Consider the following 883,754-nt stretch of genomic DNA (forward strand, 5'->3'; position numbering starts at 1 on the left):
TCCTGTAACTGTCTGTTAATAATACAACAGACTTCTCTTTCACACACCAGCTTAAAAGCCTTGAGTGCAGAGTGCTAGCAATTTACCTAAATGTCATAATGACTGTCAGTTGTAATGGTGGAAAATGCATTCTGTTTCTAAAGTGTTATTACAATCATTTTCTTATTGTCTCCATGCAGGTCCTGAAATGTTCTGCTCGAAAAGCCTGGCCTTGAAAGCCCAGAAAAAAGTGCTAAGCAAAATGGCGACGAAAGCGATGGCAAGCATGCTCATTGATGACAAAAGCAGCGAAATCCTGGACGAGCTGTACAAAGCCACGAAAGAATACACGAGGAACAAGAAGGAAGCCCACAAGATCATGCAGGACTTGATCAAAATTGCAATCAAAGTGGGAATCCTGTACAGAAACAATCAGTTCAGTCAGGAAGAGTTGGAGATTGTTGACAAATTCAAAAAGAAGCTGAACCAGACGTCCATGACAGCTGTGAGTTTCCATGAAGTCGAATACACCTTTGACAAAAACATCCTTTCAGGACTGTTGAACGAATGCAAGGATTTGATGCATGAACTGGTGAAGAGACACCTGACGCCAAAATCTCATGGGCGCATCAACCACGTTTTCAACCACTTTGCGGACATGGATTTCTTGACCGCCCTCTATAGCCGCGACGGGAAATGTAGACCATACCTCAAAAGGATCTGTGATGGCGTCAACAAACTCCTGGATGAGAGGATCATTTAAAACGCTGCCTTTCACATGGAACAAAACTTTGGTTGAAACTGTTCCATTGACATGGTACTGAGGTGCTCTCCTTGCAGGAGTCGGAGCTCTTCATTTGCCCCAGACATTAACTAGCCTTTTTTGCCTGGCATACTCTGACTTCTGTTGGTACACTGAATGAGGCCTTTAAACAGACCTTTGACTATCTTACTCATGCTGGGAAACTGCTAATGATTGATGCGTTGAAAAAATGCCACATTTTTTACTGTTAATCAGGACGCAAGTGAAAATACAATCCTACATTCTTTAAAAAACAAAAATTGCAAAGCGATTTAATGTTTGCTAGCACAGTATGCAATGGCTCTAATCTTTACAGTGCAGTTGGTAAATAGTGTTTCTATTGTTTATTATGTTTGAAAGTCTTTTAAGAATTGCCTTCTTTTGTTTTCTTTAAATGCACAATTCTGTAATTTTCAAATTGTCAGGTGTTGCATTCCTCTCCAAATAGCTGTAATTTACATAGTCGTGCCCTTTGAAATAATGTGCTTTCTGTTGAAAGGTGCCACCCTCCCAACCCCCCCCCCACCCCCCCCCACCCCGGTCGTTTCATGCATACAGAAATAATAACAGCACCATCTGTATCTCAGTAAGTCTACCTTTCAGTAGGACCACATTTATTAAAATAAAAAAGCAGAGTCCAGCATAACGCGCGGGCCTAGTCAGAGTAGGTGGTTTTAGGAGGCGGCACCAGCACTAATATTTGGGGGCGGGAGCTTATATATCATCACACAGAGCAAAAGAGAGAAAAGGAGAAAGAAGTAGGAAGATACAAATAGTAAAACAGTAACAATGGGAGAAAAAAAGAGAGAAATAAAACCAATCAGAATGGGAAAAAAGACACAGGAAGTGGAATAAAGGGGCATGATGTGGAATCAAACCTAGGCAGCCTTCATATTCACCAACCCCAACAATCAGCAGCACAAGTTGGCTAGTCTCCCAAGAAACATCTGGAGCCCCTTTCTCGATTTGTTTCCCCATACATGAATTAAGCACATTGTGCGAGTAAGATATGCTAAGACATTCCGAAATGAATCATAGTTCTGTAGATTAATCATTCACTAGCACTCTGTTTTAAAAAATGTTTACTTGTAGTGTTTTAGCGAGAGTACGCACATAAGAGGCAAAGCTCACCCGGCAGGCTGTATTGTTAGCACATGTTTTCAATAAGAGGTTTACTACACCATTTTTTCACAGTTGTCTCTTTTCCTATAAACTGAAGCTTTAATACATTTTGTTTACGGTAACAAATGCATGAAAAAAAACGCTTCCCACTAATATGTAATCATTGGCCAGTTTTGTCAATTAAAAACTCGTGCATTTATCTTATTGGTTTACATTTTAGAAACCTGGCCTTTCCTCGCCCTAAACGCACAGCATTGCCTTTCACTCACTTAAGAAGCAAACCAGCATTTCCCCTAGGTGGCGCTGCCCGTGCAGGCGGAATCCTCCCCGTTCCCACACTGAGCTCGGTCTCTTTCAAGCTTCCTTTCTTTCTCGGGCAGGATGAGCCATGCTAGTTCGGGAGTGTACACTTTCTCTCTTCTGAGGAGCTTTCGAAGGCCTCGTAGACTTTATCTCTACATTGGGACATCAGGTGCTCTGCGAACACTAGAACCGGGGTGAAATATCTAAACACGTTGCCTACTGGAACAACAGGACTTTGTGCTGCTGGACTGTTGTTGGCTGTGTCTCTGTCTGAGAAATATCCCTACTGGTTGCTTTGCATCTTGCTGATTATTTGGCACTCAGACTTGGTATTGTTATCTTAGTTATTCTATTCTTGGAGATATCTTGCCTAGTTTATAAGGAGTGAACAATCCTCGGTAGCCAGTTACCAGGTGCTGACTTTCGCAGACTCTGCCCGGCTGCCCAGGACGCACGCACATGCTGTCAGCTTCCACGCGCTCTGTGACCCAAGCTCTTGATTAGCGCCTTGATGCTGCCTGACGCACACTTAAAGACGCACACTTAAATAAGAGGGAGGAGGGCCTTCTCTATCCCACAGAAATGTAATTATGTATTCTTTGTGTTCTTTCTTACCATTAATTTAAAAAAAAAAACCTACACGTGAAAAATACTTTCTTTTAAAGGCAGCTACATGCACGTAAGAACTACTAAGACACGCGTGTGCACGTAACCATACACAAAACCAATAGCTTATCACTAGGCTTTCCTCTCCATCTAAGCTTAGTGGCCGCAAGATTGTGCTAAAAAAATACTACACTAATACTCTGGTCTTCAGGGTCCAAATAACTTGCCTCCAGCTACTTAACAGTGTTTATGAAATGGAACCAAAGACAGGGGGAGCGTCGTGGTAAGACCTCCACAGGAGGGTGAAGGCAGCCGGACGCAGCAGGAGTCAGCAATTCCAGAGTCGCATTCTTCCACCAATTGTAGAAACCTATATGGAATATACACACACTCTGGCAGCACCTATGTTGAAAGAGAGAATTTATGAGGTGCGGCACGGGGGTGAATGTCCAAGGGGGAAGTCTCACACATTCTTTCATTCTTGCAAACCACAAAGAATGGGCATTTTGATTTATGCAACACATGTCCCGTAAAAGTACAAGATTAAGACAGTTTCTCTGAAATAATGGACAGGGGCGTCTCCTGCCCATCATCAGACTTGTAAGGTTACACAATTATAAAAGTCCAGACCAATCAAAAGAAGCCAACACTGCGTGATACCTGCATGGTCTGAAGTGGTGGGGCTGTTGCTACCCATGTGCTCTTTGTTTGTGACAGCTGGGACCTCCCAAGCTAATGCAATGTACTGGTAATGGTAAATGTTATCTAAAGGATTTGTAATATTTGTCTAGTCAGGGACACATAAGCGTTGCCACTTCTAAATATGGTGTGGCCAAATGTCTTTTGCTAAGCTAGCATCATGTGCTGTGTGGATGATGTCCTTGAACAAGCCTTGCATTGTGATGGCAAGCTTACTTTCAGTAAAACTAGATCAGTTCATTCTCTGTGCACGCTCTACAGACCTTTGGTAGTTATTAAGTATCATAAGGCTGGGCAGCTCATCCTTCTTAGACAATAATTGTAAAATGGCTTCCACGCTATCCTTTATTCTTTGCATAACACAAGTTAATTCAAGGAAGACTCATTTATTCTGTTTCGCATAGCTTTAAAAAAGCGCTTTGCGCTCTCAGTAGTGCGAACCTAGTGTCGGTCCTAACAATGATCGTAAAAGAATTTAGATTCAAGTGACATTCTTCTGAAGAGAATGAAAGCCAAATAGAATGATTAATAAAACAGAAGACAACTGCATCTGGATCTAAAATAAAAATTAAATGTATTTATACTGAGCAGTTGCAATCAAATGTGGGTTGGTTTTGAAAGATATCACATTTTTAACCAGTTAATATTCCCCACATCTTTGAAGAGAAATTACAAAATAACTTGACTCTCAACTCCATAGGTGAAAGCGACCTGATTAGAGGGCAGCAATATGTCAAAACTGCCTGGGATAGAGGGGACTGCTCAAACTTAGGCCTTCTTCACCATTCTGGTGATCCTTTGTAGCCTACACTTTAAAGAGTGGTCATTCAAGGATTAATCCAGAGCTATTATCATTCAGTACCTGGGCACCATGCCAATTGCAATAGTTTACTGCAGCACCTTTTGTCATTATGTTTTAAAATACGTCGGTGCAGATTTAGAAGCCCCTTTAACATGGGAAAAATGACGCAAAAGTGGCGCAAGGGGCTTGTAAATCTGCCCCGTCATATTTTCCAACCACACAAGTTTCTCATGCCACTTACTCATCTAGTGCTCCACATTTCCGAAAATGTGTTCTGGCTCCCTGCTAGATGTATGATGGAAGGCGTCTGCACTACCTCTGGCTTCTGCTCCCTTAACCCGTTGTGTGCTTATGACAAGCTCAGCTCGTCATGAGGCACGGTTGAGCTGCACTCATGACGAGCTGAGCTCGTCACGGCCGTTGTAACGTTCGCACGCGGGGATAATTTCCCCGCTGTGCTGAACATTTCAAAACGGGTGTGGTCGTGACAAGCTCAGCTCGTCACGAGTGCAGCTCCACTGTGCGTCATGACAAGCTGAGCTCGTCATAAGAACAGCGGCGCCTGGCGTGGCCCCCCTCACCCCACCCAGCGGGGGGTAACACCCCGCAGCGAAGGGGTTAAACATAGATGGCCTCAGCATCTGAGAACAGTCTATGGAGTACAGATCCATTGTTTATACAATAATGTTCTATACCTTAATCACGGAAAAGCTGAAAGCGGAAAGTAGAGAAGTTGGAAGCTGAGATGGACATGACTACATGCTGCAGCAACCTCCAGAGTGAAATTCAACAGCCACTTGCAGGTACTCTTTAAACAACGATCTTTACCCTGTCTGGCCCTTTACGGTTTAAAAGCTTTGTAGATTATTTAAAAAGACAGGACACACATATCCAGGATTCAGAGGTTTTCTTGAGTGCTTCTCATTAATTTCGAAAGCATTTGAGTCCTTTTTTTTTTTAAACAAACTTTATTTGGGTTTACAAAAGGTTCAAGAAATCAACAATGTATCATAGTTACCATTGTTCAGGAGAGTAATTAGCTGGACCATAATACACACATCTCAATAGCAATAAAAATATAAAAGGACACTGGTCCTCCCTCCTCCTCCAGCAAACCAAAGAACAGGAGTTATTTGTGACATTTCTTGGACTGCTACAGATATCTTTCATCTCTGAATCAAACTCCGTTCCCTCAGTTAACTCCCCTCTTGCCCTCCCCCAGGCGTGTCACTTATGTGTAAGCTACTCTTTTGTGTTATTCTTTCGTTTCCAACATTGTTTCACCATTGTCTAATAGAGCACTTTAGGAGCCTCAGTCAATGAGAGTGGCGATGTGTTGGGGTTGCTATCAAACTCCCTAGGGCTATGAGTTAGGAGGGGGTATATAGTGCTTAGCCCATCTCTACCGGGGGTTCTTCCCTCATTTCCTCATCTTCAGCATCATCTGGTGTTCGGAGTAGCACTACTAAGGTTTCCCATGCTCTCACTGCTTCCAGCACCTTGTCGCTTTCTGTTCATTTAGCTATTTGCATCCTGATTATGCTCACTTTCTGCCCACTTAATGAGTTCTTTCTTCCACCTGGCTATATTTGGGCCGTGTTTTGCTTTCCAGTGCATTGTTATTTCTCTCTATGCTAGTAATAAGCCCATGTCTATAAATTTACTTGTGATTTTATTTTTAGATGTATGTGGAAACCAATGTAATAGGCAGTACACCTGAGACGCCTCCACTTCCCTGCTAGTAATATCTGCTAACAGTGGTGTTACCTCTTCCCAGAAACTACCCAGGTGCGGGTAGGCCCAGAACATATGTTTGAAATCCACTCCTTCCCTATTGCTTCAAAGGCAAGCTGCTGTTTGGCACTCAAAATATTTATTAATCTTCTCTGGGGTAAGGTATGCCCTTTGCAGGATATAGAAATGCACAAATTGGAATCTGGCATTCCGGGTGCTCTTCAAAGCCCTCTCCACTAGCTCACCCCAGGTTTTCTCTGGAATAACCTCGTCGAGGTACGCCTCCCACTTCAATCTCAACTCCGTGAAAGGCTGCAATGTTTCTTGCGTTGTTCGCCTGTATAAACACGTGACCGCCTTAATAGTACCTGCCGCAATTACCATATATTGGCATCTAGTGTTGTCCGTGGCTTAGTGAGACTCTCTCTCCAATACTTTCTTATGGCCACGGTGAGGGCGGAATACAACAGGAAGTCCCCATTGGGCAAATCATATTGGTCATGTAAATCGTTAAATGGGATCATAACGCCTTCTTCGTATAGGTCTCCTATAGTACCCAGGCTTGCTCAACCCAAGTCGTCAGTTTATGCCAACTGCCCCCATGCAGCAGGGCCTTATACATGAGTAACAGAATTTCGGAACCATAAGGGCATCTAATTTGGGCTCGCCTCCAGCACCTATTTCAGCATAGCTGGGCTGTGTGTAGTTCCAAGGGGAGGGCCAAGGATCTAACAGGAAATTTCAATAAAATTTGGGATCTCACTCAGCTCTTCCATCCCTCTGATGCTGCTCGCCACCCTCTATGTGAGCCATTGTAGCTGTGCTGAGATGTAGAAGGCCTTGAAGTCAGACACAGCCAACCCTCCCTCTGCTCTCCGGCGCATGTGAACACCAAGTGCCACTCTCTGCCTGCCATTTCCCCATAGAAACCCACCACCATCGAATTTAGATGGGTAAAGTACCTTGTTGGTATCCAGATCTGCAGGGTCCCAAAGTAATACAGCAATCTCTACAGAGTCAACATCCTAAGCAGGGCCACACAGCCAGCCAACGACAATGGTAAAGAGGCCCAAAATTACCTTTTGTACCTCTAATGGCTCTCCCAATGTTACCCTCCAGGATGTCTCCCTGGGTGTAGTATATTTGGATACCTAGGGACGTTAAGCTCTTATCCTCCCATCTGACTCCCTCCGTCTTTTGTGGGCCTATCCTACCCTCCATCGCGGGGAATAGACATTACTTTGCCCAGTTCACCTTCAGCCCAGCTGCTACTTTTAGTGCCTGTAATAATTATTTCACACCCCCCAGCGCCTCTCCCAAGTCTGCTAAGAACATCAGTAGATCGTCAGCGTAGATTGCAATGTGGTGTATTTGCCCAGAAACATTAAGGTCTTGATAGTATTGTCCCTTTCTGGCCCTAGCTGCAAATGGCTCCATTGCCAGGGGGAATAAAAGAGGGGAGAGCGGGCACCCCTGTCCTACATTACACATTTCTGATATGAACCCAACTGTTGTAACTCTAGCAGTAGAGTTGGACTATAAGAGAGCTGTCCAGCCCACAAAGCTATCCCCCAATCCAACTTTCCTCATCACATGGAATAATTAAGGCCATTCCAGGCTATCAAACGCCTTTTCTATATCCACTGAAAAGACCATCACCACCTCCTTCCAATACGAGTCTGCTTCTAGTACCTGTAAGAGGCATCTGACGTTAAGAGATGTGTTTCTGGTGGGTATAAACCCAGATTGGTAGCTATGTATAAGGGTTGTCATGTGGGGAAGCAAACGCGTTGCCAGCACTCGACTCAGGATTTTGTAGTCTAGGTTAAGCATAGAGAGCGGGTGGTATGCTACCCTATCCCAGGGTGGTTTCCCTGGCTTAAGTAGCGGTACTATGATTGCCTCTCTGGTCGAGATAGGGAGGTGCCCCTACTGTTTCGCATCGTTGTACAGCTTTACCAGTCTGGGGGCTAGTAAGTCAATTAATGTTAGGTAGAATTCTACGGGTAGGCCATCAGTCCCGGCGTTTTGTTCTGTGCCATATTTTTATAGCTCCTTTTACTTCTCCAATCTGTATGTCCTGCCACAAGTTCTCTGCCAGATCCTCGTCTAGGACTGGTAATTCCATGCCTGCTATGAACTCATCTCTGCCCTCACCCACTTGGGATGTTCTACTTTTGTATAGATCAGTATAATAATCTAGAAACAGGTTATTGATACCTTGCTGGTCATACCATGCTACTCCATTTGGTTCTCTAATCTTCAATATGACCGAGTCCCTCCTGGCTGGGTTGGCCAACTAAACTAATAACACTCTGGACTTATCCCTCTCCATATGGGCTTGGGTTATATATTTTTTGTAGTCGAAACAGCGAAGGTGTTCTACCTGCACTACCACATTTTCTCTAGCCTCTAAAATTTCCCCCTCCTTATCAGTGTTCTCTTGTCTTTCCTGATTGAGTTCCCTGAGGAGCTGGTACGCCCTCTGTATGTCCTCTAGTAAGGTCTTCCACGTTCCCACCATGCCTGATATACATCGCCCCCTGATGACTGTCTTAAATGCATTCCACTCTATCAAAGAACTCGATGCTAATTTAGCATTTTCCTGTAAATAGTGTTTAATGGCTGTGCCTATTTCCCCTTGGAACACCTGATCCTCTAAGGCCCCGGGTAGCAAACGCCATGTGGGTATTTTGGGCCTCACTCGAGATCACTGCAAACTTATCAGCCCTGGGTTGTGGTCAGAGATCGTCCGTTTTGTGAGGTATTCACTACTACGCTGTCCTTCATGTACGTCAGAGGAGCACAATATGGCATCCATCGGACATGAAGGTCATGCAGTGCAGAGAAGAAGGAGTAATCCCGGGCTCCCGGGTGTTGGGCTCTCCAGGAATCCACCAAACCAACTGCTGCCAGTTCTGCTGTGTTTCTGCTATTTTTTTGTGTGGGGGCATCAGGAAGTGGCGGGTGGGAACGATCCAGAGCAACATCAGAGAGGCAATTAAAATCCCCTCCTAATAGTACCAAACCTGTACGAATAGAGGCCAATTATCCCGAAGAGGTGTGAAAAGAAAGTTGGTTGCTCCAAGTTAGGTGCATATATACTCCCCAGACTTATATCTCTACCATCCATCCTCCCAGAACCCACTACATCTCTGCCCTTAGGGTCTATAATTTGTTTAGTGCATTGAAAGGGTACACCCGTCCTCACCCAGATCTGGATCCCTCATGCAAACGCCGAGTAATTGGTATAGAATGCTTGCCCTATCCAACGACGCTGCAATGCTGCTCCTTCATTTGTCATAATGATGGTCTCCTGGAGCAGTCCAAGCTGAACCTCCCTATGGATCAAATATGCCTGAATTTAATAAATCTAGTGAGGGTCCCATTGGGTGAGGTAAATCTTGCGTCTGCTATATTCTGCCATTGTGACACACCTGACCCCAAGTAACATTTCAATAACCAAACAAAACCCCCAACTCCCCCTCCCCAGGACAGTCACCAACTCGGAAGCATTTGAGTCATATGTGTAAAACCTTCACCAGGATGTAGAGGTAGGAGAACAGCTAAACTATGCAAACCAGAAGTAGGCTAATACTATGGGGCAGATTTCCGAGAAAGTGATTTAGTGCGTTCCGCAAGCCATTTGGCTGCGCCGCCCTGAGTCAGTTTCAAAGCACAGGGATGCAACATATTTACAACAATATGTCACATCTCTGTGCTTCCCCATGTGCTGACGCACAAACTGCTGCCATGTGCGGGCATCCTTGCACCATGGTGCAAGGATGCCTGTGTTGTGGGGAGATTGTTTTTGTTCCAGAAGGATTCCCTTCCTGCACAAAAACAATCTGGAAATGCAGTTTTTCACCTTCTATGTGTGCTGCATTAGCATACATAGAAGTTGAAAAACATCATTGTTTCAATGATTGTTTATGTGCAAGAAGGGAACCCTTCCTGAACAAAAGCAATCATTAGAGGTGATTTCTTCTAATTCAATCAATCAATCAATCAATCAATCAATCAATCAATTATTTGTAAAGAGCACTACATACTCGCGAGGGTATGTAGTGTGCCTCCCTTCGCCTCCACTGTGGAGGCGCAGCATTCACCCGCATTTCCAGATTTACAATTCCTCGTAAATCTGGAAATTTGTCAGATTCCATGGGTGTTGCGTGGGAACACCCACAGCAACACCCATGGAACGCCACTTTCACGCAAAGTGTTCAGTGCAAAGGGGCCATATTTACAAGGACAGGAAAAGTCACACAGGGTGGCTTTTACAGTCCTTGTAAATATGGAGCAGTTAAATGCGCTTCTGGTACGACACAAAAAGTGACGCAGCAGGGGTGCAAGGGGCTTGTAAATCTGCCCCAATTTTTCTACGCAAGAGTTTGCACTACTCAGATGATAAACATAATACAAATTTTAGAATTTTTTTATATAAACTAACTTGTGCTGTAAGAGTTACTTATCAACAATTGGGACTTAAACAATCAATCCACGCAGGAGAGGGTCTGGCTATTTAAATTAACTAAATCTAATGCATATCCTTAATAATATTAGGAAATCATTCTAGTCTTGCTTAGCATGCCCCGTTTAAGGGCACTGCTTCGTGTGATTCTGAAGTTTGTAACTTGAAAATTGCCTTTGTGATAGCTATTACATCTATCTGAATGCTAGAGACCTACCTGTCTTTTCGCTACTGCAGAATACAAGTGAGTCTAATATACTGCCATCCTTCGATTTGTAAAGTAATTTCAAAATGTCATTTTAATTGCTGCTTCATTTATTCACAATGTGGACCTAAAGCAAGTACACAAAACAACTTTAAAAGATACTTATTAAGCATTACGACTAGCGGTTGATGCCGAAAAGGCTTTCGACCGTGTACATTGGCCATATTTATTTGCTACCCTCGAGCGATTTGGTCTGGGGCCCCGATTTAGTCAGTGGATTGCGAGCATTTATAGTGCTCCAACGGCAGCAGTGAGGGTCAATGGCTTGCTTTCAAATAGCTTTGCGGTAGAGATGGGGACGCGGCAGGGCTACCCCATCTCACCTTTACTCTTCGACCTCTATATGGAGCCCTTTGCCCAGCGACTTCGAGACTACCCCATGGAGCAGGGTATCCCATTCGGCTTCAACTGTCACTTTATCAGCCTCTACGATGATGACGTCATCTTTTTGGTGGCACATCCCATGACCTCACTGCCAACCATTGTGGAGGACCTGCAGACTTTCAGCCAGGTTTATGGCTTTAAAATCAATATGCAGAAATCTCAAGTACTCAATCTCAGCGCCACCCAATCAACAGTTGATGCCCTACGGGCCAACTTCGCCTTTGACTGGGTGTCAGATGGTATCACATATCTTAGACTGGTCCTCCACAAGAGTCTCGCAAAAACAGCGAACGACAACTATACTGCCCTTCTATCTCGCATTCGAACAGACCTGGCCTGCTGGCGACACCTGCCTTTGACATGGTTTGGTAGGCTGTCTGTCGTTAAAATGAATGTACTACCATGGGCCCTGTATTTGTTTCAAACTCTCCCTTTGGAGCCCCCACCACATTCACTATGCCATATTCAGACTGCGATCGAGCGCTTTGTATGGGGTCCGATCTCCCCTGCCTGCAGAAAGAGGGAAGCCTCGCCTTCCCTAATGACTGAGAAATACTGGGTTTTCATGGACCAGACGGTAGCGGGCCACCACATCTGGCGTGACGCCTTGCTACTGCGTTCCGCTCATGCCTGGGGGCTTTATTCCTCGCCGGTCACCCGCCCCACCATGTTGGTCTAGGATAGGGTCTCTCTGCGGGCTAACCTCACTACATTTCCCCTCATCAATGACGCCTTTTTTCTCTAATCCTGCCTTCCTACCTGGGATGTACAAAAACATAGCGGCGCGCTGGTTAGAGGGAGGTTGCAAGCACTTAGGGCATCTATTTGATATCCAGGGTCTCATCCCCTTTAAGGACCTGCAGGAGGACTATGGCCTTCAAAGCTCAGATCTCTTCCTCCACTCCTAGATGACACATTGGATCTCGGGGGCCATGGCACGCCCCTTGGCCCCAATGCAACCGCTTGAGAAATGGCTCACTCGTAAAAAAGATGATCATGGGCTTATTTCTGAAATATACTCCTTTCTCGCTTTAGGCATCCAGAAAGTTCGTAGAGCGGGGCAGAGACTATGGGAGGCGGAACTGGGATGCACACTATCCGATAAGGAATGGGAAGATATTTTTTATAGGTGACACCACACAGCACACTCCATGGGCCATGCGGAAACTGCTTTTAAAATTACATCCTATTGGTAATATACCCCTGCCCAACCCGCTAAGTGGCACCTGGGGTTGCTACAGCCTCTGCTGGAGGGCGAGTGGTAGCCCTGGTACCCACCTCCACCTGTTATGGCACTGCTCAAAGCTCACACGTTACTGGGAGAGAATATTGGACGACATTGACAAGGTCTTCCACACCACCATTCCCAGGCTTCCGGCTTACACTCTTCTAGGACTGCCCAATGCGCTGACCTTCCCCTTGTGCTCTATTAGAGGGAGACAGATGGCGCTCTCACTAAATGCCATGCACAGAGTGATTCTGGCGGGGTCGAAATCTGATACGATCCCAGACCATGCACAATGGTTGCATCAACTCTGGTATCTTTTAGGTATGGAGAGACTCTCGATGGCTGCCTTAGGGAACTACGCAGACTAGGCCAAGATTTGGGCCCCATTCATAGCCATTCTCTCCACTGAATTTCAGGAACTGACCTGTCCTAGCTATCTCCGACTACTTAAACTGATCCCTGAGGACGATCCCCCCGCCTAATATGGAGGCTCCCCGTTAGACTCATAAACCCGTTGGAGTTCTGGGGGTTCTGCACCCTACACTACATGCAGACCGGACTTTTCTTTTTTCTTAGCTTTTGCTCAATGGCGAGAGGGTGGGAAGGGGAGTTAACTTTATCTTTTTATTGATGTTGCCTCTTAAGAGAAGCAGCACCACAATGAATATGCGACCTGTAGCAGGCTGTCGCCTACCATTGCCCGCTTGCCTGGTAGCACACTGGACCATATGGCTACCCATGGGGAAGTGGTAGCCGCCTCCCTTCTCCTTTTTTACCTCGCAGCCGGCCCTCTCTGGGTTGTAGCCGACATGCTGTGTTAAAATTCAGTTGGTATGCTCTCATTCTTTGTCCAGTTGCCTTGTTCTGATCAGATGTTAGCTGGCCTGCAGGGTTGTAGGTGCCAGTAACCTTTCTGTCTTGCTTTGTGCTTTGCCAATAAAAATTGATTTAATACTAAAAGATACCTATTAACTACATTGGGAAAGTGCAAAGCAAGTATATTCCTCTAGACTCATACATTCACCGCGTTGTGTCTATATATTATGTATGATGGTCCAAGCTTTCTAAAAGAGTCACTTGGAATCCATGATATGAAATCTGTAAGCAGTACTTTCTGGATTCCTTTTGTCAGATCAAAGTTTAGTTAGCCAACCTGCTCTATGCAGCCTCTTCATTTAAATCCTGGCCTTTCTTACCGACATCTTGAAGGTATTCTTTTTCCTGGTGCTGTACTCCCACGTGTTGAGGACACGAAAAGCAGACTGTCTGAGCAAAGAAAAATCGATTGCTATAGTCACTGAATCAACGTTAGTCTTTAAACTCATGAAAATTCCATCATGTACAACATAACAGATTTGGGGAATGAGGGTGAGCAAATAAATGGTGACCTTTATAGTTATAGCGGAGTTGTAGGTGCAGATGGCATGTATAAAAAGGGGATCGTAAAGAATAATATTTGTAGACTCGATTACGTTTTTTTTAAATATTCGTCTGTTATGTATAGTCCTCGTTCTTGGAAACTCTAATGCATTGGTAACGTGAAGCAACTCAAAAACAGTACAGGGATTATATGGAGAATAGTTTTTATTTAACATTACCAAAAAGTGGGGAGGAGAAGTTGGTGCATAGCAATGTAGCCTTATAATATCCAGTAAATACAACTTCAATCACAAAAAGAGGTGATAAGTAGTACCAAAGGGATTTATGCTAGATTAGACAAGGTAGACGTTTACTATTGTCACAGGCTTGAGGTGGAGATTTCAGGACAGAGGCATTCCTCTTTGACTACCATTTTCACTCAAGTAATTCCACAAGAGTAAAACAAAGTGAGCGTGTTCTAAAAATAAGATAATGTTGGTGGCTCATTTTTATAATAGCTGAATGTAATTGGAGGCTCTGGATTGTAGTAGGTCTGTTCTTTAATATGTGATGGCAGAAATATTGGCGTTGCCATTACTTGCTTGCTTCACCCTACTTCATAGCAAACAACACTTAAAGATAGCCATATGTAATACCAGCCACTGCAATGTTTTTTGTCATTAAGTATATATACCATACCATTCCAAGATGGCTGCCTGTGCATCAGCTCATATGTGCAAGCACCAGAGTCTATCTTGGAAAGATTTTTGCTCTCCTTTGAAAAAATGCATTCCAAGATGGCTGGCAATGCATGCACACAATAAGTGGCTACTTTGGAACTGTTTTCGTCAAAGTATAAAATAAATAATTCCCAAAAAGCTGATGGTTTGTGCTCATGGGCATGCACGCACAGTGACCATTTTGCCCTTTTTGTCTTATACTTTATTATTAATTTACTGTTCCAAGGTGTCAGGAAGACATTTTGAAACAGTAAATAAAAAAAAGGATTTCCATCAGTGCCAGGCAGAAGTATGCACAGAGCGTGCATAGACAGTGGCGTTCGGAATATGAAAGGGAGGATTGGAGAGCACTGGAAGAGCAAGAGTGGGGTTGGAAAGGGAGGTAAAGGAGAACAAGGTGGATAGCAGTAGGCAAACATGGACTCGGAGCTCCCAAAGCAGCTCTCGGCTTTGCTATGGCAACTTTGCTCCTAATAAGTGACATAAAACAATGACCACCGAAAAATCAGGATGAAAAAACGTCTCTGACATTATAGGTAGAACAATACACATTTAAATCAATGACCATTGGTAAGAAAGCAATAGTCTATTGGAAGGGTCCCACAGAACCTTACAGCAAAGGCCTCGAATGAAAAAAGGCACTAAATCAGGAAACTCAAAACCAGTAAGGATGGGCCCAAAGTTCAGTCTATGTATATTGTTTGCAACAGGTCACTGACAAACAACTAATGCTGTCTGTAGGTAAGACCTAAAAATTGATGTCATGCATAAATGAGTTTGTTTTTAAGATGCAACTCAATGTTTTATAAGAGCAATCAGGTTGTACCTGGAGGAAGTGAAACCATCTTGAATTGTCGCACGGGTGACCTTGGCAGTAGCCTCTTACAATCGTTTCTTATATGTTGTGTACAACTCAAGTTTATTTAATACCACAACACACTTGAAAGCATTTGTAAATAATGCGAGTCAATACTGGAATTACTTTCCAATGCAGCCACGTGAATTGTGCAGGTTCTGCCCTCGAATTATCAATCTATATTAATGTGTGCAAAAATACATATTAAGTATGCCTGAGTGTATCTTCGTTGGTTACTTGTATCCACAACTAGCTGTTTATAGAAATTACCCAAACTGTCAATCTTACCGAGTCATGAAGTGAACGCATTCTTACATTAAAAGTTTTCTGTTTTCTTGTGTGAAATGAAGCCTGTAAGCCAGGCTTTCAATTGAAGTAATCAATAAAGGGTTATTTGGAATTTGCTCCGAGATGGTTGATTCTTTTTACATTCCCAACGTTGTAATGTTGTAAGACTATAGATTTTATCTGGTTAGCCTACACACCCAGCTGATGAGGGCTAGCCTTGACAATGTGTCATTAATGTAGAGATTCCATCTACTTATTACGTGACAATGACTACAACAGTAAAGCGACCACGACACTGCAGATGAAGTGGGAGCAACTTTGTTTCATTTCATTGAAAGGCTGTTTAAACTGTGAACTGAGGGGAGATAACCCCCTGCTGTTTTGAAGACACAACAGCAGTTGTGATGATGAGTGTGATGATGCACGCTGGTTTGCCTGCAGTCTAAGTGACACCTGGGCTGCTCCATACTCAATGGTTTGTTGCAGAGTGTCATACATGTTGTCTGAAAGTTTTAAAATATGGGTGTTAGATTTGGGGGTCTCTAGTTGGCACAGGTAGGTACTTGTGACAAATAGGGACCCTTGCCTCTAGTCCGGTGTTGGGAGCTTTCATGTTTATTGTCATTAGGGCATTCTCGTGACATTCTATCTGGGGGTTCCTTCTTGGAATGGAGAAAGTAGAGAATGTATTGGGACGGCAGTTGCTGCCGGGATGACTGCTCTGCTGGACACGAATAAAGGAAGCTCAAGAAATACCTGGTGTCGTCTTCCTTTCACTGGCGACGGGCTGGTCCAGCATTCAGTCTCCCCATTCGTTGGTTGCTGGACGTAGTGGCAAACTTTCCACCTATAGGCAACTAGAGAAGTCTCAGCGCTTCGTTATCGGGCCCGGAAGCTCCAAGGTCGACTTGGGATCAGGTCACAGAGTGTCTGTCTTGATGCGCGTTTTCTGAAGGTCTTCATCTGGTGAGGTTATTTCAATTTACTGCCCCAGCTCGCTTTCGCCATTTGATGCGCGAGTTTACTGCTGCAGTTTCCGGCGTGTGCATCGACGCGCGGTGTCATGGCTACCGCGTAAGCATCGGCCTGCGCTGAATTGCGCTTCATGAAACCGCTCATAATGCCCACATAATTCAACGGAAGAGCTTTACCTTAATCAAACAAATCTTCTGTTAACCAACAGTGAAAGCGTTACATTGTCAAAGTAAAAGCCATGCTTTTATATGAACTGTCAACTGTCAAGAGATAATCGTGCTTTGTTTACCAAGTGTGTATAACGATGAGCTTCACTGTGTAGTAATTAATACCAGCTGTGCCAACTAAGAGAAAGAGATATCAAGCACGCATAAGTGAAGTGCTGCACTCTAAAGCAATTCAAACCTGAGGTGCCGGGGGGCGGAGCCAGGCCGGCGGCCAAGATGGTCGCCCGGGCTCCCGGCTCCGTCGACCCTCTCCCCTTGCTGTTGTATCTGGCTGTCGGGGCAGTGCTGCTGCCACTTTTCTGGATGCTCGAAAAGGACCTGTCCCGCTGAGCGTTACTCCGGAGGCTCTACGAGCTTCGGGGACGGAGATATGCTTCCCGGTCGGTGTGGCCTACGCGGGTCCTGGAGCTGGGACCTCACGTGATACTGTAGCCTGCCATGAGTGGAACAACAACGGCCGTGAAGACCCGGAAATGACCAGCTACCCACCGAAGCGCTCGAACCCGCCCTGGACTGCAACCTAGCATCCGTCGCTGAATGCCGACCCCTCATATCGTACGGCGGGCCCCCCCCCCCACCCGGATGCCGCCTTCCTAAATGTGGGCGTGTGACGCAGCACTTTATCTCTCTGCTGGGGATTGATACGTCCCGTTTGCTACTGTCGGTGTCCCGCGCATCGGTTGACCGGGCCGATTGCTGCATGGCGATTTGGAGCCACTCGGATACATTGGGTGGCACAGATGAGACTTTCGGTGTGGCGGCTGAGAGGGCTGTTGCGCCGTGAGCAGCTGGGGGGTCGCTCGGTTGGTGCGAATAATGGCGGCTCTGATGTGAACTCCGGTGGCATTTATGCTGTGCGCCCCGTTTGGTGGTGATAATCTCTTGGACCCCTACCCATCAGAGGCGATGGCGATGCGCATTTCCACAGGGTCACGGAGTTTCGGCGACATGGCGTGTGGGTCGGGTTCGTGTGGTGTACAGACCCTGCCGTGCGTGGAGGTGCGAGAGAGCCTGACGTCGATGTTTTCATTGTGTGCCTTTGTCCGGTGCCTCCCTCTACAATCTGTGGTAAGGCCCAGATGGGTGTCGCTATGGGACCCTACACGTTGCTGATGAGTGGACGTTGTGGTGTGGGGTATCCTCGATCCTTACAAGGGGCATCGTTGGCATGGGACTTGGTTCATGGACTCATGGAGTGTTCGGGGATTCCATCGGATATGCGACGTGTGGTGACTTCTTTGTTGCCCGTTCCCTTGTGGCCGACATCGTCGTGTAACCCAGATAAATTGAACTGCCTACTCATCCTGAACCGGACTTTGTCTTGCTGCATGGGATACGGTCGTGGGCTGTGAACGGCTGTGCAATGTGTCGTGTCCCGGTGTATGGCAAGATTTCCTGCCTTTCTTCGGATATCCTTCTTTATTGTACTTTTGATGTTTTGTTGACTACACGTTGTGGGACCTGGGACACGTCTCTGATTGGGGCCGGATGGGGCTGGGTTACGAAGTGGTGATCAATCCTTTAGATGTGGACTGGGGGGCCCTTATTGAGATTTTGTGACTGGGCGAACTGGCGGGGCGATTATTGTTCTGACTCGATGGGTGCCTTGAAATTTTGCGCAGCGCTGATGTACATGTAGGCTATGCGGGGGGAGGGGGGGCTGGGGGCCTGTACTGGGGAACCCCCAATACCCCTTTTTTTTCCCTTCTATTTCCTTTTTTATATTTCTTCTTTCTTCTATATTTCGGGTTCCGTACACCGGGCGACAGGCACGCTGTTAAGGGGGGGGGGGCCGTAGCTATTAGCAGTGGTGCAGGGTGGGGGGTTAGGGGAGGGGTACTATTGTTAATTCCTTTTTATGTTTCTAGGGCCTCTTTCTTCTCCTTTGTCTCTCTTGGCTTTCCTTTCACTTTTCCTCCTTTTTCTTTCTTTTGGGAACGGTGTGATGGGCTGTTTTCCGTGCGTCCTAGTGGTACAGATTACAGGGGTGGATGTTTTTATAACGTTTCTATGTTGCAGCGGGCTTATACTGTATTGGTGGGTGAAATGTATTACTTATTGTTTATCCTGTTTAAGGTGCGTCGACGCCAACGTCCTGCCTGCAGTAGTCCTGACTGTAAATATCCTGAGTTGTGATGCCCCATGCTTTTGTATTATTGGATTGTGCGGCATCTGATCCTGTTCCTTTCTAAAACTTTAAAAATGAAACCTCTTTTATCCTGGTGCTAAGATGGCACATAGACTATCCTGAGTTACAACGGGACGTTCGGGATGCGGGTTGATACACTTTTATGGCTTGATTGATTTGCTCTGCCCGACTCTGTATTATTGGCTTTTGGCCTGATTTGTAACTGCTTTCTCTATCAATAAAGGTTTTGGAAAAAAAAAAAAAAACCTGAGGTGCCACCAACTGTGAAAAGATAATTAACCCTTCATGCGATAAATTGTGAAGAAATAATCACTGCTGCCTAGAAACTGTTAAGTGTGCACAGATAGAGTTTGATGCCTCTTATTGGCGTGTGGCATTCTCTTACAACACTGCATTATTTTGTTGTGATTCAGTGATATGCACCTCACGCTTGTCAGTGGTAGCTAAGAAATTAATAAGAAGAAATGAGCATTTTTGACTTGTATCCATTTATTTTGATTGTTTTGTGGCAGCAACTCACCCACGCAAAGTCACCAAATGGATGGAGCAGTAGCACCACCTCCCTTTTTACAGTCACCTGGTACTCCTCCCATGCTGTGGAAACAGTGGGAGGATACGTTTGAGGCTTATCTTGAGGCAATTGATGGTGATACCTTCACTTCTAAAAAGAAAAAAGCCTTACTTGTTTACAATTTAGGCGCTGAAGGGAGATCCATTTTACCAACATTACCTTTTGAAGACGTAAGAGCATGTGTCAGTGGAGGTGATGATGGAGATTCGCAGGTCATTGATGATTATGCATCACTTATAAAAACCTTGGATAATAGATTCAATCGTAAGCAGAATATTGTTTTAGAACGGCATACATTTTTACAACGTGCACAAATGCCTGGTGAATCTATTGACGATTTTGTTGCTGTATTGAGAATTTTAGCTGCCAATTGCAATTACAGAGACGAAATTATTCGCGATCAGTTAATTGAACGCACATGTGATAAGAAAGTTCAGGAAAAACTCTTATCTTCTGATGATCCAGATTTAGAGACTGCCCTCATTCTAGCCAAGAGCATTGAACATTCTCAATTCTGCATGAAAGAGTTAAGTGTATCTGCGTCATCTACATCTTCTTGTGAAGTTAAATAGGTAAGCACTAAACCTTCTGTTAAATCAAACAAGGGTGCCAACATGAATGTTTCTTGTGCCCCACCTGCACCCAATTTCTCTAGAACAAAAATATGAAGGACAAGGTTTAACATGCTATCGTTGTGGCAGTAGACCTCATTTGGGCAATTTCAAGTTTTGTTTCGCCATAAATCCGACCACCTTCAAGTGTGGAAAAAAAGGGCATCTGGCACCGATGTGCAATGCGAATGTTGTTCACAAGGGACAGTCACGCCCTGTGAAAGCCATCGAGGAAGACAGTGTGGAGTATGATGAAGATAATACTAGTTATGAATTGTTAATGTTATTTGCTTTCTCTATGGAATCCGAGGGTGCGGTAGGAATTGTTTCCATTGAAGAATCTCAAAGAAGGAAATCTCCTGTGTGCACCATAAGTTTGAATGACATCAACACTAAGTTTCTTGCTGATTCAGGTTCCCATTTTACCCTAATTAATGTCAAAGATTTTGAGAGCCTTGGTGATATTTCGATTGCCCACTCATCTATAAACATTTTTGCTTATGGTGGTAAGAAATTAGAAGTTTTAGGCAAATTCAGAGGAAAGTTAGAATTCAAAGGTGATTGTACACAATGCACTGTATATACTGTGAAGGAAGGTGCCAACCTATTAGGATGGCATGAACAAGGTGAACTTGGAATCATCTTTGATCCCAATCATACTGACATGGTTTTATCTAGACGGGAAGCTAAACAATATTATGCCAGTCTTCCTAATGTTTCTCCTGTACATTCTGTCACTACTAATTCATCTGTTGAGTGTGATTGGATTCAAAATTATCCCGAGGTCTTTAATGGTAAACTTGGCAGGCTCAAAGGATTCCAACATCGTATTCTTCTTAAAGAAGGTGCTAAAGCAATAGCACACAAGGTACGTAGAGTACCACTAAGCATGCATGGTGAACTGAAACTAGAATTGGGGTGATTGTGCACTATGGGAGTAATTGAACCAATTGAGGGGTCTTAATGGTTGTCTCCAATTATTTTAGCGCGTTATGCAGATAAATCGCTTAGAATGTATGTGGACTTGCGCGACCTTAATTCTTGTATATGGGTAGACCGTCAACCTCTGCCTAACATCAATGAGATGTGGTCAACTTTGGAGGGTGCCAAGTATTTTTCTTCTCGTGACATATCTTCTGCTTACCATCAGTTTGAATTGTGCAAAGATTCTAGACACTTCACATCATTTGTGACTCCTGATGGTGCATTCCGTTATTTATGTAAGCCGTTTGGGTTTGCGTCGGCTTCCGCAGTCTTCCAATGCTTTATGGGAAACTTGTTTAAGAGCACTGCGGGTGTCGTATTCTTTCAGGACAACATTCTTATCCACGGAAAGACTGTACAGGAGCACAATGCCAGAGTCAAGCAGGTGTTAGAAATTGTTAAATCCAGTGGGTTAACATTAAGAAAGGATAAGTGCAAATTTCCTAAAGATGGACTAGATTATTTGGGCCATCACATTTCTGCCAATGGAGTTGAACCTAAAATGAAGCTTCTTGATGCTATTCAAATTGCACCCGAACCCCAGAATAGAGACCAATTACGTTCTTTTCTGGGGTTAGTTGAGTACTATGCAAAATTTGTATCAACATTTTTTGACAGAACTGTGTGCCTGCGTAGTCTCCTTAAGAAAAACATGAAATATGTATGGTCTGACCAGTGTGCTAATGATTTCAAATTGTTGAAAGAGATGATTGTGCAAGCACGTCCACTCAAATTGTTTAATAATAACGATGAATGCATTGTCACCACTGATGCCAGCAATGTGGGTCTTGGCGCTGTTCTTATGCAGAAAAGATCTGATAATAGGGAGGAGATCATTGCTTTTGCTTCTAGAACACTCCGGGGTGCCGAAGGGACCTATTCCACAATTGAAAAGGAAGCATTAGCTCTATGGTAGGGTGTGCAATACTTCCGAAATGTTTTGTGGGGCAATGACTTTATTCTTAGGACCGACCACAAACCTCTGGTGGATCTTTTTACCACCAAGGGTGGTGGTAGGGCCACAACTCGCATTGCTAAATGGCAGTACAGGCTAAATAAATGTAACTACCGTCTGGAGTATGTGGCCGGTGTAAAAAATCACATGGCTGATAGTTTATCTAGATTGCCTCTCTTTCAGAATGTGTTGGAACCGGAAAGTGACCATTTAGAGATGGTGTGCTGTTAGCACTGTAGCCAATACTGGAGATGCTTTATCTGAAGTTGATTGGAAGCTTGCCATCTCTGAGGATGTTGAGATTAGTAAGTTGATAGATTTTGTAGCACAGGGCTGGCCCAATGATACTGTTCTTCCTTCCGAGTTAGTCCCTTTTAGGAGGATCAGTGATGAATTGTCTCTAGTGGATGGAATTTTGCACAGGGGTGGGTTACTGGTTGTTCCGTATTCCCTACGTAAAGAAGTTTTAGACCTATCCCATGAAGGTCACCTAGGCATTCGCGCCATGAAGCGGAGGTTAAGAGAAGATTTCTGGTGGCCGGGTGTAGATAGGACCATTGAACACTGTATTCGTGATTGTGGGGCATGTGTTTTAAGTGACAAAACCCAAGTAACTAGTCCATCTTCTATTACTCCCATTTCAGTCAAAGAATTACCTTGGTGTAAACTAGCGTTTGATGTGGCTGGTCCATTTAACGATCTGGGAAGTTCTCACAAATATGCTTTGGTTTTAATTGACTATATATCAAAATGGCCAGAAGTTAGATTTGTGGAAGGAATCAATTATGCAACTGTTATACATTTTTTCAAAGACGTTTTTCTTCGGGAAGGATTCCTGGAGGAATTGGTAACAGATAACGGTACCCAGTTGGTGTCTGTTGAGATGCAGGATTTCCTTAAAGTGCATGGCATCAAACATATTCTCACTTCTCTTTACCATCCTTGCAGTAAAGGTTTAGTTGAACCCCTCAACTGAGTAATAAAGGATCAGTTACAGTTGGCCTCCAGAAATGGTTTTCACTGGAAGAAAGTAATATCTCTGACATGCTATGGGTGATGAAGGTTACTCCCCACTCTAGTACATGTATGTCTCCTTTCACTTTGCTTAGAGGTAGAGGAGCGGGTTCCAAGCTTAATAAGGACTGGCTGTCGAGGAAAGAAGTAAATGTACAAAATATAAGCAAGGTGGCTGATGTCAGAGCTGCAGCTCAGGCCAAGTATGCATCTGACAGCGTCAGAACATCTCCTGTGTGTCAAGGGGACTGGGTAAAGATCAAGAAACCTATACTTGTACGCAAGGGTTATTCTCAGTTTTCTGCTCCTGCCAGAGTCAAGGAAGTAAGAGGTCATGTTGTTGTACTGGAGAATGGGAAAGTTTGGAACAAATCTGTTATCTCAGTAGTGCCTGAGTCTAAGGTTGAGTTTGTGAATAATACATTTGGTGTAAGTACTTCTGGTTTGATTACACCTACCGGAATTGCCAGTCCTTATATATCTGTACCGAATAACAGTGTTGTTTCTCGACTGAGTCTTTTAAGAACTAGGGGCCAGATGTAGGTAAATATCATTTACCGATTCTAAAATACCAAATTTTACCGATTCGGTATTTTAGAATCGGTAAATGATATGTAGCTAATGATTCGGTAAATGTTACCAAATCGGTAAAATTCGGTAAATACTGATTCGGAATTTACCGAATCGGTATTCCCCATTCATTCCTATGGGCCTAGAGGCCCATAGGAATGAATGAGAATTACCGATTCAGTAAATACCGAATCGGTAATAGGGGGTAGACCTACAAGGGTGGCAGGGTGTCACATTGACACCCTGTTGCACCCCTGTATAGTGCATGGGTGCACATGTGGCAGAAGGGCATGTATGTCTGCCACATGGCACTGAATAAAAAGCATAAAATTGTTTTTTAAAAGGTATTCGGAATTTACCACCAACTAATAGTTGGTGGTAAATAACGAACCCTTAAATGTAAAAAGAACTCACTTGAGTGCTCTCTACATTAAGGATTTGGTAATTTACCGAATCGGTATGTTAAGAATTCGGTAATTTACCGATTCCTTAAGATACCGATTCGGTAAATTACCGAATCCTACAATTTGGCTACCTACATCTGAAAAGCCTAATTCCGGTTGGTAACAGCTGAAATTCGGTAATTTCGTCCGTTACCGACCGGAATTAGGCTTCCTACATTTTTATTTTTTTTAATTTATTTTATGGAGTTTATAGAGCGCGCAGCTACCCCCTAGGGGGTGTCCCGGCGCTAAAATCCAGGGGTACCCAAGTGAAAAAGGGGAAGTGAAAAAGAAGGAGATGAAGGGGAAACTAGAGTCCGGAGAAAAGCCAGGTTTTAAGTTTGGCTCGGAAGATGGTTTCAGAGGGACAAAACCTCAGCTCAAGCGGAAGGGAATTCCAGAGTCTGGCAGCAATGACACCGAGACCTCTGCCACCAGTTCTGGACAGTCTGAACCGGGGCGAGATCAGGAGGCGGAGGTCATTGGATCTCAGGGATCTGGTGGAGCGAGATATCGAGACCCGATTTTGCAGGTAAGTAGGACCGAGGTTGTTGACGGCTCGATAGGTAAGAGTGAGGACCTTAAACTGGATGCGGCTAGCCACAGGGAGCCAGTGGAGTTTCCTCCGGTATGCAGAGACAGATTGACGGTACGGGATATTACCGATCAGTCTGGCTGCAGCATTCTGGACGATCTGCAGCCGACCAATCAGGTACTGGGGGGCCCCTGCATAGAGGCTATTGGCATAGTCCAGGTGGGACGTGATAAGGGCCTGGGTAACTGTGCGGCGGGAATCCATGGGGAGGTACGGAAGGATCTTTCTTATCATGCGTAGTTTCATGAAGCAGGCGGAAGTAACTTTGTTGATCTGAGTTTTACATGACAAGGAGTCATCAAATTGGAAGCCAAGGTTCCGTGCCGAGTGAACCGGGGATGGGGCAGGATCAAGAGCCGTAGGCCACCACCAAGAAGAGGGGATAGAGGTTTTCTGATTAAAAAACAGAACCTCTGTTTTGTCTGCGTTCAATCTAAGGTGGTTCGTAGTCATCCAGCCACTGATGTTAAGGAGGCATTGGCGGAAGTTGAGAAATGCGGAGTCCGAGTAGTCCCGAAAGGAAAACACCAGCTGTGTGTCGTCAGCGTAAGAGACCACCCTGACTCCGTAAGATACCACCACGTCCGCCAAGGGGGCCAGATAGACATTGAAGAACAGGGGGCTAAGGGCGGAGCCCTGCGGCACCCCGCAAGACAGAGGTTTTTTCTCTGACTTAAAAGGGCGTAGCAGTACCCTTTGACTTCTGGATGAGAGGAAGGACTCGATCCAGCCGAGAGCAGTGCCACCAATGCCTATCTGCTCGAGACGATCCAGGAGGATGGAGTGCGAAACCGTGTCGAATGCCGCGGACAGGTCGAGGAGAACCAACATGGCCTCCTCGCCCCTGTCCACGCACTCCCGGATGGTCTCAGACACCTCCAGCAGGGCCGTCTCGGTACTGAATCCTGCTCTGAAACCGGATTGGGATCCATGAAGCAGAGAGTGGTCTTCTAGATAGTCCGTAAGTTGGAGCTGTACGGCTTTCTCCAGGACCTTGGCGGGTTTAGGAAGAAGGGAAATGGGACGGTAGTTGGAAAAGACAGCGGGGTCTGCGTCTGCCTTTTTCAGAATGGGAATCACCAATGCCTCCTTCCAGGTGGTTGGGAAGAAGCCATGGTGAAGGGAAGCATTCCAGACGGAGAGGAAAGGGCAGGCCAGTGAGGGCGCCAATTCTCCCATGATTTTAGCGGGGATCGGATCGGAGGGGGCACCAGATTTACAGCCAATGAGTAGTCTGATAGCCTCATCCTGGTTGAGTTTATTGAATGCAAGGAAGGAAGGAGACTCAGGGGGACTGATGGAGGAAGATGGAGTGACAGACTCTGTGGGAAAGGAAACACAGAGTTTGTTAATTTTATCCAGAAAGAAATCTGAGAGTCCCTCGCAAAGAACCTGACAGGCGGTGTTCTGGGGGGCCCTAGCCGGAGGGTTAATAAAGTCTTTGACGATGTTAAAGAGCGTTTTAGATGAATTTTTGGCTTTATTAATTTGAGCGGCAAAGTGGTCTTTCATTGCGCATTTTTTAAGTTTAAGAAATTGTTTTAGGGCCGTTCTGTAGAGATGTTTGGCTTCAGGGTCGTAATTAAGTCTCCACTTGCGTTCTAGAGCCTTACATCTGCTTTTCTCCTCCCGAAGGGGGGTGGAGAACCAGGGAGCCGAGGGTCGCGACCTGGTGGAGGAAATGGTTATCTGGGGGGCAATAGAATCAATTGCTTTGATGAGAGTAGAGTTCAATCTGGAGACATTTTCATCAATGTCCGGGGAGAGGTGCTCCGACTGATAGTGGAATAGTGGATCCAGGATAGCGCAAGTGACCTTATGCCACTTTCTTCCCAGTTCCTTCCTATGGGCCATTGGGGCAGATTTGCGTCCTAAAGTGAAAGAAAATGGGACAAAGTAGTGATCGGTCCAGGTCAGGGGGAGAGGCTGAAGGACAGTGATGAACGGGAAGTTGGCGAATATGAGGTCCAGGGTGTGGCCAGCCACATGAGTCCCTATGTCGCCTCCTATCAAACTTCAAGATTATGTTAGATATTTAGTTTATTTCTTTTTGTCTTTCTTTTCTTCTTTTTACAGTTTTGTTATTCTCATCATAGAAATGTATTGGTATTTTTATGTGATGGGTGGGGGTGGTGATTTGTGTAAAGTTTTTAGCCTTTGTTAATGTGATGGGTGGGAGTTGTGTTTTCAGTGAAGGGAGGGGATGTGTTGGGAGCTTTCTTGTTTATTGTCACAAGGGCATTCTCGTGACATTCTGTCTGGGGGTTCCTTCTTGGAATGGAGAATGTAGAGAATGTATTGGGACAGCAGTTGCTGCCGGGATGACTGCTCTGCTGGACACGAATAAAGGAAGCTCAAGAAATACCTTGTGTCGTCTACCTTTCACCAGGGTAAGGGGGTACACTCCTAAAATAACCTCTGCTCACCCCCATGGTATCTTGGCACGAGCAGACAGGGTTATCTCAGAGGCAGTGTGTAAAGCATTTGTGAACACATAAAGTAATCCAGTGACAACACTACAGATGGACACCACACAGTTGTATAGTAAAAATAAGTATTCTTTATATAGATTTAACACAAGACCACAAACAACAGAAATCCAAAATACTGTACTTAAAATGGTAGGTTTAGCTTAGTTCTCTTTAGATCTTAAAATGCAACACTTTGAGTCATTGTCCTTCTAGATGCGACACGCAGGGCAACGAAAGTGTTGCAAAGATGGTGATGCGTATACATTTTGGTGCAAAGAAATAAAGACGTCGTCTTCTTGATGCGAAGCGCTTCTCCGATATTGCGAGTTGTCTAGACTCGATGCGTCAGCTGCAGCAGCGACACCCTTGTTCAGAGATGCAATGAAAGCGGCTTTGGCGGTGACACTCTTCTCCCTCGATGCAAGACGCTTCCGCTCGATGCGACAGCTGCAGCAGTGACACCCTTGTTCAAAGATGCGACTACAGCGGCTTCGACGGCGGCACGCTTCTCTGTGGATGGAAGGCGCTTCTGCGGTGCAATTCATCAGTTACAGCGGTGACATACTTGTTCAGAAATGCAACGGCAGCAGCTGCGACACGCTTCTTCGATGTTGCGAGACGTTTCTTGTGATGCAGTGCAATGCGTCAGCTACAGCGGCGACACCTTGTTCAGAGATGCGACGGCAGCGGATGCGACACTCTTCTTCTTCGTGAGTCTTGCTTCCAGCTCCTTGCGACACACAGTTGCCCAAAACAGCAGCAGGCACTTCCAAAGAACTCTTGGGGAGCTGGTGGTTGAAGTCTGTCATCCTTGAGATTTCAGCAGGAGGCAAGCTCTTCTCTCAAGCCCTTGGAGATCCTTACAAGTTGATGAAAGTACACAAACTGGCAGTCAGGCAACCATTGCAGGCCAATCCCCCAAGCAGTACTTCAGCTTTGGGATAGTCTCTCCTCAGTTTCTTCTGGTTCCTCTATTCAGCAAAGGTTTCTTCTTCTTGTCCAAAAGTGATCTAAATTCTTGGTATCAGGGTCCCACTATTTATACCCCAAAATCCTTTGTCCTCTGAGGGTAGAGGGGTCTTTGCCTAATCCAAACCAGTTCTGGTCAGTCATAGAGCACTCTGTTTACATGGCTCCTTCTTTCCTTTCAAAGTGCAGGGCAGAAACATCAGATGCCCCACAGGAGGTGGAGCCAGCATTGTGGAGGGAAGGCACAGCCCTGGAGCACTCTGTTGACATGACTCCTTTTCTCCTTTCACAGTGCAGGGCAGAGACATCAGACGCACCACAGGGGGTGGAGCCAGCATTGTGGAGGCAAGGCACAGCCCTATGCAGGTCCCAGGTGCAACTCCTCCCTCCCATCTAGATGAAGATCTTTCCATTCACCACTGGGCTGACTCATCCTGTCTCCTGGAATCCCCCAGCCCCTGTCACTCAAACTCCAGACAAGGAATACATAACCTAGCAGAGGCAGGCTTGGATAGTTAGACAAGAAAATACCCACTTTTCAAAAGTGGTGTTTTCAAACACAGAATGTTAAAACCAACTTCACTAAAAGATGTATTTTATCATTCTCAGTTCAGGCATACTAAACTCGAATTTCTACCATGCTCCCTGAGTAATAATCTAACTGCCCATTCTGGCCTATAGAGAACAGGTAGCCTTGCCATAATGAAAAATGAAAATGGCTGTAATTCACTATTAGGACATGCCACACACACCAGGGCATGTCCTACCTTATACTTACAATGCACCCTGCCCTTGGTAAATAGGAGTGTCTGATATGAAGAAAAGGCAAGGTTTAGGGACTGGCAAGTGGGTGCACTTTCCCAGTCAGCATGGTAGTACCAAACTGCACACAGGCTCTGCAATAGCGGGCCTTAGACACACTTTTACAGGCTGCTTCTGTGGGTGGCACAACCAGTGCTGCAAGCCCACAAGAAGCATTTGGATTACCAGCCCTGGTTACTCCTGGTGCACGGTACTAGGGTCTGACAGGTAAACCAAACCAGACAATTATGGAATTACTAATTCATACATTAATTTATAATAGGGAGGGCATATGCACTTTAGCACTGATCAGCAGTGGTAAAGTGCCCAGAGTCATGAAACCAACAAAAACAGGTCAGACAAAATACAGGAGGAAGGCAAAAAGTTCAGGGATTACCCTGCAAAAAGGGCCAAGTACAACAATGGGCTTGTTAAGTGTAAAGATGCACACTCACAAGCAGAGAGTGAGAACTGCAAGGTTTACCCCTGATGGAGGCAGTCCGGGTACAGCCTAGAGGAGCTACCCCTGCCTGACAGCTGTCCGAAGGGCTCCTTGCAATGTGCTGTAGGTGAGATGCAGGTCACCACACACATGTTGTGTGCTCAACTCTATCCCACAAGGCAAGGCAAGGCATGAGCAGATCACTGCTGGGGTCTCCTTTATGGGAAAGGACACAAAGACTGGAAGTAACTGGCAGAACGGAGAGGCAACTGTTTCATTTACATGAAAGGAAACTTCCTCTGCCTGCCCAGAATGAAAATAATACAGTGATACAGGGTGCTTCCACCAAAGGCTCTTCCCTTTCATTGGCACTTATGAGCTGAGCAACCTCTGGCAGGTTACAGAAAGAAGGGTATTTGAGAGTTATAGTTGACATAGACCTCGTGTTTAGTTGTTTGTCACTACCTTGCTGGTAAGAACCTCAGGAGTACCATTACTTCATAGGTAAATAAGTATATTTTATGTAGCGCATCTACAACAGCTACAATATGCTAAATCTGCCAAACTTTGTGTCTGTCTTTCTTTCTTTTCGAGCAGCAGCTTTCCGGCACTCATTTTTAGGACCAGCACTTATTTTTCCACATCATTCTTTTACCGATTGCAAGAGAGGGAAAAACACACAAAGGAGGAAGAGAGCGATGGAAAAACCTTAAAGGGAGAAAGCAGGAACCGGCAATAGTGAGATATAGCGGCACTGATAGTGGATTAAAGAGACTACGCAGCCTTGGAATCCAGCACCACAAACATTTAGTAGTACTGGCTGCAAGATTCTGAGCAGAGCTTTGTGCACTGGAACAGATTCTTTTACAGCATAAGCACTGAGCACAGTGCTTTCCACGCTGAGCTAGAAAAACAAAGGCTCTTGATATTTTTGCTGCAAAGTTTTTTTAGCATAGAATAGCTAGTACTGACCATACTGAGACAAAAATGTGCAAAGGAATTTTACCATTTAAGGCATAGTATTACAGCTTTTAGATTGGTATAAAATCATCCAAGCCAACCTAGAAAAAGTAAAAACTGTTCCTGACACATGTTTGCTTTCATAGAGCGCATCTGAGGAGCGTAGCTTTGTCCAAACACAAACAGCACCCACCATAGGTCAAAACTAAGCACTTGCGGGGCGTGGCCTAGCCACTCAAGATGGTGACTGACATTTACTAAAGCTCCGTTGCAACCCAACCAATCTGACCAGAATCTGGAGCCACCATGCACGAGTGGCTCAGCCACGCCCTGGGACATATTTGTGGACAGGTGCATCAAGCAGTGAGCCAGTTTTTTAAGCCAGGATAGCCAGAATACCCCCAGAAGCAGAGTGTGGCAGCTTCAGGGGACAGTCACACAAAGGGAGCTAGGGTGCGATATTTGCATCCTGAAGGCCTATCACCAGGCTGATGGGTCTTCCTGAGTTAGAATTGGAGGGAGGAGCTGACACTTGCACCTGAATATGTCTGTGTCTGTCCCCACACAAAGAGCTGCAAAAACCCTGTTACAAAGTCATCCTGTGTGCCATCTGCACCCCCATTTGTTGCTGACTGGTACTGGTGGCAACTGACTAACTGTCCCTGGGCTCTGTCTAACCAGACTCAGGCCCAGTGCTATGTTGAAAACACAGTGAAAACACCCACATGCTGTAGGGTGCACTATGTATTAGGGTACACTTACAATAAGTATGACCTACTCTATTAGTTCCTAAAAGATAATAGGGCAGGGGCATTAAAACTACCTAGAAGTCCCTAGTATATATTAGGGCTTGGCACTTTACAGGCCAACAGTCCTTTCTGTGCTTGTATGTGTGCACTACTGAGCGCCTGATGTCATTTTAAAAGCAACCCTGCCTTGCAGCACTGTTTGAAAAAGTAAATTAACTGCAAACTCAACTCTGGTGGTAGGGGCACTTAAAAAGTGATAATCTACATTATTTATACATATTAGGTAGCCCCAGAGTCTCCCCGGGGTATCCTATGGTTGGGGGTGGGAGGGTCATGTAATTAAAAGCAGGGCCCTTATCAAAGATGTTTTATATGCCCTGGGGATCGAGAAATTGCACATTTCACTCCCCCCTATTGCAGTAAAGTGCCTCCCAAAATCAACTCTGGTGCTATGAGCTTTGTGGAGTGAGGATATACACTAATGGAGCATATTTAGTACCCCCAAGGTCTCCCCTATGTGTCCCAGGCGTGGGTGGGCATGTAACTATAGGAGGGGCCCTTATAAAATATGTTTTACGTGCCCTGGTGATGGAGAAATTGTACATTTCATTTTCCCCATTGTAGATGTCTAACCCCATAGGATTACATTGCAATAGTTTATGAAAGTATAAATATTGCTAGGAATTGAATATGTGGGCTGGGTGGCAGTGCTGATGCATCCATGCGCTGTGGCAATCAAGGCGAGTCTAAAACTCATCCATTTAAAAATCCTTCACAGGGTGTACTACAGCAGAAACCGGCTCCATAGGATGGGTATTTATTTTATTTATTTATTTTATATGCTTATAAAGCGCCAGACTAGACTCCCGAAGGGGTATCTCCGCGCTAAAACTGCAGATGTGAGTGAGAATAAGAAGTGTAGCCCGATGTAATATGACCATTAGTTGGTAGGAAACAGGTAAGTTTTTAAATTTCTTCTAAAGTTCATATGGTTGGTAATGGACCTTAGTTCCGGCGGCAGTGTGTTCCAGAGTGTGGGTCCGGTATGAGCCAATGCACGGCCACCCTGCCTGGCTTTCTTAACTCTGGGTACCATCAGCAATTGCTGATTGCTGGAACGCAGAGAGCGTCCTGGGATATAGGGCTGAAAGATGTCAGTGAAATATTTGGGGCCCATCCCTATTAAGCTCTTATGTATAGTACATAAGGTCTTGAACTGAACTCGCTTCTTCACAGGAAGCCAGTGTAGATGAGTCAGTAGGGGGCAGGAAGGTGTCCTTGGTGGAGCATTCATGACAATCCTTGCTGCAGTATTTTGAATAACCTGCAGTTTCTTGATTTGCTCCTCGTTGGCTCCAAGGAGCAAACCATTGCAGTAGTCTACCCTACTGATAACAAGAGCCTGCTGCCTGGGCTCCTTACCCCAATTGCCTGAGGAGTAGGTACCCCTTACGTCTCCTTTATAGCATAGTCTGGTCATGTCAATACATAGGGAGCTACTGGAGAAATATACTTGGTCTTCTGACAACCTGTAAGTAGCTGTCCTGGCGACCCCACAATTTGTCCTGTTAGGCATCCCGGGATACATAGATGTCCACAGAAAACAGCTACTGCTCTGTCTTGGGTTTGCCCTGGCTAAAAGAGATATATTGAGGCATTGGGGAACTTGCTTGTCCTCACAATGGAAATGTGGGAGACAGGGATGACCCACTATAGGGCAGCAAATGGAGTGGTCTATACAGCGAGGGGATGCTCTCAAACGTTCAATCACATTTGGGTAAGCTGGAGACAACATTACGGTCAGATTTGGGACATAGAGGGACTGCAGAATACCTGCCAACGACAGCAATACCGCGGTCCAGGCCCTTTGAGATGAGTGTGATCTTCCCCCTCTTAGTGATATTGGGGGTGCAAGGTTAAGGATAGACAACTATGATTTGGGGAGGGGGCTGGTACGCCGAAGGGCCCTACTGGGTTTGGTTTCATGGTAAAAAATGTATGACGAGCTGACAGCATTAACCTGGTGACATTCTATGTTTGGTTTAACTATTACATTGAAAATAAAGCTCATTAAAAAAACTAAGCACTTGCAAGCTTACAATGCCTCATAAGTTATGTAAATTAAAAGCTAGGAACTAAGGCTAGTTCCCAGGTTTATGTGGAAATCTGCTTCTGTTTATGGCGTGCATCTAGAAACTCAGCAGTACTTTGATTATGACCACTTCAAATGACTGTTTTTCTAGCACAAAAGTGAACATGCCTTTTGACATTTGTCAGCAAACAAATAAGCTCCTGTGAGGTAAAAGTTGGGCTGCAACACGACAGGAGATAACCAGTAAAAAACTAGAAACTATTATTAGCATTGTAATGGCAGCGGCCATTAAACAGGTTCAATTACGGAAACCATAAACTTTTCTAAAGCAATCAGAATTGATTAATTTCAGCCTGTGGTGGGAGAGGATAACATACCTTTCCCACAAATAAAACTAATTCAAAGTGCAAAACTCATCTGTTAGAACAGTCAGCCTTAGGGCGGCTCTTCCCCAAACATTTGGCCTTCCTCCTCCATTCTTGCTGATTTTGTTTTTGCTAGCCTAGCACTACATGCATTTTACCACTGCTAACCAGTGCTAAAGTGCATGTGCTCACTCCATAAAATGGTAACATTGGTGTATCCCCAATAGGCATGTATACTTTACCTGTAAGTCCATAGTAGAGCGGTACTACATGTACCCAGGAAGGTTAAGTCTTGGAAAAGGTTTATTTTGCAAAGTCGAACTGGCAGTTTATAAGGGCTACTTAAGGTGATGGCGCAATACATGCTGCAGGGCCACTAGTAACTGTTAAATTACAGAACTCTGAGTACAAGTAGTGCCATTTTACTAGGGACTTATAAGTAAATTAAATGTACGAATTGAGTGTAAGACAAACTTACCATGTTTAGTGAGAGAGCACAAGCACTTTAGCACTAGTTAGCAGTAGTAAAGTGAACAGAGTCATAAAAGCCACCCCAAACAGGTTCATTAAACAGGATGGGTGAAGGCAAAAAGTTTGGGGATGACCCTGTAGAGAAGGGCAAGTCTAAAATTAGGGTATCCAAAAGACTTAGAAAATGTGCGAAACCAAGTCAAAGAGAAGTGAACCAAAAATTAAATGAACTTATTAAAAGATGCACGAAGAAATACTTGGAACTCATCATCAAACACTTACAAAATATTTAGAGAAGAAAGAGAAATTTGGAAACTAGAGAAAGAATGTGTAACAAGCAGGGCCAAGAAGCAACTAAACTTTTGAAAAAAGAAATAGAAAAAAGACAACATAGACTACAAAAGCTTGACGAAGAAGTAAATAATTGCAGTCTACATGAGAATAAAATATTATTAGGCTTGCAAAGTGTACACTTTTTGGAAAATAGGTCAGAGATGGGCTTCAGTGAAGAACAAGGAACAATAAGACGGAATACAGTACCAAAGATTTCTTATTTAAGACAAAATTAGATTATTGCAAATTGATGCCAAAACGTAAAGAGGAAGATGCAAAATACGAGGAGGGAGACAAGCACAGTAAGAGGAAGAGGAGAAGAAGAAAATCCAAGAACCATAAAATTAACAAAAAAAGAATTATAAGGGGGAGTAGAAAAACTGAAAGTAATAGTCTTCTCAAAAATTAACTATGGTCAAAATCACAGTATTGAAAAAGGGATTGAGTTTCTGTCGAACAAGCTGAAACCAGAATGGATATTTATAAATTTGTTCATAAAATAAAACTAGTGGTGTTCCAGGATTAATTGAAAATAAATGTTAGATACTTGCTCGAGAACTAAGATAAACCTGAATGTGGAAGATTTTTCTACAGAAAAAAGCCACACAACTTGGAAACAGACAAATATAGAATGAAATTGAATTTAAGGTGACAGAGACATCAAGTGGATTTAAAACTAAACCAAGACTTTTTCTAACCCTACCTGCAGGCAACAGAATCGATAAAGTTAATGAAATGGTAATCAAAGACGTCAAAAGTCATATATTTCATGAAAAGGTAATCAAAGAAATCAATAAATGAAAAATAAAATACATATGAGAAAGATAGATAACATGTCAAAAGCAGATAAAAATGATATATATTCACTAAAAAATGACAGAATTGAAATCAATCCTGCAGACAAAGGTGGAAATATTGTAATACTGGACAAGAAATCACATACAAAAGAAGACTTGACAGACCTGCCTGTTTTTCTTTCACGTTGTACTGCTTCCTTTTTACCCGCCTCCCATTTTAGCAGACTACATCACAGCAAACACATCATGGACAATCAGATGCGGTACATCTGGAGATTGAAGCACAGCCCACAGCAGCAGAAGGTTAGCATACGACATAAACAAGCCTTGTGTATACACGAACAGCGAACACTACCATCATTTCAGGTATGTCCAGGTTACCATAAGCTAATGTACACTATATCATGAAAGCCCAGTAAAGGACGACTGTAATGAAATGTAATCTGCAATGTGTGAGTCTGTTTTATTTATGATAAATACAATAAAAACAGATTCAAACAGAAAACAAAGAAAGCATTGACACAACTATGAGGTGCTAACTGCTATGATAAAATGAACAGGAATCCCTGTAACATAGTACCATGAAAGGTTATGCTGTTGAAGAGGTCAGAATCAACTGAAGAGGAACTCAGAAACCTAACAGCACAGTATCCTGTGTTACTAATAAGTTATTTTTCCCAAAGTACACAAGGATATCAAAATTCCATCATGAAGACTATGTGTTCCTTATGTGTTTCTTTATTTAAGAAAACTTCAATTGTTGTAGATTATTTTATGGCTCCAATTATATTGTCACTAATCTCATACCTGAGGGATACTGGAGATTTATTGTCACATATGCAAAATATACTCTAGTCAGAAAATTACCGTTTAGTCACAACAGATGTTAGGGCCTTATATATTCCCTGGGCTAATGGGAAAGGGAGTCTGCATAGCATTTAGAAAAGTGAAAGGTTATTGGAGAAAAACGGGATGAGGCTTTAGTATATAGAAAGTTTATTTTCTGGGATAAAAAAAGCACCACATTTGCTGAATATTTTGACAAACTCAATAACAACTCATAAAATGAAAAGAAAACGTCTTCATCTGTGACAGTGAGTGCATAGTTTATGCATGTGTACTCACTGTTTATGGAATGTATTTTCAGACATATGAGGGCAATCAAAACGACGCATTTTAACGATGCAAAGGCCAAATACTATGGCCAACAGCACATACATTACAGTACATTATATGCAAGTGATGGGGATGAACATATGAAAGAGCATTTCTAACAGGAGTGAAACATTTTTTTAAATTTGTGTTATTTTTATTTAGGAGAGCAAGTTTAGAAATAATGCATGTATATTTTATCTTCAATATTATGACCTGTTTAAATTTAACATCGAAGAGTGTAAAAATATTAAGTGACCAGTCAATAAGAATCATAAATATTTCAAACGATAACTGTACAAGTTCTTCACAGACATTTCAGTCAAATATTGCACATTTTCTCGAGCAGTCTTTCAATTTCAGGACCCATCATTTGATGTTGTAAAAGCTGTAGGTTAACAAACATATAGCCAGAGACCAGCAAGTATTGCACATTTTCCCAAATAATACAAAAGATATCTATCAAAGATCCAGTCAAAAACAGAAACAAAATATTGCACATTTCCCCGAATAGTGTTTGAGTTTGGAAACCATTATTTAATGTAGGAAAAACAGATATTCGCTCAGTTTCCCAAATAATTCACAAGATACCTGCAAAAGATCTTATCCATGTAAGGTCTACCAATTAAGAAACGTTTAAGCAGTGATCAGCAGGTATTACATATTTCCCCAAATGAGCCTATATAACAAACGATACTCATTTGGCACTTTAACTCCCCTTATTTCCCGACATATTTCATGTGAATTTCCAGAACCCTTTAAACTTGGTGTATGATCCTAACCTTAGAGCATATCTTCTTTCAAGTTCTCGGACTCTGCGAAGTTTAATATGCCAATGTAGAAATGTAGGAGGATTCTTACTACGTCAGTTCTGGAGTATTAAAGATCTGGCCACTAAAGCGGATATAAATAAGCCTTCCGCCTGTGAAGTGTCAGTTGTTACATTCGGGGAATATCACCAGGTTGCAACATAGTTATCAATAGCTGATGGAGCAAGGATTCACATATTACGCGACTTGCTTGAATTCATGAACCTCGAATAACATGTAACAGCGTAATTCAACCTGTTTGTCTTACTAATTTCCCTTTATTTGACATTTGGGGTGTCCTAGAGACGCTTGCCTATGTGTTTATTAACTCAATAAAGTTTGTGACTAAAAATGGCCGCTGCTTGGCGGGTTTCTTTCTGCGCATGCGTTAGTCACACTCACGTGACGTGACGTACTTGCAGTTCTGGTGGGAATCTTTTGCGCTTGCGCAGTGGTTTTAAGATGGCTGCTTGTGTCCTCACATGGTGAAGCTTGCGCTGATGCTCTCGTGTTAATTGTCTGTTTGCACTAAAATCCTAAGGCTATAGATATTATAAAGTAAGGGGTATAGAGTAGCTATTCATGGTATACAGTGTATTCATTTATTTCTGTGTTTTAATTTGTTTTCGCTTACTTTTCATGTACCGCGATTCTGAGGGTCTGAGAGACACTCGTAACGCCATGTTGAGCATCCTTACTGCGCATGACAGTCTTCTGCCTGTGGCATTGAATCCATGCCAACCAGAGGTCCCTGCCAGGAGGCTCCTGAGAAAGTGACCTGCGACCTAGCAGGAGAAGCTGAAATGTCCTGCATTAGCAACAAATGTATTAATTTCCATTGTATTCTGTAGAGCATGTCATGGGAACCCCAAAATCAATAGGCGGTCCCAGAAATGTTAATACCGGCTTGTAGAAATCAAATGTGATTGGTGTGTTGACCTATCCTACTTGGGGACCAATCGAAATTGGGGATTCTGACTAAGTATGAGCGCAAAATCCGTTACGCTCGCGGATTTTGCGAATTTTTGGTAAATTCGCGATCCGCGAACTCCCGCGAATTTACCGCAAATTCGCAAATCCGCGAGCGGCGGATTCTGGGGGCAAAAGTTCACGCCTTGCAGGCCTGTTGTAACTATTTTACGATGGCGCCGGCAAGCTGCCAGCGCCATCCTAAAATAGTTACTAAATTAGCTTCAACAGGAAGCTCTAATAGATAAAATAAAGCAGGTGCTCGAGCGCCTGCTTTATTTTATCTATTAGAGCTTCCTGTTGAAGCTAATTTAGTAACTATTTTAGGATGGCGCTGGCAGCTTGCCGGCGCCATCGTAAAATAGTTACAACAGGCACAAAACGGTGGCGTCTTCTTGAATAAATATGAAGGGCAGGGTTCATTCTGGCACGACGGTCCTGGCACAAAAATTAAACATCAACCGGAAGCACTTACCGATATCAAGTAAGCATGTGCCCTAGTTGTAGCTTAAATTCAGTGACTCATTCATCAGCCCAAAAATCAATCGTGAGCGTTGTCAAGGCTGGGCAGCTGTGCCCTCTTCCCAAATATACCATCGAAAATCAGCTGTGATGCTGGACAGAGGCCTTTGCATCCAATGACTTTCACGAGCGCAATCCTCGTGCTGTTCCTGTGGCCAGGAGCTTCTGTATCTTCATCTGCTGCTCTGATCGGTCTCTGACCTTTAATGCACACAAGAGGCATGTGCACTCGCATGGAAGCCCCGTCCGTTTGGCCCCGCCCACACACTCGTGGTGTGCACCGTCTTCCCGCCATTTACCCACTATGATAGCTCACTCACGGGACCCCTGCGCCCTTCGGCGCGATTGCATAGTAACACACACCTGGTCGCTGTAGACAACTCTCTGGCACTTTAGGCAGCTGTAGTCTAGTAAAAGCACTATACATTTACCCAACGAGGTAGCAGCACTGACTAATTATCCAGTAGAAAGTACTCCAGTTGAGTAGAGGTATGGCACAAAACGGTGGCGTCTTCTTGAATAAATATGAAGGGCAGGGTTCATTCTGGCACGATGGTCCTGGCATGGAAGCCCCGCCCCAAATCCGTCGACCCACAAATTCGCCGATCCGCGGATTTTGCGGATCCACGATCCGTGAATACGCAAATCCGTGAATCGTGGATCCGCAAAATCCGCCCATGCTTAATTCTGACACTTGCAACATTTGGGGGGCGGTACACTGACCCGAAAACAGTATAACTAGCCTAGGTTTAGCTAGAGAATTTGTCCGACTTGTCCGAATAGCTGACCTGTCACTGACCCAACGCACTCAATAGGTGACTGATACAGAGCGCTGCGGAGCACTCTGTCCGAAATTACCATAGACTCGAGGGGTTTTGTCTGAGAAACCTAAAGTGCTGGCGGAGCACTTTGCTGGGAAAATCAATAACCCAATCGGGGTTCTGGCTGATAGCTGCAGAGAGGGTGGAGCGCAGGCGTTGCTTCCGAACTGCGGGTGCTGGTCGTGCCTTGGTGGTCCTGTCCTAATCCTAATCTGGGTTTCCTGTCCTGTCCTGGGGTGTCCATACAGCACCTGCTGTCCTGTCGATGACTGTCCTTCCTTGGGGTCCCTCCCGTTCTTAACTGACCTGTGGCCAGGGTTGGTCTTCACACCATTCTAGGTAATTATAGTGCTGAAACTCTATACTGCACCTTTCTATTTTCTGTCTTTTGCTTTAATAAAGACATACCTTTGCATATTGATTTTCCATGCTTTTCGCAATCTACTAAATAAAAGTCATACATTTATTTTTTCCTTAGTATGTTCCTATGTTTCCCTTTCCTTTAAGCACAAATTCTCCAATATCGTTAATGAAAGTAGATGTGTGTTATATTTTCTCTATTAAAGCTGACTGAAGTGATGTTTCTAGAATTATAGCGTGTTCCATTTTTACCTCCCTATAGATGTATAGGATTTCCAATTTTCACCCAACTTTGAAGTATTTCCCAGTAGTGAAATTTTAGTATGTGCCTACATTTGCCCCATCTATAGTTATTCATTCCTAAGTTACATTCCTGAAAATCTGATTAGCATGTTCCCTGTTCTTATCTTTTATTGATACTCATAAATGATTAGCCTGATCTATTTTCTTTATGGATATGTGCTCTTTGTAATTCTGGTTATAGATTGTCTAATAGTTGTGAACCTCATGTTTTCCGAATCTGAAATCTAGATAAAATCTTTAAAACTTCCCAGTAGTCTGTGGTTTTTATGAAAATACAGAAGAATATAAAGTTGGTATTTGTGTCGCTGCCTTTCTTTTACAGCTAGCTCCCTGATCCATTGTGATCATAGGTACCCGTAACGGTGGATTGGTAAGTCGGGTACAGTAGAAATAAATAGGAAGGAACCAGGGTTACTGGTAGTAGAGTGTAAAGTCACCCTATTAATGTATATGATAAATTGAAGTTTATGGGCCTGATACGTGTAAGGTAAATTTGTTGGTTGGGTGACCTGCGCGCTCTATCAGTAATTTTCTGGTAGCAGAGCTATGGTTAGGGACTAGTTAAAGTTAGGTAGGACTAGTTAAGATAGGTAGGTCGGATGCTGCTAAAAAGTTATTGCTGCTAATCGTGAAAATATTGCTGCTAACTGTGAACATTTTTTGAATTGATCAATTACGTGAAATGTTTTGCTTTGAAAATTATGAAATGTTTTAAATTGTTTTTTCTGCTGATATACTGATAAAATGTACTAACCCACTCGTTGATAATTGTTACGTGTTGTCTGGAATCCCCGGGGAATTGAAATAGCGGGTGGTGAAGAGAATCCACGCCGTAGTGAGGTCACTTACTCTAGGAAAATTGGTGCAGGTTTGGCAGAACTGGAAGCACTAATTAGGGTTTTCTGAATATATGCTTGAATAAATGATAGCAACGAGTTCGCTGGCAAAACCTCTACTGTGGCATAACCTAGTAAGGGTCACACGGGAGGAGTAGCAGGTTCGTCGGAGCTTGGGTGATAGCAAAGGGGTTCGCTGGTGAAACTTTGGACTTAGTATATATCCCGAAAAGAAGTGGATGATTCGAAGAAGTAGCAGGTTCCCTAATGCTTGAGTGAAGGGTAGGCAGAAGAGATCTATCCATGGCGCATGAAAAGTAAACAGAAGAGGTTTACTTGCAGTAAAACGTAATCTTTCCTTTCTAGACACTTGAGTACAGTGGCGAATGTGATTACGTTGTTAAATAACTAAAGCACTTGCACTTTAAAAGAGAAATCAAGTTTCCGTTACCTTGTAAAGGAGGGAGTCAGTTGCGGAGCTGCTCTGACGTCACTCTGTGCCGCGCTGGTATTGGTCGAAACGGCGGGTGTGTAGCGGAGCTGGAATTGTAAAGGAGGGGTGAGTGCCAAAGCGTGAGAACTTGTCTCGCGAAAAGGCCGCGCACCCATTCGTCGAGATTATTTGAAACCGTGCACTTGATTGGTTGCACGAAAATAAAAGAGGCATTTGGATTGGGAGTGATTTTGTAAACAAAGTTGCTTGCCAGAAAAAGTATATGTGGCATACGTATACTCCGGAGACTAGACCTGATCCAAGATACCTAGGGTTTGGAAAAGATAAGTGGAAGACTAATAGATACGACATTATGTACGGAAATAAGAGAAAATTGACCCTTGTAAATAAAGTGAAGAATTATTTCAAGAAAGACAAACCTATCAAAACTAGAGAAGGAGTTGTCATTCCACCACCTAATACTCCCGCCTCTTTCATGATGCTCGATAAACGGTACCACTCATGTGTATGGCTGGAAAATTGGGCGGAATACACAAAGGATGACGGAATTTTGGCTTTTCCGTTAGAAGGTACATTTAATGGCAGGATTTTATTTAATTTGAGAACCCGGATGAATGATTTACATCCCAGACCTAGATTGACGCTGTACGAAGCGTTAGAGGAATGGGAGATAGAGGCTTTTGAGAGAGATAAGCCCCGCATGGATAAAGGTTTGACCAAATGGTATCCAAAATTGAAGCAAGAAACCCGAGATAAAAAAATGAAACAATGGAGACAGAATATGATAGTAGAAGGACTGTATCCAATGATGGCGATGGGTGATCCTGTGGGAGAGAAAAGGGCAGAAAAGACCAAATATTGGGTAACTAGTGGGGAATCGGATGACGATTATCTGGAAGACTTGTTCATGAAGAATCCACCTCCTTATAACGAAAGACCCAGATCCTCTAGCGTAGGGGATGCGTCCAGAAGACCCCTTTGTCAGGAAGGGACTAGATCTGTAAATGTAGGAGACGGCTGTCAAATACCTCCCTATAGCGAGGGCCTAGGACCCATGGGTGCTAGAGACACCTGTCCAAGACCACCGTTTAGTGAGGAGTCAAGATACTCAGGTGAGAGAGACTTCTGTCCCAGACCTCCTTACGAGGGTGAGGCAAGACTCTCAAGCACAGGAAATCCGTTCTCAAGACCTCCGTATGAGGAAGGACCGAGATCCTTAAACCCAGGAAGTTTGTTCCCTAAACCTAATTATGGTGTAGGACCGAGTATGACTCATCCTTCTGCCCCGAGTTATGCTCCAACTTTGACTCCACAAGTATTGCATGAAAAATCCCTAGAGCGGTTATTGGAGGAAAAAGAGCGAGAGGCTCTAGCCAAACAAAGAGCCGAGATAATTCAGAAAATCTCCCAGTTAAATACAAGCCCTGAGGCTTTGACAATCCCAGTGACTATTGGATCAGTTGTTCCTTTGCATGGGGATAGACAGGGGAGTCCAAAGGCTCCGATTATTTCCCCAGCTATAGTACAGCCGAGAAAAGAGCCCTTAATTGTAGATGATCTGACAAGTGAATGTGAATCTGAGGTTTCACTAATGGATTTGCCAATCAGAGAACTCAGAAGGAGTTCACAGAAAAGGCATAATCCATTCAATACAGGAGAGATTCAAATGGAATCAACTTCGGGTACTAAAAGTGTCACAGTAGTGAGTCCTGAAGAAATTGAGAGATGGAGTCGAGAATTAGAGAGACAAACTCCTCAGTCAAAACCCTTAGATATTTACAAATTGAGAATAGAAATAGAAGAGCTGATGGCAGGAAACGTGGGGTTATGCAGATTAAATACCTATTCCGAAGAAGAGCTTCTATTTAACTGTAAAAGTCTTACCCGTAACACCAGAGTGTTCCATGAGAAATTGACAGACACTGCCGCCAGTATGGGAATAGATATTGGAAAATCAAAGCCATTACAGAAACCCTACAGAGCAGAATTCTCAGACAAAGATCTAGAGAATATGAATGTGTCAGGAAAGAAGGTACAGATCAAGGAATTGTTGAACGTGTTGCAAAAATGGGGAGACCTGGAAAAGTGGAAAGCCAGGTGGGCAAAGAAAAAGGAAGAGGTTAGATCCAAACAGGCGACTTCTGAGTTTGTTTTAAAAGAAGCTGACAAGCCAGAACAATTATATCCTAAGCGAGAAGTGCCTGGTGGAAAATATGACTTTCCAAAATTACGAGAAAAGCCTGTGGAGTGGTACAGGCAAGTGGAAAGGTTTGTCAAGGTGCAAAAATGCCTATGGAAAGACCTGGATGGGTTTTTCGACATAGTGGTTCCTGTGGATTTATGGACTGAATGTAAAGTTGCCATTGGTTGGCCTAGTGAGGAATACCCGAGGGACTCTAGAACAGGAGCTCCTTCCAATGAGGTAATGAAAAAATACGAACAGGTAATGTTACACCTGAAGGGAAAGGTGCCTGCAAAAGAAACTGATTGGACCAGAATAGATAGAACTACACAGGAAAGAGATGAGACTGTACATTCCTTTTATGAAAGACTGTTACAGGTGTTTAAAACATACAGTGGTATAGATAACATTGAGATGAAGGATATGACCCACTTCATTTACAGGTTTGTAAACGGTTTGAGACCTGAAATTTGCAAGTGGATCAAAGACAATAAAATCTGTTGGCAGTCAAAGAAGATTGATGAGGTCTTATGGTACGCAAAGTACTGTGAAGGCGAGATGGCTGATAAGCGAAAGGCTCTGAAGGAAAAGGTTATGTGGGCACAGGTAAAATTAGCGGAACAGCAGGAAAAGCAATTGGGTAAAATGAATAAGAATTTTCAAAATCAAGGTTCGGGGGGGGGGCGGGGGGGGGGAGCCCAGAGTGAAAATGAGTCGAGAAGAAGCCAAAAAGAAATTCCCCTGTCACCAGTGCGGAGAAATAGGGCACTGGAGAGACGAGTGTCCATACGCACAACATAATAACCTTCAAAACCCTGATTTAAATCCACAGACGCAGAATGAAAAGCCAAGAAAGACCCAGCAGCAGGTAAAGGCGAGTCAGTTGCCCCGTGCACCTAAACCGAATTATAAGGAAAAACACCGCAGGGTGAACACATAGAACTCTGGGGAGGAAACGAGGATAGAAATGCAGCAACTTCGCAATTTTTGTTGAGTGATACATTCCTTTGTGAGTGCGTACTTGGTGCCTCCTTGCCGGTAGACCAGTCAGGACCATACATTGAAGGAAAGGTTGAAGGCAATGATGTCATCTTTCTATTGGACACTGGTGCTACCCGTTCTACCGTGAGAACAGCAGACGTTTCAAACCTACCCCTCTCGGGAGAAGCAATCCAAAGTAGTGGGTGTATCTAATCAATTGATTAGTACCCCAGTTACTGAGCCCATGGAGATCACAATAGGGAACTTCAAAGAAATGCATAGATTTGTGGTTTGTGATACCAGTCCAGTAAACTTACTGGGACGTGATTTGTTGTGCAAAATGAACTGTACCATATTTTGCACACCAAAGGGCGTCGAAATTCAGACCCCAGACGAAGATGGCATATACAAATTAATGTTAATCAGACCAGACTCAGAAATTAAACAACTGACTATACAAGACTTACCCGAAGAACTCCAACAGACAGTGAAACCAGAAGTATGGGATTTTACTGGAAAGGATGTAGGACTGATGGCAAATGTTGACCCAATCAAAATAGCCATGAAAGAAAATGCAGTTTACCCTAATACCAATCCATACAGAATGAGTGCAGAAGTGAGAGCAGGAGTTGCCATAGAAATAAAAAGATTGCTAGAAGCCAACATCATACAAGAAGTGTTGAGTAGTCCATGTAACTCACCCATAATTGGAATCAAGAAACCTAGTGGCAAGTACAGGGTAGTGCAGGACCTGAGAAAGGTAAACAAAATTGTCCCCTGCTGTCCTATTGTTCCGAACCCAGCAGTAATCCTGTATCAGATTCCCTGGGATGCTGAGTGGTTCACCGTGATTGACCTATGTCACACATTCTTTTCGATCCCATTGCATCCAGATAGCACATTTCTTTTCTCATTTGCATTCGACAGTCACGTGTTCGTTTGGAATCGCGTCCCTCAAGGGTATACAGAAAGCCCCTCGATCTTAAATCAGATTCTGAAAAAGTGCCTTGAATCTTTAGTCTTACCTGGGAACTCAGTTTTGGTGCAGTATAGAGACGACCTCTTGGTGGCGTCTAAGAGTCAGAAAGACTGTGTTGTTGACACCATTGCCCTACTGAACCATCTAGGTGAAGGAGGACATAAAGTATCACCTGACAAACTACAGTTCTGTACCAAATCGGTAAAATATTTGGGGCACCAAATAGAGAAGGGTATCAGGAAAGTTACCTCAGAAAGAATCAGAATAATTCGAAACATGCAGTTGCCCAATACTCAGAAAGAAGTCAGAATGTTCCTTGGAGTCGTAGGTTACTGCAGGCAATGGATTGTGGGATTTGCAGTCCTAGCAAAGCCTTTGATAAAAATGACCAAGAAAGGAGCAAAGGACCCAGTGGAATGGGATGAGGAAAGCTTGACAGCATTCACGAAATTACGAGAATGCCTGTGTACAGCCCCTGCTTTGGGAATGCCTGATTATTCTAAAGAATTTTCATTGTTTTGTGATACACGAGACAATTGTGCACTGTCAGTCCTAACCCAAGCCCATGGTTTGACTAGACGTCCAGTGGCATATTTCTCTGCTACTCTGGATCCAGTGGCTGCTGGATTACCCGGATGTCTGAAAGCAGTAGCGGCAACTTGCACAAGTCTAGAACAGAGTGAATCCATCGTTATGGGACATCCTGTAACTGTGTATGTTCCACATGCAGTTGTAATCCTACTGACCAGAACTAAGACCCAGTATCTCACACCTAGTCGGCTGAGAGGATTCTCGTAGGTGCTGCAAATGTAGTCATTACTCGGTGTAACATACTGAACCCAGCTACCCTACTACCAGACTCAATAATTGCAGAAGCAAAGGGAGAGGTTGAGCATGACTGCATTGACCTAACAGAATTCAGTACTAAACCACGCCCAGATATCAAGGAAATGCCCCTGCCTGTAGAAGATAGCGAGCTGTTTGTGGATGGCTCATGTCTGAGACACGAACTTGTAGGCCTAAGTGCTGCTTATGCTGTAGTCATGGTAAAACGCACTATAGAAGCATCCTGTCTATTTGGAGTGAAGTCTGCACAAGTAGCCGAATTGATTGCATTGACAAGAGCCTGTAAAATTGGAAAAAATAAAAGAATAACAGTATATACTGACAGTCAATACTGTTTTGGGGTTGTGCATGACTTCGGCCAATTGTGGCTACAAAGAGAGTTTCTGACTTCTTCAGGTACTCCTATCAGAAATGGAAAAGTTGTTCAAGAATTGCTAGACGCAATCCAGTTACCAAAAGAATTGGCAGTGGTCAAATGTGCTGCTCACAAATCGGGCACTGATCATGTGACCGTAGGAAATCGATATGCTGACGAAGTGGCCCAACATTGTGCCAGACATCGAATGTCTGTAAATATCAAATTGGGGGGATATGGAAACAGCTGCCAACTTATGGTGTTTGAGGATGTGCCTACATGGGAAGAATTGAGAGATTGGCAGCATGCTGTGACACCCAAGGAAAAAGAAAAATGGAGGAAACTTGGTTGTCGACAGAGAAGTGAGGATGGTATCATTGTGGGCCCTGATGGTATGCCTGTGTTGCCTAGGCGCCTGCTTGCTTCTATGGCCAGACTTATACATGGAAATACACACGTTGGTAGGGATGCCATGATCCGTGTTTTTCAACAAATATGGTACAATCCGAAGTTCAGGATGGTAGCAGAGTCACTCTGCCAGAGGTGCTTGACATGTCAGCAGTTCAACGCTGGAAAGAGAACCGTAGTTGAAATGGGAAAAATTGGGAAATCAGGAGGTCCCTTTGTACGATTACAGATAGACTTCATTCAGTTGCCCCTTTGTAAAGGAATGAGATACGTCCTTGTCATTGTCTGCCTGTTTTCAAAATGGGTGGAAGCTTACCCAGCCAAAAAGAATGACGCCATGACTGTAGCCAAGTTGTTACTGCGAGAACTAATACCTAGGTACGGGGTTCCAGTCACAATTGAATCAGATAGAGGTGGGCATTTCCAGAATGAGGTAATCAATCAGCTCTGTAAAGCATTCAACATCACACAAAAGTTGCACTGTGCATATCGTCCAGAGGCTTCTGGAGTAGTGGAACAAGTAAATGGCACTATCAAGTCGAGATTAGGGGAGATGTGTGAATCTACTGGCATGAACTGGATAGAGGCTTTACCTCTTGTTCTGATGGGAATCCGAAGTATTCCAGACCGAAAAACAGGCCCGAGTCCCCATGAAATCCTGATGGGAAGAGTGATGAGACAAGCATGGGTACCAGGACACAAACTAATAAGCATTTCTGATGATTTGGTACTTGAGTACTGCAAGCAACTGGGTGACCAAGTGCGTTCTATCTCTTGCCAGATTGGGGAAGACGCCGTCGCCAGTCCAGCAACTCCAGTCCATAAATTGGTTCCAGGTGATTGGGTGGTCCTAAAGAAACACACTCGTTCGAATTGCATTGCACCGAAGTGGGGAAAACCGAGACAGGTGATTCTGGTAACCACAACAGCGGTGAAGTGTGCTGGTGTACCAAAGTGGATCCATGCCAGCCATACCAAGAAGGTGACCGAAGAGGTAGCAACTGAGGCTGAAGGTTGTCCAGCTGAGGGTTCTGCAGACGTTGGTCCCGAAGTAGTTGATGAAGAACAACCAAGCTCCAGTCAAGACGAGTGGATACCCATAATCGACCTGACAGAAGATCCCATCAGAACCAGAAGCCAAACCTACGCAGATAGAGAATGGAATAGTGAGGAAGAGACAGGAACAGAAGGAGCTACTCAGATTATTGAGATTCACGTCAAATCTGAGGAGGAAGAAGATCAGATAGGGAGAGAACAGGTGATTGACACACCCCCAAGAACTCCTGAGATTGAAAAGGGACAGACAGAAATTAGGGCGAAGGTTCAAGCGGAAGAAAATCAAAGGTTCGAAGTGCTTGAACAGGATCAGATAGAAATAGACGAAGGTGTTCAGGAAACTGAAATTGAAACGTCCAAAAGTCAAATCCAGTACACACCTGAACAAGGCCAGCTTAGTAACCAGGCAGAAGAAACAGATATAAGACCTGGAACTAGTCAGATAGGAAGGGAAGAAGCAGAAATAGAAGTGCCACAAACAAACGAGAATAAAAGAGTGTTAGAAGAAAGCCAAACAACAGTGCCAGCTAAAAGACTCAAGAAAAAGAAGAATAACGAACCAAGATTTATTAAAAGACTGAGGCTAAGACTGAAAACAGTAGAAGAAAAACTTGAGCAAAGAAGGAAAAGTTCCCGTATAGCAGAGCAAACTGGAGAGAGCCCCAAAAGAAGAAGTGATCGAATAAAAAGACTGAACGGAAAATATCAAGATCCTGAATGGACTTATTTGGTATTGGAGGAATTTCAGGATCTTGATATAACTGACGAAAGTGACGAAGAACAGACAGCTGATCAGTCATCCGAAGAAGACGAACCAACCTGAAGTTGCTCAGTGTAAGCTACCTGTGCAAAGTTACAAAGAGGGGTTGAAAACTTCTTTTGAGCGGAAATGTCTGATTCAAATGTGAATGGAAGGCCTAGACGCAATTGTTGTAAAACATGCTGTAAAATATGTGTATGTAGTGTAGCTATAGTAATAATAATATGGATAGGACTAACAGTTTTTATTCCTTATATGATGAGCAAAAGTACTAATGCTGACACTACAGAGACTGTGACGAAAAATGCTGAAGAACTGACAACACAAAGTGTAGAAAGACGTGAGAAAGCACTTAGCATCAGACAAACAAAATCAGACTTAGAAGCACCAGATGAGGAAGGACTACATCATCACGGAGTCCAGAACCAGACTCATTTGAATGTATTCGCAAGCCTTTTAGTGCATTATGTAGAAACTATGGAAATAGAAGATTGTTACGTGCTACGTGTGCATGAAGCTACCTACTTCTGTAGCCGAGGGAGTGACCTACCATCACCTGCCACTAACATATGGAATTTCCTGTAGCATTTTAGCTAGTTTATTTTATAAAAGAGGACCATTACAGTACTATTACTCTAACTCAGACGTGATATTTTCTGAACTTCCTATACGTGGAAACCTGAACCCTGTACATACCAAAAGCAATGTTACACGTTATATGGGAGAATACTTTCTGACTATAGGTACCATAGATTTAGGTGAGGCACACAGAGATAACTTGACCTGTTCATTACATGAACAAGAAAAAAATGTTTCTAAACATGGCAGAGAAAAGAAGGGAAAGTTTCCAAAGAAAGGCAAATGATAAAAGACAGAAAACTCCTAAGTGGGCTGAAAACATGGAAAGCACCTCAAATGGTGGGGCTGGTCCTGCTTTGTTGCTGGATTTCGAGAGGAAGGGAAAACTTTGTCTTCACCGCGAAAAGACTAGTTATTATAATAACATTTTCATTGGTTCCAGTCAATGTGAACACAATTACAAGGTAATTGGAGTAGGGGTTTCAAAAATGGGTCAGAACCTGTGTTTCCCGGAATTTATTATATATGTGGAAACAAGGCTTATTACAAATTGCCGGATCACTGGTATGGAAGCTGCTACTTTGGAATTGTCTTCCCGAAAATATACCATGTGAATGAAATTGCTGGAAGCAATGAAAACACTAATGGCTTAGTGAGTAGTAAAAGAGAAAGTGTAGGTGAAATAATGGGTAGTATTTTTAGTGCATTGATTCCTTCAGTGGGAGTGGTTCTGAACACACACAGAATTTGAAAATTGTCAACAATTGTGGATCTGTTGTCTACTGACACAGCTCATGGATTTCTGTTGGTCAATACCGAAATGGTTGCGATCAGATCTATGGTTTTGCAGAACAGACTTGCTCTTGACACCTTATTAGCAAAAGAGGGCGGAGTCTGCCGAATGTTGAAAGCGCAACATTGTTGCACTTACATACCAGATAAAAGTGTACAACTCAAAAGGTATTCAGAGCTCCGCAGTTCCAGAGAAACCAACAGGAAACAGCACTCGCAACAGGCTAAACTTGTTTATAAGTTTATTGCGCACAAATATGTTCCAACAGACGCGTTTCAGCACTTGCCTTCGTCAGTGTCAACTCAAAAGGTATGTAAGGAACATTACAAATTTGGAAAAGGAACTCAAACCACTGGAGGTTGATAGTGCCTGGAAGAGACTTACTGATGGTCTCTCCGCTGTAGGTCATTGGTTTTCTAACTTAGGTAAAGGATTTCTATTGAAGGTACTGATGCCAATTGCCATAATAGGTTTTATCATATTCCTTATATTTGTCTGTTGCAAATGTCGCAAACACCAAAAGAAATATACTGTGAATAAGAGAGGTGTGAAAAGGAGTGTGGATGAACATGAATTGGAGGAACTGAATAATCAGATTTACAAAAGGGTGAAAAATTCTCACCCTAACAAAGATGTTAAGGAAAAACTGAATCGAATGTTGGAAGAGATTGAAATGAACAAAGTGTGAAAAGTTGGCATCTGATTCCATTAGTTTGTGATGATAGTAAATATCATCAAAGAGGGGATTGATGGAGCAAGGATTCGCATATTACGCGACTTGCTTGAATTCATGAACCTCGAATAACATGTAACAGCGTAATTCAACCTGTTTGTCTTACTAATTTCCCTTTATTTGACATTTGGGGTGTCCTAGAGACGCTTGCCTATGTGTTTATTAACTCAATAACGTTTGTGACTAAAAATGGCCGCTGCTTGGCGGGTTTCTTTCTGCGCATGCGTTAGTCACACTCACGTGACGTGACGTACTTGCAGTTCTGGTGGGAATCTTTTGCGCTTGCGCAGTGGTTTTAAGATGGCTGCTTGTGTCCTCACATGGTGAAGCTTGCGCTGATGCTCTCGTGTTAATTGTCTGTTTGCACTAAAATCCTAAGGCTATAGATATTATAAAGTAAGGGGTATAGAGTAGCTATTCATGGTATACAGTGTATTCATTTATTTCTGTGTTTTAATTTGTTTTCGCTTACTTTTCATGTACCGCAATTCTGAGGGTCTGAGAGACACTCGTAACGCCATGTTGAGCATCCTTACTGCGCATGACAGTCTTCTGCCGGTGGCATTGAATCCATGCCATCCAGAGGTCCCTGCCAGGAGGCTCCTGAGAAAGTGACCTGCGACCTAGCAGGAGAAGCTGAAATGTCCTGCATTAGCAACAAATGTATTAATTTCCATTGTATTCTGTAGAGCATGTCATGGGAACCCCAAAATCAATAGGCGGTCCCAGAAATGTTAATACCGGCTTGTAGAAATCAAATGTGATTGGTGTGTTGACCTATCCTACTTGGGGCCCAATCGAAATTGGGGATTCTGACACTTGCAACATTTGGGGGGTGGTACACTGACCCGAAAACAGTATAACTAGCCTAGGTTTAGCTAGAGAATTTGTCTGACTTGTCCGAATAGCTGACCTGTCACTGACCCAACGCACTCAATAGGTGACTGATACAGAGCGCTGCGGAGCACTCTGTCCGAAATTACCATAGACTCGAGGGGTTTTGTCTGAGAAACCTAAAGTGCTGGCGGAGCACTTTGCTGGGAAAATCGATAACCCAATCGGGGTTCTGGCTGATAGCTGCAGAGAGGGTGGAGAACAGGCGTTGCTTCCTAACTGCGGGTGCTGGTCGTGCCTTGGTGGTCCTGTCCTGATCCTAATCTGGGTTTCCTGTCCTGTCCTGGGGTGTCCATACTGCACCTGCTGTCCTGTCGATGACTGTCCTTCCTTGGGGTCCCTCCCGTTCTTATCTGACCTGTGGCCAGGGTTGGTCTTCACACCATTCTAGGTAATTATAGTGCTGAAACTCTATACTGCACCTTTCTATTTTCTGTCTTTTGCTTTAATAAAGACATACCTTTGCATATTGATTTTCCATGCTTTTCGCAATCTACTAAATAAAAGTCACACATTTATTTTTTCCTTAGTATGTTCCTATGTTTCCCTTTCCTTTAAGCACAAATTCTCCAATATCGTTAATGAAAGTAGATGTCTGTTATATTTTCTCTATTAAAGCTGACTGAAGTGATGTTTCTAGAATTATAGCATGTTCCATTTTTACCTCCCTATAGATGTATAGGATTTCCAATTTTCACCCAACTTTGAAGTATTTCCCAGTAGTGAAATTTTAGTATGTGCCTACATTTGCCCCATCTATAGTTATTCATTCCTAAGTTACATTCCTGAAAATCTGATTAGCATGTTCCCTGTTCTTATCTTTTATTGATACTCATAAATGATTAGCCTGATCTATTTTCTTTATGGATATGTGCTCTTTGTAATTCTGGTTATAGATTGTCTAATAGTTGTGAACCTCATGTTTTCCGAATCTGAAATCTAGATAAAATCTTTAAAACTTCCCAGTAGTCTCTGGTTTTTATGAAAATACAGAAGAATATAAAGTTGGTATTTGTGTCGCTGCCTTTCTTTTACAGCTAGCTCCCTGATCCATTGTGATCATAGGTACCCGTAACGGTGGATTGGTAAGTCGGGTACAGTAGAAATAAATAGGAAGGAACCAGGGTTACTGGTAGTAGAGTGTAAAGTCACCCGATTAATGTATATGATAAATTGAAGTTTATGGGCCCGATACGTGTAAGGTAAATTTGTTGGTGAGGTGACCTACGCGCTCTATCATAGCTGCCCCTGGATTATGTTTACAATATTTCTCAATGTCGTTCCAGAATTCTTTAATTCTTGGACATTACCATACAATATGGGTCCAACTACTCCCACCTTCCACTAAGCATCTAAAGCAGTATGTTGGGTAAATATCATACAAAAAGCCTGGAGTGGGGTCCCATATAGTAACCAATTTGTATACAACTCCACTGCAGAAGTGACACTTGCCAGTTTTTTTAACTCAGTGTGAGTAGCATAATCCTATATTTAAAACATTTCCCAAAAATATCCTAAGGCTTTGTAATTTTATTTCTAGCTCAGCATCGCAGGCCCTTGGGTAATCCAGTTCGAAACATTTTTTTTGCTAGAAAAACTGACATTTGCGATGGGGAGATTCAAGAAGTTTCTGTTGCGGAAAATTGATAAAGGAAAGAGCCGGACCAGATAAAATATGCAGAGGAAAAGGGGAGCGAATGTTGTTTACCTTATCCAGATAGAAATTAGCATAGGATTCGTAGAGCGTTTTGGAGGGAGGATGGAACAGGCAGTACTTGCGAAGGTTGGACAGTTCCCTGACAATTTGGAGGAGCTCACGAGTGGGGCTGCTTGAATAATAAATGCGAGTAGCATAGAGTTTGGCCATACCTTTTCTTATTAAGGATTTTTAATTTGTTACGGTACAAGCATATTCCGATGTTTCCCTTACTTTTTCAGAAGCTTAAAAATGCTCAAAGGAATACACTAGATCCACTGGACTGGACAGCAAAGGCAATCTCATCCATCATGAATGCAAGTAATATTCAAGACATGGCCCCCACAGGATCCCCAGATTCTATCTCCCCCCTTCTTACAAATCCTTAAATGTCTAGGCCAAATCAGGGGCAGGGTAAGGGATTGGAAAGTAATGCTGTGAAAAGTTACTCTTTAATAATGTAATTCCACATTCTATATGGAGAAACAGTTAGTGCAGTGCTGAAAAATTGTACACATCAATTTTACTCTGCCGTTCACAGTATCAAACATGACTCTGGCCAGGCCCACATTTATTTTTCGTGTGGATTTCTCCTCAGAAAAGGACACAGGTTGAAAGTACTCCGGTATCAGGTCCTGGCTCAGGAAAATAAGACTCTCAACACTGCTCACTGACAAACAGGTCCTTTTATCAGTGATTAAGTCCCACTTAGCTAGTTCTCTTACTGAAAAGCGCCCACAGAGAGTCTACACCAGTAAACACTCTACTAATGGCCACAAGTCTATAGTCTTCCAAAGAGCAGTGGATTCCCGAGGCACATCTTTCCTACCTGTCATATATATATATATATATTCACTGAAAAAACCATAGGTTATACACCATATATAGTTAGGAATTAGCATTTAAAAAACCTTATTTTACTCACACAAAACCATTGAAATTCCATATATAGTTAGTTGTACTAACTATATATCGCGCACCCGCAATCCACTGCTGATCATGTCACATATTACATCATTCATGACATGGTCAGTGACATCACTGATGACATCACTGATGACATCTCAAATGACATCACTGATGACATCACTGATGACATCTCAAATGACATCACTGATGACATCACTGATGACATCTCATTTGACATTACTGATCACATCACTGATGACATCATTCATGTGATAATACGATGAAGCTCTTCAGACTCTAATATAACCTTAGATACAGTAAGTGTAAACAGACACTCACAGACTGTCACTCATCCATAGAGTTACACACACACCTAGTCAGTCATGCAAAGAATCAATCACACCTCCATTTCCTCAACTATATAGTTATACACACCTTACTTATTGAAACATATACTAACACATATTTACTCTCTTATACAATCCCTGATACAAGTTCACAATGATCCATACAGCCACTCACACATTCACTGGCTCTTATGCACAGTTATTTATATATGTCAACTCTCACATGTACTGTGTTTTACATATGTACTTACTTTGACATGTAGCACTGAGATATCCATTCACTCAGCAATACACTCATGCACACAGTCAACCGCCCATACAGCTGTTTCCACATGCACTTTTGAACCCATACATCTAGTGAATCAACTGCTCACACATCTATGCACAGAATCATACACCTCCCAGCCACCCACACACACACTCAGTCTCCCATACAAATACTTGGGCAACCAATCAATAACCCATATAGTTAATCATATAGCTACTGATTAACACATGCTGCAGTTTACAGAACAACAGACATAATGATGCACAAATTAAGACAGTTTAGTCACTAACCCATGCACTCAGTGAGACACATTTAATCACTCACTCATACAGTCAGTCATGCACCTACTAAATCCTTCATCCAGACATTTATACATCCACTCATTCTTAAATATGTAAGACATATTTTAACTTTACAGAAAAATACAGTCACTGGATGTTGTCATCAGTGATGTCATTTGAGATGTCATCAGTGATGTCATCAGTGATGTCATTTGAGATGTCATCAGTGATGTCATCAGTGATGTCATTTGAGATGTCATCAGTGATGTCATCAGTGATGTCACTGACCATGTCATGAATGATGTAATATGTGACATGATCAGCAGTGGATTGCGGGTGCGCGATATATAGTTAGTACAACTAACTATATATGGAATTTCAATGGTTTTGTGTGAGTAAAATAAGGTTTTTTAAATGCTAATTCCTAACTATATATGGTGTATAACCTATGGTTTTTTCAGTGAATTTTCAAGGTTTTGTAAATGCTAATTCCTAACTATATATGGTCTATAACCTATGGTTTTTTCAATGAATTTCATTGGTTTTTTAAAAGCTAATATCTATAGCTGTAAAATTTATTCTTCTTTAAATCCAAAAATATATTTTATATGTTTATTAATAATTTTTTTTAAATATTTTTTTTGTTTCGCTCCCGGTCCGCGAACCGGGAAGCTTCCCGTTAGCTCAATTTGATTCCGCGATCCGGTCCGCGAACCGGTAAGAAATCAACATAGTGACGGTATCGCGTTGCCGCGTAATGCGTCTTATGACGTACTGCGTTAGCGCACCCGGAAGTGCCCCGGGGCGCGGACCGAGGCGCGAAACGCAACTCCCCGGAAGCGATCCGCGGCGCGAAAGCGCGACGTATCGCGTTGCCGCGAAATGCGTCTTGTGACGTATCGCGTTAGCGCACCCGGAAGTGTCCCGGGGCGCGGACCGAGGCGCGAAGCGCAGCGAACCGGAAGCTAACCGGGGAGCGTTCCGCAGCGCGTAACATGAGCGTTAGAGGTCATGTGACTTGTTAATAAAACTTTTCATTGGTTCATTTCACTTTTAGTTTCATAATTATGGAAGGCTAGGTCAGGTGACCTAAAAATAACACTTTTCATTGGTTGAGAAGTATTGTTTTTTCCAAATGATGAAAACCACTCCTTCTTTCCTCACTCTGACTTTCATTATTGTGAGAGGAAGACCTATTTTGCTTCTTGGAAGACCTATTTTGCTTGTGTGAAAATGGCTTCATTGATTGCTGCAGCTGGTGCACCCCCACCACCACCTCCACCTCCTCATGGGAAGAGAGGACCACCTCCCCAGGTGGTTACCAACACTGAGGAGGAAGATGAAGAAATGGATGAGGAGGGAGAACAACCACAATTCCTGGAAGAGTTGCCCCGGGTTTCAAGAAAGAAAGCCAGTTTCATCTGGCAGTTTTTTTCCATCCCTCCTGGCCAAAAAAAGGTCAATGCCAGGTACGCAACATGCCTCATATGCAAGGAACAATTGTCCAGAGGGACGGACAAAAAATACAGTTATGGTAATCACACCATGCATAGGCACATGACGAGGAAACATCCCCTAAATTACAGCCGGGCGGAATTAAGGGATATGATGGACAATCCTAGACCAACTCCTGTGGCGAGACCAACAACATCGGTTTCTTTAACACCAGAGGAGGCACGGGAAACTGTGCCAAATATCCAACCAAATTTTGGGCATATGATACATTTATGTATGCGCTGTCGTGCATTATTAGCTTGTGGCAACATGAGCATCAATGCACTCAACCTTGCATATGAACACCATGATTGCCCTAACCGCCCCCAGTATTTTTTTTTTGCTCCTGTTGAGCCCTTTTCAACGCCTGTTTTTTGTTGTTCCCCCCCCAAAAAAACCAAAAAAAATATAAAATCGTTCAAAAAATACAAAAAAAACAAAAAATGTTCAAAAAATACAAAAAAAATATAAAACAAAAATATAAAAAAAAAAGTTCTTTTCAGAACTACCTTCCCTTTCAAAAAAAATTGATACAATGTTTAGCACTCTGGCAAGCTCTATTTCTTTTGGTTCGCTCCCGGGTTAGCTTCCCGGTACGCGGACCGGGAGCTAACCAAAAATTTTTTTTTTTTTTTTTAAAAGTGTAAGTATAAGGAAAGTAAACAGAGAGTGATGTTAAAAGAAAGACAGCTATAGGGAGTAAAGAAGAGATACTGTTTAATAGATCTATTTACCGAAGAAAAGACAGAAGAGGGTATAATTGTGAAAAACAAAATAGATAATTTAATAGTACTACTTCACGCCTGAAACCATACAGTGCCCATAGATTACTTCTCTGTTATAAACTCACAAGTACCTGTCTGAACTTAAACCCAACAGTGCCCTATCTCTACTGATATATTTATTTTTTATGCAAATTACAGCAAGAAAATGGAAGGTGAGCAGAATGTTTCCTTTGAAATTGTTCTGGAGAACAACACAGAAAAAGATATTGAGGACAATGATGACTCTGATTTCATGGATGAATCACGGGACCATGAATTAGTTCAATGTGTAGAATCTGTGGATCATTTACTTCATTATGATGACGGTCAAATGTGGGAACTTATGTTCACTCAACAAGAGGACATATCGGACAGTCAAATGCTAGACGTACTAATAAATTTTGAAAAACAATCCGAAAAATAAAATTGTATGTAATATTAAAAAATTGTTTGAGTCTTTAATCATTTTTATATGTAATTAATAAACTAGTTAAATGTTAGAAATGCTATTAAATTTTCAACCACAATCACAATAATAAATAATTGCTTAAAAAAGTAAAAAAAATAAAAAATAATCAACAAAACCAACAATCAATTAACATACTGCATTTGAAAAGTCTCTCATTCATTTTTCATTGCAGTACGCTGCCCAGAACGCTTCCCGGTTCGCGGACCGGGCGCTACCCACGAAAAAAAACAAAAAAAAAATTATTATTTTTTTGCCCCGCGGGGCCCTTTTAAAGCCTCCACATTAAACCTAGGGGGTCACGGAGGATCTACTATGCCCCCTTATGGTTATTTCCCCCTTTGTTTTGGTCTCCTCTTGTCTCTCAATCCTACCGAGAGACAAGATGGCGGCCGCTCCGGACTGTTTAGAATGTTGACAGACACCGGAAAGCCAATCAGCTTCGCTACGCGAAGTTCTGGTACGCTCCCCGGTCCGCGAACCGGGGAGCTGCCCGGTCCGCTGTTACAGATATATATCTTTTTTTAAACGGTAATTTCTCAAAATCCACTGGAGCACATATATTGAGACCTACAAAAGGCACATCGGGCTACCAGTCCCTACAATTTTGCCAAGTTTCGTGCAAATCCATTCAGCCGTTCGGGCTAAAAATGAGGCTAACCGCCCTATGGAAAAATCAATGTTAAAAACACGTTTTGGGACCCCCCTTTTTTCTCGGCCCCCCCTGGACGAACCCCCCCCAAATTTTCAGGGGCTGCTCAGAAACAAAATGTTCCATTTTCCAGAAAATTTCAGCCAATTCCGTCCACAAACGCCAAAGTTATTAGACATAGAATTTTCAAAAATCCCATAGGGAAAAAATCCTAACTATATATACCTACTGGCGACCGCCAGTAGGTAATATATATATCTGTTCTGCCTTTCCAGCCGAGCCCGAGGAGATGGCGAGGATACTATAGGCCACAGCGTCTGTTGTGGGCTTTTTGGAATGACCATCAGGTTCCAGGTGTGGAACATTTGGTCATGAGGGTTCTGGCCGTGAAAGAAAACACTGGGGGGAGAAAGGAATGGGCAAGCATAAGAGGCAGACTTTACCCAGTGGCGTAGCAAGGGGGCAGGGGCTCAAACCCCCACTCATATAATTCTTCACCAACACCACCCCCACCCGCTTTGTCTTGGGCAGCAATGGCAGGAACCGCCACAGGCGGCAGAGTGCCCAGCTACGCTACTAATGTTGCCTGTGAATGCTGCTGTATTGTTTCCAATTTGAGGAAGGTGTTAGGAGTAAAATTCTTTCAGGACAACATTTTAGTCTTTGGTCGTATCAAGAAAGAACATGATAACAGGTTAGTGAAGGTTTTAAACATTCTGGAGTCCAAAGGTTAAACCATGGAATTTCCCAAATGCGAATTTGCAGAAACCAATGTTTCTTATCTTAGGCACATGATTAGTGTAGAAGGTGTTCGGTCAAAACCTTACCCTGTTAGTGCCATAGTTGATGCGCCTGCACCAGCTAGTAAGGAGGATGTGAGGTCCTTCCTTGTTATGACGGAATACTGTTCAAAGTACATTTCGAAATTTGCAGAGGAAACTTATCACATAAGACAATTACTCAAAGTTAAAAGAAAATCTGATTGGTCTTTACAATGTGAGGAACATTTTCAATTGATAAAAATGAATATTGCAAATGCATATCCACAAAAAAGATTTGATCTCAATGCAGATTGCATTAACTCAATGAATGCAAGTAGTAAAGATTTGGGTGGAGTTTGAATCCAATTGGATAAATTCAACAAGGAGTGTGTGATTGTATATGCCTCAATGTCTCGGTCACCTACTAAGGAAAAATATCCTATTATAGAACATGAAACCTCAGTATGTGCATGGGCTTCAAACCATGTCAAAGCTACTGTGTGGTAGAAACAAGCCTTATTGTGAAAATTCTGAACACTGAAGGGACAATAAACACATCTGCTAGGTTAGCCCGCTTGTCCATGTGCACGCAAGACGTTCAGTACAAATTGGTGTACGTTCCTGGCAAAGATAATGTATTTGCCGATTTTTTGTCTAGGATGTCAAATGACATAGAAAAATTAGAGGATGAGAAGTGTAAGGACTTTCAAGTGTTGTGGGTGCACAATGGTAGTAAACCTGCTATAAAAGGTGAGGAGTGAGTTATAGGGTATGAGAAGGATGAAGCGTTAGTCGGTTAAGACTTATTTGTGGGAGATTTGGCCAAGGAAGGATGAATTGAGTCAATGCATTACGCCTTTATGGGAGGTTAGACCTTTTCTGGCTGCAGAAAACGGCACACTCTTGAGAGGACAGAGGGTGATTCCACTGGAGACTTTACATGAAGTAGTTATCTGTTTGGGACATGAGGGGCATTCTGGCATCACTAAGACCAAGTCTGTTGTAAAAAAAAGTTTTCATGGCCAGGTATGGACGTAGCGGTGGAAAGATACGTAACAGACAGAATATCCAAATTGTGTTTTAGCTGGCAAACCTTTGCAGATTTTAAGACCTCCTTTGAGTGAATATTTTATTCCAGAGCATCCTTGAAAGTCTGTGGCAATCCACTTTGCGGGGCCTTTTGGTAGTTCTCAGAAGAATGTGTTTTTTTTTATTTTTTATTGAGAATTTGTATGAAACATTATCAGATTAACAGAGCAGTAAGGCCAATAATCACTCTACAAAGTAGCATTCTTCGCCGTTACCTACTTCCTTATACAATACGGCATTAAGTCTACACAGTTGCAATCATCCTACAGTTCATGATTTATTCACTGTTGTCCTTTGACAGATCATCTGTCGGCGATGCACATATATTACCTCTGAAGGTATTCCACTTTCCCTACACCCGTTCCCACTTCTTAAGGCACCACCTGTGTATGTATACTGCTCTTTCAGCCACCATCGCCATATCTATCTCCTTACTCTAATCTCTCACAGTGGGAGTAGTTTGCGCTCCCAACTGTTTTGCAATATTCCTTTTAGCGATGGTTACACCTAGTGTCACCCAAATTTGTGCTGTACTGTTAAGATCTATGGCTTCTCAGATATTCAAAAGACATCTCCTAGGCTCCGGAGGTCCCGGGCCACACTAACATTTGTTATTGTAGACATCACTGCCTCCCTGTAGATTACAAATTTCGGACACTCCCGCACTGCCGTAGGCAGAGCTGATTATCCGACCTTCCCATTTTATATAGCGTCACCCTAGTGTAGTAGATCCAGTGTAACACTTTGAGTTGAACTAAACGTAGTTTTGACAAGATTGCCACCTTCTTAGGGGACGCCAGCGCCTCCTGCCAGCCCATCTCATCCATGTCTCCCACCTGTCTGTTGGACACTTTTGAAACCTTGGTCAAAAAAGATTTAGAAAGGATGTGGTATGTTTCGGCCCAACACCCCAATCTATCGATGAAAGAACTGCGCGTCCTCAATGCACTACGACAGGATAAATCCGTCACATTCCTACCAGCAGACAAGGGTGGAACCCTGGTGATTCTTGACACTTAATTTTACAACCACAGTGTTAACGAACATGTAAACAATGAACATACTTACATTCTCATGGAGCGTGATCCAACCAAAGAATTTCAGGTCACACTGGGCAAGATATTGCAGAAAGGAATTGAAGGTGTCATTGATGAGAATACTATGAAATTCCTGATGAATCTTACAGCTAGAGTTCCTGAAATATATATGTTACCAAAAGTACACAAAAAAAAAGCTGCAAACCCCATTTCGTCCTATTGTGGCAGGATACGGATCAATGCACGAATCAATTGGTTATTTTTTGGATTTTTACCTTCAACCATTGGTACAGTCATGGGTGACCTATGTTAAAGACTCCACAGACTGTTTACTCAAGCTGGAATCAGTAAAACATCTTTTTCAAGAAGACATTTTTTTATGTACCATTGATGTGGTAGTGTTATACACTTCAATAGCCCATAACGAAGGTCTGGAGGCAGTAGAATGGAGACCTTTACAATCCAACATAGCCTAAGAAAAGAGCATTCTTCTCTTAGAGTTGCAGCATTTTGCGCTGTATCACAGCTACTTTACCTGGCAAGAAAGATTTTATGTACAGAGAACTGGGACTTCTATGGGTTTTCCTGGAGCCCCTTCATATGCCAACACATTCATAGCACATTTCGAAGATCAATTTATATTGAACAACCAACATTCTCGAGAGCATACAGCAATGTTCTTACGATACATAGATTACATACTTGTCATCTGGAAGGGACCAAGGATGCTGCCAGAAGAATCCATTTCAGAGTTGAACAACTGTAATCCTAGGTTACAATTCACTCATGAAATAGAAACAGAGCAAATTCACTTTATGGATATTGAAATTAAAAAAAACAGCTTGGGTTTAGAAACAGCGGTGTACAAAAAACCTACTGATGTTAATAATGCACTGCACTTTTCCAGTGCACACCCACATTCCCTCAAAAAACATCTACCTATTTCTCAAATCATGAGAATCAAAAGAATCACTTCGGATGAATCCACATGTCAGGATTTGATCAAGGATCAAATAACTAGATATAGGGAGAGAGGGTTACCCTGACGCCACGCTGGAAGAAGCAGAACATATTGTTTCACTTAAAAAACGAGAAGACCCCCTAAGACAAAAAAACAAAACACCGATGAAGCAGGAAGTTTTTATGTTGAAACATTCAATACAAGCACCAAAGATCAAGGCAATCATACGGCAACGTTGGGAATTAATTGAGAATGAACCTGATTTTAAAGAAATTTTTCATGGCTCACCACTTTTTGCTCACACTAGGTAACGTAACTTACGGGAACTTCTAAAACCCTCAAAGGCAGACTGAAAGGTGATCCATAAAGACATGAGGAAATGCCACAATTGCAGTCAGTGTGGGAATGTGATCATAGGAAATAAGTTCACACATCCAAATATAGGTCAATCTGTCACTCTTAACCACACGTCAGACTGCACGACAGAAGGAGTAATTTATGCAATTAAATGCCCATGCGGGCTTGTATATGTCAGAAGAACAAGTCAAAAAATAAAAACACGCATTGTTTAACACAAGAGCAGAATCCGTAACAAAAACACAAGTTCATCTTTGGCAGCACACTGGGTAACAGCATCACATACCATTCCACAATTACGTTTTTTTTTAACACACTTTATTCATAGTTGTGCAAGTCATATTAAAATAGTTACATATGCATATACATGTTCAACAGCCAGTTTTTCCGTTTTCTCCCCAACCTTGCCTCCCCTCAATCATATAGTGACATGTGCGTCTCCAACATTGGAGTGAATAACATAATGTCTCTGAATGTCTCCGATATATTCCACATTTGCAACTGCAATGCGGAACACCCGCGTGCCTGCAGCATTGTCCTGTATTACGAGGGGAGAGAAAACAAAATAAAATAACAGCCCAATATCCCTCCTCCACCTCTAATAACCCTCCCTCACTTTAACCCCCCCTCCTCCATGTGGCAGCGGAATCCTCCCTGAGCTAATTCCAACCTACTATGTCTAGTGTGTACACTGTCAAGTCGCGAGTTCAAATACTCTGTGCGCCTTTTTGGGTACTAACAGGCCTGACCGGAGTCTCCTTCATATTGTGTGCAGTTCCTACTCTCCATCACCCTGAGCCGGGACTAAGTCCATTTCCTCCAACGCCAACAGCATAACCTCCCAATCTTGTGATATATGATATTTTCTCTGTCCTCGTACCTCCTCCCTTCAGAGTGCCGTTCCCTCTGCTCGTCCCCACTTCACTACTTCTATCTGCCACTGTGGTGTCCCCGGTGGTCTGCGGGACTTCCACCGCATCGTCAATGCTCGAACTGCCAATAGGAGTGCCAGATCAAGGAATTTCAGCTGAGCCTTCAGTGTCTTAGATCTCCTCTGAGATCCCACCAAGCAGGGCAATGTTTCTTCGGGGACCGGTAAATGAGTGACCATCCTTAGTGCCCGACACACCTCTGACCTATACGTGTACAGGACCATACCATGTGGAGGAACCCGGCTTCATCCTCCCCACAGCGTGGGCAACAGTGGGGGGTGTTCGGGAACATTTTGCGTAGCCTGCTGGGGGTCAAATAGGCTCTGTGTAAAACCATCACCTGTATGAATCTAAACTTAACGTTCCGTGAAACCCGCCTAGGGTTTTCCAGGATCATCTGCCATTCTTTGTCCGTTAGCATCGAACCTGTGTCATGAGCTCAGGTGTCCCGAAGTGTCGTGAGTGAGATTGCTGCGTGTGTTCTAACCCCTGTATACAGCCAGCGGACTAGTTGTCCCCCTGCTCCCATGTAGTATAGTAAATTAACCAGTTTGTTCTGCTCAGGTTGGATACGTTGTAGCGCCCAAGTGGTTCTAATGTAATGGGTGACTGTGGCGTGTAACAGATAAAGTCTGGGGGAGGCTTCTGTTGTCTCTAAGAAGGTGTCATGGTCCAATAGGTTGCCGTCTCCAAAGAAATCTCCCGCTCCCATGATTCCGGCCATAGTCCAGGAGCACAACACCCGTTCTGTAAGCCTGCCCTGAGGTGTGGGGATGCCCAGTAGGGGGATATTTGCAGCGTAAGGTACAGACGGTGAGGCGTATGTCAGGGCTCTCCTCCAGCACAACAGGGCCATGCACAGAAGCGAATGACAGTCTGGAGGAATTCGACTCCACGGGAGCAGCAGGGCGTGAAGCTCTCCCCGCCCAAGCCTCTCCGGTGTGAAGTCAATCTCGTGGAGATTCCTGCCTGACGTCCAGTAGGAAAGCCATTGGAGTTGACTGGCATAGTAATATCCCCGAAAGTCTGGGGCTCCTAGGCCCCCTGATCTAGTCCCTAGCTGTAGCTTACGCAGGCTAATCCATCTCCTACCGACACCCCAAATGAGACTGATTAAGGGCATTGAGCGTATTAAACACTTGTTGAGGTAGTATTACAGGTAGATTGACGAAGAAGTACAACATACGGGGGAGCATGACCATCTTAGAGACTGTGATTCTGCCCATAACAGACAGGGGCAAAGAAGTCCAGAAGCCCACAGCGTTACGAAGACGCGTGATAGGTCTTTTTGGTTGATTTGGTCTTCTGGCGACCTGTACACATGGATACCCAGGTATTTAAACGTGGACTGGGCCACTGGGATCAGGTAGGCCCCGAACGGGATAAAGGCAGGGCCCGGTGTTTCCCTGAAGTAAAAGCTGTGCGATTTTTCTGGGTTAATGGCCAAACCTGAGATCTCTTCAAATTGAGTAAAGGTATCATAGAGGGCAGTGTGGTCCGCCTCCAGATCGTTAAAATACAATAAGATATAATCTGCGTAGATAGATAACAAGTTATGTGTGCCTCGAATCGTGATGCCCATCCGCTCTCCCCGGGCTCGCAGGGCTATGGCTAGGGGCTCGAGGGCCAGAACAAATAAGATCGGGGACAGAGGGCAGCCCTGTCGAGTGCCTTGGTGTACCGAGTAACTTTCGGAGACATATCCTCCCGTGCGCGCCCTTGCCGAAGGATCAGTGTAAAGTAATCTAATCCACGCCAAAAAGGAATCCGGAAACCCAAATCTCTTCAGGGTTGCAAACATAAATGACCAGGACAAAGAGTCGAATGCCTGTCTAAGATCCAGTGCTATACAGCCAGCCCTAGGATATTCCCGCGGTGTGGTCGTCATGAGTGCGTGTAATCTCCATGTGTTGAAGGAGGTACTCCGTCCAGGGAGGAACCCACACTGGTCCCGATGGATAAGCGTGGGAAGATAGGGTTGTAATCGCAATGCTATGGCCTTGCTGAGGATTTTATACTCTGTGGAGAGCATTGACAGGGGTCTATAATTTGACATGTCTAAGGTATCCCTGCCAGGTTTAGGTATAGAGACAAACAATGCCTGCATCGTCGACTCAGGTAAGTGACCCTCTTCAAGCGCCGTCTGGTATATCTTTTCCAGAACAGGCACTAGGGTGTCAGAATAGGTCACGTAGAATTCTACAGGGAGCCCGTCTATTCCCGGCGTCTTGTTGCGATTAAGGGATTTTATGGCTGTCCTTATTTCATGTTGTGTGATAGGTCCCTCTAAGTCTCGCCGGACGTCAGCCGGCAGAACCGGGAAGGGAAGATCGCGCAGAAACTCGGACACTCGGTCCAGATCCTCTCGGCCAGAGGGGGCATACAACGTTTTCCGATGGCCTTGTTGATCTCGAATTGCATGTAAACCAGGCCGCCCGACTGGTCACGTATTTGTGTCACCACCGGGGGGTCAGGCCGGTCTCGTACAAGGCGGGCAAACAAAGCTCCGGATCTCTCTGCCACTGTATGCTGTTGGCGTACATATTCTTTGTGGTCTATGACCCTCAACGTTTCTAATATATCGGCGTGGTCTATATTCCCTTTTTGCAGCTCTCCTCTCTTCTCAGGATCCGCACTTGCCTCTCTCTCAAGGGTCTTTAACCGATCCTCTATCTCGCAAAGTTTTCGGTGGACCTCTTGCCTGTCTCCCACCAGCTGACCTATGGCCGCTCCCCGTACTACGACTTTCATGGCATCCCATACCACCAAATTAGAGGAGGCGGAGTCCCAGTTGTCAGTAAAATATTTACTCAGAATATCAGACAGGGTCGCCCGGAATGGGCCATCCTCTAGGAGTAGCGGATTTAACCGCCAGGTAGGAACCGGGGTCGGGACTCGGCCCCAGAGGAGGCTGAACGACAGAGGTCTGTGATCTGAAAAGGTTTTGGCCAGATACTCTGGATTCCCTACCCTCGAGACCAACGACCCAGAACACAGGAATCTGTCAATCCTAGTATGCAGCAAGTGTAAGTGGGAATAATAGGAATATTCCCTAAGCTCCGGGTGCAGGGAACGTTATACATCTATCAGGGCCCAACCCTCTGCCCATGCCAGGAACACCTCAGTCAGTCGGGAGACTCCAGCCATCTGCAGGGGGGGTGTGATCTGTCTCGGCCTAAGTCCAAAACCATGTTCCAGTCGCCGCCTAAGACCCAGGGGATACCCGCCCAACCTGCAAGCGCCAGACCTACTGATGTTAAAAATTATCCTGATCAAAATTCGGGACATAAATACAGCCAATCACTATCAGTGCGCCATCTAGGGTGCCTTTCACTAGTATAAATCGGCCCTGCTCATCCACTTTCCTTTCTATCTCCTCAAATGGTGTCCCATGTCTGACCCAAGTAGTCGCCCCTCTAGAAAAGGCAGAGTATGTCGTAGAGTAAATAGTGCCCCACCATTTTTTCCACAATTTTTGAACTTCCGATGTTGTTAGATGGGACTCCTGGAGGAAAGCGACCTGTGTGTGATGTCTAAGCAGGAAGGAGTGAATTTGATGCCGCTTCTGTATCGCCCCCCGTCCACGCAATTCCAGGTGGTAAATCTATAAGATCCCAAAGTATCAGCCATACTCATTTGCAGACAAACACAGGAGTGGTCGGAGGCCCTTGACATGATCCCTACAACCTAGCCACCAGGAGACTACCCACCCTAACTCCCATTCTAAGAAATTAACAAATACGGCGCAGCAGGTAAACAATGCTGGGCCCAACATGGTAACAAGAAACAAAATATTCCAAACACTAGTGCATTCGCCTTTGGGGGGGTGGCCTAGCACTACTCTGGTCATCTTATCTATCCTAACGGGTGCTGTTGGCTCGACGGCTGTCCGTCCCGGGAGCAAACTACAAAATTAGATTCACTTTCGCTGTCTTTAAACACCTTACTCGGACACACTTATCGTCCCAGTACAGTTATGTCCCCTCAAGGGAGGGGAGGGAAAGGGGGGAACCCCTCTCGAATAGGGCGTTGCCTGAACCAAGTGAAAGGCCCTAAGCAATACCTTGTAAAGCAGCAGTAAATACATAGTACAATTTACACATACCCCATTTAGTGTGCTAAAGCATTAAACCATAGATAATTGTCAGAATGTAAAGGATACGATACAGTTGAACTGCAAGTAGTCCGGTTCCATGAAAGCCATCCGTCCTCTCAATTGTCCAGCAAATCATCTGCCGCTCTAGGTGTAACGGTGGGGAATAGGATCATGCTATGATCCGAGTCTGAGTGGGCAGTGCTGTCCTCCGAGTCCGTCACAATTTTTCCTGAGTCTTCCCGGAACGTGCCCACCACCGCCAAGGCCTCCATTTGATCTTTTTGTTGTTCCCGCGATGGGCCGTGTCTTCGCTCCTCTCATCTCGACTTCGGGGATCCCGCAGATTCCCGCGCCGAGTGAACTCCTGGGTCGCTGATATCGGTTTCCTGGGTGGCTGCCTGACTCCCATATATACCCATCACCTCCAACCATGCATCGACATCCGAGGGGCTCTCAAAGAAGTGCGTCTTCCTGCCATGGATAATCTTCAGACGGGCCGGGAAGAGAAGCGCGTATTGTAGCTTAGCATTTTGTAACAACTTCTTCACCTCCATGTACGAAGAACGCCGTTTCTGGACCATATTTGTATAATCCGGATAAAGGGAGATCTTTTGGTTGTCATATTATATAAGGGATTTTTCTCGCGCCTTCTGCAACAGGACGTCTCTGTCGCGATAGTTGAGTATCCGCACAATGAGAGGGCGTGGTGGGCGGCCCGGCCGGGGCCGACCTTTCGGGATCCGGTGTGCCCTCTGAACGCAGAAGTGTGGTGAGAGGCCTTCCGTTGTGATGTAATCCCGGAACCACTGTTCCATGAAGTCTGCTGCGCGGGCTCCCTCACTCCGTTCCGGAAGGCCTATGACGCGTATATTGTTGCGTCGGTTGCGGCCTTCCGCATCCTCCACTCGGTCCATAAGGGAAGTGACCTGCTTTTGTAGTTGCTGGATAGAGGTAGAGTGATCCGCCACCATCGGCGTCAGGGATGCTATAGCCAGGCCTTGATCCTTCACTTTGTCCGTGAGTTTATTGTGGTCCGCTTTTAACAAGGACAAGTTTGTGGTAAGGGCGCCCATCTGCTGCTCCAGCGCTGCCCTGGAATCCCGAATTTCTTGAAGGATTATGTCCAACTTATCCATTTGTGGCTCCCCCCCCATGCTGTTGTACAAAGACTCCGGAGAGAGCCCCTCCATCTCCAGCTGGCGGTGCAGTGCGTACGGTCTCGGGACCTCCCAGACCCTCCGCCGTCTTTGCACCCTTAAGGACCATGATGATTGGCAGTTGTAGCCCTGAGGTGCTCTGCGGTGTATCAAACCCCAGGGGGGGCTTCTCGTCCCAAAAAGTGGCTCAGCGCGATAAGATCGCCCCAGTAGCACCCCACTGCGCACTCCAGCCAATCAGGGTGAGCGAGTCCAGGCAAAAGACGCAGCCCCTCCACAAATTAAGGCAGGGACCGGCCGGTCCTCTCTTTCTCCACCACAGTTAGGATTCAGCCTCAACGTCCAGCCCCACGATCCATGTAAGGGCCCTCCTCAGGATCTCCTTCCAACAAGGCATAAGGGCCATGTGTCCCACAGGGGCAGTCTCATCGGGAAAAAAGGGGGGGTGTTGAAAATTAGTACGTTTTGGTGAACATTATCTGCGCCATCTTGCCTCTTCCCCTGATGCCACACTTTTGTCGTGCGCGCCCGCCATTTTTTTAAGATGCCCCGAGCAGAACGAACCCATTTGCATGCCGCTGGCCCCTGACATAGCCCTTCGCCTTCACTAAGACCACCCCCTGCTTGCACCTGCCTTGAGTCATAAACCCCTCTTCGGCGCTGCTCTGCCCCAGGCCCTCATCCTGTTCCCAGCGCGACACCTCCCTGCTTCCCTTTCATGATCTCCGGCCCTTAGATGCAAACCCCCCTTTTTTCCCCGTGTGCCCGTTTTGTCTTCCCCGTTCCCAGGCCGACACCCAGCTCTGCCGATACCATTCCTTGCCCCTCCCCGTACAATAAAAAGCTTCCCCCATCAAAGGATCCCCGGGTTGATCAAAGCCCCCACTCCATGAGATCCGATCAAACCCCCCACATTCCGTGAATCGGCGGAATATCCAGCTGCGTGATACTCATCACCTGTTGTGACTAGGGTGGGGACTTCAACTGTAAATGTGTGTGGGAACGGGCTCAAAGGGGAGTTCCGGGAATGTCTTTTCCATACATCAAAGCTTTAACATGAATGTGTAATCTACAATAAAGTCATAAAACAGTGTATAAGAGGCCAGGCCTCAGAAATGTATCTAGAGCACCTCAGAACGATACCTTCTGTCCGTTTCGTTGTGTTCTCCTCCGGAGAAAATAAAAACCTTGTTTCCTGCTTTCCAGTCTCCAGCGCCTGCCTCTTCATTGATTAAATAACTAGAGGGTCACAGAGGCAATACCGCCGGGCAAATATCGATTGTCCACGACCCGACTCAGGTTTTAACAATTGGCGCCCAACGTGGGGCCCATCAGCGACTCGTGGATCCAGTGGGAGAGGTCCCGACGACAGAGTGAACGACTGCAACGATCGGGAGAGCTCTTGCCCAATAGACCCTCGTCTGGCAGCCGATCATCCGAACTTCACTAGTTCCGAACAGACCTCTCTCGAGTGATCTACGGTCCTGACTGGGGACCATCAGGAGTGCCGTGAGAAATACGAGAAAAAGAGGACGATCGGGCGCTGGATTCGGAAGACAAGAAACTGTCCACATGGTCCGGGTAAGGTCGTGTAATCACGACAAGTTGCGAAATGAGTGCTTGATTGTTTGATTGTTTAAAAATACTAGTATTGCTCTTTATTTATTTGGAGATTCACTGTCTACAAACGGAGAAACAACGGGCTCTCTCTTTGCAAGCAGTGGAGGATAGGTAGGGCAGCAGCCGTGCTTATTTTTTTCTCCCCCACTCAATAATTACTTGAAACTGAACTGTTGTTCGCAAAACTATTGTTTCCTGGAGATTCCCTGTCTGCAAACAGGGAAGAGACCACCCTTTTTGCAGATAGTGAAAAGGGTAGGTAACGCAGATCTTTGCGGACCTACTCATTCTCCCCATTGTTATTTATTGGTCTTTTTGTTATTTTTTGATCCATGAGGTATTCACTGCCTGCAAACAACGTTGAATAGAAATATTCTGTCCAGTCTTTGCACCTAGTGATAAGATAGGCAGTGCTGACTTTTTAGTCCCTCGTTACGAGCCGTCATGTCTGTCTTCTCCCCACTGATTAATAGCCTGTTTAGCCCGGACCGTTTATTAGAGGTGGACCATATAGCTCCACTAGAAGGCACCCCTAATAAGGACATGTTCATAAACTATGGATTAGTCACCATAGCCTATAATAAATTGTGGCACAGGTATACCGAAGAGAGTCAAGACAAACAGTGGCCACTGGCAGGATCCTTTGACCTTGATAAAATAGAAACGTTAGAAATAGCCCTTCGAAATAATAAGACAACGCCAATTATGCTCGACAGTCTCGGTATGTGGCGCAGAGAGGCTATGCAACGACAGAGAAAAGACGAGGACAAACCAAGTAGAGAAATATACCGACAGGACAACCCCAGGACATCGCTACCCACAACTTATCCCCCGACACTATGCAAAAGACGACCAGACTTAGGGCCAGACCAATGCGCTTTTTGTAGGTATGTCGGACACTGGAAAGCCCAATGCCCGACTCTACTGAGCGTGAGTAAAGGCAAAGGGCCGACAGGAACGACAGACCGGCAGTACGAGAAAAAGCGCGAGACAAAGAAGAACCCGACTTACATAGACAGACCAGACAGAACCACCACGTTTGATTATGCCCGATGGCACAGATTTCGCCAGGACAATTTCAGCGGCATGCTCAAGTTCTCCTAGGTCGGGCAACGTCAAGACGGGAACCCAGCCTCGTTTCAAATTCACAGACGGAAAGAGATAATTATGACCAATAACTGTTTTATATTCGTCTTGGGTCTTTGTATGTCGTACTTGTACTGTCCCCCGTCTGAGTTTGTGTGTATGTAATGTACAAATCTGCGTCATCCCTCTACACGTGTTTCCGTGTTACTCAACCTCTGTTAGCAGAAACTTAGCATAAAAGCAACCTGGAAAGAAAGAAATGGTAAAACAAAATCCGTAGACCATTAATGAACTTGAACTTTTAATTTAGCACAACAAACAAGGAATGATAACGGTAAACTGTAGAAAATGAAAGTCAAACAGAACATTCGCCCCCCCCCCCATTCTGGAACCTTCCAAAGTAGGGCAGGGTTATGGCTACGCCCAACCAACGGCAACCCATATAAGGCGGGCCCGGCCGCCAACTCTTGGTCAGGAAATCTTAACGTATGGGGGAGCCGGAGGAGAGGCAGGAGCCAGCAGCCGGGGCAGTTGTAGGTAGTCCCGCCACATGTCTCCTCAGCCAGCCGCAACGGGCCTGGATAGACTTAAGTAGTCCCGCCACATGTCCAGAGAAGAACGAGGCACCTCTTCCTTTTCTCTTCCGTAACAGCCGCAGCAGCTCTGGACGGCGGGATGTCCTGCACGTGCCTCCACAACAATTTGTCCAAGTTGGGCTGGGAGGGAGAGGCGACGCGGACGAGCCTCTCCCACCTCCACCGATAGGAGGTCTCCCAGCCCCCGGCCCGACGCCGAACACCCCCAGTCAGGCGATGGTGCCAATACTTCCACAGCACCGAACACACCATGGTGGCACCCCAGTACTTGCGCAGCACCGAACGTGCAATGGTGGCCATATTTTCGGAACACCGAACCTGCAATGACTGCACTGATACTCGTGCCGCGCCGAATGCGCGCCACAGGTGACCATACTCCCACAGCACTGAGCACAGGACTTGGGAAACACCGGATGTGGAGAGACCTTCATGCGGGGCGATGAAAAGGAGCGGCATGGAGTGCACCGGGAGAAGGAGACGATGCGAACGAGTCTCCCTCGCACCCCCCCCCAGGTGGGGGCATCACAGCTGCACCCCAGCTGAACGTCCCGCTTTCACACAACAGGGACCTCTTCCTTTCACTCCGAAGGATCTCTCCCACTCTTGCAAACTCGACGAGAGTGGCCCCTGTAGGGCCTCAAAATGGCGTCTGGGTCCGCTGGAAGGCGGGCCCCGGCCACTAGAGTAACTTTGACCGGCAATATAACTCGAACATTTGCCCCCTGGAGCACGAGCCCCCATCTCCGACAGCATCTCCGCAGCCTTGAAGATCCTACAAAGGTCCCCGGCGGAACCTTCGGCCTTTGCAGGCTTCCGATAAGGGACGGCTGCCTTGGTCGCCAACGAAGCAAACATGACATTGCCACTCCTTCTGTTAGCATGAATTCTAGAACTGCCGAAAAGGACTCTGGTCCAAACTGCCAGTAATGGGAAACATTTCCCCCTGATGCTGCTTCCGGACTGAGCCGGCCCCGCCCAAAATGGCGCTGGTATCAATCGGAACTTACGAACACCTCGTGGTGTTCCTTCGCACTAATATAAACTTGATGTTCTGAGATTTTATATGATCCTTTGTACACTTGGCTAGAAAAGACAAGGAGAACTCACTCGACGAACAGTATGAAAGGATCCCCGTTACAAATGTTGATTACAAATGTACGATGTATTATATTTTTATAACTGATGTAAACCTCATTTACGACGCACACGTACGGTATGCATATAGGAAATCTGATTACCACTATTATGATTATGCTTCTAAATTATGAAAATAAATGCCCCCGAACCCCCAGCCAATTAATAGACGTTTTAGTCTCTTACAAATGAATGAGTAAAACTTTCCGATGTTTTTATTGCTGCAAACGACACCCCCCCACTGTACGCACTTTAGCCATTGCCACGACCGGCCAAATACGACCGCACCCTCATAATCCTCATGCTGAAATGATTTTGCAAAATAAAGTTTTTGAAACTATGGACGGGTATTGCATGCTTTATTTTTAAAAAAAAAATGTGGGATCGGTGGGAAAGTTCTTTTCTGTGCACCCTACTCTGCTCTCTCTTTAAGGTTAAAAGAAGATGGTTGCCCAGCCCTGGAGGACGGATCGGATCGACAACACGACACTCCGCCTTCAAAGTACGCGACTGACTCATGAACTCTCGCGTAGAGGAAGACCTTGACTTCCAAGGATGGGTAAAACGAACGGTGTAAATGAGGGAATGTAAAAGGAGGGTGAAATGAAATAATGTAAATGTGATAAAGTACAACGTTCCAAAGTATTAGGGAACGGAGCTGACCCAAGAACCGAAGAACCTTAGAACGCCACAGCGTTGAAAGAGGTTTAAGGATCCCGATAGTGAGATACATCCTTTGACTAGATACCTCGCACTAAGCACCTCTGGTTTCCTTTTTACGTTTCCCCGCACACGACCTATATGGACACACTACCCCCCTCGACTCCAGAAACCATATCCCCGGGGACCCTGCCCCGAGGAGGAAAGACGAGTAAGAGGTAAGTAAAGGACTTATGAACCCATGTGTTTGAATATGCGCGAATGCTGTCTCCCCCACCCCCCTTTTCCCTCCCTCTGCAGGTTACATCAGAGATTACAGCCGAGGTGTGGCGAAGATCTGAAGCCTTGCCATGTCTAATACACGAAGCGGACTAGCGCCGCAAGGTGGTGTCTACGCACGCCTGCAAACTACTCACGTATCGAACAAACCCGGAAAATTAGCACAACCTGATAAAAAGTGATCACCCTTAAACCAGACCGGACGAATGAACCCATGTCACGTATGATGCGAAACTATGAGGGAATGTGTGTGTGTGACTGAGGCGTCGACCCAACTGGTCGAAGGACCGAGAATGCGAGAAGTGCGACAAAATGGTACCTCCTTTCTTCTTTCCTTTTTCTCAAGGCACGTCCCCTCTACCCTGTCTAATGCTCAAACTGCATGATTACAAGATTCTAACGCAGACCCGTGAATGCCCTTTACTGTGTAATGCACTAAATAGCCTTTCTTGAATACACTGCCACCCTCTCTGTTGCACGTGTACTATTTAGCCTGCCGTTGCACTCTCTCTCTCTCTCTCTCTCTCTCTCTCTCTCTCTCTCTCTCTCTCTCTCTCTCTCTCTCTCTCTCTCTCTCTCTCTCTCTCTCTCTCCTCTATTTTTGCACTCCCACTCTTCCGAGTGATTAGCCCCGAAATTGGCAGACTGCCACCCCTAGCACACCACCTAATTGGCTTCAAATACCGTCAGTATTTGCACAAAAACGTGTCTTTAATACAATCACCCTGAGGCCGCGTCATTACCTCTCCTTTTCCGCTAGAAGTCAATGAACCGAGGTTGGGCCGTAAGGGAAAGGACAGGTAAGACGACAGAGGTTCCCTAATCTGACCCGAAATAAGGGAACCACATGTCAGCGGCTCCTATGGTATAAAACAAGGACCTCAGAATACGCGACCCTCCCCTCCCCGAATTGTCGCAATACCCAAACCGGAAAAATGATCACCCCTGTTACCTCCCCTGTATCAGCCGCCCAAAAACTGGAATTATGAAACTACCCCTCATTTCCGGTTGTGAGAGATGGGTCGATTTATGCCCTTCCCACAAGTTTCCTATGTCCCTGGTTGTTTCCCATAAAACCCCTGTCCTTCCTAATTAAGTAATCGGGCTGTAAAGGGTCACGTAGGATCCAGAATGATGTTTTACAAGGTTAACAGACTAGTCCAAGGTAAAGAAATCATCGAAATGAACCCCGTAGTAGTTGAAAACCAGGTAGCCATGTTCGTCTCTCAGCAAAATACCTGTGTAGTGCCATGTTGACGACTCACAGTACCCTTTGTAAATGAAAAACTCTAGAGAACGGCATATCTTTGCCAGGTTCGTCTCACAAAGGTGGGTCACCATCAGATGAACTGTCGTGACTGTAATAAATAATTGTAAAGGAAAATCATAGTAAATCCAACAGGCCCGTCACCGGTCATTCATATGCCAGTTGTGAACACTAATATAACGGGCATTTTCATTCTTTGCCTGGAGCTGGGAGAGAAATAGACTTTTTGATTATCTTCATCTGCAAATTCTCTAAAGACTGTCTTTTCAAACTTGTTTAAGGGTACTGCTGTTGGAGGAGAGAAGGACCGGATGTGGGAGCACGAGGCCTGACTGCAGACTAAGGAATACCTGCGACATTAGCCAAGGCGAGACCACGACAGAAAAGAGCTGCAGGACGAGGCACTGTTTTCGACAACATGAGAAGAAAGGGTCGACCTGATGCCCCTGCTCGATGTCCAGTGTTGGTCGACAAGTCCCCGCTCTCTGAATTCGGTCACACGCCCGCCTATTTGAAGTCTCTCGTTTCCCTAGTTTGTTCCTAATTTGGCCTTGCTCCATCCCCCTTTTCCTCTGACCTACCCTATGGACTGTTTTGTACGCTCTTCTTCCATCTGAACTTTCTGACAATCACCTCAAAGGACACAGGGTGATAAGGACCTTTCCGACCAAAAACGCGAGGAAAGGGTCGTGCCCTGCAACGCAGAACTTAGAACAGAGCTGGACTTGTAGCTCCACCGCCGGTGCTCAACAGCGCCAACGAAAGGCAACAAAGAATGATGAGGACTCGTTAAACTTCGAACATTTGACATCCCCAATCGCCGTTTCTGCTAGACCTCATTTCTCTCCCAGCCGCCATTGTATTGATCATGCTCCAATCCGAACCTGATATATATGTAATAACCTGCCAGTATGAAATATGCTTGCTGCTCTCGCTACAGAATCGTTTTTGTATTGCATTCCTATGACTTTCCTGCTAAACAAATTGATCAAAGTTTATCAAATAGGCCCACCTCCTAAAAACTAGAAATGTTAAAATGTATTGTTTACAACTCTTTTCCTCTAGGGTTCCTACCGTTTTCTTTCTCATGCCCACCACAATAGAACCGAGTAGAAAATGAACCAGCAAGATGTCTTGAATATGTTAAAGGGAGGACTGTTGAAAATTAGTACGTTTTGGTGAACATTATCTGCGCCATCTTGCCTCTTCCCCTGATGCCACACTTTTGTCGTGCGCGCCCGCCATTTTTTTAAGATGCCCCGAGCAGAACGAACCCATTTGCATGCCGCTGGCCCCTGACATAGCCCTTCGCCTTCACTAAGACCACCCCCTGCTTGCACCTGCCTTGAGTCATGAACCCCTCTTCGGCGCTGCTCTGCCCCAGGCCCTCATCCTGTTCCCAGCGCGACACCTCCCTGCTTCCCTTTCATGATCTCCGGCCCTTAGATGCAAACCCCCCTTTTTTCCCCGTGTGCCCGTTTTGTCTTCCCCGTTCCCAGGCCGACACCCAGCTCTGCCGATACCATTCCTTGCCCCTCCCCGTACAATAAAAAGCTTCCCCCATCAAAGGATCCCCGGGTTGATCAAAGCCCCCACTCCATGAGATCCGATCAAACCCCCCACATTCCGTGAATCGGCGGAATATCCAGCTGCGTGATACTCATCACCTGTTGTGACTAGGGTGGGGACTTCAACTGTAAATGTGTGTGGGAACGGGCTCAAAGGGGAGTTCCGGGAATGTCTTTTCCATACATCAAAGCTTTAACATGAATGTGTAATCTACAATAAAGTCATAAAACAGTGTATAAGAGGCCAGGCCTCAGAAATGTATCTAGAGCACCTCAGAACGATACCTTCTGTCCGTTTCGTTGTGTTCTCCTCCGGAGAAAATAAAAACCTTGTTTCCTGCTTTCCAGTCTCCAGCGCCTGCCTCTTCATTGATTAAATAACTAGAGGGTCACAGAGGCAATACCGCCGGGCAAATATCGATTGTCCACGACCCGACTCAGGTTTTAACAGGGGTCCCAAGCCCAATATAATCTAAGTTACCGTCCAAGACCGGGCCACGGGCACAGCCGCTTTGTTCATTCGTGTGGGGCACTCCACTGCGCCCCCCCCAGACCGGCACTCCAGTTGACTCTGCCGTCCTCCCAAGCAGTCAGGGGCTATGACGGGGGATAGGCAGTGCCCCGCGACCCCTTCCCAGGCCCAGAAGCAGTCCTCCGCCCAATGGGGTTAGCCCATGCCACATCCACGCAGGAAATCGGGGGGTGGAGGGGGGGGAAGGTGAGAAAGGGCATCATCATGGTCGTCGCACCCAGCCGAGGGCCCCCACAGCTCCTGGCAGGAGTAAAGGCCCCCGGGGGTGGCAGCTTTTCTGTTCCGTGCCGTCTTCCCGCCTGGTATGAAAGTCCACCAGCTCCTACCTCTCAGTAGCAGTATCGTTGTACCCCGGTTCAGCGGTAGGGCCTCTTCCTCACGAGGTGTCCGGAGCGCTTTCACTCCACCTCCGCCATATTTTCAGGGTGTATCCTCGCCCTCACCGCCGATCAATGCCTCAGCGGTCGTCTCTACGTTTGGCTCCCAGTTCGATGCGGCTGTGTCGGCCTTCCTAGGATCTCCGACCAGGGCACTCCCGGTCGTGCAAGGCTCGGGCCCGGTGGCTCCTCTGTTCACGCGAGCTCCCGGCTCTGGCCTACCCGATCCTCAGCAGGCCTGCCCCAGCAGTGTTCCTCGTCGCGGGACCTTCGTTACTCATCCGCCGGTCTCAGGGATACACCGGGGCTCCGCTAGCATTCCCCCCTCCGTTACAGCCAGGAGTCAGCGTTCGGGTGCCGCTAATCAGGAGAAAGCCCCCAGGTGGTTCCGGAGCACTAGCAGCGCCCGACCGCCATCATGGCCCGCTAGCCATGCCCCCATTCCACAATGACGCTTCACCACTCTTGAACACATTAACACGACTACAGGGATTGAGATTAACACAGCCCTTCCACACAGGGAGACATACTGGATAAAATATCTTGGTACTGTAATCCCAGGTGGTCCTAATGACCATTATGAACTTCTATGCTTTTTGTAAATATGTATTACATTCACAATGTTATTTTTAGATTGTAAGGGATTTGTATTTGTTTCCTTTTTATCCTTCCTTTTCACTCTTACACTGTTCCTTTGCGCCGTTTATCACTTAGCATTTGTGCACTTCTATTTTTGTACCACTAAAGTTTTCCGATTAGTCGCTTCTATTAAGTCTTTACCATTTTTGACCAAGTGGACGGGCTGGAAATTGTCACATTCTCTGACACGGTGGACTAGCTGTACCGGTAGGAGAGGTTGGGGAATCAGAGTCTGCGGTGCATTCTCCTTTTCTTGTTTTTCTGATGATGTTTTTTTGATAAAGTTATCTCATGCTATCTGGATTGACATAATCCGTCTATTACCTCTATTCACTCACCTAGCGTGTTCTCGGGATAGTCCGTTATCTATTCTCACAACCCCGCAGCATTGAAATGGGTTCACATTGGTGCCCTTAGTTACACGTGACTTATTGGCTACACCGCCTCATACCCTAACTTAGGGGCTGATTAGGATGGCGGATTTCCCGCATCCTCCGGGCCGGCGGAAGCCACCGCCAGCCCGGAGGATGCGGGAAATCCGCCGCGGGTGCCTAAAAGACCCACCGCCAAATTAGGATGGCGGTGAGTCTCAAAATCCGTCCGCTGCTTTTCCGCCGCAGTCGCCTTCCGACCGCGGCGGAAAAGCCCTAACATGGCTGGCGGTGTCTGTCAGACACCGCCAGGCATATTAGGATAGCGGAAAAGCATACGGAGATTGCCTTCGGAGGCCCGTTGCGGGCCCCCTTGGTGACTGGGGGGTGCACATGGGGGGTACCTATGGTACCCCCCTGCATTTGCGTGGACAAAGCGGCAGGCACCGCGCGGTGACTGCTGCTTTGTGCACACAAATGCCGTACATGCTTTTTTTAACATTGCGGCGGGTGCAGCTTGAAGCTGCACCCGCCGCAATGTTAAAAATTGAGGATGTGACCGCCACCCTGGCGGTCACATCCTAATCTGCACGGAGGGACCTCCGCAGCCCCTGCGAACGGTCCCTCCTACTCTATGGTGGCGGACAGACTCAGGTCCGTCCGCCATCATAATCGGCCCCTTACTACGGAGACTGATCGAACGGTGAGTTGGGATTTCCAGCGACTTCCGACCCGTTACTCCCTTGGGTGTTTGCATACGGGCTGGTACTAAGTTCCTCTCTGCTTATTTCGCAGAGTTTTTCCTCATCGAGTCTTGAACACGACTACACGCACCCCGTGCTTCCTTTTCTACATTATCTGGTAAGATTACCGTCCTGTATAACGCATACAGCGTGTAATATTTAAATTTGGTCTCTGGGTGTTTTACATCTAGACATTGTTATTACAGGGTGGTGTTGTTCGTTTTTCCTCAGACTCCTGATTCGAAGTAGCAGTTACTTCTTGCTTCCTTCGGTAAGAGCACTGTCATTACTACGCAGAAAGCGTGTGTATACACAACAAGACTTTCGGATGTTTTACATTGAATTCGTGTTCATTTCAGAGTGGCGAGAATGCGCTTGCAGTAATACTGCTGACCCTTCACAGGGGTAAGCAATTACAGTGTATACGGTGGCACGTTTTGAGGTTATTTTTTGATTTTTGATTATTGACACATTTTGGATAGCATGAGGTAGTGCACGGGATGAAACTTTTAGGCAGATAGGTACACTAACCTTTTAATGAGCACGTCCTTGTCATCAGCACAGGGCTGAAGAGTCTTTCTGGTGGCGTTTATCTTTCACTTTTGCAGTGCAAATCGTGAGTATTTTCAGTTGATAATTAGCATGGTGATGTTTATAAAATCATGTTCTTATATGGTTCTATTGTCTGATATTTACATTGTTCTGTGTTGTAGATCTGGACTGAAAACTAAGAAGAATTTGTTTCCTGCTCATATTATTATGATTTACTGTTAAAATACATCCCCGAAGAAGGGTTCAAGATGAACCCGAAATGCATTGGGAATTGTTGATTTTTGATGATATATATTACCGTTTTTGCAAGATGTGTATTTGAAGAGATTATGAAGAAATATATATTTGATTCATTATGAACAACTTCTTGAGTCGCACAGTTAGAGTTTGTTTAAACTTGTGCTTTACTTTTGAGTTCTTTGGAATGAAGTTTTGAAACACACTTGCTAAATCATTTTTTTCGATTTGTAAACACTTTTGAGAACATGAGTTAAATTTGTAAAGGCTCTTCCAGCCTAACAGCTGTGCTACATGCAGTCTTAGGTTGTCCTTAGACTCATTCTTTAATGTTCTTACCCCCGAGGGACGTGGGCACTACCCCTCGTTACATGTAGGCATGCACAAATTCAGTCACAACTTCAACCTTTTTTACATTAAACCTTACTAAAGTGGCATACACTCAAGGTGTGCAGATCCACCCTTCAATAATTCCCACCTCTTCTTGCCATCTCTCCTGTAGGGAAAGTGTGGGGTCGGGGTGATTATTAGTAAACTTCCGATATATTAAAGATGTAGCTTTTTTGTGCATGTGTTCAGTCAATATCCTGTTTTCCAAGGGGGAAGCCTCTGGAAGGACAGTGTCAGGCAGAATAGCTGCCTCCAGTGTGTGTTGAATCTGGTGATAGCGAAACAGTTCTGTAGGTGCCATCTCATATTGGGCTTAAAGTTGGGCAAATGGAATTACTTCTCCCTTGGCCCAGAGGTCGCCTACATGTGATATACCTATGCCATCCCATCGTTTGAATCCTTTAATATTTTGCAATGTACCCACATGGCAGTGTCCCAAAGGGGAGTCGCTTGTGGGATCTTTTTATTCCATCCAAGCTTTCTGTGTACAGTGTGCCAAAGTTGGACCATATGTTTAGTCGGCCCTACCAAGGCCCTCTGGCGGTTAGTGTTATACAGTGCTTGATTAAGTCCTTCTAACCCTAGTGTAAGTCTGTCCAGATGGTAGGCCGGATCAGTGTAAGGGACATGTATCCATTGGTTTATTAGGGTCTGCTGGGATGCTCAATGGCACATTTGTATTTTGGTAATGCTATACCCCATCATACCATGAGCGAAATAGTTTGTTCATTGCTATCCGGGCCGAATTCCCATTCCATAAAAGTTTGTTCACCTCCGACTCAATGGCCCGGAAATAGACTGTAGGGACCAGGAATGGGGTGTTCTATAGGGCATATAAAAAGCGGGGAAGTGCCATCATTTTGAAAAGTGCCGGTTTCCCATTCCATAAACGTTTGGTCACCTGCGACTCAATGGCCCGGGAATAGGGTGTAGGGACCAGGAATGGGGTGTTCCGTAGGGCATATAAAGCGGGGAAGTGCCATCATTTTGAAAAGTGCTGCCCTTCCTAGAAGTGTCAACAGCAGAAGAATGTGTTTGTTTTAATTGATGTATTTTTCCGATGGTCCACAGTGAAAATAGTAGACAAGCCGATACAGATGCAGTTTTGGAATTCCTAGATCAAGTTTTCACTTCCGATGGTATTCCAGCCAATATTGAGTGACAATGGGGTACAATTGGTCTCCTATAAGGCTAATTTGCATTTCCAACGCCTTGGAGGTAAGCATAAGAACATCTCAATTTACAATCCCTTTTGTTTACAATTTGTATTGTCAACAAGAGAGCATTGATTACAAATTGTGTTTTAGAGGTATCTTAAATCATTAAAAAAAAGCATTCTTAACACAATATTGCATTTGACAAGGAAGAAAGAAAAAGCATTGCTTATTAACTTAAAGCTAACAAGCATACGCTGTTGACAGAAGGGGTCATGCCTGCTATTAATATTGGTCTTCAGTCTGACGTATCTAATGCCAAATGCACCCATAGTGCCTTTAGTTTCAACAAGGGACAAATTCCCCTTGCCTTAGTCAGAGCTTTTTCCATTTCAAACGTTTCCCTGACCATGACCCACCAATCACATATAGTGGGAGGTTTCTGAGAGACCCATATCCGAGCAATTGTAAGCCGGGCAGTAACCACTAAAATGGAAGAGAGTCACGCGAGTCCCTGGCTTACCTTCTTATGACCCATCATAATCTCCGTAGCTGTAGGAGGTGAGCCTATCCCCAATTTCTGACAAAACACTTTGCAGTTCTTTTGCCAAAAAGTTCCCAATTCCAAATAAGTTACAAACATATGCAGTAGGCTAGCAGCATACATACCACATTTAGGACATTACGACCGATCCCCTCCCGAGCTCCCCTGAGCCCACCTTGCAGTTTCTTCTGGCGTATAATACAGCATACATATAGTGCGAAATTGCTGTAGTCTCAGGCTAACAGAAAGAACTGAATCATCTATGGTCCCAAGTGCTTGTTGGATAGCGGTAGGCGTGACCACAGTCCCCAGAGCATTACTCCAGTGCGCAGCAATCCCATGTTAATACGGCAGTGGGGGCCTTCGATATGGCTGGGTAGTTGCCAATAAATCTTGGCATGATTCTTTTATATGCCGAAAATGCTTTCGGTGGGGTGGGATTTTGTTTGGGCTACACTGGCAATATTTGGATTCATAGGGCAATTTAGACAATGGGTACAAGCTCTGTATAGTAAACCTCAAGCTAAATTACTATATTTAGGTTTACATTCACCAACATTCCCAATTTTATGCAGTACTAGGCAGGGATTCCCTCTTTCCCCTTTGCTGTTCGCTCTCTACATCGAGCCATTCATTTGTGCACTGCAATCTAACTTACAAATTACTCCCTTATGTTAGGTGCAACTCAGCTTAAAGTCACTGCTTACGCAGATGATATTGCGTTTGTTACAACTGACCCAGCTAGGGCGATAAATCTTATCGAGGACTAAGCAACTAAGTTTGGCTCTCTGACCGAATATAAATTAAATGTAAAAAAACACAAGTACTCCTCAACTTTAAGCCCTAAAGACCAGTAGCGGGTATTTTCTCCGTAGCTACGTGCTTAAGGATCAGGGTTTCGGCGCAGATTGATGGGATACTTGCTTTGAACTATGAATCATTACTGAAAGACGCAGTTAAGCAATTAAAGAACTGGCACAAACTCCCAATAGGACTCGTAGGGAGATGTAATATAATTAAAGTGAAAAAACGACCTAAATGTTTATATTTATTCCGATCCATTGTGCTGCAGATTCCCAATTCTTTTTTCAAGAAAGTTGAGGGCGTGTTAAGTAGCTTCAACTGGGGGTATACAAAAGTCCGACAGGCAATAGATCTGCTTAAGCTCCCATATAACCAAGGAGGACTCGATTTCCCTGACTTCACTTTACAATCCCAGTGGGAAATAAATGGTGGAAAGGTTCAACCATGTAATCAGAGGTGTGATATAATTGGCAATAGCAAGTAATGAGGACTGGATAACTCATGTAAGTAAAATGGGTTGGGCTCACAGAGTCACCAATAATGAGTCTACAAGAGTATCATCATTTGTCATAATTCGAGGTAGGAATCATAGAACTAAGTTTATACCTGGATGCTTATGTCGTATAGGTGTGGAACAATAGTAAATTGTAAAGGTATGATAGAAGATGAAGCAGAGTAATGAAAAGAGCAAGAAGTACAAAGACATAAAAACATAAAGAGAGGATCCAAACCAGTGAAAATAAAAGTTGGTGATATTGGGTTCAGATTAAGAAGCACAGCTTTGCATCTAAAGTGCAATCTTGTTTCTATAAACGAGAGCAAGTTGTTGAAGTTGTGTGCAAATGAGTTAAGTTGAGTAATGGAAAAGTGTGAAATTTAAATTGAGTGTCGGTGGGTTTGAGTGAAATATGGAAGCAAACTCATGGTGACTCAGACAGGTTGGTTTCAGATTTGTAGGAGGATGATAGGGGGATAAGAGCCAACAGGACAAGTTCCAATAGAAATGAAAACGGGGATCATACACGCTTGGGTACTCAGGAGGAGAATGTGGAGCCAAGTGCTGAGTTCATTGAAGAAAGGTAAATGGGGTTGGTAGAGGATAATGAGGAGAATGGTGAGAAGATTGGAAGTGAGGGGGAACATAAAGTCAATGCTCGATCTGATAATGAAAGGTCGCTGGTGCAAGAGGGTGAATTTGATGTGAGGGAAAGAGCCAGGGAACCACCTAGATGTGGACAGTAATATGCACAGTAATATGTAGAGTATGCATATTCATTTGAAGGTATATTTTTCTTTTGTTGTTATCTGTTAGGATGATATATATATGTGGTATTTAAATCCCTTCACTGTCCTTGTCCTGCTTTCCTGAAATCCCGGATCTCCCTGTATCAACCTGCCCGCTCCCTTCGTTCAGCTTCCCATCACTTGGTTGTCATTCCCAAATTCAAACTTCATAAATTTGGAGGCCGTCGTTTTGCTCTCCTTGCCCCCAAGTTTTGGAACTCCCTTCCTCTGACTATTAAATCCAGTAACTCCCTTTTTCAGTTCAGGAAACTCCTTAAGACTTTTCTGTTCACCCTTCCTGAATAAATTCCTCTCTGTTCATTCACATGTCCCTCCAGTCAGCGCCAAGAAACCTTCGGGTGTTAGTGCGCTCAATAAGCCCCATTTAACATAACATAACATAACATGTGTCGTCGAACCTGTGATCATGAGTGTTCTGATTGTGAAAGAGAACTCTGTGGGATAAAGTAATAGGCAAGCAGTGGGAGCAGATGTTACCTGTGAAGGCTGCTGTATTTTCCCTCAGGCAAGCTATAGAAATAAAGTATATATTTATATAACAAGAAGTATGTTCCCTTAGAAACTGCATGCAACAGAAAACAGCCCTAGAAACCGGTTGTCCAGGGATAAACAAAGCAGAGGAATTGTCCATGATGTATGGGTCCACACATGTGGCCAGAAAGCAGGCCTCACTTCCTCTTATGTGATGACGGCCGTGCACTAATACAGTAGGAGGCAGATGCACCATCATCATAGAGAAGCCCCTGTGACTATTGTTTAGCCCGTGCTTACTACATTACGCCATATTTCCATGACCAAGAGCATCAAATCTTGATCCAAACTGCACAGTGCTGAATGTAGTTCACTCAATATCAGCTAGTAAAGTCCTGGCACTGAATCCCTGGAGAAGTAGTTGTGACTTTCTGTCTTCTACCATGGTGTCTAGAAAGCAAGTAACTGCTTGATACCCCCTTTCTCCACAAATGGCATCCAGATGGTCAGGGCATTACGCTGATAAACCAGTTGGTGTCTCCTGTAATATGGCATCTCTAAGGTTGCCTGGCTCAAGGTGCCACTGCTTGGCATTGGAGGTGGTGAGGGTGATGTAGAAGAAGAAAAATGCTCGGACGCTGTTGCTGATCCCTTAACTAATACTGTGCCCATTGCACCAAATGAATTACATAGGTTTGCTTCCTTCTAGACAGTCTTAAAATGTTTTTTTAGGTAGGACATTTGCTACTTTAGCAAATTGCTCACCAATAGGAAAAACCTGGCAGTGAAGTACTGAAAAAATTAAATAAGGGATCCTCCCCCCAATGCCGAGGGAAAAAAATACCTGGTTGTGGGAATCATTAATTAGTTATTTTTCAAAAACAAACTTCCACTTTGGTACATGTTTTTGAAAAACAAAACGTTTGGTGGACAGCCTTCAAAACTGACTGCAGCCGTCGACCAAACCTATGGTAACTTTTAGTCAGCGGTTCCTCGGAAGCTACAGCGACCACTGCTAGGTCACAACAATTGCTAATGAAATAATAATTCAGTTTGCTCTAGACAATTTTATATTTATGTCAAAAGTCAATTCTATTCCCGCTGTATAATATTATAAGCTCAAATTCAATACTTGAGCCCATGCCAACAGAACACATTTTGTGTACGAGATAGGGCCAATGATGAACCATGCCACAAACTATGGGTGAATGCTATTTGTTCTCATAAGAGGGATTCTTATTTAGACATGTGGTGGACGTTACATAACTGGTTGCTTATAACTCACTATACCTTTTGTGGTATGTGATTTATTAAGGGAGGTAGAATTAGTGAGTATTTTCTCCTCTGACTCCTCTTTTTGTGCTATGCTTAATAAGACCTTCAAGTTGCTTCTAGTGCCAATGTTTTTGCAGTGTTAAAGTAAGGAGAATCTACCAATGCATTGTCATTTCTAACAAGACAATTGTCTCTCTTAGCCCTAAAGATGGGAGAAATCTCCTAGAGGCTGGTAGTTATTGTCCTATTTCTTTGATCAACCAAGGTTAAAATACTAGCTGCCAGCCTCTAGAAAGTAATTAGAATTCTTATGAAGGACTCTTAGTTGGCTTTGTATTGCAGGTTATGATCCTAAAAGTAATTGAGAATGCTTGTGCATCTTCACTGACAAAATCAGTATCTCCCTAGGAAAGCGCTTGCTGTCTCACTCATTGCTGAGAAACCTTTTGATTAGGTCAGGTGGGGGATACCTCGTTTGTACGCTCGAAAGAGTGGTAATGGGATGAGGCTTGCACTTCAAGGTCAAAAGGCTTTACATTGCCCTAACTGCTTGAAGTTACTTGCAGACCGATTACAGTGAAAGTTCTTTTTGCAGGCTTGCAATAGACAACACTGCAACCAATACTTTAGGATATACTTGGAGTAGACTTTAGGTTTGTCCCTCATGCATGATTAGATGGCTTTCCTGTTTATTTCAATTTTTGTCCTGATTCAATGGCTTCCTTCTTTATTCTTGTGGCTGACCGCTCCTGCAGCATATAGATTTCACCCTGCTTTTTGATTAGTTCAGTGTAATCTTTCACTACTGATTTCGGAGAACTGTTTTTCTTTCTGTTCTTTTCTATGGAATTTCTATGGAATTCTTTGGAATCGGAAATCTGTCTTGCTTTCTGTCTTGCATGCTCACAATCTTTCCCTGTCTTCACACACCAAATTATTCCCAGGCTGCCCACTCCCTCTTTATTACCCCCTACCTTTCCTTTTCTAGTGTTAAGAGGCACCACCATCATGATCCCAAAGGACCTACAGCAGAGAATAGTTTCTCGCACACATGTAGGCCACCAAGGAATAGCCAAAACGAAGGCCCACCTCTGCAGCAAGGTATGGTTCCCAGGAATCGACTCCATGGTTGACGACACAATCAGTGCATGCCACTTATGTACCATTACCAGCAGTGATCCAGCGCCTCACCCTATACTCACGCAAGAGCCATGCCTGGGCCCATGGTCACAGGTCAGCATTGACTTTGGGTCATTCCATGATGGACACAGCACCTCTGTCCTAATAGACTCTCACTCGAAATTCCTTATGGTGGAAGTTGTATCATCCACAGCGTTCCCACAAATCAAGGCCACCCTCGATTGGACCTTTGCGATGATGGGTCTCCCGGTGGAATTAAGGTTAGACAATGAGCCGTCCTTCCAAGTAAAGGACTTTCAAGAATATCCGTCGTCCCATGCTGTCAGGCATCGCAAGACCACGCCACATTGGCCACAGGCCATCGAGGAGATGGATCGCTTTATGAGGATCCTGAAAAGAGCAATGCGGATAGGCGTGGAAAGAGGTGAAGATGCAAAAGAGGGCCTCCAGCGGTTCCTGAATGCATGTTGCCAGACCCCGCACTGCATGACCCGGTGCGCACCATCCCACTTGCTGTTCCGGCGAGCTCCTCAAGACAGCATACCTGCAGACACTACGTGGCATTCAGGTGAGCTCAACTGCAAAGCCATGCAGAGCAAGAAAGTAAATGCGGATGTGAAAGCTAGCAGAGTGTGAAAAGAGCAGGTGACCAGCATCTGTGTGGGCGATCATGTAAACCCCAAGTATCGGCACCCCGGCTGGAAATTACATACACCCTACGAACCTGACGTATGGGAAGTCACCGAGGTGCGAGGGACTATGATATCCGCAAGAAGTGGCTTGCGCCTGCTTGCAGGGAACGTCTTCTGGTTCAAGAAGGTCAACAGGCCGCCTGAACAGGAGGAGAGAACGACCAGAATGTGTTGGAAGAAGTAGCTATGTCACCACCGCACGTCCGTGGATGGCCCATGATTCCCTCCAAGCAGAAAGGGCAGGAAAAGTGATCCCGCAGGAAGACCCATTTTGTGTAAACCAGAGACATTCATCTTTTTCTGATAGCCCCACCAGGGCAGGGCCAAGTTCCAGCTCCCGGAGCCAGACGTATGGTCCCCGGCCAAACCCTGCACCAAGCCAAAGAATCAGAGACTTTGTGTGCTGTATGCTGTGATAAATATCACTGAGCACAGGAGCTGTTCATAGATAAAGAAAGTATGAACAAGAGAACCTCAGTAAAAGGGGCAGAGAGGGGATTCACAGTCTTTGCTGTGCACCATGCCACAAACGTATTCCATCTACAGGCGTATACCGTTTCTGGGGAGGGACGTCTGGCTACCAAGATGGTGTTACGGACTTCGGGCTGTAGGTCAAAAGCTGTCAACTGTTGCCGCTCTATCTCCATGCAAGGAGGTGGATGCTGGACAGATTTGGGTGGAGGAACGCCCCCAGTTTCTGCGACAGAAGATCCTCCCAAAAGAGGCAGTCTGATTGAAGGACCGATGGCCATGCTCAGGAGCTCGGGGTACCAGACTCTTCGTGCCCAGTCCGGAGCCACAATAATGACTTGGGCCCGGTCGCACGTGATCTTCGTCACTCAGGGCAGAAGTGGTACAGGCGGCAAGGCGTACAGGAGGCCCCAGTTTCACTTGCAACGAAAAGCGTCGCCAAGCAACAGCTACCTTGGACACTCCAATGCGCAAAACTGCTGACATTGCGTGTTCTCTTCGGTGGTGAACAGATCTAACCAAGGCTCTCCCCACCGCTGAAAGAGACCTTGCACCACCTCTGAGTGAAGACGCCATTTGTGATCTACCAGGCCCGATGGCTGAGTTCGCCCGCTCTGGCGTTCAGAGAACCTGCCAGGTGTTGAACGACAAAGGGTCATATCCTGTTGTTCCAGCCATGTTCGAAGTCGAAGACCCTTTTGAGATAGGGTCCACGAACCCACTCCGCCTTGTTTGTTGCAGTACCACATGGCGGTGGTGTTGTCTGTGAGCACCTGCACTACTTTCCCCTTTAGGGAGAGAAGGAAGGCTTTTAGTGCCACATGGATCGCCCGGAGCTCCAACAGATTGATATGGAGCACGGACACCGCCAGAGACCAGACTCGTCTGATCTCTGCCTCTCCCAGACGGCCGCCCCAAACCAGGAGCGATGCATCGGTCACCACTGTTAGTTCTGTTTGGGGAAGGGAGAGGGATCGGCCTCTAACCCAATCTTAGTTCTTTAACCACTGTTGCAGTTGTTGTGCAGTTCCCTCAGAGATCTGGATGTAGTCATAAAGACTCCCCCGATGCTCTGCCCACTGGAACTTCAGGTCCCACTGCAGAGCCCTCATATGCCACCTGGCATGATCCAACAGCAGCCTAGGGTCATTCTCATCAAAATCCGGGATAGAGGCTGAAAACATCGGTATCATAGCCCAAATATCCCGGACTCGCTGCTCGTGAGGATAGGCTGGAAACTGCATTGTGTCCAGAACCGCTCCGATGAGAGGGAGTCAGGAGTGACTTCGGCATGTTGATAGTGAACCCCAGGGAATGCATGAGGTCTGCCGTAGTCTGGAGTTGGGAGATGAAAACCTGGGGCGAGCCTGACTTCAACAGTCAGTCGTCAATATAGGGGAAGACTAGAAACCCTGATCTGCGCAGAGGAGCTGCGACCACCGCCATCACTAACGTGAACACGCTAGGGGCACTGGTAAGGCTGAGGGGAGCACGGTGTACTGAAAATGCTAGTGTCCTACCGTGAACCATAGATAGTGTCCTACTTGTAGGACACCCCCGCGCCGCACGGCCACCAGCTGCTGCGTGTGCCCCCTAGCCTCGCTGCCTGCCTCGCTGCCGCTGACCACGCCCCCTCCTTCGAGCGGCGTGGTCCGTGAGAGCCTGCCGGTTTCTCCCGACTGTTTTTCATTTGTTTTGTCTTTTCCTTCCTTTGTGCCTGTTTTTATTTGAATCTGTGCCCGTAATTGTGGTTTTCCTTCCTGTTTGGCCGCTGTCTCGCCGTCCCCGCTCTCCCTCCCCGCTTCCCGCCACCACCGCTAACCCCGCCCCTTTTTCCCTTCTGTACCCTCCCTGCTCCCGCCTCCCAGCTGCTCCACCCACCCGCGCACTTGGCCTTATATGGCGACCGTGCGACGCAGGTGAGTGTGACCTACTTGTAGGACACCCCCGCGCCGCACGGCCACCAGCTGCTGCGTGTGCCCCCTAGCCTCGCTGCCTGCCTCGCTGCCGCTGACCACGCCCCCTCCTTCGAGCGGCGTAGTCCGTGAGAGCCTGCCGGTTTCTCCCGACTGTTTTTCATTTGTTTTGTCTTTTCCTTCCTTTGTGCCTGTTTTTATTTGAATCTGTGCCCGTAATTGTGGTTTTCCTTCCTGTTTGGCCGCTGTCTCGCCGTCCCCGCTCTCCCTCCCCGCTTCCCGCCACCACCGCTAACCCCGCCCCTTTTTCCCTTCTGTACCCTCCCCGCTCCCGCCTCCCAGCTGCTCCGCCCACCCGCGCACTTCGCCTTATATGGCGACCGTGCGAACGCGCAGCGGGCGCGCCGATTGTGCGCCGAAGGCGCGCCAAAGGTAAGCCCGTCTGCGCCCGTCCGCGACCGGACCGCGCCCAGCGCCAGGAACCCTGGCCCACGAAGACCCCGAACGACCCGCCTGACGTACTCCGCCGCCACCCTCATCGCTCTCAACACCGGCCGACTCCCAGGATGCTACCGAGCCACTCCGAAGCACACCCACGGACCCTTCCGCTGCCACGCCTGCAAGTTCTCCTGCATCCGGACCTGCCTCGCACCAGCACCAGCCAAGCCGAACACCAGCAGTAACCACCTCAAGTGCATCCTGCTCAACACCCGCTCCGTCCACAGACACGCCATCGAACTCTGGAACCTCCTCGACACCACAGCTCCTGACGTTGCCTTCCTCACGGAGACCTGGATGAACGCCTCTTCAGCTCCCGACATCGCCATCGCCATCCCAGAGGGCTACAAGATCACCCGGAGGGATCGCACCGCCAACCAGATGGGAGGAGGCATCGCCATCATCCACAGGAACACCATCCGTCTCACGACCAGCACCGACAACACCCTGACCACCGCCGAACACCTGCATTTCCAGATCCACACCGACCCGAAGACCACCCTCAGAGGCACCCTGATCTACCGACCTCCGGGACCACGCACCCAATTCAGCGAGGACATCGCCGACTTCGTCAGCCCGCATGCCCTCCCCTCCGCTGACTACATCCTCCTGGGGGACCTCAACTTCCACCTGGAGAACAACAACGACCGCAACACCAGCACCCTGCTCGACAACCTCGCCAATCTTGGACTCAAGCAACTGGTGTCCACCCCCACCCACCTCGCCGGACACACACTCGACGCAGTCTTCTCATCCAGCACAGACATCGCCTTCAGCCACGCCACAGAGCTTCAATGGACGGACCACAGCTGCGTCCACTTCACCTTCAAAAGAACGACGACCCACCACTACCAGCAACAGGCTGCCCGCAGAAGCTGGAACAAGATCACAGCCGACCAGCTCGCCACCTCACTGAGCCAGCACCCGCCTGCCAGCTCAGCGAACCCCAGCCAGGCCGCCGTCAACCTCACAAAGTGGATCAGCAACTGCGCAGACGAACTCGCCCCGCTGAGGAGCCCGCCCAACAGACCCGGCAGCAAGAAAGCCCCATGGTTCACCGACGAACTCAAGAGCTCCAAGAAGAACTGCCGAGCCCTCGAGAAAGTCTGGAGAAGGGAACCAACTCCGGACAACATGACCACCTTCAAGCTTGCCACCCGTAAGCACCACCAGCTGATCCGCGCCGCCAAGAAAACTGCATTCAAGGACCGGCTGGACAACAACGCACACAACTGCAAGGAACTCTTCAACATCGTGAAAGAGCTTTCCAACCCCAGCGCAGGAAACAACGACATCACCCCATCGCAAGACCTCTGCAACTCCCTCGCCTCATACTTCCACAACAAGATCGCGGACATACACAACAGCTTCAACAACCAACCAACGCACACCAAGACCGAACAACCACCCCCCACCACCACCCTCCACGCCTGGACTCCAATCAGCACCGAAGACACCATCCGCACGATGAACTCCATCCACTCCGGATCGCCGACCGACCCCTGCCCTCACCACGTCTTCAACAAGGCCGACGCTGTCATCGCACCCCACCTGCGAGACATCATCAACACATCCTTCGACACCGCCACCTTCCCTGAGAGCTGGAAGCACGCCGAACTCAGCGCTCTACTCAAGAAACCCACAGCGGACCCCACCGAACTCAAGAATTACCGCCCCATCTCGCTCCTCCCGTTTCCAGCCAAAGTCATCGAGAAGACCGTCAACAAGCAGCTGGCCGCCTTCCTTGAGACGAATGGATCCCTCGACCCCTCACAGTCTGGCTTCCGAGCCAACCACAGCACCGAGACCGCCCTCATCGCCGCCACCGATGACATCCGAGCCCTAATGGACAAGGGAGAAACAGCGGCCCTCATCCTCCTAGACCTCTCCGCGGCATTCAACACTGTCTGCCACCGCACCCTAGTACAGCGCCTCAGCAACGTCGGAATCCAGGAGAAGGCTCTGGAATGGATCATCTCCTTCCTCGACGGAAGAACACAGAGAGTCCGCCTACCACCGTACAAGTCAGAGGCCACCGAAGTCATCTGCGGCGTCCCTCAAGGATCCTCGCTGAGCCCCACCCTCTTCAACGTCTACATGAGCCCCCTCGCGGCCATCGCACGACAACACAACCTCAGCATAATCTCCTACGCCGACGACACCCAGCTGATCCTCTCCCTGACCAACGACCCCGCCGCCGCCAGAGCCAACCTGCACGAAGGGATGAAAGAGGTAGCCGAGTGGATGACGACCAGCCGCCTGAAAGTGAACTCGGACAAGACGGAGGTCCTCATCCTAGGCTCCTCACCCTCCGCCTGGGACGACTCCTGGTGGCCTCCCGCCCTGGGCACCGCACCCAAACCGACAGACCACGCACGAAACCTGGGCTTCATCCTGGACTCCTCCCTCTCCATGACCAGACAAGTCAACAACGTCTCCTCGGCGTGCTTCAACATCCTACGCATGCTACGGAAGATCTTCTGGTGGATCCCCACCGAGACCAGGAAGACTGTCACCCAGGCCCTCGTGACTAGCCGACTGGACTACGGCAACGCCCTCTACGCCGGTACCACCGCCAAGCTCCAGAAGAGACTCCAGCGGATCCAGAACGCCTCAGCCAGACTCATCCTCGACATCCCACGAACCAGCCACATCTCCGGACATCTGAGAGACCTACATTGGCTCCCCGTCAACAAAAGAATCACCTTCCGCCTCCTCACCCACGCACACAAAGCCCTACACGACCAAGGCCCGAGCTACCTCAACAACCGAATCAACTTCTACGCTCCCAAACGCCACCTCCGATCAGCCAACCACGCCCTCGCCGCCATCCCCCGCATCCGAAGAGCGACTACAGGAGGAAGGTCCTTCTCCTACCTGGCCGCCAAGACCTGGAACTCCCTCCCGACCGACCTGCGCCTGACCCAAGACCACCTCTCCTTCAGGAAGAAGCTGAAGACATGGCTGTTCGAGCAGTAGCGGCACCCCCCTCCCCCCAGCGCCTTGAGACCCTACGGGTAAGTAGTGCGCTCTATAAATGTCTTTGATTGATTGATTGAGTGTCAGTGGGCTTCCAGGACGGAAATATGGAAATAGGCGTCCTGCAAGGCCAACGCAATCATCCAGTCTCCAGGGTCAAGAGCTGACAGACCCAAGCCAAAGTAAGCATTTTGAACTTCTCCTTCTGGAGAAATCAGTTGAGGGCCCTGAGGTCTAGAATAGGATGCAGTGCTTTGTCCTTATTGGGTACCAGAAAGTAGCGGGAATAGCAACCACAACCTACTTTTGGTGGAGGGACCCTTTCGATAGTTCCCTTGGCCAAGAGAGCGGAAATTACCTGGTGGGGAAGCTCTAAATGATCCTCTGACATGCGATCGAAAGACGGTGGCATGGAGGGAGGGGCTACTCCCTCTCGAAGGGGAAGGAGTGGCTTCCACAGACTATTTGCAAAACCCACCTGTCCGAAGAAGTATGGATTGCCAGTGGGGGAGGAGATGGTGAATCCTGTCACCCACTGGCCGCTAATGGTCCCGAAGGGTTAGCCTGGAGGGTTTGGAGGCTGCTGCAGGGGGTTGAAAGGGTGGACTGGCCCACCCACTGGCTCTCAGACCCGCGAGGTCACTGGGTCCTGCGGCCACGCAGAGGCTGGCCAGCTTGCATGGACCAGTGGCTAGACTGGGTCAGATTTGGCAGGGTTCCCCTTCCGTAGAAATAAAAGGGGCAAAAAGCAGACTGGGGTGTATGGGAAGCCGGAGGCTGCTGTTTGGGGGGGGGGGGGGCAAGAGGGTGGGCTGGCTCCCAGATCCGCAAGGTCACTGGGTCCCAGGTCCGCGGCCAAGCAGAGGCTGGGCAGCTTGCGTGGACGGGTGGCTAGACTGAGTCGGACGTGGCATGGTGCCCCTTCCATAGCCACGAAAGGGGCGAAAAGCAGACTGGGGTGGACGGGAAGATGCAGCGAGACCCAAGGATCTGGCCGTAGCAGGAGAATCCTTAAAGCGCTGGCCATCGAAGGGCATGGCTGGACATCACCCGAAAAGCCATACATCCTCTATCAGGCGTAGTGCCTAAGGACTACAGACGTGGCAATCGTTCTGCCCAGTGAATCGGTGGTATCCAGTCCACATTGAATCTTGAATTTAGCTGCATCTCTTCCATCTGCCACTGCTTGGGAGAGAACAGCCCTGGCCTCCTGTGGGCACTGAGGCAGCACTTATGTGACCATATCCCAGATAGTAAAGAAGTATCGCCCCAAGAGGCACCCGGTATTCACGGAACACAGTGCCAAGCTGGAGGAAGAGAACATTCACTTCCCAAGATGATTCAGCTTCTCCGACTCCCTGTCTGGGGGAGTACGAGGGAATGTGCCTTTGGAAGAAGAAGCTTGGACCACCAAGCTCTCGGGGGAAGGGTGTTGGGTGAGGAAAACTGGGTAGCCCGGGGCTGGGCGGTGGTAGCGGGCAATCGTCCTCTCCACAGGAGCCCCTGTGCTGGGCTTGGACCAGGTGCTCAGAAGGACATCAGTGAGGGCTTTGTTGAAGGTCAGAAGGGTTCAGAGGAGGTTGCCACCGGCTGAAGCACCTCTGTCAGGAGATTAGTCCTGACTGCACCTGAAGGGAGCTCCAGACCCAAGGCCTCGGCTGCCCTTCGCACACCGTAGCCACAATAGGGGGAAAAAGTATGCCAAGATCAGGAGAAGTGTCCAGATCACTGCCATCACCCAGGACCTCCCTCCAGTTTGGCTCTTCAAGCTGGTCTGCTAAAGGGTCCGACGACCCCTCCCAATCCTCATCACCACCTTCTGGGTGATAGGGTACACCAGGGATGAACAGGGTAACAAAAGTACCCTCTGGCGTTGGATTCAACGTTGACCGACATCGGTCCGGTTCGCAGTCCATCTCGGGGATGAGGATGGGGATGGGGCACGTTGGACGCCTAGGGAGTCGCCGTCTGGATTGGTGCCAGGGAAGGTCAGGTAAGATCGACCTGTGTTGATCCTGATCAAGGCCTGGATCCGCGGGGGCCCTCTGGCGCTGGTGCCGCTGGTATAGAAGGCCCAGGACCCCACACCGGCTCAGCGGGGCCCGAAGGCACGCCGGTGAAGTTGGCCTGTCCAAAGAGGAGGGCTTCGTAAAATATACGAAACTGGGCAGGGGATGCCCCGGCTCCCACACACGGGGGAGGCACAGAGTTGTCCCTGAAGAAGGCACCGGAGAGCTTAGAGCGACGACACTCCGTGACCCGCATCATGTCAGCCGACCGACGGGGAGTAGGCGATGAGCATTGGTGCTCCTTTGCCTTCTTCTTGTGCTTCAACTTCCCTGAGGACTTCAATGACTTGGAATGGTACGTAGTGTGGGGGCTACCTGAACGGCCTCGAAACCTTCCTCTCAAACAAGACCAGGACCGGGAGGCGCAGGGATGACCACTGGGCCTCCAAGAGGTTTTGGGACCACTCCTGCAAAGATTTCCGCGGAAAAAGAAAGAACTGACGTTAGTGCGCAGGGGCAGCATCTTAGTAGGCACTGCAATGTCATCTTGGCAACCATGGCACCAATGACGGATGTGGAGTTGACCGATGCCACCCATCGATGCGCCGGGGTAGTGCTAGGAAAAAATTCTCTGGATCGAGTCTGACGCCTGAGGGTAATTCTAAGGTAAGGAATCTATAACTAACTTTCTCTTTTAGATGACAAGTTTAAAAGGGACATAGGATAAGGAATTAAAAGGTGACATACCTCCACAGGGGACCATGGAGACCCCTCTGGAACACATGATAGAAACCTTTCCTTCAGATCCAAAGAAAATACAGAAATATTGTAAACAATGGCATAAAGGTACTAAGGGCTAGGCTAAACAATGGCCATTTGATGAAGACATAATTAAACATACATGGACTTATATTCGCTCTAAATATAGTAGGAAGAAAAGACAGAAAAGGGAAACCACCCTGTCATTATGGAGGGTGTTCCATGAAGCAAAAAAAGATGCACAACTGACAGCACCAGAAGAGGGACAGTCCCCCGAGCAGCCCCCAGCTTATGGTCTCAACCCTGTCTTGCCAGCTGCTGGGTACTAAGGCTCTGTTGGGGCTGAGCCTTAGGAGAAGGAACAAACTTCAGAGGAAGGAGAAACAAAACCTGACCGCTCGCCTACAACTCCTCGGGCCGACCAAAACCCGGAACGAAGAGGCAGATTTATAAAGTAACAACAGTACACTCTTAGACAGACAGAGCGTTCTTGCTTCCCTTAAAGGGTAGTGGACCACGGGACATGTTATTTTCAGGCAGGGAGACACATCTGCTGAAACTTTGAGAGAGGCAGCTGAAGAGTGGATAAGAGATGAAGAAAAAGGATGGAAGAGTGACACAGAGACCCACAATTATATGAACCCCTAGATGAGTTACAAGATGTAGGATGGGCAGAGGAAGATAGAGAGGGGGATGACAGACCCAACAAAGGCACAGTTCAACAGGACATTAACAGGGGGCCATACAATTTTCGTCCCTGCCCTGTGCAAGGGAAACGTATGACAGTAAGAGACACTTCACAAGGACCAAAGAAGTTGATTTTGAAAAAGAGCAGGTCAGACCGGGCACCTTTGGAAGTCATAGAATACGAAGAGGGTAGTTATTTTTGTCAGCCCTTCTCTGATGAATTAGCAAAGTGGACTAAAAGAGATGGCAGAAAGCAATGGCCCCACCAAGGGTCTTTTGACTCTATTCATTTAGCAACTGCCAAAGATTGTATATGGCAGGGACTAAGGCAACCCAAAGGTGGTTTACCCCTATATGCAAGAATGGCTTGCTGTATGGGAAAGCTATGTTAAAGACCCGCCAATTGAAGTGATCAGGAGTAACAGGCAAGATCCAAGACTAGGGCTTAGGCCAACAGGTCACCGACCAATAACTCAGTTGCCCCTCATTTTCAAGGGTGGGCCAGTGCCCACATATGTACCATGGCCTCAAATGGATAAAGACATTTTGATGAGGGTGTTGCCTCCACTATCTGATGGAGCAGGAAAGTGGATAGGATGTTTTGAGCAACAGGAGCGAACCTTGCTTTGGTTGGTGTTAAAATATTGTGAAGTTTCTTGGTGGGAAATTAGGTAAAAACTATTTTTATAAGAGCAGGATTTCCTGAAATAACCTTGATGCACACACAAATATGATGGGTCATCTTTTAACAATATCAGACAATATGTGTGCAGTGTGCTAAGACAAACATATCCAGATAGACCATATGGCAGAAAGAATAAAACCAGCTGAAGATATTGCAGAATTCAGTACTAGAATGAAAGAACGATGGGTGCATGAAGTAGGTCGCAATTGGGAAAATACTGGCGGAAAACTCATGTTATTTTATAATGTGTTAAAGTGAAGCCTGCCCACAGTGGTACAAGCAAGCCTAGATGGAGTAGTGAGGCTAAACTATGGCCAGAAGTATAAGCTCACATAATACATTATTTCAAGCGAAAGAAAGAAAAGGATAAGGAAAGGACAGGACAAGCAGAAAGGGCTACAGCTAAACTGGTGCAACAAAAGCTTAAAAAGTCCAGTACAGAAGGGGCACTGGTAGCAGCACCACAGATGGCTGTCACTGCGCCAATGCAGACACGGGCACAGGCACCAGGAGGGCAACCAGTAAGCAATATAGGAAAGACACAAGGAAGTTTTAACAGGAGGTCAGGGGTCAGCAAGAGGGAGAAAACAAGGAGGACTCAGAGCAGGAGTACAATGTTATTATCGCTATAATGTAGGACACATTTCAAGAGAGTATAGAGCGAGAAAAAAGGACGAGCAAGCACAAGGATGGGTCATTCCTCAAAGATAGATTGGGGCACTGCAGTGGCAGTGGAGCCCCCAGCAGCAAGTGATACAGGGACCCCACCAGCAAGCCCCTCAGGTGCACTGGATAGCACAGCAAGTGCAGGTGTTGCAGAATGGTGAGTTGCGCTACCATATACCAGTCTCTTTATCAAATCCCAGATGATGAAGTTCTGCCATTTGGTGGGCTGATGGGATTCCTTCTCAGTATGATGCAGGTTTAGCTGATGCAGACTCTGTTTTTTGCCGTATGTCACTGCATTGATGTAACTTCGTCACTCTGTGGGTATCGTTTCTTTGCCTGTACCCATAAACTTTTATAACCATTACTTGCCATAGTGTCATAGTGTTTTACATAAAATAAACATCTCTTTTTCTATCTGACAACACATGCCTCGATTCTCTCTCAATTGAGATGTGATTTGTCAGACTTTTAAACAATAACGGGTCACTACAATTGGCACCTCCATTATTTCTTTCCTTGCAGAGCGTTGCCTCACGCCTGAGCAGTTGCCAGGAGCGGATATCATCTTCCCGATTTTCAACGGGTAAGGTCTACTCTCTCCAAAACAAATTAAAATCAAGCCTAGTACTTAACCTTTATTTGTGTACACATATCAAGAGGAATGTGTTCTGTGTGTGTTTTCACTGTTGAAACAAAGTGTTTGTTTTTCACCATTTACATGTTATTCCCATTTTGTATTTTTTACAGGAGTTTATACCTAAATTCAAGCTGACAAATTATAGCTGTACAAAGGTTCAAGGTTGGATTTATTTTAATCTACTTTTCACTATATGTGCAGTAGTCTTTAATATCTGGTCCTGAAGAAAGCCTGATTTCGGCTGAAACATGTCGACCGCAATAGTGCGCCCACATATCTATTAAGGGCGTCCATGCACTTTTTTTTATTTTTTGAGACCAAAGGATACCCAATAAACATAATTTTCCTTTTGGTCATCAAATTTTATAAACTCTTATCACCGCACTGCACTATCACATGCACTATATCATGTTTTATTCACGGACTGTATCACAAGATCTGTGAGTACCTTCTTATTTACAACTAGAAGGCACGGATGAGGTTCCCAAAGGATGACAAATATCACTTCGGTGACTGATGGGAATCTACTTTTCTCTGAGATATTCTCATTATTCTTGTGTTGACTCCTGTTTGGTGTAATCCACTCCTTGTTTTCAACTTTGACAAACACACACTCTTAGTTTTCTAGACCCACGGATTTTGGTTGTTATACTGCATTGATAGACCAGTAGTATGCATTTTGTTTTAGCATACTGTGGACGGGGATAGAATACTACTTATTCTATAAGTATAATTCCCCTTGGACCCCCCTATAAATTGTGTATTTTGTGTTGTAGAATGCACCTCAAGCTATTGGGAATGCAGTAGGAGGCTCCACACAGATGCAGGTAGAAGGGAGAGGAGTGACGGTACAAAAAGGTAATCCCTTCCCTATCCAACTGTCCAGAGGAATGCCAACCTATAGTTATACACAATGAGAGAGCCCACAGACAATCATTGTGTGTCTGATACTATAGGTGATATTTATAACAAGAGGGGAGAGAGAGACTATAGTGGATTCATTCTCCCTAGGCAATCTAAATAAACAAAGTGGAATCCACTGGGGATTAGAAAAGTGGTCCCTACTGTGGTGGGGAGCACTTTGTGTTGTTTAAATACCCCTCACACACCAAAAGGGCCCTTGGTGTCATTCTACCATCATTGGGGTCTTCGCACCCCTCTACGGGATGCGGCGTGCTGCGACCAAACGATTGCGCGGGAGCACTTAATCGTGTTGACTATGTGTGGTGGTGTGTGGGGTACTAAATGTGAGTAGTGAGGTGAGGGTGATATTAAAAAATACCTGGCCAAGGGTTGAAAAAAATGTAATTAAGCCCTGGCTGATATTATTAAAAACGTGCTAGGCGAGGTAGTGGCTGTATAATTATGTACAGTTACCTCTTAAGTGCGTCGACATGGACATGTTTCGGAGTATCCAACTCCTTCTTCAGGACGGGAAAGCACTCAAATTCCCTCCTTACTCACATGAAATGTTTATTTAAAAGTGTATTATGCAAAAAATATATAATGAATAAATGAATTTTGTAAACTGCATTAGCAATCGCTAAAATAATGTTTTCTCTGGTACAGTGATAATAAAAACACTGGCCACCATCATTTGTGTTTTGTTTAAATAATTAAAAATTTCTTATTACTATATGTCTGGTCAGGGACCCCTTTACATATCATAACGTGTTACCCAGGTCCCTCTGATCACATGGGTCGAACCCCTCTATTCATAATATCACAGACAACCAGGCATGGGGGAAATATTGAGCAGCGGATTAGGAAGCCCAGACGTACCCACGGATCCAGCTGAGGCCAAATAATGGACCGAGACTGCCCAGGAGAGAGTTTCACGACATGGCTGCTGTTCCCTTCGGGAGACCCTTAGCACTGAGTGAATGAAGCCTGGAGGTCAGGCAGAGGCGCCTACCTTAATAAGAGCCCTGTGTATGTCTTCTTGAGCGCTCCAGCTCCTTGCGGCGAAACAGACGAGCAGTGTGCAGCCAGCAGGAGGTCTCCGCGTCCCCTCCAGACTCTGTGCTGCGAAGAAAATGTCGGGCTGGCGGACTGGTCGGACTGGGCCCCCGCAGAGCTGAAGGGAGAGCGTGAGGGGCCTCAGCTGCCGGTCTTGGAGCCACTGCCGAAGTGAAATCGATCTGGTGGGGATAGTGGAGACCCTAAGAGAGACGCCCCCGGGGCCCCCCGAGGCCGCTGAGTGAGCGGGATATCTGGAGATCCCACAGCAGACAGGAGGGCTGAGGCGGGAAATGGGCAGCTGCATCGAGATCACAGAGTGAGGCAGGAATCTCCGCAACAACACCCACCTTATTTCACTTGAGGGAGAGCGCATCAGCAGGAGGGCCTCCCGAGCAGACTAGAGTCGCAAGTACAGTGGGGCCCCCGAAGTGCTTCAAACAGGGCCCACCTGCCACCCTAGACCACAAGGTGCCTTACTTGGCTATGGCCGCCAAAATTGAGGCTTGAGTTGTGCTGCTCCTGGGAGCTGAGGAGAAACTGGCCTATCCCTTCAAATGATTCATTGTGAGTACCTGGCATAAGGAAAGTACAGAGAGGGGTTCCTGGGACCAAATCCAATGCGAGACTATGATCATTGGCTGCCTGACCCTAACATGACCGCCATCGATTTAGGCCTCTAAACAAAGCGCTCAGAATGCACTATCAACACGACGCTGCAGGCCCTCTCCCCACTACTTGTCAGTTGGAGAGTCAGCTTAAAGTGGGAACCAACAGAGGAGGGAGCCTTCTCACAATGCTCCACCATTAAAGCAGGAGCTGACCTCACCGGGGTGGCCCACCCTCCGTGGCCCGGATAACCGGCCCCAATAATATACCTGCAAGGTCTAGCAGCAGGAAACGAAGGCCTTGGGGCAACTGAAGAGAGAACGACCAGGTTCTGAGTGCCAACCGGAGGTGGCCAGGGGCTGGCCCAGTGCAGATTCCACCTATGCCACCGAAGAAGACCCCCAACAACAAGGTCTGCAACTACTTTGCTGCAACCGTCCCAGTGACGAAACGCCACAACCCGCAGGAGCAATGGCGCTCACCAGGGAGGACCTGCTGGCCTCCCTCCGAAAATTTAAAAAGGAGGTTCGAGCAGACATAAAATGTGACATGGACGCCTCCTTTGATGCATTTTGGGCGGAAATAAGAGAGAAGATGACATACTTGCAGGCAGATGTAAACTCGGTCGGCACCAGACCAGAATGATGGATATTGAGGCAAAGGTGCAGGTATTGACAGATCGCATGGAGCCACTGGAAGCGGATTCCGTGGACATGAGGGGGCAGCTGCGCGCCACGTTGCTCAAATGCGAGGACCTAGTGAACAGGTCCCGTCGAGACAACATCCAAGTCCGTGGCCTGGAGGAAGACAGCGAGGGACCGGATCTGGAGGCTTTAATGGATGGTCTCCTTTCCTCTGCGGTGGTAGAGGGATGCCCCAATATTCAGCTGGAAAGAGTGAACCACGTGGGGCCACAACTGTCTGGGTAGAGCTGGAGGTCAGGAGATAACCTGGAAAAGTTCAGCTCCTTTAAAACCAAAGAACTGGTCCTACAAAATGCTTGAAATATGGATACAGTCTCTTTTCAGAACACCACGTGTGTGCTCTACCAAGGCATAGGCCACGCTTACCCACCGTCAGCAATTCCGCCCAATCACCGAATGCCTGAAAGAGAAGAAGGTCAAGTACAGATGGATCTACCGGTTTGGGATCGCTTTCCAATGGGAAAATAGGCAGGTGCACTGCACCGTTTGACTGAAGCGGCAGACATCCTGGGGATCACGGCTTCGGTTTCTGCGGGCGCATCAACCTCTGGAGCCACAGACGGGGGAAAGCAATGAGAACGAACGGGGGGTAGACAGTGGAGAAGAGTGCGCCGCAAAACCAACAAATCTCCAGCCTGAGCGTGGCGACCAGGGGACCCTGAGACTAAGCTTTCTCCAACAGTCAAATCACTCCGCCCCCCCTTCCTACCCCATGATGGCGAATAGATATTAATATGGAGAGATGGACGGAGCGAAGGACTTGCAACTCACGAATCTGTGGGACAAACAGAGTATTGAACTGTGTGGGTGGCACTGGGTGTGAGGCTTGACACCCTGAGCTTGCCCGGGCAAGCCTTGCTTGTTGTGAGTGAACTGCAGAGTGACTCGTATCTGAGGGGGTAAGGAGATCCCAGTGGGAGGGTGGCTGGAGTGGAAGACTTGCAGCCTCCTGGACACTGGCGATGCAGGTAGGTCTCACAATCTTGAATAACTCATGCTGGGGTGTTAAGGCAAATGTTACTCATCAGAGGGTTGTTTAATTTCGCAAATCAAATGCCTCAATTGATATTGTTTTGGGGGCTGGGGGAACGGGAATGGTTACGTTCTATGAGTTTGACCTGGTAAGGAGGTTCCCCTCTAGGAGGGGGATTCTCCACACTCGATCTTCTTGTTTGTTAATTTAGTTCGATGTCATGGTGCCTTTTCTACATTGTTTTTGGGTGGTAGGGAGAACGGGAGGCGGTGCCAGCTGACTAGTTTGTGCAGAGACCCCCGTGAGGGGGGGAAAGGTCCCTTTCAAATATTGATGGCTGTCAGGTCTTTAACCTGGAATACCCGGGGCTTAAATTTCCCTAATAAGTAACAACGCCCTTGGAAATATTTGCTACATCATAATGTCCAAGTGACGGCCCTCCAGGAGACGCGCCTCAAGAAATCAGAGGAACATCACTTGCACCACAAAAATCATCCTCTTATATTTAGATCCTCTCACGCATCCAAACAAAATGGGGTGGCGCTACTATTCCAAGCAGGGGTCCCGTTTCAGGCACAAGACACTAAAGCTGACAAAGCAGGGAGGTATGTGATGGTTCAGGGAACTAAGGGTCCGACTATGCACGTTTGCAGTTCTTTATGCACCAAACACAGGCCAAGAGGACTTTATTCTCTCCTTCCTTATGGCTTTGGAGAACTTTGCGCAGGGAGACATATTGCTCTTGGGAGACTTCAACCTCGTCCGGGACCAGGGGTTGGACACAACTCACTCACAGAGGGCATCGGGAGGGGTCTTTAGCAAAGCACTCAAGTCACAACTCCAGCTTATGGGATTGATGGACGCTTGGAGAGACAGGAATCTCACTGTTCGTAATTACTCTTTCTTCTCCCACTCCCACAGAACATACTCCTGTATCAATCACATCTTTTTGAGTCAGTCTCTGCTCCCCTCGATGCTGCAAACACATTTCCACCCGATATGTTTCTCTGACGATGCTCCCCTAGAGTTGACACTCAACTGGCCAAACCCACGTCCAAAGCATGCGTGCTGGTATTTCCCCAACTTCATCTGTAGGGATAGACTTTTACGTGACGACCTCAGGAAATCTATTAAGGATTTCTTCTAGCAGAATGACCCGGATACTACTTCCCATGCCAATACCTGGGTCGCCCTCAAAACGGTTGTGAGAAGTTAGCCTGGCATATGATGTCCACTTGTTCTAGTGGGCACCTTGCACCAGTCTAATCGACCCTTATTGATGGTGGTTGTAAAGTCAACCTTATAGAAAGCTATCCTAGTGGTAGCTTGAACCAGCAGTCTTCAGGCTAAGACTATATTAGGTGAGTTAAGCAAGTTTTTTTACCAATTATAATCCCTTGAGTACCAAATGAAAGGACACCACACAAGGTATATATCAAATATATATGTATTTAATCTAAACACAACCCCTCTGCACTCTTTATGAGGTCAGAGGGCAAAATACAGTACAAGTCACACAGTTAATATACAATAAGTTGCACAGTATGCGTTATGCCCTAGGGGCCTCACAAACTATATACTAAGAAAGTGGTACAAGTACCAGGGGAGAATTCGAAAGCAGGCCTAGGGCCTGGGGAATCACTGGGGCTACTCTAATCGACCAAAGGTTAGGAAGTAGGAGGCCCACGAGAGCCGCGTGCAGTGTCTAAACACAGGCGCGGGCTACCATTGACTTTCTATGGAGTTCGTAAAAGTTACAAATATACAATTTAAGGACACTTCCGGATGGACTAGGATGGAACCCTTTTAAACTAGGACACTTAGAGAGTCAAGACCCACAGGAGGACTGAAGTACTCGTGTTACCTCACCCAGGGAAGCCAGGTGCATAGGTGTCTTTTCGTTTCGGGTTTCGTTGTCGTTTTCTATGGAGAGCTGCAAAGAAGTGCTGCAGGCAACCAGAGGAAAAGTGTCCGGGTGGATCCAAGGGTGGATAAAAGATCTAAAGAACCTGAAAGTAGAAGGGACAGAGTCTGGGTCACTAGCCAGTGACCAGGAAGGAACCAGGACGGAACCAGGCAATGTCGGGTGATGTCAGGTGAAGTAGTTGAGCTTGTCTCTTCAGCCACGAGGTCCAGGAGGCATCGACAATGACCAGGTGTTGGGTTCGAGCTGTCCCACAATGGATCTAGATGACTGGGTGTCAGTATCTGGATTGGACCCAACAAGCCTTGGCAACCGCAACCCACGCAGGATGTCGAGATTGGCTCTGTTTGTGAAAAAAAAACAAGGACCCCCTGTAGTGGATAAATATCCTGGGACAGGGCAAACAATATATGTGAGATAACAATCCCAGGCATACAGTATCAAAGAGTGGCACAATAGACAAATGGCAAACACACAACCAATTCAATATGAAAAAATATACATGTTTAATATGGTACGGACATATAATAAAAATCAATACATTGATCCTAATTGATACCAATTAGGATCAATGTATTGATTTTTATTATATGTCCGTACCATATTAAACATGTATATTTTTTCATATTGAATTGGTTGTGTGTTTGCCATTTGTCTATTGAGATTGGCTCTGTTGCAGACCAGCGAGGTCTGTGGTGCTTCTCCTTTTCAGGGAAGCTGGAGCAAGACTGGAGCAACCAGGAAAGCAAGGTAAATTCAAAGAAAGGTCTTCAGGGGGCTCACTAGCCAACAGACTAGGAACCGGGTGGACGCGTCGAGCTCAAATGCAAAAGCGGGGCCCACGGAACACTCGCGGAGTGTGAGGGCCTGGGCTTCAGTGCAAATGGTGCTCGGGGTGGGGCTTCAAGCACCCCAAGGCACAAATTCGAAATACCTTGTTGAAGCAGTGCAACTTGCAAAATGCAGGATGTCCAGGAGTTCCGGTCCCACGTCTCTTGTGTCTGCCACGGGTCTCAGCTTTGCTGTGGATGTGGGTCGGGGTTAGAGGAGTCTGGAAGTCCAGTTCTTGTGTTGCAGATTCTTCGAGATCCGGCGGGAGCCTCGAAAATGCAGACTGGCAAAGTTGCTGTTGGTGCCTGTTTGAACGGGGCGGTCACTCTTTGACCACAAGGGAGATATCTTCAGTCTTCCAGTCAGAATGGATCATCGAAGGTCCAGGATATGTCTTTCAAAGATTCGTCCAGGGTACTCTAAAGTCCTAGGCACACAGCTCCTATACTTATACTAAGGATGGGGGCTGGACTACCTGGCTAGGTCCCTCCTATGGGTGGACCTGAGAAGGGGGTGGTTACACCCTTTTCCCTTTGTCCAGTTTCACGCCAGAGATGGGGCTGTGTGCCCCAGCAACCAGTTTGAACTGGGCTATGCATGGAGCACTTTGTGTGCCCCAGGCAGTGTCTAGAAACATTCACTGAATGCAGCCCTCCCTGCCCCAATACACAACACCTGTCTGTGGAGGTGCCAGCACCTCCCTGAACAGGAAACCTATTGTCCAGGCCTCCCCTGCCAGGGTTTCGTCCAGCAGCAGGAGGTCAGGCTTGTGTCTGTGGCAGCAGCATCCATTTTGTGATGCTGAGGCTCTGTTTAACTTTAACCGGGTAAATCAGTAACTACATGTCTCCTCCCTCTGGAAGGGTGGAATACTACCCCCGCCGCCAGGACTGGCAGGGGGGGGGGGTGGGGGGAATATTTCAAAGTGTTTGACACCTTACATGACATGTTTTGATAAAGCCAAACCAAAATTAGCATTAACCGCGAGGATTATAATGCACATAAGAGTATATGGTATGGCTATATCATAGAACAGCTATAAGGAGATGGTTCCGAAAGCTGCAGAGGGGCTCAGCTCATGCTAAGGCACCCTCTCACATAAAACCAAGCACTCTGCCTCCAGGATTGTCGAGGCCTACCATAGGAGTGGCTTATAGGTGTATATGTGTCTATATATATATATATATATATATATATATATATATATATATGTCGATAGGGATACTATATCTAAGTAAGGGGTGATTACCTTACCCAGGCTGTGTGAACAGGCCTGTGGTGTCAGTTTGGAAGGCAAACCAGGGGTAGCACAATACATGCTGCAGCCTCTGGTAATCCTAAGGTGCACCTTAGCCCTGGGTATCTATGGTACACTATACAGGGGCTCACAAGGGTGACCCAGTAACCAATCTGGTACGTACCTAAAGTACATGGTATCAATTTAGAGAGAGAACAGCTGGGCTGTGGGTCTGATTAGCAGGCCCACAGCCACACTAAAGTCGAAAAACCAGAGAATAGCAGCAAAAAGTGGGGGTGACCATAGGAAGCAGACCCTACTCTCCAACACAATCCCCCCCACCACCCAAACGCAGGGACATTAAACTAACCTTGACCGGTTGAGTCTTCATGTTCTAAGTGGAAATATCTGGAGAGTCCATCTGTATTGGCATGGTCAGTCCCAGGTCTATGTTCCACTGTAAAGTCCATCCCCTATAGGGAAATGGACCACCTGAGCAGTTTGGGATTTTCACCCTTCATCTGGTTTAGCCACAAGAGGGGCTTATGGTCTGTCTGAATCTTGAAGTGAGTTCCAAACAAGTATGGCCTCAGCCTCTTCAGGGCCCAAACCACAGGAAAGGCCTCCCTCTCAATAGCTGACCAATGTTTCTCCCTAGGGGTCAGCCTTCTGCTAATAAAAGCTACTGGCTGGTCTTGACCATCTTTATTCAGTTGTGAAAGCACAGCACCTAACCCCAACTCTGAAGCATATGTTTGAACAATTAATTCTTTGAAGTAATCTGGACTTTGCAGAATTGGTGCAGTGCACATGGCCTGCTTCAGGTCATCAAATGCCTTTTGACAGCTGACTGTCCACTGAACTTTCTTTGGCATTTTCTTGGAAGTTAAGTCATTAAGGGGTGTCACTATGGAACCATACACCTTGACAAAATTCCTGTAGTACCCAGTCAGGCCCAAGAAAGCTCTGACCCGAGTCTGGGTGGTTGGAGCAGTCCAGTCCATTATGGTCTGGATCTTGCTCTGCAATGGTTGAACCTAGCCTCCACCTACAAGGTGGCCAAGGTATACAACCTGACTCTGCCCTATCTGGCACTTGGTAGCCTTGATAGTTAGACCTGCCTTTTGCAGGGCCTCCAAAACATTCTTCAGGTGGATCAGGTGATCTTCCCAAGTGGAGCTAAAGACAGCAATATCATCTAGATAAGCTGCACAGTAGTCATCCAGACCTGAGATGACTTGGTTCACCAACCTTTGGAATGTGGCAGGTGCATTTTTCAGACCAAAGGGCATCACCACAAACTGATAATGCCCACCAGGGGTTGAAAATGCTGTCTTTGGCTTTGCACCATCAGCTAGTCTGATCTGCCAGTAGCCAGCTGTCAGGTCAAATGTACTCAAAAACTTGGCAGATGCCAATCTGTCAATGAGCTCATCTGCCCTGGGTATTGGGTGGGAATCTGTCCTAGTGAAAGCATTGAGACCTCTGTAATCCACGCAAAACCTCATCTCTCTCTTACCATCTTGGGTGTGAGGTTTAGGCACCAGGACTACTGGACTGGCCCAAGGGCTCTCTGAGGGCTCAATGACTCCCAAATCCAACATCTTTTGGACCTCTGTCCTGATACAGTCCCTGACATGATCTGGTTGCCTGTAAATCTTACTTTTAACAGGCAGACTGTCCCCAGTGTCCACTTCATGAGTGCACCAGGTACTCTGACTTGGAGCCAGTGAAAACATATGTCTGTAGGACTGTAGAACTTGTCTGCAGTCCTGCTGCTGGTGGTCAGTGAGGCTGCCTGCCAAGGCTACATCATCAACTGAACCATCATCAAGGTTCTGAGAGAGCAGGTCTGGGAGAGGGTCACTCTCTTCCTCCTGTCCCTCATCAGTAGTGATGAGCAAGCCCATGTCTGCCCTGTCAACATATGGTTTCAATCTGTTGACATGAAACACCCTGTGGGGGCTCCTGGGAGTTCCAAGGTCAACCAAATAGGTGACTTCTCCCTTTTGTTCAACAATAGTGTGGGGTCCACTCTACTTGTCTTGGAGATCTGCTGGGGCCACAGGCTCCAACACCCACACTTTCTGTCCTGGCTGGTAAACAGTCAGTACAGCCTTTTGGTCATGCCAGGCCTTTTGCAATTCCTGACTAGCCTTTTGGATGCCTTTTTTCATGTACTCGGTCATCCTGGAGCGGAGACCAAGTACATAGTCCACAATGTCTTGTTTGGGAGGTTTGAGAGGTAACTCCCATCCCTCCTTCACCAGACAAAGGGGTCCTCTTACAGGATTCCCAAACAGAAGTTCAAAAGGGCTGTAGCCAACCCCCTTCTGTGGGACCTCTCTGCAAGCAAACAACAGGCAGGGCAGCAGGATGTCCCATCTCCGCCTTAGCTTTTCAGGGAGACCCTTAATCATGAATCTCTCAACTAGACCATTGCACTGTGGATGATAGGGCGTGGTGAACTTGTAGTTCACTCCACACTCCTTCCACATTGCAGTCAGATATCCAGACAAAGTTTGCACCTCTGTCTGAGACAGCCTCCTTCGGGAAGCCCACTCTTGAGAAAAGTCCCAGGAGGGCTCTTTCCACAACAGGTGCTGTGTGGTCCTCAGGGGAATGGCTTCTGGGTATATGGTGGCATGATCCACTATCACCAGAATAAATCTGTACCCAGAGGCCGTTTGTGGATCCATTGGTCCAACAATGTCAATCCTTACACGTACAAAGGGAACCCCCACCACAGGTAGTGGTATAGGGGGGGCCTTTCTGGTGCCACCTGATTTGCCACTGGCTTGGCAGGTGACACAGGAGCGTCAAAAGTCCTTGGTATCCTCTGACATATGAGGCCAGTGAAAGTGAGGGACAAGCCTGTCCCAAGTCTTGATCTGGCCAAGATGTCCTGCAAGGGGAATATCATGGGCTAGTGTGAGAAGGAAGCCCCTGAATGCCAAAGGTATGACCAACCTCCTGGTAGCACCAGGCTTGGGGTCTCTAGCCTCTGAATACAGGAGCCCTTCATCCCAATAAGTCGTATGGGTCCCACCAGCATTCCGTGCAGCCTCAGCAGCAGCTTGTTGTCTGAGGGGTTCAAGAGGAGGGCAGTCCAACTGCACCTGCCTCAGATCTGCCCTGGAGTGTCCCCCTGTCCCAAGAAACTCAACCTGATCAAGCTTAAGCTTTTCTAGGTCAGTTTCCTCCTGGGTCTCACAATCAGCTTCCTCAGAAGGCTGATCCTCTTCCTGAAGCAAGGGGGAAGGCACTGCCTTAACCCTACTGCGTCTCCTCCTGGTAGGCAACTGGTCCATTGTTCCACAATCCAGTGCCTGTTCAGTGTTGCAATTTCTGACCTGTGACATAGTCACAGCAAGGACATGTGCTGATATCCCTAACATTTCTGCATGGGTCCGATACTCCACTTCAGCCCAAGCTGAAGTCTGCAGGTCATTTCCAAGCAAACATTCTACAGGGAGGTCTGAGCTAACCACAACCTTTTTGAGGCCAGTTACCCCTCCCCAGGAGAAATTAACAATTGCCATACTGTGAGTGGTAGTGACATTACTAGCATTGGTCACTAGGTAATTTTCACCTAGTATGATCTGTCCAGGGTCCACAAAGCCAGTTGTCACCATTGTGACACTAGCACATGTGTCCCTGTAGGCCTGAGCCACTTTGTCATTAATTAAATGAGTTTGTCTGTACTTGCCCGAGTTATTGGGACTCACAGTGGAGGACAGAATTGAGTCCCCATCACAGATCAAAACAGCTTGAGTTGGTATTCTGACTAGGCCAGAATCCATCTCAGTTCCCAGGGTTAACCCTACTACACCCTTCTGTTGAGAACCACCACTTGGAGATGAACTAGGGGGAAGAGTTGCCTTAGGGGCAATGGTGGCTGGAGCTGCCTCCTTCTTGGTGCAATCACTGGTCCAGTGAGTATTTACTTTACAAAATTTGCACCAAGGTTTCTTTGGGCCTCTTTCTTTTTAGATTGTTGGGAACCCCCACCATTAGAAGCTTACTGGGGACCTTGAGAAGACTTCTAGTATTTTTCTTTCTCCCCACCCTTTTGGTCTTGCTTCTTCTGATCACCACCTTAGTTCTGTACCTTCTGATTCACCCTGGTTCTGACCCATTTGTCTGCCTTCTTCCCCAATTCTTGGGGAGAGGTCAGATCAGAGTCAACCAAGTGCTGATGCAATAACTGGTTTTGACAGTTGTTCTCTCATAATAAGGTTATACAATCCTGTATAGTCACTTACTTTACTGCTCAGCAACCAGCCTACCAGAGCCTTAGTAGCACAATCTACAAAATCAGTGCAGTCCTGAGTCTGTCTTTTGGGTATCTCTGAACAGCAACCTGTACTGCTCAGTGGTTAGGCCAACCCCATCTATCAGACCACTCTTCATGGCATAGTAGTTGTCAGCATCCTCTTCTCTTACAGTGATGAGCTTGTCTCTGCCTTTGTCTGCAAAGGAGAGCCACAAGATTGCTGCCCACTGACTTTGGGGTACCTGCTGCACTTTGCAAGCCCTCTCCAAAGCAGTTATCCATTTGTAGATGTCATCCCCAATCTGATAAGGAGGGACAATCTTGTTCAGGTTTCTATGGTCATGAGACCTTTCCCTATCTCTAGGAATTATGCTGCTACCAGTGGGCTCTAGCCCACACAATTTCTTCTCTCTTTCAAGAGCTAGGGTCTCTTTTGCAAGGGCAACTTCTTGCCTCTTGATCCTCAGCTTGACCTCTTTCATTATAGCTTTGTGCTCTCTCCTCTGAGGGGAGGTCATCCTCCTCAGAGCAGAGGCATTGGACCCTACTGAGGAATCAGAATGCTCAGAACCACTGGACAGTGATCTGCACCTTCTGTTTCCAAGGTTAGGCCTACTGTGGTGAGTGGAGGGGGGCCTCTCTTGGCCCTCTCCACCTCCAGATAGTCATAGGTTGCCCAGGTCAGTTTCATCCACTGCATCCTGGTCATCATCCTCATCAGAGACAAATGGATCATCCCCAGTTGTATTTCCCTCTGTTGAGAGATGTCCCCCCTCTCTACCCCCTTGGCTACCTGGGTCTGATGTATTCTCTATATCATGAGCCACTAAGATATCTACCAGGTGGTTAAATGTTGGACTCTGTCCTTGTCTCAGTCTTCTGACCACACACACGCTTCTCAGTTCCTGAAAAGAGAATGTGTCATACTTAGAAGGCAACCCTTGGTTGTCTTCTGGCAGAGGCCCACTAGGCCCTGCTTCCAAGGACATTGCTAGTGAGGTGTGGTGTGTGCACCTACCTACACTACTTGTTTTCGTTTTCCTACTAGAACCTCTCTAGGAGTTGTAGTCAGGGTGTGCTAAGCCCTTACCACCTACAACTACTAAGTTCAGTAGAACTTATGTATATATAAGACTTGATTTATAGGGACCTACAAGTACCTTGATATGATCTTTCAGATGATATCTCGAGATTATTTGGTAAAACAATTGCATGCTCTTATCCCAACCGCTGCACACCAATGTGAGAAGTTGCCTGGCATATGATGTCCACTAGTTCTAGTGGGCACCTTGCACCAGTCTAATCGACCCTTATTGATGGTGGTTGTAAAGTCAACCTTATAGAAAGCTATCCTAGTGGTAGTCTTAGCCTGAAGACTATAGTCTTAGCCTGAAGACCAGCAGTCTTCAGGCTAAGAATTCAGTAGGCGAGTTAAGCAAGTTGTTTTACCAATTATAATCCCTTGAGTACCAAATGAAAGGACACCAGACAAGGTATATATCAAATATATATGTATTTAATCTAAACACAACCCCTCTGCACTCTTTATGAGGTCAGAGGTCAAAATACAATACAAGTAACACAGTTAATATACAATAAGTTGCACAGTATACGTTATGCCCTAGGGGCCTCACAAATCATATAGTAAGAAAGTGGTATAAGTACCACGAGAGAATTAGAAAGCAGACCTAGGGCCTGTGGAATCGCTAGGGTTACTCTAATCGACCAAAGGTTAGGAAGTAGGAGGCCCACGGGAGCCGCGTGCAGTGTCTAAACACAGGCGCGGGTTACCATTGACTTTCTATGGAGTTCGTAAAAGTTACAAATATACAATTTGAGGACACTTCTGGATGGACTAGGATGGAACCCTTTTAAAATAGGACACTTCGAGAGTCAAGACCCACGGGAGCACTGAAGTACTTGTGTTACCTCACCAAGGGAAGCCGGGTGCATAGGTGTCTTTTCATGTCGGGTTTCGTCGTCGTTTTCTATGGAGAGCTGCAAAGCAGTGCTGCAGGCGACCAGAGGAAAAGTGTCCGGGTGGATCCAAGGGTGGATCGAAGATCTGAAGAACCTGAAAGCAGAAGGGACAGAGTCTGGGTCACTAGCCAGTGACCAGGAAGGAACCAGACGATGTCGGGTGATTTCAGGTAAAGTAGTTAAACTTGTCTCTTTAGCCACGAGGTCCAGGAGGCATCGATGATGACCAGGCGCTGGGTTCAAGCTGACCCACAATGGATATAGATGACTGCAGTGTCGGTTTCCGGATTGGACCCCACAAGCCTTGGCAACCGTAACGCACGCAGGATGTCGTGATTGGCTCTGTTGCAGACCAGCAAGGTCTGTGGTGCTTCTACTTTTCAGGGAAGCTGGAGCAAGCCTGGAGCAACCAGGAAAGCAAGTTAAATTCAAGGAAAGGTCTTCAGGGCGCTCAATAGCTAACGGACTAGGAACCGGATTTGACGCATCAAGCTCAAATGCAAAAGCGGGGCCCGCAGAACACTCGTGGAGTGTGGGGGCCTGGGCTTCAGTGCAAATGGTGGTTGGGGCTAGGGCTTCAAGCACCCCAAAGCACAACTTTGAGATACCTCGTTGAAGGAGTGCAGCTTGCAAAATGCAGGATGTCCAGGAGTTCCAGTCCCACATCTCTCGTGTTCCGCCACGGGTCTCAGCTTTGCTGTGGATGTGGGTCGGGGTCAGAGAAGTCTGGAAGTTCAGTTCCTGTGTTTAAGATTCTTTGGGATCCGGCGGGAGCCTCGAAAATGCCGACTGGCAAAGTTGCTGTTGGTGCCTGTTTGAACAGCGTGGTCACTCCTTGACCGTAAGGGAGATATCTTCCGTCTTCCAGGCAGAATGGAACGTCCAAGGTCCAGGATATGTCTTTCAAAGATTCGTCCAGGGTAATCTAAAGTCCTAGGGACCCAGCTCCCATACGTATACTAAGGATGGGGGCTGGACTACCTGGCTAGGTCCCTACTATGGGTGGACCTGAGAAGGGGGTGGTTACACCCCTTTCCCTTTGTCCAGTTTCGTGCCAGAGCTGGGGCTGTGTGCCCCAGCAACCAGTTTGAACTGGGCTATGCATAGAGCACCTTGTGTGCCCCAGGCAGTGTCTAAAAGCATTCACTGAATGCAGCCCTCCCTGCCCCAATACACAAAACCCCTGTCTGGGGAGGTGCCAGCACCTCCCTGAACAGGAAACCTATTGTCCAGGCCTCCCCTGCCGCAGTTTCGTCCAGCAGCAGGAGGTCAGACTCGTGTCTGTGGCAGCAGCATCCATTTTGTGAAGCTTAGGCGCTGTTTAACTTTAACCGGGTAAAGCAATAACTAAATTTCTTCTCCCTCTAGAAGGATGGAATGCTACCCCCACTGCCAGGACTAGTGGGGGGATAGTATTCCAAAGTGTTTAACACCTTACACGACATGTTTTGCCAAACCAAAGTTAGCATTAACCGCGAGGATTATAATGCACTTAAGAGTATATGGTGTGGCTATATCATAGAACAGCTATAAGGAGATGGTTCCGAAAGCTGTAGAGGGGCTCAGCTCATGCTAAGGCACCCTCTCACATAAAAACCAAGCACTCTGACTCCAGGATTGTCGAGGCCTACCATAGGAGTGGCTTATGGATGTATGTGTTTTTTAAATAGTTCGCTTTGTTGCTGCTCTTGGGGAAACGCTGTTCGGGGCAAGGGTGGGAGTGTGTCCGCCATCTTGAGGAGGAACGACGAGGTTAGCAGACTAGTGTTTGTTGCCTCGCCTGCCTGGCCACCTCCTTGTTTGCTATAAATGATGACACTTAGGCGCCCGCGCAGCGGACGCGCTTTGGCGTACCAAAGGCAAGCCCGTGTGCGCCCGTCTGTGCCGGGCCGTCGCCAGTCGCCAGGACCCCTGCATCTTTTACAGGTGATGTTTCCAGATATACCCGTGAAGAACTTCTGGGCCTGGCCTCCGAGTGCTCATCAGCACCATGGGCCTTCCAACAGCCGACTTTTGCGTGCAAACTCTGCGCCTTTAAGGTTGACTCTGAGGAGCAGTCTCTCTGTCCACCCAGTTGTACTGAATTCAAGTTCCTAAGCCTAAACTGTCGCTCTTTGGTGAGTCGCTATGCAGAAGTATTTGACCTTTTAATGGATGAGGGCCCAGATGCCCTTTTTCTTACAGAAACCTGGCTTACCCAGGAAACAGTGACGGAGCCAGGGCTAGCCCTCCCTGATGGTTAAATCTTATATAACATTATTAGAGAGGGGGGAAGAGGGGGTGGCATTGCGGTGATAGCTAAAGTAGCCTTCGCCGTCAGCCTGTCTAAGGAAGGAATAGCCGGTTGTGAGAGTGCTCTGTTTAAAATAAAGCTTAGCTGCAACCTGACTGTGTCCGGCCTTTTAATTTATAGACCCCCTGGGCCTTCCGGAAATTTTCGTGAGGACCTAGTGAATAAATTCGGACAGGTGGCTAGTAAAGCGCCTAATTTCACCATCCTGGGGGATCTTAATTTGCACCTCGAGCTGGAAGGAAAGACTGGGATCACCCACTTCTTAGCGGATCTGGAAGCTTTTCAGCTGCGCAATTGGTCCTGGAGGGCACACATGTGGCTGGACATCTGCTTGATCCCATTTTTTCCAATCTTGGCTGCTTAAAAATCTTTTCCCCGATCCCGCTGACATGGACAGACCATTCAGTAATTCCATTCTCTCTACTGTGGCAGGGTAGAGTTGATGTGGCTCGTCCAGTCTTTTGTGGCAAAACGGCCCAGGCATAAGCTAGACCAGGAGATGCTCGCTACTCGGTTAGCGGAGCACAGACCCCAGCTTCCTTCAGATATCGAGGGGGCACATGTGTGCTTTCAAGATTGGCTGGTAGCTGGTCTGGATAGTTGCATTCCAGCAAAGTGGGGAGGTAAGGGACATGGGCCATATAATCCATGGTCCACTGATCTTCTAACTCAGGCAAAGAAGGGGTGCAAGCAGCTAAAACGTGCCTGGCGCCGCTCTTATGAGCCTTCTACCAAAGCAGTATATCGAGAGGCAGTCAAGGACTATCACAAGCTCATCCGCAAAACACGGGCAGAGTTTGTAGCCAATAAAATCTTGGCCAGCTCTAATCCCACCAAGACCATCTTCACTTTGCTTAAAAACATAAAGAGTGCAGGCATGACCAGTATCTCCCCCGTAGTGTTGAACCATCATTGCGAGGCTTTAGCACTCCACTTTGTGAAGAAAGTGGAGTTGATATATCAGGGCCTCTCCACAGGGACTACCCCTATTGAGAATGCTGTGCCGGCAGGGACGGACATTAGGGTGGACAACTGTTTGTCAGCTTTTCCTTTGCTGTCACCCCAGGAGTTCGAGGCCTTAAGTGCAAAAATCAAGTCGGGCTCGCCAGCTGACCCGGTGTCGTCGACCCACTTTCGCCAGCTCCAACCACTTATTTCCCCTGTGGCCCTAGAATTGGTCAACCTGTCACTGAAACTAGACTCCGTCCCTAGGGCGTGGAAACATGCAAAAATCATCCCACTGTTAAAAAAAGCCATCACTTGATCCGGATGACCCTGGTAACTACCGTCCCATATCCCAGCTACCTTTTATGGCGAAAGTGGTGGAGGCACACGTCAATTCCATCTTGTCTAAATACATCGACGTGCATAACATCTTTGACCCTTCCCAACATGGGTTTCGCCCCCGCTATAGTACTGAATTAGCTCTCCTTGCTGTCATGGATTCTATCCGTAGCCGGCTGGATGTAGGTGACTCTGCCGCCTTGGTCCTATTGGATGTACGTGCCGCTTTTGATACGGTGTCCCATGGGATCTTCCTTGAACGCCTTTGGATGGTTGGAATCAGGGATGATGCCCTGGAGTGGATTCGCTCCGTCCTGGCTGGGCGGTCGTTCCAAGTGTCAGTGCCTCCTTTTCATTCTCAGGAACATGCCCTGTGCAGTGGGGTACCTCAAGGCTCCATCTTGAGCCTGCTTTTATTCAATCTGTATGTGGGACCTTTGGCGGAGGTGGCCAGAGGCAGGGGGCTGTCTTTGGTGTCGTACGCAGACGACACTCCGCTAGTGATTGCTTTTTCCCAAAATTGCCGCGCCAACCTGGAGAACTTCAAGGAGGAAATGTCGATTATCTCGGACTGGATGAAGGCTAACTGCCTTCAATTAAACACCAGTAAATCCGAGATTCTACTGTATGGGAAGGACCAGGAGCTTTGGTCAGAGCAGTGGTGGCCTCATCATCTGAAACCCGCCCCGTCACCGAAGGAGACGGTAAAGAACTTGGGTGTCTGGTTCGACACTGGACTGAGGCCCTTGCTTGGTTTTTTTCCTCCCAGACTGCGCCAAACCATCTTGCAGGCCTCCATTCTTGCGAGGCTTGATTACGGCAACGCCTTATATCTGGGTGCCAATAAAGCGGGAATTAAACGCCTGCAGAGGGTCCAGAACGCGGCAGCACGTATGCTAGTGGCGCTTCCAAGATCTCAGTCGGTGGCTCGTGTGCTCTCTAAGTTGCACTGGCTGCCCATTGAAGCACGCATTCAGTTCAAGGTGCTGGCATTGCGCACAAAATTCTGAGGCATCAAGCCCCTATCGGGCTATCGGGTTTATTGAATCCCTATATGCCCAGGCGTGCTCTGCGATCCGCCAATCGTGGTCTGGTCTGTGTCCCTCGAGTAAGGAAAGCGAGGGCGGGGGTCGCTTGTTTGGCCTTTTGGCGGCCAAACTCTGGAATTCCCTCCCAGCGAGCATCTGAGTCATCCCTAATCTCTTGACGTTTCGGAAGTCCCTAAAAACATGGCTGTTTCCCACTATCTGATGTTGGACGCTTGTGAGTTTCCCTGTTCCTCTTTGGTTTCTGGTTGCGCTGGGACGCCTCGTCGCTGAGGCAGCCATGCGCATTATGAATCCTGTGTAAATAAATAAATAAATAAATGTGTGTCTATATATATATATATGTAGATATAGGGATACTATATCTAAGTAAGGGGTGATTACACCACCTTACCCAGGCTGTGTGAACAGGCCTGTTGTGTCAGTTTGGAAGGCAAACCAGGGGTGGCACAATACATGCTGCAGCCTCTGGTAGGCCTAAGGTGCACCTATGCCCTGGGTACCTATGGTACACTATACAGGGGCTCATAAGGGTGACCCAGTAACCAATCTGGTACGTACCTAAAGTACAAGGTATCAATTTAGAGAGAGAACAGCTGGGCTGTGGGTCTGATTAGCAGGCCCACAGCCACATTAAAGTCGAAAAAACAGAAAATCACAGCAAAAAGTGTGGGTGACCATAGGAAGTAGACCGTACTCTCCTACAGCGGTAGTCCAGGGTAAATGCATCGAGCTGGCCACTACCCTGAGAACACAGTAGCGGGAGGAATGCCTCATGCTAGAACGATACTTACAGTCTGCAGAGCAGGCACATAAGGCTAGCTCCTCGGTCCAGGCAATGAGAAAATTCACAGCTCTCAAAGGGAAGCTATAGGCCATAAATACTAATAGGGCGGAAAAAAACATCTTATGCCTACAGTCCACAGGGTACTAGGTGGGAACAAAGTGGGATCTCTGCTCGCACGTCAACTCAGGGCTAAACAGGAAAGGGAGTACATAAAACTTATAGTAGATGGCGCGGGCATCTCACACAAGACAGAAGAGGGGAAGCCACAGGCCTCTGAGAAATTTTACTGTACTCTTTATGCTTCTGAACTCCCAGGGGCGCACTCTCAGAGAGAGGACTTGGATCCCTTGGACCTCCCACAAGTCTCATCTAATACAGATGAAGAGCTGGCAAAACCCATAACCTCGGAAGAAGTGCAGAAAGCAATTGACACGCTTAAACTTCGTAAAGCAACAGGGCCAGATGGTTTCTATGCACACTTCTATCGTACCTTCGCTCCGGAGCTGGTCCCCTTTTTAATTACTATTTTTAATACCATTGCCTCAACACAGCAGGTGACTCCCTCCATGGGTGAAGCGATTGTGGCAGTGACCCCCAAGCCTGGTAAGGACCCCACATCCTGTTCCTCCTATCGCCCCATTGCCCTTCTGAGTTTAGATGCCAAGATTTACTCCAAGATCCTGGCCACTCGCCTCGAATCTGTGCTCCCTGGCCTTATTGACCCAGACCAATCAGGCTTTATTAAGGGGTTCCAGACTCATGATAATTTGTGGCGCATCATTCATATAATAGAGAAGGCCCGGAAGAAAAACAACCCAGCGGCTCTTCTCTCGTTAGACTTGGAAAAAGCATTTGACCGCGCAGAGTGGACCTTTTTATTTCAAGTGCTCCAGTGCTTTGGTTTTGATGAAACCTTTATAGGGATGATTTGCGCCAAGTATCACTCTCCTACCTCCCGTGTCCTGGTCAATGGCTCTGCTCCCCCCACCCCTTTAGCTTGGCACGCAGGATACGACAGGAATGTCCATTGTCCCCCTTCTTTTCGCCCTAAGCATTAAACCCCTGGCACATAGAGTTAGGGGAAACCCAGACATTCGGGGGATACGGTTTGGCACAGACGACCCTAAGATAACACTCTTTGCCGACGATGTGCTTCTCCCAGTTACAGAACCACTGACCTCTCTCCCGGCTATCCAAGTGGAGCTTATACTGTTTGAGCGGGTGGCGGGGTTTAAGATTAATCTGGCCACGTCCTCTTTACTCAATTTGTCCCTATCCAAAGAGAAGTGGCGGCGAGTGGAGGTATTGTCCATCCCCCTACAGGTATGGGATGTCCTTATTAGGAGGCTGAAGCTCACCACCTTTCCCTCCCCTTACACGCCTATACATTTTAATGCTGCTTTACCCTGCACTATAGGGGTACATTCGAAGCTTGGAGGGAGGGAGGCTGTTGTGTGATTTCCCAATTTGATAAAGGCGAGTGCCTCACCTTTCAAGAATGTAGGAAACAATTTGCGCTGAATGCCAAAGAAGAGTACCATTACCTACAGCTTAAACATTGGGTGCAGCAACCCCTGGTGCGGCTGGCGGCCACCTGGGACTTGCTTCCCATAGAGAAATGTGCCTAATCGGTGTCCACCTCCAGTGGATGCATCTCCTTTCTATATGCTCTCATAAAAGCCCTGAGCCCCAGGTCGACGCCGCCCTTTAAACGCTTTTGGGATGCACTTCTGGATACCCCTTTGGCGGAAAAGCAGTGGGAGCATTTAAGTAAAGATGTAGTGAAATGTAATTGCTTGATGTACCTAAGGGAGGCACACTATAAGTAAATATGTAATTGGTATCTGTATCCTCTGAAACTACATAGGATCTTTCCCACTACCTCGGATAGGTGCTGGAGGGGATGCGAACTACTTGGCGACTTTCGCCATATCTGGTGGGACAGTCCCTCCTTTCAGGCGTTTTGGAAGGAAATTGTATCCCAAATTAAACTTACTCTTGGGTACCCAATTCCTATGTCCCTGGAACATACTTTGCTGGGAGTGAGAGACCCAACCCTGAAACGCCAAACACAAAGCGATAGGTCAGTCATGTGGCTTTGTCTTGGGGCAGCAAAAATGGCAGTGGCTGCAGCGTTTAAAAAACAAGAGGCACCATCTTGCACGCGAGGCTGTGGAGGGCATTGGCATTGGAGCGCATGGCCGACATAGTGGACGATGCCAGAAAAGGCTTTGAATATATATGGTCCCCACTGGTGAGCTACCACGCCTTAGGGCCCTTAATCTGTTCCATATCTAAAACCCACAGCAGTACAGTAGGAATCCCCGTTATTATTTGTACCATGACATCACAGTTCTTGATAGGTTTTTCCTTTCCTATTTAGGTTTGCTAAGTTTCCCTTTCAAGTTACTCTCTCTGGAGGGGGGATTGAACGACTGGTGCGGGATACTTCATGCAACAAGCTAAGAATGTGATGATTATAAGTTTTGAGCCATGGACCTTGTGACTCAGCTGTAACCTACATGTGAGTTCTGTAACTCTGGCCTTATTCTGACAATTATTGCGTGTGTATTGCATCTCTGTATCAATCTCAGTGGAAAATCTGAATAAACAGAATTTGATATAAAGGAACCATTATTATCTGCCCCTGAGGCTCCTGTCAAAATTCTTCGAAGAGACCTGATGAGTAAGTTGAATATGACAATCTCTTTTTTGGAAGATGTGTAAATGGTATGTTACTCGCCAGGTATCACACCAGTTAGGATGTTGTCACTCCTAGCTCATGAGGATTTGGGACAGTAAGTCAGAGCAATTCCAGTAGACACAGAGCCTTTTTGTGTGGTATATATACTCTGATAGCCCCCACACCAGCCCTATTGGGAAAAACAGTGCAGATACATAAAGAATTATTGTTCAGACCTGAGAAGCCAATAGATCCTATAGAAGAACCTAGCATGGTGTTTGAAATAATGGCAATACACATCTTTGAAAAAAGAGGGGGTCCTAGGGAAAAGTATTTAACGACCAGGAAGACCCCTATTCCCAATTACAACTGAAACAACAAACAGGGGGACTACCGGTCTACAGACAAAGAGGATAAGTAAGAGCTCTGTGATACTCCGAACGATACAGACAAAACCACACTGTGTTGAAGTAAAACCCATCAGCCCACCTTAATGGCGGAGCATCGTCATCTGGGAATGACCATTTGGAGTATGAGCCAATGCAGTTCACACCTATCCAGGCGGAAAACACTGCACTTGATTCATACCCAGTGACTGATCCAACCAAATTAGAGATCCGAGTCGGAAAAAAGAAAATAAGAATTAAAATTGACTACTGAGATACAGAAGAAATTTTAATAAATGCTACCTCAGTGTCAATATTAAAAACAAGCTTATAGTTTGAAAGAATAACTATCTAAAGCAATAGGATAGGGTCGACATGTTTCAGCCAAGAACGGTTTGGTAACCTGGTTTTCTTCAGGACCACTGATAATGACGCTACTGCAAAAAATGTTTGACCAAGAATAATGCCAAAATTGTGCAAACAACAAATCATCAGAACTAAGGATACAATATGCCCTACCAGATCCTGTAGTGCAAGAATGCATTAGATTTCCATTTTCACAGGAGGGGCAATATCTATCCCAGCTTTATGTGGGAGTACTCCTCACCTCACCAGGCAACTGCTCGGTAGATGAGGTCCCGCTCTGTCCATCGTTACCTCAGGTTGAAGCCGAGCTGGAGGGGTTTTACTTCAACACATTGTGGTTTTGTCTGTATCATTCGATGTATCACAGAGCTCTTACTTATCCTCTTTGTCTCTTTGTTTGTAGACCGTTTGAAATAATGGCCCTTGAAATAAAACCACAAAATGCATTATTAATTGAGCTCTCAGTTTTATGGTATTTATTTTTTTGACATTTCCGTCAGTATTTATTCATTTTTATTCTGTGTTTTTGCATGAATTAATCTGCAAAGGCTATTTTTATACATTTAACTGATAAATTAATAATAGTATTTTAATGTCCAAAAGGTTTCAGCAGTATACAGTGCCTTAGCGTTATTTGAAAACACTTGCATTGTAAAATAGCATTAATAACTGTAGAGCTCCCCTTAATTAGGCTTAATTAGGAAATCTATTGTCTTTTTTCATCTTTCCTACCTCTCAATCTGTACATTTACTGATCTGGCACTCATCACTGACAGTAGAAAAAAATCATCCAAAAGAAGGCATATTTTCCGTTTTTTTCTATATTTCAAAATAAATACAGACAGGAAAATAAACAGTTTTCTGTTTGTATTAATCTGCAAAAATCAGTTAAAGTGCAAACTGGGAGCCCTAATTATTAATAGCATTTGACAGGAGACAGGTAATGTGGGCATCAGTGGTGTTTACCGGTGCAGGGGTCAAGTTAAGATTTATATCTGATGAATAGATATTTGATGACAGTCCATCACTTGAGACAGTGGTATTTCAAATGGACATTCCCCTTAGAGTGCAATTACAATACAGAACTGTGCCAAAACAAGCACAAGACAGTACGCTAAGAGACAGGGACTTGGCAATGGTACCAGAAGGTCTTTGGACAAAGGGACCATATTATGTAGGGCTGATAAAAGGAGCTGAGCCTGTAAAGATATACATTGGAATCAGGCACAATACTGCCTGCGGTGCGAAAGTATCCCTTATCCTTTATCCCTTATCCAAAGATGCAGAAGAGGGCATCGTTCCCACCATACAGGCATTATTTGAGCAAAATTATATGTGAGAGAACCACCCCTTGTAACACTTCTATTTACCTGCTCAAGAAATCGAAGGGGGGGGGGGGGGGGGATTTTGAGGCTGATTCAGGATTTTCGCCCCTTGAACGATGTCGTCATACCAGAATTTTTGGTGGTACCAGACCCATTGGTTATTTTGACAAACATACCCAAAGATGCTACTTACTTCTCAGTAACTTGAAAAATGCATTTTTAGCATTCACTTACATCTAGATAGCCAATATATGACCAGATTTATGTACAAACTCAATATTGTCACTGAAGGCTCCCACAAGGGTATTGTGAGTCCTCAAGTATCTTTAACGGGATAGTGAAAACAGACTTAGCCAACATAAAATGCAAAAGTACACTTTTACAATACATAGACGACATTTTGGTGTGCAGTCCTACATAGGAATTTGCAGGGAAGACACCATTAGCCTCCTTTGCAGGCAAGGGATACAAAGTAGACAAAGATAAGTTACAATATATGCAGAAGGAAGTTCACTATTTGGGACATATACAATCCATAGATGGAAGGAGGGTGACACATGACAGAATAGAGTGTATCAGAAACATGTCAAGCCCACCACCACTAAGCAAATGCAGTGTTCTCTAGGACTCTGTATTTATGTGAGACAGTGGGTTTTTGACTATGCTACCATGACTGTGCCCCTTTTGGCAGCACTAAAAGAGTCCCATACTAATGGAAAAAAAATAAACTGGACTGAAAAGAGAGAGAGGGCATTTCTGGTTGCTAAAGGAAACAATTACAAGTGCTCCAGTGTTAAGCACAACGGACTACAGCAAACCATTCTACCTCTTCTGTCATTGTAGTGGAACGACAAAGACAGCTGTACTGACTCAAAAGACATCCTTGGGTCACAAACCAATTGCCTACTACAGTGGGCTGCTAGATCCTGTCATGAAAGGTAACTATCCATGTGAGCAAGCAATGGCTGCAGCAGCATTTACAGTTCAGATGAACACCACCATTGTGATGGGATCACCTTTAACTCTGTATGTAGAGCATGCAGTATTTGCTATTTTACAACACAGCAAGAGCACCCTCACAACTCGGAGAGTATCAGGATATAAAGTAATATTTTTAGTACCATATTTACAAGTAGTTCGCTGTCACACAGTTATCCAGCAACATTCTTTGCACTGACGATAAGAAAGTACACAATTGTGTTAATGAAGTCTACTCTGGCCTCTTCCAAACAACAGTTACCCCAAGTAATGTATTTTAGTCACAACTAACAAAAGAATGTATCAAAATATTGTTTTTATTTTGATTTTTTTCAAAAGGAAAAAAAGGTACGTTCATACAATGGTTTACATAGTACATTTAAAATCCTAACGTCATAAACATGATCACTTAGAGTTATAAAAATCCTTTTGAGCACAAAAACATATTATACACATACATTCATAAGCATTGTAGAAACCATCATTTTTTAAAGTACACAAAAACATTTAATTTAAAAACAGTTTGTCGACGCGTTTCGGTGATTTGTCCTTTGGAACACCTTCTTCAGGACTATTTAAAAAGATCTTCTTTATCTAAAAATAGATACATAACAAATGTTAGTTGTTTAGACTATTAGGGGAGTTATATCTAGTAACTGTTGACAAAGGCCTGCGTTTTCTTACATTAAAATGTGGTCATTTTATACATTGCCACATCAAAATCCGTGAGTTGTAATAGGTTTTGGTTTCTCCGTATCCCTCTCATTAAATCAGGGAATCTGTACATAAGGGAGACATGTTTTTAGATTTTACACATGAATTCGAGAACTAACCACATTATCACTAGAGTTGTTGTGAGGTTCTGAACTGACCACCTACTTTTATTTCATAAGGAAGCCGATTGGTGCATTAGTCTTGCACGATTCACGTTTCGGTCGGGATTATTTTCCTTTTCGTCCGTTCCCGTGTTGCATGTGTCTCGGGGCTACATACGTCAATCTGTATGCCAGCTCCACCTTTTATTAAAATTTCGGTGCGATTACCTCCACCTAGGTAGATAACATATACATTACTTAGTGCCTACCGTTTTTCTTTTACGTACACTTATCAAGCAGGCTGTGCTGGGAATTAACAGGAATTTAGTCTGTTCTAAAAATATAGGTATATCAATATGTTTTATGGATCAGAGTAGACTTCAATGTCAATTTAGAATTCTAATACTCAGAAAGGAAATTTCTGTTTTTGTTGCTTCATTTCCCGGTCCTTTCTGGGTTAAATAGGGAAAACTCTCCCCTTTTTTTCATTATATCTCGGCTCCTGCAGCCAGAGAGTGGTCAATAAACACTATGGACACACTACGAACGTTTGGGTTCTCTGAAGACCAATGTGTAAAATTACTAGGTGGATCTTCAAGAAGTATCAATGCAGTGACCCTATCTAAAGGTGAAGATGATAGGTGGAATAAACTATGGAACCTCAAGAAAAAGTTAATCCGTACCGAGCTCCATGCAGAATTTATCATCCAATACTGCAGAAAGGGAGTAATTCCTAAAGGTTTACAAATAACAAATGAACCTGGATTATTTGTGAAAGATGAGAAGTTTAAAGATAATTGGACACTAATCGCAAATAGATGCAGCCGCGATTGGATGCTTCTCATCATCGATACAGCACAGGGACTATTAATAATAGAACGTGAGGAAATAGAAAAGTTAGAAAAAGATCTAAATGAATCCACAGCTTTGGAGGACGCTATAAAAAAAACTAGCAGAAATAAAAGAGGATATTACGGGCTATCAAGAATATATGATAAATAAAAAAAGTAACAAGCTAAGAAAAGATATAGCCAACTTCCAGCTGGAAGTAGTATATCCATACCTCCAAAAAGATTATTATGATCAACCAGCTCCCACTGAATATAATAATCGTCCATACAAGTATAACAGGAATAAATTTTATAAGAAAAATGTAACCTTTTCTGATACATCATACAATACAAGTGATTCTGAAACAGAGAAAGTCCCCGATAATTCCAAGCGTCCTGAAACAAGAGAGGAAAGCATGGAAAATCACTATGAATACCAGGCTTTTTTAGGCCAACAACAGAGGAGACAGACGCGTGGCTTCAGAGCGCGGGGGAGGGGCCGTCAGGGCTTCAGACAGAAGGAGGGGATCATGAGGAGACCCTATATGAGGACACGCAGTCAGAAGGACTGGGACTGAGTAGTCACATACATAAAGCCTCCATAATAAACCTCTCAGATAAAGCCCTAACGAGGATTGAAATAGGTGTTTTAGAAAGAGGTTTAGGCTTTGCACCCAGCACTTCTGGTTGTAGGTTCTCATTAGAAAAGGATGTACAAGATCTTTTTCGTAAAATTAGAATAAAAAGATTTTTTGAAAATAAAGAACCTGCTCCCAGGAATAACAAATCAGGTTTAAAACTACCCTCCACTTGGACCCCAAATGTCACGATGGTTAGCCATGAGGTGGACACATTTGAGAAAGTGGTGTCCATAGGTTTGGAAAAGTTACTATCGGAGAAAACATGGACAGACAGCAACCTCTCAAAAAAAGAGAGAGAAGCATTAAAAAATCTTTCAGAATGTGAGGAGATAACGATAAAACCTGGGGACAAGGGAGGTAGTATAGTTATCCTTAATACTAAAGACTATAATTCAAAAATGTACTCCCTTCTTAACAATGAATCACACTATAGGAGCTCTAGTATGACTGAGTGGAATAATGTTAAAAAGAAAATAAGAGATTTAGTGACTCTAGCGAGGGAGGACTCAATTATCTGCGAAGAGTTTACATTTCTTGTAAATGATCATCCAAAAATACCAGCACTATATGGACTTCCGAAAGTCCACAAGGACATGAAGGATCCACCCATGCGTCCTATAGTGTCGGGTATTGACTCCAGCACTGAGCCACTCAGTAAATATGTGGACCATTTCATCCGTCCACTAGTGGAAACATTACCGTCGTATATAAAAGATACGACTGATATGATTTCAAAAATTGAAGGCATTGACTTCAATGAGGAAACTCAGTGGTTAGTATGCTTGGACATAGAGTCCTTGTATACTAACATACCCCAAAAAGACACGATTACCATGATGAGGAATATCCTATGTAGGGAAAATGAAGATCTCGATGAATTAAACACATTCATTGTTGACTGTATTGAAATTGTTTTAATGAACAACATTTTTCTTTTTAATAAAGATCTTTTTTGTCAAATAAAAGGCACAAGCATGGGAGCCATATGTGCCCCGAGTCTTGCATGTCTATACGTTGGAAAATTTGAAGAGATGCATATATATAATGAGGTTAGTCCGTTCTTTGAAAACATAACACACTGGTCTAGATTTATAGACAACGTGTTTTTTATCTGGGACGGTAGTGAAACTGACCTCAATGCTTTTTTGGACTGGCTAAATTGTGGAGATGTAAACCTCAGATTTACTGCTAACAAGAGTCAAGTGGCAGTTGACTTCTTGGATATTAAAATCAAAGCAAGGGAAGGCAAACTTGGGGTGGAATTATATGTCAAGCCTTCTGACAGGAACACATTGCTCCACCATACAAGTTACCATCCTAAATGCCAGAAGGATGGTATACCATATAGTCAGTTCATTAGAATCCGACGAAATTGTACAGATAGGTCCACATTTGAGAAACATGCTGAAGTCTTAAAAAACAAATTGCTACAGAGGGGTTACCCAAAAAGATTAATCAGGGAAAGCTACAAAAGGGCAAAGTATCGCAACAGAGACACTTTGTTTGAACCTAAGGAATCATCAAGACAGTTAAATGATGGTATAGTTATGGTCTCAGATTATAATGGCATGAGTATAAGATTGAGAAATCTTATTAACAAGAATTGGCCGATCTTGAATAGAAAAGGACAGACAACTTTACCCAAACCCACCTTTGCATACAGGAGGAATAGAACAATCCGCAACTGTCTGGTACAAACGTATAAAGAGCCAAAAAAGAGCTATCAGCTAAGTATTGACCAGGGTACACCAATTCGTGGCAATTTGCCGTGTGGAACATGTTCCCACTGCAAATCCATAATAAAATTCGATAAATTTGAGTTGAACGGTATAGTTCATTGGATGAATGACCACGTTAATTGTAGGTCATCCAATGTTATATATCTTCTTATGTGCCCGTGCCAGAAATGTTACATTGGTGAGACCGGCAGAGAAATGCGTTTGCGTCTATCTGAACACAGATCAGCTTTGAAAAACAGAAAGAAAAATGCCCCTCTAGTTGAACACTGGACATCAATGAATCATAGAGAAGATGACTTAAAGTGGTTCATATTAGAAAAAATTAAAACATCAATGAGGGGAGGCAACACTGAAAAAAGACGGAAACAACGGGAACAATTCTTCATGTCTAAATTCAGATCATATACTGAAGGGCTCAATAGTAGAGAAGAATGGGAGAGAATAGTGAGGTAACACACATATGTCATCATGTAGTGTGAATAGATGGTAATTATCTGCTTAAGGAATCACATGTACTAATTATGTGTAATAATGACATACAGGAATGGAAAGATGACTAAATCCACAAATAGAAACTAGAGTAGGTTTTCCAAAGACAAATGTAGCCTTGTACTGTTGTATAGGAACTATGGGTTGGTGATTAATATGAACATTTTATTTCATTATTGTTAACTTTCTTAAAAGTGCATGGGATATAATGAAAGAATGTTATAGCAATAATAGTGGATTCTGTATAGAATGTATATGGTTGCGCTGTAAAGGGGACGTATGTCTTCACCCAGCCAGGGATTCTACTCCAAATGTAGATAAAAACATGGGGTTTTCCTAAATTTGGCACATCAATATAAACCTTAAAGGCAACCAGGGTATATCTGACTTTTTCGTATTAATTGGAAATATCCCGATGTGCTGAGTGAACACGTGCTGCTCCTAGTATAGGATGTGTAAACCGTTAGAATTAATAGTTAATACTACGTGAATATAACTAATTTTCATCTACACACAGTCAAAACGTACATGTGGTAATATGATTAGCTGTACAGATAAAATATTCATTTGTGTAACAAGAATACTGTTACCTCATTGTGAGCGAATAAAATGTACTTGTTGTTATGAATTTGAGTTAAACATTGTTGAATAACGGCCACTCTAAAAGGAAAAAAACTACAAAAATGGCGGACAACATTCCTTTAAACAACAGAATTGTGACTTCATGAAATTTGCTTTCTATCCAAAAAAAGTACACGAGGAATAGTGGTTCCTTGGTAACACCGTGAGTCTCTCTCCTTTTTTTCAAAAACTGAGATGAACTGTCGAAAATATTAAGGTAAAATAGAAAACGTGCGACTGAACGAGTAGTCCGTCTTTTAATGTGGACGCTTTCCATGTTCTGGTAAAACTACCGTCATGGCTGCCAAACTGGAAAGCCCTCTGACCGTGACTACCCAGGTGTTCGAAATAATCACGGAAGTGAGGGGTTGGCGTGCGTATATATAGTTCGAAAACAAACACACGTCCTTAAATCTAAACGGGATAGCCAGTGAGACCGGACGACCGCACCATAAAATCAAGGTAAGGGGGATGGATGCCTGCGGGATAGAGATCGTCTCTCTGATCTTTTTTTGTATGACCGTAGGTCTGAGTAGTGTGTGCTTAGCGGGAGGGAATTAGTTTGAAGCAATGCGCTAACCTCAAAATAAACGGGCATTCCCGATATCGAAAGATTCCGCATTTACCGAAAGGCACCGGTATTTAAAATTAATGCGTGAAATCTAAACGCTGTTTTGAAATTGTTTAAACAGATAAACAATCTGCATAGTAGGGGTCTCAGAAGTTAAGATGACCAACAACCGGCACCATGTATAAAATAACGAGTATGGTGCATCTATACACATACCTCTATGACTAAGTATCAGAGGAATAAGTTGTAAATCCTTAGCGTAGCCCGCTTAATGAGTGTAGATTTAAGATAAACACGTGGCACTGAATACCAGAAATGTTTTCTATTGATGCTGAGGTGATCCATAAAACATATTGATATACCTATATTTTTAGAACAGACAAAATTCCTGTTAATTCCCAGCACAGCCTGCTTGATAAGTGTACGTAAAAGAAAAACGGTAGGCACTAAGTAATGTATATGTTATCTACCTAGGTGGAGGTAATCGCACCGAAATTTTAATAAAAGGTGGAGCTGGCATACAGATTGACGTATGTAGCCCCGAGACACATGCAACACGGGAACGGACGAAAAGGAAAATAATCCCGACCGAAACGTGAATCGTGCAAGACTAATGCACCAATCGGCTTCCTTATGAAATAAAAGTAGGTGGTCAGTTCAGAACCTCACAACAACTCTAGTGATAATGTGGTTAGTTCTCGAATTCATGTGTAAAATCTAAAAACATGTCTCCCTTATGTACAGATTCCCTGATTTAATGAGAGGGATACGGAGAAACCAAAACCTATTACAACTCACGGATTTTGATGTGGCAATGTATAAAAGGACCACATTTTAATGTAAGAAAACGCAGGCCTTTGTCAACAGTTACTAGATATAACTCCCCTAATAGTCTAAACAACTAACATTTGTTATGTATCTATTTTTAGATAAAGAAGATCTTTTTAAATAGTCCTGAAGAAGGTGTTCCAAAGGACAAATCACCGAAACGCGTCGACAAACTGTTTTTAAATTAAATGTTTTTGTGTACTTTAAAAAATGATGGTTTCTACAATGCTTATGAATGTATGTGTATAATATGTTTTTGTGCTCAAAAGGATTTTTATAACTCTAAGTGATCATGTTTATGACGTTAGGATTTTAAATGTACTATGTAAACCATTGTATGAACGTACCTTTTTTTCCTTTTGAAAAAAATCAAAATAAAAACAATATTTTGATACATTCTTTTGTTAGTTGTGACTAAAATACATTACTTGGGGTAACTGTTGTTTGGAAGAGGCCAGAGTAGACTTCAATGTCAATTTAGAATTCTAATACTCAGAAAGGAAATTTCTGTTTTTGTTGCTTCATTTCCCGGTCCTTTCTGGGTTAAATAGGGAAAACTCTCCCCTTTTTTTCACGATTGTGTTAATTACATGCCAGATGAAGAAAATGAAGTGAGTGAAGACCCCATCCCAGGAAGCAATTTACTCTTTGTCGATGGGTCTTCTTTCATAGATCAAGGAGGGGGATTAGACATTTAAGAGCAGCTGTTGTAAGAGCAGACCAAATAGGATCATCTGATACATTACAAATAATTAGTCCGATGCCATTACCACCTCACTTTTCAGCACAAGCTGCTGAATTAGTGGCCATCATTGAAGCATTGCAGTTAGCTGAGGGATCAGAGGTTACCATCTTTTCAGATTCGGCCTATGTCACAACCACTGTACATTCTAGTATTCACAGATGGGAGAGGAGGGGGTTTCTTAAATCGGATGGTTCCCCCGAAATGTATAAATATCTATTGGCACAATTAATTACAGCTTTAACGCTGTCAGCAAAGGTAGCAGTAGTCAAATGCGCGGCCCACACCAATCAGAATCTTATCTCCATAGGTAATGCTCTGGCAGACTGGGCAGCAAAAGAAGCAGCTGAGGCATCCCAAATTATGATCAATATGAAGAAAATACATTAGGTAAGATGACAAGCAGGCAACCAGATGCAACAGAATTACCGCTTCCATATACTCAAACAGCAAGATTGCAATTGCGTGAATTGCAGGAACAAGCATTTCCACATGAAAGGAAGCTTTGGCAACAGAGGGTGTGTGTTCAGTCACTGACAGATTTTGTTAATAGGCAAGTGAGAATAGGCAAGCCAGTTATGCCACGAGCTTTGTTGTACACAGCTCTAGAGCAACTACATTTCCCAGCACACACTTCAAAAGAATATCTTCTTGCTACACTACAGGCAGATTGGTTTATTCCTTACCTATCTGAAATGATCTCTATGTACCTTGCAGAGTGTGCCATATGTCAGCAGTATAGCCCTAAGCCAACTTTAAAGGTGATAACTTACACAATACCACATCCAACAGGTCCATTTAAACATTTGCATTTCGATTTTGGCCACATAATAGAAAGATGTAATAACTATGGATATCTCATATTGATTGTTTGTCCATTTTCAAATTGGATGGAGACAGGACCTTGTGTACATAATGTTGCTAAAGTAGCAGAGAGGTGATACCGAGATGGGCCTTGGCCGAAAGTATCTGCTCCGATAACGAGCCCCATTTCGTCAACGCAATCTTTCAACGCATTTTATGGCCCTGGAAATCAAACATAGGTTGACATCTGCCTATCACTCACAAAGTAATGGTGTTGTGGAGCGTGTGAATGGCCTCCTCAAGAACAAAATCAGTAAATTGTGTGCCACTCTGAAGAAGAAATGGCTGTACTGCTTACCACTGGGTTTATATGCCCTTAGAAATCAGCCAGGAAGTGGTCATCATCGAATGCCTCACCAATTAGTGACAGGACGCCCAATACCTACCCCTTTGTCAATAAGAAAGCACAAGACAGGAGAAGAAATGAACGGTTATTTGTCTGAGTTACTGAAATCTGCTAAGTTCTTCTCCAAACAGGTATTGAGAACAGAAAAGTCCACCCCAGCCTAGCAGACTAGCCCGTTCTCCCTATTGGCCAAGAGGTATACATCCGTACCTTCACCCGGAAATTGAAGGATCCTTGCTACGACGAGCACACCCCCTGCCCTGAAAGTAGCTGGTCCGAAATCATGGATTAATCGAAGCATGAACCCCCCATCACCACAGACATCCCTGCAAACCCAAAGGGGACCAAGAGGCACAGAAATAAGTGCAAGAATGACCAAATACCCTTTGTAAATGTAAATGTAAATGTAAATTGCATTTTATATAGCGCATAAATCACCCTACGGGTCTCAGAGCGCTGGCAGGTCCCAGAGCAGAGAAAAAAGGCAGGTAGTTAGTAGAGCTAAGTTTTCAGTTTTTTACGAAATATCATATGATTGGGTTCTGTCCTTAGACAGAGAGGGAGGGCATTCCAAGCCTCAGGAGCTGTTTTACTAAAGGCCCTGTCTCCATTTCTGATGGTTCGAACCTTGGGGATCGTTAGGAGTAGCTGGTTGGAGGATCTGAGAGTTCGGACCCAACTGCGGAATTTAAGTTTGTTTCCCAGATATAATGGTCCTTGACCGTGGATGGTTTTATGGACTAGGCAGTATAATTTGAATTTAATGCGTTTTTTGACCGGAAGCCAATGTAGAGTTTTAAGACATGGCAGGGAAGGCGATTGGGAAGGAAGGTTGAGCACCAATCTGGCCGCGGTATTTTGTAACACCTGGAGTTTTGCCAAAAGATTTTCGTTAATAGAGGCCAACAGGGCATTCCCGTAATCGATCTGGCTTATGATGAGACCTTGAACTAGAGGCATACAGGAAGAGAGGGGGATCCATTTAAAGATCTTTTTTAGGCTTCGCATGATTCCAAAGCAGGTGCCAGCTACTTTATTAACATGTTCTGCCATGGTTAACCAGTTGTCAAATATGACCCCTAAGTTCCTGACTGACGTCTTAGGCGAGGGGCAGATACCAAGGGTAGTTGGCCACCAATCATCTGACCAAATCCTGTCTGCCTTTCCAAAGAGTACAATCTCAGTTTTACTAGCATTTGGCATCAGAAAATTGCTAGACATCCAATCGTGTATTGCAATCATGCATCTTTGGAATCTTAGTTTGGTTTCAGCAGGGTCTGGACCGATTGTAACCAATAGCTGGGTGTCGTCAGCATATGATACGGTTCCGAAGCCGTAGGCTCGGATTGCTTTGGCCAGAGGGGACACATATAGTTTAAAAAGCATAGGGCTCAATATTGATCCCTGAGATACGCCTTTGTCACTTTCTTGATAGTCCGAGGATTATTTTCCCACCCGGGCCTTAGAGCGCCTGTTGGACAGAAAGCTTTTAAGCCAACACAGTGAGGGGCCCACAACACCAATCTCTGCGAGACGTTCTATCAAGATGTGATGCGAGATGGTGTCGAAGGCCGCCGACAAATCAAGCAGGGCCAGTATGGCGGACTGCCCTGCATCCAAAGTCATCCTGGTTTTGTCTACTATTTCGAGCAAAGCAGTCTCAGTGCTGTGAGATGCCCTAAAACCTGATTGGGTGGAATCCAGGATCTTGTTCGTCTCCAAATATGAGCCTAGTTGCTTATTTATCAAGGATTCTATTATCTTTCCGAAGAGTGGCAGAAGAGAGATGGGCCGATAATTTGAAAGTTGTTTTGCATCAGCTGAGGGCTTTTTCAAGATCGGTCGGATTATAGCCTCCTTCCAGTGTAAAGGTACCGAGGCGTGGGACAGAGAGAGGTTCAAACACAGAAATTAGAGCAGGAGCAACTTTTAGTAAGATCAGAGAGGATGCTGGGTCATTTGGGGAGCCTGACTTTATCTTGTGTAGAGCAAGGTCCACTTTAGTTTCCGAAAAAGGTTGGAATTCACTAAGAACACTGTCTGGGAGATCAGATTCTTTGTTCATTTTACCTAATGAGGAAGTTGTCTGGACGGGAGGGGTTGTTTGGGGAAAGGATTTGTGGATATCATTAATTTTGTCGTGAAAATAGGAGGATACAGAGTTAACCCATTCCTGGGAGACCATGGGGGTGGGCTGACAGGCCGGTGGATGAGTAAATTCTTTGATTATTTTAAATAATTCCTTCTGTGGATTTGTTGCTTGGTGGATCCTCTGGCCCCAATAATCCTTTTTGGCTTTTGCTATTTCTGTCATATAAAGTCTGTGTATGTGTTTGTATTGTTGTTTGTCTAGACAGTTTTTGGTTTTACGCCATTTCATTTCTGCTGACCTAACGGAGAGTTTTATTTCTTCCAGGTTCGGAGTGAACCATGGGGAAACTTTGGAAAGAGGTTTAGATTCTTTCAAAGGTGCAATTACATCTAAGGCCAAGGAGACCGCGGATACCAGGTCTATAGCTGCATTGTTTGGATCAGCGTTCATAGTGATAGGAGGGGGGATAAAATGGGCCGTGGAGGAGTCCAGATTAATCTTATTCCATGGTCCGCTCAGACGTACTTCTTTACTACTTTCAACCTTTGTTGGGGTCCCTGTGATATGGAATTTAATGACATAATGGTCCGACCAGAGAACTGGAAAGACTTGGCTAATTCCTATCCTAGGCAAGTTTGTACATCCTAGGACTAGTGAGTGGCCGGCACTATGAGTGGGCCCTGTTTCTAATAAATGTAGGCCCAAGGAGTTAATACTAGAGGTAAGGTCCCTAGTGTGTGGGTCAAGAGTTCGTTCCATATGATAATTAAAGTCTCCTAGTAAAAGAAACTTGTCTGAGGCAAGAACATGGGGTGCTATGGCTTCTGTAAGTTTATCAGCGAAGTGGGTTTTTACACCTGGGGGTCTGTAGACAAGAGCAACCTTAAATGCATCTTTGTTTCCAGTTATTATAGTTGTGACCGACATTTCGCCCATTTTTCAAGATGGGAATCGAGTGCCTGGATGTTGATATGAGATTTAAAAATGATTGCAGTGCCCACCCCCCCTTGCCAATGCGGTCGAGTCTGTACATTTTATAATTCTCCGGTAATGCTCTCAAGATATCCGGGGTCGAGGATTCTTGTAGCCAGGTTTCGGTGACGAAGAATAAATCTGGTTTCTCATTATCGGGTAATGACCATACTACTAGGGCATGTTTGGGTAAAGACCGGGCATTGCAATACAAACACGTAAGTGTAGTCATGATTGGGGTAATAGGCTCATTTTTGTTAGACTGTAATGCAGGATGATAGGTTGACGTAGGACAGGGATCTGTATTTAAAGAGTAAAGCTCTTGACTAGGATATTGGATTTGGGGCATTAGCTGTCAAAAGAAAAAGGCCTGAGGGGGCTTTACACAGCGGAAACTTATAAAAGAATACAGTCAGAGCATAAAACAAGCAGAGTACCTGGCAGCTAGCGGCGACCAGGCGCTGACAGGCGCAGACGTGCTTGCCTTTGGCGCGCAGGCGCTCTTCCGCTCGGCGCACTGGCTAATATACAGCAAGTGGGTGAGACCGCGACAAGGGTGCAGAGAGTATGGAGCGCTAACCCTGAGCTCCAGGAAGTGAGGAAATCTGAGTGAAACGGTGTTTTAGCCCCTCCGCTCAAGCGGCACAACCCGTAGCGGAACAGGGGGACACGGGAAATGCAGAGCAAATACAGGTACGATTTTTAAAAACAAATACTTGTGCAAAGAAGCAAATATATTAAAAGGAAAGCTCTGGCAGTAGACTGCCCGACCTGAATATCACTGTCTGGTGAAAAGTTGTTAGTTCAGCTGCGCGCGTCCGCTTAGCGCACTGGCTAATATACAGAAAGTGGGTGGGACCGCGACAAGGGTACAGAGAGTATGGAGCGCTAACCCTGAGCTCCAGGAAGTGAGGAAATCTGAGTGAAACGGTGTTTTAGCCCCTGCGCTCAAGTGGCACACGCCGTGGCGGACCAGGGGGACACCGGAAATGCAGAGCAAATACAGGTACGATTTTTTAAAACAAATACTTGTGCAAAGAAGCAAATATATTAAAAAGGAAAGCTCTGGCAGTAGACTGCCCGACCTGAATATCACTGTCTGGTGAAAAGTTGTTAGTTCAGCTGCGCGCGTCCGCTCGGCGCACTGGCTAATATACAGCAAGTGGGTGGGACCGCGACAAGGGAGCAGAGAGTATGGAGCGCTAACCCTGAGCTCCAGGAAGTGTGGAAATCTGAGTGAAACGGTGTTTTAGCCCTTCCGCTCAAGCGGCACACGCCGTGGCGGAGCAGGGGGACACCGGAAATGCAGAGCAAATACAGGTACGATTTTTTTAAAACAAATACTTGTGCAAAGAAGCAAATATATTGAAAGGAAAGCTCTGGCAGTAGACTGCCCGACCTGAATATCACTGTCTGGTGGAAAGTTGTTAGTTCAGCTCAAGCACTACTGGAGTACTGTGTCGACTCCACTCATGACCCGTTGTATATTTTTATTTTGTTCTTCTTTGTATGCCTTATTATGTTTGCAGCAGCACTACAATTTGTTATAGCCCATGAATGGGGGTATGTAAAAGTATTAGATGCTTGCAATGAGAAAAACATGAGTAACACAATGTATCCCATAGTATTCATGTAGGCTTGTTAGACAGAAATAGGTACGCAAACTTCAGATGTTTCTTGTTTTGTCTGTTCTTTGATTCCACATGTTACTGATTCAGAGAGGTTACACACAGTTAGAGAGGTACACACAAATGTTACTAAGTGTTTGTTACACCTTTTTCTTTGTAGAATGCAAGCACAGATGCAACCACTGAATTACACAGGCAGCATATTTAGTAACCTTACACATTATGAAGAAGAGGTAGCAGATGTAATGGATGTGATAACAGATCATAACAAGCATTTACAATGCAATGGTTTCGCCTTTTGAAAAGTTTGAGCTATTGGCATTGTAAATGACAACATTTTTATTTATGTGTTGGTTTTGAAAATAAATAATAAATGGTATTGTCATTTACAATGCCAATAGCTTAATCTGAACTTGAACTGAAAGGGTAAAAATAAACACCATTTTAAATAGTTACTTCAGAGACGAGCACTTACACACGTTGACCTTCCAGGCACCCGGATCTCATATTTTACCACTGGCCACCACAGTGTACTTAATATATTTGATCCCATAGTTGGAAAAACATGTGGTTGTGATAACTTTTGCAGTAAAACCCCACTGAGCTACATTACCAACTTAGAGAGCTAGGAGGCAAAGTTCTACTTGAGAGGCTCCGAGGCTGCGTGAACTCTGCTTGCACAACGACCCTTCCTATTAATTCGGCTCACGGAAAGGCAAGCCCTGAAATAATTATTAGGAGTTATTGTTTTTTTACCCCCATTTCAGCGCTACGAAGCTATCGAAAGTTGACAGCGCTTTACAAAACACCTAACACATTCATTAAAATAAGATTACATCCACAAAACCCCGCATTTCTTCAAGAAACACACGCACATATTGATAGAAATTCCAGTGAAACTACAAGCTTCAGGAGGGGAAAAAACAGCACCCAAAGGTCCACAAGAGAATAAAAAGCCCACTTGAAATGTTGAATAAACTAACTTTTGCAGTAAAACCCCACTGAGCTATATTACCAACTTAGAGAGCTAGGAAGCAAAGTTCTACTTGAGAGGCTCCGAGGCTGCGTGAACTCTGCTTGCACAACGACCCTTCCTATTAATTCGGCTCACGGAAAGGCAAGCCCTGAATTAATTATTAGGAGTTATTGTTTTTTTACCCCCATTTCAGCGCTTCGAAGCTATCGAAAGTTGACAGCGCTTTACAAAACACCTAACACATTAATTAAAATAAGATTACATCCACAAAACCCCGCATTTCTTCAAGAAACACAAGCACATATTGATAGAAATTCCAGTGAAACTACAAGCTTCAGGAGGGGAAAAAACAGCACCCATAGGTCCACAAGAAAATAAAAAGCCCACTTGAAATGTTGAATAAACAAACTTTTGCAGTAAAACCCCACTGAGCTATATTACCAACTTAGAGAGCTAGGAGGCAAAGTTCTACTTGAGAGGCTCCGAGGCTGCGTGAACTCTGCTTGCACAACGACCCTTCCTATTAATTCGGCTCACGGAAAGGCAAGCCCTGAAATAATTATTAGGAGTTATTGTCTTTTTACCCCCATTTCAGCGCTACGAAGCTATCGAAAGTTGACAGCGCTTTACAAAACACCTAACACATTCATTAAAATAGGATTACATCCACAAAACCCCGCATTTCTTCAAGAAACACACGCACATATTGATAGAAATTCCAGTGAAACTACAAGCTTCAGGAGGGGAAAAACAGCACCCAAAGGTCCACAAGAAAATAAAAAGCCCACTTGAAATGTTGAATAAACTGTCAGTATGGCTCGAATTTTTTTTTAAGTCTCAGTGCACGGGAACCTGCAAAAAGGTCCAGGGTACTAAAGCAAGCATCACAATAACGCCGGCAGCGAAATTAACATGATGTAAAACTGCACTTTAAAAGCCTATGTGAGATTATGAACGGCCAGCACTTGCCACGAGCTGCAGGAAGACGTCACGACTTTCTCTGAGGTCTGCATTCACTTGTGCATGAAATGTTTAAGACTGTTTTCAAAGATTAAACGCGTGTGTCTCGGGCTCCCGGGGTGTGCCCCCCACGCACCTCAACCCCCGCGCCCACCTCCCACCTATTAATTGTGAGTTCAACCCCCGTGCACTCCGGGCTCCAGCAGCTGGTCTCACAACCCAAACGTGTCAGCATTCCTCGCTCGCACAGCACACACAGCCGGGGCAGCACGCACCACGCTGGACGAGCACAGGAGGAACCGCACGTGCAACAAACAACCAGCAGGTAGAAAAGTAAACAGCTGACAAACAACCCAAGCAGCTGCGCGGGACGGGCAAAGCGAGGCAGCCGCGAGGAAAACAAACTTCACTTTTAAAAACAATGCTCTGCAATTCAGAAAAGTATTAACTCGAACTAGTTAAACTCGCCACTACGTCATCTTGCATGAAAATCACGCCGATTCACACGCACCACAAGTTAATTACAGCACACGATAAGTCGCAAGTGTTTTCTAAAGGCGGAGTGTGTCCGGCCATGTCGGCTGGACTGAGAACAAAAGATGCCGCTTCCTAAAACTGCAGTGAGTATGAAGTCCTCTGACTCCTTCAGGCTCTCTCCCTTTCAAGGCTCTCTCTCTCTGGGTGCCTGTTTTTTCCCCTCTCTCGCCTTTTAGATTAACCCCAGTCGTGCACTCGGAAGACAGCCCTCCAAAAAGAAGTTGTCCCTCCCCCCGGAGCAGAGAGTTTAACAACCTACCTTTTGTTCTGTGGCTGCAGACACTAAAGTGCCAAGCCTCGGGACCATGAAGACTTTGGAGCAGCCAAGAGAGAGGGGGCTCAGGCAAACCACAAGCAGAGGGAGCAAAACCGTGCTGACAACTGCTAGGCGCGAGCATGCCTCCCAGCAGCACTGTTTACACTAGAGTGAATGAGTGCACCTCCAGCCGAAATAACAGCCACAACTGCAGCACTTGGGGCACTGATGTGCCGGGGAGCGGACAGGCGCCGGCACATGCCTCGGAAGCAGAAGGTGCCCACAAATCACCCAGGCTGCACTGCCTCAAACTGCCCACCTCCCCTGCACCAGTTGCGACTCGAGTGACAAAACATTGCTTATGAGTGTGTACATGAGACAAAAACATAAGTAGGAATGGCCAAGTGTAAATGCGGCCGTAGATGGCCGCTCTGGCATGCCGCGGTGGGGAATGTCAATCATGTGGGAAGCACTTGTGACAATGCATCGGAGTTTTAAGCTGCTAAGGACCTATCCAGTCATGACCAGGCAGAGCACTGAAGTGCATTAGGATGCCCGTATGATGAATCTGAGAGTGACATGTCCCGCAATGCCCCAGCTCACCCTTTCACCCAGGGAAGAGGCCTAGGGAGCACCTCAGAGTCCAGGAATCTGTGGATACGGAGACCCCCCCATGTCCTACTCCCAGCAGTGTAGTAGACCAAGAGAAGTCTGTCTCGCAACTGGGAATCACGGAACCCTAGAAAGATCCCAAGGACAATGACACGGAAACGCGTGATCCTCTGCGCAGGAGCCCCATAGCGCACACTATGTGAAGGTGTGCGAGTGCAGGACTTGGACCAGGCCACCCTAGACTCCAAATGTTTACAGGCCTGCAGCGGCCCCGGCGCGAGCACTCCTAATGTTTACTTTACATTTGGCAGGTCCTTGCAATTTTTTAATCATAGTATAAATCACAGAGCAGTGGCGCACTCGCTGGCCAGTGTGCCGAGAGTGCCGAAGCTCCTGGTACAAGTGAGGCACTGGCTGGGATCCACACATGCAGACCACCTCACCACACCACAGATGACGTACGCTGCCAACCACCTCTGAACGCAGGGCTTCGCAGCCGCCTCCCTGAAGCTGATCACACGCACTACCTACTCTCACTTCTCAGCAGCCTTTCTAAAACAAACACCAAGTCTGCCAAGAAGTGAAAACCTGGCGCTGGACTGCATGCGTGCCGCATACTCAGCAGGGTGCAAAGTGCACCACCTCCTCTGTGGCTACCATTGCAGCGGGTGCAGTGGCAGCGGGGCCAATTGAATTCTGATCATTTCTGCATTTATACTACCCCAACTGCTGTCAAAGGAGCCATGATTGTCTCTCAAGATGCGAGTCCCACGACGGAATCTCCTGCCCTGTCGGAAGCTCAGAATATTAGAAGCGCTTCAGCAAGTGCAACCTTACCTTAGCGTTTGCAGCCAGGGGCTGCAAGAGCATAACTCGTGAAAGACGAATGCAAAGACTATATGCCGCGAAGGAAAGACTCCACAGCTCTCAAATGAATAGCAAAGAAAAAAAAAAGTCAGGTCCCGGGCCGCGCTGTGATTGGCTGACGTCACGGGGGTGTCCCGGGCCGGCAGCCAATCACAGCGCGGCCCGGGAATGACGTCACGGGGGTGTCCCGGGCCGGCAGCCAATCGCAGCGCGGCCCGGGACAAAGGGGCGGGGCTTAAAAAAGCACCAGAAACGCCCCCGAATCGCGTTTTCAAGAGAAAGCGCGATTGACAGCCTCTGTCTCCCAATGGCTAGCCTCCATTTATGGAGCTAGCCAATGATAGACAGAGGCGGGTCATCACCCGACATAGAACTCAAGAGGTTTTGCTAGCGCATGCGTACTTCATACGCATTGCTAGGCAAAACCTAAAAATATATTAGTGAAGCTAAATGAGATGAGAAAGACAGGAATTATGAAGCACAAGGATCAAAATTGGAAAGCTAAAATATTAAAACAGGGATTTTTATGAGTATCTAGGCCTATGCTTTTTATGCAAAAATTATTCTTCTACACCCCAATCCCATGACTGTCAAAAAAACAACTTTCAGGGAAATGGATCAGTATATGTTTATGAACAATGGCACCACAGTGCTATATTTGGATGTAGGGCGCTCTCTCTATGGAAGGGAAATCAAATTGATAATAGTACAGGACAAAAGTGTCAGGGAGTGTGGGATGAGAATATCTCTAGACTTAACTTGGTATTTATTTATTTATTTATTTATTTATGGAATTTTTAATGCGCACTACTACCCTGAGGTAGTAGAAACTCCTAGGAACCTTCGAGCAGATAGAAAAAACATAATTTTTTCTTTATGTTTCAGAGGATATGGAACAGCCCCAGTGGGCCGGAATGTCAACTGCAATGTCACCACCTTTAATTCGGACTTACAGTGGGGCACCTCCAGCCTAATGGACTACTACTTGATCTGTGGTGAGACGCTGTATGCATGTCTCCGTTCAGGATGGCAATGTATTTGCTCCCTGGCAACTGTGAACACACTTTCCTTGGTGATTCCAGGGGTAGACATTTTGCAATTGCATGCCCATTCTGTTGGCCATCCAATGACTTTGCTACATCATCTTCGGAGGAAGAAAACTGCTAAGTAGTATGGCACAACAGCCTGGGAAGAGGTGCCACAAGAATACAGGCTATTTAACGATGCGCAGATATTGTTTGGGAGCATCCTTTCATTCATACAAGCAAAAGCAACTACATATTGGATGCAAAATCTTTAAAATAATGTGCGCTATCAATGCCACGGAGGATGGCTTTAGTGCTATCAAGGAAGAGTTGCGGGCGGCGAGAGTGATGCTTATGCAGCACCGCTGTGTTCTCGACTTGATGACGGCTTTGGAAGTAGGAGTCTGTGCCAAAATCCATACTGCCCGCTGCACATATATACCTTCTCATAATGAGGAGAATAGAACTCTGACAGAGGCCATGCAAACTCTGCATACCTTACAAAAGAAGTTAGTGGATGAAGGGGGTGCCCCCAGTGAATGGTACACTGAGTGGCTTACTTGGGTACCTTCCTGGATGTCAGGACTATTTCAGGCTTTATTGCCCATTGTGGTGATCTTGCTGTTGATCTCCTGTTTCCTCCAGGTAATGCTAGGATGTTGCAAGAAGGTTAGTCAGAAGATAGGATGGATGCTCACTAATAGAGTGGTCAATAAAATGCAGTATGTTGAGGAGAATGTATACACTTTAATGATGAACAAACAATGTGGACGTACCCACTAAGTAGGAAAAAAGGTTATGGACTCACTGTACTGCTAAACAGTGCCAAAAAACCATTAGGTTTTCTCAAAAGACCCCTCACACAGAGTGCCGCTCGGTTGTGCTACGATGCCGGATTACAGAGGAGCTGGTGTGGTGTATTAGTGTGATGTGAAAAAGTGCAGATTAAAATATCTCGGGGAAATCCTTGCCAAATGTGTTTATTCGTGACGGCCCAGGATAGGGTTAAAATCCAATAGCGCAACTGATAGAGTGGTTTTACTCGTAGTTGTCTGCAGTGGCTCCACAGGTTTCATCCCCGAAAAATGGAATTTGGAATGGGCTTTCGTCAGGACCTTGTGAAAAAAAGGGTGAGTGAGTGGTAAAATCTGGCCACATGAATGGTAAATTCTTAACACACGTGTTAAGGTGTGTTAGAAAAGGTGCATGGTGTCGATACTTACGACCCCACTTGAGCGAACCTGTAAAGGAAAAAACAAGACAAGACACAAAGAAACACACAAGCAACATAAAATGCAATCTTTTGCGTGAAAAAGTGCTTGTAAATGCATGTCAGGTAGGCGCAGCAGTGAGTCCTTGAGATCTGGTAGCCGGGTGGAAAAAGTGCTTATGACAAATTTATGGCATATGGCAGTTATTCGGCTATAGCATGTAAAAGTAGCATGTGTATCTACAGTTGCATGAAAAATGTCTATAATAAGCACTGTAGAGAACATGCAGCATGCTGAAATGCTCATAGTGTGGGGCAATGGTTGTTATGTATTATTGGCCTGGATGCAGAGATACTATGCATATCAAATACACGGCTTTGTGGTAGCCATAGTGACCGGTGTGTCGCAATTGATTTCAACAATAAAGTACATTTAAAATGGGAGAACATAATTACATCATAACAGAGTGTATGGCAGATTATCAGGGCCCGGGAGGGGTGCCGTCTGTAGTCACACTCTGTGGCAGGGGAGGAATTAAGAAAAGCCATGGGTGAAAATGAGGCATAGAGAGTAGCAGTATACAAGGAGAGTATACACGAATATGCATAAATGAGATGCTCAGTAAAGCGTCACAGAACTTAAGCGCCTAACACAACAATTGCATCTTAATCAAGACGGCGAGCCCGCATCCAACTTACTTCGGTCTCCTGTCATCCCGCTGCTGGCCTGCTGGCACTTGTCTGTATGCCGGGGACTAAGTATTGGGAGCGTCGACGTACGGGAGCACGTCAGAGGTGATTGTGACAAACAACTAGAGAGGCTGTCTCTGAGTGTTCAGCACATGCGCAGGAACCATATTACATTGGGAAAAGCCCCCAAAAAAGTGAAAAGGAGTGCCCAATTTGGCAAGGGACAATGTATGTAACGTGAAAATATAATAATTGGTGTCATTATAAATGACTGATGATGAAATTATGTACATAAAAGATGTTAGGACATTGGCATGTTAATGATGTTCATAAGCAGTGTAGCATAGCAATGAGCTGCTTGAGGTGGAAAGTGTGACAGAGCATTAAGCTGCTCATGGTGGATCAGATGTAAGATCACCACTGATCTAAGGACAATGTAGTAAAGCATTACGCTGCTCATGGTGGATCTGGTTTGAGATCAACTCCAATATGGTCTAAATGGCTGAGCCCTGTTCATACAATGATAACAAGGTTATCTGCTTAAGGAATTCCACGGAATGTTATTGTTGAGTCTAGTCAGATGGCCGGACAGGCGGTAAATCGATTGCTGTTCCTTTTCCAAGGGGCGAGACTGAATGTTGGTGGTGGTCGTGTCCAGTGTTTCAATCACGATCCACCGCATATCATTTGTGGTGTGACCTGCCTCTAGGAAATGGTTGGTCATCCTGGTGGTGTTTTTCTTGCAGCGGATGGTGCTGTGATGTTTGCAGATGCGGGTTTTCACTTTGACATTCGTCATGCCTATATATGTAAGACCGCAGGGGCAGATAATACAGTATATGGCACGTGCATTGTTGCAGTTAGTGTGCTTTCTGATGTGCCTGGTTTTCCCTGGTTCCTGCTATAGGCTTTTGGTGCTTTCAGTAATGTGACAGACTCTGCAGTTGCCACATGGAAAAGGGCCTACTATGTTGGGGAGGCCCCATACGTTCAAAACTGTGTTGTTGGGTTGCGACAATTGTGTAGGGCGTGTGGATACAAGGGTATCTTTGAGAGATCTTGACCTTTTGTATGAAAGTAAGGGGTTATCCCACTTCAGTTTCCCTGTGTGCAGTATGTTCCAGTTTTTTTTGATGATTTTGTACACCTTGTTAGAGACAGTTATGCGTGACCACACATGTGAGGGGGATGGAAACGTCAGTGCGTTCAGTTGTTTCAAGTAGCCCCTCTCGGTTCGGATTGCGTGCACGCTTTTGTGCTTTAGCTTGTATCTTTTTAACCGCGGTTCAACAGCTTGGTGCTAAGGGCATTTGCCTGATCCATAAAGTCTTGCGCAGCACTGCAATTCCTACATAAGCGTAGAAATTGTCCGTAAGGGAGGTTTTCACGTAATGTTCTTGGGTGAAAACTGGTTTAGTGTAATAATGAATTGCGGGCTGCGAGCTTAAAGTGTGTTTTACTTTTAAGTGTTCCATTGTAAGCCTGGATTTCTAGATACAGAAAAACCATGTTATGCCAATGGATAATATGAATGAACTTGAGGTTTGGGTCACAGGTGTTGATCCATTGGCAGAAGGATTTGAGAGAATCTTTGTCGTCTTCCCAAATTAGAAGGATATTGTCGATGTAGCGTTTATAGAATGTGATCTGGGGAATTTGAGATCTGTTGTGGAAGAACAAGTAGGTAATTTTAAAATTATGGACATAGAGTCCCGCCACACTGGGAGCAAAAACGCTTCCCATTGAGGTTCCATATTTTTGCAGATATATTTTGCCTTCAAATTCGACGTAGTTATCTTTGAGAGCTAATGATGCACACTCTAATATGAATTGTTTAGGAGTGTGGTAGTTCCAAATCATGTTGTCCAAGGCCAGTTTGAGTACAGTTACTGTGTCGTCTTGAGGGAAGCTAGTGTAAAGATTCTCCACGTCCAGCCTGACTAGAAAGGAGGTCTCAGGATTGTATGCCAAGTTGTCAATCAGTCTTAGGAGGTCTTTAGTGTCCTTCAAGTAGGTATTCATAGGCTGCACTAAGGGCTGTAGGAAGAAATCACAGTAGCGAGAGAGGGGTTCCAGCAGTGACCCTATGCTCGAGACGATGGGGCATCCGGGAGGTGGTATCTTGTTCTTGTGTATTTTGGGGACTGTGTAAAAATACAGAATTTTCCCTTGGGTTGTGGTGAGAAATTGAGCTCCTTGTCTAGTGATTTGTCCAGTGTTTTCGGCTTCTGTCACCAAATCATGGATTTTGAGTCTGAGATGAGCACTGGGATCCCCAGTGAGTCTTTGGTAGTTCTTGGTATCATTGAGGAGACGTTTACACTTATTCGGGCAGTCTTCTTTATTCAGGATGATGCTACCTCCGCCTTTATCAGCAGGTTTGATGATTATTTTTCCATTGGCCTTGAGAGATTTAACGGCCTGTCGCTCTTTGTTACCCGTGTTTTGGAAAGTGTGATCTTCCTTTAAGGATTCTATCTCTTTAAAGACTGCTTGCTCGTAAACTAAGAATTCCGGCGGTATGGCACTGGGTGGTGGAATAAATGTGGACTTGATTTTAAATTGGGTGTCACCATGAGGTCGGGGATCTGGTTGCTTAGGGAGATTTTCAAAGAAAGCTTTGAGTTTGAGCTTGCGAAAGAATTTGGCAAGCTGGCAGTGCAATTGGAATTTGGCCAATTTGGTTGTCGGCCGCCGCCCCAATACTAAGTCCCTGGATTACAGACAAGCGCTAGCAGCCGGGCCTATGGGAGACTGAAGTAGGTTGGATGCGGGTTCACCGTCTTGATGAAGTAAGGTGCAATTGTTGCGTTAGGCGCTTATGTACTGTGACGCTTTACTGAGCATCACATTTATGCATATTCCTGTATACTCTCCTCGTATACAGCTACTCTCTATGCCTCGTTTTCACCCATGTTCTTTCTTAATTCATCCCCTGCCACAGAGTGTGACTACAGATGGCACCCCTCCAGGGCCCTGATACGCTGCCATACACTCCATTATAAATGTACCATTTTAAAAGTACTTTATTGTTGCAATCTGCTGCACTAATTTTAAACATACTGGTCACACGTGTCAATTGCGACACACCGGTCACTCTGGTTACTTCGAAGCCGTCTATTTCATAAGCATAGTTTCTCTGCATCCAGGGCAATAATACGTAACAACCATTGCCCCACACTATGAGCATTTCAGCATGCTGCATGTTCTCTACATTGCTCATTATAGACATTTTTTACGCAACTGTAGATGCACATGCTACTTTTACATGCTATAGCCGAATACCTGCTATATGCCATAAATTTGTTATAAGCACTTTTTCCACCCGGCTACCAGATCTCAAGGTCTCACTGCTGCGCCTACCTGAAAAGCATTTATAAGCCTTTTTTTCCACGCAAAAGATTGCATTTTATGTTGCTTGTGTGTTTCTTTATGTGCCTTGTCTTGTTTTTTCCTTTACAGGTTTGCTCAAGTGGGGTCGTATTGATACCACGCACCTTTTATAACACACCTTAGCGCATGTGTTAAGAATTTACCATTCACTGGGCCAGATTTTGCCACTCACTCACCATTTTCTTCACACAGTCCTGACGAAAGCCCATTCCAAATTCACACAGTCCTGACGAAAGCCCATTCCAAATTCAATTTTTCTGGGCTGAAACATTTAGACCCACTGCCGACAACTACGAGTAAAACCACTCTATCAGTTGCACTCTTGGATTTTAACCATATCCTGGGTCGCCATGAATAAACACATTTGGCAAGGATTCCAAGAGATATTTTTAATCTGCACATTTTCACATCACACTAATACACCACACCAGCTCCGCTGTAATCAGGCGTCGTAGCACAACCGGGCGGCACTTGGCCACCCGGTTGGGACCCCAATGATGAAGCATGACACCAACCAGGTTGGTGTGTGAGGGATCTTTTAAGAAAACCTAATGGTTCTTCAGCACTGTCTAGCAATACAGTGAGTCCATAACCTTTTTTCCACATTGTTTGTTCATTAGATTTGGGGATAGGGTCATCCCCTACATTTCCTCGCTCTCCCCCCCTCTTTGATTGACACTACACTTTATTGATGCCAAAGGAAGGTGAGGAAGTAGTTTAAAATGCAAAGACTTGTCTGCGAACAACAGTGGACCCAGAGGGGCTTTCAAAACTGATTTGTGTGGAAAGGGTGCACAGATTTCCTACCAGGATGAGAGCACCGGGGGGCGCCTCCACGCCCTATAGTGGCTAGAATACTACACGGATCATGACACGGATCATGACATGATTCTCCGAGTTGCACAGGAAAAGTCGATCAGACACAACAACACACATGTTTCATTGTTCCCGGACTACACCCTACATGTCCAGATGAAACGTGCCTCGTATCAAGGGATCACACGAAACCTTTAATTGTGGAGGCATGGGAGAAGGTGGAGCACTCCTTTCCTGACAAACCAAGGCCAGACGCACAAAGCTGCAGCGATGCGAGGAGGAACTATTACCAACTCCTGAACAGATGCTGGAGGGTCAACGAGCAGCCATACTATCTGTAGCCACATTTTGGGGAAAACAACCACCCACAGATGAAGACTCCTCATCGGGCGACACAATTCATTCTGAATCGGACAACAGTCACTCATCCCATCCATGACACCACAGACCGCAAATTACTTATTTGAATGAAGAGTAATAAGGTCACTACTTTGTAGGAGTACTGGATAATACTGCATTTTGCCTTCTCTTCTGTGCCAAAACGTAGGTAAGACAGCTGAATTAATAATCGGGAGGATCATAAGTTGAATGTTATGGAGGGGTGTTAGATGACATGGAATGTTACTTACTCTTCTATACTACACAGTGAGCGGTTGACCAAGGGAAGTAAGGAAACACGATTACCCGCTCAGGGTAAAACTCCCTAAAACTTGTATAGCACACTTACGTAAAGACTTTATTGGGGTGGTCCTGAATCGGGTGTTGGATCATTTCATTACGGGGGCTGAGTTTGGTTGGGCCCTGGGACGGGTAAAGCAATCTCCACTCTGGAAAACACGCTAGGACTTCCTGGGTGAGCTTGCTAACTGTTACGCATGCATGGCCCAAATGACAGCTGCACATTCTGCAACTAAATTGTTATGTTATGTTGCAAAGTATGTTTGGTCGAACAAAGTTCCACAGTTGGACCTAGTATTGGGAAGTTTGTGGGGGTTAATGACTGTTTTTACTCCGACACATTAGGCCTGTCCAAGGCGAATGTACAGATATAATAATACAAATAGAAAATACATATGACGACAACACACCAATATAATTACACCACTTGGAATGTTCGTGGGATGGGATCATATAATCCATGCACAATTGGCTAGGCGTAAAGCACATATAGTATTTTTACAGGAGACCCACTTTTAACCATATCCTGGGTCGCCATGAATAAACACATTTGGCAAGGATTGCAAGAGATATTTTTAATCTGCACATTTTCACATCACACTAATACACCACACCAGCTCCGCTGTAATCAGGCGTCGTAGCACAACCGGGCGGCACTTGGCCATCCGGTTGGGACCCCAATGATGAAGCATGACACCAACCAGGTTGGTGTGTGAGGGATCTTTTAAGAAAACCTAATGGTTCTTCAGCACTGTCTAGCAATACAGTGAGTCCATAACCTTTTTTCCTACTTAGTAGGTACATCCACATTGTTTGTTCATTAGATTTGGGGATAGGGACATCCCCTACCTTTCCTCGCTCTCCCCCCCTCTTTGATTGACACTACACTTTCATGATGCCAAAGGAAGATGAGGAAGTAGTTTAAAATGCTACAGGACAGGATGGAGGATGCTGAAGGATGTTCAAGCCGGAAACAATATTCACATAATTGGGCTAACTAAAAATAGCAGGGGTCAAAACATAACCAAATATACAGAGACTTGTCTGCAAACAACAGTGGACCCAGAGGGGCCTCAGAACTGATTTGTGTGGAAAGGGTGCACAGATTTCCTACCAGGATGAGAGCACCGGGGGGCACCTCCACGCCGTATAGTGGCTAGAATACTACACGGATCATGACATGATTCTCCGAGTTGCACAGGAAAAGTCGATCAGACACAACAACATACGCTTCATTGTTCCCGGACTACACCCTACATGTCCAGAGGAAACGTGCCTCGTATCAAGGGATCATACGAAACCTTTAATCGTGGAGGCATGGGAGTAGGTGGAGCACTCCTTCCCTGACAAACCAAGGATACAGAGGCCACAACACTTCAAAAGAAATGGAGGGGGCAGTTATTTGGTACAAAGTACTCAGCGTTTGTGCGGGGAGCTGCACTCTAGATTAGGGCGGGGTACCTTTCATGCACAAGAGATGCATATAGACCCAAATGGTGGGTATGCTCTGGTCCATGGCACTTTGGATTGCATGCCAAGAGTGCTTGGGAGTCTATATGCCAGAACACATTTCATACAGAGTTGGGAGCAATACTAGCAGACTGGACCCTCTACCCTTGGATATTGGGCGGGGACTTTAATGTAGTTTCGGATATTACCTTGGACTGAACCCACCCAGATTCCCTGGTGCAACCTCAATCCGATAGGCTGCAGCAGGACTCTCCAACCTCTTCTGTACTGAGAGCTACTCATGTTCAATGAAATGCATTGAGAGCTACTAATAATATTAGTGTTGTAGAATTTCAATTGTTTCATTTGTATAATAATTCAACCAAGCAAAAACTATCTAATTTAATAAGCTGGGCTGCACACAGGTGCACTACTCAGAGGTAGCTCAAGAGTTACAGTAGCTCACGAGCTAAAGGTTGGAGACTCCCGGGCTAGAGCCCCTACAGACCTGGTCTCAAGGATGGTCACTGAGAGGCATGGCATAGCCGAAACGTAGGTATCCGCGAATACTTCTATTACTCACCAACGCACGAGTTGCATACATGGATAGATTGCATACTCTGCAGTCCGTCACTGCTTATGCATATTACCAACACAACTTATATTCGTAAAACACTCTCAGATCATAACTCATTGGAAGTAAATTTCTCCTGGGAACGTGTCCCCATCCCAGTTCCCACTTGGAGACTTGATCCTCGCCACCTAGAAGACAGCGTTTTCGTGCCACCATGTCATCGACCATTGACACTTATTTCACAGAATATGTAGGCACAGCCTCCTCCTTAATGACTAAATGGGAAGCATTCAAAGTAGTCATACATGGAACAACGATTGGTGCAGTTGTGGGCACACGCAAAACAGTCAGTGGGGACCTGAGATGCGCGGAGGGGACCCTGAGTGCACTCGAATGTGAGGTGGCTCAGAGCGCAGATAGGGGGCTATAACTTCAAGATGCCCCAATAAAATATGTGGAGCTACTTGAAAAACAGAGTGTCACAGATTTTCGTGCATTGCACAGTAACTTCACACTGAGGCAGACCGACTGGGCACACTGTTAGCACATTTGATTAAAGATGCTCCCCCCATCTGGACCGATACAGGAGATCGTTACCCTGAAAACCTGAGAAGCTACTCGGAACGAAATTAAAAAGGACGTCCACGATTATTATAAAGCTCTTTACACTGCCCCACACCGAGCAGACCCACAGGGATTCTAAAACTTCCTAGACACGGTCACCTTACCTCAAGTGGAGGCCGATGCAAAGCAGTTGCTTGATGTGCCGATAACAGTTGCTGAAATACGAACAGCAATTACAGAACTTCCAAATAATATGACCCCAGACCTAGACGGCCTACTGCAGGAATTGTATGCTGCTTTCACTCCGAAGTTGCCTCCCTGGATAGAGAGGCTATATCGAGAATCTATACTAGCAGGATCACTGCAGACCACCACGGCGCAGGCCCTCGTAACATCCCTGCCAAAACCCAGTAGGGATCGTACCGACCTCTCTGCATAGAGACCACTCATTACTTAACACGGAATACAAAATACTTAGTAAACTACTAGCCAATAGCCTTCTTTCTCTTTTACCAAAATGTATACACCCTGATCAATGTGGTCTTGCTCCTGCGCAGAGCACATAATCAAATGTACGCAGACTCTGTCACGTCATATTTGCCTGCCCGGAGACTCTTCCTGGTGCAGTGTGTTTATCACTAGATCTTCGCCAGACCTTTGATACACTAGGTTGTGAGTATATGTTAGCCACCTTACAGAGATTTGGGATCCCCACTAAGTTTATTCGGTGGATCTAACTATTATACAATTCCCCAACAGCCCGGATGCATACTGGGGCCCACATATTACAGGCCTATCATGTGCAAAGAGGCATGAGGCAAGGATGTCCCCTCTCACCTGTTATGTGTACTCGGAATTGAGCCCCTCACATATCATCTGCGCGTTGACTCAATAGACTTTGGGCATCTCATGCAATATCACTATTCGTGGACAACATAATAATCTACTCTAAAGACCTGCGGGAGAACTAGCATACGATAGCCCATATCTTTGCTCAGTTTGAATCCCTCCTGGGACTTTCCATAAATTTTGGGAAATCGCATGCTTTCCCCATTAGGGGCGATATCCATCTCTAAGCTATCTCCTTTGCAGAACATGAGATAGCCACGGCCCCTACCACTTTCTGATAGCTGGGGATACAAATATACATAAACCTACATGACTTACTCAATGGGAATATACAGAATACAATAAGCTTGCTGCGTTCTCAGGTTAACAAGAGAATCACCTTCCATCTCCTCACCCACGCACACAAAGCCCTACACAACCAAGGCCCAGGGTACCTCAACAGTCGCCTCAACTTCTACGCTCCCAAACGCCAGCTCCGATCGACCGGCCATGCCCTCGCTGCCGTCCCCCGCATCCGAAGAGCCACCACAGGGGGACGGTCCTTCTCCTACCTCGCCGCCAAGACATGGAACTCCCTCCCGACCCACCTGGCTGTTCGAGCAGTAGCGGACCCCCCTCCCCTAGCGCCTTGAGACCCTCTGGGTGAGTAGTGCGCTATATAAATGCTTTGATTGATTGATTGATTGAGGTTGTTTCTTGGACATGCCTTCCTCTCACGGTCGCAGGCCGCTAGCAATCTCTGAAATGGTAATGCTTCCTTGAATCCTTTACTTTTTCACAAACCTGCTAGTAGTGGTCCCAAGCTCAACTTTTCGTGCATTTAACAAAGTTGTGGTCGATTTAATATGGGGTGCAGGTCGCCGTCGCCTCAGCTTAGCGAAGCTACAGCTCCTATCGGACGCTGGAGGGATGGGGGAACCTTACTTCTGTGCATACTGCCTGGCAGGCCAATTACAATAGCGCTCATATAGGTTTGTGGGACGAAACCTGCAAGAAATAGCCTACAGGCCCGCATGATTGACCAAGGTAAACTTCATAAATTATTATGCCCAGGGCTAATAATCCTGCCACAAGCCCAGATGTAACTCAAGACTGCATTTACTTACTGGAAACATGCACTGAAATACTCCGCTCACACCACCGCTTATGCCCCCAAAGGTCTTCCCACCCCACGGGCACACTAACACGATGCGGGCAAACAACATGGACACAGACAGGTGTGTTGGAGGTAGGAGCATTGTTCAGGGATGGAACACTACTAACACACACAGACTTCACGCATGAGTAGGATCTCACTGAGTGCTTTTTTTTAGCACATGCTAATCTAGAATGCTACATCAAGCGACATTGGGCACCAAGAGCGATCGAACCTGACACCAATGAACTAATACACTCACTACACTTGATGGGGACTGGCAGACACATGATCTGTTGGTTTTACCGAAGCATTCGTACTCACCAACCATCACCTCTCTTACCGTTGCGCTGCAACTGGGAAAGAGATATAAAGAGAACACTCTCAGACAAAGAGTGGAAGTCTATATTAGAATACCCCAAGTGAGTATCCCACAACACATGACTTAAATGTATACAATATATGATAACGCACAGTGCATACCTTACACCACACAGGTTACACTCCATCTTCCCCAACACTACAGCGGCGTGCCCCATATGTCCTGATCAGGATGAAGATCTGCTCCATATGATTTGGACTTGCCCTACCTTACTCAAATATTAGAACCAAGACACAACAACCCTATGGAAAGTGGTGCGGAACATGTCTTGGCATTCAGCTGACACTTGCCTCCTGGACCTTTACCCACGTAGCAAGGTTCAAGAAGTTCAGGCCAAATTTGCTGACTTGGCTCTTATCTTGGCTAAGCGTAGCATCAATAGGAGGTAAAAATCTGCTGCTCCTCCTAGGATACTGGCATGGAAAGAGGAGGAGGAACTTTGGGGGCTGGCAGAAAGTGGTGCTCTTCACAGGGAAGAACACAGGTGTCTGCGGAAGAAACCTATAGCAATGAGCTGGGACTTATTACTAGAGTTCTTCAAAACCTCAGACACATTCAACATCTAAAGACCGATCATATTGCTATCTCATGGCCCTTGACACGTTAAATATGACCGGACCCTTTATTGCTGTACTATCCACCTTGCCACTCTCAACCTCCTTACTATCGAGTATGAAAGCACAAACTAGAAGGGTTAAACTACACTCTCCCGAAGCCCACCATCCCATAAACCCGAATAGATGGGAACCCATGCCACTCCATACCATTGGGAAAGATTCCCCTAAGCAGCTCTCTCCTTTGACTAAATGTTTATCCTTTGCCCCGATCAACAGGGGGAGTGAGGCATTTACTCAATAATAGTTTTAGTTAATAGTTCTCTTATTAAAATCGGTTGAAACAATGTCTGCCACCATAGCCGAACAGACATGCTCCCAATAATGTACTAACCACAAATGTTATCAATTTCACAACTTGTTATTAATAAATGTGGCTAATGGTGCTCATTACTACTATATACGTATGTTAACGTATGGAACGATGTAATTTGAAAAACCTAATAAAATATGCTTAAAATAAAAATGGGAGAGGTAGGCTTCACAGTCCTGAAAAAGTGAATTTAGAAGTGTTTAACTACCATGACTTGTAAAACATTAAGGTACATGTCCAACTTTTTTAGCACAATGCTGTAGGGGCTGATTAGGGCCTATCTTAGTGATGACTTGTAAATATTAAAAAGATTTTAGGCCAGGCAAAATGTTTCATTTGCCAGGTCAAACTGGGAATTTAAAACTGCAAAGAGGCCTGAAACAGGTTTTAAAAGTCTACTTAGGTGGGTGGGAGACGGGGGGCACAATAAGTGCTGTAGGCCCACTAGTAGCATTTAAATTGCATACCCTGGCTACATGTCACAACACTTTACTGAGAAGTTATAACTATATTAAATGTTGCAATCAGGTGTAGGCCAGTTTTAGCATGTTTAAAGTAGTGAGCATAAGCACATTCGCACTGGTTAGCAGTGATAAAGTGCACAGAGCCCTAAAGCAAACAAAAACGAATTTCAGGAAGTGGGGGTAGGCAAAAAGTTTGGGGAAAACCACCCTAAAGCTGACTGGTCTACCAGCAACAAACTTAGTCCTTGGGCTTTTTAAAATATGTATTACAAGCCTAATTCACTGATGAAGTCGAATTTTTATAAATATTTTTGCAAATGTACGTTAAAAGAAATAACTTTTTCCGTGCCTAAAACATCTTGATGTCCATTTGCATGAGGTCCAGCTGTCACCTGGCAGCTAAATAGCCCCATTTATGAGGTGTGAAAACTGCCTCCAGGCAGAGCAAAGGCCTTGGGTATGGGGAGGTGTTCTGTTCTTCTGGCAGGATGACCATGTAGGCTGTGACCAGGAACTCAATTAACTTCAAAGAGTCATCCCCTGTCACAGCCAAATGTTAGCTAACACTTGGGCAGGGCCCAGTAGAAGATGCTAAGTGGAAGTGAAGCTCCACACAGAACTGGTTTTTCAGTGACCACAGAGGAGTGGTTACCCATTTCTCTGGCCATACCCCTGGGGTGAGCACACATGATCTACACAAGAGTAGAAATGGGATTCACCATCTTGGATTTGGACAGAGTAGCACTGTGGGATTGTCTCCAGTAAGGCACACAGGAACTGCTGCCAAAGTGGGTAGAGTTATCCCTCGGAACGGTTTCCCCATTGATTAGGGCGGGGCTAGAAGTCACACCCACCCACAAGCTAGTCCCAGGCCATATACAATATCTTTACTGCTGCCTCCATTTCCTTGTCTACTGCTTTCCGGAGTACATCTTCTTCTGAAATGATTAGTCCATGTGAAGGATGACCCACCTTGAGGGAATCTACTTTAACTGTAAGTGGATTTTCATTTGCTAAACTTTGCAAAGGGTATCTGTGAATAAAAATCCTGGGAATGACTGACACTCTAAGTCTCTCTATTCCGTGGACAGTACTTTTCTAATTGCTGCATACACAAGTAGTCACTCTGGCTTCCTTCAGTGGTGATAGCTAAAGAAATTCTCTCCATCACCTATGTTTGGGGCTTCAGAAAAGGCTAAATTTTCTCTCAGATGTTTATTAAAGGACTTTCAGTTACTATGAGAACAAAAGCAGAATGGCATTGACTTGTTATCTACTTTGGGCATTATGGAAAAAAATTGTCTGCTCTGATGTTTCCTTCGAATTAATGGGGGCAGCCGCAGCATCTTCAGTGACAGCAGTGGTACACAGGATGCATTTATGGATTCATTCATGGAAGGATGAATCCTCCAAGAAGTCATCATAAATCCATCATCCCATTATGGGTTCAAGAGTGCTTGGTCCTCAGTTACAGGAGCTTGCAAAAGAAAATAGAAAATCAGCAGAGGATTGAAAGCTGTTGGCACCATTGTGATCAAGCATCAGATGGAGAGGAACTCCATACATTAGTCTCTTTGGAGCGCATTCAAAATCAAGAAGGGCAATTCAGCCCTTATATGGTGGGGGTAGTGACGGGAGAGCTCTGTTTTGGATAAATCCTGGTCACAGATAAGTCAACCCTCTAATACTCCTGCCCCTCAACAAGAATGACTATGTCGAGAAGAGAGTTATGAGTCTATTTAGGAGTCACCTGAAGTTTTTTCTACAAAATTGGGAGATACACATTTTGGATCAATGGATTACGGAGATCGTCTGCTCAAGAGATCAATTAAAATGTTCACAGGTACAACAAGAAAACATAATTCAGGCCTCCCTGAATCGAGATGCTTTGCTTAGCAACAGGTTGATTGAAGTGCTCCAAGATCTCTTTAAAAAAAAGCACCAACTGTACTGGTTCTAGAAAAGAAAAGGGTAACAGGTTTCAAGTACAGAAGTCATCATGAGTGTTGAGACCTGTACTAGACCTAAAGAATGTGAACTCTTTTGTAAGATATTAGGGATTCAAAATGACAAAAATGTGGTGAGCTTCATTCTGTTGCGAAAAGAGGGGGGCTATATGTCGTCAATCGATCTTTTGGATGCCTATTTAAGTCCGAATGTGCAAACAATCATAAGGGTTCTTGAAACTTTGTAACCAAAATGATCACTTTCACTTTCAGGTCCTTCCCTTTGGTCTGGCAATGGAACCAAGGGTTTTACCAAAACTCTTACCCCCACTGGTACGTAGAAAACATACTTTATGAATATCTGTATCTTCCTTCTTTAAGGGATCGAGAAGGGGTTGACATGATCAGCATTCTGGAAGAACTAAGATTTCTGGTAAGCCTGTCCAAGGTGCATCTAATTGTATGTCAGTCAATCCAGTTCATTGGAGTCCTATTCAACTCATACGTAGGGAAGGTGTTTTGGTAGAATAATGTTTCACATTCGGGGTCTCCAATTCAAGTCAAAGCCATAGCCCAGGAGTCGTTAAGAAGCCAAGATAACAGACCAGGGGGCTATGGTATCCACAGTGTCCTTGTTTCCTTTGGCTCAATTGCACATGTATTATTTGTTAGTGAGATATCTATCAGAGTTCCGGAGCACAGAATCACAGAACTTCAAACATCCAATTCCCTTGACACCTCAGTTTACATACGGCATTCAATGGCGGCTCATAACAGACAATCTGACCAAGGGCTTTTCTTTCATCTTCTGTCTGCTAAGGCAGTAACCACTAATGCAAGTGGCCCACGTTGTGGTACAACCCTGTGGGGGTCTCTGTAGCTGAGCAGATCGTCCACTTGAAGGAGCTAAAGGCAGTGCTGTTGGTTCTGATGCATTTCACTCTGCATCTGGGGGATATGTTGTCCGGGCTCGAACAGACAACATGGTGGCCAGATTTCTTCTGATTAGCCAGGGGCAACAGGATCCAAGTGATGGGAATGTGGGCAGGAAACAATCTTAGCCTTCTCAGTGCAGTTTACCTCCTAGAAAAGGAGAACTCTTAAGTGGATAATTTGAGTGGTTAATTTCTAATTTAGACTGGTGTCTTCATCCGAGAGTATTCAGGATGACAGAAATTCAGAGTTTCCTGGATGGAATTCTTTGCATCAGAAAATAATTCTCTTCTTCCCATTTTGTTCATTAGAATATTCTCAGGTGGCCTGGGGAAAGGAGGCCCCTTCTATGGTGTGGCCTTAAGAACGTCTGTATGCATCCCCACCAATTGCTCTTATCCCAAGGGTAATTCAGAAAAATTCAGGAGGCGTTTATGTTATGAATATATCTTTTGAATGTCTATTTACAAGTACAGATGCAATGTTATTCGTAGTATCTTCTTGACCTCACTGCAACTGGTTTCCATCTCTGCACAGACTATCAGTCTCCAATCCTTGTATCTTTCCAACTCGCCTCTCTCCGTTGGCAGTTGCACTTCTGGACCAAGGAATGCTGTTGTGTCTTAATATAGGAGGTTTGAACTTTAGAGGGCTGTTCTGCAGATGTGGTGGGTGATACCCAGAGGTCTAAGCGTTCAACAACTGTGAAGATTTACGAAAGAACTGGAGTAACATTAGTATGGAGTAGTGGTGCTTTATTACCGATTCTTCCAATAACTACTTGAGGATCCATTCCACTAATAACTGGGATGAGGCAGACTCGTGAGAAGGTAATGACCTGGTTACTTACCAGTAATCTTCATTATTCCAAGTTCAGGTCTTCCTCATCTTAGTTCTACATTTTTCGGGGAGGAATTGTGTTCTAACACCGAATAATCATATTTCTGCTAGTGCTTGGATATTTACAGGAAGTGAATGAGGACTGACTATCTATTGTAGTTTAAAGCAGGAAATAGCAGGTACGTATGTTCATAATTTTTCATTAAGCTTGTAATGTTCGAGCTTCCGAAGCAGAATTCCACCAGTAAGGGCTGTGACCAGGAAGACCTAGACTCAAAGTAATGAAGATAACTGGAATGTAAATGGGTGATTACAGCTTTTGAATAATTCCTTTTTATGAGTAACTTTATGGCTTGCAGTTTCAATGTCATGAACCTACGCACTGGGGTGGTTATCGTTACATCTTTTGGAAAGTTATCCTCAACAATACTCCAAAATTGTACCTTATGCCTTAAGATAAGATACAGCCTCAAACGCAGAAAATCTTGTGTTATACCTCCATATATCTGAAGCACCTGTTGCCTCCCACTTTTGCTTGTGTTGTATAGTCATTACAATGATCAACTGGATTTCACCTTTAGTGTGTTGGTCCTGATTAGGATGAAAGATTAACCCTAAAGCCTGAATTAACATGATCAATGAACAACCCCCTTTGTAAGAATCAATCTCTATAAAGTTGCACAACGAAAATTCAAGCAAAAATATAACTAAAATAAGGTGAGTAGAACACAACTCACCTATCATTTTTGGGGGCAAGCTCTATGGGTGACCCGAGTTCTAGGCCACCCTGGAGGTGGCGTTAAACCTCAGTGTAGTCTTAGGGACACAATCTACTTATTGAACTTAGGAAAAACCCATATAGGATTGATGGACAGCATATTGTTAAACAATCAAATAACAAAGTTCACATAGGCATAGCTCACATGGATCAATCTCAATCAATTTTACCAAAGGCGAGGCTAAGGTTTGTGCACCTTTACGATGCCTCAGTTTGGTATTCTAAAATTGTCTGCAAAAGCTTTATGGGCCTTATGATGTCCAGGTGGATGTTTAAATGGGCTCTGGGTCAAACATCTACCTCTCCTTTCTCACCTGAATTATGTATCTAGAGAGTGTCTTCTCTTTTTCGAATTGGTTCACGATTTAGTAGCTTGACTGCTTATATTCTGGTGGACACTTATTGCGTCTAGCTGGACAAGCAGGTGGAAATATACCCAAATCTAACTGGGATTTGTTTAATCTACAAATGATCAATTGCAATTTTAAGGGATTTCATTTTTAGAAAGGTAGTTCTAGACACCTCTTCTCTTGAAACAAGGAAATCAAAGCGTTCTTTTAGGTTTTTGGTTCTGCTGTCTCTGCTGCCCGCAGGATCTCTTCTTAAACTTGCAAAAACGCAATCTGGGCTATACATTTGGGTTTAGGTATTTTCTTACGTGATTAAGCAGGTTAGACTTTGAAAGTGAAGTTCAAATTGAGAGTCGTGTCTTTCAGTCATTGTAAAGCGTGAGGAACAGGCAATGAATGATTCCTCTAACTCAGAATGTAGGATTGCTTTGGCGATGCATCTGATGTGTAAACTATTTTCTCTGAGACTGATTTAGCCATCATATATCTTGTCAAACAAGGTGTTGATGTCACTGTTAGGCTATTTTTTCCCTGGCTTCTAGTTCACACATGCATCATCAACCATTGCAGTTTCCAACCGATCAACTTTGTTTCTACCTTCTGAATCATGTGGCTCAGCTGAACAAGTAGAGACCATCTAACTGTAGCTTCCTCAACTTGCGAATTCCCGCTGGTGTCAGACTGGATTGAGAATCCTTCCCAGCATTATCCTCACATGCTAATAGGTGGCGTAAGATCCATCTAGTCCCGGATGTGCCAATGGACCCTTATTTGTATACGCTACCTCTTTGCTGATGTCAGGTAATTTCTGATCTGCGTTCTCGACGCTGGACACAGAGCCATAGAAATTAGAATATGGCAGTGTGCAGACTTTATAGATTGGGCTTAGTAATGGACTATCTGAGTGCATTCCACAGAACGAGGAAGAAGGTGGGTTGGTGAGAAATCTGCAGTTAGATTTATTTATTCATTTTTATTTATTTGTGTTTAATAGAACCCGAACTTGACCGAACTTGACCGGTAACTTGACCGGTAACGGTATCAGAGCGCTTTACAGGATTCGTAAGATGAATACAAGAGACTTCGAAGGGGCTGGGGGATACAATTGGGGTAAGCACAAGTGAACTTGGCCCGAAGGGAATCAGAGCGCTTTACAGAATTTGCACATTGTAAAAAAGGGGATTACTGGGGGGGGCAACACTTGGGATAAACACAGGAAAAAACATTGTATGAGAAACAGAGTCCCAGATCCCAGGGTGGGGTGCCCAGAGGTACCGGGTGGATGGCGACAGGATAGGCCAGATGAGAGGTAGTAGTCGAAAGTAAAAGGAAGCGGGACAAAGTCGCTGAAGTGATTTCAAGTCAGTATTTAGAAGAGGGATTTGCCCATTAGGAAGGTTTTGGCATCCTTTTTAAAGCGAGCCAGAGATGGAGTTCTTCTAATGGCGGGCGGGAGTGAGTTCCATATTCTTGGTGCAGCCCCAGAGAAGGCTCAATTTAAGTTTTTTTTCTCGCAAGCATGCTGGTTGGAGCAAAAGGTCTCTGGCGGAACAGGAGTTTCTGGTTCCTCCGGATATCATGAGTTTCTGGTTAAGAAATGCCGAGGAGGTTGAGTAAAGTGCCTTGTGCGTGATACATGTCAATTTAAGTTGGATTCTGGCCTCAAGAGGAAGCCAGTTCAGAGCTTTCAGATGTGGAGAAACGTGGTTGGATTTCCTTGAGTCTGTTAGTAGTCTGGTGGCTGCATCGAGGCAGGCTTTCAGAGGGGCCAGAGAGGTCTTGGTAAACCTGAGAGGGTAGAGCAGCCATATTCCAGTCTAGAAATGACAAGAGCCTGGACTGCCATTTTTAGGCCGAGGAAAGGTTTCAGTTTCCTTAGGTAGCTCAGATGAAATCTGGCTGATTTGGCCATCGAGTTGATGTGGTCACGCATGTTCAAACTGCAGTCAATGGTTATTTCAAGGGATTTGGCAGAGTCCACTAAGGTTTGTGGGCAGTTTAAAGCTGTGATTGTCTTGGTTCATTCCTGAATTTCAGTGTTTGTATTAGGTGGGGAGGTTAGGAGGAATTCTGTTTTTTTTGCATTGAGTTTGAGCTGGTTAGAGGTGAGCCATTGGACAGTCAATTTCAAGGCCTCATTCAGGAAGAGAATCTCCTTGGGAGAAGAGATTTTTATATAGATCTGGGTGTTGTCGGCATACATGTGGTAGGAAATGTTTGCGGTGTGTAGTACTTTGCCTAGCGGTTCAAGGTAAAGGTTGAAGAGGTTGGGGGACAGGGTTGATCCTTGTGGGACTCCAACCGTGATCGGAGAGGGAGCATACAGGTTACCGTTGATTAGGAATCCCTGTGACCGGTTTTGGAGGAAGGACCTAAACCATTCAAGAACAGGGCCATCCAGTCCCATCTGGAGTTTGAGGCGTTCAAGTAGTTTTTCGTGGTTGACCGTATCGCAAGCCGAGGATAGATCTAGGAGGACTAGGAGATAGGTTTTGCCTTGGTCAAGGGCTTGGAGGGCATCATCCATGATGTGGAGAATGGTGGTTTCAGTGCTGTGCCCAGGCCTGAATCCTGATTGGAAGTCATCTAGTAGGTGGAAGTTGGTGATGTGTTGACTAAGCTGCTGTTGCACACATTTTTCCAGAACTTTAGCTGGAAGTGGAATATTAGATATAGGTCTGAAATTGTCCTGGGAAGCAGGATCCAGCGACGGTTGTTTTAGGATGGAGAGGATTTGGTCGGCTTTCAGAGAGTCGGGTATTGACCTCTGTAGAAGGGAGGTATTAATTATTGCAGTCCAACTAGGAATGATGGATTGAGCGGTGGCAGCTAGGCAGCTGGAGGGGAGTGGGTATTTAAAGTGTTTTTTTCGGGTTTGGGGAAGACCGTATTTTCAAGGCGGAGTGTTTGTCATACACTTTGAAGTTGGTCCAGTGCGCTTGGTTTTTGGGTGATGCCTGCAGGTGCAGCGCGGCGGGAGGGGGCAGATTGGGAAGGGGTTGGGAGTGGGTGGTGGATCTAAGTTCATTTTCTGGGGTGAACATTTTGTCGGAGACATAGGTGGAGAATTCGTCCGATGAAATTAGTGATTTGGGGATTTCTTTAGAGGTTTTGGGCAGTTGGTTTGATTGGTGTTTGACAGCAAAACACACAAGGTGATGGACGTAATGTTGCACATTGGCAAAACATTCACCCCAGTTACAGATCTGGGTTTAATCCATTGTTATTTTGCTCACCACGCCACTCCAGTTCAGACATTGCCATATGCAAATCAGTCTTGACCCTGTGCCTCATGGCAACAGTCCAGCCCGTACTGCCAAGCCATGTCTTTCCTGGACCAGAATCAAGCATCCTAGGACCAGTTTCTGGCTATCAGCCAGGATAGCTTGACTCCAATGGCATAGTGAGCACGGGACCCACGTCTGGGCATACCCTTCCCACATAGGGCAAACAGCAAAACACACAAGGTGATGGACGGAATGTTGCACATTGGCAAAACATTCACCCCCAGTCACAGATCTGGGTTTAATCCATCGTTATTTTTCTCACGACGCCACCCCAGTTCAGTTGATTGGTGTTTGACTATTTCGAACAGCTTGCGAGGTCTGTTCTTGGCGCTCCGCAGCTCCGATCAGAAGGATTCTATTTTTGAGCTAAGGATGTTCCTATTATAGGCATTTCTGGCCTGGCAGAGAAATTTTACGTGTACGGCTCAGGGGTGCTGCCTCCAGTTTCTTTCTGTCTGCCGGAGGGATCTCCTCTCACTGTTGAGGGACCCGTTGAACCAGGGGTTTCTGTCTTTGATTTGGGTTCTTTTTAGTTTGAGCAGGGCAAGAGCATCAAGAATGTTAGTTATGGCCGCGGAGTAGTGATCATTGAGGTCATTGACCGTTGTGATATGCGGGGGAGGTCAGACTTGCAGCGAGCCACCAATTCTCTGTGATCAAGGTTCTTGGTGTCTCTAACCCAACGTTTAGTTATAACCGGTTGCAGTGCCTTTATCCTGTGGGTGCCAGGTAATAGGAAAGTGATAGCGCGGTGGTCAGACCAGTCACATGGGTCTATAGCGATAAGCTTGACTGCAGATTCCTTAGCTATGATCCAGTCTAGAATGGCACCTTTCGAGTGTGAAGGGAGTGATCGGACATGGGTAAGGGCTTGGTCGGCCAGGAGGTCTTTGACCTAGGGATCCTTGCGGTTGTTCCAGTGCAGATTGAAATCACAGAGGAAAATGTCTTTAGAGAAGGAGGAGTCCTTGGCTGTGATGACTTCCATGAGGTGGTCAGTGAAGGTGTCATTCAGGCCTGGGGGTGGTAAAAGATGTGCAAGCTGCACAGTCGGGTGGTGTTGCTGCATAAGGAAAGTGCAAGGAATTCGCAGGAGTCTGTAGACTCTGCCAGGAGTTCAGTGACAAGGAGGTTAGAGCGGTAGATGCAGGCTATGCCTCCCCCTATTTTTTTTGATTGTCTGTCCAGCTTTGTGATGTTGTAGTTGGGGGGACTAAGAGGTCAAGGCAAGGAGATGAGGATTCATTGAGCCACGATTCGGTCAGGACTGCTAAATCGAAATTTTGGCTCAAGATGAGATTAGCGATGTCGGCAGCATGCTTAACTGCTGAGTGGTAGTTGATTAAGAGCCCAGATAAAGGGGGGTCAGAGAGATCAGATTTGGGTCGGACAGGGTAATGGCGCTAGCTTGCTATCAACCACACTTCTGTTGCGGAGGGTAGCTGATCTGTTGGGGTTGATTGCGACCGTGCGGCTGGCCTGTCCAACGTTCATGTCCTGTGGACTGGGGGTTACTGGTGCAGAATTGTAGGTGAGGAGGATGGCTAAAGTTTCCTCTTCTGTGAGGTCTAGTGGACTTGGGGTTACGGGGCGGAATTGCAGGAGAGGAGGGATATAGTTTCCTTCTCTGAGAGGTGGCAGGGCTGCTTGCGAGGGCGAAGGTGTCTCAAGTATAGCAGTAATGGGTGATGGGGGGCTTGGAGGGAGAGGATGGGTTGGAGTTCCACAGGAGCTTGAAATTTGAGAAGGAGAGTTCAGTGAGGTGAAGGAGGTTCTTCAGTTCCAGAACGGAATTATGGATGTTCTGAATTAGTTTGGCTGCTCTGCAGAGTTTCAATATCCCAATAAGAGGAAAACGCTTGTGGACAAGAGGTTGGTAGGTCGGGTGCAATTCTAATGGGTGTGCAGGTGGTAGGTGGGCGGGGCTAGGTCGACTTGTGTTGTAGGCATTTGGGAAAGTTCAGTCTCCATATCAGGGGGATGAGCTTGCGGGCAGGAGACCACTGGCTTGGGATTGTTTCTGTTGGCAGGCAGTGGTAGCAAGGTGGCGGGCTATGTTGACCTGTATTGTGAACCCTTGGTATGGGGGTGGGTGGCTAGGCATGTTTGGCGCGTTGGTCAGGGGATCGCTGGGGCGGGTCTTTGTTACCTTGCAGGTGCCCGGCATATGGGACACTGTGAAGGTGGGGCGTGAGCACTGGATGGAGGGACGGGGCGGCGGCAGGATCACCTTGAGGGGTGGCAGGGGGAGAGTAGGAATGGGAGGCGGAACCCTAGAGGGAGGCATAATCTTATGAGCCGTTTTGGTTGCGCAACGGCCCGGGTCTGGTTTTTCTGGTCCTCGCCCTTGTTGGGGGTGGGGGTGGGCGGAGGGTAGCTGTAGAGTCGATAGAGTGACTGAACGGGAGGCTATTATCCTTTCCTGTAGGGCTGCATAGTGCAGAATGATGGAGGGGTTTGTGTGGTGCCAGAGGGTGTTGAGGGAGCAAGGTAGGCGGCGGGCCGTGCACATGTTTTTTGAGGAGGGTGAAAACGTCCGTAAATTTGTTGAGGTTTTTGGTTGAGGCTTGTATCAAGCCAATGCCGTTTTTGAAAGGGTGATGGTAAGGTCAGCTCACAGGAGTGGGGAGGGCGCGATCATGAGCTCAGTGCCGTACAGGATGTTCCTGGTTACGTGTACATTAAGAAGATGCAAGGTGATTTAGCGCCAGAGGCATGTTCTTCTGGAGTAGAAAATGAGGTCATTAAGGACTGTACCATTGGCTGTGCTATATCGTAGGTCAGAGATCAGGGTCTCCAGGTGCCTTTTCAGGATGTAGTGTTTGAAGGATTTCGTGGCGGATTTGGAGAGGTTGGGACGATAAACAAGAGTATAAGAGTTTTCCCCAGTAGAGGTCAGGCCAGGTCTTGCCATTCTGGCTAGGGTGGGGAAATTTAGAGTCGCAAAGGGTCACTAAACCCCAGGATGGGCAAGTCTCTGCGTTATCCTGAGGAAGCAATATACTAACGAAGCTGGAGACACAGGAAATATCTGGTGATATCTTCTGTCAGCTGTGAGGGATAAGGCGGCCAAAGCTTTACGTGGAAGCTAATAAGCCTGGGGAGACCATTTGGGATGTTGGATAGGGACTCAAGGATGTTGCTGGAAATCTCGGGTAACCATCCTGTTCAGAAAGTCAGTCCAAGATGGACGCCGTGTTTACTATCAGGTTCTGTTCCTGTGAGGAAGTCCCTTTTCTCTTGCAGTTGTTTGGTCCTCTTTGGGGGTAGTCCTATTTCTGTTTTTGCTTGTAATGTTGTGCGTGGTCCTTTCTTCATTTTCTATGACCTGCTATCGTGGGGAGTCCTCTGTCTCTTTGTAGCTAAAACCATGTTTTGCTTAGTCCTTTCTCCTTGGCTATGTTAACTGTTGTCATTTTGTAACATGAGTAGAGGCAGAAGGTGCTCCTCGCCACCTTACAAACATGAAGATTAAGTTTCAAAGATCCCACTTATCCTGCCCTATTAAAGGTCAGCCAAAACTGTCACACACAATGAGGGTCACATGTTTAAGAGTAAATATCCCGAAACTGGCAATTTTCTGCAGAGAATTGTTGTGTGAAGTGGAACTTGCCTGCACTCACGTCGGATGCGATGACTCGTGGGATAGAGATCCTGCAGCATCGTCAGGGGGGGCTGGAGGCTGCTCTCACTATATCGAGCATGATCGGGCATTTAGAGAAACAATCCGTTGGTGATAGAAGGGTGGGGGAGGTGCTAAGCCTGCCCCATTTGGTATAAGTTCGCGGCACCTCAGCGGTCTCAGATCTGTCCGCTTTCTGGGGGAGTCTCTGTTCTTGGCTTCTTACGGTTCCAGGAAGGGCGCCGCACACGCCACTTGAGCCTTCTCTGTACTGGGTTCCGCTGCGGCTGGGGAGAAAAGGACCGGGAGGCAGGCAGTTTTCACCACCGGACAGGGTATGGTGTTGTGTGCCCATGCATAACCGGCTAAGGCATCACTGACATCAGACGCTTTACGTGTCCTGCTGGTGAACTCATGTTTGGCCGGTCAAGGCAGCCGAGGCTCCACGTCGGCCAGTGGGAGCTCCAGGCATCAGGTGACCCATGCAGCCAGGTTTTCTCATCGGCTGAGAGGGAAGATCTGGCGTTGCTGTCGGGCAACACCCTGAGATATCACAGCTCAGTCCCCTGACAAGATCAGCTATACCCGCTAGGATGGGTATCGTCATCTAGGTGAGTCGTCTTGTGACTGCCATTGTTGGTACCTCCTGATACATGGGTCTGCGTTGCCGCAGTTAGCGATATAGTCTGGTAGATACAGTCTCTACCAGAAAATGGGCTATCGAAAGTAAGTAACTTGTTATTCTGATAAAGAGTTATAACTGTAGATTTCTCACCTTAAGAATAGATACCAAAGCAGTATTTCCTCATGTGGTGTGTTTGTAGAATGGCTCAAACAAGGAAATCCTGAAGGACAGATCAGGCGAAGTGCCCCTCCTGCTGGATCTTACTGTCTATGCAATAATATTTGATGAACGTGCATGGGGACGCCCAAATAGCAGCCTGCCAAATGACCATGATTAGCACACTGCATCACAGTGCAGTGGTAGCAGTCTGCTCTAGTAGAGTATGTGTGCAAGCCTTCGGGAGGCTCCTTGGCTAACCCACAGCAGATTTTAATGCATAATACAATCCATCAGGAGATAGTTCTCTTTTGAACCCTTTGTCTTTTTTTGTTCCAGAGAAAGTATAAACAGCTGGCCATCCTTTAAGTAATCAGTGGTCTGATCGATGTAAAAGCTAAGTGCACTCTTGGGGGTCAGGTCGGTGAAGCTGCTCCTCCTCAGAAGGGTAAGGTGAAGCATAGAAAGCAGGCAAGATGAGGGATTGCCCTATATGGAAGGGCATGAATACCGTCAGCAGGAATTATGCTTTTGTATGGAGGATCAGCTTATGTGAAAAAAATTAAGTGCATGATTGTAGAGCACTTAAAGATTGCAATTCACTTATTTGCCTAGCGGAGGTTATTGCGAAAAGGAACACTGTCTTTTTAGTCAAAAAACGTAAAGGGCTACTATACATTGATTTGAATGGACTGAGCATTAGATAGGTGAGAAGCGAATTAAGGTCCCGCAGCTGCATCACAAAACATGTTTCTAGGAATATGTGGGTCAGCCCCTGCAGAAAATGTAGCACAACTTGACTTCAAGAGGGATGCTTGATCCAGTAAATGTTGGAAGGCTGAAATATAACATTTAACTGTTGCCACCACAAGCTTGTTTGGCTACAGACAAACAAAACAAGAGAACATCTTAAAACTGAGCATACAGAGGTTCGATATGTCAGGAAGAGCACAAGCAACAAATTTCTCTCAGCGTCATGAGTAAACAGATTTGATAGACAGGACACCTGGCTGCCAGGATGGCACTAATCACTTTGGAAGGAAGGTCAAAAGCTGTCAACTGTTGAAACACAGTCTCCATTCATGGAGATAGAAGTTGTGCAGGCTCAGGTGCAAGACTCAGCTGTGGTGCTGCAACACGAGGTCCTGCCAAAGAGGCAGCTGATTTGGAGTGCATGTGCTCATTGCCAAAAGTTCTGGATACAATTCTCCGCACCCAGTCCGGAGCCACTAGGAGGAGTTGGGATCGATCTTTCCTGATGTTTTTCAGCACTCTCTGCAGGTGAGGGAGGGGAACAAAGGGATTCAGGAGTCCCAATCTCTAATCCAGGCTGAAGGTATCTCTGAGGGAGGAATGCCTTGGGATCTACAGGGTTCAAATCTTCTCTGCAGTGACAAACAGATTGAGTCAGGGTTCCTCCCATTGCTGGAAGATGCCTTGTGCCACACCTCTGAGTTTAACTTCCCTTCGTGATCTGCTAGGCATCACTGTCCACTCGGGGTAGGACCCAAGTGCGAGGAGCTTTGTCATCAGTTGCGCAGGGGGGGACAAATTCTGTGGCCTAGAGTGGTGGGAGTGGCGGGATGAAGGAAACCCATGCTTTGATTTTTCCAGCGGTACTTCCTTGACTTACTTGAACCTCGTGAACTCGAACATGACTGGTCAAGGCAGCCGGTGAAGGAGCGGCAATGGGCCCACACCCTCGACTTTAACAGGGAGGGTCACGCTAGTGAGCACTTTTTTGACCTCTGGAGTTTGGGACAGCTAGTATTGCCTCATGGTCGCAGATGGCCTCTTTGTTTATTTTTGCGCAGCACGGACATGGTGCAGGCATGTTTGGAGCAGAGGCACTATAAACAAAAGTTGTAGGTGTCTGCCACTGATATCTGCTGGTGACAGTCAAAACACAATTTAAACACTGTTGTTTTAGGGGGGCGTGGGTGATATTTTCTGCACACTGAAGAATTTGAGGGGAAAAAACATCTATCAGGACTGCTAGGATTCGAATAGCTCTGCATCCGTGTTGGCAATCACAGACAGAAAGAAACTGACATCAGCACGGAGGTAGGACATACATGTGAGGTCCTGACGTCACATCTGGGCAGGTACAGATCTGACGTGGAGCCGCACACAACCATTTATCAGCGAGGAAGGGAACGGCTACAAACCTTTCCAGATCTAGTCTGATGCTGGGGGAAATCACAAGGAGAGGACTCTGCAGTTAGAAGTCTCTATCAGAACTGACAATGATTTTGCAAATTTCAAACTCCGACCCTATACCTTTCTTAATTTTCATCATCAGGAGAGAAGTGTCAACTTTAGTATAAGAGTCCACGTCTTCGCAACTTATGGTTTCGGATACTGATTTCTCGATCTGCATTGGTGGGAATCTAGCTGTCTTAGGCATTGTTGTAAGTGTAGTCAGGAATTCTTTGATATTTTGACCTTCAGTGAACTCATACTTTGCTAATGCCATGCCTGGGGTACCAACCACATTAAAACCTGTCTTGTAAAGCTCAGTGGAATTACTCTTTTGAAGGTTAGAATGTACAGAGTAAACTCAACCTCCAATTACCGAATTCTCGGATCAAAGAAGGCAGTCCCAGATGAGTTTCTGAATCTGCAACTATCAGATCAAAGTGTCTTAGTAGGTTAGGTAGCATTCAATTAAACGCACTGGGTTTAATTCCTCCTAAATAATGAGTCTTTTTCCAGTTTTTGAAGCGTACTGGAGGAGGCCAACCATGCAGGAAACTATTAAGGGAGAAGAGGCGTTTCACCTGCTTACTGACTGCTGCTGCCCCAATTCGAAAATCTCTGTGCTTCACGCCTCCGGGCTACAGCGAGGTGGACGCCGCCACCCTTGTCAGCTGCTTCGCTCCCTCGTTTCATGCTTACCATTTTTGAGCAATCCATTTGCACTTTTCCCCCTCACTTACAGTCTACTGTGGGGGCTCCAGAACCTTACTTGCCATGTTATAACCTGGGTGTGAGAAGTTGGCCTGGTATATGTTGTCCACTAATTAAAGTGGGCACCTTGTATCAGTCCAAACAACCCTTATTGATGATTAGGTTAAAGAAAACCTTCATAGAAATTTATCCTAGTGGTAGCTGTGGAGAGCAGCCTTCAGGCTAAGTCTCAAAGGAATGTAAAGCAGCTTGTTTTACCAGATCAGAACCTCCTGAATAACCAAATGAAAGGAAAACCACACAACAGATATATAAAATGTATGTATTTATCACTAAACACTCTCTACTAACCTCTATACGACATTAGAGCACAAGGCACACAATACTTAATCAATAGAACAGTAAATAGCACAATACACAGCGGGCACTAGGGGGAGACTGAACCATATACTAAGATAACAACAACGACTTGACTAGACACAGTGCCTGTGTCTGGACCCCAAGGAACCACCCAAAGGACTGACACAGGGAGGGAGCCCACGGAGGACGGGTGCAGTGTGTGAACACAGATGCGAGTTCCGTTCAACTCTATCGAAAAGTCGCGGTTGGAAAATTACAGTTTAAGGACACTTCGGAGAGGACTTCAAGCACACCTTTGGAACATAGAAGATTCTAAGGCCAGCACCCTTGTGAGTACCGAAGTACCCGTGTTACCTATCCCAGGGGAGCCGGTTGCATAGGGGTCAAGTGGTGTCGGAAACCATCACGTTTTCAATGGCATGACTCAAAGAAGTGCTGCTGCCAGGTAAATGAAAAGTGTCTGATGGAATCCAAGCCTGGATCCGAGGTGAGAAGCGCCTGAAAGCAGAGGGGACCGAGTCTGGGTCACTACAGGGTGACCAGGGGCTCGGTAGACGAATGCCCACCGATGTCTGGTGCTTCAGGTGAGAAGATTGGATGCTCGACTCTGCAGCCACAGGGCCCAGGAGACGTTGACAACGACCAAAGTCCAAAGGTGAGCTGTCCCACAAAGGATGTTGAGTGCTGAGGGGTCAGTGTCCAGAGTGAACACCAACAAGTCATGGCAAATGCAACCCACACGGGTAGAGGCGATCAGGCACAGTGAGGACCAGCAAGGTCCTGGGGACTCTCCAAGCTATGGGGAGTCAGGGCACGTCTAGAGCAACCAGGGAAGCCCAAGAGAATCAAAGTTACCTTCGCAGGGACCCACAGGCCAATGGACCAGGGATCGTAAAGGGACCTCGTGCTGAATCACGAAGTACAGGCCCACGGAACACTCGTGGAGTGGAGGCTGAAAAGCTTCAGTGGAAATACTGTTCGGGGTCAGGACTACAAATAGCCCAAAGCACAGCCTCAGGGATTGCCAAAAAGCATATGCTGCTGCAAAAGTACACAGTGCACCGGGGCTCGGGTTGCACCGTCCCACGAGAGATACTGGTCTCAGAATTGCTGAAGGAGTAGATCGACCTCAGACGCTCAGGAACCCACCTCCTGTGTTGCAGAAATCTTCGGAGTCATCAGAAGCTCGGGGGATGCAAATCGGTCAGATGTGTTAAGGTGCCTGCTTTAGCAGGGGAGTAACTCCTTTACTCCAAGGGAGATTCTTCAGTCATCCAGCGTAGCGTAGATCGTCGAAGTTTCTGCTTGAAGAGTTTAGTCCAGGTAAAATCTAAAATCCTGTAGTCAGAATTCCTACTTTCTCCCCAAGGAAGGGGTTGGACAAACTTTGGGGACCCACCTATGGGAGGGTCAGGACAGAGGGGTGGTTACACCCATGTCCTTTGTCCAGTTTCGCGCCAGTGCAGGAGAAAATGGCTCCTGCAGCCGGTTTGAACTGGACTATGCACAGGGACACCAAATGTGCCCCCAGTGCAGACTTTCAGGCACTCTCAGAGTGCACCCATCCAGCCCCAATACACTAAACCTGTCTGGGAGGTGGTCACATCTCCCTGTGACAGGAAACCTATTGTCAAGCCTTCCCCTGCTCGAGCTCAGCTCAGCAGCAGGAGGGCAGACGCGTGTCTGTGGCTGGCAGCATCCATTTTGTGATGCCCAGGTCGAGAAAGCTGGTACCGGGTAGACCGGTGCCCCACAGTAGTGGTTCTACAAGGGAGGAATCGTACCTCCCATACCAGTTACTGTTGTGGAGGTATGATTCCAAGGTGTTTGACACCAAACACAACATGTTTCTAAGCAGCCGTTTTAAAGTTATCATTTACCGCGAGGTTATAATGCACTTTAGTATATATGGTTTGGCTGCATCACAGGCAACCCCGGGGAATAGATTCCGAAGGCTGCAGAGGGGCTCTGCTCATGCAGGGGCACCCTCTCACACAAAACCCAGCACCCTGCTTTCAGGATTTATAAGGCCTGCCATAGCGGTGACTGATCGGTTTATATGTGCAGTGATTTAGAATATATGTAGGTAACCTATATCTAAATATATGCACACCACCTTACACAGGCTGCAGTAGCAGAACTGTGGTGTCAGTTTGAATGGTCTCTCATAAGTGGCATAATACATGCTGCAGCCCCTGGGAGGCCTCTGGGGTACCTATGCCCTGGGTACATGGTGTCCCCCAATATCCAATCTGTTGTGGACCTAAAGTACATACAATCAATTTAGAGGAGAAAGCAGCTTGACTGGGGTCCTGGATTGCAGGATCCAAGTCAGTCTAAGTTGAAAACAGTGATACATCAGCAAAAAGTGGGGGTAACTATAAGAAGCATATATATACTCTCCTACATAAGCCTTCCCCCCCAAACGTAGGGTTCCACTGTATAGTCCATCCACTGTAGGGAAATGGACAACCTCAAAAGTTTGGGGTTTTCATCCATCATCTGTTTTAACCATAAGAGGGGCTTATGGTCTGTTTGAACAATGAAGTGAGTGCCAAACAAGTATGGCCTCTTCTTCAGGGCCCAAACCACAGGCAAAGGCTTCCCTCTCAATAGCTGACCAACTTTTCTCTCTGGGGGTCAGCGTTCTGCTAATAAAGCCTACTGGCTGATCCTGACCCTCTTCATTCAGTTGTGATAACACAGCCCCCACCCCCAAATCAGTTTGAACAACGAATTGTTTGGAACAGTCAGGACTTTGCAGAATGGGAGCAGTGCACATGGACTGCTTGAGGTCAACAAATGCCTTTTAACAGCTAGCTGTCCACTGAACTTTCGTAGGCATTCTTTTGGAAGTTAAATCATTCAAATTGGTCACTATAGATCCATATCCTTTGACAACCTTCCTGTAGTACCTAGTTCGGCCCAAGAAAGCTCTGACCTGAGTCTGAGTGGGTGGAGCAAACCAGTCCATGATGGTCTGTATTTTGCTCTGCAATGGGTGAACCTGACTGACCTCCACCCACAAGGTGGCCAAGGTATACAACCTGACTGCCCTATCTGGCTCTTGGTGGCCTTGATAGTGAGGCCTGCTTTCTGCAGGGCCTACAAAACATTTCTCAGGTGGACCAGGTGATCCTCCCAGGTGGAGCTAAGACAACAATATCATCTAGATAAACTGCACTCTAGGCTTCCAGACCTGTAAGGACTTTGTTCACTAACCTTTGAAAAGTGGCAGGTGCATTCTTCAAGCCAAAGGGAATCACCACAGATTGGTAGTGCCCACTAGGAGTTGAATGCTGTTTTTTGCATTGCATCCTCAGATAATCTGATTTGCCAGTAGCCAGCTGTCAGGTCAAATGCGCTCAGAAACTTGGCTGAGGCCAAATAATCTATGGGTTCATCTGCCCTGGGTATTGGATAGGCATCAGTCCTAGTGACTGCATTGAGACCCCTGTAGTCAACACAGAACCTCATCTCTCTCTTGCCATTCATGGTGTGAGGTTTGGTACCAAGACTACTGGGCTAGGCTAGGCCAAGGGCTATCTGAGGGCTCAATTACTCCCAAATCCAACATCTTCTGGACTTCAGTCCTGATGCAGTCCCTGACATGGTCAGGTTGCCTGTAAATCCTATTTTTAACAGGCAGACTGTCACCTGTGTCCACTTCATGAGTGCACCAGGTAGTCTGACTTGGAGTCAGTGAAAACATATGTCTGAACTGATTCAAGACTTGCCGACAATCAGTTTGTTGCTGGCTAGTGAGGCTGCCTGCCAAGGCTAAACCATCAACTGAACCATCATCTGGGTTCTGTGAGAGCAGGTCACGGAGTGGAGCACCCTCTTCCTCCTGTCCCTCATCAGTAGCCATGAGCAAGCCCATGTCTGCCCTGTCAACATATGGTTTGAGTCGGTTCACATGGAGCACCCTATGGGGGCTTCTGGGAGTTTCAAGGTCCACCAGGTAGGTAACCTCTTCCTTCTGCTCAATGATTTTATGAGGGCCACTCGACTTGTCTTGAAGGGCTGCTGGGGCCACAGGCTCCAACACCCATACTTTCTGTCCTGGCTGATAAACAGTCAACACAGCCTTTTAGTCATTCAAGGCCTTTTGCAATTCCTGGCTAGCCTCAAGGTTTTCGGATGCCTTCATGTACTCAGCGATCCTTGAGCAGAGACCAAGTACATAGTCCACAATATCATGTTTAGGTGGTTTGAGAGTTAACTCCTATCCCTTCTTCACTAGACATAAAGGACCCCTCACTAGATGTCCAAACAGAAGTTCAAAAGGGCTGTAACCACCCCCCTTCTGAGGAACCTCTCTGTAGGCAAAAAGAAAGCAGGGCAAAAGGTATGTCCCATCTACCCCTGAGCTTTTCAGGGAGAGCTTTAATCATGCCCTTGAGGGTTTTGTTAAATCTCTCAACCAATCCATTGCATTGTGGGTGATAAGGGGTGGTAAATTTGTAATATACTTCACACTCCTTCCACATAGCAGTTAAGTAATCAGACATAAAGTTTGCATCTCAGTCTTATACTGTTGTGTGTCGATTTAGATACCGTATATAGGTTTCCTGATTTACGCCCTTATATAGGCACAATTCGCATTGCCCTTATTTAGGCCTAGAAACCCTACCTTTATTTAGGCATTATCCATGCTAACCAAATACAGGCATGGGACTTTAATAACATGATGTCTGATCTAGAAATGTCTGCCGTATTCACAAATCATGAATATTTAGAGGGTTCATCAGACTATGAACAAATGTATTGTTATAACCATTATGGTCATCATTTCTTGCATAAAACTGCAACATTTAGAAATATATTTATGTATAACCAGTGTGAACATTGTCCTACACCTCCAAAAGGTAGCTCAAAAACTTTTGAATAGAAATTTCCAGAGGTTCAGGGTTTAACTTGTCAAATTCAGAAACGTTTTTCTTTAAAAATGTGAACAAGACAACAACAAAAAATATGTTAACCAATACAAAACAGATTTATTCTGCAGCCTTTATTGCCCAACTGTCTGGACAGGGTTTCGACTTTTGGAAAGACAAAATTGAAACAAAAACTGTCTGGGGTTCAAAAGATTGGCAAGTGCAGAGGGTAGAAGCTTTGTTTAGAGCCTGTATCATCCCTGAGCAAATTATGTTTTTGAATGACACTGTGCAACAAACGTCTTGCCTTGGGATAGCCAAGATCAAAGACATGAACACTCTGTCCATACCTGCACCTGCAAGTAATAGCACTACACAGGGGGAGGTCGACGTACATGCTATTTTGCATCACAACAGATAGGATCCAGATTGGAATAAATGGTTGCTTTGGCCCACAGACACAAACAACTGTCAAGATCGATTCATGAACAAACACAGGGTTTCACTATCAATAGGCCATAACCACGCTATGTTCAAAGACAGCATCCAGGGGTAATAACACCATACAGTGTAGGGAAACTTTGCCTTGATTGGCTACAGAAAGCTATACTAGAGGATGTGAAACAACACTTAACTTTACTTCAAAAAGGCGCAGACCGTAGGGAATTATTGCTAGGTCCAAGAAGACCGCATCAAAAACGTTTCATATATGCCGGTATCTACGCTGTTTATAATGAAATATGGAAGGTTACCCAAGCAGAAACTGCAGAAAGAATATGAGAAATTGATTGTATTAATTTAGCGAAATCTCTCGATGTAGTAGACAATGTTTTAACAACTCTGTCGTCCAGGATATATTCATTGGACAGCATTGTATCCTCTGCCATAGACATTATGGAACAAGACTTGGTCATGTTGCAACATGGTCGGTCTCAGCTACGTTCTATCATGCTATTAGGCTGGACGCTACAAAACCGACATGCAGGCTATGTGCCTTGGCGTTTAATCAACACTACGTCATTGTTTTCAGAATTTAATCTCACTGCTAAACAGATCAAACTGGCACAAAGGGGAGTAGACTATACGGTGCTGAGCATTGCAAAACTGGAAAAATTACCATTCACGGTGGCAGAAAAAACAGCTACTGAATGGATCATACATGGTAAAATTACTCTGCCTGTTACAACTTCCCATTTTCAGTATTGCCTAAAACATATACCAGCAGGCAAATATGAAAGGTTGGATAAAGGATACATCAAGACATCCTGGGATTTACCTTACACACATAGATGTTGGAGTGGGGGCATGAAGTGTTTCTTAGCGGTACAAACTGTGAAAACGCACTAAGCACTTCTCTCCTATGCCAGAGTATTAATTTACACGGGGCCTGTGATGGTTCCACTACAAACTTATCCTACCACCTGCAAGGTTTACCAGCTGCAGTGATTAATCCACTTCTTGGCCAACTTTGGAATGGAAGTTCCATTATGTTGAATGATCACAGCTGGTGTGTGTGAGACTTGGCCCTTTCCCCAAAATGTTTCGCCTTTTTATTTCCCTTTTAAATCAGAATGTCCTCATGGTAACAACAATGTATAGGCCTTGTGTAGTGAGGAAAGCCCTGTGTACTGTGAAACTGATGTTAAGATGCAGGTGTCTTATACCCCTAACATGGCTGCCACTGACCACTGCTGCTGCAGCGGGGTTTAGTGGGCGCATTCTAGTGGCTAGGGCCTGGCTGGAACCCTCCAAACAATGTATCAACTTAGCCTGCCAGCCTGCCCACAGGTAGAATGGTGGAACCTCCTAGAACCCCCTGGAACCTTCTGGAACAGGTGAGGTGACACCAACTGCCACTGCCAACTGTCAACTGGCACTGTATAAGGAAAGGAAGGTAAACTTTCCTGTCAGAGTGACTGAAGGGGAGACCTGGGGAAGTACCTACGCAGGAGGATAGGCAGTGGGGGTCAGGGCAGGGTCTTATGATGCTGGAATGACAGGGCCTAGTGTGCTGCTTTACAAGTATTGAGGCATCCTGTACCCCCCCCCACTGACCTAACCCCGCGGCAGGGAACCCCCAGGGACCACTTGAAGGGATTGGCTGAGAAGAACTTGGAACACCAGCCACCAAACTATTCCCCCCTTCAAGGAACAAGAAACCAAGCAACAAAACTATGGGCGTAAGGAACATCACGCCAACAAGAAACTAAGCTTCTATTTACAAGGGCGCAAGAAACCTAAAGCGCTAAGAAGAAATTAAATCATCACAGGACTTTTGAAGAAGCAAACAGGTATTGGCGCGGTACTGACCCTGCGTTTCCTGATGTCACCTGGGGTCTCCCTTGCTAACCTGCTACTGGGGTGTCACCTGTCCTGTATATCTAGCGCTGCCCTTGCTGACCCTGTGAAGAGCGCTGAAGTAATGGAGGGGGTTGCTGCCTTCTGAAGCGCTATATTTGCCTGAACTGCAGCACCCTGAACTGAATGTTATTAGACCTGCTGGTCTTGCCTCCACCTCGTGTGGGCCAAAGCGCTATAGCCCTGCACCCTGCTGTCTGTGAAGCGCTAGAATCCTGGGCGTGATTCCTGCCTGAAGCGCTATATTCTGTGGTGCCCTTCAGCAGCGCTACCTGGAATGAACTGTCTGCCGAGCGCTACCTCTGCTGTGAATTGCCTGCTATATCGTAGCGCTGTGAATCCTGAAAAGCGCTATCCCCCTGAAGCGCTGTGTCACCAAGAACTTCTGTGGCTCTAGAAGTTGCTGCCTTCTGAAGCGCTGACTCCCTGCTCCCCCAACGCTCCTTTGCAGTCCCTGTGAAGAGTGCTGAGGTACTGAAGGGGGTTGCTGCCTTGTGAAGTGCTGTACCTGCAGGGTGCTATTATCTAAACCTGATTGCCTGCTGAAGCGCTGTCCCCAGCATTGCCTGTGGCCAAGCGCTGTCATGTGAGGAACTGAGGTAGTGCCCAGGGAAGCGCTGTAATTTCACTCCAAGCGCTTTCTTGAATGTCCCATAGAAGCGCTGTAATTGTGCCTCCAAGCGCTCTCTTGTAGGCCCCAGAGAAACGCTGTATTTTTGACCTTAAGTGCCCACCTGTTGGCCCCTATGTGCCTCTAGTGACCTGGAGGCCATTAAGTTACTGTTTATGCCTGAGGACAGGCTTGCCATTCATGAACAGTTTGGGCCCTGGTTCCGGCGTAGGCCTAAAGACATACTGAGTTCATCTGCGATGGCTTAGCCCTGCATAGGGGAGTCCAAGGCATAGTAAAATGCTCATTGAGAATGCTTTACTGAATTGCTTATTGAAATGTTCACCTTAATTAACAGAAATGTTTTACTAGTCTAAAGCAAGGCCTGTGCTTGCTTAATGAGATGTTGCTCTCTAGCAATGAGTAATGTTCTATTTATAAGTTACTTAATGAAATGCCTATGCCTGATTCCTTCCCTGTAATGTTTACTCCTGATTAGGGGGATGTTAACTATGATTGGGGAAGAGTTTTGAAGTGGTTATTCCTGCTTGGAACCAGGATTATTCTGAACTATAGAAGTTTTATTACACCCCTGCCCCAGTGTTATAACCTCTACTTATTTACAGGATTACTCTTGGGTGCTGAAAGGTTTATGCCTGCTTAATGTAGGAATTAGAATGTTGATCCTGGCCTGGGGTGGAAACGCCAACAGCTGCATTATGAACTGTGTCTGCTGACTAATGAAACATTTAATTATGTTGGTTGAAAGGTGGAGCACATGCCCACAGTTATGGAGTGAGGTGCTCCTTGCTTTAAAGAAATGTTTACATTTACTAAAAGGCTTTACATGCATAAACCAAGTCTTCTAAGCTCAGGCTTGCCTGTTAAAAATGGTTATCTCTGCCTTGAAGAGTTGTTAACTGTTGATTGCTGAGTAGGGGAACGTTAATGCTATAAGGATATAGTTACACTGCCTAATGAGATGTTTTATCCGCAGTGGCGTGTTTTTATTCCTGCCATAGGAGTTTCATTCCTGCCTAAGGAAATGGTTAATGAAATGTTTTACCCTCAGTGAAGTGTTTTACTTCTGCTAAACTGATTATCTCTATTGCAGGAAATGTTTTACCTGTAAGCTCCTGATTAATAGGGGGAAGGCCCTGCCTGTTCAGGCATCAGGTAATAGGATGGTGTGTGATGCCTAAAGGAATACTTTATGGCTAATGAAAGGTGTTGACCTCATTTGAGGCAATGTTTACTCCTGCCCAGGGAAGGGTCTCATACCCCTGCTATAACAGAGATCTGCTTACACCTGCTCAATGTAGGGATTTCTACTTCCCTGATGGAATGTTGGTGTAGCCCTGATACAGTTAAACCTGCACAAGGGGATGGTTACCTAGATTGCAATGTTTTCTCCTAGTTAGTGCTGGCTAATGCAATGGTTAGCTGGGCCCAATGAGAAGTTCTCCCAAAGGGATGCCCAACCTTGTTATATGGAATAATTATTCTTAATGAAATGTTTAATTCCTATTACAGGAGGAGAGTTACGTCCACATACTTTTGTGGCAAATGAAATGTTTCATATTTAAGGAAATGTTTGAACTACACTTAACGAATTGTTTATTCCTACAGCGGGGAGATGTTTCTGTTATGGAACTGTCCCTTTGTTTACCTGAGGAAATGGATATTGATGCTTAATGCAGTGTTGTTCTTATGACTTTGAGATGTATTCCTTTCAGGTACTGACCAAGAAGCAAGGCGTAGGTCGGGCCTGTGTCCCACTAAAAATGTATTTAACTATTTATTGATCCAATATTTAATATTTATTGCAGAACGGATATTTATTCATCTAATATTGATCGCAAGTTTTGAGACACATGTATTTTAAATGAATTTATGATTTCCCTGATCCTGCTCTATCTATCTGATTATTTATCTTAATACAGATTACTTGTTTTTATACAAGCTCTGGAGTGGAGTCATTTATTGCGTGCCCAGGTTTCTGACTCAGTGTGAGTGTGTGCTGCATGATCGCTTAACACATGTGCTTTCGGATGCCTACCCGCTCGTGCCATGCTACCCTAGGGGACTGGTGACCCCAGTTCCAACATATTGGTGTCGAGCGGTGGGATCCAGGACCTGTGACCATGCAGCACCCTCCATTGGGACAGGGTGCACAGCAATTGGGCTGCACAATTATTGTGTGTGCAAGCCTTAGTAATTGACCCCTCCACTGTCTAGCCTGTGAGTGTATCAGGGCCTGTTTGACCTATACTGTCACCCACATCCTAGAACCTTTTCCTGAATTATCTGGGTCCTCACCTGGCACTGGAGTGTTGTGTCAGGGGATGGGGGTGCCTGTTGGGCGGAGGGAAGAAGGAACTCCGTACCACTTTGGGGGCACGGGTAGGAGCCCACCCAGAGGGGAGAGGGGATGGGGACAGGAGGGGCAGGTCACACCCAGGGAGGCGGGCACACCAGAGAACCTTGGAAGGGGGTGTGTGTCGTCAAAGAGGTTAGAGCAGAAAAGGGAGAGTGTGAGCCTTGCAATGAAGGAAGGGAAGCTGGTGCACAGGCTTCAGCTAACAGAGACAGAGCTGAAGACCTTGAAATCATGTGTGCCAGGTACTTCCATGGTGGCAGCGTACCCGAGGTTCGGGGTTTGGACCAGTCACGGGGTGTAGAACCTGGACTGGGGTTTCAGGTGCAGGGATTGCCTGACCTGGAAGGTGGGGTACCAGTAACTATGGACCCTACCAATGTGACTTCCAGGGGTACCTATCCGGGGAGGAGGGTGCGGAACCCTGGAAGGGGGTGCAGAGGGAAGAAGGACTCTCCTCTGGCACCGGTCCAGCCACGGGGTTCAGATCCTGGGTTGGGTGGCCAGGTTCAGGGGTTGCCTGACCTGGCGGGAGGAATCTCTGTATTCAGAGTTCCCCCGGGTGTGACTCTCAGGGGTACTACTCCAGGTGGGAGGGTGCGGAACCCTGGGAGGGGGTGCAGGGAGAGGTAGGTCTCGCCCCTGTCACCAATTCAACTTAAGGGTTTAGACCCTAGGTTGAGGAGGAGAGTGGAAAGGGTACCACGGGCCTGGGACGACTGCCCCCCACTCTGAGAGAGAGCAAGGGCCAGAGACATCTGGATTGGAGGTCTGTCCTGGCCGCATCCCACTAGGAACACCAGTGGGGTGGTTGGATTAGCGAGAATGTCATGGTGGTATTGGGCCTGCGTCCACCTTTTTCCGCCCCAAGCAGGGAAGCCCATCAAGGGAATGATCGGTCTACCCTGGCTTTTGGCTGGGGGGAGATGTGTGAGACTTGGCCCTTTCCCCAAAATTTTTCGCCTTTTTATTTCCCTTTTAAATCAGAATGTCCTCATGGTAACAACAATGTATAGGCCTTGTGTAGTGAGGAAAGCCCTGTGTACTGTGAAACTGATGTTAAGATGCAGGTGTCTTATACCCCTAACATGGCTGCCACTGACCACTGCTGCTGCAGCGGGGTTTAGTGGGCGCATTCTAGTGGCTAGGGCCTGGCTGGAACCCTCCAAACAATGTATCAACTTAGCCTGCCAGCCTGCCCACAGGTAGAATGGTGGAACCTCCTAGAACCCCCTGGAACCTTCTGGAACAGGTGAGGTGACACCAACTGCCACTGCCAACTGTCAACTGGCACTGTATAAGGAAAGGAAGGTAAACTTTCCTGTCAGAGTGACTGAAGGGGAGACCTGGGGAAGTACCTACGCAGGAGGATAGGCAGTGGGGGTCAGGGCAGGGTCTTATGATGCTGGAATGACAGGGCCTAGTGTGCTGCTTTACAAGTATTGAGGCATCCTGTACCCCCCCCACTGACCTAACCCCGCGGCAGGGAACCCCCAGGGACCACTTGAAGGGATTGGCTGAGAAGAACTTGGAACACCAGCCACCAAACTATTCCCCCCTTCAAGGAACAAGAAACCAAGCAACAAAACTATGGGCGTAAGGAACATCACGCCAACAAGAAACTAAGCTTCTATTTACAAGGGCGCAAGAAACCTAAAGCGCTAAGAAGAAATTAAATCATCACAGGACTTTTGAAGAAGCAAACAGGTATTGGCGCGGTACTGACCCTGCGTTTCCTGATGTCACCTGGGGTCTCCCTTGCTAACCTGCTACTGGGGTGTCACCTGTCCTGTATATCTAGCGCTGCCCTTGCTGACCCTGTGAAGAGCGCTGAAGTAATGGAGGGGGTTGCTGCCTTCTGAAGCGCTATATTTGCCTGAACTGCAGCACCCTGAACTGAATGTTATTAGACCTGCTGGTCTTGCCCCCACCTCGTGTGGGCCAAAGCGCTATAGCCCTGCACCCTGCTGTCTGTGAAGCGCTAGAATCCTGGGCGAGATTCCTGCCTGAAGCGCTATATTCTGTGGTGCCCTTCAGCAGCGCTACCTGGAATGAACTGTCTGCCGAGCGCTACCTCTGCTGTGAATTGCCTGCTATATCGTAGCACTGTGAATCCTGAAAAGCGCTATCCCCCTGAAGCGCTGTGTCACCAAGAACTTCTGTGGCTCTAGAAGTTGCTGCCTTCTGAAGCGCTGACTCCCTGCTCCCCCAACGCTCCTTTGCTGTCCCTGTGAAGAGTGCTGAGGTACTGAAGGGGGTTGCTGCCTTGTGAAGTGCTGTGCCTGCAGGGTGCTATTATCTAAACCTGATTGCCTGCTGAAGCGCTGTCCCCAGCATTGCCTGTGGCCAAGCGCTGTCATGTGAGGAACTGAGGTAGTGCCCAGGGAAGCGCTGTAATTTCACTCCAAGCGCTTTCTTGAATGTCCCATAGAAGCGCTGTAATTGTGCCTCCAAGCGCTCTCTTGTAGGCCCCAGAGAAACGCTGTATTTTTGACCTTAAGTGCCCACCTGTTGGCCCCTATGTGCCTCTAGTGACCTGGAGGCCATTAAGTTACTGTTTATGCCTGAGGACAGGCTTGCCATTCATGAACAGTTTGGGCCCTGGTTCCGGCGTAGGCCTAAAAACATACTGAGTTCATCTGCGATGGCTTAGCCCTGCATAGGGGAGTCCAAGGCATAGTAAAATGCTCATTGAGAATGCTTTACTGAATTGCTTATTGAAATGTTCACCTTACTTAACAGAAATGTTTTACTAGTCTAAAGCAAGGCCTGTGCTTGCTTAATGAGATGTTGCTCTCTAGCAATGAGTAATGTTCTATTTATAAGTTACTTAATGAAATGCCTATGCCTGATTCCTTCCCTGTAATGTTTACTCCTGATTAGGGGGATGTTACCTATGATTGGGGAAGAGTTTTGAAGTGGTTATTCCTGCTTGGAACCAGGATTATTCTGAACTATAGAAGTTTTATTACACCCCTGCCCCAGTGTTATAACCTCTACTTATTTACAGGATTACTCTTGGGTGCTGAAAGGTTTATGCCTGCTTAATGTAGGAATTAGAATGTTGATCCTGGCCTGGGGTGGAAACGCCAACAGCTGCATAATGAACTGTGTCTGCTGACTAATGAAACATTTAATTATGTTGGTTGAAAGGTGGAGCACATGCCCACAGTTATGGAGTGAGGTGCTCCTTGCTTTAAAGAAATGTTTACATTTACTAAAAGGCTTTACATGCATAAACCAAGTCTTCTAAGCTCAGGCTTGCCTGTTAAAAATGGTTATCTCTGCCTTGAAGAGTTGTTAACTGTTGATTGCTGAGTAGGGGAACGTTAATGCTATAAGGATATAGTTACACTGCCTAATGAGATGTTTTATCTGCAGTGGCGTGTTTTTATTCCTGCCATAGGAGTTTCATTCCTGCCTAAGGAAACACAAGTTTTGAGACACATGTATTTTAAATGAATTTATGATTTCCCTGATCCTGCTCTATCTATCTGATTATTTATCTTAATACAGATTACTTGTTTTTATACAAGCTCTGGAGTGGAGTCATTTATTGCGTGCCCAGGTTTCTGTCTCAGTGTGAGTGTGTGCTGCATGATCGCTTAACACATGTGCTTTCGGATGCCTACCCGCTCGTGCCATGCTACCCTAGGGGACTGGTGACCCCAGTGTTTCTTAGCGGTACAAACTGTGAAAACGCACTAAGCACTTCTCTCCTATGCCAGAGTATTAATTTACACGGGGCCTGTGATGGTTCCACTACAAACTTATCCTACCACCTGCAAGGTTTACCAGCTGCAGTGATTAATCCACTTCTTGGCCAACTTTGGAATGGAAGTTCCATTATGTTGAATGATCACAGCTGGTGTGTGTATCTCCAGTCTAGTTATGGTTACATCCTGGGTCACTTGCTGTATGCAAGTTTTGTTCCCTCAGATCGAGACAGCCAGGCGGTCGCCTTTATGGCCTTCATTGAACATCTCATCTATACGAATTGATACTTTAAGCAGAATGAAAGCCATTCTTTAACAACAAACGGTGCCTCTGACCTCGGCCAAAGAAACCTATGATCTACAAGTCGCAAGTACTTCAGCCAAGATACACGCCCTTTTGAATACAAACTGCCTTATACATTTCCCAGAAATGTTGGAACGTGTCTTAAACATATCAGATACGAGCGGTATTGTACATGTATTTAAAAACGTGTGTTCAGAACTGTTAGCACTTTTTCAAGCAGTCCTCGGGATAATTCCCAACTTCGTGCATTCTGTGTTTAGGGGACTGTCACTATTTTTAGCACTCGTTGCAGGGATCCTGTTTTTGCTCCTACTTCTACAATATGGCAAGCCAAATCGCCAGCGTCACTCCAAGCACCATAGAGAGAGCTCTACTGGAGATGAAGTGTAGTGAGCGCATCGTCAAATTTTAGGTTTACCTCGTCTATGAGAATTAAATACCACATGGTTTCTGTCATTCAGACCAATCTGACAAGATTGCATCTTACCTGTTCTATGCGGTGAAAAATGCGTGCTAGACATCTGTCTAACACTTCCATCAGTCATGTCTATAGATATCGATACTCTGCTGGACCCGGTAATGGCCCATGCTCTGTGTTGTCCCCAGCGGCTACCAATTCAGATGACGGCATTCATTGAGATCTTACAGACGCAAACTGCTGCGGTACGAGAGGAAATAACAGGCACTCAGGTAACATCCGATACGAACATTGCTGATGGGACCAATGCTGAAGGCGATGCTTCTCATGTATGTGCGGTTAGTCTTCTAAACGAGGTAATCCAACTTTTACCTGCAACGGTAGACGACTTTTTGTCTACAGGATTAGAAGGTTTCATGTTTTCTCCAACCCCATACACTGACTTTTTCAGCACACAGTGTACAGGGAAGACTCTGAATTTGGCTTCATTTTTCAAAACAAAGACTAAAATTTGGAACTTTTTCCTATGATTCATTTTTTTCTTCCAAATTTGTATTTTTCTTTTTGGGTAAAGTAATCTGCTTATAGTAGAACTATTCATAGAGAACAGAATTCTTTGTAACACTTTCAGAGACAATATGTCACCTTGTCAATAACAATTGTTTTATGTAACTTGACATGAAATGGTTTCGGCCTTTTTCTTCTGTATTTACGAGCCATTTCATCATGTGTATAAATATATATATATATATATAAATATAAATATATATATATATACATATATATATATATACACACACACATATATATTATATATATATATATATATATATATATATATATATATATATATATATATATATATATATATATATATATATATATATATATTCATTCATTTAGCATTCCCTGTAAATATATGCTTGGAATGAAACATTGCTTTAATATGTACAGAACCATTTCATTTTTTAAGTATAGCAACATTTTTTACAATGTGTTTTTAGACATGTTTTTAGCAATTCATGTATAGTTAGTTATATTTTAGATATGTTTAGCATGTTTAGAATTTAGTAATGTCGTTCATACGAAACTGGGGTGGGTGTTGTGTGTCGATTTAGATACCGTATACAGGGTTGCCGATTTACGCCCTTATATAGGCACAATTTATTTAGGCATATAAATCCTACCCTTATTTAGGCATTATCCATGCTAACCAAATACAGGCATGGCCAGCTACATCCGTCCATCAACTTCACAACGAGTTCTTGGAAAACCAGACTCTTAAGCCTTTAGGACTTCCCCTTGCTTGGATTATTGATTTCTCCAAGAACTCATTTATTATGCATGAACATCTATTCCTTAGGGGTTCATTCAGGACGTTCCTCTGCCCGACTTTTACGTCAATACTGGCATTCCTAAACACCTTCAAGGTATAAATATACCCTCACTTGCCATGGCAAGTCACGGCTGCATACTTGCACGGCTCGCCACAGCAAGTTCGGAAGGAAGTCGAGTCCCCGCCTGGCGCACTGACCAGACGCTGTCATCCTCCTCACAGAGAATCCAGCTCCAGTGTTTCTGACTCCCCTTGCGGGGTGTTAAAGATCGAGACCCGGAAAGAGATTCAAACCTCTCTCACTCTAAGGTATGGAGCAGACTAGAACCTAGAGGGACTTTTAGCAAATCTTGGCAACACCAATCTTAACTATAGCTAAACTAGACTATAGGAAAACTGCACCTACTTCTTACCTAACTTAGGTTAGGTACACTGGGGTAGAACTAGTTAGAAGCACCAGATGAGTATTCACATTTTAGCCTGTGTTATTTATGTATGTATTTTTATGAATATATGTCATAGCTACAAACCATGCTATTGCAGTATTATTTTATCTTACTGCTAATGCTGTACGTATTATACTTCCCATTCTGTCTTACGATTGCAGCAGTTCATATCTCTTGCACGAGAAATAAGACAGTTAAATAAACCCTTTTTATTGAAACGTCCGTCTACCTATTTCTGTGTAAGCTCTGTAGAAACGAAGCATGCACGATTGCCTGAGTGAAACTGTTATCTATTGTTTCCACAATTCTGGGACTGTTCTGATTCTAAGGGAAACAAAGTTGTCATGTTTATGCGGTTGTCAGAAACCCTTCTTGTTTATTCGAGAAGTTTCTAGTGACCTCTCAGTTAGCTGGCACACACAAGTAATTAAGTTAATGTACTCGATAGAGGCATACTGGCCTCAGTCCAATGCCACAATGTGCAGAGCCTATCAGGGATATAGGAAAATATTCCCAGAAGGGCTCTCGCCACAACAGGAGCTAAGAGGGATTGCCTCTGGATACCAAGTGGCATGGTCCACCACCACTAGTATGAATCTTTTCCCAGATGCAGTTTGAGGATCCATGGGACCAACAATGTCAATCCCAACCCTCTCAAAGGGAACCCCCACCACAGATAGTGGTATCAGGGGGGCCTTTGTAGTACCACCTGCCTTACCACTGGCTTAAAATGTGATACAGTAGTGACAAAACTCCTTTGGGTCCTCTGACATATGTGGACAACGAAAGTGAGGAACAAGTCTGTCCAAAGTCTTGTTTTGGCCCAAGTGTCCTGCTAATAGGATATAATGTGCCAGTGTTAATAGGAAGCCCCTAAATTTCAGGGTCCACAAGATAGCTGCCCACTGCTCTTGAGGTACCCTCTGTACCTTACAGGCCTACTCTAGTGTTATGTTAATTAAAATTTATAAAGCACGCATACGCCCATGGGCTTCTTGGCGCTGAGGAGAGATAAAAAACATAACAAGAGAGATGCCAGCAGGAGTCACTATTTCAAGTAGGCCTGTGTAAATAGGAAGGTCTTAAATGCCTTTCTAAAGGCAAGAAGGTCCTTACTCTGTCTAAGGGTCAGAGGCAGAGAGTTCCACAGGGAGGCTGCTAGAAAGTGGAAACAACTGCCTCCCTGTCGCTTTCTCTTGAACCGGGGTACCTCAAGTAGATCTTTGTGGGCTGATCGCAGACTGCGCGAGGGGGTGCATCTCCCTATCAGTTGCCTTATAAACAGGGGACCCTTGCCTTGAAGAGCCTTGAAGATGATACATCCGGCTTTGAATGCGGCTCTCTGGGCCACAGGTAGCCAATGCAGTTTCTCTAGCCCTAATTTAATCGATTCCCATTTAGGTACCTTACAGATCAGCCTGGCAGCTTGATTCTGGAGGTGTTGCAGTCTTCTGAGTTGGCCTACAGGCAAACCTAGGTAGAGACTGTTCGAAAAATCGATGTGGGAAAGGACTAGGGCAGTAACTACTTGAATCAGGGCTGAGTGGGTAAGAAGGTGTGCAATTTTTTTTATTTTTCATTGTTGTAAAAACCCTGAGGAGACTACTGTTCCGATCTGGGAATTTAAGGCAAGGTCCTCATTAATGGTCACTCCCAGACTCTTTACTGATTGGGACTTTTTGGGAGGGAGGCCCATATCTGAAGGCCAGAAGTGTGGGCCCCAACTAATCTCACTCTTCCCGGGCAAAATCAATTCTGTTTTCCCCGGGTTCAGTTTGAGATGGTTTAGGGACATCCATCTCTGAATCTGGATCATAGTTGCCTGAAAGTCTTCAACAGCATTAGGTGAGTTTAATGTAAAAACTAGCTGCAAGTCATCTGCATAGTTGTATGCAGTGACTTTGTGCTCTCTCAAGGAAAACAAGAGGGGCCGCATGTATAAATTAAATAATAGTGGAGACAAGGAGGAGCCTTGGGGGACCCCACAGAAAGAGTTAATTTTGGAAGCTGTGAAAGACCCTAGCCGAACAGACTGGGTGCGTTCAGATATGAAAGATTGCAGCCAGGCCAAGGCAGAGTCTCTGAGGCCGGCCTGTTCGACACGGTTGACCAGGATGGAATAGTCAACCGTGTTGAATGCTGCAGACAAGTCAAGAAGCACCAATGCCTGATGTAGATTTTTGTCGGCATTAGACCTCAAGGTGTTCTGGACAGCCAATATCACTGCCTCTGTGGAATGACCAGGCCGAAAGCCTGCCTGGTTAGGTTGCAAATAACCAGAATCTTCCACAAAGTTTGAAAGGCAATTGGTGACATGAGCCTCCAAAATCTTTGATAGATAGGGCAGAAGGGATATAGGCCGATAATTAGTGAGGTCGAGAGGGTCTATACCAGGTTTTTTAGTAAGGGGAATCAATAAGGCCTGCTTGAAACTGCGGGGGACCGTCCCGGACATGAGTGAATTGTTGAGCAATGGTATCATGCCGTGGGGGATGGCACGACCAATTTCCCTCATGATGTGAGGGGGGCAGACATCCTCAGGAGATCCTGATTTGACTCTAGTCAATAGATCTAAAAAAACTTTTGAGTCGATAAGAGGAAAAGAATGTAGTGTTGATGGGTTGAAAGAGCTGTCATCCAAAGGGGCGCAAACTGGGAGTTTGGATATAATCTGTTTGATTGCGAGTATCTTTTCGCTAAAAAAGTTATTTAGGGAATTGCAGAGTGTTTGTGTAGGGACTACCGGAGGGGAGGTTCTATCGTCATTACATAGTTCATTCACAATTCTGAAGATTTCTTTCGACTTATTGGTGGAGCTTAAGATTTTCGTTGAGAAGTAAACAGTCTTGTGATTATGTAAGATTTTTTGATATGCTTTCCTAGCTAGACAATAGGCTTCCCTAGCTTGTGGGCAATAGTTAGATCGCCATACTCTCTCCTGTTGTCTAACTTTCAGTTTTAATTTTTTTAGCTCAGGTGTAAACCATTTATGAGCATCCATGCTTCTAGAGCTACCAAAGCAAATAGGGGGAGCATGGACATTGATGGCTGTGTTTAGCCATTCTTTAAGCCTAAGGTCTGCTACCTCCACATCAGTACTCTGTGGGGGAAGGGAAGTGTTTAAAGAGTTTAAAAAAACTGGCATATCCACAGAATTCCATTTCCGAGTGGTCCTGCTAATTTGCAGCTTGAATTGAGTGGCTTTGTCTATATGGAATGAGAAGCCTATACTAAAATGGTCAGACCAGCTGCAAGGTTTTATGTTAATGGAGTATACTGATAGGTTCGAAGACCAGATTTGGTCGAGACTATGGCCCTTCTGATGGGTCGAAGTATTGATATGTTGTGTTAAATGAATATCATTAAGAAGGTCCTTCATCTCTGCTGCTTGAGGATCTAGTAGCGTGTTATCAAACCAAAAATTTAAATCTCCAGCCAGGAGTAATTTAGAATGGTCTATAGCTAACAGAGCCAGTTGCTCTGCTAAAATAGAGGGGAATGTGGCCATTGTATGAGGTGGACGATACAGTAGCACCAATACAAGTGTTCCATTGGCAGTGTCTAGTTTGGCAACTATATTTTCTGTATTGGGCAAAAGTAAAGATGGTAGTTGCCTGAGTTGATGTTTTTTACTGATAATAATGGCCACTCCTCCCCCAATTTTCCCTGCTGGACGTATTGCTGATAAGATGTAATAATCAGCTGGTAAAGCAGCTAGAATGTCCGGTAGAGAGTCTGGGGTGAGCCATGTTTCAGTCAGCAGCAGCATATCTGGTTTAGTCAGTCGCGCTGCGTGCGTTTACATCAAGCGTGAAGATCGCTATATGTCTGCCTCGAAAGCAGGACTCAGGATAATGCGCTGATATGCAAACACTCCAGAAATGCTGCGTTAGGAGAGTCCAATTAAAAAAATTACCGCTTTCAACTCAGTAATTTCAGTAGCGCCGTAAAATAATACACACAAGTACATAGAAATTTAAAAGCAATTCTCAGAGGTCTGCCCTTGTGTAATGTCTCTCTCCAAATGGCGCCGGGAAGCTGCCACCAACCCGGAATCCACGAGGGGAAAAGCGTCTCCCTGTCGTTTTATGGGAGTGAGCCTCGAGCAACTGGACCGCTGCCTCAGGTCCCAGTGCTCTCTGGCTCCTCCCAATATGGCGCCCGTTCTCGCCACCAGACCGGCACAGGAAGCCGCGGTAAGTGAGCCGCCCTCCACTCTAACGGCAGAGGAGCCGCGGTGGACCGGGGCAGAGGGGCCGCTATCTGCAGGTAAAAAAGAAATGGCGCTATTAGTCAGTTGCGCTGCGTGCGTTTACATCAAGCGTGAAGATCGCTATATGTCTGCCTCGAAAGCAGGACTCAGGATAATGCGCTGATATGCAAACACTCCAGAAATGCTGCGTTAGGAGAGTCCAATTAAAAAAATTACCGCTTTCAACTCAGTAATTTCAGTAGCGCCGTAAAATAATACACACAAGTACATAGAAATTAAAAAGCAATTCTCAGAGGTCTGCCCTTGTGTAATGTCTCTCTCCAAATGGCGCCGGGAAGTGCAGTTGTCCATTTGTGTATGTCAACCCCATTCTGATAGGGAGGGACTATCTTGTTCAGGTTCCTATGATCTAGGTCTAGGGCCACTGTTGCTTCCACCATGGGACTCTAGTGCCAACCCTCTGGAAACTCTGAAGTTTTAGGGATTCCCTGTCTAATGCCAATTGTTCCTTCTTGAGCCTGACCGTAGCTCTTTCATACTCAAGAAATTGGCACTTCTTATCATAAGAGGATTCTCTTTTATGAGAAGCAGAGGTCCCTACAGAAGTACCTGAATGATTTGATTCCCTTTAGGGAGATCTTGATCTTCTAGATAAACTTTGTACCCTTCCTGAGGGAGAAAGAGTCTGCCACTGGGGCCTTCTCCTCCATCTAAAGGCAACGTTGGATTGTCCAGGTTCGAATCATCTTGATCCTCCTGGCCAGTGTTTGACTCCAGATCAAAGAAGTGTTCACTTCCTGCTCTGTCCTCATCCACTGCCCTAGCCCCTCCACCAACCTCATCAGACCCCGGAGTCTTTCTGAGGTTATCTAGAACTAATATGTCTATTAGGCGCTGAGTGCTGGGCCCTCTCCCTGTCCTCAGCTTCCTGGATGCACACATGTTTCTCAATTCTTGAAATGAGATCTGGTCATATCTAGCTGGCAGAGAGCCACTGGCTTCTTTTTTAGAGGACATACTAATGTTACGTGGTGTAGGCACTTACCTAACGTAGTGGGAACTAAACTCTCTTGAGTTAGAGAAAGGGTGTGCTAGATCTTTGATTTACCCAACTTCAAGTTCAGTAGAACTTACTTATTCTAGTCTTGATGTATTATTTGTACCTAAATACCTGTAGTGGTTTTCAGTTAATTACTCAATGAGATTATCTGGTAAAACAATAGCAAGTTTGAATCCCAACTGCTGCACACCAATGTGAGACGTTTGTCTGGTATATGCTGTCCACTAACTAAAGTGGGTACCTTGTATCAGTCCAAACAACCCTTATTGATGAATAGGTTAAAGACAACCTTTCTAGAAAGCTATCTTAGTGGTAGCTGTGGAGAGCAGCCTTCAGGCTAAGTCTCGAAAGGAATGTAAAGCAGCTTGTTTTACCAGATCAGAACCTCCTGAACAACCAAATGAAAGGAGAACCACACAATAGATATATAAAATGTATGTATTTATTACTAAACACTCTCGTGTCGTATTCCGCATCCGCAGCTCAGGTAAGATTAGAGCTAGGGATTCTAAATTATGAGGCCTCTAACATCGGTACATATTTAAACCTCTGCCATAAACTGAGGCAAGCGGATCTAGGCACACTAGAATCTTTAGTTAGGTTAGAAATCACCCAGAAAAACCCTGGAGGTACGTTTGGCTGCCTCTTTAAGGACTACATCCATCAAATGTCGGCGAGTGATCTATGGGCCCTTAATCCCAGTCGGTCAGCTTTTAAAACAGGCATTAAAAAATGCGTGAGAATGAGTTCCCTTATACTCGACAAGGCACATTTTACCACACGTAGCCATGCTTGGGCCATTGTAAACTCATATAGATGGATAGCCCCTGCCACTTACCTGTCTTGCACATATTCATTGTACTTCAAACGTAGTTTCATGGCAATCAGAATGGGTGATTGGCGCTTTCTGCATGATTTACCCCCCTGGCGACGTACGGTGGAAAGCTAACTTTGTAGAGGGTGTGGCAAGACAGCTGAAACTCTGTTGCACGTGGTTTGTCTTTGTCCAGCTCTTAATTCCCAACGCAGGGGTAAACTTAAAGCAGAGTGGAATAGGCTGGGGGTTCGGACATGTAGGCAAGCCATTATTACTGCTCTGAATCCCGAAAATATAGACCTAAACCTAGGCCTAATAACTTTTATTCAGCAAGCATATCGCAACTTTATGCAAAAGAGACCCTGCTAAAAAAAATTCAGGGAAGATGAAATTAAATGATCATTATATTGAACAGTTTTGCACATTACTTTTTAAAATTCTGCTTTGCATCTTTTAAAAATGTCCTCGAATCAGGAGGTTCAGGATGTGGGAGATCCTGATGGTTATCGAAGTGTTGTAACTTTTTATTGAATTTTAAATAGCCTGTATACAATGTGAATTTTGTAATTTTCTTTTAAAGATATCTGTGTCATATCTAAATAAAGATTGTTGGGGGCGTGGCCAAGATGGCGGAGTGAGCGGACGTATCTCGCCTCAGCTTCTGCCAACGGCCGAATTTAGCACCGGTTCCGGCGCCTTTCCTGACTGAAATCGGTGTCCAGGGCTGCCGGAACCGTCCTTGCACCAGAGTGGACCCTACTGGGGGTGTCGGCGGCGCCGCGAACGGAGACGGCAGATAGAAGCCACCGGGGGGCGCCCATCCCCCCCTCTGGCCTGGAAGCGAGGCCGGCTGAAGCTGCGGTCCGCGGCTGAGCGGAGCGGCCCTGGCGCGGCGCCTCTACAGGGCCTGAGACCCGCGACCCCAGCGGGGGGCGCCGTGGGCCCTGTGGAGGACGGGAACTGGTCGGCCGGCTGGCGAGCACCACATGAGGACCCCGCGGGGCGCTGAAGACAGCGGAGGACGTCGGCGGCGGACCGGGAGGTGAGAGCGGGCCCTGGGCGAGGCGGGCGGCGCTTGGCTGATTTTGGGCGGCAGTGAGGAACTTCTGTGGGCGAGCCTCTCGGCGGGCGCACCGGCCTGCGGCCTACAGTGCCCTGCGTGCCCGCCTCCCTTTCATTGCCGCGCCCGCGCTGGGGGCTCGGCGGGGGGGTGTCCCCTACCTCCCTCGGCGGGGACCGTAGCCGTTGGACGTGACCGGGCCCTCCTCCCTCCCAGAGTGATTGGCGGCAATTGCGGAGAGACAGCATCAAGGGGCCTGCTGAAGCGCTCCACGTATCCACGTCGGGGGCTGTGGTTCCCCGCCCTGCCCCCGAGGGGCTTCCTGTGGCCAGCGAGGTGTTACAGAGTCTGACCGCGCGGTCTCCCGCTCAAGTGGCCTGCGGTCCTACCCGGCGGCGCACCCACCCAGGAATCAGCGGCCCACAGGACTCCGGCGTGCGGAGGCGGTGGTCCTCACCCCTAGCGGGCTTTCATCACATCCAGAAGCCTCTGACTCCCAAAGCTTGGACACCGCGGCAGGTGCACTACTGCTAATTGGACAAGGGGTGAAGGGGCGTGCCGCCATATTTGCCCAGACTCAGCGGAGGACCACTAGTGGGAGGGAGGCCTAGTGGGGCCCCTCACACTTTGGCGAGCGCACAGCGACGTGAGACCGGTGGTCTGCACGGTGGTCGCGGGGGCGCTCGGACCGCCGGGACAGAGGGATGTCCGTGGGCAGGCCGCCCCGAGGCAAGACAGTGAAAGAAATGTTTGCCAGGACGCAATCCCCTCTACAGAAGGACGCCATGGCCCCTGCACCGAAAAAGGCGGACCGGGTCTCGGACGAGGGCACGGAACCCATAACGAAGGCCTTTTTGGAGTCCCTCTTTGCCTCCCTGCGTGATGACATCCAGACCTTCAAGACTGAGTTCACAAGTTAGATCCGCGAGGTGCGGCGCGAAATGGACGGCATAGGCGAGCGGGTTGCGGACCTGGAGGCCAAGGGCGATGAACGCGAGACGGAACTCTCAGCCCAACAACAAGAGATCATTCGCCTGCACGATCAGCAGGTGGACTTGCAGCTCCACCTGGAGGATTTGGAGAATCGCTCCAGGCGACACAACATCCGCATTCGCAATGTTGCCACGTCTGATGCCACTCAGGATGTGTTTCGATATGCCACGGAGCTCTTCAACCACGTGCTGGGAAGACCGCTGGATTCGCCCCTGCAGCTTGACAGGGCCCACAGGATGGGTCCGCCCCGCGGGGCTACGGCCCCACCGCCCGACATCCTGGTGTGCGTTCAAGACTACCGGACCAAGGAGGAAATACTACAGAGGGCGCGCCAGAACCACCCGATAATGTTTCAGGGCACCTCGCCGCAGCTGTTTCAAGACCTGGCGGCACTCACGCTACACAAGCGCCGGCTCTTCAAGCCGGTCACCTCCTTCCTGCAGCAGAAGGGCATCCCGTACAGCTGGGGCCACCCCTTCCGCCTCGTCTTCAGACTGGAGAATAAGCAGTACCAGCTCCGTTCGGTCACTGAAGGCTGCTCTTTGCTTGGTATAGAGGCGCCGAAGGAGGAGGCGGAGGCCCAGGGGTCGACGCCCGAGACCGAGGGAAGGAGGCCACAATGGAGCCAACAGCGGCGGCGGAAGCGAGTCAAGAAGCCACAGGCGACGGAGATTGCAGCAGGGCAGCGCGCAGCGGTGGATGCGGTGGCCGCAGACGGCGGCGCCGGCCCCACAGGGTGACCGTTTCACGACACTGCTTGATTTGACTGTCCACTCTGGCCATTGGGCCGTTGGCGGGAGGAAGACTCCCGTACTGATCAGTAAGACTACCTTACTTTATCTCCTATTCTCCTTTTCGTCCTTGGATGAGAGACAATGACACTTTCTGGGGCATACATTGACAGTTTACAGTTGGGGGGAGGGGAGTTGGGTAGGGGGTGAGTTCATGGGCGTTGAGTGGTGGGTAGGGGTTCATGGTCCATGGTCGGTGTGCTGGGTCGGCTTCCCTGTGGGAGGAAGGGCGGCGATGTCGGGGGTGGGTGGGTCTGCCAGTCGAGGCGCTGGGCACTGTCCTAATGGCTTTCTGCCAGTCTTTCCCTTCCTGGATGGCGATGGATGACATTGTTGTTCTCACTCTGAATGTGAGAGGCTTGAACAACCCGGTGAAACGCAAAGCAGTACTTTTGTTCCTAAAACACTCCCGGGCAGACATCTGCCTATTGCAAGAGACACACCTCCTAGCTAGAGATTGCCACCGCCTTCACTCTCCTAAGTTCCCGCAGCAATTCTTCTTCTCCTGTACAGAGAAAAAAGCCGGGGTGGCTATCCTGGTTGCACGCCCATTCAAGGGCAAGGTACTGGGTAAGATGGCGGAAGTTAAGGGGCGGTTACTGGTTTACAGGTTCACACTGGGAGACCTACACTACACGATTGGCTCGATATACGGGCCGAACGAGGGCCAGGAGAAGTTCCTACACTCCGCACTTACGGAAGCGACTGCAACACTAGATCGTCACATTCTGCTTGGGGGGGACCTGAATTTGGTTCTAGATAATCTACTCGACCGCTCCTGCCAGCGCGTTAGTCAGGTGGGTGCTCTGTCAGCGTCAGGATTGGCTCGCTTGAAAGACCTAGGGCTGGTGGATGTTTGGCGCGAGCTTCACCCGGGTGAAACAGAATACACACACTTCTCAGCAGCGCGTAAAACATATGCACGCTTAGATTACCTGCTTGTCTCCACAGCGGCGTGCCCTCTTGTCACCAATGCAGAAATTGGCACGGCGTCCCTATCTGACCACGCCCCAGTCACGGTCACCCTGGCAGGTCCGCGGGAACAGCGCTTAGGTAGAGTATGGCGGCTCCGAGACTCATTGCTCTACAAGAAGGACACGGTTGCCAGAATTCAGGGAGCCATAAAAGATTACCTGTCCCATAACAGCAACGGGGACACCACACTGGCTACTCAGTGGGCTGCGCTCAAGGCCGTACTGAGGGGTGAATTTATATCGATTTCCGCCGCGGAAAACACGGAACGCCAAGCCAAGAGGGACGAACTCGCCCAAAAGACCAGGGAACTAGAGCACATTCACAGAAGGACGGGCGCCCCGAGGATTTGGCGTCAGCTAAGAGCTGCTCGTCAACAACTGGCAGTACTGGACATTGACAGGGCGGAGTATGCAGCTTTACGGCTGAAACACGCCTACTACACTGGGGGGGGGGACAGATGCGGGCGTCTCTTGGCGCATAATCTGCGAACAGTTGCTCAGAAACGGGAGGATAAAGAACTGAAACGGAGCAACGGTACTAGTGTCACCGGTGACCGAGCAATAGCGGGGGCCTTTAGCGCCTTCTATGCTACTCTCTACGGGGCAGACCCGCCTGATCCAGAGGCGGAATCGGCCTTTCTCGACGGAATCCCATTACCAGCCCTAACCCAAGAGCAAATGGATAATCTGGAGAGAGACATCCGCCCAGAGGAAGTCATCTCGGCGATTTCTCGGCTCAAACTCGGGAAGGCGCCGGGGCCGGACGGCTTCCCGGCGTGCTTCTACAAAACCTTCTGCGTTCAGCTTGCGCCACTCCTGGCCAGCCTCTTTACATCGTTTGCGGACGACGGGGCGATATCCCGGGAACTGCTTGAGGCCTCCATTGCGGTTATACCCAAGCCAGGCAAAGACCATTCCGACTGTGGGGCATACAGGCCTATCTCCCTTTTAAATGTGGACCTTAAGCTCTATACGGGGATCCTTGCCTCCAGACTGGGCCCCTACATGGGAGGTTTTCAACCAGATCAGTCGGGCTTCATCCCGGAGCGCCAGACCTCTGACAACACCAAACGGGCCATCCACCTCATTGAGAAGGCAGCCCGCACACAGGGCGAATACATGATGCTGGCCATCGATGCAGAGAAGGCCTTTGATAGGGTTCACTGGCCCTATCTTGAGAAGGTTCTCCTGAAGGCAGGTATGGGACCCAAATTCCGGACTAGGGTACTGAACTGCTATAAATTTCCCTCGGCCAGGGTTAATGGCTTGTCCTCCCCACGTTTCCAGATTGAGAGGGGCACTAGGCAGGGGTGCCCGCTATCCCCTCTCCTGTTTGCCCTCTACATGGAACCGCTGGCACTGCTCATCCGAAATGACTCGGAAGTCAAAGGAATCAAATTTGGAGTGGACGTCCATGTCATCAGTCTCTACGCGGACGATGTCTTACTGTCGCTCGCAGACCCCCAGAGCTCTCTTCCCGCTTGCATGGCTGACCTTGACAGGTTTGGCACTGTATCGGGCTTTACGGTCAACTTGACGAAATCAGTGGCCCTCGATCTATCCCTGGCTGTGGACACGCGCGCCACGTTGCAGACCCAATTTCCCCTGCAGTGGGCTACGGAAGCTGTTCCCTACCTGGGTATCAAACTGGCGGCCTCCCTTCAGACCACGGTGGATGTTAACTATGCCCACCTCCGGCAGAAAGTTCGACAGGAGTTGGGGCAATGGAAACACTATCCGCTGTCCTGGTTAGGCAGGGTGGCGGCAATCAAGATGACGATTCTCCCCCAGATTCTCTACATTTTTCGCACTATACCCCTTGCCCCTCCTAAAGGATGGATTAAAGTGATGCAGTCAGAACTCTCTCGATTTGTCTGAAAGCCCAGATTGCGATGCTCACGCCGGAACAGGGGGGGTCGGGATTCCGAACCTACTTCCAAGCGGTGCAACTACGCTTCATGGCGGAATGGGTCCAATGGGAGTCCGGGAAACATTGGTTATTCCAGGACCAAGCGGTGGCAGGGCGCACTCTGCAAGAGATCCCGTTTATACGCAGGCCCCGTAACCTGTATGCGTCCCACGTTACCCGAGTCCCGCTTGAGATCTGGGATCGGGTTGGACTTGAGCTCGGTCTTACCACCACCATTTCCCCTCTCACCCCCATCCTTGATAACCCCGACTTCCAACCAGGGCTGGATGGGAAGGCCTTCGAACGGTGGAAGTCTGCCGGTTGTCGCTCCCTTTGCCACGTGTATGGTTCTGAAGGAATAATCCCCTTTACACAACTATGCCAGGACTTCGGCCTTCCGGAGACCGAGAGACTCCACTATTTCCAAATCAGGCACTGGGCCCTTAACAAAACAGTGCGAGCGGACGCGGATAGGCGACTAACGGATTTTGAGTATTGGTTGATCACCCGCAAATCGGACAAGCAGCTAATCTCGGACCTATACAAAATGCTCACACACAAACACGAGTACACCTATAGCGCGAGTAGGGCTCGTTGGGAGAGGGAGTTGGGGAGGTCCTTTACACAAAGAGTGGGAAGGTATGTATTACAGAGCACGACATTCGGCGTATCATATGAGGCTCACCGACACTCTCACGAAGGTGGTGACCTACTGGTACTACACACCTGAACGACTATACGAAATGGACGGTAGCAAGGACCCCCTGTGCTGGCGGGGCTGCGGACAACTAGGCACTCTCACACACACACTATGGGAATGTAGCCTTTTGCAGGATTACTGGGGTCACGTTCTGGACGACGTAGATAAACACTTTGACACCGAAATCCCACGCTTCCCTTCCTACGTCCTCCTGGGGCTCCCGAATGCACTGACCTACCCATTACGAGCGCGGAGGGGTCGCTTGATAGCCATAGCTTTAGGTTTGGCGCTACAAAACATCATGGCACACTGGCGCACGACCCCCATACCCACGTATGAGGGATGGCTCCATCGCCTATGGATGGTCCTGGGTATGGAAAGGCTTTCTCTGTATAAGGCGGGGGAAGGGGCAAAGTATGCTGAGCTTTGGCAACCGTTTCTAGCCCTCCTGTCCTCGGAGTTCATAGAAGTCACCTGTCCGAGGTATCTCCGTTTGTTGAGGTTGACAGAGCTTGCCCCGGAGGACGGCAACCACGCACCCGCCCCCAAAGCGGGGAAGTGAAGATGTACGACTAGCTAACTTGAGACTGTGGACCATTGGGGGGGGAGGGTATGGGGGGGTAGGGGGTTGGGTTTGTTGGGGTCGGGGTGCTGGGATGGGGGGTGTTGGGCTTGGGGGGGGGTGGATTCAGGCGAGGGTGGGTGGGGAGGGGAGTTCCAGAGGGTGCTGGCGGCCTGCGCAACCGAGCAATGGGGGCGAGCCATATTCTACATCAGCGAGGGTAGGGACGGATTGGCAGGAGGAATCGGAGCTGCCCTGAATAACATCGCTATGTTTGAAACGCGGCCGGCCCGTGGTGGGTTGTAGGCGGCTTGCTGTATATAAGCATGATTTTCTATATACTGTATACTCCTGACCCCTCTGCTGTAATCGAGCCCCAGCTTCGGTTGACACGTATGACAAGTGCTCTTGTTTGTTGCTGCCTGTATTGTGTTACCTTACTCAATAAAAATCCTTAATACTAAATAAAGATTGTTATTATTTATTATTTACTAAACACTCTCTACTAACCACTATACGACATTAGAGCACAAGGCACACAATACTTAATCAATACTTAATCAATAGAACAACAGTAAATAGCACATTACACAGCGGGCTCCAGGGGGAGACTGAACCATATACTATGAAAGAGGTATAACAACATCGACTTGACTAGATACAGTGCCTAGAGCACGTAGACTTGCTGGGACCCCAAGGAACCACCCAAAGGAGTGACACAGGGAGCCCACTGAGGACAGGTGCAGTCTTTGAACACAGACGCGAGTTCCGTACAACTCTATGGCAAAAACGCGGTTGGAAAATTACAGTTTAAGGACACTTTGGAGAGGACACCAAACACGACATGTTTCTAAGCAGCAGTTTTAAAGTTAGCATTTACTGCGAGGTTATAATGCACTTTAGTACATATGGTTTGGCTGCATCACAGACAACCCCGGGGAATAGATTCCTAAAGCTGCAGAGGGGCTCTGCTCATGTAAGGGCACCCTCTCACACAAAACCCAGCACCCTGCCTTCAGGATTGATAAGGCCTGTCATAGGGGTGACTGATATGTTTGTATGTACTGGTATTTAGAATAGACAATAGGTAACCTATATCTAAGTAAGGGGTGCATGCACCACCTTACACAGGCTGCAGTAGCTGACCTGTGGTGTCAGTTTGAATGGTCTCTCATGGGTGGCATAATACATGCTGGAGCCCCTGGGGTACCTAAGCCCTTGGCAAGTGGTGTACCATATACTAGGGACTGATAAGGGTACCCCAGTATCCAATCTGGAGTGTACCTAAAGTACATGCAATCAATTTAGAGGAGAAAGCACCTTGGCTGGGGTCCTGGATAGCAGGATCCCAGTCAGTCTAAGTCGAAAACAGTGATACATCAGCCAGAAGGGGGGGTAACTATAGGAAGCAGATTCTACTCTCCTACACTAGGAACCAGTAACAAAAGGTTATGCTGTCTCATCATGCTTTGGATCATGGTGCCAGGCATTCAAATGCTCTACCACAACTCAAGGTGGTAGAGGCAATTTGATTTGAGCACTTAGGACAAATTTAGGGACATCTAAAGCCACATTTCTGATGTTCATAGGACAGAGCTGCACTTCCACTGTATCGCAGTCAACTCTGTACCTTAGAGTTACATTTTTACACCACAGTGTGTCCGGGAAAGCCACTTGGGCTTGGAGCTCAGACTACCCACATCCATAGACTTTTCATGATAATTATCTAACTCAATTTCAAGTCAGATTGCTTTGAGCGTCTTTGGCTCAATTTTGAATAGATAAAGCTTGTCATCTGCAGAGAAATGAAGTGGAAAAAGGGAGTTTTAAGATCTTGTATCAGACTTTAGGCCTCTTGGATGAAGATACCACATTCAACAAGGTGAGACTTTATAAGCATAGGCAGGTACAACTAGTTCTGGTCAATCTGCACCAGCACTAACAAGGTTGAAACCAGGCGTGTCCCTCTCACATCTTTTGACATTTAGCTTTTGACATTTTTGGTCTTTGGAAAGTCCCGTTGACTTAGACATGGACTCTCAAAGGGACCGTCCATATTGGTACAGAAGGGCTGAACTGTTGGCCACTTTCATTGATGTTTGTGATATATTGGCTAGTTTAGCTTGGCAACATTGTCTCCTCACTGCTCTAACAGTTCTGGTTCAATATGCAACAACACTAGGTATTGACCTGGTGCTGTCTACTTTTTCAGCATGTGTGATAGCGTCTTTCTTGAAGAAGTTTGATAGACTACCAATGGTGACTCAATTTACTCTAGGTACTAGAGGAAGACGTGTCTTTGACTATATTTGATCCTCAAGTGTCTCGAGTGTCTTGACTGAATAGTAGCTAGTTGGATGCTTAGATTGATTCATAGTGTTTACTGCTTTGGAACTAAAAAACGGATTTTTCTTATTACTCAACTATTGGTTAGCCAATTATTTCTTTTGAGACATGAAAGCCTAAGTGAACTTGCAGGGATGTGAATCTGTGATTATTGAGTCAAACAGATCCCTGCAAAGGAAGCATTAGCTCACTGAGCCATCAGGACTGGAAATACATAATTAGCTCTTTTTTTAATATCAATACAGTGTTAGACCTGATACCCTTGGGTGGTAGTCCCGCAAATGTTTTGCCTTGACCACTTCAATTTTACTGAATTTGTTTTTACTGGCTTTAGGACTCTGGGCACTTTACCCCTGCTAACCAGTGCTAAAGTGCTTGAGCTCTCTTTCCTAAAACATTGTATAATTGGCCTACACATAATTGGCACAAATAAATTACTTATAAGTCATTAGAAAATGGAACTGCACGTACACACGACTTGTAAATTAAATGCTACAAGTGGGCCTGCAGCACTGCTTGGGCCACCCACTAAAGCAGCTTTTAAACCCCAAACACTTCTTTAGCCTGCCACTGCAGCCTGTAGCGCAGTTAGAAACTGCTCTCTTGACCTGGCAAATTAACGCTTTTGCCAGGCCGAAACCTTCCTTTTGAATACATATATGTCACCACTAAGGTACGCACTAAAGGCTCATTGGGCAAGATGCACTGTATTTAAAAAATAGGACATGTGGGTTTACCTTTTACATGTCTTGGTAGTGAAAAACCCCTAAAGCCGTTTTTCACTACTGCACACTGTCTCGCCCATTTTTATTCCCCTCATTCTGCAATAGAGTGTATTTGGAGTTTTCGGGGACCCACATCTCTACTTTCCAGTCCATCACAACATCTAGAGTCGGGGAAACTCGCTATGTTTCTTTACAAAGACGGGTCCCCTTACGTCCTTGACACTTTCAATACTTTTTCTGCGAAATAGGGGAGCTGGCCACCCTGACTACTCACACAAGCATCATGCCTGTAGAAGAATTGCCATTGCATAATCATTGGAAATGAATAGGGCTTAGCATGTCAGTGTTGTAAGTCTCCCAATTAGTTAACAAATTGCGAATCTTCCCAAATCTCCCAATAGTTGTATTTCCTGTTAGGTTACCCTTTCCTATCCCACTTATTTACTCTGTTCACGGAGGCCACCCATTCTAAATGTGTGGGGGGGGGGACTGTTCTTATCCACTTAATACAAATTTCTCTTCATGCCAGCAGGATCAACATAAACAGCAAATTCTCTTCTCTTCTTTTCTGGTTAAGGCTGTTACCCCATCTTGATGACTGACCGCAAAAATAACAAGATCCATACTTACTATGAGTGGTCTTCTCAGTACTGCTTCTAAGATTTTACTCACTTCCTCCCAGAAGCCGTCAAGCTGGGGACACTGCCAGAACATGTGCACATCGTCAGCCCTTGGTAAACCACATTTGGGACAGGATTTCGTATTAGTGCCACTGAATTTGGAAAGACGCTTCGGCGTCCAGTAGGTTCTGTGTGAGGTAAAGAGGTGATTTCTCCTTAGGGTAGCAGATTTCACAATGGACCAACATTTGCTTATGGATACTTGACACAGGTTTTGGAGGTCCAGCGATGGAAGATCCTTCCCCCAGGTATTTTCCAGGATCAGCAGGTCCTTCTCCCTAGCTTCGATCATTGCTCAGTACCATACTGTAATTTCTTTTCTCTTTAGGGAAGTTGTTATCATCAATGCCTCTAGGGTGTTATTTCCGCTGCACTTCTCATTCAGCGTTCTTGCCCAACCAGAGTTGATAGTACTTGAATTTCGAAAGGGATGCATTTGTACTTGCACAAAGAGTCTCCCAGACTGTTAGAGTATTCTTAGTTACTAATTGGCCCCAGACCTGAAAACCTGATGTTTTAAGCGGTTTTGCCAAACTATCTTTAAGACACTCCGGAGTTCCTGGGGAGTCCCATATAGGCGCGAAGTGACCAATATTAACCCCTTCCATGCTCATGCCGAGCTCAGCTCGTCATGCAGTACAGTGCTCCTGTGCTCATGACGAGGTGAGCTAGTCATGACCACACCCATTTTTATTGTTGTCCAGCACAGCACAGGAATATGTGCAGCAGCCATGTGGCTAATGGTCATTGCTTTGAGGTGTTCCGGATACAGATCTTGATTGCCTAGTAGAACCCTGATATACTTAAATTGGAAGGCTCTGTAATATTCTACTAGGTCAGGGCTAGCAATTCCTCCTTCTGATTTTTTTCTCCGAAGTTTTCCACATGCAATACGAGAACTTTTAGAAGCCCAGATGAAGCTTGTTAGTTCACCTTGTATTTTCTTCAGAGTGTCTCTCTTAAATTCTAGAGGGATTGCACTAAATAAAAATGTACATTTCGGGAGAATAGCCATTTTAATCAAATTAGATCTGCCCAAAAAGGTTAGAGGGAGGCCTCCCCACGCCTTCAACAACTTTCTTACTTCCGCTAGTATCCTGTTCAGATTTATCTTGGTTATTTTATCTAGGCTTTTAGTCAACTCTATCCCTAGATATCTTATTTTCTCCCTGGTATAAGTGCAATTTACTTGGGAGTTCCAGCTCATAATCTCTGTTTTTGATTGATTGGTTTGATAGCCGGATATCCTACCAAAGTCATTTAGAGTGTCCTCAATAGCTTTAATGGATCCTACGTAATTATCCGTGAAAATCATCAGGTCGTCTGCATACAAAGCTATTTTCTTTTCCCATCCATTATATTTGAACGGGTTATTTCCGGAGTAGCTTTAAGCCTATGCGCCAACGGCTCAATGTATAGATTAAACAGTAGTGGCGAGAGGGGCATCCCTGTCTAGTCCCTCTATTTATATCTATACTCTCTGTTAAACTCCCATTTATTAGGATCTTAGATTTTGGAGATTGATACAATTCTTTAACAGCTTCCTGAACATTTTCACCTAGTTTATACTTTTCTAGCGTTGCGTTTAGAAACACCCAGTTCACTCTATCAAACGCTTTAGCCGCGTCCAGCGTTATTATTGTTAAGGGGATTTTCTCGCTTATCGCTATATCTATTGAGCCAATGAGTTCATGAGTAAGATCCTGCAGATGCCTGCCTCCTACAAACCCTTTCTGATCTTCTTTAATCAGTTTACCTGCAATTTTACCGAGCCTTTTTGCTAAAATTAGTGTAAAGATCTTATAATCACAATTAAGTAAGCTTATAGAACGATAAGATTTGCATTTTGCGGGATTTTTACCGGGCTTGAGCAAGATACTTATCGTGGCGTCATTCCACGAGTCAGGAAGTCTCTCCTTCTCTAGATAGATTTTGTTTAGCAAATTTGTGAGTGGGGAGGATAAAACCTCGCTGAGTTTAATGTAGAGTTCATTTGGGAGAGCATCCGTCCCTGCTGCTTTGCTCCTCTTCAGGCCTCTCAGTACCTCTTCTACCTCCTCCTTCGTAATTGGGGCATTCAATTCTTCTTGTTCCAGATCTGATAACACTGGTAATTCCAGGTTTTCAAGGTACTTATCTAACTCCTCACCTAGTGGGGCAATATCCTCAGTATATAGCAGGAAAAAAATCTACAAATTCTCTCCTTATTACTACATCTTCTGAGCTAATATCTGAACCATCCTGTGGTAAGATATTGTGTATCTTGTTTCTATTCGCATCCGTCTTTATTTTCCACGCAAGCAGCTTGCTGCACCCCTCCCCATACTCATAGTGCGCCAACTTGCTTGCCTCCCATCTCTCTCTGAGTCTACTCTCTAATTCTCCTGTTAACTGTTCTTCGTGCCTCCCCTTATCCTCTTCCAACTTCCTTTTTGTTTCGAGATCTGCCTCTTCCTCTATTAATAGCTCTAGGTTTTTGATGCTAGTTTCCAACCTTCCTATCTTTTGTTTTGATTTTTTTGTTTTGTTTGCAGACAAACTGAGTATCCTCCCTCTTTTAACCGCCTTATATGCATCCCATGTGAGGCGCGGGGATACATCATCCTTATTATTCTCAAAGTACTCTGTTGATTCTAGTTTAAGTTTCTCAATGTTTTGGGGGTCACTAAAGATGGTGCGGTCCACTGTCCATCTTACTTCCGGCTGCTGACTACCCATTTGGGTCTTTAGTAGCACGGCTGAGTGGTCTGACAGTATAGCAGGCAAGTGTTCAACTTTGAATATTTTATCTGCCAGTGCTTTATCCGTTAACAAAAAATCGATTCGAGATTTTATTCCCAATCTTTTATTTTTGAAGGTAAAAGGGTGTTTTTATCCCCCTTCTCCTTCCAAATGTCCGCCAAACCCAGATCTCTTTTATAAATCCCCAACCACTCCTGCATTTTAGGAAGATTGACCTGTTTCATGTGAGGTTGACGATCTACCTTAGGGTCTGGAATCAGATTAAAGTCCCCTCCCAAGATCACCGGAGATGCACACGATAAAAGGTGGGTAGGGGAGAGGGGTCATCAGAATTAGGTCCATATAACCCGCTATTGTATAAGGTGTGTTATAAATTCTTACCCTGGTGATTGCCCATCTACCCTTTTTATCAAGTTCAGTCTTTTCAATTTTTACTTTTATGGATTTCTTGAAGATTATCGTTATTGCCTTTACCACACATTCCTGATCTGTACCTACATAACAATCAACCCAATTCAATTTTTTTATGATATCCTCTCATTCCATCTTCAACAAGTGCGTTTCTTGTAGAATTATGATCTCGCAGTTTGCCACCCTCAGATATTCAAGAATTCTTCGCCTTCTACTTGGGAGCCTTAGCCCATTCACATTCCAAGATAGTATGTTAACATTTTTCCCCAACATATCTTTTTTTTCTCACATGCTGATTTTCCATGTCCTCCCTAGACCTATACTTCGCAAGCCCTGATAACTCCTTTTCTGCCTTCTGAGGGGTTTTTTCTATTTTTTTCCCTAATTTGCTCCCCATCCTTGTGCATATTTTTATATTTTTGAAATTTTTGTGATATAAAAGCAACCTCCCTGGGGAAGCCTCCCTTCTTTTCCTCCTGGGCTGCATTATTAGCCCCTTTTGAGCTCCGTGACTGCCCACTTTTTACACAAAGTGCTCCCTTTTTCATTTCTATTAAGAACAAAGTTGAATATAATCTCCCATTGAGCTAGTTACTATTTTCTTGACCTCCTTATTTTCCTATAGTACTAATGATTCTCCTCTCTCCTGCAGGGATTAGAAATCAGCTACCAGTCCTAGAGCTAGACCCAAACTCAGGCCCAGACTGCATTCTCACTTGATCCTTCATCTGTTCCAGGAAATGGGCCACTTCAGCAGGCTCCCTTATATTATGCATTTTATTTCGCCACATAATTCGAAGTGCGGCAGGGAACTTCATTTGTACCGTGGCCCCTAGACTTTTCAACTCCTGCATGTATTGACCTAATTCGCATTGCCTATCTTGAGTGGCTTTGGAGATATCAGACCGGATCCTAAATGTCCAATCATCTTTGCTATGAGGGCCGCTTTTTAACGCCTCACTCAGGATTCTCTCTTTAATGGTATAAGTTTTGAAGTTTATCAAGATTTTCCTTGGGTTCTTTTTTTCTTTATTTCCACCGAAGGGGTCTCGATGTACTCTTTGAATGTCTTCATCTAATTCTATCTCCCTTGTCCATGGAAAGTGTTCCTCGAGTAGCTGTACTATAAACTTTTTTACGTCAGTCCCCTCTTTCCCTCTGGGATATTCAGTATTCTCAAATTGTTTTTTCTATCCTGGTTTTCTAAAGATTCCAGTTTTTCATTGGTACTTCTACCACTTTCTTTGAGAACCCTTATATCTTTTTCATTTCTTTCCACTTTTTTTGAGAGACCATCCAGTACTGACTCTACAACTGTGACCCGATCACTTAGAGCAATCATCTTATTGTCTAGTGCTTCACATTCTTGCCGGATTTTGCTCTGATTTGTTTCCGACATGGCAAATTTTGCCCTCATTTCCTCTAACATTTTTTCCAGAATCAATTCTGTTGAGGTTAGTTCCGGGACTTGGGTTTGAGATTGCTCTCTTCCTGACCGGTCTTCTTTATGCAGTCGACTCGATTGATCTACTGGTGGGTAAGGGTGTATGGTGTCTGGGCCTTCCAACCCGTCAGTTGTTAGGTCTGCCTGTACTTGTATTGTGGTAGTCGTCAACTTTTCTTGCGTAGGATCCCCACTTCTCTCTTCTATTATAGAAGGGGAGGGTATATGGTCTTGTAGAGCCGACATACTTGGTACTGGGTTCGTATTTGAGGACCCAGCCATAAGTGAGCAGGATATAGGGAGCGAGGTAGGAGCGATTCTTTCTGATAGATTAACCTCTTGGACCCCTTTGATGGAATGTGCTTGGCTCTGGTCCTGGACCTGGACTCTGAAGAAGGATCTAAGAGAAGGAGTGACTCGAAGAGGCGGGTCTAGAGAACTTCCAATCTTCCCTGTCTCTTTAGGGGTTTTCCTCTTAGTGTAGAAGTTATTGGGGTCTGACTTAGGAATTTTCTTAGACTTTCTTTTGGTGCTAAGGGGGCCAACAGCTTGTTTAGATACAGTTGGAGTCGTATATTTGAGGAATTGCCTGTTTCTCAAGCAGTAACTTGATATGCCTTTCTCCTTGATTGCACTAACTTTTGACACCTCTGAGTACCTCCTCCACAGGCACCGGTACTGCCGCCCCTCTACCCTCCTCTGTTATACCACTGCTAGCCTCCGTGTTCACTTCTGTACAGTCCACCTCAACCTCCACTCTTAGTTTGTGTATTTGCTCTAGATCTGAGTTGTCTGAGTTATCTGTGTTTCCCCCCCCATTCAGAGCCTTACCACCCCCAAGTCTCCTTGCACTTCTAGAGTTGTCAAGATTGTTCATCCAATGCTGTTTCTGTGACTGTTGCGCACTGGGGGTTTCCTCCGCCTGCCTTACGTCCTGAGTAGGTGAATTTTGAGTATTTGTGCCTCTCCCACCCTTTCTCCCACCCTGTACAAGCACTGAGTTAGATGTTTTCCTCCCTTGGTCCCCTAAGGATTCCTTATTTCTAACTTTCAACACAGCGTTTTCAATGGCAACCTCTTCTAAGCTGCTTGCCACCCCCTTGATTTCAAACCATTGTATAGGGTCACTCGCCTGTAGTCCGGATCTCTCCCTTTGGCTGCAGTTTTATCTGTCCTCTTGTAGTGTCCTCGGCGTCAAACAGGCGCCTGACGCCTCCCCCGCCGACCTCGCTCCCTTTAAATAGAAAGGAGACTCTGCCTGCAGCCCTGCGTACGGCAGCGTCACCAGTCCCCACCTCCCCCGGCGATCTGCGCACCGATCCAATAGTGCTGCAGGGGGCAAGCTCGCCTGTGTGGGTGCTGGCATGCGAACAACTCCTCCTCCTCCTCTCTCCAGGCTAATCTTTGACAAGCAGCGTGGCGTGGTGCAACTCTGGAGGAAGAAAACTCTTGAGGGTTAGTACTTTTTTTTTTTTTTTTACTTCTGTCGAGACAGAATTGCCAAGAGCTTTACCGAGTGTTCCTCATTTTGCCTGGGCTGTGGACTCTTATCGACGTTTTTAGGAGATTACGGTTAACTGAAGCCTTACTGGTAAATATTCAGCAGGGAGAGAGTAATTTGGCAGCACTTCTCCGCGTTTTTTCCGTTTTACTGGGTAGTCATTCCGGAGCTCCCGACCTAGCGTTCTAGCCGGCCGCCATCTTCCCCCTACTCCACTGTCTCTCCCATAGGATAACTTTGGGTTACCTTATTACACTTAAAAAGTTATACCTCAAGTTTGGGAGCAGATAGGAAAATGATTTTTACACTTGAATGGATTGTATTTAACGTCATCTTTAATAGTAAAGACTGATTATAAGTCACAATTCAGAAAATGCCACTTTTAGAAAGCTGCATCTTTCTTGTCTATCAGTATTCTAGATCACATGACTGATGAATAGCATAGCTATTGGTCTTTGTGTATTTCTCCCAGAAACTGAGACAAAGGGGGACTAAATGGATGGGCCATTCTGCAAGGCTAGGTGGCGAGGAGCTGTTCCCTGCCTCACTTACATTTCAAAGTGCTGCCTCCATCGCACACACCAAGGAACCTAACACTATTCTCTTGATACCAGTAGACCTCTTGGAGCCCTGATAGGGACAAGGAGGAACGTTCCAGAACCAGATGTGGGGGTAGGATAGAGAGCCCCCCCCATCAATTCAAAGGCTGACGCCAAGTAGAACTATTGGACCTCATGTGGCCACTTCTGAACCTGTGGAAGACTCATAAGGAAGACTGCTCAGTTGCACTGCTGCTGGAAGGACTACCCTCCTGCCCTGCTGCTACAAGAATTGTCCTTTTGACCTTCTGCCACAGGAAGAAAGGAAGGCTGAGGCTGTTCCTTGAACTCAGATCCCCCAGGGTTGCTCCTAGGATTAACTGGTTGGTCTTATGTGTGAGCTACAAGGACATACTCTCCAGAGACCTGTCCTACACCTGCCCAGATACAAATGAACATGCCTGTGCCCTGCAGCCCTCTGATGGGGGGAGCCCTGATCCCCAATAGGTGCCCCCTTCCCAAGGTCCTAGACCTTTGGTTGACATCAGAGTGTACTCCTTCTTGTCCAGCTGAACGTTCCCTCAGAACTGACACAGTGTGATGAAACTCAATGCAGTATCACGCATCGCAGCACTTCAAAGATCCTGATTGGTAGTCTCATCAGAACGGATGCAACGTGACACTATTCAAAGGAGGACCTTGTATCGCAGCAACCTGCAGCTCCTGATCAGCGGCTTCATTGGAACAGATAAAGTGCAAAGCAGGATCGCTCATCTCAGCTCAAGTTCGACTTTGTACACTATCCGGGGGGCGCAAACCTGGTCATATTACCAGCCCGTACTCCATCAGGGCTTGCCTGCACTTTTGACTTTGTCCTGGTCCGGTGCGACAAGATAATCCCAGTTGGTACAGTGCTTTTTGGCGCTATTTTGAGTTAAGGCTTTGAAATTGAATATATCCTGTTCTACTAATTGGATTTTTGTTGTTTTGGTATCAATTTATTTATTAGAATTGACTACTATTTTTCCAGATTAGTGTGGGATTTTTCTAGTGTTGTGTTTTGACTTATTACTGTTTGTGTGCTGCATAAATACTTTACACTTTGCCTCTAAGTTAAGCCTTACTGATTTGCGCCAAGCTACCAGAGGACCAAGCATAGGTTAATTTGGTGACTTTTGGTTCAGCCTGACAAGGATTGTGGTTGTTGCGTGAGTGGAGTTTTCACTCCCCTCAATCAATAACCCTATTTCTTACGTACAGTATAAGTCAAATGCAGCCTCCTGCATTTCTTGTTCGAGCAATGGCAAAAACAAATAGCTAAATAAAATAGCTTCTTTGCAGAATATTAACTTTTCATGTGAAAAAGACACTCAACTAGCAAAGTCAAGAACTTTCTTCTTAAAATATGTATTTATTATACATTTGTACATACCTTTTAAGTGCTTTTATAAAATTACAGGAAGAAAATAGAAAAATATTGTTATATAATTTTACAATAAACTTATAAACGTACTCTTGATTGCAGCAGCCCATTCTTATATAGTAATACTTCCATTGGTCATGTTCTGGGATTTCATCATGCTGCTCAATTAAGCGGACGTCTCTTAAAACACAGTGTATACAACTAATATGTTCTCAGGCATTTGAAAGGCATCCTTTCATTTGAAAGGGAATTGTCCCTGAGCAACATTTTATTCCTCTCCATACTCACCTACATACTCACTAATCTGGATGAGCCTATTGCGGTCTTTCATCAAAACATTTATCGTTGCCTCAAAGTCCAATAATAAAAAAGTGGCATTCAGTGCAATGAGCCCCATGATTTCTAGACATCCCAGGCAGCTTGTAATTCACCATGTTATATTTGGACACAACAGAAAGCCAAGTCCATTATTATATTGTCACCTAGTTTGCATAGTGATTCATCTGGAGGTCTTTGTGACAACCAAAAACCAAATATATGTTGCAGAGTACATGCATATTGAATAACATCCTATATTTGTTCTGATGGTAGCACTTTCACTCATTATTGATCTTCATACAACTTTAGAAGAGGTTTGCACTCTGCAAGGTCTACTTCATGCTACGAGTACCTCCCTCATAAAATATAAGACATGAAAACGAACAAACTGCAAACAAATAAAGGTAAAAGACATTCTATGGTGAATACTCCACGGGTGAGGGCTGTTTGAGTATGTAAACTTTGTCTTGCAATTGTTTGTAAAAGAGGTACTATTATCATTAGTAGTTTTCCAGCTCCTTTTGACAATAGTAAAGTAAACAGTCTGGAAGCATAGAAGACGGTGATCTAAACCACAGCACCAACATTCCCGCTTGGATCCTGCAGTGAAGCAAGCAGGGGGTTGATGGAAGTAGCTGGCATGCAACCAACCCTTCATCACCTGCATAAAAAATAGAGAACAGTTGATGAAATAACTTCCCAGTATAAGTTAAACAGAATTTGAAAATTATCATTTTAAATCACGAGAAGCTCTAAGACATTTAATTAAAGTTGGGTAGACTGTGTACAAAGCATGATGCTAACTGTGTGACTTACCTATTACCTCAACAATATGAAACCTCAGTTTTTCATGAAAGGTGTTGAGAGCAACAACCAAGGATTCCTGAGTGCCTGGCAGCTTTATGTTCTGCTTCACATCATTGGAAAATGAAAGCCAGAGCGTACCAAATTCTTCAGTAGTTAGTTTCAAAGGCCTGAAATTGCATAACCAAAAACAAAAAAAACACTTAATCAGACTTGTACTCTTGCATCATTCTCCAATTATCTATCACATTTCTTCCCATTGACTGACCCAGCAATAACTCAAATTCCTTACACCCACGCTGAACATTCCCTCCTAAAAATTACCTTTCTACCAACTAACTACATTTTCACTTATTCAGCGGACTATTAAAACTACTTCTTTGATTTGCCTGCCATGAATGTCAAGAGATATCATAAAATATGCACCTACGTCTACATTTGTAGTCTATCATAACAGAGCTTGATGTTTCACCATGCATATCATCAGCAGTTTAAAAACATATAAAGAAAATCAATCAATCAATCAATCACGACATTTGTATAGCGCGCTACTCACCCGGGCGGGTCTCAAGGCGCTGGGGGAGGGGTGGGTCACTGCTCGAACAGCCAGGTCTTGATCTGCTTCCTGAAGGAGAGATGGTCTTGGGTTCGCCGAAGGTGGGTGGGGAGGGAGTTCCAAGTCTTGGCTGCCAGGTAGGAGAAGGATCTTCCTCCGGCAGTGGCTTTGCGGATGCGTGGTACGGTGGCGAGTGCGTGGCTGGTCGATCGTAGCTGGCGGGTGGGCGTGTAGAAGGTCATGCGGTCGTTGAGGTACTTGGGGCCCAGGTTGTGGAGAGCCTTGTGTGCGTGGGTGAGGAGTCTGAACGTGATTCTCTTGCTTACGGGGAGCCAGTGCAGGTCTCTCAGGTGTCCGGTGATGTGGCTGTGTCGGGGGATGTCGAGGATGAGTCGTGCAGAGGCGTTCTGGATGCGTTGGAGTCTTTTTCGGAGTTTGGCGGTGGCTCCGGCGTAGAGGGTGTTCCCGTAGTCTAGTCGGCTGGTGACGAGTGCTTGGGGGACGGTCTTCCTGGTTTCCGTGGGGATCCATCTGAAGATATTGCGAAGCATGCGCAGGGTGTTGAAGCACGAGGATGAGACGGCGTTGACTTGTCTGGTCATTGACAGGGAGGAGTCCAGGATGAAGCCCAGGTTTCGTGCGTGGTCCGTTGGTTTGGGAGCGGTGCGCAGGGCCGGGGGCCACCAGGTGTCGTCCCAGGCGGAGGGTGATGATCCCAGGATGAGGACTTCCGTCTTGTCTGAGTTCAGTTTACGGCGGCTGCTTCTCATCCAGTCGGGGACGTCTTTCATCCCTTCGTGTAGGTTGGCTCTGGTGGTGGTGGGGTCGTTGGTGAGGGAGAGGATGAGCTGGGTGTCGTCGGCGTAGGAGATAATGTTGAGGTTGTGCTGGCGTGTGATGGCAGCGAGGGGGCTCATGTAGACGTTGAAGAGGGTTGGGCTGAGTGAGGACCCTTGTGGTACGCCGCAGATGACTTCGGTGGCCTCGGAACTGAACGGGGGGAGGCGGACTCTCTGGGTTCTTCCGGTGAGGAACGAGATGATCCACTCCAGCGCTTTCTCTCGGATTCCGACGTTGATGAGGCGCTTCACTAGTGTGCGGTGGCAGACGGTGTCGAATGCCGCGGAGAGGTCCAGGAGGATGAGGGCCGCTGTTTCCCTGTTGTCGATCAGGGTTCTGATGTCGTCGGTGGCGGCGATGAGGGCGGTCTCGGTGCTGTGGTTGGCCCGAAACCCGGACTGCGAGGGGTCGAGGGATCCGTTCATCTCGAGGAAGGCGGCAAGCTGTTTGTTGACGGTCTTCTCAATGACTTTGGCCGGAAAAGGAAGGAGTGAGATGGGACGGTAGTTCTTGAGGTCAGTGGGGTCCGCCGTTGGTTTCTTCAGGAGGGCGGTCAGCTCGGCGTGCTTCCCGCTCTCCGGGAAGGTGGCGGTGTGGAAGGAGGAGTTGATGGTGTCTCTGAGATGGGGTGCGATGGTGGCGTCGGCTTTGTTGAAGACGTGGTGTGGGCACGGGTCGGTTGGTGATCCGGAGTGGATGGTGTTCATCGTGCGGGTGGTGTCTTCGGTGCTGATCGGGGTCCAGTTGCAGAGGGTGGTGGTGGCGGGCTCTGGTTCGGTGGTAGAGTGCGTGGTCTGTGCGTCGAAGCTGTTGTGTATGTCGGCGATCTTGCGGTGGAAGAATGAGGCGAGTGAGTTGCAGAGGTCTTGCGAGGGAGTGATGTCGTTGTTTCCGGCGCCGGGGTTGGAGAACTCTTTGACGATGTTGAAGAGTTTCTTGCTGTCGTGGGTGTTGTTGTCCAGTCGTTGTTTGAGTGCCTTCTTCTTGGTGGCGCGGATCAGCTGATGGTGTTTGCGGATGGCGTGCTTGAGGACGGTCCTGTTGTCTGTGGTGTGGTTGAGCCGCCAGGTTTTCTCGAGGGTGCGGCAGTTCTTCTTAGATTCTTTGAGTTCGTCGGTGAACCAGGGGGTTTTCTTGCTGCCGGGTCTGCTGGGAGGGTTCTTTAGTGGTGCGAGGTCATCGGCGCAGGCGGTCAGCCACTTGGTGAAGTTGTTGGCTGCTTCCTTGGGGTCCGTTGTGCTGGTTGGAGTGTTCTGGCTGAGGGAGGCGGTGAGCTGCTCGGAGGTGATCTTGCTCCAGCTTCGGCGGGGGACCTGTTGCGGGTGGTGGTGGGTCGTAGTTCTTCTGAAGCTGAAGTGGACGCAGCTGTGGTCTGTCCAGTGGAGTCCGGTGGCGTGGCTGAAGGAGATCTGCTTGCTGTATGAGAAGACGGGGTCAAGCGTGTGGCCGGCTTGGTGGGTGGGGGTGTTCACCAGTTGCTTGAGGCTGAGTTTGGCGAGGTTGTCCAGCAGGGCGGTGGTGTTTCTGTCGTTGTTGTTCTCCAGGTGAAAGTTGAGGTACCCTAGGAGGATGTAGTCGGCGGAGGGAAGGGCGTGCGGGCTGATGAAGTCTGCGATGTCTTCGCTGAATTGTGTGTGTGGTCCCGGTGGTCTGTAGATGAGGGTGCCTCTGAGGGTGGTCTAGGGGTCGGCGTGTATCTGGAAGTGCAGGTGTTCGGCGGCGGTGAAGGTTTCGTCGGAGTTAGTCGAGATGCGGATGGTGTTCTTGTGTACGATGGCGACGCCTCCTCCCGTCTGGTTGACGCGGTCCCTTCGGGTGATCTTGTAGCCGTCAGGGATGGCTATGGCGATGTCGGGCGCTGAGGAGGCGTTCATCCAGGTCCAGAAACTACCCTAAAGAGATGTATCACCTTATTTGTATTAGCTGTAGGATAATGAATACACATCAGTTGTGATTGGCCCAATGCCAGCATCATGAAAGGAGGCCATTGTTGTACCCGGGTTTAAAAAGGGGAACAGAGATGACCCCGCTTGTTACAGGCCAATTTCCCTCATCGATGTCACTGTTAAGGTGTTGGGGAGGGTAGTTCTTGCTTGACTTGAGGCCTGGGTGAGTGTCAAAGGTATTATCTCAAAAACCCAATATGGCTTCCACAAGGGGTTGGGCACCACCGAGCAGTGCCATAAATTTGTCCCGGATTATGGGCAAGTACATGAAGGCAAGGAGGGGTTCCATCCACCTTGCCTTCATGGACCTGTCCAGTTCTTTTGATACTGTTAACAGGAAGAAATTGTGGGCGCTAATGGGAGAAACAGGCATAGAGGAAGCATTCACTTTGCTTCTGATAAGACTCCATGCAAATACCATACAACCTCCCCCCCACCCTATACGTCTGTTCTGGATGCATCTGTTGCTCAGACAATAAAACTCAACACAAACTAAAACTATAAAGCTTGATGCAGGAGCAGAGTGGTGGACCTGTCCACGTAACAGGATGTTCATCCCTCTGGAGCAGACTCAGTTACAATGCTGGATTCCTGTTCAGATCTTTGGGCTTCGTGGAAGGTCGGTATCGACTTACCCCGCTGCTGGAGATGTAAGGAGGTTTCCAGTAGCTAATTCACTGCCATTATTCATACTCCACTGGAGATTTGACTTTCCTCTGGGTTACGGTGATCAGTTTGTTCTTTTGGACGTGCCGGCAGGCAAGGTGGAGACTACCATACGGGCACTGAGTCCCCTACAGGAACGGGTGCGTCGTCTGCAGGACCCAGTGTCTTTAGTCATTGTCAGTATCATCAGGGGGGGAGGTGGGGAAGAGGCTGCCCTTGGGTGGAGTGGATGTTCCTCGGTCACCCAGGTCCATGCTGCCTCCGGGGTTTCGAAGAAGTGGGTCTTGTTTTGGAAAACCACTCTGATTGGGGCCGGAAATAGAAGTTGATATTGGAGTTTGAGGGCCTGCTTGACTGCAGAATATGATCTCCTTTATGCCTGTAACTCTTTGATGTAGTCCGGGAGGTTCATCACCTTGTTTCTTTGCTAGGACAGGGTGGAATGGATGCTGGCTTCTTGCAGGATGGCATCCCTGTCTTTGAAGTTGAAGATTTTGGTAATGATTGGTTGGTGTGGGGCTCCAGGTGGTGGCCTGGGCGTAAGGGCACGGTGAACATGTTCCACAACAAAGCACGATGGAAGAGCGGCCAATGGCACCCATGATTTAGTCCAATCCTCTACGAAGGTGGCTACCTGTGTTGATTGTGCCCCTATGGGGATGCTCAACAAGCAGAGGTTCTTGCAGCGTGAGCGGTTTTCAGTGTCCTCTGCACGCTTGTGGAGGTCGCTCTTGTGTGGTAAGCAGCTGCGTGACCGGCTTCTTCGGGCATGTTACGTCGTCTTCCACTGTGCATATCCATGATTCAGCTTCAGTTATGCGGGCAGTGGCATTGCTGAGGTCTTGCCATATGAGGGCCAGGTCTACGCGTACCTCCCCTATTTTTGTTTTACTGAGTCTTGTGAGGACTTTATTGCCTGTAGAATCATGACAAGGTCTCCGTCTGAGAGAGGGGCTTCAGCCAGAGCGATGTCCTTGACTCTCATCCCATTTGTAGTGTACTGATCCCTGCGGGTTTGTGACGGGGGTATCTTCATTCTTTTGTCTTTTCCTATCTTGGGATTGCCTCGGAAGGAGCAGTACAGGATTAGTGTATGCAGTTGTTTGCTGTTTCTCCTTTCTTAACTCTTTAATCCACCTCTATATTTATGAATTGCCCTAAGGAAGCACAAAAGCTCATTACAAGGCTTATCATATCATGGCTACTTCAACTGCATCTCAGAATCTGCGACAGAAATGACCAGCTCCAATGCAGCCAGCGTTTTATACTGCCAATTGTCAACTTTTATTTTTTGTAGGAAACAAATACCATTTGAATCAATCATCACCCTCTATGATTGACACTTCCATTATTTCTCATCCTGTATTACCAAACTGAGCAATCCTAGTGCCTTTAGATTGGCAGTTGCAATGAAAAAACAAACATATAAGAAAATGACATAGTAACACAAAATCCAACCAAGAAGAGATGAATTAATTTAAACTTAACATTAGTTTTCTCAACAAGATAGCTGCAACACTGCAATCAAGTGGTTCTTTCATTTGGCTCTTAATTTTTGTTTGACATAAAACAACAAGTTAATTTACCCAATGGAAGCATTTGTGTCTCCTCATCTTTTTCAACTATCTCAACATTCAACTAACTCTTTCATCATCCCCATTGATTCTGTCCGAGCTATGTATAGCTCTTTAGACACTTTTTCCAACTAGCAACCTACCATCTATTCTAAAAACGACCTGTTTCAAACACTATTCTCTACCATACATTGATGACACTCGTCCCAATAATTACTTAAATTGGTGTAAAAAAAATGCAGGGGAAGAGTCACCATCATTTGGCATGATTTCACAGCATTCAAGGTTCATTTTAATACCTCCTACTTATGTAAATTTCCTTCACCAGCACCTTACGTTATGATCCCATGACGGTAACCACCACTCCATCCACACGAACTACTTGACCTCATCTGCACATATTGCTGATATCCATATCCTCAAAGAAAGTATTTGTTCCTTGCAATCTATATGCTTAAACAACTATTCAGAGTACGGATAACCTTGAATTCAGTCAGGTCTCAAAACAACTTACACAATGACACATCTTGTTTACATTTTTCTAACAGATCCCAGACCTTATGAATTTTCACTATGAACAGTAATCCTCGACTCACCGTTACAGCATCCATTTCTCCATCGTCACTTACCTCAGTTAGAAATAAATGTGTCACTCCGATGGCTTGATGCCTATAGCAACCAGAACTAGTACTGTTGGAACTGTGTGATGATTGTGCATGCCATTCAAAGCCAAATCTTTCTTCTCTCAACATAAATTTCAACCATTCTTTATCATCAGTATTATCAATGTGCTTTACCAATCCTCTCCCCCGCCCCTAAAAAGTCAAACTCAAGCAAAAGATAAAAATAGTTTAACAAGATGACTGCGCACTAACATGCAGGGGTGCAGCTGCCAAGAGACGACAGGGAAAATCCCAACTTCAGTTGACTACCTACTCTGCAAGGTACATGCCAGATGCTAGAAAGACACTTGTACCAAGGCCAAGAAACCTTTATCCAAGCATATATCAAAGAAGTAGAGAACTGCTTCAAAAATAGTTTCAATCCTATAAAAAAAACTGGCAACACCTAAGCCTCGTTTCTCAGCCTCCTTAACCCACCAAAGATCTCTTCTTTTATTTCATGAAATTTTCACCAACAAATTCTTCACGCTTAGTAATTACATTAATCCATCTTCCACCACCTGCTCACAACTCTGAAACCACCAACCCCTAAATCCCCACCACCACTGGAATAATTACCAATTGTGCGAACGGTTTGGTTTGCACAGGAGTCATCACTCAATAACACAAACATGCTTAGATCCTCCCGTTCTTCAAAATTCGAATTCTCAGAAGGCATTTTAAAACAAACTGTAATTTAAAATATTTCAATAACGTACCTTATAAAATCCAAGAGAAGCAAAGTCAAGGAAAACTCAAACTGAGTATGGATCTCTGGCTCCATATGGCATTCAATGTGACCAATGATCACTCCTTGTGTAGAAGGCTGTGTCATCTCAATACAACCTTGGTACATATCAACCGCTTGTGATTTGATCATCGGGAAATGACAGCTGAGATTGTCCACAACCTAATAATTACATTAAAAACAGATTAAAGATTTGGAATAACTGTGTGCTGTTTACTACATGTCCCTGCATAGTCGTTTATCATTCAGAAAAAAAGATTAGTTGCCAATACTAATGATAATCTGGATACATCTGATTGCATATTAATTGCTTTTCAAATAAGTTCAACTGCCATGCCAAGAGAGAAAATGTTGTCATGCAGTTGTAATGCCAGGGTAGGGTGAGTCTAAGGTGTTGCACAGACATCCCATAGCTCGATTTTGAAGTGAACGACCCCTGAACTATGTAAATGTAAATTGATACTTGTATAGCGCACGACTCACCCCAAAGGGTCTCAAGGCGCTTGTACGATTACCGCTGTGGAACCCATCCTGGCTTTCCCTGTGAGGTGTCCACTCCTGGGCACCCCTAAGGTGGAGGCCAGGCATCCTTAGCGTTGTGGGGGCCGTTGTGGAGATTAAGCAAGCTATTGCCCAGAGTTGCAGAGTGGGACTCCATGATTGGAATAGGCACCGAGGCAAGAATTATCAGGTCCGTGGAATTTTTTAGCTCAAGACCCGCCGAGGCGGGGAATTGAACCCATGTCCCGGTCTAGACCTCTGCATCAGGGTCTGCCGCTCTAACCATTAAGCCACACTTCTCCACCAACTATGCACAGCACTACAAACATTCTGAGGTACCTGAAGGGAGGTGTATGGGTGAAACAGACTCAGCAGATGAAACCAAATGCCTGTCAAAATTAATATTACCGATATCTGACTTTTTTCAACAGAAATTAGTTCCTCTGCAGATTCTTAACTTGTGGAAGATGTAGCAAGCAATACTATGTACATTTGCAATAAAAATACATTTAGAAGGCATAACTCGGATAATGTACATAAAAGGAAGGCCCTTCACTTAAATAGGATAAACATTAAACATTGATTCCGCTCAAGAATCATGTTAAATCAATATTTTTCAGAAAGTATGCAGAGAAGACCATGTGGCCACACCTGAAAGAGGTCTAGAATCGGAATGTCTGTCAAGAATGTGATCAAAGTGAGCATTCCTTCGTTGAAATAAGCAATAATCAATTAGCAGAGCACTGTTTCCTACCTGAAAGCAGGCAGTCATAAATGCTACTGTTCATCATGTTAGTGTCTGCTTAAACACCATCACTGCATTGAAGAATCTGCCATCTTTACTACATTCACTAGTCCTACATTTACCCTGCCCATTGGAAGATAAGATTCATGGCCTTTAGATTTGGGTAGTGGCCTTTCCTGAAACATCTAGCCAGCTGGCGCCGTCCAAGGGAGAACACAACCTGCAGGGGCTGAGTCAGCTGTGAAGAATAATTTGAACACGTTGTATGCGCCTTTTCCCAGTTCTACTGAAGAACGCAGGGCTAGACTACGAAGAAAGTGGAACAAACTGGGAGCACGGACCTGTCGGCAGGCAATAATTGCCGCCTTAACCCCCGACAACAAAGCTCTGAACATCTTGTTGACTAGGTTTATCACCACTGTATCCAACATGTTTAGTCGGTTGGGGGTCCATAGTGTTGGTCCTTGTATATCCACTGATCTAATGGTTACAGTGATCAGCCGCATCTAACTACAATTAAACCAAACCAGTTCCTTGAACGCTGCAAACACGAGGGTGCCAGCCCTGAGGCCCACCTTGCTGCAATTAAAGGCTATTTTACTTTGCACCCGCATTTTAAAAGACCTCAGCTCAGCTGGTAATAAGGAACAAAAACACTACCGCTCTGGCACAAGCGAACCAGATGGGACATATCCAAGGTATTGGAACTGTACTTAATTCTTGTGTTGTTTCCAACAAAGTTCATTTAGCAGATGTTTTCAGCTAGCTAATTTATTTGTTGATCCTGACCCGCCACATTATTTTCTGCAAAAATAGCTGACTCAATGCACCTGCACTTTATTGAATCCTTGTGCTGGTTTAATTGAGGAATAACCTGCTGCTTTTCCTGATTAACTCACCAGTGTGGTAACCTCGGCCTGCTGTCTCAATGCATTTGCACTTTTTCTAACTTTTGTGCTGCTTTAGATGTGGAATAACTATCTGATATCCCTGTGTAGCTGACCAATATGGTAACCTTAGCAAGCTTCCTTATTACAGCCGAATATACTGTTTTACTATCCTTGGACTCGACTTCTGCTTAAATCGTATGAATCCAACTTTGTGCTGCTTTAAATGAGGAATAACTAGCAGATACCCTCATGTAGCCGATCAATGTGGTAAACGAAATATGTCTTTTATTAGCCGATTATGTTGTTTTAATATGTATGAACTTGACTCCTGCTTAACTCGCATGAATTCAACCCTGTTTTACTAATTGTACTTGCTGTTTTACATTGTAAAGGTTTTAAATAACCGTAAACAATAAAGTATTATTATTATTACCAAGTTTAGGGACACTTCTGCAGTACTTTCTCCTTATTAGTTTAGTTTGATGCAGGAGGCGGAAATCTAAGCAAACGGTCATGCCCCTCACAATATACTTGTATGCAGAGCTGACGCTTTGTTCAACCAATGCACTGATTACTGAATCTGCGATCAACTGTCCCTGATACTCGGATAACAAAACAGAGTGAACAATTCTCTCCTCATAAGATGCTTTCATTGGTCCACATCCTTAGGTCCTAAATCAGTTTATGCCAAATAGTCAACAATTCTATATCTTACCTTAATGCAGGATTCTTAGTGATCTCAGCACCCACAGTAATTCTATTATTCTTAGCACTTCCTACAGCACCAGGATTTCATCACTCCCAACAATTTCTGTACAGCTACCAATTGCAAATGCACTCTAAGATAAAAAAAAATGCTTTACCTAGAACTACAGTTCTACGGCTCAAAAGAGAGTTTAGAATATGTGTTCAGACTGCATGAAAACACACATTTGATGGTACCAATCATTAAAAACAGGGGCAGTCTGCCCAGAGTATTCTAAGAAGAGCCACAAAAAGTTCAGAAGTTGAAGGTGATTGTTAGACCTGACATCATTGGCGTGAGTCTCCCTTCCATTTTTGACAGATTGCCTCCTCTGTTTCGATATGTTTTTACTGGATTTATGCTTTGGGCACTGTGCCACTGCTAATCAGTGCCACAGTGCAAGTGTTCCCTATGTTAAATTGATGTACTGATTGGTTATTCCACAATTGGGTTATTTGATTTACTGTCAGACCCTAGTACAGTGCACCATGTGGGCCCAAGGCTTGTAGATCACATACTGCTGGTGGGTATGCAGCACTGGTTGTGGCACCCACAGAAGCAGCTTGTAAAGTATGTCTCAGGCCTGCCATTGCAAGGCCTGTGTGCATTCTAGCACTGCCATGTCGACTTGGCCAAGTGCACCCTCTTGACAGTCCCTAAACCTTCCTTTTGCTTCATATTAGACACCCCTATGGTAGGCCCAAGGGCAGGGTGCAATGTAAGTATAAGGTAGGACATGCTCTGATGTATGTAGCATGTTCTAATAGTGCATTACAGCCATTTTCGTTTTTCACTATTGAAGGCTACCTGTTCTCATAGGCCAGAATGGGCAGTTAAGATTGTTACATTCTTAGAATCCTAATTGACTCGGGGAACATGGTAGAAATACGAATTTAGTATGCCTGAACTCAGAATAATAAAATACATCTTTTAAAAAAGTTTATTTTAATATCCTGTGTTTGCAAATACCACTTTTAGAAAGCAGTATTATTATCAAATGCTTGACTAACCATTTGAGCCCGCCTCTGCTGAGTTGTGTATTCCTTGTTTGGGTTTGTGTGTGACAGGGCTGGGGAAATTCCAGGAGACAGTCTGGGACAGCCCAGTGGTGAATAGGGAGATTTACATCCAGATGGGAGGGAGGAGTGCACCTGGGACCTGAATAGGGCTGGGCCTTCCCTCTACAATGCTGGCTCCACCCCCTGTGGCTTGTCTGATGTCTCTGCCCTCCACAGTGAAAGGAGAAGAGGAATCCTGTCAACAGAGTGCTCCAGAGCTGTATCTTCCCTCCCCTGTGCTGGCTCCACCTCCTGTGGGGCGGCTGATGTCTCTGCCCTGCACAGTGAAAGGAAGAAGAGAGTCATGTCAACAAAGTGCTCAGGAACTGGTTTGAACTAGGCAGAGGCCTCTCTGCCTTCAGGGAATAAAGGATTTTGGGGTATAAATATTGGGACCCAGTCCCACTGACTTAAGATCCCTTCTGGAACAAGAAACCTTTCTGCCAAGGAGAAGAACCAAGGAAGCTGCAGGAGTTTGGACTGCCAGTGTGCTGTTTGCTGGGTTGGCCTGTAGTGGTTGCTTCATTGCCAAGGGAAAGGAGACGGAACTTTGTAAGTACTTTCATCTACAGAATATTCTCCAAGGGCTTGAACTGTGCTTGCCTCCTGCTGAAGTCTCAGGGACAAAAGACTTCACCTCCAGCTCCCTCCTGAATTTCCTTGCTTGGAATTCTGCCTCCAGTCACTTGCGTGCCGCTGGAAGCACGACGCATCGAGAAGCGTGTCGCCGCCACAGCTGGAATCATCGCAGCGCCGGAAAAGTGAGCCTTCGTCGCATCTCCCTGGAAGCGTGTGTTCATTGAAGCTGTCTGCTGTCACATCACCGGAGAAGCGGGACGCCATTGTGAGAGTCGCCATCGCATCACCGGAGAAGCGTGTCGCAGGGCCTGTCGCGGCTCCAAAGTACAGAGTCGTCGCAAGGCTGCCAGGGCGTCATTGCATCGTCATCGCATCGCTGCATCAAGGGCGCCATCTTCTCGCATCGCAACTGGATCTTCGCATCGCATCAAGGTGCCACCTTGCGTACCGCAACGGGCCGGCAAGCCGAGAATCTACGCATCACCTCCGCCGGTAAGGTTCACGACAAGTCCCCTACTCTGCGCAAGCATTGAGGCAGGACCAACCGTTCCCCCGGATCACGGAACCGACGCATCTCCCTTTTTGCAAGCCTTTTATTCACTTTGCGTTACGCATCCAGGTACTTTGTTGAGAACTTTGTCGCATTTAACAGCAACTTGATTTAGGAGACTTTAATCATCTTTTAAGTAATCTTATGTGTAGTGTTGTGGATTTTTGTCGTTTGTGGTCTTATGTTTAAGTCTGTATAAAGAATACTTATTTTTATAAAACCTGTGTTGTGTCCATCTGTAGTTTTATCACTGTATTACTGTATATATTCACAAATGCTTAACACACTGCCTCTGAGATAAGCCTGTCTGCTCGTGCCAAGCTACCAAGGGGGTGAGCAGGGGTTATTAAGGAGTGTAATCCCCTTATCCTGACTTAGAAGTAAGGGTCCCTATTTGGACAAAGGTGAATACCATTGCCAACTAGAGACCCCCAGATCTAACAGTGATCAAAAGGTTTGTATGCTGCTCTCTCACTTCTGAATCAGGCAATACACATGCAACCCGCCAGAGTTCAAATGTCCTCTAGGAATACAGGGGTGGGTACCTTCAATTTCACCCCAATATCATTTTCCCAAGGTGTGTCAGTGAGACAGTACTGTGTGCAAGCAGGCACTGCCGAAAGCGTAGTTTGGCCTTGGCTCAAGGCGAGACAACTGTAGGAGAGTAGGATCTGCTTACTATGGTTACCCGCACTTTTTGCTGGTGTTTCACTGTTTTTTTTACTTTAGTCTGGCTGAGGCACTGCTGACCAGGACCCCAGCCTAGCTGCTTCCTCTCTAAAATGATTGGTTACTGGGTTACCCTTGTGAGTCCCTAGTATATGGTACCCTAGGTACTAAGGGCATAGGTACCCCAGAGGCCTACCAGGGGCTGAAGCATGTATTATGCCACCCCTGGGAAGCCTTCCAAAATGGCACCACAGGTCTGCTACTGCAGGCTGGGTAAAGTGGTGCATGCACCCCTTACTAAGATATAGGTTACCTATATCTACCTTTACTCACTGAAGGCGGAGTGCTTGGTTTTGTGTGAGAGGGTGCCCATGCATGAGCAGGACCCCTCTGCAACTTTCGGATTGTATTCTCTGTAGCTGTTCTGTGATGCAGCCAGACCATCTACTCTTAAGTGCATTATAACCTCGCAGTAAATGCTAACTTTGGAATGGCTGCATGGAAACATGTCGTGTGTTGGTGTCAAACACTTTGGAATCCTACCCTCCCTCCCCCCCCTCTTCCCCACCAGTCCTGGCGGCGGGGGTAGAATTCTGCCCATCTATAGGGAGAGACATGTACACACTGACCTAACCGGTAATAGTTTAAAAGAGCCCCAGCATCACAAAATGGATGCTGCAGCCACAGACATGAGTCGGACCTCCTGCTGCTGGACGAAACTCCGGCAGGGGAGGCCTGGGCAATTGGTTTCCTGTCACAGGGAGGTGTAACCACCTCCCAGACAGGCTTTAGAGTATTGGGGCTGGGTGGGTGTATTCATAGAATGCTTTTCAGACAGTGCTGGGGGCACATTTGGTGTCCCTGTGCATACCCCAGTTCAAACCGGTTGCAGGGGTACTCAGTCCCTGCTCTGGCACGAAACTGGACAAAGGGAATGGGTGTAACCACCCCTCTTCCCAGACTCTCCCATAGGTGGGTCCACAGAGTATGTCCAACCCCATTTCTTAGTATAAATATGGGACCTCAGTTCTTAGGACTTCAGATACACCTGGACGACACTGTGCAACAGATATCCTGGAACTTCGTCATTCTATATCGACTAGAAGAATCTCCCTTGGGTCAAGGAGTCCCCTGTTCAAACAGGCACCAATGAAGCATCTTGCCGGTCTGCATTTCCAAGGCTCCCGCCGGACCCTGAAGTATTTGCGACTCAGGACACGGACTTCCAGACTTCTCAGAGGCCGACATGAGATCCCAGCAAAGCTGAGACCCGCGGCCCTCACGAGTGACGTGGGACCGGAACTCCTGGAAACGTGCACATTTGCTAGTGCATCCACTTCCCGAGCTTTCCCAAAGTTGTGTATTGGGCTACTTGTAGTCCAAGCCCGAGCACCATCTGCACCGAAGATTGTGGGCCTACACTCCACGAGTGTCTCGTGAGCCCACTTCTAGCATTTCTGCTCGAGGACCCTTAGCGATCCCTGGTCCGTCGACTGGTGGGTACCCACGAAGGTAACTCTTCTTTTCCTTGGGCTTCCCTGGTTGCTCCAGATGTGCCCTGACTCCCCTCCAAATGGTGAGTCCCTCAGACCTTGCTGGTCTGCACCGTAGCTAATCTCTGCTTTTTGCGTGGGTTGGTGTTGCCAAGGCTCGAGGGTCCAATCCGGAAACCGACACTACAGCACTCAACATTATTCGTGGGGCAGTTTGAATCCAGCTCCTGGTCGTCCTCGACGCCTCCTGGTCCTCGTGGCTGAAGAGTCAAGATTCACCTTCTTCACCTGAAATCACCCGACCTCGTTGCCATCTTCTCATTGCCTTCCTGGTCACTGACAAGTGACCCAGATTCTGTCACCTCTGCTTTTAGGTTCTTCACATCTCCGATCCACCCTTGGATCCACCCGGACACTTCGCACTTGGTCACCTGCAGCATTTTTCAGCAGCTCGCCAGTGAAATCGGCGACGAAACCGGGCACGAAAAGACACCTATGGACCCGGCTTTCTTGGGTGAGGTAACTTGAGTACTCCAGTGCTCCCGTGGGTGTTGACTCTAGAACCTCCTAGTTCTAAAGGGGTTTGCTCCAAAACCTCTTCTAAGTGTCCTTAAGCTGTAATTTTCCAACCGCTACTTTCCCCATAGACGTTAATGGTGATTCGCGGCTGTGTTTAGACACTGCACGCGTCCCCTGTGGGTCCCCTGTGTCACTACCTTGGGTGGTTCCGGGTGGCCCCAGCGCTTCCAAAGGCTCTAGGCCTTGTATCTATGTCAGTCGTGGTTCTTGTACCACTTTCTTAATTTATGGCTTGGTACGCCCCAAGGGCTCAAAGTATATTGTGCTAATTTACTGTGTGCTAAATAAGTTTACTGAATGTACTTCTGCCTCTAGTCTCATAAAGAGACTAGAGGGATGTGTTTAGAATAAATACATATATTTTATATATATACCTGGTGTGGTTCTCCTTTCATTTGGTCATTTATGATATTATAGACTGGTAAAACAAGCTGCTTTACATTCCTTCAAGACTTAGCCTGAAGGCTGCTCTCCACAGCTATACTAGGATAGCTTTCTATATAGGTTGTCTTTAAACCTACCATCAATAAGGGTCGTTTGGACTGGTGTAAGGTGCCCACTAGAATAGTGGACAGCATATGCCAGGCCAACTTCTCACAACAACATCTTCAGCTCATAGGAGCCCATCTCTCCTCCTTCTAAGCCAATATATTGGAGGGCCAAGAAATGATGTGAAGAGGTGGGATCTGGGAAGGTCATAACACGAAGCAGCCACTGCACTCTGCATAGGCAGTGCTCTCAATGCCGCCTGCTTTATGACTCCAGCAGACTCTGGCCTCTCCTCCACTGTCCATTATTAGGCATTGTCGGGGCTCAGGAGGCAGAGAAGAATGCAGCCATCAGCCCTCCGGCAAAAGATTGTAAAACAAGGGGGGAAAGATACACAGAGCACGCTACCACCATCTGAGAGGTAGATGAAGAAGGGGAGTTGTGGGTGTTTCCATGTGTGTGCGTATAAAGAATGTGGAGGTTGGATGATGGGCAGTTCACTGGTGATACTGGTATGTTATGGCTCTGGTATATTATGGTAATGTAGCTATCAATGGCATAATCATGACCTCTACCTGATATATGGGAAGCATTACGGTGGACATTTAAATACAAGGGATTTTTAAACTTTTGGTCTGCCCCTGCCATAATAGTTGCCATACTTGCGCACAAGCTGCTCCAAAGGCAAGCAAGTATGCACCCAAACGCCACCCACTGCGGGCCAGGCTTAATTAATTATAATTGTATTTATATAGCACTTACTAACCCTGACGAGGCATCAAATCGTTTTTTGAGGAGTAGCACGCTACTTCGGAACCCAAAAAGGATTAGGGGTGAATTAGTATAGGGAAGTATGAGTTTGTTTGAGGGATGGACATATGAGTCTGTGAGTTGGATTGAAAAGGATGATAGAGGGATGGATAGCTGTGCTAACAAGTTTTAACCTGCGGCATGGATCTTTGACTTACAACTCGGCAAACCCACTTTAACATATCTATATAGAACAAACCATAGGGACTGTCATAATCTCAAATTTAGGATAAAGAGCCTCTCGCATTCAATACCTCTTCATAGATAGAATCTAACAAAACACCAATGAAATCGAAATAAATTGGCATTAAGGCCATGTTGTGCAATGTCAGTTCATTAAAAACAGAGCAGTTACCTACACTGACGCAGCATTCAGTGGCGGCTGGCATCTACCAAGATGGGGTTGGAGGGGGAGGGGATGGGTGGATGAGTGCAAACAAAAATTAAACACATACCTCACATGTCCTCTGCTTCGGTCTTCTTCTGACTGCAGTGGGGCACCAGCAAAATCCCTTGCCCAAGTCTGGCTCTGCTCACATGCAGCATGTGAGCAGCGCCCTGGTTGGTGGGAGCGCCTTCTCTCGACGCTCCGCAGCGCACTGGAGGCCTGCACTTGCTCTCTACCCATCTGTTTTTAGACAGCTGGGCTGACAGGTTTAAACGGCACATGTCTGGATGGCCGTCGCAAGACAGTCAGCCAAAAAGACATGTGCACTTTAAACAGTGCACAGGTAGCCCTCTACCTAACACTCCTCTCTGATGTCACTCAGCAGGCCCCACCCTGTTCTGACACTCGGTTTAGGTTAGTATGATGAGAAATAAAATGTTAATAAATTACTATTTTATTTTTCATTTCTGTGGTTAGGGGGCATATAAGTGGGGTGACGCTCGCCCCTGGCAACATTATCTTGATCTTCTTTGTCTGCGGAGTCCTGGTTGACAGAACATTCGCTCAGATTATTTCCCAACTGATTCCTGAAATGTTACGATCTGACACATGTACATATTGAATCGTAGTGGGATGAGTTGCAGTTATTATTAGTGAAAAACTAAATCTGGTGTAAAATCCCTTCCACTAAACTCTGCTGATGAGGCCAAGGACCGCACACGTTAGTTGCTTCTATTGAAGGACACACCCGACTCGTGCATTAGTAAAAGTGATATTATTGATGCCATGCTTTTCTTTGCCTTACAATACACCTAACTTGCCATTCTAGGATGTGAATTCATGGCTTGAAGTTTTTAAAGAAAGACGGTTGATTTTCTAGTTAACCTTTTGATTTTCAAACTTGTTCATCTAAAGCAAAGCCCACACATACTGGAACTAAGTGTACGTAGAGCAAACAATAAATCATCATTCTCTAAAACTGTCACAATTGGACCAACTGAAAGTCTTAAATTACAACATCACACACCCTATGAAATCTTCCATCTTAAACAAGTAAAGATCCCTACTTCTCATCCATCATCCCAACTTTTCAACCATCATCCCCACTTTTCATCCATCATCCCCGCTTCTCACCCCTCATCCCTGCTTCTCATCCCTACTTCTCATCCATCATCCCTACCTCTCATCCATCATCCCTACCTCTCATCCATCATCCCTACCTCTCATCCATAATTTTTATTTCTAATCCCTATTTCTCACCCATCGCTCTCATCACTACTTCTTATCCATCCTTCCTGCTCCTTAGTCATGAGAATTTAGAATGATGGAAGAGACGTAGGGAGGATGGATGAGAAGTAGGCAGGATGGATGAGATGTGGGGACCATGAATGAGATGTAGGGATGAGGAGTGCGTAATGAGAATGCCCTAAAATGGATGCAGTACCTCAGATATTAGGTGGATGGTGGTGGATGTAGGGCTTTAGCCTTATCGGACCTGCCAGCAGAGTCATAACCATCAACCACTTCAGAATAAAGATGTGGCTTCATGACTCTGGATTTGAGGGGCAGGTGGATAAATGGCAGCAATCGTCTTTGACCAACCATTTCCAGTGTGTCATTCGTTCCATCTTTGAATCCCACCTTAAAGAACACAACTGGGATATCTCACAGCGTTCAATCATATCCCCTTTGTTATTTAGCATCTATCTGCATTTTTCTAACTATTTAGATAAGGCAAGGGTGCTAGTTTGCGCATATGACAGACAGATTTATTTTAGGTTCCCTAAAGACTCCCCGCTCAGAAAAACCATGTGCTGCTATACATGCTAGCAATCATTGGATGGTGGATAGTAAATAACGTGTTGCAAGTAAACCCTGCAAAATGGACCGTAATCCAAAACTTCAGTATCATGTCATAACTTATCTACCAGTTATGGTCCAAGGCTTCATTCATGCTAAATCTTTGTGCAAGATGGAGCTCTACGTTGACCAAAACCTTCTGTTAGCTGTCCAAGCATCCAGAGGAAAGGGTACATGCATCTTCCAGTTAAAACGTCTGACAAAAATTCTACAGTGGCTCTTTACCCACATACTCATTACCAGTTGTTATTGCTCTTATTTAATCATGCCTGGACTAATAAAAGTCAGTTTACCTGGTAACATTGAGAAAAGCAATACACCGTTTGAAATAAATGTAAAGGTTGCAGCACTTTGAACATCTAGTCTTTCATTAAGGAAGTATTTCAATTCCATTCTACAGCCACTTCACTAGCTTCCTGTACACAAGAGGGTGTTTTTTCACAGCACTGACCATAGCACCAGAGTCTCCAGACTTCATATCAGCTCAATTTAGCTGGAATCAACATTTCAAACTCAGTGCTCTGGCAATCTTGCCCTCCTTTTGCGGCCGAGAGGGAAACTCAGAACTGGTGAAAAGACCTTTATGGTGACTGCAGTTAAAACCTGGAACTACCTCCTAGTACATATTCAGGCTAAAATAAGAATGTCAGATTTAGGAATTTTCCAAAGACCTGGTTGTTTACTCTTAACTTAAATATTTGATTTCCTTCTTTTAAATCAGAAGTTATGTTACCTATCTCTACAGTGCCAAATATTCTTAGCAGCATTCTAGCATAATTACCAGTTATTCTAGGTTTTCTGGATGATACTACTCCCCTAAATTGTTCACGCTGAACGGTACCAGATTGATTTCGTGTTTGTACCTTTGGCAAAAGAATATAGGCACTATTAGCTGCCTACCATTCTGACTATGTTTAAACACTGAAACATGTAATTTGCAACACATTAGAACAGTGGGAAGGATCCACCTATAATGCACGTCAGGAATTTTAAAAGGTTTATAAAGTAGCATTGACTACAGTTTTAATTCACGTACCATGAAGGCCACCATTCTGCCAAACTCAAGAAAAAACATGCTTTGGTTTTGATTAAAAAGGAAAATTTCTAGACCAAACGGGGGCAATAAAATGTTAAAGGCCACAAAGGACTAATATGTCTGCAAATAAATGTTTTAAAGCATAGATTGCCCAACAAGCAATACTATAATAAAGTAACCAAACCAAAAGTGACCTAATGTAGCAAAACATTATACTGGCAGTGAAACAAAATTACTTTGGAAATGCTGTTTCCAGTGAATACTCTATCTAGCTACATGTTCTTCAACTTTTCAATATCCAGGTGCTATATTGGATCTTGAACCTTCTGCAGTATCTCCTGCACACCGAAAGGTGGTCTCATAAGCCACATACCAATTCCATACCACCTTTGGATGTTACAACACAAAGCTGCATATAGGCTCAACCTAGTGCACTGTCGTCAGTTTCCTCTTTCAGACATTCTGCCCCCTCAGACATGGAGAAACTGACAATTTAGGAATTCAACTTTAACGAGTCCTGATGAAGCACCAAAAGGCAGTGAGGAATCTGCAGTTAGAGAGAGTATCCACTACAAAGAATGTTGTTCTTGAGAATGATACTTCATACCACAGACTTCTCACTTTTTGATTTGTTAGCAAAACAATACTATTACAAAGATGGTGGGAGATTGTGGAGTGAACTATATACCGGGAAATCTTGCATGACCGACTGGGCAAAATGAACATGTTACTTACCTTCGGTAACGATATATCTGTAAGAAACAGTAGTTCGTATTAGATTCCTTACCTTAGAATATCCCCAGGCGTCAGTCTGGATCCGGAAACTTTTGCGTAGCAGTACCCCTGCGCGTCGGTAGGCGTCGTCTGCAGGCGTCCCCTGCGGCTCCGCGTCGTCGGCGTCGTGCGCCGTGATGACGTCGCTGGAGTATATAGACGCCGCCTCCGCGCGCTGACGTCAGTTCTTTGCACACAGCTTTTCCGCGCCAGAACACGCAGAGCCATGTGAGAACAAACACTGGTGCCATTTGAAACTAGGGCCCTGAAAGGGATGTCCTTAACCCTAGGTATCAGTTCGCAGAACGGGGAGGATGGGTGGGGCGGTAAGGAATCTAATACTAACTACTGTTTCTTAGAGATATATCGTTACCGAAGGTAAGTAACTTGTTCATCTGAAAGAAACAGGTTAGTATTAGATTCCTTACCTTAGAATAGATACCCCAGCAATACCAACCCCGGTGGTGGGCCTGCGAACCAATACAAACCTACACCAGAAAGTCCTGGAGGACCGAACGGCCAAAGAAGCCATCCCTCCGGACTTGACTGTCCAGGCAGTAGTGCCTCGCAAAGGTGTGCAGCGAGGCCCACGTAGCCGCCTGGCAAATGTCCTGCAAAAGGACTCCCCGGCCCAGGGCAGTAGTAGCCGCCGTGGCCCGAGTGGAATGGGCCCTCAGCCCAACAGGAGGCTCCTTCCGAGCCAAAGAGTAGCATGCTTTGATGCACAGGACGACCCACCGAGAGATGGTTCGTTTCTGTACCGCCCTTCCCTTCTTCTCACCCACGTAGCCAACAAACAGTTGGTCATCCACCCGGAACTGGCGTGTGCCATCCATATAAAATGAAAGCGCACGTTTTGGGTCCAGACGATGGAGCCGCTCTTCATCTTTTGAAGGATGCGGAGGCGGGAAGAAGGAGGGTAAGGTGATGGACTGCCCGATGTGAAAAGCAGAAACTACTTTGGGCAGGAAAGAAGGCCTAGTCCTAAGAACCACCTTGTCAGGATGGACGGACATGAAAGGAGGTTTGACAGAAAGAGCCTGGAGCTCACTCACTCTCCTGGCAGAGGTGATGGCAACCAGGAAGGCCGTCTTTAAAGTGAGAAGACGGAGAGGACAGGAATGAAGCGGCTCAAAGGGAGCACACATCAAGAATGTCAGAACCAGGTTCAAGTCCCACTGAGGCATCACGAACGGAACAGGTGGATACATGTGCGTGATGCCTTTCAAGAATCTCAGTACAATAGGGGACTTGAAGAAAGATGGCTGATCAGGTAGCCTTAAGAAGGCGGAAAGGGCAGAAAGGTAGCCCTTGATAGTGCCCAGAGCAGAGCCCTGCTGGGCAAGAGAAAGAAGGAAGAGGAGAACCTCGGAAAGAGGGGCAGAAAGGGGATCCACAGCCTTTGCTGTGCACCATGCCACAAATCTGTTCCACCGGCAGGCGTATATCGACTTTGTGGAGGGACGCCTGGCTGCCAGAATCACATCACAGACTTCAGGAGGCAAGTCGAATGGCCTCAACTGTCGCCGCTCAATCTCCACGCATGGAGGTGGAGGCTGGACAGGTTCGGGTGGAGGACCGTCCCCTGCTGCTGCGACAGAAGGTCCTCCTGAAGAGGCAGGCGGATCGAGGGACCGACTGACATGCTGAGTAGCTCGGGATACCAGTATCTTCGAGCCCAGTCCGGAGCCACAAGGATAACTTGGGCCCGGTCGCGCCTGATCTTCTTCAGCACTCTGGGCAGAAGTGGTATAGGCGGAAAGGCGTACAACAGACCGCAACTCCACTCGCGCCGAAAGGCGTCGCCGAGCGAGTGCCGTCTTGGAAACTCCAACGCGCAAAACTGATGACATTGCGCGTTCTCTTCTGTGGCGAATAGATCTAACCAAGGCTCTCCCCATTGCTGAAAGAGGCCGTTCGCCACGTCCGAGTTCAGACACCATTCGTGATCCACCGAGCACCGACGGCTGAGTTCGTCCGCCCTGGCGTTCAGAGAACCTGCCAGGTGTTGAACCGTCAGAGTCACGCCCTGACGTTCCAGCCATTGCCAGAGGCGCAGAGCCTCCTGGCAAAGGGTCCACGACCCCACACCGCCCTGTTTGTTGCAGTACCACATGGTGGTGGTGTTGTCCGTGAACACCTGCACTACACTCCCGTTGACAAAGGGGAGGAATGCCTTCAGTGCTAGGCGAATCGCCCGCAGCTCCAACATGTTGATATGGAGCCGGGACTCCGCCGGAGACCAGATGCCTCTGATCTCCGCCTCTCCCAAGTGGCCACCCCAGCCCTGGAGGGACGCGTCCGTCACAACTACGTGCTCCGGTTGGGGAAGGGAGAGGGATCTGCCTCTGACCCAATCGCGGTCCGTAAGCCACCACTGCAACTGTCTCGCAGCGCCCTCCGAGATCAGGACATGGTCGGATAGGTTGCCCTGATGCTGGGCCCACTGAAACTTCAGGTCCCACTGCAGAGCCCGCATCCGCCACCTGGCGTGATGCACCAGTAGGATGCAGGAGGCCATCAGCCCCAGAAGCCGCAGCGTCAACCTGACCGAAACCCGGGATAACGGCTGAAAGATGGGAATCAGAGCCTGAATATCCCGGACCCGCCGTTCCGGAGGATACACCCGAAACTGCGCCGAGTCGAGAACCGCTCCGATGAAAAGGAGCTTTTGAGAGGGACACAGGTGTGATTTCGGCACATTGATGGAAAACCCCAGCTCGTGCAGGAGGTCTGCCGTCATCTGGAGGTGGTGGACGACTGTTTGGGGCGAGCCCGCCTTCAACAACCAGTCGTCGAGGTAGGGGAAGACTGAAACCCCTAACCGGCGCAGATGAGCTGCGACCACCGCCATCACTTTCGTGAACACCCGTGGGGCGCTGGTAAGGCCGAATGGGAGCACGATAAACTGAAAGTGCTCGTGGCCTACCGTGAACCGCAGGTAACGCCGGTGGGCCGGCAGGACGGGGATTTGAAAATACGCATCCTGCAAGTCCAACGCTACCATCCAGTCTTGTGGGTCTAGAGCAGCCAAGACCTGAGCCAAAGTCAACATCTTGAACTTCTCCTTCCGGAGGAAGCCGTTGACGTTCCGTAGGTCCAAGATAGGACGCAGGCCTCCTTTGTCCTTCTTGGGCACCAGAAAGTAGTGGGAGTAGCAACCACACCCTACTTCCGGCCCAGGAACGCGCTCGATGGCCCCCTTGGCCAAGAGGGCCGTAACTTCCTCCTGCAGAAGTGTCAAGTGGTCCCCCGACACACGGTGGTTCTGCGGTGGCAGGGCTGGAGGAGTGGACTCGAAGGGGAGGGAGTAGCCCCTTCGGACGAGCTGCAGCACCCACCTGTCCGATGTAATCGCGCGCCAGCGGGAGTGGTGATGGCGAACCCTGCCACCCACTGGCGTCACATGGGCCCGAAAGCTCGGACTAGGAAGATTTGGAGGCTGCTGCGGGGGGAGGTGTGGACTGACCTCGCCGCTGCCCTCTACCGCCACCACGGCGGAATCCACGGCCACCACCGCGCTGGGGAGCGTTCTGCGGCGCGTGGCTGGCAGCACGTGTGGGACCCCCCCTTCCTTGGCCACGAAAGGGGCGAAACGAACCCGTTTGCTGGCGCTGGGTCGAAAGACCCAAGGACTTGGCCGTGACCCTGGAGTCCTTGAAGCGCTCAAGCGCGTTGTCCGCCTTGTCACCGAACAGGCGACTGCCATCGAAAGGCATGTCCATGAGGGCATTCTGGACATCCGGCGAGAAGTTGGCGGATCTCAGCCAGGCATGGCGACGAATCGCCACCGTCGTGGACATAGCCCGTCCCAGCGAGTCGGTCGTGTCAAGACCACACCTTATCGAATACCTCGCCGCGTCCCGGCCTTCAACCAAGGCCTGGTTGAGCTTGTCCCGCACCTCCTGCGGGCATTGCGGCAGACACTCCGCGACCGTATCCCACAGAGAGTGGGTGTAGCGGCCCAAGAGGCATGCGGTATTGCAAGACCGCAGTCCAGCACTCAAAGACGAAAAGACCTTCTTGCCAAATTGGTCATATCGTTTCGATTCCCGATCGGGCGGGGCCGACGGGAATGCGGACTGGGAAGTGGAGGCCTGGATCACCAGACTCTCCGGGGAGGGATGGGTGGAGAGGAAGGCAGGGTCGTCCGAACATGGACGGTGACGCCTGGCAACGTTCCGGTCAACCGGTGCACCGGAAGCGGGCCTGGACCAGGTGCCCAAAAGGACATCCGTCAGGGCCTCATTAAACGGCAGCAGAGGCTCCTGTGGGCATGACTGCGGTTTAAATACTTCGGTGAGGATGTTAGGTTTCACCTTAGCGACGGGGAGCTCAAGGCGCAAGGCCTTGGCAGCCCTCATCAGGACCACCGAATAGGCAGCCCCCGCCTCCGACGCCACAGGGGAAGGCGAGACAAACCCAGGGTTGGGCGACTCGTCCAGACCACTGGCATCACCTAAGTCACCTACCCAGTCCACGTCATACTGGCAGGCTCGTGACAAAGGGTCCTCAGACCCCTCCCAACCCTCTCCATAATCGTCCTCATCGCCATAGTTCGAGTCGACGATATAGACCGGCTCCTCGGAGCCAATGGGCCCCAACGGCGCCGGACTCGGCGCCGGACGATGCCGGTCCGACTCCGCGTCAGGAGTCAGAGAGGGAACGGGGGTGGCGCCGCGCGGCGCCGGCGCCGGGGACCCGACGCCGGCCGGAACCGACGGCGGAGTCACGGCGCCGCGCGGAGGCGGCACCACGGGTTGCCCCAATGGAATCGGCGCCGGAGAGGCCGGTGGACCAGCCGGCGACGACCCTGAAGGGCCCAGCGGCGCCGGGGCCAGAGCCGCCGGCGGCGCCGGGGCCGGAGCACCCGGCGGCGTCGGAGCAGGTGCACCCGAACCGCTCGGGCCCCCAGACGGGACCGACGGCCCCGCAGGCGCCGTAGGCCCCGCCGGAGGAGACATCGCCCTCATAGCCATGAGGAACTCCTCAATCTCCTCGCGCGACACGCCTTCCCCCAGGGACCGACGGGTATGGGGCAGACGGCGTCGGCGACCCACACGGGGCCGCGGGGGTGGGGCCACCCGAACCCCCGGCCGCATCACGCGGGCGTCGGGGGGAGTCGGGGGTACGATGACGACGCCCCGACTTCTTGTGTCGCTTACCTGATGAACCGGAGGAATGGTGGCGACTCCCGGAGCGCTCATGGCGGCTCCGCGATCGTTCCCTCGACCGCTCCCTCGACCTCCGACCGGACCGGGACTGCTCTCGACGCGGGGCCGACACTCGGAGCTCGAGCAGCTTGCGGGACCGCTCCCGTCTAGCTTTACTAGTCAAGGCCCGGCAGTCGACGCAGGACTCCACGTCGTGGTCCGCGCCCAGACACCGGAGGCAGAGTCGATGGTGGTCGGTGACCGACATCATGCGGTCGCACCCGTCGCAACTCTTAAACCCGGGCATCCTACCGGCACCTGAAGAAAGAGTTAGAGTTAACAAAAACTTGGTCAAAAGACCGGAGTACTGCACTTCGGATCTGCGCTAACTGGCGCGGAAAAAAGAAGAACTGACGTCAGCGCGCGGAGGCGGCGTCTATATACTCCAGCGACGTCATCACGGCGCACGACGCCGACGACGCGGAGCCGCAGGGGACGCCTGCAGACGACGCCTACCGACGCGCAGGGGTACTGCTACGCAAAAGTTTCCGGATCCAGACTGACGCCTGGGGATATTCTAAGGTAAGGAATCTAATACTAACCTGTTTCTTTCAGATAGCCATCCCTGCAGACCTGAGAACTGATGCACTAGAACCTGATGAGGGTGTGGAGGGGTGTCCATGTAGCTGCCTGGCATATATTCAACATAGGAATAACCATAACTCAGGCCTTAGTGGTGGCTTGTGCTTTAGAGGAATGAGCTGGAATTCCCTCAGGCCCTCCATCTTTGCCAAGGAGCAGGAAAATTTGACACAAGGAACAATTAACCTCAATAAGGTCCTATTTTGCGTGGCCTTTTCTTTCTTAGACAAAGAGTTGGTGGTCGATTTGATGCTCCTCAGTACTGTCAAACTAGAAGCTAAGAGCTCCTTCAGGACCCAACCAGTGTTGCCTCTGCTCCTCCTTATGGGTATGAACCGGACAAAAAAAAGGCAGGAATTAGAATGGAGTGGCCCACATAAAAGGATGACACTACCTTAGGAAGAAAGGACGATTAGGCCTAAGCACCAAGGTGGTATTGCAGTAACACAAAGATGTGACATGCAGAAATAATTGAAAGGAAGACTATTTTAATGGCCAATAACATAACCAAGCAACTATGGAGGTGCACAAAAGTAGTGCCCATCAAAAACGTAAGGAACACATTAAGGTTCCCCATAGCATAGGAGAATGGTAAGGAGGAAACATAGAGAAAACATTTTTAAAAATGCATCATTATGGCTACCTTGATCTGCCAAACAAAGAAAGGCTGAAAGGGCTGACAACCAACCTTCTACAGCACCCACTACAAGGCCATGCTGGGCCAAGCTAGGTAACTGACTGTAAGACAAATCCTGTAAAGAACCAGCCAAAACTGCAGTGTCTCCAGACAAAGAGAATGACAATCCACACCATCCTGCATGTGGCAGTACCACATGGCAGTCATGTTGTCAGTCTCGACTTGGCCAGATCGGCTTTCAATAGATGACAGAAAGGTCTTTAAGGCCAACCAGATGGCACAAAGTCCCAGGAGACTGATATGATGAGGTGACTTCATTGTAGACTAGAATTCTCTGATCACAGCATTCAGACAGCTCACTAGCCAAGATGGATTCATCTGTCACAAATGTGAGGTATGGGTAAGGCAATAACAGTCTGTCAGATTGGCATCTGTCATCCACGGAAGATCCAAGGCCACTTTTTCCGAGACACATATGTAGTCTGACAGTCAATCACAATTCTGGGCCTCTGAAACTGAACGTTTCACAGCAGAACCCATGTGTGCTAGCAGGTATGAAGTAGCAGCAGGACGCACAGGGCCACAATACCAAGAGGCTTCAGAAACATCAGGGCCGGAATCCAAATATCAACAACATAGCCTAAATATCCCAGACACCCTGAGACGGAGGAACGGCCTTCGAAGTCGCTGTATCCAGGAGGCTCCAACTGAAGTAATCTGGTGGAGGGACCAAAGCTTGGATTTTGGTTTGTTGATGGAGAACCCCAGAGTAGACAGCAACAAAATAGTCGCCTACAGGTGTCTGAGTGCAACAGAGATGATCTTGTCCTCAGGAGCTGGTTGACGAGGTATGGAAATACATGTATTGTGCCCAGGATGGCCCCGATGAAGGGACTGTAGACCTGGTCTCTTTAAAACACTCTTGAGTAAAGCTCACTTTCTCACCAAAGAGCATGGTTGCCCAAAATTGAAAAGCCATTTCAGAAGCTTGCGCATCACTGAAAAGCCGATGGTGTGCAACATGGCACATGAATGATTAACCACACTGGTGCCCATGGAACAAGCGACATGTTAAGAGAGATTTTCCCTGCCATCAGAGTGGGCAGGCAAAATCTCACTTACTATGTTAAAAAAGCACATGTCTAATGGTCTAGGAGGAACACTGTATTGAAAGACTTGTGGGCCAAACTATCAGATGAAAACACATATTCAAAGCATCCCTGCCAGTGGAGCAAGGGGAAAAGGTGTTTTGTTTAATCCTTATAGTAAAAGTGTGCACCACTGATTAGGGGTAAGATCATGCTGCAGTAAGGCAGTCAATCAGGGACTCATTAAAAGGCAACCAGGGTCAATGGTTGATGACCCGGGTTGAATCACTTCTGTCAATAAATTAGCCTTCATGTCCATCGTAGGCAGCTACAAACTCAAAGTATCTGTGACCCTGCATACTACTAACATAAAGGAGACACTCTGCTTAGTGGAAGGACATAAAGGAGCGTTAAGGCCAGATCCTGGATAAGCATTGAGACAAGTAATATTCCGCAAGATCTTCTGATGGATCCCGACCGAAACCAGGAAGACGGTCACCCAGGCACTCGTCACCAGCCGACTGGACTACGGAAACACCCTCTACGCCGGAACCACAGCCAAGCTACGGAGGAGACTCCAACGCATCCAGAACGCCTCCGCCCGACTCATCCTGGACATCCCCCGACGCAGCCACATCTCCGGCCACCTGAGGGACCTGCACTGGCTCCCCGTCAACAAGAGGATCACGTTCAGGCTCCTCACCCACGCACACAAGTCTCTCCACGACCTGGGCCCCAAGTACCTCAACGACCGACTGACCTTCTACACGCCCACCCGCCAGCTACGATCCACTAGCCTCGCCCTCGCCGCCGTACCACGCATCCGAAGAGCCACCGCCGGAGGCAGATCCTTCTCCTACCTGGCGGCCAAGACATGGAACTCCCTCCCCATCCACCTTCGACTGACCCAGGACCATCTCACCTTCAGGAGACAACTCAAGACCTGGCTGTTCGAGCAGTAGCGGACCCCTTCCCCCAAGCGCCTTGAGACCCGCCCGGGTGAGTAGCGCGCTATACAAGTGTTATGATTGATTGATTGATTGATTAAATCCAACTAAAGACCTTCAACCATATACACCGGTGGAGAAGCTAGTCTGTCAGGTCGTCATCATCATAGTCATGGGGACTGGGTCAAGCCACAGTGAGGCGTCAGAGTCAAACCCAATCAAGGTCACATGCTTCTGATAAAATTAGTATTGAGGCAGGGGAGCAACAAAGGAACCAAACAAAGCGACAGGACACACTTGTGATGTTTCACAGTCGTTCAAGAGACAATACTGAGAAGATCCCATACCACAACCACTACGGAAACTGGTGTACCAAGCCAAAGGCAACTGGTGGGGCCTGCAGCAGAGGCATCAAGGCACAGCCTGGAACTGGCAGCGGCCTAGATTAAGGTCAAATAGGGTCAGACACCACCAGGAAGGCCCCGATGATGGACTTCTAACTGGAGCCCCCAATGGATCCTGGGGTGCCCAAAGGCCCATAAGAGGGAATCAGAACACCTTGAAAAAAAACCTTTGAAGGAATCAATTTGTTGCAGAGCCAATGATGGCTTGGGAAACTAGGGTGCATTGGCTCCAGATCCGGAATCGAGATCGAGACAGAGGAGGGAGCCAGAGGGCATGATTTCTCCCTGCAATGGGATGACTAGGGAGGGATTGACCTTGCTTGGATTTATTTTGCTTCCTCCTCAAGACTTGTCCTTCGACCTCATCTTAGACTCACCAGACAGCGGCAAACTGGAATGGGACCATGAGCGACTCTGGGCCTTTGTGTGGTAATAGCCCCCTATTCTTATGTTTGGCGATGCAAACTTTGGCTTCACACTCCCCGATAGCTTTCAGGTGCATCAATGAGCACTTGTCAATGGATTCTGAGACATTCTTCGTGTTGAGGGACCACAGGCAAACGTTGTGGGATCCGCTACAGATATCTGCTTCTGGCAGTTGCAGCATGGTTTAAAGCCTTTAGTCTTCTAGTGATACATCCCTAGCTAGCTTTGTTAAAAATAAATTACAGAGAAAAATAATCAAAGTGGTGCTCCTAATCCATGTCCAAGTGCACAGAAAAGACACATCCAGACAGCGTAGAGGCAACACAGAGGCTCACTGCACCACTTGTCAGCACACGTGAGCAACTGCAGAAGTTTCAAAATCCAGTCTGGGGCTTGGAAAATTCCAAAGGTGAGGACTCTGCGGCTGGAAGTATCCATGAGAATATATCTTACTATGCTGTTTTGATGATTATGATTCTTTAATTTAAGAGAAAATATGAATGTGCTCATGGAGGATATCGGGAGAGAACCACAGATTCCACATCAAAGCCTGAGCCAATGACGAACATTATTTTCTGAGCTAGATTTCCTTGGAAGGGGACTAAATGAAAGTACAAGCAGATTTGGTTTGTAATAGAAATTAACAACTAGGAACTAGGAACAACAGTGTTTGCAGTGCTAGGCAATTCAATGTTCCTCATCTCTCCTGTTTTCCTATCCATGTAGTACAACGTTAGGAGGACATTCTCCTTCAGGAAAAGAACCAGATCTCCTTAAAATGAGTAAGGGTAAAAAGTAATTGTAATGTGATATGGTGGTAGGCTGTATTTCAGCAGCGGCAGCACATCGATACTAGTTACTCTTCTCAGGGCGTTGCTAAGAGAGGGAGAATGAGCATCAAAGAAGAGAAGTGCACAATGATGCTTTGGCTAGGTTCTCTCTGTAGGTTTCATGTGTTTTCTTAGAGTACTGTACAGAACCCAACATGATCATTGAAGATTACAAACTAGACTTGTGTTTGAAAGGGCTCAACCATTTACTAACTATGGGGAAATGCAGTGATACATAAGTGTAGGAAGCTGGCTCTTTATATGGTATACCGAAATGAGGTATACTGTGCAAACAGTCCAGGTATTCCCGTATCAGTGGACAGGGGCTTGCTCTAGCAATCCCAAGGTGGTCTTTTAGGGGGTAGTGTGGTCAAACGGCCTTATGCTTATCAGAGAGGAGTGTTAGACATCTGCAAATACACACAATAGTCAATAAATGATGCACTTGACTCAATAAGGAGATCCACACCAGTTTTCAAAATAAGATGCATCTTTATATATGTTTAGGCACCAGAATCAATACGATCAGGTAACTGCATTTTTCAAGAGGAATACTTTTACATTTAAACCCTTCCATGCGTGTGACGGCGGGAGCCATCCCACGCCACAGTGGGCAATGTGTGTTGGATGGCTACCAGCTGTCCTAGCAGCCACCCACGGGGAGCGCTGGCGCTACCCTATGGGCTGCCCTTTGAGTTGCCCCCACCAGGAAAGGCAGCGATAGCCCTTCCCCTGCCCCCAGCGCCCCCCGTTCCACGTCACCCAATAACGTCAGCGCGCGGTCATTAGATGAAGTTGGATGTGCTGGAAGTCATTTGCTTCCAGCGCTTCCAGGAGACAGAGGTGAGTTTCTCAGCGGAGAGGGTTTTAAAAAAAAAAACAAAGAGGCATTGTGGGAAAAGAAAGGTTCTTCCTTTCCTCCGATGTCTCTTTGGAGCATTCCTACTTCAAGATCGCGCATGGGACACGATTGTGCATTAGGAATGCCCACTAGGCATCAGGTATTTTTTTAAATCAATTTCGTGATTGTGGGGAGCAGTCTTTTGGGAAGATCGGCAGATGTTTTTTTACAATTTTGTGTGCCCCACTAGGCCCCCAGGGATTTCTATTTTTTTTTATGTTGTGCAAGGCTCAATCCCCTTTATGAGGGGTCATTATTGTGGTCTTATGGTTTTAGGCCCATCTGCCCCCAAGGGGGGGTAGAAGACATTAGACACCAGGGATTTCTTTGGCAATGCCGGGGAGCTGCCCCTTGGGCAAGGGTTGCTCCCTTTATTGGGGTGATTTTTTGAGCCATTTCTGTTCCCCTTAGGGGAAGATCGGCTTTATGTTTGTAGGCCCTTCTGCCCCCTGTAGGGGTCAGAAGGCAATGGACACCAGGTATTTCTTTATGGATCAATTTAGGTGATGTTGGGGGGGGGGGGCGGCTCCTTGGGCAAGGGTCGCTCCCCACTAATGGTTTCATTGTTTTGACAGTTTCTGCCACCATTGGAAGCAGATCGGCCTTATATTTTTAGTCCATTTGCCTCCAAGGGAGGCAGAAGCCACTAGACACCAGGGATGGCTGAATGTTTTTCGGGAGCGGCTCCTTGGGCAAGTGTTGCTCCTCTTTCGGGGGTGATTATTTTGGCTGTTTCTGCCCCCCCTTAGGGGCAGATCGGCCTTATGCTTTTAGGCACACCTGCCCCCATGGGGGGGCAGAAGCCACTAGACACCGGGGACGTTGGTTTCACGAAGTTGTTTTTGGGGAAGAGTCCAATTTTGGGAGTGCATGTTTTGGCTTTATCTTTATTCTTAGGCCCATCTGACCCCCAGCTTGGCTGGTAGATTGTGTGTGGACTGGTGCATTTTAATTTCTCTTTTTAATTCTAGTGCAAAGCTTTTGATTCCTGTTTGAGGTTTCAGCAGTTGCTGAACTGCAGTTTGCGTAGTTGCAGGTGTTTGGTAAGAACAACATTTTTGTTGTGTTTACAGGATTACTGTTCAGTAAGTGGTTGGTATGCTTTTTGAATCTTCCTCTGACCATGATTATGAGAGTGACACTGCATTTGAGGAAGAGGATGAAGAGCAATATTCTGGCAGTGAGTTTTCTGTCCACAAGGAATCATTGGCTGATGAAGCTACTCTCAGTTTGGCTGAAGTGCCTGTTTTAGAGGAGGACACGGATGTGTCGATGGTGCAGCAAGAGGCATCTGGATTGCAGCCTGATGCTGAAAGGCTTCCCATTGGAAGTGCTGGGCTCCGGGTTGATCCAAACATGGTGCAGCGAGTGTTGCTTGCCTTTAGTGGTAATGCGGAGTGTATAGTGATTTGTGATTTCCTTTTCCTATACAGTTTTTCCAGTTGTTTATGGATGATTAATTTTCGGCTGAGATTGTGAAGCAGACTAATTTGTATACTGAACAGTTTTTGAGGGACTACCGTGCCAGACTTAGGCCTGCTCTAAAGTTACCCGTTGGACTCCCACAAATCTGGAAGAGATGAAGAAGTTTTTGGGTGTAACTTTTTTGATGGGATTGATAAGGAAGCCGTCCCTGTTCTCATATTGGTCCACTAGTCCCTTGATGACAACGGCCATATTTCCTGCAATTATGAGTCGTGATCGGTATTTACTTTTTCTTCAGATGCTTCATTTTGTTGATAATGCTTCGGCGTTGACACGAGATCACCCTGACTGTGACTGTCTTTTTAAGATTCGGCCTGTCCTTGATCACTATGTAGATTGATTTTCAGAGATGTATACTCCGGGGAAAGAAATGGCTGTTGATGAGTCTTTGGTCTTGTTCGAGGGCTGTTTGGTTTTTAGGCAGTACATTCCTAGCAACAGGAGTCGTTATGGAATTAAGACATATATGTTGTCTGAGAGTAGGACAGGATATTATAATTTTCAGGTGTACACTGGTAGGGATTGCACTATTGACTTCCCTGGTAGTCCGTCCACTTTAGGAGTTTCAGAGAAAATTGTGTGGGATTTTGGTAGAGGTCTTTTTAACAACATTTGTACCTAGATAACTTCTACACTACTGTGCAACTGTAAAGGAATTGTTGAAAGTGGACACTCCTGCTTGAGGCACAATCGACTAACCGTAAAGGTTACCTAAAAGAGCTTGTTTGCAAAAAGCTTGAGAGGGGACAGTGCAATGCTACGCGTAGTGATGAACTGCTGTGACATTTGTGGACAGGAGGGATGTCTGCAAGTTGACTACCATCCATAATTAAAGTACCTCACCTGTGACTAATTGGGGTCAGGCTGCTGAAGTGTGCAAACCTGTGTGCATTGTAGACTACATTAAGCACATGGGTGATGTAGATAGAGTAGATCAGACGCTGGAATCTTACACCTCTGTTCGTAAGCCTTACATCTGGTATAAGAAGTTGGCCATCTATCTCTTCAATTTAGCTACTTTAATGCTTTTGTTGTGTTCAAGGAGTGTTCTCCAGCACCATGGATGACTTTTGTTCAGTTTCAGGAGTCTGTGATTGGCAGCCTTGTTGTAGTGGACCAGGCAAGTGTTCCTAGCGTTGGTGTGGTGGGGGATGTGGCTAGATTGAAAGATCACAACAGATGGATAACCTGCACACCTAATTCAGTGCTCAAATTTATTTTTCTGCTTATTATCAACTTACACGATTTATAAAATGGTGCAGCCCCAGACAAACCTGACTGAACCCCCGTCAGGTGAAAATATGTCAAAAAAAAGTCAAACAGAGCCTGCTTGAGTACTAGGGTGCACTGTTCAAATTCCCAATATGGTGCTGAACGCATTCCATTTTTCAAATAAACATTTCACTTAATTCAAAAAATCACTTCATCAACAGTGAGTGAATGTACCGTAATTCCTTGGTTGTACATCAACCATAGTTAAAGGTTAAACATATTTTAAGATAAACAAATAAAACACACACTGTGTTGAACTGCGATTATTTTGTCTAGAGAAATTTTTGCTAAACACATGTTTTTGTTTATCTTAACTTTTTTGATAGATTGAAAGATCACCACTTTCCCAATTTAATTCCTCCCACGCCTAAAAAAAACAATCCCTGTAAGAGATGTATAGTCTGTTTGCTAAGAGGTATGCGGAAGGAAAGCCGTATGCGCTTTGCCGATTGTCCTACTAATCCTGGCTGTGTGTGCCCACATTTCAGATTGTATCACACTCAACAGATTTTTGGGGAGCAACCGTAAGTCTAATAGTGAACTGCCTGGTTTGTATTATTTTATACTTGTAGCTCTGTTTCACAGTTGGCATTAGAATGATATATTTAGTTATCACTTTGGTGTTTGTAGTTCTAGTTTGTATCTAGTTCCAATTGGTTTGCGTTTTCTTTTTTGTTGAAAACAAATTTGATGACGTGTGCGTGGACTGGCGTTTGAAGTGGCAGTGTGCATGGACTGGTGTTTTACTGGCAGTGTCGTGGACTGGCGTTTATCTTGCGGTGTGCTAAGACTAGCGCTTTTCTGGCGGTGTGCGTGGCCTGGTGCTGGGCTGCTGGTGTGCGTGTACTGGTGCTTGGCTCCCAGTGTGCGTGGACTGGCATTTGGCTAGCAGCGTGCATTGACTGATGTTTGACTGGCGGTGTTCGTGAACTGGAGCTTGACTGGCAGTGTGGGTGGCTTGGCACTTGACTGGCAGTGTGCGTGGGCTGGTGCTTGGCTGTGGTGTGGATGGACTGGCGCTTGGATGGCAGTATGTGTGGACTGGTGCTTGACTAGCGGTGTGCGGGACTGGCGCTTGACTGGCGGTGTGCGTAGGCTGGTACTTGGATGGCGTGTGCATGGACAGGCGCTTGGCTGGCAGTGTGCATGGACTGGGGTTTGGCTTGTGCTGTGTGAGCTGTGACTTGCTGTTGGTCATTACACACACTGCAAGCAAAACGCCACTGCACACACTACGTCAACTACCAGCCGGTGTGATTGCTGTGTCAGTCATGGGGGCGTATGAAAGTGATGGGCCCTTGAATGGCGCTGTCTGGTGATGGGAATGTTGTAAGGTGATGGGCCTGCGGCTGATGATGTGAATTGTCTTGTGTGTGTCACATATGAAAGGTGTGTGAATGGCCTGTAAAGATGTTGGAGCCTTGCAGTGGCTTTACAGCTCATAAGCTGTCATTGGTTCAGGTTTTTTCCTTTGAAATATTAACAGTGCACTCGCTTTTTGTGAAATCTCTTGTTAATAAAATATTTCGCTCTGAACCTTCACTCATCCGCGTGCGAAATCCAACCAATATGTGTGTGTACTTACGGAATAGTTAGTTCTGAATTAACATTTGTCTTTACTGTCTTTCTCTGCCAGGGTGTACATTGTCTCTAAATTGTCTGTTGATGTGAGGGTTGTAATGTGCTGGGCCCGCAGCTGGTGGTGTGAACGTGTGTGACAAGTATGAAAGGCATGTGAATGGCCTGTAAAGAGGTTGCCCCCAGATTCATCAAAGTCATGTTTTGCAAGTCCTTAATAGCGATTTTTAAGGAATCACTATTAAAGACTCGCAAAACGGGGTGCATGTAGAAATCGCAATATTTTTTGTGATTTCTACTGCTTCCTTATTTGCGATTCGCTAATTGCGAATCACAAATAAGGAATGGCTTTCCCATTCATTCCTATGGGCCTAAAGGCCCATAGGAATGAATGGGAAAGCCATTCCTTATTTGCGATTCGCAATTAGCGAATCGCAAATAAGGAAGCGATTTCAAGGGTGCCAAGGTGTCCAAAGGACACCCCGTAGCACCCCTGAAATGGTAATGTACACTGGTGTTGCGCACACACATGTCCAAAGGACATGTGTGTGTGTGTAACATACAACTTAGAAAAATGCACTGAAGTGCATTTTTCTAAGTTTTCGCTATTTACCACGTAGTTAGACTTCACGGTAAATAGCGGCCCCAGATTGCGAATTCGCAATTTTAAAATGGTTCATGAATTGCATTTAAGGAATCTCAAATTGAGATTCCTTAAATGCAATTCTTCGCAATTTAGCGATTTCTAGAATTGCGATTTTTGCATTTGGGATGATGAATCCCAAATGCAAAGACAGCGCTCGCAAAGGGCCAGATTCTCAGAATCTGGCCGTTTGCGAGCCGATTTTGGCTTGATGAATCTGGCTGTTGGTCCCTTGACGTGGCTTTACTGCTCACAAGCTGATTCATCGGTTCAGGTTTTTAACCTTTTAATTATTAACAGTGCATTTCCTTTTTAGAAATCTCTTCTTAATAAAATATACATTTTGAACCTTTCACTCACCCTCGTGACAAATCCAACCAGTAAGTGTGTGTATAAGGTTTACAGGGACTTCTGGGTAGGAAAACATTGGGGGATTCACACAAGCCATACCTCCCTAGACTCTCCTGGGTGTCTATTTTTCAAAAACATCTGGGTTTGGTAGGTTTCCTGAGATGGCCGCCACGCCCGGGGCCAAACATCCAGGTGACCCCCCCTTGCAAAACCAAGTTGTTTTGTGATAGGTAATTTTGATGTCTCCACAATACGTTCTGGACTCGTGCCTGTCCCGGCCACCTAGCCCACCTACACAAGTAAGGTACCATTTGTATCTGGAGACCTGGGGAAACGCTGGGTGGTGTGAAATTTGTGTCACCCTGGTGATCCCACAACTTTCCCACACAGAAACAGGGAAAGAATTTGATTTTTTCAGCTAAATTTTAGGTTTGTAGGGGATTCTGGGTAGGAAAACGTTAGGGGATCGACAACAGCCATACCTTCCTGAACTCCCCTGGGTGTCTATTTTCTAAAACCGTATGGGTTTGGTCGTTTTTTCTGGATGGCAAACAGGCCCGTGGGAAAAACCCCAGGTGAACCCCCCTTGCAAACCCAGGTTGTTTTGTGATAGGTCATTTTGATGTCTCCACAATATGTTTGAATTCTTCCCTGCCGCAGACACTTGGCCCACCCACACAAGTGAGGTACCATTTGTATCGGGGGAATACTGGGTGGGCGGAATTTTGTGGGCCAACGTAGATTTGCAAACTTTCCATCATTGAAATGTGAGGAAAATGTGTTTTTTTTTTTTTTTTACAAAGTTTGAGATTTGCAAGGGATTCTGGGTAACAGAACCTGGTGAGAGCTACACAAGTCACCCTGTTCTGGTTTCCCCTGAGTGTCTAGTTTTCAAAAATGTATAAATTTGCAAGCTTTCCCTAGGTGATGGCTGAGCTAGGGTTCCAAATCCCCAACTAGCCACTTTGTAAAAAAAAAAAGGGTCTTTTTTCACTGTAAAAACGTGGTGTGTCCACGTTGCATTCTGGGCCATTTCCTGTCACGGGCACTAAGGCTACCCACACAAGTGAGGTACCATTTTAATTGGGAGACTTTGGGGAATGTGGTGCGGGTGGAAGTGTGTAGATCCACGCAGATTCCAGAACTTTCCATCAAAGAAATGTGAGGAAAATGTATTATTATTATTTTTTTTACAAAGTTTGAGGTTTGTAAAGGGTTCTGCGTAACAAAACCTGGTGAGAGCCACACAAGTCAGCCCATCCTAGAAACTCTTACACTTGTTTCTGGTGGCAGGCTGACGAAAGCCAGTCAGTCAGCACCAGTTGCTGGTAGGTTTTCGGGGGCACCTCGAAGGTTTGCTCTGAGGTCATATATTACTAAATCCGACACTGGCATCTGTGTGGGTTTATGAATAGAAGATGTTTGACACCAAACATCTCTCTTTTCATGTAGCTGGGGAACTCGTTTTCACCAGTGTCCAGCCCATGTTTTAAAATGGCTTCCCTGTTCACTTGTACTGGCAGTAATGGTACTGACCAGCACTGGGGAATATCTACTTATGCAGATATGCCCTTGCATGTAATATAAGGCACCCTGCCTTAGGGCTGTAGTGGTAACTTGCATATAATCCATGCAGTGTTAGGGGGACATGGCACACAGGGATGTTTACATTTCATGTTTTCACTTTTGTCTGCACCAAGACATTCAGGCTACAGTGGCAGTTTGTATGAGTTTGGAGAGGGGTTCTTAACGGTGGCACAATTCGTGCTGACCCTCTTCAGTGCCACAGGCCCTAGGTACCAGGGGTACCATTTACAAGGGAGTTACAGAGGGTACTAAAGGTATTGCCAATTGGGGAAAACAATTGAACAGTTTTGGGAGAAAGATCGGTCTCTGGTCACCTGGTTAGGAGGAACCCAGTGCACTTCCAGTTGAAATCATATCAAATACCAGGCAAAAAGTGGGGGTGACCATGTAAAAAAAGGCACTTTCCTACAATAAAGTTCCAAATTAAGTATGCAATACTAACTCCTCTCATGAATATCCTGATCTACTAAATTTGGAGCAGATTAGTTTAACTCCTCTCATGAATATCCTGATCTACTAAATTTGGAGCAGATTAGTTTACGAGGAAATGCAATTGGTTTAAAACGACATACTTTATAAGTCATGGAATACAAATCACTTGTAAATTTTAAAAATGACCGAATTCGGAGCATCTACAAATAACATAGCTTAGATTTATTTGTATTCACTCAACGGCATGAAAGTCGCTTTGCATTGAATTTCCATGGAAATGAAACAATGTTGCTGAATAAAGAAACAATGATTTGTCAGATCAATACTGAGATTATCCCCTACATAAAACTTTTCAGAGGTCTCGCGGTTTAATCTTTTTCCTGCGACGTGCATCTAAAAAGTGTACCTTTAGCAGTACTTGTGATTTTGAACATAACACTGCAAGCCTCCGTATGAGGCTTTTTAGGAAAGAGATTAATACAGTACATCCGAAGTAGTGAAACCGTATGTTGATTATGACAGGATATGATGCATGCTATTCACAATTGCTGTATTAATTGAGATTTTCTGGCAAACAGCACACTTACTGGAAGTCAATCTTTAATTCAGGCCCAATATACAGTCCGCCTATTCATTAACATGGGTAAATTCAAATACTAAATCTACCCACCAAATAACAGATAACCTACCACTGCAACTGGTTACAACACTCTTGTTTCCCATAACTCTATGAATAGTTTCCAAGGCATACAATTAAAGAACAGCCCACAGAGGGGGGGCACAGAGGTCAAGTGATATGTCCCTTTCAGAGTTGAGGTATCACCATCAAAGTTTAATAGGTTAAAAAGCTTTGCTTTAGAAAACAAAATAAATATTATTTTGCGCTACATCCGGCCTACTAAGAAAGGGGTAACATATAGAATAGACATTAACGTTTTCAGTCATAGGTTTACTAACTTACCTTGAAGGTTTCTGTGTTTGCGAATGTTAGGCTCACAGAAGTAAGTGTAGAGGTACTCCTGTTGGCAATAAATAAAACAAGCAGCAAGCAATCTTCTTTCCACACTTTGTAGGAATATATACCCAAGGACTCCGTGCGAACAATTTCCTTAGTCTCTGAATGGGAGTGTTCAGCTAGGTGATCAGGTAATGGCGGTGACGGCTCAACCAGTGAGCTTAAAACAGTTTGTGGATGCCGAAATACTTCAAGGCTAGTGTTTGCAAACAGGTAAGAAAGCCCCTCATTGAAACCAGTTCCATTTAGAGATTTAGACTTGCCCTGATTCCTACTGATGTCCAGCAAATCAGAAGCAACAACTGAGCTATTTCTGAAACTTAAAGGTTCAGTGTGTTGAAAAGGCTGAGCAGTATTTTCCTCGGTATTTGGTAAAGGACTGAAAGAAGTAGTAGTACTATTTTGCAAACTGGTCATCTTGTCAATTGGTGTGGTATCTTTGGTTTTCTTTTTTCGCCGGAATTTTTGAATGCTCGTGTCAGCTTTTCCCATCTGCAAAGCAAAAAAAGAAGAAAATCTATTTCAAACGTCAGCCTTAAAATTAACTAGTAGGTGCAGCAAGTGGTATTAAAGGAAAACAGTAAAAAAAAATTGTGAATACAAACTGTATAACATAGCCTAATAAAATTACAGACTTACGTAAATATCTCCCTGAAAACATTTTGATTTACATTTAATCTTACTATCAACAACTTGCTAAAAAATGTCCAGTATTGTAGTGGGAGTAGTCGGTTATTGCAAAACCAAAATATGGGGGAAGTGAGTATGGCTGGATTTAAGAATTGAACGCTGGTCAACATTTTTGTGGGTAGATATTAATGTCAGGTCGAGATTTTGGATACAGTGGATGTGTCGAAATTCCAGGCAATGCTGCCTTGACTACTTCACTTTGGCGAATGGAGCAAGCAAGAGGCTTAATAAAAAGAGCACTAAGTGTTGTAAATAGGGGAAAACACTGCCTAGAGCCTCAATAAATCTGAAAGGGTTCCAAAACCTTGCCATTAAGGGATATTGCTACAGAGGCTGCCTGATACAATGACGCTTTTGACCATGTGAACTGGGGTTGGAAAACCCTAAGCCTCCATTACCAAAATCAAATAATCCCATTTCACAAGAGTAAAAGCCTTCTCTGCATCAATGAACAAGTTACTTACCTTTGCTAATGATAAAGCTGTAAGAGACATATTAGTTATAGATTCCTTACCTTAGAATTACCCCAGACGTCAGACTGGATCCGGAGAATTATTTCCTCAGCAGTACCCCTGCGCGTCGGCAGGTGGCGTCAGCCGACTCCACGTCCATCGTCGGCATCATGGTTGCCGAGATAATGTCACAGTGTCTACTTAGATGCCGCCCCTATGGGCTGACGTCAATTCTGACACGACTTTCCACGCCAGAAGCCCAGAGCCATGAAAGACACTGACCACTGGTACACCACACAAGGGTCCTTGCAAAGGAGTACCTGTCCCTAGAAATCAGTTTGCAGAACGGGGAGGATGGGTGGGGCAGTAAGGAATCTATAACTAATATATGCCTCTTACAGACAAAGCGTTATCGAAGGTAAGTAACTTGTTCATCTGAAAGAGACTACTAGTTATAGACTCCTTACCTTAGAATAGATACCCCAGCAATACCAACCCCGGAGGAAGGACTACGAACCAAGTTCACACCAGAAAGTCCTGGAGGACAGAACGGGCAAAGTAACCTTCCCTTCGGACTTGACTATCCAGGCAGTAATGTCTAGAAAATGTGTGCATAGAAGCCTGGTAGAAGTCAATGAGTGCGACTCCACATAACAAAGCAGTAGTTGCTGCAGTAGTTCTAGTGGAATGAGCTTGCAGTCCCACTGGAGGTTCCTTTTTAGCTACAGCGTAACAAATCTTTATACAAAGGATGGCCCATCTAGAGATGGTACACTTTTGCTCAGCCCAACCTTTCTTGGCAACTACATAGCCAACAAAGAGTTGATCATCCACCAGGAAATCCCTTGTGCGGTCAGAGTAGAATAGCAGCGCACGTTTGGGGTCAAGACGGTGGAGTCTCTCCTCCTCCTTGGAAGGATGCGGGAAAAAGGTGGGCACAGTGATAATATGTCTGATGTGAAAAGTAGTGACAATTTTAGGTAGGAAAGAGGGTCTCGTTCGAAGCACCACTTTGTCCAGATGCACCGAGAAGAAAGGGGGTTTAGAAGAAAGGGCTTGAAGCTCAATCACACTGCAAGCAGAGGTGATGGCAACAAGAAAAGCAGTCTTCAGCGTGAGAAGCCTAAGTGGGCAGTTGTGAAGAGGCACATAGGGAGCGCACATAAGGTAAGTTCAAGTCCCACTGAGGCATTATGCAAGGGGATGGTGGAAAAAAGATGAATAATGCTTTTAAAGAACCTACTTACAATAGGGAACTTGAACAAACAGGGCTGATCTGGTAGTCGAAGAAAAGCAGAAATCGCTGCCAGAAATGTTATGTTATTTAGGCTTCTAAGGCACGCTTATACCCAAGGGTGTCCTGGCGCTGAGCACTGTCTAACTGGCATCCCTCTGCATCTGAACTAATCTGTGAACAACCATGTTTTCAACCACTTCCTAAAAGAGAGGAGATCCGTGGAGTTCCTAAGATGCATTTGAAGCATGTTCCAGGCATTGGTGGCACCTAGGAAAAAACTCCTTCCACCCCAATTGGCCTTTTTTGCTCTTGGAACAATCACTCGCTATGCTTCCATGGAGCGCAGCACTCTCCCAGGAACATACCATTGAAGGCGCTTTCTTAGGTATTCCGGGCCATTGCCCATCAGGTACTTAAATATAGATACCCTTTAAGAGAGATAATAAACAAAAACCTCAGAAAAAGGGGCAGAAAGGGGATCCACAGCCTTTGCTTTGCGCCATGACACAAACGTGTTCCATCGACAGGCGCATACTGACTTGGTGGAGGGACACCTGGCTGCCAAGATGACAATACAAACTTTGGAGGGTAGGTCAAAAGCTGTCAACTGTCACCGCTCAATGTCCATGCAGGGAGGTGGAGGCTGGACAGGTTCGGGTGGCGAACAGTCCCCTGCTGCTGCGACAGAAGATCCTCCCGAAGGTGGAGTCTAATCAGTAGATCGATGGCCATGCGAAGGAGCTTGGGGTACCTCCTAGCCAGATTCCTACTCTCTCCCTCTGCAGCTCCGCTGCTGTGCCGCTGCCCTGTGCAGTGATTGGTGCAGGTAGGGTTTCACTCTGTTGTGCCCCGATTGTGTTTTGCCAGTTTTTTGCTTGCTTCAATGCCCACTTGTTCCTTGATTGTGTTTTGCCTGTTTTTCTTTTTCACTGCGCCCTGTACCTAGTCTCTTCTCTTCTTCTCTCTCTGTTTCCTACTCCCTTTCCCGCTGCCGCCCCCGAAGTAACCCCCCCCTGCCGATTCCTGCCTCCCAGCTGCGCCTCCCTCCCTTTCCTTACTTAATGGCGGCCGTTGCGCGACCATGCTGAAGGCGCGCCAAAGGCAAGCCCATCTGCGCCCGCCCGCGACCTGCGCCAGGAACCCTGAATCTCCGACCACCCATCGCTACAACTAAGCTGCCCTCCTCGCACTCAACCCAGGAGGAACAACAATTGCCAGTTGTCCACGCCGAGCACTACCCATAGATGGACCTCCTGCTGCCACTTCCACCAGACCTTCACCACCGTCCGCACCCCAATGACCTCAGCCCACACACCAAACACCAACACCTCTGGAGCCCTGAGATGTAATGTAATGTAATGTAACCGGATTTATAAAGCGCATGGTTACTCGGGAGCGTCCCAGCGCTAAGAGAGAGCCAAAAAGTCCTGCGGGGAGTGAAGCTCAGGGGCCCTGAGGGAAAAGGAAAGTTTTAAGGAGTTTCCGGAACCGCAGGTGGCATGGTTCCGCTCGCAGCTTCAGCGGGAGGGAGTTCCATAGAAACGCAGCGTTCACGGAAAATCGACGGCCTCCGGTGCGCGCCTTCTTAACTCTGGGAATTATAGCCAGATATTCATGATCAGAGCGGAGAGATCGGTAAGCTTTATAGGGCGCGACTAGTTTCTTCAAGATTGGAGGTCCCTTGCCTTTCAGAGATTTGTGAGCGATACACATATATTTGAACGTTATTCTCTCATGAATAGGCAGCCAGTGAAGCTGTCTGAGGGCTGGTTTCGCTGAGGCCCTCACAGAGGTGCCTGTGAGCAGCCTGGCTGCGGAGTTCTGAATCTGCTGCAATTTAGAGATTGTTCCTTCCGGGGCGCCTAAAAACAGGGCGTTACTATAATCTAATCTAGAAAGGATCAGACCTTGAATTAGCAGCTTCCTAGAGAGAGGGGGAAGAAGAGGAAGGACTTTCCGAGCTGAGCGGAGTAAGCCGAAACAGATGCCAGCCGTTTTTTTAGCATGGGTTTTGAACGAAAGATCTTGTTCCAGCCAGACCCCTAAACTTTTGATTTCTTGTTTTGGGGGGGGAGACCTCCCATACAAGTAGGCCAGATAGCATCAGACAGTGAGGTCCCGTTGTGCCCCAACAGCATGAGCTCCGTTTTGGAACCATTAAGTTTGAGAGAGGACTGGCTCATCCAGGCGTGGATTTTGGACAAACAGGCGTGAAGGTTTTCAGAACACTGGTCTGATTGAGTCAGCGAGACGACGAGTTGGGTGTCGTCAGCGTAACTTACTATTTTAATCCCAAAAGGGGCAACCACATCCTCCAGAGGGGACATGTACACGTTGAACAATGTCGGGCTCAATGAAGAGCCCTGTGGTACACCACACTGGAGGGGGATTGAGTTGGACCGCGCAGTGCCTTCCCAGACTTGAAAGGTCCGATTATCTAAGAAGGAAGTTAGCCAGTCGAGGGCCTTACCAGACACTCCCAGATTGTATAGGCGCTGAATCAAGACACGGGGGTTAACCGTGTCGAAGGCTGCACTTAGATCCAGGAGGATCACTACCACTGATCCTCCTGAATCCAAAATGCACCTTGCCTCTTCGATGACCGATATAAGGGCCGTGTCAGTACCCTGGCCCGGGCGGAAGCCTGTTGGAGAGCCGCCTAGTAGTTCATTAGATTCCAGAAAAGTGGACAGTTGTTGATTGGCCATTTTCTCTGCAATCTTGCTGAGTCCAGGTAGCAATGAAATAGGCCTAAAATTAGCCAGCTCCGTAGGATCTAGCTGTGGCTTTTTCAATAGGGCCTTTACAACAGCCCCCTTCCAATTTGAAGGGACAATGCCTTGACAGAAGGAGGCGTTAATTAGGTCAGTAGCCGGGGGCGAAATGGTGGAAGCAACCTGTGTGAGAATAGATATTGGAACGGAGTCACTGGGAGAGGCACTTTTCATGGCAGTAAGGACCTTTTGGAATTCTTCCACAGAAACTCGATCGAAGGAGTCTAACTACGGACCGGGCATCATATGCCTACTATAGGTATCTACTGTATAGTCGGATTGTGGCAAAGTCGTAAGAATATTATGAATGTTAGCGTCAAAGTAATAAGCGAGCTCATTACATTTGCCTGCGTAAGTATCCGGGACTATGGGGGGGTCAGGGACCTTCAGTAGTTCTTTTACATTCTGAAAGGTTTCTCTCGAGGAGTTGGAGGAGGATCTAATTCTTTCTTCAAAGAATGCAGCCTTGGCGTTTTTAAGAGAGGCTTTGTAGGCCCTAATTGCTGAGCGATAGGTTTCCTTGTTATGACTGGCCCAGTGCCTTCTCCATACACGCTGGAGCATCTTGCATCCGTTCCGTAAGGCTCTGAGCTCAGGGGTATACCAGGGAGATTTACAAGCTCTGCCCTTTTTTTCAATTAATTTCTTCGACAGAACTAAATCCAAAGAACTGTCAAGCCAGTTCTTAAAGTTATTATCAGCTACCACGGGGTCGGGGTCGGGTAGGGGAATAGATTGTTCAAGCTTAAGGGTCCAGCTTTCAACAGGAAGCTTAGACCAGACCCTTTCCAAAGTGCGCAAGCCCGTGATACGCGGTAAGTCAGTCTCGGCTTGCCAGGAAAAGGAGACCAGGAAATGATACAACCAGGGAAGGGGTACGGGAGGGCTGGACTGGAGTGACACAATGTTGGAAAAGATAGGGTCCAACAGATGGCCTTTTATGTGAGTAGCATCCATATTAATAAGACCCAAGCCATATGATTTAAGATCCAGCTGAAGGTCAGCCGCTACTTTATCATGGGGGTCATCCTCCTCAACGTGCGCTCCCTGCACAGACAAGCCGTAGAAATCTGGGACCTCCTTGACACCCTCGCACCAGACATCGCCTTCTTCACAGAAACCTGGACCAACTGCACCTCTGGCCCGACATCGCCACCACCATCCCCGACGGATACAAGATCCAGAGAAAGGACCACCCCAAACGCCCAGGAGGAGACTTGCCATCGCACACAAGAGCTCCCTCTGACTCACGACCACCAGCTTGAGCGACAGCCCCGCCCACCACCTCTACTTCCAGATCCAGACCAGCCCTAGAATGAGCCTGAGAGGCACCCTCACCTACAGACCACCCGGACCTCGAACTGCGTTCACCACCTCCATTGCCAACCTCCTCGCACCCCATGCCATCGCCTCATGGACTACTTACTCATTGGAAACCTCAACTTCCACCTCCTGAGTGACCCCAACTCCGCTACCCTCCTGGACAACCTCACTAACCTCGGACTGAAACAATTCGTCACCACTCCCACCCACAAGGCAGGACACACACTTGACCCCATCTTCGCAGGAGGTAACAACATCCACTTCAGCCACACCACGCAACCCCCATGGATGGACCACCACTGCGTACACTTGCATGTCGACAAACCAACAGCACCCAAACCTACCCCCACCCTCCGCAGAAACTGGAGCAAGATCACTGAGGACTAGCTCAACTCTGCCCTCAACCGCAATGCCCCCACCACCTCGACCAAAGCCAACCTTGCAGCCAAAGAACTCCACAGATGGATCTCCAACTGTGCCAACGAACTTGCACCCCTACGTAACCCCAATAGACTGCACCCCAGGAATGCCACCTGGTTCACCGCCGACCTCCAAGATTCCAGGCACACCCGCAGACACCTCAAGAAGAACTCGAGAAACAGCAAATTCTCACAAGACCGCACCACCTACAAGAACGCCATGACAGAATACCACCAATACATCAAATCCACCAAAAGGACCTTCATCCAGAACAAGGTCCTCACCAACTCCAGAAACTCCAAGGAACTATTCAGCTTTATCCAGGAATTCACCAAACCCCCCTGCAAAACCACGGACATCACCCCCTCTAAGGACCTCTGCAACAAACTCGGCTCCTATTTCCATCTTAAGATCAATGGCCTCTACGACAACTTCTACGACCAGACATCTGACTCCGAAACCACTCCACCCTCCAGCAATGCCAGCCAACCCACCATCGCATCCTGGACCCCAGTCACCACCAAATACACCGCATCAACCATGAAAGGCATACATTCAGGAGACCCCATGGACTTCTGTCCCCGGCACATCTTCCACAAAGGCTCTGCGGCCATCGCTCCAGAACTACGACGCACCATCAACGCCACCTTCGAAACAGGCATCTTTCCCAACGTCAGGAAACGCGCAAAAGTCAGACCCCTACTCAAGAAACCTTCAGCAGACCCACGGACCTAAAAAACTACAGTCTTATTTCCCTCCTCTCGTTCGCGGCCAAAGTCACAGAGTAGACGGTCAACATCCAGCTAACGAAATTCATCAAAGACAACTTCATCCTCGACCCCTCCCAATCCGGATTCTGCAGCAACCACAGCACCGCTTCATGGTAATGCAGCAACGCTATGTACTGGACTTAATGCCCTCTATGCCAAGATTGGAGCAGCCTGCTGCAGATTCATCCCAGGCAATGACATGGAGAATGCAACACTGACTATTACCATTCAAGCACTGCACAATCTACAAAGAAAAAAGTGTGAAGAGTGTGGTGCCACCGAGCAGGAGTGGTTTTTGAATTGGTTCTCCTGGCTCCGACGATGGATATCTGGTTTATCTAATCATTGTTGCCAGTTATTAATATGTTGCTATTGGTATGCAGGGTTGCACAATTGGGGATCGCCTGCTGTAAAACAGTAGACCTCAGACTGGGAAGAATGCAGGTGATTAGAAAGGTAGCTGTTGTCAAAAGCGAGCATAAGGAACAATAGGCCCCAAATAAAGTAATTATCCAAATGTATGCGTTAGGTAGTGAAGCTGAAGAAATCGATGCATTCATCGATAAAAATAAAATCTTGTTCTTATTACCAGAATCTCTCGTTATGAACTCCACATCAACCTCGACAAATATGCAGTCAAGCAGGCCCTGAGACCCAGGCCTGGGATTGCTGATTGATAGGTCACAGGTGGAATGATGCATAGCTGGAAGGCAAACACTTCGGCAGGAAACTCTTGCTCAATCCCACAGAAAGGCAGAAACCAAGACCCCTTAACATATATTGTACACTGGAAACTTTTATAACCGGTCACGCTTTGTAAAAAAAGGAGATATACCGATTGTAAATGGAGGCAATCCTTAAACCTTGTGCCTGTAACTGTTCTCCCAGGAATAATGTTTAATTAAACAAACTCACATAACATTTGGCTGAATGAGGCTGGTTGCAAAAAGCCAGTGGTTGAAAGAAAAACATCCAAAGCCCACTCTATGTAGATTATTAGCTGCGCTGTCAAACATTGGACCTAAAAAGATATCATAGCATGCTAAATGGTATCAAAAATGTTTGGGGACAATTGAACTTCCACATCAGAAAATGTAGAAAACATCAGTTCTTCTAGCAGCCGGAACACAAAAAACAATCTGGATCTCCAACTGCCACTACTAAACATTATGGGACTGAAAAGTTGCAGCCCCTGTTAAAGTGACAATTACTTCATTTTAGATTTTTAAAGACAGATACATACATACCTGGTCTTACATTAAGACCGGTCATTTTTGTTTGTTTTATTACAAAAAAGACTTATCATTTTCAATAAAGGTGCAAAAACAAAATAACTGAAACCGACTCTGCCTAGGTATGTATGGATGATTTGTATAACTGAAGCTTTCTACTGTAAAAGTGCTAGGGAAATTAAACAAGCATTTGCAATGCAATAGGTCTCGCATTAGGAAAGTTTGAGCTATTGGTATTGTAAATGGCAAAGTTTTTATTATGTTTCTTTTTTTTAAATAGCTAAATTAATAGCTTCGTCATTTACAATGCCAATAGTTATAACTTTCGCAAATGTGATACCTATAGCATTTGTAATGCAATATGTTTTGTATTTACAAACCGCAAGAGGACAAAAAAAAGCTCCGGACCACTGCCTCCTCCCAGGCCTTCAAAAGGGACCTCAAAGTTCTCCTCCTCCAGAGACACCTCCAAAAGTAATTCACGTCCTCTTGCTATTTGTGAGTAAGACTTCCCACTACTGATAATTTCTACTTTCTATGACCATGGAAGTGCCTTCCCAGTGTATGCCTGTGATTGGAGGGTCTGCCTTTTTGCAGTATTTTTCATGTACTGGTGTTCGGTGCCCTTTTGTAACATGCACACACCACTCTGCCCTTGCAACACACGGCTGCTACCTCTCACATGTCTTTACCTTTAATACTTGCACGAGTGCCACCTTGCCCATGTAACGCTTGTTCCTGAGCCTGAGTGTCTAGCACTTATTGCAGGACTATACCTCTAATTATACTCTGTTTTCTCTTATAACTGCACACTTGTCACTTTCATTTCCTCTTGTGCACTTTTGACTACCTCATGTATTTTGGTTGCTCACAATTTTTACTCAAGTATTTTGTTTGCTCACGATTGTCACTATTACCTTTACTACCTCATGTATTGTGGTTGCTCACAATTTTTCCTCTTGTGCACTTTTGACTACCTCATGTATTTTGGTTGCTCACAATTTTTACTCAAGTATTTTATTTGCTCACCATTGTCACTATTACCTTTACTACCTCATGTATTTTTGGTTGCTCATAGTTTTTACTACCTCATGTATTTTGTTTGCTCACAATTGTCACTATTACCTTATGTAAGTAACGTATGTTTTTGCAACCTGTTCTTTTGTAATGTTTCTCATTATGTTTCATTTCTGTTCCTAATGTGAAGCGCTCTGACGCCTTCGGGTAAAGTCCGCACCTATATAAAAATGCATAAATACATAAATAAATAAATACCGCCTTCGGGTAAAGTCCGCGCTATATAAAAATGCATAAATACATAAATAAATAAATACCGCCTTCGGGTAAAGTCCGTGCTATATAAAAATGCTTAAATAACTAAATAAATAAATACCGCAAATCACCGCCGTCACTCTGCCGGCCTGCGACCAGGAAGTCAGGCAGGCCGGCGCGACAACCGGAAACAGGAAGTAGGAGGGCGGGAGCCTACCCCGCCTCCCACGGAAGAGCCGCGATTGGAGCCGTGTTTGGAGCACCGGAGCAGGCAGGAGCCTACCCTGCGCCCCGGTGCCGGGAAGAAGAGTCCTGCTGCCGGGCCCTGCAGCTGAGGAGAGCCGCCGCACGAAGGAAGCCGGTGAGTGGGTTGCTGAGCGGGGCGGGGCGGGGGGAGAGCATGTGTGCGCGCGCGCGAGTGCGGGGGGGGTGGAGGCGGGGGGGGCGGGCTGTGTATGTGTGTGTGCGTGTATGTGTCTTGGAGTGCGTGTGTGTGACTGTGGGGGAGGGGGGTGTGTGTGAGCGAGTGTCTGTGTGCCGTGTGCCTGTATGTGTGCCGTGTGCCTGTATGTGTGTGCATGCGCTCGCCTGTGTGTGCGTGTGTGCATGCAGAGGGGTGGGGGCTGCCTGCGTCTGTGTGAGCAAGGGCTGTGAGTTACTCTGCGCATGCGCGGGTCAGACGCGCGCTCCCGCGGTGAAAACTGCTAGGGAAACGCTCGTGTCAGATTGGTGTCCCACATTCCTAAAAACGGGCAACATTAGGTCTGAAGCAGACATCTCAATGCTCACGCATTGAGAGTACGTCTGCTCGACCTAAAAAACCCCAAAGAAATATATTCAGTGTTTATGAATGATGGAGAACCCAGTTCATACTGAAACCATATGCAACTTGGCTTCAAATCTAGAGTCTATATGCAAGCATTTTCCTAAGATATGCCAACACTTATTCTATGTTGCACATTTTTTTTATGAAAGAAAAACGTAAACTAATGTTGTAGGAGCAGTTTTTTCTTGGTATGGAGTATTTTGAGGGCTATAACCTTTGACGCACATAGGTGACTGAGTGGTTCAATAAACAACCTATAAATAGACCATAGCAAAGTGAAGGCCCACTAGTAGATGGGCTTTTAGAACTACCATAAAAGGCCACTAATAGACTAATATGACCTGACTGAGGACTGGGCTCGTGGTTCTAGTTATTATTAATTAGCATTTATTGAGCGCATGGCTACCCTAAGGCATCCCAGCGCTAGTGTGCCGCTGTGCTTGACCCATTTGAAAGACAGCCAGTGGAAAAGCTTGAAGCCCAAGGATTCAAACTCCAGGGCACTCATGATCTAGGCCCACTTATACAAGTGTGATCAGCTTTGACAAATGACGCACCAACTGTAGAGTAAGAAAGCCATCACCAACTATGTCACTAACCTCACATCAATGAATAAAATCCAGTCAGACATGGTTTCTCAAACTTTTTATTATTCACTAAGAGCCAGATGGAAAATAAATCAAGGAACCAGATAAAGTGAGGCAGGCTAGTGACCACTAGAGTGTGGAATTTCCATTGGCCACCCAGTTATCAAGATATGGGTCCATTCCATATCTCACACACAGCTGACTTAAGCACAGAAAGAATGTCTCCTAGAGCACTATTTTGAAAGACTTGCAGGATTAATATAAAGAGGTGGTAGTCTAGGACAGTTTGCAGACCTCTATTCCTTTTGTCCACAGCAGAAACCTGGGAAAAAGTCTCAGATGCTACTCCTCAGTAATGGCAATCTTGATTGACTACTTTGACTCCCAGGTCCTCCAAGAGCTATTCAAACACTGGCTAGGAGCTAGGGAGAGCATAGGGTGGCACCCTGGAGATTAAAATGCCAAAACTGAGACCCACAAACAATAAGGTCCAATAATTTAGGCATGCCCGCTTCACCACCAACCCTCCACATGTAGCCAGATTTAGCATGTTCAGATGATGATTGAGGGGGCTTTATAAGGAACCTTCATCTCAGGGGACTGGATGCTGGGGAAACAGAATTAGTGGAAGGAGTGATTACGGAGGAGGAGCTTACGGAGAACTTTTAACAGCTGAAGGATGGGGAAACCCCAAGGCCTAATGAATTCACAGTGGAATTCTTTAAATTATCAATGTCTAAATTTGCTGGGCCAAAAGCGAAGCTTATCATGAAGGCTCAAGGAAGAAAGGATACTGCCCCCAGATGTTCGTATAGCTAAGATTGTGGTAATACATACACCAGGATGCCCCCATGAGTATTGTTCATCCTAATACATAAACCAAATGCCCACCTGGGTATTGTTCATCCTACCACCCTATTTCCCTACTGAATGTTGAAACTAAAATAACTGCCAAATTCCTCGCAAATCAGATGTCCAAGGTCATTGGCTTGTTAATGCAAAAAGACCAATCGGACTTATTGCCTGGACGAGAGACGAGAAACAATATATTAGGAGGGTCTTCAATGCGTTAGCTCTCATAGACAGGCTCATGGCCAGCTGCCACTTTTCCATCAGTTTAGAAAAACAGAGGACTCCACTGGCCTGGAACCCCAGTTTCCCTCCGGCCTTGCAACCCAACTCCTTTACAGCTAGGGCGGCAGGGGTGTGACGCACGATTAGCGACCTATTTGAGGGGGACACCTTGAAATCATTTGACCAATGCAGGCAGGACTTCCAACTCCTGACCACTGCACGATTGCAGTACTATCAACTTCAACATTGGCTACATACACCCAATGGAATACAGGGAGCCACACGCCAACTTAACTCCTTTGAGACATTGGTATGTGCCTTCGATGGCTCGCTGGGGCTGATTTCAAATACAAACCGAGTCTTGCAACACTCCAATTCGCTACCCCTTCACCCTTGCCAGCGGCAATGGCTCTCTGACACCTCTGATGATATCCCCCCTGAGCACTAGGAGCAGCTGTGGAAGGATATACCCAGGACCTACAGAAGCATTCTCAGCAGGAAACAGCTTATAAGGTGATGACCCGCTGGTATTACACACCAGCACAAATCTACAAGATGTTCCCTCCCTCTTCATCCATGTGCTGGCGCTGTGGCTCTGACATAGGTTCCTACATTCATATATGGTGGTCTTGCTTCATGGTAACTTTTCTGGAAGGAGGTGCTGAGCCACATCAAATATACTGTTGGTTTCCCCATCCCAAACACACCACAAGCCATCATCTTAGGGATTTGACCCCAAACTCTCAAAGGCGTGACACACTCTGATTGGCTTTTCTATAGATGTTACCGAACTGAACTGAGCCTGCTCACAGCACGTTATTGAACAACGCGAACACAAGTTTTGACATCAAATGCGCCTGTTGTTTCTTCATGTAAGTGGTCTTCTGCAGCGTTTTATTATTATTACACTTAACTTTCGGTTCTCTCATACAATGACCTGTTACTGTTGTATTTTTAACAGGTCGTTTACTTTGAACACATTCCTTGTAAGTTTTTGTTTTTATTTTTCATGCAATGTTAGACTGACGATTTTGGTCATTACAATTTTCACACGGGTTACTTTTCGGGAGCGTTTTTCGATTTCTAATGTGGTTTGCATGAAGTTTCACACCAGTTTCCACACGCAGTGAGCACGACAACTTTCGATGTTTCAAAAAAACTTTTTCCACAATCCACTTTTGATTTTATGGCGGTTATTACCACTACTATTGTTTGCCACCGTGAATCAATCGAGTATTGTAATGCATGAACATGAAATACGGGCATTATCATGAATATGATGTTTATGGACCTCATTTATTGTAAATATGCAACTTATTTCAGATTGTGAATAGCACATTTGCTTGGTTTTATCCACAGATGAGTCCCCTGAAGAAGGAAGGGCATTTAATTGCACGAAATGCATCGGGGACGTTTTTTGATATTGGAATAACAAAAGAATTTTGGGAAAATAATTACGATCTGAGATTTCTATCAGATTCGAGAACTACGCATCATTAAAACCTGAGTTAACCACATTTCTACTGTGGATGTTTTCATTATTACGTGGATTTAAAAATTGAAAGCACAACCGAGCTTAAACCCTGTGCACTAAGGGACATCCCCTACTCAGAGGATGCTGTATGCAATGTAATTGAGACAACACTCCACAGGTCTGGAGAGTGACACCTTAGGAGCACGCAACAACTTGTTCACCCAAGAACAATTATTTGGCTGTGCGTGTCAAATTAACTATTTGTTAACACTCTGATTGGCGCCTAATTTTACACATGCTATGGGCAGCAAAGCAGGTTAATGCTTTGCTTCGGAAAAAGCACTCGACCCACCTGGCGCCGGTGGGACTCGCTCGCCTGTGGCTCAACATGGCGATGGAACTCCTAACTAGTAGTATCACACATACTGATGCTCACTTCACATGAGTAGGGCAACCTCTAATACAACATCTGTCTAAAATAGAGCACTCCCGCTCCCTCCCACTGTGCTTGCGTGCCCTGCAGCTCTTTGGTGACGCCCTGCTTCCGCGAGGAGATGCACCCCCAGAGTGTCCATATGGTTGATATTAGCACCGTATGTATTGTTTGTTGGTGCACAGTTTTTCTAAAACAGATTTAAACAAAGAAAAACAGAGGAATATTTACCAAACAAAAACATACAGAGATCATTAAAATTCATTAAGGGAAACTGACGATGTGATTTTTTACGGTTTTAAGATAAAAATCACCTAGAAAAACTAAAGCAAATTACAGCTTACTGGGACCTAAGCATGATATCAAGCGAACAGTGATGGAGCAGGGATCGGACACACCAAATCGGTCATTCCGGTCAAAGTTTTTACATTTGGACTTAGTTTCTGGAACGGAGTCCATGGCTATGGTCAGCAATAGTACCTCAAAGATAGACAAGTGATCATCAAGCTCCCACTTAAGCATTAGGTTTTGGTACCAAAAGTTGTGAGCGGGACAAAGCCGGATTTTGTGGACGGCAAAGTTTGCTTCGTTATCCAGTAGTTTTGCCACCTATATTTGTGCCAAGGTTTTACTTTCAGACTTTTCAGTATGGTAAAAAGCTGTGAGTGGGAAAAATCTGTCTTTCTTGCCTGCTTCGGATGTGACCTTCCGGAAATCTCCTGGTCCTGGCCCTGCGGAGAGTTGGAAAAAAACTGCTAAGACTCACTTTTCTACAACTATTTTCTTGCAGACCCCCACCTCCACTTCCTTTTGAAGCATGTCCCCTTTGCCTTACTAAAAAATTACCCAGGAGCACGGTTTCAACATGGCAGATTCTTTTTGCCACCAGGCAGGCCTTTCTTCAGCACTTCAGGCACTCTCCTATTTAGATGAGCTCTCCTAAAGCTTGACTGAGCCCAAAAACTGTGACTGGAACCTGGCTGTCTAGAAGCGTGCTGTGAATGAATTGGAGAAGCCATTCCTTGCATCTCCAAGTTAAAAGAGATAGTGCTATGGCTGTCCTATGTTCTGCCAAGTTTTCCCATCCCCTCCCAGACAGCTCGTCACTAGTAAGTGGTCAGCATTAACAACCACAATGTCCTTCATAGGCTAGAGGTAGGCCATTGTCTTTTGGGTCAGGGAATTTTCAGTCAGCCAAGTCTATGTATTCTAGCTCTGGGGGTGTAATGAGTTGCCAAAATGGTGTTAAGTCATTCTGGCTCGAACAGCGCAAAAACTATTTTATTAAGTTATATTTCCACTTACGTTGTCACAAATCTGACTACACCATTCTAGGAAATGTGGGCAAAGGAAATAACCCACATAAATGGGTTCAAACATTTTATACTTCAGCTGTTGGAGGGTCAATTGGAAGGGCAAAGGGAGGGCTTTGCACTTTTATATCTAATAGTCTGAAATTAATAAAGACACAGCTTTTCGCAGAGGAAACATACTATCAGCTGATCAAAAATCCACGTTGCTAGAAAACATTGTACTGCAGTGACACATTTTTCTAATAATATTACCCCGGTTAAAGCTAGGGATGTAATACAGAAACTGGGTAATGATTTAAAATCTTTATGTAGTAACAACCCTAAAGATACAATGTTAATTCTGGTAGGGGATTTTAATTGTGTCTTGTGCTCGTCTGTTGATGACAAATTATGCGGTTTATCAGATGAAGAAAGGATTAGCAATACCCTCTTTCAGCACTCATTACTGGGGGAGCTCTATAATGAAATGATTTTTTGTCTTGATCTGGGTTTTGCAAATGACCTAGTGCTTTGCCTGTTCCCATGTGCCACACCTTTAATGGTAGGGGTCTATCTAGTACTATAGATTATATACTGTTGTCCAATAGCCTCACGTGCAAACTTCACTCTTTTTCTGTAGACGATAACTCATTGAGTGATCATTTTCCATTGTGTCTTTCCGTATCATTGCCAACAAGCAAGACTGACAGTCATGATAAGGTGTCCAGGTCTTAGCAAATATTACAATTGATAAAACACACAGCTCTTTGGTCCTTTTTCCTCCTACCTCGAATCTGAGGAGGCAAGGTTCAGGGTCAACCCTAAATACTAAATTTAGGGTTGTTACAGGGGTGTGCGGGTTTAGACCAATAGGTCTCTTCCTTGGGGTGAGTACATCACTATTATGCCACCCTCCAGTGGCAGAGGGGGCATGAGCCTCTCTCTAATTGGCTATGTCCCTCATCTTCACTCCAGACCAGAAATTGCTTTTCTGCTCAGTTGTTTGGTTAAGATTACTTCCTGGAATCTTTATACAAAAACACTCAAAATGTTACCATTAAAGTCGCCATCTGTTTCAATGAGTGTTTGGGGGTACAAAAAGTATTTAGGGATCCAATCCATAGGCATTCAATTGTATCAATATTTACAAAGATTCAATGATGGAGAAATGCACGAGGTCTTAAGTGTCATATGTGTTTGGGTGAACGATGAACGATAAGTATCAATTAGTAAGGAGTTTTTCATCACAAATCAATGATAATGAGCTTGTAAAGTAAGTAGGAGAAAGGACCTAAAGTCCTACTGCCGATTCAAGTGGCTCTACAGTACCAGCAAATAAAGACATTGCAATTTATAATTCTGAAGAAGCATAAAAAAAGAGGAGGAGCCAGCTCCCATCATGGCCGCTCGGAGCTGATGCTCTATTGCGAACCCTTCTTCCAGCCTCCTGAACGGCATTCCTCTGCATGGTTTTCCCACCCTCAACAAAGGTTCCGCAACCAGAAAGAAGACGGCTCACCTGGAGACCAATTTCGCCTGTCTCCGATCGAGCATCGCTGAAATATTTGGTGTGACGTCTCTCCAAGTGAAAATGCCAAGATGATCCCCGGGGTGCTATGAACACTCGCCTGGTGCCAAATGAAATGCACCGTGATGCCACCGACCTCCGTTCTATCCAGCAATCAACGCCCCCAACCCTCGGCCCTCATTTTGAAGTCCCTGCTGAAGCTACTGGGATGATTTTGCCGGATGTATGACGTTACACGCATGCTTTTACCACGCAAGCTGTTACAACGCAAGTATTACACCGCAAACCTTTACAACGCAAAGCGCTTTGGGGTGCTGGATAGTGAATAGTTTAATTTACTATTCCAACTCCAGTCCCCGTGGACACTAGGGAAGGTGTTGGATAGTAAATTAAATCTATTCCCTATCCTAGAGGGCCCCCCAGCGCAATGCGTTGTAATGGTTTTCGTTGTAAAACCTGCATTGTAAAAGCACTGCGTTGTAAAAGTTTTGTTGTAAAGGATGTTTCCCGATTTTGCCACATTGTACAACTTTGTCTACCTGCTCAGCACGGCTACGACTGGAGGGGAAGGGGCACTCGAGCCCGACCTACAGTGTCCCCTGAGATCCACAGAGGACAAGCTTCAGAGGCGGTGGGTGGGGAAGCGGAAAATAGCCTCCAGCGATTCCAATGGGAATTTTGAGGACCTGATGGCGCCTAAATGAATCCCTTAAAAAAATGTGGCTAGTACTTGTAAACGGGAAAGACGACAATCTATACAAGGCTCCTGCCTGGAGTCCGCTCAGTATGCGCCAGATAGTTGACAGTCCAATGCGACATACCGAAGCGCTCAAGCAAAATGGTGACCAATAAATAACTCTGGAGCGTCGCTGAAGAGCCCGTACAACTACATGCCCAGCTGACCAACATACCCTATACACACTATGCACGTTATGGACCAGTTACCCCCACAGATCATCCTGCCTTACGTGTTATAGCCAACTCACGGGCTGCAATCACAGTTGGTGAAAGAAATGGTCTGCACACATCTGTCGGATTGGTTCACATGCATTAAAAAGGTCCAATGAGAGTGCCCACTAATGCTCATCAGACAAAAACAATCACTTCGATTCCCTTTTAATTTCCTGAGGGCGCTAGAGCACTGTTCTTGTACAATAGCCCCTTGCAGCTTGAATGATCGCCTCACAGCCTGGCTGACAACCTGCCTGTTCTTAAGATGGCGACTAACAGCAGCTCTGAATCATGCCAGACGATCCTCGGCGTCCCAACTTTTATGACCTCAATATCCTACATCCAAAGAACTCCAGTCTCATTAGCGGTAGAGACGGGCGGCGTTTTCCCTTGAACACCGGGACTGGCGCGGCTGATGGAACTATGATGATGCGCTCTGGCGGAAACCTTATATATTTATACTGACCGCGGACACAAGCAACATAGCCGATGCCCAGTGGAACTGTTTTAGGCAGAGGAGATTGACTTTGGTTTCACCCCCTTAGCCATCACCCACCCAGCTGGACATTGGACATTATTTTTCCTCGTCCCTCCGCTGTGTACCCTTCCCTCCCGCACCTCTTCACTCTGTGATCCTGTGGCTGACTCCCATTTCTAGCCTTATCAGAACTTGTTTTTTTCCTACACCCCTGTCTCAATCCCTCTCCCCCCACCCTCCCTCATGCTCCAGGTAACTCGTGTATGCTTGTTATTTTAGGCTATGGAAACTGATGTAACTGTGTGCAACTTGTTCTTATGTAAAGAGCTCGGATACCTCCGGGTCTAGCAAGCGCTATATAACACTCTTCAAATAAATGAATAAACAAATTGAGAATAAGGGTCAGAGTTACTATGATATGTGTTAGATTTGGGGGTCTCTGGTTGGCAGAGGTAGGTACCTTTAACCAAATAGGAACCCTTGCGTCTGGTCAGAGCAATGGGGTACACTCCTAAAATAACCCCTGCTCAGCCCCTTGGTAGCTTGGCACAAGCAGACAGGCATATCTCAGAGGCAGTGTGTAAAGCATTTGTGAACACATACAGTAACCCAGTGACAACACTACAAATGGACACCACACAATTTGTAATATAAAAATGAGTATTTTTATATAGACTTAACACAAGACCACAAACGACAAAAATCTACAATACTGTACTTGAAAAATGGTAGAAATAGCTTAGTTCTCTTTAGATGGTAAATGTGTCACTTTAAGTTCAATGTAGGTTCCTTACACGCAAGAACAGTGATGCGTTGGGTCCCTACTGCTGCGCAGGGAATGCGTCAGTTCTTCTCCGCGGGGCAGGTGATGCGTCGGTTTCTTATTGCGCTACAATGGCGATGCGGCCCACAACGCCGTGATGCGCTGAAGATCCGGTGCAATGAAACAAAAATGGTGCCTTCTTCTTGATGCGACACGATGCGTGCACGACCGACGGCCATGCAGCGACTCAACAATTCCTCTGAGCCGGACAGGCCCTGCGACATGCTCCTCCGGTGATGCGATGGCAACACTCTTCTCCGGTGATGTGAGATGGTTCGGTGATGCAATAGCGGCGACACCCTTCTTCAGTGATGCGACAACAGCGGCAACACGATTCTCCGATGATGTGACGGCGTCTGATGCAACGGTGACACTCCTCTCCAGCGTTTCGAGGCGCTTCTGCGAGGCGAAAGCGGCAGCGATGACACCCTTCTTCAGTGATGCGACGACAGTGGCTGCGACACTCTTCTTTGTGAGTCGCTCTTCCAGCTCCTAGCAACACGCAATCCCTCAGAAGGCCCAACACAACAGCAGGCACTACTAAAGAACTCTTGGGGAGCTGGAGGGTGAAGTCTGTTGTCCCTGAGACTACACAGCATGAGGCAAGCTCTATCTCAAGCCCTTGGAGATCCTTCGCAAGTTGAATTTAAAGTAGCACAAAGTCTTTTCTCCTTTCTTTGGCAGTCAGGCAACCACCGCAGGCGAATCCCCCAAACGGCACTCAGATTAGGGATAGTCTCCTCCTCTGTCACTCAAACTCCAGACAAGGAATACACAATGCAGCAGAGGCAGGCTTTGATAGTTAGGCGAGAAAATACTTACTTTCTAAAAGTGGTATTTTCAAACACAGAACACTTAAAGATGTATTTTATCATTCTGAGCTCAGGCATACTAAACTCGAATAGCTACCTAGTTCCCTGAGTCAGTTAGGATTATAAGATGTAATAATCAAACTGCCCATTCTGGCCTATGGGGAACAGGTAGCCTTGCAATAGTGAAAAACGACAATGGCTGTAATTCACTATTAGGACATGCTGCACACATCAGGGCATGTCCTACCTTTTACCTACAATGCACCCTGCCCTTGGGCCTACCATAGGGGTGACTAATATGCAGAAAAGGGAGGGTTTAGGGACTGGCAAGTGGGTGCACTTGACCAGTCATCATGGCAGTACCAGACAGCACATAGGCTATGCATTGGCAGATTTTTTACAGCTGCTTCTGTGGGTGGCACAACCAGTGCTGCACGTCATCTAGCAGCATTTGGTTTACAAGCCTTGGGCACACTCAGTGCACTGTACTAGGGTCTGACAAGAAACAGAGACCAAACAATCATGGAATCACTAATCCATACATCAATTTACCATAGGGAGCACTTGCACTGAGGCACTGAATAGCAGTGGCACAGCGCCCAAAGCATCTATAACCAGCAAAACACATGCGGCAACAGCAAAAAATGGAAGGGAGACCCACACGAACAGTGGCAGGTCTAACACTATGTTAACTAATTTTCACACCATCGTAACAAATGCACACACAGAAGACTACTTCAAATTGTGGGGTTAAAAATATGAGATAGAATTTTCCAGAGTCAGCACCCAAAAAACTTTGGGTGGGAACAGACAAACTGTCTTTGTTGACCTACATCCCTCCAGCCTGGTTAATTATAATATTCTGTGAACTTTAATTTGTATTTGTATTTTTTTTTTTAATTCCACATCAATGATTTACCATGAATTTCACTTGGTTGGAAATTCAAAACGTGGCACCCACGCCAAGAGTATAGCCCTGCTTGAATTTTTTGAACTGTGGCAAATAAATAGTGAGAATAGCTGAGGATAGTTGGGAAAGTCCTACTCAGGAAGCTAGTTATAGATCATGCAGAAGCTACTCTAATTGCTACATCTGATAGGTACCATCAGTCTACCACCTGAAGTACAGATTATACCTCCAATAAGACATTGGGGGTAAATGTTTATTAAAATACGCAGATGAATCAACTGACATACTTAGCAGATGAAGTCAATACACAAAAAGTGACAGCAAGAGTGGACAACAATTTCTTTCTCCGACAGAAATAAACACAATAATTTGGCTTGCTAGGGCATCCCTGCCATTGCATGTAGATGGCCAAGTTACAGTGGATGTTAAACTGTGTTTAATGAAAAGAAAAACCAACAGGACACTGCTGGTCTTCTCTTGTCACTCAGCCATTAAGTCCTTTCCTTCATATCTAACAGGACTCACTCTGACACATGACTGGAACAAAACAGGGACTGATGGTTATCCAGCAGTAAAACGTCAATATCTGCCACTGGAACTAAGCACAAACTATGGCTTCTATCACTATGCTAGTAACAGGCAGATTGGGAGCAAGATGATTAGTCTACGGCTTCAACAGAGGTGGCAAAGCATTCTAAGAGGATAGCCACCAATGTCATCTCAAGTACAGGAGGCACCTCGCTCACATCAAACAAAATATTACTAATCATGGTTACTGCTGGAGCTGGTGCGTCACTCTACACTAGAAGAGGCGACATGATACAAGAGAAAAGATAAATGTGCAAAGTAGACTAAAAATCTGGTAATTTTATCCTCTGTGATCTTGTACCTGACCCCAATTTGTCAATCTGACTCGGTCAGGATCTCGATTTAGAGGTACTTTTCAGCTTTACTGACCAGAATTGTTCTCTCAATAGCACAAATTTCCTCATAGAAAAGCATTTCTGCTGGAGGAGAGGGCAGGAGGATCTCTTTACAACATATCATGGTAGTACGTTCTTAAAGCGGGCTAATGAATTACTATTTATACAAAATAAGGAAGAGGTAACTTGAAAAGTCAATTCATGAAATTAAGCTCCTGGAGTCAAATGCTGCAATCTTCAGTAAAATAGTCTTTCAACAGTGCAATGTTTGTGAGAGGAAAGTCAAAATTCATCTTTCATAATTCAGAATCTTCTTCAATAATGGATATTCAGCACATACATCACAGCCAACACGTTTTATTTCTATATATATGTGTGCGTGTGTGTGTGTGTGTATATATGTATATATATAAAACTTTATCAGAGCTGTAAAGCAGTCTTTTATTTCCTATAGCACATAATATGTTTTAAATGACAAATTATGAGTTCGCTTAAGTACTGAACATCATCGATATCAGCACTTGTCACCTTCTGCTTTTCTGTTTGGGTACTGATTACTCTATCTGAAGGGTGCATATGAATACCAGCAGTATTGTGTGGTTATTTAACTTGATGCATTCTGTTTTCCTTTTCAAATGTATAATCATATATCAGGGTAATTAATTCATTTTTTATTGGCATTTTATATTCATACAAATTAAACGAATCCAAACAAAATGGTTACTTCCACCCTTTTCTTAATGCACAATGTCATCATTAGTACATGCATCAGGCACTATATGACTTGACCATATATGATATTGTCGCAGGGATTCAGTTCTCACACAGAACTGTGCATAGAGACTTAGAACCTCAGTGAATTAGGGTGTGCCAAAACTCACCTTAGTACCCAAAATCCCCTACCAGAATAGCAACAGTGTCTCATTGGTTCTTACACACTCCCAATGTTTAGACAAACCAGAACATGGACTTAGAACACCTCAGGTAACGTGGAACACATGAACACTCTTTCGTTATACAATCATATCAATCCAGAACAAGGAGTAAATGAGGACACGTGCACATTTGAAATGTTTATTTTCTAATGCTGTGTTCTCAAGCGCAGTATCTTGGCTAATACAAGCAAACATATTATAAGCAACAAAGTAATCATCATAGTTACTAGTCCATAGAATACAAAGGGAGAAAGCATGTTAAAATGCTAGAGGGAAGAAGGCTAAATTGCACCTAATTCTCACTCTCTCTTGCTAGTATATTATATTATATCTAAGAAGGTCTCTTTGGGTTTTAGCAGGGCGGCCCAATACCTCTGATCCTAGTGGTAAGGGATCACATCATCTTCCACCAGCGCTCTGCATGCGAAGCATCATCAAGTGTGTGTATTCTCTGTGTGTTGCAATATTAAACGTGCCTAAAGCCAGAGTTTGGCCGCAGCTGCATGTATGTTATGTCTAGAACGTGCGAAGATCAGACCTCACAACAACCACTGGGTTGAGATATCCTTGAAGGCCTCGGCACTCACTGTACAGACACAGCTCACCAAGCAAAGATGATACCAAAGCAACAACATATTATTGTCATGTGAAGCAAAACATTCTACTAGGCTCAAAAGCTATAATAACAATATGTGCCGTGTGCAGAAGCAGCAGAAAGGTAAAATGGCGTTTAAACTCCTAATACGCTCATGCTAACTTAACAGAGTGTGTAGGCAAAGCAGATCTATATGACACCCTCCCTTGATCCGAGCACGGATAGGATAGGATAAGATAAGATAAGATAAGAGGCACATTTTTGAAATGCAGAGTTCAAGAACGACAGTCAGTTAAATTTGTGTAAGTGAAAAAATAAACATTATTCACCCAACAAAATAAAATCTCATAACCAAGAAAGTCTAGTCTTCGCCTTAAGCAAAGTCAATAGGCCTGGGGTGTAAAAAAAATTTGCATATGCCCCAAAAAAATAATAAAAAGTGTTCAATGTCAATAAAGGTGACGACAGATTTCATCCTAACATTGAATATGCAAAATAAGCAGCAACAGCTTCCAATAGGAAGTCACTGTTCCCATCCGAAAATAGTTCAGCCATCCAATTTAATAGCGGGAAAGAACATACATGTTCTTCAATTCCCGGAGCCTCTAGCACCATCAGAGGGCAACTCGGTGGGTTCTCGATTAAGCTGTGTGCCAAGAAATCTTGCGCCGCTGCGAACACATTCCAACGACCCAGTATTCCATGCATCGCTGCAAAGGCCATAATCCCTCCGTCAGAACAAAACAATTCATGAGCTACTAAGGGGCTCATGAGCTGGTTATAATCCACATCAGGAGACACCGTATTGCAGAGACACAAATCCAGGGCCCAGTCGAAATCGCAAACTCAGGCAATGAAAGACAGGCTGGACACATGAAAAATAGGAAAATCGAAACGATAATTCATAAGCTGCACTTAAGGTGGCGAGTGGCAGCGCTCCATAGTATTCAAGCATTCTGTTGCGAAACAGTGCTAGTCGCGTGCGACTGTTCGCCTTGGAACACAGGATGTGCATCCATTTTGAATGAAACAAACCAGCAAAAGAACGCCGGCTGCCAGCGCCAGTAAAATGGGAAATCCACCAATTAGGCTGAAAAAGATCGAATGAAAGAAAGCAGGAATGACCCCAAATATATTTTGAAACAAAGTCACAAGGCCGCTGCTAATCACTTTAAAAAAGTGCGCCAGCCCAGTTGTCGAGGACGCATTAAAGATTGTGTGAATTAACTCACCGAAATGCAATGGCAGGTCTGTATTTAATAAAGCATGCACCTCAGTGCGGGTGTTAGCTACGTGAAGGACAAACGTTTCACGAGCAGATGTGAGGGCAACTTCTTTTTGGGACAATAGAGCTCTTATGTGACTGATCTTATTGAACTCTGCTTTCAAGGTCGGAATCCTCAGCCAGATGGAAACATCCAGCTTCCCATGCGTGGGTGGATACATCACATTTTTACAGCAAACCACACGCTCACTGACGGTAATGACATAAGCAATGCCTTTTATCAACCCACAGCAATCCTCATTGTTTAATAGCAAGTAACTCCCATTTGCCAGTAATGTGAATGTGGGAACGATAGCGGGCACGGGGGTACCTTTCAAAACACAGGCTAAATTAGGCTCGTCTTGATTACAGGAGCCGTGTAATTGGATATGTCTACACATTAATGAATGATCCGGTGTTTCAGTGCATTCTTCACCATTCAGATATACTTCCCTGCCCTCCCTAAGGCATCTATATGTAAAGGGAAGCGACCAGGCTTCATGGAGATAGGAACTACCAAGAGGCTCTTACCTACCAATGGCAAAATACTTCATACAATTTTTAAACTCGAAGAGAGCAAACGGTAGAGTTATTAATTCGTGGATAAGCCATGTTGCAGTAGTGGCCTCTGCCACAGAAAATGGTATGGACCCCAAACGTTCAATGTGTAACATGGAAAAAGAAGCATCCTTCCTTGAAAGTAAACGTTGCTTATCAGTCAAATTAAACGGGGAAAATGGAGAAGAGGTATTCATGTAATGCCATGGCACTTTTCCGGCCTTAAGCGCCTGCAGGGTCCATGCAAACTGCATAATAGAACGCAATTGATTCTGACCATGGTACAATACAGACATTTCATCTTGCACAATATCAACAACAGATGACACTCTATTGTCCAATGTGTGAATGCGGGAGGAAAGCGTGTTAATGCTATTATCCACAACTGCAAGCACTTTTTCCAAATTAGCTTGATCAATAGCCCTAAGGTGGGTAGCCGCCTCATTTGGGAAGTTTTCCCGAATTCGTTATAAACAGCATATATCCATCTTTTAGATCTACCTTTAGCCGGGCCTCCTATGAAATCATTCAGATCAACATCGTCAGTCAGTTTAGATAAATGCAGTTTAACCAACGTCAAGGTAGGTTGTTTGAGCCAATTCTGACATAATTTGCCTACAGAATAGGTAGTTACAGAATGGTCACTTTCAAAGCGGGGATCTACCCTGACCTGTGTAAAGCCTTGAGCCAAACCCAGAAAACGATGCTGGCACGAGTCAGCACTTCTGTGCCAGAGCAACCAGCCATGGGGATCCAAACTGGATATGTTAAAAGAAGAATTTAGCAAGAGAGTTTGCAACTCTCTAATCGAAAATGTTGTAATATTACCCCAACCTGAATATTCTTCTAAATCAGGCAAAGAAGGAGCATTTAATTTTTTAGAGGTAGCCAATCCAAAACATGCTGTCTGTGAAATGATAGAATTTAAAAACAACATATGGTTCGGGATGAGACATGCACGGTGCAAAGCCTCAGTGCCTTGCACCTGTCAACTTTTAGAACCCGATACAGATTTACGGTCAACTGTTTCCTTCCACAACTCATAGCCTTCAACAGCCAATTGGTCAAGAAAGGACCTCGAGTACAATAATTTGGTATCGGTAAGTCTAACTTTGGACGTGGACTTTTCGGTCATTTTAAAATAAAATGCATTGGGATTTGACTGATTAAAATCGGTGAAATAAGTGTACCTTTTCAAAAAGGAAGCAGAACTGCCCTATACAGGAGCCGGACAATGTCCCCATTGTGTATGATTTACAGTGCTCCTTCTGAAATTAGTTTTATGCAGGTAGTGATTGCCAAAATGTTGATAACAATATAAATCACAGTAATTAGCAGACTCTAAATACAAATCCTCAGCATCAAAAGCAGCATAATATTTCAAATCAGAAAACAATGCTTCTACGGCCTGAACATCCCAATCATCAGAACGTATGTTTTGTTTAACTACATCCCCCATGTTAACTCTAAGCACATTAGGGACATTTATAACCTCAGTGGGGCCATGGATTTGAAATTTAACAGCATCCCATACTATCCCATCCAGGACAGGCCAAGCAGTGATGTTAACAAAAGCCAAGTCTCTCTTCAATCTGTGTGCAGTGTGCGAGGCGGAATGGGGTGCCAATGTTCCATTGAGATGTCGAATGCATGTCCTCTCTTCGACATAGTGTCCATTGACGATACGGAAAAAATAAAACACAAAACCAATTGACATAAAAAGGTAAATCGCAAAAAGCACCAGCCAAATATAGGTCCAAGGGGGAATCAGCCTTGCATAAACTGTAATCCTTGAAGGCTTTTTTCGATTTGTGTGAAACAGTGTCAAAAGAGAATCTGGATTGTGTGGCCAAGCGATTTTGTAAATCAGGCATCGATAAGTCAGTTGGGTAAGTGTAGTCAGTTTCATCAAGGTGAGTACCAGGCACTGTACTGAATAAAGGACTAGAAATTGCAGGCATCTCGAGGGCAACCTCAGGCTCAGGATTCGAAGCCGTTGCCAACACAGAATTTCTCACAATCGAAGGACATGAGACTGCCGGTGTCATACTAAGAAGAATCGGCCACTCTGTGTATCTTGACATTGTCAATGGAGATATACCTGTTTTCCTTACGACCTGGAAGTGGTGGTAAAATGACTGTTCTTGTGCCCTTCACCCCAAGCACTGGAACTGGAGCTCGATAGGAGGGACCAAATTCTTTCTTGTTTTCGATCTTCTCCCGAACCAATTCTCCAACTTGGGGTAGCCAGCCAACTACCGGGATCTGCAACGCATTATCCGAGGTGGAGGGCAAATGTTCCTTTGCAAGACTGTCTCTCGTCTCTTGTAGAGTCTGATAAAACATTGCAATGTTCATCTATGTCAAAGGAGGCAGCAACAGCCGCCGAGTCTAGACCGTCAAGGTCCGGTACATACATCTTGATACCAAAGAGCATTTCGTATGGGGTCCGCCCACCCAGAGACCTTCAAGGGAGACTATTAAGTGCACGCTGCACGCCATTGAGGTGGGCCAGCCAATTCCTGCCAGTACCTATAACTCGAGCTGTCAAAGATTGCTTTAAGTCACGGTTCATCCGTTCCACAACACTATTACCCTCAGGCCTGTATGGAGACGAAAACTTGACGTGGACCCCCAATGAAGCCATGGCATCTTTATACGCCTTAGAGGCGAAAGCAGGACCCTGATCCGAATGGAAGGTACCACAGGCAAAAATCCCTACTAAGACACGCAAATCTCTTATGACAGTCCGTGAATCAGCGCTGCGGTGAGGCCATACCCACACAAAGCGTGTGCATGAATCAACTGCGACTAAGATAAAGTTATATGCAGTATCAGAAGAAAAAGGACCGCAGTGATCCAAATAAACACTGGCAAATATCACATTGAAGGACATAATCACGAGTCTGTTTGTACAGACCCCCCCACCAGAAACGCTGTAGTAACTGAGCCACAGTGGCTGAAACGCCCGCATGCGCAGACGCAACTCCTTCATGGGCCGCTGTGAGCAATGGGTGCCTGCGATCCGCGTTGGGAATCAATCTCTCCCCAACATCAGGTATTTTCACATAAGGAACTTTATCGGGACTTAAGTGGTATGAATACTTCGAAGGGAACCCCTTAGGATATTTACCTCCCTTCTCAGTTGCAGCAACAGCTGCCAAGATATCATCATAAATCTTACTTCTGGACCGTGTAACTGCTGCAACTAAATATGTCGATACTGCTGATTTTGCTGCCTCATCGGCAAGCGAATTGCCAACGGCGTGGACTCCCACGCGCTGATGACCAAGAGTATGAATTACAAACACGAGTGGCAACTGTTCTTTACGCTCAGCCACTCGGACCCAGATAATTTTATGTTTTATTGTGCTACCCTTGGAATCACGAAAATCATTCTGAATCCAAAACAACAAGTTTTCATTGTAAGACTGGACACAGTAGTAAGAATCACTCACAATAAGAGTCGTCACACTAGGATCAGCGTACTCCAATGCAAGCATCAGAGCATGAAGCTCCGCCAATTGTGCGGTGCAGTCCCCTAGAGTCTGCGTGTGCACGACTCTGGACTTGAACTCATCGTTCACCATGGCACCTACCACAATGGCGCAAGCGGAAACGTATGCGTGCTTAGACCCATGCGCAACTTGCACAGAACCATCAGTGTATATGATGCAATGGAAATCCTCCAAAGGCCGCATAGCCAAAGGCGCAGGATGAACGAATTCATATTACAAAAACTCCTGCGACTGTAACGAGGCATCAAAAATAAAGTGACATCCGGAGATGTCAATGATGCTGCCCATTGTATCCACCGAAGGTGCAAAGCTTTAGACTTTGGTACACTGGCTTTCGTAACTGCTTCTAATGCAGGAAATGGGGTAACAACCAACATGCGTTTTCCCTGTGACAGAGCACGTTCCTTAAGAATCGCCATTTGCACTGCTGTTAAAACTTTCCCCACAGTGGAAAATCGCATTTCAGCCGACGTGTACAAGTGTGACTTGTAAGCAACAGGCACTGTGTCTCCTTCGTTAAAAGTAAGCTAAGTGAAACCCACCGCCCCAGGGATGATTCTTATCACCAAGTTGGTGTGGTTATCATGAGTCAGCAAAAAGTTAGATTCTAGCAGATCAGCCTACAAAGATTGCAGAATAGCTGAGTGTTCCGGCATTCAGCACGATTTGGTAAAAGTAGGTTGTATCAAAGCATACAAAGGCTTGATACGCTGGGCATATTCAGGAATGTAAGTACGCCCAAAATTCAAAAATCCCAGCAAAGACTGTAATTTTTTCAGAGTTGTTGGAGTGCGCAGTTGTGCGCATTTCTCCAAGAAGTGATGAGCCAATCCTCGTCCTTCATTGTTGAGCTCGTAGCCCAGGAACAACACGGTGTACTCTGCAATGTGAGACTTTGCAAAGTTGAATTTGTAGCCGAAGTCCGCAAAGCTACAAATTATGCGGTCAACGCGACACAGATGCGCCCAAAGTTCGTCGTCCGTGAGATAAATGTCATCCACATACGAACACGCATCTGGGTCTACTCTCTCCAAGAGAGAGACTATGCGGGCAGCAAATACGCCCAGACTATTCTTATAGCCCATTGGTAAACGTTTGAACTGCTTTTGTTCGCCGCCGCATGCAAAACTGGTCCATTGGGAACTTAGACCATCCAAATGGTGGGCGTAAAAATCGTTGGATATGTCAAGCGTGGTTTTAAACCGCTTACGCACAAGACTATCCACTAAGGCAGAGCCGTGAGTATTCTGTACTGCACAGGTACGGTAATGCGAGTTTAAATGCGGTAATCCAATACCAAACTATATGATCCGTCAGGCTTGGTCACAGTAAAAAGAGGGTTATTCATCGGTGACACACATGTTTCAATCACTCCTTGATATTCCAATTGTTCAAGGATTTCCGCAACGGAATCCTTAGCTTCGCGTCTAATGGGATATTGAGGTTGAGGCTGTGGCATAGACCGTAAAGGAATCTCGTGATGTGGGGAAAATTTGTCCCAAACACAGTGTGTACGGTACAGAGCCGGCGCAAGGGCTTTAGCCCACTCTTCTGCAAAATTCAGCGCATGCTCCTTCGAGACAGTGTGCCCTAAACTAGGGAGGATTACCTCCTCCCCTCTCGGAGCTGCAAGCACAAAAGGCGGGGGCCACTCAGCCTCCACTAACAAAATGTCATAGGTAGTCGTAAGATTTTCCCAAAATATCCCTTTTATGGTACGTTGTATGGCACCTTCAACTAAAAGGACTATTTCATAAAGCCTATCAGGGGGAGCTACTCTAGTGTCAGCTGTCTCTACAACAACATAACCGTCAGTCGCTGTCACCTTCAGTAGCGGACGCAGGGCCTCTCGCACTATGGTAATCTCCGCCGCGCTATCCAGAAAGGTCAGAGCCCATGTCTGATTCCGAAGCTTCGTTTTCACTATCTGTGGCATATCTCACTGTTAAAGCAGCGACTTTCTTTTTCTGAAACTGGGGTCTCTTCGTCCTGCTTGCCTTTACCGTCCTTCGGGCGGGGCTGGTCGCGTCCCTGCTGGCCACCCCGACCTCTACCGCCTCCTCCACCACCGGTCGATGAGGCCGATGATTCCTGAAAAGAGCGAGGAGAGCGTTGATCAGAAACCTGAAAACGATCAGGTGATTTTATCGTCGCGCAAGTCATAAATACTTTCTGTGGAGATGCAGGACGACACTCCGTTTCTGCTGTTGTTGTTTACCCTGTTTTTGATTTTCGGCCAATTTTGTTTCTTGGTCTTGGGCTGTTTGTCAGTTTCAGACTTCTGCCCTTGGGGTTGCTTTTTCTCTTTAGTGGAAAATGGCTTGAGACCCACGCTATTGCGGGCCACGGTCTTATAAGCCGCCACAATAGTCCTCGGTAACTGTCGGGGTTTGTCGGCATCGGGTACCGCCAGCAAAGCATTGGACACCTGAAAGTTCACCGCATCTCCCTTGACATTCGCAAGTATGAGATCGGAAACTACATCAAAGGAGCCACATAGGCGTATACCCAATTCAACCGCCGCCGCAGGTCCATGTTCATCCTGAACACGTTTAATGATCGTCGGAAGGACAGTCATAGATGGAGTGCCGTAGCACCTCGCATAGACTGCCGCAAAGGTCTTTCCCCACGACTCACAGTCACCAATTCCTGGGGTCACGTCTTTTGGCATGCTAATTGTCAGACTCCTTTGTTTCTCACCAGGAGTCGTGTTAGAAAATACTGCTTCCAGCTGCTCAAACTTTCCGGCAAGCCAGAAAGGAAAATCATCCTTATCCTGGGGGCGCTTGCCCATCACAGCGTTGACCATTACAGGACTAAGCTTCAATCCGCCCTGTCCGGCAGGAAGCGCTGCACCACCTGGGGCCCCGCCCGGGAGATTACGGCTAATGTATTGCACTAACAACCTAATCACGCTAATTGCGACTATATGAAGTCGTCTTAACTCAGCAACGGAACACACCCCGTGCTGAGGATGAGGTGTAAATCCAGCCAAAACAGGCCAAGTGGCGCCTGGAATGGACAAAGGACCTAGTCTCGGAGCTGTCAAAGAGTGGGGTAGGGAGCCATTAAACCAACCTCGGTGCTGCCAAGCATCTATCGGAATTTCCTGTGCTCTGTATGGAGCATACTCCTGCGTCACAGCGGTGGGAGTGTTTGTGTCGAACACAGTGGTATTTGCGTTCACAGCTGGGAAGGTCACCCACGAGTAAAATATTTCATACGGGTAAGCCACCTCTGCACTCACCACCATTATAACGGCCATGCCATCCACGGGGACATTATAAGTCTGCAAATGATTGCGCACCGCAATGCGACTATGTTGCGGAATGTCCACCGTGGCCATAGCGACACAGAAAGAAAGAGGTACAAAGTAAACCCTGTAGCACAACTGGGTAGCAATTCAAGGAAACAATTTTGAAAGAATCAAGCTTGAAAAGACCTATTTAAATATAGGTAGGTTTGTCCGACACTACCGTTAACCGGAAACAATAGTGAAGGCATTAAGGACTGGATATTGCACTACTCAAGTGCCATGTAATAACGATTGGGCGCCATGTCGCATGGATTCCGTTCTCACACAGAACTGTGCATAGAGACTTGGAACCTCAGTAAATTAGGGTGTGCCAAAACTCACCTTAGTACCCAAAATCCCCTACCAGAGTAGCAACAGTGTCTCATTGGTACTTACACACTCCAAATGTTTAGACAAACCAGAACATGGACTTAGAACACCTCAGGTAACGTGGAACACATGAACACTCTTTCGTTATACAATCATATCAATCCAGAACAAGGAGTAAATGAGGACACGTGCACATTTGCAATGTTTATTTTCTAATGCAGTGTTCTCAAGCGCAGTATCTTGACTAATACAAGCAAACATATTATAAGCAACAAAGTAATCAGCATAGTTACCAGTCCATAGAATACAAATGGAGAAAGCATGTTAAAATGCTAGAGGGAAGAAGGCTAAATTGCACTTAATTCTCACCCTCCCTTGCTAGTATAATATATTATATCTAAGAAGGTCTCTTTGGGTTTTAGCAGGGCGGCCCCATACCTTTGATCCTAGTGGTAAGGGATCACATCATCTTCCAACAGCGCTCTGCATGCGAAGCATCATCAACTGTGTGTATTCTCTGTGCGTTGCAATATTAAACGCGTCTAAAGCCAGAGTTTGGCCCCAGCTGCATGTATGTTATGTCTAGAACGTGCGAAGATCAGACCTCACAACAACCACTGTGTTGAGATATCCTTGAAGGCGTCGGCACTCACTGTACAGACACAGCTCACCAAGCAAAGCTGATACCAGAGCAACAACATAATATTCTTGTGTGAATCAAAACATTCTACCAGGCTCAAAAGCTATAATAACAATATGTGCCGTGTGCAGAAGCAGCAGAAAGGTAAAATGGCGTTTAAACTCCTAATAAGCTCATGCTAACTTAACACAGTGTGTAGGCAAAGCATATCTATATGACAATATCTGCCCAAATTATCTACTTTGTTTTTGCATTTAAAGCAGGATCTGTACCTGCAGCTTGCACCGAGTGTTTGGTGGATATTGCCTGGTATTGCAGAAACTGGAGACAATCATATATAGAAATCTATATCTATATATAGAATCGGAAAGCATTCTTTGTTTTTGCAGCAAAAACCACACTCAAGGCATTAAGTAGCATGTGGTAGATTTCAGGAATTCATAGAATAAGCTTATTTGTGTTAACCAATGATCTGCTTATTTGCGGTTCTTATTCCGCTATGAGTCATTTTTTATTAAATATTTCAGTGTTTACAAACAGTAAACATAAGTAAACATAATCGAGAATCAGATAGCAAATTAGATTACTGTACCGATTTTATGGGGTCACATATGATTCTCTAGGAATGACATCAAGTGCACATGTTGAAAGCCATGCTTATAGCATAGAGGTGCATTCAGTATATTTGTGGTGAATGCTATGTATACCTACTCTGTACCCAATGTGTAAGCAGGTATTTTAAATAAATTAAGGTAATAGTGCTGCTATTTACATAACACCACCATTCCTTTGGACAATCCTTTCCCACGTGAATAGCTTGTAGAACACTCAATCAATTATAAATGTCTGACAATATAAATGGCTTGAACCAGGTCGCTCAAAAAACTAGGTGAAAACATATTTCAAACAACTTCATAAATTCCTGTGTACAAATGGTCTGTTATTTTTTCATCAGAATACAAGGTTTGTGTCTGAAAATACCGGGAATTGAAAATTGATGGAGACTTGGTGTAGGAACACTGCTCGAATGCTGTGGATGTTATTGGGAAAGTTGTCAGAACTGAATTGCTACCCAAATAATATTAATTGGCAGGCACCTTCCACATATATCAATAAGAATATTTCCTTACTTCAATAAAGTATGTTAATTAAATTCATTGTTCAGGGTACCTCTAGTGTAGTGTACTCTACTTTCGACATCTATTATTATTATCAAATGGTATAGATGAAAGGAACAACAAGATGATACAGACAGTGAACAATCGTTAAGCGTAAAGAAAAAAATAGATACAGCAAGTACAGTAATGTTCAACTAAGTGAAAAATAAAATTAGTAATGTACTAAATTACTGATGCAGGCCTTACTGTTTTACAAGGTTCTGTGCAAGTTCCTTGAATGGTGGTAAACTTCTATGGAGGACTATACGGATTATGTGTTTAATAAGAAATGTTCATGCTCTTTGGGCGTGTCTACTTCAGTTGAGGAACATTTAGTAACAGTTTTAAGTTTTAACTTGTAAATATGTAAATGATTTTAATAACTTTTGTCTTTAATAGTATGTACACACACATATATATATATATATATACACACACACATAAATAAAAAAACTTGTATCATTTGTGTATTGTTGTTTTAAGAGCCCTTAGGAAGTTTCATGTATAAAAGAGCAAAATTTGTTGATTGTGATGTATGTTCTGAAGATCTATTATTGAGGAAATAAGGAAGACTTTGCATAATCAAAGATAAACTTTGACTTTCCTTTCACAAACATAGGCCTGTTTAAATAATATTAGGTTATTGAAGACTGAAAAATGTGGCCCTAGACTTAATTTAATGTATTGACTTTTCAAATTACCTCTCCATTATGTTTTATTGGTATATTCTGCGTGAGCCATGGACAGTGAACTCGGGAGGTATGCAAAGCTTTGCATTTTTGACTAAACAAGATTATATTCTGGAGGGGCTGATCACCAATATAGCTATTCATCTGTATGGTTCAGCTACTTTAACCTCCTCCTTCAGCCTAGACCAAACTTTTTCTTGGACACAGACATCATTTTAAGGCCATTTGGGCTCTTCTGCATGCACTCTGATGTACGGCTAACCTTCGTTTTCACAACTTCCTCCCCAAAGAACTACACTCAATAAATCTCCCCTGGAGCTCTTCTGTAACAAATTGTTTTTCTCCTCTAGCAGGATTTTATGTCTGATGATTGACGTGCACAAGAATATCAAAGGGACAATCCATCAAACTGAGTAGCGAAATATAGTTTGCAAAAAATAACAATTTTACTTGCATTTTTAGTTCATCGATTTACCCATCTCAGAAAAGAAATTGCTCTTTGTTTCAGACTTGACACAGTGCTTCTTCTTATATCCTCTACAAGGTTTTGTAATGGAAAAAAGCAGAGAATAACTGATAAAATGATGGTGACCCGAAGGACACCAGAAGCCAACTCTCATGACCCTGTTGAATTGACTGGTCCAAACAAATTGATCAACTGGAAGGTATGAGCTCAGTTAGGGCATGCTGAATGTCAGGTACAGGCCAAACTAATCCATTGCAACATTACGCTTGTAAGTCTTGTTTGTACAAACAGACCTATTCCACTACATTGTAGGTTGTATCTGCAAGAACAGTTTCTACATCTGCAGATCCGAAGATTAGATAGTCTGCACCATGCAATAAGGTGGTGCCACTGCATCCTGAAGGGGAATACACTAACTGATCAAATCATCTGATGACAGTAGGCTGGCACACATCAAGTGACTACACAGACTTAAGTCAAACTTACACCCTGGGGTAAGCCCGCAAATGACAATTCTAGAACACCACTCCGAACTGTATTTTAAGTGGCATCCCTAATGGAGCATTGTCTAGTGTATAATGCCTGCTGAATATATGCGCCCTTACTGTCACACAATGGTTAGGTCAGGAAACACTGATGGTTGAGACTAGTGTCCATGTGAGAAGTCCTAAAACTGCTAAAGACAGTGAATACAAAGGTTTTTCGTCCACCAATACATTAAATTCTTCAAAGGCTTGCATGCAAAGTAATCGCAAAATGGCTGTACGGCATGGCCTTAGGAAGCCACAAGCATTTTAAACACTTACTAAAACCTACAAATGCTGTGTAAAACTAGCACACTGACAGTGCAGTAAAAGAACAACCAAGCACTACTGAAAAGAATGAAACAGCCTGCAAGGATCGGCATCCCAGGACTGGGCGCAGAAGCATTGCATCAATCCAGATATCTATGGCACACATTCAAAACCCCAGGAATCGAACAGCAGAAGAAAAATGCAGTGGTTGCAAACAAAACACCAAAATACACTAAGGCCATGCTGAACCCAATGGCAGCCTATGCTATTCGTCAAGGCCTGGGGCACATACAGACACAGTTTTGTGTGTATTCCAATGAACTACCATACAGACGACTTCTGAAGAAAGAGGGCTAAGATGTAAGATTTCACAATGTACAAAATATAACATCTACTCTTGCAAATTATTCTTCCATTGAAGCAAGATCTTGTAAAGAAAACAAACTTACCAGATTCACCGAAGTGTTGAATCCAAGTCCAACAAACAATGATGATGCTAGCTGTTGCTTTTCCTTTTCTTCTGGCGAGACCAGATTAACCAACTGATCAGTGCAGGACAAAGAACGAGAAATGTCCTCTCCCAATGAAGTACAGTTCAATGTGGATGTTTTTACTTCAGTTGGAGCCTCTATTCTGCTTTCCTTTTTAAGAAGATATCCCTCTTTTCCCCAGACCTTTTTCACATCAGGTTTCCGATGATTTGGTCTAAAAAAAAAAATGAGTAAACTTGACAAGTCCTTGTTTTCATAAACATCATGATTCCACCCAAATCTTCCTAACCAGGGTCAAAAATGTTCCCCTCTCACAGACTTCATTGAGCTTTCAATGTGCTAACACTTGGAAAGTGACCGCACACACAACTGTACTCATGTATAACCCTCACCACTTCATACCTCATGGCTGCCCGTTTTTCTGCGTTACACTATCAGCAGGAGGAATCACTAGATGCATAGTAGCTGCCAACAATGCAGTGTTTAGACCAGGGGTCTCCAACCTTTTCTGTAGTGAGAGCTACCTCTGATCAGTGAAAATCGTAATGAGCTACTGAAGGCCAAGCCACTCGCACAACTTTTATTGAAGAGTTAAATACCTCAGTTTTTCGCCCTCTTGTCACCAACGACACCATGAGTATGGATTCTACTATAACGGGGAAAGCCTGGGAGTCTCACTTTCTGAGTATAATTAACCCAAGCGGTGTCTCTTCAAAAGAGCAAAGGGATGAAATAGCCATTAATTTACAAACTGAATGTCAACTAAGTTCATCCCTGTCCCTAAAAGAGGTTGAAGACGCCCTAGCAAAGGGCATCTTCGTGAAAGCCCCAGGACCAGATGGGGTGCCCTTGGACTTATTCAAAAGCAATCCTCAACTATGGGGCCCCCTGACGCTAAATGTTTTCAAAGCGTTTATAGTAGGCCGTATTCCATTATCATGGAGAAGTGCAATGGTAGTCCCGATTTTTAAAAAAGGTAACAGGAATAACCCCACATGCTATAGGCCAATCTCTTTAATTGACGCCACGTGCAAGGTAATGGGGAGGGTAATCCTTACACGTTTGGAGTCATGGGCCAATGCCTCTGGACTTATATTGAATACCCAATATGGCGTCAAACAGGGGATGGGAACAAATGAACAGTGCCTCAACTTGTCCATGATCATGGGCAAGTACATGAAGGCAGGAGCGGGGGTTGATCCACCTGGCCTTCATGGACTTGTCCAGTGCTTTTGACACAGTGAGCCGTGGCAAGTTGTAGACACTGATGGAAAATAAGGGCTTTGAAGAACCCCTCATTGCCCTGTTGCGTCGGCTACATGCATCTACTACTGTAGCCATTCGCTTTGGCCCTGGAGGAGAGAAGACTAGGCCAATTGCTTCTACCGAGGGGGTACCCCAGGGATGCATTCTGGCCCCTTTTTTTATTCCTAATATATACCAATGGATTGGAATCATTCCGGTTAGAACAGCAATTGGATTTCCCAAGAATAAAAGGTAAACGGGTCCCATTGCTGTCTTATGCAGACGATACAGTATTGATGTCCTTAACGGCCAATAGCCTCCAAAAGTGTCTGACGCATTTACTGAATTCATGATAGAATTGGATTTAAAGGTACATTTTAGTAAATCATTCATTATGTATGCGGTCCCAATTCGACAAAAACAAGGACATTTACTGTAAAGGAAATAACTATTGATAAGGTGCCAAATTTTACCTACTTGGGGAATGTTTTTAATAATAAATTAAATTGGGATAATCTAATTGTGGCTAGGAGTTAATATACAAGCAGAATAATAGAGGGTTTTTTTTCGCTTTGCTGGTAAACTCGGACATAAGCCTGTACCAGAAATGTTAACATTATATAAATCGAAATGTCTGTCAGTAGCCACCTTTGGCGCAGGAGTATGGGACTACCATAAAAGTTCCCTGATCCAGATTCTAGAGAACACATTTTTAAAAAGGTTACTGATTACTCCTAGCAGTTCTTCAACATGTTTTTGTCACTCTGAAGTGGGTCTGGATTATGTAAAAGATAGGATAAACACTGCCCCATTGATTCTATGCGGGAAAATCTGAACCTTAGAGGACTTATTGTTTTCAAGAAGTATTCTAAGAGATTGTATGAATCTTGATAATGCAATGTCAATCTCTTGGCTACGTTATATCAAAGATACCTTTTATAAAATTGGCTTGGAAAATTACTATGATAACCCCAAGGGAATACAACAAAACATGAACAGGTTATAAAAAAAGCTTTATGGACTGCAATATGTATGTCGAACCCGAATCATGGATTACTAGATTGTATGTTTCCAAGCCAACCACAATTTTACTTGTCTTTTACCATGCAGGTTCAATCACGTTTCCTAATGACAAGATTCCGTCTCTGCATATTGCACTTTCTTGTGACTTTCCCCAATCGGGCCAGTTGGTGTGAGAGACTAACCCCCTGTCCTTGTAATAATATAGCCCAGCAGAGCACAGTGCACTTATTGTTGTTTTGCACACTTTATAAAGACCCAGGCGGCTGCTGAACTTTGAAAGAGGTGGGGCGTAATTTTCTTCCTCAAATTAGACCGAGCAAAAGTGCAAGTCACCTTACTTTCAGAGGATCCAGGAGTGTTTTCGCTTTTGAGGAAACGCTAACTTCAAAATAAGTGCCAGTTGGTGCATTTTACAACACATTTGAGTTACCCAGGCCTCCATTAGCAGTTATCACATTTAGGGCCTGCCTCATGCATAACATGAGTAAACATCACCCAATTCTCTACTTGCTGGCTTTGTTTCCACTGATACCATGGTCCCTTCACTTGTCACAAAGCACCTGTAAACACCCTCGAACCTAATTAGACAACTTGCACATATGTGTATTCTCCCACAGATAGCTTTAAGAAGGTTTCACTGTCTTGCTGATAATCTCCCACCAGTTCCACATACCCTCCGAGTCATAAAACAATCATGCACATGCCTACACACAACCAATTAATAAAAGTCACATGCACAGACCCGACCAAGCTAACTCGTCACACCTATTCATCAACACTCACTCATACATAACTCACACCTATTCATAAACACACATTCACATACCTCTCAGTCCGTACCCTCCAGCCTTAATCGTCCGCCTACAGCTGAGCAACACATACAGTAAGGACAGTCACTGACTGACCCCATGCACACTAACAAAAGGGGCCACTGTGACAGCCCTAGGCGCACTGAGGAGACAAAGCCCTCACACACTCGGGAGATGGCAAAAGTGCAATATATAAAACAAATTTTACCAAGCGATGAGCATGTTGCTTATTTCCTTTTCCCAGAGTGCCTTTCCATAGCACTGTTTTTCACGCAACAGTCGGTCTGACTTAATTGCGCAGAAGTGGCCTCTAGGTGTCTGCTTGACAACAGGTTGTGGATGGGTGTTCAAAGCAGGGCACGACTGGCAGCTCTGCATTTTATTGTGAAGGGAGTGGAGTTTCTCACGTGCAGAACGTGCTCAAACCATAGACTATCGTCAATGCACAACTTCAAATTGTCACTTATGAGACAATTAGTTAAGTATATTAATTAGGTACTCAGCTGCTTAACTATAAGAAAGGCGAAGTAAAAGAAAATGCAGCGCCATTGGATTCCTCTACCATATATCTGGTTCAATTTAAAGACCCTTAATTGTATCTCTCCTAAAGACCCTCAGACTTCTGTAGCCCGTTCCAGTGGGATGCTCAGTTGTAGCAATAAACCACTTTATTATCCTGACCGCACCACTTGCGAATTCCGACCTCTGACAGTGGCTCCCAGCGCTGCTGTGCTCTCTGCATATCCCAGCGCTATCACCTCTTCCCATCTTTACATTCTAGACTGCAGCGGCCTATCCCTTGTCACCGGTAGCTGGACTGAGTTTACCCTCCTCCACGCCTCATGATGCCGCTGCGCCAAGAGGAGCCGAGGATCATAGGTGGCGAGTGATAACCAGCCGGAGACTCCCGAGAGCATCAAGAATAAAACTGCGAAACACTCTTGAGACCACCACACCCCTCTGCTTACAGGCCAGCATCTCTACGAACCATGCCAGTGATACGAAGCATGAGATCCCCCCCCCCCCCAATACACACTGTACCGCCGGGGAATTATAATAAAGAAGGAAGAGAAGAATTTAAGAAAACTTACCTGACCGCCGGTCAGCGCCGCATCTTCCGGAACCTGTCTTTGGCGCCTTCACTGGAGCGGAAACCCCGCCCTCCGTCCTCAGCCATGATACAGGGCATGGTTGCTTTCTGCCCGCCTGCCCATTAGGAGAGCGAGGTTTCGCTCTTCTAATGGGCATGCGCAGGCACAAGTGCGCATGCGTGGGCAAGGCTGAAAAATGTGCCTCCGTCCCCACTCATGAGCACCTGTGTGCTGCTGCCTGCCCCAGACAATGCCTTATGCCTGTCAGTCAACATGACACAGGACCGCCCACCCCCTTCAGACTCTGAAGGGGGTGGGCGGTCCTGCATCATGCTGACTGACAGGCATTGTCCCTCGGCGTCTTTGAACTTAAGTTTACTTCAGTTCAAAGACGCCGAGGGAGACAGGGACGGGGGTGCGGGCGGGGGGGCAACGCCCCCAATGGACGGTCCGCCACTGGACCCAGGTCACGTTTTATCAAACCCATTTTAAAGGAAATCCGCCCCTGCTCCCATCAGGAGGGTTTTAATTATTTGCTATCATTATCTACTGCAGTCATCTGCAGTGCTGTGCTCAACTTCATTAGAACTGCACTCTTAATCAGGAAACGTTATAAATCGTAAAATAAACTAACGTTTTTAGTGATTTTAGGGGTTTTTAATATCTTATAAAAATATGTTGTAGAACGGTAGGAGGCTTCCTTAAAACTCTTAGAATTGGGATAAGATGATCTAGGAAAAGAAAATAGGTGCACCTCATATTTAAACTTTGCACACAAATTTTTCCCAATGCATATTAAGTCATGTTTTTTTTAATGTTTTTAATGTATGAATATAAATGTCAGAGATTTTAGGGTTTTTTATTATCTTGCATAAATATGTCATAGAACGTTAGTAGGTTTTTCTTGAAATAACTAGATTCAATGCTGTGATAATATTACCTAGGAAATAGATGTAGTGTATATTTAATTTTTGCACAAAATTTCCCTATGTATATTCTGTCTTGTTTTTTTTAATGTATGGATGCAAACTTTTATGATTCAATTGAATCGGATAAAGAAACTGAACCTCAGTTTTTCACCTCTGTACCCCAACTGCAGCAGGGGTCGTAAATGTAACTGAGCACTGATCATTATCAGGCCCTGCTATTTGCAACCTGATGCTAACAATGCACAATTAATATAGCCTTCCCGTAACTTTAAAAGGAAAATGTGACCCTACTCTAAGCTACTCTAAAGGTGTCTGGGAGCTAATGGTAGCTCGCAATCCACTGGTTGGAGACACCTAGTTTAGAAAGTGAGGCGGAGTGAGATGTAAGAGGGCTGGGGTTGTGAAGATTTCCTGCATTTGGCTGGCTGGTATTGCAGTAGATACCAAAAATATGGACTCTCATGGACCAAGCAGGATAGCGAGAACTATTTTGGAAATTCAGAGTTATTTTAGCTTGAGAATATTTTGAGTGGAGGCTATCTCAAACACCAACCACTTTCCCCCATCATTTACGTCAGCATTGGTCACCATTTCTATTTCAGAAAACAAAATGCAATATAACATAGTAAGTCAGCAAATGAGTTGGATAATTGAAATTATGTTTTTTTACACTCCAGCTCCATTTTGACATCTCAGTTTTGTAGTAATAAACTAGCATTTTACTAACAAACTGTTATCATAGAGTTGCATAGCTGTTGCCTCACATTTTAGAAACTGTTCAATTTTGAGATAATATATACATTACAAGAATGATATATAATGCTCTATAATTGTTCATCGATGGAAATACCAACTGAACAGGAAGGAATTGTTCCTCGCATGCCTACTGGCTATTAGTAATCTGGTGTGAACTTACAACGCTATTTGAATATATCTGATTCTTTCCTACACCTCAACCAAGAAGGAAGCATGCCTTGTTTGATAATATCTGGCCTCAGTTTTAACTTTGAGTGCCAGTAAAATGTACAATTGCCTCTTGCAGAAGGGCACAACAACTTTACTTGCTGCAGTTAAGTGTGTTAAATTGTCATATGTTCTAAATAGTTGCAAAGATGCGGATGCAGAAGTGTGGAGAAAGGTGCTGGTCACCAACAGAGGCATATACACTTTGGGTGTTTGTTGTCGCAGGTCTTGTCTTATGCTGCTGATATCAGAATGATGCCGAGGTGAAATATAACTCCTAGCTTTATGACTCGGTCACTGTCATAGTGGTGCCATCTCAAGTGGCAAGAATAAGTGCTTGAAGGAGGAAATATTTACTTCTGCTGCTGGAAGTGTCTGCTGATCTGGGTTCTGTGCCTGATATCGGGTCCTTCTTGCATGTGCATGGATAGCTAAAGTCAATGTGTACATAGAAATAAAATGAAGCATGTTCCTCTCGAACTTAATATAATATTTCTTGACTGACAGAAAAAGAGGAGCACCGAACAAAGACATTCTAAAGTATACACACCGAGATCTTATTGCTGTAGGGAGCACACAGTTTAGAACTAACTGGCTGCGGTGCTACTTCACTGAATGCGAAGCATGAATTGGCTCAAGAATCCCTCACTCGTAGTGAGAAGACCTGAAAATCCTGATACTTAAGGAAAGCATATCAAAGGTTGGCCACACATGGATGCATGTAGGATCAATGAAAATGGAAGGATGCTCAGGAACTTTTGGCCTAAATACAATGTGTTTTTCGTGCATTTCCTGTGACCACCCACACAGGAGTATCATTCCAAGACATTGAAAAGGTACAAGTCAGCATTAAGAGAATACATTGCTGGCAAAGTAGATAAAAACTGATCAAGTATGATTAGTAGAATCATATTCTAGTCTTCTAACAAATGCTGGACATAACACCCTAGATTTCATGACAGATGTGAATTAAATATGTAAGATTACAAGAAAATGATATTGTTACTTATGATCTTGCAATTTTTTTACTGATCTATGAAGGTTTGTGAAATTCTCTTAAGTTGAAGTTCAGCTGTTGTTCAACAATAAACTTTAATGAGCAGAGCTTAGAAGCATGGAATGCTTACCTTCTCTGAGGAAACAGATTGAGTATGGGCATCTTGACCCAGCATACAATAGAGACTTTAACATCTTGGTTGCATCTGAAAGCTGTTCACTCATTTTCTGTGAGTAATTTACAGACCATGTGAAGGCAATATATGCCCAGAGAATAGTTATAATGTACTTCAAACAACAAACTTAGAATAAACTTACTCCTTTAGTCCCACTTCAGCGCTATTGCCTGAGAGCTCCGAAGCCAAAGATATGCCCGTGGGAGACTGCCTACCACTCACACCAGACAAAGGCACACTCGAAGGGAAGGACAGCTCGTAAGGTTCAAAGTTCAGGGCTGCAATGAAGAAGAGGATTATCATTCAAAAGGACGTACAAGGCTTTCCATACTGTAATTTGTCTCTCTAAATTTCAGCACCACATTGTTAAGAGAGCCCAAATAATATCTCCTCCCAGTGATGAGTTTCCAGAGGATATGGGGTAGTTGATCTTTCAGTGACAAAACCCGGATTTTTAGGGAAAATCCACTAGGCAACGTGTGCTGTCTGTAATGAGACATGCTGTGGGCTTAACAAGAACAAACAGGGGCTTGAAGTTTGTCCATACTGTCACTCTAATTTTCCTGCTACTTATTAGATGGTTTCCGCCAATCTTGTGTTAGTCCCTTCAGTGGCGCACTGTCACTTTACAATGTGTTTGACCGCCTGGTTGTCATGTTCGCTTTCAGGCAACTCCTTTCTTTTTGAGAAAGCACTCCCTAAGAGTGCATGTGTTTTCCACCCCTCTAGCTCATGTGATTCCCTAAGTTTCACTTGTCTGTTGCTACTTCTCCCCACCTCGCACTCTGTGTTGCTGCTCTCCACACACGCCATCCTCTCTCACTTGTTGCTTATTTTCGCCACTCCCATACTCTCACCCATTGGCTGCTCCCCCATGTGCTTCTTCATTGACAGCTCTACACTGCTCTCCCTCTGAGTCTACACAGGTCTCCCCTTGCTTCTGCTTCCCACCACACCCTCTCTGTCAAATCCTGCTTCCTGCACCTTCTTTCTTTTGACTGATGCTTCTCCTCCCCACTTCCCCCATTATGTTGCTTCTCACCACCTCCCCCACACCCCAGTCCTCTGTGTTGCTCGCCCCCACCGCGCAACAATAAAAAAAGAAATGCTTGCTTCATTTTGTAGTCGTGTGCCTGTGTGTTTCAAGTGCCTGCAAAATGACATGACAGCTGTCTTATAGCAGCTTTGTTTTCTTTTCGTGGAAGCTGCACAGCATGGATAACAACCATTCTTAATGATCAAACCTATTGGCTTTATCAGTGATTGGTCACAGATGTAGTAGACACCCTGAACATGCTTAGAAACCGTCCCCGCTTTGCATCCTGGAATGTGCAGATTCCGCAGGACATATTACTCACACTTTGAATGTTTTTTTATTATGCTAGTACAGGTGCAGCCAGGGCATATCGTGGTGTATGTCAATCATCAGTCAATCAATCAAAATAAGCTTAATTCGGTTTTAAAAGAAGAAAACCCATTAAAGCACATACAATACGCAACACAACGGTTAAATACAATATCAATAAAAACAAATAAACAAGACATAAAATATAATAAAAGCCAAATATCATTACTATATATAAAAACACAGCTAATACAGTCCATATTGCCAGGTAGTACTGATGTAGGTCAGAAGTCATTACTAGATGTGCAAACGCAACTAATACAGTAAATATTACGAGGGAAGATTCACAAAAGACCTCAAGTAATTCTTAATCACAACTGTTCCAGTCTTATAGCAAAGTTAAAAAATTAGGTATGCTAAAAAAAAAACCCTGAAAGCATTTGTAAGAATATGAGGGCTGGTGTAACCTGGGAGAAATATACCTTTTTCAAGATAATAATAATGAACGCTTTCCTAGGCATTTCATAAAAACTGCAAAACATGGTAAAATTGAGAGTATCTTGTGGGACCTATTCTCACATTCACGTGGTGACTGCCCCGAGGATGAGCTAGCAGGAATTGCAATAAGTCAAAACGAGTTAACAAGAAGCAGTTATGCCTACTTTTAACAAGAAGAAGATATGTCTCGGTATTGTATAAATAAATAAATACAAAGGCGGTTCACCACCACCACCCCTCCGGGTTACGGACAGGGACGTGAGCAACATCACAGGTATCATCAATCATTTAAAATTACAGCCGCTTTGAAACAGGACCCGATTCTAAACCAATAAACAAAAAACCAAATACCACTTTAGCTGAACACTGAGACGCCGTGGGAGTCTATCTGCTACCTTGTCCCCTTTTGCCTTTTGCCTTCAGCTGCTCGCCGCTCCCGCTTCGCGGGAGCCGCTTCGTGGGAGGACCCACCAACGCTGTTTGCTCCTGCCTGGTTGCCGTGATTGCCGAGAGTGCGGAACACCTGTGGAGGCTGCAAGGGTAGCGCGGCAGGGACTCACTATTCCAGGAGTCCCTGCTTGACCACGTAACATCCGGTCAGCGCCCCCCTGCGTGCCCCGCCCATCACCGGCAAACCGGTAAAAGGAAGTTGAAGCGCTTGCCCTGTGTGACCCTTTAGCTGAACACTGAGACGCCGTGGGAGTCTATCTGCTACCTTGTCCCCTTTTGCCTTCAGCTGCTCGCCGCTCCCGCTTCGCAGGAGCCGCTTCGTGGGAGGACCCACCAACGCTGTTTGCTCCTGCCTGGTTGCCGTGATTGCCGAGAGTGCGGAACACCTGTGGAGGCTGCAATGGTAGCGCGGCAGGGACTCACTATTCCAGGAGTCCCTGCTTGACCACGTAACATCCGGTCAGCGCCCCCCTGCGTGCCCCACCCATCACCGACAAACCGGTAAAAGGAAGTTGAAGCGCTTGCCCTGTGTGACCCTTTAGCTGAACACTGAGACGCCGTGGGAGTCTATCTGCTACCTTGTCCCCTTTTGCCTTCAGCTGCTCGCCGCTCCCGCTTCGCGGGAGCCGCTTCGTGGGAGGACCCACCAACGCTGTTTGCTCCTGCCTGGTTGCCGTGATTGCCGAGAGTGCGGAACACCTGTGGAGGCTGCAAGGGTAGCGCGGCAGGGACTCACTATTCCAGGAGTCCCTGCTTGACCACGTAACATCCGGTCAGCGCCCCCCTGCGTGCCCCGCCCATCACCGCCCATCCTATAACACCAGGAGAGAGCCCGCTTTGCGGGACGCCGGGCGAAGCCCGGGCAAAGGGCGGGCCGTCTGTGGCCGTCCGGGGCCAGCAGGGGCCGGGACGGGCCACCCCTCTAACAATCCAGGTAAAACAGTGACTTGCTGTTGTGGGTCATACAACATTGATTATCTCGTATTACATTTTATATGTCTACATACTCCCCAATGTCTACTCGTTCAGGCAGAAGCTCTAGACGAGGGGGGAACTCTACGATAGGCACCATGGATAATTTTATAACCCGTGCAGTTTCTGTTGTGGAAAAAGAAATCATCTTAGCAGAACGCAGATTATCACATGAATATCTGGAACATAAACGTTCTTCGTTGGGAACATTGGCACAGGCTAAATCCCCAAAGAACATTATCCCAGTAGAACCCTTAATTTCTGTAACTTCTAGTCACTTGCAACCTTGTGCTGTCGATTTAAGGCAAGATAATGGCCTTTTTGAAATCGTCTCTGATCATGCATCTACAAACAGAATTTTGGGTAATACTGACACAAGAAATTGCTCGGACAATACAGTAGTTGACCTACCGGCTCTGCCTGCAATATTGGTACATGAAATGCCTGCAGAGCAAGTTTTAACATCTCCCCTGCATAAAGCAAGTCGAGTTGCAGTAAAGAGGAAGAGACTGGTCACTCCGCGAAAAGCCTACGGATTAAAAACCCTCAAGAGAATACGCAGGAACTATATGAACGGGGGTGTGTATTGTAAATCTTTAGAGCCAGAAACGATGAATATTGGGTCAGAAGTAAGTGAACAACAACGCCTAGCGTCGGATAACGAATTAATAAATTGCCCAAAAGATCCACCAGTAGCGAATTCTTTACTTGACCAGATCCAATTGCTCATGACAACTTTGCTGTTACCAGTAACTGAAAGATTGAAAGGGCTATCGGAACGTCTGGATAAATTCGGGCAAACTTCACTGGATAATTTCTTTGCCCTAAAAACCTTGGTAAAATTACATTCCAAGATTGGAGCAGATACTACAAGGGTGGAATCTAGTCCTATAGTTCCAAATTCAACGCAACAAATTGGACCACCTAGGAGAGATAAAGTGTCAGATCAGAATAGTATTAACACTGTATTGAGGGGATGTCAAGTAGAGATTCCCAAATCACAGCCAAACAATGGAGGAATTCAACTGGTTGCTCCCCCAAAACCTGCGCCACGCAAAGTAAAACAGGTGACTAGTACTACCATTTCCCAAGTCCCTGCACCGTCAAAGCCTGCTGATGTGATAGAAACTACAACTTGCACTATCAATGGTGGTTTGGACAATAACGCTCAAGTAACTGACCATAACAGAGTCAGACCAGTGCCGAAAAAGATCCCAAACGCACACCTTCCACCGGGGTGTCAACCATACGTGGCAGTGCTTACTGGTGTCCCTCCCTTGAAAACCAATAAAAGGGAGTCCTATGATGAATTGAAAAATAAGACCCTAAATTGGTTGAGAGAAAATAGACCTTTGCCATACTCTGTTAATTGCCAGGTCATTCAAGTCCGAAGAGTCAGTTGGTTGGGCACTAGACCGAAAGACATAGCAGGGGATTGTATTTTGGTCAACTTTAAAGACTCCTCTGTCGCACACCTTGTGTATGGCCAAAATCAACGGAGAGGCCACCTGGGAATTGGTACTTGTGACCTTAGCTATTTTTATCCTATGCAGCGGCCACAAGACATTAGAGATTCATTCCGGCCAGGCTTGATGAATAACAGATATTCGTTTTTTGATCCTCAGACTCCTGTTGATAGAATGTATCCAGAAAATATGGATGTGGATAAAAACTGGTCATGGTGGGGTAATTGACAAACAGGAACAGGAAAGTGTGGATTCTATGGAACTCTTTCCCCCATGTTTAGTAATCATTTAGAGAATCAATGTGTAAAATTAAGCCTAAATTCCTGTGTAATGCCCCCTGTATCTGATAAACCCAAAACTATACGGGTTGGATCTTTGTCTATTAGCCCTCTCGAAGACCATCAAGGGAGGGATATAGCGAATGTTTGTATTGCACAAGACCAAAATAGGACATCAACGGTACATATTGAGCGGCAAGATTTGGTATCTAATAGCAAGTTTTCTGACGACCCTAATGAGAGGGAAATACCAAGTATATTGGGTACACGTAGTGTCTGCCCTAGTAACTCAGTACAGTACAACCTAAAATGTGATTTAAAAATCTAGTCATGGAATATTGCAGGGTTGTCAAGAAACCTGTGTGATAGAAACTGGAGCTCTTTCATGGAAGAGCATGACATCATGCTCCTTCAAGAAACATGGGCAATTAATATGGTGCACAGACTTGGATACAAAGTATTTCATTGTGGGGCTATTGCATCTGTAAGAGGTAGACCTTCAGGGGGCTTGTTAATTTGGATAAAAATATGTTTGAATGTTGATGTATCACCTCTGAACATTGTTTCCAAAGACTTGCTTGGGGTAAAGATTACCACGAAGGATATGGGGGATATTTACTTGATAAATATCTACAATAGACCTAATCCCCAAAAAAAGGAGTCAATGGTTGTGGAACAACTAAGTTCGCACTTGAGTAAGTTAGAGCCAAACTCCAAAATAATTATAGGTGGGGATTTCAACTGCCAATTCGAGCCTGTGTTGGGGCTCGAAAATCTACTAGAAAATGAAGATAGGGCCCTTGATATATCCTCCCTAGATAGCGTAAAATCAGTAAAAAGCTCAGTGGCAGTTATGCAGATTTATGAATTGACGGTATCTTATGATCTAAGGGCATGTAATGGTAGATTAGATCCAGATAAGCCAGCAAATTATACATATAGTAAGGGGGCATCCAAATCATTGATTGATTTTGTATTGATCACTACTAATTTGTGGCATCTGTTGTTGGCCTTCACTATCATGAATAGACCAGAAAGTGACCACTTCCCTCTACAATTAGGGCTACTCCCCCAACCGTTCTTAAAATCTGATGGTGGAACGGAATCAAACATGGAGGTGGGAGAGGTTGAGGTCTCCAACAACAGGAGAGCTATAAAATGGACACATATCCTAGCAAAACAAGATATACTTGTGGGCATTTATGATACCTTCTCAGATATTATCCCTCTATACGATAATTTGACCTTGGGATCCCATGAAGTCCTCAAAATGCATTATCATCTAATAGAGTCACTAATTCCCCTCCTGAGCAAAACTTGTAGTAATAGCAAAGGCAATACAAGAAGGCAATTGGAATTGGAGACACCGTGGTACAACAAACAGTGTCGTCTAGCCAAAGGTAATCTAAACAATGCCGTACAATCTAAAGATCAGATGAGGGTAAGAGAGTGTAGAAATGAATATAAAAATCTCCTCTCTAGGGCAAAAAAAGAATGGGATGATTTGATCTGGGAAGATCTTTTAAATGCCGCTAGGAAGCATGACCAATGCACTTTTTGGAGCCTGATAACAAAAAACAATAAATCGGGTAGCTCCAACAGAGATTTTTTCCTTGATGAAAAAATCTGGTATGATCATTTTCTAAAATTATATGATCTGACAGGGGTGTCCCCAGATGAAAACTACATTCGATCTGTTCCTCCATGCATTAATTTAGTAAAATTTAGCATTGAAGAGACACTGTGTGCAATAAAGGCAGTCAAGACCGGTAAGGCACCAGGCCCGGACAAATTACCAGGGGATTTGTTTACTCACAACATTGAAGTATGGTGCCCCTATATAAATTTTTTATGTAATTCTATTCTGTTAGGAACTCCGATTCCCGAATCATGGAAGGGGGCGGAAATAGTTACCATCTATAAAAAAGGGGATCGTTATAACCCAGGTAATTACAGACCGATAAGTTTAATTGACATTTTACAAAAAAAATTTGCCAGACATATTTTAAATCGACTTTTAGATTGGGTAGAGGAATCTAAAATCCTGTCAAAATTCCAAGCAGGATTTAGAATTAGGACAAGCACTGTGGATCAGGTACATAGGTTTATGTGTATTTGTTGGAAATACGTCCAAATAAAGAAGTGTAGCTTATATGTAGCATTTATGGACCTACGCTCAGCGTTTGATCTTGTCCCTCGTTCCCTTTTATGGGATACTCTAAGGAATATGGGTGTCCCGGAAGAACTGCTGTCTAACCTTATAAAGCTTCATACTGATAATTTTGCAAAAGTAAGATGGGGGAGAAATGGTGAACTTACTCAAGCCATACCAGTTAAGAGGGGGGTACGACAAGGCTGCGTGCTGGCCCCGACCCTTTTTTCCTTATTTGTAAATGATATCCCCCCCTATCTGGCACAATGCAATCACGATTCCCCGAAATTATGTAATGAGGCAATTACAGCGCTGCTATTTGCAGATGATACCATTTTAATATCACAAACACCTAAAGGCCTACAAAATTTAATAAACCAATTTAATAGTTACTGCGAAATAAAGGGGTTAGACATTAACTCATCTAAAACTAAGTATATGGCCATTAATCCCCCGAAAACTTTTAAGAAAAATCTGGCCCTAAACAACACTAAACTAGAGTACGTGAATTTTTCGATTACCTGGGTATCAGGTTTGACAGTAAACTGTCTTGGTCAAAACAACTAGAAAAAAGTAGGTTGACACTTAAGCACAACTCTCTCCCTATTTTAAAAATCCATGGAGGGAGCACTTCAAAAGCCATAACTCCGGCGATTGAAGTGTTTAGAGCTAAAGCACAAACTGCTGCTCTATATGGCGCCGAGATTTGGGGGCCTTATTCAAACAGAACATTTGATACTGATGAGAATACGTTCTGTAGGCGCCTATTGAGATTACCAGCAAGAACACCCTTAATCCCCGTTTTTCTAGATATTAACCTAAAACGTACAGACCACTTGTGCTGGTTGAGGCCATTGCTCTACTGGCAGTGCTTTAAATGGGAAAAAATAAGTGCAGGTACTCATTAAAATAAGTTATTGGTGTGGCAAATGGGCGGGGCTGGGGGCGGGGCTAAGGGCAAGATATGATGATACATAATGACTTCTGTACCAGTTGCAGCACATATCAAAACACATGAGAAATGCGTTTATGTAAACAAATCAGGTTAACTCATTACACAAAATGAAAGCCAAACAGGATGATATGTTAACATTTCCTTGTTTTGTCATATTTTCTGCTTCTTAATGCCATATGTTATTTGTTGTTGTTTGGCACCATACTATATATTCTCAAGCGGGCACACACACTGAGTGCGCAGGCCCGGACTGGCCGTTGCGGGCACCGGGCAATCCCCCGGTGCGCCGCAAGGGTGGGGGCCGATTTTGGGTCCAGGGGGCCGTTTTTGTGACAGGGCCGTTTTTGCAGCATAACTGCAAAAGCCGCCCTGTAACAAAATCGGCCGAAATCCGGCCCGACAAAGAGCTCGGTCGCACCCCCAGGGGGCCGGCCGAGCACTTTGCCAGGGCCGGTTTTGATTCTCAGTCCGGCCCTGTGAGTGCGAAACAAGCTGAGATGAACACAAAAGCATTCCACCCATTCCCTTTAAAATATCTCCTACGAGTGTCCTGATTCTCTCCCTCTCACACAAAAATAGGCAAGCACACAGACATATATATATATGTATGTATAAACGATTATTAAAGTTAACAAGAAATGCACAGGATTTTTGACTGTACACAATTGTGTGTTAAAATACAATTTCAAAGCACATTCATGATTTCAGAACTCAACAAATATCTGGTATTTTTATGTGCAAAAAGTGGCAATCCTAGCTTCACCTGTCACCTCACTTCTATACAGTCATCCCTCCCCCAATCCTGGAGCTCATTTCTGGAGTGCTGCAGCGTCCCCTGCTGTTCATTTCTCTATGGGAAGGGCTTACTTTACACCCATGGAGCCAGTATTCAGGTCCGTCATGTTATCATACAAAGGCAGCAATTAGTGATGCAAAAAAAAAAAAAACGGCTTTGGGGAAGGTAGAGGATTGTGTGACGCTGCCGCACACTCTAGTACGGTCAGTGCATTTCCCTACATGGAACAGGATTACTGACTGGCAGCCCCAGCCAATTTCACATGCCTCATATTACTTGTTTGGACACAATCAGTAGCAGGGGGGGGGAAAGGTTTCGGGGCACTGTTCCCTATAAAGGTTACATGATGATATGACGCCCCTAGGGGTGTCTCTGGATCACCCACTGCCCCCTCCCTGTGTATGCCATGGGACAATTCCTGATTCTCAGGTTGTAGACCTGTTGGTGTCCCCCCCTAGGGGAAACGTCCTTTACAACGAAACTTTTACAACGCAGTGCTTTTACAACGCAGGTTTTACAACGAAAACCATTACAACGCATTGCGCTGGGGAGCGCTCTAGGATAGGGAATAGATTTAATTTACTATCCAACACCTTCCCTAGTGTCCACGGGGACTGGAGTTGGAATAGTAAATTAAACTATTCACTATCCAGCACCCCAAAGCGCTATGCGTTGTAAAGGTTTGCGTTGTAATACTTGCGTTGTAACAGCATGCGTGGTAAAAGCATGCGTTGTAACGTCATACATCCGCCCCTAGTGATGGTTAAGAGATAGCTGACACGGAGTATCCTTTTCAGACGCCAACACTGGGGTGGGACCCTCCTGCTGGGGCTGCCATCTGATCCAGTACAGACAGAACATTTCTCACCACTGCAGTGTGTCATCATTAAGTCAGTCAACATGGTCCAATGATCCAAACCTGTTGTTTACTGGCACGTTAAACGGGAGACCACCCAATGAACGCTGAAGGTGCAAAGTGCAGCGGGGAGTGAATAATTGTTATTCAGGATTGAAACTTTGCTCTCTCTAAGGCCGATATGGGGCTATAAAAATACCCCAGCTAATGGATTACTAATTCAGTGCCCCCTTGCCTGATGAAAATGAAAACCGAATAACAATTGGTGGGCCACAGAAGGGCTCCTAAAGTTGATGATTACGCAGCCACCTGGGCGGTCTTTCATTCCCCTACCAATCCTCCTTACTCGATGGGTAAGAAGAACGTCGTGGGCTTTTGATATTTGAGAGTCCCTGAACTTTCCCACCCATATTTAGACACTCGTTCTTCAGAGCCCCATGATACCCGATCTGTCCATCTCTCAATGGTGGAACTCCTGTCATCACCACCACATATGGGCAGGCTGGTGGTGGTGAATGAATTATCAGAAGGTTTTTAGTTTCTTTTTTGTGGTGCCTCCCTCCCCGTTTTCTTTGACTCCTATGGTGGCTGAGATTCCCTGTGATGAGATTAGATTAGTACTGGGCAGAACTTTAGTCTCCCGACCAATCATTTTAATTGGATATTGTAATATGGCCCGATGTTTTTATTGGTGCCACTGTTCCCCTGCTCCTTCTGCCCATCTTGCATGGACGCCCAGTCAGCCCTGGGCCCCTGGGAAGTATTTGTGTGCATGCATGCGTGTATCTCTTAGCATGTGAGTGTGTGCATATGGGAGTAATTGACAGAGTGACTAAGTGAGATTAAGTGTCAATGAGTGCATGTCAGTGAGCAAACGTGAGTGTGTAAGAGAGAGCGAGTATTTGAGTGTGTGAAAGTGAGTGAGTACATCAGAAGACGTGAGAATAAGTGACAGTGAGTGTGACAGTGAATTAGAACAAGTGAGACTGAGAGCGAGACTGCGAAAGTCAGTGACCAAGGAGTGAGTGAGCATGACAAAGTGAGTGAAAATGAGTGTGAGGCAGTGTGAAAGAGAGTGAGCTCGTATGGGTGAGAATACGGTGGAGTGAATGTAAGAGAGCATGTTTGAGTCCGTTACGCTCGTTAGTCTGCCACTGGCCTAGAGGTAATTATTGGCTTATAGGGGCACCCATTGCAAATGCTGGCATATTGGTGGTAGTTTTTGTCACAAGGAAGACCCACGGCAAAACACTGACAGATGTAATTCTTGGTACATGAAACACCCATAGCAAAATGCTAGTGTTGGCATATTGGATATCATTTGTGACGTAAGGATTACAGACAGGCAGCCTCAGCCAATTTCACACGCCTGATGGAGGAAGGGGGGCTTAACACTTCAAGCCTAATAGCCATTGCGCACCTGATCGACAGTGCAGGGCCTGTCTGGACCCTGTCCTGCTGATCACAGCATGACGCAAGGCAGCCCTCTCAGACCCTGCAGTCAGGGGCATTCAAGTGAGAGCTGCTGTAATCTCCCGCAGCGAATGTGCAAAAGGCCACTGAAGGGCTCAGTGTTTTGCAAGCTCCTCGGAAGCAGGGCGGCATTTGCCCTGAGCTGGAGGAGAGCAGTAACCTGAGCCTTCTGGGCTCTCAATCAGGGTACCGGTACTCTTTCCTGACCTAAGAAAAGTGCCGGTACTGAGGTCCAAAAAATTCGGAAGTGCCGGTACTCAGTACCGGTGAGTACCGGCCCATTTAAAGCACTGTCTATTGGGTAAGATTATGGTCCACCCCGGAACTGGCAGACTATAGAGCTGGATTAATGGAAATTATGGAATTGGACACTTTTAACTCGATCAAGTGGCTGAGACACATATCCATATGGCTTACAAAAATAGGTCTATCACACTTCTGGAAAAATCCAACCACCTTGCAAACCAACTGTAAAGATCAGGTAAAAACTGCTTATTGGTATTATATGAATAACAATTTATATGAACGTGCCACTGGTTCATTAACACTCAAATTTTTGCAATTTAAGGACATCCCTATATTTGAACAATTTATGGACGAAGTTGAACCACCTTTGGCTAAAACCATATATCTTCAATATAGATATGGGGATTTACAAATAAATGCAAATACTTGCCGGTGGGGAAACTCCAATTCCGATGGGAAAGACCCATATTGCAAATTGTGTGAATTGAAACAAAACGAAGACGAGGTACACATTCTATTCTTTTGCCCATTATATAAATCACAACGTATGAAATGGATTAAACCTCTTTGTAAAAATTTGGGCATATGTTCATACAAAGAGGCTGAAAGATTACTCAGATCTTCGACTGTTCGGTTGATAACCTTTGGAGTCAGTCGGTACCTCCTTAGTGTCTGCTTGATTAGGAAAAAATATGGACTAAAAACATAGATTATAGCACTTTTAATCACTGGCATTTTCATTATTTAAATGATGTAAATAGTTGTTTTTATTATTAGGTCTTGTAAATCAAATACAAACTGGAAGAAACCCTGTTTATCATGGATGGTGAAAAAAGTAATGTATCCCCACGCAAACTGTAAATAACTTGTGATTTTGTCCGGGGAATTGATACATGTACATACTGAATCTTTTAAAGATGATATTTGTTTTTAAAAAATTATGTTTATAAATGTATTTTTTATGTGTTGGCTTTATGGCAAAAATGTCGAATAAAAGCTTACAACAACAAATACCACTTTTCCACTGCCTCGATTTTCAGGTGAATTCCTGGTTAAATGCGTGCGCATGAATGGTTAATCTATGTATCGATTTACCTGCACTTCATATCGGCGTTTACTCTATTTCCGGCCTGGTCATGCAAGCAAGCGAGTTTGCGAGAGGTATGAAAACAGTTATTCGTGAAAGGTACAATGAATCACGTAATGTGTCGGTGTTGCTTCGGGGGCTCAGCAGCAGCGGCCGAAACCTGAGCTCTGGGGGCCACAAAAGAGCTCAAGATGCGCTGCTACGTGTATGCAAACTGCGCCCCCAAGAAACGTTTAAATCAGTAGCTCCAAGTTGCTTAATTGCAGAATACAAGGAGGAAAACAGATTTCTCCATACACGAGCAATAGCTTTGCGTAAATTCGCTCAGTGCAATTTGTATTCTTTGTGTCCGCAGATTGCACGGATGTGTCTACAACACATAATTAGCACTGTGGGGTAATGCAATCGTAGCATGTCTGTAATTATCTTCACATTTGCTTTTTTTAAGACTGAAATCATACGTTGGGTCCTAGTTACAAAGGGCGACAATGCACAGTGTGGTTTCGTTGCACATTTTTTTCTCTTTGCATTCCCGAACTGAACAGCAAAGCAAGCTAATTCCATTGACTGTCTCTGCCAATCAAATCTCGTCCCAATGAAGCTTGATTGTCTTGGCTCGCACAGACGGGCTGGTTTGAGTGCACCCAAAGTGTGGCCCAACAAAACCAGCATTGTCCGCAATCTTCTTAGCACAAAAAGCCATCGTTAGTAACAGCTGTAGTCCTCAAAATACTAGCTTGCAATAAGCATTGGCAAAACCAATGTTGCTGCTTTAATTTGATAATACGTGAACGCGAATAGCATATTGCCTGCCTGCGTTTGCACCTGTTAGCAGATTAAAGCAAAACCTATTGGCTTTCTCAAAGATTGAATATCACAAGACTAAAGTAAAGTAAAGTCCACATTTGTAAAGCGCACAATCACCCATAAGGGTCTCTAGGCGCTGGGGGCCGTCGGGAAGATTAAGCGAGCTATTGCCCAGAGTCACATGGTGCTGGGCTAACCTGCCGCCGGAGCCGGGGATCGAACCGTGGTCCCCAGATTCCAGCGTCAGTCGCCCTGGCCGCGGCGCCGTTCTTCGAAGGAGGCCAGCACATATCTGCAGCACCACAGGCTGCTACTAGAGATACTCAGCAGCACAAGCCGGCAGTGCCACATTCTGTTACTGGGTGTGCATAGAGTGACCGGCACAAGCCGGCAGTGCCACGTTCTGTTACTTTGTGTGCTGAGAGTGATCGCTTCAAGCCGGCAGTGCCACGTTCTCCTACTGGGTGTGCTGAGAGTGATCAGTACAAGCTGGCAGTGCCACATTCTGTTACTGGGTGTGCTGAGAGTGATTGATACAAGCCAGCAGTGCCACGTTCTGTTACTGGGTGTGCTGAGAGTGATCGCTTCAAGCCAGCAGTGCCACGTTCAGTTACTTTGTGTGCTGAGTGATCGGTACAAGCTGGCAGTGCCACGTTCTGTTACTGGGTGTGCTGAGAGTGATCGGTACAAGCCGGCAGTGCCACGTTCGGTTACTGGGTGTGCTGAGAGTGATCGCTTCAAGCCAGCAGTGCCACGTTCTCCTACTGGGTGTGCTGAGAGTGATCAGCACAAGCTGGCAGTGCCACGTTCTGTTACTGGGTGTGCTGAGAGTGATCAGGATAAGCCGGCAGTGCCACGTTCTGTTACTGGGTGTGCTGAGAGTGATCAGCACAAGCCGGCAGTGCCACGTTCTCCTACTGGGTGTGCTGAGAGTGATCAGCACAAGCTGGCAGTGCCACGTTCTGTTACTGGGTGTGCTGAGAGTGATCAGGATAAGCCGGCAGTGCCACGTTCTGTTACTGGGTGTGCTGAGAGTGATCAGCACAAGCCGGCAGTGCCACGTTCTGTTACTGGGTGTGCTGAGAGTGACCAGTACAGGCCGGCAGTGCCACGTTCTGTTACTTGTGTGCTGAGAGTGATCAGTACAAGCCAGCAGTGCCACGTTTTGTTACTGGGTGTGCTGAGAGTGATCAGCACAAGCCAGCAGTGCCACGTTCTGTTACTGGGTGTGCTGAGAGCGATCGCTTCAAGCCGGCAGTGCCACGTTCTCCTACTGGGTGTGCTGAGAGTGATCAGTACTAGCCGGCAGTGCCACGTTCTGCTACTGGGTGTGCTGAGAGTGACCAGTACAAGCCGGCAGTGCCACATTCTGTTACTATGTGTGCTGAGAGTGATCAGTACAAGCCAGCAGTGCCACGTTCTGTTACTGGGTGTGCTGAGAGTGATCAGCACAAGCTGGCAGTGCCACGTTCTGTTACTGGGTGTGCTGAGAGTGACCAGTACAAGCCGGCAGTGCCACGTTGTTACAATTGCGGGAGGAATGGGCAGGAGACGAGTTCTCGTTAAAGAGGGTTTTATTGCAGCAAACAAGTAATCTGAGCAGGTCTTCCTGGGAGGTACAGTACGTCGAGGGGACCGGCTTCTATCCGTCCTTCGGCGTGCCGACTTGACTGTCTCTGTTCGTCGATACCCTTCGGGGCTTCTCCGTGGTGTAACCTTGTCGACTTCCGTCTTGCCTCTCGGTGTAAATAAAATGAGACAAGCTGTCAGGAGAGTTCCCTGTCTATGTACAAGTGTCTAAGGGAAGGGAGTGAGGAAGCAAACCCGTGTCACACTCGCTATACTCTCGGTTTGTGAAGGGATTCAGTGCCAGAGGAAAGGGTTACCAGGAGAGGGAGTACCAGGGATTACACGGTCGTCCCGCCCTTTCTTACGACCCAGCCCCTTAGTTTGCACTGTACCTGGGCTAGCCACACACCTTCCCCGGGTGAGTGGCAGGGCGGCTCGTGGGGACGTTGGCCTCCAGGCTTCTCCACCGTCTCAGACGCCGCTTCTGTTCTCGTCACAGGTTCCTCCGTTCGTATTCCCGATGTCTCCGACCTACTCTCACCGTTCTGCTCCGTTTCCGTCTCTCTCCACACGCCACTCCGGGTGAACAAGCACCCCTGATCCGGTTCTCCTCCCACATTTGACGGCGATGCGGCCTCAGGCAGTCCCGCCCTCTCCTCGTTCAGCTGTGAGTTAAAGGGTCAGTGCAGGCCATCCTCGTCCGACGTTCTGACTCCGTAGTCTGCCTCAGGCCAGTCGTTCTGCGGAGGGTAGAGAAGAGGGGGGGGGGGGGAGTTGAGAAAACCCCTCGGGGGACCCAAAGTCCTGTGACAGGGGGGGCGCTGTACCGCTCCGTTACAAACCTCCCCCTTGGATGCTCTTGATCGGGGAGCGGATGGCGAGAGAGGTAGTCAGCCCCCATGTTTTCGGAACCTTTACGGTGGTGAACAGAAAAAGCGTAAGGCTGTAAGGACAGGAACCATCGCATCACCCGGGCATTATTAGATTTATTACGGGCCATCCACAGCAAGGGGGCGTGGTCTGTTTATAGGGCAAACGGGTGTCCCTCAAGGTAGTATGTGAGTTTTTCCACCGCCCACTTTATGGCCAGGCATTCCTTTTCTATGGTAGCATACTTCAGCTCCCTGGGAAACAGTTTTCGGCTTATGTACAATATGGGGTGGTCAAGGCCATCAGGCTCTACTTGTGAGAGAACCGCCCCAATGCCATACTCAGAGGCGTCCGTATGCAAGGTGAAGGGTTGTGAAAAGTCGGGAGAAGAAAGAACCGGAGTAGACGTAATAATGTGTTTCAGTTTATGGAAAGCGTTTTGCATAGCGTCTGTGGGGTGAATGGGTGTGGTGGATTTACCCGCCTGTCTCAGTGAGTCGGTATGGGTGGCTGCCAGATGGGCGAACTGGGGAATGAACCTCCTGTAATACCCCACTAAACCGAGAAAGGCTCTCATCTCTCTTCTGTTCGTCGGGAATTGGGTGTCTGCTATAGCCCTTATCTTTTCGATCTGGGGCTCGATAAGGCCATGTCCCAATACGTATCCCAGATACTTAACCTTCTGGAAGGCTACCCGTGATTTCTTGGAATTGATCTTCAGACCAGCTTTCTCAAGAGCGTCAAATACGGCGTGTAGGTGGGTGAGATGAGTGGACCAGTCGGGGCTGTAGACGACTATGTCGTCTAAATAGGCGGAGGCGAACCCGGTAAGATCTTTCAATATAGTATGCATTAACCGCTGAAAGGTGGCGGGTGCCCCGTGCAGGCCAAAAGGGAGGACGGTAAACTCGAAGTGACCATCATCGGTGGAAAATGCGGTCTTTCTCCTGTCTTCCTCCCTTAGGGGCACCTGCCAGTAACCTTTGGTGAGGTCCAAGGTGGTGATATATTGGGCGTCGCCCAGTTTCTCTATAAGTTCATCCACCCGAGGGATGGGATATGCATCAAAGTGAGATATCTCATTCAGGGCGCGAAAATCCATGCAGAATCTGCGTGTCCCGTCGGGTTTTGGGATAATCACTATTGGGCTTGACCAATTGCTCTTGGAGGGGCGGATGACCCCGAGGTCCAGCATGTCCTGCACTTCCTTTCGGATGGCTGTTCTTCGTGCCTCTGGTACCAGATAGGGCCGGATTCTGACTATTTTGCCTGGCGGGGTATCGATGCAATGCTCGGCAAGCGAGGTCCTTCCTGGAACATTGGAAAAGATGAAGTTGTGTTTCTCAAGGGTAGCTTGTAACTCTTTCTGTTGTTGGGTGTCAAGTTCATCATTGAGTACTAGCTGTTCTCGGGTAGAAGCAGAAGCTGTCCCTGGTGAGCCTTAAGTCACATTCACCTCCGAAGGCAGGGGCCTAAACCATTTCTTAAGCAGGTTGATGTGGTATACCTGGCGTTTGGAGGGGCTTATCTGCAGTTTGTAGCTCGTTCTACCTATGGCCGCCAGTACCTTATATGGCCAAACCCATTCCACTTTGAACTTCTGGGTGGAGGACGGTAACAGCACTAGTGCCCAGTCGTTCACTTTTAGCTGATTCCACTTCTTTCCCTTATCGTAGGCGATTTTCTGTCATCTTTGGCTCTGTTCCAGATGGGTGTAGGCGAGATCACGTCATTTCCCGAGTTTAGCTTTGAGATTTTGGGCATAATCCAGCGTCGAGGCTGTCTCTTCCTGAGTCTCGTTTTCCCACGCCTCCTTGGTCATTTCCTGTAAGGACCGTGGCTGTCTGCCATACAGTAGCTCGAAGGAGGAGATACCCATGCTGCTCTGTCTCTGACCTTGGATGACATATAGCGCAAGGGGCATTATCTGGTCCCACTCCGTGCCACTGACTTCCAGCATCTTCCTGAATGTCGTTTTCAGCGTCTGATTGTAGCGCTCCACCAGGCCATCGGTTTGCGGGTGGTAGACTGAGGTGCGAATCTGTTGAATATTTAGGTTTTTGCAGACGTCCTTCATGAGTTTAGAGACGAATGGTGTGCCCTGATCCGTCAGGATCTCTTTGGGAAATCCGACTCTGCTGAATAGTCCAATCATCTTCTCAGCAACCTGCTTGGAGGTGGTCGCTGTTAAAGGGGATGCCTCAGGAAAACGGGTGGCATAATCTACGACGACCAGCACATGTTGGTAACCCTTCCGTGTCTTCGGCAGGGGCCCAATCAGATCCATCCCGACCCGCTCGAAGGGTTTCCCTATGATGGGTAGGGGCTGCAAAGGGACCGATGGGGGTCGGGTCATGTTTTTTCTTTGGCATATTCCGCACTCCCTACAATATACCATCGTATCCTTGTAAATACCGGGCCAATAGAAATGCCGAAGAACAGACTGGGTGGTTTTCTCGGCTCCGGTATGTCCGGCCACTAGATGGCTGTGTGCAAAGAATAATACCTGATTCCGGAATGACACTGGGACCAGGAGCTGCATCGTTTCATCTTTTCTTCCTGGTCTGTATAACAGGTCTCCTTTAATCAGGAACCGGGGATATCTGTTAGGGTTATCACCTTGCTCTTGGTGGGCTTGTTCCCACGCATTGAAGAGGGTGTGTTCGTTCGCTTGGGCGAACCGGAAACTCCTGTCCAATACCCATGGTTCTGGCGAGAGTAAGGCCGGGAGAGGCTCTATGGGACTGGCAGACCGTAAAGGAGGAGCAGGTTCCTGTTCAAGGCTCTTCCTGAACATGTGTAAGAAACCGGGATTATCGGTGCCTATAATCAGGTCTCTGGGAGTGAAGACAGGACCCCTACTCTGATTATGTGGGGATCCCCATGTAATGGCTGAATAGGGACGTGAGCTACCGGGTAAGGTTTAATATCGCCGTGTACACACCTAATATTCTGTAATCAAAGGAGAAAGGATCACTTGTCCTGATCAACCTTAGGTCTGCAGGATGGTGGGGGGGTTTCTGTCCCAATATTAAGACCCTCAGGCACGTGATGGGTATGGTGGTGTCTTTTAAGCGGTATATCTTGGTTCTCCGCTTATGATTCACGTGTGTGCATAATCATTAGGTCTATTAGGTTATGCAGCCTCCACCAGGAGGTTATTACCCAAGGTTGGTGCAGTAGTGAGCCAGAGATAAAAAGACCGAAAATCCAGGAAAACAAAAATTTTATTAGGTCTGGTTTTGGGTCTGGTAAACTCAATTGTAGTGCATCCGGTTAACTGGTTAATGAGTTATAGTTGCACTTTGAGTATCAAAAAGGTTAAAAAATTGGTCGACATGTTTCTACCTCAATTGCCTTTGTTCTAGGACTTACGGGCATTCATCAGGACCGTGAAATAACGTGCAATGAATTATAAAATATGGTGGTAAAAAGTGAAAAGGAAAAAGGTTATTGACCTGTTCCTATGTCTTGGAGGTCTTATGGTACCTGTAATGAGTAAACACATGATTTCAACACACACACACGGGGTGGGGGTGGGGGGGGGAAAGAGACACACACCCACAGCAGAATTCCGCTGTAAATAACAACTAATAAACAACTAAAAAATGGCAATACTTTTGTAGACCGTTTTCATTCATTTAAGTGTCAACTCTCTCTTATCCTTTCCATACTCAAGCACCGACCTATAGCATGCTTGCAAAGGGACAGAGTGTGTTTTTATATAGTATCGTGCATTCGTATTCAATTCAGACTAAGGTGATGCTAAGGTAGTGATTGTGTCTGCTGATCATTTACCAAGGCAAATACGATATTGATTCGACCTCTCGTCGTGGCATGCAAGGCATACTGAGCGCTTTGGTGAGCTGAACCGCCGTTGTCTATAGCGGCGTCATGACTCATACATAGGTAGTGATTGTGTCTGCTAATCATTTACCAAGGCAAATACGATATTGACTCGACCTATCGTCGTGGCATGCAAGGCATACTGAGTGCTTTGGTGAGCTGGACCGCCGTTGTCTATAGCGGCGTCATGACTCATACATTGGTCGGTTAGTTATTGATATTGCTAGCGTTTACCTCGCGCATTATTGTGCACACTTCCTTCAGCCGGTAGAGGTTTTGGAGCGGGCTAAAGGGGGGTAAATTGAAGGATTATTAGAGCGGCTGTCTTATACTTGCGGTTTTGTGGACGTGATCAATTCGTCTCCTCGCTACCTATTGCGCCTCGTCCTCAGCTTGCTGTTATGCGTGCTGCTCTGCTCGTACCGAACCGGAAGTGGTTCGTGTTATTTCCGGGTTACTTTTCAAGATCTGTCTAGGGGGCGGTGCTTACGCCTTCTCACTCTCCTATTGGACTAGTAGCATTGTAAACAGACATGGCTATGCGTTATCACATTTTGAGATTCTCATTGTATGACACTCGTTTTTATGCAAAACGGACTGATGATGTTAAAGTCTTCCTATTCAAGATAAGTCTTGTCATCTCTAGACATTTGTGGAGGTCTCAATGAAAACATGCGATTCGGCACTTTGTTTTGTGCAGATTATCACTGGTAGAGTCATATTAGTATATTTAGTTTTCATATGGAAACTAATAACTGGGGTTGTCTATAAATAAATACTCAATGCCCCCGAGAATAACAATGCCCCCATAATATACTCAGAAAAAGCTAGATGATACTGGTATAACCCCCCCCACAAAGAAAAATACAGTCAAGTTTTGAGCTCTCATCTCCAAAAGATGCATTGGACGCAATACACAGTAGAACTATTCACAACAGTGAAAGAGAAATCCACCTTATAGAGATATGAAAACTAAATATACTAATATGACTCTACCAGTGATAATCTGCACAAAACAAAGTGCCGAATCGCATGTTTTGCATAAAAACGAGTGTCATACAATGAGAATCTCAAAATGTGATAACGCATAGCCATGTCTGTTTACAATGCTACTAGTCCAATAGGAGAGTGAGAAGGCGTAAGCACCGCCCCCTAGACAGATCTTGAAAAGTAACCCGGAAATAACACGAACCACTTCCGGTTCGGTACGAGCATAACAGCAAGCTGAGGACGAGGCGCAATAGGTAGCGAGGAGACGAATTGATCACGTCCACAAAACCGCAAGTATAAGACAGCCGCTCTAATAATCCTTCAATTTACCCCCCTTTAGCCCGCTCCAAAACCTCTACCGGCTGAAGGAAGTGTGCACAATAATGCGCGAGGTAAACGCTAGCAATATCAATAACTAACCGACCAATGTATGAGTCATGACTCCGCTATAGACAACGGCGGTCCAGCTCACCAAAGCACTCAGTATGCCTTGCATGCCACGACGAGAGGTCGAGTCAATATCGTATTTGCCTTGGTAAATGATTAGCAGACACAATCACTACCTATGTATGAGTCATGACGCCGCTATAGACAACGGCGGTTCAGCTCACCAAAGCGCTCAGTATGCCTTGCATGCCACGACGAGAGGTCGAATCAATATCGTATTTGCCTTGGTAAATGATCAGCAGACACAATCACTACCTTAGCATCACCTTAGTCTGAATTGAATACGAATGCACGATACTATATAAAAACACACTCTGTCCCTTTGCAAGCATGCTATAGGTCGGTGCTTGAGTATGGAAAGGATAAGAGAGAGTTGACACTTAAATGAATGAAAACGGTCTACAAAAGTATTGCCATTTTTTAGTTGTTTATTAGTTGTTATTTACAGCGGAATTCTGCTGTGGGTGTGTGTCTCTTTCCCCCCCCCCCCCACCCCGTGTGTGTGTGTTGAAATCATGTGTTTACTCATTACAGGTACCATAAGACCTCCAAGACATAGGAACAGGTCAATAACCTTTTTCCTTTTCACTTTTTACCACCATATTTTATAATTCATTGCACGTTATTTCACGGTCCTGATGAATGCCCGTAAGTCCTAGAACAAAGGCAATTGAGGCAGAAACATGTCGACCAATTTTTTAACCTTTTTGATACTCAAAGTGCAACTATAACTCATTAACCAGTTAACCGGATGCACTACAATTGAGTTTACCAGACCCAAAACCAGACCTAATAAAATTTTTGTTTTCCTGGATTTTCGGTCTTTTTATCTCTGGCTCACTACTGCACCAACCTTGGGTAATAACCTCCTGGTGGAGGCTGCATAACCTAATAGACCTAATGATTATGCACACACGTGAATCATAAGCGGAGAACCAAGATATACCGCTTAAAAGACACCACCATACCCATCACGTGCCTGAGGGTCTTAATATTGGGACAGAAACCCCCCCACCATCCTGCAGACCTAAGGTTGATCAGGACAAGTGATCCTTTCTCCTTTGATTACACGATATCCTTTGGAAAATGAATGGATCAATATTCCATCTCCCCCACTTCTGATTAGAAGACACACCTAATATTCACCATCTCCCGGGGCAAGTATTGTGAGGGGGACACATGTGGGGTCTGGATCACGGTCTGACGACAGACCGAGTCTAAGAGTCCCTGTATGGAGGACCCGTTTACCCTTACAATTACTCTGTAGGAGCTCCCCATTTCTGCTGAGTAGAGGACGGCTTTTGGGAGATATCCCACTTTCATGGGTTCCTCTTGTTGCCGTCTTCTAGGACAGAGGCGTGCGATATGTCCCCAATTGCCGCAGTCGAAGCATTGGGGTCCTATTGGTCCGGAGTTTTCGGGCTTCCAAGGACGAGGTCTTGGAGGGTCCATGGATCGAACAGGACGCTTCTCCGGTTTGGGGATAGGTTTCGTGGTTTTCTCATTGTCCCAACTGGTGTTCTTTGGCTGTGCACGAGCAAAAGTTGCGGCCATATCTATGGCCTGGGTAGTCGTCAAGTTATGGTGCTGACGAAACCACCGTTGCGTGGCGTAGGGCAGAGCCTCTAGGTATTGCTCCAAATAAATGCGGTCCATTATCTCCTCCTTGGAGCTAGTGTTGGGGGTCAACCACTTGTCCGCAGCCATTTTCAATCTCACGAAAAGGGTTTTGGGTTTTTTGCCTGTGGTACCCCTTTCTTTCCAAAACCTCAGTCGATAGGCTTCGGCATCTAAGCCTAGATTGTCCAAGATGATCCTTTTTACCTCGGTATACGGGGTGTCCCCAGTGGGGTTGGCCACTTGATATGCGGCCTGGGCTTCCCCCACTAGGAGCGGTGCCAGGAAGAAGGGCCACTTGCCTACAGGCCAACCACATGCTCTAGCCGCTCTTTCGAAGTTCAGTAAGAAAGAGTCGGGGTCTTCTCCAGGTTGGTATTTCTGGAGGGATACTGCTGCCGAGCCATGCGGAATAAGTCTTTCTTCGCTGTTTCCTCTGGGCTGGGGATCTACCCAGGGCTGGGTGGTAACCGAATGGGCGGACAAGGCTTCCTTTAGGATGTCTCGGTCGGCTTGGGCGGAGTTTAGTTGTTGCTTCACGACCCACTCTAAACGCTCCTGGCCCTTTACTAATTGTTGTACCACGGTCTCCATCTCTTCTATACAGATGGACTCCTTGCCCGCATTCTCCACCACTGTTACAATTGCGGGAGGAATGGGCAGGAGACGAGTTCTCGTTAAAGAGGGTTTTATTGCAGCAAACAAGTAATCTGAGCAGGTCTTCCTGGGAGGTACAGTACGTCGAGGGGACCAGCTTTTATCCGTCCTTCGGCGTGTCGACTTGACTGTCTCTGTTCGTCGATACCCTTCGGGGCTTCTCCGTGGTGTAACCTCATCGACTTCCGTCTTGCCTCTCGGTGTAAACAAAATGAGAAAAGCTGTCAGGAGAGTGCTCTGTCTATGTACAAGTGTCAAAGAGAAGGGAGTGAGGAAGTAAACCTGTGTCACACTCGCTATACTCTCGGTTTGTGAAGGGATTCCGTGCCAGAGGAAAGGGTTACCAGGAGAGGGAGTACCAGGGATTACACAGTCATCCCGCCCTTTCTTACGGCCCAGCCCCTGAGTTTGCTCCGTACCTGGGCTAGCCACACACCTCCCCCGGGTGAGGGGCAGGGCGGCTCGTGGGGACGTTGGCCTCCAGGCTTCTCCACCGTCTCAGGCGCCGCTTCTGTTCTCGTCACAGGTTCCTCCGTTCGTATTCCCGATGTCTCCGACCTCCTCTCCCCGTTCTGCTCCGTTTCCGTCTCTCTCCACACGCCACTCCGGGTGAACAAGCACCCCTGATCCGGTTCTCCTCCCACATTTGACGGCGATGCGGCCTCAGGCGGTCCCGCCCACTCCTCGTTCAGCTGTGAGTTAAAGGGCCAGTGCAGGCCATCCTCGTCCGACGCTCTGACTCCATAGTCTGCCTCAGGCCAGTCGTTCTGCGGAGGGTAGAGAAGAGGGGGGGGGGAGTTGAGAAAACCCCTCGGGGGACCCAAAGTCCTGTGACAGGGGGGGGCGGCGTACCGCCCCGTTACACACGTTCTGTTACTTTGTGTGCTGAGAGTGATCAGTACAAGCCAGCAGTGCCACGTTCTGTTACTGGGTGTGCTGAGAGTGATCAGCACATGCCGGCAGTGCCACGTTCTGTTACTGGGTGTGCTGAGAGTGATCGGTACAAGCCAGCAGTGCCACGTTCTGTTACTGGGTGTGCTGAGAGTGATCAGCACAAGCCGGCAGTGCCACGTTCTGCTACTGGGTGTAGAGTGATCGGTACAAGCCAGCAGTGCAACGTTCTGTTACTTTGTGTGCTGAGAGTGATCAGTACAAGCCGGTAGTGCCACGTTCTGTTACTGGGTGTGCTGAGAGTGATCAGTACAAGCCGGCAGTGCCACGTACTGTTACTTTGTGTGCTGAGAGTGATCAGTACAAGCCAGCACTGCCACTTTTTGTTACTGGGTGTGCTGAGAGTGATCGGTACAAGCCAGCAGTGCCACGTTCTGTTACTGGGTGTGCCGAGAGTGACCAGCACAAGCTGGCAGTGCCACGTTCTGTTACTGGGTGTGCTGAGAGTGATCTGTACAAGCCGGCAATGCCACGTTCTGTTACTGGGTGTGCTGAGAGTGATCGGTACAAGCCAGCAGTGCCACGTTCTGTTACTTTGTGTGCTGAGAGTGATCAGCACAAGCCGGCAGTGCCACGTTCTGTTACTGGGTGTGCTGAGAGTGATCTGTACAAGCCGGCAGTGCCACGTTCTGTTACAGGGTGTGCTGAGAGTGATCGGTACAAGCCAGCAATGCCACGTTCTGTTACTGTGTGTGCTGAGAGTGATCGGTACAAGCCAGCAGTGCCACGTTCTGTTACTTTGTGTGCTGAGAGTGATCAGTACAAGCGGGCAGTGACATGTTCTGTTACTGGGTGCGCTGAGAGTGATCGACACAAGCCAGCCGTGCCATGTTCTGTTACTGGGTGTGCCGAGAGTGATCGGTACAAGCCGCAGAGCCATGTTCTATTACTGGGTGCGCTGAGAGTGATCGGTACAAGCCGGCAGTGCCACGTTCTCTTACAGGGTGTGCTGAGAGTGATCGGTACAAGCCAGCAGTGCCATGTTCTGTTACTGGGTGCGTTGAGAGTGATCGGTACAAGCCGGCAGTGCCACGTTCTCCTACTGGGTGCGCTGAGAGTTATTGGTACAAGTTGGCAGTGCCATGTTCTGTTACTGGGTGTGCTGAGAGTGATCGGTACAAACCAGCAGTACCACGTTCTGTTACTGGGTGTGCTGAGAGTGATCGGTATCAGCCGGCAGTGCCACGTTCTGTTACTGGGTGTGCTGAGAGTGATCGGTACAAGCCAGCAGTGCCATGTTCTGTTACTGGGTACGTTGAGAGTGATCGGAACAAGCCGGCAGTGCCACGGTCTCCTACTGGGTGCACTGAGAGTTATTGGTACAAGTTGGCAGTGCCATGTTCTGTTACTGGGTGTGCTGAGAGTGATCGGTACCAGCCGGCAGTGCCACGTTCTGTTACTGGGTGTGCTGAGAGTGATCGGTACAAGCCAGCAGTGCCATGTTCTGTTACTGGGTACGTTGAGAGTGATCGGAACAAGCCGGCAGTGCCACGGTCTCCTACTGGGTGCACTGAGAGTTATTGGTACAAGCTGGCAGTGCCATGTTCTGTGACTGGGTGTGCTGAGAGTGATCGGTACAAGCCGGCAGTGCCACGCTGTTACTGGGTGCGCTGAGAGTGATCAGTACAAACCGTCCGTGCCACGTTCTGTTACTGGGTGCGCTGAGAGTGATCGGTACAAACTGGCAGTGCCACGTTCTGGTACTGGGTGTGCTGAGAGTGATCGGTACAAACCAGCAGTACCACGTTCTGTTACTGGGTGTGCTGAGAGTGATCGGTACCAGCCGGCAGTGCCACGTTCTGTTACTGGGTGTGCTGAGAGTGATCAGTACAAGCCAGTAGGTCACATTCTGTTACTGGGTGTGCAGAGAGCGATCAGTACAACCAGCAGTCCTACATTCTGTTAATAGGTGTGCTGACAGTGATCAGTACCACATTCTGTTAAGGAGGACCGAAGAGCCGCGAAAAGTAGGAACAGAAGAAGAAGCAACGGACCTGGCGCCAACCCTGCCGGCCTGTTCATCTATTCTCGAAAATGGAACCAAAGTCATCCTGCTCTGCAAGCTGCTGATCCTCCAAAGCCTGGGAGGACTTCCAGCACTTCTCTAAAGACTCAGGAACCCATGTGGAGCAACATAGCTGTTCCCTGAATCCTGCAGGTACCAAAGATCAAGCTGTGAACGCTCAAGACCACAAAGACAAGACACTGGAAAGCACCACTGCACTCGAGACGTCTAGTCCAAGGTGTAGTGGGCCAACAGTGCCAGCGTGTTCCTCTGGCCCTTTAGAGACAAACCCACCTTGGACTTTCCCACTGTAATCACCAACGCCGCCTGCAGCCTCTGTTTGCAGGCTCCATTGACCGAAAATTTTCCCAGTGACAGAAACCAGACGCCTAAGGACACCTCTGCACTCGTGGATAAGAGGACCAAAGGTGTCCCCACGTTCCAGAGAATCGAGAGGCCTGATCCACCCTGTTGGTACAGCCCGACTAGACTCCCAGTCCAAACCTACAGCCTCTTTTCACGAAGACCGATCCCCACAGACTAACATTGGGCACCTGACATTGAACTGCACCTCTGCACCCGGCCTCCCCAGTGCCACCAGGTGTGGACCTTGCTCCATACTCACCCTAAATCCAGGAGATTGTTTTCTATTTCGAAACGTACTTTCTGGTGCCAAAATATATATAACGATAAGTTTTATTTTTATAAATTGGTGTGCATCTCCTAATCAAGTCGTGTGCATCATTTATTGACTGTGTATGTATTGTGCAGATGTTTAACACTCCTGTCTCATAAGCCTAAGGCTGCTCAACCACACTACCCCCTAGAAATGCACCTTGGGATTGCTAGAGCAAGCCCCTGTCCACTAGTAAGGGAATATCTGGACTAGTTGCACGATATACCTAACTTTGGTATATTATATAAAGAGCCAGCTTCCTACAACAAACGCGTTGTGACTCTTTGAAATCACCCGCACCGCTCTGTCAGGCTGAATAGAAGATTTTACCGGTGTGGTAAAATGAAACTAAGCACCACACATCTCAGCCAATTTAAACACTGCTCTCAAGCTGTTTACAATAGTAAAGAGCATAAGAGCAGCGCAAGGATTGGTTGGGACAGGCGACCATAGCATTCCATTCGAGACCAATAAGGTTGAGTCTCTGCTTCACTAGCTTCCTGACACAGATGACCAGATGACTGGGAAAGCCTGAACTGCGCATGTCGGGATGGCCATAAGCAAAACCTGACAAACAGTTCAGTTAAACAGCCCTAGCTGGTCTCCAATAACCCATGCCTAATAGTAAAAATAGTTCGCCTACTGTCTGCCGGGAGAAACAGCTACATGGTGGTAGAAATAATGAATTTGTGGGATATAATGGCTCGAATGAAGCTATTGAGAAACTGGCCCTGCTGGATATTATAGTCTCCAGGCCATTAGGATGACTTGGGCCCGGTCGTCCTCATTCCTGATCTTCTTCAAAAGAGGCAGTGGCGGGATATACAAGGAGTTCCATGTTGCACTTTAGATGGAAGGGCTCTCTGAGTGAGAGCTGCCTTGGAAACTCCAACACAAAAAGATGATGGACCGAATTTTGAACATTGTCAAACATTCACCCCCAGTCACAGATCTGGGTTTAATCCATCATTATTTTACTCACCCCAGTTCAGACATAGCCATATGCAAATCAGTCTTGACCCTGTGCCTCATAGGAACAGTCCAGACCGAACTGCCAGGCCATGTCTTCCCTGGACCGAATCAAGCATCCTAGGACCGGTTTTGGGCTTTCAGCCCACACCAGCCAGGATAGCTTGACTCCAGTGGCGTAGTGAACATGGAACTCACGTCTGGGCATACCCTTCCCACTTAGGGTGAAAATGCAATGCTTCGAGAGACGCTGAGAGGCTCTGTGGGGGCTCTTTGATTGAAGGACTACCAAGCCCAGGAGACAGCGTGCGTTCCCAAGTGTGCCCCAGCCCCGCCCAGCACCAGCAGCCCTTTATCTACGCCTCCCGCCTCCCGCAACACGGGACGCGCGCGGGCGGGCCAAGGGCGTGCCCGTTTGAGGCCGGTCGAGGACAGGACAGGACCACCCCCCTTCCATCTTTAAAATTAAGGTTGGTGCATGAATATCTATCTTTATTGGCTCCTTGTTAGTCTGACAATTGTATATGCTATAAATTTCATAATCGAGTATCGAAGAAACTGTCATCCTTTCCCCTGCTGTCATGACTACCACATAAGTTAATACACAAGTCAACGGTGTGTTGCTTGTGTCTTTCTCTTTGGGTACCAACAGAGTCTCTCTCGGCGTGTGCCATGCTCTTTTCAGTGCCACCTTAATTAATCTTTTAGGGTACCCTCGCGAAGTCAGTTTTTCTTTAAGGAGATTGGCATGTAAAAAGTATTGTTCCTTATTACTACAGTTCCTCCGGATACGGAGGAACTGGCCATAAGGTAAATTTTCTTTCAACGACCTGGGATGGCCACTATTAAAGTGTAGAAGAGTGTTTCAGTCTGTGGGCTTAGTATATAAGCTAACAGCCAGTTTACCATCCTCGTGTTCAACGTACACATCTAAAAAGTTGATTTTAAGGTGGTCACTTGATACCGTGAAGTTAAACTCTTGGGTTCTGTGGTTAAGCCAAGTATGGAATTCGGTCAGTTGTTCAGAATCCCCATTCCATATCATGAAGATATCATCTATATAGCGACACCAAAGACCCACCAGATGTAAAAATGGGTTGGTGTCGCTATATATCCATCTTTGTTCAAATTGCCCCATAACCAAATTGGCAATTTCGGGTGAAAAACTTTGCCAGTATTTTCCTTGTATATAAACTATTGGGCTTCTTACACAACCCTTGGATTAAGGGTCCACAGCAATAAGATATTTTACCTCGTGGATCTTGAATAAGATATTTTGCCTTTTGGATTTTGAAAAGTACTTTCACACAAGATTAAATATTGCGTGATTTGCTGATTTGTACTTATGATGTATAAAATGAAAAAGGATCTCTAAAAGAAAATTACAAATCAGATTTTTTGTTGTGTTTTTTCCTTTCTTTTAAGTTGTTGGTAATAGCCATTAGATGAACGTTATATTTGATGATAGATAGATACTATACAATTTATGATGTGACGAGACAGATAATTAGTAGTATTTGTCTTGATAAATAACCTTCCTTAAGAAAATACCGTTGGCATCCTTTTTTCTTTAATTAGCTGTATTCACCCAGATGCCTCTTGGTTTACCGGGTACCCCCTGTTGTTAATAATGACTACCACTAAGGCAGCAAAGGGGAGGAAGTCTATTACTGGTGGGACATTAGAGGGCACCCTGGACCAATTCCTCGTGAGGGCGTCATCCGTGCTGGCCCGCGAAATAGAAATGACTGAAAGAAGGCTTTCGGTGGAGCCTGCTTTTGATAAACGTCTTCTCTGGGTACATTGGTTCACGCAGTGTCGCCTAATCACCAACATGGGATTGAGACTGCTCCGAGAAGAGTTAGCAGTGAGGGGAGTAACTTATTACAAATCGCTGAAGATTCACATATATCCCCTGATATTACGGATGTTGCCCCTGTCTACCAAAGCACATCAGATTTCAACCACGAACACTCAGGGTCGCCGATCCCAAGGCCAAAAACACGCTCTAAGCAGTGTTCTAAATTGGAGGCCACAAATCCTGTAGTAGATTCGGCTGTTAAAAGGAAGCGCGGGGTGCCCCTCTGAAAAATAGGAAGGCGAAAATTCAAAAACTGAATAATGAGGGGGAAGGACATTGTACAAGAACCCCAAACAGCCTAGTCGTAAGCCCGCCATCGCTACAAGCGGCTATACCTACAACGAGCTTTAGTGACGTGGGTCCTACTGAGCTGGAAGCTGTTTTTTGGGCAAAATTGGAATTTATCTTTACAAAGACTTGTCTCCCTATGTACGAAAGACTTACTATGATTGAAAATAGACTCTCGCACCTAGAATCATTGCACGAATCTGCCCAGGTACGGGACGATTTGGTAGACACTGGAGTGAATGGAAATCCCGATGGAGCACAACTTTCCCGGAGATGGTACCCAAGACGTCCTGCCTACTAGTAATAACACATTTGACCCAGCTTTCTTGGTGGCAGTACCTAATGAACCTCCAATTCGATCAAGGGATAATAATACACTTGATCCAGCTCTTCCGGTGGTAGTACCTAATGAGCCCCCGCTCCGACCAAGGGCGATCGCTGTAACCAACAATAATGTTTTGACTGGGGGGTGAGTGGGAATGGGATTCTACAACACCGAGTAAGTAGGAATACGCCCCAAGAAGGACTGATAAAAGCTCTACTTCTATAGATCTTCCCCCAGAGTCATTATCTTATGTAGTGGTGCTTGCAGGGGTCCCAGCCTTGGGCCTGGGAAAAAAAAAGACTATAATGAGCTTAAAAATAAATGTATGCAGTGGCTTAACATTAATAGGTCACTTCCTTTACAGGTTTCTGGCAACATTATGTTTGCAAGAAGAGTAGAGTGGGTCGGGCCCAGGCAAAAAACTACTGAGGGAGATTGCGTAATAATTTACTTAAGAACAGCCGTGCTGTGGAATATATTTGCAACTGGGCTCCTGCACGGTCTGATTCGCAAATCCAATCCCTACATTTATCCTATTTTTATCCCGCGCCACAACCTGATTGCAGACAAACTAGAGGTGGTCAGTATTGGGGGGGTCCAGGACATGTTCCACTATAGAAACCAAGTGGGGGCAGCAAACTGGCAGGGTGCAAATACATTTTCCCCTAGACTTGAAACGTTCCCCAAACTAATAGATTTAGTATTCTAGACCAAGTGGATTGACGGCTTGGGAGCAGATCACCTACACTCCCAACGACTGATGGTCAGGGTTTAAGAGTAGTTGGAGCGGGATCTAATGTTGTGGTAAATGTTTCCCACATCCCAATAAATATCCAACAAGAGGGTGCAGGTGGTAGGGCGGCAACAAGGGCTAATGTGGGGAAGGCCACGGGGAGTGGCCATCTGGCCGCACATTGCGTAGCTCTATCCCCTGTGACACAGGTGGAAGTTGTCGGTGTCTCATCTAAGTTGTTAACGGGAGGGGTTCAGGAAAGAACACAAGGGGTTAAGCGGTCATTGTCCACTAGTAGGGAAGAACCTGGTGAAGCCTCTAATGCTGGGGAATTCAGCTGTATGAGGGTACCAGGTGTAACAAGGGCTAGGGTAATGGGTGATAACATCCAAATCCTCTCCTGGAATCTGGCAGGGATTACAAATAAATTATCTTCTCCCGAGTGGGGACTGTTTATAGAAAAGTGTGACATTTGTTTAATGCGGGAGACGTGGGCACTGGAAGAGACCTCGAGGGCCGGTTTTGCCACTTTTAATATACTGGCCACAACAGGGGTTAGGGGTAGACCATCTGGGGGTCTAAGTACTTGGGTGGGTACACACTTGGGCGCCAAGGCAGCCCATATACCAACTAACTCATCTGATGTTTAATGTGTACTCTTAACTTTTCCAGATTCCACACAAATTGCCTTACTTAATATTTATTCGAGGCCTGTACAGAGTGGGTATGAATCTGGAACCATTGACGCACTAAGGCAGTCCATAACGACCCTTGACTCAACAGTTACCTTAATAGTAGGTGGAGATTTTAATTGCCAATTTGAGCCTCTTCGCAGTACAGATTTAGATGGATTAGCTGATGAGGACCGGTATTGGCGCATCCCAGAACCACAGATAGCACCAGTTAGAGCATGGACGCCGTTAGTCCTGCAGATAAACTCTCTTTCCCTCTCATTGTCTTTGAGGGCTTGTAATGGGAGGACAAAATCAGATAGACCGGGCCTTTATACCTTTAATAGAGAAGGACAAAATTCCCTCATTGACTACGTATTGGTGGAACTTGGGCACTGGGATAAGGTCCTGGATTTCAGGGTATACCCGAGGAAAGACAGTGACCACAATGCCCTGGTGTTGACACTGAAACCAGGGAGTTTTGGGATGTCAAACCCTGTTCCTGAGCCCAATGTTGTACAACTGCCACTCCTGCTAACTAACAACAGGCGGAGAGTTAAATGGTCTTACTTACAGGGCTCCCCGACTAAACTTGCAGGCATATATCAACAGGCTCCGCCACAGTTGATAAAAATGGGAGAGATCGGAGATAAGGACACCTACCAAGAATCTTTGATTAGGCCATTGGAAATCCATAAACAGATGGTTGCTAAACGGTCAGAAACGTTCTACCCCGAAGGAAGTAAGAAGGCAAGTCCAGTTGCAACCCACCCCTGGTATAACGCTACTTGGGGAAAGCAAAAAAAATCTGCTAACCGCAATATAAGCAAAGGATAAGGCAAGCATTAAACAATGCCCGCTCAAATATAAACAGGTTACCAAAAGGGAAAAGGAAGATTGGGAAGCAAATAGATGGGAAGACTTAAGAATAGCACTCTCATGTAGGGACTCTAAATTATTTTGGGCTATTGTAAGCTCTGGGGCAAGAGAGGGTAGAACTGCCTCTGAACCATACATAGCAGCAGCTGTTTGGGAACCCCACTTTGGAGCTCTCTATGCTAGTTCTGCTGAAGAGGGTCCCTCGTTTCTTATCCCAAGACCCCTCCATGAGTATCGATTGGAGGAGTCCTGGGATATTACGATAAGTGAGTTTGAAACTGCAATAGTAAAACTTCTACCTAATAAGGCGCCCGGCCTGGATAAGCTCCCCTGGGATTTATTCTGGTCTCAACCGAAAATTTGGGCACCATACTTGGGCACCATACTTTTTAATGCAATATTAAAGGGCATGGATTCGCCAGATACCTGGTGTGGAGCGGAGATTGTTCCCATCCATAAAAAAGGCTGTCCACTAACACCGTCTAACTACAGGCCTATCAGTTTGATAGACACCACACAAAAACTGATGGGTAGGATCATTCTTGATAAGAGTCCAGGAGTGGATAGAAGAAAACGAGATTTTGAGTACTCTGCAGGCTGGATTTAGGCTGGGTACTTCTACCCTTGATCAGATATTTAGACTGGAAAACAGTGAGTGTGGAGGGTGGCAGCCTCTACCTCATCTTTGTTGACCTGCGGGCCGCATTTGATCTAGTGCCGAGGGATAAGCTGTGGGGAGTATTATTTGATCTGGGTCTACCTACTTATTTATTGGATGTACTAATCAGACTCCATACTGATAACTATGCACAAGTCAGGTGTGGGAAGTTCGGAGAATTGTCGGCCCGCTTCCCAGTAAAATGGGGGTGCGCCAGGGGTGTGTCCTGGCCCCCACCTTATTCTGCCTCTATATAAATGGGCTAATAGACCATCTGCATGGAGTGAAGGCTAACGATGCCCCTAGGCTAGCCTCAGGTCGTGTGCCCGCGTTGATGTTTACGGACGACAATCTGTTGTTGTCCAAAACATCAACGGGTATTCAACTAACCTTGGACGGCTTTGCTGCATTCTGTGCCTAGCGAGGTTTAGAAATAAACTTAGACAAGACTTAGTTTATGATCTTTAATCCCCAAAGACAGACCCGTCCAAATCCACTCTTGAATGGAATTTCCTTGGAGCGAGTTAAGGCCTTTGAGTACCTAGGCATTACTTTGACAGAACATCTTGACTGGGACACCCAATCAGCAAAGGCGGCTCTTAAGTTATCTCAAGTGGCGGGGGGAATTGGAAAAGTGCACAGAATATCTGAATTTAAGCCAGCGGCACCGGTCATAGAAATTTATAAACTTCAGGCCAGAACGGCTTCTATGTATGGGGCGGAATTATGGGGACATCAAAGTACAACCGGCCTCATGAAGGTTGAACATACTTTCATGAGGAACTTATTGGGACTACCAGCCAGTACACCACTTGTCCCTTTACGCATGGACCTGGGGCTCGATCCTATAGAGGAGGAGGTAGCATTACGGCTATTGATGTATTGGAAAAGACTATGGTCAGTGCCTGAATTAGTCACCTATAAAAAAGAATTTCTGGAGATGAGGGCTACGTTAAGGATTAAAAATATTCCATGGCTCTCACACATTAAGGCAGTTAGTACCAGGATTGGTCTACCTGAGTTATGGGATAATTCTGAAGAAATTTGTCCTGGGGTATCCAAGACAGTGTTGGTCCACCACTTTAGGTACCACAATCTATTAGCTCTCCATAGTCGTACTACAGTGGGAAGACTAACAGCAGAGTTTCTCCAAGTAAAAATAAAACCTAAAAAGGAGGATTTTCTGGATCTAATCTATCCCCCACTGGCGAGAAAACTATTTCCAATTCAGGATTGGAAGCCTCCCGCTCAGGGCATTCACTAGTAAATGGGCCAATATCGAGAATCATGTTTGCCCGGCATGTAAATATATCCTAGAAGATTAACCCCATGTCCTGTTTTTTTGCCCTGCCTATCAGGTTACATGAAAATGTTGGCTGATACCACTTTGCAGAAACTTAGGGTTCAGTCAATGTGCTCAAACACTTATGGTTTTAAAATACGACACCCATACCCCAATTGTCTATGCTGTTTCGCGGTTCCTAATTGGCATGTGGCACAGATGAAGAAATATTTTATAAAGATTATTTCTAATTATATTACTGTATTCAATGCTCATCTTGATAACTACTAAATGTTTAATTCGATTTTAGATGCGTACATTTTTATTGGATATGTATTTATTGTTTTATTCATTCTATTTGCAATGTTTGTATTTTATTTGCACTTTTATGGTCTGTGGTGACCGAAATAAAGTTATTGATGATGATGAAAATGCAACACAAAAAGATGATGGACGACGAAATGTTGAACATAGTCAAACATTCACCCCCAGTCACAGATCTGGATTTAATCCATCTCTATTTTGCTCACCACGCCACCCCAGTTCAGACATAGCCATGTGCAAATCAGTCTTGACCCTGTGCCTCATGGGAACAGTCCAGACCGAACTGCCAGGCCAGGTCTTCCCTGGACCGAATCAAGCATCCGAGGACCGGATTTGGGCTTTCAGCTCTCATCAGCCAGGATAGCTTGACTTCAGTGGCGTAGTGAGCACAGGACCCACGTCGGGGCATACCCTTCCCACTTAGGGTGAAAGTGCTGAAATTGCATTTCCTCTGAAGTCGTGAAAAAAATCGAGCCAGGGTACTCCCCATTGCTAGAAGACACTCTGCATCACCTGCAGGTACAACCACCAGCCGTGATCCGCGAGGCATCTCAAACTGAGGTCATCCACCCTGGTGTTTGAAGATCCCACCTGGTGGTGTACCATCTAACAAATTCCTTGGTGGCCCAGCCACTTCCAGAGGCACAGAGCCTCAATGAACAGGACCCTAAATCTCACCCACCTTGCTTGTTACAGTACCACATGCCAGTGATGTTGTATGTGAACACCTCCATCAGCCTTCCTATGATAGTGGGCATGGAAGGGCTTGAAAGCCAAGCAAATCAGCCTTAACTGCAACATATTGAAGTGGAGTAAAGTGGCCGCTGGAGATTAGGGGCTTCTGCTCTACACCCTTCACAGATGGCCTGCCCAACCCAGTAGTGAAGCATGTGTAACCACCGTCAGCTCTGGGTGAGGTAAAGAAAGGGGCCTGCCACTGATCCAATCGAGGTCCAGTAGCTGCCACTACAGATCTTTTTCAGCCTCCTCTAAAATCTGTATACAATCAGCCTGCCTGATCTTGTGCCCATTAGGATTTAAGGTCCCACTGCAGATCCCTCATGTGCCATTTGGAATATGTGGCCAGCAGGATTCAGGAAACAAACCCAAAGACCCTCAGTGTTATTTGCACTGAGATCTAGGACAAAGGCTGAAACACAGGTATCGTGGCCCGAATGTCCTGGACTTTCCATTCATGGGAAAAGCACGAAACTGTACTGAATCCAGAATAGCTCAGATGAAAGGGACAGTTTATGAAGGAATCAAGTGTAACTTCAGCATGTTGACTGTGAGCTCCAACAGTAGTACGAGGTTTGACTGCCTGGGGAGACCCTGCCTTCAACTGCCAGTCACTGAGGTAGGGGAAGACTGGTTAACCTGAATTTCGAAGGTGTGCTGCGATCACTGCCTTAACTGTTGTGAACACTAACGAGCACTGGTGAGCCCAAAAGGGAGTCCTGGAAACTGAAAAGGCTTCTGGCCCCAGTGAGCGTAAAGGACAGGAATCTGAAATAAGCATCCTGCAGGTCCAACCCCACCAGCCAGTCTCAGGGGTTTAAGGTATGCAGGACCTAGGCAAGTGTAAGCATCTTGAATTTTTCCTTCCGCAGGAAGGTGTTTAGAGGGTGAAAATCTGAAAAAAGAATACAGTCTTATGCCCTACATCGGCACAGGAAATACCAGGAGTAACACTACGTTCCTTCTTGCGAGGTTGGTACCCCTACTACGGCCACTTCAGCCAAAAGGCCCTGTACTTCCGCTGCAAGATGGATAGATTGTCCTCTGTCACCCGAAGAGGAAAGAAATGGAGAGTGTAGCCTCGATGGCCAATTTGCAGAACACACATCTGAAATAATGGCTTGCCACAGCTGGAGGAAATATCAGTTCCTGCCTTTGACAGGGTGGCTTTGCGCCAGCAGGAACACAGTAATGCTGTTTTCCAGATGCAGCTGCTAGAGGGAAGGGGGACAGATAGTGACAGTTCGACTTCTGATGCATGAGGGCACATTCCTCACATGATATAGACTCATGCTCTCAGCCCAAACAGCGGAGGTACACCATGTGATAGTTCACCAAAATCTGTTTAAGACTGTCATGGCATGGTTTGAATCCTGTAATTTTAGGTGGGGACATGGCTGCTCGTGTACAATGGAATTAAGTTTGACAAACATGTGAAACCGACGAGAAAAGGAGCTGTGCTCTGCATCAAAGGCATGGAAAGGAAGGAACTAATGTTTATGTGAGTGGCTCAAATGCAGCTCAGCTTCATCACCTCCAGAGAGGAATGAAGCCCATGCGAAGCCGCACTCAGCAGCGCACTGGAGAGAAAATTCCAAATTCTAGTCTGGCACCTGGGGATATTCTAAAGGCGATGAATCTGCAGTTAGAAATATCCATTAGATGTAGTAGCCTGATCTGAGGGAAATGTGCTCCTGCTCAGATGGTCTGTGTGTCACACTTTTCTGGCTCAATCCGGGGCCACCAGGATGACTAGAGCCCACTCGTTCTTGCTCTTCTGCAGAACTCGAGGCAGGAGAGATGGGAAGCATACTGGAGTCCTTCGTTGCAGTGCAGCTGTATTATGTGCAGCAGAAACTCCAGTGTGCAAATCGTTGACACTGCAGATTTTCAGGAGTCGCGAAAAGATCTAGCCAGGGTTCCCCCACTGGTGAAGATGCCACAATGATGTCTGCACATTTCTTCCACTCTGGCATTCAAGAAGCCTTCTAAGTCATCAGCAACCAGAAAAAGGACTTGGTGCTCTAGCCATCTCTATAAACGCAAAACCTCCTAGCACAGGACCTAGAATCTTACTCCACACCGCTTGTTGCAGTACAACATGGCGGTGGTGGTGTCAGTGAGAACCTGCACCATACTCTTCTTGATGGACGGCAGGAAGGTCTTCAGTGCTAAGGCAGCGACAACTTCTTGTTTTATCGACAAAAAACTTTGCCTCTCAGGCTCGAATCACCTATTATTCTACTACTTACTGGTAATCACATTACTCCTAGTCCTACTCTCGCTTCTCTCCATTACGCAATGAGGCCCCTGCGCCTCGTAGACACACCCCCTACCAAAATAAAAAGGCACCGCCCACCCCACAATACATGTACGTACCAAGCCACCATAGACACAGTTGGCCGGGCCACCGGGAAGGAAGGGGGGCCGTAATGGAGAGAAGCGCGTGTTGGACTAGGAGTTATATGATTACCGGTAAGTAATAGAAACATTACCTCCACGTCCCTCTCGCTTCTCTCCATTATGAAATAGAGACATACCAAGCCAAGAAAAACTAGGCCAACTTTCCTAGCCCAGAACAGGGGAACAAAATGCACCAAAGAAGGGCAAATAAACAGGAAAGGCAAGCCAAACGCAACACAGCAGAACAAAACCCAGAGGAAAGCCCAGCTCCCAAACACGGGCAAGAAAGAAGACCCAGAAAACAAGAAGCCGAGGACCCTCCAAGCTAGTAAGCTTACACAACAGGACGAAAAACAGCAGAACCAGAAGGCGCCACCCCCCACAGACAAAAGACAAAAGGGGAACACCAGAGAGCCCGCCAAACAGGAGGGGAAGCCCCAAGAGGGACACATCGACCGAGGGAAGGACCACCCCACAAAGAAACAGGAGACAAAACCGACTAACAGACCCCAGCAACTGGACCGCCAAGCCCAGAAAGGCTAGCACGGGGCACCAGAAGCAGAGAAACAGAAAAGCGAACCATGTGTGCACGGACACACCAAGCTCCCAGCCAAGACCCAATGCAGAGCAAATGGAGACCCGGCAGAACTCCAAAAAGACACTTGCACAGAATAGGCAACCAAAGCCGAGAGACCAAGGCAGTGACAGCCTCCCAGCCCCAACCGCAAGATGCCGACCTTGGAAATGCCCGAGAAGGCACCGGGAGAAAACGCAACCACAGGGCCACAGAACTGGAGAATCCAGACCACCACTAGCTCAGAGGAACCAAAGGAAGGGGACAGGCAGGAGGCCCTAGAAACCAGACCCCCAACCCACCGAACCAGGACCGCGGAACAAGGACAACAGAGGAAAACCAGCAAGAGGCCCACAGGCCAAGGAAGCCGCAGGGGAACCAACCCGCAAACAACACCCCCAATAACCCCCAAAACGAACCGGGGAGCAGCGGAAGGAGGACCCCGATCAGATATCAGAGCAACCCACACCCAGGCCCACAGCAAACCTAGAGCCCAAACAGCAGGAAATGGAAGGGCCCAGACATAACAGCGAACACCCCCCCAACATACGCAGAAGACACGGACAAACGGGGACGCACAGGAACGTAACCTGCAAAATGAAAGCAGGCAAGAACGCCCCAGAATCAAAAGGCAAATACCCCACCAAAAAGAACCACAGCAACCAACCAGCTACAGGACAGGTGCGCACAGGACAACCCAAGCCAGGAGCACATTCTGATGGACCCGCGGCACAGCGGAAAACAAACGCCAACCCCATCCAGGCTGAAATGGCCCACAGAAGGAAGAGGAAAGGGGAAGAGCACACCAGAAATAACATGGACCCAGGCAGGAACAAGGGGGAGCCACAACAGCCCACCAGCAGCCAAAAGAACCCAGCAGTCCAGGACAGCAGAGGACGCCGCCGCTGGAGCCCCAAGGAGCGAAAAAAGTAGAGGCCACAAGATGAGCCAGAAAGGAACCATGCAGAACGCAGAGGGCTACTGCGCCACCCCCTACCACCGGAAACGGGATAAGCAGTAGCCAGAGGACACCGCCCAACAACGGAACTAAAGAGGGCAAAGCCCAAACCGGACCACAGAAATCCATAAAACAGAGAGCAAAGGCCCGGAGTGCCGAGCCAACAGCCCCAGGCGCACCCAGGCAGGCACCCAGCCAGACAGGAACCAGTCCCGACCCTGCCTAACCCCCGGGAGCAGACGAGAACCTGCAACTCACGGCGACAGGGCCAGAGGAAGAGGAGGCAGCGAAGCCCACAGCACCCATCAAGTCCAGACAGCCACACAACCAGGAACAAACCAGGACAGACAATGCTGAACACCGGAGAACAGACGGGGGCAGGAACCACCATGGCTGAAATGCCGCAGGACACAGACGCCCCAAGCAGAACCGCAGATGCAACACCCTGGAAGACCACATGATGGAACAACAGCACCCGGGAAACCGGTACACAAGCCCCACCGGCACAAAAAGGCAAGCAATGCCAAAACCTGAGGCCAGCCAACAGACCAAAAAGCCACCAAAAGCCGGCAAACCATCGGAACAGCAGGCAAAGAGTCCCAGTACAAGAAACAGCCAACAGGCGGTATTAAGACGGAACAACCAGCAGGAAGAAGCAACCACAGTACCCCGCCAACCAGCACACAGGGGAAGCCGAAGATAAAAGACCACTGCCATACTCAAGGGGGAGAAACCGCACACAGAGAAACCCCAAGAGTGACGAGCAACAGCCCAAACAGACACCGGAGCCAAAAACAGGGACCCCGGCAGGAGCATAACCCACCCCAAAGGCACCCATCGCCCCAGCCCATAAGAAGCTGAAAGCAGATGAAGCACAAACGCAGGGGAAGCCTAACCTTAGGGCCCGTCCAGCATCCAAAACAGACGACCAGCAGACAGGGGTAAGCACCCAGCAAAAACAGTGCCAGGCCTGTAAGCACCGTAACGCAGACACAGAGGCAGAACACAGGAAAACCCACAAGCAAAGGGAAAAGGATAGACCACCTGTCAGGAAACAACCCAACAATAACAGACAGGGCAACGCAATGCAGAAAACAAAAAAAGGACGTCCTACCCAAACGGACGGATGGGCAAAAGAGCACTGCACCCCCCACCAACACACCCCCCACCAGAGAGGCCAAGAGGCCCAGCACCCGAAACAGAAGGGCCAAATAAGTGGGCAGCACCCGTACCAAGGTGCCCAACAAGCCACCGCGGCAGCCAAAGCATCGCTCCGAAGCGCAGCGACAAGCCCAGAGACAGCCACTGGTGAAGGAGGCCCCTAAACCCTGGGAGCCACGGCAGAGCCGAACCAGCATCTGGAACAGAGCAACGGCAGACACGGGTAGACAGGACCACCAGGACGAAGGGAAGTCCCTGCAGCCACCACAAGAGGACAAGCCTCCACAAGGAAGGAAAGAGCCGAAACCCCGAAGAAAAGGCCAGGTGCACAGGGAAAGCCACAAAGACGACCCAGCAAGACACAGGGCCCAAAGCAGCAAAGAAAACCCACCCGAGAACAAAGGAGAGCCAGGGAGGACCAGCCGCAGGCCCAGGCACCCACACCCAGAGGCCACAGCCAAAGACCAGAGGCCGGCCGATCAACCCGCGCAGGAGCAGGCCCGCACACCAATCCCAGAAGGAGGACCGGGACCCCGAATGCCAAGGCCAAGCAAGAGAGACAGGCCCAAGGAGCAGGCACGAGGCCGTAGCACAGCCAATGGCAGCTACAACCATCCCCTAACACCACTGAGAGAGAAACCGACACAACGCACCACCGGAGAAAGGCACAGCAAACCACCGGGCAGGAGAACCAAACCAGGAAAAACAAACCGCTGCACCGCAAGCAGGCACAGTCCCCCACGTGGGCCACAGGAGAAACACGACAGCACCCCAGGCCATACAACGATACAGGAGAGGCAAACACCCCATGCGCCCCCAATGGAACCCAACAGGCCAGAGGATGCTCAAACTCAGCATCCGCACCCCCCCCCCCTCCCCCACTGCTGCAACGCCCGCATAAACAAAGAGGTGAGAAACAGGGCAACAAGGGCATACACTGAGTACGATAAATGCGCACCAGGACCGAACACACAGCAATGTGGAGCCACGTGTGGGTGCCAGGGAAGCCTACAGCACCAGGCTTACCCAGGCAGCAACCCCAAAAAGGAACCAGCCGGATCGACCCCGCACAAACGAACAAACGAGAGTCGAAGCAGACAAGGGGAAACGGCGGGAGGTTCAACAAACACCCCCGTCAGCCACCACAACACAAAACACTCACCTGGCCGGAGAAACCCCCAGGCAATAGGCCACGCCCACTCCAACCAAAAGAAGGCACCGCCGACCCCCGGTCAGGGAGAAAAACAGGCACTGCACCCCAGGGACAGCCAGGAAGAGAGGACGACACAGTGGGGACCACAGTACCCGCATACGCCCACAAACCGGCCGGAGACAAGCACCACAGACCTTCAGTCCGGCAAGGAAAGGAAATGAAGGAGGCGTCCCATGCCAACAGGCAGACCCACTCCCCCATGCACCAAAAAGAGAAAGTCCCTCGCAGCCTACTGTGACGCCAGCCCACAGGCAGACACATACCCCAGCCGGAGGAAGGAACAGCAAACCTCCGGCCGGGGGAAGCAACCAAGACCACAGGCCACGCCCACCATGACCGGAGGAAGGCACTGCCGACCTCCAAGCAAGGCGAAAAGCAGGCAGGGAACCAAAAAAGTACCAAAACACTGGAACGCCTCCCTGCAGCGAAGGAGGCAGACCCCCCCCCTCCTCCCCCCACAGGCGAAAACAGGCAGGCATACACATCCACAAGCTGGCCAGAGGCAAACATCGCAGACCTCCTGCCAGACAGAACAAGCATTTGCAACGCAATCGGATTCGCATTTACAAGCATTTGTACTATTGGCATTGTAAATGACAATGCCTTTTATTTATTAGTATTTCTTAAAAAAAAGATAAATAAAAGGCATTGTTATTTACAATGCCATTAACTTAAACTCTCGTAAATGCGAGACCTATTGTATTGCAAATGCATTTAGCACCCGTGGTATAAAGATGTTTAAAAAAAAGCATTAGGAGAGAGCATGCCCTGCCTGCAACAGCAGGCAGGAGAAAGGTATTTGAGAAAATAGTGCATTTAGTGAAAATTGCCTTTGGTGTGCAGTAGAGATGGGCAGGCCACCTTAATGCTTTTTTCCAAAGTATCTTTATCCATCTGACCCTGTGAAATATGGCTGTCTCCATTAGGATGGTGCTGCAGGTGTACCAGCCAGACTCTCTACTATCTGTATGCAGGGCTGGAAGTGGAAGTATGCATAAGGCTGCCTGTATTAGGCTGGTTGAAATGTATGCGATGCGCTTATGGTATGTACTGGCACTGGTTCTAAAACCAGTCTGCTCAATTAGCAGTGAAAGATTTAGGTAGTAGTGTTCCCAAAGGAAACGTCCGCACAATTCTCTAAGGTACAATATTATTGTATATGCACATAGTAGACAATATAAATAAGAACAGTCAACACAATACAATATTGCTTGGGTGCTAAAGAAATTCAAGGCACCTACTACCCCAAGGTGCTATAGGCAAGCACAAGATGTGCAAGCTACATAAACAGTTGAGAGTTGAAATTCTAATTACAGCACTCCTAATAAATATATATATATATATATATATATCAAATTAGGCTACCATGTATAGCCCTCGGCACAAGAAAGAATTCACGCGGTTATGTGAAATAGACTGACAAAATAGAACATAAGTCCCAATAGATAAAGGGGGTCCAGATATTCCCTGATGAATTCAAATAGAGTCCAAGTTAAATATCTTCAATATTTTCTTTATTCAAGTTTCATAAAATAGATTCTCCCAGCACGTAAATCGCCAACACGTGTTTCGTCCCACACAGAGACTTCATCAAGGCATAAATATGGTAGAGAGATGTCTTATTATTACGCCAAATTTAGGGAAACAAACTGCAGTCTATATGTGGTGAGGCACCATTAAGGTTGAGAAATGAGCTTAGATCTGCAGTATACGGCATAAACGCTGTTCGAATATATCAAAGACCGCACCATCAATCCATATACGACGATGTGACTATACTTAGTAGGTGAAGAGCGGGCTCGAGGGTGTATATCCCATGTTCCAACGAGGTCCGGCTTGTCAATAATCAGCCCACCGGTACTTATATAATATGTTTTTTTCGCAACCGTGATACGTTGCTGTCCGCAAGAAGACGGTAATGTGTCCAACACGAAACGAAAAGTCACCCGCACCAACAAACCTCTTCTTCCGCTCTTCACCTACTAAGTACTTGGGTAGTGGAGTGCGATATATACCTAGAAGGTTACAAAAGCTTCTTTGTGCCGGCGGAACCGTCACGTAGTGGTAGAGCCAAAGGGGGCTTGGTCTTGTATATTGACTTAGCCCTGCTCTGTGTAGTCAAAACAATAACCACACATAACATCGACATCCAAGCAGTGACCATAAAAAGAGGGAATGAAATGGTGTCCTTGATTAACTTTTATAACGCTGTAAATGTTAGAGGGGAATGCAGGATTGCTGAATTGGGCGATTTCATTAGGCACCATTGTGAAAGTTTCTCCCATCAGATCCTTATCTTGGGGGACCTTAACGTGCACCCATGTGGGGACCCCATGAATACCGCAATGGGAATATTGGGTTGTCACAGAATGGGAGGCCTTCACTTTGAACATTCTGGCCGGGGAGATATGCTGAATCAGCTATTAAATGAATTCGACCTAATTTCTGCTATGTCCTTGGTTGATGCTTGTAGTTGCCAACCCGTTTCTAATTTAAAGGGTATTCGGGGGGGTTCTTAATTGACCACATTCTGCTCTCCCACGGCCTACAATCAACTAGATCTGGCTTTAAAATCCAGGAAACCATATATAGCAACCATAATCCTGTCTGTATCTCCCTGGTTGGCAATCTTTTAAATCTACGTGAAAAGATCCCAAACTGCGGTGTCCTGAAATGATCAGACGGTAGACGGCGTTTAAAATGGTCTAAGGTGAACTCGGACACAATTTATGATAAGATCTCTAAAACATGTGCCTCAGAGTTATCATTATGTGTATCCCCTGCGTCCCTCCCGCCAGATATTCTTTCTGCATTTGACGGGATTGTCTCAAAAGTAGGCGACATGTTAACTGTACAGTCTTCGGGCCCTTGTTGTAGGGACCCCAAATGGTTTGACCATTCCTGTTCAAAGGTAGGCCGTGAGCTAAAGGCGGCTCTGAAAACTAATCCTAGAGACCCCATACTACTCAGGTCACTACGGCTATCCTATAAAAAGGACTTGGTTAAGCACAAGGCAGAAATAAAGGATAACATTTGGCAAGATTTGTTAGACCCTTATACCCTCGGTAACAGTGAACGATTCTGGGGTATTATTAACAAACCACTGTTTGATGTGGTGGGGGCCAATTCAATCGTCACCAACATCCCCGAAGATGAGTGGGTATCCCATTTTAGTCTCATTTTTAACAGCAATACTCCGCAGCCAGAAGTGGCTAGAGGGGAACGAAGTGTAACTCTCCCACTGTTTACTATTAGTGAGGTTAAGAAAGGCATCTTGGGGTTATTTAGTAATAAAGCTCCAGGTCCAGACGGTATGCCCCCGGATTTATTCAAATCAAACAAATCTCTCTGGGTGCCGGTTCTTACCGCTGTGCTTAACGCAGCCGCTGAGCATGGTTGCCCTAGGTCCTGTGGTACATCCCTGATAGTGCCAGTATTTAAGAAAGGAGACCGTAATAGCACTACCTGTTACAGGCCAATCTCACTTATTGACTCTGTGGTCAAAGTAGTGTGGGAGGGGTAATCCTGAACGGACTGACAACCTGGGCAAATGAACACGGGGTCATCTCTCAAATCCAATATGGGTTCCAACCTGGCCACTCCACAGTAGCGCAGTGCCTCAACCTGTACATGATCCTGGGGAAGTATACTTTGGCTAGGCAGGGTGCCATCCAAATGGCGTTCATGGACCTCTCCTCCGCGTTTGACTGTGTCAACCGGGGGAAACTTTGGGAGGCCATGGGCGCCATGGGGGTGGAGCCTAATCTGGTCAATCTCCTGAGGGACATGCATCAGGATACCAAGGCCAACGTGAGGTACTCACAAGATCTAAGGGTGTCCAGGGACTTTAGTGTCCACAGGGGCATTAGGCAGGGCTGTATCTTAGCCCCCTTTCTTTTTAATCTATATATTAATAATCTTATTAAATACTGGTGCTGATTATCCCTATGTTGGTCGTAAGGGTTTGCCTGTTTTATTGTATGCGGACGACGCCGTCCTCCTGGCTAGGACCGCAAGAGGCCTTCAAACCTTATTAAACGCTTTTTATAATTTTATGGATGCCCGCGACTTATCTATTAACAACACCAAATCTTACATAATGCAGGTGGGGCAGCGCAATAATAAGCCATATCCATTCAGGGTTAACATGGAGCGGGTCCCCATAACCAGAACGTTCTCTTACTTGGGAGTCCTGTTCGATGACCAGTTAAAATGAGGACCATTAATTCAAAGGAAAAGGGGCGAGATAACCCGGGCAAACGCTGCTATATTTAACTTTGCCAGGAAATTGGGAAAACGACCTATTGCCGCACCTTTAAAGATTTACCAGGCAAAGACCGTGGCTATAGGGAGTTACGGTAGTGAACTCTGGGGGTACTTTGCAGCTAACGATATTGTGGTGGCAGAGAACATCTTTTTGAAGCAACTTTTGGGGGTTCCAAAGGGGACTTCCAACCTAATAGTGCTTGATGACACAGGCACACCATTCATTAGTGATACTTTAGCACTACGGCCACTAAACTTTTGGCTAAAATGTTAGCTAAACAAAGACTTGATCTTAAACCATCTACTCCTAAGGGAAGCACTATCTCTAGACAACATGCTCAAAATTCCGTGGCTAAAATATTTAAAAGATTGTTTTTCTTCCATAGGGCGCCCAGAACTCTTCTCAAATCCTGATTCAATTAGACTCGCCGATGTAGAGTCTGTGGGGAAAACTTTCTCTCTGTTACTACAAATGAATCGGGAAGAGGGGGAATTAAATTAACCCAGTGTCCGAAACCATGCCATGTTGAAAACTACACCCTCAATGGAGCCTTATCTATCCTGGCCCATGTCGGGCTTTGAGCGGCACTTGTTAATTAGGTTTCGTCTAAATTATTATCACCTTCTGCTAACTGATCCAAGGGGTTCTCACCGAGGCCAAGTGCTACCATCCTGCGGCTGCGACAATGAGTCTCCGCAGGATTTGGTGCACTTCTTATTTATCTGTCCATTTTATGATTTACCACAGAGGTTCTATTTAAAGCCCCTCTTAAAAAAACGGAACTTTACCCAGGTCAGACCAGCCCTTTACTACTTGCAATTGTTAAACCCTGAAAGCACTTTATTCCTGACTGTTTTTTTTAAATCTGCCCTTAGACTTAGAAACAGTAGGGAAAGTTAACTGCATAAGTACTGCTGCTATTTCCATTTTCATACCTGCTTATTTGTGATTGTTGTTATCAATATATATTATATTATCTGGGTATTTTATGCTTGTATGCCATGTTTTTACTATGTAATATTTACTATTGGACAATGTGCTTTTATGGTTTTTTTTCTGCTTGAAAAACCGAATAAAGATTTTGAAATGAAATGAAACATAGTACACTGGTTCTATTTTGAGCTTAATAGTGTCGCTGCTGTTGAGTAATCACATCGAAATGTAGCGCCACGGAAAATCAAGCAGAAATAAAAGTAGCACTGATGTTTAATGGCCACGTGTGACATTTTCACAACTGTGCACAAGAAGCACGAACATTTCCGAGGCGATTCTTACCTGACTAGCTTTGTTTAATACTCCATCTTGTGTAGCTCTCTACCTCAGGGGTGCCTTCATGCACCATTGAGGTCCAGCCGAGAGGGGCTGCTTGCTGAAACCCTATGACTCCGTGTGGTGGCTGTCAAAGGGCTCAGCTGTCGGAAAGATTCAGATAACTTTAAACACTTAAAAAACAAACTCGAGCTCTTGTGCACTCCCTCCACTCAGTGGTTGATCAGTTCTTTCTCTCCGCAGCTTGTTTTAAGTTGTTGTCCGCTGGCGGGGAGGTGGAAAAAATAGTGCTTCATGCGCAGGAGCGTCTGTTTAGCAGCTGCTGGACGACGCATGCGTAATATAGCCTGCTGGACAGGTCAGGCAAAATAAAGTGTGCAACTCAGCCAGCCTATCCGATGAGAAAATAAGCATTTCTAAATGCAATAGGACTCGTATTACGCAAGCCCTATTGGATTATAAACAAAAGTGCGTGCCTCCAAGAACGCATGATCGGGGGGGGGGTGGGAGGAGGGATGGTGGACAGAAGAGTTGAGGGAAGGGGGGGCAGAGGAGCAAAAGAGTTTGTAAAGTAAAGGGGCCGATAGCCATGGAAGGATCAACATGACGACATGGCCATGAGGAGGAGGGAGAAACAAGCCAAAAGCAAATCAGAATGCAGCATTTCTGATTAAAGCCAATGAAAAACATGGACAGAAAGTTGGTGGAGCTTCCCCCACTATACTGTATACTGCATGTTTCGCAAAGCGAACAGTGCGTTGTACTGCAACGCTATGCAAAACCTGAAAAAGGAAAAGGGAGGCGCCCCACGTTCACTCCCCCACCCTACCTGAAAGCCCCAAACGACATGCCAGAGGAAACCAGAAAACTCCAAGCCGACCGGAGAAAGAAGAACGTGAAAGCCGGCCCACACCAACCTCACAGCAGGAAGCACCACGCCGGCAGAACCTAACACAAACAAAGAAACTATCCCGGGAGTGAGCTCACCGCACCCACCAGTACCATGTCTACAGACACAAAAGAACAGGTATTGTGGAGGGGCGGTGCCTTATTATTTTGGTTACAGGTGTGTCTACGAGGCACAGGGGCCTCATTGCATAATGGAGAGAAGCGAGAGGGAAGTGGAGGTAATAGATCACACATCTTTGGGTTGTGTTCAGAGCCCAGGGAACCAAGACACACCTCATGGAGGACTTTGACCAACTTTGGATTCCTGTAGTTGATACAGTGCTTGAGTCCTGTCAATTTCAGTAGGGACATGTTCCTGAGCACACTGAATACTTGTCATGATCGTTAGACATTCATCTCAAGCTCATCTTAAAGCTCAACTCTATATGTAAAATCTATTTGTAACCTATACCTTTTGTTACCCTTTGATGTTAAGCGCTCTGATACCCATGGGTCATGTCCGCGCTATAGAAAACTGTTAATAAATTAATTAATAAATAAATACTGTGGAAAAACGTTTGAAGTCATCAAAAAAACAAAAAAGGCAGGAGCACTTCTGTGTCAGAAGGTGCAGAAAGAAAGCAATTGACGTCACTTATATGTGAGACACTCCATCGCGGTGTGTAGCACCACAACGACAACCGCACAGGAGCACTACTACAATATTCTCCTTTTCCAGGTCGGCACCAGTGGGATGTTCAAAGGTGAGGAATCTGCGATTAGAAGTTTCCATTAGAAATAATATTTTGTAACATTAATTCGGGAAATCTAACCCCCTGATCTGTGATGTAGGGTGCAAATAGAAACGTGCGAATTTCCTTGCACATTTATCTAAAACTCCTGTATTTTACCTAAATATAAAAATGATGACTAGAACATGTAGACTTTTGATACACTATGAAACTATAAGAAAAACACGGGTATATTAGCCTCAAGAATCGTCAATGAACTTAACTTTGGCAATAAAGTAATAGATGTTAATTGAACCACTACGTTTTTATGAATAAACCTGAAAGTCTGCAGTGCCAACCTCTGTACGGATTTGTTTGTTTTTTACGGAAATATATTAATCTTCTGCTAACTGGAGCAATCAGAAGCATTTATAAAGAGCCCGAGGTTTACACATTCTCATAAAAACATGCAATATTATTTTCTACCACTAGAGGGTAGCTCCGAACCACATGAGAATCTGATTAACTAGAAATTCTGAACTACATTTCAAAGTGTTACAAAGAGGGCAAATTAACAGTGCACCCAGCGCAGAAACTAAATGTGTTTAAGATTTCATAATTATTACGATCTCAGCGCTGAAAAAAACCATCTAAGCAGTAATTATCCCCGCTGATAATCGAACCAGTGATTCATCAAGTAATGCATACTTGCCTACAATCTGTTAAAGAATAAAAGAGGTAGGCATAAAGATGACATCACTGGAAAGGACATTACGTGAAGCCCAATCACTGCAAAATCAAGCGTTCCGACGTGCAAATGAATGCTGGCTGTGCGCCAAACTGTGACACTCAATACGTGAGACTAGTGACCCAGAGGAGGCTCCTCCTCTAAGGCAGAGGAGCGTCGCCCCACTGCCTTAAGCAGTGAAAAAGAAAATAACTTGCATTATTATCATTTTATTTGTTCCTACTACTTTCAGCAGGGTGGGGCGGGCTGATCTGCTACGGCATCCGAGCACGGGGGAGGAGTGGTGGGCCGGCCAAAAGTTCATGCGCACTTTGTATGTTCTCCATGCAGGCTGCATCGTACCCTGCATTGAGAATATGCCCAGGCTCCCATTCCCTGGCTGAGCACCGACCCACGGCGTTCAGACCAATCACAACGCTCCATTGCAGCCAAAGAAGCCAAGAGGAGGACTGAGGAGAAGTGGTAGCCGGCCAGCAAGCCAGACGGCAGGTAAGAGATTTTTTATTTTATTTTTTTAACCCTCCTCACCCCTTTCCCTCTACCTGCCACACTTCCTGGGAGCAGTCACCCCTGGAGACTACGCTCCAAGGTGTGAAGCTCACACTCCAGAAGTGGAATGGTGCTCCGAACTGGGAGACACATACGACTGACAAGTTTTCATATTGCTTACGTGTGACATTTTCAAGGTTTAAGAGGACTTACGAGTGACATTCAACCACTAAATGTGTGACACTCAGAGTGACACTTTCTCGGGAGCAAAATCAAGCAATGAAGTCCATAGTGAGGTTCTGTGAATTCTGAACCCGTGGGTTCCATTTTGTGTATGGCAGCCATTTTGTGGTTGCCCTCACATAGGCCGACGACTGTGGCTGAACTAGTCTTTTAAGGACATGTACACCTTAGCTCGAGTTCGTGCTGACTCCTGTTTGACCTGAGTGAACTGACCCTGTTGCCTGAAGCTGACCTTGTTAAACCAGTTCCTGCCGTTTAGCTGATCAAGATTAAGGATCAGAGCACAGGACATCATAAAGTTTTACTGCACACAAACATGCCTTATCCTACTTCTATCTGTTTCTGTTTCTTTTTTTATGGTCTATTTACGATATGGGTTGTGGTCCTTTTCATTATGGGTTTGTCCGGCTTGTCTAAAGAAGAATGTTGGGTTTGTTCAATGATTGATTATGGGCCGGACAACTGTAAAATGGGTTTGTCGTCATGCAATACTTTTGTTGTAGAAACATGTGATTGGTTAAACTGTAAACAAGGAATGTTTGCCTGAAGCATAATGTTTGGCCTAAAAAGGGATGACTTGCTTTGTAAAATTGAGCAGTCTCCTGAGAACTCATACCGTGATGATTTCTAGGACTTCTGTTACTAGCTGCAGCCAATAAATTTGATCTTTGACGCCACCACGAAGAGTCCCGTGTCTCTGTATTCTAAGACAGGTGAACCCGAAGACTTTGGGCGTGCCCCTGGCGCCGCCAGGTCCTAAATAACCCGGTTCTTCAATAGAAGCAGATAAACAGAAGAAATTACACCCATCTGAGAATGGACAAGCTATAAAGAGATCTTGAAACTACTGCAAAGCACCTGAAATGGAAAGGCACTAATCTATTGACCCTTTTGTGGTAAAATGATGTAAGGACAGCGTTAGAATAGGAACTAAGAACAGGAACGTTACAGTAGCAACGTAGAACAGGAATGTTATAGTACCAAGGTAGAACAGGAATGCTCCTATGGTTCTGGCAGTGACCAGTACGTCACTTGCAGCCAGGATCTTTGAGGAGTAGGATGTACCTTGCTGTGTTATGTCCTGGGCGCTCCGTCCCGCAGTAACTCTTACTTGAAACAACTTCTGAGTGTGACCACTCACTTTACCTTTGTAAGCTGATCCGACTGTAAAACAATTGTATAACCACAATTTCCCTAAATACACACGTCACGGACACTCAAGTGCTTGTCCCGCCTGTCACTGGCCACTTACCTGCCTTATGCCCTCGTAGTTTCTAAGCTGCAGTGGGGGCCTCACACTGCTGACAGACAGCTGCTCTGCTCAGACAGTGCTATGCTCGAGTCAGTGGGACAGCCCGTAGTTCTCAGCGCTCTAGCCAAGATCAGATCAGGCAAATGCTCTCAGCAGTAGGAGTTGCAGTGAGGGAGCTAGTTCGTGAAATGGTTTCTCAGACTAAGCTGTGTCTTTTGAAAGACAGCGCTCACTGTAATCGAAACAAGGCGAGTTGTTGATCTGATTCTGGGCCCTGCCTGGGTCGCAGCGATGTCTTCCTGTGGGCCCAGCAGGATTTGTAAAAAAAAAACAACAAAAAAACACATTTTAACACTAGACTAGCACTGCCAGTGAGGCCGCATCATGCCAGGGGCGCCACTCGCAACAAGGGGAAAAAAGCTGCTGACTACCCTTCAGTTACTACGGATAGGATGTTGTGTTGGTTATATGATTATACAACGCTAATCAGTACCACGCATGGCATTACCACGCGAATTTTACTTCGCAAGTGGCTTTAGCACGCAGCATTTTTGAACGCAGGATTATTCTACGGAAAAAAACATCTACGAAACATCTTACGTCCCTTAGGCACATATGTCATTCATTGTACATAATGATAGCGATAGGCTAAAAAATATGTGTATATTATTATTAGCGTTAGTAGGCTATATCCAGTGAAATGAGGCATGGAGAGGGGTCAGTCTACAGAAGGAAAGGAGAGAAACACTTCATACTTTTAAGTCAGGGTAATTTTTAAGAACAAAGATTTATTTTCTTACCCGACACCTGCACGCCTTTCATCAGCAGCCCTTACTTCCACCAACCACAGAAACAAGCATCAAAACACGTCTAAGAAAATTAAAAAAGGACTTCTATAATGACGGACACGCTGCGCTACGACGTTTTGGAGGCTCTTTCATTGAGGACAGAGGCACTGAAGAGCGTTTTTATGTAAGTTTTCTTCTTTTTTTAATTCCGCTCGTTTTTTTGTTTTTTTTGGGGGGGAGACCCCCCCCAGTCACTCCCAAGCCCCCTCTTTTTTATTGGACCTTTAACTCACATTCCTTTACTACGTATTTCGTAGTAAAGGAATGCGTGGTAAAGGTTATAGTGGTAAACACGCATGTGTGGTTACTGCATTCGTGGAAACGGCCGCGTTGTAGTGGCTGTTTCCCGTTGTGTTTGTTCATGTGGTGATACACCGCCGATACCCGAGGACTCCAGGCTGAGTGGTGGCTTGATTCAAGGCAGCCCTCAGACTGTAGCAGTGCCATAAGTGAGTTAGAGGACGTTTTCAGGCCGTAGCACGCCCTTTACTCAAGAAGCCAAATCTAGACGCTAGTGACTTGAAGAACTATCACGCTATTTCTCTGCTCCCAGCTCCAGCAAAGATCCTGGAGAAACCTCTTAATAAATCCCTGATTAGATTCATGGAGGAGCAGGGTCTGTTGGAAGTGTTGCAACATCGCTTCTGTAGGAACCATGGAACTGAAACTGCTCTGATAGTTGCTACTGCCAGCATCAAACATCCGGCTGACACAGAGCAGGCCACGGTACTGATCCTTTTGGATCCATCCGCGGCCTTCGATACCATCCCTCTTACTCAGCTGATGAAGCGTCTGCAGGAACTAGGAATTAAAAACACAATTTTTAACTTGCTGTCCTGCTCCTCCTACTGAGAAATCTCAACGAGTAGCAATGAACTAGTTCCACTCAGAGTCATTCTCACTACCACGTGGGGTCACTCATGGCTCGTCTCAGAGCCCCACGTATTTCATTCTGCACATGTCCCCACTGGCTAAGTTTGATCGCTCCTTCGGGCTAAAGCAGTGCCATATTGTATTGCATTGTCATTGTATTTATATAGCACTTACTACCTCCGGCGTTTAAGCGCTTATCGGTGAGTAGCATACTACTCCGGAACCCAAAAAAGATTAGTGGTGGATTAGAATAGTGAAATTTTAGTTCATTTGAACAATGAACATATGAATCTGTTAGTTGGATTGAAAATGATAATGGGAGGAATAGAATAGGGAAGAGTCTACAAAGTGTTAATTGGGAGATCATAGTAGTAAGATGAGGTTTGGGGTGAGTATCGGGAGAGATGCTGGTGACACTCAGCTCATTGTGTCAATTTCAAAAGATACTAAGGATACTGCAGCCAATTTTAATTTCTGCATGAAGCCTGTTGCATCTTTAATAGCGAAGAACTATCTGAAACTGAATGGAGGGAAGACAAGGGTATCTCTCTTTGGAGGTCTTACATCGATTTGGAACAGCAACTGGTGGCCGGAAATGCTTGGTACACTACCGGTTCCAGAGGACACAGTTAAAAATCTAGGTGTCCTTCTGGATAGCTAGCTGTCTTTGGACTGTTAGGTTAATCGCAAAGTCTCAACTTGTTTCTGGAGGGTTAGAAGGTTTAGAAGGTTGAGGAAGATATTCCTGTTTATGCCCTCCTAGCCAGTAAACATGTTGCTCCGATTTCTTCAAGGACAGATTATTGTAACACGATCTACTTTGAGGCCAACAAGTCAACCCTGGCAAGGCTGCAACTTATGCAGAAAGCATTGGCAAGGACATCCCAAAGCGGCATTCGGTGTCTAAAGAACTGTGAAAACTTCATTGGCTTCCAGTAGAGGAACGTGTTTTGTTTATGGCCTTATGCGTAGTGCATGAAGCACTCTAAGGGGAAAATGCAGTGGATATTAAAACCCTGTTCAAATATGATGTCTCTGCCAGAAATCTCCATTCAGCACATCAAAATTAGATTACAGTCTCTAGAGTTCAGAAGAAGAAATGAGGAGGCAGTGCCTTCTCAGTGGTAGCAGCAAGGCTCAAGAATACTCTTCGTCACCATCTTACATCCCCGAAAATGCATCTTTCCTTTAGAAAAACCTTAAAAACCTGGCTGTTTACTCTCTAAGATAGACACTGTAGGATCTGTAGTACTTATTAGTTTACGATGTGGCTATGCAATACTACAGCACCAGACGCCCATGAGCCTTTGTGTGCTTTACAAATCCTGTTAATTTCATTTCATAGCAGCCATGTCCATCGAATTTGCAAATAAACTGAGGCTAGTGTATGCAGGATCAGTCTCAGGCAGCTGCAGCAGTGTGCACTCTGACAGCAGCTTACTTATGCTGTAAATGCAGCTCTTTTCATCAGTAAGGCTTGGCCCTCACAGCACCGGTGGTGCCAGGAAAGCGCTTTTGTATAGTATTGTAATTGCATTTATATAGCGCTTACTACCTATGATGAGGCGTCAAATCGCTTTTTCGGCGAATAGCATGCTACTCCGGAACCCATAAAGGATTAGTGTTGAATTACTATAGTGAAATATGAAAGTGATTTAAGTGGTGGATAGGTTAGTCAATTATTTGGATTGAGAAGGATAGAGGAAGGATAGAAGAGGAAAAATAGGTTTGTATTTATATTGCGCTTAGTACCCCTAATGGTGTGTTAAGCGCTTTTTTTTTGGCAAATAGCTTGGTACTCCAGAAACTCATAAAGGATTAGTGGTTAATCAGTATAGTGAAATATGAGAGTAATTTGAGTGGTGGATATTAGTCAGTTATTTGGAGTGAGAAGGATAGCGGAAAGACAGAAGAGGGAAAGAAGGTTTGTATTTATATAGCGCTTGTTACCTCTGATGGGGTGTTAAAGCATTTTTTTTGGGCGAGTAGCACGCTACTCCGGAAACCCATACAGGATTAGTGGTGAATTAGTATAGTGAAATATGAAAGTAATTTGATTGGTGGATATTAGTCAGTTATTTGGAGTGAAAAGGATAGCGGAAAGATAGAAGAGGAAAAAAAAGTTTGTATTTATATAGCGCTTGTTACCTCTGATGGGGTGTTGAAGCGCTTTTATTTGGCGAGTAGCACGCTACTCCGGAAACCCATAAAGGATTAGTGGTGAATTAGTATAGTGAAATATGAAAGTAATTTGAGTATTGGATATTAGTCCGTTATTAGGAGTGAGAAGGATAGTGGAGGGAGAGAAGAGGGAAAAAAAGGTTTGCATTTATATAGCGCTTGAAACCCCTGATGGGGTCTTGAAGCTCTTTTTTTGGCAACAAGCAAGCTACTCCGGAACCCATAAAGGATTAGTGTTGAAAATTAGTATAGTTAAATATAAAAATAATTTGAGTTGTGGATATGTTATTTAGTTATTTGGATAGAGAAGGGTAGCGGCAGGATAGAAGAGGGAAAAGAGCTTTGCATTTATATAGCGCTTGTTACCCCTGATGGGGTGTTGAAGCGCTTTATTGACAAATAGCACGCTACTCACGAACCCATAAAGGATTAGTGTTGAAAATTAGTATAGTGAAATATGAAAGAAATTGGAGTGGTGGATATGTTTTTCAGTTATTTGGATAGAGAAGGGTAGCAGAGGGATGGAAGAGGGAAAAAGGTTGGCATTTATATAGTGCTTGATGAGGTGTTGTAGCGCTTTTTGGCGAGTAGCACGCCACTCTGGAACCCATAAAGGATTAATAGTGAATTAGTATAGTGAAATATGAAATTTGAGAAGTGAACATGTTAGTCTGTTATTTTGAATGAAAAGGATAGTGGAGGGGTAGAAGAGTGAAGGATTTAGACTTTTTTTTGGACGTCATAGCAGTAGAAAGAGGCTTTGGGATGAGTAAAAAGGGATGTGGAAGGGAAGATTCAGAGGGAAGTGTTTAGAAAGGCTTGTTTTGGGGGATCAATATAGTAAAAGAGGTGTCAGATGAAGCAAGGAGGGGTAAAGTATGGGAGAGTCTAGAAAGGGTTATTTTGGAGATTATAGTAACGGTATGAGGTTTGAGATAAAAGAGAGTGGATGCAGAGGATATATTGATAGAGGTATAGGGTGAGAAACAGAGTAGTGCATTGGAAAGAGTAGTAGAAATAAGTTTGGGTAGAAGATATATTGAGAGAAGTATAGGGTGAGAAATAGGATAGTGCATTGGATATGCTGAAATGGGAGAAAGTGATAAATATATAGATTCATAAGTACATGGAAAGTCAATAGATGCATAAAGGAGGTAGGTATGTGTAGATTAAAGATATTGATAGAGGTATAGGATGAGAAATTGAGTAGTGCATTGGATATGGTTTTTTAGGAGAAAAGTAATAAATATATAGATCCAAGTACATGGAAGGTGTACAGATGCATTAAGGTAGTAAAAAGATGCATTAGATAAACTCTGGTTTTCAAGTGTTATTGTACTTGAAACATGTATTTGTATTTATTTTTTAACACCATAATTATTCTATATGTTTATACAAAGCAATACACATAGATAGGTACATATCTATAGTAAAATAAATGCTTATATACAGAAGGATTTACTGTAAATTCTGTTTGCGTATGGTGCTAATGTGGGGAAAAGCCAATTCTTGAGTAGTTTTCTGAAGAGAAGGTGGTTGTCCGTGGATCTTATGTTGGGGGATAACGAGTTCCATAATTGCCTGCTTGAACAGAGAAGGATATGATGAAGAGCAGTCCCATTCCATGTATTGCATTGTGGGTGATACAAATCAGCTTGAACGTGGATCTTCTGGCAATGGGTAACCAATGCAGGGCTTTTGTGGTAGGTGAGATGTGGTCTCGCTCTTTGATATGCCAGAGTAGTCTGGCAGCCGAGTTCTGAATCTGTTGTAGTCTTTTCATGGTTGTTAAAGGTGATCCGTGGTAGAGGCTATTGGCGTAATCGAGTTTGAACAGAACAAGGGAGATGGTAGCTTGATCCTTGTGTTGAAAACCCCAATGGGTGAAAGTTCGTAGCAGCGTTTTTATAGTGACAAAGCTTGATCTTGTTAGTTTGTCCACTTGATCATTCATCGATAGCTTGGAGTCTGTGGTCATTCCAAGGTTTCTTTTTTTCACAACAAGTTTTTATTGAGTGATTAAGCAGTATTAAGGCATGGTTCTCCACAATCAGGAGATCACCACCAAGCATCATGTCACGTTTTATCATTAGCACAAAATCTAATCAATAGACAAGAAAAAATACTTAAAACTCCCCCTCCCTTCCTCCGCCCACCAACCCCAACCACCCAACTACCCTGCTACCCTCCCCTTATCCCTCCCTAACCCTCTGCACGTGAGTATAAAACAACCATACAGTACATTGTCGTATTGTGCTAGGCATGACGCACCGCCTAGGCCCGCCCAACATCTTCTACCAGTATTTCCTCTTCTAGTTCTGCGGGAGGGTCCAGTAGCAATCCTCTATATTCCGCCCATCGCTTCCATATCTTAAAATGCTTTCGGGGACATCCTCTGGCCTCAAATACAGGGCGCTCCAGTCCCATACAGTAGTCCAGCCCAGCCCAGCCCAGCCTTCCATGCACACAGGGGGGGGGGGGCTCGCTCTCCCTTCCACGCTCTGGCCCGGTCCCTCTTGGCAACAACAAGCCCCAGCAACAACAAATGACGTTTATATATATTGCCACCTATACCCTCCAGCACATGGAGCAAACCTAATCGAGGGGTTCGGGGCAGATCCCATCCCAACACCTCAGACAAGCAATCCCAAACCCCCCTCCAGAATCTGACCAGCCCAATACATGACCACACCGTATGCAACAGCGTGCCCGTTGCAGCCCCACAGCGCAGACACTCCGGAGATCCAATCAAGCCCGCCTTCCATAAGCGCTCTCTGGTGTAGTAGGCCCTGTGTAAGTACTTAAATTGGATCAGCCTAAGTCGTATGGCAATGGCAGCCCCCCGTGGGGATTCCAGGGCCTCCCTCCAATCATCCTCATCTAGGGGACCTACATCCTCCTCCCAGGCTGCCCTGAGGGAAAGCAGGGTGGCGGAGCAGTGAGTGACCAGCATTTGATAAATTCGGGACACCTTCTTATCTCCAAGGTCTCCCATGAAGACCTTCGCTTCAACTGGGCTAAATTCCGGGAGTGCCTCCATGTCAGCTATGCTAGGTGCTAGGGCATGGCGGAACTGTAGGTACCGAAAAAATTGGGTCTTGGGCATGTGAAATTCAGCGCTGAGTTCCTGGAACGATTTGAGGGTGACCCCAGTCAGCACATGACCCAATGACGAAATCCCAATGGCGTCCCAGCCGTCAAACCCCGCCAGCGAGGCCAGCGCGGGAAGCCGCCTGTTCTTCCACAGCGGAGTCTCCGCCGTCAGTCTACCCCACCAGCCCATGCGACGCAGTGCCTGTCGCCATACAACAAAAACCACTTGTGTGACACATGGCAACGTCCTCCGCAGCCTAGCCGAGTACAGGATCGTGTGGAGTGTGTTGCTACCCATCAGCGAGCGCTCCAGAGCATATGCCGGGTCTCCCCTGTCTCCATACCACCATTCATTAAGGATCAGGAGCTGGGAGGCTTGATAATAGGAGAATAGGTCCGACGTGGCTAGACCACCACAGTACGTGGACAGGAAGCACGTCCGCAGCGCCACTCTAGCAGCACCCCCTGCCCACAAGAAACGGCCCAATACAGAGTCGACCTGCCGAAACCACTGGGGGGCAATCAAGTGAGGGTAGTTCTGCAGCTGGTACAACAGGCGCGGGAGTGCCACCATCTTGAAGATCGCAGATCTACCGAAAATAGTCAATGGCATCCGGGACCATGCTTTCACGTCCGCCTGAACCCTCTCCCATACAGGCACTATGTTACGCTCCCATGCAATATCCACAGAGTCAGAGAGGAACACTCCCAGGTATTTCAATCCCCCGGTTGCCACCTGCAGATCTGATGCCCAGGGGTCCTCCACCAACCCGCCATTCAACGCCCACAAAGTAGACTTACGTGGGTTCAGATAGAGGCCCGATACCTCCCCGAAAACACGCATAATGTCCAAAACTCGGGGCCCCGACTTGTGCAGGTCAGTAAGAAAAAAGAGGGCATCATCCGCATATAATGCAATTCTATCTGTGATGCCCCCACTCCACTCAAAGCCTCGCATCTGCGCATCTATGCGCACCCAAGCGGCCAAACGTTCAATAGCCAGGGTAAATAAGTATGGGGAGAGGGGGCAACCCAATCGAAAACTTCCCAGAGACCGCCCCGGAGACCCTTACCGACGCGGAGATATCAGTATAGAGTAATTTAACATAGGAAATAAACACTGGGCCCAAATTGAGACGAGGTAGAAGTGCAAACAGGTACGCCCAGCTAACCGAGTCAAAAGCTCTATCAATATCCGCTTGTAGCAGAGCCGCCCGTTCCCCCTTGGCCCTCATGGCATCGACCGCCGCCTGCGCCCGTCGAATGTCGTGTCGCCCTGCCCGGCATAAATCCGGCCTGGTCCGGATGGACCAGGTCCGTCACATACGGGAGCAGGCGGTTCGCTAACGCCTTTGCCAGTATTTTGGCCTCAATGTTGAGCAGGGAGATGGGGCGGTAAGAGTCATGTCTGTCCGGGGGTCTGCCCGGCTTCTGAAAGACCACGATCTCGGCGTGGCGCCAGTCTGATGGCAGCCTACCCTGTGTTTTCGCCGCTTCCAACGCATGTCGGTAATGGGTACCCAATTGGAGCTGGAATTTCTTGTAGAATTCACTCGGGAAGCCGCTCGGCCCTGGCGCCTTTCCCGTGTTGAGTTGCCCTAGTGCGTCTCCTAGTTCCTCCGCCGTGAGGGGAAGGTCTAATAGCGTCTTAGTCTCATCCGAGACCGCCCTCGGAGGTAAGTCGTCAATAAATTTAGCAACCTCATCTGTGGATAGACAATCCCGGGAGCATACTGCGCCGTATAGTAGCGCGCAAAACTCGCTGCCAGCTCAGCCGGGTCAGTAATCACCACTCCGTCCCCAGCAGTCAGGCCCGGCAGCGTTATCGGTTGGAGAGTACGTTGACATAACCGATGGAGCATCGTGCAAGACTTATCCCCCCATTGATATACTCTACTCCGCGTGGCTAGCCACGCTTGTCTAGCTTCATCGAGTAACACCGATGCATAGGACTGCTGTGCCTGCAGGAGCAGCCGCACTGCAATCTCGTCACCCCCACCTCGACACCGCAGTTCTAGGGTCTCCACCAGTGTGGCTGCGTCAGCGACTCCTTCACGACGTCGTCTACGGGCCGCCGCACACCACGCGATGTCCACACCCCGTATGGTGGGCTTCATGGCTTCCCAAACTACAACGGCATCTATGTCACCCACTAGGTTTTCCTGCCAGTAATGGGCAATCGCGCCCGCAAATGTTGGACATAATCAGGCTGCTGAAGGTGCCACGAGGACATCCTCCACCGAAACGGGTGTCGTTTTCTAAGTAGGTCGACCCTAACTGCCACCGGGGAGTGGTCAGACAACCCTCTCGGTAAGATCCCTGCCTCCAGCACTCTGTCCAGAAACCTATGAGGCACAAACACATAATCCAATCTCGAGAAGGAGCCATGTACCGCAGAAACATACGTGAACTCGCGTGCATTGGGATGCATATGGCGCCACACATCCATCCAGCCCATCCCCTGCACCAGTGCACTCAATCGGGTAGGGGGGCAGCCGTCAACATACCCTGCAATCTCTGACGGTCCACACATACATCCATTACCTCGTTCCAGTCGCCTCCCACCACAGCCAGAGACTCTGGGATGTCTTCCCACACCGCAAACAACTTCTCAGATAAAGACCACTGTAATGGAGGAGGGGCATAAACACTCCCAAACACCACCGGTTCAGTACCCACCTTCCCAGTTATGAAAATGTAGCGACCCTGTGGGTCCGCCCACTGTTTCTCGTGGATGTAGGCCAGCCTGCGATGCACCAAGATGGCAACTCCCCTGGACCCCCTAGAGAACCCGGCATGGAATATTTGTTGATAGCCGAACCTCTGCAGGCTAAGCACCTTTGACCCCATCATGTGCGTTTCCTGTAGTAATAATACATCTGCAGCCTCCCTCTTCCCCCACCACAAAATAGCCCCCCGTTTGATCTTGTCGAGCATCCCCCTGACATTCCAGGTTACTACTCGCATGGACTCACCGAGGAGCACCGGAGGTACTTCAGCCATAGTCAATCGGGACAAACCAAGCAGGCCCGCCGCGCCACACCCACACACTCAACACTAACACAAGGAGATCAGATAAACCCACGTGCAGCCCCCCCCACACCCCCCAAGTCCCCCCCACAACAACAACAGCCTCCCGCCCCACCCCAACCCAAGTCAGCCACAACCCCGCCCCTCCTCCCCTTTTCCCCGACCCCCCCCCCTAAACCTCATAAAAGTCTGAAGTACCTGTCGCGGCATGGGCAACCTCGGACCCACAACGGAGGACCCAAGGCCAACCATACCAATGGATCCCAACACCCCTGCAAACGGTAGAAACTCCCCCCGTCAACTCCCACTCGAGGAGAAGGCTTGTAGCCCCAATAAAGTAGCCACCCGAACCCCTCCCACAACCCCACACATGTATAAGGCATCATGTAGAATCAGTAAGACAGACAGTGTGCACATCCACAAGTGATAGGACAAGGCCAGCCGACTCTACCCAGCTGGAGCCCATGACACCGACAAACCAACACAGTCCTCTCCAGTCCCTCAGTGGCCCTGGCCAGAGTGATCGGATTCCACTGTTCCACTATCTTGTGTCCCATCAACGGATTTGGAGCGCTTCCGCGATCTGGACCTTCGGTTCCTTCTGCTTCGGGCAGGTTGGTCTCCCCGTTCCCGCGACGATTCTCTCGAGTGGCCCGGGTTCAATCCCGGTTGGGCATGCGGCCTGATCCGCACCGTTTCGTCCGTCCATTTGAAGACATCCTCCGGGGTATCAAAGAAGTGTGTCCGCGACTGGAAGACCACCCGCAGGCGGCCCGGATACAGCAGGGAGTATTGGATTTTCAGGCCTCGCAGTTTCACCTTGGCAGCTATAAAGGAATGTCGTTGCTGCTGCACCTGCCTGGTGTAGTCAGGAAAGATCATAATCTTCTGATTTTCGAATGAAATGGAGTCTCTGGTCCTTGCTTCCCGCAAAATAGCGTCTCTATCATGATAATTCAGAAGCCTGGCTATTACTGGTCTGGGCCGCTCACCCTCCGGTGGTCTCTGTGTTAGGGCCCGATGTGCGCGCTCAATTACAAAGCAGTTGGAAAGAACCCCCGGGGGTAGCCAGCTCTCCAGCCACTGGTACAGAAACTGCTCCATGTTCCCTTTCTCACACCTCTCCGGAAATCCAACAAAGCGAAGGTTGTTCCTGCGCGCGCGTCCTTCAGCATCTTCCACACGAAGCGCCAGGCCCCTTTGAATGTTTTCCATCGCCGCCATTTTCTGCTTCAGGGTCCCGACGTCGTCCTCCACCACCGAGATTCTGGATTCCGTCTCGGTAATTCGGGCAACTGCATTCCGTAGGTCCTGACGCAGCAGGGTCACATCCGCTCCCACCGCCCCAATTTTGGCGTCCAGCATATCTCTTGACTGGGTAATCGCTGCCATAAGCGCCGCATTGTCCGGTCCTGCTCCCTGCCCTCCTCCAGATGTTCCCGGTCCCCCACTGGGGGGTCCCGTGAATTTGTCAATAAGTCCCTGCTTGGAGGGACCACCTCCTCCCCTGGTCATAATTGTAGTGCACTTCGAGGGGGCCTCTATGTTATAAACGCTTGCACCAGCGCAGACACCTTGCACCTCCAGCAAATGTCCAGCGTAAGCCAACCCAGTCGCTCCCTTGCTCCTGGGTGTAGACGACCCCACTGCCACTGGCGACCAGGACAGTCGGGGATAGCACTAGCACCACAGGCCAGTCACGATCATGCCGTATTACTTCTCAGTTCCGTGTCCCACTTACTGCCGGGCGTGTGCACTATGCCACCGGGTACCGCGGCCCTACGCACTCTAGTAGTCAGGGGAAGACACTCACTGTTGATAGCCCGCTTCCAGGCTGCGCCAGACACGGGTACAAACCTCGCCAGCCCGTCCTGCCATACACCAGCCGCTGTCAAGGGAAGTGTAGCAGCGCCCCACCCAGGCATCCGAAGAGGGCCGTACACCAAAGGTCTCGGGTCCCAGATTCCACCGCGTTCCTGTCGCGGCCGCCGTCAGACACCACCACCAAACTCGAGGCCCCGGCTGCACCGAGGCGATGTAGGCCGCCGCTCCTCACAGGGTCCTTCGTGCCCCAGTCACCACCACAGTCACAGGCAGGACAGCTGGGGACTCACCCGCTGCTCCGCCGCCTCCAATATTCTCCTGGCAGGAGTCCAGTGCGGTCGGTCCACTTACAGGCCCTCCAGCCCGAAATCGAGGTCCCGGCTTCACTGTGTGGGACTAGGCCGCAATTCGCCGCCGGCGATTCAGCTGCAGCAAACGGCCCAGAAGCGCCGCTGATAGGGTCGGAGAACTCCCAGCGGTCCGTATGGCAGGTCTGGGACCAGGGTAGCCGCCTTCTCAAATAGGCTCCGGGCCCCGGCCAAAGTGCAGTGTGGCCGGCCCGCCTCATTCCAAGGTTTCTTACTTCCTCCGATACTTTAGGAGGTATCCCAGTTCCTCAGGCCAGGAGGCAAGAGGGTCATAATGTTTCCAAATCGCCACACATGAGTATTTCCGTTTTGGAAGCATTTAATTTGAGATGGCTCCATAGGTAAACAACGTTTACCCCAAATTTTTTTTTCACCGCAGGAATCACAACGCGGTCATTACAATGACTGCGTGTGATTCCTCAAACAATTATTCCGCAACTCGGAAAAAAGACTTGCGGAGGGGGGGTGTGGGGGGGTATGTTGGATTTAAAATCCAACACCTTCCCTATTGTCCGCACAGACTGGAGTTGGAATAGTAAATTTTACTATTCCAACATCCAGCGCCGCCCCCCCCTCCACAAGTCGTCGTTCCGACTTGCGGAGTAATGGTATGCGGAATAACAACGGGCCGTTGCAACAACAGCGTTGTGATTCCCTGCGGCACAAAAGACTGTGGGATCACAATGTACATTCGGCTCCAAATCATCCACTGATCCACGGCTCTGAAAATTGGAGAGTTTCCAATGTCTTTGGGGCATTCCAGTTGATGGAGTTTTTGTGTGTCATCTGCGTAGTTATAGCGCATGAGGTGAAAATGATTGATCAGTAATGTAGATGTTTAAAGCATGGGTGAGATGATAAGAGCCTTGAGGGACTCCTGCTTTTGTGTACTATGGTTTGGATGAGAAAGATGGGGTATGGATGACATTAGTTCTGTTTCGAAGGTAGGACGTGATCCAGCCTAGAGCAGTCCCCTCTATGCCAGCTTCGTAGAGGCTTTGTTTCAGAGTGTCATGGTCAACCGTGTCTAAGGTAGCTGGGAAGTCCAAGAGGTGTTTGTTTTGACCCAGGTACGTTGGAGCTTTCTAATTTGTTGTTTTATGTCTTTTATCTCTATATTTCCACAAGACGCTTTTTTTCTTTTGTTCTGTCATGAGGTTTTGAGTTGTATCAAGATGTAAAAAGCTTCCTGTAGCCACTCATATAGTTTTTTTAACAGAATTTGTTTCCAGATCTGTACTGAATGTTAGTTGTTTTTCTAAGTGTTCCAAATGAGTTTTTTCCATGGTCGATGGGTGGATGCATGCAAGGCAGTTTTAGGTGAGTCGCTTAGTGTTGCTTTATGTTGGAAAGCAAGCAAATGGTGGTCTGACCATGTGACTGGAGTTATAGTTTTAAAGGTAACTAGTTCGATATTAGCAAAAATGACATCCAGGTTATGTCCAGCGATGTGTGTGGGTTTGTGGACAATCTGATGCAGGTTCAGTGCGTCTAGGCCAGTGGTTATTGTTTTCGGATGGGTCATATTGGGTTTGTCTAACCAAATTTTGAGGTCACCCATTTCGCATAGATTGGAGTGTATTGTTATCAGGTTTGAAACTGTGTCTAGAAGTGCGTCTGGGAATGTCACCTTGCTAGGTGGAGGTCTGTAAAGGAGCAGGAAGTTAAAGGTGGAAGACGGTGTAGGATTGCATCTGGTGAGAAGAGCATCACAATTCTTTATGGAGATTTCGTCAACTTTAGTGATATGTAATATTTGCCTGAACACTACAGCTAGACCACCTCCTTTTTTGCCTGTATGATTTTGGGTGATCGTTTAATAGCCTAGAGCAATGGCTTCATGCCGGACTGGAGCCATATCATCTCCCAACCATGATTCAGTTATGAATAGTATGTCTGGTTTTGCATTGGTGAGAAGGTCATAGATGTGATGTTTGTTTTAAGAGAGCGATCGAGCCTTTATTAGTAGACAGTTTAGAGAATGTGCTTTGGTGATAGAGACTTTGTTTTGTAAAAGAGTGATCAGTATTGCTTGGGATTGTACAAGTGTATTTTTAATGCTGGTATTAGCTGTATCAGGATAGCAATTGTGTAGCTGTTCTGTAATGTGGTTCTTGTCCAGCAGGCTAAGAATGTATCCCAAGGTTTGAGGCTCACAGTGAGTGAGTTTGAGCTCCTTATTCAGGCTCACACATAACGTGCAAGACTGTGCTTGTAGAAAGACTGTTTCGGCAATTGACACTGCTGCAAACAGTAAGACACACAATATTAGAACCTCTACGAAGAAAAGATGCTGTGTATCATTAAGTAAGTGACTGTGCCTATGACTTGCATCGCCAAGTCTCCCCCCGGGAAAATGAAGTGGAACTTCTGTTACTCAAAAGGCTCCCGGTCCAAGTCCCAAAATCGTGGTCGGAAGACCAAAGTTGCTAAATTTTTTCACAAATCAAAACTGTGGACCAAATCCTGACCGTCAGTTCCTTCTACGGCCCTGTGGGGGTGAAACGCCCTTGGAATTCCAATCTTCACAAGTTGCTTGTGGAATCTGACTCCCATAAACTCATCATAGTGCGTGACTGAAATTTGATTCTGGATCCTTTCCTTGAAAAATATCTCACAGCTTTATTGATGTATTTAATTTTGCACTAGATATTCTGCTTTTATTCTTTATGTTTGCAAACATTCTCTCTGTTTTATATGAAAGAGCTATACACTAAAGAATTAAGTGGTATGTGGGAAAGGTCATGGTGTTACCATGGATAGAAGGGATAAAGTATCTCAGCACATGATAAGGATATTGCAAGTTTACTGAGGAATTTCATAACCATATACAGGAATGAGGCCGAAAGCAGAGTTCCTTTGTGAGGTTATCTAACTCCAAGCTTAACATCAGGGTGCAATAGCCCTAAAATGTACGACAGGGGTACTTTATCCCATATATAACAAGTAGGAGACTGGAATCCTAGTGGGAAAATCACGTCTCTAATTCCCTTATTGCAGGCGACATGTGACATTGTTAATCAACTGTAAGAATGAAATGATGTAGCTACTCAACTGCAATAAGTTATTATAATTGAGTTGTGACGTCATAATTCCTATTGACAGAGCCAACAGTCAAGGTGAAAGCCAGTTGATGAAGCATAATTGCATCTGCAACATAAAAACTGTTTCTTTCTTCCTATAATCTGTTTTTCTAAAACAATTCATGACGTACAGAACTAAATAGTAAAGGAAACATGTTGATTTTTTTGCACACTAAAGGTCATTAGAGGGGATATGGAATCTTTCTTTCTTTTTCTACATATTAAGTATAAGCAATTTTTCAATCCGACTTACATTAAATGGACTCTAATATTTTTTTCTGAAAAAATAAGAAAACGCTTTTTTGATCTGTTTAATTTCACACAATACTAAGTTGTTATTCTTCATATCTGCAACCATACTACTGCTTTCATATGCAAGAGCATGACACCAAGGATTTAAGTGGCTTGCGAATGGTGTGACCCGGAATTATACGTAATAAAATACCCTCTGCCGTATATTTTAAGTATACTGCAAGTCACCACGGAGTTCCATGACCATATAAAGTAACTTAGCCTTTGGGCACGTTCTTATATAAGGTCACGGAACTCCTGTGTGACCTGCAGTACCTTTGTAATGGAGTACTTTATCACGTATATCATTTAGTTCAGCAGCATCTAAATAATATTTATTTTGTGGTGTATGCCTAACAAATAAAATAAATAACTGCTGAGTGCAAGATGTGCCGAAGGACCAACGACTGATAAGGAGGAAGCCTTTTCTCTAAAATTCAGGAGTACACAACACAGAAATGTAGCAAACAAGGTTATCACAAATTATAAATCTGCATGGGATCAGGGGCGTAGCTTCGGGGGGTGGGGGGGGGGGGCTTACCCCTCACAAAAAAAATGATATGTAAGAAATAGTAGGGAACAGATGCTTTCAGCCAGGTATTGTGAGGAGTCTTTTGGATTTCACATGCCCACACAGATAAACACTAAAACTATTGGGATTTAAGTACCCCTAACAATCCGCAATCCTCCCTCTTTCCACTGCCTCTTAAGCCTCCCTTGTGTCCTGCTTCTCATAACAAGATATGCCCGCGCGCTTGTTAGGAAATCTGAAGTTTACCCCACACTCCTCAATCTTACTGACCAAGCTACGCCCCTGCATAAGATCATATTGCACATACAAATGAAAGGGTGAAGGAGAACAAATAAAATAGACAACAAAAATAACATTTGGACTGAAAACTAAAGTAAACATTAAGATCAATGAAATTTTGTGTGTAAACAGGAAACTGATTTAATTATTTTTAAACAAGACAATAAGCAAAACATGTTAAGGTGCAGCAAACAGGATTAAGATGTCTGCTGAAAGCAAGACAAAAACTTGAGGTTTGGCAGTCATGAACAGCTTTATGTGGCCTTTTTTGCTCTGAATCACGTTTTTAGAAGCAGTAGCACGTTTTATATCAATACCTAGGTGTTACATGGTACTGCTACTAAAGGGCTATATGCAAACAAGTGGGTCTATGTAGAGCATATTGTGAAAGTGTTATGGTTTAAAAAAAAATTGCAGTTCCTACATTCATTTACCAGTTCCTTTATTCAAATTACCTTTTTCTTGGCAGAGCTTTTCCTCTTGTCGCTGGTGGTGAGGCTTGTAAGGTGCAGCACCACAACTCAGAGCTTCAGCCACAAACTCGTCAAGGAAAGACAATGAAGCATCTACCTAGATTAAAACCAGATAGTGAATATTTTATTAAAAGAGTCAATTACAATAAACATCCATGTTAATAAGCAAGGCATATATTACTGGATGTAAAGGTAAGGGTTTTTTTTTAATTTACTGTCCCCTGAAGCTTCAGGTCATCATAACTGAGTGAAGACACTTTTCAATGGGTTAATGGAAGTTTTCCACACAAATAGCTTTCTGGAACCATTAGATTTTCAATAGTAAAACAGATGGAATGGAAATTGTTTTGGAGAATGTAATTGTGTTACATGTCTGGGCTATATTTCAAACTGTGAGCAAATAGCATTTCAAGGTCTCTTCCACCTAAAATCCTGCATTACTCACTTAACTAAAGAACTAGCACAATTTAATATACGTATGTATATATTTATGAATGTTATTTCTTTTAACCTAGCAAAAGGCAGTGTCAAAGACGAGCATAAAGTCAATGAGCGATGACAAACGACGAACCAGAGAGAGAGTTATCTGGGTTGTCGACGGTTAATGCATTAATGTATTGTGATGTGGCGCTCTTTAAAGAGGTGAGTCTTCAAATCTTTCCTAAATTGAGAAATGCTGAGTCTGTCCTGATGGATACATAGATGAGGTTCTAAATTATGGGTGCATAAAAGGAAAAGACAGTCAGGCTTTTTTTTATATTAGTCTTTAGTATGATGGTGTACTGGCTGAGGGTGTGCAAAGAACCAGCAAAGAAGGTTAGCATGTCTGCAAAATAAGTGGGGGTGCTGGTCGTGATGGCTTTATAAGTGATGCAGCTGGTTTTTAACAAGATGTGGGCTAGCAAGGGGAGCCAATGGAGTTACATCAGGATAGGGGTGATGTGATCATATTCTTCAGGCCCTTGATAAGACGTGCTGTGCATGGTCTGACTGCCTTGTAGAGCAATCAGGCAGTTATAACAAGTGGCTGCTCTTAAAGGTTAGTTTGTGGGCTGTTTTTTTTTAGCAATTTGTGGGCTTGTATTATGATTTGCTGGGCCAGTTTTCACTGTTAATTTCACAGACATTAAAACAAACATTGGCAACAGCAAACACAAATACTTGTAGTTTCCCATACCTTTCAAAACATTTATACAGTGTGTCTTCACAAGTTGCAAACTGCCCAATTTGCAAACATAGGCCACTTTTTTGGTTTTCTAATTTACTATAGGGGGCCATGTATTTTGGTGCCCAAGCCTATTTTCTGCCCTTGTCTGACCCTGGTAAGGGGTGCCACTGTGGAATCTTAGATGGCCATAGGATATATAGTGATGGTTTGGAGGCTTGGTTTGGAGCAACGCTGAATCAGTTTTTCTTGGTAGCAGGAGTCTGGTTGCTATAGGTTAACTTGGACAAGTAAAGTATAGAATTAGTAGGGTAATGTATATAGAGTTTGATGTACAGAAATTATGATTAACTTGAGACTGGTTACTCTGCCTAGGAAGAGGAAAGTGTGGCAAGTAAGTTGCACATCACATAGTCTGTTTCAAAGTGGTAACATCGTCGTGTGTTACAAGTTAGGGACATTTTACGTGTAAAAGTGGTGAATGTATAGCGAAGTACACCTGTAAAATCTTGGCTCTAAGCATAGGAGTCAAATGTACTCTGCAGAAAACTTAGCCCTAGGAGAGTAACAGAGTTGATACCGGAGCTTGAGAGAAGGGTATGGTAGAGGGAAATGCTACTTTATCAGCGAAACTAAAATTCTGTGGTAGAGAAGAGGTAAGCGCTGTCTGATGGAAATACAGAATACTTGTGAGTTTGATGAAACGATCACTTTGGTTTTAGCGAAACAGACGAATGGAGATGTTTTTTGTGGTTGCTAACTGGTTTTAGATGTATAAAGGTGTAAATACAGTGTGCCGATAATTTTTGTATCGGAGGGGCAGCCGTAGCTGCAGTAGCCGGAGCAGGGCTGACGTCAGAAGTGTCGCACTGGGATTGGTTTGCGTGACTAGAACGGAGTGAGCGCTGATTGGTGCGCTAGCAAACGCTGTGTAAGCATTGGCTGAGAGCGATTGGAACGTATTCTATTCTGATTGGTGCGTAGTGTGAACCGCGCTGTGATAGCTTGGTGCAGCGAAGCAGTCTGCAGAAGAGTGTACAATTGTTTGAAAGTCAGGAAACCGTCGAAAAATTGAGTTTTATTATGGAGAAGAAAGGGAAAATCCTACATGGTTTAAGAAATTAAAGAACGTGTTTAAAAAGGATAAGGAAATAGTGACAAGAGAGGGAAAATTGCTTCCTCCACCTAAAACGCCTGCATCGTACATGATGACAAAATATGGCAATCATACATGTATATGGTTAGAAAATTGGGCTAGATACACTAATAATGACGGTGTATTAGCATTTCCAGAAGTAGGTTCTTTTAGCACTGCTGTACTACGAAATTTGAGAGAAAAGATGACTAAGCTTGAACCAAGACCTAGACTGACTCAATTTGAGGCATTGACCGAGTGGGAAGATGAGATGCATGAATTGGAGCTAGAAAGTTATGAGGAGTTCAGAGGACCTAGGAGTAGATTGCTAGGTTTATGGGGAACGACTCATGAGAGTAGAATGCGGAGATGGAGAAACGCTGATATGTGTGTTGGAATATATCCGGTAAGGACAGTTGATGAAATGGTAGGACGGAAGTGTGCGGAAAAGAGAAATAATTTGGAACTCGAAAGGAAGAATTATGGGGATTGTGAAGCAGAGGATGACGTGCTGGAGGAGATATTAAATAGAAGACCCCCTCCATATCAACCGAGCTCTGTAACAGTGACTCCAAATGCTCCGCCAATGGAGACCAAATTTACTGGTACCCTAAGACGATTTTCTGAAATTAAAGACAGTACAGAGAGAGAGGAATTGAGATATGATTCTAATGCCCCGTTAATGGAAACCAGACTTACTGGTACCCCCAGACAAAATTGTGAAATTAGAGGTAGCATGGATAGAGCAGAGAGGAGATTTGAAGGAAACCCAAGTACGTCAGAATATGTGTGGTCTACTAATGAATTGACTTAAAAGATACATAAACTCACCAAAAATATAGAAGCTGTGACTGTCCCAGTAACAATAGGTCCTGTGATTCTAGTGTTTGAAAACCAGAAAATAAAAGAACCATTGTTAACTATCCCTTTGAATCAAAGTTTGCAAAAAGTAAGAGAAAAGATTTATCCAGACTTATCTGAAGTTAGGCATACTAGTCAGATGACTCTGCCTGACTTGACGATCAATCAAAATCTCCCATATAAGTTTCCAATGGGTGCGAAATCAGATTCTGCAACACCCGAAAGAAGTATAGAGAAGATTGATTTATCACAAACTCCTGTAGGACCAAGAGAATAGGAATTAAGTGATTGGTTTTAAACACTAAAAGTAAAGAATCAATAACCTAAAGCGTTAGATGTGGTCAGACTGAAAATTGACATGGAAGAATTAATAATTGGAAAAATTAGAACAGATAGGTTAAAAGCCTACCAAGATGATGAATGTGTAAAAGCATTACATGGAGAGCTAAAATGTTAATGTTAATGTTAGGGGGAGTTTTATATAGCGCTCAGCTACTCCGAGGAGTGTCCCGGCGCTTTCAAAACCCTCGGCGGTACAGACGGTGGAGGCAGAGCGGGGCATCTACTGAACAAAAAGCAGAGTTTTAAGGTCCTTCCTGAAAGCTAGCAAATTGCCATTGGATCTCAAAGACAGAGGCAGGGTGTTCTACAGCTGTGGAGCCAGAAGTCTAAACGAACGTCCCCCACACCGGGCACGCCAAATCGCTGGAACAGCTGCCAAGGCCAAGGTGGAAGACCTAAGCGATCTGGATGGCTGATAAAACGCCATCCGCTTTCGGATGTACGCAGCTCCTGTGCCATGAAGTGCTTTAAAGGCCACAGTAAGACAGTAAGCGCTTTGAACACAACGCGCTTTCTAATTGGGAGCCAGTGGAGGGTTTTAAGAAGATCACTAGCACTGGCTCTCCGATTGAGGCCAAAAATGGCACGCGCGGCAGAGTTTTGGACAATTTGCATGCGCGTTAGGAGAAAATCCGGAAGGCCAAGATACAACACATTGGTGTAGTCCAGGCGTGAGCCTATTAATGCCTGCACAGTGACTTTTCTGTGCTCCAGCGAGAGTAGGGGCAGGAATTTCCTGCTCATTTTGAGGAGACCAAAACATTTGCCCACTGGTCCTAACACCTGAGGTTTCAGAGAGAGGCCGTTATCGACCTGTACTCCGAGATTTTTGGCGACCGCAGAGTCGCTGGCGGGGGGAAACATCGCCGCAGGCCAACAGGACTTCCACCGCGGGTCCGGAGGGCAACCAAAAAACAACACCTCAGATTTGTCGGAGTTGCACTTGAGGCTGTTCTGCTGAAACCAGTCGAATACAGCCTCTAGACAGCCTCTGATGATCTCCCAGTTTATAAGAAAAGTGGTTCTGTTGGGTCGGACCAATTGCTTTTAGACACATTCATTAAATGGGAACAAAAAGGCTCTCTGATACAGGTCCAGTAATTTGAGAAACAAATGCTCAAAAACTTGAAGTCATGTGATCAATCAATTGTATTAAAAGGAATTCCAAAACATTTGGTATCTGAATTGTAATCATTCATGGATAACAATCAATGTTTATGGTGACTGTCAAGTGCCAAGTGACTTTCAGTAGAGAGTGCTCAGTGAATGGCAAGATATACAACACAAATTATGTACAATTATGTACAATTATATACAGGTGTCTTCATTGGCCAGAAAATGTTTTTAAACCAAGGAATCCTAGAGTTCTTGTATGGATCCTGGTCACTCTGGGCCTATGGAGTTAGTCGACGTTTCGACCCTAGTGTGCCCAACAGAACCACTTTTCTTATAAACTACTAATACCCAGGTTCTGAGGGACACAGGGTTACCCCTTTTTCTAAACTATATCTGATGATCTCCCATCAAAATCGGAGCCTCTATCACACGAGAATAGGAGCTGGGTGTCATCCGCATACGACACGATCTGAGCTCCATAAGCCTCTGCCAGTGCCGCCAGGGGGTCATATAGATATTAAAAAGAGTAGGGCTCAAAATTGAGCCCTGGGGAACTCCCACCTCTAATGGCGGCATCATGGCAGAGAACGGGGGAGCCCAGACCGTTTGTTGGCGGTCCGCTAAAAAAGACTCAAACCAACTGTACACCGACCCCCTTAGACCGATCTCCCAGAGTCTAGAAAGGAGACGGCCATGGGGGACGGTGTCAAAGGCCGCCGAGAGATCCAGCATCACCAGCAGCGCTTTGCCCCCTGAGTCCATGGTTTCTTTGATGGCCTCCGTGACTTCAAGCAAAGCTGTCTCGGTACTCATGTTGGAACGGAAGCCCGACTGTGAATGGTGTAGGATGTTATGTGTCTCAAGAAAACTGGCAAGAGTTAGATGGACGTGCTTCTCCACAGTTTTCGCCAAAGCAGGCAGAAGAGAAATAGGTCTGTAGTTAGCATGTGCCGTGGGATCCAGATTGGGCTTTTTTAAAAGTGGCAGTATGAGAGCCTGTTTCCAGGACTGGGGCACCACCCCTGTGCTAAGGGAGAGATTAAGCACCGGATTGACTAAGGGGTGGATCACATGAGCAACTTTTGCTAAAATTTTGGCGGGACAGGGGTCAAGAGGGGAGCCTGATTTAAGTTTTGAAAGGAGGTCCAACGAGGCCTGCAGAGTTAAAGGCGGGAAGTTCGCAAGGGAAGGCCCCTCAGCGACTGAAGATAGTAAGGGTGGGGACGCTCCCTGGGCTATGGTCACATCCGCAACAGAAAAGGAGGCCTGAATAGATATGATTTTATTTGCAAAAAAGTTAGCTAGCTCATTAACCCAGAGCTCAGAATGCGAGCTTCTGGGAGTACACCAGGAAGGAGAGATAAAATCCTTCACTATCAGAAAAATTTCTTTGCAGGAGTTAGTGGCTTCCTCAATTCTTCTTGCAAAGTAGGACTTTTTTCTGTGATGATGGCATGGTGATATTCCTTCATAGATTCTCTGTAAGCTTCCTTAGATAAAGAATCATAATGCCTACGCCAAATTCTCTCTGCTTTTTTGCAATGCCGCCGCTTCTCAGCCAAAGCTGAAGAAAACCAGGGGGCAGATGCTCTGGGAGAATTAGTGCGATCGGCACGAAGGGGGGCTAAGTCCTCAAATTGTTGAAGAAGCCAAGTCTGCAAGTGCATAAGATCGGTTTCTAGGGCGCCAGTCAGCAGGCACGGGTGAGAAAGTAAGGCCTGCGCTAGCAGGTCTGGAGAGACGCGATGGAAGGCTCTACTGTTCTGAGCCGTGCGGGCCAGGCCACTAGAACATGCTTTGTTTGCAAGAGTAATCTGAAAGTCCACTAAGAAGTGGTCCGACCAAAGGACTGGTACAGGGGTGGAGATGTCGATCGGGATGGTAGAAAATACTTGGTCCAGTGTATGACCCTTGACATGTGTAGGGGCCCAGAGATAGGGAATGAGTCCCACAGAGGCAGTAGTATCACTCAGCTTAATGATGTCTGTTGTATCTGTAGGAGAGTAGGGTCTGCAATCCTATGATCACCCAGATTTTTGCTTTTTGCTGCACTGGTTTACGACTTTCCCTGGCTGTGGGCCTGCTAATCAGACCCACAGCCTAGCTGTTCTCTCTATCCAAATTGTACCCAGGTACTGAATTGGCACTGGGCCCTCTCCAAGTCCCTGTACCCAGGGCTGAGGTGCACCCAGAAGTCTCCCAGGGGCTGAAGCATGTATTATGCCACCCCTGGATTGACTAACTAAAACTGACACAACTGGCTGCACGACAGCTGGGGCAAGGTGGTGTACTCACCCTTTGCTTTAGATATAGTATACCTATATCTAACCCTAAAATGGACACACAGATCTCCTATCAGTCACTCCTATGGCAGGCCTTAACAATCCTGAAGGCAGAGTGCGTGGAATCGTGTGAGATGGTGCTCTGGCATGAGCTGAGCCTGTCTGCGGCTTTCGGGATCCATCCCTTAGCCGTTTCCATGATATCGCATACCATATACTCTTAAGTGCATTATAATCCTCGCGGTTATGTGCCAACTCTGGTATCGCTTTATCAACACATGTCGAGTAAGGTGTCATACGAATTGGAATACTAACCCCTCGCCAATTCTGGCGACGGGGTTAGCATTCCACCCTTCTAGAGGGACACGACATGCCTGTAACCTATAACCCGGTTAAAAGTCAGACAGAGCCTTAGCATCCACAAAATGGATGCTGCCACCGAGACACAAGTCTGCCCTCCTGCTGCTGGGAGTCCTCCCAGAGCAGGAGATAAGGACAAAGGGTTTCCTGCCAGGGGCGGTGCCAGCACCGTCCCAGACAGGGTTTTGTGTATTGTAGGTAGGCAGGGCTTTAGAGGAAGGTGACTGCAAGTAGCACCCCGGTGCTCACTATGCATAGGCCGGCTTGAACCAGTTCCAGGGTCACTCCAGACCCTGTGCTGGGGAAAAGCCCGCCAAGGAAGTGGGTGTAACCACCCCCCTCCTAGTCCCACCCATAGGGCAGGACTTAGTCGCGTGCCAACCCCTTTTTACAGGATAAAGGTAGAGACTGGCCCCCTTCCAAATCAGATCATCTTTGAATCCTGAAACTACTTTCTGCGAAAGGAACTCAAGACTTCTTCCTAAGATTTCTCCCTTGTGACTAAGGAGTAGTCACCCTGCATCCGCAGGCACCATCTAAGAACACTGCGGTCTGCTGTAAGTCCTTCCTCCGGAATCCGACTGCCCAGCTCGACGAGAACCGGCTTCCCTGGCACCTCTGACCTCTACCCACCTCTACAGCCCAGCTGAGAACCGTGGGTGCGACGAGACCTCAAGGGACCGGCCATCTGCAAGACTGCACGACTTCTTTCCAGCAAGCCCGCCGAGTAATCTACTGGTGAGTGCTTTGGGGTCCGAGAAGCCCCGACTCTGAGCAGCTCCAGCTCCGAAGTGCAGCCCCCCAGCATCTCCACGATCTGCGTGGGGCCCTTCTGCTTTCCGCTGCTCACCGCGTTGTTTGGCTACTAGCCCGTTGGCTTGTGGCCTTCCCGACGACGCCCGACGACATTTCTGCTGCTGGTCTGGTTGCTCCAGACTGGCCCTTGCTCCCTCCCAGAAGAGGAGCCCCCTGGACCCTCCTGGTCCACTCAAGACGCCATTTTGAGTCCACCGCGTGGGCTTGAATTAGCCAAGGCTTGTTGCCCAATCCTGGGTAACTTCGACGCCAACGACTTCATCCTTCGTGGGACAGCTCGCACCTCCATCCTGGTCGCCGACAACGCCTCCTGGTCCGAGAGACTGCAGAGCCCAGCAGCGCCCACTCACCTGACTGCGGTGACTTCGCCCGGTGCCATCCTGGTGCCCACTTAATCACTGGCTAGTGATTCAAGAACTTGGTCCCCTCTGCTTTCAGGTTTTCTTCTTCCTCGATCCAGGCTTGGATCCCCCGAACTTTCCTTCACTGGTCGCCTGCCAGCAACTTCTTCTTCCAGGCTCCTGGTCCGGCAACGAGATCCCCGACGTCTTTTCAGACCTATGCAGCTGCAGCCCCTGGGCTAGGTAACTTCGGCACTTCGGTGTCCCAGCATAGCCTCACTATCCTAGGGTCAGGATCCACTGTCGTTTTCTTCCCACCAGGTCGGGTTCGCCCGTGAACACTAACTTTGTGAATTCTAGCTTCCATAGACTTTGTCCCGCATCCCGCGTGAGAGTGCACACTCTGCACCCGAGTTCCCTAGGCCTCCTGCTAGTAATCTAAAGGTTCAGTAGTCCAGTCCTAGCGATCCCAAAGCCTCTGAGAATCGTTACTTACCTGCTAGTAATTCGCATTCCACTTTGAAAGTATATGGTTTTTCGTGCCCCTCGGGCATTTGTGTAACGTGCTAACTTAAAAGTATTTTCGTAAGAGTTTTGTTGTGTGCCTAGCACCCTGTCCTCATAAAGAGTACAGGGTTGTTGTGATTCTAATAAATACACTGTTTATTTTCATAACACTTGTGTGGTGTCCTTTCACTGGGTGTTCAAGGGGTAATGTGATGGTAAAACAGCTGGCTTAACACGCCCTCTAGAGTCTTAGCCTTAGACTGCTCGTATCCATGCTACTAGGATAGCTGGTCTATAAGGTTGACTTACAACCAATCATCAATAAGGGTTGTTTGGACTGATATATAGTGATCACTAGAATAGTGAGCACTGCACATCAGGCCAACTTCTCACATTGGTGGCAGCGGTGGGATTTGAGCTTGCTGTTGTTTTACCACACATGCCCTAAGAATATCTTGTGAAAGATCACATAAGTACTAAAGGTACATATAACTTAGCTTAGAATACTCTGAGTTCTACTGAACCAGCTGTTGTAGCTCATAGAGCCTAGCACACCCTAAACTACAACTCTAGCAAGGGATCAGTAGGCAAACATATAGTGTAGGTAAGTGCACCACTTACACCTCACTAGAAAAGCATGTCGACTCAGGGGGACTCTACTGAGACTCCCCTGGTCAGTGTTGACCCTCCACAGGTCACTTCAAGATATGCAGCTCTCAATTTTCAGGAGATGAGACAAATCTGTGTCTCCAGGAAACTGAAGCAGGGGTCTAACCCCACCCTTCCCTTTCTGATAGGTCTCTTAGAGACATATGATGCCAGAAAGCTCTCTCAGTTACATGAGAGCATGCCAGCCTTAGAGGGAACCTCTGGGGATCCAGACCTCCCCAACACTGATTCAGCAGTTGAGGAGGGGGATCAGGAGGTACTCTCTGGGGATGAGGTAGACAAAGGTCTTGAGGTAGTCAGAAGACTAACCAGGACCAACTTAGACTTACTTGGGCTAGGATCTGGGGGCCCCCCAGTACTAACCCGAAGTGGGCCTAACCTTGGAGTTAGGAGAGATAGATCTCTTTCTAGGGACTCCAATAGATCTCTGCACTCTAATGCCTCTTCTCAGGGGAGAAGGAATCCTCCACAGAGGAGATTTACTTCCCCTCAGAGAAGGGAGCATGAGGCTAGGATGAGACAAGCTGAACTGAGGATTGAAAGGGAAGAAATTGCCCTGGCCAAAGAGAAGCTTGCCCTGGCAAGAGAGCAGCAGATGAGTGGGCTAGCTCCCACTGGTGGCAGCAATCTCCCAAGAGATAGAGAGAAGGGTTTAGATACTAAACACCTGACTAAAATAGTGCCCCCCTTTAAGCAAGGGGATGACATCCAGAAATGGATGGCTGCTCTGGAGAGGGCCTGCACTGTGCAGAACATTCCCCAGAGTCAGTGGGCAGCTATACTGTGGCTCTCCTTTGATGGTAAAGGTAGAGATAAGCTCCTCACTACAAGAGTGGAGGATGCTAACAATTACCAGGTCCTGAAGAATACACTGGTTGATGGGTTTGGTTTAACCACTGAACAGTACAGGTTGCTGTTCAGAGACACCCAGAAAACTCAGTCTCAGGACTGGTCTGATTTTGTGGATTGTGCCACTAAGGCTTTGGAGGGCTGGTTGCTGGGTAGCAAGGTTACAGATTACACAGGATTGTATAATCTAATGATGAGAGAACAAATTTTGAACAATTGTCAGAACCAGTTGCTGCACCAGCACCTTGTTGATTCAGATCTGACCTCTCCCCAAGAATTGGGAAAGAAGGCAGACAAATGGGTCAGGACAAGGATCAAGCAGAACCAGAACCAGAACCAGGGTGGTCAGAAGAAAGCAGACCAGAAGGGTAATGTTAAGAATGAGCAAAATGACCAGAAGTCTTCACCAGGTCCCCAACAAACCAAAGAGGGTGGGGGTCAGGCTTCCCAGAAGAAGAAGACTCAAGAAGGCCAGTCAAAAAGGTGGTGCCAGTACTGCAAAAGTAAATCTCACTGGTTTAGTGAGTGCACCAAAAGAGGAGGAGGACAAACTCCTGCCACTACAGCTCCTAAAGCAACTGCACCCCCTAGTACAGTCAGTAGTGGTAGTGTCGCTCCCAAGGCATTAGTTGGGTTAACCTTGGGTACTGAGGGGTCTGACAACTTAGTTGGCACACTCACTCAGGCTGTCCTTGTCTGTACAGGGGATATGGATATGTCCCCTGAAATAAGTCCCAATACTTTGGGCAAATACAGGCAGACACCTTTGATTAATGGCAAAATGGCTCAGGCCTATAGGGACACTTGTGCCAGTGTCACCATGGTGACACCTAACTTTGTGGACCCTGGACAGATCATGCCAGGTACTGATTTCCTGGTGACCAATGCCAGCAATGTCACTACTAGTCATAGTGTGGCAATTGTAGCTTTCTCCTGGGGTGGAGTGAAGGGACAAAAGAAAGTTGTAGTCAGTTCAGACCTCCCAGTTGATTGTTTGTTGGGCAATGATTTGGAGTCATCACAATGGTCAGAAGTGGAGCAGAGGACTCACATGGAGATGTTAGGCTTGCCAGCACATGTGCTTGCTGTGACTAGGTCACAGGCCAGAAAATGCCCCACTGAACAGGTGCTGGATCCTGAAATAATGGACCAGACACCTCCCAAGAAGAAGAGCAGTAAGGGTAAGGCTTTGCCTTCCCCCTTGCCCCAGGTTGAGGATCAAGTCTCTGAGGAGGCTGATCTAGAAGAGCTGAGGGAAACTGAGCCTAAAGAGCTTGAACTTGATCAAGTTGAGTTTCTGGGCTCAGGGGGACCCTCCAGAGCAGACCTGGGGAAGGAACAAGTGAGCTGCCCTTCCCTTGAACCCCTCAGACAGCAGGCTGCTGCTGAGGCTGCAGGGAATGCCACAGGTGCCCACAGGGTATACTGGGAAGATGGACTCCTGTACTCTGAGTCAAGAGACCCCAAGCCTGGTGCAACCAGGAGGCTGGTCATCCCCTTGTCTCTGAGAGGTTTCCTTCTCACCTTGGCCCATGAGATTCCCCTTGCAGGTCATTTAGGTCAGACAAAGACTTGGGACAGGCTTGTCTCACACTTTCACTGGCCCCATATGAATGAGAATACCAAGGAGTTTTGTCGCTCATGTGTCACTTGCCAAGCCAGTGGTAAGTCAGGTGGCACAACAAAGGCCCCCCTCATACCACTACCTGTGGTGGGGGTTCCCTTTGAAAGAGTGGGGATTGACATTGTTGGTCCAATGGAACCCCAGACAGCATCAGGACACAAGTTTATACTGGTGGTGGTGGACCATGCCACCAGGTATCCTGAGGCTATTCCCCTTAGGACCACTACAGCCCCTGTAGTGGCAAGAGCCCTAGTTGGAGTGTTCTCCAGAGTGGGTTTCCCTAAGGAGGTCGTTTCTGACAGAGGTACAAACTTCATGTCAGGATATCTGACTGCCATGTGGAAAGAGTGTGGTGTGAACTACAAGTTCACCACACCCTATCATCCACAATGCAATGGGCTTGTTGAGAGATTCAACAGGACCCTGAAAGGGATGATTCATGGACTACCTGAACCTCTTAGGAGAAGATGGGATGTCCTGATCCCCTGCCTCTTGTTTGCTTACAGAGAGGTCCCACAGAAGGGGGTTGGCTACAGCCCTTTTGAGCTTCTGTATGGGCATCCTGTAAGAGGACCCCTGTGTTTGGTGAAGGAAGGATGGGAGAGACCTCTCAAAAAGCCTGCAACCAACATAGTGGACTATGTACTTGGTCTCCGCTCCAGGATGGCTGAGTATATGGAGAAGGCATCCAAAAACCTTGAGGCCAGCCAGGAACTTCAAAAAGCTTGGCATGACCAAAAGGCTGTACTGACTGTGTACCAGCCAGGACAGAAGGTGTGGGTGCTGGAGCCAGTGGCCCCAGCAGCTCTGAAAGACAAATGGTCTGGGCCCCACACCATCATTGAGCAAAAGGGAGAGGTTACCTACTTGGTGGACCTTGGAACTCCCAGGAGCCCTCTCAGAGTGCTCCATGTTAACAGGCTCAAAGCATATGTTGACAGGAAGGACATGAGCTTGCTCATGGCCACAGATGAGGGACAGGAGGAAGAGAGTGACCCTCTCCCAGACCTGCTCACTCAGAATCCTGATGATGGGTCAGTTGATGGTGTTGTCTTTTGTGGCAGCCTCACTGAACATCAGCAACAGGATTGCAGGCAAGTTCTGCAATCCTTTCGACATATGTTCTCTCTGACACCCAGCCAAACTGATTGGTGTACCCATGATGTTGACACTGGAGACAGTCTGCCTGTCAAGAGTAAAATCTACAGACAGCCTGATCATGTTAGAGACTGCATAAAAACTGAAGTGCAGAAAATGTTGGAACTGGGAGTCATTGAGCCCTCAGATAGCCCTTGGGCTAGCCCAGTAGTTCTAGTGCCAAAGCCTCACACCCAGGGTGGTAAGAGAGAGATGAGGTTTTGCGTAGACTACAGAGGCCTCAATGCAGTCACTAAGACTGATGCCCACCCAATCCCAAGAGCAGATGAGCTTATAGATAGATTGGCTTCTGCCAACTTCTTAAGCACATTTGATTTGACAGCTGGGTATTGGCAAATCAGGTTAGCTGAGGAAGCCAAACCTAAGACAGCATTTTCTACCCCTGGAGGGCATTATCAATTTGTGGTAATGCCCTTTGGACTGAAAAATGCACCTGCCACCTTCCAAAGGTTGGTGAATCAAGTCCTCACTGGGCTGGATGACTTCTGTGCAGCATATCTGGACGATATTGCTGTCTTTAGCTCCACCTGGGAGGATCACCTGGTCCACCTGAGGAAAGTGTTAGAGGCCCTGCAAAAGGCAGGCCTCACTATCAAGGCCACAAAGTGCCAGATAGGGCAGACACAGGTTGTATACCTGGGCCACCTTGTAGGTGGAGGCCAGGTTCAGCCACTGGAGAGTAAGATACAGGCCATCAAGGACTGGACTCCTCCAATCACCCAGACTCAGGTTCGAGCTTTCTTGGGCCTGACTGGGTACTATAGGAAGTTTGTCAGAAATTATGGGTCCATAGTGACCCCCCTTAATGACCTGACAAGCAAGAAGATGCCAAAGAAAGTTCAGTGGACAGCAAGCTGTCAGAAAGCATTCAATGACCTAAAGCAGGCCATGTGCACAGCACCTATCCTCAAGAGTCCAGATTACTCCAAGCCATTCATTGTCCAAACAGATGCTTCTGAGTTGGGTGTGGGAGCTGTTCTGTCTCAACTGAATTTTGATGGTAATGATCAGCCTATTGCTTTCATTAGTAGAAGGTTGACACCCAGAGAGAAAAATTGGTCAGCTATTGAGAGGGAGGCCTTTGCTGTGGTCTGGGCCCTGAAGAAGCTGAGGGCCTACTTGTTTGGCACTCACTTCACCATTCAGACAGACCATAAGCCCCTCTTGTGGCTAAATCAGATGAAGGGTGAAAACCCCAAACTGCTTAGGTGGTCCATTTCCCTACAGGGGATGGATTTTACAGTGGAGCATAGACCTGGGACTGATCACAGCAATGCTGATGGGCTCTCCAGGTATTTCCACTTAGAGCAAGAAGACTCACCTGGTCAAGGTTAGTTTATTGTCCCAAAGTTTGGGGGGGGGTCATGTAGGAGAGTAGGGTCTGCAATCCTATGATCACCCAGATTTTTGCTTTTTGCTGCACTGGTTTACGACTTTCCCTGGCTGTGGGCCTGCTAATCAGACCCACAGCCTAGCTGTTCTCTCTATCCAAATTGTACCCAGGTACTGAATTGGCACTGGGCCCTCTCCAAGTCCCTGTACCCAGGGCTGAGGTGCACCCAGAAGTCTCCCAGGGGCTGAAGCATGTATTATGCCACCCCTGGATTGACTAACTAAAACTGACACAACTGGCTGCACGACAGCTGGGGCAAGGTGGTGTACTCACCCTTTGCTTTAGATATAGTATACCTATATCTAACCCTAAAATGGACACACAGATCTCCTATCAGTCACTCCTATGGCAGGCCTTAACAATCCTGAAGGCAGAGTGCGTGGAATCGTGTGAGATGGTGCTCTGGCATGAGCTGAGCCTGTCTGCGGCTTTCGGGATCCATCCCTTAGCCGTTTCCATGATATCGCATACCATATACTCTTAAGTGCATTATAATCCTCGCGGTTATGTGCCAACTCTGGTATCGCTTTATCAACACATGTCGAGTAAGGTGTCATACGAATTGGAATACTAACCCCTCGCCAATTCTGGCGACGGGGTTAGCATTCCACCCTTCTAGAGGGACACGACATGCCTGTAACCTATAACCCGGTTAAAAGTCAGACAGAGCCTTAGCATCCACAAAATGGATGCTGCCACCGAGACACAAGTCTGCCCTCCTGCTGCTGGGAGTCCTCCCAGAGCAGGAGATAAGGACAAAGGGTTTCCTGCCAGGGGCGGTGCCAGCATCGTCCCAGACAGGGTTTTGTGTATTGTAGGTAGGCAGGGCTTTAGAGGAAGGTGACTGCAAGTAGCACCCCGGTGCTCACTATGCATAGGCCGGCTTGAACCAGTTCCAGGGTCACTCCAGACCCTGTGCTGGGGAAAAGCCCGCCAAGGAAGTGGGTGTAACCACCCCCTCCTAGTCCCACCCATAGGGCAGGACTTAGTCGCGTGCCAGCCCCTTTTTACAGGATAAAGGTAGAGACTGGCCCCCTTCCAAATCAGATCATCTTTGAATCCTGAAACTACTTTCTGCGAAAGGAACTCAAGACTTCTTCCTAAGATTTCTCCCTTGTGACTAAGGAGTAGTCACCCTGCATCCGCAGGCACCATCTAAGAACACTGCGGTCTGCTGTAAGTCCTTCCTCCGGAATCCGACTGCCCAGCTCGACGAGAACCGGCTTCCCTGGCACCTCTGACCTCTACCCACCTCTACAGCCCAGCTGAGAACCGTGGGTGCGACGAGACCTCAAGGGACCGGCCATCTGCAAGACTGCACGACTTCTTTCCAGCAAGCCCGCCGAGTAATCTACTGGTGAGTGCTTTGGGGTCCGAGAAGCCCCGACTCTGAGCAGCTCCAGCTCCGAAGTGCAGCCCCCCAGCATCTCCACGATCTGCGTGGGGCCCTTCTGCTTTCCGCTGCTCACCGCGTTGTTTGGCTACTAGCCCGTTGGCTTGTGGCCTTCCCGACGACGCCCGACGACATTTCTGCTGCTGGTCTGGTTGCTCCAGACTGGCCCTTGCTCCCTCCCAGAAGAGGAGCCCCCTGGACCCTCCTGGTCCACTCAAGACGCCATTTTGAGTCCACCGCGTGGGCTTGAATTAGCCAAGGCTTGTTGCCCAATCCTGGGTAACTTCGACGCCAACGACTTCATCCTTCGTGGGACAGCTCGCACCTCCATCCTGGTCGCCGACAACGCCTCCTGGTCCGAGAGACTGCAGAGCCCAGCAGCGCCCACTCACCTGACTGCGGTGACTTCGCCCGGTGCCATCCTGGTGCCCACTTAATCACTGGCTAGTGATTCAAGAACTTGGTCCCCTCTGCTTTCAGGTTTTCTTCTTCCTCGATCCAGGCTTGGATCCCCCGAACTTTCCTTCACTGGTCGCCTGCCAGCAACTTCTTCTTCCAGGCTCCTGGTCCGGCAACGAGATCCCCGACGTCTTTTCAGACCTATGCAGCTGCAGCCCCTGGGCTAGGTAACTTCGGCACTTCGGTGTCCCAGCATAGCCTCACTATCCTAGGGTCAGGATCCACTGTCGTTTTCTTCCCACCAGGTCGGGTTCGCCCGTGAACACTAACTTTGTGAATTCTAGCTTCCATAGACTTTGTCCCGCATCCCGCGTGAGAGTGCACACTCTGCACCCGAGTTCCCTAGGCCTCCTGCTAGTAATCTAAAGGTTCAGTAGTCCAGTCCTAGCGATCCCAAAGCCTCTGAGAATCGTTACTTACCTGCTAGTAATTCGCATTCCACTTTGAAAGTATATGGTTTTTCGTGCCCCTCGGGCATTTGTGTAACGTGCTAACTTAAAAGTATTTTCGTAAGAGTTTTGTTGTGTGCCTAGCACCCTGTCCTCATAAAGAGTACAGGGTTGTTGTGATTCTAATAAATACACTGTTTATTTTCATAACACTTGTGTGGTGTCCTTTCACTGGGTGTTCAAGGGGTAATGTGATGGTAAAACAGCTGGCTTAACACGCCCTCTAGAGTCTTAGCCTTAGACTGCTCGTATCCATGCTACTAGGATAGCTGGTCTATAAGGTTGACTTACAACCAATCATCAATAAGGGTTGTTTGGACTGATATATAGTGATCACTAGAATAGTGAGCACTGCACATCAGGCCAACTTCTCACAGTATCCATAATATCCATGTGGATATTAAAATCGCCTAAAAGCAGGCAGTGCTGTGATTTTATACAAAGAGCAGAGATTACTGAGTGGAGCTCCTCATGGAAAGAGCCCATAGGGCCAGGAGGTCTATAAACGAAGAGCCCCGAGCACGACTGGTGTGGGGACAGGGAAAGAGAGAATCCCAAAGTTTTGCAACCCAAGATGTCATCAGTGTCTATAATAGAGCATGCATATCGCTTGTCCACTACCAAGGCCACCCCACCACCCCTGCCGTTGGCTCTATCTTTTCTAAAGATGACATAGCTAGGGGGAATCGCAGTGGCTATATCTGGACCTGAACTGTCTCCCAGCCACGTCTCTGTCAGGAAGAGACAGGTGGGCTTGGTATCTGTCAATAGATTATAGATATCCAGTGCATGCTTCCCTAGGGACCTGGTGTTTAGTAATAAGCAGTTACTCTTTTTGGGAATGAATTTAGGAATGGAGATGGAGCCATTACCTGGTAGCCAACTGCATCCGGGGCAGCGCCTTTTGTCTTTGACTAGTTTGGGAAATACCGTGCAACAGGTATTAGACTTGACCTTGAGAGACAGCAGCTCGTCATGGGAGTATGTTAGCATCCTTCGCGCAGTCACCCGTCCGACCCGTCCGCCTCCGGGATGCTGACGGGCGCAGACGGGCTTTCCTTTGGCGCTCCTTAGGTGCGTCCGCTGCTCGCGTCCGCTGCGCGGAAGCGAGTGTGCTTAGTTTTAAGGCGTCGCCGCGCTAGGGAAAACCACTAGACTGCCGCCCGGCGCGCCTGCCCCTTCCCAAGATGGCCGCCACAAGCGCGAAGCCTACATGTCCCTGCACCCCCTTCATGACCTGCATGATCGACTAGAAGGATTGGCAAATGAACTTAATATAGACTTTGCAAAGACTAAAATATTACAAAAGCCTTACAGAGTAGATTTTACTGAAAAAGATATTGACAATATGAATACTGCCGGAAGATTAACCCATCAAGTAGCTCAATTAGAGAATACAAGTCCTGAAGGAGGTCAGGTGAAAATGAAGGGAAATTTAAATAAAGGAAAAGGAATGGGTAATTTGAAAGAGGCAAAGAAAAAGTTTCCATGTCACAATTGCGGCAGGTTAGGGCATTGGAAGAACGAGTGTAAGTTGCAACCAAGAGTTAATCCCGAAAATACATCGTTGACTCCGCAGGTGCAGAATGAGGTAATTCAGCAGTCATCGCCACAGCAACAGTTACCCTACAGAGTCAGGTGCCACAACCACCACTTCCACACAATGTAAATCTACAGAAATACAGTGCAAAGACAGGATTCTTCGGAGGAGAACAGGTAACAAGATCACCTAGAGTGAATGTGAGTCCACAGTACTGGCTGAAGGAAGATGGGAGTGAGTCTGATGATAGCTACTGACGGTGCCTAGGAGAGGGAGAAGAGTGCGTACTTGGCGCAACTCTAGAGGTAGATCAATCTGGTCCTTTTGTGAATGGAAAGGTGAATGATGTAAATGTGACTTTCCTAGTGGACACAGGTGCTACCCGTTCTACTGTTAGATCAGTGGAAGTTCAAAATCTTCCTCTCTCAGGAGACAGCATACAAGTAGTAGGCGTAGCAAATAGACAGATTAAAACATCCCTGACAGAACCAGTTGAAGTGGAAATTAAAAATGTCAAAGATATGCATCGATTTGTAGTGTGTGACAGTAGTAATGTTACCCTTCTTGGAAGGGACATACTGTGTAAAATGAACTGTGCATTTTACTGTTCACCAGATGGCATTGAACTCCAAACTCCAGATGAAGATAGATTGTATAAAATGAGCATGTCACTGACCAACTCAGAACAAAATAGCAAGTTTCCTGTATTTGACAAAGAAAAGATACCTGGTGAGTTAAAAGAGTCAGTCAAAGAAAAAGTGTGGGATTTCACAGGAGAGGATATTCGATTAATGAAAGGTGTGGATCCTGTGAAAGTTTCTGTGAAGGAAAGAGTGAGCTGCCCAAATATTCTCCAATATAAATTGACAGCAGAAATAATCGAAGGAATAACTCCAGTGATAAACAAGGTGACTGAACAGGGAATTTTAAGAGAAATAATAAGCAGCCAATGTAATTCATCTATAATGGGATTGAAGAGGCCTATTGGAACATTTAGGATAGTGCAGGATTTACGAAGAATTAATAAAATTGTTGTCCCATGCTGTTCTGTTGTGCAGAACCCAGCAGTGATCCTGTACCAAATTTCACATGATGCAGAATGGTATACAGTCATTGACCTATGTAATGCGTTCTTCACAGTTACATTACACCCAGATAGCAGCCAATATTTGCTTTCCGGTTTGGAGACCGTTTTTTGGCATGGTGCCGAATTCCCCAGGGGTATACTGAGAGTCCCTCCATCTTTAATCAGCTGCTAAAGAAGTCATTGGAGAGTTTGAACATGCCTGGAAATTAGGTATTGGTTTAATACATTGATGACCTGTTGGTGGCATCAAAAACCAAGGATGCATGCGTTTCAGATGCCATTGCATTACTGAACCATTTGGCAGAAGGAGGACATAAGGTGTCACCATCAAAGTTACAGTTGTGTCAGAAAGTAGTACAGTATCAAGGTCACAAGATTGACCAAGGAATCAGACAAGTTACCATAGAAAGAATCAGAATGATACAGGGAATGAAACCTCCTAAAATTCAGAAACAGGTGAGAATGTTCCTAGGAATGGTAGGTTACTGTCGACAATGGATCAGTGGATTTTCCCTGATAGCAAAACCATTACAAGATGTAAGAGACCCCATAGTGCTGAACAAAACAGAAATGGAGGCTTTTGAACGACTAAAAACCAGTCTGTGTGAACACCAGCATTGGGAATGCCTGATTATAAGAAAGAGTTTGAACTGTATTGCAGTGAACGAGAGGGATGTGCATTATCAGTTCTAATTCAAAGACATGGAAAACTGAGAAAACCAATTGCATATTTCTCAGCTGTTTTGGATACAGTTGCCACAGCATTGCCAGGATGTTTGAAAGCAGTGGCTGCTACAAGTGTGAGTTTGGAACAGAGTGAAGGTATAGTGATGGGATATCCGTTGAAGGTATATGTACCTCATTAGGTGGAAATTCTCCTCACTAGGACAAAAACACAGTTCCTTACCAATAACAGGATAACAAAGCATGAAAAAGTAATTTTGGGGTGCAGATAATGTGACAATAGCACGATGTGTGAATGTAAATCCATCTACTTTGTTACCTGCTGCCATGGATGTGGAGGTGAGAAATGAAGTTGATCATAAGTGTTTGGATGTTCTTGAATATTGTACCAAACCAAGACCTGACATTAAAGATGAGCCATTGCCTGAATCTGATTATGTAATGTTTGTAGATGGTTCATGTTTGAGAACAGATGAGGGTGCTCTGAGTGCTGCAAATGCTGTATGTACAGTGGCAGACGTTCTGGAAACATCTTGTCTGAAACGAATTCGTTCTGCTCAAATAGCAGAGTTGATTGCTTTGATTCGAGCTTGTGAACTGGGAAAAGAAATAAGAGTCACAATAGTGACTGACAGTCAGTATGGGTTTGAGGTTGTCCATGATTATGGTTAAGTGTGGTCCCAAAGAGATTATTTAACTTCTGCAGGATCCCCCATCAGAAATGCTGAGTTTGTGAAAATGCTGATTGATGCAATCCAGTTACCTGAGAAAATTGATGTTGTAAAATGTGCAGCTGACAAGAAAGGAGATGCTTATATCACCAGAGGCAACCGCTTTGTTGACTCTATTTCTAACTACTGTGCTAAAAATCTTGCATCTATAAATCGGGACAGCAAAGCTGAACATGTTTCAAGTCCTTTAATGCTAACCACGGTAGTTGAGACTTGGCATGAAGTAAAACAGATGCAGGAGGAAGCAAGTGAGGAAGAGAAGGACATTTGGTTAAAATCAGGATGTAGACAAAGAGAAGAGGCTAAAATTTGGGGTTATAAAGATGAAAGACCAGTAATGCCTGATAGCATGATCTCTAAAATGGGCCAAATGTACCACGGTCAAGCCCATATTGGGAGGGATGCCATGATCAGGATGTTTAGACAGACATGGTATAATCCCAAGTTCAGGATGATCGCTGAGAGCCTTTGTCAGCGATGTCTTGTTTGTCAGCAGTTAAACCCAAGAAGAAAAACAGTTGTGAGTTTGGGAACCATAGGACGGGAGGCAGGTCCATTTACACGAATGCAATTGGATTTTGTCGAGTTGCCACCCTGTAATCGGCTTCGATATGTACTTGTGATCATTTGCCTATTTTTCCGGTGGGTGGAGGCCTTCCCTACCAGACAGAATGATGGAGTGACTGTTGCAAAACTATTGTTAAGAGAAATCATTCTGCGTTTTGGTTTCCCAGTAACAATTGAGACTGACCGTGGAACACATTTTCACAATGAGTTATTGCAGATGATTTGTGAAGCACTGGACATTCGTCAGAAATTACATTGTGCTTACAGACCAGAGGCTTCTGGGGTAGTCGAGCAAGTAAATTGAACCATAAAGAATAGAATTGCAAAAATGTGCTAGGCAACTGGACTGAAATGGCCTGATGCTTTGCCACTTGTTTTGATTACTCTAAGGAGCATACCTGATAAAAAGACAGGATTGAGTCCACATGAGATTCTGATGGGAAGAGTAATGAGACAAGCATTTGTGCCAGTTGATAAACTATTGACTATTAATGATGATATCATACTGGATTACTGCAAAAACCTGTCTGACGTGGTAACTTCTGTGTTCCCAGGTGGGAACTGAGGCAAATTCGAAAGAGAAACATCCAGCTCATGATCTAGTCCCTGGAGATTGGGTTCGGATAAAGGTACACAGGAGAAGAAACTGTCTAGTTCCTCGTTGGCAGAAGCCCAGAAAAGTCATTCTGGTTAGCACGACTGCAGTTAAATGTGCTGATGTAAAGAGATGGGTACATGCCAGCCAAACCATCCGTGTGCCTGAAAATCCACAGGACGAAGCAGAAAGCACAACTGACTCAGATTCCGAAGGTGAACCAGATAAAAATCCAGATACTGAAGCTCGACATGTCCGTCGACATCTGGAAATATCAGATGCAAGCTCTGCTTCTGAAGGAGAAAGTGAAGTCATCAAAATACCAAATTCTGAAGATCGACCTGAAAGTCGAGATTTGGTAAGGTCTAATACCAGTGTGGACACTGACCAAAGTGAAGACAAAATTGGTAGTCAGGTAAGTACTGAATGACAGTCTGAAAGCTCTGAAAGCAGGAACAGAAATCTTGAAACCGGTGAAAAGGAAATAACTCACAATAAGGAGGAGCTTCCAAGTACCAGCTGTGGAGAGGTTCCTAACAGAGTGAAAGAACTGACTCAAGAGAAAACCGACTCCGTAAATAAAACAGGCATTATAAAGTTCACCATGAAGGAAACTGATGAGAAATCTGAAACTGAGTCTGATGACAGTGAGGATGAAACTCAATTGAGGAGAAGCTCAAGATGGAGAGTGGAACGTAACACTGTCGAACCGGAAACGAAGAAACCAGGTAAAGGAAATAATTGGCCTACGGAAAATGATGGTCTGAGATTCAAACTGGTTAATAAAGCAAAAATCCATGAAGATCAAGTAAATGAAAGAACCAGTCAAAAGGAGTTATTGGGAGAAAAGATAGAAATTGGGCAAAGGCCAAAAAGAGTAAGAAGACCAAATCAAAAATACAAGCGACCTGAATGGTCGTACATCGCTTTGCCTCCAATAAGGGAAGTAAATAGCAGTCAAGAAAATTTGAATTATCAAAGTGGAGAAAAAGAAAGTGAATAAAATGATACTCAAAAGAGGGGAAAAGGAGTACTTAAACTGGGAAACCAAAGAAAGGGAAAGGTGAAGGAACAAGATTGTTGGATTTATTGGTGGTAAGGACACTACTAAGTGCAAAAGAGATTTGAAAGAGACAATATAAAGACAGAAAAGATTGTGTAAAGCGCGGTGTAAAAAAAAAAAATGGCTACTAATGATGTACCAAGATAGAAATGTACTATTTTTAGAAAATGGTTAATATGTACAGAACTATTGATGTTGGTATGGTTCATACAAGCTATTGTAATTCCTTTTAGGCCAAATTTTGAAAAAGCAAAGGCAAATGAGAGTATGACAGAAAAGGCCTATGAGTCAAAGGGTAAAATAATGCTTGTGTATAGACCTGAAGTACATCAAGATAATTCGATTAGTGACTACTCCAAGAATATATTCTCGAAGTTATTATCTGAATATGTGAGAACCATTGACACTAGTGATTACTACATCTGTGTGAAATTTCCAGCATCTGTATCAGAGGGTGTGACGTACCACCACCTTCCATTAACATATGGGTTTACATGTAGTGTGTTAGCTAGTTTGTTTTACAGAGCAGGTAAATTAGAGTATTATTATTCCAATTCTGCTGATGTTTTTGCAAAATTGAAAGTTGTGGCTGAATTGAATCAAATCAAACCTGCAAAGGTTTTTGGAGAATATTTTTGGGAAACACAAGAACTGACCCATGACTATGCGTTCAAACATCATTTGACTTGTAAAATGAGAAATGAGGAGAAAGCCTTTTTGGATATGGTAGAGGAAAGAAGGAATCAATATAAGAGGAAGGAAAAAGCAACGAAATCTAAATCTACAATGTGGACATTTGAGGATGATAATATAGAGGGACATAATGTGAATTTGGCTATAAATATAAATACACCATAAATACACCATTATTAGGGATATTAGGGAAATTATGTATTCGAAGAGACAACACTGTGTATGATAATTATTTTGTGGGAGCAAGTCACTGTAAAGATACATATATTATAAAGGGGGTTAGGGATGTAAAGGAGGTGATGATCCAGTTTTCCCTTGCATATATTTCCTACGTGAGAACAAAGCTTATTATAGATTGCCTGATCATTGGTATGGGTCCTGCTATGTAGAGTCTGTGGAATTTTGAAGGTACAGCACTGTTGTATCTACATTCCTGATAATAGTCAAAACATTGAAAGATATATTACAAATCTTACAGAATTGCATAAAGAAATTATGCCATTGGAGGTTGATGGAGGTTGATGGTGTTCTTGAGAAACTTGGTAGAAGTTTTTCAGCCGTTAAGAAATGGTTTTATGAAATAGGGAAAGTATTAATACCCGTAACACTAATAATAGTGATATTTTTAATCTTAAGATTAGGTTGTAAACTTAGAAAAAGAAGAAACCTTAAAAGTCTATAAAAAAGGAATTTACTGAGAGACAAGAAAGAGACCGTGAAAAGGGGGACATTGAAATTGAAGAGTTTAAGGAGAAACTTTATCAAGATAGAAAGAAAATAGAAGATACTAGAGTATAAATCATACTAATTAAAAAAACAATTTGAAGCATGTTTTGAAAATGTTATGAACATTTTGGGTGTTATTTGGTGATAAATCACCAAAGGGGGGAGTTGATGGAGCGAGGGTGAAAACAACATTTTTTTTACCCCTTGTAAAGTTGGCTTCCCATAACTGTAATATATATTAATCGTGTGGTTTTAAAATTAACCAACGTAGAATAGAAAGCACATACACAAATACACGTGGGATACTAATATGCTTGTGTTGCAAACTTAATCCATTAATTATGTGAAGTCGTCTTACTAATATAGTGCGGAAATGCTATAATCTATTGTGGCAGAAATTATGGAGAATGGTAAGAAAATAATACATAATTGTGGCTTAAAAGGCTAGGTAACCACTAACAGGGTGAACATAGAGTGGGGGAGGTAAACAGAAGGGCTCTACTTCAAAAACTAATGTTTAATTGTGTTTGTTTCTATAATAGTTCCCGTTATGGCCCATGTGGCCTATTAAAAAATGGAAGGTTTGCGAGACTCCAAGTGAGTGCCCCTCAACGCATGTGTGACTGTGCTCGAGAGATGTGCAAGCAGCCTGTGCCTGTGCCTGTGCATCTGATGTCAAGGTCAGCGTGGCCTGAAAAGCAAGTTAAAGATGTCCGTGTCATGAGCCTGGGAAAAATTATGAAAGTGACAAGTTAAAGGACAAAGGTGAAGAAGTGTAATAATGAACAATCGAAACCTTATTATGCATGAAGCCATGACTGAGCAGAAATATGGACAATGAGGAGATGAGGTTATCCTCATCCACCCCTTGAATGGACCAATGAGAACTGAATGTGGACCCTAAAATGTTCACATTTTTTATAGATAGTTGGGGAAAAAGGGTATAAAAGAGGTCGTTTGGAGGAAAGAAAGAAGCGTGCTTTTGAATTATTTTTCGCACCACGACATGCTGTTGGACTGATTGATTTTTCCATGGTGCAAAGACTGACATTTTCTTGACTTTAACTTTTGATGGGAACGGAGTCCTGATGGGAGATGAACATCAAGAAAGAATAGAGAGGGTTTTTTTGGGAACCATTCTACGCTAACTCTGATTTCCATTGCAGATACAATTGGTAATATGTTTTTGACATATTTTTCTGAACTATTCTGCTAATAAACGTAAACTGTTTGAATGTAACTACTTTATTTTCCTTTAGGTGAATTAAATGTTTTAATGGTGTTTGAATTAAAGGTTAAATAAAATAAGGTCATGCTAGGAGATAGAAATGTTAAATAAAAATAAAAAATAAAACGTAGAATTAAGTTGGTCTTGTTGTCCATTAGTTAACTTTTACTAGCTGATCCATTTACCAAACAGTGGTGTGTCTTATTATTATTATTATTATTATATTATTATATTTGAGTTTATAAAGCGCACAGATACCCAGGGGTTTCCCGGCGCTAACAGAGGAAGAGAAGCAGGGAGGCCAAAATGAAGGCGATTAGGCAGAAAAAAGCCAGGTTTTCAGGCCTTTCCTGAATTTCAGGTAACAAGTTTCAAAGCGTAGAGAAATGGGGAGAGTATTCCATAATGAAGGCGCCAAGTAGGAAAAGGAACGACCGCCCGCTCTAGTGCGTTTGAAACGAGGTACGGAAAAGGTGCCAAGAGAAGACGATCTAAGGGTGCGCACTGGGCAGTACGGGTGAACTAAATTAGAAAGGTAGGGGGGAGAGTTACCTGTTTTAATTCGGTGCATATAGCAGAGGGCTTTGAATTTTGCTCTTGATTCAATGCGCAGCCAATGAAGGCTGCGCAGGGAAACCGTGGCAGAGGCGGTTCTGGGCAAGTTGCAGAGCAGGCGAACTGCCATATTTTGCACCACCTGTAGTTTGCGTATTACCTCCTTGCTAGCTCCAAGAAGGAGTACGTTGCCGTAGTCTAACCTGGAGGTTATTAAGGCCTGGACCACTGTACGTTGTGTGTCTGGAGGAAGCATCCATGCTATTTTTCTCAGCCACCGCATGATATTAGTACAGGTGGCCGAGACTTTCACCACGTCTTAATGTTTTATTAAGAGTAAACCATGCTAGGATCTAATAAACTTCAGATATATATATTGTATAAAATGTAGATTAAATAGATGAAGTAGGACACTCCACTAATCCAGCGGCTCCTCCTCTGGTTTTCACTGATCTTGGGAGCAGGGTGATTTGTGTAAATGAATGACTCGCGGTGTCATGGGCCCCACCGACGAGTAAAGTGTGATGGTTTCTAGGATATATAGTGATGGTTTGGAGGTTTGGTTTGGAGCAGCGCTGGATCAGTACACGGGTCTAAAATAAGCAATGAAACTTATTCAACCCATCTTGTTGGAAATGTCAAAGACATTATGGTGACAGCTGTGGCCTCACACAAGGTTTGGCTGTCACCACTCAAAGGTGCAAAAAGAACTTTACTGTCCAAGAGCACATGTAACGTCTACAGTTACAAAAGGTCAAAACATTCAGGCCACCAGTACATACATGCCGGTAAAGCCACTCTTCTGACTGAAGTACTAATAGAGTGCTGGCACTCATCAAAACCTGCCCTAATGTGGCAGCTGGACTACTCTTCAAAATGTATTTTTGCTCCTTCGTCTAAATCAGACCACATAATTTCACTTCAAATTAAAATAAAACCCGATATGGGTTCTCCAAACTACTGAAATGTTTGAACATTCTCTGGTTGTCACAGTCTTGACAATATCTTTGTTTTGACTGCACCCAGATCTTCCTGGGGGATTTCAACCTCCATTGGAATGACACAAATGACCAAGCTTTAAACAGTCTAAAAGCCTTCCTAAAAGCCCTAAACCTATCCCAAATCTGCGACAGTCCGAACCACATCCTGGGTGACTTTGGATCTAATCATTGCTAAAGCCAACTCTATTCAACTCGAGTCTATAGTCACATGTGATTGGACTGAACACCACCACATCACCTTCCACATTATGGAATCTATTAGAACTCATAAGGCTCAACAAGCCTCCTTGTTTCCAAAGGATCACCCTGAAAACAATGCCCCTTGGAACACTTTCAAAACTTTTGATTAATCCGCTTTCCTTACAATGCTAACAGCATTAAAACCATCAAACCACTCCAGTGACCCTCCTCCATCGAATTTTTTCTGCAAGATTAAAAAGTCTTTCCTCCCACTTTGGACCAAGATAATTAATGCCTCACTGCTTCAAGGCATAATACCCAACTGCCTAAAGTCAGGGCAGATAACCCCCATCGTTAAAAAAACCACAGCGGATGACATGCATCTAAATAACTTCCGTCCAATCTCCAACATCTCCACTCTGGTCAAGCTCCTGGTGAAATATGTCTGAGTCAAATTACGCAACCACATGGACCAACTTAGACTCCTAGACCAATTCCAATCTAGCTTCCATCAGGGCCACAGCACTGAATCTGCTCTAACAAACATAGTTGACGACATACTGCAAATGTTGGATCAGAATCCTCCAAGATCTCTCATCTGCTTTCGATACCGTCAAACATAGGAGGTTCCTTGAATTACTGGAACAGAGGATGGGGCTACCAGGGCCCATCTTAAAATGGTTTTCCTAGTTTCTTAACAACAAAACTCAAAAAATCAAGGTTAACTAATCCCTCTCCAATCCAACACCGGCTGCAATAGGCTTCTTTGCTATCACCCACTCTCTTCAACCTTGTCATGGAACCTCTAACTGAAATTCTAAACGTATCCAATATTCACTACCACATGTATGCTGATGACACTCCCTGAGGATATCAGATCACTCAACACAATTCTACATATGACTCAGAAATGGCTGACCTACAACCACCTAAAACTCAATGCCCTTTAGACAGAATTGCTCTTAGTCTCCCCTCCTAAACATTGAGACATTGAAGAGTGAATGAAGGAATAAATGGCTCTTAACTGCTTCCCTCATGTAATAAACTCCACAAGATCACTGGGAATAACGCTTGAACAAGAACCTGAATATTCAGGATCACATCAGTACAGTTATCCAAGGTGCTAATTTACAAATTAACATCCTTAGAAAAATAAAGCCCTTCCTTCCCCAGAAGACTTAAAGTCAGTTGTTCAATCTCTAGTGATTATCAGGCTGGGTTATGGAAGTGCAACCCTCTATGGCTTAACTAGATCCTAGATCTAAGCTTGCCCCGCTAAAAGCTTCTCTTAACTATATTGCAAGACTCCTCACTGGAGCAAAACAAAACTACCACATCTCTCCCGTCCTGAAATCTCTAAAATGGCTCCCAAATGATGTAAGGATAAAATTGAAAATTGAAAGCATTACACTTCAACACCCCGAGATATCAGGCACAAAAACTTGAGCTTATGGGCGGCTGGAGATATTCTAGAAGCACCAGCACTTTATTGTTGAAACCACAGAAATTTCACAAAAAGAAAATATACAACCGAGCCTTCTCGGGTATTGCTCCGTGTATTTGGTACCCCTACAATCAGAATGAACCCTTTAACTGCATCATTCCCCAAATGTTTTTTAGATGCATTGTAAGAACACATCTCTACTCTTGAATCCACAGGACCCTACTCCCGGAACACTGATTTAATGCAATACCATCCTTGCTTTAACATGATGATTACTACTTTGTATGGATATCAGTCACCTTGGACCTTGTGATTGCAAATTCCTGAACCCTATGAGCTGTCACATCCTATGTCGTCTCTAAATTGGTGTTGTTTATTTTATTGTATTGTTCCACATGACCATTTGTAAAGCGCTCTGATACCCTCATGGGTCACGTTCGAGCTATATAAACTTTTATAAATAAATAGAAAATCTTGTCTGATCGCTACAGTCTCTGTAAATTGAGTAGTAGCAATGGTGCATGAGCCTGTAAGATTTGTCTAGCTCTAATATTTAACGCCTGTGGTATTGAAATATGCTAAACATAATTTTGCCACCATAGATGTAGATAACAATTTATAGTTTGAAAAATAATTGCCTATATGAAATCGCATACCCAGATGTTATGAACTGCCTATGATACATGTAGCTCTCTGTAGAATTCTTAGGGAAATTGTGCAGGAAAATCCACTCTTTTAATACCATTTGTCTATTGTGAATAATATGGTTTGCATGACACACCAAGCAAAAAACTGCACCCAGGTTGAATACCAAGTTTGAACACAAAAACATTTAATGCAGATGCGTGCAATTAGTACAAATAGTGTTGATTAAGGCAATGTTGAAATGCGCAATTACAAAATTAGACAAATATAAACTTAAGCTTCATTGTAGTGTGTCACGACACATGCACTTGCATACACCAAACTGAATGGTCAAATTTGAAATTCTCAATAGGACTATACCTCCTTGCATTTCTCCCTACACCCAGATTTTCCCACCAAGATAGAGTTACTGATATTGTTTTCAGCTGCAGCTTTTTAAGCTCACTCTTGAAGCTCTAGTGTCTGGTTACACAAGATAAACTAGAATTCATTAAATAAATGTTTATTACTGTATTGCCATAACATGTCGTTTAGATATTTTGCCTGTACAACCGTAGGCCTGGTTCGCACTATACATAAACATCCACAACATATTAGAAAATACGTACTTTATGTGCACACAATAAAAACAAGCTATAAATGTCTCTTACCGCCAGATCTTCACAGCTTGCGTCAACTGGGAGAAGGCTCCTCATCTTTGCAGTGTCTTCACGTAAATGTTTTAATTCAAAGGCATGCTGTCTCATGCATGTGTCGGCTGATGTGCTAAAGTTCTGGATTAATTCATCTACAGTGTGAGAAGATAGAACAAAAGCAGACAGTTTGGTGATTGCTGCCATTGCCCAGGCTTTTGTTTCCGAGGTAACAGAGATATTTTCAAGAAGCCTAAAAAGCTTTGACATTATTTTTTCTGGGTCAACATCCTTTTGCAGGTACGAATATTCTCCAAGTACCTGTAAGAAAACAAAGAGAGGTTACAAAAACAATGCTGTGTCCTCTAAGAATTAATCTATTAATTGTCAATTTTTACAATGGAATGACCAAAGTAAAGAGGGTATTCTTAGGCTGAAATGACACAAACACAGACTAATAGATGAAGTCTCACTGAAAACCTCTATAAGTAACTAAACAAGATTTTAGCAGAAACAAAAGGTCCTGGCTAACACAAATCCAAAAATCTTATCAGCCTGGTATTGGCTGCTAGCCTGTTGTCTTTGAGAAAGAAGGGATGAAAAACCAACAAGGAAAGAAATAAAGAAGTAATACAAGAAGAAATCAATGAAAGAAGGAAGAAAACAAGAAAGGAAAACAAAAAAAAACAATCAAGAAAGATATAAAGAAACCAAGATAGAAAGAAAAAATAAGGAAAGCAAGAAAGAAACAAGCATTTACAATGCAATGGTTTCGCCTTTGCAAAAGTTAGAGCTATTGGCATTGTAAATGACAAAATTGTCATTTATGTGTTGGTTATGAAAACGCATAAATAAATGGCATTGTCATTTACAATGCCAAGAGCTTAATCTCTCGCAAATGCCACACACAGACCCACACCTACACACACACAGACCGACACCTACACACACACAGAGCCCCCCACCCCACACACACAGAGCCCCCCCCACACACACAGAGCCCCCCCACCCACACACACAGAGCCTGCATGAGTCTACTGAGCTACCAGACCCGGCTAAATACCATTACACTTTCAACTTGAAGCACCTTTGAGTGGTATTAGTGTTGTATAAAGTGCACTATCAAAAACAAGCTACTTCCACTAAAAATGTTAATCTTCTGTCCGGTGTGATTTCTACCTTTGCCTAAGTGTCCTACTTCTCTTTTCACCCTCCCAAAGATGGTTTGCAAAACTGGAAACTGCAATAATTGTGTATCTGCTAAGAGATGATAATAACAAATAACCCCTTATTACTAAAAACCCATCTTAAACCGTTCAACGTCGTCATTAGGACAAGCCCTTCACAGCTGGGGGAAAAGATAGTTGCATTTCACCACATCATTAGCACAGAAAAGAGTAACGAATGAGAAAAATCTGTCTGGGAATGAGTACCACACCTGAGGGCTTGAGTCAGGAGGCGGAGAGGCTGGAATGTACCGACAGGATACAGAGACAATGAGAGAACCTCTTATATTTAGGAAATTACACGAGACTCTGTTCAAGGCACCAGCTTTAGACAGGATAGCAGCAAGCGAGAAACAGGGGGCAGACATGAGAACTGAAGATTCGTTTCAGACACGGAAAGGAAAATGTACAACATTTTTAGAAACAGCTGAGAGGGGAGGACTGAAAGGGGGAGGGACGCGGGGGCGCGAACAACCAGCACAGGGCGCGCCCTGTCCCACCAGGCCGTATGCAGGAAGGGGGGCTCTTCTGGAGGTTGCGTTCTGCGCAGCCTTTCCCAACAGGAGGCGTATTTCATGACCATGCGCAAAACGAATCAAATACACACACATTCAAAGTGTCTGACAGCTTGTGCCACCATGACCACTATGCAAGAAAGATGGCGCCCTGGCTATATTGTTATTATTACTACTGCGGATGTTGGTATCTGCAGCAGCTGTACTATGCTAGTAGAGGTACACATAATAACAAGAGTGAATAGAAGTACGGTAGGATGCGAGGGGCGTCTCAGAGTATCCCAGACTCGGCGGTACTCCTTTTTTCATACTGACTTGCGTGCATTTTTTTCACGGATGCATGTCCCAAGAGACCTGAGGCTGCCCGCTCAGTGCCATCCAGGGAGGGGCCCGCGCACCCCTCCAAGGCCCGGTGACCAGGGGATGTCCTGAACCCTCACTGTCACAATGTGTTCATCTCTGAACCTGCGAGACGTGTGGCAAGAAAACCTGCCCTGTCCCTGCTCTTTGAGGCTCTGTGAGGGAGGGGTATAAGAGTACCTCCACATTAAGCACAGCGCACCCTGAAATTAGACTATAAAATGCATTCTGCCACATCAGAAAACTATTGCATTTACTGCACTATGCCCATCCGTGCTCCTTTCACTGAACGGGGTGACAAAGGGGGGGCCCGGGGTGCTGCTCGGGCACGGGCCCACCCACCCGTGGCTCCTTGAGAAGGGCTATCCCCAGATAGGGGTACTCCCCGGGTAAGGGGCGGGCCACTCCTGCCCTACTGTAACAACTATGCAGCCGGACGCCGTGCTCGTCCGCACCGTTCCTGCTCCTTGCCCCTCCATGCCCCTCTCTGGGACAAGCTTCACTGAGAAGGGAGGGGGGGGTTACACCACCTCCACCCACCTGAAGCATCCGGGGAGGGGGTGAACCCTGACTACAGAAAGCTGCTATCTGCAGTGGGTCAGTCTGGCAGTGGGTCAGTCAGTCTGCCTGGCCTGTTCCTGCTCCGTGCCCATCCACCTCCCTTTACTGGGTAGGCTTCCCCGAGAAAGAGGGCACACAGCAGCTCAAAAACAGAAGAGAAGCGCTCTACCTCCGACCCCTGCTTTCGGCCCTTCTGTAAATGTAACGGGCAACAAAGAACACCAAACATTGCACTGATAACCCTTTTATGACCCAACTTTCTAAGAGCCGCGGAGCACCGTCAGTCCGCACAGTGCTATAGACGAGAACCAGATACAGCAAAATGCATTCCTAAAAGTGCCCCCGCCCTGCTCGTACCCCCACCCTTCAGACACGGTATATGGAGCTCGGCAATGTATGCCCGTCACTCAAGAGGTGGCAACCAAGAGTACGACGTGTCTGCATACCTCGATATATGAGAATCAAGAACGTTCACCCCTTGATGTCTCACACTCGGTATCTGTCCATCACTCCACATGTAATAACTATTAGGACAATGTATCCTTTAGTATGTTACGATCATTAGAGTGTTACATAGGCCGATATGTGTGTCCGTTCCTTGCTGTCAGCAGTAATTCAGGTTTATGTAAATTACATAGATCTGTTTTTATTTTTGTACACTTATCAGATGATCTTAATTATTGTCAAGTGCTTTTAAATAGACCTATTGAAGTGACTACTCTGAACCCATTAAAAGCTGCATTGACTCTGCCAGGAGGCACCCTTCTTCTTCATGAGCTCGTGTGAGCAACTCGCTGTTCTGAACTGAACTGAACGGTCCACCCCTCTGCCCTGGACTCTACCTTCACCTGCTCAGCCATGGAGTCATACAGAGAGTTAAACTTAGAATTGCAGAAGTATTTGTTTTATAGCAACCCTAACGTGGCTACTTTTTTGTGTGCATATTAACATTTACCAAAGTGACATACAGTACACCCCACATTTATAAGGAAAGTGACATAATTATAGGTGTACTAACACATAGGGTAAAAGGAGCGGGCCACAGTATAGGCTCATTGACTATCTCCAACACGGAGTTCAAGTGTATACGCAGACGCACCGACAAGGCTTGCCAAGCAACTGACTGTCTCCAGTGCCCCCTCTCTGACTCTCTGCCCTGGCCTGACACCGACGTCTTGGCTTCCTCCTCACTGGACTGAAGTCAGAGGAGAGAGGCACAGACTCGGTAAACCTTAACACAGCTCACCGTCACGAACACAACATCAGAAATCAGCAGAGTTAGCCTCAATAGGGGTGAAGGGCCAGCCACCGCGGCAGACCGCAGAGGGACAAGGGCAGTTACACTGCCGAGGGCCGGTGCTGGCCCGTGAGGTGCGTGGTACTGCAGTTAAGACGGCGCCACCTTCCCTCATCACGAAAGTGCAGCGCCGGGTAAGGGGTGGGGAAGAGGAAATTTTGATACCAAAATGCCAACCAAAACTGGTCACAGAAACACCAGCAAACAAGCATTTACGACGCATTTACAAACGGTCTCAGGGAGGGGGGACGGGCTCACGGACAGCGGGGGCGGGTGGAGGGGGGGGGGGCGGCGGAAACGGCCAACAGCGGGAGGGGGGGGCAGAACGGGCACACTGACAGCGGGAGGGGGGCGGGCAGGCACACGGACAGCGGGAGGGGGGAGGGAACGGCAAGAAAGGCACTCACCTGGACTTCCTCCGGCGGCGGAATGACCAAATGAAACCTCGACGTCGGAAAAAATAAACCCCGCCCACCGCCGCATGACGAGCAAAAAGGGGCCGGATGAGAAAAAGATCACAGGAACGCCCACGAGTCGCCTCGCAGGATGACGGACGCCTCTGTTTGCCAATAGCAAGCGTCCATTTATGGAGCTAGCCAATGGGAAACAGAGGCGTGCCGAACATCCATACTTTTGACAAAAGTTTTCGCCCTGGGCGGAGCACGCAGTGCCCTCGCCAGGTCGAAACCTAAAAAGGCAAAAAAGAAAGCCAAAGAGAAAGAAGGCAAGAAAGACAAAATAAAGACGCCAAGAAAGGAAAAAGGAAGAAGGCAAGAAAGAGAGACAAAATGTAAGACCGAGAAAAAAGATAAAAAACAACAACAAAGAATACAAGAAAGAACGAAAGGCAACAAAGAAAGACCAGAAAAGAAAGAATGCAATAAAGAAAGAAGACAAAATATAAAGAAGGCAGGAACGAAAAATTTGAGAAATAAAGAAAAGGGAAGATAAACAAGCAAGAAAGAAAAGACAAGAAATACAAAAAGGATATAAAGAAAGAAGGCAAAAAAGAAAAACTTAAGAAGGCAAGAAAAAAATAAAGTAGGCAAGAAAGAAGGCAAGAGAGAAAGAAGGCAAGAGAAAAAGCAAGAGAGAAGAAAGGCAGGAAAGAAATGCAAAAAATTAAGAAACCGAGACAAAAAAAAAATCACAGACAGTTGCAAAGACCGGTACTCATTAGCTTATATTCAAAATGTGTGTGAGCTGCCTTTAAAAACAAAGAAGGCGGGTAATTCCTACTTCACACAGCATCAGAAGGATAAAGATTGCATAGCAGATTTGGATAGCTTACTCAGAATCAACCCACTGAGCTATCTCCCGGTAAGTATCAGGTTGCATTCTGGGACATGTGGTTTCAGTTTATAAATTAAAGCCCCATTGCCCCCAGCCTCACTGGGGGCAATGGAACAATTTTGAATTATGTTTTGGAAGTATGACACCCACGAGGGCTTTAATTTATAGACTGAAACCACATGTCACAGCAACCTGAAACTTACCGGGACCATTAAAAAGAGGAAACTAAACAATATGGTGGTTTGGTTGCGAGTTGCACTTGCTTATCTGCAGTCCTGCCAAGCGTCACGCAACAGGTGTGACACTCACGCATTTCAGTGCGGTGATCCGCATCACCGCACTGAAATGCATGGTCACGCATTTTTGCCACCAGTGTCAGGCGCGCCACCAATGGCTCCTGTGCCCGGGCTCTCTGCTGCTCGACTCATGCTGCTTGCTGAGCCCTGGCCCGAGTTCCTAAATAGTTAATAATAGATCTGCTTTCAGCCTCTGTGGAGTGGCTGAGAGCGCTACAATGTATCTGAACAATTCTGTGCCCAGGGCTGCCTGCTGTGTTCGTTGCCCTGGAAACTAATGAATACGGCGCCGGCGGCACATGCTTACTCATCTCACACACACTGCAGGGGGAGGGAGGGGCTGCCCTTTCAGCAGACGATAGTGCTGCTGTCAATCACCGGCTTGGCGTCAAGGAGGCCCCTCCATTTAATTTGCAAGTGAGACCCTTAAAGTTTAGTGACGCCGCTGCTAATCTGGCAGTCTGTGATTAAGGATGTGAATTCTGAAACGGGTTAGACAAGAATGCCGGTTCCAGTGATTTTAGTCTTCTGTCTTTTACCCGAGTTTGACGAGAGTGCTTCTTCGTCTTTCCTTGAATAATTATATATAAATATATAAATATATATATATTTTTTAATATTACTAAAATAAAAATATCTTGGCTATCACCAGAGCCAATATGTCTGATGACGGTTGCCACCAGGTTGTTGTAAACGTTATTTTTCAAGAAGCTGTTGGGCTCTCGTCAATCTAAAAACACTGGCTAAAGGAAAATAAAATGTGGGTCTCAAAAAAGGAGACATTATCAAGGAACTTCCTAGCACTGAAAGGAGCTGCTTTGTGAGTAGATGTGCTCTTTGTAAAAGGGCTGCATGCCATTAGTTCTAGTGAAGTCAGCCAATGGATGAAGTGGGGTGAAGCATGCTGCTGGAGTGTATGGAAGAAAACTGTCAATGAAATAACCACAGACTAATGTATAAAGTCTGGCTAAAAACTCCTATCAGTATGTTATACACATACTTTTAGTAAAACCAAAGGTCTTGGCTAATACAGACCTAAAAAAGACGCTTGATCTCAAAATAATTTGCTAGCCTCTTGCCTTTGAAAAGGGAGGTAAGAAAGAAAGAAGCCTAGAAAGAAAAAAGGCAAGAAAGAAATTGGGAAAGAAAGAACGAAAGAACGAAAGAAATCAAGAAAGAAGGCAAGAAAAGCAGGAAAGAAAGAAAGGGAGGGAGGAAGGAATAAGTAAAGAAAGAAGTTAAACAAGACATAGGGAAGACATAGGGAAGAAGAAAAGAAAGAAGGATAGAGAAATCAAGAAAGAATGAAGGAGGGAAAGAAAGAGTGGAAAAGAGGGGAAAAAAGAGAAAGAAAAGCTAGAATGAAGAAAAGAAAGAACGCAAGATTGTATGGAAGAAGGAAAGCAAGAATGGAAGGAAAAAGCAATCAAGCACGAAAGAAAGAAAGTAAAAAAGAAAAGAAAAAACAAGAGGGAAAGACTAAAAGAAATCAAGAAAGGAAGGGCAAACGGAAGGCATGAAGCCTAGAAAGACAAAGGAAAGAAAAAAAAAGCAAGATAGAATGAAGGAAAGAAAGAAACGAGGCAAAAAGATAAAAGGCAAGAAAGAGGGAAAGAAAGAATGAAAGAAAGACAGTAAGAATGAAGGAGAGCAAGAATGACAGAACGCAGGAACAAAGGAAGACAAAGTGAAAAAATGAAGGAAGAAAGCAGGAAGAGGAAACAAGCAAGGGAGAAAGAAAAAGAAAGAATGAAGACAAGAGAAAAAGGCAAGAAAAGCAAGAATGAAAGAAAGAAGGGAGAAATGCAAGAAGGAAGGAAAGAAGACAAGAAGGGAAGAAGAGAAGAAAGAAAGAGAAAGAAATTAAAAAGGAAGAGAGAAAGGAAGGAAGGAAGAAAGAGAAAGAAAGAATGATAAAGACAGACAGACAGACAGTTGGGGTTGGCAAGATTGAGAGAGCACACTGATGACCTTATAGTGAGAGTTCATGTGAGCTGATGTGAAATAACAGCAGTAAGATAAACAAGACTCCTCCAGTATGAATTTACTACATCATTACCAGGAAATGGGATCAGATAAAGCTGGAATGTGCCCTGTGCTCACTTCAAACCTGTTATCACAGCGACGCTAAAACAAAAACAACACTAAAGTAATTATAAAGTAAACAAGCATTGGCATAGACCATAGGTCTCGCTTTTGGGACTTAATAAGTATTTAGTTATGCAGCACAATATCCTTGGTGCAACAACATCAACTGTTGCATGGCTAAACACTTATAAGGCCCCAAAGGGGAGACCTATTGGCTATGCCTATGCTTGTTTTACTGTGTTGTCAGTACTCTGCCTGAGAAAGGTTAAGGGTCCGAATCTTTCTGGCCCATAGCCCTAACAGATACATTCACATCCAGAATCCAGCACTGGTGAAAGGTTAAAGTCCTGTTTGAGGGTTCCATGTTCGCACAGGTGAAGAATCTCTTCTGGCAAGCACTCACAGCTGATCTGGTAGAGACACTGACATTTAGAAATTTTGTTCAACCTTGAGCATTTTTTATTGTTGGGAAGTGAGGCAGATGAAACAAAAAAAACTTGTTTAGGATATTTAAAAAGGCCTATTATACTGAGTAAAGCAGTTTTCTCAAGAATGTCTTCAATATCACACAGTCTGACAAACCAATAAAAAAACAAACTATTCTTGTGGAAATTCCACTAGAACAGTCTCACAATTAATTTATAGTATCTGTATGTTGTGTTTGAGTTTTTGGTTAACATGGGCTCAGCCCCCCAAAAAGCAGCAACAAAAAAACAAAAAACACAATAATCTCCACAAGTTACAAAAATTCTAAAGAAAAAACATTGGGCACAATAACACAAGTTCAAAGACAATCTTTCTGCAATTCCGCACAAACAATTTGGAACACCTTCGCCATCTGTGCGTAGTATTCTTTACTTCAGTAAAAAAAAAAAACTAAAAAAAAACTCAAGGCCTATTTATTCACAAGATACCTCAGCTAAGAACTTTCAAGAAAAGTTACTACATCTCAAGGAACCAAGAGCTCACAAGACATACATACACATTATAAATGTCCAGATTAGAGGCTTTCCAAGGTGTAGTATGTCAGTAGCAGATGTTATATAGTGTTTCTACATAAGATCCACCATGTCTACCTAGCTTCCACAGCAGCACTCCCTGCTGTTCAGCACACTGGTAGATTTTATGATGATGTAGTTGTAAACTGACCATGTATGTATATGCAGTTAACCATACATGTAAAGCATTCTAATATCAACTGGTGAAACTATGCTGTAGAAAAACAACACAAACAAGAAAGATACTAATAACCAGGAAAAGGCCATAATTGTAACCAACTGGGATTTTTGTCTCAGAATGCCACATGTCCACAATTCCAGATGTCACTCACTGGATCAGTCTGAAACTACGAGTAGTGAGCCAACTGAAACGCTCACACAGTAAGGTGCAACACAAAGACAAAAGACGCACAGGCATTTGATGTTCTACGACATCTTTTCAGGAGTAGGCAGCCAATTGAAAACACATTCATGCAAATATGCAAAGAAAATTTCCAATCCCGTATCTGACCTTCAGTAGCACTAACAGGAAGGAGAAGCGAGCATCAGACAGGACTTGTAGTGTTTAAGAAAGAAAAGTCTGAAAGGAACGGGGGAAGAGAGGGAGACAGGAGGAAGTGAAAGGCCTGGTCACCCACCGGAAGAAACAAAGAATTTGACATCAGTATGTAAGCTAGGGCTTCCTTTACGCGGGGCTGTCACAAAAGTGTCTGTCCACAGAGCAACCAAACAGCCCTTCCGAGGAAGTGAAACTCAACAAATAAAACAACAGTTAATCTGGAGAATTTCAGAAGGAAATGTAAATAAGAGAAGCACAGGTTTTAGAGTAGACCAGTTAATAAATTGTTGATCAAGCTAGAATATACTGTACGCATGTTCAATTAAGGGAGAGGTTGAGGGACGGGCATGAGGAAGTCGCCAAAGGGTTCTAGCGCTTTGACACCAGAGACTTACCCAAACAGAGGTCCGAGTTGACTGAGGGGGTTTCATACTTTACGTTATTTTACATACTATGACATGAGGCGAAGCTTATAGGATTCTACGCTGCACTTACCCTATGTGAGGGTTGACTACACTCTGCTGTCCGCTCTACATGTTCACCACACTTCAGCCTAACTACAGGCTTTGTCAATGCTCACTTCCCGCGTCTGCTGGAGTCTAGCGAAGCGGTGCTCCGGAACGGTTTTCCCTCGACACAAATTAAATGCTTTTATTGCGTGAAGTAAGGCAGCTAATGCTGCTTTACGGAAGCCAGCAGATAGCATCTTGTTAGGAGGCTACAAGCTAAACAGGCTGCAATGTTACTTAAAGAGGAATAACTAACGTTTAGGGCCCTGTAAGGTGAAAAAGGCTGTGCTAAAGTTATTATGCCGCACATATTCCTATTTTATATCAAAAATAAGTGCAATCGTGAAAAACTTAGTGCCGTTTTGTAAATGCCGGTCATAACTACCTGTTGCAAATCAGTAACACACTTTTTACATACTAAAACAATTCTTTCCTGCTGAGTCCCATAAACCATAAAGCTAACCCGATTTAATAACAAGCACTGCAAAAAAAGACGGAGCAGAGCAAGAAAAGACGGAACAGTGTAGGAGTGATGGTGGGAGATCGGGGCATAAAACCAAAAGAAAAAACGGAGCAAGAAAAGGCATAGCGGGGTAGGAGTAATGGTGGGAGATTGGGGAAGAGGGGTTGGAATGGTACTGGGTGACCCGCTGAGCGGACAGAGCTGGGGACTGAAGAGTCACAGGGAGGTCCATGTGTAGCGTTTATCTTGCGGGAGAAAGCAGCGCCATGCGCGATTATTGCAACCAGATGGCACCGCTGCTCGCTCCCGCAAGGGAAGCGCTACACATGCACGCATACTGATTGGAAAAAGTACGGAGCGATGGCAAGAGGTCCCTCCTAAGCAGTGCTTGCGCACTGCATAGGCGAGAACTAAAAATAAACACTGGCACTGAAGGGAAAAAGCACAATACAGTCACTCAAAGTGAAGTTAACTAGTGGCTTAAGTAGGCTGCCCTACATACACTGATGGTCCTACAAAAGTGGACTTCATACTTAGAGGTGAAGTGCACGCTCCGTGAGATGGACCTCCAGTACATGTTGCTTTTTCTGGCTCACCTTAGAATTATGACGAATGGCTGTACTCACTAATGTGACATACCAACTGCGGCGTGGGAATGGATTAAGACTCATCGCAAGGGGGTGGGTACCCTTCGGGCTAACCAACTTGCCCACAGCGCTGCAAGAGGAGATGCAGAAAGGGGTCATTTACTGGGGGTGCCCGAAGAGGAGACAGATGGACCTTGCCACGGAGGAGGCCTTGGAGGCGGCCAGCCAGCTGGGTGGTGTGTCCTGTCTTACCCTGTGGGATCGCCTGTTTGGTTCATCCTGCACTGGTGCTGATTTGGATTTGTCCTGGCGGGACCCTACCAGGGCACGCTCCTGACACCTTGCATGGCTGATAACCCCTGCTGTTGAATAGTCGGAAAAGTATGTCAGGTTTTCACCAGAGACGGCGGTCAGCGGATGAGGAGCACTTCTCTGTCTGGGGTTGGCACGCCCTCATGGTGCATGCACAGTGTCTTGGCAATGGGCACATAGTAACACTCAGGTTACTGGTTTATTCAGGTTTGGGTGCCTCACTGTTGTTGGTGTGCCCTGGTGGGTGGGCTTGTTTGTTATGGTTCACCAGGCACATGGAACTCCTATCGTGCATTCTCCTGGGGGTAACTCACATGCGGCTGGACTACATTGCTCCACCACTCCTCCACCCCTGCAGTTTGCGGCAGTATGGCGGGTGATCTGGAGGGATCTCATTTGCTACACACCTCACCTGATGACGGCACAAGTCCCTTGTTACACTGTTCTTACTTTGAATGTTAGGGGTATGCACTCCGCCTACAAGTGTCATTTGATACACTACTACTTGATGAGGAGAGGGGTGGACACTTACTTTTGCAGGCCCACTTAACAGGACCAGCTGCTTCAGAGATGGAAAAGATAGGCCTTTGCGACCCGCTATTGCTCCTTCGCCAGGGACACACCCATAAGGATCCGGACAGAGGTTCCATTGCATTGTGAGACACAGCACATTGATAAAAATGGGAGATATGTACTCCTTAGTGGATCTTTGGATGGGTGGCCTCTGGGGTTCAGATGCATTTATGCCCCCAATATTAACCGACCCACATACCTATAGTCTCTGGGGCTGTAACTGGGCGCAACCTTACCAGCAGCTAGGGTGCTTGGGCATGACTTTAACTGTATGGCGGATATATTCCTGGACAGAACCTCCCTCCACTTCTCGACTCTCCCGTCAGGAGGTTGGCGCCTATTTCCAGATTGGATCTCTGGAGATTCAGACGTGGCCAGGACCAGGATTATTCATTGTACTCCTCAGTGCATAATTTGCATGCAGATTTAGATAGGTTGCTGGAGTCTCCTGTCGTGGCAGATCAGGCCACTCGGGTGTAGTACGTGGCCTGCATTTTTCGTGACTACAATCCACCTATGATGCGTTTGAGCTGGGGGGAGAAACTGGCCCCGATCCTGGCAGCTCCACCCAGAGTTGTTGCATGATCCAGTCTTATGGGATTCCTAAGGGAGGTGATTTGATTATTTCTTTCACCACAACCAGGCTACTGCACCTGTGGCAGTGTTCTGGGAGGCATTTAAAGTGGTGATCTGGGGTCATTGTACAGGTGCACAGATTTGGGTACGTAAGTCCTTGTAGTCCGAGCCCACCAGCTTGGACTCCTGGGTGCGGGATCTGGAAGCTGCATTTCTGCTCAATCCCTCGTCTCTCAGAGCTCTTAGAGGCGTGGACGTTACACGCCGACACCACATGCCAGTTGGGCTTTTTATCCTACAAAGAACATTCAGCTGAGGGGGGGCGTGGCCGAACTGCCCACAAGATGGCTGCAGACTTCCAAAGCTTTTTGCTGCTTCTGAGACTTTTTTCAATGAAAGAGGACTATTTCTGACTGCTGGCATGAGCGGAGTGGGAACTATAGTGCAACAGCGGGGGACTCCGGGATTTTGATTTTGGGCAGAGATTGGGCCCTTCTACCTATTTGTGTTCCTTCTCACTCGGCTAACACGACCTCCATTTTGTCTATAGAGCGCAGCAGCGCTTTTATTGCCCTCGCTCTGCTCAACCTGCTATTGCTTCCCACCACCATGTAATCACTGTTTCTGCTGAAAAATATTCACTTTCTTGGACATATTACTGCCTCTAAAGTACACTTTCTCCACCTCTTATTGTCACCTGCTTTTGAGGTGAATTGTTTTTTACCTTATCTTAGTACAGAGCACTGCTGAACCTCCTGATGGCCGGTTTACTGACTCCTTTTGCTTACACATTGTATCACACTGCCTTAACATGTTGCCTTGATCAATATTTAACCATTAAGCGTTTTTTGGATAAACAACTTTGCTAAATTTACATGAGACTTATCCTGTTTTGAAGCACTTAATCCAGGATATATTTTGTCACTCTACTGAGCAGCTTTATTATCATACTTTGAATACATTGATATCTGATTCATTCAGTGGAATCAATGGCTTTGTGATGGGGGCACCTTTTGCTGCATTTTTCTTTCCAAGACCATTTAAGTCCTCTTCAAGGTTGGGTTCCCTTCCTTGTGCCTCATAGATTTTGCTCTATTCCTTACATATGGAGTCATCTTCAGGTCATAAGACTTTGACCCTATCTGGAAAGATGTCCTCTGCCCACAAAGACGTAATCACTACCTCAAAACGAAACAAGAAAGACCCTGGATGTCCATGAAGGCTCCACTACCACAGAGTCTGAAAGATCTCATGGAAGGAATAAAACTCCTGAAGCCTTTTGTGATGAAAACCAACTCTACACTTCAATGGATAGAGAAAAATTGACTTATCTTGAGTTCAGGGTGACAGAGGTAGAGCAACATTTTAGCAATATACAGGAACAATCTTAAAGTATTTGGAATTCCTGAGAGGGCAAAGGGTTCTGACATGCTGGCCTTTTTTAAGCTACATATTCCAAAGATAGTGGGGCTCAAGGAGAATATCAACTTTAATCTGCAACATGCTCACAGAGTTGGCCCTAAACCTTCGGAAGCTTCATCATCTGGCTGTCCAAGAGGGATAATAGTACTTTTTGTTTAATTAACGGAGATTGTCATGGTTTTATCAGCGAAGAAATAGAGGAAGCAAATGCTTTGGTCTGGCCAGAGGGTCCTTTTCTCCCAGCTACTGCTGCCGCCAAAAGGAATTCCTATCCTCTGTCCAACGTTACGTACTGTGAATGAAAGATATGGTCTTGTGAATCCTTGTCTCTTCAAAGGGACTCATAAGGAGAGAACGTCCTCATTTGAGTCTCCAGACGACTTTAGAAATACATTTTTCAACATAAGGGTAAAGAAATGGAACTTGGAAAAACTTGAAATGTTCCTATTGTTGCATAGTTATTGCTATGTTTCTTTCCTATTTAAATTGTTCTCTGTTTGAATGAAGTTATTTTTATTGTACTTACTCTAAGATGTGTTCTTCAACTATTAATAGCATTTTTCCTTTTCACAGGTGTTTCTTGTCTAAACTGGACCCCTTTCCCCGATGTGTTTTCTTTTCCACGTGTTCCTCATCCCAGACATATTGTATATATCCTATGTACATTTTGGGGTAAGTGCTCTTCATCAGCCATCTATGTATTCTTGTTTATTTTGTTATCTCCTTCACTTTTAGTCTTACTTTTTTTGTCTGTAATCTGCTGTTTTACTATATATGTTTATACTGATTGTCTCCTTGGCTTCCGATTTTCACCTCTGGCTGTTACATGTCTGTTGTCCATCTTCTTTCTCACACTTCCTCGCTCCTCCCCGTTACTGTTTTTACACTGTATTTTTATTTATTTATTTATTTGTATCATTTGTAAAGCGCGCTGTTACCAACCGGTGTTCTGGCGCTGAAATGGTACCTCCCTGAATTTCAAGCCTCCCGACTAGAGCGTAAAAAGCCATGTTTTCAGATTTTTCCGGAATGCCAGCAGGTTCGCACTTTGCTTTAGGGCCAGAGGCAAGGTGTTCCAAGCATTTGCCGCCCCTCTGATGAAGCTTCTGCCCCCCCAACGCGCCTTCCTGATGCGGGCTGTCCTAATCAGCCGGAAACAGGCTGACCTTAATTGTCCGCCTGGCATGTACCATTGGAAGTGCTGTTGGAGAAACGCTGGGCCATGTCCATGAAGCGGCTTGTAGACTATGCACAGAGATTTAAACATAATCCGTTTCCGTACCGGGAGCCAGTGCAGCTTTTCCAGCTCCCGGGAAACCTTTGAAAACGTAGGCAATCCGGCGATGAGACGGGCGGCCGCGTTTTGCAAGACCTGTAGCTTATTAAGCAGCCCTTGTTGAGCCTCATGGAGAAGACTGTTGCATTAATCAAGGCGGGAGAGCACAAGTGCTGACACCACGGTCTTTCTGCTCCCTACCGGTAAGAAGGGGAGGATCTTCCTAATGATTTTCAATGTCCAATGGATGGAAGAGGTGAGCGCCTTAACTTGTGGTTTAAAGGAAAGCTGATCGTCAATAAGAACTCCTAGGTTCTTCACCTTCGTTGCAGGAAAAGGAGGGAACCCTATGTCTTCCGGCCACCACTTAGGGCTCCAGAGATTAGTGTTAGAGCCAAATAGTAGCACCTCAGTTTTGGAGGAGTTCAGTTTTAAGCAACTTTTTGCCATCCAAGTGCTGACTGCTGTCATACAGTCCTGAAACCTAGCCACCACACCTAGTTATTTCCCCAGGAGCAGCGATACAACAATCTGCGTGTCGTCTGCATAAGATGTTAACTCAAACCCGTAGGACGGATTACCGGGGCAAGAGAGGATACATAGATGTTGAATAAGGTGGGGCTTAGGGAGGATCCCTGAGGGACCCCCCCTGGGAGTTGGAAAGGTCTAGACTCAAAATCTCCCATCGCCACCACCTGGCCCCTGTTCATAAGAAAAGCTTTCAGGATACTCAGTGCTCTCCCCTGAATCCCGCAGTCCTCTAACCGGTCCACCAGAACACTATGGTGGACCGTATCGAAGGCCGCGGACAGGTCGAGAAGGACCAGCACCGCCTGGCCCCCTGCATCCAAAGCCTTCCTGACCTCCTCCAATCAATCAATCAATCAATCAATCATAGCATTTGTATAGCGCGCTTCTCACCCGGGCGGTTCTCAAGGCGCTGGGGGGAGGGGTCCGTTTACAGCTCGAAAAGCCAGGTCTTGAGTTGCTTCCTGAAGGCGAGATGGTCCTGGGTTCGCCGAAGGTGGGTGGGGAGGGAGTTCCATGACTTGGCTGCCAGGTAGGAGAAGGATCTTCCTCCGGCGGTGGCTCCACGGATGCGGATCCATAGATTTAATCAGGGCGTTCTCGGTACTGTGTCCTTCCCTGAACCCACGTTGAGCTGAATCCAGACCCTGCGAGGTACGCAGAAATGCACAGAGCTGGAAATTCATGGCCTTCTCAATAAGTTTGGCTGGAAGCGGCAGTCTAGCGATGGGCCTGTAACTATTGGGATCAGCGATATCCAATGAGGGCTTCTTGAGCAGTGGAACAATAGAGGCCCGTTTCGAGCATGTGGGAAAATCGCCCATCTCAAACATCTGGTTGAAAAGATTGGCTAGGGTGTCAGCTATTGGGAAAGCTGCCAGTTTTGCCACTGACGCCGGACACGGATCAAGGGGAGATCCCGATTTCGTTGAGTGCAGAAATCATAAGATGTCCTCAGAGCGCACTGGTTCAAACGCAGAGAATTGTACAAGACAGATTAATTTGCATATAGCCAGGTTCTGACCTGGGATGGTGCAGTGAGCTAAAAACGGTGATGGATCAAGCCCTGATCTGTTGACTGGGTAGGAGTGTTCTGATTAACTCAGATACTCTGTCCATCACCACCCCCTTTTTCAAATTATTTTGGCCACCATAAGTGTGGAAGGGTATGCTCAGACATGAGTCCCTTGCTCACTGCACCATCAGGGTTCAAGCAAGCCGGGCCGAAGACGGCTGTAATGCCAGAAACCGGTCCCCGGAAGCTTGTTTCCTTTCCAGTGAAGAATTGGCTTGGTAGTTTGGTCTGCCCTGTTCCCATGATGCACTGGGCCTGGGACAGACTAATTTGCATATAGCCAGGTTCTGAACTGGGATGGTGCAGTGAGCTAAAAACGGTGATGGATCAAGCCCTGATCTGTTGACTGGGTAGGAGTGTTCTGATTAACTCAGATACTCTGTCCATCACCACCCCCTTTTTCAAATTATTTTGGCCACCATAAGTGTGGGACGGTATGCTCAGACATGAGTCCCTTGCTCACTGCACCATCAGGATTCAAGCAAGCCGGGCCGAAGACGGCTGTAATGCCAGAAACCGGTCCCCGGAAGCTTGTTTCCTTTCCAGTAAAGAATTGGCTTGGTAGTTTGGTCTGCCCTGTTCCCATGATGCACTGGGCCAGGGACAGACTAATTTGCATGTAGCCAGGTTCTGAACTGGGATGGTGCAGTGAGCTAAAAAACGGTGATGAATCAAGCCCTGATCTGTGACTGGGTAGGTGTGTTCTGATTAACTCAGATACTCTGTCCATCACCACCCCCTTTTTGAAATTATTTTGGCCACCATAAGTGTGGAAGGGTATGCTCAGATGTGAGGAGTCCCTTGCTCACTGCACCATCAGGATTCAAGCAAGCCGGGCCGAAGACGGCTGTAATGCCAGAAACTGGTCCCCGGAAGCTTGTTTCCTTTCCAGTAAAGAATTGGCTTGGTAGTTTGGTCTGCCCTGTTCCCATGATGCACTGGGCCAGGGACAGACTAATTTGCATGTAGCCAGGTTCTGAACTGGGATGGTGCAGTGAGCTAAAAACGGTGATGGATCAAGCCCTGATCTGTTGACTGGGTAGGAATGTTCTGATTAACTCGGATACTCTGTCCATCACCACCCCCTTTTTCAAATTATTTTGGCCACCATAAGTGTGGAAGGGTATGCTCAGATGTGAGTCCCTTGCTCACTGCACCATCAGGATTCAAGCAAGCCGGGCCGAAGACGGCTGTAATGCCAGAAACCGGTCCCCGGAAGCTTGTTTCCTTTCCAGTAAAGAATTGGCTTGGTAGTTTGGTCTGCCCTGTTTCCATGATGCACTGGGCCAGGGACAGACTAATTTGCATGTAGCCAGGTTCTGAACTGGGATGGTGCAGTGAGCTAAGAAACGGTGATGGATCAAGCCCTGATCTGTTGACTGGGTAGGAGTGTTCTGATTAACTCAGATACTCTGTCCATCACCACCCCCTTTTTGAAATTAGCTTTCAGACTAACTTTGTCCCTATCGTTGTAATTAGTTCGCCAGTTCCGCTCAAGCTTCTTGCAAGCTGCTTTGGCTTCTCTATTCTCATCAGAAAACCACGGAGCTGACAGGACCGACCGAGTGGGGCGGCATATTTTCGGCGGGGCTAAAGTGCGACAGGCCTGATCGATCCAGTCCGTATACTTGGCAGCCGCTCTGTTCACATCAGCTGGCAAAGCTGTCTTAGAGGACACCAGCAGATCCACAAGAGCGTTACTGTCGAGGTTTTTCCAGGATCTACACATCCTTATTGTTTTCCTATCATACGTTGCCTTCTGCACCGGGGGGCTGAGGATGTTAAACAGCACCGCCGCATGGTCAGTCCAGGCCATGGGTTCAGTTTTAATAAAGTTCAGGTCAGGATTGTTCGTGAAGACACCATCTAGCGTGTGTCCAGCTAGGTGTGTCGCCCCTTGACCACCTGCGTAAGTCCCACCCCATGCATCACCTCCGCTAAAGCAAGCATGTCCGGGTCAGAGCTGCCCTCTAAATAGAAATTAAAATCTCCCAGGGCTGTGAAAGAATTGACGCACAAGGCTTCCTCTAGGATACTGCCCACCTTTTCAAGGAACTGGGACTTCATCCTGGGGGGTCTGTAGAGGAGACAGCCCTTAAGGGATTGGTGATTAGACAGCATGAGCTTGAACCCCCAGAGCCTCGCATGTCTCGGAAGTCACCGGCTGAAAGGACCCTCGGATGGAGGCATGATGGATGATGGCCAGACCACCTCCCCTTTTGCCTGGCCTATCCAATACGAAGTTCAAATAGTTTGGAGGGGTAGCTTTTACTAAGTCAGGCCCGGATGCTGCATCGGTCCAGGACTCGGTGATAAAATCGATTTTTATGTTTCTATCCTGAATCATCTCCGCACACTCTATTCTGTGCTTTACTAGAGATCTGGCATTGATTGAGAGGCAGTTCGTGTTCTGCTCCCCCCTCACCTCATTGAGAGTAGGGGTGCTGGAGACAGCCCTAACCCGTTTGCAGAGGATCGCAGGAAGACCGGTCTGACACGACGGGCACCACCGAGGGCCTGCCTGCATATCTTTGCCTGGCCTTAGATTAACACAGCCAACTTTGCTACATCTCGCATTTAAAATCAGCAACTGGTCCCGGCTAAAGACCCGCCTAGGCTGGATTCCTGTGAGTTGTTGACCAGGGGTTATGGCCCTGGGCGTGAGCCCGGCGCGGACGGGCGCAGACGGGCGTGCCGTCGGCGCGGCCGTTGCGCCCGCCCGCTGCGCGGAGGGAGCCCTGTAGCCATTTATGGGGGTGGGAGGAGGGCGGGAGGCTGCGACAGCTAGTCCGCAGACCTGCCCCTACCCCCAAGATGGCGGCTCCCTGTGCCCCCTTGCGCGGCAGCGCCTAATCGGCTGCGCGGGGGGGTCAGGAGGTGCTGTCGATCAGGTAGGTGTCACCAGAGAGTCAAAAAACTAAAGAGCAAATCTAGTGGCAAAACAATATAAAATCGGCAAAGACGCACACATTAAAAGCTAGCTGCAGTATTTATAAAAACAGCTCTACGGCCTAATCCCCCGGCTTTCTGCCTCAGGGGAGTACCAGAGTGAGCGCGGCGCTTACCAGCGAGTTTTATGTCCCTGGGAGGGCGGGAGGCTGCGACAGCTAATCCTCAGACCTGCCCCTACCCCCAAGATGGCGGTTCCCTGTGCCCCCTTCGGCGTCAGCGACTAATCGGCTGCGCGAGGGGTCAGGAGGTGCTGTCGATCAGGTAGGTGTCACCAGAGAGTCAAAAAATTAAAGAGCAAATCTAGAGGCAAATCAACATAAAATCGGCAAAGACGCACACATTAAAAGCAAGCTGCAGCATTTATAAAAACAGCTCTACGGCCTAATCTCCCGGCTTTCCGCCTCAGGGGAGTACCTGTCCTGTTTCTCCAATGGTTGTCGCCATTTGGCCTTTGCCATCTATTCTTTCTTTAACAGCTGTTCTTTCTCTTTTCTCCCCTTTAATCATCTTTCCACTTTTCTTACTTTTTTTTTATCTGTATTTTACTGCGCAAACATAAGTTTCCTGCTCTTTTCTTTTGGTTTACTTATTTTCATTTTGTATTTTATCTTTTTTTTAATTAAGGCTGTTTCTACTATATAAGATGTTCCCTCTTTTTATGGTTAATAATACGTGAAAGGTTCACACAATTCTATTAAGAAGCAGAGAGTGCTTGCACATTTATCTAGACTACAATGTAAGGTTATGTTATAAGATACTCATCACACAGGCAAGGACATTAAGTCATTGAAGAAAGACTTGGTCGGTCAAGTATTCTGTTCCCCAGCAAAACAGAATAAGAATGGGTGATTACTCTATTTCATTAATCGCTTGCAGTATCAACTGAAAAGGAGAAGGATGAAGATGTAACATGACTTCTTCTTCATACTACTACTAATAATATTCCCATTTCCCTACTTAATATATGTGGCCCCACTGGCATAGACGTACAATTTTGGGAACACATTTCTTTCATTTTACACTCCTGTCCAATCTTCTTGTGGGAGGAGATTGCAATCAAATGATAGATCCCTTCATCGACAGAAAATCTCTTGCCAGATACGTCCCTAATAAAATGCAAAATACATTCAGAAACACTATTCAATTCAGGGGTTTGGTAGATGCATGGAGGATTCTTAACCCAGAAAATTTGGAATTCACTTTTATTCCCCCACATGAAATTCCAAATCTAGAATTCATTATATTTTTTATTACACCTCAATTACTTCCCATATTAATTTATACCGGAATTGGATCTATATTAATATCTGATCATGCTCCTGTATTTATTGATACAGAAATATCATTTGAGTTCTCTAAATCAAAAAGATGGAGTTTCAATAATTATTTACTCAATGATCAAATTTTGTGGAAAAGTTTGAAATTTTAATAAAGGAATATTTTGACTCAAACATTACTTCGGATTTACCTGTTAACATTATATGAGATGTCATTAAGGCCACAGCTAGAGGTTATATTATTGATTACTTTGCAGATGAAAAGAAAAAAAATCCTCTGAAGAATCTGCACGCTTCCTCTCCTCAAGTGACCAGCTTGAACATCAATACTACACTTCTAATAATGAAACCACTCTTAAGCATCTTGCTCAAGCCAAATTGTCCTTTAACAAAAAAAAAATAACCTGAGGAGGCTTCTAGTGTAAGTAGGTAAGTAATGCATTTATAAAGCGCAACGAATGCCAATGCGTCTTGGCGCTGAGAAAAGTGTATACTGGACCTGCAAAACCTGTAAGACAACTACTATAGTTATGACGGTAATATCCAACTCTTAAGCAGCTTCCTGAATCTGGATCTATTCGATTGTATCGGATCCCAACCGGAAGCGTGTTCCAGAGTTTGGCTGCCTGATATGACAACTTTTCCCATCCCACCTAGCCCTTCAGAGTTTGCGGACCTGTGCCAGCCCTTTGTTAGCAGATCTTACATCCCCCTGTAGGACATGCCAAAAATAAAGTTTCTGAAGGTCCTGCGTACCCCCCCGTACAATGTTTGTGAATTCAATTCTTTGCTGAACGGCAGCCAGTGGAGGGGCCTGATACTATTGAATATTTAGAAACACCCAAGCTGCTACGTTCTGCAAGGACTGGAGTTTTGACAGTGAGTGTTTATTAATGCCAAGAAAAAGGGGATTACAATAATCGATTCTGGAAAGAATTAAAGCGACTATCACTGTTTTTCTCCGTTCTTGTGGAATGAAAGGGAAAATGTTTCGCAAGATTTTTAGCAAATAAAAACATGAGGAGGTGAAAGACTAAATCTGATCTGAAAAACTAAGCTGGTCTTCAAACAGGACTCCCAAATGACTAACTTTGTTGATCGGAACAGGAAATTGGCCAGCCTCAGCTGGCCACCATAGATGGTTCCAAAGTGAATGTCCCCCACCAAACTCAACCACCTATTTTTTCTCCATATTTAATTTGAGACAACATTGATGCATCTACCTAGAAATGGATGTCAGACAGTTATGGTAGCGACCTGCTACTGTAGCTGCATCTGAAGAAATGGCTAAAACGGAGTATCATCCGCGTCGAAACTAACGAAAAACCAAAAGTTTGAATCATCTTCACCCGCAGGGAGATGTATATGTTAAACAGGGTGGGAGACAGCACAGAGCCTTGCGGGACTTCACAAGGGATTGAGAATACCTCCGATGAAAGATTTCCCCATCACAGTCTCTGTTCCCTCAAAGTAAGGAAGGAGGCGAGCATGGTTAAAGCAGCCACTTTTAGTCCTGCTGACTCCAGCCTCTGAGTTAGAACCAGATGGTTAAAGGTATTGAACGCTGCTGACGGATCAAGCAGGATAAAGGCGGCCCTTCTCCCACTGTCCAGCTGTTTGCGTATTGCCTTCGAAGCCATGACTGGGGCTGATTCCGTAGAGTGATTTGGTCTGAAACCATGTTGGGTAGAGTCAAGGAGGTCATTAGACTCTAGATAGTTCACCAGGTCCTGATTCGTGGATTTTTCCAGGATTTTAGCCGTGAGAGGTAGGCAAGAAATAGGTCTAGAAGTTCTTACCTCTGAGGGCTCTAAAGAAGGTTTTTTTAGTATGGGCCATATACAAGCTTTCTTCCAAGAGGCGGGGGAAGACTCCTGAGCCAAGAATGTTATTTAGAAGGGGGGTCAAGTGTGTACTAACCATGTCTAAAACCATATGAAGAATATATGGAGGACAAGGGCCCAACGGGGACCAGACTTGGTGGTTAGTAGTAGTTCTTTCACTCTCTTGAAAGATAGAGAAGAAAAAAATAACAACTGACAAGTGGGTGAAGAGCCGGAAGTGTTGTCCACAATGCCTCCTTGGCCGTAATTGGTACTTGCCCTGCAAGCTCCTTGCACAGTTTATACTTTGGACTGAAAGAAGTTGTCAAGTTTATTGCAGACAGTTAGATCAGAAGAAAATTGGTTCTCTCTTTGGAGCTTGGACAGCGAGGTGTCAGTTTTACAAAGCTCTTTAGTCAAAAAAAAATTCTGCCTCGATTTTAGCTGAAAAATAATTGGTTTTGGCAGTTGTAATTGCGTCTTTATATTCTTTTAGTGCTGCTCTGTAACTGTGTTTTCCCTGTTCACTCTATTCTAGCCTCCAGATGCGTTCTACATGTCCACACATGGACTTTAACCTACTCAGTTCGGCAGAGTACCAGGGAGCTGAGGGTTGATCCCTACTATGCTTGGTTAATTTCTCTGGAGTCAGAAAGCTAGTTGCCGCCCTGATACAGCAGTCGAAATTGTCTGCGGCCTAGTTACTGTCTTGGTTAATTTATCTGTTACTGTCTAAATCTAGTAGAAGGGGTATCTGGAAAGAGCCTCTTCTATGGCATGATTTTAATTTTATGCCACATTCGGGTCTTGGTAGCAGGTAGTCTATTATAGGAGGGCACAGTAGTCCCCGGAAGCAGGAATAAAAAAAAAATAGCTCTGTGATCTGTCCAAGTTAAGGGAAGTACTTTATCCATGATGATGTTGGGAGTTGTTCGTAACAATGCCGTCCAACGTATGCGAGGCCTTGTGCGTGGGCTCAATAATGATCTCAGTCAATCCAAAGCTAGTCAAACTGTCCAACAAAAAGGTGGTGTCAACATTATTCATACAATCAAGATGAAAATTAAAATCTCTAAGTAAAGGAAAAGAAGGAAGATCTACACATGATTAGAAGAAAGTTTGGAGCGATTGTGTGAAAGGCACGCTAGGACGCGGTTGTCGGTAGAGCAGTATTGCAGGGGAGGTGCTAGAGTTACTGAATTTAAAGTTAAAAATCAATGTTTTTATTCCTAGATGCTGGGTGGAATCAAAATGACCTTAAAAATTAAGCAACAAATAATCGCTAAGCCCCACCCCATTTCCCTAACCTATGTTTCATTGGCCCAACTTTCTGTCAGAAAGACCAGATCTGGATTGGATATTTGCATCAGACTCTCAAATTCGTACTTGTGTTTAACTGAAGTTCTGGTGCTCAGTAACATGCAAGACAACACAATATTTAGGTCCTTGAGCGAGTTACTAGTCCTCAATGGATTTCCTACCAAGGGTACTGCCATGGGGAAAATGGGCATCGACTGCAGCTGGGAAGAGCAGTATCCTTCGCCCCGTCCCATATGCAGGTATTGGCACAGTTCTATTTGTTGAGTACTAACAGCTGTTCCCTCGAGCAGCAGTGGGGGACAAAAGAACCAAAGGTTCTGGCCCCTGGCGCATTCCGGTTACAGATGGCCTTGATTTTGGCGTGGACGGGTCAGCATAGAAATGTATGCCTCTGCGTAGAGAATAACTACAAGGCTGACCGTACAATGGTGGGCTCGCTCTTACTTATGGGCACCAGGGTCTGCGAAAGGAGCAGGAATCAGCAAACGCAAGTAAATAAAACCAAATTAAAAGCATGTTCAACTAAAATAGCCTCTCAAGGGTCTGAAATAGGCACAGGTAATGTCAGGCATTTTCCGCAATGAGGCGTGTCATGCATGGAAATTTATGTCTATGCGTAGGGAAAAAACTAGAACGCAAACCATCCAATGGCAGGCCCGCTCTTATTTACGGGCACTGTGGTCGGCGACAGGAGAAAGAATCACCGCATGCAAGTAGGAAAAAACAAATTTCCACTTGTGCTTCTTCTCCTGAAACAATTGCCATAAAGGTAATGTTTAAACAGTGAAAGCGTGCATGTTCTATGTTACAGAAATGCTATTAAATATATATATATTTCTTGTAAATGAAAAATTCAATGACATTTTGGCATTTTATCCCTTGGTGTTCCAGGCTGAATATGTGCATGTCTGAGGGTACTTCGCGTTTTTATTCCCTACACAAATATATATATATATATATATATACACACTTTTCTGCTATATATTCTGCGCCTGCCTGAGACGCTGTACAGAGGGCCCTGCTACATCAAGTGACCCGGAGTAAGTCTGGCACCACGCTGCTCGCAGCGTTTCTTGTGAATCGAGATATCGATAGCTCCGGTGACCGCCAGGATTCACAGAGCACCATTGGGGAGACCGAGGTATTTCACCTCACTGGGCGCCCAGTCCGCATTGACTGCCCCTGCCCAGCGGATCGCCTGTGTTATTTTGGCAGTAGCGGCATGAGGGGACCAAGGGGAACGGCCGTGGACTTTCTCCTGTTCTGCGGCTACGCTCCGATCACCGCCTACATGTCAGCCAGCACGAACCGATTGTTTGCCTCACTCCCCCACTCCACCCTCCCAGTCTGGCCGCCACAGTGCATTCTGGGACATGCTGTTCTCCATTTGATTACGAACTATCAAGGGTGTGTTGACTACATTAGGGGGAGGAGTGCCAGGTGCTGGGAGGTATTTCACGCAGGAAGGAGTCATTTGGTGGAGGACATGCCACAGTGTTGGGCGCTGAAGAAGGCTGATGAGCCGAAATGCATTCCCCGCCACTGAGAACTTGTGAATAAAGCGAGCTGTTTGCCCTGAAGTCCCCTTTGGCCTCTGTGTTCTTCTTTCGAGGAAACTTTTCTGATATATATATATATACACACACACACACATATATTACCTATTGGCGGTCACCAATAGGTAGTTATAGTTAGGACCTAATTTCCACAGGAGATTCATTTTTTGTTTTCCCAATAACTTTGGCTCAGGTTGACGAATCTTCGCGAAATTTTCAAAACTTATGGCCTGCTCCGGTCAGCTCCTGTCTTGAAAGTGGTGATTCAGCAAGCGGGGCCCGAGAAAAAACGGGGGTTCCAAAACATGCTTTCTCCATGTTAATTCCCGTAGGAAACTTTAGACACGCTACAGCCCGAACTGCTGAACGGAATTACACCAAATTTGGCAAAAAGGTAGCCCTTGGTTCAAAAAGAACTCTTTAAAATGGTGTATATCCCTTCAGTAGTTTCTGACAAATAAAAAAGGTCAAAAAATGTATTTCCCATAGCAAACTTTAGATATGGCTAAAGCTCGAACTGATGAACGGAATTACACCAAATTTGGCATAAAGGTAGCCGTTGCCTCAGAAAGAACTCTTTTTCTTAAAATGGTGTAAATCTGTTCAGTAGTTGCTAAGAAAATCAAAAAATAAAAGTTTCGATACATAGAGGCGCGGTGGATCCGCGCACCCTCCAGAGGCACAAGAAAAGAGAAAAAGAAAGGCGCAAAATAAGATACCTGGCAGGCTTGTGTATTTTTGGGAGGACATAGAAGGCAGGAGTCCTAGGGTTTGTGTTAACTAGGAACTCCGCCTCCTTCGTACTTATCCATTTCTTTTCCTTCGCGTTGGCAACGATATCCCTAATCATCTCTCTTATTTCAGGAGTAGGATCTCTAACAAGGGGTTGATAGTTAGTTCTAACGTTTAGAAGTCTTCGGACTTCTGCCTCGTAATCAGATGTATTTAAAATCACGATAGCACCACCCTTGTCGGCATTCTTGATTGTTATTTTATCGTTGTTCTGCAGGGTTTTGATGGAATCCCAGTTTTCTTTCGTCATATTCCTGAAACCTGCCGACTGGTTCCTATTTTCAATGCCTTTAATTTCCTCTAGGACTTTTGTTTCGAATACCGCAGTTTCTGGGCCAAGCGTAGCAATTGGCGGGCAAAAAGAGGAGGGTTTTCTCAAGTTGGAATTGTAACCCTTGCTTACTTCTGTAGGTTGTTTAAAAAAGAATTTTTTAAGTTTGATGCGGCGCATTGTTTCATGAAACTCCATCCGACATTTGAAGGCATCATGGTTCGGTGTCGGCACGAAGCCTAATCCTTTGTTTAGTACTTCTTCTTCACCCCTCGTCAAATTGTGATCCGAAAGATTTACAACAATACTCAGCCTAGCGGTTTCTTGCCCCGGCTCCTGGTCATCCTCGGGGAGGAGGTTTGCCATTGCTGTTGCTGGGGGGGTCGATTTCCCCGTCCTCTTCCTCTTCCCTGTTGTTGTTGAAATCCGGGGCCTTTGTTGGAAGCTTGGCCCTGTTCTAAAAAATTCCTCAATAGCGTGTTCAGATCTGTGTTTGTTGGTGCAGGTTGATTAAATCTCACTCTGCTGGTACTTGGGGCCGGTTCCGGGTCTTCCTCGCTGGATGTATTCGCGAAAGACCAATTAGAGGGAGTTCTTTTTTGTTGAAATCTGTTCCCCTTACCACCTCTGTTGCCACCAACTTGTGGTTGTTGTTCTTGGGCAGACTGGTAGTAGGAGTCGTTGGTATAAGGGAAAGCCCACTCGTGTGTGTAGCGTTGCAGGTTACGTTGTAAACCTCTGATCTTTTGTGTTACCATGTACTGTTTGTATTCTTCTAGATCTGTTTTGATCTTTTCCAGTTGTTCCTTGGCATCAACAAAACTACTATCACGGTTTATTGCTTCCTCTAGTTCAGTAATTTCTTTTAGAACTTCTTCGCTAAGACGTTGGGCTGTACTGATTATGAGGATCAACCAATCCCTTGTACATTTATTGGCGATAAAGCTCCAATCGTTACGGAATTGCTTATCGTCCAAGAAGATACGCGGTTCAATTCGAACAATCAGGCTGGCAGGGGAAGCGCCTGCTTGATAATACTCTGACATAAGAGCTCCATGTAGAGCAATCCTTATGTGTTTCTTTTTTAAGGCACTTAGTTTTTCCCACTCTTCCCTTACTTTATTTGACCCAGCAAGGGGACTGTCACTAAACAAAGAAGGGCCCGCTAAAATTGCCGCTATTTGTGCCTCAGTAAATGCTAAGCAATTTTTCTCCATCACAGAGACTAGGTGCAAATGCAGAAAGAAAGGCAGTGTTAATGAAAAAACAGCACAGGTTTAATAATTAAAAATTAAAATCAGAGCAGACACATGGGGCTAGTCATACAGACTCTCACGGCTAAGATGCCGTACTCACTATATTCAACTACTGGGAGTCAAGAGGGGTAAAGAAGACTGGATCGCCCTCCACTCAATCAGACACTAATTCAAAAAATGACCCAGTCCTCAAGGCAACGTAAAGGTAAGGCCTGCTATAAACAGTTCTAGATCGTCCAAAGCGCTCTCTAGTTATATCCCTATTTGTAGAGATTATACCACCGTTTCAGGCTATTGCCAACGTTAAAAATTAAGCCCATCTCTGATAAACAAAAAACCTTTTAACACAATACAGACATTCATTCAAAGGGACAACATTAAGAAAAAGGTGTGAATAGCTAGATGACACCTCACGGGCGCACCACCAATGGGGCCCCTGGTTGGTACTCACCAGGTTAGCCCTGTTCTCATCATCGGTGTCAAATAGCTTAACGCAAAACGTGTCCAAAACCCAAAGTAAGGAACATAACAGTGAATGGTGCAGTGTACAAACAACATATATGTGACACAAGACTAACCGCATTCAACATATAACATACACTGAACTGCGCAGCAAGCTATTACTCATACTTTATTGATATCTTTTGTTGCATTGCAGTTCAACATGTAATATAAAAGGGTGAAGTATGAATACTACCTATCGCTTCATACTCAACCCGCAGCCGACATGTTTCATTGCCTTAGGTGTAATATCAGGCAATTTCTTCAGGGCCAACGTACATTTACGGTGTCACTGCCAGCGGTACTGTGCTTTTAGATGCTGGAAATCAAGAACATAAAACACACATATATATATATGTGAGCATCTGCCTGTAGCAATACTGCATAATTAATATCTGTTTTGCACCCTGTTATGGACAAAAAACGCCTTTACCTAGCTGAGGCAGTTGCTTTCATACCGTTACCGCTCTGGCTCTGTGCAAAGACTTTGTCCCCCTTCCGCTCGGTAAGTAGGGTCCCGCCTCCCTTCCTGTGGTGCCTGGATTAATGACACAGGAGAACGCCATACGGGCCGACATTAACATAAGCATATCTACTCTCACCATATCTCCAGTGTCAGATACCGCGTGTGCGTGCTTACTCGCGGGGGTCCAGCAGACGGCGTTTCCTCAACACCGGAGCGTCATAGGTTGCGCTCGTAGTGTATTTATCCAAGCTTCTGTATAGCTGGATTCTGATTGGCCCAAACACCTCACGTGAGCAACCGATCGACGATTGGGCCATGTAACCACGTGACCGCTTGCTCGTATACACTGTCTAATTCGTTGTATACAGTCTAGTTTAACCACCTTCACTCATCCGAGTGGGGAATACACAGGTAGAATTAATGTGGACACAGATTTTAAATTCACTCATATGACTTTGCACCGATCGAAATGGCGGCCGCCATCTTGGAACGGGCTCTCTCCATGACTTATCCCTTTCCAATATTATAACATTATAATAACATCTCGGCCATCTGGAAATATACAACAATTGGTTTCCAATACAGGCACCCTCTTATTGTCAGTTATTTTTTGTCTTCTCCAATTCCCATTAAGATCGTATTCCTACTGGTGTGGTATTGGAGTATTCTCATGGCATTGCCTATAAGGTAGAGACATATTACAAAGTATATAGGTCAGATCACCTATGTTAGATAGATAAGTGAGACTTGTTCTATTTACCCATAAGCCCAATATACAACCGGTACTCAGACAATTTCTATTTTTACAGTTTGTTATAGAATTATTGAGCCAAGGGACAACTGGGTCATCGTAGTTTATTCCACTCTAATAACTCATTAAGTCCCTGTTGTTCACTAGCTTCTTGGAAAATCCAGCGCGCTTCTTTAGTTGCCAGTCGTTTCTCCATGGATTGTGCATCCCCCATGACTCTCTCCAGTACAACCCATGTGAAGATGTGCTTATTACGATGGCAATGTTGCACTAGTTTTGTCGTTAGCTTGCCCTGTCGTATCGTGCTTAAATGCTCTTGGATGCGCAGCTTGATTTTGCGCGACGTCAGCCCGATGTATTCAAGGCCGCATTCACAGTTCAGCCTGTAAACTACATTCGTAGTGTTGCAGTTGCTAAATTGGTTTAGCGTCCAAGTTTTTCCGGATTTCAATTGGATGGTGGTGCATTTGTTGGTGATGTGGCACACAGAACAGTTGCCACACGGGTAGTGGCCTTTAGGTACCGTCGAGCTCTCTGGTTGTTTCTTGTCTATCATCCTAGTGTGGACGAGTTTGTCTTTTAAATTGGAGGCCCTTCGAAACGCAAAACGAGGGGGTGGCATCTTGTGGTCCTGTGTGTTAAGAAGGGACCAATGCTTCCTGATTGCCTGTCTGATTTTTGTGGCTAGTGGGTCGTAGGTCATGACCACTGGAATGCATTCGGATTTTTCTTTTTTGTTAGACTCTAGGAGTGCTGCCCTCGGAGTATTCAGCGCTCTCTTGTTGGCTTGACGGATTATTTTTCGTGGGTAATCCCGAGCTTGTAGCCTATTGCTCAAATCAATAGCCTGTTCTCTGTAGGTCTCCGTTTTTGAGCAGTTCCTCCTATATCTCATAAATTGACCCACCGGGAGATTGTCCCTGAGGGCCCGGGGATGGTACGAATGGTACGTGAGGAGAGAATTTCTATCTGTTGGTTTTTGATGAACCCTGGTCTCAAATTTGCCATCTGCTGCCTCAATGTCCAAATCCAGGTACACTGCCTTCGTACGGTGGTAGTTCCAAGTAAAGCGTAGACTCCTGTCTTGCGTGTTAAGCCAATTCAGAAATTGGAGGAGAACGTCTTCCTCTCCTGACCAGACAAGGAGCACGGCAGGCCCATTGTGGCTGGTATCCAGTCTATCCTGGAACCCCTGTCCCAATTCGCGGACTACTACCTACGCGAATCGGTAGTAACCCAACGATCCTATGTCAAGGACACAGCCGATATTTTAAATGTCCTAGATTCAATGACCTACAATCCCGCCACAGAGTACATTGTGACTATAGACATCGAGTCGCTGTACTCGTGTATCCCCCAGGAAGCGGCCCTACTAGCAACTGCTAAAGCAATCAGCAAACAAGAGTGGTTCTACGATGCTCCACAGAGTTTTATCTTACAATGCGTGGAGTTAGCCTTAACAAAAAATTTCTTTGGCTACAAAAATGAGCTTTTCCTCCAAGTGACGGGAACGTCGATGGGGGCTACAATGGCACCGAGTGTGGCTTGTATTTATGTGGGGCAATTCGAGGAGCACGTCATCGATACCGACCAAAACCCTTTCAGGGAACATCTACGCCTGTGGAGGCGGTATATCGATGACGTGCTCCTTGTCTGGTCAGGAGAGGAAGACATTCTCCTCCAATTTCTGAATTGGCTTAACACGCAAGACAGGAGTCTACGCTTTACTTGGAACTACCACCGTACGAAGGCAGTGTACCTGGATTTGGACATTGAGGCAGCAGATGGCAAATTTGAGACCAGGGTTCATCAAAAACCAACAGATAGAAATTCTCTCCTCACGTACCATTCGTACCATCCCCGGGCCCTCAGGGACAATCTCCCGGTGGGTCAATTTATGAGATATAGGAGGAACTGCTCAAAAACGGAGACCTACAGAGAACAGGCTATTGATTTGAGCAATAGGCTACAAGCTCGGGATTACCCACGAAAAATAATCCGTCAAGCCAACAAGAGAGCGCTGAATACTCCGAGGGCAGCACTCCTAGAGTCTAACAAAAAAGAAAAATCCGAATGCATTCCAGTGGTCATGACCTACGACCCACTAGCCACAAAAATCAGACAGGCAATCAGGAAGCATTGGTCCCTTCTTAACACACAGGACCACAAGATGCCACCCCCTCGTTTTGCGTTTCGAAGGGCCTCCAATTTAAAAGACAAACTCGTCCACACTAGGATGATAGACAAGAAACAACCAGAGAGCTCGACGGTACCTAAAGGCCACTACCCGTGTGGCAACTGTTCTGTGTGCCACATCACCAACAAATGCACCACCATCCAATTGAAATCCGGAAAAACTTGGACGCTAAACCAATTTAGCAACTGCAACACTACGAATGTAGTTTACAGGCTGAACTGTGAATGCGGCCTTGAATACATCGGGCTGACGTCGCGCAAAATCAAGCTGCGCATCCAAGAGCATTTAAGCACGATACGACAGGGCAAGCTAACGACAAAACTAGTGCAACATTGCCATCGTAATAAGCACATCTTCACATGGGTTGTACTGGAGAGAGTCATGGGGGATGCACAATCCATGGAGAAACGACTGGCAACTAAAGAAGCGCGCTGGATTTTCCAAGAAGCTAGTGAACAACAGGGACTTAATGAGTTATTAGAGTGGAATAAACTACGATGACCCAGTTGTCCCTTGGCTCAATAATTCTATAACAAACTGTAAAAATAGAAATTGTCTGAGTACCGGTTGTATATTGGGCTTATGGGTAAATAGAACAAGTCTCACTTATCTATCTAACATAGGTGATCTGACCTATATACTTTGTAATATGTCTCTACCTTATAGGCAATGCCATGAGAATACTCCAATACCACACCAGTAGGAATACGATCTTAATGGGAATTGGAGAAGACAAAAAATAACTGACAATAAGAGGGTGCCTGTATTGGAAACCAATTGTTGTATATTTCCAGATGGCCGAGATGTTATTATAATGTTATAATATTGGAAAGGGATAAGTCATGGAGAGAGCCCGTTCCAAGATGGCGGCCGCCATTTCGATCGGTGCAAAGTCATATGAGTGAATTTAAAATCTGTGTCCACATTAATTCTACCTGTGTATTCCCCACTCGGATGAGTGAAGGTGGTTAAACTAGACTGTATACAACGAATTAGACAGTGTATACGAGCAAGCGGTCACGTGGTTACATGGCCCAATCGTCGATCGGTTGCTCACGTGAGGTGTTTGGGCCAATCAGAATCCAGCTATACAGAAGCTTGGATAAATACACTACGAGCGCAACCTATGACGCTCCGGTGTTGAGGAAACGCCGTCTGCTGGACCCCCGCGAGTAAGCACGCACACGCGGTATCTGACACTGGAGATATGGTGAGAGTAGATATGCTTATGTTAATGTCGGCCCGTATGGCGTTCTCCTGTGTCATTAATCCAGGCACCACAAGAAGGGAGGCGGGACCCTACTTACCGAGCGGAAGGGGGACAAAGTCTTTGCACAGAGCCAGAGCGGTAACGGTATGAAAGCAACTGCCTCAGCTAGGTAAAGGCGTTTTTTGTCCATAACAGGGTGCAAAACAGATATTAATTATGCAGTATTGCTACAGGCAGATGCTCACATATATATATATGTGTGTTTTATGTTCTTGATTTCCAGCATCTAAAAGCACAGTACCGCTGGCAGTGACACCGTAAATGTACGTTGGCCCTGAAGAAATTGCCTGATATTACACCTAAGGCAATGAAACATGTCGGCTGCGGGTTGAGTATGAAGCGATAGGTAGTATTCATACTTCACCCTTTTATATTACATGTTGAACTGCAATGCAACAAAAGATATCAATAAAGTATGAGTAATAGCTTGCTGCGCAGTTCAGTGTATGTTATATGTTGAATGCGGTTAGTCTTGTGTCACATATATGTTGTTTGTACACTGCACCATTCACTGTTATGTTCCTTACTTTGGGTTTTGGACACGTTTTGCGTTAAGCTATTTGACACCGATGATGAGAACAGGGCTAACCTGGTGAGTACCAACCAGGGGCCCCATTGGTGGTGCGCCCGTGAGGTGTCATCTAGCTATTCACACCTTTTTCTTAATGTTGTCCCTTTGAATGAATGTCTGTATTGTGTTAAAAGGTTTTTTGTTTATCAGAGATGGGCTTAATTTTTAACGTTGGCAATAGCCTGAAACGGTGGTATAATCTCTACAAATAGGGATATAACTAGAGAGCGCTTTGGACGATCTAGAACTGTTTATAGCAGGCCTTACCTTTACGTTGCCTTGAGGACTGGGTCATTTTTTGAATTAGTGCAGGGTAGAAACACCCTGACCTCGTAGGCCTGCACAGGGGGTCCCACAAGGACCTCAGGGCCAAAAATAGCATTAGTTTTTAAAAAAAGGGCCGAATTCGCGCTGGGTGCATGAATCCGGCCGCGAAAAAACAAAGTGCGGGAGAGAGCTTCTTCTATGGCATGATTTTAATTTTATGCCACATTCGGGTCTTGGTAGCAGGTAGTCTATTATAGGAGGGCACTGTAGTCCCTGGAAGTAGGAAGTAAAAAAGAATAGCGCTATGATCTGTCCAAGTTAAGGGCACGTGTCGCATTTGCACAGTGGTGTAGGGAGGGGGCGAGGCCTGAGGTGACATGTGTGCAAACACGCCCTGCGGCTCGTTTAAAGTTGGGGAATTAATTCCCTTTCAATCCTGAGGGCCAAAGGGCGTGTTCGCACACATGTCACCGCAGGCCCCCCCCCCACACCACTGTTTAAGAGGTCGTTTTTAATCCAACGACCCTATTGTGTACTAGGGCCTTACAGAGGAGGTCATGCTAATCACAGGGGTACCCCAACGCATAGTGTTCCCTAGTGTATGTAGGTGTTTTCACTGTATTCTAAGTGTCTTTTATCATAGCACTGGCTCTAGGCCTGGTTAGTCGGAGTCAGTTATCACCAGTACCCGTCTGAAAAAGTTGCTTCTTTCTGCATTTCTTTTTCTTCTTTCTGTACTTTTTTTTTCTTTCTTCACATGTCCCATCTCTGTAGGCATAGTTAGAAACTAGCCTTGAAAAACCTTTGAGATTCACTGAAAAACCGTAGGTTTCAGCCACGTTATAGTTAGAAATTAGCATTTAAAAAAACCTTAGAAATTCACTGAAAAAACCTAGGTTTCAGGGGCGTTCTAGTTAGATGGACATTTCACTCGTACAAAACCCTAGAAATTCCTCCGTTATAGTTAATGTTGCCAATTATAACTCGTGCCCCCGCAATGCACTGCTGATTACGTCACATATTAAATCACTCATAACATGGTCAATGACATCACTGATGACATCTCAAATGACATCACTGATGACAACACTGACTTCTTCCATGTGATAATTTGATGCATCTTCTCACACCCTAATATAACCTTAGATACATCCACTCTAAATTACAGACCATTCTCAAAATCATAGACACTCCAACACCAATAACTACATACACATTCAGGGATTCTTAGGTTTACACACATCCACTCACTCACCCGTACAGTCACTCGTACTTATGGTCACTCAGTACAGGACTATCATGTGCACTCATATACCTATAAAGACACTCACACACCACTACTCATCCATAGAGGTACTCACATACCTAGTCAGTCATGCAAATAATTAATCGCACTGCCATTTACTCACCTATACAGTTATACACACACCAGCTTAATTACTCATACAAATACTAGCACATTCTTACGCTCTTATACAATCACTGATTCAAGCACACACTCATCCATACAGCCACTCTCACAATCAGACACTCTCACTTATAGTCATTTATGTACTCCAACACAGATATATACTGCTTTTCACATATGTAGTGACTCACACATGTTCCACTGAGATATACATTCACTCACTAACACACCCATACACACAATTACCCACCCATACAGTCGATCACAGATGCACTCTCGAACCCATGCACCCAGTGAATCACCCACTCACACATCTATGCACAGAGTCACACACACTCCGACCACACAAACACTCAGGCACCCAGACAGATACTCATACAACCAATCAATAAACCATATAGACACTCAATAACCCATTTAGACACTCAAGCAGCTATTCGTAAACCCATGCAGCCGCTTACACACCAACAGACAGACGGATACAGACATTCACACAGTTTAGTCACTAACCCATTCATTCAGTAAGATGTGTTTAATCACTCACTTATAGTCAGTCATGCACCTACTAAATCATCCATTCATTCACTCATTCTCTAATAAGCCTTTCCCTATATATATTAAACATATTTAAACTTTACAGAAACACACAGTCACTGGATGATATCAGTGATGTAATATGTGACGTCATCAGCAGTGCATTGCGGGGGCCCGAGTTATAGTTAGCTGAACTAACTATAACAGGGGAATTTCTATGGTTTTATATGAGCGAAATGTCCATCTAACTCCCCTGAAACCTATGGTTTTTCAGTGAATTTCTAAGGTTTTTTAAATGCTAAGTGAATGTATATATATATATATATATATATATATATATATATCTATATCTATATATCTATATATATATATATATATATATATATACATATATACATATTACCTACTGGCGGTCGCCAGTAGGTATATATAGTTAGGATTTTTTTCCTATGGGATTTTTGAAAATTCTATGTCGAATAACTTTGCCGTTTGAGGACGGAATTGGCTGAAATTTTCAGGTAAATGGCACATTTTGTTTCTGAGCAGCCCCTGAAAATTTGGGGGGGTTTCGTCAAGGGGGGCCGAGAAAAAAGGGGGGTCCCAAAACGGGTTTTTCACATGCAATTTTCCATAGGGCGGTTGGACTCACTTTTAGCTCAAACGGCTGAATGGATTTCCACGAAACTTGGCAAAATTGTAGGGACTGGTAGCCCGATGTGCCTTTGCTAGGTCTCAATATATGCGGTCCAGTGGATTTTGAGAAATTAAGGTTAAAAAAAATATATATATCTGTAACAGCGCTCCGGGCAGCGCCCCGGTTCGCGTACCTGACGCGTAACGGAACTTCGCGAAGCGAAGCTGATTGGCTCTCCGGTGTCTGTCAACATTCTAAACAGTCCGGAGCGGCCGCCATCTTGTCTCTCGGTAGGATCGAGAGACAAGAGGAGGCCAAAACAAAGGGGTAAATGACCATAAGGGGGCATAGCAGATCCTCCCTGACCCCCTAGGTTTGATGTGGAGGCTTTAAAAGGGCCCCGCGGGGGAAAACAAAAAACGTTTTTTTTTGCGTGGGGAGCGCCCGGTACGCGCACCGGGAAGCGGTCTGGGGAGCGTACTATAAGGAAAAAAGAATGATAGACTTTTCAAATATTGTATGTTTATTGATTGTTCATTTTGTTGCTTTTTTTTATTAAATATAAATTTATTTTTGTGATTCTTTTTCCAAATTTAACAGAACATTTAACAACACATTGTCGGAAATGTCCTCATTTTCAATCAGCGAATCTACTGCATCTACACATTGAACTAATTCATGGTCCCGTGATTCATCCATGAAATCTGAGTCATCATTGTCCTCAATAACTTTTTCTGTGTTGTTCTCCAGAACAATTTTGAAGGAAATAATCTGCTCTCCTTCCATTTTCTTGCTGTAATTTGCATAAAAAATAAAAATATCAGTAGAGATAGGGCACTGTTGGGTTTAAGTTCAGACAGGTACTTGTGAGTTTATAACAGAGAAGTAATCTATGGGTACTGTATGGTTTCAGGCGTGAAGTAGTACTATTAAAAAGTGCCTGTGAAGAAGCCTAAGTAAATTCATAATTATACCACAGAAACCTAAATCAATCCATAATTATAATAAACAAGCCTTTCTCAATCTCTAACTCTTACAGAGGGACAGTATATAACTATCTGAAAATGTTTTCCCAAATTAATTTAAAGTGCATGACATAGTTCTCCTTTCAAATTTAGAAAATAACATCTTACCTTTTAAAAACAAGTTTAAGTTGTCAGTGAAAATGCTCTTGCAATGTACGTCAGGAAGTAGTAGTCAAAATGGCTGTGTTTCTCTCTCTTTCTTTATATATATTCAGGTACATAACCAATCAAATGTCAGGTAAAAAAAGTACAAAATGAAAGTAACATTTTAATTGGTTGTAAATTCCAACATTTCAGATGTGTTTTGTGAAGTAATTTACCTCAGGATATTTAGAGAGGTCTACAGGCTAAATGGCTAAATGGAATTCCAACCAAATTTGTGAAAATGGTAGGGATTGGTATGTAGTATGAGCTAATCTATATTTGGTGAAAGTGTCTCCAGTAGTTTTTCTGTATATTACTTTCCCACCTTTTTTAAGCGAGCGCTTCCCAGTGCGCGCCCCGGTACGCGAACCGGCAGCGTTACGGGAGTCCTCCATTTTGTGTTTCGGTAGAATTGAGATACAAGATGGAGGGCAAATAATGTTCAGAATGGGTAGAAGGGGGCATGGTAGACGTATCCTGACCCCCTAGGTTTTCTGAGGGTGGCTGAGGAGGCCCATATGTGTGAAAAAAAACCATTTCTTTAAAAATTTTCGCGCGGTTAGCGTCCGGTGCGCGTACCGGGTAGCGCTCCCGAAAGCGTAAATTGTGAAAATTAGTAAAAAAAAGTTACATTTAAAATTTGTTTATAGTGATCATAGTTAGGGTAGCTCTGAGAAGAGCTTTTGGGTCTGTGGTAGATTTAGGTACTTATAAGTAGGTACCAATACATAGTCTTAAATTCAGGATGAAAACTCTGTTCCCCTCATCTGAGAAGTGAACTCCATCTTCTCTGTAGATATCTTGCATGTAGTAACGCAAGTTATTGTTGTAGGTGGAGCCCATTCCATGGTCTCTCATGTAAGCTGAAACAGACTTATTTACATGCTTCCTCGATTTCTCAATTTGTGGAGAAAATTGCTTGGACCACCTCCATTTCTGTCTTTGGCATATATTTGAATATACCAAGGCAGTTTGAGGAAAAAGTGCCATCAATTGTTCAAAGGTGTCCTTTAAAAGCATTTCCAGACCTACCCCAGTCAAAGTGCCCAAATCATTTCCTCCACAGTGCACAATTAACAGGTCAGGTTTTGGCAAATGCAAAAAGGTTTTCACCAATGGTATCAATTGGTGACATCTTAATCCTCTGTGGCCAATCCAGTTGATTTCCACATTTTGTAAATTGAGGTTGTGTAAATTTCTGTTATCAGCATACCTTTGAGCCCAATGGATGTAACTATGTCCAACAATCCAGACAGAAAACATAGTGAGAGGAGGTTCTGCTGCAGTCAGATGAAGTGTGGTAATGAAATGGCAGTTGAAACAGTAGGAGTATGTAATGAAAAAAACTGTGGAGTTTCTGTGCTAATGAATCAGTAGCAGTGATTGGTGGATTTTGATTGCTGGAAACAGAAAGTTAGGGTGCATGGATGAGTTCTTTGAAAGATGTAATTTGAATGGTCAAGAAAAAATCATTTTATGAAAGATTGCACTGGATACGCAGGTGTACTGAGAGTTCAGAGTTCAATTGAAACATTGTTGTGTGAAGTTGCAAACATGAGAGGTCTTTCAGGAGGTGGTTGCTATGGAAAAAAGGCAGAAAGGGCAGAGGGGGGAAGGGTGTTGATTTGAAAAAAGTGAGGGAAGAGTTTTGATTGGGTGACATGAGAGATATGTGTGATGAATTACAGCATTTCTGTGCCATTGTTGGTTGCAGCCTCTGGAGTGCATACCCTTTGTTCTGCTGAAGACAAATTGGTGTGTGTCTGAGACTGTTTTGAAACTCAAAAAGTATTTGCTAAGGTGAGAAAAGATTCATTTAATTTAAATAGAGAATAGTATGCTTTAAGGAGAACATTATGAAGTAGGTTGTGTATTTAAAATGTTGCTTTGTGTCAAGTGTTTTACAAATAGATTTTGTTTCTTTGAGTTACATAGCCATGTTACATAGCCATGTTAAAAGTGACGCAAAAATGGTGCTGGGGCCTTAAAAATACGTTTTCATGTGTGTTGGGGCATTTTAAGTCACTTCCCATTGAATGTGGGTAAATAATTGCTTTACTTCATGTGTTTAAAAACGTTTTTTGAAATCAATTAGGTTTCTTGATATGTACTGCTAGAGTTTCATAGGTTGCTTGGGGCATATTTACAAGGCCTTTGAGTCACTTTGATGTTATTTTCCCCATTTCAATTTAGGTCATTTCCCCGTAGTGCAAGGTCCTTGTAAATACGCCCCCATGTGTGTTTGGCAAATTTAGATTGTGTTTCTTTGAGTTACATAGCCATGTTAAAAGTGACACAAAAATGGTGCAAGGGCCTTACAAATACGCTTTCATGTGTGTTAGGGCATTTTAAGTGACTTCCCCATGAATGTGGTTGAATAATTGTTTTACTTGATGTGTTTAAAAACGTTTTTTGAAGTCAATTAGGTTTCTTGATATGTACTGCTAGAGTTTCATAGGCTGCTTGGGGCATATTTAGAAGGCCTTTGAGTCACTTTGATGTTATTTTTCCCATTTTAATTTAAGACATTTCCCTGTGGTGCAAGGTCCTTGTAAATACGCCCCCATGTGTGCTTGGCAAATTTAGATTTTGTTTCTTTGAGTTACATAGCCATGTTAAAAGTGATGCAAAAATGGTGCAAGGGCCTTAAAAATACGCTTTCATGTGTGTTAGGGCATTTTAAGCCACTTCCCCAAGAATGTGGATGAATAATTGTTTTACTTCATGTGTTTAAAAACGTTTCTTAAAGTCATTTAGGTTTCTTGATATGTACTGCTAGAGTTTCATAGGCTGCTTGGGGCATATTTAGAAGGCCTTTGAGTCACTTTGACGTTATTTTCCCCATTTTAATTTAAGTCATTTCCCCGTGGTGCAAGGTCCTTGTAAATACGACCCCATGTGTGCTTGGTAAATTTAAGTACTGACAGGGTGTGCTTCTACATAGGACCTGTGTTGTGTTTTCAAATTATGACCAGAAAATAGTTTTTTTTTTTTTTTAAAACCCTTTTCACATTTATGAGAAGGTCATAACGTTTTTTGAAGTCAATTAGGTTTCACAATATGTACTGCTAGAGTTTCATAGTCACTATGATGATAATGATATACATTTAGAACTGTGTAGGAGGCATGGAGAAGCTGAATCTTCTGTAAGTGTCAAAATTGTTGCATACAGTGCTCACCTTCTGCGTACTATTTGATATGCTTGACTACATCTGCACAATGAGATACCTAAGCAAAGTAAACACAAGTGATGTGATTGTGAAATGAGCAAAAGAAATTGCACATTTTTCAATTACATCACATGTGTTTCCTAACATTACGAATCAGATTGTGCAGATGAGGTTTAGGCCTGTCCAGGGACACAGAGGAGGTGTGGCCTTTGTTCAAGAGTGCAGTGGACATGACTCACTTCATTGGTAGGATTGCACATGTATTATCTCCTCTGTACTCTTCAATAAGCCTAAATTTCATCTGCAACCCTGAGTAGGCCTCACTTCAAACAAACCTCTGGATACGCCACACCTTATCGTCATCTTGAATCAATCATTTAAAATGTTAGGGGCAGATTTATGATGGCCGTGCGCCTCTTTTGTGCCGCCATTGCGTCACTTTTGTGACGCAGCAGCAGTGCAAAAGATGCACCATGTTGCAAGATAGGCCTCACTTCATCTGCAACAAGATACCGTCAGTTTAAACTGTATACATTTAGGACTGTGTAGGGGGCATGGAGAAGATGAGCAAAAGATGCGCTATGTTGCGACATATTTACAAATTGATGCATCTAGGCTGATGTGTCATGCTGTAAAGTCCTGTGCCACATGAAACCTGCGTCAGGTTTCATGTGGGCGTTTTGTTGCAGGGTGGGTATTCACTTGCATGAAAGCCCTGTAAAACTAACACAGTGAAATTTACAAGATTTCACTGAGTCAGCTTTATGGCATTGGTGAATCAAAACCTTACGTCTGTTTGAAACAGGCATAAGGAGTGACGCACCATGCAATGTGTGGCTTGCCCCTGTGCATTGCAGGAGTCATGTCGCGCTTGCGACGTGATTCCTGCAATGTGCCGCTTTTGCGGCACAAATGCGTGACGCATCTGTGCTGTTTTTGCCCCAATGGTGATACCATGGGTGGCAGAGCAGCGGTGCACGTTAACTGGTGCATCCCTGGGGATGCGCCAGTTAACATAAATCTGCACCTTTACATTTAAGTATGAGCAGGGGATACAGAGTTGGTGAGGCTTATCCAAGGTTAAGAAAAGATGAGTCCTGTTCACTGAAAACTTGGACATAGGCCTCACCTCCTCAGCATCGCTGGACATGGTTAAATAATATCTGCAAAATGTTATTCTTGTTAAACAATTTTACTATTATAGTCTCTGAGATTTGTCTCTTACTCTGCAACATCTCATTGTTGTTCTCTTTTTTTAAAGATAACGACAACATCAAGCATGAATGATAATGAGCAAACTGTTGATCTCGATATTATCATTGAACTTGTCATTGAAACATCAGTGGAAGTAGATCCCTTGGATGATTTAAATCCTGAGGATGATGAAGAACATGATGAGGATGCCGATTTGTCAGAATTGTATGACATAGGGTGGGAAGCTGACCTGCTCGAGCCTATGGAACTATAAAGAGTTATTTTTAAAAGTTACTGGAAATGAAAAGTAACCATGTTAACCATTTCATTTAAAATTAAACACAACTTTAAAAACAGCTTGTGTGAAGTGTGTTTAATAAAATAGTAAAATATGCTAATAAAATTAGTTCAGATTCACATACAAAAGAGCACAGGTCAAATGTAGAAGCATTCCATTTCTTTGCTACTATTTGCTACTATTTGTGACTTTTAAATTTGCCAATGCACTACAAATTATTGTATGTAGAATTGACAACTAGTGTGTTAATTTTTTGACGACTGTTATTGATTTACTGTTTGGTAATAGTGGTTAATAAAATTTTTTATTATATTTTACCACAGATTCAAGTGCAGATCATTTCAAAAATACAGTATGCCATCGAAGGAAAGAATCCGAAAGGCTACAAAACGTCAAAGACAGCAGATTACTAAATGCTTGCAGCAGTCCTCTACAATAAAAACTCGTCAAGTCACCAAGAAAGCTCCGGGTAAGACAACGAAATCATTCATAAGAAATATTTACAGAAAAAAAGTATCACTACAGAACATGTTTTAGTCCAGAAAAAGAGAGCCAATTTAAACGGAAAGGAAAGGCCAATCAAAAATGTTACTGCTAGAGCAGGAGATAACTCTGTGCATGGTAGTAGAAGGAAAAATCAGTTTAGGGACATTTGTAGACGAATGTTCCGCAACAGGATAATTGGTAATTTGTTAAAAAATATTAAGAAAGGTCAACAGAAAGTGTTTTTTTATAAAAGAAAAAAAATATTGAGAAAATTATTGATCAGGCATTCGAAATTAAGCGAAAGTTATTTATTTTGATAATCAATAGAATTAGGAAACTAAACAAGGTAATTTATGATTTCAAATCAAATAGTAGATGGAAGAGAACAGTTAATCGTAGTAATTTTTGTGAAGTTTTTTCAGGAGAATGGATGCATAGTTCAAGTTGTGAGGCATTTTTTAATGAGGAGAGTTATTTCCAGGATAATGATTTGGTGCATGCAGTTGACACCAGTGGTCGAGCATATGAGGTGAAAGATGGATGTGTGGTTGAAAAAGAAAAACTTGTGACAACAGAGGCAGAAGAGGTGTTAGGTGATGAAGTTTTAGGGAGACGTCCTAAGGGTCCAGTGTACACCTGGAAGTGTAGTAGTATTTGCAGTGTGCGACAGGAATCAATTGATTTGTTTTGTAATTTCTTACGTACATATAGTAAGAAAAGTCTGAAACAAAAAATTAAGTTGTTGCAAGACTTAGATCCTTGCAGATTGAGAGAACTGACAGGTTTGCATGGTCATTCATTGGCTTGTCTTTCCAGGAGAGTATGCCAGAGTGTTTTTCATCATTTCAGGATGCTAGCAGTGCATCATAATAAAGTGAGGAAATTAGTTAGAATGTTGTATTATGCTAAGAGTCCAGCAATTATGCTTAAACAATTATGCACTGCTCTTTTGCATGGTTCAGAAGTAGATGTGAAGAATATTTGTGCAGAAATTGAGTTTTGTTACTTTGCAAGTAAAGAGGAGAATGTTAAAATTGACCCAGAAGAAGAAGGTAATGTGGAAGAGAGTGTACAGATTTCCAGTACAGATAATTTTCAGAAGGAAATTGCCACGTTTCAGGTGAAATCAAGTGAGAGGCCTAATTTCACTTGTGTGTGTTGTCGACGCACTTATTATAAGAATCAGACTAAGTTAGTGGATTTATATGCAAAAAGTGAAAGAGAAAATAATAGTGAATGGAAGGATTTCGCAACATACTTGATGGTAGAAAATTGTTTTGATTTGGGATTGGATCAACGTGTGTGTACTTATTGTTGTAACAAATTAAATCAAAACCGGATGCCTGCTAGAGCGGTTCATAATAATCTGGAATTGGTTGAGATTCCTTCTGAATTGAAGGATTTAAATACTTATGAATCTATTTTGATTCAAAGTGTCCATCCCTTTCAGGCTATTGTACGAATGGAGCCAAAGACAGGGAAATTGCCTCCATCAGATTTACAGAGAGGATTAAAGGGAAGAGTTGTTTATTTGCCTCTAGATTTGAAGAAAAACATTAATACAATTGGAGTAGAGAAAGTGGAAGAGGAACCTCTGGTTATCTTAGTTAATGGGGTTCCGACAAAGAGTAAGAAATATGGCAAGATTTAGTGGATGTTAGGAAAGTCAAAAAGGCAACATTGTATTTGAAGAAAAAAAATAAGTACTATAAGAATGTATATGTTGCAGAAGAGGAAGTAAGTGAAGAAGAGGATAGCGATTTGTGTGCTGGTCAAATTGAGAAAGTAGAAGCCTCTAAAAATGAAGGAATATATGAACATTATAGTGTTCATCCTTTGCATTCCAAGGAAGTCATGGGGAATGCTATTGAGTTGTTTCAAATGAAACAAGCCAAAGGGAGTCCTATTAGTGTTTGGGAGGAAAGTTTGGAAGCTCGGTGTTTCCCACAGCTATTTCCAACAGGTGAAGGAGGAAGATATGATGAGCGACCTGATCAAATTCCTGCTTCTGAATACCGTACTTTACGATTGTATGCAGAAGATCCTAGGTTTCGTCAATGCATTCCCTATTTGTTTCATCTCCTGTTTGAAAGCGATCTGTCTGGACTGTCATATGCAGTGAACCACATCTTGAAAAGTGGTGTACAGATGCAAAATATCTCGGCAAGGGACTTTATGGATAAAGTCAATGTGCAAGACAGTATTTTGGATTCTCACCTGATTAATCTCATGGCGTGTCAGCGTGGTACTAATGAGTACTGGTACCGTCGTCATGGTGATTTAAAATGTATGCTGAGGAACTTAGGAACTCCCAAATGGTTCCTCACTCTCAGCTGTGCCGAGTATGGCTGGGAAGACTTACTTGAATTTCTACGAGAGGCAAATGGAAACATTGAAAATATCGAATTCAAGACACCCGGAGAACTGTGCTCTTTGGATCCAGTGAATGTATGCAGGTACTTCAATCATAGATTTGAAGCTATGATGTCTTTCATCATGAACAAGAAAAATCCACCTCTTGGAGAGGTGTTGGATTCTTCTGGAGAAAGGAGTACCAAGCAAGAGGTGCTCCTCATATACATATGCTGCTATGGATCAAAGATGCACCCAAATTTGGAAAAGATCCGGATGACTTAGTGATGAGTTTCATAGAACAGTATTCTACATGTGCTGTTCCAAACACAAAGGAAGACAAAAGCCTAAGAGAACAAGTTTTACGCTTCCAAAGCCATCGTTGTGGAAAGTACTGTCGTCGTAAATTCAGAAACAAGGACAAATTCTACACAAAATGTCGTTTCGCCTTTCCACGACCGGTGATTTCTAAAGGAAGAGTGAACAGTTTGATGTCTTCGCTGCGACATAATGTGACGAGGAAATCACCCAAAAATACATACAATTTGAAAAGGAACGAAGAGTCCAAGTACATCAACGACTACAACCCAGTGATTTTGTCCATGTGGAATGCTAACATGGATATACAGTTTGTGGCTGATAACTGTATGGCTGTGGCTCGGTATGTGACATCTTACATCACCAAAAAAGAAAAGACAGAATTGAAGGATATGTGGGAGGACATTTCCCATGAAAAGAGCCTCAGTAAGAAGTTGTACAGTTTCAGTCTGAAGATGTTGTCGCATCGAGAAATCGGAGCTTACAAATGTTCTGACCGGTTATCTTCAGCAAGTCTCTATGCCAAATCTAGGAGTATCATTTGGGCGAGTCTTGGTCTTGCTGCAACGCGTAATCGAGTTCTGAAACCTGTGCGGGAAATTGAGTATTTGGCGGAAAAGGAGCCAAACAGTACCGATATTTTGAAGACCAACATGTTGGATACATATTATCCAAATAGAAGCAGTCGCCTCGAGAATGTTTGTCTGTATAAGGTTCTACAAAATTACATATTCAAGAGGAACATCAAAGAAGATATTGATAAAGGAGTGTATGCTGTAATTGGAAGTGAGGGATGTCTGGTCAAGCAAAGAAAATGCCAATTGGTAAACCATCGAAAATTGAGTGGCGAATCTCCTGAAAGAAAAGAGTTTTTCTATTTAGCTCTTTTGCAACTTTTCAAGCCTTGGCGTGCAGAAGAGGAACTGCTTGGAGATTTCCTCTGTTACGAAGACTCTTTCAATGCTGCCAGGGAGACCATAGAATGTCCTGTTTTTCCCAAATATCTAGAAATGTTGAATGCAGAAATCGAGCAGGAAGCAATGATTGCAGCCGAGATTGCTAGAGGCAGTTCTCAGGACAGTCAGAGTTCTGTTTCATTGAGTCAGGATCCACTAGGAGGACCAGTTATCGAAAATGAAGCTGCCACTGCCATGATTGAAGTGGAAAGAGCCATGGCACATGCTCAGGAGGATGCGGTTAACTTAGAAGACTTGGAAAGACAACTCAACGTTGAGCAGAGGAAAATATATGATGAAGTTACCAACCAAATTGATCATGGATTAAGTCATGAGAAGAAAGAGTGCTCATGTATGTCGTTGAAGCCTGTCCGACTGTACGTGAGTGGAGAAGCGGGAACTGGAAAAAGTTTCCTCATTAAAGCAATTTCATGTTATTTGCAGAAAAGGACTGAGTCATCGCTGTCTTGTGTTGTCACCGCTCCAACTGGACTGGCAGCACATAACATTAAAGGTATTACTTTGCATCGTCTACTGATGCTGCCAGTGGAGCATGATAACAAATTACAATACCACAAGTTATCTGGAGATGCTTGTTGTGAAGTTTCAAGAGTCTTGAGGAAAATGAAACTTCTTATCATTGATGAAGTAAGCATGGTTTCCAATGTCATGCTTGCCTTTGTGCATTTGAGAATGCAAGAAGTTCTCAAAACAGATTATGATGTGTTATTTGGTGGCAAACACATCATTGTTTTCGGTGATCTTCTGCAGCTGACACCAGTGAAAGGACAACCTGTGTTCAAAATGCTCACGCATGAAGATACCAGGAAGTGCCTAGGGAGCATTGGCAACGTCAATATATGGTTAAACTTCAATTATGCTGAACTGCGTGAAAATATGCGTCAAGCGAAGGATGAAGATTATAAGAATATTCTACAAGATGTTAGAATCGGAAAAGTGACCGAGCATGGGAAAGAAGCTTTACATGCACGATTACTGTCAAATTTGTATCCAGAAGAAGACGTTGAGTCAGAGAATATTTTTCGGACAATTACTGAGAAGAAATCCGGAATATGTTTGATGCCAACTCTTGCAGAATGTGCCATCTTCAACAACAAAATGTTGAATTTAGAAAACCAAGAGATTGTGAAACTGGAAGCTATTGACAGAATAGAGCATATGGGAGCAACAATTATTTTGTCTGAGAATTTGAAATCTAAATTGGATTCATTAGAGAAGACTATATCTAAAACTGCTGGTTTTGAAAAGACTCTGAATGTGTGCTTAAATTGCCGTATAATTTTAAGAAGGAATTTACATGTTGAAAGAGGTCTGGTAAAATGATCAATGGGTAATGTTGTGGATTTTGAAAAATACAGAAATAGAGATGGAATTGAATTTTTAAAAATTAAATTTGATGGCATTGAGGAAGTACAGCTAATTGGTCGTTGCTCTGCTAGGTTTTTGCTTGTAAAATACTTATATGTTCGCCGTAAGCAGTTTCCTGTTTGCTTGGCATATGCGGTGACAATCCATAAATCGCAAGGTTTAAGTGTAGACAGTGCATTGGTGAATATTGGCAGTTCTGTGTTCAAGGAGGGTATGGCATATGTGGCATTGTCACGAGTCAGAAGTTTATCGGGATTGTACTTGATTGAGTGTGATGTCACAAACATTTGTGCGGATCTAGATTGTGTTAAGGAATACAATAGGTTAAGAAGAGAGTATGCGCCACATTTGCCTCAATATCCTTTGTTTGAGAAACTTGTGGTAGGCCGGAAACGAAGAAATGTGACCAATAGTAGGGAGGTTGTAGCAAAAAGACGAAAAGTCGGTGAACCTGAAATTATAAGCAGAAAAAAAATGGATTCTGTTGAAGATGTTGTTGGTTTTCAATTTGAAAATAGTTCTGGTGTCAACTGCTATGCTAATGTAGTGGTTAATGTTGTCTTTTCTCTAGAAACTTTAAAAGAAGAGATTGTGGTCAATTCGGATCAAAGATTTTGCAGTTTGTTGAATTCTGTGTTAGAGAAATTTAGCACTGATAGAACAAAAATAGAAAGTGTGTCTGAAATTCGAAATCTGTTAGACAAATGTTCAGGTCAAATGCAATTCTCTCAAAATATTCAGCAAGATTGTCAGGAGTTTTTAATGTATATGCTTGATGTATTGCAAGATGAAGGTGTAGATGTAGATCATCTGTTTGGCCTTTCTTATCAATGGCAGCATGACTGCGAGAACTGTAGTGTATCAAGTACTACTAGTGTAGAGTCTGAAAGATTTATATATTTAACTTTGCCAGACAGTAAATCAGTGTCCTTTAGTAAGCTAGTAAAAGCAGCTGATCACAACATGGAGTGTAGCCAATGTAAGTCTGCAATGTTCTCCACATTATTTATACGAACATATGGCCAGTATGACATTTTAATGTTCCAACGATGTAGGCCTGATGGAACAAAATTGACAACTTCAATTAAAAATTTTGTGGCTTCGCAGTTGTCAATATCAGGAAGGACTTTTGTAACTGCAGCAATTATATATCATGACGGCACTTCAACAACATCAGGACATTACACAGCTTATTTGAAGTCTAGACACGGCTGGTCATTCTGCAATGATTCTGTTTTAACTTTAAAAAAAAATTTGCCTTTTGACCTTAAAAATTCTTACCTGGTGTTTTTACAACCAAAATTTTAGGGAAAGAATCTCGGGATTTGCTCTGAGGAATTTCAAGAGGTTCTAATGGCTCCTACACTATTTGGCCCTGAGAATAAGTGTAGTACAGAGTAAAAAGTTATTTTTGAGTTTTAAGTAGTTCCTGAAGAAAAATAAGGTTTTCTTACAGAAAGTGGTGGGCACGGATTAGTTAAAGGACAACAGAGTATTTCCCAAAGCAAACGGTATTCTTACCATAACACTTGACGTCATGGAAAAATAACTGCACTATGAATGAGTTCAGAAAAACTGTTTCTTTTAATAAGCTAATTCAAGCAGGCAATCAAAACATGGAGTAGAGGTAATGTAAGTCTGCAACGCTGTCTACATTTTTTGAACAAACTTTTGGTTATAATGTCATTTGAAAATTCCAACTATATAAACCTGATGAAAGTAAGTTTTCAACTTTAATTACAAATGTTGTGGCTTTGTGGGATTTGCTTAGAAGAATTCCAAGAGTTATAAATGGCTCTTACACGATTTGGCCTTGAGGAGAAGTGCGGTAGAGAGCGAGAAGTCATTTATTGTATGTAACATATTTGTCAAAACGATGGAGCTTTTCTTTCAGAAAGTGGCAGGCTGAAAATAATAACAGCACAACAGAGTATAAGCTGTTCATATAATAATAATCCACATTTGTAAAGCGCACAATCACCCGTAAGGGTCTCTAGGCGCTGGGAGCCGTCGGAAAGATTAAACAAGCTAATACCCAGAGTCACATGGTGCTGGGCTAACCTTCCGCCGGAGCCGGGGATCGAACCCTGATCCCCCGATTCCAGCGTCAGTCGCCCTGGCCGCGGCGCCACACCTCTCCCACCTTCATAGGACATCCTTCGACGTCATGGAAAGTAAGTTACTTTTAAGGAGTTCTGATTTCTGATTGGTTATGTTATATGGGTTTTTTAAACACAATCATTTTGATTGTGTTTTTTTTTCCCCACTGTTATATGATGAATACCTTCAAGTCACTGTTTTAAGTGAAATTTGATATATTCTGAGAACAGCAAAAATAAACCATTTAATATGTATAATTAATTCTGTACTTTTTGTATTTATGATATACATTTAGAACTGTGTAGGAGACATGGAGAAACTGAGGCTTCTGTAAGTGTCAAGGGAGGTGAGTAATGTACATTGCTCTGTTGCATACAGTCCTCACCTTCTGCGTACTCTTGGATATGCTAGACTACATCTGTACAATGAGATACCTAAGCTGAGGAAATACAGGTGATGTGATTGTTAAATGAGCAAAAATATTTGCAAGTTTTTCAATTATATCACCTGTGTTTCCTAACATTACGAATCACATTGTGCAGATGAGGTTTAGGTCTGTCCAGGGAGACAGAGGAGGTCTGGCCTTTGTTCAAGAGTGCAGTGGACATGACTCACTTCGTTGGTGGGCCTGCACATGTATTATCTCCTCTGTACTCTTCAACAAGCCTAAATTTAATCTGTAACTCTGAGTAGGCCTCACCTGAAACAAACCTCTGGATAGGCCAGACCTTATCGGCATCCTGAAACAATCATTTAAAATGTTAGGGGCAGATTTATGATGGCTGTGCGCCTCTTTTGCGCCGCCGTTGCGTCACTTTTGTGACGCAGCAGCAGTGCAAAAGATGCACCATGTTGCAAGATACGCCTCACTTCATCTGCAACAAGATACCGTCAGTTTAAACTGTATATATTTAGGACTGTGTAGGGGGCATGGAGAAGCTGAGGCTTCTGTAAGTGTCAAAGTTGTTGCATACAGTGCTCACCTTCTGCGTACTCTTTCATATGCTAGACTACTTCTGCACAATGAGATACCTAAGCAAAGGAAACACAAGTGATGTGATTGTGGAATGAGCAAAAAAAATTGCAAGTTTTTCAATTACATTACCTGTGTTTCCTAACATTACGAATCACATTGTGTAGATGCCTCACTCAGTCTGTATCTGACACTCTTTCCTTCACTTCCTCTGTCTCCTCTCTCCCTCACCCTGTTTTCCTTATTCACCCTTTCCTTATATAGTTTACCTTACTCACTTTCTTTTACTAGCTTACACAACTTCAATTTAGTTTTCTCTTCTATCCTTCTTTTCTGTCACTGAAAGTATCTTCCTTTTTTTTTTCTTAGTAATTTACTCTATTTCATTTTCTTTTTGTCTCTGACTGTCTATCACCGTTTCTTTCCCTTTTTTTTCTGCATGTTTATCTCTAATTTTATTTCTTTGTAAAATTGGATGATTGTCAATCTTTTCCCTTGTCTTTTCTAATTTTTAAATACATGTTTTAATATTTTTCAAATTTTTGTTGTTTCTTTCACAGATTGAAAGTATAAAAATAACAAGTGACTAAGTTAACGACAATTATAAGGTAAGTGTTTTGTACTCTTTTCGTTACATTTCTATCACATTTAACTTCTATTAGTTCCACTGCTTCATTTCTTTAACCGTCAGTTTCCTGCCTTTGCTACTTCCCTCATTCCTTTTTCTATTACTTACTTACTCTACTCCTTCCACTCCTTTTCTCAGTCCCTCTGTTCTCATAGTGCCTCACTCCTGTTCACTCACTCCGTCTCTATCACTCTCACTATCTCTGACTCATCACTCTTTCACTACTTGTTCATTATGCTTTCTCCCTGTAGTTCAAACACACTAAGGGGCATATTATCAACACAGGCAATAAAATTATCACTGCTTTTATCGGCAGAAAACTGCTGCAAAAGCGGCTTTAGCGGCAGTTTTCTTCTGCAAAAGCGGCTTTAGCGGCAGTTTTCTGCCGATAAAAGCAGCGATAATTTTATCGCCTGTGTTGATAATATGCCCCTATGTTATTTACATTTCTTTGCTGTTTTAATCATTCCTTTTATGTCACTTCTTCTTTTCTGCTTTCTGTTTTTTCTTTCTGTTATTCCACATGTTTTAACCTTAGTCACTGTCATACATCTTGTTTTATTCCTATTTACTTTTGCTCACTGTTTTCTTAACACGTTCCCTCAGGGTTGTTCTTTTAGTCCAGTTCTATGCCTACCTCTCATTCCACATCCTTTACTGTTTTTCTTCTTAATTTAAACATTCACTCACATTCTCTAAGAAACTCTTGTTTATTATTATTCTACTCTCCTTTTTTTCTTTCACTTCCTTATCTATTTTGTTTTTCACAATTATACCCTCTTACATCTTTTCTTCGGTAAATAGATCTATTAAAAAGTATCTGTGTTACTCCCTCTAGCTGTCTTTCTTTTAATATTACTCTCTGTTTCCTTCCCTTATACTTTATTTTCTTTTTTTTTTTTTTTTTTAATTTCTGGTTCGCTACCGGTTCGCTACCGGTTCACGTACCGGCGCGCGAACCGGGAAGCGAATCAAAAGAAATAGAGGTTGCCAGAGTGCTAAACATTCTAGCAATTTTTTATAAAGGGGAGGTAGTTCTGAAAAGAACTTTTTTTAAAATTATTCTTGTTGTTTTATTTATTTTATTTTTTTTTCTGAACATTTTTTTACTTTTTTTGTATTTTTTGAACGGTTTTATATATTTTTTTTTTGGGGGGGAGAAACGAAAATGATTCATTAGAAAGGGCTCAACAGGAGCAACAAAAAAAAAGATAATTTATTGTCTGGGGCGTTTTGGACAATTATGATTGTCAATAGCAACATTGATTAAATTTATGCTACTCTCCCTGTAGCAAATCAATTGTCCGCAATGAATGCATACATGTTTCACTTCCCCAAACTTCAGTTGAATATTTGGGACCATCTCCCTCGCCTCTGGTCCCGTCAGTGCCTCTTGATGTGATGTACTGGCCACAGGACGGGGGTTATCCTGCAGGTCACGTACCTGTGCAGCACTATAATTGATAGGGTGCCACCTGTCCATATGGCGATGCATGGTATAATTGCCATAACTATATTTTTTATCTGTCCCTCTGGACAGATCTTTTTTGCAAATAAGGCAAGTTACATACCGGGCATTCACTTTTTTTTGGCCCCGGGGATATTTGAAAAATTGCCAAATGAAACTCTCTTTGACACGGGACCTCCTAGGCTCTTCAGGCAAAAACTCTCTCTCCTCCTCTTCCTCTTCTTCCTCTTCTTCCTCCTCTTGCTGAACGATAACCTGAGGAGGTGGTCCTCTCTTCCTATGAGGTGGTGGTGGTGGTGGGGGTGCACCAGCTGCAGCTACAACACTTGCAATTGCTAAGTAATGAAAAAAGGTCTTCCTCTCACAAAGATGAAAGTCAGAGTGAGGAAACAAGGAGGGGTTTTCATCATTTGGGGAAAAAAATAGTTCTAAACCAATGAAAAGTGTTATTTTTAGGTCACATGACTTAGCCTTACATCATTAAGAAACCAAAAGTGAAATGAACCAATGAAAAGTGTTATTAACAAGTCACATGACCTGTTATGCTTACATTACGCGCTCCGCCCCGCGCCCCGGATCGCTTCCGGGAAGCTGCGCTTCGCACCTCGCTTCGCGTACCGGAGCACTTCCGGGTGCGCTAACGCGGCACGTCATATGACGCATTACGCGACACATCGCGCTTACGCGATGCGTCACAATGTTGTTTTCTAACGCGGTAGTTGCGCAAACGGAACGTTTACCGGTTCGCGGACCGAGTCGCGGCAACAAATTGAGCTAACGGGGAGCTACCTGGTTCGCGGACTGGGAGCGAAACAAAAAAAATAATTTAAAAAAAAAATACATAAAAAAATTGTATTCATAACATATAAAATATATTTTTCGATTTAATGAAGAATATTTTTTTTAAATCTTTTGATATTTGCTATTAAAAAACCATTGAAATTCACTGAAAAAAACATAGGTTATAGACCATATATAGTTAGGAATTAGCATTTACAAAACCTTGAAAATTCACTGAAAAAACCATAGGTTATAGACCATATATAGTTAGGAATTAGCATTTACAAAACCTTATTTTACTCACACAAAACCATTGAAATTCGCATATATAGTTAGCTGCACTAACTATATATCGCGCACCCGCAATCCACTGCTGATCATGTCACATATTACATCATTCATGACATGGTCAGTGACATCACTGATGACATCACTGATGACATCTCAAATGACATCACTGATGACATCACTGATGACTACATCCAGTGACTGTATTTTTCTGTAAAATTAAAATATGTCTTACATATTGAAGAATGAGTGGATGTATAAGTGTCTGGATGAAGGATTTAGTAGGTGCATGACTGACTGTATGAGTGAGTGATTAAATGTGTCTCACTGAGTGCATGGGTTAGTGACTAAACTGTCTTAATTTGTGCATCATTATGTCTATTGTTCTGAAAACTGCTGCATGTGTTGTTCAGTAGCTATATGAGTAACTATATGGGTTATAGATTGGTTGCCCAAGTATTTGTATGGGAGACTGAGTGTGTGTGTGGGTGGCTGGGAGGTGTATGACTCTGTGCATAGATGTGTGAGCAGTTGATTGACTAGATGTATGGGTTCAAAAGTGCATGTGGAAACAGCTGTATGGGCGGTTGACTGTGTGCATCAGTGTATTGGTGAGTGAATGGATATCTCAGTGCTACATGTCAAAGTAAGTACATATGTAAAACACAGTACATGTGAGACTTCACATATATAAATAACTGTGCATAAGAGCCAGTGAATGTGTGAGTGGCTGTATGGATCATTGTGAACTTGTATCCAGGATTGTATAAGAGAGTAAATATGTTTTAGTATATGTTTGAATAAGTAAGGTGTGTATAACTGTATAGTTGAGAAAATGGAGGTGTGATTGATTGTTTGCATGACTGACTAGGTGTGTGTGTAACTTCATAGATGAGTGACAATCTGTGAGTCTGTGTTTACACTGAGTATATCTAAGGTTATATTAGAGTCTGAAGAGGTTCATCGTATTATCACATGAATGATGTCATCAGTGATGTGATCAGTAATGTCAAATGAGATGTCATCAGTGATGTCATCAGTGATGTCATTTGAGATGTCATCAGTGATGTCATCAGTGATGTCATTTGAGATGTCATCAGTGATGTCACTGACCATGTCATGAATGATGTAATATGTGACATGATCAGCAGTGGATTGCGGGTGCGCGATATATAGTTAGTGCAGCTAACTATATATGCGAATTTCAATGGTTTTGTGTGAGTAAAATAAGGTTTTGTAAATGCTAATTCCTAACTATATATGGTCTATAACCTATGGTTTTTTCAGTGAATATATATATATATATATATATATATATATATATATACATATACATATATATACATACATATAATATATACATACATATAATATACATACATATAATATACATACATATAATATATATATACATATATATATTCAGCTCACGGTTTCCAGCAAGCTTCAACTCACGAAACCACGCACTCCAGGGGTAGCTCTAAGATGTTTATTTTAAAGTTCGCAATGTAACATTGAGGAAGGCGGAGCGCCGAAACGCGTCTGTTGCGAACTTTAAAATAAACATCTTAGAGCTACCCCTGGAGTGCGTGGTTTCTTGATTTGAAGCTTGCTGGAAACCGTGAGCTGAATATTTATGCGGGACCTGCGTCCGCATCACGCACCCGTCTGCGAGTGCTCTCGAAACCTGCAGGGAACTGAGCTGGATATATATATGTCACTGACCATGTCATGAATGATGTAATATGTGACATCATCAGCAGTGGATTGCGGGTGCGCGATATATAGTTAGTGCAACTAACTATATATGGAATTTCAATGGTTTTGTGTGAGTAAAATAAGGTTTTTTAAATGCTAAGCCCTAACTATATATGGTCTATAACCTATGGTTTTTTCAGTGAATATATATATATATATATATATATATATATATATATATATATATATATATATATATATATATATATATATTACAACGAGTTGGTTCCCGGGTTACCCGTTTCTGGCGCTTCTCAGTGGGTGCATGGCTTTCTGCGGTTGAACCACACACCGCTTCTTATTTCAACAACGATTTCCAAAGAAAATCATCAAAGCCGCCACTCCAGTCACACGAAATGTTGTAGACAAAGTTAATTTATTCTTGAATCCATTTTAGCATTTTGAAACACAGCAATACCAACGCGTTTCGGTAGCTAATAATAATGGAAATGATCTCTATAGTATTGACTAACAACATTTTCCTTTTTGGTGAACAATTGTACCGCCAACGTAATGGAGCCGCTATGGGCTTTGCCTTCAGCCCCAGTTACGCCTGCATAACAATGGGCTGGTGGGAGGAGGAGGTGGCTTGGAGCAGAGAAAATTCAACCTTTACCCAACACATAGACCTGGAAAAGGTTTATAGACGATCTATTCATTGTATGGAAGGGGAGTGAAAGAGAATTTGAACAATATTTTGACATCTTAAACAACAGTACTGCTGGCTTGAAATTCACGTTTGTGAAAAGCAAAGACAGAATAATTTTCCTAGACACAGAGGTGTATGTGAAGGATAATCGGGTAGAAACAACTCTACACCGTAAGGTTAGAGCAACAAATGCTACATTAGAAGCGACCAGCTTCCACCAACCCGCTCTAATTACAAGTATCCCATACGAAGAGTTTCTCCGGATAAAACGCATTTGCAGTGAAAGAGAAGAATGGGAAAAACACAGTGCAGCAACCATCAAACGTTTTCAAAAAAGAAAATATGGTAAAAAATTGGTCGACAAATGCTGGGAAAGAGCTAATCAAAAACAAAGGCAAGAATGTTTGAAACCCAAAGAGGAGCAAAAAAATACAGATGAACCGATCAGATTAATCCTGGATTACAGTCAGGAATCGAAAAAGATAACACAAATATTGAGAAAAAATTGGAGGAATCTAAAATTAGACCCAATCATAGGACATCATATGGGGCAACATCCGGTGGTAACATATAGGCGAGCCAAAAATTTAAAAGATCAGCTTATACACAGCCACTTCATTACTAAAAAGAAAAAGACCACGTGGTTACAAAAAACAGGATTCACAAAATGTTACAACTGCAAAGTGTGTGAAATCGCCAAACCAACCAAAGAAATAACAATGGCTAATAAAAAAGTGTGGAAAATAAAGGAATTAATAACATGCAAGAGTCAATACACCATATATATGATTGAATGTCCTTGCCAACTCCGTTACATCGGAAGCACAATTTGCAAATTAAAAAAACGCATATTAGAACATGTACGAGCCACTGTGAACAAAGACAGAGGAAATGCGGTGGCCAAACACATGGAGACACACCACAATGGCAACTGGAAATTATTAACATTTTTGGGACTGGAAACAATGTCTTTGTCAGAAAGAGGCGGCCATCGGGAAAAACTTTTGCGACAAAAAGAGTCGCGCCACATTTTGAACTTTCGGACGATGACTCCTTTTGGACTGAATCAGTCGGAAGAACTGTACATTCACATACAATAAATAAAAGATGAACTTCTCAATGAACTCCTACATATAACTATCCCAGAACCCACACAATCAGAATAATGATAAGAGAGGTATGCACCAATGATGGGAGGTACAATATCCACGTAGGCCCACTGGAGGGCAGTAAGGAACAGAGACTCATTGAGATAATTGCATAATCGGCTCCCACGATATAATTGATGGTTTCAACAAACAGTAAAATGAACCGTAATTACTTGAAACATATGCATTGTGCATGAAATGAATGTCAATTGCTAGAATTATAAAACAATTGTGGGGGATGTGCATAAATCCAAACTACAAGTCCCAGAATTCCTATCAGGGTGACAGGAATGATGTCAATAACGTGATTGAGGTGGGTGGGATCTCCTTTTTAAATAATGATTAGCAAACAGTTGTGAGCGACCGTGATCAAGGTAGAAGGAGCTACCGAAACGCGTTGGTATTGCTGTGTTTCAAAATGCTAAAATGGATTATTCAAGAATAAATTAACTTTGTCTACAACATTTCGTGTGACTGGAGTGGCGGCCGAGGTCCGATGTGCTCCATGTCTAAAGCTACGGTTTTTTTTTTTAACAAAAAGCCAACGAACCCATCCCAGGTGAAAGCTGCATATGATTAAGCCGCTGTAGGCGAAACGCGTCATGCAAATGCTGTCTCCATTAAAAGATTTGAAACCAGCACGATGGAGTGGTCGTTTGTGAGTTATCAACGGTACCTTACTTTGTTTTGTGTAACAAAGGTGTCTGACACACCTTAGAAAACGACCCCGACTCGCAGGAAGAAGCGCTTCACTGTCAGTTGTGGTGATTTGGAGCGAATCCAGTGTTTGAAGCGCCCACCGGCTGTTTAATTGCGACTCTACAATAGAAGAATGGAAGTGGTCTTTGTGAAAGGCCCGCCTCGACTGCGAGCACGAACAAGGTCAACAGCCAGGGTTGGCGAAAGGGATTTCTCTACGCCCGTCTTGTGGTGAAATGTCTGCTGGATGACGAGGACAATCTGATTTTAATCCGGATGGTAGCAAAATTTAACTTTGGATTGAGCGGCTGCCAGGAAATAAAAGCCACATACAGAACTTTTTCTTTTGAAGGCATGTTTATAAAGCGGTTGCCAGCCACTCCAAAAACAAATGATTTTGCCATGATCGGAGGACACAAACAATGAAACGTGGCAGTAAGGGTGTATTGTGGGAACTGTGGTTCAATGGACACAGTAATAAATCAGCAATGAGAACACAGTGTCTGCAGACAGGTATGATGGAATTACTTAATTGCCACGGAACTTTCCACATGTAACTGCTGAGTACTCACGGACACTGTGCCCTTTACAATCAACTAGAAATTACCTTGCTGCCACTTTAAAACAAGAACTATTGGAAACTAGTCTGTCCTCCATGTCTAAAGCTATGTTTTTTTAACAAAAAGCCAACGAACCCATCCCAGGTGAAAGCTGCATATGATTAAGCCGCTGTAGGCGAAACGTGTCATGCAAATGCTGTCTCCATTAAAAGATTTGAAACCAGCACGATGGAGTGGTCGTTTGTGAGTTATCAACGGTAACTTACTTTGTTTTGTGTAACAAAGGTGTCTGACACACCTTAGAAAACGACCCCGACTCGCAGGAAGAGGCGCTTCACTGTCAGTTGTGGTGATTTGGAGCGAATCCAGTGTTTGAAGCACCCACCGGCTGTTTAATTGCGACTCTACGATAGAAGAATGGAAGTGGTCTTTGTGAAAGGCCCGCCTCGACTGCGAGCACGAACAAGGTCAACAGCCAGGGTCGGCGAAAAGGATTTCTCTACGCCCGTCGTGTGGTGAAATGTCTGCTGGATGACGAGGACAATCTGATTTTAATCCGGATGGTAGCAAAATATAATTTTGGATTGAGCGGCTGCCAGGAAATAAAAGCCACATACAGAACTTTTTCTTTTGAAGTCATGTTTATAAAGCGGTTGCCAGCCACTCCAAAAACAAATGATTTTGCCATGATCGGAGGACAATGAATATGCTACTTACCAGTATGCATCTGTTCTTGGCATGTAGGGCTGCTAACATTCATATCTTAGCATTAGATCGCCGCCTAGTGTTGGGCTCGGATGATTGCACATTGTTGTCCTGGAAGAGTCTTCGAAGTATCCTGAGATAGGTGGCTCCTCCCCTGGACTACAGTGCGCATGGGCATCGGCTCCATCCCCAGATTGTTTTTCGCCATTGTGGCAGGAGATGGAGTGAAAGTGTAAAGGATGTCCATGCTAATGAATAAATACAATAGTATATCTGCAGCTGCGACAGGCACCGGGGAGGAGGGCGGGCGATATGAATGTTAGCAGCCCTACATGCCAAGAACAGATGCATACTGGTAAGTAGCATATTCAGTTCGAGGCATGTGGGCTGCTAAATTCATATCTTAGCATAGAATACATAGCAGTCCCTCCATCAGCGGCGGTTGCCCGTGCCAGCTGCAGAAACCTGAAAAAGTGTCTTGAGAACAGCCTGTCCTACAGCTGCTTGCTGCTTGGAATGCACATCAACACAGTAGTGTTTTGTGAAGGTATGTGGTGTGACCCACGTGGCTGCTCTGCAAATATCCTCTAAAGGAATGTTCCCTAGGAAAGCCATGGATGCCCCCAGTTTGCGTGTGGAGTGCGCTCTGGGGGGTATTGTTAAAGTGCGCTTGGCTTTCTGATAACATATCTGGATGCACTTAACAATCCACCTGGCTATCCCTGCTTTAGAAATTGGGTTGCCTTTGTGTTGTGGTGCGAAGGCAACAAAGAGTTGTTTTGTCTTTCTAAAGGGTTGTGTTCTGTCTATGTAGTACATCAACGCCCTCCGTACATCTAAGGTATGAAGCATTCTTTCCGCCACCGTTTGCGGGTTTTGAAAGAATGCTGGTAAGTCGATAGTCTGGTTAAGATGAAACTGTGACACCACCTTAGGAAGGAATTTAGGGTTAGTGCGTAGCACTACCCTATTTGGGTGAATTTGAATGAACGGCTCTTGTATGGTGAGCGCTTGCAGCTCACTGACACGCCTCAGAGACGTAATAGCTATCAGAAAGGCCACTTTCCACGTAAGGAATTGGAGCTCACACGAGTGCAGTGGCTCAAATGGTGGCCCCATCAGTCTGGTGAGAACGACGTTGAGGTTCCACACCGGAGCTGGTGGCGTTCTTGGGGGAATGACTCTCTTCAGACCTTCAAGGAAGGCTTTAATGGCGGGCACTCTGAAGACAGAGAGGTGCTGCCTGTTCTGAAGATAAGCCGCTATGGCTGAGAGATGTATCCTAATGGAAGTGTACGCCAGATTGCACTTGTAGAGATGTAACAGATAGCAGATGATGTTGGGAATAGATGCATCTAGTGGGTTGATGTCATTGGACGTACAGTAGATGACAAAACGCTTCCACTTAGCAGCATAGCATGCTCTAGTAGTTGGTTTCCTCGCCTCCTTGATGATACTCATGCATTCTGGAGGTAGGTTAAGGTATCCAAACTCTAGGACTTCAGGAGCCAGATCGCCAGGTTGAGCTGTCGTGGATCTGGATGCTGAATGTCTCCATGGTTCTGCGTCAAAAGGCTGGGCGTGAGGCGCAGTCTTTGATGCGGCACCACTGAGAGTTCGAGGAACGTGGTGTACCAAGCTTGTCGTGCCCACGTTGGAGCAACCAGGACGAGAGTCATGGAGTGCTGCCTTAGCTTTCTTGCGACCAGCGGTATTAGAGGGGCTGGCGGAAAAGCGTATGCAAATTTGCCTGACCAGTTCATCCATATCGCATTCCCCTGCGACTGTGGGTGAGGGAACCTGGCGGCAAAGAGTCGGCATTTTGCGTTCTCCTTTGTTGCGAACAGGTCTATCTCCGGATGACCCCACTGCTGGAAGAACGGGTGGAGAACCGAAGGGTGTATCTCCCACTCGTGCATCTGATGGCTGTATCTGCTGAGCAGATCCGCCATCTGATTGTCCTTGCCCGGGAGGTGTTCTGCCATGAGGAAAATGTTCCTCTGAATGGCCCACTTCCACATGCTCTGAGCCAGATGAGACAGCTGTGGCGAGTGGGTGCCCCCCTGTTTCTGAATGTAGTACATCGCGGTCATGTTGTCCGTCCGGACTAGCACGACCTTGTTGCTCAGATGTACAATGAAGGACTTGAGCGCCATGAAGATTGCCATCAGTTCCAGATAGTTGATGTGCATCTTCTGTTGCTGCGTTGTCCATAGTCCCTGCACTGTGTAAGTGAGCACATGTGCTCCCCAGCCCTGGAGAGATGCGTCCGTCGTCAGGACAATCTGCGGCACGGGCTCGTGGAACAGTCGGCCCTTGCAAAGGTTGTGTGGAGTCCACCAATGCAGAGAGTCGTATGCCCGACTGGTAACCAACACTAGGTCTGTCAATTGCCCACGAGCCTGTGTCCACTGATTCGCTAAGCACTCCTGGAGCGGGCGCATATGTAACCGTGCGTGAGGGACTATGAAGATGCAGGAGGCCATCATGCCGATCAACTGCATGAACACTCTCGCTGGCAGGGAGTGTCTTGGTCGGAATCGTTGGATCAGTGACTGAATGCTGTCGATTCTGACTTGGTTTGGCTGAGCCATGGCTGTCAGGGTGTTGATCGTAGCACCCAGGAACTGCCGGACATGTGCCGGCTGAAGATGCGATTTTGGGTAATTTAGGGAGAAACCCAGATCGTGAAGAAGGTGAATTGTAGTCGACATGTCTGCGGCGCACTGTTGCTCTGACTTGGCTTGTACGAGCCAGTCGTCTAGGTAGGGGTAGACATGGATATTCTGCCTCCTGAGGTGCGCCGCCACTGTCGCTAGACACTTGGTGAACACCCTCGGGGCCGTAGTGACTCCGAAGGGTAGGACTTTGAACTGGTAGTGCCTGCCTTGAATAGTGAACCTGAGGTATTTCCTGTGTGACGGGTGTAGTGGAATGTGGAAATAAGCATCCTTGAGATCTAAGGTCGCTAAGAAGTCTCCCTGGTTTAGCAAGGGAAGAATCTGCTGTAGTGTAAGCATATGGAAATGCTCTGACAGTATGTACAGGTTGAGGGGACGTAGATCGAGAATGGGCCTGAGAGAACCGTCCTTCTTTGGAATAAGGAAGTACAGGGAATATACCCCTGTGCCTTCCTCCCCCACCGGCACGAGCTCGATTGCGCCTTTTTGCAGCATCGCCACCACTTCCTGCTGCAATAAGTGCAAGTGCTCTGCGGACATAGGCCTTTGCCTCGGTGGGATGTTGGGTGGAGTGGATGTCAGCTCTAGGCAATAACCATACTGGATTAGTTGTCGCACCCACCTGTCTGTGGTGATGTTTCTCCAGACGGGCAGGAACTGCTGCAGTCTCCCCCCGACAGGTGTTATGTGGTCGGGGGGCAGTGACAGAAAGTCACTGTTTGCTTGGAGTAGAGGTGCGGGAGCTGTTGTTTCCTCTGCCGCGACCTCTGTTGCTGTTATTCCTATAACCTCCCTTGTTCTGTTTAGTGAACGAGGATTGCGTTCCACCTTTGGAGAACTGGGATTGTTGCCCCATCTGTCCTCTGGTGACTCCACGTGCACCTGAGCGACGAAAATTGCTGCCACGAAACTGTTGGGACTGCAGGGCCCCCATAGACTTAGCAGTTTCCGTGTCCTTCTTTATTTTCTCTAGGGTGGTGTCAACATCCGGACCAAACAGACTATCAGGATTGACTGGCTGATTCAGAATTGTTGTTTGAATATCCTGCTTAAACCCTGAGATGCGTAGCCAGGCTTGTCTTCTCAGCATAACGCTAGTGTTGATAGCCCTAGCAGCTGTGTCCGCAGCGTCAAGTGCACACTTGATGGCTGCGTTTGATATTAGCTTTCCTTCCTCAATAAGCATTTTGGTGCCTTCTTGGAACTGTGGGGGCAGGTGTTGTATAACCTGTTCTAGGGTGTCGTAGTGCGCCCTATCATAACGCGCCAGGAGCGCCTGTGTATTTGCGATGCGCCAAAAGTTTGCCGCCTGTGCAGCCACTCTTTTGCCTCCTGCCTCAAGCACTTTGGACTCCTTATCCGGGGGAGGAGCTTCACCCGTTGTCTGGGAGTTGGCACGTTTCCTGGCATTGGCAACCACAAGAGAGTCCAGTGGCAATTGTCCCCGGATGTAGACGGGGTCCGTAGGCGCAGGCCTGTACTTCTTTTCAATGCGAGGGTTGACCACTCTCGCCCTTGTAGGCTCCTTAAAAATGTCCCCAGCATGTTTGAGAACACCTTTCAGCATAGGAAGTGTCTTGACTGTCCTTTCAGATATGGCAAAGGTGTCAAAAAGGAAGTCTTCCTCAACCGGGTCGGCATGCATGTCCACATCATGATTGGCCGCCGCCCGTTCAATTAGTGCATGAAATCCTGCTGAGTCCTCAGTCGGGGATGCACGTGCATTAAAGGTCTGCGGGTCTTGGCCCACACCTTGGGTGTTCTGGTCACCAGTGTCGTCGTAAGAATCTGGTTGTACATCAGGTTCATCGACAGGGAAATTGTACTGTTCATCCTCATCATATTCCTCACCCACAGAGTGTTCTGGGGAGGGAGTAGGGCTCCGTCTTGGAGGAGGCTGAATCGGTTCCGTGAGGCCTGAGGCGTCAAGGGGCACCCTCTTCTTTTTCAACGGGATGACGTAGGGGTCCACCGGCTCCGAAGTGATCTTCCGTTTATAGAGTGTCAGCTTGCCGGTGGCAGCATCGATGAAATGCTCTGAATCGTCTTCCGATTCGAGTACACGACGTGGAAGAGGGTCAGGCAGCGAGGAACCCTGTTTCGGAGCCGATTTCGTCGAAAACGCTTTCGGCGCCTCCTTAGGTGGCAAGAGAAAAAGGAGTTTCCCAGAAGGCTTAGCCGGAGCGTCCTTTTGCGGCTGCGGTGATGGCATCGGAGCCGATGGAGCAAAGGCTTTCTCCCTGATTCTCTGCAGTGACTCCGCAATGGGGGACGGTACACTGCCAGTGGGTTTCGTCGCCGACAAGGATGCTTTGAGCGGTCCCTCGGATCCGACGTCCTCGCGGGCCTTGTGCGGTTTGGGCGCGGAAACCGTCTTCGGCTCCTCCGAATCTTGAGGCCGGGGCGCAGACTTCTTGGGCGTAGCCTCTTTGGAGCCGACCTTGGCGGGCTTGGACGGCGCCGGAGCCGCTGATCCGTGCCGACCATCTTTCTTGGGGGCCCCTTCCTCGGGCGTCGGCTTCGATTTCGGAGCATCGGAATCGACAGACTTCCTCGGCTTCTGCGGACCGGAGGTCGACGGAGCCGACGGGGTGACGGGCACCGACTTCTTCACAGGCACGGCAGCCATCTTAGGGACACTCGAGTCCTTTGGTTTCAGTTTCGATTTCGGGTCGGCCATTTTAGGTGTTGACGACCCCGACGGTTTCAGTTTCGGTTTCGAAACATCGTGCCCAGCAAGTGAGTCCGTAGCCGGGCCCGAAGGCGGGGCTGTGGCTTGCGGCAACGGGTCCTGGGTAAGGCCGACAGGCGATCCCGTGTCCCGGTCGGTATCCTCGAAACCTTCGGGGCAGAGCTCGTCCGCAGAGCTATCCGCCGCGGCCCCATAAATCTCATCGTCGTCTCCTACCTCTTCGACGTATTCGAGGACCTGACCCGCGACTCCGTCGTCGTCTCCCGGATCCGCCTCGACCTCCGTCTGTGATGGGGAGATTTGTAGAAGGTGACCCTGGACCTCTTCTTCCGGGTCGCCGAAGATGTTCTCCGGATCTGGGGCCGCTTGCCTAGCTTCCAAGCGCACCGCGCGCCGAAGCTTGAGAGTTTTCTTGGAGCGGAACTGTGCACAGGCCTTGCACTTGCCGTCGTCGTGGTCCGGTGAAAGGCACTTGTTACACACAGGGTGTAGATCGATGTGTGGGTACTTGGACCCACAGAGCGGGCAGTACTTGAACGGGCTCCGCTCCATGTCCGTAAAGGCTCGCTGTCGTGTCGCGATGAGAAGGCCTCAAAGTTTAGAAAGCGAAGAAAACTCCGCTTATTCCGGCTTCAAGAGACGGAAGACTCGAGACCGAGCGCAGACAATACCGACGCAAGAAAATCGAGGCCTTTTGGCCGGTAAAAGATAGTTTTACTTGGTTCCGACAGTAAGACGTCGAGACCACATCCGAACCCAATGGCGGAAAAAAACAATCTGGGGATGGAGCCGATGCCCATGCGCACTGTAGTCCAGGGGAGGAGCCACCTATCTCAGGATACTTCGAAGACTCTTCCAGGACAACAATGTGCAATCATCCGAGCCCAACACTAGGCGGCGATCTAATGCTAAGATATAAATTTAGCAGCCCACATGCCTCGAACACAATGAAACGTGGCAGTAAGGGTGTATTGTGGGAACTGTGGTTCGATGGACACAGTAATAAATCAGCAATGAGAACACAGTGTCTGCAGACAGGTATGATGGAATTACTTAATTGCCACGGAACTTTCCGCATGTAACTGCTGAGTACTCACGGACACTGTGCCCTTTACAATCAACTAGAAATTACCTTGCTGCCACTTTAAAACAAGAACTATTGGAAACTAGTCTGTCCTCCATGTCTAAAGCTACGTTTTTTAAACAAAAAGCCAACGAACCCATCCCAGGTGAAACTGCATATGATTAAGCCGCTGTAGGCGAAACGCGTCATGCAAATGCTGTCTCCATTAAAAGATTTGAAACCAGCACGATGGAGTGGTCGTTTGTGAGTTATCAACGGTAACTTACTTTGTTTTGTGTAACAAAGGTGTCTGACACACCTTAGAAAACGACCCCGACTCGCAGGAAGAGGCGCTTCACTGTCAGTTGTGGTGATTTGGAGCGAATCCAGTGTTTGAAGCGCCCACCGGCTGTTTAATTGCGACTTTACGATAGAAGAATGGAAGTGGTCTTTGTGAAAGGCCCGCCTCGACTGCGAGGACGAACAAGGTCAACAGCCAGGGTCGGCGAAAGGGATTTCTCTACGCCCGTCGTGTGGTGAAATGTCTGCTGGATGACGAGGACAATCTGATTTTGATCCGGATGGTAGCAAAATATAACTTTGGATTGAGCGGCTGCCAGGAAATAAAAGCCACATACAGAACTTTTTCTTTTGAAGGCATGTTTATAAAGTGGTTGCCAGCCACTCCAAAAACAAATGATTTTGCCATGATCGGAGGACACAAACAATGAAACGTGGCAGTAAGGGTGTATTGTGGGAACTGTGGTTCGATGGACACAGTAATAAATCAGCAATGAGAACACAGTGTCTGCAGACAGGTATGATGGAATTACTTAATTGCCACGGAACTTTCCGCATGTAACTGCTGAGTACTCACGGACACGGTGCCCTTTACAATCAACTAGAAATTACCTTGCTGCCACTTTAAAACAAGAACTATTGGAAACTAGTCTGTCCTCCATGTCTAAAGCTACGTTTTTTTTAACAAAAAGCCAACGAACCCATCCCAGGTGAAAGCTGCATATGATTAAGCCGCTGTAGGCGAAACGCGTCATGCAAATGCTGTCTCCATTAAAAGATTTGAAACCAGCACGATGGAGTGGTCGTTTGTGAGTTATCAACGGTAACTTACTTTGTTTTATATATATATATATATATATATATATATATATATATATATATATATATATATATATATATATATATATATATATGTATATATATATATAACCTAGGTAGTTATAGTTAAAACCTAGTTTCCATAGGAAATCCGCAACATTCTATTTGGAATAACTTTGGCGCCGGTGGATGAATCTTCGCGAATTTCTCCAAGAAAATGGCCCGCTCCGCTCCTTCCCTGAAAGTTTGGAGGTGATTCGTCAAGCGGGGTTGAGAAAAAAGGGGGGCCCCAAAATGTGTTTTCCCCATGCAATTTCCCATAGGACCATAGTACCTTTAGCCGGGGCTACAGCTCGAACGGCTGAACGGAATTACACATAATTTGGCAAAAAGGTAGAGTTCTGTTCGCAGATGGGCCTTTTTGTTGAATGGTGTAAATCCGTTCAGTAGTTCCTGAGAAAATCAAAAGTAAAATCATAACTATATATTGGAGGTGTTACGGTAAGCTTACCTAAGCTTACTGTACTCTGTACCTTCCCGAGCACGAGCTGAATGCTAATTGGCTGTCAACTGTCTGTCAACATTCTAAACCAGAAAGTGTTGGCAGCCATCTTGTGCTCGATTGACCGAGGCACAAGAAAGCAGAAAAACAAACGTGTAGAACGCAAAAAGGGGGCAGGGTAGAAACACCCTGACCCCCTAGGCCTTCTCAGGGGTCCCACAAGGACCCTCAAGGCCCCCCAAATGTTTTTTTTTACAAAAATCGCGGGGTACCAGTACCGAACGAGTACCGTACGCGTACCTTTCCGAGTACGAGCTGCATGCTCATTGGCTGTGAACACTCCAAACCAGGAAGTGTTGGCAGCCATCTTGTGCTAGGTAGACCGAGGCACAAGAAAGCAGAAAAACAATCATGTAGAACGCAAAAAGGGGGCAGGGTAGAAACAGCTTGACCCCCTAGGCATGCTCAGGTGGTCCCACAAGGACCCCCAGGGCCTGAAATTTTTTTTTTTAAAACCCGGTCTCCTTTTTTTTAAATTACCCCCCAGGGAGACCCAATCCCAGGGGCATAGTAAAAAAGAAGTGTGGGGGGGCCCAATCCCCCCCACACTACCCCAGGGACCACCACCCCCCGGGGCAAAGCAACTCAGCCCCCTGGCGCATACTGTAGGTGGGCTAGTTGGCCCCCATGGACCCACAGTATGCAAGGGGAATTGGTTCCCCCTCTGCAAACGCGCCAGGGGGCTGCGTTGCAGAGAGGTGTAAAAAGGAGGGTGGCCTCATTACACCTCTCTGCAATGCAGCCCCCTGGCGCATACTGGAGGTTCCTGGTGGGCTAGTTGGCCCCCATGGACCCCCAGTATGCAAGGGGAATTAGATCCCCCTCTGCAAACACGCCCAGGGGCTGCATTGCAGAGAGGTGTAAAAAGGGGCGTGGCCTCATTACACGTCTCTGCAACGCTGTCTCCTGGCGCATACTGGAGGTTCCTGGTGGGCTAGTTGGCCCCCAGGGACCCCCAGTATGCAAGGGGACTTATTCCCCCAACTTACAACACTCTACAGGGCGCGTTAGCACAGTGGTGAAGGTAGGGGGCGGGGCTTGAGGTGATGTGAGTGCAAACATGCCCTGAGGCGCGTTTTGAGTTGGGTAATTAATTCCTGTTCAAACCAGAGGTCCCCTTCGGGGCAACTAGTCCAACAGGTATCTCCAGTAAGCGCAACAGAGCTGTGTTGCAGAGTGTTGTAAAAAGGGGGCGTGCCCTTTGAACGACTCTCTGCAACACAGCTGCCTGGCGCATACTGGTGGTACCTGGTGGGCTAGATGGCTCACAGGGGACCTCAGGATTGAAGAGGAATTAATTCCGCAATCTAGCTCACTACTATTCCTGAAAAGTAAATTTAACTGTACTTACCAGTAACTTGAATTTCCTTCCATAAGATATCATTGCCTGCTATATAAAATATATATCAATTAAAAAAATCTTAAATAAAAAAAATTACAATTTTAATATTGTTTAAAAAAAAAATTTTCTATTTATATTAAAAATGTGTAATGTAATTTAAAAAATAAAATATCTAAAAATAAATAGTTTAAAATAATGTAGTAAATCAGTATAAAAAAAATATAACAATTAATACATTTAAAAATTATCATTTACAAAACCTTTGAAATTCACTGAAAAACCATAGGTTTCAGCCACGTTATAGTTAAAAAATAGCATTTAAAAAACCTTAGAAATTCACTAAAAAAAACATAGCTTTCAGCCATGTTATAGTTAAAAAATAAGCATTTAAAAAACATTAGGAATTCACTGAAAAAAACATAGGTTTCACACACGTTATAGTTAGGAATTAGCATTTAAAAAACCTTAGAAATTCACTGAAAAAACATAGGTTTTTTTCATGTCATGAGTGATGTCATGAGTGATGTCACTGACCATGTCATGAGTGATATAATATGTGACGTCATCAGCAGTGCATTGCGGGCGCACGAGTTATAGTTAGCTGAATTAACTAAATCAGGGAATTTCAATGGTTTTGTATAAGTGAAATGTCCAGCTAACTATAACATGTGTGAAACCTATGGTTTTTTTCAGTGAATTATATATATATATATATATATATATATATATATATATATATATATATATATATATATATATATTATTTATAGTTAGGACCGATCATCCATAGGAAATCAGCAACATTCTATTTGGAATAACTTTGGCGCCGGTTCACAAATGTTCGCGAAAGTTTCAAAACTTATGGCTCGCCCCAGTCCGCTCCTATCCTGCCTGAAAGTCTCGTAGTGATTCGTCAAGCGGGGGCTAACAAAAAAGGGGGATCACAAAATGTGTTTTCCCCAGCCCGAACTGCTGAACGGAATTACACCAAATTTGGCAAAAAGGTAGCCCTTGGTTCAGAGTCGTGCCTTTTTGTTAAATGGTGTAAATCCGTACAGTGGTTGCTGAGAAAATAAAAAGTTAAATCACATATATATTGATGGCCACGAAGGATTCACGCACCCTGCCGAGCACTAGCTGTATGCTAATTGGCTGTCAACACTCCAAACCAGGAAGTGTTGGCAGCCATCTTGTGCCTCGGTAGAACCGAGGCACAAGAAGGCTGATAAAAAAACACCCAAAACGCAAAAAGGGGGCAGGATAGAAATATGGGTGAATTTTTAACAAAAACGAAACGCAGGGTCCCGCGCTTCGTTGTTAATTAGCCCCCGGGGAACCAAGTCCCGGTGGCAATGTTTTTATGTCCCAGCCACAGGGACCGCCACCCCCTGGGGCTTCGTGAAAATAAGTGCGGGGTGGGGCTCTCAGGCCCCCCCAGCCCCGGGGACGGCCAACTCCTGGGGCTTTGTTAAAATAAGTGCGGGGGCTCTCAGGCCCCCCAACCCCGGGGACCGACACCCCCTGGGGCTTTGTTAAAATTAGTGCTGGGGGGCTCTCAGGGCCCCCCCCCAACCCCAGGGACCGCCACCCCCCGGGGCTTCATCAAAATAGGTGGGGGCTCTCAGGCCCCCCTGCCCCAGGGACAGCCACCCCCCGGGGCTTCTTGAAAATAGGTGGGGTGGTTCTCAGGCCTCCCTCAGCCCCGGTGACGGCCAACCAGGGGCTTCTTGAAAATAGGTGGGGGGGATCTCAGGCCCCGGGGACATTTTTTATAAAAAATATACCATGTGTGGAGGGGGGCTCAAGCCCTCCTACACGTCCCGGTGGGTACCACCTCCCCGGGGCTCTAAATATTTAAATTGGGGGGGGTCCGTGACGGACACCCAGCCCTGGGGACCACCACCTCCCTGGGCTTTGTGTATTGTGGGAGGAGAACCACGCGGCCCCCCTCCTGAAGCCTTGTCGTGGCCCTGGGGACCGCCACACCCCAGGGCCGGCTCCTGCAGTGTCCCGAGGTGCCCACCCCCGGGGCACTGTAGTTTGCTACGGGAGGACGGGAGCCTCGCGGACATGCCATCATAGCAAACTTGGTTTGAATTTTGAAAGAGAGAGCAGGAAAACCTCTCTCTTTCATAATTCAAACCAAGTTGCTTTTCCACACGGGGAGCTGCATCTTAGCAGCTCCCTATGTGGAAAAGCAATGCCGGCTCCCGCAGGAGGCGAGGAGCCGGTGGGGGTATTGGGGACCCCCCCCCGGTACCCAACGAGAGGCCAGGCCCCGGGGGTTGGGGTCCCGGGGCCATAAGTGGCCCGGGAGGGGGGCCACGAGGCCCCCCTCCACCATTAAAAAAATATATATATATATGGAAAGGCCGTTCCGGGGGATAGGGTTCCCGTGGCCAATAAAATTGGAAAAGAAGGGTGGCCACATAGCCCCCCTTCTTAAAAACATAAAAAGGAAAAAAAAGACCGGCATCGTGCCGGATGCCCCGCCCCCTACCAGCATCACTCTGCAAACGCGCCCTCTGGAGCGTTTGCAGATGGGGAAAGAATTCTCCTTGAATACTGGGGGTCCCTGGGGGCCAACTAGCCCACCAGGAACCTCCAGTATGCGCCAGGGGGCTGCTTTGCAGAGAGGTGTTCTGAGGCCATGCCCCTTTTTACACTGCTCTGCAACGCAGTTCTGTGGCGCTTAACGGAAGTAGCTGATGGGCTAGGTGCGTCCCAGGGACCCTCAGTATTCAAGGGGAGTTAATCCCCCAACTTAAAACGGCCACAGGGCGCGTTTGCACAGTGGTGAAGGGAGGGGGCGGGGCCTGAGTTCTCATGTTTGCAAACACACCCTGTGGCACGGTTTAAGTTGGGGAATTAATTCCTCCTCAATTCTGAGGGTTCCTGGGAGCCAACAAGCCCACCAGGTACCTTCAGTAAGCACCACGGAGCTGCGTGCATTGTTGTAAAAAGGGGTGGGGCCTCTGAACACCTCTTTGCAACGCAGCCTCTGGCGCATAGTGGAGGTACCTGGTGGGCTAGTTGGCCCCCACGGACCCTCAGCATAAAGAGCAATTAACTCCCAAACTTAAAACGCGCCACAGGGCGTGTTTGCACACGTCACCTCACCACTGTGCAAACGCGCACAGTGGTGAGTTGTAAGTTGGGGAATTAATTCTCTTGCAGACAGCTGTTCAGAGGCCACACCTTTTTACAGCTCTCTGCAACGCAGCTCTGTGGTGATTACTGTAGGTACCTAGTGGGCTAGTTTGAGCCTAGGGACCCTTAGGATTCAAGGGGACTTAATCTCTCAACTTAGAACGACCACAGGGCGTGTTTACACAGTGGAGAAGGGAGGGGACGGGGCGTGAGGTGACGTGTGCAAACACGCCCTGTGGTGCATTTTAAGTTGGGGAAATAATTTCCCTTCAATCCTGATGGACTCTGGGGGCCAACTAGCCCACCAGGTGCTTCCAGTAAGTGCCACTGCGCTGTGTTGCAGAGAGGTGGTACAGGCTGTGCCCCTTTTTACACCTCTCTGCAATGGTGCTTACTTGAGGTACCTAGTGGGTAATTTGCCCCTAGGGACCCTCAGGATTCAAGGGGACTTATTCTCTCAACTTAAAATGGCCACAGGGCGTGTTTACACAGTGGGGAAGGGAGGGGACGGGGCCTGAGGTGACGTGTGCAAACACGCCGTGTGGCACGTTTTAAGTTGGGAAAATAATTCCCCTTGAATCCTGAGGGCCCATGGGGGCTAACTTGCACACTTTCACTTTCCTCAGAAACTCGTCTGAAGTGGGAAGGTGGAGAACGATAAGGACACCTAGTAGATTCAGGTGATCTTTGTATCATGTATGGTTTTTTAGCACATTTTCTTTTTCACTAGGTTGCAGTAGCTATAAATAGAGATTGGTCCTGAAGAAAGCAACGGCACATCATGCCAAATTTGCTGAAACATGTCGACCCCAACACACATCTAGACAATTTGTAATGTCTTGATTGTCTCTGACTTCTTTTTAATATTGGCATAGTGGGTAACAACAGAATAAAGTTATCAGTGCCCACTAATCCAATTTTAATGCACTTTTTTCTCTTTTTTCACACACTTTTTTGCACTGCAACATCAGTCCCGGCCACTTCTACATCCTCACAATGAGTTATAAAACCACATAAGATCTGTCTGAACGATTGCAGACTTGTTCTAACATCTGGGCCCTCGTCGTGCAAGACGAGTGGTACCCGTGGTGGTGGTCTTAAAAGAAACCCAAATGATGAAGGGCGGTTTCGTGTGGTGACTGATGGGCATCCTTTCCTGACCACCATGAGGGTCGTGGTGAAGGGTGACTGTGGGTGGACCGTACACCAGGGATGATAAGTTGATTTCCTGTTCTTTACTGTCTTGCATTCATTTAGACCCTCTAGTACCTTTGTAGTTTATTGTACAGTTGGGACTTACTAGAGCCTGGTCTTTAAATTCCCGCCCAGACCCTAATCAAATTGTTTTTGTTATTCCTGAGCAGTCGCTGTGACTGCGGGTCGTTTTTCAAGACTTACGGGTTAACGTACGTCTTTTTACGCTATCACGAACCGTGGAAGCGTTGCTCACTGTTTAGTCTATTTACTTTTTATTAGTGCGCCATCCTTTTTGAACTGTCTCTAAAGCCATGGCTGAGAATCAAGGCCTTTCCTTTGATGAGGATGACTTACAATTGGCTCTGGCTAGTCATCTGGACCTTTTAGAAACATTGCCGCTAGCTGTTACTAACAACGAAGACGAGTGGGGCAAGATCTTAACGCTGAAGAAATCCCACAGACGCATTACTTTACATGGCACTGTGATGGCACAGTATCTACGAAACACCTGTGCACCCACTGGGCTGATTGTTACCAATAGTTCTTGACTGTTCCTGAATGATAAGGAGTTTCTCAAGAGCTGGTCACTGATCGCTTGGCGATGCACCGGGGACTGGCTCATTCTCATTATCCAGACTGCTAAGAGAATTGCAGACACTGTATTGGTTGAGATCCAACTTCTGGAATCTCAGATCAAGGTCACCCTTTCCAGTAAGGCTTTCCAGAAAAATCAGGATGAAACCAACAAAAACAACAGAGAGTTTAGGGAATTCACCTTGTCAGCTAAGATTGCTAAATTTAAAAAAGATCTGGATAAATTTAAATTTGAAAAGGTGTACCCCTATACAAGCGAGACATATGTCCCTCCTGATTTCACCACAACGGCCGCAAGAATGGGTCTTACTACGGGACCTCAAGTTCTGATGATAATACATCAGGCAGCGATACTGGGTCAAGTGACCAAGGATTTAAGTCAAAGGGACGAGGTAAGAAGAACTTCCGCAAACCTTGGAGAGGCAACCAGAATAACCAAACACCAATGTGGTGGCCACCTAATCCTTGACAATTCGGTGGCCCGCCTTTTCCTCCACAGATGGGACCACAACACATGGGACCGCAGCAGATGGGCCCTTTTCAGCCCCCTATGGGCCCCTTTCCACCTCAATATCCAACACATTTTTCTGGACAGCCTTTTTTAGGGGGAGGCCGGGGCCGATCCCGGGGCCGAAGAAGAGGCCAGCCGCAACCACAACAGCAGCCACAAGTGCATTACAGCCCCCGACGACTTCTACCAGGAGCCTGAGGAGCGGGACGGCGAAAACCAAGGATCAAACAGCAACCAACCTGGAACCGGGCTCGTGATCAATCTGAGTGGACATGTGTTGACTCAAACTGAAGAGAAAGCTCTGAACAGAGGCCTAGGCTTTGTTCCTACACATAGGAATGATCCCTTCGAAACTCGCCTTGAACTAGCAAAAAAATGTTTACGAAAGGTCAGGCTGCACTTTTTCTTTGCTGACAAGCAAGGATTAGAGACTGAAGACACCCGGGAAACCAACACAGGGTTGAAGAGAAAATCCACCTTCAACCCTCCTGCTCACTCTATGCCGCCAAAAGTACTTGCCTTTGAACTAGCTATGGAGAAAAGCATTGAAGACGTGTTCAAACGACAAGAGGATGTGTTTCAGAATTTCCCAAAGGATGAGCAACTGGCTTTGAAAACATTATCTGATGATAAGGGACTTACAATCAAGCCCGCGGACAAGGGTGGTGCCATTGTCCTTCTCGATACCAGTGATTATCGTGCAGAATGCCTTCGCCAATTGGGTGATGTGTGAATTCTTATCGCCCCTTGGAGGTGGACCCAACCGAGGAATTGAAGACGACAATAGCCAACGTGACTGAGGAAGCAGTGTCCGAAGGGTGGATTACACCGCAAGAAGCCGCCTTTCTGTGTAACACTCATCCCGTGATCCCCTATTTTTATGCCCTCCCAAAAGTGCATACAGCCAAGCGACCCCCACCTGGCCGCCCTATAATTTCGGGCATCGGGTCGATTCTCGAACCGTTGTCAACGTTTGTTGACTACTTTCTACGGCCTTTGGTACAGGAGATGCCCACGTATCTCAAGGACACTACAGATGTACTACGCCTCTTACCAGGGATAGATTTTGATCCCACCACGGACCTCCTCGTCTCTTTCGATGTGGAGGCCCTTTATACATCGATACCTCAGGATGAGACCCTTGAGGTCATTCAGCTCCTCCTGCAATCTAGGACATTGGACAGCATCACCCCAGTACACTTCATTATGGCGTGTGCCACTTTGGCAATGAAGCATACCTTCTTCAAATTTGAGGACACAATATATCTCCAGGTATCAGGTACCAGCATGGGGAGCGTTTACGCCCCCAGCCTGGCGAATTTATATGTCCACTCCTATGAACAGGAACATGTACTGACTAATACCAACCCCTATCTTGAAAACATCAGAACGTGGCGAAGGTACATCGATGATATCCTAGTAGTATGGCGAGGGACAAGTGAGAGTTGTCATGAATTTTTAAAGTGGCTGAACAGCAGGAACGATTTCCTTCGCTTCACGATAGAAATCGGGAGGGACAGACTCGCTTTCCTGGATCTACTGATTACATCTACTCCGGAGGGTCTACAATCTGAACTCTATAGGAAACCTTTAGCAAAGAATTCCCTTCTTTGCTTTGACAGTCATCATCCTCTATCGCTGCGGGAGAATCTGCCCTTTGGACAGTTCTTCAGAGTACAGAGGAACTGTTCTAGTGCTGGAGCCTTCAGAACACACTCTACGCCTTTGAAAGAACAACTGATCTCAAGGAAATACCCAACCAAACTGGTACAACATTCTCTCAAACGGGCCAGGAATAACAACCGGTCTGCCCTTTTGGAACCTTCCATCGCCAAACCACCTTTGGATAGGTTAACATTTGTTACCACGTTTGGAACACTATCCAATAAAATACAAAAGGTTGTCAGACAACATTGGTCCATTCTCAACTCTGACCAAGCTAGTATACAGACCCCGCTCTTTTCATTAAAAAGAGGACCAAATCTTAGAGATATACTGATCCACACCAGACCACACACTGAGGAACCCAGGGCTCTGGGGTCCCTTTGGGACCTTCCTCCAATTACAGGGCATCATCCCTGTGGTACGTGTCATTCTTGTCCACAAACCAAGAAGTCAACTGAGATCGACATAGGGACTACAAGACCATGGATCCAGACCAGATTCACGAACTGCAATAGCAGTAATCTTGTCTATCTCATTACCTGTCCCTGTGGGCTTAAATACATAGGGATGATACCCGTAAGATCAGGATCAGAATATCAGAACATAAGAGCACCATTAGGTGCAAAAGACAGGCAACAAAGCTGACTAATCACTTTCTGGAAGCGCGCCATCCATCAACTGCGTTCCAATGGACAGTTATTGAGCAACCTTATATCCCTGCACACATTGCTGATGTGTCCAAATTTCTCCTTCTTAGGGAGCAGAAGTGGGTGTTCAAGATGGGCACAAACCGTGTTGGCCTGAATGATGATATACCCAGGGCTATTTTATAAACCTTATAAATCTTATAATTTCAAATTAAGATTTTACTTTCATTCCAGCCGTATCATCCTGTGAGTCCTCATATGTACCAACAGGGTCTATATATATATATATACTAACAGTGTCTGTATTTCTATTGGTATCTGGGGTGTAGTTTTCTGCCTAGCCCTTTTCTATAGAACAATCTTTTCCTGGGATGTTACACATACTTCCTAGGAGTGAATTCTGAGACATATTTGCCTTTGGCAGTAAGGGTTTTTAGGTCATAATGGATCTGACATTGGGCTGTCATCTGACTCTAGCGAGGAGGCGAGGCACAGCCATTAAAGTTTCTTCGTGTTGAAATTTTTAAAAAGAATAACCCCGCTTTTTCAAGTGCCATGTGTAAAGCACTATTGAAAAGAAAAAAACGTAGTGTAGGCTCGAACTTGTTGCCGTTTTTCTCGGGTTCTGATTGGTCGCTCTCTAACCCAATCAGACACCATGTTAAAGAACTTGAAGTGCCATGTGATCGGACGTCTGACCAATCAGGCGTGGCTTCATATACAGACACGATGCATTTCCGGGTACCTCCCTGATCGGCTCAGAAGTTGAGTCGTGGAGTACCGACGGAGAGGTAAGATGCTCCTTTGCAAGCGCAACACTTTGGGGTCATTTGCTTCTTTATAAACGCAACATTTTGGCATCATTTGATGTGTCTTTAATGCTTATCTGAATAAGTTCCTTTTTGGTACACGCTTTGTTATGCTGCATGGCAAGTCACGTTTAAGCTAACCAATCTGGCTTTTTTAAGAACGACATGGAAACGATCCCATTTTTCATACTTGGGGCAGTACCATTAGTCGTTACTATTATTTCAGTTAATCGCTTTGACCAAGACAGTTTTAAAGGTGGCGCTGGTACTTTGCTTTTTAGATAAACAAAGGAGGGGCATCAGTCCTTATATGTGTGCCTCTTCTCTCCTTAGAGCGGTGCTTCCCCTATCCCTGAGCTGTGGCCAGGTGGGGTGAGGTTCATACACCTCCCAAATCGGGTAATGTGTTTATCTCCCTTTATCATTTGTTATTTCTAGTATATGTGGAGAAATTAGTACTAAATTACACAGGGTAACAACACCAGATGTTACCTAGTACTGAATGAAAGGATGCCTATATCAGCACCTTATAGACTAATGCTATGGCGTGAATGCGACAACTATTGACAGTGGATTCATTCTAAATCCCTCCTTCTTTCTTTCACTTTCCACAGAAACTCGTCTGAAGTGGGAAGGTGGAAAACGATAAGGACACCTAGAAGATTCAGGTGATCTTTGTATCATGTATGGTTTTTTAGCACATTTTCTTTTTCACTAGGTTGCAGTAGCTATAAATAGAGATTGGTCCTGAAGAAAGCAACGGCACATCATGCCAAATTTGCTGAAACATGTCGACCCCAACACACATCTAGACAATTTGTAATGTCTTGATTGTCTCTGACTACTTTTTAATATTGGCATAATGGGTAACAACAGAATAAAGTTATCAGTGCCCACTAATCCAATTTTAATGCACTTTTTTCTCTTTTTTCACACACTTTTTTGCACTGCAACATCAGTCCCGGCCACTTCTACATCCTCACAATGAGTTATAAGACCAAATAAGATCTGTCTGAACGATTGCAGACTTGTTCTAACATCTGGGCCCTCGTCGTGCAAGACGAGTGGTACCCGTCGTGGTGGTCTTAAAAGAAACCCAAATGATGAAGGGTGGTTTCGTGTGGTGACTGATGGGCATCCTTTCCTGACCACCATGAGGGTCGTAGTGAAGGGTGACTGTGGGTGGACCGTACACTAGGGATAATAAGTTGATTTCCTGTTCTTTACTGTCTTGCATTCATTTAGACCCTCTAGTACCTTTGTAGATTATTGCTTCCAGTAAGCACCACTGCGCTGCGTTGCAGAGAGGTGGTCCAGGCCTTGCCACTTTTTACACCTCTCTGCAACGCAGCTCTGTGGCGCTTACTGGAGGTACCTAGTGGGCTACTATGACCCTAGGGATCCTCAGTATTCAAGGGGACGTAATCTCCCAAATTAAAACTGACACAGGGCACATTTATACAGTGGTGAAGGGAGGGCATGGTGTAGGAAAGTGGCTTTATATATACTGGACCAAAGTCAAATCAGCCGACCTACGAATTCTGATTTACTCACCTGGTATCAGAAGAGACCTCAATGCTGCATCTTTGAGGCCAGTACTGATCCTGAAAAGTAATTCTAACTGTACTTACCACTAACTTGAATTTCCTTCCATAGGATATCATTGTCTGCTTTTTGATAAAAAAGTTTCTAAGTGTTGATTTTTGAAACTTGCAAATATTCCTCTAAAATCAGCCGAACTACGAATTCTTATTTACTCACCACTTATCAGGAGAGACCTCCGGGCTGCATCTTTGAGCCCAGTACTGATCCTGAAAAGTAATTCTAACCGTACTTACCAGGAACTTGAATTTCCTTCCATAGTCTAACATTGACTGGTTTCACTTGGAAATTCTTCAAAGTGTGGAGTTTTGGTACTTACAAATATTCCTCCAAAATCAGCCGAACTACGAATTCTGATTTACTCACCTATTATCAGGAGGGACCTCAGTGCTGCATTTTTTAGCCCAGTACTGATTCTGAAAAGTAATTCTAACCGTACTTACCAGTAACTTGAATTTCCATCCATAGGCTAACATGGACTGGTTTCACTTGGAAATTCTTTTAAGTGTGGAGTTTTGGAACTTTAAAATATTCCTCTAAAATCAGCTGAACTATGAATTCCAATTTAATCACATGTTATCAGGGGAGACCTCAGTGCTGCATCTTTCAGCCCACTACTGATCCTGAAAAGTAATGCTAATCGTAGTTACAGTAACTTGAATTTCCTTCCATAGGATATCATTGCCTCTTTTTTGCTGAAAACATTTCTAAGTATTGATTTTTGAAACTTACAAATATTCTCTAAAAATCGTGCCAACAAAAAAACCATAATTACTTGCCTGCTTTAGATAGAGGTCCCAGTGCTGAACCTAGGAGTCCAGAACTGTATTAAAAAAGTAACGTGAACATACTTTACCTGCAAATTGAATTTCCTTCCATAGGATAACATTGCAAATTCCAAATGAAAAAGTTTTTAAGTGTCAACTTTTAAAATACAATAATAATCTTTAAAAATCACTACTGTAACCAAAAGGCTTTTACTTAACTGTTTACAGCTCATGTCCCGGGACTGAATCTAGGATCCAGTCCTGTGGTTAGAAAAGTAATCTACAAAGTAACTAATTGCATTTAACCAGAAATTCCTATTGAGCTCAATGTTGCATTGTGTTTGAAATGGTGTTGCCTATTGCAACAAACTGTAACTATTGCATTCAAAAAGTCTATTGCCTATTTGATAAGTATTTAACTAAAGTAACTCATCCTGAGAAAGTATATTTCGATACCTTATTGGTTCTAAAATAAAACAACTAGGGACCAGATGTTGGAACCCTAATACCAGTCGGTAACGGCCGAAATTACAGAATTTCGGCCGTTACCGACCTGTATGAGGCATTTGGGATGTAGGTGGCTACATTTCATAATCGGTAATTTACTGAATCGGTATTTAAGAATTCGGTAAATTACCGAATTCTTAAATACAGATTCGGTAAATTACCGAATCTGAAATGTAGGAAGCACTCAAGTGAGTGCTTTTCACCTGGAAGGATTCGTTATTTACCACAAACTACAAGTTGGTGGTGAATTACGAAAACCCTAAAAAAAGTTATTTTTTGCATTTAATAACAGTGCCATGTGGCAGACATACATGCCCTTAGGGCATGTATGTGTGCCACATGTGCACCCATGCACAACTCAGGGGTGCAACAGGGTGTCAAAATGACACCCTGCCACCCTTGAATGTTTCCCCCCTTTTATTGAATCAGTAAATGGCGATTCGGTAATTCCCATTCATTCCTATGGGCCTTCAGGCCTACAGGCCCATAGGAATGAATGGGAATTACCGAATCGGTATTTACCGATTCGGTAAATACCAAATCGCACCGATTCGGTAATACTTACCGAGTAATTACCTTCATAGCATTTACAGATTCTAAAATACCGAATCGGTAAAATTCGGTATTTTAGAATCGGTAAATGTAGTTTACCTACATCTAGCCCGATATCTTTTGATACAAAACAATTGGCCTAAAAATATATAATGTTATTTTAAAAATAAAATACGTAAACATTATCATTTTTAAAAAAAACTTTGAAATTCACTGAAAAAAACATAGCTTTCAGATATGTTATAGTTAGGAATTAGCATTTAAAAAACCTTGGAAATTCACTGAAAAAAACATAGGTTTCAGGGCTGTTATAGTTAGCTAGACATTTCACTCGTACAAAACCATTGAAATTCCCCCGTTATAGTTAGTAGTACTAACTATAACTCGAGTGCTCGCAATCTACTGCTGATGATGTCACATATTACATCATTCATGACATGGTCAGTGACATCACTGATGACATCTCAAATTACATCACTGATGACATCATCCACGTGACAATCGGATACACGTCATCATACACTAGTATAACCTTTCACTCATTATAAAATATAGAGTACCATGTTTAAACCATTGACACACCAATACAAGTTTCTAAAAACCCACTCAGTGATGTGTAGATCTACACACACATCTAAACACTTACCCTATAGATGTACTCATACATGCTGAGAAAGATCAATAGAACACTATTAAATATACTTAAACAACTATATCGACATTACACACCAGCACACATCCTATTCACTTATGCAGTCATCCTACTCACTTATGCAAACAATTGATCATACTTGCATTTACTCAGCTACACACTTATACAAACACCACTTTATTTATTCATATAGATAGTACCTCATACTTAGTGTGTTATAAAATCACTATTACAAGTATACAGTTTTTCATAGTCACTCAGGCAAACACTGAGTCTTATGTATACCTATTTATATACAACACCTGTCACATACACTGCCTTTTATATTTCTACTTTATTGGACATGTAGCATTGAGAAATATATTTACTCATCAACACACCCATAAAGACATTCACTCACCCAAACAACTGTTTTCAGATGCAGTCTTAACCTCATATACCTACTAAATCAACTATCTACACATCTTTGGACAGTCACACACCTCCCACCCAACTACACACACATTCACTCTCATACAAATACTCACATAACTACTTAAAAACTAATATAGAGTTTCACATAGTTAGTAACCAACTTCTGCAGTAGTTTACACAACAGGAGACAGAGTGATACTGATATTCACACAGTTAAATCACTATCCCATATATTTAGTGAGACACTTTAAAGTAGTCACTTAGACAGTCAATCACAGTGCTACTAAATCCTCCTTCCAGACACTTATAAATCCACTCAGTCTCCAATGCAGATTCATATATAAATATACCAAGCGGGGCAGCCCTGAGCTCTGATATTAACATTTGGCAGACAGTTCAAACAGGATTCAAACCGAAATCTGTATTCATGCCAGCAATGCCTAAGGATGGACTCGACCTTTTTGCTGAATATGTAACCAAAGACTTAAAAGAACTCTCCGTTCAAAGTACAAAACAAAGACATCGAGAGAACCAAGACCACAATAGGAAGTACAATGCACTGATGGAAAAGATCAAATCAAGATCAGATATAGTCGTTAGGTGGTCCGACAAAGGGGGCAACATAGTCCTCTGGCCCCTGGAAATGTACAACAGAGAAGCCCTCAGTCAATTACAAGATAGGGAATGTTACACAAGGATCAGTCCCACACATTTGATAGGTATTCAAGAGAAATACCACAATGAACTGTACAAATGGAAAGGAAAAGGACTACTGAGCAAGAAAGAATTTGATTTCCTAAAAAATGATTATCCTGTTACAGCACAAATGTATCTGATCCCAAAGATACATACAAATGACAAAATGCCACCAGGGAGGCCGATCATATCGGCAATAGGAAGCCTGTTTGAAAATACGAGTATCTTCATAGACCACTTTCTTCAACCTGAAGTCAGAAAACTCCCAGCTTACATAAAAGATACAGGAGACTTTCTGACAAAAATATACGATGTCAAATGGAAGGAGAACTACCTATTCTTGACATTGGATGTCCAGGCTCTGTATACGAGCATTAGACATAAGGACGGCCTGAATGCCATAAAACACTTTTTGGGGAAAAGACCAATAGCCCTATTTGAGCACACTAAGATGCTACTGGAAATGATAGAATGGTGCCTTACAAACAATACATTTATTTTTGACAGACTATTTTACCAACAAGTCCAAGGATCGGCCATGGGTACTTGCTTCTCCCCCAGCTATGCAAATCTGCATATGGGCTGGTGGGAGGAGCAGGTACTAATGGAATTATATCATGAAATTATGACTCAAAATGTGATTGTTTATAAAAGATTTATAGACGATATTTTCATTTTGTGGGAGGGTAGTGTGGAAAGTGCGATGAGGTTTACTGAAAAACTGAATGAAAATGCATTAAACCTTAAATTTACCTGCAACACAAGTAGGGAAAGCATACAGTTTCTTGACGTAGAACTGTTTGTCCAGAATAGCAAAATACAAACACGCACGTATCGCAAACCCACCGCTGGCAACGCGATCCTGCACGCCAACAGCTTCCATCCTGCACCAATCAAACAATCGATCCCCTATGCAGAATGTCTTAGGATGACACGCAACTGTAGTAAAAGTGAAGGACTCGCTGATGCTAAACAAAATCTATTCACGAGACTCAAGAAAAGAGGGTACACTGATAAAACATGTAGTAATGCCGAAGTCAAATGTAGAACTAAAAACCGACATGACCTACTGTTCCCAAAGGCAACAGAAGTCGAGAATGTCCCACAAGAAAGACAACCCCCTAGGTTAATCACTGGTTTTAATCGCCATCATGCAAACCTTCGCAAAATCCTCAGAAGGCACTGGCCTTTGATCCGCAATGATACAACCATAGGGAACCTAATGGGCGGGACACCACTAGTTTCCTTTCGGAAAGCGAAATCAATGCGGGCGGAATTGGTTTGTAATGCCCCGGTTGTCAAGAAAAAGAAAAACTGGCTACAGTCCCAAACAGGCTTCAGAAAGTGCAGTAAATGCAAGGCATGCAGTCATGGAATCAACACTACTAGTGTGGTGGCACCATTTAGAGAACAACCGTTCACCATCAGAGACCAATTCACATGCAAGACAGATTTTGCCGTTTACGTACTCACATGTGAGTGCGGCAAACAATATGTGGGATCCACTATCCACCAAGTACATGTGAGAATCCTGCAGCACCTGCGAGCCATTACTAATAGGGATCAAACCTATCCAGTAGCACGCCACATCCATGAAGTTCATGGAGGTGATTCAAAGGTTCTGACGTACTTCGTCATTGACAGTATCCCCAAAAATGTGAGGGGCGGGAATCGCAAACTGGCACTACGCCGCTTAGAATCGAGATATATTATTCTCTTGAATTTTAAGATCCCGTCAGGGTTAAATGCAGACGAAGCCCTTAGTGTCCATATATAAAACAGTCATCAATTGACAGCCTCCTCCCTTTTCTTCCTGAGTACCCCTACAAGAACATCCGCCATTCATGCACCATCACTTTAAATATGTAATACAATGTCACATTGGGTCTATGTACGCACTGTAGTCACAGAGACAGCATCACCATGAAACGTCTTCCGACTCCCATTCCCCCCAAAATAATGTAAACTCTAGAATGACCTCGAGACATGTAGTCATCCTAACTCCATTGCCGCCAGATACACATAGCATTTCCAACATTTAGCCAGCGCATAGTGAGCCCATGCGTACGAACTTACCGGCACTATGCCGCAAACAGGGACATCAGTTCCTATGTAGAAATGAGTCGTGCCCTGGCTCCGTGAACAAGCAAACAAACCGAGTACTGGCGGTGGGGTTTCCATGGTTATTGACATGCTATAGGGCACATCCAATCAGAATCGTGGTTCCATTCCCTTCCACAGCCAGACAGCAAATCATGAGAGTGAGTACGGACAAAAGGCAAAACGGGGATTTGTAAACAAAATGTCAGCGCATTAACTATTGATTTATATGTGATGTTGTTTTACTTTCAGTGCGGAAACAGTTAACTGTACGCCCTTGCGAAATGTAAAGTCAAAACATGAAGGCAATGTTTTAAGTTAACATATGATTTGACGTAGAAAAAAGTGAAAACAGACTGCCATGAAATTAATGTGCTGAGTCGTATAACTGTTCACGTCACCGCAAGGGTGTAACCAGATTACCATAGCAACCAACAATGCCAATTAGCTATGTTAATTGAAACCCATGACATGATGTATATGTATATATAGTGCACAGTAAAATGGTCAGATGTTAGTGAGCAAGGCGGGAGCAGGCCGCCGAAACGCGTCTGAGCAGAAACTGATCGAGAAATAAACGTTTGAATTGAGATACACGGAGTCAGCGCCTTCTTTGATGGCAAGTGTGGTATGGTGATAATATACATATACATATATATAGTGATCAGTGATGTCACTGACCATGTCAGGAATGATGTAATATGTGACATCATCAGCAGTGGATTGCGGGCGTGCGAGTTATAGTTAGTACAACTAACTATAACGGAGGAATTTCAATGGTTTTGTACAAGTGAAATGTCCAGCTAAGTATAACAGCCCTGAAACCTATGGTTTTTTCAAATAATATATATATATTCAGGCTCCCAAAAATATACGGGGCACTCGCAGGGTTGCTAAAAAGTGTATTTATTCCATTTTGCAGACACGTTTCGGCGAAGGACTCTCCTTCCTCAATGCTGGAATGCAGGATTAAAACATGCAGCATTCTGAGTTCATTCAAATATTGGGAACATCCTCCACTTTTTTTTTTTGTAAAACAGTTTTTATTGCAGAACTTTACAGAGTAGTTGCAGTAGCATCTCATATAGCTTAGTTGCACATTCACGTCCCAACACAATAGGATACACAGCCATTTAGCCCTCAACCCGGAGGTCGGGCGGCGAGTCAAATAGGTTAGGTGTGCTCATGGACGTGTTGAGCTACTTCTGAGGAGGATAAAACAATCAGTTTCTGCTTTGTATTTACAACCTCCATCCCCTTCGCTGCCGCTATTCACAATCGCCGGGGTTCCGAGAAGTCTGCGGTGGCCTGCGCCCCACCCCCTCCCCCCGCAGCGTGCCTATGCCTATGCCTGGTGCAAATGTCCATGAACATGGTGCATGTCAAAGGAGTTTCAGATGTTCTCTTGCATGTGTGTGTCTGGTAGCGGTGCCGAGTGGACGATGGGCGCTAAAGGGGTCGGGGGGCCCTCAGCTTCCACCTCATCTAGCTCCTCCAGTGTGTCGTCTCTCAAAGCCTGGACCAACGCCTCCCATGCTCTCGCTGAGTCCTGCGCTTTCTCATCTGAGCTGCGGCGGGCTAATTGGTACCTAAGTGTGCTTTCGGTTGTTGCCCATTTCAAGAATTCGGATAGCCATCTCCTGTGTGTTGGGCCCTTCCTCGATTTCCAGCCCCTGGTCAGCTCCCGCTTGGCGAGAAGCAGCCCCATGTCTATGAACTTGCTTGTTACCTTATTTTTGCGTGTGTGGGGGAACCAGTGAAGCAGTGTGACCTCAGTACCATATTGTAGCTCCCTGCCTGTCACGGTGTTCAATGTGCCGCCTATCTCGTCCCAGTACTCTTGTATGTGAGGGCAATCCCGGAGCATGTGAAGTAAGTCCGCCTCCAACAGGCCGCACCTAGGGCACGCCGCTTCTGTGTCTCCGAAATACATCGCCACTTTGCCCGGTGTCAGGTAGGCTCTGTGGAGGATATATAGATGTATAAGTTGGAAGCGTGTGTTTCTCGTACTATTTCTAGCCCTACGTACAAGTTGGGACCACGTCGCGTCAGGTATTTCTTTCTGCAGGTCCGCCTCCCATTTCGATTTGAGGGAAGTGAGGGGTTGAATGTTTTCTGAGGACAGTCGAGAATAAAGGCATGTAACTGCTTTGAATGTCCCCGCTGCCATCATTGCGTATTGACACACCTGTGTTGTCTGTGGTTCAGTCAGCCCCTCGCCCCAGTGCGCTTGAATGGCCCTCACCACCGCTGCGTGTATGAGATAGTCGCCTCTTCGAAGGTCATATCGCTCTTGCAGCGTCTGGAAGGGGACCAGAACCCCGTCGTCATAGAGGTCTCCTATCATTTGTAAGCCCGCTTCCTCCCAATCCTGCAGCCCCGACCAGTCCCCCCCGTGCGGCAGCGCTGTTATCATGCCCAGTGGGATTTCGGGCGCATATGGGTGTTTCAGCCCCGTTCGTTTCTGGGATTTGTTCCAGCACAGCCGCAATGTCCGTTCCTCCCGGGAGAGACCCCCAAGGACTAATTTCTGTTGCATGGTTATGTATGCCAGAACATGGCGGGGCGTTCCGGCGTCCCTCTCGTGCTCTGGGCCTCGGTAGGCTCGTGCAACCTCTTGCGTAAAGTGCTGCAATTGGGCTGCTAAATAGTATGACTCAAAGTCCGGGACTGCCAGACCACCTTCGTTTTTCGAGCGGGTCAACGTCGCTAGGGCGATTCTACGCCTGCCTGATCCCCATAAAAAGGAGATTACCATTGATCTGAGCCGTTTAAAGGTTGTCCCTGGGATCCATATTGGAAGGGTCCGGAAGAAGTACAGTAGCCTCGGAAGGGCTATCATTTTTAGTAGCGATACCCGACCTGACATGGATAGGGGCAAGGTCGCCCAGAAGGAGATGCTACCCTGCAGGGCTCTGATGCAGCGTCCGATATTGCCGTCTAGCAAGTTCGCAGGGTCGTGGTAAATGTGCACTCCCAGGTAGCTTAGACAACTGGGCTCCCACCTCGCCAAGGAATGGGACAAGGGACGCTCCCCCTCACCCCGCAGTGGGAAGAGACAAGTCTTCGACCAGTTCACCCGTAACCCCGAGATGTCGCCAAAGCGGGCCAACAGCCTCTCGGCACCCTGCACCGCTTCCCCCGCATCCTCTAAGAAAAGGAGCAGGTCATCTGCATACAGGGAAATAAAATGGCGGGCATCCCTAGAGTCCAGGCCTCCATAGTACTCCCCCTTTCTGGCAGTCGCCGCTAGAGGTTCCATTGCGAGTGCGAATAGTAAGGGGGATAGCGCACAACCCTGTCTGGTTCCCCTATACACCCCATAACTCTCTGATACCAAGGCCCCGACTCGCACTCTGGCACTCGCCGACGCGTATAGTACCCTCGTCCACGCCATGTACCCCTCACCCAGTCCAAAGAGTCCCATTACTCTATAAAGGTAATCCCACTCTAGGCTGTCGAATGCCTTCTCAATGTCAACTGCCAGCACCAGGGGGGACTGCGCTCCGGGAGGGGGGTCATCCACTAATCTAAGGAGCCTGCGTATATTGTGCGTAGTATTTCTAGTGGGTATGAATCCCGACTGATCGCTGTGGATTAAATGTTGCATGTGGGAGAGTAACCTGGTGGCTAAGATGGTGCTGAGGATTTTGTAATCCGTCGTCAACATAGAGAGCGGACGGTAGGACGCCGGGTCCGTGCCGTCTCTTCGAGGTTTTAAGAGGGGAATCATTATGGCCTCGCGCATTGAGCAAGGGAGGCAGCCCACCTCCTTGGCTTCATTGTAGAGTATTTGGAGGCGCGGGGCCAATTGGTCAAGGTACCCGGTATAGAATTCAGCGGGCAATCCATCTAGTCCCGGCGTTTTGTTGCGCGCCAAGTGCTTCACTGCGCCTCTTATATCTGTCAGAGTTATCGGACCGCCCAGGGACTCAGCGTCCTCCTGGGTTAGTTGGGGCAAGTGCAGGTCCGCCAGGAAGGCGTCCGTAGCTATCCCCTGGTCCCCCAACCGGGACTGGTACAACCGGTCGTAATAGGAGGGGAAGCAGGTCAGTATCTCCGGCTGCGTTTGGAGTATACAGTCCTCACCCTCCTTTAGGGTCATAATTGGCGTACTGTGTCTGCTGGGGTTTGCCAACCAAGCCAGGAGTGCCCCGGGTTTATCTCCTTCTGCGAGGGTTCTTGTCAGGTACAGTTTATGGTCGAAGCTGCGGAGGCGCTCTACTTCAACCGCCACCGCTTCCCGCGCACTGCCGACTCTATCCTGAAGTTCAGGGTGGTTGGGGCGTTTCCGCTCCGCCTCCCGCAGTGCAGATTCTGCCTTATCTAGATTCCCTATCAGTGTCCTGCGCGCTCCCGCAAATTTCCCAATACAATGCCCTCTCATCACTGTTTTAAATGCGTCCCACTCTATAGATCTAGAGGAGGCTGTGTCCTCGTTTTCCGCGAAGTATTGTTCAATTCGTTCTCCCAACGCCCCGCGGAAAGGTGGGTCATCAAGCGTGTCCGGCCGTAGCCGCCACGTTGGGATAAGTGTGGGCACATTCATCCAATTCAGTGTGAGGAGTAAGGGATTATGGTCGGAAATCGTTCGCGCTAGGTACTCCGTCCGGGCCACCGACAGGAGCACTGCGTGCGAGCATAGGAAGGTATCGAGGCGGACATGGAGGTCATGAATACTGGAGTAGAATGAATAGTCTCGGTCCCTCGGGTGTTGTGTCCTCCAAGCATCCGATAAGTCCCACTTTCCCTGCCAGTCTGCTCGGAGCTTCGCTAGTCTGTGTACCGGGGATGCCTGCAGTGGTGGGTGCGATCTATCTAGGGAGATGTCCGCTATTGAGTTGAAGTCCCCCCCCAGTAGCAGCGGACCAGTTAAGTAACTAGCCAGTGTACGAGAGAGTTTAGTGAAATAAGTCGCTTGGTCCACATTGGGGGCATATATGCTAACAAGTGCAATGTGTCGGCCTCTAAGCAGGCCTTCGATCGCTACGAACCTCCCATCCGGGTCCACAGTGTGTCTAGTGATCTGGAAAGGGACACCTGCTCTGATCCAAATTAATACCCCTCTAGCGAAGGCCGAGTATGTAGTATAATAGAGGTGGCCCCGCCATCTACGCTGTAGCGCCACTCCCTCCTTTTGCGTCAGATGGGTTTCCTGTAGGAACGCGATGTGCACCCCCCTGCGAACCAGATAGGAATGGATTTTGTGTCGCCTCGTCATCGTGTTCAGCCCCCGCACATTCCAGGACACACAATTCAAAGATCCCATGTTAGCCATAGTCCCATTGGGCAAGAGTCAATTCAGGTTCAGTAAGCAGCCAGACAATAGGTTCGACAGCATGTCCCACCCTCCCCACAAATTCAACAGTCCTTCCCCTCAAACATTGCCCCGAGTGTCCCCAACTACTCCAGGCTCCCTCCCCCCCCAGAACAGGACCTAACCGCAACAGAGTAGTTCCCATCCAAACTGGCGAGCAAACGTGCTCAAAACTCCAATGTGTACGTGATTGGTATCACGAAAGCCTTATGGGCTCTGGGGAACGTGAGCTAGGTACTAAGAAATTCCAAATTCGTCTCCACAGACCCCATCCGCCAAATACAGTGCAACTTACTAAACAGCAGTCTAACATCGTCCTGCTCAGGTGTGTGCGGAGGCCAATCGACTCGTCCTCTACATGTGCCCGGAGGCCAATGTCGGGAGATTAACTGCCAATGATAACCTCCGAGGTTTGTGGTGTGAGCCTCGGACCGCCGGACTTGCCCATCTCCGACAGTTCAGTCTCCGACCCCGAACCCCTGCGCTCTGAACCAGTGTCCTTCTCCCAAAGATGCAGAGTCGACCCAGAAACATCCTTCACCGCATGGAGCGCTGCCTGCCGCTCACTTTCTGTTTGGGATTGCGTTGGCTGTCCGGTGTGCCGTCGTAGTCTTCTGAGCCTCCGCGATTTCCTCGTAGGTTGATTCCGGCGCACCTCCTCGGTCCCAAAAAGCACCCCGTCCGTGCCTGTTTTGTAGGTGTCCCACCAGGCCCAGGCCTCCTCCGCAGTTGCAAAGAATTGAGCTTTGCCGTCCAGTTCTATTCTGAGCCTGGCGGGGAACAGCAGGGAGTACTGGATGCCCTCCGTGCGGAGTTCCTTTTTGATGGAGAGGAAGGAGGCGCGCTGCTTTTGTGTTTCGAGCGTATAGTCCGGGAACAGGGTGACTTTACTGTTGTCCACTTGGAAGGGACCGGCGTCCCTGGCCCGCTGCAACAGCCAGTCTCTATCTTTGTAGTGCAGCAGCTTGATGACTACGGGGCGAGGGGGCAGGCCCGGTTTCGGGGGCCTGGTTGGGACACGGTGCGCCCTCTCCAACGTGAAGAAGGGGGAGAGACCCTCCGGGGCCACTACAGTGCGTAGCCAGTCATCTAGATAGCCCACCATGTCCGTACCTTCTTTTTTTTCCGGAAGGCCCACTAGGCGCACGTTGTTTCTGCGGCTGCGGTTTTCGGCATCCTCGGCTCGCCTCTCTAGGGCTTGAATGCGGTCCAGCGCCTCGGTGAGTCGACCCCCCATCGATTTCTGCGCCGGCGCCAAAGTTGCAATATTATCCTTCGTCTCCTTGACCCTGTCCGCCAATTTTGCGTGGTCCGCACGAAGGAGACCAAGGCCTGTCGACACCTGCGCGATATCGCGGTGTAGGGCGTCCCTCGTGTCCGCGATCGCCTGGAGGATCGTGTCCTGTAGGCCCTGCAGGTCCGTGGGCGGCGGAGGTGCTGCTTCCTGATGGTCCGCATTAGGGTTGACCTCTCCTTTCGGACCCTTCGGTTTCCCCATAGTGGTGTGCTTACAGTAACTCCAGGCAGCGATACCTTGTGGTCGAGGGGGTCTGCCGCGCCCGTCGCGCACTCCGCCGCCACAGGGGCCGCTGGTGTGGGATCCTCTTCGCGGGCGCCAGGTCCTTCCCGCAGCGCCACCCGACCACCTCGTCGCCTGGCAAGGGGGTGATCCTCTCTCTCACCACCGGGTCCTCTCCCCGCCCGGCCAGTAGGCGCTGGGTTCAGTCATGCACCATCGCTCCACCAGGCTCTATCAAGTCCCGTCCTCAGGCCCGGGCCAGCTCGGAACTCCGTCGTAGGACCCCCGCAGTCGGGTCAGCGCGCACACCCCCGAACACGTCGGCCCTGCAGGGCGGCAGAGGCCACCGCAGCGTTCTCGGGACCTCTACGGTCTCTCCAATGCCTCACCGCGCCCTATAGGGAGGGCCCTTCACTTCTCGGCAGTTCCCGTGGGCGGGGGTAGGGCTGATAATCCCGGGGCCACACCGGGTCACAAGTCGGGCCAATATTATGGGCGTTGGGCCGGCAGCCTCATGGGCCTGGCGCGGGGAACGCACCCACCCCAGGGGGCGACCTCCGCGCCGGAGCAGTAGCCGTGGATTATCCGCGCCTGCCAGGGGGGCTCACCCACCCCCGGTGGTAGGCCTCGCCAGCGCCGGGGCCTCGAGTTCGGCCCCCCGGGCAGGAAGGAATCGCCGCAGGGCCGGGGGGGGAGGGGCCCAGCTCAGCTCACCCTGTGCTCTTCTCCCCCGTCGTATAGGGCTTCAGATCCGGTCGCCGGGCGGTCCTCCCCGCTTCTCTCCAGGCCGCACGTCGGCACTCTCACTCCGGCTTCTGGGTCGCGCTGGGGGATCCGGAGCTCCGGAGTCCCGGGGCCGCCGCCATTTTGTGCTGAAGGGTCGCTGGGCTCCGTCGGGCAGCGCGTCCCCTTTCGGTGTCTGAAACGGCTCAACCGCAGCACCGGAGCAGGCAGGAATGTTCCGTCGGGGGTTCCCCGAGTTTCCACAGGGTCCCCGAGTCTCAATACAGGATAACTTGGCGGATTACGGGCGGTGGGCTCGGGAGCCTCGTCAGGCTACCACCATCCTCGTTGGCTGCTAGCCACGCCCCCCTTGGGAACATCCTCCACATTGGTAGATTGCTGTGCTTAACACAAAGAGAGGACTACTGACAATTTTCGTCCAAAACGACTGCCATACTTGACAATGCTCATATCTATTATACTGCTGATCAAGGCTCCAATCCCTCCACATCCATCTAACCTCCAAGTACGCAATGTGATTAAAATTTGCAGCTTGTCGTAATGTTCCGTATGCAATTATCTGTTCCTGCCACACTCTGGCTCCATGCTGCACATTGCATCCCCTCGCTTGCCACTGGATTTTACACCAAGATGTAAACCACAGGAGACGGTCTAATTACCGAATTCCATGAATATGTATAATTCCCGTCTAACTTGTTAGACGGCGGGATACTCTTTCAGTGGCTGATCAGGCAGCACATATAAACACCGCTCCAATTCCAATAATGGCTGCCGATCAGAGGGTTTCTCCGTGAGCGTGATGGCAGAATTCACACTTTTAAATTCAGGCTCCCAAAAATATACTGGGGACTCGCAAGGTTGCTAAAAACTGCATTTATTCAATTTTGCAGATGAATTTCGGCGAAGGACTCGCCTTCCTCAATATTGGAATGCAGGATTAAAACATGCAGCATTCATAAGTTCATTCAATTATTGGGAACATCCTTGACATTGGTAGATTGCCTTGCTTAACACAAAGACAGGACGACTGATAATTTTCCTCCAAAACGGCTGCCATACTTGAAAATGTTCATATCTATTATACTGCTGATCATCAAGGCTCCAAGGCCTCCACATCCATCTCGCCTCCATAGGTAAGTACGCAATGTGATCAAAAGTGGCCGCTTGTCGTAATGTTCCATATGCAATTGTTGTTTCTGCCACACTGAGGAAGGCGAGTCCTTCGCCGAAACGCGTCTGCCAAATGGAATAAATGCAGTTTTTAGCAACCCTGCGAGAGCCCCGTATATCTTTTGGAGCCTGAATTTAAAAACGTGAATTCTGGCATCACTCTCACGGCAGCACCTGCTGAGAGTTTGGCGGCAGTTGGTGGAATTGGAGCAGAGATATATTTATATATAATTAATAATTGAAGATTCCAAAGAATGATCTTATAAAGAAATTAAATTTTTAATTTCTTTCTTTTTTGCGTATTTTGCACAGTAATGACCCACAACAATTGAGATGTTGTTTATGTCTATGGTCACATAACTGGATTAGAGGGCTGGGTTTGCGCAGTCACCAAGCACTATAAAAATGTAAAAGTTACAAACAATTGTTGCATGTGAGCAAGGGCTTGCACAGCCCGAAACGCGTAATGCACCTTTTTCCAGCTGTATTTGCCGAATAAAGAATACCTGTAACCGATCCTGTGGTCCGTCTCCTATGTAACGCTTCGTTGGTCCAGCTGGATTGAAAGTGGCGTGGAGGAGTTTCCTGCATTAATTACGGGAGTGAGCTTGCTTCTGGTACGGACCCCTTTCCCTGATGTGGCGTCGGCTTCTCAAGCTTACTGTATTTTTGATCCTGTGAGGAATTCAGCAGACGCCCCCTACTGCAGCCCAACAGATTCCAACGACGTACGACGAAAGCGCAAACCGACACGGGTCGGAGGACTCGGTTTGTGGTTTGGGGCCGAATCGCGTGGTGAGTCGCAAAGGGGCAGAGCAGAGGTGGGAAAGTATCACCGTGTGTGGGATCACTGGTTAACGAAAACGCCGCAAGCCGAACAACAGCGGTTTGCTTTAAAGATCACTGGCAGATACAGATACAGCTGGGTGAGAGCATGTCTGCGGAAGCGTTCCGTGTCCGAGAAGTTGAAGCAGAAGGACTGTTTGAACAAATTACTGCTTCGGGTGGAGTTATTCAAAAAGCCCCCATCAACGATGTAGCACAGGAAGAAAGCAATATTAAAACACTTTACAAAGATCTCGAAAAACAAATGCGGCTTGAGATCACCAAGTGGTGGGAGCACTATTCATTAACCAAATATGCGGCGGCTGGGTGTGTTCCCCGGGGTCTCCGCATTATGCTCGCACCAAGCTTCGAAAATCCAAGTGCTGTATTACTTAAGGAATGGGGGCAGAGCAACTTGGCCGCCTCAATGAATTTAGTTCATATTCTTATCAAACATGCAGTCATTGACCGAGCAGAGATTCTGAAAATCATTGAAACTATCCAGGAAGAAATTGACAAAATCCCTGAAAATGAAACTACAAAGAAACTAAAGGACTTAATGATGGACCGACTTAAAAAACATGAGGACAGAATCAAAGTCCGGAAAGTTAACAAATTCGCCCGGGATCAGGCGGATTACGCGAATGGTCAAATTTTTATATTCGCAAGAAAGTATAATGACATCAAACGCCAACAATTCAGCGTAAAGGGGAATAAACTGCAATTACCACAATGCAATGCTGTTGTGAACACGAGTGGAGACAAAGACGATGATACATCTAGCGTGGAATCCAATTTATCATCAAGTGTCTCTAGTGCCTCCAGTGGGGGGCCTGTGAGAAATGATCAATCTGGAACCATTTTAAATTTGGAAGAAGAGCTAGATTTTTTAGTCGCGGAAAGACTAACACTTCGACCGCGACAAAAGAATGCATCAACAAACGAAGGAACAAAAAACGACGAGAGAGAAGAAAAAGACAAAAACAAAAATACACAAAAAAACAAGAACAAACCAACATGGCAGAAGAACAAGAAAAAGCAATAAGCAATTCTGTCATTAACTTGTCTAACATAACTCTATCAAAAGCGGAAGAACAGCTACTCTCCCTAGGGCTCAATTTCTGTCCTGCACAAACTTTTAAGTATGCTGCTACAAGAGTTGATGTCTACTGCTTTATAAGAAAGCTCAAGCTCAAAAAATTCTTCACTTTGCAAAGTCTTAAAACAAAGTCCACTACTGCAATTTTGAATACGACTGATAATGTTATACCCCCAGTTTTGGCGGCGGATGTCCCAACTTTACTGGACATACACGATTTGGATATGGCTACTGATTCACAACCCATGGGACTTGATGTGGATTTAAGTACCCAAAGGAGACTCAGCAGAATACATATGGTACAAAAAGGCGCAGGAGTCACTCCATTTAAAGGCAAGTCTAATTTTGTTCCTTTAATGGCAAAAGACGCACTTGACACGTTCCATGATTGCATTACTGCGGAAGTTAAAGCACTGCATAAAAAAACCAACTATTGCAAAAATAATGCATTTAATCAGCATAAGGCAAATTACTTTGCGCTAATGAAAAAGTTAAGTTTGAATCCCGACATTGTGGTAAAAACTGCGGGCAAAGGTGGAAACATTGTGCTTTGGCCCAAATCACAATATACTATTGAGGCCTATAGACAACTGTATGACATTGACTGTTATGAAAAGTCCAACAACAAGGAATACCTAAAAGCCAATGACATTTTATTCAAACTTTTGTCAAAGTGGCGCAGGGAAGGATTCATATCAGGAGATGAATTTAAATTTATACATAATGAGTTTCCTGTGTTACCAGTTTTTTACCGGATTCCAAAAATCCACAAGAACATATCACCTATACCTGGCAGACCAATAATCTCTGCCATTAAGAGTATAGGAGAAAATGTTGGACAGTACATTGACTTCTTCCTACAAGATCATGTGAAGAATTTGCCCAGTTATGTTCGCGATACTAGTGACTTTTTGCAGAAAATAGACGCAATTGAGTGGCAAGATGACATGCTTTTAATAACTTTGGATGTCGAATCTCTTTACACCAGTATAGCGCACACTAATGGGTTAAATGCTGCAAGTCACTTTTTGAGCCAGAGATCGATCGAAAATTATGAGCATAACAAAGTGATTTTAAGTTTAATGGAATGGTGCCTGAACAATAATTATTTCACATTTGGTAAAGATGTGTGGAGACAGTTGAGGGGTGTAGCAATGGGGGCCTGCTTCTCCCCCAGCTACGCGTGCTTGCACGTGGGCTGGTGGGAGGAGCAGGTCCTCAATATTGCACATAAAACGTGGATGAATGAGAAAGTTATCAAATACCTGAGGTACATTGATGATATTTTCATTGTGTGGCAAGGAGACGAAGCAGAAGCGGTCTCTTTTATTAGGGAAATCAACAACAACTCCCTGAATTTAAGGTTTACATCGCACATCAGTGCATCACAGGTAGAGTTCTTAGATGTCAAAGTATATATTGATGATTCCGATAAACTTCAAACCACACTATTTAGAAAACCTACCGCAGGAAACACCACTCTCCACGCCTCCAGCCTCCACCCCAAGCACACCATAAATAGTATTCCTTTTGGTGAAATTCTGCGCCTTAAAAGAATCTGTAGTTCGGCTGACGAATTTGATAAATGTGTCAAGGAACTGCGAGATCGATTAAAAGACCGAGGATACTCATACACCATATTCGATCAAGCTTTGGCTAAAGCTAATATGAGATCCCGGCAGAGTCTCTTTCCTGACCCATTAGACAACACTAACTCTAAAGACCCAGAACAGTTAGCCATTATAAATACATGTCCAAGGTTCATCACAGCTTTTAGTGATCAAGAAAAGACCATCAGAAAGATCATTAATAAAAATTGGCCAATTGTCCTTACAGACAATATATTAGGAGCTACTTTGCCATCTAAACCCACTGTCACTTTCCGTAGAGCTCGCAATATGGGAACAATTCTTGACCAACCCAGTCCTGAATTAAAGCAGAAACCCAATTGGTTGGTTCCGGCAGCGGGTTTTCGCAAATGCTCCAGTTGTCGTGCCTGCAAGTTTGGGGTTAACAAAACCCATTACTGTACCCCTTTTAGTTCTGAGGAAATTCCAATAGTAGGTAATTATACCTGCAAATCGGAATTCGCTGTGTATGTCCTGACGTGGCCTCAATTACATCGGAAGTACCAAACAACAGGTGCACGTCAGGATCTTACAACATTTAAGAGCCATTTTACACAGCGATCCCACCTACCCTGTGGCCCGCCACTTCGAACTGAAGCATAATAAAGATATTAATTGCTTGAAATATTATGTAGTGGCAGCAGTTCCTAAATCTCGCAGGGGTGGCCATAGAGAACTAAAATTACGGCAATTGGAATCTAGTATGATCCTTGAGTATGATAGCAAATGGCCCAATGGGCTCAATAATACTGAGGATCTACATACGTTTTTATAAAATGATGGTAACTCTTACATATTTTGTGAGATTCTGTATCTTTGAAGCACAGTACATCTACCCCAGGTAGTCAGGTTCCCTGTTTCCTGGGGATACATGAATGGACTGATATATTTGAAATATTGCTTCAATGTGGGTGCATAGGTTTTTTGATTTTCTTCCTGCTGGCTAGTCAGGTTCCCTGTTAGCCAGAAGGGACACATTCCTAGTCCTTCTGCATTTTCAACATGTGTAAATATATTAAATATCCTGTTTTCCCTACTTTCCTTTTCTTACTTTTTAACACTGTTCTTAGCCACAGGGTGTTTTTAATAGTTATTTATGATAAACTCTGTATTTAATATGAAATGTTTTAGTTATGCTTTAATACATATTGAAATATGTTTATATTCAAAAATAGTATTAATTGCATCAAATTTATATATTTATACAGGTAGTTTTATCTTTGACTGTAGCACTTCATTCTCAAATGTTGACACATGGTAATTTTTCTAGTTCTGCACTTTAGACATGCATTGTTTTGCACCACATTATTCACTTTAAAATGCACTTTCCTATATAAGTCCTCCTTGATGATATGTGAGGTACGCAATGTGAAATGTATAAGAATTCTTGGTATACATAGTGTTTTCCATATATCTTCTAGGATTTATCCTGTAATAATTGAAGATTCCAAAGAATGATCTTATAAAGAAATGAAATTTTTAATTTCTTTCTTTTTTGCGTATTTTGCACAGTAATGACCCACAACAATTGAGATGTTGTTTATGTATATGGTCACATGACTGGATTAGAGGGCTGGGTTTGCGCAGTCACCAAGCACTATAAAAATGTAAAAGTTACAAACAATTGTTGCATGTGAGCAAGGGCTTGCATAGCCCGAAACGCGTAATGCACCTTTTTCCAGCTGTATTTGCCGAATAAAGAATACCTGTAACCGATCCTGTGGTCCGTCTCCTATGTAACGCTTCGTTGGTCCAGCTGGATTGAAAGTGGCGTGGAGGAGTTTCCTGTATGTATGTATGTATGGGGCAAGATCGAAACATCATTATATCGGAAGGCCACAGCTGGCAATTCGATATTGCACGCAACCAGCAGTCACCCCCCCAAACTTGTGCAAAGTATCCCCTATGGGGAATTACTTAGGCTCAGGAGAAATTGCACACGAGATGATGCCTTTGAAATTGCAGCCACCGAGAGTGTAGCCAGATTCATTGTTAGAGGCTATAATCCTATCACTCTGAACAAGACACTTTGCAAAGTACGAGCCATGACTAGGGATAGTTTACTTGAAGATAAGAGAGACAACAAAAAAACTGCTGGAGGGAAATTTAGATTAATTACCCCATACTCAGCGGAAGCAAATCACCTTAAGCGTATGCTGAAGAAAAATTGGCATATTTTAAGAGCAGACAGCGTAATAGGTGATGATGTCCCTGTCTACCCACTGGTCACATTCAAAAAAGCTAGATCCATTCGTGACCACCTGGTGCGGAGCCACTTAGATAAGGTACCTTCCAGAAGTAACACCCTGAAAAATATGAGAGGTTTCTTCCCCTGCCACAAGTGTAAGGCATGTTGTAATAGCAAAAGAACGCTTACTTACACTATTCAAGATACTTGATAAGGTAGATCAGGCCTATCAAGTCGCCAGGCATTTTGCCGAAGTACATCAAAGCGACAGGAACAAGTTAATGTGCTACGGTTTAGATTCGATTCCTGATAACATCAGGGGAGGTGATAGACTCAAGAAACTTCGCAGACTTGAATCAAGGTACATTATAGATTTGCATACCAAAACACCCTGGGGCATGAATAGTGGTGAAGACCTGATGGTTCACATGGGTACATGAATGTACGGAGACAAGAGCTACTTGATTTGCAAAGATGTAATTAAAATTCCCTGCATTTTGTATATATGTATATAATTGTATATGTATCTGAGAACCTTCGTTGTCTTTTAGGATTAACTGCTTCTGTGAATTTTTGAATTTTTGTTTGGATAGTAAATGATTTATGACTGCTGTAATATGAGTTGTTCAGAATGGAGTCATAAGATAGATCTTGGCGTGTCCACAAATCGACTAAACATGAACTTACTTAGTGAACTGTAGGAATATAAAAGTATATATAAATGAAAAATGCAACAATGAAATATTGAGACGAAAAAAATATTATATACCAAAAATTGTCACATGATGTATGACAAATATAAGAATGTATATATTGTATATAAAGTTAGAAATTATTGGTTGACTTACCCTTATGAAAACAGACTGGCATAGTATTTCAGGAAGGATAATGGCCGATCCACGGCTCAATTTTGTTTTGTTTCAACAAGTATGCAGAAATAGCAGTATATGATAATTGTATTTGCGAGAGGATAGCGATAAATGTTTATCTCGCGCTCTAGCATACATGTATCACTGAGTGGTTTACACTGTTATTTAACATCAAAACGGGTAAATAGAAAGTGATTACATTAACAATGATCAAACACCACTCTAAAATGGCGCTGATTATGGTCAGTTGACCAGTAGTCCTTCCTTTAATGAGGTGAATGTGTTTAAAAACATGTCGATGTCCGGTGGCTACCGACATCGAAAAAGGCTGTGTGCCGAAACGCGAGGGCGTCTGTCTTTGTCTGTTTGAAATAAAGCAACCCTGGAAAAAAATCGAATTTTCCGTGAGTGCGGGGTAATTCTTTGTTACGAGGAGAATTGAGCAGAATAATATATATATATATATATATATATATATATATATATATATATATATATATATATATAGCTATATATATATATAGCTCCTGGTTGACACACACAGTTTGGAAGGCACACGAGCAGCTGCGTAAGGCTTAACCTGTTCCTTGAATCACTGGTACGGGCAGCATCCGCCTGCAAGCAGAAATAAAAGCAAATCACTTCTTTGCCTGACGCGTTTCGTTTATTCACTTTTTCAAAGGCAATATCATGATGAACACTCCCCCATCACTTTTAACGTCTTTTCAACATCTGCCACGCCCAGATGGGCTGTCCGAATGGAACTGTGGTGATTTCTGGGAGATGGAGTGTTCGAAATTAATCCTCAGATGGATGCAAATTTCTTGTAAGCTCTGAATGAGCCCCCACAAGCGTCACTGTCCTCAATCCAGCACAGTTGCTCCATGATCAGGTAGGTATATACCAAGCCCCATGGCCCCCAGTGTTCACGGGGTGGTGCCACTCCGACGGCCGTGCAGCCGCCAAAATATGAAGCTCCTGGTTGACACACACAGTTTGGAAGGCACACGAGCAGCTGCGTAAGGCTCAACCTGTTCCTTGAATCACTGGTACGGGCAGCATCCGCCTGCAAGCAGAAATAAAAGCAAATCACTTCTTTGCCTGACGCGTGGGAGATGGAGTGTTCCCAGAAATCACCACAGTTCCATTCGGACAGCCCATCTGGGCGTGGCAGATGTTGAAGACGTTAAAAGCGATGGGGGAGTGTTCATCATGATATTGCCTTTGAACAAGTGAATAAACGAAACGCGTCAGGCAAAGAAGTGATTTGCTTTTATTTCGGCGATCCTGGCGTGAACTGTGAAAGACAGTAGGCTGACACTGTCCTTATCCGTCAATAAAGATGTGCATGGCTTGAAGCACTGTGTTGCTGGTTGAGTGCTTTTCGCAAGGATCGACACAAGCCAGAGCAGTAATATATAGGCGGCGGTTGTGCCGCCGAGAAGCACCACCCTAAGAACTTGGGGGCTCCAGGGGTTACATCTACCAGCCCCTATTGCGGGACCAGCAATAAGGAATTGTGGACATTGTCGACCTGCCGGGGATCATCTGGAGGCTACGTTCAGCAGGAAATTGCACGCTCATATACCGGCACTACATTATCCATAAGGCTTTGCCTGAGTGCACACGTGACAGCCGATGACTAGGCGTGTCTACGCTGTGCATTTATGCAGGATGTGACCGGAGTGCTATTCACGCCACTTGCCCTGAGGAAGAGGATGACCTTGAAACGCGTCGGCGATCCTGGCGTGAACTGTGAAAGACAGTAGGCTGACACTGTCCTTATCCGTCAATAAAGATGTGCATGGCTTGAAGCACTGTGTTGCTGGTTGAGTGCTTTTCGCAAGGATCGACACAAGCCAGAGCAGTAATATATATGACACAAGCCAGAGCAGTAATATATATATATATATATATATATATATATATATATATATATATATATAATGGTCCGGGGTCCCTGCACGTGGGCGTGACTATTCTGTGCTTAGGACTAATGATGAGTATCGCCTGGAAGAGAACCGCGGAATCTGTAACATGTGAAGCTAATGTGTGCAATGTATTATCAAAAATGCAGTAAATACATTTAAAAAAATAGTCGCAGTTAAAAACAATGTCACCTTTCCTTCTTCATGTCGGAAGGTGATTAGAAAACCTTAGTAACCAAGCAACAATCTGGTTTATTGGCATGGAAATATCTTTCATAAAAGATGTAGAGGCTGCATCATTTAGTTTCAAACTATGGTAAAACCGTTATTTGCAGATACAAACTTGCATGTTTTGTGCATGACAATCAGTTCAGTATAATGAACAGAAAATGAAATGATCTTCAATTTTGATCAAATGTTTTGACATTCAATGCCCTAAAGAAAGCCAATATTTGATACCGTATACATATAGTTATGATGTTCTGAACATACACGTTTTAATATGCACGTTAGCATTCCATTTAAAAGTCATGAATTTTCAAGTATTCTTTTTCTACTGCAACTTCCGGATTCAAACATTTTGGTTATAGCACCAAATACAACACATTTTAGCAGAAAGCAGATGAAAAAAGAAGTTAATAACTCTGGAGAGCTGTACTTTCAGCTAGAGTAGATTGATATCCTTGCTAAAGTAAGAGTCAAGTCTGATGCTAAAACCCAAAGGAGTTTACCTACAATAAATTGGGCCGCCATCTTGGTGTGGGGTGGAGGAGATTGCATCCGCCAGCGCTTCACTGCGCAGGTCACATCGACGGAACGCCTACTTAAGGCGAGTCCCTGCCTCCCCGCGTCAGACAAGGTAGCGTGTGGCTGCCAGGAGCGTGTTGAGCGCTCGCTGCTGGCGCATTTTAAAACTTTATTTCTTTTTTGGTCTGTTGGGACCCTGTGTTTTACTGCCCCTTACCTGCACATTTAATTGTGAATTCACCGCCGCTTGGCGGGTCCGGTGCCTGGGGTGGGCCGCCATCTTGGTGTGGGGTGGAGGAGATTGCATCCGCCAGCGCTTCACTGCGCAGGTCACATCGACGGAACGCCTACTTAAGGCGAGTCCCTGCCTCCCCGCGTCAGACAAGGTAGCGTGTGGCTGCCAGGAGCGTGTTGAGCGCTCGCTGCTGGCGCATTTTAAAACTTTATTTCTTTTTTGGTCTGTTGGGACCCTGTGTTTTACTGCACCTTACCTGCACATTTAATTGTAAATTCACCGCCGCTTGGCGGGTCCGGTGCCTGGGGTGGGCCGCCATCTTGGTGTGGGGTGGAGGAGATTGCATCCGCCAGCGCTTCACTGCGCAGGTCACATCGACGGAACGCCTACTTAAAGCTCCTCCCCTAGCGCAGCGGGATCGCGTAGCGGGCGCGCCTTCGCGTGGCCAGAGTCGTGCCAGAGTCCTGCCCGTCTGCGCCCGTCCGCGCTAAGGTCGTGCGGGGCGCTGCGGGTACTTGGACTGTGGAATGTGAGGCACTTGACGTGCGCAGTGATGCTCACATACTCTAGAGAAAGTCTGTGTGCTATCGGCCGGACCATACATCGGTGCAGGTTTCCTCCTGTTCATCCTCTTTGTGGCCCGTTTCAGTGCCCTTGTAACGGATGGGTGCTTGACCGTCCGGGGATTGTCCTCCGGAGGAGTTTGACAGCTGCCCCCCCTGTAAAGGGCCTGCCATCTCATCTACGGGTCTTGAATTTGAATGTTAGATCGTTATCGAAACACTATCAAGATATTTACGATCTCATTGAGGATGAAGTGCCCGATGTCTTTGCCATTACTGAGACCTGGCTGCAGGATGCGGATGCAGCTATTATTAATCTAGCTTGCCCTCCGGGTTATGCTATGTACACCTTAAATCGGTCATCGAGAGGTGGGGGCATAGCCCTAATAGTCAGGTCCTGTTTTGCCTGCGTCTGGAGGAGCCTCAGCATCGCCGGCTGCGAAAGCGCCGCCTTTAAAATCTCGGTCAGCCCCCAGTTTACGTTCTCTGGGATGGTTGTATATCGTCCACCGGGTAGTGATGTGGTGTTCAGAAACTCATTCCCCGATGCTGTTAGCACATTAGCCATGGGCTGTGCTAATTATTCCATCCTGGGTGATCTGAACCTACATTTTGATATCTCAACTAACCCGACGACACGCAGCATCCTGGCTGACTTAGAGGCTCTCCAGCTTACCCAGCTGGTATCTCAGCCCACTCATGTAGGGTGCCATATTTTGGACCCCTATTTTACCAATCTGGCTGAGACAAAGGTTATTTCCATCTCTCCGCTTGGGTGGACAGATCACTTTTTGGTGACCATCCACTGCCCCTTGCCTGTGACCTTCTCCATCCCCTCGGTCAGAAGGGTATCCAGGAGACATTGGAACAAACTCAGGCTGGAGGATCTCCATCGTCTCCTAGCGGTAGAGCCATTGGGCCCACTGAATGACGTGGAAGCAGGCTATGACCAGTTCTGCACTTGGATTTCCAGGGCCTTGGACTCTCTGATTCCCATCGTTTCGAGTAAGCTTAGTACCAGAGAGTCGAGTCCTTGGTACGACGGTGCTCTGCGTGCCTTGAAGGGAGTCTGCAGACGGATGGAGAGAGCATGGCGGAGGACTTATGAGGCTGATTTGAAAGCCGCATATGTTGCCTCAGTCAGGATCTACCACCGGGATATTTGTAAGGCCCGTGCGGCATTTTACGCTGCAGAATTTCGGAACAGCTTAAATCCGTCAAAGACTATATTCAAGGCCGTGAAAGATCTTTTGGCGAAGCGGACTTCCTCTGTGGATTCGGGGTCCATCTCCCACTGTGAGTCTCTGGCTTCGTACTTTTTGGGAAAGGTCCAGGCTATCTATCGGACATTCCCTAGCACAGGGACTGACTTGGGAGTCTTAGATGGGGCCTTAAGTCACCATACCTTGCATTCCTTTCCTCCCCTACTCCCGGAAGGGTTTGACAAACTTGCGTCAAAGGTCAAATCTGGCTCTCCGCTGGATCCAGTAAGATCTGCTCTTTTTAGAGATCAGGCCTACTTGGGACACTCGGTTGTGTGTTCTTTAGTCAACCTTTCACTGGAGTCAGGGGTAGTCCCAACGAAATGGAAGCAGGCGGTGGTTTCCCCAATCCTTAAGAAGCCCACCCTGGACCCCTTGAAGCCCGAAAGTTATCGCCCGATCTCTTTGTTACCCTGGCCAGCGAAGATAATGGAAGCCCATGTCAATCTGGCCTTGTCGGGACATTTGGTCCGGTCCAATGCCCTTGACCCCACACAGAATGGCTTCCGTGCTGGGCACATCACGGAAACTGCCCTTCTTGTGATGGTAGAGCATCTGCGAGTGGTGTTGGACACGGGTCAGACGGCGGCGCTGATATTATTAGACCTCAGCGCCGCCTTTGACACGGTGTCCCACAGTATCCTGCTGCACCGGCTCGCGGAGATTGGTGTCGAGGGCCAGGCTCTGCAGTGGTTCCGCTCCTTTCTCGATGGTCGATCCTTTTGTGTGGCCACCCCTCCCTTCAAGTCCAATTTTCAGCCGCTGGCCATGGGGGTTCCGCAGGGATCCTCGCTGAGCCCCACGTTATTCAACCTATACGTGAGACCGCTGGCTGAAGTCGCTAGGCAGTGGGGCCTTACCCTGGTCTCATACGCCGACGACACTCAGCTGGCGGTCACTCTCAGCGGGGATGCGGAACATGATGCCCCCAGGTTTCAGAATGGACTGAAGGCGGTGGCTACCTGGCTGACAGGGAACTGTCTCCAGCTTAATGCCACCAAGACTGAGGTGATGATCATCGGAAAGAGAGTGGAATTATGGGGCGATCAATGGTGGCCGGCTGAGCTGGGACCTGTGCCTACTCCTGAATCGGAATTGAAAAATCTGGGAGTTTGGCTAGATGCCGGTCTCACTTATGTGGGCCACACTAAGAAAACAGCAGCATGCTGTTTTGGACTTCTTAGGGGTTTAAGACCTGCCCTTAAGTTTTTTGACGCCCCAACCAGGCAGCTGGTAATCCAGGCTACTATCATCTCGCGCCTGGATTATGCCAGTTCTCTCCTGGTAGGAGCTAACCTGGCCGAAATTACCCGCTTACAACGGGTACAAAATGCTGCGGCCAGGGCAATTGTAGGCTTGCCCAGATTCTGCTCTGTGTCAAACGTCCTCAGCTCCTTGCACTGGCTTCCAGTGAGGAAGCGAATTCATTTTAAAATTCTGTGTCTGGCTTTTAAAATCTTGAAGGGCATAGGCCCCCAAATCATGTCCGGCTTCCTGTCTTTTTATGTACCCTCACGCACTCTTCGGTCTCAAGGTCAGGCTCTAGCCGTAGTTCCCAGATTCAAGCTCTGTCGGGCAGGCGGACGCTCTTTTAGTGTTAAGGCTGCAACCCTTTGGAACTCCCTCCCGGCTGAAATTCGCCGGTTGGAGGACCTTATGCTTTTCCGGAAAGCTATCAAGACTTTCTTGTTTTAAAATGTTCTCCAGGGGTCTCAATGATTAGTTTCTGTTATGTTATGTCCTACCTTGTCACTGCGCCAGGACGCTCCTTCGCTGGAGCAGCTGTGCGCATAATAAAAATCAATAACATAACATAACATAACAATACACACTAAACCCAATTGCACAAATTTAAAGATCACTTTACCTATTCTTCAAATACCAGTCCATATATTTACTTTACGAGCTCACCGAAATATGTAAGCATTGTACTTTGTAACATACGTACCCAACAGATAACATGAAGGAATCTCTGAGGATAATATACATTTGCCTGATCTAGCAATGTAATATACGATCGGACTGCATTTAGTCTTAACTGCAGATTTTCTTCTTCATCCTCAAATCCTACAGGGAAAGTAAACAAAATGTAGATGTTGAGTCTTGACGTTACACAGGTTTACACAAAATTAACAATTGTATAATCACAATACATATTTACAGCAAAGTATTTTAAGTACAACCAGAGAAGCAAGTAAAACACCCCAATAACAAGACGTTTGAGAGTTGACTCCCAACTCCAAACATAAAATTATTTGTATATATATATATATATATATATATATATATATATATATATATATGATCAAGTCCGGGTTTCCCGGACGAAACACGTCATGCTGCCATCCCCATTGATGGAATAAAGCACATTACTTTCTTCTAAATCCTTGGTTTGTGGTCTGTACCTGGCTGTGTCCGTTTGCTGTTCGGCGCTTCAGGATTGTGGTTTCTCATATATATATATTTATATATATATATATCTATATATATCTATATATCTATATATATATATATATCTGTACTGATATTTAACCTTTCTAAAGAGGAAGGGTTACTGGCTTTTTCCTTGTTATGCAACTGATACGTGGCTCCTTCTCTTTCCGAGATGCAGCAAATGTTTTTTTCAAGTACTTGAAAAAGTCCATTCAAAGTCTATCCCATAATTTGAATTTTTGCCATTTTCCTTCCACTAGAGTTACAACAAGTGCGGCAAAGATCTATCTATTTTTCCACATTAAATTCCAGCTATTATTACAGTGTCTAATTTCACATTTATTGATGGCCAGTAAAGTTCGCGAATATTTTTTTCTTGTGAATTAATCCAACTTTTTATTCACTAAAATACCTACTTAAGTTTCCCAAAATGTTATTCTATTAATATCGAGACCCATGTCATGTGCCACACATATAGCACTGTACAGGATAATGATCATGACTAGACAAGACAGTAACCCTCAAGCAATACATCATGTAGAGAAAAATCAGTGATCAGGAATATATGGCAACAGCAGTCTCAAACAAACTGACCTAACCATTTCCGCCACACCGCCCAAGTTTCTGGGGACAACCCCTGGCTTCGAAGACTACACGTTCCTGTTGCACACACCAATACACACACCGCCTCCACCCGAGAGAGTTGGGGGAAAGGAAACACCCAAAGTATAGCAATATCATGTTTTGTGACTAGGAGGGCCGTGCCCAGAAATGATCTCTATTGCCCCGAGAATCTGGAACTCCCTACCTGTGGAAACAAGACAGATCAACATTTGCCTTCAAAAAGGAAGTGAAAGCTCTACTGATGAACACTGCGCTGAACTAGATGCTTTTCTCCTGTTGTCTCCTTCCTTTTTAGCCGATTAATCGGCTACCTGACATTCGATACCACCTCAGTGTCGCCAGTTAATATGTCATTGTGTACCTGATGTATATTTATCTACTTTTATCTCACAGCTATCCACCTATTTCTTCCGCAACCCGTATGTAAAGCACTCTGATACCCGTTTGGGTCATGTTCGCACTATACAAAACGTTAAAAATAAAATAAATAAATCTCTCAACCTGCGTACCCCCAGAGCCCTCAAACACACCAAGGAGAATCAACAGGGGGAGGGGGGAACTTCCCACCTAAGGATATCTTACAAGTCTCGGGTTACTTTGGCCCAATAAAAATGTATCAATGGAAAGGACCAAACCATATGATAAAAGTCCACATAGCCAATTCCAGGAGGTGGAGGTAGGACGAAGGCCTGCGTGGCATAGGCGGGATGGGGAGAGATAAACAAAATATAGAAAGTACATCTGTACCTGTCAAGGAGATAGTGAGTTTGTGAGGGGCGTCCCACCAATCCTTGTCCTCCAGGGGTCCCACCCAGCTCTCCCAACAAGTTCTAAGGTGGTCTAGCGAACCAGGTGTGCTAATGACCAGGGTGCAATAAATCTGAGATTCTCCCGCACCCCTAATTACCCATGAGTAGCTTAATTTCCAGAGGATCAAATTCCAGAAGCAGGTCAGTCGACTGGATGTGAGCATAGACAGCGTGTCTGATTTGGAGCTATTTGGAGCATTGTGTGCAAGGGTATACGTCTGTTGAAGGACCCGAAAGGACATTATATGTGAACCCGACCACACATCTCCCAACTGTGTCATACCAATAAGTCCCAAGATGAAAACCACGGATTACTGGCAACTCCCCCAGCCAGGGGCCGTGTCAAAGAGGAGTTTGGCGTGTAGGTCTAGCCTCCCATTGTACATGCCGGAGTGCAGCTCTCCATGCAAAGAACACCACTTGTGTTATCAACGGAATGGAGTTAGAAACCGGCAAGCCATACCGCATGGCCTGCAAGTGAGGAAAGCCAAACATCGAGAGCTCTAGGCGGGAGGTGGGATACGGCCATCCCCGATTAAACCAATCATGGATAACAAGAAGGTCGGAGGACAAATAATAAAGGTAAAGGCTAAACAGCCCCAGGCCACCATCAAAGGGACCTCGTTGACAGTATATGAAGGCCAGACGCTGCCTAGCGCTCCACCACAGGAATGTTCTCACAAGCCAATCTAAATTGCGAGACCACACGGATATAATTGAAGTGGCAAGTTCTGAAAAATTTTAAGAAAGCGCAGAAGGATCATCATTTTGTAGAATGTGATACATCCCATGACGTTAAGAGGAAGTGTTTGCCGATTTAGCTTTTTGAACCAAAGGTTGAAGTTTAAGGGCCCAGGTAAGTTCCGGATGTAAAGCAACCCGTACGCCCAGATATTTAAAACCAGCGGAGAATGATAGTCGCTTGCCAGTCAAAGCAGTCTACGGCCGACACCAAAGGGACCAGCCTAGATTTAGAGGGGTTCATCTTCAAGCCTCCATATAACATATAATGCGATCTTCATGACCAACATCCCAAGTCCATCCAGAGTATCGGGAATCTGTACAGATACGTTGGTCCGAAGGCTCTATTGCCGAGGAAAAGAGAAGGGGGACAGGGGGCAGCCCTGCTTGGTACCTCACTCTACACGGAAGACGACAGAAAGGACCCTGTTGACTCGCACTCAAGCATTGGGGTCAGAATACAGGACACAGACCATCGAAAGTGCAATCCAAAGCTAGCGAACGCCAACAGCAACTGAGGGTAATTCCAGTCCACTGTATCAAAAGGCTTCTCAAAGTCAATTAGGAGCAGGCCCAAATCCTGAGGCATCTGTGGGGACCGTGAAGGTGAAACAGACCAAGCAGTCCTGCACCCCCAACGTTATCGAGTGTGCTGTCTACAGGGTTTGGGTGGAGGGCGTGCCTCCAAAGCATCAGCAGGCTCCCACCGGCGTGGAGAAGCGGAGGCGACGGACCCATGTAACAAGCGATCATCCGTAAGCCACTGCCATGAGGACTCAAGACTGCTCGCAGGCAGGTCGCTCCCCACGTAGCTGCACGGTTCTGCCTGCATTGTTTTGCCTAATCTTGTATTTTTCCCCTGTGCCTAACTTGCTTTCTTGCCAAGACTTGTTTTTATTCCCCTGTGACTGTACTTGCTTTCTTGCCCAGACTTGTTTTTATTCCCCTGTGCCAGTACTTGCTTTCTTGCCCAGACTTGTTTTTATTCCTCTGTGCCTGTACTTGTTTTCTTGCCTAAACTTGTTTTTCCTTCCTTTGCCCAGTTCTCCCGCGGCCCCCGTCCGTTTTTCCCACCGCTGCGTCCCTGCGGCCCCGCCCACCTGCAATCCCTTTCGCCGCCCTGCTCCCACCTCCCAGCTGCTCCTCCCTCCCACATCCCCTCATATGGAAGCCGCTCAGCGGGGGCGCCGCTGGCGCACCTAAGGCAAGCCCGTCTGCGCCCGTCCGCGCCTGGACCGCGCCCAGCGCCAGAACCCCTGGCTCCTGCGCCCCCCACCGCACCCGATCCAGACTCAGCTACGACGCAGACTCCACCCACGCTCTCAACACCGGCCGAGACCAAGGCTGCAACCAGGCTGCCCCGAAACACACCCACGGACCATTCTCCTGCCGCAGCTGCAGATTCACCTGCGACAGAACCATCAAAACACCAAGAACCAGACCCAACCACCTCCGCTGCATACTCCTCAACACCCGCTCCGCACGCAAACACGCCATCGAGCTCTGGGACCTGCTCGACACCACAGGCCCGGACGCAGCCTTCCTGACCGAGACGTGGTGGAACGACTCCTCTGCACCAGACATCGCCGTAGCCATCCCAAACGGATACAAGATCACCTGCAGGAGGAGGAATAGCCATTGTCTACAAGTCCACCCTCAAGGTCACCACCCACGCAGACTACTCCCTCAACACCGCCGAACACCTGCACTTCCAGATCCACACCGACCCCAACACCACCCCCAGAGGAACTCTCATCTACAGACCCGCCGGACCCCGGGCCCGCTTCAGCGACTCCATCGCCGACCTCGCCAGCACCCAGGCACTCGCCTCCACGGACTACATCCTCCTTTGGGACCTGAACTTCCACCTCGAGAACAACAACGACGCCAACTCCTCCACGCTGATCGCCAACCTCGGCCTCAGACAACTCGTCACCGCGCCCACCCATGCCGCCGGCCACACGCTGGACGCCATCTTCTCCACAAGCACCCACGTCACCTTCGACCACACAACCAAACCCCACTGGACCGAGCACCGCTGCATTCACTTCACCTTCAAAAAACCACGCACCATCGCACCCAACAGCTGTCTCGCTGCTGCTGGAGCAAAGTCACCGAAGATCAGCTGATCACCACCCTCTCCAAGAACCCACCCACCGACCCCACCAACCCAGACGCCGCAGCCCGCAACCTCAGACAGTGGATCAACGACTGTGCCAACACCCTCGCCCCACTGAAGAAACCCTCCAACAACCACACCAGCAAGAGAGCCACCTGGTTCACCGACGAGCTCCTGGCCTCCAAGCGCGCGCGCGCCGGAAACTGGAGAAGAAATGGCTCCACGAACATACACCGGACAACCACGCAGCCCTAAAGGACGCCACCCGCAGACACCACCACCTCATCAGATCAGCCAAGAGATCCTCCTTCAAAGACCGCCTGGATAACAACGCACACGACAGCAAAGAGCTCATCCGCATTGTAAAAGAACTCTCCAACCCCAGCGCCAACACCAACGACATCCCGCCCTCACAGGAACTGTGAGACTCACTGGCCATCTTCTTCCACCGCAAGATCGCCGACATCCACGAAAGCTTCAACACCACGACTGACCCGACCACACCAGACTCCACCCCTCTCCCGAACACCAACAGCACAACCGCCTGACCGCCTGGTCCAACGTCAGCGACGTCGAGACACGCAAGGTCATGAACTCCATCCACTCAGGATCACCGACAGACCCGCGCCCACACCACATATTTAACAAGGCAGACGCAGCCATCTCACCCCAACTACGGAAGATCATCAACATCTCCTTCGAAACAGCGACATTCCCGGAAAGCTGGAAGCACGCCGAAATCAACGCCCTCCTCAAAAAGCCCAAGGCGGACCCCAAGGACCTCAAGAACTTCCGGCCCATCTCCCTGCTCCCGTTCCCGGCGAAGGTCATAGAGAAAATCGTCAACATGCAACTGACCCGTCACCTCGAAGACAACAACATCCTGGACCAGTCCCAATCCGATTTCAGACGAAACCACAGCACCGAGACAGCCCTCATCGCTGCCACAGACGACATGAGGTGCCAATTAGAAAACGGCGAAACATCTGCCCTCATCCTCCTGGACCTCTCGGCCGCCTTCGACACGGTCTGCCATCGCACTCTAAAAACACGCCTCCAAGTAGCCGGTATCCAAGAGAAGGCCCTCGACTGGACCACATCCTTCCTCTCCGATAGATCCCAGAGCGTCCACCTCCCACCTTTCCGATCCGAAGCCACCGACATCATCTGCGGCCTCCCCCAGAGCTCCTCCCTCAGCCCGACGCGGTTCAACATCTACATGGCCCCCCTCACACAAGTGGCCCGCCACCACAACCTCAACATCATCTCCTACGCTGAGGACACTCAGCTCATCCTCTCCCTCACCAAGGACCCACGCACCGCCAAAACCAACATCCACGACAGAATGAAGGCCATCGCCGAGTGGATGAGGAGCAGCCGTCTGAAACTGAACTCGGACAAGATGGAGGTCCTCATCCTCGGACCCACCCCTCAGCCTGGGATGATTCCTGCTGGCCAACCAGTCTGGGGACAGCACCGACACCCACCTACCACGTACGCAATCTTGGATTCATCCTCAACTCCTCCATCTCTACATGTCCAAACAGGTCAACACCGTCTCCTCCTCCTGCTACAACACCCTCCGCATGCTCCGCAGGATCTACAAGTGGATCCCGACCGAAACAAGAAGAACAGTGACACAGGCCCTTGTCAGCAGCAGGCTGGACTATGGCAATGCACTCTATGCCGGAATCCCAGCCAAACACCTACGACTACTACAGCGCATCCAAAATGCCTCCGCCCGACTGATCATTAATGTCCCCCGCCGCAGCCACATCACCCCCCACCTGAGAAACCTACACTGGCTCCCCATCGACAAGAGGATCACCTTCAAACTCCTCACCCACGCACACAAAGCACTCCACAACGCCGGACCAGCCTACCTGAACAGCAGACTCAGCTTCCACACCCCTCACCGCCAGCTCCGCTCCGCCAGCCTCGCCCTCGCCGCCGTCCCCCGCATCCAACGAACAACCTCAGGCGGCAGATCCTTCTCCTACCTCGCCGCCAAGGCCTGGAACACCCTTCCTACCCACCTACGGCAGACCGAAGACCTACTCGCCTTCAGAAGACTCCTCTAGACCTGGCTCTTCGAACAGTGGCGAAGCTTCCACCCCCACCCCCTCAGCGCCTTGAGACCCTCACAGGTAAATAGCGTGCTCTACAAATAGATTGATTGATTGATTGATTGATTGACTATCAGAAAAAATTTGACTTGTTGAGATGTGGGACACAGAGTCTGGCTGGAAACCATAGCCAGTACTGAAGCCCAAGAGCCCTCAGCTTCTGTGTGACCTCTAAGTAAGAACTCCGTCGTTGTAACACGGGAAAGTGTAACACGGGAAAAGGAGAACCCGAGTGTCCTCGCATCGGCGGTCTGAATGGAAACGGCCCTCCCCGAGTATCGAATCCCTGTCTCTATAACCCAGAATGTGAGTAAGTATTGGTCGGGGCAGAGCTCTAGGAGCCAGGGCATGGTGGGCCATTTCAATAGCGAACCATGAAGGCAGGCAAGCAGGAGGCATCCAGAATTTAATCTAGCATTCAATAAAGTTAGTCATCTGCTGGGGCTCAACGTCCTCAAAGTTCTCGGGAACCCCTATGACGCAAATGTTGTTATGTTGAGAGTGATTTTATGTGTCTTCCAGCCATCTATGGAGTTCTGATGTGTGAGTAGGGTCTGGAGGGGGACCAGAGGAGCCCATAGTGTACTGGTCCATACGCATCTGTGTAGAGGCAGGACAGGAGGTTTTATCTTTACCAGTTTACTAACATGGTCAGAGGGAACAATGTCTGCAGTACAGGCTCCCACAACAGTTGCAGCGTTCAATGCCTCACACCAGTAACAGCCAGTCAAACTTGCAGAGTCTCAGCCATAAAAGAGAAAAGGGGGTGCAGAGAAGCAACAGGGGTTTTATGGCGTAATCCTAGAAAGCCCCAACACGTTCACAGAGTAATAACAGCAAGGTCTTGTATATAGCAGTTCAGCAGCTCAAGTCACCCAGGGAGGGGGAAGTACGGATCTCGCAGATAAGCAGGGCAAGTGGTCCAGTCCAAAGTGCAAGGAGAAGCAGGCAAGGACACCTGCAACACATTGTATGTGACCACCTGCCTCTCGTTCAGGCCCCCTGAGCCGGTGCAGTAGGGGATCAGAGCCAGGGCTCCCGCCAGAACCACTCACACCACACCAGTGCATGAGGAGGCCACAGCCCAGCGCGACTCGAGGCTCCCTCTAAGGGATGCCCATGGCACCGGAAGCTAAGAGGGACCATTGTCTTCAGCACAGGCTTCCACAGCAGTCGCTGCCTTCAAGGCCACACCCCGTTGAGGGACCAGACAAACATGCACAGGACTCCAGCTGAGGAAATGGGAGGAGGGGGGCAGAGGTTGCTGTAGAAGTATTATGGTGCAGTTCTAGTAGTCCCCAAAGTGTACACTGAGTGGCTATAGAGAGTCCTATACCGAACAGCTCAGCACCCCGGATCTTCCAGGAGGGGAGGCACAGACCTCACAACTGAGTAAGGCGCGGGGTCCGGTCCATAATGCAGGGAGAAGCAAGCAGGGAAGTTCCCAACACACCTCACATACCTGCAAGCTCGGGCCTCTGGAGCGAGTGTGGCGAAGGATGCAATCCAGGGCTCCCCCTTCGAGCACTCCGTCAGCACCATTGCAGGAGGGGTTACGATGCAGCGGAACTCCTGTCCCCGTCCTGGAAGTTGTCCGCAACATGGAACGGGCAGGCAGGTCAGACGGCAACAGGCCAGTCAGGCCACAGCAGCTGCAGGTCGGAGGTCCCATTCTTGGGACCCGGAGCCCCAAGTCAGAAGGGCACTGGGACAAAAGGGCAGTGGAGCCGAAGGGTGTAGTGGTAACTCCTCCTGTCCACAGAGGGTTGGGCCCACTTCCAAAGCTTATGCCCGCCATGCAACATGGTCCATCGCAGCAACTGTATAGTCGGTATAGTCGGTTGGCCCCCGTGGGCGACGGTAGACGCTCCACCGCTAGGACAGGCTTGCACCTTCAATCAAGGCACCTCATCAAAGCCTCCAAAGTGGACAAGGCCCGCCAGTCATGCATCGATCTCTGATCCTCCGCCACTGTACCGCAGCACAGGCTCACAGCTCTGCTGTGCGCCCAGCTCACTGAGGGCTTCAATCAATTGGAATACCACAGCTCCGCAGGTAGATTTGAAAATTATAACAGCTGGCCGAGCGATGGCGATGTATGTTGGATTGCAGGGGGTTAAAGCGGAGATACCTTAAAGTGTGACCCCCATGTTGCCCATCTTGGCCACACCCCCCAAAAAATATTTGAAAGGTAGTCTTTAAAGAGGGGCTTTGCTCTGCCTCTTTGTTACTATTCGTCCTTACTGTATCCTGATTGGGCAGCCGTTGAGAGAACATGCCTAGGAAGCAATGCCAACACTGAAAACAGACATGGCATGATTAAGTCAGCCTTGGTTGGCTCTACCCTTGCTACACTGAAGGTAAAGTGCTAAAGAGGTATACTTGGTCCTCGAGTATGTGTCAATAGTAAGGTGGCCCCGGTGCTGTGGCTCCACATCTTTGTTGATCATACTGACAGAAACATTGTTAAAGGAGAGCTTGTGTCAAATACAGCAGGAAGGTGATTTGCATGGTTTTATCTTGTGACAAATATAGTAGAAAGACGATTTTCATTATGAAATCACTCATGAGTATAAAAGGAAGGGGTTTTACATGGTACACTCTGTGACAAATGGTACTGAATGTAGCTTTACACTGTTTTGTCACTGAGAGGCATTTCTACATAGCTTTTTAGCTAAGGAGGGTCTATAGAGGTATGGCGTTCATTTGAAATGCTTAGTGTTGTGTGCGTTTCTTTTTACAAGTTAAATCACTGGAAGGAAATTGATTCTTAAATGTTTCTGTGTGTTTTGTGGAGTTCTAAATCTGTAGCCCACACCATCGCCCTGGATTATTCTGGCTCACAACCCTGAGGATTAAATGCTAAAAGGGTGTGCGTGTTACTCCATTTCGGGCTAATATTGAGGAAACCGTAGGACTTTGGAGCTCATCCCCTTATTGATTTCCATTACGGACATTTTGTTAGGAAGCAGTTGTTTTAGCCCATCTCTGAAGTGGTTCTATTGCCAGATTCAGAAAGGGTATCTGTACTGTTAAACAGAGTCTTTTTCTTACACAGATCTCAAGTTCAGCAGTGGCTAAAGAGGTCTGCTGTTTATTATGCACATGTGTACATTTATGTTTAGTCAAGTGTATGTTGATTAAAGTACTGCTTTTTAAAATTACTGGACATTTTTCATGAATTGTTATTGTGTGCTTTGTGGAAGAATAAGATTATACCACACAAAACCATTGTAATTACACCATGGGCTGATCTGCTTCACTATCATTGCAATTGCTAAATTGGTGTACTTGGCGATTCGTAATGCGGTATCTCGCTTTGGTTATGCCCCTATGCTTAGCATCTTGTTAACTCACAATTAATGTGTCAATATTTGAATTATTCCTTCAATTACGAAGTAACATTACTCACAATTGATACAAACACTGTTGACAGGAATACCAAAGGATTTCGTTTTTCATGATGTAGCCCAATTACAAAGAAGTAAGAAGGGAGTTTACATTGTGATCTCTATGACAAATACACCCTAAAGACATTTTACATTGGGAACGCTGACAAATACAACAGGTAGGGATTCTATATTGTGAACTGGGTGTAGAACACCATTGTAAAATACTTCAATTCAAACAGATTCATATGAAAAGAAGACGTTTAAGTAACCGCAAAAATAGTGTAAATCCTGGTTTATTCTTCAGGAATCAGGAACTCCAACCACAGGATATCCTCCTGCTGACAGCTTACTCTCAACTCAATATTCAAAACATAACATTCTCCCACAGAATCCCCAAAGACAGAACAGTCCACACATAAAGGAATGGGGAGAACTTCAGGGAAGCGAACACAGATAAGAGAAACCTAGTAAAGCACTGTACTACTCCCCCAATACAACTGAAAGGAACAACAACAAAAAGTAACAAAGAGAAGGGAAAAATACATTTATATATATTTACATCATTCACAATATTATTATTTATCTCCAGTCACTATAACACTATTAAAATTCCATGTGCATCCACCATCCATCATGGTCGCATTCCATAATACTTTGACCAATGTGCATGTTCTACTGAAATGAGAACCACCCTGACCTCTTCCTGCTAATTTGATCTTAACTAAATCCCCTTTGCGTATGACCTTGGGGTTGACAACTTTGCGTAGATCAAAACGTTCTTAACTTTTGATCTGCAAGTGCATTTCCTTCTCTCTCACAGCCCGGTCTTGATTCTGGAATACGTCCTTTTTCCAGTATTCTCTAACCCAAGGAGCAGTTAACATGGTGTTAAGATCACGTTTTCTGAACTGTATGACAGGTGAAACACCTGTAGTGGTGTGAACCTGCACTCTTCCACCCTCTTCTTAACTGCCTTTATCCATCCCACTCCACTACTTTTCGCAATCTGAATTGTACGATTAAATCTCTGTACCATCCCGTTGGTCTCGGGATGATCGAGGGCACTTTTCTTGTGCGAAATTCCCCTATCCACTAGGAACTTCTCCATCTCTCTAAAGGTCAATTGAAGACCATAGTCAGTAAGTATGTGTTCGGGATTACCTTTCCTAGTGACAATTTCCGCAAGGAAGTTTCTCACAGTGGAGGTGCAAATATAATTAGTGAAAGTAACTTCAGGCCACCTTGATGTCATATCCAATACAACAATGATATGCTTGTAAGTCTCACTGCCACTAATAGAGCCTACAATCTCTAAGCCAATCTCAATCCACACTTCTCCGGGCAAATCTCTGCACACCATGGGAGCTGTTCTACTTTTCAAAGCCAAAGCACTCCTGCAGCATTCACTACATTCTCTTACAACACGCTCCACAGCAATGTCCATCCCAGGCCACAAGTACGTTCCTCTTAATCTTTCTTTGATTTTACATGTACCCCGGTGCCTTTCATGCGTCATTTCCATTAGGCAATATCTGACTCCTGTCGGGGAAACCAGTCTGGTTATCCACAGATAATTCATGAAAAAGACTTTTGCAAAACCAGTACCTTGTTCCTCCAGATTCCTTAAATCAACACCATCTAAGACAACCATTTACAATTCTTCATCTGAGTCCATTCCCTTTCAAAATTGCATCCTCCAGTGATCGTACATACCTTCACATCCGCAAAAATTGTGTAAATTCTGGTTTATTCTTTAGGAAAAGGAACTCCAACCACATGGATTTCCTCCTGCTGACAGCTTACTCTAAACTCAATATTCATTCCATGGATTCTCTCACAGAATCCCCAAGGTCAGAACAGTCCAACAGAACAGGTTGGGGAGGAGCAGGTCGGGGAGAGTGAAGCAGGGCGGAACGAAGAGCAGGAAAGATGGAGTCGAAGGCCTCTAAGTGCTCATTGTTAGCCTGTATCAGAACTGTGCCATTTGAGTAAATGGTCACAAATGTATTCCCTTTTCTAGAAGCCTAGTTGGGGAGAGAGGTCGTCAGTTTACAACTATGTGAGGTGGTCTTGGTTTTGGCTATGTGAAGTTCCCTTCTTAAAGTGGTGTTCCAGTTCTCAGGTCTGTCCGTGTGGAATATGAGGTCCATCTTTAACTGCCCCTTTGGAGGTGCAGTGGTAAGTGTCCACAAATTGCGTTTCTGGATGTTGTCTGATAAGATTCTGTTTGAAGTTTTTTCTAGTTTTTGGAGAAAGACTAGGGGGAAGGTAATAGCGAAGATATTCACGCCGTGCGGTTTCATATGGACCGGCAAGAGTGGCGTCAGCTGGAATTTGGCTACTACAAGCGGGTCAGATTTAAAACTTTGACAAAAGCTTATAGGGTCTTTTTAAATGTACGTAAGCTGCTTGGACTTACTAAACTAAATCACTATACCCCTATTCGAAATAATAACAATCTATCACTTATTTTCAAAAATGCATACCTCCAACAGTGGTATCAAGCTGGCATCTCTAAAATGAGGGATGTGATTACCTCCGATGGTATGTGGCCATTCAATGTTCTTAAAACTCGCCATAATCTGAGTAACAATCAGTTATTTCAGTATCACGCTATTGCAGGCTACTTAACGGAGGACCAGCAGCGTTTGCAAAGACAGACCTTATAGATAAATTACTTGGGCCAAACCTACCACGGATAGGAACGAAGGCCCGATGACACAAGTAAAATAGATGAAAAGTGGCAGCTGAAACTGAATGTTCCACCTAGCACCTTCTGTCATGCCCCAAGTCTTGCACAACATTATTGTTCTCTCTCCTGCACTCTCATCTTGCACCAACACAGCTCTTGAGTCAAGGACTTTTTCCGAAGGAAGCCGGGAGCATTGCAGATGTGGGCTGCCTCGCACCAACAATGGACACATTACCCTACTAATGGAGTCTCAGGATTGGTGTCTCGTCTATCGTAACGAGTACTACAGACCCTAGCTTTCACGAGTTTCACTCTTATTTGAGAGGCAACCTTTAAATTTGGAATAGTTTACGCTGTACCTGGGATACTCCCCAGTACACCAAGGGGACTGGAACCTGTCCTGAACTTACAAATTACAAACGGAACAGTTAAGGTTAAAGCCTTGAGAAAGTAGGCTACGCGACGAAACATGTGTCGGCTGACTGCGTCTACGCTCTACATATGTGTCAACTAATTAAAAACTTACTTTTCATTGTGTTTACATGTGGACTGTGTCATATTGTCTATTTTTGTTTTCCTTGGTGTGTTGTTTAAATGAAAATCAAACCGACAACAGAGTCGGTTTTAAACTATCTTGGTGCTGTGCTCTGAATTGTAATTTTGATTAAGTATATGGAAAAGTTATTTTTCCCTATACAGAGTAACACTAATTTGCTGGCATAGTGTTTATTCATTGAGCACGCTTTTACATTGGTCATTTGATACTTGCAAACACAACAGAGGTGCTCACTATTCATTCTTACCACTGCCACCTAGTCTAGTGTGACAGCTCCTAAGCCCTTCACAATATCATCAGTTATAAGTGTGGATTTGCCATTGGGATCAAAGCTCCTGAGAATGTGAGCGATTTTCAATCTCAACTTTATAACTTCAATTTCTTCGTCACAGCTTCGATCCCATAGGAATTCTACACCCTTCTTCAACAGTTCCCTCATGCTTCCATTACTCATGACAAAATCTGTTACAAATGTATTATAATATTCTGCCATTCCCAAAAAACTTCTGCAACTCTTCTGTCCTTGTGGGTGGCGCCAAATTTCTGATAGCCTTCACCAGACACGCTTTTGGTCTTAGGCCTTCTGCTGGGATCTCATGCCCCAAATACTCGATATGAGATTTTTTTAACTTTCATTTCTCTTCCTTAATTGTACAGTTGACCTCTTCCAACCTCCTCAATACTTCCCTTACTTGTCGATCATGTTCCTCTAGATTCTCTCCAAATATCAAGATATTATCGTGACAAATCTTAATACCTTCCACACCCAACAAAAACTTTTCCATTGTTCACTGGAAAACGGATACCGCCGAAACCAGTCCAAACGGCATCTTCCTGTACCTATAAGTAACAAAAGCCGCTACAAATGCCGTCAGGGCTTTTCAGTCATCATCCAACTCCACCGGGTGGTAAACTGATTTCAAATCGATAGATGAAAATACCATAGCTTTATCCAGCAATGTGAATTGTTCTTTCTCACTGCTACCACAAGAACCCACCACTTTGTTCCATCTGCTTCTTAATTCCCTCCTTCTACAAGATTGCCAACTCCTATTTCATGTCAGCTCTGACAGGGGTACATTTCTCACTTTTCCCTGTATGCCTTATTCACATACCCACATAAACATCCTAGTCCTTTACTAAACACACTGGGAACTCTTTCATTACATCCTGCTTGACTTTATAACCAGTCATGTTATCATCAATCAGTTGAAAGTGTTGCACCAACTCAAAAGGTTGTCACCACTAGATGACACATATACCTTCCCTACCACAGACCTCCCTTTGTACTCAACCATTCCCTCAAAGAACTCCGACAATTTTATCAGTTCCCCGTCATATGCATATGACTTAATATCTGGTTCCAGTAGCTTAACTTTTGTGAGGAGTCTTTCGGTATAAAATGAGTTTGAGATCAGAGTTATTTTAGCACCTTAATCGAACAATACCTTTGTGGTTCACCTTCCACTTGTATTTCATTGACAGGACACTTCTTTTACCCTTCATTGACCTGTAACACTATTTGATCAGGCTCCTCGTCACTTTCATCTTGATGCACATCAATCTCTTCAACGTTTCCCTTGACTCTTACTTTTGCACAATTGTTCCCCAATTCCTGCAAGTTATTTATTTTGCTGGCCATTCTTTGTAGAAAGCCAAATGACTTTTACTCCCACATCTGAAACATTTTAATTCCACACTAAGTTTTTTTCCGCTAGCACCATACTTTTTTCAGTACGTAACTTACTGCCTTGAGCACAACTTTTTTCCTTTACCTCATTTACCTCCTCCCCAGAATCGTTTTTAATAACATCCCCACATTTCATTGAATATTCAGTTCTTTTAGCAAGTACTAGAACTTCATCCAGAGCAGGATCATCCCTTAGCCATAGTTCGTCAGGCACTTTGTCTATGTTTCAACCAAGTATAAATTGATACCTTATTCTTTCCTCCGCAGCACCTGAAAATTGTATGGAGAGGCTAATTTCCTCAAATCAGTGTTGTAATCATTCACTGGTTTGCCTTTCCTTTGCGCCCTTCAACTGAAATGACCACTCTAAAATGGTGCTGACCTTCGGTAAATAATGGATATCTAACATTTTAATACACAGTTCATACTCATTCAGGCTCACCGCATCATTCTCCGGGACATCAGGTAGCTGATCGAGCACCTCTTGTCCTTCCAGTCTCAAGCATTGCAATAGTAAGGCTGCATTGTGCTTTGAACCCAACAAGGTACCACATACCCTTGCATACCTCTCAAAAACATTCTTCCACCTATTCCATTTAATACAAGGCTCGCCAGGTAAAGTCAAGTTAAAGGGAGGAGCCGTTACGTTTTGCATCTTGATGAATGTCCCCCACAATAGAAATGCACTTACTACAGCATTAGCAGATATGTAGCCTTTTAACTACAATTAAGGGCGTGCCAACTACCAAACATCAGATCAAAAATAGCATACAGCAAGTCTCCTGCTTACAAGGTGTGCCAGTCACTGTAATCTCTTCTTGCCATAGCTGACTTGAATGCAGTTAGGCACATAAGGTGTGCCCATCACAGTAGCCTTCTCTTGCCATAGCTTACTGGAAAGCAGTTAGGCACATAAGGTGCGCCCATCACCATGATCTCGCTAAACTGCATCATAACTTGCTTGTAGCTATCACTGCTTCATAATCGTCACACCTCTTTCACCATGCATTTCAGTACTTGTGGTGCAATACTTTCCAAACCATTAAAATGGCAAACCTACGTTACACACACAGTATCAGTTTTAGTAGGCGAGGCAGCTTGTTTCTCGAACGTGTGTAGCTCTGTGCCTGTTTCTGTAGGCAGTGTGGCTTACACTGAGCTTGTGAAGTGACACTGATGCTTCTAGCACACGATAATGAACAGGAGTCTCTTCGCTCCAGAACAGCATCAGGTGGGCACAGTGATATCGGTATGAGAAGCAGGCGAGTGATGGCCACAGTGTCTACGAACACAAGATGGGCACTCGCCAACCGCACCACCAAACTTCTAGCTTGCACAAGCACAGCTCTCACAAAAGCGCAAGGTGGACAATCACTAAAATACAATTGTTCACAGTGATTCCTCTCAATTCACTTGTTCCCAATTGTGGCAGCACGCAATAACAGTTTCCAAAGGACTTATAAAGCATCAATTTTACTAAATGCTCACCTCAGTGTTAGGATGGTTCCAATAGCAAAGAGGCACTTATAACTTAATTCCTCACTTGTTTTTGTCCTTCTTTTATCTCATCACCAGCGTAGAAATTATAGTTTATTGCTTAAGAGTAAGTCTTCCATGAACCATCCTAGCCACTGCCTTCAGGCTGCTCTCCATGTCTCTTGTTTCAAAAGATAACATTGCAACTAGAACAGTTAAGGCTGGTGAAAACATCTGGTTCCATGACCTAATACAATTCCACCTAAGCAGATACCACTGAATACTACTCCACAGTTTGACAATGGGGAGGAATGGAAAGCATGGCGCAGACAGTGGCAAGCTTGCGTTTGTCAGGAGGATCAGGGGGCTACGACAAGCCAAGCCCTCCAAAGGTCACTTGAAACAATTGGCCCTGGAAAGAAACAAGTAGTGTCACTCCCCATCACAGTGACTGTTGTGCACAAGGACATAGGCAAAATAAGGGACAAAACCTACGACACGGAAAAGGAGAGTATCTGATGTATGGGACAGGACATGCTGACATCAGAAAGCTCAACATTAAGGAAAATTGAGAAAAACCTTGCAGTCTCATTCTACCAATAATGTTCCGACATGGGAAACCGACTTTACCACAGATCTTTTACCTTGCATGTCTTTATTACACAGGTACGTATTTGCACCTTTACCATGCAGTACTTTACCGCACAGGTAACTTTTTGTAAATAACAATTGTATATGTTATTTAAAAATGGGGTAGAGGTGAGAGGAAGGGTAATTTTTGGGGTTATGGGTAAATAATGGGCGGTAAGAGTAATTTTAGGTTTGAGGGGTGGGCAAAAGGAGGTCTGGTTAATGTTAGGGTTTAGGTGTGGGTAGAGGTAAAGTGAGATAAGGGCAATTTTGGGGTTTAAGTGAGGGAAGAGGTAGACGGAGGTTAGGCGTAAAAAAAAGTTAAAAAGGAGAGGTTAGGGTATAAATATAAATATATATATATATATATATATATATATATATATATATATATATGGGTGTATGTGTGTGTGTGTATGTGTGTGTATGTGTGTATATATATATATATATATATATATATATACACACATACACACACATACACACACACACATACACCCACCCCACACATGTATATCTCCCCTTTTCAGTTTTGACTGCCGTCGAACACCAATAAACAATTTTCTGAGATCATGTACACTTTACCTTATTCTTCCACTGTCACAGGAGAGCAAAGAAAAAGCATAAGAGAGCTTACATGACACAATGGAATGCTGCCATCTTTTGTCTCTGTCCAAGCCTCCTTGAAAAAGGAGAGTAGTACTTTTAGGTTCAAGGCACCTTTCAGTGAGAAGGTATCTGCAGGTGAATGATGGAGCTTTATAAATGCTTAAAAATAAATACTTCTCTTCTGCATCCTAGGATACTAAAACAAACTTTAAAATAATACAAAACAATTTACAAACTAAAACTGTATTTAGTCATAGCAATTATAGTGTATTAATCTTACCTTCAGCCAGAAGCCTCAAGAAATTGTTTGGAATGTCGGGGTGCATCACGTCTCCACCTACAGAGAAAACTGCATTCATCGTCTGTATAAACCACTCATTGTTAGGAGAGTATGTGCCAGTTTTATTAAGGAAAATTCTACTGCTTCTTCAAAACAGGAAACTCTAAGAAATCACAATCTCAAAAGACATAAAGCACCAACAAGAAGGGTGAACACTTAACCATGATATTTCCTTGAAATTAATTTCAAATGAGCCTTTACAAGCCTATGCATGTGATACCTCCATGATCTGATTTACTAATGTATAGCTGACATTCAGCCTAGAGAACAGTATACAAAATATCAATCTTACTCCTACAGTGGAATGGGAGAACGTATATACACTGGCTGCATATTCGCAATAATAAATGGATGTAGTGTTGTGCTACCAATCGCACAAGTTACTCACTTTCGGTAGCACCTTACCTGGTACATCGGATAGAGACATCTAGCTGCAAATTCCTTACCTTTGAACAGATACCCAAGCAAAACCTTCATTGGAGGAGGGACTGCACAATAGTTTTAGACCAAAAAAATCCTGCAGACCAGAGTGGCCAAACAGGCCTTCCCTGGGAACCTGAGAATAAAGGCAATAGTGTCTGGCAAACGTATGCAGAGACACCCACATGGCAGCTTGACAGATATCATGAATTGGAATCCCATGCTGGAGGCTGGTTGCCTTTGCCCTGTTGGAAAGGACCCTAAGGCCTTCAGGAGGCTGCTTCTTTGCCATGGTATAACAGATTTTTATAAAGAGGTTGACCCAAGGAAAGATGGTCCTTTTTTGAACAGCATGCCCCTTCTTTGCTCCCACGTACCCTAGAAAGAGTTGGTCATCCACCCAGACCTCTTTAGTACGATCAAGATAAAATGATAATGCTCTCTTTGGGGCCAGGCGGTGGAGATGCTCCTTTTTCTTGGAAGGATGCGGAAGTGCATAGAAAGTGGGCAGAGTAACTGAGTGTCCCAAATGAAAGGGAGTTATTGGCGGCAGCCACATAGCAGGTGGTCCCACCCCCAGCTGCCCCACATCTCCTCCGCCACAATAGTCATCGTTAGATAGATTGGAATGGACAACGCCAATTCACATGACAGAGTAACCCTGTGATGCAGCCAACTCGCCCACTTACACATCTCTTCATATCCCCCGCCTTCCTCTCCACCTCCCTTTCTACGTACACCCTATGCGCTCCATACAACGAAACTCTTATACCTTTCCCACTACAGCGGACCTGCCCCCCCCCAGTACTAGTCATCCTCCCTACCTGCACCCCCTCTCACAACAACCCCACTGACAACTACAGGCTCCACCCTTTTCCTATACCATCTCCCACCTCATCACACTCTCCACCCCTCCCTCCCTCTTTCCCCTCGGACACGCATAACTGCAGTCCCCCAGTAAAAGACTAACCCCTCTCCTCCCTTATGGCAAAGGAGGAGTCCACTGACACCATGCGATAGCACTTTCCACCCCTCCCCCCACTACACCCCACCGCAGGCAGTGACCACCTTAGCAGTGACATATGACTACTACAACACTGCTGGCAAACATGGAGGAATCGGACACTGACTATCCCTAACCCCCCATTCATTATCACCTCCACGCTACATTGAACACACCATTCTCCCCCTTCACGCATGGGCCAGCATGTATGGCCCCAACTACATCACTGCTGACCCCGCGTTTTCCCTACCCATCACACAGGACTTTCTCTCACGAGGTACTCCTCTCCCGCTCCCTCCAATGTGCACAAGGGTGCCCCTTAGGACGCCCTAGAGAACACCAGATACCTGATCACCCAACACCTGCGCACAGTTGCTCAGACCCCCCCACCCCCCATCCCTCACGATCACTACCACCACCCAGGTCTATAAATAGGCACCCCCTGAGAAGAGAAGGCCCATACCTTCTCTACCTGCCCCTTCCCAAATACCCCCTACTATTATCTATGATATACCCTTCATCCATGTTATTACTGTATGCAGCTACTGTACATGTTTGTAGAATGAAGGGTTTCCATTTTACATCCTGTGATATTTCTTAATAAAGAATTACAACAAAAGAAAGAGTTACAACCTTGGGCACAAAAAGATGCCCTAGTTCTCCACACCACTTTGTCGAGTAAAACTGTCAGGTAAGAAGGCTGTGAAGACAGTGCCTGCAGTTCACTCACTCTCCTAGCAGAGGTAATTGCCACTAACTATGCTGTTTTGATGGTGAGCAACCATAAAGGGCAGTTGTGCATCGGCTCAAACGGTGTGCACATCAAGAAGGGGAGGACCAGCATAAGGTTCCATTGTGGCATAAGGAAGAGAGAAGGGGGAAACAAGTGTGTTAACCCCTTCAAAAACGTCTGCACCAAAGGGGACTTGAAAAGTGAAGGCTGATCTGGTAGCTGAAGAAAAGCTGAAAGGGCCAAAAGATAGCCCCTCAAAGTGCCAAAGGCAGAGCCCTGCTGGACCAAGGAAAGGATAAACAAATGGATATTTGCCAGGGAGGCAGATACGGGGTCAATAAACCTTTCTGTACAATATTTGCAAAATGTGTTCCATCGGCAGGTGTATAACAGTTTCGTGGGGCGACCCCTGGCTGCCAGAATAACCTCACAGACTTCGGGAGGGTGGTCGAAAGCTGTCAACTATTGCCGCTCAATCTCCATGCAAGGAGGAGGAGGGTAGACAGGTTTGGGTGACGGACCCTCTCCTGCTGCAACATAAGATCCTCCAAAAGAGGCAACCTGAACGGAGGATCGATGCTCAGGTCTAGAAGCTCGGGATACCAAACCCTTCGTGCGCAGTCCCAAGCCACAAGAATAACTTGTACCCAGTTGCTCCCGATCTTGTTGAGCACTCTGGGCAGGAGTAGTTTGGGCGAAAATGCGTATAGGAGGCCTGAGCTCCACTCATGGCAAAAAGCGCCACTGAGCGAGAGCTGCCTTGGAAACTCAAACGCGCAAAACTGCTGACATTGCGCGTTCTCTTTGGAGGCAAACCGATCTAGCCAAGGCTCTTCCCTCCGCTGAAAGAGACCTTGTGCCACCTCCGAATGGAGATGCCACTCGTTATCCACAAGGCACCTTCGGCTCGGTCAGAGAACCGGCCAGGTGTTGAACCACCAGGAAAATGCTATATTGTTCCAGCCAAGTCCAGAGACAAAGAGTCCACAACCTCAATCCGCCCTGTGTGTCGCTAAACCACATGGCGGGAGTGTGGTCCATGAAAATCTGTACCAGCCTTCCTTTTATGAAATGTAAAAAAGGCTTTCAGTGCCAGTGGGATCGTCCAAAGCAGATTGATATGGAGCTTGGCTTCCAACGGAGACCAGAATCCTCTGTTCTCCACCTCTCCCAGATGGCCACTGCCATCCCAGAAGGGACGCATTGGTCACTACTGTAAGATCTGGGTGGGGAAGAGAGAGGGGTCTGCACTTGTTCCAAGTCTTTCTCAGTGACCTCCGAAATCTGAACCAGGTCGGTGAGATTTCCTGGATCCTGTGTGCCCATTGGAACTTCAGGTCCCACTGCAGAGCCCGCATGTGCCACCGTGCATGGTTTACTAGCAAGATGAAGGGGGCCATGTGGCCCAACAGCCTCAGAGTCATTATCACCGAAAGGAGGGGATAGTGGCTTGGCTTCTGGCTTCCCGACCCGTGGGATCGGGCTGAACCGAGTCCACGGCCCGCAGACGTTGCTGAACTTGCGGGCGCCCAGGCCCCGCAGAATAGGGTTGACGCAGTTGGTAGCTCCTTCCGTAACCACGAAAGGAGTGAAAGGCAGATGCAGGCTAATAAGTTGTGGTGAGGCCCAAGGTCTTAGCCATGACCCGCGAGTCCTTGAAACGCTCATAGGTAGCATCTGCTTGGTCTCCGAAGAGATGGGAGGCATCAAAAGGCATGTCCATGAGGTTAGCTTGGACATCCCCCGAAAAACCAGATGTTCTCAGCCAGGCGTGGTGACGTATGGCCAACGTAGTGGAAATTGCTCGACCCAGCAAGTCTGTTGTGTCCAAGCCACATCGGATGGCGTAGTTTACTGCATCTTTCCTGTCTAAAATAGCTTGGGAGAGTAGAGCTCGGTCCTCCACCCAAGACCATGGACAGCACCTGTGCAACCGTGTCCCATATCGTATGGGAATAACAGCCCAAAAGGCATGCGGTGTTCACCGACCGCAATGCAGACTGGCGGAAGAAAAACATTTTCTTTCCAAAAGTCTCCAGCCTCTTGGATTCCCTGTCTGGAGGTGTGGAAGGGAAAGCACCACAGGAAGTGGAAGTCTGGACCACCAAGCTTTGTGGGTTGAGGTTGGGCAGGGTGGGCTGGTAAGGAAAACGGGGTCACCCGGTGAAGGGCAATGGCGACAGGCAATCGTCCTTTTTACATGAGCCCCTGTGCTGAGTTTGTACCAGGTGCCCGGAAGGATGTCCGTTAAGGCCTCATTAAAAGGAGTAAGTAATCCGAGCTGGAGAGCCCAGGTGGCAGGACCTTGGTCAAGATGATAGTCTTAACTGCCACCATAGAGAGCTGCAGGTCCAGGACCTCCACAGTCCTACGCACCACCACTGCAAATGATCCCCCCTTCTCCGTAGCCAGGTTAGGTGGAGACAACATGACAGAGTATGGGGAGGTGTCCAAACCACTGGCATCACCCAGCTCCTCGTAGCAGTCCATATCTTGTGGGTTCAGGATTTCTAAGGGATCATGCTCCGCCTCCCAGTCCTCTTCATCCTTCCCTAACCCTTCAGAATAGGAAAGGTTGAATGGCATGGAGCTGTATGGCTCCGTGGGGGCCGATCTCAACGTTGGAGGACGCCTAACTGGCTTCGTGTCATCGAGAATGAGGATCGGGGAGGTGCCGGAGATGCCAAGGACCTCGGTGCTGGGCACAGCGCCGGGGAAGGTCGCTGCGGAGGTGCAACCAGCGCCGGTCGGACCTGGGTACAGGTCCAAACGGAGGCCGCAGCACCAGGGGATGGAGCCTCATGCTCAGGTCCCACAGGAACTCCTCCATCATCTGAGCCAGCAGGGCCCGAAGCAGCACAGCAGAGTCAGGCCACCCAAATATTGTGCACATGGTGTCATAGAACTACTTTAGCTGGGCAGGGGTTGCTCCCAGTGCCGGAAAGGCAGGGAAATATGGAGCCGACTCAGGGACCTGCTCCGCGTAGGGGCCTCGAACGCAGAGGTTCCTTCCCCACATCGTGAGACGGGCAGGGTAAAGTTGAAGCCCGCTTCAACTTGTGTTTTTTATGGTGCCTCTTATCTAACTTCAATCACTTTGTCTAAGAGGACTTCGATTCACCAGACCAAGACCTAGACCTGGACCAGGTTCGAGACTGATAAGGCGAACTCTACGGTGCCGGACCACGAGCAGCTATAGGGACCTCTCCCTCAAAGTCTTCGGCGCAATGGCCTGGCAGTCGGAGCACGACTTCGAGTCATGGTCGCACTCCAGGCACAAGAGACACACTAAGTGGGGGGTCCGTGACCGACATGGCGCGGTGACAGGTGCCACACGGCTTGAACCCTGTGCTCTTCTTACTTGACATCCTACACACCAAAAGAAGTCGACAAAGTGTCGAAAAAAGTCTGTCAAAAATTGATAGAGGGTAGCTCTCTTCTACGGATCACCGCTGGCTTGCGCGGAAAGAAAAGAACTGACGTCAGTGCGCAGGAGTGGCGGTTATATTGACGATGCGGACGTCACGACGAACAAGATGCCGATGAAGTCAGGTGGAGTACTGCTAAGAAAAATATTATGGATCCATTGTGACGCCTGATGCCTGGAAGTTCAAAGGAAAGGAATCTGTGGCTAGGTGTCTCCAACAGATATTAACAGTGATAACAGATTGAAGAGGCAGTTTCAAATCAGTTTAAATACTGTGACATGCTATAATGAATCGAAATAGAAGAGAGTTAGATATCAGTATGTACTGGCCTCTCTTTTGCTCTGCTGCAACAGTTTTGTTGTTCTCAGTGTGCCTTCGGTTTAGTCATCCTACCTACAACATATGATTTCCCACCACCACTTTCAACTTACATTTATATTTTCTGGCTTAGTGTTTGGGAATATGACTACCTGTTATGAATAGCGAAGTACAATACATTTTCGCTTAGGCACATTATCAAAAGGTTTACAGCTTAATGAATAACATCTTTATTCAGACCACCTATAACACAAAGTGTTGCAATCTGAGAGAGAATGATAGCAACCAGGAAAGATAAGTGAGAGAGGCAAAAGAAAGGGAAATTCCTTTAAAAAGTCCAAACATAAAAGATTGAGAGTATTTGCTGACTTTACAATTATAAAATTGTGTTTTCAATATTTGCACTTGCAGTCCTCTTTACAGGAAATAATAATTTGTCGATTATCATTTTTTTAAATGTCACAGTAGCCTTGATTGTGCTACCTCATGTTTTCTGATACCTGCACACAAAGGGATGTCTTAGTTCTATATCTTTGACTTTTAAAATACATTTTATTGTTGGTTTTGAAGACATTTTATTGTTTTTTTTCGAGATGTTGGCTGTCAATAAGTATTTGTGAAAAATACATGCATGCTAAAAGGTACTGCTAGGCAAAACATATCTGCAAAGAATCCTTTGAGTACACAATTCTTTTACATGAGGATATCCATGATCTGAACTGATGGTGGCAATTTCACCTAACATCATATTATTGGTTATATTACTGGTATAATCATTACCATTACATTTTTAACAGAAATGAATAAGAAAAAAGCAAGAACTTAAAGGTTTCTGATCTGGCACAGTGCAAATTCTAATACACAACGTAAATACAAGAAGATTAATTGTAAAAATGAAAATGCACAAACAGAACAATTGTGCTAAGTTAATATTCCTACAGAGTAAAAAGCGCTTAAGTACTTAAGTAAAAAAAGAAAAGGATATTTCTCAGCCAGTTCAGCAATTTTACCAACCAGGTTGATAACAGTATATTCTTCTTTGCTTTGCTTTAAGTAGTCCAACATTTTCTCTACTATTACTGTTACATTTTGACCATTAGTAATTCTGTACAAAAGTTCCAATGTCTGTAAAAGAAATAATGATGTTACATTTTAGTCCAAAACAAAGAATGATTACACAATTCACAATTAAATATAAAAATTGATTTCAAGCCAGCTACTGCTCTTGGGCCCGATTTAAAAAGTTGTTTGTGGTCACAAAGTCATTGGCACACATATAAATATCACTTCTGTACAAGAACAAAATAAGAATGCCTCACAGGCAAAGCACGTAGACAGCCAACATAAATTAAGCACACTCCTGCAAAAAAGCAAATCTCAGCAAGATCCTTAGTGTTTCACAAATTAGGAAATATTTGCTCATGTGTACTCAGGTTAGTGCTTGTCCTTTCATCAGCCTTAAGAAGAGATGAGCATATAGACAGTTTTATTTCTATTGCAGTATATTCTATGATCGTTATCCACATCTGTGGAAACAGATGTTTGAAATGTTTTACATGGGAATTGTCAATTCCAGGGGACAATGCTTGTGAATTGCAAGGCGGTCTAATTTACTTGGCTGGAGAAAATCTTTCTAGCCATTTAGTTAATTTTTTGTGACTTACAGAAAATATACATTTGTTCCAGGTGCAAGTACACTTTGCACCTGTATCAATGTTTCTGTATTGTTGCAGGTAAGTAATGTTGTTCAATGACTTATGAAACTGATATATTGATTGTAAACCTAAATTCCTCCCTTACAGAAGTGGGTGGAAAATTGGGGCACTATCAAAAACATATCTTAGTCACAGTTACATTACTGCCACCATTTGTCTCATTAGAATATCTGCAAAATAATGCCTGATACATGTGTGCACTGGTGATCGTGCTATAGCTTCACATGTATCTGACAGTGGCATGTTATCAATGAACACTTGGGTTGCTGCTTTCTAGTAGAATATGTCCTAGGTCTCAGACAAAGTGAGGTGCAAGCTAATAAATCACATTGATGATTACCATTCAAAACTTAAGAGTCCAAATTCTAGATCACTACCAGAGTGTTCGTGCACCTCTGTACAAAAGGTTTTTATAAAAAATAAAGATTCTCCTGAAGTCGTTCAAGCACATGTACCTCTTTGCTTTTTTAGTGCACATAAACTATGTTTCTCTCAGCACATTCAGGGCTTGTTTCTAAAGCAAACAGTACATCAATACCCCATCACAATCTAAAGTTATATAAATCATAAGGGCATCCAGAGGACATCTTTTATGAAGAACATAAATGTCGAGAGGGCAGCCAATGGATTACATAAACATGAACACTCTCTCTCACTTCCCTATGTATGCAGTAAGTACAGCTAGATGCACCTGAACTAATGAACAGCTCACTTTGGCATCGTTTAAATGCAACAATATATAACAAAACGTCCTGCAATGGACTAGAATGGTATTGTATCTACCTCTGAATATCACGAGCAAAGACTTGTAAGAAATTGGGTTACTGGTTGGAGGGTCACTAAATTAACCTGTGCTTAACCATCTGGTAGCTTGGCACAAAGCACTCGGGCTTAACTTAGAGACAAGGTGCAAAGTATTTATGTAGCACACAAACAATAATAAAGTGAAAACATAGCAGAAGAAAAATCTCAATACAACTGTGAAGAATAGAGTATATATTAATAAACAAAAGGATACAAAAACAATAAAAATCTCATCAGTAAAACCAGAGATATTCAATTTTGAATTTGTAACTAAATATATCACTTACAAGCACAAAGTGCCACTTGCGGTCATCTGATCATGCAGGAACATGGGGAAGTCACAAGTACAGGCTGATCGTGATGGAGCACGGGCCAGATACAGGGACCAAGTTAGTCTGGCTCAAAATTTTACCTTCTCGAAATCCAGCATGAAGAGTTCTGTTCGCAGTGGAGGAGGTAGCAAGGAGCAGGGAGAGTGTAGCGGAAGGTCATCACAGTATTGCGAATATCCATTCAGGTGTCGTAGATGGTCGTTGCTGGAGATTTGCACAGACGGTCACTAAGGTCGGTCATTGATGTAGTGCGAAGAGCAGATCACGTATTGCTGGCAGTTGCTGTAGCGTGAAGAATCGGGTTTAAAAGAGCTTCGCGCTGGTGGTCGACATGGATGGCAGAGCCAAGCATGAAAGGGCCCGTTTGTGGCCACAAAGAGCCCAAAACTTCAGGATTTCACTTTTCTACACAAAATATGTAGTACTAAGTGCACGTCTTGCAATGCCGGTTGTCATGGATGGTTGCTGTTGATGCGAAGGGCAGATTTCACCGGAATTTTGCATTTTGGTTGGCGCAAGTGGTAGAGTTTCACCACAAACAGTGCAAGCAGCCCAAACTACAGGGTTTTTACCTTTTATTCTTGGAGGAGCTTCAACTGATGTCAGCCAAGGGCCCAGGACCTGGGGGGGGAGCACTTCTTCTGAACCAGAACTCAATCCAACAGAGTCCAGTTGCAGAAGGGTAACTGGGCAGTTGCAGTGAGGCCTCAGGAGCTTGTTGTGTCCCTGTAGTTCAGACAGCAGGTCAGCCAATTGACACTTCAAATTACTCAGGTAGCCTGGGATGAAGGGAGCAGTTCCAGTCTTCAGTCTGAGAGCATGGCAGTTTTCGAGCAGCAGGGCAGTCCTCTGGGGAACAAGGTAGGCTTCAAGCAGCAGGCAGTTATCCGGAAAGCAAGTCAGTCCTTCTTCTGTAATGTCCACAGGTCCAGGAGTGTACTGATGAGTTGCTTTGGAGGTCCAATATTTATACCAGGTGCCAGTCTTTGAAGTGGAATATTCCCTGTACTACCCCCACATTTGGTTCCAGAACATTCTTCCCTTTGCCTGTTCAAGGCTCCAAGATTTCGGGGTGACAAAAGAGGAAAAGCCCTTTGAAATGCAAGTGGGGCTAGGTACACTTCTGTCCCCCAACTTTCCTGACAAGAATGGCCAATGCTGTCCACATCTAATCCCCTTTTATGTCATTATCTGGAATGAATACACAAACCTCAACAGCAGAGCCATTCACAGTCATGGTAACCAGGCAACTGGCAGAAGGCACACATTGTTTCAACAAGAAAATGGAAACTTTCTAAAAATGAAATTTTCAGAATTGGGACATAAATTCCGACTTTACATTAAAGAGGATTTAAAATTACAATGTGTTTGAGTGTAAACTGTATATTTCTACCTGGGTCCAATCCAAAGATACTTAAATGTAATACAGTAACCAAGTGTTAATCAATGGAAGGAATAGGCCTTATAACAGTGAAAAACAACTATGGGAGTTTTTCACTGCGAGGACATGTAAAACCTCACTTCACATGTCCTACTTTTTAAATACAGTGCACCGTTACATATGAGCCTTTAATGCCTAGCATAGGGGTGACTTATTTGTAAAAGGAAGGTTTTGGCCTGGCAAAAGGTTTATTTTGCCAGATTTAAATTGCAGCTTAAACCTACACTACAGGGTGCAATGGCACACCTGAGACATGTCTACTTTGGTGGTTGTACAATGAGTGCTGCTGGCCCACTAGTAGCAGATAATTTGCAAGATTTCGGTATATGTAGTACTTTTTACTAGGGACTTACAGGTAAATTAAACAGGCCCATCAGATATAGGTCAATTTTACAGTGATTTAGGAAGAGAGTACACGCACTTTAGCACTGATTAGCCATGGTAAAGTGCACAGAGTACTAAAACCACCCAAAAAAACGTATTCAGCAATAAGGAGGAGAAAAGCCAAAATGTTTGGGGGAATACTACATCAAGGGAATAAGGTGTAACACGCCTAATTTGTTGAATAGCCTGTCTGGTAAATGGTGTCCTTGCCTCATTAAGAATCTCCATATCTATTGGCAACATATTCAAGTAAAACCAAAGGGGATGATGGACGGAGTGTTGAACAATGCAAGCACTCACCCCCAGTCAACTGATCTGGGTTTAATCCATCATCATTCTTTAGCTCACTCAGTCACCCCAGTTCAGATATGGCCATATGCAAATCAGTCTGACCCTGTGCCTCATGGGAACAGTCCAGCCCGAACTGCCAAGCCATGTCTTCCCTGGACCGGAAACAAGCGTCCAGGGACCGGTTTCTGGCTAATCAGCCATCATCTGCAAGGCTAGCTTGAATCCAGTGGCAAAGTGAGCAAGGGACCCACTTCTGGGCATACCCTGCCAACTTAGGGCGGTTAGTATATCCATTTAGTGCACATATTTTTTTTAATATAAAAAACATGCAACTTATTACCAGCCTCTTTTTTTCATGGAACGTACCAACATCTAGGTGGTGCATATTCCTTATTTTCCTTAGTTGCAGCAGCAACCAAGACATCTAGTGGTCTGAAGCTCTCCACATATGAATATAGTTCTGCCCACACATAAATCACAATAACCATGTTTTAAAATATAAAAATAATGATCAAAGCCCATCATACCAGACCTGAAAGAGTTTGAATTCACATTAAATGACTAAGGGCCAGATGTACGACGTTTTTTTGGGTGCGCAAATGGGTTTTAGACCCGTTTGCGCATGCAAACATCCTGTGGCCCATGTACTAACCCTATTTTGTGAGTTGCTAATTAAATAGCAAAATAGGGTTAGCGACTCGCTATTAGGAAGGGGCATCCCTTCCTAATAGCGAGTCCAACACCTATGTAAGAATATTTTGCGACCGCAATTGTGGTTGCAAAACGCTCGCAGTTTACCACCATCTTCAAGAGGGTGATAAACAATTCGCAAACGGGCAGCTGTTGCGTCGGTTACTTACTGAAGGAGAGCTGTTGGCATCAGTTTCTTACTGTGCGGGGAGGTGTTGCGTGGGTTTCTTACTGGGGCCCCGGTATCCTGGTAGACTTGGCGCCCCGGTGCGATGTGTGGGGATCTAGGGGTGCATCTGTTCTGGATGCGGCTGTGGCAACAGCGCTGCATTGGTCTCTCCAGCCGCGTCACCGAAGCGTTGCTTCTTGCAGCCGGACAGCAGAGCCTGCGTCGGAATCGGTGCAGTGATCTCGGACTTCGTAGATCGGTGCACGCAATACAGTGTGCAGCAATTTCTCCGGCCACGGGCAGACGCTGCTTTGGTTTCTTCAGCTGCACTATGGCTATATGTGAAAATTCTTCCCACGCGGAGGCGATGCATCAGCCAACTCCCAACAGCAGGAACAACGTCCAGAGGCCCAACACAGTAAAATGCACCTCTTGGCTGGTCAAAACTCCCAGCAAGGGTAGCTTGTAGTGAAGTCTTTGTGTCCCTGAGACTTTAGAACAGGAGGCAAGCTCTTGGAGGTCTTCTGCGAGAAGGATACACAGCACACAGCAATGTCTTTGTCCTCTCCTTGGCGGAAACAGCCACTGCAGGCCATCCCCAGACAGCACACAGCAACAGGGCATTACTTCTCCTTCAGCATTCCCAGCTGTTCCCCTTGGCAGAGGTTCTTCTTGAGTCTAGAAATATTCTAAAGTTCTGGGCCCCAACATTTATATTCCATTTCTCTTTGTTCTCTGGTGTAAAAGAGGATCTGTGCTCAGTCAACACCAGCCCTGTCCTCTCTGGTGCAGCCTTCCAGCAGGAGGTGGAGACAGCATTGTGTAAGGCAGACCAGGACCATTCAGGTGAAAGGAAATCTCCTCCCTCAACTATAAATGCAGCCCAGGTCTATTCAGCCCAGCCCTGACTCATCCAGAAAGGCAGGTTTCACCTCAACCACCCTAGTGGTTGTCTACACTGAAAGCACACCCCCAGCTCATCACTTCAAAGCCAGACAGTTAATCCACAAACCAGAAGAGGCACACAGGATGGCTAAACAAGAAAATAACTACTTCCTAAAAGTGGTATTTTCAAACACAGCATTGTATAAGGCAGACAGGGCCTATTCAGGTGCAAGGGAAATCCCCTCCCACCTCTCTAAATGCAGACCGGGCCTATTCATGTGCTAGTGAGACCTGTTCACCCTACTCTGAATGCAGCCCGGTCTATTCAGCCCAGACCTGACTCATTCAAGGAAGGCAGGACACACATCAACCGCCCTCCCCCTGGTAGCTGTTTGAGAGAATGTGCATCCCAAACCCCTCTCACTCCAAAGCCAGACAGTCAATACACAAACTAGGCACGCAGGTTGGCTCAGCAAGAAAATACCTAATTTCTAAAAGTGGTATTTTCAAACACAGAATGTTAAAATCATCCTTACTAAAAGATGCATCTTTATATTCTGAGTTCAGGCATACTAAACTTCACCTTCCTATTTTGTGCCAATGTGAAATTATATTCATAAGATGTTATAAATACATTTCCATTCTATTCTATGGGACAGATAGCCTTTCAATAGTGAAAAACAAAATTCTCTGTATTTCACTTTCAGGATATGTTACACACATCAGTACATGTCCTACCTTTCACATACACTGCACCCTGCCCACAGGGGTACCTTGAGCCCACCTTAGGGGTAACTCACATGTAAGAAAAGGGATGGTTAGGGCCCTCCAAGTGGGTGCACTTGCCAGGTCGACATGTCAGTACCAGACTGCACACAGACACTGCAGTGGCAAGTCTGAGAACCTTTTGCAAGGCTGCTTGTGTGGGTGGCACAATCAGTGTGGCAGGCCTACTAGCAGCATTTGAATTACTGGCCCTGGGCACACACAGTGCACTGTACTAGGGACTTAGTAGTAAGCCAAACAAGTCAATCATGGAAACACCAATTCATATTCACAATTTACAAAGGGAGCACTTACACTGTGGCACTGATCAGCAGTGGCAAAGTGTCCAAAGCATCTAGATAAGCAAAAGCGAAATTGACCACACAGCAAAAACACCGGCGGCAGAGGCAAAAATACAGGGGAAACGTGCGCCAAGGATACTAGGTCTACCGGTGTCCGTTTTCTTTTATGAAGATATTTTGTTGTGTTTTGTATTTAAATATAGGACGTAATATACATAAATGTTTAATATCATTGGAACACAGAACATCAATGTGCTCTGCAGCCATAAAATAAATAGTGCATCACTATTCGAAATAGCAACCATGGGACACTCCTTTAAGCTGAGTTGAAAAGTACCAAAAAGCGTTAACAATGGTGAAATATGGCAACCGTGCACGATTGTAGAATTAACTATCCAAGTAAAAGCTGTGCGGTGTACAAAGAAATTGAAGCACTTAATGTATGTGTATTTACATACCCACTCTTACTTATATCCATTATTCAAGACAACCAACATTTATTACCACATTTTAGCCAGAAGAAAGAAAGAACAGTTATATTGACTAACAGCATAGTCAACATCTATCATTCTGTTAAAAACAATCACATGTACTCACCAGCTCCTCTGTATTTTCCCTATATGCAGGATGGCCAAAGCGCAGTACATTGTAAGTATATCAAAAATTAGAAATGCCCACCAAGACTTACTGATAAGAACTAAAACATGGTTTTAAACCATATCACACACTGCAGTGGCTCTTTCTTCCACCCTGGCTATTTCAAACTGCATCTTAAACAGGAAAAGGTGTTAACTTATGTCACAAGAGCTCCATAGTTTGTAAACTAATTCTCTCTATTACTCATTTAATATATGTGTCAAAAGCTTAGCCTTCAAACCACAGCATCCAAATCAAATAACTTAAGTATTACTTGGAAAGCACCAATGGGAGAGATACACTGTTGATGTGCAGGGTATTTCCCCAGACTATAATATAACACCTGGATTCCTCATGCATTTTACTTTGGCTTAAAGAGGGGCCATGCTAAAATACCCTAATACCGTCACCATATTTTGAAGATAATCTAATTCAACAGACCTCCCAGAAAACACATTGCAAGAAGGAAAAGCTTAACCTCACTCCCAAGAACCAGAAGCTACAGCCCTAGAATCCAATATTAGCCCAGGACATAGTTAACAGTAGGAAAATATATTAATTGCTGGCAAATATCTTTATTGGGAGTGTTTTAAGATACTGCCAGCAGTGATAATTGGTGTAATTTAGGATATTAGAAAAATGATTTGAGGGAACAAGAGCAGCCCATTATATTGATGGTTTTATGGTGCAGAAATTCTAACCAGACTGAATTCAGTAGGTACCCATTATATTTCAGATTTATGCCACTGTCGACTTGCATACCATAGATGTTTTAGCTTAGTCTATTGAATTTACTAACATTCCTCCGAGTCCATTGCTGTGTCCACTAGAAAACTGTTGAAATCCCTGCTATGGTTACGAGTACTACAGCCACCATCAAACATATAAGATATTCTTTTATTTTTTGCATTGTTGGATGGGTGTGTTAAGGCTACGATGGTGAAGATAACCAGAACTTATATAGTATCTTACAACCTGCCTATAGAGGTGCAGATCATATGCCATTTTCATCTACGTTTTGGGGGGAATTAAGACGTTGTCCACACCTCTGTAGTGTGCCCTTACACTTCTCCTCTCATGTATTGGAGCCTGGCTGCACATCATTCCATTCCAAGTTTCTTTGACATCTTGAGGACGGTCACAAATTCCATAATTGCTGCTGAGTTTCGTTGTCTGATTTATTCGGTTATCCACGCAGATTTGCATGTGTTCACTCTTCTTCATTGTTGTTTATTTCATCTGTGCAATGCTGCTATAAATTTTATGGAGACTTTTTTGTTTTTTCTAATAAAATTGACCCATTTCGCAAATCTCTATCCAGTTTCGCATGAGGTTGGTCAATCCACATACGATTCTTTATTGCATATTTAGTTTGGTGTAGAGAGCTTGAGAATCATGTTTTTTTCCAAATAGGACATTTTTTATTGATGACAGTAAGTTTAAAACTGTAATACAGCGTTTGGTTGTTTGGACTAAAAAAGACAAATGTTTAATTATGCAGTTAACTTAAGCTGAAGAGTTAAATGTTGGTTGGGGCTGCCCTTATCATTATGAAACAAATACATAATTTAAAATATATTAAATATTTTTGATATTTTGCACAACCAGCTAATGTAATATATGCCATTCAATCAATCAATCAAAGCATTTGTATAGCGCGCTACTCACCCGGAGGGTCTCAAGGCGCTTGGGGAGGGGGGGTCCGTTACTGCTCGAACAGCCAGGTCTTGAGCTGCTTCCTGAAGGCGAGGTGGTCCTGGGTCAGGCGGAGGTGGGTCGGGAGGGAGTTCCAGGTCTTGGCGGCGAGGTAAGAGAAGGACCTTCCCCCTGTGGTGACTCTTTGGATGCGGGGGACGGCGGCGAGGGCGTGGCCAGTCGATCGAAGCTGGCGTTTGGGAGCGCAGAAATTGAGGCGGCTGTTGAGGTATCCTGGTCCTTGGTTGTGCAGGGCTTTGTGTGCGTGGGTGAGGAGACGGAAGGTGATTCTCTTGTTGACCGGGAGCCAGTGCAGGTCTCGCAGGTGTCCGGAGATGTGGTTGCGACGGGGGATGTCCAGGATGAGTCTTGCTGAGGCGTTCTGGATCCGCTGGAGTCTCTTCTGGAGTTTGGCGGTAATTCCGGCGTAGAGGGAGTTGCCGTAGTCCAGTCGGCTGGTGACGAGGGCCTGGGTGACTGTCTTCCTGGTCTCGGTGGGGATCCACCGGAAGATCTTGCGTAGCATGCGTAGGATGTTGAAGCACGACGAGGAGACGGCGTTGACTTGTCTGGTCATGGAGAGGGATGAGTCCAGGATGAAGCCCAGGTTGCGTGCGTGGTCTGTTGGTTTGGGTGCGCTGCCCAGGGCGGGGGGCCACCAGGAGTCGTCCCAGGCGGAGGGTGAGGATCCCAGGATGAGGACTTCCGTCTTGTCCGAGTTTAGTTTCAGGCGGCTGTTCTTCATCCATTCGGCTACCTCCTTCATCCCTTCGTGTAGGTTGGCTCTGGCGGTGGCGGGGTCGTTGGTGAGGGAGAGGATCAGCTGGGTGTCGTCGGCGTAGGAGATGATGTTGAGGTTGTGCTGTCGTGCGATGGCTGCGAGGGGACTCATGTAGACGTTGAAGAGGGTTGGGCTGAGCGAGGAGCTTCGAGGAACGCCGCAGATGACTTCGGTGGCTTCTGATCTGAACGGGGGGAGGCGGACTCTCTGTGTCCTTCCGGCGAGGAAGGAGATGGTCCACTGCAGCGCCTTCTCCCGGATTCCGACGTTGCTGAGGCGCTGTACTAGGGTACAGTGGCAGACGGTGTCGAAGGCCGCGGAGAGGTCTAGGAGGATGAGGGCCGCTGTTTCTCTGTTGTCGCGCAGAGCTCGGATGTCATCGGTGGCTGCGATCAGGGCGGTCTCGGTGCTGTGGTTGGCCCTGAAGCCAGACTGCGAGAGGTCGAGGGATCCGTTCGTCTCGAGGAAGGCGGCCAGCTGCTTGTTGACGGTCTTCTCGATGACTTTTGCGGGGAACGGGAGCAGCGAGATGGGTCGGTAGTTCTTGAGGTCGGAGGGGTCGGCTGATGGCTTCTTTAGTAGGGCGCTGAGTTCGGCGTGCTTCCAGCTCTCCGGGAAGGTAGCGGTGTCGAAGGAGGTGTTGATGATGTCCCGCAGGTGGGGTGCGATGACAGCGTCGGCCTTGTTGAAGACGTGGTGAGGGCAAGGGTCGGTCGGAGATCCGGAGTGGATGGTGTTCATCGTGCGGATGGTGTCTTCGGTGCTGATCGGGGTCCAGGCGCGGAGGGTGGTGGTGGGGGGCGGTGGTTCGGTCGTGTCGTGCGTCGGTTGAGTGCTGAAGCTGTTGTGTATGTCCGTGATCTTGACGTGGAAGTAGGAGGCAAGGGAGTTGCAGAGGTCTTGCGAAGGGGTGATGTCGTTGTTTCCGGCGTTGGGGTTGGAGAGCTCTTTGACGATGTTGAAGAGTTCCTTGCTGCTGTGTGATTGTTGTCCAGTCGTTCCTTGAATGCAGTTTTCTTGGTGGTGTGGATCAGATGGTGGTGTTTTCAGGTGGCGAGCTTGAGGGTAGTCATGTTGCCCGTTGTTGGGTCTCTGCGCCAGGCTTTCTCAAGGGCTCTGCAGTTCTTCTTCGAGTTCTTGAGTTCATCGGTGAACCATGGGGCTTTCTTGCTGCTGGGTCTGCTAGGCGGGGTCCTCAGAGGGGCGAGGTCGTCTGCGCAGTCGCTGATCCACTTCGTGAGGTTGGTGGCCGCTTGGCTGGGGTTCGCTGCGCTGGTGGGTGGGTTCTTGCTCAGGGAAGTTGCGAGTTGATCGGCTGTGATCTTGTTCCAGCTTCTGCGTGCAACCTGTTGCTAGTGGTGGTGGATCGTGGTCCTTTTGAAGCTGAAGTGGACGCAGCTGTGGTCCGTCCAGTGGAGTCCGGTGGCGTGGCTGAAGGCGATGTCCTTGCTGGAGGAGAAGACGGGGTCGAGAGTGTGTCCGGCGTAGTGGGTGGGGGTGGTCACCAGTTGCTTGAGTCCGAGGTTGGCGAGGTTGTCCACCAGGGTGGTGGTGTTGCGGTCGTTGTTGTTCTCCAGGTGGAAGTTGAGGTCCCCGAGGAGGATGTAGTCAGCGGAGGGGAGGGCATGCGGGCTGACGAAGTCGGCGATGTCCTCGCTGAATTGTGTGCGTGGTCCCGGGGGTCTGTAGAGGAGGGTGCCTCTGAGGGTGGTCCTGGGGTTGATGTGGATCTGGAAGTGCAGGTGTTCGGCGGGTGCGAGGGTGTCGTCGGTGTTGGTCGTGATGCGGATGGAGGTCCTGTGGATGATGGCGATGCCTCCTCCTGTGTGGTTGATGCGGTCCCTCCGGATGATCTTGTAGCCATCCGGGATGGCGATGGCGATGTCGGGCGCTGAGGAGGCGTTCATCCAGGTTTCCGTGAGGAAGGCGACGTCTGGGGCTGTGGTGTCGAGCAGGTTCCAGAGCTCGACGGCGTGTCTGTGGACCGAGCGGGTGTTGAGCAGGATGCACTTCAGTTGGCTGTTGCTGATGCTCGTCGAGGTCTTGGGCACTGCTGGAGTGGTGCAGGTCCGGTTGCAGGTGAACTTGCAGGCGTTGCAGCAGAAGGGTCCGTGGGTGCGTCTCGGGGTGGCTCTGTAGCAGCCCGGGAGTCTGCCGGCGTTGAGTGCGTAGAGGTCGGTGGCGGCATAGGTCCGGCGGGAGGGCTGGTGACTGCGGGAGACAGGGGTCCTGGCACTGGGCGCGGTCCAGGCGCGGACGGGCGCAGACGGGCTTACCTTTGGCGCACCTTCGGTGCTCATTCGGTGCTCCCGCTGCGCGGTCGCTCTGGGGGCGTCATAAGAAGGGAGCCGGTAGGGAGGGTCTGCGGGGAGGCGGGAGCGGGTTAGCCAATCGGCTGGCGGGGGGGCGGGGCCGCGGGCTGGCAGCGGCGGGAAAATCGAGTGCGGGCGGCCCTGCGGCGGCTGGGGCGCTGGAGGAGGGAGGAGGGAGCAGGCGGCGGCGGCGGCTGCAGGCACAGGAGCAGGTAGGCACAGGAGCGGGAGGCAGGAGGAGCGTGGGGGCGACCAGGCCGGTAGAGGCCTGGTAGAGGCCATTAAACATTGTATTTTTCAAACTCTAATAATATCTTATAATTCTATTACATTTGTATCATGTAAAAGTTTTTTGCATTATATTGTAATCAGTTATATGCATTTAGTGGTAGTATTCAAAGCAACATGGGTTTTGCAGGTTCTTAGCTGAGACAGAGCATATCATATTATTATTTCCATAAATCACCATAGAATTGTATTATTTCCATACATTACCAGTAACAAGTCTCAGGTTTACAATCTATGCTTTTAAGTATGATAAGAGTTTGATGTTCCATTAGGGAGCGTGGGTTGTCTTAAAAAACGTGTACTTTGCTCTTTTTACATTAAATTAAAACAGATCTGATCAAAAAAATCAAAGCAGATATGGTCAGATTGGTTGTGGTATGGAAAAATATGAAATTCAACTTCTACCCCCTTACAATGAGATTATGCTTTGGGTTTTAAGAACATCAACAATGAATCAAAACAGTTTTTGCATGCACTAGCAAAACTGTCCATACACCCATCATTTAAAAAGTGCCATACACCCAGAAGGACCTCACAGTAAAACAATCATGATTGTGAAAACCATAGTGGAAAAGGTGATTAGGCCATCACAAATAGAACAAAAAAAAGAATATCTTATATGTTTGATGGTGGCTGTAGTACTCATAACCATAGCAGGGATTTCAACAGCTTTCTAGTGGACTCAGCAATGGACTAAGAGGAATGTTAGTAAATTCAATAGATTAAGCTAAAACATCTATGGTATGCAAGTCGACAGTGGCATAAATCTGAAATATAATGGGTACCTACTGAATTCAGTCTGGTTAGAATTTCTGCTCCATAAAACCATCAATATAATGGGCTGCTCTTGTTCCCTAAAACATTTTTTGTAATATCCTAAATTACACAAATTATCACTGCTGACAGTATCTTAAAACACTCCCAATAAAGATATTTGCCAGCAATTAATATATTTTCCTACTGTTAAATATGTCCTGGGCTAATATTGGATTCTAGGGCTGTAGCTTCTGGTTCTTGGGAGTGAGGTTAAGCCTTTCCTTCTTGCAATGTCTTTTCTGGGAGGTCTGTTAAATTAGATTATCTTCAAAATATGGCGACGGTATTAGGGTATTTTAGCATGGCCCCTCTATAAACCAAAGTAAAATGCATGAGGAATCCAGGTGTTACATTATACTTTGGGGTAATACCCTGCACATCAACAGTGTATCTCTCACATTGGTGGTTTCCAAGTAATACTTAAGTTATTTGATTTGGATGCTGTGGTTTGAAGGCTAAGCTTTTGAAACATATATGAAATGAATAATAGAGAGAATTAGTTTAGAAACTCTGGAGCTCTTGTGACATAGGTAAACATCTTTTTTTCTGTTTAAGATGCAGTTTGAAATAGCCAGGGTGGTCAAAAGAGCCACAGTAGTGTGTGATATGGTTTAAAACCATGTTTTAGGAGGGGCGTGGTCTGGCCACGCAGGAAGATGGCCGCCTGCTAGGAGAGCTCCGCCGCGGGTCGGACCCCTGACGAGCCTCCTAGCCTTACCTGTTCGTGTGGGACGTTTTTATGCCACTGCCTGCACTTGGAAACCTATGGAGATTGCTCCGGTGGTTTCATAATTCGGACGGCTGCTTTTCTTCCTGAGTTGGAGCGACGACGGTGAGGCGGCTGGTCCGGCGATGTGCGCTGCGGTGTTCGCGCGCTCCTGAAGCCGCGCCTCTCCTCAGCGAGGGTGGCGTTCTTCACAGCAAAGGGCCGCGCCTCCTCATGTTGTAGGCCGCGCCCCCTCAGGCGCTTCACCAAGTCCACGGTATTTTTCTTTTAACGCCTTTGCCTGCATTTTTATGTAACCAGCCCCCTCCGCAGCAATTACTCAGCCAGTCTACACCATTCATTGGGAAAAAAGTGCCATAACAGTGAAAGGAGAAGTTATTTCTACACCTGTTTCTGTTTCTCTATTGAACAACGCTCTTTCTCCAATTAACTATGTACAAATGATCAGATATACTGGCAAAACTTTGCAAGATTACTGCTGCATGTCTTCTTATCACTTAAGACTTGCTTTTACATACAGAAGCTCATTTGAATGTGCCTTGACAAGTCAGTATTAACAGTACAGGCAGATTTACATGCAGAAGTACTGTTTCATCTTTCTTCTCTACTCACCTGACTTTGATACTTTTATTTAGCCGATTTGGGAGACATATACAACTTTTGGGTCAGAGTTACTTGACTATCAGTTTTTTTTTTTTATTATGTCATCCTGTTCCTTTATTGTGACGCTTTCCTAATTTCGCTTTAACAGTGGCAGGCGGATGGGGGGTAACAGAAGGAGGGCTGAATTTTCAGTTATAATTACCGCTATATGTTATTTACTCAATGTGAATTGCTTTATATCTCATGTTTTCTTTGTGTCAGCCCTGAGAATATGATACTTTACTTTCAAAATTCAGTGTTTATTCTCATGTTATGTGCAATCACTTTGTCATTACTGCCTTGCTAGTCCATTGGTGTGCTCATGTACTTCAATACTTTGCTTCTGAGGTACTTTTGGCACGCATGACTTGATACTTTCACACTGCTTTGGTTTAGTGACACACTATTTATGATTTTGTGAAAATGCTGTACTGAATTTTTTCAAATCTCAGGCATTAATTGTATGCTGTTAGCTTTGGTCATTCACTTGCTGCTCATATTTTATTATCTTCCTGCTATTTGCTATATTTCATCATTGCCTCATATTCCAATATTCCTTCTATTCACTATTGTTAACCAATACACCGGTGCACGGAAATGTCTAATAATAGAAATGGTGGTCGTGGTCCTAAACAAACACTTTTTACTGATGTGGTTAAACAATCCTCTACTTCGCAAACTAAAGGTAATGGATCTGCGTCACCTCCTGCACCGCAAGCTGCATCACCTCAGATTGACAAATCTTTATCCGATACCATGCAACGCATTTTGCAAGAACTCTCTGGAGTTAACCGTCGACTGGAAGGTCTGGATATTGCTATGACTTCATTAACTGCAGAGACCAAGTCTATTAGGGCAGAACTCGTTACTTTCCATACAAGGATTGACGTCATTGACTCTAAGATAGTGGATATAGAAGGTCGTCTGGATTCTGTTCAGGGTTCAGATCAAGATCTGCTCTTTTTACATAGTAAGATCATCGATTTGGAAGATCGGAGTCGAAGAGCCAATATCCGCTTTTTTGGTTTTCCTGAAAATATAGAACAGCAAGATGTGAAGTCCTTTCTTTGTAATGCCCTCCCCACTTTGACTGGTATTTCTTTTACTCCTCCTATTGAGCTCCAAATGCTCATAGACTGGGCCCACCACGTCCCGATGTTTCAGCAAGACCCAGGCCAATTATTGCTTGTTTTCTACGACATGAGCAAACCAGACAGATTTTATCATTGGCTCGCACTCATGGTTCCTTCCTGTTTCAAGGTCATACCCATCCATATGGCCGCAGACTTTTCTAAAGAAACGAATGAGAGGAGGAAAGCGTTTCTTTTTATGCGGCCCCAGTTACGTCAAATGGACATTAAATATGGCTTATTTGAACCTGCCCGATTCCGTATTACCAGGAATGGAGAGTCCAAAGACTTTTATGAGCCTGCACTTCTCCAACAGTTTCTGGACAATGTCAAATCCAATGACATGGAGACTCAGTGTTCTTCCTCTGCTCAACCTCCTCAGTCTAAGTCTTCCTCTTTGAATCTACCAACATCTCAATCACACACCCCTCCTGAATTTAGACAACGTGGCAGGGATCTTACTCGTCTGTCTCGTTCTCAGGAGGACAGGGATTCAGCTCTACGCTCTGTCTCCTCTCATACTACCACGCAACAGAGAGACAAGTCTAGATCACCTCTTAAAACGCCTTCTGATGCTGATTGAACTCACTTTTATGCTCTAATATTTTCTCCTTTTTTCTTATTCTATCAGTTTATAGCAGTATTTGTTGCTCACACTGCTTTGTGGTTTGTTTAGTTCACTGAGACTTTTATACCAGGTATAATATGATTCCTTATACCTAACGTTCTGTATAATGCCTCATGGATTACTATTATTAAATATACGCTATTAATATGTGATTTTCAGCTCTACAGTCACCCAATCATTTTCAGGTTCTACTTATTATATACTATAAGAATGTTATCTCCCTGTAGGTAGTTTTTCTTCCTTCCTATGTCCTCTCCCTGTTATAGCGATGTTATTGTTATTTGGATAATCACTCAATATTTCATTCATTAATTATTTCATTTTTGAATGATGTCCATTTGCTTCATTGTTTATTTTTTATGTTTTGCTTCTTTCTGCTCGTTGTCTTTTGTCTCTCTTTACTTGCATGATTTTATGGGAGTTTTTCTTCCTTGTCTTTACATGATATCTCTCTCCCTCTTTTATGGACCATTGTTGGTTTGTCTTCTTTTCGTGTTTCTCTTCTTCTTTTCTTTATCCTAATATTCCTGTCTAGGTTTTATTCTAAGGTCGCCTATCTTTCTGTGCTGTGATAACTTCTGTTCTTGTTTTATATTGTATTATCTGTCCCCCCCTGTTCTTTCATGGTTTCGCGTTACCCGTTTGGCCTCCTCACAAATATATTTTTGTCTGTAGGCTTGACTCAAAACTGTCACCTTTACTGTGGTGGTCCTTTTTGCAATGCATTCTTTCCTAATGTTACTGAGCTTGTTATTTAACGTGGCATTATTCATTTCCTTCGGTGCTCACTCCGCTTGGGATACCTTCATATATTTCTTAAAATAGTTTCGGGTTTTTTCTATGCTTTTATTCCCATGCATTATTGTCTGTACTTTCTTTTATCTTCTCTACACCTCCTTCTATTGGTGTTGGCTTTCTCTATTCCTCTCATTTAACTTTCATATTTTCTTTCTCACTCTGTCTCTCGCATCTCTTTCATTATGCAATATGTCTCGCTTTTATTCCATTCCCTTGTTTTTATTTTTCTTCTCCCGTTATTCTCTTATTGTATGATTCTTATCTCTTGATTTTTTCCATTTTTACTGCTTATATTTCATAATAATGGTATTTGGTTTTCCATATTTTTCTTGTCATAATCATACTCTGAATGCGTTTTACAGATTCAGTTTTCTTACTTGCTCCCAGAATCCCAATTCTTCCTTGCTTGGAGGGGGTCCGATCTCTCCCTTGGCGCTGCTGTAGGTGCACCCAGACCCGTAGTTAACAGTCTAGGTTTCCTTTTTCTTTTCTTTCTTTCTTTCTCATTCTCTTCTTTGTACCTTTAGTACTTTTTCTCTCTCGATTCATATTTGCTATGTCTCTTCCACTCTTCATCCTGTCTTTATAATCTTCTTTCCCCTCTTCTTTTCCTTCTCTTTTCTTCATCTCTGCCCAGAGTAACAAACCTATTCTCTTATCTCTATTTCATTTTCTTTTTTCTTTATCATACTCTTGTTCAATTCTATTGTCATGTCTTCTATCCATCCGTTGTCGGTGATTTCCTGGAATGTTCATGGCCTCACCCACTATATTAAACAAAAGAAGGTTCTTTCTTATTTGCATTCTAAACATATAGACGTTGCCTTACTGCAGGAAACTCATTTGGATGATATCGAATCTAGCAAACTTAGCAGGGATTGGGTTGGTAAAGTCATTCATAGCAGTGTTTCTAAACCAGATCCCACTAATCCCAACCCTGTTCGTAAATGTGGAGTTGCCATCCTCTTTCGAAAGTCACTTCCCTTTACGATTATCAAGACATGGACTGACCCGGATGGTCGATATGTATTTGTTAAGTTGAAACTTGGGAATTCTTTCATTTGTCTTGGCTCTGTCTACGCTCCATTAGGTTCCAAGAAGCAATTTTTCCTTCGCCTCAACCGCCTCCTCACTGAAATAAATGCTACCCAATTTCTCATTGGAGGTGATTGGAACTTGGCTACAGACCCTACCCTTGACAGAACAGGCTGCTTTGACACCGTCAATGCGTCAGATAGAGCCATTTTGCGTGACATTCTTTATGATAATGGTCTTGTTGATCATTAGAGGCTCAGTCACCCTCAAGATAAAGAATATACATTCTTTTCTTCTACCCACGGTACATTCTCCCGTCTTGACTACTTTCTTCTTTCACAACATACAGTCCGGTTAGTTACAGAATCGGGAATCCTAGAAGCAGCCATTTCTGATCACTCCCCTGTTTTCTTGTCTCTTGATTTAGGTCTCTCCAATCCAGGACACAAGTCCTGGCGTCTGAACATCAATAAATATAAAACACCAACAAACAAACTTCTTCTACAGTCGCACATGCGGGAATACCTTTTGAATAATAAGGACTCAATTTCCTCTAAGCGAACGATCTGGGCAGCTGCTAAGGCAACTATCAGAGGCCAACTTATGCGGGACGCCGCTCTATATAACAAAAAAAAATTACCAAACAGTCTGAATTGGAAAAGGACATTAGCCGACTTTCCCAATTATATGTCTCAAAACCAACCCTTCAAAACCGTAAATTGTTAGAGCAGGCACGCATGTCTCTTAATAGTCTTTTTACTTCTAAGGCCGAATATGCCTTACAAAAGATGAAAGGACGTCACTATGAGTAGGGTGAAAAAGCTGGCCGACTGCTGGCTGCGCAATTACGCCAGAGGGAGGCTGCTATGGCAATTCCCGCTATTAAATCAAGTTCTGGCACTATGCTGACTCGACCGCAAGAAATAGTTGATGAATTTGCTTCATTTTACAGATCTCTTTATTCCCCAAGCACTCACATAGACACTTCAGAGATGTCAAAAATTTTGGATACGATACATCTTCCACGACTCTCTGATGATGGTAGAGCTCTACTTGACGGAGCTATTACGAAGGAGGAAATTTCCTCAGCTATTGCTGCCTTGCCGTACCATAAAGCACCAGGCGAGGATGGTTTCCCTCCTGAATTTTTCAAGTGGTCTGGCCAGAGTATGGTTGATATTCTTCATGCCGCATTTGCAGAAGCCACGGAGGAATCTTCTCTTGGTTCTATTTCCAACAAGGCTATCATAGCTGTTTTACCAAAACCTGGTAAAGATCCTCTGCTGTGTGGTAGTTACCGGCCCATATCTCTCTTAAACTCTGATGTTAAGATTCTTGCGAGTATTCTCGCATCTCGTCTTCGTAAGGTTTTACCTTCTTTAATCCACAATTCACAGGTAGGCTTTGTTCCTGGTCGTTCCTCTCGGAATCATTTACGTACTCTCTCTCATGCTTTGTGGTCGGCTAAAAATCTCGCTAACGATGCCTTATTCCTTTCTTTTCATTTCTTTGGATGCTGAAAAAGCATTCGACCGTATCGAATGGGAGTATCTTTTTACCATAATGCAACGCTTTGGTTTGGGCGACCAATTTGTAGCTAAGGTGCGTCTGTTATATGATAGTCCTTCAGCTCAAGTTAACTGCGGCGGTTTTCTTTCTACTCCATTTCCAATCAGATGGGGTACTCGTCAAGGTTGTCCTCTTTCCCCTCTTCTTTTTCTTTTAGCGATGGAACCTTTAGCTGTTGCAATACGTCAATCATCCGCTGTGGTTGGTGTTCCCCTTCCTATTGGTCATTCAAAAATGTATTTATACGCAGATGATATTCTTCTTACACTTACAGACCTTTCCCGATCTCTCCCTGCTCTTCTTAGTATCATAAATATTTTCTCCTCTTTTTCCGGTTATAAGATTAATTAGGATAAGAGTGAAGCACTGCCCATGTCCATTGGTACCACAAAAGCTGCAATTTCTGGTTTTCCATTTCACTGGCAATCCTCTCGCCTTAAATATTTAGGAGTGTTGATTAACAGATGGTTGGATAACATAGTTATGGACAATTTAACGCCGTTGATTGCACAAATGCAAAGAGATTTCGATAAATGGAAAGCCCTCGGCTTATCTCTTTGGGGATGGGTCCAGGCGGTTAAGATGGTCACCCTACCGCGATTTCTTTATGTCCTAGGTATGCTTCCTCTAAACATCCCCCTGACTATTCTTCGGTCCATTGACTCCAAAATTAAACTTTTTATCTGGGGTACGGCCAAACCACGTCTTACTTTGGCCAAATTAAAATCTCACCAATTACACGGGGGATTGGGTCTTCCCTCTATTGAGCATTACTCACTCGCCCTCCATCTCTCACAACTTTCCTTCTTTCTGCCCAAATCTAAAGACATACCTCAATGGGTCCCACTTGAACGTCACTTATTATCTTCTAGTCTTGGCTTGTCCCTTTTATATGGTAAGGGTTCCAGTTCTTCTGACCCCAAAAATCCTATCTTATCTGCGATGTATAAATCTTGGCAAAGAAGTCATCGTTTACTTAAATGTAACCCGCGGCTTCATGTCAAAGCTCCTTTATGGTCCAACTCGGCTATTCGCGTTCATGGTCGCATGTTATCATGGCCTCTATGGCAGGAGGCCGGTATTCACTCTTTGGAACAACTGTTCCATGACAACAACTTTAAATCTTTCTCTCAAATCAGCGATGAATTCCAATTACCATCCACACATTCGCGTCAATATACTCAACTTCAACAAGCCATCACAAAACATTTAGGATCTCCACCTGAACTGTTGGCCGCGTCTCCTATTTTGTCGTATTTGCATTTGTGGGGGAATTTTAAGGGTGTGACTTCTGGTCTTTATAAAACCTTCCTAAATCCTCTTTTTTCGCAACCTCTCTTGATAGCTCTTCAATTAAAATGGCAATCTCGCTTATCAGTTACATATTCCATTGCTCAATGGGATCAGATTCTGGAAGGTTTACATAAAGGTGTCCGAGAGGCTCGTCTCAAATTTTGCATTTTCAAAATCATCCACGAATGGCAGTCTCCATCTAAAGTACATCATGCCAAACTGATAGCACACTCTTTATGCTGGAGATGTTCTGCCTCTGGTTGTGATATTACACACATTATCTGTGAATGCCCTTGTACTAGATCATTTTGGCTTTTTATAAGAAAGACTTTGGCATCTACTATGTCATTGCCATTACCCTTCACTTCTGCAAATATTATTTTACATGATTTCCGAGGTCTCCCGACACTATCTAAACCACAGGCGCATCTTTTACATACTGCTTTGGCTACGGCCAAAATCTGTATATTACGTCATTGGAAGTCCTCTTTATCTCCTTCTCAGGAAGAATGGCTGGTGGCTATGGTACAAACAGCCCCTTATGAACGCGTAATTTATAACTTGCAGGATCAGACTTCTGTTTTTCTTCAAACATGGTCCCCATTCCTGAAAGCCACGGTGGATAGTGACTCTGTCTCCACTCCTCCCTCTCCAACGTCTGTTACACCTCCTTAATTCATTTTCATTTTCTATTTGTGTACTTTTCCTGAGGTTCCCTTTTTTGCTCCTTAATTCTTTCCTTAAATCTTAGCTCCATCTTCTTTCTTCTTTCCTTTGTTACTCTGGGTTTCTTGTTTCTTTTTTCTTTTTTTTCTTTCTTTTCTTTTTTAGTTTGTTTCCCTTTTCTTTACTTTCTTCTTTTTTTCTCTTCCTTTCATTTATTTGCTTTCTAACTTACAGTATATTTAATATTGTTACTTTTCCAGGTCCATTGTATCCTATGTATAATTACATTATTGCCATACCTGTATTATGATTCATTTATCAATATCTTCTTTTATTACCTATTTACATATGTACGTATTTCTGTATTTTCACCTAAAACTCTTTAATAAAAAATCTCAACACAAAAAAAAAAAAAACATGTTTTAGTTCTCATCAGTAAGTCTTGGTGGGCATTTCTAATTTTTGATATACTTACAATGTACTGCGCTTTGGCCATCCTGCATATAGGAAAAATACAGAGGAGCTGGTGAGTACATGTGATTTTTTTTAACAGAATGATAGATGTTGACTATGCTGTTAGTCAAATAACTGTTCTTTCTTCTGGCTAAAATGTGGTAATAAATGTTGGTTGTCTTGAATAATGGATATAAGTAGGAGTGGGTATGTAAATACACATACATTAAGTGCTTCAATTTCTTTGTACACCGCACAGCTTTTACTTGGATAGTTAATTCTTCAATCGTGTACGGTTGCCATATTTCACCATTGTTAACGCTTTTTAGTACTTTTCAACTCAGCTTAAAGGAGTGTCCCTTGGTTGCTATTTCGATTAGTAAAGCACTATTTATTTTATGGCTGCAGAGCAAATTGATGTTCTGTGTTCCAATGATATTAAACATTTACATATATTACCTCCTATATTTAAATACAAAACACAACAAAGTATCTTCATAAAAGAAAACGGACACGGGTAGACCTCGTATCCTTGGCGCAGGTTCCCCTGTATTTTTGCCTCTGCCTCCTCTGTTTTTGTTGTGTGGTGAATTTCGCTTTTGCTTATCTAGATGCTTTGGACACTTTGCCACTGCTGATCAGTGCCAAAGTGTAAGTGCTCCTTCTGTAAATTGTGAATATGGATTGGTGTTTTCATGATTGGCTTGTTTGGCTTACTACTAAGTCCCTAGTACAGTGCACTGTGTGTGCCCAGGGCCAGTAAGTCAAATGCTGCTAGTAGGCCTGCGACACTGATTGTGCCACACACACAAGCAGCCTTGCAAAAGGTTCTCAGACTTGCCACTGCAGTGTCTGTGTGCAGTCTGGTACTGACATGTCGACCTGGCAAGTGCAGCCACTTGGAGGGCCCTAACCTTCCCTTTTCTAACATGTGAGTCACCCCTAAGGTGGGCCCAAGGTACGTCTGTGGGCAGGGTGCAGTTTATGTGAAAGGTAGGACATGTACTGATGTGTTTAACATATCCTGAAAGTGAACTACAGAGAAATTTGTTTTTCACTATTGAAAGGCTATCTGTCCCATAGGATAGAATGGAAATGTATTTATAACATCTTATGAATATAATTTCACATTGTCACAAAATAGGAAGGTGAAGTTTAGTATGCCTGAACTCAGAATATAAAGATGCATCTTTTAGTAAGGATGATTTTAACATTCTGTGTTTGAAAATACCACTTTTAGAAATTAGGTATTTTCTTGCTGAGCCATCCTGCGTGCCTGGTTTGTGTATTGACTGTCTGGCTTTGGAGTGAGAGGGGTTGAGGATGCGCATTCTCTCAAACAGCTACCAGGGGGAGGTGGGTTGATGTGTGTCCTGCCTTTCTTGAATGAGTCAGGTCTGGGCTGAATAGACCGGGCTGCATTTAGAGAGGTGGGAGGGGATTTCCCTTGCACCTGAACAGGCCCTGTCTGCCTTATACAATGCTGTGTTTGGAAATACCACTTTTAGAAATTAGTTATTTTCTTGCTTAGCCTTCCTGCGTGCCTCTGCTGGTTTGTGGATTAACTGTCTGGCTTTGAAGTGATGGGCTGGGGATGTGCATTCAGTGTAGACAACCACTAGGGTGGTTGAGGTGTATCCTGCCTTTTCTGGATGAGTCAGGGCTGGGCTGAATAGACCTGGGCTGCATTTATAGTAGAGGGAGGAGATTTCCTTTCACCTGAATGGTCCTGGTCTGCCTTACACAATGCTGTCTCCACCTCCTGCTGGAAAGCTGCACTAGAGAGGACAGGGCTGGTGTTGACTAGGCACAGATCCTCTCTTACACCAGAGAACAAAGAGAAATTGAATATAAATGTTGGGGCCCAGAACTTTAGAATATTTCTAGACTCAAGAAGAACCTCTGCCAAGGGGAAAAGCTGGGAAAGCTGAAGGAGAAGTAATGCCCTGTTGCTGTGTGCTGTCTGGGGATGGCCTGCAGTGGCTGTTTCTGCCAAGGAGAGGACAAAGACATTGCTGTGTGCTGTGTATCCTGCTCCCAGAAGACTTCCAAGAGCTTGCCTCCTGTTCTAAAGTCTCAGGGACACAAAGACTTCACTACAAGCTCCCCTTGCTGGGAGTTTTGAACTGCCAAGAGCTGCATTTTACTGTGTTGGGTCTCTGGAGGTTGTTCCTGCTGTTGGGAGTTGGCTGAGGCATCGCCTCCGTGTGGGAAGAATTTTCACATATAGCCATAGTGCAGCTGAAGAAACAATAGCAGCCCCTGCCCATGGCCGGAGAAATTGCTGCACACTGTATTGCGTGCACCGTTCTAAGAAGTCCAAGAACACTGCACTGATTCCGACGCAGGCTCTGCTGTCCGGCTGCAAGAAGCAACGCTTCGGGGACGCGGCTGGAGAGACCAATGCAGCGCTATTGCCGCAGCCGCATCGAGAACAGATGCACCCCTGGAACCCCACACATCGCACCGGGGCACCAAGTCTACCAGGATACCGGGGCCCCAGTAAGAAACCCACGCAACACTTCCCCGCACAGTAAGAAACTGATGCCAACAGCTCTCCTTCAGTAAGTAACCCACGCAACACCTGCCCTGGGTGGCCCCTTCCCGTTTGCGAATTGTTTATCACCCTCTTGAAGAGGGTGGTAAACTGCGAGTGTTTTGCAACCACAATTGCGGTCGCAAAACATTCTTAGATAGGTGTTGGACTCGCTATTAGGAAGGGATGCCCCTTCTTAATAGCGAGTCGCTAACCCTACTTTGCTATTTAATTAGCAACTCACAAAATAGGGTTAGTACATGGGCCACAGGTTGTTTGCATGCGCAAACGGGTCTAAAACCCATTTGCGCCCACAAAAAAAACGTCGTCCATCTGGCCCTTAGTCATTTAATTGTGAATTCAAACTCTTTCAGGTCTGGTATCATGGGCTTTGATAATTATTTTTATATTTTAAAACATGGTTATTGTGAATTATTTGTGGGCAGAACTATATTCATATGTGGAGAGCTTCAGACCACTAGATGTTTTGGTTGCTGCTGCAACTAAGTAAATGTAAATTGATACTTGTATAGCGCACTACTCACCCGCAAGGGTCTCAAGGCGCTTGTACGAATACCGCTGTGGAACCCATCCTGGCTTTCCCTGTGAGGTGTCCACTCCTGGGCACCCCCAAGGTGGAGGCCAGGCATCCTTAGCGTTGTGGGGGCCGTTGTGGAGATTAAGCAAGCTATTGCCCAGAGTTGCAGAGTGGGACTCCATGATTGGAATCGGCACCGAGGCGAGAATTATCAGGTCCGTGGAATTTTTGAGCTCAAGACCCGCCGAGGCGGGGAATTGAACCCTGGTCCCGGGCTAGACCTCTGCATCAGGGTCTGCCGCTCTAACCATTGAGCCACACTTCTCCACTAAGGAAAATAAAGAATATGTACCACCTAGATGTTGGTGCGTTCCATGAAAAAAACAGGCTGGTAATTAGTTACATGTTTTTTATATTAAAAAATACGTGCACTAAATGGATATACTACTTGTTTATTTGCTTTAATGTTTTTGTGGAAGATTTTGATTTGGTTGTACTAAGACTTATAATTTAAGGGTTTACCACACTGGTTTTCCAGGAACAAAAATGACTTGCGAGTCATTGATGTTCATGTTGAATGGTATTTCATTTTCTTTTTCACCAATTAAATCTTTATTGCGTGCTAACTTTCTCTTCGCTTTTTCTTCATACCAACTCATTTTGCATTCCATTCCACTTGCTCAGTTACCGCTCCATGTTCTTACCATATAACACTCTTCCTCCACAAATCTATCTGCCGACATTCTAGCTCTTGACCCCTATCCAGCTATGGATAGTGGTGAAGTTCCTTCTATCTGTGACTAATATCTTTCACCCTTAATATACCTTACCATTCCTTTATCAATTCAGCTTGCTCTACCTCTTAAAACTCAGCTGAACAGTCAATATTATTTGTTTGGCACTAATAACTTCAAGGTGGTCATTTCTCTCCGTATCATATTCCTCCTTTTCTACCTGGCTTAAACACTTTTTCAACCACATATTCTATTTTTTTACTCCCCTGTTATAAGACACTAACATTCTCATTTTATCTCATTTCACTTTACCCCTCGCTCTCTCTGTCATTGTGTCTCTTTGTACATGTCACACTATTCTGTCTGACTATTAGTCCTTGATATTTTAGAACAATACTCCTTCCGGATCAAATTTGTTTTTTCCCCAATTGCTTTTGCTTCCCATTATTTGTTCTGTCTGGTAGTCTGCTTCCCTGCTGACCAATTTCATGGCAAGTGATGTAAAAGTGTCTCACTTCCTCCACCCAGTCAACAAATAGTTGCTGCACTGAGCCTTCAGTTTATTTAAATACTTAGGTTTATCACAGAATAGGGCTAGAAGGACTCCCTTAAGTAATATGCCCTGCCCCAGTTTACAATGCTACGCCTAGTTTATGCTGCGACCATTCACTGCAACTAGTCCATAAATTAATCTAATTAGCTCTGAGCATCCCTCCTGATGTGGTCAGAGTAACACAAAATTTCCTCTTGAACAATGTGTAAGTGGCAAAGACCATTCCTTCTTAGATTGGATGTTGGTCGGGCTTTCTGAACCACACTTCCCACATTACACCCTCTAAAACTGAATTTGAGACTTTTTTAGATGGGAGGCAATTGTAAAGGTGCATGAGTGAGTGAGTGAGTGAATAATTTATTGATCAATACCAGGACTGTCTAAAATAGGAGGAAAATACAAGGTACAATATATATCACTTTTATATCAGAAAATTACTTCCATTTTAAATAAATATAACATGGTTGTATAATTCCTTGTTAAAACGAGGCAGTGATGTGCCCATTTGTACAGATTTTAAAAACAAGTTAGTCAATGTTAAAGGCTGTCATTAAAAGGGATCGTCATGCAATGCATAAACATCTTTCATTCTTCTGTGAATCACTATCATAAACATTAGGACTATACTGGCTAATTGCATGTCAAAATATGTCAACATCATTAAAGCAAGCTGTAATAGTTTCATGACATGCTGTAATACCCATGTTTTAACCCCTTTGCTGCGGGGGTAATTCCCCCGCTGTGCTGGGGGGAGGGGGGCGCGCACAGTGCCCGCATGCTCATGACGAGCTCAGCTCGTCATGAGGCACTGCGCTCATGTGCTCATGACGAGCTCAGCTCGTCACAGGTGCACAGGCTCCCGTGGAACGCTCAACACAGCAGGGGAATTCTCCCCGCACCGGAGCGTTCCACGGCCCATGACGAGCTGAGCTCGTCATGAGCACCGGAGCACCGTGCCTCATGACGAGCTCAGCTCGTCATGAGCATGGTAAAGGTTAAAGAGACTCTTTACGAACCAATGTTGTTTCTGCTGGAGAGCTCGACATGCAAAATACTTTCTCGGATATTCCTGCAGAGTGTACAAGAGGCTGAGCTACTCGGATGCTCCCATTGTCTGTACTCACCAAGATCGAATGGGCCAGAATGAAGCCTCACATAACCTTCTTTTCGAGACAAGGAATGCTTGATTCTACTCTTCAGAGAACAATTGCTTACTAGTTGCCTACAAGTCAGATAATTCAGTTCAAAAGAATTTGGTTTGCAAATGTTTTATAAGCATGATGAAATGGACAATTTAATTATTACTTTCCCAGACTTTATGCAAATTCAACACTTCAAGGCACTGGGGATAGACCTGGAATTCCCATAGTAATTTGAAGTTCCTGCCGTATTAAAGCCTTTAATGTTCCTTTCTCAGATGCTTTACAATGGTGCCAAAAAAGACAGCAACTGTGCTTGATGTACCAAGTAATGTCTTAACAGACAGAATTTCATCCTCTGTTGAGCACAGCACGTAGACACCAGAACACTTAATAACCTCCTAAATAAATATCATTACTTGGCGTTCCACTAGTTCAAAAATTTGCCTGGAAATGCATATAATGATTTGCATATAGCCATGTCTGAACTGGGGTGGCAGAGTGGGCTAAAGAACGGTGATGGATTAAACCCAGATCTTTTGACTGGGTGTGAGTGTTTGATTGATTCAGATGCTCCGTCCATCACCACCCCCTATTGTACCACTTCTTCACTTGTGGCATTAAGTGTTTCAAGTGAACCAAATTCTTTTTTTGATCCATCAAGCTATTTTGTGTTACTCACTTGTGGCATTTTTTAGCACTGGTGTTTCACAGGCACAAGGTGAACCGTGTCCATTTCTTGATTTAGCGAGTTATTTCTCGTTTTCAAACTTGGGATTTCTTTCACATGCGAGTTTGTGCCTCGCACCCCGAATGTACCTTTTCCTATCCACTACAGCCTCTTTTCAGGCACTTGAATATGTAGAGAATCTCTTTTAACATTTTGGACGGTTTCTTTCGTGGTTACTTCAGGATTTCCATTACATATGAAACAGTTGTGGTCTACATGTTTCTTTGATCATTGATATTCTGGTTTCATTGCAGGATACCTTCCCCTGATGAAGGGCTTCGCCCCTAAATGCATTGGGATCTATGTAATGGGATCATGTGCAACAAAATTAATAGTTTTTTTTTATTTCTTTTTATTTGCATTTTTTTTTAAAAACATGACAAACTACCAGCCAGCATACAAGTATTATAGAATCATACTTTGATCGCCCCACAATTACAACTCAAATATTGTTGCATGCGTACCCGGCTCTCCCACAGTCTCAGTAGATTAAAAAGAATCCACACATGGCCAATTGTACCCCAAGAGGACCCATGACGGCATATTCCAGGATCCAGGACGACACCCACCACATGACACATATCTGATAAGATACATATGAGAAACACATCAGCCGCATCCCTGTCTTTCTACCCCATACCCCCACCGTCAGAAAGTGTGTTCTCGTCTGCCCCCGTCTCTCCCTGGCCCACATAATGAAAGGTTCCCAGATGTCCCTTGGTCTGGAGGTAGGAGGTATTAATTCCCAGAAAGTAGTCAGTTGGGAGTGTCCATACGTGATGTCTCTGATCCAGTCTTTAATTAAAGGCCCCCTCTTCATCCCCCAGTTAATAGCAATTTGGCGTTTGGCGAAAAGGAGTAGCAGCGCATGCAGTTTACGAGCCTTGACTAATGTGTCTTTTACATAGCTTAACAGACCAGAGGTGTACGAAATGTGCCCCCGGGGTAGAGGTCTGCGAAGGTGCACAGGTTCATCCTCTGTGCTGCAGCGCTACTTATCCCTTCACCTATATTAGGCAGCATAGGGTTGTGCGCCACAACAAAATGAATAGTTGTGATTCATGCTTTCACGTGTGATTACGCAAAACGAAGAATGTAATTTACGAATAATGGATTTTGAACACCAATAAATCGGTATTCGAAGATAAAAACGATACGATGGAATATTAATCATGGGATTGAATTCATTCAGGAGTGCCAAATGTGGACGTTTATCTTGTCTGAGATAACGCAAACTGCATTCAGTGTTTGTCACGCCCCTGATCGGAGGGCAGCACCCACCTGCACCCTATACAAGTTGGATTGGTATACAGGAATACCACACTACTACCAATAGAGTGCCACAAACCATTCATTTGACTTTATAGATAAAATATTAGTTACCTTTTTGTATCTAGAGAGAATGGGTTTCCCTAATTTCCAATGAACTACAACCATTACTCCAGCATTTTACCTTCACTATTGGAATTATGTGTTTGAAATTCGTAAATATGTGGCGTGACTAAGTTTTGATTCCTTAACTACTTGATTGACCAAAGGCTAGATTAGCTCCAAGCCTTCCACTCCTATATGTGAACAGAGTGCATGTTGATGTTCACAGAATGTTCGGCTAACTACTCTATTAATCCTACCACACAGCTTCTATAACAGAATTAGACATTTCTGTACCTCCTGCTTGTTGTTTTTCGTGGCCTGCTTGGTCCTATAAAATAGACCTGCACAATGCTCAATATCAATAGCTGAGATATTGAAATTAAGCCATAAACCCCTAACATGCTCTGCCCAAATCCATACTAGGGGCATTATCTGCATTGAGTTGGGTTTCCTGCAGAGCATCTAAACCCAAAAGGAAGAAGAAGTTAGGTTTTTAGAAGGATAAGCAAACGGCCAGTGTGGCAGTATACCTGGGGCAATATCTCTCTGAAAGAACTTCAAACCTGCCTAATCACCAATGAAAATGAAGGAAGAAAGGATAAAGGTGACCTATTTTTGTATTTTCTTGGACACTTCACTGTTGTCCATTATTTAAATACAGGGGTGCAATACTATTTACCAGTCTTAACAAACCTGTGCAACTAAAAGTAGATGTACATCAAAGTACTCCACTATTTTATAGCGTTAGATGAATACATAGATAACACATAGAAAAGCATATGTCAATGATTGTTTTATAATAGCACAATTTAACCAATAACGATACCTCTCTTTTAAGGATGGGATCCGGATGGTCTAAACATTCAATTATTGTCATTTGATGCTGAAGAGCCAGATTAGGATCTTGCTGGATTACATAGGTGAGAGCCTTTAGACCTGTGATAGATGACCTGGGTTAGAATCTTACCGCAGAGCACCACGCAATGGCATTTGAATCAACGCAAGTATTCACAACTAGATTAGTAAAAATACCCTATATTCTTACCTAAATATTTGAGATTTATTTTAGGAGACACAACAAATTTTCCAATACATTTGGCAGCCTTTTCAAAGAGATCTGATTTGGGGTAAATAGTGTATATTGTTTGCACACATTCAAATAAGATAGCTGCAACAAAAGGAGACACATTAAGCAAATATTGGAAGAAAAATAATAATACAGTTCATACAAGTGAAAACACAAAACGATTCAATTTACAAAATAAAACAACCAATTAAGTACTCTTAGAATAGGTAGTAATGTTCCCATAGGGAAACGTCCGCACAACTCTCCAAACGATAATGTTATTCAATATGCAATTTGTACACTTTTACAGTCTGGTTCACACAAGATAAAGTTTATAGGAAAAGGGTGCTAAAGAAACTCTGGGCACCTACTACCTCAAGGTGCTATTGACATACATGGAAATGTGTGTCATATAAGCTACAGGGGATTGAGATTCTAATTACAGCACTCCTGATAGTTCATATTATAACAGTCTGGGCATAAAGTGCATAAGGCCCTAGATATGACATACTCTAGTTGTCATAGAAAATACCATAAGGGACAAAAACCACAGTTCTATTCAGTGGGGGATTCAAACAAATCAATAGAAGTTCAAGTATAGTCCAATTTTTTGGTTTCTTCAATCTTTTCTTTATTGGTATTCAAATTTCATAAAACATATTCTCCCAGCACGTAAGTCGCCAACACGTGTTTCGTCCTACACAAGGACTTCATCAAGGCATACATGGGGTGAAGTGGAGTTTTATTCGTTCATCAAGGTAAGAAACGCGAACTGTGATGTATTTGAAGCAAAATACCAAACAATAAGATGATCGAGTAGACACCTGCAGTATAGCGTAAGGAACTGATTCAAATCTGTCAATCAATCGTATCAACAGTCATGTACGATGAGGCTATTGTATTACTCACTGTATACAGATCATTCTGACATTAGTACATATCCTGTGCAGTGGAGACCCAGGTAAATGGTCAGTGGCTCAACCGTTTTCGTAAGCTACTCGTTTTCGCAACCCTGATAAGTTGCTTCGCCGTAGGTTAAAGAGTAGCGTTTCCACACAGGTCTGTTCACGCAGCAGAAAAAGTTTTTTTTCTGCTGCGTGAACAGACCTTGTGTAGGACGAAACACGTGTTGGCGACTTACGTGCTGGGAGAATATGTTTTATGAAATTTGAATACCAATAAAGAAAAGATTGAAGAAACCAAAAAATTGGACTATACTTGAACTTCTATTGATTTGTTTGAATCCCCCACTGAATAGAACTGTGGTTTTTGTCCCTTATGGTATTTTCTATGACAACTAGAGTATGTCATATCTAGGGCCTTATGCACTTTATGCCCAGACTGTTATAATATGAACTATCAGGAGTACTGTAATTAGAATCTCAATCCCCTGTAATTAAGTACTCTTGCCTGTGCTTGTGGAATAATCATGACACTATATCCCGGTCAGTGGATAATGAACTATTAGGAGCTGATTAAAAATAGAAATTAACCTAAGTTGAATGGACAACCCAGTATCAAAGACAATGCTAATGTTAATATTGAAAACGCCAATGACAATGTTAATAATGATACATCCATATGTAAGAACGCAATCACCTCTCAATTATAGAATTTCATGTATTCCCAAAAGCACCATGTAGTCAGACGCCCCATGAAGTTAGGAACACACTGCCAATCAGGGCACAGCACATACAGTATACGCAGTGATCATGCACCTCTCATGCTGGACTTCTGGGCCCATTACCCACTAGCCCCCATTGTATCCACACAAGGTCGACGTCCATCTGCATTTGTCATCAGCTGGCTTATTTATGACTCCAAAGCCACGTCACGCATTCTTTGCCAAAAAAGGATAGACTAGATGGAAACATTTTATGATACCCAAAGAAATGTATAAAACCTTGCTCAGATCGATTGTACTTTGAGACAGTCCTCAGACCTGCTTCTGTATTTGTACTCCCGACCAAAGCATTTAATTAAACTAACTGTTCTTGTTTTGCCAAATGTCTCTCGTCTTTTGTTTTTTCAAGGTAAATTCATATTCATTTAACACTAATATTTTAAATCGGTATCAAGGTGGGTGAAAAAGGGCCTATACCATAGGTCTGATGTTGTAGCAGAGTGGGGATTTATTGCCATGCAAAACATATTCTGTACCATTTGGTCTTTCTATTTTTTAACGAGCTTTCAGACGCTTTTCACAATATTTTTAATTTACTCAGCGTGAGGTAAACTGACATTTCTTCATATCGGGGAATTCTATTAATTAATTGGAAACTCAGGTTTTGAATCTCTGCACCAAACCACAATACAAGCTTGCTACCTCAACCAACAATATACTGCTTTCAATAACCTTCATTGGAGAGCAATTGTGACCACTTTGCTCTGGCACCTACTCCTTATCTAGCCTCTAAGCTCAGAAGCCTAAGAGGCATGGGTTGATTCAAGCTGCCGGAGAACAAAAGGGCCCAATCAGCCCTGTCCATGCTGTTTCCACACTAGGAAGAGTAGGCAGTGTCTAGATACTGCAGAGCAAAAACTTGAGGAAGTAAATGATTGGGCCCCTCTCTTGCCACCCGACATGTAGACAAGACCACCACATGACCCACTAGAGCACCCCTTCATTAAAATGCAAACTGGGTGCTGTAGTCCTGCATGTAATGGATCGGAATGAGCTGCTAATGCTTTTGCATCACCTCCTGACCCAAACCCCTGCCTAGGGGAGGGGCACAGCACCAAGTGTCTAGTAGGTGGATCCCTACTTGTGGATTGTAGTCCTGGAGCGATCCCCAAGCAGGGTTTTATTGGGGAGAGGAAGTGCTGGAAATGGAAATGTGTCCCCTTTCCAGCTCTATCTCTCCCATCTTGATCGGTGCTCAGGTGCAAATGTATGCCCCCCCTCCCCGAGCAAAGTTCAAAGTGAAATCAGTCTGCGCTTATTGGCACAAGCTGGTTTTATTTTTGTGATGTGAAGTGTGCTGCGCTACACTTAAACAAAAAGAAACTTCAAGACTCACAGAAAGCTCATCCCTCACATTCTGGACTCACTTTTTAAAGTAAGACTCTTCTGATTCAAGCACCAGAAGGATTTTCTGTGGGATGAGGTGTGCATGTGCTTAGCATTCAATAGGTAATAGAAGGGTTAACAGTTGTGCAATGTCCTCCAGTACTGGCCTAATGAGAAGCTCCTTGAGACAATGATCAGCTTCCAGCACAACAAATAGCATCCACGCAAACAATAATAAGCAAATGGATAAAAAGTTATCACCTGTAGGTAGGGGATAAAAGTGGAATTTGGGTAAATCTAAACATCCTTGCACTCCTTTCTTAGACTTTGAACCTTTTTATTGAAATATGTTTTCGTACACTTCAATACTATTTTGCGTTTTACTCATTTTGATGGAGAGATTACACAAGCGTCCTTTCAAGCCCGCGCCCCATTGATCGCGCACACCTCTGTTGTGCGGTTGCCGGAGTTAGCTTGTATCTGCTTGGCCAATGGTGGTGTGTTTTCCTGCACCTTCCCTGCAGTCTTGTCAACTGCCATTCACCTGTTGTATCCAATTTGTGCTTTTATCTCCTTTACTTCCTGCATTTTCTGTTTTTGCTAGGTGCTCTAGGTCGGACTTCCGCTCCACTAAGCATGTAGAGTGTAATTCTGTACTGTGTCTCCTGAGGCATTGGAAGGACAAATAAGGAATGATAGCAAGTTGTAGCAGATCTGTGGCGGACACCTGGCAGGAGAGGGTTTGTTGGTTTAATCGGAATTGTTGCCTATGGGCTCAAAGAGTTCCGCTGCTCTCAAGAATGCAGCCATTGGGAGAGGTTTGATTTTACAGACCTTCGATCCTGAATGGTGGCCTGAACCACAGGTTCATCTTGATTTCAGCTGCATTTTAGTGTCAAGGAGTTTAAATGTCTGAAAGTTTTATTTAGCCATGTAGAGCGGAATAGTTCCAACCAGCAGGATTTGTTCTCTCCTGGTCTACAGTGACTGAGGCTGTTGCTGATATGGGCAACAATAGATTGCATGAAGTATAAATGTATGAACCAAGGTGGGAAATTGGTTGCTATGGCATTTTCTAAAAGCTTTCCAGCTTGGTAAAAGTACAGTCATCACACTAACCAAAGCAGCGGAGATAGTGGAGATAGTGATTAAGTACAAATATCAGTGGGTCTATCTTTGACATCAGGCATTGTCTATGTTTGGGTTTTAATGAAAAGTGCATGGCTGCCCAGGGATTTTCCAGCACTGAATGAGAGTGCTGCGAGCAAGGGTGAGTGATTGGAGGTTAATGTGGGAACAGCCATGCCTTAAGCTTCTTCATAAAGTGGAGATCGCCTTCAAGCATTCTCAGCTCCCGGGGCATAGAGTTCCAAAGCTTCGGAACCAGGTATGAAAAAGATCTGCCTCCCCATCTTGATCGCGACAGATCATCGATACATATGGGGAGATGAGGTTTCTGAATTTAAAAGGGCCCCTGCCATTCATTGCTGTTTGAGCCAAGCCAAGTGATTTAAACTTGATCCTGGCAACAATGGGCAGCCAGTGAAACTGTTTCAGGGACGCCTTTACTGATTCATGTCTTGGGATTCTGAGGAGTAACCTGGTTGCCGTATTTTGCGCGACCTGCAGTCTATTTGTGACATATTTTGGTGAACCCAAATAAAGGAAGGAGGAACACCACCAGGGATTGAATCACAATTCTTTTTAGGTGTTCCGGGATAAGCCCAATAATCTTCCAGATCATTCTAAGAAGGCCAAAGAAAGGCCTCTAGTTTATTAGCTTGATTGTACATTGTTAGTGCTTTGTCCAGCCACATACGCAGGTTCTTTATGGAGGATCTGGGGACAGGAGGGTTAACCATGTCCTTTGGCCAACTAATCATGGGCCTGGGACCATGGTTATTTCACAGGATCATCAGTTCTGTTGTGACGCAGTGGGCAAAAGAACAATGGATTTAACCCAGATCCTTTGACTGAGGGGAATGTTTGCATTGTCAGCATTCCGTCCATATTGTCAGCATTCCGTCCATCATTTGTTTGTTATAACACTTTTCGCCCTAAGTGGGATGGGTATACCCAGACGTGGGTCCCTTGCTCACTGTGCCACTGGATTCAAGCTAGTCTGGCTGAAGAAGGGTGACATACCCTGAAACTGGTCCCAGGATGCTTATTTCCGGTCCAGGGAGGACCTGGCCTGGCAGGTCTGGACTGTTCCATGAGGCACAGGGTCAAGACTGATTTGCATATGGCTGGGTTCAAACTGGGGTGGCGTAGTGAGTAAAAGAACGATGGATTTAACCCAGATCTTTTGACTGGGGGAGAATTTTTCCATTGTCAGCATTCCGACCATCATTTGTTTGCTGTAACACGTTTCGCCCTAAGTGGGATAGGTATGCCCAGACGTAGGTTCCTTGCTCACTGTGCCACTGGATTCAAGCTAGTCTGGCTGAAGAAGGGTGACATACCCTGAAACTGGTGCTTGTTTCTGGTCCAGGGAGGACCTGGCCTGGAAGTTTGGTCTGGACTGTTCCCATGAGGCACAGGGTCAAGACTGATTTGCATATGGCTGGGCCCAAACTGGGGTGGTGTAGTGGGCAAAAGAACAATGGATTTAACCTAGATATTCGGACTTTATTCCAACTCTAGTAATAAGCACACCAGTGTTTTTTTCCATGTGGCAAACTGAATCTAATCTGCATGTATCATTATATTTGAGAATGGTGTATTGTAGGGTTGATGTGGATAATCCAGGCAGGACCACTAATCATGGAGACCTGGTCTTGGATTACAGTTTTATAGATGTTGGCAAATTTCCTTTCAAAATATGGTGCTGCTTACAAAGCAGCCACATGCCCTAAATTAAACATTTTAAGGTGGCATGCAGACTAATGAGGTCTCTGTAAAGATGAGGGACTCCAGTAGATGGTTGAAATAAGAAGTTTATTCGGTAGAGGCACAGTAAATCATAACAGTAGCAAGGTAAGGCAGTAACTGAAAATAGGGGGTCTGGAACATGACACAGGTTGTACAACGCAGGCACAGGTTCCATGTTCCAAGCAAAGGACAGAGCACGAGGAGAAAAGGAAAGGAAAAGGAGGTAAAGAAAAAGGGAGAATGTAACACTTCTCACCCCTGACAAAACAAAAGGAAAAACAACAACAAAATAAGACAAGTATCTTACAGGTAACAACTTAAAATTAAGACAAGTATCTTGCAGGCAACAACTTAGGTCTGTTATTACTCTTGACTCTGGATGCCACATATTGAGTGAGGCGAGGAAAGCCAACATTGTAATCAGGGATGTAATGTGATGGTAAAGCTTTTTCACTGTCAGTGCTAAATCCAAAAGACTTGCATTTAGCAACTCTCCTTACATTCCAAACCCTGCCATCCTGACTAATGAAGCTTTTCGTACAAACTCTTACAATCTTAATAGGACGACTAAACTTAGAAACTCCTTTAGCTAAAATAACAGGTTTTTAAATCCTAACCCAGTCACCCACAATAAAATCAGGAACTTTCACCTTCATGTTAGAGTCAAACAATTCTTTCATCTTGTTTTGCTTTCCTTCCACACGCTTATCAACAAGATTCACATCCATGCTGTCATCACCCTTGTTCATTCTCTTGATCCACCATGGGCAAACTTCTGAACTAGCAAGTTGGCATTTTCTTGTCCTAACAAGTTGGCATTTTTGTATTCCTCCCAGACAGAGACAAAGGGGGGGCTAGTTGTTGACAGGATAGGCCATCCTGCCAGGACTGGTGAAGCAAAGCTGAACCCTGACCCAATTATCGCAAAGGGCTGCTTCAAGCTTACACAGAAAGGGACTTGACACATGTCTTTTGTCACTGTAAACTACCTAAAACCTTGAGAGGGGAAGGGAAGAACTTTCTAGAACCAGAAATGGGGGTTACAAGGACGTCACCCCCATTTCAAAGGCTGGTACCAGCTATAAATATTGGACCCCTTGAAACACCTCTTCAGTACACTACTGGACCTGTGGATTACAGAAGAAGAATTTCTTTGCTCCCCAGAGGACCTGCCATGCTACTTGAGGCATGTCTTGTTCTTCATATTACTGGCTTGCTGCTACTAGAGGTCTGCTCTGCTGTTGAGGCCTGCCTTGTTCTCCAGTGGACTGCACTGCTGCTCGACGCCTGTCCGGGTCTCTGAGAATAGAGACTGGAACTGCCCCCTTCATCATAGTCTAACCTTAGTGACTCCAGTTATCAGGCTGACCTCCTGTTCTGAACTAAAAGAGCACATCAAGTTTCTCCAATCGCACAGCTGCCTACTGCAACTGGACCTGCATAAGCCCTGCTGGCCTCTGCTAGAGTGAGTCCCTGACCCCCAAAAAGTGCCTCTCAATGTCCTGGACCCTTGGCTGGTATCAGAGAGCACTCTTAAGCTAAAAGAGGAGAAATGCTTTAGTTTTGGACTCTTCCCGACAGAAAACTGGCCTGTTCGCACCGAGACTTTGCCACCTGCACAAACTGCCACCGCCAAGCTCCGGTGAACCCGATTCTTCCAGCCACAGAGATCCATCAGCAAAGCAAGATCATGACTGGTCACTACAGTAACGACAGCCCTCGGGAACTGCCAAAGCAAAGGTCCAGCAACAACCATCTGCAACGCTGGACTGGATCTTCACGCACAGCGACGGCAGTCCGGGATGCCAGCCCTGCTCTTCGAACTACAGGGACGACCATCCAAGACACTGTCCTCACAGTCCCATCCATCACGAACTGCACTCTTCATGCTGGAGGTTTTAGCAAGAGCAACCCAGTCCCTGTTTTTGGCCAGGGCTCTATCACAGTTGGCCTGAACTTGTGACTGCCCCCCTGCTGTTCACCCAGACAAGGACTGTGGTTGTTGCTTGAGAAGGCTTTCCCTCCCACTCAACCAATAACCCAGTTTCTTACACATACCGTCCCAGAGTTTGAGGACGAAGCACTGGATTAAGAGAAAAATTATCAGTACTTTGAGTCGCAACCAGAGTCCTTCGTAGTTGACAACTTTCCTCTAACTTACAGAACTCCTTATTATAGTAGACAACCAAAGTTCATAAGGATACTGGTCTTATTTTGTGCCTAAAATGATGGACCCTTTTCAAAGGTTAGTTCCTCTTTAACCTAGAGGTCAACCTACGCTTGCCCTACCCTCGAAACCCACTGTTCCACCTACCTCTGCCTCCACCACACCCACCTCTGCCACCCAATCTCCATTGGATAGGCTTCCTAGAGCTGTCAAACAATCATTGGTCCTGTAAAATCCTTCAGAAATGGTGGATGAAGATTCATTGGATTTTATGTGTATTCAGATTTAGAAGAATAAGATCAACTCCTACAGGGAGATGACGGAGGTGATGTGGAATGAAATGACTACATCTGACCCAAGTAAGGCAATAAATCACCCACCCAACAAGATTCCTCTCTGGAAGACATGGGCTGATTTCATGCTCTAAATAGAGAGTGGCAAAAAAGTGTACTCTTACAATGGCTTCAGTGGAGCAGCAATTTTTTCTTTATGATTTTGAGGGACATTCATGCAATCCATTTGGCCCATTCCTATGCTGGACTACATCTGGTCTGAAGGCCTAAAATGAACAAGGGTGCCAGCTAACGTTCAAGTGTTGGTTTCACGTCTGGAGAAAAGTACAGAGCCCCGGATTTCGGCTTCTGCCTACTTTACAGGTCTTCTGAAGCCAGACTCTTGTTATAACAACTGCGGCCCAGTGCAGATCGAAGAACCCAATCACACCATCATCAGCAATGAGGGTAGGAGACATGCACTGTAAAAGAACCCTTTCTCTGTTTCACTAGGGCCAAAGTCATCTTACGAACCAACCTTTAATTCATACCGGAGGTCCCTACTGACTTTCATCTGAATGAACTTGTCATGCAATGTTCGTTCATCCCAAATCACACAGCATCAGCAGAAAAATCATTACACTTGCTAAATGTAAGCAGATATATTAGATTTTATATTGACAAAACAAAGGACATGTGTTCATCATATCAACTGTTGGTGTTCTTCAGCCAGCAACGGGTTGACCCCTGTCCAAGTAGCTGCTAGCATGTTGGATTGCACACTGCATCACCTTCAGCCACAGCAAACTCAAGAATACATTCCAAGATGGTGCCAGAACGTATTCCACAAGGAGCAAAGCAACAAATACTGGAGCATACGCTGGTGTATCCTTAAAAGACATCTACCTCTGCCTCAATGTGAAAGCAGAAGCCTACTCAGCAGTGGGGAAAAGCAGTCCTTTGAACCCTTTTCAGTAAAGATGTGCCTGCTTCTTGCTTTCTTATATTTATTATAGTTGTGATGTACGGATTACTATTCTGACTCCATGCTGGAGAAGAAATTAGTTACTTACCTCTAACTCCAGTTCTCATATATTGACATCCAGCCCTTCCTCTACCCCTATCAGAGGCTTATTTATGATCTACTCCACCAACACTTTCTGCCATTAAATCTGAGCTATGGTGGTCTCTAGGGGGAGTAGGAGAGCTAGCACATTTACCTCAATCGCTGGTGTTTGGATTGTTTCACATTAAGTGGATGTGGTAATAAACAAATACTGTAGTTGATCCCCATAGCCATTTGAACACAGTTTACTGCTATTTAAGATTACAGAGGATTCCCAACCTGATGACTGGAGTGATTCAAGCATGTGAATATATAAAAAAAAATCCAATGCTGGAGAATTATTTCTACTATTTATTATTAGGACAAATGATCTACAACTGTTAATGACACATGAAATGCACACAGAGCCCTGTGAACTTTATCCACTCTGAAACTGGATGCTACTGGAGAGATAGGAGACGTGGTTGAATATGACAAAGACTAGATGATTTAAAAAACAAAACTTGAAAATAAACTATGGCTGTTGTCAACGTAATCACAAAATAAGAACATCAAGTACGAAAATAGTGGATGAGAGCCCCCAGATGAATGACAAATGTCAAATTATTAAGGCGATTAAACGTCCCCATCTGGGGCAACCAAAAATACTTGGCATTTCATTACAATCACAGTTTCTAAGAACTGTAAATAACCAAATGGCACTCAAATAATCCACATCAGAAGGATGACTCCTACAAGTAGCCAAATGTCCTCAAGTTCATGCAAAGACTACCAGTGAGCACTTAAATCATTGAGCTTTCATGCCGGCTAGGCACAATTTATCTGTTTAAGGACAAATCTAAAAAGTCAAATAGAGAAAAATTGTTAAAGAGAAGAAGAGAAGTCTTTCACATTATGAAATTATTAGACTTGATACATAAAGAAGAGTAGGTTAACCAAAAACAAAATAGTATTCACTCTTTTGTCTGCAGAAATCAAGGATCATTTTGCAGAAACACAAAAAGGCCCCATTCAAACAGCAGAAATTGGTATTCATTGTAAGTAATCCAGAGACGTTTGAAGAATGGGCATAAAACCATTCTCCAATGTGCAACTAGTACTGTCATGGATTCACAAAACATCATGGGTAGTGCTCATGCCAAGCGTAAGCCCCATGTTAGTGATTGCAGCAGCCTCCTTTTACTGCTGCAACAAACTATAGATAGTCTCAGCAAGGTCCCCTGATCGGAATATGTAGGGATATGGCCAGCAGACCTACAAATGGCAACAAAGTCAAACCTCTACTGGGAAGAGAGAGTGTATATGCCAGATCTTTATCTTTGAAGTTTCAATACATAGAGTTTCAAGATGCTGTGTAGACTTGATGCCTGCTTACTCAAGAGCAAATAATCTATGATAGTCCCAGTTGATCTCCACTTTTTGTACTGTATCCACAGCATAATAATGTAACATCACATAAATATATCTCCACCTCACTCAAGACATCGGAGTTAACATGATGTTGGTGAGCAGGAGGAGAAGGTCTAGGGTAGCGATGGAGTACGACCCTTGTTTTACACACTCATATGCCCCTAGGAGTTGGGATTTTCTGTCCCTTAATTTGAGCTTAAGTGAAAGTAAATACACATTAGAGGATTTATGTTATTTCCACTTTTCTTCTATGCACAAGGGCTAATTTATAAAGCCACAAAAATCCAGAAAATGTCACACTCATTCAGTCTTGAATAAAGAAGAAGACACTGAGGTGCCTCAGGCTAAGATATAGTTGACAGGAAATTAGCACTTTACTTACTGTTTGTCGAAAAAAAAGCATCTTCCCACCAATAGGAGGAAGTATTACTCATGCAGCAGATCATGATCAATAGGGTAAAATTAACAGAGTAAGAAATAGAAATATCTGAGGTTGAGTAATCTGTTTGAAACCTTATGTCGTGGTGAAGAGGTTTCATATTGCCTGAGATGAGCGAGGGGGATGAGGAAAAGAGTTCCCCACACAACCTGAAAACTATAAATTGGAAAGAGCGCAAATTACAAAAGGTTACATAAGTAAAGGAGTTTGGAAAATTTACTAAATGCACTTCATATAATTTGCCTTCATGAGACATGGTTGTGTGGGATACACCGAACCCGGAAGGTTTTATCCATGTATCTAAAACCAAGTGTCTGGAGGTTTAATAAGTCTCATCCCAACAAGAGTAGTTAAACAGGTTTTAAATTCGGAGGCATAATGTGCTTATATCAAATCAACTGGCGTTAAACAAGGCAGGTTTGGATTTAATATTCTTATTCAACGTGTATGTGTCAGTAATTAATAAGGTGTCCAATGAAGAACAGATAAAGCTATTTGAAGATTACCTGAGGCTCATCTGATATAAGGTGATTTTAATGCAAAATATTTCCAGCAAATGAAGAGGATAGTTAGGGAGAAATGTGTTGGTGTATTAGATTCTCGAAGCCAATTTCCCTAGCTATGCTATGTCTAAATTTGATAGGGATTTAACTCAGGATTTATTTGTTTGATTGGCTATTTTATAATAGTCATGCCAGCTGCTCAAACTTTCAAGTATGGTTTACAATTATGCCCAAGTGATTATATATGTGTTCCTCTTTGGTATTTTGAAGCGGTAGAGGGTTTTGTGTATGAGAACAGAGGCTAGCAACCACCTAAGTATGCTATTGGAGTTAGGGACAATGAATCAAAAAGAGGCACATTATCCACTTCTTGTTGAATGCTACAGAAGACATGTCACACGGACTGAAAAACAGATAAACCTTCTTATTCAATTTGAATTGAAACTTAATTTTGTTAATAAAACTGTGGCTTCAAATCATCTAAATGGATGATATAACCAATTATATACAGTATTCTAAAATGTCTAGCGGTAGAACTAAGGGCTCATAAAAAGAAGGTTTATAGGAAAGGTGAAGAGAAAAGTCAACTCACAAGACTGGTATGACAATCAGTGTAAGGTATTAAATGGTAAATTAAGAAAACTGAAGACGGGAAAGGATAAGGCAAGAAATGGTTATATAGATGAAGTATTTGTGAGAGTGAATTAGGAGTATAAATTCTTGACTATGTAAAAAAAAAAAAAAGAAAATAAGGATATGTGGGATATAGCGTTATCTGGAATTCTTAGAAAAGATTTCAGGAAATTTGAGAAATTGGAACCGGAGCAGAGCATAGTATAAAGCGTATAGTTCCAGAAGACAAGTGGGTAAATTATTTGGAAGAAACCTACTATAAAAGATCAAATAAAGCCACTTCTGAAAGTTATGAGTTTGATAATAGACTTTTTAATTGTTTTTCTTTGAAAGCAACTATTGGGGTAACTGCAGTTAACATGAGTGGGAGGAACAGACGACCTCCCTTCAGTTCTAATCAGGTTGAACAGTGAGTGGTTGGTGCGTTTTTTCGTGCATACATTCAGAAACACTGTACTCTGTGTTAGGGGATTTTCTTAGATAGCTGGAAAGGGTCTTTAACCATCTACCAGAAAGGTAATTCTACCGACTCAAAGACGTATTAGCCTAACAAATGATAGGCTTAAAGTATTTTTAAAGCTCCTACTTAGCTTGATGCAGGAATGATTTCACACTAATGATTTACATTAGAACAAGGTGGGCTGATGAAAAGCACACTCAACTCTGACCCAGTGCTCCTGACTTTGGACTATTGCCTGGAAGTATATTAAATCCAAGGCCAAGTTATGTTGATGTTTTGTTTACTAATGGCCAGCATTGACCTGGTAAATTGAGAATTACTTTGGAAGATGCTAGCAAATTCACAAAGTTCCTCCCGTAATTTCCGAATCGTTAGAGAAATGCAAAGAGGAAACTTTGCCAGAGTAGAATAAAACCATGAAGGCCAGTTGTCAATAAACATTTCTATTAAGCATCACTTATGTCAGGGTGGTGTATTGGTAGGCATAAATGTTGATTTTAGGGAAATTTAGTAAATTATGGTATTTATTATGTTATGCATGTCATAGTTTAATGGGCTATGGTCATAATAAACAAAATAAAAAAATTGAACTGAAAACATACGTGGCCAACTGTCTGTTATTTAAAAAAATCTACAAGTTCTTTCTTTAAGGCTTTTCGCAATTCTGCAGTAAATCCCACAACTGAAGATTACATGAGGATTGTACAGTGTCCACATACACATTTATTGCAAAGAAAGAGTGAAATGATGGTTAAAACATTTTCAAGTAAATCACTGTACCGGACCTCCTATTCTAGTAGATATGAGATAATGTAACTAAGCCATTTGTGCCATGCAAGCCCTGCATGTATGTATGTATGTATGTATAGGCATTTATATAGCGCACTACTTACCCGTAGGGTCCCAAGGCGCTTCGACCGCTGCGAAACCCTTCCTGGCTTCCCTGAGAGATGGTCCCTTAATGGGTATCTCCAGGGTGAGACCAGGCATCCCCGGCGGTCTGGTGGGGCCGTTAGTGAAGATGAGGCAAGCTAATGCCCAGAGTTGCCGAGTGTGAACGCTGATCAGAGTGGGCACCGAGGCGAGAGAATTATCGAGTCCGCTGACCCTGGTCCAGAAACCTGCCGCGCCGGGAATCGAACCCTGGTCCCGGGCCGTCCTCTGCTCTCGGGTCTGCCGCCTCTAACCAGTGAGCCACACTACTTCACTGGCATCGATAGCACACAATAAAACTGGATGGGGAAAATAGACCATCGTCTTTACTTCTCACAGATTTCATACGCCAATGTAAGGCCTGGGGACTTTTGTTTTGACCTGACTGGTAAAAAGGGTCCCAGTACCTATATAGTGTTGATAGCCAATCATTGGGGGTCAGGGGTTCGAGAAGTGAGTATCAAGGGAGGAGTCTGTATCACAGGTACAACCTGCATACTCTAATGCAGTTGTGTTTTAACATCTTGTTTAATCCTGGGGATTAGTCTGTTTCTAAATGTTTCAAATGTTGACAAATAAAGTGATTTACCAACATCACAAAATTTGGCCTATTTGTCCTGGTTCTACATTTGAAGAACAAGTTACTTACCTTCGGTAATGACCTATCTGTAAGTGACATATGTAGTTATAGATTCCTTACCTTAGAATTACCCCAAGGCGTCAGACTGGATCTGGAGAAATGTTTTCGTAGCAGTTCCACTGCGCATCGGTAGGTGGCATTGGTCGACTCCACGTCAGTCATCGGAGTCGTGGTCACCGGGATGACGTTGCGGTGTCTACTTAGATGTCACTCCTGCGCGCTGACGTCAGTTCTGACACGAATTTCCATGCCAGAAGGGCAGACCCATGCAAGACACTGACCACTGGTGCACATAACCAAGGCCCTGTAAAGGAGTTTCTATCCCTAGAAGTCAGTTCGACAAACGGGGAGGATGGGTGAAGCGGTAAAGAATCTATAACTACATATGTCTCTTACAGATACATCGTTACCGAGGGAAGTAACTTGTTCATCTGAAAGAGACTGTAGTTATAGATTCCTTACCTTAGAATAGATACCCCAGCAATACCAACCCTGGTGGAGGGTCTGCAAATTAAGTTCACATCAGAAAGTCCTGGAGAACCGAGCGGCCGAAAAAGCTTTCACTCCGGACTTGGCTGTCCAGGCAGTAATGTTTTGTGAATGTGTGCAAGGATGCCCACGTGGCTGCCAGGCAGATGTCAACCAACAGAACTCCACGTTCCAATGCAGTAGTGTCTGTTGTCGCCCTGGTAGAGCACAGTCCTACCGGAGGTTCCTTTTTTGCCAAAGAATAGCAGATCTTGATGGATAGGACAACCCATCGAGAGATGGTACGTTTGTGCACGGCCCAACCTTTCTTGGTGCCCACATAACTCACGAAGAGTTGATTGCCCACCCGGAACACTTTAGTGCGGTCAAGGTAGAAGGACAGAGCACGTTTTGGGTCCAGATGGTGGTGTCTCTCTACCTCCTTGGAGGGATGTGGGGGCAGGAAGAAGGTGGGCAATGTGATGGTCTGACCTATGGAGAAAGAAGTAAGCACTTTAGAGAGGGGCTAGTACGAAATACAACTTTTTCTGGATGGACAGCAAGAAAGTGAGGTTTGGAAGACGGGGCCTGAAGCTTAATCATCTGCGAGCAGGGGTGATGGCAAACAGGAAAGCAGTCTTTAAAGTAAGAAGACAGAGGACAACTGCGCAGTGGCTCGAAAGAAGCACCCAGAAGATAAGTAAGGACAAGATTCAAGTCCCACAAGGACATTAAGAAAGGAGGAGGAAAGAGAGGAGTAATGCCCTTCAGAAATCTGTTTACAATAGGGTACTTGAAAATAGAAGGCTGATCAGTAAGGCGAAGAAAGGCCGAAATGGCCAAAAGATAGCCTGTAAGAGTGCCCAGAGCAGAGCCCTGCTGGGCGAATGGAGCAATGAAGAGGAGAGCATCTGAAAAAGGGGCAGAAAGGGGATCCACAGCCATTGCTGTGCACATTGACACAAATTTGTTCCATCTACAGGCGTATACCATTTTAGTGGAGGGACGCCTGGCTGCCAAGATGGCATTAAAGACTTCGGGAGGAAGGTCGAAAGCGGTCAACTGTCGCCGCTCTATCTCCACGCAAGGAGGTAGAGGCTGGACAGGTTCGGGTGGAGGACCGGCCCCTGCTGCTGCGACAGAAGATCCTCCCGAAGAGACAGTCTAATCAGAGGATCGATGGTCATGCTCAAGAGCTCGGGGTACCAGACTCTTCATGCTTACGAGAATTACTTGGGCCCGGTCGCGCTTGATCTTCTTCAGCACTCTGGGTTGAAGTGGGACAGGCGGCCGCAATTCCACTTGTGACGAAAGGCGTTGCCGAGTGAGTGCTGCTTTGATAACTCTAATGCGAAGAACTGATGACATTGTGCTTTCTCTTCGGTGGTGAACAGATCTAACCAAGGCTCTCCCCACTGCTGCAAGAGACCTTGCACCGCCTCCACGTGAAGACGCCATTCGTGATCCATCATGCCTTGGCAGCTGAATTTGTCCGCCCTGGCATTCAGGGAACCCGCCAGGTGTTGAACCACCAGGGATATGCCCTAATGTTCCAGCCATGTCCGAAGGCGAAGATCCTCTTGACATAGGGTCCACAACATCACCCCGCCCGGTTTCTTGCAGTACCACATTGTGGTGGTGTTGTCCGTGAACACCTGCACTACTCTTCCTTTGACAGACGGAAGTAATGCCTTCAGTGCAAAACGAATTGCCCAGAGCTCCAGAAGGTTGATATGGAGCCCGGACTCCTCCGGAGACCCAAGACCTCTGATCTCCGCCTCTCCCATGTGGCCGCCCCATCCCAGGAGTGACGCATCCGTCACTGGTGTGAACTCTGGTTGGGGAAAGGAGAGGGATCTGCCGCTGACCCAATCTCGGTTCATGATCCATCACTGCAACTGAATTGCGGTCCCCTCAGTGATTTGGACATCGGAAAGATTGCCCTGATGCTACTCCCACTGGAACTGCAGAGCCCACATATGCCATCTGGCATGATCTTCCAGCAGGATGCAGGAGGCCATGAGGCGTAGTAGCCTCAGAGTATTTCTCACCAAAATCCGGCATAGAGGCTGAAACATCAGTATCATATCCCGAATATCCCAGACTTGCTGCTCAGGGGGATAACCCAGAAACTGCGCTGTATCCAGAACTGTTCCGATGAAAAGGAGCTTCTGAGAGGGAATCAGGTGCGATTCCAGCACGTAGATAGTGAACCCCAGCAAATGCAGGAGGTCCGCCGAAGCCTGGAGGTGGGAGACGACAGCCTGGGGCGAGCCTGCTTTTAACAGTCAGTCGTCGAGATAGTGGAAGCCTGGAACCCCTGATCTGTGCAGATGAGCTGCGACCTCCGCCATCATCTTTGTGAGCACCAAAGGGGCACTGGTAAGGGCAAAGGGGAGCACGGCAAACTGAAAATGTAACGCCAGTGGGCAGGCAAGACGAGGATGTGAAAATAAGTGTCCTGCTAGTCCAACGCTACCATCCAGTGTCCAGGGTCGAGGGCAGACAGGACCTGAGCCAATGTCAACATTTTGAACTTCTCCTTCCGGAGGAAGCGGCTGACGTCCCGTAAGGTCTAAGATAGGAGATAGGACACAGACCTATGTCATTCTTGGATACCAGGAAATAGTGGGAGTAACACCCATGACCTACTTCTGGTACAGGGACTCGCTCGATAGCTCCCGTGGCGAAGAGAGACGCAACTTCCTGGCGGAGAAGGGCCAAATGATCCTCCAACATGCGATGGAGTGTTGGTGGCATGGAGGGAGGAGTAGTTTCAAAGGGGAGGGAGTAGCCCCTCCGGTCTATCTGCAAAACCCACCTGTCCGATGTGATGTTATGCCAGTGGGGGAGGCGATGACGGATCCTGCAACCCCCTGGCAACTGGTGGCCCTGAAAAGTCGGACTAGGAAGGTTTGGAGACAGCGGCGAGGGGGCATTGGTGGACTGGCCCGCCCGCTGACCCTCAGACCCACGACGCTGGGTCTCACGTCCCCGGCCATGCATAGGCTGGGTAGCTTGTGCTGACCTGTGGCTCTGGGTGAACGTGGTGGAGCACACCTTCCGTAGCCACGAAAGGTTCTAAAGGCAGACAGCATGGGCGAGAAGTTGAGCGAGGCCCAAGGATCTGCCTAGGGCCCTAGATTCCTTGAAGCACTCAAACACATTGTCCGCCTTGTCGAAAAACAGGAGAAGGCCATCAAAGGACATGTCCAAAAGTGTGGATTGGACATCCTCAGAGAAGTTAGACGTTCTCAGCCAGGAGTAGCGCCTCAAGGCTACTGACATGGAAACTGTCCTACCCAGCGAGTTGGCGATATTCAGCCCACACCGGATGGTGAACTTAGCTGTGTCTCAACCCTCAGCAACAGCACGGGTGAGCACGGCCCAGACCTCCTCCGGGGACTCAGATAGCACTTGCGTAACCGTATTCATCACCTTGTGTGTAGAACGACCCAAGAGACATGGGGTGTTCACCTTCCGCAGTCCTAAGCTGGCGGAAGAAAACATCTTCCCAAGATGGTCTAGCTTCTTGGATTCCCTGTCTGGGGGAGTAGTAGGAAATGCACCTTTTGAGGATGAGGCTTGGACCACCAAGCTCCCAGGGGTAGGGCGCTGTGCGGGAAAACGCGGGTTGCCCCGGGACCCGGCAGTCGCATCGGGCAATCATCCTCTCCACAGTAGCCCCTGTGCTGGGTTTGGACCAAGTGCCAAGAAGGATGTCAGTGAGAGCCTCATTAAAAGGCAGCAGGGGCCCCGAAAAGGCTGCTTCTGGCTGAAGCACCTCAGTCAGGTTAGTCCTGACAGCCATCGTAGGAAGCCTCAGCCACCCTACACAACACCACAGCGTAGGAATCTCCCTCCTCCGTAGCTTTGGTAGGAGGAGAAAGCATTCCAAGGTCTGGAGAGATATCCAGACCACTGGCATTACCCAACTCCTCTTGCCAGTCCGGCTCCTCAAGTTGGTCTGCTAGAAGGTCAACAGACCCCTCCCAGTCCTCCTCACCCTCCTCTGGCTGCCACTCAGGGTGGTAGGGAACTTCAGGGATGAACAGCGATACAAAAGTACCCTCCGGTACAAAACGTCGGTCTGGCGCCGTGTCCAAATAGGGGGCGAGGCTGGGGTCGATGCCGGCTGGGAGCGCAACCAACGTCGGGGTGTCGTCACTGGAATCCGCGCCGGGGAACGTACCTTGAGGTCGACCGGTGCAGATCCGGTTCCAGGTCTGGATCCTTGGGAACCTTGCGGCGTGATGGCCAGAGCCGCCAGCATCGAAGCCCAGGACCCCCAGCCGAGTTCGTGGGGCCCGAAAGGGCACCTGCGGAGTCGGGCTGTCCAAAGATGCTGTGCATCGCTTCGTAAAATGCATGAAGCTGGGCAGGGGATGTCCCAGCGGGCACCGAGGAATAAGCTGGTGAGCGACGAAGCTCCGGGTCCCGCGTCGGCCGACGAACAGGAAGAATGCGAAGAGCGATGATGCTACTTCGCCTTCTTCTTGTGCTTCGATTTTCCAGAGGAGTGCGAAGACTTTGAGGACGAATGGTGGTGACTCAGCTACCGGTCCCGTGAACTTCCCCTCGACCGGGACCTTGAGGGGCACGGAGAGGAGTGGACTGCCGGGCCTCCAAAAGCTTTCGGACCGCTCCAGCAAAGACTTTGGGTTCAGGGCCCGGCAGTCGGGGCATGTCTCCGGGTCATGGTCCCGCTCCAGGCATCAGAGACACACGAGGTGCAGATCGGTGACCGACATCAACTTGTGACAGGAGTCACATGGCTTGAAACCAATCCCTCGTGCACCAGGAGTTGAAGACTCAAAAAGATGTTGACAAAAGTCGAAAAAGGGTTAGTCAAAAAGTGACTACGGGGCGCGTTATCTCCAGAACTGCGCTGGCTGGCACAGAAAAAGAAAGAACTGACATCAGAGCGCCAACAGACAGCTGACCGCCTTCCTCGAGACGAACGGATCCCTCGACCCCTCGCAGTCCGGCTTCAGAGCCAACCACAGCACCGAGACCGCCCTCATCGCAGCCACCGACGACATCCGGACCCTGCTCGACAAGGGGGAAACAGTGGCCCTCGTCCTCCTGGACCTCTCCGCTGCGTTCGACACTGTCTGCCACCGCACCCTAGTCCAGCGCCTCAGCAACACCGGTATCCAAGAGAATGCACTGGAGTGGATCATCTCGTTCCTCGCCGGAAGAACACAAAGAGTCGGCCTCCCCCCTGTTTCGCACCGAGGCCACCGAAGTCATCTGCGGCGTCCCGCAAGGATCTTCACTCAGCCCCACCCTCTTCAATGTCTACATGAAACCTCTTGCAGCCATCGCACGCCAGCACAACCTCAACATCATCTCTTACGCCGACGACACCCAGCTGATCCTCTCCCTCACCAGAGACCCCGACACCGCCAGAACCTGCCTACATGAAGGGATGAAAGACGTCGCCGAATGGATGAAGGACAGCCGCCTGAAACTGAACTCGGACAAGACGGAAGTCCTCATCCTGGGATCCTCGCCCTCCGCTTGGGACGACTCCTGGTGGCCCCCAGCCCTGGGCACCGCACCCAAGCCAACCGACCACGCATGCAACCTGGGCTTCATCCTGGACTCCTCTCTCTCGATGACCAGACAAGTCAACGCCGTCTCCTCAACGTGCTTCAACACCCTGCGTATGCTTCGCAAGATCTTCCGCTGGATCCCGACCGAGACCAGGAAGACTGTCACCCAGGCACTCGTCACCAGCCAACTGGACTACGGAAACGCCCTCTACGCCGGAACCACAGCAAAGCTACAGAAAAGACTCCAGCGCATCCAGAACGCCTCCGCCCGACTCATCCTGGATGTCCCCCGACGCAGCCACATCTCCAGCCACCTGAGGAACCTGCACTGGCTCCCCGTCGACAAGAGGATCACGTTCCGGCTCCTCACCCACGCACACAAGTCCCTCCACGACCTGGGCCCCAAGTACCTCAACGACCGCCTGACCTTCTACACGCCCACCCGCCAGCTACGGTCCACCAGCCTCGCCCTCGCAGCCGTACCACGCATCCGAAGAGCCACCGCCGGAGGAAGACCCTTCTCTTACCTAGCTGCCAAGACATGGAACTCCCTCCCCATCCACCTTCGGCTGACCCAGGACCATCTCGCCTTCAGGAAACAACTCAAGACCTGGCTGTTCGAGCAGTAGCATGCCCCTTCCCCCAAGCGCCTTGAGACCCTCCCGGGTGAATAGCGCGCTATACAAATGGTATGATTGATTGATTGATAGAGCAGCATCTAAGTAGACACAGCGACATCATTCTGGCGACTACGATGCCAACAACGGACGCGGAGTCGACCGACCCCACCAGCCGACATGTAGGGGTACTGCTACAAAAAAAGTTCTCCGGATCCAGTTTGATGCCTGGGGGTAATTCTAAGGTAAGGAATCTATAACTACAGTCTATTTCAGACAAATAAGCCACATCTACTATACAAAAATAAAACAAGCCATCTTTTAAAGAACTCTGTCATAACTTGGAATTCCGTAAAGATATAAAGAAATAATGACAATTGTGGTTGTTAGGGATACCCAGCCTTATAGTATACTGCTTAGAAACAGCCATTAAGAAGGCCCCAACTGTAATGGAGGTCCATGATGTGCGACTGATCAGGAGGAAAGCTTTCTATGGTATAAAAAAAAGATTGTCTGATCAATATATTACTTTTCCCATTTGCCCTCGATCCCATGGATAGTACTAGCAAATAGATGATGGTGTATAAGACTGACATTCAGAACTGTAACTTCCTGATAGATTTTGCTCAGCCACCGACCTTATTATGTTATTATGTGTTAACAACGGATATGATAGATGGCATATTCATTATGTTATTCATAGCACTAAAAGTGAAGGGGTCTGCCAATTTCTTCTTCTTGAGTCCTATTCCACTCTGTCCTTTACCCGGAGGGGCCAAGAACCCGTGTTCCCTTGAAGGCTCCAAGTTAACTCTCCCTCTTCTACTCTGAATGGATTTACTGGGACAGGACTGTCAACTAAATCATTCAGTGAGTTACAGGGTCAAAACAAGATTCTTCAATGAAAGAGCCTTTAACGGGATGCTCCTCTGCATCTAGTCACTCAATCAATCAATCAATCAGGGATTTATATAGAGTGCTACTCACCCGAGAGGGTCTGAAGGCGCTGGGGGAGGATGTGCAGCTCTGGATCTGTTGAAGAGCCAGGTCTTGAGGTCCTGCCTGTACAAGTGCAGGGTCGGGGAGCGTCTGATGTTGACGGGTAGCTTGTTCCAGGTCTTGGCTGCGATGGGGGAGAAGGCTCTCCCGCATGTTCTATTTCTGCGGATGCGGGGGACCTCTGCCAGGGCGAGGTCGGTGGATCGGAGGTTCCTCTTGGGTGCGTGGAAGGATAATATCTCGTTGCGGTATTTGGGTCCGATGTTGTTGAGTGATTTGTAGGCGTGGGGTGAGGAGTTTGTAGGTGACCCTCTGCTCGACGGGGAGCTAGTGGAGGTCTCGTAGGTGTTGGGTCATGTGTTCGTGACGAGGTGTCCCGAGGATGAGTCTGGTTGCAGTGTGCTTGATGGTTTGGAGCTTGTGTAGAAGGGTTCTGTTGATACCGGCGTATAGAGCGTTGCCGTAGTCCAGTCTGGTGGTTATGAGTGCGGGGGTGACAGTTCTTCTGCAGTTGGGGGGCATCCATTTGAAGATCTTGCGGAGGATGCGGAGGCAGTTGAAACTGGTGGAGGCAACTGCGCTGATCTAGCGGTTCTTGGAGAGGGAGGAGTCGAGGATGATGCTGAGATTTTGTGCGTAGTCTGTGGGGGTGGGTGGGCTCTCGAGGGCGGCGGGCCACCATGTGTTGTCCCAGGCGGAGGTGCAGGGTCCGAAGATGAGGACCTCGGTCTTCTCAGAGTTGAGCTTCAAACAGCTGTCTTTCATCCAGGCTGCCACATTCTTCATTCCTTCCTGGAAACAGAGTCTAGTGTATTCAGGCTTCTTCGTGAGTGAAAGGATGAGCTGGGTGTTGTCGGCGTAGGATACAATGCTGAGCCCATGCTGTCAGATGATGGCAGCTAGGGGGGCCATGTAGATGTTGAAGAGCGTGGGGCTGAGCAGTGAACCTTGGGGTACTCCGCAAATGATATCGGTGGGTTCGGAGAGAAAGGGAGGGAGTCTGATCCTCTGGGTTTACCTGGAGAGGATGGATTGTATCCAGTTGAAGGCGGTTCCCTGTATCATCATGTTGTGAAGTCTGGCTGCGAGTGTGCGATGTGAGACGGTGTCGAAGGCTGCTGGGAGGTCCAGAAGGATGAGGGCCGCAGAGTGTACCTGGTCGAGTAGCATGCGGATGTCGTCCGTTGCGGCGAGGAGGGCGGTCTCGGTGCTGTGGTTGCTGCAGAATCCAGACTGGGAGGCATCCAGGATGGAGTTCTTTTTGATGAACGCGGTCAGTTGGGTGTTTACGAGGCTCTCATCGACCTTGGCAGCAATGGGGAGAAGAGAGATGGGCCGGAAATTTTTCAGGTCTGTTGGGTCGGACGTTGGTTTCTTGAGGAGGGGTTTAATCTCCGCCTGCTTCCAGTCGTCTGGGAAGATCCGGGCCTGAAGAAGTCGTTGATTGCCCGTCCTAGTTCGGGTGCGATGGCACCGGCGGCCCTGTGGAATATGTGCGGTGGGCAGGGGGCCGTTGGGGCTCCTGAGTGGGTATTCTTGTATCTAGTGGTAATTAGGTTGTATTAGAGAGATCTGAAGGCATAAAAGGCCTTCGTAATTTGGATGTAGGCGTCCTTCAAGACAAGTACAGTCAAACGTCTGTTCTGCCGGTATATGTGAGAGGCATAGAAATTCAGTGATAGAGGAAGGTGGAGAATAATCATAGGGAGGTCAGGCATGCACATAGGCCACCAGCATGGATTCTCTGGCAGAGGAAACCCCTTGTTTTAACACTGTGTCCAAGTGGCCACATGTCTACCTACTTTGGGCCTTGCACCACTTTCTGTGATGTATCATTAGCAAGATGACATTTGGCGCAGAAAAACACTCCAGACATCTGCCCTGAATAGGTAAGACATACAGTCAGTATAAAGGGAAGGCACTGCAGAACAGAGTACTACTTAACTGCAATCTGGGTTAGGAAATGTGAAACTGACAAGTTCACTACTAAAATGAAAGGTTCAAATATGCTGTAACTACTTCTCACACTTTGTATTTGTAGATTACAACAAAATATGTGTTTTTATGGCTGGCTAGTTCTCAGAAGAGACAGATCTGTGGGAACCATTGGATAAAATACAGATGCTGCAAAGGAAGAGTTTAGTTTTTACATTATGACCCACCCTACCGCCTCTACTTAATTCCAAATGAAAAATAAGAAAAGCATGTCTTGGCATTAGGTTTAGTATATAAATAGCCCTTGCTGAAATATACAAACTTAAGTTTTAATCCTTGCATGTTGGTTTTACAAAGTTAAGAAAGATTCCTAAAACATCTGTAACATTGCAAGTACATAGACATTCGGCGATCTGATCTTAGTACAAAATGTTTAATTTAATTTGGCAAGGACAAGTAGACCTAAAATGATGCTGCTCACTTACCATATGTGATATTGTGATTAAGTTCTGCTCTTCTTAAGGATTCATCCAGCACATCATATATAAAATCGCTTGCGCTGTTTCAATGCAGAAAAACAGCATTCAAAACATTATGAAGGTTGAACTTGTGATGGAACCAAATATGTGACTTTTACAAACCATGTTTCATAAAAGGTAAAAGTGTCTTACTTGTAATCATATTCATCAATCAATGGTATCTTCTTTGAATTCAGGAACATTAGAATATGGCTGCCAAAACGTGAGAACCAGTACACATTAAATTTGTTTAATATTTTTAATTTCTACATTACACAGAAATCTTGTGAATTCATAAGGAGTATGTCTGTCTGTGTATTGATTTTAAAAATAAAAAGAAAAGATGACACTTAAGAGGAATTTCATATCAGCTCACAGAAGGAACAATAAAAAGTGAAACAGTGCAAATATTCACTAATTCCATGAAGGAGAATGGTCAGATTGCCACTTTAAGATTTTAGGAAGCTGCTTTGTCGGAGAATGGAAAGCAATAGAATTAGGGCAGTTCGCTGTGAGAGCAAGAAAAGTATACGTTTCCCATCATATAAAACTTCATAAATGAAATGATTGAAATTTGCTGATTTCAAGCTATGCTTCTAGTTTAACAAAGTGATAGAGTGAATGTGCTTTTATTAATTCAAAGAAGCAAAATCCACTACAGTGCTAGTACACATAAATTTCTCTTTTCCATCACAAATATTTGCTGCTCATAAAAACTGAGTTTGGGAGAGAATAAGGTTACAAAATAGCCTTACATATATGAAAATCCATTGGGATTCTTTTGAGCTTAAGGCTTGAATCTCAGTGACCTTCTTGGCTGATGAAATGGCCACCAAGAACACCCTCTCATGAGAAATGTTAAAAGTTTGCAAAATTACTTATAGGTTCAAAACACAGGCCCATTCGTAGTTAAGGGTTTACCAGAAAAGAGAGGTGCTCCTAAACACAGCATTTTGTTTTAAATATATTCAATCACTGGGTAAGGGAAAAAGAATATGTGAACGGGCATTTTTTTGCCGAGCAACAGTCACTAAAAGGCATAATAAAATAGATGAAAAAGTATAGGCTAGATCTAACCAAATATGTTCGATATGGTGGTACTGCCTCTTCTGGTCTATGGCCGCTTTTCGGACAACATGTAGTCCCTTTGAAATTTAAAGGCATAAACAGTTTGCATATCCTACAAAAATGTATACATTCTCACCGAAACCTCAAATGTCTGTACAACTCAAATGGCATTAATCTCAATGTGCCTTATGTCTATGGTTGCACAGACGTCTCCTGTGTGGTTTCGGTGATAGGACAGTAAAGATAATCATCTTCATCATAGGTTTGTTGTTGAATTATTAGCAGAAGTTAAACTGACTAAACAATTAAGAAAAATTGAACTTTCTTTTAACTCCCAAGAATTTAGAGAAAGTAATGTTTAATAGTAAATAACCTGATAATGGATGTTTGGTCATGCAAAAAGGCACCAAGCTTGGCCAAATAATACACCTCTAGAGATACTTGTGATAGGGAATGTGACATTTTTCAATGGCTGAACATTGTGGGAAACAGTTAAACCTCTACTTTAGACAGACGACATGCTATTTATGAAGTCATTTCAAAATAACTAAATTGCAACTATTTTAAAGGTCATTTAGGACTATGGGCAAAATCAGGCTACAAAAAGATTGGGAAAATATGGTAGGGTTGGTCATCCTAAAGAATCAATCACCTTTCAGCTAACAGACATGGGTTTCTCCTACAGGAGAAGTAAGAGTAGTACATGAAGGAACAAACAGTAGTACTCAATTGTGACCCTTAAAGAAAACAAACAATAAAAGATTAAATAATACATTGGAAACTTATGATTCAAGGGTACAATTAAACTTATAAAAATGAGAAATTTGTGGCAGTAATTCTATTTTTATTAACAACTTGTGGTCCAAAATCCATGCAAGATATTATTTAATTTTTGAAGATGTTTGCAGAGATAATATGGAGAGGTAAAAAGAGTCAATATCATGATCCTACCTCCTTGACCCCAGAAAAGACGGAAAGTTTGGTTTGTCAAACAATAAACATTATCAGAAATGTTTTATAGTAATTCAAGCAAGTAGAATCTTAAAGAGATGTGATGATGCCACAGGAGAGCCAAAACCATTTGATCAATAACTTTCCAATAGTCCTCTTTTGGGAAAATGTCCCCCCATGTCAACAGTGACAAGTATGCCGCTAACGAACAGACCCTGTAGTCTGGATTGTGTAGGTGTTTATGCATTGTGGAGGGAAAGATTCTCGCATTGGGTTCCGTAACTAAATTATGCTGAAAGGATGTGAACCCCTAACCTTCCCAGAAATAAGAAAGGCAAATTATAGAGGTGAATCCGAAGTGAACAGGTTTCATAAAGTAAAATCGGTTTTGGAGGCATTTGCTGGGCAACCATCAATCATCTTTGCATTAAACCTCAATGCAATATTCAGAGGGAATACACAAGTATGTTCCCTGACAGAGACTGGAGATATGCTTCTGCAAAAGGGTGAAGTAGGAGGTTGAAAACAATCCTCCCCCCCACCTCTGTGGAGGATAGCGGAAAAGAGCTTCTGATTGTGGAGAAATGCTTTAGCCAAGGAGAAAAAAGTGCCTCAGCACTTCGGCACTGGCTTTCCCCAATGTAGACCTTTTTCTGTGCTTGGAATTACTCATTGGTGGAATACCAACATCGAAATAGGTACATCATTTTTTGGTTGAAAGCCGAACAATGGCACAGTTTTTCATCAATATTAATAGGAACGTCTGTGAATTCCAAAGAGAAATGCAAAAGCAGCTTACAACAAGACAGGAAATCTCTGAACATACTTTTAGTTGTACATGCATTAATGGAAAAAAAATCGTCAAACTACATAGTCATGTGGTCAGGCCGCCGACCAAGATGGCCGCACGGCGCTGAAGCTCTGCCGAACGGGCCCTGATTAATCGCAATTTCCCCTCAATAATGGCCAGCTATGGCAGCTACATTGCCGCATCTGACTGCTGACTCGACAGGGAGTATGGCGATACCTGGCAAGGTCTGGCGGAAATGGCTAAATAGCGTAATTCGGCCCGAGATGATTGAGGAGCTGTAGCCTACACAGGCCTCGGCCTGCGCCACGAGCAGAGGGGCCAACCGGACCGTTTCCAGCTGCTGGGATTGAGGTGAGTGCATCGGGTACGGGTCCTCTGCGGCACACTCCCTCCCCCCTTCCCACTCATCCAACTCAGCTTATCTTCGGCTGATATCACTCGAGCTGCCTCATCAGCTCCTGCTCCCCCAGGATGCCCCGTGGGGACAGGACCCGGGGGTGAGCCTCGGGGGGCAGATACCCCGCCGTACGCAGGAGTGCTAGCGGGGGAGGAGAGACTCAATGTGCCACACTGACCGTTCCCGATTGCCTCCACCAACTGCCGGTTTTCTCCTGCCTCTGTAGCAATACAGCGGCCTTCGTTGCGCCAGCATGGACCGGCGCCCACTTTCCTAGCGCTGCAAGAGGACTGCCCCACAGTGAGCCTCATTACACATATCACCAACCTGCCGGGTGCACACAGCAGTGCATTTACACCGGGATTATCGGTGCACCCCATACTTCTCCGGCTGTAATTATCCCGGAGCAGCACTCTCCGCACTCTCCTGCCTGCTATCGAGGCAACGATAGTAGCCGCGGTTCCGACCACACAGAAGTGACGACTCTTGGCATCGCATCTCCCCCCGCACTGGTCGACTACTCTACCCGACACTGCACTTCGCAGGCATTGCTTTAATTGCCTTCATTTTTTGCGGCGGTCCACTGGAGCCGCTGATTGCTCTCCCACCAATCCTGGCTTACTAGCAGTCGCGGTCTCGCCATCTTGGCTCCTCATTCCCCCCATATAGCAGCATGGGCCATAGAGACCCCAAGCAGAAGCTATTACCTCTCGAGCAAATTGTGAAGGGGCCCAGGAGGGAGGCCCAGACATGGCGGATGGTGGGTAGGTCGACGCTCCAGGTGAGGCTCCTTCTGCATCCCTATTGCAAGAAATGAGAGCCAGATTTAGGGCGCTGGATGGAAGATTTGACTCCCTTGATAAGCGGCTTGAGAGTATGGGCGCCAAAATTACAGTTCATTACAAACGCCTAGATGTGGCAGAGGCAAAGAATTTCGGACATTAAAGACAGCACTGCGCAATCCCAAAAAGCGATTAGAGCACGTCAAACACATCCTTAAAGAAGTTGCTATTAAACATGAAGATTTAGAGGCGCACAGCAGGCGCAATAAAGTCCGCATTTTAGGGGTGCCTGAATCAACAAACACGGCCGCTTTGAAATTTTTGTTGAATCAATATTTATTGAAATGTTCGGGAGGGAGGCCTTCAACCCTGGCTTCACGGTGGAACGTGCTCACCGCACCTTGGGCCCTCACCAAGTCCAGGCTGCCCCCTCGCCCATTATCGCCCGAATCATGAACTACCTGGACAGAGAATCAATTCTGCACCTTGCTAGGGAGCGCGGGAACACCGTGTGGTAGGGCTCAAAACTGGCCTTATTTCCAGACTTCACACTGATGGTTCAAGAAGCCCGCAGGAAATAGAACGGGGTCAAGGCCACCCTTGGGAACTTGGGGCTCAAATATGGCATACTTTACCCCGCTCAATTGCGGTTTGACATATATGGCAGAGCTCATATCTTTCACAATCCTACAGAGGCTCAGGAATTTTGCCACACTTACAAGAACAACAACAGTCGGGCAAAAGCAGATGGCTCGGGCCTTCTTCTCCTAGTAGCGGCTCCAAGGCCAGTATGGAACTTTTTTCTAATGATGGCACTGGCAGACACTCTCCACATTGCTGTACTTTGATGTCAGATGTCTTTCCAGGGATATTATAAACCTTATCCTTTTATTAATGCTAGGCCACGGTTGGATCGTGGTCACACACCATAGTGTATACAACCGACATGTTAACCGAGAACTTTGGGTATCATTGCATTTATCTCTTATGCCAATTCAAGTGCTTCTTTGATACTACGTTTGTTTTGCTGATGGGATTAGGTCCTTGCAATAGGGGACGCAAGGCAGGGTGGGGGGTGGTGGGGGGATAGGATGTTTGTACATTGGCTTATGTTTATTATTGCTATGCTCACAGTTCAGTTTGATTACATCACTTCATGCATTGATTTTCTTGTCAGAGAGTGAATTTTAGGTATGACCAAGTTAGGTAATGTTGCTGGTGCCCATGATTTGACCCGGATGTCATGGAACGTCCGGGGTCTTAATGACCACAGGAAAAAGAAACATGTCCTTCACTATCTACAGCGGCATCACATTGACGTTGCCTTCCTGCAAGAGACTCATTTACCAAAGTCAGATACCGTTTGCTTTGGGGTGGGGGCAACATCGCTATTTCTCCAATTTTGATAATTACGCTAGAGGCATGGGTGTCCTGATCCACAAGCGATTATCATTCCACCTATGCGCAGCAATCCATGACACTGAGGGGTGTTACACAATAGTCACAGGTAAATTAATAGGACACACCATCACGCTGGTCTGCGTGTACGCACCAAATGTAGATTTCCCGGACTTCTTTCATTCCCTGCTTTTTCAGATTGGGAAACATGACTCAGAAAATGTAATCAGGTGCGGGGACTTTAATCTGCTCCTCAATCCTTCATTAGCGGCCACCTCCTCTTCACTATGCTCCAAACCGAGGACCCGTTGTGTACTCCTTGAATTATGGGACACCCGCTATTGCAAGTCACTTGGCGCCAGCGCAATCCTTCCAATACTGACTAGACATTATGCTTGTCAATACAACACCTGGACCAGGATTGACTATTGGCTCCTTTCACCTGTTGTTTGTCGCTGGTACAAGTCCATCATTACTCTCCCCAGGTCGTACTCTGACCATTTACCAATGATTCTCCATTTTCGCATTCCCAGACCAGAGGGTTATGAGCGCCAATGGCGCTTACCGAGTCGAGCTCTAAATGACGAGCTCTTCCACTCAGAGCTCAGGGAGGCAACCGAGGATTATTTCAGTATCATCACCGGGTCTGTGGATAAATGGGCAGTTCTTTGGGAGGCTTTTAAAGCTTACTTCCGTTGGGTTTGCATCGCCAAACAGGCTGGGGTATTGAGGGATTTGAGGATGACGTTGTCTCGTATACAATCCCAGGTAGCCGAGCTAGATAAAGAAGCTGTTTCCCTAGTTGGGCCGGACAAGACTATACAGCGGATTGCACTCCTCAACGATTACAGGGATATGGCCGACTGAGAGATACTCTTTCTTAGTAAATACCAGACTGCCCGCCGATATGGAGAGGTCGTGAGACCAGGCCGCACTTTGGCACAGATGCTCAATCTCCCATACAGTAAAGCCTACATCACTGAACGGAGATCCGAGTTTGGGCAGCTTCTTACAGACACAGTAGATATTCAAGATGAACTCCTTGACTACTATTCCACCCTATATACCTCCAGGTCTGAGCAACACTTTTCCCCTCAGGAGACTTATCAATCAGGGATAATGTCAGTAAACCTGGACAATAATATTCAGGATTTTCTTGCTGAGCCTTTCTCGGAAATAGAGATTATCAGTGCCATTGACGCCCTTAACGGTTCTACTGCCCCGGATCTAGATGGTTTCACCGGGGATTTTTATCCTATAAAGATCTCCTTGCGCCCTAACTTCTAGAGGTATATGTGGAGGCCCGTGAGAGGAAAATATTACCCCCCACCCTGCGGGAAGCAGTGATTGTCCTATTGCCCAAGCCGGGCAAAGACCCAACATTAAGCAGCTCGTATTGACCACTATGCCTATTAAATTTGGATTATAAAATTCTCGCAAATATGTTTGCCCTTAGACTCTCCCTTTTGATGGATACTATAATTTCACCCGCACAATCTGGTTTTGTTCCCCATAGGTCTACCTCATTGAACCTCAGGACACTGTTCTCAGTCCTACGCCAGAATAAATCCTGCAGTTCCAGCTGCACCAATTCTATTGGACACAGAGAAGGCGTTTGACTCCCTTATTCGTGTCCATCAAGCGCAGGGTGGGCATCCCAAATGGATTTGTGGCACTCACGGAATTGTTGTACTTTGGTCCCACTGCACGAATATGTCTAAACGGTGCGCTTTCTCGTTCCTTTTCTCTGTCACACGGTACTAGACAGGTATGCCCCCTATCGCCCCTGTTATTTATATTGGCTATGCACCCGTTGGTCCGGCATTTCCAAGAAAAGCATCTCCATAGGGGGCTTCAATTTAATACTGGACCACTACTGGTTTCGCTATATGCGCACGACGGCATCCTGTATGTAGGTGATCTGCACACAAATCTGGCACCTTTAATACGGGAGATAATTCGCTTTGGACAACATTTTGGCCTGGGCATTCACCGACACTAGTCGGTAATATTCCCCTTAACAGCCAGCACTACCAGCTGAGATTTGGAGTTCCCGCTTGAGTGGTGTGCAGACTCTACCCGATATTTGGGCATTCATATCCACTTAGACACTGCCCAAATACTCAGACTTAATTATGCTCAGGCGGTACACAACTTGGAATTGCAGGTCGAAAAATGGCTGCATCTGCCCCTTCCTATAGCTGGCAGAGTAGCCTTGATTAAGATGGTAGTTCAACCGAAATTCGTATATCTTTTTAACAACATCCCCATTCCTTTGCCCAACAGTTTCTTTTTAACATTACATTCACACCTCATTAACCTAACGTGGGGGGGGGGCAAACAACCCCGTGTAAAATGGCAAGTCCTGACCCTTCCATACGATAGAGGGTGTTTGAGTGTCCCAGATTTTCAGTTATATTACTTGGTCGCAACAATGCAGCTATGCCAATGCCTGGCACCACCCTGACGCCAGGATTCCGTATTTACGACCAGAGGCTGATTTGGTCCTCCCTGACGTACTTGCAGAGGTACTACCCAAGGGACTGGCTAGAGATCCCACTGACATTCAGACAGTGCCAACCACCAGCTGGGCCTGGGACAAACTCCGTTGTCTCACTGGTGCTCCCATACTGTACTCATCTGCCTTACCGCTCCCCAATGCTCGATGGTTCCCAATAATGAGTGAGAAGCTCATAAAACGTACACTTTCCAAGTTTGATATTAGCAAAGCGGGGGACTTAATCCCAGGGGGTCACATCTTTTCAATGCAGGATAAGGAGCGTTTGCGCTTTGCCTCATTCGTGGACCGGCTTGTAATGGGAAGAATACGCTCTGCATTACGGGCATTCCTGTCCAGCTTCCCCATTGAGCTGGACTCATTTGTTCCCCTCACCACGATTATAGAGAACCCTAGTGGGGTGCATCTTATTTCTAAATTATATCACACCTGCTCCGATATCATTATCAATAATGATGACTAGGTTCGTAAGGCCTTGGAAGAAGACTTAGGGCATCCAATTATAGAAGGGCACTGGGAGAAGTGCTGTGCTGTCACCAAGGACGTATCGCTCAATAGTCGCCATACGCTACTTCATTTCAAATTCATTCGAAGACTGTACATCACACCAGTGAAGACCCGACCATGCCCCATAATTGTTTAAAATGCGGGGCGCCACACGCCGACTTTGCTCATCTCACTTGGGGTTGTGTAAAAATACAGGCCTATTGGCAATCGGTATACAAGATGTTGGGTGACATGGTTGACTTGCAACTCATTCCGATGCTGGAAGTGGCCCTTTTGGGTTATGTATTTAATTTTCCTAAAGGGGTACGGAAATTTGTCACCATCAGTCTCTTACTGGCGAAACGAGAAATTGCATTGCATTGAGGCAGTAAATTTGCCCCCACGGCAAAACAGTGGCTAACAAGTTTAACATATTGTAATATGAACCGCAAGCTCTATGTCAGCACTCTTCCACGTACCTCCCGCCCTAACGATATTTGGGAGCCACTCAGAAGTTACACAACAACTGACCACCAAGCTTCCGGACATCAATTGGAGCAAGGTAGAGTCCCAACTGGTGTAGGGTAACGTACCTTCTGAGCTGTCATAAGATCTGTGTGGAGTGCTCTCGTTCTGAGCTGTATCACTTGATATCATTTCCTTTATTTTATTGCATTTGCGTTGTGCTCTGGGGGTGGTTTGGGACCCGGGGGATGAGGTCCTGGTGCCGGATCTGGGCAAATACTTGGGACTGATGTCATTACTGGTTGTTATTAATTGGCTTCGTACCTATCGGATGTACGATGGTCATTATACTGCAATGGCTATTACTGTGAGCACCATGTTTACTTTGCTTTGATTTGTTATATTTCAAAACGGTAAATAAAGTTAAAAAATGAAAAAAAACTCTACTCTCATTGTTACAACTTAATAGAAACGTTTTTATCGAATTATGGTTTTATCATTGGTTTGTATGTTTTATCGAAACCTTTTGGAGGAATGTCTTTTTTCTTGGAAAAGACTATTTTATTTCCCTCTCCAACTCTTTAATAGGGGTGCATGTGAAGCAGCAGTTTAGAATGTTGATGATCTTTCCTCAGATCAGCCGTCATTCTAACTGGAAGGCAGCAGAGGGAGCAGCACCACAAGACTTCTGTGAGCTCTGCAACTCATACAAAAGGTAAAGTTTGCAATCTACTGACACAAATGTGCACTGAGTGTAGTGTTCCTTTTCCTTGCATTCAACAGAATAGGCCCCATATATATTTTGTGTCCTATTCTAGTGCCAACTACTCTAAAAAAAAAATGGAAGTACAATATATTAACTCCCAGCTTGGCAGGCTGTTGTTAACTACAGGAGGGTACATCAACAGCAGAGAAAAAAAATTACAAAGAGAACGTTTTCTGGAAATGCATTCAATATCAAAGGGCAAACTGTCGGGAACGTGCCTACACTGTCTTTTAAATTTGCGAGCGCTGCATGTGAACTTCAACCTTTCTTCCGGTTATACAATAATTTGTTCCAGAGTAATATTTCTAGTGCCAATACTTAAAAATAAACATTTTACAACTATTGCTTCGTAGTTCAAAATTCAATAAATAACTAATGATACTAAATACTAATTGTACTGTAGTTTCGATTAAACTGTGCTTTTATTTAAATGCACCTTTACATTGAATTCCCAAAAGTTTTTGGTGTTTCGTTAGAAAGGACTTTCCTTAAATAGGGTTTTCCATGAATTCGTTTCCTCCAATAAGCTTTCTAGGTTTTCGTTTTTCTATAATGTTGCATGTAGGATGTATGACGTTACAATGCATACTTTTACAACGCATACCTTTACAACGAAATTTTTACAACGCAAAAACTATTACAACGCATGTTTTTACAACGCATGTTTTTACAACGCAGGTACCTTTACAATGCATACCATTACAACGTAAGTATTGGTAAGTATATATTAATTTTTTTAATGTATATTAATTGAAATTAATATAATTTAAACTGACCCTGAACCCTAAAAATACCCCTTTACCCAAAAACCCAAAACTGACCCTGAACCCTAAAAATACCCCTTTACCCAAAAACTCAAAACTGACCCTGAACCCTAAAAATACCCCTTTACCCAAAAACCCAAAACTGACCCTGAACCCTAAAAATACCCCTTTACCCAAAAACCCAAAACTGACCCTGAACCCTAAAAATACCCCTTAAAAAAACCCAAACATATAACATTTTAAATATAATTATATACTTACCAATATTTACGTTGTAATGGTATGCATTGTAAAGGTACCTACGTTGTAAAAACATGCGTTGTAAATACATGCGTTGTAATGGTTTTTGCGTTGTAAAAGTTTCGTTGTAATGGTAGTGCGTTGTAAAAGTTGCGTTGTAAAGGTTGTTTACCTTGCATGTAATTTCATAGAATTTTTTTAGAATACAAATTCTGAGAAACCATTTAAATTAAGCAGTTTTCAATACGGATGTCATTTACCTTTTGAAACTAATTGATAGAACGACTTTTTTGGAAAAAAATCATTTTACATGTTTTTGTTCTCTAAATGTGTTCTATTGGCTTGTCAATTACACTTGCATAGATAATTTCTACCCTTGCTTTTAAGGTTTAGTTTCGTTTTATAAAGGGGTCATCCCCCCAACTTTCCTTACATCTTACATTTTTTTTACCCCTCAATTGTTACTTCGCTGCACCACCTCCTTTTTTTCCCCCTCTATTCGTTGGGGGAACTCACCTATTTTTAAATACAGTCCATGCCCATCGCCCCCCCAGATGCTCCTCTGTGTGACCAGTGTGGGTATCAGAGTGGGAGGGTCACAGTGTCAAAGGCAGCTGAGAGAGACAACAATATCAGAAGTCAGAGGTCATCATCTATGGTCAAGAGGGCATCAGCTACAATGTGTATGTAAGGTAGCAGTCTTCGGGCTGCAGCGTGATCTTCAGCTAGACCGACTGTCATGCAGGATATCGTTAGCATTGATGTGATGCTAGAGTTGTACATAGACTGCTTTTTCAATGATTTTGCAGATCAATGGTGGGTCAATGCCGGCCGGTAGTTGGTGAGGTGATTTGGGTCTAGTGTAGGAGTGGGAGGATTTGGCCCGTCTTGAGAACTTCTAGGAAGATGCCTTGAATGAGGGAGGTATTTACAATGGGGAGCCCTTTCCCTAACCTGCCTCTATCTAGTTTCCTCCCCCCAACTCTTTTCTTCTATTGAAAATTATGTTTTCATTACAAACTGTTCTTCGATTCTTTTTTTTAAATTTTCAATCAAACCACATTTTTATTATTTTGTTTTTCCAAGAAATGTGTTTTCGAATATTTAGACTCAATTACTTTGTTTTTCTTTGAATTACGGTGGAGCTCTCCAAAGTTGGAGGTAGAGGTGCCGGGCACCAGCAGACCTCTCTTGTTGAAAAGACTTCACCCCCTAGCATTAAAAAAACTAGGAGGCGTGTTTGCAAACACTGAATCAGAAGGGAGCGGGCATAATCTACAAGGCCTTGAAAGGCCACTCTGCAATCAAGTAGAGCGAGCTTCAACAAAGTTGGAGGAAGGGGTACCCGGCACCAGCAGACCTCTCTTGTTGAGAAGACTTCACGCCACAGCCTTCAAGGTGCCAGGAGGTGTGTTTGCAGAAGCAGCCTCTGGAGGGGGCAGAGCCCAATGTCCGTGGCCTTGAAAGACCACTCTGTAATCCCACAGTGCGGGACGTGCCCAGGCCAAGGGCGGGCCCGTCCTGTGCTTATCAGTGCAAGGAAGAGGCAGCGCAGGGCCACCCCCCTTGGTTTTCCTGGTTGGGGCTACTTCCTTTGTCCTGCGCTGTGGTCATATCAACCGCCAAACAAAAGTACTTTTTCTCACTGCAGCCTCCTACAGTGTTTTCCTTTGTTAGATTTGTTTAAGCGTTTTGAAAATGGAGATTCTGGGCTGTTTTGAACAAGGGTATTATCATCTGACACTGCCATACTTGTCATTGACTCCCAGCACCCTCGCCCCCCTTCCACTTTGGCACTCCGAAGTCAAATGTATTGGAGGGGAGTGGACCTTTGCAAGACCTACCCTTACTGTTACAGGCCAGGAACGGGGGCTGGAGAGTCCAGTCTTTGTTGAGTGCATGCATGCATATTCACCTGAAGCCACCCTTTGCTGGAGGGAGTCTGATGTAACGGTTATCCTCACCTGTGTATCATTGTTTGGGTGCTACTGTGTGCCTCTATCCGCCAGTTCAAAAATGGGTAAAAGGAAAGCAGTGGAAGGGGTCCCGGGGCCCGCAAAAGAGAAGCCTGTAGCCTCGGCAGCTGGTAACTGTGTAATGGACAGAATTGATCATCTACATTCTGAATGAAAAGACATCATCAAACCATTTCCCTCCTCTAGCAGCAATGCTACTGAACACCCTATAGCGGTGTCTACCAAGTGCATACCCCAAATTTTTAATAGACCCCAGGTGGGTGTTGGATTGCTGTCAGGGGAGAAAAACATAGCGCCCTCAGTGTCTGGTGCAATAGAGAAGTCTCGGTCTGTGTGTAAAGATGATTGTCAAAACTGATTTTCGGTTCTTTGCCCCAACATGGACCAAAATAAGGGGCTCCAAGTTGAGGAGACAAGCGCCTCTAGTCTGGGGTGTTATTCAATACTCTGTAGTTTGATGGGCGTAATTGATGATCTGAGGGGCAAGGTTGTGGCTTTGAAGGAGGTTGTGGAGAGTTTTGAGGAAAGGGATTGTAGGAAGCAAACCTTTAAATGCACCGCAAAGGAGGGTGGTGAAAGGATGGGAAACCTGATGAATGCTAGTAATGGGGATTCCCACTCCACTGAGAATACTGTTATTACTCATCAGCTCACAATAGGAAACACTACCCAATCTCCCCAGATCCTCTCCATCCCTCTCCCCTATCCAATCAACAGCTGCAGGCATGCAGAATATCAGTCTTGCTTTCTTGGTTTGGGATCCCCGAGGGAGTTGAGGGAGGGTCCAGAGTGGAGACCTAGAGCCATGAGTTTGTGTGCCCCCGAGACACTTTGATGATGGCTGGTCCAATCAAGCTTTCAATCCCTTGATGCTAGCTCTTCTTCATACAAAAGCAGTGGGGGAACCCGCACACCTACATATTATTTGTCAAAAGCCTCCTGCGCAGCCCTTTACAAGTAGTGGGCAAGGTGAGCCTGAGGATATTAACCTAGGTGGTGAACTGGCGACTGGAGATCCCCCTACCATGACTTTGGCCGAGCAGCCATCTCTTAAAATACAACTGTGAATGGAGCAGGGATCACCAAATTGCTCTCCAAGGTGGAATAAGCCAAAATTGTAGACTTTCACAACTTCAGCTTCTTCCAAGAGACATGGTGCATGCCCCACTTTCATAGGAGTGGTTTCACTTCCTATTGTGTTAATGCAGTACAAAGTGGAAGTAGCAGACCCTCTGGGGGGCTGGGAATCTGGGTAAAAACATCCCTACAGTGTAAGATCAGGGAAATTCCCACCAATTTTATTGAGGTTATGGCAGTTGGCCTTGAGCTCTCATCAGAAATGATCTTAAAAATGTTCAATGTTTATAATAGAGCAGGAACAAGCACTGCAGAGACCAGAATTTTAAATGTATTAGAGCAATCTTTATCTGAGCCCACTGGTCTCCTGCTGGTGGCTGGGTTGAACCACTAACAAACACCTCTTCAGAGTGAGCTGGACCCCAAAAGCAGCTCAAGTTTTAGCACCAATGCTTAACTTTGACCTTAGAGCTACAAATGGTAGGACTCACTCAGACCGACAAGGTAAAATGCAATTTAGCAGGTCAGGCCACCATAGTTGAATTTATAAATTTCTGGTTAATGTGAAGCTCCAGCAAGCCATTTTAGACATGGTAGTGGATGAGAGATCCGATAGTGATCACCATGCGCTAACATGGACCCTTTTAGATAAATCAGCTACAAAACCAATACCCCAGTTTAACACGGATCTGGGTGACCTGTCTCCAGTAAACAATAGGAAAACCATCAGATGGAATTGGATGGAAAAAATCCTCTAGCCCTAGAGGCAGCCACAGCCAGAGTGGAGAAATATGTTGATTATCTATCCCATCTCCTAGCGAAACAGAAGAGGTTTGTATTGAGCTCTAATCATGTTTCGCTGTTTTCTCAAATCAGGGATTTTTTAGGTAAAACTATATATGGGGGAAAGAAGGGGCTCAAGATCTCTCCCCGGTACACCAGTCAATGCAGGTCAGCCAAAATCAAGCTCCTAAAGACTAACACCCGCTCAGACATAATGAGATGTAGGGCCAGGCATAGGCAGGTTTTGGCACGAGCCAAAAAGAATGAGGAAAATTCCTTGTGGTCTTCTTTACATGAAGCTATTATTGGTAAAGATAATAAATCTTTTTTGGAGGACTGCAGCAGTCTGATCAAACGGTTCCAAAACTGAATTAGATTTTTGTGCATTACCAGAAAAGTGGATGGCCCATTTTAGTAAATTGTACACAAATGGTAGTGTTGTCTAGGACAGTGATACAGTGTCCCTAGACAAGGGTGCTATAGATGTTTCAAATACATTTGTGTTCTCATTAAATGAGACTCTGGCTGCAATTAATTCCTGCTCATGGGGACCGGATACCATATGACCTATACAAGGCGAACCCGGAAGTGTGGGGCCCATATATAAACATATTATTTAATGCCATCCTCTCTGGACTGGATATCCCCACCTCATGGAGAGTAGCGGAGATCCTGCCAAATTATAATAAAGGGGTCCGGGCAAACCCAGGGAACTACAGACCAATCAGCTTGATCGATTCCATCCAAAAAACCTTTAGCCAGGAAGTGCTGGTAGATCTGCAGGTCTGGATTACAGAAGAGGGGGTTCTGTCTCATTTGCAGGCAGGCTTTAGAGCCAATGTTGACACTCTAGATCAGATCTTCCGGTTCTCTTGCATCTACTGGAGAGAGGTGCTTATCAACAAGAGCAAGCTCTTTGTTGCCTTTGTTGACTTATGCACAGCTTTGGACCTGTTCCAGAGGGGGAAGCTCTGGAAGGTGCTGGAGAATATGGGCATTCCTGCTCCCCTATTGCACATCTTGGTAAGGCTGTATGCTGACAACATAGCCCAGGTCAGACGGGGGGAGAATGGGCAGGTGGCCAAACCATTTAAGGTAGACTGGGGAGTTAGACTGGGGTGTGTCCTTGCACCCACCCTGTTTTCTCTTTATATCAATAGGGTGGTTGAGTAATTAGGCAGGAATGGGTGTGATGCTCCCAAACTTTGGGGGAAGGGTGAGGAGTAGGAACGATCAATACACTTTGCTTTTGTTTTTAACAATCCTATCATTTCGGAAAGCCAAAAGGTTTATTCTGATATGGTTCCTAAAGTTAGTGATATTGGCACTGCACTGGTCACTTTATCTTGAACAAAAGTTATGATATGTTATTTATATGCAATAAGCAATGTGTAAAAAACTGCCAAGAAGCCTATTATTTTGTATATTGCAGACCTGAGTTGTTAGTTGCTTTAATCCTTCATGTTTTTAGAACTGTGGTTTTATTAAACTGTATTTACAATATTAAATGTGTATCCATTTGATTGTTGGCCATTTATTAATATGTACTATTTATTTTTGAAGTATGTACTTATATGACCTTAGAGATAGAAAATAAAGCTATAAATGAATGAATGAATTATAAAACTAGAGTTTACTTAGCTATGCTATGATTAACCAGTCCAACAAAAAGGGAGCTTTGTTACTCCAAGGGTTCAGCCATGTCAGAGACAGGATGCCTGCCCAAACTTTGAATGGTAAGGGTACTGCAAATGTTATGTTCTGGATGGGTGAGATCTTTGAGTCGCACACTCTCCCGTGTCCCTTCGCTGCATTATCACTCGATGTTTTTACTGCAGGAGTGGGGATAGTGAATGAATGAATGAGGACTTGTAACGCGCGACTTAGCCCAAGGGCATCAAGGCGCCTAAAGATCGTACAGCTTGGAATTCTCCTAGTGTAGGACTACGGATAAGCCTCTACAAGAGCCACGTTTTTAATGCTTTACGAAAAAGCATAATAGAGGATTGCCATGGCAGGCCTGAGTGCAGCAAGGTTAATCACGGACATGTCAAAAAGAAACAGTTTGTTGTAAGTGTGAAATGGCATCTGTCTGTGTATGATGGCAACAGCATTTCAATCTCTTTGCAGGTTTGTCGGTGCGCCGTTGCTGAAATACTTGCACTTTACCAAATTATTTGCCCTTCAATCTGTTATATTAGTGGCACCGCATTTGCGCTAGTCAGAATGTAGTGGCTTGCAGGACGAAAGCACTGTCATGAAAACTGAAGGTACACTGATGTTTGACCAGAGACTAGGTCGAAAAGCCATTCCCACTAATTAGGCATCAGAAAAGTGAGAATCCAGTTCAGGGCACACCAACTTGCTGTGGGTAAAATATTAACCTCATTGTGGAAAAAAAACAGTTTTGCTACTCTGTTATGGTGTCCAATATTCTACAGTTTTTTCTCGTCTTGACAACTTTGTAAAACCTTTATATCATTTAAAAGCTGCAAAAATACTGATTTGTTGAAAAGCATCGCAAAGCATGAAATGCATGCATATTAAGTCTACATGTTTACATGAAGAGTGATTCATGATGAAGGAAATTTCTACCATTCAGCATACACGTCAAGATTTATTTCAACAAGAACACACTCTTTAACAGTATTATTTACTTTAAAAACAAAATTACCTAGGATCATCCTTTCCAAGCAATCCCAGAATTCTTAGGAGCTGAATCTGTAGCCATGGTGCTGGCACGCTGTGATAATTGAAATCTACTGGGAGTTTCCCTCCAACTACTTGCTTAAGGATTGTCACAAAGCTCCCAGTCAAGTCTTTGTACTCCGAAGGTTTGTCCTAGTTTTGAAAACGTGAAGTAATGAGTTTTATTGCAAGCATTCTTCATGAGCAAACTAAATGCAGAAATATATACTTTACATTGCCATACACTTCACTTCAATACAATATCATAAACCATTCTTATGGGTATCAATTTTGCCAAACATTAAATAAATTTTTACATCATGGCACTAATATAAATGCATGTATTTAAATGTTTAGATTAGTGTAAAATGATTCTCCTCAAATTTTAAGATGTACATCTCGGCTTACATTAGAGATGCACCTATTTGTAAATAATATTGCAAAAAAGGATAGAGCAGTGATTGCCTTGTCATGCAATCTAAGAGCAACAACTCAAAAATCAAGTCCATGAAAGTAAAATATAGATATGTAGAGAGTAAATTGATATTATAATAATAGTAAAACAAATTCTGAATATAACCATTAGTCTGTAGATTTAGAAGCTATCCACCTTTAAAAATTCAAAATAAATACAAAGTAGCAACTCCTCGCTTGGACATTGCAATCATTTTTTAAATGTGAATGACAAAATACTTCCATATGTTGATAACAGGGTTGACTGTACAAGTTCTATTTTCACAGTAACTAAATTCAGAGAAACAATCATAAAAAAGCCATAATAAAAATGAGCAATTCGATCCTGAGGCACAAGACACCATTAAACCTTTCAAATCATTACACAATGCTCCTGAAAGAGACTGATTCAATACGTAATAAAGACAGGGAACCAGCTAAGGTTTGATTCACAAAGGTCAATGTTGAAAATTCCAAAATTGTTGCCAACGATTATGTCAGACGCAAATTTCTGACTTTTCAGGCATTCACAAATATTACCGCAAATACTTATGGAAATATTTGACTGTCATACATTTCCTGGAGTATTCAAACGCTAATATTCAGGTAAATGATTTTTCAATATTTGTGAAATTCTGCCTGAATAATCATGATACAAATGTGCTTTTGCACATATACAGAAATCCCTTTCCTTCACCCATATTAAATAGGTTTATTCTGATGTTTGGTAAAGTGTTGCATGTGACACTGCTGTCACTTCAGAGCACTTCATAAGCTAGACATCAGTATGCTGCGAAGAGGAGAAGGCCTTAATAATTTAGTGAAAAAAGGACCTATCTGCATAATTTCAATGGCTCCTCTGTTTGCGTGGAGATCAGCTGCAGGTACGCTGGAACTATCATATAATTTCCTGAACCTTCATTCTGATAAAACAGAGCACTTACTTATCCCAGGATAGAGCTCTGACATCTATGTATAAACTTCTGTCCCCCTCACAAAGGATCTACTCCTTCACCGGTTTCCTTATTGGAATTTATTTTTTTTATAATTCTTTTTATTGAAGAAAACAAGAGGAGGCATTACACATATCAGGTGTCATACTATAGAATACAGTACAGTAGTGGATGGGCGAATATGGCAATGCAAATAAAGAATTACACAGGAGTATATGACGTCAACGTAGTTAAGCATATAAAGAAGGAGAGACAATATGATAAACAACCTAGTCCCATCCACCCAGATTAGGATAATTAAGGCCGGAGTAGACACCCAGATGAGTGAAAAATCAATTTAGAATAAACAACCCACCTCTCGTAAAGGAAAAGAAGGAAAGAAAAAGGCCATAGAACAAAACAAAGACAAAATAACAAACCCCCCCCAGACCCCTCACCCTGCACCCCTGCAATGGCTACGGCCTAACCCCACTAGCAGCGTGCCTGTCACCCAAGAACTAACCCTAAAAGAAGGAAAATAGCGGAGGAGGAGAAATCAAACAGGCCCCCGGTCTCCCTTACCCCCCGCCAGAAGCGACCGCCCCGAAACATAATCAAGACAGTATGAAGCTATGATTACAGGCCAACCGGGGGAGTTAGCAAGAACCACCCGACTCCCAAATCATTATAGGTTACAAATCCCGTATCGAATCAAGGTATTTTATCAAACCCAGGCAGTCAAGTTCAACCCTGGCCACTCCGATTTTTCGTGCAAGCCCTCCTCGCCCGAACCGCCATCTCAATGGAAGAATCGGAGCGCTCGGAAAAGTCAAAGTCAATGCAGTAGGATCGAAACCAAGATGCTAGTTCTCGATGTCCACAAATCAAACGAGGATAGCTGTCCACCAAAAATGAGTCACAAGAACGTGGTTGAACCAAGAGGGAGGAAAAGAATAATGAATCACTCCAATAGTCACTGAGGAACTTATTACGGCGTATAAAACTGTCCATGTCTATCTTGGGCGGTATCGGCATTGAGCAGGATGAGCTTACGATAGTCCCAGGCTCGCTGGCTGTTATTTGGGAACCGACAAAAGACACCAAATCCGGCTTCCGCACGGGGTCCTCAGTCTCAAGCGTACCCTGCTCCGCGGGTACCACAGCTTGCTGAAAACCTACCGGAGGGTCGTAGTCCGGTCTCAGGCAGATATCGTCCACTGTTACAATCATTTTCTGGATGATGGCGGTGACCTGCGAGTGGAGCGCCCCAATGGCGGCCATTACGGCCTGCAGCGATGGCGTACCTTCCGCCCGCTCCATCCCCTCTCGCGAAGCGACAGAGCAGGACTTGAACCCCGGAGGTCGACTACCCCGGAGGTCGATGACAACGATGGGCGCTCTCAGTCTCGCAATATCGACACCTTCGCCGCCAGCGAGGGCCCAGGCCCGTCGACCCCGGGAGGCTAGCAGAGGGGAAGTGGGGAAGTACGCAATGGCCCGGACGTACGGTGATGGAGAGCGCCCCGGCTCCCTCCTAGCCAGGTTGATGCGAAACTCCAGACGTCCTCTGGTAATATCAGAATTGGAGACACCAGAAGGTCCTCCCCTCACAGAGGAAGCAGAGATTGTAGATGAATTCAGAAACTTCTATTCGGGTCTTCTCACTTCTCAGGCTGCGAATAATGAGGAAGCCATAGACGATTATCTGGGTCATATACAGTTAAATTTCTTGCCGAATTCCGACCAGGAATTCTTGATGCAGCCCATTCATAAAGACGAGATAGCGGATGCGCTTGCGAGTATGCGCTCGGACAGCGCCCCGGGCGCGGATGGGCTTACTGTGGGCTTTTATAAAGAGTTCAAGAATGTACTAATCCCGCACTTATCCACACTGTTTGATGACATCTGCGCAGAGGGCAGCATGCCACGGTCTATGGGGGAGGCTCTGATAGTGACTATTCTTAAACCGGGAAAGCCCGCAAATTCCTGTGGCTCCTACAGGCCGCTATCTCTACTAAATGTGGACGCCAAGCTATACGCAAAGGTTTTGGCGACACGTTTGGCGTTACTGGCCCCGGAGTTGGTTGCCCCGGAGCAGGCTGGATTCATTCCCAACAGGAACCTCACCTATAATATAAGAACCATACTAGGGACTATGCAACACGTCAGCCAGGACACCAAAGCCATGGCTATCTTCCTGGACATGGAAAAAGCCTTCGATTCTGTGGAGTGGCCCTTCATGACCAGAGTTCTGAGGCGACTGGGACTGGGCGAACCGTTTTTACAAATGGTGGAAGCACTATACTATCGCCCCACCGCCAGGGTGCGCATCGGTGATCGGGTCTTGGACTCCTTCACGATTTGCAGAGGCACTAGGCAGGGCTGCCCACTTTCACCACTACTCTCTGCACTTGTGGCCGAACCGCTGGCATGTGCACTCGGGGAGTATCATAGTAATGAAGGTGTGAACATCCCTACGTATAAAATCATAATTTCGACTTACGCGGATGACACCTTGTTGTATGTCCGCGACCCCTTGTGCTCGTTCATACGTGTTTTGATAGCCCTGGTGGTCATACCCACATACTCTAAGCCACACGGGCAGGTGATAAGGTAAATGACATTCTTGGTATTGCAGTTAGTCATGCGTCTCTGTTCCCAGTTCGTTCCATTGCTGAATGTCAGTTTTTTGCTTCTCTTTGTCAAGTGGCAGCAGCTGCAATTACCACATACAATACCGTCACTAATGAAGTAGCAAAATAGTGAACAAAAGCTGGGGTATCCTCACATGTGGTAACCTGGATCTGGAGAAACCAATGTTTGCTCACAGAAGGGGCAAGAATCTAAAAGACATACTAGTCCACACACGCCCTCGTGAAACACAGGAACTTACCAGTCCTCCCAGTGGGGTACAAGGCCACTTCCCATGTGGTAATTGCAGCTGCTGCCACTTGACAAAGAGAAGCAAAAAACTGACATTCAGCAATGGAACGAACTGGGAACAGAGACGCATGACTAACTGCAATACCAAAAATGTCATTTACCTTATCACCTGCCTGCGTGGCTTAGAGTATGTGGGTATGACCACCAGGGCTATCAAAACACGTATGATCGAGCGCAAGAGCAATGTACGCTGCAAAAAAACAACAACTAAGATGGCTACCCACTACCTGAACGCCCAACATTGTGTCAATGACCTACATTGGACCGTGATAGAACAGCTGAAACCTGAGGGGGACTTGTTCCAGAAAGAACAACGCTGGGTGTTCCGCCTGGGAACACATATACATGGCCTAAACGATGACATACCGTGGGGCCAACTATCCAACTAGACAGTATGGTCTAATGAGGGCCGTTAGCTGCATCCATGACCCAGTACAATGACACACCTGAAGCAATAAATTACAGGGAACACAAAGGAGGTGTCGAACCATTTTAGAGTAGCAAACACAATATGACACACACCATAGGTGTGATTTTAATATCCTAGCATAGTTTTTTTTAAAAACAAAAAACAAATGGTGACATTTTTCAAAACATAAGACTAGATAACAGTACTTCAGTGGGCACCCGGTGCCGATATGACACTTTTTTCTCGAGGAGAGATGACGCACTGTAGCACCCGGGACACACGCATGCGCACAGAGGCGTCTAATGAACAATAAAGTACAAGCTCCTGGAAACACCCAAGCAAACACTAAGGTATTACTATCCTATTACCCACTGCAGCGGGCATGTTTTCAGTGATTATCAGATAAAACACTGGCAGAGTTTACAGTATCAACATCCAAAGCGCCAAGGACAGAGTAGTGTTTCAACGATACTCACCTAGTACGCATGTGCGAAGGAAGCTGGTGACATTTCTAGGAACTAACGCATGCTCAGTAAACGTTGCCCTCCCAAGCACGGGAACGCTTTAGAACTAACACAGTGTAGGCACTATTAATGGGGGAAAACCCATACAAGGGCATATAACTATTTCCGCTTCTAGCGACCTAATTGGCAATCAACTCACACTTAAACTAGTGAAGTGAGTAAAATACGAGGCACTCTGGACTCTTTTCCCATACCAGCGGAGCCGCGTCTGGGCTGACATGGACCAGAAATCCCATTGAGTTCGTGAGTATTTCACAGATTGCCTTTATCTTCAACCTGAAGTAAGTACAACAGGACTTTCACTACAGCTACAGTGTATGTTTCTTTAGATTGCAGTTTGGCAATCACCCACCCCCAGACGTTAAGAAGGCTCATGATGCTAAAAGCATAACAAAGACAAGTATGCTTACATTTATGCCTATATTATGTCTTTTGTTCCCCCACGAAGCTGCACCAGAGAGTGTGTGTTTTTGTCATATGTCAATGTGTCTAGTATGTTCCTTTTCTTTTTTTCTTTTTTACAGGGGCAATTCTTCACTGTGAGTTTAACCCCACTTACATTTTACCTAGGTGATTGCACCAGCTAAAATTGTTGTTCTGAGGTCATCATTTGATTATTCCTCTTTCTTCTCAGGTAGTGCGATTCGCCAAAACTTGAGCTATACCGCTGTAGGTACATTGTAGCTTATAGAACACACACATTTATTTCTGTGTTTTTTTTGATTTTTTTGTAAATACATTACTATTTGAATAGAAATACGTGAGTAGGGTGGGGAAGTTGTGCACCCTGTCCAGAAGAAGGAGCTTTGCCTCCGAAACATGTCGACGCACATATGAGGTGATGTACATAATCACGACATCAACACCTCGCACTTCACTTTTTACTAGTACCAGCCGGGGACCGAATAAAAGGTTATTTAAGTGTCCCACCGAGCCAGGTGCTTTTTAAGTTTTTTTCACGTAACCCACCATTCACTCACTTAGAAAAACCTCACATGCACCATACATAGTCTATTATAAGTGCTCCCGAGTAGTCGTAGGTCACAGCACGCCGCATCCCGTAGAGGGGTGGAAAGACCCCTATGATGAAGCATGACACCAAGGGTCCTTTTGGTGTGTGAGGGGTATTTTAAAAAACACTAAGTGCTCCCCGCCATCGTGAGGACCACTTTCACTTACAAAACCTGGTGGATTCTTATTGTTGTCATAAATTAGCCTTGGGAGTACGAATCCAACCATAATACTCTCTCTCCCTTCCTCTGTTTGTTTAGTAAAGTAAGTATGACCATCATGTAGAATGAGAACAGTCTGAGCCTTGCAAGTAGCATTTGTTGTTAACATAACATAACACCATAAATGATAGTTGGAATTTTCCAATGTTTTTGCAGCCTCAAATAAGTAATATAAGTTTTGATGAGTAGTAGATTAACAGATATGTTCCCCTGTGTCGAAAAACTTGGGCCAAACCTTGTCTGGACCTTTTTTCCTATATCTAATCAGTTCACAATTATGGAGGCATTGTGTTGTCTTTCAGGAAAAGGTTTTCAAAAATCATTTAAACCACATAAAGTTTCAACACCATTCCATAGATAAATAACCACAAATTATACATCTTGTTAGGTGACAGGTGGAGAAAGAAAAATGAAAGCAGAACGGCCAAGAATAAAGTAAAAGAATCACATGAGCACAAGCAATACAGGATATCTGGTATAATGGATTTATGGTAACCCACAAATTACCTTGATTATCTGAAGATAAATATGCAAAGAGGCAGCCATAACACCAGCATCCCTATCACAGAGTGCCTTACGAAATCGGTCGTGAATGTGCTGTACCTGGTTAGGAGCAATAAGATAGAACTTGTGCAATGCCAGAACTGCTTTCCTTCGTATTATTTCCCTGAATCAAAAGAAAAAAACAGCATGGCATATCTATCAGTTTGATGCAAGTCATATCATTCAGCCATTAATTATGTATTTGAAAGTGTACCATCTTACTTTGTAGCAAGATAGTTTGTATATTACAGTTACCAAAGCTTGCATTAGGAACCTACCATACAAATATAAAGGGAATGCTGGTTACATACCCACTGCAGGTGAATAAACACTAAGTCCAGACTTGCCTGGATATATAAAAAAATATATATATTATGGCTACGTAATCATGACATTACTAGGCCTAGGTAGCTTGATTACTATATTTCTTCAAATTTCAGACAAAAACATGGACACTTCTAGCGAAGAGTGATATGGCGTGTGTTCCACCATTTTGTAACATACTATTCGGAGAACTTTTGTAAACCTGTGCCTTAATGGAAAGGTTTCAGGCACAGAGTCTAAAAGGAAAGTTGGGTAATGCAAGAGTGTCATGGACTGGCTATAGCTGGGATGAGGAGTGAAGTGTTGCTATCATGATTGTATAAGGGGTTCATAAAATTAAGCATGCTGAAACGTTCTGTTTGTAAATTAGAAATAAGGTAATTGGATCAATGGAATGCAATACATGCACGCTGGTTGAGAAGGCAGACAAAGGGCAAAACAAGCGATACCTCAAAAGGAATAACAAATGTTTGTCCAGCATAATGTTGATCTCCTCTTGCCTCAAGGCAGACGTTTGTTTGCTATGTTACCTACCTTACTACAAAGGGTGCCTGATGTAGATTTTACCAAAGGGGATGATGGATGGAGCGCTTGAGCAAATCAAACACTCAACCCCAGTCAACTGATCTGGGTTTAATCCATCATCATTCTTTAGCTCACTCCACCACTCCAGTTCAGACATGGCCGTATGCAAATCACTCTGACCCTGTGCCTTATGGGAACAGTCCAGCCCGAACTGCCAGGCCATGGACCGGAAACAAGCATTCTGGGACCGGTTTCGGGCTATTCAGCCGTCATCAGCCAGGATAGCTTGAATCCAGTGGCAAAGTGAGCATGGGACCCACGTCTCGGCATACCCCGCCAACCTAGGGCGAACAAAGCAATACCAAAGGGGATGATGGATGGAGCGCTTGAGCAAATCAAACACTCAACCCCAGTCAACTGATCTGGGTCGAACATCCCCCTTTGGTATCGCTTTGTTCGCCCTAAGTTGGCAGGGTATGCCCAGACGTGGGTCCCTTGCTCAATCACAAGTTGACAGCCTAGGATGATTGACAATCTATACATCATTTTTAAGAAAACATCCCGCTCTACACCCACCCCGCCCCCTAACCCCCCTTCCTACTACCAACTCCCCCCTCCTGGACCCGCTGCACGATATCATCTCATACTTGAAAGGACTCTCAAATAAGTAACAGTGTACACACATCCTCTGGTTTGGCTGCTTCATACCATCCCCGGGTAATTCTCCTGTTCTACTGGTGGTTCTATCCATAAGCCCCTATAGTCCGTCCATCGCTTCATTATTTTGTAGTGTTTCCTTGGGCAGCCCCTGGCCTCAAAGATAGGGCGCTCCAACCCCATACAGAAGTCCAGCCCCTTCTTCCACACCTGCACTGAGGGCGCCCGAGTATCTTTCCAAGCCTTAGCCACGTCTCTCTTGGCGACTGTGAGGCCCAGCAACAATAAATGCCTTTTGTATATGTTACCCCCCACCCCTTCTAGTACATGCAAAAGGCCTAACTGTGGAGTACGAGGAAGTTCCTATCCCAACACCTCAGACAAACAGTCCCACACCCCTTTCTAGAACCTGACCAAAACGCTTCAGCTCCATACCGTGTGGATTAGGGTGCCCACCTCCTGGCGCATCTCAGACAGTCCGGGGACGCAATCAGACCCACCCGCCACAGTCTCTCCCTTGTGAAATAAGCTCTCTGAAGGTACTTGAATTGGATGAGCCCTAAGCGATTCGCAATGGCTGCACCTCTGGGGGCTTCAAGTGCTTCCCGCCAATCTTCCTCTTCCAGCGTGCCTACATCCCTTTCCTAGGATTCCCGCAGTTTGTGCAGTGAGGAGGAGCAGTGTGTAACTAGCGTCTGGTATATGCGGGATATCTTCTTATCCGTCAGCTCGCCCATAAATACCTTTGCTTCTAGGGGGCTAAATTCGGGTAATGAGTCGAGTCCCACCAGACTCGGCGCAATCGCATGGTGGAATTGTAAATATTTAAAGAATTGGGACCGGTGAAATACCTGTTTGTGCTCATGTATCCTTTTTTCATTTTTGAGATTCCATAGTACACAGGTTACTTTGGAGTGTGTGTGCTGTGCAGCTGTCTACCAACACTAGATCGTGTAGTGGACCCTGAGACTGTGTCCATTGGCCTGAGAGACTTTCTTGCAGCTGTCTCATATGTAAAAGGGCATGAGGGACTACTGCAATGTAGGATGCCTTCATGCCTAAAAGGTGCATTACTGTCCTGACTATGCCTTGAATCCCAGTTTGAAACTGCTGGACTAGGGCCAGGATGTTTTGTATTTTGGTTGTACTTGGGTATGCTAACCCCAAGTGCGCATTGAGTGTGGCCCCTAGATATGGTCGTATTTGGGCTGGTTGTACGAGGGATTTCTGCAGGTTGATAGAGAACCCTAGTTGATATAGTAGGGTGAGTGTTTCCTGTGTACGTTAGCTGCAAACATGAGAACTGTTAGCCTTTATAAGCCAATTGTCTAAGTAAGAAAATATGCAAATGTTTTGTCCGCACAAATGTGCTGCCACTACTGCTAGGCATTTTGTGAATATCCATGGAGCAGTGGTGACTACAAAGGGAAGAACTTTTAATTGATAGTGCTTTCCTTGGAAGACAATGTGCAGGTATTTACGGTGTGAGGGATGGATGGGTATATGAAATTAGGTGTATTTTAGGTCTAATGCACCTATGAAATCACCCTTTTGTAGCAATGGTATGACTTCCTGAAGAGTGACTATGTGGAAAGGTTCCGATAGGATGTAGTAATTCAGAGGCCTGAGTTATAGGATGGGTCGAAGTGCACTGTCCTTTTTGGGATTGAGAAAATATAGTGAGTATACTCCTGTACCGGCGTATACTGCTGAACTGGGTCTAAGGCTCCTTTGAGTAAGAGAGCTGAAATCTCTTGTTGGAGGAGGGCTTGATGGTGTATAGATAGTTTGTGCTTGCAGGGGGAGGGAATTTGGAAGGGTGGTAATGATCTCCAGACATTAACCATGTTGGATTATGTCTAACACCCATTGATCTGTGACAGATTTTCATGCAGTGTAAAAGTTCTGAAGACATCCCCCAACAGGTGTTGGATGTTCGGGAGTAATGTTCAGGAAGTCATTGTTTAATATTTGTATTTGTGGTACGGGTAGAATTTCCATGCCTTATAAGAGCCTCTGTAAAAGCTTTTAGAGGTGGATGACTGGCCTTATTTTTTGAAGGAGGACCCTGTAGTGTCCGTAGAGGTAGATCTGGCAACGTTGGATGATGAAAAGAATAGGTAGGAGTTTGAAGAGCCCCCACAGATTTTGTTACTTTGGTGCCTTTTTTTAATCTTTTCAAGGGCTGTATCTAATTGTGACCCAAAGAAGTGCTCCTTGTCGAAGGGAAGAATAAGTATTGCTAGTTGTACTAAAGATTTAAAACCTGAGACACAAAGTCCAGCGCGTCTACGGAAGAGAAGGCTGGGATTGATGCCTCTCGCTGTTGTGTCTGCGGAATCTAGCACACAATTGTTGGAGTTATTAGTGATTACCTTCCCCTCATTAACTATTTCATGAACACTTTTTTATCCTCCTCTAGGAGGTGTTGGAGGAGTTTATTCATTTAATCCTGGAGGACCCGGTCATAGAGTGCCAGAAGGGCTTGACTGTTGGCAATTCACCAAGGATTTGTGGATTGGGCTGCAACCCGTTTCCTGGAGGAGTCAATCAGTTTTGACTCCTTTTCTAGTGGAGGTGAATCCCCAGTTGTTTGTGAGTTAGCCTTTTCCTTGCATTGGCTCCTACCAAGGATTCAGGTGTTAAGTGTCCTCTAATATATATATATGGTTAGATGGTGCTGCCTTACATTTTTTGTCAATCCTTGTTGTGATTATTCATGATTTTACGAGGTCTTTAAAAATGTAATCTACATGAGGTACCACTCCTTTGAGCATTGATAAATATTGAGATCCTCGATGAGCAGTAGTGAGGGTCTCAAAGAGGAAGTCATCCTCTATAAGGTCCTTATGTAGGGGCACCTGGTGGTATGGGGCAGCTCTGACTATTAAGTCCTAATAAACTGAAGCATCATCTTGTGGAGATGGGCATGTAGGATAGAGATCTGGATCTGTATCCCCCTATGGCTCTATATCATAGGCACCCCATGGGTCCGCAGGATGTGTGACCTCTGCTATATTATCATTGTCATTTAATATTGGTGAATGTGGTGAGAAATCGCCTTCTTCAGATTGGTGTGGTGAAGCGGGAGGTGGAGTGGAAGCTGGGGGTTGTACTGGTGAAACTGGAGAGCTAGGAAGAGGAATGTTTAAAGGGCTAGTGGCAGTGCCCTTTTTCTGCCTCTTGAGAGGTGGTGGTGGGGCATCAATAGCTTCTTTAAAGGACAATGGTTTCTTACAGGATTGAAGTGCTGCCAGTTGGAGAATAATTTTATTTGTTCTGGACTGAATTTATAGATTTTTTTGCCTTGGATCGAGCCGCTCTTGCATGGTTTTGAGAATTGGCTACAGTGGTGTTTTTGGACTGAAGGTGTAGCATGTTTAGTTTTCAGTGCCGCTGTGGTCTGTCCATCAATTGTTCTTTTTGCATTTGTCAACCCGAGTGGGACGGGTATGCCCAGACATGAGTCCCATGCTCTCCATGCTACTGGAGTCAAGCTATACTTGCTAATGAGGGGTGAAATCCCGAAACCGGTCCTGGGAGAACCTGGCCTGTCAGTTCGGGCTGGTCAAAACAGATTTGCATATGGCTAAGTTCGAATAGGAATGGCATGGGGAGCAAAACAACCGAGGGATTTAGGCCATGATCCTTGTACTGGGGTGAATGTATGACAGTGTTCTGCATTCTGTCCATCAATTGTTCTTTTTGCACTTTTCACCCCGAGTGGGATAGCTATGCCCAGACGTGGGTCCTGTGATCTCCATGCCACTGGAGTCAAGCTATCCTGGCTGATGAGGGGTGAAACTGTTCCTGGGAAAACCTGGCCTGTCAGTTCGGGCTGGACTGTTACCATTGGGCATGGGGTCAAGATTGATTTGCATATGGCTGGGTTCAAACTGGAATGTCATGGGGAGCAAAAAAAAGGTAGATTTAGGCCCAGATCTCTATACTGGGGTGAATGTATGACATTGTTCTGCAGTCTGCCCATCAATTGTTCTTTTTGCAGTGGTCGGTGCCTTTTATCTTTTTGTACCGAACGTAATGTCCGCTACGTTGGTGCCGAATCCTATTTGTTGGAAGCCCTTGCTGATGGCTGAAGTTTGAGCGCCTAGGGTGGGGTTTCAGAGTTTTTATTTCGGTGCGCGCCATGGCTTTTGTACAGTGGCGGCCGCTGAGCAGGTTTGTCAGTTAGAGCCAACATTTTCGGGGGTAGGTGTATTCACGGTCCGACGCCTCTCGGAAGACTCCAGAATGACTGGATCTTTCTCAACCTCCGACTCGGAATCCGTTTCGTCGATGGAGAAGGATTCCTTGTGGACTGCTAAGGCTTCCTCTTCTTCCTCATCCTGTTGACCAAATATTTCAGGTGTGTTGTCCGTTAGTCTATGCTGCATTTTGAATTGCCATGCGCGCCAATCGCAACCAGCCTTTTTAGATTTGCACGATCTGCAGGCATCTTCCCTATGGTAGGAAGACAGACAAAGTACAGACCGAATGAAGGTTGATGTGAGGGTATTTGCAATGGCAATTCAGATAGAAGCGGAATACAGTGCGTTTCATCAGCAGCTAATTTTTCGTTAGAGCTGTTAAATTGGCCCGTATGCCGTCAAGGAGAGTCGAAGTACCCAATGCGTAAAATTATTCTTTTTCTCAGAATGCAAGTTTGACTATGCGATCAAGGCCATAACGTTGAGAAAGTGATCTCCTGGCAAACTGAAGGGAGCCCTACATGATCTCGAACCAGAGTGCGAGAGAGTACATCTGAACCTGCTGGTGGAAAGAACCCATCTAACAATGGAGTCAATGCCCATGGGCAGTATCATCAAAAGGAAGAGTCACACAGCCTTGTGACTCAAAAACTTCTTCAAACAAAAACAAATTGGAATCATGTGTGCCCAACACTAGATGGCAGACTTATGAAAAGCATGTGCAGCTACAGCCACACATGCCTCAAAAATAAATTTTCATCTTCACAAATGACTAGTGGGGCTTCATATGCAACTAAGTCCAACTCCAACTAATGCAAAAAACGTAGGACATACACAGATAGTCTATATCTGAAGCACAGAGTGCAATAATTTTATTTCTGTTGTGGAAATATTAACTCAATTGCCCGGAGTATTCAGGAGAATTTTTGCAACTGTTCCTAGAGGGCCACACAAGCTAAACCCAATGATTCTTCATGGGTTGGGTGCATCAGTGGAAAGGTTTGGGAAACCTAGGTAGTTTTTTAAAATAGATGCAAGGTTTCTGTAAAAAAATCCAAAACTAACATGATTTCAGAAATTAAATTAAATATTAAGCCGGTTCCCAAACGTGCTGGAGTCCTCTACAACAGTAAAACAACTAGATAAAGTTCCATGTTAGTATTCCTTTCCCAGGTATGTTTGACTCCATAAACCCAGAGAAAATAAAAGGTGATCATCTCAAAAGTATGCACATCATAGCACCGATATAGATTAAATATAACCCAGTGCAAACATATTGCGCCCAACCAAAGTAAGCTACTCAGATCTTAGCTACAGATCAGGTATATAGTATGAAAGACTCCACCTAAATAGGAGAGCCATGTTCACGAAGAGGGTTCTCAAACGTACAGAAGTGCTTACTGTTCCAGCACCATATCCTCTCCTACTCAACCCTACACCTGCAAGGGGGCTACAGCAGATTATCCAAGTCTACTCCGGGCAGGGTTGCAGAAATGAATCCTTTTTAGGGGCCATGGGTGCTGGTTGGCCGTGTTAACCAGGTGTGTTAAGAATGTGTTGTCTTCCCCGAAGGCCTTTGATAAGGAGACAACTCTTATGGAGACTGGGTGAGAAAAGTAAGATGTAAGATATTTTTCAACCCTGATTGCCCCTCTTTAAAGACCGCTGAAAATGTTCATGGAGCGGTCAGTATAAACAGCAGGTAAGCTTACTGCTGGATGTCTGCTTTAGAGTGCAGAAATCCATGAATTATTTTTACAGGCATGAGAAGACCATCTGCACAAATTAAGAAATATAGTCCAGGATTAAAGGCTTGCTGCTTTGGTAAAATGGGGTTTTAAAAGTTTCCATTAATTGGATTTGCAAAACATGCAATGAATTCTGTTTAAGTAAAAATCACAGTGGCCTAGACACAAGTTTAATTTCTAATTCCTCCAAGGTGCTGTGGTAATGGTTTAAATGATGTTAAGTTTTCTGCACCATTACGTACTCACAAGAAGAAATATGGAAGTATGGGAGAGGACAAGAATGTAGTTTTTCTTTGTGTTTCGCGTTACAACTAGCTGAACTGGAGAAAATGGCAGTACAGAGTCTATGCATCTACTACAACCTGAAAATAAGGCCGAACAAAACAATGCATCGGTACCACTGTGTTTCAGCTTATGGTGGATTGATGTTGTACAATTGGTCTCTAGGGGCTGATAGGTTTTCACTGGCCTCTAACAAAACTGGTGCACCATACCACAGATGATGCAGTTCTGTATCCACAGATTCTAGGATCAGTTGCAACGGTTTACAGAAATAATTTGATGAACTGTTTCGTATTTTAGTTACTATTTATATCACTTGTGGAACTCAAAATCCCTTTTACACATACTGGACAATGTATAGAATTTGTGTCAAATCCCCCCACCGTTCAATTCTTTGTCAATGCAGACTTTCGGTTTATGATTTCAGCTCCACATGTTATGTTGTATATTGTCACTTCACATGGATTGTTCTGGGTGGTTTTCACTACAAACTTTCAGATCTAAAACTTTTGTTTTGGTGTGGTGTCCTGGGGTACTATTCTTTCCATGGCAAAATATTTTCAAATATTGCCCAAGAGCCTTTTATTAAACAGTTTTTCTGAAGCACCAAAGAGTTTGGTAGTGCTGCTTACAATGTATACTCATTAATGAAAGAAACCTGCTTGGCAAAAACAGATCTTTAACCCTTCTGAAAGACCAAAAGCCCAAATGAGTTGACAGGCATGCATAAGAGACTGCAGTTGCTGTAAAACAGGAAAATATTAGGTACTTTCTTTGTTTTCACTGGCCTCTAACAAAACTGGTGCACCATACCACAGATGATGCAGTTCTGTATCCACAGATTCTAGGATCAGTTGCAACGGTTTACAGAAATAATTTGATGAACTGTTTCGTATTTTAGTTACTATTTATATCACTTGTGGAACTCAAAATCCCTTTTACACATACTGGACAATGTATAGAATTTGTGTCAAATCCCCCCACCGTTCAATTCTTTGTCAATGCAGACTTTCGGTTTATGATTTCAGCTCCACATGTTATGTTGTATATTGTCACTTCACATGGATTGTTCTGGGTGGTTTTCACTACAAACTTTCAGATCTAAAACTTTTGTTTTGGTGTGGTGTCCTGGGGTACTATTCTTTCCATGGCAAAATATTTTCAAATATTGCCCAAGAGCCTTTTATTAAACAGTTTTTCTGAAGCACCAAAGAGTTTGGTAGTGCTGCTTACAATGTATACTCATTAATGAAAGAAAGCTGCTTGGCAAAAACAGATCTTTAACCCTTCTGAAAGACCAAAAGCCCAAATGAGTTGACAGGCATGCATAAGAGACTGCAGTTGCTGTAAAACAGGAAAATATTAGGTACTTTCTTTGTTGCCACATTCACATACATGGACAGAAATACTGGAGAATGGGGATATAAGAAATTCGGTCAATGGTTGACTGGGGTGTGGGCACGGTCAAGCAGTAACCGCATTCCTTGTCAGGGTAAGACACAAGCAAACCTAAAATTAACCAGTGCTCAACCCCATGGTAGCTTGGTACACAGCAGTCAGGCTTAACATAGAGACAATGTGTAAAGAATTTGTACATCACTTCAAACTGTTATAAAGTAAAAAAAACACAGCGTTGTGCTGCCAAAGCAATTCGGCGAGGTTGCGATGAGAGGGCCAAGGCCGATGTCGAGAATCCTGTCGATGGGGCTTGCGAAGTCCGGCATCTAAGATATGGAGCACAGTGGGGGTTATGCACGTTTGCACCATGCACAAGGGAGATGTGTCTCTTTCTCCAGCTCACAGCGGCTGACACAGCCCCTTAAGCCCTCTTCCATGGGTCCAGCCCTGCAGTTGCACCACCTGGCAGCATAGACTCACAGAAGGCAGAGTCCAGGCATAGATGCAAGGTTGTTGGAAGCCTGTTAGGTCACTGAGGCTACTGATGAGGAGGTCAACCAACTAGCCATTGGAGTCACTCTGGGTTCAAGAGATACAGGGCTAGTCCTTCTCACCTAGTCAGTAGGAAAACAGGTAACTAGTCAGCACAATGGCAGTCCCTTCAGTAGCATAGCAGTACTTCTTCCTGGTAAGGTATTCTATTTACATGTCCAGAATTGGTGGAGTCTGAGGTCCAGTATTTATACCTAGTGAGCCTTTGAAGTGGGTAGAAGATTCTAGAGGTTTCCTTTTAAGGTCCCAAGCATCCTGCCTCCCCTGCTCTGGCTCCAGACAACTACCAGAGGTATTCAGCCCTTTGTGTGGAGGCATGGCACAGCCTATTCAGGTGTAAGTAGGGATGTGCCTAGCTCCTCCTTCCCATCTTGCCAGTGATGGTCTATCCAGCACAAGATCCCTATTGGGTGTGGCTGTCTAGGAGGAATACACAAAGCTCATCTGTCAGCTACACTCAGTCAGGTGACCAGAGACAGGTTACAGGCACTATAGGGCTAAGCCCCAAAAACTTTTTTTAAAGTGGCATTTTTAGAATTGCAGTTTAAAATTCGATTTGACCATAAGTTAGGATTTTAAATTGTGATTAAAGAGACACCAAACATGAACAGGTTATCTCTTCCCATTCGGAAATTACACTTATGAAATGTAAAACTGCAACTTCAATGTTATTATTCTACGGCAGAGATAAGCCATGCAGTAGTAAAAAAAGAAATATTTAACTTCCAGGACGTGCAACACTTAAAAGTATATGTCCTATTTTTAAATACATTGCACCCTGCCCTCTGCACACACACACACACACAGGCTGCAATGGCAGGCCGTAGACATGTTTAAATGGCTACATCACTGGGTGAAACAATCAGTGCTACATGTCCACTAGTAGCATTCAATTTACTGTCCCTGGACATACGTAGTGCCACTTTACAAGGACTTATTTGTAAATTAAATATGCCAATTGGTAAAAGCTAATGTTACCATGTTTAGAGGAGGATGCACAATCACTTTAGCACTGGTTAGCAGTGGTAAAGTGAGCAGAGTCCTAAGCCCAGAAAAAACAAGGTCAGCAAAAATGGAGGAAGCAGGAAAAATATTTGGGAGACGACCACTCTAAGACTGATAGGTCTAAGAGGAGACCACTGTCGTTCTAGGGAGTGGTGTTCCTCGGGCTGCCATCTTCCTCCCCTTTTTAACTGCTGTGCGTCATTATCTCACCCAGGTTGTACTTTTGTTGTTTTCTTGTTGTTTTCTCTAGATGTTACCCATCCAGACCTAATTAGAGGGCAGCTTTGGATGGACTGATTCTTACCACAGCCCCCTAAGTAGATTCCCTGGGGTATACACAGGAAACTAAACATTGCATCTGAAAACTATATTAAATCTACTCTTAGATTTTCATAGTATCTAGGATCTCAATTTGAGACAGCCTCTTTCTCAAAATGGGCTAGAAATAATATTTAAATTGACTTTTGTAATGTGGTCTCGATCAGTCATCCGTAGAACCCACTGGCAGCAAATATGCTACAGCCCTTTAAACAAGGTGGTGTATTTATGTAACATGAAGAACCAACTGTGCTACCACTGCACAACAGAATATCATTTATTCCAACCTCCATTCGATATATAGTAATGCTTCTGTTCATCTGCCAGAGAAACTTATCAATTTAGTAACAGCTGGGGGTACACAGGTTTGAGAATCGAAGAGATCTAAAGTTAGTTAATCTCCAGTGACACAGCAACATGATAGAATGCACTGTAAGTGATAATAGGATTTCTGAAATGTAGAAATAAAAATAATTTTTCTTCAGACACACAATCGGAAAATTAGTTGAGACACATTTCCTTGCTATTTCCAGGTTCTGCTCCCCTCCGAAGCCAGCAGATATTAAATGGTTACTGTGGGACTTGGCCCTTTCCCCAGAAATTTTTCGCTTTTTGCTCCCTTAATTTAGGATGCCCCCCATTGTAATAAAAGGGTATAGGCCTTGTGTAGTGGACATGCCCTGCGTAATGTTAAACTAATGTTAAGGTGCAGGTGTCCTCTTCCCCTAACATGGCTGCCACTGACCCCTGCTACTGCAGCGCGGTCTTTGTGGGCGCATTCTAGTAGCCAGGAGCTGGCTGGAACCCTTCAAACAATGTATCAATACTAGCCTGCCAGCCTGCCCATAGCCAGAATGGTGGAACCTCCTAGAACCTCCTGGAACCTTCTGGAACAGGTGAGGTGACACCAACTGCCACTGCCAACTGTCAACTGGCGCTATAAAAGGAAAGGGAGGGAAACTTTCCTGTCAGAGAGAACTGAGGAGAGAAGAGAAGAGGGAGAACCTACGCAGGAGTTTTAGGCAGAAGGGCCTAGTCAGGGACCTATGATACTGGGAGTGACAGGGCTTAGGTGTTGCCTTCCAAGTGTTGAGTAATCCTGAACTCACCCCCCTGATCTGGCCCGGCGGGAGGGGAACCCAGAGTCCACCTGAGGTGACCGGCTGAGGAGATTTGATACCAGTCATCAACTCAACCCCCCTTCAAGGAACCAAGAATCTGCTATTTACAAAGGGGCAAGAAACCTAAAGCGCCAAGAAGAAACTTTTCTACATACAGGACTATTGAGGGATCAACCAGGTATTGGCGCTGAGTCACCCCTCCCCGCGCTCCCTGACGCCAACTGGGTCCCTGCGCTAACCTGCCGCTGTCGTTTGGCCTGTCCTGTCTGATCTGCTGGTTTGCTTCCAACTAAAATAAACTGCCTGCTGGCTAAGCGCTCCTATTCCCTAGCGCTAGCACCCTGGACTACCTGTCCTGCTGGCGCTGCCTGAACTGCCTTATTTATGGGAATGGCCCCTGAGAAGCGCTGTGCCTGCGAAGCGCTGGTGCTGTAACTAGCTCTGAGTGCCCAGCGCTGTCATTTGAGGATCTGTGGCTTCCAGGAGCGCTATTGTGGAAACTGCCCAAGCGCTATCTCCCAGAACATGTTGTGCCCGTGGAAGCGCTGCGCTCCTCAGAACTGCTGTGTCCCCCGAAGCGCTATTGCCTAGACTGCTTCCGTGCCCTACGTGGTGCTAGCCAAAGCGCTGATACCTTCCAGAGCGCTCTCGCTTAGAATCCCCCACAGCGCTGTGGCACACGAGACTGTTGGTGCCCTGAGGAGCGCTGATTGGGAGTGGGGACTCACCGCTGTAGCCCGGGCTCCTGTGGGCGCTGTCCCAATTCCCGCCGCTGTGGTGCTGTGGGCCGCGCCCGGCCCGATCGCATGCAGTCCTTGCGGCGGCCCCCGGAGCCCTGGGGAGGCCGCCGCGTTTGTCTGTGCTTCTTCTGCCCCCGTTGTGTGTTCCGTTGCGGCGGCCCCCCGTATTAGGAGAGCGCCGCCAGAATTCCTGTTAGGCCGCGCTAGGCATGAGAGAACTTGAAGCCTGCCTCTCAGGTCCCGAGACGGGGGCGCCGAGTCACCGGCCGCGCCTCCGCCTTTGGTACACCGTCATTGGCCGCTGCGGCCTGGTCCCTTCTGCGCCGCATTCTGAGTGGTTCCCGGGCCGTGGAGGCTGCAGAAGGCCCAGGAACAGCCGGTCATCATCAGGGAGGGCTCCGAGAGGAGTAGGAGCCCTTCCCCTTACCGGAAACCTCCGCAAGGGCCCTGGAAAGGCCGAAGAGAGAAGGTAACCCCTAGGAGGAGGGCGCAAGGCCCTGAAGGAGGCCCTGAGACGCCCCTCCCCTGGGAGAAACTGTAGTTGGGCCCTGTTGGCCCCGGTTAGCCCATAAAAGCCCCTGAACTGGGCCGGAGCCCTGTAAGACCATTTGGGGGGCCTGCATTATAGTAAAGTGAACCCCGCGTTGAGGGACTGGTTCTTCCAACCTGCCCTAGGCAGGTCTTCATGGTTTAATGAAAAGGTGCCACCTCTTGATTGATCCCTAGGCACCAGGGTTCTATAGGCTCAATGTGGTAATTAAATGTTTAATCCTGCCTAGTGCAATGCCTTTAGGAATGCCCTCAGTTATCTAAGGAAATGTCTAAAATCGCCTTACTGCCAGAGAGCTGTAATTCAGCCTAATGCCAGGTTGAGGAGGTGCCATAGTTGGGCTCTGAGTTAACCCCTGGTTAGGGGTCCATTAATGGAATGTCTTAAATGTTCACTTTGGCCTGGTTTAGTAGGACCTAGAAATGAAGTGGTCGCTCTTACCTACCAAAATGGGTATTTATACCCATGAATGGGTTATTCCTAAGTAAGGAACTGCTTTATTTGCATAAGCCAAGTTTCATTCCGGCCTAATGAGATGTTGCCGGGTCTTCAATGGAATGATTATCTATGATGAACTGTTTAGACATGCTGAAGGAAATGTTATTCAGGATTAATGAAATGTTTATTCCTGCAGGAGTGTACCTTAAAAAAAGTTGATTACTTTACCTCCAAGGGGTAAACCAGAGGGTTATGATGAAATGTTTTCCCTTACACTTACATGAGGAAATGCTTATCTGTCCAAAAGGAAATGTTTAGTCCTGTTTAGTTATGCAATCCTTGAGGGCCTATAGATAACTATTGAAAGGTTTGTCCCTTATCTACTGAGAGGGTTTACCCTGGTTAACTAACTGTTCTACATTTAATGAAAGGTTATCCTTACCTGATGAGATGGGTAATTCTGTCCTTATGAAATGTTTTATTCTATGACTAAGGGAAAGCTCACCCTTGCTTGGTGAGGGGTTAAAGGGAAGCCCACAGTTATCCCCTGAGGTAGATGTTTAATGTGGCTAAAGGAATGTCTGCCTCTGCTGAATAAGTCAGCTTTATGCCCTGTTGGCTCCTGAATAAGGGAATGTTATTATCCCTGCCTGATTCCTCGAATAGTATTCTGGCCGGAAGGAATGCTAGATTACCTGAAAAGGTGGTAGATCTTGCCTAGTGAACTGAGCCAGTGTTACCGGATGAAAGGTTGATGTATACCTAATGAAAAGTTCTTCCCTGCTGTTGAACTGCTTAATGCCCCAATCTAGGAAATGCTCACTCTTGCTGGGAGTGATTCTTAAGATGGCTAATCCTGCACAAGGGGATGTTTATTCTTAATGAAATATTTTCTCCCATTTAGTGCCGTAGTTACTGGAAGCCTACAGTTATTTATTTACATGTTTATTGCTGTGGAACGCTCACCCTTGTTTGGTGAGAAGTGGGTAATATGCCTACAGAACTAATAAGATGCAATGTCATTTGGTTGCCTTTGTGATGTATTCCTTACAGGTGCTGATAAGAAGCAAGGCTGAGGTCAGGCCTGTGGTTATCTATTACTTAATATTTTCTAATATTTAATATTTATCTTATATTTAATATTGATGCATCTAGTCTTCATTGCCAAGTGTTGAAACATATGAATTTTGAAGAAAAACTAATAAGCTAATAATACTGTGAATTCTTGATTACCCTGATCCTGCTCTATATAAAAGTTACTTGCTTTTTATACAAGTTCACTGGAGTGGCGTCAGTCATTGTGTGCCCATTTTACTGTCTCAGTGGTTGTGTGTGCTGTATGGTCACTTTACACATAAGCTTTCGGATGCCTACCCGCTCGTGCCCTGCTACCCTCGGGGAACTGGTGACCCCAGTTCCAACAGTTACCATCCCACGAATGGCCTTTAACATGAACCACTTCAACATCATTTCACAAGGGGAGATCTTTTTAGTGGCTGAAATAAATGAAAGCCTAGACATGGAGGGAAATATCAGTAGAGACTCCATACCAGTGTCCTAACTTTAGGCGATACTAAGGAGTGGTGCTACACAGCGAAAGGGAGAGATGTCTGCACACACACTTAATAAAGTTACCAGCCGGGTCTTGAAATGAAAAGACAGTTACTGAGTAGCAGCATTTGAGAATGTATAGATTGTTACTCTAATTCATGTGCCATCAATGTCCCATCTAAGGAGGCTAAGATGAGCAAACAGCACGTAAAATAACGCAATGCTGATAACCAAACTGACAATGTGAAGTACTTAGTTATTATAAAGCAATCATCTAATGAAATAAATGGTGTTTAGTAACTTACTCACTTAGAATGTTTTAATTTGTCTTCAATTAATGGAAGAACAGCTGGAATCATTTCCCGTGGAAATATCTGGCTCACAACAGTAAGGGCCATGCACACCTCCACCAGATTGGTGCTCTGCAAGTCCTGATTAGAGAAGAAATACAAATTATAGGGACTGGATGTCCAGGGTCATTACAAGATTTAAGAGCACACTGAACATGTATTCTACTTAAATGTGGATTGCTAAAGAACACATTATTTCGCTGATTGGCATGGATAAACTATAGCTGAAGAATAAACAGAAATGCAAATGATGGGTATATTTCAATTATGCCTTTCTTAAATCAACAGTATCTTCAAATCCACAAAAAAATAAGTGCTGACTCTTTATTAGAACACTGTAATGTTGAGAGCTTCATTGAAGACAATGGAGCAGCAGAAGCCTATATGAACTGGTATAGGCCTGCTCCTCTTAAAAGTTCAATGTCCAAGTACACTGCCTATCTCTTTCCTCTGCCTCTAGAAAATGTATTATTTAGGCAGAGGAAAGCAAAAGGCAGAGGCTGTGCAGGAGGCAGTTTTCAATTTTTCAAAATCAGTTTTCTACGCAGCCTTCAACATTGCCTCCTCCTGTAACTCAGTATCAATAGGGCTTCAGAATGAGGGAAGAGGTGAATGCTGCTCAGCTCCTAGGTCTCCCTGGCTTGGCTGCACTACAAAAAGCAGTTCAGCTGAGCCGGGGATAAGCAGGGCCCGACTCGTTTTAGTAGACTGTAGGCCGCTACGGTGGAATTCCACGCCTCCACGTAGCCCGAGTTCCTGTTCCTGACTCCTCCCCCACCTCACCTCGAGGTCAATGGCGACTGTTGCTGCTGTTTTGGTGTGCCGTGCTGGGCGTCTCCGTGATTGCCGAGGATTATCCGAAATTGCTGAAGTCGACTAAAGCGGGTACGGCTGACGGAGTTCTACGGAGCTGAAAAACGGCTTTTTAAGGAGATGCAAAGGGAGCGAGGTGAGCGGCGCTTCATCTCCTACGGACTTGGTCTGGATGCGAGATACAATGTATCAGGATAGACTGATTCCGGCTGCGCACTAACGCTGTGCTCGCTACGAGTGTCTCTCTGCTTGCTGTTTGCCGCTTTGAACTGTCATCGTTACAGACATTGCCGCTGAAGCTGCTTATAATTGGGCAGCGGCCGCAGTGTGGGTCTACACCATATTTCAACTCTAGCTTTTCCTGCAATACTTTCGGTAGACAAAAGCCTTGAGATAATACGCCGAGGGCATTTTCAAAGCGCTTCAAAAAGATTGTTGTAACTGTTGGGGCAAGTAAAAAAATCTGGCATTGGACTTGGACTTTCTCTTTTTGCACTAATCTATAATGATTTGTTTGTTTCGACCTACATTTATAAAAAGCCTCTAAAAGTAATCTCAAAACAATCTATAGACTATTCATCTAGTGTACACTTAGCGCTCAAGCAGCCCATAACCATATTGGCGATCGGCGATGGGGAAGCAACTAAATGCACGCGCTAAAGCACGAATTCGTCGTCAACAAATGAAAGACGATATTGATGCTCTAAAAAACACGGATATGGCTGCAGGCAAAGACGACTCTGTGGCAGAGATCTCTGAGAGTTCTGAGGGAGAGGAGGAAACCACGGATACAGTCTCTACTCTCTCGATTCAGCCTAATCTGGGAAATATTCCTACGCAAGAGGTTTCCGAAGTGGATAACCCTAAAGACAACCATGGAACTATGCTGATAGAGTTCACTGAGCCTCTTCCCCTGACCGGCGGACAGGTATTAAAAGAAGGAGTGATTCCAGGGGCCTCTAAAATTTCTAAACAGTTTCCGTTGTTTGAGAGAAAATCCAACATTTCATCGGGTCCAACTGCGGCAGCCGCTGGGACTATTACAGCAGCCTTAAAAAATCCGGGTTTGACACCCAGTCCCGCCGAATCAATGGGAGTGGAGAAGAATAAAGGAACACAAGCTATTTCCACTGTTATGTCCCATATTGATCCTATACCTTCCTCTACCGATTTTCATAGTCCAGTTTTGGGATTGGAAGCAGAATCTACAGGAGAGTTTCAGATCTTGTCAAAGACATGTTGAGTATGATGTTAGGGGAGGCAAGGGAGATGAAGCAGTTTCAGCAGACTGAGCTGGCAGTTATTAAACAACGCTTAGACAAAATTGAGGAATCTATGTCTTCCTTCCCTGTCCGTCTACAAGAAGCTGAAACTAGGATATCGGGTCTAGAAGACAACATGTCTGAAGTGAAGAGGGAGGCCCAAAGTTTCTCCAAAACCTCAAAACTACTGGAGTCTAAACTGGATGATTTAGAAAATTATAATAGGAGATCAAACCTTAGAATCGTTGGAGTCCCTGAGAATATTGAAGGGTCAGACATGAAACAATGGATTACTTCTTTCTTTCTCCATGAAGTTATACCCGAATATAAAGGAGACTTAACAATTACACGCGCCCACCGAGTTCCGGCGCAGCCTCTTTCTAATTCTTCACTCCCGCGGACCATCTTGGTGAACTTCGCAGACGTACGTGTTAAGGAGACAATTCTTTCCCAAGCCTTTAAGCAAAGGCAATTTGCTCCCAATGCCACCACTAATTGTCGGATCTTTTCAGATATGTCCGCAGCGGCAGCTAGGAGGAGGAAAGAATTTGTAAAGAAGTTGTAACTTTTCAAAGATAAGGGCGCTCAAGCCATGATTGCTCAGCAATCTAAATTGAAAGTTCTTGTGAGAGGCAAATTTCATATGTTGACCGATATAGAAGAAGCCCAATTGTTGCTTCGTAAGATTTCACAAGACTAGAGGGAGTCGATTTGATTTAACTTGCTGATTTAATTTTGTAAGTTTGTAAAATGTGTAGTTAAGGTATAGGAATCGTTTTGTCAGATTTTCGGATGTTTTGGTTCTCATGGAGAGCTGTGATTCTTTTCGGGCTTTCTGCCCGGGTTAATGACCTAATCTAGATCTAATTTTGGTTTATTGTGGCTTCCTAGTTTAGTATGAGGTGGGGTGAGGTGGTCGGGACAAGGGGATTCATGGGGTTAGGAGGTGCAATAACAAGGCACCTCAAAGTTAGGGGTTAGCGCCATGTGGTCAGCGTGGGAAGGGGTAGTAGGAGTAGAGCAGGACCACGGGGCTGGGTTCAAGAGGGTTGGGGGGAGGAGTATGGTAGGGGGGGTGAAAAAGCAAAAAATTGTTGAAGTTCTATTTGTCTATGTTTATGGAATGTTTTTTTCTTTTCGTGTGCAGAGGAAGGATATTGGGGCAGAAATTGGCTAGGATGTTTGTGAATCTGTTTTATAAATGTTTGGTATTATCAAATGTCTAGCACAGAGTTTAAAATAATTTCTTTCAATGTCAACGGCTTAAATAATAGGAAAAAAATGCGAGCGATTGGATCATGGATTAAAACGGAGAATCCCTCGGTAATAATGTTACAAGAGACCCATATCCCACTGGCAAAATTGAATGATTTTTGTATGTTTAGAACGTGAGCCTCTTTTCGGGGGTTCTCATCATCTACAGTTTCGCAAAAAGGAGTGGCTCTCTTTCTTAATAGGAATTTGGATGCAGAAGTTATTCAGTCAGAGGAGGGAGGGGCAGGTCGATGGTGTTGGGTAACTTGCCTAGTTAAGAATAGACCGAGACCAATCACGTTTGTTTGTTTCTATGCCCCAGTGGAGGATAATCCTCAGGACTATGAAGATCTGTTTCAATCGTTATATTTGGTGAGAGGGGATATCATTATTGGGGAGGATTTTAATATTCTTATGGACAAAAAGTTGGATTCCACGACGGTCTCTAGAAAACAGCTTAAACCCAAATCATACAGGTCCCTCATCAACAATATGACCACCTTGGATTTATGTGACCCATGGAGACTACATAATCCACAAAAGAAAGAGTTTACCTGCTGGTCAGGAAGGTTTAAATCTTCATCTCGCATTGATTGTTTTTTTAGTCCCAGGCAACTATCATTTACCTATCAGAAAATTTGCGATAATGGCTTTTCCGATCATGCATTGTTAGTCAATGTGTTTGCACTGGGTTCAGATATTAGAGTCCCTAAGAGATGGGTATTTAATAAGGCCCATCTCCTTGACATGGATTGGGTGACCTTACTTAAATCTGAGATAAACTCTTTTATTATTCGCAACTCTGGTACGGCCCGCTGCATGTTATATGGGACTCTTTGAAGGCTTTCATTCGTGGGATAGTGATTAGCAAGGACGCAGCAGAGTGGTCAACCATTAGAGAATCTCGAAATTTACTTCAACAGAAGATTCAGACCTTAACTCGGCAACGTCTATCTAATCCATCTAATCAGGTCCAAAGTCAGCTGAATGAAGCAAAACGTGAACTTAGCTCTACCTATTTCACACAAAGTGAAGAAGCCTTTCGTACATATTCATAAAAAATCTACGAGGAAAGCAACTATGCTGGTAAACTCTTCGCCTGGCAGGTGAAAGAGCAAGCTGCTGCAAATCAGATTAGGTCCTTAAAATGCCCTAAAACACATAGGGATGTATCACAGTCGGCAGCAATAGGTTTGATTATGTTTTCACACTACCAAGAGATTTATAGTCAACAGCAAGATATAGATCCCCTAAAGCTTTCTAATTTCTTGGAAAAGTATGAGCTGACCCACCTTTCTCATCTAGACCAAAATATTATGATAAGTTCTTTTTCTAAAGCAGAATTAGAATTGGTGATCAAGGAGCTACCGATCGGTAAAGCATGTGGCCCGGATGGGTTTCCTGCTGAATTTTTTAAGGTATTTTTTTCTGCTTTTTCTGATTTGTTACTTCATTTATTGAATTCCATGCTTGCAGGGGGGCAGGTTCCAGATTCTTTCCATGAAGGTACAGTTGTGAGTTTTCCAAAGAAGGGCAAGAACTCGAAAGATCCTAATTCATACAGACCCATCACACTTTTGAATACAGATTATAAAATTACTACCAAATTATTATCAATTCGCTTTAACACTATTGCAGCAGACCTTATCCATCCCGATCAGAATGGGTTTATTGCTGGACGTCAATGAGGTACCAATACACATTTTTTGCTGGAGGCTTTAGATTTTTTTCAGATAAAGAGTATTCCGGCATTAGTTTTATTTCTAGATGCTGAAAAAGCTTTTGATTTGGTGGTTTGGACAACTCTTTTCACTATTTTAGAGCACTTTGGAATTCCTTTATAAATCATCAATTTAATTCGAAATTTATATTCTGGTGCTAAAGCCAATATTATTATTAATTCAATTTCGGTCGGTTCAGTTTCAGTTAAACGTGACACTAGACAAGGGTGCCCTCTGTCACCCATTCTTTTTGCTTTTTTTATTGAGCCACTAGCAGTTGCAATCCGCAATGCGGTGAATGTTGCCCCCCCCCCAATTAGTCCTATGGCCAAAATCAAACTTTATGCGGACGATATCATGTTATTGATTAACCCAGATATTCAATCACAGACCTGTATGCTACAAATTTTGGAAGAATTTGAAGCCCTAGGTGGGTACAGGATTAATACAAAAAAGACTGAGATTCTGGTATGTGGTGGCTCAGACCCAGAATTACATCCAGATTTAATCATATGTATTAATTCTACACCCAAGCAATATTTAGGGGTGCTTTTCTCTGTTTCAGTACAAGATCTATATTCACTTAATTTTGATCCTTTGGTTCAGAAGGTCCGCTCTATGTTCGCTAAATGGAACTTGTTGCCATTATCAATCCTGGGCCGGGTAGCCCTGATTAAAATGTCCGTACTGCCACTTTTAAATTTTTTATTCTCAACTATTCCTTGTTTTTTGCCGGGCACTTTTTTTTCCAGAATAGAATCTCTGTTCTCTGGTTTTATATGGGGGAAGAAGTCTCCTCGTATAGCTATACAGACACTTTATGTAGATTCTGAACAGGGCGGTCTTTCGCTACCCAATATCAAAGACTACTATAATGCATACTTTGCACAATATTTGAATAGATTTTAAAGTGGAACACAGGGTCCTTATTTATTTATTAATTACTTTTTTGACCAAATTTGCTCTGAGGCTCAAATCCCTTCCCCTCTTCAAGTTCCTAACTCCCCGAAACTTGTCAGATATAAAATAATGAATTGTTTTTTTAAAAGACGGGATGCCATGCTCCAAAGATATTCTCTTCAGCAGTTTGATCTATTGACCCCCTTACTTTATGCTTTTGTTTATTTGGGGCGTAAAATTAAGCTAGAAGTTGTATTAACTTGGTATCGTATGGGCTTCAATACATTATCAGATTTTCTAAAAGAGGGATCATGGCTCAACCTGAGAGATGTCTTTTCTAACGCAGGGAAATTCTTTGTTATTAGGATCTTATAATTTGATTCATAAAACTTTGGTACAAACTGATGTTAGTCAGATTAGTATGCCACCTCAGCTATGGTATGAGCTATTTTCAATAACGCTGACTAGGAAGCCAGGAGAGTGGAACAGATGTCTTGCCCAAAGTATCGAACCAGATTTGAGCTCTAAAGTATGTAAAAAGTGGCAAGATCAGGAAAACTTTTGTATGTCCCCTAATACTTGGAAGACTATAAATAAGCAAAATTTTTGCGTACTGAGAGGCTCGAACTGGAGAAGAATGTTATTCTTTAGTAAATGGTTGTTATACCGCACCCCGGCAAGTATAGCTAAGATGTATATGAATGCTTCTGCTAACTGTTTTAGATGCCAACAATTTACCCCTGCCAACTGGTCCCACATAATGGTGCACTGTCCTAATATTTTTCCATTTTGGGAGGAAATTTTCTCCTTTCTTCAAACACACTATAAGATCGGTATCTGTTATAACGTGAAATTAATACTGTTTGGTTACGATGCCGACCTGGAATTTGGAGACCAGCTGGTTAAATTGGTGTATATTATGATGGCCGTTGCCAGATCCTTGATTCTTCAGAAATGGCAGTCAATTGAGGTTCCTGTGTTTATGACATGGCTGCAAAAAATGAAGAAAGTTAAGAAGAATGAACTTTTGTATGCACAAAGAGTAGGAGGGACAAGAAAGTTTGAGAAAAATTTGGAGCTCGTTCTTTGATTGAGTATGGATCAATGTATTTTGTATGTTGTTCTTTTATGCGCTCTTGTTTCATATGTGGTTTAAGATATTATTTTATTTTAGTGGTTGTTTTTGTACAATCTATGACAATGACAGTATGAACTTCAATAAAAATATTTTTTTTTTTTTTTAAAAAGCAGGGGCTGACTCCAGCCCCCTTTTCCCAGCTCTTGCGGTCAATGTTCAAGAGCTGACAGCCGTGGCCTTGTACGCAGCTGTTAACTGTAGAACATTCACAGTAATACGTGGTAATGTAGCAGTAATGCTGTAGCTATACATGTAAAGCGGAAGTTATAGGTGAAGCAGAGTATGGCCGCAGAAATAGTGTTTTACTGCTTTAGTTCAGATTTTATGATAGCTGGGTTGTTAGGATTATGTTTGTGGTGAGGGTGGTGTTTTACTGCAGATTAATATTTCCTCTGGAGACAAAGCTTTCAAAAGATGATGGATTACATTGTATACATTTATCCCGTTTACCGCGGCGGCAATTCCGCTGCGTTGCGGGCGTTCTATTAGGCGGGCGGGGCCGCGTCGGCTAGCGTGCGCAGCACTACCAAGGTAGTGCTCGCAACGGCCGCTGGTCGACGGGTGCACATAACGGGTTATATTAGCTAAAACAACAATAAAGTGAAGTTATGATTCAATTGCAAAACATAAAAAACTCTGTAATTTGCCAGTCTTGGTGTGCAATAAGAACCATAACTTGTGCTCTTGATGATGTCACTGTGTTATCAGTGATGTAATCACTGATGTGATTTCAAATGTCATCAGTAATGTCATGAGCAGTGCATGGTGAACGCGTATGGTAAGATTCTCATAGTACTCCAGACTGGAGAATCGCTTGGGTTTTAAGATTTTATCACTTTAACAGTATTTATTTTTTCAGTAAAATTCTTAGGTTTTCTCCCACTGTAAGGGAAAAGTAAATGCACTAAAGTTTGTTTAGATTCATCAAAAGGACCCAAAATTATTAGATAATTAACACCTTTTTTTAACCCCCTTGTATCGCCACCCTTAACATATCTGCATGGAATGCAACATAGCAAGAGGAAACTAAGCATGTTAACTGTCTGCAGAATTACACACTGATCCCTCAAAAGCCTCCAACATTATTAGAAATTGAAGGCTTTTTGACCCTGTGCGTTAACCGCCCTAGTCTTAGCTGCATAAACCAGATATTCTTGCAAACAGCTCAAATTGTTATCTGTCAAGTTTCAAGCAGATCAAACAGTGCCAAAGCTAGTAGTGAAAAAAACAATCATTGCTTCCTCCAATTTATCTTTGCCGTTGCCACCTTAATAGAGCTGCCCAAAACTGATACACAATAAGAAAGCTAAACTTGATGAATGTTTGCCACATTTCTAGTAGATTCAAACAGAGCAAAATGTGTTAGGAAATAAACAGTTTTCCACTCCCTCTTAAAAGTACACCCACCCCTTTGACAAACCCAGGCTAAACTTGAGAAGGTAAGAGTTTTTTGTTTTTTTGTCAAAATTCTTTTTATTGTGCATCAAGAAAAAGTCACAGTGACAGCATGAGAAGGTACGAGTTTTTACGGCAAGAGAAGGATTTTGCCTTGAAGGACACAAGACTTCTGCATTTTTCAAGCCCTGTCGCTGGATCATGACAACTGAATCTGGCTGAAACCAAACTGCTTTTGAATCGTCTAGGAAAAGTATATATTTTGAATGGAATGTATTACTATAGTAAATTTGAATATAAATGTCTAGGATCTTCATTGGACATCCAAATTGACCATATTTAGTTCCTTTTACTAATTCTTTGATTGGTCAATATTTTTTTACCATCTCTCTTGATTTATTGTACTAACATGAATAAAGATATGGAATTGTTATTCTCTTCTGTCACTTTTGAAGTATTGGTATAAAAAAAGGGTGGAATATCATGACAACATTTAGAATTTTAGGATTGCTGTATTCTAACATGGTTTTAATTAGTGCGATTTTGCATGTAATGGCAGGTGGGGACTAAAAGTGTAACATATGGTGGGTTATTTTTGATGTGTTGACAGATGGTGCTTATGTAGTTTATGGGGTTAATTCTGAACAACAATGGGCCTATCCATACAGCTGGGCACACCCTGGATCTCATTCTTACTAACTCCCCTAATTTATCATCTTTACCTCCAGAACCCGTGATCTGGTTGGACCACTTCATTATTAATTTCCAGATCCACTGTCCAAACCAGACATCAGTCAACCCTAGATATACTAGTAATCTGGCACGCAGAGGGCACAAAATTTCAGAAGAGAGCTTTCAGCAGGTGTTTAGATTTCCTGACTACTCCAAGTCTAACAATATCAACAGCAGACTCAATGAACTACATCTGGCTATAGAATCAGCCTTAGACATTATAGCTCCTCTAAAACCAACTAAGTCCAAATCGGAAAAAAAACGGGCTATGTGGTTCTCTCAAGATTTACGCAGAGAAAAATCACGGTGCAAAAAGTTAGAAAGATCTTGGCGCAAGTCTCCCCTCCAATCAGATAAAGAAATTTTTAAAGCTGCATCCAACATGTACCACAAAAATATTAAACGGGCTAAAAAATATATATATTGGCCCAATTAACTGAAGCAGGGAACTCAGGGAATGAGCTATGTACAATACTCAAATCTTTTACCACTCCTAAAGCGTGCAGTAATCATATCCCTGCAGATCTTATGCGACAATATTTTTAATTTCTTTGTTGATAAGATAGAAAAAAAATATGATTCTTTCCCCAATAGATCAGATGAGGACATTGGGGACATCCCCAATGCAACCTATATGGAGCCTGAAACAGGTGATCGCTGGCCCATTTTTCCCTCCTACAGGATTCCAAAGTGTAGGAATTGCTGAAAACAGCAAAATCAGGATCACCCAGTGATATTATGCTGTAAAAATGGTTTGCCGTACTGACATGTCCCCTTGCTTCCTCCATCGGCTTAGTCAACAATTACTCTACGAGTGAGGGCAAAGTACCCAGGGCGCAGAAAGCTGCGCACATGTTACCAATCACAAAAAAAACCAACAGAGCGCCCTCAGAGTTATCTAACTATCGTCCTATCTCCCTCCTCCCTCTTATGAGCAAACTCATGGAGGGACATGTCAATAGGCAGCTCATTAAATTTTTGGAAGCGCAGCAATGTTTGGATCCTTCACAATCTGGATTCTGACCCAAATACTCTACTGAAACGGCCCTGCTTGGTGTCACAGGTGCTATTAAACTGGCCTTGGATAAGGACAAAGCTGTAGCCCTGGTGCTGACGGACTTTCCGCAGCCTTATACTGTGGCACATCAGAGACTGCTACAAAGATTAATGGAAATCGGCATACCAGGATCTGCCCTTCAGTGGTTCTTCAGTTTTTTGGAACAACGCACTCAAACGGTGAAACTGGAAAATGTCCACGCCAGAGTAAAATCACTTAATAAAGGAGTGCCCCAGGGATCATGCCTTAGTCCGATCATCAGAGACCATCATTTTGTACTTTTTCATATGCGGATGTTAAGCAATTGCTATTTCCATTTGATAACAATTCAGAAGAGGCTAAACAAAAGTTTGCCGCAAGCATGCGTGCAATTTCCAACTGGATGTCAAAGAATTTCCTCCAGTTGAATAGCAACAAGAATGAATTCTCCTATTTGGTAAAGCCCACCTTCTCTGGGCCCCAGAGTGGTGGCCAATAGAGTTTGGCCCCGCTCCTGTACCCATTTTCAAGGCAAAAAACTTAGGAGTGTACATAGACCTCTCTCTCACCATGAAGGAACAGTCGACAGCCGTGTCAGGTAGCTGTTTTGGTTTACTGAAACTCCTACGGAGTGTGTTCGATCTTCTCCCCTTATCGGCAAGAAAGACCCTGCTTCAAGTCTTGGTGGTTAGCAGATTGTACTATTGTAATGCTCTACTGGGTGCTGCGAAAGAGGGAACACTAAATAGGCTCCAGGTGGTTCAGAATACGGCAGCACGTTTGGCCTTGAATCAACCACCGAGAACTCACTCTTTGCCACTACTAAAAAGCTTACATTGGCTTCCTATTCGTAGCCGAATAAAGTTTAAAATACGATGTCCGACTCACAAAACCCTCAATGTAAGCGGCCCTAGCTACATGACTGACTGTCTTGCCCCTTACCATCCAAACAGACCGCTTCACTCCAGCAGAAAGGGGCTGCTTGAGGAACCCCGGGTTAACAGGATATGTACGGGTGGCAGAATCTTTGCCTATGTAGCACCTCGACTGTGGAATAAACTTCCTATGGCATTAAGGGTGTGTCTGGATTTGTTAAAATTCTAAAAATTACTGAAAACTGATTTTTTTCAGTCAGACTAGCTCTCCACCCTCATATGTTATGCTTTGCAGATAGCGCGGAGATACCCCAGTAGGGGTGAATTCCTGCGCTCTATAAATACCTTATTCATTCATGTACTGGTATTGCGTTTTTATATATTGTATTGTATTACAGGCCTGAAGAAGTTCACAGTGATGAACGAAACGCGCTGGCTTTGGTTGTAGCTGTAACAATTGGAATTTGAATAACAAGAATATAAGACTGTTCGGAATATAAAAAATAGTAGAAATTGACCATTCTACAATTTATTTGGGCTTCTGTAGTTTCTGTTGCACCACTGTTAGAAATCGGGTTTCTGTTTGGCAGAGGTAAGCTCCCAGTCTAAGCAGGAACCACAATCCTAGTCAGGGTAAGTCAAAAACACACACTAAATCAACCTGTGCTCACCCTCTAATAGGTTGGCACAGTGCAGTCAGGCTTAACTTTAGAGGCAATGTGTAAAGTATTTGTGCAACACTTCAAATGGTGAAAACATCACACAAAAAGAAACCACACCTGGTTAGAGAAATAGAGCTTCACTTATTGAGCAAAACAACAAAATTCCAATAAGTAGAACCAGAGTTATGAATTGTCAAAGAATAAATTGAAACATAATGCTTAGAAGCATAAATTACCAACCAAGGCTATCAGATCATGTTAGACCGGGTCAAAACTAAAAGGTTCTGACTGACTGCGAAGGAGTACAGGTAGGATACAAGAACTAGTTTTTGGCCCGCTTAAAAGTACCTTGTTTGCGCAGAGGACAAGATGCGGGGCACCAACGAGGCAATGCGTCATCGTCAAAGATGAGCTGCAATGTGAAGAGGAGGCGATGCATCATCGATGATCCACAGGATAAAGCTGATGAGTTGACTCCCAGCAGTGCACAGTCGGAGGTGGCGATTCAATGCACTCAATCCTTGCTGATGCAGCGATGCATAATCGACAATGGAGATGCGCCAGTTCCGAATCTCACAATAGCGTTGATGCGTGGATTTTTGTTGGAGCAGCACTTTATACCCACTTCTAGGTGCCAAAGACTGGGTTGGAACCACTTGGCAGTGAATGACTCACACATGGCAGAGACAAGATTCTGTAGCAGGGGGGTTGGAAGTATTGGATGTCCCAGAGACTTCAGACCAGGAAGCAAGCCAGCAAGCCATTGGAGTCACACTCAGGGTTCTGGGATCTGGGTTCAGGCTATGTTGGGTCAGTCCTGCTCAGCCAGGCTAGGAGGTCAGCAGGTCAGTGTAGAAGAGCAGGAGTCCAGCAGAGTAGCAGTCTAGTAGAGTGTCAGTCCTTTCATGAGCACCTCAGCCCTTCTTCCTGGCACATTATCCACAGGTCCAGATGTATACTGAAGTGGTGCTGTCTGAGGTTCAATATTTATACCCAGTAGTGACTCTGAAGTGGGGGAGACTTCAAAGAGAGGCATCTGAAAGGCAGAGAGTCCCTGCTCTTCCAGCCTTGGCTCCAGACTCACTACAGGGAGGTATACATCCCCTTTGTTTGGAGACAGGAGACTGCCTATTCAGGTGTGCGAGGCTGTGTCCAGATCCTCACTCCCATCCTGCCAGGGATGGCCCATCAAGATGTGGATCGTCCATCAAATCACACCTAAGCTCCCTCTGTATGCCGCTGTCTATAGCGAATACATAAAGACCAGGCGACATGCAATCAGAGACATGCGGCAGGCACTAATTGGCTACAGTAAGAAAATACCAACGTTCTAGAAGTGGCATTTTCAGAATTACAATTTCAAATCCAACTTCACCATAAGTTGTGTTTTTAAATTGTGATTCCAGAGACACCAAACTCAGGGGTCCAATCACTTCCCAATTGGAAATGTCACTTATGAAATATAATATGGTAATCCCGATGCTATCCAATGAAAAGCTAGGCCTTGTATTAGTGAAAACAAAAAGGTGTTCACTACTAGGATGTGTAAAACTTAAAAGTGCATGTCCTACTTTTTGATTACATTGCACCCTGCCCTTGGGCTGTTCAGGGCCTACTTTAGGGGTGGGTGACTTCTATTTATTAAAAAGGAAGGCTTGAGCCTGGCAAGTGGGTTAACCTGCCAGGCTGACATGGCAGTTTAAAACTGCACCCACAGGCTTTGCAAATATTATATAACAATAATAAGAAATTATTTTGGGGACAAAGAGGAGGTTTAAATTGTTTTTCCTGCTGCTCTTTATATGTGTTTGTGTAAATAAAATTCAGTGATGCATGTACATTTACATTGTACATCTGCATTTTATTACTTTTCCAGCAAAGCAACCCACTTTCTGCAAGTGACAATTAATATGGGCTTTTCTGTACGATTTATTTGGGTGCATGTAATAGATAATTAACAAGAATGTTACATCTATATATCTATATCTATATATAGAGAGAGACACACACACACATAATTTAAAATCAACCTTTAATGTATACTTAGCACATTGACACTTGAAAATGACATTGGTTTAAGAAGCAACTTAAAAGTCTGAAAAATATCAAAGAAAATGATGGTGACTTGAGCCCACCAAGAATGGCAATCATAATATAAATTATATTCACCTACACAAAACTAGAATAGGCTTACTTTTTGCATTTGTAGGTGGTCCTCGGTCTACTTTCCTCACACAGAGTTAGTTTTAAAAATGTGCATTGCACAACGGGAATGCTTTGTACTCATATATGCGTTATTCCAGTAACATTTCTACTGCCCTCTACAAGACCAACAGTAAAGTATTGAAATTCAGTTTGGTAGTTACAAATAAAACAATCATTATCAAAGCAAATTATTCTCACTTTGTAAATCAATGCTTGTTCTTAATTGCTATTGAGAAGGCAGGGGTCGGATGTAACGGAGGTAGAAAGACAACCAGGGCTGTTACAAAGACAGCAAGCAGGCTGCCAAAGTTAATACAAAGCAAGAGGGGGAGGCAGATGTGATGGGAAGTGAGAGAATGGGCGGGAAGCAGCGTGCAAGCATGAAGGGGAGCCGAGAGTGCAAATAGAGGAGGGCAAAGATAAAGGACTGCAGCTATAGAAGTATGGCGAAGCTTTGACTAACACAGAAGTCGCATAATAGCCAGATGCAGCCATTAGTTATTTTCAATACTGTGTGTGGCTTTGCCTATCTTGTCTCAGGTCTGGAAGAGAAGATCAAGAAATATAGGAACTATTTTTTATGAGTCTACAGGTAACCCAGTAGCTCCCCTCTTTCAGTGATTCAACACTCTTATTACTAGCCGTGATCACTAGGGCAACACGGGAGACATCCTGAACAACGACTCCGAAAAAACAAGTTCCGGAGCTACGCAAGCCGAACAACAACTTTCCTGAACAACCACTCAGCCTTAACCACACATGTGCGTTGTTAAGGCTGGTTCGGTCTAGTGTTCGGGCAGGGCAGAGTTCGGCTTGCGTCGTTGTTCAGGATGCACCGTCATGTGTACCTCTCAGCACTGATCTCGATTGAGCCCTCCATGCTGTCTCTGGTGAACTTCCCAGTTTTGCGTAAACCTCCCGCACTGACTCCACACTGCCCCCACTACACCGCCTGCCTTTGAGCCCCACTGTGCCGTCAATTGAGAGCTCCCTTGTACTGACCCCCAGTTATACTGACCCACGTGAGTCCCACCTCACCGTGTCCTTGTGACCCTCCTGCACTAACCAAATCTAAACCTCACTTCACTGACCCTGTTTGACTCCCAGTACACGGTCACAATGTGAGCCCCTCCTATCGTTTCCGTCCCTGTGTCACCCTCGACCGAGGACCATCGTCTCATCTTAGTCCCAAGCTGCTGTCACCGTCTCAAAGCAGTCAATACAAAAGAACCTCACCCCACATAGCGTCCTTCGGGCCGGTTCCAAGCTACTCACCGTGGCATGTAGGAAATGGCATGTAGGAAACAGATCACCCTGCTACATCCGACCGCCATGGCTGGTCCTTATACTGTACAAAGCAGAAACCGACAGCCGCTGCCCAATTTTGGCTACTGACCTTTCCTTCCATCTCGAGTCCAGAGGAGCGTCGCAGAGGAACAGGTAAGAGAGGTAATTTTCAGGGGGTGGGAGGTTTTGGGTTCAATTTTAGGGGTTGGGTTTTAGTTATTAGGGTTTGAGGGTAATCATGTTTATTTTTTAGAGTGGGGGAATTCTTTTTTAGAGGGCAGGGTGTTTGGGGTTAATATACAGGGGTTGGGAGGATTTGGGATTAGTTTGCAGGGTGTGTGGGTGGTCGTGTTTGATTTTAGGGTGGGGGGAGATTCGTATTTAAGGGTTGGGGGGATCGGGGTACTAGTTGGAAAGCATTTTTTAACACACAGTCCTTTACCACGCAAATTTGTGGTAAAGGAATGCGTGGTAAAAAAAATTCGTGGTTTAGACATGGTCGTGGTTGCGACCTCGTTGTTAGGGAAGTCGTGGTTGGGGAACTCGTTGTTCCGACATACAACTGGGCAACACATGTCACCAGCAACTGCCTCCAACTCAATCACTCTCTCGCACGACCTCTGCCACAATTTCTCTCAATACTGGAGCAACAAAATCACCGCCATTTCAGCAACTTCAACCCGCAACCAGACCCTAGAGACATTGTGCACTCTACAAATCTGCATTTCATAATATAACACTAAGAGCCACATGAACATTTTTTAGACTGTATGATGGTCACAGGTCTGTCTCATGCTGTGATTCTCTGAATATTTCTTAATAACATGTAATTAGCTGCCAACTGTTTTTTGAGCTCATGTCATTCCTTTTAGCTTGCTACAAACCTTTTGTTTGTTCTGTAAAGTATTTTTTTTAGATATTTATGTGAAAATACAAATTAATGCACCTTTCATAGAAATCACATTCCCTACAGGGCAACTGATTTACGAGAACTGATTTAACGAGTCATCAGAAATGCGTGTTCTGTGCCTAAGATGCAGCTGTTTTAGTGTCCTTCATGGCCCACAAACATGGGGGTTCTCTGATAATGTTTATATCATGTGTCACATCTGTAACACTTCTTTAAGCCAGCAGTGATCATCAGCCAGAACACCTGAATTCAAACATCTGGAAACACGCCAACATCACACCCCTGCTCAAGAAATCATCCGTTAAGCCAGCCACACTCTTCAACTATAGACCCTTCTTCCTCCTACCATAGCCCACCAGAGTCTTAGAGAAACTAATCAACAGACGCCTCACTAACCACCTCAGCAACTATCAGCTCCTCAACGCCACGCAGTCAAGATTCAGGTCCACCACAGTACAGAAACAGCACTTGTCACAGGCGACATTTGCATTATCCTTGACAGAGGAGACACACCAACCGTCATTCTCCTTGACCTCTCTGCAGCATTTGTCACAGTCTCACACCCCATCCTCATCCGGCACCTGCACAAGATTGGTATCCAAAGACCAGCTCTCGACTGGATCCTCTCCTTCTTAACAAGTAGAATACTAGCTGGGGCTGGGTCTGGTGGCTCAAGGGACTAATGTGTCTAATGTATATGCATGTGTTTGACCTCAGGGTCACAGGTTCCAATCCCGGTGTGTCAGCTCAGCCTTTCATCCTTCTGAGGTCTATAAAATGAGTACCATTGAGTTGGGTAACAATAAAAATCTGTTATTCAGCACCAAGATACCCTTCTGGGTGAACATGTGCTTTACAAATACACATGTTAAATTAAGCAGTCAGCCTGGCCCCCTACTCCTCGGTAAGCCGCAAACTCTGCGGACAGCCTCAAGGTTCATCGCTCAGCACTACCACTCTCAATGCATACATGATCCCTCTAGCAGTCACTAGCACACATGACAACAACATCTTCTCCTATGCCAACGGCATGCAAATCATACTGATCTTCTCATAAACATCATAATGAAGCTTTATCTCCATCTGAAAAACAACTGATCAACAATACAAAAGGCAGAGCAGTGGGTCACTGTATGAAAATGACACACAGGGACAACACCAGCGGGAATTCGCCCTAACTGCCCAACTGGGCAGATGGTCGAATTTGGGCGCGAATGGGCTAAGCACCAGAATTGTAAGCAGAGGCCGAAGTTTTAACTATGAAAAATGTTGGTTTTGTATTAACGATAGATCTGTGGAATATCTTGTATACTAGATTGTGACTCCGTGTTCTGGATTTGCTGATAAAATTGCTGGTGGTTTTATCTGTATGATTGAATATGGTAATACTTGAGTTTGTTTTATTCTCAAGAGGTTGTTTACATTTATATAGCATAGGATTATTATTTAGCAACAATCTTATTGCCGTGAATACAATTATGCCCATATTGGAATGTGGGATACTTTGGTTTGTTTTATTTTCAAGTAGCGGTTTATTTATACAGCATAGGATTAGTATTGCCTTGAATATTATTATGCCCACCACTGGAATACAATTATGCCCTCAATAGAATGGGCGATCCCTTAGCCAAAAAGTGACATCAGTACAGAAGTATTTCATCCTTCTCTATGATGCTTAGGGGAGCATGTTACCACATTGGTCGGGACAGTGTTGCCAGATTGGGCTATTTTCTGCACAATTGGGCAACATTTTTCCCAATTGTGCGGGAAAAACCCATACCTGGCGGGGGGCTACTTTTTGGGCGGTATTTAGAGTAGTGTGCGCAATTTACTGGCTGTGGGCGGGGCCGACCATGATGAGTCCGTGGCATGAAGGTCCAGTGGCAAAAGAGCGTGCTGCGCGCGCTAACACATCAATTGCTCATTGGAGGAGGACCGATGAGGGCCTGCCTGTGAGCACATGATGACCCCGCCCACATAGTCTAAGCAAAGCAGCTGCAGCCTGCAGCATCATGCATGGATTCATCACGAACGACACGTGATTGTGTAAAATAGTAAGTGTAAGTGCAAGCGCACCTTGCACGTGCGCGCAGCGCTTGCACCACAGTTCACCACCTAGCTTGTTAGTATAATGTGTGCGGGCCGATGGGGGGTCCTCAGGGCCGTCAATCTTGTAGCGCGCAGAAGCACTACCAATGACGGCCCTGGGCATCATTTTTTGGCAAGCCCCCACACGGTTCCATATATGCTGGGGGTGGGGGGGTGACGTGACACGATCTTTTCGGCTGGGCGATAGTTTGATTAGTGCTGCCTCTGTCTGACAACTGTTGGTGGTCCTCATCTCGTCGATCTCCTCATCTCCGCTGCCCTCGTCGACACTCCAGTCACTGCTGGCCCACTTGCTGCCCGCCCGGGGCATCATGGTCACGTAGGCTACCACCAAGGAGGGCAAGTCACTGCCGCCCACTGTCTGTGACTCAGTCAGCAGGCAATGGCACTCGCAGTCGCAGGGCGCTCTGCAGACTTGCTCCAGAGTCCGGATGGTACCGCCTCGCCTCGACCTCAGGTGTGTCTCTCTCTTCATTAAAGTAACGTTTAAGCTTAGCCACAGCCTGGCCTGCCTCAGTCGGGAGTCGACTCGGGACCGACCGCCAGTGTCAGTGAGTGACAGTACAGTCACTCACTTGTCGTCGGTCACTCACAGTCAGACTCAGGCCTAGGCTGCGCTGGCCGGCGGCCTCCCGGCTATACTTTACTGGCTATACTTTATTGGAGAATCAAAAGGTTGGGCTATGGGCTGTAATGTATCCTCGGTGACAGCGCCTCTGATACAATTACGAGTACCGATGTCATCCGGTGGGGCCTTCGTTAATGGGAAGCAACTGCCTCTCTCCCCCTGCACGTCTCCTCGTCTACCTACTACTTCACTTACAAGTTGCATCCCCCCTGCAATTACCGGGGGTGCGAAAGGTGTGTGTAGCAGGACGGTACGTGTATAAAGAAAAGGAATCCACTAATGTAATGGGGCTTCCCTACAGTGGTTGGGAGCACCCAATGGACCCTTGGTGTCATGCTTCATTTTTGGGGTCTTCGCACCCCTCTACAGGATGCGGCGTGCTGCGACCTACAATTACGCGGGAGCACTTTATTGATGACTATGTGTGGTGTATGTGAGGGTTTATGTCTTATGTGCGTGAGTGGTGAGGTTATCGACGAGTGATGTTTAAAAAGTGCCTGGCTCATGGGGTTGGCGTAAAAATAATTTTAATGGGCCCCCGGGCTGGCGCTGTGACAAAACGGAGGTGTAGGATGCAGGACAATGTGCATCACCTCCTGTGTGTGTGTGTGTGTCGACATGTTTCGGAGTCGGAATTCCTTCTTCAGGACAGGGTACACAAATCCTCTCAACGGAGCCACGTACGGGGCAGTTAGGAGGCATTCTCCCCCAGGACTCGTAGCGAACCAGCACGAGGACCCCTACGTTACCAGAGGCTCATGAGGCATTTTATTGATTCTAAACAGTCAGCTGAATAGCGCCAATCAAGCCGATTTTGTAGGTACATTGCATAACCTGCATCATATCTCACTTTTTGTAAATATAACACATTTTAAAGAGTAGAGAAACGTGAGTAAGGTGGGGATTTGTGTACCTTGTCCTGAAGAAGGAGTTCCGACTCCGAAACATGTCGACACACACACACACAGGAGGTGATGCACATTGTCCTGCATCCTACACCTCCGTTTTGTCACAGCGCCAGCCCGGGGGCCCATTAAAATTATTTTTACGCCAACCCCATGAGCCAGGCACTTTTTAAACATCACTCGTCGATAACCTCACCACTCACGCACATAAGACATAAACCCTCACATACACCACACATAGTCATCAATAAAGTGCTCCCGCGTAATCGTAGGTGGCAGCACGCCGCATCCCGTAGAGGGGTGCGAAGACCTCAATGATGAAGCATGACACCAAGGGTCCTTTTGGTGTGTGAGGGGTACTATACCACCATTGGGTGCTCCCAACCACTGTAGGGAAGCCCCATTACATTAGTAGATTCCTTTTGTTTATACATATATCGCCAGGGAGAACGAATCCATCTAAAAACTCTCTCTCCCCCCCCCTTTTGTTATTGCAGTTAGCAGGACGGTACGCCATTAACAGAAATGTACTTTGCTAACCCCACAGGAGAAAAGGCTTTTAGTTTCCTGTGGTTTTGGGGCAACTGTGTTTATGTCCCGTACCGGCTTCCCCGGGGAGGCACCCATTTCCCACATGCAACTTGTACAGTCGCTCTAACTGTGTCTCACAGTCACAGTGAGTGTCCAGCCCCCCGGTTTCTGAGGCGTGTTTCTTATAGGTTTTAATGCGCACTTGTTTAAATTAAGAAATTGGTTTGAATAAATACAACAATTGAGGACGACGTTGCCGAACATGTGTGGCCGTGAATGCTTACGAGATCAAAAAAAATGTTCCCATTATTTGTGTTTTTCGTTTCCTTTTGTGCGTTTTAAATTACAATGTAAGGAAAGCACGCACATAAAGTAGAGTGTGTCATGACATTGTGATGTCCACCTGAAGCAGACACCCAAGTAGGGCATGAGTGCCGCAAATCACTGACAGGCACACCCAGTTATACTGCTGCTAACTGGTGTTTCCTCGAGCGGTCACCCTAGGCCATTATTTAACCCCTTGGTCCACGGCAGCTCTCAGGTGGAAGTGTGCTACAATAAAACCATAGCGGCATTTACTGAGACTCACGTAGTTGGTTTTTAGCGCCGAGACGCCTACGGGTATTCGTTCGCGCTTAATAAATAGCAATAATAAATAAATAAATTATAGTGGTCGCCCTAGGCCATTATTTAATTGCCACACAATTTTTCCTGACAAAAAGAAATTGGCAACAAGGAGAAGCATGGTACTATATCTGTTATGCTTAACTGGCTTTAAAGTTTGCGTTTTGTAATATTTTATGGGGCTAAGACATCTGCAGAAGTGCCCAGTAAATAATAATTGGTGTGAACTCTGAAGGTTAAAGTATTTGTCGGAGACATCTCTGCTTTGTGTAGTCCTAGATCATGTGTCTCCTGCAAATCACTATACATCATGTAATATGCAGATGACCGTTTTTTTTTTTTTAATGTAGCTAGATTAGTGGGCTACTGCTTTGAGCAAAATCCTTTTATTCCTTGTAGTTCATAATTAGTAATCCTTTTACTATTGCACAGTGAGCTATGTGTGACGGCTACATCTTTTAACCTTCACCGAGTGATGCAACACATCTTGTACGTTGATTTACACAATGGCGTAAATGAATTGATGGCCACAATGGACGTCAATTCATTGTATACACAGATCCCTCAAGATGAGGCCCTCGAAGTGATGGAATATTACCTTGAGCAGCGTGAGAGACCTCACAGGGTCCCCACCATCTTCATTATTTCATTGGCAGAAATTTCTTTGAAATGCAACTATTTTAACCCCTTCAGTGCTAATGACAAGGGTAACTCGTCATGGAGTTTCCATTGATTTCAATGGAAATTCAATGGTCCTTATTGCACACCCCTTAGCATCCAAGTGGTTAAATTTGAAAATGAATTTTTTATTCAGATCAAAGGGACAGCCATGGGTTGTCCCTATGCGCCGGAAATGGCGGTTCTGTACATGGCCCAGTATGAAGAAAAATTCATTTATCAAAATAACCCCTACAGTAAGAATATCAAACAGTGGGCACGGTATATTGATGACATCTGGCTACTGTGGCAGGGTAGCCAGATGGAGCTGGACAATTTCTATCACTGGGTGAATGCAAGACACCCAGATATAAAATTCTCAATTGATTCCAGCAACAAGAAAATGACCTTTCTGGATGTGGAAGTAGGCATTGAAGGAGACAGGTTCTCAACCTCTCTATTCAAAAAACAGACAGACAAAAACACCATCTTACATTATAACAGTGCGCATCCCCAAGGTCTGAAACAAAATTTACCATATGGCCAATTACTAAGGATTAGACGAAACTGTTCTGAAATAACTAACTTTGAGACACATGCAGCTACATTCTGCGATGAAATGATCAAGAGAGGCTACCCAAAAAAATTGTTAAAGCATTCCGCCAAAAGAGCGAGATATACCCCTAGGGAAGAGCTCCTTCAAATAAAACCAAAAAAGGAACTGAACAAATTGGTTTGTGTCACCACATATGGGGCCCATACCAATAAATTCAGACAAATAATACTGCGAAATTGGCACCTACTGGAGGGTTTGGAAAACCCCATGGAAAAACCAATTTTCGCGATGAGAAAAAATCCAAGTATTGGCCAACAAATCATCCGGGCGGACAGTTATGTCGCTAAGCCTAAAAGTGATCTTATATCACAGTGGAAATTAAAACCCATAACTGGACACCACAAATGCGGTATGTGTGCCTCCTGTAGTAGCACCGTAGAAGGAAATGAATTCTGTCACAGTGGCATCAAATGGAGACATGAGATGCATACAAACTGTAAAAGCAAGAACGTAGTTTACGCAATAATGTGTGCGTGCAACAAAATATATATTGGAAAAACCTGCCAACAAGTGAATGCCAGAATTACACAACACCGATCACGACTAAAGAAAAGAGTCCCGAATGCCCCAATGGTTGACCATTTCGCGGCCCTTGAACACAAGGAGTCCGATTTCACTTGGACTGTGTTATCAAGCATTGACCCTAAACATAGGTCGCCTGATGTTGAACAAGCGCTGTTACGTAAGGAAGCATACCTTATTATGAAGTTTGACAGCATCAACAAAGGATTAAATTCAATGAGTGAATTAAATAGGTTATGAGTATTTTCATTCACTACAACTCCCAGAAGGCACCTTCCTGGTGCTCTTGCAACACTTCCCTCCTATTGGTCCAAAAAGTTCTAAGAACCAAACAGGTAACAGCCGGTCTACACAACATTGAGGATTGTTGCGAGAGGAGACGCAAGCATAAAATAGGTAAGCGGATATCCCCGGAACGCTTACACAAATTTAGAATCATAAATCTAAGTACAGCGCCCTTGAATTTTTCCTTTTTAATGTTGCAGAATAAGGAAAACTGCACGAGCATTGAATTAGGAGAAGGATTAAAGACACCACCTAAAGCGCGAGAGGAATCGCGGTGAGTGCCTTAGCGGCTCGCTACCCAAAGCGCAATCTTTAAATACACGCAGAAACTACAATGGCATTTCGGTCACTTATTTTCACAGAAACAAGTGAGCAGAGGGGTTCCGTGTAACCGTAACTAAGACAGACGGAAAATAACAAACAACATTGACCCTTCAGGAGATATCCAGAAAGGTAAACACTCTGCCTTGGGCTTCGCATAACGGCTGATTATCAGCATTTAATGATGTTGGATAGATTCATTTAACATGAACCAATTTTTATATTTCTAGAAGCACGCACACCGCTTCACTCTAAAGATTCAAGTGTGACCTTTACCTCTACAACTCAGAGGTAAGGCGCCTTGTTTTTTACCATTTCTAAAAAATTGAAAACCCAAGGAAGGGGTTCTAATAAAAACACATATGTTTTTTATCACTAGGATAAGGATTGGAAAAAGATTCACTCAGCCCTGATGATAGTGTGGGCACAGGATACCCACACTTGAAACGCGTCGGCATAAAAGGACTAAATCCCACAAGTTTGACATAAAGGATTAAATCCTAAAATTATTGAAAAATTCTGTTGTTGACAAAGGGGACTGAACCTTATCGATTTAAAATATCTGTTGGCACTTTAGTATTTTTGAGATGATTGCATGTATGCATTGATGTCTATTGAATAATTAGTTGGACATCTTATTTGATTGCACTATTCTTTTTTCCACCTGTTTGTTTTAAACTCACGTCATATCATGAAATGAAATGTATTGACTGTTCGTTTTTCTATGTTTACACATATGTTGTTGTAAAAGTTACTCATTAAAACGTGTGGCTATGTTTGTGGAGAACTCCTTGTTCTCTTTCTAAAAATATCATGTTTTCTTAAAAAAACAAATAAAAGGCATAAGTAATTGCCGAGATGAACATGATAAAGTTGGTTCATTTCTTGCTTTAAATCATTTGAGATTAAGCAATAGGAAGTGTGGGTACTTTCTTGTTTTTCTAAAGGCAAATCACTGACAGGCACACCCAGTTATACTGCTGCTAACTGGTGTTTCCTCGAGCGGTCACCCTAGGCCATTATTTAACCCCTTGGTCCACGGCAGCTCTCAGGTGGAAGTGTGCTACAATAAAACCATAGCGGCATTTACTGAGACTCACGTAGTTGGTTTTTAGCGCCGAGACGCCTACGGGTATTCGTTCGCGCTTAATAAATAGCAATAATAAATAAATAAATTATAGTGGTCGCCCTAGGCCATTATTTAATTGCCACACAATTTTTCCTGACAAAAAGAAATTGGCAACAAGGAGAAGCATGGTACTATATCTGTTATGCTTAACTGGCTTTAAAGTTTGCGTTTTGTAATATTTTATGGGGCTAAGACATCTGCAGAAGTGCCCAGTAAATAATAATTGGTGTGAACTCTGAAGGTTAAAGTATTTGTCGGAGACATCTCTGCTTTGTGTAGTCCTAGATCATGTGTCTCCTGCAAATCACTATACATCATGTAATATGCAGATGACCGTTTTTTTTTTTTTTTAATGTAGCTAGATTAGTGGGCTACTGCTTTGAGCAAAATCCTTTTATTCCTTGTAGTTCATAATTAGTAATCCTTTTACTATTGCACAGTGAGCTATGTGTGACGGCTACATCTTTTAACCTTCACCGAGTGATGCAACACATCTTGTACGTTGATTTACACAATTGTATGATTTATTGTCAATGCATCTATTATGTAAAGCACTTTGATACCCTGCAGTGCGCTATAAAATAAATAAAATAATGTAATGAATAATGAAGACACTGAGTTCTACAGACTTTATTAAAATACAATTTAGAGGGAGCAGTAAATTGCACATAACACTATTTCTGCCTTCCTTAATCTTTGTTTTCTACTATTGTAATCAGAGCAGTGCCCGTTTCACATGACAAAGTCACAGTGAGGACTGGTCTTAAAAATTAGTAGCATTAAGGCAGGTGCCCAGTTAACTCTCTTCCACTATCTGTATATTGAATAGAATGTATATTTGTCCTTAAAATTGTTTCTGATGACTATTTGTGCCTTACTTGAGACTTTCTACTTTGGGCTGGTTTTTGGGCTGGAACTGGTCTGCGTTGGGCTAGATTTGGGCTTATATTGGAGGGGCTTTGGGCTTGGGATGGGTCTCAAAACCTGGCAACACTGGGACGGGAGCCACTGTACAAGCGCAATTACCGCGGGGGGGGGGCCGCGAAAGCGAATCCCGGAAGACAATGTGCCGGGGACGGGCTGCCGAGTGCAACTCAATATAGGTAAGCGCGAGAAGAGTTAGCAGGGGATGCAGTGGATCCCAAAGGAACGACTGAATGGAATACTTACGGGTGCACTTTAACACTTTGTTATTAGAGCGCGTTGAAAGGACAACACAGTAATTGGATACGTGGTTTGAAGAGTGCGATCGAGTGACTCGACGTTTGTGGAGGAGGACCCGGTGTACACATAAGACACAGGTACACAAAGCGAGTGTTTACGCTTTTGCCTCTGAGTTCTGTGAGTCTAGTGTCCCACGTGAATGACTAAATATGATTTTTTTGCATCATTACACCCAGAGTGTGCCAGCGACCTGCCTCAATAACTATCGTACTCTCATGAAGAGTGCCTTGAGTACGTGGATTTTGCCTTAGAAGCCTATCATTGCCTGTGGGAGGCATTGTAAGTGAGCTTAGTATTCCCTTCATTCTACAGAGTGTTTGTGCAACTTTTATGTATTATTTTGGATTTGTATTAATTTGTGAACAATTAAAAGAAGATAATATTTGTTCCAATCAGGAATAAATGTTGGTATGTGGTTTATTACTATACAAGTAAATAGAAGATGACTATGTACCATTCAATAGGTTAATTTGATGGAACCTATTACTAATATGAATGTATCCATTCCTCCACATCATTGTTTTGTATAGTTTGATATTTCTTTGCCCAGATGGTGGAGGGGTATTAGGGCAAACCCAGGTGCTTTTTCACTGCTAACTGCCCTACTGGACAGATGGTTGAATTTGGGTGCGAATGGGCTAAGCGGCAGAAATGTAAACAGAGGCCGAATATAACATAGGACCGCTGGACATCAGCCACCGTCTCAGACGGCAAAATTGTGGATCAAGGAGTGTTGGTTTTCTTAAAACGGCTGACCCTGTGAAATGGCTATTCTACCTTGAAAATAGGTAATTACTTTCATCCAGGGGTAAGTGAAGCATCCCCATGATGCGTATCACTTCCTTTCAAAGATTTAGGGGCTTCTGGCTTGGTAGCATTCACAACTGTGCTTCACTGACATCTAGTGGCCATTGAAAGTATTGCACTATCAATGAAGTCTGATTTTCAGACCATACTTCTTGACTGTACAGTACTCAATCAGTCAATAAATAATTTGTCCGCATAAAATATCCACAGGGTCTGATAAACATATAAGCTCTAATGGAACCAATTGACGGTCTTCAACACAAAGTCCTTCATTTCAAACGAACACGCCTCCTCATATTCCAACAGGTTAATAAATCGTTCCAATCAATTCATTTGTCACCACCCCATCATCACTTGATGATATATTCAAATCGATGCAGCCAGCACGTGTTTCGCTTCTTCAGGGCTCAATATTTTAGATTATTTCAACATCTCTTGCTTTCACACCCCACAATGTCCTGAAAAGCTTCAAATTCTCTTAATAATGCATTTCACAAAGTTTTCTTCCCAATTATACGGGAATGGCCTCACATGGTCGCAAAACCTGAAGAACAGCCCAATCAGCGCAGGGGTCGCACCTAATAAGCCACTAAGTCTAGGCAGCAGACCCAATAAACCTTTACATATGTTATATGTTTGTGTGTCTGTGTTTGTGCTGACATGAGGTCTGGCAAGACAGCCGGAGGGAGATATGAAAGCAAGCAAACAAATGTACCGTAATCTCCCATCGAAAACATTATGTTACAGTACCTTCAAAACGGTGTTCACCAGTAGAACTAACAGCTCATGATTTTCATGTAGAAATAAAGAAACAGCCAAGTAGCCTGCAAAACAAGGAGAGCCAAGTCAAACGCCAATCTCCATTGGAAACTATTCCAGCTACAACCATCCAAAAGAAGTTAACGATACTGAACAATTTTCTTTAATTAACATTACTTATCTATACCCACTAAGTGTTTGTTTCAAGAACAGTTTCCATTAACATTAAAACTAACACATTGTTGATAACTTCAGAACTAGCAGCATAACAGATGAACACTTCTAAATATCATATCCGTAAGAATTGGAAAATCATCAATGGTATATTCAAGTGCCAAATGCCGCCGTCTTGTTTCTGCAGTATTATAAATTGACATACTTGCCTAAATTTAGTCATGAATTCAGTGGAGGATATGTGGACGTTTCTGCGTGGGGTAAGTACTGGCTCACTCTCTGCGCTATGGGTTGGCCTGGCCAATCATTCCCAAGTGACTATCCGAAAAGCTTGATTAAGCAGTCAAAGTATTGGCCCAAGCAGGTGGTGCGATGATTGAATAGAAGTACATTACAATACAGTTTTCATAGTTACAATTGAGATGAGAATGTTTGGCCAGAATCGGTCCCAAAGGGAAAAAGCTACAAAGAAGGCAAAGGTTGAGAATGGCAAAGGTTGCTGTAGACAGAGCAAGGCAGCAGACTTTCCCTATACAAGTCAGGGAAAAGAGCAATCAAACACGCTGGAATTCACAACGCCAACAACAATACTTGCGTCAAATAAATAGGGCACAAATGTGGGACAAAAAGTACAGCAGGAGGGTGACAATAAAAAATAAGACTTCAAATGTGTTGCAAGATATATGATCCAGACAGAAAACTGAATCATAGAAAATTCATCAGGAGCTATCTTGAATTGAGACACTCAATCAATCAATCAGGGGTTTGTAAAGCACACTATTCACCCGTGAGAGTCTCAAGGCGCTGTATAAAAAGACGTGTCAGCCATCTTTGATTAGAAACCATGCAGAATTGACCACGCCCACCAGAAGCAAAACATGACAAAATGGAAAAATGAAGAAGAAGGATAATGCAATTTATCCAACTGGCTCCCTAAAGTGGTAAACTGAACAAATGCCGGCAAAGATGCAGGACGCAACGGCTATTTTAAGGATGTAGTCCAGAGTCGCTTCGGGACCAAACGGATAATCGCTTTCCAAAAAGCAGTCATGCCCAGTACCCCCAGAGTATGAGGATGCCCACACACCAACGGTGAGGTAAGGAACCGCAGTAGCTATAGGGACAGACAAGAGCACTGCTGCGGGAACCAGCACTGTTATGGTCACTGGAAACCTACTGCAACCCTCTGTAACCGGATCCCGAAGATGATCCGGTTACAGAGGGTTGCAGTAGGTTTCCAGTGGGTGCCTGGCGTCGAGGGCGGTGTGCCGATTTCGCCACCACCCCCCTTCCGAGATCCATGCTCTGAATCCTTCTCACCATTCAAGTGAATTACACGAATTTTTAGGGAGTACCATAGAGGGAAGTTTTTCCTTCCAAATGCACTGTTTTACATAATTTTCACTTTCACGTCCCCAGGTTAGGGTGGGCCTTAGTGTGCTCATACCGCCGGGGTTTAGTTCACTCATGGTCCTGACGAATGCCTGGTAAATTCACACCGTTTCATGGCAGAAACATGTTGACCGACCCACTTATAAGTTATTGGAAATAATCAAACAATTTATTTGGCCTATTTTCCTACACATTACTTTTTGTCCAATTGATCAAACATTAAATCCCTTTTTTTGATACAATTTAGACATTTTTAATCATCACTTTCACCTTAACAACATATCACTCACCAATTCACAAAAACCTGCTCCGCAGTAACTCTGGCGTTGAAGCACACTGGGGAGGCATTCGGCCTCTCCCAGTGGGGCCCGATGATGAAGCATGTCACCGACCAGGTCGGTGAGTGAGGGCTTTCCATACAAACCTAAATTGGTCTCTGTATTTACCTTCTCTTTTCTTGCTCTTGTTGTTACAAAATAATTTGTACACTCTTATTTTGTTTGAATTAGTATAGCTGGGGACTAAGAGTGTATTTACGTTCTCCCTACCTCTCTTTTTGTTGAATCACAGAAATTAAAGGCAATCCAAGTGGCAACACCATTCACCGAGATCTACAGGTGAAGTAGGTAATATATAGAGAGCACGCTTAAGCTCTCTTAAGCTGCATCTCAATCAAACCACACAAATATACACACAGCTTCTTCTTCACTGGTTGCCTCCTCAGGTTGACAAACTCAAGGGAAGGTCTCCAGCCCATGGCGAGACGAGGTCAGGGGGTACTTTAACAGAGCAGAACAATGATGGCCCATCTAAACTCAAGTTAAGTAGCTCCGTTCCTGGTGTTTCAGTCTTGGGCTTCAAGAAGTTAACCAGTAAAAATGTCTGCTCATATAACTATAATCATACTGAGAGCACAATAGTCACTTTCAGAAAGGAAGAGTGCATTTGGTATGTCCTTTCAGACCACAGACCTACTATCCAGGTCTCAACCAGTTTAAAGCAGGTCCTTATCGTACATGCATAGTTCTCACGTATCCCGAGATGAAAAATCAAACGTGAACAGAAAGTTGCTATGTAGGTGGGGAAACAGCCTCTACAACGAAGCCGTTTCCACGAAATCCTTAACCACGCATGCTTTACAACGCATGCGTGGTTACAACGAGAGGCTTTACCACGCATACCTTTACTACGAAATACGTAGTAAAGGCATGTGTGGTAAATGAAAAGTAAAAATAAGGGGGGGTTTGGGGGGTCTCCCCCATAAAAAAAAAAACGTTGGGATAAAAAAGGGGGCTGCGGGAGGTCTGCCCCCCCCCCCAAAAAAAAACTAACCTGAAGAGCCGAAGCTGAAGACGAAGCTGAAGCAATCAACGTCGTTAGAGAGGAAACGGAAAGTAACTTCCGCTTCCTCTCAACGACGTACGACCGACGTAAACAAAGAAGGAGAGAAGGCGAGGTAAAAAGGTAAGGGGCATTTTAGTAAAATAAATATATATATTAAGGGTTAAGGGCAGGGGTAAATATAAGGAGTGGAGGCAGGGGGCATTTAAGGGGAGAGTTATAACCTTTATCAAGAGTATGCCCTCACCATGCATACATTTACAACGAAAAACATTGTAAATGTATGCGTAGTAAAGGAATTTTCGAGGTATAGGTTATGCGTGGAAAACGAATTCCGTTGTAACGCATGCGTGGTAAAGCATGCGTTGCAACGGAATTCGTTGTAACGTCATACATTCATGTAGGTGATGCACACCACTGAGGCATTTAGGTGACATTCCCCTCCCAACAGTCAGCTGTCTCCTGAAAAGTACAAATCCCATGGCCTGGGCAGCCTCGAACCTCCAGTGCAATGGCTCCTCAATCAGAGTGTACACATCTGGGTACTGATGGTGAGTTGAGAATTTTAAGACCCAGGGGGACAATCAGTTTGGCAGCCCACCAGCGAAAGGGCACAAACCAGGACCGTGGAGGCCCTCCTTGATCTATCAGGACCCAGCTTCTGTGGTATAACCAAAACCTTAAGGTTTATCACCTCACTTGCCCAAAGGAAGATATGATGGCATGCGGTTACTGGTAACAGAGCCAAAAGTGCATAAAGCCAACTCCTCAAAAACAAGAAGGTCCATCAAATCTTAACACCTGTCCAAAACCTGCTGTAACAGAAGGATTTCTGCATTTAGATAAAGTACTTGAGTTCATATGTCAGGTGCTCATCAAAAAATGCCTCGAATCGCATGAATAACTAATTCAATAGCACATTGGAATTATCATTGTTTTTAGTCATTGGTAATGGTGTTCACTACCAAGTAGGAGATTAGTTGAGAATCCCTGTGAATAACACTGAGCAGGACCAACTTGCATCGACAGTGGCACTGGGTAACATGTTTAGAATCAATTAGCCAGCCAGCGCATTTCTTCTGCAGCGCTGTATCATTGCGCAGCCTGGTATTTTTAATCAATCCCGGTTTGTATCTTTGTTAGCATTTTAGTTTAGTATCTTCCCTCGTTTTTAAAAACAAACTACTGGCCACGCTCACCTGCACGCTGCCACTTTCACCTGCACTGTAATCTGTGAATACACCGCATTTGCGGGTCCCTCGCCACAGTCTCGAATTGGGGGCCATATTGAGTGAGGGCTGAGTCATCTCGCGGTCTAGTCCTCGGTTAGGAGGCTGGACCAGCATAAATTGCAGGCAAATTCAGGTGAGTGCCCTTCCAGCCAGCGCATTTCTTCTGCAGCGCTGTATCATTGCGCAGCCTGGTATTTTTAATCAATCCCGGTTTGTATCTTTGTTAGCATTTTAGTTTAGTATCTTCCCTCGTTTTTAAAAACAAACTACTGGCCACGCTCACCTGCACGCTGCCACTTTCACCTGCACTGTAATCTGTGAATACACCGCATTTGCGGGTCCCTCGCCACAGTCTCGAATTGGGGGCCATATTGAGTGAGGGCTGAGTCATCTCGCGGTCTAGTCCTCGGTTAGGAGGCTGGACCAGCATAAATTGCAGGCAAATTCAGGCGAGTGCCCTTCCAGCCAGCGCATTTCTTCTGCAGCGCTGTATCATTGCGCAGCCTGGTATTTTTAATCAATCCCGGTTTGTATCTTTGTTAGCATTTTAGTTTAGTATCTTCCCTCGTTTTTAAAAACAAACTACTGGCCACGCTCACCTGCACGCTGCCACTTTCACCTGCACTGTAATCTGTGAATACACCGCATTTGCGGGTCCCTCGCCACAGTCTCGAATTGGGGGCCATATTGAGTGAGGGCTGAGTCATCTCGCGGTCTAGTCCTCGGTTAGGAGGCTGGACCAGCATAAATTGCAGGCAAATTCAGGCGAGTGCCCTTCCAGCCAGCGCATTTCTTCTGCAGCGCTGTATCATTGCGCAGCCTGGTATTTTTAATCAATCCCGGTTTGTATCTTTGTTAGCATTTTAGTTTAGTATCTTCCCTCGTTTTTAAAAACAAACTACTGGCCACGCTCACCTGCACGCTGCCACTTTCACCTGCACTGTAATCTGTGAATACACCGCATTTGCGGGTCCCTCGCCACAGTCTCGAATTGGGGGCCATATTGAGTGAGAGCTGAGTCATCTCGCGGTCTAGTCCTCGGTTAGGAGGCTGGACCAGTATAAATTGCAGCCATGCCAACGCGCAGCGTCATCGCGCAGCGGGATCGCCGGATTTCCGCCGGAGTTACGCCTGAGTTCAGCCCGTCTGCGCCCGTCCGCGCTGAGGACCCGCTGCAGGAAGGGCTGGACACGGTAGGTGCCCTCCTTCCATCCTGTAAGGTAATCAGGCAATACTCCGTGCTGGAACTTAGGGCACTTAAGCCTCCAGTGCAACGGTGTTTTCACCGCTTTTCCCCCGAAGGATTCCGACACTCTCAGCAATGCTTCTCATGTAGGACTTCTTTTCACTGCTCTGACACTAACTCTATTAGATTTCATCCTCGCTCAGGATGTCGCCCTATCCCGATTTCTAAAACTGGGTGTTTAATCAATGCACGATCGCTGATCAAGCATAATGTCGTCTTCCACGATTTTGTGGTAGAAAGACAGCCTGACTGGGTTATTATTACTGAGACATGGGCCTCGGAGTCCTCTGGACATGAGTTACTCCTGGCCGTTCCTGACGGCTATTCTTTTTATAGACAGGACAGACCACTTCGTAGAGGAGGAGGAATAGCTGTCCTTTGTAAGTCATCTCTCCCCTGTACCACTAAACCGCTGTCAAGACCAGGAGATTGTTTTGAGGCACTCTATTTTAGTATATTGTGCGCTCCATCTGTCTCTTTTACTGGGATACTGCTTTATAGGCCGCCTGGCTCGAGGGCGAATTTTCCTTCACAGCTATTGGAAATTTTAGAACCTTATTTTGGAAAGACTCATCTTTCTATCCTGGGTGATTTTAATTTCCATTTGGACGACATTAGTTCCAAGGATACCCAGACACTTACCGAATTACTCAGAGCCTTTGACCTTATTCAGCTAGTGAGTAGTTCAACTCACAAGGCTGGCCATATTCTTGATGGAATATTTTCGAGTGATCTTAGGTTAACTGTTGGCTCGCCTCTGCCTTTGGTCTGGACAGACCATTTTGCTGTGCCATTTGATTTTGTTTTCTCTGCCCCCTTTTCATCCAATTCGGCCGCTTCTTCATTTATTCTCAGGAGAAATTTTAGAAATATCACCGACGATACTATTGCTCCCCATATACGGACATTAGAACTCATCTCCCTGAAGGGTGTGGACGAGGCAGCTCAAAAACTCACTGATTCCATTACTAGTGCTGTAGAAAAGCTTGCCCCTGCATCCCTCCGATATGCAGCCCGGCAGAAACCTACCGCACCCTGGTTCTCTGAACATCTGAGACTTTTAAGGCAGGGTTGCAGGAGGAGTGAGAGAAGATGGAGGAAGTCCTGGGATCCGAAAGACCGAGAGACCCTTAAGTTTGATTTACGAGACTACAAACAGAGAGTTATAGTGGAGAAGCAAGAGTATTTTACCAATCTTACAGGTTCCCTAACTTCATCAAGGGAACTCTTCAAAATTGCTGACTCACTATGCTCTCTCAAACTCCCTGACCCTGTGGTCAGCTCCCAGGACCTTTGTAATAACATCTCTGACTTCTTTCACAACAAGATTCTGGACATTCATATCGCCTTAGAAGGACAAAGACATTCCTTGGACAGGGATACTTCCTCTGCTATTTCTAACCTAGATTCCATGGGTGAATTCCCTTCTAAACAATTTGGGCAATTTCCATTACTGTCTCTAGAAGGACTGAGTCTCCTACTTGATAGAACCAAATCCTCTTCCCCTACGGATCCCCTGCCGCTAAAAACTCTGAAGGAGTGCAGGAATAGTATTCTCCCACCTTTGCTAGAAGTTATGAACAGTGCTATCATCCAGGGTTCCTTCCCATTTGTCTGGAAGAAGGCGATTGTGAGGCCTCTTCTGAAGAAGCCTTCTCTTGATCCCGGCATTCTTAAAAACTTTAGGCCCATTTCTCTGCTTCCGGCGCCTGCGAAAATCTTGGAGGCACACCTTAACCTGCATCTATCCACTTTTCTGGAGACTAGTGAATACCTGGATCGCACACAGCACGGATTCAGGAAATTTCATAGCACTGAATCCGCTCTCACCGTTGTGGCAGATAACATCCGCCGGAAAGTGGACAGTGGCCAAACTACTATTCTGGTCCTATTAGATCTCACAGCCGCGTTCGATACCCTGTCTCCCGCCATTTTAACATCTCGGTTTAGGGAGGCAGGGGTTTCCGGGCCGGCTCTGAATCTCCTTAACTCCTTTCTCATCGGTAGAGAACAGAGAGTAAAGCTTGGAGACTTCCTCTCCCCTGCCAAGTCGTTGCAATGTGGGGTGCCACAGGGGTCGGCTCTTAGTCCGACCCTGTTTAACATCTACGTGGCCCCCCTTGCTAGGCTAGTAAGATCGCAGGGGATGGAGGTGGTATCCTACGCCGATGACACCCAGATCATGGTGTCTCTGGCCCATTCCTCTGATCGTTTATCTGCCATTAGCTTTAGATCATGCATGCAGCATGTAGCTGACTGGATGATCCTTAACTCCTTAAAGCTAAATGGCGATAAGACAGAGGTCTTGGTTTTTGGGAAGGACCAAGATGCTTGGTCGAGCGAGTGGTGGCCTTCGTCTCTTGGCATCTGCCCCACTCCCTCCCAATCAGCCAGAAATCTCGGCGTGGTCTTTGACACCTCACTCTCCATGAAGCTCCAAGTGAATAGGACGGTGGCCACCTGCTGGGGTGTGATCAAGATCCTGAATAGAATCCGCAACTATCTTTCTTTCCAGGCCCGCAAGCAGATTGCAGTCGCCCTTGTCGGCTCAAGGCTTGATTACTGCAACTCCTTGTATGCGGAGTCCAACAAGGGTCTTATTCACCAACTGCAAATAGTACAGAACGCAGCAGCACGTTTTGTGTTGGCCCTTCCCTTGGCATCTTCTGCCACGACTGCCAGGAGAGACCTTCACTGGCTCCCTGTTCAGTACAGAGTCTCTTTTAAGATTTTATGTCTTACATATAGAGCGCTTAGGGCAGGTTCGGATGACTCACTTGGGTCTCTGCTCTCTCACTATACTCCAGCTAGATCTTTACGATCTGCTGGTCTCTCCCAATTGGTAGTGCCTCGCATACGGCTAGCCACATGGGGAGCAAGAGCCTTTTCTGTAGTAGCCCCTAAGCTGTGGAACTCTCTTCCAATTGAGGTTAAATCACTTCCCTCAATTGACTTGTTTAAAAAAGCCCTGAAGACATGGTACTTCATCAAGGCCTATCAATGATGGATTGCTGGGTTGATTTGCGAGCTGCACTATTTGTTTTAGGCGCCTTGACGCCCATCGGGCTAAGTATGCGCATAACAAGACTCACATCATTCATTCATTCATTCAGACACACAACTGAGTATAATTTGAAGTAGTGCGTGCAATTGAAATGGAATGCCAGACTAAAAAACATGAAGCACACACACATGCCGTAAATTGAAAACAAGCATTCCCCCTGTGGTACCATACACTGCACACAGCTTTATCAGGAGAGTTCACATCCGAAGCAAAATCCAATACACGTTTAAAGACATTACCACCTACTTTTTTTGCTGTAATGATCTGTGCATGACTGCAATTAAAAGCTCTAAATAGTGTCGTAGTTTAAAGGGCAGCCCTAATGTATTGCAATCAGGCGAGCCAACCAATGGCATCTCTCAAACATGTTTGACCATATCACAGTGAAATGTTCTGTACTGGGAAAATACGTCTATCATCATATTACGCTTTTACTTGGAATCACAGTGGTGCTTCACTGAAATCGTGCACACCTATGGGTATATCTGTCTCGATTAGAGAAGAAATGTTTTGATAAATGGTGGCATGAGAGGCTATGCTGTGGGTAGATCATGTGGAATAACTACCTCCATCAATGAGTGAAAGTGGGATCGAAGTTACTTGTGTGCACTCTAAAAGTCCGTCGGCTATGAGACAAACCAGTCACATATAAAAACAATGTAAAATAAATGAGGCATCGACTGCAAACATAAAACCTTATTAAATCATGTCACAAACTCACTAGGGAAGGAAGGTCATGGTTAGCTTTCTTTAACTGAAGCTTGCACATACACCAAAACCATGCAGTAGCATTCTGCATAGAGATGTACACTAGAGACCACATTAAGAAAAGATAGATTCCAAGTTTTGGGGTCAACATATTCTTTTTTTTTTGTTAACATATTATGTGACAATTCAACCGTAAGAAAGGCCAAGGAAATTTTTCCATCAAGGATAAAGCATGTGTCAGCCTAGAACAATACACAAGGGGCTAAGTAATGACATCTGGCATTTAAATACGGAGATTAAACTGAAAAACAAAACAGTTGCATGACACAGAATATTTTTATTTGAAATAAAAAGTGGAAAAATTGGATTTTGAATTCTGGGTAGCAGATCCCAGCCGTTATCTATACTTTACTGATGAACAACCGAGCACATGGTATTAGAGTGCGTACCCGACATGCTTCTCAAATTCTTTCCTTTGAAAAAGACATTTGATTCCACTTTACCAACGAGTATCTAAGTACATACCCACTCTCTTTTCCAACAAGTTCCCTTGTTGAGCCAATTTGATTGCATGTATGTAGCCAAACGAAGCTTCATACCCCAGCATTTCACAATAGATGAGTCGCACCATGCATTCCTTCATCTGCCTCTGAAAGGAAGAAGAAACAAACAAACGGAGGTCTAATAGCAGGTATTTACTTAAATAAAGCATTAGTCTTAATAGCTTGATTAGGCGCCGTTATAGATTACTTCATGAAACAAGGTATACAGATACATGAACTCAACATAATACAGCAGAACATTACAGCTTACATGTCAGTTCACTAACTGCCTGCGGCAGGGGAAGGCGCTTCATCGGAGGTCAAAGAGTACATGACATCAAAGGGTTGACTCCTTGTTCCACATTTAACCCCTCAACAGTCTCATATTTGCTGTGTAGGGGCTGTGGTGAGGGCAAGGAGTGAAAACAACACAAAATAACCAAGGCTCCACAGGCAACGCTTTTTGCTGCCGCCATCATGACACCCAAGACCAAGGGTAGTAAGGGTAGTGTCAGGCAAGCTAGCAGTAGCAGCTGCTGCCCCTCTATCTTCCATAACAGATATTTGCTATCACAAGCTTATTTAGCTTTACCCGGTTGACTAAAGCAAAACCAGAATAGCTGGACATTGACACCACATCTTGCGCTGCAACTGCTTGTGTTGCGTATGCTGTAAGCATTTAACACACAGTTTGCGCTGAAACAATTGGATATCTTCATTCGTGTGTACATGGGTATACAACTTACAATCATGATTGATGCTCCAACAATTCATACAGGGGAGAAGATGATACATTTTAGTCAATAAAAATAGTTATCTATCGATCTACCATATATTTAAGCCTAAGAGTTTAGGACGCTACAGGACCTTTCCATAGGAAACTTTCTCATGCTCATTCCCCAGATACAAATGAACTGAATTAGCAAAATTATGCATGTTAGATCTCCAACAGATGGGAGGAGACAGTTTGCAAGAGAGTGTGCTAAATGTCAATTGTAATGTACGCAGACTGACATCCTGGCACGCAAAAGTGTTTGTTGGGGAGGATAATAAAATGCCCATCCATTAGTCCCAAGATCTGGCACAAAATGATATAGAGTGTGATCTTATTGATGTGGAAAAGAAAATCCTTACATTCGTGAAAAGATTAATGTTGGTAAAAGATGATTACTCTCTGAATAAGTAAATATTAATGGGGTTATCCACCACGATAAGAAATCTTAATCCGTGAAACCAAATAAAGGCATTAATCAGGTCCAATTTGCCAGGTGAGTCTTTTCAACTTCTTTTTTAAACTGCCCCCTGAAGGAGAATGGATAGCCTCTGGAGCTGTGCTGGTCATTATGAAAAAGCATCCATATTTGAGAAGTTTAGTTGAGCCTAAGTACCTTTCACACATTCCAGTTTTTCACCGGAGGAGGTGGACAAAGTGTTCGAACTTTGGTGGCAAGCTCTATTTATCTTGCACAGTTAAATTGAAGGTTTTTTATCATAATTATGTACACAACTTTAGCAACATATATTTCCACAGGCGGTGCCAATTTTTTTTATTATCTCAAGACAGTTAACTTCATACAGTAGGTGGCAAGCAAAATACTTCATTCCGTTTTTTTATTCTATGTCAGCACTGTTTGCAGGTCCTTGATATTCCTCAATGTTTTTTCTTTGATACTACTGCTGTATGGTACTCGATCAGTTGATTTTTTTCTCTTTTCATCACAGTGGGCTTCTGCCTGGTATTCACACTGCGTATTCTATATCTCACTATATTTGCCTGTAACAGTGATCCTGTTAGAGTCATTCTTTGCAAGGGTGGAATGATGCGTATATCTGTCAACATATCAAAAGACATTCTGTGGTTCTCAGTGGCCTGATCAAGACCACTGATTTTTCAGAGTGGGGTGACACTGTTGCAGTACATATGCAACAGCGCCAAGAAACCGTCCGGTGAACGCAGCGCTCTACAAATCCTTTTTACATTACATTTACATGCTTGTCCATGGGATTATTAAAAAATATGTTATGGGAGGAGGAGCTACGCGCGCATCCAAGATGGCCGCGTGAGCCCAGTGCTCCCGAGACCCTCGCCACCTCCCGCATTTATCCTGAATATTATCCTGCCAACATCGACGGGCTATTGAAGACGCAACCCAGCTGACATACGAGCTGTTTTCAGAAATCGATTTGGACTCCGGAAACCGAACTTATGATACTCTGAACTTTTGAGGCCTGCCCCATGGACACCTCCAGGCCTCGGGTGGTCTGAGTACAGAGGCTGGAATCAGAACAACAACGGAGGCGGTGTCTTGGTTGCTGCCCCGAGTTGACTTTCAGTTTCGTTTTTGGGTCTTCACCCTCTCGCATCTCTATCCTGTCGCAATAGCCTGTGTTGCGCCCGGACCCCGGATTTTCACTGTGAGCCCAGGGCGGTGTGTCTGTGGTCTATGCCGTGTGCCCGCTAGCTTGCCATCGGTAATATTGGTGGAAAACGCACGAATCATTTTCACCAGGTGCAGGGCGCTTCCTGGGGGCTTGCCGCCCGTAATGGCGGGCAAACCCGACAGCAAGAAACGCAAAACCAAGACCCCTCTCCGAGGTGGCTCCGTTCAAACGAACGTCATGGACCGCTACACCCAGCCTAAGGTGTCACCCGGAGGGGCGAATAGGAATCGGGGTGAAGTGACCGAGGACCCCGCCATGTTGGCTGATCTTACATTGCAAGACGTCATGGGCGCCATCACTGATATGAAGACTTCTATGGACCAACAGTATGAGGCCATCGCCCTCAAGCTAGACACTGTGGCCATCGATGTCAATATCATCAGAATGGATTTATCAAAGACCAACGAAAAGGTAAAATCTTTGGACTTAAAGACTTCCAGCCTCACTACGGATGTCGCTGACCTCTAAACGGAGGTGCGTAATCTCCGGACCTCTAATGACCTCTTTAATCTTCGACTGGAGGATTTTGAAAGCCGGGCGCGACGCAATAACGTGCGCATCATTGGTGTTCCGGAAAATTCCACAGCCTCTTCCACGGATCTCCTTGTTGAAGACCTCATCCTCACGCATCTTGCTCCTAAAGGCCTCAGCAAATTCTTTGCCGTGAAACGTGCGCATAGAGTTCCGGGTGGTCAGCCTAAAACCGGTGCCCCACCACGCCCGATTATTGCTAGAATCTTCTATTTCAGGGATAGAGACGCTATCCTGCAGGCATCGCGAACGGGTGGCCCGGTGAAGTTTGAGAATACCACTGTGAGCTTCTACTTGGACTTCACACAATCTGTTCAGAAACAGAGGATGGAGTTCCAAGGAGTGAAGCGGAGACTGAGGGACATGGGACTGAAATATGCGATGCTTTTCCCGACCCGACTACGGATTGAATATGAGGACCGGACATTTTTCTTTGATCGCCCTGACAGAGTGAGTGACTGGCTTGATTCCTTGCCTGAGCGACGAGATCGCAAAGAACATTCCGGCGGAGCTGAGGGTGGCCAACCTGACCAGGAATGAGCTGTAGCTCCCGAGTTACTGACACTGTTTATGATATGTCACTGTGGTTAGACGTCTCCCGCATTTTAAGATTTCTGTGTGTACCCTGAGGTGGCGGGGGGTGGGACTCTTTCCTCCTCTGGGTTTCTTCTTGTAGATTAGTTCTATGTTAGGGCGACAGGCACACTGCAAGTTGGGGTGGCTTTTGAGTCTTATGCAGGGGTGCAGGGTGGGGGGCGTTTGTTTCCTGGGATTGTGGGGGAAGGGTGGGAAGTGTTTGGGGTGTGTTTTGGTTCTTTTTCAAGGCAACGTATTGATTTACTATTTGATTTGGGTGCTGCGCTGCGGGTTGGGAGGGCTCTGCTATCATTTCGAGTGTGGGGGGATAGAGGGTTGAGACTTCAATGTTGGAATGTTAATGGATTGGGGGACAGGATAAAGCGGGGTGTTGTATTGCAGTACTTGAAACGTTTCTCCCCTGATGTAGTGTTATTGCAGGAAACACATCTGATTGGGAACACTTGTCATGCTATGAATAGGCGGGGATACCACCTTGCTGCCCATGCTGGTTTCACCTCCGGTTCCAGGGGGGTGGGTATTCTTGTTCGGAACTCCCTTCCCCTGGAGGTTGACAATGTAATGTGTGACGATAGAGGGCGTTACGCTGCCCTCACTGGTAGGTGGGAGGGGAAGACCATCACGCTGCTTTCTGTCTACGTCCCCCCTGGTTTGCAGTCCTCGACCTTTTCTGATTTGGGGAAGGTGGTTCTGGGACTTCCTGACTGTATGCTGATCGTGGGCGAAGAATTAAATTCTGTTGTTTCTGGGGTGGAGGACCGGCATCCCCCCGAGATCTCGCAAGGTCCCAATCATGGTTGAGTGGATTCCTGGAAACTCTGGGCTTGATTGACTGTTGGAGGGTGATGCACCCTGGTCGGACACAGTTTACCTTCCACTCGGGTGCCCATGGTAGCCTGTCCAGGTTGGACTATATTTTGATGCCTGCAGCACAGGCCTCATTGATAAAGGAGATCAGACACTTAGCTAGGGGGATTTCGGATCACTCTCCCGTATGGCTTCATATGGACATTAATCCGGGCACTGGGGGTCGAGTGCCTCCGATTAACCCCTGGTATCTCCATAACCCTAAGACCCGTGCTGAACTTGTCAAGTCCCTTGATCACTACTTTCTTGAGAATGAGGGATCGGTGTCTTCTTCTGTCTCATTATGGGAAGCGTTTAAGACGGTCCTTCGTGGACATGCTTTATCATTGATTACTGGTGCTAAAAAGAACAAGAATGAGGCTGTGGTCCGACTTGAGGCTGATATTACTGAATTGGAAGGAGAGTTGGAGTTGGGGGTCACCCGAGACAAACTTCATGTCCTCGGTCTCAAACAGTCTGATTATAGGGCCTTGGTGACTGATGCCGCTAAACTCATGAGTAGAGAGCGACAGGGGCGGCTGTATGATGTAGGAGACAAGGCTGGGAAATTGATCGCCTGGTTGGACAGAAAAGAGCGAGCGAGTCGTGTGCTTCCGGTGATTGAGAGGCCTGATGGAATGCGTGTGACTGACCCGGTTGAGATAGTTGAGTGCTTCGCTGATCATTTTCGTGAGGTTTATTCTCCAGTTTCTGTTAGACCCGAAGAAGACTCTCACCAGTTGTTGAGAGATATTTCACTGCCGCGCCTATCGGACTCGGACAGGGAGCTGCTGGAAGCGCCGCTTTCAGTGGATGAGATAGCTATTGCTATACGTTCTATTCGTTCGGGGAAGGCTATGGGTACCAATGGTCTCCCTATTGAGTTATACAAGTTGCGTCCGGACAGGATTGCACCATATCTCCGCGGTATGTTCATGGAATCTAGGGATACTGGCTCTCTCCCTTACGATCAGCGTCTTGCATCGATAGTAGTGATTCACAAAGAGGGGGAGCCAAGGGCTTGTTGTACGTCTTACAGACCCATTTCGCTTCTTAATGTGGAGCCAAAGATCCTTGCTGAGGTACTAGCTAACTGTCTTATCAATGTGATTAGTGACTTGATTCATCCGGACCAGTCCGGATTCATTCTGCGCCGTAATACAGCACTGAATCTGAGACGCTCACACGGCGCTCTTGCGAGAGCCCCATATCTTCTGGAGTCGGCCATCTTGGTCTCTCTTGACGCCACGATGGCCTTCGACACTGTGGAGTGGTCGTATTTGCGGGCCGCTCTGGCGAAATTCGGCTTTGGTCCTGGCTTTATTAGCTGGGTGAAACTTCTCTATGAGGCTCCGTTGGCACAGGTAGTGGTCAATGGTCGGGTATCCAGTCCCTTCGCTCTGGGAAGGGGTACTCGGCAAGGCTGTCCGTTGTCTCCACTCCTCTTTGCACTCGCCCTGGAGCCTCTGGGTGCATTGTTGCGCTGGGAACCATCGATGAGGGGTATACAGTGGACCACTGAGTTTGAAGATCGCATATCGCTCTATGCGGACGATATTCTGTTGTACCTCACTTCGCCCCAAAAGTCGTTAAATGTGCTGTTTGATGTGTTGATTTCCTTCGGACGCAATTCTGGCCTCGTGATCAATTGGTCCAAGTCTTGTATATACGTACTCGCGGGTGGCGCCCCTGCATTGCCGCGTGGTTGTCCAATACGGGTTACACAAGCAGGTTTCAAATATTTGGGAATTTTTATCACATTGGACCCCGTAGCCAGATATGAATGTAATTTACTCCCTCCGCTACAACGGTTGCGTTCTGACGTTGTGGGCTGGCGCGGCCTTCCTCTGTCCCCCCTCGGGCGAGCGACCCTTTTCAAGATGATGTCTCTACCGTGGTTTTTATACGCGCTCCAGAATACGTTTGACGCAGTTCCGGCAAAATAGTTCCGGGAAGTGGAGAGTCTACAAAGACAGCTGATTTGGGATGGGCGTGCCCGTATCGCCCTCCCTAAACTTACTCTTCCCTGGTATGACGGCGGTATTGCTCTTCCCGATATCAGGCGTTCCTATTGGGCCTCTCAATTGAGTGCAATCAATCACGGTATGTATGGTCCGGGCTTAGATCCTGCATTTGAGATGGATAGGTGGCTTTTACCGGGAGGGAACTATAATAGGGCGCTATACTCTAGATCTGCAATTCGGACGCTTACTGGTCCTACCAAGATTGCCGTGCAGGTGTGGAATTGTGCGAATGCGGCAATGGGATGGAGCGGGAGACTGACCCGGGCGAACCCCTTGTACGATTCTTGCAAGCTTGGAAGTTTATGGAGGCTTTGGAAAATGGGATATGATTGGTATCAGTAGAGTGGGAGATCTCTGGGCTAAGGATAGGATTAGGACTTTCGAGGTCTTGAAGGCGGAATATGAATTGAGTGATCGGGAATTTTTTCGCTCTTTTTAAAAAAAAAATGTTTTATTCATTTCCAGAGACGGTTTACTATTAGATGATGAGGACTGGCAATCCGCGATTTCCTCACACAAGGAGGTCGCGATACCGGCCCGTCTTCGACTAGTCCAGCTCAAGATCTTGCACCGTGTGTATGTTACTGGCCCGCGACTGATTCGAATGGGTTATTCTGTTGATGGGTTATGTGTCCGTGGTTGTGGTCAACTTGCTACTTTCCTTCACATCATATGGGAATGTCCGGAGGTTGCTGCATTTTGGAATAGAGTGCATTCGGTCATGAAAGAGGTCACGGGAGTCGAGATACAACCGGAAGCTAGGCGGTGTCTGCTGAATGTGTGGGAACCGAATAACTATGACGTGGCTCAGACGCGATGGGCGACCCTGGCCAACATGATTGCTAAACGAGACATTGTACAGTTGTGGGGCGCTCCCCGCCCACCGACCATCTCGGTGTGGAAGGAAAATATGGATTGGTGTATGTTTCGAGAGAAGACGGTGTATGTGGCACGAGGTAGGCCCCAAAAATGGGGGAAAATTTGGAATCAATGGAACTCCTACAGAGGAGATATATGCACACCACCCCTTCCCGATGTCCCCGATGTTTTACATTCTCCCTGATCCAGACGTTCCATGATTTGTTCTAATTCATATGTTTTACAATCTTTAGTCTTTTTCCCCCGATTATGCCTCCCCTCTGATTTTTGTTGATTGACTTGCACTGTGATGCTATTGCCTTTTCCTTCCCGCTCAGAAAAAGCGCCTGTATTGTAATGCTCTTTTTGCCTTGTTTGTTTTCTCTCTATATAATAAAGAGTTAAAAAAAATATATATATATATATATATATATATATATATATATATATATATATGTTATGTGCTCATTGTATTTTATAAATACATTTGTATTCTACGAATTTACCTAGAAAGGTGGAACGTTCAAAGCCAAAATGTTTTTAAAGATGAAAGTTGGTAAAAATTTGTTGGAAACATCTTTTCTGAAGCATGGCAAGTTTATTTCAAAAAGTATATTAAAACACAAATAAATTATATAAGACAATATAAAAATTAAAAAATCACACTCAAGTTACATTTTAAAACAATGCTTTAAAGCAAACTCAATATCTGAACTTCCCAATCGAATAATTAATTTTTATGTACAAATAAAACAAAAATATTTTACAAACACATGATATAGGAATGAACAAAACACATCTAAAAATAATAATCAAAAATCAAATGGTTTAAAGGCAATTGAAAAACTAAAGTGCAGATAAAAAAAGCTGTTTTCCCACCATTCCACATCAACCCTAATGCAGCCAGGACTGATGCTAAGCCATTGCCTCAAACCTTCAGCACTTATCACTAGATTCAAATATTATTCCAAATATTTTACACATACAAGAGAGCCCAAAAACTTTTTTGTGAATTCAACTGATGATTTAGCAGACAGTCAAGTATCACGCTTAAAGCTTTTCTAAATCATTTGTTTCAGTTCAGCCAGTTCACAACAGAATTAACTATGCAATGGGATTAGGTCATTTGTTCAGTAACTCATTTTCCAGGCCCAACATGGAAAAGTGTGCATAGTATTGACTGAATCCAATTTGCATGGCAGTACTTATGACCTGCAGAAAGTGTTTGGTGTTGAAATTGAAGGTGCTGTGAGAGAGGATCTAATCAAAATGGATTGTGACAGGCTTCCTCCTCATTGGTGACCAAAGCTCTTAATCAAGTGCAGTAAACAGACCTCTCCAAGTTGAGACCAGTCTAATCAAAGGACGGATAGAGTTCAATAGGATAACACCCACACTCAGAAAACTGCCAACCAATCACCTGTACTCTGTACAGCATGGTATGACGGAATGTAAACAGAGAAAACCCTGCTATACCTAGCAAGAAATATTGCATTCTTCCTTTAGGCTTTGCAACACCTGCAGCAGCAGTCTAACAAAGGTAGAAACCAGAGGGAGCACCAAGTAAATTTTAAAACAGCAGACCTTCCCTTGGTATGCATCAAAGATGTGGCACTTCATCACCATCCAGATATATCTAGCACCATCTCTCATCAACTTTCAGAAGGAACTGAAGACCTATCTCCAGGTCAGTAAAGTTACTAAATATTTGTGTGTAGAATTGTTTTGAATAATGGAATATATTGAGAGATGTTGATGGTGTACAACTGTATTCAAAGATAACAAGTTTCCACTGTTCCTGTTAACGATCTTGGGCTAAAAGACTAGTTGCTTTGTTTTTAAGTCACTTTCATCTATGCAAACATCTATTTTATTAGGATTTTGCATGCTTCCAAATGTTACAATTGCTATATGTCATTATAACTAGCAATAAGTGGGGGCGTGGCTAGCGCGCCGCTAAGGAATGGCGGATCGCGCTTGAGCTCCGGGGCTTCGGAGGCTGACAAGGAAGTTTCCGACCCCCACAGGCGAGGGAGCATCTCTGAAGCTGGCGCTACAGACGTCGGAACATGCGGTGAGCAGCCTGTTGCATTTTCACTGATCCCGTGGCTCCGGTTAAGGATATTTTACTCGCGACGTCCTTCTCCTCAGCATCTTCGTGAGCGGCCGCCGTTTTGTTTCCGGTGGAGGCACTCGCGTTCTCTCACCCCTTGCAGTGCCTCACATGATATTTCTGTGGAGGACAGTCATTGAAGAGGCTGTATATGCTACAATTTGCGCCAATGGCTACTTAAAGGAGATTTTCTTCATTTCAGATGCTTAACTACGAGTACAATGGAACCTACAGCCAAGTAATGTATATATGTGCATTTTCCACGCTTCTTGGTGCAGTTTATCTCTTCTTCTGCTGCATTTTCCTTGCACATTCACTTAATGGTTGTCTGGTTATTGAGAGTGTTTTGCGCATCTGATCCTTTACTTGAGGATGTGATACTGTGTCACTGAGATGTCTTTTATGCACGACCTGCTCCTCAAAATGGTGTCATCTTAGTATATTAAGTTCGGTTTTGTAGCTCAATGAGTGCTTGACCCTATACTGTGCTCAATATTGTATTCCAGGGTGCTTTTCTGATGGTACGAAGTGTCTGGCCTTCTTTCAACGACTTTTATTCAAAGTGTGTGGTCTCTTGAATTCTTACCTGGTTTTCTTCAATGGCTGATAACATGGGCCTTTCTCCCAAACTCATGGACTCGAAAGGTAACCTTAAGAGATCCAAGCAACCGTCTCCTACTCCGGAGCCAACTCTGAAAGATACAGGCGCTACTCTGGACACTATTTTATCACGTCTAAACGTGGTTTATGATATTGCGCAATCGACCAAAACTAACACTGACTTACTCCAAGTTGAAGTGGCAGCAATCAGAAATGACTTTAAGGCCTTATCTCTTTGTGTTTCTGCTGCTGAATCACGGATAAGTGGTGTGGAGGATACTGCGCAACAGCACTCTAAATCAATGCAACAGATGGAACGCTCCATGTCTGCGGTTAGGAGAGATCTTACGGAACAGGAAGATCGAAATCGCAGGAGCAATTTACGTATTTTTGGTCTGCCCGAGGACGCGGAGAAGTCGGCTCCATCACTGATTGACGTTTTATACCAATGGATTCCTTCTGTCCTACAGATTTCATTTCAGAAAGATTTTGAAATTGAACGTGCGCATCGTGTTCCTACATTCCGGCCTAAATCTTCACCTCATCCTAGAGCTGTGATTTTTAAACCTTTGCGTCATCAGCACTCTGAGCAAATCCTAGCTCAGATGAGGAAGATCAAGTCGGTCACTTGGGAGGGTCACAAGATTGCTATTTCCCAGGACTTTGCTAGAGACACTGTTATCAGACGGAAAGGTTTTCTTAATCTACGACGAAGATAACTTGACATGAACATTCCGTTCTCCTTTGCGGGTCCTTCAAGATTCGGCATAACTTTTAGAGGTCGTACTCAGATCTTCTATGAGCCCTCCGATCTTTCGACCTTCCTAGATAATCAGATGGAGTCCCAGATGGATTCTTCACCTTCTGGACCCTCTGGTTCTTAAATTTTCTCTGAAAGGTTTCTTTTTTGTAACCTGCTTGTTTCGTAAGATTTGAAGTTTGACACTACTACGGTCTTTATTCTTCTTCCTATGCTGCTGTTATATGATGGGCTTTTTGGCTGTCATGTTCTAACCTTTTTTTTACCTCCAGGTTCTGTTTTTTATTTGTTTTCTCATGCTAAGTTGTGTTTCGTTTTCCGCTTTGTTTATTGTCTCTTTTTTCTCCCTCTGAGACCCTGTCAATATGTTTTCAACTTTTGGTGTTTCATTCCTTTTTCTGTTCCTGTGAACATATTATGATGTGATGGTTGTGTATTATTGCTATTTTTGTAGGTTCTGTATAGAGTTTCTTCGGCTTTTACTTTTTTACATACTTGCTGACTGTTGTCTGTTGTGGTATCTTCGCTGTGGCTCGATGCTTTTGAGTTAGTTCTTTCGTTTTGTTGTTCCCGATTGTTAATGTATTTACGTGCGTATAGTGTTTTTTACATTATTGGTCTTCTTTTTTAACTCTTTCGTACGTATAATATCGGTTTCTTGTTTACGTCTATTTTACTTTGAAGCTTTGGTTCTACGTTTATTGTTTTTATTCGTTGGTTGGTTTACTATATTGATAAAATGAACTTTTATGCCTTGTTAATTGTGTTAGATCTGTGAGAAATGAATTAATAAGTTTACGGTTTTCATGATCTTTTGAAAAGTTTATATTTACTGACTTCCCATGCTATAATTAATTTCTGACACCATCTTTGATGTTAAACATTAGCAGATTCATAATGTAGGTTTTATGCATTTATCCTGTGGTTTTTCCCATTCCTTGATACCTCATGAATTTATCAGATTTGTTCTTCTCTTTTCTCCTTTTATTATTACAGTTCATATAATGTGTTTCTACATTGTATTCGCAATTCGCTCTTATCAACTCTTTTAGCTCTTCCCCGGTATTTTCTTTAGCATATGGAGTAATGGCTTTCTCTTTCTATTTCCCTTGTTGGCCTTTTTGTTTGCCTCTCCATGTTCCCCCCTCGTATGGATTTGGTCTCCAATAGACCTCCCCTGGTGGGTTTCTTTTCTCTTTTTTTCCTGTTTCTTTTCTTTGCCTCCCTTTTTTCTATTTCTCTTCTCCCTTCTCCTTTCTTTCCTTGGATCTCCCGCTGGTGCTTAACTTTTATGGTGTCCTTGATTTTGTCTCATTTTTACTGTTTTGTAATTACTTTTTTTGGAATGTCTTTTCTATTATCAGTTACTTGTGCGTATTTTGTCTTTTTGTTTTTATGCCGGGTTTGAATGTTTTATCACTTAATGTGCGTGGTTTGAATCATCCGGTGAAAAGGGCAAACATTTTAGATTATGGTAAATATCTTTCTGCGGACATAATGCTATTGCAAGAAACGAAAATATCATACAAAGAAGCCTTACTTTTGAGGAAAGAGTGGGTCCTTGATGTTGCGTGCTCTGATGTTTTTGGTAAGAAGAATGGAGTGGTAACGTTGATTTCTAAAAATTCAGGGTTGTCTGTGGTTACTGCGGAACAGGATTCAGAAGGTAGATGGTTGCTGACCCGACTATCTAATGGTTCTCTTGATCTCTATGTTTTGAATATCTATGCACCCACTAGTGATGACCCATCTTTTTGGCGTTCTATTACTAAGAAATTATCGGATGTTCCTCAAAGTTAATTTGATTGTCGGAGGGGGGACTTTAATCTCCCAATGGACCCTATTTTAGATAGAAACTCAGCGTTTAAATTCCGTCCTCCTAGAGCTCACAAACAGATGACTAATATGTGTTCTTCCTCTAACCTCCATGATTTGTGGCGACTGCATAACCCTACTGGTAGTGATTTTACTTTTTTTTCTTCTCCTCATTCAAGTTTCTCCCGTATTGATTATCTTTTAGTCCACTCAGCCCTGTTACAGTTTTCGTCGTCTCCTCTCATTCATCCGATTCTTGTCTCTGATCATGCTGCGGTCTCTTTTTCTCTCCTCAATCTTGCGGATAAGAAAGAACCTCGTACCTGGAGGTTAAATTCGGAAATTTTGCATGATCATACTCAAGTTGAGGTACTAAATGAGGAAATTGATACTTTTTTCTCTGAGAATGAGAACTCGGTTGGCTCCCCGGTGACCTTATGGAATGCCTTTAAGTGTACGCTTAGAGGACAAATTATAAAGCGAATGGCGAAGAGGAATGCTGATATTAGGAAGGATCTTGCTGATTTAGCAGATAATATTAAAACACAAGAATCTCTCTATCGACAATCTAAGGATACACAACTATTACAAACTATTAAGAACTTGAAATATTCCTACAATACTATTGTCACTAAAAGAGCTCACATTGGGGTCCAAGCTCAGAAGTCTAAACGGTTACTTTAAAAAAACGGGCAGGTAAGATTTTGGCGGCAACATTAAAGTTTCAGGAGTCCAATATTAAATCATCTCAGATATCTTGTATTACTGATAGTTCTGGTACCAAGCAATTTCAAACTAAGGACATTCTTAAGGTCTTTCGTGACTATTATAGTAAATTGTATACTACTCATAATCAATCTTCATTTGACCACTGTCAGCAATTTTTAAAAACAATCCCTATTCAGACTGTTTCAGATGATGATAGTGTAAAATTGGGTAGTCCGATTACATCGGAGGAGATCACCCATGCTATTAAATCTACTCGTTCTGGGAAGGCTCCGGGGCCTGATGGGTTTCCCATCATGTTCCTCCAGACTTTTCTCCCTTCTGTGGTTCCTCGACTTAAAGATACTTTTATCTCATCGGGTGCGGTTTCGGGTTCAGCAGCGGAAGCCACCATTGTGGTAACTCTGAAAGAAGGTAAGGATCATTCGGACCCTAAGTAATTTCCGGCCAATATCTCTTCTTAACATGGAAGCGAAAATTTTTGCCAAGATTTTGGCCAAACGTTTGGAATCTTATATTCCGCTCCTTATTCATCCATCACAGACTGGTTTTGTTAAAGGTCGTTTGGCTAGAGTTAATATCCGCACCTTTTGTCATATCATAGGGAAAGCAAAACTATCAACTCTTCCGGCGGCTGCTCTTGCCCTCGATGCCGAGAAGGCTTTTGATAAGGTCTCCTGGCCTTTTTTACATGCTGTTCTTTGTGCGCACAATCTTGGTGATTCCTTTATTAAAATGGTAATGTCCTTATATGCACATCCTAAGGCAAATATTAGAGTTAATGGTGCTAGATCCTCTTACTTTAATCTTTGTCAAGGCACTAGACAAGGGTGCCCTCTGTCCCCTCTTTTGTTTTTATTATCTATTGACCCGCTTCTTCGGCTAATTAATCTAATCCAGATATTAAAGGTTTTCAATTTGGCTCACATTGTATCAAAACAGCTGCCTATGCAGATGATGTTATTATTTTTTCTGATGACATAGCTACAGCTATTCCAGCTATTTCTGATACTATTAATCGTTTTTCTAGTGTCTCGGGGTATACTCTTTATAAAGACAAAACAGAGATGTTCCCTCTTAATGCTTATTGTTTTCCACCCTATATGGGGAATGCTGGCTTTAAATGGCAATCAAAGCAGATTAAATATTTAGGAATATGGTTTTGCAGTACTTTATATGACACAGTTGCTTTTATTGAAGCTCAACCCCTGCTCAAGATTCGTTAACTTTTGGATGCGTGGTCTCCTAAATATATTTCATGGTGGGGACGTCTTCAAACCTTAAAAATGATGATAACGCCTATTATCAATTTTGTGTCATCTATGCTTCCTATTCGGCTATCTTCCTCTTTTTTTCACGACATAGATACCCTCACTTCTAAGTTCCTCTAGAGTGATAAGAGGGCCAGAATAACTTATAAATCTATGAGGAACTCCTATGATATGGGTGGATGTAATTTTCCTGTTTGGGATAGATATCAGGTTGCTTTCCTAGCCTCACAAGGGGCTTTGTGGTTATCTTCAGATCCTCGTCATACACTGTCCTGGGTCTTGATTGAGCAAGAATTATCTTTTCCTTTGCCCCCCTCCTCTTTCTTGACTACGTCTACTTTGTCTATTCCTTTTTCTCAAGCTATTATTTTGGACACCATTGCAGCAGTTAAAACTATTGATAGGAAAGTGTCTACTCCTATACATAAATCTAGGTGGTCCTCTCTTTGGCGCAACTCCAAAATTAAAATTGATATTGATTCCAATTTATTTACATATTGGACTAATAAAGGAATTACATTGGTTCATCATCTTTATGACTCGAATAATGATCCATTACCTTTTTGTTCCTTAGCTCAGCGGTTTTCTCTTACTAATTTAGACTTTTATACTTTTTTAAAAATCAAAGTTGCTCTCGCTAAGGTACATCTTGATCCAGTTTCTCTTACTGTTTCTCTTTTGCTAATGTGGCTCAGATCTGGGCATGTGGCTTCTAAGATTTATACATTTTTATCTTCCAATCCACCTGTGCCAACTACTGTTACTCAACAGAAATGGTCACATCATTTTGACCATGATCTAACTAATCATATCTCCTCAGACACTTGGCAGTTGATTGGGAGACTTTCTCTTCGCCATAAGATTGCCCCTTCTTTAATTCAATCTAAATTCTTTTCTCTCAATTTACTACATTGGACTCCAGTGCGCTTACATTCGCTTAATCTTAAAGATGATGATGTTTGTTGGAGTTGTGGCTTAGCTGCGTGTACCTTTCCTCATATGTTTTTTGAGTGTTCCCTACTCCAGCCTTTTTGGGATTTGGTTCATAAACATCTTATGTTAATATTTAAGATTCAATTTTGAGCTCTCTTTTATCGTAATTCTGTTGGGTCCATGGGCATCACCCATTCCATTACCATTGGACTCTGTGGACATGCAGTTATTAGATCTGTTATTAACAATTGCGGTGAAGATTGTCCTTACGGAATGGAAATCATTTAGTTACATATCTTATCATACATGGTGGGCTTGGGTATCTTTTTTACGAGGAGCACATACCTCTGTAGAAGAGGCTCATCTCACCCCTTCTATTTCTAGTGGTGTTTGGAGAGCTTTGGATGAATACATGGACTTGGCATCAAAGGGGTTGGTAGAACAATTTCATTTTGTGTCGTCTCTTTGATTTCTTTCTCTCTTTTTGTAGTGCTGCAGAAGATCCCTCCTCCCTCCCCTTCCTTCCCCCCTTTCCCCTCCCTCTCCTTTTTTGCCTTCCTTATTCCTACTTTTCTTATTCTTCTTTTCTCTTTTTCCTTAATCAATTCTTATCAAAGTGATACATCTGATTTTTTATTATGGTTCCTCGAATATTGTTCCTCTTTTGTAACACATTTATGAAATTATTCATTGGAACTGTACATGACATAGTTACATCCATGCCTGTGCTTTTCTTTTTTAGCCACTGTATCACTTTTTTATTGTATTTAACTATTTATACGCCTTTTTGGAAACTAATAAAATATTGAACAAAATAAAAAAAGAGAGGTAGTGGACGGAAAGTGAATCACAAAGAAACTGGAAGAAAAGGCATTCATAAATATGCTCCTTTATTCAACCTTCTACTGTCCCACACAATACCAGTAAGTGCCAGGGGTAAGTTATACCTGGTAGAGGCCTCAGTAGGAAATGTTTTGGACCTACGAATTTTAATGTAATTTCTGACAAATAAACTATTTAACGTTACCACATTTTACGGAGGGGGGAAATAAAAATAACTAGCAATAAGTGATCTGTAGGGTTGACAATAACTGTAATTCAATAAACTGTTGAAACAAAAGAATGTTCGTATTATAAAGGCAAACAAACGCACAATGTCATCGATGTTAAAACACTTGAATTAAAATGTCCTTCCTGATACTATGACTCACCAAAGAAGTGCTGGGAGAGGAAACTGTGATTTTCAAATTGGCAAGTTCTTGCTGGATCAGTTTTTCTTCATCCTGCAGATAATTTAAGCAAGTTATCATTAGAAGGACTACACACCATAAACAATGCATTTTCAAAGGACTAAAGGTTGAATTTGCATATAACATAGGCATTCATTTGAGAAACAGAACTCAGTGGTTAAAGCAGAGAATCTTATAACCTGACACCCAGGCGTCAGTTATGGTTGAAGCAAACCATACATATGATTATACCCGAAAACAATCCGAGGAAAAGGGATGGGGTCATAATTTAAGGGGTTGCTTTCTGTGTGAAAAGGGCAATACTAAGGCATATTGTCAAAATGATTAGGGTAAAGCATTGCATTTCAAGTATATTTAAAAGGAAAGAAGAGATACAGTTATGTTTTAAGTCTACAAGCACTTCGGTTCTGCACTAACATATAATATTTATGTCAGCAGCTTTCATTTACCAATCCATTTTAATGCACAGCATTTCATTCAACTCTGACTGCTCTGATAGGTTATGATTTACGTACAAGCATACGTTTTGTTACTTCTGTGAGAATTGTAAATCGGAGGATAATTCCTGTTTCCAAATTGTAACCTTATCATTGTATCGCACTGCGAGATTGTAATCGTTGTCTGCCTTTTGTTTCCATTTGTTTCCTGGAAGTACAGAAACGAGTGTTGCAGCATCTGAGGGCAATTAAAAACGAGGACCGCACTTATTCAGTGGCTAGCCATTTTGAGAGGTTCCACAATAAGGATGCAACTTACTATGTGGTAGATGCAGTAGCAAAGTAGATTCAAGCTCCGGAAACTAGAATCCCTTTACATCATTGAATTAAACACTAAGCAATTATAAGGCCTCAACGTGGAAGAAGACATGTAAACACAGTTGTAGTAAAAGAAAAAATTTAGATAAATGTAAAGATTTGATTAAATCTGTCTGTCATAATCGCAAAATGAGGTCAATGTTTTTAAATAAAGATGTTTTTTAATTCACTTTGCAGACACAGTAGTTGATAAGGTATTCCATTATAGTAGATAAAGTATGTATTCTATAAAGGAGAAAATAGTAGGCATGGACACCATACGATCAATGGTAGTTAGCCCACAGGTGCTTGATTGTGAAACTGGATATTATGCCCACTAGGGCAAAATGTGTGATATGATCGCAAACAATGCAAAATTGAAGCATGGCGTTTTGCCGATGTATTGGACCGTAGGAGCACTAGTCACAGTCTTTTTTCTCTTTCTCTTTTGAAAACCATAAGTATTGCGCTTAATGATAATTTTGAATGTGTAGTTATAATTTCAAAGATAATTATTTGAAATAACTTTCCAAAAGATAAAACGCATATGAACAAAGGTAAATGTGGAAAAACCTTAAAGAGCTACATGTCTGTTTACACTGTTTATTGTATTGTAGTTTTCAAGTGACATGCAATGTTAAACACTTTAAAATGGCTGCTACTATTACTTCAATTATTGGTGATCAAGGCTGCAAGACAGCTGAAACGCATTCGAGAAGGCCGAAATAAAGTAATTTTGAGCCAGCTACACAAGGGGTCATCATCCTCTTGGTTAAAGAGGAATATTGGAGAAAAGTTACGGAACTTACTCCTGTGAGGTCCATAGAAGCGACACGTCTTTCGAGAGAAAGACAGTGGTATAAGCACAGGAGAGTGTGTGGAGGAAGATAGATATATATATATATATATATATATATATATATATATATATATATATATATATATATATATATATATATATATATATATATTCACTGAAAAAAACATAGGTTTCACACCAGTTATAGTTAGGAATTAGCATTTAAAAAACCTATTAAATTCACTGAAAAAACCATAGGTTTCACACCAGTTATAGTTAGCTGGAAATTTTACTCGCATAAAACCATTGAAATTCCCACGTTATAGTTAGTTGGACTCACTATAACTTGCGCGTGCAATGCACTGCTGATGCCGTCACATATTACATCACTCATGACATGGTCAGTGACATCACTCATGACATCACTGATGACACCATCCAGTGAATGTGTGTCTTTCTGAAAAATAAATATGTGCTATATATGTATATGTTATTGAATATCTTAGTGAATACATATATTAGTGAGTAATGTTTAAATATTTAAATATATGGATTAGCGTTTCACTTTGTGTATAAGTGGTTGCATGGGTTGGTGAGTAGCTACATGTGTATGTATATGGGTTATTAGATATTTTTCTTAGTATCAGTATGAGTGTTTGTATGGTTTGGTGGGGGTATTACTTAGCACATAGATGCATGAATAAGTGACTCTCTCTTTGTATGTCTTTTGAAGACAGCATATGTGCAGGACTATATGGGTGGATGAGTGTGTATATGTGTGTGTTAGTGAGTGAATGACTGTTTCACTAGTGTCTTTATCAGTAACTACATATGTTTAAATCTAGTATATGTGAATATTGATGTATATAAGTGGGTACATGTGAGAGTAAGAGATTGTAAGAGTTCCTGTTTAAATAAGTATGTATTTCTATAAGTTATTGTTTAAGAGAGTAAGTATGTGTAAGTTTCCTTAGAAGTAAGGTGGTAGTGTGTGTATAGCTGTATATGCAAATAAATAGATGTTCTATAGTTTATTTGCATGTGTAAGTATGTGTGAGAGTATCCTTTGGATGACTGTTGGTGTGTAACAGGATGTATAGGTATATCACTACATATGATGAGTGAGTATATGTATGAGTGACTATATACAACTGTTAGTGAATGAGTGGATGTGTATATAGATGGTGGAATTATTGAATTGGTTGTTGTAACTGGTATGGGTATCTCCATTTTTTTGAAAATTTTAGTTTCTATTTTGGAATATGTGTTTCAAGGGTTACATTACAGTGAAAGGAGGTCTGTCACTCTGTCACAAGGATGGTGTCATCAGTGATGTCATGAGTGATGTCACTGACCATGTCATGAGTGATGTAATATGTGACGTCATCAGCAGTGCATTGCACGCGCAAGTTATAGTGAGTCCAACTAACTATAACGTGGGAATTTCAATGGTTTTATGAGAGTAAAATTTCCATCTAACTATAACTGGTGTGAAACCTATGGTTTGTTCAGTGAATTTAATAGGTTTTTTAAATGCTAATTCCTAACTATAACTGGTGTGAAACCTATGTTTTTTTCAGTGAATGTCAATGGTTTTTTAATAGCAAATCTCTATAGATATAAAAAGTAAAAAAAAAAAATGTTTATTTTTGGCCCCGGGGCGCTCCCGGGGCGCATACCGGTGAACGCACGGGTAAGCGCAGTGCATTGGCGCGCCCCGGGGCGCGTACCGGTGAGCGTCCCGTTAGCGCTATTCTCGCGAACGAAAACAACATTTTGACGTTTCGCCTAACCGCGTGATGCGTCATATGACGCACTGCGTAAACGCACCCGGAAGCACGCGAGCGCATACGATCGCGCAACGTCCTGACGCGCTTACGCTACGTGCCCCCGGGCGCGCCACGGGGCACGTAGCGTAAGCACGTCGGGTCATGTGACCTGAAAATAAAACTTTGTATTGGTTCATTTCAGTTTTGGTTTCCTAATGATGTAAGGCCAGGTCATGTGACCTAAAAATAACACTTTTCATTGGTTCAAAACAGTTTTCTTTTCCAAATGATAAAAGACCCCACCTTTTTTCCTCATTCTACCTTTGTGCTTTGAGAGAGGAAGACCTGCAGTTATTTCAGTAGAAAATGGCTACATTAGCTGCAGCTGCTGGAGCTTCTGGTCCACCACCACCACCACCACCACAAGGACCACCACAACTTCACAGTGGTGGAGATCAAGAAGAGGAGGAGGATGAGGAGGATGAGGAGGAGGAGGAGGAGGAGAGGAGATTCGTCCGAGAGGACAATATTACCTACAAACCTAAAGAGCACATCATCTGGCAGTTTTTTTCAATCCCCAATGACAAGAAAAAAGTAAATGCGCCTAAGGCAACCTGCTTAATATGTCATCAGGAGCTGTCAAGGGGGAATCCTAACAAAAAGTACTCCTTTTGCGACCACACCATGATCAGGCATATGCTACGCAGGCATCCAAATAACTATGCTAGGGCAGAGGTCAGGGAACTGGCCAGAAACCCTGTCTAATCTTTTGCCAGCACCTCCAAACTAATGTTCCCACCCCATCGGGACCGGAAGTTAGGGAGATATGCTCCACCATACAAACAAAGTTTTCCAATTTTAAAATGGTTTGTATTTTTTGTGGACAAACAATATGCTATGGAGAGCAAAGCATCACACTTATTAACCTTGCTTGGGATAACCACAAGTGCCCAAGGAAACATTGATTTTTTCCGCCTTTTTTTTTGCTCCTGTTGAGCCCTTTAGAATTCCCTATTTTTTGTTTCTCCCCTTAAAAAATACAAAAAAATATAAAACTTCAGAAAAGCCAAAAAAAATAAAAAATGTTCCAAAAAACAATAAAAAAATATAAAACAACAAAAAGAATTAAAAAAACAGTTCTTTTTAGAACTACCTTTAATTTATAAAAATTAACCTATATTTTTAAAGAATCGCTGTCAATCTTTTTTCTGCAGGGTACGCGTACCGGTACGCTCCCCGGGGCGCGTACCGGTTTTTTTTCTCCTGCGGGACCCTTTTATGGCCCCCACATCAAACCTAGGGGGTCAGGGGGGGTTACCCTGCCCCCTTTTGGTCATTTCCCCCTTTGTTTTTTGCCACCTCTAGTGTCTCGATCCTACCGACACACAAGATGGCGGCCGCTGCGGACTGTTTCGAATGTTTACAGACACCCGAGAGCCAATCAGCTTTCCGTGCGCAAGTCACGTAGCGCGCCCGGTGCGCTCCCCGGTGCGCTCCCCGGTGCGCGTACCGGGGCGCGGCTATAGATATATATATTTTTTTAAACCCAAATTACTCAAAATCCTCTGGAGCACATATCTTGAGACATAGCAAACGCACATCGTGCTACCAGTCCCTACAATTTAGCCAAGTTTGGTGAAAATCCATTCAGCCGTTCGAGCTAAAAGTGAGTCCGACCGCCCTATGGAAATTAACATAGGGAAAACACGTTTTGGGACCCCCCTTTTATCTCGGCCCCCGCTTGACGGATCCCCCCCAAACTGTCAGGGAAGGACCGGAGCGCCGCGAGGCAAAGTTGAGGAAAATTTCAGGCAGATTCCTCAACCGGCGCAAAAGTTATTCCCAATAGAATGTTGCGATTTCCCTATGGAAAACAATCCTAACTATAACTACCTACTGGCGACCGCCAGTAGGTAATATATATATATATATACACACACACACATACATACATACATACATACACACACACTAACACGTACACACACAAACACGTACACACACAAACACGTACACACACAAACACGTACACACACAAACACGTACACACACAAACACGTACACACACAAAAACACTTGTGTGATAACTTTCTGTGTGCATGGTCTGAGAAAGACTGATCAACTGGATATGTTAAAGGGGATTCCACCTATGCCGATTCTTACACACAGACAGCCTGATTCACTAGAGTAAACTTACACTTTTGTCCAACTTTACATATTTTTGCAGTTCACAAAGCAATTTTACGAGTAGTATCTTTACGATTGTCTATCTTTTTATGTCTTAGTCTCTGCCACAAGTTCAGAGACTCCGTAGTCATTAAGATACTACTCGTAAAATTCCTCAGTAAATTACAAAAATCATAAACTTACACAAAAGTGTAAGTTCACCTTTGTTAATCAGTCTCATAGATTGGTGGCCTTGATAAGTGACTCATTACCCAGAGCTATCTGTTTTAATACTGCTCCTTGCCATCACCAAGTTTGTTCCAGCATCCAGAGATGACTGAAAATTACAAAAGCCTGGGGCAGTTACCAGTCTGTATCTGGAGCCGGCTTTGAATTGCTCCCCAAAATAAGCACGGCTCCCAGCAGCTTTTATGTAATTGCGCTAGTGGCAGTAATATGTTTTAACCGGCGTTTGATGAGTACCCTTCCAGACATTGAGCTACCTGTATCTGTATCTAACACCGCAGTTTCCACCTGGTTAAACTCAGCTATTGATGAGTCTCTCCCTCTGACCCTTAAGGGGGAGAGGAGTTGGCCTAACGGCTAGGGCACTCGACCTCGGACCTGGAGGAACTGGGTTCGAGTCTCGGTAACGACGCCAAAACCTCCTGTGATTCTGGGCAAATCACTTAATCTCCCCGTGCCTAAAAATGAAAGTAACTGGAAAACGAAAAAATGTAACGTAACTGGAAAAATATGTAAAGCGCTCTGATACCTGATTCGGTTAGGGTCTAGTTCGCGCTATATAAAACTCTGCAAAAAAAAAAAAAAAAAGGACTTCCTCTTCTCATCGTTTTCCGGCGCCTTGGTTCTCTGACGATCTAAAACGTATGAGATCTAATTGTAAGACTTTTGAAAGGAAGTGGAGACGTTTTTACTCCCCTTCCCGTAAAGCAGCCTATAAGGAAGCTCTTAAAAACTACCATCATCATTGTAAATTGGCTAGAGCCGCACGTCGTTAATACTGTCACGATTGCCCAGAATTGTCCCCGTACTCTTTTTACGGTGGTGAAAAAACTAACGGGTGCGGATCAGGCGCCTGCTCCTCCTGTTTTAGACAAGGCTCAATGCAATTCTATTGCAGAATTTTTCACAGAGAAAGTAGAACGCATTCATGAATCACTTAACCGTTTGGATTCTGATGATACATTGTCATCTGGACCCGCATTGACTTCTGTGATTCTGCCTTCTTCTTCGATCAAACTCACTAACTGGCTGTTGTTTGATGACATCTCCTTCTCTTCCTGCCTTAATAGCATTAAATCTGGCTCTCCTCGCGACCCATTACCGGCCAAACTCCTAAAACAATTGGACCTCGGCCCACGCCGTGTATTAATGCAACTTCTTAATCTGTCGCTATTGGAATCCACTGTTCCGCAGGAATGGAAGCATGCCATGATTGTCCCTTTGTTGAAGAAGGCTGAAGCAGATGTAGCCAATTTTTCAAACTTCAGGCCTATCTCATTGCTCCCTATTCTTTCTAAGATCCTGGAGAGGCATATTAACACTCAACTAACCCATTTGGTGGAGAGCTCGGTATTTCTACATCCATCCCAGTCAGGTTTTAGAGCACATCATTCTACTGAAACCACTCTACTGGGGGTGACCGAGAGTTTGCGACACAGTGTCGATCATGGTGAAACATCTGCCCTTATTTTACTTGATCTAAGTGCAGCGTATGACACTGTGTCGCATTCCATCCTCATTGAAACTCTACGGTCCCTGGGAGTGGAGGGTTCTGCTCTTGCCTGGCTAGCCTCCTTCCTAAGTGGTCGCACTTTCCAGGTCTTTTCTGTCTCTGCCTCCTCTAAAATTTGTTCATCTGCGTATGGAGTTCCTCAGGGGTCAATACTTAGTCCCCTATTATTTAATATCTATGTCAGACCTTTAGCAACCATCATTGAAGAAGCTGGTCTCACTTTATATTCCTACGCCGATGATACCCAAATTATTTTCTCCCTTTCCAACAAGGAGGGCAATGACATCTCAGCACTGAAAGTGGGTCTGACTCGAGTCTCTGAATGGATGAAGAGAAATTTTTTGAAGCTTAACGGTGACAAGACCGAGGTTGTGATATTGGGCAAGGGTAAGGACCTATGGGGCCCCCATCATTGGCCTACTGATATGGGTTCCATCCCTTTGCCCGTGGCTGTAGTACGCAACCTCGGGTTTCTCATGGATGAGAATCTTACTATGAGACAACAGGCCGTGAAGGTGGCCTCAATGTGTTTTGTCATCTTGAAATGGCTTCAGAAGATTTTGTGGATGCTACCTTCTTCGACACAGAGAACCGTGGTCCAGGCACTTGTGATCTCACGCCTGGACTACGGTAACGTTCTTTATCTTGGAGCCGACCAGAAAACAACTAAAAAACTCCAAGTTGTTCAGAACGCGGCTGCTCGGCTTCTCCGAAATGTCCCAAGGAGAGTTTCTGCTCTACCAGCACTACACGACCTTCACTGGCTTGAAATCCCTAGCCGAATTAAATTTAAAGCCTTGTGTCATCTTTTTAAAATTAAACATGGCTTAGCTCCCAAATATCTACAAGGCTTAGTTCAGGCTTATAAGCCTAGCCGAGAATTACGTTCCTCTGGAAATGGAGATTTTGCCATTCCCAGATTCAGGCTGGCTAAAATGGGAGGTCGTTCTTTCTCACATTTGGGTCCTAAGATGTGGAATGCCCTACCCGTGACCCTAAAAACGGAATGTAATCTTCTCCGTTTTCGTAAGGGTCTTAAAACCTGGCTTTTTCAGCAGTAATGTCGGAGGTTCCTCTTATTGAAATGTCACTCTGCTAGTTCTTCTTCAGTCTGTCCCTAGCGCCGGGAAACCCATTGTGGGTAGCTGTGCGCATTATAAGTTTAATAAAATAAAAATAAATGGCGCACCAGAAGGATATAAAGCCATTCCTTCATTTGCATGAGCCATGCCCCCCTTCAAATGATGGACGGCCTCACAGCAGCGCATTGTTCCATAAGTGATTGTGAAAGCATCTGAGGTCTCTTCTATAATCCCAAAGTGCCCCTAAGGTGCAAAAAGCGAACAAAACACATATTGCACCACAGCGGTACTTTGTGTAATATGGTGCTAGATCTTCAGACATGCTCTCACACACTCGTGTACACTGTTAGGCCAGTAGGTTGGTCTCCTGTAAGAGGGCTACGTGGGCCCCTCGCTTATTCAGATAGGAGAAAACTTAATAGCGTTTAGACATATTAGATATCCCCCTTATGTTCCATAGCTATTTGTGCAGCTCAAGAATGGTCCAGCGGGATCCCCCAGGTTTCGGACTCTACCTACTTGGGGAGGGAGCACAGTTGCAGATTCTGGGGCATCATTTACTGGCCTGCAAGGTCTACAATCCCCTTAACTATTTAAACCAGACAACCCCAATACCCACTCCCCAGGGCAAGTGAGCAAACCCCCTCATCCAAACATAAACAAACAATGAAAAACGTTCTGCCCTTGGGGTAGAGCTAGCCTCCCTCGCATCGGTAGTGTCCCAATTTGCAGTCCCATGGTACCCTCCCCTATCCAGCGGTTGCTTCAACTTTTACTTTTCGGCCCTCTCCTGGGGCAAAACCCTCCCAGTCTCATCTCAAGGTGCATTTGTAATTATCTTCCAACCACTTCTCATAGTCCCCGGGTATACTTGCGGCTCTGGAATGAGGTCAGATTATCTTGTCTCCTGTCCCTGGGGTAATGGTCAGCAACCCTTGGCTGTGGCCACCCATCGTGCTGGAGCGGTGATCTGCGTCTGAATCCCCCGGGTCCTTCCCCGCGGAGAGGATATTTCATCTGTCAGGTGCACTCAGTGATGACACTGCTCCATCACTTTTTCTCCCTCCAGTTGTTTTTCGGCCCAGGATGGAGCCACAAGTTGGCTATTCCGCCTTCCCGGTCAATAATTGTTTCCTCTTCCCAGCTCAACCAGGGGTGGCACGTCCAATGGGACACTAATTGATCCATTTCCATGCATCCTGGGGTGCATTAAAGAATCGGGTGCCGGTTGGGGTCATCACACTGAGCCGCGCCGGGAAAAACTTTGCATGTCGTTTTTCCATTTGATGTAGTTGCTTCTCTACAGCTCTGATGCAACCAGAATGTCATCCACTTAGGCCAGAATTTTCATCTCACGGCCTTGAAATTTGACCAGGACTATAGCTCCTTAAAAGGGTCTACATATATAGCAAATAACAAAGGAGAGCAGGGACAACCCTGTCTTGTTCCTCTCTCAATGCAGACTAATTCTTATAGACAGCATATGATTTGAAACCTGGCCTCTGGATTCCTATACAGTGCTTCTATTGCTTTTATGAAGCGCATCCCAAATCCAATCCTTTTCATAAGCTCTAACATATGTACCCATGTGACCCTGTCACATGTCTTCACTGCATTTAAAAAGGCACAACCATAAGTTCCCTAACAACATCGGCTACGTCAAAAAGCGTAATCACATGGCAGATATGATCCGTGGTACTCCTACCTGGAATAAAACCATGCTGGTTCACTGATCACTTATACCAACTTGGCTATAATTTGGTTCATCTGAGTGACATGCATCTTAGAGTAAAGCTTCATATCACTATGAATTAATGTATTACGACAATATAATCCAGGATCAACCATTATTGTAACTTTTGTTTAAGAAAACCACAATATTGGCGCTCATCCAAGATTCAGGAGCTATGCCCCTCCCTCCCTCATTTGCACCTGAACAAAGAGTTCCATCATATCTAAAATTAAGACTGAATAAAACACTTTATAAAACTCCAATGGGATTTGGTCAATCCCACAAGCTTTCCCTGAGGGTAGATCTTTATGGGATGCTCTCAGTTCCTCTACCGTAAACTTTGCCCACAGCATAACCTATTCCTCTTGAAATAGAGTTTCCAGAGACATAGAGGCCCCCACTTGCTCTACACATCCTCTTGAGGTTCAGCATAATACAGACTTGCGTAATAGTCTCAGAGTACTCCCTGTATGTCTTCAAGATCCAAGACCATTTTGCCATTCATATCCTTAATACGGCCACTAGCCACCTTCTGTTGCGTGCGTATTGCTAGTAGATGACCTACCCTTTCATTAAATTCATAACACTCTTGTCTTTTAGCAAGGTACTTTTCAGCAGGTTTTTTTACAGTAGCTTCATTGATTTCAGCTTTGGCCCTAGCTATCTGCTGCTGAGCAACCTTAACATTAGCTCCTCCTTCCTTTAGCGCAGTAATAAGCAATTGGTAATATTTTAGTTTAATACTGCTAACTGTGATTTCTCTTGCTTCTGCCGGTTCAGTCTATACCTCAGGGTTTCCCCTCCTATTCTTGCCTTAAAGACATCCCATACCATTTCCTGTGGGGCGCTTTCCCTATTTAAATCTAAAAATGTGGGGATCCATGTATTCATATGGGCGATATAGCCAGGATCCACCAAGAAACCTCTCTCAAAAGTCCAACTGCTGCCCAAAGAAGACAAAACAGGAACTATGGAAGGGGACAATACATGAGGAACCCCCAACAGGAAGAATATCTCGAGACCCGAAATCATCGAGATTGGAGGTAAATAAGATGCCCATTATTAACCTCTCCAAACGGGTTCTCAAAAGCACACAACTAGAGGTATTGGAGAAGGGATTCCCATTTGCCCCGACCCCTATAATAAATAAATTTAATTTGGTGAGAGACCTTAAGTTATTTTTTCGTAAAATTAGATGAAATCGTTTCTTTCAAAACAGAGACTATATCCCGGAAGAGAGCGTTTCAGGCCTTAAACCTAAATCCACTTTCACTCCGAATCTCAACATGTTGAATAAGAATGTTGAAACATTCGAACGCATTGTTGAGTCTAAAATCAGAAACATTTGGGACAACCCTCCCCCTATTAACAACAATATGAATAAACAGCAGAGAGGCAATTTTGTCTTTAAAAAATGATCTGCAAATTACGATCAAACCTGCAGATAAAGGGGGAGGGTTAGTCATTTTTGACATGCCGGACTATGAGAGAAGGGTTCTTAACCTGCTACAAATCCCTGGTCATTATATGAAGGTCCCGATGAGAAATTGGATAACCCTTAAGGATAAAATATTAAAACTTGTCACTACAGCCAAAGAAAATGAAATAATAGCAGATAGTGAGTATAGGTTTTTATTACAACAGGAGGCCAAAACACCAGCTATATATGGAACTCCCAAAATGCATAATAGTGAAATGGACCCACCCCTGCGTCCCATTGTTAGCTGCATCGGTTCGCCTTTGGAACCCTTAAGTAAATATGTAGATAGTTTTCTACGACCGGTTATACAAGCACAACGGTCTTATGTAAGGGATTCCTCTCATATGATTAACATAGTGGAAGGATTAGATTTTGATCCTAATTCCCAGATGATGGTTACTTTGGACATAGAGGCTCTTTACACCAACATCCCCCAGGATGACACAAGCATTGTGATTAAGCGGATCCTGGAGGATGTTGGTGTAACTAGGGGTGCTAGCCCTGAGTTCATTATTGAATGCACATCCCTGGTCTTGAAGGAAAACCTGTTTTTATTTAAAGACACTTTATATTTACAATGCAAGGGGACCAGCATGGGCGCAACCTGTGCCCCAAGTTTGGCATGTGCCTATATTCGTTTCTTTGAATTGGGACACATATTCAATGAAGCCACTCCATTTTATGAAAATGTGTCACACATACAGAACATCCTTCCAGTTGACTGGTCAAATCAACACATCATCCTATTCCATCTGAACCAAGAGGAGGCACCCTCAAACCGATCTTACAAAACTCTCAAATGGTTGAGAAATATCAACAAGATCCCCGTAACCATTCTGGAAGAATGAATATGTCCTTACTCCTCCTACACACAGATAACCTTACTACGGACCAGCTTACAAACCACGACAATTCAACAATGGAAGCCACCCTTGATCAAGTAGCCCCACGAAACTAAAAAAGATAGACACTCCCTCTAATTCATGGTTTAACAAAGACCTCAACATGGAAAGAAGACAACTAAGAACAGCAAAATGACACTGGAGAGCCAGACCCTCTCTAACCATCTCTACCAGCTAACAAAGGAGAGCAGAGAATACAAACAAAATTACAGAGAAAGGTGCCTTCTTCCGCAATACACTAGACAAAGCAAAAAAAACACCCCAAAGAGTTCTTCAAAATCCTTCATCAACAACCCTCTAAACCAATCAAAGAAGCCCCACCTGTAGTGAAAAAACACTGTGATTGCGTTGCCAAATTCTTTAAGGATAAAATCTTGAAGATCAAACTCTTCCCTTAACTGTCACTTGTAGACGTCCCATGACAACCCTTCTCCCCACCACAGAGGTTCACAGCTCCCCAACCCAATCCTTGTCCACGCCAGCAGATACTTATCTTCCAATGACTACCAGACCCAACTAGAGCCCAAGGTCCCATACAACACCCACAAGCTGGAAGGCTTTCAAACTACTTAGGGAAGAGGACACATGCAAGGTGATTGCTAAAGCCAAACGCTCTTCCCACTACACAGACCCCAGTGCAGCCTCCATGACAAAAAGTCTTAAACATACCTTAACCTCTCTCTTGACCAAGATAATAAACAGCTCCCTGAGCAATGAGGTTATGCCTGATTGCCTCAAACTGGGCCAAAGCAATCCACCGCTAAAAAAAAAACAGGTGCAAACCCAGAGAGCCTTAACAATTTCAGTCCTGTCACCAATCTTCCCTTTCTGGCAAAAATTCTCGAAAAATGTGTTTTCGCCCAACTCAACCAACACATTGACACCAACGACCTACTCGACTCTCACCAATGAGGTTTTAGGAAGGGATGCAGCACGGAAACTGCTATTCTGAATATAGCAGGTGATATACATAATTCTCTGAATGGAGGGAAATGCTGCCTGCTCATCTTCCTTGACCTATTACGGTCAACCTCAAGCTTCTTCTGAATTCTCTGCACCAACGCATTGGAACAGTCAACACAGTTATGCAGTGGCTCCCTTCATTCCTGCACATCCGCTTGCAACAAATAAAAATAACACAACTCAACTTCTGATTCTTTTGCCACCACCCTAGGAGTTAACTAGGATTAGTCCTCTCACCTACACTCATTATACGCATGGAACCGTGCATCATAATACTTCAACACGGTAACACCATATCCCACCTTTAAGCAGACGGCACACAACTTTACCAGGAAGTATCTTCTCTGACTGACATACGACAGCTAAACTCCACTCTCATAAAAAGGTCCAAACTGGTTGACTATCAACCACCTCAAACTCAACCAAGAAAAGGTAAAAATTCTCCTATCAAACCACAAACAGTCCCCCCTAGATCCAAGAAAGGCTAAACAACCTAGATGCTCTAAACTGCAATCTGACTTTGGTGGCCAAATCCCTAGGGATCACCCTGTTTAAACATGAGCTCTCACATAAAGATAACAGCAAAGGGCGCCTTCCACAAACTAAAACTCCTTAACAGTATTAAGTCCTTCCTCGTATCAACTGAACTAAAAGCCACAACACAAGCTCCGGTTCTGTCCAGACTGGACTAAAGGAACACCACCCTCATAGCCACTCTCACTTAGCCCCACTGAAAGCCACCCTAAATGCAGCTACAAGGACAGTATCCGGAGCAAAGAGATACGAGTACATCTCCCCCTCACTGAAAAGTCTAAAGTGGCTATCAATCGAAGCCGATTGTTGTTTCAAATCGGTCTGTCTCACTCACAAAGTTCTTTACACCGGCAATCCAACCAACTTCGCATCCAAACCCACAAAGGCTGGCCAAAAGAGAAACCTAAGAAGCTCCAACACATTTCTTCTCATCCCACCTAAAAACAAAACAAGCATTTGCAATGCAAAAGGTCTCGCATTAGGAAAGTTTGAGCTATTGGTATTGTAAATGACAATTTTTTTATTAATGTGTTGGTTTTGAAAATAGCAAAATTAATAGCTTTGTCATTGACGATGCCAATAGTTTTAACTTTCGCAAATGTGACACCTATAGCATTTGTACTGCAATATGTGTTGTATTTACGTGACTTAGATGTATTGATATTACAAATAACAATGGCTTTTAATTTTTTTAAATAATTAATACTTAAATGAGTTATTGTAATTTATAATGGCAATAGCTTAAACTTTTGTAAATGACTTTTGTGAAGATTATGTTCAGTGTATTTTATTGTTATGAAAATCCAAGAACAGAAGTGAAATATTAACAACTTTTTGTGACATTTGTAATAAAGCTTGAAACATTGAGAGAACATATTTGAACCAGTTGTTGAATGGTTGCACAGATTGATGCTGTGGTGGCGCTGAGTGATGTTGTGGTGGCGACGAGTGATCCTGTGGCGTTCAGTGATGCTGTGGTAGCGCGTAGTGATGTGGTGGTGCTGAGTGATGCTGTGGTGATGCGATAGATAGAGTTCAAGTTCAAGTTCTAGAATTTATATAGCGCACTACTCACCCAGAGGGTCTCAAGGCGCTTGGGGAGGGTGTTCATTATTTGTCGAATAGCCAGGTTTTAAGTTCTTTTCTGAAGGAGAAGTGGTTTTGAGTAAGGCGGAGGTGAGAGGGGAGTGAGTTCCAGGTCTTGGCAGCCAGGAAGGAGAAGGATCTGCCACCCATGGTGGATTTTCGGATGCGCGGGACTGAGGCGAGGGCTTGATTGGACGATCTTAGTTGGCGGGTGGGTTTGTAGAAGGATAGTCGAGAGTTGAGGCATTCTGGTCCTAGGTTGTAGAGGGCCTTGTGTGCGTGGGTGAGAAGACGAAATGTAATTCTTTTGTTTACGGGAAGCCAGTGGAGGTCCTTTAGGTGTCCGGAGATGTGGTCTCGGCAAGGGATGTCCAATATGAGTCTTGCTGATGAGTTTTGGATGCGTTGGAGTTTTTTCTGTAGTTTTGCTGTGATTCCGGCGTATAGTGTGTTACCATAATCCAGTCGACTCGTGACCAATGCGTGGGTCACAGTCTTTCTTGTTTCGAGGGGGATCCAGCGGAAGATCTTTTTGAGGATGCGAAGAACGTTGAAGCAGGAAGATGAGACTGCGTTAACTTGTCTGGACATCGAGAGAGAGGAGTCTAGGATGAAGCCAAGGTTACGTGCGTGGTCAGTGGGTGTGGGTGCTGAGCCCAGAGTGGAAGGCCACCAAGAGTCGTCCCAGGCCGAGGGTGAGGATCCTAGGATGAGCACTTCAGTTTTGTCTGAGTTGAGTTTTAGGCGGCTTTGTTTCATCCATTCTGCTACTTCTTTCATGCCTTCGTGAAGATTAGTTTTGGCGGTGTTTGGGTCTTTGGTGAGGGAGAGTATTAATTGGGTGTCGTCGGCGTAAGAGATGATATTGAGGTTGTGTTGGCGCGCGATGGATGCGAGTGGGCTCATGTAGACGTTGAAGAGGGTGGGACTGAGTGAAGACCCTTGTGGTACTCCACAGATGACTTCTGTGGCTTCTGAGTTGAATGGGGGAAGTCGGACTCTTTGAGTTCTCCCGGTGAGGAACGAGATGATCCAGTCAAGGGCTTTTCCTTGTATGCCGATGTTGCTGAGGCGTTGTATAAGGGTGCTGTGGCAGACCGTGTCGAAAGCGGCGGAGAGGTCGAGTAGAATGAGGGCCGCAGTTTCTCCATTATCCAGTAGTGTTCGGATGTCGTCTGTCGCTGCAATCAGGGCGGTTTCGGTGCTGTGTTTGGCTCGAAATCCAGATTGAGATGGATCGAGGGAGTTGTTGCATTCAAGGAAGGCGGCGAGCTGGCTGTTGACGGCTTTCTCAATGACTTTGGCGGGGAAAGGGAGGAGGGATATGGGTCGGTAGTTTTTAAGTTCAGAGGGGTCTGCTGTGGGTTTCTTCAAGAGGGCGCTGAGTTCGGCGTGTTTCCAACTATCTGGAAAGGTGGCAGAGTTGAACGAGCAGTTGATGATATCACGAAGATGGGGTGCGATGATGGAGTCAGCTTTGTTGAAGATGTGGTGGGGGCAGGGGTCGGTTGGTGAGCCAGAATGGATTGAGTTCATTAGGCGGATGGTGTCTTCAGTGGTGATTGTGTTCCAGGCGCTAAGGTGATTAGTTGGCGGAGTGGGATCTGGGGGGAGTGGGGAGGGTAGATCGTTGGGAGTGTTCTCGAAACTGTTGTGGAGGTCGGCGATTTTGTTGTAGAAGAAGGAGGATAATGCGTCGCAGAGGTCTTGAGAGGGGGTGATGTCGTTAGATGCTGCGGTGGGGTTGGTGAATTCTTTGACGATGTTGAAAAGTTCCTTGCTGTTGTGGGAGTTGTTGTCGAGACGATCCTTGAATGCTGATTTCTTGGCGGATCGAATCAGTTGGTGGTGGTTGCGGGTGGCTGCCTTGAGGGTGGTCATGTTGTCGGCGGTTTTGTTTTTTCTCCATGTTTTCTCCAGGGTGCGGCGAAGTTTCTTGGATTTTTTAAGATCATCATTGAACCAGGAAGTCTTTTTGCTGGTTGGTTTGATCTGGTGCTTTTTCAGGGGTGCTAATTCGTCAGCACTGTGGGTGATCCGTTGTTTGAGAACGGTGGCCGCTTCGTTTGGGTCTAATGAGAGGGTGGGAGGATTTTGGTTGAGTGATGAGAGGAGTTGGTCGGAGGTGATTTTGTTCCAGTTTCTCCGAGGAATGGGTTGTGGGCGGTTGTTGTTCAGGGTGGTTTTGTAGCTGAAGTGAACACAGCTGTGGTCCGTCCAATGGAGAGCTGTGGTGCGGTCGAAGGAAATGTGCTTGCTGGAGGTGAAGATAGGGTCGAGCGTGTGTCCGGCTACATGAGTGGGGGTGTCAACAAGTTGTTTGAGTCCGAGATTGGCCAGGTTATCCAGAAGGGTGGAGGTGTTGTTGTCGAGTTTGTTTTCAAGGTGGAAGTTGAGGTCTCCCAGCAGAATGTAGTTCTCGGAGGTGAGGGCATGTGGGCTGATGAAGTCGGTGAAGTCATCGCTGAATTGAGTGCGGGTTCCTGGAGGTCTATAGATGAGGGTGCCTCTGAGTGTGGTCCTAGGGTCGGTGTGGATCTGAAAGTGGAGGTGTTCGGCGGTTTCAAGATTGTCGTCGGAGCTGGTCGTGATTTTGATGGTGTTCCTATGGATGATGGCGATGCCTCCTCCTGTTTGGTTGGAGCGGTCTTTGCGGATAATCTTGTAGTCGTCCGGTATGGCTATGGCGATGTCAGGTGCTGATGATATGTTCATCCATGTTTCTGTAAGGAAGGCGATGTCCGGTGACGTAGTGTCGAGTAGGTCCCAGAGTTCGGTGGTGTGTTTGTGGACCGAGCGGGTGTTGAGTAGGATGCACTTCAGGCGGTTAGAGTCGGAGTTGTGTAAGGGGGAAGTGGATTTGGTGAGTGTTCTGAAGCAGTTGAACTTGCAGGAGAGGCAGGCGAATGGGCCGTGGGTGCGTCCTGGGGTGGCTTTGCAGCATTGTGGTGCGCGTCCGGGGTTGAGGGCGAGGAGAGTTGCGGCATCATAAGTGAGTTTAGTGTGTTGGGTGTGACGGGGACCAGGGGGAAAGGCGCTGGGCGCGGTCCAGGCGCAGACGGGCTTACCTTTGGCGCACCTTCGGCGCGACTGGGGCGCGATCGCTGCGCGTGAACGCTGTGTGCGACGGCATCTGTCATAAGTGGGTGGGGAGGGGGGAGGGGCGAGGGAGGATCAGATGGGAGGCGGGTGCGTGGTGGAGGGGGCGGGCTCAGGGCAAAACAACAACAACACAGCAAATGGCGGCAATAACGCGAGTGCAGACCGGGTTGGAGGAAAGAGCAGAGGTTTTTACCAAAATGATTAAAGCAGTGAACAAATGCAGCTTTTAAGCAAAAATATTACAAACATTCAACTAATGCAGGCACAGTCGAGCGCACAAGCAGGCAGGCACGTTCAAGCGCTTAATGAGGGCAGCAGCGCTATGCAGGCAAAAGTTAAAGTACAGTGCAGCAAGGAACTTAAAGCGTCAGGAAAGCTCAGCAGCGCAATGCACACGATACCAGGCAGCTCTGGGCAGGAGTCAGCGAGGGCAGGAGGGAGCGACCGTTCTCAACGAAGTCGAGGCGGTCACAGCGCTATGGTGGACAGGGGTGAGCTTACACACTTAGTGGGAGGGAGGATCAGATGGGAGGCGGGTGCGTGGTGGAGGGGCGGGCTCAGGGCAAAACAACAACAACACAGCAAATGGCGGCAATAACGCGAGTGCAGACCGGGTTGGAGGAAAGAGCAGAGGTTTTTACCAAAATGATTAAAGCAGTGAACAAATGCAGCTTTTAAGCAAAAATATTACAAACATTCAACTAATGCAGGCACAGTCGAGCGCACAAGCAGGCAGGCACGTTCAAGCGCTTAATGAGGGCAGCAGCGCTATGCAGGCAAAAGTTAAAGTACAGTGCAGCAAGCCACTTAAAGCGTCAGGAAAGCTCAGCAGCGCAATGCACACGATACCAGGCAGCTCTGGGCAGGAGTCAGCGAGGGCAGGAGGGAGCGACCGTTCTCAACGAAGTCGAGGCGGTCACAGCGCTATGGTGGACAGGGGTGAGCTTACACACTTAGTGGGAGGGAGGATCAGATGGGAGGCGGGTGCGTGGTGGAGGGGGCGGGCTCAGGGCAAAACAACAACAACACAGCAAATGGCGGCAATAACGCGAGTGCAGACCGGGTTGGAGGAAAGAGCAGAGGTTTTTACCAAAATGATTAAAGCAGTGAACAAATGCAGCTTTTAAGCAAAAATATTACAAACATTCAACTAATGCAGGCACAGTCGAGCGCACAAGCAGGCAGGCACGTTCAAGCGCTTAATGAGGGCAGCAGCGCTATGCAGGCAAAAGTTAAAGTACAGTGCAGCAAGCCACTTAAAGCGTCAGGAAAGCTCAGCAGCGCAATGCACACGATACCAGGCAGCTCTGGGCAGGAGTCAGCGAGGGCAGGAGGGAGCGACCGTTCTCAACGAAGTCGAGGCGGTCACAGCGCTATGGTGGACAGGGGTGAGCTTACACACTTAGTGGGAGGGAGGATCAGATGGGAGGCGGGTGCGTGGTGGAGGGGGCGGGCTCAGGGCAAAACAACAACAACACAGCAAATGGCGGCAATAACGCGAGTGCAGACCGGGTTGGAGGAAAGAGCAGAGGTTTTTACCAAAATGATTAAAGCAGTGAACAAATGCAGCTTTTAAGCAAAAATATTACAAACATTCAACTAATGCAGGCACAGTCGAGCGCACAAGCAGGCAGGCACGTTCAAGCGCTTAATGAGGGCAGCAGCGCTATGCAGGCAAAAGTTAAAGTACAGTGCAGCAAGCCACTTAAAGCGTCAGGAAAGCTCAGCAGCGCAATGCACACGATACCAGGCAGCTCTGGGCAGGAGTCAGCGAGGGCAGGAGGGAGCGACCGTTCTCAACGAAGTCGAGGCGGTCACAGCGCTATGGTGGACAGGGGTGAGCTTACACACTTAGTGGGAGGGAGGATCAGATGGGAGGCGGGTGCGTGGTGGAGGGGGCGGGCTCAGGGCAAAACAACAACAACACAGCAAATGGCGGCAATAACGCGAGTGCAGACCGGGTTGGAGGAAAGAGCAGAGGTTTTTACCAAAATGATTAAAGCAGTGAACAAATGCAGCTTTTAAGCAAAAATATTACAAACATTCAACTAATGCAGGCACAGTCGAGCGCACAAGCAGGCAGGCACGTTCAAGCGCTTAATGAGGGCAGCAGCGCTATGCAGGCAAAAGTTAAAGTACAGTGCAGCAAGCCACTTAAAGCGTCAGGAAAGCTCAGCAGCGCAATGCACACGATACCAGGCAGCTCTGGGCAGGAGTCAGCGAGGGCAGGAGGGAGCGACCGAGTGAGGGCGATAGATAGAGGGAGGGAGGGCGATAGATAGAGTGAGGGCGATAGATAGGTAGATAGATAGATAGATAGATAGATAGATAGATAGATAGATAGATAGATAGATAGATAGAGTGATGGCGATAGAGTGAGTGTGATAGATAGACAGATAGAGTGAGGGCAATAGAGTGAGTGCGATAGATAGATACATAGATAGATAGATAGGATAGATGGTTGTGTGTGTGGATGTGTGTGCGGTTATGTGTGTGGTTATGTGTGTGGTTGTGGTTGTGTGTGTGGGTGTGGGGTTGTGTTTGGGTTTGTGTGTGTGATTGTGTGTTGTGTTTGGGGTTGTGTGTTGTGGTTGTGAGGTTGTGTGTGTGTGGTTATGTGTGTGTGGTTATGTGTGTGTAGTTGTGTGTGTGTAGTTGTGTATGTGTGGGGTTGTGTGTCTGTTGGGTTGTGTGTCTGTGGGGTTGTGTGTGTGGGGTTGTGTGTGTGGGGTTGTGTGTCTGAGGGGTTGTGTGTCTGAGGGGTTGTGTGTCTGAGGGGTTGTGTGCCTGAGGGGTTGTGTGTCTGAGGGGTTGTGTGTCTGAGGGGTTGTGCGTGTGTGGGGTTGTGTGTGTGTGGGGTTGTGTGTGTGGGGTTGTGTGTGTGGGGGTTGGATTGTGTGGGGGGCTCTATGTTTGGGGTGTGTGTGGGGGGGGTTGTGTGTGTGGGGCTGTGTGTGTGGGGGGGGGGGTTGTGTGTGTGGAGTTGTGTGTGTGTGGAGTTGTGTGTGTGGGGTTGTGTGTGTGGGGTTGTGTGTGTGTGGGGTTGTGTGTGTGTGGGGTTGTGTGTGTGTGGGGTTGTGTGTGTGAGGGGTTGTGTGTGTGGTGGTGTGTGGGTGTGTGTGTGTGGGGGGTGGGTGTGTGTGGGGGGTGGGTGTGTGTGGGGGGTGGGTGTGTGTGTGGGGGGGTTGTGTGTGTGGGGGGGTGGGGTGTGTGGGGGTGGGGTGTGTGGGGGTGGGGTGTGTCTGTGTGAGGGGTTATGTGTGTTTGGGGTTGTGTGTGTGTGGGGTTGTGTGTGGAGGTGTGTCTGTGGGGTTGTGTGTGTGGGGTTGTGTGGTGGGTGTGGGGGTGTGTGGGGTGTGTGGGGGGTGTGTGTGTTGGGTTGTGTGGGGGGCTGCATGTGTGGGGTTGTGTGTGTGTGGGGTTGTGTGGGTGGGGGGGTTGTGTGTGTGGGGTTGTGTGTGTGGGGGGGGTTGTGTGTGTGGGGTTGTGTGTGTGTGTGGGGTTGTGTGTGTGTGGGGGGTTGTGTGTGTGTGGGGGGTTGTGTGTGTGTGGGGGGTTGTGTGTGTGTGGGGGGTTGTGTGTGTGGGGGGTTGTGTGTGTGGGGGGGTTGTGTGTGTGGGGGGGGGGGGGTGTGGGGGGGGGGTGTGTGGGGGGGGGGGGGGGGGGGGGGGGTGGGGGGGTTGTGTGTGTGTGGGGGTGGGGGGGTGAAGGTGTGTGTGTGGGGTGTGTCTGTGTGAGGGGTTGTGTGTGTGGGGTGTGTGGGGGCAGTTGTGTGTGGGTTTGTGTGTGTGTGTGGGTTTGTGTGTGTGGGGGTTGAATTATCATTTTACTTGCAACCGAGCAGCTTCTGTTCACAAGCTTGACAGCACCAGTTACATAAATCGGGAGCTGCAGCATGCCCATGGCTCGCCAGTGCATGTTGCAAATGAAACGCAGCATAATGTGCTCGTATCGCATTACAAAGAAAGGCAATAACAAGGGGGTAGTGTAAGAGAGGGGTGGAGGGGGGACGAAATGGAGAGAGCTCCGACACGGAGAGCCAGAAGATGATTAATTTGAAATAAGGCTTTGATTAGAGAATGGGCGCGGAGCCAGGTGGAGCGGACGTGGGTGGGGGATGGGTGGGGGCACAGAAGGAAACTACTAGAATTTGCGAGAACGAGATGAAAAGTGAATGGCAGGGCGGGAAGGTGCGACTCGGGGGACAACAGTAGCTCAACTGGGGGAAGCATTTATTAAAAATAAAACAAATAAAGGAATACATACGGTGGTTGGGGCGGGGGTGGGGGAAGACAAGAACTGCACAGACGGAGATGTGTTTTATCTACTGTTTATAGGGAGTGTTGTTATCTGTCTCGCTCACGCTCCTCCTGTCTGTTTGTCTACCTCTTTCTGTCTGTCTGCCTGCCCGCCTCTCACTGCGCATCGGAGTGCCTGCCACTCAGGGCCACGCGCACCTCTCTTTTTGGCAAATAACGCTTGTGCGCCGGTGTTAAACTTGGCAAACTCTAATTACTATACATTATATTAAAAACCCTCCTGTGCCACGCAAGAGAGTGAATTATAAATAGGCTTCTATTTAATTGCGAGAGAGAATTGTTGTAGTCCAATCAACTGACAAGTTATAAGAGAGCAGAAGGGAAAGGAGGGCGCTGTACATATAACGTTGACAGGAAGAGGGAAGACAAATAGAATAAAGTGTGTGTGAGAGAGACAGGGAGTATGAGAAAGAGAAACAGGAAGGAAAGAATGGAGACATTGAAAGGGGTGGTCAAGAGAAGAGAAAGAAAAAACTGGAGGTTAGAGAGTGGGACAGCGCGAGGATGCAAAAACGGATGCGAAGATGATGAGAAGATAACGAAAGACGAGCCACTGGTAAGGGAAGAGAGCGAGGGCGCGTGTGTGAGAGTATGAGAGAGAAGTGCTTAAACAGTGACCAGGGAGGAGAGACCCTAGGGGGTGAGTGCGATAAATTAATTAAACAAAATAAACGCGAGTTGTGCGAGGAAGAGGAGAGAGGGAGGGGGAGGCGGATTGTCGCAGCCCTAAAAGGATGTTTTGGCATTGAGCGGAGGGGGGCGGGGAGCGGCTTCCTTTGAAGTCTGATTGGGGGGGCGGGGGAGCGGCAGCCTTTGAAGTCTGATGCCGAGGCACAGACAAATGGTGGTGTGTGATGTGGCTGGTGATGAAGTGCACGCGCCTGGCTCACATGAACTGTACGCAATCCGCAGCTAGGTAGACTTTTCGGACCGCTTACTATAATCTCACCTATCAATCCCTACGGGATAGAATAGGCGAGACCTAAACAGTAAGCCCTCTCACGATGCTTCTCAGGCAACGCCCCGAGAATTTGGAACGCACTTACGGTATATATCGGATCTAATCCCTCCTTCATGATCTTCAAAAGACAACTAATAGAATTCCTCCTCAACCATCCAGGAAATAACACCTGACTCTACCTGGAATTACTAACTCTGGTGTATAGCATTTTAGGACCCTAGTGTAATTTTCCCGATTCATGCCTTATATAGGTTTAAATCACCATGTCCTAACATAGGCATAGAAATCATAACCATATTTAGACATAGCTCATGCAGTCCAAATACGGCATTACTACTTCCACTAGTTCCGAAAATCCACAACGATTTCTTGGAAAACTCGGCTTCAGCAGTTAGGGACTTCCCCTTGCTTGAATATTGATTTGTCCAAGAACTCATGGAGTTTTCAAAGAACTGAGACTCTTTGATAGCGTTATTATGTCCACCTTTACGTCAAACTCGGCACCTTCAAGGTATAAATATGCCCACACTTGCCCAAGCAAACACACAGTGGTTTGGAGCAGTTTGACTATCTACTTGCCCGACGCATCTTGCTACAGCAAGTGCCGAAGGAAGCCGACCCTCCAGCAGACGCACTGAAAGAAACGCTATCTTTTCTCTTGCCGAGAAATCCAGCTCCAGTGTTTCCAAGCTCCCCTTGCGGGGTGTTGGGAAATCGATTCCTGAGACAGAGAGATACCAGACCTCCTTCATTCTAAACCAAGGTACGGAGCTGATTAGACCCTACGAGAAATTTGGATAGATTCTTGGCAAAAGAATACTAAACTTATGCTACATCACACTTACTTCTTCCCTCGTACTAGACTTAGGTTAGGTACATCGGGGTAGGCGTATTTTAGAAGCACCAGTTGAGTACTTTTAGTCCTTATTTATTTATGTATGTATTTTATGGCTTAGAAACCATACCATGCTTTTACAGTATTATTTTATAATACTCTTCTTGCTGTACGCATTATACTTTACAGCCAGTCTTACGATTGTAGCAATTCATTTCTTCTGCATGAGAAAGAACACTGTTCAATAAATACCTTTATTGAAAACGCACGTATCTCTATTTCTCTGCATCTCTGGTGAAAGGAAGCATGCTACGAATGACTGAGTAAAATATATCTATCTATTGTTTCCACGACTCTGAAGATCAGTTTTATCTTGGGGAAACAAAGTTGTTATGTTTATGCGGTTGTCAGAAACTAATCCCTTCTTGTGAATTCGAGAACATTTCTAGTGCCCTCGGAGCTAGCTGGCACTCACAATTAAGTTTAATATATTCGATAGAGACCTAGTAGACACAAGTCCCACGTCACATCTATAGGATATATTATTCCAATGCGCAGAGCCTATTGGGAATATAGAAACTACACTAAAACTCAGTCCATGCATATATCTCCCCAGGACTCTACATTGGCTCAACATCTGACACTTTAGTCAAAACTGTATTTTATTGACTGACAATGCTGTTGTGTTTATCTATTCTATTCTTCTGTTGTCAACTGTATGTGCTTCGTGCTGCCCTTACTGCCACGAGCCTTGCTAGGCTTCTATGACGTCCCCGGATTCCATCCTGGAACCTTGGGGGCACAGGTGACAGTTGGTGGCAGGATTAGATAGTGTGTAGACGTACCCTTGAGGTGTTAGGGATTACTTAATAAATTACGTTTGACTCACCTCTTGCCTCCGAGTCATCTTTACAAATGCCTCTGTACAATGTTATAAAGTACTACTGCTAACAATTGTTGTAAAGCGCTCGGTTCACCTAGCGCTATAGAAAACTCTTAGAATAAATAAATAAATAAATAAAAATAAGTTACAAACTAGATACACTGGCTTGGGCAATGCTTATTTAAAAAACAAAAAGCACGATCTAGTAGCTTAGCAAATATTTGTTTTAGAAATGTGGTTTAAGTGTCATTCAAAGGTAGACGCTCGTTTTCAAAAAGTGTGTCCAGTGCCCTTAAAATTCAGAAAACGACTAATCAATCCTAGTCCGGTACATAGCTATCTGTAAAGTGAAGGCGTTTTGAGGAGTATACTATAATCACCATTAATCGCATATCTTCATACACATACTGCCTTGTCCCTGCCCATAACAATACTATTTCCTCCTAAAAATTAACTTAGGCCAATCCACGTATTGCGAATGCATTTGTATTGAAAGTGATTTTTTTTTTTAAAGAGTATACCTTCGATCCCTATACCCGTCACAGAACGGAGTGGGCGCCAACGGGCAGAGCAGCACAAACACAGTTAAACAAACAAACAATAGCCAGTGGTAGTGTTTTTGAAAGACCTGATGTTAAATCCCATACTTGCAAAGGTAAATGTGAAACTACAAGACCCTGAATGCAATACGCTGCTGCCCAAAAGTTCAGGACTCGCATTAGGTGCCACCCAATGCATTTACCCACTTGGCAGCTAATATCAGTTTGTGCGGTGGGATAACGACGTTATGTCCATCTGCATTTGGGCAGTGATACAAATGTAGTGGCATGCAGGACCCTATATAATAGCTGAAAGCGCCCTCCCTTTCGGCGTGTAATGTCACAGTCTGAGCCACCCCACCTCATAATGTTGTGCACGCCCAAACCCTGCCTGTCGCCAGGTGCTCGAAGTGACGAAGAGGCGACACAATTGTTTGTTGACATATTTTTCGGGAAGAACTATACTGAACTCCGCCCCAAAACCTGCTCTCGCAGTCAGACCAGCAGTAGGATAAAATGCACTATCCAAATGGGCTGAGACCTCCCCTCCAATGTTGCGTGGACGACAGACACTGCTCCAGACTGTGCCACACTGACCCTTGCCCGAGAAGAAGAGCTGCCCCTCCTACCATGACTGGGGGAATTTTAGGATGCTACACGCTAATGGTTCCTCTCCTCACCTGCCTGGAGCTGAGCGCAGTGATGCTGCGGATCAGGGTGCCCAGCTTGGAGGTTCCCGCCAGCTTACCGGCCCCGGCATCCTGCGCCAGCAGCCCCGGTAGAGAACTCAGTGTCTTGCCCACGATGTCGCTCATGGTCAGGCAGCAGCTGTCAACGGAGCCGGAAGTAAACAAGCGGCATACGAGGCAGGAGCAGTCTGCTACCGGCATGCGCCATCTTTTGCCATAGCAACTTCCGGTTACAATTCACACACTAAACTTTATCAGTCAGCGTTCACTAGCAAATTAACGAAACGAACAGAACGGCTGCAGAAACGTGCCAGCAGCGACAGAAAATAAACGATAGTAACGAAACAGCAATACAATGAAAGTAAGCAGTACTTTCAAACATTTACGCTTTGATTTAGACAATCCAAAAGAATGTTTATTTTAACAACCGTAGATGGTTCCAACACACCAAAAGAATCCGTACTGCTCGCTAGGGGAGTTCTTCTAGAAGCAGAATTATTTTAAATGGGAGGACGTTCCCATTGAAATTGCCTTGGGACAACACTAATAAGATGGACAGGAGTGTTTTATATCGCATTAGTGAAAGTGAATGATCAATCACATCGGATAGATAGATGTTACCACTTTATACGGGTACTCCAGGTCAGATGCTGCAACCCTGAGTTAAGGAGAAGTTGACTATACATACGTGGACATTGAAAGCGCTGATTTTCCTGTTTGTGGCACAGCGCACTTGAGCGCAAACAGGGACCGTAAGTAAGTAAAAACATAAAAAGTGCACAAAAGCCAAACTGCGTCTTGGCGCTAGAGTCCTCAAAGAAGTTCTATGGTTGAATCCTATTTAGAGAGAGAGAAAAAAAGCCAGGTTTTTCACATTTTCCAAAAACATATCAGATGAGGTGGTGATGGACCTTTGGTTTTTCTTTGTTCGCCCTAAGTTGGCAGGGTATGCTCAGACGTGAGTCCCTTGCTCACTTTGCCACTGGAGTCAAGCAAGCCCGGCTGAAGACGGCTGTAATGCCAGAAACCGGTCCTGGGAAGCTTGATTCCGGTCCAGGGAAGACATGGCCTGGCAGTTCGGGCTGGACTGTTCCCATGAGGCACAGGGTCAGACTGATTTGCATATGGCCATGTCTGAACTGGGGTGGCGGAGTGAGCTAAAGAACGGTGATGGATTAAACCCAGATCAGTTGACTGGGGGTGAGTGTTTGTTTTGTCAATGCTCCGTCCATCATCACCTTTGGTTTTTCTTTGTTAAACAAGCACCATAAGGCACTGTCTGTTTACAATCAGAGATGTAGGAGGGTCTCATCTTTATACACTATACAGGTTTGCCCGGGGCAGCTGGTCAATCTCACCACTGGGAGTCAGGGAAGAAGGGCTGCACTCCACTAACATAATTGGCTGAAACCAACCACTAGTAATATTGTTCCCCAGTTATGGGTGCAGTAGTCACGTGTATCAAAAGGAGTACTGCCTTGTGTGGACCCCCACCCCAAGCAGAAGACTATAACATAGATCTCCTCCATCAGAAAATGTAGTGGGTCCGCAAGGGTTTTAACATGAAGTTTAGGATGTTACATGGACATAAACAAAAAAGTATGCTCCATGTGCAGAATGTACAGCACTCGGGGGCTCCCTTTGGAAAAACCACAGCTCCATGATCTGCCAGGGTGCAATATCCATAGCCCTGTGAGTTTCTCGCGGTCGACAGTCCCTAAGGCCTGTCACTGTTCGGAAACCGAAGCTGGGCGCAGGGTGCAGATAGCGCATCTTCACATCTGTGGAAAAGCCATAATAACCAGAGCAAACAGTTTACAAAAACTACAAGGTGAGTGAGGCGTGCTCACTGAATGTTGTGCAGAAACTACTGCTCAAATCGGGCTCACTGTACTGAAGCATCAGTCCTTCGTCCTGTAACTGTGCAGGGAGTACGCCTAAGGTATTCTCACTGAGATGTAACAACCCCCCTAACATGTACCTTCGGGGCAGAAACCACAGTAAGGTCTTTCACTGCGGAGAAACTCCGCCCTCAGGCTCCTTGGGGTGCCAATCAGACTCCCTCAGTATGCAGAGTACAGAACCCCATGGACGGCGTAGTATGTAGAAACAACAGGCCCAACATGTGCTCACTGTATAGAAACCACAGCGCTAAGGTCAGCTCTGTCTGCGTAAACCACCTCTCTGAGATGTGTCACTGGGCAAAACCACAGCGTCAGTACTGCAGTGTGCAGAAACCACAGACTCCGAGCATGTCTTTGTGTAGAAACCTTCGTCCTACAATCTGTTCACTGGGTAGAAACCACAGCGCTCAGATGGGTCATCATTTTCCTTTACTTGCTGCATAAATTAGTCAACCCTGCCGCATAATTTGGCCCTCTTGCCGCATAATTAGAGTGGCCCTGCTTATAGGTCGGAAAACCTCTTTATTGGCTCTCCCATTCCTACCCAGGTGCTAATTACTTTAGGAAGAGCCTTCCTTCTAACTTTTGCTGCGCAAAGACCCATTCGTGCTCAGTAGCCGTAAAATCAAAAACATTTTTTGGGCAGTTTATGTCTTAGCTTGAGAGGGGATCAATCAATCAATCAATCAGTACATTTATAGAGTGCACTACTCACCCGTGAGGGTCTCAAGGCGCTGGAGGGAGGGGGGGGGAGTCGCTACTGCTCGAAAAGCCAGGTCTTGAGGTGTTTCCTGAAGGTAAGATGGTCCTCGGTCAGCAGTAGGTGTGCAGGGAGGGAGTTCCATGTTTTGGCTGCTAGGTAGGAGAATGATCTTCCTCCGGTGGTGGCTTTGCGGATCTGTGGGACGGTGGCGAGGGCGAGGCTGGCGGAGCGTAGCTGGCGGGTGGGGTTGTAGAACGAGAGGCGATCGTTGAGGTATTCGGGGCATTGTCGTGGAGTGCTTTGTGTGCGTAGGTGAGGAGCCTGAATGTGATCCTCTTGTTGACAGGGAGCCAGTGCAGGTCTCTCAGGTGGGCTGATATGTGGCTGTGGCGGGGGATGTCGAGGATGAGTCGTGCGGAGGCGTTCTGTGTGCGTTAGAGTCGTTTCTGAAGTTTGGCTGTGGTTCCTGCGTATATGGCGTTTCCGTAGTCCAGTCGGCTGGTGACGAGGGCCTGAGTGACGGTTTTTCTGGTTTCCGTGGGGATCCACCGAAAGATCTTACGGAGCATGCGCAGGGTGTTGAAGCAAGATGACGAGACGGAGTTGACTTGCTTGGTCATTGTGAGGGATGAGTCCAGGATGAATCCCAAGTTGCGTGCGTGGTCCGTAGGTTTTGGAGCGGAGCCCAGCACTGTGGGCCACCAGGAGTTGTCCCAGGTGGAGGGGGATTGTCCGAGGATGAGGACCTCCGTCTTGTCTGAGTTCAATTTCAGGCGACTGAGTTTCATCCATTCTGCGACTTCTTTCATTCCTTCCTGGAGGTTGGATTTGGCGGTGGCTGGGTCTTTGGTGAGGGAAAGTATCAGTTGGGTGTCGTCGGCGTAGGAGATGATGTTGATGTTGTGTTTGCGAACGATGGCGGCGAGGGTTCTCATGTAGATATCGAAGAGGGTCGGGCTGAGCGAGGAGCCTTGGGGTACGCCGCAGAGGATCTTGGTGGCCGCTGAGCGGAACGGAGGTAGGTGGACTCTCTGGGTTCTGTCGGAGAGGAACGAGGTGATCCAGTCCAGGGCCTTTCCTTGGATCCCTGTGTTGAGGAGGCGGGATATCAGGGTGCGGTGGCATACGGTGTCGAAGGCTGCCGAGAGTTCTAGGAGGATGAGAGCGGTTGTTTCTCCGTTGTCCATCAGGGTCCTGATGTCGTCGGTGGCTGCGATGAGGGCGGTCTCGGTGCTTTGGTTGGCTCGAAATCCAGACTGGGACGGGTCGAGCGAGTTGTTTACCTCGAGGAAAGCAGTCAGCTGTTTATTGACGGTCTTCTCGATGACTTTGGCCGGGAAGGGAAGAAGAGAGATGGGGCGGAAGTTCTTGAGGTCTTTGAGGTCCTCTGTGGGTTTCTTCAGAAGGGCGTTGATCTCTGCGTGCTTCCAGCTCTCTGGGAAGGTGGCGGACGTGAAGGAGTTGTTTATGATGTTCCGGAGGTGGGGGGCGATGATGATGTCGGCTTTGTTGAAGATGTGGTGGGGGCAAGGGTCCGATGGGGTGTAAAGTCTGAGAGTCAGAAGCTGAAAAGAAGAAAGGTGCGCTGGATTTTTAGCAGCCAAGCTTAGAATCTGTTATCAGGAGCCTTGCTGAGGCTTTGCCAGTTTTGGGAATGTGTCACAAAAGTGATAAGTGTTAGAGATCCCCGCTGCCACACCTATCCAAGCCTGGTACGTCCTCCCTGAGTCAACAGCCCTAATCAGAGGCCACATTTCCCACAATGGTTTGTGGCCGGGCCATAGCACGTGCTGCCACACCGGACCCTGATTGGGGCAATCGATCTCAAAGTACTTACATAAAAATGAAAGTCACAGGCAGCGGTTTGAAAACCAAGAGAAGTTGCTGAAGTGGCTGCATGAAGCATTGCAAATGAAGAGGGCGTTGTCCTGATGCTACAGCCGGAGAACAGTTAGTGCAAAGGCCTCACGTGAACCTAGCTTGAACGAGGAATACAGAGTTGGCACTCACACGTTTCCCTATACATCGATTTAAGTGACTCAGTAGACGCCAATGTTGCTTAAAACGTATAATTATTTTTACTTCATATGGAGAAAAAGCTTAATTCTCACATTTGAAAAGTAAATAAATTTAGTTCACTGCATCATTCTGTAATGGTTCTAAATAGCAAAGTACAGAAACCTGAAAAATGTGGCAGAGATTGCACTTGTGAAGGGACGAAATGTTTCATTCATAAATTTTATGGTTGCTTACTTACTAGCAGCTCTCTTCACATCCCTAAAAGTGCGCAATAGGGCAGATGTGATATCACATTGATGCTTAGAGGTCCTGCAATGGGAAGTGGCACCTAAGAAAGCATGCACCCTTCACCGAACGTAATATTTCACTTGCCACCGATACATATTTCTTGTATAACTGCTTGACCTGTATTCATATATCTCCATGACTACGTCACTCTTTCTATGTGTACTTCTCTAGACTCTAGTTCAGCAGTGTCTCACTCAGAGAAAAAGGTAAAACGTTCAGAAATTGGTCAGCAAATTCCTAATTCCACATTTTGTGTCTCATTCTGAGCTGGAAAAATAAAACGCTCAGGATGCGGTAAAACCTTTCATGGTGAATACTGTAATAATTGCAACCAGCGATAATGCTTTACCGGGTGCAGTATTACACCGTCCTTTTGCCAGGAGACTCACCCAGCTTCTTGTGAAATGTTTACTCCCAGAGTGTTTTGCTCTTGGTAGACAAGTGAAGGCACGTTAATTAAAAACAGATGGCCCTTCTGCGCGCTGCAGGCTCCCGAGAGCAAAACTCTCTGGGAGTAAACATTTCACAAGAAGCTGGGACCTCCACACTCCTTTGGCCAATTGCGTGCTGAAGCCAGACGCAAAGGCCAATCGCGTGTGAGGGCCACAGGCACAAGCTTCTACTGAAGCTGAAGTGATTTCAAGAGGTCGATTTCCTATGCAGCGCATAGGCTGCCATAGGCTGGACCTAAAAAGCGGTTACCAAAACCAGTACCGCTTCCTGGCAACTCGTTCTGATTCATGGCTTGTTGGCGGATGCAGATTCCCACTGCACAACAGAGAGGCCGCCTGCCATGAAATCCAAAACACTAGTCGAGAGGTGAGCTTCGATGCACCACCCCTGCCGCCCGCCTCGTCCTGCAGCGCACTGTGACACAACCCCCGCCGACCTGGAAATAGGGGCCTAAATCCAGATAAACAAACAGGAGGTCGGTGGGGTGTGACACCACCAGCAAAAGCTCCCCTCCTCCCTGGAGCAGGCATCACGGATGCCCGTCACAGGCCGAGGGAGGCTGCTCAACCGCAGCTGCGGCGCATCTGTTTGTCGGCCATCTTGTTTCGTGCCCTCTTCATCCTGGATACTGATTCATCCATGGACCTGACGATATGTCTATATCGGAAGCAGAAACCATTAGAAAAGCAGCCAGTGAGAGGTTTACTAGGTTTCCTCAAGGGTGGAGGAGATTCAGGAAGTGTTTCAGAAGTGGTCTATGTAGCATAGATACTGCTAGCGGCCCTCTCGTGAACCTCCAGCGTCCCTCTTTCAACCCCAAAGAAACAATACTCAGCCACCAAATGAAGTGACTATCATAAGACATATCAATGAGAACATAAGCACCAGGCAAAGCTCTAAAAGGTAGCAAGAACCTTAACCAACTTGCAACTAACCAAATACATAGGGCTTGGCCGTCTGGAGAAACACAGCAGATTATCTCACCAGACAGCCTGTCACATGAGATGCATCGACAGGAGCCGTTGGTATCAGACTCCCAGATGAGCCCGGGGGAGGCTCTGATGACACAGAACTCTCTCATTCCACCAACTCCAGAATTGTTCCCTGTCCTGCTTGCTCTCGGAAATGAGATACAGGCTTCTGTCTCAGGAAGTAATCCTGTGCTTCGTGCTTATTTAGAAAACCCACTTCCCACAACTGTGCTAGACAACCCACCAGCTTCTAAGGATAGACTGACATATCCCCTGTTTACGGTTGTTGGCTCTAAGGGACTACAAAAAGAGAGAGGGATGGCGGACCTGACTCAGGGGCAAGTGGGATGCCAGAGTGCCGATTTGGGAGCTACTCTTAATCCTTCTAAAACCTTAATCCCTCTGATAGCTCTTGGAAGCAGGAACTTGACGGAGAACTCCCCAAATGTACCAGTGCACGTCCAATCTCAAGCAGCATTATCATCGCAGCACGCCCAGCACAGACACCATTAATTGAATCAGATTTTTGGGGAACTTAGAGAGATGAAAATCTCACAAGAGGATGCACCCAGAACGACCAATGATCAAACTGGGCACATCAACTCTTGTATTCAATTGCATACTTCTCACATGTCAAAGGTGGAACAAAGGGTTGCGGACCTGGAAGACTGAAGAAATAAACATGACACCGCGACGTTCGTAATCCAAGCAGAATTAGAAGAATTCCAACTGAAGCTGGATGACGTGGAAAACAGATCTTGCTGTCAAATCTTAGATTTGTAGGAATTCCTGAGAGTTGCAAAGCAGGCCAGACAGTTACTAAGCTAATTTCAGACCTCATCAACAAGCATGTGTGCACCGAGAAGGCAACACAAAGCATGGATTTAGCAATTTCCCGGCACACCGCGTTCCTGCAGTCCATTCCACCAATGCAAAATACCCAATTACTATTTTAGTAAACTTTGACGAATTCAGGATTAAAGGAAAGATCTTGTAGTTGTTGTTAAGACTAAATTATATTCCACTCTAGATAATATTTATTTCAGAATCTTTTCAGACATGTTGATATTGGCAGCATGGTGCCGTAGAGACTTTGTGGACTGATCGATGATTTCAAGAGACTAAGGGCCCGATTCCAATCTTGTGTTGGGTTAATTCCCGTGGTAATGGCTAGGACCTCTGTTTTTTCAGAATTAACTTTGAGCGAGTTGGCCGACATCTAGTTGACTGTGTACCTGAGAATACTTTGTACACGCAAATGGGCGTGAGAGGAGCTGTCAATTTGAAGGAATAATTGTGTGTCATCTGCGTAATTGAATACCTGACAGTTCATTCGGGCCAGAGCTGCCACCAGTGGCTGGAGATAGATGTTAAAGAGTAGTGGGGACAGCGCCAAGCCTTGTGGGACTCCGCAGGTCAGTGCCCTTTTGTCGGACATGCAGTCTGCTAGTTGGATCCTTTGTGTCTGATCGGTCGGAAAGGAGGAGATCCATTGATGTACCACCCCACAGTTACCCATATCAGAGATGCAGGCCAGTAGTTGATCGTGATTCACTGTGTCGAACGCGGCTGAGAGGTCTAACAGAACGAAGGCACATAGCTTCTTGCTTTCTTCCGTAAGCCTAAGCTCATCCAACACCGATAGCATCAACAGCTTTGTGCTATGGTGGGCCCTAAAGCCTGCCTGCCGTACCTGGAGTAACTGTTGTTTCTCGATGAATAGTGATAGGGTTTTAAGGACGTGTTGTGTGAGAAGTTAGCCTGGCATACGATGTCCACTATTCTAGTGGGCACCTTGCACCAGTCTAAACGACCCTTATTGATGGTGGTTGTAAAGTCAACCTTATAGACAAGCTATCCTAGTGGTAGCATGGACCAGCAGTCATAGGCTAAGACTTCAGAGAGCATGTGAAGCAAGCTGTTTTATCATTTATAATCCCTTGAATACCAAATGAAAGGACACCACACAAGGTATATATCAAATATATATGTATTTATTTCTAACACAACCCCTCTGCACTCTTTATGAGGTCAGAGCTCGAAGTACATCACAAGTTACTCAATTAGCATACGATAAGTTACACAAATACAGTTATGCCCTAGGGGCCTCACAAACCATATACTAAGTAAGTGGTATAAGAACCACTACAGAAATAGTGAATAGGCCTAGGGCCTAGGGAATCGCTGGGGCTACACTAAACAACCAAAGGTTAGGAAGTAGGAGACCCACGGGAGATGCGTGCAGTGTCTAAACACAGTCACGAGTTACTATTGACTTATAATGGAGAATGAAGAAGTTCCAAAGTTACTGTTTAAGGGCACTTCCGGATGGACTACGGCAAAATCCCTTTAGAATAGGACACTTCAAGAGTCAAGACCCACGGGAGCACCAGAGTACTCGTGTTACCTCACCCAGGGAAGGCGGGTGCATAGGTGCCTTCTGGTGTCGGGTTTCATCGATGCTTTCAATGGAGATCTGCAAAGAAGTTCTGCAGGCGGCCAGAGGAAGAGTCTCCGGGTGGATCCAAGGGTGGATCGAAGATGTGAAGAACCTGAAAGCAGAGGGGACAGAGTCTGGGTCACTAGCCAGTGACCAGGAAGGAACCAGGAAGGTACCAGGCGATGTCGCGATGATCTCAGGTGAAGAGGTGAAGCTCTGCAGCCACGAGGACCAGGAGATGTCGACAACAACCAGGAGCTGGATTCAAGCTGTCCCACGAAGGATCTAGTTGACTGCGGTGTCGGTATCCGGACTGGACCCAACAAGCCTTGGCAAACGCAATCCACGCAGGAAGTGAAGATTGGCTTCGGAGCAGACTAGCAAGGTCTGAGGTGCTTCTCCTTTGCAGGGAAGCTGGAGCAAGCCTGGAGCAACCACGAAAGCAGTTTGGTTTCAAGGTTTGTCTTCAGGGGGCTCACTAGCCAGTGGGCTAGCAACCGGGAAGACGCGTTGAGCTGAAATGCAAGAGCGGGCCCCATGCGGCACTCGTAGAGTGAGGAGGGCTGAGCTTCGGTGCAAATGGCGCTTGGGTCTGGGGCTTCTCGTATCCCAATGCACAACTGCGAGTTACCTCAGGAGTCGACGCAGTTAACAAAATGCAGGATGTCCAGGGTGCCCGGTCCCATGTCTCTCGGGTCCGCCACGGGTCTCAGCTTTGCTGTGGGTGTGGGTCGGAGTCAGAGAAATCTGAGAGTCCAGTTCCTGTGTCGCTGAGTCTTCGGGTTCCGGCGGGATCGTCGACAAAGCAGACCTGCAAGTTACTGGTGGTGCCTGTTTGCACAGGGTGGTCACTCCTTGACGACAAGGGAGATGTTTTCAGTCTTCTAGTCAAAAGAGGAGAGGAGTTGGCCTAACGGCTAGGGTGCTCGACCTCGGACCTGGAGGAACTGGGTTTGAGTCTCGGTAACGACGCCAAACATCCTGTGATTCTGGGCAAATCACTTAATCTCCCCGTGCCTAACCAAAAATGAATGTGTGTCCTCATGTAACGTAACTGGTGCTATGTAAAGCGCTCTGATACTCGATTCGGTTCGGGTCTAGTTCGCGCTATATAAAACGATGCAAAAAAAAAATAGAACGTCGAAGGTCCAAGAGTACTGTATCAGAGCTTCGTACCAGGATAATCTAAAGTCCTGGGGACACAGCACCTATCTTTATACGAGGAAAATGGGCTGAATTACCTGCTAGGTCCCTCCTATGGGTGGACCTGGGAAGGGGGTGGTTACACCTCTTTCCCTTTGTCCAGTTTCGCGCCAGAGCGGGGTTGGAGTGCCCCAGCAACTGGTTTGAACCGGGCTATGCATGGAGCACCTTGTGTGCACCAGGCAGTGTCTCAAAAACCATCTGCTGATGCAGCCCTCCCTGTCCCAATACACATCAGCCTGTCTGGGAAGGTGCTGGCACCTCCCTGGACAGGAAACCTATTGTCCAGGCCTCCCCTGCCGGAGTTTCGTCCAGCAGCAGGAGGTCAGTGTGGCAGCAGCATCCATTATGTGATGCTGGGGCTCTGTTTAACTTTAACCGGGTAAGAAGTAACATACATGTCTTTTCCCTCTAGAAGGGTGGAATGCTACCCCCACCACCAGAACTGTTGGGGGGGAGTATTCCAAAGTGTTTGACACCTTACACGACATGTTTTGATAAAGCCAAACCAAAGTTAGCGTTAACCGTGAGGAGTATAATGCACTTAAGAGTATATGGTATGGCTATATCATAGAACAGCTATATGGAGATGGTTCCGAAAGCTGCAGAGGGGCTCAGCTCATGCTAGGGCACCCTCTCACATAAAACCAAGCACTCTGCCTCCAGGATTGTCGAGGCCTACCATAGGAGTGACTTATAGGTGCATGTGTGCCTATATATAAGGTAGATATAGATATACTATATCTAAGTAAGGGGTGATTACACCACCTTACCCAAGCTGAGTGATCAGCCTGTGGTGTCAGTTTAGATGGCCAGCCAGGGGTGGCATAATACATGCTGCAGCCCCTGGTAGTCCTTGGATGCACCTATGCCCTGGATACCTATGGTACAATATACAGGGGCTCACAGAGGTGACCCAATAATATCCAATCTGGTATGTACCTAAAGTACATGGAGTCCAATTTATAGGGAGAGCAGATAGCCTGAGGCCCTGAATAGCAGGATCCCAGGCCAACTAAGTCGAAAACCAGCAAAACACTAGGCAAAAAGTTGGGGTAACCATATAGTCAGACATCCATTACTTTGGTCAGAAAGGGGCACGGAGATATGGGCCTGTAGCTGTTTAGGTTGGAGACATCTGCCCCAGCCTTTTTCAGCACAGGGGGTTTCCTGGCTTCCTTGAAGTTAATGGGAAAGCAACTCGAACAACTCGTGCCCGCAATGCTTTCCATGCGACTCGTGTCAGGGGTGTCCCACCAAACAAGTACGATGCATTTGAATGCATCCATATAGGATTCGGTCGGACTCCCACTTACTTCAATGGAAGCCTGTGTACCAAACCCGTACACAGGCTCCCATTGAAAAAAGGGGTGGTCAGGGATCATTGTGCACCCTGTGGCGGGCACCCCTTGGTGCCTGCTACACTATGCATGGCCAGAAAGGGGGTACCCCCATGGACACGATTCAGAGGGCCCTGGGTAAAGGGGGGCCTGCTATGGGCCCCCAAAGACCGATTCCGGCAGCTTTTTAGATCCGGGCAAAACGATTCGTAAAGGCTGTCTGAATCTTTCATCATCCGGTCTTGCTTGGAAAACCTACTCCATATAGCTGTACGATTGGGCCCGGAAGTCTCTATCTCTTCATATGCCTTCCGGAAGCGATTCGGTCAGCGCTAAGGGTTTGCAGGCATTGTACTTGGTCGTTCAGAATTGGGAAGGGGTCGGTCAGAAACAAGGGCTCCGGATTGGCTTGGGTAAAACCAAATCCGATTCGAAGCCCTTCCGCATGAGATCGGAATCGGGCCCAAAAGGCATCCGCTGGCATTATTCAGCAGTCAAAACTAAAAGTGCACATTTTTCACTTTATTGACCAGGTGTTAGAAGGTGGTTCTGACACTAGGGACTGCCCGGATTTTTCGCTTTTTGAGCACCTAATTGTTAAGCTTTTACTGTGGGGGAGCCTCATAATCTGGGACTCATCCACAGTGAACTCATAAGGAGGGAGTGTTCATGGAGATTTTACTGGTGTCCCCCTGGCTTGACTAGGCCGCTGCGCAGCAGCTGGAGTATGGGGCACCGCGCTGGTTACATGCAGACACATGTGTACATGCATGTGCACATGCGTAGGGGCTGCGCAGGGGAGATTCCTAGCTTGCACAGTCCAGGAGCAGGTACAAACTGAATGATGTGGCAGGACCTATGCAGAACTGGGTGGTGACATGGAATAGGCTTTATGCACTGGAAAGAAAAATGCCAGGGAAAGTCAGTGTGTTTTACTGTGTTTTTCACTTCATTATTCCCTTATGGGGAGGTGGAACCCATGGCTAGAGTAACTTCCACAAGGCCTACAGATTCCAGACACGCACTAAAGTCCTGTGTAGCGGATGTGAAAATAAGTATTCTGCAGAGTCCAAAGTCATATTTGTACTGCTTTTGGGTCGTCCAGAAATGTCATATTTCTCTGAGTCCCTGGTTGGGGTCCGTCTCTGGCAGGTTAGATTAATGACCTTTCTTCCCAGAGCGAAGATCTTCCCTCCAAGGAGAAAAGATAGATGGAGCTACAAGCCAATCCATCAACTGCTGTCGCTGGGTGCCAGGCACCAAGCTGAACCACGGTAAAGTCAGTGAGTGGGGAAGGAGTTGGGTTTCAGAGGCCATGTGGCCAGAGACACTGGACGACGCCATTTTGAACAACTCAGAGACTGGACAAGAAGGAGGGAGCAGGGGCAGGGAAGTGATGTGTCGCTGTTTGATAGGACACACAGAGAATTCCTGCCAGCCCCCTACTCAACTTTAAAAAGTACTTGCACAGGAAGAGAAGCTCTCTCTGGGGTGTGGTCTGCTGAGGCGAAAGGTGCTGGAGCCTGGCAATGGGCAGTTGGAAGGAGGTACCCCCTGACCGCCTCCCAGGGCCCTAACAGCGCCAGAAGAAGATCCCAGGACCAGTGCGCAGAAGCAGGGGCGTATGCGCAGGGAGAAGAGAGGCCCAGGAGGAGAGCCAGGCGAAAGGCTGGCGCAGGAAGCCATAGATAACCGCTCCCTGCAAAATGCACCCTCTTGGAGACCTGGAAAGCGAAGGAGAGTGCTCCCAGTGACTGGGGCACGCCACAAGGAGCAAAAAGACGCGAAAATAGGGCAGATCGGACTCCAGGGTCTGAGATATGGCCCCCGGAAGGTAGGTGACCTTTGACCCCTAAGAAGACCAACGACAAAGCGCGTGGGGCTCCACCGCCAGTCTCAGAAATGCCCCCGGGGTGGGTCAGGTCCCACGGAGAAGGAAAGCCGGGGAGCGCTGTTGCGCTCCCGGTGAAGTTGCCCTGCATGGGGCCCAGGAGTCCACCGAAGCGCCCCGCCAAAGACGGGGGGCGCCATCACGCGCCCCCTAGGAAGAGGGCCCCGCAGAAGTAAAGCCGGGGGAGCGCCGTCGCGCCCCCTGCTAAGATGTGCCCATGGGGCCCGGGACCCCATTCCCTCCCCGCGTGAAGAGGAGGGGCCTGGGACCCCATCCCGGGGCCCCGGAGTGATGAGGAGGTGGGGGGAGTGCCATCGCACTCCCCCTGAAGAACCGCCAGCCAGTGAGCCGCCTCCGCATCTGGCCGCCGGAGCGGGCAGACCCGAATAAACCCGCTGGCTCCCCGGCCACACACAAGGGTGCGGGCCGGGAGGGAGGCGGCCGGGGCAGCTGGGGGTGGGCTCCCCGAGCTGCCCCCACCTCTGCAATCGGCACGGGGGCCCGGTGGGACCGGGATCCTGCAGGAAGAACGGGAGCGGCAGGGGCCCGGGTGGGACCGGGCCTCCATCACCCAGCAGAGCGGCCAGGAGTTGGCTCCCCGAGCCTCAGATGGAGATACCTTGGGGGTCCGGGTGGAACCGGGCCCCCAAACGAAGCCTGGAGAGGTGGTACTGAAGCCACAGCGGTGAGATCGCGACTCTCCCCAATGCAGCGGGGGAGCCGCTGCTACCATATTCACTGCTAAAGAGGAATCACCCCATAATGCCTTGCAGGCCAGGATCGACCTGCAGGGTCAAAAGAGCGTGTTTGTTGCTTGTGGTGGCCCCCGGAGAGTAGGGTCACCACCACACTGTGCTAAGGTGCTGGGAGAGCTGTCTCCCCCTGCACGAAGAGGAAAGTCCCACCCTAAGTGTCTTGGGGATTGGAGAGAATAAACACTCAAGGGCTCAGCATGCATTTTAAAATTTTCGGGGCTGGAACTTTTGTTCTTCAGCTGAGGGTGAATGAAAAATGCTTCATGGAGTGAAGGGCAGAGGTGGTGGATGTCTGCAAGAAGGCATCCCCTGGAGGTGCAGAGGTGTAATTGCGCCACAATAGCTTTTACTAGTGTTATTCCTTATAAAGGGACTGAAGTACATGTGTTTAATGTGAAGTACATGATTAAGGTGGAGTCATAAGCAAAGTTGATTTAAGTGGCTAGATATTCCTGCTAGGGTGTCTGACTGTATTTACTTAAACCTGTATTTTTATCTGTGATGCCTTTAGGGGCTGTAATTGCAATGCATTCTAATGATATCCAAATGTTATGAGTACTGTCACTCTAAAGTGATTCTTAAACATGTATTCTTGCTGCTGCGCTTAGGTGAAGAACCCAGACTGTTAGCCCTTAAGATATAGAGGTGCATACCTTATGGCCAGTAGGAAATGCTCGGTCAGGGTTGTGTGTCACCAAGACAGGGTTACCTATTTTAAATGCTGGTTAAAGTACTGGGGTGGGTCACCACTGGGATGGTGCCTGTGCGCAGAGCCGTTGCTCCAGGTTATGATCCACAAACTGCATTGGGGGCAAGATGATGTGCATACATGAGAGTGGTGGTACTAGACCCCACCCCCCCTTGAGGGAGGGGTGGAGATGTTATGCAATGTCACAAAGTAATTCCAACAGCTTATGTATATTTGTAAATTGGTGCATAGTATTGAGTAGTGTGTGTGTTTAATAAATGTACTCTTACTTTTATTAAGCAAAGTACAGACTGGACAATCAATTATTGAGTGTAATTTCTGCGCACTTGCAAATGGCGATTACTAGCCCACACCACCTCCTGTGAGTAAGCCTCAGACTTCTCTGCAATGCTACCCTCTGAGAGTCAGGAGCTACAATTGGGTGTTTGGTTCCCAGTGAAGGACAAATGTAGTCATGTTATTTGTGCAAGGCGTCACAGATACTGCCTCGTTTTCCATAAGGGTTTTTTACTTTCAATAAGGTTGAAGGGTGGAAAGCAAGAAGTAGTGCCTATCAAGGTACTGTGTGTCTTTTTTTGTTTTTAAAAAAAATTGATTGATTTGATTGAAATCAGTGTATTAACACACAAGACTATTAGGCCATAAAATGTTTTGCTTGGTGTTAGACTAAGCTGAAGCAATTTCTTATGTATTAGCTTGCCCTCTGTTACCATCAGTTGCAGGCTCGGGGATTGCCATGGCAGCTCATTCATCCAGGGGGGAAAGGGTGTGGGGGAAGGGGCCAGGGAATGGGCACATAAAGGTGGGTGAGCTACTGCCTTGAAGGGAGCCTAGGATGGGTAGGGCTTCAGGGTTGGTAATAGCAAGAAGGGGTTTTGGGTCACTTTGGTTTTGAAAAATACAGGTAGAAAGGGTAGGGTGGTTTTCAATTTTTGTCTTAAATGCATGGCTGGACCACATCGATGTCACAAAAGACTAAGTGGATAGGGTATAAGCAGTCAAGCGGGGAGAAAAAGAGCAGGGCTAAGTTGGTGGTATATCCACCACTATGAATGTTAAATCTTTTGGAATAGCTTCATGTAATGTTAATGGGGTAAGCAACCAAGTTAGGTTTAGGTCCATACTTCATTGGCTTAAGGCATCGCAAGTGCAGATTATTCCGCTTCAACAAACCCACCTTAAGGAACAATCCAAATTGCCCAAAATGCCAAACTTTATCCCTCAAGTATTCGATTCATCAGCCAATGCGGCTGTTCGAGGTTTGGCAATTCTGACTTTGCACAATTTTATGGGTGAAGTGCAGTAAGTTGTTAGGGATCCCAAAGCCAGGTGGATTTTAGTCAGCCTAAAATTTAGAGAACCAACTTTTCCACCTGGTTAGTTTCTATGGCCCAATATAGGACAATGTAACAGGCCCTTAGTGAAATAAACAACATTTTGCTCCCCCTTTCTGTTTTTTTGTGATGGGGGACTATACCTTTGTACAAGATTCAGGTTAAATTTGTTTACGAGGAATAAATCACAAAACAAACCTAGAGCCTCTCGTTTTTTACCTAACATAATTAGTGTTTTAGCCTTAGTAGACTCCTTGTGTCAAAAATACCCACAGGCACTAGAATTTACCTGTTTTTATAAACAGTTTAATTCGGCCTCTAGGATCAACTCTTTTTTAAATTTCACATCAATGGGTAAAGAGAAATTCCTGCATACTATCAAAAACATTTTTGGATCATTCGGTCCCCTCAATTGATGTAATCGTAAATATTAATTGGGTAGATCGACCGCAACGGTTGCTCGATAAATCATTTCTAACAGATACCAGTTGGCTAACAATCATGAGGCCCGCCCTTGAAGATTTCCTTGCCATGAACATAGGCTCAGGCTCTACATTTGCAGTTTGGGGGGCATGCAAATGTTTCATTAGGGGTGAAGCAATTTCTTATAAAGCTCAAATATGCAAGCTGAGAAAGCAAAAAACATTAGCATTGCAGTGGAAACTAGACCAAGCAATGCTAACCCATTTGGCACTCTATTCCCATGCCCGTGGGGCGAGAATTCCGAAAGCAAGTTGGTGTTTAAGGGAGCATTATATGTTTCAGGAAATTATAAATCAGAACACATGCTTCCAACAATACTACGAAGAAAGTGAACACGCCGGAAGGTTTCTGGCCTGGTCCGTTAAGAAAAGACGTAATAATGCATCCATAATATCAATCTAACACGAGGCTAGGCACCAGACGGTCAATCAACCAGAAGATATTTATGGCGTATTCCTAGAGCACTACACAAACTTGTATGCCTCTACGTCCATAACCACCTCAGAACAAATAGATGGTTATCTCAGGGCAATCAAACTGCTAATAGTAAACTTCAGACTTTGGCAAAGGCGCCAATTATACTTGCAGAAGTAAAAGACACAATCTAAACATCTCCTAATGGAAAATCCTGTGAGAACTTTGGGCTACCAGCCAAAATGTGTAGAATATTTGCAGCTCAGATAGCTGGCTTTCTAGTTATATTATTTAATGAAATACTTGATGTCTGCAAGGTACCTGGTTCTTTCAAATATACAGTAATCGTTAGTTAAAAAAAAACAGATAAACCGTTGGATAGGTCGGGTTCATGTCACCCCATTAGTCTCTTGAATAATGACTACAAGCTATTCACAAATATTATAGTATCTAGGTTAACCACATTAGCACTTGCTGTGGTCCTAGGGATACATGTGTCCTCCTACCAGAAAGAATAATTTCAACCAATTCCAACTCCTTGCTGCAGACTACAGACTTTTTCTCAAACAATAAGATTAAGCCTGCCATCATCATGCTTGATACAGAAAAACCTTTGATTTAGTACAATGGGAGGTCTTATTTGCTATTTTATATCGGTTTAATTTCCCCCCGAAATTGGTACGTTTGTTGGAAAATTGAAACCGTAAAGCAGAAACCAAAGTCATATTTAATTCGTATACGACTGGAACTCTGTACATTTTCAGTGGTACATGCCAGGTTTGCACTATTTCCTCGGTTTTACTTTTCCTATTTAGCGAGCCCTTAGCTGCTGTTTTATGTCAAGATCCCCAGATTAAGGCCCCTCTGCACTGTGCACCAAAGATCAAGCTGTTTGAGGACGACATTATCTTGTATTTGACCACAGAGGAGCCGAATAAACCCAGAGCCTTAGCCAAAATCAAAATAGTTACTGATAAAGGGGGATACAGAATAAAGCATACAAAATCAGAACCCCTTCTTTATTAAAGCTCCCAGTTAGTCCTACCTATGGATATGTGGCGGCACTTCCTAACCTCTCATCCTATTAGATATTTAGGCATATTTGTGTCCCATAATTTTTCTTACCTATATCAACTCAACTACTTAACAACTCTTAACAAAGTTCAGAGTCTACTGCTGCAATGGCAATCTTTTCCGCTAACAATCATTGGAGTAAAACTCTGATTCAAATTATGATTCTCCTGTTGTTTCTATTCATTTTTTCTAATGCTATGATTGAGGTTCCTCAAAAATATTTTACCAAAATAAATCATATGCTGCGCCTATTTGTGTAGTGGGGGAATAAAGTTCCCACTAAGATGAGGGTACCTCAACTGAACATTGAGGACAGGAGTCTTAGAATTGCCTCATTTCAAGAAACATTATCAAGCTGCCTTTCTAGATTATTCAGGCAGTAGTACCATGCAATTTACTTAACAACTTTTATCTCAATCAAATTCTTCTTGAAGGTGATGTTCGGCTCTCCCACTTTCTAAACGTTTCCAAACTTTCGAAACGCGCCAGATGCAAGTCTCCCCCATATGTTGTTATTCAGATATACTCAACTCAATGAACAAATTACCCCCAATTCCATCCTTCCATGCTAATAAGGGAATGAGGCCTGCTGGGCTTACAGGTGGAGATCGGAATCATTAAAGGCTGGGAAACGGTGGGAATGTATTAATTTAGCAAGTTTACACTGGAGGATACTATGAAAATGAAATTCTGGGATCAGTTGGTAACATGCACTCCCGCGATCCTCCTGCACTGTTTTTTTCCTAACTTAAAGTCTATCATTTTATGCAAAGAATTCATCCATCAATGAATGTGAGAAAGTGCCATCTTTCTTGCATGGTATGCCCCCACTTTTTGCTGAATTCCTGATGTGCTTTGACTGAGTGTGCCCTGGGCTCCTGCCAATCAGGTACCCAGGGCCTGTGTTCCTTCCCTAAAACTGTATTGAAGCTAAAACACAATTGGCATCTCTTGCCAAATGTCAGCCCCTAGTAAATGGTACCATAGGTACCCAGGGTATTGTGACCAGAGAAGACCCCTAAGGGCTGCAGCACTTATTGTGCCACCCTTAAGGGCCCTGCACCCTCACACATACACACTGCCTTTGCGGGCTGGGTGTCCTGGTGCAGAACTAAACAAAGAGTCAACATGGCATACATCCCTGTGTGCCATGCCCACAAACCTACTGCCCTGGCATTCATCAGTCACCCCTCTAGCTGGGTGCCCTATGCCAGTGGTGTGGGGACAGGTGCATGAGCCCTGTACCCCTACAGTACCCAGGGCCATTCCTGGGCACTGTAAGTGCAGTGATTCCATTAAGAGTATATGGTGCTGGGAGGCTGTCAATATGAACTCCACAGCACCATAATGGCTACACTGAAGACTGACAAGTTTGATACCAAAGTTCTCAGCACATTAAAACCACACTGATGCCAGTGTGGGATTTAATGTAAAATGCGCTACAGAGGGCATCTTAGAGATGCCCCCTGAAACCTAACCTACAATCCACGTCTTGTCTGAGAGGCTGCCTAGTCTGCCACACAGCAGACATGTTGCTGGACCCCTGGTTGGAGAGCCCCCTACTCTCCTGGGCCTGCAACAATGCACATCCTGGGCGAGGTGCTAGGTCTCCTCCCCCAGGATGGGCAGGGGGAAGCTTCAAAGGCATGCGCCTTTGTGAGCTTCTCCAGGCCACTTGCTGTACTCAGCAACTGGCCCCCACCAGTTCTGACCCCCACTCTGGCGGGAAGACTGACGGGAAACCCTACGTCAGGAAAGGGGGTGTCCCAACCTGTGCCAACTCCACCCCTCAGGTGGGAGAGGCGAGGTGAAGCACGACTCCGGGCTACCGCCATCTTGAGGATGGGGAGCCCTACGCACTCACAGCTAGCTCCTGCCCCCCTCCCACAGGAGAGGATTAGGTTAGGGGGTGTACCCACCCCAGGACAGGGACCTATTGGTCCCTGCCCTCACCCTACCTGTAACACCCCTAAATTTAGTATTTAGGGGCACCCTGAACCTTCCTTCTTCAGATCCTGATTTCAAAACAAGAGAGAAGATCAAGAAGAAGAAGACCTGCCGTGCAGCTGCTTACAAGAGGACGATACCAACTGACTTGGCCCCAGTCCTACAGGCCTGTTGACCCTTGAACCTGCTCCTGCTAAATCCCGGCATCTCCTGTGGACAGCAACCTCAAGAAACCCAGAGGACCTGCCTGCCTTGACCCTCTTAGAGAATGGGACTCCCATGAGCAGTGGTTCTGCTTAAACAACAATACTCCTGGCCCGAGTGAACTAAGACCCTGAGGACGTCCCCCTTGCAATTGTGACTTGAAAACCAGTGCCCATGGACCCTCCTCCACAACCCAGATGACGCCTGCAGACTCAGAACCAGGGACCCCTCCTACTGCGAAAAGCAAGGGTAAGATTTCCTGACATCCAAAGACACCCCTGCCCCCGGCGCCCCCAGGCCTCCTGTGCCCAACTCCGGGGTGCCTACCTATCCTTCAAGATCCCAACTTACTCCTCGAAGTGTTGGTCGCTCCAGAAGATCCTCCGTCCCCGAGCCTGCAGCCTTTGTTCCCTTTTCAAGATCTCCATTGAATAACATTGAGCGCCCGACGGTTCAAAAGCACCCTGCAACCAGCCGCCCGAGGGCCCCTGGCAGTGCAACCTTTGTCCAATCCTACTTCCTCAATTGCCTTGAGCAAGTGACCAGGAGCCCAGCTGCGTGGCCTGCTAGTCAGCAGCCAGCAACCGAAGGCCCCCTGCCTCTCATTGGAAAACATTAGGCCTAACTACCTCTACACCCGGCTGCCCCAGTGCCGCTGAGGGTGTACCAACTGTACCTACCTGACCTTAGGAGCCCCCTGAGTCTATGCCCAGAGCCTTAACTCTGCCAGTCGAGTACTTACCTAAAAACTGATAACTCACTTTTCTACCATAGGCTAACATTGACTGATTTCCCTTGGAAATTCTTCTGTGTAGTGTTTTGGAACTTTAAAATATTCATCTAAAATCAGCCAAACTACGAATTCCAATTTACTCACCTGTTATCAGGAGAGACCTCGGTGCTGCATCTTTGAGCCCAGTACTGACCCTGAAAAGTAATTCTAACCGTACTTACCAGTAACTTGAATTTCATTCAATAGGATATCATTGTCTGCTTTGTGCTGAAAAAGTTTCTAAGTGTCGATTTTTGAAACGTATAAATATTCTCTAAAAATCGTGCCAACGATAAAAACGTAATTACATGACTGTTTTAGATAGAGGTCCCAGTGCTGAACCTAGGAGTCCAGCACTGGATTACAAAAGTAACGTGAACATACTTTACCTGCAAATTGAATATCCTTCCATAGGGTAACATTGGTAATTTCAGCTGAAATCGTTTCTAAGTGTCAACTTTTAAAATACAATAATATTCCTTAAAAATTACTACTGTAACCAAAACGCTTTTACTTAACTGTTTACAGCTCATGTCCTGGGACTGAATCTAGGATCCAGTCCTGTGGTTACAAAGTAACTAATTGCATTTAACTGAAAATTCCCATTGAGCTCAATGTTGCATTGTGTTTGAAATTGTGTTGCCTATTGCAACAAACTGTAACCCTTTGCATTCAAAAAGTTTATTGCCTATTTGAAAAGTATTTAACTAAAGTAACTCATCCTGAGAAAGTATATTTTGATAATTTGTGGGTTTTAAAAATAAAACAACTATATCTTTTGATTCAAAACAATTGGCCTAGAGTTCAGTTCTTGAGTGTGTGAGACATTTGCTTTCTGAGAGTGTACAACAAATGCTTTACACTGTCCTCTGATACTGCCTTACTGCTCGACCAAGCTACCACTTTAGAGAGTAAGGTTATATCTAACTTCAGCCTCTGTCAAACCTCTGGGGACTCTATACACACTGTACCTTACTTTGGTCCAGTATATATAGAGCCACTTTCCTACAATGAATTCATTAGCATTCACTATCAGCCCAGCATACTTTATTGGTTGCTTAAGAGGAGTGGACAACTGGTCCAGCAGCAACTTTATCGAATAGTAATCCCAGCCACTTTAACTAAGATTAAAGCTGCCCCTGGGTGTACAATTGACTTGCACACTCGGAATCGGTATAATCAAATGGCTCATAAAGCCATTAGAGGGTCAAATTTGAAAATAATGTCTCTTTTCCGAAATGGATGCTTTATTTTACACCGTCTCTTATACACAAAAGTTTCCTTTCTACATCTGGGGAGTGTTCTAGATTCAGGCATAGTATTGGAAATTGGCTACATCTCAGCTACACCTGTCCTGCTCTAGTCCATTTTTGGTGGAAGGAATTTCAGTGGATCAGTGCTAAACTTCAGGTAGCCATGACTCCAGATCCGCTTGGAGCCCTTTTTCGAATTCCATTGGCACAAATCCTTTCTGTATAGCAACAACAGCTTTTTTTAATATATCCCTAGTGGCTAAATCTTTAATATTACAATGGTGGAAAACTGCGGAAGTTCCTTCTTACGATTCCTGGGTAAACAAAATGTAACAGGTTACATTGAAAGAAAAACTCTATGCACAAAGAGTGGGGGCACTAAAGAAATGTCAGAATATCTGGGATTGTGAGCCTAGCCAATGGCTAGATAATGTGAAAGGCATACAGCATTAACCCCTTGCGCGCGGTGCCGATTTTCGCCATGTGCGGGCGATTTAGAGAGTGGGTGGGATTTGGACGTCCTCCGCACACGCCCACCGTGACGTCCGAAGCACTGAAGGGGTTAAGAAGACATAATATTATTGATATTTATTAGAATCATATAAATGAATTTTGGGCAAAGGAGAATCAATGTCTATCTTCTAAATGTAACATTACTTTAATACGAATGACATACAGCATTAAGAAGACAAAATATTATTGATATTTATTAGAACCGTATACATAAATTTTGAACAAATGAGAATCATTGTCTATCTTCTTTCTATATCTAATATTTCTTTATTGTCTCTTCATTCTAATAAATGAACAGCTATTCAGAAATGTTCAATGATTGTTTTCTATTTCTGTTGTTAATAACCTTTTCCACCTGATAAGCCACATACATGTTTTTTCTTTAAAGTGTGCGGTAATCAGCTCAGTCCCTGTGCAGCTTCTGTTGGTAACAAGGACACATAAGGAATCCTTAGGATCCACCTGGTATCACATCTAAATACAGAATCATGACAAGACATTATATCAGCACAAGGAAGAGAATAAATGGTAGACACAGTAAACACTGCATCTCCCTCCTTGAACAAACAGCCAAAAGAAAAATAACTCCCTACTCTCCAAAGCCAAAATATGCAATAACCCAAAAAAAACACTCAACCAAGATAGCCCAAATGCTCATAAATAAGCATCCAAACCAAAACCTGCTCAATCCACAAAACTGATTCCTTGGCGGGGAAGTGTAGTGGTTCCTCTCCTGAAAAAAGGCTCAAGAATGAATCCTGCCAACTATAGACAAATAGCCCTTCTTGATGCCACCGACAAAATTTTCGCAGCTTGTGTCTCGGAACATTTAAAAGACTGGCCTTTTTCGAATTAAGTGATTCCTATGTTCCAGGCTGGGTTTCGATCAAAGCACTCTACACTGATAGCGCTAGGATACTCCTCGCGGAGTAACAGTCGCGCTCTACAAGTACCGAATCACATCACATCACATCACATCACTGGATAACATTGCTTTGTTTCAAACAGTCCTTGACAAATACGTTACGCCAAATGCTCAAAATTTGTATTGTGCTTATATTGATTTTTCAACTGCTTTTGACAGTGTAGATAGACTGATTTTATGGAGAAAATTGGAGAATTTGGGGATTCCTACAGATCTCTTAACAATTATAATCTCCATTCATATGGCAACAGGGTGTGGAGTCCAAGTGGGGGGAGAAAAGGGCCTAACTGAATAATTCCCCACGAAGAATGGGTTGTTTCCTATGTGAGGGTGTTGCAGTAACAGTGCTGATTGTGTGTGGTGCTGGACTTACAACTGACTTAGGAAATAACGAAGGTAGGGAATTCAATTAAAATGCCATAAGAAATAATGTGATTTTTTTTTAAAATAATTAAAATATAAGTATGTTTAATGTTAATGTAAACAGAGAACGGCAGTGGTGTTTCCAAAACTTTGGAAAAGACCGCACATCCACTAAGACTAGTAAGGTCACAAATAGTACTGGACAATTAATAGAATCTTTCTTGATATCAAAAGACGGAGTGCTACAAGGACCAATATCCCCCACTACCAAGAAGGAACACAATTTATCAAGCCAAAAGGATTGACAAAAAACCTATAGATAATAATGGTCAAGAGAGCACAATCCTACAGTAAAAGTATAAACAAGACTAGTACAGTATGAAGTCTGAACAGCTGTACATCCAAGTAAGATGATGAATAGAGTTCATGTTTTGTATAATTTTTTCCTTTTATTGATTCTTAAAGGTCATTTCCCAAATGATAAAACGACAGCCAGCCGACACGTGTTTCGTCCGTACTGTGAATAAGTACAAGGACTTTTTCAAGGCCAATGTGGAAATAAATAACAGCATATATGTTGCCGGGTCACATGAACGATGATGAATGATTGAAGTACCGGACAAAAGCCAAATCAAATCGCCCTAACAAGTAGATCGGTAGTGTACTCCTGGTGGAAAATCAGAGGTGGTTTCTCACCAATGATTTCTATAGTTAGAATAAAGTGGATATATCCTGATGAAACCCACAAAACTGGAACCAAATAAACTAATTGGCGGTTGGTGTGGAGAGAAATACAATAATTTGATGAACTGTTTTCAAAATCGGGCAAAAGAAGTCTAAATGGTATAAGGTGAACTGCTAAGTATGTTTAATGTTAATAATATATCAAAAGAGTACATATTTAATATTTAATTATAAAATATGTTAATGTCCTATTTTGAATTTAAAGATGAATGTAACATTCATCTTATTAAAATGTAACTCAATTAATCCTAATTAATTCTATACATCACTTTTAATACTTATTAATTCATATTTAAAATGTTGTTTGCTTTATATGGCAATTATTTTTTTTAATTTAAACTTAGGGAACATAGTTAAAAGTTAATTTATAAGATTTCCATTATGAAAGATTTGTTTCAAAAATTAAGTTAACAGAGATGTAGCCTGTTTTATTTTGTTCTACATTTAAAGTAAATATATTCAATGAAATAAAATCCATATTTAATATAAAAACATATTTAAATACAATGCACCCTGCTGTGTGGGCTACAATGCCTAAATAGGAGAGGTTTTCACCTGTCGAAAGGATTTAATTTGACAGATCAGATTGCAGTTTTTGCACTGTGTCAGCTATGTTTGCACTGCTTCTATAGCAGATGGCACAATAGGTGCTGCAGACTAGTAATGGCATTTAACTTCTCACCATGAGCACATTTTGTACCATATCCTAGATACTTGCAGGCAAGTTCAATATACCACATAGGAGTATGCCAATTCAACCTTGTTTAAAAGGGAGAACAGGCAGTTCACTAATGGTTACCTTGGGTAAAGTGCAAGAATGCTATACACAACAAAAATATAGGGTCCAGCAAAAGGCAAAAAATCTGGGATGACCATGCAGAAAACGCGGATTTCCTACACCGGCCACCCCAGTCAAGAACTAAGGTAGATTTCCCTGCTCAGGACATGAAAAATTCCCGTTTTTGCAGTGACACTTGTCTCTTCTATGCCCCTCTTAACCTACATATACCCCCATGTCAACACAACATATTCCCTAGTCACTAAACCTGTCCATGTGAAACCCTTCTTCTTATCTGCAAACCGCACTTGTAAGTCGTCTAACCCTAGCTTGCTCACAGGTGCATCCCAGTAGGCAAACAGTACCACCATGGCCAATAAGGTGATGTGGCTCATTCTCCCCCCTAAATCAGACTTCTGTTCCTAACCTAGGGCAAGCTCAGCCCAAAATGCTTACAACCAATAGAGGTCACTGACAGCTGTTAGCGTCAGGAACCAGGCCCCCGGCCATCAACTGCCAGATGAAGAATTCAATCTGAGGCCTTGGTTAGATCTCACCTCCAGCCGTGGGGCTGGCAAGGAGTCTCCTACTTGCTCCTGAGGTCTCTTTGGCCTCTTACTTTTGTCAGAGTGGGGGGCTACAACTTGCGGACACACTCCTTCCACTCTTATTTCCATCCTCTCAGGGGTGACACACTGGGACTGACTCCTCCGCTCAAGGTCTTTACGCAGAGACTGAAAATGTGCTCGGCAATCCAGGACTTTCTTTGTAGATGCACAGTCCCTCTCAAGGGTGGCACACTTTGGTAGAGCATGAAGGGATCCTCCTGGAACAAGTCTCCTTTCCCTTATCTCTGAGAGCGCAGTCAGTACCTCAATGTCAGAAGTGGCCTCACCACAGTCAGCCTTAGGGTGCTCTTATCTCACAGCAGGTACTCCTGACCATCTGGTCCTCCCACTATGGATGGCATCCACCTCCTCCCCCTTACTGCTTGCCTGGGGCTCTTTGCCCTCCATTTAGGAAGAGTACTCCTAGAAATATGTATTTTTGGAGCACCCTGGGCGGCTGCAGCTGCAAGCCCTTTTCTCGCCAATGGGAGTTCATTGCCCAGGATACAGTCAATAGCTATGTAGGGAGTAACAAAGAGCTTACTGTGGGTAAATACCCTCTCCTATTCTAAAGATAGTAGGGCCATAGGGTGGACAATTCCTGCTCCTGGGCCTGTATTGCCCTACAGACCTGTCCTGGCAGATACTGCTTTGGAGAAACCAGTCTTGCTACCACCAAGAACTGGTTGACACATGTATCCCTCAAAGCAGTGTCAGGGACCCCCTTAACTTTGACTTCCTGAAAGTGATGTCTACTACCCTCAGGGATCACCAGCTTACCTTCTGGGCCACCTCATAACTAAGGGATAGTAGGTCATGCGCTACCCTCTCCAGATGAGATAAGCCGCCCCCGAGTTACAATGGCCACTTCTGTTTAGGTTCAGTGGGTGGCCTAGTGGGACATAGAGAGTCCGCTTTTGTGTGCCTTGACTGGAGACAGTAATAACAGTGGGTGGATTAAAGGGCATCCTGGGCGTCTGCTCATCACAAAGTCCCATTCTAGGCTCTGAAGTTAAATTCATTCCCCCTAAAATCTTTTGTGGACTTTTGGGCAATCTTCTCCATATTATCCTGCCCCCACTCCCCTCAGAATGTGGACGGAAACCTGATTCTAACGCCATGTGGTCACTCCAAGATACCTTTTTCGACACTCTCGTGCAGATCCAGAGGTCAGCTTCCTTCCCAGGAGCTCTCAGCACTGTGGGCTTTGTATCTAACAAAGCCCTGCACTGGCTCCCGGTGCATCAAAGGGTGGAATTCAAAGCCATGTGCACGGCTTACAAACTGATTAATGGAGCTGGCCCTCCGATTCTCAGCAACCTGGTAACTCCTTGTATAGCTCCCAGATCCCTGCGGTCCGAGAATGAACATCTAGCCAACATCCCTAAATTTAAAAAGACACGCACTGGAGGCCGACGCTTCTCTGTGAAAACTTCCACCGGATGGAACTCACTCCCCCGTACCCTCAGACTGGAACCCAGCTATCTTATTTTTAGAAAAAAATTGAAAACACTTCTATTTCCGAAATAACGTCCCCCCCTTTTCTTTTTTTTTCTCCTCCATCTCATCTGGATATCAAAATCATTACAGCGCGGGGATGCCTTCGGGTCACCAGGCGCTCTACAAGTCGTTAAAATAAATAAAAAATAAATAAATCTAACAGGTGCTGGATCAACTCTGTAAACTAATTGCATTAAACATGCTCCTTCGTCTACGAACTGGGCAGCCTGGTATAATCATTTACTTTTCTGCCCTTCATCCAAACTTCCTGTGCCTTAGTGGCAGAATGTCTACAAAATCCCCCCAAGACTGGTGAGCCTTCTGGCAATATGTCTCTGGGGTTAAACCAACCCTATAGACAAAGTCTTCCTTCATGGGGGCATATGTCATCTAAGGCCATTAAGGTGTCCCTCCCAGCAATGAGCATCTGCTTAGACAAGCATGCTCCCTAGTCCTTGTCTGAGACTCTATGCATAACCAGGGCCACCTCACCTGCCTACAAGGTCTACATATGGGTGGCTTACTAATAATTAAAAGGGAGGGTTTGACCTTTCAAAAAGGTTTATTTGGCATGTCAAATTGCAGATCTTACTGTGCTACAGTCAGGCTAATAAGGTAGACCTGAAGCCATGTTTTAAATGCCAAAGTAGTGGATGACACAATATGTGTTGCAGTCCATTAGTGGCATTTAACTTCCAGGTCCTGCACATACTTGGCACCATATATTAGGGACTTATAAGCAAGATAAGTATATAAGTTAGGTGTATGCAGATATAGCCAGGTTTAAAGAGGAAGCTCAGACCATTTACTAATGATTAGCTTGAGTAAAGTGCACAGACTTTAAAGGCAACAAAAATATAGGCTTCTGCAAAACGCAAGCGCTCCAGAGTGGCCTTGCAGAAAATATAGATTTCCTACTGATATGAAGCAAACCTATTTATTCCCAAAATGTGCACAATGTGCTGAGTTTAGGAACAGTAGTTGTGTGTGCACCTCCAAATTTGGGATTACCCATACTGTCATGTGATTCATAGGGTCTTTTGTAGAATGTCTCTTTTTTGCACACTGGCTTACACTTGGCAGCCAAAAATGCAGAGAAATCCAATTTTAATGACAAATGTGCTACTTCTGTATTCCTACACGTTTCCAGACATGGGAGATGGGCCTAGCTTCCACGACACAGAATACCCCAAACCACAACCTGGAGACATCATATTTTACCGATCAAACACTTTTTTGTACAGGGTAGCTGTGGAAAATGGGCCCTAGTTCAGCCGCCAACCAGGGACTCACACCAAACGCCAGACATTTCTGAAAGCTAGACACCAAGGGAATTCCAGGGTGATATAACTGTTGTGGATCCCACAATGTTTCATTCACCCAGAAGGCCATGCAAACCTCAAACGTTGCCCATTTTAGACATGTTTTGTGTACAAGAAAGTTCTGGAATCCACAAGGATCCACAAATTTCCAACCACCTAGCATTCTCATACTTCTCCTGATAAAAATAGTACCCCACTTGTGTGAGTGGGCCTGGCACCTGAAATGAAAGAAACGCAACATGGACAGACCAAAGTTTTTCACACAAAGCTGACGGTTTTGTTTAAAAACTGACTGTTTATTGCAATGTGGGTAGCTACAGATATTAGGCCACCACCCAAGGAAACCTACAAAACCCATACATTTATGAAAGCTAGACACCCACAGGAATTCAAGGTGGTGCTTTGTGTGAATCCCAAGACCGTTTCTTACCCACCGTGCCATTTAAACTTCAAACTTCACATTTCTGTCAGAGAAAGTTTTGGAATCTGTGAGAATTCACTCATTTCCCATAACCCATCTTTCTCACAGTTGTACGAGAAAAACGTTACCCCACTTGTGTGGCTGGGCTTAGAGCTGTAACAGGAGCAGATCTACACAAAGTTCATTCGAAAACCATATTGACTTTGCATGATCCCTAATTTGATCCATTCCGGTCACGTGCGCCAGGTGCAGCCACACACGTGGGATAGTATTTTTATCGGGAGAAGTGCAGGAATGCTAGGTGGTAGAATTTTGCAGCCCTGCATAGATTCCGGACCTTTCCCTCACAGAATTGTGAATAAAATGCATGATTATAGGCAACGTTTGAGGTTTGAAGTGCATGACGGGTAAGAAAACATAATGGTACCTATACAAGGCCCATAACAATGGACTCTCCCTTGGTGTCTAGTTTTCAAAAATGTCTGGGATTCATAGGCTTACCTGGTTGCTGGCAGACCCTGTGCCTGAATAGTTAAGCTATTCAGAATGTTAAGTGAGAGGAGATTGGGATTTACCATCAAACTGCTGGTTCAGCAGTAAAAAGTACACCCAAAAGAAACTAAATCTCCTCTCACTCACCATGGGGCTGGGCATGCTTAAGTCCCCAGGAGAGCAATTATACATACATGAGGTGACAGAACCATCATAATATATATATATGTATATATGCACACACAGACACATATATATATATATATATATACCCTGATAAAAACAAAAGGTCACAGGAAAGGTATAGTTAGGAAATAGAATTTAAATAACCTTAGAAATTCACTGAAAAAACAAAAGTAACTATAACTCGCACCCCCACCATGCATAGTTTTCTCATCACTAATTTTCTTGCAAATGTTGCAGTTATATAATAAGTGATGTCATACAAGATTTCATTACTGATGTAATATGTGGTGTAAGAAGCATTACATGGTGAGGCCCGAGTTATAGTTACCTTATGGCACGAGTCCCTAGATATACCAATTTATTTTTTCTTTAATAACTCCAAAACTACTGAACAGATTAACACTGCAGCACAAAAAGGGCTCTTTCTGGACCAAAAGCTAGCTTTCTGGCAAATTTGCTGTAATTCCATACAGCGGTTTGGGCTGTAGTCGTGTCTAACACTCCTATGGGAAATTACATGAGGAAACCTATTTTGGGGCCACCTCTTTATCTTGGCCCCCGCTTGACTAATCACCCCGGAACTTTCAACACAACAGCAGAAATCAGGTGCGTACTAGTATTTAAAATTTCGTGAAGATTCGTTAAATGACGGCAAAGGTATTGGCAAAACAAAAAAAACTTTTTCTATGGAAACTATATCCGAACTACAACTACTTACTGGCGACCACCAGTAGTATATATATCCTATCCTATCCTACTGGCGGATATATGTATATATCCAAAACTGTTGTTCGCTGTAGACCCCTGCCGCTGCCAGCGGCGGGCCGCGACGGGATAGCGAGTCCCACGAAAATTCCAAAATTTATCCTTGCAAAGGTCAGAAAAGGATTGTCCAGGCCACAGAATGCAGAAAAGCGTGCTTTATTTCAGAAGCTCCACTCGACGCGTTTTGAAGGCAAGCCTTCTTTCTCACGAGTGCGAGTGTTTGTGTTTGTGTCAATAATATAGAGGTCACATGTTACAAAGAAAATAGAAAATAGACTCACAGAGCTGAATGACATAACGGAGCTACATTGAAACTGCTCACGGCATACAGTAAATTGTAAAAATAATACGAAAAAATACAGGCATGTCATATGCATTAAATAGTATTGTGCGCGTATTTTGTGACATTGTAGAGAACAAAAAGTGCAACAAAGCTGAAATGCTAACGCTTGGAGCCAGCAGCTTGTTTATGTCATAAACTATTGGTCTCTTACGGATCCCGCCCCAGTGGGCATTTCAGGCATGCATCAAACCATGAAACTCATGATGCCTTTCAATCGTGGCATAACGGACAAGCTGCTACCAATAAAGCATTCCGAATTCAAAACCTAGCTCAGAGCCTTTCCGGTCAGGTAGACTCCACCAGTGCTACCAACCAATTTCTTATCTGATAACGCTATCAGAGTATACTCAGTCTATATTATATATATATATATATATATATATATATATATATATATATATATGCAGCTCCTTCCTGTACCTCCTTGCGGAGAACAGAAATCAATGGACCACCAGAAAGCTTTTGGAAATCGCAGGTTAGTTTTATTCACCTTTTCTCCTCACTCCTCGCATGACGCGTTTCGGGCAACAAGTGCCCTTGTTCACATAGTGAGCCTGCAGTACGATGTAGGTTATATATACAATTGTTTTTTTCTAATGCTGAACCATGTGACCATAAACAGTGAAAAAATACTTAGTGCAAAATATATGCATGGAACCATAATATTACGAGGCATATACCTCTCAATCTTTGTGCATGACACAATACAATGCAAGTCCTTATTTTCAGTTAATTGTTTCAATTCATCACTAGTTACATATTACAGCTTAAATGCCCACGAGTGTGCAAATTTTGCTAATATTAGGTGCAAAGTGCAAAATAACAAGATAACAAGATATACACACCTCATCTTAAAAAATACATATTTGTGCAAAATACGCGACTAATATTTATACAAGTATTACAAAACTACGTGAAAATCACTGCTTAAGTGCAGACGCGTTTTGTGCAAATGTGAAATGGTAAATTTGGACATCAGCTGCCTATGTATTTCAGTGTTATTTAGTGGAACTACTTCCGTTTTTCAAATTCGTGCAAATTACGCAAATGTTATGTGCAAAGTTCGCCATTAAGATACATATCCTATAGAAAAACATTTTTAAAAAAAACATATTTAAAAAAACAATAATTATGTGCAAAATATGCAAATATAGTTTATATAACTATGTGCAAATCACTGATTAAATGCAGAAGCGTTGTGCAATTTATGCAAGGATAAATGTAAACATTGATCTCCAGAATTTATTAGCAGTATCCAAAATGATCTATTTGATATATTTACACACTAAAACTGAAAGTAGTAACCATATTTGTTAATCTACTTTTAAAAAGAATAGCATAAAATCCTGTCAACAGGCAATTGAGTTTACGAGAGAGTGTCCCCTAATCATATTAGTCATATTATATAATCATAGACAATACGGTTCCAGACAAAACTACAAAGTGTCAAGTGCTAGTCCTTGTGCAAACAATAATGTTTAAAACCGATAATCTAGTTTGAGAACTAAGGCTTAATAGTTGAGTTTAAATGATGTTAATTACCCACGCTATTATGCGGCATTTTATTGATGTGTGCAGAATTTGGGGATCAGACCTGTCTCAAGCCTGTGAGGGTCAAACATTATTGAAGAAAATTATCTCCCAAATCTTTTCTAAGGCTCCACTTATACATAAAATATTCATATTGAGCGATTGTTTTTAAAGTGTGCATATCCTCCGTGTTATTGAGACCATTCGGATATTTACTATCCAAATTCAAGATGTACCTGGTTTCCAATTGTCTCAATAACTGCTCTTTATTGCCACCTCTCCGTGGCATAGGGACAGAATCAATCACATAATAAGATAAACAATTAATATCTTTATTATGCACTACTATAAAATGTCTTGCGACTGAATAGGTTGGATCACAGTTCATGATGGCTCTAATGTGCTGCAGTATTCTCACGTGCACCTGGAGCTTAGTACTTCCCACATATCTAAGCCCACAGGTGCACGCGAGGACATAAACTGCAAAATCCGTACGGCAGTTATAGTTGCCATAAATGTCAACTTCATTTTCCCCTGAATGGAGTCTCGTACTTGGTTGTATTAACACCAAATTTACATGCACGGCACGTTCTACATTTATAGAAACCCTTTCTCGGTGTTAACCATGTTCTCTTCGGTTCTCCCTCAGCATTGTTTTTAGATAGCTGGAAGGCCATCAATTGGGATTTCCTAAAAGTAAACACCGGTTTTTCTGGCAATTTGTTATTTAAAATGTTATCTGGACAATGGGCCAATTTATATATATATATATATAATTATTATTTTATTGGGGTACAAAGTACGCCGCACTCAGTAACTTGGATTATCTTATTTTATTTGCACAGATCCCAAGTCTGTCACACTGACGCGTTTCGGCCTTGCGGCCTTTCTCAGGTGGCACTACCTTTTACATCTGTATTTAAAGCATTACGTCTCATTACACCTTCCCATTGATTTCTGGGAGTTTTAGTTGCAACCTCTTAACATGCAGAACACCTTTTGTGACAGGATTATATTTCTACATTTGTTTTTAAAACCACAGTGGGTTGCACATGATTAAGGTGCCATTCATTTGTAAATCGTTCAATTGCACAGAGTACAGGAATTCGATTTTGCCCATCCTATGTAGTAGATGACAGAAAATCCTATTTGGATAACTGTATAGTACAATCTTGTTATTGATAGTGCAATGTATTCACTACTCATTAGCTATTGTCATAAAATCAGTATATATACAATTCCTGGTGTCTAGTGGAATTTCTAATCCCCAGGGGTAGTTTATGGGCAAACCTCCTAACGGCCCCTTCCGGGGGAGGGAAGTGTGGGGAGGTTGACTCTATTCCCCCTCTGCTGAAGTAGATGTATGGATTGCTGCCAGGGTGAGCACCACTATCCTTTTATTTGTATTTAGTTCCATTTTGAAATCCATGGTGTCTAGTGTGCTTTCTGCCCCCCCCCGGCAGATTAGGGGCAAACTCCCTTATTCAAGGCAAACCTTATATCTGCCCCGGGGGGGTCAGAAATAATCTATGGCCCCTTCAGGTGTGGGGTATGGCCGAATGCCTGGTATGCATCACATTCTACTGTTTAGTATGGTTCCACGTTGTAATCCCCTGTGTCTAGTGTCCTTTTTGCCCACTAGAGGCAGACTGAGGGCAAACTATCTTCCACCCGGGTGGGCAGAAATAATAGCTCCTATTTGGGTGGAGGCATAGCCCAGAGCAAGGATGGGGTGCCTCTACCTTTTTGTTTGCCCAAATAAAACATGCCAGGAGGTTAGTGGGCTTTCTAATGCCCTGGGTGCAAATTAGGGACAATCCCCTCAATTCAGGGCAAACCTCTTATCTGCTTTGAGGGGGACAGAAAGACTCTATTGCCCCCTCTGTGGAGGTGTTATGGATCGATGCCAGTGTGGGCTACTCACATCCATTTGTTTGGGGTGCCACCATTTTTAAATCCCTGGTGTCTAACTGCCCCCTAGAGAGGTAGAAAGACTGTATTATCCCTTCCCCCTATTGAGGTGGGGGTTTGGCCATATGCCAGGGTGGGCCACCCCACCCCACCCCACCCCACCTCTTTTCTTTTTTCTTTTTTCTTTCCCAGGTGTCTATTGGGCTTTCTTCCTCACCCCATGGGTTTCCCCCAGTCTTCCTCCCAAGGGGCAGAACAACTGTGCTGTCCCTTTTGGGGTTAACGTGTGGCCCAGTGCCAGGGTGAGAACGCCCCACCCCTTTTTTGCCCCACTATAAAATCTCTGGTGTCTAGTGTGCTTTCTACCCCATGGTTGGCAGATGATGGGTAATCCCTCTATCTACCATCTAGGGTATAGAAAGACTGTTGCCCCTTTAGCGATGGGGGATATGGCCTTATGCTAGGTGGTGTCATGATCCCAACCAGTGCACTTTCCTCTATGCCCTTGTGATTTGGGGGGGTATTTCACAATGAGGACTTCTATGTAAATAAGAATATCCAGTTGCTTTGATTGGAACTTATTCAATACCGGGCCAGTGGATTCAATTCAATAATGAGCATTTGTATTTCCTCTAAATAGGCATTTCAACTGTTTACCAGAATTGACTCACAGAATTGATACAGCAAACGTCTGTTTCCATCTGCAACTCAAAAATGTAATTTGATACAGGCAAGTTTATGATTATAAACAAAAAAGTAGGTACGCTTTATTTTATACCAAACACAACTAATTTATGAGCATTCCTCTTCCTCAACAAGCCTTAAAAAAAAATTACAGAGCAAGCAATTTCTGAACAAACCAAGAAAGTTGCAGTCATGATACGAGGTACTTTCCGTTATGTGCCGTGCGTAACATTGGAAAATAAACACAATACAATTTAGTTGATAGGTGCTAGTAACCCACTCCTGTTTTATCTGATTTTTCCTAATAGATACCACCATGTCCAAGTCCTGATGAAAACCCCTTAATGGTGACGGGGTTAGAAACGCGTTGACGACGGCGTCTGAGTAAAGTTAACCTTTGGTGCTCAGGGAGAAAGCCTAATTAATTTTCCTCCCGTGGATGCAAAGGTCCCCCAGAGCTGTGCATTTAGGCAGGAGACATTGCAGTGGTTTGCAAGTTTCGACTTCCCACTCCGCCTAATTGCCTTTTTTGATTTATGGACTGGTGCTTTGACTACTTTTTTTTGTTTTTCTAATTGTGCACAACATGCTCATGTATTATACACATTTATAAATATTTGTTCATGTGTGTTATTTGTCTATGCAATTCCTATATTGTCTTTAAAATTTCATTATTCTGTGTTTTCCTTAATGTTTGACATCATTTGAATGTCATTGAATCTTACGGAATAATTTTTAAAATTGTGAAATAAATCAAAGGAGCCTATGAATTGAATCCACTAGCCCGGTATTGAATATGTTCTAATAAAAGCAACTGGATATTCTTGTTTTATAATTATTAGTGGTCCCATCTAGTTAGCTTAGGACCCAAGCCTTCCTCAGGTTCCAAGACTTCTATTTAAAGGCGGCTTTCACCTCAGTTTCCTTCTTGGCCTCTTTGTCTTACAATCACCTGCTTCCCTTCAGCAAGTTCCTTTTTCGCATTGTTCTGGCCATCCTCAGTTCTCTACTTCAGGCTGCATCTTCTTCTTGATCCTGTTGTGACCCGGCGACCGCTCCAGCATCGGATTTCCAAGAAGAAGAAAAAAACAACAAAAGAAACAATCTGACATCAGGTATTTTTGTTTAAAAAACTGTTCTCGTTTCTTGTGCTTTGAGGTCAGTAGCGGTAGATTCTAAGATACGAAATGTCCCTTTGATTTTTTAAGCATGAAATAGACTCTTGCACTGGCAGGGCTCTGCAGAGAATAAACCTCCCTGGTAGTAAAACTTTCAGTGCCAATAGGAGTACAAGTTGGGTGGATGCCAGCTTTACACATGGACTACAATTGGGACCCCTGGACTCATGATAAGTGGGTATCCAGAGATTACTCGCGTTACTCTTGGGACGCTACAGGATAATTGTGTTGACATCTGTTAAGCGGTTCATGAAGAAACTAACAGCCTGATTCATGTACATGCCGTTTTGCGTGTCCCTAATAGCGAATCATAGCGATTCGCTATTGAGGACACGCAAAACGGCATTCATGTAGGAATTGCTACTTAAATAGCGATTCCTACATGTTCTTTATTTGCGAGTAGCAATTTGCTACTCGCAAATACTCCCCATTCATTCCTATGGGCCAAGAGGCCCATAGGAATGAATGGGGATTTGCGAGTAGCAAATTGCTACTCGCAACTAAGATATCGATTTTAAGGGTGCCAGGGGTGTCCAAAGGACGCCCTGTAGCACCCCTAAAATGCACTTTTGGACAGGTGTTGCGCACACACATGTCCAAAGGACATGTGTGTGTGCTACATGCAACTTTGAAAAATGCTTTTAAAAGCATTTTTCTGAGTTTTTGCTATTTACCGACAGGTCTGACCTGTCGGTAAATAGCGGCCCCAAAAGTCCAAAATCGCTATTTTGTTTTGTGTCATGAATAGCATTTGAGGAATCTCTATTAGAGATTCCTTAAATGCCATTCCACGCAAATATGCGAAATCTTACATAGCGAATTTTTGCATTTGGTATCATGAATACCAAATGCAAAAATTGCACTCGCAAAGGGCCAGATTCTGAGAATCTGGCCCTTTGCGAGTGCAATTTACCTACATGAATCAGGCTGTATGCTCCAACTTCACAATGACACAAGCCTTCTGACCGGAAAGACAAGGCACTACTATATTTCTGTCGGAGTAAGAATAAAGGACATGAAAATAAGTTTTGATGATTCTGTTTAATAACTATATTCTGAGTTAAAACACTGACCCTGCAATTCACAGATACTCCTCTGATGGGGCATTCACACACAAGATTGTTGAAATGCTTTTGAGACCCCACAGTAGCTGCCACAGAGGCACACCATAGCACCTTGTTTGTCTTTCTCTATCCCATCCCCCTTCCCCTTGGGACCTGCAACCAGTACAGTGTAATTTCCTGCCACCGGATCTAGATTCTAGGAGGAATAAAGGGATCTAGTGCCGCCTATCAAAACCACATGGGATTTATGTGAGTGGCTCGTAACAGGTGGGCCACCCCAGGCTGTATTTCCCCACTTTAGGATTGGAGCATGGCTTTATGCCTCGGTGAGCTACAGTCACCCCTATCTTTCAGAAAAATATATTGTTGCTGTTTATTGTGCTTATCTACCCCTCCTCCCACCACCCGGGGGCATATTGGTGACAAACCTAATCGGACTCCTGGGGTAGGAAGAAATACTAGATTTCCCCACTTGGTCGTAGCATGTCCCTACTCCAGTGTGGGCCTCCACCACCCCTTTTGTTTCTGAAATAAGAAATCCCTGCAGTCTGGATGATTTTTTACCCCCAGAGGAGGCAGATTGGGGCAAATCTCCACATCAATAGCGCCCAGCTTTGTGCACCGTTGACATGAAGGTCACATCAATAACATCCAAGCAGTTAACATAGAGATCACTATATCATGTTGCCTACATACACACAGTAATTTAACAAATAACTATGGATTAGTTGTAAAGGTAGGTATAAAAATGCTCTTAGGGATTCAAAGTTAGAATATGTAGAATTTAAAAGACCAAAGGTTCAAAATACAATTTGCGGTAAACCAAATGAAATGTTTACTATGTTCTGAATTTCCCCTTAATGTTTGTGGATGGTTTACTAGACTCTAATAGATGGCCTGGGTTTTTGTATTTGGCACTTGGACTGACACCTATATTTTGGGAAGATTACATTGAATCGTTGACAAGGATAATATGAATAATTTGACATTACACAATGGGATGAAGCACTATAATTGTTGACATTTTTGTATATCTATAGGCAAATGTACTTTACAAAATGTCAACCGCGCCAATGACGACAGAAACATTCCTACACATCGAATTAGTAGGTTGCAAATTGCTTACATATATAGGTTGCCATGTTGGATTTTTTGATTGGTTACATTGACTTCTGTTAGTGTGATAGTGCACACAAGGTTTGGATGCATAGCTTAAGGGCAGTTACAATCTTTTGACTAACATATTATAGATTTCAATATTGACAAGAAATATGAATTTACATTTCTTGCTACTGGCAACATTGTATACTTAATTAGATGAATGGATATGTGGGTTGAGGGAATCTCAACTGCATAGGATTAACATTTTGATGTTAATATGATTTTAACTGAAATATGTGATTTTAACAGTAATGTTTAACATATTTTCATGTATATACTGTTTACAAACAGCCCTGAAGAAGTTCATGTTGGAAAGGAGCACAAAGGGTCCCATTATGATGTTGGTTGTAAGGCCTCCGACCTTAGGTCCGAGGCCTTAAGATCGATATCATCGGTTTCAATTCTGACCGGCTGATTATGATTCAGCTGGTCAGAATTGAAACAGGTCAGTCATTCTGACTGGCTTCCAACGAGCTCAAGGATCCCGTCGGCCAGTAGGAACTGGCTGGTAATCCAAATGGATGGCAGTCTGGATTACAATGCTCAGTTTCCTGTCGGGTTTCCATGCCGGCCCTTCCGACATGGAAATCCTGCCGGAAGGCGTGTTTGGGGGCCCCTAGCAGGGCACCTTTTCCATCGCATCCTTCACTTGGTGGCCAAAGGGGCACCAATGGTGCCCCCCTGTTAATCCCCACACCCCGTGGCAGACACTTTAAGGTGCCTGCCATGGGGTGCAGGGATTAACACCACCGCACATTTCCCTAATAGGCCCCAACGTGTTTGCCTGGGAAATGGTATTGGGAATATGAAAGGTTGGAGAAGTTTTGTCTGAAATTTGAAAAGAAGTTTACAGAAATCAAAATTTCGACTACTGCGGAATTCTTTTTTGGACTGATCTGTAAGGGGTCCTATACATCCGCACACAATAGAGAACTTAGGTGTGCCTGGACGGGCCATCACTTGTAGATTGTGAGGGCGGAGCTGGGCATAGCCCTTCTTACACTTGAAACAGCTGTGTCCTGCCTCCACACAAATGGCTGCATACCACCCACCTGTACTTAGGTTGAAGCCTGAGCGGGGAGGCAGGAAGCATGTGTATTTTAAGGGGAAACCTCTAGAAGCTTCGCCCACTTCAAAGGAAGGCCCAGTTATAAATATTGAACATCAGACACCAACTCTTCAGTATGCTTCTGGACCTGTGGAGAATTTGCCAGGAAGAATTACTGCTGTGCTGCTGAAAGGATTGCCACTCTGCTGGACTGCTTCCCTGTAGGACTGCTGCATGCTGTGCTGCCACCTGCCCTCTTGCCTGTGTGAGAAGGACTGGAGCTGCGAACTGAACCCAGGACCACCAAGAGTTACTCCAAGAGTTAGTCTCTTATAGCCAGCACCTGGACTCTGCAACTGTGAGTCCTACCCTGCAAAGTGGTGCCACCCCAGTCCAAGACCCTTGAAAGTGGGCCTGAAGGTGTTGGGCCAGCCCATCTGTTGATCCAGCCGAATCAGTGCATCTCCTGTGCTGTGCGGCGCAACCCCGAGCAGAACTGATGCTTTGCCTCTGCTGCGAGGCTAACCCCAGCGCAAGGACTCGGCATCAACCTCGCAGCCTGCCTCGGGCCCACCGCTGCACAACACATCCCTGACACAGGCCCTTGCATCACAAAACTCATCGACGGCAGCCTCCACAACGACACAGGTTCTTGCTGCTCCTCCAAACCGAAGCATATGCTCGGCTGCGCTGCTCATCATCGACACCAGACTTTGAATCTCAAGTCTTCATCAACGGGATCCTAGATGATGATGTAGGACCTCACATCACAGCTTCGCAGCCCCTCAGAAGCGATACATTGCTGACGTGGGACCTCGCAACTCTTTCCAACCAGGATTTTAAGGCAGTCTTGTCAGTGGGCCTAACTGGGTGCCTGTAGCCAGCCCGTGCTCCGTTACGGTTACCTAAACATATAACTTAGTCCTGGTCCTTCATGACCAGATATCCACAGTTGACACTTTGTGCTTTTTGGCACTATTTTCACTGTAATCTTTGAACCTACATATCTCCCTTTCTACTGATTAGATTTTTGTGTTTCCGGTCATGTATATTATGTATTAAACATAAGTATTTTTTTCTAATCAGGTGCAGGATCCTTTTGTGTTGTGTCTTCACTGTGTTACTCTTTGAAGTGTTCCACAAGTACTTTGTACATTTCCTCTGACTGCAATTGCCAAGCTACCCGAGGGTTGAGCACAGGTTAATTTAGGGTTTGATTGCGACTTTACCCTGACAAGGATTGTGGTTGCTGCTTGAGTAGGGTTTTACCTCCCTCAACCAGTAACCCAATTTCTTAAATTACCACTTTATCTTTATATAATTATTTCTGCAATAATAATTGTAGTTTAAAGCTTTTGAGAGTGAAGAGTGTAGTAGCTAATCCCTGATGTCTAGGCATCTTGATTAATAAGATAACTTTTGAAAATGATGTTAGCTCTTAATATTTAGGAAGTAACATTGTTCCCTGCATCTTGATGAGGCCAAACACCTTTTTTTGGCTGGACATATATAGTCTGTTCCCTCAACAAATCTAGATTTCACCAGATGTCACCAGGATGCCTGATCTTCATGCTGAGCAGTTCTTTTTTTTAAGGGTTTGAAGTCCCTGTGTTCCTCTGTGTAGTGTGGCTCAGTCTGGAAAAATCTGATTTAGCAACCCTTTTAGAGACAAGTCTTCTAGAGGCAGTACACTTCACAATTTTAAAACTGGTCAAGGAACCTAGGTTCACAGTGGTGGTACTTTCTCTAAGCTCCCTCGAAATGCGAACCATCTTATTGATCTCAAAAAGTAGAACCAGCTGTACCCCCAACACCTTATCTGCAGGAAAAGATGTACGGTGTTAGATTCTCAATATCTTCCCCGGCCACTACGGCATATTCTCCTAGAGCTCTGACACATGATGCTTTAGCTGCATTCTCTTGGGTTTATGTCTTACTTCCAAATTGTGCCTGCGACATCACTGTGCACTTCATAAATAGCTCCTTTGCTTTGTACCCTCCCAGTGTTGCTGAGCTTCCAGCTGCTCCACTCTCTTCTCAGGCCTTCTGACTCGATAGTCGTCCCCATCCAAAGAAGAAGACTGTGCCTACAGGCAATGGTTAATGCGTAGTCTTTGTCATTGTGCTCACGTGCATCTTTTTGCATATATAAAAAATATTTTTTCTTGCAAAATGTTCCTTTAAAGAGAATTTTCGAATAATTAATAACACACTGTGCAAATAGACTTGCAATGGTTATTTTATATATGTATGTCTTGATGTTTACTCATATGTACCCAGATCGCTTGCATTCCATAACAAATAAGACAGATGTAAAAAATATCATTTTGCGGGTATTGATGTTCACGTTTATTTATGTGCACCCGTATCTCTGGTTTTTGTAACAGATAAGATATATGTAAGGCAATAGTAGTTGGTAAATAGGAAGGCAGTGGGCACACAGATGAGGGAACACGAGAAATAGAAGAGGGACATCGTATTCTGTGACATTCCAGTAATTCACGTACTAATATCCACATTGAACGTATCTAAGGGTTGCCCCGCTTAGAAAACAGTAAGAGGCTATTAGAATTAGGGTCACATCACTGGGTCAAAGAATAAAAAAATACGGGAATTAATTTCTTTGTGCCGCGTAAAATTGAAGTGAGCAAAAAGTATTACAAAATGTTTTGACCTTCTAAAAAGAACCCTAAATATAAATATAAATATTTATGAGAATCGAATCGTAACAGATAAATAAGAGTTTACTGTGTAATTAACGGCACAATACAAATTTTGTAAAAACTACCAAAATGCCGTGTATGCGCCGACGTATGGAAGGCGGATATGACGCAATTCATGAAGTTTCTTTGGAAACTACAAACAGCCGCGACCACAGGAGACTCGCAGGTGTGATCTATTCTTTCACGCGGGTAACTCTAATGAAACAATTTAATGAAAGGGAGGACGGTATATATAGCCCCGACGGGTCACTATTGCGGTTCAAGCACGGGGAGAAGGAAGGTGCAAGGAGACGGGAAACGGCCATTACAACGAAGCCTTTACAGTACAACGCATGCGTGGTTATCACGAAAGCCTTTACCACGCATACCTTTACTACGAGGTTTGTAGTAAAAGTATATGTGGTAAAGGTAAAAAGTAAAAAAAGGGGGGTTTGGGGGGGTCTCCCCCCCCCAAAAAAGAAACTCACCTGAAGTCACGTCGGGTATCAGCGTCGTTTAAGAGAAAACGGAAAATAAACTTCCGCTTTCTCTTAACGACGTATGACGTCACCACGCTAGTAATCGTGGTAAATGTTATGCGTGGTAAACGAATTCCGTTGTAACGCATGCGTGGTAAAGGCATGCGTTGCAACGGAATTCGTTGTAACGTCATATATTCCAAGGAGACAGCTGTACGAGAGTATACGGTAAGGAGTGTGGGGAGAACGAATGCAGATATGAGATGCCCGAGACACCTCTTTTAAGAGAGAGTTTTTAACATCAGCCATTATTCTTTAGTATAACAGTATGGAGGTAGTGAGCGGGACGGGGAGGTCATAACGAACTTTGAATTTAAAAGAATTTTTGAATCAGGACTCCCATTGTCATCAACTTTTTGGTGTATTTTACTAGAGAATGAAAAATATAGACAGTCGGAGTACAAGCTCCGTTGATCATTAATGTTTTTTTGCAAAACCGAGAGTAGAGTGTATGCAGATTAACCCTCTGAACAGCTCATGCCCTCAATAGATAGTTAGAAGCCAGCACACAGAAAGCCTTGTGTGATTTAATCCAACTTTAGAGTGTCACAAAAGGGCTGCAAATATCAGCTAACACTACATTCTACTAATATTTGATCGCTTAATATTATCATGCATGTGGGAGGCCTATAATAGGGCCCACATGACAAACTATAAAAAAAAATGTAAAACAAATTTTTTTTAAAAACCTAGCCACAGGAATAGGATGAATAATGTATGTTCTTTTTTAGGCATCCATAAACATGTGTAACAAATAAATTTTATTACCTAGGTCGCACAGAAACAAGTGACATTTTGAAGTAAATGCGACTCCAAGTGAGAAGATATTCAGCTGGAGTAGGCGATATAACTTCAACTTATAGGTATGTAGTGACATTAATTAGGAATCACGGAAAGTTAGTTGAGGCAGAACCCAATATAATAGTTCCTGAGAATAATGTTTTAATAACTCATACAGGTGACTGGTGTACTAGAACGGACCAGCTGTTCTGCGCAGATTGAAAGACGCAGCAACAATCAATATAGTCCCCGTAAACACGATTCTCCCTGTTTTTAAGTAAGTAGGCACGAAATTTGACTTTACATTGATTAAATGAGGGTAGTGAAAAATCATTACAATGTCGTGGTTTTGAATTACAGAAATCCTGAGGGTGTCCATTAGATTGGCTCCTGTTTTAAAATGAATTTCATCTGGCCCTAAATGATAAGAAGGACCAATAGTCAACTAACCAAAGTAAGCACGTTAGTTTGTGAACATAATTAAATCCTCTTAAGCTTGACACGAACAGTACGCAACCTGTTTTACTACACGTTCTCTTTAATAAACTTAAATTAATTATGTGCATTCATTTCATAGAAAGAAGACTATACCTGTTTTTAATTTCGTCTGTCCTGAGGAAGGTGTTACATCACTACAAAAGCACCGAAACGCGTCGAATAAGGACTTCTTATGTATTATGTTTTAATTGATTGTATTTTTGGGTTTGTCTACTAAATTGTGATCCGAGTTAAGTTTTGTTTAAAACATCTGGATCAGTGACTCTGAGATAGTTACCGTAAATCGGAATTGTTAGATAGGTTTTCTAAATGTACCAGAGCACATGATCTTTTTCACAATATAGATTGAATGTTTCAGGAGTTTATGTTTTTTAACTTGAAAAGAAAAAAGTTTTTAAAGAAAATAAAATCAGAGAAACAAATAGTAATTACTTGTGTTGTGTAGTATCAAATATCTGTGTCATAATCATGGTATAAAAGTCAACCATGATCTTTGCGTAGGCCTTTCGGTCACCTATTAGAAGCATAACAGCACAGAAAGGAATTTTTCTTGTTTATAATGGTTAAAGGATGACATCTGTCAGGGGTCGAAACAAGACTAAACAAATAAGACCTATGGCTAACCAGAATCGTATGAAACGACGTCCAATTTCCCTTCTTAGCCATAGAGAACACAGTTTATGATCAAGACGAATGGGAAAGGGTTGGAGGTTATGGAAAATGGGCCAGTGAAGGCTGGAGCTAAGGAGAAGAGACATCCAGGCACTATAGGCATCAACATAATTGGACGAGGGCCAATAGAAACTCGCCAGGTACTTTGCAGAGAGGGTAAATGGTGACAGACTGTCAAGTGTTGTGTTGCTTCGAAGCTTCCCTGAGTTGCATGGTTCCTGCTTCTGTTAGTTTTGTTCATTGTTTCAATTCCTCTACTTTTTTTTCCGTTCTTCCTCCAGTACTTTTCACATTATTTATGATTTTAAGTCCTTTTATTTATCCGCTGCCTATAACTATGAATACTTCCCTTCCAACTTGTATTGATGGGCTTGCTAGCCACTATTCTGTCCAGTGATTCCTCTTACAATTCCCATGACAAGCTAGCAGTCTGTGGTGCTCCAGTATCTTTAGGGGTCTCCTGTTACCTTGAGGATATGGTTGCAATCTTGTGTACACATCATCCAGAACTATAACCTCTCAGATCAATTTGTATTACTAGATAATTTTTAAACACCATATATGTGATTGCATTTGCTCTTATTGATTCTTTAGAGGACTTAGCAGTTCTACCCATCATCCGCTACTCCATTCATGTGTCAAGAATCATCCAAAACAGAGTTAAGTATGATGGGCAGAGGAAACAGTCTTTACTCCGAAGTTTTTACTTCGTAGTACTTTTTCTACGCATTTTTTAGATCGTAAAGGCTGTTGGCACACAAGTCTTTACATCGCAAGACAAAACCACGCATTTGAGGATAATTAAAACAAGCATTTACAATGCAACGGTCTCGCCTTTACAAAAGTTAGAGCTATTGGCATTGTAAATGACACATTTTTTATTTATGTGTTGGTTTTGAAAACATAAATAAATGGCATTGTCATTTACAATGCCAATAGCTTAATCTCTCGCAAATGTGAGACCTATTGCATTTGCACCCACATACACACACAGAGCCACTCACACACACACACACACATAAATGTAAATGTAAATGTAGTTGAGCTTATATAGCGCACAGCTACCCGCAGTGGGTTTCCCGGCGCTTGCTTAGGGAACCCTTCCTGGTATTCCCCTGTGAGATAGCAGGGTATCCACAAGGTGAAAGTCAGGCATCCCGCCGCGAGGGGCCGTTGTGGAGATTAAGCAAGCTATTGCCCAGAGTCGCAGAGTGTGAACCCGTGAGTCGAGGAGGCACCGGGGCGAGAATTATCGAGTCCGTGGAATTTTTAGCCCAAGACCCCGCCGAGGCGGGGAATTGAACCCTGGTCCAGGACCGATCTCAGCTTCCGGGTCTGCTGCCTCTAACCCCTGAGCCACACTTTTCCACATAGATGTGTTAGATGTGGATATGGTGGCGGTGGATGTGGTGGTGGTGGTGGATGTGGTGGTGGTAGATGTGGTGGATGTGGTGGAAGTGGTGGTGGAAGTGGTGGTGGATGTGGTGGTGGTGGGTGTGGTGGATGTAGTGGTGGTGGATGTGGTGATGGATGTGGTGGTGGATGTGGTGGTGGTGGATGTGGTGGTGGTGGGTGTGGTGGTGGTGGGTGTGGTGGTGGTGGGTGTGGTGGTGGTGGGTGTGGTGGATATGGTGGGTGTGGTGGATGTGGTGGTGGTGGTGGATGTGGTGGTGGATGCGGTGGTGATGGTGGATGTGGTGGTGGATGTGGAGGTGGATGTGGAGGTGGTGGTGGATGTAGTGGTGGTGGATGTGGTGGTGGATGTGGTGGTGGTGGAGGTGGTGGTGGTGGGTGATGTGGTGGTGGTGGAGTACATGCCACAGCAAAGGTTAAATTAGTGTGTGGCATAGCAAGCACTGAGCAGGGCTACGGAGGTGGGGAATTAATGTTTGTTAGTCACTCCCCCCAATATCAGCTGTCGGCGGCACAAGGGTGCTTCGAAGAAAGTGGGGAGCTGCTGGTGTACTCGGTTTGCTTGCGCGGGACGGTGGGTTGTCAGGCAAGTTGCTATTGGGGGGCTGATTCTAGGCGGCAATGTGCGGGGGGGTGGAGATAAGCGGGCAGCTGCAGGGCTCGTTGCGGCTTGAAGACCTAAAAAGAACGCCTAGGACACATTGCTACCATATCCTATGGTACAGTGCGGTGATTTTTTTTCTCATTGAGTAGAGAGAAGGCAAGACGATGCACAAAGAAAGTAAATAAGCTGCAGAATATTGTGAAATACGGATGAGGTACAACAATTCAATAAAAGAGCCAGATACATCGATGCATGTGTCACACGCTAACAACAAAGCCAATGGAAAACGTCTTTCACACAAGTACAAGGCCATAATTGATGGAAATTTTATTTTTGTAAACTAGCAAGCACACGATTCTAAAACCAGTGGTCATTTAATGTATCTGCGAATTCTTCAAAGTTGCCAACGCGAGAATCCAGAGAAAAAAAAGAACCTTAAAAGCTTATTTTACCCAGGAGCGCAGCCCGGTCAGTAAGATTGGGGGTGCGAGCTTCAGATTGTCCAACAATCACATAGGCTAAATTACATTATATGAGAAGCAGGGCATAGGGAGAGGCTTATGCATTCGTTGAAAGGGAGAGGAGTGTGGATTGTGGATTGTGGACGCATGGAACATTCACGGAACACAAGCAAGCGAGTTTACCAAAGGTCTGGAATACTGTCTGCAACCTCACCAGCTAAAAACCGAAATATGGAGCGTTGGGTATTATAGTAAACACTTTAAAAAAAAACACAGATAACGATGCTAACTTGCGATCATGGTCGGTAGAAATGTAGGACACTGTACAGTTTTGATCCTAAAACGAGCTGGAAGTCTGGGCATTTGTGAAGCGGATTAAAGGATGAGTTTGTGAAGGTCACATGACAGCTGGGCGCATTTACTGCTAGTTGCTAGAAACGCGCTGTTACGTAGTACGGATGCTCGGAAGTCTCTAGTGTTCAATGTGGGATGCGATAAAGTAAACAGGCCTCAGCCTCAAATTACCCAACTTCTAAACATAAACAAGTTTAAGCTATTGGCATTGTAAATGGCAATGCCTTTTATTTATGTTTTAAAAACCAACACGTAAATAAAAGTCGTTTTTATTTACAATGCGAATAGCTTAAACTTTCGCAAATGCGAGACCTATTGCATTGAAAATGCTTGTTGTGCCCTAGTGCAATGTTAATCTATCATCTACCAAAGCTTCCATGAGGCAGCAGACTGCACACCTGTTCCATTCACAGATTTGGGCCCAGCTTACGCCTTCGGTTTGCGTAGCGCGGTTTCAATGATGGAGAAGCATGGTTGAACCCATCCACGAGGGGAACATACTTCTGATTGGTGAATTTAAACTCTTATCCACGGAGGGATTTACTGGACAAATATATCTCATCTCTCTTTTCTAACCCCATTTTTGTTCCTATCAAAATATATATGTTTGTACCCGTCTCCATCAGTGCATCCTCTGGCTGCTCCTGCGTGGTCGAGCCAAGGCCGGTGGGATTGGCCGTGGGTGGAGGATAGGGGCGCAGGGAGAGGGTGCTTGACTGACGGGTGTGTGGGAAGGGGCAGAGACAGATTAAACACTCCCTGATTGTACTCTTTTTTTTTTAAACAATGGAACAAGGTAAGCGTTAGAGCGTGGGCAGAGGGGGCCAGAGGCATAAGTATAGGTGACTTATGGGTGACCCGCGACGCAGTCTGGGGTGGATTTGAGGGATGGTCACTGTTTAGGGACATGGGGTTGATTTTAATATGGTTTTCGGGAAAAGGTGATCGAGGCTGTGGGTAATGTTGAGGGTCATGGGATTTCGAACAGGGAGAAAAGGGTGGGCCAAAATGGGGGATGTGGCAGAGGTTAGGAGGGAAGTTAAACTGGTTCTGTACTGGAGCGAAAGATGGAGAGCTGGGGGCTACTGGGATGGTCGAAGGCCTGGTGGATGGAAGGCGCGAGCCGAGGCCATGCCACACCAGAACTCTATAGTACACAGGTGAAGCATGGGGAATGGGGCAGGAAGTTCGTCACGATCGTCTGATTACGACGACCAGCTATTTCATTCAATGGTTTCAGGGTAAACCCCTCCGCCCCCACCCAGGCGCGCAACACCCATTGGGCTCACCGGGCTTCAGCCCCCCCTGTCGCCTCCTCTGCCCGGGCTAAGATGACATGCACTGAAATGATTCACTAATGCGGCGAATCCGATCCGAGAATGTAATTTTTTTTGCTTTCTGAGAGGCCCGGCAGCCCGAGCCAGACAGCCAGCCTCTGAACAGTTTCAGCGAGTGAACCCCCCCTGCACCCACCTCTTGTTTTCCTTTAGAGTGGCACTGAGGTGAAATCCTTGCCTGAAGGCAGGGATTTCACCTAAGCACTTGATGTATTGCGAGCATGGGGTGTGAAGTGCACAGCAGGGGGAAAGGGCTGGCCAGTGCAGGTGACGCTTTTCCTTTGTAAAGGAATTTCTGCTGGCATCATAGCCCAGGGTGTGCTGTCTGTGCACTTGTATAGATGTGTATTCCATACAAGTGCACAGACAGCAAACCCGGGGCTATGACGCCAGCAGAAATTAATTTACAATGGAAAAGCGTCACCTGCACTGCCATCCCTTTGCCCCTGCTGTCTGTGCACTTGGATGGAATTCACATCCACTGCACTGCTCACCAGATAAATGGTGAACAGGGCCATGAATCTTTCTATTTTTGCATCCAAGAGCACCCACACATGGAAACGTCAAAAAGGACAGTCCCCTACGAATATGCAAATGTAGTGTTCATTTTTTGGGGTGCTAGTGGGTAACTTTAGGGTTCAGTGTGGGTTTTAGTGTGCCAGGGAGTCATTTTAGGGTTCAGGGTGGGTTACGAATTGGGGTGCCAGGGGGTAATTTTAGGGTTCTGAGTGGGTATGAGTTTTGGGGTTCCAGGGGGGTAATTTTAGGTATCAAGGCGGGTGTGGGTTTTTGGGTACCAGGGGTCATTTTAGGGTTCAGAGTGGGTGTGGGTTTTAGGGTGTCAGGGGGGCAATTTGAGGGTTCAGGGTGGGTATGGGTTTTGGGGTGCCAGGGGGTAATTTTAGGGTTCAGCGTGGGTATGTGTTTTGGTGTACCAGGGGTAATTGTAGGGTTCAGGGAAGGTGTGGGTTTTGGGGTGTCAGGGGGCAATTTTAGGGTTCAGGGTGGGTATGGGTTATGGGGGGCCACGGGGAAATTATGGTTCAGCATGGGTATGGGTTTTGGGGTGCCAGGGGTAATTTTAAGGTTCAGGGTGGGTATGGGTTTTGGGGTGTCACAGGGTTAATTTTAGTGTTCAGCGTGGGTATGTGTTTGGTGTGCCAGGGGTAATTTTAGGGTTCAGGGCAGGTGTGGGTTTTAGGGTGTGAGGGGGCTATTTTAGGGTTCAGGGTGGGTATGGGTTATTGGGTGCCAGGGGGGAATTTATGGTTCAGGGTGGGTATGGGTTATGGGGTGCCAGAGGGGAAATTATGGTCCAGCACGGGTATGGGTTTTGGGGTGCCAGGGGTAATTTTAAGGTTCAGGGTGGGTATGGGTTTTGGGGTGCCACAGGGTTAATTTTAGTGTTCAGCGTGGGTATGTGTTTGGTGTGCCAGGGGTAATTTTAGGGTTCACGGCAGGTGTGGGTTTTGGGGTGTCAGGGGGCTATTTTAGGGATCAGGGTGGGTATGGGTTATGGGGTGCCAGGGGTGAATTTATGATTCAGCATGGTTATGGGTTTTGGGGTGCCAGGGTTAATTTTAAGGTTCAGGGTGGGTACGGGTTTTGGGGGGCAAGGGTGTAATTTTAGTGATCAGCGCGGGTATAGGTTTTGGGGCTCCAGGGGGGGTAGTTTTAGGGTTTGGGGTGGGTATGGGTTTTGCGGTGCCAGGGGGGATACTTTTAGGGATCAGGATGGGTATGGGTTTTGGGGTGCCAGTGGTCATTTTAGGGTTCAGGGAGGGCATGGGTTTTGGGGTTCCAGGGGTGATTTTAGAGTTCAGGGCGGATATGGGTTTTGGGGTGCTAGGGGGTTAATTTCAGAGTTCAGGCTGGTAATGGGTTTTTGGGTGCCGGGAGTAATTTTGGGGTCCAGTGTTGGTATGGGTTTTGAGTTAATTTGAGGGTTCAGGGTGGGTATGGGCTTTGGGGTGCCAGGGGGGCCATTTTAGGGTTGGTATGGGTTGATGGGCGGTAGGGTTTTAAGGAAATGTGTGTGTGTGTGTGTGTGTATATATATATATATATATATATATATATATACACACACACACACTTTACTAAAAAATTACAGGGATATATAAACCTATATATATATATATATATATATATATATATATATATATATATATATATATATATAAATTGGTCTGTGGACCATAGGTGCAATGCACCCTGAAACTGACCAAAATGGCGATAACTTTTGTTGTAAAAATACAAGGTTGACAGCCTAGACTTTTTAATGGAAATGAAGGAGGGGACTTACTTCTTTACTGCACATTGCACTCTATAAAATGGTCTAGACAGAAAGGACTCTATGGTCCAGTAGAAGGCTTGTAGTAGCCGAAACGCGTAGGCCGTCCTAATCGTTGCACTACTATTTTTGCACATGGTGTGTAAATAAACTTTTGTTCAAACTTACCTGTTGCTGTGCCGTGACTTCAATTGCCAAGCTGAGGGGCTAGAAGAATCCAAGAAATAATTACACGCAGACTGGGGCGTGTTCACAGGCACTCGAGACTGAGGGGAAGCGGTCGGAGTAATCCAGTCACGTCTTAGAAGGAGAAGTTAGACCGACACCTCTGCTGTCATTCCTGGCTTGCCGTGGCACAAAACGCTGGAACACCAGCGCCAGGAAGAAAACCTCGGAGGAACCAGACGGCGAATATCCGGCGATGAGTTTGCGGGCTGGGGGGTGGGCGTGCACTGCATCGCTGGCGAACACTGCGGAGGTGGTGCACGAGTGAGGCGGGCCGTTAACTCTGCCTGCATACGAGCCGCCGGAGATAGTAGCCGAGGCGTTAGCGCGCGTGTCAAAGGCAGTAAATGAAAGGACCTGCATTTGTGCATTGAAACTGCAAACACGCGATCACGCCCGTGGTAACCGGCCAGGAAGAGCGCGATTGCAGCGCGAATTGAATGCCCAGATAGAGACCAGAGCGTAAGATTCCAAAAGAGTATTGGAACGGTGAACGGAACTCTTAAAGGGGCAGTACAGCATTTTCTCGAACCCACAAGGAATAATAAGTATTCTCGAGGAGCAACAGGAATGAACATATGAGGACTGCCAAATAACCCTGAGAAGCAGGAATGTGGTTTTCCTTATGAAGAAATAACTACAAAACTTAAACACACCAGCAGAAGCAGTAGAGCCACGAAAAGTAATAATTTATTCTGTCAACCTTGTCAAACTTCTAAATAACTGATCATACAATGGCAGATAAGTCAAGAAGTCGCCAGGTGAGGGCAAGTGAACTACTCAATGACGATAATATCAGTACAACAAGTGCAAACACTCAGAAAAGATCAGGGGGGACTGACAAAGACAATAGAACAGTCTTAACCATAATAAGGGAATTACAATTTGAAAAGATCATGGAAATAAACAAATGGTGGGAAAAGACCACACTGGAGAAATACATAGAATATAAAAGGGTCCCGAGGGGCCTGAGAATACTCATCATGCCCACCCTCGATGACTTGGACCGATCTGATCAAATTATGGCAAACTGATACTAACGAATGCTCGTTGAAATTAATGAGGACCCTCATCATACATGCCGAAAGGAAATTAGAAAAAATAACCAGCACAATTGAAGCACTGGAATCTGAATTGGCAGACACACCGACCACTGAGGAAAAGAAAGAAGGCATCGAGAAAGTGTCTAAACATGAACTTGAAGTAGAAAAGCGCAAAGCAAATAAGTTCACCAGAGACAGGCTGGATTATGCTAATGGGCGAATCTACACATTCGCTAGAAAATATGATACGCTGAGAAGCCGGGTGGTAATGGACAAAAATACTGGAGCAGTGGAATTGGACGCTGTGGATAGCTCTGAAATAAGCTCCAATGATGAAGAGGTTCCCGGTCAACCACTGGATTTTCGCGGGGAGATGCAACTGGCCCAAATGATCACGAGGCAAAGAGGAAGAGGAAGGGCCAACACATGGGGGAGAGGACAGTCAAAACCTCAAACGAGACAAACAACAAAGGCACAACAAGGAGGGGCAGACGACGTAACAAAACAAAAGAGAGACAAAGGAAAGCAAAAATAGTAAATATGAAGTTAGCAATATCTGAGAATATTGTTATAAATCTCTCTACAAAGAAACTATCAGACACACAAATTCAACTATTGAATAAAGGACTCTCTTACTGCCCAAACAAAAACATGGATATCCCTAATGTAAGAATTGATATGTACAAATTTTGCCGCAAAGTAAAACTCAGAAAATATTTCGCTGAAAGAAACAAAAAGAACAAACCACTGTTGCTCAGGGGTGTGGAAGAACTATCCCCCATAACACACAGGGATCTACCAGCGATAAAAACATTAGCATCAATGGAGGAAACATCGCTATTGGAACAAACAGGAACCACAGACTCACTCCTAAATGACATTGAATTTTGCAAACAAATGGGAACAAGCACAAACAGAGGAGGAGAGAGTGGCCTTAAGAGACAATCCAGATTCTGTCCACAACTCCCGCCTGGGAATAAAATTGACCTTTTCCATGAAGTAATGATTGAGGAAATTACAAAAATCTCAGGGAAACCGTGGAATTTGAATATGAAAAAGAATAAGAACATGAGGAATAATATAACATCTGAGGAATTTCGTGCAATATCTGAATTGAAAAACGACCCAACAATTATAATCAAATCATCCGACAAGGGTGGAAACATCGTGGTACAAAACATAACAGACTATATTGCAGAAGCAAAAAGACAATTGGAAAACAAAGACCACTATGAGCCATTAAAAGATAATCCATTGGAAACTTGGAAAAATGAATATCATTCTCTTTTATTGGCATGGAAGGAAAGAGGTCTCATTGACTTTGATGAATATTCCTACCTTAAGACGGACAATCCCATAACAGCCACAATCTACTTTCTACCAAAAGTACACAAAGCACTTATAAGACCTCCAGGTAGACCGATTGAGAGCTCCATCCGCTCATTACTTGAAAACACCTCGAGATTCATTGACATTTTTCTGATGAACTATGTGACGATACTACCATCTTATCTAAGAGACACAATGGACTTCCTCAATAAAATCTCAGGAATCAATTGGAAATCCAACTACCTAATGGCAAGTATAGACGTAACATCACTATATACTGCGATACGCCATACAGATGGGATAAAGGCCGTCAAAAAAATCCTTGAGACAAGATCCATCAGCCATCTGGAACATTCAGCAATGCTGATAGAAATGCTTATGTACTGCTTAACACATAATGCATTTCTATTCCTGGGCAACCTGTACCTACAAAAACAAGGTACCGCAATGGGGACATCATTTGCGCCCACGTATGCTAATCTCCTAATGGCCATGTGGGAGACTGAAGTACTGGAACAAGAAAAGAAGCAGGAATCAAGAATTAAATTCTGGTGTCGTTTTATAGACGACTTATTCATAATCTGGGAAGGTAACATCAACGAACTGCAAGTGTTCATAAATTCATTAGAGAACAATAACCTTAATCTTCACTTCACTTCATCAATAAGCGCAACTGCCTTGATCTTTCTTGACGTTGAAGTTTTCATAAAAAATGAAAAGCTGTGTACAAAAATCCACAGAAAACCAACGTCTTGTAGCAGTTTGTTGCACGCAAATAGTGGACACCCGATAAAACTCAAGTGGAGCATTCCATATGGCCAAATGTTAAGAGCCAAAAGGAATTGCTCGGAAGATGTCGACCTAACAAAGGAAATTGATGGACTGTGCATAAGATTTCAAGAACGAGGCTACCCCATGGAAGTAATCACATCTGCAAAGGAAAGGATGAATCTGAAGGAAAGAAAAGATCTCCTCCTACCTAGAGAGAATAAAAACAACAAAAAGGACAATAACCCAGACGAGATGGGAAATGAGAACATCACAAGAATAATCATCGACTATAACAATCAGAGTCTGGAACTTAAAAAAGCCTTAAATAGAAACTGGAACATTTTAATGCTTGATGACACATTAAAGGAAAACCTGACTCTTCACCCCAGTATCTGTTACAGAAAAACTTCATCATTAGGTGACATTTTGACTCAAAGTCACCTGCAACTGAATGTCCCCAAAAAAACTGCATGGCTCACAACACCGGGATTTTGGAACTGTTTCAAATGTAAGGCCTGTGAACATGGCACGAACATAACAGAATACAAACTACAGTGTGGACGGATTGAAAAAATAAGGGAACACATAACATGTGAATCAAAATGTGTGGTATATAGACTATCGTGCCCTTGCGAAAAACTATATATAGGAAGTACGATCAACAAACTAAAACTTAGAATCTTACAACATCTAAGATTGACCAAAAATGTGGATACTAGTTACCCCATGGCAATACATTTTGCCAAATACCATCAATCAAATCCAAGCTTGCTTAAATATGCTGGAATAAAACTATGCAAACTTTCTGAAAGAGGGGGAGATCAAACTTTAATGCTACGCAAACTTGAATCGCGAATGATTCTGGCAATGGGCACTGAGCATCCCTTTGGGCATAATCTGGATGCCGAATTACACGTACACCTGTGAAGCTAGTGTGATGTTGAATAATGCCTGCTCAAAAATGCTTGCTAAATCTGAATACCTGTCTGTAATTGGTTCTTGACCTCTGCGAAATTGTGTGGTCATTTAAAAACGTAACATCGCCATCAGTCTGATTAAAATGTATACTAATGGTTTCTCCAAAGAGGCTTAGCGACAAAACAACTAAACTGCACATATATGTTAACAAAAAAAAAATTCTTTTTTTTTTTTTCAGTGTAATTTGAAATTTAAACCACTCCATAATGAGCCTCAATCTAGTCTGTACTTCACAAATCTCAACCACTTACCAGACGAAACATCAAATTGTGTAATTGTTTGGAAAATAGATTGTAATGCACATTCTTGGAGATGGGAATTGAAAATGAAAGAGGACTGAATCACTGTTGTAAATAATGTAAAAATATGTACAGCCTAGATATACTCTATAATTTGTGATACTATTTGAACTGCAATACAGGGTGAGTCTGTAGTACTTTACTTGCCACCACTGCGGTAACAGTAACAATAACTTATGGGTAAACACATAGCACTTTTGGAAATGGAGAATCATTTGGTATATAGAGACTGTAAATATGTAAATGGAATGCGTGATCAATATAACAAATTAGTACTTTACAGTTATGTTTAAATTGATCTGTGGACCATAGGTGCAATGCACCCTGAAACTGACCAAAATGCGATAACTTTTGTTGTAAAAATACAAGGTTGACAGCCTAGACTTTTTAATGGAAATGGAGGAGGGGACTTACTTCTTTACTGCACATTGCACTCTATAAAATGGTCTAGACAGAAAGGACTCTATGGTCCAGTAGAAGGCTTGTAGTAGCCGAAACGCGTAGGTCGTCCTAATCGTTGCACTACTATTTTTGCACATGGTGTGTAAATAAACTTTTGTTCAAACTTACCTGTTGCTGTGCCGTGACTTCAATTGCCAAGCTGAGGGGCTAGAAGAATCCAAGAAATATATATATATATATATATATATATATATATATATATATATATATATATATATACACACACACACACACTTTACTAAAAAATGACAGGGATATATAAACCTATATATATATATATATATATATATATATATCTCGTTTATACTTACCTGTAAAATAGTTATATTTTAAAACGAAACTTTTACCACGCATATGCCTTTGTTGTAAAGGCATATGCGTGGTAAAAGTTTGCATTTCAATGGTGACGTGTTGTAACAGCACTTGAGTTGTTACAACCGCGTTGTAAAGGCATGCATTGTGATGGCATGTGTTGTAATGTCATACATTTGTGCGATGCTGAAGCTGCTATCCTTTCATCCATCAATCCAACCATCCATCCTTACTGATTTCAATTTACTCTGCCAACCTTACACCCATCCTTTTAGCCATCATCTGAGATATTTATTTACTCTACCATCCCTTCACCAACGCATCCATCCTCTCACATTTACATTTACTATACTTTCACCCTTGTATCCATCCATTCTGATTTTCTTTTACGCTGCCATAATTTTACCCATTTAATTGGGATTTACCTAACCCACACAAAGGCCACTTTGTGTGGTTTTGCGTGGTTTAGAAACTCCAGAGTAATGAGAGGCATAGCATTGAGCTGCCTTGAGTTTCCTTGTGTTGGGAAGTCGTTCCATGGGTGGAACTAGGGCATTCCCACACACCTGTCTATGGATTTCACGAGCACATTGTCCTCCTATAGAAGCAATTGTTAATGAACTGGCGAAAAAGGGTCGTCGCCTTGAAATGGCATTGTGAAAATTGGTTATATTGTGTTCCTAAATTGCTTTGTAGTAAAATATATTAAATTGGCCTTTTAATTCAGTACATTCTGTTCCTTTTTCATAAGACAATAGCATATAAATGTATCAAATTAACAAAAATCACCACATTTTTTCTCAGCTTGACCTGAGCATTAACCGATCCTGATTATCTGCCAGTTTAGCTCTGCCCCATTGATTAACATTAGCCACGCCCCTTCATTTGCCATGTTAGCCCCCCCTGAAATTAAGATCTAGTTGCGCCCCTGCCCCCACCCCACTTCTCTTTCACCATACTCATTGGTAGCAAACACTGCCCAGGAGGAAGGAGGCTGTGCACGAAGCGCTATGCACAATCCTAGCTAACGCCTTCATTACGAAAGACATGGGAGAGGCATTGAAAGCTAACACTTGGAGGCCATTACAGTGTCTTACATTCCGCAGTGGGTAACAGACAGGCGTGAGAATGAGCACCGGTCACAACCTTTACCATCCACCACAGAGAAGACCACCATCCTGTTACCACCGAACAGCTTCCAGCTCTTAGAAGGGATGTTCTTTACAGTGTGCGCTATACAAAAATGGTCGCTTCCCAATACGGCAGCTAGAGTAAACACCTGCAAGAAATACCCCCCCGCTGTCACCCTACCTATTCCACCTACCACTACCCCAGTGCCAAGGCGTGCCCCCCTGCATCCCAGAATCGCCCCACGCCTCCCCTCTAGGCGCAATTATCACTTAGTTCCAAAATTTCCCCAGGCCACTGAATAAACCTTGGGAGACTCCCTGGGTGCTCTCCATCACATCTCCACGGTGTCACTGTCCACTTGTGTCGCGGTCCCCTTGTGTCACAGGCACCTTGTGTCGCGGGCCGATTCTGCACCGCTCTTGTTGACCCATTGCATACGTGTCTGTCACGCTGCCCATATCGCCTCATGTCGTGACGTCACTGCCACGCTCGCAGTCGCAGGTTACGGTGTCGCGGTCCCTCTGGGTCACGTGCCAGGGATGCCCGACGCTGCCTCACATTGTGTGGTTTCGGTGACACTTGTCACCCCCGGCGGTTGTTTCATTGAGGCCCTAATGACAATGCAGTGTCACCCTGCACCACAGGGCAGTGCCTGGGTGCCACTGCCACATTACAAAGTTTCACTTTAATGCCCCGCTTTTTGTCCCCTATAGAGGCATCTCTGGCATGCTGCTGCACTCTCACTGTCTTCCATTGTCACTGTGCGCCACTTTTGCCCCACTGGTATCTGCTACACTGACACACAACAGCCCTGTTGCGCTGTGTCACCTTGTAGAAACAGTAATGTCACGTGTCCTAGTGTCTACGTGGACCAGTGACTCCCCCTACCACAGTGTCACAGTGACTCCTTGTAGCACCGTGGTGTCAGCGCTGTGCCACACAGTTGTTGCTACAGGCGGGGGTGTCACCGTGGTACCTTGACGTCCTGTGTGCGGTGTCATTGATGTGTCCATTCACACGCAGCATCCTTACACAGCATCGCTGCCCTCGGTGTCCCGTCGTGTCACCTGTAGTGCTGCGCTGCCCTGCAGCACCGTGTCACGGCATCACTGGCTGACATGCCTCGTGACACGATGCCGCTTTCACCCCATGTTGTGCTGTCTCTGCCACGTCGACCCCCACGGTGGTGTCTCTAGTGCGCCCTGTCGATCCACAGCGCAGTATCCCCGCCTTAGCAGTCACTGCACACCTGTGAGTCACTGTCGCGAAATGTTGGTCCATGTGCAGTATCACTGTGGACCGTGCGTTCATGTCCTGATGTTATATGTCTTGTCGTACCACACTGAGGTGACGCTTCCACTCTACGTCCGTGTGTTACCATCATGCCTTGCTGCCTGCCCAATGTGCGGTTTCAAGGCGCGCCCTATCGCCCATGTCACGGAGTCACTGTCCTGCCTCCTCCCTGCATGCTGGGGTCTTGTCTGTCATCCTTTGTCGTGATGTCCCTGTGATGCCTCTGCCCCCCCCTGTCAATGTTCCCTCTACTGTGTTGTGTCTGTGGCCCCTTGTCCCGGGGTCACTGTGATGTATCTGCCCGCAACCCCCCCACCCCCTCCCTTGGGTCATGTTGCCTCTATTGTCCCTGCATATCCCGATGCCATTGTCATACCGCTGCGTCCCATACTGCGATGCTGGTATCGCCAAAGGCTGTCACCAATTTTGTGGTTTCACTGTCGGGACTTGTCTGCCCATACCGCAGTGCTGCTTTTAGCCCGTGACAGTGCCCCATCAAGAGTTGTCGCCCCATGTGGCGCGATTACATTATCATTTCATGTCGTGATCATTTCATGTCTTGATGCCATTGTCATTTCATGTCGCGGTGTCAATGATGCAGCGCGCTTGCCGTTTGCACTTCTCTATGGTTTGCTCTCTATCTGTCCTTCGTAACATCTCCCCCCTCCTTCCCCGCTTCAGTTCTTTAAGTCACTGCTCTTCCTTATCTCTCCAACTCAGCCCCATCTCCTACCCCCGCCCCCGCTCTCAGGCGACCCCCAAAGCCCACTCGGTGCAGCAGCTCACAACCATGCCGGTTTACCCCCGTAACAGGGAATCGAGATGCAATCAATAAAACTGGTATCGCAGAAAATTAAAAACAGTGGTCAGAAAATATGATCACAAAAATTGATAAAGCCAAAACACTAAATTCTATTAACCTCAAACTGCAATCACAGGACCTGATGAAAAGCTAGAATATTAACCTCTTAAAGAAAAACTGCAACCTCGGCATGATGACAAAGCTAGAATACCAGCTGGTTGCAGAACACAAACAGCAACCACAGCGAATGATATAATCGCTACTTTAAATTGTGCAATGGCATACACTAAGCAAACATTATTGCAAATTAAAAAAAAGTAATTTGTAATGTCAATCTGCTCGTAAAGCGTTTGATAATTAATTGTTATTAACAAACTAATAAAAAGCATTATCTAAAATAAATGTGATTAGCTCAATGACCCCGGGTAAAAGGTCAACAACGAATGGCCCATATTCACGGAAATGCAAGGTGGTCCGGGACTTTCATAGTGAAATCTAAGAATCTGACTGGTATACTGCTGTGTACCAAATAGAGAGCTGGCTATTGTGTGTGACTTTCAGACACCCAGTTACGTTACTTCCAATGTTCATGTCTGCACGGCATGAGTTGTTTTACCAGACTGCAGCCTGATGTGGGCTACATCCATCTGGTCTGGGACTGCTGACGACTAATTACATTTTGGGTAGCTCGTATACCTTCACTTCTTGACCATATGGGGATCAAAACACTCTATTCACCCAGGAAGTTTTTTTGGGGACTAAATCTCTATAGGAAAGAGCTAAAACATAATCTCCAGCGTTCTTTGCATTCAAAATGTTTGTAAGTGGTCGAATACAGACTATGCTATTTTGAAGGATGTTCAGATGTGGCAAGACTGTCCTGAGTCTCCTGTAAGCATTACTGATGGAGTTCTCCAACTGCACTGATTAACAAGCCGAGGTGCCGTGACAGCGGGAGGGGGGCGGGAACGGGCACAAGGACAGCGGGAGGGGGGCGGGAACGGGCACAAGGACAGCGGGGGGGGCGGGAACGGGCACACGAACAGCGGGAGGGGGGCGGGAACGGGCACACGCTGGTTCAAGACGGCACGGCCGAGCTTCTCAAGTAAGCTACTGCCCGGCCGCCATCTTCGGACAAATGACCAAAACAAACCTTCCAAAAAAAAAAAAACACCGCCCACCGCCGCAATGACGTTTTAAAAGGGGCGGAGAGGGAAAAAATTTATGGAACGCCCACGAATCGCCTCGGACAATGACGGACGCCTCTCTCTTCCAATGGCTAGCCTCCATTTATGGAGATAGCCAATGGAACAGAGAGGCGGAACAAAGCTCCAGACTGCTTCTCAAAAGTTTTCGCCTGCGCGAACGCTGCTGCGCAGCGGACGCCAGTCAAAACCTAAAAAGGGGGCTTGGGATTCTCCCCCTCCAAAATATAATATGTTCAATTGCTAACAAATGTGTAAACGACAAATGGAAATAAAAGATGTATTAAGAGTTAATGTATACATTTTCAACAGTAGGTGGCACTGTTACACTGTGATAGATTTTTTCAGAGGCCGTAAGCGTGTTAAAAGTATGCGTGGTAGTGGAATGCGTGGTGAAGGTGTTTGTAATGTGAATGAATGTAAATGCGTGGTTGTGGTATGCGTTGTGAAATGTGCAATGTAAAGACGTGCGTGGTGAAGGAAGGCGTGGTAATGTCATACAACCCAGATGCAGTCATCTCTCTTTCTCTTCCCTGCCTCCATTTTCTGTTCGATGCTAAGGGCCTCATTAAGATGGCAGTCAGACGGGCTTCATTACGTTGGCAGTCAGACGAGCTTCCGACCGCCATCGTTTTAGGCTCAAGTCCGTCCGACAAGGAGTCAGCATTCCCGACAGCCCAATTATGATATGACCGCCGTGCCGGTGGTCGTCAACATCCCTATTTCTATTGACGGTTTGTCCTGCGGCCCAGAAAAAGGCCGCAGTACAAGCCGCAATAGAAAAATTGATGTTTTTAAACATCTATGCACAGTGTGCCAGGCACCACCTGGCACATGGTGCATGGATGTTTGTGGTATCATAATCGGGCCCTTAGTAACGGCTTGACTACCTCTTCCTGTCTATTTCTTTCCTCCATTTGGCTTTTGGAACAATTGTTGTCAGGGGGTCACCCACATACTTGTCCTCTCTTTGAGTTCCCCAGAGCATATTTGGATCTTTGTTGTCCATAGTAGCGCTCAAGTCCTTCAAAAGTTACGGTTACAGCTGCCCCCTGTGTCATGTGTCTATTCAGGGATTCAGTCCCCTCCTCAGTAGATTTAGTTGTAAGCCACGTGCCGTACTGCCTTGGTTTAAAAAACTCAAGTATGTCCTTGGGCAGATTTTTATTGTGCTCCTTAGGTGATATGTCCTTGAAACAAGTAGCCTCATGTTTATATGCTGCATGAGCTCCTTCACTGCCTGATAACGAACAGCACAGGGGCTGGCCTGCTCAAATCCCGCACTCTCCCACCAGCGGTCATGAACTGGCGGATGTAGCGAAACAGACCAACTGGTTCCAACCCACGTCTTTAAACTGGTTCTGATTTCATGGGAAGGATCATTTTTCTCTGAGATTGTTTTCAAGTTCAGGAATTTTCTGATTGTGATCTTCTTTCCATTCCTAAAATGTGTAGGCTCATTGCTGGCAGTTGTACCTTTTCTCTTGCTGCAGCTTCACTCTGGAACTCCATACCTCAGTTCTCTTGTCTCACAAATGATTATATTCTTTGAGGAACGCTGTAATAACCTGATTGTCCACTAATTCTTCCTGGTCTAGGCTCTCTCAGCCCCAAGATGCCCGCAAAGGTAAGTGAGTGTTTTTTAAAACACATAAAATAAAATTTACATCAAGCAGTAAGGGTTAATACAATAATCTGCCCCACTCCTGGATGTCTAACATCCTCTCTCAGAGGAGAGATACAGAAGAGTGAGTCACTGAACTTTGGGGGAAAAGAGGTCAGGAGTAGAGCTAAAGAACACTAGTACTGCCTTGTCACCGCATAGCTGGAGATGCCTCAGAGTGATGGTCCAGTGATGTGTCTGGGAACTGACAGCGCATAATGGCTGATCGCGAACAGAGCAACCATTTTGTTGTTTCTTGTCATCTCCCTCGGTCCGTTGGACTTCATCCTGCCGACCCTCGGACATTGCTCCTCGGCTGGACGGCCTTATCTCTTTCTCCCCCCTAGGCCCCTGCCTCTCCTGTCACCTATCTCCTCTCCCTCCCCTCCCTCTCTCTACCCCTTGGAGGTCCTATTTCTCCGTTCACTATGTTGAAAAATAATATACAATCATTTTTAGCCTAATTGTTGTGAAAATGGAACCCTGAGTGAATTTACTATTTTGTACAGTTACAACTCCAACCACTAGTATATGTAGTAGTTCTTTGAACTTAATATCACTATTTTTGGATTCTGAGCTTTCCCATTTGCATCTCTTTTCTAAGTGACTCTACAACCTACACATTTCCTTTTCTGCTATCCGTGTCTCTTCCTTGTGGGACTCATCAACTTGTTGACTCCCTCCATTTGTCCTCCCTGACCCTTGCCTTTCGTGGATCCTGGTATTGAATGTGTTATCTTTCTGTAATTCATGCGATTTTATTTTGCCGTATGTTCCCCCCCTGTTGAACTGACAGTTCCGACCCGCCTTTTAGCCCCCTGTCCCTTGTTGCCCTTTGACTAAGCACTCCTTCTCCCCTTGTTGGGGAAAGATCCAATATTCTTACTCTGGAGTCTCAGTGATCCCTCTGAGAGAGTCCACAGCGTCAAGGGTACCATGCACAGCTGAGGCATGGTATGCGCCCCTTACCAAAGCACTCCCTCTCCCCTTGTTGGGGAAGGATCCAGTAGATAGGCCTTGGAGTCTCAGAGACCCTTCTGAGAGAGTCAACTGTGTAAAGGGAGCCTCCCGCAGCGGAGATGTGGGAACGATACAACTTCCCCTGGGATTACAGCTTACCGGACCTTGGACGAGCTTTTTACCCGTTTACCGGTTTGTGCCCCCTTCACCCTCCCACCCTTTCATGCTCTCTCACTCTCTCCTACCGCTTTCCCTCTCTCATTCTTTGTCTACTTCCTCTACCCCTATCCCCCCTCCACTTAATCTCGCCCCTAGCCTGCTACGCCGCCTAGCCCTCTGTCCCTTGTGCCCTTTAACTAAGCACTCCTTCTCCCCTTGTTGGGGAAATATCCAAGTACTTATACTCTGGAGACTCAGTGATCCCTCTGAGAGAGTCCACGGCGCCAAGGGAGCCACTCACAGTTGAGTTATGTATGGCGCCCCTTGCCAAGGTACTCTCTCTCCTCTTTTTGAGGAAGCATCCAGTAGGCCTTGGAGTCTCAGAAACCCCTCTGAGAGAGTCCATTGCGTAAAGAGAGCCTCTCGCAACGGAGTTGGGGGAATGATACTGATGAAGCAAAGCTTCGCATATTTTGCGGCTTGCCGAAGTCAAGAACCTCGTTTATGTGTAATACGGTAACATGTGTATGTTCTACTAACATTTATGTTTAGTTTGGATAAGGATCGTGAAGCTTGCACATGTGTTTTACTAAAATAATTTACTCGAGTCATCTAAAATGGCCGCCGCTTGTATTTAGTTACTGCGCATGCGTCAGCCACACTCACGTGTCCTGACGCGTCTGCAGAAGTGGAGGGAAAGTTATGCGCATGCGTAATTCATAGCTGTGCTTATCATGTGGTACTGCTCGTGCCACTGCTTTTGTGACTGTATCAATGTGGCTAACATTTAAACGCAATAGTTTTATTTCTTGATGATGAGTTAAAAGTATAAATCCTGTGATGTGTTTTCATAATGACATTACTATGTATTAATTTGTTTTCGCTTACTTTTCATGTACCGCGGGGAATGGGGTTTTGTCTGTGCCGAGAACCATCTTGGAGGTCCCTCTGCGCCTGCGCGACTTGCCGAGGCATGACAGACCTTGACTGATGGAACACAGCCAGTTGGCAGTGATGAGCAAGATGCTCCTGAGAAACGACCCGAAAACTCGGCTGAACCAATCATATGTGCTCACAGAGCAACAATGTTAAAGTTACCATTGTATTTCTGCACCAGTTCTCATGAGAACCCCAATCTAGTTAGGCGGTACCCTATTATGCAAATGTAGGCTTGAAACACTATGTCGTGATTGGTGTGTTACCCAAATCCTACCTTAGGACCAATCGAAATTAAGGGATTCTGACACTTTGCAACATTGGGGGGTGGTACACTGTCCCCAAACTGTATATCTACCCTGGGTTCACCTAGTGAACCGTCCGACTTGTCTGTTTTAGCTGACCTGTCACTGACCCAACGCACTCAATAGGTGACTGAAGATACAGAGCGCTGCGAAGCACTCTGTCCGAATTTGACCATAGACTGAGGTTCTACTGAACCTTAAAGTGCTGGCAAAGCACTTAGCTGGGAGTTCGCTGACCCAATCGGGGTCTTGATCGATAGCTGCAGAGCGGGTGGAGCGCAGGCGTTGCTTCCGAACTGTGGGTTCCGGTCCTGTCCTGAAGAGGGTCCTGTCCTGAGGGTTTGCTGTCCTGTCCTGAGGGTCCTGTCCTGATTCCTATTCCGAGGGTATCCTGTTCTGTCCTGGGTGTCCATTCTGCACCTGCTGTCCTTTGAGGGGTATCCTTCCTTGAGGGTTTCCTGTCCTTAACTGACCCGTGGCCAGGGTTTGGTTTCCACACCTTTCTAGGTAAATATTGCTCTGAAACTCTTAAATCTTGCACCTTCTGAATTTCTAACTTTTGCTTTAATAAAGTTCATCATTGCATATGTTATATTTTCCATGCCTTTCCGCAACTATTGAAAATCAATTACATATTTTTCAAAGGTTTGTTCCTATGTCTTCTCACTGGTTAAAAATTATATTTTGCATTGCAGTTTGTAATTTTCTGATATGGTCTAGAACTTCATTGCCTAGATTGTTCAAAGGCCCATTCACCTTAAGTGAAGCGTGTTACTCTTTATAGGCCCTCCCATAGTTATTCATGCATAAACTGTCCATGCTTAAACATTTCTGAGATTTTATAGTATTTTCCATCTGCATTTCATATTACATTTGAATGATTACCCTGTCATTATTTCTTTATGCCTATATAATTTACGTTATCTTGGTTATTGATTGCCTTATTTTACTGTACCTCATGCAAGAAAATAATGAATTTTAGATAAACATTTTAAAACTTCCAGTTGTCCGTGGTCATTTAAACAGTATTTGAATGTTATTGTTTGGGTTTGTATTTTGCTGCCTTTCTTTTACAGCTAGCTCCCTGATTCATTGTGGTCATTAGGTACCCGCATCGGTGGATGGTAAGTCGGGTGCATTGAAAATTATTAGCAGGGAACACACACACATCAACTTGGTAGAGCTCGTGAAGTCACCTGATTAATGTATATGGTGATTTGAAAGTATATGGGCCCTGAAGCCGGAAACGGCGAAAACTATTGGTCGGGTGGCCTCGCGCGCTCTATCAGTTTTCTGGTAGCTAGAGGATGGTTAGGGACTAGTTGAGAGTAAGGCAGGGATTAGTTGGACTAGTTGAGTCGGAAGCTGCTAGTATATTGATGCTGCTAGAAGAGCGGCTGTTCTAAGAGACCTGATCATTCTCTTGTGAATACGCTGCTGAAACTCATGAATTTTTGCATTGTTATTATTCTTGTTCTTATATTGTTATATGTACTAATCCATGCATTTGTAAACCGTATCGTTTCATGTTGTCCGAACTCCCCGGGGAATTGAAAGGGCAAGTGGTGAATAGAATCCATTGTCCTGAGGTCACAGGCTCGAGGAAAGTTAGGTGCAGGTTAGGATAACCGGGAAGCACTAACTAGGGTTTTTCTGAATACATGTGTGAATAAATGACAGTAACGGGGTTCATTGGCAAAATTCCCATAGTGGCGTAACCTAGTAAGGGTCACATCGGAAGAGTAGCAGGTTCCTCGGAGCTAGCGTGAAAGCAGAGGGGTCCGCTGAGAAACCTTAAACTCGGATTATATCCCGGAAAGAAGTGGATGAGTTTAGGGGAATAACAGGTTCACCGATGCTAGAGTGAAGGGTAGGCGGAAGAGATCTGCCCGCAGCGAGTGAAAAGTAAATGGAAGTAGTTTACTTGCAGTAAAACAATTCTTTCTCTGTCTAGACACTTGAGCACTGTGGCGAATGTGTATTTGTTGTAAAATAACCAAGCACTGAGCACTTTAAAAGAAAGAAAGTTTCCGTTACCTTGTGAAGGGAGGGGGTCAGCCGCGAAGCGTCTCTGACGTCACTCTGTGCCGCGCTGGGATTGGTGGAAGCAGCGGGCGGGTAGCGGAGCTGAGTTTGTAAAGGAGGGGTGAGCGCCGGAGCGTGGGAACTATCTCACGAAGGGGCCGCGCACCCATTGGCCGAGATTATTTAGAGTCGCGCACCCATTGGTTGCACGAATTTCTGAAGTGCGTTCTGATTGGAGGTAGTTTGTAAACAAAGTTTAGCGGAGAAGTCGTATGTGGCACTCGCAGACTACAGGAACTCGACCTGATCCAAGGCACCTAGGGTTTGAAAGGGATCAGTGGAAGACTAATAGATACGATATTATGTACGGAACAAAGAGAAAAATGTCCCTTATAAGTAAGGTGAAAAATTATTTTAAAACGGACAAACCGATTAAATCTAGAGAAGGTGTTCTTGTCCCACCACCTAATACTCCTGCCTCATTCATGATGTTTGACCGAGGGTACAATACCTGTGTGTGGTTGGAGAATTGGGTGAAGTACACAAAAGATGACGGAGTATTGGCTTTTCCGTTAAATGGTACTTTCAATGGTAGGATCCTATTTAATTTAAGGACTCGGATGAACGAATTGCATCCCAGACCGAGACTAACGCAGTATGAGGCATTAGAGGAATGGGAGATTGAGGCTTTTGAAAGAGAAAGACCCCGAATGGACAAGGGTTTGACCAAGTGGTACCCCAGGCAGAAACAGGAGTCCAGGGATAAAAGGATGAAACAGTGGAGGCAGAGCATGATTGTTGAGGGTCTGTTCCCCATGATGCCGGCATGTCGTAACCCTGCAGCGGGTGAGAAAAGTACTGAAAAGTGTAAGCATTGGGGGGCCCCGGGGGAATCAGATGATGAATTGATAGATGACATTTGTACCAGAAGTCCGCCACCTTATAATGAGGGAACCCGTCCTTCCAGTGTAGGAGATGCTCCCCGACGCCACTTCCTCAAGGAAGAAGACAGGTCCCTAGGACTGGGAGGGGGTGGTCAAGGGTTACCCTATTTTGAGAAACCCGAACCGACGGAAACAAGGGATATATATCCCAAAGTGCCCGTAGGTCAGGAAGAAAATTACTCACGTACAAAAATGTTCCTTCCCAGACCCCTGTATGAAAGCGAAGAGAAACCATCGAATTCAGGACTGCCTTTTGTTCAACCTCCATACGGGGAAGAGCGCAGGTCCTTTAATACTGGGACTTTATTCCCGAAACCAAATTATGGTGGAGGACCAAGTGAAACGCATCCTACTGCCCCGAGTTTTACTCCTCCATTGACCCCACAGATATTACATGACACAACTTTAAGAAGGATACTAGTGGAAAAAGAGCAAGAGGCTCTAACTAGACAAAGGACAGAAATAATTCAGAAAATCTCCCAGTTAAATACCAGTCCTGAGGCATTGACTATTCCAGTAACTATTGGACCGGTGGTCCCGTTATACGGAAATGGTCAGGGAAATCCGATTACTCCAGTTATGACCCCAGTCATGGCACCCCCGAGACAGGAACCGATAATCATAGATGATCAGTTCAGTGAGTGCGAGTCTGAAGTTGCGTTCTTGGACTTGCCAAACAAACCGACCGGAAAGGGATTGCAGCAGAGATATAACCCTTTTAATACAAAAGAAATTAAATTAGAGACAGCAACAGGTACTAGGAATGTCTCTCTGGTAACTCCGGAAGAAATTGAGAGTTGGAGTCGTGAATTAGAAAAACAAACTCCACAAACGAAACCTTTGGACCTCTACAAGCTGAGGGTAGAAATAGAAGAATTAATGGCAGGGAATGTGGGGTTGGATCGATTGAACACTTACTCTGAAGAAGAATTGTCGTTCATATGTAAAAGTTTTACAAGGAACACCAGAGTGCTCCACGAAAAACTGACCGAAACAGCAGTTAGTATGGGGGTAGATATCTCAAAATCCAAGCCCTTACAGAAACCGTACAGAGCAGACTTCTCAGACAAAGATATAGAGCACCTGAATGTGGCGGGAAAAAAGCTGCAGATTAAAGAATTAATGGGGGTACTGCAGAAATGGGGAGATGTGGAAAGATGGAGAAGCAGGTGGGCGAAAAAGAGGGAAGAGGTTCGCTCCCGACAAGTGACTCCTGAATTTGCTTTAAGGGAGGTAGAAAAACCTGAGCAGTTATGCCCCATGCGCGAAGTTCCAGGAGGGAAATATGTGCATGTCCCCTGGTCTAGGCAGGATATTGTGTCCTTCACGAACGATTTTCCAAAATTACGAGAGAAACCAGTTGACTGGTACAGGCAGGTGGAGAGGTTCGTGAAGGTACAGAAATGTCTGTGGAAAGACCTGGATGGGTTTTTCGACATTGTGGTTCCGGTAGATTTGTGGACCCAGTGTAAAATAGCCATAGACTGGCCCAGTGAGGAGTACCCAAGAAATAAGGAAACAGGGGAGCCATCAAAGGATGTCATGTGAAAATATGAGCAGGTAATTCAGCATTTGAAAGAAAAGGTGCCCGCAAAAGAAACTGATTGGACAAAAATAGATAGAACAACACAGGAAAGGGACGAGACAGTGCACTCCTTCTATGAGAGGTTATTGCAGGTATTTAAAACATACAGTGGTATTGATAACATCGATTTGAAGGACATGACGCACTTTATTTACAGGTTTGTAAATGGTTTAAGACCTGAAATTTGTCAGTGGATAAAAGATAATAAAATCTGTTGGCATACTAAGAAAATGGATGAGGTCCTGCGGTACGCTAAGTACTGCGAGGACGAGATGGCAGAAAAGAAAAAGGCCCTTAAGGAAAAGGTGATGTGGGCTCAGGTGAAGCTCGCAGAACAGCAGGAAAAACAATTGAGTAACATGGTTAAGAATGCTGAGAACAAAAGTCCTGGGGGAGGGGGTGGAGGAAAGCCCCGGCCCAAATTTAGCAGGGAAGAGGCTATGAAGAAATTTCCCTGCCATCAGTGCGGCGAAATTGGACACTGGCGTAACGAGTGTCCCCAATTATTAGATGATAATGCAAAAACTCCTGATTTAACTCCACAGACGCAGAAAGAAAGACCAAGAAAGACTCAACCCCAGGTAAAAACAGTTCAGGTGCCTCGAGCACCCAAACAGGTATACAGGGGAAGACAGGCAGAGGGTGAGGAGATAGAAGTTTGGGAAAGCGGGGAGAACAGAAATACAGCAACTTCGCAGTATCTGCTAAATGATACCTTCCTTTGTAATGATCAGGACTGACGGGGCCTGAGAGGGGAGGACGAGGAGTGCGTACTTGGCGCTTCCTTGCCGGTAGACCAGTCTGGACCATATATTGAAGGAAAGGTTGACGGAAATGATGTCACCTTTCTGTTGGACACTGGCGCTACCCGTTCTACTGTAAGAACAGTGGACGTTCCAAACCTACCCCTCTCGGGAGAAAATATCCAAGTAGTGGGTGTATCTAATCAATTGATTAGTACTCCTGTTACCGAACCAATGGAGATTTCAATTGGAAATTTTAAACAGATGCATAGATTTGTCGTCTGTGACACCAGTCCAGTGAATCTACTGGGTCGTGATTTGCTGTGCAAAATGAACTGTACCATCTTTTGCACACCAAAAGGTGTTGAAATACAGACCCCAGATGAAGATGGCATTTATAAATTATTGTTACTTAGACCTGACTCAGAAATTAAAAGATTGACCCTGCAGGACTTGCCCCAAGAACTCCAGGAAGCAGTAAAGCCAGAGGTGTGGGATTTCACTGGAAAAGATGTGGGGTTGATGAAAGATGTGGACCCCATACAGATAGCCATCAAGGACAATGCAGTATATCCTAACACTAGGCCCTACCGAATGAATGCTGAAGTGAAAGCAGGTGTCACTCTGGAAATACAAAAATTATTAGAAGGAGACATCATACAGGAAGTGATGAGCAGCCCATGCAACTCACCGATTATGGGCATCAAAAAGCCTAGTGGCAAGTATAGGGTAGTGCAAGACCTGAGAAAGGTTAACAAAATTGTAGTTCCTTGCTGCCCTATTGTCCCGAACCCTGCAGTGATATTGTACCAGATTCCTTGGGATGCTGAATGGTTCACTGTGATTGATTTATGTCATGCATTCTTTTCGATACCCCTGCACCCCGACAGCAAATTTCTTTTCTCTTTTGCCTTCGAGGGTCACGTGTATTGTTGGAACCTAGTCCCTCAAGGGTATACAGAGAGCCCCTCTATCTTTAATCAGATCTTGAAAAAATGTTTAGAGACTTTGATCTTACCTGGGAACTCTGTGTTAGTGCAGTACATAGACGACCTTCTACTGGCGTCTAAAAGTCATAGGGACTGTGTAGTTGACACCATTGCCCTCCTAAATCATCTGTGTGAGAAAGGGCATAAAGTGGCCCCTGACAAACTACAGTTCTGTGCGAAATCAGTGAAATATATAGGACACCAGATAGAAAAGGGTGTCAGAAAAGTCACATCAGAAAGAGTGAGAATAATTCAAAAGATGCAGTTGCCCCGTACTCAAAAAGATGTCAGAATGTTCCTGGGTGTATTAGGGTACTGCAGGCAGTGGATTCTGGGATTTGCAGCCTTAGCCAGGCCCTTGATAAAAATGACCACGAGAGGAATGCCAGATATTGTAGAGTGGGACGATGAAAGCCTAATGGCTTTCACAAGACTGAAAAACTGTCTGTGTACAGCCCCTGCGTTGGGAATGCCAGATTATTCCAAAGAATTTGCCTTATTTTGTGACACTCGCGATAATTGCGCATTGTCAGTCCTGACTCAAGAACATGGCACGACCAGAAGGCCTGTGGCCTATTTCTCTGCCACTTTGGACCCAGTAGCTGCTGGGTTACCAGGCTGTCTGAAAGCAGTAGCTGCTACCTGTGCAAGTTTAGAACAAAGTGAGTCCATTGTCATGGGACATCCTGTGACTGTGTATGTTTCGCATGGAGTAGTAATTCTATTGACCAGAACTAAAACGCAGTATCTCACCCCTAGTCGGCTGACTAAATACGAGAGGATTCTTGTGGGTGCAGCAAATGTAAGCATTGTTAGGTGCGGTATTCTGAACCCTGCCACTTTGCTCCCCGACCCCTTGGAAATGGAAGGTGGGGATGATGATGAACATGACTGCATTGACCTGACAGAGTTCAGTACTAAACCACGCCCAGACATAAAAGAAACGCCGTTGCCTGAACATGATAAAGAACTATTTGTGGATGGTTCCTGTCTAAGACATGAACTAGGAGGCCTGAGTGCTGCTTATGCAGTAGTCTCTTTTACAAAAATTGAAGAAGCAGGTTACCTATATAACATCAAGTCTGCACAAGTAGCCGAATTGATTGCTATGATAAAAGCTTGCAAAATTGGGAAGGACTTACGCATAACAGTGTATACTGACAGTCAGTACTGTTATGGAGTTGTGCATGACTTTGGCCAATTGTGGCTACAGAGGGAATTCATGACTTCCTCAGGTACTCCCATTCGGAATGCAAAGGTTGTTCATGACCTTTTAGAGGCCATCCAGTTGCCCAAAGAACTGGCAGTGGTAAAATGTGCTGCTCATAAAAAGAGCATGGACAAAGTATCACTGGGAAACGATTATGCTGATCGAGTGGCCCAATGGTGTGCCAAAGATCGGTATATTGTAAATCCAAAACGAGGGGGGCCAGGAACCAGCTGCCAGCTTCAGGTGTTTGAAGAAGTGCCTACATGGGATGAAGTGAGAGAGTGGCAGGAATCGGCTCCTTGGCAAGAAAGAGAGAAATGGAAGGAGGATGGGTGTAGACCGAGACGTGTGGATGGTGTGATTTTGGGCCCAACTGGTATGCCTGTGTTACCCCGACACTTGCTTGGCACAATGGCAAGATTAATACATGAAGGATCACACATTGGTAGGGATGCCATGATTCTGGTATTTCAACAGACTTGGTACAGTAAGAAGTTCAGGAAGGTAGCAGAGTCCCTCTGCCAGAGGTGCCTGTCATGTCAACAGATGAACCCAGGCAAGAGGACAATGGTTGAACTGAGCAAGATTGGGAGATCAGGGGGTCCCTTTGTAAGGATACAGATTGATTTCATCACCATGCCCCGTTGTGAAGGGAAACGATATGTCCTTGTCATTGTTTGCGTATTTTCAAAATGGGTAGAAGCTTACCCTACTCCCCAAAGTGACGCACTGACAGTAGCGAAGTGTTTACTAAAAGAACTGATACCTAGATTCGGAATACCATACATTATTGAATCAGATAAGGGTGGACATTTCCAGAATGAAATACTGGCTGAACTCTGTAAGGCCTTTGGAATAAGGCAGAAACTCCATTGTGCATACCACCCAGAGGCTTCTGGAATAGTGGAACAAGTAAATGGAACTATCAAAAACAGACTAGCAAAGCTGACAGATGCTACTGGCATGACCTGGGTGAAGGCCCTGCCTCTGGTCCTAATGGGACTGAGAAGTGTTCCTGACCGCAAGACAGGCCTAAGTCCCCATGAAATCATTATGGGAAGAGTGATGAGACAAGCATGGGTGCCAGGAAGCAAACTGTTGAGTATTACTGATGATTTGGTGCTTGAATACTGCAGAAGATTGGGTGACCAAGTGCGTTCTATCTCTCGCCAGATTGGAGACGACGGCATCCTCAATCCAACGACTCCTCTCCACAACTTGGTTCCAGGAGACTGGGTCAAAATAAAGAAGCACACTCGATCTAATTGTCTGGCACCAAGGTGGGGAAAGAAACGCCAAGTAATCCTGGTAACAACCACTGCAGTGAAGGTCGCAGGTGTTCCCCAGTGGATCCACGCTGGACACACCCAGAAGGTATTACCAGACAAAGAATTTGCAGAAGAAGGGCAACCAGCAGAGGACCCTGCAGGAGCCAGTCCAGAAGCAGCTGACAACGAGCAGCCCAGCACCAGTCAGGTTGCAGGAACAGCAGACGTTGGCCCAGGAGTAGTTGACTACGAACTGCCAAGAATCCAGCCTGCTGAAGAGGTCCAGGAAACTGAGCCAGGAGTAGCTGAAGACGAGCTGCCAAGCATATGGCCAGAAGAATGGATACCGATGATTGATCTGACCGAAGATCCTATCAGAACAAGAGAGCGACTTAGTGAAGGTAGAGAGTGGACTAGTCAGGAAAAGCAAGGCACAGGCGAAGAACCTCAGCCGCTTGAGATTCACATCAAAACTGAGGAAGGAGAAGGTCAGACAGGGACAGAGCAGGTGTTCGATACACCACCGCTAACACCTGATGCAGATAAAGGAGAGACTAGAAATAGCGTGATAGTTCGAGCAGAAGAAAATCAAGAGATCGAAGTGCTTGAACAGGATCAGAGAGGGTTAGAAGAACGGGTTCAGGAAACAGAAACAGAAACAAAGACAATCGAAAGCCAAAAACAAAATATTCCTGAACAAGGCCAGATTAGCAACCAGGCAGAAGAATTTGATGCTAGCCCTGGAACTAGCCAGATAGGGGAAGTAGAAGAAGAAAGTGGAGAAGAATTACCACAAGATAAAGAGAACAAGAGAATAAGAGAAGAAAGTGAAGTCCAAGTACCGACTAAGAGACTAAAGAAAAGAAACAACCTTGAGCCTAGGTTTGTAAAAAGATTGAGACTAAGGATAAAGACAGTGGAAGAAAAACGTGCAGAAGCAAGAAGAAGTGCTCGGATAGCAGAGCAAGAAGAAGACTCTTCCAAAAGAAGGAGTGAACGAATAAAAAGACAAAACAAAAAGTACAAGTCTCCTGAATGGACACTGGTTTTGGAAGAACTTGAAGATCTTGATATAACTGACGTGAGCGACGGAGAGCCCGTCCCTGAGTACTCAGCTGAAGAAGAAGACGAACCACCGTGAATTTGCACAAAGTAAGCTAGTTGTGTAAAGCCAAAAAGAGGGGTCGAGAAACTCCTTCTGAGCCAAAATGTCTGATTCAACAGTGAATGGTAGACCTAGTTGCAGCCGTTTTAAGACGTGTTGCAAGGTGTGTATATGTAGTGTAGTAGTACTGATAGTTATCTGGATAGGACTAACAATTTTCATTCCCTTTGCTGTAAGTAAAGATACTAACATTGTCCCTACTGAAGTTGTAAATACTGACAGTGAGGAGCTAACAACACAGAGTGTAGCAAGACATGAAAGAGCCCTGAGACAAACAAAACAAAACTTAGAAGCATCAGATGAGGGAGGACTACATTATCATGGAGTTAAGAACAAGACACACTTAAATGTTTTCGCAAACTTGTTAATACACTATGTAGAGACTATGGAAATTGAAGATTGCTATGTCTGCATGAAGCTACCTACTTCTGTGGCTGAAGGCGTGACATACCATCACCTGCCATTGACATATGGAATCTCCTGTAGCATTTTAGCTAGTTTATTTTACAAAAGAGGACCGTTACAGTACTATTACTCTAACAATGACGTGATCTTTTCTGAACTTCCTATACGTGGGAACTTGAATCCTGTACATACCAAAAGTGACACCATAAGATATATGGGAGACTACTTTCTGACTATAGGTAACATTGACATAGCAGACGCACACAGAGATAACTTGACTTGTTCTTTGCGTGAGCAGGAAAAGATGTTCCTGAACATGGCAGAGAAAAGAAGAATTAAAATTCAAAAGAAGGCTAATGACGAAAGTCAGAAAAAGCCAAAGTGGGCAGAGAACATGGAAGGCACCTCATCTGGTGGAGCGGGTCCTGCTCTGTTGCTGGATTTTGAAAAGAAAGGCAAGCTATGTCTTCACCGCGAGAAGACTAGCTATTATAATAATGTTTTCATTGGTTCTAGTGAATGCGAACATAATTACAAGGTAATTGGAGGTTGGGGTTTCAAAAATGGGTCAGAGCCTGTGTTTCCTGGAATTTATTATATTTGTGGGGACAAGGCTTATTTCAAATTGCCGGATCACTGGTATGGAAGCTGCTACTTTGGTATTGTCTTCCCGAAAATATACCATGTGAATGGGAAAGCTGGAAGCAATGAAGATACTAATGGCTTAGTGCGTAGTAAAAGAGAAAGTATAGGTGAAATTATGGGTAGTATTTTCAGTGCACTGATACCTGGAGTGGGAGTGGTTCTGAACACTCACAGAATTTGCAAATTGTCTACTATAGTAGATGTGCTGTCTACTGAAACAGCTCATGGATTTCTGCTGGTCAATACTGAAATGGTTGCGATCAGATCAATGGTTTTGCAGAATCGACTTGCTCTTGACACCTTATTAGCGAAAGAGGGCGGAGTCTGCCGGATGTTGAAGGCGCAACATTGTTGCACTTATATTCCGGATAAAAGTGTACAGATCAAAAGATATGTGAAAAACATTACTAATTTGGCAAAAGAACTCAAACCACTCGAGGTTGATAGTGCCTGGAAGAGACTGGTAGATGGTCTCTCAAATGTAGGTCATTGGCTTGCTAGCATAGGTAAAAGCTTATTGTTCAAAATTCTGATGCCAATTGGTATTATAGGTCTTATTATACTTTCCATTTTCTTGTGCTGTAAATACCGCAAGCGCACCAAAAAGCACGAGGTAAATGCAAGAGGAGTGAAACGAAGTGTGGATGAGATTGAATTAGAGGAAGTGAATGATCAGATATACAAAAAGGTGAAGACTTCTCACCCTACTAAAACTGAGAGAGAAAAGTTAGAACGGTTGCTGGAAGAGATAGAACTTTATAAAGTGTGAAAGAAAGTTGGCATCTGGTTCCATTATAATTTGTGATGATAGTAAATATCATCAAAGAGGGGATTGATGAAGCAAAGCTTCGCATATTTTGCGGCTTGCCGAAGTCAAGAACCTCGTTTATGTGTAATACGGTAACATGTGTATGTTCTACTAACATTTATGTTTAGTTTGGATAAGGATCGTGAAGCTTGCACATGTGTTTTACTAAAATAATTTACTCGAGTCATCTAAAATGGCCGCCGCTTGTATTTAGTTACTGCGCATGCGTCAGCCACACTCACGTGTCCTGACGCGTCTGCAGAAGTGGAGGGAAAGTTATGCGCATGCGTAATTCATAGCTGTGCTTATCATGTGGTACTGCTCGTGCCACTGCTTTTGTGACTGTATCAATGTGGCTAACATTTAAACGCAATAGTTTTATTTCTTGATGATGAGTTAAAAGTATAAATCCTGTGATGTGTTTTCATAATGACATTACTATGTATTAATTTGTTTTCGCTTACTTTTCATGTACCGCGGGGAATGGGGTTTTGTCTGTGCCGAGAACCATCTTGGAGGTCCCTCTGCGCCTGCGCGACTTGCCGAGGCACGACAGACCTTGACTGATGGAACACAGCCAGTTGGCAGTGATGAGCAAGATGCTCCTGAGAAACGACCCGAAAACTCGGCTGAACCAATCATATGTGCTCACAGAGCAACAATGTTAAAGTTACCATTGTATTTCTGCACCAGTTCTCATGAGAACCCCAATCTAGTTAGGCGGTACCCTATTATGCAAATGTAGGCTTGAAACACTATGTCGTGATTGGTGTGTTACCCAAATCCTACCTTAGGACCAATCGAAATTAAGGGATTCTGACACTTTGCAACATTGGGGGGTGGTACACTGTCCCCAAACTGTATATCTACCCTGGGTTCACCTAGTGAACCGTCTGACTTGTCTGTTTTAGCTGACCTGTCACTGACCCAACGCACTCAATAGGTGACTGAAGATACAGAGCGCTGCGAAGCACTCTGTCCGAATTTGACCATAGACTGAGGTTCTACTGAACCTTAAAGTGCTGGCAAAGCACTTAGCTGGGAGTTCGCTGACCCAATCGGGGTCTTGATCGATAGCTGCAGAGCGGGTGGAGCGCAGGCGTTGCTTCCGAACTGTGGGTTCCGGTCCTGTCCTGAAGAGGGTCCTGTCCTGAGGGTTTGCTGTCCTGTCCTGAGGGTCCTGTCCTGATTCCTATTCCGAGGGTATCCTGTTCTGTCCTGGGTGTCCATTCTGCACCTGCTGTCCTTTGAGGGGTATCCTTCCTTGAGGGTTTCCTGTCCTTAACTGACCCGTGGCCAGGGTTTGGTTTCCACACCTTTCTAGGTAAATATTGCTCTGAAACTCTTAAATCTTGCACCTTCTGAATTTCTAACTTTTGCTTTAATAAAGTTCATCATTGCATATGTTATATTTTCCATGCCTTTCCGCAACTATTGAAAATCAATTACATATTTTTCAAAGGTTTGTTCCTATGTCTTCTCACTGGTTAAAAATTATATTTTGCATTGCAGTTTGTAATTTTCTGATATGGTCTAGAACTTCATTGCCTAGATTGTTCAAAGGCCCATTCACCTTAAGTGAAGCGTGTTACTCTTTATAGGCCCTCCCATAGTTATTCATGCATAAACTGTCCATGCTTAAACATTTCTGAGATTTTATAGTATTTTCCATCTGCATTTCATATTACATTTGAATGATTACCCTGTCATTATTTCTTTATGCCTATATAATTTACGTTATCTTGGTTATTGATTGCCTTATTTTACTGTACCTCATGCAAGAAAATAATGAATTTTAGATAAACATTTTAAAACTTCCAGTTGTCCGTGGTCATTTAAACAGTATTTGAATGTTATTGTTTGGGTTTGTATTTTGCTGCCTTTCTTTTACAGCTAGCTCCCTGATTCATTGTGGTCATTAGGTACCCGCATCGGTGGATGGTAAGTCGGGTGCATTGAAAATTATTAGCAGGGAACACACACACATCAACTTGGTAGAGCTTGTGAAGTCACCTGATTAATGTATATGGTGATTTGAAAGTATATGGGCCCTGAAGCCGGAAACGGCGAAAACTATTGGTCGGGTGGCCTCGCGCGCTCTATCAATACCACTTCCCCTGGGATCACAGCTTACTTGACTTTGGACGCAGCTATTACTCATCTACCGGTTTGTGCCCCTGTCACCCTACCCCTCTTCGTTCATGCTGTGTCTCTCCCCCTCCTTTTTCCCTCCTTCATTCGCTGTCTACTTCCCCTGCTCCTACACCCTCTCCAATGAATCTCTCCCCTTGCCTGCTTTTTCCCTTACGCATATTGTCCTTATTGCTTGTCTTGACCTACATGTTAATATGTAGCTATGCTCTAATAATTGTGAAAACTTTGTAACGATTTAACCTGTAACTATGGTCTGATAATCATGTAAAGCGCTCTGATACCTCCTGATCTAGCCAGCGCTATATAAAACCCTTCAAATAAAATAATTAAAATACTCATCTTTGTAGGCTTGGGAATGGATCAACACCATTGTTGACCAGCGGCACTCTCTATGTATGGTGTTGTAGGAAGGAGTACCCTCTGTGTGATCTCTTGCTGTTAAGAGCCCAGATGCAGTGAGTCTCGCGCACAAACAAAAGTATAATCCAAAACAGGCCCTAGATGCTCGGGAGACCATGGATAGGTGCACAAACGTGGAGGACACAGAAGCCGGAAAGACAAACTGCGTGATAGCGAAAAGGCCACGAGACATGAAGCATTGTCAGACAAGGACTGACAGAAGACGGCCTTCTAAATCTGTTTCTGCCTTCCATAATGTGAAAATATCTGCTACGGATCCGAAAGGTCACCAAGACACAGTCACCACCCCAGCTGCCACTATCTGGTCTGCTAGTGCTGCCAACCAGCTGGAAATTGCTGGACAGATGGAGAGCCGGACCAATGCAGGGGATATCTGACAGTTCCACCTCCCCCACCAAAAGGCACTCCTCCCCTGGGCAGAAGACAAGACGCCCAGGTGTAGCAGGAAGCAAGTATTGAAAGTAGCTACAGACCAGGGAGCATGAACAAATGAGGTGTGTTCCCACCAAGTGTTCGATAATGTCATACCTGTTCCAATCAACCACATATTACAACTGATCGGGAAAAATCTGTGAATCTACAATGGATTCCGTCTCATACTCCAGACAACCATCCAGCAAAACTGGAGGAGGAGGAACCCTCCCCAAGGTAAGCTCAGATTTTACCCCAAAAATGTGAAAGACAGGATGGATCTTTGAGACTGAGGTAAAGTCAGGTGAACTCCACCAGGGCCTACAAACTGAAGGACCAAAAAAGGGACCCACAAGACGATTGACAAACTTGGTATGGACAGAAAGCATGTTGACAGTTTGAGAATGATAGGGAGTGGTCAAATGTTTGTAGGCTGTTTTTACCTTGCATACATGCAACTATTGAGGCGTCTAGTTCTTGATGATAGGAGAGGTGTAGATGAGAGAATTAAGGTACTGGGTGATACAATGGGTTACAAATGAGTATGGAAGCCATATGAGCTAAAAAAAGGAGATCCTCCCAATAAAGAGTCAAGGGATTATTATTTGCAGGTTCGGCTATAGAAAGCCAAGTTGCACAGTGTGTCTGCTGATTCAGTATAACACAGCATACATATGGATGGTGGTTAATAGACATTCACTTTTCCCATGTTTTTCAACAGTTGCCTCTAAATTCTGGAAACAAATTGTGACCTCCCCCCCCACCTCTAAGAGGGCAATGGATAAAAGCCTTTGTAGACAAACGATTTCTTTCAGGATGCGGGGGTTGCATTTTATTTCTTGAGAGGTATGAAATTAGCATAGTTCGTAAAATAATGAATGCCTGTCAAGATGGTGCTATACCTTTGTGATTGGCGTACATCTATAATAAGATCCAGACATATACTTTGCCATGGGCAAACAGCTGTTAGTAGTGGATACAACAGGCTAGCAGGTTTTGTATGGTTATTATTCATCTGAGCACAAATACTAAATTTTTCAATATAATGTTGTATGGCAGTCTTGCATTTGGGCCACCAAAGCTGTCTAGCAAGCAGATCTGGAATATTTTTTAAAATCTCGAAATGTCATCCTAGGGTAAGTTATTACACCAAGATAATACTTGTTAAGGAGATGAACTGTATTTAATGGAAAGAAGACCTTGATGGAACAGAAGGCTGTTGTGAACTCTTAGGTCTGAAAGGACTACTTGAACCCAGTGGCGCCCACTTTGCTTTATCTGTTGCAGGAACAGTTAAGCACTTTTCCTGTAAGAAAGCGAGGTAATAATTTGAAAAGGGGTTTATTTATTTATTTGTGGTTTTTATAGACCGCAACACTCATCCCGAGGGATATCACGGCGCTTATACCAGATAGCAACTACAGATGGCGGATGCTAGGAGCTAAAGTTTGGGGAAGAGGTGGGTTTTCAGTTTTTTCCGGAACTGGAGATAGTTTGTGGTGGGGAGCTCATTCCACCTTTTTGCTGCCAAGTAGGAAAAAGAGCGACCTCCTGTTCTAACTTTGTAGATGCGTTTGGTCTTGGCCAAAGCTGACTGAACAGAGCGTAAGTTCCTAGTGGGGACATAAAACTCGATCTTCCCTTGAAGAATTGTGGGGCCAGTTTTATGTAGAGCTCTGTGGGCATGGCTAAGCAATTTAAAGGCAGCCCTCTGACGCATCGGTAGCCAATGTAGTGTCTTTAAGCATTCCGATGCCGAGTCTAGTTTGCCCTTGTTGCAGATAAGCTTAGCAGCCAGATTTTGCAAAACCTGCAGGCAAGAGAACAGATGTTCATTCATCCCTACAAATAGCGCATTGCCATAGTCCAGGCGACTGACCAGTAGGGCCTGTGTGACTGAGCGTCTGCAATCAAGGGGTATCCATGGGAATATCCTGGCTAGGAGTTTTAAGATGGCAAAGCCTTTGCCACAAAGGGATCGAACATGATCCTTCATGGACAAGACATCGTCTATGATAATTCCCAGGTTCTTGGCGTGTTGATTTGGCGTGGGGGCCAAACCTAGTGAAGGTGGCCACCATGTGGCATCCCATACACGTTTGGCACCACCGAACAGCAGGATCTCTGACTTACCTGCATTCAGCTTTAGGCAATGGGCATGCATCCACTGGGCCATTTCGGAGAGGCAGTCATGTAGCTTGGTTTTAGTTATATCAGGCCCTTCATCCATGGTCACCATCAGCTGTGTATCATCCGCATAAGAGCAGATGCCGATGCCCCACTTCCTTCCAATGTCGGCAAGAGATGACATATAGACATTGAAAAGAGTGGGGCTCAATGAGGCGCCCTGGGGGATCCCGCAGCTGATGGGATTGGGTCTGGAGTGGAACTGACCCATATGTACTGCCTGAGTGCGGTTACTCAGGAAAGACTGTAGCCAGTTCAGTGCCGTGGAATGAACTCCTTTGCTCCGAAGTATATTCAACAGGCAGTTGTGGGATACCGTGTCGAATGCCGCTGACAGGTCAAGCAGTATCAGCGCCACTGCTCCACCTTGATCGGTGGAGGATCTGATACTGTCCGACACTGCCAGCAGCGTTGCCTCGGTACTGTTATTGGCTCGAAAGCCAGTCTGGGAAGAATCCAGAAGGGAGTTACTTTCTAGGTACCTGGTCAACTGTACATTCACCAGTTTCTCTAAAACTTTAGAGAGGTAGGGGAGCTGGGAGATCGGTCTATAATTCTCTGGGTTGAGAATGTCAGATCCCGCCTTCTTCAGGAGGGGGGTCACAGAGGCGTGCTTCCAGGCATCCGGGAAGATGGCGGTACTTAAAGATTTATTAAAGAGTTGTGTGATCAGGGGGCAAAGTGTGGACGCAACTCTTGAGAACACGAAGTGGGGGCAGGGGTCCAGGGGGGAGCCAGCTTTCACTGTGGTCAGGGCTACTAGGACCTCATCTTCAGAGAGTGGTTCGAAGCTGGTTAAGCGGGGTACATTTCCTGGGTCTGGTGGAGTGGTGACGACTTCGGTCAGCGTCCCAGTCTTGGATAGGTTGCCAGAGTTGCTATGATTATATTGGGGCGTGAAGGTAGAGTAGATTCCCTTAATTTTTTCAGAGAAGAAGGTGTTAATGCGTTCGCAAGCCTCAACCGAAGGGGTGAGTGTTTGTGAAGTACTCGATGGTTTGCTCAGCTCCTTCACTATTTTAAACAGTTCTTTCGCGGAATTACTGTTTTCCTGAATGCGCTGAGCAAAATAGTCCTTCTTTGCATTTTTAATGGCTAAAATATACTGCCTCTGCTTATGAACATAGTCTAGTCTGGCTTCACTGTCTTTTGACCGTCTCCAGAGATGTTCAGATTTTTGGCATTCCTTTTTAAAAGTTTTTAGGTGAGGTGTATACCATTTCTCTGTTATAGGTTTTTTCCTGGTTTCCCGCATCGGGGCTAGTTTGTTTAGTGTTTGCAGTATTCCAGTGTTTAGCAGGGCAACGTCATTATAGACAGGGGAGTCATCCAGTAGTTTAACATTAGCCTCTTGGAAATGTTTCTCAAAGTTGGATTCATTGATTAGCCTCCAGGCTCGTTTGGAGATCTGAGGGACTACTTTAGATTTCAAGGATTTACCGGGGAGGTCAACTGAGAAGGATATAAGGGAATGGTCCCACCAAGATAGAGGATGGACCTCTCTTATGTTGGTGGATTCGATGTTAGTAAATAGTAGGTCTAGTGTATGACCGGCTATGTGAGTGGGGCCCACTACCCACTGCTTGAGGTTGAGAATCCCCATGTCATATTCCAGCTGGGAAGTACCTGGAGCATCCTTTTTCTCATAGTGGATGTTAAAGTCGCCAACAATTAGATAGTTTTTATGTTTTAGACAAAGTGGCAAAAGTTGATTCAGTAGTTTGGCACTAATACTAACTTGTTGTCTGGGAGGGTTGTATATAACTGCACCCGCAAGGATGGTAAGACCCTCATAGAGTACTTTAAAAGGCAGGGTCTGATGCTCAGTGTGGGTAGTTGTTAGTTCCACAAGGCATGTTAAGTGATCCCTAAATATCACAGCGACCCCCCTCGTCTTTTACCAGATCTATCTAGCGTAACAGTTTTATAATTAGGGGGGAGGGCGTTGGCTAGATCGGGGGGCATTGGTGTCGGATAGCCAAGTTTCCGTAATGAAAACTAGGTCAGGGGTCTTTGATTTAAGTAAGTCCCAAATATCCAGGGCATGTCTAGGTAGGGATCTAGCGTTAAAATATAGACAGTTCAGGGTCAGATGGTTTCTAACGTGAGTTGTGTGATAGTCTAATGAAAATTGACCCATACAGGACCAACGACAGGCGAGGCAGGAAATTGGTCCGTAAGATAGTCCTGGCCCCGTTTGGGTACATAGGTTAGTTTTATGACCCTTTTTATCTTCCCGAAGGGCTAACAGCTCACTGCGGGAGTAGCAGATAAGTGTGCACAAGTTTCGAGTGAGACCCACAGGGGGTATAGCCCCTAGTCCCGGCCGGTCGCGGACGGGCACAGACGGACTTGCCTTAGGCGCGCCCGCTGCGTTCGTCCGCTGCGCGACCGGAAGATGCACATTTTTTATGCAGGAAGGGAGATGGCGGCGGGGGCGTGGCCTCTCAAAAGGGGCGTGGCCTGTGTGCTCGGCGGCAATGGCGGGAATGGGGTTTGTGGTTTGTCCCGCAGCAGCGCTAAAATCCGCTGCGCGGGTTTCTCAGGAGTGTGGTGGAGCCCTGAGCAGAGTACAGGAAAACAATAGGTAAGGTTTAAAATGCAAGGTATTAGTGACACTCAAAGGTATTAAAAACGCTAGTACAATCCTACTCCCAGCTTGCGCCTCAGGAGAATTCACTATCTGAGTGGCGCTTTCAGTCAGCGTCCTCAAGTAGTGGCGGCGGGGGCGTGGCCTCTCAAAAGGGGCGTGGCCTGTGTGCTCGGCGGCAATGGCGGAAATGGGGTTTGTGGTTTGTCCCGCAGCAGCGATAAAATCCGCTGCGCGGGTTTCTCAGGAGCGTGGTGGAGCCCTGAGCAGAGTACAGGAAAACAATAGGTAAGGTTTAAAATGCAAGGTATTAGTGACACTCAAAGTTATTAAAAACGCTAGTACAATCCTACTCCCGGCTTCCGCCTCAGGAGAATTCACTATCTGAGTTGCGCTTTCAGTCAGCGTCCTCAAGTAGTGGCGGCGGGGGGCGTGGCCTCTCAAAAGGGGCGTGGCCTGTGTGCTCGGCGGCAATGACGGGAATGGGGTTTGTGGTTTGTCCCGCAGCAGCGCTAAAATCCGCTGCGCGGGTTTCTCAGGAGCGTGGTGGAGCCCTGAGCAGAGTACAGGAAAACAATAGGTAAGGTTTAAAATGCAAGGTATTAGTGACACTCAAAGTTATTAAAAACGCTAGTACAATCCTACTCCCGGCTTCCGCCTCAGGAGAATTCACTATCTGAGAGTACAACAACTTTATAAGCACGCCTTGTATGTCTCAACTCAAGTCTCAGTGAAACTCTACTGAACCCCTGACAGCCTTGGCACAAGCAGAAGGGATTTCCCCAGAAAAAATGATTGCTAATTTCAAATAGTTTCCAAGAGGGTGCTTGGCGTCCAGGGCCTAAGTTATATCCCAGCATCCACGGCCCCTTCCACGGAGCCAGAGTGATCGAGCTAAGTAACATGCCCATACTACTGATTATTTATCTCGGTATATGTTGTTCTTCCTTCCAAGGGTGTGCCAATTACGCCACCACCCCCTCCCGAGATCCATGGTGTGTGATTTACTCACCATACAAGTGAGACATTTTACTATATGTTTTTTATTAATGAGGTCACTGGCCATTGGTCCATTGATCTGCATTCCACATGCTGATTTGCTGACTTCCATATAGGGGCTACCTTGATCCTAAGAACCACCTGTAGTCCACAGCACCCCTATGTATAACGTTACTTCTCCTGGGACATAATATGGTGTTAACTATACTGTTATTTCGCCATCCACTGTCCTCTCACCACAACTGGAGCACTGTAGATATACCTAGGAGCATAGCGCATTTTAACTGTTTGTTTTGTCTCCTATGTGTATGTCTTTGTCTTTTTTTCCCACAGGTGCATACACACTGACTGTGAGGTCCCCCTAATGGGCAGACCCTAGAAGAAGTTTTTCACTTCTTCATGCACTTTTTTACAACGAATTTTCACTTTCACGTCCCTAGGTCAGGGTGGGCCTTAGAGTGCATACACCTTTTGTCCTGATGAATGCCTGGTAAAATTACACCGTTTCAAGGCAGAAACATGTTGACTGATTATTAAATTCGAGAAAAAAAAAAACAATCTATTTGGTCTATTTCCCAACACAATTTTAACCTGTCCAAGTGATCAAGCAATAAAAAATTTTGGGAGACACTGAAGACAATTTTTATACCTTCACTCCCTAATAATTATCACTCACGTCACGCCTATTTCACAAAACCTGCTCCGCAGTAGTTCTGGCGTCGAAGCACACTGAATAGGCACTCGGCCTCTTCAGTGGGGCCCAATGATGATGCATGTCACCAACCAGGGTGGTGAGTGAGGGCTTTCTTCATTAACCCAAAAGGGTTATATACTGCTCCAATTGTACGATAACTGTATTTTTGTGGACACTCTTTTCTTGTTGATACGAATATAACAGGGGGTTAAGAGTGTTCCCTTATCTTCCCTACCTCTCTTCTTGTTGTTGTGTAATTTCAAATAGTACCACCAGTTCAAAATCAAGAAAATAGCACATTAAAACGTTGAATTGTATTCTCAGTTTTCCTTCTCGGTTCCAGGCCCACAAGCAGCCTCAGAGTTGTTGATGCCTAAGAAGAACCGAATCTCTATCTATGAGCTCCTGTTCAAGGAGGGAGTGATGGTGGCTAAGAAAGATGTCCATATGGCCATGACAAGAATGCCCCCAACATGTCACGTAGGCCATGCAGTCTCTAAAATCACGTGGTTACGTGAAGGGACAGTTTGCCTGGAGGCATTTCTACTGGTATCTCACCAATGAGACTTCCTGCATCTGCCCCGTGAAATTGTACCAGCTACTCTGCGCAGAAGCCACCCAGACCTTTGGGCCTTGCTGGTGAGTGCCCTGCACGTCTCAACCGTGGTGAGGCTGATAGAGACACTTACAGACCCAGTGCTGCTCCTCATGGTGCTGACAAAAAGGCAGCAGAGTTCCAGTTCGGTGGTGGATTTGGTCGTGGACGTGGCAAGCCTCCTCAATAAATTCTCTTTTGGATTATCGATAATGTCATTATGCTACATAGGAAATTTTAAAATGCAAACTTCTAGTTATCACCAGGAAATATTCCTGGCTATGCTATAGATATTACAGGTTGTACTTGTGGGCATGAATACATGTAAGAGTTTGGGTCTCTTACAGTGGGTGGTAGGGCAATGGAATACGACTTTCATTCTGTTTGGCTGTAATAGAGCACCTAGGGCCTGATGTACAAAGCCATTTTGTCGTTGTAATGCCAACAATTCTTAAAACTGCATGTTTCTGATCGCAAAATGGCTGTTTGTTATGTACTAAACCATTTTGTGATTTGGCAATAGGTTACTGAACCACAAAATGGTTTCAGAAACCCATAACAAGTCACCATTTGGAACGGGTGTGTTAAGGAATCCCTTCCAAATAGTGACTTATTAAGAGATTTATCAATATTTTGCGACCATAATCTAATTGTGTAATTCCTGCTTTACACGTTGGGGTGGTTACATATTTGCAAAAAGGAAGGGGTCGACGTGTGACCCTTTCCCTTTTTAATGCAACATTTTTTATATTGGGGACTAGGCAGTGGTCGAAAGGACCATTGCCAACTGTCAAACTTAAAAAAAAGAAACGGTCTTTCTAAATGGAGTCCTGTTTCCTTTAATGGCAACAGGCTGCAGCTAGAAAATAGGTTTTCTTCATTAAAATGCAATCACAGACGTGGTGGTCTACCGACCAGAGCCGGCCACCAACCGTATAATGAAATACAGTTGTACAGAGTTGCAACTCTGGACCTATCTCATGAATATTGATAAGGTAAGTTGGATTGCTACCCACTCCAACTTTCAATTTTGTAAACTGACCTATTAGTACATGGGTCGGTTCACAAAATTAATTTCCATTCACAAAAAGTAAGTGCACAATTTGCGACCAATTTTTGCAAATTTTAATTTCGTACATCAGGGCCCCAATTCTTTTTTAGCTTGAAAATTCAGATTGTAAGGTACTATTCTCTAATTTCATTGTTAACTTCCTGTTATAACTGGGGAGCTATGCCCAGGGTTTGAGACTTATGGCCCTATTATAACTATGGCGGTTCATAGGACTGCCGTAGTCGCTGTGGCAGTCCGACCACTGCCATACTGCGGTACAGTGTGCCGCACTATGAGTGTAGTGGTCGGACCGCCACTGAACCCCTATGACTGACGCGGATCAAGGATCCCGCGGTGGTGCATCGTCCTGAGCCCAAATATGCTGGCAGTGCCACAGCAGCGCCGCCAAGCATAAGGTAAGACTGCAACAAAAAGAGTGCCAGTGAGGCAGCAAAGAGGGCCCTAACAGGGCTTCCTTTTGCCTCTGGGCCTGGGGGTGCATGCAGGAGGGCACATGTTGTGCCCATGTAGATTTGCACCCCAGTTCCTAACTGGTGCAGCATGGTTCATGCTGCACGGTGCAGGAATCTGCTGTGGCGGTGTCACAGTGGTGCCTGTCTAAGGGCCTTATGATGGGTTTGGCAGTCGTGGAGTGGGCCGCCATGCCAGCGCCCTGCTCCAAAACCACCATACCCATACTGTGACCTCCTGCCCAATTCCGGCTGGAATCTATGGGTGGTCCTGCGGCAACTGTCCCATGGCCGTGCCTTGTGCTAAGGCTCATATGTAAGACTTAGCAAGGCACCACCATGGGAACGCAATTGCATATTCCAGCATGGCATGGACTGTTAAGTCCATGACCTGCAGTAACTGGGAATGCGTGCAGACGTGGGCACACCATGTGCCTCCCTGCATGCATCCCCCTTAGTTTCCTCACTGCCACACTGTACTTGGCAGTCGCACTGCCATGAAAACTGGAGATGAGGAAACTAGTAATATGCTTGGTGGTGCTGCAGTTGCACCACCAGCATATCACCAGCCTCACACAGCCTCAAGACTGGCAGTGGTTCTGTGGCGGTCTGACCACCAAAGTCAAAATGTGGCAGATTGACTGCCATTCTGGCAGTCCACGGACCACCACCACCATACATGATATAGAAGCTATCATTGGGAATTATAAAACTGTGATCAAATGGTTTCTGAAAATGTTCCATACATGCATAACAATTGATAATAAAGTACCAAAGTTTGAGAGCCTTGAAGCCGGTGAAATATGAAAACTTGGAAAATATTTTGTGATCAAAGTTTATGATCAGTTCTATTTACACAGATACAATACAATTACTGTATATGTAATTTCAGCATCATCAGGAGCAGGCAGAGGAGACATTGGCCAGGTAGGTGAGGAATGCAAAAAGAACAATTGATGGACAGAATGCAGGACAATGTCATACATTCACCACAGTACAGAGATATGGACCTAAATCCATTGTTTTTTTGCTCACAATGCCATTCCAGTTTGGACCCAGCCATATGCAAATCCAATGCGCCCAATGGGAACAGTCCAGCTTGAACTGCCAGGCCAGGTCCTCCCTGGACTGGAAACAAGCATCCTAGGACCGGTTTCGGGCTTTCAGCCCTCATCAGCCTGGATAGCTAGACTCCAGTGGCATAGAGTGCACGGGACCCACGTCTGGGCTTTTTTAGCGATTTCATGTCCATGGGTTCAGAGTCTGTCCTACCCTTACAAAATCCGCAGTTTGCCTTACCGTCATGGCGCACTGAAATGCATCCGAAAACTACCACTACCAGCATGCCATGAGGCAGGCCACATTGAGGCTCAAGGTGGATCTCTCAAAAGCACCTCCTCCACAATGCGAAGGTGCTTGTCAATCAACCAGTTGGTGTTTGGAACGGCGGATGGTGTTCCCCGCCGAATCCCAGCGAGAAGATTGTAGCCGTGGAAGTATTCAGGACTTGTTCCAGTTCGTGTATTCAGCAACTCCAGTTCCAACGGAGGTTGCCCCTTGGTATTTCAGGTATTTCGCGGAAGGAGCGCGGGCTCGCCTTCTCCGCATTTACAACTGTGTTCGTGTTTTCCATGCAGAAAAGCCGCGGTGCTTTTAAACGCTCGGTGCGCGTTTAATTGTTTGCTCGAGTCATGGAAGAGCTTTTGTATGTGTACGCGTCTGAAACTGAAGACGCGTACTCGGCAATTCTCTCTTCAGCAGTGTTCTGGTGTATTTACCTATCCTGTTCTCAGCCTCACCACTACTTACTATCTACTCGAAACAGAAGGAACCACCACACGCTGCTCTGTACTTTGCCAAAGTTTCGTGTTTATGCCATTCTCCTATTTGCCTTGATCATTTGTCCAGAACCTAGATACTTTGTGTTGTGAGGAAGTTCAACAACACTCTCTCTGGGGAACGAGTACCTTTTCGCTATTTCTATTTTGAATACTTGTTTATATACCTGCTTACCTACTGCTCCAGCACTTGGATGTACATTGTTACGCTGTACATATACTTAGAGCCTATGCCAAAAAAGGAACTATGAGTTGGTCCATCATACCCTGGATCGTCTGGGCTTAAGTGTGTGCAAATTTCAGTTCTAGCTGTATAGATATTCTGGTGAGTAGGTTTAGAGTGACATAACGTTTGAACCATGTATTAAGAGGAGAGGGCTTGTATCATTATCTTTTGTTTGTCATCCTATTATGCAGTGGGGTCATCCTTCCTGGTGTCTAGCAGTAACTCAGACCAGACCTTGAGGGGACCACAGATATTACAGCGAGTTTATTATTTTATCCACTTCCCTTTTTCCCCTGGGCACAAATTCACGCAGAAGGATTGCCTTCCTCTGCTGGGGGATGTGTTAGGAGGAATTTAGGGGGGATATCTTCTATCATCGTCTCTGCTGGTCACAAGTAAAAGGTTAGTGGTGTTTCATTATTCTTGCGCTACTGGCAATCCCGACAGCATTCCTGTCCCACTCGGGGTGACGAATGCAAAAAGAACAATTGTTGGACAGAATGTAGAACAATGTCATACATTCACCCCAGTCCAGAGTTCTGGGCCTAGATCCATTGTTTTTTTGCTCACCATGCCATTCCAGTTTGGACCTAGCCATATGCAAATCAGTCTTGACCCTGCGCCTAATAGGAACAGTCCAGCCCGAACTGCCAGGCCAGGTCCTCCCTGGACTGGAAACAAGCATCCTAGGACCAGTTTCGGGCTTTCAGCCCTCATCAGCCAGGATAGCTTGACTCCAGTGGCATGGAGAGCACGGGACCCATGTTTCGGCAGAACCGTCCCACTCGGGGTGACAAATGCAAAAAGAACAATTGATGGACGGAATGCAGAACAATGTCATACATTCACCCCAGTCCAGAGTTCTGGGCCGAAATCCATCTTTTTTTTCTCACCATGCCATTCCAGTTTGGACCCAGTCATATGCAAATCAGACTTCACCCTGCACCTAATTCGAACAGTCCAGCCTGAATTGCCAGACCAGGTCCTCCCTGGACTGGAAACAAGCACCCTAAGACCGTTTTTGGGCTTTCAGCCCTCATCAGCCAGGATAGCTTGACACCAGTGGCATGGAGAGCACGGGACACACGTCTGGGCATACCCATCTCACTCGGGGTAACAAATGCAAAAAGAATAATTGATGGACAGAATGCAGAACAATGTCATACATTCACCCTAGTGTAGAGATCGGGGCCTAAATCCATCTTTTTTTGCTCACCATGCCATTCCAGTTTGGACCCAGCCATATGCAAATCAGTCTTGAACCTGCGCCCAATTGGAACAGTCCAACCTGAACTGCCAGGCCAGGTCCTCCCTGGACTGGAAACAAGTACCCTAGGACCAGTTGCAGGCTTTCAGCCCTCATCAGCCAGGATGGCTTGACTCCAGTGGCATGGAGAGCACGGGACTCACGTCTGAGCATACCCGTCCCCCTCAGGTGACAAATGCAAAAATAACAATTGATAGAAAGAATGCACAACTTTATACATTCATCCCAGTACAGAGATCTGGGCCTAAATCCATAGTGTTTTTGCTCACCGTGCCATTCCAGCTTGGTCTCAGCCATATGCAAATCAGTCTTGACCCAGCGCCAATGGGAACAATCCAGTCCAAACTGCCAGGCCAGGTCCACCCTGGACTGGAAACAAGCGCCCATTAATTGTGTCTTTTTCCACGTCGGTGAGGAAGCAGCTGGCCACTGTGGTGCGGGTGCTGAAACCACTGAGGGACCAAGTGGCACGGAAGGTGAGAGGAATGGACTTGAGGCCTCCAGCTCTTCTTCATCTTTGGAGGCCTCCGCAAGTAACCAGTCCCTAGTGGTGGCGGACCCTACAGCAAATATTTCACCTGCATCCTCTTCCGCCACCCTAAGAACCATCTCCATCCTTCCTCTGAGTGAGGAGGCTATTGACCTCCTACGGAACATCTTTGTCGGACAGACACCCTCCTAAATACCATCTAAGGGCTTGGTTGCTATATGCAACATGGAGTAGCCTACCTGGAAAGCCATTCACAGTGCTATGTCTGGTCTGCAGAAGTCATTTCAGGGTCTAGCCTCCTCACTGACCGCAGCCTCCCATCCATCCCAACCTTGTGTTCCAACTCCTGCCCCTTCTGCATCACTATTCCCAGCCCTGTCCAAAGCACACTCACTCCTTTGCATGCCCCCACTACAACAGATACATGCAGCACATGCACACATAAACACAAACACAGCAAGAAACACAAGCAGACACCTTTACAACATACAGACACCCACTTACACTTACACTAGCACACCCACAGACACCCCCACCATCACTCTCACATGCACCACTACCACCAGTATACCCACAGACACCCTCCACCACCACACCCACATGCACCAGCACACCCACAGACATGCTCCCACCACCACACCCACAAGCACCACCAAATCCACATGCACCACTACCAGCACACCCACAGACACCCCCACCACCACACTCACATGTAATACCACCGGCACACCCACATACACCACACCCAAATGCACCACCACATCCACATGCACCACAATTACACCCAGCACCTCAACAGTGCACCCATCTGTACACACACATACATTAGAAACTACACCCACAAAACACAAACGCCCACACTCACACGATCCGTACTCCCTAGGAAAAAAGGAACAAACACACACACAAACGTACACCACACACATCATACCCACAGGCATCTGCAACCTCAACAGACACAAGACCCGTTAACCCTCCCTTTACCTCTCAACCCCAACTCCCTGCTGGCCATCCTACCCCTTTTCTCCATGAGGATGTCCTTTTGGCCCTTGCTTTGACCCCTTCCAAAGCCCAACCCACCCCTCCTAAACGCAGACCCACCCCTTCTAAAACCCAAGCCACCCCTCCCATACCCAAGGCCACCCTCTCCCAAGCAAGAGCATTTATCATGTGCCCAATAGATGGACCGTCCTGAGGAGGTTCCCCGTGGCAGTGATTTAGGAGACAGGCAAGCTTAGTGCCACAGCACAACAGTGCACTGAACTTTTTTATAGTCCCATGGGTTGCCATTTGGGTTTGATTTATTTTGAGAGATGTAACTCATTGTTGGAATAATCTCTGATTTTCCTTTCATCAAGGTTGTCCTGTCATTAATTTTCCTTTGCAATTGTCTGATTCCTAGAAATGCTTCTGACTAAAATGTGAGGTACACATTTTATTTACCATTATGGCAGGAAATGCAACAATTTATTTTAAAAGGCAACTTTGCTAAGTGCATACACTGGTTAAAATAGTATGTGATGGTTATTTGAATTTAGGCGCAGGCATACAGCAAGATAAAGGACACTTGTACCAACTAATAGATGTTTACATTTATTTTTTGAAGTGTTACCACAGGTGTGTTTATTTCACCTTGAATACTGATTAGTATCAACACATATGCATTACACCATAACAAAATTATGTTACTATTGAATTTGGATACAATACAGGGCTTACACCAGACAAGAGCAAATGTTGCAAGGATGAATATGTTGAATGATCCGAATTTGTGACTGACATTGATTTGAAAGGTAATTAAAAAGGTAAAGGTTACACTATGTCCAGCGCACATCCTACAACATGGAACATTGCACTTATCCCAATTATGTGTAATGTTTATGTTTTTAATTTGACAATTTTCAAAAAACACATCTGTATAGTGACTTTTTGAATCTTTTTATTGACATCTTTTTTTATGCAAGTGTACATTTTTTGGAAGGCAGCTTGCACCAAGATATACAATGTAAACATACAGGTGTGTTTTTAAAAAAAAACACGTTAACTCAACATTAAACGCACACAAATGCCTTGTGCACTGGAATGATATTGCTTGTAAGAGAGATGTAAAAATGCACGAGATCAGTGCAATTGTTAACAGACAATTCAAAAGGTAACAGGTAAATGTGGAGCTTACCATCGATTCCTGCCACAATGGTGTTGATTTTGTTCGTCTTCAAGTAGAAGCAGCAGAGGCAGTACTTGTAAGACCGGGTCCATATCGGAAAAGGAAGTGTGAAAGGGGCAAAAGGTGAGTTTTGGCCTTATATCCATCCAAACTACCAACTCAGGTTTGAAGGTTTCCCCGCCACAGTCGCGTTGGCAGGAAGGCACATCGTGACAGCCACTTTTGCAAATGGCGCCGTTGACGCCTGTGTACATGCCTGGCAGAGTCGGTGGCACTCCGACGGTCTTTAGCTCGTCATACTGCCAGCATCAAAATAGAGTGGGAGGACCGCCTAGTAGGCAGATGGGAAATCAGATGGAAAAGCGGTGGGAACATTACCACCAAGACCTAAATCAGGCCCATAGGTTCCAAAGGGGCACTCACATACTAGTCCATTATTGTATTTGTATGCCAAGAAATGTGAAAAATTGTCCCCAAACTGTGCATTGTTCCGCATAATTTCATTAAATATGACTAATAAGCAATAGGAATTAAAGACATTTCAAATAAAATCGGGTATGCAATTTCATGTGGCCTATTAGTGTTTAGAATGTTCTTATCATTTTCTTCCACTTCTATCCTCCACTTCCTACCATGTTCCAGCCTGTTCTTTCAACGCAGCTTATCATTCGTTATGAATAAACATCTACATAGAAGGAACATGGTGGAGGAAGACAGCACGGATAGACAGGTCTTACAAGCTCAAACTGTAGAGATACTGCTACTGTACCTACAGGCTCAGCACTTAAAGTGAAGCAGCCATAATCTTTTAACTAGCATAATCAATGGATGTAATGAAATACCGCCAATCATGAAAGCAAAGCCAGAGCAGAAAGAGTTTTCTGGCACCAAGGAAAAAACATACTCAGTACGTCTCCTGCAGTCAACATGAATTGGATTGAATTAATTTCTTCCTCAAACATCATCTTGTCAGTTTTTGAAACTAAACGTACTTTTTTGTTCATATACAATTGTTTTGTCCAAATAAACTCAGATTTCCTCAAAAAATAGCATGACATTAATTAATATCAATATGGGCCATATGTATCAAGCAAATTAGCATTCGCAAAGCTTTGCGAATGCTAATTTGATAAATGGAATGTATCAAACATTTTTGCATCAAAATAAGGAATCGCAAAATTTGCCATTCCTTATTTTGCGATTGCACTTAAGGAATCGCAAATTTTGCGATTCCTTAAATGCAATGTATCAAAGAAAAATCAAGGCAAAAATGCCCATAAGGATTCGCAAATTACCACCAACTTCTAGTTGGTGGTAGATTGCGAATTCTTTTGAAAAAGCAATTTATTTAAAATCCAAAGGTGGCATATGACGCTCATACATGCCCTTAGGGCATGTATGTGCGCCATATGCCCACACATGTCATTTTCAGGGGTGCAGCAGGGTGTTCTTGTGACACCCCTGCACCCTTGAAAATAATCGCAATTTGCGATTAGCAAATTGCTAATCGCAAATATCCCCTTCATTCCTAGCCCATAGAAATGAATAAGAAAATTACGATTAGCAATTTGCTAATCGCAATTTAGGAATGTGTAGGAATCGCAAAAAATAAGCGAATTCCTACATACATACCGTTTTGCGATTTCTAAATAGCGATTCCTTAAAATTCGCTATTTAGAAATCGCAAATGGTGAGGATGATACATATGGCCCTAAGTCACATGTGCGCGGAGTATACCTTTCATTTGAATATCGCCACAACACAAAACAAATGTATATTTAATGGCAAGTATTTCCACAATAATTGTGCAAGGGTGGCCATCCTCATGCCGTGGAAGCCTTTGATATGCAAAGAATTACCACCAGATTATCCCACCATTATGCCCAGAATAGCATTCTGACAGGGGATCCATCATTGTCACACATGCCATGGAAGCCTAAAATATGCCAAGAATTACAACCACTGTGCCAGCTGAGGCATTATGCTAGATGTGGACACCTTTGTGCCATGGATTCCAACATACCAAAAAATACCACCATTATGCATTGAGCAGCATCATGTCAGTGTTGGGCACTAACGTGTAACGGATGTCCACAATGTAACACAAATTTCCACTTTTATGCACAAACAGTGCTTAATATCTCATGAACATGCTTACAGGTACTCGTGTGGGTTTAATTTGATGATGCAAAACACGTGCAGAGTATCCTGTGAACGCTAAGGGAGGGAGTAGAGGCATAAGTAGCAATCTCTTTTGATAGAATAAAAGAGGTCTTCACTGATAGCTGGAAGTATACCTAAGCTTGTCAGTGAATATCTATGCTTCAGATAGAATGAGCCTTATGCGCCTTAAAAGCGGCTTTCTTGGGGAGTTTGAAGACTTATTTTCCAGTGGCACTCCTGTGCTCCCAGTTGTTCTTAATGGAGAGATCAGATAAAGTCCTGAGCTTGGGACCCAGGTACAGGGTGCGAGGAGTGAGAAGCCATGGGCATAAGGGCAACATAAGGATCTTTAGGCATTTGGCCTGGAAGTGTGATGAGCCTGAGACCTACATACATACTGTGTGAAGAGCCAGCGCAAGTAGAGCGAGTCCTATAAGCAGTTAATTGGGGCCCATGGAGAGTGTTCTATGCAATAATGTATAAGTTGAAAAAGTAACAAAGGAGCAAAAAACATAGAACCACAATATTGGAGTATTTTTATGTAAGGGGTCAGAACTTGTTAATTCTGTGTTTTTTTAATAAAATAAGACCCACCCCGCATGTATTCAATGTGGTTTGCCGTATATCATTTACTATCAACTTCCTTCAAATGTGGTGGCGTTACACTTAACTCCTCTACAGAGTTCAGCACTTTTTTTAAGTGCCCAGTTGTGTTTCTTTCGATCGTATTAATCAAGGACAGATATTGTGAGAGACTTGAGCGCCCAGGAGCAGGAAGTATGATGAGTAGATAAAATTAATACAAAGTCCCATTTGATATAGTCTGCCACCCACATACAAGGAGAGAGGAAAGGAAGTGGTCTAATCACTTGGCTAACTAGATAAGAGTTCTAATACTAGCTTCATCGTGGCCCTCCCCATTGCAAAAAGGCAATCCCCAAGGGATTGGGTCACTGGGGCTGAAATGGGCCATGGGAAGGGGGTCACCGACCACCAACCAAATGTCCCACTGTTCAGAGGTAAGGCCCCACCCCCCTACCACGAATCGAACAATGGACCATTCAGCTGCAACACTACCAGATGGAGCTAGTGTATCGTCAAAACAGAAGTACTCATCATGGGCCCAAACCCCGACGCCTGGAGTGACACCTGGTGGCCCACCGCCCTCGGAAACCCGCCAACCCCCACAGACCACGCACGCAACCTGGGAATCATCCTGGACTCCGAGCTCAAAATGGACCGCCAGATCAACTCTGTTTCATCTTCCTGCTTCCACACCCTCCCCTCCTTCGTAAGACCTTCAAATGGATCCCCCTCGAACACCGAAAGACAGTCACTCACGCCCTGGTCACCAGCAGACTCGACTACGGCAACGCACTCTACGCCGGAATAAACAAAAACCTCATCCGCAAGCTACAGAACATCCAGAACGCCGCCGCAAGACTGGTCCTCAACCTGCCAAAACACTGCCACATCTCCCAGCACCTGCGCACACTCCACTGGCTCCCCGTCGAGGCGAGAATCACCTTTAAGATGCTCACCCACGCACACAAGGCCCTCCACGGCACCGGACCAGCATACCTGAACAGTCGACTCAAATTCCACGCACCCCAAAGGACCCTACGATCAGCCCAGCTTTCCTACGCTGTGGTCCCCCGCACCAGAAAGACCAGATCGGGAGGCCGCTCCTTCTCCTTCCTCGCGGCCAAAGCATGGAACGCCCTTCCGCTCCACCTCAGACAGACAACATCGCTCCCCATCTTCGCAAGAAACCTCAAAACCTGGCTCTTCGACAGACCCCCTCCTTGATGGAATGGAACCTGCACCCCCCCCAACCCTCCCCCCACCCCTAGCGCCTTGAGACCCTTACGGGTGAGTAGTCGCGCTTTAACAAACTCCTGATTGATTGATTGATATCGTCCAGGGGTAAAGAATCCTGCGGATTTACTCTCCCGGCACCTGCCAGATCCCAGAGAAGACACCATCAATAATGATGCAAGGGCAGAAGAGTGTGTTGACATGGTGATACAAGGATCATGTTCCATGCCCTCACCATCGAGGAGATCAGTGCAGCAACCAAGCATGACCCAGTCCTAGCAAAGGTCGTAGAGTCCCTACTCCGAGGGTTGTGGGAGAACTTTTTATGCGAAGCCAACAACTGGGGCAGCCCAGACAGAGAACGCCTTGGGAAGTTGTGGAGAGTGCGGGACAATGTAAGCACGACAGTGGAGAGTTTGGTGTTAAGAGGCTCTCGAATCGTGATTCCTGAGAGTCTCCAAGAGAGAGTGACTACTCTTTCACACCAAGGAAACATCCGAATTGTGAAAACGCATGAGGGAGAATATCTGGTTCCCAGGGCTAGAAGCCGCTGTCGACGACCTGGTGCGGAACTGCCACTCCTGCCAGATCACCAGTAGCCAGCAACCCCTGGCACCGATCATCACTGAGGAACCTGCCTCGGCTCCTTGGTTCCAATCAGCCTCAATTTTGGGAGCTTCCCAGATGGAAGAGTAACATCAGTACTGGTCGACAACTATTCTTAATACCCAATAGTTGAAGTGGTGGATTCAACCGCATATGCCCATATCGCGCTAGTCTTCGAAAAATCATATTTTTTGTTCAGACTACCCCAAGAACTAAAGATGGACAATGGTCCACCCTTTCAGGGATGAGAATTCAAAGATCGGCTTGCATCACTTGACATTCAACACCGCTGCATCAACCCTCAGTGGCCGCAAGTCAATGGGGTAGCAGAACAGTTTATGCGCATGCTGACTAGAGCGCTCCGCATCTCAGTGGCAGAGAGACCAACCCGGAAGTGGCACTACATCGATTCTTACGAGAATACTGCAGCACCCTACACTGCACGACACAAAGGTTTCCCTGGTCCTTGATGCTCGTCGGGTACAGACGGGACACCATCCTCGTATCCGACCGCTGTACTCCAACACCTTATGAACCAGCCAACACTCAAACCCGTCGAGCCCAAACCAATGAGCGGGCAAGCAAGAGACGAAGAGCCAAGCCTCTGCTCCTCGTGCCAGGGAGCCTGCTGCTGATTGGAAACCGCCGAGCAGGATGGAAGTTTAGGACACCCTACGAACCAGGGACCTGGAGTGTTAGTGAATGGAACAGCAATCACTGGCGGCGTGGGGACGAAGTAGTCAACAGTAATGTGTCATGGTTCCGGAGAGTAGAATGACCGAATCAAGGAAGTGTTGATCTGGAAGACACCGAAACAGGTAACAAATGGGTCAAAGGAAACTCACAGCCAAACCCTGGAGGGTCAAACATGCCCAGTCTTCCTAGCCATCAAGCAATCCTACCGGCAGTCAGTGAAGAGTTGAATGTCAGCTCCCAGCCAGACCCAAATACCCAGAGTGCAGGCTATCGGTCCAACTCCCAGCGCTACAATCTGAGGCTGAATCCATCGCACAGTCAGAGAATGAAAGACTCTGATTGTTGAATTTTGTTGAGACCATTTAATACCAAGTAGGGAAGGGATGTAATGACCCTAATATTGGGAGAGCGGGGTTGTCATTTTGACCCGGCAGGGTCCACAAATATTGTATCACCCTAGGATATAGATAAAGGGGCGAAGACCGCTCGGGGTCTTCCGCCCGTACCACTGTGACCGAGTGTACGTGTATTCTTTAATGCGCTGGTAGGCAGCGCGCTTGTCCTAACACTTTGGCCCTTTTCAAATATGCAGGCCCAGTAGTAGCATTTAATTTACAGACCGGGGTACATGTAGTGCCTTTTCACTAGGGACTTAGAAGTAAATTAAATGTGGCAATATATGTAACCAAATATTACTAGTTCTTTATGAGAGGGCACAAGCACGTTAGCACTTGTTAGCAGTTGTAACATACACAGAGTTCTAATGTCAACAAAAACGAATTCAGTAAACAGGAGGGGTGAAGGCAACAAGTTTGTTGTAACCCTGCAGAGAGAGCCAAGTCCAACAATCTGTTTAGTGCCTAATACGCACTGTCTCCAGGTAATTACAGGCTGTTGGTTCCTCCTACTCAACTTAGTAAGTTTGAAGATACACGTGCTTGTCTAAATGTGCACTCAATGATGCCTTCAGTGTATGTGCTCTGTTTTTTAATGTTCTCTATATGTCTATTGAAGCACAGCAGCTGGATGACTGAAGCGGATGGGGGAATGACATTAGATTATCTCTGCATTGACATTTACTCACATTTCACTGATACATACATCATCAACCTCCATTGGGAAAGAGTGCAGTGACAAGTACTCATCATTGTGAAGTTGTGCCCGAAGTGCAGACGCCTTTCCTGACTGTCGTACTCCATTACCCTAGCAAGTACACGTCACAGTTGTACAAGACAATCAATTAAAATGCAATGTGTGAAATTGTTGCACCAGTAGAGGTGACATACACAGGCTCAAAGCAACCCATAGCATCACAGATTGCACATTGATAGAGTGCAAGCAGTGTTAGTTGCAGTAATGCTATGCCATATGCCAGAGTGGCAGGAGTGCGATTTTAGTGCTGTCAGTTCATCCTAACATGAAGGGGAAACGGGCAGTGACATATGCACTGCCACCTGTTGCCTGTCCTGCAGTGACTGTGGCAGGGGGTGTTTTGCTGCACTCAACAGGTAATGCATCTCAGTAGCTGATGCAAGCACCCGCATTGACCCTAGCTGTAGCCTCCCTCACCCTTTAAAATGATCCGGGTACAGGAAGAGAGGTGTATCCACTGCCTTATCATGCACATGGATGGCAAGGGAGAGGACTGTTAGTACAGTGAGTCCCTGCACCCTTCTACAGCCGTGTCATACACATCTGGAGGAAACTGGTGCCTCCAGACAATCTATTTCTCATACAGATCAAAGGGAATGATACTTTGCCTGTATAGAATCTCCTCCTCGAGAAACAGTGCAACAAAATACTGATCACGACGTTGTAGAAAAGTGTGTCTGTCGCTGGCTTTTGTTATGGTGCTGACCAGTGGTATGATTGTTTGGTGCTTTGATGAGGCACAGTTGGTGAGTGGTGTGGTGCAGGTGTTGTCAATGAGACCCCTCTTGCATTGAAAGGAGTGTAGGTATCCTGCGATACGCTTTTTTGCCGGTGAATGTATGTTAACAGGATATACTGATCCTGACATTGTGGGAACGTTGTGGTGCCTGTGGCTACTCTCCTGTGGTGCTGGTATACGTGTGACTGGCTTGTGTTGTGATTAGATAAAACTGGTGTGGATTGTGGCATATGTGTTTTCAGTGAGATGTCCTCTTGCATTGGCAAGTGTGTATGTATCTTGAAATACGCTTTTCTAATTGATTTTTGTTTACTGTGTATTCATTAGCCTATGCTTTTATTTGTTTGGGGTTGATCTGTCTTTTTGTGTGTTTATGTGGCAAGTGAGTGTTTGTGAATGCTTATACTTTTCATTGACAGTTTTCTCCAGCCATGTGTATTTTCTTTCTTCTTTAACCTGGTTGAGTGTGCGGATGTTGTCATTTTGCAAACTGCGGGTGCATGAACTTTTGTTCCATTATCATGTTATTTGTTGTTTATTTATTTGTCCTTTTACAGTTGTTGCTTGCCTCCATTGGTTCCTGTATGATTCCAGTTCAGGTCCTATATGTGGTTTGTGACTTACTTTAAGTATTGGTTGGAAAAACAATGACCCTGATTGGTTTGTAGTACTACAGGGGTAGTTCTGAGTGTAAAGTTTATGAACTGGCCCTGGTTTTCACTTTTGTGGCTGCGTTGGATCTGAATGGCCTACGCTGTGCATCTCATTGGGTTACTCCTTGCTTTCCCTATTTTGAAGACAATGCTCCCCATTTTGGACACATTTCCTTTTTAACACCCCATATTTACACCTCATTAGTAATTTGTATGAATCCAAAACTGGTGCAGTGTTCCGCCAGTGTAGGTTAGACTTCTACTACATCTATATTTCCAAAGGGCCTTTGTGAATGGCCACTACACATATGGTACAGTGGCATATTTAGCATAAATTATTTTGAATGTCCTTAAATAGCCCATGGGTTGAATTCCCTCTATGAAGATGGAGCACAGTCTACTGTTCTCTTCTGTTGTGTGTTGTACCTAGACCAGTCTTCATCTCTCAATAGCCAAACAGCTTATGCATCCTGGGAAGCAGAGCCAGGTCCTAGGATAAGGTATTCGAGCTAACAATATGCTTTTCTTTTCTTTGAGCAGCATTATTTATTTTCAGCGCGTAATATTGTCAGTTAAAACATGCGATACTTTCGAAAATGTCCTTCTACCAGCTTATTCAATTAAAATAAAAACGGATTCGATTTTGGAACCGGAGAGAGTGGACACGGCATTATTATTTTGTTCTGCTGATTCAGTGAATTTGATTCTTTTCCAATAATGTTCCAGGGTGTATTATGCCATGAAACGAAATTACAGAACAGCGTGGCTGAATTATCATGGACTCCCTATCAAGGCAGTGACTCACTATTTGTTTGCAAATGAGTCGCTGCCTGCATGTCAACCATATGCCACAACACAGCATAAACCAGATGCTTCAGACTACTAATCATCTGTGCTCTGAATGAAGTCATCCTATTCTATAACTAGTGTGTGCCAAATTGCAAAATCTAATGTGAACATACGAAGTACGAAGGAAAAATCAGCCCAGATGAGACTTCTGCATCGCAATCCTCAAGGGAAGTTTCTGAAACATGTGTACTAAGGGCCTGATTACGAGTTTAGCGGTCCGGCACCAGGTCCGTCCGATGGCCTTACCGCCAAACCTGTGTTCGGGCTGCCCCCAGATTAGGAGTTTCCTCCTGTCTGGTGATTCTTTTTTTGTGCGTTCCCTCGACAGTGCCTCTGAAAATGGGCACTGCAAGAGGAAAGACAAAAACAGTTCCTCTACAGCACAGACTGAAAAGTCCCAGGATGCTTGTTTACGGGCCAGGGAACACCTGGCTTGGCAGTTCGGGCTGGACTGTTCCCATGAAAAACAGGGTCAAGACTGATTTGCAAATGCCTGGGTCTGAACTGGGAGGTGAAGTGAACTTAAGAATGATGATGGATTCAGACCAGATTTGTGACTGGGGGTGAGTATCTGAAAAGTTTCAGCGTGCCGCCCATCATCTCCTGGTGTTTGCTTTGTTCGCCCTAAGTTGGCAGGGTATGCCCAGACGTGGGTCCCTTTCTGCATTCAAGCTAGCCTGGCTGATGCGGGGTGTTACCCCGAAACCAATCCCAGGATGCTTGTTTCCAGTCCAGGGAAGACCTAGCTTGGCAGTTCGGGCTGAACTGTTCCCATGAGGAACAGGGTCAAGACTTAACTGCATATGGCTGGGTCTGAACTGGGGTGGCAAAGTGAGCTAAAAAACAATGATGGATTCAACCCAGATATCTGACTGGGGGTGAGTGTCTGAAAAGTTTCAGCACACCATCTATCATCTCCTTGTGTTTGCCAGTAACTGGGGTGCACGCACATACGGGGCAAATGTTGTACCCTCTGCATGCACCCCATGGTGCAGAAGCACAAGGGGGGCCTGTTTCCTCTGTGCCAAGATTTTCATGGTGGCGGAACCACCATGAAAACCATGGTGTAGCGCAAACTCTTGATATGCTTGGCGGGACTGCAGCGGTCACGTCAAGGATATCAATGCCTCCTCAGCACCGCAACATCGCCAGGAAACAGCGGTTTCCTGGCAGCTGAGGCGGGGCAATGGCTGTCCGACCACCCTAATCACAATAGGAAGGTCTGGAGACTGCCATACCCTCATGAGTCTGGTGGTCTGTGGACCGACAGACTCAAAATAGGACCCTCAGTGTAGATTGTAAGGACCTGTTAGGAATTTCAAGACCTTTCGAAGTTTTATTACCTTCGTGGCAAGTGCACAGAGATCTTGATATCTGCCTGGCTAAGCTGTATGTATGCCCTTCTACAAATTCTAAAACACGCCAGCCATTTGCTCAGCGAACCCTTTCTTCAATTCACATAATATAAACATTAAATAATTGTAATAATTTTTGCCTGGCAGTGGAGAGCAGAAACAGTGGGGTGTTTTGCTCTAGCAGCCCACAGGCTTCAAATACTTTGAAGACTGTGTAAGCAAATTGTAGCCAAACTAGAGCTGCCAGAAGACAAGGAGCAGTGGTAGACAAGAGCCCTTCTGGCATGAGGGACCCATAGTCATCCAGCTGGGTGACAGCCTTTTCTTTTGCAAGAGACCAAGGGTGAGTCACATGAAGTAAGCACTAGAAGAGTTTATTTAAGGCATGCTCTCTTGACGTAAAGCCTCAATATTATGTAGGGCCGACTCCTTCTTGGATAATGGAAGTCGCCATCTTCTAAATCTTAGGCAATGGAAGTCGCCATCTTTCCCGATTTATGCAAAATCATGTCATGTCTGCCATTCGACACAGATGTTGTCTGACTTTTTCTTTCTAGGAAATATAAAAGTGCCAAGTCATTTGTCTAATGACATAGATATAACAACTGATGTAACATTGTCTGGGCCAAATGTCTACTTTTCATCGTGTCAAGGTTTAATAAGAACAAATACAGACATATAGTTGAAATATTGTAGTCTGAATTGGCGTCCTTTTACCTTATATGTTCATAAGGTAATGCCTGGGATGCACACCTTGATGCGCATAATCTATGTCAGACATTCCTATACTTATCTCAGAAATTACAATTTCTGATGAGATTGATTATATAAAGCAGTGGTTCCCAAACTTCTTTGACCCGTGGCTCCCTTGACCTAATTGGCAGTTGGACGTGGCTCCCCACCATTTTTCTACCCGCGCACCGGGGTGCCGCGGCGCACCCTTTGGGAACCACTGGTCTACATGAAGAATCAAGCCTAGACGTGATGAAGGATTCAGAGAGTAGCCATCACTGTCATAAAACTTTATTTGCAATCACAAAGATCTTATAAAGTACATCTCAATGCATAAAGCACTCCCACTAAAAGTAACCAGGCGGGAGAAAGGTTCAAGGAGCTCTTGGCATTACAAGACGTTTACGTGAGGAAGTTTACGTGAGGTGGGCTCTGATCATGGGCATCCGTAGAAATGTTTTCGTGGGGGGCGGCAATTTTTTAACTTCATCACCATCCCCCTTGCACCCTTTAACCCTCTGCCTTACACCCTTCTCCCCCTCCACCTTGCACCCTTCTCCCCCTCCCCCTTGTACCCTACTCCACCTCTGCCTAGCACCCTTTTCTACCTTGCACCATTCTCCCCTCTGCCTTGCACCCTTCTCCTCTCTGCCTTGCACCCTTCTCCCCTCTGCCTTGAACCCTTCTCCCCTCTGCCTTGCACCCTTCTTTTCTCTGCCTTGCACCCTTCTTTTCTCTGCCTTGCACCCTTCTCCCCTCTGCCTTGTTATGTTATGTTATGTTACACTTTCTTATATAGCGCACGGCTGCCCCAGCAAAGGGGCGTCCCGGCGCTTGATCAGAAGAGAGAAAGCATACACAGCCAACAGAAAGAACATAACACAACCAGCTACTGACAGAAAAGGTGTGTCTTGATGGCCTTTCTAAAAGCCAAAAGGTCATTTAAACTCCGGATCTGCAGTGGTAGGGCGTTCCAGAATTTTGCAGCCAGATAGCGGAAGGAACGCCCTCCCATCCGGGATAACTTTACTCGAGGAACCACAGCCAAACACTGTCCCACTGATCTAAGGGCTCTACGGGGGGAATACCTCATCATCAAGGAGCAGAGCATGGGGGGTGAATCCATTTTCAAAATTTTAAAAGCAAAACACAGAGTCTTGAAATGGATTCTTTTAACAATAGGAAGCCAGTGTAGCTTTGAGAGCGTATTAGTCATTGATTTGTACCGGGGAAGTCCAGTCAAGGCACGTGCCGCTGCGTTCTGGACGCGTTGTAAACGAGCCTTCTCCGTCTGGTTAGTTCCCAGAAACAGAGAACTTGCGTAATCCAGTCGTGAAAGAATTGTAGACTGCACCACAAGCTGACGCGTAGGTGGATCAAAACATTTTAGTATTGGCCTCAGATTTCGCAAGATTCCAAAACACATGGCTGCAACTTTCTTTCTGTGGGCAACAAAACTTAGTGAGGAGTCGAACCAGACTCCTAGATTTTTAACTTCATTTTTTGGTTCTGGAGGGTTGCCAAGAATGTCTGGCCACCATTCCTCACCCCATTTTGCAGCATTTTTGCCGACTACCAGCACCTCCGTCTTGTCAGCATTAAGCTGAAGATAATTCGCCGTCATCCATGCTGTTACTGCAGTAAGGCCCTGTTTGAAATTGTGCGCTTTTGCCCCGGCTTCGTCACTCAGCATCACCACCAGCTGAGTATCGTCCACGTATGAGACTATGGACAGGTCCCACCGTTTGGCGACCTCAGCCAATGGCTGGACATACAGATTAAAAAGTGTCGGGCTGAGCGCGGAGCCCTGGGGCACGCCTTGCTCGATGCTACAGTTCGGCTGCATCAGGGCATAAGGCGCCCACCCAACGCTCTCCACCAGGCCTCTGACCCTCTACCCACCCAACGCTCTCCACCAGGCCTCTGACCCTGCACCCACCCACCCAACGCTCTCCACCAGGCCTCTCACCCTGCACGCACCCAACGCTCTCCACCAGGCCCCTGACCCTGCACCCACCCAACGCTCTTCACCAGGCCCCTGACCCTGCACCCACCCAACGCTCTCCACCAGGCCCCTGACCCTGCACCCACCCAACGCTCTGCACCAGGCCCCTGACCCTGCACCCACCTTGCACCCACCCACCCAAAGCTCTCCACCAGGCCCCTGACCCCGCACCCACCCGCTTAACTCTCTCCACCAGACCCCTGACCCTGCACTCACCCTACGCTCTCCACCAGGCCCGTAACCCTGCCCCCACCCACCCAACGCTCTCCACCAGGACCCTGACCCTGCACCCACCCACCCAATGCTCTCCACCAGGCCCATGACCCTGCACCCACCCACCCAACGCTCCCCACCAGGCCTCTCACCCTACACCCACCCACCCAACGCTCTCCACCATGCCCCTGACCCTGCACCCACCCACCCAATGCTCTCCACAAGGACCTGACCCTGCACCCACCCACCCAACGCTCTCCACCAGGCCCCTGACCATGCACCCACCCACCCAACGCTCTCCACCAGGACCCTAACCCTGCACCCACCCACCCAACGCTCTCCACCAGGCCCCTGACCATGCACCCACCCACCCAACGCTCTCCACCAGGACCCTAACCCTGCACCCACCCACCCAATGCTCTCCACCAGGCCCCTGACCATGCACCCACCCACCCAACGCTCCCAACCAGAACCCTGACCCTGCACCCACCCAACACTCTCCACCAGGCCCCTGACCCTGCACCCACCCATCCAACACTCTTTACTAGGCCCCTGACCCTGCACTCACCGAACGCTCTCCACCAAGCCCGTAACCCTTCCCCCACCCACCCAACGCTCTCCACCAGGACCCTGACCCTGTACCCACCCACCCAACGCTCTCCACCAGGCCCGTAACCCTGCCCCCACCCACCCAACGCTCCCAACCAGGACCCTGACCCTGCACTCACCCTACGCTCTCCACCAGGCACGTAACCCTGCCCCCACCCACCCAACGCTCTCTACCAGGACCCTGACCCTGCACCCACCCACCCAACACTCCCCACCAGGCCTCTCACCCTGCACCCACCCACCCAACGCTCTCCACCAGGCCCCTGACCCTGCACCCACCCACCCAACGCTCTCCACCAGGCCCCTGACCCTGCACCCACCCACCCAACGCTCCCCACCAGGCCCCTGACCCTGCACCCACCCACCCAACGCTCCCAACCAGGACCCTGACCCTGCACTCACCCTACGCTCTTCACCAGGCCCGTAACCCTGCCCCCACCCACCCAACGCTCTCCACCAGGACCCTGACCCTGCACCCACCCACCCAACGCTCTCCACCAGGCCCCTGACCCTGCACCCACTCACCCAACGCTCCCCACCAGGCCTCTCACCCTGCACCCACCCACCCAACGCTCTCCACCAGGCCCCTGACCATGCACCCACCCACCCAATGCTCTCCACAAGGACCTGACCCTGCACCCACCCACCCAACGCTCTCCACCAGGTCCCTGACCCTGCACCCACCCACCCAACGCTCTCCACCAGGCCCCTGACCATGCACCCACCCACCCAACGCTCTCCACCAGGCCCCTGACCATGCACCCACCCACCCAACGCTCTCCACCAGGCCCCTGACCATGCACCCACCCACCCAACGCTCTCCACCAGGCCCCTGACCATGCACCCACCCACCCAACGCTCTCCACCAGGACCCTGACCCTGCACCCACCCACTCAACACTCCCTACCAGGCCTCTCACCCTGCACCCACCCACCCCATTATTTACAATACCTGCAATGGTCCCAGACAATGTAGCAAATACGCACTGCTAGAGAAAACATTGGTGCTTGTTCTATTTAAGGAATGACATATGCGTAGCAACAACATTAGGTTTGAAGGAGTTTACAGAAAATGATTAACTACTATAGTGAAGTTGTACTCAGCAGGAGTTATGAGCTGAAAATCTCAAGTCATTTGCACAAAAGCTGACATTACTGTTTTTATTTCCATGTTACTAGGAGACCCGAAGAGCACCAGTCACGTTACACAAGGATACATTCATTTATTCTGTTTTGGTAGGCGCTGGGAGATTAAGTGATTTGCCCAGAATGACACAGGATTCTGAGCTGACGTCGAGGGTCGAACCCGGTTCCCCAGCTCCAAAATTGTCAGCTCGCAGTTTCACTGCATTTTGAGGATAATTATATTTTTTTTCTCAGACCCACATCCTGCGCAGTGGCGCGGCGCCCCTGGCTTCCCTTCACGGCGCACCAGGGCGCCGCGGCGCACACTTTGGGAACCACAGATATAAAGACTGCCACTTAAACACTTGTCAAGAGAGATTCTTTGTCTATATTTTCGCACAAGATTCTGACAGTGGCGGTCTCATGTACTGCCAGAACGCTTTGCAGATGCCTCATCTCGCCTGAAGCCGATAAGGTCTAGTTCCGGAGGAAGACCGCAGCATGTGTTTGCCCTTTGCAGGGCACTGACTTCATACCTCTACTGATAAAGACAGCCTTTGCGGTCAACAAGGTATGCAGTGTGTCTCTTCTCCCTAACAAACTCTAGACTGCATGTGGCTCTTTCGTCCATGCTCTCTTAATGTAGCGCACAGAAGTAGACATTAGGGTGTTAGGTTCCAGATGACATTTTAACCATGTTAGAAATGTTAATTTCATTCTTGATATTTATGTCATTCTTCTTGCTGTTTTTATAAAATTCTGTGTAGTTGTTTCACATGTACTGTGAAACAGGTTGTTTCTGTAGTAATAAATACTTTTTACTTATCAGTGTTAATTCTTATTAGTGCAGTGGGTGTGTGATACTTTGAATAACAAAATTGTTTTGTTACTGTCACCACTGTGCCCCTGATCCCTTCATAGCGATTGTTATTAACCCAAAAGTAATACCTCTGTTTCAACAACACAATGAGTAGAGTTTTGCAGGGCTTAAATAACCTGCCTTTCACATTGATCTTTGGTACAATGAACCAAGTTCACGTGTGGGTGGGAAAGCACACCTAGCAAAACTTCGCTAGAGTAATAGTTTAAGCAACACTCTGACATAGTTTTGGACTGACTGGTAACATAAATAGCAGAAGAGGTGGAGCAGCAGTACATTACCTCCTTAAAGAGTGATAAATATTTGTTTGATGAAATGTTCTGCTTTTGGCTAGAAATGTAGCACCATTGTTGACATATGTAAATTACCTACAGAGCACAAAAGAACACAGCACCATATACCAAATCAAAATAACATCTCAACAGAGACATACCAAGACACAGCACAGCAAATCAGTAAAAAAAGAACTCAACACAATAACCAATGTATAGCACAACAAAAATATTATGAAACAATACCGAACAAAAACAAAACAGCACAAAAACCTATAAAATTGCTACAGAATGTGTGCTGGCATGATCAGACAGGGTGTCCTCTATTTGCATGGGGAGGTGGCCCTTGCAAACAATTGAAACCGCTTCCTTTGTGCCTACACCATATTTAAGACGTGGGTGCATTGGCAAAGAAGGTGTCTGGACGGGCACTTACTACACCACATTGATTTGGTGCACAGTCAGAGCTCATCCTTACAATGGCACTTGGGTTCTCAGGGACCTCCAGGTCTGCCACACTGCACACACTAGACCCACCTGAGTGGGATCCATGCCTCCTCCTGAAAATCAAGCCAAATGAGCTGGAAGATGAAAGGCAGTGCCTTTGTCCAAAGCGTGTCTCTGCCTTTCAATAATGCTCTTTTCTGAGTGCAGGTGCATACTTGTCACTACACACTACAAGTGTACTGTGCTTACTGTGTGAGTGCACAGAATGACAGACTTCTCAGGTTCTAGATGGAGGGGAAGATTGTGAAACACTTACAACTCAGAAGGAAACATGCAAATATATGCACTGCGTTGCTCCTCCCTGAGCCCAACGCTTTTTATTCTGTATGTTATACCCCTGGCCAGATTAATAAAAAGCTATGGTTTTGTACTTGTATCATACGCAGACGATACACAGATCATTGTCTTAGTGAGCAATCCATCTGGACCCACAGCCATCAGCTTTCATGACTGCATGAGTCATAGAGCCAATTGGATGACAGACAATTGTCTGAAGTTGAACTCGTCCAAGACGAGGTTTTGGTATTTGGGAATAATCCCTCATTCTGGACTGATAGCTGATGGCCGGTTCAACTTGGTCCTCTTCCTAAACCAGTGCCTAAAGCTAAAACCGTAGTAGTCATCTTTGATACTAAGCTGTCTTTTGAAGCACAAATCAATTCGATCACCTCGGCTTGCTTCTTCATTCTCAAAATCCTAAGGAAGATTCTCCTCTCAATACCAATGAATTTAAGGAAAACAGTGGTTTATGTGTTGATATCATCAAGATTGGACTATTGCAATGCTCTTTTGATCAGTGCTTCCAAGCGCTGTATCCAAAAGCTGCAGACCGCGCAAAATGCAACAGGAAGAGTACTATTAGGAATTTATAAATTCAACTCTGTATCCTCAGCCTTACTCCATCTGCACTGGCTGCCGGTTGTTAAACGGATGCAGTTTAAGTCACTTTGTATTGCCTTTAAATCACTCAATAACTTGGAGCCAATGCAGCTGGCAAAATTACTGAAGCCATACACTCCAGCAAGGTCTCTTGGAAGCTTCACCATGATAAAAACCAATCTCTCTGCCAATCCCGCTTAAAAAAGAATCCAGCCTGTTAAAGTTCAGGAAGGGCCAAATAACTTGGCTTTTTAGGGCAGATTATTAGGGTACAATTTTTCTTACTAGTCCAGTTTGATTGGTATGTGATTAGGACAGCGCCTAGACACCCTAGGGTATATGTTGCGCCTTATAAATTCTTCATCATCAACATCACTCACAAAGGCAACCCCCTCTGCTTTACATCCCACTTTGACTTCCGCTCTAAGGCTTGACAGACAAATATTGAAACTCTCACTGTCATAGGCCTAGTGCTGTCACTCGCAGTGTATGAGCATGGGCTGAGCCGGCAGGAGTCCAGTGGGGGCAAATCCCACAAGTGTAGGGTGCACAGCATTAAAAAGGAGCAAGGGATTCTCTCCGCTCCCCCTCCAGGCTCTATTTTTCAAAGTTTCTGTTAAATTCCTGCTCTGGAGTTCAAAATAAAAAAAATATTATTTTCGTGACACAAACTGCCTTTGGCAAGGCACAGGGCACTGCGGGAATGTGAGCAAAACACTTACACTATCACCTCCTTCTTGCGCCCCGGAGGAGGACAGGGGCTTCCAAAATGGAACATACAGGTATCATTGACTCTGGTTCACTCATAAACCTAATGCATGTACCACAAATGCTACACACTCATGCAACATACACTTTGGATGTTAGCACTAGGATCTGGGTTAGTGCATAAAAGCGGAGTGAATGCCAGTGACACAGACAAAAAGGTATAGTCAATCAATCAATCAATCAATCACAAGAATTTGTATAGCGCGCTACTCACCCGTAAGGGTCTCAAGGCGCTCAGGAGGGCGGGGGGGGGTCGCATCTATGGATTCTCAAAACATGTTACCCTGCCATCACCACTCTACATGCTAAATCAAGAAAGGGAGAGTGTTACATTGTCAGTAAAATGAGACACACTTGGTGTGCCCTTGAAGATCAGAGGACAGGCTCAGGACATCATTCATGTCAAGTGAAAGGCCTAGCACAATGTGCACAGACTATATTATTATGAGGCTAAGGCCAAAGTAAAAACCCAGGATACCAGATACACAGGGGTGGTTTCTGCTTTAGGGCTCCGGGTCTGCACCCTTCTGAAATTCCTACATCTTTTCTGAACAAAACAAAATATTAAATACATTCATTTATTTAAGTCTGGGCTGCCTGCCATGCCTCACTCTGAACTAGGAGCCGGAAGCCAGGCAGTAAATCAACTTTCTGCAATGTGATGCACAATGCAGGGCTTACCTTTCTAATGCCCTTCAGTGCTATGGGAGTCTTTATTGATGTCCATTGTAGGACAGTGAATCTGCTGGCATCACAGTTTCGAGTGTTGCAGTCTGAATCCCTGCATGAGGCCAGACATCATTCACAGGCCTAGATCTCACCCTTTCTCATTCGTCACAGCGTAGGATTAGATGCGAGCTCTGTAAGTGATATTTGGCACCTGGTCCTTGGTAATGGTAAGTGGTAATGTTAAACTTGTATGGTCCTGAGATGTCTGGTCATGTTGACCTCCCCCACTGAGACACCCCAGATTGTGGCTGTTGGTCTCTGGCCCTTTAAAAAGTGGAGCTGTTGTATTAGTTTCCCAGCAAAGGTGATCCAAAAATCATTTTGCTCTCATCCAAATAGCCTCAGCTTTTGAGGGAGCTAAGCGCAAAGGGAAAAATATGTGCATAAGATGTGCAGATTTGTGGAATACCAGAAAATTTTCAAAAACCATTAAAGCCATGATTTCTGCAATCCTAGATTATGACATGCATACATCCGTGCCGATTACGTTCTGGTGGACCACGGACCGCCTGATTTGTGGGGGCGCAGTGACGGTCGCCCAACTGCCCTGTTACGATTAGGGTGATTGGACCACCATCGCCAGCCGCAGTCGCTAGGGAACTGCCATTCCGTGGCAGTGTTACGATGGTCAGTAGGCCTCAATATACTTGGCGGGACCGCATTTGTCTTGCCAAGCATAATAGGAGTTTCCACTTCACCATGGTTTTCATGGCAGGTACTTCTCCATGAAAACCCTAGCGGAGAGGAAACAACGGGGCGCTACTGGGCCTCCATATGCCTCTGCTCCCTGCGGTGCATGCAGGGGGGCATAATATGTTCCCCCTGTTTGTATGCACACCAGTTGCTGCATGGCATGGACATTTCAGTCTATGCCGGAACTGTTTTTGGTGTTCCCATTGCAGGGCCCATTGTTACAGGCACCGCCATGGAAATGCCACAAAAAACACCAGAAAGGAGGAAACTCCCAATCTGGGGGGAGCCCGCCCACAGGTTTTGCAGTGCGCCAGCTGGGCGGACTAGGCGCTGCACCACCAAACTCATAATCAGCCTCTTAGTGCTTATTAAGGTCCTGATTTATTTAGATTGACCGTAGTACTGGTTCTAGAAGGTTTAATTCCCACTCTGGACATGTTTTGATTTTAAAGACAGACACTGTAGCATGCTAGATGTTTGTGGTTGCATAATTCTGGGGATCTGGCTCTGTCATATGGCATTAAAACAGTTATTGAAACGGTTCCCTGTCAGGTCCTACATTCATGCCCTTAGCATGAATGCTAAAACACAGATTGATTTCAGAACAATTAATGTAAAAAATATTAAGGTAATGCGATATTATTTTAGTTTCTACTTCACATGTTTTACTTAATCTTGAATTCCTTAAGAGTGTTGGCTATTTCCATATTGTTGTGTTTCTGTGGCAGGTTTTTCATGCATCTTGTTACTCTTGTTTAGAGCATACTTTAAACTAAGTTGCTCCAGGTGTTTATGAGGGTCTACAATCCAGAGCGCCTTCCTGGAGAGCACACAGAGCAATGGTTATCTATTCCAGTTCCAATTGAAATTCTGTGTAAATGTGTTTGAAGGGTGTACACAGTTGGCAGAATATTGACACGGTGAAACAAAATGTAAATAAAGGGCCAGATTCACAAATGTAAAGTGAGATGAAAGTCGTAAACTACTCGTAAGTGCCCTTTGTGAATGCTGAAAGTCGAAACTCACAAAGGGCATTTACGAGTAGTAAATGCCCTTTGTGAATACCCAAAGTGCTAAAACTTTCGTCACACATTACCTTTGTGAATCGGGTCCAAAGTGTTAAATCTGAATGAGTGCATTATATGTTCGGGAGTGGTGAAGGAGATGTGAGATGTGAGGAGGCGAATTCAGGAGAGAGTGAAAAGAGAGTGCTGAAGAGGAAAGAGATGCTTATTAAGATATGCCGATGGACACAGTGTGAAAAGATAAATGGCATACATGTTTAACATAAAGTACACATAACCGAAGACTAATTATTTTCCTTCCCTATGTCTCAATAATATTTGATTCACAGACCCACAATTTCAGAATTGAAACAGTTTCTATATTATTAATTTACAACAAAATCACTGTTGTTACACATTTATCTTAAACAGCAAACTACCATTGACAAAGCCAAAAGTACTGGCAGGTTTTAGGTGTATATCAGTTAGCGTATTAAATAGCAGGATGCAATAGCAAAAAGTTAAGAGAGAAACCAAAATACCGGTCAGGTTGCACACTATAGGATTCACAGAAATGCAGTGTATATGTTTAAATCACGTTCCTTTTACAGACCTTCAATTGTTTTCATCCCACTTAAAGCCCTGTTTGGACACATTTCTATATGAGCGATTGCAGCCAATAGCTGTGGGTGCTTCCCCAAGCCTGGTTAGAGCATTTTATTCCAATGTCGCTACTGCATGCAGTGCAAGACACTGAGCAAGCGCACACTTTAAAGGGTCTCCAGTTGGCGCGCTGTACAATTTGCACTATATAGTAATTGTGGAACATATTAATGCAGTAAGATATGGGTCAGTTTTTAATGTGTTTAAATATTTCAACATTGCACAATCCCAGTTGCTTTATGAACCTTCTTGATTTTTCTATCTTTTTGAAACTTTTCTCAGAGGGAGGACCTCAACCCCAAGACCCAGGTGTGTCCATCATGCACGCTCACTTAGCTTGCTACCTAAAAGTCATACCCACATTTTACGCCTCACCGCTTTCAAATGTCACCAGCTGCCACTGACATACAAGCAGTCACATACTAGACGCCATTCACAGCTGCTCAATCAAGATTTCGAACAAGGGGCATGAGGGACTTTCCAGAGAAAAGAAAATCCTGACACAACAATTGATGAGCAGGTGTGGTTTGTAACTGCTGGATAGCAGCAATCGATTTACTACTGGCTTTAATATTGTCATCACATATAATCAAATTCATTTATTTTCGTTCATGCAGTTCACGTTTTTAAATGTTGAAATTCTTGGAAACTCATGTTTTATTGACCATTATAATCTCTCATGTCCCCCAGCTCTGGGAAACTAAACAATAGTGTAAACATGGTATGTTTTCCCTGAACTATCGAAACATTAAAATATTATCCTCAAAGAAATATGAACCTCCATGTTCTGCTCGATGTTCTCGTAGGAAATTGCGTGGGAGGTAATTCTGTTTTCTGTTTTGCTACAAACGACATTGAAAAGAAATACAACACGTTTGTCCTTGCCTGGGCTGGAAATAGTCAAGCTGTCTCCTTTCACGAGACAGCAGCTAAATCACAGGCAGCAGCTTTACTGCTCAAACAAATGTGAGTTCTTCCTCGAAGAACACAGCCTTCAGTTCCCTTCGACATCATATAAACTTCTCTACTTGCACACTTCATCTCTGATTGCACAGCGAACCATTTTCTCTGTTAACTACTGAACAAAATGCGAATTGTAGCATTTATAATTAAAATAGTTGCACTCCGTATTGGTAACCAACTCTACAGGAATCCCTTCCTAATGACACCGCTATGATAATTATTATTATTCGTATAATCATCATCAACCTCAACAACAACAATTATATGAATCCCACATCCCATTGCCTACATTTGTGCTCACAGAACTGCAAGCAACCTTCTGTTCCTTTCCACCCATGCTCAGAAAGGAGGCCAAGTCATTGCAAAGGAAACACGGGTGCCCATTAATCAGTCTGTTGCTGTTGGAGCAAGAGAGCTCCTTAGCCCACCCGGCTGGTATTCACTACCAGTCCACTGGGCTGCCCGGGATAGTGGTTTCATCGGACAATGCATTTGTGGTTTGTTGACCGGATGCATGCTGCTCTGTTGACCATGCCTGTTAGGTGCCAGCTTTCAAGAGCTCATGTAGAGTCTTGGTTAGCCTCTTCAAATTTAGGATAAACCCACTACAATAGTGCCCTTGCCTAAAAGCTTCTCACTTCGAAAATGCTGGGGGATTGCCATCTTGATTTTCTGGACATTCTTGGATCAAGCGCCAAGCCTTCCATTGTAAACATATGCCTGAAGAACTTGATATCTTGTTTGTGGAGATCACATTTCAGCTTCTGAAGAGTCTTTGATCCTACTGAGCAAGGCCTTAAGACAAGAGTTATGCTCTTCATACATAAATGAGAATGTTATCGCTCACGTTTTGAACTCCCAGGAAACCTGGCAGCACCTCTTTACTGCATTGCTGAAACACTTCTGCGGCCCTGGAGATGCAAAAGTTTAAACACTTGTATCGCCTGAGGTCGACATATATCCAGAATGTGGTAATATGCCTTGGTGACGTATGCACCTTCAGTACGTGGTATCCTGATATTAAGTCTTTTGCTCCATTAAACTCAACCTCTATGCTGTCAACTGTGAGGGTCAGGTGGCGCTACCGTTTATGGCTTTGTTGGATGGTCTCATCTCAGACAAATTCTACCCTCTTCTGGTTATTTTTTTTTCTTTTCGCTATCACAATGGGTGACACCCTTGACTTAGGTCTCTCTACTTTCTCAGTGATGCCTGCAGTTTCCAGGGAATTGAGCTCCTGTTCAATCATGGCTGTCACTTAGAAAGAAACATGTTGATGGTGTAGCGTTAGGCCAATTCATTGATGTGAATCTTCGCTTTTTTGTCTTTTCAACAGCTTTAAAGATGTCAACATAGTTATGGAGTAGGTCATTGACTACATATTCTTATGCCCCAAAAGTGAATACGGCAAAATGTAGTGCGTTGGCTACCTTGCAACTGACCGGTTTGGTGCCGGTTCCTGCCACAAAGAAACTTTTTCAAGGATTGAGCGCCATGGGACATTCTGGTGTTGAAAGTACCTGTAACTTCAAATGGGGTCAAGCTTTCATAAGCGTAGATCCTATGCAAGCTGTTCCAGTAGTGATTGGGGCTTGAGTCTTGCCACGATATCACGCATACAGTGGTGCCCATCTCAAGGAGAAAACATATTGGGCTTCCTTATCAGACATCTTGGCAGTGTTCGTACTTTTTTCACCATGGTCTTTGAGTGCCAAATTTAGGTGAATTTGTTGTTCTTCTTAATGAGGCTCCTCTGCGGTAGTTGTCGGGCATAACTCTTGTTTTGTGTCAAGTTTCACCCCTTTTTTGGTTGGGTGACTTGGAGTACTTCTTAATGCTTTGTCGCTGTTTGCTTACCAGCAGACTTTTGCAAAATGGTATGTTTCCACATGCCGAGCAGGTTTTCCTTTTCGTCAGCAGGGAATGTCCTTGTGTGACCGGTTGTCACAATCCCTGCAGGTTTGTTTGGTTTTCCTTGGGACTGCTTGCACACACTGCTCTGCTTGCATCCTCTGTGGCTTCAATAGGTACGGATGTTATTCTTATTAGGCAGCTAGCGTCTTTTTCATGTAGGCTACTCGCACCGTTGACAGTTTGTGATAGATCCGCCTGGCTTCGACACAGACATATCTCTGCATGATGGAGATTGTGTTTCTTCACCTTCGAAAAACGAGTTTTTATCCCTAACACCCCTGCTATACTCGCGCCATTTACATAGGGGAGGGGAGGGTAGACCCGGTTGCACCCCATCACCGCCCCCTTCCCTCCTTCGTCCCTCAGAGCTCTCCCAAACAATCCACATGCGTCCTTCTTTCCAACCCACAAAGAGCAGATTTCAGAAAAACTTGTGTTTCGATTTTAAATTTAATTCTATTTTGGACGTGTCCAGATAAATAACGTCCCAGTGGGTACGTGGGGTCTGTTAAGAATGGAATCCAGTGAAATGCCGTGTGTTTGAGCTGCCGTTCCTGTATAAAAAATTGTACGTACATTGTATGTACATTACGTACATTGAGACGCTTCGAACACCTGTGGGGCATCTCTGCTTGGACTGCATGCCCCAGGAGACAGCGGGGCAGCGAGCCAGCATACAGCCCCTCCCTCACCAGCACCGGCGGCTTCAAAAAATTCTTGCGCCTCCCGCTTCGTGGGAGACGCTTCGAACACCTCTGGGGGAATCTCTACTTGGACTGCACGCCCCAGGAGACAGCGGGGCAGCAAGCCAACATACAGCCCCTCCCTCACCAGCACCGACGGCTTCAAAAACTTCTCGTGCCTCCCGCTTCGAACACCTGTGGGGGCATCTCTACTTGGACTGCACGCCCAGGAGACAGCGGGGCAGCGAGCCAGCATACAGCCCCTCCCTCACCAGCACCGGCGGCTTCAAAAACTTCTCGCGCCTCCCGCTTCGCGGGAGACGCTTCAAACACCTGTGGGGGCATCTCTACTTGGACTGCACGCCCCAGGAGACAGCGGGGCAGCGAGCCAGCATACGGTCCCTCCCTCACCAGCACCGCCGGGTTAAAAAACTTCTCGCGCCTGCCGCTTCGTGGGAGATGCTTCGAACACCTGTGGGGGCATCTCTACTTGGACTGCATGCCCCAGGAGACAGTGGGGCAGCTAATCAGCATACATCCCCTCCCTCACAAGCACCGGCGGCTTCAAAAAATTCTCACGCCTCCCGCTTCGTGGGAGACGCTTCGAACACCTGTGGGGGCATCTCTACTTGGACTGCACACCCCAGGAGACAGCGGGGCAGCAAGCCAACATACAGCCCCTCCCTCACCAGCACCGGCGGCTTCAAAAACTTCTCACGCCTCCCGCTTCGCGGGAGACGCTTCCAACACCTGTGGGGGCATCTCTACTTGGACTGTACGCCCCAGGAGACAGCGGGGCAGCTAGCCAGCATACATCCCCTCCCTCCCAAGCACCGGCGGCTTCAAAAAATCCTCGCGCCTCCCGCTTCGTGGGAGACGCTTCGAACACCTGTGGGGGCATCTCTACTTGGACTGCACGCCCCAAGAGACAGCGGGGCAGCAAGCCAATATACAGCCCCTCCCTCACCAGCACCGGCGGCTTCAAAAACTTCTCGTGCCTCCCGCTTCGAACACCTGTGGGGCATCTCTACTTGGACTGCACGCCCCAGGAGACAGCGGGGCAGCGAGCCAGCATACAGCCCCTCCCTCACCAGCACCGGCGGGTTAAAAAATTTCTCGCGCCTCCCGTTTTGCGGGAGATGCTTCGAACACCTGTGAGGGGCCTCTCTACTTGGACTGCACGCCCCAGGAGACAGGGGGGCAGCAAGCCAGCATACATCCCCTCCCTCACCAGCCCGGCGGCATTTAAACCCTTGCTACTCCCGCCCCGCGGGATGAGCATGCGCCGGGCGAAGCCCGGGCCAAGGGCGGGTCCGTCTGAGCCCGTCCGAGACTGTCTGAGGCTGGGCTGGGCCACATCCCTCGGTTTTAATTATTGGAGTCCTTCTAAATATATGCTGCTGAGACAGTGAGTAGTCGGTTTGCCCAATATATTAAAGCATCTCCCTTTTGGCAAAGGAACAATAATAATTCGTGTAGAACTTTGTTGAATTGTTTGATCAATACTTAATTCATCTAATGGGCTTTGTGTTTGCGGTTTGTCGATTTATATTGTTTAATACGATATTTTAGAAAATGTTAAAGCGTAAAGGAAATAAAACTCCTGTTGAGTATGCGGGTGTAACTATCGACAATTACCTTGTTAAAGCAGTGAGTGCTATTAACGTCGAAATTGATAGGGCTGAACGCAGACTATCATTAGGTACGGGTAGTCTGCCGCCCACACCCCCTGTAATCTTGACTGCACCTCCTACAGAGCTTAGTGATTCCCCTAGTCCAGGTACTACACCTATCATGGCTTGTGTTCAGGTAGCCTTAACACCATTATCTTTGGAGCCTGTAGACGCCCCCAGTTTGCCTGCCAGTGAGGCACCCACATCTAGAATGATAAGGAGATGTAGGAAGCCTCAGTCTACACAGGGGACGATTATTGCTGGAAAGGGGTCTAAATCTACTCCTGCTCCTAGTACAGGAGACTGACTAGCTAACACTAACCCCGGGGCTTTAAACGATACACAGGTCAATCAGATTGTTAATGCCCTGGCCGGCAAAATTGACATATATCTTAAACCATTGTATGATAAAATAGACCTACTTAATTGAGAAATCACTAAGTTAGGTGGGGAATTAATACTCCACAATGAGTTGCTTAAAACAAGAAAAAAGACACCTGTGGAACGCCCCAACAATATTTGTAATTTATGTGCAGTAATATCATCTACAGAGGTTCCCGGGGCAGTTAGGCGGCCGATGACCGACCCTTGGGGTGATAGCAATCCAATTATTGGTAGAAAGGAGAACATACAGGAGACTAAAACCCAGTGAGAGAGAATATCTATGGAGGGGAAACGCAGTAACACAATAAATCTACCCACAGAGTGTTCACCATATGTGGCGGTTTTGACAAACTTACCTGTTTTTAATCCGACTTTAATGGAAACCCATGATTCACTTAAGAATAAAACGGTACACTGGCTTAACCAGCATTGTGGGTTCCCTGTGAGCCATGCTGATCAGACCCTTACAACTAGAAGTGTCAATTAGATAGGCCCCTCTAAAAAGAATTTACGGGGTGACTGTGTTATCATCAATTTTAAAAATCCTCACTATGCAAGCACCTCCCTGATTAGAGCAGCAACTCTACCAACCAATGAACAGGGTGCCTCTGTACGCCCGCTGGGCTTTTTTTATACCCTTCTAATGCATGTTCCTCCTTGAGGGACAACTCAAGATCAACAAATAACCAGAAGGGCTTTACCATCACAACCACGGTTTGAGGTACCTGTGTTCAATCGATTTCGAGCCCTTAGCGTTCTAGATGAGAATGATTGACTGGACCTGTTCCGCCATATAACCGATATGGTGGTTAATTACGGGTCTGATGTTACAGAAGGGGAAAATAGAGTGGGACAGGGAGCTGTGGCCTTGGAAAATTCACAGTATGTTATAACAGCTGGAGGCGAAAGTCATCGTAGCCAAGATAATGGGATGTTCCCTGAAGGAAATACTGTCCAACTGATAGAGCCAGAAGTTATACGTAACACCAAAGGGCTCTCTATAGCCAGCTGGAATATAGCCGTGCTTGCTTCTAAAGGGGAAAAGTTGGGCTGGGTGGACTTTCTTTAATCTCATGACATCATCTGTTTTCAAGATACCTGGGGTACAGAAGTGGTTAGCTATGAAGGGTTTGCCTCATTTAATCTACCAGCACAGGGTTCTGTGGCAGGCAGAGCAAATGGGGGCCTTTTAACCCTTACATTAACTAGCTTGCCATTACAAGTAAAAAGGCACATGAACATCGGGTCTCACCTGCAGATTCTCTTGTTGTAAACGTATCTAGGACCCTATTTAAATATTCCCGATTTATGCCCTTATGTAGTTATATCAAATCATATCCTTATAAAGGCATAAGAATCATACCCATATTAAGTCATAGCCAATGCAGTCCAAATACGGCAAGGCTACTAACATAGACTCCTAGAAAGCACAACGTGTTCTTAAACAAACCAAGCCTCCAGCAGCCCGGGAATTGCCCTGCTTCAGTATTGATTTGTCCTAGAACTCCTGGAGTCCTGAAAGAACTGCGAGTTCTTAGTGACGTCTTATGTCCAACCTTACGTCAAACTCGGCACCTTCCAGGTATAAATATACCAGCATCTGCCCTTGCAAAACACACGGTGGTTTGGAGCAGATCGGCTATCTACTTGCTCGACGCCCTGCTGTAGCGAGTGCCGAAGGAAGCCGACCCTCCCATTGATGCACTGAGAGAGACGCTGTCTTTTATCCTGCCGAGAAATCCAGCTCCAGTGTTTCCCTGTCACCCTTGCGGGTTTCTGGGAGATCGAGTCCTGAGAGAGAGATACAAGACCTCCTTCATTCTATAACCAAGGTACGGAGCTGATTAGACCCTTAGAGAATTCTTGATTCAGATTCTTTGCAAAACTACCTTAACTCAAACTACAGCTCACTTACTCCTTCCCACGTACTAGGCTTAGGTTAGGTACACCGGGGTAGGCGTATCTTAGAAGCACCAGTTGAGTACGTTTAGTCATGATTTTATCAATGTATATAATTTATCCATTTTAAACACCGTATGGCTTAGAAACCATACCATGCTTTTACAGTATTATTTCATAATACTCTGTTTACTGTACGCACTTTACTTTACGACAAGTATTGCAATTGTAGCAAATCACTTCTCTTGCATGAGAAAGAAGACTGTTCAATAAATAACCTCTTTTATTGAAAACGCCCGTCTCTCTGTTTCTCTGCACTTCTGGTGAAACTAAGCATGCACGATTGACTGAGTAAAATAGCTATCTATTGTTTCCGCGACTCTGGAGGTATACTCCTTATTCTGGAGGGAGCAAAGTTGTCATGCGGTTGTCAGAAACTAATCCCTTCTTGTCTATTCAGGAAAGTTAACACCTTCTTGTTTACTCGAGAAAGTTTCTAGTGACCTCTGAGCTAGCTGGCATTCATAATTAAGTCTAACATATTCAATAGAGACCTAGTCGACCTCAGTCCTACGTCTAAACTATCATTTATGTTATTCCAATGCACAGAGCCTATTGGGAATATAGGAACTACACTACACTCTGGCTTTATCAAAAACACGCCCGGGATGTCCTTTCAATTAATTTTTATACTAACATCTTTGATAACACACGGTCTAAAGTTATTAAGGATCTAGAGAATGCGATTGATAAGTTAAGTACAGAGTAAAATGTTATTTTTGATCTTATCTGAGTTGGTGATTTTAACATCTCCACATGCCCTTTATCAACCACTAGAGTCTGTGGGGTAAGAGGAGATACAGGAGAAGGTGACATTCATTTCCCCCACAATCTATACGGCGAGTCATTAAATACATTCATGGCAGATTATGACCTGGAACTCTTGCAATGTGCAAGAGATGGTTGGGGGAATGAGATTCCTACTTTTACTGGCAGGAATACAAATTCAATCATTGATCATATCCTAGTATCCTCGAATATCATCCCCCTGTGTACTGTCCCTAGGATTGAAGAATCTTTACTCAGCGACCATAATTGTATTATTTTGACAGCTGAAATTTGGGAAACTGATTCTGTAAATCCGATAAGAAATGTGGATAATATTGAACCGCATAGACCCAATGGTACCAGGATAAAATGGAAAGGGGTGCATGCAGAAAAGGTGTTAAAAAATATTGTTATGGATTGTTCTGTTGAGATATTTGACAACCTGAATATTAATTGTGAGCCTGCATTGATCATAACGAATTTTAGCAAAATTAATCATTCTATTGATACCATTTTTACAATGTTTGGTAACGGAGTACAGCTCATAATAAGGGTTGGTTTGACTATGGTTGCACCTCTTCTCTCTCTCAATTAAAACAGGTGTTAATGAGTAGACCTAGGGACCCAATGCTAGTGACTAAATTAAGAGCAGATTATAAACTTGCCCTTAAACAGAGGAAAAGAGAGTTGCAACAAGAGGCCTGGGATAAGCTTACCCTGGCGGCTGAAACCTCAAACTGCAAACTGTTCTGGGCAACAGTTAATTCCCCGTTTTTAAAAAATTAAACGGTTCCGGAGTTAATGTCTCATGTTAGCAGTGAGGACTGGGTAACCCATTTCTCTGACATTTTTTAAACTAGTCTTTGTCCAAGCATTAATTTTATTAATACTAGTACCTGGCCTGTGGTAACGCTAAATATCACCCTAGAAGTGGAATAAGGCATTAAAGCAAGCAAGGGAGGTAAGGCTCAGGGCCCAGATGGGGGTCCCAATTGATGTTTATAAAGCTGTTCCAGCTTTATAGGGCCCCTTATTAACTATTGTTTTTAATGCCGCCGTAACTAATGGAGTCCCACCTACATGGGGAGAATCAATTATTACCCCTATTTTTAAGAAGGGCAATAAATCGGTCGCCAAAAATTACCGCCCAATTTCTCTTCTAGACTCCTCTATTAAAATCATGAGTAGGGTTCTACTAGTTAGACTAGAAGAGTGGGCAGAGGTAAATGGGATTTTAGCCAATACCCAATATGGTTTCCAGAAAGGGCGAGGTGCGCTTGAACAATGTATAAATATAGATTTATTAGTAGGGAAATATACTTATGCTAAGCAAGGTTCCCTCTACCGATGCTTCGCGAATTTAAGCAGTGCGTTCGATTTAATGGATCACTCGATTTTATGGCAACCTTATTAGAGCTTGGGGCCCCTGAGTCAATAATCTACTTTTTAGCACGGCTATATGAAAGATTACAAACATCCGTATGGTACGGGACTAGAGGGGAATGTACGCCCAAATTTAATGTTAGATGTGGCATCCGCTAGGGCTGCTTTTTACTCTTTTTATTAATGAGGTGGACGCAGCCCTCAAATTAGTAAAATCTGAGGCTCCACAGGCAAATGGTGTAGAAGTACCGGTACTGCTTTATGCAGACGATTCCGTGTTATTATCCAGGACCCCAATCGGCCTTCAGCGGCTGATAGACAGGTTCGCAGCTTTTATAACTAATAGGAAGTTGCAGATTAATAAGAGTAAAACCTATACTATGGTATGTGGCAGTAGTCATAATAAATCATATTCCTTTTTTATAGATGGACAGAAAGCCCAACAAGTGGACAAGTTTTGTTATTTAGGGATCACTTTTGCCAGAGCCAGAATATGGTCCCATGAGATATTAAATGTCAGAGCAAAAATGGCAAAAAGTGTCCATGGAGTTTTTAGATTTGCAGCTAAGTTAGGCGATAGGCGTATTAGTGACATGCTGCAGATCTATCAGTCCAGATGCGTTTCTATCACACTATATGGTGCTGGGGTGTGGGGATACTATCCCAATAGTATACAAATTGAGGAAAATAAGTACCTCAAAAAACTGCTTTGCTTGCCGACCTCAGCATCTACAGAGGTAACCCATAGGGAAGTCGGGATTAGCTATATGATGGATCTGATAGCTTTAAGGCCCCTACTGATCTGGAGATCCATATGGCAAAAAGAAGAGACTGCTTTTAACAGATTAATAATTAAAGATTGCCTTGAATTGGATAACTATCTTATGATAACCTGGTTAAAGTATCTTGTACATAGTTTTAAGGAAGTTTTTTACTGAAATATACTGGATGACCCAAACGCTGTATCCGAGATGCCGAAAACAGAAATGAGGAATACCTTTCTGTCACACAGATTAAAGAGGCGCCTGAGTCACAGCGGGCAACTAACAACATGTATGTTTTATAATAGTTACTCACTCTTTGAAGGTTACCAGACATATTCAAGCCAGGTAACAAGAACTTCACATAGATATGTTCTTACCAGATTAAGGTTCGGGCTGGTGCATTATTTGGTAGCTTTCCCACACCTCAAACAGCACCCGGCTGGTCCATGTCCCTGCGACGGCCCCACCAAACAAAGCACTTTGCACTTTCTTCTTATATGTGATCTTTATATGAATTTTCGCATTGCTTTTTTAAAACCATTGTTTTTAAAATATGGTATTTTTAATGTGGATGCAGCGATGAGGTTGCTTTTTATAATGCAGGGACCAGATGTATGCTTTTTTACTGCAACTTTTATACGTAAATCAATTAATGCAAGAAATAATATGATATTTTAATTGTTGTTTTTAATGGTTTACTTCCTCTGTATCGTGTTCTCTAAAATTGTATGATGATGTATTTCTTTTTATGTGCTTTTATGGTTGTTTTTGCACAAACCGAATAAAGCTTAATGAATTGAATTGAATTGACAGTTTGTGATATCTATGCTGTGAGTTTGGTCACCAGAGCCATCTCGGTCTGTTCAGTATTTCCTTTCACAAATGTGGTGAACGGCACTCTTGAATTATCTGAGCCTGTTTTTTTTGTCGATATTGTCAAAACCACACATGCTCTCTAGCCTACGTAGCCAAGCACAGAAGGCATCAATGGGTTCTTTAGGGTTCTGCTTAGCTGTCGAACAATAAATCTCTCATAGTTGATTTTGACCCGGACCTGAATTCTCCATTGACTACAATTAGAGCAGTATAGTAATCGTTTTCTAGCTCGGCATTTAGCAACATGAGGAACATGTTGTGACCTCCACACACACACACCCACAGGCACAGCAAATGGGTGCATTTGGCAGTGGGATCAATCTCTTTTGTTGCAGACAGATAGTTTTTGCATCTTGATACCCCTGTTTTCTTCCTTATGGCCTTTGATGGAGAAGTCAGCATGTCAAAGGGGTGGCTGTCATGGAAGGTGTGAGCAGCACGTTGATTAGTCTCACACAGCCTACGTGGATGCCAAGTGCGGCGTATTACAAGTGATTTATCTGATTATAGCAGAAAGCATCCATCTTTAGTTTGACATTGGTGTACCCAGGTCTACATTTCCATTCCCGAGGTGAGGTGAATACACACTTATGCTCCATACTCACTGTGGGTAAGCATGAACAGAAGTTCTCACAAAAGTAAACGGTGTACCCTCTGCCGGCAAAGTGCTGAGATCACAGTCTACATCATGTGCATAAAGAGCTGTTGCTGTTGGTGGGGTGCAAGTGCCCTCTTTCCCTGTGTGCCAGTTGTTGCAGGTGGGTACCCAGGGCTACTGGGCTTGACCCATGAAAAACGGTGTGCGCGACCACATGCTTTTGTCACAGCCCAGTGGGAATGGCTCCATGTGGGGGGACAGAGGCAGTGAGTACACAGCAACAGGGGATTTGCTTTTGCCTTGTTGCCTATTGTTGTGTTCTCCTGGACTTGTGCCATGGACTCATGGGTTTGTTCACGACTGGGAACTAACTCTCCATGTGTGTAACACCTTCATTTATAATATCCCAAGTTTTCACTTGGCCCCAACCAAGAAGAGGCAACTCATAGGGGCAATTCTCTGGGTAGCATCAGTATTCTACCCTCCCTTGGGGTTCAAACACGTGGGCTTGCTGAACACAACAGCCGCACCCATCTTGCCTTTAGAGTAGCACTAGTAGTTGCAATGCTTGATAAATAATGTGGTACAAAAGGGGGTGGTGATGGACGGAACATCTGAACCAATCAAACACTCACACCCAGTCAAACGATCTGGGTTTGATCCATCATCGTTCTTTAGCCCACTCTGCCACCCCAGTTCAGACATGGCTATATGCAAATCAGTCTGACCCTGTGCCTCATGGGAACAGTCCAGCCAGAACTGCCAAGCCATGCCTTCCCTGGACCGGAAACAAGCTTCCGAGGACCGGTTTCTGGTATTCCAGCCGTCTTCAGCCCGGCTTGCTTGAATCCAGTGGCAAAGTGAGCAAGGGACTCACGTCTGAGCATACCCTGCCACACTTATGGCGGCCAAAGCGGTACAAAAGGGGGTGGTGATGGTCGGAGCATCTGAACCAATCAAACACTCACACCCAGTCAAAAGATCTGGGTTTGATCCATCATTGTTCTTTAGCCCACTCTGCCACCCCAGTTCAGACATGGCTATATGCAAATCAGTCTGACCCTGTGCCTCATGGGAACAGTCCAGCCCGAACTGCCAAGCCATGCCTTCCCTGGACCGGAAACAAGCTTCCCAGGACTGGTTTCTGGCATTCCAGCCATCTTCAGCCCGGCTTGCTTGAATCCAGTGGCAAAGTGAGCCAGGGACTCACATCTGAGCATACCCTGCCACACTTATGGCGGCCAAAGCGGTACAAAAGGGGGTGGTGATGGACGGAGCATCTGAGCCAATCAAACACTCACAACCAGTCAAAAGATCTGGGTTTGATCCATCATCGTTCTTTAGCCCACTCTGCCACCCCAGTTCAGACATGGCTATATGCAAAGCAGTCTGACCCTGTGCCTCATGGGAACAGTCCAGCCCGAACTGCCAAGCCATGCTTTCCCTGGACCGGAAACAAGCTTCCGAGGACCGGTTTCTGGCATTCCAGCCGTCTTCAGCCCGGCTTGCTTGAATCCAGTGGCAAAGTGAGCAAGGGACTCACGTCTGAGCATACGGTGATGGATTAAACCCAGATCAGTTGACTGGGGGTGAGTGTTTGTATTGTCAACGCTCCGTCCATCACCACCTTTGGTTTTTCTTTGTTCGCCCTAAGTTGGCACTACTTGCACACGCGCATGGGGCGGGACAATCAATTAGCATACAGCGTAAATATGTATACCAGGTGATTTCCGTGAAAGCCATCCCCCAGAAGAAAGGCGAAAAGGAGCCTGAAACGCGTCGGGAAGGAATTTGGCAGAAAACTGTTTTCTTAAACGTACTTGTTAAGAAATGTCGCCTTGCTGAATAAAGAAGTACATGGCATGAGAGGGCCTCCAAGCGTTTGGTGATTTGATGTTGGACATAAAGCGGCCTGCCACGGTCGCAGAGAGCCCCTCCCTGCAGAAGAGCAGGTCAAGCACCGTCACGAATACGGAGCAAGAACGAATACCATGATGTCAGCCAAGGGGAAGTACGGCATATCTACAAGTCGGATAAGGCAACAACCCACTGTGGAATGTAATGTATATTGAAGGAAAACTAGCATCTGGTCCTACTAAAGGTTAAAACTTACAAAAGACTCTATCAACCAGAATGCACTACTTGCACACACCCATGGGGCGGGACAATCAATTAGCATACAACGTAAATATGTAAACCAGGTGCTTTCCGTGAAAGCCATCCCCCAGAAGAAAGGCGAAAAGGAGCCTGAAACGCGTCGGGAAGGAATTTGGCAGAAAACTGTTTGCTTAAACGTACTTGTTAAGAAATGTCGCCTTGCTGAATAAAGAAGTACATGGCATGAGAGGGCCTCCAAGCGTTTGGTGATTTGATGTTGGATATATAAATATAAATATATATATATATATATATATATATATATATATATATATATATATATATATATATATATATATATATATATATATACATACATATATATATATATATATATATATATATATATATATATATATATATATATATATATATATATATATTACCTACTGGCGGTCGCCAGTAGGTATATATAGTTAGGATTTTTTCTCTATGGGATTTTTGAAAATTCTATGTCTAATAACTTTGGCGTTTGTGGACGGAATTGGCTGAAATTTTCAGGAAAATGGAACATTTTGTGTCTGAGCAGCCCCTGAAAATTTGGGGGGGGTTCGTCAAGGGGGGGCCGAGAAAAAAGGGGGGTCCCAAAACGTGTTTTTAACATTGAGTTTTCCATAGGGCGGTTGGCCTCACTTTTAGCCCGAACGGCTGAATGGATTTGCACGAAACTTGGCAAAATTGTAGGGACTGGTAGCCCGATGTGCCTTTGCTAGGTCTCAATATATGTGCTCCAGTGGATTTTGAGAAATTAACGTTCAAAAAAAGATATATATCTGTAACAGCGGACCAGGCAGCGCTCCAGTTCGTGTACTTTTCGCGTTACGGAGCTTTGTGAAGCGAAGCTGATTGGTTCTCCGGCGTCTGTAAACATTCCAAACAGTCCGTAGCGGCCGCCATCTTGTCTCTCGGTAGGATCGAGAGACAAGAGGAGGCCAAAGCGAAGGGGCAAATGACCATAAGGGGGCATAGTAGATCCTCCCTGACCCCCTAGGTTTGTTGTGGAGGTTTTAAAAGGGCCCCGCGGGGCAAAAAAAAAAAAAAAAATCATAATCGAACGGCTGAATGGATTTGCATGAAACTTGGCAAAATTGTAGGGACTGGTAGCCCGATGTGCCTTTGCTAGGTCTCAATATATGTGCTCCAGTGGATTTTGAGAAATTAACGTTCAAAAAAAGATATATATCTGTAACAGTGCTCCGCTTCGCGTACTTTTCGCGTTACGGAGCTTTGCGAAGCTGATTGGTTCTCCGGCGTCTGTAAACATTCCAAACAGTCCGTAGCGGCCGCCATCTTGTCTCTCGGTAGGATCGAGAGACAAGAGGAGGCCAAAGCGAAGGGGCAAATGACCATAAGGGGGCATAGTAGATCCTCCCTGACCTCTTAGGTTTGATGTACCATTTTGCCAAGTTTGGTGTAATTCCGTTCAGCCATTCAGGCTGTAGACGTATCTAAATGTCCTATGGAAAATTGCATGGGGAAAACACATTTGAAAGTGTTGAAATTTAGAACCAATTAAAATGTTACTTTGGTTTTGTATTTGTGTGTGATGAAAGTTAATTGGTTATGTATATATCTAAAATGAGAGGAAACCATAGCCATTTTGTGATACTACTGTCTGAGGTACATTTGTGAGGAATTTTTGGTGGTCAATTGCTGGGGTTTGATTTACACAGTACTAACACTTCTCCTACTTTTAAAAAGGTGAGTTGTTAATTTGTAAGGGGAACTATGTTGTACACTTGAAGATAATTTGAAAAATGTTTTCTGTTATTTATTTACAGTCCTTCTGTTATACTAAATACTTGATAAAGTTAGTTTTATATTATGTATTACTAAAAACGATAAATGAAAGTGATTATTTTTTTCTGCAATTTACAGCAAGCAATTTCAAAATAAAATGGCTCACAATGAAGAGACCGTGGCAATTTCTTTTGAATTATCCACTACATTTATTGAAATTGAGAGCAGCAATAATGAAATATTGTCACAAGGAGGAGATGACTTGAATGATTTTTTTGATCAATCTGTTGATGGCGAATTTATCGAATGTTTGGAGACCATAGAGTTACAAGAATCATCATTGCAGACTTTTCATGAGGAGATTCCAGATGAGATGATTGAAGAGGAAATTCCTGATGAGGACATGTTACTAGTTCTTTCAAAATTTGAAAATTCAGAAGAATAAATTTATATTTAGAAATCAAAAATTGTTTGAGACATTATTCATTTTTATTTTTAATTTATGAGGTTGTAGCGAAGTGATTGTAGTATAAAATGAGACTTATAGTATAGAGTGCAACATTTTTATGTTACATGGTAAGTTTACTCATATTTACTTCCCTTCTCCCACTATATTATCTCCAATGTGTATTTGACATCTCTTCTTCATCTCCGGCCTCCTTTCTCTCACTGTCTGTCTCTGATGCATCTTATCGCTGCCATTTTGTGTAATTACAGAAGAGAGTAAAAAAAAATAGTTCGGAACGTGAAAAGGGGGCAAAGTAGAGTACCCCTCACCTCCTAGGCCTTCTCAGGCGGTCCCAAAAGGATCAGTTTCTGCTTTCCTGAGAGATTATGGTATGAGTTCCATATACCACAATAACTTGCATTACAACATGCAAGATATCTATCTCCTATTACCAACTTTTGGAGATATTCGCGCTAAGCGCGAATATCTCCAAAAACTAACACCTGCCCTGAGCAGTTCTTAGCCATGTTATCCAATGGGAGGTGGATAACATGGCTAAGAGCATTAGCTCGGTAATGCATGAATATCGCTGACTTTTTAGCGATATTCATGCATTGCGGCCGTTTTTTATCGCATTTGCGATAAACCTTGATAATAGCAAGGTTTATCTTCGATAATTTCTGACGATGCTTAGCGGTAAAAAATTCGTTGCTAAGCATCGTTAGCGATAAATATCGCTTAACTTTGGTAATATGCACCAACGTCTGTTAACGTTCGATTCGAAGGAAATGAGGAAGTGTTGAAAAACATTGTCTGCACCATCTTGCCTTTTTTGAAATGCCACACTTTTGTCGTGCACGGCAGCCATTTTAGATGCCTTGACCAGACCCACTCTCTGCACGCTGTCGATTCGTAGCATGGCTCCCCACCCTCTCAAGCATCTTCCCCAGGCACTGGTCACCCCCGCTCTCTGTTTTATGCATCGGCAATAAACCTCCCCCCATCTGCGCTGCTCTTCCCTGAGAATCACACTCTGTGCCCGCCCGACACCTCCCTTTCGCCCTATTCACTACCGCACCCTCTGACACTCCTCTTCCTCTGTGTCCGATTGTCCAGGCTATCAGCTAGCCCTGCATATGTAGTTTATGGCCCCAGCTGTAAAGAATCACCCCTCTTCAAAGGAGTTATAGTAGATCAAGGCCCACACCCGATGAGATCCGTCACACTACACGTGTTCCTACTATCTGAAAACCATCCTGTATTGTGATTGGGGAGGGGACCGAGCCTGAAGCGGAAGATTCCAGGGATGACTCTTTGTACATCAAAGTTTTTACAATTATGTGTCATATTAAAAATATATAGCACTCCAACAAAGTAGTAGGATTATAAAACTTTAATAACTTATAAATATATACAACAAAACAAAAACAGTAAAAACATTTAAACAACGAAGAGACCGTGGCAATTTCTTTTGAATTATCCAATACATTTATTGAAATTGACAGCACCAATAATGAAATATTCTCACAAGGAGGAGATGACTTGAATGATTTTTTTGATCAATCTCTTGATGGCGAATTTATCGAATGTTTGGAGACCATAGAGTTACAAGAATCATCATTGCAGACTTTTCATGAGGAAATTCCTGATGAGGACATGTTACTAGTTCTTTCAAATTATGAAAATTCAGAAGATGTTGCCTGGGTGCCGCACTGATTTGGGTATCCGGCGTGGGGCGTCCCGGGGGGTGGATTGTCAGTAGCGGTCTGTTGTGCGAATAGTTCCAAGGCAGCAGAAAGCGCTGAAATCTGGATGTCACGAAGGTGATGTCTAGTAAGTTGCCGCCCAGCAAATAACGGCGTGGGGCGCCGCGGGGGTGAGTGAGTCCAGTAGGCACCACAGCTATACTTACCGGCATTGCAGAATTACTGCTGGGGACAATGCCTGTGCTGTAGCAGGGTCACAGCAGAAACAAAAAGGATTCTGTTGAAGATGTTGTTGGTTTTCAATTTGAAAACAGTTCTGGTGTCAACTGCTATGCTAATGTAGTGGTTAATGTTTTGTTTTCTCTAGAAAATGTAAAAGAGGGGGAGGCAGTCCATAGTTCCGGTAAAAGGGCAAAGGAAAGGATCGGTGGTTTGAACTATCAGTCAAAAAGGGGAGGGGGTGCAACAATTTTTCCTAGCGGGTCACCCTGTGCTTTCACCGGAACTGAGGTCTGCAGGATTCTAGTCATTCAAACTGAGGCTGGCGGCAGCATGGGAGCGCCGACGTCCCGCGGATACAGTTTCGTCACTCCACGGGCGATCATGGCAGTCATTCCCCATCGGGGGTGTCTGCGGGGGTCGGAGACTCCCGCGGCTCCTCTAGAATCTTCAAGGTCGTGGAGGACTACGGTGGTGGAGTCAACCAGTGACCGGGCCATTTCTTTATGCTGGGCCCGCTCTTGCCAGGTCGACCGCCATTTTGAGAGTTCGGTAGCTACTGGCGATCGCGGGGTCAAATGAGCGGACGGGCTCCACCCTGGCGGGCGAGACGTTGCAGCATTGCCACAGTGAAAGAACCCTTTTCCGGGCGCCTGGAGCGCTGAGGGTGCAGCTGGGAAGCCTCCACCTGGGGAGGCAGGAGAGGCCTGTTCGCAGCGTCTCTCCCTCCCAGTGCACCCCACGGCGTCTCGCTTGACATTTGTTATGGCCGGACCAGGCGATGAGGATGAGGGGGGGGGTCGGAGGCATGTGCAAGACATCCCCCCCCAGTGTTGTCGCAGCCATTATAAAAGAAAGAAGAAATGTCCCGTCCGTCTTTGGGCCGCACCTCCGGTGGATGGCGGCCGGACGCCCTTTGCTCTGGCCCCATGAACGGGTTCCTTGGCTCATCGGCTGCAGCCGGATCCCGTCGGCCCCAGCCCCCGGCCGTTGGTGGCCGGACCGGGAGAGAGTGTGGAGGGACAACCTGCAACTCTCAAGGGCCACCGCGGCCGGACTGGGAGAGAGAGGGGAGGGTCGAGGACACGGACATTCCCCCCCCTGAAACTCTCCAGTGTTGTCAATCCCCCTGGCCGGGTCCCGCTGGCCTCGGCCTCTCCTCCGGCTACACCCTACGTGATGATCTCCTGGCCGAGGCGTGGCAGCAGGACCCGCCTTATATGTGTTGCTTCCGGCTGGGCGTAGCCGAAAACCTGTTGCCCTTTGGAAGTTTCTAGAATGGGGCGGATGTCTGCTGACTTTTATCTTTCCCAGTTTGCCGTTATTTGGCCGTGGCAGGCGGTGGGACAGACACGTTTTGGGGCAGTGAGGGGCGATGTTTTCAGGTTTCTTATTACGGGCTTACTTCTAACGTTTCTTGTTTCTAGGACAATAATAGGTTTTATCATTACGTATTGTTATCGTTTCTTTGTTTGTTATTTAATAAAAAGTTCATCAGTGGCCTACTGATTTTCGTTTTCCTATTCTTTTCTTTCCAGGTTGTTTCATGCTAAAGTTTCTGTTAACAGGATACAGTGATCACTTCGTTATTATTGCATATGTCCTTTTCACTAGGGGTGCTCTCTGGTCGGGCCAGATGACCTATCTCTAGTAAATGGTCCGGGTGAAACAGGTGCATCAATCAGTGGGGAGTAGATAGGCATGACAGATTACAACGGGGGAGAAAGGTCCGCATTACGTACCCTTTCACTACTTGCAAAGATTTTCCTACGTTTATTTGCAAACAGGGAATACCTCCAAAAAGAACTAATTCCCAAACAGTCAATGTTCGGACAATCAATCAATCAATGAGGAATGAAATAGGTACGACGTGTTAAAGGCTTGCGTTACCTACCCTTCACTATCTGCAAAGGGAAAGAGAATATTCCTATTCTTCCTCGTTTGCAGGCAGAGAAGATCCTTAAGAGAACCAACTTCGAACAATTCAATGCTCGATTCAAACAATCAACAAGGGGTACTGTGAACACAAATGAACGCCGCTTATGTACATACACATTGCTATTTTCAACAGGTTGTTCCTAATGTTTCTATTTTAGCGAGGTCAAAAAGAGATCCCATTAGTGGCCTTCTGATTTTGCTCGATTCCTTTTGTTTTTTTACACGATTTTTCGCTATCTGCAAAGACTAAACAGAGTATTGCGACTCTGTGCTTGTTTGTAAATAGAGAATGAACCAAAGAGAACAATCAATCAAATGGAGAGAGAAGCAGGCACGACGGATTACAACGGGGGCAAAGGCCTGCGTTAACTACCCTTCACTATCTGCAAAGAGAGAGTACTCCTAATAGAAATGAGGGGTGGGGGGCAGCATTCAAAGCAGATCAGTGTGCATAAACACAAAAATGTTTTTACTTACCACGTACTTGACATTCGACAGTTTATGATATTTGCTATTAAAAAACCATTGAAATTCACTGAAAAAACCATAGGTTATAGACCATATATAGTTAGGAATTAGCATTTACAAAACCTTGAAAATTCACTGAAAAAACCATAGGTTATAGACCATATATAGTTAGGAATTAGCATTTAAAAAACCTTATTTTACTCACACAAAACCATTGAAATTCCATATATAGTTAGTTGCACTAACTATATATCGCGCACCCGCAATCCACTGCTGATCATGTCACATATTACATCATTCATGACATGGTCAGTGACATCACTGATGACATCACTGATGACATCTCAAATGACATCACTGATGACATCAATGATGACATCTCATTTGACATCATTCTTGTGCTAATACGATAAACCTCTTCAGACTCTAATATAACCTTAGATACACTCAGTGTATACAGACACTCACACACTGTCACTCATCCATGGAGTTACTCACACACCTAGTCAGTCATGCAAAGAAACAATCTCACCTCCATTTCTTCAACTATACAGTTATACACACCTTACTTATTGAAACATATACTAACACATATTTACTCTCTTATACAATCCCTGATACAAGTTCACAATGATCCATACAACCACTCACACATTCAGTGGCTCTCATGCACAGTTATTTATATATGCCAACTCTCACATGTACTGTGTTTTACATATGTACTTACTATGACATGTAGCATTGAGATATCCATTCACTCATCAATACACTCATGCACACAGTCAACTGCCCATGTAGCTGTTTCCACATGCACTCTTGAACTCATACACCTAGTGAATCAACTGCTCACACATCTATGCACAGAGTCACACACCTCCCAGCCACCCGTACACAAACTCAATCTCCCATACAAATACTTGGGCAACCAATCAATAACACATATAGCCTCTCGTATAGCTAATGATCAACACATGCAGCAGTTTACATCACAACAGACATAATGATGCACAAATTAAGACAGTTTAGTCACTAACCCATGCATTCAGTGAGACACATTTAATCACTCACTCATACAGTCAGTCACGCACCTACTAAATCCTTCATCCAGACACTTATACATCCACTCATTCTTCAATATGTAAGACATATTTTAACTTTACAGAAACATACAGTCACTGGATGTTGTCATCAGTGATGTCATCAGTGATGTCATTTGAGATGTCATCAGTGATGTCATCAGTGATGTCACTGACCATGTCATGAATGATGTAATATGTGACATGATCAGCAGTGGATTGCGGGTGCGTGATATATAGTTAGTGCAACTAACTATATATGGAATTTCAATGGTTTTGTGTGAGTAAAATAAGGTTTTTTAAATGCTAATTCCTAACTATATATGGTCTATAACCTATGTTTTTTTCAGTGAATATATATATATAAAAGGACTCATTGGCTTTGAAGAATATATGTCCTTAAAGGTAGAAAACCCAATAACCGCAACAATATATTTTCTGCCAAAAGTGCATAAGTCTCTTATTGATCCACCGGGCAGGCCTATAGTCAGTTCTATGGGCTCTTTACTTGAGAAGACCTCCCACAATGTAGATGTGTTCTTAATGGAATATGTGAAACTTCTCCCATCATATCTCAAGGATACAACGGCCTACCTCAACAGAGTGAAAGACATCAATTAGAATAACAATCAAACCATGGTAACGATAGATGTCAACTCGTTGTATACATCATTTCTTCATCAAAATGGTCTTTCAGCTGAAAGGAAATTTTTGGACACAAGATCATTGAGTTTCCTAGAAAATTCTGAAATGCTAATGGAAATGTTGAATTACTGCCTCACACACAATGTTTTCCTCTTCAATGGGGATATCTATCTCCAGAAACCGGGGATGGCAATGGGGACATCATTTGCCCCAAGCAATGCAAATCTTTTCATGGCGGTATGGGAGGAAGGCATACTACAGAGCAGGCACAAGTCAAACATCAAGACTTGGATGAGGTATATCGATGATTTATTCATCATATGGGAAGGAGACCCATCCAGTCTGGAAGAATTCATCATTGACCTGGACAGAAATGATCAAAACTTAACATTCACATCCATGAGCAGCAAAACATGAGTGACATATCTGGATGTAGAGGTATTTATAAAAGATCAACAGCTCTGTACCAAAATACATAGAAAACCGACTGCCACCAAAGGCATTCTCCACGCCAACAGCGGACACCCGGAACATCTAAAGTGGAGCATCCCGTACGGAGAGATGCTCCACATTAAAAGGAATTGCTCTGAAATCAATGACATTGAGCAAAACATTGAACACACGGGTCTGAGATTTCTGGCTAGGCAATATCCCATAGAAGTCATTGAACGTGCGAAGATCAAAACAACGGGAAGAGTGAGATCAGAACTGTTGGAAACATCTGAACGAGTGGAAGAGGAGGGCGTAACTTGCATTATCATGGATTTCAATTCAGAAAATAAAAGTCTAAGAAACATCATAAAGAAAAATTGGAACATCCTAATGCTTGATGAAACTTTAAAGAGAACATTACCAATACCTCCTAAAATAACATACAGGAAGACAGCCTCGTTGGGTGATATCCTCACACACAGTCATCTAGCAACTAGCAATCCAAAAAATGAGAAAGGCAAAACATCATGGCTTACAACACCTGGCTTTTGGAAATGTTCAAAATGTAAAGCCTGTGAACATGGATGTAACACTCAATCTTACCAACTACAAAATGGAAGAAGGGAAAATATTGCTGATCATATAACCTGTGAATCCAAATTCGTAGTATACGTTCTACAATGCCCATGTCAAACATTTTATGTTGGGAGTACAATCAACAAATTGAAACTACGTATTCTACAGCATCTAAGAGCAATTAAGAACCAAGATCTCTCCTACCCAATGGCAAAGCACTTCTTGGAAAACATTCAAGTAATAACCAAGAATTGAAGTTCTTTGGTGCTAAATTGGTACAATCCAATGAAAGAGGAGGGGACAGACCTTGGAGTTAAGAAGAGCCGAATCAAGGTTCATTCTAGCACTTGGAACAGAAAACCCTTTTGGGCACAACTTGGATGCTGAATTACATTTTCATTTGTGAGAACAGAGAAATCCAAATGTTATCGATAACTATCTGGGGATTCACCAATTGGACAGCAGGTGACAAGTATGTGAATCCTTCTTCTTTTTTTAGGGGAGAGAACAAGTAAGAGTACTTTAGAGTACAATATGATGAGAGAAGAACCAATAAATAAGCATATGCAGAGGAGAGAGAGAAAGTAAATGAAAAAAATAAGAAAATGATCGATTAATAAAACATCATGTAAAAATCTTGAGACAAAGAAAAGTGAAAAAAGAAATGTACAGAGTGATTCCGGGTTATTATATAGAAAATCTTTGACTCTTTGAGAGGAATATGGAAGAATTGTACCAAGCACTTGTCACTTTATCTCCCCAGTCAAGAAATTACTACTTTAGTAGAATTATAAATCATGGAGAGAGACAATTGTAATGTTTGCACAATGCACATGTCACTTTTTTCCCCTTCCCTTTCCTTCCCCAAGAGACTCATAATTTATATTATACAACCATAGTAGTATCTCCCCTTAGGGATCACTAACATAATACTGTAATATTTGGATTTTACTCTTACACTCAACATTTTTTTCTCTCTCTCTCTCTCTCTCTCTCTCACTCACTCTCTCTTTTACATAAAACTGAATACTCTATATTGGACTCTCTGATTTGTTCAATCCTCGTATCTTCCAATTGTTTTATAGTTTTATAAAAATATTATAAAAATGCTTTTAATCAGGCTAAAACAATATTAGAGCAAATCCTTTTCTCTTTTTTATGGTACTTTACCAACAATGCTTCTTTGTTGTAGTAAAAATGGTTAACACCGAAGGCCATTGTAAATTAATAGGAAAAGCAGGTTAAACAGTCTAGTCTATTTTTTAGAAATTAACAAGGGACTTATGCACTAGAACACTTTAAATGGACAGTTTAGACCTTAGGACTCTATGGTCCAGTTGAAGGCATCCGCCGAAACACGTTGACCGTCCTCTTATGTTGCACTAATGGTGTTGAAAATGAAATAAAAATACCTCAAAATTGAAGAAACTGTCTGGATTCCGTCTGTGCTGTGGTGAATCTGGGCTGCTGACAGGAGCCTCTCTGGGTTCTCTTTTGAAAAAATATATATATATATATATATTTTTATATATATATATATATATATATATATATATATATATATATATATATATATATATATATATATATGCAAAACTGAATCCTGACCGCCAAACGTGGCGGAAAACGCAGGCGTGGACCTCTTCAACACACAGCAGTGTTTAAACGCGAACCAAAGCCACAGCAGACAAAGATGTTTTCAACAATCCATTTATTTGCAGACAAATGTAAGAGCCAGTGCCCTCCCTGACGCGTTTCGCTCCGCAAGCGGAGCTTGATCACATGACGCGTCAGGAGTAGGACAAGCATTAAATTGACAGTAAAAGCCCGAGCGCCTAAAGAAACAGGACGCAAGGGTGGCATGAAAGCAAATGAACGTTAAATCAACATTCAAAGCATTATTACAATCAAAATTGTCTATTTACATCAATAATAGCTGGGGGGCACAACATCACTGCATAGTGCATTCAAAATCATAAATCGAGTTGATACTTATCAATATAGCAATAATAATCAGGCCTCAAAACCAAATTAGATCTCAATGCTTTAACCAGAGGACCTAGACGATTAAAATGCCAAGCGAAACATATATATCACAAGATCAGCATCAAAAATGATAAAATATCAAAAAATGATAAACAGATCAAAATGTGAAAACAGTTCATTGCCAGTGCAATCATGATGGTCTATTTAATCTACGTCCAATGGTATTAATAATATTCTTGCTCAAATCAATACATAATTTTTCTTTTCATGGATGCCCCCTCAGAAGAGTGAATACAAAAAGTGCCTTCATGCTAAAGTGCCAATACCTAAAATTCATTGCATAATACAATAAAAAACTTTAATAATGTCAGCGGAAGAACCATTATGAAAACTCACCCATAATACTGTGCAAAAAATGCAACAAACAGATTCATTTACTTTAGTCATTTTCAGAAATATTTAGATTCAGGTCACATGGATAATACGTCACTCAACCTCATAGAAAGTGGTGTAATTCATCAAAGGCATTAAGCCCATTAGGGGCCCGGGTGTCAAGTAATAAAATAAAGAACGCCTCTTTTTGACGCAGCAGTTTTTCGCGATCCCCCCCTCTGCCTGGGTTGGCCCCGAACACAGCAAAGTGTACTTTAGATCTTTCAATTTTTTATCATGTACAGCTTTGAAGTGGCGAGCCACCGGATAAGTCATATCCGAGTTGACAATGGCTCGGATATGTTGCAGGATACGCTGATATGCAGGGAGTTTAGTGCTCCCTATATAGGATAAAGAGCATGTGCAGGTAAGTTGATACACTACATATTCGCTGCGACATGTCAGATGTTCTTTTATGGGGATCAACTTAACATTGAAAGCCGAGGTGTAGTGGGTTCCATTCTCAGCAAATGTACAGGCACGACACGACGTACATCTAAAAAAACCTAATTTGTTTAACCAATTGGTTTTAGGTGGCAGTTCTGGCTGTGTTCTGTCTAATGCGTCTTTCATAGACGGAGCCCTCCTAAAAGTAATGGCCGGTGATTTGGGCAAAAATGGTGCTAAGATGACGTCGGTTAATACAATTGGCCACTCAGATCGAATGATTTGGCTAATCTTAGAGATCTGAGAACAAAAAGTGGTGATAAACCGAACAGAGCCCTGTTCAGTAGTGTCCCTCTTCTCCTTGTTCCTGGGAGTGAGGAGATCCTCTCGAGACCGAACACCAACCTTTGCCAAGGCCTGATCAAGAATGGCTCCACTATACCCTCGCCTCAGAAATCTAGTCCTAGATTCCCTAAGACATTGTTCCAAACTGTCAGGGCTACTGCAGATTCTTTTTATTCTGATGAATTCACCCAAGGGTATACTATTGATAGTGTGGGTCGGGTGAGCACTGCGGGCATGCAAGATGGAATTGCCCGCAGTGCTTTTTCTATGGAGCTTAGTCTGGATGGTGTTCTGATCAATGTAAAGCTGGACATCCAGGAATTCAGCCGCATCAGAAGTGATACTAGCCGTAAACCTCAGATTCCTGTCATTGACGTTGACATCTCTCACAAATGCCGCTGCCTGATCTTGGGTGCCTCGCCAGATGATAAAAATATCATCGATAAAGCGCCAATAATGCACAAGATGAGGAAGCCAATGTATGTGAGTGACCTCGAGAACATGCCTCTCCCACCAGCCAACATGGAGGCAGGAATAGCTGGGGGAGAAGCATGAACCCATGGCCACCCCTCGCTCCTGGTGAAAGAACTCCTTCCCAAATTGGAAATAGTTATTGACAAGGCACAACTTTATCATGTCCATGAGCATTAGGTTGTGATTTCTAAAGTCTGCCTCTCTGCTGTTCAAGAAATATTCAACTGCATGGAGTCCCTGCTCATGGTTAATGCTGGTATAAAGTGCCTCTATATCCATCACCAGAAAACAATAATCAGGACACCACGTGACGTGACTAACTTTGACCAAAAAATCTGTGGTGTCTTTCAAGAATGAGGGAAGGGAAAACATATGGGGTTGCAGAAAAAAATCAACATATTTCGAGATGTTCTCATTCATGCTGCCTAGAGCTGAGATGATGGGACGGCCTGGGACAGGAATGGTGCATTTATGGATTTTGGGCAAAAGATAAAACAAAGGAGTGATGGGGTGTGCAACATTGAGAAATTTAGTTTCCTCTTTGGTGAGTAAGCCATTTCGAAACCAACGATTGATGTTTTTTCTCGTGTTTTCATGGCTTTTTAACATCGTGAATTTAGTACACTTTGTATAACATGATACATCACCAAGTTGCCTGTTTGCTTCAATAGTGTAGTCAGACTTCGCCCATAACACTGTATTCCCTCCCTTATCAGAGTTTTTGACGATGACCTGGTCATTGCCCTGGATCTTCTTTACAAGTCTCATATATTGCATGTTATTAAAATCGACCTGTCTTTTCTTTTTCAGCACCTTTTTGTTCAAAGACTTGAATTCTGTTATAATCCTGTCACTAAAGACGTCAACAGCGTCCTTAGGCATCAAAGGTAAAAAAGTTGATTTTCCACGGAAGGTAGTAGGTGGAGAACAATTAACATTCATGACCTGACTTACTGACAAATCAGTTTGCGTGTTGCTTTCATGGTCTAGAGACAATAATATATATATATATTTTTCACGAATGCCTCTTGCAATGGAGAGTCACACACGATGTCCCGCCCTCCGGCTTGTTTAGCAGTCAGCTTCTCAAGTGCGCGTTTGTTTTGTACAGCTTGCCAACGCGTTTCAGGGTCACAGCCCCTTCTTCCTGGGCGGCGAGTCATCACACAAGACACCAGCACTTTGATCTTTGCGAACTTTATTAACATGCCTAACTAATGGGTGTGTCAGTTTGGCGCCCATGGCATTGTGGGGCATGTAGTTCAAGGTGCCGGCGATTGTTCCAGTTTGAGATAGTTCAAGTATGTTTCCTCGCATTTCATTATTTCTTTTACAAACTCTAAGTGAGTGCACACTTCTTGGGCTGACTAATGTGCATTTTGGACATCGTACCGTTTTGCAGGCTGAAGGTTCAGAACTTGACGGCTTCATCCAGCTGGGACATTTCTTTTGCTCAGCCGGTGATGGTGCTCTCTCCCGCGGCTGAGGACCGCCGCGTAGTTAATTTTTCACGAATGCCTCTTGCAATGGAGAGTCACACACGATGTCCCGCCCTCCGGCTTGTTTAGCAGTCAGCTTCTCAAGTGCGCGTTTGTTTTGTACAGCTTGCCAACGCGTTTCAGGGTCACAGCCCCTTCTTCCTGGGCGGCGAGTCATCACACAAGACACCAGCACTTTGATCTTTGCGAACTTTATTAACATGCCTAACTAATGGGTGTGTCAGTTTGGCGCCCATGGCATTGTGGGGCATGTAGTTCAAGGTGCCGGCGATTGTTCCAGTTTGAGATAGTTCAAGTATGTTTCCTCGCATTTCATTATTTCTTTTACAAACTCTAAGTGAGTGCACACTTCTTGGGCTGACTAATGTGCATTTTGGACATCGTACCGTTTTGCAGGCTGAAGGTTCAGAACTTGACGGCTTCATCCAGCTGGGACATTTCTTTTGCTCAGCCGGTGATGGTGCTCTCTCCCGCGGCTGAGGACCGCCGCGTAGTTAATTTTTCACGAATGCCTCTTGCAATGGAGAGTCACACACGATGTCCCGCCCTCCGGCTTGTTTAGCAGTCAGCTTCTCAAGTGCGCGTTTGTTTTGTACAGCTTGCCAACGCGTTTCAGGGTCACAGCCCCTTCTTCCTGGGCGGCGAGTCATCACACAAGACACCAGCACTTTGATCTTTGCGAACTTTATTAACATGCCTAACTAATGGGTGTGTCAGTTTGGCGCCCATGGCATTGTGGGGCATGTAGTTCAAGGTGCCGGCGATTGTTCCAGTTTGAGATAGTTCAAGTATGTTTCCTCGCATTTCATTATTTCTTTTACAAACTCTAAGTGAGTGCACACTTCTTGGGCTGACTAATGTGCATTTTGGACATCGTACCGTTTTGCAGGCTGAAGGTTCAGAACTTGACGGCTTCATCCAGCTGGGACATTTCTTTTGCTCAGCCGGTGATGGTGCTCTCTCCCGCGGCTGAGGACCGCCGCGTAGTTAATTTTTCACGAATGCCTCTTGCAATGGAGAGTCACACACGATGTCCCGCCCTCCGGCTTGTTTAGCAGTCAGCTTCTCAAGTGCGCGTTTGTTTTGTACAGCTTGCCAACGCGTTTCAGGGTCACAGCCCCTTCTTCCTGGGCGGCGAGTCATCACACAAGACACCAGCACTTTGATCTTTGCGAACTTTATTAACATGCCTAACTAATGGGTGTGTCAGTTTGGCGCCCATGGCATTGTGGGGCATGTAGTTCAAGGTGCCGGCGATTGTTCCAGTTTGAGATAGTTCAAGTATGTTTCCTCGCATTTCATTATTTCTTTTACAAACTCTAAGTGAGTGCACACTTCTTGGGCTGACTAATGTGCATTTTGGACATCGTACCGTTTTGCAGGCTGAAGGTTCAGAACTTGACGGCTTCATCCAGCTGGGACATTTCTTTTGCTCAGCCGGTGATGGTGCTCTCTCCCGCGGCTGAGGACCGCCGCGTAGTTAATTTTTCACGAATGCCTCTTGCAATGGAGAGTCACACACGATGTCCCGCCCTCCGGCTTGTTTAGCAGTCAGCTTCTCAAGTGCGCGTTTGTTTTGTACAGCTTGCCAACGCGTTTCAGGGTCACAGCCCCTTCTTCCTGGGCGGCGAGTCATCACACAAGACACCAGCACTTTGATCTTTGCGAACTTTATTAACATGCCTAACTAATGGGTGTGTCAGTTTGGCGCCCATGGCATTGTGGGGCATGTAGTTCAAGGTGCCGGCGATTGTTCCAGTTTGAGATAGTTCAAGTATGTTTCCTCGCATTTCATTATTTCTTTTACAAACTCTAAGTGAGTGCACACTTCTTGGGCTGACTAATGTGCATTTTGGACATCGTACCGTTTTGCAGGCTGAAGGTTCAGAACTTGACGGCTTCATCCAGCTGGGACATTTCTTTTGCTCAGCCGGTGATGGTGCTCTCTCCCGCGGCTGAGGACCGCCGCGTAGTTAATTTTTCACGAATGCCTCTTGCAATGGAGAGTCACACACGATGTCCCGCCCTCCGGCTTGTTTAGCAGTCAGCTTCTCAAGTGCACGTTTGTTTTGTACAGCTTGCCAACGCGTTTCAGGGTCACAGCCCCTTCTTCCTGGGCGGCGAGTCATCACACAAGACACCAGCACTTTGATCTTTGCGAACTTTATTAACATGCCTAACTAATGGGTGTGTCAGTTTGGCGCCCATGGCATTGTGGGGCATGTAGTTCAAGGTGCCGGCGATTGTTCCAGTTTGAGATAGTTCAAGTATGTTTCCTCGCATTTCATTATTTCTTTTACAAACTCTAAGTGAGTGCACACTTCTTGGGCTGACTAATGTGCATTTTGGACATCGTACCGTTTTGCAGGCTGAAGGTTCAGAACTTGACGGCTTCATCCAGCTGGGACATTTCTTTTGCTCAGCCGGTGATGGTGCTCTCTCCCGCGGCTGAGGACCGCCGCGTAGTTAATTTTTCACGAATGCCTCTTGCAATGGAGAGTCACACACGATGTCCCGCCCTCCGGCTTGTTTAGCAGTCAGCTTCTCAAGTGCGCGTTTGTTTTGTACAGCTTGCCAACGCGTTTCAGGGTCACAGCCCCTTCTTCCTGGGCGGCGAGTCATCACACAAGACACCAGCACTTTGATCTTTGCGAACTTTATTAACATGCCTAACTAATGGGTGTGTCAGTTTGGCGCCCATGGCATTGTGGGGCATGTAGTTCAAGGTGCCGGCGATTGTTCCAGTTTGAGATAGTTCAAGTATGTTTCCTCGCATTTCATTATTTCTTTTACAAACTCTAAGTGAGTGCACACTTCTTGGGCTGACTAATGTGCATTTTGGACATCGTACCGTTTTGCAGGCTGAAGGTTCAGAACTTGACGGCTTCATCCAGCTGGGACATTTCTTTTGCTCAGCCGGTGATGGTGCTCTCTCCCGCGGCTGAGGACCGCCGCGTAGTTAATTTTTCACGAATGCCTCTTGCAATGGAGAGTCACACACGATGTCCCGCCCTCCGGCTTGTTTAGCAGTCAGCTTCTCAAGTGCGCGTTTGTTTTGTACAGCTTGCCAACGCGTTTCAGGGTCACAGCCCCTTCTTCCTGGGCGGCGAGTCATCACACAAGACACCAGCACTTTGATCTTTGCGAACTTTATTAACATGCCTAACTAATGGGTGTGTCAGTTTGGCGCCCATGGCATTGTGGGGCATGTAGTTCAAGGTGCCGGCGATTGTTCCAGTTTGAGATAGTTCAAGTATGTTTCCTCGCATTTCATTATTTCTTTTACAAACTCTAAGTGAGTGCACACTTCTTGGGCTGACTAATGTGCATTTTGGACATCGTACCGTTTTGCAGGCTGAAGGTTCAGAACTTGACGGCTTCATCCAGCTGGGACATTTCTTTTGCTCAGCCGGTGATGGTGCTCTCTCCCGCGGCTGAGGACCGCCGCGTAGTTAATTTTTCACGAATGCCTCTTGCAATGGAGAGTCACACACGATGTCCCGCCCTCCGGCTTGTTTAGCAGTCAGCTTCTCAAGTGCGCGTTTGTTTTGTACAGCTTGCCAACGCGTTTCAGGGTCACAGCCCCTTCTTCCTGGGCGGCGAGTCATCACACAAGACACCAGCACTTTGATCTTATTTGCATTTTTAAGGGTGTGTAAATTTGATTTTATGAAATGCTGTGAAATCTTTGCTCCCCCGAGGATAATGCCTTTCCTGGCGTGTACAACCAAATAAGATTGTGTAATTCATTTGAAGGCTGTTTACTATGTCTATCACCTTGTATTTGAACCTTCCAATCATGCTTTAACAAATTCAGCACTTGCACTTTAAAAAACCTGTGTCCCTCCCCTAACGTCATGTGATCAAGGCCTCTGAGAAGGCCGAAACATTATGCTGGTGGCGATTCTGAAAATATAATAAAAATATCTTTTCACCCCAGCCTGGGTCAACTTTAGTTTTACAACCGACGACACCTGATGATTACGGGTACGCTGGCTGTCTGGAGACGAGTGTGTATCGTACCTAATGACCGTTCCTGGCTTCTACGGTCTTCAGGTTGACCCCTCCTTCCTCATGGGCGACACTGCAGGAAGCTGTTCCTTTCGGTTTTCCGGAAGCAAAAGAAACTCCGGTGAGGAGTAGCAGCGCCAGCCCCCGGACCGCGTGATTCAAACCTACAGAGCCGAAAACGAGCACCGAGTGACGGACGTCCCGACTTTGTTCCGGTGCTCGCTGTGGTGTATGTGCGGGACAAAACGTGGAGAGTCCGGAGAAGGAGAAGTGCTTTGTAGACGAACGACGCCACTGAGTTTCGCGTCCGTCGTACAATAGTGAGCAAGCACTTTGCGTTTTATTTAATCGCCATGTCAGCCAGCACCTTAAGGGGCAGAGAAAAGGGCAGAGCAGAGGCAGCTCTTGACATGTTTAACGACTCCCCGGCTGGGGAGCAGACCACCATAAGTGGAGCCGTCCCGGAACAACAAACTAACAACAGCCTTAAAGACATTAATAAAAAATTGGAAAAGATCATGAAAAGAGAACAGTCCAAGTGGTGGGAGCATTGCTCCCTGAGCAGATACCTGGAGGTGGGGCGCATTCCCCGCGGGTTGCGTGTTATGCTGGCATCATCATTTGAACAACAGGACCCCAAGATGCTCGATGAGTGGGCACAATGCAATTTGGATTCATCACGACGGCTTTTGATAATCTTAGTGAGCTGGATGAAGCCGTCAAGTTCTGAACCTTCAGCCTGCAAAACGGTACGATGTCCAAAATGCACATTAGTCAGCCCAAGAAGTGTGCACTCACTTAGAGTTTGTAAAAGAAATAATGAAATGCGAGGAAACATACTTGAACTATCTCAAACTGGAACAATCGCCGGCACCTTGAACTACATGCCCCACAATGCCATGGGCGCCAAACTGACACACCCATTAGTTAGGCATGTTAATAAAGTTCGCAAAGATCAAAGTGCTGGTGTCTTGTGTGATGACTCGCCGCCCAGGAAGAAGGGGCTGTGACCCTGAAACGCGTTGGCAAGCTGTACAAAACAAACGCGCACTTGAGAAGCTGACTGCTAAACAAGCCGGAGGGCGGGACATCGTGTGTGACTCTCCATTGCAAGAGGCATTCGTGAAAAATTAACTACGCGGCGGTCCTCAGCCGCGGGAGAGAGCACCATCACCGGCTGAGCAAAAGAAATGTCCCAGCTGGATGAAGCCGTCAAGTTCTGAACCTTCAGCCTGCAAAACGGTACGATGTCCAAAATGCACATTAGTCAGCCCAAGAAGTGTGCACTCACTTAGAGTTTGTAAAAGAAATAATGAAATGCGAGGAAACATACTTGAACTATCTCAAACTGGAACAATCGCCGGCACCTTGAACTACATGCCCCACAATGCCATGGGCGCCAAACTGACACACCCATTAGTTAGGCATGTTAATAAAGTTCGCAAAGATCAAAGTGCTGGTGTCTTGTGTGATGACTCGCCGCCCAGGAAGAAGGGGCTGTGACCCTGAAACGCGTTGGCAAGCTGTACAAAACAAACGCGCACTTGAGAAGCTGACTGCTAAACAAGCCGGAGGGCGGGACATCGTGTGTGACTCTCCATTGCAAGAGGCATTCGTGAAAAATTAACTACGCGGCGGTCCTCAGCCGCGGGAGAGAGCACCATCACCGGCTGAGCAAAAGAAATGTCCCAGCTGGATGAAGCCGTCAAGTTCTGAACCTTCAGCCTGCAAAACGGTACGATGTCCAAAATGCACATTAGTCAGCCCAAGAAGTGTGCACTCACTTAGAGTTTGTAAAAGAAATAATGAAATGCGAGGAAACATACTTGAACTATCTCAAACTGGAACAATCGCCGGCACCTTGAACTACATGCCCCACAATGCCATGGGCGCCAAACTGACACACCCATTAGTTAGGCATGTTAATAAAGTTCGCAAAGATCAAAGTGCTGGTGTCTTGTGTGATGACTCGCCGCCCAGGAAGAAGGGGCTGTGACCCTGAAACGCGTTGGCAAGCTGTACAAAACAAACGCGCACTTGAGAAGCTGACTGCTAAACAAGCCGGAGGGCGGGACATCGTGTGTGACTCTCCATTGCAAGAGGCATTCGTGAAAAATTAACTACGCGGCGGTCCTCAGCCGCGGGAGAGAGCACCATCACCGGCTGAGCAAAAGAAATGTCCCAGCTGGATGAAGCCGTCAAGTTCTGAACCTTCAGCCTGCAAAACGGTACGATGTCCAAAATGCACATTAGTCAGCCCAAGAAGTGTGCACTCACTTAGAGTTTGTAAAAGAAATAATGAAATGCGAGGAAACATACTTGAACTATCTCAAACTGGAACAATCGCCGGCACCTTGAACTACATGCCCCACAATGCCATGGGCGCCAAACTGACACACCCATTAGTTAGGCATGTTAATAAAGTTCGCAAAGATCAAAGTGCTGGTGTCTTGTGTGATGACTCGCCGCCCAGGAAGAAGGGGCTGTGACCCTGAAACGCGTTGGCAAGCTGTACAAAACAAACGCGCACTTGAGAAGCTGACTGCTAAACAAGCCGGAGGGCGGGACATCGTGTGTGACTCTCCATTGCAAGAGGCATTCGTGAAAAATTAACTACGCGGCGGTCCTCAGCCGCGGGAGAGAGCACCATCACCGGCTGAGCAAAAGAAATGTCCCAGCTGGATGAAGCCGTCAAGTTCTGAACCTTCAGCCTGCAAAACGGTACGATGTCCAAAATGCACATTAGTCAGCCCAAGAAGTGTGCACTCACTTAGAGTTTGTAAAAGAAATAATGAAATGCGAGGAAACATACTTGAACTATCTCAAACTGGAACAATCGCCGGCACCTTGAACTACATGCCCCACAATGCCATGGGCGCCAAACTGACACACCCATTAGTTAGGCATGTTAATAAAGTTCGCAAAGATCAAAGTGCTGGTGTCTTGTGTGATGACTCGCCGCCCAGGAAGAAGGGGCTGTGACCCTGAAACGCGTTGGCAAGCTGTACAAAACAAACGCGCACTTGAGAAGCTGACTGCTAAACAAGCCGGAGGGCGGGACATCGTGTGTGACTCTCCATTGCAAGAGGCATTCGTGAAAAATTAACTACGCGGCGGTCCTCAGCCGCGGGAGAGAGCACCATCACTGGCTGAGCAAAAGAAATGTCCCAGCTGGATGAAGCCGTCAAGTTCTGAACCTTCAGCCTGCAAAACGGTACGATGTCCAAAATGCACATTAGTCAGCCCAAGAAGTGTGCACTCACTTAGAGTTTGTAAAATAAATAATGAAATGCGAGGAAACATACTTGAACTATCTCAAACTGGAACAATCGCCGGCACCTTGAACTACATGCCCCACAATGCCATGGGCGCCAAACTGACACACCCATTAGTTAGGCATGTTAATAAAGTTCGCAAAGATCAAAGTGCTGGTGTCTTGTGTGATGACTCGCCGCCCAGGAAGAAGGGGCTGTGACCCTGAAACGCGTTGGCAAGCTGTACAAAACAAACGCGCACTTGAGAAGCTGACTGCTAAACAAGCCGGAGGGCGGGACATCGTGTGTGACTCTCCATTGCAAGAGGCATTCGTGAAAAATTAACTACGCGGCGGTCCTCAGCCGCGGGAGAGAGCACCATCACCGGCTGAGCAAAAGAAATGTCCCAGCTGGATGAAGCCGTCAAGTTCTGAACCTTCAGCCTGCAAAACGGTACGATGTCCAAAATGCACATTAGTCAGCCCAAGAAGTGTGCACTCACTTAGAGTTTGTAAAAGAAATAATGAAATGCGAGGAAACATACTTGAACTATCTCAAACTGGAACAATCGCCGGCACCTTGAACTACATGCCCCACAATGCCATGGGCGCCAAACTGACACACCCATTAGTTAGGCATGTTAATAAAGTTCGCAAAGATCAAAGTGCTGGTGTCTTGTGTGATGACTCGCCGCCCAGGAAGAAGGGGCTGTGACCCTGAAACGCGTTGGCAAGCTGTACAAAACAAACGTGCACTTGAGAAGCTGACTGCTAAACAAGCCGGAGGGCGGGACATCGTGTGTGACTCTCCATTGCAAGAGGCATTCGTGAAAAATTAACTACGCGGCGGTCCTCAGCCGCGGGAGAGAGCACCATCACCGGCTGAGCAAAAGAAATGTCCCAGCTGGATGAAGCCGTCAAGTTCTGAACCTTCAGCCTGCAAAACGGTACGATGTCCAAAATGCACATTAGTCAGCCCAAGAAGTGTGCACTCACTTAGAGTTTGTAAAAGAAATAATGAAATGCGAGGAAACATACTTGAACTATCTCAAACTGGAACAATCGCCGGCACCTTGAACTACATGCCCCACAATGCCACGGGCGCCAAACTGACACACCCATTAGTTAGGCATGTTAATAAAGTTCGCAAAGATCAAAGTGCTGGTGTCTTGTGTGATGACTCGCCGCCCAGGAAGAAGGGGCTGTGACCCTGAAACGCGTTGGCAAGCTGTACAAAACAAACGCGCACTTGAGAAGCTGACTGCTAAACAAGCCGGAGGGCGGGACATCGTGTGTGACTCTCCATTGCAAGAGGCATTCGTGAAAAATTAACTACGCGGCGGTCCTCAGCCGCGGGAGAGAGCACCATCACCGGCTGAGCAAAAGAAATGTCCCAGCTGGATGAAGCCGTCAAGTTCTGAACCTTCAGCCTGCAAAACGGTACGATGTCCAAAATGCACATTAGTCAGCCCAAGAAGTGTGCACTCACTTAGAGTTTGTAAAAGAAATAATGAAATGCGAGGAAACATACTTGAACTATCTCAAACTGGAACAATCGCCGGCACCTTGAACTACATGCCCCACAATGGCATGGGCGCCAAACTGACACACCCATTAGTTAGGCATGTTAATAAAGTTCGCAAAGATCAAAGTGCTGGTGTCTTGTGTGATGACTCGCCGCCCAGGAAGAAGGGGCTGTGACCCTGAAACGCGTTGGCAAGCTGTACAAAACAAACGCGCACTTGAGAAGCTGACTGCTAAACAAGCCGGAGGGCGGGACATCGTGTGTGACTCTCCATTGCAAGAGGCATTCGTGAAAAATTAACTACGCGGCGGTCCTCAGCCGCGGGAGAGAGCACCATCACCGGCTGAGCAAAAGAAATGTCCCAGCTGGATGAAGCCGTCAAGTTCTGAACCTTCAGCCTGCAAAACGGTACGATGTCCAAAATGCACATTAGTCAGCCCAAGAAGTGTGCACTCACTTAGAGTTTGTAAAAGAAATAATGAAATGCGAGGAAACATACTTGAACTATCTCAAACTGGAACAATCGCCGGCACCTTGAACTACATGCCCCACAATGCCATGGGCGCCAAACTGACACACCCATTAGTTAGGCATGTTAATAAAGTTCGCAAAGATCAAAGTGCTGGTGTCTTGTGTGATGACTCGCCGCCCAGGAAGAAGGGGCTGTGACCCTGAAACGCGTTGGCAAGCTGTACAAAACAAACGCGCACTTGAGAAGCTGACTGCTAAACAAGCCGGAGGGCGGGACATCGTGTGTGACTCTCCATTGCAAGAGGCATTCGTGAAAAATTAACTACGCGGCGGTCCTCAGCCGCGGGAGAGAGCACCATCACCGGCTGAGCAAAAGAAATGTCCCAGCTGGATGAAGCCGTCAAGTTCTGAACCTTCAGCCTGCAAAACGGTACGATGTCCAAAATGCACATTAGTCAGCCCAAGAAGTGTGCACTCACTTAGAGTTTGTAAAAGAAATAATGAAATGCGAGGAAACATACTTGAACTATCTCAAACTGGAACAATCGCCGGCACCTTGAACTACATGCCCCACAATGCCACGGGCGCCAAACTGACACACCCATTAGTTAGGCATGTTAATAAAGTTCGCAAAGATCAAAGTGCTGGTGTCTTGTGTGATGACTCGCCGCCCAGGAAGAAGGGGCTGTGACCCTGAAACGCATTGGCAAGCTGTACAAAACAAACGCGCACTTGAGAAGCTGACTGCTAAACAAGCCGGAGGGCGGGACATCGTGTGTGACTCTCCATTGCAAGAGGCATTCGTGAAAAATTAACTACGCGGCGGTCCTCAGCCGCGGGAGAGAGCACCATCACCGGCTGAGCAAAAGAAATGTCCCAGCTGGATGAAGCCGTCAAGTTCTGAACCTTCAGCCTGCAAAACGGTACGATGTCCAAAATGCACATTAGTCAGCCCAAGAAGTGTGCACTCACTTAGAGTTTGTAAAAGAAATAATGAAATGCGAGGAAACATACTTGAACTATCTCAAACTGGAACAATCGCCGGCACCTTGAACTACATGCCCCACAATGCCATGGGCGCCAAACTGACACACCCATTAGTTAGGCATGTTAATAAAGTTCGCAAAGATCAAAGTGCTGGTGTCTTGTGTGATGACTCGCCGCCCAGGAAGAAGGGGCTGTGACCCTGAAACGCGTTGGCAAGCTGTACAAAACAAACGCGCACTTGAGAAGCTGACTGCTAAACAAGCCGGAGGGCGGGACATCGTGTGTGACTCTCCATTGCAAGAGGCATTCGTGAAAAATTAACTACGCGGCGGTCCTCAGCCGCGGGAGAGAGCACCATCACCGGCTGAGCAAAAGAAATGTCCCAGCTGGATGAAGCCGTCAAGTTCTGAACCTTCAGCCTGCAAAACGGTACGATGTCCAAAATGCACATTAGTCAGCCCAAGAAGTGTGCACTCACTTAGAGTTTGTAAAAGAAATAATGAAATGCGAGGAAACATACTTGAACTATCTCAAACTGGAACAATCGCCGGCACCTTGAACTACATGCCCCACAATGCCATGGGCGCCAAACTGACACACCCATTAGTTAGGCATGTTAATAAAGTTCGCAAAGATCAAAGTGCTGGTGTCTTGTGTGATGACTCGCCGCCCAGGAAGAAGGGGCTGTGACCCTGAAACGCGTTGGCAAGCTGTACAAAACAAACGCGCACTTGAGAAGCTGACTGCTAAACAAGCCGGAGGGCGGGACATCGTGTGTGACTCTCCATTGCAAGAGGCATTCGTGAAAAAAAAAATATATATATATATATATATATATATATATACAGTATTCCCCAAGTCGTCTCTCGCACACCAGCCGGCAATGCTTCAGAGGAAGGAAAACGGACACCGAATTACCTGGTTTGGCAGGTCTTGATTTATTGAAGCCTCGTCAGACACGTTTCGGATAACAAGGTTTCCTTGATCACTGGCCTATATATATATCATCAAGAACAGTCCTTTAAGCATAAACAAGGAGGCGGCACATCAGTAGCATCCACAGTGGGTTGTTTGCCACTGCAGCAGCCACCAGTGATGAAGGGCAGGCGTACGGTGTCTTTGGCAAACCAACATGGTCCCTAACCTAAGTGTCTAGGGTGTGTATGTGTTCTGCCAAGAATCCCCTATTGGATGACCAACCCCCTTTACCTGAGCGAAAGAATGTTGGTCTTATCTTGGTCACGAGATTTGTGTCCAGACTGATTCTACACACCCCCAATGGATATAATAACCTGTAGACCAACAGCTCACAGTGCCACCATGAAGCCCTCTTACCAAGAAGCGAATCATTTCTGGCAACTATCGTTCATGACAACCTTGATGCCTCCGGGATCGTGGAAATGGTACTGTGCTTTTCGCTTAGTCACTTGTGCTTATGGTGTCCCTCCGAAGTCGAAACCCTGTTCGTACAGCTGGGAAAGATAAGAAACAGAATATATCAGCTAGGTATCTGTTAGCATATTTTTCTTTGCAGGTGATTGTACAGGCATATAGTAATAAGAGGTAGGGTCAGATGTATCATACCCAGAAAAATAAGTAGGTCCTCTGTGCAAATGATTTTGAGCTACCCCGTGGTGGAATAGGGCAATGTTCCCGTTTAGTGAAATTATAAACAGCACATGGAATACTTGCTTGGTACAGAAAATGATGACTGTAATGTTAGAAACAAAACATTTCATCATAATTATATGCACCTTTATACAATTCATTAGAATAAACTACTGTAGAATGCTCTAGATCTTCTAGCATTTCCTGCACTGTATCAATGTCCCAATCATCGGAAACAGTAATAGGGGTAATAACATCATTCAATGATATTTTAAACTTTTGTAAAAGTTCAATGTGGCCATATACATTATACAATACCCAATCCCAAACAATCCCATCGGGCACTGGAACAGCTGAATTGTTCAACAGGGAAAGCTCTATTCGTTCTCGGTGTGATGACGAATGTGGCTTAAGAACCAAGTTCACCAGTTGTACTGCAGAGCATTCTGCGGGATAGTGTCCATTTAGAATTAGGAAACAGACAGCTGCAAAATCAATCCAAAGGACCAGGAAAAGTAAGTAAATTGTAATCTAAAGTTATAGCCATGAAGAAACAAATTATGTCCTTTTCAGCCAAAGATAGAAGACTCACACTTTCAGTCTGAACGGCAAAGGTTGTTGTAATGGAGGATCAGATGAATCAGAACAGAAGTCATTAAAGTAATTGAAGTAGCCAGAGGCAGTTCGATGTATTTTTAGCAGCTCAGCAGGTTTTGTAAAACTGGGAGTAGACTCGATCTGTGGTATGATGATGTAGACCGTATTCTTCTCAGGTTTCCGAACTGAAATCTGTGTTTCTGTTTCAGTTGATTGTACAGTTGTAGTAATAGTAGCAGCAGGTGGAAGACGTACTTCGTTGTTGTTGATTGTTGTCTCTCGGAGAGAGAATGCTTCATTACTTATCAAAGCTTCCATCTGAACTTCCTTTCCGTCAGTGAAAGGAGGTAGGTAGCTACTCAGGAGCCCTTGTGGATTACTGTTGAGAATCAGCTACATAGTGTCGTTTGATTAGATCAATGTAGACAAATCTTTTGTCTTTGCGGCCGGCAAGAGGCAGAAATACAGTTCTAGTACCTTCAATAACCAGGATAGGTACAGGAGCTCTGTAGGATGGCCCAAATTCTTTCTTGTCCACAAATTTCTCCCTGGCCAGATCCCCAACCTTCGGGAACTAGGCAGGTCTAGCCGGCACTTCCTTCACTTCCCTAGTGGTGGTGCGTTTTACTTGGACATGGCTGTGTTCGTTCCAGAAGTAACTAAATTCCTATAAAACGTCAAACGTTCAGTGATATCAAACTGTGTTTCTGCCGCCACTCTCCTAAGATTGTCGAGGTCTGGGACCCACATCTTCACCCGAAACAGGATTTCATAGGGAATCCAACCATCCAGGGATTTTCTAGGCAGGTTTTTGAGTGTCCTCTGGATCCCATATAGGGGATGGACCCAACTGTGGCCTCAGCCTAGTACTCTTGCTTTAAAAGACTGCTTTAAGTCATGGTTTTTCCTCACCACCACCGAATTTCCCTCAGGATGATAGGGAGATGAGAACACAGGATCACACCCAAACTTTGCATGGCCTCTTTGTAATCCCTTGAGGTAAGTGCTGGACCCCGGTCAGAATGTTATGTGCCTACTGCGTATGTCCTATTGAAGACTCGCAGATCCTTTATTACAGTTTGAGTGTCAGCCGACTGCCTTGGCCATACCCATAGTATTCAAGAGCACGAATCAACTGCTACCAATATATTTGTAATCTGATGACAGAGGGCCGCAGTGGTCCCCATAAACACAAGGCAGTGGCTTCTTTGAAATCAGTAGAGGTGCCTATGATGGACGGTCCATGGTGGAACCCATCATCTGCTGGCAAATTTCGCATTTAAGAACGAAGTCCTTGGTCTGTTTGTACAAACCCGGCCACCAGTAACGTTGCTGCAGTAATGAAATTGTAGCAGCCACCCCTGCATGTGCAGATGCCAGATCCTTGTGTTCAGCTAGTATTAAACCCATGCTGCAATCAGTGTTTGGTATTACTCTATCCCCTACTTCAGGAATATAAGCATACGGAATGTTATGTGATTCTTACTTGCAGGAGTACTTGAGTGGAAAGTCTTTCGGCAGGCGAACAGTGTTTACAGCCACCATGATCAGTCTCTGTCCTTGTACTTGAATGAGGGATTGCTGCAACTGCAGCAGTGAGAACTGTTGCTTTTGTGGCTTCATCAGCCATGGAATTCCCTGCAACATGAACGCCAGCACGTTGTTGACTCAATGTGTGTATTACATCAGTCCGGGTCAAGCAATCTTTCAGCTTTTCCACCTGTTCCCAAAGCATCTTGTGCTTTATTGCACAACTTTTTGAGTCTCTGAATCTATTCTGGCTCCAATAGTGTAGATATTCATTATACAGCTGGGCATAGTAATACAAATCACACACGATGAGTGTTGCGAACCCGGGAACCGTATTTTCTAGTGCCAGAATAGGAGCCTTTAGTTCTCCCAGCTGCACAGTCACCAAGTGACTGTGTTTAGGTTTCCTCAGGATAAAGTTCTCAATCGTGCATGCACGCTTTCACAATTGCTGTTTCGCCTCTACAGCCAGCAGGGCAGAACCATCCATGTAAATGATGTAATCATAGCGTTCTAGAGGCAATATTTCATCAGGCGGAGGATATTCATGTTTGTACTGCAAAAAGGCTATTGTATGTAGTGTAGAATCATATCTGTAATCTATATCTGTTGTCATGAGTGAGTTAGCCCATTGAACCCATCGTGGACATTTCTTGTAAGAGCAATAGATACATTGTTTGAGAACGGAATTTTGACAACGAGCACATGAGAGCTGAATTCTTAATAAAGGACCTTTCCACATTTACATGAGTGTGTGACCGATGTGCCATTCTCATGTCCAGTGCGGGATTTCTCACTACTGTTGCAGTCCGCAACGTATATGGATACTATGGACAATCAACCACGTATGATGACGCACCTATGTGGGCGTCACCTGTAGATTTCATGGACTACAATCTATTGACAGCCTGTTTGATGAATTATACCACGAGTCCTTTGGATAGGGCCTCTGGACTATGCAGCAGTAGAACGTTTGCGGAAGAAGTTGAACAGCACCATGTCCAGAGTGTGCAAGGTGGGGTTTTGTGAGGTATGGCCTCATTAACCTTAAAACACAAGGGGAACCACGAATCTGATGGGGTACACTTGTCGGATGTGGGCATGGGGCTGTTCCTCCTCAACATTGGGGGGCACTAGAGTTACTAGCATTCAAATAAAGGGCGTCAGGAAGGAGCAAGCGTGGGAGCTGCCTGAGGTCGGGAAACCACAGGCAGTGTGGCAGGGACAGCACAAAGGGACCGCAGATGGAGCGCAATAGCCAAAGGTGGAACCACTTAAGCCTGCGTCCGTGGAATGCCTTAGGGCAGTGGCATGGGGAGCTGGTATGAGGGCAGCCGAGGGCGGACACCGCACTTGCAGCTCGGGTCAGGCATGAGGGCTGCCTGCAACACTTGGCAGCAAGGTGTAACCAGGAGGCTGCAAAAGAGGTGCTAGACCTGCTGAGAAGGAGCATTCACTCAGGGCACTGTCACAAGGTGCTTTGCTGTTAAGGTTTAAGGACTGCACTTGAACATCAGGCAAGGAGGTGATAATGACTTGACTTGATTTAAATAGATTATGTGTTCTTTATGGCAATATGTAAATAAAAGCTAAAGCCTTTTTCAACCATCATGGAATTGTGTCATCTGTAAGCACGAGGGAAAGTGCGGTGCATGTTTTGGCCGGGGAGCTCAAACGTACGAGCCCACCTGTGAGGGGTCAGCATGCGAGCCGGGGAGGCGAAGCCTGCAACAAACCCCTACGGGGGGGCAATGTGCGGGCAGCAGCCAAGCCCGGGAAAACACAGGGCCCCGATTGGTCAGCTTGATTTTAAGTAACCAATTGGCATGGGCCCCATGGGTGCATCAGCATTTAAAGGCATTTCCTTCCTTCGCTGTTGACCCACCCACCCACACCTGTAGCATGGGCATTTCAGCTGCAGTAACAGAGGGACTCCGGTAAGGTGGGGACAGCACAAAGGGACAGCAGATGCTGCGAAATAGCCAAAGGTGGAGACGCTCACGCCTGTACCCTTGGGATGCCTTACCGGTACAAAAAGGGGGGGGTGGTGATAGACAGAGCATCTGAACCAATCAAACACTCACACCCAGTCAAAAGATCTGGGTTTAATCCATCACCGTTCTTTAGCCCTGGCATGGCTTGGCAGTTCGGACTGGACTGTTCCCATGAGGCACAGGGTCAGACTGATTTGCATATAGCCATGTCTGAACTGGGGAGGCAGAGTGGGCTAAAGAACGGTGATGGATCATACCCAGATCTTTTGACTGGGTGTGAGTGTTTGATTGGTTTAGATGCTCCGTCCATCACCACCCCCTTTTGTACCGCTTTGGCCGCCATAAGTGTGGCAGGGTATGTTCAGACGTGAGTCCATTGCTCACTTTGCCACTGGATTCAAGCAAGCCGGGCTGAAGACGGCTGGAATGCCAGAAACCGGTCCTCGGAAGCTTGTTTCCGGTCCAGGGAAGGCATGGCTTGGCAGTTCGGGCTGGACTGTTCCCATGAGGCAGAGGGTCAGACTGATTTGCATATAGCCATGTCTGAACTGGGGTGGCAGAGTGGGCTAAAGAACGGTGATGGATCAAACCCAGATCTTTTGACTGGGTGTGAGTGTTTGATTGGTTCAGATGCTCCGTCCATCACCACCCCCTTTTGTACCGCTTTGGCCGCCATAAGTGTGGCAGGGTATGCTCAGACGTGAGTCCCTTGCTCACTTTGCACCTGGATTCAAGCAAACCGGGCTGAAGACGGCTGGAATGCCAGAAACCGGTCCTCGGAAGCTTGTTTCCGGTCCAGGGAAGGCATGGCTTGGCAGTTCGGGCTGGACTGTTCCCATGAGGCACAGGGTCAGACTGATTTGCATATAGCCATGTCTGAACTGGGGTTGCAGAGTGGGCTAAAGAACGGTGATGGATCAAACCCAGATCTTTTGACTGGGTGTGAGTGTTTGATTGGTTCAGATGCTCCGTCCATCACCACCCCCTTTTGTACCGCTTTGGCCGCCATAAGTGTGGCAGGGTATGCTCAGACGTGAGTCCCTTGCTCACTTTGCCACTGGATTCAAGCAAGCCGGGCTGAAGACGGCTGGCATGCCAGAAACCGGTCCTCGGAAGCTTGTTTCCGGTCCAGGGAAGGCATGGCTTGGCAGTTCGGGCTGGACTGTTCCCATGAGGCACAGGGTCAGACTGATTTGCATATAGCCATGTCTGAACTGGGGTTGCAGAGTGGGCTAAAGAACGGTGATGGATCAAACCCAGATCTTTTGACTGGGTGTGAGTGTTTGATTGGTTCAGATGCTCCGTCCATCACCACCCCCTTTTGTACCGCTTTGGCCGCCATAAGTGTGGCAGGGTATGCTCAGACGTGAGTCCCTTGCTCACTTTGCCACTGGATTCAAGCAAGCCGGGCTGAAGACGGCTGGCATGCCAGAAACCGGTCCTCGGAAGCTTGTTTCCGGTCCAGGGAAGGCATGGCTTGGCAGTTCGGGCTGGACTATTCCCATGAGGCACAGGGTCAGACTGATTTGCATATAGCCATGTCTGAACTGGGGTGGCAGAGTGGGCTAAAGAACGGTGATGGATCATACCCAGATCTTTTGACTGGGTGTGAGTGTTTGATTGGTTCAGATGCTCCGTCCATCACCACCCCCTTTTGTACCGCTTTGGCCGCCATAAGTTTGGCAGGGTATGCTCAGACGTGAGTCCCTTGCTCACTTTGCCACTGGATTCAAGTAAGCCGGGCTGAAGACGGCTGGAATGCCAGAAACCAGTACTCGGAAGCTTGTTTCCGGTCCAGGGAAGGCATGGCTTGGCAGTTCGGGCTGGACTGTTCCCATGAGGCACAGGGTCAGACTGATTTGCATATAACCATGTCTGAACTGGGGTGGCAGAGTGGGCTAAAGAACGGTGATGGATCAAACCCAGATCTTTTGACTGGGTGTGAGTGTTTGATTGGTTCAGATGCTCCGTCCATCACCACCCCCTTTTGTACCGCTTTGGCCACCATAAGTGTGGCAGGGTATGCTCAGACGTGAGTCCCTTGCTCACTTTGCCACTGGATTCAAGCAAATCGGGCTGAAGACGGCTGGAATGCCAGAAACCGGTCCTCGGAAGCTTGTTTCCGGTCCAGGGAAGGCATGGCTTGGCAGTTCGGGCTGGACTGTTCCCATGAGGCAGAGGGTCAGACTGATTTGCATATAGCCATGTCTGAACTGGGGTGGCAGAGTGGGCTAAAGAACGGTGATGGATCAAACCCAGATCTTTTGACTGGGTGTGAGTGTTTGATTGGTTCAGATGCTCCGTCCATCACCACCCCCTTTTGTACTGCTTTGGCCGCCATAAGTGTGGCAGGGTATGCTCAGACGTGAGTCCCTTGCTCACTTTGCACCTGGATTCAAGCAAACCGGGCTGAAGACGGCTGGAATGCCAGAAACCGGTCCTCGGAAGCTTGTTTCCGGTCCAGGGAAGGCATGGCTTGGCAGTTCGGGCTGGACTGTTCCCATGAGGCACAGGGTCAGACTGATTTGCATATAGCCATGTCTGAACTGGGGTGGCAGAGTGGGCTAAAGAACGGTGATGGATCATACCCAGATCTTTTGACTGGGTGTGAGTGTTTGATTGGTTCAGATGCTCCGTCCATCACCACCCCCTTTTGTACCGCTTTGGCCACCATAAGTGTGGCAGGGTATGCTCAGACGTGAGTCCCTTGCTCACTTTGCCACTGGATTCAGGCAAGCCGGGCTGAAGACGGCTGGAATGCCAGAAACCGGTCCTCGGAAGCTTGTTTCCGGTCCAGGGAAGGCATGGCTTGGCAGTTCGGGCTGGACTATTCCCATGAGGCACAGGGTCAGACTGATTTGCATATAGCCATGTCTGAACTGGGGTGGCAGAGTGGGCTAAAGAACGGTGATGGATTATACCCAGATCTTTTGACTGGGTGTGAGTGTTTGATTGGTTCAGATGCTCCGTCCATCACCACCCCCTTTTGTACTGCTTTGGCCGCCATAAGTTTGGCAGGGTATGCTCAGACGTGAGTCCCTTGCTCACTTTGCCACTGGATTCAAGCAAGCCGGGCTGAAGACGGCTGGAATGCCAGAAACCGGTACTCGGAAGCTTGTTTCCGGTCCAGGGAAGGCATGGCTTGGCAGTTCGGGCTGGACTGTTCCCATGAGGCACAGGGTCAGACTGATTTGCATATAACCATGTCTGAACTGGGGTGGCAGAGTGGGCTAAAGAACGGTGATGGATCAAACCCAGATCTTTTGACTGGGTGTGAGTGTTTGATTGGTTCAGATGCTCCGTCCATCACCACCCCCTTTTGTACCGCTTTGGCCACCATAAGTGTGGCAGGGTATGCTCAGACGTGAGTCCCTTGCTCACTTTGCCACTGGATTCAAGCAAGCCGGGCTGAAGACGGCTGGAATGCCAGAAACCGGTCCTCGGAAGCTTGTTTCCGGTCCAGGGAAGGCATGGCTTGGCAGTTCGGGCTGGACTGTTCCCATGAGGCACAGGGTCAGACTGATTTGCATATAGCCATGTCTGAACCGGGGTGGCAGAGTGGGCTAAAGAACGGTGATGGATCAAACCCAGATCGTTTGACTGAGTGTGAGTGTTTGATTGGTTCAGATGCTCCGTCCATCACCACCCCCTTTTGTACCGCTTTGGCCGCCATAAGTGTGGCAGGGTATGCTCAGACATGAGTCCCTTGCTCACTTTGCCACTGGATTCAAGCAAGCCGGGCTGAAGACGGCTGGAATGCCAGAAACCGGTCCTCGGAAGCTTGTTTCCGGTCCAGGGAAGGCATGGCTTGGCAGTTCGGGCTGGACTGTTCCCATGAGGCACAGGGTCAGACTGATTTGCATATAGCCATGTCTGAACTGGGGTGGCAGAGTGGGCTAAAGAACGGTGATGGATCATACCCAGATCTTTTGACTGGGTGTGAGTGTTTGATTGGTTCAGATGCTCCGTCCATCACCACCCCCTTTTGTACCGCTTTGGCCGCCATAAGTTTGGCAGGGTATGCTCAGACGTGAGTCCCTTGCTCACTTTGCCACTGGATTCAAGCAAGCCGGGCTGAAGATGGCTGGAATGCCAGAAACCGGTCCTCGGAAGCTTGTTTCCGGTCCAGGGAAGGCATGGCTTGGCAGTTCGGGCTGGACTGGTCCCATGAGGCACAGGGTCAGACTGATTTGCATATAGCCATGTCTGAACTGGGGTGGCAGAGTGGGCTAAAGAACGGTGATGGATCATATCCAGATCTTTTGACTGGGTGTGAGTGTTTGATTGGTTCAGATGCTCCGTCCATCACCACCCCCTTTTGTACCGCTTTGGCCGACATAAGTTTGGCAGGGTCAAAGGGCTTGGTCGCCCCACTCACTGCTGCCGCTCCTGCCTGCCTTTGCCGCCTCCTGCCTGCAGATTCCTTCGCTCGCTGCCCGCTGCTCCTGGGAATTTCCCGCTGCTCCTGGGAATTTCCCGCTGCTCCTGGGAATTTCCCGCTGCCCGCTGCTTCTTGGAATTTCCCGCCGCTGCCTCCCTGCGGCCCCACCCCCCTGTGAATTCCATTCGCCGCCCCGCTCCCGCCACCCAGCTGCTCCTCCCTCCCGGCTCCTTACTTATGACGCCCCCAGAGCAACCGCGCAGCGGGAGCGCCGATTTAGCGCCGAAGGTGCGCCAAAGGTAAACCCGTCTGCGCCCGTCCGCGCCTGGCCCGCGCCCAGCGCCAGGACCCCTGGCCCTCCCCGCCGAGGCAAGACGACCCGACTGACCTACGACGCCGCCACTCTCAACGCACTCAATGCCGGCCGGACCCACTCCTGCTGCAGAGCCACCCCGAGACGCACCCACGGACCCTTCACCTGCTGCACCTGCAAGTTCACCTGCCTCCGAACCTGCCCCACACCCGCCAAGACAAACACCAGCAGCAACCACCTCAAGTGCATCCTGATCAACACCCGCTCCGTCCACAGACACGCCGTGGAACTCTGGAACCTCCTCGATGCTACATCACCGGACGTCGCCTTCCTCACGGAAACCTGGATGAACGCCTCCTCTGCACCCGACATCGCCATCGCCATCCCGGACGGGTACAAGATCATCAGGAGGGACCGCATCAACCAGACCGGAGGTGGCATCGCCATCGTCCACAGGAACACCATCCGCATCACGACCGACGACAACGACTCCTTCGCCGCAGCCGAACATCTCCACTTCCAGATTCACACCGACCCTAAGACGACCCTCAGAGGCACCCTCGTCTACAGAACCCCGGGACCACGCACACAATTCAGCGAAGACATCACAGACTTCATCAGCCCGCACGCCCTCCCCTCCACCGACTACATCCTCCTCGGGGACCTCAACTTCCACCTGGAGAACAACAAGGACCGCAACACCACCGCCCTGCTGGAAAACCTCGCCAACCTCGGACTCAAGCAACTGGTCAACACCCCCACCCACTACGCCGGCCACACGCTCGATCCCGTCTTCTCTTCCAGCAAGTACATCACCTTCAGCCACGCCACCGGACTCCACTGGACCGACCACAGCTGCGTCCACTTCAGCTTCAAAAGATCCACGACTCACCACCACCAGCAACAGGTACCTCACAGGAATTGGAGCAAAATCACCGCAGACCAGCTCACCACCTCCCTCAGCCAGAGCCCACCCGCCAACACAGCGGACCCCAACGAAGCAGCCCGCAACTTCACACTGTGGCTGACCGCCTGCGCCGACGACCTCGCGCCACTAAAGAACCCTCCCAGCAGACCCAGAAGCAAGAAGGCATCCTGGTACACCGACGACCTCAAGGACTCCAAGAAGACCTGCCGCACCCTCGAGAAAGCCTGGCTCCTCGACCGGACCACCGACAACATGACCGCCCTCAAACACGCTACCCAAAAGCACCACCAGCTCATCCGCACCACCAAGAAGAAATCCCTGAAGGAACGGCTGGACAACAACGCCCACGACAGCAAAGAGCTCTTCACTATCGTCAAGGAGTTCTCCAACCCCAGCACCGGCACCAACGACATCACTCCGTCACAAGACCTCTGCGACTCCCTCGCCTCGTTCTTCCACCGCAAGATCGCCGACATCCACAACAGCTTCGGCGCCCCACCCACGCACCCAACCGTCGAACCAACGCCCCCCACCGCCACCCTTCGCACCTGGACCACGGTGACCACCAAAGACACAGCCCGCACGATGAACACCATCCACTCCGGATCACCGACCGACCCCTGCCCACACCACGTCTTCAACAAGGCCGACTCCACCATCGCACCCCAACTCCGGAACATCATCAACGCCTCCTTCAACACCGCCACCTTCCCGGAGAGCTGGAAGCACGCCGAGATCAGCGCCCTCCTGAAGAAACCTACAGCGGACCCCACCGATCTCAAAAACTTCCGCCCCGTCTCGCTCCTCCCTTTTCCTGCTAAAGTCATCGAGAAGATCGTCAACCGACAGCTGACCGCCTTCCTCGAGACGAACGGATCCCTCGACCCCTCGCAGTCCGGCTTCAGAGCCAACCACAGCACCGAGACCGCCCTCATCGCAGCCACCGACGACATCCGGACCCTGCTCGACAAGGGGGAAACAGTGGCCCTCATCCTCCTGGACCTCTCCGCTGCATTCGACACGGTCTGCCACCGCACCCTAGTCCAGCGCCTCAGCAACATCGGTATCCAAGAGAAGGCACTGGAGTGGATCATCTCGTTCCTCGCCGGAAGAACACAAAGAGTCCGCCTCCCCCCGTTTCGCTCCGAGGCCACCGAAGTCATCTGCGGCGTCCCGCAAGGATCTTCACTCAGCCCCACCCTCTTCAACATCTACATGAAACCTCTCGCAGCCATCGCACGCCAGCACAACCTCAACATCATCTCTTATGCCGACGACACCCAGCTGATCCTCTCCCTCACCAGAGACCCCGACACCGCCAGAACCTGCCTACACGAAGGGATGAAAGACGTCGCCGAGTGGATGAAGGACAGCCGCCTGAAACTGAACTCGGACAAGACGGAAGTCCTCATCCTGGGATCTTCGCCCTCCGCCTGGGACGACTCCTGGTGGCCCCCAGCCCTGGGCACCGCACCCAAGCCAACCGACCACGCACGCAACCTGGGCTTCATCCTGGACCCCTCCCTCTCGATGACCAGACAAGTCAACGCCGTCTCCTCATCGTGCTTCAACACCCTGCGTATGCTTCGCAAGATCTTCCGCTGGATCCCGACCGAGACCAGGAAGACTGTCACCCAGGCACTCGTCACCAGCCGACTGGACTACGGAAACGCCCTCTACGCCGGAACCACAGCCAAGCTACAGAAAAGACTCCAGCGCATCCAGAACGCCTCCGCCCGACTCACCCTGGATGTCCCCCGACGCAGCCACATCTCCAGCCACCTGAGGAACCAGCACTGGCTCCCCGTCGACAAGAGGATCACGTTCCAGCTCCTCACCCACGCACACAAGTCTCCCCACGACCTGGGCCCCAAGTACCTCAACAACCGCCTGACCTTCTACACGCCCACCCGCCAGCTACGGTCCACCAGCCTCGCCCTCGCAGCCGTACCACGCATCCGAAGAGCCACCGCCGGAGGAAGATCCTTCTCTTACCTGGCTGCCAAGACTTGGAACTCCCTCCCCATCCACCTTCGGCTGACCCAGGACCATCTCACCTTCAGGAAACAACTCAAGACCTGGCTGTTCGAGCAGTAGCATACCCCTCCCCCCAAGCGCCTTGAGACCCTCCCGGGTGAGTAGTGCGCTATACAAATGGCATGATTGATTGATTGATTGAGGGTATGCTCAGACGTGAGTCCCTTGCTCATTTTGCCACTGGATTCAAGCAAGCCGGGCTGAAGACGGCTGGAATGCCAGAAACCGGTCCTCGGAAGCTTGTTTCCGGTCCAGGGAAGGCATGGCTTGGCAGTTCGGGCTGGACTGTTCCCATGAGGCACAGGGTCAGACTGATTTGCATATAACCATGTCTGAACTGGGGTGGCAGAGTGGGCTAAAGAACGGTGATGGATCAAACCCAGATCTTTTGACTGGGTGTGAGTGTTTGATTGGTTCAGATGCTCCGTCCATCACCACACCCTTTTGTACCGCTTTGGCCACCATAAGTGTGGCAGGGTATGCTCAGACGTGAGTCCCTTGCTCACTTTGCCACTGGATTCAAGCAAGCCGGGCTGAAGACGGCTGGAATGCCAGAAACCGGTCCTCGGAAGCTTGTTTCCGGTCCAGGGAAGGCATGGCTTGGCAGTTCAGGCTGGACTGTTCCCATGAGGCATAGGGTCAGACTGATTTGCATATAGCCATGTCTTAACTGGGGTGGCAGAGTGGGCTAAAGAACGGTGATGGATCAAACCCAGATCTTTTGACTGAGTGTGAGTGTTTGATTGGTTCAGATGCTCCGTCCATCACCACCCCCTTTTGTACCGCTTTGGCCGCCATAAGTGTGGCAGGGTATGCTCAGACGTGAGTCCCTTGCTCACTTTGCCACTGGATTCAAGCAAGCCGGGCTGAAGATGGCTGGAATGCCAGAAACCGGTCCTCGGAAGCTTGTTTCCGGTCCAGGGAAGGCATGGCTTGGCAGTTCGGGCTGGACTGTTCCCATGAGGCACAGGTTCAGACTGATTTGCATATAGCCATGTCTGAACTGGGGTGGCAGAGTGGGCTAAAGAACGGTGATGGATCAAACCCAGATCGTTTGACTGGGTGTGAGGATTTGATTGGTTCAGATGCTCCGTCCATCACCACCCCCTTTTGTACCGCTTGGGATGCCTTACAGCAGGGGCACTGGGAGTAGGCTACGGACCAGCAGGGGGTCAGCACAGGGCGGATACAGCACTTGCAACCCGAGTCAGGCATGAGGGCCGCCCACAACATTTGGCAGCAGGGTGTAGCCTGGGGGCCGCAAGGGAGTTGCTAGACCTGCTGAGAAGGGGCATTCGCTCAGGGCACTGTCACAAGGTGCTGTGCTGTTAAGGTTTAAGGACTGGACTTTAACTTCAGGTATGGAGGCGATAATTACTTGACTTGATTTAAATACTTTTGTGTACTTTGTGGCAATGTGTCACTAAAAGCTACAGCATTTTTGCACCATCACGGGATTGTGTCATCTGTAAGCACGAGGGGAAGTGGGGTACATGTTTTGGCCAGGGAGCTCGAGGGTACTCACCCGCCTGGGAGGGGTTAGAGATTTGTGTACGGCAAAGTGATATTTCTGCCCAGGGCACCCATACGAGTATCTGTACGGCAGAGAGAGGCATCTGTGCACAGAAAGGATATGTCTCTAGCACAAGTGTTCATCGGTGGATGCTGCAGACAAAGGCATGTGCATGACAAAGAGGTGCCTGTGCACCGCAGCAGAAGATATCCCTGCTTGCCAGTGGGAAGCAACTCTGTGTGTTCGCCACACCGCAGGGAGTCAACAGTGCACAACATATTCATTTTCATTTTAGCCGTGTGTTTGTAGGTACCGGGGAAGGTTAAAGACAAAAAAGGTATAGAATATTTTGGTTTTTAGCCTCACCCCCCTTTATTCACCCCGCCCCCTGCCCCGTTACGTTGAACAGCGTCACAGTTCCCATACTTTTTTTATGCACTTCGAGCTCTGCAGGCTCCAGGGCTTCTGAGAAACAGTCACTGCATAAGGTTGCTATGATGTCAGCGCCGGCTGCACGCGGTGTCCTCTGTTCAGAACACTGACATGGATGGAATGGAAGGCCAGGACTCAGTGCTGTGCACTCTGGAGTGGGGGTCTGCCACCTTTGAGACTCCGACTCCCATTGCTTGCGACCTGTGAGAGGACACTGATGGTGCCCCACTGTGTGATGAGATAACGGCGCCCCTGTACGGAGGGGAGGCAGTGGTGCAGCCTGTCTTCGGGGCAGATGGTGGTTCCCTCTGTCCTGTGAAGAGACAGTCATGCTGCCTCTGCTGTGAGGAGACAGTGGCGCCCTCTGGCCTTTGAGGAGGCAGGCACTCATTCCACTGAGGAGACAGTATGGCTCTCTGTCCTGTGTGATAAGACAGTGGCGTCATCTGTCCTGCGAGGAGGCAGGAACTGATTCCTAAGTGAGAAGACTGTGTGGCCCTCTGTGCTGTGTGATAAGACCGTGGCGCCTCTATCCTGTGTGAGGAGGCAGTGGCGCTCTCTATCATGTGTGAGGAGGCAGTGGCGCTCTCTATCCTGTGTGAAGAGGCAGGCACTGATTCCTCTGCGAGGAGGCAGTGGGCCCTCTTTCCTGTGTGAGGAGGCAATGGCGCTCTCTGTGAGAAGTTGGCCTGATATATGATGCTCACTAGTTCTAGTGATCACCCTGTATCAGTCCAAACAACCCTTGTGGTGATTGGTTGTAAGTCAACCTTATAGACCAGCTATCCTAATGGTAGCATGGACAAAGCAGTCTTAGGCTAAACTCTTTTGGCATGTGAAGCCAGCTGTTTTACCACACTATAACCCCTTGAATACCAGATGAAAGGACACCACACAGGTTGTTATGAAAATAAACAGTATATTTATTAATAACAACACCTCTGAACTCTTTATGAGGTCAGAGGGCTAAGCACACTTACGAAAAATACTACAAGTCGCACAATATTACAATGGTGCCCTAGGGGCACGACACACCATATACTAAGTAAGTGGAATGTGAAAGTCGATAATAGGAATGGAGCTGTCCAGAGGCTGCAGGATCGATGGGACCACGCTACACTAACTTCAGGTAAGTAACAGGAGGCCCACGGAAAGCGTGTGCAGAGTGTGAACTCACACGTGAGATGCGTAACAACGTCTATGGACAATACAGTTCAAGAAAAAGGTAAGTACGGACAATCCTGACTAGTTAGGACAACAAAGACTGTGGAATTGGACACTAGGACAGTTAGACTACCCTTGAGCACCGAAATGCTCTCGTTACCTCACCCACGGGCTGCGGGTGCATAGGTGCCAAAGTGTGTCGGGTTCTCGCGTTGAAGTCCATGGAGCCTGAAAGAAAAGATGCTGCAGGCGACCAGGAGGAAGATGTCCGGTGCGATCCAAGGGTGGATCGTTGAAGAAGAGGACCTGAAAGCAGAGGGGACAGTGTTCAAAGTCACTAGCCAGTGACCGGTGTGGAACCAGGAAGGAACCAGGTGCTGTTGTCGCGATCAGGTGAAGAGTGGACGCTTGACTCTGCAGCCACGTAGACCAGGAGGCGTCTTCGACGACCAGGATGGAGGCACGAGCTGTCCCACGCAGGCTCTCGCTGTCGGCGGTGTCGGATCCGGGCGTTGGAGTCAACAGGCCTTGGCAAAGGCAACCCATGTGGTGAAGGGAAAAGACGTCTGGTGCGGACTAGGAGAGTCCGGGGTGCCCCTCTTTTGAAGGGAGCAAGGGCCAGTCTGGAGCAACCAGACCAGCAGCAAAGATTCAAAGGTTCGTCGTCTAGGAGGCCACTAGCCAGCCGGCAAGTGACCAGACAACGCGTTGAGCAGCAGACAAGCAGAAGGGCCCCACGCAGATCTCGTGGATGCTGGAGGGCTGATCTTCGGTGCAGGCGCTGCTCGGGGCTGGGGCTTCTCAATCCCCAAAGCACTTGGTCGAGTTTACCTCGGGAGTTGTGCTGGAAGCGAAGTGCAGGTTCGTTCAAGAAGGCCGGTCCCACGTGTCTCGTCACACCCACAGGTCTCAGCTTTGCTGCAGATGTGAGTTGAGGTCGGAGAGGTCTGGGAATCCGGGTCTCGTCGGGCTCTGAAGTCTGGATCCTCGAGGGAAGACGACAAAGTGAAGCCACTGGACGCTTGATGGTGCCTGCAGTTGCAGGGTGGACACTCCTTGCCCACAAGGGAGATTCTTCAGTCTTCTGTGGAGCAGAACGTCGAAGGCCAGAGTTTCTTCTTGTTGAATAGTTCAGGATAATCTAATTTGGAATGGGACCAGCTCCTACCTTTATTCTCCTAAAGGGGGCTGCACTACTGACTAGGTCCCTCCCCTGGGTGGGACCAGGAAGGGGGGTGGTTACACCCCCTATCCTTTGTCCGGTTTCCCGCCAGAGCTGGGGCAGGGATGCCCCAGCAACTAGTTTGAACCGGTGTATGCACAGGGCACCTTGTGTGCCCCAGGCATGTCTCATTCCTATCAGGCCTATCCTCCCCAATACACAAAATCCTGTCTGGGGTGGTGCTGGCACCTCCCAAGGCAGGAAACCCTTTGTCCAAGCCATCCTCGCTGGAAGGACTCCCAGCAGCAGGAGGTCAGACTTGTGTCTGTGGTGGCAGCATCCATTTTGTGATGCTGAGGCTCGAGTTAACTTTAACCGGGGTTCACAGTTACATACATGTCGTGTCCCTCTAGAAGGGTGGAATGCTACCCCCGTCGCCAGAATTGGCGAGGGGGTAGTATTCCAAATCGTATGACACCTTACTCGACATGTTTTGATAATGTTATACCAGAGTTAGCATTTAACCGCGAGGTTGATAATGCACTTAAGAGTATATGGTATAGCGTTATCATTTGAACAGCTATTAGGATTTGGTTCCGCAAGCTGCAAACGGGCTCAGCTCATGCCAGAGCACCATCTCACATAATTCCAAGCACTCTGCCTTCAGGATTGATAAGGCCTTCCATAGGAGTGACTGATAGGAATATATGTGTCCATTTTAGGGTTAGATATAGGTATACTATATCTACAGCAAAGGGTGTTTACACCACCTTGCCCCAGCTGTCATGCAGCCAGTTGTGTCAGATTTAGATGGCCAGCCAGGGGTGGCATAATACATGCTTCAGCCCCTGGTAGGCCCTGGGTACACCTATGCCCTGGATACCTAAGGTATACTGTACAGGGACTGATAAGGTGGCCCAGTACCAATTGGTAAATGCACCTAAAGTACATGGTTGTCAATTTAGAGAGAGAACAGCTAGGCTGTGGGTCTGATTAGTAGGCCCACAGCCAGGGAAAGTCGTAAACCAGTGAAGCAAAAAGCAAAAATCTCAGGTGACCATAGGATTGCAGACCCCACTCTCCTACACTCTCTATCCTGTGTGAAGAGGCAGGCACTGATTCCTCTGTGTAAGATTTGGGGGTCTCTAGTTGGCACATGTCGGTACTTGTGACAAATAGGGACCCTCTCCTCTAGTCAGGATAAGGGGATTACACTCCTAAAATAACCCTTGCTCACCCCCTTGGTAGCTTGGCACGAGCAGAAGGGATTTACTTCAGAGGCGTTGTAAGTTAAGCAGTTGTGACCACATACAGTAACCCAGTGACAACACTAACAAGCATTTTCAATGCAATAGGTCTCGCATTAAGAAAGTTTGAGCTATTGGTCTTGTAAATGACAATTTTTTTATTTATGTGTTGGTTTTGAAAATAGCTAAATTAATAGCTTTGTCATTTACAATGCCAATAGTTCTAACTTTCGCAAATGTGACACCTATAGCATTTGTAATGCAACATGTTTTGTATTTACGTGACTTAGATGTATTGATATTACAAATTACAATGGCTTTTAATTTTTTCAAATAATTAATACTTAAATAAAAGTGATTGTAATTTATAATGGCAATAGCTTAAACTTTTGTAAATAACTTGTGAAGATTATGTTCAGTGTATTTTATTGTGAAGAAAATTCAAGAACAGAAGTGAAATATTGACATCTTTTTGTGACATTTGTAATAAAGCTTGAAACATTGTGAGAACATTTTAACTAGTTGTTGTTGAATGGTTGCGCAGATTGATGCTGGGGTGGCGCTGAGTGATGCTGTGGTGGTGCTGAGTGGTGCTATGGTGATGCTGAGTGGTGCTGAGTGATACTGGGGTGGTGCTGAGTGGTGCTGTGGTGGTGCTGAGTGGTGCTGTGTGGTGCTGTGGTGGTGCTGAGTGGTGCTGTGGTGGTGCTGAGTGGTGGTGCTGAGTGGTGGTGCTGAGTGATGCTGTGGTGGTGCTGCTGAGTGATGCTGTGGTGGTGCTGAGTGGTGCTGTTGTGGTGCTGAGTGGTGCTGTGGTGGTGCTGAGTGGTGCTGAGTGGTGCTGTGGTGGTGCTCAGTGGTGCTGTGGTGGTGCTGAGTGGTGCTGTGGTGCTGCTGAGTGGTGCTGCTGAGTGGTGCTGATGAGTGGTGCTGATGAGTGGTGCTGTGGTGGTGCTGAGTGGTGCTGTGGTGGTGCTGTGGTGGTGCTGAGTGATAATGTGGTGGTGCTGAGTGATAATGTGGTGGTGCTGAGGGGGTGAGAGTGTGAGTGAGGGTGTGTGAGGGTGGGGGGGGGTGCGGGTAAAGGTGATGGAGGGTGAGGGAGGGTGAGGGTGTGTGTGAGGGGGTGTGCGGGTGAGGGTATGTGAGGTTGAGGGGGTGTGAGGTTGAGGGGGTTTGAGGGGGAGGGTGTGTGAGGGTGAGGGTGTGTGAGAGTGGGGGTGTGAGGGTGAGAGGGTGAGTGAGGGTGTGTGGGTGAGTGCGGGGGTGTGGGGGTGTGAGGGTGAGGGTGAGTGAGTGTGTGTGAGGGTGAGAGAGGGTGAGTGAGGGTGAGGGTAAGGGTGAGGGGGTGTGAGGGTCATAGAACAATCTCCACTGCAGCATTGTACATATCAATTAATAATAGTGCCTGGCAATGGTCATCCTACACCCATGATGGAGAAGGAAATGGAGCATCCAGTATGTAGAAGAAAATCGAGCGGAAACCAGAGAAAGAAAGTGAGTGGCTCTCCTTGGAAAGAATGAACGTGGGAGATGAGGCGAATACGTCACAATGTTAGAAGACATAAAACCACCCAGTCACAAGTCAAGGGTTGCACTTTCGCGTCAATATTGCAGAATGCACACGAAACACTGCCACCAATATTCCACACAGCGACACCTCATAGCCGCCTGGCATAGAAATCATATATAAAAGTCTGTTGTCTCTGCGAGGTCACCAGTGGTACAAGCTGCACGCTTACTAGCGCATTGCTTTACAGAGGACCGATGCCAGTACACTTCAAAGCGCCGCCATTTTACAGAGGCTTACCACATCATAGCACCGGGGCCCTATGTAGTGAAGTTCTCCCTCTCCACTCACCGCGCACTACCAGCCGCGCAGTTAGTACAGCAGTCAGAGCGGGCACGCACTGCCTGTAGAAGTTTACTGCAGTGACCGTCGCTAACCCAGCACTCCCGGTTCTTAACTGCCGAGCAGATCCCGGGTCGCCGCCATGTTGCGCTGCATCGTAGGCTCCGGCAATGTCCACACTGACAAGTCCGCAGCCTCCTCCCCTCTAACTTTCTGCCTGGGTGCGCACACTTCAAACACCTTTTCTTCCGACGTACATTGGCGTCAGGATCCGCCAATTTAGCATCTGCAAACACCGCTATTTTGCCGATTATTGTGCCTGACCAGTAGAGCTGTCCTAGCATGCAAAACGAAGCACTTTTATTTCAATTAACTGCCAGGAAGGCACGAGCACTAGTTTCCACTGGTGTTTCTAAAAAATTGATAATTGAACTATCAGAAAATACATTGTTCAGCAATAATGAAACAAAAACGCACAACAAAATGTCAAACTATAGCAACGCCACTTTCAACACATCTGAAAAAAAACCGTAAATTATTAGGTATAATCTGATCGAATGAGTAACAGTGGAAATTGTTCTACCAGACCCACGCAAACTGCACAGTGTGTGCCCGACACCCTCAAACAGTGTGGGCACTAGCAAGACAGAAAAGCTCTGTGGAGGAGTACCAGAGTATATATTTTCTTTACTTGAAAAAAGTAATGTCAACCCTGTCAACTGATATTTCATGTAGTAAATGTGGTGTTTCTGGGGCATCTCGTAATCAGGAAGGGGAAAGGATCACTAGTCCCGCTTAAACCAAGGTTTTGCAGGTCGGTAGTTGGTATCTCCCAAAAATGACCCTCATACACGTGTATGTTGGAAATGTCTCTTAGCGGTATATACTGTGTCCCCGCTTTTATTTACACGTGCGTGCGTAATCATTGGGTCGTTTCTTGTGTGTGCACCCTCCACCAGGAGGTTTTACCTTAGGTTTAAGGCAATCACTACTGCCTTAAACCTAAGGTAAAACGTCCTGATCTCTGATCGCTCGAAAAGAACTTCCCTTTCAGCCTCTCACTTTCCCCCCCATTGGCACCTCTGACTTCCTAGTCGTCCGTTCTCTTTCCTTCAAAGTTCCTCTTACCTGCCTACTCATGTACCGTCCCCCCCAACCTTCCTAAGCTTTTCTCCCTGGGTTTCAAGAGCTGGTGGCCACTTTAGCGGTCAACAGCTCCTCCGTCATGGTGCTAGGCGATTTTAACTTTTGGCCCTCTGACCCAGCTGAATGCTCTACTTCCAAAGAATTTTCAGACACCCTTCGTTCCCTCAATTTCAATTCCTATGTTCACTCCCCCACTCACACTCAGGGTCACACCCTCGACAAGATCTGGTCTCTCAATTGCCCTTTAATGCCCCTCTCCACCTCTCCCTGTCCCTGTTCTGACCACTTTCTGATTTCCTTTTCCTCACCTCTTGACTTAACCACCAAGCTCCCACTTTCTAAAAATGTCTGGGCTCGTTCTTGGGGCCGGATTGATGCATCTTTAGTGGCCTCTACACTCCTTCCCTCCTGCCCAGATCTACTTGGACTACCGCTTACTACTCAGGCTGACTCTATCGACTCGTGGCTCCAGTCAGGCTGCGACTCTATCGCACCTCTCCGGCGAGTTTCCTCCAAACGGCCTAATGACTCCAATTGCTGGTTCAACGAGGAACTTAAGGCTTTAAAACTCTCAGTCCGCCACGCCGAACGAGCCTGGAGACGTCACTACTGCCCCAGCCTTAAAACCCAGTACACCTCCCTCCTGTTGCAATACAAGAAAACCATCTTAACTACCAAAATGGAATATTTCTCTTCTAAAATCTTGGCTGCTGCGAACCAGCCTAAAGAAATCTTCTCGATAGTCCACAATCTTGCCTATTCTGACAGAACCACCCTCAAACCTCCTCCGTCACAGTCCTTATGTGACTCTGAATACTTATTTCCTGGACAAGATTGATAAAATCAAAGCCAACATCCCTCCCCCCTCTTCCTCTTTCTACAATCCCCCTAGCCCTCCTGCAAAGGCGCACTTTGACTCATTCCCCCCTTAACGGAAGAATCCTTCCTTTCCCTTCTATCCTTGGTTAAATCAGGTTCCCCTTTAGACCCGTGCCCTGCTCACATCCTCAGACTCATTTTCGCAACCTGTGTGTTACCCGCACTCTCTTTCCTCAACTGTTCCTTATCTCAGGGCGTTGTTCCTCCTACCCTAAAAACAGCCATAATCCTTCCCATTCTCAAAAAACCTAGCGCTGACCCCTCTGCCCCTGTCAACTTCCGACCAATCTCCTTACTACCCTTTTTAGGGAAAGTACTGGAACGACATGTGACTAGAGCCCTTACCACCTTTGTGGAAGAAAACCAGGTCTTAGCCCCCCGTCAGGCCGGATTTCGCCCTGCTCATTCCACCGAGTCCGTGGCGCTATCCGTCCTTGACACCCTTAGAGAAGGTATGGACACCAACCTTCCCCAGGCCCTGGTCCTCCTCGACCTCTCTGCCGCCTTCGACATGGTGGACCATTCCATCTTACTTTCCCGTGTCGGGGCGGCCGGGGTCGGCGGGGTAGCCCTGGTCTGGCTGGCCTCCTTCCTAAGGGACCGCACCCAAGCAGTGCGGCTGGGCGACTTCCGGGCTGAGCCCCGTAAGGTGCCATGTGGGGTCCCCCAG

At 45.5% G+C, this 883,754-nt stretch overlaps 2 protein-coding genes, 1 long non-coding RNA gene and 1 pseudogene across 9 annotated transcripts in view; 3 read left to right on the top strand and 1 right to left on the bottom strand.

Annotated features, from left to right (window-relative positions):
- TNFAIP8L3 (TNF alpha induced protein 8 like 3) overlaps nt 1-2,927 on the top strand; it is a 579,383-nt gene extending 576,456 nt beyond the window's left edge. For both annotated transcript variants that reach the window (XM_078684597.1, XM_078684598.1), the window contains exon 2: nt 180-2,927. In XM_078684597.1, coding sequence (XP_078540723.1) covers nt 188-742 — 555 coding nt within the window. In that variant the 5' untranslated portion in view covers nt 180-187 and the 3' untranslated portion in view covers nt 743-2,927. The remainder of the gene's footprint in view (nt 1-179) is intronic.
- A 211,353-nt stretch (nt 2,928-214,280) lies between these two features.
- On the bottom strand, nt 214,281-706,196 carry AP4E1 (adaptor related protein complex 4 subunit epsilon 1). Of its 6 annotated transcripts, none has more exons than XM_078684823.1 (22): nt 705,879-706,196; nt 679,455-679,526; nt 662,711-662,834; nt 653,020-653,093; nt 625,681-625,802; nt 609,919-610,078; nt 607,197-607,253; nt 602,905-603,071; nt 585,716-585,789; nt 561,226-561,348; nt 561,007-561,116; nt 530,315-530,454; nt 523,368-523,480; nt 505,139-505,257; nt 398,345-398,647; nt 368,019-368,133; nt 299,371-299,506; nt 291,955-292,210; nt 254,930-255,475; nt 222,398-222,588; nt 215,447-215,604; nt 214,281-215,291 (listed from the first exon to the last, which is right to left on the bottom strand). In XM_078684823.1, exons 1-22 carry the CDS (start codon nt 706,086-706,088, stop codon nt 215,131-215,133), a joined length of 3,531 nt encoding a protein of 1,176 aa, XP_078540949.1. In that variant the 5' UTR covers nt 706,089-706,196; the 3' UTR covers nt 214,281-215,130. The 6 variants fall into 6 exon arrangements, with proteins under 6 accessions (XP_078540949.1, XP_078540954.1, XP_078540951.1 ...); XM_078684822.1 differs by having other exon boundaries at nt 214,998-215,291; nt 523,368-523,477; nt 530,312-530,454; nt 705,879-706,195; XM_078684828.1 differs by lacking the exon at nt 607,197-607,253 and having other exon boundaries at nt 610,015-610,078; nt 705,879-706,195.
- Nucleotides 706,197-749,621: 43,425 nt separating this feature from the next.
- On the top strand, nt 749,622-750,037 carry LOC144826222 (uncharacterized). The gene is made up of 3 exons (XR_013609716.1): nt 749,622-749,684; nt 749,780-749,878; nt 749,962-750,037. It is a non-coding gene; the product is annotated as an uncharacterized LOC144826222 (long non-coding RNA).
- Nucleotides 750,038-790,836: 40,799 nt separating this feature from the next.
- On the top strand, nt 790,837-793,133 carry LOC144826126 (small ribosomal subunit protein eS10 pseudogene; annotated as a pseudogene).
- The last annotated feature ends 90,621 nt before the right edge of the window (nt 793,134-883,754 follow it).

The sequence above is a fragment of the Lissotriton helveticus genome, chromosome 3_2, assembly GCF_964261635.1.
Source record: "Lissotriton helveticus chromosome 3_2, aLisHel1.1, whole genome shotgun sequence".
Lineage (NCBI taxonomy): Eukaryota > Metazoa > Chordata > Amphibia > Caudata > Salamandridae > Lissotriton > Lissotriton helveticus.

Bases quoted from the DNA above. Each gene is read 5' to 3' on its own strand.
- AP4E1 (XM_078684823.1), bottom strand. From the start codon at position 706,088: ATGCCGGTAGCAGACTGCTCCTGCCTCGTATGCCGCTTGTTTACTTCC. The intron at 679,527-705,878 runs GTGAGGAGAGGA...AATTATCTGCAG, and splicing joins CTGCGCTCAGCTCCAGGCAG to GATGAAGAAAAACTGATCCA. The intron at 585,790-602,904 runs GTAATTTTGTTT...GCATTGAAACAG, and splicing joins CTTGGAAAGGATGATCCTAG to CGCAAGCGATTTTATATATG.